Genomic DNA, 1,153,433 nt, shown 5'->3' with positions numbered 1-1,153,433 from the left:
TGTCACTTATGGCTAGTTACTGCTCATTTAACATTTTGTTGACTGAAAAACAATGTAACTAGAATTGTGTGCAAATGTTCTGTATGGAAACACCATTTTAGTACTTGAGGATCTCTGAGGTCTTTTTCAGGTTTAATTTATTTTTATGGTTCTAGATATCCCTCCAAATGAATATGATCTATTGTGCATGCACAGAGAGTGGAACTTTTTGGGGGACACTTCATGGACCATTTTTAACTTATCTAACTCCCAGCTTGGCTCTTCATAGCTGATATATATGATCTCTAGAAATGTGAGATAGCAATATTGAAGGCAGGATTCTAAGATGGCCTGTGTAATCTCCTCCTCTTGAGTCTGGGAGGGACCTGTGAGTATGGTGGGGTGCCCCTCTAATTATTAGCTTACTTTATAAGAAAGAGATGAAAATTTTTGCAGATATAATTAAAGTCCTTAATCTGTTGACTTTAAATTTGATCTTTTTAAAAATTTTTTTATTTTATTATTATTTTTTTGAGATGGAGTCTTGCTCCCGTTGGGCAGGCTGGAGTGCAGTAGAGCGATCTTGGCTCACTGCAACTTCTGCCTCCCGGGTTCAAGCAATTCTCTTGCCTCAGCCTCCCAAGTAGCTGGGATTACAGGCACGGGCCACCACACCCAGCTAATTTTTATATTTTTAGTAGAGATGGGGTTTTACCATGTTGGCCAGGCTGATCTCTAACTCCTGACCTCAGGTGATCCACCAGCCTCTGCCTCCCAAAGTGCTAGTATTACAGGTGTGAGCCACCATGCCCGGCCTTTAAGTTCAATCATAAGGGAGATTGACTAAAGTGGGCCTGACTTAATCAGGTAAGCCCTTTAACAGAGGGTCGAGAGTTTAAAGATTTCTCCCTGGTGGCCTTAAAGACGCAAGCTGCCATGAGTTCTATAGCAGCAAGAAAATTAATACAGCTGCCAACCACTTGAGCTTGGAAGAGGATCCTGAACCTCAGAGGAGACTGTAGCCCTAGCTAAAATCTTGATTCCAGTATAGTAAGATCCTGAGCAAAGAACCCAGTTAAGATATGTCTGGCCAGCCATAGGGCTCACACCTGTAATCCCAGCACTGTGGGAGGCCGAGGCAGGAAGATTGTTTGAGGCCAGGAGTTCTAGACCAGCCTGGGCAACATAGCAAGACCTCGTCTCTACAAAAAATAAATAAAATAAAATAAAATAAAATAAAAGATATGCCTGTACTCTCGACCCATGGAAAGTGTGAAATAATAAATGGGTACTGTTTCAAACCATGAAGTTTGTGATAATTTATTATGCAGCAGTAGAAAATTAATACACATCCCACTTGGGTTTTGTGTTTAAAAGGATGAAAGAACATACTATACTCATAATGCACAGATTCACACAATTCAGTCACATTATAATAATTACCCTATCCTACTATGGATAATATCAATTCTGAGTTTTATTTGGCCCAGAAAATAAAACTCAGAACCTATTAAGATTATACTTGGCTGAGTATGGTGGCTGCTGCCTGTAATCCCAGCATTTGGGGAGGCTGAGGTGGGAGGATTGCTTAAATGCGGGAGTTTGTGACCTGCCTGGGCAACAAAGCAAGACCCCATCTATAGAAAAAGGAATAATAAAAAGAAAAAATAGTTCAGCATGGTGGCTTGCACCTGTAGTCCCAGCCACCTGGGAGGCTGAGGTGGGAGGATCACTTGAGCCCAGGAGTTCAGAGGCTTCAGTGAGCTATGACTGCGACACTGCACTCCAGCCTGGGCAACAGAGACTCTGTCTCCAGACAAAACAAAACAAAACAAAACAAAACAAAACAAAACAAAACACAGCACAAGATTATACATGTCTATTCCTGAGTTTCAGAAAGTAAAATATGCAATATGAACCTACTGACCTAAATAATGTCTGCAGGGCCATAGTGGTAAATCTGATGCAATATTTCTCTATCACTTTCTCCACCCAAGAAAGAGGCATGTATGTATTTTAAAAGATCTCATGTTTAAAAAAAAAAAAAAAAAAACTAAAAACCTAAGCTTATCAGTAGGTATGTGATGGGGTCAACTTTTTCTTTTCACAGTGACATTTTAGTTGCTCACTTATTTTACAAATAAGCACAACACAATAATGATGGTATAATATATTTTTGAGTGTTAGAAATTTATTATATATGACCTTCACAATATATGTCAGATCAAACATGAGTTAATCATTAAATACAGTCTGGCAGACAAGTAGCTTGTTTATGGATTTAATTATTTAAATGTTAGTTTTGAGTAGCTATTATTGTATATAGTAAAAATGAAATCTCTTACTTGTCCTTCATTCAGTTTTCTTCTCCAAAGTCAACCCTAATTGGTTTCTTATGCATTCTTCTAGAGGTACACTATGCACTTACAAATAAATATTCAAAAAATATGAATAAGTAAATGGTAACTAATGCTCACTAAATTGGATTAATTAAATTAACTGATTTCCTAGCAATAAGATATATCTGTATTCCTAGAATACCATATTCCTGATTATAGTGGAATATTGTTTGAATACATTGGTAAAATTGAGTTGCTAGTATTCTATTTTGGATTTTCCTATGTTTATTCATACAAGACATTGACTTGTATCCTATTTTTGTGGTCTGTCATATTTTGGTATCAAGTTTATGCTAGTTTTGCAAAATAACTGAGAAAGGGAAAGACAATGTTTTATCTTGTTCTGTTCAGCAATAGCTTAAATAGAATGGTAATTATATTTTCTTTGAAAGTTTAAAAGAAGTTGCCTAGAAAAAATCCTTTGGGTTGAAACTTTTTTGAGCTAGATCTTTGACAATCTTCGTGTTTTATCCTGAAGTATTAGATTTTATCAGGTATTCTATTTCCTTTTGAGTTAATTTGAGTAGTTTATATTTTACTACAAATAGATATGTTTATTGTAATTAAAAATTTACCATACTAGAGTTTTAAAGGACATTCTTTCCCAAAGTTGAACCCAAAGTCCCTTGCTTATTTGTAAATGTGTATATTTATATTTTATCTATTCTTCTAAAACTAAAAAGAAGTTTTTTTATTTGATGTTATTCCTTTCTTTTTTAGCAACAGCAACAAACAACAGTTGAGTTTGTCATTTGAGCTGTTACTGTCTTTATTGAAAATAATAATGTCTATGCTTAAGTATTTACCATAAAGTGCTGAGCCCAGTACTGTGCTCATCTGTTGACCCACATTATCTCATCTGTTTGCAACAACCCTAAGAGGTGCATTCTCTTAATCCCCATTTTACATAAGAGAAGACTGATTCTTAAGGACGCCAACTAACGACCCCTCTTCTAGAGAGTGGGGAAACTGAGATTCATCTCCCAGCTCTTTGTCTCCTACACTTGAGCTCTTCATCTTACTATGCTGCTTTTTCCCTCAATTTCTTTTTCATGCTTTCCTTTGATTACTTCGTGCTGTTTTTAATTTTTGAGTTTAATGTTAACTTCCATTTTTCTTATTTATTAATAAAGCCATTTATGGCTACATATTTGCCTCCAACTCCTGCTTTTTTATCATATGTTTTGCTATGTGGAATTCTCCATGTCATTTTTACCAAAGAGTCTAAAACTGCATTTTCTACTTCTTTTTGACCTGAGTTATTTAGGAGAATTTTCTTTTTCCAGTAAGTAAGGTTTTTTTATATTGTTGTTTATATATTTGTAATGTCAGTTTTATTGTGTTGTGATAAAAGTGTTATATTTACTATTTCTACATTTTGGAATTTACCGAGTTTTTATTTGGTATTAACATAGAATTTGTTTTCATAAATATTCAATAGATTTTTAAAAGTTGATGTATTTTCTATGGGTGAGCACTATTGTACCTATTCAATTTTTTTTTAATGTTGTTTGAATTCTTCCTATACTTGGTTTGTCAAAGATTGTCATAAGGGTGAACTGCTTCCTAAGAAAATTGACTTTCTGGCCGGGTGCAGTGGCTCACGCCTGTAATCCCAGCACTTTGGGAGGCCGAGGAGGGTGAATCATCTGAGGTTAGGAGTTCAAGAACAGCCTGGACAACATGGTGAAACTCTGTCTCTACTAAAAACACAAAAGTTAGCCGAGCTGTCGGCACATGCTTATAATTCCAGCTATTCAGGAGACTGAGGCAGGAGACTCACTTGATCCCGGGAGGCAGAGCTTGCAGTAGGCAGAAATTGTGCCACTGCACTCCAGCCTGGGCAACAAGAGTGAAACTCCATCTTAAAAAAAAAAAAAAATCAAAAATTGGCTTTCTGGGACTGTCCTTTTGTTTCCAACAATTTTTGTATTATTTATGTCAATACTATGCTATTTGTTTACAGAATGCTGCATTATTGTTATAGCTACATTGTGGCTATATCTATTTTATAAATATAAAATGATACTCTCCTGTCATTCCTAATTCTTTTAGTCTTAAACTTTGAAGTTAATATTGTCAACTCTATTCCTTTTGCTTAAATGTTTGTATATATTTTTGTTTATTCTTTTGCTTTTAGCCTTTTTTTTCCACTTCCACTTGTGGACTTTTAGCCTTTTTATATTTAATTCTGAATATAATGCTTGCAGATAGAATAGAGTTTGATTTTTTCATTAAATTTGAGAGTCATTTTGTTAATAAGAAAGATGAACACATTTGTGTTTTCTATTTGTTTCTTGCATGTTTGATTTTTCTTCTATTGTAGGATTCCATTATTGTATAATTTCTCTCTTTTTTAAGTAATATTTTTTTACTTTTCTCTTTTGGATTATTTTTAATGTTTTTATGCTCTTTATGTATTGGGATTTACACACAATGTTGTTGTTTTCTTTTCTCATGCCTCTGCCAAAGGCATCCATGAGATGCTGCATAGCAATGCCCACCGAGCATAACATGCAACCTCTCAGGGAAGCTGTTCTGAATACTTGCAGTATCCAACACAATGGGTCCTAAGGAAGGTGCTCCACCCTGTCCTACTGCCTATTCTCACTTCCAGCTTCAAATTGCGGGGAGGGATTATTGGAATTCTCCCAGGGTCTCCTGCAATTATTCCCTAAGATTTTTTTTTCCCCAGGAGCATTGATTGTAAGCTGATCTTTGATTGCTTCCATCAGTCTCCATCCATGTAAACTACAGCATGATTTTATTTCTAAAAAAATTACCATGTGAATGGCATCCTTTCTTAGTTTTCTGCTGTGATGCAGATTTTATTCTGTTTTTTAAAAATTTTATTTTATTTTTTTTGAGACGAAGTTTCACTCTGTTGCCCAGGCTGGAGTGCAGTGGCGTGATCTCGGCTGTTTCAGGGGAGACCTGATACGCATTGAGAAAGATAGTTAGATAGGCCGGGCGCAGTGGCTCACACTTGTAATCCCAGCACTTTGGGAGGCCAAGGCGAGCAGATCACCTGAGGTCAGGAGTTTGAGACCAGCCTGGCCAACATGGCAAACCCCCTCTCTACTAAAAATACAAAAATTAGCCAGGTGCCTCTAATGACAGCTACTCAGGAGGCTGAGGCATGAGAATTGCTTGAACCTGGGAGGTGGAGGTTTCAGGGACCCGAGATTGTGCCATGGCACTCCAGCCTGGGTGACAAAGTGAGACTCCATGTCCAAAAAAAAAAAAAGAGAGAGAAAGAGAATTAGATGCCATTCCTCCAGTGTATGTGTGTGTTTTTTACAGAAGTCTGGTCAATCTGCATTTAGGGTATCTGCAGGACACCTAGAGAGAAACATCAAGACAATTAGTGTTTAAATATATGGATCTGAGAGTTAGAAGAGATCTGAGTTAAAAATGTAAATTCAGGAGACATCAACATGTAGTGGAAATCAAATCATGGAAATGGGAGGGACTGCCCTCAAAGTAGTAGTTCCAAAATCTTGCAGATCATCAGAACATACAGGTCCCTCAGTCCCACTCCCAGAGATTCTAATTTACCAGGGTTATGGTGGTCCCCAAGAATTTATACTCTCTTTTTAAAGTCTCCATCGATGGCCTGTTATGGTGACTCATGCTTGCAATCCCAGCACTTTGGAAGGCCAAGGCAGGAGGATTGCTTGAGGCCAGGAGTTCAAGAGCAGCTTGGGCAATATAGTGAGCTCCTGTCTCTACAAAAAAATTTTAAAAGGTTAGCCAGGTGTGGTGGTGTATGAATGTAGTCCTAGCTATTCAGGAAATAGAGATGAGAGAATTGTTTGAGCCCAGGAGTTTGAGATTATGGCGAGCTATAATTGCACCACTACACTCCATCCTGGGTGAGAGAGCCAGACTTTGTCTCTAAATAATAATAATAATTATAATAAATAAAACTTCCATTGAAATATTTTTAAAATTGAGTGTTAAGTGAAAAACTCATAGGACAATGCTCCCAGTATGGCACTATCTATGAAAGAAATTTTATGTCTATGAATATGTCTATGTTTGTGGGGATGGGAGCAGAGACAGCAACTGAAAAAGTGATGCTGAAGTCATGGTGAGGAAAGGGTGGGGACGCTCTTGAGAAACATGCACAAAGTGAGGAGACAGAGACAGTTGGACACCAATGCACATGACTGTGGAATGTTCTCCTTCTTGCTCAGAAACCTGAGTGTAGACATGGAGATGATGGGTGGCTGGATCAAGAGTTGGGTGAAGAAAAGGACAACAGCAGGGCACCAAGGGCCGGACAAATCTGCTGCTATGTGACTGTAGCCCCTATCCTTTTAACTTTCTGCCCTCCGAATTTATTCCCAATACAGTTGCTCTTAACCTCAAGATCTCTAGTACCTTAGAGCCACCCAACCCTTAACCTGGAATCCAAGGGCTATACTCAGCCATCTTCTTGCTACTAACCCTCAGGAAATTCAGTAACTCGGTTTCTACTACTGTATATGGTCCCTTCGGTACTACCCAGACCTTGTTTAATGAAGAGCTTGTTGCCCTAACAGCTAGGAGTGCTGTCAGCACATAGACTTTCCCTGCCAGGCCCTTGGGGGATTGCCTCTGCTGCACAGAGCTGCCCCATGCACCCCCCTGCCCCAGAGGTCACTCCCCTTCCCAGGCAGCCTCCATGCAATAACTGAAAAAAGCAGAGTACAAAAGCCTGGCCCTTTCTGCCCTGCTTGGGATGACTCTCTGTAGGGTCAGCAGAGGCTGTCGTTGGGCCTGCATCCCAGCTCACTGCTTACCTCTATGTTTGCTGTTTCTTCCCCTCCTTCCCTCAGGTGTTGATCCCCAGGGGATCATGCTAAACTTTGTCTCAGAGTCTGTTTCCCAAGGAACCCAACTTGCAGCAGCCGGGAAAGAAACAAGAGCCAGAATGTCCTGTTAAAGAAGTCATATTACTTCTCACCTTTCCCAGAGACCCTCAAGTATTTCAGAGAAGTGTCAGGCCCACATGAAGCTGAGTTTAGGCATTTGGATTTCAGGTCCATGGTGCTCAAGAGAAAGGGTTTTATCAAGGGCAGAGTTAAGCACAGTGGCCCTGGATTTGGAATAGGAATATCCAGCTGCCTAAGCTTTGCTGATGGTCTCCCTTATTCTCTGGTCATCCTTCTGAGCAGAGAGGCTGGGTTAGGAAGTCCTGATCTTGAATCCTAGCTTTAAGCAGCTGCAGATGAGGTCACTGACTGAAATATTCAGGCTCACATCTGATACACCATTGCACCACAATTTTAGTGACTGAAAGTAAAAACATGACCTAGGCCAAAGCAATTGAATTTGAGTGCTTTTATTTCAGGTTCATATTTTCCCATATATGTTTTCAGTTAGAATGAACAGTCAAAACATGTCAAGGAGAAAAATCAAGCCATTCATCAGAAAAACAATATTTTCATTGGTTTGTCAATGTGATTATGTATTATAGGTATACTAACAAAAATGAAAAAAATCAGTATCTGTATATTCCAAATTTTACAAGTTTTTCAACTTCACATTTTAATTATTCTTTTAAATCCATACAATCACTATAGAAAGTAACTAAATATATGATTCAGGATATATTTCTTAATAATGGTTTGAAAATTTGTAGCACTTAGTTTTCAAGTAGTCATCTATAAAGATTTCATCTGTACTAACCATTTAATTAGAAAAAAATATGCAAAGTAATGCCGTGATGGAAATTTCAAAATATTTGATAGGGAGTACAATTAAAGTTTATATATTGAGAATAGAATATATTTCATTTTATTGGAGTATATGGTGTCTTCTAATCTAGTTAATATACTTTTCAGGCAGCAGCAAATTTAAGCCATATGTTATCAATGATTGCTCAGATCACTTTAAGTATATAATCTGTTACATTAAATAACCTTATTTAGGTAACTGCTTTGAATATTTTGTAGACTCAACTACTTCTTAAAGTTTTGAGTTACTGATTTTTAAATCTGCTTTGTAGGTATAAGCCTCTGAGGGGGCCAAGCATAATTATGTTCCCCAGCCTATTGGTCTTTTCCTTTGATAACCACCCGTGGTTACTATGCCAGCCTGTCAATAAGCATTTATTGAGATCCTGCTGTGGGGCTGAGACCTATACCAGGGCTGAGAAGCAAACACTCAAAACAAAAAATTAAGAAACAAAAGGTTAAGTTTGTCTGGAGAAGTTTACAATCACATTCGTGGTTTTTATGAGCATAAGCCAACATGAGTTTCCTTGATTTTCTTGTTTATCAACAGCAGTGACAAAAATGTTTTTCTAGGGATAACATTGGCTTTGACAACCCCTTAAGCTGAGAAGAGAAAAAAAAGCTCGCATTAACTGATAAAAATTATGCAATGTATGTAGAATCTGGTAGGATCATCTCCAGAGGTTTGCATATCCATAGATCAGATTTACAACATAAAGTACTGGAACATGTTTCTTAATTATGCATTACATTAAGTTAAAATGTATTCCAATCTTTCATGTTTTAAGAGTAAAATGTCAAGACATTTTTGTGATTTCCTCTAACTAGTAAGACAGGTGGGAGGTTCTTTGTGAGGATTTCCAACCAAGCCATATACAACAAATCCGATATGGATCCCTTTCTTGCCACGGGAAGGCTCCTAATGACATGAAGGAAAAATTTAAAAATGAAAGTGAAAATTACTATAGGTAGTAACGGCACTAGTATTTCTGAGCTATTTAATAACTGGCAGCCTTAATTTTTACGCCACCCCAAGATGAAAGCACCAAAATTATTTTTACTGTAGATAGCAAACTGATGTATTTTTCAGGTAATACTATCTATAAACCAGAAAAACAGGCTTAGGTATTGTAAAGACAAAACAAAAATGTATATTTTCACTTTCCTTTAAATAGGGAATTTGATCAGCTAATACCTACCCCCCTTTTTGGTGTAAATGATTTTTCAAATAATTTAAATATCTTATATTTGGGAAAAACCTCAGAAACCACCTATTGGAACCCTACCAACCAATCCAGCAGACCATTCTACAATGTCTTTGATGGATAGTTTTCCAGTCTACACTACGTGAAGATATATTTATCTTTATACATAGGAGTCAATTCATGAGGTATAAATGTGAAGTCATTAGAGATTTTCTTGTTTAAATACCAACCTTTAAGTAAACAAACATACATTTTCAGTAGACGCAACCCTAACATTTGTAAGGCTAGAGCATAAAGAGTGAAAATGGAAATGGCTCTGCCTTTTTCTCCTACCCTGGCCTCTTCCTACAGTACAGGGAGCCTCATGAACCTGCCATGGGCACAGTGGCTCAGGGACATCCACTCAGGGAAGGGGCCCATGAGCTGTGGTCGCTGACTTGTGGCTGTTAGGCAGAGAAATCCAGGGTCTCAGATTCCTGGAGCGTGGTCTTACTAGATGGGCACACGCCTCTTCATAAGGCATGGTGGACAGCAAGTCCAAGTGAGGCTCTGTGATGCTCATGGGCCGGAGGGGTCAAGGTCTCAGAGTGGCACTTACCTTCCTTCACTGTCTAAGGATCCCACGTGTTCCACCCCCCCCTCAAAAAAAACACAAAAACAAAACAAAATTCCCACCTGAAGAGTCCCAAGCTTTTAAATGGATTAACCCATTAACCCTAAGATTTATTTCTAATGTTCTTCAATGCTTGCAATGATACTTACAGGACAATGAGATTAGCAGCTCTGGAGTGCTCCTGTAAGAGTTCATTCAGTCGAACTTGGCGGTAACTCTGTGGGCAACATTCAGATTTGTTGAGTACAGTTCTACCAGAATTATGAATGAGAATTTATTTTCTTAAATCATGAACAAGCAGAAAATCTCATCTTAAAAAATGTATAAAAATTACAATTACTTTTTCAGGCTTAGAAACTTATGGTGTTTTAAAACCTCATGAGAAATTTTAGAAATATAAAGAATAAGACACAGTACAAAGATTTTCATTGTGCTATAGTGGCTTATTAAATTCTAGGGAGAGGGGAAGCAAACAACATAGATAACACTAAAAAGAAGGTGTTTTCTCCTACCCTGGCCTCTTCCTACACTACAAGGAGCCTCATGAACCTGCCATGGGCACAGTGGCATATGCCCATGCCCATGCACAGTAGAATGGCCAGTTTGAGGCAATAGGTTTTCTGTTAAAAAAGAAACCGATTGAATCTTGATACCAATTTGATACTCTAAGAACATAAATTATATTCTAGTCTGCCTTTCTTTAAGCTCTCTGAATATTCTGTAAGCAGAGGGGGCTTTCAATTAAAAAGCCACCAAAAGACTCACTTGGAAAAATAACCACTTTGCAGTGATGAGAGTAATATTTTTTATTGTATTTCACTGGTTCAGAAACCAAGGCTCAGATGCATGATTTGCTCAATTATATGAAAAATCTTGGTCAGAACCGGGCAGTTTGTTACACACAGACTTTATAATTCTAGTTCAGTCTCTTTTTTTTCACTAAATCTAAAAGGCTTTTAGCGTTTCTTGCTCGAATTTTTTCAAGTTCAGCTCCTAATGTGGCTTATGTAGGGCATGGTGGGCAGTCAGTCCAAGCGAGGCTCTCTGAAGCTCGTGGGCCCCAGGGGTCAGGGTCTCAGGGTGGCCCTTATCTTCCTTCACTGTCCAAAATCCCACATGTTCCAGTAAAACAAAATCCTACCTGAAGAGCCTTTAAATTGATTAACCCATTTATCCTAAGATTTCTCTCTCTCTCTCTCTCCTTTTTTTTAAACAGGGTTTCACTCCTATCATCCAGACTAGAGTACAGTGGCACGAGCTCAGCTCACCTCTGCCCCCTGGGCTCAAGTGATCCTCCTGCCTTCGCCTCCCAAGTAGCTGGGACCACACACACGCTACCTCACTAGGCTAATTTTTGTATTTTTTTGTAGAGGTGGGGTTTTGCTCTGTTAACCAAGCTGGCCCTGAACTCCTGGGCTCAAGCAGTCCTCCCGCCTTAGCCTCCCAAAGTTCTGGGATTACAGGTGTGAGCCACTGCACCCGGCCCTAAGATTTCTTTCTAACATTTGTAAATGCCTGCAATTATACTTAAAGTACAATGAGATTAGCAGCGCTTGAGTGCTCCTGTGAAAACACTCAAGATTTTGTAGTTTAGAAGTTCTTGTGGTCCCTTTTCATTTCCGTCCAATCCAGATGTCAATTCTTCTACCTAGTTGTTGACCCCCTGCCCTTCGCATTATTCTCATTATCACCAACTTCATTTGGCTCAGGACAGAAGGCACAGATGGGAGCATCTTACTGGGCTTTCTAGAAAGGCTCACCATTTTACATCCATCTTACAATGTGTGCTGGATCCAGCTTCCGTATTCATTGTTCCAGTCACATCATATGTTTCTTCAGATGCCTTTATAAGTTTTTCATAGCCATCTCTTCATCAGGTTAAAAGTATTTCTTATTGTGTTAAATTGTGAGTCAATCTAACTTTATCAACTTTGCACACATATTGACTCAAATTATTTTAGGCTGATGAGTCTGTCTCCTGCTCTTTAAAATTAAATTTGAAAGGAGACTTCACAATATGTACCAATAACCTATTTTTTAACTTTTAAAATATAATTGACCTTATGGGAAAAAATGAAATAGTTTTCTAAATAATTGTATCCAGTAAATGATTGAAAAGCACTTGAAAAATGCAGAAAGCTTGGATCTTGAATAATGACATTTGATAATAAATATATTGCTTCATTGTCTTTAAATCAACTACTGTTTCCTTTTTCAGCTAGTTAGACAGCAAAAAAATTAAGAAAGACAAATCCTTACCTTTTCCTTGACTGCTTCCAGTTCTGCATCTGTAATTTTCCACGGAGTTTCTCTTTTTAATTTCTCAGCAGTTGTTAAATCTTTGCAGCTTTCATGGAGACGATATGGTTCAATCATCTCTTCAAAGACTTTCCAGCTAAAATTTGAATTATAAAGGAGGCCTCACAGTGGGAAACTAACTCATTATTTCACAGATACTCCAGGTATGACTGGCTCTGCTGGCTGAGGAATCAGAGCTGAATATCATGCAAATCTTTTAAGAATTATCTTTGCAGGGAATTTACTGTGAGTAAAACCATGGCTACAGTACTCCCTCCCTACCCCAGAAAAGGCCTTAGAGTGTTCGAGGCCTTGTTAGCCTATTAGGTATTAGATCTTCAATATTAACACACATACGCATACATACTTACAATATTAACACATATACACATAGGTAGTAATTGTTCTGCAAAGACATTTTCTGCATAGTGTAGTCGAAGACATAGTTGTAATGTAGATACTTTACCACACAAATGAGTTTCCACTTGCTTATTGTACAGACTCTATGGGAGACATTTATCAATTAATGTAGGAAATGGATATGGCTACCCTCACCCTTAGTCCACATGGCAACTCCCACTCATGGCAGGAGGCCACGGGCAGGTAGGAGGAGAACAGCAAGGGCTCCCACAAGTTTAATGATTGTAGAACAATTTGGACGTTTTCTGCAAATAATGCTCCCCTTGTCCTTTTGTTGTTTGATGTTGCTGTCTGAGATTTTCAAATGAGTATAATTCAGGTTCATGTTAGGAGAAAGAACAAAAATCAATAATGTTTTAATGCCTAAAAATCTGAGGCTATGTTAGAACATTTAAAAAGAAATTGCTGAGGAGAAAACTAGCAGCTAAGAGGTATAGAACATTTTAAAAATTACTTATAAGAACCTCATAAGATTTATTTTTAAAAACAATGACACAAAGTAAAACTTATAATTTATGGCAGTAGTTGTCTCTAGTATGCTACTTTAAGATGATCTCAAGTATGAACAATTTCTTTGGTTTTATATAATGTAGCTTAGTTATAATTTAGTAATTTTAGAATGAATAATAATTAGAATTGATATGCTGTTAAGTCAAGAAATGAAAATATGAAGTAATGAGTTCAATTATCTCACCAACTGGCCTGATTTAGGATTTGCAGATAAAAGTGCAGAGATTACAAAGGAGCAGGATTGTCCCTACTAGTGAGCCTTTGTTAAGAGACTGAAAAGATACTTAATGCATTAGGCTTCTATTGCATTAACTTATTTAGAAAGGTAGGCAAAGACAGGGAAAGAATAAGACTGATAGGCCCTATTATTCTTTCAACTTTTATTTCCTATTTCAACAGTGTCGTGCCTTTAGAGACCTCTAGGAGTGGTCATTACTATGGAAAGGTGCTGGCTTTGGAGAGTAGGGTCTGGGTTCTCACTCCAGCTCTCGCATTGTCCTCCTTGACCTGGATATTCTAGGCTATAAAAGGGGAGTAACAATGGCTGCTAGAAGGGGAGTAACAATGGCTGCTAGAAACTGGCTTGAGAGTCACTGTGAGTATTTGGGTGACAGTGCTCTGAAAAGCATGCAGTGCCTTGGAAAGGCAAGATATTTACTTTACTCAGCAGCCACAGGGTTGAGATTAGCAATGGAGAGGCTTTCTGTTTAAGCTCTTCGTATACTTATTTTGATCAGGATGAGAGTTTCTTTGCAGCTCAGCCCAAATCCTTGTTAGAAAGCACAGTACAAAAATAGTTTCCTAAGAAATAGAAGGTGGAGTAGAGGTTGCTGGTTGTCTCCCCAGTATCTGTACTGTGTTTTCCTCATTGTACTTTCAGTGGGAATGACTCCATGCCAGTGTCAGCCAATCAGCACAACTCTATGTCTTCTTCCAGAGTAATTGGCCAGGTGGGCACATAACACAGGTAAACTTGAACCAATAAGCACCCACAACTATGCTGACCACAGTAATGTCTCAGTGGCTTAGGTTAGTGAAACCTGAAAGGAGCCCTGGACCCTGAGCTCAGTAATTTGGGAAGAGACAAACTTTCTCTCCTACGGAACATACATGAGCGAGTAGATAGTCCTGGTTGCAATTGACAGTCATCTTGTTTTTATAAGTGAAATCAACTTTGATAGATGATTTTATTAAAAAAAAGTAAAGTAGGGAGACTGAAAGAGAATCAGTCCTTGATTACAAAATTAACCTAGATCAAGCTTACCCTGAAATCCAAAATATGATTTTATTTTTAAGTTATATGTGAAAGTAATTCCTATTGTCTAAATCACTGTGAGTTAAGTTTTCTTTTACTTGCAATTGAAACATGCTAAGTGACACAGGGGGTGATAACGGGGCTGTATTTGCCCATTTTTGTCTTTGCACTCTTACTGCTCCTTCTCTGTGTTCATCTTTGATTGGTCTATCCTTTGGATCATCTCTGAGCTGGCCATTTTTCATTCTCTTTGCTAGAGGATCCTGACGTAGCTCAAGATTTCTATTTTGAATCTCATTAAATCTGATTTTTTTCTTTATAAGTACTTTTAATTGACTATAGAATAAGCCAAGTGTTACATGCTATTAAATATAAATAAGAATTCAATTTTTAAAATTAACTGCTGCCTTCCTCATCCTTGTTCCTCATAATAAAGTTTAAAAATTTTTAAATTGCATAATATTTTCCCCCTAAGTCCACATAAAATTTCTTCTCTCAAAGTAATGTACCAACTGTTTCTGGGACTACTCTAGCATCTTTAAACTAAATTACCTACTTAATTGCTTCTAGTTTCTCTTCGATTTCCACATAAAGATTGTTGTCTTTTTGTCCTATGACTTTTAATTCAGTCTATACAATAAAAAATAGAATTTGAGCACAAGAGCTTTTCAGTTTCTCCTGGGTCAATTATTTTCTCATTAACTTTGCTTTTGTACTCCCTTTAACCCTTGCCCTACCATGTTTATAGATAATGTTTCTATGATAAAATTCCTCCATCAAGACTTACTGATGTTTTATGGGTAGTCAAAAGATTTATTAAAGGCAATTTGAGGGCATTTAAAATTAGCCTCCAACATGGAAATCATTGACAAACTATTTTTGACATTGTGTATCACCCGGCAACCAAGAAAGAATAGGGAGTGATCAGGGGATAGTTGTTAACAGTAGGTAAGGGCTGCCCGGCCAAGGTCCAAGTGGGAGCTGAAATTGAGCCAGTGTTCTATTCTCTAAGCCTTAGCCCCTGGGTCTGGGGCTGCATCAGCCCAGAGGAAGAGTTCTCTTTCTCTGATTAGACCATCCAGAGGAGTTGCCTTAATTAAGGTATTACAAATGTGCCAGACGCGCTACTAGTGGCCATCGGTGAGATTTATTGAATGACCATACTGTCTTCTACATTAGGGTTACTCTCAGGTATTGGAACAGCCATTGCCAACATCAGATATGGACTGTTTTATAAGGTAATATGGCATCACTATGGTAGGAGGCTGAAAAGAGGAGGATGGCTCTTCCAGCACACTCCTGGTGGCGTCCTGTTTCGTCAGCAGGGTATATTGGCCACAAGGATTCTTTTATTTCAGTAAGAATGGATTTTTTTTCCCTGCATTTTCCTTAATACCTTGAAACAACATAGAGAAAATCTCCAAAATTTTGAAAACTAATTTATTTCCTGACAAAAAAATTAATTCTCTTTATTCCAGGATAATGAGGACATGTGACAAATACCAAATTAACATGGTGGACATCAGAAGAGGACATCTTGGGACAAAGGTCAGAGTAGTAAGAAGAAAAGTGTCCAGACTATGAAAAGTATTCAAAGAATAAAGAGGCTTGGTTAATGGAAGAGGTACATCAGCCTCCTCAGCAACAGGACAGAAAGGATGGCTATGCAGGGTGGTGACCATGGCAGCTGGATAGAGACTATTATGAAAGAAGGGGAAGGAAACAAGGACTTGGATTGAGAAAATCAGATTGACAAGTAAAGAGACAAAGAAATATAGGGACAAATTAATCAGCAAACATTGATAATGCTTAGCTAAGGATAAGACCAACAACAGCAAGGAGAATTTGGCTACAAGAAGTGGGTGAGGCCAGGTGTGGTGGCTCATGCCTGTAATTCCAGCACTTTGGGAAGCCAAGGTGGCAGGATCAATTAAGCCCAGGGGTTTGAGACCAGTCAGGGCAACATAGCGAGACTTTTCTTTACAAAAAAAAAAAAAAAAGCTGGGTATAGGGGCTCATGCCTGTAGACTCAGCTACTCAAGAGGCTGAGGCAGGAGGATCTCTTGAGCCCAGGAGTTAGAGGCTGCAATGAGCTATGATTGTACCACCTGCAACCTAGCCTAGACGACAGAGTGGGACCCTGTCTTAAAAATAAATAAATAAATTAATTAATTAATTAATTAAAAAGAAGTGGGTGGATAATTCATGCCCAGCATTAAGCTAGGGCTTATAGGAAATCCTAAGTCAGTAGAAGACACAGTGACTACCCACTAGACAACAGAAAATGGCCCTATCTTGCAGAGCACTGGCCAGCTATGCCCTATTGCTAAGTGGCATGTACTAAGGAATTGTTGGACTTGCTGTTGTGAAAGATGATGTATTTCTACCAATTAGAGCCATATGATGAGCTTATTTGATTATATCACTGCAAATGCCAAAATGCAATGACATAGAGAATGGAAGTTCTTTGAATAAAAAGTGGAAGGCTACCAGAGATTATTGTATGACAACCCAGTTCATATCAGAATGTTAATTCCATTTATCAATGAAAATTATGTTCTTAATTTTTCTTATGTATTTACAACTGTAGAAATATAAAAATGTAAGGCAGTAGAGTATGATGTAAAGAAATATCACAAAGTAATTATCAGTTTAACACTGTCGATTATAGCTTTCTGATCACAGTTAATGTATTTTTCTTTTCTTCTTCTTTTTTTTTTTTTTTTTTTTTTGAGATGTAGTCTTGCTCTGTCTCCCAGGCTGAGGTGCAGTGGTGCGATCTCGGCTCACTGCAACCTCTGTCTCCCAGGTCCAAGCGATTCTCCTGCCTCAGCTTCCAGAGTAGTTGGGACTACAGGCACCCACCACTATACCCGGCTAATTTTTGAATTTTTAGTTAGAGACGGGGTTTCACCGTGTTGGTCAAGCTGATCTCAAACTCCTCACTTCAGCTGATCTGCTGCCTCAGCCTCCCAAAGTGCTGGGATTACAGGCGTGAGTCACAGTGCTTGGCTCCTTTTTCTTTTTTTCTTTTTCTTTTTTTTTTTTTTTTTTTTTTTTGAGATAGGGTCTCACTCTGTCACCCAGGCTGCAGTGCAGTGGGGTGATCATGGCTCACTGCAGCCTTGACTTTCCAGGTTCACATGATCTCCTGCCTCAGCCTCCTGAGTATCTAGGACTACAGGCATACACCACGAAGCCTGGCAAATTTTTGCTATTTTTTGGGGTCTTGCTATGTTGCCTAGGCTGCTCTGGAACTCCTGGGCTCAAGCGATCCTCCCGTCTTGACCTCTCAAAGTGCTGAGGTTACAGGCGTGAGCCACAGTGCCTTGCAGTTAAGGTGTTTTGTAAAGCCATTTTAACTGACCCATCTCCTTGGAAGGATCATGAATAACCTCAAAGAATATGAAATTCAAGTTTGTTTGATCAGTAGGAATGCATCTTAAATTGGAATAATTTTCAGTTAGTTATTAAGCTCATATAGAATAGCAATAAATCAAAGGAAGGAAAGAGGTAAGAAGCCTTGAAAACTGTGGAATTACAATCCATCAAGAAGTACAAAAGGAAGAAGAAATGATGGTCAACAGAAAAGGGAAGAGATCTGACAGAACCGTGATAATCTAAGCCATTCCAGAACCTTCACATCCCTCTGTATGATTCCTCTTGGAGGCCCCACTCCACATGAAATCAAATGTATTATATTACATCTGAATGCAACAGAAAATATGATTTTAGACTATAAATAATTGAAGACATTTTATAATTGTTAAATGATAACTCTAAATATTTAATTTAATTTATAATTGACCATGGTTTTTAAACAATCTTCTTGCACCCTTGCAAACTACTGTGAAGATCTAACCTACAACTGTTTTCAAGTATCAGTGTTGCCAGGTGCGATGGCTCATGCCTGTAATCCCAGCACTTTGGGAGGCTAAGGCGGGCAGATGGCTTAAGCTCAGGGGCTTGAGACCAGCCTGGGCAACATGGCAGCCTGTCTCTACCAAAAAATTAGCCAGGTGTGGTGGCATGTGCTTGTGGTCTCAGCTATCTAGGAGGCTGAGATGGGAGAATGACCTGAGCCCAGGAGGCAGAGGTTGTTGTGAGCTGAGATTGCACTGCTACACTCCAGCCTGGGTGACAGAGTGAGACCCTGTCTCAAAAGAAACCCCACAAAACCCCCAAAAATATCATTGTTATAAGCTGAATGCTTGTGTCCCGCCACCCAAATTCATGTGTCGAAGCCCTAACTTCCAGGTGATAGTATTTGGAGGTGAAGCCTTTGGGTGGTAATTAGGTTTAGATGATTTCATGAGGGTAGGTTCCCTATTTTAGGATTAGTGCCCTTATAGGAAGAGAAAGAGACAGCAGAATTCTTTCCACCATGTGAGGACATAGCAAGGAGGCGGCCATCTACATACCAGGAAGAGGGCCCTCAAAGGGAACTGAGTGATTTAGCACCTTGAACTGGGACTTCCCAGAACTTCGCCAGAACTGTGAGAAATAAATGTCTGTTGTTTAATCCACCCAGTCCATCGCATTTTGGTATAGCAGCCTGAGCTAACTAAGACACTAATGGAGTTGATAAATATAACAATTAATGAGGATTAAAATAATGTCACATTTTGAAGATATTTAAATGATTACTTTTATTTTGTCATTTTCTTTTTTTTTTTATTTTGGAGCCAATACATTTCTTTTCCAGGCTTCAAATAGTTTTAGACGTCCCCCCAAAATTCATAGGCCTTCCCTGTTGGGCCTTTAGTGCCTAAAAGCTAAAGTGGCCCTTTAGAGTTGGTATTTCAGTGTGCCAAGAAGATACAAGCTATTTCCATATATTCTCCATCAGAGCTCCCCATCCAGGCTGCCCCACGAGTAACTCTGAGTAACAAAACTTGCCCTGATGGCTCCATTCAGAATAGTATGACCTTGCACTTCGTGCTGCTCTTGCCACCATAGAAACCAAGAACAGGAATGGCAATTCTAAAATACTAACTAATCTGTTTCAACAATTCTCCCTCTCAGGCTTGTCTTCACTGTAAAAGCTTTCCTTCCCTTTAGAATGTACTTGTTAGTTCCATGTCATGCTTATTTGAAGGCTCTTATTAGATCCTATCAAGAAGTCACTGCAGTAAATACATAACATTTTTACTGTTTGATAATCAACACAAAGAGAATGAGGGAGTACCATGGGTAATCAATGGCTCTTGTTAAATACTTCATACCTCTCTTTGTTTGGCCTAATGTTGATGTCACCGATGATATGGATGTCTGCAAATTTTATCCTAAATTTGCTCAGAAGGGAAGCCATTCTGAAAATATAAAAGGAAAATACTTCATCATTGCATATTTAACTATTTTCAATCAAAGAGTTTTTTGTTTGAGTTAAGATATCAAAAGCAATCACGTCTTATTTCAGCTTAGCTTTCAGACAGAGGCTTTTTGGTTGGTGTTTGATTTTCATTACAGTACTTGATGAATGCATTAAGTGTGGACCAAGCTATTTCACTGAAGGCATAAAGAAACCCCTGTAGGTGCAGACACTGGCAACAGCCAATCCAACTCTGCATTTATGTCACAGGGAACAGAATGCAAATCTGTCCACATTTCTTATTATTTGAAAGACAGCAAGTCTTAATACTTATGGACTATTATATTGGTGATAATTTTTATAGAGTTACTGACAAGCTACTGACAAACAGTTATCATACAATATATCATAAGATGATAAATTATATGATTAATTATATATACAAACATATATCTAAATTATATCATATATAAACATATTATAACATTATAAACCATCATATATATTATAAAACCTCACATATATATATATGTGTATATATATATATATATATGGTTTTTTCCTGGCAACTGATAATTCTGATATAATTTCAAAGTTACAGAAAAGTTTTTAAGATAATACAAAGAACTCCCAAATTCACCAATTGTTTATATTTTGTCCCGTTTGATTTACCATTTTGTTTGTTTCTCTCTTTATATTTATCTATCTATTTACTTCTATCTCTATCTACCTATCTACTCTAATCTTTTGAAGTCAGTTGCAGATATTAGGCACCTTTACCCCTAAATTTTTCAGTGAGCAGTTCATAAGAACAAGGACAATCTCTTATATAAAGAGAGCACAATTTTTGAAATTGGAAAATTTAACATTGGTGCCATACTACCATCTAAGCCACAAAACATTTTCAAATTATACTAACTGTCCCAATAAAATATTGGCAGCTTTAAGAAATATAAAATATTATAGACATTATATTAGTTTCCATGTTAATATGATCCTCTTTAAGTATAATTAAATCTATATAATATTAGCATATAAATATATTGCTTTGATTGAAAAGACATGTATGCATATATGCATATATGCATAATATATATGCAGTCATACACCACATAAAAACATTCTGATCAATGACAGACTGCATATACGATGGTGGTCCCATAAGATTATAATGGAACTGAAAAATTCCTATCACCTAGTGATGTCGTAGCTGTTGTAATGGCATAGCACAATACATTATTCACACATTTGTGATGATGCTGGTGTAAACAAACCAACTGCACTGCCAGTCATATAAAAATATAGCACATACAATTGCATACAGTACATAATACTTGATAACATAATAAATGACTGTTACTGGTTATGTGTTTACATACTATACCTTTTATTATTATTTTAGAGTGTACTCCTTCTACTTATTAAAAAAAGTGAACTGTGAAACAGCTTCAGGCAGGTCCTTTAGGAGGTATTCCAGAGGAAACTTTGTTTTCACAGGAGATGACAGCTCCATGCCTGTTATTGCCCTGGAAGACCTTCCAGTGGGATACAGGATGTGGAGGTGGCAGACAGTGATATTGATGATCCTGACCCTGGATAGACCTACACTAATGTGTGTGTTTATGTTTCAGTTTTTAACAAAAATATTTAAAAAGAAAAAAAGAAAACAGTTTAAAAAATAGAAAAAAGCTTATAGAATAAGGATATAAAGAAAACACTTTTGCACAGCTGTACAATAAGTTTTAAGCTCAGTGTTATTACAAAAGGGTCAAAAGCTTAGAAATTATGAAGTAAAAATGTTTACGGTAAGCTAAGGTTAATTTATTATTGAAGAAAAAAATATTTTTTATTCCCAGGTCCAGCTTTGAAGAAAAGTATTTTTGTATACATTTTGTGTAGCCCAAGTATACAGTGTTGATAAAATCTACAGTAATGTAGTCGTGTCCTGGGGCCTCACATTCACTCACCACTCACTGACTCACCCAGAGCAACTGCCAGTCCTGCAAGTTCCACTCATGGTAAGTGCCCAATACAAGTGGACCATTTTTTACCTTTTATGCTGTATTTTTACTGTACCATTTCTGTGTTTTGATATATAAATATTTACCATTGTGTCACATTTGCCTATAGTATTCAGTTCAGATTTGTAGCCTAGGAGCAACAGCATATACCATATAACCTAGGTGTGTAGTAGGCTATACCATCTAGGTTTGTGTAAGTACACTCTATGATGTTTGCACAATATGAAATTGCCTGATACAGTTCTCAGAATGTAACAGTGTAGCAGTGTATAACTATGTGTGTGTGTATATACATTGTTACACATTGTTATACATTATACAGTTATACATAGTTATACTATATATATATATATATATATATATATATATATATATATCACATTCACAGCATAATACATCCTAAGAGGGAAGAGAAAATGTTAAAAATTACTGAATAAAGCCTGTCATTATTTTGTGACTTCTGGAAGTGCTGGTTCCAGGAAGGGCTCATAGCTTAGTCCCTCAGTGCCCTGAGGGACTAAGAGCTGCTGAAGGTGGTTTTCTGGATTTCCATCAGAGACCTCTAGATGTGTCATGTTCTCAGCATGCTTATTATTCTCACAACTGGCATCAACTCTCAATGGCTAAATTAATGAGAAAGATACAGACTTACACTGTGGGATTTTTTTTTTTTTAATTAAAAGAGTTCTCTACAGTCATCCCTTTAAACTCTTTCAAACTACAAAGGAGAAACTGGGGACCCAGATGCGTTTGGAGACTGTTGCAAAGTCCTGCAGCTCCTTGATGGCAGAGCTGGGGCTAGAACCCAGGTGCAGTCTCTCCATTTAGTTCTCTTTTACATATGCTGTTCTAAGAGTGACTGCCATGAATTAGGAGGTTTGAATTCCCACAGAAAAAGCAACTGGACCCAGATTTCCTTCAGGCTCTTCTTTTCTTGGATGCCTTTACTGGTCAGAACAAAATAAGCATTATATGAGATAACGAAGCTCCCACTTAAGACTTGAGATGAGGCTTCTGTGGCACCTTCCTTTTGGAAAGCATTTGTGACAGAGGATAACAGGACTTGCTTGAAGACAGCGATCAGGAAAAATATGTGAATAATTTACTGACCAGATAACCAAGTAAACACGAGGCCTATCCTGGTGGCTTTGTCTTTAAGTCTATTGTGTCTCAGAGACACTTAAAGTTATTAAAATTAAAGCATTAAAGCAACAAACCTCTGAAATGACCTAACATGTGAGTGGCAAACTACTTACGCAATTTTTTCTTCTTCAATGCGGTTGATCTTCCCTCCCACATAGATTCTTAATTTACAGTCTTTCCATTTTTTTCTGAGAGTCAAGATATAGGGGATAAGAAGTGTTAACCCTGGAATAAAGAATAAATTATGACACAATGAGTATATCTAAATGGAAGGAAATGAATAGCTTTATATCTTTATTCATTCCCACATTGATAGCTCTTAATTAAGTTATAATCTTTGGAGAACACACAAATGTTATTCTTTAACCAGTATTGTTCCCATATACCTTCTCATGCAGTTTAAGTTTATCAAAATAGAAATTCTTGTCCCTAGTGTATTTTCTGAAAGTTTTTACCTCCATCATCAAACAACCACCAAACATCAATTGTGCCTTTTTCTTGTTTCTTTTTAAATTGAGTGCTGGCTTCCACCAGTTTCTGGTTGAACTCTCCCACATGCATCGACTGGCTTGTGTTAATGCTGCCATCTGAAACGAAAGAGGAATTGATGCATCTGTTTGCTTTTGAGGGCAGAAACAAAATAACTTTCCAATCAATCTAGTGATGAAAATAGAGAAAAGGTCACAGATTCATGTTTATTATACCTAAAATAAATAGCGACTCTATTCTTCAAAAGGCAGAGATAAAAGTCCAATCCCAGAATAATTGAGAACACCTTCAATAGTTAAATAAAATATTGACAGTCAATAAGTAAAACAGCTTTATAATAATAGTTTTTATTAAAAGACAATGGATTTTTTCAGACCTTTAGTAATCTGTCTCAGAGTGGAGTTATTATTTAGGCATGCAACAATGCTACTAGCCAGAATATCCCCATTTCCCGAAATCTCAGATATAAATCACCTTAATGATATTAATATTTTTGTATTTACTTAATATGTGGTAAGTGGTTTTCTAGAAATAAGCTATAGAATCAGAAATATCCGTTCATTAGGGAATTGATTCATGAAGCACTATTTTGGTTTAAGTTCCATTCAGGTCTGGTTTATAAAATTTGCCAGGGACCGTGTGCATCTTGAACTCTATGACTATTTAGTCTCTTAGTTGGCCTGGCTTACTCTCTGCTTTCTTTTCAAGGAATCTTGCGAAGCTAAAGGAAAGCCATTTGAGCTATTTGAATCTTTGTGAATTAGATGAAAAAAAAAAAAACCTTAGAAAATATGGAAATACAAAACATCTTTACTTGAGTTATAATTAAGGGTGTATATAAAATAGTTAAAAAATTTTTAAATGCGATTTCTACCCTAACATGGATACAGTGAAAGTGTACCAGGGAACTCGGCCAGTGTTGGAACTGGACCTGTTCCTGTTTGCCAAGAGGGGTTTATTTGCCACAGCGTACGTAGCACTTCTCATATCTGTGTCTTTGAAAGTCATGACTTTATTGCTGTGTTTCAAAGTGGTGGTGTCAGCCTGGTGCTTAGAGGAGGGCTGACAGCCTCTTCAGAGCTTCCTCTCTGATCTAAGAGGTTCTGAAGATGCTTTGTTTTATCTTTTGCTGTTTCCATGTTTAGGGTCTGTCAGTTCTGAAGCAATGATCTGATATTGTTTTTACATCCCTGGGACCGCTGAGGGAGAAAAATTTATTTACAAAATGGACCAAGCTCTGCCCTCACTGACAGACAAGTCAAAGCAGCCAGAGGCCTCCTGTTCACACTCAGGTACCTGGGGGCAGGATTGGTTCTCGTCTAGAACTCAAAAGAGTTGACAAGCAATGGAAGCCCAGAGTAGTGAATGGGCCCACTTTAGAGCTGTGTTTAAACTTCTAGGTATTAAAACAGTATATAACATTATTACTTTTCTTTTCTGAACAATTTGACATGTTGACTTTTGGAAGAGTATATTTTTGCCAAAACAAGTATTGTGATGCAGAAATAAGCTTCCAGAATAAATAACAAGTCCCGCTGTCATAATAAGGACATTAATGCTTCCCTCTCTCTAGTTGGAGCACATTATTGGGCTATGACTTTGGAATTTTCCATTATTTTCCAGACTGTACCACTTAATAGAGCAGATTTAATGGATTGTTAACTTTTTTCACAGTTAAACCAAATAATTAGAAAGAAAAGAAGATAATAGTTAGCATCCAGAACAGTCTTATTTAAATATTTTCACCCTAAAAGTCTTGATGTAGCTTCAAGTTGAATTCAAACACATCATTTATGTCATTTTAAGGTGGACTGTAAGGAGTAGGCCACGGCCCATGGGGTATCCCAGGAGCTCGACAGTAGCCAGAGTATTTGAAGTGGGGCAATATCTGGATTTCCCATCATTCTCTGTGGATATATAAAACTATTATATTACAGGTGAAATTTCGTCCTTGGGCTATAGTAGGAAAGCAAACAGACAAACGATTTACAGGGTAGGAGATGGCCTTGTTGAAGGGCCTCTTTAAAGGGTTGGCGCCAGTCAACCTAGACCAGAAGCTTGCTAAGTCTCCACTTGGATCCTGCTGTTTGACTTGGAGACCCTCCCAGAGAAACCATCTTTTCCTGGCCTCACACCAGTGTATGACTTCAGTAACTACAGGACATTCGTGCATAAACAAATGCCTGGTAACATTCTGATTTTTGACCAGCAGAGGTCACTGTGGACCTCATTAAACTCAAACCCATAGCGTTTCGGGAAGTAATTTTCAAAAAACCAAACGTTTGAATCATCTGTTTATAAAATGTGTAACAAGCTCTCCCAACCTCTGATCCTTTGTCCCAGGACTGCATACCATAAGTCCACATATAAGTGTAGCATTTAGATGAAATCTACAGGTAGTGAGTACCAATAAAGTTCTAAGTCGTGCATTCTGGTTTGTGATAAAGATGCTTTTGTTGAAATCAGCGTTCCAGCTGGATACCGTATTTGCATGTACTAGTCGTATTTCAGTTCCCTGAAATGTCTGAAAGGTAAGGGTGTCTGTGGATAAGACAGTTTGGGTATTGGCTCTTAAATTTCTATCCCCTTTCCATCTTAACTGAGAAACTTCTGTTTTATGGCATGCAATCTGCTTAAGCACTATTTGACTTCCAAACCAAATATTACATTTAAAAAATAATTTTTGACAGTAAGATGGTACAAAGTACTTAATGAGGTTGATAAATGACAATAGCTGCTACCGTTTATCCATACTACCTTCTGGAGAGAAACCTTTCAGTTCCTACCCACACTCAATGCTCCCAACATCTTAGATGCTGACTTCGGACTCTTCATAGATGCTCAAATAGTGACTCATCTTGTAAACTTTTTTGCAAATTTTAAAAAGTTCTTACCTTTTTTAGGCGTTGTCTTAGTAATGTTCAACTTGCCAGCTTTTTTAAACAAGCCTCGGATGCCTCCACTTTCCTCTTCACACTCAGTATCTTTGATAGTTGCTTCCAATGCTAGTCTCTCCTGTTCTAATCTCTCTAATTCCTCTGATGAAAGAAGACAAAATCACCTACTTAACTCAGAACTACAAAGTTTCTAGAAACAATCTTATAAACTTTTAATATTTAAAATGGTATGTATGTGATAAAATAATTGTTTATACATAGTAATTTTTTCTAAATGATTTTTATATATTATCTTTTAATACAAGTAATATATTTTGGTTGGGTGAGGTAGCTCATGCCTGTAATCTCAGCACTTTGGGAAGCCAAGATGGGTGTATCGTTTGAGCCCAGGAGTTTGAAACCAGACTTGGCAACATGGTGAAACTCCATCTCTATGAACGATACAAAAATCAGCTGGGTGTGGTGTGTAGTGCCAGCTACTTGGGAGGCCGAGGTGAGAGGATCACCTGAGCCTGGGAGGTAGAGGCTGCAGTGAGCCATGATCATGCCACTGCACTGCAGCCTGGGCAATAGAGTAAGATCGTGTCTCCAAAAGAAAAGAGAAAAAGTAATGTATCTTAGTAAATTGTATTCATAAAGTTGTCACAACTAGCTTAGAAAAACAGCTCTATGTGTTAAGTTATGATACATGAAGTTACTGCATTTTTATTTGTGAGGGCAAGAGAGGCTATTTAATGCCATCCTTATTCACTACCATGCGAAAACAAACAAACAGAAAATCTTTCACACTGTAAGCCACTGATTTACTGACCTAAGCTAGTGGGTCAGATGTTTTACAACTGGAAGTGACAAAATTACAGAAGTACACTGAGTATATATCAGCCACACAACAATGCTTCATGAATTGAAACATAAAACTAGACAGCAAGAATTAAGAAAAGATAACAAAATCTTACAATAAACTCTATAGGCTCTGGATACAAATTACAATGGAAAATATCCACCACCAATTCCTTTCAATAAGCAAAATAACTTTGTGGAGTGGGTGACCAAAGTCAAAGAAATAAAAGCTGAGGTTTCTGGGTGCCTGTCAGAGTTCAAATTGCTAAAAGGGGTCTTGTGACATGTTTTAGTCTGGAACAGGAGTCAAGCAGTGCAAAATTTCCTGCCCAAGGTTGAGACACACTATCCAAGCTTTGATGTTGTATCTGGCTGCCTTTTATCTTTTTTGGATTCCGATTGTGACGAAAATTTCCTAGCTGCTATGTAATGTGCTGGATCTCTCTTTGACCTCACCCTGCACTGAATCAGGGTAAATAAGACTTTCAAAGCAGTCATATGACAGTGCTACACTTAGGAGGCTTCTTGCTTCTTGCTTATACTGGGTGAGGTGGCACTCTTGTCAGATGCCCTCATCTTATTGCCTGCTGAGAACAGAGCCTTAGAAAATGAGCAATGCTCAGAGGAAAAGGATAGAAAACCTAGATTCAGTGTTACAAAACACTGGGAGAGCTTCTGTAAATGTCAACCCTTGGAGCCCATTGCGTTATCTATCTGTGAAGCAAAGCTATACAAACTCTAGATTTATCAATTATGTACTAACTAAATCTGTCAGGACAGTCACATCCCTAGACGATGCTGCTATTCAGCTACACAGAATTGTCTGGCCCCTTTCCAGGTCTTAGCAATTAATCTTTTGCGAGTGGCATGAGATTTAAGGTCAAATCACCCATGTGATTTCCCCAAAGCTTCAAAGGTTCTCAAGATCAGCAGCTATAGAAAATCTGAGAAATTAGACTGATGGTATTAAAGCTGAGACAGAAGTTGCTTACCCCTGACTTTTGAAAGGAGAAGACAAGCTGCATTGCACTGGGGGGTCACAACCAATTACAGCTCTGCTGCTGGCTTTATGTGACATTAGGCAAGTAATTTACTTTTTCTATGCCTCGGATTTCCCGTCTGTGAAATGGAAAACTGTAACCCTTTCCTTTTCCCACCCCCCAAGCTTTGCAAAAAGAATAAACAAAGTTTCTGCATAGTGTTTTGGAGGTCCTTAAAAAACAGAGCAAGAATGGCATTCTATAGGCAGTATATTTATGCAACTTTTGGAAATGGGCCTAGTCATGCAAAACAAATTGAGTATTTTGAGATGCCTGGGAGTTATTTTAGCAATTGCTATTTATTGCACACTCTTTGGGTGCCAGGGACTGTGTTGCATTTTATTCCTTTCTAAACAACTCTGAGATAATTACTACTATTATCATCTTCATTTTGTAGATGAAGAAACTAATAGGTTAAGTGAGTTGCCTGATATCACCCAGCAAGTTACAGGGTTCATATGCAAAGAGATCTGCATATGCTTCCCACCATGAAGACCTTCCTCCTGTGGCTTATTATTATTATTTCAGAGTTGTTTTATTACCTTCCTATGCTTTATCATCAGATAAACCTAAACACTCTCAGGCATATGGTGTAATGGGCTAAGTTAATCCCCCAAAATGATGGCCCATCTAACATGTCATTTTAAAAGGAGGACCCTAAAGATATGGTTCTATATGGAAGGCTGCACTAGAGCAGCAGCACGGGTACCCAGACTTTGTTGTCACTGTCCTGGATGACGGCACCCTAGCTGTTATTTTGTCTTCTGGGGTATTGCAGGGGCCACTTATGGGGTAACCTGCTCTTTGCAGTCCTCTGATGTGGCAACTGTAAGGGCTGCCCTGGGAGGGGATTCTTCTCTTTTCTTTTTTTGGGCAGGCTCCAGTGCGCCCTATGATTAGCCACTGGTTGCCATGCTCTTTGTCCTCTAGTTTGGACAAAGAGGGAAAGAAAGATAAATCCTCTTTTGTAATGGAGTCAGCGGGCTGAGTGAACTGGGAGTGATTCCAACAATTGCTTGAAGGTATGTGCACAGCCCATCCAGAACAGAGCAAGCTGCAAAATTGCAGGCCTGAGAGACAAAACCAAATTTTGCTCGAATGCTTTAGATGTAGCAGTTTCCTCAAAGATGATAGAGACAGAAGATTACAGACAGTATTTATTCTAAAGGCTAAAATCAGCTTGCTTTGCCATCTTGGATTTTCAGATCCATACCATGGTGTGATTCCCATTTGCATAGTGATTTTCGCAAGTTCTTATTCAAGTTAATTCTTAATTATTCACTTGGTAGGTGATCTAAGGCCTCCTTCTGTGCACTCCTTCCTTTTCGCATTTCAACACTAAACAGAAGTGATGTTTTGATTATCTGTTCTTCTGAATGATCTATCTGGTGTACTGCTTGCCTCTGTTTGCATGCAGGGAAATTAAGAGTAGACTTTGTCTAAACATTTTTGTCGACAGAAATACTGGCCAGATGACTTGCAAAGGCATACCATTAGCCACAAGGGGAGCCAGCCAAGAGAGTATGAATGAATGGATATAAGTTGATTTCCACTAGCCTGACAATAAAAATTACTTATTCTATCATCACCACCATCACGACTACATTTTTAATTTTCAGAAATTACAAAGCCCTTTCTACATAGTATCTCATTTGATACCAATACTGGGATGCATGCAGAGCTGGTATTATTTTCCCCATTTTACCAAAAAGGAAACTTGGGCTCAGAAAGTTCAAGTGATTTGTCCAAGGTAGCACAGCTAGTGACCCAAGTCTTCTGCTCCCAATTCTAGTGTTTATCCCTCTTCTCTCTTCTCCTTCAGTGATATGCCTTGATCGCAATAGCTGCCTGTTGAAGGAACACCCAGTTTGCATGTTTTCAAAAACCATACCCAAATTTCTCAATCAGAATCAATCTCCTCTATATTTCCGTAATACCTTGCTTAAACCTTTATTCCACTAACTACTATAACTGTGTGACTTGGATGTCTATCTTATTCACAATGGACTCCAGACTCCTGGAGGGCAGAACTTATGCCATTTTTCATCACCAACATTTATTGAGAGTTTACTGTATGCCAAGTACAATGCCAAACACTTTGCAGCCATCAAATTCTTTAATCCAAAACCACAAATCTGTGACGTAGGTACTATAATTATTCCCATTGGAAAATGCAAAAAGTGAAACACAGAGAGGATGGGTAACTTGACCAACATCACACAGACAAAAGATGTCAAATTTGGGATCCAAACCCAGGTCTGTCTATTCCAAACGCTATGCTTGGACCTCATGTTATCCCTCCCATGTTCTTCATGCTGCCACCCCTCCCGTTTATTACCTGGACCCATGTTTGCACCAACAGGCACTCAAGAATTGTATGTTGAAATAAATTAAAGAACAGATCAATGCTGTTCAATTCAGTTCAATAGTTTTGAAAGTACTGTCTTTATAAAAGAAGAAAAACAAGTGCAGAGTTGTGAAGAATGGGGGTGTGAGAAGTGTGTGTGTGTGTATGTGTGTGTGTGGTAAGTACAAAAGACAATGTTTGAAAGAAGTGCAGTTAATACCGTATACAAAGTTATATAAAAAAGGGGCAGATAGAGGACAGAAGGTGGGACCAGTGAGATAAGAGCCTGGGAAATGGAAGCATGAGAGGCAAGTGGGGAAGGAGAGGGGACTTTTCCCTGGAAAAAACCACCACCTGGAAATCCTTTAATGGTAACTACTGGGAATTTGAATACATTAGATAATTCTGTAGTATGTCATAGTTTATAAGGCCACATTGCTACTGAGAGATAGAGATAGAGATAGATAGACAGAGATCGAGATATAGAAATAGAGATATAGAGAGCATGCCTGCCCTTCTCTCTTTTCAAGATGTTTATAACTTCAACCTGAAGTTATGATGGTGGAAGAAAAAGCTTAGACCTGTAGGTTCTCTCAGTTGAGGGCAGGTTTCTAATCAATTTTGTCATCCACATCCCAAACAGTTTTCACAGTAATAACTAAGAGTGACTCTTGAGCCATACTGTCATGTAAATGCCAAAAGTACTTTGAATAGTAGTTACTGTATTTTCAAGTGCTTTATAAATCGATTATATGGTACCCAGTTGGAGTGACTATTTTTTGAAACTCAATTTACTTGTCAAGATTGCTTCAAATGTTATGTCCCCAGTCTTTTTTTTTTTTTTTTAAGATATCTTTTAGAAATAGGCAGAGGCCCTACAAATTACAATCTGCTTTGAATCTTAAGGATAGAGAGTCGTTAATTATCTGACACCAGAAGGGAGAGCAGGGAAACCCACTGGGGAATGGAATCCCTTCCCATTTTACAGCATCATTTTTCTTTATTAATTATTAAGTTGTAATTCTTTCCTTGGTCAATCAACTCAAAGCTGTAAATGCTCATATGAATCAATGTGCTGTACCCCAGGTGAAGTCTAGTTGAATTGAAGGCAGGAAGCAATCCTGCAGTGGTTGCCTTCTAATCAAGTAATTATTTTCTACACTGCCATCTGTCTTTATTTTGCTAAGCCACTTGATCAGACACAGCAGTATCCCCGTGCTCTGAGATGGTCACAAATCATGCTGTACTTACATGGAATACTTGACCACAATATATTGCAAATCATGTTCCATCACTTTATTTCTTACCAGTACAATTTTGACTCCTTGTTGTAGTTGGAAAACTTGCTAAATTCCTCTGGGAAGTGAGCAGTATGAAATATCATGGCTTTTTTGTGTGTGTTGTCAGGCAATAATTTATTAAGAGAAACTATCAGTCATCAGTATTGGATGAGTTGCTACAGTATACAAGTTACAATGTTATGAGCATCGATCTTATTTATATTAAAAGTTATTCTCACATAAGCCTGTGATACAATATAAAAATAATTGTCATTAGCTGGTAAATTATCTATAAAGCTGATTTCTATTCACTGCTTTATTAACTACAGTATATGGGCACTCTGAATTGCTAATATTTCCTTTAAATTATAATCTGTGATGACACTGTGGTGCCTGTGTTGGAAAAGCTATGATGACAATCATTAACATAGTATAATGCAATACTTAAGATTTATTAGGCCCTTATTAGGCCCTGAATTACAGCATAATATAATGAAATGCAAGTTTATTTCTTCCAATTCAAAATCTAATAAGAGGTTTGTGTCGTAAATTACATAAACCTCAAAACAATGCATGGAAATGTGGTGGAAAGTTAATTTCTATCATTATGTTGTTTTTCTGCATGTTCTTCATGTATTTGTGTAACATTGTTTTTCTTTGTTTACCCTAGATAGTTGGTACTTGTAATTATTTTATTAGCATCCAATTGCATTTTCCCTTTCTTGACTAAGAAGCAGAAATATTTCAAACATCAAAGTTTTTTTAAATAGGATACAACCCTTGGGAAATTAAAAGGGGATGCAGTTCACTGCCAGGATTATTTGAGAAATACTGCAAAACTTGGTTGCTGTATTGCTTTATAGAAGTAAATTGATGGTGCATCTTGGCAGATGGAACAATGAGGGGTGGGAGCAATGCTTTTCAGCTACATCACATCTTTCAGCTTGAAGAGATCAACATAACACACAAAGCAAATGTGTAATCTAAATACAAGTTATATTTTGCATTCTCATTTTTAGATGGAAACATTACAGCACAAAAGCCAGGAGAAAAAAATTAAAGTAAAACCTAGGAAATTCGCAACAGAACAGTTCTCTTAATACTAAGTTCTTGTAATTGCCCTCAAAGTCAGGTCTATGTTACCATAGACAGGCAGCCCCCTTGTTGGGTGTCTTTTTTTTTTTTTTTTTTTTTTTTATTATTATACTTTAAGTTTTAGGGTACATGTGCACATTGTGCAGGTTAGTTACATATGTATACATGTGCCATGCTGGTGCGCTGCACCCACTAACTCGTCATCTAGCATTAGGTATATCTCCCAATGCTATCCCTCCCCCCTCCCCCCTCCCCACCACAGTCCCCAGAGTATGATATTCCCCTTCCTGTGTCCATGTGATCTCATTGTTCAATTCCCACCTATGAGTGAGAATATGCGGTGTTTGGTTTTTTGTTCTTGCGATAGTTTACTGAGAATGATGGTTTCCAATTTCATCCATGTCCCTACAAAGGGTGTCTTAAGGAACACATAGAAACAGCTTTGCCTCATTCCCAGAGCTCAGATTTCACCATTGCCTCTCTTTATATGTCACCATCCTCTCTAGCTCCTCTTTTTCAAAGATAAAATAGGGGCTTCAAACAGATACAGGTTTGAATCCCAGCTGTACCAATGACTAGCCTTGTGAATCTTGGGTAAGCCCCCATTTTACCAGTTGTAAAATGGGGACAATGATAATACTCTCCTCATAGGGTAGCTGGGATGATAAATGCTATGTGTGAACAAGAAGCATAATAGATGGCACATAATAAGTGCTCAAATATTTTTTGTTGTTGTTGAGACGGAGTCTCGCTCTTTCGCCCAGGCTGGAGTGCAGTGGCGCGATCTCGGCTCACTGCAACCTCCGCCTCCCGGGTTCACGTAAGTGCTCAAATATTTTAACTATGTTGCTACTAAAGTATTAAGTTCTACTAGGAGGGAATATACATTAATAGTGAATACTCACTGAGTGGGAGTTAGTATTTCTGATCTGGAGATTTAAAATGTCCATAAAGAAGAAAAGGGGCATAAAAAGGAAGGCTAAAGGCACCAAGAGATAACCTTTTGTGCTACAGTTTTGCATAGGATGCACTCTCCTCGCAGTTTTATTTTTTAATGCTTCATTATCATAGAGTATACATAATCAGATAGTAGCTCTCTGTCTTATACAAACACTTGATCTCTAGTTTTTTCTTCGTCCTCCTCTTCTCCTACAACATACCAGAATGGTTGCATCAGAAAATTCACCTAATCTACTCATATTCTTTCCTGTTTTGATGTAGACAATAATGAACCAGCAAATAGAGTATGAATCGATCAGGCAATAGCCCTTAAGAATTCTTTTTTCTGTCTGCTGAACCTACTCTCAGAAATACCCTGATGCCGCTCCTGTACCTTGGAGACTTCATGCTGCCAGAGAAAACTGGACAACCACAACTGGGTTTTCACTGTTGTACACTGATCAGTTGTTGCTGATCTTTTTCATTCTCCATCATGACTTTTTAAAATGCTTACTAGTTTCTTCTCATTCTCAGTTAAACCATTCCTCTCTTGCTTTTAGAAGTAAACCATTGCTCCAGCTTAATAGAAAGAATTGAGACTATTGTGCATCATCTTCTTCAATTTACCACTCTACTCTCACAAATCCACATATCCCATCATCAATCCTTACCTCCTTTGCTCCAATTTTAGATGAAGTGGTTTTTTTAAATTTTTAAAAAAATTTTAATTTTTTTATGTTTCAGGCCAACTCTTCCATTCATGTCTTTCCCTCAATTTTCTGTTCCTCCTGGATCTTACTCCGTGGGTCGCCCCTTTCTTTGCCTACATCTTCAATTTTTTCACTCTCTTGTGCCATTTCCTCAGTCTGGAAACATGATTTGATCTCCCAGAGATCTATAGGTTCCCCACAGTAAGCCTGCTCAATCTCATTCCTCTTGTTACCATCCAAGCTTCTCAGAAGGGTTGGCTACATCCATATTCTCTGCTTGGTCATCTGATAGTCTCTCCTCAACCCACTGCAATCTCGATTCTGATAACCCTGCTTTACAGAAATTGCTCTCACTAGGATTACCTATGTCATGCCAATTCCATTTGATTCATGATCTTACTGTACATTTCTGCTGCATTTGGCAATGTTGATTATTCTCCCCATTTTGAGCACTGTACTCCCATGGTTTACCTGACCCCAGACTTCTGGTTTCTTCACCTTTCTGACTTCTCCTTCTCTTCTTTGGGGCCTTTTTCCTACACTTTCGAGTCCTTGGCTACATGCAGTCTTTGAGTTCTATTTTCTAGGGTGGTGGTTTCAATCCACATTAGCCATGATGTCTCCTGTATTAGTCCGCCCAGGCTGCCATAACAAGTGTCACAGACAGGGTGTCATAAACAATAAAAATTTATTTCCTCACAATTCTGGAGGCCGGAAGTCCAAGCTCAAGGCATCGGTAGGATTGATTTTATTCTGAGGCCTCATTCCTTGGCTTGAAGATAGCTGCCTTCTCACCATGTCTTCACATGATCACCCCTCAGTCTGTATCCTAATCTCTTCTTATAAGGACACCAGTAATATTGGATTAGGGCCCACCCAAATAACCTAATTTTACCTTAATTACCTCTTTAAAGACCCTGTCTCCAAATACAGTCACATTCCGAGGTCCTGGGGGTTAGCACTTCAACATATGAATTTGGTGGGGGAGACACAGTTCAGCCCATAACATCTCCTAAATCTGTATTTCCAGCTCAGATTTCTCTTTTATAATGAGGACTGTCTAACTGCCTATTAGACATTTCCCGTAGGATTTCCCAGAGGAGATTGTTTGAAATTGAGCCAGGTATCTCCTCATTAAACCTATACTTCCTCTTGCATTTCCCATTTCCATTGGCTCATCCAGTCAGCCAGGGAGTTTTTCTTTACTCCTCCCTTTCCCATATCCCACACATTCAATCAACTCCCAAACGCTGCTCTTCATACCTGCAAAATACTTTTCAATTCTGTTCTTTTCTCTCCATCCCTGCTGAGGCTGCCCTAGTTCAAGCTGTCAACTTGTCTTGTTTGATTATTGTAGAACTCTTTGATTTGTCTATTTCCATTCTAGTCCTGAGTCCATGCCCCATATAACCGAAAGAGCATGAGATCTAAAACCCAAGTTTGACCACCTTATTCCCTCATTTGAATCTCTCTGATGGTTCCTCATTACCTACAGAATGTGATCCATCTTTTTAATATGGCAAATGAGGCTTTTACAGTCTAGATCCTCCTTATAGTGGCAGCCCCATATTTTACTATTGTCGGCTTCCTACTTTTCAATTCAGTAACATGAATCTGCTTTTGGTTGTCTACATATTCCATTCCTCTCTATTCTCATGTCCTCCCCTTTACAAATGCTTTCCTCTTTGTCAGGAATGCATTCTCTAAACTGTCTCCTACTTTTCTCTCCCTCAACTTTGTCTGGTTAACTCCTACTCATCCAGTGCATCGCAAATCAAAGGTAATTTTTGCCAGAATGCCTTTTTGGAGTGAGTTAGGTGCCCCTTCTTTCTTTCCCATAATTCCTTATTTATACCTATTATAATGCTAATAATTGATCTACTTCCCTTACTAGGTTGTGTGTCTCTTGAGGGCACGACAGAATTTATTAATCTTGGTCTACCCAGCACCACTTGCACCTACACTATGCCTGGTACATAACAGGCACCAGAAAAGCATTGTTTTTTCTTAATGTTGTGTTGTAAGTGGACTCTGTCGTGAAGCTCAGCGGAAGAGGGAAATCATGAATTCATGTCTTGTGCTAATTTTTCAGTAAGTATATCAATATATTCTTTATTTCATACACAAAAGAGTATGTTTAAATTCTAAGACTAAGCAAGTATACCAAATTCTCTACAGGGAAAAAACAAAAAGTCACTCATCTGAATTAGTGTTTCTGCCTCTGACTTAGATTAGTGATTCACAGCATGATACATTCAGGCTCATTTCCATGTTAGCTACAAACCAGTTCATAGACTCTCAAAAGCAAAATACGTGTTTTTCCGAGGAAAGAATTAATCTTCATTTTCTGAAACATCTTGCAGAAATTAATTTGGCAGGTTATTTTACCGAAGGTGTTTATTTTCCTTGATGCTGGCTTTGTGGTTTTGTGATAAGAAAAATAATTGATGACTACCTTGAATTCCTCTATATTTCTGGTTAGCAGGGCAAAGGCTACTTGTCTTAGCATTGGAGAAAATACTGGGGGAACTATATGCACTACGAGTAGCACTAGAATGTAAGCTCCACTGTCAAGGAGTTTTGTCTATATTGTGCACTGCTGTATCCCATAACAATGTCAGGCACAAAGTAGGTGCTCAATAAATACTTGTTGGTTGAATAAAGAAAGTACATACCTTGCACCTGAAGAACCTGAGAGATGTCAAATCCTTGGCTGATTCTGACTATAACCACGCCAATCTCAAAATCAAATGCATCACTGAAAGAGGAAGCAAAGCAGTCAGCGTTTTAAATGGCTCTTTTAATCCTCAAGCTTTGGACTAGTATTACACTTGCTTCTAGGATTTTGATATAATGAAACTATTAAAATCCACCTAGAATATAGCCGAGAGCTGATGCATTTGTTTGTTTGTTCTTCCCCTATGCCTTTTTAAAGTATATTTTGGGTAGAGGTAACTAAATTATTCACTTTAGCCAATTTGTTCAAATAATACTATAAATCAGAATTTTGATTAAGAGCTTGTTGCATCTTTTAAAAATAATCGAATCTTTTATACAGTGAGCAAAACAATCACTGGTATATTTAGAACAGAGTTTACAGACTGCAAAGACTCTTTGAAATGATTAGCCACCACCCCCAACCTGGCCGCCTCCCAGAAGGACTCCTGTAACATTTCTGACATCAAGTTCATGGTTACAAATGTCTCCAGTTCCTCTATAGAATTTTCATAATTGACTCTAAACCGGTCATTTGGAGCAATGCTTTTTCATGGCAACTCTACATACTGGCTCTTGTGTTTTCTCTGTATTCAACCCAAAGGAATTAGATTACCTAGAAGAGAAATAAAGTCTGTCTTTCTTTTATCTCTGTTTGAAGAGATTAAAGTTTAAGAGATAAATGTTTTCTCTGGTGCTAAATATGGAAGCAAGTCAATTAATACTTTGAGTCATTTAAATTTTTTTCATTGGGAGGTCCTTTGTTTATACTTCTATGGATCTAAAACTTAATGACTTCTTGCCATTAGGTCATCCTACCCCAGAAACAATTGTCCCACCATATGCAAACGGTTTCCAATGGCCTAGGTAAGTCTGAATTTTCATTTGGTATACATAAGTTTGGTGCAATATGAATATCCACTCAAAATCCAAACCATAAGTAATCTTTACTTAACAGAATAGGTCTATTCTGGCACAAGCTGTCACAAAGTAAATTCCTCATAAACAAATCTTGTTTCTGATTGTCCTCAATTATAAAAAGTAGACAATGTGCTCCACAAAAAAATTTGGATTCTATGTTAGGTAGAATAATGCACCCTCAAAGTATCCTAATTCCTGGAACCTGTGAATGTACTTCCTTACATGGCAAAAGGGACTTGGCAGATGTGATTAGGTTAAGGACTTTGAGATGGGGAGATTATCCTAGATTACCTGGATGGGACAAGAGTAATCACAGGAGTACTTAAAAGTGAAATTAGGAGGCATAAAAGGAGGTCACAGTAATGTGGTGTGAGAGGAACTTGACCAGCCATCGCTGGCTTTGAAGATTGAGAAAGGCATTCCTGAGCCACACCCACATGAGGGGAGCTTCTGGAAGCTGGAAAAGGCAAGGTCAGAAATTTATCCTAGAGCCTCCGGAAGGGAACGCAGCCTGGCCCACACGTGCCAGACTAATCGACAGAACTGTAAGATAATCAAGTGTAGGTTTTTTTTTTTTTTTTGACAGTCTGGCTCTGCCACCCAGGCTGGAGCACAGTGGTGTGATATTGGCTCATTGCAACCTCCGTCTCCCAGGTTCAAGCAATTCTGCCTCAACCTGCTGAGTAGCTGGAATTACAGGTGTGCACCACCACGCCAGGCTAATTTTTGTATTTTTAGTAGAGGTTGGGTTTCATCATCTTGACCAGGTTTGTCTCAAACTCGAGACCTCAAGTGATCTGCCCACCTTGGCCTCCCAAAGTGCTGGGATTATAGGCATGAGCCACTGCGCCCAGCCTAAAGTATTGTTTTAAGCCACTAAATTTTGAGGTAATTTGTTATTGGCAGCCATTGAAAACTAATATATACAAATTCTAATTAAAATTAAACCATACTTGGCTGGGCAAGATGGCTCATGTCTGTAATCCAAACACTCTGGGAGGCCAAGGCGGTGGATCACCTGAGGTCAGGAGTTCAAGACTAACCTGGCCAACATGGTGAAACCCCATCTCTACTAAAAAATATAAAAATTAGCTGGGCATGGTGGTGTGCACCTGTAGTCCTGGTTACTTGGTAGGCTGAGACAGGAGAGTCGCTTGAACCTGGGAGCTGGAGGTTGCAGTGAGCCAAGATTGTGCCACTGCACTTCAGCCTGGGCAACAGAGCGAGACTCTGTCTTAAAAAACAAACAAACAAACAAACAAACAAACAAAAAACTAAACCATACTTAAGAATATTACAGACATTTAAAATCTTTTATTCAAAGAAAAATGGTAAAATACTATAGTCTTATAATAATAGCCCTGTGTTAACAATAATACTGTGATTTAAGTCATAAAGCCACAAAAATTGGAAAGGGAAATGTAATATGGATACATGATTGTCATTATTAGCCCCATTGCTGTGCTAGAAAAGTCATTTAACTTTACCAGTCCAGCTAGATTTTATACTAGTACAAATCTGGGTCACCCTAATATTGAACTTTATTACCAAGGAGATCTATTATTAATTTGTCATAAAAGCCAGAGGCCTCCTTGGTTCAATATTACTGGGTTTGATTATTTTGCTCCCTTTGGATTTCTAGAATGTTTGGGATGGTAGAGAGGTTGGAAGACAGTCCAAGGTAATTCTATATCAAATAATGGACTATTTCATTGAAGATTTACACGTTACTTCCTATTTGCTCTTTCCCCCCCCCTCCATCCCTTTTGTTCCCCAAGGTGAAGATGAAATTTTACTGAAGAATCTGGGTAACAGAGGACAGATCTGGCCAATTTCCAAGAATGTCTGATCAGCAACTGACTATGATTCTAAATATATCAAAATACTATTTGCTGAGGCTGGTAAAATTCTGATCCCAATCACCTGGTTTAGCCTTAACTTACTGAACTTATAACACCAGCAGGAGCCAGATGACAGTACGTGGCCCCAGGCTTTATATGTTTGGGAAACACAATGCACTTAATATATAGGTTCCTCACATTAGAAGGACTGTTGAGTGAATTTCTGTTTGTTCAGTAATGCCTGTACGTTCAGAAGATAAAAGTTATTTTCGTATGCTTCCTTTCGGTAGAACTAAGAGTGCTTTTGTTAATACGTTGCATAAATCTGCTGAATATAATGATAAATGTTATGATTATAATAACAAGGGGTAGAAGAAATAGCCTGCTTTAAGAAGTGTTAAGCGTATACTTGTTTTCCTTGGGTAGGATGAACTTTGAAGTGCAGCTGTATCTCTCAGGGTATGTCATGTACCCTGTAGTCTGAAATCAAAGTGCAGCCAGATCCCAGACACAGGAAACCTTCCATTTCCAGAGATGTTGACACAAAAGATGGCTTTTGGGCATAGCTAACATTGCTGCTCTGGAGTCTGATTAAGTATTTTCAAGCCTAGAAGAAATGCTCAATTTTCTTTTCTTTTTTTTCTTGAGGCAGAGTTTTAATCTTGTTGCCCAGGCTGGAGTGCAGTGGCGCAATCTCAGCTCACTGCAACCTTCACCTCCCAGGTTCAAGTAATTCTCCTGCCTCAGCCTCCCAAGTAGGCGCCCACCACCATGCCCAGCTAATTTTTGTATTTTTAGTAGAGACGGGGTTTCACCATGTTGGCCAGGCTGGTCTGGAACTCCTGACCTCAGGTAATCCACCCGCCTCGGCCTCCCAAAATGCTGGGATTACAGGGGTGAGCCACCATGCCTGGTTGAAAGGCTCAACTTTCTACAGTGTTTCTCTCTGTATATGTAGAATTTGTTTTCTCTTATTCAAAGGAAGAAACCAAGCCAGGTAATACTTGAAGTATATATGTATACTCCAAATATTACATATTATATACTCCAAGTATTATGTGTGTGTGTGTATATATAATATATACTCTAAGTATTATATATTATATACTCCAAAACTCTGTGTGTGTGTGTGTATATATATATGTGTATGTATATATATATGTGTGTATATATATACACACACACACACACACAGTTTTGGAGTATATAATATATAATACTTAGAGTGTATATATATATATACACACACACATACACACATAAGTATTATATATTATATACTCCAAAATTGTGTGTATGTGTATATATATAAATAATATATATATACTTGGAATATATAATATATATATAAAATACTTTGGAGTATGTAATATATAATATATATAGTATAAAATATATAATACTTGTTTTGGAGTATATAATATATAGAGAAAGCATAGCGTTATAGTCTTGAGTTTCAACTTCGAATTTGGATAGTCCTGGGTTGGAATTCCAGCTCTGTCACTAAATGCTGAGATTTTTCAGCATGCTACTTAATTTTTAATGTCTTTGTCTCCACTTGTAGAATGGGAAAAAATATTAGTACTTCCTTCGAAATCATATGAGAATTAAATGAGATAATACATGTTAAAGACATTAGCCTGTGGCCTGCTAGTCCTTTAAGTTCTATCATTATTACTTATATCCTAAGTCTCCTCAAATATTTAGCTATTAGAGGTTATGTACCACCGGAAACTCACATTCTGTGCACAAGCCAATGATGCTCCACCTGGTAGCAGAAGCACCTGGAATATGGGAGCCTCTTAGCAGAGGGAGATATAGGGCTCTGGGACAGTGAACGAATTATCAGAGGCTCAGAAGAAGACAATGACTGAATTGGAGACACCAGCCAACCCAAGATTCCAGGTGTTTTGAAAGAAAAATTTCTCCTTGCTTAGCTGTGCTTTACTTTTAATCTTGTAAATAGATTTTAAGGTTGTAACTCTAAACATTTACTTTTTTCTCTGACACTGGTGTTTCTCTCACCCTGCCTCCTCTGACACTCTGATTCCCTCAAACTCTATTATTGGTGGTGTTTTTTTCACCTTGGAAAATAAGTCAGAGTACCAGGGGAATGTACTCTTCTCAGGCAATTTAATCTGACACAACAGTGTTATGTGCAGTACAAGTTATGTACTGCCCTGCTTAGTGCTTTATAAACAAGAACACGTCTTGAAAGCCATCACTTACTGTATGATTCCCACGTAGTTCTCAATCTCTGTCAAGGGAGCTTTCCTCCAGTTTTTCTTATATCCAATCACCAGAGTGTTTGGTTTCATTCTTCCTAAGCCTGAGGCCTAAACAGAGGACATAAAAACGTGGGCAATCCTTACCGTACTGGGAAACTACCATCACAAATGAAAAATAATGTCTAAAGGAGCACTGAAGTAATGTTCTGAAGATTCTGAAGATTAGATTACATTTTAGTGCATGTCCTTCATGCCCGTACCCAAGCATAAAATGGAAAGATTAATTCTAAATCATCCCAGCTATAAATGGATTTTAGATGACAGAAATGTAGCTTTTCTAAATTAGCAGTCATTTGCATTTCTTCTGACACAGTCATTAAAATGGTTCAATAATTTAAAATCAAGTGAGGGTCAGCTTAACTGTTGGTATGCATGTTGTAACTTAGTGGTTCAAAGCTCATTTCCACCTGTTATATCCATAATGTCATTAGCAATAAAATCCATGTTTGGAAAATTCTTATGTACAAGGATCACTGAAATCTCTACTTACGTTATTTATTGAAGAGTGACTGAATTATGTTTCCAAAACCTAATTCTTTTATGTGACAGTATCATTAATAGCCATCTTCCATATCAGAAGTGTTGTTTCCCTTCATTAGATGACAGCATACAGCTTCCAGTTAATCAAATTTAATTCAACAATATTACTAAGCACCTATGAATTGCATAGTGCTATGTCTTGTCCTTTTGCCATGGTTCCCCTGTACTTCACTTTTTATGTGAAGAAATTCATATGAATGTATGCATGTTCAAATTTTCTACCATTTCTTCTGGATTCTAATAATTCTTTTTCATACTTGTGTCTTTTCTTTCCCTGCTCTTATTTTATGTCCATATTCCCATTCCTAGTTGAAAATATTATTTTACAAATCTTCTATGATAATTTTATAATAAATGACTAATAGTGACAACATATTTAACCAAAGAGCTATTGAAAACTAACTTGGTACTGAAAGAAAAATCAGCATCTTGCAATAACACCTATTTCCATGGTTTAGCAAATTAATAGCAGATGAAAAGAGGCTCATTGTGGGTAATAGGTTTTGCAGAAATTGTTTCTCTGTATGTGCATCTACTTCGCAAGTGTTCTTAAGGGAAATTAGGCACAGGATTGCATCAAATACTCTTAAGCTCCAAAATATTACCAATTAAGCTTAACCAATATTTTTTCTTTCCTACCTGCATGAGCATCTGAGTTACCTGGATGCAGTTCTGACTTCTGACACTCTGAAATACGGTAACTCTGAAAGCCAAATGCACCATTTCATATATATATAATTAGGGTTTTCAACCATATTAAACCCAAAATGCTCGGAAAGCCAAGCTCTACAATTTCTGAGGGTCTCTTGGATTGTTTTAAGGATTCTTTGTCACTCTAAATTATGAAGATCAGAACTAGGGAAAGATTTTATGTACTTACTATAGCAGAGATGAAGGAAAAAGGAAACAATAAGGGAGAAAAGATGTGAGAACTATGGGATTTAAGGTTGAGCTGTAGAGATTATTACATTTTATTCAACATTCTGTAAATAATTCAGGAGGATAGGGAGATTTTATGCCCAGATCACCATGCATTAATTTAGTTGGTCTAGCAGCTGCCCTAACACCATTTGCAAAAGAAAAAAGGAAAAGAATGCCTGACTTGAGCATTGCTATATGCAGTATGAGATATAAAAATAGTTTGAAGTTTCAATAGGATCCTGAATGTCGTCAACCACCAGAACAAATTTGCATTTCAATAAGTACGGGGGCAGAATGTATGCTGGTGGCCAAAGGCAACCTCATTTTCCATTTCCAGTGTATCATTCATAGTTCATTGTAATAGAACTTCTCTGCTTTTGTTCTAGCTTTGCCTATACCCAGGAATTCAAAATAATCCCTTAACCATCTGCACTGATCTCTGATGCTTGGCTGCCTAACTACAGCCGTTCACTTTGGGAGCCTTATTAACATGGAGCACTAATTGTCTTTTGCCTCTGTGCTCATTCCCTCAATGCAGCCTTACCTGAAGAAGACTTCGGACACCATCCCTGAAACAGTCTGCCGCCACTGCAGCATAAAAAGCCTTGATTTTGTTCTTCATAAGCCAGGCCTGTTTTTTCACCATGCCACTGTTCATCTCCTTAACACACAGTTTGCGCGGTCCCTGTGTGACACAATGAAATATTGGTTAGAATCCTGCTATTATATATCACATTGCTGTTGTTTTCTAAAGGACAAAAATAGCCAGCAATGCCCCATTGAGTTAAGGAATGGGAAAGAGGGAAAAACACCTCACTGAACAGGGTTCCACAGATTCAGCCTTTTGGAGATGACCTGCGGTATTCACACCATTCATTTTCTACCCAAAACATCTAGACTGATTAACATCTGCTTAATTTACTGCCTGACACTGAATGAAAGGAAGAGCTGAGGGCAACATGACACAAGGAAAATACTGAAAATGTGACTGAAGAGGCTTAGGATAAATACACAATCAACCTTTGACTCATTAGCGAGAGCCACTTTCAGGAACACCAAAGAAATCTCAGCTGGAGCCTAATTTCAAGAAATGGACAGAGCTCCATGGGAGGTAGAACATGGTGACCTGCAAATCCTGCCATGAACTGCACATCTTGTCAATTCTATTTGGCTGATGCATTGCTTTTTCGTGTGGCAAAAATACCCTTATACCACTTTTCCCTGTGTAATGTTGCCACACTTCCATTCAAATACATTAACATTTCCTTGTCATTCAATGAATTTGGTGGGAACAAAGGTTTACGTACCTATGACCTAAGAAGAGTGGAAGAGATTAAGAGGGAAGAAGACAGGTGTTGTGATGGTTGATAAGGCATTTTATAATTTCAAGATTTAGTTCTGGAAACACATTTTTAATGAAAAATTCTATTTTTATTTCTCCTTCCTTAAATGTCCAAGCTAGTTCTTTTCTTCTCATGATGTAATTCAATCCAAAAGTTATTTCTGATTATCTGCCATATGTCTGACAGGGTACAAATCCATTTTCCCAGGAAATTCTTTTAATTTATAGAGAGATTTGTATTTCGTTGAGATGGCTTAGATTTTACATGAATCACTTGGGATCTTGATAAAATGCAGCCTTGTAGGTATTGAAGCAGGGCTCAAGATTTGGCATTTCTAACAAACTCCTGGAGGCAACAGATGCTGCTGCTCCTTAGACAGACCACACTTGGAGTCACGGTCTTAAAGGGTCTTAGATTGGAGAGAAAGGACATTGGGATGCATTAAAAAAAAAAAAAAAAAAAAAAGCCCAGGCTTTGTGGTCAGACAAAACAAGTCTCAGATCTAAGCCTGAGGAGGTAATTCCTTATCTCTGAGCTTTTATATCTTATCCTTAAAATGAGGATAAACTCTTGCTCCTGCAAGGTTGCTTTAAGTAGTAATAATAAAGTACCTAGTGCAATGTCATCAAAGCCCCGGATGTGATTTTACCACTGTGCTTGCAGGAACACTGAACTGTGAGTCAGAATGTTGGGTTGAGATCTGGCACTGACTGGCTGACACCCTGGGTCTGCCATTTGTCCTCTCTTGAGGTATGTTCTACATTGATAAAACTCAGGCAATTGCCTAGGTCATCACTGCCCAATATGATAGCCTGTATGTCCATGCTGCTATTGAACATTTGAAATGTGGCTGGTTCACATTGAGATATGCTGGATGCATAAACTACACACTGGATTTCAAAGTCCTACTACAAAAAAGAATGTAAAATATCTCATTAATGTTTCTATATTGATTCTATATTGAAATTACAATATTTTGGACACACTGGGTTAATACAATATTATTAAAAATAACTTTACCTATTTCTTTTTCCTTTTTAATTGGCTACTAGAAAATTTTAAATTACATATATGGCACATAATATATTTCTATTACACAACATTCAATCTCTGGGGTCCCTTCCATTTTAATATTCTATTTAAATTGGATCAGCCTCTTTATATTCTTATTTTTTCCAGCATATTTCCTAGAACCTGCCAACTTTTCAAAACAGTTTGGTTGACTTCCCATTAAAGGAAAATTTAAAAACAAGAAACTTCCATGAAGATAGAAAAGATAGAGAGATTGGCAGGGTAGTTACTAAACTAGATGACCTAGTCTAAGGAAAGATATGCCATTATGGATCAATTTAGCTCAGGTTTCCAGATTGTCAATGCATTTTGAATCACTAGTCCTTCTTTGAGCATTCTAAACTTCATCAACTGCAAAAAAAAGAAAGAATATTTTATTCAAGGAAGTTCAGTGGTTACAGCAGCCATTAGATAGAAGAATAACAAACAGGAAATACTTTGAACCATCAGTGTAGTGAGTTGTACCACAGTGACTGTGAACCCCTGGGAAGAATGGCATTTATTTAAATAAATACAGTCTAATGTATGTCTGTTAGTATTATAAAAATCCAGATTAAACATTAATTGTGACAGAGAGATTTACTTTAATGCCTAAACTTGCCATATTGAGAAGTCATAAAAATGTTTCATGCAGAATCTCTCTTTGCTAAAAACGATTATAACATCATTGTAGCACACTTATTAATGCGAAGCAAGGAAGGCTGCAATACAAATGTAGTAAGAATAAAGCAAACTAACAAAGAGAAAAGACATACTGGAATACAATTATTCAACATTCAAATATGGCATAGTTACAAAAATGAATTTTACTACCCCATTATAATATTATAGAGATTAGCTTCAGTTGGGATCCAAAATATGAGTATATAAATTAATTCAGGATTCAAACAAAGAAGCTTTAAAAATCTTGTATATATTATAACTTTGATATTAATTGAGAAAGGGGTAGAGCATTTCTAATTATGTAGTGTGGAGAAGTTGATGTGATGTTACTTTAAATACGTGACTATCATGAAAAAGAGTTTGTAAAGGGGTTCCAACCCCATTCGGATCAAACAGAGGAATTCACCAAGTGCAGTATTCCTTCCAACTTTTTTCTTTTTTTTTTAACATTGAAAGTCTTATTAGTCTGTCTTTGTTTTCATGGCTGCTTTGGTTGGAATTGTGGGAAAGAAAATTTTTCCCTTTCTGATTTGGTCCATATTATCTTACCATACATGCTAGTGCCCATTCATAGGTCATTTCGTTCTTTCAATATTTGGTCATGTCACTATTTTATTAACATCATAACAGAGGCTCACTGATAAAAAAAATAAGATGCATCTAGAAAGAATACATTTTTTCCTTGGTGGATGTGAAATTTGAGATTAAGAGGAGGCTGAAAGATAGAAGAAGAAATGAGAATTTAGTTTTCCCTGGGTTATAAGGGCTTGAACTGCCTTCCTTATGCAGTTCAAGAGTTAAGAGGTAGGTGTCTTCTGTGAGATTTATTGAGAACTCCTCAAACAGAGAATTCAAAGAGAGCTTTATGTTTTCTTAAGATATTTTATAATTTTTTAGAAAAAAAAAGAGAAAAAGAAACAGGGTAAAAGTCTAAGAGAGAGCCGGTCAAAGTCCATCCCTTTCCTCCTTTACAGGAGAGGACAATCAGGTTTAAAGTAACATTAATGAGTAAGAAAAACATGAATGAAAATAGATTTACATTTTGGTATCCGTGTGTGAAATGATGAGAAGAATACCCATAAAATTCAGATAACATTGCCTCTGGGGACAGAGAGAACCAGGGGTCTGGAGTGGTATTAAAAGGGGCTTTAACTTGATCTGTAATGGCTTATTTCATTTAAAAAGTGAGTGGAAGGCCGAGTGCAATGGCTCATACCTATAATGGACTTTGGGAGGTCGAGGAGGGCAAATTGCTTGAGCCCAGGAGTTGGAGACCAGCCTGGGCAACATGGCAAAACCCTGTCTCTACAAAAAATACAAAAATTAGCTGGATGTGGTGGCACATGCCTGTAGTCCCGGACACTGGGAAGGCTGAGGTGGGAGGATTGCTTGAGCCTGGGAGCTCAAGGCTGCAGTGAGCTATGATTGCGCCATTGTACTCCAGCTTAAGTGACAGAGGGAGACTCTGTCTCAAATAAATAAATAAATAAGTAAATAAATAAATAAAAATAAAGTGAGTAGAAGCTTCTATAACCAATTTTTTTTTCTTTTTTCTTTTTTAGTCAGGGACTCACTGCATCTGGCCCAAAATGTTAACAGTCATTAATTAGGAAAAGTAGAATATAAATTAAAGGTCTCATTTAATTTTATATAGTGAGCCATATGAAACTGCCAGTATCAAACGATTTTGATCTAAAAAATGCAAATTTTATATGATTCAACCTAATTAATTTTTTTAGTGTTTCAAAATTTAAAAACAGAATCAATCTTTTTAAAAAATTCTTATTTCTTCAGCCACCAGCACAACACAATGTACTTGATAAAAGATGCCACTGTAAACCTGAAAGCCTTTTGCAAGGTAAGACAAGCAAAATTGAGAAAAGAGGTAAGTGGCGTGTTTTTGGACAATAATGACTTTATCTGATTTGTGTTCCAAATCCCAGATCAATGGAATTGACTTTCAATTCAATTAACTTTTGATCCTTAAACGTATACCTGTTTATTCATTTTATTAAAAAAAATCCTATTTTTAAATTTAAAATTGAGAAGTATATGAATAAGGAACTGCTGCAGTATGATGCCTTTGCACCTGGGAAAGGTAAGTGTCAACTGATCTCATAAGACTTCTAGAACTGAACATAGTGTGCCCAGAGAATTACAGGTACATAAATTCAAATTAAGTTATCTGGGATGATTGGTTTGGATATCTCTGCGTCTACTATGAATGACATAAGTGAGGAAACTCATTGACAAAGGCAGTGCTTATATGTGTCAGGATACATAGGGTAAAACTGGTGGAGGATGCAACTTGCAACTTTTAACTAATAACTTACCTTTTGCTGAACCTGTTGAACTTGGCTATGCTTAGAAATATGAGGGGGATACTACAAGGTGGAGTTTTCCTCCCTCTGTCTTCCTATGGTGATAAGAATGATAGGTACAAAAGAACAAATGACGCACATATTTAATATAAAGCCTATTGGGATAGAAATATGTCATTTATTTATTTTGTTAGTTCAAAAGAGAAGAATAGACAGTATTTTTTAAATTACCAAGCTGGATTGTTTAGAATGGGTCCCCAAATTTACCTTGATGAAGAGTTGCTCACTTGAAATCTTTAAGCTGAATAGTAAAAAAGCAAGAGAGAGGAAGAGGCCTGCGGAGAGTGTTAAGAGTTAGCTGGATAGTTGGAAGGCCACAGCGGGTGCTTGGGGCCCAGCAAAGAGTACAGCTCTCTTAATTTCAAATAATGATTATTTGAAATTAATTTCAAATCAAATAATGATTTACCATGCTGCAGTTGCAGGAAATGACAGCTGTGGCCACACGTTTTCCCTCTACCCACCCACATCAAAATGCCAATGAGTTCTACGTCTTGCTCCTTTCTGGTAATGTAACAGCACTTAAAGCAAGTACTTCAATAGCTGCAGGCCACCAGAAGGATGGAGCCCAGAGCCTGCTGTCTTGTGATTAGTGGGTGGAAGCACATATCTCACTGTTACATCATGATCAAACTGCTGCACACTTAAAAAGTTCAAAATCCAGTGTCTGGAACCTGGTTTTTCTAAGAAGGCATGCTTTAGGTTTTTATTGAAGGTAATATATTTCTGGAATAAAAATGGCAACTATAGCATACCAAAAATAATGATATTGACAATAACAATGAAAGCTAATTGAGCATTTACTCTTTGAGGGACACCAGACTCAGCATTAGAAAGCTTATCTTCTATAATTCAAATAGCAACTCTATAACATAGGTGCTATTTTCATTATTTTCATTTTACAACTGAGAAAATTAAGGCACAGAGAGATGAAATTATGTGCCTAAGGGACTCACGGCTAACAGGTGGCAAAATAATGATTTGAAACTTGACTGTTATTCTCAAAAGCCCACGAGCACCATCTTTCTAGACTTAAAAACTAAATTGTCTTTCTCTTATTATCATCACTATTTAACATTTTCCACAAGGTTGGCCTAACCATCAACCATTGTGCTTTTGGAAAAAAATTTCTAATGGCATACTTACTCCCCCTATATCCCCTTCCATCTGTTTCTTTGCAAAGATGATTGACGACTGAGCCTAGAGTCTAAAAATGCTGTCAACATCTGCAGCCCCAGGAGCTCATACAAAGTAACTAACTGGAAAGTCATTAACTGATGCAGTAACTATTTTCTGTCCCCAAGAGAACCTTGGCACCTTGGAGCAGGACTCTTGGGCCCTACATGGAGATACCAGTATAGTAATGTATAATGCAGCCCAACATATGTGTCAAACAAACAGGGCCATTGGTGGCACAGACTGAGGTGCCTACTTCAAATGAAATGATATTCCAGCACTATCCTCCTGTATTATAGTTAAAGCAGCAAATGGTTAATTAAAAGCAATCTCTTTTGTTTCTGAGGAGACCCTTTCTCCTTTGCCAATAGATGACTGTTTATACTCCCAGTTTATTTCTTCAGTCCTAAAGATATTTTATTGCCTGATAAACTTAGTTTTCTCTAAATTGCTGGAGAAGAAAAACACCCCAAACTGCTTATTTCATCAAAACTGGCTCCTATATTATATTGGCCAAAATGAAATCCACCAATCCAGGGCACCAGAGTTGATAATATGAGAGAGGGGTGCTCGATAAGATTTTAAACAATTCTCTGGAGTCACAGTTGGTCATTACTTAACCTGTCAATCTCACAAGTACTCAGTAGGAGTCTCTCCATCTCCTACCAGATAATTGCATTAAGTTATATTGTTTGAATTACTGTCATATAAGCACTGAGAGGAAAGAGAATATGAACAACTGCTTCATAAAGCATTTAGAATATTGCCAAGTGTAAAGAAATGCTTAAGTGCTGATCATGATGACATGTGGTAAATTAGCCCCCAGCATCATGGCAGAGTTGACTGGCTCTAAAGTCACCTGACTTCCTGACAGCCCTATTCCTTGGCAAGTATTGGAGATTTAAGTAGTGGTGCTGGATTTCAATAGTACTCCCAAGGATGCAAGTGTGCTAAGGCTTTCTCCTCAAGGCGTGACACTTAGCACACTTGTGTGGCCTGCACTGATATCTTGGCTCTGCCACTTTCTTGTCATGTGATCCAGTGCAATAATTTAATTTTCCTGAATCTCACTTTCCCAATCGCTAAAATGGGAACAGGGCTACTTTTCTTTCCTGCTTCACTAGGCTATTGTGTGGCTCCAATAAGAAAAACTGTAGAAAAATGCTTTGAAGAAAAATGGTTTGAAGAATACATAAGTACTTAAGTACTATAAAAATGCATTGATAGCTGAGAATTTTGAGTGGTGTGTGTGTGTGTGTGTGTGTGATAGAGAGAGAGAGAGAGGGAAAACAAGTAGAGGTGGGCTAGTGCGGAGGACTTAGACTTTATTATTATTATTATTATGGAGTCTTGCTCTGTAGCCCAGGCTGGAATGCAGTGGTGTGATCTTGACTCACCATAACCTCCACCTCCCAGGTTCAAGCGATTCTCCTGCCTCAGCCTCCTGAGTAGCTGGGATTACAGGCATGCATCACCATGCCCGGCTAATTTTTGTATTTTTAGTAGAGAGAGGGTTTCGCCATGATCGTCATGGTCTTGAACTCCTGACCTCAGGTGATCCGCCCACCTTGGCCTCCCAAAGCGCTGGGATTACAGGCATGAGCCACTGCACCCTTTGGCTTATTATTTTATTATTATTTTAATGCTTTCTCCACACTTGAGAAATTGGTCAACAGTTATGATTAAATTACTAGCACCAGTTTTGAATACCTCTTAGGAAACTCACCAATAAGTTATTATTAGTCTACCATGTATTTCCTGGGCAAAAATAATTCATTTAGCTCTGAATGTTTATCTAAGGCATGAAAAACTTGGTTTAGTTTTTTGAGTATCTGCGATGTCATCAAACTTATCCAAATATTTAATCTAAATTCTATGTGCTGTCATTTAAGGCCATTATGTCTGGTTCTTTCCTCATCAGTTAATCTCTATAATAGTGCTCTATCTGGCTCATTCCATCTTTTTATATTTCTGTAGACAGTTATCACCCCAAATGCCTTCATTTTATTTCTGAGCCAGCTATCTTTTTCTTGACTCAAAGGCCATCATTTGGAAATATTTGTCACTTATAGTTGGTCTCTTATGAAATCTGAAACACATTACATCTACCTGTTTAAATTCAGGATCACGGGCTCTTGCTTGTCCTTGCTCTATGAATCAAGGTAGAGGGCTCTCCTATAAACTGTTTTTTTGCTATTTTCCTGTCACTGCATGTATCTTTTCTCCTCACCCAAAATAATCCAAGATAAGCAGGGAGGAAAAAGGACTTCCCTGGGGTGAAGTGGCTCTTACCACAAAGACTTCACAGCAGATGCAAAGGCCACTGTTCTTGGTAAAGGCGTGAGTTATGTCCAGGAGAGCAGGTCTTGTCATGGGTCCCCCTGTTAAGACAATGCACTGGGGCCTGGAAGTAAAAAAAAGATGTGAAAATGGGCCCCTGCAAGAAGCCTGTAACCTTAGAACCATTCCAGTGGGATGACAGGTACAGAGGCTTGGAAAAATGGGGCAACCTCTCCCCTATCTATTTTTTGGGTTTCACACCAGTATTCTTGAATCATCCTGCCTGTCTGTCTTGACATGTTTGTGTTCTCAGTTCAGTTAGTCCTCGCAAAAGTGTGAAGTAAGGAAAAAGTGGTCTTATGGTCCCTGATATGGTTTGGCTGTGTTCCCACCCAAATCTCATCTTGAATTGTAGCTTCCATAATCCCCACGTATTGTGAGAGGGACCCAGTGGGAGGTAATTGAATCATGGGGACAGATGTTCCCATGCTGTTCTCATGGTAGTGAATAAGTCTGAAGAGACCTGATGGTTTTATAAAGAGCAGTTCCCCTGCATACACTCTCTTGCCTGTCACCATGTAAGACATGACTTTGTTCCTCCTTCACCCTCCGCCATGATTGTGAGGCCTCCTCAGCCATGTGGAACTGTGAGTCTATTAAATCTCTTTTTCTTGAAAAATTACCCAGTCTTGGGTATTTCTTCATAGCATCATGAAAATGGACTAAAATTCGTACTGGTAGAGTGGGGTGCTGCTGTAAAGATACCCAAAAATGTGGAAGTGACTTTGGAACTGGATATAACAGGCAGAGGCTGGAACAGTTTGGAGGGCTCAGAAGACAGAAAAATGTGGGAAAGTTTGGAACTTCCTAGAGACTTGGAGGGCTCAGAAGAAAGGAAGATGTGTAAAAGTTTGGAATTTCATAGAGACTTATTGAATGGCTTTGACCAAAATGCCGATAGTGATATGGACAATAAAGTTCAGGCTGAGGTGGTCTCAGATGGAGATGAAGAACTCCTTGGGAACTGGAGTAAAGGTCACTCTTGCTGTGCAAAGAGACTGGCAGCATTTTGCCTCTGCCCTAGAAATCTGTGAAACTTTGAACTTGAGAGAGATGATTTAGGTATCTGGCAGAAGAAATTTCTAAGCAGCAAAGTGTTCAAGAAGAAACAGAGCAAAAAAGTTGGAAAAATTTGCAGTAGAAAGGAAAAAACCATGTTCTGGGGAGAAATTTAAGCTGGCTGCAGAAATTTGCATAGGTAACAAGGAGGCAAATGCTAATCACCAAGACAATGGGGAAAATATTTCCGGGGCATGTCAGAGAACTTCACAGCAGCCTCTCTTATCACAGGCCTGGAGGCCCAGGAGGGAAATATCGTTTCCTGGGCATGGTCCAGGGCCCCCCTGCTGTGTGCAGCCTAGGGACTTGGTGCCCTTTGTCCTAGCTGCTCCAGCCATGGCTAAAAGGGGCCAAGGTATAGCTTGGATGGTGGCTTCAGAAGGTGAAAGTCCCAAACCTTGGCAGCTTTCATGTGGTGTTGGTCCTGTGGGTGCATAGAAGACTAGAATTGAGGTTTGAGAACCTCCTCCTAGATGTCAGAGGATGTATGGAAATGCCTGGATATCCAGGCAGAGGTGTGCTGCAGGGGCAGAGCACTCATGGAGAACCTCTGCTAGGGTAGTGCAGAAGGGAAATGTGGGGTCGGAGGCCCCAGACAGACTCCCCACTGGGGCACTGCCTAGTAGATCTGTAAGAAGAGGACCAGAGTGCTCTAGACCCCAGAATGGTAGATTCACCGACAGTTTGCACTGTGCACCTGGAAAAGCTGCAGACACTCAACACCAGCCAGTGAAAGCAGCCAGGAGGGAGGCTGTACCCTGCAAAGCCACAGGGGCAGAGCTGTTCAACACCATGGGAACCCACCTTGCATCAACATGACCTGGATATGAGACATGGAGTCAAAGGAGATCATTTTGGAGCTTTAAGATTTTACCGCCCCACTGGATTTCGGACTTGCATGGGGCATGTAGCCCCTTTGTTTTGGCCAATTTCTCCCATTTGGAACAGGTGTATTTACCAAATGCCTGTATCCCCATTGTATCTAGGAAGTAACTAACTTGCTTTTGATTTTACAGACTCATAGGCAGAAGGGACATGCCTTGTCTCAGATGAGACTTTGGACTGTGGACTTTTGAGTTAATGCTGAAATGAGTTAAGACTTTGGGGGACTGTTGGGAAGGCATGATTAGTTTTGAAATGTGAGGACAAGAAATCTGGGGGGGGGGGCCAGGGATGGAATGATATGGTTTGGGCTGTGTCCCCACCTAAATCTCATCTTGAATTATAGTTCCCATAATCCCCATGTGTTGTGGGAGGGACCCAGTGGGAGGTAATTGAATCATGGGGGTGGGTTTTTCCTGTGCTGTTCTCATTACAGTGAATAAGTCTCCCAAGAACTGATGGTTTTATAAAGGGCAGTTCCCCTGCACACACTCCCTTACCTGCCGCCATGTAAGACATGCCTTTGCTCCTCCTTTGCCTTCTGCCATGATTGTGAGGCCTCCCCAGCCATGTGGAATGGTGAGTCCATTAAGCCTCTTTTTTTAAAATTATAAATTACCCAGTCTTGGGTATTTCTTCATAGCAGTATGAAAATGGACTAATACAGTCCCCCTGTCCTTTTTCCTCTAGCCACTTACCACAAATCCCAAGGCAATCTGTTCCTCTCCAAGCAAGATTTTTATGTTACTTTCTTTCATTTTTCATACAAGCTTGCACTTGAGGTTTTATTCAAAATAAGATACAACTAATGAAAAGCTAAAAGCGTTACTTTTAAGAGAATTCAGTAAGCCCTAAAGCCTTAAGCAGAATGGAAACAATAGCAGAGTAATGTGTGTGGGGATTTAGGATCATCTCTCTGAAGTCACGTTACTTAGTCCACCTTGCTATCTCCACGCATGGAAGGTGACACCTGGCACTATGAGGGGCTGTAGTTTGGGATGGGCATAGCTGAGTGTGGAAGGAAAGAAGCATCACTTACAGGAGGTGCTGTCATGAAAATGTGGCAGTTTTGTATGACTGCTTATTTTTAGAATGTACCCCTAAAGCTTATAACTACTTGAATGCCCTTGTCTCTTATAAAGGAGAGCCACTTCTAGGGTGGAACAACACCAGGATGCCTGAGACACCAGCTTTACCTGAAGTTTTTTACGTGGTCTTCCACTGTGGTTAATTCCAGAGCATTGTCTAAAGCACTCACATAGGAAAGAGCCTGTGTGGAGGAGCCCCAGTTCACATCTGTGGATAAAGGAGGAAATTGGCATAAAAAGCACTGACCTTTCCTCTGTGCACCATGAATAATTTTTACAAGTCATTCCCTTCTATGATTTTCCTTGGCTATGCCAGCAAAGATGAGTGCCCAAATTAGAGAAAATATAGTGTGGGATTTCCTAAAAAGCACTTTGTATCCTTCTATGAATACTACGTGAATCTTCAGAAGCGAAGGCTTCATTCCAGCAAAGGATCAGACTGTGCAACTGCAGTCCTAGAAATCTTGCTTGGTGGGAGAGACTGTGCGATAACCACATTGCAGGCAGATAGACTTGGGAAACTGGTCAGTCCCTGAATAAATTCAAAGCGTCTTCACAAATTCTTTTTTTTTATTTTTTTTGAGATGGAGTTTCACTCTGTCACCAGGCTGGAGTGCAGTGGCACGATCTTGGCTGACTGCAACCTCCACCTCCCGGGTTCAAGAGATTTTCCTGCCTCAGCCTCCTGAGTAGCTGTGAGTACAGGCACCCACCACCATGTCTGGATAATTTTTGTATTTTTAGTAGAGACGGGGTTTCACCATATTGGCCAGACTGGTCTCAAACTCTTGACTTTGTGATCCACCCATCTCGGTCTCTCAAAGTGCTGGGATTACAGGCGTGAGCCACCGCGCCTGGCCCAAATTCTTAAACTGGAAGGAGAAGCAGCATTTCTGTATACACAGATAGTGTGCAGTAATCTTTATACTTTGAATAGTAAAACTGAATAGCACGGGAATTCTATGAAGAGGGTCAAGGTTCTTTAGCAAACATTTTAGATGGATCTTTGAGAACCTAATCCCTAATCTTCATCATAAGGGAGGTCAGCTCTACCATCCCTCCCCTTCCCCCCACTCCGCTTTTTATTTTTGTTTGAGACAGAGTCTGGCTCTGTCGCCCAGGCTGGAGTGCAGTGGCGCGATCTGGGCTCACTGCAAGCTCCGCCTCCCGGGCTCACGCCATTCTTCTGCCTCAGCCTCCCAAGTAGCTGGGACTACAGGCGCCCGCCACCACGCCCGGCTAATTTTTTGTATTTTTTTAAGTAGAGACGGAGTTTCACCGTGTTAGCCAGGATGGTCTCCATCTCCTGACATCGTGATCCACCCGCCTCGCCCTCCCAAAATGCTGGGATTACAGGCATGAGCCACTGTGCCCGGTCTTTTTTTTTTTTTTTTTTTTACGAATTTAAGTATTAAATGGATCTTCCAAGGTTTAAGAGAGGAAGTCCCTGGCAAGAATGTACAGATACACCCCAGATGACAAACAGAACCTATTCTCCTTAGCCTTGTTCTAGAAAGCCAGGGAAATGGGTGAACAATGATTATCTGGAGATAAAGAAGATCAATATTGATTAAGTGTTGATTGTGCATCAGGCATTAAGCATACCTTAGGCTGTTTATTTTTATAGGGATAAAAACTATACTTGTCAATTGGACGTTTGTATGTAAAAAGTGAACCTTGAACAATACCTCACATCATATACAAAAATTAACTCAAAATGGATAATAGACCTAAATTTACTTTCCAAAGCATTAAAACTTCTAGAAGTTTGTGACTCTGGATGAGGAAAAGATACCTTAGATCAGATGCAACATGGTAAGCCATTAAAGAAAAAAGATAAATTAGACTTTACAAAAACTTAGAATTTTTACTCTTCAAAACAAACTGTAAGGAAAATAGAGAAACCACAGATCCAGAGAAAATATTTGCAAAACACATACTACTAAAGGATTTGCATCCAGAATAGATAAAGAACTCTCATTACTGAATAATAATAAAACAACTAAAAAATGAGCGAAAGATTTAAACAGACACTTGACTAAAAAAGATATATGGATGGCAAATAAGATGTTCAACATCGTTAATCATTGGGAAAATGCAAATTAAACCACAATGAGGTGGCACTACACATCTATTAGAATGGCTTTTAAAAAATCATCTGGCAATAATACATGCTGACAAACACGTGGAGCATCTAGGACTCTCATTCATGGCTTGTAGGAATGGAAAATAATACTGCTACCACAGAAAACAGTTTGGCAGTTTTGTATAAAGTTATATATACACTTACTATTAATCATAAATCCCACTACTAGATATTTACCCAAGGGAAAATGAAAACATAAGTCCACATAAAGTGCTGTGGACCTAAACTGAAAACAACTCAGATGACCATCAACTGGTGAATAGAATTTAAAAATATATGTGATGTATTCATACAATAGAATACTACTCAGTGATACCAAAGAATAAACCACTTACGTATGCAACAGCATGGATAAATCTAAAAGCATTCTGCTAAGTGAAAGGAAGTCTTCTCAAAGGCTATATCATGTATGTTTCTATTTATGTGGTATTTTGGAAAAGGCAAAGCTACAGGATCAGACATCAGAAAAGCAGCTGCCTGAGGCTAAGTTGTAGGGTGGAGATTGACTACACAGGGGTATAATGGAACTTGTGAGGATGATGGAAATATCCTGTATCTTGATGATGGTTATAGCACTGTATGAGTTTGTCAAAACATATAGACAGCACATTTAAAAGGGCTGAATTTTGCCATATGTAAGTTATACGTGATGTTAACAATATGTAAAGTAATAAAAGCTAAACAGACCCCTCCAAGGTAGTTACTACAAGCTCTGCTTTACTGGCAGAGTAAGGGAAAGGAGAATGTGAGGGTGGCTCTGGGTTACCCTGCACTGCACTGACTGCAGCCCCTCTTAAATTTAATATACATGGTACTAAAGTCAACACCCAAAGTTCAGATCCAATTGTTTATCCAATTGATTAGCCTGTGGCATCTTCCTATTGCTCACAACATCAGATTCTTTGGCATGACCTTTACGTTTCTTATTTATCTGGCCCCCACCAACTCTTCCAGGCTCTCCCTGTGATCCTTCTCCCCATCACTCAGGAACTTTCTGTGTGTTGAAGGCCTTGAGCCTTCCCAAATATGCTGCCCCGCACTTGCATGTGTCCTTAATGTCATTCATGCTTCACCTTCTGCCCAAAATACCATTCCCTGACTCTGATTAACCAAACCCCAGTTGCTTGCTTTTTTTTAATTAAAAAAACCCCGCATTTATTTATTCATTTAAAAAATATTTGTTAAATGTCCACTGAGTGTTTGACTCTGTGAACGTAAGTTAGGAACCAAAAAGTTTTCCTGGATAATTCCAAAGTTAATCCTTCCCTCCCCTTTTCTCAGCAATTTGCTCATATTACTCTCATAGTGGTTACTATATTGTATCATAATTAATTCCTTAAGTGTGACTCTGTGAACTCCTTGAGGACAGGGACTATATCTAATTTATCAGGACATCAGAAACAGAAAGTGATGTAATGGAAACCTTGTCAGGTTGGTTTGGTATCATACACATTCTGGTTATATGGTCAGCTCCATCACATCTTGATTATTACTTTGGCAAGTAGTCAACTCTTTGAACCCCAGTTTCATCATCTGTAAAATGGGACTAATAGTATTGTGATGATTGAATGAGTGCATGGTATATAATAGGTGCTCAACAAGGTTAACTATTGTTATTCTTATTCTTATTCTTATTTTTTGAGACAGAGTTTCGCTCTTGTTGCCCAGATTGGAGTGCAGTGGTGTGATCTCGGCTCACTGCAACCTCCGCCTTCCGGTTTCAAGTGATTCTCCTGCCTCAGCCTCCTGAGTAGCTGAGGTTACAGGGGCCCGCCACCACACCCGGCTAATTTTTGTATTTTTAGTAGACATGGGGTTTCACCATGTTGGCCAGGCTGGTTTTGAACTCCTGACCTTGTGATCCGCCTACCTCAGCCTCCTAAAGTGCTGGGATTACAGGCGTGAGCCACCGCACCCGGCCCCAACTATTGTTACTATTATATTGCACGATATTATTAATATCCACCTTACATATGCCTCACCTAAGCACATAAAAACTGCTCAATAAATGCTTAATAAATGAGTAGTTAGAGAGAGATTTGGAAACCCTATTCCAGACAGTCATTATCTTACCTGGCTTCTTATAAGTCACATAGACGTAAAGGAAGAATTCAATGACATAGGTGATGACAGCTGCCCACCAGTTGATGACAAACATGACTGCACAGCACAAAACAGCTCCAAAAAGAGATACCCACATGTTGTAAATTCCATATGCAGGTCTCCATCCTGAAAACAAAATATGCAGAAGGAAAACTTCCACTCTACTATGATCATGGCACTGAATATTAGAAGAATGCAGGTAACATGCCTTTTTCCTGACATAAAGAATCAGAACTTTTAGGCCAAGTTCCAGAATCTGTGATTATTTTCCTATGGTCTTGGGTCCCTGGTCTATGAAGATGGTACTTACACCAAATAGAATGCTGTAAAGTTTAGGAAATGTTAAGCATCTGAAAAATATGCCATTCAGGACCCTCCATACTCCGTGCTCCCGACTGTCTTCCCAAACTTCCAAACCTTAAGCATCTAGTATCTATGCCATCAGGAGCTGAAAAGAGGCAGGAGGAATGGAAAGAGTGGGATCTACCAGGTGGGGAGGAGAAACTTCTTGGTTGTCAGAGAAAGAAAAAGAGAAAACAATGGGCTTTTTGCTCCCTTGGAGAAGGTGGAGTAGTCATCAAGGGTCAATCTGCTTGACTTCCTGGTAGCTTCCATCACCCTAAGAGGACAGTGCTTGCCCTTTCAGAAATAATAATTGATGAAAAAAGATGGAGAAATGGCTTTTTAAACTTAATGGCGAGCAAAGGCTTCTTAAACCCAATGTGTTAATGTGTCATGCATTTTGCAATGAAAATATTTCTCACAGTGCGCACATGCGTGGGAGTTTTCTGTGTTCTCTTAGTTCCCTGAAATGGAAGCAACTGGAAGACAGTATGGACAGGAGGGAAAAGCTCTGATATGAAGGGCACCTTTTGTTAATGAATGGGGTATGTTTTAAATTAGGAGTTGCCAAAACACAGCAGAACTTTTAAGTGTTTGGGAGCAATTTCCTAAATGGCCACAAGATGGACATAGCACTTCAAGAACATCATTGAAAATAGTCTTATTTTTCTCTGAGTCTGGCTTCCCGTCTGTGTGTGTGTGTGTGTGTGTGTGTGTGTGTGTGTGAGGCAGACATTTTCTGGGTTTGTGTATCCATGTGTCTTCCTCTATATGCTGTTCTATATTTTCCTGTCTCTCCCCTTCTTTCCCGTTCTCTTTTTTACTGTTTTCCCTGGCTGCCTCTATTATTTCACCTTATTTTTCAAAAGTGGCCATAACATCGCATGGAGTCACACATTTCTGTGTTAACAAAACACACAAAGCAACAAAAATACTCTGCTACTTTCTGTAGCCTAGTATTCGTTAGATTAAGATTGGTCTGCCATCTATATTTTGTCTTATTGGCAGCAAGTTTTTCCAAAGGAGGCTTAATATCTTGTCAGGCCCTCAATGAGTGGAAATGTGTTTATATATCCGGTAAAAGTTCTCAAGGTGGAGAACTTTCTGAAGGTAGATAATGACAACTCTCTATTCTGGTAGAAAGGCAGAAGAAACTGTAGTGGACAATGAAAGCAAAGAAGAGGTGAGGAGTGACTAGAAAGGGGAAGGTTCTTTGGTGTGAAATTTTGAACAGCTTTAAACCACAGCCCAAAGGGTGCACTGATGCCACCAGCATCAATGCAGCCTGTCTACATTGCCTCCACTCAGCAGGTAATTATGGGAACTACTCATCCTTCTCTTCTGCACCATGGGCAGGAAACAAATTTGATAGTAAGGAAGTTTCAAATATATACATTAATTCCACTTCTGTGGTCACTTTCACCCTGGAAATAAATAGTGGTGTTTTTCTACTGCTGAAATAAGTGTGGTTTCTCTTGCAATGAATAATTTATTGCCACAGGAGAAAATTGACTTTCCGGTTGGTCAAAAAGGCCATTGCTCAAATGATTCTTTTTCTATTTCAAAACTCATCCCCAAACTCACCAAAATAAAGTGGATTACGCTTCCCACTAGGATATAAGGAAACATATAAACACAGATTGAACACTTTTCACTGATTTATTTCATTTTATTGAGACAAACTAACTGTTTGCTTAGGCATATTTTAGTTTGGAAGTCAGCTTACCTGGAGACTTGGCATAAGAGGCATGGAAGCAGGAGAAATTAATAAGTGCATATGAGGCCAGGAAAAAGTTGGAGATGATGGGAGCAATGGTGTTCAGTTCCGCTGTAAAAGTAACAGAATTGAACATGTACGTATGAGTGATGAGACCAGGGGCTGAACAGCTGTTATAGCCTCGAAGCTTGACTTTATTTGGAAATTGAAGACATAGCGAGCATCTGTCAAAGTTTAAGAAGTTAGTCATTTTTCTTTGGGGATACATATTTACTCTTAGCTAGGGTTTCCATAAAGTAAGTAATAAAAAAGCCTACCAATCAGAAAATAGACAATCGAGACCTCTACCTACAAAAAGTTCAAGTGGCAATGGGTAGGTATGCGACTGGGCATACAATTAACTCCCCTGTAGCTTTTCTGGAGGCATCTAATCCTGTGTTCTATAACTGTTCTGTATGCAATAAGTAGGCTCTGCAGGATATTAGTTAAATAGCAGTGCACCGAAAACTCCCCAGTTGAAATCTCCCTGCATAGGCCCAATATGTGTTCTCTGATTTTCAGGACTCTTTGTCATTCACACCTTTTTCACATCTCTAGAGAGTTCTACCTCTCAAGGCTAGCCAAAATATTATTATTATTATTATTTTGAGATAGAGTCTAGCTCTTGTCACCCTGGAGTGCAATGGCACAATCTCGGCTCACTGCAACCTCTGCCTCCCGGGTTCAAGCGATTCTCCTGCCTCAGCCTCCCTAGTAGCTGGGACTATAGGCATGCACCACCATGCCCAGGTAATTTCTGTAGTTTTAGTAGAGACAAGGTTTCACTATGTAGACTGCACTGGTCTTGAACTCCTGACCTCCAGTGATCTGCCCACCTCAGCCTCCCAAAGTGCCAGGATGAACAGGGGTAAGCCACCATGCCTGGCCCCAAAATACTTTTGCCTCAGGAGTAAATATCTGGTATGATTTAATTCCAGCTGGATTTTTTACTGGGCAATGTAAGAAAAAATATAGAGACGTCATCCTTTATCTGAAGGTCAGACATCTATCACCCTCAATGATGCAAACGATGCAATGATGCAAATGATGCAGTGATGCAAATGCAGGCAGCTGGGTGTGATTCTGGAACATGGATACCAACAAGAAAGTAGGCAAAACAGCTGCCATGAAGCTTATGGGTGGAGCCAATGCACTTGTTCTGAAAGAATGATTTTAAAGGATATTATCTAATGTATACAAGACTTTAAAAACTTTGGTTGCTTATTCGCTTAAATGCAGCACAGGGCAATGATTTGAGATCTTAGAGGCTAAATTACATAATTGAAACATCTCTATATGAAATCAGTTTTAATTTAATTTTTAAAAATCTAACAAACACAGAGAGTTACAAATTCCCCTCTTCAGCCTCATACAAATGCTATGAGGATTCATGAATTATAGTCCCTTCCTGAGTTCAATATGTAATGATGAGGAGCCCTCATTGCTTGGCACTGCTGTGCTGAGGAAGTCTCTGCCTGCCTATGTGTGGCTCCCAAAGTCCTCTGCCTTCTGCTTCTTTTCCTCTGATATGCTCATCAGCAAAAGTGGGGCTTTAGGGAGGAGAGAGAAATGTGCAAGTTTAAGTTGATGAATGTGCCTCTCCAAGATTATGTAGCTGTTTCCATATTACCTGGGGAGAGGAAGCCGAGATTATAGTCTAGGTAAGTGATTCTCAAATACCAGTGGTCTACGAATCTCTTGAGGAGCTTGTGAAATGTAGACTCCTTACCCTCAGTGAGTCTGACTCAGTTACTCTGGAATTGGGCCTGAAGTCTCCACACTTTCCCAAACACCCCAGGTGATTGCGATACAGATGGTCAGTGGACTACATTTCCAGAAACACTAACAGGCAATTCAATTCTGCTAGGCATCAGGTCAGTAGATATGGCAGCTGGGGGAGACTCTAGATTTAGACAGTTTCAGGCAGGTGGGAGGAAGGATTCAGCTGCATTTGGTTGGATGGATTTTGAAAACTCAGATTCAAAGAATAGATTAAAATTCAAAGTCTACCTCGAGTTCCTCAAAGGCCCTCTACACACAAGGATTTCTCATTTCCTTCTTAGATGCCAATATTCCCAAATGGGATCCTAAACATAAAACGAGTAATTTTTCAAACTAAAAGGAAAGCCCTATGAATAATCAGAAGAATTCTTTGGTTTTCAATAAAAACAAGAAAACTTTACAAACCAATAAGAATAAATGCCATGGCTATAAGAAAAGTGAGAATATATCCTCTCAGGGGTTCATTGTTTTTCCCGTATCCCTTTGCAAAAAACTGCAGGGCTTTGTAGATGTTGTCCTTGCACAGAGCCTAATGGAAAAGAAGAGGAGAAATTTGTCATTTATAGCTATGCACAGTCATTTTCTCTAGGTGATTCAAACAAGAAGATTTGGGGAAAGATTAAGTGGTACACAAGATGAGGCACAAGTTAACACTGCAGTTTATCATTCTTTATATTATTTGAATCGATCTTGACTATGTGGCAGACATAGAACTTGAGCCAGATGCAAACATTAACTGTTTCAGAAAATGATGGAAAATGATTGCCAGTGAGAACGAATATTTCAGCTTGATTCACATTCTGTGGAAATAGCAATAGGGAGAAGCACAAGCTGTTGTGCTTGTATTACCTGGAACACTTTGGGTGCGCTGACAAGGGAGGCCAGGGCGGAGGAGAGTGTTGCAGAAAAGATTCCCGCAGTGATGAGGGGGCCAAACCCTGATACCATGCTCATGACCTTGAGAAGAGAGGTACAAGTAAGAAGACTTTCTGTGATTTGGAATCTGTATCATAAGCAAATGGCTTTCAACTAGATTTTTCCCCCCTGCTTCATTCTCACATTCCTTTTGTTGTTGTTGTTGTTTGTTTGAGACAGTCTCGCTCTATCGCCCAGGCTGGAGTGCAGTGGCACGATCTTGGCTCACTGCAACCGCTGCCTCCCGGTTCAAGCGATTCTTGTACCTCAGCCTACCGAGTAGCTGGGATTACAGGCACCTGCCACCACACCTGGCTAATTTTTGTATTTCTAGTAGAGACGGGGTTTCACCATGTTGGCCAGGCTTGTCTTGAACTCCTGACCTCAAGTGATCCGCCCGCCTCAGCCTCCCAAAGTGCTGGGATTATAGTCGTGAGCCACCGCACTTGGCCATTCTCACATTCTTAATTTTATTTTTTAAAAATAGAAATGGCCTTTTTGGTTATTTATAAGATAATAAATGCTCACCGCAATATATCCAGAAGATATTGGAAAGAATAAAGAAGGAAATGGTTTCAAGGATTTTGACATTTTCCCCTCTGTTCTTTGTGGCCATATGTTTCTTTGATGATGGGGAATTCTATCCAGCAGAAAGTAGTATTTTAATAAGGTTTGGGGAGGGGCTCAGCTGTTTACTAGTCTTTTTACAGCCATTAACCTTTCTTCTTCCTGCACACAGAGGCTTTTCAGACCTTTGCTATTTCTGTGCTCATTAAACATAATTTTAGATCTGAGACATGATGTGATTCTATCAATTTAAGTCATATTTTGGAATAATGACTTCAGCTGAGTTAATTTCTCTTTGTGGGTTGTTAAAACAGAAGAATGAAGCTTTCGTGACAAATTTACTTCTCCCTCTGCTCACCAATCATGCAGACAAATTAATATGTTTAAAGTCCTACAGTTTTCCTAACTTCCATTGTTCCTTCCCCCTTATTTACCTTCCCTCTGGCACTCACCATTTCTCTCTTAGCCTTGTCTTCTAGGCTTTCCAGGGCCACCTCAAAGGCTTTGTCTAAGCTGAAGGCCATGTATGAAATGCATTCCAAGATTTCTCAACGAACTTAAAACAGGACTATCATTTGACCCAGCAATCTCTTTACTGGGTATATATCCAAAAGAAAATATATTATTCAACCAAAAAGATACAGGCATCTGTATGTCTATTGCAGCACTATTCACAATAGCAAAGACATGGAATCAACCTAGATGCCCATCAATGGTGGACTGGATAAAGAAAATGTGGTACATATACACCATGCAATACTACACAGCCACAAAAATAATAAAATCGTGTCCTTTGCAGCAACGTGGATGCAGCTAGAGGCCATTATCCTAAGCAAATTAACACAGGAACAGAAAACCAAATACCACATATTCTCACTTACAAGTGGGAGCTAAACATTCAGTACTCATGAACATAAAGTGGCAACAAGGGACACTGGGGACTACTAGAGAGGGGATAGAGGAAGGCAAGGGTTGAAAACTAGCTGTTGAGTACTATGCTTAGTACCTGAGTGAACTACTCACAGTGAACAGAGGCTACTTGTTGTAATACCCCCAAATCTCAGAATCACACAATACACTCATGTAACAAACCTGCACATAGAGGATACTCCCTGAATCTGGAATAAAAACTAAAATTGTAAAAGAAAGAAATACATAACAAGTGCTAACTAATCGAAGTTCCTTTCCACCATGAAATCTTGCACAACTGATTGGAACACACATAGTGCCAGGAGATGATCTCTCCCTGATAATGCAATTCATACCACTGCCTATTGTCTCTGACTACAGGAAATGTAACCATAGGATTTACTGCCATGTAATGACTGTATGACTCCTTTCCCTTCCACATGAATCATTCCATGCTGGATTCTTATCAGCCAATAATCAATCAGTTGCAGATTCAGAAATCTTACTCTATGTGACATTCAAAAAATGAAAATAATAGCAGTGAACATTTTTGAATTTTGCTTCAAACCTGGAAATTGTTCATCAGCCCGTACTGACATGGTTCATGTCGACATCTTGAGAAGTCATAGCCCAACCCACATGCTGCTGAACCATTGCAGTTCATCCCAGAAATGATGGTGTCATTCATGTTCCCGGTGGCATCTCGGACCACACAGGCCCCTGTGGAAACAACCGTGGCTTATTTCTTTATAAAGTTCTGGTCCCTTACGGTTTTCTACTGAAAGCGTAGTTTACTTTGAGACTGAAAAGGTCCATTTCTTAGCCTCTGTTCACTGTGAGTAGTTCTTGATAACTGGAGGCTCCCATCTGCTGAGTCCTGGGGTTTCCCCTTTTCTGTAACAGGCTGCCGTTTCAACTCCCTGTGTGACTTAGATTTGAGTGGTAAGAGACTTGGGAGTTGACACTCAGTCTTAATTTCTTATCTCTTAAAACTTGCATAGCAGTGCTTGGTACATAACACATACTCAATATGTATGTCTGGCTTAGTACTACCAACTGGATGTTTTTCAAGTAGAAGGATTTATTTCCTCATCTGCAAGAGAGCCAAGGGGTGGCATTATGGAATTCTATTATAGCGATTAAGAGAATGCAGCCCCTCTTTTCAACTAATGATATTCCTTGCATAATTTATCAAACAGAGTTACAGTTCTACATTATATGCAGTTTTAATGGTTTAAACAATGAAGGAAATGTTTTAGGATAAAATACTCAGATTTCCTAGGCAATGGTCAAATAATATTGATCAGGTATCTATCTCAGCTGATCTATTCCATTATTTTCATACATTTGAGTGTATCTGTCATTTTCTACTATAGCATTCTATGATGAACGTCTTTGTGCATAAACTTTTTCTTCTAGGATAGATTCTTAACAATAGAATTATGGTCATTTAGAAGACTCTTGATATATATTTTAATCACTGGCATTCCCTTAGGATTTTTTCTAACTAATCTTTGCCATGTATTTGATAGGATTTTTGAAATATATGAATATACGTGTGAAGTATATATAAACTTTTCTGAAGTACATGAAGGATAAATACTTTACAAACTAAATACCAACCAATAAAACTGCTTTGGATTTCAAACTCTACCCAGGGTGGATTCTCATGCCTTGCTAATAATACCTTTAAGACAGGTCCCAGTGACAGGAATAAATGTGTTTCCTTAATCTTAGCCATGGAATCCACATTCCTTGAATTTGGGAGACTTAAAAATTATAGACTCTTTTTGTTTGTTTGTTTGTTTTTGTTTTTGAGACAGAGTCTCGCTCTGTCACCCAGGCTGGAGTGCAGTGCATGATCTTGGCTCACTGAAACCTCTGCCTCCTGGGTTCAAGCAATTCTCTGCCTCAGCCACCCGAGTATCTGGGATTACAGGCACCTGCCACCATGCCTGGATAATTTTTGTATTTTTAGTAGAGATGGGGTTTCACCCTCTTGGCCAGGCTGATCTTGAACTCCTGACCTCGTGATCCACCCGTCTCCGCCTCCCAAAGTGCTGGGATTACAGGCGTGAGCCACTGCACCCGGCCAATCATAGACTCTTTTATCTGAAAGAGCCATTTTAAATAATCAGTGCAGGGATCCTTTTTATCATAGTACTGAGAGGTAGCCTGCCAGCCTCTGCTTGAATGCTTGAAACTATGGATGTCAATTACCAAGTCAAATTATTCTTTCATATTTTACCTGTTTGCATTGTTCATTTATGTTGAACTGAACTCTTTGAATCATGTATTTTAACCTCTGCATAACAAATCTCTCAAATTCCCATGAAGCCAGGCCAAGAGCCATTATTTGTACTAATGACAGGACATTGACTCCATGGCTGTCCTTCTCCTATACTAGGAAAGTGTAGAAATGTATATTTTTCCACCCATTAGGGGCAAAACTAGAAGAAGCTCTGGAATCAGGTCTATACCTTTACTCATTCTCTCACTTTAACTGTAGAAAAAAGAAAACCACTCAGGAAATTTAACTTTAGTGGTTTCAAAGTCATTTAAAAATGTGTTGATTTTCTAAAGCACTGAAACAAAAAAAAATCTCTTTACATGTAACTAAACTTGGACATGCCCCAACAATACATTTATCTACCCATTTATTTATTTTTGACACATGGTCTCACTCTGTTGCCCAGGCTGGAGTGCAGTTCTGTGATCACAGCTCACTGCACCCTTGATCTTCCAGGCTTAAGCAATCCTCCCACCTCACCCTTCCAAGTCGCTGGGATCATAGGTGTGTGCCGCCACGCCCGGCTAATTTTTTATTTTTTGTAGGAATGGGGTCTCTCTATGTTTTCCCAGCTAGTCTTGAACTCCTGGGCTTAAGCAATCCTCTGGCCTCAGCCCCCCAAATTAGTGGGATTACAGGCATGAGCTACTGTGCGCAGCCCCAACAATACTCTTAACAAAGTTATCAAATTTCCTCAAATTAGAAACAATGAGACAGGGAAGGATTTAAGTTCATTTTTTCTTTTATCTCCAGAAACCAACTGTAGGTACATGTACCTTCTCAATTTCTCTTATAAGCAGAAGAGGACTGGGATGTACCCTTTGGCTTCCATGGTGGTCCAGCCTGGAGCTGTTTTCCCTGTTGTACACAGAAGATGGTTTTCTTCTCTAAATGTTGGGAAACCTCTTCCTTTCCTACTATGGAAAAAGTATGAGGCAACCCCCAACCAGGAGGAGGTGTGGCTGCAGGCAGCAGGTAGAACCTAAGTCAGTCTCAGGAACAGCAGGTGAGTACACATATTTTCTGTTCACTGAACAATGTAGGGGCTGGCCACCCACACTGCCAGCAGCTGGGTCTTGTTCTGATATCCTGCCAATTGGTGACAGTGACATTTCCATATTAAGGATAGCAGTACAAGGATGAGACACAGTCACAAATTCCACATCTTTCATACTTTCCTAAGGCTGTTTTTAGGTTTGAAGGGTTTTGTTTTTCACTTCTTTTCTCTACTCTGTTTCTCTCCTGCCTCCTAGAACAAGGGAAGTGTATGCCAGAAGTGGTGGCCTCCTTAGCAGTGGGATTATCATCAAGGGTGGTAAAATGGGACCCTCTTTGTGCTCAGGTAGAATGACAACCTGATTAGCTTTACTCTAGCCCTGACCCAGAGATGTCTGTAGTACAGCTTAATTGCCTTCAAATCCCTAAAGTATCCACATCATTAACATTAAGATACCAAGAACGGAATTAAAATTGTTGCCTTTTAAAAAACTCTGTATTTATGCTGCATTGAAAGCCCACTAGACGTGAACAACTGGACCCCTCGTAATTCTGACATTCTGACACTGGAGACGTACCACTTACCTACACAAATTGCAACCCCTAAGTAGGCAACAGTGGTGATGAAAATGGCCAGCATGGTTCCTCTGGGGATGGCATCTTGGGGATCCTTTAAAAAAATAATGTGGAGGTAGAAGAATACAGAGCCAAATAAGAACCATAGATCACTTGGAGTTATTTTCATATTTTCAGATTTTTAGGTTACCCTTCCTGAGGTAAGTTCTAAGAAAAGATCAAGCAAACAGCAAGTTGATGAGCTTGAGCTTTATTTTGGACAAAGACAAGTTGTGCAGAGTGAATAAAGAAATCTGTAAAACTTTCAGCTGAACAGAAGAGATCTCTAACTGTCCAGAAGGAAGTTTCTATAGAAAAGTATAGTAGGTAGTTCACTCACCAAGGCCTCATCCTTCTCTTTATCTCCTATGAATTTCATTTAGATGTATCACATCTTGAATTTGTAAGGGAAAATATACAAACATATCTGGCATGTGGATAATATCTCTGGGTGTATTTTTTTTATACTAAGCTTAAGCTTGCCTTTAAAAAAATCACTTTTGACTGAGTAAAAAGGATGATCTACTTACTAAATTTTTCAATCCCTTAAATCCCCTATTTGAAATCTAGTTCAGAAATATCTGCAATGGGAGATATTTAATTTCCATAAGCAGACATAAAGAAAGAGGCAAATTCAAGCTTAAACCAGAAAATGGGCTTTTCTCTTGCTTATAAGTGTATATACATTCACTAAATTGAGTTCACATCATACTTAATTTACCATTTTATATCCTATTGGGGGGGATAAATCATATAAAATCAATTTTTAAGTAGCATATTGAATTGTATTCAATTCAACTTAATAGGGATTATTAAATAGAAATTTTAATGTCTTCACTTATACAGGACAGGGCCTGGCATAGAGTAGGAGTCAATAAATATTGAATTGAAGAAGGTACAATCTCAGCAGGTATGAGTCCCCCACCAGAGCACATTAGACTCATCAACACAAATAAGCAATCACTGCAGTCAAACAAAGTTTGTGCTTTAAAAAGAAAACATAAATATGCTGAAAAAGTCCATCAAAAAGGTCATGCATAGTGAAAATGTAGACTCAACTTGGTGACTGGAAGTCACAACTGAATCAAGCAAACCTGCCCCACATGGCAGTAGGCCAGCCCTATGGGACCACTCTGTGATCATTAATTTCTCCCCACTCTTCTAGGAGTATCTGTACACAGGGTTTGTTCTGACATGTACATACTGAGTCTCTTCCTTCCAAACTATTGTCGTCGTCAGTGTGGCAGGTGTATGCAATGGGCCAGCACACAGAAGGAAAAAGAAGGCAGTCATGACTGTGATGGGGCCTACTGAATCCCCTAATTCATGTTATGTTCCAAAATTTATTTGATTGATGAAGAATTTCTTGAGATCTGAGTAAAATGTAAAGAACTGACAGTGGGAAGAACAGAAATATATATGTATATATAAAATTTATGCATATTTTATATATATATATATGGATAACAGATGTGAAGATGGAAGGCAGTCTTATACCTAAAACACAAAAACTTAGTTTTTGGCCATGTGCAGTGGCTCACGCCTGTAAACCCAGCACTTTGGGAGGCCAAGGCGGGCAGATCACCTGAGGTCAGGAGTTAGAGAGCAGCCTAGCCAACATGGCGAAACCCCATCTCTACTAAAAATACAAAAATCAGCTGTGCATGGTGGTATGCGCCTGTAATCCCAGCTGCTCGGGAGACTGAGGCACGAGAATCACTTGACCTGGGAGGCGAAAGTTGCAGTGAGCCGAGATTGCGCCACCGCACTCCAGCCAGGGTGACAGAGTGAGACACTGTCTCAAAACAAACCAACAAACAAACACCCCAAAAACTTAGTTTTTATTTGCAACTGTCTGCTACAAGCTCTAAAATGGCTTAACAGGAGTCACATGAGATTCCATCATGACTCTAAGACATTATTATTTATTTGTTTGTTTATTTATTTATGTATTTATTTATTTATTTATTTATTTTGAGATGGGTTCTTGCTCTGTTGCCCAGGCTGGAGTGCAGTGGCTCAATTGTGGTTCACTGCAGCCTCAACCTTCCCATGCTCAAGTGATCCTCCCACCTCAGCCTCCCAAGTAGGCAGGATGATAGGTGTGTGCCACCATGCCCAGCTATTTTTTTGTGTGTGTTTTGTAGAGACACGGTTTTGCCATGTTGCTCAGGCTGGTCTCAAACTCCTGGCTGGGCTCAAGCAATCACCCACCTGGGCCTCCCAAAGTGCTGCGATTATAAGCATGAGCCACCATGCCCAGCCATGATCCTAAGACATTAACATATAAATCTGGATGCCAATATATTAATGTATGATTAGATATTCACATTGTCTGGTCTGGCTAGCTTTCTCTTAAATAGGGCTCAGGAGGACTTTGACAAATTATTGGTTTTCACTTGAAATGTAGTTTCCATCCGCAAGCAGTAACCCAAAACCTAACCTTCTTTACCTTTTTTCATTAGACATTATATTTTTCCTTAGGACAGAATGCAAGCAATCTATTAGATTCCTGCTTTCTGGGTATGTCAACCACATCCCAATTTTGCTTCTCTGAAATCACTTCTTAGCTTTCTTGATTAGACTTGGGTATTTTCTAAATCTTCTACCAGGTACATATTTACAGATCATCTGTTAGTGCATTATTAGCAAATGTAAGGTTCTGGATGGGAACTTTGTAGCATGCCTTTGTGTCCATGAGCTTCCTTCCAGAGGAGGATTCTGAGGCTGTGAGCAGAGATCAGGATCTTTCCTACCCTATAGTGTGTAAACAGTAAATGTTTCCTAAACTGACTGCATCCATTATGTTATATTTCTAGGTTCACTTTCAAAGAGAAATAATATCTACGAGTACTGAAGTTTCCTCCCCATTTCCCAACATATTGTCACCTCCCAGAACTTAACATGGTTGGCCCCTCCGGCTTGTGACCACGTTACTACTTCTCAAAGCATTCTCCTCTCTTGATTTTCATGACCCCACTGTCTTGATTTCTCCTGCTTCTTAGCTCTGTCTCTTTTTTCTTCATGGACTTGCTTTTTACCGTTAATACTTTGAAGGTCTGTGTCTGCCTGAACGCTGCCTCAAACCTCTTCTCTCTTCCCTTTTGCACATACCTGCATTAACTCATCCATGTCATGGCTGCCAGTCCTGCCCTAGCTCCTTTCAGAGCTCCAGACTCATACATCTAGCCACCCACTCACTAGACATCGCCACCCCATGTCCTTCTGCCATTTCAACCTCAATAGACAAATGTGAGCTTCCTTTCCTCATCTACTATACTGTGGAATCAATTTGACGGGTTACAACCAGCGTTAAAAGAATCCAATAGAATAGAACTGATGTGAGAATATCAGAAGGCATTGCTTGTAATAAAGTAGAGAATCATTTGGGGACAATTTTCTAAGTGTGCACTTGGTTGTGATGTATAATGTTTTCTTACTGTGGATCATAGTAAAAAACATTTTTTTTTCTATTTCTTCTCCTAATTCTAACAAAAGCTGATATCTTTGGTTCTTTTCCTCTGCATGGCCTTAAATCAGGCCCATGTCATCTCTTGTCCAGATTATTACGGTATTTTCTAATTGATCTTTCTGCCTCCAGTCTTCCTACCTATTACACCGTTTCCCCACCTTCCAAACCACCCTCCACAAGCTGTTAGCAGGCTCTCTCTAACACACTTATTTAATCATGTTATTCCTTTGTCTAACCTCCTTAGAGTCTCTAGCTAGTTTGGGGATAATATCCAAACTCTATTGTCTGTAGTTAAAAGGACCCCTGAGTTCTGTATATAGTAAAAGTATATAGTATATAGTAGTGTATGTGTTAAAAGTTAAGCCTAATTATAAAATCATAAAAGTATTTTTAAATAAAAAGAATGCAACATTCTACAATAATATTATGACCATGTATGCCCCCAAAATCTTAACAGGCCATTGTTTGTAGTTTCTTTACATGTGAACTCAGAATCAGAGATTTCTCAGTAGAGGCTGCTAAATAAATGAAAACTTCTTCACTAACATAACAACCCTAAATCAAGTTAACACTTATTTTGAAGGGGGAGGAATTTTAAGTCTCGTCTTTTCAGATAGAAATAATATCTTCTCTTTCTTTGCTTACTCCCAGAGTACTTAGGACACATAGAAAATTATTTATTAATATGTTTATTAATATATTAATGAAGGATTACATACACTACTCTGCACATAAAATAATTCTCATTAGCAGCATCTTTCTTGGTGCCTTCTTACATCCCATTTCTTCTGTTTCAAATGTCCATCTCTTCTTTGTCCTGTTGGCAAACTCCTGCTCATCCCTCAAAACCTTGATTGAGTGTCCCCTCTTCTGAAAGTCTTCCTTTACTTTTTGAGGGGACAGGCAATTTCTGCTTCCTCTTTCCTTTGCACTTGATTCTACTCTTGCTTGTTCTAATTCATATAAGGGAAGTCTGTCTCCTCCTTCGACTCTGAGCTCCTTGAGGGAGAGGTGAAGCTCCTTGTTTCCTCAGTGCCTGGTGTGAACAGGCACTCAGTGAGGGCCAGCTAAGCGGAACTGACTACTATACATCTGATACAAACTTGTTTTTAAAGAGTCTAAAGAAAGAGCAATATTCTTTAATTTAAAGGTGTGCTTATAATTTGCAGAAATTTAAATCAGTGACCTCTGATACTCTTCCAGAACTGACAAACCAGAAGTTCAACATCCACAGCTAAATTTCATTCAGCAGTGATACTATTTGAATCATTTTGAACAAGTTATTAACTTTTCTGCACTTCAGCATAATATTTTTATGCCATATTTCTGCTGGAGAATTTACCATAGCACTGTGGCCCCTAATATAAAAATCTAAATGCCTTTATTTATTTACTCAATTAGTATTTATTGAGGCCTTACTAGCTTTGAGGATACAGCAATGAACAAAATCAAAGGCAAACTCTCTACTTTCATGGAGTTATATTCTAGGGCAAGCACCTCTGGCTCAAGTCCCTCTAACAGCTGTTTCCCTTTGCCTTCAAGGTGATTGAGCCCCATCAGGGTTTCTCCAGTTGAACTGTAAGAGACTTCTCACTGTCCCCAGTTTCCTTACGCCTGACTATCCTCTCTGCCTGGAATACTCTATATTTCTTCATTAATAGCCAGCATCCAGACTTTGCTTTATGCTCAGGTTCAAAAATTATTTCCTTGAGAAAATCATCCCTGATTAACTTAACAATTATTTGTTCAGTATTTTCATTTCACTTCCCGCTTGAACAATGCATATGTTTTTCATGTATGTATATTTCTTAATGAGTCTTGAAAATATTTCTTGTCTTCCAAAGTTGATAATAATTTGTTGTGGTAAAGCCTGTGTCTTCTACTTTGCGTGTGTGTGTGTGTGTGTGTGTGTGTGTTAGAAATGGCTTATTGTCCCCTGATATACGTCCTCACTTTCCTCCTTTTAATACTAGGACTCCCTAAGATTTTATCTGGGCATGTGGCTGCCCAGATAGAGACTACATTTCCCGCCCTCCTTTGCAACCAGGTAAGGCCACAAGGCTAAATTCTGGCCTATGGAATGTCAGCAGGAGCAATACATGCAAGTTCTAGGAATTGCTTGCCCTCTACATGCTTATCCCCCTTCCCATGGACTGGAATGTGACCTTGCAGATGGAGGGCAAGCCCCAAAGTAACGGTGAAACAAAGAGGTTATCTGGGTTTCTGGGCTACCTTTTGGAGCAGACTTTTCTTATTCCACTGGATGGCCTACGGGATGATTTAACATAAAATTTTTATTTATTTATTTATGAGTATATCAAGACTCATCAAGAAATATACATACGTTTTATTTATTTATTTTTTTAAAGAGATCAGGGTCTTGCTGTGTTGCCCAGGCTGGCCTCAAACTCCTGGGTTCAAGCAATCCTCCCACCTCAGCCTCCCAAGTGTCTGGGACTATAGGCATGTGGCACTGTGCCCAACTGAGCTAGATTTTGTGCATTAAAACCTGCATCTTGTTTAGGCCACTATTGCTGGTCTCTTATAGCATTCCCATATCTTAACTCATACCATCCTCTTTGCAGTACTTCACACAGAATAATTAAGTGGGAAGCTAAGTGAAAATGTGATTATTTTCCTTTGTTTTGTTTTGTTTTTTTTACTTTTACAGGAAAATATTCCTATTCATTTGGGTTTAAAAGAGAAAGGGTGGTTCTGGTATTTTTTTCACTGAACTACATTTATTTTGGGGAAATATGACACACTATCACACTACCCTGTTCTTCTGATATCACTGAATAAGACTTTTGGAAGAATTATCTGGAATATAAATCCAAATTTGGCATTAAAAGAGAGAACTTTTAAATCATCAGGAAATCTTGCAGAAATCTACAGTTTGAATCTGTAGGGTAATATGGTCACATCTAACCTCTCTATCTCCTTGTGCTACCCACCAAGTGTACCACCACTCCCAGGACTGCAAAGCAGAGCAAACAACATACCTCCAAATCTCCTGAGATATTGGCACCAGCAAGAATCCCAGTAGCTGCTGGGAAAAAAATGGCAAAGACAGAGAAGAAGCCTTCACCCTTTGTGAAGCGTGGCCCAAAGTTTTCTGCAAATATTGATGCTGCAACATAAATTATAATAAAATTATGATGTAGACATTTTTCACAGTACAGGAGATTAAGTTACCATTGGCTTCCCTAGTCCTAAATGCAAATACATTCCTATATTCTAATTTTTTTTTTTTTTTTGAGACAGAGTCTCACTCTGTTGCCCAGGCTGGAGTGCAATGGCACGATCTCAGCTCACTGCAACCTCTGCCTCCCAGGTTCAAGCAACCAAGCAATTCTCCTGCCTCAGCACCCCCCAAGTAGCTGGGATTACAGGCGCCCGCCACCACACCTGGCTAATTTTTTGTACTTTTAGTAGAGATGGGGTTTCACCATGTGGGCCAGGCTGGTCTCAAACTCCTAACCTCAGGCGATCCACCTGCCTCGACCTCCCAAAGGGCTGGGATTACATGCGTGAGCTACCGCGCCCGGCCACATTCCTATATTCTAAATGGAATGAACTTGAAGATGTGGTGTACTCCTGAGGAGCTTTATGTTAATATTTGCCAAAAGTCAAAATATATATCATAAGGTTTTAGATCTGTATGACATAGCTCTGAAAAATCAATTTTTGTGCCAAAAGAGATCCAGGTTGCCTGACTTTTTTGCATCTAGAAAAGGTTGAAAGAGGAGGAGATGAATTCTCTCATGATCACACTGGCATACCCACAAATGCACCACCACACACATTCACACACACACAACTACATTCTCACATGCATAAATACCATAAACAATCAACACACTGGTTTTCTATGCCTTTTTTGGTAGTTGAAGAACCTTGTGTGTGAGTCTACTTTACAATTTTGCTACTAATGTATGAATCTTTTTACTTTTTACTCCTAGATATTAGATCTTAGCTGCTTATACCAAATCCTCAGTATGGGAGAATATTATGATGAGAAGCTTTGTTAATAAAATAATACCATCCCACACATTGCCACCAAATTATTAAATAAAAAGGAAACAACCTAGAAGAAAAACAGAAGGAAAAAAGATAAAAGGAGAGGAAAAAAATGTGAACAAAAGAATCTGGGATGCAAAAATAGGAAAAAAGGCTTAAAGAAAAAATATGGTAGGAATGGGAAGGAGGGAAAATGATAGAAGGGAAAAGGATATTAACATGCAAAGCAAACCAGAAAGTCTTTATGAAGAAAAGGAATCAGGAAGAAAGAGGTATGTGATATCAAAAAGAAATAAATACTGACAACTGAGTAAATAATAAAGGGAAACATTTAAAAACTCAGCAGTGGATTCTTGAGTAAGCTAGAGGGAAAAGAAAAGCAAGAACAGATAGAAGGAGTAAAATAAGGAGAGAAAGAAGTCAAATTTCATGCTCTGTGATGTTATCACAGGATGCTACACTGAGTAACTCCTACAGTCTTTTCTGCCTGAAAGCCTGACAGTGATGCTTAACTAGGTAATGCTATGGGAAAGCAAGGTGCAAACAAGTCTAGCAGGAAGAGAGAAATGACTATGTTTGACTTTAGCGCTCTGCAGTGGTTGAACAAACTGAGCTGTGTCTCTGTTTCTACTATTTGACAGCAACAACAAAAGGTTTACAAAGCACTTTCACATCCACTGTCTTATTTGTTTCTCAAAATTCCCTCAGGAAGTTCTTATTATCACCCACATTTTGGCAGGAAAATCTGAGACCCAGTCACATTAGGTGTTCTTTCCAGCTGTTAAGTGGCAGAGTTGAGATCCAACCTTGGGTCTCCTGAATCCAGCTCCAGGCTCTTTCCTGGAGAAATTTACTATCCATTTTATCACTAGTTAGTTATCACTAGTTAAACTCATATATTTTCTGATTCTAAAACCTATGGTGTGCCCAAATTTGCTGGTGAAGTACTGGGTTTCAGAAGAGAATGATAGTTTTTGTCTCTATTATGTTTCCCCAACGTACTTCCCATTTCTTTTGGGCTTCCGCATCCACAAGTAACTTGAAAGGGGAGCCAGGCATTCCGAAGGCTGGGGTTGGGGTGATGGGGATGGTGATGAGGAGGGCAATGGAGAAGTATTTAATGAAAAGCAACCAATTTATTCCATGTACCTTGGTAATTAAAGAAACCTCTGGACTTTTTCTCATTGTTGGATGGAATGACAGTTCCAATGAAGAAGTTTGCAATAGCAATTAGAAGAATGACCAGAAGAATGACTTGGGCCTGGAATGGAAAGGTAAAAGGAAACCAAATCAGATTTATTTAACAACTTTTTACATAATTATAAAAGTTAGACATGTCCACTGCAGAAAGATTCTATCTGATATTTCAGTTAAGTCTCTGCTACCCAGAGTAGGTAATACATGCATCCTTATTAGAATGGCATGTAAATAGGTCTTATTCTACTTGGATGTATATGCCACATTTTTAATGGCACATGTGTTTGGGCAGTTGAACGTGACATTTCTGTAACATTCTAAGTAGCAGGTGGGTAACTTCCACCATTGTCCCAGGAATGTAAATGAAGCCAAAAGTTTTAACACTGATAAACTTGAGGGGGGTTTTGTTTGTTTGTTTTCGGCAGAGCACTTATGGGTTGTTTCTGTTCCCAGTGCTAACTGCAGGAGTTCGAGAATGCAGAATGATGAATACAATTCCTGTGATTCCCAGTGCACTTGACGTCAGGCTGCTGCTGTGTGCTCAGCACAATCGGTCTGCATGTGCTGATGATGGTCAGATGGAAGGAAGACTGGTCAGATGGTCTTCCTTCAGCCCCTCCAATGCTGCAAGGTGTTTATGGCTTGGTGTTGCCATATGCTGTTTCCTTTACCTGGAAAGCAGTTCACTCTACTTCTTGCATAGCTATTTCCTTCTTTTCATCCTTTAAGTCTTAGTTACCTCCTCAGAGAGGCCTTTCTTGACAATTTAATCTTTTATGTTTTATTATTTTATTTTGTTTTCCCAAGATGGAGTCTCACTCTGTCGCAAAGGCTGGAATGCAATGGCGCGATCTCGGCTCACTGCAACCTCCAACTCCTGGGTTCAAGCAATTCTCCTGCCTCAGCCTCCTGAGTAGCTGGGATTACAGGCATACGCCACCCTGGCTAATTTTGTATTTTTAATAGAGACAGGGTTTCACCATGTTGGCCAGGCTGGCCTCGAACTCCTGACCTCGTGATCTGCCCGCCTCAGCCTCCCAAAGTGCTAGGATTACAGGTACGTGCCACCGTGCCTGGCCCATTTAAATAATAACAGCTATCTGTTCACTGAGGGCTTACAATAGAACAGTTGCAGATTTACTTTACCTGCATTCTTTTAGGTAAATAATACCACCAACAAACTGACAACCTTATGGAGTAGGCAATATTATTATCCTCATTTTAAAGGTAAAGACACTGAAGCACCGGGAGGTTAAATAATTTACTGAAGGCTGCAGAGATATAAACTGGATTCAAATTCAGGCCCTCTAACTACAGAGCTGGAGCTTTAAATGCTACCCTCTACTGCTACTAAACTTCATTGCCTCACTCAGGGAATAAAGTTTTCTAAAGTAGGGTTCTGTGTTTTTTCATCACAGTGTCCTGTTGATACTAATTTTCACAAATTCCCTTTTTATATTTATTTCTTTATTTGCTTGCTTATTATTTATCTCTTCATAGACCATATGTAGGGATTAGGCCTGTTTTGGTCACAGGTGAATATCAGTGCCTAGAAGAATGCTCAACACGTGGTAGGCACTAACTTAATTTTTGTTGAATGTGTGAATGCATAATCTACAAATAAATGCCATGTAGGAATGTTTTTTATTGACTTATAGGTGGGAGGCTTTGGCTGTCTTTCCACATCTCATGACTGCTTGAGCTCTAGTTACTTCATCCACAAGCACGTAGGAATATTTTCAATTGCACCAGTCACTTGAGGGAATTACAAAGGAGGCAAAAGACATGTTTCCCATCATTCAGAAATTTACTATCCATTTTATCACTAGTTAAACTCAGAGATTTTCTGGTTCTAAAGCCTATGATGTGCCTAAATTTGCTGGTGAAGTACTGGCTTTCAGACAGTTTTTGATAGTTTTTGCCTCTCTTATGTTCTCAACACACTTGCCATTTCTCTTGGGCTTTTGCACCCACAGGCAGCTTGAAAGAGGAATAAGGGTTTGTGATTGAGAGACCCAGGCTTCCAGCGTGCACCACTGCTATGATCATAAGGGGTCTGCGCATAAGGCAGCCGCCTTGGTGACAGCACAGAGAGACAAAATACGGCAGTCATGTGACTCATGAGCCCTGAGTCATGACTGCGTGGGCTTCGTGCTTTGCAGGCTTGGTGTTCCACCTAGCACTTGCCTGCTCATTTCACCATAGCAGGTAATAACAGCAATTCCTTTCGAATATGGAGTTCCTTCTACTCCTGCAATTTGTTCAGGACCTGACCAGCCACTGTTGATAATATCATTTTTGAGAAATTTACCTTTGCCTCCCATTCCATTCCAGCTACTGAAATTCCTAGAAGAATCACCACTGTGATGGAGCCTATAATCCGGATGTCATTGGTTGGATCCACCATCATCGAATCACTCTCCTGGGGAAACAAATTATTAAGTGCTTAGAGATACAGCTTTTTGCATGTGAGTCTTATTGCAGCATTTAACAGTAAAAAGAGATACTATACAATTACACCTGGGGCCATATAGGATAATAGAAAAATGGAGTATTCATAAATTTATGAAGATAAAAAACCTAGCATTTTTTTCTGTGATAATAGGCCTTTGATAGTCAAGGTTAGGAGTTAGACATTTTAGAGATTCATTCTAGCTTTTGAAGTTGTTGTAGTATTAAGTGAAAATATGTATACATATACATATTGTGTTTTATTTCAGAAGAATGAATAGTTATTTCTGTGTGTCAAGGGGAATCCTAGCAGAATAAAAACGGATGGTTTACAGTGTAAATCCTGAAAGTTAAGTGGTGTCCTATGTAAGAACATGACACAAACCTGATAATGCATCTCTTGAAGGTAATATACCTTGTGAACTGTAAGCTCATTTATTTATCTAATTTTTAAATAGAAGTACTTTTACCAATTGAATTCAGTGAATGCTATCATTACTATGAGAAAAGGACTAGAAATTAGTTGATATATCAGCTAATGAATGTGCTTGCACATGCGACATCCTAGACTAGGCACCTAAACTAGGAAATGGCTAGTTTTCTGGAGTGAATTATTTTAATTTTTAAACTTTCTTTCCTTTTGGAAATCTATAACCATAATCATAGTACTACTATTGACAGTAATATCCATTATTTATCTGATGTTGCATATTTTACACAATATTTTGTGTACATTATTTCATTTGGTCTGTGCCACACTTCTGTGAAATACATATAACAGTATTATTAGCCCATATTATAGATTTGGAAAACAAAGTTCGGAAGAATAGAGGAACTAATCCAAACTTTCTTGGCTGGTAAGTGCGAGAACCTGGACTCAAAGCCAGATCTTCTGATGCCAAGCCCAGGCTCCTTCCACTATATTTAACTTTTTTCCTCTCATTTAGCTGTAATGATATCCCTTAGTGCCCTGAGAAGGCAAACTAAACTAAATTATGCTGCTTGGCAGAAAAAAAGAAAAGCTTTTAATTACCTTAAGAAGATCTACTACAGTCTCAGCAAATCCCACCACATACATAGCAACAGCCACTGCATTAGCAAAAGCAAAGATCAGGCCTATTGACCCACCGAACTCGGGCCCTAAACTTCTGGAAATAAGATAGTAGGCACCACCTGAAACAAGAAATGAACATACTTTACATTGAGGAACTGCTAGTTTATATGACCAAATGATTGTGACTATCTGAGAACATTTACAGTGTGAATTATTTCAATAACAGTATTACAACTTCCCAGTAATTTTAGGAATCCTGTGTTACCCAGTGAATAACTTTAGCCCTTCTTGGTACTCTGTACTTAATCTACAATAGAAGTATCCTGACTTAATAAAGCCCACTCTATTAAAACATAAATGTAAAAAAGCTACAAAAAAGAACACAGCAAACTTTACAAAAAATGCGTTGTCTTTATAAAAATATCATTGGAGTATTCAAATTAATAATGCAACTGAAGTAAAATTTTATATAAAAAATTTCCAGGAGTAGGAAAGTCTAGGTAGAAAATGAAGTAGTTGAAGTTTATCTTTGTTTTTCTAACTTCCTTTCTGTTGTGTATATATGTAAAATATATATTTACACATATATAGATATATGTACATATATACAATTTCCTAATATATATGTGCTGCATAAAATAAGATATCTGTATTATCCATTCTTTAAATCAAACTTGGTTTTCTATGTTTTTAGTGAAAGAAGGCATGATATATATATATAAACATATATATACAAAACATATATAGGTACATACGTAAAATTTTCTGATATATATGTGCTGCATAAAACAAGATATCTATAGAGTGTGATGTATTATTCATTCTATAAATCAAACTTGGTTTTCTATGTTTTTAGCTCAAGAAGGCACGATTATTCCTAAATACCCATATATGTATGGGTGTGACAAGTAGGTCCCTTGCCTGTTGGCCACTGAGAGCACAGTGTTTGGGAGTTGCAAGTGGGAAGAAAAGTGGGGAGGGTCTGGAACAATTACTTCTCCCTTGGACATTGAAAAAATAGTTCTATTAAATATATATAGTTGCATACTTCTGTGCATATGAAGGATTGAACTAGATTGGTCAAATGCCAAAAGGGTACCTAGGGCAGCTTATTGAAGGTGAAAAGCACTAGATGTTAGGAGGTCTGATTATCACAGACCATAGTAAGATTATGACTTCCTATACAGAGCTGGCTTTGGAGGTAGGCAGAGTTGGCACAGCAATGACAAACCAACATACCTAAAGACAAAACAAAATTACTTTTTGCTGAGAGAAATTTCTTTCACTATAGTAACTCTTTTGGGCTCAGGGGTCAAAGTCCTCTCTAAAAATGTAGCATATTGTCTGGGTGGAGCAAATCCCCATTATTTCCTTTATACAGATCACCTTAAACAAATGAGCTAGTCAGTTACCTAGGTGGGCTGGATCAACATGAGAGACAGGCAGAAGTTGAGAGTGGAAGTGTGTTGTGGGCAGGATGTTTTAGAAGGCCCTAAGTAGGAAGACCTGGATAAGGTGCCCAAGTAGAGAACCAGAGAAACCAAAGGGGAAGGGGAGGGGGAACAAAGGAAGATAGAACAACAATACATTTCATCCATTTCACTTTCTGTCTAGGCTTGCCTACTCCTAGATTATTTGAAAGTAACTCTTTGCTTATTTATTTGTTTATTCCCTTCTAATGATCTTCCCTTGCCTGTTGGTCATTGGGAGCACAGCGTTTGGGGTGAGCCCCGAGGCCTGGGTGCAGGAGTGGTTTACTGAGTGGCAATCATCAGCAATGCCATCTGGGGCATTGGAGAAGACCCATGCTGAGAGGACCTGCGAGAGAGCGTCCAAGGTACAAAGAAACCATATATTTTGCTATAATATTCCATACCTTCTTACTAGACACATAGTCACTCTCCACTTTATAAACATGTTTTGTTACAAGAAATGGGTCATGTCAATGAAGATATTCCAATTTTAGTTGAGAAAAATTTTGCTTTGCTGTTTAAATTTTGGGTTATTTTGTTTAGGACACTGGGGACTAATTAGCAATATGTTACTTTCACTTCCAATAGTAAACTAACTCCAGACATTACTAGTAACCAAGCCTCTAGTCATAAGTAAATTAATTGGCTTACCTCCTCTTACTACTCCATTCGTGCAAATAGCAGACATAGAAATACCTGTGAGTGTCGTTACTACCACACTTAGGCCAATGATGATGACTCCAAGACCTGCAAAATCCCCCAAGAAAGGTGTTTGGTTCCAGTACTGAGAGAAGTCACCAGTACTTCAGGAGGCAGCAGTCTGAATCTTGTCACAGAAAGATCCACCTCCCTGTGAAAACCTGAAATGTTCTAAAAGATCCCATTTCATGAAGGTCTAGGAAGCACCTGAAATGTACTAAACGTTTAAACAGAAGCCAAATCTGGAATCAGTTTCCAAGGAACATCAGCTAGAGGTGTGCAGACTAGCCTGAAAAAGAAAAAGTTTACCTAAGGAAGGTGCACATCTATAAGGCATAACCTACAATGTGCCAGAGAGATCCATTAGAAAAGAGACCAGAGTAGACCTGGACTATTCTCATCATACCTTAGGTTTTCTTTGGCATCCAGCTCCTCCAAATAGCCAGGCTTCAAGAACATTGGGCTACTTCCTTGTTCCCATCAAAAAGAAGTATAAAAAATTGTTCGCCTACCCGTAGCAAGTGATGAGGGCATTAGATATCTTAGAGATTTTACCTCCACGAACAAACCCGTTAGTTGCTATCGCAGAAGTTGACAACCCAGTAATAGAAGTTACCATGGTGGAAAGAAGAATTATGAGAACTCCAAGACCTGTTAGCAATGAAAGATAGAAGATATTGCATTTTACTTTTCTTCCTTGGATTCCCTATTGCTGCAAACTACACTGCCTTTAACTTAAGTTTTCAGGTCCATGCCTCGGGCTCCAACGGGGTTTCTTTGTGCTAAGGAGAAACTGGTTTGCCTGGCGTAAAGACCAAGTCAGAGAACTGCTCATTATGATGAACGATGGTTTCCAAAAGTAAACACAATCGAAAGTGCAGACTTGGAAAGGAAAAGTTGACTTATGCTGGTGTCCTGGGAGAGAAACTATCCTGGCTGTGAAAAGAGAAAACATGACATTTGACCTTCTTTCTTGCTTGAAGGAACTGGAATGAGAAACTTGGGGGTTTGACAAAGGTTAAATCCTTCCCCATTTTTCTTGCATCTCTTTGCCTGATGGGGGAAAAGAAACCAACTTGCATTACCTTTGAAAACACTCCAGAAAGGTCAGTGGTGAACTGTTAGAGCCTGTGTTGCCTTTACCTTACAAATGATGGTGCGGGTCACAAGTTTAATTACCTCCTCTGACACATCCATTTGTGGCAATAGCAGAGGTGGATAAACCAGTGATACCAGTCACTGTCACGGCTAAGCCGATGATAATCACACCAAGACCTCAGTTGAAAGAGGAAAAATAAAGGTATTAAATGGTGGAAGAATTCATTGGATCATTTACATAAAAACCAGCAAGTCTAGGGTAAACATCAAAGGACCACATTTGAGTTTAACAAGTTGGCTAGGAAATCACCATGGAGTAAATGCTTAGCTTTGAAGTTTTCTGCTTGTAGTAGCTCTGGTTCCAAGAAACTTAAGAGCTAAAATGTGCAGAACTAAGTTGTACAAAACAAAGCCACTAGGGCTGGTCAAAATTTAATGTGCACCCCATCTTATTATTATTATTATTTTTAGAGACAGTCTTGCTATTTTTTCCAGGCTGGTCTCAAACTCCTGGCCTCAAGTCATCCTCCTACCTCAGCCTCCCAAGTAGCTGGGACTACAGGCTTGCACTATTGCACCTGACAGAATTCCATCTTTGGAGAAGTTATAGACACCTATAAACATGATAATTGGCCTACAATTCCAAGCTGTCAAGATAACTAGAGATTAAATGTTCATCCTTCCAGGTTACTATCTTTTTATGTACATTTGGTCACATAGAGGTGGAGAACTACATACAGTATAGCAAATTATTCATCTGGCAGATGGGTAAAGTGGAAAGAATGAAATTAAATTACATTAACTTGTTGACCGTGTGAATTCTGGAAAGTTGCTTATTATGATATGTCACTTCAAATAAATAAATAACTGAGCCAAAAATAGCAATGAAATTAGAAAGAATGCATGTGTAAAATGGCTAGCATAGCACATGGAACACAGTACACACTCAATGATATTGCTTTTTGATCATATTCACAGTAGTCATAATACTTACTGCTTTTTAAAAACCTACTATATATCCAGCTATGTGGCAGGTAATGTAAGAAACACAAGACACAAATAAAATGAAATTTAAAAAGCTGCCCCAAGGATTTTATGGTTCAGAAGGTTGATGATTATAAGGAGAGGGAGAAAGTGGTAGAGGCCAGAATTCAACGAAGCCGTGACTGCTTTCAGCTTCAAGAAACACATAGCCAGGAGGCTACAAAAGGGTATCAGAATATATCACTCTGGCATAAGGATTATTTGGAGCTGAGACAACCGAAAAAAAGTAGATACAAGAAAAGCTCTCGATCCCTTCCTATTTACCTAAAAACGGGACATAAATTTGTCCTCCCTCCCCTCTCTACCAGAAAGTGATGTCTCTGATTACCAGAGACAATTTTGGATGCTTATCAGCCTGACAAAGGCACCACAGGCATCTACACAACAAGCTTTGCTGACAAGCTCTTATCTTCCATTCCTTTCCTTATATATTTACCTTGGCAGCATTTGCCACCCTATGAATGAAAAGTCCTTTTCCTTTGTCTTATCACCTCTCTACAATTTAATTGTTCTGTTGTTAAGATGATATATAAGCCCATGTTCTAAGCACCCCTTTAAGTCACTCATCACTGAGTGGTCCCATGTGTATGTACCATGTACATGTTAATAAATTCTGTTTTTCTCTTATTGATCTGACTTTTGTCAATCTAATTTATAGGCCCCCAGCCAATGAACCTAAGAAGGGTAGAAGATAACTGTTTTTCCTCTCCTACAATACCCTCTCTAATGGAGGCCGACCCAGAATTCAGGGAGAGGGCTGTGGAGTCACAGCCACTGAACTCACCCTGGCTCCATCCAGAATGCTCTGGTCTGGGCTGTTTGGTAAGCTTCCCTATGTAAAGTGAATGCTCCATAGTTGTTGGCAGGCTCTCTCGTTCCAAGTATGGTTAGAAGGGTAGTCAGCCACGAGAGGCTGTGATCTCTCTGGCCATGCCCAAGGAGAAGGGAAAGTGGAAGGAGGTTAAGGGCAGCAGTGGGAATGAGTCAAGGTATTAAAGGCTGGTTCTTTTGAAGCTCTTGGCCATACCCTGTCTCTAACAGCAGCCTCTAGGCTTTTTTGCAGGTTAAGGTGGAGTGGGAAGAGGCTAACTAAGCACAGGCTGCAAACTTGGACCATATTGCTTTAGACCCTGTAGACTCTTAAAAGCTTGGGGTTGTAAAAAATAGTTGGACCAAATTCTTCATATCTATTGCAGGGATACTGTGGTGAGCAGTGCCTCTGTATCACTATGTGGCTTCAGGTCCTTGTGCCACTAAAGGTGATTTATTCTGCACTTGTTTTGCTCCTGACTTTGTTTTGAAGAAGCTTGATAGAAAATGTTTAGCATACCCCAGAAACTCTACAGGACCATATAATTTGCATTTCATAACACTAACCCTACTCCAACCTTATTATTTCCTCACTGTTATTTTCCTTTTGACTCTAGTTTTTTCAACAATTCTTAATTCATCCTTTTGCATTGTATACATTTCTCCAAACCATTTGAAATCTTGGAACAAAGTTTTATACTTTTGAACAGCAAGGGATTTGCTTCTCTCTCATAATCAAACATAAAATCCCAGGGTAGAAGGCAGCTTGGAGAACATTCAGTTCATTGTTTTCTGAAATTGTGGTTCTTGAACCACCTGCTTCAGGAAATGCCTGGGGTGCTTATTAAAAATGCTCAGACCTACTGAATTTGGATCTTTAAAAGTAAATCCCAGGATTCTGCAGTTTCCTAACCTAACTTCCCAGATAATTCTTATGCATCCCCCAGTAAGACAACTAAGCTACCCTCAGGCTATTTCAACTTGTGTCTGCCTGTTCAGAAAGGTACTTTAGCTTTATCTTCAAAGAATTCATTGGGTAGGAATTAACCTGCTCCTTAATATTTAGAAAAGAAAGGGAAACACCGAATGTAAGTGACTTGCTTCAGGTCATACCGGCTTTCACACCCAACTTCCTTGCTTGATGGTTAAATTTATTGGAAACCATCTTGCCCCAGCAAGGTCTCCAAGATAGAGAAGAACAACTAGACAGCATTAGCAGCTCATTCAACCCTTTGCTTTTGGAAACAAGACAGCCAAAACTCGTAGCCCAGAATGGTTACCCAAGGGCTGTAGCTACTGTTACTCCTGGCTCCAGATTCCTTCTGGCTCTATTCCCAGGGTCTGGGCTTGAAAATATATTCAGATTTCTTCCTCAATCTACCCCCAAAGCAAGAACAAATAGATGTGTTTGTTTCTTTTCTTCCCCAGTAAGGAAAACCCAAATGGGACCCAGATGGTGACTTAACTCATTAAGTTTTAGGTTCATAGCAAAGGCCAGTAAAACTGAATAAGGTTGACAATAAGTTTCTAGTACTCACTAAAGTCTATCTTCTGAGAATTAAAAAAAGAAAAGAAACGAAAAGAAAAACACAAACCTTCATTCAAAGGAAAACCCATTGAACACTTACTAGGTAGAATTTTACTCTCTTCTAATATATAATTTAACTACTTCAATATAAAGATCTTTATTAAAATAATATTAATTTTATTTTAATATTTTAATATGATAGCATAATAAACTGTTTAGCAGAAGATAGGATTCTTCATTCTCTACAGTTTTGCGAGAAACTCAATACTGGGTTGACTGTGAAGAGTAATGTAAGATCTGATTAAAGTTCAGATTATTGCCCAAACGTATGGATGTTAAATAAGTTGCATTAAAAAGAATTACTCTTGCCCTTGGCTACTCTCACACCTCCAAACAAAGTAATGTTTCTTGATGATCTCAATAAGTTACTAAAACTACCCTTAAAAACCTAATTTTGCATGAAACCCTGGAGCAAAACCTTGGCAATATTAAGATGCAGATTTTCCATGGAACGGCATATACTTATTTTGGACCCTGCGGCTGTGAGCATTCATTTGTTATGCATCATAAAACCGGCAAGCAGCCCTCTGTCAGGAACCCAGCAGTTGCCAAACATGAAACATGGAAAAACTATGGGAACTGGCTCCATTTTTTCAATTTACAGCTTAGCCCTTCCTTTTTTGAGTTAGTCTTCCGGTGATGCTGAATGTGTTTTGAAGAGCAAAGCCAATAAATAATGACCAACTACCTTTTAAAATGTGAATTGAGATACCTTCTGGAGTGCTATCTGAAAGCACAATAGAACTTCCATATTCCTGAGACTAAGTCTTCTCCGGAAAGTGAATTCATAATGTATTTCCCATATATGGAATAGAACATTATTAATTTTTATCTCATTAAATGGGGAACTTTAATACAATTCAATTAGATTTTTCATAGAAACTTTACTAATACACTTTCAACAAAAAAGATTTGCCAGAAGAAATAATATTTAAAATGGAATGTAATATTTAAAACATTAAACAACCACTCAAAATAATGTCATTATTATCCATTTCTTCATTTAGAAAAAAATAACAGTAATGCACATATTATCTTAGTCATTTCATCTTTCACTTAAAGCTTGTATCTGGCAATATTTGATTAACCTTTGTTTTCTTACTGCTGGTACCTGAAAGTAACACAATTATTTTCTTTGGAAAAAGTTCAACAATTCAGCATTTTTATTAGTCAGGTCACATTTTCACCAGTTTTCTCACAAGTTATTTTTGTTCAGTGAAGTTTTACCAATCATGCCAAGAAGGATACTCTGTAACAAATGAGAGGCAAATGTCAATATGTCCCCCAATACAAATATTATTATCTAAAATTAACATGCTATTATATGTCTGTGTACCTAAAACTCTATCAAAAGATAGAGATATCTCCTTGAGCATTCACCTGTTTGGCAAGCTGGAAAATTCCAGTTTCATAGGAGTTAACTCTTCACCTTTGCTTTCTGACAAACATCGTCAAAGAAGCAAAGTAAAAGGAGCCCAACTGTAAATTCTTTCTGTGACCTTCATCTCACATTCAGTATTAATGGTGAAAAAAGATTGCTTATTGAATTTATAATTTACATGCAAAATTATTTAGGAGGGGAAAAATGCTTACCAATTCCAGCTTCTCCAACAATCCAGGAGAGGCGAATGAAGAGCATGACTCCCCAGATGTTCAGCATGCATCTTACCTGTGGATAGAAGCGGTATTGAAAGGAGACAGGACAAACGATAGTGGGACAAAACCCGGAGCTCTTCATAAAGCTGTGCCCAGGCCTTGTTGACTCTTAATCCACTAGAACATTGAATGGATAGTTTTCATTTGTAAACAGAAGAGCTTTCTCACCAGCACACCTTTCACCCATCCAAACTTCACAACACCAGCTTGATCATCTTCCTTATTTTCAGCTTGTTCATCTCCAGGTATCCCATCACCATTAGCAACTCTGTCAGCTGAACTTGGGGTGACTGCCACATTCTGCATTTTATAGATAGCAAAAACACAGTAGTTGGTCAATGAACAAAAGGTTCCATGAAACTTTTCAAAGCAAATCAAAACAATTGAAATAAAACTTAAAATACCAAAAAACCCCCAAACTAAATACATTCTGAGAATTTTAATGAAACTTATATTTTTTGCCCTGGAAGCTGAAAGGTTCATTTTGTGAGTCATTTTAAAGTGTTTTTTAGGGCTGGGTGAAGGGAACCTGAGATGTTCTTCCACTAGTGAGAATATTTCTTCTGGTGAAAAGTCAGATTTGGATAAGTTTAGCACATAAGAGGAACAAAAGAGAGAAGGGCTACAAGGAAGGGACAGCCAGAGTAAATAAGGGTCTTTGGAAGTCATGTTACGACCAAAAAGAGAACCTTCCTGAGCTAAGTAGAGGATCTGTGCTTCTTTTGGTGAAACTCCCTGTACTTCATTCTTTCTATCTATCTATCTATCTATCATCTATCTATCTATCTATCTATCTACCTTTTTTTTTTTTTTTTTTTTGAGGCAGAGTCTTGCTGTGTCACTCAGGCTGGAGTGCAGTGGCACAATCTTGGCTCACTGCAACCTGTGCCTCCCGGGTTAAGGCAATTCTTGTGCCTTAGCCTCCCGAGTAGCTGGGATTACAGGCACACACCACCACACTCAGCTAATTTTTTGTATTTTTAGTAGCTGGGATTACAGGCGCGCACCGCCACACCCAGCTAATTTTTTGTATTTTTTGTAGAGACAGACTTTTGCCATGTTGCCCAGGCTGGTCTCGAACTCCTGAGCTCAGGCAATCCGCCTGCCTCGGCCTCCCAAAGTGCTAGGATTAGAGGTGTGAGCCACCGCGCCCGTCCTATTTTATTCATTTAAAATCATGATGATAAAACTTCTCTACACACCTCAGAGGATCTTTAAGAGAATTCAATGAAAGACACATAGACATGTTTTCTGTCTTTCTTTCTTTCCTTCTTTCCTTCTTTCTTTCTCTCTGTCTTTCTCTCTTTCTCTCTTTCTTTCTTTCTTTTTCTTTCCTTCTCTCTCTCTTTCTTTCATCTTTCTTTCTTTCCTTCTCTTTGACAGAGTCTTGCTCTGTCACCCAGGCTGGAATGCAGTGGTATGAACTCGGCTCACTGCAACCTCCACCTCCTGGATTCAAGTCATTCTCCTACCTCAACCTCTAGAGTAGCTGGGACTACAGGGGTGCACCATCACGCCCAGGTAATTTTTGTATTTTTAGTAGAGACGGGGCTTCACCTTGTTGGCCAGGATGGTCCTGATCTCTTGACCTCATGACCCTCTTGACCTCAAGGCCCGCCTTGGCCTCCCAAAGTGCTGAGATTACAGGCACGAGCCACCATACCCGGCCAACAAGTTTTCTAAGAAAACAAAACAATAAAGTTTAAAGTATTCCACAAAAGTTTAAATGCACTGGATGATGACAAGAATGTTATTCCTGTAGAAGTTTCTTTGAGATTCTGTTATGCCTTTGCCTGAGAATTGTTGAATATGCTAGTATCTTATAGAAGATAAGAAGTTTCATAACTGATTACTAGTTGAGTAGAAATAAGAAGTTGGTAGTATAAATAAGGGTTTAAATTTTTATATGGTTTTTTCCTGTGGCCTGATTTTGAAAAAGACTTCCATTCTCATTACGATAGTATCTGAGCTCAAGAGGGCAGGAAACTGCTCTTTTTCTGTCAAATTGAGAATAGTTCTCTATCTATAATTTCTCTTTAAGATATGGGTTTGAATAATTTCAGATGCACTTACTTAATTTAGCTTATCTGGCTTTTACCCGGCCCTTTGTGTAGACTGTACTTCTTTGAGCTCTGAAAACAGTTTTCTTTTCTAGGAAAGATTTTGAAACCACTGGGGAAGGCTCTGAGATTGAGCCCTCAATTACCGCGATTATAGAATGACTATATCTTATTTAAGTGTTCTAAAGTGGTTTAAGGCTAGGATGATATGTTCTGATATCACTAGTTAAGAAGTCTTAGATAAAACCATTTTTTCTTCCTCTAAAATGGAGCTGGTGTGAAATAAACATCCATATTTATTATCAAATGTTCATTTTAGGATGATTGAAGCTCTTGCCCTTGCCATACTCAAAGGCTCTTGCTTCTTTGGGCTAAAGTATAGCTTACCCACAGTAAACTGCCCTCATTTGGCCTCTATATTCCAAGTGACTTTGACTTCTTGTCTTCTTCTTCTAGCCTGTTCTTCTCCTTGTCTTTTTATTTATTTGTTTTTCCTTCCTGAGGTGGGTGCATTTTCTTTGTCTTTGTAAGGATTTCTCCTCAAACTTTCTTCTTCCTTGAGACCTTGTTCATGATACTATTGTGACACTTGGATAACCAGCATAATACAGAGTCATAAGAGTCATTGTGTGACAAGCGAATAAGAGAAAGATTCAGCACTTAATTACCATTATTATAGGATGATTCTAAATTGTGGGTTACTTTTTCTCAGTACCAGCCAAAGGCTTGGCATATAGCAGGCCATCAATAAACAATGCTGAATCAGCCAGGCACAGTGGCTCATGCCTGTAATCCCAGTACTTTGGAAGGCTGAGGCAGGAGGATTGCTTGAGCACAGAAGTTTGAGACGAGCCTAGGCAACATGGCTAAACCCTATCTCTACAGAAAATAGAAAAAAATTACCTGCGTGTGGTGGCTTGCACCTCTAGTCCCATCTACTTGGGAGGCTGAAGTGGGAGGATTGCTTGAGCTAGGGAGGTCAAGGCTGCAGTGAACCACAATTGTGCCACTGCATTCCAGCCTGGCAGAGTGAGACCCTATCTCAAACAAACAAACAAACAAAAACAACAATAACAAAACAATGTTGAATTCAGAAGGTGGACTTGAAAGATTGTGATCTCTACCCCTTAAGAGCAGATATCCTAGTTTCTTATCCATTCTTGCCTCCTACTTCTTTTATCTTCCATCTCTATGGGACAGCTCATTTCTTATTGTTTCTTCTGGGTAGGTCACATTTAAAAGGGAAGAAGAAGGGACTGAATCCTAAGACAGATTATTTTATTATTTTCTGACAGTATTGGGAAAAAATGGAATAACAGAGGAGATTGAAGTTAATAATTAAAATTTAGCTTTTAATTACCTGAGGAATATGTTAATCTTAGATATCCTCAGTCCTTATTTGCACAAATAATTGAAAGCTAACATAATATATTCACACCAATGTAAGAATAAACACAGTCCAAAAAATTGAGGCTAACATAGTGGGGCAGAAACTGGTCATCTATACCAACTATAAATGCAAACCAAGTATGTAATTCAAAATTTTCTACTTTTTAAAAAGTAAAAAGAAATTGGTGCAGTAAATTAGGTTTAGAGATGGACCCTTACATTTTAAAGATATACTTAATCTTTGGAGAATATCATATTTCTAATATTTGCAATATAAGTATTTATTAGCAATAGTTGCACCCCAACTTGTAGGGAACTGAATCACAGGAGTGTTTTAGTAATGTATTTTACTTAATAGAATATCTATAAAATATTATTTCAATATATAATCAGTATAAAAATATTAGGAAATATTTTACATTCTGTTTTTAATACTAAGTCTTTGATATTCAGTGTGTATTTTCCACTGGCAGTACATCTCAATTTGGACTAGCCATGTTCCAAGTGCTCAATAGCCCCATGTGGTTAGTGGCTACCATATTGGACAGCATAGGTCTACACAATGCAGTCAATTTCAGATGCATGAAACATTTGAGGCTGTTTTCCAGTCCATTAAAAATTCTGTTTTTCTCTGAAAGAATTCTATACACATATGGCAGCTGAATAGGTCAAATGTAACTTTCATTTTTTTCATAACTGAAATGTATAATCAATGATAGCAGGGAATTGAGGAATGTGTTAAAATGTCCATGAATATTGAAGGGATTATTTTGTTAGGAGATCTATTTATTTAGTTTGATTTGAGAAAAACTTTAAAAAAATTGTCAATATTCTAGTTAATCAAAATCCCATAGCCAGACCATCAGTAGTTACTCACTTTGGGAGAGGGCAATTTTCTTTGTGTAGATTAATTGGGGATCCCAAGAGACACAGCCTTAGTTGCTTGCCTTTTTTAAAGATGGTCTTGGGAATAAAACCTATGTTTTCTGATTAAACTTGAAGATTTGGTCTGGGAAATTGCTCTGCTAGCTGATAAACTCCAATGGTGATTGTGACCCTTAGATATGAATTGATGAGAATATCCAAGACTGTAAACAAATCTTACAAAGTAGGCTAAAGGATGAATAGGGTATTTAAAATTTCCTCTAAAATGAACTTTCCTTCCTGATGGATGCCCTTCCTGGTCACAGTTTAATGGTTCTTCAATTTATCACTAGGATTTCACAATATGATGCAAAAAGAATATTCTATGAGAGGATGACAGGGAAACCACTATATGTGCAAGTTAGTAAAGCAATCATTTTCTAAATTATTCAAAGGTGTAGTCAATGTAGGGTGTTCAACTCTCCCTTAGGTATTAATAATATGTTCAACCTGCTAGAGTTTCAAAGTTTTAAATATATTTATACCATAGAGGGGGAAAAAACCCCAAATGTATACTTCTTTTGTTGACTATTAAGGTCTGATAGTAAATTTACAAGCACAGAAGCCATTTCCATTGCTTACTCTCATGTAGGAGCCAAAAAATCCTGCACCGTATAAACTAGGATACTTGGAATCTAGTTTTGGTTGTGCAATTAATTCAGGGTACGTCCTCCATCAAGGTGTTTAACCGTGCTTGAATACTGCCAATAAGAATAAATCCAGTGGATTTTGTGAAAATCTTATCTTGAAGTAATTTACTCTAAGGCAAAATTGTTTTTCTCTGTTTGCCATCTTACGGTTCTGACATGGCAAAGCAAACCTTCGTTTCACTCTTTAATAAATGCCTCCTTAGTAAATCAGAACAGCAATTGTAAACTCATCATCAAAGTACTGAACATGACTTTGGGTGGAGGGTTTGTGGGGACTTGATGGCTATGAGCTGTGTAGCAAGTGGCCTGCAGTCTCCCAGCTGGTTCATGTTCTTGAGGCCAAAGTCTCAAAGACTAAAAGTTTTATGATTACTGCCTGAAACCAGTTTTTCCCTTCATACATTGAATTAATTTGTTTGTTCACACTCCCATTACCATAAATGATGACCCATAACCTTTTATAAATGTATTCTAAATTATGTAGCTTTAGGGAATGATTATTTATTTACTAAGAATTTTACCTATGTGTTAAGGATTCAGGAAAAGTAAAATAAAGTATGTTTAAAAAATGAAAAGAAAGAAAGACCACTTGATAAAAGATTATCCCCACTCCAATTTTGACAACTAATGAATCTTCAATCACATGCAGTTTAAAGGGCAATGAGTTCTTGATAATGAAAGATTAAATTATTTTATTTAATATGTAATGTGATTTTTCAGACCCCAGAAACATATCAGATACCTTTATAGCTATTATCAAAGCAGAGGAAAATAAATATATTGTTCTTTAAGTTCCAGCTAGATACTATTTGTTACTTATATCTTTATGTCTATCATCAAAGCAGGGAAAATAAATATATTTATTCTTTAAGTTCCAACTAGATAATATTTGCTACTTATACATTCTTTTGAATTTTGAGCCTTTAATCTCAGGTTGATAGAATTCTTAGACCACCACCGAGAGACAGTTCCATAAATATTCACACCTAGATGATCCCCCTGTTGTTTTAAACTTTCTTTTATTATTGTCATATTCAAACATATGTAAAAGTAATGAGAATAACAAAATAAATCTCAGGTACTCATTATTGAGTTTCAACAATGATCAACATATGGCCAAACTTATTCCACCTAACCTAAGCCCCTCCCACTCCTGCCACTCAATTATCTAAAAACCAATCCCAGTAAGAACCAGATGATTCCTAAGCTTCATTTCAGAATGAAAAACATATGATTCTAACCATATTTCCATACCTTACTGATCAATATTATTATGTTTATACATTTCTATCCCTTTGTGATAAAAGGCAATATTTTAAATTATGAAAATGAAAGTCTTTTTTTCTTGTTTTGAAAGTTATTACACATTATGCCTATAAATCACTACCAATGGTCACAATTTGTAATCATAGTGCATTTACTATAGCTGAAAACACATATCTCACACACAAATTGACTTGTGTTTTTGATAATTTAGGACAAAAGTTAGCTATGTGCAATAAACTGGCATATGAAAAAGAAAGTGGAAAGGTTCTTAATATTTTCCAAGTATAAGTTTAAGGGAACTACTGCTCTTCTTGCCATGTATTACTAAACTATTTATAATAAAAAATTAATTGTTTTTGTTTTTGTTTTTTTTCCCAGAGATTGTTTTAATAGTGTGAGCTCCCCGGGGAACTGGCCCTGAGTACTAAGAAACTCTAACTAAAGTATCAGAATGAACTCTTAGTTGCAGAGGTTCACTCCAACAAATATTTTAAGGGTGGCTTCTGGTCACTGGACTTTAAGGCATTTATTACTTCAATTTTAATGTCTATTTTATTTGGCTGTTGTTAGCTTAGTAATTATTTCTAATTTCAGATATCCCCAATTTGAATGCTAAAGTTGCAAATTTGAACTTTGAAACACTGTAGAAAAGGTTATTTTCTAGAGAAAACATTTGTACATTTTTGTCCTTTTATAGAAGATAAGCATTTAATGTATATTTTAATACATTGATTTATGTGGTTTAATGTTTGTTAACTTGACTACATTTCCTTTATTCGTATCCATAACGATGTCGTTTGACTTATAAAATTCTAGAGGAGGCTGGGTGTGGTGGCTCACACCTGTAGTCCCAGCACTTTGGGAGGTTGAGGTGGGTGGATCACGAGGTCAGGAGATCGAGACCATCCTGGCTAACACGGTGAAACCCTGTCTCTACTAAAAATACAAAACAAAAAACAAAAAACAAAACAAAACAAAATTAGCCGGGCATGCTGGCGGGCGCCTGTAGTCCCAGCTACTCAGGAGGCTGAGGCAGGAGAATGGCGTGAACCCGGGAGGCAGAGCTTGCAGTGAGCCAAGATTGCGCCGCTGCACTCTAGCCCTGGTGACAGAGCGAGACCCCGTCTCAAAAAAAAAAAAAAAAAAAAAAAAAAAAAAAAAAATTCTAGAGGAAAGAGGTCAAGTCACTTTAACTCACTTTACACAGAAACTCTTGTAAATACATGCTTAATAAATGCTTTTGATGGTGACAATGAAAATGATTGAGACATAATTAATTCTGTAGGACAAGCAATACAATCTTTTGTCACAGTCTCAGAAAAAAGGACTGAAACAAGGAAGTACCTCCTGCTCAGCCCATCATGACAGAGTGTGATTTTCTTCTTCGTGCCTGAGTCCCACCATTCTCTACAGCTGTTGAATGAGTTAATGAAAAGTGCCAAGGGAAAGCAGACTGAGGATGGAAAGTAGAACTGAAGATCAAGGACTCTGGAGTCCTGCAGACATGGGTTCAACTTATGAGCATGTGACTTTGGTTTCTTGACCTTGGAAGTTCATTGACTTTTGCAAGCCTTTGTTTTCTCTTCTAAAAGATCCACAGCATTTTATAAAACTTTCACCATCCATAAAAAAGCAATAATAATAGTACCTCCCTTGAGGGGTTGTTGTTAAGGATTGAGTGAGAATTTTTTAAGTGTGAGCACAGTGTCTGAAACATAACAAGTTCTCAACAAAAAGTTGGTTATTACTACACTGCATTTAAAGTTAATGCTTTTATTTACAAATTATTTGTAGTTGTTAACAGCATAATGATCCAAATATAGTCATTTCATTGATTTTTTTTGGATTAGTTTCTGTAGAGTTAGCTTCTTTAAGAATAATATTTGTCTTAATTTTATAGTATTTTATACTTTTCATAGATAGCTTATTTCAATGACACATGGCTTCGATAGAAAGTCTATATATTTCCTTGAATCCTTTTAAATTATATTTTTCTGAAATGCTAACAACAATGGTGGTTAGTAAGGCTGAAAAGGAGTTCCATTTTGGTTAGTCCTGTAGTAAGGAATTGGATATGAAAAGTTGGTCACAGGAATTAGGCTGGATACTGAAAGCAAAATTCTCTTTACAAAGTAAAGGCACTAGATTAATCTTTGCCAGATGTCAAATAATTATTACATATGCTTTAATACGGAAAGATCTCGAGGGTATGTTTGGTAAAAACTGCAGAGTGCAGAACAATGTGGAAAATACGTCTGGTACATGTTTGAAAATAAATATAAACAGAAAGTTAGATTGATAGGAATCCAGATATTTATAGATATATGTGTATGTTTATATAAGCCTAGAACATTTCTGGAAGGATTTACAAGAAACTGTTAGTAATGATTGTCCTGGAGAGAATAACTGAATATTGATGTTAGAAGAGAAACATTTTATTACATATTTTTTAGTATTTGTTAAATATTTTATTTGTATTTATTTTTCTGTTAAAATAAAAAGCTAGTATAAAAAATTACCACTATCATCATCAACGATCATTTATTGAATTCTTACCCATTGTAAGGGTAGACTTTATACTTATAGAAACTAATGTTCACAAGCATCTTGCAAGATAGTTAGAAGTTATGTATTTCGTACAATAGCTTGTAGAGAACAAGTAAAGGACAGTTGTTTCTCCTGCTTTTAAGTAGAGTTTTCAGAAATTTATAATTAACGGTCACCAGTATAGGTATTTAGCTCTTTACTAACATAGATAATAAAAAGAATTTATTCAATTACGATCTCAAGTCAGTGGGATTATAAATTCTGTCAATATCTATCACAACTAGAGTTTCATTTAAGGTAGAGCCTTAAAATAATGTCTTTCAAACCTGTTTTTTATTTTACCTATTAGGATAATTTTGTCATGTAACTTTTTTCTCACTTGGAAATTATAACCAAAATTTACACAAAATCCAATTGGTTTTCTGACTAACCATGTTCTGCCATTCAGTATGAATGTGCTATTGCTATTATAACTTTTAAAAGCATTCTAATCGTAGTTACAAAAAGTATTGTCTAGCTCGTACTGTGTCAATTACCTTCTACTTTTAAATGATTTAAGTAAACACTATTATTTATATTTTTTGCATACAAAATCTGTGAAGGGTCTGAGTATAATCACATAATGTTTCTTCTGTTGATTTCTAGTTGTGATTTGAGGAACTACCATAAAAATATCAAGGGTCACAAGGAGGTGGCAGCACAGCTATAGCACATTGCAGGTTTTCACTTCTTATATTTGAGGGGGGAAAAGTAAGGGGAGTAGCTGAGTCAAATTCATTAGCAAGCAATAAAAAGATAAATTAAAGAAGGCCCAGACTGCTACACATGGAGAGCCAGGCTAGGCCATACAATTTCAGCAACACTAGAATGGGTCTGGCTGCAGAAATGTGCCCATTGTAGATTCTGTGGTTGAATCTGAATTCTACTCCCAATTTGGCTATGTGGATACCTCTTCATGATTTAATCAAGATGAAGGGTCCTAGATAAGTGAGCATCAAGTCTGTAAAAGAGTAGCTTATTACTATACACTTTCAAAATGATTATTCAGAGCTTAGGCCTAATTTTTAATATTTTAATTTGCCATTCCTTTGTGTCTAAGAAAAAAAATGCTTTAAGTCGAAGTTCAGTCTTTAGTTTCATTTTATGTCTTCAAAAGTGATACAATATTCCAAACAGCTATTACATTTATCTAATGCAGCTATAACATTCCTACTGTGTGGTCATTTAGATGGCTTTCTTTTTCTTTTTTTTTTTTGAGATGGAGTTTCGCTCCTGTTGCCCAGGCTGGACTGCAGTGGCACTGTCTCAGCTCACCGCAACCTCTGCCTCTCAGGTTCAAGCAATTCTCCTGCCTCAGTCTCCCAGGGCCAGGATTACAAGCATGTGCCACCATGCCTGATTAATTTTTTTTTTTTTTTTAAGTAGAGAAGAGATTTCACCAGTTGGTCATGGCTGGTCTTGAATTTTTGACCTCAGGTGATCCACCAGCCTCAGCCTCCAAAAGTGCTGGGATTACAGGCATGAGCCACCACACCCAGGCTTTAGATGGCTTTCTAAACACCTGTTCCTTCAGAGCTTTTCTCCCTTTATTGAAAGATTTACATAAGCCATGGCTTTTGCAATTATAAATAAGCTACTTTTCTCTGTCTGGAATGTCAGTCCTAAGAACAATGTGAATTTATCCCATTTCTTTTTTAATGAAGTTAGAATTCTATTTTCTTTTGTTGTAAATTGGGGAAGTAGGTGAATGATAATATTTAAATTGTGATACTAACTTTTAAAAAGGAGGCAGATTTAAAAATTATCATGTGTGACGTGGTAGAGTATTGTGGGATAGAATTTCAGGTCTTTTAAAAAAAGAACTTTGATTCATTTTAATTCTTCAGAAACAATTGAAATATCTTTTTATAATGCCCTAAATTTCTTTCTGCCCTTTCTATGTCTTGGAAACTCCTGGGGGCTGCTTCTGTCAACCTTCTTTTCCTTTCTCTTCTCCTTTTTCTCTCTGCCATTTTCCTTTCCTTTCCTGAGGTATCACAGAAAAGGACAGTGATACCTCAGCTGGATTTCAACAGTTCAAATTGCCTTCCTTCTCAAAATTCTTCATGGGGTCTACCATGTTGTCTGAAATTGTCGCATTGCTAACTTCTTTTGATTAAAGCATCAAATATGCCAGATAAAATCTAAATCTTAGGTCTATAAGGAAACCAGCCATTTGGCAGACTGTTGCCGATTTAGTACACAGGACTAGCAAGGTTTGGTGGGGAAAAGGGACAAGGAAACAAAATTAAAAACATGGGCTCCTCCTCAGGAAGTCATTTGGTCTCTGGTGGTAGGACCCAGAGTCAGGGACCCTAGCAGCCAAGGCAAATACGATTTGGAGATGGATTTTCTTGTGGAAGGAAAGGTGAGCAGAAACTAAAGAAAGATTTTCCACTTTATTAGCATCTTTCCTGAGAGTAGTATTCCTAGACTCTCTGGAGTGGATGATCATTTAAAAAAATATTGAAGGAATGAATGGATGAATGCATACAAAAGGAACTGTATGAATCATTTTCTTCTCAAAACTTGGGCAAGAGTAAACTCATTTGAATATGTGACATCTAAGCATTCTTTTTAGCAGGTAATTGTGTTTTATAAAGAATGATATTTATTCCAAACTGGTCTGGAAGAGCAGGAAGATAAAGTTGATCAGTATATTTTGGAGAAAGTTATGGAAGAATAAATCTACTAAGTTCTAAGATTGGAGGCCAGGCATGGTGGCTCACACCTGTAATCCCAGCACTTTGGGAGGCTGAGGTGGGCAGATCACCTGAGGTTGGGAGTTCAAGACCAGCCTGACCAACATGGAGAAACCCCGTCTTTACTAAAAATACAAAAAAATTAGCTGGGTGTGGTGGTGGCACATGCCTGTAATCCCAGCTACTCATGGGGCTGAGGCAGAAGAATCGCTTGAACCCAGGAGGTGGAGGTTGCAGTGAGCCAAGATCACACCATTGCACTCCAGCCCGGGCAACAAGAGCGAAACTTCGTCTCAAAAAAGATTGGAAAAAGTGCTGCCTCATACTTCTAACAGACTTGGGAACCCTGGCTGTATTTCTTAAATGATGAAAAGTTTAGTCACTTCTGCTGCTTCTGTACTTTAATTTAGTTATTTTTATATGCTTAAGCACATTCAGGAGCCTCAGGCAAAGTTTTAAAGAGGAAGGGATAAAATGCTGAATCTTATAAATCTCTGCCCTTTCTTTAAAGAATATAAAAAATACCCCTATGCACTAAAGGCTGTCACCCACAGTATTAACTACAGCAAGCACAAGTGTTTTGCTTTTTATACGATTGACATAGAGACATTAATACTGACGTGAAACCAGCTTGGTATTCAGTTTGACGTGTTTAACCAAGTGTGAATTGAGTGGACTATAATCATATACAAGGTACAACATATTGCCTAATGTTTAGAGTTAATTCTTTAGTTCTCTATCCTAAGTCAGAAAATATTTGTGGAGCTGGGCACAGTGGCTCATGCCTGCAATCCCATCTCTTTGGGAGGCCAAGGTGGGAGGATCCCTTTAAGTCAGGAGTTCGAGACCAGCTTGAGCAACATAGCAAGAACCTGTCTCTACAAAATATAAAAAAGTTAGTCAGGTGTGGGGGTGCATGCCTGCAGTCCCAGCTACTCAGGAGGTTGAGGTGGGAGGATTGTTTGAGCCCAGGAGTTCAAAGCTGCAGTGTCCACCACACTTCAGGCTGGGTGACAGAGCGAGACTTTGTCTCTAGAAAAAAAAAATCCAAAGAAAAAGCATCTGTGAAACACTTTTCTGGGAACTAGGGACAGTTTTGTAAGTAAGATGGATAGTGTTTGGAATAGACCTCTCCATTTGACTGTTTCACATTCATTCACAGTGTAATGAAAGAGAAGGAAATTATCTGAAGTTATGAATAAGGGAGGAGACTTGCTTGTGTCCTTCAAGCTTACCTTTGCGAGTTGCTCGTGAATCTCAAGCAGGCTGGGTCGGTTGACCTTGGGCCCACTGATGCTGCCGGTGTTACGATAGTACTCTATCTTGGGAACGGCATCCATGGTGTTGTGGCCAAAAGTTTGTAGATAGTATGTGTTTGTGTGAGAATCATAAGCGTGAAAACTGGCATCTGTTTTAGCAGTTTCTCCACTTTGGAGGAAATTGTCATAGCACTCCTGATTCCCAGGCCTAAAGCTGATTCTGAGTCTTTTCTGAGCTTCATCCCCAAAAGAGGTTTCTTCATAATGTGGTGGGTCAGTATTGTCATCTGCAGCTGCACTGCTCTCATGGTTCTCATTTATGACATTAACTTGAAAGCGATTGGTATTACTGGGCACTGAATCCAGAAATACATTGGAAGAGTTGTTCAGTGACATCTTCCAAAATTGATTTTTTACTGAGCTATCTACTTTGTGGTTGTTTTAAAAAATCTATATATTTCTTCATCAAAATAAACACTAATGTGCTTCCATTAGGGAGCTCCTGGCTTTTGTTCTAGATGATTCAATAAATAGATTCTTGATATATTGTCTCCTATATAATCTTCAGGATGTTCTTCAAAGCTGTCATTGAAAAAGAAAATTAAACTTGTTCCAAGTAATACAAATATATTTAGGTAAGGGTGGGATATAAGGGAACAGTTTTATTTTACAAGACATACAATTTTAAACTCATTTCACTAAAATTTATCTGTCCGGGAACCTTAGTCATGTGAGTAATTAAATCTGATAATAAATAACTGGAAAACTGTTCCAGCAAACAGAATTTCCAATGCAGTCATTAAAATGTTACCTGTGTTTGTAGTATTTGCTTGAATTCAGTGCACTGGAGTTCACTGTGACTTTAGAAAAGATGTAACTTTACCTATTGAATACAGTAAGAGCTGATAAGAATATTCTCAGCCTAAGACACAGTTCACTGACAGTACTAAATGCTGAAACTGCAAAGTATTTTGATTGTTAGGAATATATAGTATATAAAATGAAAAACAAAACTTCTAAAAAATATATTCTTGCTAGTTTATAAAAATCTGTACATGTTCAACTAATAAATTCCAAATTTTGTTACCCATGCAACAAGTAAAAAATTATGTTTTAGAATATGCATTTAAAAAATACATCCCATCAAGATGATGTCTCTGTGAATTCTTAGATCTTTTACAAGATCCAAATGTTTCATTTGCTCATACATTTGTTTGTTTTGCAAATACTAACATGAAACCTTAAAAAAATATGAATATAGAAATAAGTCATATATCTATAAGAAATAAGTCATATACCTTAAAAAAGTCCTCTGCTATGTTTAGGTAAAATAATCATGCTCTACTGACTCATTTTAATGAAATGTCTTCAATAATTGAGAGGTTTATATTTGACTGTGAGGTGAATAGACTTCACAATAATTTTCGCAATTTCATAGTACTGGCCTGTCTTAAAACACTTTCTTTAGAATTATATTTCCTTATTGATACCTTAAAATTTGGCTTTTCAAGGGAAGTTCTAGAAAAATGAGATAAATATAAATAAAAACTTGTCTCTCTCATGCAGTTATTAAAGCTGTGTATTTGAATTAAAAAAAACCCTCAACTTCATTTCTCAAGTAACCTTTCCTGGGGAAATTATAAATGAAGCTATTATCGTTTTAGTTTTTACAAAACACTTCTCTTCATAGTCCTTGACACCCTCACCTACTCCTCAGAATCTACTTTATGACATAATATTAAGTATGATTTTTACCCTGCCCAGAAATGTTCAACTTACCACCAAGGAGCCTTCTTCTGAGGAAATGTAACCTGCTTCAGTGTCACCCAGGAATATATGGGGCACTTAGCTTTCAGCCAGAAAGTTAGGCTTCTGCTTATTGGTTAGAAACTTTCTTGAAAGAGATGGCTGTGCAATGATTGGCCTCGAATAGTACTGTAAGCCCCACCAGGTCATTAGCCCTGAGGAACCTTAAGTACCACATCAACTGGTAACTAGTAGTAAACCATTAATCCTTTTAGACAGGAAGTAACATAGAGTTTCTTTAATTCATAAGGAGAATTGGATCCCTTAACAGCAATTGTCCAAAAAATATGAGCATTGCCATTAGTCATTTGGGAATAGATAAATTGAGTTCCACCGTCTTACAGATGAGTCCTAGTGACCTCCTACTGTTTAGCATGTGTATCAAAATATAGTTCTCCAGAGACAATTTCTATACTCTGTAACTAGAAAGTAGTGTCTGAAATGATTTTATCTTGCTTGTAGTAGACATTACCTTGATTCTTTTGCATGGGAAGTAAGCAGATTAAGAGTGGAATCAATGATTTATTGAAAATATTTCTATTTTGGGAAATATGGGAAAACTTTTTTTTTTTTTTTGAGATGGAGTCTCGCTCTGTTGCCCAGGTTGCAGTGCACTGGTGCAATCTCAGCTCACTGCAACTTCTGTCTCCCAGGTTCAAGTGATTCTCCTGCCTCGGCTGCCTGAGTAGCTGGGATTACAGGCGCCCACCACCACACCTGGCTAAATTTTTTTGTAATTTTAGTAGAGATGGGGTTTCACCAGGTTGACCACGCTGATCTCGAACTCCAGACCTCAGGTAATCTGCCCGGCACAGCCTCCCAAAGTGTCGAGATTATAGGTGTGAGCCACCGCGCCCAGCAGGGAAAACTGTTTTAAGCAGGAACCAAACGGTGGGTAAGCATCTCAGTGGCACTACTAAATGACCTTTCTGTCTCCAACTAGAAAAACATTTTTTTGTCCAACTCAGTTTTTGAGTTTTGTTAGGAAAAGGTTTTTCTTTTTCAGATCTGCAAGTAGGTGATTATTAACACTGCAAACAATTCCTCCCTCAGGTCTGTCACTGATTATCAATCAGGATGATTGAATGAGTCCTCTTCGTTTCTTATAAGAAACGATTTAAGTGATTTCCAGTTGTCTGAGTAGCTTGGTTGTGGTGTAATATAGTGGCTAGGAGCAAGACTCAAGTCAGAAGGCCCAACTTATGTCGTGGCCCTGCCACTTGCTGTCTGTGTGAACTCAGTCAAGTTACTCAATCTTTCTGTGCCTTAATTTTCTCATCTGCAAATGCAGTTGTGGATTATAATTGTACCTACCTTGTTGTAGAGTTATTTTGAGGAATAAATGAGTTAGTTTGTGTATGGGGTTTAGAACAGCAACAATTTGTACCTAGTGCTTGCTTTCACTATTTTAGCTCTATTTACAATTAGCTGGGGATTTTTACTTAGCACATACAAGATTGTGAGGTGAATCATTAGAGATTGGGATAGATATTTTGTCTATAAAAAATAAGCGTAAAGGTAAGTTAGTGAACTGATACAGGATTATAGAAGTGTCTAGAGACACCTAAGTAAAACCCTTTAGATCCTCTTCGTTAAGTAAATGTCATGCTAATCAGTCAGGCTAATGTCGTGAGGCTATATCAGAAATAGAGACAGAATTACAAGTATATACCTATAACTCATTCCACTCTTAAAGGTCACCAGTACAAGGCATTTATCTGTTCAACAAAGGGTTGTGATTCCTCATATAGAAATGTTTTGGCATAGGAATGTCCCATTTCAAATTCAGCTGGGTGGGGCTGGTTGTTTAGATCAAGACAAAGAACAGCTAGGATGGGGCTGGCACCCAAAACAAGTTCTATTCACCAGACCAGGACAGGAGCCATAAGCTGACATCCTCCAACCCTTTTTGGAGCCACTTATTTACTCTACAACCTTTTTCCTCTACCAATGACTGTGAATATCTCTGATACCAGTCAATTTCCTTTTTCTTGCTGACTGACTGCCTGACTTCAGAGTGGTATGAATTTGTTTTAGTCTTGGTCTTATATCAACCAGACATTTTCATTCTAAGCCTTTTATCTCTCACTGTGAAATGAAAGTCTTTGTTCTCTTTTAAGGGGATTCAGGCATCCTGGAACAAATGGGAGATGGTTTTGGGGGATATGGATGAAATAACACCATCCATAAAGCCAACCTTGAAAGGTGAATCCGATTTAGGCCTTTCAGACAGGAGGGAAAGGTAACAGGAGCAAGCTATCTTGAGGTATGCTCCTCTATCTTTCCTCTGTCCTCTCTGACAAGGCTTTTGGGAAGGGGAAGCTAGAGGCTGATCCAACTGTGACACTGAACATCTATTCCTAGAAGAATTAACATTTCATGAAATTTCCATGTTGTTTTCATGTTGTAACCAGCCTTTTATATTTTTAATATTATGTTTCTGAAAATACAGATACTGACTTTTCTATCCCCCAAACCACCCCACCCCCCAAAAAAACTAAGGCACCCAATAGACCACAAATAAAAACCACAGATGAAGACACTTTTGGTTAATAGAATTTTTCTTTAGTGGATTTGGAAATAATATTATGGTAGCGTTGATATATTTGAAAAGCTTATGGGAGTTGAACTTCCAGAAACAATGCTCATATTTCATGAAGTTTTCTTGGTTGTAGAGGTCTTTCTTCTTTTGAAATAAAGATCTGGCCTTGGTTTTTTCTAGTCATCAAAATGGAGGGTCTTGGTGGGTGTCTTCTCTGGGAGACAAATGAAACATCTGGTACTTTAAAAGCCTTGGTCAACAAAGAGACCTAGTTTCCTGGCACACGTAATTTTCAGTATGTTCAGTTGAACTTGGCCCAATGGCCTGTTCTTGGGCCAAGTTACTAACTGGCTATGAGGTGTACCAGGCCTACACTCTTGAACCAACTGGGGTACAGAGAGCCTCCTTGAGGTGAGGATTTGGTCCAGAAGATCCACAGCTAATAACAGATATGTTCTAAATCTATTATGAGATGGAAAGCATCAAGGAATCTCACAGAGACAGCTGGTTTTGGAATTCCATAGACCTGAGCAGTAACCATGCCTATAAGCTATGTAGAAGTGTTGAGGACAGTGTCTAGGGATACAGCAGAAATCAAACTGCCCAAGTTCAATCGCTAACATAACCATTCCTTAGCTATGGTGACCTTCGGAAGCTAGTTAATTTCTCTTAGCTTCAGTTTCTCTTCTGCAAAATTAAGATTAAAAATAAAATGGAAATAGTAGTCTCCAACTCAAATAATTGATAAGAGTATCAAATAAATTGAAAGTAACTAATTTAGTGCTACCTGTTGGTAATATTAGTCTTGTTCCTTCATGGTATGTTTTGCAGTTCTGTGTTTTCAAAGGACGTAAATATTTTTGTATTTATCTCCTGCTATGTTCATCCATTCTGACTCATAGAGAGTCAGAAGTTTGTAGTTGGAAAGAATTTAGAACTATATAATTTTATCTTTTTATTTCTCAATTGAAGAGAATGAAATACTAGAGAGATTGAATAATTTACACTAAGCCATTGCTTCTTAGGGTTTGAGAATCTCTATTACTGCTACTGATGAGGACAATAAATATTGATAGCAAGGTATGTTTAGATACTGTTTTATGGTTTACAAAATGCTTTCACAGTCATTATATCTAATTGGCCCTCTCAATATTGCTGAAGACATGCAGGATGGGTTTCTTAATTCTTGTTGTGCAATATAGGTTCCCTTTAGGTAACTTTCTAGGTCATAAAGCTAGTTCTTGGCTAAGCTAACATTAGAATTCAAATCTCTGAGTTTAGGCTCCTAATCTGAAAAACTTTTCATGATATCTTAAATCCTCATTCATTTCAGATCTCTGGGTTTTCAGATACATTTGTAGCATTCATAGGGCACTAGAATTGAAAAGGATGTTAACACTACTCTTCACTGAAGCTCACAGAGATTAGATGACTTACCCATTAGAGCATAGCTCTACTGGTGGCACAGCTGAGACTGTCTTTGTTTCTGCTTAGAGTACTCTTTCCGCTAGGTCATGCTGGAAACTCCCTTTTAAATTCTATTTATGCAAGGGGTAGGGGAGGGAGCATCAGTATGAGGCAGATCTGGTTTGGATTCCAAGCTATGGGATTTTACTGCAAGAGATTCGACAAACAGAAGAGATAGGAGGGTCAGGGCTCTGTGAAATTTGGGGACCTTTAGGGCCTGTGACTACTTGTAGGCTTTGGGTGTTAGATTTTTGAGATATTTTTTCACCTGTGAAACTTTTGGGCCTATGGTTATTATTAGACAAATAATATTTTGATTATTCTTTGGACTAAATTCTCTGTTTAAGACCTGACTCACTAAAGCTAAAGGGGTCTGAGTCAGGAATGTGGAGGGGATGCCTGGGCTTTGCAGAGGGGAGAGAGCAAGATGCCTTTAGCACAGTTTATTAGCTCAAGAAAGGAAGCAGAAATTCAAGGCAGTTGTTCAAGATAAGAATAAAGATGGTAAACATGGCTGCAGCCATCCTTATGCTCTATTCATTGGAAACCTCTAAGTGGGAACAGAGGAAAGTGAGGAATCCCAACAATAGTTTATCATTTACACAGCATGGTGAAGAAATTAGTCACAGATGTTTATTGAATTCACTGAACAAAATGAGCCTCTCTCCCACACCCTCAAGGTAGTTACAATTGTATCCAGAATGTGTCCCGATGGCACAACCATAAAAACCATATAGCTGGAACTCTCACGCGAGTGCATATTCAAATGTCCCTTTATCAAACTCTTCAACTTCATCTTCCCATGTAGAGGAAGGCATGCTACTATATGGGTCTAGCAGGATTTTGAAGCATCGGATAATAAGAAGTCCCAAGAAGATACACAAAATCCCAACAAAAGCAAAGCCAGTTTTTTGCTCCAGAGTCAATGAGAAAGCTGATACTTCGTTGACACTCATCTTAGCTGAAGAGTTGCCACAGTAGGTACTACTCATTATTCACTGGCACATTGTTGTGGCTCTTCACAGTTCCTTCTGGAATCAACTCTTCGCCTAGGTACAAAATTGGACTCAGTTTAGTTTTACCCTTGTATGGTATTGGGTAGGTTGTTGCTTAATAAAATCTGATGTTTTTCAAACCTTCTTGACTTAACTCACAAAAGATGTTTGAAAGCATCATCAGATACAGATTGGAATCAAATTAGCATTGGAGATGCTACTTCTAAATGTTGTAATTGAAGAATTTCCTTTGTGGACACATAAGACTGTGCCTACATACTCTAAATAAATCAAGTATGAAGGTGAATATTCAAATTATCAGCCCTAAAATCTTTTGATTCATTGCTAGACAGTTAGATAGCTGCTTCTTTGATCTGAATTGTCATCTAATTTTCACCTCATATTTGCACGTGTAGGTAGATAATATAAAAAATCATAGCATGTAAGCTGCTCAAGCTGTTTAAAGTCCATACTTCAAGGTCTATTTCCAGTGCCATTTTGACTGATATAGATTCTGATCCTTTTAAACAGATATAATGACTTCTTTCTTTTCATCCCCTTAGGTTTTATATGTATGTATTTACATTTTTTTTCTTCACTACCACTGGATACACTAAGTGTCAATTTCTTAAAGAGAGGAATTATGTTTTTAAAATTACATTAATGCAGGCAGTGCCCAACAGAGCAGCTTGCAAGTAATAAGCAGCAGTGGCTATGGCCATTAGCCACCTCCCCACCATCTCCATTAGCCTTCAGAACACTCTAAGTAAACATAAAATCCAAGTTAAACAGCATGCTTTCTCTGCAAATTCAACTTCAAGACAAGCTCCCCAGTCTCCCTCCCAACAAGATTTCCACTCCTAAGTCCCTATTGTGCTGAGATTCTAAAACTACCACTAAAGCATTCAGAAAGTATATGTTCAACTGAAACAAAATAGGTTTTTTTCCCATTTGATGTCTTAAGTTAGTTAAATGAATTAATTACAAATAAAGATAAGTTTAATTAATCAAATAATTACTAATGTACAGCCACCTTTTTTAAGAGGACTGTCACCAAATAGCTTTTCATCCAATAACTGTGAATAATAGACTGTTGGTATTTTCTTTTTTATTGTTGCTTTTTCTGATAATTTTTAAGAATTATATGTATTAAAATTACTGACCCTTGAGATTTGTTTGGACCTAACTTTCAGGAAACAACTGAGACAGAATAAAGGATGGGAGGTAAGGAATGAAGAAAGAGAGTAAGAAAAGCAGGACTTGTAGCTTTCAAAGTTATTCTGCAAATAATACACCAACTAATATCAATCAATATTTTGTTTTATAATGATTTAGATTACAAAAAAGCTCTATCCTCAAACCTTAAGTGGTAGAAATATTCAATAATTATGGCTTATGTTCATTGTTTGATTTTTTTGTTTAGTAAAGGGAAAAAATATTGTTCAAACCCCTGTTGAGTTTCTTTCCACTAAGTCATTTTTTGTCCTAATCAATATAGTACAGTGAAAAGACTTTAGTTTTTTAAATATAGGGCCACTTATTGGCTGAGAATGATCTTCCTGAAGATTGAGTTCTTGTTGTAGTATTTATCCTGTAAAAGGCACAGAGGACTGGATTGAATCTCCAATGACTCTGAGACTTAACTGGAACTTCTTTTGCTGACTAAATGTCTAATTTTCTTGCTTTTGTCAATTAAAAATCATTTGTTAAGATCCATATACTCACTGGATCATTTATTTAATGGAAGGAGAAACCGAATAGCAGGATGTTTCTCTATAGAGATGTTGGACCAAGGAGATGATTCAGCCAACTAACTTGTTCATTTAGTTTTTTACTAGAGCATAACCTTGCTGGGCTACAACATGTGGATATTTCAGGGGCTATGTGGGTAAGAGGAGGCAATAAACATGGTTTATGGATGGACGCTGTGGTTTCCCAATAGATTTCCTTCAGTGAAGGACTTGTTGCCCAGCAACAAAGAATGTTGGCAGCAAAGTCTTCAGCTGTCAGCCCCTTTCACCGATTGCCTCGATTGCAGAGAGCTGCTTCACCCAAAGTCATGGCCCTTCCCAGGGAAGACCATACTCAATCATTGATTATATAATAGTATAAAGGCATGGCCATCTTGTATCAAAGGGGGACAACTCTAAAAAACTATTTTAGCTTCAGAGTTCTAGATGGGGTCAGCGGAGACTGTCATTGGGTCTAGAGCACAGTTCAATTTCTGGCCACTCCTGTTTAATTCCCCACTCTTCCATGGGTGCTGAGCCCAAGGACAGTCCTCAATAAAAATTCAGCAAACTAACCTCTGTCTCAGAGACTGGCTTTTGGAGAACCCAACCTTTAACAATTGACATCACAAAAGTTAAAGCACCTGGGCAGTTTTAATGATCTGTTCATTTTTCAACTAGTTCTTTTTGTTATCATCTAGCAGTAGTCTAAACTGATTATAGTTATGATGTTAGCTAAATTTATTTACCTTTTGAAAATGCATAATGTAGACACAGACACAGTATCATAGCTGATTGTTGGAGGAGTGAAGTCTGTTGGCTCTTAACCAGTGATTAATCCACTACTCTCTTATTTTTCTTAAAACCTACTAACCAACAAAACAAACCAGCAAAAAGAGGCATTTTTTAGAGGCAGCAATAAAACATTCTTGTCATTTGTTACTATTAGTTTAAAACAAGGCATCTTCCTAGTTAGACAAACAAAATCCTTTTATACTTTAGAATATAATATGTCCATCATACAGCAAATAATACTTTGTTCCTAGAGCCTTAGATGATATGTAAATTAATGAGTTATTTATCATTTTTAAATGGAAAATAATTACTTCTCACATAGTGATCACAGTTCCCAGCACACTGTAGGTATTCAATACATATTTTAATTGAATTAAACTAAATATTTTGAAGAATATATTTTTTGAGGAATAAAGTCCTTCAAATAAAGTTTTGTACAAAACTCTAGTTTTTAGATATCCAAAAAGCATGCAAATACATTTAGTTAAAATGAAAAAGAAAATTTTTATTTGATTTCAAAAATTGGATTTGAAAATAAGTATAAAAACTCAGTAGCTCTTTCAGAGTTCAGTGTTTTTGTTCTTTTCTATCAAATTTACTTAGCATTCTCAGACTTACATCATTTTTAGTATTCAAATGTGGAGAAAACAGATCTTTCCTAACAACCTTGGGAGTTTCCTTTTGTTTTCTAAGGAAAGGTATATAGCCATCTTATATTTTGGCATTAGTTTGTGCCAGGAAGTACAGGGTTAAATTTTGTATTCAACTGTAGTGACATTGGTTAGCTTAAGATTTCTGGTATAATTACTCCTTCTTCCTCTGTCCTTGCCCTTTACATTACTTGACTGTTACCCTTAACTAAGAAGGTATTGTAAGATACTTCAAAGGCTTTTGGAATCAGGTAAGGGCATAAAGAATGAGTAGATATGCAGAGTCACTGTTAATGAATAAACAAAGTCACCATTTTTATACTACCTTGGAGGAATAGATGAATGGCTATTTCATGGCTTTAAACATAATTTATAAGCACTCTGTGTCTCTATTATTGGTACAAATATAGCAGCAATGCAGTATAACTAGGGAAAATGCTGAGAAGTGACCAAAAACTGTCAGAATGCTGTTAAGAAATCTAAAGAGCTAAATGAACTTAAGGTAACATATAATAATATTTTAATTTATTCATTAACCACATGTATACTGAGTATCTGTTAGATGTCAGTACTTTTCTTGGTACTAGAGTACAGTGGTGAACTAGATAACAATGTGCCCCTGCCAAACTGAGGGTTACATCCAGTGGTGAAGACAGACACAATTATTTAAAAATATCTATCTCTATATATCCGTATCTATATATTATACCAGGTACTCATAGTCATAAAGGCTATGAAAGAAAGCAAAGCACGTTAAGCAGAAAGAGAATGATGGTGGATAAGCAGCACTCCTTTAGTTAAAGAGGTCAGCAAAGGCTTCCCTAAGGAGACAATATTTGCCCTGAATGATGTCTAGAAGGGAACCATGAAAATATTTGGAAGAATAGATTTGAAATTTGTGGAAACAGCCTTTACAAAGGCTTTGAGGTGGAAGGGTTTCACATACCGTATGTTCAGATCAAGAGATAGGCCAATATAAGATTAAGCCCTTTATTTGTACAAGATGGTTTAATGCTATCAAACAACAAAAAAAGGCAGAACTACTTAATCTACTTCTGTCTTTTTAACCAATATAGAATGGGCTTTAGAAATGACAAAAAAAAAAAAATCAAACAATGTAAGCGGATAATACTTCAGTAGAATAATGTTTAGCTACATTAAATGAGTTAAAAATCTCATGATCAGACAATTTATAACTTGGAGATATACTTTCAAGACTTTTGAGAAATTACAGACCATGAAAAAGCTGCCAGAGGTAAGGACATGGACAAATGTCTCAATTTTCAAGAGGAGTAAGGGGGAATTGTAAAAATTATATATTGGCAACTCGGAATTGATCTTTGTTGCAAACCCATAATTAATTATTTAACAAGTAATTTGTCAATATTTAAGAAGTCATTAAAAGTTAACATGAGTTTAATAGGTAATGCCAATTCACTTCCTTTTCAAAAGTTTGCTACTAATATGATGAATCAGAGAAATAGCATGGACATGGTTTAGTTATTTTGGCAATGCATTTAACAGTCTCCCATGATATCTTTGTGGGGAAGATATGAGATATGCCTGGATAATAGTGTTTTTATGTAGATTCATAGATCTGAACTACCCTAATAAATATCGGGTTCTGTAATCATGGACGTGGGTCTCCAGTGTGGTATTACAAAGGTTTCACTTTAATCTACGCATGCTTTTCAGTGTTTTTGAACAGTGACTAAGTTGAAGATATTGAAGTGAAGCTTATTAAATTTGACAAAGCGTGGCTGAAATATGATAGCACATGGAAAAAACACTCAAAACAATTCTGATGCCTAGAATTCTGGGTTGAAGCTAGAACATAAAATTTAATAGAAACACTTCTAAAGCCCTTTGTTTAAGTGGGAGGGAAGGAGATGCACCAAATCCAAACGGGAGATAATGACTTGGCAATTCATGTAAAATAAATGTGTAAGCTGCAATTAGTCAAGTTAGCCTGAGCCAAAGATATGAGGTGGTGGCTTATAAAAGCAAATGTCTTAAATTGAATAGGGGTGCAAATGATAGAAAGTAATAACATTATTATAATGTGTCAGGCCACATATAAAGTAACACTGCATATATTCACTATACTTTCATTGAAACATATTTATTGGGTTGCTAGTATGCTCTAGTAGACATGCACTCCTCTACTTAAAGAGATTCCAACTAGTAAGGGAGAAGAGCCATGTACACACAAGGAAAGAAACAACAACATAGGCTTCTACAAAAGCAATAAAAAAGGAAGAGGAAGCCAACTTGTATTTAAAATCTACTGTGTATCAAATACTGCTTTACATATTTTATTTTATTCCCACAACACCCACATAGTGTTGATATTATCTTCAACATCTTGGTGAAAAAAAAGAAGATCCAAAAAGGATAAACAAGTTTAGATGAAATCAAGATATCACCCACTGAGGGATCAGGAAAGTTTTTCTTGCAAGAGATTGTATTTGAACTGAGTCTTGAGAGACAGAATGATTCAGATCTGTGAAGAAGAAAAAAGCATGGCAATAAATATGAAGGCAGAAAAGTACTGGATTTTTTCAGAGCACAGTGAGCAATTTGGTACAGGCAAGGGGGAGTATGGGAAACAAAGCGTTGGAAAGGTAGGTTGGAGCCAAATTGTGAAATATGTTGACTGTCAGGCTAAGAGTTTGAAATCTATTTGCTTAAAGGCTGAGTGGCTTGATGATGAGACTGAAATAGACATAATTTTGAGGGAGAGAGCATCATGGGAAAGAAATGGTTCAGGTGAGAAGCAATGAGGGTCTCCACTAGGGAGTAGATGTATGAAAGAGGGTAGAGGTTGGAAAGATATTTAGAAAAGTAGGAGGGATAGGATTTGGAAAGTAGTGGGCCCAAGGAGAGAGAGGCATCAAAGATGACTCTACACTATTAAGCTCGGACAAGTGTAAATATAGTGTTTTTGTTAATCAAAACAAAGAAAATAAGAGCAAAGCATAGACTTAAAAAGTAAATGACAAGTTTATTTCTGGACTTGGTGAATTTGTGGTACTCATGTGTGGTGCATAGTAGGCACTCAATTGTCAGCTTTCAATAAATTTATCCAGATCATTTTGTCTAGCATAAAATTTTTGATGGGGAGAATATTTTAAGGTATTGTTGTCAAATAACGTTTGTGTAGAAGACTTTATCCAGGATGGAGAGAGCCCAGTACATAGAAATATTTGCAGATCAAAACTAAAAGAGAAGAAAAGAATTGTTGAGTTTTGCCTAGGAAAGGGAAGACCAAGAAGGACAATAGGTAGACTCAAATATTTGAAATATTATCTTGTAGGAAGCCAGATGGACTTGTTCTAGATTGATCCAGAGAGCAATTTTACTGTAATTCCATTAAAGTCTATTTTCTATTACCAGAAAAGATTAAAGATAGAAGAAGCCTAGCAAGGAACTTCAAGGAATGCCTCTCCTACAAGGAGGATCTCCTAGTGGAGTTATATAAGATGAATCATGAGTAAATCTGTAGCAGAAAGTTCACCTATAATAAAGGAGGCTAGAGTTTCTAGAATGAGGCATTAGCAAACAGTGTCAAATTCTGCAGCGGTGATGGAAACTAAGCACTGAAAAACAGGGTCTTATGGTTGGCATTCAGAATTATTTCATCATTATAAAAATTTAGTTGAGAGTCTAGGAGGGACACTAAATTGAATTGGATTTAGGAGTGAGGGGTAATGAGAAAATGGAGTCAGGTGGTAAATAAACTTGACAGAAAATAAGTTTTACTTAGTCGGTACAGAAGGTTAAATCATATGATGAATCACTTTCAATAATGAAGACATGACTGCATATTTAGTTTTTAAAGGAAGAGCTCCGTAAATTTACCTGGATTCAAAGAACTGTAAAATTTCCATTTTTAACAACAAAAAAAATGGTTTGAGAAAGAACAAATGTTTTATTAATATCTTAAAAGGGAAAACAGGCTTTTATATTTATCATAAAATATACTTTATACTAAAGATGAAAACAAAATACAGGTCAAGGAGAGCAACTGAAAAAGTGATATTCAAAGACTGATTAAAAATTTGTCCATTGCTGCAGGCTGTGCCTACACAAGCAAATAGAAGTAAAAAGTTAAGCAATTGCCTAACAATGTGTTCAGCAAATAGATGGTTTTAGTAATCTAAACCATATATATAGCAGTTGAAATATCAGTATTTCAGGCCTAAATTTTTCAAACAATTGGCCAAACTTTCCATTTTACTTGCTCTGTGAAATGAAGAACTTGTCTCATTTCAACAACAAATCCAAAGTTTTTGAGAATATACTGTTAAGTGTGGCAAGTCTTCTGCTTTTCTATTGATATAGAGCATAATATGATATGAAAATATTGTTAATAACAAAATATTATTAAAAACAAAAGTCCCCAGTTATAAAACTGATTCATTCACAATTACTAAGGTGTTCAAAATACTCAACAGTTATAGATAAAATATGCATTTTCACTTTCTCTAATTGCTGGAAGAGCTCTTCACAACAGACACTGTAATGCCTAGCTCTGGAGAAGCATCATCTTAACATCCTGTTTACTGGGAAATAGAAAAAGAAAGAAATCTGAGAAAATTTAGATTAAGTTACAAAACCGTATATTAAAAAATCCATATAAAAATAGTTAAGAAAAAATGAACTTTCAAAAATAAGTAGAATGTAAAATTGGGTAGTGGTAAAAATTATTTGAAATATATTATACCACAAAATTGGGTAAAATAAACAATGCACAGTTTAAATATCAGGATCTATATATAAGGATTAAAATATTTAAGCATCTTTTAATACTACTGATGCAAATGATAAAATACTGTCTTGAGCCATATTCACTGGAATAAATGGTTAGGTACTTTGGCAATGAGTAACTTGGTTGAAAGTACATTTCCTTCATGGCAATTGTCAGGCACTAAGATTTCTAAGTACTGATGAGTCATAAGATTGGGCCAGGGGTGTTCCTGTAGATATCAAATAGCCCAAATCTCATGAAGTTGCTTTGTAATTAGCAACTAGTAAGTAAAAAACAAAGTCTTCCTATGATCAGTACTTACAAATCATATCTCCGTAAGCAGTTAAGCAAAGATGATAGTATTTTTATACCTGATATGCAGCCTTTCATATTCATGAATATTGTTAGTGATGTTTATGTCTTCTGTGAAATAACCTTACTAGAGATATAAAAATATACCTTTCAGATAAAATCATTTAATCATGCAACAATGCACAATTACAGAAACTAATGTTTAAAAGTGTGTACCCATTAAAGAAAGAACCTCCTGTGTTTTATTTTAATCAACAGGTTTTTCCTCTTGTTTATTTCTCTAGTAATGGTATTCCAAACAATAAACCTGAAATAATAACTATTAGAGTGGAATATGATGTTCTAGGTAGAAGGTATTTTAGCACTGGTCATTAGATATAATAATCTCTACTGCTAATGATGACATTCATAATTTCATGAAATAAGACATATAAGAAAACCCAAGCTTAAAAAATAATGAACCATTCCATACATATACACACTCCACACAAAATATAAAGATTATATCCCAGTAAAAGAGAGAAAAGAAGCATTATTGAAACCACATCTGCACAGAGGTAGTTAATCATTAAGAATCGAATGTGTTGGAATAAAAGGAAAACCTTAAATTACAAACCTAGATGTCTTCATCATGGTGAAATGCATAAATTTCAGGGCTTTCCAGAGATCCCAGACCTTAGGATCTGCCAGAATCCACCCCTAAACCCTCAGATTTCAACCTTAAGAGAATTTCTCTTTAAGAGAATCTTTGGATGGCTCAAGGACTCTGACACTCAATCCTTCCAACGCACTGGGAAACCTGGTCTGAAAATTCTCCAAATATCTCATTAAAGAAGCCTAGACCATCATCATCATTCTGCGTTGTTTGTTTCCAGGTCTCTTTCTACGCACTAAACCGAAGAAGCATGGAAACTTCCTACAAAACATTATGGGAGAAGCATCAGCAATCTGCACGTACACAACACTTTTCCCCCGCCTGGCAGCCGCATCAGCGGTGGCGCTAGCATTAGGGGTGCTGTTTCCCCTTTAGAATTTGAACTTATCAGACCTACTGCCTCCTCCACCCACCGCCCCACCCCCCGCTCTTTTGCTTCAGAAATACAAGAGAATGAGGACATGCTTCTCATCTGGACCTGCATTTGGAACGCTGTCAGTTAATGCGGAGGGAAGGGGGAGAAAGTTACTTCGCAGACAGCGATGTCTCACCTTCCATGCTTGTTGCCATGGAGATGAAGTCCAGCCAGTAGACTTAAGTGTTGGCACGTTTGTCTGTGTTCGCTGATCGGTTCAGTAACAAATGTAGAAGGCGTGTTCTGGAACCTGCGTAGAGTCACAGGGCCCTGGTTAGCGCTTTCCTGGCCTAGAAGTGTATATGTCTGTGTCTGTTGGTGAGACAGAGGACGTGGGCGCCCGCCGAAGTACGTGTGCGCGCGCGCGTGTTTGCAGGAAAACGTGCATGGATTTCTTCGGTGTGGCAGTGTGTAAATATTTGCGCTCGCGTGTGTCTGTGGCAGCATCTGTGTGTGTATGTGAGACTGAAAGGAGGTGGGAGATGAGGAGGGGAAGGGAATCAGCTCCAGCAGCAACAGGCTCTATCTATTCTTCAGTTCTGGTAAAAGAAAGAGAAAGAGAGGAAGAAAAAAATAGACACTCCTTTTTTTTCTCACAACACACCCTGAAGGTTAGCAATTAGATTTCATCATTATCTTTGTTTACTAAGGCAGTGAGGGTTTAATTGATTTACTGCTGAAATCCTTGTTTTGCTCTCTTTGCTGCATTCCTGGCTGTGCTGCGGGCATTTTGCTGTGCTTTGGTGACAGCCATTTTCAGTAGAACAGTAGGCACTAAATTCTTACATGTTTCTTCGTATCCGGTAAGGAAAATTCAGGAGTGAAAGGTGTATTGATTTAACTGGAGACTGAATGTGTCGTTTGGAGTTCTTTTCCTCTACTCTTTCCCTTCTATCTTCCACACAAACACAACTGAATCCCCTTCCGTTTCTAGGAGAAGGCGCCTAGGCGCTGTCCGTAGTGCTGAAATGGTGCGTGGTGAGACCTGTCTCCCCAACACAAGCTAGAAGGCAACAAAATAGCAGCCAGGAAACGCTCTGATAAAGCTCTAGATAGCTGCCAGGTACGTTTTCTAAACAGTGTTGAATATGTAGATTCTAAACCTAACCGACACTGAAAGCAAGGTAAAGCAAAGGAAAACAAAAAACAACAACAGAAACCTTGCTCTTTATCCTTATTTTAGGGGTCTGGCCATTTCAACAAACTCAGTTATAGGGTTCCCAATTCTATTTATGTTTTGCTACTCTATCCAGAACCTACAAGTTGCAAGCACTTTTAGATTCCCTACAATCTTAATTATTCACCTTATAACTACTGGACTGTGAGTGGTTGGGGGAAATGTAGATACAGAATTGGGACACTCATCTAAAGAAAATACTTTGAAAACGTAATGTAAGTGCAACTAGATTCAATAACAAAGTGAAGACAAACTTCATGATTATTTAGAGTATTTACTGATTTAGGAAATGTAATGGTCTTACAAAAAATGGGCAATGTATAACTGGGAGTTCATATAAGACCACATTTTTTAAAAGTTGTTTTTTGATTTTAAACTATTAAGATGTCCTAAAATGTAGGTGAACTAACTGCCCTCTATGAAAGACTGAAAGACATATCTTATTCTAGGGACATTTCCATGGCCATGGTTTTATTGACCCTTTTTAAACTTGCCAAGGGCCACATTCTTTATTAGCACTCTGGGCTGGAACAGTGCTTCTTGAAGTATAACATGCATATGAATCTCCAACGATCTTGCTAAAATGCACACTCTGATTCAGTAGGTGTGGGGTTGGGTCTCAGATTGTGCTTTTCTGACAATTTCCTAGGTGATGCCAGAGATTACTAGTTTTGGGACCAATTAAAGTAGCAAGATGCAGCCAGGAGTGGTGGCTCATGCCTGTAATCCCAGCACTTTGGGAGGCCGAGGTAGGAGGATCACCTGAGGTGAGGAGTTTGAGACCAGCCTGACCAACATGGCGAAACCCTGTCTTTACTAAAAATACAAAAATTAGCTGGGTGTGGTGGTGGGTGCCTGTAATCCCAGCTACTCAGGAGACTGAGGCAGGAGAATCACTTGAACTCAGGAGGCGGACATTGCAGTGAGCTGAGATTGTGCCACTGCACTCCAGCCTGGGTGACAGAGCGAGACATTGTCTCAAAATAAATAAATAAATAAAAATAAAGTAGCCAGATGCTAGAGATATTGAATTCTGGCAATGCAGTCAGTCATAGATTGTGGGAAAGGAGATCATTTTATTCCATCTATTATTCTATGTATGTTCCCAAACTGTTACAAAAATAATTTATTCAAAATTAGTTCAGAGACTAATCATATAAACATTTTGTCTGTAAAGTATGAACAATTTTTTATGAATTTGATTCCTTTGATTTTGATTTTGACATTGTCTGGACCAGTGGTATAGTTGAGTCTGTATTTCCCTACTATGATCTACGACCATTCATTCTCTTTGCAGGCCCAGCTCAAGGGAGCAGAACTAAGTTACATGATTCTGCTGCAGATGTATGAGCTCCACTCCAATAATTTATTATCATAGTTGGAGACTTTGACTTGTCACTTTATGACTTGAAATATGGCTCCATGGTAAATGCCCATAAAGCTGATTTTTAAAATCTGGATATTACAGTTCTAATTCTCACTTAGTTTAAAAGGTAGAATAGGCTTCTTGTTTCATAGATCATTTGTGTGAATGTTGATTTGTCATGTCATTGACATCATACACACATGCTTACATTTTGAAGGTTGCTAGCGTTTCCCATTAATGCTTCTGAATTGATGCCAAAGGAAAGCATTGATTATAAATTACGTTCCTTGGTATTAGTTGGTGCATGACCCTGACCCTTTTCAAGCTATATGAAAGGTAATGATGCTCTCAAAAGTCTGCAAAATGGCTTATTCAGGAAAGCATAATGGATTAAAAATCCATTAGGTTCCACTTTCTTTGCTAGATGCTGAGATACAAAGATAAATGAGATTTGGTCTCTGCCCTTGAGGAGATACGTGGCAAAATAATATGGTAAGTTCTACAAAGTTCTATACAAACACAGATTAATATGCTATTCATATTTTATTACCCATTGTCAAAGAAGGGATGAAGAACTGCAAAAAGATAAAACACAGAATACTTGTACTTCAGGTCCTTGCCAATATCTACTGCCCAACTTTTACCAAAAAAATTGCTGAAAGGCATGAAATATATGAATGCCTTTCCAAAGCACATGTGGATAATCTATACTTCTGGAGCATCTATGATTTATTTTCAGAACAATCCAAGTTATTAGAAAGGTAAATATGTGGGTCACATTGTTTAGAAGTTCCTCAAACAGAATTGCCTTTACTATGCTTTGACATTATGCTCTCAGCTTATATACAGGAATTCTATGTGAAACAGTAGCCAGCTTACACAACCTGCTCTATATCTACTACAGAGCTGTTACTAAAGTGTTGGTCAACATATAACTTACTATTTCTTATATAAAGATGCCCAAGAAATTTAGATTTCATAGATATATCCCCAAAAGCATTTCTTTCAATACCAGTTTAATGAATTGAACTTTCATACCTCACTTAAATCAACCCAGGGTAAAGTGGTATGTTCTGTTCTTACATACAATGAAAATCATGTAACTAATTAAAGTTAGCATTTATTTTAGCTACTAGCGATGTCAGAGTCAAATTAACAGCTGAAAATGAATAACTACATAAGACCTTAAGCCTTTTATATCTTTTCTTTTTTTAAAATCACCTTAACTACTGCAATTTTGGTTTCTCAGGTAATGATAATATTATTTTCTTTTAATTATTTGTTTTAATATGTGACCTCATGTAAATGTCCTCATAAAATCAGAAGTGGAGTAAATAAATAAATAAAGTAAATTTCTCTACTTTTTGATTATTGGGTGAGTGTGTATGGTTGTTTTATAAATTTATTCTAAATAGGATACTAAAATACAGAAAATGTATCATCTAATTAGCTATGAAGATAAAAATCTAAACTATAATGAGGAAATATTAAAATGTCAAGATGACAGAAGACATTTTTCAGTTTATATAATTATAGATCAGCTTAATTTCAAACGACTTTGTTACCCTATTGCTATTTTTATACTCTAAATAGTGTCCCTTATATGACTAAGACTTTTTGTTATCTCAGAGATTGGAAGTGTTAATTGTCCACGTTGTTAGAAGACATGGTAACTATAGGAATTTAGAAAGCATGATAGCCCAACTGTAATGAATATATTCTAGAATGAGGTTGTCACAAAGAAACTGAAAACAAGAATTTCCTCTAACAACTGAGCTCAGGATTCTTTTCAGAGGAAAATTTAGCTTGCATAAATTCTTGCCATCTTGGCTCTAGTTGACTTCTTGCTCTCAACTTTTGCAAAGTGAGATCACCTTTACCTCTTCAACCTATGAGGCCAACATGTTACTTTCAATTTTTCAGGAAAATCTACATCTTGTTTGGCTGAGGTTTGATTACTATTCCTTAACTAAAATATTTTAATGTAGCTGTGCTTTTTAATTTGAATATTGCTATTGATTCAAACATTGGGTAGCATATCTTTCAAATGTGAAATTTTAAAACATGTATTAAAGACAAACATAAATTAGTTTTGGTATAACTATTTTTTAAGATTAATCCAATGCTTTTTTGGCTTTAGATGATGTTTGGTAATTAGCTATATTCAAAAGTCAACCTTTTTTTTTTTTTTTCAAAAAATGAACTCCTATGTATATGAGTGTTATTTTTATCTACCCATGTCTTTTTTGTCTACATACACAGTTTTAATCATTGTTTTGGGGGGAGGAATAAGAATGATTTTGAAATTTCACTAAGAAATATATGCCCTCTTCCTAAAAATACATATATACAGATGTTTTGCTCACAGCTCAGGTATTCATGGATCTCTGGAAGTTCATTTTTATAATCCCAATGTAATCCAAAGAGCCTGCTAAAAAATTCTGCTGTAAATGAATGGTACATGATCTCATTCCCTGTTTTAAAACGAAGTATTGAATGGCTTAAACTCCTACTTTTTTTTTTTTTTTTTTTTGAGATGGAGTCTCCCTCTGTTACCCAGGCTAGAGTGCAGTGGCTCGATCTCTGCTCACTGCAACCTCTGCCTCCTGGGTTCAAGCGATTCTCCTGCCTCAGCCTTCTGAGTAACTAGGATTACAAGCACATGCCATCAGGCCTGGCTAATTTTTTTTTTTTGTATTTTTAGTACAATCAGGGTTTCAGCATGTTGGTCAGGCTGGTCTCGAACTCCTGACCTCATGATCCGCCTGCCTTGGCTTCCCAAAATGCTGGGATTACAGGCGTGAGCCACCGCGCCTGGCCAACTCCTACATATTTTAAAGCCACCCCATTAGTTTTCTATTTTTTTCCCCTTGGAGATCTTCCTTTAGGTCATTTTTACCATCTGATATCTCAAAACTAAGCCAAGGCTGAATGTGCTGAAATAGGATTAGAGAGTACAGTAATAGGATAATTAGATTTGATTAGAAAATGACTATGTGGGATTTTGTCAACAGTGAAGAAATGATCTAAGTATGTGGACTCCTAAGTGAATTGAGCATGATGACACTTTAGTGTAGTTAATGATCTAATGCTGGTCTGGTTGATGAGTCCCATTGAAAATGAGATGCTCTGTTTTCTGGTAAACTTTTCTGCAAAGAAAAATGTACTAAATGTTTCAGTTCAGAGTGTTCTATTTAAATGAAATTTCATTTAATTGCTTTTAGTTTTACTGCCCATAAGCCTTCAATTGTTTCATTTAAAGTGTACTTTAAGCCCTCTACTATATTCACTGTTGAATCTAATGAGTATGAGAGGGTACCTTGGGCACAATCTCCACGAATGTGTGAGCCATAACTACAGTATAATATATAGAGATTAGCTTAAGTTATTTTGCTCTGCTAAAGATAGAGAAACAAGAGCAGTTTTCTAACATAATGTATGCTTCTGTAATAGGACTCAGTTAAAAAATAATTGGCAAATAGGAATGTCAATGAAATGTGGAAATCAATTGTTTTATACATGATTTTCCCCAATACATTAATGTTTTGACTACCAAGTAAAAGCAGTTGCACTCTAAGTCCACTAACACAGCTGAAGGTAGTAAGCTGTGGAGGAAAGTAGTCCTATATACAACACCCATTCACTCCTCCTTTTTCCTCTTGGCTTAATTTCACCATATGATCTGTCTTGAAAATGCTTATTGCACAATTCTTCCTGATCTTTGTGCATTTGTCCTTGTTTTTGTAACTCAACCTCTGGTTTATTTATTCCATCATTCTTTCCTAACTCAAACAAATTTGTGAAGTTCTAAATGTATTGAAATATATATCGTAACTTTTATTTTTAATTGTGCTAGCATTTTCTTAGCTTTGTAAATGTTTTTTGCAGTGCTATGGTTGTGATGTTATGTAAGTTTTACACTTTTTTCTCCAACATAATTTTTTCCCTAAATATTGCCAGTTATTTTTGTTATTGAATAGACTTAATTTTCTTAGAGCAGTTTCAGGATTACAGAAAAGTCAGAGAGTACAGAATGTTCCCATATATCTCCCATCCCTTTTCTCACAGTTTCACTTGTTATTAACATCTTACATTAGTGTGGTACATTTGTTAACAATTGATAAAACAATTTTGTTACATTATTATTAATTAAGTACACAGTTTACACTAGAGTTTATTCTTTTTGTTGGTCAGTTCTATGAGTTTTGAAGAGTGTATAATGTCATATATTCACCATTATATTGTCATGCAGAATAGTTTCACATTTCTAAATATCCCCTATTTATCCCTTCCTCTTCCCCTCACAAACCCCTGGAATCCATTGATCTGAAACTGTCTTGCAGTTTTCTCTTTTCCAGAATGTATGTATAGAGTCATATAGACTCTGTTGCCCTTTCAAACTGGATTCTTTCATTTAACAACACACATGTAAGCGTCCTTCATGACTTTTCATGGATTGATAGCTCATTTATTTTTTATTGTTCAATAATATTTCATTGTATGGATATGCCACAGTTTATTTATCTATACATCTGTTGAAAGATATCTCGGTTACTTCCAATTTTTGGCAATTATGAATAAAGATACTATAAATATTTGTGTGCAGGCTTTTGTGTGGACATAAGTTTTCAATTTGTTTCAGCAAATAACTAAGAGCGTGATTGTTGGATTCTATGGTAAGACTATATTTAGCTGTGTAAGAAATTGCCATACTGTCTTCCAAAGTGGCTGCATCATTTTGTATTTCCACCAGTAATGAATGAGAGTTCCTGTTGCTCCACATCATCTTCAACATTTAGTGTTGTCAGTGTTTTGGATTTTAGCCATTCCAATAATATATAGTGGTTTCTCATTATTGTTCCAATTTTCAACCCCCAGTACATCTGATGTTAATGATAATTTCATATGCTTATTTTTCGTTTGCATATCTTCTTTGTTATGTGTCTGTTCAGATTTTTCCACTCTTTAATTGGGTTGCTTGTGCTCTTATTGTTGAGTTTTAAGAGTTCTTTACATATTTTGGATATAAGTTCTTTATTAGATATGCGTTTTGAGAAGATTTTATTCCAGTCTGTGGCTTATCTTTCCATTTTCTTAAGTTGCCAGTTATTTTTAATGTATGATTTTGTAGAATGTGAGTTATTTTTCTTTTTCAGGATTCTGTGCATTGTTAAAGAATGAACACTTGTATATTTGGTATCAGAGTTCTAAAACTAGGCTAGCCAAATAAAAGCCACACCTCTCATATATTAAGCAAAGCTAAACTGAATGAACGTTTATCTGGTGAGATGCGAAGACACTTTAGGCAACTATAGGAGATAATCAGAAAGAACTAAGGAGGGGCCTTCTTTTTCTATACTACCTAAAAGTCAGTATAAAATAAATTGAAGTTAGTGACTATGATCTAAAACAGTACTTAAGAATATGAAGATTTTTGAGGAGAAAATGTAAGCCTAATGTTTTGAGGACTGATTAATTGTAATAATTTTTTAGTCTACAGTAGTTCTACAGTAGTTCCTATGTGACTGTCCCGAGGACTTTAGATAGTGCTCAAAGCAAAGGCACTTGGGAAGAATAAGATTTGATTTTTCAGAAATGTTGTTGATACTAGTTTCCAGAAATATTCAGAGTGCTGATGCAGAAATCTGGCTTGAAGTACATGGACACTTATGCAAGCCTACATTTGCTCTGTAACGTTGGAACTGTCAGAACATCTAGACTGACAGTATTACCATGCAGTCTCTTTAGTAGCCTGAACGATATTGCAAGGAACTCACAATTGAGTTTTGTTAATGGAGTCAAGAGAATAAGATAAGTCACAAGTATTTTTACATACTTTATCTTATTTAGAAGTTCAGGCATTTTTAAATCTAACACACACAATGAATGAATGGATTGTTAAAACAAAATAAAATGGAGACCAGGCTTGAGAACCCTCGGAGCAGACAAAACCAGTTAGCCATGTAAGAGTAACTTAGGTTATTTCTTGTAAATACCTCTGACAATTGTAAGTAAAACTTAAGTTGTCTTCCAAAAATGGTATAAGATGATGAATTTTAAACCAATCTGTTGTCTGAAAACCTCCATGGTAATAACAAATCATCGTAAAAGTTAAAGTTTCATTTTTGCTTTATAAGCCAGCCTATAATGCCATGCCTCTGAGCTTCCACTTAGCATTTTCGGTTTGAGATCTCTCAGTTTGTAAGTTGTTGTTTTCTATGTATAATTTACACATTTTAAAACATTTGACCTGATTTTATTTTTCAAAGCACGATTGCACACATAGGGTAACTGTCTCCTTCATATATGGGTACCTCAGAAAGCATGCCAAATGGTTTAGAAACTGTGCAAAATATTACCTATTGACACTTAGCATCATTTTTGCCCTTCTAAGTTCTGTCTCCTATGAGACATTTCTCAAACTCTGTTGCTAATAGTATTTCAACCTAAATTCTACCAAGGAGAGGCACTGTTACAAAATTTGCAAGGAGGAAGGGAAAGAGAAGCCATCAATTTCAGTAGTGGCTGCAGGTAACTTTGTGGGTATCAGCAAACGGCAGATGGAATGTTAAGTCAGCAGATTCTGGGCACAAGGAAGTCTTGAGATTTATCTTGTTGTTACAGGTCAGAGGGATCCTTGGCCATGGTTCCTTGTGACTCCTGCTCTTCCTAATATTTCAAACTCTAGCAATAGCTCCTGGACCTTTGCCCTCTCAGCCTTACTAATTGTTGTATAAGCCTCTAAGACTTTATGCATTAAATCCTTTCCTAGAGGAAACATCTATAGTGTTTGACTGAGTCAAAAGCTTTCTTTTCCTGACTGATAAAAATAGCTAGAAATGAAAATCATGGAAGTATATTTTGTTTATATACATACTGCATATTGCATATACACACATATATATATTCTGCATGTTTAAACACTTTGTGAATTGAAACATAGTAACATGAAATCACTTCAATCTACCATTTTGCAATACACCATGAAAAAATATCACATCAGTATACTACTGAAAAATCATAGCTTTCACCAAACTAGGCTCATAAGCAGCCATCAGGAATGGTGTGACCCTTGAGGAAAAGGGCTGTAATAAGGTACAATTTTTGGACTCTGTTTAGTTTCATGAAATGGAGGATCACAGACAGAAATCCAATGGCAATGCCTAAAGGCAATGGAGGTTATTTTCTGAATTATTTGAATAATTGAGGTAAAAGTGGAGTTTCTGCCTGGATTATTCAGATAATTGTCTTAATTCTAAACTTCACTTAGCTAGCTGGTAGAGACCTTTGTATAGGATGTATTTTTGGAATGCTAAATGCTAAAAAAAAAAGAACTCCTAAAGTAAGCAGAGCTGTGGTGTAATGAGGGTGTATGGGGGGTGATACAGAGATACGGAGGGAGAGAGAGAGAGAAAGGAGGAAAAGAGAAGAAGAGAGAGAATGGTAAACAGCTAATCGTCAGAATAAGACTAAACTTTACTTTCTGCTTGATAGTAACCAATGTCCACATTTTCATCACAGAATGAACTTTTTATAAAAAGGGAAATACATATGTAGATTTCAAATATAAACCATAGTATTTTAAAAAGTTATGAATTCCTTTTTAAGCTTTAAAGAGGTAAAATTTTACTTTGTAAGGTTTAGAAACTTCATGCCTTCAAATCCAGCAATTTATATAGTGAAGCAAATTGACTTAAAAATTATACCATACTTTTTGTTTTACTTCATATTGTTGGTCTTTGCCTTTTAATTCTTTTTTCTTTTTTGAGTTTCTGAATCCTCCAGAGAAGGTAATCTATTTATTATGAATTCTAGGGCTAGAATATCAGCACTAATATGGAAGTATTTTTAGAAGCTTTGTCACCATAGAAATGTTAGCCACCATTTTTGTCTAGTTTCTTTTTTTTTTAAATTTTATTATTATCCCTAAAACTTAATTCTTAAAGACAAAATAAATTAAAAAAAAGAAGAATGATGACATCCATTCTCTTCTTCATTGGTAACAGAACCCTGGGCAGTAAGCCCAGCCCCCAAATTATTTGCCAACCTCCCCCACAGATGAGTGTGTCATGTGATTAAGTTCTTGCCCATAAGCGGAAGTGTTGTGTGAGACTTCTGGATAGGTCCCTTTTTTTCTGGACTCCTTCTGACCTACAATGCAGACAAGGTGCCTCGATCTCCAGCAGCCATCTTGGGTCATAGGGCAACCTTAAGAATGGAAGCCTCACGCTAGGATGGCGAAAGATTAAGGTAGCAGGAACCTGACTTCATGATGACTGTGAAGCTACTGTATATCCTCTGGGATGCTCCTTCTGCATTTATTTTACTTAAGAGAGTAAAAATGTATATCTTGCTTAAGACACTATTATTTCTAGTTATTGTTATTAGCAGATGAACACAATTCCTAAGTGATACATATATTAAGGTATTAATTGAAAATATTTTGTGATTTCTAGGATTAGATTTCTAGATATGTGTAATAGCTTTTCCCCTATCACGCCACGTACACACACATAAAAATGCATTCTAATTTGTAAGAAAGAAAACTAAGTGATTATGTGAAGTTGTACCAGTAATATATTTTGTGCAATTGCAAAGGATAATGCTTTTGCAATGTGAATCATGGGAAAATAAGAATTTGAGCATCACTTAAGAATTTTTCAATGTACCTACATGCACTAAAAAACAAACAAACAAAAAACAAAAAACCAAGGCCGGGCGCTCTGGCTCACGCCTGTAATCCCAACAATTTGGGAGGCCAAGGCAGGCAGATCACAGGGTCAGGAGATGGAGACCATCCTGGCTAACACGGTGAAACCTGTTTCTACTAAAAATACAAAAAATTAGCCGGGCCTGCTGGCGGGCGCCTGTAGTCCCAGCTACTCAGGAGGCTGAGGCAGGAGAATGGTATGAACGCGGGAGGTGGAGCTTGCAGTGAGCAGAGATGGCGCCACTGCACTCCAGCCTGGGTGACACAGCGAGACTCCGGCTCAAAAAAGACAAAACAAAACAAAACAAACCAAAACAGTAGAGAGGAAGACAAGCAAATACAGAAATGGAATTCAGCAACAGAATATTAATAGTTTTTTCTTTATGTTTTGCAATTAATAGCAACAAAGGAAGGAAAGATCAATCTATTGAGCAGTCAGATGGAATGGTAAAGATTAATCATTCTCTTCCCTTCAGAAGTTGCCTTAATTCTTTGTCTTTTAAGATCCAGCTCTTTTATAAGGCCCTCACCAATCTCTCAGTAGGAATTAACCTCTGCTCTTTATCAGGACTAGAACCAAGTTACAGCGGGTGAGGCATTTGTCTTGGGTACAAAAGTTAAAACTCAGTAATCAAGATAAATATTTTAATGGAATATTTTAATTGGCAAACTAAGGCATGTGGGCCAGTCTCCTGTTTTTGTAAATATTTTTTTAATTATACTTTGCTTTTATTTGTATTATAGCACTTAAATAGTACTTTTTACATTAGCCCTCTCCCAACAGGGCTGTACTCATTTTTGTATTCCTCATGTACCTACTACTCTGTTTGAAGCATAAAGGCCTCTTTAAAAAATCTTGCATTGAGTTGATTAAAGGATTTTTGCAAGAATATATTGTACTGGTGATGGTGGGGTTCAATTTTCATACTGAATTCAACAATAGCAAAAGAATAACAGAATGATGACCATTTTGAAAGTACTTATAATTTAGTGCTGTGGGAAAAATCACTTGGCTTGTCTTTGACTAAAACCCTGCTGAGCTTAGGGAGATAGAGAATTGTAATATTACATTATGTTCATATAGCACTTTTTCCTACATAAAGTGCTTTCTTTTAATCCTCACCTCAATCCTGTAAGGTTGGTATTGCTATCCTTATTTATTGTAGAGAGATTGAGAAATGAGGTGACTTGCCCAGGGAGTTATGGGCAAAAAGAGGCAGAGCTGGGGTTCTAACCCAGATTTTGTCTGTCACAATTTAATGCCCTTTCTGCGATTATAAATCTTATGTCTCAGAGTTGAATGAGAAACAATTTATACAGCAACTACAATAGCATTCTCATCATTAAAATGTTCTGATTATGTGTGTGTGTGTTTGTGTATGTGTGTGTGTGATGAAGTAGCTGAACTTGGTATTTTTCGGTAGAGGGTAGGAAACTACACATTGAAAAGCCGAAGATGAAATTATGTTATTTGAGTATTACTTTCTAACTATAACTTTACCACTGATGTGTGTATGATATTCTGCAAAGTAACTAAACTGTACATGTTTGCTTCTTCATGGAAAAAAAAATTTGGGAAGGCATTTAAACTTTTCAGCTGAAAAAGGTTATGTCAGTGTGAAAGATTATAGTACTCGAGAATTAGGAGTTGATTAAATTTAACGGTTTCCTTTTCATACTTAGGGGGAAAAATCTACGACTGTATTTTAAAACTCCATATGGCAATTAAATTTGAGAGCGTATAACTAACTACTTCACATAGAATTTCCATCAGTATACAATAAACACACAGTCAAAACCTCAAATGTCCATTATTAGCCCATCTAGTAGACGATATTTTATAATTATGGATTCCCCATATTGATTGATGTCCAGAGAAAAACTGCAGTCTTCTCTTACTAAGCTGATAGTTGAGTTCCTGGGAAATCCTCACCCCCTAAGAACAAATAATTCTCAAAGAAATTCAAAGTCATTCCTTTTGGTGAATTGCAATCAGTCATCAATAACTATTTATGGAATGTCCGAAGGGTGCCTAGGCATTGAAATGGCAAGAGACTTATATTTGCTTAATTCAAAGGATTACTAAAGGGAGTCTGAGGACTTGCAAGAAGTCTTTAAAGATGCAAAGTGGTGTGTTCTTTAACTGTCCCTACCTGGAATGAATTGAACAGTCTGGGTGTTAGGGCTTTGGTGTCTAATCCCGCTTTGCAAGCGAAGACTCCACTGGTGCCAAGCGACAGGCGGGCTGGTGGGCAGACATGGCACCACCACCGGGGGCTTTCAGGACTGGTCCAGCCCTCCCAGGCAGGTGTAGGGCCGACTGCAGCAACGGCGGCCCTGACCCCCACTCCCATGGCTCCCCTCCCCCCGCACTCCCACCCCCCGCACCCGGCACACACCATCTCCCAGTCACCCAGTCTCGACCGGTTCTCGCGAGATCCGGGTTACTGAGCGCTCGGGGCCTTTTCAAATCGGGATCCGTTACCGCTTTCCCGGCAGCCGCCATTGTCGCGCTCGGAGCCCCTCAGCTCAGGCGGCCGAGGCGGAGGCAGCGGCGGCGGGATGGCGGACGCCAACAAGGCCGAGGTGCCCGGGGCCACTGGTGGCGACAGCCCGCACCTGCAGCCCGCGGAGCCGCCGGGCGAGCCGCGGCGAGAGCCGCACCCCCCGGAGGCGGAGAAGCAGCAGCCGCAGCACAGCAGCAGCTCCAATGGCGTTAAAATGTATTGTCTTTTCCTCCGGGAACCGGGGCGAGGTGGGGGGCGGGGAGTCTACCGGGCGGCCACAGGCCGGGCTGGGCCCCGATGGGGGACAACCACCCCCAGACCCCGGCCCGCCCCCGGGCCATCGGCTTCCTGAGGAGCAGGTGCAGCTGGGCCGCTCCCAGGCCCTTCCCCGCCCGCCCCAGGCCTGGCCGCCTGTGGTCCTGGGAGCCGGGGCTGGGGGCCCGGGGACCAGCGCTCTTCCCTGATTTCTAGCCCGAGACAGCGGACACCCCTCTTCCCTGACTTTGGTTAAAGAATCTTTGAGCAAAGCTCAGCGACCGCCACGGTTTGCAGGAAAATGGTCCCCCTTTAAGGACCAGTAGTTAGTGTTCATCACTAGGGAGTATCTAGGGATGACATCATCGGACATTTCCTCTTAACCACCGAGAACATATTTAAAAGGAATATTCCTGGCTTCTTTCTGAGCTTCACAAGTTTAGTGTTTTGTTGTTTTCTAAAGTGTATGTTCATTTTTAAACTGATTTATACCGAGAGGAAGTTTAATAATGTGCTGTTAGACTCTATGTATTGTGTTACTCTTGAATTGGCTAGACGTACTTTAAAAAGGGAAATGTGCGATGTGCGTGGCTTCCCTTCCCACTGGGTAATGTGCGTCAGCTGTGGAGAGTATTTTTTTTTTTAACTCAGTGTATGATTATCTTAAGTTTGGTATAATAGATGGTTAAGATTTTTTTTTTTTTCCCAAATGAAGGAAGACTTTTAAGGTCGCAGCTGTCACCAGTGCCTATAAAGAATTTAGTTGACCCCAATCCATAATAATTTCTGATTCTAGGGAAATGTTATGCTCTCCTTTGTTCTTGTCCTGTGGGAGGATATGAAGTTAAGCGCTTACTTTCATATGCCTACCTCCTTAAACCTGAAGTTGAAAGTATGTTAATAATTAAGAGAAAACATCCTTTTCCTTCTCTGTTATGCCTCAGAGCAGAAAGCAATAGATATATGCTCACAGTAAAATAGACAAGGGAAAGGTCTTTCTGACCTTTGTATAAGCATGTTTGAAATTGTATGGTAAGAACTGGACCAGTCTGTGTAAAAGTTGGTGGCAAAAAAGATGGGGTAGCTCTCCCCAGCTCTTTGACACTCTTGCTCTCAAATGAGTTTGAACAGGATCGGCAGCATCTTCTAGGAGAATAGAGGTGCAGGTATAAGAGATTGGAACTTAGTGGAGTTTGTTCCTGGATGAAGAGTGGTGCACCTCAGTAATTGAGGAACCAGAAAGGGAATGAAGCGCTTTCTACCATGCTTGCCAAAATGTGGGCTTTCTGGAATTTGGCATTAAAAATAGAAATGAAAACCGGTGGAATGATAAACTTAAAAATATGTGCTATTCATATCTAAACACGAGTATACATGCCACCTTTTCTCCTGAACAAAAAGTGCAGCCTTGAATTACAGAGAGAAGCCCTCCTATACTTGGGTATGATTAGTTTTGATATAGGGGAAGTTTGGTATCTAAACCTCCATCAGATTTTCTATTCCCTTCTAAAGTCTCTTCATGATTTAGCAAGACAGGAAAAGAGAAAGGAGAAAGGTGGAGAAAGAATCCTTTTCTAATTTAGGAAGAGAAAAATATAAGGTGAAGAAATGAAGAAATATTACTAGTAAATACAGATTATTTCCATATTGCTTATAATTCGCCTCTCCCTTTCTCTTTTTCCCAGAAGTTGAATCGAGTCCAATTTACTCTCAGGGATTTCTCTTACTGTCTATTCCATAAGAACATTTGTGATGGTCCAGCATGAGTCATTCAAACTGAATAACTAGCGACCTAGTCCTTTTTTTTTTTTTTTTTTTACTTCGTGAACTAGTAGGAGTGGATAACAACCCCAATACATAAACCTTGAGTTGATTACCATATACTTTTAATAATAAAAATAATTCATTGTTGATTATAAAAATTACCGTAATATTGCCCCAAATTATGTATTGGTTGGAATTGAACAGAGTACTGCTTGTCATCAGGATTGAAATAATATTTGCTGAGGTTAATCCATAGTTATTGAGAGTGGGAGACCACTATGTCTTATTCTTCTTTGTATTCTTAAGGCCTAGTAAATATTTGTGGAAGAAATGCAGAAGTGAACTTTCATGGCTTATGAAACTCATATACAGGGAATTTAGTTTGCATGTTCACACCTTTAGAAAAGATCCGTTTTCCAACTGTAGTCTTCTTCTTTAACGCCAAATGGTATACTAGCTCTCCTTTTCTTAAAAATGAATAGGAGGGAAAAGAGCAGTATTATTATAACTTTATTATTCATGTGTAATTAAGTATAACTTTGGAGTAGGTAGAGATTGAGAGTTATATTAGGGTACTATAAAATATTAAGCATTGGAGCAAGGTAATGTGTTCCTTAGCTGAGTGATTTTTATTAGGAATAAAGACTAGAACTGTTTCCCCCAGCTTTATTGAGGTAAATTGACAAAAATTGTATATTTTGAAGTGTACAGTGTGATGTTTTGGTATACAAATAAATTGTGAAATGATTACCACAATCACGCTAATTAACGTATCTGTTACCTCACATAACTACCATATTTTTTGGTGTTGAAAATACTTAAGATCTATTCTTTAAGCAAATTTCAAGTATACAGTAAATATGTTAAGTATAGTCACTATACTGTACCTTAGATCTACAGAACTTACTCATCTTATAACTGAAAGTTTGTGCCCTTAGAACATTTCCCCATCCTCTGCTGCCCTCCACCTCTGGTAAACACCCTTCTACTCTCTGCTTCTGAGTTTGACTTTTTTAAAAGTCTGTGTGTAAGTGAGATCATGTAGCATTTGTCTTTCTGAGTCTGGCTTTTTTCACATAGCCCAATGTCCTCTAGGTTTATCTCTGTTGTTGCAAATGGCAAGATTTTGTTCTTTTTGTAAGGCTGAATAATAATATTCCAGTGTGGATGTGTTATGTAAACATAAAATATAATATGTATCATGTTTCCTTTAATCATTTATCTGTCAATGGACACTTAAGTCGTTGTTTCCATATCTTGGGTATTGTGGATGATGCAGCGAACATGGGAGTGCAGATATCTCCTTGAGATAGTGATTTCATTTTCATTGGATATATACCCAGAAGTGGCATTGATGAATCATGTGGTAGTTCTGTTTTTAATTTTTTGGGGACCCTTGATGCTGTTTTCCATAATGGCTGTACCAATGTATATTCCCACCAGCAGTATCTAAGGGTTCTTTCTCCACATCCTCAGCAACAGTTGCTATCTTTTGACTTTTTGATAAGTCATCCTAACAGGTATGAAGTGATATTGCAGTGTGGTTTTGAGTTGTATTTCCCTGATGAACAGTGATATTGAGCACCTTTTCATATATCTTTTGGCCGTTGGTGTGTCTTCTTTGGAAAAATTATCTGTTTGGATCCTTTTCTCATTTTTTTAATTGGGTTGCTATTGAGTTGTATGGGTTCCTTATACATTTTTGGTGTTAATCCCTTATTGGATATATGGTTTGCAAATTTTATCTCTCATTTCTTAGGTTGCCTTTTTATTTTGTTGAGTTTCCTTTGCTGTGCATTAACTTTTTACTTTGATGTAGTCCCAGTTGTTTACTTTTGTTTGTGTTGTCTGTGCTTTTGGTGTCATATCAAAAAAAAAAATCATTGCCAAGGCCAAGGTCATGGAGCTTTTCTCTTGTGTTTTCTTCTAGGAGTTCCACGGTTTTAGGTGTTATGTTTTAAGTTTTTAATCCATTTTCATTTTGTTTTGTATGTGGATATCTAGTTTTCCCAATACCATTTTTTGAAGAGACTGTCCTTTCACCATTGTATATTTTTGGTGCCTTTGTCAAGGATTAGTTTACCATATATTGGGGATGTGTTTTTGAGTGTTTGTTATGCTCCATTGGTCTGTGTGTCTGTTTTTGTACCAGTACCATATTGTTTTGATTACTATAGATTTGTAATATAACTTGAATCAGGTAGTGTGGTACTTTTAGTTTTTTCTTCTTGTTTAAGCTTGCTTTAGCCATTTGAGATCTTTTATGGTTCATACGGATTTCAGGAATTTTTCCGTTTCTGTGAAAAACGCTGTTAGAATTTTGATAGAGATCACATTGAATTTATAGGTCATTTTGGGTAGGAAGGACATTTTGACAATATTAATTCCTCTCATCTGTGAACATGGAATATCTTTCATTTGTATTATTTTCAATTTCTTTTATCATTGTTTGATCATTTTTCAGTGTATAGCTCTTTAGCTTTCTTGGTTAAATTTATTTCTAGGTATTTTATTCTTTCTGATGCTATTTTAAATGAGATTATGTTCTTAATTTTTTGGATAGTTCATTATTATTAGTGTGTAGATATGCAGTGGATTTTTGAATGTTGACTTTGTATTCTATAACTTTACTGAATTTGTTCTAATAGTTTTTTTGGTGTTGTCTTTAAAATTTTCTCTGAATAATTTTCTATATAAGATCACATCTTCTGCAAACAGAGATAATTTTACTTCTTTCTCTCCAATTTGGTTGCCTTTTATGTCTTTTATTTGCCTAATTGCTCTGGCTGTGACCTTCAGTACAATGTTGAATAGAAGTGGTGAGCATGGGCATCTTCTCTTTTTCCTGCTCTTAGAGGTAAAACCTTCAAATTTTCACTGTTGAGTATGACATTAGCTATGGGGTTGTCATATATGACCTTTATTGTGTTGAGGAACATTCCTTCTATACTGAATTTGTTGAGAGTGTTTATCTTGAAAGGATGTTGAGTTTTGTCAAATGCTTTTTCTGGATCTATTGAGATGATCTTTGATTTTTAAAAAATCCTTCATTCTGTTAATGTGGTGTATAACATTTATTGATTTATGTATGTCATCCTTGCGTCCCTGATATAGATACCATTTGATTATGGTGTATGATCCTTTTAATGTGCTGTTGAATTTAGTTTGCTAGTATTTTGTTGAGAATTTTCACATCTGTGATCATCAGGGATATTGCTGTAATTTTCTTTTCTTGTAGGATCCTTGTCTTGCGTTGTTATCAGGGTAATCTTGGCCTTATAAAATGATTTGAAAGACTTTCCTCATGTTCAGTTTTCTGGAACAGTTTGACAAGGATTGGTATTAGTTCTTAAATGTTTGGTAGAATTTACCAGGTCCTGGGCTTCTCTTTCTTGGGAGATTTTTGATTACTGACTCCATCTCCCTTGTTAGTGGACAGTTCAGATTTTCTAATTTTTCATGATTCAGCCTTGGTGAGTTGTATATTTCCAGGAATTTATTAATTTCTTCTAAGTTATCCAATTTGTTGGTGTATAATTGTTAATAGTAGTTTCTTATGATTCTCTGTATTTCTGTGGTATCTGTTATAATGTCTCGTCTTTGATTTCTTTATATATTTTTCTATTTTTTCCTCTTTGATTTCTGATTGTTTTTTCCCCCTTAATCTAGTTTGATCTTTGTCAGTTTTGCTTATCTTTCAAAAACCAACTTTCAATTTTATTGATCTTTTCTATTGTTTTTCTAGTATATTTCATTTATTTTTGCCCTGATTTTCGTTATTTTCTTCTTTCTACTAAGTTTGGACTGAGCTCTTTTTTCTAGTTCCTTGAGGTGTAAAGTTAGGTTGTTGGAGATCTTTATTCTTTTTTTCTTTTTTGAGACAGAGTCTTGCTCTGTCTCAAAAAAAAAAATGTGCAATGGTGTGATCTTGGCTCACTGCAACCTCTGCCTCCTGGGTTCAGGTGAATCTCCTGCCTCAGCCTCCCAAGCAGCTGGGATTACAGGCATGCATCACTACGCCTGGCTAATTTTTGTATTTTTAGTAGAGACGGGGTTTCACCATGTTGGCCAGGTTCATCTCGAACTCCTGACCTCAAGTCACCCGCCTGCCTTGGCCTCCCAAAGTGCCGGGATTACAGGTGTGAGCCACTGCACCTGGCCTGGAGGTTGTTTTTCTTAATGTAGGCATTTATTGCTCTGAACTGCCCTCTGGTAGTTTTCCTCTGGAACTGGGATTAATATTGGATCTCATACTACACCATTATACTTTTAAAATCACACATTAAAACTATGTTTCTTCTTTTGATGTTGGAGTTTGATTTTTTTCAGAAATGTATGTTGTAATTTAGATACGCGTAGTTCAATTTTAAGAATAGATAACATTTTTATGACTATTTTAGGGTTTTTATTTTAAGTACATTGTGGGAGTGGTTGTCTAAATGAACAGTTTGGGAATTTAGTACTTGGAATTCTGGCTGTAGTACCAATATTTTGGAATCATGTAGCATCATTTCCTTAAGAGTTTTCACATATATTTTTACTTTCTCTTCCAAAGTATTTATGACTTGGAAATAGTTCAGAAATTACATAATTATGGCTCAGTTTCTTAATAATTAGATCATCCCTGTAGCCTCTCAACTGTTATGCCTTTTATAGTTTTTTTTCTTTTTTTGTTATACACTGGGAAGAAACTTAAGATAAATTTTAATTCTACATCATAGATCAGCAGTTTAGCAGTATTTTTAAGATGCTTCTTATGGGGGAGAATGAAGAAATTTACTTTCTCTGATCATCTTTGAGTAAATATTTTAAAGAAAATATTATATATGATGTTACTGTTTTTAATGGAATTTTCAGATTGTTGTAAGCAAATATTTAATCTATGTAACCCCACCTAAGTCAAGAATAGAACATTGTAAGTACTTCAGAACTTTGTGTAATTTTCACAATTGATTTAATCCAGGAAGAAAATAGGCAGGGGAAGGGGTATTAATCTAGAGACTATATAGATATCTGCTTACTGAATAGAGTCTTAGTTACTTTACAAACATTCATTGAATTCATCTAAGCCTATTATGTAAACAGGCCCTTTGGGAATTGAAAAGAAAGGTTTGTTCTTCTATCTGCGGTACCCAGAAACCAGAGAAAAGGCCTTTGTGCCTTTTGGCTGCTTGCTGCCATTTTCAAAAGTGTCACTCTGTTTAGACAGGTAGGTACTTTCTAGATTTAGACAGTTGAGAAGACTCCCCCCTAGGCCATGCCATTTCTGATGAAGGAATATGTTTGATAGTGAAGATGTCCTTTTTAAGGTCTAAAAAAAATGGCAAAGCAAGTTTGGTCCAAATGTCTCTTTCTTTATTCTAGCAGTTTTTCTGGCAACATCTGTGCTCAGATGAGTATGGATTCTTAATTGACTGTTAATTCATTAAAAAATTATAGCACAATGTTATATGCAGTCACCGTGCGAAGTGCTGCTGATACCAAAGCAGATAGTTTTTGTTCTCATAGAGTTTACATACTATATTTATGGCTGTGTTACCTACAAAGAAGAGTAGTGTTCAAGAAGCTCTGTATATTATGTAACAAATGACTGCAGTTAGAGGTGTGTGGAGCATTGCAATATATGGATCACCAGAATTGCTGGGCTTAGAAGATAATTTAGAGCCTGGCTCATGAAACTTGGTTTGTTGTCAGAATAATCCAGAAAGCTTTAAAAAAATATTTAGATTCCTGGGTGTCATCCACAGTGATATTATTAGTAATGTTTGTGAAAAATTGCTTTAAAATTGAAGTTTTGTTATTAAAATAGTTTTAAATTGACTAGAGCACTTATTTAAATAAGAAATCTATTGGCCGGGCACGGTGGCTCACACCTATAATCCCAGCACTTTGGGAGGCCGAGGCGGGTGGATCACCGGAGGTCAGGAGTTTGAGACCAGCCTGGCCAACATGGTGAAACCCTGTCTCTACTAAAAATACAAAAATTAGCTGGGTGTAGTGGCAGACACCTGTAATTCCAGCTACTTGGGAGGCTGAGGAAGGAGAATTCCTTGAACCCAGGAGGCGGAGATTGCAGTGAGCCGAGATCTTGCCACTGTACTCCAGCCTGGGTGACAGAATGAGACTGTATCTCAAACAACAACAACAACAACAGCAACAAAAACCCCCACATAAAAACCCTATTGTTTGTTCTGTAAAAAAGACTTGTTTTGAAAAGTAAATTGCATTTTAAAATAGAAATCCAAATTTTTATCTGTAGGGTTTAAGTGTATGCCTACATCTTTTGGATGGTTGGCATATGACATCATAGAGTTGCATTGTGATTACGGTATTATAAATTACTTTTTTTTCTAGTTAAGGCCTCATTAAAAATCAGGTTTGGCCAGGCGTGGTGGCTCACGCCTGTAATCCCAGCACTTTGGGAAGCGAGGTGAGTGGATCACGAGGTCAGGAGTTCAAGATCAGCCTGGCCAAGATGATGAAACCCCGTCTCTACTAAAAATACAAAAAATTAGCTGGGCGTGGTGGTGGGCACCTGTAATCCCAGCTGCTCGGGAGGCTAAGGCAGAGAATTGCTTGGACCTGGGAGGCGGAGGTTGCAGTGAGTCGAGATTGCACCGCTGCACTCCAGCCTGGGTGACAGAGCAAAACTCCGTCTCAAAAAAAAAAAAAAAAATCAGGTTTACAAAATTTTGGCTTACGTTGCTTTTATGTACTGCTTCTGTCCTACATTACCCATTGTAGGTAATATTAATGAAACTGCATAATTTGATGAAGTACCCTATTCTAGTTTATAGGTTAAAATGTAACATAAAATATTAGGATACTTTATAAGTTTTCTGTGTTGATCAAAATTGGGAATAGAAGAAAGTTTGAGAGTCTTAATGTGAGTATATTCATATATAGATGTGGATTTATAGACATAACTTTGTATTTTAATTATGCTTCTAATTAAGGGAGGAGAAAGTTCTGAGAAGAAACTATTAACCTTTAAGAGATGAACTTTTTCAGAGTATCACTGTGTAAGTTAGTTTTTAAAAAAGTTTTTAATGATGCCCAGAAAGTTAATTCTCCATCAAAGGTGGCAGTTTTAGATACCTTAGAAGTAAAATTATCTGCTCTCCCCTCTGTTCCAGTCTAATAGCATTTATTAATTAAGTAGTGTGATGGGAAAAACTGGGTGATTGTTTGGATGCTTACAACTATTTAATGTGGGGAAAAAAATGAGGACTGTTAAATGAGAAACCAAATCCTTGCTTTGAAATAGCATTGGGTAATTTCAAAGCTCTCAGGCTGATTCTCCAGCTACTTTGCTGAGGTCTAGCTTAGTGGAGAGTTTTGTGAGGTGATAAATATGGAATACTTATTTAATATAGACTTCCATTCTTATAAGCACAACTGAGGGTTTTTGTTTGTTTGACTTTTTTTAATTCACAGGGAGAATGATGAATCATCAAAAGAAGAGAAATCTGACTTAAAGGAAAAATCTACAGGAAGTAAGAAGGCCAATAGATTTCATCCTTATTCAAAAGACAAGAATTCGGGCACTGGAGAAAAGAAGGGTCCAAATCGTAACAGAGTTTTCATTAGCAACATCCCATATGACATGAAATGGCAAGCTATTAAAGATCTAATGAGAGAGAAAGGTAACTATCTCTGAAATAACCCACTGTTGGATAATCTTCATATAGGCAGGGGAGGGAACTACACAAACATTTTTATTCCTCTGAGCCACACAGACTCAAAAAATTGATTTTTATTTCTTGACCTGTGAATTAATCTTTTCCTCTTCTTTCTCTTGACACAATTTCATTACAAGGTAGTATGGATATTTTTCTTTTTGCCATTTTAGTGGAATAGTAGCGAGCCAGCATATGCATGCCACCAAGAATTTTGTTAAAGTGATTGCTTTGTCTAGTTGAAGTTTTTATAGATTTTAAAAGGGCTATTGCATTAGTTAAGCAATACATTTAGCGTGTTAAGAATGAATAATAAGGTCTGATTATTTATTTTTTTTTCCAAAAGCTGTTTTGTTATTATCTTGGTGGAGTCTGGAATCTGGCTGTGGAATTTATTTTGTTTGCATTGTCATGACTGCCATGATGCTGTCTTTGCAGTTCTAAATTAAAATTGCATTACTGCTGTTGCAGTTTTGTTTTCAGAATAATCTGAAAAACTTCATCTTATATACATGGTTGGTTTTGGGGAAAAATAATTTTAATACTTGATCTTGTAAAAGTTAGTTTTGTTATCTCTTGAAAAATTGAGTTTCAACAGTCCTGCAAACTATGTACTTGGCTTTGAGGCTGATCTCTTCTAATAAATTTTTTTTTTTAAATTGCATTGGTGTATCTGTTGTAAGGTGACAACTATTTGATTGGTTTTATTCATTGACTTTATTTAGAAAGTGTGTGGCTTGCTGTGAAGCATGATTTGTAAATTTAGTTTACTGATGGCAAACATGATTGAAGACATTCAGGTAGAAAGTCACCTTAAAACAGCTGTTGTGTGTAGGCTGACCAAAGTTATTTGAAAAGTGCTAATGTTGACGTTTTTTAATATGATAGGTTAAGGGACCATTTGTATGTATATGTGCATTTGTTCACCAACTATATCATGCTGGCCAAAATATGATCTGTAGTATGAATTAGGTTAATATGGTTGTTAGTTTTTTTTAGAGAATGTGGATGATGTACATTTCTGAAAATTAGTTAAATTTACATAGCCATTGATAGGAGGTATGTTGGTCTGGTTTTGATTGTTGGTGAATAATAGGTGCTTCTCTGTAGAGTTGTGCACAGGTGTGCAGTAAAGCAAGATACTGGTGTTTAAATGTATTGTTTCTTGGTATCTTCCTTTTGTATGTCTTATGTAGTTGGTGAGGTTACATACGTGGAGCTCTTTAAGGATGCGGAAGGAAAATCAAGGGTAAGTGCTGTGGGCAATAATCTGCTTGAGGTTTAAAAGTTCCTCAGCAGTTTACTTTTTGTATAATACTTGTACCAGTTTTTGGAAACTTAAGTTTCATTTTGTTTTACTTTATTATGCAAGATTTGAGGCTCTATACCAGCAAGTCTGACACTTATACAAACCTAGTTGCCTGGAAGGGATGGGTTTTGTAAACACTCCAAAGGGGCATTCACTTTTCCAATGCTCTAAGGTAATACTTCTTCTTAGCCAATAAGATTTTAGCATAGGATTTTTTTTTTGTTGTATTTTGATGTCTTCAAGGATACTTTAAAAGTCACTGAATTGATAATATTCCTGAGTTTTTTGAGGGGACTATAGCTTAAAGGTGTTAGTTCAGAATGTATTTTTGAAATTTTACTGAAAAGCTAAATTTGGTAGCCTGCAGGACTACATGAGAGGCAGTGCTCTGACCAATTGGTATGAATGACATTTACGATTATATTGACATAGAAGGAATTGGTTGATAGTATATTTTGATTTTTAGCAATAAGAATGCAGTATACTGAAGAATACAATGGAAAACTCTTAGCAATGTTTCATTATGTTAGTAAAACTAGTTGGGTGCATGATGAATAGAAATTTTGTCATTACATTCATATGGGACTTTGGCAATCACAGGGAATTATTTTTTAAATAACTCTCCAAATTAATTTATTATTAGTTTATAGATGATTTTTACATACTTCCAACTGGGTGCTGTTAAATGTGCAGCCAGTTTTAATCTAATAGAGAACTTGTTAAAAATAAAATTAATATTTATTCACTATTTTGATTTTAATAGAGTTGAAAAATATGTCGTAGACAGTACATTTTTTGAAAATATTTGTAACTATAGAAGGATAGATCTATTGGAGCCTTTAGTTATTTCCTTCAATTCCTGTTGATTTAATTTGTGCAGTGACATTAATTTTAACTTAATGAAAAGTCACCTAAAAGTGAAAAATGTGCTCCAAGCTTGTTACATGTTAGAGTCTACTATCTTTAATAGATATATTTAAAAATTTAGAGAAAATTTGTGGTTACTTGCCTGTTATGTTCTGGAGGTATAAAAGATGAAGTGATTCTACCATATTATTAATTGCCTTAATGATTGAAATGTTAGAACTGATTATTAACTTCATGTACTGATCTAAAACTTTTTTTCTTTTGCATATTTTGACAAATCTACCTGGATATAGGGTTGTGGGTAAGAAATTTTTTCTTTAAGTATCTTAAGTCAAATTAAACTTTGGAAAAAAATTAGCACATAAACATTTCCTATAAATTTTTTCCCTATTAAGTGTGGTTGAATTCAAAGATGAAGAATTTGTAAAGAAAGCCCTAGAAACTATGAACAAATATGATCTTAGTGGAAGACCCCTTAATATTAAAGAGGTAAGATTTCTCATATTTAGAATTTAAACATTTGACTATAAAGACATGTTTTCCTTGGATTTTCAATTTGGTAATACATTTGCCTGACTACAACTTTTTTTTAAAACATAGGTGTTTATTAAAGCATTATATATTGACGATAGTTTTACTTGTACATGATTTTATATTTGCTGTTAAGCAGTTATCCTATATACTTGATTGGTTCCAAGTTGTTAAAAATAAAAGCACATAATTTAAAAAAATTTGAGGACCTAGAAATTCAAAGGGGATAAACTTTAGGTGCTAAGTTTATTTGGTACAGACATTTTCAATATTTAGATTTTGTTATTTGAGAAATATAATATCCTTGTAATTGATAATTAAAGGTCACTTAATGCAAATATGTTATGGATTTGAATAAAATTGATATTCACTTTTTATCAGAGTTACTTGGAAACTGTACTAGATTAAAATTTAAGAAAAATTATAACTCTGTTAGTGAAATTTATAACTAGAAGTTGGAATCCCCTAAAATGGAAATGTCTTCTTTGTACAAAATTGTAGCAGTGTAAACAGGTTGACAAAAAATGACTAGAAGATACAAACAAAAAATTTACAGTTTAACCTTGAGAATGATTGGCTTGAATAGCACTCATCTTCATAGGTTCCTTTATTTTGTACTGTTAATCTTAATAGTTTGATTACAGACCTGCTATGTACATATACTTGCTAAAGTCTGTGTTAAAAGAGATAAATAGTGTAACTTTGGGACCCTGAAGATTTTGTACTAATACTGATGCTAATCATTGGTTGTAGAGCAGTACTGTCACCCATGGCATTTAATAGTATACTAATGATTTGATTCCTGGCTTTATCACTTTCTAGTGGGTGTCTAGACATGCTACTTAATTTCTCTAAACTGAAGTAATGGTAGTAGTACTACTGATAATAGAGGCATACCTTGGAGCTATTGTAGGTTTGGTTCCAGACTACTGCAATAAAGCAAATATAACAATAAAGTGTGTCATATGTATGTTTTGGTTTTGCAGTACACATAAAAGTTACGTTTATACTATATTCTGTTTAAAGTATGCAATAGCATTATGTCTAAAAGCACAATATACATGCCTTAATTTAAAAATACTTTATTGCTGAAAATGCTAGTGATCATTTGAACTTTCACTGTAACCTTTTTGCTGGTGGAGAGTCTTGCCTCAGTGCTGATGGCTGCTGACTGATCAGGGTGATGGTTACTAAAGTTTGGGGTGGCTGTTGCAATTTCTTAAATTAAGAACAATGAAGTTTGCTGTATCAGTTGAGTCTTCCTTTCATAATAGATTTCTCTGAAGCATGTGATGTTGTTTGATAGCATTTTACCTACGGTAGAACTTCCTTCAAAATTGAAGTCAGTCCTCTCAAACCTGCTGCTGCTTTATCAATTAAATTTATGTAATATTCTAAATCCTTTGTTGTCATTTCAACAGTGTACATAGCATATTCACCAGGCGTAGATTCCATCTCAAGAAATGACTTTCTTTGCTCATACAAGAAGTAACTCCTAATTTGTGTTTAGGTTTTATCATGAGTTTACAGCAATTTATTCACATCTTCAGGATCCACTTCTAATTCTAGTTTTCTTGCTCTTTCCATCACATCTTCAGTTACATCCACCATTGAAGTCTTGAAGCCCTCAAAGTCATCCATTAGGATTAGAATCCACTTATTCCAAACTCCTGTTAGTATTGATATTTTGACCTTATGAATCACAGATGTTCTTAATGACATCTAGAATGGTACATTCTTTCCAGAAGGTTTTTAATTTACTTTTCCCAGATCTATCAGAGGAATCACTGTCTATGACAGCAATAGCCTTACAAATTGTATTTCTTAAATAATCAGGCTTGAAAGTTAAAATTATTTCTTGATTGATGGGTTACAGAGTGGATATTGTGTTAATAGACCTGCAAACAACATTAGTCTTCTTGTATATCTTCTTTAGCACTCTTGGGTGACAAGTGCATTGTCAATGAGCAGTAATATTTCAAAAGGATTTTTTTTTTTGAGCAAGAGGTCTCAACAGTGGGCTTAAAATATTCAGCAAACTATCCTTAAACAGGTGTGCTGTCATCCAGGCTTTGTTATTTCATTTACAGAGCACAGACAGAGTAGATTTAGCCTAATTATTAAGGGCCCTAGGATTTTCAGAATGGTAAATGAGCATTGGCTTCAAGTCAATTAAGGTTACCAGTTGCATTAGCCCCTAATAAAAGAGTCAATGTGGCCTTTGAAGCTTTGAAGCCAAACACTGACTTCTCCCTTCTAACTCTGAAAGTCCTAGATGGCATCTTCTTTCTATAGAAGACTGTTTCATTACACTGAAAATCTATTGTTTAGTGTAGCCATCTCATCAATGATCTTAGCTAGGTGTTCTGGATAACTTTCTGTAGCTTCTACATCAGCACTTGCTGCTTCACTTGCACTTTTATGTTATAGAGATGGCTTCTTTCTTTAAATCTCATGAACCAGCTTCAAACTTTTCTTCTGCAGCTTTCTCACCTCTCTCAGCCTTCATAGAATTGAAGAGAGTTAAGGCCTTACTCTGGATTAGGCTTTGGCTTAAGGGAATGATGAGGCTGCTTTGATCTTCTGTTCAAACCACTGAAACTTTCAGACCACTGAAATGTTATAAGCACAAACAAGTGAAATATCTTAATAGTTCAAGAAGCATCTTCTGTGTTGTGTTATCCTTCTTCCCCAAAGGTAACCGGTATCTTAAATTTTGTGTTTTTACCTGTTTTTGAAACAGCATTAAGGCTGTCTCACTTTCTCATCATTCGTGCGTTCACTGGAGCAGCACTTTAAGTTTCCTTCAGGAACTTCGATGCAAGAGGCCCGGCTTTTCACCTGTCTGAACTTTTGACATGCCTTCCTCACTAAGCTTAATCATGTTTAGCTTTTGATTTAAAGTGAGAGACTTGCAACTCTTTCTTTTACTTGAACACTTAGAAGCCATTTTAGGGTTATTAACTGACCTAATTTCAATATTATTGTGTCTTGGAATAGGGAGGCCTGAGGCGACGGAGAGAGATGGGGAGCGGCTGGTCGGTGGAGCAGTCAGAACATTTATTGATTAAGTTCGCTGTTTTATTTGGGCACGGTTGATGGTGCCCCAAAACAATTAAAACATCAAAGATCACTGATCACAGATCACCATAACAGATAATAATGAAGAAGGTTGAGATATTGCATGAATTACCAAAATGTGATATGGAGACACAAAGTGAGCACATGTTGGGAAAATGGTGCTAATAGACTTGCTGGACACGGGGTTGTCACAGACCTTCAATTTGCAAAAAGTGCAATATCTGCAAAGCACAGTAAAGTGAAGCACAATAAAATGAAATGTGCTTTTATTTACCTAATAGGATTTTTATGAGGATTAAATGAGATACATGGTAAAGAACTTATGTGCTGGCATCAGAGAACCTCTCTAATTCAGGGCAAATTACTTAAACTTTCTCCTTTGTTTTCATAATTACTAAGATGGGAGTAATGATAGCACCTACCTCATAGTGCTATCAGGACTCGAAGAGTTAATATATGTAAACCATTTAGTGTTGGCTATTTATTATGCTTGTGATATTACTAGTGTACAAAGCACTAAGCACAGTGCTCAAAATATTTTAGCTACATAATAAATGTTAGCTTTAGTAATGATAATTGTTACTCCTGTCCAAGAGTCTTTTGTTCCTGAGTGTGAGATAATAGCTTGAAATCAAAGGCCATGCTACCAACATATAACATGTATCCCAGATACCTTTATTTGAATTTGCTTCCAAATTATTCTAGTCCTGTTTGAGTCTGGGGTTTATTATTTAAAAAGTTACTAACAGGAATGTATAGAATTAGCAGAGAAAATTTTGACTGTTGTGGTTTGTGTCAGCCAATTATTTGGTGGTTTTTATGCATAAGCCAGGGCCAGTGCTTCAGAAATATATTGGTATCTTAATTTTCTTTAAATTATAATAATCAGAATGATTATTTTGAGGATTAAATTAGGTTGGTGCAAAAGTAAATGCAGTTTTTGCCATTAAAAAAAGCTTTGAATTAAAATAATGGCAAAAACTGCATTTACGTTTGCACCAACCTGACAATTTTCTGTTTTATGTTTTCTGTTTCTCTTCAAAGGACATGTACTACAGATTCTTAGTGTCTTTTTCTTTTATTGGAAAAAAAAAGTTTATTGGATGCTAAATATCATCCAATAAACTTCCATATAATATTGGATGCGAAATATCATGTTATTGTGTTCTTTTAAGTTTCAGCACATTGTAGATCCTCAGTAATATTTCAGAGACCCTGGAGTTATATAATCCAAGTTGAAAGAGGATGCCGCCATTTTTAACTTTTTTAAGAGAAAAAAAAAAGGCTAAATTTGGCCTAGCTAAATGATGAGGGATTTATTCAGTTGACTTTTTTGAATTAATGTCACTTTGGCAGTCCCTTTCCTGGGATATCTAATTTATAGAGGGGTGGATGGAATGAATGCTTAGAACTGCTACTGAGGAAAGTCTAAGGAAGGTGTATTTCCAATGTTCCTTAACAGACTTTAGAGTTACATTTTTTTTCATTTAATTAAATGCAGAATAGTAGCAGTTATAAACTGCTATTGTAGGCCCTCCAAAAGCAATAGCAGTCAGTAACCAGCAGGCTGACAGCAAGGGGAAAAGAAGAGTAAAAGTCATGTTATATAGTAGGTGGTTTGTTTTATATAAATTTTATTTTATATATGTTTTATGTATGTATGCATGTATTGTATGTGTATATATTTCTGTCATATATATGTATATAAAAGACAGATCAACACAGCAATACATCTTGTTAATGTTATAAGCACAAACAACCGAAATAGCTTACTATACTAGTTCAAGAAACATCTTCTCTTCTGAGTTATCTTTCTTCCCCATAGGTAGCCACTGTCCTAAATTTTGTATTTTTACCTCTTTTTGAATCCTCAGGCCTGAAGAATTTATTTATTAACTTATATGTTTTGAAGCATTCTTTGATACATTTTTTTTCTTTTGTAATCCTTTTTATTCCTTCATAGTGAAGAAATATGTTGCAAGCCAGAATGGTTTTATTATTTTACGTTTCCACCTTTTATTCTCCAGCCATCCTAGAGAATTTATTAAAATCACTTGACTTTCTTTTTATTAGTACTGTATTCCCAGACTGAGGCCAGCAAAGTAGATTTGATGGTTACCTTTACACTTCATCTTAGCCTAAAAATGGAGAAGTGATGATGGGGTGATTACCTTTAACATAATCATTTGGCATTGCAGATGATAGTCTATCAATGTGTTTATGTGGTTTTTGTTTATTTATTTTTGTTTTTTAGTATTCCACCTAGTGGGATGAGTGAGAAGTACATTTATGTTTGTGTGTGTGTGTGTGTGTGTGTGTATGTTTGGTTTTGTTTAAAGGTAGGGTGTTTCTCTTAAAAAATTAATGAACCTAACAAAAAAACAATGTTTAATATCATTTCTCACTTGGACACTTAGCCCTCCTTTATCTCTCCTCTCCTCCATCTCAGATTATAATCATTGTTGAAGAAGGTAAGAGTTTAGAAGGTGGGTAATTGTATTTTGTTCAGGAATAAAATTTACAGATTACAATCGGCCATCCTATCCTCTACCCCAGTATTTGGGTTTTATAACAGTCTGTTCCAGTATTGAAAAGCTTTGAATTAGTCTGAATTTGGCATTCCATTGGGCATCCAATAGTGAGAATTGACCATTCCTACATTTTGGAAAGAAAAGTTGCAGTGAGTACTTCACTCTTCTTTGAGTTACATGTATGTATACATGTACCCTAGTGTGAGAGCAAAATTAAACTAATTTCAAGTTCTTAAGTGGCTTTAGTGATTGGAAAAAAAAAATTAACTGACATCTCTGGAGGCTGAAATATTTTGTTTATCCACAGGTTTTTATGGGACTCAATTCTCTGGATGAGAAAAAAGCTCACTCTTCAAGAGGGTCAATAATTTGAGCCAGACAGGATAGCTACTGTAGAATTTAAATTGTTATTTTAATTTTGTAGAATTAGTGATGTATTTAGTGGAATTTAACATTCAATGTGTGTTATAGGATCCTGATGGAGAAAATGCTCGTAGGGCATTGCAGCGAACAGGAGGATCATTTCCAGGAGGACACGTCCCTGATATGGGATCAGGGTTGATGAATTTACCACCTTCCATTCTCAATAATCCAAACATTCCTCCTGAAGTCATCAGTAATTTGCAGGCCGGTAGACTTGGTTCCACAATTTTTGTTGCCAATGTAAGTTCAAGCTTTAGTCTAAAATTTGTCATTCAGATAGATAGCTAATTTGATTAAATGAATGAGTTACAGGTTTATAGAACATTTTGCTTATTTTTAACTAAAGTAAGTGAAATAGTAATTATTGTAAACTCAAAATCAATTGACGTATATACATACATATATATATATACCACACACAGACACGCACAAGGTTAGAGTTTAAATACAACTATTTGGATTTTTTAAACATGGAACTGTGCAGTTTATACACATTCAAGCAGTTCTTGAAATTGTATGTGTTTTGGTTTATATTGGTAAATGGATTTCTTTTTTTAGTCTTGATATTTGTGAATATGCATGCCATAGTTGGTTTGTTATTTGTTCTAAGCATCTGAAAGTCAGTGAAAACAATACTTTTCAAAATCTGGATTTCTCTTGGTAAAAATAGATATGCAAGTTTCAAATGTACAAAATAGGTTTGAGCAGTTGAGAGATGATTTTGAAAATTAAAAAAAATAAGGATAAGGAACAATGTAGACGTAGCTTAAATGATTTTAAGCAACTGAAGATGTTTTAAAATTTGAACATTATCAATATATTGTTGAACTAGAATTATGGTTCTTTATGGTTTTAAGAGTTTAGAAAAGATTTTTTGTATTTACAGATGGGGAGACGGATTTATTAGGTATGTAACTTTATACAATTTTATATTAAGCTTGACTTCAAAGTTGGTTGGAAGAAGCTAAAGGAAGTGTTCAGCATAGCTGGAACTGTGAAGCGGGCAGATATTAAAGAAGACAAAGATGGCAAGAGCAGAGGAATGGGCACTGTCACTTTTGAGCAAGCAATTGAAGCAGTTCAAGCAATTTGTATCCTGATTTACATTTCAGCATTGTTTATGAGGTTGAAGAAGCATAATACCACCTTTGTTTTGGCGGGGGGTAATTGAATTTAAGGTTGCCTGGCTTAGAGATGTGTGTTAGACTTTAGTCTCCAGCAAATAAAACCCTTAGTAGGTCCAAGTATTAAAGTCACTCTTAAAACTTGAATTGGCCATATTGTACAGGGCTGGTATGAAGTTTTTTCTTTTCTTTCTTCCTACCACAATTAATTGTATACATGCATTTAACAATTGTGTAATCTATTGTATATTAATGCAGTTACTTTAAGCGAAGCCTTACAAGTTTACCTTTTTCAATGGTTGAATTAAAAATACATCTTATTGATGAAATAAAACCGTAAAGCAAAGAATTGAATATTTTTTTGAGTATATGAAAGTGGCTAATATCAATAAGTATTAAAGATGTTAATTAAAATATCAGAGATAGTTGGACTCTAAGATTATTAAAAATTAGTTTGTGTTCTGTTATAATTTTATAGTTATCTTAACTGACTTTCCTTGACTGAACCAACAGCTATGTTCAATGGGCAGTTTTTATTTGATAGACCTATGCATGTGAAAATGGTGAGTTCCTGTATATCACCTCAACCTCCAACCTCTTCAGATCTTTTATTGGCTCTCTTCTACATTACAGTTCTTTGTGGTAATATGTTAACCATATTATAAACTTTCTTGCAATTAGGATGACAAGTCTGTTCCTCATGAAGAGTACCGTTCACATGATGGTAAAACACCACAATTACCACGTAAGTAAAAGCTATTATGAGAAACAACATAGGCTTTTTTTGGTTTGTTTTATTATGTGCTAAGCAACACTTTGTTTTTGTGCCTACATCCTAGTTTCTCACAATTTGGGATTAGTTTGGAGTTATGAAGATAGTTTGGCGCTATTGATTAGGAAGACTGAGAAGATAAGTGTTACGTGCCATTTTTTTTTTCTCTTTGGTAACTTTTCCTGACTAATCAGCAATACATTCTAAAATGTTTGGTAAATTTATACACTTGAAGGAAAAAAAGTCCTCTGTAATTTCACCATCTGTGGGTAACCTCATTATAACATTTTTGTGTATTTTCTTCTAGCCCGCTATGTATATTTTTTACATAGTTGGGAACAAAAATAATTTTGAATTATTTTTTGTTTAACATTAGAGTATAAGCATTTTTTCATGTTGAAGATTCTTTTCAAATATTTTTATTGGTAGTATAATAGTCTATCATATAGATGTTCCATAACTATTTCACTGTTCTGTATTTTAGGTGTTTTAACTTTTCTTTTGAGTAACCACAGAGTAACACATGCCTTTTTGTTCACAAATCTTTGTAATGTTTTTGAGTACTTCCTTCAGACAGATATTCTGAAGTAGATTTACAGTTCTCATGGGTTAGTATTATCAAATTGTTTTCCAAAATGACTATAACAGTGTAATATACTTATTGTATTATGTGTCTCAGTGCCTCTGTGTCTCAGTGCCTCCTTTGAAAAGTGGGGAGAATAATAGTGTCTACGTCATGGGGTTGACATGAGTATTACATGAATTAATATATGTAAAGCACTTAGAATCATTTTGGCATAATGTAAACACTCAATAAATATTAGCTATTGTTTTTACTATTTCACTGCATCTTCTCTGGTTTTTAAAGTATTCTTATAAGAAATCTTAAATATACAGACAAAAGTAAAATTACTCATGTAGTTATCATATGCCGTATTTGTTGTAGATTTTTTTCTTTAAAATAAATAAAATTTTACGGTAAAATGGAGCTTCCTCATCTCCCTTGCCCATCTTTCAACTTATGCCTTATCCAGAGGAAACAACTTATGGATAGAGTATTTATCATTTAGGTTTTAATAATTTGACTACACATTTGTACATCCATAAACATAGGGAATTGTTTTGTTGGATTTAAAATTTTGTTTGAGTGATATCATAATGTATTATGTGACTTGCTTTTTTTTTTAAATTGTTTTTGAGATTCATTTATGTTGATAGATGTAGCTCTAGTTTCTTCATTTTAGCTGCTGATACCACATTTTATACATTTTTCTGTTTTTTAGGTTATTTTAATTTTTAGTTATTGTGTATTAAGTTGTAAAGTATTTGCTATTTTTTATCAGAATTATATGTTCTCTTTATATTTGCTAGAAATTATGTGTAAAACTGGCCTTCCTCTGTTGTTTCTGGGAAGTTTTTAACTACTGATGGTTTATATTTTCTGTCTTTTTTTTTGAGTCAATTTTTGTAATGTCTATTTTTCTAAGGATTTTTTCTGTTTTTGTTCATTTTCAAATATTTTGGCTTAAATTATCTCTTAAGATTTTGCTACATCTATGTTTCTGTTTTAAAAATTCTGAATGCAATTTTTATTTTTTTGTTGGTTAATTTTGTTAGAAATTTGTCAGTTTTAATAGAGTATTCAAATAACTGAATTTGGATGTTTTGTATTTCTAATTTCTGCACTTAGCCTTATTATTTTTTCCTTCTATTTATTGGGGTTTAGTTTGTTTTTGTCCTAACTCCTTAAGTTGAATGCTTACTTCAAATTGGTAGCTTTTCCTTTCTAATATAAGCAGTTATGACTATAAAGTTAGTACATGGGTTTTGCTATGGAGCATTTTTATGATGGGTCAGTTTTTAGAGTATTTAAAAATTACCATTATGGGCCGGGCATGGTGGCTAACACCTGTAATCCCAGCACTTTGGGAGGCCCAGGCAGGTGGATCACTTGAGGTCAGGAGTTCGAGATCAGCCTGGCCAACATGGTGAAACCCCGTCTCTACTAAAAATACAAAAAAAAGTAGCCAGGCATGGTGGCGCATGCCTGTAGTCCCAGTTACTCAGGAGACTAAGGCAGGAGAATTGCTTGAACCTGGGAGGCAGAGGTTGCAGTGAGCTGAGATCGTGCCCCTGCACTCCAGCCTGGGTGACAGAGGGAGACTCTGTCTCAAAAAAAAAAAAAAAAAAAATTACCATTATGATTTCTTATTGAGCCATGTATTATTTGAAAATGGAAGTTTTCAATTTCCAAATGTATGAGTTTTTTTTTTTTTCCTTTGTATTTTTTCATTTCAATGTGGTCAGAGAACATGGTTTATATGTGAGTGTGATTCTTTGGAATTCATTTGGACTTATGGATGGCCTACCATATGGCACATTTTTCTTAAGTATTCTGGGTACAGTTGGTGAGTGCAGTGATCTATATATGTTCATTAAATCAAGTTTGCTAATCATTTAAATTGTCTTAGATCCAATACTTTTTCTGCTGTAACACTGTTTATCTTATTATCTTATGTGTCTGGTAAAATTGCCCAATAGAATAGTGGATTTGTCTACTTTTTCTTGTTTTTACTTAAATATTTTTAAGCTAGCTTAGTAGGTGCATCTAGATTAGAATTGATATATTTTCCTAGTGAATTAAAAATTTTATAGGGTGACTTTTTTCTCTAGTAATTACTTTGAGTCTTTGGTCTCATTTTAATGTACGTACAGCAGCTTTATTTTGTTTAGTACTTGCCTGGTACATTTTTCCTATTTTTTTACTGTTTCAGGCATGCCCCTTATAAAGGGTGTTATTGCTGGGCTTAGACTTTTTAAAAAAATCACTTTGATAGTTTTTTTCACCATGAAATTGAAGAGTTCAATTTCTTCACATGTATTGGTTCATTTGGATTAATTTCCATTATATTGTGTCTTTTTTTTTGTCTTACAAATACTTATTTTTCTCCTATCTTGGATTGTTCTGGATATTTTAATATTTCTGTGAAGCCTGAAGTTAATATAATTATTCTTTTATGTAATAGTAGAGTGACCTTTGGATACAGTCACTTTCCTACTGAATTATACTATCATTGCTCAGCATTTTAGTTCTGTATTATTAGTTCTGTACTATTTTTTTTTTTCTGTCCTGCAGATTAGACAATGTTATTTACCATTTTCTTGTGTCATCACTCCTCTGCTTTTATAGACTCTGGCACTAATTTTTTTCCCCTGAAGCATATATGTTAGAAGCTCTTTTAAGTGAGGATCTTTTATTAGTAAATTCTCTCAATTTTGGGTTTTAAATATTTTCAAAGATAGTTTAACTTGTATAAAGATTGATAATTATTTTCTCTAAGCACTTTGAAAGTATTCTACAGTCTTCATGTTTACACTGTTGCTATTAACTCAGCTATTTGTTGAATCGTCCTTTCTTTATAAGTAATCTGTCCTTCCTGTGCAGTTTGTGCAGTTTGACAGCAAAGACCAAAGTCTTAAAATCAGCTACATGTCATTATGCAAGCAACCTAAGGTCTCAAAAATTTCCTCTTCTATGGACAATAGATGTGGAAACACTTAAGTTGCCATATAAATATAAATAAATATTTATATCAATGAGAAAACTAGGTAATATAATATTTGCCTTATTCAGTGTTATACTTTCATGGTTATTGACTTTTTAGTTTGATTTGAACCATTTAAAAAGTAATTATCAAATTTTAAGTGGGTCTACAAATTTGGGCAAGATGCTCATTTTCAGATATTTGTGCCATATATAAGGTGATATGATATTATTCAAAATCCTCTAGGTATTTTATTATTCCTTTCAGTGTACCTTTAAGTGGGATATAAGGTGTACTTTGTATTATATCATGTTTTATTTCATAAAACACTTCTCATTAATAAATGATTTTATAGTCGGGCTTCAGTGTGCTGCTTTCTAGATAAAAACAAGAACCAGTGCTTTTATTTGAAAATTTGCAGAAATTTTAAAGATACTACTACAGGTATATAGCTTTTTAAAAAATTTTATTGCCAATTAGTTAATCATATATGGGTCTTTGTAATGATTGTTCTCATTTTTGTTTTAGGTGGTCTTGGAGGCATTGGGATGGGACTTGGTCCGGGTGGACAGCCTATTAGTGCCAGCCAGTTGAACATAGGTGGAGTAATGGGAAATTTAGGTCCAGGTGGTGAGTATTCTAACTTCCTCTTTTCTTTTTAAATGATACATATGCTAGCTAATAAAGCCTCCATTGATGTGGTCTGTAATAATGTTTAAAGGACTCTAATTAATAGTTAGATATTTACGGTGTCACTTCATTCTGAAAAAGGAATGAAACCTTGAGCACAGCTAACATGAAAGAGATAGGCAGAAGTCAGGAGGGTTTCTTTGGGGCCAGCTATGTTGTAGCTAGCCTTTTAGCATTTTGGATTTTGAAATGTCTTGAAGGCAGAAGGAAAATATATCATCTATGAACAGTATTTATGGAGTAGCTGAAATGCTACCATATCATAGGCAACTAAAATCTGTTTATCCATTTGGGAAGGTGGCTTTTCAGGTAGTTATTTGGCTGCTCACCTGGAAGAACTCACAGTTCATTTTTAGAGATTGGTTTTTAAACTTTGGTGTTAGGACCCTTTTATATTTTAAAATTTGTTGAGAACCCAAAAATGCTTTGTTTATGTAGTTATAATTACCAGTATTTACTGTATTATAAATGAAAAATTAGAAATTAAAAAAATTACATATTAAAAAATGATAAACTCATTACACATTAACATACATAAAAGCTTTAAGAAAATAAACTATTTTTCAATGCAAAAAAGAAATTGGTGAGGAGAGTGGCATTGTTTTACCTTTCCACACATCTTTTTAATGTTTGGCTTAATATTGCTGTTATATCTGTTTCTGCACTTTAGTTTTTTGTGATATTGTACATCATATAGTGTTTGGAAAATTACACCTTAAACTCAAGAGAATGAGGGTAAAACATCAAATAATGTCTTAGTAGTATTTGGTGACTTAAATAGTTTTGACCTATTGAACCCTCAAGAGTCCCTGGACCATACTTTGTGAATTACTGTTTTAATTGATGGACTAATAAATGCTATCAGATTCCTATTTTGTCAAGATGCTGTAGTCACACTTTAAATTATGAGGCTCATTATCATAATCATTCTGATCCAAACAAGTTTTCTCCCTTACCCTTAGACTCTCACACCTACCTACCCTCTCCTAAATACATACTATTTATATTTTGAAAATTTTTACTGCTCTTTTAACTGCGATGTTTAGAGAGTCCTTACATTCTGGCCTGATCTCTAAATCTGCTGTAATGCTATTTCTGTGTCTATGCTGGAAAAAAAAAATCATTGATAGTAGTATTTCTGTGTTTATTGTGGAAAAAAAAGTGAATGATTACCTAGTTCTAGATATTCTCTAACTGAATGTTGTGGGTGTTACTAGTGAATTTTGCTTTCTTGTCTGATAAATGTTCAAAGAAACCCTTTTGAAGATTCATGATTAGACAGCTGCTATGGCATAGCACTTTAAACCATGCCTCCTGTACCCTACCGCTTCTCTAGTGTTTCATTGTGGTTATACCAGTGGTATCTATTTTGCTATAATGCATTATATCATCTTTTAGTCATAAAAATAAAATATACTTAAAGTACATACTGTGTATTTTATTTGAGGTATGGGAATGGATGGTCCAGGTTTTGGAGGAATGAATAGAATTGGAGGAGGTATGTATAAAGATTTGTTTTTTTGTATGTACCCATCACCATTTTCAATAAACTAGAAACTGTGTTGAGAATTCCATGAAAAAAAAGTCATGGTTTATTGTTGGCTCATGTTCTAAAGGCTGCTAGCAGAAATTGAGCCTGGTACATACTTAAAGGAAGGTGATGTGTTAAGAAGTAGCTGCACAAGGTAGGGTGGATGAAGAGCTTACTGGTGAGATTTAACATTTACGAAACGTATCTTTCAGCTACATGACTGACAGTCGGATCTCAAAATTAATCTTTATTCCATAGGAATAGGGTTTGGTGGTCTGGAAGCAATGAATAGCATGGGAGGATTTGGAGGAGTTGGCCGAATGGGAGGTAGGTAAATGTATGCAGTGGAAAGTGTGTGCATATTTAGTTTTCCCTATTATTAATATTTCCCCCCTATAACTTAGGAATGTGTGCTAAAAATGTCTTCAGAAGGCATATAGGCACTAGGGGATAAGGACAGGCCTGGGGAATGGGGATGATATGTGTGGCATGTGAGGTAAATTGGGTAAATGACAGACTATTTTATATTTGTGACTTACGCTGTCTTTTCATAATTTAGATACATTCCTGAATGTTTTCAACATGTATTGATATATTTGAAAAGGTTAATTTGTTGCACAATTTTTTCAGAGCTGTACCGTGGTGCGATGACTAGTAGCATGGAGCGAGATTTTGGACGTGGTGATATTGGAATAAATCGAGGCTTTGGAGATTCCTTTGGTAGACTTGGTAGGGCTGGCTGCATACTTCTCCTTTTCTTTTTGTAGGCTATAATTTTCGAAATTTGGTTTCTCTTTTTTTATGAAAAATCAGAAAATCATAATGTTTTATACAACTTATTACCTGAAGAAAACACTTTAAGGATTTTAATATGCTAGCTCTCTTTTTCAACATCTTACATATTTGAACTCTATTTTCAGAAGACTTTATGCTTTTCATTTATTGTAAATCAGAGCACATAGTACCTTGGGAATTTTAAAGTATGATTATTTAAAATTAATTAGTATATTATCTTTCCATCCTTGTTTAGGCAGTGCAATGATTGGAGGGTTTGCAGGAAGAATAGGAGCTTCTAACATGGGTCCAGTAGGATCTGGAATAAGTAGGTTTAAATTTTACTAGAATTTATTCGGTAATATTTGAGTGCTTGCAAAGACTTTGCAAGAGTAGTTATTGTAGTATAGTAATACTTTGTTCTTATACGTTAATGTGTCTTGCTATAATTTGAGAAACCTTGATAATTGAGCAAAGCCTTTCTGTTTGATTATTGTTTGAAATTTCTAAATTAACTGTTTGAATTTTACTTTTTTGATATTTCTGAACTATGTGTTAACAGCCAATCCAAGAACCTTCTTTCCAACTAAGGAATCTGGGGATTTCTCTGATCATGTTTCAGGAGCAAGTTTTGCTTTAGCACCAACTTTGTTTCCTTGCTTATTTTCTATAATAGCTATTAGTGACTAGCTTATTTTATTTGTAAACATCTATGTCTTTTGGTAAATGCAGATATAGCACTCTTAGGCATCTCCTGAGCTTGAGTCAGGCTAAGGTTGAAAGAGGTACTTAATTCTTTTCCTCTTGAACCTTTCCTGTAATAGCATCAAGAGTAGTTGCAACACTGGGGAATGCTGAATCTCCCATCCGTCTATTTCCACTCCTACCTTTTAGGCCTTATATTAAGCCTGAATACATGGATTATTTATTTATTTTTTTAACCTCTTTTGCTTACTGGGACATGTCTCTGAGCTCTCCATACTTTATTGACTTCCTTTAATTGATCAAATTTCACAAATAGAAAATACAACTTATTTAAACTATTCTAAGAGTAAATTCTAAAATCCTGTCAGCTGAAGACGTCTACTTCCATTGTATCTTGCTCCTTTTATTCCTCCTTCCATCATCTTTTAGCCTCAGCCATTTCCTATTAGTCCTAACTTCCTTACCTTCCTCTTTTATCTCAGTGTTTGTACTTCTGTTTCCCTGATTTTATATTGGTTATTCACAAAAAGCCAATTTGAGGGTGATGTTAATTTTTAGAATTTCCATGTTTGGGGATATTACATACAAGACAAAAGGTTTGATAATGAGTAAGATGGGAGCAATTGAAAAGGACAGGAAATCGAGTCAGTGCATAAGAATGAAGTAGGTATGAGTTCGGAGCTAAATTCTTAAGCTCTGGCTAACGGGAAGTGATAGCATTTTTTGTTCCCTTGACAAGTTCCGTATAATATTGAGATTAAAAGTTACGTTTTGCTATGAGTATTGAATTACCATGAGAATAAAAACTGGGAAACAGAGGTGAAGATGCTGAGGTGAAAGATAAGCTAGGAAAGGAGTATTTACTTGTAGGAGAGTATGATGAGAGCGGCTTGAGTGCTAGAGTTGTAATAATTTGCATTTATCTCTGTGTATCTTTATTTTAGCAATTATTATGCTTGATATGATTGGAAAATAAAAATAAGGATCAGAACAACTGTCCTGTTATTGGAAGCAGTGATTGGTAGAGGATTTATATATTTATATGATATATTTAGTGATCAGAATACAATTTTATACAGTTATATATGTATAATGTATTTATACAGTGGCTAGAATTTCTCAGCTAACTAAATGTATATGTAAGCAAATTCTGTTCTTTGGAAAGTTGTTATCTGTATGAAAATAATTTTATGTTTGTATATTATTTAATTATATAAACAAATTAATTTCCCCCTTCTTTCTCAAAAATGTTTATTTCCTCTTCTTTTCCTCCTTTCTCTTCTCCTTTTCCTTATGTTTTTGAAACAAAAACACAAAATTCCCAAATCCCCCCGTCCTTTCTTGAAAATCCAGGTGGTGGAATGGGTGGCATGAACAGTGTGACTGGAGGAATGGGGATGGGACTGGACCGGATGAGTTCCAGCTTTGATAGAATGGGACCAGGTATAGGAGCTATACTGGAAAGGAGCATCGATATGGATCGAGGATTTTTATCGGGTCCAATGGGAAGCGGAATGAGAGAGAGAATAGGCTCCAAAGGCAACCAGATATTTGTCAGAAATGTAAGCAAATAAATATTAAGGATAATTGAAATTCTTTTTTTTCTTGTATATATGTTACTAATACCTCTTTTCATTCTAGCTACCTTTTGACTTGACTTGGCAGAAACTAAAAGAGAAATTCAGTCAGTGTGGTAAGTATGCAAATGACTGCAGATATGTTGATATTGATTATGGAGGAAAATTGGTTTTAAACTTTTATACACTGTGTTTAGACCTTTGCCTATCCAGATGCCTATTCCTGGATAGTCTTGATAGTGTGCCAGGTCTAATTCCACTTCAAATAAATGAATTATTTCACTATGTTTTGACTTAGAGCAGTGCTATTACTACTAGGTAATAACAAGGTTTAGGTAACAAGGTTTAGGATATACCCTATCATTGTTTTCTGTTAATAAAGATAGGGCTTATTTTATTACCTCATTTTAAAAAGATAAATATATTATCATTCTTTGCATTAAACTTTTTTTCTCATGAGAAATATTAATAAATAGTATATTTATTTCCTTGTTTATAGTATAGTGCAGGGGATTATCAGCATAACCAACTGAGATTCTGATGTCCAATTGATAAAGGAGTTAATAGGTGAGACCCATTCTACATACACTGTATTCCTACCCAACACAGGAAACCTAGCTGGTAGCATACAACCCACTGTCAGGAATGCCTTGGACATGGGTACATTTTGGTTGCCCTTCTTATTCTTTTATAAACTGTTCTTAACTATAATGATACTACTTATACAACCTTAATGTGTTCCATAGGTCTGTGGAAGATTAGGTGGTTTATCACTTTTAAAAAAGAGCTTTTTATATACCATACTTAACTTTTGTTACAAATATCTTAATTGACTAAATTCTCACTTTTTCTTTCTTTTGCAATAATGGGAGAATTCATGTGAGTGTTATAAAGTAAAATATTTTTTGCTAGTATTAATATTTTTCTGCTATTGCATGGAATCTCAGCGACTGTAGTCACAATAGGAAATTACATAAGATAGCATATATATAATTTCTGAGGTCATGAAGGAATAGGTTTAGTGTTCTGTCACAAAATAGCCTTTGTGGCCACTACAGAGATAATATTATCTCATATTTCTTTATATCTGACTCTTTTGTAGCTTTTATTATATTAATAGTTATTTGTTCAAGTTTTCGTCCATCCTACGTGGAAGCTCTTGAAGGCAAGAATTGTCTTTTTATCTTAGCTCCTTTTATTGCCTCTGTACGTATGGTAAGAGTTTATGAAAAGTTTATAAGTTAAGCATTCTGGGTAGATGTTCATTTATTCAGTAATTTATTCATTAAATCCACAAACATATTTTTGGCAGTCTGTTAGGCCCTAGAATTTTGAAGGTGAACAAAGTGAGATGCTCCTGCCCTCAAAGAACATACAACATGAATTTGTCTAGGATGTTCTGTTGACTCTCTTTCTTGATCATCCTTTTATTTTGAACTAATCAAAAATTCAAGAAAAAGTTGTTGAAAACAAGTTAACTGGTTAATAGTCACCACTAAGAGAAAGCAAAATAGTAAAGTGGCCTTGAGGTATTGGTCTTCTTTGCAGGAGTAAGAAGATCTACCAGAATGAGTAAGCAGTGTCTGGCCATGAATCCTGTAGACTACAGAGGAAAGAATGTATACAGGGTCTTAGTGAAATACATCAAATGAGGAGCAGTGGCAGCAAGTATAATCTGTGTTGATTTAGTTTGAGTGAAAAAAAAATCTCCAAATGAGATATGACATTATGTTAAAAGTAGAAATGAAACTTAGCAAGATAAAGAGCAAAGCAGGACAAAGAAATGACAATGAAAAGGTGACCATTGTTGAGTTGACTGTTCTTTATTCTTTGTAGGCTGCTTTCCGTTTGAGGTTAGATATGAGCAAGGCTTGCAGCAAACTTCAAGTGTTTGGTGGGCTTCTGGTTGGAGTGGCATTGTTTTGACATGAGGACATCAGCAATTGCAAGACATTTTTTGAAAGGAAAAAGCATTCAAATCTACATAGAAAATTTTTATAGTATGTTAGCCATATAAAATAATGGTTAAATTATTATTCTTTACTTTGCTATTTTAGCTCTATTCTTATAATCCTTTTTCGATTATAATTATATTTTAAGATTAATGATTTTTGTTTTATCAATTCTTTTGTAAAAGTTTCTGACTCTTAGGTTTTATATTAAGATAATACCATATTTACACAATTCCCTATATCTCCCTTATTTTTAACCTTGAACTACATTGATGGAAAAGTTATAATAATATAGAATTAAGTGTCCAGCTATTGACAACTATACAAATTATCTAGCTAGTATGAACTGAACCATCCATTTTTCTGCCATGTCACTTATTTATAAATCTTTTTCTTAGTATGAGACATTTCTTTTTAACATGCTGCAAGCCAGTAATGGCCTCTTGGGCAGTAAAAGGCAGTCTTCTGTTGTTGTTTTTCTTGTAAGCCCAAAGAGAGTAAGTATATTCTCTTGCTTGCTTCTTAGTAAGAATCTAGTAGTACTCCATGCATCTCCCATAAACAATATCTGTCAGTAAAGGGTGCCACTGGCAACCCCCTCTGCTTATAAATTATCTCTAGTGATTAACTGTTCTTGATGGAGTAATTACAAAGGCTGAGTAAATGTTATATTATGGGTTATATTACCCTCAATAGAACATTTTCTCAGCCTTTGTAATTCAGAAAAGATTGTTTTCAGATCTTTCCAAATATAACAAGATGAGAAATAAGTGAATATAACTGCTATTTTCTGGCTCCATCAAGCCCCTAAAGGTAACATTTTTGACCCCAGGCTGGTAAGATACACATCTTTCCTGTAGCAAAAGAGATCTATCTTTTTATCTTGCCTTGTGTAATTCCTCAGAGAGATGCATTTTCAAAAAGGCTGAGTATAAATAAATTAACCTATTTAGTATTGGACCCCACATCATTTCAGCTTGTGCTAATAGGGTCAAATGGGCATAGTCTTTTAAATGTGCTCCCATGTCATGTCATCTGTATACTTTAGCTGCATTCTGGCCTTCTGGCTCAGTATGATGCAAGACTATAACATTTTAGAACTTCAGCACAAGGAAAACCCATTCTCAATTATTCTTGCTATAAGCCATATAAACAGATATAACTTTGTTCCACAGATTTCCATTATGTAGTATTTCTATATCAGTGTGCTTGTCAACTGCATGGAAAATGGAGGCTTATGGTAGATTTTATTGATTAAAGTACTTGCTGCTTCAAGCATTTTGAGTGGACTTTAGAATAACTTAACAGTAAAATTGCAGTAATAGTACAAATGATATATGATGAGCATTCATTGATAGGCTCTGTCTTTTGTTTGTAAAGAAACAACAGAATACTTTGCTTTTCTATCCCTTATATCCTTATTATGTTTTCTTATCGTAGAATTTCTGATTTTCCTGTTTTCATCCGTGGTTGTGTTAACTTCATGTAGGCAGTAGATTTTATTGAACATCCTTTAATTTGGTCTATTTTTACATGTGTTTTTATACTGGCATATCCCAAAATATACCCCACAAGATGTTTATAGACTGGGTTAAATAAAACAGAAAGGTTTCTTTTACTGTGGGACAAATCCTTTTTATTACTAGTATATGTAACAGCAATATGTTTGATTATTCTGTGATACTGATTTCTCATGGCATACTATTTTGTCCTGTGCTGTTGCCAAAATATCAGTCCTGTTTTTGTTTTCTTGGAATCGTACAAGATTATTAGATATTTAACTTAGTTGAGGAAGTTCTCAGAGCATGTAAAAAGTCAGGCAGGTCTGATTTTAATCAGCTATTTGAAACTAATTTTTTTCTCCTCAATTATTTATCTTTAGAAAAGAAAATATTTCAGTTGGTGTTTTTATAGGATCAGGAAGAAACTTAGAACATTTATAACTCTTTCTGGTTCTGTACTGCTGGGATTCTTTTTAGGGGAGCAGTCTAACCATAAAACAAATATTTATGGGCTACTGTCCATATAGCTTGAACATCAGAACTGTAAGAAAGTTCAAGTATCTTAGCTGAGGGACCTTGTCAACTAGAAAATTTTTGAGGTCATTGTGAGGTCAGGAATTTGGAGGTCTGAGTGCTGATTTCTAAACTGAAAGAGGCAATTTAAGAGAAAAACAAAAAAGAGAAACTGTCCTGAAAGATCGAGAGACAGATTATGCAAGAAATAGTGACATATTTTCTTTTGAGGTTTTGAAGATTTCTTGCTTAGGTGAACTTTACTATTGCTGATAAATCTGTGATGGGATACTTAAGAAAAACTCTACGTTTTTAGGTAAAATTAAGATAAGGAAGAACCTTTAACCTTAAAAGCCCTTGAAAATCCTCCACAGTTCTTTTGAAAATAACTGTGTAAGGTGCTGTCATTTACCAACAGCTTCTTTAATTAAACTTGCTTTTTTTCAGGTACCAGCATTCAAGATATTAAGAGGACTCTGGAAATTGTGCTGCATTTATCTTTAAATTGTTTTAAAATGTGTTTTCCAGTTTCATTTTATGATGTTTATTAGAAAGTGTGATTGCTGTGTTTTTGCTTTTTTTCCCCATTTCATTCCAGTTGTGGGCTAAATATTATTTGGATCTACTTTAACCATTATCATGTAATTTCTCTGGAGATTAGCCTATTTTACAACTTTTCAGAACACATTTAAAGACTATCTGGCCTGTGTAACAAGATACTGGTTTTGTCTCAGTATGACATTTATTATCCTAGACCATTTAATTAGTGTTTAGTAGGTGAGCAGTTGACTACCAGTTGGTTTTCAAAAAGAAATGCAGTAATAGGGAGTGGATGAAAAAGTGAAAGTATAAAGTAGTCCATCATGTTATAGGTAAGAGATTATTCAGATCAAGATTTCAACAGAAAAAAAACTTCCTTATGGATTGATATTAAAGTTTGATCTTATCATCTGGAAAGGGCTTATGCAGTTTTTCGACAGGTCCTCTTGCTTTTACCTTTCTCCTTTTTTTTCTCCTCCCTTCCTAGAACTAAATATGTCTGGCTGTCTGATTTGGTTGCCAGACTAAAATTAGCCCATAGTGATCTGGCAACTATAATATTTAAAGTCTTCTAACTTGATTTGTTTTGACATGTTCATCTAGTGGGGAGGGAAATATTTTGGTAAGTAGTCACACCCTAAATTTATGACCTGTTTGGATTGAGTGACCATGTATTCCAGTTTGCCTGGGGATAGTCTCCCTTTACATCTGTTACTTATGTGTAATTATTGATAACTCCCCCTTTTACTCTCAAAAGTGTTCTATTGTAGTGATGAATTCTTATGGCCACTTTGTATTTTGATAAATGGTATTGATTTACTTCAAATACCAGTCTCTAGAGTTAGCAATGATATTATAACTGCATAAGGACAGGTTTCTGGTTTTCTTCCTCTTTCCTGAAGCTTCTCTGATATTCTCCTTGACATCACTGTTTTTACCTTTATTGATTTAAATCTGTGCTATCTCTTCCCATGACTATTTCCGTAGCATATTTGATGCCATTCTTAAGACTTTGAGCTCAAACTGTGATATTGAATAAACGGCTTTGGCACTGTGGTTGCAAAGCAGAATTAGTGGGGCCCTTTGTAGCCTGATAGAAATTAGATTTCTGGTCAGTTGCACTTGTTTGCAGGGGATAAAGGAGTGAAATGAGGATAAAAGGGAAGGAAGAGAGATTAGGGAGACTGAGCAGTAAGCAACCGTTTATTCTAAAAATAATTTTGTTTAAATGTGTAAGTTTGTTATAGGGCATGGTGAGTTGGTGGCATTTTGTGCTAGCTTGACTTATTGCTTATAAAATTAACCTCAGGAATTAGGGATTTAACATAAATAAAATACATTAAATCCTAAGAAAATCTTTCCTGATTCCAATTTTGTATATTCTAATATGTATATATTTATTACTTTATATGAATTGTATTTTAGTCCAAATATAATGCTTATATTATTTATTTTAAATAATTAATGTTTTTAATCAAATTAATTATCACAATTGGCTATGAGGAATTTCAGACCTATAAAGTGAAATAGAACTTATTTAAACTGACTAGTAATTCTGTAACTTTTATTTTACAGGTCATGTAATGTTTGCAGAAATAAAAATGGAGAATGGAAAGTCAAAAGGCTGTGGAACAGTCAGATTTGACTCCCCAGAATCAGCTGAAAAAGCCTGCAGAATAATGAATGGCATAAAAATCAGTGGCAGAGAAATTGATGTTCGCTTGGATCGTAATGCATAATTTCAAGCCATGGTTGGAACATTCCTACATCTGTTTTGCTGAATCTCCTAGTAAAAGTCATTTTTTTAAAGTAATATTGTATGCTTACAAAAGCTGTAAAAATGAACTTTTAAAACTCCCACCAGCTTTTAACAGTATAATGTTAAAAATATACTGTAATTTTTGTTAATCTCAAGTTTGGGTTTTTAAAGACAGCAAGTCTGGTCATTCAGTTTAAATGAATGGTTATACTGTTTTTAATGAAATAAGCCATTTTCTTGTTGTTTTCAGTACTACATAGTTGGATATGTTTGTTCTAGTTTCTCCAGTTTTTGTCAACTTATTGTATGGTAAAACATAGATTTTTTCCCCCCAAACTTCTGTTTTATAATATGTAATTTTTCATGAAAAGAAAGGGCTCAGAAAAATTAGGATGTGATTTTGGTTGGTTTTAAATTACTGTAAGTAAGTTTTAGATTCTAAGGTTCAAGATTTTTAAAATTTGATTTAAATGAAGAAATGGATTTTTCTCTCTGCCCCTCCCTGCCATTCATATTTTCTGCATAACACTATTAATAATATCAACCTCCACAGCCCCTTATTTTATTATTTCCAATAATTCCAAGTTCATATAGAACTGATAATGTAGCAAGCCCCAAGTATGATAATAGGCAGACTATTCCCAACTTTCTGTCTAGTTTCCAGCCATTGAAGTGAACTGCTAAAAAAAGAAAAATAATTGAAATGTTGAGAGAGATGGTTATGTAAGTTAGTCCTCTGCTGTTTACTTCTGCAGGAGCTGATCCATTTATAAATGCAGTTTTAATAAACCATGGAATACCAAGGCACAACATATCAAACACATTGGATCCCACGATGTTAGACATAGCCATATCTCCTTTCCCTACAGAAGAAAAGCATACTGTTAAAATGTGCTTACCAATACTGTGTTTTATTAATAATCTTCATAAGAAAAGAAACACTGGATACTTTTTTGTTGTTGATTCATTTTGAAAAATTGTTGTTAGAGCAAAAGTCTTACTGAATTTGTATTTTTAAATTTTTCTTGGGTTAGTATTTAAAGTCTTAACATTTATTTAATAATTATATTTATTAAACCATTTTTCAATAAGGTATATAGCTTACTTGTTGCTTTTCATTGTAATTTAACATGGTTAATGGTTAATTACTATTTAACATACATTTCAAATGAATATTATTTGGGGGATTAGATTGAGTGAAATTAACCTGCTATTAAATAGTAAACTTTTCCTCTGGAGTCACTTTTTTCCCCCTTCAAAGTATGTTACTGAGGAAGTAAACTTTTTTTTTTTTTTTTGGTTTTTGTTTTTTGAGACACAGTCTCGCTCTGTTGCCCAGGCTGCTGGAGTGCCGTGGCGCAATCTCGGCTCACTGCAACCTCCGCCTCCTGGATTCAAACAATTCTCCTGCCTCAGCCTCCTGAGTAGCTGGGATTACAGGCGCATGCCACCACGCCCGGCTAATTTTTGTATTTTTAGTAGAGACTGGGTTTCACCATGTTGGTCAGGCTGGTCTCAAACTCCTGACCTCGTGATCCACCCGCCTCGGCCTCCCAAAATCCTGGGATTACAGGCGCGAGCCACCACACCCGGCCGGAAGTAAACATTTTTAAAGCTACTTTTACTCATTCTAGCCTTGTAGAATGACCATTGCAGCTTGAGGGACCTAGTTCTTACCTTTTCTTGCAACCAACACACTTGCAATTGTGTCTGGTATGCTTGTTCCTGCTGCTAATAAAGTAAGGCCCATTACTGTATCGGGAATTTCTAGTGTTTCCCCTGTAATAAACAGATATTTCAAGTTACAAATCTTAAAGATTCACTAACCATCCTTTGCAGTTATTTTGGATATTTCCTTCGTGAACAAAAATAAAATAGGCACATTTAGAATTCAGAGCCAATATGTGCTTGCTTATTAGTTTTTTAGCTAGCAACATATTTGAATCAGGCTGGTAATTCGGGTAACCCAGGTAGCACAGATTTTCAATGACATATCTAAAGATACGTAACAGCCAAAATTCTGCCAATGAGAAATTTTCCTGTTTGATATTCTTACAAAAGATGTTTATGTCCACCATTATCTCATCAGGGCTGTGCTGAATATTTGATAATGAGACTGATCATTCCGCTTTTTCTTTCTTAAAAATATTAGTCAGAGTTAAGCAAATTAATTATAGCTATCTTTAAGCTATAAATATGTTAACATGTATATATACCATTTATTATGTTCTACTTTAGTGATATACCTTAATTTAGTGGGCTTTGGCAGGGCGGGGGAGGGGGAACGTTCATTAATCTCTGAGGAAAACAAAACCTGTTTTCTACTTGAGTCTAACATATGGTCCCAATTTATTAATACTTCTGTTAAATTTGATGTCAGGTCAACATTTTTCAGAAATGTATTTATTCTCAGAAACAGAACCAGAGAGAAGTTAAACAAAAGGTTATGTAACTGCTCCTTTAATGTTGTAATTGAAAACTTGGTTTAGCGTCTTTTTTTTCTTTTTTTTTTTTCTTAAAATGCCAACTAAAATAACTTAATTAGAAAGTAGCTTATTTATTGCATGCTTATACATTGATATTGGAATTGGAATTGGTTGTTAATTTCTGTTACTGGCTTTGCTAGAATTCATATGTGCATAAATAACACTAATATTTATCATCTTGGGGGCTGTTCTGTGATCTATTACATGATTTTTGCTCTCTTTTTATTTTTCTAGTATCAAATGTGTTCTGGCTGAGTGAATTTGGATAGATATAATATGCAAGCTAATTGGACTTTTTCATTTTTCTCATTAAAAAAAGGAAGAAATAGTCCACTTTTTGCTAGCATACTATTCTAAGACTTACATTAATTTGGGAAAAGTCAAGGGTCAACAAATTTTTGTGTCTGTGAGGGGCCAGATAGTAATTATTTAGGCTTTGCAGGCTGTGTGATTTCTGTTGCAGTTATTCAGCTTTGCCAATGTAGTGTGAAAACCATCATAGATAATATGTAAAACCTTACTAATAAAAACAAGCTGGGTTATGTTGGCACACAGGCAGTAGTTTGTTCACCTCTGCTGTAAGTTAATTTGGGTTAACATTTGTAGGAGAAATTACAGATTATTTTTGTCTTTGTTCATAGTTTTTTTGTTTAGGGACTGTAGTGGATTATGGCCAAGCAGCAGTAGTTAGTTAAGTCTTAATCATGAAGGTAGTAGAAACCTAGAATAAAACTTTTATGCCCTTTTCACTCATTTCATAGTATGTTTGTATTGCCGTGTTGAAAAGCCAAATAAAATACAATCCAGTTAAGCAGTGAGCACCCATTGTTTTCCCAAAAATAGAGCTCCTTGCTTTGTTTTTGTTTTTTTGTTTTTTTTTTTTTTCATTATGGAATGGAATTCAATATAAAGAGTTTATTGTGGACCCCATGGAATGTGATTAAATTATTAGCATAATAAAAAGACATCCTATGAATTTGATTTCATTTATAAGATCTCTTGAATTGTACCCCAGGCTAAATAACAGTGGAAAATACAGTTTATATATAATATGCAACTCACAAACTCCAGTGATCTTGTTATAGTAATACTTAATCATTTTGTAAATGGTACTAATCTTCAATCTTGCTGAAAAGAAATTTGCTGTGTAGCTAGATTACTTTGAGTGAACATATGCAATTTGTTCTTATATGAATATTTTCAAGTTGTGCTATTGTACTTAAAATACATACCAGTTATTGTGACCATCCAAACCAGGATATATGTAAATGCGGATATCCATATTGCAGACATGAAAAAGGTTATCACAAAGTAGTTTTTCCAAAACTTTTTTCTACAATCTGGTGTGGTTAGAAAAAGTAATGTAATAATAGGAAGGGATAATACCCAAAAAATTCTTTTTAAGTCTGCTTCAGGGATGTTGAAAACACTTGGTGGATCTGTTGTGGAAAAAGTAGACACTTTTGAGTTTTCTCAAATGGCTAATTAAGTTAGAAATGCCTATTTAGAAAGCTATATTGAAATAAATTAGCTGTATCAGTTTTTAAAAGGCTGTTTAAAACATTTGAGTACCTCATTACTGATATTGCTGGTGAAAAGAAACTAATTGAAACTTTAGGGCAGACAATGTAAGATGTGATACTCCGCATTTCTTTATTTGGGGCCTTAAATCTATAAAAATGTCTTGGGCCATTCGTTAAATATATTGTAGATAGTGTTTATGAAGTGTCAATTGGACATCTCCTGTGGATTGTCTTCAGTAACTTTTTGCTTAAGGGATTAACCTGGTTTCTAACCTAGCTACTCCAGTTGTCTCCACTTCATAATATTGATGATGCCTCTGCCTGCCCTATGTACCAGATAATGTATACTTAAAGAATATAAAATAATCATAGCATAATTTTTTAATTAAGTCGCATATCCTAATTCTTAGTGGAAGTGGTTTTTTTGTCCTATTTCATTACTATTTTATTTATTAAATTCAGACTTTACCACAGTTCATAGAAATAACCTTAAAGTAGGAGGTAGTATATCATCTAAAGTACAATTTATGAAAATTGAGTATATTTCTTTATTCAATTTAATTTAGTAGAAGGATAATGATAATATATTGGATAAAAATTCGAATTCAAAAATGTTCAAAATTTGTATGGCATTTACAAAATAATGTAACAATTGGATCAAATCATGTTAAAACTAATGTTAGTACAACAACTCATAAAAAGTTTGCCAAGCTTCAACCAATGTGCCATTAAGTAATATTAGATATAATTTTAACATAATCAAAGAATTTGGATTGGTTCTTTTGCGTTTCTTATTATAAACTTAATTTGGAGAGGCATACCTCTTATACCTGAAAGAGTAGAAGCTAAAATTTTTGTAAAAAGGGGGAAAAGTCATGTTTTAAAATTTTAAGTAGTAAATTAGAATAAAACCCTCCTAAAGGCTTAATTAAATTTAGAATCTGTTTTGGACAACCACTTTATAAAAAGGTAACCCATGAACTTATAATTTTGACCATAGCTGAATTTTCTGACTTCCTACTGAACCTATTTACCTAAAAGTTTTGCTATTGCTTTAAACAATGGTAAACCTCAGCTGTTTTTCTTCTTTCTTCCAAACCAGCCCCTTTTTCTGAGTTCCCAGTTTTAATAAGTGCTGTTCCCATTTTCTCAGTCAAGATTAAAACATAGGAGGTGTCTTTGTTCCTTTTTCTGGCCCCATATAGTCTTGGTGATGCTTCCTTCATATAGTCTCACATCTGTTCTCATTTATTCCCACCACTTTCACTTGGTCTAGGCACCTAGTAAACACATCAGCTGTTGTAATAGCCTCTCTTACAGACCTCTTTGTCTCTTCATATGTTAGTTCGGTGAACATCATTTTGGGTAACATTACTAAGATAATAGTTCTAATAATTTCTCTCCTCAGAAACCTTCCAAGATTCTTAAAATAGCATTTAAGATTCTTCTTATCCTATTCCTTTCTACCTTTCCTCTCCTTCCTTACTATGCACATACTGTGCTCTATGTGTTTTATCTCTGCATCATTTATGGAATGAAGACCTCAGTAGCTGCTACTTATTGGTCATAACGTATGTCATTAGTTAAAATCTTTCCTGTCCAGCAGGGCCCAATTTAAATGCTCCCTTCTCTGTGAAAATCTCCTATCTGTCCTCACCACATTTTGGCAATCTGTCCCATTTGTGAACCACAGTCACACTTTATTTTTCTCTTTTTATGGTACTTAACGTTCATACTTTAGCTATTTTGTATTTCCTGTGATATTGGAAGTTCCTTAAAGGTAGGGACTTAGTCTTTATCATTTCTGAGTCTTCACAGTCTTTTTTACATAAAAAGCACACAATACTTGCTGAATTGAAATGAAATTTTAAAGTTTTTCCTTTGCGAATAGACTTAATAATGGGCAAGATTTAGTGATTACCTTCAGAAACCTGACTAAGACCATGTAAACTTATAGAGAGCTGAGAGTAGCCAGAATCTTCATAAAATATTCCACTATCAGTTCTTGATTGCCGACGAATGAATGGTTGACCTTCATCTTCCCAGCCCATCAGTGGCTGTTGTTCACTTCTCTCCATAGCTTTGGCAAGACAGGCGCAGCAAGGACTGCATTTCTTTATAATATATTGGTTAATTTTAATGTCAAAACACAGCACCAAAACATACAATCCATATATCAAAAGCAGTAAAGCCCCTTCATACCTATAAAAGAGAAATTTGTGTTTTTAAATTAAAAGTGAAAGTCATTTTAGAGTTGATAGCTTTTGGGCAGTATCTATTGAATGATTTTCTAACAAAAGTAGCCATAGAACCATCAAACATTTCTAGATATTTTTTGTTTTGTAGATTTGTCCAGGCTTGATTACAGCATTATTATGTTTATTGATAAAAGCTGAACACTTCTGTGTTTTTTTTTTTAAAAAAACAAGATCAACAAACTCGTTTTTACTTGTAGATTCCTTCCAAATGATAGGTATAAAAATGCAATGAAAATGATAATTGGAGATTTTCAAAATAAATGTAAAATTAATAAATAGTGGTGAACATTTTCTGCCTCAGCTCATTGGCATAATACATTCCCCAACATACATAATAATTATAAAATAATATAGTAACTGTTAAGTTATTTCAACTGTCCAAGTTTTCTGGTATAGGAACTTTGTGTAAAATATTACTCAGAATATGGGAGGCTTAGGCTGGGATTTTTCAGTTTGTCATACAGAGCATTTTTAATGATTTGAATGTAGCTGAATTTGGCTTACAGTCACAAGAAAACAAGATGTTCTAAAATATAAAATTATACCCTTGGAACCAAGAACTGTTTCCCTGTACTCTGGCAGTTAGCTAATGCCATCACATTTGAACCTTGCATTTACCTTTTATAGCCAGTGAATCTCTGTCTGCTGTATCTTAAAGAACAGTTCTGATTTCCCTAATGGAGGAAGAATTAGCTTGGATACTCTCACAGTCACTGTCCCTTACAGACAACTGCTGAGTTCTAGAAGGATTTCTATTCTACCAACACAGTGTCTTAGGGAGACGGACTAGAGGACAGGATGATTAGTTTAGAAATTATGCTTCTGGCTAGGTTTTAAGTTTCTTGATAGCAGGTATTACGCCGTGCTGCAAGGTTATGGTTCTCCAGATGGACACCATTACTTTTTTTTTTCATATTTTTCTGGTGTCCTCTGGAGTTATGCAATGTATATAACCTGTGTAGCTGTGTTTTACATTTCATTATCCCTTATGATATCTAGCATAGTGAGAAGGACCTAGTAGGTGCCTGCTGCTTACTAGTTGAAAAAGTTAGTATCTGTCCACTCAGTCACCACCTTTTTCATTTTCTTGGACCAGCTAGGCACAGAGAGATTGTAAGGAAAGCAAACAATTTTTAATATTAAAAGCTAAGCATTGTTATTTCTTAGAGGAAGGCTATAGTTTCTCCTGAATGAGCATCAGAAGTTTGGAGGAATTTAAAAAGACTTCTTTTACTTCCTCTACCATCCTTCTCCAGTCTTTTGTGGCCATGAACACTTCTAACTAAGGCAAGGTGAGCAGTAACCCAGTAGAAGAAAAAGTCAACTGTTGTGGCTTTAATGGACAACAGGAGTTGGGAAACTTTCTGAATAGGCAGCCAGTGGGGAGAAGGAAAAGTGGTGGTCTCCAGTGACTAGTGAGAGAAAAAAGGAGACTGTGAAGTGACTAAAAAGAAATTGCAAACTAGTGAGAAGAACTCAATCAACAATTGTGATGAGGTTAACTCACAGACCTGTTGGAATATGGTATAGAAGTGGCAGATTAAGTGACTAAAATAACATTTCTGAAAAAAAAAATTACTGAACCATCAGAAATTCATTAAATCTCTAATTTTTACATAAGAATTATTTTCAAGCTTACCAGTAAACTTGGTTGTCATATATTATACCAAGAACTGCTGCTACACTAATTGTGTACGCTGCACAGTCTCTGAAGAGGGGCCAACATGATAGTGTTGAGACCTGTAATATGGTAAGTTATTATTTCCATTACATTGTAACTTCTTCAAGTACAATCCTTAGTATAATACTAAAATTGTTTTTATATTTGTAGTTAAATATTGTTATCTTTTGCATATTGCTTAGAGAAAAAAATGTAAAATTGTGTTCTAACTTACACAGACTTTCATAAATCTGACCAAGAGCTATTTGTGGATTAACATTAAATTGAATACATGTTGTTTTTCTACTGATTAATAAATTTGATTGCACATATTATTAGTGCCCTGTTGTCCATCCCAGACGACGAACAGTTATCTTTAGAATTTTTTAAGACAATACATTTTGTTGAATGGTTTTGTTACATACCGTATTAGATAGCAAACCACAGGCAGCACAGATGCCAAGGAGATTATAAATTGCAGATCCAAGGATGGTGCTAATGCCAATATCTCCCTTTGTGATAAATACACCTATGTGCAAGATAGTACCAGCTAAGTTAGTGTTAACTTGAAGAAAATAAAAATCACACTGAGTAAGCAAGAAGTATAAGGAGCAATATTTACCTAGGAAAGCAGTAACTAATTCAGGAGCTGAACTACCCGCTGCCATGAAAGTTGCGCCTGCAACATCCTGAGACAATCCAAGGGCTGAACATAAATGAAATGATTGTTATGCCTAATAAAGTGAAAGAGTATGTCTTTACAACTAAACACAATAGATACTCAAAGCTACAGCTTCACATAAAACCACTATTAAACTAGAAAAATAAAATACACAGATTAAAAGAGTCCAATGTTTTGCTTCTTTATGACTTCATTACTTAATGCTTCTATAGAAAGGGTGAGGGAAGGCCAGGAGACTAAAGGGAATATCCTGAGTGCCAAACATAGGGTTATTTGGAACCCAGAAAAGCGTTCAGAGGCAGAGGGCTTGTAGGTGAGTAGCAACAGCATGGCTTTGAAAATTAAGATAATTTGGAAATCCTAACCCAACTTCAAAGAAGAAAGAAAAGATGTTAGTTTTTTAGATGTATAATGCAGCTGAACAGAGCTTGTTCACAAATTTGCACACATCTGTTAAGTCATCTCAACTGTCCGTTCAAATTTTCTGGTATGGGACCTTTGTGTAAAATATTATTCGGAATATGGGAGGCTTTGGCTGGGGTTTTTCAGTTTGCCATGCAGAGAATTTTTGATGATTTGAATGTAGCTGAATTTGGCTGATAGTCACAAGAAAACATGGATATTCTAAAAAAATTTGCAGTTTCAACGTTGTCTAATTACAAATGAGAGAAAATAACTAGATTTAATGTTGTGTAGTCTATTGATTTAAAACATGGATCTATTAAAATTTTGCTCTAGAATAGGAATATAAGAAAGTATGTAATACTACAGTTTGTTTCTATCCACCAGGCTTACAAGCATGCAAGTTCATAAACTTTAGTGACTGACAAGATGAGAGTCACTAAATTAAGAAGTTTTTTGTCCTTTCAATTTTAGGGCCAAGGGACCTACCATGGGAAGGAACAGAGAAAGCCGTAGGCCGAGATAGGTTTGCATAAGAAATCCGCAACCAGGCTTTACTGATAAACTAAAAACTAACTAATAGAGGTAGCATGCCATACATTAAATTATCTACCCTAGGTCACAAAGTTAGTATCGAAGTCAGAACTAGAATTTGGGTTTTCAAGACTTGATGGCAACTCTTTGTTGATGTTTATTGTCGTTTACTATACCTATTGGTTTTTGACGCTTCAGTCTTCCCAGACCCTCAAACTCTGGTGTGCTTGGTTGACTCCTTGTCACAGGTGGTTGGTATTTCCTTATTCTTGTCTCTGGGACCACCTGTTGCCTGCACTCAGGTGAACCTTGTTCTGTAGTCTGCTGGGATGGCATTTGAGCTTACTGATTCCTTTTGTGTTTCTTGGTGTGGCAGATTGTATATTACAATAATAGTTATGGCATTTTTCTGCTCCACGTAGTTTTCCAGAACCCTTTAATCCCCTACATAAAAGGTGATACGACTTCCTTACTGTCATCACAGGACCTTTCCCTTAAACTACGACATGGTAAGTCCTGCTACTTTGTTGAAACCCCCATACTGGAGAAACCTCATGAAAAGCCCATATAGAAATAGAGATGTCTAAGGAATTGCTGCTGTTTCAGTCCCCAGATTTTGAAAATTCCCAGCCTAGGCACCAGACATGTGAGAGAGTGAGCTCTCAGATGATTCTAGCTCCATCCTCTGACCATAGCTGCACAAGAGACCCTGAGTGAGAACTACCTAGCTTAGCTCAGTAAACACCCAAAACCGTGAAAGTAATTGTTGTTTTTAGCCACTAGTTTTGGGGTGATAGTTAAGTCATCTGGTGGTTCATTTATTTGTTATATTTATTGAGTACTTACTATATGCCAGATGCTTTTTTAATGTGCTAGTAATATGGCAGTGAACAAAACAGACAAATATTCCTGCTCTCACAGAGCTTTACTTTTAGTAAGGGGAAGCAGATAAGATAAGCAAAATAGGTATGATGTTAGAGATAAGTTGCAAGGAGTAAAGGCAGGGAGGGGAGAGAGAGAAAAATGTCAGAGAGGAAGGATTGAAATTTTAGATTGGATAACCAGAAAGGACTTAATTGAGAAGGTAACTAAAGACCTTGAAATGAGTCATTTGTATGCCTGGGCTAAAAGTATTCTATGCAGAATAAATGACTGCAAAGGTATTGAGGTAGAGGCTAGTCTGTGTGGTGAAGAAACAGAAGACCTGCATGTCTAGAATGAAGAGTGTCAAGGGAAAGCAGTAGGTGATGAGATTAAAGGTAATAGGCCCATCATGTAAGGTCTTGTGGATCCTAATAAGGACTTTGGCTTTCATTTTGAAAGATGTGGGAAGTACTTAGAAATCTGTCACCCACATACTGTCTGCTGATGATACCAGCTCCAGTCATTAATTTTATCCCTTGGGGTAATTTGGTCTGAGAGATCCAACCAGCCCTAATCCAAGCTATTTTGACACCTGAAAAACCATTGTGAAAAGTTCTCTTGGGGTGGTTAGAATTATTTAGGCCAGGCCCTCTATTCTGTTTGCCTTTGGTCATGTTGCTTGTTGAACATCTACCTGCAGTGACTAGTGAAGGGTGAGAAATAAATGATTTTTGTAGTTTACATTGTATCCTAGTGCATTTTGTGTTGTATAAAGGAATGCCTGAGACTGGGTAGTTTATAAAGAAAAAAAGGTTTATTTGGCTCATGATTCCTCTGTCTGGAAAAGTTCAAGATTGGGCATCTGGTGAGAGCCTCAGGCTGCTTCCACTCATGGTGGAAGATAGAGGGGGAACTGGTGTGTGCAGAGATCACATGGTGAGAGAGGAAGTAAGAGAGAGAGCTGGGTGGTGCCAGGCTCTTTTAAACAACCAGCTCTGTAAAGGAACTAAAGAGAGAGAACTCACCCCCTAGGAAAGGATTAACCCCCAGGATCTAAACACCTCCCATTACTCCCCACCTCCAACATTTAGGATCAAATTTCAACTTGAGATTTGGAGTGGACAAATACCCAAACCATAGCATATTTCCTAGTATTTCTTTTCCTGATTAGAGTGATTACATACATATACACATATACATGCATACGTATAATCACTCTAACCAGTGTGTGTATATATGTATAGACACACATATATACTATATTCTTATTACAATTCTGATGTGTACAACTGACCATACTATTTAAAACATAGAACAAAAAGATAAAGGAGATGGCTCTGTAATTAACTGTTTTTCATTTTAGAAATGAAGTAAATAATATATTCATGGTGTACAATGCACTCCCATATACATAATTTAATATCAACTATCATGAGATATGAGTGGTGGTATTCCATTTTACAGATAAACAGGCCCAGGAGGTAAAATAATGTCACATGGATTGCAAGGATCTTAAATGTTGAGAGTTAGGGCATAAACCCTGAGCCTGTTGATTCTAAGCCCAATGCTGTTTTTATTTTACCACAGAAACCCAATATAAGAATGGCACTTAGGCCCATTAGAACATGGTGGGTGATTGAATCTTTTTTGTTTATACTTTGTGGCACTGGCACCATAATCACCCTCATTCTATTCTTTCCTGGTGGAAAAAATAGTTACCAAGAGCCAAGAATACTTTGGAAGTTTTCCGGCACATTCTAGAGAATTTATAGATTTAGTGCTGCTGGATATTACCATGAATTGTCTTCCCAAATCAAATCAGGGCTAGATAATATGTGGAAGAAATTGAAAAAGAACAGAATGCCTTATCTTAAAATAACTGCCCAAACAGTGCAGCTGAATACTGAACAATCTTCATTTAGCACTAGCTGAAGAATGCTTCATTAGAAAACTCAGTCTCAGGGAAGGACAATAGGTGGTCCTTTAGAAAAGTTTCAGTCTCAAAAGGCAGTAAGAATAAAGCTTGTTCCTATTCACTGCACTCAAATTATGAAAGGAAAGATTTTGTATAGATGGATGGATAAAACTTAAAGATATTTTAACAAATTATATCTTAATGTTCTAAGAATATTTTATAAAATGTTTTATGCCTCTGAACTTTAGAATAGATTGGCTTTGTCTTCTTCGACCTTTTGGGTAAAATTTCTTTCTGCTATAGTTTATTATTAAGGATAAATTTTTCTAGTTTTTTCCTCCCATAGCTATTATTCTTTTGTTCCTCTATTACTCTAAAGGAATAATCACATATCCTGGAAGATATAGTAGAAATGTTCAACTTGAGTTTTCTTTATAGGTTTAGATATCAACACATTGTTTATATAAAGTACAACTTCGTGGTAATGAGCTGATTATGAAAATTCATCAGACTTTTTCTTAAATGTTTTTTTTCTGTGATGTCATGTTAGAAAGTTTATAATGGTTTTTGAAAATCTCCTTCTGGAAATATGATATAGTAGGAAGAATATTAAACTAAAACTGAGACCTGGATTCAGCCCTGCCGGTAACTTGATAGGAGACTTAAGTTATTTAGACAAGCCTCATTTTGCCATCTGTGAAATGGAGGATCAGACCACACAATCTTTAAGGTATTATCTTTTTTTTTCAATCTTTACTCAAAGTTATAGAATGTGAATTCTATGCTTTAAGACTCTACATCACTTTTTATTTTTAATTAAATTTCTTTTATAATACCTACCCCCCACCCCCAAGTCTACATTACCAAAATTTAGACGATGAAGGGGAAAAATAGAGGAATACTTTTATCGTAGTATTTTAACCACTCCTGTCATTTCAATGTGTCTAGTCCTTTTCATAATGCACATTTTAATATAGTTACAGCCATAGGCTATATGCAATTTGGCGTCCTGTGGCATCATTTTTAAAAGTCTGCAAACTTTTGTGCTTTGTGAATGGATTAGAGTTTTAGAAACAATCAAAAGTCTATCAGACCCAACTCTAGTGACCATGGTGAGTAGTCATGCTGAGTCATACAATTTAGGGTCCAAAATGAAGTGCAACAGCAAACTGATGTCTTTTTTGTGATTTGCAAAACTGGTTCTGAAATTAATTTCAAATGTATTCCTAGAAATATTTTGAAGGGAATAAATGCCTAGAGGGGAAAAATAGTTACTGAGAGTCAGGAATACATGACTGCATGTATATGCTCTGGGATGTTTTTAACAATAAGTAAGATAACTTGATTACCTTACATTTACCAACTCATATTTTGTCTGAGCAATGAAAGAATGAATTCTGAAACCTGTAATGCTTTTAAAGGCTGATTCCACCAAAAAAGACTCTCCCTATCCCCAATCTAACAGCTGTAATATTACAGTGGATTTCTACCTGCCCTTAGCCTATCATATGAAGTGTACTTCTTTTATACAAGACACTTTACCTCCCAACCTAACAATTACTTCATTTTTTGTTCCATAACTTTCCCAAGGTCACATAGGTAATAAATGCAGAGGTAGGAAGGGAACCTAGATCTTTTTGACACCAAGAAGCTGCCCTTTCAGCTATCCACGTGGGCAAAGTAAAGAGATAATACATAACTTTATTATTATTTCTTGTTCCTGCAATAGCATCGTGGTAAAATACTGAGTACTTAGCACTTATTTAGATCTATATGCCTGGTGTAGATTTAGATGCAATCCAAAGGGACCACAATTTAGATCAGAGAAAAAAGAACAACAAAGAGGATGAAATGCTCTTAGGAGAATGAGTGTGTAGCATGGAGGAAGCACTATTCTTAGATTCTTTGTTCTTTAGTAAAGCTTTTGCTTCTGTAAATTTCATGAGGATTAAAAATCAAACAATCCCCTGAAACTGTAGGCTATCCAAATGCCATACTCACAGAATTATTTGAATCCCAATTTTTTCAATTTAGAAACAATTCTGCCTGGAATTAAAACTTGCCTTTCTTTCTTATTGCCTATTTCTGAAACGTAAAGTAGAACATAAGCAAATATTAGTGCAAAGCAGAGTAAGAGAAAATTTTTAAAAATAAAAAGTAAATATTTAAGTATATTTCCCCCAAACCTTATTAAGATCATTTTCATGTAAGACGTGTTATAATTCAAAGGTATCAGTGTGGTAGAGAGGTTATATCTAATTGAATGGTATATTAGTGTAAATTTTTTTTTAAAGTTTCATAGCTGGCTCACTGTGGAATTTGGACTCTATCAAGTGACCAATCTTAAGGGGTTCTCAGAGTTTTCTATGTATATAGTTTGGAAAAATATAAAGAAAGCTGCCCAGAACAGTGGTTCAATACCTCTGAGATCCCCATTACATATCAAAAGGATATTTTGTTTTCATTTTATATCATCTTTTGTGTTTCTAAAATTAAACTGCTTAGAGAGATTAGACATACTGGTCCTATTTGGTCTTTAAATGAATATAGTTTATATTATATTTTTAATTTGTATTATATATTGGCTTATATTTAAATTATTTAAATTTAAATTATATTTAAAAGTGACTTTTTAAACAATAAAAGATGAAGTAAAATGGTATAGATGCTAATGTAAATGAAATGAAAGGAACTTTAAACAGAATATTTTTTAATTTTAATTTTTATTTATTTATTTATTTTGAGGTGGAGTCTTGCTCTGTTGCCCAGGCTGGAGGGCAGTGGCATGATCTCAGCTGACTGCAAACTCTGCCTCCCGGGTTTAAGCAATTCTCCTGCCTCAGCCTCCCGAGGAGCTGGGATTACAGGCCAGGTGCCTGCCACCACGACTGGCTAATATTTGTATTTTTGTAGAAATGGGGTTTTACCATGTTGGCCAGGCTGGTCTCGAACTCCTGGGCTCAAGTAATCCACCCACCTTGGACTCCCAAAGCACTGGGATTACAGGTGTAAGCCACTGCTCCCGGCCTAAACAGAATATTCCAGAGATATTTAAGGTATACTTTAAAGTTGTCACATGGCTTATTAGATAAAATAACTAGTTTAATAAGCTTACTTCCTACCTTGTCAAATAGACCTTACTTTTATTTACCTTAAATTTGGTGTTCAAGTTCTAGCAGATGCACCGTAGATTTGGTTATTTGCTCCAAAAATACTTAAATAGGCTTTGGTATTCCCCATCTCCACTTTCATCTTTCCTGAGTAAAGGATTCTAACCTCTGTAGTCTGTTCTTATGTAACAATGAACATTCAGTGAATGTTTTCTATGTGCTAGGTACTTGTGTAAGCAGTTCACTTGTGTTTCTTCGTGCACTTGTCACACAGCACTATGAACTGAAAGTTGTAATCACCCTGTTTCACGCTGAGATAACAGAGGCAGAGGGAAGTTAGGAACTTTGCCCAAGGTCACAGTGCTAGCAAATGGCAGAGCCGGGATTTGAACCTGGGCTATCTGGCTCCAGGGTGGGCACTTTCAATTGTCTCTCTATAAGAGTGTGGCACTAGAGCATATGACGGCTGTGTCCTTCCCCTCCAGCTGTCCGGGGATTCTCAGCATTTGTCATAGACCATTCAGCAACTATATCAATATATATAGAGAAAAAAAGTGGAAAAAGCCCCAAGCAAACAATACCAGATAGGACTACAAAGTGATGTAACTAAATTCACAAACTAAGCAAGGGAATCTTAGACACAGGTTTCTAAGTCAGGCTTACATGAATGATCAGAGACGACAAAGGCTCCCTCCTTTTCCTTAGTCATTTGGATTCCTCTCTCACTGTGTCTCTGTCTCTCTTCCTGTCTCTCATACACACCCCTCAGGGTATCCATCCGGGTAATATTCTAGAGTAGCACAACTGGTTAGGATGAGGAAGCTCTCCTTAGTTTATTCCTCACCCCATTACCTCTAGCTCCTTTAGCTCTAACTTGGGCTTGGATAATGCTCCTCTTCTGATCACATCTTTAACTCTTTTCCCAGAATCTCCATTCTGTTTCCCAGCCCAGAAGCCAAGGCTTTTCTCCAAACGTGAAATGCCCTGGACAACTAGAGGGTGATACATTTGTGTCCCCTCTACAACACCGATTAATTTCATTTCAGCCCTCTGTGTTCAGAGAATTATTAGCTTCTTTTCCTGTAGAACCAAATGGACAGAAAAAGAAGATAGGATTACAGGAAGGGGGCATAGCAACAGCATTTTCTTTTATTGGCTCCATACAGTTAAGATGGTGGTAAAGTGTCTGAGGTTGCCTCGTAGAGATAGGTGCTTTTCCAGCTTTTCCAGTGTTCGAGGGTAGAGGAGAGGGTGTGTGACTTTTATAATCATGAGCAGAGCAAGGAGAAGGAAAAAAAATCCTTGCTGGAAGCCTCTGGTGGAGGCAGCTCTAGGAGACCAAGACCAACATACATAGGTCCAAAAGAGAAAGAGCACTGGTTTGACCGAGCGGGGGCCCTGCCAGAGCACCAGCAAGAGGCTCTGCCCTCTTCCACTTCCAGCTCATCGCTGCACGGAGATGACAATCCTGAGCCTCTTCTAGTCTTCACCTGGCTAAAGATCCTGCTGTTGGCCAAATGAGCCACTGTGGTGATTTGAGGAGTGAGTGGGGCTGGGGTGGGACAGGGGCCTGCCAATCCTTCCATTGTATTCTAGGTTGGAACTCAGTATACATACCCCACAAGACATTATAGCCTCATCTATGATGATGAAGTTCCACTGTACTACATTATGATCTCATGATCTTGGACAAAATGTTTAGGCCTGGGAGCTTATGGATAAGTGTCTATAGCATTGATTTACAATCACCTATAGGTTGCCAAAGGTCCAAAATGATTTTTGCAAATAATTCAATGTATTCTCTTTATTTTGTAATATACTTCCTCCACAGTAACTGTGGGTATTTGATATTTTTTTGTCAAAATTTTTAGTGCTCTCGAGAGGAAAATTTCTTGTAAGATGGTTCAAATAGAACAGTTCTGAAACAACTATTTTCTAGCAACGAATCTCAAACAAGGATGTGTAAAGTTTTATCATGTAGCAGTTGAGATCATGCTTGAATTTTGGCATTAGAGATATCAGGACTTTCTCTGTGTGGCTATGTGGTCATGAGAAATTACCTACCCTCCCAGCCTTGGCTTCCTCATCAGTAAAACCAAAACATTAGTCCCTATTTTGTAAGGTTTTTGGGAAGACTAAGTGAAACCATATATATATATATATATATATATAATCTTATATATATTATATAAACCATATATTATTATAAGATATATATCTTTCATCTGTAATTTTATCATAAGTAACTGATAAAAAATAACACTGTAGTACATTGTGGAATACTTTAGTAAACTGTTTTGAGGGTTATGTTAATAACTATTAGTTGACAAAATGGGTGGAACTATTATGACTCAATGCTCATCAAGAAACTGGGGAAAGGCAAAGCACTTGCAGACTTTTGAAGCCCGTTTCTGCAGATGTAAACAAATTTCAGGAAAATTGTTTTTTATTGCTGATGTCATAATTTGGATAAGACCATGCTAGAACTTGAAAAGAGAAGTGACAGAATTAATTTATAAGCATTTAAAAATGAATTGAGCTAGCACTATTTCTATCTCATTTTGTTGCCAGTATTTTCAATACTCAAGATGAGGGTCAATTTTTAACAGCTGAAGATTTGGCAGTCGCATGGATATTCATCAATCACACATCTGTAAGAACTACTGTATTTCAGGGCAGAGAGACTCACTTGAGAAATGCATGTTTGCTGATGATGTTTCAAAGTAATTTCACAAGGTGCACGTTGGAAGTCACTTAGACATATTAAGTCACTTAATGAACAATATTTTGAAGTCATAATCTAAATTTTAATGCAGTAGTGTCTTCTACAGGGCTAGAAAGGTTTTTTATTTATTTTTTACTTCTCCTAAGATAATTTTTATAATAAAATTCTTGATTTATTTTTTCAGTCATGTCATTGTTCAGTTAAGTCATTAGAAATGGAAATAATTCCTTACAATTTAAATTTCTATGTTTTATATGATTAACATTTTTAATTTTTCAATTTTTAGTTTTTTACATTTTTCTAATTAAAAGTGCAGTATTGGCATAAGAATGTACAAAAAGGTTATTAGAACAGAGTTGGGAGCATAGAGACAGATCTACATCTATATAAGAACTTAGTATATGAAAATTGATCAACTGTTGGAAAAAAGAACATTACATCCTATAGCAAGACAGATTCTTAGTGGAAAAAATAAATAAATTTTAAAAAATCCTGCATGTAGAATAAAATATGATGATTTTTGTGACCTATGGATAAAAATGTCTTTCTAGTTATAAAACCAAAAGGAGAATCATAAAGAAAAAGATTTACAAATTTACTTAAAATATTTAAACTTCAAACTTCAATGTGATAAACACAAAATGCAAAATCAAACAAACCATGAAAAAGCATATGATATGAAGTAATACTAGAAAAAGGGTTAATATCCTTATATATTTTTAAAGTCTTGAAAATCAATAAGAAAGAGACAGAATACCCCTGATATAATATGGGCAAAAAAACACAAAAGGAAAACCATAAAATTCAATAAACATATAAAATATTCACCCTCACGGATAATAAGAAAAATACAAATTTTATAAAATAATGGTTAAAGCAACCAAGGATATTTCACATATTTTTCATGGTTTTCTGGAATGGATGTTTAAGGAGGTATAAGTAGGCACACCTTTTGTGGGATGCCTTTTGCAAATATATATCATAAGACTTAAAATATCCACATCTCTGCCTCTTAATCAGGAAATGATCAGAGAGGTGTGCAAAGATTTTATACAATTATGGGCATGACATTAACACAAAAAACTTAAAACAGGCCAAATGTCCAATGAGAGTAATAGTTTTAAATTTTATGATAAATTTCTACTGGGTGCCTACTATGTGTAAAAACCAGTGTCAGATGCTCAAATCATTTATAGAATCATGGACTATCATGATATCATTAAAAATAATGTTTTGAAGAATGTTTAATAATATTGGAAAATGTGCACTATAAAATATTGTGTGAAAAAAAGGAAAGATCCCAAACTGTATATAAAGCAAGATTCAAAAGATTTAAAGGAAATATACCAAATGGTAACTGTGTAGATGGAAATACAGGTGATTTTATCTTTCTCTTCTATTTTTCTTGTATTTCATTAATCTAAGTAAAACTGTTAAATAATTTAATCTTTATTAAAGAAAATATCAATTATATATAAGATGTAACGTCAAGATAAAAGCATATGTTTGTATCTACTTAAGAAAAATTGTAATAAATTAGGCTAATCTATCATATATATATATATATATAATATATTTTCATTAAACAGATAGGTGTTGAGTGCCTCTGCTATCACCAGTTACTGTTTTAGAGCCTACAGATTCTGGGATACTGCAGTGAACAAGGGAGAAAATAATTCGCTTTGCATTTCAGCGGGGGTTGGGGGTGGGGTGATGGGAAAAGGGAGAGTTTACATTCATGCTCTTTCCCTTTATAAAGAAATGGCAGCAATGTGTGTGTGTCGGGGGCGGTGGGTGGAGGTTGAGGACGCTGCTGTTACTGTGCAGTCTTGTGAATATGCAATAGGAAACCCAATCCTTAACTTTGACATTGCTTTTTGCTGTAATGTGAGCATGCTCAGCCAAATAAATAACCAAACATGAGACCAAGTCTAGAAACACACTTTTGCTCATATGGCACAAAACATAACTGCTATCCTGGTGTTTAGGGACCAGTGCTCCAGTGAAGGTCTATGCTCAGAATTCTGGGCAACATATACTGCTGAAGGAACAGAGCTCAGAGGCTTGGACCGGCTGATCTTATTTTCAGAAACCAATAAATGGAGCTCTTAATTTTTAATAACTGAATTTACAGTCATCTGATGTCTAAGGTCACTTAGGATACAGGACTTATTCATCTATCTGTTTATTGGTTCTTACATATCAATTAATTTCCTTAATGGTAGGATGCTGGGAAAGGAAGATGGGGAGGGTGGTCCTTAATTGCATTTGTTTATCACTTTTTATAATCAAAGTTATAGCGAGCTTAGAGTAAAAATAAAAAAAAGTTTTTTGAAGCATAAAATGGCAAATATTAGGAGTTTCATTGTATTAGGAGCGCACACAAAGTACATACAAGTGAAATCTTGGAACAGTTCTTATAACAAACATCCAGGCAGTCGACAAACTAGAGATTTCTGGAAATAGGCAGGAAAATAATAACTGCCGGGTTCTAACTTAAAGAAACTCTGATTCACATTAACTACCAAGAGAAACCACACTCGACCAGTTCCTTAAGACACGGGACCCCACAACAAGAAGCTGGTGCTCTGCAATCAGTTGAGAAGTACAGGACAGCTGCTGAGCTATTTCAAAGACAGTCATATCTGTGTGGCACACTCTCCCAGAAGGTTACAGGAAAACTTTCCAGCCACTTACATTCACTGATGATTTCCAGGGAGGGTAGGAAGTATTCATCACAGACAATAGATATGGCCATGAACATGTAAACGATAATTAGGAAATAGATTATGATGCCTCCATCTCTGCGCTCCTGTCTCGTGAAAAACCCTTCGGGAAACTCCGATGATGGAGAAATAACACATTGGGTGCTATTTCCTGTTAAGGAAAAGGAGGTGAAAGTTTGAAGAGTTTGGAGTCACACATTCCAAGCCCACAGAGAGCTTCCTTAAGAAATCTGTAAGTGTGGGGTAACCGGGTGGAATTTTAAGGACCCACTGAAAATGTATAAAGCGCTTCTGAATATAACACAGTTGTAGATTCAAAAATTTTTTTGGGGGGACTGAAAAGAGATATCTTAATGAAATATGTTGATGATGGTGAAGAATTAAAAAGAGGAAATCATGAAATCACTCCTCCTTGTTTTTATTTCTGAATCTCTCTTCCCCAAGTAGAAACTGTATCTCTGATACATGAAAATTTCTATTATTTATACAATATCGTTTTCTCATTGCAGAGCCTAAATTGTTCACAGGCCTGCAAAGAATCATCCACTGTTGCAGAGAGAATTTCTAAGATGAAAGATTTTTTGTTTTCACCAAAAAGTCTCCAAGAACAAAAACTGGAGACTTGGCCTACTATGATCTCTGTGAATTACTTTGGAGTATATTTAACAACTTATTTGAAGGATCAAAAGTGTTTGACATCTTTTTAAATGCTAAAATTCAGAAGCGTAAGTAAAAGTGAGCCCATTGAGAATTTTCCTCTTTTTGTCCCTTCATCTGTATGTGGTAGCAGCAGCAGCTGCTGCTGCTGCAGAGCTAACTGACCCCAATGTCCACCTACCTGTGGCCCTTGGGAGACGTTGGGGCAGGGAGGTCCCTGAGAGAGGCAGATGTGCAGTGGCCCACAGGATGCCGAGCAACAGAGCCCTTCTCGCCCATGTTTGGCCCCCTTTTGTCTGCATTTCTGCTGTGCTCTTACTGCAGCGTGCAGCTTCAGGAAGGGAGAAGAGGAGGATTAAACTGGATCATGTGAGGAGTCTCCTTCCTGTCCAATACCCTGCCCAGGGCACATCTAGCAAGGCCAGCACAGGAGAAAGGGCGAGTGTAGCCAGTCAAGCTTCTCTGATCAGGAGACCCAATCTCCAGGGAGGCCGGAGGAGACGGAGGAGAGCTGACAACCATTGTCTATAGCTATTTCCATGGCCTACAGTCTCTAAGGGCAGATTAAGGCAGCTTGTACTTTATGAAAATGTGTGGTTTTATTTAATGTCTTCATACTGGCTCTGCTTTTGACTTTCTCTAGATTTGTAAAAAGTTGGGTTTGCAACTGCTTCCCATCTCTCTCCAGCCCTTTCTCCTAGAAGTTGTTTGGGTTGATATTAATATATGTACATGTTTTGGCTAGCTCGGCATCCTTTCAGATTTCTGTTTTAGCCTCTCATCTTCATCTTCAGTTAGGGCCAAAGGGAGAAAGGCCAGTTAGGGCATCATTGCAATCATCTAGCTGAGAAATGATAGTGGCTTGAACCAAGGCTGTGGCAATGGGGATGGAGAGTAGCTGACAGTTTCAAGAATTATTGAGATGGAGTGGATGCTATTTGATCATTGATAGGCTGTGCTTTCTGCCAGAGGGAGCTATCTAAAATGCAAATTTGACGTACAAGGTAGTGTTTAAATATAGACTACTATATCTTCCCTATGCTAACATTTATGAGGCTTGCCAAGATATTTAGAACTTTTGGCAGTGTAGTAACCTATAGCTAATAGCACAGGCTATGGAACCAGACCACATGATTTGAGCCCTAGCACTGCTACTTACTAGTTATGTGACTTTTGGCATGTTATTTAACCTTTCTGCTACACAGTTCTGCTATCTGTAAAACAGGGATCACCTGTATTTGGGTTGTGGTAAGAATTACAAAAATGAACGCAAATAATTTGCTCAGAACGACCTGTGGCTGACGTCTTCATTCCTTCCTTTCTTTTTCTTTGTTTTGTTTGTTTTCCTTCCTCCCTTCCTTCCTTTCTTCCTTCCTTCCTTTCTTCTCCTCCTCCTCTTTCTCTCCTTCCTTCCTTCCCTCCTTCCTTCCTTTCCTTCCTTATTTCTTTCTTCCTTTCTTTTCTTTCTTTCTTTCTTTCTTTCTTTCTTTCTTTCTTTCTTTCTTTTTCTTTTTCTTTCTTTCAATTGAAATAGAAGCGTTTTTGTTCATAAAAATTTTTGTAGTTTTGCAACTTTCATGGTTCCTTTGCTTTGCAGAAAAAACACAAAAATTGATATGCTTAGTAAGTTTTCTATTTAGAAACTAGCTTTATCTGATGGAACGGAGTAAGTTGCTTCCTGATGTTTGTGATCTTGGGTTGGAAAAAAGTCTCAAAAACTCCTTTTTTTTTTTTGTGGGAATTGGTATCCATTATAAACCTCTCCAAAACTGTCATTTCTAGGAACTAGATATTCAGATGTATGGTGTGATTGTGAGGCTGTGATGATGAGTCACCAAAGCATAGCCCAGTATAGAGCAGATTCTCAACAAGCAGAGTTCCAGCTGTCTACACTCGCAGGAAGCAGCACCCTGATCACTGGGGAGTGGCCTACGTGTCAGCTAGCTAAGACTAAGGGAAGAGGTCGTTTAGTTTTATGCTGAGGGGAAGTGTCTTGTGAGCCTCTCCTCTTCAACACACAGTACTTCAATCAATTCATAAAACATCATAAACAAATAAAATACCAATAATATAAAAAGCTCAAACCCAAAGTGAAAGCTTCCAATGCACATTGTCAGCTAATTCAAGAGAGAGAGCAAGTGTCTGAAGGTACGAGCCAATTGCTATGGAACAGCAGAAGTGCCTTGCACATAGTTAGTACTCCATCAACATTTGCAGATCGATTACTTTGCAATGAATGGTCTTGAAAACACATTGCCAGAACATGCATATGCTTGGTCTAAACAAATTACCATCTAAATATGGATTTACCATGAAAAGAGATTTTAGGAGATGAATTAGATTTGCTTCACACACATTCTTCATTTTGCAAAAGCATCTTAAAGATCTTTTTCTTGTAAAATAACACACAGATAAAACTACATACATGAAGAGTTTATTATATTATTATTATTTTCATAAGATGAACACCCTTGTAAACATCCAAGGTCAAGAAATAGAAATTTGCCAGCCACCCACATATACACCATGGAATACTATGCAGCCATAAAAAAGGATGAGTTCATGTCCTTTGTAGAGACATGGATGAAGCTGGAAACCATCATTCTCAGCAAACTATCGCAAGGACAAAAAACCAAACACCGCATGTTCTCCCTCGTAGGTGGGAACTGAACAATGAGAACACATGGACACAGGAAGGGGAACATCACACACTGGGGCCTGTTGTGGGGTGGGGGGAGGGGGGAGGGATAGCATTAGGAGATATACCTAATGTAAATGATGAGTTAATGGGTGCAGCACACCAACATGGCACATGTATACATATGTAACAAACCTGCGTGTTGTGCACATGTACCCTAGAACTTAAAGTATAATAAAAATAAGTAAATAAATAAGTTTGCCAGCCCCCCTAGAAGCCCCTTTGTGAGCCTCAGTCTCCTCTCCTCCCTTTCTCTGAAAGTAACCACTCTCCTGACTTGTAATCATTTCCTCATGTGTGTAGTTTTAATAGTCCGTGATGTAATCCAGTGCATCTTTATGATGCTATAACTTAATTTTGCCTTAAAAATGTATCTTTTAACTTTCTTTTAGTCTATAGTCCTACCTTTTTTTTTCTCTTCTGTTTCTTATAACTTGTCTCTGGGAAAAGCCCAGGGCATTTGATCTGTAGAGTTTCCTACAGTTTTGATTTTGATGACGTGTCCTTGTGATATAGTTCAATATGTTCCTGTTTTCTGCATTTTTGTAAACTGGCAGCTGGATGCAGAGGCTTGATCAGACTCAGTCCTATCCCTCTGGCAAGGCTATAGGTGGTGGCGTGTTTGTTTACAGGAAGCACACTGTGTCTGCTCATCTCTCTTTTGTAATGTGAGCAGCAGCCACTCATGCTCATTACTCCCATTAATTAACTCCCATTAATTCTTTGGGAGTTGGGAAAGGGTGGTGTATTACTCAGGGTTCTCTAGAGGGACAGAACTAGTAGGATATATATCTATATATCTATATCTATAACATATATATATATGTAGTTTATTAAGTAGTATTAACTCACATGATCGCAAGGTCCCACAACAGGCCATCTGCAAGCTGAGGAGCAAGGAAGCCAGTCCAAGTCCCAAAGCTGAAGAACTTGGAGTCCAATGTTTGAGGGCAGAAAGCAGCGAGCACCTGAGAAAGATGTAGTCTGGGAGGCTAAGCCAGTCTAGGCTTTTCATGCTTTTCTGCCTGCTTTATATTCACTGGCAGCTGATTAGATGGTGCCCACCCAGATTAAGGGTAGGTCTTCCTTTCCCAGCCCACTGACTCAAATAAATATTATTCTCCTTTGGCAACACCCTCACAGACACGCCCAGGATCAATACTTTGTATCCTTCAATTCAATCAAATTGACACTCAGTATTAACCATCACAGGTGGCATTCTAATTCTAATTTATTCTTCATTCATCAGTCGGAATATCTTACAAAGAGATGATTTTGATCATCTACTCTTTGAATACCCAGGGGTACGCAGTTTCTGATTCTTTCTCTTTATTTATAGGTTTTCAAAACAATAAATTGGTTCCCTATTTTCCTCCATAAATAACCAATTAGATTAAGTTATTATGAATTAATCTATTTAAATATATTTGATGGGTTCCAATCAATTGCAATTATTACCCATGTTGAAGCTCAAATTGTCTCATCGTTAGCCAGTGGGAGCCCCTTCAGCATGATTTCTGAGCATCTTTGACATGATCTTAATCATCTTTGATATGATCTTAATCATCTTTGATAGCTTCCTCACTACCTAGTATAAAAAGATGTTCCAGGCTCATCTTATATATGAAATCACCCATTTCTCCAAAATCCTTACTTTTTTAAAGTGGAGTTTATTTCAAGACTGTGGTCTAAGAATCTGGGTTGTTAGAGGGGCTCACTGCAACTGGGTTGGTCGTCGTTTCTAAATCTCAGTCTCTCTCTCTCTGACACACACACGGACACACAGACACACACACACACAGACACACACACACACATTCCTACCTCTTGATAAAATACATCATGAGTTAATACTGATACTTAGCATTCAAATTCATCATGACAACTTTTTATTTTAATCTGAACTTTTTCTATACTAACTCTGTGTCCCCTTTCTTTCATACCACAGGTTATGGTTCCCAAGAACACAGGAGATGACAAAATAGGAATATCCAAAATTTTATAATTTATGATTTTATAATTATAAAATCATATACCTATAATTATAGGTAATGGTACCACATTACCTATATACCAGTGCAAAATAACAATATTGTTACTACTACCCCCAATATAAATACTGAGAAGAGTTAAACATTTGTGCATATGCTCTTCCATTCTCCCTCTATTCTTTTAAGAACTATAGTCTCTCTACATTGCCACAGCTTATAGTCATTAAATCTACTGTTTCTCCCATTTAACCCACATTTTGCCTGGTTCTACAAGTAACTATGTGTTTAATGCTTGCCATCAGTCCTTAGGCTGTTGTTTCTCTAGATATTTTGATACCTGCAACTTATTTTCTAGTAGATTGCTGGGAAGGACCTTTGGGAACAATATTGCTTGAATTCTATCATGTTGGTAACAATTTGTCAATGATCTCTATACTTGAAAGTCGGCTCTGCTGGATGTAAAATCATTGGCTTGCATTTTTTCCTTTGAATATCTTAAATATGTTACTCTGTTTTCTTCTACCATAAAACATTGTTATTGACAAGTCAATAATTATCTAATTTGTATTCTTTTACAAGCCACTTGCTCTTTTTTTTCTAGATACCCAAAGGACCTTTTTTTCTCTTAAACTTCAATAATTTTACTAGAATATATCATAGTGTGGGTCATTGTAGGTCAACATTCTTAGGTCTGTAGTGTGCTTTTTCACAATGTAATTTCAAATCCTTTTATTTCAGGAGTGTTTTCTTGAATTACATTTCTTAGTGTTTGTTCTGCCCTCTTTCTCTGGATTTCTTGTTCCAGAGACTTCCACTATTTCTATGTTGGATGTTCTTTGAGTATCTTCGATATTTTAACTTGGTTACAAATCCTCTTTATCTCTCTTTTCAATTTCTTTTTTGACTTAAAATTTTTTCATGCTTTTTCCTTTCTGTCTCTGAAGACATTATCTGTCGTGTTTATTGCTCTTGCGTTCCTTCTAGCTTGATATTAATTTTTGGGATGGCTTTTGTCCTTTATATCTAATTCTTTCCAGAGTCCTACCACCTAATTTCTGAGGTTTTTTTTTCTACTTCTGATTTAGGTTGTTCTTTATGTTCTGTATGATTTCCTTCACTTTTTTTTTTATTTTTTAGATTTTAGAAGGTTGCAGTTTTGATCTGTTCTGTGGACATGTCTTCCTGGCACACTTCTATTATCCGAAGGGATGTAATTCTACTTCTTATTATCTTTTATTCTTTTATTTATTTATTTATTTTTATTGAGACAGAGTCTCACTCTGTCACCCAGGCTGGAGTGCAGTGGCACCATCTTGGCTCACTGTAACCTCCACCTTCCAGGTTCAAGCGATTCTCATGCCTCAGCCTCTCGAGTGGCTGGGACTACAGGTGTGTGTGCCACCATGCCTGGCTAATTCTTGTATTTTTAGTAGAGACGGGGTTTCACCATGTTGGCCAGGCTGATCTCAAACTCTTGACCTCAGGTGATCTGCCTGCCTCAGCCTCCCAAAGTGCTGGGATTACAGGTGTGAGCCACCGTGCCTGGCTCTTTTATTCTTACAATAACTTTGTGTGGGCTTTAACCTCTATGCCTTTCTTTCCTCATTTTTATAGAAAATTATTTTTTCTTGAACTTTTAGAAGAAAGCGTTATTCACTGTGGCTTTTCTCAATTCGCAGAGCTCCCTCTTTCATTGTTTCTTACAGTGTTCCAAAATAACATGACTTTGTTATTTTGTTCCAAAATAACATGAGATTTTCTGACACAGTCCTCCACGCCTGTGTTTATCTGGATCTTCTCTTTCCCTTTATTCTCAAATGTCTCTATCCTGCTTAGCTTTTCCGCCATGGGTAGCAGTTTCAATGTGTAGTTTAAGACCTCCATGCATTGGGCCCTCTGCTGAAAGGAGCTCTGGCTGATCAGTTTTGAGGGTTCATATGGGTCAGACCTTACTATGACCTCTATATTCACCCGCTATTGGAATGAGCCAAACCTTTTATAGTTGTAGCTATTGTTCTCGAATTGTCTTATGGTAGTTTTACAAATACCTGTTGTGTATTTTGGGGTCTCCAGTTCTCAGGTCAGTCAGATTTCCTGTGCCCATCCTGTACTTCTCTCTCATAGAAGCCGATACCATGCATATTTGGTGTCATAACGATAGTTTGTCCCCACTCATTTGTATTTGAGTTTCATAGGGGTAGCTTGACATAATTATAACTCTTGTCCATGAGTCTTTGGATTTGCTACCTAGTTGCTTTGTCTATTTCTATGTAGGAATTTGGAGAGATTGGAAAACCGTATAACCACTGACTCCATCTTCAAAAAGCTTTTTGTTTTTAACCAAAAGCATTCATAGATGTATTCTTTAATCAGAAAATTATTTTAGTACATTGCACATGTGATTTGCTTTACGAAGATTCTATTTAATACAACCAGTAGGGAACCCTACTGCATTTTGACTTATATTTTCTTTTTTATAATTACGACTTTTCATTTACTTAAAAATTTTGATAAATTTATGTGTTTCTTTAAAATAACTACACAAAAAGGATAGTTTTTTTTTTGTTTTGTTTTTTAAGATGGATATATCGGGACATAACCCCACCATAAGTTAAAGAACATCTGTATTATGTAAAGTTGCATACAGCTAAATTGTTATACAAGTTTGTGCTGAGAACAAACGAAACAAAACTTTGCACCTGTTGGATGTTTGACCTTGGGAAAATCACTTCACTTCTTAGGGCTTCCTTGTTCTCATTTGTAAAATGAAAGGTCTGGGTCAGATATGATTCTAAGATGTGTTCTTAATTCTACTCCTAATTAGCATTTGCTAGTATGAAACAATATTAAGCACTGAATGGCTTGTACTAAAAATGGAAATTTAAATAAATCAATAAATAAGCCATCTCTTGAAATAGCCAAGTAAGCTTACCCATTAAAATCAACACAGCGGTGGTTATTGAGCTGTGATCAAGTTATAGACTGGCAGTCATTTTTTCCCCTTAAGGAAAAACCATTAGAATGATCTTCAGCTCTTACTTGCTCATGGCCCAGCTTCAGGTTAACAGTCTTCTCCCATATACCTGGGCCTCTGATTCCTCTGATTAGTGAGACAGCAGCTGTGATGTTTGGGAATCAAAGCTAACATGTTTACTAAGCACAAGGTATTCACGTACACTATTCAGTACAGTTCCCCCACAGACCCTAATGAATAGAGGAGTAGTTCTCACTGACTGCTCAATAGATGTGTCTGGTGGCTTTTAAAATTACTGATGATTTGGTACTTACCCAGACCAATTGAATCACAATCTATAAGGATGGCTTAGGGATAGGTATTAAAAAAAATTCCTATATCATTTTAGGAGGGTGGGGAACTACTGGGGTGAATATTGCTAAGCCCTGCTTTATAGATGATTGATTGAGTCAGTTACCCAAGATCTGAGGATCCATAGCTCATAAGTGAAAGAGCCAGGATGTAGACAAAGGTCTGTCTGATGCCAAAGTGCATGAATATCCTAACTATTAAGCTGAGCCACCTCCTCAGAATCTGTTTCATGAGGGCATGAAACCATGTCTACCTCATTTCCTACAGCACTTCCAGTGTACAACACAGTGCCAGGCACATGCTGGGTATCTAATAAACATTATTGAATGAATGTATAAAGTAGATAAGCCAGTCCACCTTGAATTTTATTTGATAACATCCACAGGACCCTGTAATAACACACTGAGTTTGTTGAGGGTGTGACTGGCTGGGGCCGGTGTTATGGGTGGTAAAAGAATTTACCAGGACAGTTATAGGTAAAAAAAGGCAGATTTGATAAAGTTCGAAGATACATTGCAAGGGTGCAACAGGCAGCACAGCAGAGAAGGGGCTGTCTGCAAAGAGGCAGGTGCTGGAGGGAAGTTTTATGGGGTCATATTGGAGGGGGTACATGCAGATAAGGTATGCAGATCAGGTCCTGCTGCTGGGGTCTACATGTGAATGAGGTATTTGGAAACAGGATGTCTGCAGGTTGTCTGTGATTAGCAGTTTCTCAGAACAATTATTCTCTCCGACCTGGGGCCCCTTCCTTATTGTTGCTTGCTTATCTTATTAGGACTCCGCAGGGTTTTTTGTACATTTGCCTTTCTATCTCATCCAAAATGCCATCTGCCCAGTTCTCGAAGCACTTGTCTGAGATGTCCCCTTACTCAGCGGCTCCATTAGCTCTTCAGCTCCACCTGCTGATGCTTCCACACAGGTTGGGCTTTCCCAGCTTCCCTTGAAGGGAACACAGGCCAATGTAGTGTTAGGAGGCCTGTGAAATCTGTCGTTTGAAAAGGCATTCTGACTCTGCCACTGAATGAAGAATTCGCAATGTTGATCACCCTTGCACTTTATTATCTGCATCCCTATCCCTAAATATGAAGGCTTCCATAGGCGTCCCTGATCACTATGAAGACTAAGGCAGGGAAAGGAAGCAGATGGCTTGGGCTCTCCCATACTCTGACTCCAGCTTGTCAATATTACTTGTTTATTTTTAATTTTTTACTGGAATATATAATATACACGCAGAAAACAATGTACATATTTCACAGTAACCTTTCGCAATGTAAACATGCAGAGTCAGATCGAGTGGGTAACATTTAGCAAGATGAGTGAGTGATTGCTAAGAACAATGTGGAGCAGAGTGGATTTTGAATGTAAATGCATTTTTATGTGGAGCCTTCATTGCCTCAGGTGCTGCTGTCGCACCGGCGGCTTTCCCTCAGGATCCTGGAACAGGAGGTCAGTATGGGCATCAGCTCGACTAGGAGCTTTCAGCTTATCTACTGTGTGTCATTTTTTTTTTTTGTCTCTAACCATCACATGAGTTTCTAACTGGAGCCACAGCCATGATTGAGTGTTGAATGGCATTTCACTCAATGGTTCACATATTCACAAGGCACCTGCCAACTTCCCCAGACCCTTGTCCTTTCCCAGACTCAAGTTGGGCACTAAAACCAGGGTTCAGCACTGGTTTAGAGCATGAGTGAACATTCCTAATTTTTGGCCCAATTCAGATTGGTCTAATTTTACTGCTGTATGGCTCCAATGCTGTGAAAATTGTCTAAAACATTTTCAATTCCTAGGAGGTCTTCACTGTCTTCTCAAAGTTATACTTTTTATTTCCTTCACTGGAAGGCATCTTCTAGTCCTCTAAATACTAAGGGGGAGTTTAAATTATTTTGGCAGTAGTCAAGTTTTGCAGATCAAATATTATTTAAAATAAACAATATTTTAGAGTGGAAATAATTTTAGAGCTTGCCAAATCTGGGTTAAAATCTTCCTCCCCATTCTTTCTGAAACAGTCATTGTGGATAATACCATATGCTTTTTAGGCTGTGTGATAAAAAACAAAAATATCAACCCCTTTTCCCTCTGTACTATAACTGTATGAGAGCACATTTTATGTTAGTAGAACTTGGCAGAGTCCTTAACTCTCAATGAAACTGAATGCATTGGGCAGGCCATCAGCTGGGGAAAAAATTAACAGATAAGACATTTTCATTAGCTGTATTTACACAGAATGGAATTGGATATTTAGCCTCTGCTCTTTGATACTTGTTGCTCTTACTTCATTTGTGCTAGCCTTACTCTGCCTTTGTTCTCAGAGTTTGAATAAAAGCCTTCCCTGAGTGTTTCAGTATGTGGTGGTTTAAGGAGTGATCTGGAAAAAGGCCTGCCTCTTGCTTGGCTTTGCCATTTTCTCCTCTAGCTCTGTTTCATTAGGGGGTTCTGAGGGGGTGGCCAGTGAGAACAAGAAGTGGAGGGGCCCTGACTCAAACACAATAGAGTGTGGAGATTTATTTCCTTCACTTTAATATAATAAACCCCTCAGGGTGTGAGTTAGCACCATCATTTTTCCTTAGTCTGCTATGTGAAGGCTGCCATCCCTGTGTGGGGAGATTAATGCCTCCTTTATTATAAATAATCGGGATGAAGGAATTCATCAGGGATGCTTCAAAATTTGCTGGGCTTAGAAGTTCTCCTACAGGTTTGGAACTCAAAAGCCAAAGAACTGAACATACAAAACTCTGGTCCTGAAGAGAAAAAGCCAACGAATGCTTTATTATAATTCTCTCTGTCCTGGGATAAGAAATGCAAATTACTCAGTGTGATTTGAAGTCCTTCCTTAGCAATGAGAGAGGGAGGCTGTCATATCTCTGTTGTTGTTGCAGTTGTTGTTGCAGAGGAGGCTGGTGTGGGGCTAGAGAACAAGGAGCAGAATTGACCATAAAGACTGACCATTGTAATCTGAGTAGCTTAGTACATCATGCCCATGCAGTCCAAGACTGTTCCTGGGACTGGAACTATGGCCATTCCTAGTAAGTCTGTCTGCTGAGTGCATGACCTGCAGAAGTCTTTGTGAAAAGGGTCCTTGCGTTTTGGCCTGCTGGGCTGCTGTTTTAGATATGTCCAGGGAATTAGAACTATATTACTTTTTTCTAGAACTTGAGGACACACAAATCTCACCTTTTGCCTTTCTCTCCCTCGTTTTCCAGTTCTTTCTGAAACTATTAGATCACTGTGGTCTACATGGACATGGGCCTCCCAGATCCCCCTTGAGGAAGGAATGTCACCCCAGCTGCTATGAGTGCCAGCTCACAGCCCCTTCATGCACTCCTCAGCAGCAGGGAGCCACCTCACCTGAGGGCAAGAGGTTCACAGGGCAGCCCATGTCCAGGTAAGGCAGGGACATAAAAGCCCAGCCATTTCAGCCCAACACACAGCTCTAGTGGCTAATATTCATTTCGGAGCTGCCCTCTGGTTTAGCTGAGGCTTTGTTGGACTTAACTTTGAAGTTTGACTTCTCCCACTTCCCGATCCTGCTCCCTCTCACAGTTCCTGAGCCCAATAAATATCTTCTACTCCCAACTTCATCTCAGTGACAGCCTCTGAAGAACTCTACCTTCAGTGACTTCATCTCCCTGATAGACTCAGCCTGTCCGGTAGCCTGGTAGAGTTCTATGCTCAGACTTCCAAACTTTACTCTTGATATGTAAACAGTGAGTTTTAGATTTTAGAAAATGCTTTTTTTTTTTCCTTCAACAAATCTTGGCTTTCAAAACTGTTGCCCTCTGTGGATAGAAGGAAAAAAATTGCATTTGACACTTGAAGTTGGGGAATGACTCCTTTGTTCTAGGCTGTGTTTGGCCTTTACTTGAAGCAATGAATGCCATTGATTCAATGCGTGGGTAGCCATAAGGCAAAAGGAAATGAAAAAAAAAAAAAGTTGGAAGGCATTTTGAAAACATTATCTCCATTATATCTATATGAAAGAGTTTTGTAAACCCCAGAGCACCAGGCAAATGCTGGTTGCTACTGATGGCAGAGCACTGCGGCAGTGCACTGAGCCCTGGGCTGGCCGCCTCTTAGTCTCCCACAGCAGACCCTGTTATTCCGCCAAGTTTGGGGGTCTGGAAAGTGTGGAAGGGATGAGGCAGCAGCTATGATGGTGGGATTGGCTGTTTTCTAGCTATAATCTTTTTATCTCAGCGCCCCCCCGCCTCGTGTCCTGGGCTTTCTGCCCTCCTTTTGATGCATGTGCTTATTTTTGTGGCTCTGGAGGATCTTTCTAATGAGATTTTCCTCCTGGATACAAAGGGAACAAGAGGTTTCATTTCAAGGGCAGGCTGTCCTTCTGCGCCTTCTGTGCTTACCTTTTGAGCATGACTGCACAGCCGTTAAATCGTCCTGCATGTGGACTCACACTCATATCATTGGTGTGGCCACTGGAGAACCTCAAATGAGCAGCCACCTTAGGTTTCCTTCTTAAGGGATGTGGTTTAACTGCAACATTGAGTGTCCGCACGGCACCACCCCGTTAGCAGACTTGGCTTCCCCTGCAGAGGACAGGTCAGCAAGAGAAACATGAACGGGGGCTGCCATGATGGTAGCGTCTCACAGACACTGAGCTTCATAGAGACCAGGTCTTTGCGCCTAGGAGACTGAAGCAGAGCTCAGAAGTTTCAGCAAAGTCCAGGTCTTACTCTCCTGAAGATCCACAGTTTTCTGTTAAAAAAAAAAAATCATGAAAGACATTTGGCCCTTCTACATGGCAGAGTAGAAGTTTCCTAAAATATATTATTATTAATTATGTATATTATTAATCAAAATAGCTCTTTTGAGCATGCACTGCTCTAAGCATTTACATTTATTATGATATTTAATTCCCACAATAACTTTAGGAGAAATTTGTCACTAATATTCTCATCTTATATATGAGGAAGGAGAGGCACAGAGAAGTTAAGAAGCACCCATTCTTCTGTAGTCCCTAACTGTTCATAAGGGTTTGCTAACTAGGTTTTCAGTTACTGAGTAACTATTCATAGAGCACCTGCTGTATACCAGATGCAGTGCTAGCACTGGAGACAGAGTGCTGAGCAAATAAACATGGTCCATGTAACGTTGGAAGACAAGGATGGTCAGAGTGTGTGGATCTTGATGGACAGTATCTACATATCAGTTTTTTTGTTTTGTTTTGTTTGCAGGGGAATATAACCTCTTAAAAGCTCAGTTGGGAGAAACCAGGTTTCTGGAACATTTCTAAAGGATGTATTATATGTGGCCCATCTTTCTTCCCCACTTCCAATCTCAGTGAATGATGCCGCCCAGGTTGCCATCCGTGACTCCTACTTCTCCCTTCCCTCATAGCATCCATCAATCACTGAGTCCTGATAACTCTGCTTCCTAAACTTCTCTTGAGTTAACTCACTCCTCTCCATATCCATCACCACCACCATCTGTTGCCCAGAGTTCTGCAATAGCCTCCTGACTTGTCCCTTGTCACCTCTCTTGCCACCCTACAGCCCACTGTCCTTCCAACACCTGTGTGTCAAGTGGGCAGTTGAATATAGGGGTCTAGAGATCAGAGGTGCAGCCAGGCAGGCAAGGAGAAGCTGGCAAATGAATTTCAGAAACAGGGTCACTGAGGTAGTAGGAAAACCAGAGGAATGTGGTATTTCCAGAGTAGAAGGCGGGCGGCTTTAAAGGAGGGAGCAGTTAGGGGTTAAGATGAAATATGAAACATCCCCTAACATTTGCCAGCACGGAGAACATGGGTGTCTTTCAGAGACGGTTCAATGGCGTCCTTTGGGTAGATGTAAAATTGGAGTAAACTCTTAGAAGTGGAAATTAATTTTTTTTTAACTGTATGTGAAAGAAAAAATTGAATAGCAGCTGGAGGGGGGATATTGAGTGAGGGAGTTGGTTTTTTGTTTGTTTGTGTTTGTTTTTACCATGCTAAACCTTACAGCATGTTTATGCATTGATGTGAATGACCCATAACTAGAAAGATATTGAAAATGCAGCAAAGAGAGAGGAAATCTTTGAGGTGCTGGGGCTCAGGGTTCCAGAGCCTCAAGGGGAAATGGCATTTGTTGGATGAACTCTGCTTTTCCCACTGAAACCGGGAGGAAGAGAGATATAGATAAAGGAGACTTAAGGATTTGGTGGGGAGGAAGATGCATACATTCTTATCTGATGGTTTCTATTTTTCTAATCATAAAATCATTTAAAAATGTTTAATTTACATTTGAAGGAGGTTTGAGGAGAGAGACTACAGAAGGTATAAGGCAATCATTTTGAAGCTGGAGAGGCTAATTAACTAGGGAAACGTAAAGGGAGTGTTGAGTGTTTTGTTCAGGTTTTCACTGTGGGTTTAAAGTGCATCTGGTCAGCAGGATTATGTTTGTGTTTTCCCCCAGTAATATTCAGTTTTTCAAATGCAGGTTTGGATAAACTGGACTCAGCCAGGCTTGGTTTTATTCCAGGAAAGTGTGACAGAAGAGAGAGGAGTCAAGGAGGAGAGGACATTTTCAAGGAGGTGATTGGGATGATAAGCCCTGTGATCTTAATGAGTAAGAAGGAAAATAAAAACAGGAGGTGTCGGCTAGATAATGAGCAAGTGGTTGATGGTTTGGGGATACTGATGAGGCTGACGACTATGTCAGGGAGCTGGAGCTAGGAGAGGAGGTATGGGCCAGAGATGGGGTTTTCTGAAACGGATTCCAGAGGTGGTGCTGATTGCAGTAGCAACAAAGTAGTTTGTGATAACAAGAACAGATTGGCTACAATGAAGTGAAGGGAAAAGCAACTGGGCATGAGACATTCAAGGAGCTGCAAGCCTGGGGTTTAGAGGTCCTCTCATTGTGCACACATCTCAATATTTTGTGGTTGTTGGCTCATCTTTCCAACAAGTCTGTAATTCTCTGCAGGAAGAAACTACATTTATCTTGTCACTGCTCCCTCCCTAATGCCCAGCACAGTACCTGACCCACACAAATACTCAATAAATATTTACTGAATGAACAAGGAACTCCATTCTTTTTAAAATGTTACAAGTTACTCCTGAATTGAGAGCTGCACTCTGGGACTCCATTGTCTTGACTCCGTATGGACCACTTTTTGTGAGCTGCCTTGTGGGTAATGACATTTACTGCTGCTGTGGATGCTGTAAGAAGCATCCTGTTTAAGTCTCCTTGGTATTTAATATAGGACGTTGCTGAGGAAGTAGTTCACTCCCTTACACAATATTCCCTTTATTAGGACCCACAAAGGAAATTTTTCTAGGGTTTCATTGCTAGGGAGACCTGTGACTTTCCTAAGTGAACTGATACTTTTTTGTAACTCTCATAAGTAAATATGTTTTCCTCTTTGCTTTGCCCGGAAGAGCCAGATTTATGGCCCCAGCTCAACCTCAGCAAATATGTAGAAAAATAGGATATCTGTTTCTTAGGAATAATTCTACCCTTTGCTTTATCTGATTGTCCTGGCTTCCTCGTCTTGGTAATTTCTTCTCATGTTTCCTTTTTCATTCTAGGATCTTTCCCCAGAATTTAATGCTAAAGTATGTTTCTCTGAAGTTCAGCTGGGTGAGATTTTCTCTTGATCACATCAGCTGGTGCAAGCCTCTAGTGCAAGCTTCTGGTGATCATGTGAAATGCAAGCTTATTGTTTTATAAATCATAACAGTAAAATTCAGATTAAGATCATTTATAAGTAATACATGTTTCTGAGGATTTATTAAGCTAATCTTTTTCAGCTAAGTTTAGAATTTCTATAACATATAATATTAAACATGTCATATATTTTAGACTAAATATGAGACACAAAATTGCTTACAAGAAGTAAGCTATTTCTGAGCATTTATCAATTAAAGGCAACCTATCTGAGCCTTTATTAATTTAATCGAGAGACTTCATGAATTTTTTTGAACATGTATTTGCTTAGCCAAATAGTTTAAGAAATGTGAAAATAACTAAATTATGAGTTAAAGACTTAGGAAACTTTCTAAAAATGCAAATCCAGTAACAAAGCAGGGATCAAGATGCAAATATGGACAGAAGCCACTGCAGACAGAGAATAATTAATGGAAATGGGAAGACAAGTGAAATTCCACAGGACTAACCACACAGGAATACTGGACACAAAATCTACATGGTGGAAAGGAAATAAAAGGAAAAAACAGAAGAAACATATTACAGCTGTGAGCTCTACCATACATGATATTTAAGAGTCATTAAATACATTGAATAAGCCCATTAAATACTGCATGATAGGGACAGTTATTCCAGAACCCTGGTTGAGAGCACCTACTATATTTTACAAGAGTTGTTTTCAGCAAATACAAATGCAAAGCCTGCAAGGACAGAGAAAGATACATGGGTACAGCTCAGCAATGGCCCTCCCACCAGTAGAGTGGAGACCACATAGTTGCTAGTAATTTGGTCAGGGACAACGGCACACTTCTTTCTCCAAGCTTTGATCACTAAACTCATTTAGTATTGTATATGAGGAGAAAAAGATTGTTAATTGTGTTTGCCATGAGATTTATAAATAAGTAAACAAAATGCATTAAAATTTTATCAACGATCATGAAAATCTTCTAGAATGGTTTAAGTTATGTTGGTACAGGTCACTTTATGTATTTTCAGAAGCTGCCTCAAATTCCTTCTTGTGAGAAGCCGGGTTATTTATTAAAGACTATACAAAATAAGACCACATCAAGTCATATTTTCACTATTAGAATTTTACAAAATAACTCTGGTAATGGATGAAGTCATATTTTCACAATTAGATTTTTTAAAAATAATTCTGGTAATGGAATATTTATAAGTATTATTAGAACTACTAGCTATCTGATATTGCGGGCTTCTAATATGCTAAGAAAAGTGCTAAACATTTTTCATGCATTATTTATTCAATCCTCATAGTAATCAAATAATAGATGCAATAACTATTCCCATTCACTCATTCAAGAAATATTGAATTTCTATTATGTGTTGGCCACTCTTCTAGAATGGGTGAGACAAATTGCTTGCTTTCTTGATGCTTTCCTACCAATGGAGGACAATAAACAAACAAACAATCTTACAGAATATTGGTAGTAATAAATATCCAGAGGAATGTTAAGCAAGACAGGAGATGATGGATAGTGACGGGAAGCACCGTTTTAGACAGGGTGGTCTGGAAGTGCCTCTATGAGGAGGTGACATTTGAGAAGAGACTTGTACACAGTAAGACAGAGTGAGACATCTTATAAAAGAGGTAACATGAACTCAAAAAAGGCTAAGTAACTTGCCAAGAGTTACACAAACAGAAAATGGTGAAGCTATAATTCAAGCCTACGGATGACAAACTTTAGAACTTTCACTTTCAGCTACTGTACATCACAGCCTCAGTGTTCTGGGCTAATTCCACCAGAAGCCTAGAGGGCAGATCTGAATGCATTACCCCAACTCCTGGAATTTCAACTACCAAGGTCAGGGCTTGCTGCCCACGAATGTTCAGTGGTGTTCTTGCTATGGCCGCTGCAGTGTGGCTGGGTTGCGATTTCACAGCAAATAGATAAACACGTCTTTGCTTAGATCAAATGTGAAAAACAGCTGAGGCTCTGTTTTGCTGGGTAAAAATAGTGGGAGGGGAGTGTCTTTTGGAACTGTGTGGTGCAATGTTAAGAACTTCTAAATACTCACATTGTTTAAGGGTAATTCACATTGTGCCCTCAGCCTGGGTCCTACATGATAAGGTTAACAGAAGTGGAAACACACTTCTCCCTTTAATCTCCTCTCTTTCCATGTGTAGTTGCTCCTAGAAAGGAGTGCAAAGACTCTGTCTCCTTTACATTTTCCAGCCCACCTTTGTTTGACTAGAATTTCTGTAACCTTCCCCTCTCTTCATGGATATCCAAAATATGGATGGTAGATAGTACCAGGTTCCATGGCACTGTGTGTATGAACTAGGTTTAATCACCTTCTTCCCCAGTCCAGGGATGAGAACTGGTAGTAGGTGTTTGTTCATAAAAAGGAAAGAAGAGCATTCTATTGAGAGGAGCCTGGATCTGGGATAAGACCCAGAAGAAACCCTGGCCCTTAAATGTACAAAATGACAGTCTTCAAGGTGATGTAGGTTTGAGTAAATCTCTTAACTTTTGGAGACATCACAGATGGAGTCACCTGTTCATTCACTTGCTCATTTGCACATTTATCGAGTACTTATGAAGCATCTTTAATATGCATCACGTAATTCTTAACCCAGGAGATACAGAGAACACATGGTCTCATGGGAGACACGGAAATGAACAAGATGATTGCATTCAGTGTTATAAGCATTTCAAAAGAAACATAAATGGGGTGAGGTGGAAGAAACAGAGTGAATGCTGGGGAATCTACAAAGGTGTCCCACAGAAGGTGCTATTGGGGTGGACCTTCAAAGATAAGCAGAAGTTGATAGGGGAGGAAGGAAATAAAGTTAATGGTTTAAGATTGTGAGGATAGTGTGTCCAAAGACTCAGAATTCAGGAATGGCCTAACTAATTCAGAAAACAGCACAGCAGCATGAAGATGTCCTAAAGGGAAATGGAGGAGGGATGACTGGAGAGGAGGCTGGCCCAGATGAGGTCTGTGAAATGAAAACATAGATTTTTCTAAAAGAAGGGACCTTAGAGAACATCTAGCCAACAAAAAACCTAAGACTCAGACGCTGACTTGGTTAAACTAGATTTTAAAAAACAATGTGGTTTGGTGATTGTTGCCAAATGAGAATCTCCTGAGGATTTTTGTTTTGGTTGAACAAGTATATATTGCTTATCAACGTAAACATTTTGTTTCAAAGATGTGCTTGTGTGCAGAATGATAGAAATGCAGGGGCCTCAGATTCTTACAGTCATAAACAGTTGGGTCTGCCAGTGAGAGTTCGTGGCACAGTATAAAGAGGAATGCCATGGACGCTCACACCGCACAGGTGGGAGTCCAAGTTGGAACAGCTCTTCTGAAGGGCGATTTGGAAATTCACATCAAAACAACCTATGAAATCTGAACAGCTTTGACCTCAAATTCCTTTTGAAAGAATTTGTCCTGAGAGAATGGCCAGAAACACTTCTAGAGTATATTTATTCATTGTAGCATTGTTAATAACATAAAAACTAGAGATGGCCTACATTTTCTAATAAAATAATTGTGGTACAGTGGAGTGCTCTGTAGATATAAAAATGATTAAATAGAAGTTTATTTGTTTATATAGAAATATATTTCTAAGTTAAAAAGTAGGCTAGAAAATACTATGTACAATGACCCTGTTCTTATAAAAATTAGGTATATATATGTTATTTAGGTATCTGCATGAAAAAAGTCTGGACAAATATATACCAATATATTAATAGTGGTTATTAACAGGTGATAGTGGGCAATTCTTAATTTCTACTATTGGCTTATCTAGATAATTTTTAGCGTTTTTTTGGTTTAATAATAAACATGTTTTACTAGATTACTTGTGCAAAATAAAGCTAGGTACCATTTCTCCATGTGTGTACAGACTAGCTGGCTGCCTCTCTCCACACCTATTTACAATTCTTCTATTGTTCCATTCAAGGCCAACAACTAGTGGGGAAGAAGATATAAAGTTTTGGGCCCATATTTTATGGTTGGGAAACTTCTTCCTTGTGTAGGACATTTCTGTGATGGGAAAGATAAGCTCGGCTTATCTCTATTACTTTTTGGAAACCACACATCTTTAGATTAAACATGACTGGCCAAATTCCAGAATTTCCATTTCCTTAGTAACTGAGTGGTATAATAAATTGGATAAAAGCCTCTGCTACTTTTTAAATCATCTATGCTGTGCAAAAGTTTCACCCGGACACCTGGATTCCCTTTCAAAAGCTGTGCGATTTTCACATTCTGCACACACAGATGGAAATAATCTGAGGGTAAGCCAGTCCTCTCCGCAGGAGTTGCTTTTCTGGTCGTGCCTGCTATTTTGACTCTAATGTTCAAGTGGATGTCACCCAAACCTTGTGTCTGTTTCTAACACATTTAGGAAGGGTTCTGTAACTTGGTTTTTTGAAGATGGTAACTGTTTCATGGAGAAGAAATGGAAACTTAATTCACTGTTCTGATGTATAAACTTCAAGTTGGAAAGGAAAGATACGTGGCAGATCCAGCCTTTTTCTCTTTTTGCCTCCTCACTAAGAACTTCGAGATCACCTTTTATCGAACCAGCTCTGGTCCATACTGGTTTCTTGACTCCGTGTCTCACATTGCTTTTTATCTGAAGAGGTCTGATCTGCCCTGGGATATCTATATCCTGCTGTATTTTTATTACAGAGTCTTTGTTTATGGAAGAAAAAAGGATTGAGATATTTATTGGTGTATGTATGTCTCTGTTTTCCCTCTTTCTTCCTTGTTGCAGATGGGAAACAAATTTGTTTATATTTCTTTTTTCTGGAAATTTTTGTAGGGCAGAGAGGAGAGGTTGCCTGAGGGCCAAAGTCCACCAGTGCTTTATAAAGTATTGAGCTAACAGAGAGGTGGTGTTGGGCGGAAAGAGTGGTAAAGGGTACACCCTGGAGAACAGGGGACGCTCAGTAGGGTCTGAAGGCCAGCCCATGCCCTGCTCCCCAGCAGTGCCCTGGGAAGGCACCTCTGGGGGCAAAGACTGATGGGCAACTGGGCAAGTGGGGTTAGGCTTTCTGCTTTGGGGTAGTCTGACTTCAAGGAATCACATTAAACCTTGAGATGCTAAGCCTTAAAGATGCCAGAAAAAGCCATTATAGAAATGAGGATCTGTTCCTATTCTCCATGTTCTTTGTAAATCTTCTGGCTATTGGAGGAGAAAGAGGGTGGAATAAAGTCTGAGAGACCATGTGTCCCCAGGCCCGAATAACATGAGAGGTTAGACAGATTTAAGTTGTTAAAAAGAAAACAATGTTTCTGGCTCTGATGTCAATGGCCCTGAGTCCATCAGTTACATTCTTTAGAAGACCTGGTTTCCCTTCAGTATCCCTCCATCATGCTGCCTATGGTCATGTAGATCGCTGAGTTTTGTGGCTCTAAGAAGAGAGTGATTGGAGAGCTGCCTTTCCTCTGTGAGGATTAGTAATTTGAGGGCCAGAAGCTGATATTTTAAGGGCTCTGATTATTGATGGAGTTTATTACCCCTTTATGTGGGAAAAGTCAGATGCAGGTTGAAGCTAAGAATAGATAATCAATTTCTGTAGCATCGTGAGATTTCCTATATCACATTATTAAACATCATCCCTCCCCTCTGCAGCAGCTCCAGCTATAACTGTTTCCCTATACTTAGCAGCAGACAATCCATTTCTAGTTGCACTATTAAAAACTATGGCATTGATTATTCCTTGGTTTATGTCGTGGTTTCTGAGGTTGTGATATAATGTCACTGTGTCTCAGTCACTACAAGTATGGGTCTCTAACGGTTGTTGCTCATGCAGCAAAGGGGGCTATTAATGCAGGCTGGAGCCACAAGGATGACACAACGTGAAAATGAACATGGATTCCAAACTGAGCATGAGAAATAAAGGCAGGAGACCTGACCTCAGGTTTCTGCTGGCCCAGTGCAAACGTTGCAACATAGTCAACAACAACTATAACATGTGAATAAACTTAAAATAAGGCAGGAATTAACAGGGGCTAGACTCAAGTTACAAGGCATTATGGGCACTTAAAGAAGGAGGAGTTTATTCCCAGGTAGAATATTTGTAGAATAGTTTTAAATAATGGGTAGGCAGAAGGAGAAGGGGTTATCCAGATGTCTATTTTTGATGAAGTATTGAAATGAAAGCCTCTGAAGTTGATTCTTAAGATATCCCACAGGCAACACAATCTGCCATATTTTTCCATCACATCTTAAGCCCGAGTTTGAGGTAGTTCAGAACAAGGTAAAATTGTGTTCCATTTCTTTTCTGGAGAGTTTTAATTTCATTTCCTTTCTCCTTTTCATTCCTTTAAACTGAAGATTTAACTGAGCCAACGGTGTAAGTCTAGGCATTTCCCAGGTATCAGGAATGATTGGGGACAAGGGGAGGTTTGAGACCTCCTTTATCCCTTGAAATCAAACTGCACTGGTCTACACTAGTCTGCCTGTGCTTCAAAGCAGTATCAGTGAGCAGGGCAGAAAAGGGTGTACAAAAAGAGGTACTGTCTCCAGGCTATTCTGCTATTGCTAGATACCTGCTATGGTTTGAATGTTTGTGTCCCTCTAAAATCCATACGTTGGAACCTAAAACCCAATGTGATAATAAGAGGAGGGGTCTTCAGGAGGGGTTAAGTCTTAAAGGCCCCACAACCTCCATGAGATTAATGCCTTGTAAAAGGGCTTCCGGGAACTAGCTAGGGCCACCTTCGGCCATGTGAGGAAGCGCAAGAAGATACCACCTTGGGAACAAAGGTTGGTCAAATCTGTTGGTGCCTTGATTTTGGACTTCCCAGCTTCCAGACCATAAGAAATAAATTTCTGTTTTAAAAACTATTGAGTCTCAGGTATTTTGTTTTAGCAGCACAGACAGACAAAGACAACACTAGCATGGGGAAACTACAAGGCAGAATGAGGCAGTGAAATGTGGGGGACATGATGATCAATAGAAACTTGCCTTCCATGAACTGATCATCCGTGAGGCAATGGTGAAATAGAGAAGGTCCCAGATAGACTAGCAATGAGTCAGGCTACTGTATTACTATCTAAACACAATAGCTGATATTTATTGAGTGCTCATTTGCTGCCAAGATCTTTACAATGCATTATCTTGTTTATTCCACATAACTACCCTATGGGAGAGATACAACCGTTAGCCCTATTTTACAGATGTGGAAACAGGCAGAAAAGTTAAGAAAATTGACCAAGGTTATTATCTAGTAGTTAGTGTAGCATTGAAGTCAGATTCCAGAGCCCCCAAAGCTAAATTCTTATGCCAGACTGACTGATTTCAGGAGAAAAGAGTAGAAATACATGTATAGGGGATTTGTGTATAGGGAATTTCTGTTAGCTTCTTGGTGTTCTGGTGGGTAATGGAGATTTTGCTTAGTTTACTTGCATCAGAAGATAATTTAATAAATCAGATTAAAACGAAAGCAGTGGCTGTGCTTACAGAATTCATGTCTTGCATTTCCCCAGATATTTTCTCTTTTATTCTCTGCCATCAATAGGGTGTTGGCTAGATAGTGGCATTAAAAAAATCAATAATAAATTAAAATTGCTTTCTTATGGAAAAACTATTGATAACCTAAAAAACAGTAATATTCTTATAACTTGCCTGGAGTTGACTGAAGAGAATAAATGAAACAAATTTGCAGCATGTTGTATTTTGCTGGTTTATTTTCTGAAAAATAAATAAGCCAAGAAACTCCACTATTACAAGATTGTTGGCTATGTGTTGAGTTATAGGACTGCAACATTTATTCACCAATCAGAAAACATAAGCTTGCATTCCTAAATATGCCTTTGCTTCTCAGACATGTATTTTGATAACTTCAGGAGTGATATTGAACCTATATCCTGTGTTACGGTTATTTACAAGTTTACAGCCAATTCTAGACTCCACCTCCAGTACTTAGAAGGAGAGAACACTTTTAAGGTAGCCTTCAAATTTAAATCTCTAAAAAACTGTGGTCCAAATACACTGGAATTAATGAGGATTTTAATCTTGCACCCTCTTGGGGTAGGTGTGCACTATTCTCTGGGGCCCCAGTGCAATGGGTCTGCTAAGGGCATACACGACCTTAAAGAAAACTCATTTATGTTTTGGTTAAAAGATAATTATGACACAATACACAATGCAAAAGGTATTAATCAGATATACAAAAACTAATAGTCTCTCTGACCTCTATCCCCTAGCCACAGCAATTACTTTCCTTTTCTTGTGTCACGTGATGTCTTGATTCTAGTGAAACCAAAAAACAAACTGTTAAACTTTCACCTTAAAAAAGTTACCATATAATTCCCATGAACAGTGCAACACTGTACTCCTCCTCCTCCCAAGTACCAGTTCTTTCTTTACCAACACTTTGATCCTCACCGCATTAAGGATAAGAGAAAGAGGAAGGTGGGAATAGGGATGCTGAGAGGCTCAGGGAGGGGCAAGGATGTTGGGGAGTTGAAGACGGATGAGGATGAGAGAAGAGATAAGAATCAGGGTTGTGTGTTGTGCTGAGCTGATTAATTTTTAAAATCCAATTTTTAAAACTCAAATTGGTTGCTTCATAAAGTCCTGTTTTATGTTAGCAAAGTTTTGGTGACAGGCCTCAGATGAGCTTGGAATCTGATTGGGACATTTGGTTGCCTATAGTAATATATCAGGAGTTCGTGACTAAGCCCTGATGATGAGTAATCACTGAAGGCATCATGTGTGGTTCAGCCTCCGTCACCAGTGGGATTGAGCTGCAACCTTGCTTTTAGCAGCATGAAGAAGGGGAAGAGAGGAGGCTGTTGTAGGATGAGCTCCCAGACTTCATTGAAGCTTTTCCATGCCCACAGGCTATGAATATTTTTGAAACATTTTTCTCATGGCTTGTTTCTATCTGCCTCCCTCAAAGTCTACAATAGCTTTTAGTTCTGATTCATTGCAATGTGATGTATTCATTGCAATGTGAATATATATATATATATATATGTACTCACTACATTTTCAGTGGAACAAGAGAAGATGGCAGTATAGGAAGAGGAATAGCATGAGTGAAGGACTGGAAGAGGGACAGATCCCTGCATGTTTGCACAATGGACAGTGTAAGGGTATGGTGAAAGTGCAGGTGAGCAGCATGGAGTGACTCATTTCTCTAGAAGAAACCTGGGCCTTGCATGAAAGGGTCCTTGTATGAAACGTGGCAGGGTTGTGAAGAGGAGAGAAATGTGTGGTATGCAAACCAGGAGGCCAAAGAAGTGGGGCAAGGAGGGCCATTGGTGTGGACCGCATCTCACCTCATTTGAATCAGTAAAGGGATGTGGTCAGAGTTGAGAATGACATCCATGCTCACCATGTGGAGCATGGTTTGAAGACAGAAGTCAGGGTTGTCTCTTTCTACTATGCTTACTGGTTAGGAGCCCTAAATATTGCTGCACCAAGAATCCAGGAATATAATTAAGATAAAAATTCTTTATCATCTGTCATCAAAGACATAAAGAATTTTAATGTCAGTTGTCTTCCTATATGTTGGACTTAAGAAATATATGTAGCCATTCTGCTAATGCTACCTGGGAGCATGACCATCTGTTTGGGGATTGGAATTCAGGCACTTTGGGATTCTCTGCTATGTCTTAGCTGTTTCTGTGTTTTTAGATCCTTGAGTTAAGAATTTAGTTGATCTCTGTGATTAGGCAGGTGAAGATTGTCATTTACAGGTAGATTTTCCTAAGTAGGCTGGAAACGTGTTTGTACAATAATGTAGGCACAAGGTCAATGTCATGGGCCAAGATGAGATGTTCCATGTTGGAGCTCTGCAGGGTAGCTGACTTGCCCCTTCTGACCTGTGCTGGTGTGACTCAGCCCCACCCAGCAGGGCATGTGACGAAGGTGGCAATGGCAAGGTGTTTGGCTCCTTCCTGGTGAGTGCAGGTGGCGATACAGCTGTATGAGAAGAAATGTTCAGAGAAGGTGCTCCAGAAAATTTTAGGAAGTGCATGCAACATAAATTTTACAAAGATGAGTGAGAAGCTCAGAGCAGACATCAAGCTGGCATGCAGCAACCAGAGCTTGTGTGGCCCTTTCAATTGACCACAAACCTTTACTGATCACCTACTGCATGCCTAGCACACGACAGAGAGGTGGGGGCAGATCAAACATGAATTCTGCCCTCAAGCAACTTCCTGTCTTAGGGGAAACAGACACAAAACCGAGCAATTGTAAGATGATATAAAATAAAGTAAGTGCTAAATAAGTATTAAAAAAAGACATTGACTTGAGGATAAAAAGAAATTAAAATTGTTGGAAGAAATAGGAATACATTAAAACGGTGGTAAAATTGAGCTAAGCATGGAAATGAATAAATGAACAACTGTAGGAGGAAGAAGAAACTTCTACGCAAAGTGAAGAGAATGAACAAAAGCCTAGTGTCCTAACATGCACTCTGTGATTTAGAATGGTGAGTATTACAGCTTGCAGGGTGTGTAAAGGGCAAATGTGTAAAGGTTCTTCCTATGGCAGAAGAGTTTGGAAAGGTAGTCTGTGGAGACTAGATAGGCCAGAAACTTCATTGCCAAACTGAGCAGGCTAGATCTTATTCTGGAGGCGATGAGTGGCCGTGGCAGGGTTGTGAAGAGGAGAGGAATATGTGGTATGCAAACCAGGAGGCCAAAGAAGTGGGTCAAGGAGGGCCATTGGTGTGGACCACATCTCACCTATTTTCTGGATAATAGCTACCTTTAGCTAGAGTTTATTGCCAGGCGCCATTCTGGGACTTTTTGTTGCTTAATATTTATAACCATCTTTCATGGTAGGGAGAGTTCAAATAACAAGTCCAAGGTCACACAACTAGACTAGAACCAGAACTCACACCTAGACCACCTGGGCCCAGAAACCACACTCATGTCCTCAGGAATTCAGTGCTCAATCCATTAAATGTTTGATGAATTATTAAACGCTTGAATAAATGGAACCATCCTGGGTTTAGGCAGCATAGTTAGGGAGGGTCTAACTCAAAGGTAACAATTATTCCTGAGACTCACATGTTCAACCTGAAATGGTTGAAAAAGGAGGACCAGGCTGGTGCTGGAAGTCTGAGAAGTGAGCAGCCTCTACTGCTTGAGGCCATGACAGCTCCAGGATCAGTAAGAAGAGGGAAATAGGGCTAGGATGCACTAAGATTCTGGGACTGTGTCTACAGTTCAGTAACTCCAAGCAATGTAGATTGTACGGGTTGAATAGAGCCCCATCACCTCATTCATGTCTGTCCAGAAGCTCAGAATGTGACCTTATTCAGAAATGGGTCTTTGCAGATGTAATTAGTTAAGATAAGATCATACTAGATTGGTATCGACCCCAAATCTGATGACTGGTGTCTTTATAAGAAGAAGTGTGGGTACACAGAGATTATACCAGTCGGGGTTCTCCAGAGAAACAGAGCTAACAGGAAGTATGTATAAATAAAGATATATTTTAAGAAATTGGCTTGTGCAATTATGGAGGCTGGCAAGTCTGCAATATGCAGGATGGGCCAGCCGGCAGGACACCTACAGAAGAGAAGAGCAAATGTTGCCGTTTAAGTGGAAAGACCACTTGCTGGAAGAATTTCTTCTTTTGTTCCATTAAGGCCTCCATCTGATTGGATGAGACCCACTCTCCCTCATGGAGGGCAATCTGCTTTACTCAAGGTCTACCACTAAAAATGCTACTCTTATCCGAAAACACCCTCACAGGAACATCCAGATCATGTCTGACCAAATATCTGAGCAATGCGGACTAACCAAGTTGACAAACAAAATTAATCATCACACAGACGAAGGTACGCAGAGATGAAAGTGTTGTGAAGACGGAGGCAGAGATTGGAGAGATGCGTCTATAGCCTAGGAAGGGCAGTAATTGCTGGGAACCACCAGAAGCTAGGAGAGAGGCATGGGACAGTTTCTTTCTTAGAGCCTCCAGAAGAAGAAAACTGGGCTGTCTCTCAACGTCTCAGTTTTGAACTTCTGGCCTTCTGAACTTGAATAATTACATTTCTGTTGTTTTAAGCCATGCAGTTTATGGCAATTTGTTAAAGTGGCCCCAGGAAAGAAGATAGAGATAAACCCAGCAGTGGCACAGTCACATTTACCAGCAGACATCAGGGTCTGATGCGCTGCTGAGATTTGAGATGTTCATGATGCCAGGTACAAAACAGACCTTTGTATGGGCACTGAGGAAGATGAGGGAAGGGGGAGGAAGGCCTGGATGTAGGGTTTCCTGAAAATAATTACAACATATAGGACAGGAAAAAGAGAAGTTAACTTTCTTATATATGAAAAGCTACAATTTTAAAGTCAGTAAGAAAAGGATAAAAAGCCTATTGGAAAAGTGAGCAAAGAAACAATCAATATACAAAGGAAGAATGACAAATGGCCACTAAATAGCCACCTTGTTGATCTGGGCTCATTGTGCATGCTGTGTGCATTCCATTTGTACTCAGGGTTTGCTCTTTCAAGTGCATCACGAGGATGCCTGTTTTGGAGAAGAGCTCTGTGGGGCCAGATGCAGTAAAAGTGGGTGCTGGACAGCCTACTCCAGCAGTGGGAGAGATGCTGCTGCCCAGGAACAGGCTCCCCAGACCCAGAACAAAGGCTGATGTGAAATATGAAAGCATGATCAATGCATTCATCAAGAAACAGGTGTTGGTTGAAGACCTCCTTTATTTTCAGCACTGTACCACACACTGGGGAGCACAAGAACCCCAGGAAAGACAAAGGCTGAGGGATATGAAATTACAGGACAGCAATCCAAGGTGGAATGAACTATTTCACCTACATTAATATTAGTGACTTCCAGTTCTGGCTGTACATTAGCATCCCTGGAGAGCTTTTTAAAAATACGGATGCCTACTAGAGTGTTCATACTAGTGGCACTATTTGTAAGAGCCCCAAACTGGAAACTCTCCAAATGCACATCAACAGTAGAAAGGATAAATAATTATGGATTATTCACATAATAGAGCACCATTCAGCAATGACGATGAAGGATTGACAACTACACACAATAATGTAGATAAATTAGATAAATAAGTGTAGATAAATCTCTTAAGTATAATGTTGAGTGAAAGAAACTAGATAGAAACAGGTCAGTCTTTAAAGTACCATAGTAATGTAAGATGTTAACAATAGGGGAATGTGGGACAGGGTATGCTGTACTCTCTGTACTGTCTGCACTTCTGTAATTCTAAAACTATTCTAAAATTTTAAAACTTGCTTAAGTATAAAAAAGTCATGCTGTATGATTCCATTCATATCAAATACAAAGACAGACAAAATTCATGTATGCTATTAGAAGTCAGGATAGTTCCCCTGGGAGGAACGTTGCCTGGAAGGGTACATGAGGGAGACTTTGGGGTGGTGGTGGCCTTCTGTGTGTCAATCTATGTGCCAGTTACATGGACGTGTATCATTTTGAAGGTGTATTGAACACTTATGTGCCCTTTTTTTGTACATATATTTTATTTCATTAAAAAATTAAAGGCAGCCGGGTGCGGTGGCTCACACCTGTAATCTCAGCACTTTGGGAGGCCGAGGAGGGTGGATTACCTGAGGTCAGGAGTTTGAGAACAGCCTGGCCAACATGATGAAACCCCGTCTCTACTAAGAATACAAAAATTACCAGGTATGGTGGTGTGTGCCTGTAATCCCAGCTACTTGGAAGGCTGAGGCAGGAGAATTACTTGAACCTGGGAAACAGAGGTTGCAGTGAGCTGAGATTGTGCCATTGCACTCCAGCCAGGGCAACAGAATGAGACTCAGTCTCAAAAAAAAAAAAAAAAATACATTGAAAGCTATTCTGACATCCAGTTCTACCCAGACTAAGCAAGTAAGAATTTTGGGTGGAGTCCCTGGGTTTTTTGTTAAAGCACCCTAGATTATTCCAGTATGCATCAGTGACTGAGAGCCACCGCTATTTGTTCTGCAGGCAATGAGAAGAGCCAGAAATCAGTACAGGCTGGAGCTGTGAGTTCACGCTTCCTTCTTACAGGAGGAAAGGCGTGTACAGATCCTCAAAGGCTGGGAGGGATTAATGAGACCAGCAGGGCTCCACAATAAATGAGCATTTTCAGCCCAGGAAGCACTGAATTTCCAATTCTCATTTTTCTGTTTTTCTGGCGCTGGCTACATTTTGCCTGGAAACTTGATTCCCCATCTTAAATGCTCTTGTCATATGTTGGCCCCTTAGGGTCAAGAGCTGTGAAGAGAGTCTCACCAGGCTTCATGCAAATAGAGAAAATTAAAAAGCAATTAGTCTTATGTACCCTGAGCACTGTATTTTATCTAATTTGTACACTTTCTTGTGTTTCTACTCGAGCCTCAGTAAGCCTTTACGAAAGCATGGGTGAAATAAATGACTGGAAAAACAAGCTGCAGCGTCCAGATTTTGACCACAGAAGCACCCTCTGTAGCATTAGTGATCAACTCCTAACACACAATATATTTAGGGTGTGAAGCTGGGGACGGGAGACCCTTAGGGGCAAGGATTGGTGGATTCCAGGTGTATAGAGGGGACATATTCTGTGCTGAGTGTGTGTTGCTGTTTACAATTCATTACTAGTCCAGACAGTTTGGTTGACTCACTGGTACGTTTCTTATTATAAGGGAGAGGGGACCTATAGACTATGCACTAAGAGCATTTACAAATTTATAGTTGGCATTTGCATTCTGAGAGCCATTACTTTCGTGGGCTCATTATAGTTTACAATAATACAACAACAACAATAACAACAGCTGACTTTTATGAGTGGTCAGATCATTCCAGGCACTTTGCCAAGCCCTTTCCATGAATTACCTCATTTAATCCTCACTTCAATCTTATGAATCCCCACTTGACAGGTGAGAAGACTGGTGCCCGAGATTAATAAGTTATCTAAGGTCTCACCACCTGTTAGAAGCAGAGCTAGTTTTAACAAAGCACTTGATTCCCCAGACGGGGATTTTAACTGTGATGTGATACTGGTTAAAGATGGGATGACATGGCCTTGTAACAAATTGTCCTTAAAGTCCTCCCTCCTTCCCATCCTAGATTCATCCACCCTACCCTAAGTCACCCTGCCCCTTCTTCTCTCCCTCTGCCTTTCTTTTGCTATCTTTTGATATTTGTGTTTACTCTGAAGAGCTGTTTCTCCTTCTTTCTCCACTTCTCATCTCTAGAAGAGCAAATGATGAATTAAATCATACTAAGATGTTTGGGATTTACTGTGTAATTTCTCTCAAGAGTGACTGCACTTGAAGAGAAACTGCACAAGGACAATGCTTACCACCCATGAGTGCTTATGAAGGCAATGTAAGCTAACCCAGTGGTCAGCAGACTATGGCTTGCTGGCCAAATCCTGTTTTGGTAAATAAAGTTTTATGAGGACACAGCCACGCCCACTGGTGTATTTATTATCTAGGGCTTCTTTGGCGCTAGCAGGGCAGAGTGGAGCAATTAGGACAGAGTTGTTAGAGACCACAAAGCATAAAACATTTGCTGCCTGGGTCTTGCAGAAAAACTGCCGATTTCTCAGTTAATCCAGAGAGAGCTTCTAGTTCAGAACTTGGTGCATAGGAGCTCAATTAATGCCAATTTCTTTTTCTGCAGGTTTCAGGTGCCTTCCTGTGGGTGGACTCTGGGCAGGAGGCACATTCTGAAATCACATCACATGGGTCATTACTGGCCCTGTCCGTTCACAGTGGCCAGCGGGGGTGACAATCCTCACTGAATATTCATTTACACTTTGCCAAGTGAAAGAGTGACAAGTGTCCTCACAGAAACAAAGTGATGTATTATTCATTTTGCAGAAAGTGCTTCCTGATGTGAAAGCAGTGGGGCAGCCCCAGCTGGGGTGGAGGTGTCATTTCTCTGCCGGCAGAAGTGAGCAGTCAGGCAGGGACCATGCCTCCATGCCACAGGCACAGGACAGTTAATGTTTCTTGAGAATTGTTTCTTTCACCAGATATGGATTTTGTGTCAAAGAAGGCACTTAAGGTCCCCTTCAAAATATGTTCAAAATAATAAAAACTGAAATTAGTCTTGCAACACTTGAAGTTAACTGCAATATTGGCTTATTATATTTTTGCGAAAGACCACTGACCATCATGCAATCTTTGTTCTTCCCTGGTTAGGGCAGGGGTGATGTGGGATTATTATGGACAAGATCAAATGTCTAGGCTGAGAGATGCTGCCTTCAGCACCATTCCAGGAAGCCACTCAATACAAACCCTGGGCTCCTCCTTGAGTTTTACTTTCTCTGATTTGGGGGAAGCAGGGGTCTTGCATTTGTGGACCCTTCTCTCTAGGAGCTGTATTTCCCTTAAGGGTACCCAAGTTCTGGGATCTCTTATTATCTCCTGGATGACTTAGGATATCTTATTATTATTATTGTTATTTTTTGAGACGGAGTCTCACTCTGTCGCCCAGGCTGGAGCGCCGTGGTGCGATCTCAGCTTACTGCAAGCTCGCCTTCTGGGTTCATGCCATTCTCCTGCCTCAGCCTCCCGAGTAGCTGGGACTACAGGCATCCGCCACTACACCCGGCTAATTTTTTGTATTTTTAATAGAGACGGGGTTTCACCGTGTTAGCCAGGATGGTCTCGATCTCCTGACCTTGTGATCCACCTGCCTTGGCCTCCCAAAGTGCTGGGATTACAGGTGTGAGCCACTGCGCCTGGCCGAGATCTTATCTTCTTAAAGGTGCCTATATGACTTGATAGTTCACATTGTGCCTCTCACCACCCTAAGAAGATCCAGTTTCTATGAAGTTGGTACAGTGATGGAAATTTGGGATTACAGTAGTTCCCCCTTAGCTGCAGGGGATATGTTCCAAGACCCCCAGTGGATGCGTGAAACTGAGGAGAGTACCGAACCATATATATATACAATGTTTTTTCACCTGAAAACTGAGATGGCTACTAAGTGACTAACGGATGGAAGCCTATGCCACATGGATACCTGGACAAAGGGATGATTCATATCCCAGGTGGGACAGAGCAGGATGGTGGGAGATTTCATCATAATACGAGAATGATGCACAATTCAAAACTTACGAATTGTTTAGTTCTGGAAATTTTCATTTAATATTTTTGGTCCACGGTTGCTGGTAGGTAACCGAAACCATGGGAAGTGAAACCATGGGTAAGAGGGGAGTACTGTAATAAGAAATTAACTATAAGAAATTAACTATGTTGTCTTAGCCAGCAAAGCTGGAGGCCATGGCTTACTGGTACAACTTAATTCCAGGGAGCAAGCATGAGGACTGAGGGGAATGAGGAATGGAGGAAGAGAGGAGAGATTAAGATGGGTTGGAGAGCTAGCCTTCTCTAAGTAAGATGGATTGTGTCATCTCATGAGATCATTCTCCATGAAGATGTTTAAAATGGGCCCCAGGACAGTCCACCCTAAGGACAGAAAGGGAGAAGAATTTATCCACCAGCTCCTGTTTTTTTCCCACCAGCCTCTGAAAGGTCTGAGCCACAAGTTCTTACTTCCCTTGGGTTTCCTAGCTGCATACACAGACCCTGAGTGGGCTTCTTCAAAGTCCCAGGACTCATTGGCACAGGTGCAGCCACTTTGTGCTCCTTTCGGGTCCTCAGCACTCCCTATTTCCGCACATGCCTTGGCTCTCTAGGGCAGCACCTGTAGCTCTCTGCTTGAGGCTTTCCCTGGTTGCAGGTTCATGACAGGCCCACATGCCATGGAGTTAACTGTCCTGGGAGTTGAGAGTGGGTGCGTAAATATGCCAATGCCTTTGTCCCTTGGGTGAGCCAACCTTGAAGCATGTGCTGTGTAGTCTCACAGAGATGTCAAAAAGGATCGAGTCCCAGTTATTCACTGCAACAACTGGCTCGTAAACACACCCTTTGTTGTCTTTCTTCTCACCCTTGTCTCCCTTCCCTAGACCCTTATCAATGTTCCTAGGATTACCTCCAAATTCTTATCTTGCCATCTGCTCCTGGGAGAACTCAACCAAAGGCAATAGAGAGGCTTTGCAGAGGTGAGAGGCACACAGCACAGGCATGCAGTGAGTGCTGCCATATTGCACCTGAGTAAAGCTGCTCAGAGACCATGAAGAGCTGGTCACTGCAGTGACCACTGGGGCAGAAGTCAGGCGAGGCTGAGAGGATCTGAAGTGGCACATACAGGTGTCATATGGGTGTTTGATTCACCTGAGAAAAACGGTAAAGTTCATAGATTTTGTGGAGGCCCTGAGGAAGTACTCACACCATGCAGTGACTGTGCTCAGTACTGCCTGTAAGTCGATGCATCTAAGCCTTGACATTTGTGAAATGGGTACTATGATCATTATCCACATTTTACAAATGAGAAAACTGAAGCCCAGATGGATTAAGTAACTTGCCTAAGGTAATACAGTAAGAAAAAGGCAGGGGCAGGACTTGAACCCAAGGCAATTTACTTCCAGAAGCTGCGCCTTTAAGTTCATGGTTAAGGATGATGTGCCTTGACCATTACTATGATAATAGCAGGGTTACCCTGGCCAACAGAGACATTTAGGCATCCTGTCCCACTGACCTCCGACATGACTCAGTTCCTTAGCTGAGTGGGTGTGTGTGAGTGTGAGTGTGAGTTTGTGTGCTTATGTATTGAGTGATGGGAGCAAGGGGAAAAGGTTAAAATGTAGAGACCACATTCCCTGAAGTGTTATCCAAGGAAATAACCTCCCACTCTTTGCAATCAAAGCAGAAGCTGGGTCTGAGTCTCGGGTCGTGGTTTGGGTCTTTTTCTAGGACCTGAGGCTGTTTCTAAATTAGACTTTAACTTACTGACCATCAAATAAGCACAAAGCAAAACAACTTTTTGATGAGTTAAGTGTAAATGAGTCAGAGGCAGACAGATTAAATTTTCCCTCAAATGCACATGGGTTAAAAAAAATTATAGTCTCCAGAGAGGTTGGCTCCTTGAGGACTGAGTTTTTGCCAAGTCAGCACATCGGAGGAAGAGTCTGTGACTCTCTGCCAAACCCCAAGCGCCACTGGCCTCCTCGCCTTGGCTTCTTGCTGAACCCAGGAGGAATCCATCTTCCTAAATCCTTGCTGTCTGTCAGAACTGAGGGCCCATTTCTGCGCAAATGATTCATTGTTATAATTTGTGCCACTCCTCACAGACTTACGGACTTTTTATTTTTTACACCAACTCCTATGTAGTATTTCAAAAGTCTCCTTTCTGTCCCTGTATCCCTGCTGCCCTTCTGCGATCTCTTTGCCAACAAATTCAAAACAGGAGTCAGCGACAGGCGTTCTTTGAGTCTAGCCCAGAATCTCACTCTGCCTCTGGCAGTATATTTCTGACAGGTGCAGAACAGGCAGGAGAAATGACAGCATCATGCAGAATGCAAGCAAATATGGCACTGTGAATCATCATTTCTCCTGCTCGGATCTGTCTGGGTTATAGTGAAATCATCTTTTGGGACAGTTTTTGTTCTTTTACCCGAACAAAGAAATCACTTGTGGATATTATTCATCCTCCAGTTCCTTTTTAAGAACACAACAATTAGAAAAGGATTAGAATAATTTTGAGTAGCTGGATACTTCTCATTCCAAGTTTTTGTGGTAAAAATGTGTTCTCCATTGCATTGTGGCTATAAAAACAAAACTGCAGCAAGACCATTGATGTGTCTCTGAATATTGGCTGCAGAGGGCAGCGGGATGACATTTACAGGGAGCATACAGGCTGACTGACGGTTGAAAACTGAGTGCAAACTGGACTACCTAGCTTTGATTTGTTAAATTGCAGGCAATTCTAGTTCCAAGGTGGGTGAAATGAACAATCTAGAGCCAGGAAAATAAACCTCTTCCCTTTGCAAAATGGCTACAGTTTCTAAAACGGAGCGTCTTGTACCTGCCAATTCCTTTGCATTTGGCTTGGGTTTTAATGAGTGCCCGGGGTGTAGTTGTCTCTCACAAGCTTTTTGCTGAGCATCCAGCTAATGCCTCAGAACTCCACTTGTAGGACTTCTGGCATCCCCACCTGCAATATTCCAGAGGCCTTGTCCGTTCAGGCACTTTTTGTTCTATGGATCCTGGAAGGCGCTTCGATCTGAGAGTGAAACAGATTTCAGAGAACATGCGCATCAACCCGTCGAACATTCTGCACGGTTGGTGACATACAATGGCTTAGAATAGTGCCCATTTAATGGCTTGGCTACAGCTCACGAGAGGATTCTGAAGTGCAGCCTCCTTTGATACTGAGCTGTACGTGTGGAAGCCACAGTGAAGTTGAACAGCAGATGGAAAACTCCACCAAACCTTTTATTGGCCATATGTCACTTTTGAGTGTTGGCCAACAAACTAAATTTGCAGCTAATATATAATGATTTAAACGGCAAAAAAGAGCAGCTGCACTTCGATTTCTGATGTCTTTTCTCCAGGCTCCCCTAGCTTGCTGGAGTTTCTTGAGCTTTTTTACTTTAACCCTGTGCTGTCTCCCTGGATCTTCACCAGGTGGCACCATCTTCAGCACTACGGTGTAAGCTGCCTCCAACTTTGCTGGCTTAGCTCCCTGTTGCTCCTTTCTCATGGGCCAAGACTTCTAACTTTTTGCTATTATTATCATTATTATTCAATTTGATAAGAAATACCACAAAGCACAAGACTCTGGTATTTTTGTACTTTCACCCACTTGGCTATCTTCTTTTTCTCAAATCCTTCATAGGCACAGGGCCCCCTGTAGTCTCTTTTGGGGTGTCTGGACTGGCCTTCTGTTCAGCCTATAGGGTTTGTCCTTGGGGTGGACTGTGGAAGGGGAGCTCATTCTGCTTTATGAGGATATGACCTGGGATGGAGCTCCCCTGGGAAACTCAACTCTCTTACTGTCAGAATCATCTAGAAGGAAATGATTGATGTCAGAAATAAGGAGAACAGGCCACCTCCTGACTCTTAATTTTTTCTATCTCTTCCACACAATGCAATTGAAGTGGCAAGTCTTCACTCCTAGTGGCCGTGAACATACTGGCTGGCCTAGTGCTTTCAGTCTCCTGGAAGAAGAGGTTCCTTGTTACAAAGTGAGGGTTATGCAGTTGCTTTTGGGGTCAGAGTGCTGGAAACAGCCAGGAAAGGAGTGGGGAACCATATGAATTTAAGCTTGCATGTCTGCCAACCACTAACTCAATAATTCAATTTTGAAATATATGATTGCTGAGGTCGTGTGATCATAAAATGGCCCTAAATTTGTCATTGTAACCATCTCCAACTCAGGTTTCTGTGTATTAATTTTCCTGAAAAACTCAGCCACCTCCCTGAGGTTGTTCAAAAGACTTTGAATAGCATTGTGAATAAAAATTGTAACAGAGTACATCAAACTCAATGATTTCTATAACATCTGGAGCAAAGCACATTAAATGAAGAGTAAAATCCACATTCATCATGGGTGTTTGGGTTTGTTTTCTGTTTTTATAAAGAGATGAAGTAAGAAATATCTTTCCTGTAGAGATTTTTAGTTATCTGTTCCTATGCTACACTGTACACCTCACAGAAGAATTATAGCCTTGGTTTTTGTATTTGTAGGAGTTGGTTCTCTTTTTAGGTTGGATAGGTTGGATTAAGATTTTGTCCTGCAGCAACTTCACCTTGGGGAATTTATCCTACAGATAGAACTGCTGCATGAAATAACATGTGTACGTAGTTAATCATTTCATCCTTATTTATAAAAGCAGGAGATTGGAAACAACCCAAATGTTTATCAATAGAGGACAAACTTACAATGCAACCATACATTGGAAAGAGCTCCAAGACATTTGCTAGTGCAAGTCAGGTGCAGAACAGATCGGATAGTGTACTATCTTTTAAATCTGTGTAATATTTGTTTGTATACACAAAGAAACTTTGGAAGGATACATACAGAAGTAAGCTGAGGGGACAGCAAGGACAGAGTCTATAGGAAAGAATAAGCCACTTGCTTCTCAGCCTCTCGGAATCTGGCTTTTGTGTCCGTTGTTCCAAAGAAAAAATTCCCTACTGGCTCACCTATCATGTCCTAACTGCCAATCGTGAGCTTCCTTGATACTCCTGACCATTGCTGACCACTCGCTCCTTCACAGTGAGGCAACTCCAGTGTAGAATAATCAGAAATGTTGCCATTTGAAATTCTGCAGCTCTGCTGGTGAGCGAGCTGGTATTTCTGAGCACGCGCTGTCTTTGCAGAGGTTATCTCTTTTAATCATTACAATGGCCCTTTGAGAGAGGTACTATGGTTATCTCCATTTTCCAGATGAAGAAACTAAGGCTCAGAGAGCTTAATTAACATGTCCTGAGTTGTATAATGCCTGGATGATGGGGTCAAGATTGAGCCCCAGATGGCTAGTCTCCAATGCAAGTGTCTGAGCATTTTGTGAATGGGCAATGCAGCAACGCTCCATTTACTGCTTCTGTCTTCTCTTCTGACTCTGCTCTGGCCTATTTCTTCTTTTTCTCTTCTCTTCTTTTTTTTTTTTTTTTTGAGACAGAATTTCACTGTTGTTGCCCAGGCTGGAGTGCAATGGCACAATCTCAGATCGCTGAAACCTCCGCCTCCCAGGTTCAAGCAATTCTCCTGGCTCAGCCTCCCGAGTAGCTGGCACAGGCATGTGCCACGACACCTGGCTAATTTTGTACTTTTAGTAGATATGGGGTTTCTCCATGTTGGTCAGGCTGGTCTCGAACTCCCAGCCTCAGGTGATCCACCTGCCTTGGCCTCCCAAAGTGCTGGGATTACAGGCGTGAGCCACCATGCTGGTCCTGCTATGGCCTATTTCTTCCACTACTCTTGTTGTTCATGTACTAACTCCTTTACCAGCTCTTCTTTTTTCTTCTTCTCAAACAAAGGTGTCTCCAAGGTCCGATGTTTGTTCTCCTCTCTGTAGTTACCCTCTCACTACCTTTGAAAATCTTTGACTCTCACCCAATAGGTTTGCCTTCTGAGTCCATGTCTGTATTTTCAGACACTCATTTCCACCTGCTTGATGGACATTGCCACCTGGACCTGCTGTAACTGGAGGGTCAATATTTCCCAAACCCAATACCTCATTTTCCTGCTCACAATTTGGTTCTTCTCCTTGTTTCCCTTTCCTGATAATACTACCCCTGAAACTTCCCATCCCTTAAGCTCAAAACCTTAGAGAAGGTTTTGATTCCTTTTTTCTCCCTTGCTTCCAATTTCCAATAATTGAAATATTATGCTGTTTTGGGTTCTGCTACCTTCACGTGGCTCTGTTGCTCATGACATCTTGCCTCTCCTAACTAACCATCCCCCCTCTATGGGATGTTCTTCTCCTGTTATCTAACCAATAATCCTGATATAGTATGCCACCCGTGAGATCAATGTGAGGGGAACCTTCAGATGTGGAACACACAAAAAGACTTTCTGAATGGAAAGGCCAGGAGCATGAGTTATTATAAAGCTGCCAATCCTCCTTAAATTATAATTTTAGTGAGTCCCCAATAAAAATAGCAGCAGGTTTTAAAAACTATTTTTCTGTAACCAGACAAGCTGATTTGAGAGTTCTGATGGAAAAATAAGTATACTAGAATATCCAGGAAATTCCTGAAAAAGAGGACTAAAAAGAGAGAACTAGCCCAAATAGATATTAAAATTATTATAAAATGTCCATTAATGTAGCTTAATAGCTGTACATGAATAAACAAGTAGAATAGACATAATAGAATCAAACTGACCCCAATGCTTACAAGAATTTAGTATTTCTTAGATTTTCTGAATCTTTATCAGTGGGGACAATTTTTGCAATTCAATAAATAGTGCTGGGACAATTGGGGAGCCATCTGGAAAACAATAAAGTTGTATCTCTCCTAACCCTCTATACCAAAGTGAGTGCCAGATGGACTATCAACATGAAAATTAAACTATCAAAGTTCTAGGAAAATAATTGAAAATTTAAAAATGATCATGGCGTAGAGAAGGCCTTTCTAAGCATGATTAAAACCAAACATATCTGCATAATAGAAAACACTATAAATAAAGTCAAATTCTGAACAGGGAAGAATATTTGTAACAAACATGTCAGACAGAGGGCTTAATTTGTTAAAATATAAAGAACTTCTACAAATCAATAGAAAAAAGATCAAAACTCTAATAGAAAAATTGGCAAAGTACATGAGCCAATAGCTCACAAAAGGAAATACAAGTGGTATTTAGATATTTGAAAGCATGCCTAGGCTCCACACAATAAGCAATTGTAAATTAAAACTGTATTTTTCACCTTGTAGCCAAAGATGATTAAAATGTATTTTCAGTCACCTATTTTCGACAAGATTATGAGGAAATAGGCATACATACTTTTTTTTTTTTGAGACAGGATCTCACTCTGTCATGCAGGCTGGAGTGCAGTGGCACGATTTCAGCTCACTTCAACCTCCACCTTCCGGGTTCAAGTGATTCTCCCACCTCAGCTTCCTGAGTAGCTGGGATTATACTCATGCACCACAATGCCCAGGTAATTTTTGTATTTTTTGGTAGAGACTGGGTTTCACCACGTTGGCCAGGCTGGTCTTGAGCTTCTGACCTCAGGTGATCCACCCACCTCGGCCTTCCAAAGTGCTGGGATTACAGGTGTGAGTCACTGCGCCTGGCCCATACTTATATTTTAGTTATGTAAACAGAACAACCTCTAAAGAGGGAAATTTTTGAATATCATCAAAATTTGAAATGTGCATACCCTTTGATGTATCAATTGCATGTTTGAGAATTTCTCCTACATTTTTATTTATACTTATGTCTGAAGAAATCTAAAGATATTTGTTACAGCACTAAGTGTAATAGTATGTTTTATCAACTCAAAAAAGAAATGAAAACAATCACAAGCGTGGAGCCTGCCATGCTTACCCTCTGCTTAAAGCCTCCCCGTTGATTTCTGCCAGCGATGAAAGTTTTTGTAATCCGGCCCCAGCCCTCCCTTTTTCTCTCGTGTCTTGCTTCCCTCTGTACTCCCTACACTCAGGCCAAATGACCACGCTGTTTGCCCTGCACCTTCCCACCTCCATATCTCTCCTTGTGCTGATTCTGCTGCCTGGCTGGTCCTCTCTCCAGCCTTTCCCTTCTTATTCATCTGTGTGAATACTAACCTGCCTTACAGGCCACCTCTTTCTGAAGACATCTTTGAACTCCACGCCAATTCCCCATCCCCAGCTGGAAATAGCCACCTCCTCTAACTTGACATGATCCTTTTTGCCAAACAATTAACTTATATTTTCTACCAAGAATGAAAATATATTCATGTATTTTCTGATATTAAAGTATGTAATATGCACATACTTAAAAAAGTGGAAAATCTCAGGGCTCATCCCCATACGTGTACATGTGTGTGATGTGCAGGTGTGGGTGCATAGAAGAATAAAGAAAAAATAAATTTCCTGAAGTAGATTTCTGGGTCAAAGAATATGCATATTTAAAATGTTGGTATATGTTGCCAAAATGATCTCTGGGAAGATTCAGAATTCACTAAACAATATTTATTGAGAACATAACGTGTGCCAGGAACTATATGCTAGATATTTAGGCTGCAATGGAGAGCAACACCAGATGTGCTCTCTGCCCCTGTGCCGAATCAAATAAAAGGGATTTGATCTAGTTGTGAATTCATGGATGACTTCCTGGAGGAAGTGACATTTCAGGTAAAGCCCAAAGGTTAAATAGGAGATAACTAGACTAATGGGAGTTAAAAGGTCTTCATTCAATGCCTGTATAAATGTGGCTGGACAGGGAGTTGAAGAAGGTTGGGATGGCTGGAGTAGAAATGAGGCGGAGTGTGGTGCAAGATGAGGCTAGAGGCATGTGTAGGGAGCATACCATAGACAGATTTGTAGGTCTTATTAAAGAGGTTACTGTTTTTCTAACAGTAAGGAGAGGTATAAGCAAGGTTGAGGGATCATATTTGTATTTTGAAAGGATAAATTCGGCTGAGTAGAGAGAACCGATGAACAGAGGCAAGAATGAAGACAGGTTGACAAGGTAGGAGGGTATTGCAAAGTCCAAGTGACAGATGATAATAGCTTAAACTAGTCTGAATTGCAGACCGTGATACATAGCTTGGACCAGGATAGTCAAAGCAGACATACAGAAGAGCAGATAATTTTATGATTTTACCAGTTTATATCACTATCAGAAATGGATATCATTGGTTAATTTTGCCATTGCCAATCCAAGGTGATTGTATATGTGTGTGTTTAATACATATTATGTTGTACATAGTATATATAATTTAAAGTATGTATTATATATATAAAATTTTTCCTTTCTTTGATAATTGCTAAGATTGAATATCTTTTCATATTTCATTGACCACTTTCATTTGTATTTATCTCTTCTTTTGAATTATCTCTACATATCCTTTGTCTATTTTCTTATTGGGACTTATGTTCTTTTCCTGTTTGGGATGCAGTCCAGGATCTCACATTGCATTTAATGATCATGTCTTTGCTGTTGCCACTGATTGATGATAGTTTCTCAGGTGTGTATCTTTTTATTAATGATTTGAATAAAGTATGTTATATTGATGCAGGGTAGCGCTTGGTAAGAATCCAAGTAAAAAATCAAGGCAATCTTAAAGCAATTTTTAAAAATGATGATCTGTGACATATGTTGCAAATTTTTTTTCCAGTTTGTCTTTCTGTTTGTTTGTGTAAGTGGTTTTAAGTGTGGATTTGTGTGTGTATGTGTGATATCATTGTCAAATGAATTGATCTTTTCCTTTATTATTTCTAGCTTTGGTATAATGCTTAAAATTCCTCCCCATCCCAAGGTTATGGTGAGTTATCCTCTACTGCTTTTACAACCATACATTTTCCAGGTCATATCCAATATGATGCAAAACAGACATCTTTACCCTATTCCTCTATTCTTCCCCCCTCCCACCCCACGCCTCCAACTTTACCAGATGGGGCAATAAAATGTGGTGCTGAGGTGGCACTTATGGTATAAATTCAGCAATGTCAGATTCTTGCTCTACAGCTCTCCTCTGAACTGCTTTGACTGCAAAAGACCTACCTTGGGTCCTGACAAAGGTCTTTCTTGCACCAGTGCTACTTTTCAATTGCTTAACCAATTCTACCTAATCGTAAGTTCCCTGAAGTCAGGAACCAGATCTATTTTATTTTGGGCAATACTCATGTGGCTGGGCCTTAATTTAATTTTAATTTAATTTAATTTAATTTAATTTTGATGGAGTTTTGCTCTTGTTGCGCAGGCTGGAGTGCAGTGGCACAATCTTGGCTCACTGCAACCTCCTCCTCCTGAGTTCAAGTGATTCTCCTGACCCAGCCTCCCGAGTAGCTGGGATTACAGGCGTGCATCACCATGCCTGGCTAATTTTTTATTTTTATTAGAGACAGGGTTTCTCCGTGTTGGCCAGGCTTGTCTCGAACTCCCAACCTCAGATGATCTGCTCACCTTAGCCTCCCAAAGTGCTGGGATTACAGGCATGAGCCACCGTGCCTGGCCGGCTGGGCCCTTTGTAACAGCCTCTGCCAACGTAACATTTCAATGCATTATTCCCATGAGAAAAACACAAACCCTTACCACATTGATAAAAACATAGATATTGTCAAAGTTTTGTGAGGTAGTCATTGGAAGTGAAGGTCTATCATAAATTATATAGCAAGACAGTCAAATTTCTACATGGGGAAGTATTTTTGCCCACTTTCTCATCTCCTCTCCTCTCCAATCTCTCTCCAGCAAGAGTAAAAAGCCTACTCAGCAAAATTAACACCCCCCCAGAAAAGCCTAGTAAGGATGAGATATTTTTCTTCAAACTTCCCTTAAGGGTTTCAGTTCATCATGACTGTAATCTCCTGATGTTTTTATTAGAAAACTTTGTGCATGCCAGAGAGTCAATAAGTACTCCTGGGATCAGTGAATTGGTTGGTAATCCTGTCCTGATACTTGACTTATGTAGTGTCTTTGTTGGAATCTAGGAGATAAACAAGAGTATTTCCTTTTCTATCTGCTTCTTGTTTTCCTTTTACAGAAAGAATTAGGGCTCTGTCGAAATCTTTCCACCATTTTATGGGCTATCAGGTCAAGTTAATTATAATAAATATCCATCTTAAATTCTCATCAAAGGGCTTCGTTACTGAAGCAGCATTTTCTTAAGTGATCCCTTAGCACAGACCCAGAGGACAATATTACTGCAAAGTGAGTGGATGGTCTGGGTGAGCTAAAAATAAGGAGTTCACCTTTCTGTCCTGGGTGGCCAGACAGATCTAAATCTATTTGGAATAAAGCCTCAGGCTAAAAGCTAAAAGCCAACAGTTCCCAAATGAGAAATTATCTCTTCCCTGAAGAGCGGGAAGGAGAAACGAGCTGAAATGCTAGTGCAACACTGGACACAGTAGATGTGAACAATTTTGGTTCTAAGGAGCAAGCCTTGTGCACAGCGGCAGCTGTTTCACTTCAGTTGACCTGATGCCACACCAGAGTTTGATTTCAAAAAGAGCCACAGGACATTTGAATCTCAACTGGGCACCGGGGAACAAAATGGAAGTCAAGTTCAAGTTATAAAAAGACTGATGTCTCAGCACCTAATTCTAACCTAATGGTGAGTGGGATCATTTTCCCTATTTTCCTCTTTTCTTTCATTTCCTAATGACCCACCCTATTTTCTAGGTCCTTTTAAGCCTTAATTCACCTTTAACAAGTTCACCTTAGGTGAAGCTGTCTCTTGTTGGTGATGTGACTGGAGGCAAATCACTTTTTCTCTCTTAGCCTCATCTTAAGACAATAAGGAAAATAATGAGCAATAATGTGGGTAGAGCAGCCAGCATGGAACTGGGTACCCAGCAGGTGCTCCTGTGATTTGTTTTAAGAGAATCCAGTTTTCCAGCTGTCAAGATACCTCAGCCTTCCTCTTTTTCTTGGACCATTGGAAGGGAGATTGCTCAAGCAACACGGACAAGAGGCATACTCCTTTCTGATTCCTGGCCACAGCAAAATTCTCGGCATTTAGATTTCTTGCCCATTCTGAAAGCCTGGATGATGGCTCCCTAGTATCTCTTCAGATGCCACAGCCCATGAGTTATGGCTTCCGCTGACCTCTCTGCAGGGTAGGACGATGAGCTGGCAACAGCTGTGGGAGCTGCAGTAAAGAGCCCGCAGAATCAAAGCTGCAGCTGGGTTAATGACACTGTGGCATTGGGGTAGCTGTCTTGAGGACTACAAAAAAAGAAAGGAAAAAGAAAAACAAGAAAAAAAATCCCAAATCTCAAAACAAAGACAGATGTTTTGACTTAGGAAAAGAACATAAAGAGATATCAGTTTAGATATTTGTTTTCCTAACAGCAAATTGAGACCTAATTGGGTTAAAATAAATGGGAGGTTGTTTTGTATTTATAACAAAATTAACTCAAAAAGAAAATGAAAATTCATTCCTCTCTATTCTTCCATTTCCCCCTTTCTTTCTTCATTTTCCTCTGTCTTCCTCCAATACAAAAACAAAACAAAATGAAAACTCCCCTCCTCAGAATTATTCCATGGGGATTAGGTGGGCTGGCCCAGAGATGTGGTGGGTATAATCTATATATGGGCATCTTGGAAATTCCACCTCTCAACTTTTTCTGCTAAGTATACTTGAATATGACAGTGGCAGAGACCTCAGTTAATTAATTTATTTTATTTTTTGAGACAAGGTCTGGCTCTGTTGCCCAGGCTGGAGTGCAATGGCATGATCTCGGCTCACTACAAGCTCCGCCTCCCAGTCTCAAGCAATTCTCATGCTTCAGCTTCCTGAGTAGCTGGGATTACATGCACGCACCACCATGCCCAGCTAATTTTTGTATTTTTAGTAGAGATGGGGTTTCACTGCGTTGCCCAGGCTGATCTTGAACTCCTGAGCTCAAGTGATCCACCCACCTCAGCCTCCCAAATTGCTAGGATTACAGGTGTGAGCCACCGCACCCAGCCAAACTCAGTTAATTTAAATGCTAGTTTAGCATGCTAAATGATGGCCAGCAATGTAGGGAGAGAAGGATTATCACCTGTGGTTGCAGACACTCAAGCCCTAGAGCAGGATTCATGAGACATAGGTTTTAGTTCTGTGTCGACCCCTTAACTGACATATTACTTTGGGAAAATAACTCAACTTCTTGAGGACTCCACTTTCTACTGTCTCTTCCTCGTCTAAAATTCAAAGTCTATGTCTTAGGCAGGGCTTCTGTGTGTAGTTACGTAGGTTAGATGCCTATACTTGGGGAAGGTATGGCTTGAAATCCAGCCTTTGTTCCTCTTGCCAAGACTCTGCCTTCCCAGAGGGGCCACTTTTTGAAATAGGCTCAAAGTGCCTATGTGCCAGCTCTGACCTCGATTCTGGGCCTGAGAAAAAGTCCTCCCTAAAGTGCGGCAGAGATGAAGAATAGGAGAGGCATTTTTGAGAGGCTGGGAGCTGAAAGCCAGTTGATGTAACTATGCCTGCGGGATGATCAAGAGTGATCACAAGACAAGGGATGTCTGCAGGAGACAAGATGAAGTTTGGAGGGTGGAGAGGAGGCTGAACATCTAGAGTCTGGAGAAACCCAGAAAGGAATCTGAAGAGAACAAGGTAAGTATCTCTCCTCCCAATAGCAGGGTGACTTAGAGTGCAGGATAGCCTCAATTCAATAAGACACAGAGAAACCAGACGGGGAGGACTGCACACCCCACTGACATACAGAGTTATGACTGATGCTATGCTGTGGCTGAGGATAGAGAGGTGGTTATAGGGGAATGGAGTGGGGGACAGGCTGGGAGAAGGTGGAAATAAGAGTAGAACATGAAGATGAAACAGACTCAAAGCCCATGCTTTCAGGTAATGAAGAGCTGTGATTTATGTACTGTCTCGTACATAGAGTTTGTCCCCTCTAGAATCTGCTCCCTGAAGTAAAGTGGTTTGCATTGTGCTTGACTACATCTGATTGACAGGCCTCCCATTGTGTCTCAAGGCATCCTAAGATGAAAAGATGCTGAAGATAAGTGATGGGGAAGTGAAAGGTCCAAGGTGGTGTTATAAATAAAAAAGGCTTTAAAATCAGGTGTTGAAAATATGAGATTCTACCCGGAATTCCCTTGATCTGGTTTGTTTGAGATGGTGAGATAATTATAATCTGGAAGACAAGAGCAGGAAATGTGAATAAGTTAAAAAAAAAAAAAAGACTGTAGAGAATGGGGCTGGGAAGAGGTGAGTAAATCCTCAACCTACTCAGATTTCTTCAGGAGGAGAAAAAAAAAAAAAGGTTCCTGATGTCCAAAGAGAAGGTTGGGGGCAAAATGAAATAAAAAGAAATAAAATAAAGAAACCTCTTTCCAAAATATATTCAGACTTGTCACAACTGGGAAAAATGGAAGAGATTCTATTTGAAGAATTCCCAGGGGTGAATTGGTGGCTGGGGGTGAAGGCACTGTGGAAAGGGTACTTTGGCTTGGGGCTGGGATGGGGAGGAGCATCCCAGAACCAGCAGCAGGGCCCTGGCATAGTTAGGTGGGGGCTAAGAAGCAGCCAGCAGCAGTAGGTTGAACTCAAACTGACTTTCATGCCAAGCAGGGCCAAGTGCAATGTGAGGGCTGGTGAAAATCTCTGTTACAGCTGTCAGTATAGACCGTGCTCCCTGGATTTTCCCAAAATGTGCTGAGAAGTTTCCGTGGGAGTTGTGTAAGCTGACAGCCCACATGAGGCGCTTAAAACATCAGAGGCAAATGTAGACCTGGGAGGCAGTTCTGCCTTCTCACCTGGTTCGGAGGCTGAGGAAGAGAAGGGAGCAGGCACACAGAGTGGAAACAGCTCTGGGTCACATGGGCACAATGTCAGGTTCCAGCCCTTCTGCAGACAGTTGACCTTACTTACCTAGTGGGCTTTGATGTAGTTTGAATGTTTCTTCCCTCCAAATGTCATGTGGAAATATGATCCCCAGTGTTGGAGGCGGGGTGTGGTGGAAGTTGTTTGGGCCATGGGGGCAGATCCCTTGTGAATGGCTTGGTGCTCTCCCTGCAGTAATAAGTTCACATGAGGTCTGATGGTCTCATAAAAAAGACTCTGAGACCTCCTCAACCTTCTTTCTCCCTCTCTTGCCATGTGCTACACCTGCTCCCCCTTCACCTTCTGCTTTGATTGTAAGTTTCCTGAGGCCTCACCAGAAGCTGATCAGATACTGGTGCCATGCTTGTACAGCCTGCAGAACTGTGAACCAAATAAACCTGTTTTCTTTAGAAATTATCTGGTTTCAGGTATTCCTTTATAGCAACACAAAACAGACTAATACAAGCCTCTTGGTCTTTAAGATTCTTATGAGTTCTCTGAAACTGAGATAAACCTCATAGTCCTCTACATAACATCCTTGCCTCAGTCTTCATGAAATGCCGGAGGCCTGTTCACATTAGGATGACCACAGTTGGGGGTACCAATAACCCCACGAAGAAAGCCTTTCCATGGACATCAGGGCCTGGTACAACATCCATGCAGCTTGTTCCTACATGCCACACAGTTCCCTGCTGTGAGAGCCACTGCTAGCAAGACATCCAGTGCTTGCATACAATACTGAGAATCCTATCCTGGAACATCCCTGTTAGGCTGTGATATGGATTGGCTATGTCCCCATCCAAACCTCATCTTGAATTTCAGCGTGTTTTGACAGGGACCCAGTGGGAGGTAATTGAATCACGGGGGCAAATCTTTCCCGAGCTGTTCTGATGATAGTGAATTAAGTCTCACGAGATTGATGGTTTTAAAAAGAGGAGTTCCCCTACACAAGCTCTCTCTCTTTGCCTGCTGCCATCCATGTAAGACGTGACTTGCTCTTCCTTGCCTTCTGCCATGATTGTGAGGCTTCCACAGCCACATGGAACTGTAAGTCAAATTAAACCTCTTTATTTTGTAAATAGCCCAGTCTCAGGTATGTCTTTATTATCAGTGTGAAAATGGACTAATACAGGCTGGCATTATTTTCTTACTAAGCAAATGAGAAATACATTCAGCAGAGGTATATGACCTACCCAAGGTCACAGAGCTGGGAGTCAAACCAAACTGTGTTTTTCCTACTATGCCTTAATCCTCCTCATGTCATCCATGTCCATACTCACTCCTGGAACTGCCCTCATTTTCTCAAACTCCCAACTTATTATTTCAGAACAGAATTCTGTTCTTTGTAGCTATCTCTCATAACTTCAAGGAAATATAAGTTATTGGAACAGATATACTCAAAGAAGCTCACCTTTGGCAAACACTGTCAAGTTAAGATTTGTAAGCCACAAAAGAAAATCAAGTAAAATGATATTATTTTGTTTCTTTAAATCCATAAAACCAAAAATCTCCAGTGAACTAGAAAATCTGTCTACAAAAATCATTAAGTTAAAAATAAACTTTAAAAATTGACTGGCAATCAACAAGAAAAATAGAAATTTTAAGACCTTCAGACTAGAGCAGTAATTATATTATTGATCCAAAGGATTAAGGCAAAGAGGAGGAACTTGGGAATAGAGTATGACTAATGATTGCTGCCGTTTCCCTGGGAACTTTGAGGTATGATGGGTGATTAAGTTTTGGAACCCCAGGAGGAAGCCACTCTCTCCCTACCTCCAATCCCATCTTAAAGAACTTTGTTCAACAGACTATACCCCAAAACAGTTTTGCTAGCAACTTTGAATGTGGCCATATGATAGAATAAAGTACTTTGTAAGCTGTGATGGGCTTTACAAAAACAAGGGCTGTCTTCGTCCTGGAGGCTAGAACTTAGGTTTTTATCATGTTTGTATCCTTAGAATACTTGGACTCAGTAAGTATTCACTGAATGAATAAATCAAATATCCTACCAACAACCTCCTTCTGATATTACTCCTAAATGAAAGGATTTGGTGGGGCAGGGAGGGAGTAGGGGAGGCAGTCATTTACTATGTATTTGCAGACTTAACACTGCCTGGAGGACTTTGTTGCATCCTATTCTGCTGTGAGGAATCGTATAGAAACAGAGTCCTGCTATTGAGAGACAGTGTGGAGGAGATGACCTTGACATTCCCTTCTAGATCCTAGATTCTGGGATTGTGGATGCATAAGGGTTCCCCTGGTGACCCCATGTGGCTTTCCCTTTACTTGCTCACTGCCACCTTTGGCTGGTGGCCCAGCTGGGCTGTCTCAGGTTGTTCATTTCAGCTCCTAGAAACTCAGGCCTCACTTGACTTCTATCATCTGGCCCTTGGAATTTCCCTTCCAAAATCATAAATGAATCCACAGAAGGTACACTGGAGTATTTATTTTTTTAGGTTACTCTTGATAGTAGATTCTAGTCACTCATTTACTCAGCAGATTTAGTGCTCACTTATTAGGTGCCAGAAACCCTACTATTATTCAAGGTCTAGTTCTGAACAACACAGACAAGTCCCTCTTGTCATGGAAGCCGTATGCTAGTGGCTGGGAGAAGGACCTCCGGAGAGTGAGCTCCTCTGTGACTGGCCTCCACCTCCCTATCCCACCACTAGACAGATTTTGCAATAGAAAATAACACAATAGTATGTCTGAAAGGTCCAGGGAGGCAACAGAGGTGGCATCAAGAACCTCACTCTCAACAATTTTAAGTTATTAACTTTGGTTTATATGGTTTTTACATTCTGACTAGCCAGGGGACTGGGCTACTTGTGAAGTTGGTCACGCTGAGTAGCAGAAACTGCTCCCAGCCATGTCTGTCTCCCAGCCTATTACTGAATTATCTTTGAACCTTCTCTCTGCTTCTCAGTAGAAAGTGTGCAGCATAAACAAATTGACTCTGATACTCACTGAAACTATTAGGATTGGAACTTAGGGAAAAAATTCTGCTACTTTGGCTTCAAAGTGTGCCCTGGTGTGAACCTGTCTGCCAGGGCATTTTCTTCTCTCTGTAGAACTGTATAGTATGGCTAGCTAGAAGCATCAGATCTCGGTTGTGTACTTGGGGCTCCTATGGACTCCTTTGAGGGCTGGGGATGGAGCAAGGCTTTTCTCTGCTCCAGGAGCACAGTGAGGATGTTCTGCCTCCTGAAGCAGAGAGCTCTTGCCCCCTCTGCCCTGGCTTTTCGCAAATAGCTTTCAGGGAGGGCACAGCTTCCACTAAAACTCTTGCCTTTGTGGGCTTGCAGGAATGTGCTTAGTGAGAGACTACCCAACCCTCCAAAGAGTTCTGGTGAAAAGAACTGACAAATACATTTGTATTAGTCTGTTCTCATGCTGCTAATAAAGATATACCCGAAACTGGGTAATTTATAAAGGAAAGAGATTCCATTGACTCACTGTTCCACATGGCTGGGGAGGCCTCACAATCATGGTGGAAGGTGAATGAGGAGCAAAGTCACATCTTACATGGTGGCAGGCAAGAGAGCGTGTGCAGGGGAACTGCCCTTTATAAAACCATCAGATCTTGCAAGACTCATTCACTATCACAAGAACGGCACAGGAAGACCTGCCCCCATGATTCAGTTACCTCCCACTGGGTCCCTCCCACCACAAGTGGGAATTATGGGAGCTACAGTTCAAGATGAGATTTGGGTGGGGACACAGCCAAACCATATCAACATGATTAGGTTACCCTTAAAGATTCTGGGTGATGGAGTATTGTATCTGAACGCTGGGACAACTCCAGCCAAATTGCAAGTTTTGTTTTTAGGAGCTCTTGAACAAGTCTGACCTGGGTTACCAAAACTGGTTTGAGAAGAGACTTCACAGCCTACCCAGCTCCCAAGGAGCTTGAGGCATTTGGCCAAAGATTTGGGAACTTCGAAAGATCATTTCATCAACTACCAAAATAAACTAATCAAAATAACTCTTTAAAGCTACCTAAAGTTCATTCTGGAACAAGACAAGTTTATAAATACGGAAAATAATTAAGAAAAGGAATTGTTTTTTAGTAATGGGGGGGCCATGGGGAGAATAAAAATTTTCTACAAGATTCACCTTTGCCATAACAAGAATTTATCTTGTAGGGCTTTGTCCATTTCATTCTGTCCTGTTGGCTGATTATGTGTACATTGTCTTCTCAGTAGGGAGAATTCTGATTGCCTTTTTCCCTTTTCCTTTTCCTCCTTTGAAGCGGGGAGGCAAACAACCAAGACACGAAGGAACAAAGCCAAACACTACAAAACATTAATAGAATATTCACTCCAAATGAGATTTTTAAAGAGGCACTTTAAATGCAGCAAAGACCTAAGCACCAATATCAATGTTCCTGTAAGCAGAAAATAAAATCTACAAATAAAGTTTTAGTGGAAGGTGTATCATTTTATTTCATTAATATTCACATTCTGAACTCATATGTGCAATTGCAGAGAACTTCATGAGACAATTTTGCTCTTAGGAACCAAAAAACAGCCCTAGACCAGCCTAATAAACATTCAAAAACATCACCCATACTGGGCACAGGTGTTTTCCAATTGCCACCTGTGCTAATGTTTAGTGGGCTGGAGCTCCAAGCACTGTCATAATTTGTGCTCTGGCTTTGCATCCCACATGCCATAGGAATGAAATGGGACAATTTGTCCTATCTCTGTGTTGGAGGGGATAGGGTTGAGATTCTCCTAGCAATATATGTCTTCTAGTTTATCATATTTGTGGTCAGAATGATACTCCTCCCAGCCTCCCCTAACTATTCAAGGACAGGTTAACTATGAGAAAGGTGCTTGAAAGTCTCCTCCTGGTCTACTCCACTGTTTGAGCTGGTTTCTGACCCTCAGCCTGAGCACCTAGTGAGACCCTTTAACTTAGACTCCAGTGACCTTCTCTTGGCGGGTGGTCAGACAACATATATATCCCACCCAGAAGCAGGAGCGTTTTATTTTTTGATAAACTAGCCTGGCCCTGTAGAGGATCACTGGACTATAGGAAATGATAGCTTGTGTTTGCATGGTGCTTTACTACTTATAGAGAATGTATATAACTTATCATTTTATTCAACCCTTATGTTGGCATTTCCATTTTGCCTGAGGCATTGAGATAAGACTTTTTCACTTTACAGGCTCCCAACACTGGGCTTTTGGTCCCAAGTCCTGGGTTGCTCCCTTCATCCCACAGCTGCTCTGAAGATAACCTGAGGATCATTTTGAATTTCCGAGGGAATTACCTCCCCGTTTAAAATTCCTTATGGTTATGTGGGGGTAAGGCCAGCAGATGAGAACATCCAGCTTAGAGAGAAGGTTTTCCAAGGGAAAACCAAGGATTTCAAAAGAACATATTTGAATGGGAAGAAATCCTCAAGAAGCCCTAGAGGGGGAAACCATACAAATGATAGCTGAGAAACTGGAGAAGTGTCTGACCTAGATAAGTAAAGTTTGGTTTAATCTCTTAATTCTGATTCTTAATTCTGGGACTGTTCGCTGTCAGGCCTGCACAATCAATTGGTCTAAGGAAATAAGGGACCTGTTTAGATTAACATCAGAAAGAAAAAATAGTACATTCTTCGGCAGAAGCGTTAGTTTTCCTCAGCGAATAGACAGGGAAGGTAGAGCAGAGGGGATGATGCTGTCCGGCTCTGCCACCTCCCACCTATGTGACTGGACCAACCACTGACTTCCCTGAGCCTGGATCTCCTCATCTCCCCTGCCATGCTGCGTGGGAGAGGATGAAGTGAGCTGATGTGGAGAGCACTGCAAGGGGAGGACATAAGCCTGGCTTCATCATGCCAGAGGCCTCCAACCCCAAGGAGCAGAATAACTCCCAGAACAGAAAGGAGTTCAAAGCATGGGCTTTGGTGACAGATTTGCTAGGTCACATCTGATGCTGCTAGTCTTCCTTGGGCAAGGGCCTTACCCGCTCTGTGCCTCCGTTTTCTCCTCTGTAAAATGGGAATGATAGGGCTAATGCGTGGATCAAATGCGTAAATCAAATGCGTAAAACTAACCTGTTTACAACAGTGCTTGCCGCATAGTCTGCATTCAGTAGACGGTGTTAGTAGTTATTATTGTTAGGAATGCCACTACTAGTGCTGTATTTTCTGTGATGGCTTTCTGACCTGGCCTCATATATCCAGACTCTTTCCTATCAAAACTTCTAGGTGTTTATAGGTCCTAGACCCAACCCCAGATCTATTGAATCAAGATCTCTGTGGTAGGAGCCTGGGAGTCTGTATTTTACTAAATGCCCTGAGCAGGTCTGAAACCTGGTCTATGCAGCACGTTCCTCAGGCACCCAATTTAGGATGAATCTTCCATCACTTAGGCCCACTGTGCCTCTTCTCAGCTACTCTACCCACTGCCCACATCTTACTCTGCCACCAGAAAGCCCTCTATTTTCTCAACTTTGTGTGAGGAATTCCTGTTTCCTCCAAGTACACATGGACTTCCCTGTGTCCTGGCTGTGCCCAACTATCCCCACTGCCCGAAAACTGTCTTCCCCTCCCATGGGTGAGCCCTCCCTAGACTGGTCATATACTAATGTTACACATTTTATCTTCTGCCAAGCCTTCTCCACCTGTGCCCCCTCACCCAGCAGCTTTTCTCATGTGGCAGAGCTAGTGATGGGGACTTCTCCATAGGCCTGTCTCCTAGCCAACCTGAAATCCCTTTTCAGCTGGAAATTGGATTCCAATTGTGAGAAACTAGGGAGTTTCGATTCATGTGACCGGCTGGTGTTTCCTCATCTAGGGATGACTGGGCTGTGAGTGAGGAGATGATCTTATTCCCTTGGTTGTAAGATACTGTGCTTACCCTCACAACCTCTGATACCTACTGGGCCTGCATCACATGGCAGACCCTCCTCCCCCCACGTCTTGTTCAAGCTCTTTCCCTGTGTTTGGCCCAGCTCCCCCGAATGGCTCTGTTGCCACTTTGCTCTCTCCACCATCACTGCCCACACAGGATGTGGGTCCCCTCCCCACTGCCTTTGTTCAGGGATTGAAACAGTCCCACATAACCACCCTCTTTAGTCTGGCTGTCCCAACCAGGCCTCCTGGGCACAGGCCTCCACTTGAGGCACCGCTGCCCTCACCACTGGTGGGAGAGAGTTCTGTGAGTCTGGACTCACAGATGCCCTGTGGTGACACAGAGATCAGAGACAAAGCTTGGGGCCAGAGCCTAGCCCCAAATGGCAGACCTCCCTGGAGACACAGGAACTGGCCAAGTGGCAGACATTCCTGGTGTTTCTCATTGCTGTGTTTGCCACCCCCTGGGGATCACCACATGCACTGTTAGCAGATTCTGTCTTCCTCCCTGACGCCCTTACCTTGCTCTGTCCTCTGTTACAACAAAGGGTGAGGGTGCAAGGCTGGCAGTGGTTGCAGGGGAGGATGCATTGTGACTTTTGGAGTGTGATATTCAGCACCCTGTCGTGGTGCAGGGAAGCCCCCAAGGCCTGGAGTCATGACTGGGGAAGGTCCACTGGACTCCTGCATGGTCCTTTCTGCCAGGGCAGGAAGAGGGCAGGGGGAAGGCACAGGTGATGGTGCTATCCTTTAGGACTAGTCATTAACTTTTTGATATAGAGTCTATTCCTTCTCTGATCATCAAAGCTGTTTTGTGCAGGAACAGATGTATGACTTACACTTTAATCTATTCTTTCATTCAGTAAGTATTCACTGAGAACATACCTTGCCTGAGGCCTTAGAGTGGAAGTGTTGGAAACAAGGTCAAGTGAAGTGGAGGAGACAGGCCATGGCTTATGCAGTGCCTGGGCTTGGGCGGGCCTCAGAGAATGGCTCTTAAATAGGATCAGGCAACCCTCATATAAGAAAATTAAAGGCTGTGTAGATGTTATCCATAAAGTATGAAAGGATCAGAAAATCTTCCTTGGCTGAAGCATCTGGGGAGGTCTCAAGGTAGAGACAGTGCTGTGGTTGACCTTGAAGGACACGTGGGCCCTGTGACCAGACAGGGGAGGTAAGGACTGAGCAGTGAGACAGTCAGAGCAGAGGTAGGGAGATGGGAAGCTTCTGGCATGTTCAGGAAGTGAACAATGTTCTGTTTGGCTAAAACCTGGGGTTTCTGAAAGGGAACAGTGAGTAAAAAGTCTGGAAAAATTGGCCAAGGCAAGTCTATGGAAGGCCTTAGCCACCAGGCAAGGGGCTTTGAGTTGACTTGGTCAGGTAGGAACCACTGGAGTCTAGCTTTAGTAGACAGATGAGTAAATGTGACAACAAATTATGCTTTAGGAAGCTGAATCACACCTTCTAGACCAGGAAAACCATCAACATAACAGCTTGGGAGGAAAAGGATGGTGGCAGCGTGAATAGAAATGAAAAGATGAGAGATCAAGCATGTCCTGAGGGAGATCGCAGGATTTGACAACTTGGTGGGGACTTTTTTTGGGGGAGTGGATATCAAAGACAGCTGAGAGGTATCAAAAAGTCATTTTGTGCTTCTATATAGGGATTCCTGTGGCCTGGGAAGGTTAGTTCAGTATTCCCACACGTTTATTAGTGCTTACTGTGTATCTCATGTAAGAATAAGAAATAGAGGAACAAAGGTGAACAAAACACAATGCTTGCTCCAAATGGAAAAGGGCTTTAGAGGAGACCCCAGGCTGGCCCACACTATTCTCTTTGCAAAGAAAATCAGAGATGGTCAAATATTTTATTCAATATCCTCCCCGAAGTGTGGATGAGGGAAAAGGGGTCCAGGTTCACGTGCTCCCTGTGTGGATAGCTTGGTGGCTTTGTTTGTCTTTGATTTACTCCACAGCTATTTCCCTTGCCCCTAACATGGGGTGTGAGTAAGAGACTGCCCCTGCTCCATTCTCCAGCCTTAAGCCCTTAAGGAATCCCAGTGTTTGAGGATGATCAGAGGAGCCAAAAAGAACCACAGGGGCCAAATAAGGAAGGGGACATTAAACAAGAGCTAAGGGATGGAAAGGAGGTCTCAGCGGGGAAAGGAGCTGAGGGGCAGATGTAGGGGAAGTAGGGGGAGCGTTCCTGATGACAGAAACTGGGAGAGTAAAGGTGAGGAGGCCAAGAACATGGGGCATGCTTGGGGAATGTTACATAGTCTTGTCCAAAGAGTGTAGGCTGAGCAGAGCCTTGTTTATAGCTAATATTTTGTTTTGTTTTGTTAATGAAGTCAAGAATAACAGTTGGAAATCTAATTAAGTGGTTTAGAAGTTGTGGTTTAGTTGTTTTCAGTTATACAGTGCTCTGGGTTTCTTTCTGGGCCTAGAAGCCACCCCAGCTTATTAGTCAATTGTCAAGAGGTCATTGATGAGGCAATTTCTCCATTCCAGCCCAGAAACATGACTGCTGGGCTTTGATTTTTGGCAATAACATATCCTTGAGAAGAGGACTTTATTTACTCCATGTCCAAGAGGTGGAAATCTCACTTCTTTCCTTACGAAGTCTGTTTAGAAACAATGAAATGTGTGGGTGACAAGACATATGTGGAAATATACAGAAATCACCAAGTTTCAAAAATATATTCATGGAAACTCAAATAGTTAAGGCCAGGACCAGGCCAAAGTTAGTCTTTTGTTCTCTTTCATTTCATCATTCTGGATCTTCCTTCTCTTTCAAGGAGCAACTGGAAATATTATGACAACTGGATCTTTTTCATTCTAAATAAGAAGACAAGAAGGACCACCCAAGAGTAACAGGAACAATTAATCAATTTAATTATCAGCAGTAAATTACCAGTAATTCTCTTGGTAACATTATGTGTTAGTATGATTAAAGTAAATATAAGAATAGATTTTTTTTTCCTTTTTGGCAGGGCATGGTAGGGTGATGATGGTTGGAGTCGGAGAGTTGATTTTCAAAACAAAAAAGATTCCAATAAACCCAGGAGAGTCAAATCTCAGACATGTCTCCAAGCATGAGGTGTTGAACTTGGTACCTGATGGCTTTCGTTCCCTAGAGCTGATGTAACAAATCTGTGGCTTAAAAACAACAGAAATTTCTTTTCTCACAGTTTTGGAGACCAAAGTGTGAACTCAAGGTGTTTCTGCACCACATTCTTCTCCCTGAAGTACTTCAAGGGAGAATCCTTCCTTGTCTCTTTCAGTTCCCAGTAATTCCAGACATTCCTTGGCTGAAGGCTGTATAATCCTAATCTCTGCCTCCATGTCTACATGGCTGTCTGACCTGTGTGTCTCAGTGTCTGAACTCTCCCTCTGCCTTTTTCTTATAAGGACATCTGCCACTGGATTTAGAGCTCACGTTAAGTCCAGGATGATTTCTGAGCTCCTTAGCTTAATTCAATCTCCTTAGCTTAATTCAATTTGGACCTTATTTGTCCAAATAAGGTCACAGTCACAGGTTCAAGGGATTAAGACACAGGAGTATCATTTGAGGGGCCACAATTTCAACCCACAACACTGAAGATGCATTCTTCGCTGGCATGAGAATGTGGCCCTGGATGTTCAATAAATCTTTGTTGATGGACTAGCAGCCTTTTAAACAGTAGAGGAGGGTTTGACTGGATTCAGTGAGAGGAGACTGGAGGGTGTAGCAAGTCTCTGTAAGTAAACTGCACTTGGAACAAAAGAGGTTATGTAATTTACTGGATGGATAGATTAAATTCATTTTACTAAGCACAGTATATTCTGAAACCCTGTCAAAAGCTTTCCTGATAGACTCTGAGGCTGGGAATCCAAGATCCCTGTGAAAGTCATGCATGTGATATTTTGTTGTTCATAACAAGCTTTGTTGTTTCTTCTTGTCGTCGTTGTTGTTTTTTCCCTTAAAAATATAAAACTTCGAATTGATCCCATTGGACATTTGAGATGCTGAGAGCTCCAAAACACTGAAGTGCTGTGGAATAAAAAAGTACATTTTAAAGCAAGTGTCCCTAAAATAAATGGAAGACAGCCTAGTAAATAATACACATCTAAGAATTTTTAAAGAATACTTAAAGGCACCCACAGGGTCAGAGTTCTTTTTTTTTTTTTTAAAGGGAGATATTAAGACATAGGGTAGCCAGGGCCATAAATGTGAAGTCAGTTCCCTAAACAATAACTGCAGAGAGTCCCTTTTCTCTTTCTGTCACTGAGAAACACAGCCGCCCATGTATTCCTGCCACTCTCCCCCCATGCTTGCGACGGTGGTAGGCTGCCTGGAGAGCAGTGACTCACCGGAAATGTTCTCCTTTCTAGAGTAAACACCTAGAATGAAATCATGTCAGCACCATTTACCAATTTTATTTTTAATTGCCTAATATGCCTTTGATCACTGAAGGGGAAATAAGTGAATGAGGCCCGGCTCAGGCTTAAGGACCTGCATTATTATCTTGTACATTCGTTTAGATCATTTTCCACCATCCACCCAAAATGCAGTTATTTATTAGCATAATACAGTTACAAATCTATCTCCAGGGCTTAAAGATGGAAATTGAAACTCTGCGATGATTTAGCTGAAAGTTACTGGAGCATTCATAGAGCTGTCAGAATTACAAGAGAAAACACATTAAGAAAACGCCAGCACTAGTTGCTATTAAATGGATATTCAAACATCGTCAGCACTGTTATCCACAGCAGGCTGGTCTAATTTATAAGCTCCTGTACGAGAGGATAATGGTAGCTGCAGGTTCAAAGGAAAGTGGATCATAGGCATGACATTAGGAAGAGTGATCACATGTTTTCAAAAGTAAATCAGGAAATAGGAAAAAAATATTTCTCCCCTGATTTGTTAATTTACTTACATCTTTAAAAAGTATTCTCAATAAATCACATTTATAGAAAACAATAAAATAAACTGGAAAAGCACAAACTTGACTTTAATTCATTCACCAAATGCTTATTGAGTACCATTGTTATGCCAGGCATGGTTTTAGTGGTGGATACAATATAAATTAAACAGACAAAATACCAGCCCATAGATGGAATTCAGTGACTCTGCCAACAAATGTTGATGGAGTAGCTACTGTATTACCAGGCGTGTGCTATGGTTGATATTCTGATAGCTCACAATCATATACATTGGTGATCATATATACTTGGGAAATGAAGTGTTACTGAGACTCTGACCCTGAGTATTCCTGGGAATGTTTACGTGTCTCCCATGAGTTTGCTGATGAACTTTGGTCATTGCCTGTTGCTCTGCCCGCCAGGCTAGAGCTCTGTAGACTTGGGCCTCAATGTGGAGAGTAGCTGTTATGAGCTGAAATTTTGCTCCCATTTCCCTGTCTGTCTGCATGTCAAAAGCATCAATGCTGGTGAGGCTGAAAATCTGTCAGGATGTGATCTTGGTGCCCCTGGAATGGTACCATGTTCCCTGGGGCTACTGATCTGTATCATTCCTGTGAATGTGCTCCTTTTCCAGCACAGAGGGTACAGGCTGCTTGAGCACCAAGTATCACAATGTATAGATAGTCAGTTCTTACAATTCTCCTTCTCAAGCTCCATTGCCTCTCCCTGCAATCACGTCTTTACCTGACCTGTCTGTATCTGGTCTTCTCACCCCATATAAGTTTAAGGACATCAGTTCATGTAAGGAGAGTGGCGGCACCTCCCTCCGCTCATGGTGGACCCCTAAGACCTGGAACTCCCAGGCTAAAATATCCGATTACACACACACATGCATCTTTGAAAACAAGATTATCTGAGAACATCTGCACAAGTGGCCTTAAGAATACAACCACTAGGTCAAACCTGAATGACACTAAGTTAAAGTAGAGCAGCAAGTATTCCCTGCAAATAAACAGGAAGACGAACCAGGAGCCAATTACGAACGCAAGAAACAAATGTTGGTATAAGCCATATACCAAAAATGAGGTGGAAGTTAGGGTGCAATAATTAGAAACATGGGAATTTAAAAAAAAAAACTAAATTGGCAAAGAACTAAGTGATCTACACCTAGGTCTTCCCAAAGGAGAATTATAACTTACTTTATTCTGCTATTTAAGACATGAATGTTGAGCTCCTGCTCTGACACAGACACTACATTTGGCACTGAAGATGCCAGGATGAATAAGACCCTTTTCCAGCCTGTCAACAGCTTAGAGTCTAAGGCAAGGGTCAGCAGGCAGCAGGGTATGACCCATGGGACGAGTCCCATACCCCTTCTGTTTTTGTACAGCTATGAGTTAAGAAGGGCTTTTACATTTTTAAATGGTTGAGCAAAAACACAAAAGAATAATATTTCCTAACATGTGAAAATTACATGAAATTCAAATTTCAATGTTTATAAATAAAGTATTACAGGAACGCAGTCAAGCTCATTCTTTTATGTATTGTCTGTGGCTGCTTTTGAGTCACAACAGCTGAGTTGAATACTTGGGGCAGAGATGACATGAACCACAAAGCCCAAAATATTTACCCACCCCTGACCTAACAGGGGGATTGACACAAGAGACAAGCAGGTGACATATGAAATTACAGAGGTAAAGATGCACTCCAGCATATTCTTGGAGCATTGAGGAGAGGATGATAAAAGAAGCACAATTTCCACCTTCCTTAAGGTCATAGAACAAATGTATAACCAACATAAAAGAATTTAAAAACATTTCTTTCTGCCATCACCTAAACAAGAAGCCAAAAGATGATTAAAAAAAATGAAATATGTTATTACATTTCCAGGTTAACTAGTCTGTGTTTTACTTATTTTATTATTAGTAGTAATAATATTTCAGCTTTTCTTAGTATCAGTTTATACATGCAGGTATAAAGTTTGCTTTATGATCAATTCTGTTATATGTATTATTATAGCATTATTTATTCAAGATATCCTGCATGGGATGGAGTTTAAAAAGTAAAGATTCTTTAATTCTTAAGTATTGCAATCTGAAAGCCATTGGTCTGAACAGCTTGGCAAGCCTGGGTCTCTGGACAGAGTTCAAATGGCAGGTCTCCCAGCGAGGCCTGAGAAAAGGGTGCACTCTAAGAGATTTCTTTTCACTGGAGTCTCAGGACGGGGAGGGGCGGACTTTAGATGCCAGTGGGACAGGGGTGTCCTGTGGCAGCCGGCCATGCATGGCTGACCTCAGAGGCATTTTTAAAATGGGACTTCACACGTATCTCACTCAGAATTGCTGAGCAGAAAAAACAGATCCACGGCTTTTGCCTCCCGTTTTACCCTTTCACTTTTGGCTTTCTCTGGTGAAAATGTAAGCTCACACTCTGATGGGCAGGAGATCAGGGATGACACAGGCCAGTGGTCCACATTGACGCGCTGAGAGGCAACATAGCATCAGTTGTGGGGTTAGAAAGCATGTATTTGAATCCTAGTGCTGCCATTTAGCAGCTCCGTGATTTCGAGAAATTTTCTTAGCCTTTATGCTTCAGTGATTTTTAAATGAGGAAAATAATTGCAGCTATCTCATAGGGTTATTGTGAGGATTAAATAAATTAATTCGTGAAACCCATTTAGAACAATGCCTAGAACATACATGAATATTTAACATTTGCAGTGGTGATGATCACGGTGGTGGCGGTGATGATGATGATGGTGATGATAAAACTATTACTTTTTTCTCAACCCTAAACACTATTTTAAGGATCTTGATGTTTTTCCTTGCACTGCATCTTCATAGGAAAAATCTGTCTCTACTTTTTTCTGAGGTCTTCTGAATTCTGGCTTCCCCCATTGTCTATCCTCTTTTTGTCCTACTTCTATCTTTTTAATCTTGACTGTAATAATCAAGTATATGTGCCCAGGTGATCACTTTTATTATCAATGTGAGGGGCAGTTCAGTGGAGTGATTAAATGCTCTTTAGCAATACCACTCATGATCCAATTTCTGTCTTAGAGCATCAGGCACTTCCTCTGCAGCAGAAACGGTGACCACTAAATATCTGTTGGATTGAATTGAATTCCATTTTCACCCTGACAGTGATGAAGATCCCATTCTCAAAAATTTATTGCTGTTTCCAATTAGCCTAGAGCTTGAGAACTGGAGAGGTATCTGTTTATTTACATTTAACTTACCTGCTACCTTCTACCTGACTCTTTAGCTCTGGAAAACAGTTTGGAATCTCTGGCTCCTAATTTATAACAAGGTTTGTGTTATGATTCTTCAGACAGATTGATCCTTATCCACGATTTCCTGAAAGTCTTGCTTTAAGTGTATCCTTGCTAACCTCCTTACCCGTTTCCAGCTAATTTGTTATTGACTCAGCTTCCTCTTTTTCCTTGCACTTAGTTGCTCTCCTTAGTCTCAGAGTTGCTTGCAAAGGGCTGAATTTAGATTGCAATAGAGAGTGAGTGTTTTAATTATATATTTGTGTAACAAATGACCCCAAATGTAGCAGCCTGAAACAGCAAACATTTATTACTTGCAGTTTCAATGAGCCAGGAAACAGGAAGTGGGTTGTTTGGGTTGTCATGACTTAGGAACTCATATTGCTGCAATTAAGATGACATCCAGGGATGCAGTCACTTGAGACTCAATTGGGTTGGAGGGTCTACTTCCAAAATCATGAACATGGCTGTTGGTGGAGGCTTTAGCTCCTTGTCATGCTAGCCTCTCCAGTGGCTGCTCACATGGAACAGCACTGGCTTCCTCCAGAGTGAGCAAAAGAGTGCCCAAGATAGAAGTTATATCTTCTATCTTGGAGGTAGCATACTGTATATATCAACACTGGTACTATATGAAGAGGACTACACAAGAGTATGAATAACAAAATGTGGGTTCCTTGGGGTCATGATGGAGGTGGACTATATAGTCTTGTCTCTGGCCTCTAATGATTCACATCATTCCCACAAGCAAAATATATTCATTCCTGATCACGACTCCTCCAAAGTTTCAGCCCATTAAAGTGTGACCTTAAAATTCAGAACCTTGTTATCTAATCAGATATAGGAGAAAATGAGGCTTCTCAGCTGTCATTCCTTAAATACAGCCCCTCAACGACAGTCTTCTTCACCTATGAAACTACGGAAACAAATTACTGCTTGCTCTCCACACCCAACATACAATGGCAGGACAAACATAGGATAACTGCTATAGTCATTCTTATTCAAAAGGAGGGAAAATGGGAGACATAAAGAAGTTACTGGTATTTCAGAAATAGCAATTCTGAAATCCAGCTGGGCAAATGTCAACTATTCCTTGAGTAAGGATTGAGATCTGGGAATAATTCCATGGCTCTCAGCTGTAGGCTGTTGGTTCGTTTCTCTGACTCACACTTTTATTTTTAAATAAACTTTTTATTTTAGAACAGTTTCAGATGTACAGAATCTTGAGCAAGCTGCTCAGCTTCTCCAAGCCTCAGTTTCCTTATCTTTCATTTTTATTTGGAACACCTTCTAATACGTTTCACTTGCTTGCTTCTACAAACTAGAAAACTACTACTCAATTTTCCAGTCACTTTCTCTAGGGTGCACTCTCTGCCCAAACCATGCTCAAGGTAGAGTTAGGTTCTCCTGCCACGTATTTTTACAGCTTCTTGCCATGCAGACAAACACAGTGTATTGGGATTATTTATTTTCTTGTCTCTTGTCTGTTGTTTTTCAGCACTTCAAGGGCTGGAATCCAAATTAATGTCTCAAAGAGAGAAGGTACTTAAGTGTTTCTTGAATAAATTGAATACATTAAAAATTAATTTTTTTTTTTTAACTAAACACACAGTAAATATATAGATCATGTAATGACCATCACAATCAGGACACAGAGCAGTTTCATCACCCCATAAAGCTTCCACTTTCAATCACTTCCTCCATCTCTAGACATTGGCAACCACCACAGTATTCTCCATCGCTACAGTTTTGCCTTTTCCTGAATGTCACAGAAATGGAACAATAGAGTATATAACCTTTTGAGACTGGTTTCTTTTACTCAGCATACTGCCTTTGAGAGTCATGTAAGTTAGGCATTTCAATAGTTCATGTCTTTTTACTGCTGAGTAGATATACCACAGTTTGTTTATCCATTCACCCATTGAAAGGCAGTTGGGTTGATTCCACAAATGGAGCTGCTATAAACATTCGTGTGAACAGGTTTTTGTGTGAACATAACTTTCCATTTCTCTAGGCTAAATACTTTGGAGCGTTATTTCCAAGTCATGTGAGAAATACGTTCAACTTTGTAAGAAACAGCAAACTGTTTTCCAGAGTAGGTATATCATTTTGCATTTCCACTATTAATGTACCAGAGTTCCATTCCAGTTGCTGTGAATCTTTTCCAGCACTTGGCATTGTTAGGAATTTTGGAATCATTTTAATAGATGTATTATAGTAGTATAATAGTATTTCATATGGTTTAAATATACAATTCCTTAATGATGTTGAACATATTTTCATGTGCTTATTTGTCATCCATGTATTTCTTTTGTTGAAGTGTCTATTTAGTTCTGTTGCCTATATTTAAATTTTGTTGTTTATATTCTTTTTATTTTTGTTGTTGAGACAGGTCTTGCATTATTGCCCAGGCTGGAGTGCAGTGGTGCCATTATGGCTCACTGCAGCCTCAACCTCCCCTTCCTGGGGTCAAGTGATCTTCCCACCTCAGCCTCCCGTGTAGGTGGAAGTACAGGTGTGTGTCACCATGCCTGGCTAATTTTTTAAATTATACTTTAAGTTCTGGGGTACATGTGCAAAATGTGCAGTTTTCTTACATAGGTATACACGTGCCATGGTGGTTTGCTGCACCCATCAACCTGTCATCTACATTAGGTATTTCTCCTAATGCTATCCCTCCCCTAGCTCCCTACCCCCTGACAGGCTCCAGGGTGTGATGTTCCCCTCCCTGTGTCCATGTGTCCGCATTGTTCACCTCCCACTTATGACTGAGAATGTGTGGTGTTTGGTTTTCTGTTCTTGTGTTAGTTTTCTGAGAATGATGATTTCCAGCTTCATCCATGTCCCTGCAAAGGACATGAACTCATCCTTTTTAATGGCTGCATAGTATTCCATGGTGTATATGTGCCACATTTTCTTTATCCAGTCTATCATTGATGGGCATTTGGGTTGGTTCCAAGTCTTTGCTATTGTGAACAGTGCCATAATAAACATACATGTGCATGTGTCTTTATAGTAGAATGATTTATAATCCTGTAGGTATATACCCAGTAATCAGATTGCTGGGTCAAATGGTATTTCCAGTTCTAGATCCTTGAGAAATCACCACATTGTCTTTGACAATGGTTGAACTAATTTACCCTCCAACCAACGTGTAAAAGCATTCCTATTTCTCCTCATTGTCTCCAGCATCTGTTGTTTCCTGACTTTTTAATGATCACCATTCTAACTGGCATGAGATGGTATCTCTCTGTGGTTTTGATTTGCATTTCTCTAATGACCAGTGATGATGAGTTTTTTTTCATATGTTTGTTGGCTGCATAAATGTCTTCTTTTGAGAAGTGTCTGTTCATATCCTTCTTCCACTTTGTGATGGGGTTGTTTGTTTTTTTCTTGTAAATTTGTTTAAGTTCTTTGTAGATTCTGGGTATTAGCCCTTTGTGAGATGGATAGATTGCAAACATTTTCTCCCATTCTGTAGGTTGCCTGTTCACTCTGATGGTAGTTTCTTTTGCTGTGCAGAAGCTCTTTGGTTTAATTAGATCCCATTGGTCAATTTTGGCTTTTGTTGCCATTGCTTTTGGTGTTTTAGTCATGAAGCCTTTGCCCATGCCTATGTCCTGAATGGTATTGCTTAGGTTTTCTTCTAAGGTTCTTATGATTTTGGGTCTTAAGTTTAAGTCTTTAATCCATCTTGAGTTAATTTTTGTATAAGTTATGAGGAAGGGATCCAGTTTCAGCTTTCTGCATATGGCTAACCAGTTTTCCCAACACCATTTATTAAATAGGGAATCCTTTCCCCATTGCTTGTTTTTCTCAGGTTTGTCAAAGATCAGATGGTTTTAGATGTGTGGTGTTATTTCTGAGGTCTCTGTTCTCTTCCATTGGTCTATATATCTGTTTTGGTACCAGTATCATGCTGTTTTAGTTACTGTAGCCTTGTAGTATAGTTTGAAGTCAGATAGCATGATGCCTCCAGCTTTGTTCTTTTTGCTTAGGATTGTCTCAGCTATGCGAACTCTTTTTCGGTTCCATATGAAATTTAAAGTAGTTTTCTCCAATTCTGTGAAGAAAGTCAATGATATCTTGATGGGGATAGCAATGAATCTATAAATTACTTTGGGCAGTATGGCCATTTTCACGATATTGATTCTTTGTAATCATGAGCATGGAATGTTTTTCCATTTGTTTGTGTCCTCTCTTATTTCCTTGAGCAGTGGTTTGTAGTTCTCCTTGAAGATGTCTTTCACATCCCTTGTAAGTTGTATTCCTATGTATTTTATTCTCTTTGTAGCAATTGTGAATGAGTTCACTCATGATTTGGCTCTCTGTCTGTTATTGGTGTATAGGAATGCTTGTGATTTTTGCACATTGATTTTGTATCCTGAGACTACAGACGGAGTCTCACTATGTTGCCCAAGCTGGTCTCAAACTCCTAGACTCAAGAGATCCTCCTGCCTTTGCCTCCCAAAGTGCTTGAGTTACAGGCGTGAGCTGCTGAGCCCATTCTGTTGTTTGTACTCTTAACTGTTGAGTTTTAAGGGTCCTGTATACATTCTGGATACAAGTCTTTTGTAGCTTATGTATTTAAAAACACTTTCTCCTGTCTGTAGCTTGTCTTCTTCATTATCTTAGTGTCTTTTGCAGAACAAATTTCTAAAAATTTGATGAAGTCTAATTTATCTATTTTTGTAATGAATCATGCCTCATGCCTTTTGGAGTCATTTCCATGAATTTTTGCCTACAGATTTTCTCCTATGTCTTTTTTTCTATATGCCTCATGGTTTTACATTTATATCTGTATAAATTTTGAGTAATTTTTGTATATGGTGTGAGGGATAGGTCAAAGGTTTTTTTGCATATGAATGTCCAATTGTTTCAGTACCAATTGTTGGAAAGACCAACCTTTAACCATTCAATTACCTTTGCACCTGTCTCAAAAATCAGTTAGCCACATTTCTGAATTCTCTACCTGTTCAGTTTATTTGTATGTTTATTTCTCCATCATTGCAAATTGTCCTGATGACTGTAGATTTAAGTAAATCTTATAATTGGGTAGGATGATTTATCCAGATCTTCCCTTTTCTTCAAAATTATTTTGAAGAAATAGCTCCTTTGTCTTTCCATATTCCAGTTCCTTTGCCTTTCCATATAAATTTTAGAATCAGTTTGTCTGTAACAAAAATCTTACTGGGATTTTATTGCAATTGCATTAAATCAGTAGGACAACTTGAATCTTCTAATTTATATACATGAAATAGCTCCCCATTCTTTTTAAATTTATTTCATTAGCATTTTATAGATTTTAAGTTACATAGCCTGCATGTTTTATGATATTTATACCTAAGCATTTTGTTTTAAAAGAAATTATTGCAAATGGTATTGTTAAATTTCAGTTTTCAATGATTCTTCATTGCCTATATAGAGAAATAAAACAAATTTTGCATGTGACCTTGTATACTGAGACTTGACTTTATTCATTTATTAGTTACAGGAGGTTTTTGTTTATAAAAAATCACTACTATGGGACTTTCTGTATAGCAATCATGTTATCTGTGAATAGAAACAGTTTGTTTCTTTTTTTTCCATCTGCATTCCTTTTGTTTTTTTCTTGTCTTATTGTACTGGCTAGAACTTCCAGCACAATGTTGGATGGGGTGGTGAGAATGGCCATCCTTGGCTTGTTCCCAGTCTCCTGGGGTGTGATGATTAATTTTATGTGTCCACTTGATTGAGTCATGGGATGCCCGGAGAGCTGATTAAACATAATTTCTGGGTGTGTCTGTGTGGGTGTTTCTGTAAGAGATTAGCATTTGAATTGGTGGACTGAGTATAACAGGTGGCTTTCCAGAGTATGTGTGGGCTTCATCCGATCTATTGAGGACCTAAAGAACAAAAAAGCAGAGGAAAATTGGATTTTCTTACCCTCTGCCTGACTTGAGCAGCTTGAGCTGGGACATTGATCTTCTGCCCTCTGTGCTCCTGGTTCTCAGGCCTTCATAAGTCTACTGGAATCTGCACAGTTAATCCTTTACCCCTCAGGTTTCTGACTACACCACTGGCTTTCCTGGATCTCCAGCATGGATTTATAAACATTCCATTGTTTTTTTGGTCCTCCAGAGAATCCTAACACAGGGAAAAGCATCAAATCTTTCTCAGTTCATTATTTCTCCAAAATTCAATATATGTTGATGATAAAATCTCTCAGCAAACTAGAAATAAAATTGAACTCCCTTAACCTAACATACCTTTCATTAGGTTAAAGAAGTTCAATTTTATTCCTAGTTTGCTGAGAGATTTTATCATCAATGTATATTGAATTTTTTCCAAAGTTTTTCTGCATCAAATTAATGTGATTATGAGGTTTTACTTCTTTGTCTGTTAATATGGTGAATTACATTGACTAACTTTCAAATACTGAACCAGCCTTATATTCCTAGAATAAATTCAATGTGGTCATTATTATTACATCTTCATGTATGGCTGGGTTTATATTTAATTAGTTTTGTTGAGAATTTTTACATCTATATTTTTGAGGGAGATTGGTCTATAATTTTCTTTTACTATCTTCAGTATTTGGTATCTTTGGCTTTGGTTTTGGCTGGAGCCATAAAATGAATTGGAAATAGTTTTCTCCTTTTCTATTAGAGATTGTGAAGAATTTGCATTATTTCTTCTCTAAATGTTTGGTAGAGTTCCTCAATAAAATTATCTGGACCTGGAGATTTCCTTTTCTGAGGATTTTAAACATTAATTTCATTTTAAAAATAGTTATGGAGTGTTTGGGGTTATCTTCTTCATCTTTGGTACATTTTGGTAGTTGGTGTCTTTTTAGGAATTGGTCCATTTAACGTAAGTTGTCAAATTTGTGTGCTTAGAGTTGTTTGTAGTACTTTCTTATTATTCTTTTGATAGCTTTGTGAATATGATGAATATAATCATTCATTCTTGTATTGGTAATTAGTACCCTCTTGCTTTTTTCTTTGTCTGTCTGGAGATTTATCAGTTTTATTTGTTTAGCTTCTTTGATTTTCCTTTCTATTTTCTCTTTTCAATTATATTTTTTTCTCATATATTCATTATTTTCTTCTTTCTGCCTGCTTTGCATTTATTTTGCTTTTCTATTTTTACTTTTTGAAAGCAGAAGTTTAGATCTTCCATTTGAAATTGTTTTTTCTTTTCTAACATAAGCATTTAATGCTATGATTGTCTCTCTAAGCACTGCATTAACTATCTCCCACACATTTTTATATGTTGTATTTTAATTTTTGTTCAGTTCAAAATATTTTCTAATTTTTCATTAGACTTCTTATTTGACCCATGGATTAATTAGGAATATGCTTTTTAATATCCAAGTATTTGGAGTTCATGGGTCTGTGGAGACACAGGGTAGCCATATTTGTCAGTGAACTGCACTGACCGCTGTACCTGGGGGTGGCCTTATGTGCCTGCCACTGTGCTTCCCACATTGCCTAGATGCCCACATGACTAGGAGGCACTATGTTCCCAGTTTTTGTGAGTGTGGCGGGCCCCTTGGTAGCTCCACCCCTTAGCTTTGACTATCCCTTGAGTAGGTGTCATTACTGTAGAAATGCACAGGGCACACAGCTTAGGCCCTGAATTACACCCAAGTCACCCTCCTCCTGTTAACCAATTAGGCTGATCAAACTAGAAAGGTGGTGCTGCAAAACTGGATGGACTTAGATATAGTAACGGCTGCCCAAGGTGGCACCTGAGCCCTTATAGGGACACAGAGTTGTACATTTATTCCTGACAATCAACAAAACATAACAGCAGCCTTGCAAGGGATGTCACAGGAGATTAAAGCAGTTGAGAACCTTACTGATGGACCCACTACAGAGATGGTGGGCATCCCTGGGCTCTGGTCTACATTGGGCCCTGATAATCACGGGCAGCATAGCAGGAATATTAGTAGTAGGTTGCTGTTCCCTGTATTGTTGCTGTGGGCATGTTTCCCCACTAAGAAGACCCCCTCGGCCTAGGGGGTGGAATGTAAGGAAGATGGCTGCATGGCAGTCAAGAGCAGGCCGAGGTAGACATCCAGTGCAACATGACACAGCAGGATTGGAGTGCAGGTGCACAGTCCTGTGCATTATATAATCAGTTATGTAATCATGTCATGGGTGGGCTCATCACCTGGTTCTGAGCCACTATTGTCTGTGAGGTGCATAAATGTATCACTGACACTGTGAGAGGAGGTGCATAAAAAAGCCATGTCCCACTTGCCTATGGCCTCCCGAGTGTTCTTTCAACTACCCGCCACCAATCCACATTCTCCCCTCAGACCCTAGCTTGGGTTGGAACCTCACACAAACGCTGTCATATTTAAGCAGTCAAAAACACTATGGTTATCACTGGTTCCACCAAGTTAATAGAGGAGATAATTGGGGCTTGAAAATGACATGTTTATTGCTTAAGGTCATACAATGACAAAATAATAGAATCAAAATTCGAAGCTTAGTCTGACTCTAAAGTTCATGTCTTAACCACTGGATTATTTAGGTTACTTTGCTTCCAAGCAATGAGTTGGCAACATTTTGCAGGACATATGGCATCTCTCACAACTATTCCACTCTGCCTGTAACACAAAAGCAGCTGTAGATAACATGCAAATGAATGAGTGTAACTGTGTTCCAATAAAACTTTATTTAAAAAACAGGTGGTGAAATGGATTGGGTCTTTGGGCTGCCATCTGCCAATTCCTGCTTTAAATTATGAGTATATTCTTCAGTTCCTGTTTTCTGTAGACTATATTTCTCTGGTTTTTGTTTTATGAGTTCACCCCAGGTCCTCATAGCTAGTGATGAAGCTTAATTCACATTTCAAGTAGTCACAGATTTCTTGAATCAATCCTACTTCTCTACTTAGATATGTTTCTGTGATAAGATAACTCTTAAACATATTCTTCTTGCTTTAGCAAGACCTCAGATAAAGACATGATTCAGAGCCAGAAGAACAGGAAGGGTGGTTTGTAAGGCTCTGTCCAGTAGAACAGAGAGGGAGAAATGTGGATGATGTAAAGTCAGCCTTCCTCAAGCAGCCTGGTTGCTGAATCTTGGATTCAGATTATCTAGTCCAAGTATACACATGAGTCTAGTCTATCACATCTCTGATATAATTATTTGGTTTCTTCTTATGTGCTTCCATGGTCATGGGACTCTCAATCCCTGAAGGTAGTCTTTTTCATGTCTTCCTCGGAGATGGAGTAAGTGGACCACCCTAGTTCTTGGAAATGTTGTGCATATAGTGAACTAAAAGGTGTCTTTGTGTAATTTGTTCCCATCATCTCACTTCTGGACTTTGAAGCCACATAAAATTATGTAATTTCTTCTACAAGATAGTCTGGGATTGTAAATTTATTTTGCACCATAGGGAGGAAAAAGTACTAGATCTCACTAATAATATCAATGGCAAATGAAAAATACTTGGGAATAGACTTAAAAAGAAACTCCAGATCCTATGTGAAGAATACTTCAAACTGTTTTTGAGATTATAAGAAAAAATGAAACAGATAGAAAAATATACAGTGGGAAGACAATATATTATAGTAAAAATATTGATTCCTGCCAAATTAATAATCAGATGTAATGGATCTCATCCAAAACCCAACAATTTTACTTTTTTATAAGTAAATGTTGCAGGTTGGGCTTTCCAGAAAGCTAACTGGACTGAGGTTAGTCGGCAGATCATTTATTTGGGAGAGCTCCTGGACCATGGAGGGGTTGGGGGAGAAGCAGAGCTGGGCAGATGGGGAATGTGATCTGCAAACCAGTCCCAAAGAAGCCTTCCCCTGTCCCCATGGGGAGCACTGCACTGGCTTTAATCTTGAGAGTCATATCAAATAGGGACTGAGAACTGGCCTTTATAGCGTTCCCCTCAGCCCAATCAGTTTGTCATCAAAGGCAGGCTACTTCTGGAAGGAGGCCTGATCAAGGTGAGACAACTGTCTTCAGCTGAGGGCTCACAGCTGAGAGCCATCCTCCAGTAGCACTCTTAGCAGCTGGAGGAATAAGTCTTCCTTCCTGAAGGAGGATCTTGGTGGCTCATCACAGCATCTGCCACATGGAAGAAATTGGACTGAATTTCCAACTGTAGAGTTTATCTGAAATAATAAATTGATAGAATGATTATACAATTTTAACCAAGAAGAGTAATATAAGAAGTCTTGCCTCATTAGATATTGTAATATACTGTGAAGCTATCTACAATCATTAAAAGAGTAAATTATTGGCCTAGGAATAGACAGGTTGATCAGTGATCAGAAATGCAAACCCAGAACTGAACCCTTGCATGTGTAAGAGCTTGATTCATAATGCATGTTGTCTCTCGATCTAGTAGGGAATGAATGGTTATTCAGTATATGATATTGTGACAACAATGAAGTTATTATAGGTTCCCTAACTCAAAACTTACACCACAGGTGATTTCAGATGGATTAAAAATGTGAATGTAAAGAAGAAAATTTAATAATAGAAAAAAGTGTAATAATGGGGGTGGAAAAGGACTTTCTAAGCATGACCTCAAAGGTCAGAATTCATAAAAGAAAAAAAAAACTTTAAATGAAGTTAACATGTCAGAGTGGCAACAAACCTACTAAAATTCATAAACCTAGTATTGATTGAAGCTTATTATGTACCAGAGACTGTTATCAGGACATGATATGACTTGATATCTAACCCGATGATCAAGGTACTATTACGATTTCTATTTTATAGATGAGGAAACTGAGGACTAGAAAGATCATATAATCTACCTAAGGTTACAAAACAAGGACATAGAAAAGATTCAAGTCCATCTGTTCAAAACTGCTATGCTATAAACAAATGTAAAAACAGTGACGACCCAGGAAAAGTACCTGTATTATCAATGGCAAAGGGTTACTAGCCCTAGTCTTAAAAGGTTTGTTACAAATCAATATTGAATATGTGAATACCCCAGTAGAAAATTCAGGAACCCAAGGCAAAGAAGAATAGTAATGACCAAGAAATACGTAAGAAGAGTTTCAACTTTACAATCCTACCGGTGAGGGGAAAAAAAGAAAGAGAATTTGAATAATGAGAAACATTTTTCTTCTGGCCCTTAAGCAGAGTAAGAAAGGATTCTATCCTAGAATGGCAGAAGTGAGGAAATGGCTACTTCCACAAAGCTAGCAAGAGTGCTGAGTAGTACATATTTTCCAAAGAGTTATTTGACTATATTTGTCAAAAGATTGGACCCTGTAATGCTACTGATAGAAATCTATCCTAAGAAAATGTGTGTGTGTGTGTGTGTGTGTGGTGTGTGTGTTTCCTCTGGTATTGTAAAAAAAAAATTTTTTTTTTTTTAACTAACCCTTCTCTTCTTATTTTTCTACCATAAACATGCATGACTCATATAATAAAATGCAAATTGTGATACTTGATATCAAAGTTTTGAGTAGATTTTTTAATCCTGAAGGCTTTTTAGAAGCCATTCTGGGCTTGGCATTTTAAATGTCTGTAAAATATGTTTGAGTTTGGTTCATTTTTTGGTTTCAACCTGGTTTATTTTTGTGCATGGCTCCTCTGTGTATGTTTGTTCCCTTTACCTAGAGAACTCGCTGTGTCATTTAGTAAGTAAAGCAGCCAGAGAACAAAGCCACCAATGTAATTTGAGTAGGTGTGGATCAGAATGAATTAGGCTGCAGGAAATGGTTTGGGACTGTTTTTCAAGATCTTTACTTTTTTTCAGTCTTTTGTATTCAGGAAAGATTGAGAGCCCAAGTGGGAGAGGAAGCCTTTCAGGTTTTTAGGTTTTTAAAATGCAGGTCTCGAAGGCCTTAGACTGAGATTCCTCGGCATGACAGGAACAGAATTTGGTGCAAAAAGGAAGCAAATCGCCTTGGCTGAGATATTATCCCTATGGTCCCGTCCATCTCCCCAGGTGTCCGGCTGTCCTTCCTCCTCTGTCAAATATCCCTTGCCTTTTCTCTATTCCTTCCTTCCTCCACGCTCCCTGAAGTGACAGTGTCCTTGAATTTGAGTATCTTTCCCCCCAAAGTAGAATCATCTAGGTAAGTAAGGAGAGAAAATGAGAGTTTATTTTCTAGTTTCCAGGGGCTGATTTTAGTGAGGCAAATAGTTCAAAGACTTTGCCAAGTTTTCGTTTGTGTGGTGTTGCTTTCGTTTATTTTTGCGTACCTGCATTGTCCTAATGCTGTATCTCTTTACAGCTCTCACCTATCGCCTTCCTAACACTGTGTCCATATTCTTCTCACCTCCACAGAAATCCTTATTGGGTAGCAACAAGAGGAAGAAAGAATGAGGCACATGTGATAGCGCTGTCATGGACACCATGGGTGCAAAAGTGGGTGAGAGATTATCTGAAACAGAACAGGCTATGGGACAAATATGCCTGTTCTTTCCCAATTTATTCATTTACTTATTTATCCATTCCTTAAGCATGAATTTTGTTCTCGTATATGCCAGACACTGTAACAGGCCAAGAAATAGATGGATAAACCTACTTCTAGCCCTCAAATAATTCATAGTTAAGAGCCCAAGTTATCAAATATGCATGCTCGTTTGAATTGCTTGCAGACTTTTGTAAGAGTACAGATTTCTGGGCCCCATTTGGGACCTACTGTGTCCAGATTACCAAAGGGAGGGTTCAGAAATCTGTATTTTAGTTAAATTTCTCAGATAATTCTTGGCAGTCAGCATTGGTCTGAGGATCGATGTTAGAAAACTACTAGTAATGGCTTCATGGTGCATTAAAAAAAAAAATACAACTAAGAACCCATTTGCAGTGTGGTTCAAGGCCAGCCAGCCTTTTCTCCTTCCTTTCTTCCCCAACATTCCTCCTGTGAGTATTCAAGTCAAGAATGTATTTCAGTTTTCTATTGCTGAGTAGCTAGCTTTCCGAAAACTTTGTGCTTTACAACAGTGATTTGTTATTTTTCATAATTCTGTGGATTGACTAGGATTAGCTGTATGGTTCTTCTGTTCCACATAGTGTAGCTGAGGTCACCCAGGTGCTGCATTCAGCTGGGAGGTCAGCTGAGGCTGGAACATCCAAGATGATCTCTCATACTCTCTGTATGGTGTCTCATGATTTGGGAATTTAGCCTGAGCCTTTTTTTTTTTTGAGACAGAGTCTTGCTTTGTCACCCAGGCTGGAGTACAGTGGTGTGATCCTGGCTCACTGCAACCTCTGGCTCCTGGGTTCAAGTGATTCTTGTGCTTCAGCCTCCCGAATAGATGGGATTACAGGTGTGCACAATCACACCAGACTAATTTTTGTAGTTTTAGCAAAGACAGGGTTTTGCCATGTTGGCCATGCTGGTCTTGAACTCCTGGCCTCAAATGATCCACTTGCCTTGGTCTCCCAAAGTGCTGGAATTACAGGCATGAGCCACCACGCCCAACATAGCCTGAGCCTCTTTACCACTTGGCAGTTGACTTTCAAGGAAGAAAAAGCTGATGCTAACACTTCCTTTGAGACCTGAACTCAGAAGTCCCAGATCATCAGTTCTAAGCATTCTATTGGTCAAAGCAAGGCACAGGGACAACCCAGATTCAAGAGAAGGAGAAACAGATCCACCTTGTGTTGAGAGGAGCAGGAAAAAAAATGGTTACTATCTTTTAGTCCACTATAGATTAAAAAAAAAAAAAAAACCCACAGGAACTTTGTGCTGATTTATAAGGTCTCTACACTCATTAACTTCACAGATGACTTCAGGCTAGGGGTCTCAGAGAGGGTTCTAGAAGTCGGTCAGTTTAGACCAAGACCTTGGCTGTTTTTATAAGTGTCCATAAATGAACAATAAAATTTAATAGGAACAAGCTGTAAATACAAAATGGGTCACTCTATCAAGACTGCATAAAAAAGGGCTGAAAATAAATAATGGACAAACAGTCATGAGAATGTAATCTAGCCTGTGTGCCAAAGAAGCAAGCATGATATTGGATATATCTAGAAATTCTGTAGCACAGTAAAACCATGACTAGAATATTATATTCAGTTTTGGCCTTTGTAATTTAGAGTCAGGATTGTTCAAGATAAAAATGGAAATGCAATTGCATTGGATCTTCTTTGCATATATTTGTCTCTCTTCCCCCACTAGCATCTTAGCTCCATGAGAGTATTAGGTTGGTGTAAAAGTAATTGTGGTTTTTGCCATTGAAAGTAATGGCAAAAACACAATTACTTTTGCACCAACCTGATAGCAGAACTTTTTTGTTTTCTGTTGTATTTTTAATGCCCCTGGCAGTGCCAGGTACCTTGTAGGTACTCAGTAAAAGTTTCTTAAATAAATGCATGAGTCTCCTTATAAGCTTTAGAGAACTGAACACAAGACTTGGATCACAGTAGCCTTTCCACAAGTGCTTACTTAATTGACTTGTTGGCCAGTGTGTTGTATAGTACATGGGTGAAGAGACCTGGGTTTAAGATCCTGCTCTGCCTCTAACTTCTTTTATTTATTTATTTATTTATATTTTACTTTAAGTTCTGGGATACATGTGCAGAACATGCAGGTTTGTTACATAGGTATACATATGCTATGGTGGTTTGCTGCACTTATCAACCCATTATCTAGGTTTTAAGCCCTGCATGAATTAGGTATTTGTCCTAATGCTCTCCCTCCTCTTCCCCCTGACCCCTACACAGGCCCGGGTGTGTGTTGTTCCCCTTGCTGTGTCCATGTATTCTCATTGTTCAACTCCCACTTATGAGTGAGAACATGCAGTGTTTGGTTTTCTGTTCCTGTGTTAATTTGCTGAGAATGGTGGCTTCCAGCTGCATCCTTGTCCCTGCAAAGGACATGATCTCATTCTTTTTTATGGCTGCATAGTATTCCATGGTGCATATGTATCACATTTTCTTTATCCAGTCTATCATTGATGGGCATTTGAGTTGGTTCCATGCCTTTGCTATAGTAAATAGTGCTGCAATAAACATACGTGTGCACATGTCTTTATAGGAGAATGATTTATATTCCTTTGGGTATATAGCCAGTAATGGGATGGCTGGGTTAAATGGTATTTCTGGTTCTGGATCCTTGAGGAATCGCCACACTGTCTTCCACAATGGTTGAACTAATTTACATTCCCACCAACAGTGTAAAAGCATTTGTATTTCTCCACAGCCTTGCCAGCATCTATTGTTTCTTGACTTTTTAATAACTGACATTCTGACTGGTGTGGGATGGTATCTCATTTTGGTTTTGATTTGCATTTCTCTAATGATCAGTGATGATGAGCTTTTTTTCACATGTTTGTTTCTGCCTCTAACTTCTTTGTGATGTTAGACAAGTATTTAGTTTTTTCACGTCTCATCAGGCACCTCCTCTATAAAACTCAAAATTTAAAGGAATCATAGATAAGAAAGTGGTTTGGAAAGAAAATTACCAATGGCCTCTGTATTATTCTTTGAGGGTCCTCCCTTCCGCTCAAGGCAAGGGTGTTGTAGACCATAGTCCCAGTTCATTTCTTGGTGTCCTGTGGGTGGGGAGGGGCATGGATCAACCCATACCATAATTAATGCATAAGGAAGTAAGGATAATGCTGGAATTCTCAGAGGTGAAGGGGAACAAGGAGGGTAGAGACAGCAATGTCTCCCACATTGGGAGATGTGGGTTTTATTACTGTCCAAGTGGATTAGAATATCAGCTATACTTAATATGGACTTATTAGGGTTTTGAATCCCTCTTTTGGTAGAAATTGTGGTTGTTTTCTAAAATGTTAGTGAATATAGAAGGAGCAGGGGCTTAGGTGTCAAATTACCTAAGTTTGAATTCAGTTTCACCACATTAGCTGGGAGACCACAGGCAAATTACTTAACTTTTCTAAATTCCACTTTCATCTTCTGTAAAATGGGGATTTTTAGAAACTACCTACCTTGCTGAGCTATTATGAAAATTGGATGAAATATTCCATACGAAATGGCTGGAACACATACATGTTTTTTATCATTATCATCATGATTACTATTTTTAGGAGGAGGAGTGGTGGAGTAATAGTGGTCCCAGGCCTACCTGGGTTTAGTAACTTAAATCCTCTGAATCTCATTTTCCATGTGATTAAATGGGACAATGATCTACATTACAAAGCTGTTATCCCAACCTTGCTTTGGAAGCTGCATGTGGTATATGTCAAAAAACTTTGCAAATTAAGAATTATCCAGATGTTCGTTGTTATCAAATGTTAAAATTCAGCTACTGTCGCCTGCTCTAGGGAGCCCGGTCTATCTCACCCCACCAAAATACAATGTCCCCTTAGCCCTGGTTTGGTCCCCACAATCTTTACTCCCTCTGGATGCGGAGTCAGACCATCTTCCAGACCCAAGAGAACCAAAACCTCAGTCCCAGATGCAGGATAAACACAGAGTATGCCCTTGTCAAGCTTCCACAAGAGACCATAAGGGCCATGGCATAGGGACATACTTTAAGAGCTACTGCTGCAGACCGTTCTGAGGGTTGTCAAAACTGTCAACAAAGAAGGTTGTCAAGTTTCTCTCCCCAAGGTCTTTAAAAATGAGAGTCTTGCCTGAAGATGGATTCTGAATTACATGACATCTCAAGATCCATCTCATTAAGATTCCATGTCACTTCCTGAGTTTGTCTAGTCTCTCTCTTGGAAAGTAAGGCCCTTCAGTAATTAAACATCTGAAGGAACTGGGCATTCATTATCCTGAGCATTAATTCTGAAGGCAGATCAGGAGATTCTGCAATTTCAAATCATTTTGGTAAATGGCCATTTGATTATTAGCCAGCTGATGGAATTAGAAAGATGTCTTTGAACTCCATCTTTGTTCACATCCCAGTTCTTAGGGTTTCTAAGCATATAAGTCTTTGATTACCTTGCTGTATGAATGCTCTGCTGAATTTTCTTTGTAGACATATCTGTCCTCTTTGCGATAGGGGCAGTTCCTTGGGGACTGGGCAACTAACTTGTCTTGTGTGCCACTCACTTTCTGTCATTACATGGGGTTTAAAGAGTACACAGTAAGTGCTGTTGGTTTTCTTTAAACAAATGAATAAATTTTCTGAGGAATTAGTCAGTTGATTGTGGCCAAATATGGGATTGCTACTAAAAGATGTCAGCATACATTTTGGATTTGATTTGTGGTTGTCTGCCATCTGGAAGTAAAATAATTGACAAACATTTTCAAGTAGACTTTTCTGGTAATTTAGGACTAATTTTAATGTAATTAAGAAGATTTCTGGAGTTTGCAGAAGTCATTTCATCAAGTGAGGTTTATTCACAGAGGACAGAATAAGATTCTTTTCCAAGACCGGTCAGTAAATGGAACAGTAAAAGACCTCTAATCCCGTTAACAATGAAAGCAGGGCCAAAATTTATGTTCCAGTCCTGTGTCCTGTGCTTTGTCATTCAGTGAAGACATAAACATCCAGTAAAAATGGACTGGATTAATATAGATCCATTTTTCCGGGCCAAGAATTTCTTGAAAGAGGGTGGTAGACTGTAGTCATGCGATTTTTGAATACTGATTCTGACTTTAGTTAGCACTGTGTACCTCAGTTTCATTGTCGATACAATGGGGGTGACACAGAGATGGGGAGCTCTAATATCCTATGATTTAATGCCAGGTGTCTGGCAACCCATCCACCAGAGAGTGGAAGTAGCAAGCAACTTTATGGCTCTCATGAAATTCCTTGGGACCAGAATTTCTCATATCGCTAAATACACCAGATGCCAATGAATTGTTTATTGCCTTATATGGATGTCATGGTGGTTCTGGGCACCAGCTCTGAGGACAAGCTAAGCAGGATCTTTCTTGAAATTTCCGTTCAGTTTTACCATTTTATGTAGGTTAGCCTTCCTAAGTCTCATTGTAAAATGATCATATTAACATTTCATTGAAAGTGGAAATGAAAATAGTGCCCACAGCATTTTAGTCCTTGTTGAAAGGACTAAAATGATGAGGGATGTATGATGATGTAAGGAGCACCTGATATAGTAAGAGTTAAAAAAATAATAATTGCTAATGCAGTGGTGAAGGACGGAGATAAGGATAGCCGTGACGAGTCACTGAAAGAAACAAGGTCGTCAGTTTTCTTGTCCATCTCTCAGGTTGCCATGAAGATTAAATGATTTCATTTTTGTAGAGTTTAGCAGAGTACCTGGCACATAGTAAGCACTATTAAAAAGTGTTAATTTTCAAACTAATAATATTTGAATAAGTTTCCCACACTCTACAATATAGATCAGGCTTCTGTTGCATGAGGGCAACAGAAAAGGAAGGTGTTTGCTCCCACGGACACACTTTCTAGGCAGTCATTTAGTTTTATGATCAAGAAAGAACAATGCATTTCCTCCTGGATATGCTGTTGTCTCTAAAGACAACAGGTGCTCTACCACAGTGCTGACTACCAAATAATTTGTCCTTTTCACCTTTCCTCATGCTCACGCTTTTGTACTCTTTTCTGTATATGTTCTTTTTTTGGTATTCAAACTACTTTCCCTCTGCTGTGATCTTCCCCTCACATCTGCTCTTATCCCTTGCTTTGCCGCTAAGCCGCATGAGTCATGAGGGCTGTTCTGACAGAGGTGCAACTGTTCTTTGGCAATCAAAGAGCTGCTCATGCCCTGCTCGAAGTCATACGGTAATGCTGCAAATGCCAGCTCAAATGCCAGCAAAAACCAGACCCCCTTTCATCTCTCTCTTTTGAAGAAATTCTTTGTAGAGGGCTCCTTATGAATACTATCTTGAGACAGAGTGCATTTTTATCCATTTGTCTTGCTTTTCTCTCCCATTTTCCACTTACAGAGGGAATAGAAAGTTGGGATTCATGAGAAAACTCAGCAGAGGGAGCCTCCCAAGAATCCCTACCACTGACTTAGGTACAGAAATGCGATTTCCATCACATTTAGTGGATTTTTCAGGAGGCCTCATCTGCTCAGATTTCATTTGTACCTTTCTGTCATGGAGTTACCCCAAAAAATCATGGACTTGTCTTTACAATCTTTTTTTTTTTTTTTGAGATTTGTGACACTAAGTTAGGTTTATCACACCAGATTTTTGTGTTTTAAATGTTTTAATCTGGTATGCTGTGAGCCATCATGCTATCCCAGGCTCAAAACTTACTTGGAGAGCATACTAGCTTTAGGGAATAACCCAACCAGCCTGTTTTGCTGTCAGGGCTTTTTATAAAGCACTTTTCTACACACTTAAGTAAACACCCAAAAATGAGATCAAAATTCCTTCTAAATCCTAGTGTTTAACTCATTATTTTTAGTTACTTATTGTTTACATCCAACCTAAATGGCCTAAAAAAGATGCAATAATGTAGGAGAAACTAACTGAACTGATGCCTCCCTAAGACAGGGTCCTGGTGAGAACTCCCAAAGGGAGTTAGGAAGGGCCTGCAGGATGAGTGCTTTGGCCTTTAACTTTATTCTTGTTCAAACAATTGTGTTTCTTGTCCAGGTACAGGTGTGTCACTGAGAAATTCAGCAACCATTGCAAGAGCAATAGGTGATTTCTGCTTACCCAGGCCTGACCCCCAATCTGGGCTGAGACTTTCTATTGAGCACCTACTCTGTGCAAGCACATGACATACATTATCTCTAACCTTTGTACAAACGCCATAAAGTTTTATTATCCTAGTTCTTCAGGCAAAGAAACTGAGGCTTAGAAGCCTCAGTAATTTAACCAAGTATGGCAGATGGTAGCTTCAAAATATGACCACAGCAATGTTCCCAGCAGCATAGGCACATCCTGAACTTGGATACTCTCCCGCCCAGAGGTGAAGTACATTTTTTTCTCTCCTTGAAAGTTGGTTGGTCTTTATGATTGTCTCAATAAGTAGAATGTTGTGGAAGTGATGGTGCCTGACTTCTCAGGTTATATCAATAAAAGGTAACAGTTTGTCTAGCCCTTTCTCTCTCTTTAGAAATATTCACCATTAAGACCCAGCTGCCATGTTGTGAGGAAGCTCATGCCACATGGAGAGGCCACGTGTGGATCTGGGCAACAGCTCTGGCTGAGGTCCCAGCTAACTAACACCCAGTACTGATGGCCAAACCTTCCAAAGATGCCAGCTTCCAGTCTCATGCCTAGGGAGGCACAGATAAGTTGACCCTGCCAAGTCTGGCCCCAGTTGCAGAGCCATGAGCAAAATCAATGTTGTTGTACTAAGATACTAAGTTTTAGGGTGGTGTGTTATGTAGCAATATAAGCAAAATACCAAGTTTATACAGTTGGTTAGTAAATGATTCAGGATTTGAACTTAAGATCTGTATAACTGTCCACTTCTCTTGGCTGGTTCCAAGAGAACCTTATTCCAAGAGAATCCTTATTCTCCCAAGCCTCACTCCTTTCCTTCAGCCTGGAATTCAGAGACATTCTGCCTCTCCTTGCTGTAGGTGTGCTTATTGCTATTCAGCCCCTAATTCACATATGTAGTCATTAATATACAGAAACCTTGACATGAGCATACACACTCCTAATAGAGATCTGCCTTATGCACTTACGGGAAGCTTTCCAGCTTTCCACATTAGGTTTGTAGCTCTTGTCAGTGTTTCCTAAGGGTGTAATAAGTCTCCACAATAGCCAGTATACTGTCATGAGTGTACACGTTCTAAAACCTGCATGTCTAGGTTCCAGTCCCACCTCCTCCACTTACTACCTGTCTACTAGTGTGTTTAACTTCTCTGTGTTCTAATTTTTCCATCTATAAAGTAGAATAGCAACAGTCCCTTCCTCATTCATTATTCCTTGCTATAATGAATTGAGGAAGCAGGTCCTTAGAACAGTGCTTGGCATATTAGCTGTCAGTAAATATGACTTATTTATGGGTCACCTATAAATTAGAACCATATTTCACCACACATCTTTTTCTACTCAGGTCATTGGACAAGAAAAATGTTTACTTATTCTACTGGCTGTTTTTTCTGCAGTTTTGTGTAGCCCACTTATTCTTTATGTGGAAGGTGAGGCAAATTCTGTTGGGCATGCATCTTCCAGTAGGGAGGATGCCCTTCTGGGCTGGCCAGAGACTTTGGCATTTTCACGGTTCGGCTCGACCCTTATCTTAGCCACATCAGCTGTTCTACTAAACAAGAGCTTTTGGTTTCACTGTTAATTGTTTGTAGTGTGTGTAACTAGAAATATGAACTGAAATGTATTTTGGAAGACACTTGAAAACATTGGGTATCTCACCATAGGGTCTCAGGGGATCCAATGGAGAAGCAGCATAAGAGATCAGAGAGCTCCTTCTGCTTTAATACAGACAATAGAGAAACACAAACAATTGGATGGGACAAGATGCTGGCTCACAGGGTATTAATTAACACACGGGACACAACCACAGAGAATCTTTAGTTCAACCTCCTCATTTACAGGGTGAGAGCCCAGAGGTGAAGCAACTCCCCTGAGATGGTACAACTCGTCTGGACTTTACAAACCTGTGGCTTGATCAGCTTGCCTTCCCGATCACTTAGGTTATTGGACTTTTGGAGGCAGGGGGCAGGGGGAATCAATTAATTTAGATTGTTCTGATACAATGACTTGGATTTTTCATCTTTGCAATTAACCTTTTGTTCAATTTCTTTTGCTTGATGAAAAACTGATGTAGAGAGGTAGCTGCAACAAAGAGATGTATATTTAGAAGTGCCATTTGCTGAAACTAGTCAAGTGTCAGAAATTATAGGAAACATGTAATTATCCAGTCTGTCTCATGGCTGGGGAGTCCTATTGGTGTGATGGCTAAATTAGTTTTATGATATTATTTCTGGCTTCAGTTCAGGTGAATCTAGAGATGCCAGGAAGCATACAAACTCTCTGACATCTCTGTATTTCAGGACCTATCTTTGCTATGCAGGAAGAAATGTGATATCAACACAAAAAATATAAATTGAAAAGCTTCCTTTGGCCCTTTGTGTAATGCCTGGCTTTTTCATATCAGTTACTTGATTTTTATCCCTTGTCTGCCATGCTCTTGGAGTCTTTGCTGTCTCAGTGTGTGGTTTAGATGCTTGATGCCTCCTCCCTTGAAGCCCATTCCCTCTGAACATATGTTAATAATGTCCCAAGAAGTGGTGCTACATTTTGCAGCACAATTTCAGTTGCCCAGAGAGATTGATGGCTTGAAACAGGCAAAGGGACCCCCTCAAGTAGGCTTGGAGAACAGGACCACCAGGAGCTCTGAATGGAATTCAATCAGATGGTTCTACCGGAAAGGGGGATAGGAGGAGTGATCCCTTTGACAGGAAAACAAATTGAAAGGGAAAGAAAATCGGAAAGCAAATGCCAGTTTTCAAGATGGGGACTGGGAGCAGAGGGGCGCTGCATTTGATCAAATCAAGGCTTCACACTGCAATAGTTTTCTAATATTCTGATATTTCTATCTGACATCAGACAGGGTCTTGATTAAAGTGTCTCCTGAGGAAAGAAACTTTCCTTTGTAGGTTCTGGGTACCAGGATTAATCTCAGCTTAGATGATGGCCCCATTTGGCTGGTAAAAAAAAAAAGCATAGATAGCAGGTGATTATGCCTTCTTCCCTCTCCTGTCAGCTGGCATTTAATGGAAGCTCCTTGCAGATAAAAAGTTGGGAGTAGTATTTCACTGTGTATGCATACACATACATACACCCATTGAAATCTGACCACTGAAGGAAGTTATAGATGAAAGTGGCCTTGTTATTTTCTTAAAAGTAAAAATTGCATTGTCTAAAAGTACATAGCACATCTGAGGTCTCTTTGAAACAGTCTCTGCCTCAATGTTCTATGCATTTCTAAGCAGGGAGAGTTTAGGCAACCTCAGGGAAAAGAAAAACCTACCAGATGCTTTTAGGTTTTAACCAGTGAAATGAAGTTCTTCTCATTCATGGACAGTTTTAAAGTGAGTGACTTCCCATTTGATTGACGTATAGCATCGTGACTAGGAGAGTTAGTCAACCTGGGTATAAATCCTGGATGCTCCATTTACTTAGTGTGAGACCTTAGGAATTTTCATTCACATTTTGGAGATGTAGTTTCCTTAACTGTAAAATAGGGATACTTAACATTGTTGTGATGATGGGATAATGTTGTGAGATAGCACTTAACAACTGTGTAGCATAGTGCATAGTACTTGTCAAGTAACAAATGCTATGTAATTATTTATAGTTTATACAACAACAACAACAACAATAACAGCCTGAGGGATTAGCTATGGTGGCATGTATGAGAAAGACATTTTGGAGATAAAAGCTGCAATTATGCACTATTAGCAGGAAATAAGTTATGAAAGAATGAGTGTCACCAAAGGCAACCCGATTTGAAATGGAGGGCTTCGTTCTTCATCTCCTAGGTGGGTTTACATTAACATGTTTACTTTTGCAATACAAGATATGGTCAGTGTATAAGATAATTTACCTTTTCAAAATGGCTATCAAGGAAGAAGGGCAGCAGGTGGGCGGAGTGATGGGCATTACTATTTCCATATCAGAAATGAGAAAGCGAGAAAGCCGGCACATCCTGCACATCCTCTGACCTGAAGAGGAAGCATGTATGCTGTGGGGCTTATGGCCGCCACCCACAGTAGAAGATGAGGCTGGAGCTTTTGTCAGTAGGGAGCAGGGAGATATTGAGCTCTAAGATAATGATGTACAGCCCTTGGAGTCTATTGATTCTGCAAATTGGGTTGTTCTTGCTATAAGGACATGACACACTATAGATGAAAAGTGTATTTCACCAAGATATTGCTCTTTGATACTTCATCAATTCATCCATTGAGCAACTACATATGTAAAGACTGGCATCTTTCATCTTCTTGCAAAGTCCACACCCTTCTGCCCCCATGCTCAATATTTTAGTTAACAATACAGCCATGTGGTTAGCCACCTGAGCCAGACATTTCGGTGCATTCTCGACTCCTTGTTTTCCCTTACTTTCCATTCCCCAAGAAAACATCCTATTGATTCTCACTTTCTCCATATTTCTCAACTCACTCCTCTCCTCTCAACCAGCAGTGCTGCCCCATCCTTGTCTGGTCTTCTGAGATGGTCTCCTTACAGGCCTTCCTCTAGTGGCTTTCCTATTCAGGATTTCTTTCCTCCAACCACCAGCACAACCATCCAGAAAGCACCATTTTCATTTTCTGCTAAAATCCTCCAAAGGCTTCTTGCAGAGTGATGGCCAAATCCCTTAGTGTGGCCTAAAAGATCTTTCCAAATCTAGCCTCTTGCTCCCCAGACTTATCCCTGCCATGCCTCCTTTGCACCTGCCTCAGGAGCACCGCATGTCTTGTCTTGCAACACTGCAGTACCTTCCTGCTTTTGAATCTTTGCTGTCTCCTCAGCTGGATTGTCATTTCTTTCTAGATTTCTCTGAAATGCCCCATCCTCTGGAAAGTCTTTCTTTTCTTTCTCATTGCTTTGCAATTCAGATTATGTTCTTTATAATCATCCTTCTCTGAATAGTCCTCCAATGTTGAACTAAGCACATTGGACTTTAATTATTTGAGGACAAGTTTATCTTCCATGTCAGAAAGACAACTCTCCTGTCCCCAAGGTCAGCAACCATGTCCTCAGTACCTCAATAAGAGTTTATGGAATTAATTGGGGGAAAGATTTGAAGACAAGCACACTGTAGGTATTCTTTTTGAAAATTGCTATTTTTTAAAGAATACAGTCTGATGATTTGTGAGTATGTAAAAAGTGTTTATTGGATATAAGTAGTGAGGATGATAGCTTCACTATTATTCCACCCTTTCAGGAGGTGCTTGCTTTAGAGTCAGAAAAAAGATCAAGGCTCTTACTTATAGTGTGGTCAAAAGGTTCAAGAAACCAGGTCCTGAAGGGCAGCCAACTAGAAAGGTTGTGGGGATTTGGAACCCAGATGTGTCCCTGCAGCATGAGACAAGTACAAATAGGAAGATGAAGTAAAGGGAGGACAAGAAAGAACAGAAAGTGAGAGCAAAAGAAAAGGAGAGATGGTGACATGGAAACTAGAGCCAACCAAAGAAGAGACAAGGGGTTAGTGCCATGAGGACTTCATTGCAGCATCGCGAGAGCAGCAAGTTGAGCTTTTAAATCTGATTGGTACATTTTCTACTTCCTTTCCCATCTTCCTTTCTCCCTCCCATAGGAAAGAACTTCATCATATTGCCACTCCATCTTATCTTTGTTTTTCTTTTATATGCCCTTTATTTTTTAGAGCCATTTTAGGTTCACAGCAAAATTGAGTGAAAGATATAGAGATTGTCCATGTACTCCCCACCCCTACACATGCACAGCCTCCCCCATTGTCAACATCTCCCACCAAAGTGGTCCATTTGTTACAACTGATGAACCTACACTGACTCAATATTATCACCCAGAGTCTGTAGTTTCCATTAGGGTTCACTCTTGGTGTTGTACATTCTATGGGTTTGGACAAATGTATAATGACATGTGTCTACCATTATAGTATCATAGAGAGTAGTTTCATTGCCCTACAACTCCCCTGTGCTCTATTTTTCCTTCCTTACCCCAGCCCCTAGCAACTACTGATTATTTTACTGTCTCCATAGTTTTGCCCTTTCCAGAAGGTCATAAAGTTGGAATCATAGAGTATGTAGCCATTTCAGACTGACTTCTTTCGCTTAGTAATATGCATTTAAGTTTCCTCATAGCTTAATAGCTCATTTCTCTTTTAGAGATGAACAATATTCCATTGTATGCATGTACCACAGTTTATTTATCCGCTCATCTACTGATGGACATTTTGGTTGCTTCCGAGTTTGGGCAATTGTGAATAAAGCTGCTATATACATCCCTGTGCGGGTTTTGTTTAGACATGTTTCAATTTATTTGGGTAAATGCCAAGGAAGGCCATTGCTAGATCATACAGTAAGGGTAGGTTTAGTTTTGCAAGAAATTGCCAAACTGTCTTCCAAAGTGGCTGTACCATTTTGTAGTCTCATCAGCAATTAATGAGAGTTTTTGTTATTCCACATCCTTGCCAGCATGGTGTTGTCAGTGTTCTAGACTTTGGCCATTCTAGTAGTTATGTAGTGGTATCTCGTTTAATCTGCATTTTCCTAATAACATTATGTGGAACATCTTTTCATGTGCTTATTTGCTATCTTATACCTTCGTTGGTGAAATATCTATTTTTAATAGAGTTGTTTGTTTTCTTTTTGTTGAGTTTTAAGAGTTCTTTGTATATTTTGATTGACAATCCTTTATCACACGTGTCTTTTGCAAACATGTTCTCCCAGGTTATGGCTTGTCTTCTCATTCTCTTGACAGTATCTTTTGTAGAGAAGAACTTTTTAGTTTTAATGAAGTTCAGCCTTTCAGTTATTTCTTCCATGGATTGTGTCTTTGGTGTTGTATCTAAAGAGTTATCACTGAACAGAGGTCATCTATTATATTCTCTCCTACATTATTTTCTAGGAGTTTATCATTTTGTGTTTTACACTTAGGTCTACGGTCCATTCATAGATAATTTTTATGAAAGGTGTAAGGTCTGTTACTAGATCATTTTGGTTTTTGCCTGTGAATCCCCACATCTGTCTTTTGGTATGAATATTTTATCATTGAAAATAATAAATTTAGAGGTCTATAAAGGCTCTTTATTGTTTTATTTTACAATGCGGACCATTACTGCTTATCAGGTCCAACTGATAACCACAGTACTTTCAAACAAGGTTGACTATAAAAATCTGAGTGGGGATAGAGTTTCTCTGCTTTTTCTCCCCACCTACCACTTTTGACATACTAGATTAAATTTCAGCCCTGGGCCAATCTGTCAAAGAAACAGGAAATGTCTCTTGCTATGACATATTTGCCAGCGGCTGAGGTTTGAAACCAGGTGGGTATTAGTTCTTACACAGAAGCAATTTCTCCCGATCAGAGAAGCTGATCAGCTCAGCCAAAACCTTTACTGTATGGATGTGTCTTGATATGAAAAACATATTCTGATAAATGTTTAACAATTTGCACAATTTTCGAGAAACTTAAAGAAATAAGAAAGATGAGAGTTTGGGGAGGGTGAGGACTAGGGAAGAAAAATCAAATCTAAATATAGTTGTGCTTTCATCAATATTCAAACTGTATGTGGATGATTTTAATATGGTTATCAACACCCTAAATAGGCTGTATGTGACTGGAGACAGAGTGATAAGGAAGGGGGTTAGTGTATTTCTCACAGTCATAGCACACTGTGCTTCTAACAGCTGTCTGACTACTGGAGAGTCCTGGCTCAATTTCTCATCTCCTGTAAAAGATAAGGAGTTGCTTACAGGTGCTCTGAGACATCACCCTGAGCCAGCGATGGGGGAAGGGAACCCACCTCTCTCTCCCTCCTTCATGCTCTCTTGCCTTTGCTATTCCACTGAAAGAAAAATCAATATCTAACCCAGAGAACAAATCAAACAGCTCCAGATAGGCAGCATTTCCCTGGTGCCCATCTAAAGAAGATATCTTCTGCAGGCCCTGGCAAAGAACTGTAATGACTGCAGCCAGCCTGTGGATTTCTATGCAGAAGGGGATATTTTTGCAATAGAGTCTACACTATGTACCTCCCCCTCCCACTTCCCCTCACTCCTTCTTTCTTGAACCAGAATCCCTTCCCTGTGCATCCCCTTAGAACTCATTGCAAATGAGCCTGGAGATCTGGCCCAGAGCAGAGGAGGTGTCCATGTTTTTAAAGCGAACTTTCCTTCCTTCCTGTTTACCATGTTCCTTCGTGGATGAATGGTGAATCTGGCCACCGGTACCTGGGATGGGCTGCTCAGGTTCATCGGGAGGTGATGTATTTTGCTTTGAGGCTTAAAGCACTCACTTATTTCTAACAGAAGCTAAAAAGCTGTCTGAGCGAGAAAGTAGTGTGGAATTTAGCAGGAACTACCGCTTGCAATACCACCAAGAAGGCTGCCAGCTGCCCAGGACAAGTGTTGTTCTCTTTTCTGCATTAATCAATGATTCCCTTTCCATTTTCCAAGTATTTGAAGAAATTACTTTGTGTTCTATATATTGATTTATATCTGTTCCCACATGTATACATACAATTCAAACTTAACTGGGAAAAGAAGCTTCATGGCTTTTCCCAGCAGTCAACGAAATGATCACCTTACAAGATTTGGAATGAACGTTTAAGCACTTTTCCCCTTAGGACTAATACTCGTAATCATAATCATAGTAGTTATAGTAATAATCACCACCACTACATGTTAAATGTGTTCTATATCTAGGCACAGTGTTCAGTGTTCTATATCCTTTTTCTTCTTTCATTCTTACATAAATTCTTATTAGGAGATCATATTCCTGCTGGTATCAGAAACTACAAACAAAACACAAAGTCTTTAAATTCACTATTTGCCTTTTTTTGAGCTTTGTCTTATTTTTTAGGCTTTTGCTTTTATAGAACATGTTATTTGAGACTTTTGGAACATGATGTAAGGTCTATAATCATGAAATCCAACTGAAGATTAGTTGCCTATTTTAAAAGGGCACATGTAGGTTATATTGTAAAGGTTAATATTAACAAGAAGAAGAAAAAGAAAAGGCACTTAACATTCACATGGCACTGGACACTGTTTCAACCATATGGCATTTGTTACCTCAACTCAACCCTTTTGATGGGTATTACTATGTCCCTTTGTAGATGAGGAAACTGAGGTTCAGAGAGAGTAGATAACTTGCCTAAGACCCTCAGCTGGTAAGTGGTGGAACTGAAGTCAGAACAGACTGGCCTAACCCTAAAGCGTGGAGCAGGTGTAAACCCATTATGGAATAGCTGCGCTCAGGCATAGGGAAGGGCTATTAGAATTAGGGAGGGAGGGAGGGTGAGGATGCATCAGGAGCAACATTGACTGGACTTTTTGGGGCTGAGGCCTCTTCTGTCCTTAGGTAGTAATTACCTCCATGACATTGCATTTATAATGCAGGGGACGCTCTCTGCTGCAGGCAGGAAGAGTTGAAACACTAAGCCTGGTTGGAGGCCAACATTTGAGGATCTGTTGTACACATTTATAGAGTTGCTTGCTTAGTTTCTGCTTTTTCTGGAAATTGTCTCTCCACTGTGGTGACTCCCATGGCAACTGTATTATATGATGTGGCCTTGATCCACTGACCACAGCTGATTATTCCAGGGCTAGCCCCCAAGCCAAGCTGGGCCAGTCTGGTTTTCTTTCCAGAAAATTTGGAATTGAAATTCAGCAGGAACTCTGGGTGGCCTGAGAAGCTGAGAAAGCTGACCTGCAGCAGGAGACAGCAGTGCTGAAAGCATAGAGATGAAAGACTCAGAGGAACAAGTTCTGGTCTATCCCAGAGGCCCCACTGCATCCCTGCCCTGGGGTGCTGTGATACCATATATTAAAAATTACATGTAAGCCAGGCGTGGTGACTCACGCCTGTAATCCCAGCACTTTGGGAGGTCAAGGCGGGTGGATCATCTGAGGTCGGGAGTTCGAGACCAGCCTGACCGATATGGAGAAACCCCTTCTCTACTAAAAATACAAAGTTAGCTGGGCGTGGTGGCACATGCCTGTAATCCCAGCTACTAGGGAGACTGAGGCAGGAGAATCGGTTGAACTCGGGAGGTGGAGGTTGTGGTTGGCTGAGATCATGCCATTGCACTCCAGTCTGGGCAACAAAAGCGAAATTCTGTCTCAAAAAAAAAAAATTACCTGTAATATGGTAAACTTCAATTTTTGTTTAAATTGATTCAGTGGGTTTTTTGTTATTGGCAGACAAAGGGGCCCCTAATTCTAGAGTATGTACAGCCCAGTCCTAGGTTAGAGGACAGCCCTGAAGAGGTTAGCGATGAGAGCATGGTGTCATATTGATGGCTGTGGTAAAGAGGAGACCAAAGAGAACTGCTGGATTCCCAGAGTCTCCTAAAATCCTGAAAATCTGAGGATGCAGTGCAGAGTTATTTACAGTCTAGTGATGGGATCCCCAGTGGATGAGGGAAGAAAGCTCACCCATTGCTCCTTCCCCAGTGACAGCCGGAGCAGAATGGAAAGGGGTGCCAATGGGCAGGAGGCCAAGAAGAGCAGGGCGGCAGCTGATCCTCCCAGGAGCCCACAGTGGAAGCAGCCGGGGAGATTTTGGGCACCAGGAGCGGGAAAGCATGGCTACTGTGGCCTTGTGCAAATCTATGGGAAACCTGCAGGAGGGCATTTGGTGGGATTTGAGGTTCTGTGATTCATGGGAGAGTATGTGGGGGGTGTACTGTGTTGTCACTATTGTTAGGATGCTACAGACACCCCAGGGCTGATGTGGCATGAAGCAATGCACCTTACACAAGCTGAGAAGGGCAGAAAATGAATCCGGATTCAAATGGAGGATAATTAGCAAAGCCCATTTATGAAACTCAAATTGAAAAAGACTGTGTTTGAATGTAAAACATCTTCTTTCTGCTCATAGCTTTTCTCTACCTAGGACCGAGACAGGAGACCACAGAAAGAGACACACCCCTGTCTTCTCCAAATGTCCCTTCACACTTTTGCCAGGCCTGCTCACCCTAGACAGTCTGTGACTCAGGCCGTGGCTACCTGCTTCCTCATAGGAGCTGACACAAAGCCTGCTGGTTTGCCTTATTGAAAATTCTCTCTGCTCTTTCACTTTTTCTGGAGAATAATAGGAGGTCACCTGGTTCGTGACCATCATCTCTTCCTGGCTTCATGAATGCTTCTTGATACTTTGAAACCAACAAAGATTCAGAGTGACTGTGTCTCTATGGATGATAAGGCACCATAGTTAAAGTATGAATTCTAACTCTATAATGCAAATAAAGGAAAAATCCAGGAACTGAATCAGATGGAACTCTTCTTATCAGATCTCACTGCATTTTACTATGTTAGATTTTCTTTCCTTTTAAAAAGTATTGTCTTTGCAAGAAGTGACTGAGGAATGTTATGCTACACTGAAAGGGAAAAATCTAGTGTCTTAGATATTTTTCTAAATAAATATTTATGTCCCTTCTTATTCTTTTTCCTTGGAAGCTCCTTGGTCTTTCTCATGAAAAGTACCATGATGCATGGGCAGAGTATCTTCTACTTCTGTGGTTTGAGTTCATCTTGGTGATGATGTGCTTTTGGTTGTGTTCATGAGAAATTTGTTTATAAGTCATTGCACATGTTTTATACCTGAATAAAAAAGAAATATGCATAGATGTCATTGTGCTTGATTGAATCCTTATGCATGACGATCTGAGAGCGCTTATGCAGGGCGTTATGAACAATTAATGATTTACTCATCTCTGAGTTCGAGCAATGTGGCATATATTAGCTGAGGCTGATGAAAGGCATCACATAAGTGCAAAACGTTATTAGTTTTTAGGAAGGGATGATAAGATTTGAAGCATAACCCAGCCCTGGTGAAATACTCATTCTCTAGTAAGCTGCTTGCAGTTCGAATTGAGGTAGCAGAGAGGTTTTGGTCTCCACTCACGTTAATCTTTTAAGCAGAAATGAAGCCTAAGAACTCATAGATCTCTGATTGGAGGGGTGCCTGAGACATATACCTTAGACATCGTAAGAATCACACTGGGGACCAAATCTGAGATGTGTCTGCCAGCCTCTCGGGTGACCTTCCACCCAGGGGCTGAGGCAAGGCGGTGGAAGCTGGGCTGTGTTTGGCTCCCGGAAGCACCTCATCAGGAAAAGACGAGACAGGCATCTCTGAATGATGGGCTGTTAGAGGTTTAAAATATTTGCCTTGGGTGACCTTCGGGAAAAACACCATCCTCTCTGGCTTAATGTGAATTAAAATTTTCAATTACTCCAGAGGAAGGCAGGCAGTGGCTCCAAGCATGCTTATTTGTGGAAAGTAAAATGAAATTAAACACTTCAGCAGAAGAAATCTTAGCAGCTCACTGATTCCAGGGCATCGCCCCTTGCTGCTCAACGGCAGTGAAAATTTGATTTGAGGGTAACGGATATTTTAAATGGAGTGTCCTGAATCCATCTAAACATGTTTTTATTCTGAGAGAATAACTATACTAATTTGTATATCCTGTGAAAGAAATGAAGCATTTTAATATTTTCTTCCCCTTAAAGAAGAGTGCTGCAGATCTCTTGAGTAATGGAAGGAGAATTCATTGCAGGAATGTGAGGTGCTCCTGTTGGGTGTCACATACTCGTATGTACAGGATCCCGTCTGTTCATGGGATGCTCAGATTAAAAATGGGGATCCTGGGAATGGAAGAAACTCTCATTAGTTTCATAACCTGCGTGGTCCTGTTCTTCTTTTTGCAAGAAGACAAGAGAAAAAGTGTATGTGTATGTTTCATCGGGTTGTAGATATTGATCATGTATCAGAAAGACCATGATACTATGGTGTATTTAAAGTCTGCAACCAAGGGTTGTAGAATGATCATATCATCTTCCTTGGGGATATCTAGGAATATGCCAAATCTCTATGAGCTTGGGGTGGTTTGGACTTCGTTGTTCCTGGTTGGAATGGAGGAATGTTCAGTGTGTGTGGAGAAGGCATGGCTTTGGTACTTCCGAGTATTCCTCTTCATAGCCTTTGTTTAGAGGTTTAATGAAGAAGCAAAATAAAAAAGGATGCGAGAAGGCAGGCAAAAAGAAAAGATACTCTATGATACTTTGATTTTTAAAGTGTTCTGTGATTGAGACTATAAACAACAGTTTCCATTTCTGATATATTCAGGTGTGTAAGCTTGATCCGTTACCACATAAGATCGCAAATGGGAACAGTCTCACCGGCTGCTTGAGGACATGCAAGAGTGGAAGTGGGAAGAGAAAGGAAAGTCCTCCATGTCAGGAAGTCTTGGAAACAGTCCTTTATGCCACTTAGGTTGTTGAATAACTTTGTGAAATTCCTTATCTTAAAATGGTTTTTGAACTAGAAATCAGAATGAAGGAAGTTTTCTTTGTATTATAATAGTAAATGCATGTTTTAGGCTGGAGCAGTAATGCTAATGAAATTTACCATTTCTTGATTCCCTGCTATGGCCCAGACACTCACCTGAGAACTTTGATTCTCACAATAATCCTCTGAGATAGGTTTCTAAGTATTTCTATCTTACAATTAAAAAATTTAAGCTCAGAGAAGTAAAGTGCTTAATTTTTTAGAGTTATGCACACATCTTGGTCAGCTGTCAGCCTAGCTCTTTATTAGCCCACTAATAAAGGATATAGTTGTTCCAAACTAATAAGACTTAGAATGTAATCATGTTACTTCTGATGTGTTTTAAGATTAGAACTAGGTTACAAGGAAGCAGAAAGGATGAAGGAAAGAAAAGGAGGAGGAGGAGAAGGAAAGGAAGCAGAGAAAAGGACAAAAAATGAGGGGAAGAAATAAAAATGGCAATAATGTCATATTTGCGGCATATTTAACAAATTGTTTATTGTTCATTTGAAGTTCAAATTTAACTGGGTGTCCTATATTTTATCTGGCAATCCCAAGTATGTTCCAGGCAAAAGGCTAAACATTTTCCATATATAATCTTATGTAAGATTTACAAAACAGCAAGCAGCAACTATTGTCCCCTGTTTTTTAGATGAGGATACTGAGACTCAAAGTGGTGAAGAGACTTATCCAAGGTCATAAGCTGGGAGCTAGGGTATGACCCAAGCAGAACCTGTACACTGGAGCCCAGGATTACTGACAAAGGACACACCTTCTCTAGCCCCTCCTGGTGGAGTAAGTTAAAAATCTTGCACATATAAATATTCTGAATATAGAAATGAAACCTTTGTGGTAAATCTCATAAAAATGGGTCCTGAAGATAGAAAATTGCATTCAAACCTCAGTCATCTCCATTAATTACAAGAAAAAGTGTGAAAAGGGAAAAGCATGAATCGAATTGTGACATATTGCTAGGGGTTGCATCTTAAGGGAGACACTAAATAAAACAGAATGTATCTGGAGTTGTCTGATCAGGCTACTGGTAGTGGTGGGAAGAGGGTGAACTGGAAGTGTTTAACTTGGAAATAGACAACTGAGAAGAAGAAACACAATAGCTACCTGAATTACGGGAAGAGCTGTCAGTTCTAATTTCTAGTGGCTAGCCGTCTATTACTCAAAAAAATAAAACTAGACCAAGAAGTGAAAGTTTGGTAGAGGTACATTTCTACTTAACAACACAAAGGACCATTTTCTAGAAACCAAAATCGTCTAATGGTAGAACCCTGGAAATAATTGGACCTTATACTACAGGCCTTCAAGTTGAACCTGGATGACAGACCATCTGAGATGTTGTAGGGAAGATTTCTGAATTGAGTGAACAGCTCAGCCAGACAGCCGTATGGGTGTGCACACACACATACACAACTGTATATATATTTAACCCTTTCCCATTTAGAAAAAAAGAGTGCAGCTTGCTGCCAGTGCTCATGTAATTTTACACAAACTTGCTCTTTGAGGCTGAAGCAAATCTGATTTTCAATGTGAAAATAACATATAAAAACTGTTCTTGGAGTTATTTCTAAACAAAACTAGCACCAGAATTGTCTGAATCATCAGAATCATCTATTTTGGAAAAAATCAGTCTCATCAAATGAATCTTTGGCCAATAACTGTTCGAGAACGATATTAACATGCTTAGGAATCGTACGTTTTCTAGGATTTGACATTTTTGGCACTCGAGAATTACTATATTTTGTAAATGGAAGTACCACTACTAAAACCAGAATGCTATAAATGGAATGATGTCATTTGTTTCCAAAGTCAATGAACGATGTGAAAATAACATTAAAAGTGAGATATTTCATGGCAAAATTATCTCAGGGTAAACGCTGCAGCCGCAAGCGCCAGCGAGTATTCTTGGGGCAAACGGCAGAAGGGTTAAGACATTATATTTGACAACAAATGAAACTTGGAAAGCTAAAGTGTCTCTCAACTTTAGTCATTTGGAGTCCATCCTTGGTGCCATTTTATGTCTTGGCATCCTGTCCTCTCTTTCCTGGATTATTATCTAAACCTTCTAATGAATCTTCCTGTTTCCAAACTCCCTTCTCCGTAATCATTTGTTCAGAGAACCTCCAGCATATTATTTTCTAAATTCAAGCATATTAATTGTATTCTCTTGCTAAAAAGCCCTCAGAGCTTCAATTATCTATGAGAAATGCATTTCAAGTGCCTGAGCATGGCCGACCAGGCCTGCCTCCAGCTATGGCTCCTGCTATCGCCCTCTCGACTCCCCGTGTGTCTGTGGCTTCAGTTCCCCGAGGAGTCTTGCTGCTCTCTCTCTCTTCCCTCACCCACATTATCTCTCCTTGTGAACTCCTTTCTATCCCTCAAAACCTAGTTCACATTTCGTCTTCTTTGAAACACCTTTTCTGATGTTCCTGGATAGAATTCACCACTCCTTTTTGTAGGTGTCTACATTGCATACACTCTTCTTGCCGTATAGTTACTTCTGTTAACTTTGCTGTGTAGTTACTTCTATGTCACCTGAGAGGCTCTAGGCCTCAAAAAGGCAGGAACTGGGTTTTAGGCATCTGTTCATCCACATCAAGAGCACAGTGCCTTACACAAAGGATGCACTCATAAATACAGAAGCTATTACCAAAGAGAAACCTCTGGGGGACTACAAAAATCCATGTCCATCCTAACATTTATGAGGCCTGGGACTAGAGTACAAATGGAGGCTCATATAACATATGCCTACATATTTAAAAATTATAAATCAAGCTAACAAATTCCTTTATAGAATAGGTTCTATCTTCCTACCAGGCCAAACATATCCTCATTGTGGCAATACCAAATATATGTAAAGCTTTGTGGGTTTTAAAACTTCTTTTTAAGGTCTGAAAGTCTGCGAAATACCAAAGATGACTGAATTTAATTATTAATGTCCATGTCTGAGGATTATTTTGGTAAATTGGTGACATTTGCATGAGAATAAAATGAAGACATACATAATACATAAATTACCATATATTTATTCCATAAAATTTATTCTCTTAACTTTAGCAAAAATCATCAATTATGTGATTTTCACATAATTTGGGTCCTATTTATAGTGATCATCTAAAGGATTAATAATCTAATTGCATTCCAAATAGACAAAATCTGAATGTAAGAGTCAAAAAGTTGTAAAAAAATTAAAAGTTGACAAAATCATAATAGCAAAGACTTGGAACCAACCCAAATGCCCATCAGTGTTAGACTGGATGAAGAAAATGTGGCACATATACACTATGGAATACTATGCAGCCATAAAAAAGAATGAGTTCATGTCTTTTGCAGAGACATGGGTGAAGCTGGAAACCATCATTCTCAGCAAACTAGCACAGGAACAGAAAACCAAACACTGCACGTTCTCACTCCTAAATGGGAGTTGAACAATGAGAACATATGGGCACAGGGAGGGGAACATCACACACCAGGGCCTGTCAGGGGGTGGGAGACTAGGGGAGGGAGAGCATTAGGAGAAATACCTAATGTAGATAATGGGTTGATGGGTGCAGCAAACCACCATGGCATATGTATACCTATGTAACAAACCTGCACGTTCTGCACATGTATCAGAGAACTTAAGGTATAATAATAAAAAAAAGAATAGATGAAGAATAAAGAGATAGTAACTCATTTGCAGGAAAAAAAGTTACAGTAAATTAAGGTTAACTTATTACTGAAGAAAGAAAAGGTTTTTAAAAAACAACTTTAGTGTAGCCTATGTGTACAGTATTTGTAGAGTCTACAGTGGTGCACGGTAATGTCCTAGGCCTTCACATTCACTCACCTCTAGAGCAACTGCTAGTTCTGCAAACTGTGTTCATCATAAGTGCCTATTCAGGCATACCACTTTTATATTTTATACCATATTGTTACTGTACCTTTTCCATGTTTAGCTATGTTTAGATACACAAATACCATTGTGTTAAAATTGCCTACAGTATTCAATACAGTAACATGCAGTTCAGGTTTGTAGCCTAGGAGCAATAGGCTTTACCATATATCCTAGGTGTATAGTAGGCTATACCATCTAGGTTTGTGTAAGTACACTCTACGATGTTTGTACAATGACCGAATTGCCTAAGGATGCTTTTCTCAGAACATATTCCTGTCATTAAGTGATGCATGACTGCATGTGCTTAGTATTTTCTTTATCGACCTCATTCTTTTGCTTATGAGGATATCATTTGAATCACTATCACGGTTATTTTTAACAGTGACTAAATTTTATTCATGAGTTTGATGAACCAATCAATTTAATAAGACATCTCAAAGTAAAATTTAATAAGAATATATCTTTTGCCAAAAAATTTTATCACCTACATTTTACGGTTTGCTCCATTAAAGGCTCCTGAAGCGCTGCAGAGATGAGGCCTGGGTTTGCACCTGGCCAGTGTGAATACACAGCATTTACTCTGAGCAGGCACTTTGGTATGCTGGAACAATCACATGCCTTGTGATGGATGATACATGCTCACTCCACTCTGCTGCCTTGCTGTGAAAGCTCTGTTTCTGCAGCCCTAGGAAATGTCATTATTCCACAGATCCAGGTTCTCAAATTATGGGGCAGTACTTAGTTATAGTCATCTGCCAGATATACTGTGGCCTTTAAATTGGGTTTAATATTTGATCAAATGAAGACACCAACTTAAAATAAATTATTATAGAACTCTTGAGTCTTCTGATGATATCATCCACAGATCCCAAACTGAGAATTGAGAGTTCTAGAGGCAGCTTTAAAAGGATTTGTTGTAAAACACCATTTATCCCTAAAACTCAATATATGCTAAGAATTTTATTGAGATATAATTTATATACCATACAATTCACCTACTTAAAGTAAAGTATGCAATTCAATGGTGGTTGTTATATTAACAGAATTGTGCAACTATCTCTATAATCTAATTTTGGAAAATTTTTATCACCCCAAGAAGAAACCCTGTACCCATTAGCTGTCATTCCCTATTTCCCTGCCCCTGCAGCCCTTTTAGTCCAAAAAACCCATCTACTTTCTATCTTTATAGATTTGCCTATTTTGGATATTTCATATAATAGAATCATATAATATATGAACTTTTGTGTCTGACTTCTTTCACTTACATAATATTTTCAAGATTCATCCACATAGTAGCATGTGTCTACTTCTCTTTGTGACTGAATAATATCCAATTGTATGGATATCCCACATTTTATTTATCCATTTACTTGTTGATGAATGTTTAAGTTGTTTCCATTTTGGGCTATTATGAATAATACTGCTATGAACATTCATGTACATTTTTTTTTGTAGATGTATGTTTTCATTTCTCCTGGGTACTGTATTAGTCCGTTTTCAAACTGCTATAAAGATACTACCCGAGACTGGGCAATTTATAAACAAAAGAGGTTTAATTGACTCACAGTTCCGCATGGCTGGGGAGGCCTCAGGAAACTTACTATCATGGCAGAAGGCAAAGAGGAAGCAAGCACCTTCTTCACAAGGCAGCGGGAGTGAGAGAAAGAGCGCAGGGGAAATCGCCACTTATCAAACAACCAGATCTCATGAGAACTCCCTCACCATCACGAGAAGAGCATGGGGGAAACGGCCTCCATGATCTAATCACCTCTCACCAGGTCCCTCCCTTGACATATGGGGATTACAATTTGAGACGAGATTAGTGTGGGAACAGAAAGCCAAACCATATCATGTACATACGTTGGTGTGGAACTGCTTGGTCATATGGAAACCTTGTTTAACATTTTGAGGGATTGACAAGCTGTTTTCTACAGCAGCTGCATCATTTTATTTTCCCAGCAGAAATGTATGAGGGTTTCCATTTTTCCACATCCTAATCAACACTTCTTATGGTGTGCTTTTTTTCCCCCCTAGAGACAGGGCCTTACTATGTTGCCCAGGCTAGGCTGGAGTGCAGTGGTGCAATTGTAGCTCACTGCAGCCTCAAATTCCTGGGCTCAACCAATCTTCCTTTCTCAGCGTCCTGAGTAGCTGGAACTACAGGTGCATGCCACAGCACCTGGCTAATTTTTAACTTTTATGTAGACATGAGGTCTCCCTTTGTTGCCCAGGCTTGTCTTGAAACCCTGGCTTCAAGTAATCCTCCTGCCTCAACCTCCCAAAGTGTTGGGATTATAGGCATGAGCTACTACGCCCAGCCAGGTATGTTTTTCTTGACTACAGCCATCCTAGTGGGTATAAAGTAATATCTCATTGTGGTTTTGATTTGCATTTCCCTAATGACTAATGATATTAAGCATCTTTTTATCTGCTTATTGGCGATTTATATATATATTGTCTTTGGAGAAGTGTTTATTCAGATCCTTTGTCCATTTTAAAATTTGGTTATTAATCCTCAATGTATTTTTAAATGGGCGTTCTATGAACATGAGAAAATGAGATAGCAATGTGCTGTGGTTTCTAAGAGCTCATGCTCTGTGATCTACTAGCTATGCGTAGATAACGTATTAACATGTCTGAATTTTAGCTTCCTCAGCTACGAAGTGCTATTATCATCTCCTAGAGCTGTGGTGAGAATTAACTAAAATAACATGGATGAAGCTCTTGCGTGGCACCTGGCATATGGTAAGCACTCCACACACAGTAATTGTCATGACCTCTACAGCTCTTCCTGGCAGTGAATCCCAAATGACTTTGTCCTTTTTATTAGTTTATTGTCTCCACAAATAGACTGTACGTATTCTAAGGGTAGGGATGGTACTCTTATACTCTTCTTAACATTCCCATATTACTTTTGACAGTCTGAGCAGGGAGTGAATTGGGGAAAGTTTCATGGAGCCAGTTGCAGGAGAACAGGGTTGTAAAGATCAGGAAGATGAGAAGACCATTTGGGGTAGAGAGTAAAGACACAGAAATAGAAAGCAGTGAGTTCAACTCCAGAGAAACATGAAAGGAAATGGAGTAGATAAGGCTAGAAAAGGTGGAACTGGGGGTGGTCAGCCTTTGCTAGAATCACACTCCTGCACTGGAGCCATAACCTCAGTCCAGCGCACAAGGTCAAAGATATGGTGGTGCTCTCGACTCAGGTATATGGGCTGGGATGCCAGGCAGTAAGGAAGGAAGGTGGGCATGTTGCAGTCTGTAGCCCTACAGAGCCTATTCTGCTTCTTGATGAGCCTGCTGCCTAATTGAATGCCAGAACCAAGCATTTGGAGGAGATTGGTGAAAGGTCTTCACGGACTGTCCTGTATGAGTTACAAGCAGGAAAAGTACAAGTTGAAATAAGATGTTTGGGACTGATCTCCCACAGTCCTCAAAGAAGTCCAGGGATGCAGCTTCTTCTTCGTGGTCTCCAGACACAGTCGTCACTCATTCAGGTTTCGTAGACCCATGAAAAAGAACAAAGACAAATTTCCGTTGTTGTTGTCTTTGTTGTTTTAAGTATCAGAATATTGTTGCTTTTCTGCCTGTTTAGTTAGGCCACAGCTTCCATGCCCCATGACTAGGTGAGTTTACTTGCATGGCTTCATTTTCTCTTTGTCAGAGGATGCTGTGACCTTTGTCCTTCCAAGCCAAAATTCGGAGCACTTGCCTTGCCCATCGAGGTTATTCAGAAAGTCAGCGGGGACACTGGGAACAGATTCATATGTTCTGTAAGCCTGTGCTTTTTTCAAAAGACAAACTGACCTCTCTTATATTATCAAGAATTAGTAGGCACTAATTTATAGTCATTTTACTTCCTATCAAATGACTATTGGAAGTAATAAAAGGCCTGGACAAAGGCCATCCAGAAACTCCTAAATTGGAAATATCTGTGGCCTATTGTCTTCGGACTTTTAAATCCCACTTAGCAGCTGATGACTGCTCCCTTGCCTGGTGTCGGATGCAACCAAATCTTTCTATGCTTCCTGAGCATTGAGGGAAAATGTGGTTTTTTAAAAGGTAACTGAGACTGTTGCTGTGTTCAGTAAGCTGCCAGGGCTTGTATGAACATGCCAGGCCAAGCTGGGAGAGATTTTCTGAGCCTTCCAACCTCTAATCTTTCCCCTTCCCATGGAGGTTCATTTCTCAGCGCACAGTGTGTCCTCTGAAAAGTTTACATAGCTGATGGCAGCAAGCGGTGTTCTCCCAGCAGTGAGGGCTCCTCCCTCACTCCTACAGGCTGGCTCACCTTGCTCAGAGAGTCCTTGGGCCTTGGGGACAAGGGCAAGAAAGCATGTATGAGGAAGAACGTGCTGGAGGAAAATTATAATCAGCCTAGAGGCAATGACTTTAGCTGATGCCATCGCTAGCAACACCTTAGGTACAACTCTCAAAACACACAAAGGGCTTGAGAAAGATTGATAACGTTTGCACCTTTTACTCACTATTTCTGTTTTCACATGTTTCCCGTGCTTTCAGGTGCTCATGTTCAGGCAAACATCTTGCTTCTTTTGAATCAGAGAGGCCGATCAGGAGAAGGAGTTAGGGTTTGGAAAATTTTCTTAAGGAGGTGAGGAAGGATGTATGAAGCGCATACAAGGTGCAAGTAGCTTAGATTGAGGACCAGTGGAATTGAAAGAAAATTAAAGAAAAGGAGTGTGCACAGTGAAAAAAGGAAATGAAAGAGAGTGGTTCAAGAGATGTAAGATCAATCTAATCAGTGACAGCTGGAAAGTGAGGGGTGTTCAACTCATGGACAACTTCAGTGCTTACTTCTCAGGGTCTGATAACTGCTTTGAAAAATTTCCTTGTGTAAACATGGGCATATCACCTAGTGTCCTCAAACCTCAATCACCGCAAGTATACACATTCGCCAACAGTAACATCCAACCATAATATTGTTGCGGGATCAGATGAGATCGTGTATATGAAAGCATTTTGTGAACTGCAAGCATTGTCTAATGTGAGATATTATTGCATGCCAGGAGACTCATTATTTACATTAACCAGGACAGAAGCCAGTCAGAAGTCACACAGTGTCTCTCAAAGGAGTGCACTTTTATTACTTCCTAGCTCATAATAACTTGGACTGTCAACAAGTTAGTTAGTTTAGGAGAAGACCTTGGAGTCTTCTGTTGTGGTGTGGTACCAAATGAGGAGGGCTTAGTTAAAAAAGTGCAAATCTTCATGCTTTACAATTTCTTATGATGCCTTCTATGCTATCCTGTGGTGTGCACTTGGTAGAGACATGAATATTCCAGCAACAGTTCAGAAAGAAGTTCCATTCTACTTCTCCACCACTTTACTCTATCTGGAAAATAGTTTCACTTGTAGTCATCCTACTTAGAGGTTGGAGTCATCTGGGCAGAAATGCACTTCTGTATTCTGTGTTTTTTGAGAGCATAAATGAGATAGTGCAACATGAAGGGTTTGTGAATTATAATTTGCTAAGGCAAGTGGTACAGGTACTTGCTGTTGTGGGTCACAGAGGCAACTTGTACTGGAAACGTAATCTCAAGTAAGAAGAGTTGAGTTCAAGTCCTGATTCCATCACCTGACCTCAGGTGTGCTAAGCCAGTACTCTTGTTAGAATGTAAAGCATGTGAGACATGTATTTTCTCTTTCTATTATCTATACTCTGTCCCTTGGTGGAAGTATGAATGGTCTTTCTGCACAAGGTCTGCACTTGCATGTGTCTGAACCCCACCCAGTTCTGGTTTGCTGATTCCATAGTCATAACTTTTAAAATTCACAATGGCTGTTTAGACCAAGTGGCTGTGAAGAGACAAAATGTGTAACATCCAGGATGGAGTCCAGGGTCTGTGCTGTACTTTCAATGAAAGTGATCTCTGGTAATCTTTGGTTTTGAATACCTCCATTGTACACTTTCCATCATTTTTATGATAAGAAATATGCCATCTATGTAGCATCTGCAGAGTCCTGGTTGAGAAGTGAGTTGGTTTAAAGCATTTCATTTCAAATTACTCATAAAGATTTCGGTGGCATTGTTCCTTCATTCTACCTGGTAGTCAATTCTCTTTAAGACCACAGTTGCATGACTGCCATCTTTTGAACCTAACTACTGCAGTTTAAAAGTCCCTCAAACCCAAACAAAAACATTTGTTTTCTTTAATGTGTGAGCTTCTCTATGGCCTGGTCTAAAATTCCTTTTATGTCTGTTTTGAAATGGAGTGTATGTGAGCCATAAGCTTCCCTCCCTCTGCTTCTTCCTTAGGACCCTGAAGTGGTCCATCAGTTCAAGTACAGAGGCAGTTGCAGGCTTAATTTGACTGACAGCTTGTAGGAACTTCTGGCCCAGCATTTTAAGTGAGATGAAGTTGGCATTTAGTATGATGTCTCACTATCTGGAGAAAATTCATCCTTGTATGGCCAGAATTTTTCACTCACCTGAGGAAAGCTGACAGCTTTCAATACTTATGATGCATTACCAACACGTTTTTTCCTCTTTTTGGCTAGTGCCAACTGGCAAGCATTTTTCAACTGATAGGACATGACTTTTTTTTTTTTCTTTGCAGGAGAGCAGCTACTACCTTTGAGATACCCGGATATTTCCTTAGTACTAAAATTTTAGGGTGTTTATTTCAAAGCTGTATGTATGAGGACTTAATCTAATAATATTAATGAGATGAGTATGATTCTCTCCTGCTGGGAAGCAGAGCATCGTGGAAAGAGTCCTAGTTCTGAAATCAGAAGATCTGGGCTTGAATTCTGGCTATTCTACTAATTAGGTAGGCTTAAAGTTCTGGCTTGAATTCTGATCTTGAATTCTGGCTATTCTACTAATCTTGAGCAATACATTTAATCTTTGTAAGTCTTAATTTCTTGCTTTGTGAAGTGAGAGATAATAATGATTCTGCTGGGATTTCAAATGAGCTCATGAATATGATTGTGGAGTGATATGTAAGTGAAAATTGTTATCATGGAATCATTATCCTTATAGCTACTGGAGTTGGAAGGTACATTTTTAATTTCTTTGGTTTGGTCAACAGGTTTCACGATTCTTGCTCTTGTAATTTCAGAGGATAGTGCAAATTCTCAGTGCTTCACACCAACCTGTCTAAGGGTGTCATTGTTGGAGGAGGATGAGAAAGAGGATTCCTTGAGGAAAAAAAATGTACACTGAGTTGAATGATGCCTTTCTAAAATCCCTCCAATTCCAAAATCCTGTTGTGATTATTGCTATAGTCTTAATGTTTGTGTCCCCTCAAAATTCATATATTGACATTGTAACCGCTAAGGTGATGATATTAGGAGGTAGGGTTCTTGGAGAGGTGATTAGGTCATGAGGTAGAGGCCCAGGGCCCAAGTGGGATTATTACCCTTGTACAATAGGCCCAAGAAACTCTTCCTCCATTATACCATGTGAGGACACAGCTAAAGGGCACCATCTATGAACTGGAAAGCGGGCCCTCACCAGATACCAAATCTGCTGGTGACTTAATCTTGGACTTTGCAGCCTCCAGAATGGTCAGTAATAAATTTTTGTCATTTATAAGCCACCCAGTTTATGGTATTTTGTTACAGCAGGATGAACAGACTAAGACAATAATATTCTAGCACTAACAATTGCAATAAAGAACTCATGGGGCTTAGATATTGTCTCATTCATTCACATCAGAGAGAGAGAAAGATTGAGAGAGAACAGTAGTTAGGGAACAGGTGACACCATGTGCCCAGGGCTTGACAAATAACAGTTATTTGGTTGCTTTGGTTGATGGGATATCATTCTAGCATCTCCATAGGTCTTTTGTGTCAGTTTAGTTTAACTGATACTAAGATAAGTAGGTAGGATCCTAAGTGCCATGCAGTGTATAGAATTCATCCATTTCTGTCCTCAGGAGTTTACAAGCTAGTAAATCCCCTCTTCTTTGGTGCCTCATCTTTGTTATCTATATCCATATCTATATATGCATCTTTATCTCTCTCTCTCTCTCTCTCTCTCTCTCTCTCTCTCTATATATATATATATATATCTTGTTTAAACTTACACTGGAAGGGGATTTTGTTTGTGAGCTCCATAAAGAAAATGTCTCACTGCTTCTAGCATCTGCACTCACCAGGAAGCAGGACTGGCTGCCCAAAGGCTGGACCTGGAGTGGTTCAAGATCTGCAGTTAGTATATCCAGGACAAACAATCAAGTTTGAGAGGTACATTTGGCCAAGGTATGGATTGGTGGAAAGCAGGACAGTGTTTGGGATCAGGAGCCACTCTTGTGTGATTACATGAGTGCACTGACAAGCAAGATGATGCAGTCTGCAGAGTCATCCAGCTCCAGCCTCAGCAGATGCTGACAGGGGCCACCTCTCCTTGTTCATCACGTGGCCCCTGGCACTACCTTATAAGGAGAGGTCAGATTCAGCTCTGGTGAGACTGTGGAAACAGCTGCTACTGCCATGGCTCCATGGATGCTTCCAGGTTACTCATTTAATCATCCACGCTTTCATTTGTTCATTCAACAAATGTTTATTGAATGTCTATTGTGGGCCACAGATTGTTCAAAATATTGATGACAAAATGGTGAGCAGGAACACATAATTGTTGCTTTCATGGAATTTACAATTCACTGTGAAAGAAATACATGAATGGAAATTATCCCAGCAATGGACATATACACCAGCAACGAGCGCTATGAAGGAGAGAACCAGGTCAGGGAAGATCTGAAGCAGGAGTGGAGGATATAACATGCAAAAGGGGGCAGGGAGAGCTTTCCAGGCAGAGGAAATACTGCATGCCAAGGCCCCCCTACTCTGGTGATCTGAAAGAAGACAGTATCTAGAATACCGAGAGTCAGGAGAAACAAGATCAGATGAGATTGGAGATGAAGGCAAGAACCTTTGTAGATTAGAGTAAGGGTTTTAGACTTTATGCCTATTCAAAAATGACAGGATGAAGGGGTTTTAAGCAAAGGCCTGAAGTTTGTCTCTTGAAACTTACTCTGGTTACGGATTGGGGAAGAATCAGAGGGGGAACCTGATCTCTTTCAGGGTCTCCAGAAAGGCTATTGTCTGCAGCTCAGAGAGAGAAGATGGCAGTCTTGGACTAGAATGACAGCCGTGGAGGGAGGGAGGTTGGAGATACCGAGCGACACTGAAGAGCAAGCCTTGGAGGTTTGCTTATGAGGGTAGAGAGATAGAAGGGAAGTAGTGAGGGACCCTCAGGAGGCCAGGAAGGACAGAAATGAAAGCAGAAGCTGGGATTGGGGGAGGCAGAGTTGGCAGGTAACAGGGAGAGAATGGCAGGAAGGCTGCAGTTCATTTTTTACTCCATCTACCTATGAATACTGTGCTAAGCCTGATTTGGCCAATTTGTTTTCAACTTTTAGCAATTTTGTTTTGGAGGTTAACTGTGTGAAGCATTTTAACTCCTGGGTTCAGTTTTCTGTTTGATTTGGGGGTCTGCATGTATATGAGCATGAGTGAGGGTGGCTGAGGGGGCATGGATATTTGACCCTTCAGCTCTGGGTTTCCACCCCCTCTTCTGGCATGTGGATTGCTGGCCATAGGCAGCATTTCCCCATCCCCCTTTATCTCTTTCTCCTCACTAACTTTCACCAATGACCGAGCAAGTGTAGTTAGCCCGAGGTTACATAGAACCTTTCGGTTTGTTGTTTTCCATTCACTGACCATTCTGCCTTCAGGCAGTTGGTTAGGCTTATTCCTGACAGAATAGTCTCACCTGCCCACAGAAGTGCCTTCAGGAATTTTGAGGGTGGGGAGGGTCTGCAGGCAGTTTTCACTTTTTTTTTTTTTTAAATGACACTAGACAATTAATTAAACTTTTACTGAAGCTTCAACAGAAATACATTTCAAGACCAGTGAGGGGAGATATTATGGCACCAGAACTTCCCCTCCTCTATCATACTAGGATACATTTCAATTACTATTCAACCTACAGTTTTCCTTCTTTTAGATTTTGTTTCACACAAATCTGTGCAGGTTTTCAACTAGGGCTAAACAGTGACTTAGCCCAGCCCAGCCCATTAAAGTTTCAAGATGTTGGTGCCAATTGCCCTGCGATGACAGTACATGTAACTTTCATTATATTAAATGGAGGTTGGAATTTGAGGGATGAAGAGATCTTGACACTTTGGTGAAATTTGACATAAAGGAATGATTTTTTTTCCCCAAATGAACAGTGATGCTCCTAAGTTGTTCATCTATTTGTCTCACCCAATTAATCAATAAGTACAAATTTATTGAGCATTTACGATGTGCCAGGCATAGTGCTGATGATGAGGAATGGGGAACATCAGTGATGAATAAGTCTTGGCTCAGCAATGCTGCTCCCATGTTTCTGTGAAGTGCCCTGCCCATCAAAGAGATTGAAGGAGAATGGGAAACAGAGGTTTTGCTTGGGATGCTGCTGGTGGTGGTGACGGCGGCCATATAATTTGAATTGTCTTGCCATAACCTCCCTTGATATTTGTTCAAGGGCTTTTGTTTTAGTTAAAATTTCATGTGCATTTTGCACTTGGCTTTATAATATATTCGTGTTTGTTTAAATATTTAAAATATCCACCAATCTTAGGAGAAAACTATTGCTGCAGTTAAATATGTCATGCATATCCTGTGACTTTGTGAGCCCCCAGCCTACATTTGAGAAACCCATGCCACCCTCATGCTCCTATGTACATACTATCAGAAAGAGGAGGAAGAGAGTACAAAGTCTGGTGTGAGAGACAGTCATACAAACAAATGACAACAATACAATAGAGAAGAGATTTGGTTTACTTTGAGGCAATCATGGAAGCAGATGTTAAAACCAAGTCTCGAAGGAAAGACTAAGAATTTTGAGGGAATGGGAGGAGCATTCGAGGAAATGCATACATAAATGTATGAAAGTGTGAAATACAGTGACTTGCTTAGGGAATGGTAAGTAATCCCAAGTTACAGAAGCATAGAGTTTGTTGGAAAGAAAGGAGCTAGGAGAGTAGGTTGCAGCCAAATTTGAAGAAGGCGTTGGATGTCATCCTGAGTCTGAACCAAATCCAGAGCCATTGATTCCACAGGCGAGGAGAAATATTTTAAGTTTTTCTTAGTGAAGAACCGTGAGTAGGTGTATGTCCTAGAAATATCACTGGGTAGGACTCAGTCATACACGATTAGTGTGGGGAAGCAGTGCAGAGGATGTGGATTCCAGGATTCCCTTTGCTCTTGGACCATCAGCAACATAGTGGTGAAGGCAGGGAAACCCACCCACTTCTGATTCCCATGAAGTTGGGGAGGGGGCCTGGCAATCTGCATGCTCAAATATTTCATTTAAAATCTGAATGCAATTTGCCAGGTTTGGAATTTGCTGATCTTTGGCAATCCTCTCATAGGGCACATGAGGAGAGTTGAAGCCATTTCCCAATGTCACCAGCTAATTATTGGCAGAAGCAGAACTCACATACAGTTCTTTTGCTTCCAGTCACGAGTTTCCCCCACCAATGTAGGCCAAGAGTGTTAACCCAAGTCAGAATGTCCGGGTTCACATTCTCCGTTGCATATTTGTCTATACCTGAAGGCGTGTGGGAGGACAGAGTTGTTTTGCAGGGCACTGGAAGTTTTGTGTCCCAGCGAAGGTCAGTTCAGCATTCTTATTAACATACTGTAGATAATGGATGTCTAAAAGCCTGAAGGCATAAATATTTTAATGTAGCCATACTGTGTCACTGTTTCTTTCAGACCTGCCCTTCAATTTTTATTTACTTTTATATGTTGCTGGCATAGGGCCACAAGGTTTTCCATCAACAGAAATGGCTGCTGATTGAAGCAATTTGCTTTTTGCCTTCCTCTGCCAGCGCTGAAGAGAACCTCACTGTCCAAAACAGGCGTTTTTAGATCAAGATGGGCCGTTGGATGACACAGTGGGGAATACACTTAGTAGAGCAATGTCATAAATTGGACTGGTGTCGGCTTCCTGATTTAATGCTTTTCTCTATTTGGTCATGAATTATATATTCTCTTTCAGATTGATCATTTCTACCACTGATAAAGCGACAGTGTTCTACCAAGTGGATTTGGCCACTGACCTAAGAAATATACTGATCAACAAAATTTCCTGAGCTAACAATTTGGATGAACTCTGGAGACTGTAAATCCACAAAGCCAGAGAGGAGCCAGGCAGGCCTTGCATAATAGAACTCTCCCCTCACTTAGTATGCATCGGCTACCATGATGGCTGAGCAATTCTTTGGCTGCTTTTTACCCAACGTAATTTGCAAATTGATTGTTCTTCCTTGGAAGTCTTTCTTAATTAAATAGTAACTGCAGTTATTACCCACAGACAAAGGAGATATTTTAGTGCACTGGCAGAGGATAGCCTTAGCTCAGTGGATTTTCATTTGCTAGAGTCCCACCACAGACTCTTGTGTGCAGAACTCGATCAGATGTCTCCTTCTAAAGGGATGCACTAGCACTCCTTGCCCATAAGGGGTTAGAATCAGGTGAGTCAATGATAACGTCTTGTAACAAAATATGCATAGAATGCTTCTGCATTTCAGTACACTTATTTCAAATATTATCCCATTCCATTTTCACACTAGGTGCGACAAACAACTGCATCTCTGTCCTTTACCCACTTTACCCGCTAGAAGCCTCATCTATTAGATGAGGAAACTGAGGCACAGAGAGTTTAGAGGTTTATTCAAGCTCATACAGAAAAGTGAGGATCAGAACTAGAGTACAGGTGACCTGCCTCCTTGTTTGTTCCTCATGTTGAGTTAGGCCCAAAGGTGCTCTTTTGACACCATTTGCTAAATACCAACTATGACTGGGCCCTGAGGGGACAGACTGAACAGGTGTCTTCTATGGCCTTCCAACCAGGGCAGTTGTTCTGAATCATTGACAGGTATCAGAAACACTTGGAGAGTTCATTCAAAAGTGCAGTTACCCGGGCCACAGCCTGGGATTTTAGTAAGTCTCAGATGTGCCTCAGCATATCCTTTCTTTAAAATTCTTTAGGTAAATGGGATGGGCAGTCAAAGTAAAGAGTGCAGAACTAGGCTTTCATCTTACCCGGAATTGCACAAGGAAAGCTGAAGCGGAACCAGGGCACCTGACATGTGAACCCAGTCAGCCTGGATATTTGTGGGGAAATAAATGTCTGTACCAGGAGCACCTCAGAACCCATAGAGAGGTAGAGCACAGTTTCTGCCCCAAGAAGACGTGCCAGTGCCTCTGGAGCCATGTGGCTCTTGCCTTGACAAAATTCTCCTGGCTTAAGCCCTGTCAACCTAATGGCTGGAACAAGAAAACTTGCCTCCTTCATCCACACTGGATCTTTCTCTTCTACTTTCCTTCCTTTCCTTGCTTCCTCCCTTCCTCATACATGCTTAAAATTCCCTTCCTCTATCAAAGTCCGTACTCATCCTCCAAGGCCCCGCTCACACGCTACCTTTTTCATGGCATCTTTCTTGATTTTCTTTCTCAGAATTCCTCTCCTTCCTCTGCGTTCTCAGGCACTTCGTACCTCTATGTATTTTTACTTAACCATCATACATGAGAATAGATGTCAGCTATTGGGATAAATTTCTTTTTCATCTTTTTGTCCCTCCCAGTAGCTAATACAGAGTCTTACGCAGGGGAAGTGACTGGTACTTGTGGGTTGAGTTAAATTTATATTGACTTACTGAGCTATTTCTGAGTGACCTCCTCAAAAGACTCTCTTCTGACTAAAACCAGTAATTATTGAATGTATCAGTTCAAACTACAATACATATCTCCACCAATAACTTCTATCCTTTGACACTAAAAAATAAACACATTTAACTCATAATAGAAGAGGGAATAATGGCTTGTCTCGAGGCTAAGTCCACATTGGCCATTGGTAAATTGGCTGTTTGTAGTAGATCAGAGATGTAATTAAATTTTAGACCTATCTGCATGAACAAAGATTGTCTCGCCCAGCCATCCTATGACTGCTAGGTCCTGAGAACCTTTCCCAGCCATCCCTACATATTACTCTACCTGTACCCTGGGGTTGACGCTGGCCCAGCCTTCCCCACATAAGGAAAAGAAACTCATTCCTGATCCATCTACTCCTCTACTCTGCTCCCTTTCCCTCTCTGCAGCCCAACCTGACTGCTGTGTTCTGCCCTGAGTCTGCAGAGGCTGATCCTGGCCAGGAAAGGCCAGGATTTTTGCAGAGGGGCAGCCTGAAGGTGGTGGCTCTATGTAAGTGTGCGCCCTTGGTTGGAAAGGCTGAAGGTCAGGAATGGTATTAGGAGAAAGTTCCCCCTTTCTCTTTTGTCCCTCCTTCCTGCCCCTGGACACAGGCTTGAGGATCTGCATCTGGCTGGCTCACCCTTCCTGCAAAACTTTTCTATTCAAGTTTTTCAGGGCAGGGCTTTAAGAAACACTTCAGGTTAATTATAGCCAGGGGTCATTTTCCATACAAGCGGGACAAACTTGATATGACTACAGGGCTGTCTCCAGGGCTGATTCATTCAACCTAGAAAACTGCCCCTAGGGAAACAGCCTCAGAATCTTGCCTGCAGCTCTGGAAGTGGTAATGGGCCCACCTGTCTCCCTGCCCATCATCTCACATCTGGGGGAATGTCTTGACTAGCAGCATGGCTCTGAGTGAGGGGTTTAGGTAAACAAAGTGTGACTGGGATTGGAAGAGTCACAAACCTGTTTGTTAGAGCAATGCTGAAGAGTTTCAGGAAAAGAATTTCATCAAGGCTGGCACATCTGTCCTCAGACACTTGAAGGATTCCCTGGAGGAAGGAGGACTGAACTTGCCCTACAAGATCCTGGTTGGTAGAACTGGGCCAAATCATACATCCAATTCCAAAATTGCCTTTCTTCTCTGGAGGCCTGCTGAATGGCCTCTGGTTCTAGATGCATGTAGTTCCATTTGCTAAGACCCTTTTTCCTTCCCTTCCTGCTACCTGGATAATCTTGACTCATCCTTTGGGCAAGAGTTGAAACTTCAGGCCGTCCTTGAAACTTGTAAAGTAGGGTTTTTCTACAGTGGTACTACTGACCTTTGGGGCCAGATAATTCTTTCTGGTAGAGGGGGCTGTCCTGTGTATTGTAGGATGTTTAGCAGCATCTCTGTCCTTTACCCACTAGATGCCACGAGCATCTCTTCAGTTGTGACAATAAAAAATGTCTCCAGATACTGCTAAGTGCCCTTTGGTGGCTAAATTTGTCTCCCTCCTCACCCCCTTTCCCACCAGTTGAGAACCATTACTTTAGACTAATGTTCCCCTAACACTCTGCATTTTCCTTTCTGTAACACTATCATATTCTTCATACTTCTAGACTTCTTAATGTGTTTAATGTCCATTTCCTTCCCTTACTGTCAGGTCCCTGATGGCTGAGATGGATTCTAATGTTCTTTGCTGCTCCTAACTTTTCATTTAAAAGTCAGTGAAAGAATGAACTGATTTAAATAAGAACTTTGTGGCTTTTAGAGCTGTCCATAGACAACATAGACTTTTCCAAAATTTCTTCTCATTGGGGGGCTCAAATAAGGCAAACATCTACTTGTTGAGAATGTTGTAGAGGAGAGTTAAGCACTGAATGGGTGATCTTGAATGTTCCTTCCAGTTATGAGATTGTATGGAATTTGGGCTCTCAGCCAACCACCCCATGGGGAACTAATTAAATCAGAAAGAAGAGGCCAGCCGCTCCCTCTATAGTCAGGTGCTAAGTGTTCCCAAGAAGCGGCTGATGTAACTCAGGGAGTGACCTTTAAGTAGGTCAAGAGTCACATGAATATGGAATGCCTTTCTCTTCCCTTTCTCCCATCCCAAGAGGTCATTTGACCCATATCCTAAGGGGTAGGATCATGCTTGAAAGCTTAGAAAACATCGTTTCTCAGTTCCCACCCTTCACTCTCGCACAGCCTTCTGTGGGCAATGGGGGTGAACAGGGAGGCCTAGCACACTTTCCTGGGTGGTGCGGGAGTTGCCTGGGGCAGCATTCTTCAGACTCTGAAGGTTACAGCCTGTGTGATTTATTGTTTTATTTTTCTTTCTTTCTAACTCCTTTTCCAACGGGGCAAAGAACTGTAAGCAGAGACAAATGAAAGCCCTCTAGGCCCACAATTGATTCTAAGGGCTGTGAGGGAATGAGCTTCAACTACTGTTGATGGGAGGGACTGTGTGCCAGGCACTGTGCTAGGGACTCTCATGCATGATCTCATTCATCTTCTGCATAACCCAATGAGGTAGGTGCAATTACATCTATTTTCCAAAGACACAACTGGAGAGGCCAGCAACTTGCCCATCATCACACAGCCAGGAAGGAGCCTGGGCCTGGGGAACAATGCATCCATAGCCTCTGTGCCCCTTTCATGCCCTGCCACAAGCAGAATGGGAAATGCTTCCAAACAAACTTCTGTTTCAGAGTCCCTGTGAACGGGCATAGTCATGATGAAAACTGCCATTCGCACTCAAATTACTGCTGCTTTTGTGACTGCTTCTTATGACCTTGCCATGACTTGACTTAATTATGCTTTTGCAAATCTCTCTTTACATATCTGCAGCTGAGCCTTCTTAAATCATTATACTTCTGAATTAAGATGGCGAATTGAACTCCATGTTCTCTAGAAACAAAATAAAGCAGAAGAGTAGAGAATTATAAATCTACAAGGACAAAAAAAAGAGGAGTGAGGATCTCAACTAAAATATGGATGATGGAAACTGGATGGACCATGAGTAAATGAGCAGGCATACCAGAGAAACATGAAGCCCAGTGTCTGGGGGTGGGGAGGTGTGGGTGTAGATGGTGGTGAAGCAATGGCAGTGGGAGGTCAACAAAATACAAGACAGTTTTCATTGCAAAACCTCAGAAAGAAGAATGTCTTCAGCCTTTTCCATTTTCCAGTTCAGCTACAGGACCCCTTTGTGGACCTCAGCAGGCCACCTGAGTTAAGTGTACTGTGCAGAATGTGGACCAGAAAGTTTCTGGATTGAGATATGCTAGATACAGCCAAAGCCTGGGGAGACACAATGATAGAAATAAGGGCTTGAATTAAAGTTTGCACGCTGAACAGTAGGATCCCATCATTTTTTTTTTCTAATTGGTTCCTAGATTTCTGGAACCCAGGTTTCTACCCAGTACCCCAGGTAGAAGATTGGATGATTCCTCTCAAGGGAAACTTACCTAAAAGAAAAGACCTAAAGATCTGGACATCTGAGGTAACCTCAAACGGAAGATGAAATCTTCATTATCCTATAGCATCACCCAAGTGTCTTCCAATGAAAGATTAGATCTTCACCATCTTAGGCCCTGCTTATCTTCATAGGCCCTGCTCATCTTCGTAGGCCCTGCTCATGCACACAGGACATTCATTCTGTGGTTAAGTGCTTCACTCTAGAAAGCCTTAAACTATATTACTGCTGAAACTGGATCTTTCTTTGTCACCAAACAAGCAACTTGATTGCTATTGGGACATCTTTGCAAGCTTAACATTTGAATTTGATGACATTCTAATTGCAAAAGCCTTAGTCCTTATTCCTTTAGGCCAAAACTTGGCCTCCTCCCTTATAAAGCTGGCCCTCTTCTGCATTTATTCTCCAGCACATCCAGCACCTACTCTCCCAACAAGGTTTATGTGTTTCTTTTTATTCTGACATAAATGAAAACTTGGATTCACTTTATTGTGGCTGACAGACCTAATTCTCACTGTATGTTGCTTGACTCTAGCTATTTCATTAGTATTTTTATTGTGTTGGTGTTTTTTATGTTTGGGTTTTATGCCATTTTCCCCCACCTTACTCTTTGAATGCTCTGAGCATGATCCTGGTTTCCTAGGAATACATAACAAGTGTTTTAAAGCTTTTTGTACTCTCGCCAGATACCATTATCTAGAAATATGTTGGCATTTTATATAAACATGTGTTTAGATTTCTATAACTAAATGCATCTTTATGTGTGACTTATTATTACAACTGAATACATCTATAAATATATAACTTTATTTATGGGTATGATCTACTATCAAGTGTCTACATTTGTATTGGATTGGTATGTGTGCCCAACAAAGAAAGTGTCATTTTTCCTTGGGAATGAAATCACATCATTTGTGAAGACTTAGTAGAGGCTAAATGAGTACAAGCCGCATTTACCTTATTAAACAGATATTTTCAACATTTAAAACAGTCTGACCATCAATGATGATGTTCAAAAACATCTCAAGATGTTTTAGAGCTAAAGCAAATGAGAAAATATAGTAAAGGGCTGATTCCTGTGGATATTCTGCAAAGGAAAGTAACATGGTGGAGTGGAAGTGGGATAAGGTTTGAAGCCAAAAGACCTGGTGGGCTTAAGGTCTCCATTTATTGGTTGTGTGACCTTGGATAAGCCACTTCACCTCCTGGTGAGACTTGGGTAAAATGGAGATCATATTAATCACCTCACAGTTTGTTACGCATTGAGTAAATGCACATGTAAGCATTATTGACTGTAAATGATTATGCATATTTTAATTATGGTATATCCAAGCCTGATTTTTCATCCAGTGCTTACAGTGCCCTGGGCATAATACTCATTCAATAAACATTTGTTTGATGATAGAGTAATAAATGAATACGTGATGCAGAAGTTTTAAAAATATTTTTGCCGCTGTCTGACTCATTTATAGACATTTATAAAATTGAGGATTTGTAAGTTGTCCCTGGACAATCAGATCTCTTGATTCAAAGGTGAAAGATAATCATTCAGGTTTTCAAGTTTTTCCTGATATGAGACATTAACTGGCAGGGCTGATTATGAGAAATTGTCATTATCCTGCTCAAATATAAGATCATAGATTTGGGAAACCTTAGAAATAATTACCTTCTTTTCAAATATGAGGAAACTGAAGCCCAGAGGCTCTAAGAAATCAGGGACTTTATATAATTTTTTTCATTTCTATAGCTCTAGGGTAATTGTAGATAGATATACAACAAATATGTTTTTAAAAATATATTTTTCAAGAATTATGCTAAGCACTGGGGAAATAAACATTAACAAGACAAAACCCTCCCCTTTGAGGAACTGATAATCTAGACAGACATGAAAACCAGGAAGTGTGCTATCAGTTATATTAATGTTGTACAGAGTTCTAGTGGCAAGAGGGAACTGCCAAGGGAAATCTGAGAGGAGGTGTTTACCCTGCGTAAACACCTTGCTGTTTAGCTTGGCCTCCCTAGAAGCAGACCCTGAGGACAGTGGGCAAATGGATTATTAAGGAAGTGCTCCTGAGAGAAACCAGAAAGGGGGTGTAGGGAGCAAGGGAGGATAAGGAGAAGACTCCAGTAAGGATGAGATTACTCAAGTCCCATGGAAGACAGGTTAGCCTGATCCTGCAGGGGAGCCCTGGAGGGTAAGTTATACCGCACAGTCTGCCCCTGGCTTCCAAGCAAAGCAACTGGCTTCTTATTGTCTTACACTCGTCGGCCTTTGACTGAGGGTCTTAGTGGGCAGGGTTGGGAAGCTATGTTGACCCAGACACTTCTGATCTTGAAATGATATACAAACTGGTTCCGGTTGCCAGAAGGTGGGCTTCTGAAGAGAGTTGCCATGTGGTCCATTGGAAGCAAAAGCACCCAGAAGCCAGACACCAGGTGTACAGAAATAATTATAGAGCTCTGAGAGAATCTGGAAGAAGCACCAGCAGTGCCCACTCCATCTATGATCTGTAAGGGGAATTTGAGATGGGTGGGAAGGGAATTGCAGGCATCAGTTATATAATAGCGTGAGAACACATCCTGAAGCATGACTACTGAGGGTATGTTTAGGGATGGGAGACTGGCTGGTGTGGCTACACTGCCTTATGTCTGGTAGGAAGTACAAACCTGAGAGAGGAGCTTGCAAAGGCAGGCTGAAGCATCAGATTGTGTGCTTTTATTTTGTTGTTTGTTTGTTTTGTAATTTGGTTCTTTTGATTGCAAGGAAACGAGATCCACTAGAAGGATCTCAAATAACAGATGGCTTATTTTAAAAATATATGTGCTTGAGAACCTAAGAAAGGCCTGGTCCCAGGAAGAGCAGGAAAAATAAGAAATAACAGATCTTGAGGAACTGGAACTTCAGAACAAGCAGGACTCATAGATCTTCACCCTAGTGAAGCCACTGCTACGGCTTCCTGTGTCTGCTCTAATCTGCTCTAACTCCACCTGGAGGGGTTTACTCTTTCCCCTTCTCCTCTGTGTGCTTTTGTCTATCTTGCTTTCTGCTGACTCATGCTTCTGCCTCCTTGTAACTCTTATTGCTGAAGCCCTCTTGGCCTCTTCTATAACCCAAGCCTTTTACTATCTTTAGTTTCACCTTCAGTTCCCCTTTCTACCCACCTCCTTCTTTCTGCATGTCTGACTTCAGATTTCCAGGATGAGGTGATTGGACCAGAAAGCGTTTTCTGATGGGCCACACACTCTGAGGTATAACTTACCCTCCAGGGTTACCCTGCAGGATGAAGCTAATCTGTACCCCATGGAACTTGAGTAGCGTAAGTTGCTGTCCAATGTATGAATCAAATTGTGTTCAGATACACAGTGGTGGCCCAATTGGCTGTGCCTGGCAGAAGAAGCAGAGTCCTATAATATAACAGTCAACAGTCGCTAAGATTTGTTTAGCATTGTTCTAGGCATTTCACATATATTATTTCATGTAATCATTATCTCCATTTAGTCAACATTCATTTCTTCACCTCCATATTTATTTAATCATCCCATAAGGTTGTTCTATGATTACCTTCACTTAACAGATGAGGAAACTAAGTCTTAGCGGTTCACAAAACTAGTATGTGGTGAATTTCCTTCTACCAAGGGGTGTGAGTTGGTCAGCTTGGAAGGAGCTGTGGATGTGGCTGTACCCAGTATTGGCATGTCCAGTCAACAGCCTTGCTTCCACATGAAGAAGTTTGGAATATATCGTCATTAAGCCATATGTCTATAAAGGTGGAATGAAATTTAAGGTTTGATCTGGTATCAGGCTTTGGGTAAAGAGTTGATTAAAAACTGTAGTGCTAAAAAAATACCCAACAATATATTTCTCCCCTTTTCTGCATAGTTTCTTCTACCAGCATCAGTTTTGACGTTGTTTTGGGTGAGAATCAAGGGTCTTCAACAGCTGATGAAAAAACTCAGGAAGTCCACAAGCAGTGGCAATGGTCTTCATGAACAAAGGCTCTGTTTTTAGAGAAGTCTCTCTGTGTTTCCAGGCTGATGTGCAGGTCTGCCCTGGCCATGAGGGGCAGGTCAGGCTGGATGGATGAAGCTGAAGGAACTGTCGGCTACTCTTTAGGTGAAACAAAAGGTTTAAGGGACTCTGCAGGAACAGTGAGCCTGATTTATCTTGACAACCTGGAAACAAGGAACTGGATGGTTATATTTATTTAGGCTTTTTTTTTTTTTTTGGAATAAGATTCAGTACTATTACTTCTTGCTAAGAGGAAGAACCATAGGGAGAGGAGACTGTTTTGGCTTAATCTTCCTCATATACAAAGGCTTAAGTTGGCCAATGTAGCCTGAAGAAGTGCGCAGGAAGACTGCTGGGGAGGAGGAGAGAAGGTAAACATGGACCCTACACCTGGCCTATTGTGCTTCCCTGTCAGTGACTCAATGCACTATTTTCTTGCCAGAAACAAAAGAGATTCTGTGAGCACCTAGAGTCTAGGACCTGAGCGTGAGATGTGACAAATGTAGTTACCTACCATTAGCCTTATTTATTGCTGCATCACAGAGAAAAGGATAAGATACTCTCACTAAAGCAAAGAAGACTTAGACAAACCCATCCTGAGAATAAGAGGAAGAGATTTCCACAATTCCACTCTGGGCTGCAATCCTCCTGAGATTGTGTGGCAGTGGGCTGTTAGAAAAGTGTCCTGGGCTGAAAGATCCAGTTTCTTTCCATCTAGTCTCAGCCTCTCACCACATCTCTGTGCCTGTTTCCTGTATGTAAAATGAGGCTTCTAGACTCAGTCCCTAAGCTCTCTTTCAGTACTCTGTGGAAATACAGAGAGACTTATCTGAAATGGAGGGTCTGGGTAACCCAAACCCCCAGAAGAAAAATTAGAGATGTATCAGGGGAGGAGGAGAGCACTATTAAGTCCTAGCTTCAGTTTTATTTCAATTTAGACTTTGGATGGCTATTGCAGAAAGCTTTTAAAATGTGTGTGTGTTTGTGATTGTATGCATATTGTGTGTGTGTGTGTAAATATATATATAAAAAATATTCAGCTTATAATTTCCTACTGGAGCTGCCAATGAGCCTGTCTCAGTGTTACACCGAGGCTCCCTTTACGGACCACACTGGTTCCTGGCATTCTTATAGTGCATTCTAGTACATACATACATAGTACATCTAAGTCTGGCTGAAGCACGTGAGGCCACCTCCAAGCTGAGGAGAAGAAAAATGACGAACTTATAGAACTTGCAAAGGTCCTTTCAAGGTTCTCATCATCCCTGTTCTAGAGTCTCTGGCTTCCTCTGGAGATGTAATTGGAAACACAGTAGGCCTCCGTCTTGTGTTCACTGACCTTCTCCATCCAGCCTCCACTGAACCAATGGGCATGTGGTCCCTTCCTCCAGGAGAGAGAAGACAATTCAGACATAAACATAACTTCTTATGTGACCTCCACTTTACTGGGCCCTTTCCTAAGGAACGAATTTTCTTTCCCTTCCTCTCCTCATTATTATGTTGAACAGAAACATAGCCAGCAAACAAAAGAGCTTACGTGCTGTCTTCAGGCAGGTGAGAGAAAAGAAACTGCATAGATTTGCCTGTTCCATGGTAAAACAAGGAGTAAGAAAACTCAGGGGAAATAAGGAGAAAGAGCAAAGGAAATAAATAGGTAGTTGAAAACCTGAGACCTACTGGAGAAATATACTTAAGTCCTCTGCAGGGACTGGAAGTGGTTCCAGTTAAGTGTGCAGCATCATGAGGCTTCCTTTGGATTTTCATAGAAATATTAGCATCCTTATTGTCAACATTACATGAAATTTCTACATCTAGTTAGTTTTATTGGTATAGAAACACAAAGAAAGGAAAATAGTGAGGAATATGACTACTGCCTTTTGCTCTGCTCTCCTCTCTGGAGGTCTGCAGTGCTCTTGGAAGATGCAAATATTGATTTACACACCCTTCTCCTCTGCTGCTCTAAGATTTCACTCAACTAGAGAGCAAACTTAAGGTTTCTTGGAAGGGTGAAGTATGCTCATGGAGACTCAAACGCAGCTTACCTAACATACACTTTACTGGTGATCACTAGTATTTCTCAATTTCTTTTTTCTTAAGACTAGGAACATAGAATATGTTGCACAGCACCCTCTGCAGACAAGTACCCTTCTTCTGACACAGTGAACATTCAAGCCTCAGGTTGGAATGAAGGGCACAGGATCAGGACAGCCTGGATCGCTGAGTCACCACATGGAGGACACCTCCCTGGGAGTTACTGATACCCACAGAAGACTTGGTGTGAGTGAGATATTGATGTTTCACGCATGAAGTCACTGAGGAGATGTTGGTATTGCTTGTTACTGCAGCATACCTAGCCCATCCTGACTGATTTGAGGACTCAGTCTAAGACAGTTTCTCAAATTTATATGTACATCAAGATCACCTTAGGTGTATTTTAAAACCTCATTTACAAAGCTCCTGGTCAGGTAGATCTGGGGTGAGGCTCAGGAATCTGCATTTTGATTGTACATTAAATGACTCACAGAAACTCTGGTCTACCATATCTGTGAATCTACTATTTTCTGAGGACCGCACATGGGGGAAACACTCTTCAAGTGTTGAAAGTTGAAGAGGTTAACCTAGATGGCTTGCTGTTGAAGTTAAGTTGCATTCTTCCTTCACTTGAAAGGCCTCAGTTACTTTCTTAATCACCTGAAGTGTAACAATATAGGACGTGGGTTTACCAATGAAAGAATGCTCATGTTAACCAAGATCACAAGGACAATGAGTGAGACCTACCTCATAAGTCTGTTCTGAGGATTCAGGGAAACAATTCCACAGAATATATATATCATTTATCCCCCTGTCTGGAACAAGACAGGTAGTTTCCTTAAAAAGAAAAAAGAAAAACTAAGTTTCATGTTTCATTTTAGTAAAAACAAACAGTTATGGATTACCTTCTCAGTGCCAGGCACAGTTACAGACAGGAGAGCCTACACCTGTCTCAGCTGTCACAGAGTGGAGTCCAGCAGGGAGCTGAGCTGTGCATGTGCAGAAATAACCACAGTACAAAGCTCTGCATGATAAGGACTGTGAGAATTGTAAACCCAAAGTACTATGGGAGTTCAGAGAAGGGAGAGATTTCAATTTTCTTTGAATATTGACTTGCTACTGCATAGTAACTATAATATCTTCTAAGAATGACAGTCAGGCGTTTCTCACAGGGCTAATGAATCACTCCATTTAGCTGTGACAACAGCAAGGCAAAGAAATATCTTCAAGGGCCCAGACGTTATTTTTCCAGCCTTGTCCTGGGGATATAATGTGCTTAGAAGTTATGACAAGTTAGCTGCTTGTGGCAAATCTACATGAGCCCTTTTATAAAAATGGAAGTTTGGGCCTGAGTTAATGGGTTTTTATTGACAAGGGAAATAAAGCTGGACAGGGAGGGTCGAGCCTGGCTAGGAGGACTTTGAAAACCAGCAGAAGAGTTTAGATTTGACTACGGAAGCCCAGGGATCAGCAACTGTTCAAAAGGCATGGGCCAAACCTTGTTTAGTCACACGCCATCGCTAAACTTCAGTGTCTAACCATGATTTTACGTACAAAGACAGAGGGCAAAGTCACTAAAGTATTGCACAGAACAAAGAGAAGGAAGTAAAACGGAAATAATTTTAAAACACAGTGAAACAATAGATGTGAGACGCAATGCTATGCTATTTTTTAACAGTGCTAATTGTTATCTCCCCAGTATTGTTTTCTTAGAAGGGAGCATCCCTTAATCCGCCATGTTTATGCTTCTCCATATGCGAGTCACATTTGGAATGGCTGGCCTATGGGTTCTTTCTGTGCCTTTGGGAGGAAGAAGCCATCCCTAAATTCTGGGTGCTTGGGAAGCAGAGCCCTATTTTGGCAGATGCATGTGTCCATATTTCCAGATATTCTCTTCTGGTCAAAAAAACATAGCTGCCCTCAAATGACCTCAAATCCTGGGCGTTCTGTGGTCAGGATGCCTGTGCCCAGAGACCTAAGGAAACCAAGTGACTGGAAGAGAAGTGGCAGGACTTTGGGTCTTCCAGACCCAGAGTGACTATTGTCCTTGTTGCAGTTCCTGGGTCTTTACACTTATCTCCCCCATTAATGAGACTCAGCCGCCTTCCCAGCACCAGCTTTCTTCTCGCTTTACAAGGAGTCTCCCTCACATTTCATCTGTCTTTCCTCTACTCATTCAGGTTTACTGCCTCTTCATAACTTGGCTTTTCATGGTCCACAAAGGACCCTCACGTGTTGTCTTTTTTTTTTTTTTTTTTTTTTGAGGTGGAGTCTCACTCTGTTGCCCAGGCTGGAGTGCAGTAGTGCGATCTCGGCTCACTGCAACCTCCACCTCTCAGGTTCAAGCGATTCTCCTGCCTCAGCCTCCTGAGTAGCTGGGACAACAGGCACAGGCCACCACACTTGGCTAATTTTTTATATTTTTTAGTAGAGACAGGGTTTCACCATATTGGACAGGCTGGTCTTGAACTCCTGACCTCATGATCTGCCCACCTCGGCCTCCCAAAGTGCTGGGATTACAAGGGTGAGCCGCTGCGCCCAGCCACGTCTTGTCTTATAGCATGGCTTTTCCTGCCAGCTTATATCTGTTTTATTTATTTGTATTTATTTTCAATTTCAGTACCCCAAAGAGAAAATCCGATTGAACCAGCCTGTTGCATTTTGTACCAAGTCATTTTTTCTCGGTAGCTGTGGGTCACTGGGGAGTTCATGGATTGACCCCCATGGCTCATGTGCCACAGATGCCAGCTGTGGGCCCTGTGAGAGGGGAGACGAGGCTCAGTCCCATGTGGTTACCACAAGGTGTGCTCCAGAAGGGCTGAGGGCAGGGCAGACACCTGCCCCCAAAATGTGAGTGCACTGAAGATGAGAGGCACATTTTGAGGGGTTCTCTCACTAATATGTTGCCCCAGCCTCTCTTCCAGGCATAGGGTTGGGGATCAAGGCTCCAAGTCCTAGGGGTGGTGGCTCCAGGAGGCTCTGGAATGTTTTCTGCCCATCCTGCAGGTCAGTAGTCATAGCAGATGCTTGTGCCAGATTTGCAACGATCCCTCCTTACTGGAGCAGGGCACGGCGGGTCAATTTAAATAAATTGTCATGAAAATGACATAACAAAAGAGAAGAGAGGTCAAGGGTTTTCTCTCACAGGGCTCCCTCTGTTGCTCCACCTCTAAGGTGCGAGTGCTGTAGGTGACGGTTGGGCCAAAGTGGCTGCTCCTCATGCTTGACGAGGCAAGAACTTTGTAGCAGGCAGCGTACTTGGCAGCAAGGCCCTAACCCCAATTCTGAGCGATTTAATTCTGGCTGTTTGAAAAGATATGATCAAACACTAGCAGGAAGCACTGAGACTTTCTGGGAAGCTTCAGAAGCTGTGTCTCCAGTTGTAATCGAATTGGTCAGAGAAGACTCTTCTCTCACTGCAAGCGGGCATCAGGGCATGGCTTGCTCCAGGGCACCACAGTCCTCAACTCTGATGCTAAAACTGCAGCGTAGACATAGCTGTTGCCACTCTTCGTTAAAACGGCCTTGCCAAGGCCCAGGCTTTTTCCAATTTAAAATTTAGGGTGGTATTGTCAGATGGTGGGTCCTAGATTACATGCCCAGGCTGTAGTTGCAAGCAAGACTAGCAATTCAACCCTCTGGCACTTTCAGCAATGGAGTCTGCTTCTTAAGATGGAGGATTCCTCAACTTTGGAAATGGGGTTCAGATACTGGACAGTAAAGTATATGAGAAGGGTTATCTCCTGAACCCTGTTTGTTCTTGAAGCTGGGGAGCAATATGAGGAAAGCAATGTTTCAGGGAAGGTGATTTGGCCAGAGTTTGCAGGATAAATTTTTTAAGAGAGACTCAAACGAGAGGGGCTGCCTAAGGATGGTAGGAATGTTTTTCTGAGCTTACCAACTTACAGTAGGAGATCTGATTACCTTATCGTTATGTCTCACTAAAAGAAGAAAACTGTAGGTCTGACACAGATAAAATTTCTAAGTAGTTTCCTTTTTTTTTTCTTTTTTGGAGTAAGCAGAGATAGACCAACAAGCACATGGACAGATTCACACCCAGACAGATGCATCTAAAGTGCAGGAGGTGGTTTTGTTCAGTAGTGAAAGAGAACTTTGGCTCTGGAGCTTGAGTTTGAAACCTATTGTACTATATTACATGCTAATTACGAAAACTTAGGTAGGTGAATTAACCTCTAAGCCTCAAATTTGTTACCTATAAAATGGGAGTCATAACACCTATTGCATAGCATTACAGTGGGCATTAAATGCATAAAAAACTCTTAGTAGAGTGGCTGGTCCAAAGCAGATTGCCAGTATATGCCAGGTATTAATAGCAATGTTCTATATGAGATCGTAAGGCTGGACTATTTGGTGGCCAACGAAGTGAGGGAGGGAGAGTGAACGTGAGAGCAGTGGGAAAGACAGAACAGCAAGGACTCTGTGACAGATGGGGCAAAGGAGACAGGGGAGAATGAAGGGTCAAAGAAAGCTCCATGATTTATTGATAAACCACCTTTTTCATTTGGTTCTTGGCATTAGGTTACTTTTATTTGAGCTGGGCATTTTTTAGATAAAAGGAAGAGAATAACTGAGATTTTTGATCTGATGCAATGAAATTTCTGAGAAGTAAAAGAATGACTGGGTGTATCCACATAGGGAAGCTGGAGAAAAGAGCAGCTCGTCCTCCTCCTCCTCTTCCCCATCTTCCTCCTTCTCCTTCTTTTTCTTCCTGCCATCTTCCTCCCTGTTCTCTTCTTTATAAAAAGACATAGTTGAAAACACAAAGGAAAATTTTACACTGGACTTTACTAGTTAGATAGCCTGATCCTAAATCAGATCTCACTGCTTTAAACCCATTTTAGAAGGAGATAGGATATAAATTGCCAATAAATAAATAATTGAGTCAATTCATCCTGCCTTAGGGATTGCTTCCTTCACCAGCAAAAGGAGATCAATAAGAACTGGCCCTAACTTTAAAATTTTACCTGAGTGGCCAGTCCCTGGATTGAAAGTCTCTACTGTGTCATTCTCAAGGAGCTTCAGAATCCTACACATTTTAGCATAGTATTGCCAGGAGAGGCAATAGTTGCTAAACTCACATACTAACAGCAGTAGATATGATTTTCCATTAGCATTTGGTCACACCTAGCAGAAGAGTAGCCAGAGAATAAAAGATAGAATTTATAGATAATCTTAAGAAGCCTCAAATTATTTAATGCCTTGCTACTCACAGTGTAGTACAGGAACCAGAAGTATTGGCAAGCCCTGGGAACTTGATAGAAATGCAGAGGCTCAGGCCCCACTACATCAGACCTATTAAATCAGAATCTGCATTTCAGCAAGATCCCCCAGCAATCTGGGGTATCATTATATTTGAGAAGCATTGGCTAAAGGCAGGTGACGAAGAGCGAGATGAGTTTTATGGAAGCAGGGAGATAAGACCCTGAGAAGGTAGAAGAATAACAAATAATAATTTTCCCTAGAGCTGGTTTGGGAATGGTGTTTAGAATACTCATGACAAACTCCCTTGCAGAGTAAAGGCAGTAATAATCTTCACAAAGTTCTCTGAAGCCCGTAAGCATCATGCCAGCTCAGCTCCAGGTGCAGAGCCGCCTGTGGATGACAGGCTTACTAGGCGGAGCGTTGCGGAGCATTCGCCCTCTTCTTTAGATTGGAAACAGATTGCACTGCTGTAGGCACTGTCATTCAGAAGGTGGTAACTGCCTGTTTCATCCCCAAAGTCATCCAGGGTCAAATTGGACTCTAACAACCTCAGTCACTCTGGCTGGGATTTCAGGTCCTGATGTGGAGTAACCATCTAACCAAGACCCTTTCTCCATTAAAAAAAAAAAAAAAATCTCCATGTCAGTGATTCTCAAAGCATGATCCCCAGACCAGTGGCCTAGAGATCACCTGGGAACTTGTCAGAATTATAAAAATCTCAGGTCCTACCCCAGACCTATTGAATCAGAAATTCTGAGGCCAAGCCCAGCAATCTGTATTTAAGCAAGCCTTCCAGGAGGTTCTGGTACCAGCTAAAATTTCAGAATCAGCATGTCTTATATTCATTTAAAAAAACGTAAATGGAAATGAAACAAATAGTTTTTGGCTTACCTTTCTAGGTGACAGTAATGTAGAGTTTTCTTCTTTGACAGCCATTGTATTTCTGTCCTCTCACTAATAAGGAAAAAACAGTCAATTCTCTATATTTTACATTTATTTATTTATTTATTTACCAGAGATGGGGTCATCCAGGCTGGGGTGCAATGGCACCTCAGCTCACTGCGACCTCTGCCTCCTGGGCTTAAGCGATTCTCTCACCTCAACCTTCCAAGTAGCTGGGACTACAGGTGCACACCACCATGCCCGTCTGATTTTTGTATTTATTTGTAAAGATGGGGTTTCGCCATGTTGCCCAGGCTGGTCTTGAACTCCTGGACTCAAATGATCCACCCGCCTTGACCTCTCAAAGTGCTGGGATTACAGGCATGAGTCACTGCACCTGGCCATTTCTCTATATTTTAGAGCAATTTTGCAAGTAGCGTTCTCTTTTCCTATGGCACATACAACTGCCTTTGTGAAGAACACAGAGCAGGCGCTCAATCCCTAGTCTCCATCATGGTGGTCAAGGAAACTGTCCCCATCCACTCAGCTGTTGGATCCAAAAGAGTCAGGGCGGTGGGGGTTTTGCATTTTTCAGGTTATATCCAATGCAGAAATTCTGTAAGATCACACCAAAAAGGCCCATTTCCCCATCAAGGGAACTATTTTCTGTCATGCCCTCTAAAGTACTGGAGTACTATTGGAGGCCTGTTGGAGTGACTGGAGATGTGGGAGATCTTGGCCTACTTTGTGCTTATTTGTGAAGTTCCTTTTTATTATGGCTCAGTGGAGCTAGAGTGTCTCCAGCCCCTTCCAAAGAAGAGACTGAGTACCTGAGCCTGCCTTCTGGTTTGCCTTTGCTTCACATTTGAGAGGCTCCACAAGGCCCTTGGGGTTGGGGTTGGAGCCTGGGCTCTACTTTAAGAGGCAGTACTGTCGATCCTTTGAAGACATTAGTGTTCCTTTGCTGCTGCCATTATAGTCACCTTAATGTCCTGCCTTATCACCAGTCCCCTCCAAACCTTGCTGTCAAGAGTCTACTGTCATAAGTGCATATTTGACCTGGTGTGGAAAGCAGGAAGGAGTCAAGTGGGTAGGAAGCAGGGCAGGTTGGTAAGCAGCCCTCCCCATGCTGTGGGGCCGTGTGGCTTTTCGTTCTAGCACGTGCCTGAAAGGCAGTCTCGGAGCAGCTGCCTCGTGTTGGAGGAAAAACACTGAAGTGGGATGAGAAGATGTGAGTTCCGGTCCCAGATCTGATTTGTTTGGCACATAAGTTTGGGTGAGTCACTGAAGCTCTTGAATCTCATTTTCCTCCTCGACTAAATGGAAATACTAATCCCTGCCCTCCCTGTTTCACAGAGGTGTTGCAGGCCTTCCGTGAGGTCTGCTGCTGAAAGTAACCAGCGTCTGGGAAGGGCTGGAAGTGGTGAGGGGCATCATGCTTCCTCCATTTGTGTGGTCCCCACCCTCTACCCCTAGGAGATAACTCTGCACCCCCTCTTGGGTGGGAACACAGAAAATGTTTCTTGTTTCAGGGGGACCTCACAAGATTCTTGCAACAGGGCAGTGATTCTTTAGCAATGTCTTTGTATGCCTGGACTCAGAGCCACCCAGAGGAGCCACAGGAGGGTCCCTCACCCTCTGCGCCCACGAGACTCTGCTACCAGTGCCCCCTTCCACCCAAAGCACTAAGTCAATGAAGACAGTCTCTGTTCTCAGGCACATATCTGCCCTCCATGAGGCTGAATAGAGCCCATTCTCCCTCTTCCATACCTTTCATCTCAAAGGATTCCTGAGCACACAATCCACTTTATAGCCTGGTCCTCTGCCATTAGATAATAAAGGGTCTTTCACTGATCTGCGCTGTTGAAATGCCACCACCTCCACTTTGCAGCTGCCAGACAGCTGCTCTGGGCTGTACAGAAAGCATCTCTCAATCCTAGGTCATTTAGAATGTCATAGCCTGAGGAGAATTCAGAAGGACATCGAGGTCTACAAGTTATAGAAAAAGTGTGGACTTTTGCAAAATGCACACACAAACCAAAACCAACTTTCCAACCAATCCTCAGAAAACCAGACTGAATCCATTAAAATGATGTTGGTTTGTTTCGCAATGAAGAACCAGCTTTGACCCCGTCCATTTTTTGTCCTACTCAAAGTGGTCTCTTTACCATAAACAAATAGGCCTCTTAAAGTGACAGTTGTATAAATAAAACTTGAGAGTGGTAGGATAAACTTTACGTGGTCCTGTTGCCAAATAACTATGGATATTAGTATGTTTTGCCTAATTCAGATCAACGAAGGCCTCGCTATGTGCGAGCTGGCTAGCAGCTGGGAGGCAAACATGAGTTGTAGTTTCTGACCTCAGTGTCTGGTGGAACTACTGGGTGTGGAGACGCTGTACAAACACATTCGTATGTTCACATTTGCTATGTAAAAGAAAAGGGCTTGGGGTAGTGTCAGACCCCTGACTCTTCTTCTTCATAACAGACAGGGCTCTCTACAGAGCACCCTTCTAGAGCAGCTTTAGCAACCAAGGGACAGACACCTCAGTCTGTTTTAAGTTTTCTCCTTCCTATTGAAAGGAAGTCCAGAACAAATTCAGGGAGGTTTTCAATAATTACTCATCAACAATCTTATAGTCACAATACTAAAAATGACTGCTGACATTTTGGTTTATTTTCTAGTACTAGCTACATCTGCACATAACTTTTATTAAGTTTTATTTGAAAGGATGATTCAAATTTTTGTCGGTGTGGTTTAGATTTTATTTTTTTAACTGCTCAAATACATGACCCATAACAGAGGAAATTTGAAGAGTGACTGTTTCACTGATCTACCTAGGTGGGTCTAATATAATTCTTAGAATTCCTCACCACTTCACCTTTTTCACGTTTGCTGTTTTTTTGTGGGTTTTAGCCCTTTTTAAGTCAATATGACTGTTTTACAGAATCCCTTAGGATCATAATGGGGAAAAGAGGAGAAAAATTGTGGTGGCTTAAAATGTATTCACATTTGTAGTTTCAGATAACTATATAAAAGTCAATCATCAATAATCTGTTAAACACCAATTTGTGCCGGAGTCGCTCTGGAAACTTGCCAGAAACATGGAGGTGAGTATATGAGCCACAAAAGCAAAAATCCTCAGTGAGCTCTGGTGAGTGAGATGAGATAATCGTGGGAACAATTTGAAAATACTCCAATATGATATGTCATTAAGTACTCAATTTTCTGCTATGGACGTTGGGGAGAAGGGGATTCAGATAGAAAGAGAAAAATATGGGCCAGGCATAGTGGCTCATGCCTGTAATCCCAGCACTTTGGGAGGCTGAGGTGGGAGGATTGCTTGAGCTCAGGAGTTTGAGACAAGCCTGGGCAACATGGTGAAACCTCGTATCTGCAAAACAAAACAAAACAAAACAAAAAAACAATAAATTAGCCAGGCATGGTGGTGTATCCCTGTAGTCCTAACTACTTAGGTGGCTGAGGTGGGAAGATTGCTTGAGCCTGGGAGGTGGCGACTGCAGTGAGCCGAGATTGTGTCACTGCACACCAGCCTGGGCAACAGAGCTAGACCCTGTCTCAGGAAAAAAGAAAAGAAAGAAAGAAAGGAAGGAAGGAAGAAAGAGAGAGAGAAAGAAAAAAAGAAAGAGAGAAAGAAAAAAAGAAAGAAAGAGAAAGAAAGGAAGGAAGGAAGAGAGAGAGAGAGAAAAAAAAGAAAGAAAGAGAAAGGAAGGAAGGAAGGAAGGAAGGAAGGAAGGAAGGAAGGAAGGAAAAATATGGACTAATTGCCATTCACAAAAGTCTTTGTGGAAGAAGAGGGGAAACCTAAGCCTTGTTATTTGGTGGTTGGGGTGCAGCCAGGGGAAATGCATTCGTTCAGACAGTGGATGGCAAAGCAGAGTGAGAGTCCATTGCTCTTATATGTTGATGAAATAGGGTGAGAAATCTCTTGGACCAATGGTCTTTAGACATTCAGTTGACCATCAGGACGGTCCATCAGAGGCTGAATTTTCATTCAGTAGACTGGTGAACCTCGGCTTCTTCAGCTCTAACTTTTCCTCAGTTGCTGTCCCCTGCACCACCACCCCCAGGTCAATCTTCCTGGGCAGACAGCTCCTCCACAGACAGATGGTTAAACTGCAGGTAACACCTGCAGTGGTGTGGAATTGCACATGGGATATTTCTAAATCATCTAACACAGGTATTCTCACACTTTTATGTATAGCACAGTCACCTGGAGAACTTGTGACATCACATTGCCGGGGCCCACCTACAGAGTTTCCAATTCAATAGGTCTGGGGCCCAGGGCAAGGCCAGGTAAATCATCAGCAGGACCAGTCCTGGATGCTGCTGCTGATGTTGGTCTAGGGACCACACTTTGAGAACCACAGATCTAGGCCATTACGTCAGTTTACAAAAGAGTAACTGAGGCCCAGAGAGATCTCAGAGTTTAAAGACTGCATTAGAAGGCAATTGCCCACCACCCCTTCACCGCTTACCTTGTGCAAAGCCTAGCTTAATCCTCAATTCCTGCAGGGCAAGTCTGACTTTGGTTAGATTTTAATTGTCTGAGAGCTGAACTTCTCTCATCTCAACGAAAGTTCTTGCATATTTAGAAACAGGTCTGCCCAAAGGTAGGAGGATAGACCAACTATCTTTGAGGCTTTTAAGGCTATGACAACATTACATTAGTAAAATAATTTCTTTTACAAATTAAATGTGAATGTGTTAGGTCCATAATCTTACAACCTGTAGGTGGCAGTGCCTTCCTTCTCTATACACAGCCATATGCCTGGTTTCATTTCCTGAGTAGCTGAGAAGGCTGCAATGCATACAGTGTTAGATGCTGGGCCATCTACTCCTTGCCCAAGAAAGCCCCTCCAGGGATAGCTGAATCAGATAACTGGAGTTTGCATTCTGAGAACTATTGTTCCGAATTAACATGTGAGGTTTTAAATTTTTTTCTTATTTTCTTGTTTAACTAATTACATTTTTATCCTCTGCATGGGGTTTTAGACTTAACATCTCTGGAAAGCCAGAGAAGTATTGAAATGCTGAAATGCTATGAATTTACTATAAGAGAACATTCTTCACTGAAGAGATCTCTAGCTGCCAAAACACCCTTTCATGGGTGAAATACCGGGGCAAGGAGGAAGGAAAAGAGAACTCTAGGAACCACATTGCAAAAATGCCAAAGGGTGGGACAAACAAGTAAGTGATTGTTCATCAGCTACTGTCAATTATTAAACATGAATTCCTCATTTCCATATGACCCACGACTTGCAGATGACCTGCTGGTACATGAGTTCCATTTCGTCAGTAGTAATTGACATAAAGATACAAAATTAACTCCACTTTTAATCCTAAAATGGAATCATATTGTACGAGTATGAGACATGCACTTGCAAACATCCAGCACTGTCTCCCCTATTCCAAAAGACCCCAGGGCCAGTTCCTTTCCCTAACTTCACTTTTCCTTTAATGCCACCGCCCCGCCCCGCCCCGCCCCTTTTCAGCTGCTGCCTTGGCAGAGAACACTCTGATCTAATGACTTTTGACCTCCTTTCTGTCTCCACAGAGGCAACCATGATTTCCTGATGTTGTATTCTCTCTTTTAAGCCATGCAAAGATCAATTAATTGCATCTCAGTTAATCTTCCTTCATTGTTCTAACATTCAAATTTAATTGGTTGTCTCTGAGTTTCCAATAGAATTGAGTTTAAACTCTCCTTGGGCATTAAAGTCTGCAGGATGCGTTTTCCTCTTATTTATTCAGCCTCATCTGCCATGTCTTACCCTCCTTCCCTGCATTTACTCTGAACCTCACATCATTTCCAAAATGATTGTATGCTTATGCCTTTGTACATTTTGTTCCTTCTGAAAACTTTCTATTCATTTTTGAGAATTAAATGTCATTTTAGGGGAGCATTTCCAGATTTCCACAAACAGCACCTTCCTCATCCTTTAAGACAGCTTTCAGCACATTATAGTGTAATTTTCAGGTGTGCTTGTCTGTTCTGACTCCCAGCCCCCGCCTCACTTTGTTTCACCACCTACTGCAATAGGTCGGTGTTATGATGGTAGCAACTGTTCGATTCTTCTTTATATCCGTAAGACCCAGCATAGAACTGGACAGATGGTGCATGCTAAACATGGATTTTAAATCAATTAATGCTATGCAAGGTACTTTCTTTTGCTTACTTAGGAAAGCCCCTCTTTTCTCAATTTCACCCTTCCCCTTCCCTCTATTATTTCATTTTGTGAGCCCAACACATGGCTTGAGTTCTACAAGTGATGGGTTTGTACCAAGGAAAAGAAAGACAGAAACGTTGAAGCAAAACTGTGAATAGTGATGATGATTCTTCTTCTACTACTGCTTCTAAAATGTCATTCTCATCAGCTTCTAGAAATCCTTGAAATTTACCTCAACTTCCCTTTAAGGTATTCACAAATTTTCATCTACATTTTTGTCTCTCCTAGACGAATTTACCTTTCCTCAAGCATCAGAATACAAGAAAATTAAAAATAATTTATTATCTTACTTTTCTTATTTCTTTCTTACTGTTGTGTGCCATATTTTATTACCAGTATTGCAACAAAGCAGAGTAAAAAATGTTGTGTTCCATGTATTTTCACTGCAATCATATGCTATTTCTGATACTTTGTGGGTTAGATGGGGTATTGGGGTCAAGCCTGTGGTCAGCATCAGCATTACAAACACTGTTTTTAGAGGAAAATGAGTTTCAAATATCATCAATTGACCTAAAAATGAACTTTTTGAACATGTCTGATTTTTTAATGTGAGAAATTTGTTTCTGCATATATTTGGTGTCAATTAGTAAGAGTGGTCAACTCTTTCATTATGTCATATGTACAGGGCAGACAATGGGACTGAAGACATGTATATGTTGGAATGTGCTGGAAAATCTCTTATGATCCCCGGGAACATATATCCTTGATAATCCCCAGTAACATGTCTTTGTGTTTCCTGTGATACGAGGGGTGAAGCGAGGGAAAACCGGGGTTGACAGGATGTGGTCTTTTAGAGAAGGGCTGTCCAGCTCCATGCCAAATGTGTTGGAAAGGTTTCATAATGTGGGTAAGGCTTGATCATCCAACTTAGGGAATTACTAACAATGACTGACAGAGCCTGATAAGCCCTCTCACTGTGGTCAGTGCATTTGCAGGTGTGAAAAGAACTGATGTAATAGCATTGAAAAAAATCTTTAAAGGAAAAGCCCATTGCTGCCTTATTTTGCATGCAAGCAGAGATGTTGATGATATGCCTGATTGCTTGGGAACTAAGGAGATTAATTTTCCCTAAAAATTCCAGGTACAGACTATAAGGAAGCAGTGAACAGCATGAGGCAGCCCACAGAACTTGGTAGATAGGCATTCAGACTAGACAGAGACGGAGAGCAGATCCCAACAGTAACTCAGGGAGAGACCCAAGACCCGTGGACATGACTCCACCTAGTTAGATCCATTTGAGGTGGGAATTAAATTAAACAGCACAAACCCCTTGAGAATGCAGGTGGACAGGTTTTATCCACAGCTGCTGCAGCCAGGTGCTATGCTTGATAGTATGACCCAAGAAATCAGCATAAAGAACTTCAGAATGTGCAGGAAGAGTTTTCCAGATAGCACTCATATTAGAAATTTTTTTTTATCTAAAAGCTAAGATAATTTATATCAGCTTCCCAACATAGCAATGCAGAAGAGAAGGCATTTTATGGCAATTATTTTACAGAGATATTTTTATGTTGGAATAAAACAAACTTGGAGAATTTCAGCTTTCCATGATTTGTAAAGTAACAAATAGTTACCAAAATACCTAGAGCAAGAGAAACACTTAAAAAAATGGAATTGGGTCAAATGACCATCAATCAGTGAGAGGATAAAGAAAATGTAGTATATACATATATGCCATAGAATACTACTCAGCCATAAAAAGGAACAGAATAATGGCATTCACAGCAACCTGGATGGAACTGGAGACTATTATTCTAAGTGAAGTAACTAAGGAATGAAAAAATCAAGCATCGTATGTTCTCATTCATATGTGGGAGAACATGTATGAGAACTCATATAAAGACGCAAAGGCATAAGAATGATACATTGGACTTTGGGGACTCAGGGGAAAAGATGGGGGATGGCGAGGGATAAAAGATACACATTAGATACAATGTATAGTGCTCGGGTGATGGGTGTACCAAAATCTCAGAAATCACCACTGAAGAACTTTTTCATATAACCAAACACTACCTGTTCCCCAAAAACCTATTGAAATAAAAAAAAAAAAACAAATAAAACACACACACACACACACACACAAACCCCACATTCTTTGTAGGCTGATATCTAAGCATTGGTAACTATATTGGTAACAAATATTTGTGATTTGTATATATAATCAGTATATATATAATTATATGTATGATATATATACACATCATTATATATAAATATGTAATATTAATAAAAGCATATCCATATTTATATATTTTAATATAACGCATATAAATAGAATATATATATAATTTATATGAACAGTTTAAAGAACAATACTGAAATAAACAGCAGTGTAGCCACCAACAAGCTTAAGAAATACGCCTGATGCCCCTGTGTGCTTGTACTGCTCTAATCTCTCTCCCTGTTCCGTAGAGCTAACCACTGTCTTGAATTTTGTGTTTATTATTATTCTCTGGCTTTTCTTTACATTTATATCCCAAATAGTTTAGCTTTGTGCTTTTAACAAATGGAATTTGTTATGAATTATGTTATGTATATTATGTTATGTATATGTATATGTATATTGTTAAAGCAAACTAAAGGACTCCATTCTTCTATATTTGAGTCCTTGTGGATGAACCTAGCTTAACAGTCAGGCAAAATTGAAAACCTAATTTAGGAGCATTTGCCGGTAACAATAACTGAGTCTTGGCTAATCCCAGCGGCCACACTTCAACCACTCTTAGACTGCTAACTGTTCGAACTGTGTTCAAAGAAGGCAAACGCCAACCTGTAACCAATCCAGCTGTTTCTGTACCTCACTGCCGATTTCTGTACATTGTTTTCCTTTTTTTGTATATAAGTCTTCCACCACGTGACTGCGCTGGAGCCTCTGTGAATCTGCTGTGATTCTGGGGGCTGCCCAACTGGAAAATTCTTAATTGCTCAATTAAACTCCTTTAAATATAATTTGGTTGAAGTTTTTCTTTTATCAATATACATATATACCTATAACAATATACATATCCATATATATGTTGTTTATCTGTGTATATATAATTACATATGATATATATACTATATATTTATGCTATATATATACATAGTCATATATATATGTGTGTTCCTGGAACTTTCCCTTTTCATCTTTGTGCTTTGAGAACTCTTTTTTACAGCTACATGGTATTTCATTATAACAATATACCACAACTTATTTATACAGACTCTTGTCGATGGACATTTAGCCTCTTCCCCCATACAACCATTCCAGAAATGCTGGTATGAACATTCAGGTCCATGTTTCTTAGAGCATACGAGCAAGTGTCTCCCAAGATCAGAATGGTCATGTAGTAGGAAATGGACATCTTCAGTTTGACTACATAATGACAAAGTGTTTCCCAGAGTGGTTGTACCAATTTACACTTCCACCAGAGTGTGTAGGATTTCTGATTGCTTCACACCATCTTCAACACTGGCTGTTGTCAGACTTCTACATTTTTGCCAATCGAGTGGAAGCAAGATAGTTGTGGTTTTAATTTGTACTCTCCCTTTTGATGAGGTTAAACATATTTTCATACATTTCTTGGCCCTAAGTATTTCTTCTTCCATAAAATGCCTGTTCATATGTCCAAGTTTTATGGGATAGCTTATTAATTTTAGAGATTATTTAAATATCTTCTATATTAATGCTTTGTCAATTATAATATGTAGCAAATGTCTTCTACTAGTTGTGAGTTAAATTTTAATTTTTAATAGAATTTAAAATCACGTGCATATACAGAGATAGCTTTGCCTGCATAGAAAAAGTAAATTCCCATGGCCGCACGACAAAGCTATTTTATATGCTAGTGTCTGGCTTGTAGTAACAGTGTTTATTTCAGTTGGTCACAACAGAATCTGAACTAAGACTTTTTCCTCATCATGTTCATCCCACATAAAGGAAATACTTGATTGGTACTGTCTGGTTATTCAGGAAGAGGAGAAAATTGAGGCAAGCCATGACCATTCTTATTTTGCTAAATAATAGTTATATCTCAACTCTCAAATCGTTTTTTGTTTGTTTCCACTTCAAACATCCTTACAACAAACAAACAAACAAACGAAGTAAAAGATAAAGACCTAATAGTTACAAGGTTGAAACTAACTAGAATGATTAGTATGTTCATATTTACTCACGCTACACTTGCTTAACAGCTGTGTAACTCTTCCTGGTATCACTTACCACACTAGGTACATCACTTACCATTGCACCAATGTATAAATTGTCTGTTTAATGTCGTTTCCCCAATTCCACTCCTGACTATAAATCTCCACAAGAGCAGGGGCTTGCCTTCCGTTTGTCTCAGTGTCATCAGCATCTAGCACAATACCTGGCACCAGTGGTTCTCAAAAAACACTAGTTGCATAAATGAAATAGCATTTCCGTTTTACTTGTCCTGTTTCTTTCTGTTCTCTGGTTATCTCATTCTGCCATTTGAAAGATATTTCTCTACCATTATTATCTCAGATGGTCATCTCTACTTTTTCAATTTAAAGAAAGACATATTGTCTTTATGGTTGAGATACATTGGTTGAGATACATATGGTTGAGATACTTTGATTTTTCTGTCCTGTTCAACTTTTTTTTAAATTAATGGTTTGGACAATGACATTGATAATGTCCTATTCCAATACTTGTATGCATGAAGCCGGGAGGTATAAGAATATGATAGGCTGAATCTGTCAATATCAGATCTAATACACACAAATGTAACACTCTTTGGTTGGGTACAATAAAAACCCCATTGTTCAAATTGTAGAGAAAAATTTGTGCTTTGGTGGTAACCTGCATTGTTTAGAGCACCCACTTCTGGATTAACTGATTCTGATTCTATGGGCATTCTGCACCTTTCATTACCTTTAAGCTATTTTTCAATTATGTAAATTATAGAAAACCCACAGCAGTCCAAAATAATTCTCATATATAGACTTGCAAATAAATTCTGTCCTAAGTTCAAGTGACACTGTGGATCAGCCAGTTTTGTATCCATTTGCAATTTTATTTTAACACTCCTTCTAATCTAAAATGTATCTGTTCTTTGGATTCACCTTAGAACAGGTAGCAGCATCTGCTTGGTTCTGTTATAAAATAATGAGTTAAATACAATCTTTAATGCATGTTCATTTTTTATTTATATGAGAGTCATGATTTTACCTCATTTTGAAAGCTATTCTTTAACAAAATAGAGAATAGGAAAGACTTGGGTAAATAATAATATGAAAATGATTTGAGTTCTCAGTTGACAGTAAATTTAATGTAAATCACCAGTGTAATGTGACTGTTGCTTTAGTTATTTAGATATTAAGTATTTAATTTAGAAACACTATTTTAAAATACTGGTCAACTTCTCTTATTTTTAATCCAATAACTGATTGTTTTGATAATTGTTGCTATAAATCATGTTTTAAAATCACATATGCCAAGCCATTATAATTATCTTTTTAAAAGGAATGCTTCAATATTCCTGATAGGTTATTCTCCTAGATGAATTACTCTCTGAGTTTGTCTGAGTCTATAATGTATTCATTTGGGATCTTGGTTTTGCATAAAATCTATAAATATTTGCTTAGGAATTATTGTCATTACTAGGGTATTTGGTCTTTCCAATAAGAAGCAATGTATATCTTTCCAATTATTCCTCTCATCTTTTATTTCCCCATTAGGAGTTTTAAATTTTATTTGAATAATTAAATCATTTATGTTGTGAATTAAATAGATATGCATTTAATGGTTTCAATTGTAATAGAATCTTTTTAATTTTGGCTCTAGCTATTTGTCATGGGTGTAAAAGAAAGAAATTGATCATTATATTTATTTTTTCCTAAAAATTCTTATCAACCTTTTGGGAAAATTTATTGTATTTTTCTCAAATAAATACCATCAGTATTTCTATCTAGTGCTATGCTCTTTTCAAAAGTAGGTAAAAATGTACTAGCCATCCTCGTTTTGAAAATAGTCTCCATTCATCCTGGAGAAAACCAAGATGAGAAAAATTATAGATCCTCCTTTCCTTCCTAAAAGATAGCTTAAGTAAAGGATGTTTTGCTTTTTAGGCAAGGTTGTTGTGGGACAAGGCAGTTAGAAACACAACACAGATGATAAATCTTTCTATTCCATATTTGACCAAAGATAATTTAGGATATTCTGTGGGTTCAATCAGGCTTTGTATATGTGGTCCAGGGCCCAGGAGTATATCTACTCAAACGAAATTCCACACAGTCTCTTCATCATTCTTTTGGGTATGTGCAGCATGCAAAGGAGATCAAAAGTTTGAAATTAAGGCTGGGCGCAGTCGCCCATGCCTGTAATCCCAATAAATTGGAAGGCTGAGGTGGGCGGATTACTTGTGGTCAGGAATTGGAGACCAACCTGGCCAACATGGCAAAGCCCCATCTCTACAAAAGCTACAAAAATTAGCTGGGCATGGCGGCGCATGCCTGTAATCCCAACTACTTGGGAGGCTGAGGCAGGAGAATCTCTTGAACCTGGGAGATGGAGGTTGCAGTGAGCTGAGATCGAGCCATTGCACTCTAAGCTGGGCGACAGAATGAAACTGTCTCAAAAAAAACAAAAAAACAAAAAGTTTGAAATAAAGATTATAAGATAAACCAGAGTAAATTTTTTCTTAAATGTAAATATGCTTTCTAATCATTTATAGATTTTCCTTTCTTTCCCTTTGGTATCATCTGTCTGTAATAATCATTTAAAAAATATTTTGATACATAATAGTTGTACATATTTTGGGGGCATGTGTGACATTTTGATACATGCATACAATGTATAATGATCAAATCATGGTAACTATGACATCCGTCATCTCAAACATTTATCTTTGTTTTGGGAACATTACAATTCTTCTAGTTATATTGAAATATACAATAAGTTATTGTAAACTATAATTTTCTTACTGTACTATCAAGTACTAGCACTTATTCCTTCTATCTGACTGTATTTTTGTACCCCTAAACCAACTCCTCTTCAACCCCCCTTCCTATTTTTCTTTCCAGACTCTGGTAACCACCATTCTACTCTCCACCTCCATGAGATCCACTTTTCTAGCTCCCACTTATGAATGAGAATGTGTGATATTTGTCTTTCTGTGCCTTGGCTTATTCCACTTAACACAATGACCTCCAGTTCCATCCACGTTGTTGCAAAAAACAAGATTTCATTCTTTTTCACGGCTGAATAATATTCCATTGTATTATACACCACATTTTCCTTATCCATCAATATCCCTTGATAGACACAGGTTAATTCCACATCTTGGCTATTATGAATAGTGAGCCAATAAACATGGAAGTGTAGATATGTCTTTGATATACTGATTTTCTTCCTTTTGGGTGTATACCAGCAGTGGCATTGCTGGATCATATAGTAGTTCTATTTTTAGTTGGCTGAAGAACCTCCATACTGTTTTCCATAATGGCTACATTACATTCTGACCAACAGTGTATGAGCATTCCCATTTCTCCTCATCCTTGTTAATACTGGTTATTTTTTGTGTGTTTTTTGACAATAGCCATTCTAACTGGGGTGATATGATATTTCATTGTGGTTTTGATGTGCATTTCTCTGATGATTGGTGATGTTGAGCATTTTTACATATACCTATTGGCCATTTGTACGTCTTCTTTTGAAAAATGTCTATTTAGGTGTTTTGCTTATTTTAAATTGGATTATTTGTTTTTTCGTTATTGAGTTGTTTGAGTTTCTTATAATTTCTGGCAATTAATCTCTTGTTGGATGGATAGTTTGCAAATACTTTCTCCTATTCTGTAGGTTGTTTCTTCACTTTGTTGATTGTTTCCTTTGCTGTGCAGAAGCTTTTTAGCTTGATGTAATTCCATTTGTCTATTTTTGCTCTTCTTGACTATGCTTTTAATGTCTTACCCCCTCAAAATCTGCCCAGACCAACGTCCTGTAGTGATTCCCCAATGTTTTCTTCTAGTAGTTTCATTGTAGCTCTTACATTTAAGTCTTTAGTCCATTTTGAATTAATTTTTGTATGTGGTGAGAGGTGGGGTCTAGTTTCATTCTTCTCTATATGGATATCCAGTTTTCACAGAAGCATTTATTAAAGAGACGGTTCTTTACCCAATGTATGTTCTTGACAACTTTGCCAAAAAGGGGTTGGCTGTGTTCAATTGGTCTATGTATCTGTTTTTATGCCAGTACCATGCTGTTTGGGTTACTATAGCTTAGTTATATCATTTGAAATCAGGTAGTCTGATGCCCTCAGTTTCAGGGTCTTTTGTGCTTCCATATGAATTCTAGGATTTTTTTTTCTATTTCAGGGAAGAATGTCATTGGTATTTGATGTGGATAAAATTCAACATCCCTTCATAATCAAAAGTCCTCAACACAATAAAGAACATATATGACAAGCCCACAGCTAATATACTGAACAGGGAAAAGTTGAAAGTGTTTACACTAAGATCTGGAACAAGACAAGGATGCCCACTTTCATGACTTTTATTCATCCTAGTGCTGGAGGTCCTAAGCATAGCAATTAAGCAAGAGGAAGAAATAAAGGGCATCCAAATTGATAGGAAGAAGTCAAATTGTCCTTGTTTGCAGACAGCATCATCTTATATTTAGAAAAACCCAAAGACTGCCAAAAAACTTTTAGAACTGACAAATTTAGTAAAGTTGTGAGATACAAAATCAACATACAAAAATCAGTAGCATTTCTATACACTAATATGATCAGTCTGCAAGAGAAATCAAGAAAGTAATCCCATTTGTAATAGTTACAAAAATAAAATATCTAGGAATAAATTTAACCAAAAAGTGGAAGATCTCTGCAAGGAAAACTGTAAAACACTGATGAAAGAAATTAAAGAGGACAACAACAACAAAAAAAGAAAAAGAAAAAAAGAAAAGATATTTCATGCTCATGGGTTGAAAAAATTAATATTGTTAAGTTTCAGTTGTTCGACCTTAGGAAACTATGAAACCCTTCTGAGTTTCCATTTTTTTACTTGTAAAATGGGGATAAAACAGTGTGTTTTGCCTGTCTCCCTGGGTGGTTTGAATCAGATAAAATGATGACAACACTATCTTTTTGTTAGAGTGGTTGGCCATTGGGATTGTTTTAATTGATTTCACTAAGAATGGGTTCGATTTACTTCATGGCTGCCATGGTTCCATGAGATTACAAAGGGATGTGAATATGGGTAAAATGCAAAATATGCTCTCTGTCTCCTAGAGAAATGTCTCTCAAACACTAAATATGCACACAGATCTCTCAGGGTCTTGTTAAATTGCAGATGCTATTCAGTTAGTCTAGGGTAGAGCCTGAAATTCTGCATTTCTAACTTCTCAAGTGATACCCATACTGTGGGTGACAAGATCCCATACTCTTGATAGGGCAACAAGTCATATATATTAAATCAGAAAAACTAAGTACCATTATGTATCTAATCTATGGAAAATTGGAAAGATTGGTGTTGGCAGGAGCATGAAAAAAGGTTTCATGACCATGAAAGATGGGACAGAATTTCATTTGAAATACTGGGCTCTCAAGATTCAACTTGAGATTCCCTCCACCGTTGGTAAGGAGACAAAAGCAGGCTTGGGCATACCACAGAATCTTGCTGGAGAAAAAGTGATTTGTCTTTTGTAAGATTCTGGGGTCAAGATGTTGAAATTGCTTCTGAAACAATATATGAGGATATTTAACCAAGAAACAATAATAAGTTGATGTTTGGAGCTCAATATCATGTTTGCACATACATATTGAAGTTCTGATAGCTCCTGCATTCTTGTGAACACATATGTGCACATACCTTTTTACACATGATTTCTCCAAACAGGATACTTTCTACAGTTTTCTGTAGACAAATCACATGCTTTGTATTTATAAAATTATTAAAGGCAGCATTTAGCCTTCATTATGCATGAGTTAGGTTCCCAAGACAGTCAGAAGCAATTCCTTTCTATATGCTGATGAGCTTGCTCTGGAATGAATGTGTTACTGGCTTCTCATCCCCAGGAATGGTCTACAGCAAAGCTACAAAATTGAGTAAATTTATCTTCATGGCTTACCGATTTCTTTGGTGCTCTCATCCCTTGGGGACCTGGAGCTCCTCCCTGATGGTCTTGATCATCCTCATTCTAAATCCCAGGCTAACACTCCATCCTGCTATCAAATTTGCCCAGTTTCATGTTCATTCCCACAAACTGGAGCTACTGTAATAAACTCATCTCCCTCATAGGTCCCACCTGAAGCCCCTACTTCAGTCAGAGTGTTTACCCTCTCTTCTTGGGCACACATTCTGCTCTCTGCCCTATGCTTTCACTTCTTCCTAGACTGCCCCTCCTCTTCCACTCTTCTGAGCCAGGGAGACAGATCCTACCCATCCTGCACCCAGCTCAAATGCTGCCCACTTTGTAAAGCCTTCCAAGACTCCCCAGTATGAATCGTTCAATAAAATATTGTTTATATTATTCATTGACAATTAACCATTTGCTGCATTGTTACTATTTTTCTATTGCTATCTTCCATTGTCATTCAGAGCTTATATTCAGCTCTTTAAGACTTTAATACCTTGGTTTCCTTGCTATAAAAGCCTCCTGAAGTTACAGTTTGGATCTTATATATTTTTGTGTGTTATACAGAGAGTGTCACACATGTAAATGCTTGTAAAAAGCTATTTTGATTTGATGAACTAATTCTTAAAGGTTTTCAGATAATCTTGATGAATATGAAAGGCCATTAGGTAAAATGCTAGCTGGGGCTTCCACTGACTATAACTGGAGAGAAACGTAACTTTACAAATCTGTATAAGATCAGTGCAAGTGTTTCTGATTCACCTCTAAACATATCCCAAAGCTGACTCCTCCCTGGAGCCTACCCTTTCTATGGGGCCAGCCCTGTCACCATGGTTACTGTGCCCTCAGCTGCAGTGCAGCCTTCAAGCTGCCAAATACAAAAGAATGGAGGGGAGATCACTGCTTAGGACTCCTTGCCTGGCCTTGTTCTACTCCTATTATTCTCTCAAGTAGGAGTGGGGTACTTCATAGAGATATCAAGCTCAAGCTGAAAAATAAAGGGCACAGGCACAAGCCCAAACCCTGAGTGGATGCTGGAAAAGGCGCCCCTCCTTTGGGAATTTGATGCCTGATGAATTCACTATGCACACCTGCCCCCATCCACAGAGCCCTTTGGCCTGCTGAGGAACATGGTGTCTGGCCCTGACTCTCAAACTTCTTTAGGGACCCAGGAGTGCAGGTCTCAAGGGCAAATCTGGGCAGCCCTACCTGGTTTCCTGTTCTGTCTGAAAAAGTAAGTCCCTATCACTCTGTGTGGGTGAAGTAGGGCAGGGCACGCCCCCAGCCAAGGGAAGTAGCCGAGCCTCCACACATAAGAACTCCTTCCTAAGCAGCAATTAAGATTCTCGCTTCACAGGTCCAGCACTGGCTTCAGACCACTCCTTTTCCCTTGCATCCACCCCCAAACCCTCCTATCATGCCCCAAACCTAGTTACATCAATAAGAAAAGCAGGACTTTAAATAGCTACCTCTGATCATTGATGTCTAGCATACTTCAGCTCTGAGCAATCCTCACTGTCACCCAGGAAAGTGACTGGGGAGAAGCCAGCTCTCTCTGCTTTGCTGGCAGCCACAGACTGGCAACAGCCATCTTGCCCTGATGAGCTCAGAGCTGGGCTCACGTCCTAGTAGTCCTACCTGGCTACTTGACCATAGGCTTGGCCATTCTTTCCTCTGCCTGTTCCCTTTTCTGAGCTTCAGAGGCTATTCCTGGAAAGATAAATGCTCACAAATGCACCTCCTTCTTCCAGATGGAGGGAGAGCATGGAGGAGGAGAATTAAGGGAACAAAAAATAAAGCATATGAGGTTGAGACAGGGTGGGTCTGGAGCCAAGGAGCAGTTTTCAGGATTGGTCACCAGTACACTGAACTCTCAATAAGTCAGGAGAGCAAGTTTGGAGGTTACAGAGGACTATGTAAGAGGAGCTGGAGGGTGGAAATACAAGAGGAGTATCGGTCTTTGGGGAGCTTACTCTCCTGCAGACACAGCCCATCCTATTTTGAGGATGCATGTATGCTTTCCTGAACCAAATGGACATCATGTTAGACTTGAGTCCCTGTTGAGGCTCTACTTTCAGATATTGCAACTCACATGTCTCACTCTCCTTTATATTTGATCTTAAATGCAAGAACAGTGGTGAAGCGAGTGTCAACCCTCAGGAAACTGATGTAAAGCTTGCTTGGGATCATCTGAGAGATGTTGAAAAATCCCTTCCCACCTCCTCCTACACCCTTTCAAAAGATGAAATCTAACTCACCACTAATCACAGAACCTGAAATTGCATGTTAGTTTCTTTTGAGGGGGAGATATCTTGTCTCCTGACGTCTTTAGTTAAGAAGCAGTGCCTTTCATAGACAAGGCAAAAAAAAATATTCAAAATTACGTGAATATTTGGAAAATAATAAAAACACAATCCTCCCTTTGTAGCTTCATAAACCAAAATAACTTCCAGGCTTGTGCAATACTTAAAATGTAAAAAGAAAAATGTTAAACCCTTAACATACAAGAAGAAATATAGGTAAATGTTTACTTGATTTCAAGACAGAAAAATCTCTGTAAATCAATAGAAGAAAATATGGAAGAAAAAGGTAGATTTAACCACATATTAGGTTAAGAATTCGGTGTGTCAAGATAGATTATAAACACTGTTAAAAGGTAAATGTCAAATTGGGGGAACTTGCATTAAATATGCCAAGGGACTGATATCATAAAGGAATAAAAAGCTTTTCCAAATCAATATGAAAACTCTAAGACTTTCATTGGAAAATCAGTAAAAAAAATAGGTAGTTCACATATGAATAAATGTTCAATGTCACAAGCAATCAAAGAAATGCAAAATAAAATGACTTTTTATGTAAGAAATTGGCATTTAAAAACCAGTCAAATGGAACTCAGGTGATCGTAAGATATAATAGACACTCCCAAACTCTGGATGGGTGTACAACTTCATACTTTTTAGAAACTCATTTTAGAATTGAGAATAAAAAATTAAAAATGTCCCCATGAGCTGTTCTGGTAATTTCACATCTGGAAATCAGTTCTAAGAAAATAAGAAGCATTGTGGACTGAAACAGCACATATGAGGATGCTCATTATAAAAGCAAAAAATTAGAAGCAGCCTAAACAAACAATGATGGGAATGGTGAAATAAATCACAATAAACCTGTGTGATAGACTGCTATAAAGCAATGTAAAAACACAAAACACACGAAATGAGAAAACAGTTCTCATATAATTTGATGTTAAAAATAGCAAGAAAAAAATTTATAAAGTATACTTCAAAACAAATATATTAGTTTTCTGCTGCTGCTGTGACAAATTACCACAAATGTAATGGCTTAAAACAACACAATTTACTATTTTACAGTTCGGACATAGGTCCCACCAGGCTAAAGTCAAAGTATCAGCAGAGCTGTGTTTCATTCTGGAGGCTCTAGGGGTGAATCCATTTCCTTGCTCGTTTAGGTTGTTGGCAGAATTCAGTTCCCTGTGGATGCAGGATTGAGATCCTAGTTTTCTTGCTGTCAACTGACAGCAGTTTCCAGCTCTAGAGGCCACCCACATTCTTTGGTTCATGGTCTCTTCCTACATCTCCAAAGTCAGCCAAGTCTGGTCAAGTTCCTTAAATACCGTGAATTTTTTCTTCTTTTTTATCCTATCTCTCTAACTCAGCAGGGAAATGTACCCCTTTTGTAAGGACACATAGGATTAAATTGGCCCCACCTGGATAATCCAGCATGAAATCTTCCCATATCAATGCCCATAACCTTAGTCATATCTACAAAAGTCCCTTTTGCCATGTAAGGGTAACATTTTCACAAGTGCTGGGGATTGAAATGTGGACATTTTAAGGAAACTATTATTCTGCTTACCATACTATGTAAAAATATGTTGCAAATATGTATGTTTGGATCTAGCAGGAGGACTGAAATAAGTACGTCACCAAAATGTTGCTGTAGTTATTTCAGAATTATAAAAATAAGAGTGATTTTTATTTTTATTTAAGCATTTTTCCTCAATATATTTTGCATTTTCCTAAAATGAGGAAAAAGGTTAATCCAGCGAGTCAGGTGGGTTAATAACCTAATATATGCTGAACCATTAACACATTGGTATGAATTAGTCCATGAACTTCCTTTTCAAATGGGACTCCTAATGGAGAAGAAAACCCTGGGAAAATGATAATAATCCCTTGAATCTGAATGGGTTTTTGTACTTTTCAACGGATTCTCACATGCATTATTCCTTTATCTTTCTGGTTGCCTTAGATCTTTTCTGGGAGGTACTGGTTCAGGGCATGGGTGTTGTCCGGAGGACACAATAGTCAGTCAACAAATATTTAGTGGGGATTTATTGAGTTTTGGAGATGTGTGATGAGTGAGGTCAGAGGCTAGGGATCTTTGTATGCCCAGACAAGAGACAGAGAAGGAAGAAGGCTAAATTTTGCAGAGGCTAATGCATTAAACAATCTTAGGGAAATTAAGATTCCCTGCTCGACTTTGTGAAATACTGTTTAGTAGTGAACATGTTGTCTATTTTCTGCTCCTTTGTCCCCAGTCCACATCTGTCTCACTGAGTGAGTCACCTTGTTCTTTCCTCCTCTACTTCACTGTCTGTTAATATAATCTGCCCCAGATCACAAGAGATGTCTTTTTTCTCCACTTAGATCCCAATGACACTGGTGCCTACTCTGCCTAGCCCCTCCTCCCATCCTTCATGCTAGCCATCATATTGCTGGCTTGTCTACCAATACTGACTCACTGTTCCCTGCCCTGCCCTACTTCGGTGACCTGCCAAGATCTTGCACTTCATGTCCCCTCTCTCCCAACAGAGCCTTCCTGACTAGGTTTTTCTCTACTGTATCAGGGATGGAACTTGTCCCTCAGCATCAGCAGTTCTTCCATTCCTCTGAATAATGGTCTTGTCTTGCTTTGAGGCTTTGTCTGTGTATCCAGAGTGAGGATGAGACAAAGCATGGATGGGAAGGAAGTCTAGAATAATTATACCATCTATCTCCAGAGCCACCCCTTTGCTCAGAAGAATATCTCACACCTATTCCTCGCCAAATAACTTTTTGGTTCTCACTGCCAACTTTAATAGACACTTCCAGTAGAGACTGCCTATACTACAGCATAAAATCCATTAACTTTATCCTTAATAAATGGATAAGAATCACTCCATGGGCCCATAATCAGTCCATTAGTCCACACTTAGCTTCATTTGACTCCTTGCCTGGCTGGAACTTCACATTTGCTGTTTAATGTCCTCATCACTACTCTAGAATCCTGTCTTCTAATTTTGCATTCTGTCTACACTGCTTTGTCCCAATCCCCCCAGGAAGAAATTCCTACTTTTTCTGCTCTCTGCCTCTGTTCCCTGCTTGCTGAAGATAAACACAGGATCACACTGGCCATGTCCACTGTATATTCATGTGTTTTCCAGTAATGATTTCCTATTGATTTCCCAGGGCACTTTTCATAATGGCTAGTCCAATCATTTCCTAATATCTGTAAGGCTCCTTTGATAATAACAACAAAGTACTTAATGTATTCCAGGCTATTCCATGTGTGCTCAACAATTATTAAGTCATTAAATCATCCCAGTGACCCTAAAAGGTAAATAGTATTATGATCTTTCCCATTTACAGATGAGGAAATGAAGTCACAAGGTGTTAAAGGAACTTTCCCGGGGCCACCCAGCGGGTCAGTGATGGTGCTGGAATTCGACACTGGGGGGTAGGGTATGTGTTCTTGACCAGTCTACTGGATCACTTCTTTATATTCCCATCCCCACTAGCTCAGAAGACAATTTTGCTTCCTATGTCACTAAGAAGATCAAGTCCATCTAACACATGGGCTTTCTTACCCACCTTCTCCTTCTATGTTATGTATTTTTGGCCTCCAAAGCCATTCTTTCTTCCACACTTTAGTCTTAGAAAGTGGTGCTTTCCTGTCCCACTGGGCAGGCTTCCCACTGTGTCCTCAACCCTGACTGTCTCTGAGGACTCAGGCTGCACTCTCATCCTTTCACGGCTCATCACCAGGATCTTCAGATCCCCCTCCCCAGTGGATCTTTTCTTCCAAAGCCTTCAACTATGCATCGGCCTCCCTCATCCTGAAACAGCTCTGGGCCTTCATGTATAATGAGCTTAGAATGCTTTACCTGATTCTTTCTACTAAATTATGTCCTCAATTCTGTCCTTTCTTCAGGTGCTCATTTGGACCTCCCCCAGGTGCCTTCTTTGAGCTCCATGGCCTGTCTTGCATTTCATGGCTCTGAACTCTTGTTGACCTTCAGAGCCCATTGTCCCAGTGTGTTTATTACCTTATTCTTGCCTTGTTTCCTAGATATTATGCTCCCTTAAAAACATAACCCATTCATCTCTCCGTCAATTAATTAGCTAACTAATGGTTATATTGAAGCTGTTTATTGAGTGCCTACTGTGTGTCAGACACTATGCTAAGAATTAAGAATATAAACAAATATGGCAGCACTTCAAATTGAGGCTTGCACAAAGAGTGGAAAACCACTAATTACGATGTAATAACCAAAGATTTGGTTGAATGTTCATATGTAATAGACACAGTGCAAAACCTATTCTTACATCACTTAAACTTCACGTGAAGGGGGAATTATTCACAATTTAAAGACGAGGCAGTTAATGTATAGAAAAAGGTTAGGCAACTCACCTGATATTATACAGCCAAGTGTGAGAGCAGGAGCCCAACCTCATTTACTTTTAAAATTCTACTATGCTTTCTACCATATATATATTTATAAGATAAATGAGAACCAAGAAGACAAACAAACCAAATCTCTGGGGAACAGAAGCCACTCTACAAAGTCTTCACAATGGAGCTAATATTTGATTTGCATTTTGGAGGAGAAATAGAAATTTGCTCAATGGACTGAAGTGTGGGCAGGAGAAAAAGGGAATCCTTGGCAGAAACACCATAACATGGAATGGTGAAAAACAAAACAAAATACAATGAGATTAAGGAACTGCAGAAATACTTCTAAACCTGGAACATAGGGTATAAAAAAGGAAGACTCAAGTATGGTTCCAAGTTCCTTAGACCGTGACTATATCATGAAGAGCCTTAGATGGCAAAGTAAAAAGTTTGAATTTTGTATTTTATCATCCTTAAAGTGCTTAGGAAAATATTAACACATATGAGTTATCCATATAATCGTTCTTGAACTGAAATTACAAGTATATGGAGTATGTGTCAGGAGGCTCTGAACTGGCGCCTGTAACTTTATGATGAGCTTACTGTTTTAGCTGCCGGAACATTTTAGCACCTTTCTTGACCTATTATTACATAGTTTTTGTTGCCTTTCAACTTTTCGGAGAACAATTCTGCCATTTCTTTTTGAGTTTGAGCATTTTCCTACCTGCGCAAAGGGAAGATGAGGTAATCCACATAACTGTTTTTTCTGTTTGAACATAATGCCAGAGACACCAACATCTGACATAACTCTTTTTCCTGATTTCTTATGCATCCAAACAGGTATGGGCTGTAATGACTTTGGAAGATCCAAATAGCTATCATCTTGGCTGGAGAGAGGGTGGCTTCCAAGCAAGGGCCTGTGCTCTGGCCTCACTCTCTGCAGCTCTGCAACATGAGCCTCAGCATCCCCTGTTCTACTCACTAGAAAGTGGACCTGACAGCTTTGGCAGGTAGAGCCTTGGGCTACAAAACCCTTCAGGCTGAGGTTGAAAATAAGGGCTCCCTGTTCCAGGGGTTATTGCTTGTTGCCCCCTCGGAAGTGGTGACTCACACAATCTGCATCTCTGTTTTCAATACACACCACAGAAAACTTCTTTCCTTTCTTCACCTTGAGTTGGTCATCAGCATGAAAATCAGACATATCTTTCTAATGTGTGTTCCTTATAACATCAGTTCCAAGGGATGTTAATCCAATCAAGTTCCTGCAGTCAAATAGGGCAGGACCAAGTTTAGACTTCTCAGAGTCCTTAACATTATAAGATACTTTCTAAATCTCCAAGAAGAATGGTGTTTTAAAAATTGCTTTGATTACAGAAGACTTTTCTTCCTGAGTCAAAATTGAGAGTACTGAGTGTTCCATGCAACACATTTGGAACTTGATGCTCAGTGCTCTTATAGGCATAGAGTAACATGCATATTACAGTATATAAATAAGTACTTATTTACTTAGGATGCATGAGAATAAACTATTGCACAGATATGCATTTTCTGGATAACTGAACACAAACTCTGTTGAATACTAGACTGTTCATTAGTGTTACGTATGTGGTGGGATAACATTTTGATAACATTTGAAATAATTCCTTTTTTGATTTTTTGTGCATCCATTTTTCCTTTCCCAAAGTTTTTTCTTCCCTGCATTTCTCTTTCTTCCTTTCCCCATTCCAAGCAGGGTCAGCCTTCTTTGGTTCATTGTGTCAGAGTAAGAAGGTGTCAGGGTGGAAGGCCGAAGTAGCCTATACGTCTGTCTGGCTTTTGTGTTCCTCAAACCGAGGCCTTTAGAACAACACAGAGAACTCACAGAGTAGACAAACGAAAGAGGATTTGGGGATACAGAGCCATGAAAAAAGAAGGGTAATCCCCCAGATTACAAATAGTGGCACTGCTGGGCAGAGAGAGGAGATAGGTGGGAGTGAAGAGGAGGTAGGGAGCGAAAGCAGGGGAGCCGAGGACAGAGGTAGAGGACGAGGACAAAAAGACATCATGAGGCTGGAAAGGAAACAGGCATTGAGTGTGCACCCAGTCTGACTGTAAAGAAAGATCTTTACCCTCTAAGACCAGGTCTGAGCAGCAGCGAGCCACAGCTGGTGTTGGGGAGCTGGCCAGCCACAGAGAGCTCACTACTAACCTGGGTGTGCACATGTCCCAGGACCTGGTGACCTGCTCTCCACTTACCCCAATGTTTTGACATTATTGACCCTTTCTTGGAATCTCTGATGGAACCTTAGAATGGGTGGGAGGATACTATAAAAGCTTGAGATTTGAATTCCTAATCAACTCGATGAGATAGGAGCCCCCAATAGAAATGATTGGGAATGAAAGAAAGTTAAATTTCTTGAAAATCTTGCTTTTATAAAGCGTCATGCAATCTTTTCCATGGTTGGGGCTGTCTCGCAGCCAGGTGCTGAGGGTCTGTTGAGGAGCGAGCACCTTTGCAGCCGTGCCAATGTTGCAGGCCCCGGTGATTTTGCAGTTTTTATGTCTGCTTTTTATGTAGCTTTCCTGTTGTAAGCCCGAATTTCATTTCTTGATACTTATCATAGGTATACATAGGTCTAATTTTCTCCCTTTCCTCTCCAAATTTGCTCCTTTCAATGTGCTTTGGCCAGGAAACCAGATAACAAAGCTTCTGAGAATGATGTATAAAGGGAGAGGAAATCAGTTCTGAGGGCTGGCTCATTTTCCTCATCTACAAAATGACGGAGCTGTAATAGATCATCACCAAGGTCCAGTCCAGCTTGCACATTTTATGATTCCTCTGAATAAAGTATGTGAGCTTTTATGTGCCATTTTCGGAACATCTATTTGTCCCATTTCCTTATTCCCAGCCATGTTCTCAAGAAATGAGTTTGCTCCATTTGTGACCTCTTAAAAAGTGACATTATTTAACTTGGCATTTGTTACTCAATTCACAATTCATTCATTCATTCTCAAAAAATTTTGAGCACCTTCTGCATACTGTGTGGTTGAATTACGAAGATTCGTGCATGATCTCTCCATCAAGGAGTTCACAGACTAGGGCACTGACTTTCAATCTTTCCTGCAGTTGTGAATGAAGCCTGTTGGGACTCTATGACAGCCTGTTATATTAGAGGCCAGTATTTACTAAGCACATACTAGATGCCAGGTTCTGTTCCAAGTGCTTCAAAAGTAGCTTATTTTATCCTCAAATATCTACGAAGTAGTTGTCATTATTATCTGCATATACATGAAGAAAGTGAGACTCAGGCATGGGAACACACGGTTAATAAACATTTGGAACCAGAATTCACTCTTCAAGCAATACAAATCTAGAGCCCACATTCTGCTTCCTGGGGCTATGGTGCTTCTGAAATCAATAGTGACAAGAACAAGCACAGTAACCACACAGTAACAACAGCAGCAGTTTTGGCTATTCTATGTCACTTACCATGCACTGTGCTAAGCTTTCAGTATTAATTATCTAATTTAAGACTAATAACAACTTGATGAGTGGGCACCTTCATTAGCTACATATTGCAGAGGAGAAACTCTTGACTTAAAAAGGTTAAACAACTTGCTCAGGATACACATCTAATAATGAGGGAAAATGGGGTATAAAGTGCTTTTTTTTTGAGACGGAGTCTCACTCTGTTGCCCAGGCTGGAGTGTACAGTGACTTGATCTTGGCTCACTGCAACCTCTGCCTCCTTGGTTCAAGTGATTCTCCTGTCTCACCCTCCTGAGTAGCTGGGACTACAGGCGTGCACCACCATGCCTGGCTAATTTTTGCATTTTTAGTAGAGATGGGGTTTCACCATGTTGGCCAGACTGGTCTCAAACTCCTGACTTCAAATGATCCGCCTGCCTTGGCCTCCCAAAGTGCTGGAATTACAGGCCTGAGCAACCACGCCCAGCCCAAAGTGCATTTGTGGGGACAGTTTTTGGTGGCTCATGATCTTCTTGTCCTCTAACCAAGTGGGAAGAGACAGATAAGGTATCCACTGATTTGCAGTAAGTATAGCGTGAAGTTCTTTGGGAGCAGAATAAATCAGTCTGCAGGTGGAGGGAAAGCTTCCCAGAAGAAGTCACCCTTGAGCTGAGTTTTGAAGGATAAGGAGGAATATAGGTTGAAAGCAATGAGGAGAAGGGAACCCAGGGTGGAGAGAACAGCACCTGCAAAGGCTGAAACAGGAGACAACAATGTGAGGCTAGGGAGGCAGGCAGGAGTTCCGTTACACGGGGCCCTGAGTGCAGAAGCAAAGGCATCTGCATGGCATCTGCTCTGTGGGGAGCCGCCAGAGGCTTTAAATGTGAGAGTGGCTTGTCAGGTGTGACTGTAGAAAGTACTTCTGGTGTCTGCTTAGGGCACGCTGAGTTTAAGGTGACTCATGGAAGTCTATTTGGGATATGAATCTTCAAAGGGAGAAAAGCTGGGAGTTGCTGCTGAGGTCCTAGGGTGTAGGGAGACTAGAGATGATGGAAGTGGGGGCGGGGGTGACTAGAAGGAAGGAGAAAAATTAGACTATTGTTCTCATCAAAGTCAGATGTGATGAGAGCCTGAGTTAAGGCACTGGTAGCACAGACTAATTTGAGGACTATTTAGGAAAGAAAATCAAAGAATGGTAGGAGTGAGTGGGAGAAAGTCTAGGAGACTCCCAGGTGAAGCGTGATAAAGTAGATTTGCCATTTGTCTGGGAACCAATCTGGAAAGGTCAGTGAAACATCATGGAAAATAAAATGAGATGGTGAGAGTTGTATGAGCAGAGCTTCATTGATGGACATTCTTGACTACAGTCAGAGTTGTGTGATCCACATGTGCTACATGAGCTGGCTGATGCGGGGTTGGGGGTTGGAGATTCCCAAGTAACCAAGACCAAGTGTTATGGGTTAAATTGCCCCCCTCCCCCACCCAAATCTATATGTTAAAGTCTTAACCCCTAGTACCTCAGAGTGTACCCTTATTTGGAAATAGTGTGTGATTAGCTGTTAGGATGAAATCATACTGAATTAGGGTAGGCCCCTTACCTGATAGGACTGATGTTCTCATAAAAGGGGAAAGTTTGACACAGACACACACACCAGAGTTTAAGGTAACATGTGGAAGTATATGGGATATGAATCTTCAAAGGGAGAGGAGCTGGGAGATGCTGCTGAGGTTCTAGGAGAAGAGTGCACAGGATATATGGCCCAGAATCACTCCAAGACATGGATGATAAAGAAACTGTGGTGAGAAGGAAAGTCGGGGCAGGGAGTGGAGGAATGTCTGGGCAGGCAGGAGGCAAGCAAGTGGGAGCCTGCCTTATTCAATAAGGTGAAAGTGCTGTGCATACGGAGTGCCTGTGTCTATTCAGACAAACACATGGATGCTATTATGTTGTCCTGCTGTGAATGACATTCATTCTCACTGTCTCCTTCAGCCCATGAAATAGCTCCCTTGATCATATTAAATTGTACCTGGCTCCCCCTGAGCTTCAGGAAATGGGAGTTGCCATGTGATACTAGCATTAGGTTTGCAGATCCATCCCAATATTTTTCTCTTACCTCAATTTCCTGGCTCAGGAGTGAACCTTGGTTTACTGACTTATAATTCAAGGATGAATGAATGAAAAAGAATCCCTTTTCATACGGAGTGGGTTTGAGGTGTAGACAAAGGCTGTCTATCATTTTTTGGTGATCTTGTGTTTGTTCACTTCTGCTAGAAACATACGCCCTAAGTAATAATAACAACAGGATAATACCTTACATTTACAGAGGGCTTTGTACTTTACCAAGTGCTTTCACATGCATTATCTCATATAATCCTTGTATACCATTGATGTGAATTCTGGCGTGAATTTATACAATCCCATCACTACCATTGGTAAGAAGTTAATTATCGACTCATAATAATTGTAGAGTCCTTCCTGTGTGATCTTCACAGACACTCTTCGGAAGCCCAATGGAAGTTGCATTCTTACACAACAGGAAAATAAAACTTTCCGGGAATGAAGACATGTTTCTTTAGCCTATAATTTGAACACAACACTGACTGGGTTGGGCTTTGTGGGAAGATGCAATGAGAGATTAGACAGAGTCTCTGCTCTCAAGGAACTTAAGATTTGGCTAGAGAGACAAAAAGTGCAAACAAAAAAGATGACTTGGTTAGAGGAACTTACAGGGCAAATGTTTGTGGGAGGTACAAGTTGGAAGGGAGGTGGATGCGGAGTGGAAGGGAGTGTTCGCTGAACACTTCATTAAGAAGGTGGGGCGGAAAGGCCCTCATTTTGTGGGAGGGGAAGTGGGAAGCTGCCCGCAGGGGGCACACTGCTCACCTTTCCACAGTGGAATTTGTTAAGCTTTGGTTTGCTTGTTGGAAAAAGTCAATGGCTTGCTGCCAGCAGGCACAGGTGTGCCTGAGCATTCACAAATGGCATTTCTTTGTGGAGCTTTGGAAGATCATCTTTTTGCAGAGCCTAGATATGTCCTAGAGAAGGTGGAATATTAGTTGTAGGCAGTGACTTGTTGCACTGGAAACAGCAACAATTTTCAGACAGATAAGTAGAACTTGCTTAGGGGTCAGCAATGTTAAAAAAAGAAATAGGGTACTCCAGCCTAATTAGCAACTTTTGATTTAGAGTGAGTCTCTATTTGTGAATTGGATGTGGCCCAAATTGTGGTCCATGGACTGGCAGCATCAACATTAGCTGGGAGCTTACAGAATTGAAGAATCTCTGACCTCACTGTAGATCTACTGAATTTAAATCTACATTTTAATGATATCACCAGTAGGCACATTAAAGATAATCAGTTATTGGGAACTCAGAGCATGTCTTTGAGTTCCTACAGGGTCAAAAAATGTTATTTAACCCATGATGGTTCTAGTCATTGCATGGTAAACATAAACATCAATTTATAAAATTATTCCTATGCACAAATATATTCTTAGATACAACTTGCAGCCCTAAGAATAGCCACTCTCCCTCTCACCACCCTCAACATGGCCACAGGGCATGGCAACCCAGTCTTTTGCCCTTTGGGTTAGTTTATGGGGAAGGTCTCATGAATCCTGCTGAGCTGGGAATGAACATCAGGTACGGTGAGGAAAAAGCATGGGCTTTGTAGACAGATGTGGCTCCAGATTGAACTCACTTCTCAGACAATATATCCTTCTTTATGAAACAAAGCTATAAAAATAGAGATGCTACCTACCCTATAGGTTTTTGAAGTTTTAAAAATATATATTATGAATTACATCTAGAAAAGTGACTGACATATTGAGAGTATTCTCCAAAAGCAAAAGCAATATTAATTTCTACCCCTATTCCCCACAAGTAGCTTGTTGTCTAGCTTAAGTCAACCGTTCACCTCTTTGAGACTCAGTTTTCACTTCTGTCTAATGAGAATCAGGGACTGGATGATCCCTAAGATCCTTCCTGGGGTGTACAAGGAGAGCACACATGGGGATGGCTGCTGCCTCACTCTGCTCATCCTTGTCTCACCCTTGTGCTTCTTGGGCCACCCTTCACAGCCTCTGCCACCTGTCTCTGAAACGGAGGCTGGCAGCCTAGAGGAGTTCTAGTATTTTCCTTGAAGGACCTATTTCTGCCAGGCAAGTTGATAGCCTGGGTGAATTGCATAGTGGTTAGAAGTACTAACACAGCCAGGATGCCTGATCTGAGAAGATGGCTCCACTGGGCATCCTTGGCTGCCAATGTGGAAACCCAGATGAGCTCCACCCCTCTCCTGAGACGTTTGAATCCTACTGAGAGACGCTGTAGGGATCCCAGGGCTTATGCTGCACAAATGGTGCCCAGCAACAAGTTTCTCTTCATACCGCAACTGAAACGAAACCTCTTAGTCATGGGGGCCCAGTTTTACGGAGGAAGTCGTGGTAACTTGCAAATTATTGAATTATGAGGTTTTTGAAAAACTGTTAACCCCAGTTCCCCTTGGCAAAGTTGGTTAGGCAATTTTGTTTTTGGCTGGGGCTTCTGTAAACAAGACAGGATGCTCGCCTTGTGGTTGGGAGCTGCTGGAGGGCGCACTGCCAAGGTGGTTTCTCTGAGTCTTGTTTTTCCTGCTGACATAAAGGTTTCACCTGAGCCCCTGTATTTTTCTGGTCCTTTCTGAGACACAAAAGTAAAACAAAAACAAAGCCCAAAGAAATCAAAAACCAACTGTTAGTTTCTAGGAGGTTTGGGTTCGGAGGGAAAACAAGACTTGCCTGGTTCTTTGCTTGAACATGTTTGCTTCTCTGAGACTGGTCTCTTTCAGCTCTGCTCTGCTCTGTTCTTGCTCTTTTCTGTCATAGGTGCCTTGCCATTCGGCCAGTTCTATCCTTCTACAATTTCTTCTTTTCTTCTCTTGAACCATGTTCTCGTTCTTATCACCATTTCATTGAGGGAGCCATTACTGTCTTCCTACTTACAGTGACAAAGTAGAATATATCTCTAGTAGGATGGTAGGATGTTTCTCCAGTGCCAGAAAGGCCACTATTGATTGACCTTTCCGCCTACACCTAAAAGAAGATTTGATTTCAACTTCCTCTTGCTGCTCTGAATTTTGAAGGAACAATGAATCAATATGTCAATAAATATTTGTCAAGCGCTTACTCTCCTGTGCCTTACTGTAGGAGTGGAAAAGCAGTGCTTCTTAAGTGTGAACACAGGGTAACTAAGAGCAGGAAAGCCTGGACCTGCGCTCCAGGAAGAGCTTGGCATGGGCTTGGGGAGGAGGGGGTTGTGGAAGGGTGGGGGTTGTTGGTGCAGCCTGAAAGTCCCACTCCAAGATTCAAGAAACTTCAAGAAATTTCATTCAAGTTTTATCTTAGAAAATAACATGAGGCTTCCATTTTGCTCTTGAAAATATGTTTTCATGTGTAAATAATGTGTAGATTATTTATCATGGAATAAAACCAATGCTCCTGGAAGATATTTGCTAGATGCTTTTCATCTTCCCAACAGGCAGTGGAGACTCCAGCAGTGTGCTGGCTCCAGTGTGGGAGTATGACCCCAGGAAACAGAGTGTGGTGATCACGTGGATGTTCAGAGGCAGATCCAATGTAGAATATTCTGCCCCACTATTCTCTCGCGTGGACCTGTGCTTGCAGACCCACATGAGCCAAATTTTAATTCAGAAAATAAGATTCTTGTTGGTTTAAAACAATTATATTTGTTCTGCCTTTACAGAGTTACTAATGTGGAGAAAGAAGATTATCATGTGTGGAACGAAGGACAATATGAACATTAAATAATGCCCTGACTTATTCCAAAAAGAATCTGAGATGACCAATAAAGCCATTTTTAATTGTTTATTAGTGAACAATAGATTATGAGTGCTAAAGGGATTCAGGAAGAAGAAAGATCAGTGCAGAGTAGAGAAGTCTGATGGATGCGTTGAAAAGGCTATGCTTGAGCTGAACTGACAAGAGAGCTGATTTTTGCTTTCAGAATTATTATGTGGCAATGGTAATTGACAACGGAGAAGCTGAAGGTATGAGGACAAGGGTGTCTTATCTTTTCCCAGATGTCTTGCTTGGCCCATGGGAGAATACAGGCCTGCACCTTGGACTTGGAGTCAGTAGATTCCTTCCTGTGATTTTTTACAGGCTCGAACATCCCCTGACTGAGTCATTCACCAGAGAAAGAGGCTTTTCAAATGATTTGTGCAGTAGCTATAGTCTGCCTTATTCAACCCCATTTTAGTGTCACAAAAGCTTCTTCTTCCTACATTGTTAGAGCCTTTTTGACTTTTCTGAAATGACATCTACTCACCTCTTGGGTAACACCCTGCAGGGCTCAGTCGAGCTCAGTCACCCTTCACTTTCTTTTTTTTGAGCCAGTTTTGTAAGGTACTGAGGGAGGTTTGTATTAGTCCTTGTTGCCCCTAGAAGAAATAACAGCTATAATTTTGGCCCCGAAGAAAAGGAACAGGTGTGACTATTCTCTCTCTCTCTCTCAAACCACAATCTACTCTAGGGAGGAAGTCACTTTATGGGAGTAGAGTCACTCTCAAGTAATAGCTGGCCATACAGATTGCTCTGGACCAAGGGTGAATGTGAAGAAGAAAAGACCGGCCAGCAACATGATGGAATATCTAAAGTCATATTGAGGGAAATACTTAGATTGCTGATTTCTTAATGGATTTCACAAGCAGAGCTGCTTGTGAGCAGAATGGTGAAGTAGGGGCATGTGTTTCTGGGGTCTTATTCCATGGCTTCCTTCTACCTACAAGAGTCATCCTCACGGAGTACTTGCATTTCAGTAGAAGAAAAAAAATCTTATAGACGGAAGGGAAGGATGGGGTTCCTGCTTTAGGAAGATTGGCGTGGTCATAAGTCTGAGCAAGGAAGGGCCCAGGGCAGCTCAGAGCTCTGAGCAGGAAGCCCTAATTAGTTACTGAATATGGTGCAAGCACAAAGAAAGCGTAGTGTTTCCCCTTTCCATCTGTGGAGGTCTTGGCCATGCTTACTTGGGCATTCCTTCCAGGAAACATTTACTTTTCCTCTTTAATCCCCTCCTCATATCTATGCTCTCAGTAGAGGATGCCACTGCTTCTGGCACCTGGATAATAGAATGAAGCTGATTGGGATGGAAACAGAAAAGTCATCTCTCAGAACAATGAGCAGAGACTGAAACTCCCTTGTACCCAGTCCCTGTGCACTGCTGTTCATAGCCAAATGGGCAAGGGCTTGCCAAATGTCATGTTGAAGTGAGGCCCTAAGTGATAGAAAAATAAAAAATGACTATGGTTACTTGCATGTTCAGAGAATTCAGTTTAGAAAATGCTTTGCTGGGAGGATCTCTCTTAATATCTTGTTTGCATCAGAATATTCAAGTTGCAATATATGTTTTTGTTTTGTGTATTTATTTATTTTCCTCTACTCTATTCTGTTAAGTCTTTTAGGGCAAGGGTAGGGTAGTCTATACTCCCTGCATTATCTATAATGCCTAGCACTGTGTCTTGTACATAAAAGGTCATAATAAATACCTGTTGGCTAGATAGATGAATGGATAGAGTGTCTCATTTAGAAGCATTATACTTCTATGGAAAAAAATTTAAAAATGTATTTTTTTCTATGAGATAACACAGTTCCTGAATAGGTTATGGACAGGTACTATTCAAGTTTGCGAAGGAAAGGTTTTCCTAGAGTTAGGGTAATTTTTTCCTCAAATAAGAAAAACCTACAGTAAATAATTACTCTCCATATTATCTTTAGGTTTCTTGCCAGTATTAAAATCTTTTTCATTGTAAGTGATGATATTGTCTGTGAGAACATTACAGTCAGTTAGTATCCTGGGTTAAGCTAAGTGTTGTTGAAAATAATCCTGGACATCCAAACAGGAAGAGAGGAAGTCAAACTATTCCTGTTTGCAAATAACATGATTCTATATCTAGAAAACCCTGTAATGTCAGCCCCAAGGCTCTGTGATCTGATAAATAACCTCAGCAAAGTCAACATACAAACATCAGTAGCATTCCTTATACAAACAACATCCAAGCTGATGGCCAAATCAGGATGCAATCCCATTCACAATTGCCCCCCCCAAAATATAAAATACTTAGGAATACAGCTAACCAGGGATGTGAAAGATCTCTATAATAAGAATTACAAAACACTGCTCAAAAAATCATAGATGACACCAAAAATTGGAAAAATAATCCATGCTCATGGTTTGGATGAATCAATATCATTAAAATGGCCATACTGCCCAAAGCAATGTACAGATTTCACAGATTCCACAGATTCAGTGCTATTCCTATCAAAATATCAATGACATTTTTCGTGGAATTAGAAAAAACTATTTTAAAATTGATATGGAACCCAAAAGGGACCCCGAATAGTCAAGGCAATCCTAAACAAAAAGAACAAAGCTGGAGGCATTATATTACCCAATGTCAACATATACTACAGGGCTATAGTAACCAAAAGAGCATGGTACTGGTACAAAAACAGACACATAGAACAATAGAATGTAATAAAGAGCCCAGAAATAATGTCACACCACTTACAACCATCTGATCTTCAATAAAGCTGACAAAAGCAAACAACAGGGAAAAGATTCCTCATTCAATAAATGGTGCTGGGATAACTGGCTAGTCATATGCAGAAGATTGAAACTGGACCCCCCACCTTACACTACATACAAAAATCAATGTAAGATGAATTAAAGGCTTAAATGTAAAACCTAAAACTATAAAAACCCTGAAAGATAACCTAGGAAATACCATTCTGGACATAGAACTTGGCAAAGATTTCATGATGAAGACAACAAAAGCAATTGCAACAAAAACAAAAATTGACAAATGGGATCTAATTAAACTGAAGAGCTTCTGAACAAAAAAAGAAACTATCAACAGAGTAAACAGACAACCTACAGAATGGGAGAAGATATCTGCGAACTATGCATCCAACAAAGGTCTAATATCCAGATGCTGTAAGGAACTTAAATTTTTAAGCATAAACAAACAACCCCATTAAAAAGTGGGCAAAGGACATGAAGAGATACTTTTCAAAAGAAGACATATATGTGGCCAACAAGCATATAAAAAATGCTCAACATCACTAATTATTAGAGAAATGCAAATTAAAACCACAGTGAAATACCATCCCACACCAGTCAGAATGGCTATTATTAAAAGTTGAAAAATAATAGGTACTAGTAAGGTTGTGGAGAAAAGGGAACACTTATACACCACTGATGGGAATGTAAATTAGTTCAGCCACTGTAGAAAGCAGTTGGGTGATTCCTCAAAGAACTTAAAAAAAAACAGAGTTACCATCCAACCTAGCAACCCCATTATTGGGTATAATCCAAAGGAATATAAATTGTTCTATCATAAAGACACATGCACATGTATATTCATTGCAGCACTATTCACAATAAGAAAGATATGGCATCAACCTAAATGCCCATCAGTGGTAGACTGGATAAAGAAAATGTGGTGCATATACACCATGGAATACTATGCAGCCATAAAAAACAATGAGATCATGTCCTGTGCAGCAACATGGATGGATCTGGAAGCCATTATCCTAAGCAAACTAACACAAGAACAGAAAACCAAATATGGCATGTTCTTACAAGTGGAAGCTAAACAACAGGAACACATGGATATTAGAAGGGTAACAGAAGATATTGGGGCCTACTTGAGGATGGAAAGTGGGAGGAAGGAGAGGATCAGAAAAATACCTATTGGGTAGTATGTTTATTACCTGGATGATAAAATTATCTGTTCACCAAACCCCTGTGACATGCAGTTTACCTATATAACAAACCTGCACATGTACCCCTGAGCCTAAAATAAAAGTTTTAAAAAAAAAAGAAAATACACCTGGACCCTATTTTGAAAGACATACTGTAGACTTGAGGGAGGAAGAGCAGAGGGATGGAAAGGGCCCCGAATGACCCACAAGCCATGTGAATGCTTAAGCAGTCATGGACCACAATTCTCACCACACACACACACACACACACACACACACACACACACACACACACAGAGTCTGAACCCTTACCCCTGTCTACTAATTATTGGAGCTTGGTAGAAAAAAAGTTGTGCAGTGACAGAAAAGTGAGAAAAAGAGAAGAAGAAGAAAAATTGGAAAGTGTGGAAGAAAATGTGGCAAATGCAAGCAGCCCTTAATGGAACTGTGCTGAATTGAGAGACAGCAGAAGGTAACAGCTGGCTGGGACTTGGCCATGAAAGGTGGAATGTGAGGAGACAAATGAAATGGAAATGCAGGAAAGAATGGAGTGGCAAAGGAAGCTGGAGATGGGGCAGAGGATAGCAAGGGGAGAGAAGGAAGCACAGAAAGGGTGTGGGGGACAGGCCAGAGAGTAGAAGGCTAGATGGAACTGACTGATGCCACCAGTCAGAGATGGAGACCATTAACAATGTGTAGGGAAACCCCTGCCTTCCCAACAATGAAAATGCAGGTTTAATCAGTACCAAGGAACACTGTGAAGTAAGGGCATTGACTTGGGAAGTGAAAGCCAAAGATGGAGCAAACCCCATACGGCATATCCTAACTAGCCATTTTAACAACAGAAAGACTCGAAAATACAAAGCAAGGGATTATCCAAAGGGCTTTTTAAAATAATGCTTAAAATTTTAATCTTGTAAATATATTTCCCTTCCCAGTATGAAAATAATTCCGAGTATAATCTTTATTTACTTTCCCCTTTTTATTTTAGAAGAGTAAACATAGCTTTAAGAATTAAAAAAATCAGTTAATAATCTGACTTTTAAGTCAGCTGTAAAAATGTAAGTTTCTAGCTCTGCCACTTTTTAGTGGTGTGACTTTGGGCAAATTGCTCAAAAGCTCCAAATTCTTGTTTCTTTACCTATAAAAAAGGGACAATAATACATACCTCCTATGATAGTAGAAAATTACGTGAAAATATACTCCAAGTATCTCAGAGGGCTTGATTTCCAGAAAGCGCCCAAGCTCAATCAATAGTGACGTTTACTATCCACGCAGCCAGTTCTACTGCTGGGAGTTGGTTGGTGCTGATAAAGCTTTTTGTCAGACTTCTCACAATTTCCATTGTGAGAAGATGTAGCTTCCAATTAACTCTGTCACTGATTGTTGGGTAACTTTGGGCCAAATGCTGTTCCTTAATGAATGTGGGTGTGAAACTTATTAAGATTAATGACTGTCACAGCTGGTAGCCAGATGTTTACATAATTCCCTCTGTTTTACAGCAATCATATCAGAGGAAAGGGGTTGAATGATAGAATTAGAAAAATAAGTACAATATTGTGGGAATGAATAAATGTTGTTTTGGAGGGTAGGAGATTAAAATCCTAAATGTATTTTGATTAAGCTAATATTAAAAATTAGCATCTGTAAATCAGTAATCTAAGTGAAGGAGTTTTTTAACACAAGTGACTGGTGGAGGGGACACAGCATGGGAGGGCATGCTTACAGCAAGAGCTCCATTGATTAAATAGTCCCCTGCAGAACACAGAGAGTTAAATATGTCTTTAATAGCCTGAAGCATGAAAGGGCAAATCATTTGTTTTAATTGAGGAAGGATAAAATATTTTTGCTCTACACATATATGTTCTATTTTAGCATCATAGTTATTTTTATAGCTGTTATAACTTCACAAAACCTAATAGGAAAATAAATCTGAATCCAGAAGAGTTCAATACTTTCCAGAGGAGTCCAGTAAATAAAAACTCTACACTGACTGACTGATCTTATTCATGCACTGCTCCTAAACCCAAACTCTCAAGTGAAGGGAAAAGAGGTTAATTCGTTGGAATAAATTCATGGGATTTTTTTTAAAAGACACATCCCGAATCAAAGTGATTAAAACAACAAATGGATAAAGGGTAGAGCTGTGAGAGGACAAGGTTTGCATTACTGAGCATCTTGATTATGTGGGGAAGATGGGAAACAGATCTTGCCCATTCTGGTCTCAAACTACTAAATCCTGAGAAGGCCAAGAGGCGAGTCACTGAAGTCAGAAGTTGGAAACATGGCTAAGCTGTCCAGAGTGTGGAACACATGGTCTCTGAAGGTTTTTATTAGTGTGTGGGTGAGAGTTCAGAAGCTCTACTAATTACTTTTGTTTTCAGGATTTATAAAGTTAAGACAGAAAGCTGAATATTAACACTTCACTTCCTCGTGCAGTCATTAATTTACTCACTTAGCATACATTTATTCATAGAAGCTTATTGGTACAAAGTATACCCTCAATGAGCAACCAACCCAAAATTGCAAAAGGGAGATCAAACAGGGAAGCTGTGGTAGGAAGTATCATGGCCTCTTCAAAGATGTCTGTATACTAATCACAGAATTTATGTATATGTGATGCTGTATGTCAAGGGAAGATTAAGGTGTGCAGATGGAATTAAGGTTGCTAATCAGCTGACCTTAAAATAGGAGTACTATCTTGGAATATCTGGGTGGGCTCAATGTAATCACAAATGTTCTTAACCGATAGAAGAAGGAGGCAGAGGAGTCAGTGTTGGAGTGATGCCATGTGAGAAAGTCTCGACTGGCCATTGCTGGCTTTGAAAATGGAAGGAGGCATAAGCCAAGGAATGAATGCAGGTACCTCTAGAACCTGGAAAAAGCAAGGAAACAAATTCTCCTCCAGAACCTCCAGAAGGAATGCATTCCTGCCAACACCTTGATTTTTAGCTCAGTGAGACCCATGCTGGACTTCTGACCTCCAGGATTGCAAGATAACATATTTGACTTATTTTAAGACGCTAAGTTTGCAGTAATTTGTTATGGTAGCCATCGGAAACTAACACCGATGCCAAAGCAGTAAAGCAGGAAAGCGCTCCAAAATCACAGGAGTGAGAGGAGCAGAAATGTCCTAGGAGAAGACAATGTTTCCTTTTGAAAAGGAAAGTTTACTGGCAACTTCCATTTGAATTTCTTACAAACATTTTCCTCAGTGGCAGTCACTACTTCCAAGGTGGCAGGTTCCAGAGCTGATTCATTATATAATCTTTTCTCAGGAGTATTCTAGCCACTTTTAAAGAAGCTAGGGCCATTTTCCTGACACTGCATCAAGGGGTAATGTTAGTGGTAAAGAAACCATGCAGTAGGAAAGGCCAACTTTCTCCCTACATAATCCAATCGCATTATCTCCAGACTTGCTCATCCTCTGCTCTTTGCAAACTGCAGCTCCAGAGCTTTCATACCTACAGACTTCCTGGAGTTAAGACTAAAACAAGAGTTGTGCTACAGACTACCATTCCTATTATCATTTTTTGTGTCCTGCTGAGTCCTCCCCTCTTGGCAACTTCAGGACCACCCACTGGGAAGATAATATACAACTCATCAGGAAACTCCCAGTGCCCATCGTGGAGGCCAAGTGCTGCCAACTCTGATTGCTTCTGGAATGCCATTTCTTCCCTGCCCTTTCAATATTCTTGTTATGCGACTCCTATGATCACTGCCAATCTGTAGAAAATTACAGGATGAATTTTTGCGAAGGACTGAATTTGCATACTCGTCTTTTGTTGTTTATTGTTGGGGGGATTTTGCTTTTTGCACACAATTTCTGCACATTTTATTGGAAGTTATTGGGTTAGATTCATCCCATTCATTCACTAGTTTGGCATTGCTATGCATGTGCTGTAGGGGCTTAGCATTAAACGATTTTCTTTGTTTAGATTTGGATTGCTGTCTCTGCTTGCAAATTATTTTTCACAATGACTCCTTCTTTTCCTTCTCTCTCTCTCTCTTTCTCTCTCTCTCTCTCTCTCACACACACACACACACACACACACAGACACACACACACACAGATGAGGTTAGATATTTTTCCATTGCCAAGTTCAGGACCCATGAATACCTTTTCCAAGTTCAGGACTGTGGTAAGTCTTTACATTGATTCCTGATTATCACACAGCCATTGTGTTCTGCTAAACAAAATAAATTATTAGGGGAAGACCCAGAACCCATATCTGCGTTTTAATAGAGCATAGTTTCTCAACCTTGGTTCCATTGACATTTTGGGCCAAGTAATTATTTGTTGTAGGAGGCTGTCATGAGCATCCTGGGATGTTGAGCAGCATCCCCGGCGTCTACCCTCTGGATGCCAGTGTCAATATCTCCCCTAGCTGTGAAAATAAAAACTGTCTTCAGGCATTGCCAAATGTTTTTTGAGGGGCAAAATCACCCCTGGTTGAGAACCACTGGAGTGGAGAGATCATAAACACCCAATTTCAAGCAACTTGTTAAGACAGCCTCAAAAATAGTGAACAGGCTCAGCTGTTTGCTCAGCTTTGTGGACCACCTGTGGCCAATTAGCTTGACAAAGTTATTGAGTTACAAGACTTGGACATATGGCCTCAACTAAGGCAACTGTATGCGCTCTGTGGGTCAGCTTCACTGGAGGGATTGGGTTACATACATTCCACTTTTCTCTGCCCTTCAACTCCTTAAAGGCAGCTCAGTTACTCACTAACTGATAGTGATGACAGTTTGAGCCAACAATATGGATCCTTTCAATGTATTAGGTTAGTGTAAAAGTAATTGTGGTTTTTGCCATTGAAAGTAATGGCAAAAACCCCAATTATTTTTGCACCAACCTATAGTTGCATGTGCTAAGTAAAAATAGCCACAGATTATTGCTGAAATTATTATTGCTATTGTTGTTATTATTTAACAGGGAAAAAGTTTCCAAAGTTAAGGAATGACATAATAGTATTTTATTGACTTGTCCTTTAACAACTATAGATTATTAGCCTTTTCACTGGCCACTATATGTCCTGATGGCATCTTAAATAGATCCCATTGAAGTTCCAACTCTTCATCATTCACCCCCAAAACAGCATTTAAAAAATGTTTCCAATTTCTATTTGTTCTTTCTGTTACCTAGGCTCAAAACAGCACATACAGGAAATGCCTAATTTAGCTACCTTCCTTCAAATGTTCTAACATACAATTACCAGGTTATCTTTCCTAAATCAAAGGTTAGGTTAAAACTTATTTGAAAAATGTTAAATGACTCCCCTGGCTATTTTCTAGCCTAACTTTTAGGACTTTACAGTATCAATCTTCAGGCTGTATTTTTTCCTCTTCTTTCATTCCTTCTCTCCCTCCTTCCTTCCTTCTATTTATTTTCGCAATATTACCTCCTAATCAAGTATTTCTCAAAATGTGTTCTGTTGTTCACCTGAGGAAGAATCAACAAAGCTGATTGTTAAAATGCAGGTTCCTTATCCTACCCCAGAATTTCTGAAGATAAGGCCTGATTATCTCAACAAATGGAAATACATCTATTCTTAAGACTCAGCTTGAACTAACTTCTTTCTTTAAAATGCTTAGTGCTTTTCTTGTGGTACTTCTCATATTCTAACTTGGAGGAGAAGGAGGAAGAGGAAAAGAATGGAGAAGATGGGAAGTGGGGATGGGGCTATAATTTATGTGCCAGGAACTGTGCTAGGCACTTTACATTGATTGATTTAATTTTTGCAACATCATTATTCACTTCATAGATGTGGAAACTGAGGCTAAGAAAATTTTGTTTACTTGCTCATACTTTATACTTATTAAGTACGAGAGCTTCTCACTTCAAAGTCCACAAAGTCAATACTGAGCAATGATCTAGTATTTCACTCTGATGTCTCTTTGTACACTTGTCTTATGTCATTTATTGAGTAAACTATTTGTGTAGAAAGTCTTGATAAAACAGCACAGTGGAAGGAGCATTGGACAGAGAGTCAAACAATTCTCTACTTGAATTCTGGCTTTGGCATTTCTTGGTTCCTTCCAGCTGGCTCTAGGGTGTGGCCATCTGCCTGTGGTTCAGAATATGGCCAGGCGATGGAAAGGAGGAGGGATGAGCATGAGAGATGCAAAGGGCAAGGACCTGCAGTGTTTTAAGGACGGTACCTGGAGGGAAAGTAGAGCTTCCAGGGAAGGTGTGTAATATATAATCTGTAATTCTATGTGGCCTTGAGTCCAACTAAAAATCAGAGGAGATTGAATTTAGGGATCTGCTTTCTCTGCTATGTAACCATAATGGACATCTATTGTTTTATCGTGCATTTCCCCTTTTCCAGTTACAGTAATTTGCTTTTCCTCTGGGCACCATCCTTCCCCATCTTGCAATCCATGAGCTTCAGGTGAATCTTATTCCAGACTCCAGGGGAGGACAGATGTTCCAGGTCCAGCCAGTCAGAGAGGGATATATCATTCTAGCCAGGCCAAATGTACCAAAGTGGAGCAAGTCCTGAGACTTCACTGGAGAAACTGGCCAAGAGAAGTGCCCTCCCTGACACAGACTGGAAGCTCTGAATAGATAAACAGGTCTGCAGAGACTAAAGCGATCCCGGGGGAAGCACAGCTGTGAGGCACAGAGGTGGGTCCTGATGACACCACTTGAGGCCCCAGATCAAGCCCTGCTGGAGGCTAGGATCTACCCCCTGCATGTTTTATTTATGAGCTTTAGTAAATTTCTTATTTTGCTTAAGATACTTCGAATAGGGTTTCCTGTTCCTCATGGGGTGCTAAATAAACAGATTAAAGAAATGATCACTATTAAGATACTCATCTATGAATTTTCCACACCAGCATAACTCTTTGTACATAATAGATTTTCCAGGATTAATGACTGGGAGAAGGAAAGAAAAAGATGTTTAAGTAACTGAATGAGACTCAGAACAACTCCGTTAAATTACAAGACTTTCATTAGCTTTTTTTTTTGTTCCCGATATTCTCTCGGACCGTGTTTACATTTAGGAGTCACAATTATGAAAAAGTAGGCCAGATGGCCTGAGATATTTGTTAGAGCTCATCTCAAGACCTTGAAAAGACACCAGAAAGGGAAGATCTCCCCAGTTCCAGCCAGGCTGTGTCCATATGTGAACATAAAGCCATTCCCAAATAGTTTCCAACTAAACATTTTATTTTCACTCATTATCTATTGCTTGTCTTCCTGGTGATGGCATACAGTGAGGGCAACATTTCAGTGTTGCCAGATGGTGTCCTCATGTAGATAGACAGCTCCGGCTCAGGTCCAGGGGCAAGGGGAAGGAGAAGCACTTCTGCACCAGGCCCTTCAATGGAGGAAAATCAGAAATTCATTCAAGCATTTGTTACTTATACCCATTTTACTTCCAAAACAGATCTGAGTGGTCTTTCAATAAAAGGCATGTGTACCATAGATTTGTTAAACAAGGATAAGGAAACAAGTGCCATACAAGAAAAGGCAGTTATATCTATCAATTACAAACACTGGAAATGACAGCTACATGTATGGAGGTTTATCATGAGCACAGTTAAGTGCACTGTTCTGAGCACTTAACTTGTACATCCCATTTAATTCTCACAATAACTCTATGATGGCAGTTCCTATCATTATTTGCATTTTATGATAAGGGAACTGAGTACAGAGAGGTTTAGTGATCAGCTCACAGTCATACATCACATATATATATATATATGTATATATATATATATATATATATATATGTGTATAACATAGCTGAGCCAGAATTTGAATCCATATAGTCTAATTCAGGACATGGGCTAGGCAGAGATAAGGGTCATCGTTTGAGAGGCCATCAGCGGGGTTTGAATCCCTGCTATTCTGCTTACTAGCCGATGACTCTAGCAAGTCACTTCCCTTCTTTAAGCTTCAGGTTGTACATCTATAAAATGAAGGTAATGATACTTGTCTCCTGGTTTTGCATTGAAGACTAACAGAGATAAACAATGACTGGTACAAAGTAAGTATGAGATACATAGAATTATGTATTGCAACCCTTTGTTATCTTGTTTAAATAATAATCTAATACTATTCCAATAATCTAACCATAAATAATCTAATGTTAAATAAATGCTAGATTATTAGCATTAGCCATAGAACCAGGAATGCCTTTTCTTCTTTCCAATGTCATTTGTAAAGAATATCATTTATCTTTGACCACTTCATTTTGGTGGCATTGCCAATCTTGTACCTCCATGACAAATGACAAAACTTTAAAAAATAAGAGAATATTCCAGGGCTTCAAACTGGACAAAAGAGAAGCAGTGATGGGATGTGAAATAATAACACAGTGCAGAGCACATGTCTGTCAGTTTTCCTTACTGAGTATGCAAATCCCCAATAAAGCTCATCAAATACAAAAGTAGGATTTAGCTGGTATGGCCCAGCTCCCCTTTGCTGTGTGCTTGGGAAATTAGCTTTTCTTTTTGTTCAGTGAATAAATAACAGACTCCCTAACTGAGTGTCCTCAGAACCATAAGAAAGAGTGACATTGTCATTCAGGGCTACTGACACGAGAAAAAGATGGGGCTCTGAAGTCAACTAGCAAGTGATGATGCAGCGGGATGGTCCTGTGATAGAGATCATGAAGGGGATGTCACCAGTGGCCTATACACTCTTATGTTAATTGTGTGTGGAAAGACACAATGATGTACAAGCAGCCTGTGCTTAATTACTTGAAAAGCCTTAAGTTCAAGTACTCGTGTGTGTGTGTGTGTGTGTGTGTGTGTGTGCGTGTATGTGCGCGCCTGTATGCAGGTATGCATTCCTTTAAGTCAAATAACCAAAAGTCGGTGAGGGGGAATCATATACTTTTGATATTAATTCTGTTTCTGCAAACTTCGGGCGTGAGCAGTCCACTTTGTGTCATTCTGAACATTGCTGACCAGGTCAAAGGGTCAAGCAGGAGCATGTGGGTTCAGGATAGAATGTCCTGCGCCTTGCTTTTTGGGATCTTGATCTTAATCAGGCTAGGACAGTCAGGCCCCTGCTCGAATTACTCATTAATCTAATAGAGCTCTTTCTTCTAGGGGGAAAAAAGCAAAAATAACTTCCATTGAAACCCTTGACTTGAGGCTTCTACTTAAGGGAGGAGGCAGTGTCCCTGGGAGCCCCCTTGAGGCTTGCAGAAACTTGCTCAATTCAGGGACTAAGCTGATTTTATTTTTATTTGAGACAGAGTCTGTCGCCCAGGCTGGAGTGCAGTGGCGCGATATCAGCTCACTGTAAGCTCCGCCTCCCGGGTTCACTCCATTCTCCTGCCTCAGCCTCCCGCGTCGCTGGGAGGGACTACAGGCGCCCGCCAGCACGCCCGGCTAATTTTTTGTATTTTTAGTAGAGACGGGGTTTCACCATATTAGCCAGGATGGTCTCGATATCCTGACCTCGTGATCCACCCAACTCGGCCTCCCAAAGTGCTGGGATTACAGGCGTGAGCCACCACACCCAGCCTAAGCTGATGTTTTATCTCTGTTCCCTCCTCCCCTACTAGTCTCACATCTATATTTTCCCCTTTTTCTTACTTTCTTCATTTCATCTTTGTCTTCTATCTCTTTCTTCATTCTCTTGTTCATTTTTCCTTTCTCCTTTTCCTTAGTTTTAAAACATTCCCTAATATGTTTGTGCTATACAACCAGCGGAAGCAATAAAGAGGTTGGGGAAGTAACTCATGCCAACTTGAGATCCGGGCCATGCTAACCATTTCTCAGGTTTGCATTAAATCCAGACTCAACTCAAGCTAATTCCATTACTCAGGCATGTCATGGCACACTCCTCAAGGTTAGCATTCACTGTAGCAAAATAAAACACTATGTGGTATGATTTTATTATATCCGGTGATACACACGAATGATTAAGAGAAAACCCAAAGAGCTCTTCTTTCTTTAAACGCTTTCCAGTTTCTAGAATTAATATAAATGTATTGCAGCTGATGGGCAGGACTCCTGGGTTTTCCAGTTTCTTCAATTCAAGACATCTAAAGTTAAATGTTCTTGTTAACGGAGGTAAACTTAACTCTGAGCCAAAGGCAGACAAATCACCTCAAAAATTGCCTTTTAGTAAAAGGCCTAAATGTAACTTGTTCTATTGCCATGTGGTCTCAATTCACAAGAAAAAAAAATTGTAGAAAGAACACGGCGACTTCACCAGCTGTAATCACTCTGAAAAGACATTCAGTTCTGGATTTCACCAGACTCTGCTTGGGGAATGACATGGTCCTGTTAGTAACAGGTAATCCCCAGGGGCTCTGCCTACAGCTGAGTGAGTGATGTGTTTTTACCTCCAGTAGCATGGCAAGCTACTGGAAAGCCCTTCATAGCCTCTGCAAGGGCTTGGAGAGGTGTCTGGGGAGAAAGCAAAGTTTTTAAAGGGTTGGCTGGTCTTCTGGGGTTTCACTGGCTTGCCAGAATGCTATTCCACTTCATCTTAAAAATAATATTTCGATCCCAGACCATACCATGTTTCTGGCTAAATGTTACACTTGACAAGCTTTACGCAAATTACCATACACAGTCACATACTGTTTGCAGCTGATTCCATTTTTAGCAATGTCAAAGGGAAGAAGGAATCTCAGAAGGGTGAGTGCATTTGATAGGCCTGATACTGCTCTCTGAAGGTCAACTCCACACATGCCTTCCCCGCAGGCCAGCATTCCCAGCCTCTTCAGACAGCTCCCTCCTGCATGACAACCTTCTGGGCTCTGCAAAGTCTCCCCTCCCAGACCTGATCCATTTCCTTCTCCTTCAGGCCAAGGAGGAAATCTAGATGGTTCATTTCAAGGCTAATCTTTGATACCCATGGTCCTCCACTTCCATTCATGAGAGTGGCCTGCTAAATTGCTAGTCTAATTTGTGTCTCTGGAAAAGAGGAAGGAAAGGTGACAGTTATGAATGCAATCTGTGTGTGTGCTTGCATGCATGGGTGTCTTTGTGGATCTGCATCAACATTCGTGTCCCCAGCCACAGCCTTTTTGGAATTATCTTTGTGTAAAAGCACAAGTTAGGGTGAATTCAGGCTTGGAGAAGAAATCAGCACCACCTCCCATAGCTTACACTGGAGACCATTTATATGCTGACTAGAAGCTTACCTCTCTGTTTTTCTTCCTTTGTTTTCAGTTTTACTATGAAATACTACAAACATACAAAAGAAGGAATATAATGTGTATAATATGAATGAACATATACATATTTATATACACATTCTCATTTGTGTGTATATGTATCTGTGTATAATATTTAACATAAAGTGAACACTTCATATGGAGCATACTGCTTCAGACAAAAAGGACCACAATAGGTTACCTACATCTTTGAGGCAACCCCAGTTGAATTCTGTTCCTCTCCTCCTAATGTTTATAATTCCCTCCTGTTTTATTGCATTTTGTTACATGTGTAAGTTTCCCTAAAATAGCTTTGTTACATCTATGTGTTTTTAAAATTACATAAATAGAATACTTTATGTGATTGCTATTTGCTTTTTCCATTCGATATGACTTTGGGATTTATCTGTGGTAATAGTCATGACTGTAGTACTCATTTCTACCACCGTATAGCATTTTATGCTATAGCTGCACCCCAGCTTATTACCCATTCTACTGTGTATGGGCATTGTGCTCCTCCTGGTTTCATACCAATATGACCAGTGCTTCTGTGATCATTCTCCTGTCTGACTCCTTGTGCACATGTGCAGAATTTTCTCTAGGGCACAAAATATGTGTGAAAGAGCAGGGCCGTGGGGTAGGTCCACCATCAGTTTTATTGCCTCGTGCCAAATTGTTTTCCAAAGTAGTTGTAGAAATGTACATCCCCACCGGCAATATATGAAAGATCAGCCTGTCCTACAGCCTTGCCAACATTTGGGGTTGCCAGACTTTAGAATGCTTGCCAATCTGATGTGTATGAAAGAGTACGTCATTGGGATTTTAATTTGTACTTCTCTGAATACTAACGAGGCTGAGCACCTTTTCATATGTTTATTGGTTGTTTATATTTCCTCTTTTGCATTCATGTCTTTTGGCTATTTTTCCTTGGGGTATTTTTTTTTTTTTTGTCTTTTATTTGATATACAAGTCTTAAAAAAACAATATTCTGTTTGGTTTTTTTTTCCGTGTGATAAATGTCTTTTTACTTTCTGTATTATGCCCTTTGATAAACAGAAGTTTTAAATTTTTATTTAGTCAAAATATATTTTCTGCCGTGGTTACCTTTTTCATCATGTTTAAGGAATCATACCTGACATCAAGATCATAACAGTATTTTTCTGCTTCACCTACTAAAAGTTTTCAAGTTTTGTTTTCATACTGAAGTATTTAATACATCTGTAATTGGTTTCTATGCGTGGCATGGGAAGAAAAATTTTTTGTTTCAAATGGATGACCACGTATATATAAGTCTGCTTTGGCTGCCATAACAAAATATTACAACATGGTATTTTGGGTGGAGTAATCAACAAAAATTTATTTTCTCACCATTCTGGAGGCTAGAAGTCTAAGAGCAAGGTGCCATCAAGTTGGTTTCTGGTGAGAACTCTCTTCCTGGCTTGTAGACTGTTGCTTTCTCCCTGTGTCTCCACATGGCCTCTTCTCTTTGTGCTCACAGAGAGAGAGAGATCTCTGTTGTCTCTTCTTACAAGGGCACCAGTCTTGTCAGATCAAAGTTCCATCCTTATAACTTCATTTAACTTGTATTACCTTCTTATAGCTCCTATCTCTATTTAAATACAGTCACATGAGGAGTTAGAGCTTCAACATAGTTCTGGAGGGACACAATTCTATCCATAACAAATGCCTCACCACATTACTATTTACTGCACAGTGTACGTTCCCCCCTCTCCCACCTCTGTCACATATCAGGTTTCCATATATGTGGGGTTCTGTATTATACAGAGTTCCATTCTGAGTTCTACATTATGTTCCATGGATCTATTTGCTACACTTGTGCCAAGATCATGCTCTTAACTATTAAAGCTGTGCAATAAGTTATGATTTTTGTTAGTCTTTTTGTCTTATTATTCTTCCTTAGGATTATAACAACTACTCTTAACCTTTTGTTCTTCTACATGAATTTTAGAATCAACTTTTCAACTTCCACTAAGAACCCAATACGAATTTATATTAGAATTTTCTCAGATCTACAAATCAATTTGGAGAGAATGAATGTATTTACAAGAGTGATTGTTTGGATCTTTGAACATGCTGCCTGCTTTCTTCTGTCCCTTTCTCTCTCCTTTTTCTCTTCCTCCCTCCCTTGCTTTCTATCTTCCTTTTTTCCTTCCTCGTTTCCTTTTTCCTCTCTTCTTCTTTCCCTCCCTTTCCCCATTCCCCATTCTCTCTTCACAGGCAAATATTCTAATTTGTTTGATGTGAATCTTTTGGTTTGTGTTATTGTAGCATATGTTTCAGCATGGATTTTAATTTTTTAAATGATATTGCATAATACATTTCTGTTTCTTATTCTTTTCTTCTCAGCCTTGTTTTTCACATATATTTAGGTGTTTTTATGCATATCTAGACATTCTAACTGCTGCAAAGAACTCCAAAATGTGAAGCTACTTTATCTTACATATTCGCTCCTCTAGTTATGGGTACCTAATTATGGTTATAGGAATATTCCAACTTTGTTTCTTATAAACCTGGAAATTTATAATTTTTTTCTAGAAACGTATTAATATCTATTCTTATAAACTTGGTAACATAATTTTTTACTACCATTAAGTACTAACTATACTCCCTTATTAAATTTTAATCTATGCTATATCTGCAGTTAGAGCGCTTTTTCATTTCTAGCATTTTCTGTGTGTTCTTCCTTGATTTTTCTCTTGACTGATTTCCCCATAGGTTTAGTTATTTTATTAACCTCTTTTAAGCTGTCTTTCAAATTTTTTGCTTCTTTGTGTGATAACTTTGTTTTCCATTTCATCTACCATCTTCGCTGTTATTAGAGACTTTGTGATAAAGAATCTCTAACATTTATTGAGGGACTGGCATGAGACAGGTATCATTACATTATCTTATTTTGTCCTCATGATACCTTTAAAGGGAAGATGATAATATTGTACCTATTGTACAAATTAGGAAGCTTTGTGAAAGTCATAGGCCCAGCTAATCACAAAGCTGGGATTTGTACCATTCCTCTATTTTGTTTGAACTAGAACTCAAAGAATAAAGACAATGTTTAGTTCCAAGGAATAAATTAAAAATGCTGGGATTTTGGTTATGATATGAAGCCATAGAAAATTTTTGTTGAATTTGGAGTTGAGGCTAGTCAGTTCATAGCTGCTGCCTTCAGTCGTACTTCTGTTCTATGGATGGCAGAATGAGAGACTAATTATCATATGAGTCCTATCTAGACATTTTCTTTCCAGATATGTCTAAGCCAAAAATAATTGTTGTATATGTAATGGAGGGCTTCCTCCAAGTTATCAAATTGTCTTGTAATAGATGATAATTTTTTTTTGTATTTGAGTGTTGAGTTAGCTTATTTGCAATCAGTGTTCAAAGCATTTGCAAATGTTGCCTCTAGCTCTCACACTTCTCACAACTTCAGCAGCCTGTGAGATAAACAGGATAGTTATTATTCCCACCCTACAGATGTAAATAAGAGAAGCTGAATATCTTGCTCAAGGTCACATACATAGTGGAGAAGCAGAATAATTTGAGAATACAGTCTGACTTCCATCTTGTTCATTGCTTTTAAAATTCATTCATTCCACATATACTTATTAAAGACCCTCTACGTGTAAGGTACAGTGTTGGGCATTGTAGTGTAATAGAAAGTTGTGTAAGTCATAGATATATGATACTCATAAAAATAATTACAATAAAAATGTTATATGAGAGATTTAGGTAAAGGCTTATGGGAAATTCAGAAGAGGGGGAGAATTTACCTTTGAGTGGAATTAAGAGGAAGATTCCAATATTTTTCTACTATGCTCCAAATCAATCATAAGAATTAGTCAAGATCAACAACGTGTTTTGGGAAACCTTGCAACGTAGTATTACATTGTATCCAATAGACTAAACAGACCAGAATGTCAAAGAAAATTCTGGAAAGAGATGAGTAAACTGGGTAGCTCAATGTACTGTAATACTACCCACAGCTGAATTTGAGGAACTTCCCAGATTTCTATAAGACTGTGGTAAGATCACCATTCACCATTAGACGGTGCCCACTTCTCCTCTATTGTAACCAAAAATGGTTGTAAATGAAAGAGATGTCTCTCTTTTCTCTAAGAAATCATCAGGAATAAATGCCGTCATGCCTCATATACCTCAGTACCAAAGGTATATCTCTTTCACAAATTTGAGAACCCACATCATCAAAGAACATGCGGAAATATCTCCATATATAAAGATCTATATTCTCTAATCATCTAAATCCTTCCACCTTTCTCTCTCTCTCTCTCTTTCTTTCTCCCTTCCTTCCTTCCTTTCCTTCTTCCATTCTTCCCTTCTTTCCTTTCTTTCCTTTCTCTCTTTCTCTCTCTCTCTTTCTCTTTCTTTCTTTCTTTTTTGTTTTTGAGATGGAGTTTTGCTCTTGTCCCCCAGGCTAGAGTGCAATGGTGCGATCTTGGCTCACTGCAACCTCTGCCTCCCAGGTTCAAGTTATTCTCCTGCCTCAGCCTCCTGAGTAGCTGGGATTACAGGCACCAGCCACCATACCTGGCTAATTTTTGTATTTTTAGTAGAGACAGGGTTTCATCACGTTGGCCAGGCTGGTCTCGAACTCCTGACCTCAGGTGATCCACCCGCCTTGGTCTCCCAAAGTGCTGGTATTACAGGCATGAGCCACCATGCCTAGCCTGTCCTTTCTTTGGAATAATCTCTCACATCCTCAGTCTCTCCTTTGAACACTCATTCCTTTATTTTATGATTTATCTAAAACCTAATTGTCTCCTAAAAGGAGGACACTACTTTCCTTGAAGCCCTCTTAGGAGTATCTGCTTTTCCCCACACAATGCCCACATCATAAACTAAAGAGATGGTGATTGGAGCCCTTCTTATTCATCATTGTTTTTCTAGGTCTTTTCTTTTCTTTTTTATTTCAAAAATCTTTTGAGGCATATGTCATTAGACTAAACTACCTTCTACTATTCCATCTTGCAATCATTTTCTGGCCTTTCAGTCATACAACTTATTGAAGATTTTAGCACTCAGTTAATGGTATATCTCTGTCAGTATTCCTTAATCTCTCTCTCTCTTTCCTTTCTTTCCTCTCTTTCCTCTCCTTCCTTCCTTTCTTTCTTTCTTTCATTCTTTCTTTCTTTTCTCTTTCTTCTCCTTCCTTCCTTCCTTCCTTCCCTCTCTCTCTCTCTTTTCTCTTTTCTTTTCTTTTGACATAGGGTCTCTCTCTGTCATGGTACAATCATAGCTCACTACAACTTCCAACTTTTGGCTTCAAGCTATCCTCCCACCTCAGCCTGCAGACTATCCAGTAATCATTCTTGATTACTTCAACAATTATCTAGATCTTCCATTCAACAACTTTCCTCTCAGATCTTTTTACTTTGATGTTTTCAACCAATCGACCTCAGCCATTCACTCCACTCACTCTCATAATTAAACTCTGGACCTCATTATTACCTTTAACTTTTCCAAATATCAATTTCAGGCATTCCAATCTTTGACAATCACTCTTAATTTTCTAACACATTTATTCCAGTACTCAAACCTCAAAAGTCCTTTGACCCACAGAGACCATCAGTTTGTTGCCCATTCATCTTTTTCCTTTACATCAAACCTCTCTTCTCATTTCCGTCTTTTCAAACTAGACTAAATTCTATGGTCCATCACTCCCTTGCATACAACCTAAACAACCTTTCCCCTTTTCTTTCCATAGGACTCATTTTGCAAGAGCACAAACTTGGTTAATTAAAACTCTCCACATCCCCTCTCCTTGCATCTGAGCAGAGCATGGCCAGAAAAAAAAAAATCTACTATTATGCTGCATGGACTCACTTGAAATTTTAAACCACAAAACTCAAACAAACCCTCAGCACTGCCCAACCAATTTTCTTTGTCTCTCTAGGCAATTTGCTTTTCCACTCTTTGGGAAGATTATTTCACACCTTCTGTCTCTTCAAACCTATTCTCCCCTTCTCACTCAGAGCAGATGATCTCACTTCCTATTTCACTGAAAAATAAGAACAATCAGAAGAGAAAATGTATCTTTCAACACAAAATTTGTCAGTCTAAATATATCTGTACCCCTATCTTCTGCCTTCATTCCTGGTAAGTGGGATAATCTTTCCTAGTTCCTATCAAATGCTTGGGTACTGGATCTCATCTCCTGTAAACTACTCAAGGACTCTGGTCTTGAAATTCTCCCCTTCACTCCTGCATCATCAGTTTCTCCCTTTCTATTTGGTCATTTCCATCAATGAGAAGACATGGTAGAATATCCGTTGTTAGGGAAGAATTCCTCATTCATTCTCCCAGGACAGGAAAAGTAAATGTTGTGATTGGTAAATGGAGGAGTTGAGCTCAGATCTTTCTTCCTTTCACTTTCCTCCTTGGGCTCCCCCTGCCTGGAGAAAGCCCACATTCTATCTCTTTCCTTAAAATTATGTTTTAAAAGGGTAGACCCCCATGAGGAAGCCTAACGTAAACCTGAAAGGCCCTCGTAGCTGATCTTTTCTATTCCCTTCATGTATCTCTCAGCAATGTACTCATAAGTCTCCAACTGGTATCTACACTCTTAGCCCTCTCTTCCAGTTTGAACCCCAATTCATCTGCCCATCTCCTAGACACCTGCAATCAACTGGTCTCCATTGAACTCATCAGTTCCCGTGTGCGTTTTCACCAAACCCGTCTCAGTCCATGGACATGTCACTCTAATCACTGCCCAAGCCAGAAACCTCACAGGTATCTTACATTCCAACTTCTCTCAACACTCATATTTTATGATCAACCAGTCCTGAGAATTCTGTCTGAACTATCTTTCCGAATAGTCCCTCTCTCTTGTATCTTTACTGCCACTTTCCTATTTCAAATTCCCATCTATTCTATGTCCAGTCTATAGAATATAACCTTCAAGACTCAAACCTCCCAGTTAGACTCCCCTCTTGGCGACTCTCTGCCCCTCGTCCCAACCCCATATTCCTCAAGCTTTAGCCTCCCTGGCTGGCCCTGTCTTCCCAGAGTGCCTTGCAGACTGTCCTAAGCCTGGTCCCTAGATTCACTCCTTTCTTGACTGAAATGTCTTCTTTTCAAATGACACACTTAGACTCTTCACTCCCCAACTCTAGACTCTAGCTTTCTGACAGGCAGACTCTGTGGTCCCATAACATGTCTGTACCGTTATTCTAAGACTTATAGCCTAGCACCCTTCCAAATTGAGAGCTTCCAAAGAGCATGCGTTGTTTCACATTCAGTTTCATATCTCTAGTGACTGGCCAAAATGCATGGATTATATTAGGTGCTTGCTATGATCTGAAAGTGTCCTCCAAAATTCATATGTTGGAACTTAATCACCAATATAATAGTATCAAGAAGTGGGGTCTTTAGGAGGTGATCAAGTTGTGGGGGCAGAGCCCTTATAAGTAGCACTAATGACCTTATAAAATGGCTGGAGGGAGCTGGCATTGATCCCTTCTGCCCTTCTGCCTCCCGCCATGTGAGGACACAGTATTAGTCCCCTCCCAAAGATGCACCAAGAAGGCACCATCTTGGAAGCAGAAGACAGGGCCTTCACCAGACACTGAACCTGCCAGCACCTTATCTTAAAATTCCCAACCTCCAGAACTGTGAGGAAATAAGTTCTAGTTCTTTATAAATGACCCAGTCTCAGGTATTTTGTTATATCAGCACAAATTTAGACAGTGCTCAATACACGCTCAAATGAGGGACCAACACATAAGGAGTTTCAGGACAGACAAGCCAGTATGAGAGTCCTGGGTGACGTGGGTGACATGGGATAGATAGGAAAATGGGAGAAAGAGGAAGATACCTATGGCAATCTTGGTTTGCTTCACCCATCTTGCCTTAACATTTGTGGAAGAAGCCAAGCCCAGATTCGGAGAAATGTCAGCACAACCCTCTCCCTTTCCTGACTTCCCATGCGAAGTTAATCCCAGAGCGTGCCGTCTTTGCAAGACATCCGCTTCCCCTTTGCCTCCTTGATAGATAATGATCCCGGGGAGCCACAGACGGAACTTCTTGGAGAACTCCTAGGCATTTCCCTACTGGATAACAGATAACATGTCCCAAGGCAAACAACCTGACTGCCAGGTAAAAACAGAAGAATCTCAACATCTGTGTTTTCTCACTCTATTCACATGTCTCTTAGGGCCTGTATCTTTTTACCCCCTCCATTTGTCACACCATGGCTATGCATTAGCATATAACTCGATGGGAGTCACACCTTAGCTGCAAAGGCTTGAATGAATCCCTGCCAACATCCTGGCCCTTGGGCAAATGTGCTTAATTCCTCTTTGACTTATGTAGATTGCTGGGATTATTGAGGAACCTGATCAAGGAGATACAGGACCAGCTGTATGTTCTCATCTAAATAACGCTGACAGCAAACCAGGTTAGAGCTGAAAGCGGGTTTATCTCTGCTCAGGGCTCTAAATCATTTCCTTCCTTCTGGAGTGTAGAACTCTGTGGGAAGAGAGTGAGTAAGGCACTCTCAAACAGGAATTACTCAAGGGCTTAGGTAGTTTTCTTCTTTTCTCATTATGAGCTGGAGAACAAAGTCTTGGCTTCATGTTCCCTTCAGGAATAAATCGTTTCCAGCTTATAGACAAGTCCCCTTGAGTGGCCTGGGAAAGGCAGCCGATTAAACATGATCACAAACTCAGTTTGCTCAAGGCCCCTTCCTGCCTGCTAACACACCACAGGCTGAAAGCGATAATTTATACAAGTTCTGGGCACCTTACCAGGGTGCTGCTTGAGAAAGCGCTTCACTCTCTGTGTGATGTTGGGCTTCAGAGTTCCAGAAAACTTAACAACCACTTCTACTTTTCATTGTGCATCACCTATTATTCAGAGATGCCTCAAACCAAAGGGGGTCAAAGAAATATTGGCCACCAAAGGCAAACCACATGGACCCAGACTGCTGGCTGACTGATTTACATTAGAACCATATAATGTAGAGCTGACCACATAAAGAATTCCTCTTTCTCTCTCTCTGTCTCTCCCACCCCCATCCCCCACCCCCATAGGGTTAGACATTAGTATTGTCCTTTATTGGGATTATTTGTTCTTTTCTATGGGGTTCCAAGCCCAACTCTCAGTTCCAGGCCAAATCCTTGCTCTTAGCAGCCACTGGGGCCTTGTTAACCTAATGTCTAGTCCCTTGGATTTCTTCCCAGGATCTTTTGAACACACTTCTCTTCCTAGGCCCCCTCAATCTCTCAAGTCCCTCTTCAGTACTTTGTATCCTCTTCTCTCTTGGCTGTGCTTAAACGCCAGCTGCTGACTTCCCGGCCACCCACTACAGCTCCTTCTCCTGGGCTCGCCTCTTCCTTTGCCCTGATCCTGCCTTTCCAGCATCCTCCTCCCACAGGGACCCACTGCCCAGGTGCAGCTCACAGCCATTTCCTCGCTTATTGTCCTCTTGCCTCCCAGTCCTTGATGACACATTACATCTAGTTTCATGTGTCCAAAGCTTTTAAAGTGAATGGTTTTCATCCACCAAGAGAATCAGTGCCTATTTCCAATGAATATTGAATTGGAAGGAATGGCAATTTTCATTGAGATCTTTTTAAAAAAGGAATTTATTTTACTATTTTATTCTTTTCTCAGGTGCTTAGAAGGGAATGGAGCCAGGAGACTTACTTGGATTAGAAGTCTGGGAATTATACCACTGAAAAGCCTGTTTTGCATTATACACAGAGACAATTTAATTAATGATTAATAATTGTTAAACAGGAACAAACCACACAATTTCTTACAATGTTTATACTCCATAAGAAAATTTGATAAACCTCATAATGGAAATAGGACTTCAATTTTCATTTTACATAGATTATTTTTTCCATAATTATTGTTTTAATACTTTTTTTCCTCAAACTTTGCATTTTCTGGTTGTCTTGACCTCTGTTGTCTCTTTCTTGGCAGATAAGAAGATTGTGAAGCCCTTATCACTGTATTGCATGACTTACATAATAACTCCTATAGTTTTTGTGACAGGACAGGCACTAGGAATGGAGGCATACTTTTTAAAATTCCACAAACTTTCTTTGTATATAAATGTATAATTAAGGAAGAGCAAAAGTAAGACTCACATACAAAAAGAGCTTCGTACCCAGAGTTGCATCACAATATTTCTTTAGAGTGGAATATAGAGTATCACCTGCCTTTCAATTAATTCTTTACAAGAAAGTTTCTTCTTGAAGTAGATGCTAAAAGTGGTATTATGGGATTAAATAGGAAACCAAGCGAAGTTCAATAACGTGTATACTGGAGACACTCAGAAGGTGAAAGCTTGTGATGATTTAAAGCATGTTTTTGTCATGTATACATATGTATTTCAATATTTACCAAAAGGTATGCTCTTAAAAAAATCGATACATAATAGTTATACATATTTTGGGGGGTACATGTGGTGTTTTAATACATGCATGCAATGTGTAATGATCAAATCAGGGCAACTGGGATGTCCATCACTTCAAACATTTATATTTATGTTGGGAACATTCGGATTCTTCTCTAGCTATTTTGAAATAGACCACAAACTATTGTTAACTATAGTCACTCTACTGAACTATTGAACACTAGATCTTGTTTCTTCTGTATTTTTGAGTTCATTAATCAATCTCTTCATTCCCCTCACCCTCCTACTCTTTCCAGGCTCTGGTAACCACCTATCTACTCTCTAACTCCATGAGATCCATGTTTTTAGCTTCCACATATGAGAACAAAAAATATGTTTTTTAAATTAGAAAACTAATACATACCTATTGTGAAAGTGTTGACACTATAGAAAGGAAAAAAAGGGAAGGAAAGAAGGAAGTTATCCAAAATCTGCATTCTCGCAAAAGCAGACAGATATAAATACTAGTGTGTCGACTAGTTTTGATGGTTGTATTCTGTTATAAAGAAAAAGGTCCTTGTACAACGGATACAGGAAAGTCTTCAGGAGTGATAGGGTGTCATGTTAACAGGTTACTCTTCAATTGTTTATGCAAAACATCCTTGCACTGTTCTTGCAATTTTTCTGTGCATTTGAGATGGTTTCATTTGGGATTTCGCTAAATTTCCTTCCTATCATTTTATCTAAGGCTAAATTTTTGTGTAGTGGAATTACTGTTTCTAGGTGGTATGTGCAACTTATTAAACTGCTTTGTTTTCTAAAAAATACTTTATGATATCATTAAACACCACTCATATCTTTTAACAGCCACATAAAATTCTTTCATCATGTAACTATTCCTTTATCTATTCAATTATTGCACTCTGAGTATTTGCTTACTTCCAATGCTGAATGATAAACACCTTTATGCATAACTCTTTATCCAAAATTCAAATTATTTTCCTTAGGATAGATTCCTGAAAGTGTATGAACTGAGCTAGAGGGCTGGAACACTTGTAAGACTCTTGACATATTTTGACAAATTGCCTTTCCAGAGGGTGGTACCAATTTACACTCCCAACACCAGTGAATGAGTGTATCTCACCTCACCCTTGCCAGGACTGAATGAGATAATTTTCAAAATCTTTGCTAATTGGAAGCAAAAAATAGTATTAAATTTTGGCTTTGTATTATTTTATTTCTAGAGAATGTGAAGACTTTTTCATTTTATCAGTTAGTTAGAAAACAGATTTTTTAAAGAAAATCATGTGCAAATTTAGAAACTTATTAGACCCTCATATTGTTTTACAAATGTTGACACTCATTTCAATTATGATAAAGGGGTCTTCCAACCAGAAATGATAACTATTAAATAGTTACTATTACAGATAAGCCTGTACTGATAGAAGTAGAAGCATTAACACATGGATTTGTGCTACAAAATGTCCTGTTTTGAAGGGAACTAAGAGAATAGACTCAATCTCTCCACGAGTCTTAGGCTGGGTTTCCCAGAATCAGCCCCAGAGGATACATTCGAAAGTGAAAAGTTAGGAGGAGAGTGGAAAAGTGGGAGTGGGAGAGGAAAGAAACGAAGCAAGTGTGTGGTATCAAGTGAAGCAGAATGGTTGGGAACCGGGGCTTAGCCTGGCAGGATTGCTCTGGAGACAGGCAGTGTAAGCCACATCTCAGAGTTTAACAGGGGCCTACGGAGCTAGAGAATTTATACATCCTCCTTAGTCACTATTTAAGGCCTTGAAGGAGAGAATGTGGACATTCCCAGGCACTGGTGTCTCTCACTCTTGGCTGGCAAAGTGGGTTCCAGCAGCCGGAGGGCAGCTGTCTGACAAAGAGATGCAGGTGCTGCCTACCCGGAGTGCAAACACAGCGGAAGACAGGTGTGCACACAATGGTCAAAGGATGTGAAGGCATCAGGGTGGAGCACTGAGTGCATCTCCCACCCCAGGCATCCTGTGACTACCAGGCCACCCTGCACAGCTGTGAGTGACAACTCCATCGACAACCGCCTTAGGCAAAGTCAATCCCATGAGTGTTAAATGTAAATGGGGCTATGTTTTCAAGCCAAAAGTGAATCATAAAGGGTAAAACTTCTTGTCCATATCTGTATAGGGGTGGGGATAACTTGAAAATGCAAAAGAAAGCCAAAGGGGAAGAGTCAAAGTGGGTGGAGGGAAAACTGAAACAAAAAGGAAACTGATGGTACAAACATCCATTTTTCCTTCCAGAGGCACTGGTTGGGAGATACATTAGGAGACTGGGTGGCTAAGAGAATTTCAGGTCTGGGAGCAGAAAAGGGAATCACACAGGCCCACATTAGCTGTGGCCAGGATTTGGAGTTTCTTGTAGGTCTTATTTCTGTTTCACTTTATAAGACAATATAAGCATTGGCTGAAGAAATTAAATAATGTATATGTTTGGAAAATCCATGAAAAGATCTGAATATTTTGTGTATTTGATGCAAATATTTCTTTGAGTGCCCTGTAAAATACAGATTTTCTAACAGGGTAAATCACTGGATATCATAATGGTGAGGGATGGCATGAGAGAGAGGAGGTCCTGGGATCAACCCCTTCACCTCCATTTTACTCTTTCTCCTTGAGTAAATTGGGAATCAACAAATAAACAAACTCTAAGGAACAAACCAAACAAATATCTACAAGCACCTCAGAACACCTACCAGCACCCTTTGAAGCTAGAGTCCTGCATGAATTAGTTTCCTCTAATGAGATGCACTTGTGGGTGGGGTTTTTAGAATACGAAAGTGAGAAAAATGGAATCTGTCTGCAGCTTCAGGTTTTTACCACTGGTTGGAAAGGTGGTAGTTTTTTGGCAGCAATTTCCGGAATTGCTTCTTGGATGTCAAGAAACAACGGTGGTAGCAATAGGTCTCTTGCTTTGACTTCCCAATACATGAGTAACATTTTAGGGGCCCTTTTTTTGGTTTTCAGGTGTCCAAAGGCCACTGTGGAAGGGGCAGGGGCTGCTAGGGAGCGGGCTGCTGCTCTGACTCCTGCTGACCAAGCCTCAAGTGGTCCTCCTGCCTCAGCCTCCCAAAGTGCTAGGATCACAGGTGTGAGCCACTGCACCCACCTCATAAGTTGAGAGTTTGATGAGGAATAGACTATCTATCAAGTCTCAAAGTACCTCCCTATAAAATACTTTTAAATGCAAAGGAAAAAAAAAGATTAACTTCACAGTGGAGAAACTGGCAGACTCCGCCTTAATCAACTGATCAAAGTTAACATCACCAGTGATGGAAGAAATTGAAATCATGTGCCACCTTGCAGGATGCAGTGAAAAGAACAGTGTCACTTCAGTGGCATTTGTGCCAAAGATGCGTAATCGGACTCTAATCATAACCAGTTATCAGACAACCCTAAATTGAGGGACAGTCTACAAAATAACTGATCTGTAATTTTAAAATGTCTAGATTATGAAAGACTGAAAAACTCTTTAAAATGAAAGGACACTAAATATACATAGTAACTACACGCAACTTGTTTTTTCAGACTGGATTATTTTGCCCTAAACAGCATTATCGTGACAATAGGTGAGACTTGAATGGGCCTGAGAATTAGATAGTCGTAGTCTATCAATGTTACTTTCCAAGTTTTGATGGTTGTATTGGCTTATATAGGAGAAGGTCCTTGTAAGAATGATACAGGAGGTCTTCAGGAGTAATAGGGCATCATGTTAAGAAGTTACTCTTCAATGGTTTACACAAAACATCTTTGTACTGTTCTTGCAATTCTTCTGTGCATTTGAGATTGTTTCTCTCCTCTCTCTCTCACACACACACACATACACACACACACACACACACACACACACACACAAACACACCAGTTGTTTAGAGTACTATGCTTGAGGACCATAAAGAAGGAAAGGTGTTGCTGTGGAAGGCTCAGGGGCAGGGAACTTAAGAAGAAAATTTCTTCATCTCTAAGGTTGTGGCAGAGAGAATGGCTGCAAGCCAACATGGAGTCTCCCATTCAGGGCAGCTCCTTTAGGGGGTCTTTGAAAAAAATAAGACAGCACAGAACCAGACAATGGGGGAGCAGTGTTTACAGCTGGTGAGGCCCACTGAGACTGACTTGGGTGGGGCTGCCAGGGTGGGTTTTGATCACACCAATGTCCGATCATCAACACTCATCACGTCTTTATGCACCCGAAAACAGCCTCCCCCATCCTGTCACCTTGGGCTGTTCCAGGAGCAGCGCAGACCCAGGGAGCCTACTTACGGTCTTGGCACATGTCAGGCCATGCTGTGTCTAACACTTGATAAGAACGAGCACCTGTTATTCTTACTGTAACCCATTCTTTCTATGCTGGTGACCTACCCTGTGGGTTTTCGACCTTGTTCTAGCTCAGTCTTCCCGTCCCCATGGCTCTCCACCTCTTGCCTCCTTTCCTGTCTATAGCTCTGGTCTCTGCCCTTGGTGTGCTTCTATTCCTCCTTCCTCCAGTGGCAATCCTGGTTATCAGTCAGGTCCTGAGTGAAAAGATTGGCCTTTGGCTGGGAACACCTCTTCCTGCTGAGAGAAGCTGGAGCAAGTGGCCTGCTGGAAGGGGTCCATGGGATCACACAGCTTAATTCCATCATTTCACAGTGAGGAGGCTGAGGCCTGGAGAGACTGTGTGACATGCCAGCGTAATATGACAGAGCCAGGAGCAAAGCCCAGGTGTTCTGTGTCTTGGCTCCATGTATCTACTACAGAATATGTTGGAGTCAAAATGGTGGTAGCAAAAAAAAAAAAAAAAGAAGTGGAAAAATAGAAAAGAACATCTTACAGAAGCCATAGAATTCAAGTTAAAAGATTATCAATTTTATCTGGAAAGGAAGAAGTTATTAAAGCGGGGTGATGTATTTAAGATGGATTATTTGGGTACTAGCTTAAGATGGGATTTCTCAACAGCAGTACTGTTGCTACTTAGGGCCAGATAATTCTTTGTTGCAGGGGCTCCCCTGTGCATTGTTGGATGTTTCACAGCATCCCTGGCCTCTACTCACTAGATGCAGGGGCACCTCCCTAATTGTGACTATCAAAAACGTCTTCAACATCGCCAGATGTTCCTTGGGGTCCAAAATTGCTCGTGGTTGAGAACCACTGGTTTAATGGTTGGACTGGAACCAAGATGCACTGGGACAAGAGACATGGGTAGGAGTTTATAAGGGTTTACAGTCACCGAGGTAGTGCAGCCCTTGGCTAAGATCTCAGGCTCTGGAGACGATTGCCTGTCTTGAATCATGACCAAACCATTTACCAGCTGGTGGCTTCCTGTGAGTTCTTTAAAATAAGAGTGGTATTAACCTCTATCTTTTAGGATTGTTGTAAAATAATATCTACAAAACACTGCTAGCAGGGCATAGCAAATAGGAAGAGGTTTCATATGTGAAGAGAAATGGAGGGAAAATGAGCAAGCCTTGATGACTGAGAGTGTGGCATATGACACAAGCTCCAGGTGAAGTCAAGGTGACATGCTTCCCAGGTACATGACACCAGGTGTGGTGGGCAAAACAGCCCACCTAGACCATTCTAGGCAGCCTATTGACTAGTATATTTTGTCAATAACAATTTGATGACTGATGGATAAATTAGATGAGTGGGCACTTAAAGAGTTTTCACTGAAAAACAGACAGGTCAGCTTTTACTAAACATCGTACAGAAGTGTGAATCCAAGAAAAGTAATCAAGTTAGTTGCCTCATCTTTGATTCAAATACAAAGATAGGTATGGATGTGCATATTTATTTAGAGTGAGAAAATAAACCATGACAAATGCCTGAAGCTCAGCACCTTTCCTTTCCTGATGTCTTTAGGCAACTTACCAGAAATGCTTACACCGAAATGGTTCCTGAGTGCAACCTGCCTTCTCCTTGGCACCCAGAACACTCTACAACTGCCAGCAGGCACAGGGGCCCATGCAAGTGCAGGGGCTTGAAGTTTTAGCTTTATTAACCCCATGCTAAAGCCACCACTAACCAAAGTATGCAAATCCCAAGGGACTGTGCAATAGTGTTACTATAGCACTATGTGCATTGTTCATGGACATTCAGGAAATATTTCATGGAAATGAAAAGTTTCCTCACGATAACCCCAGCATATCTGAGCTCCTGTTTTCTGTAACATCCAAATGGTGTGCAGGAAGACACTCCAGCCATGGGTATGTGAATGGGTTCACTTGGCTTCTGTTTGGTTTTTACATTTGTATTGTTTGCTCTGCCAGAGGTATGCATTTATTTTATTTTCCCCGCTGAAAATTTATGATTCTCCCACTATGAGACCTCACTCCCTTTCACAAAATTCTTTTTTTTTTTTCTGAGATGGAGTCTCACTCTGTCGCCCAGGCTGGAGTACAGCAGCACGATCTCGACTCACTGAAAGCTCTCCCTCCCGGGTTCACGCCATTCTCCTGCCTCAGCTATTTGTATAACTTTTTATGCTTTTCATGCAGTTTCATACACATTAACCCACGTGTACTACTATTTTTGCATCAGAAATGGCTGTTGGCCCAAGATAGAATTTCCAATTTTATTCTTAAACTTTTGTGGTCCTTCCATAGTTTGCTTTTTAAAGAATATTATATGTTGTTCAGTCCACAAGGTTCATTCCTAATTAAAGCAAGTTCGGGATATAAACGGAAACGACCAGCAGTGGGGGCAGATTACTAACACTCTATGGCGCATTTATTCTAAACTTAGACAATACCCTCAGAGTCTTCCAAATTGAATCACAACCTCATAATTACTACTTCCTGTCCTTTCCCTCTGTGTGAAATTGTCTGTCCCAGGGGCACTGCACAGTATTGTCAGATATTTGTTCTTTATAGATTGTGTGCCACCATACATGAACTGAGACTAGCAAGATGGCACTTACCATTTTTCATGAAGAGACAATTAAAAAATAAAATCTAGATAACTGCATACTTTCGGTAAACATATTGATCTCTCCCCTAAAAGTCACTGTTTTTAAAAATCTTACTTTTAAAGCTAAAATTTTTGAAGTTTGTGAATCCAATCAAATTCCATAGAAGAATTTGGAGAATTTCATTCTATACACGTGTGTGCTCACATGCTCATATATTGCTGTATTGTGCTGTTTTATAGATGATTAATATATATTAAAATAATACATACTATTAATATATATTTACATATAATATATAAACTGCATCATGCAGTTTTATAGGTGATTAATATGAGAGGCAATTTTCATTTACTTGGCAGCAATATATATATGCATAAGGAAATAACACTAGTTTAAAATTTATTAACAATTGGAAGCTTTTCCAAATTTTCTCCAACCAGATTTAAAGACAGAGAAGAAAAAAACTCAGTTTCAAAATAATTGAGGTTCAATGTCATGTACCAGGAATTCCATATTCTGTTGGGTGACAAATATCTAATGGATATGGGGGCAGAGTGAGGTGAGGGGAGGTGAAGGAGAGGAGAGGAAAAACACTAACTTGTCTAAAAATAGGAAGTGTTACTTAAGGCTGGTGTACCCTTCCTCATGTGTGATCATAAAAAAGTGCAATTCATAGCTGACTTTACTAGGAGAATTAAGTACTCAGATGCACCCATCCAAAATTGCAAATTGAAGGTAAGTTTGATAATTAGCTTTAATAATAATGTTGCATAATAGTAACCAAGGGAAGAATTTGGATAGCTGTGAATTTTTTCCTGTGAAAACCACATTTCAGATGAATGAACAACAGCTAAAACTGTGATGAATCTAGGGCTCTAGCAGAAGCCAAAAGCTGACTCAATTCATTTGTAGTTAACTGATCTAATTCCTGGTCAATAGCAGGTGACATGAAGCTGTAGTTAAACGAACCACATATCTGCATCTCATACCTGGAGAGGTTTATGGTCACTTGGGATGAGTTAGCCATCTCTTTGCCTGGTATGTCTCCAACTATCTATGCATCAAAGACTATGCTTATCTCTCCTGGCATTTGGTTTCAGAGAGTGTGACTATGCCTACAGAATTATGAACATCTCTATCCTTCTCCCTATTAGGTTGGTACATATCACCTGCTGATTAATGGCTTGATTCTTAGGTCTTGACATCCCTGTAGACTGCCAGCATTTATCATCATTGGGAAACTTGTTGGCAATGCAGCCTTGAGTCCAACCCCAGACATCCTGAATCAGAATGGGTATTTTAACAATTCCCAGGTGATTCAAAGTTACCTTAGTATTGGAGAACCACTGCTTTGCACGACATATCACAATTTTTTAAAAAATCAGTATTGTCACAAAAGCCTCCAAACCCATCCTCCAATCACCATTCTCACCCTATTTCATTAACATCTTCATGCAACCCCCAAGTGCATTTCTAAGGCACAGTTTGGATGGTAAAGGAAGTGCACTTATAGTCTCCCAAAGGCTTCCGGCAGCCTTCAGGATTAAGTTCCAACCTAGCCCTTTCTGATCTCCTCCTGCCTACCATGCCAGATGTACTTCTTAACAGGGGCAGGGATGCCAACTCTAAATTAGATGGTCTGAGAAGTCTTCTGGAGGAGGTGATAGTTGAACAGAGCCCAAGTGACAGGAGCCTGCTATGCCAGGGACGTGCCTCCTTGCCTTTACACAATCTGTTTCCTTTCCCTGGGGGAATGTGGTCACTTTGCTCTGCTCCCTGCATCAATTTTGTATTCATTTTCCCAGATTCAACTGAAATGTCATCCCTTCTTAAAGAGTCTTTTCATAGCAACCCTGGTTCCGCTCTGAATTAGTTCCCTTGCTCTGGACTCACATGGCCCTATGTGTCAGCTACAAGTGATCCAGATGTGTACGACCTCCAGCCCTGTGTGTCAGGCTAAAATGGCAATGTGTGGGTTTGATTCTCCAGAAGCAGACACAGATATAGAGTTGAGGGTAAAAGATTTTCATTCAGGATCAACAATTATGGATAGAAGACAGACAAATCAGTACTGGTTGAAGACATCAAGCCATGATACAGATCTGATAAAACCTTGGCCAACCCAGTGGGGAGCTCTAGAGAGAATATTTTCCATTACAGTGTCCAGGATGGGGCCAAAATGGTGGGACTTTGTAATCCCACCTGACTTAAGAGCAGAATGCAGATGACCCAGGAAGGGTGTCCTCTTCCTGGGCCACCTGCAGGAAGAGGCAATGCAGTCCTCTGCAGCTGAGACAGACCATGAAGGGACTGACAGCTAGAAGCTGTCTGGGGCCCCATTACCTGCCACTGGCCACCAAGTCTTTTCTTGAAGAGAAATCTATGTTGTACATCTCTATGTCTACCTCAGTACTCATAAAAAATGCATATATTATTCACTGGAGATATACATACGGGTAAATATTATAGAGAATCACTGTTACACTTGTAACTTTTAGTTGTTCCATAATCACAGCTAAAGAAAAGTTATGGTTTTGGTATTGATTATCCACAGTGCATACCTGTTTTAAATTTAAATACCATGTGTATAAATATTTAAAGTTTTTAATGTATAAAATGAGTTTGCTTCTTGTTTGTTAACTAATATAGTCTAGGTTGGATGATACTACTACTCACAGGGGATAACATGTATCTAAACTACTTCTGTGTTTTATCTTCATAGCAGTCATAGAGAGACCAATATTATGGAAATAGGCTGATGGAAATGGAAGATGTTTTTAAAGCAATTTACATCAGCCTAGGATATTAACTTTTATCCAAAGTGAAGTGATAATGTATTTTCAAAATTCATCTTCCATACGATTCAGTAGCCACTTCTAAAAATTTAACCTGTAAATTTACAATTAAAATTAAATTTTTTGTGGTGAGTGAAATAAATTCTGAATTTTATCTTTTTAAAGGTCGCAGTGAAAAATTAATCCTAAACTATCACATGTTGTAACATAGCCTTGCTGCACGTGTTGTGCGGGGCGCACAACTCCCCAGCTGAGATTAGCAATGCCCACACTGGTCCTTATCCTGTTCAACAAGGCAGGTCCACTCATCATGGACTTGGATGGTGGGGCAAGATCAAATTGCTATTTGACTGAACGTTTATTCTCAATTTCTGTACTTTTCTTATCACAGAGTGGCAAAAATTTTTTCACAGACTGGTCTGAGGACACAATTTGAGGAGCCCCGAATTATATAATGAAATAAATATGAAGTGAAAGTGATATAGATTTGGGGCCAAGAAAAATCTTATGCAAACTGAAAGTTTGGGGAAACAGAAGAGTCTCAGTCCGCAAAGAGACGAGTAGAGAAAAAGTCAAAGCCTATGGAGTTCATTCAGATACAGGGAAGCAGCCTCATTTCTTGACCTTTGCCAGTTGGACCCTAGGAGATGTTGCCATCAATGAAATTGTCTTCTTGGCCTGACCGGTTTTGAGTGTAGTTCTGTTTTGTGCAACAAAAGGATACCTGGCTAGGATGTTATATGTCATTAATACACCACCACCGAAAAAGCGATTTTAGAGTGAATATGTAAGCCTTTTCAATCCAAAGCTGGCTGCCCAGGTTCAGCTACAAGTGATCCAGATGTGTATGACCTCCAGAAAACAAGGTTGAAAACACTATTAGCTTGGAAAGGTATTCTGGTCTGTTTCTTTTCTTTTCTTTTTTTTTTGAGATGGAGTCTGGCTCTGTCGCCCAGGCTGGAGTGCAGTGGCGCAATCTCTGCTCACTGCAAGCTCCGCCTCCCGAGTTCACGCCATTCTCCTGCCTCAGCCTCCCAAGTAGCTGGGACTACAGGCGCCCGCCACTATGCCCGGCTAAATTTTTGTATTTTTAGTAGAGACGGGGTTTCACCGTGTTAGCCAGGATGGTCTCGATCTCCTGACCTCATGATCCACCCGCGTCGGCCTCCCAAAGTGCTGGGATTACAGGCTTGAGCCACCGCGCCCGGCCTCTGGTCTGTTTCTTTTTGCTAACACTACCAGGGTATTGTGATATTCTAAGCCTTAGTGCTTATGGGAACATCTTTATTTATTCTGAAAGTTTTGGAGAAAGGAGCAAGAAGTTGTAAGGTGGACAAGAGAGTGGAAGGTCAATGGCCATCTTCAAATCATGTTCCAAGTTTGTGACTGCTGGCTGTGAATTGTATAGGAAGGGGATTTCCATGCCAGTAGCTCTGGTCAAGGCTGATGTCATTGACTAACAAGCATGACCAATGGCTGCTGCTGCAAAAAAGATGACGAAAATGTGACTACTGCTACTAGCTGGACTTTTCTCAGGGAAAGATGAGATGGATCCACCTGGAATTGCCTGGATCAGGAAGTTGGGCTATTATATCTATCTATCTATCTATCTATCTATCTATCTATCTATCTATCTATCTATCTATCATCTATCTATCTATCCTGCTATATATATCCTGCTATATATATATATATATATATATATATATCTCCTACAAACAATTTAATAGACTTTTTGTTGTCGTCATTTTGTTCACTGACATAATTCTACCTTGCCTTCACATATGTGGGTGTTTGTTATTTGCTGATGAGCATTCAAGATGATGTTTATATATTCTGGTTTTGCACAGATGTGCCTAGGAATTCAAAACATTGAGACTTCATTATGCCTCTCTTAATGACTAGATATTTATTGACTAAATTAATTAACACATTTATATATTCTTAGTCACAAATATCTCCATTGTCAATGATTTAGTTCTTCCATGGGAGACATTGGAGTCATTCATTAGACTCCTGGAAAACAAAAATAATTCTAAACTATTATTATCCCTGGAAAACCACATTAAATGAGAGCACATACATTAAAAGAGTTACTGGGGAATCATGAGCAGCTCATTTCTGTTGTAGCTCCTAAAATCTGAGCAGCATGCATGGAGGATGATGATATTGGCTAACTCAAAGCTTTCACCTCTGACAGTAAGGAAACATGCTAATCAATTCATACTTTTAGGAGGTGATAAGAAAACAGAAACCATTAGGACCAAAATTATGGGCATCAGCAAAAGAGAATCATTCTGGACTTAACAGACGCCAACTCATACTCTGGTTTTATTCCCACATGAATTCATTATATATCAAATAGAAACTCTATATCTCCTAAAACTCTCAACTCTTTCACTTGGGGAGTAGGAGCCAGTAACATTTCTGACCTATTGACTGACAAATATCCACCCTAAACTGGCCATAGTTCATTAAAAATAATATGTGTGTGTGTGTTTTATGTCATCATTTTATTGAACCCCAAACGTTCATTGCTCATTCTGAGGCTAGGAGGTTAAATTGATGATATTGCAGAATTTATCTAACTTTTCTGAAAGTTATTCTCCATAACCTCAGGTTTGACTATTTGAGAGAAACCTCAGGCACAGGGATTTTTTAGCACATTCTGCGTTTGAGAAACAGGCTGCTAAAACTGTAGATGCAATAAACATCACACACTCAGTTTGCTTACCACCATCCCTCACCCCTCCACAACTTCGGTTGTTGCCAATAGGCAGGTTTTAATATGTCAGTTCACAAAGCTCTCAGGCCAACGTCACGTTTTTGTCACTGTGAAGTCAGTGGATGCGCTCAGCATTGTCTGCCCTTTGTGGTGTGGGGCATGAGCTTTACATAAGCTGGCATAACACATGTGGACAAACTGTCTAAGCAACTTGGGGAATTTAAAATACACGGTTATACGCCTCAGATGTACCTTAGCCAAAGGCTTCCATTTCCTAACTCTGTCCTAGATCGAAGCCTTGACTCTTTCTCCCTCTGCCTCTCTCTTTAGGCTTAAGTTGGAGCATGGGGACGATAACACAGCATTCAAGAAAAAGGTGATTTCTGCTCAAAGATGTACTAAGCATTTTTTAAGCCTCATTATGTAAATTATTACCCTAATACACAGATTCTTCTCTTGTTCAACAGAGCCCTTAGACATTAGACAGCCCACTAGAAACTCAGAATATTAAAAAGGATTTTTATCCAGTTACTCATTAACAAGCATTTTGGAGTTCCTACTATGCTCTTGATGTACAAAGGTCTAGCTAAGGCCATTTCAGAGATTCAGGTCCAAGGCTAATTATATTGTGTTTTCTTCCAATTGTATCCTCCTCTCTCTATTTTTATATAGGCAAGAGTAGGCTAAAATTAACTTCTAGCTTGAAATGTAGAAAGAGTAGCATAAAGACAACCTACAGACTGCAGAGCCAATGTGAAGATGGGGGAGGACTGACCTGTATTTCTCAACATGTGGCTTTGGGGTTTAGGGGTAAAAAAGGAAGGGAGGTTCTAGAATAACCCATGAAACTCAAGAGTGTTTAGCATCAGCTCTTGAGTCACCGTCTTTGCCCTCACATGTGTCCTTTCTTAGTCACTGCCAGGTCCTTGTCAGGGCTCTTCCCAAGAAGAAGAGGAGCAGGGCAAGGTCAGCACAGAATATACCATCTCAGGTTAGTCTTGAAGGTAAGCACAGTACTTCTTAGTGAAGACCACAGGAGTCATTCTTCCAAATAAGCCCACAACACACTGGTCTCACAAGGCTCACTAGGGTCAGACCGGAGACCAGGGGTCGGGGTGGCATGGGTGACAAGCGCAGCTGGGCTGGTAGTGCTGGCAGTCTTGTTTCCTCTGCCTCTGGCTTCCCATTTTCTCACAGCTGGACCACTGATTCCCCTCCACACGTATTCTCCATCTTGGTCCTGCTCTTTACCAATCTTGATGCTAACTGAAGAGTATGTCCATAGTCTTTTCTCCACCAGGATTACACACCCAGATTTACATCACCATTAGGCACCTGGGGTCAAATGGCCCATACACACCTGCAGGACTCCCAGCATTGCTCTCTATTCACTGATCGTACCCAGACCAATGAGTCCCCCTGGAGTGATGCCTAGATTGAGATTTATGCAAGTTACAATTGCCTTCTGCCCAGCTCCTGCCCTTCTAGGACTAGAATTTTTCTATTGCCTGGTCCCTGGACTCAGGGATTTATGATTCTGCCTTAACTTTGATGATATTTCCTCCTCTCTGGGGTGGGAATTTTCATCCTTGACTCCAGCCTAGTTGCTGGGATCCTACTCCCCACAGAGAGAGTTTGCAGGATGATTATCTGTCTTCCAGCACTCTGATCTCTGGATTTGGGTCCATGTCCCTTGCTGGCCCAATTGGAAGCCCCACTTGGAAGCCAAATGTTATTTGAATCATGACTGACATTGGTATTGGCTTAAATACTATTTAAAAGAGTTTGGCACTATTCTTTTCTGTTCTTCTTGGTCCAGGAGTCAGCATCTACCTCCCACTTTCCCACCACAAATTCTGCCCCTATACGTGGCTGGAGAACCAACATGCATTGTACTCAAATACAATTTAATCAAATATAAAGACATGCTATGTACATGAGAACCATGGACCAGGCTGATGGACAATCTCAACTGATTACTGTGATGTTAAAATTCTGGTTTTCTATGTAATAACAAAAATAATAATAAACAGAAGCAGCAGCACTAACACTGGTGTAATGCAATACTTTGTATGTATACTTATTTGGTCCATACAACAAGCCTATGTGAGTGCTGTTGTAACCTCCATTTTACAAAGAGGAAAATCAGGTCACAGAGAGGGAAATTGACTTGCTCATGGCAACATGGCTGGTGAGCAAGATGGCTGGGATTCAAACCCAGGCATGCTGCCTTCCAAGCCCACATTCTCACCATCATGCTCCACCACCTCTCTGAAACAGGGGGCCACTTTAGGCTCACAATGTAATTCGTGGTAAACTCGAGAGTACTTTTGGAACTATTTACATAAAATATTTCTGTTTCAATAGAATAACTACTAACTAAAGCTAATTTTAGGTTTGTACCCTGCCAACAACACTCACACACACACGCACAAACACACAGACTGACAGAGACACATATTTACCTCTCATTGTATACATGATCAATTTGGGTAAGAGTTTTGGAATGAAAATCAAATACCATAAAATATATAAAGGGATTAACAGTGTGCCTTGTGTGTCATAAACATTTGATAATATGTTTTTTACTTACGTTTATTATCATCCTTAATACCTGACATGTCAGTATTATGAATTAATATGCAGTCTTCCCATACTACTATCCTAGATACAGTCACTCACTATAAAAATATATGAGAGAAACATAACATGTTGCCTTTTTCACTGTGGTCCTCTGCCTTTGGACATCTCCCTAGAATGCCTTGCATGACTATTTCCCCATATGTAAAATGGATGCTAAAATTTTGTCTTTTGACATCACAATAATGTTGGGAGGTAAAATAAAATAATTTGCAAATTAAAACCCTGTGAAATGGACAGTTTTAATGAAATACTAGGAAAGCTCCTTAAAATTAGAAATATACCATTTTGAAGCAGTTTTTATTAACAAGAAATAGCATGTCCAATAAAGATCATAAAATTCTTTTCAAGTACATAAAATGGGGACTTCTCTCTCTCTCCTCTCTCTCTCTCTACACACACACACACACACACACACACACACACACCCCTATGTATCTCTCCAGGGCCAGCTTCATGGGTGTGAGCTGTGCAGTCCCACAGGGTCTCACGCTTACAGGGTCCCTGTGCTTGCTCTGCTGCACTGCTTTGAATGTTTAAATAATTTATGAACTGGGGCCCCACATTTTCATTTTGTACTGAAACCCACCAAGAATGTAGCTGGTCCTATATCTACCATCTATCCTACCTATCTCAGATCTGTAATGGGACCTATCTTGCATTGTAGAATTGATTCACTTGGAGAGCGTTTTCTCCACAGGGTATGGTAACTCCTAACAAGGGGCTTAAGCTAAATGTGTAACAGAGGAGAATTAACACATTTCCAATAGTAATTATTCTTTTTACTATGACTAAATTTAGACACTTATGTCCTGGCAAAGTGACTTAATCAAAAACTAAGTAAGGTTCATTTGGGAGGAGAAAAAAAAAGTGTCAGCAATACCTGTGTAAGCAGGGAGGAAGGTGTTACTTTGAGAATGCTCCCACTTTTGGACCTGGTTGTTAAGCAGCTCCCATGTTCAGCTGTCCATGCTGGGGCCTGGATGATGAAAACAGATGGCCATGAGGGCTGCACTTCTCCTTGTCCCTTGTCCTGGGCAAGGGCTACACACCACCCTCCAGCAGGCCTCCATCTCATACTTAGAGCGGCTCTTGTTTCCTCGCCAGTCATTTTTGAAAACAGTTTCGTTGCTATATAATTCACATATCATAAAATCCACCCTTTAAAAATGTAAAATTCAGTGTGTGTGTGTGTGTTTTACCATATTCACAGAGTTGTGCAACTATCACCACAGTCAATTTTAGAACATTTTTCAATATCCCCCAAATAAATCTCCTTCTGGTTAGCAGTTCCTTTCCTGTCCTCTTTCTCTGCCCTTCCCTTAGCCCCTGGAAACCAGAAATCTACTTCTGTCTCTATGGATTTGCCTATTGTAGACATTTCATGTAAATTGAATCACACAATATTTGTCCTACAGTGTCTGCTTATTTTGCTTAGCATAATGTTTTCAAGGTTCATCCTTATTGAAGCATGTATCAGTACTTCATTCCATGATATGGCCAAGTAACATTTCATTATACAGATATACTATGCTATGGTTTGAATGTGTCCCCAGAAAGCATGTGTTGGCAACTTAATCTTGGATGTAACACTATTGGGAACTGGGGCCTACTGAGAGGTGATTAGGCCATGGGGGCTCTGACCTCACAAATGGATTAATGCCATTATGCAGGAGTGGGTTACAGAACAAGCTTGGCCCCCTTTTCTCGGACACATGCACCCTCTACCTTCCACCATGGATGACATAGTAAGAAGGTCCTCACCAGATGCCAGCCCTTGATCTCAGACTTCCCAGCTTTCAGAACCATGAGAAAATACATTTCTATTCATGATAAATTACCCAGTCTTAGGTATTCTGTCACAGCCCGGCAAAATGGACTAAGACATACCACATTTAATTATTCATTCATCAGTGGGTGGACATTTGGGTTGTTTCCACTTTGGGACTATTATGAATAATGCTGCCAATAATATTCACATACAAGATTTTTGTGCAGATATATGCTTTCATTTTTGGGGGTACATACATATGAGTGGAATTACTGAGTCAGGCAGTAAGCCAGTCATTTTTCTACATAGCTATGCAAAGAAGGTTCTTCTATCAGTATCACTAAAACCAAATTAGACATTGAATATGAAAATCCCTAAGGCTCCAAATTAGATAGTAGTGAAATCTTTCATATTTAGATTCAAAACTTGGATCCAGATTTGCTAGAACAGCCATGGCATAACTGGTTTTATAATTAAGTAAACAAAACCCAGAAAAGGTAATATTTTTGCCCTCTAGCCCAGTTAGAGTAGATAATCCAAGATTTTTTTCTTGACTTCTGCCAAAAATTGCATTTGGCATCTGTTCAGGATCATACTATCTCCTGAGGCACTTTGGGAGGTCTGGCCTGGGAGATATTTGTAGAGAAATATACCAAAAATTAACCAAGTCCCTCTATGTGTGCCTAGGACACAGGCTTAGGAGGGAGCAGCTTCAGGAAGGGAAATTAATTTGAGGTAAGAGGTTTTCAAAAAATACTGTGGCTATTGCTAAGGCAATGTTTTCAGACTTTAAAGTACACGCAAGTAGCCCAGGCATGTTGGTAAGTGCATAAAGTGATTTAGCAGGTTTGAAGAGGAGGATTAGAGCCTGCATTTCTTTTCTTTTCTTTTTTTCTTTCTTTCTTTCTTTCTTTCTTTCTTTCTTTCTTTTCTTTCTTTCTTTCCTTCTTTCTTTCTTCTTTCTTTTCTTTTTTTTTTTTTGAGAGAGAGAGAGTCTTGCTCCATCACCCAGGCTGGAGTGCAGTGGTGTGATCTCAGCTCACTGCAACCTCCACCTCCCGGTTTCAAGCAATTCTCTTGCTTCAGCCTCCTGAGTATCTGGGACTACAGGTGCCGGCCACTATGGCCAGCTAGTTTTTGTATTTTTAGTGAGATGGGGTTTCACCTTGTTGGTCAGGCTGGTCTCGAACTCCTGAACTCAAGTGATCCACCTGCCTCGGCCTCCCAAAGTGCTAGGATTACAAGCGTGAGCCACCGTGCCCGGCCCAGAGCCTGCATTTCTAACAAGTTCCCAGGTAATGTCAATGCTGCTTGTCCCTTCATTCACAGGTTGAGTAGCAAGGCTCAATGGCACCTCATAGTGGCCATAGGTTGGGCTAAGTGGTACATCTTCCTGAGCTCTGAGCAGTTCATAGACCCCAACTTGCTGCCCAGAATTTGACTTCTGTGTGGTCTAGGCCAGGGATGTCCAATCTTTTTGATTCCCTGGGCCACATTGGAAGAAGAAAAATTGTCTTGGGCCACACATAAAATACACTAACACTAGTGATAGCTGATGAGCTAAAAAAAAATGCAAAAAACCTCATAATGTTTTAAGAAAGTTTATAAACATGTTGTTGGGCTGCATTCAAAACCGTCTTGGGCCACATGCCGTTTGGACAACGTAGGTCTAAGCAAAATAAAGATTGTTAGCACCCAATATTCCACTCCCCACTAGTACACCAGGGGAAGAGAGAAGACATGAGCTCCACAAGCCCATGCTTCTTTTGCAGAATCAACGACTCTCATCTGGTCTTTCAATCCAATTAAGCTCAGAAGCTTAATTAGGTGGCGCCTATTTGAAAGTCGGGCGGCATCATGGCACAGTGAAAGGCCAGTGTCAGACCAGAAATCAAGAATAATTGAAAACAAAATTTAAAAGGGTACTGGACTCTCCTAAAAGACATTAAAAGGGATCTAATTTAAAAGCCACAGGAGAACGTTATCACAATGCTACTTTCCCAACCTCCCTCTCAGTCTCCCAACTCAACGCAATGGCCTGCAAGCTCTCCTTTGTTCTTCTGTGTCTCTCAACTCCATCTCTCTGTCTTGCCCATACAGACTGTCTTCTTCCTGTCCCTTTCCTTTCCTCTGGGAGAAGTTTTAATTGTATAGACACTGCTTCTCAGACTTTAAAGTGCACACGAATCACCTGGTATTTTGTTTAATTTTGTTGGAACACAGATTCGAGCATGGTAGTTCCAGAAGCACCCGAGAATCAGCATTTCCAGCAAGTGTCTAGGTGATGCCGTGTGTGCCATACTCTGAGGAGCAATGGAGGAGATGATCTCAGCCTCACTGCTTCTCTAATTTCTCCTCTTCCTCCTTCACATAAGTAATAACTGCAGAGTAAATACAATAAAGCATGCTTTCTCATTCTCAGGTTTAGCATCTGTAATAGTGATAACAATGAAGGCCACTTTTCTGAAGTTGGATTGAAATTAAATTTAGTAAGAATATATGGAAGGCCTGGCACAGTAGATGCTAAATAAATATTATCTTATTCCACCTTCCTGAGTTCCTTCTGGAGCTCTAGGCAGGTGTTTTATGAGTGCAATGGGTACACAAGCATTAATAATTGATCTTAGCAGATATCCACAAGCTAGATTTTTCCCTATTAAAAAATCACTACTTATTAACACGGAAGTATGAACTATATAACAAATCACTGAAAAGTGTAATCATACTGACTTAGAAACTGCATGAATTGGGGGTGACTTTCCTTTTGTGCCTAGGTTATCTAAAATGAGGTAGAAATTTCAGAGAAATTAATTAACTAAACTATCAAAGATTAAGTTTAAAATGTCAGATATTACCCACATGGCTTCTAGCCCTCCCTCTGAAGGTGGGCTCTTAAATTATCTGAATGATTCTGAGCCCCGGCTGACTTTGCTGTCTCAGTAGAGGGCAGATGACAAATGGGGTGTCCTGCCCTGTAGCGGGGTATCTTTAGTCCTGAAGAAATTCCTTTCCAAGGGAGGAGATGTTCATTCTGACTTCTGTAATATGCTTCCTCAAGGCAGGAAACTGAGACCTTGAGGACACCCCATCATGATTCTCTAATTTCATCAGGGACATTGAGGGGCAAGATTTTTATATTATCTAATAGAACACAGAAAATCAAGCTAGTGTGACTTCTGAACAAAGAGGGACTTTTAATAGGAAAACCTCAGACATTACACATTCTCATTTCTCGTTGCATTTTGTCGTCCATCTTCTGGGAAAGAGGCAAACAGATCATAGTATAACTCGTTTAGAACAATAGACAATTGTCACAGTCTATTAATTCCATCTGCTTCTGACGGGAAGGAAAAATGGTTACACAGTGAAGTCAGAGGGTCTTAGGCACAGAAGGGGATTTTCCTGAGGGTCTCCCACAACAAGTACTGATATATAATTAGAAGTATGATGTAAATAAGAGAACCAGTGCCAGTCTTGGTCCTCTGTGTTATCAAGGTTTCAGTTTTCCCCTCACTGTTTCTGTGATCTGAGCCCACTCTTTTAGGTCAAAAAAATTATTTCATTGGAGAGCTGGGCTTGGAGCTGCAGTATGAATATGGATAATGAGAGAGTAGAGGGGAGGAGGGAGATTTGCTTCAAATCAAAGTGAGATGATATTATTTGCTATACAGTGTAGTTTTCTACCCAATTTCTCCTACCCATTATCAAGCTATTTCTAAACCAGAAGGAAGACAATGCCTAAATATTCTTAGGTTTCTTGGTTTCTTGGATTTCTTGATGATTCCTAAATCACTGGATTTTGTTGTTGTTGTTTTACTATTTTAAAAAAAGTTCATACAAATTGGGGGCATTATTTGGGCAATCTCTTCCTTTATTAGATCATCCTAGGAAGGATCCCTGAATTGGGAGCCAGTCTCCTCACTCTTCAACTTAGTACTCATGTGATCTTGGGTAAGTACTTTAAACTCTTTAGGCCTTTTCCATAAGGGGATAGATCAGTCCCTATTGGTGTTTTCCAATATGCAATGTTTGGAATAAGTGTTAGGCAAAAATAAGATTCACAAATTAAATAAATACAGACAAAGCTGAGTTACGGTTTTCTTTGCTGCAGGACTTCTCAGAGTCCTTAATGTGCTAATATATATTAGAAATTTCCAAAACGAGGCCAGAGTGTGCTCCTTCCTGAAAAAAAAATTCCAGCTTCACTTGCGTGATCTTGAACACATTTTGGAAAAAGATGATCTAAATAATATTTGAATTTTAACTAACTAGTTTAGTAATAGTTATCTTAAAGGGATATCAGATCCTACTTTTCAAGTTGTTAATCTAGAGAACATTTTCAGAAACTTCTCACGTACATGAGAAAATGTCATTCCTTTCAGCATTTTCATTGACATAACATGAATTTGGTGTCAATTATAAAAGCACAAATGAATTCAATACTTTTATATATTGCAAGTAAAAGTTGTTTGCATCTGAAACTAATTATTCAGGCTCTTGGGACTGCTGCACTAATTAGTTGATCTGGGGAATGTTTATGTGATTCAAACATTAGCTCCAAATATACGTGATCAAATGTTTTAGGCTGTTTTAGAAACCCATCCGATTAATTTTACGACCAAGCTGATGATTTGAAAACTTCTTTTGAAAGTAGTCCAGGAAAAAGGAGTAGACTTCATTCTGGTTGATTCAAGGGATATATACAGGGAACACTAAAGCTCCTTATAAACCATTATCTTGGTGGATTACAGAGGCAGAGAAGGGTCCACCAATTGTAATTTCCAGTGAAAGAAATTATGAGTTATTAATTATCTGTAGAACTTGGGATTCATCCTCAGAGGGGATATCATTGTCTTTGCAGGAAGAAGACCTAGTCACAAACAGGCTATTACGGTAATCCCAGCAGTGATGACTAACCATCTATTCATTTTAATTTCTTGGGTAATTGGTTCCATCTATTAGCAGTCAGCCACATATTTAAAAGACTTTTCTCCATAAAAATCTTTCCTCCTGGGTGTGATGGTCAGCTAAGCCAGTAAGCATAGTGGATTTTGCCAGTATCTTATATCAGTGATTTCAGACACTCCAGGGATTGGCCATAAATACTTCCTCAAACAAGATCTACCCAGCCATTCCTATTATTTTCTGACAAAAGTAATCCCAGGATGGTACATATTTTGCAATTAGTTTTCTTTTATTATACAACATAGATTTATATCATTTACTTAGCTGAATTCACGATATCCTCAGATTATTGCAGATACCAGTTTAATATGCCATTTCAGAAGGACTAGAGTAGCTCAATCTATTTTACAGTTGGCAACAAAAGCGGTCCTTCCTGAGATAAGAGCACAATAATGATTTTTATGTGGCTTTCACATTTCAAACTTGGATTTAGTTGAACTACAAAATATTTACGTTTTTCACAACCAACAAGTTGTCGTCTTTACGGATTGAATGTAAAGAGACTCCCAACTCCATTTCAGTTTTCAAAAACATCCGAAATGCATGTTTTCCTCTTACCACCACCATTGCCATCCAATAACCTACATTTTGGAAAAGCAAACCAATGTGACCCATTTACAAGCTGAAACTAAAATGTGCTACCATGTTATTATGGGGAAGAAAGAATTATTTAATTTATATCATTCTTAAAGGGATAAAAATATCTGTTCTAAACAGACAGAAAGCATCATTTTGTGGTTCCCTGCTGCTGGAATTATACTGCTTTCCTTTGAAAGGCGTGTGATTCATGCAAAACTCACTTTGTGAACTCAAACACATATCTCCTGAGATCACCCTCTACAATTGTAAAACATAGCCCAAGAAAGAAAAAGAGGATGGATTTATTGTCTATAAGATCAGAGCAAGGAAATGAAATATTTTATTTCATCTTTGAAGGTTAAAGTTGCATTTTAATTAATTTAAAAGGCTTACAAGAATATTTTGGTTTTAAATTTAAAAAGTTATGAAGAATTTCCAACCCAGAAAATTATACAATAGTATCTATGTATGAATTATTAAGAGTAAACTTATGTTAACATTGTGCTATATTTCTTGTAATATGCATTTTAAAAGAAGCACTGTGCCCTCCCATTTATTCCCCAACTTCCCTCTGCAAAGGCAGCTTCCACTCTGAATCTCATGGGTATCACTGCAATGCATATTTTGAAGTTTTACTATGTGTATGTGTATCCCCAAACAATATCTACTTTTCTTTACTTACTTACCTAAATATTTTACTAGTCTACACCTTTTTTGTAACAACTTTTATGGTATGTAATTCACATAACACACAATTCATCCATTTAAAATACAAAACAATTTTGCTGGGTTTTATTATATTCACAGATAACTGAAATCATCACCACAGTCAATTTTGTAATATTTCAACCACCTTAAAAAGAAACTCGATACCCTTTAGCTATCACTTCTCATTACCTGCCCCTCTGCAATGAAAAGCAACCGTTAATCTACTTTCTGTTTTTATAGATTTGCCTATTCTGGAAATTTTACATAAGTGGAATCTAATAATATGTATTTTTATGTGACTGGCTTCTTTCATTAATCATATGCTTTTAAGGTCTGTCTATGCTGTCATATTCCATCAAATAGATATACCACAATTTGTTTATCCATTGATCAGTTGATGACCATATGGGTTATTCCATTTTTTGGTTATTAGGAAAAATGCTGCTGTAAACATTTATGTACATGTTATTGTGTGGACAGATGTTTTCGTTTCTTTTTGTTATATACGTAGGACTTGCATTAGTTTTTGAAGCATTTAGCTCTAACTCACTCTAATTCACTCTAACTGCTATATGGTGCTCCATTTTATGAATAGGCCTACTTTTATTTATCTCTTCTCTTGGACAAGCTGGTGGCTTATTCTTTTAGTCTTTGGTTTGTAGGGCTGTAGTAGTGCCTTTATATGTGCTCCTTGTGCATACACAGGGAGTTTCCAAAGGAAGACTTCTACAGGTGGAGGGTAAGCACATCTTGAACCCTTCTAATAACTGCCAAACTGTTTGCCAACCTTGCTGTAAACATATTTCATATCTAGCAGCACAATATACACATTCTCATTTCCTCACGTTTTTCTAAAACTCAGTGTTATCTGACGATTTTGCCAATGTGATGCGTGTGAAGTGGTGTTTCATTTGTTTAATATGCATTTCTCTGGATATTAGTTTAGTTGAGCACATTCTTATGTGTTTTTTGGTCATTCACATTTCCTCTGCAGCAAATCGCAGAATTTCAAAGTTAACGTCTGTTTTCTACTGGGTTAGTTTTTCTCATTAAAAGTAACGGCAAAAATTGCAATTACTTTTGCACCAACCTTTAATAATTTGTAACATCCCTTATAGATATTACTTTCACGTTTATTAAAAATAGATTGCAAATACCTTCTCCTGGACTAAAACATTTTTTCCCAACTTTTAATAAGGCTTTTTAAAAATCATACATTGGTTTTAATTTTTAATGTAAAATTTATCAGTGTTTCTTTTGCAACTTACATATTTTGTATCTTATTTAAAAATTCTTTCTTATGACAGTCTTATAGTGTGAGTCTTCTGTATTTTTTTTCTAAAATGGTAAGTTTTGCTTTTTTCACATTTGAGTTTTAATTCTTTTAAAATTGTGTATGTTTGTGTTTTTATAGAATTAAATACAAATCTAATTTCACCTTTTTCTCTAAAGTTATCTATTTAGGTACCTAATTGTCCTAGCATCATATATTAAATAGACTATTATTTCGTCATTGTCTTGAAATGCCACTTTGGTCATACACTAATTGTGTGTGTGTGTGTGTGTGTGTGTGTGTGTGTGTAAGCAAGAAAGTAAGAAGGAAGGAAGGAAGGAAAAATGAAGGAAGGAAGGAAAAAAGAAAAGAGAGAGAAAGAAAGAAAGAAAGAAAAGGAAAGAAAGAAAGAAAAGAAAGAAGGAAGCAAGAAAGAAAAAGAAGGAGGAGAGATCATTTCTGGGCTCTCTATTCTGCTGTTTGTTGCTTCGCCAATACCACATTATTTACTTGAGCTTTATAGCAAATCTTGTTTCTGAGAGGATAAATCACTTCTTTCCTTTATCTTTCCTCTTCATCTTCAAAAATTTTTAGGCAATTTTTTTTTTTTTTTTTTTTTTTTAGACGGAGTCTCACTGCGACTTCCAGGCTGGAGTGCAGTGGCGCAATCTCGGCTTACTGCAACCTCTGCCTCCCAAGATCAAGCGATTCTCCTGCCCCAGCTTCCTGAGTAGCTGGGACTACAAGTGCGCACTACCACACCCAACTGAGTTTTGTATTTTTAGTAGAGACGGGGTTTCACCATATTGACCAGGCTGGTCTTAAACTCCTGACCTCAAGTGATCTGCCCACCTTGGCCTCCCAAAGTGCTGGGATTACAGACGTGAGCCAGCATGCCCAGCGTAGACTATTTATTTTTTTTGCCATTCCATATATACAGTATTTTAGAATCACATCACAAGTGTTAAAGTACATTTGTTAAGTTCTGTGAAAAAATCTGCCAGTTTTATGTATTGTATTTAAGGTAATTGTATTACATTTCTAGATTAATTTGGAAAAAAATGATCAATTTTGAACTTTGCTGAGATAAGTAGACATTCTAAAATTCAAAGGGTAACTATTTTAAACAATAGAAATGGAATATATAACTTCAAAATGAGTACAAAGTAAAAAGGAGATAACAAAAATATAGTTTATTAAGTTGGCATCTTTGTAATCATATATTGTCTTTTTTTTTTTTTTTTTGAGATGGAGTCCACTCTGTTGCCCAGGTTGGAGTGCAGTGGCATGATCTTGGCTCACTGCAACCTCCACCTCCCAGGTTCAAGAGATTCTTGTGTCTCAGCCTTCCAAGTAGCTGGGATTACAGGAGTGTGCCACCATACCTGGCTAATTTTTGTGTTTTTTAGTATAGACGGGGTTTCGCCATGTTGGCCAGGCTGGTCTCGACCTCCTGACCTCAGGTGATCCACTCGCCTCTGCCTCCCAAATTGCTGGGATTACTGGCGTGAGCCACCACACTCGGCCTATAATCATATAATGTCTTTTTACATGTTAATATGTTTACTATTTTACTACCAAATCCATTTTACAAACTCTACAAATAATCATTAGGATGTAGTTAAGGAGAAAAAGAGGCAAAGAAAAGTATATGGTAAATGAGAAGAACAAATATTATAAAAGAAACAGTCAAATATATCAGTAATCATAATTATTGTAAATGAACTAAATTCACCAGTTATAAGTTAGAGATCCTCAGACTGGAAATTTAAAACTTCAGCTATAAATTATTTACAAATGATGCCCTCCACAGGTAATAAAAAATTAAAAGTAAAAGAAAATTTTAAAAAATACTAGTCCATTGCCAATTGTGACCATCATGAGTACATGTCTCTTGGATCTTCAAGTGGAGGTAGCGTAGTAAACCAAGGGCCCCAGCTGCCGTGCTCTGAATTCATACTTCCCATAGGCTGCTTTCAACCAATAATTCCACATGGCAGGGCTCCTTCAGCAGGCCAGTTCCTGGGAGACATGAGACTCCTCTGACAGATTCCTCTGGCTCCAGTACTCTCTAATGGCCTGGTCAAGCATCTTTTAGGCTGTACCTCAGTCTAAGATGCTTCTACCCAAACTTCTTCCTCCCTCCCTTCTTCTCTCCTTCCCTCAGGGTCAGATTTGCATAGAGATCTGATGACTCTTCCAGTTTCTCCCAGTTTTCTCAAACTTTTCTCTCAAAAACCACAATTATTTTTGATTTTCAAAGTCATCTTGAAGGGCTAGAGGGCCCAGACTTACACACTGACTGATATGGTTTGGCTGTGTCCCCACCCATATCTTATCTTGAATTGTAGCTCCTGTAATTCCCATGTGTTGTGGGAGGGACCCAGTGAGAGATAATTGAATCATGGGGGTAGTTTCTCCCATACTCTTCTAATGGTAGTGAATAAGTCTCATGAGATCTGATGGTTTTATAAGGGGAAACCCCTTTTGCTTGTTTTTCATTCTCTCTTGCTTGTTACCATGTAAGATGTGCCTTTTGCCTTCTGCCATGATTGTGAGGCCTCCCCAGCCAAATGGAACTGTAAGTCTGTTAAACCTCTTTTTTTTTTTTTTTAAATAAATTACCCAGTCTCGAGTATGTCTTTATCACCAGTGTGAGAATGGACTAATACAGTAAATTGGTACTGGGAGTGGGGCACTTCTGTAAAGATACCTGAAAATGTGGAAGTGACTTTGGAACTGGGTAACAGACAGAGGTTGCAACAGTTTGGAGGGCTCAGAAGAAGACAGGAAAATGTGGGGAAAGTTTGGAACTTCCTAGAGAATTGCTGAATGGCTTTGACCACAATGCTGATAATGATATGGACAATGAAATCCAGGCTGAGGTGGTCTCATATGGAGATGAGGAACTTGTTGGGAACTGGAGTAAAGGTGACTCTTGCTAAGTTTTAGCAGAGACTGGTGGCATTTTGCCCCTACCCTAGATATTTGTGGAACTTTGAATGTGAGGGAGATGATTTAGGGTATCTGGTGGAAGAATTGCTAAGCAGCAAAGCATTCAAAAGGTGACTTGGATGCTGTTAAAAAACATTCAGTTTTCAAAGGGAAACAGCATAAAAGTTCAGAAAATTTGCAGCCTGACAATGTGATAGAAAAGAAAATCCCCATTTTCTAAGGAGAAATTCAAGCTGGCTACAGAAATTTTCATAAATAACAAAGAACCAAATGTTCATCACCAAGACAATGGGGAAAATGTCTCCAGAGCATGTTAGAGACTTTTTTCCTCCTATCACAGGCCTAGAGGCCTAGGAGGAATAAATGGTATATTGGGCCTGGCCCAGGGGCCCCTTGCTGTGTGCAACCTAGGGACTTGCCCTGTGTCTCAACTGCTCTAGTCAAGGCTAAAAGGGGCCAAGGTATAGTTCAAGCCATGACTTCAGAAAGTGCAAGCCCCAAGCCTTGGCAGCTTCCACAGGTGTTGAGTCCATGGGTGCACAGAAGTCAAGAATTAAGGTTTGGGAACCTCCTTCTAGGTTTCAGACGATTATAGAAATGCCTGGATGCCCAGGCGGAAGTTTACTGCAGGAGTGGAGTCCTTATGGAGAACCTCTGCTAGGGCAGTACAGAGGGAAATGTGGGGTTGAAGCCACCACACTGAGGCCCCACTGGGACACTGCCTAGTGGAGCTATGAGAAAATGGTCACCAACCTGCAGACCCCAGAATGGTAGATCCACTGGCAGCTTGCACTGTGAGCCTGGAAAAGCCACACTCAATGCTAGCCTATGAAAGCAGCCAGGAGTGGGGCTTTACCCTGCAAAGCCACAGGGGTGGAGCTGCCCAAGACCGTGGGAGTCCACCTCTTGCATCAGTGTGACCTGGATGTGAGACATGGAGCCAAAGGAGATCATTTTGGAGCTTTAAGATTTGACTGCCCCCCACCCTGGATTTAGGACTTGCATGGGGTCTGTAGCCCCTTTGTTTTGGCCAATTTCTCCCATATCAATGGCTGTATTTACCCAATGTCTGTATCCCATTATATCTAGGAAGTAACTAACTTGCTTTTGATTTTACAGGCTCATAGGTGGAAGAGACTTGCCTTGTCTCAGATGAGACTTTGGACTGTGGACTTTTGAGTTAATGCTGAAATGAGTTAAGACTCTGGGGGACTGTTGGGAAGTCATGATTGGTTTTGAAATGTGAGGACATGAGATTTGGGAGAGGCAATATGATATGGTTTTGCTGTGTCCCCACCCAAATCTCATCTTAAATTGTAGCTCCTATAATTCCCATGTATTATGACATGGAACCAGTGGGAGATAATTGAATCATTGAGATGGTTTCCCCCATACTTTTCTCATGGTAGTGAATAATTCTCATGAGATCTGATGGTTTTATAAGGGGAAACCCCTTTTGCTTTGTTGTCATTCTCTCTTGCCTGCCACCATGTGAGATGTGCCTTTCACCTTCTGCCATGATTGTGAGGCCTCCCCAGTCATGTGGACCTGCGAGTCCATTAAACCTCTTTTTTAAAAATAAATTACCCAGTCTTGGGTATATCTTTATCAGCAATGTGAGAATGGAAAAATACACTGACCTCCCAAAAGGAAATAAAACTAACAAAAAGATCTGTTATAGCTATATTAATACTAGCAAAATACTATGAGGCATAATGCATTATTAGTAATAAAGAAGATCATAATTTAATGTTAAAAGGGAATATTACCAGTGATAAATATAACAATTACTAATTTGTAATTTCAACTTAGCATCAAAATACACAAAAAATTGACAGACTTAGAAGGAAAAAATAACAAATATATAACCTTATTGATTTCTTTTCAAACCTGCCTGTGCTTTCACTTTGTGCCTAGTGCTTTTCTCAGCGTGCACACATGCACACACACTTACATCTTTAGTAATTTTTAATATTTTCACTGTATACTCTCTTCTACATTCTTGCCCTGTCATTCCAGGTTGTTGTGATGTGGTGGATTATTGCCTTGTGTACTTATTATTTTCATTCTTGGCTCATCTTTAATAGACACTCTATTCCCATGCTCCACCTCATGCCAGGAATCCCTATGGCTTGGCCTGTGAGACCTGAGAGGATCTGCATTTTCTTCTACCAAGTACCCCAGAGGTATCACCAGCTTCTTGGTGTGGGGAGTTCCTGGAAATGGTAGTGTGCATTTGGACTCCAGATAATACAAGCAACAGGAAGAGTGACCAACTCTACTGCTTTGCCTAGAACTGAGGGAGTTTCCAGGATCCAAGACTTCCAGACTTAAAACTTGGACAGTCCTGGGCAAACCAAGATGATCGACCACCTTAGCACTATCCTGTTTTTTATTTTTTTTCCCTCTGGGAAAAATTGCATTCCTACCCAAATCTCAGGCAGAGACAGACAAGTTTCTATATCACACCACTTACCACAGTAGCATCTGCAAGTCTAATGTACAGCATAACTTTAGAAATAATTTATAGAAATGGTGACTCACAGTGTCTGTTATTTGGCAAATCCATGTGTTCATCTCAAGTCATTTAGGACTTCTCAAGTCTTCCTTTCCACTGAGGCTACGACCCTTGGAGACACCCAGCTTTAATCCAGAGGCTTGGTTCCCACTGTCCTTACCCTTGGTTTAAAGACTCTATCTCCTATCCTGGCACATAGTATTAAAATGGTCCCCACCTCACCACACTCTGGCCTTCCTGACCCATTCGCTTATGTGTTTCTGATTCTTGTTTTAGTTCTTCCTTTATTTCAGACAGCTTGGGTGTTCCTCTTCTTGCTTGTGAGTTCATTCTGCATTTAAACATTTCATTTTATTACATTTTGAAGCATTTTCTAAGTCTTTGTAGATAGAGAAGTGTCACATTATCTTCATCTACCATCTTTCCCAAACCTGAACTCCTCCCACAACAAGTTTTGACCAGCCTGCCTGGCCCTGCAGCAACACAGCCTATAAAGTCTGTAAAATACAGCAAGTTCTGAATGATTTGAGATGATGGAACACATGGGTTTGCCAAATAACAGACACTGTGATTTACGATTTCTATAAATTATTTCTGTAGTTATCCTTTACATTAGAAAATATAATTATTGTTTAATGAAACAGATACAAGAAATTCTTCCTTATGGCCTCAGTAGTTGAGAAAAATCATTGAATTTGGCATAGGATATATAAGGTATGGGATTTGTTTATTACAAACAGTGATATTGATCAGCCCTCCAGCTCCAGGTTTATTTTTTCTTCTATCTCTATAATGGGCTGTGGCTCATTCTGGCTGGGTCAACACATGTGCCCCATCCAGAAATGTTATAGGTTCAGGAAAAGGTGATCACCTAGAGAAGAAGGTGAATTCCAGTCTTTGGTCCTTAATACTGAAAAAAAGTCTCTGTGCTGGGCAAGGTCCACATGTGCTGGTTTAGAATAACTTGGAGGCTCCCATCCATACAGGGTAATTGGAGTTTATTTAGTAGGGAAAAAAGGAACATATTGCTTTTCTAAGAATTTCGAAGAAAATAATTATTGAAAGAAAGACAATCTCACCAGAATAATGTCTTTGAAACCCCAAAGATTTCAGAGTGAAAAAATAAACCTAGAGAAATAAATATATATGTATTTTTAGTTCTACTCTTGATTATTCTATGTATTCTTATGTACATCTTTAACTTGTGAGCACTGGAACCAGAAAATATTTATAAGTAAGCATTTCTTATTTTTATTTCTACATTTTGCAGAGAGAATTTAATGAAATACTAAGTAAAAAGTATTCAGGAGCCAATTCGGCTATTGAAGCTGGGACCGGAATGTTGGTTACATGCCCAATAGCCATTCACTCTGATTTAATTCAGGTTTCTACCTTTTCCCAACATAGTCTGGTGAAAATCCTGATTCATCTCAGTCAGTCACTGTTGTTCCATTGCCCTAGCAAGTAACTGGGCTTGGGAGCAGGCATGTGACACAGCCAATGAGAAGTAAGGGGGGATCTGGTGGGAGTTTTTTTAGCAAAGAAATCTTCTTTCTTAAAAAGAGACAAGGCCAGGCTCGGTGACTTACATCTGTAATCCCAGCACTTTGGGAGGCCGAGGCAGGTGGATCATGAGGTCAGGAGATCGAGACCATCCTGGCCAACATTGTGAAACCTCGTCTCTACTAAAAATATAAAAATTAGCTGGGCATGGTGGCTTGTGCCTGTAATCCCAGTCTACTCAGGAGGCTAAGGCAGGAGAACTGCTTGAACCAGGGAGTTGGAGACTGCAGTGAGCCGAGATCGTGACACTGCACTCCAGCCTGGAGACAGAGTGAAACTCTGTCTCAAAAAAAAAAAAAAAAAAAAGAGAGAGAGAGACATGATAATAAACATCCCTTTCATTTGACTGGATGCTGTTGCTTGCCAAAGATGCTTCTAGTTGTAGATATCATCTTGCAAGTTTGAGGAGCTTGTCAAGGACAAGGCCAATATATTGAGGTTGGTATAGTGGCAAAAAGAATGAATAAAGATCCTGACATCCTTGAGTTGTTTTATTGAGCCATCCTAGTGCCACCTGATGCTAGGACTCTTGTTATGTAAGATCACAAATGCCCTTACTGTTTAAGCCAGGTAAGGTAAGATTTTTTTTTTTCCCTTTACAGCCCAAGTCATCCTAATTGATACAATAGCAATCATTGAGGGTCTTGGCTTAATCACTGCTCAACTGCACCTTGTAAGATTTGAAGGCCAACGGCAGAAAGGGTTTAAGATATCTTCACTCTTACCAGACAGGCTAGGTAGGAGAAGAAGTGATAAAGAGGAGATGAGAAGGCTGCTGCTATTTCTAGGATTTTATTTGAGGTGCAAAATTATATTACCCATTTTAACGGAACCTTCTAACTCTGTTGGAGGTACCAAGTTCCCACTAGTTGGTGATCCCATGCTCAAAAAAAGAAGCTACTGTGGTTTAATTAGTAATAGGGCTCCTGCCTGCATCAAAAGTACAAAATTCCCTGATTTTTTTTCCTTTTCTCTCCAGGTACAAACACAGTCCAAGACACTTGGTGCTGCAGGGAGGAGGGTGGGATGTGGAAAATGTGTTTATTTGGCACCTTTACCCCATGGCAGTATTGGAGTCTAAGAGGTTGAGCTGTTTGCTTTATAATTTTAAAAGGGAGGGAGATTTTTCTACAACTTTTCCTGAGTGAATACAACAAGTCTAAGCAGCTGATAACTGCCAAATAAGGAACCTGATCTTTCTTTCTGTTGTGTTTGCTTGTTTGTTATTTTCTCTTTAAAGCTGGAAACAGTTGGTGGCCGTAGATCTCAGGCTTCCAACTGCGAAGCTGTCATGGACACACTGAGGCTGGTTTTTGGGGGCTGGTCTGAATTCCAATGAATTCCAATGCAGCAGGGGAGATGCCTGTTTGAGATTGAAGGGCTTCCTCCAGAATATCTTTTCTGGGAGTACCTTGCTCTGAAAGTGGTTGCCAACATGGAAAAAATACCCCAAGGTCAATAGATACCTACCCTTCCTTCCTACTACTTTCTCCAAGCAATCCAATAACAGCCAGAGAAGGCTGTTTGCTAGTTGGATCCTTTATCTCAAGTTTACTTCATTTAGTTTTACAAAGAGACAAAGACATGTCTTGATATGGGGCATGAGGGATAGAGAAGGAATATTCTAGAGCCTAAAAATGTGTTTCAGACTGTGCCCAGGAATTATTTCCAGCGATTCAGGAAACACAATGCTACCTAACCGCCGCTGTTGTTACCTAACTTCCGCTGGTCACATCTACAGCTGGGCTTCTGAGTATGAAAGACTCCCTGGATCCCTGGAAAGAGCAAGGGGGACGGGGGGAAGGCTAGTTTCTCACCGGTTATAATTTTCCTCTATCAATAACTGGATGTACTCTGATGGCAAAGAAAGTATAAAACGGGCTTCAGACTCTCTGTTTTCAGTGTTCTTTTGTGTTGGCATTAATCATCTGCCCTGTGCTTTAGTCACGACTAGATGGAGTCCAAAAAAATACTTGGGATTTAGAAATCAAACAAAGAGATAATCACTCCGAAATCAGATTTAAATCTGCAGTGACTGAAGTTGCTTTGTTAGAGAAATAAAGGTGTTAAGAAGCTTTCTTTTCTTCTAAGGCTACTAAACAGTTGTAGCTGGCACAAACAAGTTTGGGACTGTTTGCATTGAGTCATGTCAAACCCATTTAGCATGTGGAAACAGGCTATATTTACTATTATTTCAAAGCTCTTGCAATTGCTCAGGAAAGGCGGACAAGTCTTTGCTCCAATTTGGAAGAATCAATGCTTTCCTTTTTAATGTGAAAGCTCAAAATAATACAGACCTGCTTTTGGTTGGATCCCAAATGCCATCCCCACATCAGGAAAATGAGAGACAAATATTAATACAACATGGAAGGCCAGTGCAAGCAAAAATTACAAAGCATGTCACATGGTCATTTTACAAAGTGACTTTTTAAAATAAAAAATAAATAAATAAAACCAGAAAAACCCCACAGAGACGTATTAATGCCTCAACCAGAACAATAAAGCTCTGTTAAAAACACTTGCCATTAGCCACCATCTGCTCTTAGCAATTGGAGGTAATCTTTACGTCCTCTTGACAGCTTTGCCTCATTCCTTGGCCCCGTAATGAAACAAAGACTCCACCATGGACAAAACATTTGGAGGCAAGGATCCCTCAGGTAGTTTTATATCTTTTCAGAGCTTTAAGTTTGATGACCAACATTCAATACTCCGTTCAGGGTTGTCAAGACTGCATATTGAATCGAAGAAAATTTGCCAACTATATTTCCTTCCTCTCTCATAATGCTCTATCACTGTCAGCATTTTCTGCACAAATCAGAGGTAAGGTGGACTCACCATATACATAACAAAACTACTTTCTTACTCCACTCTTTCTTTCTTGTTGTATATCTCAAGAAAGTCTCTTGATTAGAATTCCAGCAGTGTAACTGCATTTTTCTCCCATTCAAACTCGTACTGTTAGACTATTTAGTTAATATAATTTAGAAAATTATAAATATAATTCTCATTCACACCAAAAGTGAACTTGTTTTCTCTTTGTAGTGCTGTGGGTCAAGAAATCTTAAAACACATAAGCAAGACAAATGGCAAAGGCATGTCATCCCCAATTTGGCAAATAACTCAACAGATAGAGGTGCAGAGCAAAGAAAATATGTTATTAATATTCTGAGTGCATTGAGCCCACTGTTTTCCATCCTTCAGATGTAATCTTACTGCCACTGAGGAATATGACTAGAGAAGGGAAATGCCACGTAGGTAGAATGTCTCAATGACATACATTTTTATTTCCTATGGCCTTTATTCCCTACTGGTATTTTCCCTACCTGGCTGTCTGTGATGGCTCAGAACCATAAAACACACTTTGATTTTTCTACGATAGCGTTCTCCAGTTTGGGGGCTACATGGACTTATTTGTGATGAAGTTCCTGCTTCATCTGTTGTGAAGATGCTTGTCACAGCAGATGAAGTGGGCCAAGTCCATAGAGGCATTGTCGTGGGAGCAGGTGTTTGCTTCAATTGTCTCCAATCCCAAGGGTAATGCCCTCTGACCCACTCCAATCACGGTTAGTCATTTCCTGCTACTTCACTTTAGGCTTCTGTCTCCTGGTGGTGCACTGGGAGGAAAATAAAATGGGAGGGATGGGGAGAGGAGGAAATAGAGAAAAGATGAAAATTCAGAGTGGGCCTAGGTTAGCCCAGCAGATGTACTTTTATTCATCCATACTTTTGTATTCCCTGTTCTCCTAACCTGTGGACAATATTTTTTACTTTAATCTGAAAGGATCTTACAGTCCTTTGTAAGGCATACTTTCCATTTAAAACAGTAAAAATAGTTAAGACTTCACTTTGAATCCATCCAGAGAACTCACTCTTTGCTGGGAAGAATTACTCTAGACATACAAGATACAAAACTTCTTTCTTCCCCCATCCCCAACTTCTTACTTCTTCTTTTTTAAATCTTAGACTGGCCATGGACTTCATATAGGCCAAAAATGCCACACTTGGCTGGTCAGCAGGTAGTCTGGGGGACCCTGAGACCAGTAGACCTCATTTGAAAGGGCAACAACCACTGCCCTAGGGATTTATGTTCTCTTGAAAGATTCCTATAATAAGCACTTTGCATATAGATATGTGAGTTGGTGATCAGAACTGTCCTTCTAGTTGTATTATTTATGCTCTTTCAGGCAGCACAAAGGAGAAAAACCCAGACTGCTTTTGATGATGGGAGTTTATTATTATACCCTGTGGTATATGCACCATGCCTCATGGATAATAGGAATGGTAGCTCACCAGTGTTTGAATTATTGCTCAGACTGAAATAATGAGTCATCTCAGTGCAAATCAATAATCATAATCCCCAAAAGAGATGATATGACCAGGTTAGTTTTCACCTTTCAGTATCAAACACTCCACATCATCAGAGATTTGCCTCATGGACACGTGACCATGCTCATGTCTAGATCAGTCATCATTTTCATCATCATCCTCCTCCTCATCATCATCCCCAACACTTATCTAGGCCCTGTTCTAAGAATTTTATATACATATACTCAATTTAATTGTATCAACAACCCCTTGGAGTAGATACTATTATACTTATAGATATTACACATAAGGAAACACTATCGACTGTATGGAGTTATTGATATTTTACAGATAAGGAAACAGAGGCACAGAAAGATTAAGTTACTTGCCCAAGGTTGTCTAGCTAATAATTGGAGGAACAACAATGTTGGTTCCAGGCTATTAATTGATAGCACATCCATACATCCACGCTGGCCATGGCTTATTGGAGATCCCTGATTTAATCAGGTAGCCTGATTAAGGCGATAGTGCACCAGCTGTGTACTGGAGGCTGCTTGCTGCGCCAGTTAAATCCCTTTAATTTCTGGATGTGGGGAAGTTCTGGGATCCTCAGGGAAGAGCTGAGGTAGCCACTTTCGGGCTGAGGGGAGAGGCTTTTTTTCAGTGTTAAGAAGGAAGTACAGATGGCCCCTGAGTTATGATGATTGACAGGATTTTTTTTTTCAGTTTTTAAAATAAACTTTACTTTGGAACAATTTTAGATTTACAGAAAAATCACAAAGATACCCCAGAAAATTTCTGCATACCCTTTACCCAGTTTCCCCAAATGCTATCATCTCATATACCACAGTACATTTGTCAAAACCAAGAAATTAACATCAATACATTTCTATTATCTAAACTACAGATTTTACCACTCTTTCTCTACTAGTATCCTTTATCTGTTCTAAGATCTGATCCAAGACACTTCATTGCATTTAGCATGACCATTTTATTTTTATTATTATACTTTAAGTTCTGGGATACATGTGCAGAACGTGTAGGTTTGTTACGTAGGTATACATGTGCCATGGTGGTTTGCTGCACCCATCAACCCATCATCTACATTAGGTATTTCTTCTAATGCTATCCCTCCCTAGCCCCCCACTCCCCAACAGGCCCTGGTGTGTGATGTTCCCCTCCCTGTGCCCATGCATTCTCATTGTTCAACTCCCACTTATGAGTGAGAACATGCGGTGTTTGGTTTTCTGTTCCTGTGTTAGTTTTCTGAAAATGATGGTTTCTAGCTTCATCCATGTCCCTGCAAAGGACTCATCCTTTTTTATGGCTGCGTAGTATTCCGTGTTGTATATGTGCCACATTTTCTTTATCCAGTCTATCATTTACTTAGGATTGTCTTGGCTATGCAGACTCTTTTTTGGTTCCATATGAAATTTAAAGTAGTTTTTTCCAATTATCTGAAGAAAGTCAATGGTATCTCGATGGGGATAGCATTGAATCTATAAATTACTTTGGGCAGTATGGCCATTTTCATGATATTGATTCTTCCTATTCATGAGCATGGAATGTTTTTCCATTTGTTTGTGTCCTCTCTTATTTCGTTGAGCAGTGGTTTGTAGTTCTCCTTGAAGGGGTCCTTCACATCCCTTGTAAGTTGCATTCCTAGGTATTTTATTCTCTTTGTAGCAATTGTGAATGGGAGTTCACTCATCATTTGGCTCTCTGTTTGTCTATTATTGGTGTATCCGAATGTTTGTAATTTTTGCACATTGATTTTGTATCCTGAGACTTTGCTAAAGTTGCTTATCAGTTTAAGGAGATTTTGGGATGAGATGATGGAGTTTTCTAAATATACAATCATGTCATCTGCAAACAGAGACAATTTGACTTCCTTTCTTCCTATTTGAATACCCTTTATTGCTTTCTCTTGCCTGATTGCCCCGGCCAGAATTTCCAATACTACGTTGAATAGGAGTGATGAGAGAGGGCATCCTTGTCTTGTGCCGGTTTTCAAACGGAATGCTTCCAGCTTTTGCCCATTCAGTATGATATTGGCTGTGGGTTTGTCAAAAATAGCTCTTATTATTTTGAGATACTTTCCATTAATACTTAGTTTATTGAGAGTTTTTAGCATGAAGGGTGTTGAATTTTATCAAAGGCCTTTTCTGCAGCTATTGAGATAATCATGTGGTTTTTGTCATTGGTTCTGTTTATGTGATGGATTACATTTATTGATTTGCATATGTTGAATCAGCCTTGCATCCCAGGGATGAAGCCGACTTGATCGTGGTGGATAAGCTTTTTTATGTGCTGCTGGATTTGGTTTGCCAGTATTTCGTTGAGGATTTTGCATCAATGTTCATCAGGGATATTGGCCTGAGAGCAAACACACAATATACCAGAATCTCTGGGACACAGCTAAAGCAAAAGCAGTGTTTAGAGGGAAATGTATAGCACTAAATGGAGAAAGCAGGAAAGATCTAAATCTATACCCTAACATCACAATTAAAGGAACTAAAGAAGCAAGAGCAGACAAATTCGAAAGCTAGCAGAAGACAAGAAATAACTGGCCTGGTGCGGTGGCTCATGCCTGTAATCCCAGCACTTTGGGAGACCGAGGCGGGTGGATCACGAGGTCAGGAGATCAAGACCATCCTGGCTAACATGATAAAACCCCATCTCTACTAAAAATACAAAAAAATTTAGCCGGGCTTGGTGATGGGTGCCTGTAGTCCCAGCTACTCGGGAGGCTGAGGCAGGAGAATGGCGTGAACCCAGGAGGTAGAGGTTGCAGTGAGCTGAGATTGTGCCACTGTGCTCCAGCCTGGGCAGCAGAGTGAGACTCCATCTCAAAAAAAAAAAAAAAAAGAAAAAGAAATAACTATGATCAGAGCAGAACTGAAGGAGATAGAGACATGAAATACCCTTCAAAAAATCAGTGAATCCAGGAGCTGGTTTTTTGAGAAGATTAATAAAATAGGTAGACCGCTAGCCATACTAATAAAGAAGAAAAGAGAGAAGAATCAAATAGACACAATAAAAAATGATAAAGGGGATATCACCACTAATCCCACCGAAATACAAACTACCATCAGAGAATATTATAAACACCTCTACACAAATAAACTAGAAAATCTAGAAGAAATAGAAAAATTCCTGGACACATACACCCTCCCAAGACTAAACCAGGAAGAAGTCGAATTCCTGAATAGACCAATAACAAGTTCTGAAATTGAGGCAGTAATTAATATCCCACCAACCAAAAAAAGTCCAGAACCAGATGGATTCACAGCCGAATTCTACCGGAGGTACAAAGAGGAGCTGGTACCATTCCTTCTGAAACTATTCCAAACAATAGAAAAAGAGGGACTCCTACCTAACTCATTTTATGAGGCCAGCATCATCCTGATACCAAAACCTGGAAGAGATTGACATGATGTTTTAACTTTAAGATTGTGTGAAAGGGAAACCCATTCAATAAAAACCATACTTTGAATACCCATACAACCATTCTGTTTTTCACTTTCAGTGCAGTGTCCAACAAATTCCATGAGGTATTCAACACTTTGTTATAAAACAGGCTTTGTGTTAGATGATCTTGCCCAACTGTAGGCTTATGTAAGTTCTCTAAGCATGTTTAAGTTAGGCTAGGCTAAGCTATGCTGTTCCATAGGTTAGATGCATTAAATACATTTTCAGCTTATAATATTTTCAACTTCTGATGGGTTTTTTGGGAAGTTACCCTATCAAAAGTCAAGGTTCATCTGCATGTCAATATTTTAGTAATAGATAATCCCCAATGGTACTTAGCACTGCCCTTTGAATATTTATGCATACTTACATGACTCAAATTCTATTCAGTTTTCCTTAGTCTTTTTTCCTCTAATCAGGAATAAAGGCATCAGTTATACCATCTCTTCTCCAACACAGACACAATCTACCCTTTTAATAATGTACCATTTGTACTATCAACTTTAGAATTGAACAGTAACAATATGGGATATCTTCGGACCCTGTATCTGAAATTAGTTTGAGTGAGATTAGCTCAGATAGCAATGTTCAAATGTATAATTCATTTCTGAATGAATTATACATTTATTATAGAACTAGTAAGAGAAGGATATGTTTTGAGGGCCAGACAGCATCTCTTTTTGCATTTACAAGTTCCCAGCTACCCAGGCTGTGGGTAGATCTCTAAACCTATTCTGCAGTGGAGTTCTCTAAACCTATTTCCGATTGAGTGATGCTCCATTCATGAATTATTGTTTGGTCAAATAAACCCTGTTAAGTTTATTTTGTCTAAAGTTTTTCTTTTGACAGGAATAATTGACTTAATTGACCTAGGTATAAGCCAGTAAAAGTCTTTCTGCCCCTGTCCAAAAAACCCTCTGAATGAGCTGTTGTAACTTGGATAAGGTAAATCATCTTCTCCTATTAGGCTTTGTAAGTTTCACTAGTGGGCCATGCAAGGTTCTAATCTGACAATTTTTTTTTTAAAGCAGCTATAACAACCCAGGGCAGTCCAAGCCATCTATTCAGTTGCTTTCCCTTCAGCTATCAGAAAAGATGCCTTAAGGAGATTCTGTGAGGTCATGTGCCAGAAGAGGATTCTGGGTCGATTCCAATGATTTCACAGGCAATTCTTCTGGAGAGTATTTCTAACTCAGAAAAGACAGCTTTAAGGAAGTCAAGAGACAAATCTCATAGACATGCTATCAAAGAGCTGGTTACCCTCAGCTTTTTTTTTTTTTTTTTTTTTTTTTTTTTTTTTTACTGTAATAAACAGCCTAAATGGGATACCTTAAAATTGCCTTCAGAGGGCCGAACTCCAAACAGGGTGATTAAAATAGCCTTTTCCTTTTAAAATGACCTGAAGCTTGAGGCATTTAGTTCAGAAAGACTGTTTTTTGTTTCTTTGCTTGTTTGTTTTTCAGTTCTCCATGAATCTATGACAAACAGCAGCCAATTGTCAACAGTTGCCAGGTAGAAAAGAATTGAACTAATCTGACTTGGCAGCTCTTCTCCCATCCCAAACTTGACATTTTTCATGTTATGCTGGAATTATGTGCCCAGAAGGACTTAAATCCTCTCTTCCGATAACCTTATACCTTAACACCAGCTCTAAGTTGTAGAAGAAATAAGGAAATTTTACAGTGCTGAAAACGGCCCCTTTGTGACATAGTATTGCTCAGTTTGGTATCTACTCTGGTTGAGAGCATTCTCTGAACCCCAAACATGCCAGAACTTCATAACCACTCCTCCTCTGGGGGATGGGAATATGGCTTCTCCTGATACTAGAATCCCAGTTACAAGCTGATGGGAAAGATCCACTATAATTACACAGTTCCTGAGCTTCGGTTAAGATTTACTTCCTTGGCTTTGAATGACAAATGTCACTCTGGTTTGACATATTCCATTCTGGGGGGTTATTTTCTTTTCTGTTTATTAGAACTCCATGTTTTAAGTAAGGACAACAAAAAGTAATACCCAAGGATAAAGGTAGAATTGATGTCTGAGAAAAGCCTAGTCATAACTTCTGAACTTTCCACTACCATTCCAATGCTATTTGAAATAATTTTTATTCTGGGATAAGTGAGGAAACTCTTTGCCATAACCCAGTAAAACTTTAGGGCCTTTCTGCCCCTCTACCCATACCCCCTATCCCCCTTAAAATCACCCAGTAGAAACCCTTCTGGTGGGATTTTTAAAATTATTTTTATTTTTTATGGGTAAGTAGTAGGTATATATATATATATATTTATGGGGTATATAAGATCTTTTGATACAGGCATGCAGTGTATAATAATCACATCAGGATAAATGGGGTATTCATCACCTCAAGCATTTATCCTTTGTGTTACAAACAACTCAATTATACTCCTTTAGTTATTTTTAAATATACCATTAAATTATTATTGACTATAATCACCCTGTTGTGCTATTAAGTACTGGACTTTATTCATAATTTCTAATTATTTTTTGTACCCAATAACCATCCCCACTTCCCCCCCCCCAACCTCCCACTACCCTTCCCAGACTCTGGAAACCATCCTTCTACTCTCTATCTCCACAGGTTCAGTTGTTTTAATTTTTAGCTCTGGGGGGTATTTTTACAATAGTGTATAAAGCTTTGTCAAACCTTTGTCTATTTATTTGTGTTAATCCATGAATCTTTAAGAGATTATTCAGATCAAATGGCTCATTCTACCAATGAAGAAACTGAGGACTCCAAGAGAGAAATGATTTGCCTAAGATCCCAGTAAGAGAGTGGAAGAGCTGGGATTCGACATCAACACTGCCAACATGCGTCTAAGTTCATTACCACCGCGTGCTTTGTGATACAACTCACTACTTAATAAAAGTCAAGTTATAGCAGCAACTTACAATCTACGGAGTGGGAAAAAGATCTGGTAGATCAATATGTATGCAAGAGAAAGTAAAAGAATCTAGGGAAAAAGAGGGTTCAATTTAGCTTTGTCCCCAAAGTTCACGTACATACTTTAAAAACATAATTTATTTTTTTACACCAGGCAGGATTTTACATTCAACATGAGACAGCAGTAGAATGCATTTCCAGTTTAAGGTTAACCCAAAATAGGTCATGGTTAGAATTTGATTGGGGAGGGAATTGAAAACATATGTTTGAAGTTAACCCATAAGACACTCATTGCTTAATTCAGATGCCTCATGTCTCAAGTCTGTTCATAATCCAAGACTCTCTAAACCACGGACAAAGCCATCACACATAAAGAACAAGACCTAAAGTCTAATTTATCCTTTTACTGCAGTTCAGCAGATGAGTATCCCAAATTTCAAAAAAAAAAATAAAACATGATTTTATTTATCAGAAATCTGGTGTGATAAGAATATTTAATACTTTGACTTTAAATGAAGGTACATCAAGGAAAGTGCATACAAGTGGTTTGATGAATCATCACAAACTGGATGCACTCATGTAAGCAACCCTACATCAAGAAACCATACATTATTAGCACCTTCTCTGGCCCCTCAGTCACTGGACTATCCTCTCCAATCCCCAGAGTAATAACTATTTCCTGCCTTCCAACCACATACACTAGCATCTCCTCTTGTGTACTTCTTATAAATGGAATGATGTAGTATGCCCTTTTTGGGGTCTGACTTCTTTTGCTCATTCTTGTGCTTGTGAGAATCATCCATATTTCTGCATATATTTATAATTGTTCATTCATTGTGTGATTCTATTACTATTTAGCCATTTTATTGTTGTTGGGTGATATGGTTTGGCTGTGCCCCACTCAGATCTCATCTCAAATTGTAATCCAAATTGTAACCTCCACATGTCAAAGGATGGACCTGGTGGGAGGTGATTGGATCATGGGGGTAGTTTCCCCTATGCTTTTCTCCTGATAGTGGGGGAGTTCTCATGAGATCTGATTTTTTGATAAGTGTCTGGCACTTCCCCCTTCTCTTTCTCTCTTCTGCTGCCTTGTGGAGAAGGTACTTTCTTCTCCTTTGCCATCTGCCATGATTGTTAAGTTTCCTGAGGCCTCTGCAGCCATGCACAACTGTGAGTCAATTACATTTCTTTCCTTTATAAATTACCCAGTCTCAGGTAGTATCTTTATAGCAGTGTGAAAATGGACTAATACATTGGGTGTTTGAGTAGTTATTCTAAAGATATTTTATAGTGTCAAATTGTTTGCAGAAAACATTAACTCAAAGGGAATAAACTCATATTTTAGAGATCTGGTATAGTCCACTAAGGGAAAATACTAGCTCACATGATGGAATTATTTTCCAAAATTTCCGATCCTGAGGACAGTATTGTATGTTTCGGTGTGGGGCTGTGTGTGTGTGTGTGTGCGCGCATGTGTCTATCTCAGTGTCCTCCCAGCCAACAATTTCCATTGAGCCTTTAGTGACTAGAACATGAGGCTTGTAGTGAGGAGAGTTAATGCTGCATGCTCCACTCAAGATGAATGGCTGAATTATTGTGACATTAGCAAAAAGTAATTCGTTTCCCATGTCATTGTTCCTCATCTCAAGCTGGTTAGCCAAGCCTTTTCAAAATCCTGACTTGTTCAACCTGATACCAGTTACAGTCCATTTCAAGCTCTTCTGTATAAAATGCAATCTTGTCAAAGGGAAGACACCTGCTCCCAGCAGGAGGGTTGCTCACCAACTGCCAAAGCCTTTGTTACAGTGTCTAGAAACAAAATGATCTTTCCATCTGGAATGTGTCTGCCACCATAACTGCCTGCCTTGAGTTGACTGCCAACCTGTGGTACCAGAACGAGAGAGAGAAACATGGGCAGAGAGTGTTGGGAAATGGATTTCTATGAACTCTTGACATTGTGATTTTAAAGCTAATTTTCTCTGAATGAAGAGCATGGGTGACCTCAGCAAAATACACTTACGTCTAGATCTGATTTCTCCTTTCGTGATCCCAGTTCTATCTTATTTACTTCTTATCGCTTATTTTGAATTTTTACGAAACCTCATATACTTAGCAGTGGCAGAGATTCGAGTTACCCCGATTTACCCGCAGAGTATATATATGGGTCCATAGCAACTTCAGTCCTTGCCTCCTCAGAAGAAAGAATTCGACTGATGGGCATAAGACAGAAAAAGAGAAAGAGGCAAGTTTCAGAGCAGGAGTGGAAGTTTATTAAAAGGCTTTATAACAGGAAAGAAAGGAAAGAACCCTTGGAAGAGAGCCTAGTGGGCACCTGAAGGTCAAAGAGAGAAAAGAAGTGGCTTTAGCCTTGATTCTGGGATTGTATAGGCTCACTTTTTCCCCATGATTCTCTCCTTAGGGCTTTCCACATGCGCGGTGCCCTCTTTACCCTTGGGAATTGAGCACACACAGTGTGTTTAGGGAATTTTACGCATGCCCATCTGAGGCTTCCTTCCTTTTTCTGGTGGATTGTACCCGGAAGATCATACTTCACCATTTTTATCTCTTAATGTGCACCCCCAGGAAGTTGCTTCTCCCTGGGATCTGCCTTTAATTAACATGTTAACAGGTGTAGACCTTCAGGAAATGGCCTCTCCCTGGCATTGGCTTCCAATTTATCACTTTTAGAGCGGCAATGCAATAATTGCCGAACCATCACCCAACATTTCTAGTGGGTCGGGGAGAGCTCTCTCCTGCCCCACTCATGGCTAACTACCTATAACAATATTAATTTTCATTTTTCTTCACAGAAAACACACTCCTATTTGGGGTCCCAAAAACCAGTGGGCTGCTGCTTTTCTTCACCTCTCCACCCCACTCCCCACCCCCTGCAACTCTGGGCTACCAGGCTCCTCTGACCCCCTCAGTCCTGGAAAGCAACTGCATCACACAGAATGTACACAAAGGGATCCATCCCTTTGCATTGAGGCTCTGTCACAGGAGGCTCCTTTTTCTAGCATCCAATTGCCCAGCATCCCATTAACTATGCAGCTCTGCTAAGAACTTACCATGGGTGTCCCTCTGTGGAATTTGCTGTTACTTAACACTGTGAGTCACGTCCGTTTCATGGTTAATAGATGCATGTTCCAATGCCAATTCCCTTCCCCAGATTGGAAATTACCAGTGTGCTCATAATTTCCACTACCTGTCCCTCAGAGTTACAAGGAAGCAGAGGGCTTCTGAAAAGTTTGGCTTTATTTCTGTCTTCACTGGTTTGGGCTCAAAATGTAGCCAGATATAATTTTCGAGTGGCAGATTTTTAAAATTTGCACAATGGAAAATGTACACCAATATAAAGAAAGTATTTTAATTAAAATTAACAAATATTTTTAAGATACTGTTTTCTATAGAAACTCATTTAAAAGAACTGTAAGATTTCATCTAGGGACATCTGTCTTACGTAATTGCCGTTAATGGGATAAAGGCCACCCACTTTGATGCTTGAAGGTAGGATACTGAGAAAGAAAAACTTGAAACTTAACTACCTTAAGACATTCTGTAAATTGTAAAGCATAACACAAATGCAAAGGATTGTTATTTTAGTTGACCCCAGGAATTAAATTTTTAAAAATTGTCTAAATACGCTTGGTCTCCAAAATTGGGTATAATCCTAAAAAACAGCTCTTACCGAAACACAATACAAAAATCTCTCCCCTTTGTACTAATCTCTTCCTCTAAATTTATTTCCTTTGCAGGTAAATAACCTCCCATGGGTTTCATCTTTGCATCCTATTTGATTAAAACAACACTAATCACCAGCTAATCTAGCTCACTCTTAACAAACTATTGTGTTGTAACAAGTGTGGTTTCGTTTATTTGCTTTTCCCCCTCTAGGGAGAAAAAAAAGGATGAGAAAAGGTAGATATCAGTTTGAGGTCAGCAAGGAGATTTATACCTAAACTACCAGGGGAATCGACACCATTTAGCCATAAAGCATTTTCCCCTGCAAGCTCAGGAAGTATTTCCAATTATTTACAAACAGATAACATTGTGTAGCTCCCTCAGTATTACAGATAAGTCAACCAAAAACAACTAGTTTGACAAAAATTGCCCAGCATCCCATTACCTATGCAGCTCTGCTAAATACCCATCATGGGTGTCCCCCTGTGGAATTTGCTAAGAAAACATAGTGGAATGAGTTGCCCTCTAGAATTCTGAAAGTCATGGGATCAGTAGCAGGAAATGGCTCATATCATTGATGCACCAACTATATCAGTTGAAAGAGTTGTTGTGTCTGTGTGTGTGTGTGTTTATGTGTGTGTTTCTGTGTGTGTTTCTGTGTGTGTGTGTGAGAGAGACAGAGAGAGAGAGAGACAGAGAGAGAAGGGAAGAGAAAAGAGAGAGGGAGAGAGCATAAATAGATGGTAAACATGCAGCAAGTGTAAGCAAATGTTCTAGAGCTTCCAGCTGAATGAATGTTTTATTACAATCTGTCCAGAGACAGCTCAGCTTAGTGATCACTAGAGAAAGGCCTTTCTTCTGGCTCAGCTTTTGAGAGTGAAAAGTTATTTTCCTCATCTTAAGGTAGATAAATTCCTATTGTACTATGGTACAATAGGGAAGCAATTCAGCCATGCTAAGCCTGAGACTCTAAGACAAAATAAATGACTCTAGTTTAGTGGTGCATATTTAAAATTCTACAAAGCAACAGTTTTGAAAGTTTACCTTTTATTTTCCACTTTTCTAAAATGCTTCCTCTACAGATGCTGAGAGAGGTCCAGGTCACTTCTGTGTTTGGGGGCTCTTGGTATATTATAAAATACAATTCACATTGAATGGGAGCCCCTGGGCACAAGAGACTCTACACCTGTCACTCTTCTGATAGGTTTACTTCATTTCTACCGGTTCATGGTGCTGAATAAATCTTAGCAGTGGGAAGTGATAGGAAAAATAGGTGGTTCTCACCAGTGGTTCTCAAAGTCAAGTGTCACCTGATTCAGAATAATCTGAAATTCCCATTAGAAATTCAGATTTTAGAGGCTCATGTTAGACCATGTGAGTCAGTCTCTTTGGACTGGGTCTCAGGAGTTTGCATTTATTACAATGCTTAGGTGGCTGTTTTGGGCACAGAAATGTTTGAATATTTGAGAACCATTGAGGTAAGGGGTGGGGACTGAGGGCAAGGAGGCTTGATTTCAGATGTTATTAAAGTTGCTGCTAAGAATCACCATTCTGCTTACATTCTGTGTGAAAAGACCACCTTTCAATGTCCATATTTTTATTGTTTGTTTTTAGAAAGAGGGTTTTACTTCTTCACCCAGGCTGGAGTCCAGTATCAGGATCATAGTTCATTGCAGCCTTGAACTCCTAGGCTCACTTGATCCTCCCCACTTAGTCTCCTCAGTAGCTGAGACTACAGATGTGCACCACTGTGCACAGCTAATTTTTTTTATTTTTGTAGGGATAAGGTCTTGCTATGTTGCCCAGGCTGGTATCAGACTTTTGACCTCAAGCAGGTCTCCTGCCTTGACCTCCCAAACTGCTGTGATTATAGTCATGAGCCACTGGTACTGGTCCCAATTTTGTTTTTTTAAACCAACCTGTTTCTGCTGTCATGATGAAACACAAGAAGCAGGTACTTTGAACCCAAGGTGCTCCTGGTGTTTCCTTCCTGGTAGGTTCTTGTAGCCACTAGAATGAAGAAATAAGCATTTTTCCCCCAGAAAAGGCTTCTTGCAATATTCTTCAGAAAACCCTGAGAAGGGCCTGCACATAGCTATGCCTGTCAGGAATTGACCCTGTGGGACAGAAGCTACCACAGAGGTGAAGAAGGCAGGATAGCAGGAAAAGAACTAGTAATTACTAGCATTGAAAATGACACCAGATCGCCATCCAGGCTTGGGAGCATCTTCGCTAAATTGCACCCTTGAATGAGATGGGGTAAAAGCTGTAGGTAAACTATAAAGCAATGCATGTGTTGGTTGCTACTCTTACCATTAAGAGCAACAAGCAAATTACCAGATGATGTCATTTGCTAAGTAATCACCTCTTTAATAGAGTGATTCTAACTGCACTGGGGCTGTTAGCATGTCAAAACAAAGCTTTTTGAACCTAGAAAAGTTGTGCCTTGTGCTGGCATTTGTTTTGATTCTGAAGGTTACACTACATACTGTAAAAGAAGATTTGGTGTACTGCTGAGAAATTATTTATTCCTCTGATTCCCTTCCTCTCCATTGAAATTCTTCAAAGCCCAGTACAAGTGTCACCTTCATAAAGTCTTGTGATGGCCCTCTCTCCAGCCAAAATTAACTGCTCATTCCATTTTAAAGGTTTTACAAGCACTTGCTATCTGCAAATGGCTATACAGGCTCATGGAGAAGTAGAGATGCCTCTCTGCTTGGTAATGACCTCCGGAGATCTGGGCCATGACATCTCTACTTCTCCATGAGCCTGTATAGGCATTTGCAGTTAGCAAGTGCTTGTAAAACATCCACTAAATTTAAGTTAGTAGTTCTACAACAGAAGTCACAAATTGGCAGGCCATAGGCTAGAAATACCTTTCAAATGTTGACATGATATTATGTCTATTAGCAGATTTCACATAGAACTCTGGATATCTGGCATCTCCCATGAATATAATCAGCTCAAACAGAGTAGCAGCTGCCCCAACTGGAGGGGCCACACTACCTCTAATTTTCCACAGTTGCTTGCTTTTTAATCATTTGTTTTACTTGCCAGCCACTGTGGGCACCCTTCTCACAAAGACACCTCTTTTTTTTTACCTTCTTATATGTTAGCCAGGATTAAATGCCTCCATGTGTGGATGGATATCTGTGCTTATGAGGGAGGCAACTCAGAGCCAAAACTATATGTTTGCCTGGATCAATTATTTATAGGCCAAGTGCCAAGTAATCAATTAGTTTGCTGTGCTCTATGACTTAATTTTGTTTTTAAGATGACAAAATGTGATCTGATTGTATTTTGGTTAATTGTTTAAGACAGCAGTCCCCAGCCTTTTGGGGACCAGGGACTGGTTTTGTGGAAGATAATTTTTCCCTGGAAGTGGGGGTGGGGGGTGGCTTCAGGATGAAATTGTTCCACCTCAGATCATCAGGCATTAGGTTCTCATAAGGAGCATTCAACCTAGGTCCTATGAGAATCTAATGCCACCGCTGATCGGATAGGAGGTGGAGCTCAGGCAGTAAGGCTTGCTTGCCTGCTGCTCACCTCCTGGTGTGCGGCCTCGTTCCTAACAGGCCACAGACTAATACCCGTCCTTGGCCCAGGGGTTAGGGGCCCCTCGTTTAAGGCTTATTGGCTTTTGTGGAATACTAATCGAGCTTCAACAAGAAGTCAGTACAGATACAATTAATATCATCATTCACACCTAGTTCTCACCAGTCTAAGTTTTCACTAGCTTTTGACACTTTTACAGAGTCTCCTTCCTTAATTATTCCTAGGAATCCCCACAAGGGTTTACAGGTTGACAAGGTTTTCTCTACCTGAGGTTTCTGTTTCCCTACTTCCTGTCCCTTTCCTCCACCTGTCCCAGGCTGGTTTCTGACCCCTTTGGCTTAGAGAGCAGTTCTGATAATGGCCTCCAGGTCACCAAGTACAATGGATATTTTTTCAATGCCCTTTGTATTTCATCTATTGGCAATCCTTCCACTGTCGTCCATACTCCTTTTTCTTGAAGCTCTCTTATTCTTTGGTCCTTGTGATAGCACACCCTTCTTATATTCCTTCTAGCTAATCAGTTTCTTTGTCTAAAGCCTTTTCTTGAATATTTCACTCTGCTGACCATTAATATTTGAGTTCTTCAAGATTGAACCTTAGCCCTCTTTTCTTTTAATTCTCTATATTCTTCCTAAGAAACTTATTCATGTCCTCTACTTTAATTACTAGTCATGTGCCAGTCATATCAAAATATGTATCTATAGTCCGTATCTTGTCTTTGGGTTCTAAACCATTAATTACTAGTCATGTGCCAGTCATATCAAAATACATATCTATAGCCCATATCTTGTCTTTCGGTTCTAAACCATACAGGCCATTACCTACATGGCATCTTCTCTTGGATGCCTCATGAACATCTCAAGTTTAACTTATCCCAGAACAAATTCATACTCCCTCCAAAATTAGTCCTCTTTCAAGGTTCTGTAGCCCATTAAATATCACAGCCATCTAGTTATGCAAGTGAGAAAGCTGGGAATGATCTGCCTCACCTACCTTCCTACCATATGATGTCCCTCACCAAGCCTGTATATTCTGTCTCCCAGATATCTTGAGCCTGCCCATGAGTCTCCATCTTTGTCATCCTCTCCTAGTCCTGGAGAACACAGTAGACTTCTCCACATTTTTAAATGCTATATACTCCCTTCCTACTATAAGGCCTTTGCTCACATAATTTCTTTCTTCTGCTCACATACCTCTATCCTCAAACTGTACCTCTTCAACCAATTATTCCTATATCTTCTTTAGCTGTTAATTAAACATCATTTATCCAGAAAGTCTTTCTTGACCCTCTGTAATTCACTCGGTAATGGCGCTAATTATAGTTTTTAATTATAAACTCATTTTTGTGACTGATTAATATCTCTTTCCCACAGTGTGTTTTTGCTCATAATGCCCCTAGGAGTCTCTTGAGCTCTTATGTAATCAGGGGGTACATATATATAGGATAAAAGGTATTCCTTACTAATTCTATTGATCAGAAATATCTGAGTCCTAGGTCTAGCCTAGCCAAACACACTGTGATCCCTCACAGAGCTACTTTCCATTTCAAAGTAATATCACATCTACAGAAACAAATCTAATAGAATTTAGATCTATTAGATCAAATCTACAGAAATCATCTACAGAACAAAGCTAATAGAAATGCCTTATTGAAAACAAGAATGGATTCTTATATGTGTGACTCCATACACCTCTACCCAAACCCTAAATTTAAAATTCTTTTATAAATGGTGCTGGGAAAACTGGCTAGCCATATGTAGGAAGCCGAAACTGGATCCCTTCCTTACACCTTATACAAAAATCAATTCAAGATGGATTAAAGATTTAAACGTTAGACCTAAAACCATAAAAACCCTAGAAGAAAATCTAGGCATTACCATTCAGGACATAGGCATGGGCAAGGACTTCATGTCCAAAACACCAAAAGCAATGGCAACAAAAGACAAAATTGACAAATGGGATCTAATTAAACTAAAGAGCTTCTGCACAGCAAAAGAAACTACCATCAGAGTGAACAGGCAACCTACAAAATGGGAGAAAATTTTCGCAACCTACTCATCTGACGAAGGGCTAATATCCAGAATCTACAATGAACTCAAACAAATTTACAAGAAAAAAACAAACAACCCCATCAAAAAGTGGGCGAAGGATATGAACAGACACTTCTCAAAAGAAGACATTTATGCAGCCAAAAAACACATGAAAAAATGCTCATCATCACTGGCCATCAGAGAAATGCAAATCAAAATCACTATGAGATACCATCTCACACCAGTTAGAATGGCAATTATTAAAAAGTCAGGAAACAACAGGTGCTGGAGAGGATGTGGAGAAATAGGAACACTTTTACACTGTTGGTGGGACTGTAAACTGGTTCAACCATTGTGGAAGATGGTGTGGCGATTCCTCAGGGATCTAGAACTAGAAATACCATTTGACCCAGCCATCCCATTACTGGGTATATACCCAAATGACTATAAATCATGCTGCTATAAAGACACATGCACACGTATGTTTATTGCGGCATTATTCACAATAGCAAAGACTTGGAACCAACCCAAATGTCCAACAATGATAGACTGGATTAAGAAAATGTGGCACATATACACCATGGAATACTATGCAGCCATAAAAAATGATGAGTTCATGTCCTTTGTAGGGACATGGATGAAATTGGAAATCATCATTCTCAGTAAACTATCGCAAGAACAAAAAACCAAACACCGCATATTCTCACTCATAGGTGGGAATTGAACATTGAGATCACATGGACACAGGAAGGGGAATATCATACTCTGGGGACTGTGGTGGGGTGGGGGGAGGGGGGAGGGATAGCATTGGGAGATATACCTAATGCTAGATGACGAGTTAGTGGGTGCAGCGCACCAGCATGGCACATGTATACATATGTAACTAACCTGCACAAGGTGCAAATGTACCCTAAAACTTAAAGTATTAAAAAAAAAAAATTCTTTTGTAGCTTCAAAAGGGAAAGTGTCGGTTGGATGGCTAATGGCAGAGTATGTAAAGTTGTTTCAGTAAAACCGTTAAAGGAAACCTGGGAACAATGTTTTGATTGATTTAGCACAATGAACAAATTGCACTGATATGCTTCTGAATTGCTACTATCATGATCTTTAGCAGTTGCATAGTGTAAATCATTAGTCAATCAAGCACTCAATCTACCGTGTGAACACTAACAAAAATAGGCTAGATATAACTAGGTGAAAGTCTGATCATTCATGAAAATGAAAACAGGACTTCTCTCAACTGTGTGGTTGTATATGGCCATCTTGGTCCTCATATACTGCACCAGCTGTTATTCCATTACTGTAAATTTCCCCTAAAGCATTGATACATTCTTCAACTCATAATAAGTTTCTACATCTAAGACATGAAAAGTATTATGACTGGGTTTAGATATTTTCAAAAGAATTCCATAGACTTGCAGACTTCAATCTCCAATCACTGTTTTCCTAATTGAAAATTTCCCAGTGTGATTGCTTGGGGGAATGGAGAAACTATCTTTACAGGATACTTCTTAGGGTATTGGTAGGGAGACTTCAGGAAAAGACATGCATAACTAAGAAGCAGGAGATCATAGCAAATATTAAAAGTCAAAGGGTCATATTCTAGAGTTGTATCCTATAGGTGGTAAAAATTTTTAAGGCAAACAAATGAACAATAAAAGACAAGTATCTTTCAAGCAGTCTAGTTGCAAGTTTCTCCAGGTTTTTATGTGTGTTTGTGGTCTCTGAAATATTGATTTTCAGTGACACCAATTCATCCCTAGGTAAAGTTTAAAATTGTCATATGTTTTGCACACTGGCACACCTCATCTGGATATTTCCTAAATCAGAATAGACCTTCAGTGAACAAAAAGTAAGAGATAGTTTTTGAGTCAAGAAGGATGAGCTTCGAGTCACCTTTTTCACAGATATTCTTATCAGAGTTTGTTATTGTTTGAAAGCTGATCATTTGCTGATCTGCCATGAGATGTTGAATGGAGTTAGTGCTGTGCTACACTTCTGAGCATTGGGAATCATTTGGAAATCGAATCTTCTAGCACAATCAGTGACTGTCATTTATCTTCCAAAGGTACCTTTGACGAATCAGATTTTCTCATTTTCCTCTATTGTGACTTTCAAGCATGCTTCCTGTTAGAGAAGAAACACAGAACTCTCCTTTCAGCTGCTTTTCATACAATTAACATCAAAGAGAAACAAATGACTCGCAGTCACACATAAAAAATTAGCCAATTACATACTGAAACTGGGACAAACAATAATGTCAATAAAATCGACTGGCACAAGCAGCCAGACCCATGAAGCCAGGACGCTTGGCAGAACGTAAGACTTTTAGTCTCTCAGAATCTCACTCCCCTTCCATTCTGTCACCCACTAGCAAAACTGGACAAATAGACAATAGATAATGGAGACTGGAATAAAAAGCCATGGCTCTGGCAAAGGTCATTTAGGGCCGATTTATCCAGGACAGCTGTGTAAGTCTGTGGAATGGACAAAAGCACTTCCCTCTTCCCCTTACGCAAACCTTCACGTAAAGGCGTTAACTTCATAGCACTTGGGAGAGATGAACATTATTTCTAAGACATAATTCTTTTTTCTCTGGCATATAATTTGGAGGGGAAGAGAGCCATCCGTTAAAAATTCAAATGCTTAAAAATTTGAACACTGTTTGCCAGACATTAAGAATAAATGGCTTGATTCAAGGTCAGGCATCTTTGCAATGAAACGACCAGCCTGAGACATCACTGAGCTGGCCACCACACCATCTTCACAGCGCATCACTCTCCGAGTGGTCAGGGACTTGAAGCACATCCATCTGGATTGAGTAGACAGGTCATGGTGATCCAAAGTGACAGATTCTATTGCTCAATGGTCTTGTCGTTCCAGTTGATTAGACACAGCTTCAATTTTGACTAGGAGTTTAGAGATGGTGATGCTCAATGCATTCCAATTTGCAGTGATAATATAAAGGGGTTAGGTATTGAGCTCCCATTGGTTATCTGGAGTCTGTGTGGTACAGATAATAAGCTATAGGTCCCATTATCCCCCGTGTCTGAATCCCTCCCCAGGAGAAAGTTAGGTGCTTAGAGAGGTTTATTAACTATTTAACGCCACTTAGAATACCATTTCATGCATTATTGCTACAGTAATGCACTCTTACACTTGCAAGGGAGCAGAATAACCATTTCCATGAGAGGTAGACAAATGCCACTTTGACTTGGCCTCTGACATCCTCCTAACCATCTCCGATCATGCCATTTTCAGGGGGGAGTGGCCTTCATATATTATGGTCTATTGTGGGACAGGGAAGGGGGTTTGGCCTTACTTAAAATATAAGTTTGGACTCTTATGATTACAATATTTTTTAAAGGCCAAAATACCTAGAGTAACTTTATAATAACCAAAAGCCAGTTTGGACATAGTATCTTTTTGCTTGTCAGTGGGTTTATTTCTCTCCCCTCAAGGCTAGAATGGCATTGGTTATCGAATGCTTTTTTCCTGTCTAAGAAAGAGAGAAGTGGAAGAGGGACAGTGCTCCTTGTCCTGTATCCTTTCTGACTGCACTAAATGTTTCCTCACACAGTATCCCGAGGGCTGGCTGTGGGGCCTGGGGAATGGGGTGATGAGCCGAGGTCAGCCCAGCACCCACAGCTGCCATCCGGACTTGGAGAAATGAGCCATGCCTTATGATACCCACGTGAAGGTCTGATGACCACGTGGAGTGGCAGGCATTGGAATCCAATAGAAAAGTCTTTGAAAGTTTAATCGTCATATTAGGTAACAGATTCCTGGTCCCATTCATAAAGCATCAAAGTTGAGACTCAGATTTTTCTGTTCTAAAGGAAAATGGACCTCTATTACACAACTTAAAGAAGAAAATCCCAAGATTGGCTAACTTGAAACCCTCAGCAATTTTCTCTTCAGTTTTCTTTTTTTCCTGCTACTTCTGACCTGCAAGCAAAACTCCACTGTGACTTGACAGAACTCTCCTGTCTCTAAGTGATTTACAGAACAAAGACAGCTTTAAGGAGGTGGGGGTCATCTTTTTCACAAGGTGTTTTCTGGGCTGACTTACCACACCAGGAGCTATCCTGGAGTCATTTTATCAGTCCAGTTCTGAACTGTGATAGCAATAAATGTTGCTAAGGGGCTGCATTTCCCTTCAGAATAATGTCTGAGAAGTGTTACCACAGCAAGCATGCCAAGTCAAAGTCCAGCCAGGGTGAATGGGAAAGGAGTATTCCCAAGGAACAGCCTGAGACAGGGTTCCAGGTATTGAAATATTCAGATTTGAAGCTTCTGGAAGCCCTTTCAGTGACCGCAGATGAGTCTGTATGTGTAGATGGAGGAGAGGAAGGGCGGAGAGAACAATGTTTTCTACCCTTCAATTTTTTGCCTTTAAAAAATAAATTAATAGACTTTATCTTTTAGAGCAGTTTTTAAGTTTACAGAAAAATGAGCAGAAACTAGAGAGTTCCCTTACACCCACTCACCACCTCCTCCCATTTTCCCTATTATTAACATTTTGCATCAGTGTGGAGTATTTGTTGTAATCGATAAACTGATAATGATACGTTGTTATGAATTAAAGTCTATGGTATACATTAGGGCTCACTCTTTGTTTTGTACCTTCTATTGGTTTTGACAAATGTACATTAAGAAGTATCCACCACTAGGGTTCACACAGAATAGTTTCACTGCCCTAAAAGTTCCCTGTGCCCCACCCATTTCTCTCTCTCTCTGCCAACCCCTGGAAACCACTGATTCTTTTACTATTTCCGTAGTTTTTGCCTTTTCCAGAAAATCATATACTGTATGATTCCAACTTTTCAGGTTTTTTTTTTTTCATTTAGGAATGTGCATTTACATTTACTTCAGGTCTTTTTGTAATTTGATAGCTCATTCCTTTTCATCACTGAATAATATTCCGTTGTGTAGAAGTAACGGTTTGTTTATCCACTCACCTGCTGAAGGACATCATGGCCGCTTCCAAGTTTCGGCAGTTTATGAATAAAGGTGGTGCAAACATTCATGTGCAGGTTTTAGTGTAGAAATAAGTTTTCTGCCTTTCAGTTTTTTAGTACACAACTTTGATAATTTATATTAGAAATCTCAGCCCAGATTCATATAACCCATGGTCAGGGAAGAATGACAAGTATAACAAACACACATCCAAGACATAGCACAGGGCCTTGCAATTATAGTTGCTTGATAAATCCTAAATGAACAATTGAATGAGCAAATAAATAGGCTCACTTAGAGTGTTATGAACTGAATATTGCCCTCCCCACTGCCAATTCATATGTTGAAGTCCTAACTCCCACAATGACTTGGAGATAGGACCTTTAAGGATGTAATTAAGAATAAATAAAGTTATAAGGGTGGGGTCCTAATCCAATAGAACTGATGTCCTTATAACAAGAGGAAGAGACATAAGAGATGTGTGTGTGTGTGTGTGTGTGTGTGTAAAGAGTAGGAAGACAACTGTCTACAATTTAGGAAGAGAGGCCTCACCAGAAACCAGAAATCTTGGACTTTGACCCTCCAGAACTGTGGGAAACTTCATGTCTTTTGTTTAAGCCACTCAGTCTGTGGCATTTTGTTATGGCAGACTGAATAAACCAATATGCAGGGTCACTCATGGTGTTATTGGTAAGCTTAGGGTAAAAAGTAGAGATGTAGCCTTGTCTATTTTGGGCAGCCCTGTGTATTTGCATAGACAAGAGCCCATTTACCCTAGGCTCAGGGGGAAAATCACTCTACAGAAGCTGCTGAAAGGGGATCTAATAAGGCATCCCTGACTATTTTCTTGGATTGTTTCCTATATATGGAATTCCTAGAGGTGGGATTTCTAGGTTAGAGGGTGTTCTCAGTTTTAAAGAGCGTTACATGTGTTGCCATGTTACCAACAATACCCATTTACACTTCTACCAGGAGATTTTTTACCACATTTACCAAAGTGAGCTGTTGTCACTATAAAAAATGAAAGTAATATAAACTTGTCAACTTCATAAGCGAAACATATCTGACAATTTTTTTAAGTTGGTATTTATTTGTATTTATTGAGGTGGAGTATTTTTATTTCTTCAGTGACTTGCCAATTTATATCTTTTGTTCTTTTTACCATGTGTTCATATTTTTCATATTAAGTTGTAAGAAAACTTCATATATTAAGAAGACTAACTATCTGTTCCATGAAATGCACATTTTTTTCATGCCTTTCTTTTGACATATAATGTTGTGTAGGTATTTTGAGTGTACAATTCTTCTTAATTTTTATGTGACTGTAATATATTGGTCTATTCATTTTTTCTACCTTAAGCATCATATTTTCACCCATAACAAGATTCTATATGTGTGTATGTGTGTGTGTGTGTGTGTGTACTTGCATCTAGTACTAAGTTGTTTTGATTTTTGCAATTAAATCTCTAATCGTCCTGGAAATTCTTTGTGTATAAAGTCCACAATTGGAATCTCCTTCTGACTCTTTTCAAAGAAGTATGAATTAGCTTCCTTCTCTTCCTAATCCTTTCCTCTATTTCTCACTGCCTTGAAAGAAAAAATTCGAACCAAATTTGAAGATCTTCCATCAATAGTCTAAAAGAAGGGTCAAGAAAAGAGAGCTAGGAAAAGAGGATAGAAAGAAAAAAGATCAAGAGAAAGTTTTTCGTTTAAAAAACCAAGTAGAAAAGTCACTTTAGTTTTTCCATCTTCAAAATAAGCAGGTTGGACAGGATGATCTGTGGAGCTCCATTCCAGCTCAACTTTATAGGATTTGAGGATTCTGAGGGCAAACCACATCTCTTATCCCCTGTCTTTCTGAAATGAGACTAGTGTACCCTAAACAGCTATAAGCCAAAATGACTTCTAAGCTCAGGAAATACTGGAACGAGAAAGGATCTTAGAGGACTTTTAACCTCAATCAAATCATTTTGCTCATAAGGGCACTGGGTCCCAGAGAGGTAAATGGACCTACCCAAGGTCCCAGAACTGGTCAGCAGCAAAGTTCCAAAGTTGGCCTAGGGCTCAGGCCCCCAGACCTACACGCAGGTTCCCTTCCTCCCAGATCTTTAGACACTCCTTTATTTATGCTTGCCTTTCTTTTCTTGAACTTCTTTTTGTTCAAAATTCATTTCACTCCAGTTATGACTTTGCCCGTCCACTAGATGTGACAGTGTTTGACAGTGAAAGCTGAGAAAGAAGGTGACTTGCAACAGGAAATATGTAATGGATAGCTTCTTTCTCTTAGGATATTTGCTGTGTGAGGCCACCATGTGCTTTAGCCCCTCAGGCACTTTAAAATGTCTTCCCCTGGGAGCCCAGAGATCTTTTCACTTCTTCTGAGAATCTGATGGCAGCCAGAGCAACAAATCTTCCATTTTTGCCTAAAAGCAATGAAATGATTACCTATATCCTTAATTTAAATTCCCACTGACAGCTCAGACACTGTTGCAGCTGGAGGGGGCGAGCTGACCTTCACATCTATTGTCAGTGCAGAGACAGAGGGGAATTTTATTGACCAGAGAAGATAATGTGCATTAGGGAAGCCAAGCAAGGATGCTCTGACCTATTGGAATATAGTACAGGGTCAAAGGGCAGAGGATTAGAGCTCCGTTGCATCGTTAGTGTAAATGCCAATTGTGTCCCTTTGTGTGCTTTGCTAGGACTCTCAGCTGACAGCCTGTACCTCGGGGACTGGCAAGAGAGCCTCTTTCAGCTGCTCTTTGCTTATCTATGGTACTGAGAAAAGCTTGCTGCCAGTCCCCTTGGGACTACCGCTTGACGAAAGGGAAAACAACCCATTGCAAGATCATGAATCCCAGAAATTCCATCTGCATATTTCCAGAGCCTCTGGTACACTGGGTCACTCCTTAGTGGGGCAGTTTACTGTATTTGCCTTTAGAAATGAACCCTCAGAAATCACTCCGGGGAATGCCCAGTGAACAACTCTGCTTTTCCCCGCTCTCTCTTCTGCTAAGTGTCTCTGAAAAGTGCCTCTCTAGAGACACTTGTTCCTGGTAATATCCAGCCCCGGTAATGCATGAGTCCTGAATATTTTTGTTGTTTACGTCATTTCTCACATTCAATATACAGTAGAAACAGAGCAGGCTTTGGGGCCTAGTGTGAGTTCATCAGATGTCCTGGGAACTGACTCTCTTAGGGGCTGCCTTTCTCTGCTGCAGGGACACAGCACTCTTCTTTCTACATGGCAAGCACTCTCCTATGTGCTTTACACACATTTTCTCATTAGGTAGGTATTACTTGTATCCCCCCTTGACAAATAAAGAAACTGTGGTGCAAAAACTAAGTAACTTCCCCAGAATGATACAGGGAGCAAGTGTAGGAAATGTGATGTGAACACAAAGCTTTTGAGCTTTTGACTCCAAAGCTCAGGTCCTTAGTCCCTGAATTTTTCACCAGGACTTTCTCTTTCCCTGTAGTAGACACTCTTGGCATTCCACCAGATCCACATGAGCCAGCAGTGCATACTCCCTCAGTACTGTCAGTGTTGACCCTTGACAGCTCATGGCCTCCTCTTCTACCTTGGAAGTTATTTCTTACCCCACTGCCCCATTACCTCTTTATTTCTGGAGTAGCTCACAGTCACTAATTGATCAACTTGAGGTACAAAAGGCTGGTTCCCTTACCACAAGCATGACCAACTCTGAGGAGCAATGCTTGCTCCAGAGTTCTCTGTGAGATCAGGCGAAAGCTGGACCCCAATGGAGACCACATCCTTACTTAGCTTAATTTCTTGTCCTAGCCTACTTTCCTCACCTGCCCCCACAATGCACACTCACACTTTTTTTTTTGAAACTAATTTCTTAATAAATAGCTTGAATGAAAATCCCCATCTCAGGCTCTTCTTCTATGGAAGCAAAACTCAAATACTTCCCATCACTCTTCCCACCCCTCTGTATTGGCTTCATCCGCAGACCAATTCTTCTCATATGCCATCAACATGGCACTAGTAGTTCCAGACCTAGATGGTGTCCTTGCACACAGAGCTCCTTTCTCACTTAACATTTTGGCAATCTTTTAAGATAAGGTCTCAGTGGTCAGTCTGGGCCCCATGCCAGTGTGCTGGGGTGAAATGAACCTATGTGATTGACAGTTGCACATGGAGACAGACAATGTCAACAGAGATGAAGGGTGCTGAGATGCCGGTGGGAAGTAGTTCATGGGGCCAAGAAGATTGACAGAACGATCTGAGGTTTCTTTTAAGCTTTGCTGGCATGTCACTGTCATCACAGGATAGAGAAAACTTGCATTCACACGTCCTATCAGACTGGAGCTAGGAAAACTGTCACCATGGTTAGATGGTGTGGCTCCTGGTAAACAGGGGGCCAGGGTTCTCTGGGTGAGGGGCAGAGGGAAATAAAAGGGAAAAGAGTGGAGATCCAGGAGATAACAGACACCCATCCAGGTCCAGGTCTGTATGGGCAAATGGGCAACTGGATGGGAGATAATAAAACCTGTTTTGCATAATTCTCTGGATTCCATGTATGTTTGTAATTGGCTGTTGAAAATAAGCTTTTCTTCTGATAATCAATGGTAGCTGTAACTTTCCAGATATTGTAGAGATTAACAGCACATTAAGTCTCCCAACAACCCTGGAAGGTAGATGGTATTAGCCTCAGTACAGACAAGAGAAGAGTGGCTTCTCAAAATTACACAGCAAATCTGAACCCAAGCCAAGATGCCAGCTTCCTGTCTTTGGTACTTCATGAGCTAGCAGATGGTGGCTTTGTATTTGCTAGGCAGAGGCTGGGGAGCTTTATAAGCTAGAGGAGAGTCTGAGTCATAAACAAAGGAATGAAGGTCAAAGTTTTCCCTTCCCCATTTCTGATGAGCCAGTCTGGGATACATCTACAACTACTGGCCGCTAATGACTACTGAAGTAAAACATAGGTTATGGGCACTATAGTTACAATTTTATCTATTAGGGGCTCAGCATGGAGCCAGAACCAGGGCTTGGCTGGTTTCAGACAGGCCAGATTGTGAGGCCAAGACCCTGAGTATACACCCACTGGGGAGGCTCAGACAACTTGGGCAGATTTTCAGGGTAGTATGGAGGAAGGTCTAGACTGACAGGTTGTGCCCAGCAGGAGGAGGGTACAGTCACACAGGTGTTATGTGGAATTTGACTGAGATAGGTGGTGATTGTTATCACAGAGGTCCAGCAAGGATCTTCAGTGATGATAGGAGTATTAGGGAAAACCATGAACAGGTAGCAATCAGAGCAAATAAGGGTCTGGGGCCAGAATTTTAATTCACTGAAGGCCTAAAGAAGGGGAAGCAGAACCTTACTTGCTGGAATGAAGCTCCAGTTCTTAAGTTTATTGCGGCTGGCCATTGGCCACTGTGAATGCCCAGGGGACAAGATTGGTCATCAACAGAGGTTTGAAAGGAAGCCAGAGAAAATGTCCTGGGATTCCCTTGGAGAACCCAAGATTTTGCAGGGATTGGATGGTGTCTTCATTTATTCAGGTTGTTATAACAAAATAATATCAACAAGACTTATAAACAATAGAATGGGTAACTTACAAACAACAGAAATTTATTGTTCACAGTCCTGGAGGCTGGAAAGTTTGAGATCAAGGTGTCAACAGGTTCAGTTTCTAGTGAGGACTTGCTCTTTGCTTTGCAGATGGCACTATCACACTGAAATCCTTATATGGTGAAAGGAGGAAACAAGCTCCTTGGGGCCTCTTGTATAAGGGCACTAATCCTATTCACGAGGGCTCTGCCCTCATCACCTAATCACCTCCCAAAAGTCCCACCTGTTAATACTGTTGGGGATTAGATTTCGGCATGTGAGTTTTTGGAGGAGACAAACATGTAGACTGTAGCAGAAGGCCTGTGTGAATAAGTGGGTGTAAAAGCAGGATGTTTAGTGTATTAAAGTTATTAACACTTCGTTGTAATCTATAGCTGAAGAGGTCTAGGGAAACAACAGTTACTATGGCTGAGTAACACATCATCCTAAGACTTAGTAGCAGAAAACAAACACTTTATTTTGCTTACACTTCCCATGGGTCAGGAATTCAAAGAGGATACAGAAAAGACAGCTTTCTTCTGCACTATGATGTCTGGGGCCTCAGCTAGCAAGACTCAAAGGCTAATGGTGACCTGGTGGCTGGGACTGAAATCATCTGGAGGTGTCTTCACTCACATGTTTGGTTGTCCATGTTGGCTGTCATAAAGGACAAGAAAGACCCAGGAAAATCTGCCATCTGCAGAACACATAGAGGGTTGCAGAGTGTGCCAATACGGAGCTACAGTCCTCACTTGTAGAGGACACGAAGTTGGGGGTAGATTAGTAGTATGCATTTTTCAGACTCAAAATCACCTTTTGAGTCTGCTGCAGCCACATGCCAAAACCTGACAGATAAACTTATTTATTATCCTTCTGGGGCTCCCACCTTTTCTCAAGTCCACTTGGTGGCAGTCTCCAATTCAAGCAGAACATGGTCTGAATAGTTTGGGAAATAGTTATGAAAACGGGTGTGAAAATTGTAATGACTAGGTCAAAGAATGTTGTTGCTGGAAGGGATTTTGGCAGCTATCTAAATCAGTAATGTTTAACAATTAATAAATGATCTTAACCTCTTTTATTCAAACAAAACATAAGGTCAATGACAGATATTTAGACAGAGAAAAACACAGCTGATCTGATGAGAGCAGAGATGGAGGTCCACAGCATTCACCTACTCAGCTGCTCCTTGGACACCTGTGTGGAACCCTAATGGCTCTATCCCATAATGAGGACATTAAATCTCAGAGAGACGAAATGCATCACCCAAGGTCACCCAGCAGATTTTTGATGAAGATAAGACATTCTATGCTCATGGATAGGAAAAATCAATATCATGAAAGTGGCCATACTTCCTAAAGTAATTTATAGATTCAATGCTATCCCCATCAAGCTACCACTGACTTTCTTCAAAGAATTAGAAAAAAAACACTTTAAATTTCATATGGAACCAAAAAAGAGCCCATATAGAAAAGACAATTCTAAGCAAAAAGAACAAAGCTGGAGGCATCATGCTACCTGACTTCAAACTATACTACAAGGCTACAGTAACCAAAACAGCATGGTACCGGTACCAAAACAGATATATAGGCCAATGGAACAGAACAGAGGCCTCAGAAATAACACCACACATCTACAACCATCTGATCTTTGACAAACCTGACAAAAACAAGCAATGGGGAAAAGATTCCCTATTTAATAAATGGTGTTGGGAAAACTGGCTAACCATATGCAGAAAACTGAAACTGGACCCTTTCCTTACACCTTATACAAAAGTTAACTCAAGATGGATTAAGACCTAAAACCATAAAAACCCTAGAAGAAAACCTAGGCAATATCATTCAGGACATAGGCATGGGCAAAGACTTCATGTCTAAAACACCAAAAGCAATGGCAACAAAAGCCAAAATTGGCAAATGTGATCTAAGTAAACTAAAGAGCTTTTGCACAGCAAAAGAAACTATCATCAGAGTGAACAGGGAACCTACAGAATGGGAGAAAATTTTTGCAATCTATCCATCTGACAAAGGGCTAATATTCAGAATCTACAAATAACTTTAACATATTTACAAGCAAAAAACAATTACCCCATCAAAAAGTGGGGAAATGATATGAACAAACACTTCTCAAAAGAAGACATTTATGCCACCAACAAACATATGAAAAAAAAAACTCATCATCACTGGTCATTAGAGAAATGCAAATCAAAACAACAATGAGGTATCATTTCATACCAGTTAGAATGGCGATCATTAAAAAGTCAGGAAACAACAGATGCTGGAGAGGATGTGGAGAAATAGGAACACTTTGCCACTGTTGGTGGGAGTGTAAATTAGTTCAACCATTGTGGAAGACAGTGTGGCAATTCCTCAAGAATCTAGCACCAGAAATACCATTTGACCCAGCAATCCCATTACTAGGTATATACTTAAAGGATTATAAATCAATCTACTATAAAGACACATGCACACGTGTGTTTATTGCAGGACTGTTCACAATAGCAAAGACTTGGAACCAACCCAAATGCCCATCAGTGATAGACTGGTTAAAGAAAATGTGGCACATATATACCATGGAATACTATGTGGCCATAAAAAAGAATAAGTTCATGTCTTTTGCAGGGACATGGATGAACCTGGAAACCATCATTCTCAGAAAACTAACACAAGAACAGAAAACCAAACACCACATGTTCTCACTCATAAATGGGAGTTGAAAAATGAGAACACATGGACACAGGGAGGGGAACATCACACGCCAGGGCCTGTTTGGAGGTGGGGGGTTAGGGGAGGGATAGCATTAGGAGAAACACCTAATGTAGATGACGGCTTGATGGGTGCAGCAAACCATCATGGCACATGTATACCAAGGATACAAACCTGCATATTCTGCACAAGTATTCCAGAACTTAAAGTATTAAAAAAAAAGTTTAGGGTGAGAAGAGCCTGCTATAGAAGAGTCAGGTATTAGATAAGAAATTATATGTATCTTAGGCTTTATATTGTTTCCTTAACATTGATGATGTGCTATTAATTATTAAGAGATACAAGTTAAACAAAAAGAATGAAACTCAGGATTCTAACTCTCAGACTAGGGCTATTTCTAATTTTTAAATGAATACTTTTAATATATATTACATAAGTAGCATTTTTATTTTAGAAGATTTTCAAGATACAGACATGTACAAGAAAATAGAAATCATTCTTAATCCCATCATGAAGGAATAGCCATTTTTAACATTTTAGCATATGCCTTTCCAGCCTTTTTATCTTTGTATATACACATAGGAACCAAACACAAACATTGTTCTACAACCTGATTTTTTCTCTTCATAATTTCATATGAGTATTTCCCATGTCATTAATTTTTTATAACATCATTTTAATGGTTTCATAGCAGTCAATCCTAAGGCAGTACCATGATTTATTTATCAGTTCTCCTGTTATAAGATATTCTATCTATTTCTTCTATTTCTTGCTTTTTGCAACTATAAAGTAAATTGTGACCAACACCTTTGCAGATACATCATGCACATCTGGGTTAATTTGATTATGACACATCCCTGGGAGTGGATTTCTGGCTGAAAATGTATAAACATTTTTTAAAGTTTTTTGAAACCTTCTGCCAAATTGGCTGGGCTTCCTTCTCTATAGCACCAGGGTGCTTCTTCCTAAAAGGCCACTCTGCGTTGCATGGTACAGATGTTCACCCTTGGGAAGAATGATATTCATTGTTTTTAGTTCTCTTTACAAGATAGAACCATAGCAACATAGAATTGGAAGGAACTTCAGAAGCTAGAAGCTAGATGGACCATCTCTCTCTCTATTCTAACTAGCAGAATTTAACTTGAGAGTGGGGAAAATGGGGAGAAAATTAGCAACAGGAAAATTTTTAAATGATACCATTCCGGGGTCATTTACAAAGGTAACATGATTTACCATTGCTCTAGTTTGAATATCTGACCCTCCAAACCTCACACTGAAATTTGATCTTCAATACTGGAGGTGGGGCCTAATGGTAGGGGTTTAGGTCATGAAGGAGAATCCCTCATTAATGGCTTGATTCTGTCCTCACAGTAATGAGTGAGTTCTCGCTCTATTAGCTCCTAAGAGAGTTCCCTTGAGAACTGATTGTCAAAAAGAACCTGGCACCCTTCCCCTCTCTCTTGCTTCCTCTCTTGCCATGTAATTTGCACACATTTGTTCCCCCTTGCCTTCTGCCATGAGTGGAAGTTTCTCGAGGCCCTCACCAGAAGCAGAAGATGGTGCCATGCCTCTTGCACAATCTGCAGAATTTGGAACCAAATCAACTTCTTTTCCTTATAAATTATACAGCCTCAGGCATTTCCTTAAAGCAATACAAATGGAATAACATATTTATAATGAGATAAGAATCAGGATTTCTTGCTTTAGCCTTAGTTGGTATTTAGGTGTATCTGGCTGTTTTCAAAGGACTGGTGGGATGTGCCTGGCAGGAGTGTCTTCAATAGAGCATCTTAAGGAAACATAGTTGATTAAGGGAACTTGGAAGGAACGGAGGATTCTGAACACAAGGATTATCTCCAGGCCTGTATGAGTTTCTTATTCAAATCATCACAAATATTTTATTTGTTATTTTAGGGGCTTAAAATAACAGAAATGTATTCTTACATTTCCGGAGGCCATAGGTCCAAAGTGAGTTTTATGGAGGTAAAATGAAGATGTAGACAGGGTTGGTTCATTGTGGAAGCTTCAGGGGATAATGAATGCTTTGGCTCTTCCAGGTTTTGGTGGCTGCCAGCATTCTTTGGCTTATGGTCACATCATTCCAATTTTTGCTTCTATTGTCACAACACTTTTTCCTGTTCTGTATTCAAACCTCTCTGCCTCCCACTCATAAGGACACTTCTGATTACATTTGGGGCCCATTCAAATAATTCATGGTAATCTACCTGTGTCAAAAATACTCATTTTAATTATATCTAATCCCTAGTCACTTTTGTCATATAAGGTAACATTCAAAAAGTTTGGCGATTAGTGGCCAGGCCTGGTGGCCCACGCTTATAATCCCAGCACATTGGGAGGTCAAGGGGGGCAGATCACCTGAGGTTGGGAGTTTGTGACCAGCCTGACCAACACAGAGAAACCCCGTCTCTACTAAAAATACAAAAAAATTAGCCTGGCACAGTGGCACATGTCTGTAATTCCAGCTACTCAGGAGGCTGAGGCAGGAGAATTGCTTGAACCCAGGAGGCAGAGGTTGTGGTGAGCCGAGTCCATGCCATCACACTCCAGCCTGGGCAACAAGAGCAAAATTCTGTCTAAAAAAAAAAAAAAAAAAAAAGTTTGGCAATTAGGGCCTGGATATCATTTTTTTGGGTACCGCAAGGACCAAATGCAAAACTTTGCTAAATTTGGGGTCAAGGAAGTTGTGATAAGAATGTCAAGGGAAAAAAGCCATGTCTTTAAAGTCTAGATACCGGTAGACTGGGCTAAGCAACCAGGAGCAAAAACAGGGCAGCAGCAGTATGGGGAAACTTAATATCAGTCAATAAGTCATTATTCACAATGTAAGCACTTTTGTCTCAAATATCAGTGCTCTTGGCCTTGGACTCAGCACTTAGCTTGGAAGACAGTAGTATAATCATGTGCTTAGCTTCCACCATTGTTACTACTGTAGCACTCTGGAATAGAAAAGAAAGAAATTTTTTAAAATTTAGCCAAAAAGACTGAGAGCCTGCAGAGATTATAGCTATGCAAGCCATTTGAGGATTTGAAGACAGACTATATTGGTTCCTTTTCACTGCTATAAAGAACTACCTGAGACTGGATAATTTACAAAGAAAAGAGGTTTAATTGATTCACAGTTTCACATGAGGCTGGGGAGGCCTCAGGAAACTTAAAATCATGGGCAAAGGGAAGGAGAAGCAAGGCACATCTTACATAGTGGTAGGCGAGAGAGGGGGAAGGGAACTGCCCGGCATTTTAAAACCATCAGTTCTCATAAGAACTCACTCACTATCACAAGATCAGGATGGGGGAAACTGCTCCCATGATCCAACCACCTCCCACCAGCTCCCTCCCTTGACACATGGGGAGTACAATTCGAGATGAGATTTGGGTAGGGACACAGAGACAAACCATATCAGGGACAAATTTCCCACAGAATAAATGTGGTGAGGTGGTCAAGCCAGAGAAATCCTGTGTTGAGTTTCTAGCTGTTAGCCATTTGTATCTGCAGGCTGGTGGACCTGGAAAATATGGGTTCTACAAACATGCCAAAGCTCATGTGGCTACAGAGAAGCCTCAAGGTAGCTATCTGAAGGACTGCACTTATGCAGAGGCAGTCACTGCTTACAAGTATAGTCACTCCTTTGCTGGAGCTCCTTCAAGATCTTTGGCTCATTTTTTGTAGTGTCCCTATCAAACATAAATGTTCACCATTCCTTGAGTTTTTGGAAACAAGTTTACTGAATAAGGCATTTGATTAGATTATTATTTTCTTTTTTTCCTTCTTCTACTTTTTGGTAAATAAAGTTTTACTGATACACTGCCATGCACATTCATTTACATATCTCCTATGGCTGCTTTCAATTACACCAGCAGGTTGAGTAGTTGGGGTGGTTATCATATGACCTACAAAGCCTAAGATATTAACTGTCTGGTTCTTTGCAGAAAAAGCTAGCTGATCCCTGCTTTAGGGCCATATGCTGTCTATGTTGCCCCTTCTCCCCCTTCTCCTTCTCCTCTTCTTCCTCTCCTTCCTCCCCCTTTTCCTCCCCTCCTCTTCCTTCTCCTCTTTCTTCTTCTTTTCCTTCTATTTCTCCTCCTGCTTCTTCTTCTTCTTCCCAGCTTCTTTTTCCTCTTCTTCTCCCAATCCCTCCTTCTCCTCTTCTTTTTCATCTTCATCTCCATCTTTCTCTCCCTCTCCTTCTTCTTCACCTTTCTTTCTCCGTTCCTTCCTTGCTGACATCCTTTCTCTCTCTCTTTATCTTTCTCTTTTTTACAATCCTTTAAAAAGGTAAGAAGAAGTCTTAGCTCTAGGGCCATACAGAGGCTTCTGACTATAGTCTGCAGCCCCTGCTGTAATCTACAGCATTGATTCTAATTGTGTTATTTAAGACTGTTTTCATGCAATTAATATAAAACCCAGCCCAAAATTGCTTAAGCAAAGGGGAAAGGGGAGCTTATTGGCTCATGTCAATAAAGAATCTGGAAGAATCTTTAATTTCAGGTGGAGCTCACCCCAGAGGTTTACAACTTTATCCCCAGGGGCTTCACATCTCTATGCTTCTCTCAGCTCTGCCCTCTTCAGTGAGTGGGCTTTGTCCTCACCTGGCTCCCTTCATTGCTGCAGAAATGGCTAGCATAGTTCCAACCACCACGTCCTTTTACATATCATCCAAAGAAAATTCTCCCAACAGCTCTCTTGGAAAGTGAAAAGCCTTCTTTCTTAATGGCTTCCAGCAAACATCTCCTATTTTATTGGCTCATATTGAGTGAACTGCCCATCTCTGAACCAATAACTGTAGCCCAGAAATGGACTTCTCCTACTATCTTAAGATAATTTCACCTAAATATTTTGGGCTATGGAAAAAGACTGGTTGGACTGGTTGTCCCAATGGAAATATAGACTCCTATTATACAAAGAGTGCTCCAGGGAGCAGTAACATCAGCATCACCAGAGAGAAATGCAGAGTCTCAGTTCCCACTCCATGCCTACTGAACCAGAACATGTGTTTTCACAAGACCCCCAGATGACTCATCTGCACATTCACGTTTGAGAAACACCGGTTACTCTTACTAAGAAAGGGAAACGGATGCTGAGCAGAAGCAACAGGTAACTACTACAGAATTTTCCCTGTGATGGTGTTAAATTGATTTTGACAGCATTTTCCATAGAGAAGATTACAAAATGATTTGAGCAGTTATCATTTATCAGTTTGAATGTTTTCAGTGACAAATAGGAAACCTCCAACTCAACAGTCTTAAAGAATAAGGGAAAAAAATCTTACAAACAAAATGTTACACAGTAGAGTAGCTCTCAGGCTTGCTAATTCTTTTTAAAACCTTTCCTTGCAGACGCCCAATGGGCCTCTTCTCACATTTCATTGGCCAGGACTGGCATCCCTGCCCACTTCTAAGCCTGTTTCTACCAAAGGAAGTCTGCATCACTTGCTTGGGCAATTCAGAATGTACCTGTGACTTGTGAGAAGAAGGAGAGGACACCCAACCAAATCTGGTCCCCATCAGAGAGGAAGAAGGGCCATTGATACCCAGGGACCAGCCAAAGTGTCTTTGGTATATTCGTGAAATTTCCTAAGATTGCTACTATTTATGCTAATAATTATTCTAGGATGCTTAATTTCTTTTTCATTGCCTGTTATTTTATAGCCCTATCTTAAAATAAATAACTTCATTTGTTTGTGTATTTTTTAACATGAAGCAAGAAAAATTTTTAGTGAGAAAAGGAAAATAGGCAAACAGCAGGAAAGAGTTTTCATATTCTGACTTCTGATTGAGTGTGACAAAAGGCAACATAAATAAAAAAGACACTTGACAGAATCCTTTACAAAATAGATCTTATTTGTTTTGTGTTTGGGCAGCACAGCCTCCTTTTCTCAGGTCTGCAGCTGGGGGTCAGACTGTCTGTATCTACCACGATCACTAAAAGTTTTGGCATTGTGCTACTTAAGCCCCGGGGTACGCATTTAAATTGTCATATTTGGTCTGCCTCAAGATGACATTCTTCCGCAAGCAAAGAAAAATAGAGTATGTGGTTGTTGTGAACGAATAAAACGAGATACACTTGCCCGCCACACAAGGAAGTTGGGGGCTTCTTAACACTTAGACTTGTTTTCCTTCATTAAGGCTAAATACCAAATTCATTCTCAGTTTCCTGAGAACAAGGCCCAGTGCTGGGGTGAATTAGAAGGCAGTTAATTATGCCCAGTGCTGTGTCAATCCCCTATTGAAGATGTAAGTGCTTGCAAGGAAAGGGTGGACAATCCGGAGCCCCCCAGGGGCTGCAGCCTGTGAATGGATGGCCTCTCTTCAGGGCTCTGTTTAATAAGGGGGCTCTGCAGCAACCCTGGGCCCCCTGCCTTGTGACCCGTCAGTCTGTTGTGGTAGGGGGCAGTGGGTGGTTTTGCGCTGGCTTTATTTGGTTGTTGAATGGATGGTTTCCTCATGATTTCCTTTGTTCCCATTTTATTAGCAATCTTCCTGTGCAGACGAGTTTTGGACAAGTGTGGATGCTGGAAGGATTTCTATTACGGATTTCACAGGCTTCAAAATGGTCATGCTGGCACTTCACCAGTCTCCAGTAGGTTTTACCCTTAAGGCCTGGTTGTTTTTGCACATTCTTCTTGGATTTTACAACAGTAAGAGCATTTACCATAAATGAGGTTCACATAGCTGCCAAGCCCTGTGTCAGACCCTTTAAGCGCAGCTCATTCAGTGCTTTCAACCACCCTTTGCCATGGGTAATATTATTTCCATTTACTGATGAACCACTGAAGTTCAGAGAGGCTGTGACTTGCTCATGGTCACATAGCAAGTAGATGATAGATCTACAGGTAAAACACAACTTTAATTTATACTGAAGACTGTGCTCTTTAAGGCCCAAGGGTGAGAGGACCCTTGGCTTCACCCTTTTATTTGGTTTTATTTATAACACATTTGCAGCCTTCTAAGAAAGAAAGGCATTGGAGGCAGAGCAGAGCCCAGGATCAGAGGCTAAATATTTGGAAACCACAGGCTCACAGACTGTCATTTGTGTGGTTGTACTAGTGAAAAACTAGGAAACATGAAATTCACTTTGGTGCTCCAGGCCCTCAAATTATCATTTGGGGTGGGTCCCTGCTTCTCCAGGATGGATACTTTTGTTTATTGCCGTATTCCCAGAACCTAAAAGTGCCTAGCAAATATACAAAAAGCACTGTATTAGTAAGGGTTCTCCAGAATTAACAGGATCTCTCTCTCTCTCTGTGTGTGTGTGTGTGATTGTCTGTCTACATGCACACACACACACACCACATATATATGAAGATATTTATTATAAGATATTGGCTCTTGAGACTATGGAGACTGAGAAGTCTCATGATCTACAATCTACCTTCGGCAAGTTGGAGACTCATGAGAACCAGCAGTATAGTTCAGAGGCCTGAGGTTCAGAGAGCTGATGGGATAGATTCCAGTCTAGATCTGAAGGCCTGAGAAGCAGAAACACCGAGGGCAGGAGACGATGTCCCAACTCAAGCAGCTAGGCAGGGTTAATTTAATCTCCCCCCACCCTCCGCTCCTTTTGTTATTCTATTCAGGCCCTCAGCTGACTGGATGAAGCCCACTCACATTAGGGACGGCCATCTGTTGTACTCAGTCCACCATGTCAAATGCTCATCTCTTTCAAAAACACGCTCACACTGAAGGTGAGACACACCCAGAAACAGTATTTAACCAGTTATCTGGGCATCCCATGAGCCAGTCAAGTTGACACATAAAATTAAACATCCCAAGCACCAAATGCATCTGAATGGATGGAGAGGAGTGGTGGGGGGTACCGTAAAGGAGCAGGTTCCACTTATTTCTTTATTTTAAAAAAAAAATAACCAGAGCATATTATTTTTAATTTGAAGTTCAAATTTTAAATTATTGCTGTATGACATTGGACTAGTTACTAATCATCTCGGAGTTTTAAAGATAATAATATCTGTCGTGGTTTTATTGGGAGGATTGAATAAAATGAGACAAGGAATATAGAGTTTAGCACAATTTCTGAATGAGGCAGGATTTTGATAAATGATGCCTGTTGTCATCATCACCACAGTATTTTTGCTAATATTGGGAATAGTAATGTCAGGTCTCTTTCTAACAGAATGAGGGGCTTGGCTGCTAGATACTTGTGTTTTATAACTCTCAGAAAAGGAGTTTCTTGTCACTTGCTCACATTGCTCTGCAGGAAATGGGCCTGGAATCCTGGCCATGGTGGGCAGGGTATCTGTGGATTTCTATTTTCCATACCAATTGCATATTTCACAGGTCTGTTTCCTGGTGGTTGACTGCCCTCCCATTCCTGACCTACCAGAATCATCATCATTTCAAGAAACAAACATAGGAATATTCCCCTACCAGGTAAGATACAGCCTAACCAGCATTTTCCCCAAATGAGTATTTTAAAACTAGAGATTTGTATGGCTCATTTAGAACCATTTTACCAGAAAAGGCAGCCACAGGGAAAATGACTTAAAAGGACATGTGAAAGATGGACTCAGCTTGTCTTCGTGGTAACAGAAATATTGCTATTATTAATATCATGCACTTAAAGAGTGCTGCTTTCCCAAGGAGCTCAAAGCATTGCACATATATTATCTTATTTCTCCTTGCCATATGCAAGGGAGGTAAAAGACAGAAATAGGCAATCTTCAGAAAAAAAAAAAAAAAACACTGTTTACTGAAGTAGCTTTGGGTTGGACTGGAACCAGATCAAATCATCCCTGTCTGGTAGGGAGAGAGATAATGAATCATATTCCTGGGAGCGCCTGACCTCCTGTTGCACTTTGCTGAACGCTGGGGGAGGTACCCCAGCGGGAGATGAGAATGTCCCGAGTGAGAAACCTGCACCCACACCTTGGGGAGAGACAGTATGCTGTGAATCTCCCGGCTTTTCAGCTGCCTTCAGAATTCACAGCTGGTTTGGGGGTCCCACTTCCACTTGGAATTGCACACCCTTCTGAATGAGAGATTGAGGTGAGTGCCTGCCCCGTGGCATTTTGTTGATCTGACATCTTGGCTTCTGATCTTGGGTGTTCATGCAATTCTCCAGGTAGAGTCAGGAGTGTTCTGCATTACACAGAACCTTGCCCTCTAAAGGATATTGAACACATTTAGCATTAGGTAGTAGAAGAGGCACTGGATTGGGCTCTCCTGTTGCACCAGCAAGGAAAGATTCAATGCAGTGTCACACACCTAAGAAGCAGTCTGTGAGTTCAGGCATTTATTTCACAGTCTACACCCTTGGCCAGAATCTACTGCACACATGTCACACTCATGTTCACTTTGACTGAAATTTGACTCAACAGAGAGCTAGCAGTGAAGGGCTTCAAGCCCACATTAGATAAATGCTATACTATGTCTGAATTGGAGCCTGATGGGGTCACCTTTCTCATTTACAGGTGATGGGAACTTTGGAGAAAGTGAGAGTCTTTGAGGACAAGAAGAACCACTCCAAAGGCTCCCTTGGGACTGTGTGGGGGAGAAAGCTTTACATGTCAGAATCTGACAGACTTGGACTTCCCATCCCGGATCCACGTGTACTTATCTGTAGGTTCTTGGAAAGCTCTTTAAACAGTCTGAGTCTCCGCTTCCTCATCGGTAAAATTAGCATCATAACCTATATGAGATTGTGGTTTTGAGGCTTTAAGGCACATGACAGGTTATTCCTCATCAAGGGGAGCTCAGATAAGACTGTGGGAAACATATACTGGCTCAAGAAAATTTACCTTTCTGTTTTGCTTCCAGGTTTAGGTAGCTTAGAGCCCTCAATGTTGCCAGGAATGGTAAAATTGAATACATCCCTCTGGGAAAACTCCAGGAAAATGCTGGCATTTCATTACTATTTACTGTGAGAACATTTGTTCATTTGTTTAGTTGGTCAGTGAGAGAACAAATATTTAGTAAACTTGTTAGGCACTGGGCTAAATATTACAGGTAACATGATGGAAAAAGACCCAATCCCTGCCCTCAAGGAGTGGCAGCTGTTGTATTTGGTTGATTTCCCCCAAGTTGATGATATTAAAACCCCACGTGGCCTGAGTAGAGTTGCTGAAAGAGCGGTGAGAGAAAACAGCAAATGCTTGTCTGAGTTCACGTAGCCCTGGGAGTTGGCAATTCCAATCACAATTACAGTCTTTTCTGTCAGGGTTGACCTTTAAGGAGATTGCCTCAATTATAAAAGGTCAACATCTCCTGGTTCTGGCACAAGCAAGTCCTGAGCTCGGTAATAAAATATAGCCAAATAACCCCATGGAGTCTCTTACCTCTGCCACCCAGCAATGGCCTGTGGCTGTTAGACTTCTTTGGAACATAGTGGTCATGTAGCTGTCAGATGCAAGGTGTGTACTGGGAAATTTGTATTTACATCTTAATGTCAGTCAGCCTGTGGACTTTTAAATTAGCAATTAAAACTTTGCTTTTATAGCTAGTTAGTCATTATGCCCAAATGAGTCAATTTCAAGGATTATGCACTTCTCCATACAAAAGTTAAGGTATGTGAGTTAAGGCTATAGTATGTAACTTTTAGAGGACTCATTCCTCCAGGTATGAGGGCAAGTGGGCAAGAACATGCTGTATAAATTCCTGCTTTTCATCTTGCTGCCTTGACACTTCTGGATTCAAACTCCAAAAAGATAAATTACATCTTTTGATGTAATCTGTAAGGATAATAGTGACTCTTGACCTCATTGTATTGCCCTGCTGTGAAACTCTCCATTTGTGTGGTCTACAAGACCCCATCTCTCCAGACCCAAAGAGTAGAAGACAGACCAGGTTGAATATTTTCTTCACAGGGACAAGACAAAGAAGAGTTCATAGAGAACAGTGAGCTGGGTCAGACTCATGGCGAGTCTGCGGAACTGACTTCCCACCTGCACAGTTTCTTCTGTGAACCAAACCCAGCTCTATCTTCACATCAATTCCAGAGAGTTGTCCTGTGTGTCACCAGACAGGAAAACTGGTTTATTCTTGGGCCAGTGGCACAAAATCAAGCTGGGGACTAATTTTTCTTGATTTTTAAAATTTTATTTTAATTATTGATTTATTGATTGATATAGGGTCTGGCTCTGTAGCCCAGGCTGGAAGTGCAGTGGCATGATCTCAGCTCACTGCAACCTCTGTCTTCTGGGCTCAAGCGATCCTCTCACCTCAGCCTCCCAAGCAGCTGGGACTACAGGCAAGTGCCACCACACCCAGCTAATTTTTTAAATTTTTTGCGGAGACAGGGTTTTGCCATGTTGCTCAGGCTGGTCTCAAACTCCTGATCTCAAGCAATCTGCCAGCCTTGGCCTCCCAAATTCCTGGGATTACAGGCGTGAACAAGCGTGCCCAGCCCAATCTGGGAACTAATTTTAAAGCATCTTTTCACGTAGCATAGATTTCCTCATCAGGGGACTGGAATTTCCAGCTCTTGTGCCCTTGATATTTGAGTTGCTTTTTAAGCTCTAGTTTTCAGTCACTGGAAGATCTTTTGATAAAATACTATTATCGCACTTCTTTGCTTACTCCTAGAATAATGCTGATAGCAGGACACTTTCTGATATGGTGGTTAGACATTTGCATTGGCTTTTGGATAGTATGTCAGTTGTTAAAATTTGGACTTTTCATAACACAGAAAAGAGCTTCTCACCTCTGGGCCACAAGGTTTATAGATGAATTGAAATTTTTATAATTATATCCAAACAATTTTAAGTATATACATTTTTCTGGGGGAAAAGAGCTGATGTTCTTGTCAGACACTCAAAGCAGTCAGTGACCTAGAAGAAATGAAAAACCACCAATCTAAACAAGGTTTCCTTAACTTCAGTAGCTGGTAGGTCACTCAGAGAGATTAAAGGTCAATTATAGCTGGAGACAGGAGTAGTAGGGAAGGTCCATCTGCAGTAAAGGAAGGTGATTCTCAGACCCCTAGAAAGTGTGAGTATTGTCATCATGGGCCTGGAGCCTGGTTCAAATGGAATGTATTTTGGTTTTGGTGCCTGTATTCTGGCTTCACAATATACATCATCCCGTTGCTCTGTGATGAGTTTTTTATGGAAACACCTTGTCCAGAGAAGCACCTTACTTACTTCAATTACACATTAATTATAATTTCATGGGCTTCTTATTGCCAAAAAATAGGAAAGCCTTGCCAATATGAATTGTATTTTATTCTGGCCAGGGGTAGTTTTATTTTTATGGTATCAGAGGAACACCATTTTTGTACCCAGTTTTCTGTGTAAATAGTAATGGAAAGTAAAAAGCACAAAGCCAATGAGGAGAACTATTAGAACCCAAATCATACAACAAAAGGCTATGAGGAAAAGAAATGATTCATAAAATGAAAGAGAAGCATTTAAACCCTTCCTCAGTAATAAGCTCAGAGAGATTAGAAAATATATTCACGAAACAAGATTTGAATGCCATAAAAAGACACTGAGAGAACAAGAAAAAAGAAAAAGCCTCTGCTGATTAACATACAATTGCCAAAAGCAACCAAAAAATCAATAAAAGAATTAAAGTCTATGGTATTTCTCAGAAAATAGAAGAAAAAGACAGAAATGGGAAAAAAATGCAAGAAAAGATAAGAGACATAGGGAAAGGAAACATCCAGGGAGTGCATATTGGATTAATAAGCTTCTTAGAAAGAAAGAATTAAGAAAACAAAAGGAAGTAAATAATCAATAAAAAAAGGAATTTTCTCAGAGCTGCAATACTGGCACCATCCAATGGAAAGGACTGACAAAGTGCTGATTCCAAATAATAGAAATAAACCTTTTCTAGACACAGCCTTGTGAATTCAGAACACCAGGGATAAAGAGAAGACCTGCAAATCTTTCAGAAATTATTTTCCCAAATCCCTACAAAGAAAAAAGAATGCAACTGGCATCAGTCTTTTCAAAAAGCAAGGTTGGAAGGTAGAAGACAATGAAGCAAGAAACTTCAAATTTGATGGAAAATTATACTCAAGCTCAAAGTTTATGTCCACTGAAGTGGGAGTTCGGAATAGAAAGCCTTTTAGACAGTAAGTATTTAGAAAATGTACACCTCATTACTGATAAGTTTGAAATATCAGGTTGAGAAAAGTGGAGGAAAAGGGGCAGCTGAGCAGCTGCCAGAGAGAGTTGCCAAAATTAGGCCATGGCTTTAGACCCGTGGGACACCACTCCCACCTCCATTGAAGGCTGAACATGCAGTTTGTCTCATGGTTGCTCCTGGGCCTGGGCACTAGGCACCCTAATACCACTGTCTTGGGGTCTACAGAAATTCATCACTCCAGCCACTGCCGCCAACCCTACCATCCAGACTTAACACTTCATGGTGCCCACTTCTTTGAGTCATTAGTTCTTAATTTAAAGTCTTCAGTAGTAAAATTTTATAGGCAAATTCTAGGTAACTTGTTCATGGCCTAGATGCAAAGATATCAGGGAAGTAGACTGGGGCATTTTCAGCTTTCAATAGAGGAACTTGGGCTTTGACTCCAAAAGACGCACCCTGTGGAAAATTCCCCAGCACAGAAACAGAGTTTAGGTTCTGAGTATAAAAATATTTACAAATGTCTTTGCAAGATAGCTTGGACATGTCTGGTGATATGTTCAAGGCAAAAGCACAAACTGAAATGAAAAAAAAAAAAATTAGAAACTCCAAGGAAAACAAAAGAAGGAGAGTAGTGGTCCAACCGTGAAGCAAAGTCAAATGTAAATTGATTTTATAGAATTAATTGAGTATAATGGGAAAACACGCTTTTAGCTTTGATGCTAGAAACTTTTCCTACCAATGACTCAAGGATCCCAAGGTGAGACCTACAAAGAAGAGGTAATCCTGGCATGCTGTTCAGTACAGGAATGAACAGCATTTGCATGATCATGATAATGTAAACAGGTTGTTGTTTTTGTTTCCAATGTTTTCTATCAGTTTACACAAAGTACATTTGCTTGTGATTGCAGGACAGAATGTAAACAACTTTGACAATGCTAATGGATGGGTGACAGGGAGGCATGTAGAGGGTGGAAGGAGAAAAGGTAGAGGAAAAGGTAGGATACAAATATATTCATCCTACATTTAAGCCTACATTTGCATGGAGTTGATTTTTTGTTTCGATTTGTTTTCTATTTTGGTGTTGGTACTGCCTGAATTTCAGTTTTAGAAGATATCAGCAAAGATCTGCAACAGAAAACTATATTTTCAAACTAAGCTCCTTACTTTGACAGAAGTTGTTGAGTTCGAAATTAATTCTTGTCTGTAGATCAATGGATTGCATAAATGGCAGATCAACCTTGACAAGATGGAACAAATACAATCATTAGTGAAGTCCTAACAATGCAGAACAATTGACTGTGAATTTAGGTCAGTTTGTCTGCCTTGAAACACTTTTACTCTATACTATTTCATACTTGACTAGTCCTTACTGTGTGCTTGACGTATTTTGTAATTGTTTTGTAGGCAATTTGGAATCGCCAATATAAAAAAAAATGTATTTATTTAAGACGTGAATGTGTAGAATATGGACAGCATAGTTAACTAGAAGTTTTAACATAGCACAGGAAAGAAGAGCATAAGTATAGTAAGATTTTGGAATGGTACCAATGGTTAGAATGTGGGGGTTGAATGTGCAGGGAGGAGAAGAATTCTGCTAAAGTATGGGAGTGGAGCAGCGCTGTATTTCCAGAAGACAAGAAAATCTGGATCTGGAGTCAGTGTTTCACAGTTCCTTCATAGCAGGGACTTCAGATTTGGCAGGCAATGTAACGGGCCCAAGAAGGGGACCTCCTTATGCATACAGGGTGGTACCTGCCTTTTCTTTTTTTTTTTTTTTTTTTTTTTTTTTTTGAGATGAAGTCTCGCTCTGTCGTCCAGGCTGGAGTGCAGTGGCACAATCTCGGCTCACTGCAAGCTCCGCCTCCTGGGTTCAAGCCATTCTCCTGCCTCAGCCTCCCAAATAGCTGGGACTACAGGTGCCCGCCACCACACCCGGCCAATTTTTTATATTTTTAGTAGAGACGGGTTTTCACCGTGTTAGCCAGGATGGTCTCAATCTCCTGACCTCATGATCCACCCGCCTCGGCCTCCCAAAGTGCTGGGATTACAGACGTGAGCCACTGTGCCCAGCTGTACCTGCCTTTTTAATCATCAAAAACTCGACTTCCAACAGACTGGGTTTTGGGGTTGCTTCCTTATTTCCATGGATCATTCCTTGTGACTGTAAGAAAGATACAGCAGCATAGGCATATTTTATTTCCTTGGAAGTTAGTAGACTTGTCCTCTTCTGTGGGGTTTCCTGTATATTCAACAGGGTGAGAGACTTAGGGAGAACTCTAAGTTTGCCTGGTAAGGAATTTACTCTTCTTGCCAACTAGAAAGCACAGAAGAATCCAGTTTCTATAAGCTTCCCGGGAGACACATGCTATGAGTAAGATGCTTTCTAGTACTCCCACTTTTTCCTAGTGCTTCCTCTTTACTTCAATGTTAGATTCATAATTCTTTTTTAAAATTATTATTATTATTATTTGAGACAGAGTCTTGCTGTGTTGTCCAGGCTGGAGTGCAGTGACACAATCCCAGTTCACTGCAACCTCTGCCTCCTGGGTTCAAGTGATTGTCGTGCCTCAGCCTCCAAGTAGTTGGGATTACAGGCATGTGCCACCACGCCTGGCTAATTTTTGTATTTTTAGTAGAGACGGGGTTTCTTCATGTGGTCCAGGCTGGTCTTGAACTCCTGGCCTCAAGTGATCTGCCTGCCTTGGCCTCCCAAAGTGCTGGGATTACAGGAGTGAGCCACTGTGCACAGCCTTAGGTTCAGGATTCTTAACCATTTTTGTAAATATTTGAGAAGAAGCTCTGAAGGCAAATACTAAGCTTGATGGATAGTTCCAGTGCCTCCAGCTTGAATCCTGTTGCGTTCAGGTGAACACACATTCCCTTGGTCATGAGTTAGGCAGCCATACCCAAAAACAGTCAGGCTAATTTCACACACTCACTCCTGGTCATAATTTTAGTCATCAAAAGACTGTCCTTTATGTTTTTCAAGATTCTTTCTGAAACCTTTGACTAATCATGCCTCTTAGTTTATGTTGTTAATGTGGGATAGGTCAAAACATTTGCCCATTCTTATTTGTGAGAAAGGTCATGACTATTACTACTTCTCACCGTACCCTTGACCTCTACCCTATCTGGCTCTTTTTAATCATAATGTTCATGACTTGCCAAGAACAGAGTTCTTGGGCTGTCTAAACTGAACTCTTGATCTTTCTTTTCGCTGTTCCTTCATCTTTCTTCTTCTGCTCGTGAAGACATCTTCATCTTTCCAAATGCTGATGCTGGGAACTTGGAGCAATCCTTGATCTCTATTTTTTCATCACTCACTCTATACAATCTCTTCCAAGTTCTATAGATGTTATTTTGAGTCCATCCACTATCTAAGTTTATATTCCCTCAAGACTAAGCCACCTACATCTCTTTCCTAAACACCAAAAATAGCCTCACTAGTTTCTTGCTTTCTTTCTTGGACCCTTGTAGTCTATTCTGCACATGATTGTTAGAGTAATCTTTTTTAGAAACAAACAAACAAAAAAAACCCCACACATTTGTCATCCTGTCACTGTTGAGCTTAAAATCTTTCAGTTGGCAGTCAGTATACTTAAAGTACAAATTTCCTGACATGGTTTGCAGCAGTTTTTGATATGGGCCTTGCCTCCATCTCCAACCTCATCTTGGCCCATTCTCCTCCTGACCCCAAGCCCTTTGTTTATATCAGCCTCCTTCCATTTAGTTGAATGTGGCCAAGCTCTTTCTCACTTTGAGGCCATCACACACCTAAAAAGTTCTTTCTCTTGGTCTTCACCCGGATTACTCCTTCCTGCCTTTCAAATCTTCCTTTCATTACTGCTTCCTTAAAAATTCTCCCTGTGATTTCCAAGGTATACACGATCCTCTGGTCATACTACTTGCACCATAGAATTTATCACAATTTGAACTGACAAGTTATTGTATGTGCATGTATGTATATTTGTCTAACATCTATCTTCCCAGTCAAGCATGTGTTCCATACAAGAGGGCACTATCTCATTCATTTTTCTATTCCCAACAGAATACCTAGCATGAGGTAACTGCAAAAAAAATTGTTGAGTGTTTGAGTGAATGGAGCTTAGCCTATTGAGGGCCAATTACTGTATCATTAGAGTCCTCAAACATGTGGTCCTGAGTTTTGAGTACTCAATTGAGGAGCCACATACAAATTTGAGGTTTGACTTGACATTAGTGAGGATGAGGGTGAACCCTGCTACAAACATGCAGAAAAGAAGGGACATGGGCCAATGGGATTGGGGAAAGGCAGAAGTAAGAAAGGATAAAGCAGAGGCCAGGCTAGACTTGGATTTGTCACATCTGTGAACAGCTGCTTGCCTTTAGAGCTGTGTTCTTCTATAAAAGTATAGCATGAGTCATGTATATGACTCTATATTTTCTAAGTCACATTATACAACAAAAAAAACTAATGAAATTGATTTTAGTAAATTATTTTAATTTATTCAATATTACAAACGATTACTATTTCAACATGTAATCAATGTAGAAAATTAAACAGATATTTTACATTCTTTTTTCATATAAGTCTTTGAGATCTGCTCTGTACTTTACACCCACAGCCCATCTCAGTTTAGATCAGCCATATGTCAAGCACTCAATAATCAAAATTGGCAGGCTGATGACTACCATATTGGACAGAGCAGGCTTATAGGTTCTTTCTTATATTAGTCTACTTGGTTGCTATGACAAAATACCATAGACTGGGTGGCTTAAGCAACAGACAATTGTTCTCACAGTTATGGAGGCTGGGTAGCACATGATGAGGGTATCAGTATGGCTGAATTCTTGGTAGGGGCCCACCTCCTGGCGTGCAGACTGCCACATCTAGTTGTGACCTGGCATGGCAGAAAGAGAGAGAGAACTCTGGTGCCTTCCTCTTCTTCAAAGGACATTAATCCCATCATGGGGGCCCCATCCTTGTGACCTCATCTAAACCTAATTACTTCCAACTACCTTCACATTCAGGATTAGGGCTTCAACATAGGAATTTGGACATTTGGTCCATAACTTCTGAAAGGTTTATTGGCACTGACCATGAGCTTGCCCTGATTTTCTCCTAGTGGGATATTATCATTCAGGTAGGATACGATTCCTTGAGTGGCAAATTCCAAGCAACTTTAATTATCCTCCAGGCTGAGGGTGGTGTGTAAAGCTGACATGTAAAAGAGGAGGCTTTTGTGCGGCTCCAGATCAAAGAACTACAATGGAATGTTCAGGAGGCAGATTGTACTTAGAAGTTTAAACAATCAGAACTTTCAGGAAACAAATGAGATACTCTCTCTTGCACTTCTTGTCATTAGAAGATCCAAGTAGCAGCTGATGTCCACTTGGGCCAGGATTTGATAATTCAATGAAGACTTCTATCAGACAATCCCTGAAGTTCCTTTGAATCATGATGTTCTATAATTTAATTAAACTTGAAACTTTCCTCCAACAAAACATACTATTTTTCTTTCTTTTCTTGACCTTCATTTAGAAAGCATTAGCAAATGCTTTAGAAAGCATTTTATTTCCAGAGCAAACAAGTTTTCATCTATAGCTACACATACATAGAGAACTGGAGAACTTAGGCAACTACTCTCATAATTTTAGAGAAAAAATAGTGAAAACATTTGAGGCAAGGGATATCCCTTTAACCACTTGTTTTCAGACTGCAGTTTTGTTAGTATGAACTAGGCCTACATGAGTTTTTTCCCTCCATAGCATGTTAGACTCATTTATAATCTGTATAATGTATGTTAGAGATGGCAGCTTATTTTAATTTTTATTACTTTTTTTTTTTTTTTTTTTTTTTTTTTAGAGACATGGTCTCACTCTGTTGCCCAGGCTGCAGTGCAGTGGCACAAACATAGCTCACTGCAGCCTCAAACTCCTGGGCTCAAGCAATCTTGCCACCTCAGCCTCCTGAGTAGTTAGGACTACAGGCCCTCACCACCACACCCAGCTAAGCAGCTTGTTTCTAAAATGAAATTATAATTAAACAATTGTATACAAAATTACACAATATTCACAAATAGACCAATTTTCTATACTGCATAACACAGTCAACCTGGTAAATACTGACTTACTCTACCAACGTCTCATATTGTTAAATCTGTGCATTTTACTTCCTGTTTGTTGCTAGGAATGGCTTTGTGAGGTCTAAGCCTGTTTGATGCTAAGCTCTTGCCTTCCTAATTCTGAGAAGACAGAACTTAGTCCAGCTAGACAAATAGGAATTCTCCTGCTTTTAACCTGGGAGACAAAATATTAACTTTTTTTTGAAAATAGAAGAATACAAAGAAGTTGATAATATGAAGAAGAGTGAATTTTGCAGTCATAAGCAGTCCATATTTTTATTTGCTTTTTTAAAAGACTAAAGGTCAAAGTTGTTTCTAGAAATCTGCAAATTTTCTTTTGTCTTTTTTTTTTTTTTGAGACAGAGTCTTGCTCTGTCGCCCAGGCTGGAGTGCAGTGGCGCAATCTCAGCTCACTGCAAGCTTCACCTCCTGTGTTCACGCCATTCTCCTGCCTCAGACTCCCGAGTGGCTGGGACTATAGGCACCTGCCACCACGCCCGGCTAATTTTTTGTATTTTTTAGTAGAGACGGGGTTTCGCTATGTTAGCCAGGATGGTCTCTATCTCCTGACCTCGTGATCCACCTGCCTTGGCCTCCCAAAGTGCTGGGATTACAGGCGTGAGCCACCGCGCCCGGCCAAATTTTCTATATTTTTTGTGATTATTTTCAGTGTGCAAGTGTTTCCTGTAATTGTGTAGAGTCTGTTATTAACTCTATCAACTCAGATACATTCTCCATGTGTTCCTCAATCCTTATGCCCTGACTCCTCACCCCCCACTCACACAGGTGTGTCCTCCCGTGTGCACACACACTCACATATACAAAAATATGCAGCAATAGGAGTCTACTCTGTTAAGTCAGAAAATTTGCTCTCTCTGTTCTCAGATGAGGTAACGGAATGCCTTTGGTTCTTTTTATATCTTCCTAGGTTCTTTGTATCATATCAGTTACCAGAGTCCTCTAAGAGTAAGTTCAAAACCTTTAGCTCTATGCCCACAGAGTAGTTTACAGCCATGGAAGAATCTATCCTTGTCTTATTTAGAAAGGATTTCTCTCAGATGAAAATGGAGGGCTCTTTCTTTAACTTTATTGTTTAATACACTCACTCATGCAAGCAAGCATTGATTCATCCAGTAAATGTTATTTCTGCATACCTACTTTATGCCAGCCTATGAGAGTAAACTTCATTCTATGTCCTTACTTAGCTCACAAAGAAGCAAGGGACACATTCATCAAACACTAACTTCATGACAACATGACAAATTAGGTAGTGGACAAGAGTGCTCAGTGTCAGGGGTGGGCGTGCTGAGGAGGGAGTGATGAGCTCTGCCTGCCTCCCAGAGGAGATGGTATTTGAGCCAGGCCTTCAGGAATGCTGTGCACTTCTAGAACTTGGCAGAGGGTGAGGGGCTGCAGCCTAGGAGAGGGAACAAAGCAGGAAAGCACAGAGCATGTGTGGGGAGCGACAGGTGGTATGAAGTGACGGTAGTTGAACTCAAGGTTGCAAAAGCCAAGAGTAGGCAGGTTGTGAGGAGCATAAGGGCTGGGTCTGTCCTGGGGATTTGCCTACTTCTTTCTTGACCTTCAGAATATTTTTAAATTCTAAGTATAAATACGGAGATTAGAAAGTCTTCTGCAATGTTGGACTGGAAAATATGAGAAATAATCAGGATACATTTTGGTGGTGGTGGCCAGAATAATGATGACCTCCTCCTCCTCCTCCTGCTCCTTCTCCTCTTCCTCCTCCTCTTCCTCCTCCTCCTCTTCCTCCTCCTCTTCCTCCTCCTCCTCCTTCTTTCCTCCTCTTCTTCTTCCCCTACTCCTTCTTCTTCTCCTCAATTATCTTCCTCCTCCTTGTCCTCCTTCTTCTGTTATAAAATAGTAGGAATGCATGATTTTGCTATAATTTTGCAAACAATAGTGCATAGAATGCCTGGACATGGGGAAATTTGGGTGCCACTCTGTACTAGTTTTCTATTCAGAAACAAGATGCAGTTATCTCATACACATAAAATGTTAATGAGCTGAGGCTCTGTGCCCACTGTGAACTACCCATGGCCTGGATCTGCTGTGTAGAACTCTGGAGATTGCTGGGTAGAATGTCAGAATTCAAGTGACCTCAAAGCCCTATTGTGACCAAATGGCTCTTGGTATGAATAGGGATGTTCACACTCAGGCCTGTGACCACAGACAAAGTAGCCAGCCCACCATCCCTAGATGATTTTGCAGTCTTTGCACACCAGTGTGGCCATAGGCTTGTTTTCTCCTGGACGGAGCCTGCAGATCCTATGAGCAAGTAGGAAAATCTAATGTGAAAATATATGCCTTGCATAGGTTGTAATATCCAAAAAGTTACCACAATGGAAAATGACTAATTAACCTTGTTGATTCTGGAGAGCCAGTACTTCGATCCTATGAGCCAAGACCATGTTAGTTTGCCAGGCAGGTTAGGCTAATCAGAGTTGGCCAGGATATTTTGTGCATACAGACACAGCCTGGATCCCCACAATAAATAGTTTCTTGGCCTGATTTTCGATAAGCACTCCTTGTACATAGGGTTACTTCTGAACTTCCATTGTTGACCTAAGCAGCCTACTACTCTAACCTCTAAAGGATCAGTGCAGCAGGCATCCAGCCTTGCAAGCTCGCAGTCATAAACATTTTTCTGAGCTCACATAAGCCCATCCCAGAAACACCTACATGCATTTCATAAAAGGACATAAAGGATCAATGAGTTGAATTTTGGCAAACCTAAGCTTTTATACTTTAACTATTTTCTCTAAACTCTGTCTCAGCTTTCTTCGTTCATCTATGACAATTCTTCATCTATCATCAGATTTCTCATTATTGATCCCCACTCCACTCCTGCCATTCAAACAAGTTGGTTACTTTCTCTGTATTTGCTCAGTCAACTTCTTTTTTCTTATCTAAATTTGTCTCCCTCTAGCTCTTGTGGCTCTGGCTTATTTTTTATATTCTCCATAACTCTTTCCCCAGTAACCTCTAGAAAACACAAATATCTTCCCTTTTTTAATTTGCATCTTAGTAAATATTTATTGAATGTATATTTTATGTCATTATTATGTGCTGTGAAGAATATAAGGGCAAGTTAGGATATTTATCCTCAAAGAGCTTACGGTTTAAAGAAAAACTAGTTAGATAGACAAGTATACCCTGAGGAAAAGGTGACTAACAGTGACTAGAGGGATGAGACCACAAAAGAAATTGCATTTGAACAGAGCTTTAGTGAATGTGAATTATCTTTGATTTCTGATTGTGTTTAGCACTTGCTATATCTTGTACTATGGCATGTAATTATACCTAATGTGACTGTCCTTTAAAACATATAATTTATTTCATGCCCAATTTTGTCAACTGTGGGTGGGATTGGTCTCCCTGGAAGAGACTAAACTCCTTTAGTGCAAGCCATGTCATCTTTTTTTCTTGTATTCCTCAGGCATATGTCCTGTGCTCCACTAGTCCTAGCTGGATCGTGGACATATTACCATCATTACAAATATCAATAGTTTGTGATTACTTCAAACAATCTGAAGTTGAAGGACCCCAGATATCCTTCAAAACAGGGTATGTTGTTCAGAATTATAATAGTCAATGTGATGCATTTCAAAATACTGCTGTCCTTCTTAAAGCTACTGTACCACTAGAGTCTGCCTAATGCCTCCAAAGGATCCTTTATAGAGGCCTCATTAGAAACATTGAGATCTTGGAACCTAAATTTAGAACTAAAGTAATCTGATGTTGGTGGCCACATATCAACCTCTTCTAGAGCACAGTTAACTCTGCCATATGGTCTAGCGTAATCAAAGGGGAGGAGCCTTCACACCAAGCCGATAGAGCCCACATGGGAAATGTTGGCCTTTCATTTCTCTTTTTCCCCCATGAACTTGGTATTTCAATAATACTTGTACTGTTACCCGGTGGAGGTTCATGGCCTCAGGAAACTTTGGCTCTTGACTGATGATTTTCCCCAGGAGTTTTTACAGCCAATCTTCTTCCTTGTTGGAATTGCTGGGAAGTAGGGATTACCATTTGTGAGCAACCCAAAACATGAGGCAGTGACTTCACATTTGGGGTGTCAGGGTTACCCATTAGTTTCCTGCTGGAAGCAGTATTCTTCTCAGGTGATTCCGTTCCTCTGTCACCTCCCTCAAACTTTAGAAGTCAGCAAAGCCAGAATATTGGTTTATCAGACATCAACATGTGCTTATTCCTCCTGCCTCTCCTGCTTACCCAAGAAGACAGAATCGAGGGCTAGCCACTTGAATGTCTCTATGTGTCATTGCTTTCAAGATTTCAGCTATCACTGTCATGCAGCAATACCTTTTGGATCAGAAAAGCCTCACTGTCTAAGGACCTGATTTTCTGGACTGCTAGCTTGTGTTCAAGGATGTTAGTTTCCCAAGCATGGCACTTAGCAGTTTTAGGAAACGCTGATACCACTGTAGCAATTTTCCCCAATTTGTTCCTGACAAAGAAGTCTCTTCAAAATTGAGTTGGCTTCTTTTCTTTTATTCGAAAATGCTGGTAAACACAATTAGCCTCATTAACCTCAGTTTCTGTTTCATAACCGAAAATTAGCCTACAATCACTGGTTTGCTGGAAAGCACAGTTGTAATTAGTCTTTAACTGACTGATATGAAAAATCTGTCTCTTCTTTAATTTCTCTGACATCTCAGTGAATATGAAAACATGTCTGAACTCTCCCACATTGGCACTGGGGACACGAGTAAAAATAAATCAGGGATTTAAATCAAGGATCTCAAGCTGAGACATGAAAACCGATATTCTTGTATGTAGAAATTGGAGACAAGGGGGCATTTGTTGGGGAGGTGATAAGCAGAAGGTAGAAACTATGAAGTCTGTTCTCAACACCATTTCTAACATGTCCAAAGGAGGTTACTGGGACACTGACATCTACAGGCAAAGTTAAATGATTGTAAAAAAAACACTGGGAAAAAAGTACTTGCTCTCTTGGCACAGGTGAAAAATCACTATCTCAGCCCTTGAAATCAATTTTGTTGACCCGCTTTAACAACAATGACTTTTTTTGTGAGCAAGATAAGAAAGTCACATTTCCTGAGCAATCTTGACACTTGCGTTGTTCTCAGGCTAGCACTTAAAGTTGGGACTTTTAGTTCTTGTGACCAGAAAAGCTGAGATCATGAGTTCAATCAAGAAATTCTATGGTCATCATTCTTCCAGTGGCTGGTACCCTGAGAGAAAATGTCCAGTGCAGGAAAGATGAGGATGTTCATTTCCTTTAGCTCAACTGATAATCTGCTAAGACAAAGGGAAAGCAATGTGAAGTAATTCAACTAGGTGTTTGGGTCTGAGTTTAACAGAGTGTGGCCTGGGGAGCCAGGCTGTGACTGGCATCCATATGGTGAAGTTCATAAATCTGGGTTAGTCACTGAGTAGTCTTAGTCCATTCAGGCTGCCATAATAGAATATCATAGACTGGGGAGCTTATAAACAACGTACATTCATTTCTCACAGTAATGGAGGCTGGGAAGTCTAAGATCAAGGCAGATTTGGTGTCTAGGGAGGGCCTGCTTCTTGGTTCCTAGATGGCAGTCTTCTTGCTCAGTCCTTGCTCAAACGTGGTGGAAGGGGTGAGGGAGCTCTCTGGGATCCCTTTTATAAGAGCACTACCCCCAATTATGAGGGCCCTGCCTTCTTGCTCCAACCACCTTTACAAAGGCCCCACCTCCTACTACTGTCACCTTGGGCTTAGGATTTCAACCCGTGAATTTTGGGGAGATGCAAGCATTCAACCTATAGCACTGAGGTGGCTAATTAAGCATATACACTGAAGTGTGCCCTTTCATACCGTTTGCTCTTAGAATGGCATAATAGATGAATATCTCAAGTATTAGAGTCCTTAACACAGACATAATTCCTTTCTTTGCCACTTCACCCCCTCCCACACTGCTTTGTTCTAACTCTCACTAAAAGATTTTAATTTCCAAGTTGTTTCTCTATAGACTTGGATGGTGCCCCCTGGCATGCACCCCCTCAAGGCCTCTGAACTGCCTCCCTGTCAGTGTGGACTCCGGTTCAAGGGCTGTGAAATTGAGTCAAGTTGTTCTGTCTCGGTGCCCAAACTGCAAATGAGAAATCTTATAATTCAAATTGAAGTTCTCCTGTGTCACTCCCTGCTCCTTTTATCGAGCCTCATTTAGTGAAATAAAATAGTCACTAAATTAGAAAATAATCCATGGCAGTAAAGTAGCTTTTATTAGGCACCGAAGGCATTGGGTACAAATGAAATAATGAGAGAAGAAATTAATATTACTTCCTCTGTGCTTGTTGGAGAGAGTGGTGTGTGACACTTGACTGAGTGTCACATCTTTCTTATTCTCTTCAGCATTGTTTATATCAGAGGCTCTGTCTATGCAATAGCTAGGTTGGGAATAGCCATGCAGTTGGGCAAGATAACTGGATCTAATTATTCAGAGTCCCCTGATAGAAGTGTCTGATATCTATTTTAAGAGAATTCTGTTTTAGGAATTCCCAGGAATATGCCATTTAGGAACCACTGTATTCCAAAAAATGACACTGAGCCTCTTACTTGGAGAAACATGTTTGTGCTTAGTTGTCCCCACTGTACTCCGCTTTCTCTGTCCTTACAGCCATATGCTTTCTCCATTTTATTTTCTGTTCATTTCAAACAAGCATTGCCTATCCTACACAGAGAAGAAAGAGCTTGGGGGTGGTTATTCTGACAAGACATTCAGGGATAGAGAAGCTCTTTTCCCCTGGCATTCATTTCTTGTGTGTTTCTTTTGAGTAATTAAACACAGAAAGGTCACCTAGTATCCTGGCAATAACAGGAAATGGGAGGGGGGAACATAAAGTAAAAGCAAACAATCAATATGAGGAAGTCAACACTATGTTTTTGTTTTTCTTCCAGTTTCTTTAAAAATGGATTAGCTATGTATTGATTATTCATATGCCACCTACTTCCCCAAAGATTTTTGAGGCAGTCCAACTTGATAGCACCTCAGTAACACCTGCAAGTTCCTAGATTTAATTTCTTGGTAGAACAACAACAAGCTGATACAAAAATCTGATTTGAGTGCTTCTAAATTTCAGTGAAATAAAACATTTGTCTCAGCTAAAACACCTGTATTCACTCGTCCCAGTTCTCTGTTCCACCATCCAATCATGTTATTTTCATTTCAAGAAAGTATTTCCTTTCTTGCCCTGCTCAGATGCATGTGTTAAAACAGCAGCAATTACAAGATTTGACTCTTTCCATTTCTTGCACCTTATTGGCCCAGCCCAGTGAGGAGTGCAATCTGTATCTCCATAGCTCCGGCATTTAGGGGGCCCAATGTCAGAACGAACCCTCTTTCAATAGAGCAGCTTATCTAGAGAATGACCACTCTCTGGATCAGTTCTTCTACTTGATATCATGATAGGAGTCATTTTGAAATTCTGAACTCTTTTCATTAAACTGGGTTGTTGCCATTCTGTGAAAATACTTTCAGCTTTCTCACTCCATGGTATTATTGATGCTATTCCTTTGGCCTGGACATCTATTTAAACTCCCTGATACAATCCTCCTCATTCTTCATGGCTTTGCTGAAAGACACTTGTCTCATCAAGCCTTGGGTATCGGTTATCAATTGTCACAATAAAGCTGCATAACAAATAACCGAGTTTTAGTAACATACAGCAATGAACATTTTTTTTTTTTTTTTTTTTTTGCCTACAAGGTAACTGCATGGTTCTTATGGTCTCAGTTGGGTTCACCCATGGATCTGAAGACAGCTGTGTGATGGTAGGAAGGTCTCCTGATCTTGGCTTGGCTGTCTCACATGCAAGGGGTTGGTTGGCTGTGAGGTGGCCTAGGATGGCCTTAGCTGGGACAACTATGCTTTCTTTTACATGACCTCTCATCCTCTGGCAGGTTAATTTAGGATTGGTCTCATGGTGGAGACAGGTTTGTGAAAGAAAGAGGAAATGGCAAGGCCATTTCCTTGAGGCTTAGGCTGACAGCTGGCACACCATCACTTCTGCTGCATTCTGTGGCCCAAAGCAAGTCACAAAGCCAACTCAAGGCTTAGGGAACTTGACTCTATCCCTCTGTGAGAGAAACTGCAAAGTTACATCACAAAGGGTGTGGAGAAAAGAATAAAAACTTGGAAAAATTCTTGCAATCATTCTACCACAACTTGTATGATTACCTGTCTGGAGTAGTTTTCCACTGTGTTTTATTTTTACTTTTTTTGAAAGAAATTTAAAAATAGGATATCATTTGGGCACTTCTTTTATCTCCATCTATGACTCTTAAAATCAGAGGCTGTGATTCATTTATTGTTTGGTCCTCAAGTTGCTTAATGCAGTAAAACAGGCATATGTCAGATTAGAAACATTCTAAAAATAAGGCAAAATAGAAAACATAAGCACATAGAATTTTAAATCTGGAGTAACTTCAAAAGTTTATGTAGCACATTACCCTGTGTTGCAGTAAGTAAGCCACCCAAAATGAAAGGCCAACAAAAAAAAATTACCTCAAAATGCAAAGAAGGTCCTTCTCTAATCAATGCTGATTGCAAAGCAAACACTATTCATGCACCCTAACACTCGAACTTTTAATTTTTAAATTTCTTAGCAGACAGAGAAAAGCCAGTTTCCTCCCTTCATCTTAGCCTTCACTGTCTGCCTTCCTCTTCTCACTGTGATTCAGCTACACATTTCTTCGGTGACAATGACATCTGCTCAGCGTTCAAAGATTGGAACAGTGCCTGAGCACCAAGAATAGTGCTTTGCTCAGTAACTGCTTGTTAAGAACAGAGATACAGGAGGGAATTCCTTCTACCTTAGTGTCTCGTGATCCTGTCTAATAAATGATTTTCCTGGAGGGCCACCATGGGATCCTGCAGAGGATTTTGGCTTCTCTGACATCTTTTCTCATCTCCTTTCCATCCATGGCTCCCCAAGGAGTCAGTCCACCTCAGAACTTCAGAACAGGCTGAGGCCCCATCTGCTCAGCAGCTTCCATCCAGCCTTTTGGCCGGAGCTATATTTTAGGACAACAAAGCCAGTCCAGTCTAAGGAGCGAATTCCGCTCTGAAAGAGGAAGGGAAGATTGGGTTTTGTATTGATTCATTCATGTTGAGGGCTCTCCACTTTAGTGAATGAAATTCAATTAATATTTTCGGTTTTTAAATGAAACTTGTTCTCACAGTGGTTTTTCTTGTCACCATTTATTTGAGTCCTGTGTTTCTAGGACTTTTGCAATCAGTATATGCCCACATGGTTCTCCAGATTTGGTTTAATTCCCCTGTCAAATCACCGAGAAAGAAGAGGCTGATTTTTTTTTTCACTCGGAAAACAGTTTTTAAGGAAAGACATATTTAGCCTGTAATCCTGTGCCTTTTATTGTTAGTTACAGTCTAGTATGTTCTTAACCTCAGATTATAATACAACGTATCTTTCAGATTCATCCTGATTCATTTTCTTTGAACCATTCGTTTATCATGCTACGACGATGGCTTTGTGACTTTAGGACAATCTGATCTCTAGTTCCTTGTAGTCATTTAACCTCAATTTCCAGTGTTTCCCCATCAACAGAGGTAGTCTAACTGATAGCCCTGTCAGCCTTCTTGCTTCTCAGGATGGTCAACTCTCCTCTATGACTGTCAACATTCTGTCTTTCCTGAATTTGAGCCTTCCTTGAAAGTCTTTTTTTATCAGAAGGGCATAGCTTTCTATTTTGCCTTTACAAAAAGGAAAAAAAATCTTTCTCTACAAAATCATTTATTTTCTTCTCTGTAGTCAGAGTCTATTTGAAAATTCATAAGGTACTCTCTTAAGAGTGGCTAGAAATGGGTATGAGACCTACAGATTTATAGCCTGCTTCAGCAAGACAGATTGGGTTTCACATAATCCTTTTGAATAAAAGAGATCAAACCCCAACTCTACTTCAGGCAAAACGGAGAGGGACAGTTGGATGCAGGGACCTGATCATCATCAGGTATCTCCCCCTCCCAGATAAATGTAAATACATAGAATAGGCTGAACTCAGTACAGATGAAGCAGGAAGAAGCTTTATTCTTCTTCATCACTCTCTTGCAAACCCACTCTGTTGACAGTTATCCCCTCTGGTCAAATCTTCTGCAGGATCCAGAGCTTTTGCAATTCCTTTCAGGTAATAAAATGTCCAGCTCAGCCTAATAATAAAACTCTAAACTTTCATCCAAATTAAAATGTTTCCCCATCTCCAGCTGAAATGTGTAGAAGGGCAGGGAGGGCATGCAGTTCTTTTTGTCTTCCTCTTCCCCCTCCTCCCCCTTGATAGGACTGAGCCCAAGGAGTAAAGAGTGTAACAGGGAAAAGTGCACCATGCCCTTGGTACCTGGGGTTTGTATTTTCTGAGTGTGGTCAATGCGAATGTACTGGTTCTTTGCTTGTAGGACATGTCTGCGGTTTCCTCAGGTACTTTGCCCATCAGGCCTCTGACTGCAACTCCCTGAAGTGCTGTCTCCCACTGGACAGCACCCCATTAACACAAGGCTTTCAGGAGTCCAGGCCGCACAGTCCACTCCTGAGCAGAGACAGGAAGTGGGGCAAGGAGTTGGTGGAGCCAGGGGCACATGGCACGTGGTCTAACCCTTTCCTCACTTTCAGACCATGCTCCTGGAACCCAACCTCCTGCCCAGTGTCCCTGAACCTGCTTCTAAGGCTTGAGCAAGCCTCTCCCTGTGTCCCTCCTCCCGAAGGCAGATTGCTTCTGGTGTCCATTCTCCTGATCCAGCCGGTGGCTGTTTGTGGGCATGGAATGGAGCTTGGACATGCAGTGGGGGTAGCTACAAGTGTGCCTACAAGGCTGTCATAATGAGGGAGGGAATCGGGTCGGGGAGGAGAGGAGAAGAACTACATGATCCTTCATCATGGCCAAGAGACCAAAAATGAAGAGCTTGGGCTCTCTGCACATCCCTTTCTAGTAATAGGATTCAGTGATGACTGAAGATTCTAAATGCAAACCTAGACTTCAAGATACTGATGAAGGCATGTTTGCCAAGATAAGGGGATGGAACCCATTTTACTTGTGTTCATTAGCTTGATGTATAAATGTTATTTTTTTATTTTTTATTTTTATAGAGATGAGATCTCACCATATTGCCCAGGCTGGTCTTGAACTCCTGGGCTCAGGCAATCTTCCTGCCTTGGCCTCCCAAAGTGCTGGGATTACAGGCATGAGCCACTGTGTCAGGCCCGATTTTTAATGTTTAGAGTTATATACTGTGGGCCTCACAGCCTCAAAATTGTTAGGGGCAGGTAGCATACAGAGCCTGTCTGTTGGGTTATGTCGCCCTACAGTATTTATCTGTATAGTTCCTGCAAGATGACCTAGTCTGGCTCCTTTCTCTAGAGTCCTTATCTGGCCCACAAGAAACACTCATTTGCCCACCTTTGGTGGAGACACATCCATCTTCTATGCAGGCCTCTTCTCTCTTTCTTCTGCCCCCTTAGGCTGATGGAGCCACAGTTTCTTGCATTCAGATTTTTTTAGGTGTAGATTAGGTGCCATCCTCTTCATCTCTCAGATTCCAGAGGACATATATCAAACTTTCTGAGTGGGTCCTTTCAAGTCCTTCTCACTTCGCTGAAAAAGAGGGGGATGCACCTCTGTCCTCAGAGGGGAGGTTATGAGGGAATATATGGCATATAAACTGTCTCTCAAAATATATGCACTAGCACTTTTATAGCTTCATTGAAGCATAATTGATGTATGAAACAACTGCACATACTTAAGATGTATAATTTGATGGATTTATCATACACAAACACGCATGACTAAAACTACAATCATGATAATGACATATCCATTACCCCAAAGGTCTTCTCATGCCACTCTGTGCTCCATGCCTCCCTGACCCCTGTCCTCAGGCAACCACTGATCTGCTTCCTCACTTTATGTTTCCTAGATTTTGGTGTAAATGGAATCAGTCTGGTTTGGTTTTCTGTTTTGGGGGGGTGGGAGGGTTGGCTTCTCTTCTTTCATTTAGAATAATTATTTTGAGATTCATCCAGGTTATTGTGTGTTTGAAAAGTTTGTCCCTTTCTACTGCTGAGTAGTATTCCATTGTATGAGTGTACCATACTTACATTTAGGTTGCTTCCAGGTTGGGGTTATTACATAAAAAGCTGCTATCAGAATTCACATACAAGTCTTTGTGTGAACATATGCTTTCATTTCTTCTGGATCAATACCTACAGATGGAATGGTTGGGTTGTATGATGCCTATATAGTTAACATCTTAAGAAATTGCTGAACTGTTTTCCAAAGTGGTCGTGCTGTTTCACATCCCTTCCAGCAGTGTTTAGGAGTCCGAGATGCTGCACATCCTCACCAGCACTTTAACTTGAGTTGCTCTAGTGAGTGTGTAGTGGTGGCACATTGAGGCACTACAACTTTTGGAACCCTCAATGCATTATTTGCCTTCTTCCCTATACAACTTATATTTGGCAAAGCATTTTTTAAATCTCCTGAGCTGAGGAGCTCAATAAAATGGGGTTGGAGGAGGGTCTCTGACATCTGTTTTATTAAAATTGAGCCTTGGGGTCTCTAGTGAAACTTAGAGAAATAGGGGAAGTAACCCCTCACATCCTACTGACCTTGCTGAGAATGTACAATGTAATACACCTGCATGGGCATATGGATTCATTCACCCATACCAGCTGATAAGGTTTGGCTCTGTGTCCCCACCCAAACCTCATCTCGAATTGTAATCCCCATAATTCCCATGTGTTGAGGGAGGGACCTGATGGGAGGTAATTGGATTATGGGGGTGGTTTCCCTCATGCTGTTCTTGTGATAGTGAGTTCTCATGAGATCTGATGGTTTTATGTGTTTGACAGTTCCTCCTTTACATGTTCTCTTTCTCTTGCTTGCTGCCATGTAAGACATGCCTGCTTCCCCTTCTGCCATGATTGTAAGCTTCCTGGGGCCTCCCTAGCCATATGGAACTCTGAGTCAATTAAACCTCTTTCCTTTGTAAATTACCCAGTCTCAGGTAGTTCCTTATAGCAGTGTGAAAATGAACTAATACACCAGCTTTCTCTGCCAAACTGGAACCCTGATTATCACCAGCAACTATTCTCATTTTCCCAGATTCTCCAACAAGAAGAGGCTTTATTCCCTTAGCTCTAATCTGAAAACATTCAAGGCAGGACTGTGATTGCCCTTGTTTAGGTCACATTCCCATCCTTGATGTCTTAGTTTGGTTCTCCCCCAAAGCAGATTATGATATAAGGGTTTGAATGCAGGTCGTTAATTTGGGATCCTGGTCCCAGGGAGCACTGTGAAGCAGTGGAGCAGTGAGGCAGGAAGAAGATCAGTACATAATTTGGTAACGACAGTGGCATCCACAGCTCAACCATGCTGAGGACCCTCTGAGTTTGTGAGAAGTACATCTCAGAATTGCCCCCAGCAGAGGGTGTGGACACTAGGCTATTAAGCCATCATCTTCCGTTCTTGCTGGTTGGAAGTTCCTTCCAGGGACACTACCTCTCAAGCATTCTGCTGCCTGAGCACTCTGGCTGGACTTGTTCTCCAGCCAGACTCTTGCTTAGGCAGGGGCTACAGTGGGCAGTCAGCGTGAAGGGCAACTGTCTGCAGGAGTCTTTGGGGTAGACTGAGCAGTTGCGGGTGGGCGACCACTAGTGCTGCTACATCTGGATATCCTGGTAATATGACTTCCAACCTAAGCTAGGACCAGGAGGGGGAAAGAGACCAGGGAAATGCATTTCACAGAAGAATGTGTAGGAGTTGTTCTAGGTACATTCATTGGCATCTGCTAGGAGTTTTACAGAAACAATTTATGGTGGTAAATTGCTGACTAAAATCTTTGCAAGTTTGTTTCAAAATGTTTTAAAATGAAATCCTAAAAGGTAGCCTTAATGTAACTTTTTACTCCATAATTATTTATTCCTGGTACTCTCCCAGAGATCTCACCTAATAATAGAGACTCTTCCCTTTTTTCATTGTTTGCCTTTATCTTTTGGGGAAAACTTTCACCCTTCAGATAGTGAAAAAACTTATTGAGCAACTGCTGTGTGACTGGCTCTTGTATCAGGTACTAAGGATGCTAAGATGAATGCCCTCAGGCTGTGGAGGTAAATTCTGTGTGTCTTCCCACCAGTCGGATCAGAAGACCGAGGTTCCCGACTAAGAATGTCACATGAGGCTTTCCCTCTTTCTTCTTACTTCCTCTGATTCCAGAATGATGTTTTGAGCACAGCATGTTCACCTCTTTACAGAGTAAGAACAGCTTCTTGTCTTTAGGGTGCAATTTTAAAGAGAAATGTCGCTACTTTTTCTCTGCCAATTTTGAACACTAGACTATGGTTTCTCCAAATTTGATGCTTTATCACATTCCAGGTAGTATAATCTTTTTATTATCAACGTGTGCACTCCCTTGCTTTTCCTAGCTGTGCCTTTTTTTTCTTCCTGGAATTTATATTTCTGTCTCCCATCTGCCAGCCTTTCCCATAAACTCTCAGGCACAGAATTTATTTCAATTTTCTGTAATCTCACTTTCTAACACCAATAAATAATCCACCTATCTCTGTGAGGCCCTGCTGACCTTTTGCTTCTTATCAACTTGATATATTTTTACTTTCTGTCTTTCGTTTTTACATATTTTCACTTTGGTTCTCTGATCTGGCCTCCTTTCCCCCAGTTTTGCACCCTGGCTATCTGGTGGTGGCTTCTCAGCCCCTACCTTGTACTTCTTTTCCTTTGCAGGGATCCCCAGCTGCAAGCTCTTTCACTACCGTCTGACGTGTCCTCTGTGCTGCTGCTTTTCTCATCAGGGCTGCTGTCTGCTTAGCGGCTTGGGTTGAAGCTTCTCTTGGACCCTGGTTCGTTCGCCTGCTGTGCCCTTCTCCTCTTGCTTCCCTGGCCTGTACTCACTGAATTCCCTTCTTTTATCTGACTCTTCCAAATGGGGAATTTGCAGAAATTGGAAAGCATCTTTACCCAGCCAGCACCACCATTAGTGCCCATCACCCACTTATTGCAATGGAACACTGGAAGTTCACAAGAGGGTTGATTTTGTTGGGTGACACTGTGAGAAATGCTGATGATGCCTTAAGGCCTCTCTTCTGGCACAGGGTCCTCCTCAGCTCCACTGGACCCTCCCTCCTCTAGTGCCTGCTGTGAACCTATTGTGCTGTGCTAATAGATTTGTTTAATATTTTATTTTGACAGTTCCAAATTACAGAGAAGTTGCAAGAAGAGTACAAAAACCTCCCATATGCTCTTCCTCCTTAGTTTTCCCTGACCTCCATGACCCTGACATTTTTGAAGATTGTAGACTAGTCATTTTGTTGAATGTTCTTCAATTTAAGTTTTCCAAAGTTTCCTCATGATTAGACATCAATGATATATTTTATGGAGGGAATACCACGAATGCTGTGTTCTTTGCAATGCATTCTCTCAAGTGGCACACAATGTCTGTCATGTTACTGACGGTGTTAACATTGATCACTTGGTTGAAATGGTGCCTGCCAGATTTCTTCACTGTAAAATTATTCTTTCTTTGTTATTAATAAATATAATATGGGTTGTACTTTGACACAATGTAAAATCCCATTCCTGATTTAGCTTTTACCCACGATTCTTTGTTTTTTTTTTTCTATTTCCCAGCCAAGGTTTTTTATTTTTTTTTAAGTTCTGGGGTATGTGTGCAGGATGTGCAGGTTTGTTACATGGGTAAACATTTGCCATGGTGGTTTCTTGCACCTGTCAACCCATCAGCTAAGTATTAAGCCCAGCACGCATTAGCTATTTTTCCTGATGTTCTCCCTTTCCCCGCCCCTTCCCAACAGGCCCCAGTATGTGTTGTTCCTCTCCTTATGTCCATGTGTTCTCATTGTTCAGGCCCCACTTATGAGTGAGAACATGAAGTATTTGGTTTCCTTTCCTGTATTAGTTTCCTGAGGATAATAGCTTCCAGCTCCATCCATGTCCCTGAAAAGGACATGATAATTGTTTCTTTTTATGGCTGCATAATATCCCATGGTGTGTATGCACCACATTTTCTTTATCCAGTCTACCATTGATGGGCATTTGGGTGGATTCCATGTCTTTGCTATTGTGAAGAGTGCTGCAATGAACATACATGCTCATGAATCTTTATAACAGAATGATTTATATTCCTTTGGGCATATGCCTAGTAATGTGATTGCTGGGTCAAATGGTATTTCTGCTCCTAGGTCTTTGAGGAATCACCAGACTGTCTTCCACAATGGTTGAACAAATTTACATTCCCACCAATAGTGTAAAGGCATTTCTATCTCTCCACAGCCTCGCCAGCATTTGTGATTTCTTGACTTTTTAATAATCACCATTCTGACCGGTGTGACATGGTATCTCATTGTGGTTTCGATTTGTGTTTCTCTAATGATCAGTGATGTTGAGCTTCTTTCATATGTTTGTTGGCTGTACAAGTGTCTTCCTTGGAGAAGTGTCTGCTGATGTCCTTTGCCCCTTTTTAATGGGGTTGTTTTTTTTCTTGTAAATTTGTTTAAGTTCTTTGTAAACTCTAAATATTAGACCTTTGTCAGATGGATAAGTTGCAAAAATTTTCTCCCATTCTGTAGGTTGTCTGTTTGTTCTGATGATAGTTTCTTTTGCTCTGCAGAAGCTGTTTAGTTTAATTAGACCCCATTTGTCAATTTTTGCTTTTGTTGCCATTGTTTTTGATGTTGTTTTCATGGAATCTTTGCCTGTGCCTATGTCCTGAATGGTACTGCCTATTTTCTTCTAAGGTTTTTATAGTTCTGAGTTTTACATTTAAGTCTTTAATCCATCTTGAGTTAATGTTTGTATAAGGTATAAGGAATTGGTCCAGTTTCAATTTTCTGCACATTGTTAGACAGTTCTCTCAGCACCATTTACTAAATAGGGAATGTTTTCCCCATTGCTTGTTTTTGTCAGGTTTGTCAAAGATCAGATGGTTATAGATGTGAGGGCTTATTTCTGAGTTGTCTGTTCTGTTCCATTTGTCTGTTTCTGTAACCAATACCATGCTGTTTTGGTGACTGTAGCCTTGTAGTGTAGTTTGAAGTCATTAACCACATGTTTTTGCACCCATCAATATGTTTCTTGTCCAAATCAATGATTATTGTGATGGTTGCTAAATGGTTGTTTTCCAATACTGTCATTCCTTCTACATTTATTAGTTGGCTTCCCATCATAAGGAAGAATTTTCCCTTTTCACTGAAGAATTTATTCTTTCCTTTATTTATATCAGTCTAGACTCTTGGCTTTCTAGTTAATTCAATGGGTTATAAACAATTCTTATTACTTATTTTGATGCTCAAGTTGCCCAAGTTTGGCCAATAAAAGACCCTATGTATGTGAACTCTGGGCATTTCCTCATCATTCTTTGACCATTTCCTTACTTTCTGTCCCAAAAAGGTGTTCCAGACTCACTTTCAGACACATCCTGTTCTTCCCCTGACACCGGAGGATCAATCATATGTGTGTGTGTGTGTGTGTGTGTATCTATGTAGATAATATTCATTCTATATTTTTCAACTACATTGAAAATCATGAATTCTCACTGCTACTTCCAATTACAATCCAATACCACAGGGTCTATTTTAACTTTTCTCCTTTTCATATTTGTGCTTCTCTTCCTTGACAGTGAGAAAGCTGTAACCCAGTGTTCCCAATACCTCAGTCTCCTGGTATGTAATCAATCTCTTGACCCCACCCGGCTGCCCCCCTTGCTTGCAAGCTCAACCCCTACTTGAGCCTGCTTACTTCAGATCACCTACATATTTGGGTCTGCCTTAATGGCTTTTTGGTACAGGAAGGAAGGAAACCAATTTACATTTTTTAAAGAAGAGAAGAGGAAGAGAAAGCAAAAAAGTAGTGCTTAGGAGATTTTTTCCAAACCACATTTGCTATTTCCATCTCTTTTTGAGTTTACACAATTACTTCTGTATCACTTATAAAGTTATTCTAGACAATTAAAACATATATTTTTGACTATTCTGCTCTGATATTTTTATTTTTTGTACAGTATATGGACTGTTTATGCAAGTAGTCACTACTCAATTATCTTTGGATGTGAATAGATATATCAGATACACATTTTAGTGCTTTGAAGAAAATAAATTCTGTTTTGATCAAAATGGGTTAGGTTAGACTTTACAAACATCCCTGAAATCTCAGTGTCTTAACCCAATGGAGCTTATTTTCTGTTCATTCTATATTATTGCCCAAAGCAGGTGAATAGATGGGGTTCTCAGAGGCCTGGGCTTATGGAGGCTTCATTCTAGATGTGCTCCCATGATGACCATAGTTGTAGAAAGAGACTGTCACTAATTGTATGCCAGCTTTTAAAGTTTCTACTGGGAAGTAAAAGACATTATTTGTGCTGATATTTCATTGGCCAAGGCAAGTCACATGACCACACTTCCCAGGAAGTGGAAAAGTGTATTCCTACTATGTGTCTTGAAGAGGAAGCTCTGAAGCAGTTGGAGAAGAGTACTGACTCCCAGAGTGCTTTGGCAAGGGACACCAAGGCTCGAATTTGGCTCTCACTTATAGTACTAGTCTTATCTTGTAACATTTCTATTTCTTTCTCTGCAAGACAGGAAAAGCTAGCTCATGAGATTATAAAGAAAAAACAGTACAAGTGTTTCATAAAATGCAAAATACTATAGGAAGATGAGAGCATCATGACTATCATTTCTAATAGTCATGTCACCAAATGGCAGATAAACTTCCTGGGAGCTGTGTTCATTTCCCCAGTGGATTCCATATTCCAAGTGGTGATAAAGATAATTTTTTCCAGTTATAATAGTAATGGATGCTCAATGTTGATAATTTTCCCAATACAAAAAATATATATATAAATAAGAAAATACAAAGATCCATTATCCTAAAATAGAACAATATTTACCTTTTGATATACATACTTGGCAGTTGTTTTCTATGTATAATTTAAGTAGCTGAAATTATATGTAATATTTTTCTAAATTTTTACTTAACCTTCAACTTTTAATGTCTTCTTATATAATTGCAAATTCTTTTTAATATTATTTTTAAAGGCCACATAATATTTTATAACCAATTAACCATTTACCTATCATTGGCCACTTATGTTGTTTCCATATACGTGATATTCATGATTGTTTTACTCTGCTTACAAAGAGAGAAGAATGCCTTGCGTCTACACTGTACCAGTCCTGGACCTCAGATTCATTTCTTTCCTTCCTCTGCTCTTCTCCACATTATAGTAATCAGGGTCAGTTGGCTTCTGGCTGAATTCACCTAGTGGAAGACACTAACAGGAAAATTGCAGAATGGGGAAATGAGGAAGTCCAGAAGTCCATTTCTCCCCTCCCACTCTGCCGTGGATGGTTTCTTTGGCAGTAGCTATGCCTCCCTCTTGGTTACATCCCTCACCAGACAGGCCCTTCATGGTTCCAGAACCCCACCTCCCAGTAAAACCCAAACCTTTGGTTCCAGTAACACCCCCTGCTCTTTTTGTCCCTCTAGCTTAGGCATGATAGTGGCTTCCTGCTGTTGCTAATCTCTGGGTTTCTAATCATCTTCTGGTTGGTGCTCAGCTCCTTTATCACTTGGGTTACCACCTCCCTGCATTAAATTCTGTCTGTTGGAAATGCTTGAAGAAGTTGATGTTTTCCTGGCTAGACTTTCATTTATTCTCACATTGGGCCACTGCAGCTTCTATCAGCATTTTCTTTCTCCTCAAGTCAACATGAGCTTGCATTTATCAGAGAAACTTAGTTCATGAAACAGAACCCCATTAAAACTTTTGAAACAAAAATGTAAAAAAGATACAGTCATTAAAAAGATAAAAGAGCAGCATGTATTACCAATAGGCAAGAAGTACGACTAGGAATCATGAGAGAGTTAGACTAGAAAGTTCCTCCCCTTCATCTTTTCTTTCTGCAGAAGAGAGTAAATACGACAGAAAGCAGTACCCTCAGCCCCAGTCCTACATAACTTCCCAAACCCAGTGGCCAAGATGAGCTACCTAGATCTCCATTTTCCTGTTATCAAGCTCTGCTTGTTTCAGGTGTCTAAGCTTCATGTAATCAGCTGTAAACAGGAGTGGGGTGTGGATGAGGTCCAGACCCTGCAGCTGGCTGAGCTGGAGAAGGTGGGGCAGCTTCTCTGAGAAAGAGCACATGGGTGGGGGCACCTTGATGAGCAGGTCCCCTACAAGCCTATTATTTAGGGATCCTAAAAATATATGGACTCCCTGTTTCTAAAAATTTGACACACTAGTGTGAAAGAAATGTCTTAATATAGGACACATAAAACTGTGGGATAAATTATAAAACAACAACAACATCCTTTTAGTTCATGGCTGAGCAGATAGCAGAGTTAGGAAAACCATTGGGGCCTGAAATGAAGAAAAGTTTCCTCTATGAACGGAGGGAAGTGGGGAAACAGGATCAAGGGATGAATATCAAGTATTGGCACTGGGGAAGTTTTATTATACAGTTGTTCCTTGGTATTCCATGAAGGATTCATTCCTTGTGGATACCAAAATGCCCCATACTCAAGTCCCTTATATAAAATGGCACAGTATTTGCATAACCTATGCACATCCTCCCATATACTTTAAATCATCTCTAGATTACCTATAATACCTAATACAATGTAAATGCTATGAAAATAGTTCTTGTAATATTTCTAAATTTGCATTATTTTAAATTTTGTATCGTTATTTTTAATTGTTTTTTAAAATATTTGTAATCTGTGGATTGCAGAATCTGCAGGCAGATGCTGAACCCATGAATACAGAGGGACAACTATGTAAGCTCGTTAGTGAGTATAAGTGGATTCATTTTATTATGATGATTTAAACTAAGTTAAATATAAATATATGTATATATACGCACATATAGTATATTTCATGAAATAACTTTAATATATTTAAACTGGAAATGCTTCTAACTCTGTCTATAATTGGTCAAAGCTTAGTTTTGAAAGAATACACGTTTTTCAAAATGTGTTCCGTGCTCCCTATTTCTGTTATTGCTGCTACAGAGAACCATATGCAGCTGTAAATCTCCAGGCTTTCCCCACTCTAACATGAAAATTTGTTGCAGAATGATTGCTATGAAATGCCTCTTTTTCTTTACTACCATGGTAGAAGATTCCTATAAATTTTCTTATCTTTTTGATGAAAAGAAAGTAATGTATGAGACTCTTCCTTATTACTCAAAGGTGTTTTGAGCCCATGGTCCTTTCTTGTGGCTTAACATCAGCATGTACCTCGCCACAGCAGGGGTGGATGATACATATCCACTTACCTTCTCACTGGCGTTTGTGGTTTAATGTTGATTTCCTACTCCAGGTGAACTTACTAGTAGAAGATACATCCATGGGTCCCAAGGCTTCCCGTGTCGTTCCCTTTCGGTCCCTACTCCGCTCTGTTTGTCTATAGTGTCAGTGTCTATCCTCTTGTCCCAGCCTATGAGGTCCTCCAGTTTCCCATACAGTTTCCTTTTAGCATTTTCAGGTGATAGTTGCCTCTTCATCTTATCAATAATTGGAATATCAGCAGACCCTCTACTCTTAAACTAATTTACCAGGATAGTGGGTTCATCATTTTCAGCGTTGAATTTTTTGGCTTTCACATCACTCTGATCTGCACTTCTCTGTATATGAACCATAGTTGGAAGTCAGATCTGGCTCTGAGGTCAGTCATGGTCACTGTTGCTCCAATTTGGGCAGCCAAGTGTCTCTCAAAACATGGCATCTTTCTAGTGTTCCTGGGAACAACCTTTCCCTAACGGTTTATCTTTGGCCACATGTGTTCATGTAGCATTTGCAGTGGTGTTCTGGAGGGGCTCATAATAGCTAATGAGAGCCCATTGTCAAATATTCAGGAATTTTGTGACCCAGTTTTTAAATCACAGTTTAAAATCAGTCATGGTGGGAGCATGCACACCATGGAAATTGACAAATACTATAAATCAGGGCTTCCCCTGCCCAATCTGAAATCAGTTTACCAGCACAACACTGCATTCGGGTAACTAAAATAAAAATAATACAAATAAAGGGATATTTTTAAAAACATAGGTAATCTGGCAATGTTTATTATTGAGAACACTTTAAATTTTTTTTTTTTAAGATTCAGCTGAAAAACCACTCAAACAGGTAAGTGAAGATTGCCTAGAGGAAATGAAAAAATGCTACATATAAAATAAAAAGTTTGATAAAATAGCCTTTGTCAAAACTAAAAACTTCTCATTAAAAAGTACTGTTAAGAAAATAAATAGGTAAGCTACAGACTGGAGAACATAGTAGTACTTTATCTAGAATGTGTAAAAATATCTATAAATAACCAAAGCATAAAAAGATAACAGCTCAATAATGAAATGGAAAAAATATTTGCATAGAGATTTCTCGAAACAAAATATGCAAATGGCCAATAATCACATGGAAATAGGATCAACATCATCATAAGGGAAATAAAATTAAGCCTGTAATTGTGTTAGTCCATTTTGTGTTGCTGTAAAAGAATATCTGAGGCTAGCCAGGTAATTTATAAAGAAAAGGGGTTTATTTTGGCTCACAGTTCTGCAGACTGTACAAGAAGCATGGTGCCGGCCTCTGCTTCTAGTGAGGTCTCAGGAAGCTTACAATCATAGTGGTTGGTGAAGGCAGGGCAGGCGTGTCACATGGTGAGAGAGAGAGCAAGAGATAGAGGGAGGAGGAGATGCCAAACTCTTTTAACCAGCCAGCTCTCATGTTAGCTAATAGAGTTAGAACTCATTCTTTACTGCAAGTAGGGCACCGAGCCATTCATGAGGGATCTGCCCCCGTGACCAAGACACCTCCACTAAGCCTCACTTGCAACACCAGGGATCATATTTCAACATGAAATTTGGAGGGGACAAACATACAAACTACATCAACAACAAAATGTCACTTCACATCTGTTAGAATGGCTAACAAAGAAGGCATCAAGGATGTGGAACAACCAGAGCTCTCATATTGTGCTGGTAGAAATGAAAAACGTTGTGAGTACTTTGGAAAAACTGTTTGGCAGTTCCTTTTAATGTTAAACATACGTCTACTCTTTGATCTTGCAATTCTACTCCTACCCAAGGCAAATGAAAACATACCTACAAAAAGACTTGCATAAGAACTTTTATAGCAGCTTTTAATCACAATAGTTCCAAACTGGAGACTCCCCAAATGTCCATCAACAGTAGGATGAATATACACATTGTGTTACATGTATATAATGGAATAGGACTCAGCAATAAAAATGAATAAATCATTGAGCATACACCAACATGAATGAATATTAAAAACCTGTTAGGCAAAGGAATCAGACACCAAAGACCACATGCAGCCTGCTCCTGTTTATATGAAGTTCAGCAACAGACAGAACTAATTTTTGAAATGAGAACAGTGGTGACCTTGCAGGGGATGGATTTGGTTAGGAGTAACTGGAAAGGAACATAAGGCCACTTTCTGGGATGATGGAGATATTCTGTGTCTTGATTACGGTAGTGGTTTCACAGGTGAATACATTTTTCTAAGCTCATTATCTATATGTAAATTTAATTCAGTAATAATAAATTTTAAAAATAGAAATAAGCGCCGCCCCCCACTCCCCGCAAAAAAATAGCAACTTAAAGAACCAAAATGAAGTATTTAATCAAGTCTCAGGACAATGAGGAAGTAACATCTTATGTGGTTTAATGATAATATCATACAGAGTGTTAGACTGTAAGACAAAAAGAACAGATAGCAGAAAGCAATTTAACCTTGTACTATTATACATTTAGCATGATATTATGTTCAAGCTCTCCACCAATCATTTTGTTTTATATTAATGATTCCCCAGGAGAAGTAGTTTCACTTCTGGCTTTTTAAAAGTAGTTTGGCCTGTTTACTCATATTAGTAGAAACAATATATTCAATAAATTATCACAGCCTCCCACGCTCCTTGGCTGGCATAAAGCTGCTGACTGACGGTGTAGCCGCCAGGCTCTGTAGGACCTGCACCACCAGGCTTGCTAATTGCTACACAGCCAGGCAGATTTGAAGAGAAGATTATAGGAAAGGAGGCAGGGAGATGAGGAAGTGTGCCAGGAATTATGGAAGATGGTAGGGGCAGCTGAATCAGCATTTCTGAAACTAGGTGTGGTTTGTCTACCTTGGTGTGCACATGGGCACCACTGTACTCACAGAACAACATGGTTTCTGTGTTTTTCATCAATATGAGCAGTGTCCGTGGCCATTTGACACAGTTTTCCCAAGTCCCAGACTTCTGGGTTAGCTTTGGCTTAACTATTAAGATAGCTTCAGCTCATTCCTCATTTTGATGAGCACACTTTAACTGTTTTGGGGACATTTCTGAGAATTCCTAGATGGTCCCCATGTGTCCTGGTGTCACCTGACAGCATTCTCCCAACCTGGCTCACTTTCTCAGTCCTCTCTGGCCTCTGGGTCCCTGTGACCTGCAGTGTGAGCACAGTGTACCCAAAGCAGCCTTGTCACCAGGTGGATCCTAAACTTAATGGCTCTTCAAGCTCTTTTAAAGGCGTGAGAAAACCTGGAGAGTGATTGTAGCATTTGTTGTCTTAGTCTGTTCTGGCTGCTGTAACAAAAATACCATAAACTGAGGGGCTTATAAGCAACAGATGTTTACCTTTCACAATCCTGGAGGCTGGAACATTCAAGATCAAGACAGATTTGGTGTCTGGGGAAGACCCACTTCCTAGTTCATAGAGGGCCATCTTTTTGCTGAGACCTCACATGGTGGAAGGGGTAAGGGAGCTTTCTGGGGTCTGTTTTATAAGGGCACTAACTCTATTCATCAGGGCTCTGCCCCATGATTTAATCACCTCACCAAAGGTACCACCTCCCAATACCATCCCAGCAGGGTTGGGATGTCAACACATGAGTTTGGGGGAACACACATTGAAACCACAGCAGCTGTGCAACGTCACAGTTGCTGAGCTCTCAGTATTGGCAGATCCCCATCATCCTGTCCTGAGAGCTCCTTCCTTGGGCCCTGGCTTCCTCATCTTATTGCTGGCACCTGTGCTTTCCTTATTGAATCTCCTTTCCACTCTTCTCTTCCCCACCCTGTTACTGAGACCGGAATAGAGGAAAGGAAAAACTCATTTCACGTGACAGCAAGCTCTTGTCATTATTATTGCCTTACCGTGCACAGTAATTTAGGTTCTCTTGTCTTGAGAACCCCATTCCTGGCCATGCCCTTGCCTCTCTAACCAGGAATCCTTTAAATAAAAGTGTCCTGCCCTCTCTCTTAATCTTTGCACACCTAGACACCCTACTCATTATACTCAAAAAGCTGCCTTCAGTTTCATAAAATAGTATTTTTGGCTTCCTTTTAATTCATTTTTTATGAACTTTGACTTTGTTTTCCTGATACAGGGTATAGTTAGGTTAGATGTTTGTGGAAGTTCAGCATTCTATAGAACATAGTTTAACTTATAATAAGAAAAAAAGGAGAGTACACAGCTCAGAGCCATCCTGTCTTCATTTCCTTCTTGCCTGGCTGTGTAGCCACTTTTATTTTTATTTTTTTATTTTTCAGGTGTTACTTTAATTTTTCTCTATTATGGGCACTGAGGTTGGATAAGCATGGGTCTGCCTCTGTCACTGCTTCCTCCAGGCCAGCAAGGCCCATGCAATGGAACTGAGCTAACAGACAGCAGTTCTGGCCACAAAGATGACCCCACTCAGCAGCCAGCCCGTGATGAGCCTGCGCATTCGTGTTCAACACTTTACCGCTGGCTGCTTGCTTTTACACCAGCTCTCCTATCTGATCCCACATGAGAAGGCTGCTGGAGGAATCAAAGTTCTCTGTACCACTAAGTTTAGCCTTATCCAGTGTTTCCTGACCACTGTTTTTTGAACCCTGATCTCCCCCAAAAATAGGCTTTGCCAATTTTTTCGTATCAAATAAGAAAACTCCAAGGCCACTTGCTCTTAGCTCTGGCCTCCACTGCCTTGGTTTTATAATGTAGCAAACCCTTCTTCCACAAGACGCCTGACCCCTGGGTGAAGCTGTTTTCAAGGAACAGGGTCACACATGGCTGCCCGGCCTGGCAGGCCTGCAGGCTTGCTGGCTAAGGCCAACTATAAACAAACCTGGATTAGCATTTTAAAACAGGTTTCACCAAAAGGATAACTATTTGTCATAGAAGAAAATACTACTGATTGGAGCACACTCAGACTGCCTTTAGACATTCTCCCATGCCTGTGTCCTACTTTCCTGGGGCAGTATTACAATATTTACCATAAAGCTGAGCATGAGCGTGGGGCCTGTGAAGTTCTGAGTTTACTGGCATACTGTCTTTCTTCCACTGCAAGGGATTAAGAAACTAGAGCTGAAAATGAAAATGTTCACTCACATTTTCTACACCAGCACACCAGAGGAGACAGCAATAGCTTCTTCCTTTTTCTTTTTTTTAAATAAATAGCACAAAGAATTGCAGCCAGCTCAGCTCAGCTTGGGCCAGCTTTAAAAGCCCACCACCAGATCCCCACCAAGATAAGCAGCCCCCACACGGAGGTGATCCACCATCATCTCTGAGAGATAACTAGGAAAAAAAGGAGAGATGCTTTTACAAAAATATCATAATTTGGCTCCTGGAGAAAAGGAAGGGCAAAATGCAAGTGGTGTTCCTTCTTCTCACCTTGGTGGCTTCCCCAGGTAGAAGAATTAATAGGCTTAGGGCTTATTAAGGTGAAATCAAAAGGAGAGAAAGACAGAGAAACTGTATTAACAATGGTGCTAGAGACTCTGAGGGTTTCCAGCAGGCTCATTTGTTTCAAGGAAGAACATTTAGGGAGAGGTGGATCCCCCTCTGTCTTCATTCAGCTTCAAATGGAAGAAGAAAAGCAGGAAGTATATAGCTAATATAGAAGGTATGATCCAAAATGTTGAAAACAATTCCACCTTTTCTTGCATAAACATTTATTGAATGTGTATTACGTGGCCAGCACTGTGATTGATATGGGTGATATTAATGAGATTCAATCATTGAGCTTATCTTTGTGAAAGAAGCCCTTCCACTTGCTGAACTGCTGAGACAGCCTCTGACGATTCGAATGAATCAGATGCTAGCCACAGTTCAAATGTCCTGTTGTGGACCATTTCTGAGCCTCTGTAATGGAGTTGCGGCAGTGATTTCAGAATCAAGCTAACCTACTCTAATTTTGGAAGCATTTATCTTAGCCTTTCCACCCCCCTCCCCACTTTCTACATCTGAATTGTTTGCACCACACTGATATCACTTATGTGAAACGCTAACCAAATTTCTTTCCCACATTCGACCTCAGTTTCTCCATATGTGTTGTTACAAAATCATCTGGTTCTGAGTCATTCAGTCTCTTGGCAGATGCTCAGTGCACTTGAAGCTAGTACGTGCTTGTTTGAAGTCCTTATGGTTCAGTCCTCCCTGTCTGTCAGTCAAGTGTATCTGCTTAGTATCTCTATATGTTATGTCTATAAACACGCCTGTTGAAAAAATAATCTCCTGAAATACCAAGCTGATAGTATCTTTTCCAGCTAATGGGCATTGTTTTCTGTTTAATGAATAAAATGTTTTCAGAAATGCGCATTTTAATTTACGTCCAGGACAGACTGCTGTCAGAAAGATCTGCTGGAATGCTTTCCTTTGAAAAAGAAGCTGGCAATGTAATACAACAAGCAGCTGTAGGCGGCCACATTATCTGCCTTGTCTTTTTCAAGCCTAGCCATGGGGTGTGTGTGTGTGTGTGTGTGTGTGTGTTTTGGTTGAAAAGTTGGAATGGAAATGAAACGAGGTATTTTTGCAGAAATTAAGCAATTACTATTTGCTGATGTAATGTCAATTCATCAGTGACCTCTGAACAACAACAAAGCACATCACTCGAAAATTTAAAAATAATCACTTCACTGAGCAAGCAGATGTATTTGTTTAGGTGAAGCATCCAAGAGTTACCTGACCCCTCCAGCTCACCCGTACTGCAAAAGATGGGGCCCCGTGTACCCATCAGCCCGAAGAAGGACTCTGAAACCTCTATCGCCTACAGCCCGTGGGTTCTGACAGAAAAGTGAATCACTTCTGGGGAAGACAATGACTTGTTTACTTTTCACTGAATTGAAAATTGAAGATATTTCATAATAGGATCTGGGAAAATTTACCAGATGTTTCATTGCACTATGTTCTCCTGTCAGGTCCACAAGATATAATGCTGAGAAAGGCTAATAAATCAAGGTGGGTATGAAAAGCTTAGGGATAAAATTCATAAAAACTTGAACTGCGGGAGGACACCTTTTCTCTAGCTGCTAAAATATGAAATTTCTTGACTTTTTTGGTGCTTCACTGACAAACTAATATAAACTATAGTTCTCATTTTTACTCATTTCTCCCTGCTTTCCTTCTCTTCCTTTCTGCTCCAATGTAGCCAATCTAACGTCTAAATACAGAATAGAAAAATGTGTCTTCTAATTTACTTTAAAATGATGACTGGATGAATACGTAACCACTGCTTTGAATGGAAGACTTCGACTGGAAGACTTTTTCACATGACCCAGGGAAAGGCACAAAGAAACAAAGCTTGTGATGCTCTAAAATAATCAATTCATTTGGCCAACACCATGCACAGAATGGAAAGCTTTTGCCTCATTTTTCTTCCCCCCGCCTTCAGATTTTCAAAGTGTTTTATAAAAGCAAGTGCTAATAAACTGTGGCATTAACTAGAGAACACTGGTGCAGACTTTATTCTGGTCATCTGTTACTTACTTCGGGCCACTGTCTGTGCCATAGGAACTACAATCCCAGTTGTCTTAGTTATCTATTGTTGCATAACAAATCATCCCAAAACAAGAAATACATGTTATCTCACACTAACTTTCTGTGGGTCAGGAATTTGGAAGCAGCATAACTGGGAGGTCTGGCTCAGGATCTCTTGTGAGGCTGCAGTCAGATGCTGACAAGGGCCGCAGCAAATGACGCTTGACTGGGGCTGGAGGTTCTGACTCCAAGATGGTGCACTCACATGGCTGTTGGCAGGAGGCCTCAATTCCTTACAGAGTGGATCTGTCCATAGCCTGCCCAAGAGTCCTCATTCCATGGCAGCTGGCTTCTCCCAAAATGAGTGCTCCAAGCGAGAGAGTGAAAGAGAACTAGCAGGGGAAGCCACAATAAGCTTTATTACCTAGTCTTTAAAGTCACACACTGTCATGTCTGCTTTATTCTATTTGTTAGAAACAAGTCATGAAGTCAGCCCACATTCAAGCAGAGGAGAATTAGTCTCCAACTCTTAAAGGGAAGAATATCAAAGAATTTGTGGACATATCTTAAAATTATTCCACGGGTTGAATAGAATTTTTAATTGGTGCAGTTGACAGTGAGATCTCAATCAATACCATACATTGAAGAAAAAGAAGAAGAAGAAGAAAAGAAAGAAAAATAAAAATAAAAGCAGAGCTTTGTTCAGGCCACTCCTTATCCTGCCTCATGAACTTCCATCTCAAGTCCCATCCGCAGACCTTATTTCATTCTGACACTGCTCATGGCTTTCACTAACTTCTCCCTAACTCCAGCTGTTGATCTGTCATTAGTAAATCTCAACAACATTCTAACCTGTTAGAAAAAAAAACAATAAGGCAGAGGCTCCGGTACCCCTGAAGTCTGGAGTCATAAGAAAATTAAAAATCTGTGAGTTCAGAGGACAGGGGTAAAGTGTATATGGAAAGAGGAGGGAAATTCTCCACAGATGGGACTGTTTTATCTGATGCATCCTGGAGTTCTGAGAGGTGTTGCTAATGCCTCCCAGAGGTTGCTCTTGGCTCCTCCTAATGCCAGGGTAGGCAGCTTAGCTCTCCTATGTGTGTCCAGCCTAGCGGATTTCTCTCTGGTCACTCCTCCGCAGCTCCACTGGGCTTCCTGGGCACAATGCTTGCAGCCTCTATTCAGAAGTAATCATGGTACTAAATCACTCTCTGCCCATTATCATCCAGAGCCTGTCCATAGACAGCTTTATCTCCCACCAGGAAGTCTGTTCTGATCAGCCTTTCACCGACTTCCTTTCATGCTTGCAAAGGGCAAGAAAAGTGGCTTCAGAGACTACCAGCTCACAGGGTGCAGTCAGTGGTAATGGTCTTATCACTCGGCTACCTTCTCCTCCTTCCCAAAGGGAGCAGCAGTTAGTGTATCTGAGCCAGAGAGTCTGGCTGAACCATCCTATTACTGTTTTGTATAAAGCACTTACAGAATTCCTCGAGGGGAGAGGAGTCTCCAAGGGGAACTTGTCTCATTAAACTGCTGCCTGCTTTCCAAGCAGCCAGAGAGGCTCTGAGCAGGGAGATGCAACATTTGGGGGCTTGGTCATGCTAATGCAGTAACCTCTGGGCACAGGGACAGCATAATGGGGGAATCACTTCAGAGGAGAAAATGGGAAATGCGCTCTTCTCCTTTGCCCCATTTAATGGGGTTAAAGAAGAAACAATGACATTTTTATAGTTGTAAAAATGTGTCCAGTATAGATGCTTCTAGGTTCCTGTACCTAAAAACTCTTTATGATTTGTTCTATTCTTTCTTTTTTTTCTGGAAAATTCTCCACTATCTCTGCTCTATATTATTCTTTACTTAGCCCTAGATAGATTTTTTAAAAATTGCTTCTGAAGATGTGGTCTTTTAAAAGCTTAGTGAAGAAAGACCAAAAATTTCTTTAAAAGGCCTCTGGCCACAATGTCTTTCATCTTTGATTTATAGGAACCATTCAAAGGAACTCTCTGGAAAATAGCTTTTGGTGTTTGCTGAGAAAGCACCACAGAAAACAAGCCAACTCCCAGGTTGACAGGGTGCTCTCTGCAGAGGACTTGGGGATTGCATTTGCAAAGGCTTCCAGAGCAGGCTGATGAATCTGGAGATGATGTATTCTGGATGCCAAATCATTAGGGAGTTCACTCTACTGGCAGGGTTCAGTTTCAGAAACAGGAGATGTAAACCTTCAGCACAGTGGATGGTATGTCAGGGTATGACTTCTGAATACCATCCTGCCCCACAATGGGGCTGGCAAGTTTCTACTTCTCCCCTATCCAAGCTGCTTAGCCCAGAGAGGAAGAGCTCAGTTTGCCTCCTTCTTAGATGGGGATTTTAAACAAGTGTTTACACATTTACACTAGGTGGCCTGAGTCAGGGGCGGAGCGAGCTGGTAATGGTAGTGTGTCACGCACCTGTGGCACACCACCTTCCAATATTAGAGAACATCTGGATATCTACAGTTACCTCAGAGATGGCAACCTGCACTTGGCAAAACTGCTCTACTGACCGCCCTTTCCCAGGATCGATTCTTCCTTTGGTGACAGTGCATAGAGCCCTGGTCATTAGAGCTGTAAGCAAATATTCTGATCCTCCTTCTTTAGGACTTTTGGTAGAACTATTTTTTCCCCACCTTCTTTGAAATAAGGTGTGGCCATCTGACTATCTGACTTGCTTTGCTCAGTAAAATGTGGGGAGAAATGATTATGTCACTTCTGTGTTGAAGATTTAAGAGTTATTACATAATTCACACTTCTTTTACCTACCAAGGTGACTGGTGATGGTTTCAGTGATTGCTGCTGCCAAAGGGAGGATGACTTGGATTAGATGCCCTGCCAACCTTTGATGGACATGTAGGGAGAGTGAGAAATAAGCTCCTACTGTTATAAGCCACTAAAATAATTGGCTTGTTTGTTACTGCAGCACAGCTTGTTCTGTCTTTCCTGATTCCCACAATCCCCTCTGGGAAGACAGGGACTTTTAGTTGCCAGTGGAAGTGCATTTCATGGAGATAATCTACGTTTGTAGGGACATCTCTCCAGATGAGGGTTTGAAAAGGTCTCATCTCCAGTCCAGCGAACTGTGGATTATCTAGGCCACAGGAAAGAACCAAGTTTTATACAAATTTAGCTTTATATTGATTGTGCCAGGGAGGGATAGGGAATTAACCACTTTTTTCAATTGCTTTATTAAAATATATGATTAAATGAACCGGTCTTTCTTCCTAGGTTTGTATGCAATCTGTAACCTCTACAATATAGTATATATGCTATTCCCCCTCTTTATCTGAATACATTTTATCCCTTGAATAGGATTGGGGTGGAAAATCATGAGCTAGTCATACTTAAACAGTAAGAAATCTGGAAGCATTCTTGTCTAGAGCATAACTATTTTCTTAATGAACACTTAACATCTATCATCTGCAGAAAAGACTTTGAAATAGATCTACTTTAGGACCAATAAGAATAAATAATGTGTTATAGACAGTGGCTTATCACAATTTTGTTTTTGTGGGCTGTGGGAAGTATTGTGTGTGAACAGTCTGTATAGCAAGGTTTGGTATACATGAGCTATGATTATGATAACTTTACAAACAGAGAAAACTCTTGGCTATGTATGGAATTGTTAGCCTGAGTTCCCCAGAACAGAGCTTAAGGAAGAGTTTGAATGCTAATGCTTCCTTGGGAGATACAAGTCCAGGGCATAAAGAGTTAGTTAAGGGAAGTTGACACAGTAAGTCAAAGGTGGTAGTTTCTGAGCCAGCCGTAGCTACACATACACACACACACACACACACACACACACACACACACATATACACACACACAGCCACTTTTTTGGAGGGCTCTGGAGGTAGCATGAGGAACCACTGCACCTCAGAACTACCTGTCAGCAGGAGGATAGGAGCAGAGTTTTCCTGTTGGCTTCTTTCTGCCTCCTATCTCTTACTGGTCAGGAGTCTCACTGAGGTAATTCCACCCTCCTCCCCTCTATTGGCAGCCTGTGTTACTCAGCCTGTCTGGGAGAAGGCTAATCCCCAGCTCCATGGCTGGTTTCATTCACTTCCCCAAAATAAAGAGGTCCCAGGCTTTCATGGATCGAGTAAGTTCTGTATAGGATGCCTGAGCTGCTGCCAGTGGTGATAGGAAATGGGAAGACAACAGCCAGGGATCTCCACTGAGCAAAATCCAAGACCTAGGGACAAGTAGGGCAGAGTTATCTGGGGAATTATTAATACATAATCTGAATCCAACAAAGGTACTTGGTTTTGAATTGTGAGAGGTATATGTCTATGTGGAGGAGATAATTGCAGTCTTTGAAATTTTATTATATATGGGCAATTAAGTGCTTGTAATTATAGATGGATGTCAATCTGTTTTGGAGAGCTATAGAGCTTTTCAGAAAAAAAGAGCTTGAATAAATCTTAAGTTTAAGACCAAGAGATTACAAGCTGTGTCAAAACTGCTACACCTTGAATATCTAAGTTGTTGGAAGTCATGAGGCCCTGTTAGCCTGCTGAAAACTTTGAGAGGGTTTGATATTTGAATTAATTCTACAAGAGAGTGATCAGTAAGTTCTTTATGGCAACCTTTTCAAAGCCAAAGGGCTAGAGATGACACTCCTCACATTGCAACAAGTAGGGTTGTCAGCATTCACGCATACACAAACATGCAAACAAAACCAAGCTATTAGGTTACTGATCACTGAAATAGCTGCAGTAGTAGACTATGCCTACTTGGTCCCAGAAATCATCCAAATATCCAAACTGTGGGTATCATATACACCAATGAGTCTGACTTACTGGAATGCTTTCCAAGATGCGAGATGATATGGGAATAAAGGGAGGTGTGGTCCAGTATGTTTGGAAATCCTACATGCAATGCCTAATCTTGGAACACCTCAGCAACATCCAAGGCTCCAAGATGTCTCACTGTAAAGAAGCCTGCTTACTGCAGCATTTCCCAAACTTAGGTCACGGGAAACCATTCCTTTTTCTATAACAATTATCCCCCTTCCTTGAAAACTTCCTGCGCACAATTCTTAAGAAACACTGAGGCAAACTCTAGACTGTGTTGAAAGGCAGTGTGATGTGGTAGGAATTCAGGCAGCTGAGAGCCTAAACAGGGTGCTCTGGGCCTGCTTTGACGTTAGCTCTTGGTCACTTAAAAATCAAGTCATACGACCACACTGTGCCTCAGTTTCCTTCCAAATACAAATAGATAGTATGTTATGACACTGCCAGAAGGACCAGATGAAGGAGTAAATGTGAAAGCATTTCGAAAATTTAAAAGAGAAGGAAGAGCAAGTGAAGTCTCCACTCTTCAAATGAACAATGTGGTCTATGATTGATTCAGTGAGAACTTTCGTTTTTACAAATGAGTCCTGCACTGATCTGAGTAGGTTTTGTCTTTTTCAACAGACGCTGACATAGTTTTATGAATGCAAACAGCCAAGGAGAGCAGATGTTGAGTGGTTGCCAGAGTGAAATGAGGAAGCCCTGCTGCCAGCTTCCCACCAAAAAGCAGGTGCTTAGACCATTTTATTTAAAACCAGCTCTTTGAATGCACTATGTGCTGAATAAATATCACTAAAATGTGTGTGTGACATTTCTGCTTTGGAGATAGGAAATGGATAATTGAGTTTAGGGTCCACTCTGTCCACATGTATCCTTCCTGCATATGCGCATCTCTTTCTGCATGTTCCTTCTGGGTAAAAATGGAGAGAAGAATATGAATCTTACAGTCCTAGAACACCCAACAGAACATAAAGAGACTTTAGGGTTCATCTCTGCCCTCTCTCCACTTGACAGAAAAGTCAACGGTGACCCAAAAGCTACATCAACTGACCCCTGGTCAAAATGACCCTTGAGAGTAGAGCTGGACTCAGTTCCCTTCAATGCCAAGGGACACTCTTTCTACTAGTCTATGCTGCCTCAGGTTCCTCCTCCCCAGTGATCTACATATGTTACTACTAGAAACCCACTAGCCCTTAAAATATAAATTAACCACAGACAAATATTAATAGGATTACACAAAACCTCCAAAGGGCAGCTGTGGAGCAAAGCAATCTGCTTGCCAGTTAAAATAGCTTTTCTACAAGGGGGTTCTATGAAATCACAGACTGAACAGAGACGAGCTAAATTAGGTTGGGTTCCTTAGAGGCAGAGCCTGACAGAGCAGAGGGCAGTGGGAGAAGCATAGCAAGGATCTGGTCTTAGGTGAGGCCTAGTCTTAATCTGGTCCGTGGGAGGAAAGTTCTGGAGCCCACACCACACAGAACAGCTATCCCCTTATAGGAGGTTGGCCTTTATAGCCCATGTCCCTTAGGCATTGGCTGTGGGCCTTGAGGGAATGATGCTGGCAAGATGGCTCCTGTCCTCCGAGGGCAGTTATCTGGAGAAGGGGGAAGCTGTGAGCCATTAGCACATACCCCTCATAGCAGGTAAAGTCAAGTCACCAGCTAGTTAAAGGGATTTGGGTCTGGCATCTACAGACCCCAAGCACCCAAATGTCTACCCCAGGCACAGAGTATGTGTGCAAAAGAAGAAAAAGATTTAGCAGTAGAGACAGCAAATGTCAGGCCTCTTATTCTCTTAAAAATGGGTGTTTGCTCAGACCCATCAGGGCTGGACAGAATAGGCAACAACGTGAAACCATCAGAGGAACGTGTTTGCACTTACCACTTCCTGTGGTCATGGTCAGAGAGCTGTGTCCTTCTCAGCTTCACATTTCTTTTAGGGTTTCTCTTGCATTTCAACTGTAATGATAAGAAAAGACATCCAGGAGAAAGGCAGGTGTGACTTGGCAGTCATCCTTGACCCCATGCTGTTCAGAGAAGTCATCCAGAACTCTCCCATTCTGCAGAGGGGGAGGCTGACCTTGAATAAGACTCATGGAGTGAAAATAGGAGTGGTGCTCCTACCTAGATAAATTGGAGAGTTATTTCCCCCATCCCCCTTCTCAGTTCTCTTTGGTATGTGAACTTGCGTTCCAGGCCATGTGAGTCAGTAGAGATGGGAATGTTGATTGATTTGTACAAACATGTGTAAACAGTACTCTTAAAAACAAACTCACTCTTCTTATACTGTGAAGAAAATATGAATTCTTCACATTGGAGAGACTGGGACATGAAGCCCAACCTCTCGCATTGAGTTTTATCATTTGGAAAGCGCTAGGAATATCCTTGTCCAATTTCCTCATATTAAAATGGAGGACCCTGAGGCCCAGAGAAATGGGAATGATTTGACTAAATGCACAGAGCTAATTAATGGCAGAAACTATAAGTATTGATTTTTAAAAAATAAAAACAAACCAAAAACACCTATGAGGCTTCTATTAGGCGCCTAGATGGAGTGCAATTTCTGAAGCAAAGTCATAAAAGACAGTGTGGTTTCTAGCTTGTGTGCTTGGATCACTGGCACTGGGGACAGTGTTAAAGCTCATGCTGGGTGCCAAGTATACCAAGGTGAGCAGGAGCAACAGTGCATGGTGACCTCCCCCTCCTGGAAGCATGTGGTCCATTGAAGTCTTCAGAGGGTATGGTGTGGGGGCGGGGGGTATTAGGAGGAGATACTGGAAGGCAGATGTCATGAGATTGGCCTGGGAGAATTTGGGGAAGTCTTTATAGATGAGGATGTTTATGTTGGAAGTCAGAAGATGGATCAAATTTTGAAATTCAGGGAAGGGAGGAAGAAAGATGAGGAAGGCACTGCTGGAATGAAGGTAGAGAGATAGGAAAGAGAGGCATTTCTCAGGGCAAGGCACAAATGGATGTGAGTAGCTGTCCAGGAGAGCTGGAACAGACTCTGGAGGAGAAATGGTGTGTGAGCCCTGGGTCTGGAAACCAAGCTGTGAATGAGGACATAGGAGAAAAAGGGATGAAGATTAAGCTCCCAAAGCAAATTATACCAGTGGCCAGTGACTGGAAAAGCAATGATTATAGCCTTTTAACTGCAAAATCTCTCTGGTCCTATCTAGTACCCTTTTCAGTCCTGATGCTTAAAATTCGCTGTTTAGGATGTATTCCTTTGGGTATTGAAGATGACTTTGCCTTAAATATGCCCTATTAAAATGTAATGCCTCTGAGTGAGTTAAGTATGTATAACCCATTAGGTAATGCCTCCAGGAAATTTGTTGACAGCTAAATGACAGCTAGCTAAAAACAAGATCTGTGAAAAAAGAAAACAGAAAAGGCACCTGGGAGGGCAGGGAGTTGGGGGCTGAGAAGGGGAAGGTGCTGAGAGGGGAGGCTTCCACAGACTGCCTGTGGCTGGCCCTGCCTGTTGATGGTATGTGCAGGCCAGATATGGGGTCAAAAGGAACTTTATCTGGAAGCTGATGGGTGGTGTTCAAGCCCCCAGTTTCGAAGGGAAACACAACATGTGTTTAGACAGGAAATTGTCCCTTCAGCCAGCAGCCTCCAGCAGCTAGGATCACACATTTGAATTTGGTTTGAAAGGGAGAAAGAGGGAGTGCTGGCTCAAGTGAGACTCTAGCTTCTCTTCTGCTTATGGGGAAATACAATGGATGTGACTCCAAACTGGGATACTCTTAGTCTCTGCTAGGGACCTGCTTCTGCGTGTGGCACGCCTACAGACTGGCGCAGGTTTAACATGAAACTTGTTTTAGTCATCTCCAGGATATGCGCTGCATTTATCTCCAAATTTTGATATATTGTCTGCCCATTCTATAATAACAAAAAGAGCTACTAAGTGACAAAGAAAAGCCTTGAAGCTGTTTCTGTTATTAAACCATGAGGACTATCTGCCTGTGGTGGGCAGCCTCCGAGCTGACCCAGGATTCATACCCTTGTTAGCATCCTCTCCCACATGGAATAGGGCTGACATCTGTAACCAAAAGGATACTGCAGAAAGGATGGAGTGCAATTTCTGAAGCAAAGTCATAAAAGACAGTGTGGTTTCTAGCTTGTGTGCTTGCATCACTGGTGCTGGGGACAGCCAGTTGCCATGGCATGAGGACTGAGGCAGCCTATGGGTAAGCCAGTGTAGTGAAGGCCTAAGATCTGTGGCAACAGCCTTATGAGTGAATCGTATTGGAAGTGGATGCTTCAGCTCCATCAGGCCTTCAAATGACAGCCCTCCCAGCAGGTATCTTGACACAAGATAAAGACCCTTTGCCACTTCCAAACTTCTAACTCCCCTAAACCATGCACAATAAATATTTATTGTTTTTTGCCTCTAAGTTTTGGGGCAATTTCTTACATGGGACAGACACCTAGTACATTATACAATGAAGTTTGGGATAAAATGTGAGACAGCACTAAAAACCAATATATGGTACTCTAACCTATAGGAAGGATATGCATTTCTGTTTGTTTTTTTGAGACAGAGTCTCACTTGATTGTCCAGGCTGGAGGGCAGTGGTGCAATCTCATCTCACTGCAACCTCCGCCTCCTGGGCTCAAGCGATTCTCATGCCTCAGCCTCCTGAGTAGCTGGGATTACAGGTGTGCACCACCACACCCAGCTAATTTTTGTGTTGGTTTGTAGAGACAGGGTTTCATCATGTTGGCCAGGCTGGTCTTGAATTCCTGGCCTCAAGTGATCTGCCCGCCTCAGCCTCCCAAAATGCTGGGATTACAGGTGTGAGCCATCACGCCTGGCTGGACAAGCATTTCTCTAAACATGTCACGATCCTAAAAGGTTTGTTCAATAATCTAGGGGCCTGGATGGGCCATTAGAATAGTGAGGAAATGTACCAATATGGATTAATTCCTCATCAACATAATAGGTAGATACGAAGGAAAAAGCGTTCAGGCCTACGCAAGGGTCTACTATGAAAGGGAGACTACAAGAAATATGCTCAGATGTCAGAGAAAGGGAAGCAATAATCACACAGAGGGTCTTTGAGATTTGGGTGGCATTACTGTGAACTTCACTGACTTCTTGCATTCTCAGAAGGTGGGATTACTGAAAACAGGAGGATGACTTACTCCTGGGGAGGTGTAGCAAATTCAGTGAGAAAATCATCAAGATAGCACATTTCGACTAAAACCATGAACTTGACCAATTCACTCGTCCTCCCTTTCTAGGTGATATTCCAGCTGGCTTCAGTGGAGAAAGCTTCATTCAAAGATTGTCATTAAACAGAAAAGAACCCATGTAGAACGTATGCATTGATTCTTGCGGTGGAAATCCAGGGAAGAAACATATGCAAAGGCACATAGTCAACATGTTCCTTCTCCTAAATTTACTGATAGTACCCACTTTTTGAGCTGGGAACTAACCCCTCTCATTTCATGTGGCTCCAGTGTGATTACCAATCTCTTTCTCCTACTTTTCCAGCCAGAAGTATGTAACCCAAATCTGACCAATCAAAACAACCATTTGCCTAGTCAGACGATACCTTCAGGAATGGGCATGTGACAAAATCTGGGCCAAGCAGAGTCTTCCCTGGCATTTCTCTATCAGTGCTCTGAGAAAAGATGCTTTTTTCTTAACTGCATTGCTAAGCAGTAGAATACGAGTCTTGGGTTAAGAGCAGCCATCATGGCTATCACTTGTAAAGAGCTTAAGAAACGGTGGAGATCTCAGATATTTCTAAAGCTACATTGCCTTAGGACTTTTCAGTGCTATGAGCAAATGCATGCCCCTTTACACTTAGTTAGTTTGAGTAGAGTATCTAACATAAGTACAAATCAATTTATTATCATAGAAAGCATAAGAGTTCACAAAATAGTGCCCTAGAGCCTTAGAAAAATGAAAGATGGCATGGACTTTCTGAAGCTAAAAAAGCTCAAAAAGAAAAGAAATAGGAATATCAAAGAAAAGATGGGGTAAGACCACTTAAAAAGTTGAAAACTGAGCTGGAAGAGCATAGAAAAGAAATGGAAGAGAGAATAGAACTATTGCAAAGAGGAAGGCCACATAAACAAAAACTAGAAAAAAATTGGATATAAGCATTGTCAGAGACATTGCTTACATACTTGATGAAATTATCTTAAATAACAATAAAAATTTAATTTTAATTTTGAATAAAAAAATAAAGTAATAGCAACAAAATGATAAATATGGAAGGTAGACACATATATGTGACATATATGACTTATCTTATATATGCTACTCCTTATAAAAACCCTATGAAAGTAGGTCTCCATCTCATAGGTGAGGAAAACAAGGCACAAGGAAGTTCAGTAACTTATCCAAGCTCACATTGAGGTAAACGGCAGAGCTGAGATTTGAAACCAATGGTCTGGCTTCAGGGTCCATATTCTAAACTTCTATGTTATACTGCCTCTCCTATGTGACCCAAAACAAATGGAGTCTTAAAATATTCAAATATAGAGCCGGGCACGGTGGCTCACGCCTGTAATTCCAGCGCTTTAGGAGGCCGAGGTGGGCGGATCACAAGGTCAGGAGATTGAGACCATCCTGGCCAACATGGTGAAACCCTGACTCTACTAAAAATACAAAAATTAGCTGGGTGTGGTGGTGGGCACCTGTAATTCCAGCTACTCCAGAAGCTGAGGCAGGAGAATTGCTTGAACCTGGGAGGCAGAGGTTGCAGTGAGCCGAGACTGCGCCACTGCACTCCAGCCTGGGCGACAGAGAGAGACTCTGTCTCAAAAAAAAAAATAAATAAATAAATAAATAAATTCAAATATTTAATCAAAGAAATGCGTATGGAGATATTAGTAGTAATAATAAGATATTATGTGGCACTTATTGTCAGGCAATGCAAAACACTGTGTCAGCAAAAAACGGATATGACATTTTCTATATCCAAGTAACTTACACTATAAGGCAAGACTCTTATGACATTTAAGCAAATCATAACTACAAGAAAAAAAATCTAAGTGACAGCATTCAATGATAAACTACAACTGACAACTCAGGGGAAAATCCATATGAAAAATAATTTTGATTTTTAATTTCTATGTCTACTTTAATTGACACTTTGGCTTTAAACATATTCATGTATTATATGAAAATTACATTTCATTTTGAATGCTTTGGTTCATTACTGCCAGTAGAAAACAAATTATGTTAAAATCTCAATTATAAAAACATAATATGGGATTTTTCTAAAGTACAAAAAATAAATACATAATACTTGGTAAATTATGTATGTCTTCATTTTATTACTTAAACATTGAAATACATCAATAGGATTAAAAATAATTATATTCGCTTCTCTACAATATTTCCCAACTTTTAACCATATTAAAAAACACTATCATTTTACACATACACGTGTTTTTCAATTTTGTAATTATAAAGGTATATTTGTCAAGGTAGGAGGATAAAGTGTATTTCATTTAACAGTTAGCATTTATAACATTTAAATGTTTAGGCATAGGGAAAGTGAGTTTTCATTTTACCTTTGCTACAACCTCACAAATGTTAAAGCCAGACCACATAGCATAGAACCAGTAATAATCACGAGATGGAGAGAGAGCTGTGTGTTAATTTCCTTATAATTTATTGCAAGGATAAATAATCACTGTCTAAAGTCAAAATAGGGATTTATTTTATTTTATTTATTTATTTTTTTGCAAGACGTAGTCTTTCTGTGTCACCTGAGATCAAGTGATTCTCCTGCCTCAGCCCTGCAGGTAGCTGTGATTACAGGCGTGTGCCACCATGCATGGCTAATTTTTGTATTTTTAGTATAGACAGGTTTCATCATGCTGTTCAGGCTGGTCTCGAACTCCTGACCTCAAGTAATCTGCCCACCTCTGCCTCCCAAAGTGCTGGGATTACAGGCATGAGCCACAGCACCCAGCCAGAATAGAGAACTTAAAAAAAAAATTATTCTCAGTCTCTTAATGCTGTCCATAATCTTCTCTTTCAAACTGTAGGCATCTTTTAGAAACTTAAAACTCTTTTATGTGAAGACCAATGTACTTTATCTTACTTTATTTGCTTATAAATTATGAACGTTTAGATAAATGAAGCTTAATATATTTTAATAAAAATAGTTTGCACAGTAACTTCATTTTTTGTGAAATTTGCTTTCAGATCTCCTTCCTTCTGTGTATAGATAGCCAGAATCATGGTCCCTAAAGTTTCCTAAAACCTCTGTGAGAGGCTCCTCAGCTGGGGTGCCTCCCCATGATTTCCTTACTTTGCTCTTTGTACTCTGTATTGCGTGAATTTTTTTTTCCATCAGCAGCTATCATTTTTACAAATATATAAAAGTGAATGTGTCTATCTGAGAAAACAAAGAAAATCATATTAGTTTCACTTACCAGGGGCTAGTGATTATTTGGCAGTTTGTTTAATTGAGGTTTCCTGGCTTGATGGTATCAGCCAATGTCATCCCGTTTAGGTTCCACTTGAGGTGATTTGCAGCGTCCTTACTCATTTGCATAGCACCATATGCTGCCCTGACGGAATCTTTGCACAGTATGAAATAATTCCTCTTGACAGGATAACCACTATTACAGCAGGTAGGCCAAACTGGGGGAAGATAATAATCAAATTAAGGAAACAGTAAGTAGGCAATTACATGTACCCACCACCAAATGCTGGCACTAATCTGTTCAGGATGTCTGTAGAGCATTTGGCTGGGAACGGCTTGAGGGCCACTGAGAATGTTACTGCAGTGTGAATGTGGGACCTCCTGAATGAACTGATTCATAAACTGTTTAGGACTTACTGATGGCGTTAAGTCCTGGGTTTTGCCATATTTTGAAAAATGCACATTTCAGTCCATGCCTCAAAACCCAAAGGTATAGCCCCAGGATCAAGAATGCAACTAAAAATAGGCTTTCCTATTTAGCCTGATGGCCTCGTGCATTAGTTTAATAGCCATATTTTTAAATTTTAGTGTCAAAAGTTAATGTTTAATTATCTGACAGAAAATACAGCTGCAGAGTCTGGAATGTAGTGCTCAGATGATCCTCCCTACCCTCTGACCTGCCATCTCCTCTGTCTCCCTTCTTTGCTGTCAATGAGCAACCCATTTCAATAAGTTGCAAAGCAAGGATGTGATTTTACAAAGTATCTCATAGAGAGATCTGCTAAAGTGAGCTGGCCACCAGGCACCAAGAATCTCTTCACATTCTGAAACCTCACCCTTTCCTTGATCAGCATGAAGCAGTTGACTTCTAGATGCCCTAGAAAATTGCTGCTTCTTTTCTCCTCCCTAATATGTGATCTTGAACAGAGCAAAGATACCCCGCTCTTACCCTCCGCAAGTCAAGCTGAAATGTCTGAGATAAAAAAGTCACTCTGGAAATGACGGGATGTGAGAGAGCAGAGTTCTATTGGACAGCTCCTCTGGGAATGAGCACAGCTTTGTTCTTAAGGAGGTCAAAGGATTCCAAAGGATGCCACTGAGGCAGGAATGCTTTTTAACTTCTCCTGAAGTCCAAAGAAAAAACACTCAAAGTGTAATTGTGGAGTCTGATGGCTTTTTTATAACCTGGGTCTTTAGGAACAGTCAATTAAAGTTTACCTGCTGGAGCATTTTGCAAAACAAATCAATATCTCATTTATTAAAAATTAAGAACCCATAAGCTTCTAATACATGACTGAAAAAGCAGGTAAACAGTGTGGCAGGGAAGGCTCGCAAGATTGGGGGAAAAAAACACAACATACATTTCTGATTTTAAATCTACCACAAAGTTTGGGTGTTGTCACGCTGTTCTGCATGGCATTAGCATAATCAAGTTTGCTTACTTTTCGTTTATGAGCCGAAGACTGCAATTAAGCTTGATTTGCACTCTGTTTCTTCTAAACCACAGGCTCCGGCCCTGAACGCAGGAGAGTTGCTAAAGAAGTTGCTCACAGAGGCGGGAGAGAGCAGGCTACTGGTTTCCTTCAAAATGGAATAGGAAACAGAAAACGTGGTGAAGTAGAGCTTTTTCTTACTGAACTTCGCATTCATAGATTCTGAGTGGGTTTCTCCACCCAAGAAGCCTCCCCAGAAAAAACAGTCTTGCTCCTCCTCCCTATACTATAACTTTAAGAACAACAAGCTATCAATATTTCACAGATGTTCAGCTAAATCCACTGATTGGATCATCATGGCCATACATCACTCACAGGTTTTCAAACTTGTCTGTGCATTTGAATCACCTGAGGAGTTTTTTGTTTCTTTTTAGAGATAGAGTCTCACTCTGTCACCCACACTGAAGTGTAGTGGTGCAGTCACAGCTCACTGTAACCTTGAACTCATGGACTTAAGCAATTCTCCTGCCTCATCCTCCCAAGTAGCTAGGACTGCAGGCATGCACCATCATGCCTGATTAATTTTTTTTTTTTTTGTAGATAAGTGGTATCACTATGATGCCCAAACTGGTTTTCAATTCGTGGCCTCAAGTGGTCCTCCTACCTGGGCCGCCCAAAGTACTGGGACTATTTTTACAGGCATGAGCCACCACTCCTGGCTCACCTGAGGAGTTTTAGAAATCACTGATGTCTTGGTCCTACCCAAAAAAATTCTGATATAATTGATATGGGGTGCATCCTAGACATTGACATTTTTAAATTCCCAAAGTGATTCTCATGTGCAGCCAAGTTTGAAACCACTTCTATAAGCCACTGGTTCTTAAAGTGTGGTCCTCGGACTACAGCATCAGCATCAACTGGGAGCTTGTTAGAAAGGCAGACTTTCTGGCCCCACCCCAAGCAAACTGATTCAGAAACCCTGGGGATGAGCCCAGTAATCTGTGTTGTAACAAGCCCTCCAGGTGATTCTGATGCATGCTAATATCTGAGAGCAGTTGCCTTACATAAAGCTTTGAGAACCCACAGTGTATCGACACCATTTGTGTAGCTGCTGTTCATGTCTCAAATTGGTGTCTTTCTCAGGAAGCAGCAAGATATGACAGAAAGACTATGGGCTTTGGAGTCAGGCCAGACCTGAGTTTGAATCCCAGCCCCATCATTTACGAGCTGGGTTAGCTTAGACAAACATGTAATTTAACCTGTGTGAGCTTCAGTCTCCTCAATTCTGAAACCGTGGAAATTTTATCTAACCCATAATGTTGTTGTGAAAATTAAATGGGATAATAGCATCTAAAATGGACTCGTAGAGTACTGTAAATCAGATCTTACTTCCCTGTCCTTCCTCCCTTCTATTCCAAATTTTAACAAGCAATGGAAAGAAGTAATGAGATATTGACATGAGTTGGGCATATTCACTTTCTTGTCAGTTCCTAAATATTCTTTTCTATCCTCTTCTGATAGCATCATTTCTTCGCACTTGAATCAGCAACATGACACAGGACTTTGGCATCAGGTGAGTCCCATGAGCCAGGCACAGGACCAGGCTCTGACTACTGGGCCACTGAAAGAGAGTCCAGTTGTGGTCTCATCACTTGACAAGGACAAAAAGTAAGGTCAGGATACTCAAACCTGGCAAATTCTTCTCCAGAGTCCACTGAGTGAATGTGTTCTCAGAGGCATGTCAAACTTTTAGAAGTAGTTACCTACTTAATTCAGACAAATTGCTTACTTTATTCCAATAATTCCCCTACTCTGACCTGTTCATAGACTTTGTATTTTAACACCAAGGATTCAATTTCTCTCTACTGCTTAAGGAAAAGGCATCTCACAAGTCCTCTCCGGGACAAGTGTGTCAGTGTAGTATAATACCTAACAGCAGTGCCAACAATTAACATCTGACTAGATCATTACTGCTTAAACCCATAGTCTGTTTAACTCCATTTCAGTCTCACAGCAACTCAAGGAGGGAGGCATAACTATTATCCCCATTTTACAGATGAGAAGGCTGGAGCTCAGAGAGGTTAAGTGACTTGCCCAAGGTCACACAACTAGTAACTAGGGAAGCTGTCTCCCTGACCCCTCCCCAAGTCTTATATCCTAACTGCCATAATAATGATAATGAACAATAGTAACAATATAAAAACACAGAGCACCCAAGAGATGGAAAGAATTGACTACTAGGAGACATGCACAAGTCTGATTCATGCATAAACAGCTGGATTCAGAACAACTATTATTATTAACAATTCTCTCCTCTCAACCTACTGCTCCCTCTACTATTACTCCCCTGCCCTCATGGACTTCAGCCTTGTTTGTCCCTAGAATAATGAGATGGATTTCCCGGGAATACCGAACCATGTTTTCCAATTTTAAAAACATTTCCTTAAAAATGGAGAGAGTAACCTGCAGTGAAATGATCAGGTGTTCATGCTTGTTGTAGAATGAGCAGCAGCAGAGTCATCAGGGAGAGATGCAGACTCTCAGGACTTGCCCCAGACCTCCTGAATCAGAGTCCAGCATTGAACAAGTCCCCTAGGTGACTGGTCCACACAGTCTGCAGTTCCTAACCAGCTCCCAGGTGAGCCCAACACTGTTGGTCTGTGGATTCTGCTTCAGCAGCAGGGTTCTAGAATGGGTATATCTTCCACTCCTCTGCCAACACACTAGGCTTCAGGTCTCAGTGCTGTGGCAGAGCCCACTAAGTTGATCATATCCTATAGTCTATGCTGACTCCTCCTGCCAGCACCTTCCACCTGAGGGAAGGTGGGAGAGCAGGAGAGGCTCTTTGAATCCCTCTAGGCACCTGCCCTGCAGAGGTACCTGGGATTTATGGCTTCAAAAGGGGTCCACTAAGCTTCACAGTGGAAGTCTCTCAGCCTGCCTGCATGTGGCAGTGGGAAAAGATATCTATGAAGCTGGTTCTAGGTGTCTCTCTGTAAAAATGTCAAGGCAGGGAATAACTGGGATAAGCTATGTCTCCAGTAGATCTTATGTCCTTCCAGAGAGTGGCCCTAGAGCTGCATCAGGTAAATATGGCATATTTTATAGAAGGTTGTATAGGACATCCGTCTGGGCATAACTGGCCTCTCCATGTTGATTCTGACATGCCCATTTCCTCTTTGTACACATAAGCCATGCTGCAATTCCCTGTCAACCTGGCCTGTGTCCCAGGGATCTGCCCGCGCTTGTCTGTTCTGTGTCAGCTTCCCCCTGCAGCTCTGTTGTGTCTCCTGGTTCCTGGGCTCCTGGCATGCGATCCAATGCCCTGTGTCTGAGTTTTGCTCTCCTGATATTTTATCACCTAGATATCAATCTAGGTGGCAAGCATCCTTTTTCTTGTTGCTTCCTTGACCCTGGAACCAAAAAGGCAATGCAATTAGAGGCACTTGAAGGTCTTGTGTCCCGAGAAGGATTTAATTCATTCAAACCAGAACTGTTATCATTCCACCGGGACAGAATCTTTTTCTCCCTCATAGAGCTTTCCCAATTCAGGATAAAGCATCATCACCCATGTAGTTGCTCATGTTGAAATCCCAGGCAGAATTCATTCCTGAATGCCGCCTTCCATTACGCCCACATCCAGTCCATCAGCAAGGCCTGACAGCTCTTTTTCCAGAATATGTCTTACGTGTGCACACTGCACTTCCTGTTTATCAACACTGCTCTGATCCACCATCTCTAGGTTATAGCTGTCCCCAACTGGCCTCCCTACTACCAGTCTTGCCCTTCCCAAAGAAGCCAGAGTGATCTTCTCAAAATCACTTCTCAGATTATCACTGTAATCTCTCCCCTTCCCCATTTAAAAACACTCAAAATCCAAACAGAACATCATGAACTTTGACCTTTGTCTCCTTCTCTACCTCTATGTCTTCCTATTCATTCATTAAATGAATGAAAACTTCTCAACTCACTCACTCTACTCCAGCCCCATGGGCTTCTCCCATCGATGGGCCTCATTGTGGCCTCTTCTCTCCATCTGAAACTCTCTTTCCAGGATCACGTGGCTAACTTTCTCTGCTGAAGCATAATCTTTGAACAGACCTCAAAGATTTTGTCCAAAGACAGGACCTCCTCTGACCACATTATCTGAAGCAAGTTGTCATACCAACTTCATATTATAATGTTCTCTAGGCCTATTGCTACTGGAATCATCTTGTTAATGTTTCTTTTTCTTTGCTCCTGTATATATCACCACTGGAATATGAGCTTTAGAAAGCAATTACCTTATCTATTTTGTTCATACATTATAGATCCTCCACAAATTGAAGAAAATGATGGCAGAAGATATGACAAGTGCCATCTTCATTTCTGTGTTAATTCCTTTATTTTTATTTTTTATTTATTTATTTATTTTGAGATGGAGTCTTGCTCTGTCGTCCAGGCTGGAGTGCATTGGCGCGATCTCCACACACTGCAACCTCCACTTCCTGGGTTCAAGCAATTCTCCTGCCCCAGCCTCCCGAGTAGCTGGGACTACAGGCGTGTGCCACCATGCCTGGCTAATTTTTGTATTTTTAGTAGAGATGGGGTTTCACCACGTTGGTCAGGCTGGTTTCAAACTCCTGACCTCAGGTGATCCACCTACTTTAGCCTCCCAAAGTGCTGGGATTACAGGCATAAGCCACCATGCAGCCAATTCCTTTATTTTTATAATATTTATAATGCCAAAGAGAATGTTAAAAACTATGCAGCTGGGCGCAGTGGCTCACGCCCGTAATCCTAGCACTTCGGGAGGCTGAGGCGGGTGGATTACCTGAGGTCAGGAGTTTGAGACCAGCCTGGCCAACATGGCGAAACCCCGTCTCTACTTAAAAAAATACAAAAATTAGCTGGGCATGGTGGCACACGCCTGTAATACCAGCTACTTGGGAGGCTGAGGCTGGAGAATCACTTGAACTTGGGAGGCGGAGGTTGCAGTGAGCTGAGATTGTGCCACTGCACTGCAGCCTGGGTGACAGAGCGAGACTCCATCTCAAAAAAACAAAACAAAACAAAAACCTAACTATGCTGGTTGGAAAATGCCATATAAATGGACTCATGCTTAGACTGTGCTTGGGTCAACCATAACTCCAGCATGCTGGGGCAGCAGGTGATGCTGTGGGGAGGAATCAGGGCTATCTGCTTCTACTCTTGCCATCGTAGTTCAAGGTGGAGAACCCAAACTGCCCACCTTACAGGTAAATGAATGAGTCTGTGGTGTCATGTGAAAAAGAAATGAGGTTTAATCAATAAAATCACTGATTTGCCCAAGAAAAGGAAAAATTCTTCTCCTGGTTTCATTTTTTATTTAGGGATCGTTCACTCAAGATTAGAGCCAGTGTCCCATGTAGACAGAGTGACCCATCTGGGAAGTCTACGTTCCTAACTTGAGAGCAAAAGCGTTGGAGAATAGATTTCAAAACTATCCTATGGGTTGTCCAACTAAGAAAGGATGACAAAAACAAGACCACAACCTAAGAAATAAAGAGATGTTTCTTGCAGTGCCTTCCCTGCCTTCATCATGAGTCCTCTTGCTCTGCCAGTCCCCTGTCGGCGTTCCCATAGGATTCTGTTTTCCTTTCCCTCATCTACACTCATCTACATCCAAAGTTTTTAAGGACTATTCACGTATCGATTGCTGTCTTCAATTAAGATTGTTTTCCTGTGCTGCAAACTTTTATCTCCACTTGCCAGGTAGTTTTTTGTTTTGTTTTGTTTTTTTAATTAGTAGCCTTATTGAGGCAACACTGACCTACAATAAACATCATATATTTGAGGGGTACTATTGGATACATGTGATATGTGTTTACAGCTGGAAAAGAATGACCATAATTGAGATAATGAACACAATCATTACCTCCAAGTTTCCTTGTGCTTCTTTGTCATTCCTTCTACTCCTCCTTCACATCCCCAGGGAAACACTGGTCTGCTTTCACTATAGATTATTTTACATATTCTCAAATTATATAAAGGAAATGATTCAGTGTGTACTCTTTGTTGTCTGGCTTCTTCCATTCAGCTTAATTATTTTGAGATTCATTCATGATGTGGGTATCAATAACTCATTTTGTTTAATTTCTTAGTCGCATTCCACTTTGTGGATATACCACAGTTTGTTTATTCAATCACCTGATGATGGACATTTAAGTCGTTTCCAGTTTATGGCTTTTACAAGCAAAGCTGCTATGAAGATTTGTGTACACATATTTGTATGATCTTATCCCTCTTAGATAAATACCTAGGTGTGAAATATTTAACTTTTAAATAAACTCTAAAATTGCCTTTCAAAATGGTTGCACCTAAATTACATTTCCACCAGTAGCATCTAAGAGTTCCAGTTGCTTCCACATCCTTTCCAAAACTTGGTTAGGCCAGTCTTCTTATTTTTAGCAATTTTAGTAGGTGTACTTCCTTAATTCAGAGCATCATGACATCTTCCCTGAATATTACAGCCTCTTGCCCTCTGCCCTCTTCCATACCTTGTCTGTATGCTGTACTTTAAGATACTACTCAGGTCTGTGATATCTTTCCACATTTCTTGCCACCTAAAAAACTATCACCTTCCACAGAATTTGCCACTCTCTCTTCAGCACCACGTCCATATTCCATAACAGACATGCCTTGGAGGTGCTCCTATTCCTGTGCTTATCAGTTTAACTATCTCACTGCACAGTAATGGTTTTCTGCCTGTTTCCTACCGCAGATTATTAGCTTGAGGTCAAGGGCTAGGTTTTATTCATCTTTTCATGCCCAATTCGTTTTACACTCAGCACAGAGCCTGACACATAAAAAGTACTTATTGTTTCTGAAGGATGGAGTGAAAGAAACCCCTGAGTTTCCACTTAAGGTGAACTTGATATTTCTAATTATTACAAGACTCTTCAAAAAAATTTTAATGAGTTGAGGATATGCTCTATGTCCAATTTTATCTATACAATGAATAACGATATTTTCCCGTTTTCATTTTCTTTTCAAAAGATGAATTAACTATTCATCATGTTATCTGAGAAATTTACTTTCATAAAAGGGGTGGCTAAATTGGTTATTAATATTTTCTTATATATATATGTATATATGTGTGTATACATGCATACACACAAATACACACACACATACCCCACACACATTTACAATTTTTCAATGTGTCCTCCTGTACATTGGAACATTTAGTCAATAAGACAGTCAATAAGATCTTTTATTTCTTTTACTAAAGAGACAGGGTCTCACTCTGTCACTGAGACTCGAGTGCAGTGGCACGATCAGAGCTCACTGCAGTCTTGACCACCTGGGCTCAAGCAATCCTCCCACCTCAATCCTCCCATCTCAACCTCTTCCCACCCACCTCAAGTAGCTAGGACTACAGACACACACCACCACACCTGTCTAATTTAATAAGATCATTTTGACTTCATTTATTCTTTTCTCAGTGCTACAGTTGCTGTCTTTAAATAACACCTCTAACTATTATAGATTTTTTTGTCTGAAAAATTCATCTTAAAAATGAGAAAGAAAAGAAAAAATTAAACACAGCATTGCCATAAGTGCATTTTAATTCACAACAACTGTTATTAAAAGTTTTCACTTTATTAAGCGACAGTGAGTTATACCACAATTCAAAGTGAAGTTTAAAATAAGATGATCAAATAGCTTCTCTTTCTTTAATAATTTCTCCCCTTCATGAAAGTACCATTTATAGTGAAATACGGTATTCATATTTCTGAGAAATAAACCAGAAAAGGCCACTAGCAAAAGATGATTACACATGATGTTTCCATTAAGAATTTCCATTCCTTTCAAGTTTCAGATCTACAATTTAAGCACTTACAACCCAAGGGAAAAAAGAATTCTAGGGTTGCTCAGCCCCAGTTTACAGCATGAAGCAGAACTCTCGTGTGGATGCCCCAGGGACCTCTACAAAAACCTCGTAACTGGAGCTCACGAATACTTACTACCACTCCCTACTGGGACTGAAACACAAACTGTTTAAGTGAAGTAAGGTAGATGGAACAGAATAAAAGGGATTATTTTGCATCACTCTCTCATAATGTTCATCTTTCCTTTTGCTAAGTCAAGTATCGATAGCTAGCTGATGTTTTACTTTAATGATTTTTTCACTATGTGTGTGTGTGTGTGTGTAGATATATACATATATATATATAACATATATATATGTATATATATATAATGCCCATCTCAGGCTTTACCAGCCAGTAAGCACAAATTTTTAACACCTAAATCCATAAGCTTATATTTAACTGCATGTCCCATCCCACTCCAGGGTAATTGGACTTGTTATGCCTTATCTTTTTTTTTTTTTTTTTTTTTTTAAATAGACAGGCTCTTGCTTTGTTGCCCAGACATGAGTGCAGTGGTACAATAATAGCTCACTGCAGCCTCAGCTCCTGGGCTCAAGTGATCTTCCCACTTCGGCCTTCCAAAGCTCTGGGATAACAGACAAGAGCCACTGTGACTGGCCTGCTTTTCAATTTTGTACTCAGTATTTCCTGGAGACTCTGAAGCCTTGCCCTGATGTTTCTAGAGAGAGACTGTTAGGATTCTAGAATATGGCTCCAGTCTCTACTACTGTTCCCCGAATCCTGCAGTAATTGAACATTAGCTGTTCTCCATGTCAATGAAACTGGAAGCCTACCTCAAGCCCTGATGCCAGAGATCCTAATCACCACTCTTGCAAAGTCAGAAGAAGAGGGAGGAAGGCAGGATTTCCTGCAGAAACTCAGCTTGAGCCTTAAAATATCACAGCAATTAGTGATCCAGCTCTTCTTTCTCTCTAGGTGGTAGATCTAAGCCTGTATTAGTAGCCCATAGACAAGCAGTTTCTCAGAGTTCTGAGGGCGGAAATCTGCTTGCATCACTATAACAGTGACTATCTCTTCACTACCTGAGGTTTAAAGCGGTGTACCAGACATGCCTAGGGCAATACTTTTGAAGTAAAAGGGGGAAAATGGCTTCACTTTTAGTTTGGAAAGGAAGGTAGGCTCCCAGAGCAAGGTTGCATGAATAGCTCTCAAGTATTTAGAGATATGTAATCCTTTCAAGGTACATAAACATGTATGCACACATGCATACACACTGCCACTGTAGCTGGATGCAGCAGATTAGAGATGGTGGCAAGTTCTTTCACAGGCTTCTTATGGAGAGGTGGTGGCTATTTGCCCTCCCCGTGAATCTGGGCTGGCCTGTGAGTGTTTCACCAATAGAGTATAGTGCAAGTGAATCTATGTTAGATGTAAGCCTAGCCTTTAAGAGGACTGGTAGCCACTGCCTTGGCTTCTTTGAGCACTGTGCCTGACTAGTACCCTGTTTGAGAAAGTTTGTGGAGAGGCTCTGAGCCTACATGGAGAGGAAGAGGACTGAGGCATGTGGAGTGAAGCCCGTAGACCCTCCGGCCCAGCCCAGTCACCACTTGAATACCAGCGACCCCAGTCAACTCCACATGATGCAAAGAAATCAGCCAATTCTTGACCCATATAAAATGATCCTTATTTTAACTTATCAAGTTTTGGAATACCCTATCATGCAACATAGATTCCTGGAGCCCTAGTTAAGGACAAATATTATAGGGTCCTCCAGGCTGTGTTCAGAGCTCACATCCCCTCTTAAGAGCAGTTCTGCTTCTCATCCTCCTCTCTAGACTCTTTCCACTGGGTGCAGATCTGTGGGGACCTTGAGACCAACCAGCCTCATTAGATGAGTTTCAAGTTTTCCCCAACTAGATTCAATTACTACATGCAAAGGGGTACACTCAAAATAATGGAGCTCCATTCTCTGCCCAGGCAGGACACCCTGTTTCATGTACTTTATTTGTTGCCATCATCGCTATTTTAAAGTTTTATAAAAGATTAGGAGATGAGGTTTGATCAGGAGAAAAAAGTACATCTTTTCAAAGCTCTTCTTAGAATTTGAGAGGAAGGAATTATTCAAGGATGGGAAATGCATGAGTAATTACATTACTTTAGTCTTCCTTACTTTTGCTTTGTAATCATTAAGTTTTCTCTTCCCCAAAGCTCACATCCTAAACCCTGTGCTGCATTTCAGAATAAATCCCAAAGTTCTCAATTATTAGTCTCTGTTAGAACTATTTTCTCCTCATTTTCTCTTTCTGTTTCCCTGCTAAAATTAGCATTTCTACCAGGGCTCTGTAGTTAACTTAGTACACAGTTCCAGCTCTGAGTCAGATGCCAAGAACACCTTTTCTGTCTGGCTCCCAGGGTGCCTGCATTGATGTACTATGCTGAGGACATCAATATGATGTTCAGTGATGCATAGTTGTTTCTATTCTAAGGGATATATTTGACTGTTTATAGAGCAGCAAGAAACAGCCTAATGTTCACCTGCTGACAAAATGAACATGGATAAGATGCTTCTAGATTTCTGGTATAGATGCTTGTGAGCAGTGATGAGCTAAGTTTAGGTGTGGCTTATAGCAGGCAGGAACTCACTGAATCTCAGATTCTCAGATGACCTTTTCATCTGGGCAGGAAGACAACTTTTCTTAGCTGGGCAAAAGTAAGAAGGGTTCAGGAATTTGATGTGTCAAATTCACCATGACTCATTTATCAGAGTGTGGGGGGGGGAGCCGTTAATTTTTTTTATCTTTTTATATCAAGTTGCAGGATATTAGCCAAAAGCCCAAAAAAGAAATCAAACTGGATGAAGGAGAATTGAATGCATTCATTAGGACTTGTTCCTAGTTACACAAAAACTAGGGTGGCTGTAGGATTTATTATACACTTTGACACTACTAACAATTACACCACGACAGCAGGTGTGTAGGCTTGGACGGCCCTAGGCAAACAGGGATGCATTTCCACCCTTGAAATAGCCCCACTCAAGTTGTCTTAAGGCAGTAAAGGAGATTCACTGGGCTGCATTAGAAGAAATGCAAAGGTTAGGTGGGCTTTGAAACAACTCCACCAGTTTCTCTTAATGTCTCTATTCTGCCTTCTGGATGGTAGCCTTTTATATATATAAATAAATATTTCCCTAGCAATCAGACTGAGAATATAGCAGTTTTATTTCAAGACTGGTTCTTCTTGTGGTCATAGATGGATGCCAGTAGCAGTTGGCATGTTTCCTTTTTCACATTCAGCAACAGAAAGAACACCTCAATCCCAGCATTCTAAGCAAGAATTGCAAGGCTCAGACACGTCAATGCCCACTGCTATAACTGACAAGGAAGTGGAATGTCGTGTTTGGCTTCAACCAACGAAGGCTGGTTGGAGCTTTGAGTAAGTTCCATTTCTTAACAAGCACTCAGGACAGTTTGGGGATGAGTGATTTTTTTTTTTTCCATGAAAATTCTGGGTAATGTTTTTTAAAAAAAGAGTGGGAATGAATACTGGATAGGTAAGCAGCAAATATCTGCTCTATTGGAAACAAACCTGAAATTTAATAAAGTAGCTTTCTTGGTGCCCTGAAAGTTAAAAGACAGGGACTCTGATGTCAGACTTTCTACGTGTATACCCAGGTTTTACCCTTAATAACCACGTAAACTTGTACCAGTTGTTTAACCTAAGTCTCATTTCCTCAAACTGGAAAATGGGGATAATGCTAATAACTAACTGCCTTACATGGTTGCTGTGAGATTAAACAAGACAATGTATGCAAAATGCTTATGACACTTATGACAGAGCCTGTCATATTGTGAGAGCTTAATACATGTTAGCCTCTATTACAATAGTCATTGAAGTGATTGTCTAGTAGGATGTTCATGAGAATGTGTAAGGAAATTCTAAGGTATCAGCAGTAAATAAATTCATGTACTTAGTTGACGGAGAAATAATGAAGGCAGGAATAAGAACTGAAGGAACTAGGGTGTGAGGGCGGCATCTGGGAGAGAAGAATGATCCCAAGTAAGTAGATGAGTAGAGTCGGGGTTCAGAAAATTTAAAATGAATCCCGTCCAAGGTGAGTCTCTCATTTTTAAACATCACAGCAGACTCTCTCAGGAGCCTTTTCTAATGTTTCATGGTCAAGAAATTATCCCTTATGTTCAAGATAAATCCCAGTTTGTCACATAAGCCCGTTTTATGTCTTCACACAGGATAAAACATAGGTAAAGATTTTAGAGACATAGAGATCTGAGATGGAGCTTTAGAGATGTTGCAGGGGAAAAGTGACAAGGCTTAGTGACATCCATTTCTTAGTGACAGGGAGAAAAGGGTAGAGTCAGATGCAGGCCCATGATAGTGGGCATGAAAGACGAGGGAGACAATGGTATCTGTGACAAAGAGGGAGAGGGGAGAGGTTGGTCTGCTAGATAAGGAGTTGGATTTATAAATATAAGGTGGTGGTATTACCAGGGCTCTGATAATAAAATCAAAATGGTGTCAGAATAGTAAAGAAGACATTTTCTCTTTTTCTCTGTCCTCTCCTAGATAAGTAGGAAGCTAAAAAAAAGTGGGAGGGACAGAAAAAGATGTTGCAATGACAACTTTTAGCAACATGTACATATTCTGGCAAGGTTCACTCATTAGAAGTACATCAAAAATGGATCTAATCCAGTCCCACTTTCTGCTGTGAGTGTAGCAGCAGGCGTGGTAGTAACGATTGGCTTTTCTTTGCCTTACAGGGGCTTTTATAACAAAAGTGGCACTGTGCCCCAGTCATCTATTGAGTGAGTCTTCTGTCTTACAAATGCAGAGTCTGAATCATTTACAACAACCACAGATGTGCAGCAATTTTTGCTTTCCTGTGTTTTCCTATAAATTTTCTGTGGGATTGGATTTGGGTAGACTCTTATATTTAAAATGAAATTACATTGTCTCATGGTTGGTTTCAATAAAAGATAAACTAGATTATCTATATTTTGGTTTATTAATATAACTGAATTAAAGATAAGTTCTCCAACAACTAAATACATTTTAATTACAAAAAGTTATATGAGGTTTTATAAGTACTTAATTTAACTTGCTATATACACTTAGCACCAGGTAATCTTTTTGCATTGAAAATAATGAGGACTAAGGATCCATTGTTGAAGTTTGTACTTTGATTTGGGAGGTGCAAATACCTAGTTGTATCACTGATGGGAAATTGAAATTCTAGAGAGAATAGTGTCCCACTTAAAAGGGATAATATGAAGATAATTTGTTTGTTTCTTGTGATTTTGCTCTCCAAGCACACTATGCTTGTGAGACCAGTTATAGATTTTTCATATAGAACAATTACCTCCATCATCAAATTGATGGCAAGTAACATGCTTTTTTTTTTTCAAATAGTGGTTTCTCAAAGGATAATTACAACTGAATGAATGAATGAGTAAATAAGTAAATGTACCTATTATACTTGAGAAAATCAATTCAGAGTCGTGGATTTTTTCATGAGAAGCATCAAAATAGTATGTGTATTGATGTAAAGTTATGGACATAATAAAGTTGCATTTTGTATTTTAAGCTATATCAGACCCTGATTTATTAATATGTTTAAGAATTTAATTCTTGCTTAACTACTTGACCTACTACTGTCCACTAGTCTCAATTATTTAACAGCTTAAACTGACACTTAATAAGTATGTAAATGGAAGGCACCCTAACATAATACAGGTATCTTCCTAAGTGCCAATTATATGCCTCAACATTCCCTTCAATTTGAATGTGTTAGTAAGAATCTAATTACACTGGTTTATAGCTGATGGAATTACAGAAGGAGAAGATTTCTCTCCTACATACTTATTAGACCTCAATAAGTGTTCCTTTGCAATCTGTTGCTATTCAATTACCAAGTAATAACTGTCTTAATGAATCTAATTGAAATGCTTATTTCAGACTACTATCACACCAAAAAAAGAGGCTTCACTTGGAGTGCTGCCACTGGATGGGGCCTGACTTGTTTATCCGGAAAGAAGTGACTTCCCTGGGAAGAAGGTTGCATTTGTGAAAGCTTGTGAGGCATTTCAAGGCTGCATTCAGGTATCAGAAAACTGAAGCCCCTACTCAAAAACCTTACTAGTCAAGCCCATGCCTATGTGTGCACTTATACAATCATTCTGCCTGAATTTTTCCCTCACCATGAGAAGCTTTTGTTCAGCTTTCCTCAATGAAGACAAAATAATAATAATTAAAATATCAGTAGCTAATATCTGTAGGGTACTTACTAGTGCCAATGCTGCCTAAACACTAGTTTAATCTTCACAAGTCCCCTAAAAGAGATACATATGGTTATTGACTCCATTTAACAGATTTGGAAACTGAGTATAGTTTAGTCTTTGGCAGAAGGCAAATTCATACCACGTATAGGTTAATAAGTGGCAGAGATCATGATACAACTGCAGGCCCACTGGCTTTGGAGCCTCCCACCCACCTGCAAAATCTATCGCAAAAGCAAAGACATGAAGTAAATTTATTTTAGTTGATGCAACCTCTTGTTTCTTGGGAAAGTGAAACTTTAAACTCACACGGCAAATATGAAACTAACTCCAAGTCTCCTGAGCCCCAGTCCTGTGCACATCAACCTACACCATGCTGCTATGCTGCATTAAGAAAAAAAAACAAAAACGAAAACAAACACTCATTGAGCACGATATTCTATGTAATACTCTCTGCATCCCCATTCTTTGGTAACTTTTTTTGGATCCACAACTGGGATATAAAATGGATTCATCTGAAGGTCATGATTAGAATTTGTTTGGAAGATATGTAACAGGACAGTTCAAAACATACTACTGTGTTTATTTCGTTTAAAGAAAAAAATTAAAGTTGTATTGGCCCAAACACAAAAGTGATCTTAATTCAAGATATGGCAAATCGCTTTGACAGGCACAATTTTTATGCAGATTCTGTGAAGCTCCCCCTTTTAAAACCACCCCTGGAGATCTGGGCATAGCCATGAACCTGCTCACACAGAAGGGCTCAGCACAGAGACTCCCTGAAAAGTCAAGTTATCCTCAGCAGTATGTGACCCTTCTTGAGTTGCATCCTCATTGTCAGGGTGAGGGATAGATGCCATGGTCCATCGTTGGGATATCTGCAGCGTGGAGTTTCTTCCTCTCCAAAAATGGTGATAATGTGGTCACTTCAGGGGTTTCAAGGATTTCTGGTGAACAATATCTCTATGGAATATATAACGATTTTAGGTGCAGTACAAATAAAGGATTTGACAAGAATAAAAACAACACTTTATATAAATTACCTAGGTTTGCTAAAGAGTCACCTTATCACTTGCACAGGTGTGGTGTTCATCTTTAACCATTGGTCCTTTTTCAGTAGCGATTGGTTTCATTGCCCTACATATGAATAGACAGAGTTGCTCAGGTCTGTTCCTGTCCCATTTTTCTCATTTGAAACTATGATGTTTCCCTCCAAACACCTGTTGTGGTCAGTGCTAATTCCAGGGGCTTAATTCCCCCTTTACATTCATCCAGAAACAGCTTGTTGTTGTTTCCCCAGACAGGGTCTCACTCTGTCACCAGGCTAGAGTGCAGTAACACGATGATAGCTCACTGATAATCTCGAACTCCTGGGTTCAAGTGATTCTCTTGCCTCAGCCTCCCAACAAAGTAGCTGAGACTACAGGTGTGAGCCACTACACCACCTAATTTAAAAACAAATTTTTTTTTTTTTTTTGAGACGGAGACTCGCTCTGTTGCCCAGGCTGGAGTGCAGTGGTGCGATCTCAGCTCACTGCAAGCTCCACCTCCCGGGTTCACACCATTCTCCTGCCTCAGCCTCCCGAGTAGCTGGGACTACAGGCGCCCACCACCACGCCCGGCTCATTTTTTTGTATTTTTAGTAGAGACGGGGTTTCACCATGTTAGCAAGGATGGTCTCGATCTCCTGACCTCGTGATCCACCCATCTCGGCCTCCCAAAGTTCTGGGATTACAGGCATGAGCCACGGCACCCGGCATTTTTTAAAATTTTTTTGTAGAAACAGGGTCTTGCCGTGCTGCCCAGGCTGGTCATGAACTCCTGGCCTCAAGTGATCCTCCTGCCTTAGCCTCCCAAAGTGTTGGGATTACAGGCATGAGTCACCGTGCCAGTCTTCTAAGAAGCAGTTTTTAAAGAGCAACAGTCCTTGTAGTTATCCAGTTAACACAGTATAAAAATTATGAGACTGCCAACAGGCCATAACTTCTTTTATATGGAAAGAAAACAATATGATAGAAGGGAGTTATTTAGCCTCTTGAGGAAGCCCTGAGTTCACCCAGCCAGACGACCTGATAGTTTTGAGTGCCATTAATTTGCTCAGTGCTGGGCAAGTTTCCTTCCTCCCCTTAGGACTTGCAGCCTGGATAACTACAGCTTATTATTGTTGGAAAACTCCCGGGAATGCCCTTACAATGATGTACATGGGAAATTTGAAGTGGGGAACAGAGAATACACAATGGTGAAATGACAGTTTAACTTAATCCTGTCTTTTCTAAACAGAGAAAGCTCAGAACAAGGGTTTATACAAACATCCAGCAGGCAGGGACCAGCTCTATGCAGAAAGAGTAGTTTATAGAACAAAAAATGGACAATAATTTTTATGTCCAAAATTGATTGTTTTGAAAATGACTAAGGATTATAAGAACTTGAAATCTTTTATATTGAAATTTTAAAATATTTTAAATGTGAAATTATGAAATGTGATATTTTAAAGGTGAAATCATATACTTTCAAGCAGTAAATTTAATAAAGAATGTGAAACTTCTTCTGAAACAGAATAGATTGTAAAGTGTTTACGGAATATACACTACATATGGTATTCCTATTTAATTTTTTTCAAAATAGTGAGTTGTTTGGTTTTAAATTTTTGCAGGGTTATTTATTAAATGTATTTATTATTTATTTATGTATTTATTATTAAATTATGACTAGTTTTACTTTGTTGTTTCTTTAAGGTACAGGTCTTTGAAGAGTTTGCATTGCTCTGTGAGTTACCAGAGGACTGCCATCTTTAATCCAATTCAGACAGCGATTCACCAGGCTTTGCATGTGCTCAGGCCTGTTGCTCCTTATCAGAGGCCCACATGGAGCTCTCAGTACAGCTGCAGCCCTGGAGAATTTCCCTGTCTCCTCCTGTTCTCTCTCTCTCCTCCTCCTCCCGCTTCTCTTCCCTGCCTCTCCCCCACCCCTATACAAACACACACATACACACAGACACACAGACACACACACACACACACACACACACACTACTCCTTAGCTCTTTAATTTTCCTTTTAAGGCATCAAAATCAATTTTGGGACTCTATTTGGTACAAAGAGTTGATATGGATTTGATACGGATAGAGTTGACTGATCTCTACTCTGGGTTTGAAGATGTTGCTGCAAATGGAAAGGAAATAATCCCGGGCTATTGTGACAGATGACATGGTGTAGAGGGAAGAGCGCAGGACCGAAGGTGGAGAATCACTTGTTTATGCAACACATATTTCCTGAACATCAAATACAAGGATAAAGCCATGAAGGAAACAGAGCCCTGTTTCTGCAGAACACACGTTCTGGTTGGAGAAGACAAGTAGCGAATACACCAACAAATAAGAGAATATTTGACGATGTTGAGTGTTTTATGAAGGGGATAAAGAGTGACTGCAGGGCTCAGAAGGAAGCGATTATTTTAAGTAGGGAAGGTCTTTTGTAAGAAGGTGCTATTTAAATTGAGACTTTAAAGGTGTGCAACTTTGGATAAATTGGAAACAAGAAGGGAAGTGCATTCTGTGGGATCTAGTAAGAGCAGAGAGTGATGACCAACTCCAGACCCCAAAGAGAAAGGAGAGTGAGGCTATTGGCACTTGGAGGCAGAGAAAGCCATGTGTAGAGGGTGGCCCGACTGAGCTAAAACCTTCACTCTGTTGGTCTTGAGCTATTTGAGGGTCTATTATGTGCAGGATTAGGCTCGGCACTATCGAGGATCACAAAAGCGTGTTAGTTATGGAGTCTTCCAGCAATAGGCTTACAGTCAAGAATGGGAAACAACACATATGCACGTAATTTGATTGAAATGTAGGAAGTCTTAAGGATGATAGGAGGAGTTCAGATAAAGACTAGAAAGTTCTCAGGTGCCAGATTGCTTCCAGCCAACAGATCAGAGGAACTGCCATAGAGGAGGTGGCTGTGTGTGCCCTGGACCTCAAAGGAGAGAGATGATATTCAGACGTGTAGCAGTGATGGGCAGAAGCACATTTTAAATGGAGGGAATGAAACAGGATAAGCAAAAGACTGGTGATTGAAAAACTCTGGTTGCCTGTGCAGAAAAGAGAAATCTTAGTTTGACTGGAGCTTCTGGCACATGAAAGGGATTTAGAGTTTGCCGTTTCTGTGAATCTGTCCATCTTCACCCTCATGCTGTTCTCCTTTCCTCTTTTAACCTGTATCTTCTCTCTCTTTGTTTTGTTGACTTTCTCTTTTTTGTTTTCCGTTGTCCTTTTTTATGAGTGGAGCATTTCAGTGCAAGAGCAAATGGGAGTGGAGTGGGGTTCTGTGGAATGTCAGAAATGCATGCTCAACCTAGATTTCCCAAGCTCTCACTCAGTCTTATCCCAGGGATCACTTGACATGATGGGAAATGATGGGAAAAAAATAAACAATGTGATCCCAGAGCAAAACTTATTTACTTTATCTGTTTAACCCAGTTCTACCGCTTCTCTCGCCATTTCCCAAGAACCAGGGGCAGAAAACATGAGAAAGCAGAAGGGAGACAGATTTTAGAGAACGTGAGTTTGTCGTTTTTCCTTCTAGGATGAGAGAACATGTCTGCCACCACCAGTTTCAGGGAACAACTGATTCATTTCACAGCCCCACCAATGTATACAACCTGGTTTGTTCTTGAGCCAGGTGCTTTCTCATTGGTGACAGAGCAGCAGTACTTTCCAGCATGCTGTACAATTATCCAGACTAGAGGCCCTTCCTCTGCATGGATTGGCCCTACTTAAGAAAAGATACATAAACTCTCCTGGCCTATTCCGTGTTTTTCATTTTTGTTTCTTTATTCATCATCAAAGCCCTGTTAAATTGGAAAACTTAAGCTCAATGCATTTCCACTGATTTCTCTAGGTGCTCTCATGAGGCTCAACAGTACATACTCAATAAATGCACATTGAATAAATGAATAGTTGCAAAAGGGTATCTGGGTTAAAGAATCATCATAATTATCCTACAAAATGTACTCGAGTTGCCATTCATATTTTATCTTTGTCTTTCCAATAAGCCTTGACCCCATTGTGGAGAGAAAAAATACTTTGATTATTTTTTAAATTTCCAGCTACTAGAAGACTATATATGGTCCATAATAGGCCCTCAATGCATACTTGTTTGAAGGAATAAATAACTAAATCACTGAATAAACAATCCTGTCTTCTAAGCTGATTTAGGGAAATGATGGGAAATAGTAAGCCCCTTCTCCACATGAAAGCCATGTTGGGAAGGGCCTTGTATATAAGACTAAGGATGTTGCGTTTTATTATTTATTCATTTTCCTATAGGGGATGACTGAAGCATTTTGAGTAACCAGTGAATGATTTAGTGGTCAAGACTGTTTTAGAAAGATTATTCTGATGGTTATGTAGAAGATGGATTGCTGTGGTGATAAATCTGATGTGTGTCTAAGCTTTTGTTGTTTTCAAAAAGTAACAATGAAAACTTCAATGACCAAGGGGCTTTAAGTTCAAACATAGGTATGATTGCCTTAATTCTATTGTTTACTGATGGGAACAAATGTACTTTACTCAGCTTACATGGTCTAAAGGTGTTGTACAGTTTTAGAAGACAACATGTCCTCATGAGACTAGTATAAGCTAAATGTGCTCAATTATTTGTCATTTCTGTAAAGCACAAAGTCTCAAAGATCTTCCATATTCTTAATTGCGAAAAACAAGACTATCTTCAAACTAGGAAAGAGAAATGTTCCCATTCTCATTTATTACACATCCCTCTGAGAAAGAAACAATGCTCTTTAAAGTGCTGGACCTAAAATTGTAAGCTTTTTGTAGCCACTCTAAGGTTTGAAAAGTTAAACTTGTAGAAGCAGATTGTTTTGTTTGTTTTTGGCCATCTGAATAGCTGACATCTAATGGTCACACCTTAACATGCTATTTTAGTTAACCACTTGGGATTTTCTTAGTCAGAGCCAACTGAAATATGTTGGGCTGTAGCAGAGAATAACTTAAATCCATCTACCCATGATTTTTTGCACCTGTAAAACCATTCAAACACTTCTTTGTTAATATATCATCATAAATATTGATTACTCACTGTGATATATACAGCTATACATTTTTTACAGCTCCTCTATCAAGCAGTGGAGTCTATTTCCCCTACTTTCTGATCTGGACTGGCTTTGTGACTTGCTTTGACCAAAAAGAGGTGGCAGATGTGATTTTGTGCGATTTCCAAGCCTCTTGTTAATGAGGCCTGGGAGCATCCTCTCTCATTCTCTTAGAACCCTGCATTTTGAAAGAAGTCTAGGCAGCCTCTTTGAGGTTAAGAGATCACAGGGAGACAGTGAACGAGACCATTTGACGATAGAGATCTGTCTGTCCCAGATGTCCTAGCCAAGAGCCAAGGTATATGAGGCTATCGGGGACAACCAACCTCACAGACAAATCTACTAACTGATTGACTGCAAATGCATAAGTAAGCCTAGTTAACACTCTGTGGAGAGGTAAGCTCTCCCAAATGAGCCCTGCCAAACTGTCAACTTACAGAACTGTAAGGAAATAAATGGTTATTGTTGTCAGCCATCAAATGTGAGGGTATTGTGGTAGACAGAATCCTAAAGATGGCCCTTCTAAGATTCCCATTGCCTGGTTACTTAATGAAATACTAATCTAGGTACTGCTGTGAAGGGATTTTTCAAATATAATTAAAGCCCCAAGTCCGTTGACCTTCCAATATGATCCTTATATGATCTTATCAGGTATTTAAATGAGCACTTAAGAGCAGCAAGTTTTCTCTGGCTGGTAGCAGAATAAAAACTCACAGGGATATGAAGAATAAGAAGGATTTGAGGCTGGGCATGGTAGTTCATGCCTGTAATCCTAGCACTTTGGGAGGCCGAGATGGGTGGACCACTTGAGGTCAGGAGTTCAAGACCAGCCTGGCCAACATGGTGAAACCCAGTCTCTACTAAAAATACAAAAAATTAGCTGGGTGAGATAGCATGTGCCTGTAATCCCAGCTACTCAGAAGGCTAGAGCATGAGAACTGCTTGAACCTGGGGGATGGAGGTTGCAGTGAGCAGAGGTTACAGAGATCGCACCTCTGCACTCCAGCCTGGGCGACAGAGCGAGACTCCTTCTCAAAAAAAAAAAAAAAAAAAAAGAAGGATTTGATATGGCCTTACTGTCTTAAAGATGTAGACGGCCACATGACAAGAAGTAAAACAACCTCTAGATGATAAGAATAGCCCTGCTGACTGCCAGCAAGAAAACTGGGACCTCAGTCGTACAGCCATAGGAAACTGAATTCTACCAACAGTCTGAGACAGTTCTGAGCAGATTCTTCTCCAGAGCCTCCAGATAAGAGCACAGTTCAGTTAATACCTTGATTATAGATTCGTGCAACCCTGAGTGGGGAACCCTGTCCAGCTGGCCCCCATTTCTGACCTACAGAACTGTGAACTAATAAATGTTATAAGTCTCCAAGTTTGTGCTAATGCATTATGTAGCAATATGAAACAAAAACAAGAGTTTATTTCATAACAATAGATAACAAATATACACACGAAGATTTTTACAATACATAGAAAAGACATAACATGGAGCAGGGGATTTCAACTCTCTAAATCAAAATCTTTTGGAGACCACTTTTAAAATACCAATGCCTGGGCCCACCCTAGAGATGCTAATTTAATTGTTTAATTATTCTGGGATGCAGTCCAGGCCTTGGTGGTTTTAAAAGCCTCCCAGATGATTCTAATGTACAACCAGGCTTGAAAAGCACCAAGATAAACAAATTATATAGGACAGATAAATAGATAAGAGAGAGGGGGAGATTTTCACCCCATCTTCCCTCCTAATCCATCCACTGTGAGATGACCATCTTGAACGTGTTGGTTACTCTATCTGTTAGGGTGCTTCTGACTAGAAGAAGGAATACCTGACCAACAATGGGACAAGAAGAACATTTGCCAGGCGCGGTGGCTCATGCCTGTAATCCCAGTACTTTGGGAGGCTGAGGAGTGTGGATCACCTGAGGCCAGGAATTTGAGACCAGCCTGGCCAACATGGTGAAATCCCATCTCTACTAAAAATACAAAAATTAGCTGGGCATGGTGGTGGGAGCCTGTAATCCCAGCTACTTGGGAGGCTGAAGCAGGAGAATCGCTTGAACCTGGGGGATGGAGGTTGCAGTGAGTCGAGACTGTGCCACTTCACTGCAGCCTGGGCAAAAGAGCGAGACTCTGTCTCAAAACAAAGTAAAACAAAACAAAATAAAAACATTCATATCTCCTGTAACAGGAAACCCAAACCTGAGAGTCTTCAAAGTTGGTGAGTTTAGCAGCTCTACATAGCCATTAAGAACTTGAGGGCTCTCAATCTCCTTACTATGCCATCTTCAGCATATGAACCTTTCCCCCAGCCTGCTTTCATGGTACCAAGATGGCAGCTGCTGATCCATGCACCATCTGTTGTTTCCACTACCGGAAAGAAGACTTTTCTTCATGTATTCCCTTTTTCTTAGAAAAGACAACCTTCCTCAAAGCCTCCCACACTTTTGCTCACATTCTACTGGCCAGAATTGAGTCACGTGTCTATGCTCTCACTGTAGGAGAGACTGGAAAAGGAAGTATTTTGCATTTTCAGGCTCTGTAGGTGGAGGTGACCACTCCCAGCAAGTTAGAAGTAGGGGTAGGTGGGTGGATGGTTAGTAGGTAGACAGCCAAATATGCTGATCCTCCACACATCCCTTTATCCTTATATAAAGACACAGTATTTATGTGTCTATATAGATATAGATATGGATATGTACTCAGGAATGGGATGATATCATACATGCTCTTTACTATGGTCATCCTCCCTGTCACATTCTGTTATTGTTGTTATTACCATTTTGACTTCCCGCACTTTACTCAGTAACATACGTTAACACTTGGTGTTTATCCTTTAATAATTTCCTCAATGCTTACATAAATCATAGAATATACATATACTTATAGAATGGAAGTGTGTCGTTATTTCTTTACCACAATAATATTATGCGGTATATTAGGGCAATCCTTTTAAGTATGTAGAAACACTTAGGTACCTAGCTTACTAGTCTTTAAATGTTATCACTGCTCCCCAGCTCCTCCCACTTTTCCTTCCTATTCGACTTTCCTTTCTATCTCCTTCAACTTTTATCAAAGAGTCCAGCTAAGCATGAGTACAGAGCTTCCTAGCCTCCCTCATACTTTGTTGTTTGGGATGTCAGGGTAATGTAGTTATGAAGCAGAATGTTCTCTACGTGCCCTTCTGTCTTTCATCTAGTTGCTTGCTCTTAGAGAAGTTTTCAGGGTATTCTGACACTCCCGTTTAGTTTCTAAGATCCTTCATTCTCTTTCTGCTTTCCCAATGAAAGCCTGTAATTAATTTGTCCCTCCTAAGCTTCTGGAAGCTACCTTCTCTCCTGAGGGAAATATAAGACCTCAGAGTGATATTTTACATTTCCAAACATGCCACATTCCCCATGCCTTTTGCCACTCACATGATGGAAGGATCCTAATTACAGGGCTGAAGGGGAATTCATTCTTTCTAGACTCCCTGCCTTCCTTTTCAGTGTTTATTCTGACACTGAAGGGAGTTTTTTCACAAAGCTCTAAAACAACCATTCTGCCAAGAATTTTTGTTGTGTTGTTTTTTACGAACTGTGACTTTTCCTGTTATGTTTTAATCAGATGTGAACAAAACCAAATAGTTGTTAGACACGTTTATACAGGGATTATCTTATAGATTTCTGTCAAGCATAGCCAACCTGAATCTTTCTTGTATGTCTTCTAAATAACTGCATAAATATACTGGTGTTCAAATAAACACGAGAGGAAAAGAAGCAAAAGATAAGATCACTGGCAAAGACATAAGAGATTCAAAGGGGAAAACTGCAAAATATTGTAGTTCTTGGCCACCATCAATTCTGGCATAGGGCAATAACTTTGTTAGGCTAGAGCCTGACATGATTCTTACCAAATGTGTATAAGGCCCAGTGCAGCAGGGGTCTCAAAATGTAATCAATGTGTTTTCAGTGTTCCCAGGGTACACATTTTAGATACTGGAGATATAGAAATTATTCAACTTGGGAGATTTCATATGTACAGTAAAAGCATTCTAACTCCAGAGCTATCTCCTAATTCCCTGGCAGTGGGTGACTAATCTAAAACCAAGAAATACACGTCTGTTACAGGAAAAGGGTCCCGATCCAGACCCCAAGACAGGGTTCTTGGATCTCTTGCAAGAAAGAATTCAGGGCGAATCCACAGTGCAAAGCAAAAGCAAGTTTATTAAGAAGGTAAAGTTGTGAAAGAACAGCTACTCCATAGACAGAGTAGGGTGCTTCCAAAAGTAGGAGAAACACATCCACCCTAGGTACAATGCTTGTGTGTGTGTGTGTGTATATACATATATATATATATGATGAAAAAAGATTATGGGGAGATGTGCTCTGCTACAAAGTTTTGTGATAAGGGATTAATTTTCTTAAAAATCGATATTATTATCTTTCAAGCAAAATTAGGGATGCTTTTGTTCTCAAGATAACAGGATTTTAGGACAATCCCAAGTCTGGGTCTGTTTAGTAAACATTATCAATCTGTTCCCTTAACTGTAAACATCTAGAGGCTAGGAATGCCTAACTTTCTGGGAATGCAGCTCAGCAAGTCCCAGCCTCATTTTCCTAGCCCTCACTCAAAATGGGGTCGCTCTGGTTCGAACGCCTCTGACATGTCCAGTTATGCAATAACTTAATTTTTTTCAAAAATAGGTGTAATTTTCTCTATGGTGGCTTTATGCCTTTTGATTCCTAGGCTCATTTTCAGGAAATATGATCTCCCTATTGAATGGTCTTGGTATTGACATTCTTGATGTAAGTTGGAACCGTGGAAACCCTAATGAGATAGTATGACATACAACTAGGCCATTAAATGCCAATTCCATTTTGGCTGGCAAGCCTGGTTGAGATTACCCCAAAACATCTCCTTAAGGTAGTCCATAGCTACAATAGGAGGAGCAGAATTACTTCTCCTAAAAGAGAACTTGTAAAACTGAGAAAATTTACTTTTTAAAAAGTAGGGGGAGAGGAGGAATGGCAGGGAACTTTGCAAAAGGGGTGTGGTTTTCCTGACATCCTTAACTGGCATGCTGTCACAGACGAGAGGATTTTGCTCTACTAATTATTTCATATTTTCCCAAGTTGTCATTACCATAATAATCTCATTGTCCTCAAAGCTACCTGCTCTCTATTCATCTGCTTCCTTGCTTTCTGCTATTCTTGAATCTAGGAATGAAAAGACAAAGGAGAAAATGGGGGTTTCCATCTTTTTGTGTGGTTGCCCTTTGAGACACAGAGAAGGCCCAGGCTGCCACGGCATCTCCATTCTGAGTTCCTGCTCTGGATGCTAGCCATGTACTCACACCGTGCTCTGCCATTGCCTGGCTATTCTGCCTGGGTCCTAGTTCTGTCCCGAGTTCTGTCTTTTGTTTTTTTTATAATTTCCACATTGCATCAGTTTATTTCCAGTATCTCCAGCAAAAAAAAAAAAAAAAAAAAAGAAACATTTTATTTAGACACTCTAGGAACCAAAGAACATCAAGGTCGGTCATAATCATAGATACCTTCCTTGTAGTGAAATCAAACCTTTTGGGAGTTTGTTTTCAGTGGTAAATAAAGATTTCATCTTTCCTTGAGACTAGATAACTAAACAAAGTCAGGGGCTGTTTCCAGGATTTTTTTTTCCTTTTTAAAACAAACAGAATAAAAATGTACAGAGAATTTTCAAAAATGTATGTTTGAATGAAGCAGGTTTCAAAACATGTCAGTTTTAATGATTCTAAGCAGTTTTTAATATTTTTGATGTTTTTTCTAGACTCATATATATGTATATATATTTAAAATAATTTGAACTCTATTGCTTTCTTCCATTTTAGTGTTTTGCTCTTTTCTCTCATTTATGATATTCATGTAAATTAAGCAGACCATATGACGTCAATCATTTCTACCTCTATGAAGTGTGGGTTCCATAGGTAGTTGGAAATAATAGTTTAGTAAGTTCTGAAAAGCTGATGGAATTTTTCAGGGTGAAGCCTTAATTGGGCAGCCAGAAGAGGCTATCATCAGATCAGATTGAATCTTAAGAATTGATCTCAATTTTATGAGTCACTCCAGTAACATACAGACCAACAAAACTCCAAATTGCCTGACTCTGTCTCTGAACCTGAGATGTCATTGAACTTTGGAGCCTAATTCATATCCCAAATGCTCTCTTAAACTCTCTAAACTTTCACATTTGCAAATGTACTCCAAGGGTCCATTTCTTTCTTATACTTTCCAAAGCTGTCTCCCAAACCCATGGAATGCTCCTTTGAGAATGGTTAAAGAATGCTATAATCCTCTTATCTGAAAACCTGATTTGCAAATGCTAAGAAGGTATATATGCTTTTACTATGCTTATTAGCATTAACAGTTGCAAATGTCTGGCAAGGCCGTGCCACCTGACTTAGGATAAGATGCTGGGGCAATCACCAAATTTGTTTCTTCAACAGATTTTTTTGTGTGCTTACTCTAATGCCTCACAGAAGGCTAGGCAGCTCAAATGATCAGAAAACTTTAAGATAGTCTATCTTTAAGATAGTCCGACTCCTAAAGATCTCCCAACCACAGGCAGGAGTGGAAAAATCGTAACTGTGTTTAACTCCCAATATACAACCACAGCTCAATATGAAGAAATTCCAAAGTAAGAAACAAATTCTCCCCAGAGACTCTCTGCCAGTCCACAGGTTTAGATCTGGCAAGATGCCCAGAAACCTAGATGGGTACAATTTGGACACATCAGGTTAGTTCCTTGTAATATCTCTGAATGCATCCTTTTGGGTGCTTTCAGCCTACACCTTGTCAATTCAGCCCATGGATTCTTTTTTCAAATAATTGATTTGGCATGTTCATTATGATGGTTCAGCATGTGACTGATGTCACTGAATGTTCCGTTTTTTCATTGGAAGTTTGGCATGTATTCCTGGGTACTGTAATTATTCTACCTTTTTTGTTTCTCTTCATTATACATGAAGTGCTGGAGAGAGGCCATCCTTACTGATTGAACACTGATATTCCCTCTTCAACCCTCTCACAGAGGGTGTTAGCTTGTGCGTCGGGCATGAGTGTGAGAACATGTGAATTAACCCTGATTTTTGAATTGACTGTCATTTATATGTCCATAGTTGTCACACTCACAGTAATCTTAATTTCTGTACCTTGAAAATGGGAATGACAATCTTATCCCTTTCAAAAAGAGAAAAAAAAAGGCATGTTGGGAATTAACTGAACAGGGCTCAAAAGCACCAGGAAAATGTAAGAGAAGTGTGTCCACATAAGCGAAGCACTGATGCTTTCTTAGCGGTCAATGGATGTGCTTATTACAGTTTCTAAATCAGAAAACAGACCTCAAACTAGATCTATGATTGATCGGGTGATCAATTGTGAGTTCAACTCTCTGTGAAGCCCCAGAGTAGATACACAAAATGTACAAGGCATGTTTTATCTTTTAATCAGAGTTAAATACCTCATGAAATTGCTGTATTCGGAGCCATAGCCTACCCTCTTACAGTAGTGCCAGAGGAGGGGTGGCCTTGTAGATGGCTTTGCCCAGTGTAGTTAAGTCCTCACAAATACTGGCCACATTTCAAGTACTCAGTAACCACATATGCTAACCTACTAGGTTGGACAGCACAGATTTAGAACCTGTATCAGCATGGAACATTCCACTGCACAGGGCTGCTTGAAACTGACAAATCTTCCTTCTTACCACTGCTCTAACTGGTCTGAAGTCAGTCTTTACAGTAGCATTAGGTAGGTCCATCTCACACTAATGAAGAACTCTCACAAGTAACAGCGCATATATAATGCTGTATTTTCATACTTTCCTTTACCTAAACCCTGCATATGAGGCTAAGTGTACTCAAGTGCATGTTAAAATGAGATTTATCAACCAGTAATCAATACCTAATTTTTAAAAAGAATTATATCATGAGACAGGGGCTAAAAATATGCTATTTTTCTTTATATATGAATTCTAGTTGATTCACCATTTGAATGACCAAGACATTACCTCCCACTCCAGCCTTGCACCCTCCATCCCCCCAAGAATTAAAGATTGATTTTATTATAGGTCCATTCCTCTTTGTTTATGATACCACATCTATTTGATTTAAAAAATGCAACACTGGCAGAGATTTAAGTGTTTCACATGTTATATATGCAAACAGTGTAAGCATCAAATATATTAATAGATCCAAGGTAAATGACTTAAAGTGCACTGTTTATCATAACTTACTTGTTAATCTCACATATACCTTATATCTAACAGGGAGCAGGCCTCATGCATCCATAAACATACTACCAACCAAGCTATTGAACTTGTAATAGTTAAGCATAGCATTCATAAAATAATAGAATTGCAGAGTTGACACAGACCGTAGAACTGTCAGAGACATGGATGTCAAATCATCTCTTTACCAAAGTCAGGAGAGGTGGAGTGCCCCTTAATCACTAGATGAGTGATGGAGTGAGGATTAGAACTCAGCTCCCTGGACCTGGACCTAGGGCTGCTTTGGACACTTTGTTCTTTGCCGTCCTCTGACAAGGAGATGAGAGAGACCAGCTGGGAGAAGATGAGAAAGTTGAAATCCTCTGATGGCAGGAAGGTGAGTCCTGGTTCCAGACCAGCACCTGGGCCATCATACCACTACCTGGCAGAAGAAGAGATGCCCTTTCTTCTTAGCCTGTATCAGCATTTCAAGTGTTCCATCTGGCTTCAAAGTTGCCCCTTCCCAGGGTAACCAAGTGCTTAGTCGATGGAATTTCTGGAACCAGAGCACAGTGCCTTGTCCTGGTTATTGTATTTGTCCCATTACTCTCTGGTTTTATGTGCTCCCTTTGAAAAAAGTCCCAAGTTCCCTTACCCTACTTCTCTCAAATGGGATCTGAGCATTTATCTTGAGGATTCATAGATGTGATTTTAGGGGACTGTAAATGTCCTGGAGAGGAAAGGGAAACGCGCCTTTCAGTCCATAGCATTCATTAAATTATCAAAAATGTCTATGATGGAATAAGGCTAAGAACTTCTATAAGGGAGAAAAGAAAGGTGCATTTTTTAGGAGAGAAAAAAATCGTTGAACTCAGAAAAACTAGTAAACAGGCAGTAGGTGTAATAAACACCAATTTAATGGAAACAGGCAATGCAAATGAATGATAATGCAATGCTAAAGAAGCCTAGGAAGAGGCTGCGTGTGGTGGCTCATGCCTGTAATCCCAGCACTTTGGAAGGCTGAGGTAGGTGGACCACCTGAGGTTAGGAGTTCGAGACCAACCTGGCCAACATGGTGAAACCCCTTCTCTACTAAAAATACAAAAATTAGCTGGGCATGGTGGCGAGTGCCTGTGCCTGTAATCCCCGCTACTCAGGAGGCTGAGGCAGGAGAATCGCTTGAACCCGGGATACAGAGGTTGCAGGGAGCCGAGATCGTGCCACTGCACTTCAGCCTGGGCGACAGAGTGAGACAAGGTTGAAGATGCATTTCCCTTGTGTCTTCTTTCATCCATTTGTTCGAAATCTGAGTTACAAATTGACTTCTGCAAGTCAGTAAGATGGGAGACACCTTCCACCCTCTTCTCCAGCACTATAATGGTGTGCACTTACAGAGACTTCCTTCCAATGATAGGGTAGTTTGGAAGGCCAAGGTCAGGTTCTGTGGCTGGTGGCACCACCTGTGGTGCCAGGAGCTGTGAAATGGGGCAAATAGGCCATCCACTGGTCTTCTTCTCTCACAAAAAGTTTCCTTCAAATTTTTCCTCATGTCTCTGGAGTATTGCATGCCATGATAGGAACAAACAAGGACTTCTGATACCACTAAATTGACACTGAAATGCAGCACCCCTAATTAGATGACACTATCAAGGAGAATAAGACTCGAGACAGGAATATGGCCATTCTGCTGTTCAGCAAAGATGCTGCTGAGGCTCCTTGAGAAAACATGACCACATGGGAGCTGCAGATGGGCTTTGGCCAGGAGTAGCAGCTAGAAACAAGAGGGCAGGGATTGCTACAACCACCCCTGTTGTCTCTCTCAGAAGTGGCTTGCCACTGCCAACATCCACGAGAAGCAATGACAGCAGCCACCAACTCATTACGTGCTAAGAGCAAGCCATGGAATCATATTGTTACCTTTCATTTCAATTTTAGGGAAGAGAGCTCCTAATTTATTCTATTTGTTTAAAACAAGGGAACTGAGAAACTCCTTATACCAAATAGCAAGAAATGTTCACGGGAACCCTGTTTGCCAGTTATAATTTTGAACTATTACGTGAAAAATTTCATGCAGGAAAACAAATCATGAATTTAAAAAATGTCTGTTGAACTAGATAGATCTATGGACAATGTGAACCACTACTGTTTGCCTAAAGCATTTGACTGTTGATGTAGTACAGTTCAACTGGTTTTCTGAACAGTTTCTCATTTTTTTCAGGGGCTCTGACCTTCAGTGTCAGCCTTCCAAGGAGAGAATGGTAGTGTAACCATGACTGGAGAGCAACTGTTCCAGATAAGAATATTTTGGCAGATTTTAAAAGCAAGTCTTACTGGTGTTGATTGACTTAAAAATATTTTAAAAATATAACATGTTATAAACCTCTTCAATATCAAGAGGCAGGATATAATGATTTGTATATTTTATTTTGACTTTACATGCGGTGTTAAAAACCCAAAGTACATATTATTTACACATCCACAATACAAGTTTACAAGGTATCTATACATGTTAAAGTACTCTATAAAACAGTATAGAGACACTTCATTTGAGGGTTACTTTTTATGCCGTACCATTAAAAAAGATACAATCTGCGTTTACCTTTGCACAAATGGATAAAGCATTTAAAAATTAAATTAACAGGATAGAGACTAGATTTAATGTTAGAAATTTCAACATAAATACTGATTGAACTCACATTACAAACTACAAGGAAGCACAATGTTACAAAATGTTATCTGGGGTCACATAGAGTTACTGTTCTGTTTTACACACACTGGGATTAATATTGGTAAGGTGAATTCAAACACTGTTGTTGGTGGACTGAGTAGTGTTTATCATTGGTTGGTTTAATTTATTATTAATCTGTAATATTTTAGTTGCAAAGCTGAAGTGTTTCAAGAACAGAAATTTTAGCTTTAGAGCTTCCAGAGATCACTGGAAATCACGTTCTTTATAAAACAATGTTCTTTAAAAAAAAGAATAACTGTATCAGTATTTCACATTCTGTATAAAAACGATCTGGTCTTCTGCAACATGTCCTCCCCCAAGTAATAGGTACCAACAGTATAGTCAAAAGAAATCCAGTTGAACTCATTTGCCTGACTACAGCAGGAGCATACCTCTGCCTTGGTACTTTCTAGATTTGGTTCACTAAACAAGTGTGTGGTGTGCAGCATATTAACTGAAACAGTCAGCAGGGTTGCGCATCATCAGCCGTAAGTGGTTTCTGCCAAACTACGTATAAATGACGCTCTATAGTTTCTGCAGGTGTCACATTACCCAGGAAACCTCATTTGAGTTCACATTATCACTGTTTCATCCTTAGGAAAGCAGGAGCGGAATGTTTATCATGGCAAAGAATGTAATGCTGCTATGAGGTCGGATTATGTAACAAATAATTATTCTAGGTTGTTTCTGTGATTTTTTGAAAAGAGTCTTTTCAGGTGCTGGTTGAAAACATTTACAACTGGCACTCAGTAAATAATGTGCTATACTGAAAACACTTGACAGATTTTAGTACTTCTATCATTCTCATGAATAAGGCACAAAATGCACAGATTCAGGTAAACTCACATGTGGTATTTACAGTATATTGTCATTACCTGCATGACTTAGGAGAAAATTCTCACATAACACAACACAGACAACATGATTGCACCACTGTTAGGTTTTTACAGACTGTTTCTGTTAAGCCAATTACAATTCCTTTCATATGTCTTTCTTTTGTCTTCTATTTTTGTTTGTTTGTTTGTTTTTTGTTTCTTACCTTGGGGGGTAGGAGGAGTTAAAGGAGGAGAAATTTTACTATGCGGGGGGAAAAAACGAACACAATCAAAATAAAACCTTATTAGTGTGTCCAAGATTAAATAGAGTGACTCAGGCTTTGATTCACAGTGGACAGGAAAATTTTACTACTGAATACTGGAAAATAAATCAAGGATACCTCTTAATATCTTGATCTCCTTAAGGTGGCAAGACTGGAATACAAGTTTTAATGAATAGCAGCACAAAATCACTTGCAACTCTTACATTCTGGCATTGGGTACCACATAAGTAAAGTTCATCATTTTGATGGTCAAAGGAGCCTCGATTCTATTCCTCTTTCAAAGCTGAACCCAATGGACTCCTGTGGGAAATAGTATTGTCTCTCGTTCAGTCATGCTTAATGTAAACAACTCCATAGCACAAAAAGATGCAATGGGCACCTAAACAAATCCTAGTGGGTACAGAACACACACACACACACACACACACACACACACACGCACGCAACAAGTTTGTTGGTGGCATGAAAAAGATGCCACACATGAAAAAAAAATGCTACAGCTTGGGTCAAAGATTGAATTTTTAGCAAACTGCTTGGTAATCTACAAGTTCATTTCTTTGAGACATTACCATCTTTTTTTTGACATTTGTGCAAGAGGCAAGGTGAATGCATACATATTAAAATGTTCACATTTAATGGGAAGACCACACATAATGGCAGTCTACATTGAACCCATTTTCAAGTATTTGTTCACAGATTCTTCTGAGTACTGTTATCAGCTCTTTATACTGGTAAGGTAGCCCCTGTGAGCTACACATCTCTTTAGCTTCAAACAAAAGAAATGGAATGACCAGCACCTTCCTTTGTTTTCAGGCAAGTACACAGAAGCCTTGCTGCAGTAGCTACATGTGGCAAGTTCTGATGTTGCCAAAGTTAGAATGAGTTTCTTTGGCCACTTGGTTCTCTTAAAATACAAGTGAGTCTCTTGTTTTAAGGTACCCTTACAACATCATCCTCTCAACAACACGGACAGGATAAAGCCACATGGGAATAGCACACTTGAGGCCTAGTATGTGTATTTGTTCAGTGGTCTGACAGATGGGGTTTGAGGAACAAAGGAAGGCTTTGGTGGCACGTCAGGTTTTAAGGACGGTGTCCTCTTTAGTCCCGTCCTAGGAAGAGTGCCATTACTGGTGTAGCTGCTCTGTCTGGAGAGGGAAGGCTGCAGATGAACACTCACTGGTGTTCCCTGAATATAGTCCACCTTCGCCCCAGTGGGGGTGGGCATATATCCTCCACGGTTCATACTAGGCTGTCTGGATAACAAAACACCATTTGGTGAGTTTAAGTTTTTAGGCATAGCAGATATAGAGTGCCTCTGGGAGGAATTTTTGTGATAACCTCTTTGTCTTTCCAGAGAAGTCATTGGGACTCCAGGAGTGGTGGGGACATCCACTCGCTTGGTTGGGCTATTTCTGGGGAGAGTTGAAGGAGGGGAGTATAGCGATGCCTCCCGGTTAGGGACTTTAGGTGGGACCTCAGACATCGATCCCATGGGATCCAGCATTAAGTTCTGGTGTGCCATCTGGATGTCTCCCATGATGGCTTTGGGGTTACTATTTGGGTCATTCAGATGCTTCAGGAGATCATTGAGGGTATTTCTGGAATCAACAGAACGCCGGTGATCTCTCTTACTGGATGACTTTGTGAGAGGGTGATCAATGTTTTGAAGCTTCTTTTCAGCTTTGTGAGCATTGGAGTTTGAGAAAGACGTGTTGTAGTCATGGGTAGCATTTGGAAGAACAATGGCACTGGGGATATGCCCATGACTTAATGGGGAATGAGGTGGCGGACTAGATGGAAAAAACTGAGGGGTTTCTTTCCTTGAAGCTCCATGGCCATGGGCCTTTTCTGAGTGGCTCTTCATGGCCTGCAGGGTCTTCTGGTGAAGCACGGGTGTAGACTCAGGAGTGGGAAGAGCAGCCAACTCTGGAGGTTGCCCTCGATGGTCCATTACCATGGATTTAGTATCTCCATTGGGTGGTAGCTCTTTCCGACTGGTTAGCAGATTACTATACAGTTTAGGAGAATCAATATTCTGTTGGTATTCCTTGACAGGGCTGTCAAAGAGACCATTCAGTTTGGCAAAACTTCCACTGGAGTCTGTGCATGACTGGGCGGACTCTGCATCTTTATGGATCTTTCTGTTTTTTCGAACAAACATGTCTCGATAGCAGTATACTGCCACACCTGCAATGAATGCCCCCAAAACAAAAGCAGCAAAGACACAGGTGATGAGGACATTCATGTGGACCATCTGGTTGGACTCTCCAGACTGGACTTCCCATCGTACACCTGAAATAGACACATGGGACAATGTGAATAAGGTGCTTTTTAAAAATAATAATAAATAGCAAATGGCTTTCAGTGAGCCAACACGACCTTCATATGGTTCATATGCTTAGCTCGGAGGGTCAAGTAGACTCCAAAATTCCTTGTATATTTTGTCTTTAATCAAACTAGGATCCCCAGAGACATATAGGATTGCTGCAAATGCCAGGATAACTCTAATCTCCCACTGATCTGTATTCTTCTGTTCTTTTCCTCCAATCCCTCATAAATAGATGTTATATGTTAGAAATGTAAGAGTTTCTATCTAAAAAATAGTTAGAAGTGTATATTTTCTAAACAGCTAACTTTAAACTCATATGTTTTGTCTCATAATTTTCTCTTAATTCAGGATTAAAAGGTAACTACTAGGATATAGGAAAATGTAATAATTAGCATAAACATATGCTAAAATAATTACTCCAATACAATTATACTAACTTTAATATGAACATATAATTTGTTCACAAACCAAAAATATCTTCTTGATCACTGTTAGCTATAAATAGAGACTTTCATGTTTGCTTGGATTTTTTTTTTCATTCCATCTTGGGGTGAAGCACTCTTGAATGACCGACTATGTAAGAAATCCAGACAGTCTAAGGAAACATACTATGTATTAGTTAAGTAAACTGTCAAATTATCTGAAGATATTTGAAAATATTTAAATTAGACCTAGAAAAAGAAGAGCAAATTAGTTTATAATTACTGAAATTAAACTTAACCTTTTAATGCAACCACAGACATCTAACAATTAATTAAAAAAAGTTAGTTTAAGAGGTATTCAAGTCTGTTACATGCTATAAACACAGCTATCCCAGAGTAAGGTAAGTCAGAGTGATTTTGAAGATTCTGTTGCTTTAAGTTAGTACTAAGGCCTTTGAACATTAGTTGTTTTTAATTAATGTTTAATTAATGTTATGGAATTCAGTGGCACTGTGAAAGACCGAGAAAGAAAAGTAGAAAAAAATGGTGTTACTAAAGAAAGCAAAGCAGAAAGAAGAATGATTATAAAATTGGTTACAACGAAAACATATAAAATGAAAATCAACCGATATAAATCATAAATGACAATGTGCTGCCATAAAAACTGATTGGAAACCTGATACCATAGTTTAGTAAGTACTAAAGAATAGATTTTTTTTCCTAGAGTAATATATTTAATAAGCTAACTCAACAGGCAGCTATTTTATAACTGCTCCTATTACGGGCTGAAAATGATAGTTATGGACGAGCACTCTGTTATGTTTTATTGCTTGTGGCATTCAAGCAACTTAGCATCTCACATATCCTTTTCAGATTGCATTTTGAATTGAAGCTAAACAAGAGTCTGGGAAAGGCTCCTAGACAAAACATCTGATATCAGGATATTTGCAATTAATGAGTTTTGTTTTTTGATGTTGCTGCGGTGACCCTCGAAATTCCCTGAAATCCAGCAGGCTCTCTGCTTCTTCAGACAGAAATCAACACAGATTAGATTGTCTGAGTGGCTGCTTCACCAGTCTTTTCTCCAACAGCTTTCCACCTCTTTTATCTTTTAAGGAATGCACTCAGATATAACCACAGAAAGCCAGAGAGACTGTGGCAAGGGGCGGTGGAGGTACAACCGCAGAAGCTCCTGTGAGGCTCACCTCTGGAGAACCACATACTCCTCAGTGACATTAAGGATCAGGTTTCCATGCAGTTAGAGATGAGGTCCCTGCTGAGGCCTTACCCTTTGGGATACCCGATAAAGGATCAGTAAAATCAGAAGTGTTTGGATCATCTTGAACTACAAATTTCCGAGAGCTTGTCAGTTTAGGTCTCCAGGTATCAATCACTTTAGGTGTGATTTCTGGGATACTTGCCATTGTGGTAACAGAAGATGAAGATACCTCCATGTCTGTGGTGGCAAACAGATTTTTATTAATATGGATAGTGTCAAGATTTTTTTTGATTGGTCTGTTGCATTTTTAAATAAAGTTTGAGTAAATTTTATGAGAAAGTTTGCTCTAGGATTTTGTAAAAACACGCCTGAGGAAGCTACATCAAATTCCTTCCTTTCAAGGGAAGAATGAAAACTAAAAATTAACAGTAAAGACATATTCAGCAGATTTCAAAATTAAAGATACTCGAAAGGCTCTTAGGAAAGCCCCTGTGGTTACTAATGACACTCATGAAAAAGGTAATATAATTCCCAGGGCAGATTAGTTGCTGTTTCTTCCTTCTCTTGTGAGACATCATTTCATTTCTTTTTATGCATTTTTAAAAGCACTTTCACAGATGGTTAGAAAATCTATAGGCTTTACTGGGGAAGAAGCTATGATGGAACTTTGTTGGAAAATATCTGGTTAAGTCTATGAAAATACTTGATTTTGGACCTGACAAACCAGCTCTGCCTAAGAGGTTGTTACCAGGGGCTCCTGTCCATTTGTAGATTATTCACTATACTAAGGCTCTGCCACCCACAGTAAAACAACGAAGGAGGGGACAGACTTTGCTTGTACTCTCTCCAAAACTGCTGGGGAGTTTCTTCCAAAGAGTTAGCAGAACCTAATGCAAAGGCAATGGCATTTACAAACTGAATGAGGATATTCTGATACATAAGATCTACCATCTTTTTCTCCCCCTGAGGAAAGGAATTGCTGGTGAGTTTTAGAAGCAGCAATAGGACCGGGAGTTAACTTAACCTTTTAGCATGTCTAGTACTGATTTCCTCCAAATAGATTTTCCCTCAAAATGTAAGCCTACGCTTTTAAGCTAAAACCTCAGAGACCACAATTCTGACTGGTGCAACAGTTAACAGAAGGAGGCTCCAAACAGGTACACAGAGGCTTGGAGAGCCCATTGAACATCTTAATACATCAAAAATCAGCTTCACTCCACTGAAGCCTTTTTCACACCACTGAGACCACAACATTCAAAGATTCCCAGGATTAGCGCAAACCATTCAAAGATCTCTAAAACTTATAAATACACATTTATGGGAAATGTGTATTTGTTTACTAGGTCATAGGAAAGGTGAGGAGAGATGGGGAAAATAATGAAATTCCGCCATCCATTAAATACAGATGACCAGAAGAAACATTCACAATGCAAAGAGGTGAGAAAGAAGAAAGCTTGGGTGGGCGTGCGTGCAGCTGGAATGCAGTCTATGTTAGCCCATTTGAATTTTCTTAAAGGATGTGGCTTGGTCAATGATGAAGTGTTAACATGCTATACAAGGGTGAAGTGCTCAGTAAGAAAAGTCTTTTGGTACCATCAGTGGGAATATGAGTCAAAGCGGAAAAATGAAGGGCTGCCAAACTGCGCAAAAGGAGGGGAGAAGGGGCTGAAAATGCTGAACTGAAGGAAAGAAAAGGTTGTTAATTCAAAAAAATTAAAAAAAACTAACCAGATGTTGGATCGCCAAATATTTTGTAATCTGGTGTAGTTGAAGTAGGCAAAATTTCTAAAAGAATTAAAGGAACAAGTAATCAGTGAAAAGTAACCAAAAGAAAGCAAAAATTTATGAATTCCAATTAACTAAAAAAGTAAAAAAAAAAAGACTATAAATTAAAAAGATTAACCTACTGGTTAGACTACCTCTCTCTAGATTTCCTACAAAATTGTAAATGGTGAAGGAAAAAAAAAGTAAGCCTCTTTTCTAATGTATCCCCATGACCGAACAGCTCAGCTTTTGCGAAGTTTAAGTTAAATGCTAGGTGGTATGTGTCCTGAGTCATTAAAAAGACTGATTGTAAAATAATGTCAACGTGCAAATGTGGTCAAAAAGAAGCTCCAGGTGGGAATGGAAGATTCTGTCTTACCATGGCAGTCCCCTAGATGAGCTGTGTTGCCGAATTCTGTGTCTTGTTCATATCCTTCAGCACTGTGGTTATGGAAAGCAAAGAAGTCTTCGGTTAACAGCCTTCATAGGAACACAAGTGACAACCAGAGCAGAACCAAGAACACAGACTGATTAGTAAGAATGGGCAGAGAGAAAAAAAAAAAAAAGCAACATTTTAACATAACTTGCTAAAATGACTATTTCTGTTAAAAACTGGTGAACTAGAATGCTTAAGAGAACAGAAGAGAATTGGTTTTTTCTCTCCATCCATTTCCCTTAAGTATTATCAGGTCTACCATTTCCCTTAAGTATTATTATTCCCTTCCTTCTCACGTCTCCTGGTTTTCGTTTTCCTGTTTCTCCCATAACAAAAAAAAAAAAAAAAAAAAAAGAAAGAAAAGAAAAGTAGTATAATTGGAAGTTTTCTGCAATTTCTAGCTTTAGAGACCCTGGAGAGGATAGTTCATCCTAGCTCATGTGACAAAGTATACTTACAGCATCCCTGGGGTCACTCTACCACAGGATCCCTGGCTTAACCAGCCACAATACGGGTCACGAGATGCAATACAAGACCTGTGTAAAACCAAACAGAATGTAACTTGGATTTTCTCATCATCAAAGGTTTCGATACTGCAAGACCCCGGGTAAGTAAAGAAACACGAGCTTACTTTTTACATGATCCATAACGCTCACAGCGACTGAGGGGGATGCGGATAATGCAGCTAGAGAACGCCACATATAAAGCGTGGTGATCTTTATCCAACTGTAATGAGATGACCTTTTTGTCTTCCTCATTCTCAGCACTGCACCTATTTTGTGGGATACATTTTGAAGCCATATGTTTAGTCAGTCAAGTGTGGTTTGCTTTAGCAATTACTGAGACCTGGGAAATCATAAGGAATATTCTTGGTAACAAACCAGGCAAGTACATAGTTTGGGAAATAATAATTATGTGATTCATCTTCTACTTCTCTGCATGGTTGGTGAAATTTCAGGCTGGACAAAGGGTTTTTAAACATTGCTTTCCTGTTATGATGATAGAAGTGAATTGCATTTGCGAAGGCCACATTTGACTATAGAAATAAAAAGGATCGTGCTTTAATGCATATAAATTTTCCTGTGTTAGATGGTTCTGGTTCTCTCCTTAGTCCCCTTGGCTCCATTTCTCTCTTCTATTTCTTATATGTTTTTTTTTAAATGGTCTAAATATTCTCTTACATATTAAAGATAGGAAGGAAATAACTAGTACTACGTTCTGTGTATGTATGTGCATGTATATTTGTGTGTGTGTGTATGCAAGCTCACAACTGTCTGCTGCATGTAGCATCTTGGAATATATCTGCAAGATAAGAGAGGTGCTGTTAAAATGTTCTCATATTCTACAGGTGAAAAACAAGGGCTGCATTATTTTTAAACTCATCAACTGTTCACCCCCCTCGCCCTAGCAGGCTCGGGAAAAAAACAAACCCAAGATTTATTTCAATGAGAAAAAAAACACAAAACACTATTATGCCAAACCACTGCTAATTTAGAGGACCAAAAGGACATGACTAGATGAAATACATGCCGAAAATTTTTGAGCAGTGCTGAAGGGCGTTCTCGTAACATATACCTACTTTGCATGGTTGTAGGCTTCAATCTCTTCCAGTAATACGCTGTCGTTCAAAGAGAAAGGACTGGTCTTTGCCAGAACTTTAAGTACCACGCCAGCTTCAGAGCCAACAAAGATGACTGTGTAGTTCTGGTAGGGTCCGGCTGAATGGTCCACTGAGATGGCCGTCAGTCTGTACCTACAAGAGGAGGCGGCACAGATCAGAAGGGGAGGCCAACGGGCAGAGAAAACGTTGAATAGGAAGGAGTGTTTCACACACAATCTCACCTGACCCGAGTCTTTGTGAACCAGGGCTCATCGGCAATGGGTGGAACGGCAGAGTCCATCAGGGGATGAGATTTGATGAATGACAGAGTTTCATCCGGGAAATCGATGGAGGTTTTATAAGCTTCGGCAAGGCCGTGTTTTGCACAACAGCCAGGCCTGAAAGGAAAACAGCGTTATTTTATGCTCTCGGCTGCCCCTGCCACACCATGTACTGTATCTAAGGAATAAGTGTATATTCTCAGAGAAGAGGTCAAGGGAGGAGGGAGAGTGAGTGAAACTAAAGGAGCAATGCTATGCCCCTGAATTCAATGGGTTCTCCATTCACACTCATGGACTTGCAGGTCACAGGGCTATGTCTGCTGGCTCTGTCTGAGACGCTGCAGAGAGAGGGACCCCTTCCTGGTGTGGGAGGTTGGCCAAGCTGCTCCCTGAGGAGGGATGCTTCCAATGACCGGAAGGTTTTGTTCAAGACAAAACCCTTTTCTACTTTTTTATTTACCTTGGCTTTGGCACTTTGTCTTCGGGAACTGCTGTCCAAACAGAATCTGGAGTTTTCTGTTCCTTAAACCGTCCTTTGAATACTTTTTCAATGTCATCCATGCTAAATGCACAGACAGCAGAACCAGGGATGCTGAAAAGGAAGAAAATCATCAGGAAGAGGCTGGCGACATGGAGCCTGTCTTGGTTCTGACAGGCATGTGGAGAATATCTTTGCAGTGCCGGGGTTCTGCTCTCACCTATTGAGCTGCGTGGTAAACACCCCTACCACAGTGGGGATGCCACTGATTTGTATTATGTCTGTAATAGACTGCAGAACATCAAAGTAGAAAAACGAATCTCCAGGGACAGAACAGTTCAGCCGAGCCTTCAGAAATGAAGTCCAGTGTTTCTCCAGGACCCGCTGGGAGCCACCCATGTCGTTTTTACATATGCGGGCCACGCGGGAATACACAGCCTGCCCAACGGACAGAAGCAAAGCAATGGCGTTATGAGCATGGAAAGGAATGGAAACAAAATGATACTGTTTAAGGGAGGGACAAAAAATACTAAAGATACATCTGGTTCAGAAGAATCTAGCAGTCTTCTCTCTAGGGGTCTGTTCAGTAAGAAGGTAAACTAGATTCACCTGTGGGGGAAAAAAGAGCCACTTTCCTGTTTTGCTAAGCATGCTTCCCAAGAAGTGAGCTGTCTATCTGCCTTGCTGAATGAAAACCATCCCTGCACTTGGTCTCCAACTTTGCTTCCTGTATTGTTAATGAAACATGTCATCTTTCAACTTGGCATAGAAGGGGTTGCAATACTTTAAAATCACATGGGCTTTCACTGAAACACTAAAAATTGAATGGGGTCGCTACTTTCTATCCTGTCTTTTGACGCTGAGAAAGAATAGACTATCAGTGGTTTTCTAAAGAGTAAAAAAAAGCATCCGTAGCTCAAGGGTACCTGTAGAACACTCTCTGTGGCTGCAGGAAAAAAAACGATACCTTCTCAAAACTCAAGGCTGCTGTTCCCACTCAGGTTATTGTTCAGATGTTTTCCAGCAATTATTCTCATGATAAGCAACCCACCTCTCTGCAGTTGGCCCTATGTATACTGAATTGAGAGCTGGAAAACATGCCAAGTGAGCATCCTTAACTCTATCACAGTGGTCTCAATTTCATGCAGTACAAGTCCACAATTCAAACCAAATGCATATACTTGCCTTGCCTAAATTATTATGTTCGACAGCGATTTCTCGAAAGAAGAAATAGACATAGTTTCCATATTCTATGGCATGAAGAAAGTGTGGCTCTGAAAGAAAAATTAAAAACAAACTGGTTCCTAAAGGATAATTCAATTAGCATAAGACCCCGACTGCAAAGCATGACTGACAGATGTTGCACAGTTACATTCAAGCCAACAAGAACTCCAATCTGCCAACGACTTTGAGGAGTCCCAATATGGGTGTGTTCAAGCTTCAGGGAACCAGTCATCTCTAAAGTCAGCTAATGGACTGTAAAAAGACCTACAGGGAACTGAACTACAGCAAAGGTCTTTGTTTCAACAGATTTATTCATTAACCTATTTAACTAGGGAAGAAAACCTCTTACACTGAAAATAAAAAATCTTGATTTCTAGACTCTGAAGAACAAAATGGCTCTCATACGGACTAATCGATTCTCACTGGTAACTTTCCAAGATGGGTAGATGGCAAGTAGTATTATGTGCATTTAGAAAGTTAGACAAATTGGCACACACAGAGATGAAATCTCCCCTTTTTTTTTTTGAGGTCACCTAGGATAAACACCTGGATGAACTTACTCTCCTGACATGGCTACCAGCCTCCTCATTCCCTGTCAATGCTCCTGTTCACAATCAAAGCAGGGTGTACTTGTTCTAAATAAACAATATAAAGTCATGCGCTGAACCTCTTGATGGCCGTGGCTGCTGTCCCCACTTGGGCCATCCACTATCCTGGTGAACCCACGACACTGCTCTTCAAAGGTACCTTTTATCCATTTGGAATCATATTTTATTGTGCGAAGGGCAGATCCATCACCCATGCTTCGATAAATAACGGCATCGCTGGCCAAGAAGTCAGCCACTGTGGCAGAATACAGCTTCCCATCTGAAACCAAAGTTATAATTTTGGTAAGATAACCATAATTATCCTGCAGTGTGTTAGCTCTGGCAGCATGTTATGCCCTTTGGAGTGCTCTCACCGGTATTACCATTATCTATACAAATAGGGCTACACCTGATTCTCACCATCAACATGTGACAGGTCAGCCATGATATTATCTAATTTTACAGGGATCTAGGCATCAAAAACTTAAGCAACTTATCTGGGGCCACTGGCCTAGTTAACAACACGGTGTCATAATGCTTATAGTGTGCACTGAAATATCCTTGCCCTTAATTTCTTCTTTTTTTGGAAATTTGTGCATAGATTTTAGCTTTTCGAACACTTAGATCAAGGTGGGTATCCAAGTTATTAACTTTTACTCTTCCATTAAATTCCTTTTTCACCTTCAATGTCATTAATCATTCATATTCATTACGCTAAAGGATCTTACCAGCAAAGAGGGCAACATTGGTTTGTCTGGCATCAAATGGGCATCTTGCCAGGCCACTAATTTCTTCCCCATCATATTCTAAGGTACTCAACTACAAAAGAAAAGTAAATAGCCAGTGTCATATCTATTCAACGTGCCCGTTTGAAGGCAATACTATTTTATTTGTATTAAAATTCCACTTGAAGAATTCTGTCTTTATTCTTTCATAGCACTAGAGATAAAACAAATTACTGGAAAGCAGAAAGATTTCAACTCTAACAGCATACCAGTGAAGGGAGAAAAGTTGATCAAAAGAAGCATATCACATAAAATATACTTACCCTGTAGTATCTACACATGGGATTGAATGCATTGGTACCACAAACAAAAACCATCTCATCGTTTCTTGGAACAAATACTTTGATAAAGTTGTGGCATTCATCCTAAAGAAAGTAGTAGTTACATTAATATTAGACATTTGAACATGCTGGCACCGTGTTATCAAGCCCACAGAAAGACTAAATCTAGCAGACATTTGTCTGTTTAACTCACTTTATGCTTGCCTTTCATAGCACAGTTTTCTCGATCCTGTTGTCTTGATCGCCATGTCAGTTTCTGTATTAATCAAGCAAAACCAAAGCAGTTTTTAACTGCGAACATTTTTGGGGGAGGCAGTGGGAAAATTAATCAGGTTCAGAGGGAATGTAAATAAATTTGCCAACTACAGTTGCTCACCTTGTTTGGTATTACTTCTGTTTTGGGCATTTCATTTAAGTTTACTGTATAAACTTGATCCCTGTTAGAAATAAGGCAATAAAACATATCACGTGAATACATAAAAATGTTAAGCTGCTTCCTTTTTTATTTTTACAGATCTGCCTTTATTGTGTTTTAGAGATCATCTGGATTTTCTCTGTCTCAAACAAAGTCAACAAAGAGTACTTTTTCATTAGTGAGATGCTTTTATATATCACTGTAGTCAGAGAGCAAAGAAAGCTCTTCTCTCCAGGCATGGGTCAAACTGCTACTTGGTATTAGCATAGACATATTTCTAATATTTGCTTGAATAATTCTAAGTTAAAAACGCATAAAGAAAGGTTTTTTTTTTTCCCCCTGCTGCTTTAGGAAAAAAGAATGGTGTATGATTTCTTGACGGCAGTAATAAAATAGCACCGCTGAAAGCTTGAGCTCTGTATTTTGTTCCTGGTACACAACACTGACTCTTCTCAGTGAATATTTCTGGCTACTTGCAATTTTTGATCACAATCACATATTAGTTTTTCATGAACTAGACACATTAATGCAAGCACCACAAGAGAAAAGAATTTTAATCTAATAAACCAATGAGAGGAAAATTACCTGCCAGCAATATAAAGTGTGTCTCGAATTTTCAACATCAGCTGAAAGTCCAGCCTGTGCTGCGATTCATTGCCTGAAGGGCGTCCTCTAAAAACCGGATATTGCCTTGAATCTGCAAGTAAAAATGGGCTAAACCATCATTCAGGATTATGGAGCTGAGGGATCAATAAACAGCATTGATTAGCTGTGTATACTTGTTGTAGAAGGGTTTTAACTAAATTCCTCTCTTAAGGTCTTGAATATAAATGAATAAAAGGCAGTGAATGTCAGCAAATGGTCTTTTTCTTTTAACTCAAAATATATAACCTATATACAGGTTGCTGTAGAAAAGCACCCAACAAAACTGCCCCGTTTTCTCCAAACACTAGGAAATGATTACTGATAAACTCAGATGCAAATTCAAGGTTAAGACATAAAAAATCTCTGCCTCTTTCTGAAAATGAACGTGCTTACAGAATGAAAAACAGAAAAGCTTCCTTCTCAGAATAGAAGACTGTTCTTGAGACGACTTACAGTGATAGTCGACAGTATTAAGGGGTTCATCATCTTCAGGAAAGCTGACTGCCCTCAACTGGGAAACCATCAGCAGCAGTATGTAGGCACAAAGCAGGAAGACCCTCATGGTGGGCCAAGGTGAAGTCAGGGTGGCCCCTGCTCAGAAATGCCACTGAGCTACCTGGAAAACAGAAGCAGTTTGGAAAGATCTCTATGCTGCAATGAAGCGGTTTTCTTGTTTGTAATCAGCTCAGTTTTCACCATCAGCTCCCTCCAAAGCCCCTCTCCCACCAGGAATGCTGGCAGTGGTAGATCAGGTATCGCCAAAAACACAGGCAAAAGATGGCAACATGCCAGGCCTGATTAAAGCATCTGGTTGAGCATTATTGAAGTTTTCAGCAAATTCACAAGAATTTTGGAGGCAATTGTGTGTCATCACAGCAGAGCCACCAGAACCATGAGCAGAAATGCTAGCTGCTGACTTGGCAAGAAGACGGGCAAAGTTGGGATAAGAATTTTAATTAAATTCCAATCCTCTTCCCTTCCCCTAGTCCTGAAATATATCTAATACAGCTTGTCTCTGCCCCGCATAAAATGCTCAAGCTGCCTCAAAAATAGCCAGAGGGCTGATGATCCTGTCATAATCTCTCCTTAGCTCTTTGCTTATGGTGTTGCCAAATTCCCAGCATTACCCAAGTATTAGCCCCAAATTCTTAAGTCGAGTATTTCCCTATGCTTACTACGACCAACGTGGAGACAATGACACGAATGACCCTGAATCAGGGTGAAAGGGAATTAAAAGAAATACAATGATTTCATGATAACCAATCAAGCAAAGCAAGGCAGGGATGAAGTGGCACAGCTGACACCAGGCCACCAGGGAAGTCTACGTTTTTACATAAAACCATTTGGACACAAACCAATACCCTAAGTACACCGGTCCTTTTAGCTTTATTGAACTTCAGAGCTGTGGGGGTCCTTAGGGACCATCTAGTCCAACCCCCTCATTTTTCAGATGAAAATCCAAGGGCCAAAAAAATTAAAGGACTCACTGAATTGTGTGGAGCTAGTTAAGGCAAGATTGGAGTCCAGACTCACATAATCTGGGTCCCTGTCCAGGCTCTTTTCACCAAATGGAAAGGAGAACATAAATGACTGGAGTTTTGTCCTTCAAATATAGAGCATTACAAAAAACTTTTTGGGGAAATGGATATATTCATCATTTTTATTGAAGTGATGTTTCATAGGTGTTAAATTTAATCAAATTGTACATTAAATACGTGCAGTTTATTACATATCAATACCTCAATAAAGCTATCAAAACACAGCATTAATTGCATTATAGTAACAGTAAAAAATTTAAAAGATCTTTAAATGTTATTAGCTTATTAAAAAGATGAATTAGGGCCCTGTTGGGTCAATGAGATGGATATTTTTCTGAAGCTGTAAGTGTTCTACTTTGCAACAATAACACCCCCCCCCAACCAAAACTGTGACTTGCAGCTACTGTTCTGAACAACAAAACATTTAGCTTTATCCTCAGTCTTACATATCTAAGAACTTTAGGAGAGATCATGAGAGTCACTGCAAATTCCAGGGGAGTCCAACCACTAAACCAGGTGTTTACTGTACCTTTTTTATGGACTTCAGGTGAAGCACACAGATATGCATGCTATCCAATGCTCTAAATATGTGTCTAACTAAAGTACAAGTCAAGTATATGTGAGTTTTAGAGTCCCAGTTTTTCAAAAAGAGAATAATATATTGCAGCAGTTTTTTTCGTGGATGATCAATCCAGCAGTAAGTTCACATATTTAAACTGCCTTACAAAAAGCAGGTGGAATGGAAACTGTGCTGGCATCATTTTGTACTAAAGTTAAATGAGTATGGACTTTGGAGTCAGTATGACTTGGGCATGGATGAAATTATACCACATATTAGCAAATTGGCCTGGGAACGTTCCTTCAATCTCTTTGAGCATTAGTTTCTTTATCTGTAAAATATGGATAATAGCACCTTCTCAGAGTGAAAAGGAATCAAATGCCTGGCACATAGGAAATTCTGAGAAAAGTTAGACCTCTCTACCCATTTCCTACTGGAGAATCCTGGGTATGACCAGATTGACTTTAAGAGTCTCATAAGGGCCTGGGGAAAAGATATCCTAAAATATTAAGGTTATTTGGCCAGTTATTTTTCACAACTAGTTACTTTAGAGCACTAAAGGACTACTTATAGAATAAATTTTACAACTTGTGCCTATGTATTGGACCTGGAAAATAAAGTAACATAACAAAACAAAACAAAAAAGCAATCACCAACAATCCTACTATCCTACCTCAACAACCACAATGATTTGGTTCTAGTTTTTTACTACATCTACATGGTTTCCATTGTGCTGACAAGATGGTTTCGTGTTTACCTCTTCTTCTGAAGCAGTGTCTTCTTGTCTTGCTTTTCCATACTATTCTGATCACTTACAAAGACCTTCTAAAGTTGAAGTAGTATAAAAGTATAAAATGTTGCCTTAAGAACTAGATCCTGCTTTGACACCAGTCCCAAATATCATCCTCTAGATAGAAAATCACCGAATCTTTCTGCTGGATATCAGGAAAAATAATTAGAAATACCAATTAATCCCAAAGAAGTGTAGAAACATCTGCATTAAAACAAAAAGATCGTTCTGTGTCTCTTTCTCCTCCATGACAGGTAACTGAATGGTTCACATCAGGTAAGCAGAACATCCATGTCCCAGACAGCAGGGCGGGGAGGAGCCCTCACCAGGAAGAGTGTCTCTCAGCTGTGATCCCAGCACTGGGGCTGAGGATGGAATCACTGCTGACTCACTAGCAAGCACCAAGCTGCTGGCTGAGCTATCATTTCCTATAACTCATTCATCTGACACTGCAGAAAGCAATTTCTCCCCATGCCCCACCCCCTACCACTCTAATCCTCCCAAAATAAAGCCCTACCACTAACTGCTTCCTGTCTCTGCATAAAGCTGTATTTTTGAAAAAAAAAATTACATTCAGACTTGCCATAGTAGTTATAAATGGAGGCATTTAATGTGATACATATTGCAAAGGCTGGGTGGGGGAGGGAAGAATCTGGAAATACCTGAAAGCAATGTACCAGGAAGGGGATGTCTTTGCATGTAAACCCCTCAGACTACTTAGCTCTGACTTTACATAAGAAGATATATCAGGAGTCCAGGGGTCAGTGAAATCATGATACTAGTTATGCTGAAAAAGGGCAGGCCAAGTAGCAGGATGAAATGTTGGAAAAAAACATGGATCTTGAGATTAGAAAAATCTGAGTTCAAACTTGCTTGTGCCATTTACTTCCTGGCTCTTGGGCCCTGTTTAAATTGACTTTATCTCTTTAAGCCTTAGTTTCATCAAATGTAAAATGGGAATAATTATCTTTATCACTTCATAGGCTCTGTTTAGGATTAAATGAGATAATCAGTATGAGGCATCTAACACAGAGCCTGCTCCACAGTAAATCTTTAGTAAATTTTAACGAATATCATCATGTCTATTCTGGTTATGTCTTGACTGGCAAAAAGGTGGGAAAAAAAAGCAATGTTCATTCCTTCATCTTGTACAACTATTTGCTAAACTGTTTATGTATACCGTCCAAACAATGACAGGGGCATTGTTAGAGGATAAGGCACACCTTCACAGATGTACAGGCCTCCAAAAAAGAGGAAACCATCTTCCTCACATGCAAGCTTAGGGTAAAGAACATTCCTACATGAAGTCATTCCTGTTTGTGACACAGTCAGAGAGCCAGGATGCCTGACTAGCTATGTTTATTCAGTTTTTGGTATTTTATATGAACTTCTCCCATACATTCCTAATGTTAAATACTAAATATGATGAGGAAAGCTCTTAATGGGAGTTCAGAGCTGCCAGAACAACCAGGGCGTGAGTGACAGGATACTTGGGAGAAGGGAGGTACATGGAGCTTAGCCCCATACTCAGCATTTGATTTTACCTTATGGAGACTTGATGATTTTATATAATATTTATACTTATATTATTATACATAATATATTGTTATATTTATATTATATATTGTTATATTTTTATAATTTTATATTTGCTAATTTCATACAGCTTAAGGCTCTATAAAAATGAGAGTATAGCTATAAAGAAAAGTCAAATTTCTGGCAGTCACAAGTTTAGGTCCCACCAAGAAGGAAGAGTTCCAGTAAATAACCAAAGGCTATCATTTGGGCCTCTGACAAGCTACACTCTAGAAGAGGAGAAAAATGTGAGGTAAACCATGTTTTACAAAAGTTCCAATCCAATCCAATAAGCTAAGTCCCAGACTGAATGGATATAATCTCCCACTCTAGCTGCTTGCCAGAAGAGATAAGATTATACTTCTTTAGAAAAAGATAACATCATCCAGAGACTACAATTATTTACATACATTGCCCAACATTCAAGTAGAAATTATCAGAAATTCCAAAAACTGCAGCTAAGAGAGAGAGAAAAAAACACAATAGAAATAGGCTCACAAGTAACCCAGATATTAGAGTTACCAAACATATGTTTTGAAAATAACTGTGCTTTTTTTGTGCAAGAAAAAAAGATGACAAAATGGAGAATTTCACCAGAAAACTGGAAATCAATAAAAAAGAATTTAATAAAAATTCAACAACAAGGCTGGGCATGGTGGCTCACACCTGTAATACTTCGGGAGGCCGAGGCGGGGGGATCATGAGGTCAGGAGATCGAGACCAGCCTGACCAACATGGTGAAACCCTGTCTCTACTAAAAATACAACAATTAGCCAGGCATGGTGGTGCACACCTGTAATCCCAGCTACTCAGGAGGCTGAGGCAGGAGAATTACTTGAACCTGGGAGGCAGAGGTTGCAGTGAGCCAAGACTGCACCACTGAACTCCAGCCTAGGCGACAAAGCGAGACTCCATCTCAAAAAAAAAAAAAAAAATCAACAACAAAAAAGCACAATAAATAACTCATCTTCTTAATAGATGAGTAAGCAACATATTTGTCAGAGGTAAAGAGAAGATTAGTGAGTAAGAAGACAAACAAATAGAAATTATCAGACAGAAATATGGAGAGTAAAAAGTTTGAAAGAAACAGACAAGAGAGTAAGAGACACAGAATTTTTGTGAAAGAATTAACATACTGGAGTCCCTGAGACTGCAGAGAGAGAAATGGACTAAAGCAATATTTGACAAGATAATGGCTGCACACATTTTCAAAACTGATATGATTATAAGCCACACATTCAAGAAATTCTAAGAAGTTCTAAATACAAGGAAATAAAGTTAGACACATCATAGTAAAAATGCTGAAACAAGGAAAATTTTAAAAAATATTACACACTAAGATATATTACCTTCCAAAAAGCAATAAAAATATGGACAGCTGACTTATCAGTAGAAACAATGGAAGCCAGCAGACCATAGAATGACATTTTTAAGTTGCTGAAAGAAAATAAATTTCCAGCCTAGAATTCTACAACCTGTAAAAATATTCTTCAAAAATGAAGGCAAAATAAGGATGTTTTAGACAAATAAAAACTCAGATTTGTTGTTCCAGATGCAAACTAAAAGAAATATTGAAGGAGAGTTCTTTAGGCAGGGGAATTTATAGGGAAGGTTAATGCAAATTTTTAAACTTTAAAAGAAAATTTATTTTGTATTTTTAGTAGAGATGAGGTCTCACTATGTCGCCTAGGCTGGTCTCAAATTTCTGGCTTCAAGTGATTCTCTCACCTGGGCCTCCCAACGTATTGGGATTACAGGCATGAGCCATCATATCTGGCCACAAGTTCTTGTTATGCTTATAGCATAGTAGCCAAATTTGAAATTAATGAATCCCAGATAGAGAAAGTGGTATATAGTCTTTGTCTCCCTGTAAACTAGATAGTTCAAAGGAAATTAGAATGTAGAAATGGGGTAGACCTACTTTATCGCTAGCCCAAAGAACCCAGAGAGATACCATGTTGATTTGAAAGCTGTCCTCTAGCTCTCATCCCAAGATGCCACTATACAAAGAGTATCTGCTTAGACTCTCCTACTCCACCTGCCTCAGGATCTGAATGTGGAGCTGGTTCCTTTTAGTTTCCCGATGACTCTTCCAGACCTTGGGCCTCCGTGATCTTACAAAAAGTCTTTCGTCGAAGTCCTGCCCTTCCTCCTCTCTTTTACCTGATAGTTTCCCAGTCATTTCCTCTAGCTTTACGAAGACTTTACTAGCCTCAGCCCATGGTTCCATATGGAGACTTCAGCCTCAAAATCATAAAGCAATGCATTGTGTGCTCTGATGCTAATCGCTTGTTCTTCCAGCTTGCTCATACGGCTCTACTTTCTCATCAGGACCTTCAGCCCACTAACTGTTCTTTTCTGCTAGTCAGTCTTCTCTGATCTTGACATACCTCTTTATCCATCTTAGGTTGTCAATGGTCAATCATGTCCATTATTCTGCCTGTGCTCCTGACTGCCCCATCCTCTGTGTCCTTGTCAGCTTTTCTTGCAAAGTCTTAACCTTGGATGAACTCTGCCACTCACCTTCTGCACCTTCTCCAGAGCAGCTGAGCACTGGTTGAGACAAGCACACTCTAGGACAACTCGCTAGCAATGTAACAGAACTCTTTGTCATCAACTACAAACAGCATCAAAAACTCCATGGAGATCCCATGTTTCTCAATTAAATTAGACCACTCCCCAAATCCATAAATGTAAATTTCCCACTTTCCTCAAGGCCCTGATCTGCTACGTCTCCACACTCTGCTACTTACATTCCTCCCTCCAGCCCCATAGCTACTTCACATAGAATATGAAAGCTGTAAAAAAAAAAAAGCTTCCTCATTTTTCTCCTTTCCCATTGCCAAATACATCAACTCTTTCCCATGTGCTTTTTTTTTTTTTTTGACAGTGTCTTGCTCTGTTGCCCAGGGTGGAGTGCAGTGGTGCAACCTTGGCTCACTGCAACCTCCACCTCCCAGGTTCAAGCAATTCTCCTGCCTCAGCCTCCAAAGTAGCTGGTATTACAGGCGTGCACCACCACGTCCAGCTAATTTTTATACTTTTAGTAGAGGTGGGGTTTCATCATGTTGGCCAGGCTGGTCTCAAACTCCTGACCTCAAGTGATCTGTCCACCTTGGCCTCCCTAAATGCTGGGATTACAGGCGCGAGCCACTGTGCCCAGCCCCAATTTAAAGCAATTGGATTGCTTTAAATCCAATCCCTTCACTCTTTTCTGGAATAAAAAGACGTTGATTATATTTCTCTCTTTCTGGTATTTTCTGTAACTCTTAACCATTTAAGTACTGTCCATCAGCGCTGAAATTTGTCCATGTCTCCCTCATCACACACACAAAAGGAAAATACCTCCTGTAGCCCTGATCCCACTCAAGCTATCATCTGGGTCTTCACTGCTCTTCACTGGCATTGAAACAAACTTTGCTCTACTGCTATAATTTCCTCACCTCCTGCTCATTCTTCTACTTTCTGTGTTCTAGTTCCTCTGTCAGTAGAGACTGACGACCTACAAGTACCTAAAGGCAATGGACATTTTCCAGTCCTATTTCATTTGACTGCTCAATAGCTTTAGAAGCAGTTGACAGTTCACAGCTTCTCCAAACACTGCCTTTCCTTGCTTTTCCTCATACCACATTCTTCTGACGGTTTACCCACCTCTCTGTCTGCCTGTTTGTTTCCCATTAGTTTTCTAGACACAACAAGAATGATCTTTTCAGAATATAAACCTAATCATGGCATCTCATAATCCTCCAGTAACCTTCTATTACTCCTGGGATGGAGCCCAAATCTTTTAAATGTGGCCTTCAAGGTTTTTCAGGTTCTGAGTCCTGCCCCCTCTCACAAGGAGTCCTGTCTCACCTTGGGCCTCTATCCCTCTTGTGCTTCTACCACTCTGCCTCTGTTTTCAGCCCTGGAATATGTCATGTCATGCCACCTACCAAGCCTCGCTCCTCCTTTCCCTCTATGATGGCCCTTTCTGCCTCCCATCCTTGGGCTAGTTAAGTCCCCCTAATTTTTTAGAAAATAGGGAAGATTTTTTTTCAGTCCCTTGGGTCAAGTATATCTCACAGTTGCCAATTCCTAAGACAGCTGTAAATCAACTGTGAATAAAGGAATAAGCAGAAGAATGAACCATGTGTCTTGAATCACCACATCCCCGCTGAATCTCTTAGCGCAAGGTTAGCATTTTGGACTCCAGTTTAATTTAGATTGATTTAGTACCACTAAACAAACAAGAGAGGGCAGCAGACCCAGGGGGGATGGGCCCCTGGGCCTTCCACTTCCCAAGAGCATGGACTTTTTCTGCTGAGAATGCTGTAACTAAAGGAAGAAGAGGGGGTGGAACTAGACCTGTGGCACAAAGAGCACCATTCACTCTGTAGTCTATGACATTTCAGGGGCACTGCTATTACTGTAGTCAATGAGAATGATGGCACCTGGTGTCACAGGAATTATCCATTTACCAACTATGGGTCATGAGAGCCCCAAGAGACTAAACAAAAAAGGAGCAGTGGGTTTAGGTAAGTTGAGAGAGAGCAAAGAGAAGCAACTTGATTGCTATACCTTGGAGCCTATCAAGACAAGGAGGGTTGTAATTGAAGATCAATTATAAAAGGGAGGTTTAGGTTTATATAGCATTCATGTGCCTAGATTCTAAGCAGTGTGTTCTGGGCAGGGCTTTAGATCTTAATGATCACCGTCAGTATTTAATCAGAATGGTATGACAGCTTGGCTGACACCACAAGCTTTGGAATATAAGAAGGTCATCTCCACTGAATTGCAGGCCTTCTTTCACCTTCCATGTGTGGTAAGAAGACTAGATTATTAATCATCACTATATATACAGATTCCAGGAGACCCCGAAGTAGAGCTGAGGCAGGCTACTCTGGGCCCTTCTGAAAAGCATGGGTGCTCCTTGCCTCCAGGCTCACCAAATAACTCTTGGCTGATGTGGTGTTTTCAAGGAGCAGAGGCTTTTTCATTTAAGGAATCGCTACTGCTACCCCACCCTCCACCTCATGCATGCAGCTTCTGTGTGCAGGTGTCACATCTGAACAAATAAATACATCCTCTCTCGCTGTGGGCCATGAGGAGATTGCTGAAAGGCCCCAACTCTGAGACCCTTCCTCATTCTAGGAATGTGGGTTCCCAGGTTAGAGGAAGAGGCTTCTAGCACTGTTATGTTACTGACACTTTATAATTAACCGTCTAAAACTCTGCCCCATGGCATGTGGAGGAAATGAAGCAGCTCTGTGACTCACCTTCCACACAGCTGAAGCCCTGCTGACACATCAGAATCTGTGAAATGTGCATTCTGAAGGAGCAAGGAAGGGCCTGACAGGAGCAGTGGAGACTCACACCATGAGGAACAAATCAGGGATGATTCTTCTCCCACCGACACTGGCAGCAAGAGAGGAAAGAGGCCAGGAACCAGGAGATCTGGGGTCACAGACTGGCTAGCTAGGTGGCCAGAGACAAGTCACTTCACCAGTCTGGACTGATTTTATGCAATACAAGGGGGCTGCTAAATTAAAACTGTAGAAACCTGTTTTCTCTCTAAGAATCCATGTTCTCCTCCTGATGGCTAGAGGGATTCCTACTTCCCTATCTAGTGGGATAAACATCCTGGTGTAATTCCCACTGCTCCAGGCTCTTTCTCCTCAACATCCAAGCATTTCAAGTCACTACCATTATAAACAAACAGCCATTCCCCTGACCTTGAGGCTGCCTCTGCTTTCTCTCTCTCCCACTTCCTTTCTCAGCCAGGCTTCTTTGAAAAGAAGCCTGAGTCCATATTCTCCATTTTCTCACTTTTCATTACATTTGTAGCCCACTCTAGCCTAACTTTAATGACTATGCATCAACCACCTAATTGCCAAATCCAAGGCAATCCTCATTTTAAATCTTCCTTCATCTCCTTGAGGCATTTAATCTCAGTGGTCATTCCATCAGATCTTCAAACTGCACCTGTGACTCCCCTAGTTCTCCCCACCTCCCTAGCTGCTCCTTTTCATTGTCTTCCCAAATTTGTCTTAACATGCTTGCCCGTTGGATGTGGTTCTTCCCAGTTCCATTCCGGGTCTCTAGGGATGTGCTCACATGACACTTACCTTCTTCACTACCACCAATTCACTAATCCCAGATCACACGTCCACCACACACCAGTTCCAATCCAGCTGTCCAACTCCCTGCTAGATATTTTGACCTTCGTAAAATATAGGCATTTTAAATTCAGTAGTCTAAAATTGAACTTAAGATACTTTGCCTTGACTTCTCCTGCTGAATTTCCTGCAGAGCATAGGTTTAGAGCTCGGAGTACCTGGCTTCCAATGTAAGCACTACCATTTACAAGCCATGTGACTTTGGGCATGTTACTTAACTTTCAAATTTTCTTGTTTTCCTGCCTGCAGTGAGGATAATCATATTACTAATATTATTACGATTACTGAATGAGATAACCTATATAAAGCATGTAGCCAAACCCCTTGCGCCTGACAGGAGTCCAGTAATTAGGCCGGGCGCAGTGGCTCACGTCTGTAATCCCAGCTATCTGGGAGGCCAAGGTGGTCAGATCACTTGAGGTCAGGAGTTCAAGACGAGCCCGGCCAACAGGTGAAACCATTTCTCTAGTAAAAATACAAAAATTATCTGGGCATGGTGCTGTGTGCCTGTAATCCCAGCTACTCGGAAGGCTGAGGCAGGAGAATTGCTTGAACCTAGGAGGCGGAGGTTGCAGTGAGCTGAGATCACACCACTGCACTCCAGCCTGGGTGACAAGAATGAAACTCTATCTCCAAAAAAAAAAAAAAGAAAAAAAAAAGATTTACAACTATTATTATTGTTATTGCTATTTTTCATGTTCTTCTCAGGCACTTGTGTTTTAAGCCTGGGAGTCTTCCTAGACGGCCCCGTCTCCATCATCCTCTCCTTTGAACCTGTCAGTACATCCCATTGCTTCTATCTTTTCATTTGTCTAGAATTGACTCTTCATTGGTTTCTGTTCTCCTAGACTTCTAGTGCATTCTCCACAATGCCACCAGAATGATCTTTCTAAAACACAAATGCTATCACGTTACATCCCTGTCCAAAAGCACTTTAATGGTTCCCGAAGGCCTATGTGTAAAGTCTAAATTCATTTCCAAGATTTACAAGATCCTTCACAATTCTATTCTTGCTAGCTTCTCCATCTCACCTAATGATACTTCCCCACCTGGATCCCAAAGCAGTGTCTTCTGCCCATGCTATTCTTTCTAAAACGTCCTTCCTGAAAACTGTCTATTCACCAGCTCAAAACTTACCTGGCCCTCTCCCCTTTCTCATTCTTCCCTCTTCAGCCACACTGCTCTGCTCAGGACAGCTAGTCATACTATGATATTGTATAAATACTTCTATTGCAGAACTTATCACTCCACAGCAATGTTACTGATTTTCACATTTTCTCTATTGGGCTGTGCTACTCAAAGGATCATTTTCCTCTTTACTGCCAGGATCAGGCACAGGGCCTGGCACCTGGCAGGTCCTCAGTAAATACTTGATGAATGGAGGAAGAAATAAAGAAAGAAGGTAGAACACTGACAGGACTTCGCTGTGGCACACAGGCCACATCAAAATGAACAGCTCTCCACCATCAACCCAACAGCGAATCTTGAGTCTACCATCATTCTCCTGCAGCGCTGGCACAACATCCTCATTAGCCTCCAGTTCATGAGCTTCAGGTGCTGCAAAACCAAGAGGTTCTCTATAAAGGGCAACAGATGCCTCTTTTCACACCTACCCATCATTAACAAACTGCCCACCAGAAATGGGCAACACAGGCCAAATAACTAAATGATTTCTGTCAACCTCCCCATCTCCACCACTGAAATTCCTGCTTACTTTGCAGCTTTCCCAGAACAAAGGGAAGGAAAGCAGGGCTATTCCTGAGATTAGAGAGTGGATTTATGGGACTGGCAGAGAAGAATCCTATGTGACTCTTCACTACCTAACAAATATAAAATGAAAATCAGCTTGCCTAATGGCTGGGTTATGCCTAAAATTCTGCAATGGGAAATTCTTTTCTTTGGCCAATGGCCTTTTTTCCAGTTATAAATTAAGTAATGATAGAACATACCATAAGCCAGAAACCAGTATGAAGACATTTGTAAGATCTGATCTTACCCAGCATATCAGAACATGCTGGATTCTGACAGAAGAGAAAAAAGCGCAGGTGGTAGTAGATACTATGGGAGAGAAGAAAGGGGAGGCTGGGGCTATGGAAGTCTGGGTGATCCTTATTAATGCCTTGCTCTTAAAATCAGTGTTTTCCTCAAAGTTGAGTCAATTTTATTTGAGTTATATTTTATGTACATGATAAAGCTGTCGACTTAAGTTTTCTGAAAATTAAAAACCTCTTATGCAAGGTTTTCACTTTAAGTCTGGATTTTCTTAAAGCAAAGCACACCAATATCTGAATCAGTAATACTTTGGTTACATATTAATAATTCAGAAAGGAACTGAAATTAAAAAGAGTTGGGCAGGAAGGGACAGAAAACAGGATCTAACCTGTCTTTGCCAATTCTAAGCAAACCTGGACAAGAATCCCAGCATCTGACCTGTGATCAGAACCGCTGCTCTGGGGACCATAATCCTAGCAACAATTTGCCTACAAGTTTTTGCCTTTCTGCCCTAACTCAAATTGAATAACATTCATTTTAAAGCAAAATTGTCCTAGAAACAATCCTCATTAACAGTGAAAATAATACAAGAAACTAATGAGAATATGAACCTGATATGTAAGCAGAAAATCTGCTATCCGGGAAGATGACAAAATATATCAGCCTCTTAAGACATCAATATAATAACTTGCTTTGTGAAAGTATAATGCACAAGGAAACTTCTACAATCGAAATATATATATATATATATATATACACAGCAGGAGACTGTTGTGGCAGAAATGAACAATGGTGTCTCCTTTTTTCAGGGGAACCGAAGGGTTTTCAAGGCTAACTAATGACGAGAGAAATTGAAAGCCTTCTTTTTTGGTTATCTCCTCCACAGGCATATCCCAGCCAGACTGGGCTCCTCCCCTTCAGCCTCCAGGAAAAGGAGCCATTCTAGACAAAGGAAGGGCTCAAGGTTCCAAGGGATGACCCAGATGCCAAAGGACTCAGCCTGTCTGTGGAACACTGGCTTATTCTACCAGATGACCTGCTGAGGCTGCCATATGGCCTGCATGTGACATTCTGTTCAGGATATTAGGGCCTGGGTCTATGCCTGGTTCTGCCCTTTGGGCTCGGATGACAGAAGTAGAGTATGTTTGTTCTGATGCTACTGACTTGTCTGATGCAACCACCGTGTAGCCATAGCTTTCAATGTACTCCATGGAGCCTTTTCAGGCTTTCAAAGAAATGAACAATACCCTGGCAAAGAAGGACTGAGGATGGGCTGCTGCTCCTATTCCTGTCTGACAAAGGTCAAGCAGATAAATTAAGGGACTTACGATCCAGGAGTAGTGAAGCCAGTGCAGAACCCAGATGTCACAACAGAGTTCAATGATCTATGTTAGCATCACTGCCAACAACAATGGGATTTCACTCTATTTTAAAAGGCTCACATCTTCAGGTTTGATATTCTGCAAAGTGCCTCATCAGAGGTTCTCAGGTGATGTCATGCTTTAAAACAGTTGGTGATGAGTTTACAGAAGGGTTAAAACTCTAATGACCCAGAGGAAGAGAAGTGAAATTTTAAAAGCCAAGAATTTTTAGTCCCAAGTCCTTTGGTTTTCGGTCACCAAAAATAAGGCCTTTGTATTAATATTTGCCTTCTGTATTTGAAAATACAGTAACAGTTGCCTGTCTCTAACAAATGTAGAGAAAGATTACTGATTGCTCAGAAGGATTTAGAGCATTAACCTTATCAGGATTCTGTAAGTCAATCCTAACTTGTTTTTTAAAATGTACTTCCCGGGTGAAGGGGACATGGAACTCTCTGTACTATTATTACAACTTCCTGTGAGTTCATAATTATTTCAAAATAATTATTTTTTAAATGTATTTTTTCCTACTGATGGAAATGTGGCCCATGGTAAGTTAGGTTCCATTTGATAGATCTGGACTAAAAATAGAGCTGTAAGTAAGAATGAGAATAATAAACAGCCCAGGTGAATTTTAAGTCCTGCAAAGCTCAGGGAGGGCCCAGGCTAAGCCTGAGTCAGTGCACCTGTGCATTACCTGCAGCCTTTTGTCTAGGCTCTGTATCTGATGGACTGTGAACTTCTGAAACCTCTGGGTCCACAGAGGCAAAACGGGAGTTTAGGTCAATCCATGCAAGTTCTTAAAATTTCAGTTCCTAATTTTCACTAAATTGATGCAAGACCAAGAGGGTATTAAGCAAACTCAGCCCTTGCTGCCGTCAGGGATGGAGGCTGACAAGCGTTCAGCAGTGGAGTACGGGGTAGAGAACATGGCTCTGGAGCCAGGCTGCCCAGGCAGCTGCCCCAGCTTTGCTGCGCAACCAGTGATCTGACCTTGGGTGAGCTAGTTCACCACTTGGTCCCTCCATTACCCTGTATGTTGGGGATAGGATCACACTAGCAGCTACCTCATAGAGTTGCTGAGGATGGAAGGAGTTCTTGAACCAGAGATCCTGGCACATGGTAAGCACCATAAAAATCACTATTAGACCAGGTGAGTACCAGGAAGCCTGTTCAAGGCTAAAGGTACAACTGTGAGGAAGGGTGTGTGGTTCTGATGCCAGAGATAATTACGCTTCAAACCCTTATCTACATTTGTTCTCACTTTCCTTATGAATCACCTTGGGGGATGTTAATCTTATCCCAAACATTAAACACACCTGGAGATAATAGGGAGGTAAAAAATCTGGATTCTACTCTTAACTCAGCCTCTAAGGATCTGACAGACCATGAGAAAGCCAACTTGCCTCTTCCAGCCTTGGTTTCCCAATCTATACAATGAGAACGCAGGTGATCTCCAATGCCCCTTCCAAGTTGTGACATTTTATGATTTTGAGTTTGGTGCCTGCATTGAAAAAGGTTCTTCACTCAAAGTAAAATTCTTCCCAATTCACACTTCTAAGTTTTTTGTTGTAGCATTGCCGTTGCCTAGGATACAAAGTGCATGTGCTCCCTCTGTACCCTGAGACAGGAGAGCACTGCGATCGCTGCCTCTGATCTGTGACGCTGAACCACAAATGGGCTTTGTACTACAAACTGACTGATGCCTTGAACAGGGACCGAGCCTCCACTGGCACTTACGAATGTGGACTTGGCATTCTGATGGCGTCCCAGATGAAATGGCAGAGGGTGCATTTTCCCCCCCACAACCAAGTGTCCTTGGGAAATACGGCCTTTAAGTGTCTCTTCGAGCTTTCTTGGACCCAGGGGTGAGGTGGTCCCACAGGCTAGCAGATCATGTCCAATACCTTTTTCAAATTGTAGGATGTGCTGTGGGAAGCTCAGTTCACATACACTCAGGACCTCTGTCTAGGTTTCTTAGCCTCTCTCTGCATTCCCAATGTACTTTGCAGCTGATATTTAATAAACTTCTGTGTGTGGGTGGGGATTGGGGTGCCTAGCTCTCATCGATATTCAGCCTAGACCAGGGTTTGGGGAAAGAGCTTTTCACTTATAGTGTTTTATGCTCTTCAAAGCAAATATGTCTATCTACTCTAGTCCTTAAAGCTGCCCTTAGAGGCTTAGGGCAGAAGTTATTTTCTCCACTGAACTTCGTGTCAGCTTCAGGAGAACAGAAGTCATGTCTGTCTGTTCTCTACTTTATCTTTATTACCCACCATAGCATCTGGAACTCACTATCTACTTGGTAAATATTTGCTGAATTAGTAAATAGATGCTTTTCAGACAAGGAGTTAAAGAACTGCTGGAGGTCATACTGCTGATAAGAGGCTTCTGGGTCACCTGTCTCCAGGTCCATTGCTCTATGACCTCCAAGGCTAATCTCAGAGAGGCTCAAAATGGATTTGCATTGACAAAAATCAAAACTAGGTTCCACAGTGACATTCAGCATTGGTCTTACAGCTATGGGGCCAAGAGGGACCAGAGGACAGCATTTGGATGCCACTTCTCTGAACCCCCTATATTTCAGGCATGGTAAAGCACCCCCTCATTCCAGTGCAAACTCAGCTTTCTCCACCTTTCTGCCTTTGGATGTGCTGTCCCCATCACTACCTGGAATGCTCTTCTTGTCCCTTCCTCTTCATGACTGATTCCTCACGAGAAATCACTTCCCACCAGGATTTTCCTTCTTTTCCTTCTCCGGCCATGAAAATCTGGGCTCACTTTCATCAGAGCACATATCACGTGATAGTCTGTTTCCTTCTTTTCATAACTTACTCCCCCGCACTGTAGGTTTCTTTGAGTTCAGGAACTGCCTTTTATATCCGCAAAGAAACTCCCCAAAAAGTGGTTAGTCCACAGGGTTTTAATAGTTCTTGTTGAACGAATTTCTGTGTGCGACCCTGTGCCTTCTCAAGAAAAAAAAAAGTTGAAAAATCTCCACAGAGCCCTTTACCCACTGATGGTGAACTGCTAATGACAGGTCATCCACGATCACCAGTAATGAACACATACACGCACCAACATATTAAATTATGCATTAAATTATTAAATTAAGCATTAAATTATGCAGCAGTATTTCCGGTAGGCAATTGCCCTTACAGCTGCAGATGTGACCATGGTGAGATCTGGACTTCCCTTGATTTTGAAATTGTTGGGAAGGACATATAGGACTTAGCAGTGTGCCAGTGATATTGTCTGGCCCATTTCCTAAGTTGACCAATGCCTTGGACCTAGGGCCTCAAATTCTATTCTAATCACAGGAGGCATCCTGGGGAGGTATAGAGAAAAAAGAATGTTGCTTTCTTTAGACATGCAAACAGGATAAACATTGGTGAAAAGATTGAGAGAAATTAGCCTAATTATCTTTGGAGGAAAAAGTGTGACTGGTTTTCCTTTTCCCCACCTACTCTCACTATAGAGACCTGCAGCTCTTTGACAAAAAAGAAAGGATTGCAAAACCAGGAAACACAGAGGGTGTGGGGTCCTTTGTATGAAGGATACAGGGACAAGGCAGGATTACAACCAGAGTAAGAAAGGCGTTCTAGCAGGACTGGGGGAAAGAACTGGAGGGACCTGTGGGTTTCTTCCTGAGGGGCTGCATCTATTCCAAGCTGGGTAGAGAGGCAGAGCCACCTCTTTCATGTCATATGCGCTGAAAGTCCCAGACACCCTTCAGATCAGTGGACATTCAACAAGTAGAAGCAGCCATTAGTACAAACACAACCCCAGCGCAACAGGCCTGGCCTGGTTTATGAGGTGCTGTAATCACCAGTCCCCAGGCCCTAGGCTCTATCTCAAGTGGGTCGGTTATACCTTCTGCTTACTGTCTTTCAGCAGCATCCAAGCTGCCCAAGGGAGAAGAGGGAATGGAGGCCAGTGTGAAGGACAGGAGGGATCCCTCCCATGCAGCAAGGCACTGCTGGCTGCTCCCACCTCCCTCCTTACCTCACCTCTTCTGAGATGAGCGAAGGATGCATCTCTGCTGACTCCCTCTTTCACCATGGTTTTTTTTAAAGGGACAAGTGAGAAACTGTGAGTAAAAATACTTTAAAAATTGTAAAGGTGCTATACAAGTGTGAAGAAGTAGTATTATTATCACTGCTTTATTTAGTTGCAGTTTGCATCACCCTGGTGTACTGACATCGCTTACACTTTTGCTCAAATCAGTATTCACATGTTTATTTCCACGGCTGCAGTTCCTCTGCGAGTGGCCAGCTCAGCTGAGGCCTCCTGCCCTTGGCTCCTGTTGTTCTCTGAACCTGGAACACCTTCTGCAGCTCCTCTGACTGGCAAATTCCTAGTCATCCTTAGGACCCAGCGCCAGTCTCAGACCCTCTCCATCCCTCTCTCTGCTCTCCTCGCAGGACACTCTATTCATTTCTACTGTGGATTTGCCACAGTGGGTAGAATTGCTCATCTACCTCCTGTCTTCCTCTTTAGACTGTGAGCTCCTCGAAGGCAGGATCTATGGCTTATTAGTAGAAATAACTTCCCAGGCCCAAATAGAAAATATTTCACATGTCTGCTCTACTAACAGAAGAGACTTTGCTTGCTAACCTTCTTATTTTGTTTTCTTTTTTCTTTTTTTTTTTAGACGGAGTTTTGCTCTTGTTGCCCAGGCTGGAGCGCAATGGCACGATCTCGGCTCACTGCAACCTTCACTTCCTGGGTTCAAGCAATTCTCCTGCCTCAGCCTTAAGTAGCTGGGATTACAGGCATGTGCCATCACACCTGGCTAATTTTGTATTTTTAGTAGAGACGAGGGTTCTCCATGTTGGTCAGGCTGGTCTTGAACTGCCGACCTCAGGTGATCTGCCCACCTCGGCCTCCCAAAGTGTTGGGATTACAGGCGTGAGCAACCGTGCCTGGCCTTCTTATTTTGTTTTCATGGGACACACCTGGAATTACGTTTAATACGTAGATGTCACAGACTGGAAAATTAGAGCTGATTATAACAAGCCAGGGTTGCATGCTAACAAAGCACCAGGCATTATGCTAAGCACCCCCTAGGAGGTTGGTGCTATTTTGCAGATGAGGAAATAAAGAAGTAATCTGCCTTTGGTCACAAAACTAAATAATGGGGCTTAAGTCAGTTTGACTCCAATGTCTGTAGTCTTAAGCCCTGCAGCAGAGAAAGATAACACAGAAGAAAAGGAACAGAGAGGAGAAAGAGAAACTTAGGAATTTATTAAGATAAGAATACTGTCAAGAGTTTTTTAGCTTGATTTTATGATTGTTATTTTAAGACATGAGCATCATTATTTCCCCTTTCTAGTCTAATAGTCTAGCAGGTAACTGTGTCAGAAAAATAAATAAGTAAAAATTTCTATGAAAAAATCAAGTAATTGAGAAGATTCATGCAGGGAGCTAGCAAGGATCCTGCCTCCCTAAATCTTAAGTATTGGTTTCCACCTCTTCCTCCTACCTATCTTTGAAGTTAAGGGTCACCAGTGGTCAGAGGCCTCTTCCCTGTCATCCTAGACCTAACATCAAGCCTTTGTTTCCAGGCACGACAGGGCAGTGGTGCAGCAGGGACCTACCCCAAGGTCAGGGAAAAGAGTATATTGGGTACCTCCCTGCTCAGGTGCTCTTGCTTGGAAATAAACTGAAGGCTCACGGCTCGCTCCTTTGGCTCCTGGGCCCTTCAAAGTTAAAGAGAGGCTCCCTTTGAAACCCTTCTTTTAAGTATCTTGCTGACCAGGCAGAGCGGATATGAGAGAAAAGTACATCAGAAGGCACGTCTCTATCTCTGGAAGGCTTGTCTATGTTTTTTTGTTTGTTTGTTTTGTTTTTTGAGACGGAGTCTTGCTGTGTCACCAGGCTGGAGTGCAGTGGCGCAATCTTGGCTCACTGCAGCCTCCACCTCCTGGGTTCAAGTGATCCTCCCGCCTCAGCCTCCTGAGTAGCTGGGACTACAGGCGCGCGCCACCATGCCCAGTTAATTTTTTGTATTTTTAGTAGAGATGGAGTTTCACCATGTTGGTCAGGATGGTCTCGATCTCTTGACCCGCTGATCTGCCCACCTCAGCCTCCCAAAGTGCTGGGATTACAGGCATGAGCCACCACGCCCGGCCATGTTTTTTACTTTCTATTTTCAACTATCAACAAAAATACTATAACCCAACCTGACAAAATGGTTGAAAAATGAGTCGCAATGCATGAAACCCTCAGGAGTTCCTGGATGATGGCCATCCTCTCACCACACCGGAGGATAAGTACCCTCATATAAACCAATGGGAAAGCAGGCTCTACTTTATGAATATTTTGGCTTCACCACCCACTAGCTGTGTGATCTTGGAAAAGCTACTTCACATCTATTAAAAGTAGAAAATAATTGGACCTATCTAAAATGGTTGTTTCCAGGGTCGTAGACTTAATATACGGAAAACTTAAACTTATGCAAGTAAGTACAATTAGTATTAGCTATTATTATGGTTATTGTGTTGATATTATTATTAGCATCATTATGCTTCCTCACTGCTGTGTCCCCTGCCCTGTCATATTCTAACCTTTTCTGAAGACCACTCTGATGATTTCAATATCTTCTTCTATGTTCCAAATTCTCTCTTGGAATATTCTTTGGAAGACTGGACCAAGAAACTGCAGTTCAAATAATTTCCCTTTTCCTAGTAGTAGAGACACCTAAATCAACCACTCAGCAATCAGGCGGGATTCTCATACATATGGCTGTCAACACATTAGAAGTTAAGCATCTTGCCAGTGTACATGGACCAAATATGCCTAATGTCATCATTCTTCTTGAGATGTATCACATGCTCAGACCCACCACTAAAACCTATCTTAACAGGAAAGAGCAACTACACAGATGATTAAAAGCCCTGAGACCTGACTGCTTGTGTGGGCGGGGGGTGGTGGAATACTGCAGATTCCCCACAGTGCAAAAGTCAGTCCAAGAGGCACCTGGCCGAATTCTTTGTTGTGGAAAAGGTAGACTAGGTTAACAGAGAACCCATCCCTGGACTATTCTGGAAAGCAAAGGTGGAGGTTGGTGCTATAATATCTACTAGTCCACTGTGCTCCAACTATCTAGTTTTTCAGCTTCCCAAAGGGCTGAAAATTCTGTATGGCAGTTTATAAACACAATCTCTCAGTGTTTTTTATATTGTTTCCATTCAGAAGTGGGTGTATATATCCTCCCTGTGAATCTGGGCTATGAGTGTTTGAATAATAGAATGTGGTGATGTGATGCTGTGCCAGTTTGGGGCCCAGGACTTAATACATAGGCAGCTTCCACTTCCTATTTCTTGGACACTTGTTGGAACCCAGCTACTGAAGTATGAAACAGCCTAAGCTGCTTGTGAAGACATCCTCATGAAGTGGCCCATAGGGAGAGGAACTAAGGCTATGGCTGTCAGCCCTAGCTGAGCCCTGAGCTGACAGGCAGCACCCACTGGCCTTCCATGAGAATGAGCACCTTAGACCTGGAGCCCCCCTCACCTACTAGAGCCACCCCAGTTGATACTACATAGAGTAGTGATGAGTCTTTGCTGAGCTCTGCCCACATTGTAGATTCAAGGGCTAAACAAATGATCGTGGTAGTTTTAAGCACTAAGTTGTGGGATGGTGGCTGGGTAAATGAACCCTTCCCTGGATCCCCTCAGCACTTGCTTTATCCTGAAATCCTGCTTCCTCTGCTCTTTCCTGTCAGTCCAGCTGAAGATTGAAATTAGCTGTCAGAGCTGGAAATATTCCAGAGAAACAGAGAGTCTTTGGTCAGAATACAGATGTTATGACAATTCCCTAGTAATAGTCTTCAGATTGCTTTTCTATGTGTCAAACAGTAGAAACTTGTCCCTAAAATGTCTTGTCCCAGTCTCTTTAAAAAGTCAGGCTTCTTAGTACTATTTGCAATAGCAAAGACATGGAACGAACCCAAATGCCCATCAATGGTACACTGGATAAAGAAAATGTGGTACATATACACCATGGAATACTATGCAGCCATACAAAGGAATGAGATCATGTCCTTTGCAGGGACATGGATGAAGCTGGAAACCATCATCCTCAGCAAACTAACACAGGAACAGAAAACCAAACACCGCATGTTCTCGCTCATTAGTGGGAGTTGAACATTGAGAACACGTGGACACAGAGAGGGGAACAACACACACCAGGGCCTATTTGGGGTAGGGGTTGAGGGGAGGGAACTTAGAGGATGGGCCAAGAGGTGAAGCAAACCACCATGGCACATGTATACCTATTGGAACAAACCTGCACGTTCTGCATATGTAACCCTTTTTTTTTTTTTTTTAAGTTTATCAGGCTTCTTGATAGCAATACTAGAAATGCAAATTGTTACAAAGGAGACACAACTTTACACTGGTGAAATTAGCTTCTGTTTTTTTAAAGATAATACTAGTAAAGTTGGGATGAGATCAATATATTGCACATGGCAGGGTAAATTAGTACAACCATTTTAGAAAATAATTTGGCAATGTGTAACACACATGCTCCTATATACATAACACACACTTAGAAAACTAACCTTTGACTTAGTAATTTTACTTCTGTTGATTTACCCTTAGCAAATAGTCTAAAGTAGGAAGGAAAAAAATGAAACTTATTTTATAATGGTGAACAAACTGGAAACAGCTTAAAATTGTAAACACAGAGAAGCAGTTAAAAGTATATTACACTAGCCTCATGAAATATGATGCAATCATTCAGATAATAATAATGAAAACCAGTAATCCTCAGCTTATGATGCAATACTAGGAAGGAAAAAAAATCAGAATATAAGGTTGTATGTTCACTGATCACAACTTTATAAAACCGGAGATGCATATAGAGAAATACTAGAAGGAAATAGATTTTTAAAAATTTAAGTTATTTTAGATTTTTCCCCTTTAAAATTAATACTTTATAATTGTTTTAACATTTAAAAAAGGGAGGATGGGAAGATGCTTCACTAAAAAACATTAAGTTACCTTCCATCCAAATAAACAGCTCATTTTCTTGGTGAAGACAGTTATTGTCTGTCTGTTCAATAAAACCAAGAACTAGTACTGGGGTCCTATGGGATATGATTTTTGAAATATGTAATTTATTCTAGAGGATAACTTCCTAGAGAACAAGTCCTTGCTTATGTTTTGTTTTATTTGTACTGTGGGTGTACCCTAAGAAATCACGAAGGTAATTAAGAGATTTCAGCTAAATTAGCATATTATAATTTTTGCTCCCTTTTTCCTTCTTACCTCCTACTTTTTCCTTTCTACCTCCTACTTTTTCCTTCCTAAGCTTCTGAAATATAAAGTGCTAAAATAAAATTAGCAACAGCAATTCCTATTTTGAGAGTGAACTTTAATCTGATTTTCACAAAGATCCATGCCAATTCAAAATCACCGCTGTTCTCTTGGTGCTGGTATTACAGGGATTGTCTTTTGTATTAAAAGTTAAGAATTACAATCACACAGGAGAAAGAAAACCTGGCTTAAACTTCTCAGTGGTCAAATCTACACCAGTAAAAGCAGACGAAAAACTGATTGCAATTGTGTACTTGAATATTTAAAGCCAAAAACATTTGTACCTCAGTTGTTCAAATACTGGCATTTAAGATCTTCCTCAACTCTAAAACATGCACAGGGAAATGGAGAAGGAAGTTCTGGCTTATTTAAATTCCAAAATCCCGCTTAAAGTCCTGTGTGTATGACAGCAGGAAGTAAGGACATTTTCTGTACCAGCCTTCTTGCTTTTTGCTGGAGTAATCACCCTACATCACCACGATCCAAATAAGCGACAAACTAAGCCTTAAGTAAATTCCTATCTGGATATGTAGCAAAACAGTAAATCTGTGTTTTCATAAACAAATTTCTACAGATGACTTGTTTATATTTTACTTTGAAGATACATAGCTGCTTGGAACGCTGAATCTATTTCAAAATTTGGTCACATTGAGCATTTTTCTCAGTCGTAAGATAATCATAGCAGATAAGGGTGATTCTGCAATTCTGCCTCTGTCAGGGTGACAAGGAGTCAGACTTCTCTTATCTCTGTGGCTCTTTTCAAATCAGCCCACTCAATGCTAATACAAATGTAAACACAGTTAGCCAACCATTAGGGGCTTGGGAGCTAAAATGTAAACTCCCTCATTTCTTAGTAGGCTTCTAAGCTAAACAGCCTACTGCTACACAATAAAACAGACCAACAGACTCAAGTCAGAATGTTCTCCAACAAAATAAAATAAAAATAAATTGAATACAATTAAATTAAGCTAAGTCAATAAATAAACAAACCCCACAAACTGGATAACTCATTTTAAGAGGCCCAAAGATAGCTCTGGAAAGTAGAAAAGACAATCATTCCCTTTCTCTCCTTCTGTCTCTTACACACACCCTAAATCACTTGAGTTGTTTAAAAGAATCTGCATTAACACCTCTTGATTAGTGTCAAAGTAAAAATTGTTTAATAGTTAAGTGATGAAATGTGTAGAACTAAGCATCATAGGTTTGATCTTAATTGGCTTGATACTGTGACTTACACTGGAGTTGTTTGTGGGCTTTCACCATTACAGAAAAGCTCCCCATCTCTTCAGGCCGACGGCAGGCTTGTGAAGTGGAGAGACCAACTTCATGATTCAAATGTTTAGGCGGGTGATTAGAGACACTCTGAGCATCACATTCTCTTGTGATCTTAAATTTGCTCAAGTAAATGACGGCTTCAAGCAGAACTGAAGATGTATCTAAAAATGATGATTGTGGAATCTCAGTTAATTTGGAGTTGTTTGTTTTCTCTGAAATGTCTTTTATCATTTCCATTTGTCAGTGACCTTAAGTGGATGAAAAACAAGTGTATCTGAAGTCTGTGTCTGCCATTAAACAGCTATAACTTTTAATACAGACTTTGTAGCAATGCTTGCAGAGGTGCAAGCTGACTGAACTAGGAGAGATCTTGGTTCCCACACTGAATAAATACAGACTCACTGTGTTTAGTGGTACCTCTTTCTTGCATCTTGGAGAGTCTGGGTCACTGGAGAACAGATATTTGGGCCATGATGACTATACCGTAGTGCCTTCTCTAAAAGTTATTGTTGTCATGTAAGACTGTAGGGCTGCCAATTACTTGGTACCACATTGTGGGGTCTGTTTTGATTGGTTAGTGCCCATGCCAGAGGGCTGGCAACATATTTTTATTATAATCTCCCAACACACAAAACTTCTTGGGCTGAAAATCAGAAAATCCTCAGGGATGTCAATATTTGTATATTAGAGTTTTAAGGTCTTGGCTATAGATTTTTTTTTAAGTGTGGCAAAAGTACAGGAGTGAGTTAAGTCTCTTCTGGGAAATTAGCATAAAATCTACAGAAACAAAAGGACAGATCCAAATGAAATGAGCAGAATAATACCAGTGCTCAATCAATTTGATTGTATATTTTAAAAACCACCAAACTGCATGTAGGCCTTGGCTAGAAGTCAAAGATTTCAACTACACAGCTCAACTTTCTCAAGAAGAGTGCTAATTTCAATTTTTATTTTGGTCCCATAATTCCCATAATCCCCATAATTTCTAGTTTTGAAAGTAGAGTCACCACACTTAAAACTCAAACCTAGGCTTGGCATTATTTTACCTATGTCTTATTCCCTGAGGTATCAAGATTACCAGCCATGTTCTTGGAGACCATGTGTAGTCTGCCTTAGTTTACAGCTGAGAAAACCAAGGACCAGAAATTAGGTAGCTTCCTGAGTATGTGACACAGTGGAAACTCAAGACCCAAAGTCTGTGGCTCTTTTCAACTCATGTCTGCTTACTCATATCAATACAGAGTAAATTTCATTGGTGAAAAGGAAAAGTCAGGATCAGCTACGTGATTTGCAGGGCCCTGTGTAAATAACAGCGTGGCTCTCCTTGTTCGAAAAAAATTAAGGATTTGAAGATGGCAACAGCAGAACATTCCAAGCATGGGACCAAGTGCAGCTCCAGGTCACATACCCAGGAAACTGATGCTACCTGCAGTTGTTCCATGATTTACTGGACTTTGATGCTTTGAAGGCAAAGGGGAAGAAAAGCTCTGTGAACACTGAAGATGCTCTAAAATTATCTGTTGCATGAATAAATGAATGAATGAATAACTGAGTGAGTAAGATGCTTCTATACCTAGAGGCATCTTAAAAATTACTACTACGACTGAGGGTCAGGTTGAGCTAATCCAGAAAGTTACTATGAGTACTTTGTCCATCATTTACGTTCCAAAATTCATCATCTGAAAATACTTCACAACATGATAAACCTTCCCACCCCATCACAAACAAGTCTCCAGAATCAGGTTCAACAGTGAGTGGCCGTGTGTACATGTGGTGCTGCTTCTGTGCTCTGATGGGCTCAAGAAACGCCACATGCAGACTTGTTCTTATATTTTCTCTGTCTCTTTATGCTTTTAGAAGTAGCCATCCAAATACTTTTTTTGGGGGAGGAACCAATCCATGTATAAAATCCATAAGCCTTTCCTATATGAATATTTCATATATTGCCAAACATCCTTGATTTGAAAATAGTAAATATAAAAACCAAAACTACTATAACTTAGTGAGTTTATGTCAGATACCATGCTAAGTGCCTTGCATGCATGTCCTCCTGAAGACCTAGTAACATCCTTATTTGGTAGAAATATTATTCTAACTTTCCAGTGAGGAAAACCAGCTCTGAGGGGTTAAGTGGAGACTCAGAATTTGAACCCTGGACTCTCTGGACTCACAAGGATGCACAGTTGGGAAGGAAAATTGCAGGCTGAATATAGAGAGAGTAGCGAAGCAAGGGTTATTGCTTTCCCTTAAGGAACAAGACTCGTATTCAATAAAGCCTGAGTGAAGTTTTACCTTGGTGAACAAAAATGCAACTAGAAAACACTGACAGTAGAAATTTCAAATATTGAAAATCTAGGTGGTTAATTTTTACAGCTTCTTGCAAAGAAACATCAGCTGTACAAAGAGAGGTAAAGAAGGAGCCTCCTTACCTGTATTTTATGATGTCTTAGGACTGATTTATTGTATTATTGTACCAGGAAAAGAGGTTAAACAGGACAGGGTGAAGGAGGACTCGGAGCCAGGCCAAGAGTTCCACTTAGGTAGTCTGCAGTGTATTTCATTAAGTGATAAGAAAGATTAAAAAAAAATGAGTGGGTACCTGTCCTCAGTAGATACAGAATTTATCACATGTAACAGAAACACTACGAAACTTTAGCTTTAGAGCTTTAAGGGTTAATGAGCTTTTTGAAGTAGGAACCATGAGAAAATGTGAATTTATAATCATGAAATGTCTTACAGAGTTGAAGAGAATCGAGTTAGCATCTGTGTCTCCACCTCTCAAGAGATAAAAGTGCCTTCATAATTACGGCTCGTGTTTACTATGATGTTTCAAAGTGTTAATCTGGCAGGGGTATCTTATTTCTCATTTAAAAGAGGCTACAGGAAAAAAATATGGAAGTATAGTGAAAGAGAAGTCGTTTTATGAATCCTGCCTACATTTTTGTAGCATTTTCTTGCAGTGTCATATCTTTTATTTTTTTTAATTGCCTAATCAAATGCAAATTCTGTTCCAAGTATGCAAAATTTTCAAATCATGCAGAAAAATATTGCTGGCCAAACACCAAACTTTGAATAGTTTGAGCACATTCACAAATGTGTTTAATGTACACTATGTGTAGGTAATATGTATAAATAACAATGGTATAAATAACAATGTATAATTCTCTATAACAAAATGGTGATTTTGTTTGTGTATCCACTGGTAAGCCAATCTCTCCCATTTGGGTCAATTTGGTCCCATTCCCCTGCCCAAGACTGCTTTAGGCTTCATACATGAGCAGGTGACATGATGTTATCCAATGAGAGCCCGGGAAAATCTGTTACTAGGAAAGGTTTCCTGGGAGAGTTTGTCTCTTGATCTGTTGGATTCTCACCTCGAATGTACCAGTCCTACTAGGAACATGGAAGGAGCTAGCAAAGCAGAAGGTTAACAGGTTGAGAATGGCAGAGAAGAAACATGGAAAACACCTGAGTCTTTGATGACTTTGTTTAGCCAAAGAATTAACCAACCTTGGAGCAACCACATTTCAGGACTTTTTACTATGTGACTTAATAAGATCCTAATTGTTTAAGCAATTTTAAATTAGGTTTCCTCTTACCTGTAGTCCAAAGCATACTAACAATGGAAAACCCAACATTACTGAGCACCTTATTGTGTTCTAGGAACTGTGACGGTCAATTTCCATGCATTATATTTAACAGATTTCACATCTCTTTAAGAATATTTTCTCCATTTTACAGAAAAGGAAACTAGACTCAGAGGCCTAGTGATATACCCAATTTCTCAAATCTGTTAAGGAAACAGGATGGGTTTCCAACCTACGTCTGTCTGACGTTGAAGGCTATCATTTAAAATCTCTATAGGGGCACATGTCTATGTGTGGTGTGTTATATTTTTATATATGTCTATATTTACATACACCTATGTATAGCGTGGACATATGTACATACATATACATATATGTGTAGTGAAGGCGATATCTATGGTAGCATAATCATTTATCATATATTTTGAATCTCTGATGGAGTGTTAAAGACAGCAGGAATAATTGTGGAAAAAGGCAACAAAATAAATCAAATGGCAAGAACTGGGTAAAGTAATAATTACCAAGTTTTTTTATGCGTTGGAAGTTACTTATCTGCCTTCCCATGGATCAGATAATTCAAGCTCTGTTCTTGCAGCTAGCTGGGACATCACTTCAGATGACATCTGCATTAGACACTTATCAACCTGTACAAAGACCATACTCAATGAGGGCTACCATACACTCTCCCTTTTTCATAGAACACTTTGCCAATCTATGAAGGCATTCTCTTTCTCTTTGTCCTTGGATGCAGGCCTACAAATTTCTGAAGCACAAGCTGCAACAGCCACTACCAGTAAGTCAAGTTTGGCTCTCTACTTTGAAATTCATTTGCCCTCTCAGTTCTATGTGTTCAACTGGGGGCGGGGGGGCAGTGGCTCTTTGGGGATATAACTGAAAATTACTGGGAAATTGTGCAAAGGTAAGGCATCGACCCCTGAGAGCTGAATGAGGTGCAATTACTGCTAACTGAAAATATTATCTATGTATTTCTGAAAATTGAGTCTCAAAACTATATTAGCAGCAATGAAGTTTAAGTGATCCCAAAAGAAAAGGGAAAAGTGTTGTAAAATGTAAATGGCAATAATAAATTTGAGAAGTTGGACTATCTGTGTGTCTGTCTCTTTTCACAGGTAGCTACATGCACGTTCATGAAGTAGATTCATATTTTCTAAAATCAGCATGGTATTTGATTGTACTGCTTAGGTAATTAAAATCGGAAGATTGCTCTCTCCTCCCGCCGCCCAAGATGCCGAAAGGAAAGAAGGCCAAGGGAAAGAAGGTGGCTCCGGCCCCTGCAGTCGTGAAGAAGCAGGAGGCTAAGAAAGTGGTGAATCCCGTTTGAGAAAAGGCCTAAGAATTTTGGCATTGGACAGGACATCCAGCCCAAAAGAGACCTCACCCACTTTGTGAAATGGCCCCACTATATCAGGTTGCCGTGGCAGAGAGCTATCCTCTATAAGCGGCTGAAAGTGCCTCCTGCGATTAACCAGTTCACCCAGGCCCTGGACCGCCAAACAGCGACTCAGCTGCTTAAGCTGGCCCACAAGTACAGACCAGAGACAAAGTAAGAGAAGAAGCAGAGACTGTTGGCCCGAGCCGAGTAGAAAGCTGCTGGCAAAGGGGATGTCCCCACGAAGAGACCACCTGTCCTTCGAGCAGGAGTTAACACCGTCACCACCTTGGTGGAGAATAAGAAAGCTCAGCTGGTGCTGATTGCACACGATGTGGATCCCATCGAGCTGGTTGTCTTCTTGCCTGCCCTGTGTCGTAAAATGGGGGTCCCTTACTGCATTATCAAGGGGAAGGCAAGACTGGGACGTCTAGTCCACAGGAAGACCTGCACCACTGTCGCCTTCACACAGGTGAACTCGGAAGACAAAGGCGCTTTGGCTAAGCTGGTGGAAGCTATCAGGACCAATTACAACGACAGATATGATGAGATCCGCCGTCACTGGGGCGGCAACGTCCTGGGTCCTAAGTCTGTGGCTCGTATCGCCAAGCTCGAAAAGGCAAAGGCTAAAGAACTTGCCACTAAATTGGGTTAAATGTACACTGTTGAGTTTTCTCTACATAAAATAATTAAAATAATATAAATTTTCCTTCAAAACTAAACTAAACTAAAATAAAATGGGAAGATAAACATAGCATTAAGGGATCTCACTACTAGAAAGAACTCTGGAGGTCATATAGACTCTCTCCCGCCCATCACCACCTCTCTTTGTTCTAAGGAGAAAACTAAGGCTAGCAAGGGCAGTCCTTGTCCACAGATAATCTGGTTGTCTAACAGTTCAGCTAGGCTGTGTTCTTCCAGACTCTCAGCTCCTTTTTCAAATTGCTCTGACAGCCTTTTCAGTAATGAGCACACATTTTGAACTTTAAAGTTACATTAAACCAGAGATTAGCTAAGTGTGTGGTGAAGAGAAGAGCGGGAGAGATGGGTAAGAGAGTGAGGGAGGGATCTCTGATAGCTTTCTACAGTTCTTTGGAAACCTAGCAGAATATAGGCTCTGGATTTTCTGATTGGCCTCTGTGGGTATCAATCCTCACAGGCTGGAAATGGACTTGGCTATCAGCAGATGGAGTGGGGTGATCTTACCTGACAAACCCCATCCAATCTGCCAAGGGGCAGTGCCAGAGCCAGAAAATGATGGCCCAACTGCCCCTGCCATCCTTCTTCAACTACCCTTTGCTGAACTAGTAGTTCCATTAACACACATTCCTATAGACCTCCAAAGTGGTCCCTTGGCCCCCAAAATGCTCCTTGTTCCTTCAGTTATCCAGTGAAAGACAAATGGATTCAGGGATCCCTGTAAATCTGGTTAATTGGATAAATAATATATACCCTGAGAAGAAATAAATGAACGACTCCATGTACAAAGCAGGACTTGAAGATCAGGAGGTCAATGTTTGTGTTGTTACTACTATGATGATTATATTTAAAAGTCCCCAATGGATTATTCTAAAAGCAACAGGGCTTTTCTCACCACTCACATTCTATGATTTTATTGTTTCCTTCACTGATTAAATAGAAGGGTTTATAGTGAGTAATTGAGATGCTGGACTTTGAAGTGACAGCCTTGGGTGTGAATTTTGACTCTGGCCGCACACTCCTAGCAAGGTACTTCACTGTGGGAGGAAGAACAATGCCCACACCCCTCAAAGATGTCCATGCCGTAATCCCTGGAATGGGTAAATACGCTGCCTTACATGGCGAGAGGGACTCTGCATTATAATTAAGTAATGGATATTAAGATAGGGAGATTATTCTGGATTATCTGAGTGGTCCCAAGCTAACACAAGGGTCCTTTGAAGATGGAAGGGAGAGGCAGAAGAGTCGGAGAGGGAGAAGTGACTATGGAAGAAGTCTCAGTCATAGGATTGCTGGCTTTGAAGATGGGAGGAAAAGGGTCACGTGTGAGAAGAAATGAAGACAGCTTGAGAAGCTGGAAAAGGCAAGGACACATTCTCTCCTGGAGCTGCTATCTGGATTTTAGCTCAGGGAAACCCGTTTCAGACTTCTGACCTCCAGAACTAAAATAGTACATCTGTGTGGCTTTAGGCCAATGCGTTTGTGGAAATTCGTTACAACAGCAATCGGAAACTAAGTGATGCTCCTTGAGCATCTGTGTCCTCATCTATAAAATGAGAGGTAAAACTAAGTGCCCCCAAAGGCTGATATGAGCATTAGATGAGAGAATGTAAACAAAACTTCAGTGCTTGGCACAGATTAAGAACTCAATAAATGTTTGCTGTCATTATGTTTATGATGTCACAGAGTATGAATTTATATATGGCTGATTATAATAAAGTGATTCTCCAAAGTATATTTCATTGTATCATAATAATACTTTTCACTAGAGCAGCACCTATCTGGTTTTTATGAAGCACTTTTGTCCATACTGTCTTATTTAATGCTCATTCTAATTGTGCAGGGTGAGTAAGGGATCCACAGGTGAGGAAACTGAGTCTCCAAGTGGGGAGTGCTTTCCTTAGGTAACTCAGAAGCTCATTCTGTTGGCCAGGGCTGGAGTACAGGGCATCTGCTTCCAAATGCAGTATGCTCCCAGCTTCATTGTGTGGCTTATAGAAATACACACATACGGTACACAGAATCTTAATATGAAACAAAAATGATAAAGCCAAGTGATGATGGGGGTTGTTCATTGCAACCCAAACCATTTCCCATATGATCTCAGCCAGTGGAGCTTTCTGCTGGGCCTCCAGCTCTTCCAAGCATGGCTTGAGCACTCTCTCTAATGCATCTAGTCAATTGTGCAAAGCACAAGGGAAAAAATTCCATCCTGACCGCAGCAGGCAATCACCTTATGCCCTGAAGCATGAAGTTTGATTACCCTTATCTCAGTTTATCATTAAATCAAAAACTGTTGCTATGAATACTGGCCCAGGACTTCATTTATGAAATGATACAGGCCAGTCAACAGAAATAAGTGAGTACCCTTTTTTTTTTTCATAATTTCTGCTCACTATAAAGATCCTTTGCAAACTGTGGGGGTTGGTGGGAGAAGCCACTTTAGCTCTGAGCAGATTTTATTACTTTCTTTAGTCTTTCATGAGCTAACTGGGATGTCTTCGGCTCATAATCATTCTCTTCGTGCCGTAGGCAAGAGGTCTTAGATCTACTACTGAGTGGCCTGCCAACAGTAGCCCTGAGGTCTAGCACCTTGCTTGGATAGAAATCTGCATTTTAGCAAGATGCCAGGCAATCTGTAGGCACACTGATGTTTGAGGAGCTCTGGCTACACTAGAGCACCATTTCTCAAAATGTGGTGAAGGGACAATGGGCACAAGTTACCTGAAGTGTTCCTTAAAAACATAGACTACTGGGCTTCATTCCAGACGCAGCGAAACAGACCCACTGATGTTGGAGCTCTGGGAATCTGCATTTTAACCCTATATGATTGTGATGAAATTTAAAGTTTGAAGACCACTGGTGGAGATCAAAGATGTGCGTGATGACAGAGATGGCCTGGAGTGTGCTTAAATTTTTATGACATTATTCAGATTTTTAATAGCCCCAGGGCCACCAGCACAGAACATGTGCTAATTATCCATGTTTAGTCCTTCAACAGTACCGACAGTGGAAGCCAGATTTTTGACACCACAATTCTGAAACAGCTGACATCGGGGTTGGGAATCTTCAAAAGGGTGCCAAGGTCTAGGGTAACTCTCCAGCCCACTGAACCTCTCCTTCTAAATTCCCCTTTCCAGTTTGGCTGAATGTGTGGCAAGTATACTGAGTGGGAGTGCAGGGTAGCTGTTGTGGAACTGGCCTCAAGGTACATATATCAGTTAAAGAAATAGGATAAAATCGCATGTGAAAAGACAGCACAGTACCAGGGCTAAAAGCATAGGCTCTGGAGCCAGCCTGCATTTATTTTTATTTAACAGACACTGATATATTTATAGCACTCACTACATGCCAAGCACTATTATAAGTGCTGTTCAAATATTAATTCATCTGTGTCTCACAACACCCCTAGGAGGTGGGTATTACCATCATCATCCACCTTTTATGAGGTGAAAATGAGTCTCAGAGAGGTGAAGTAATTTGTTAAAGATTACACAGCTTATCAGTCACACTCCAAGACTCACAGCCCCCACGAAGTTGACTCCAAGAGTTCATGTTCTTACTCACACTGCCTATCATGGGTCCAAGTACCCTGGTTCCACTAGTCACTAGCTGTTTGACCCTAGGAAAATGACTTCATCACCCATGACTCAGTTTCCTCCTGTACAAAATGAGAATATTCTTAATAATGTTACTCATGTCAAAGAATGCTGATCAAATGATTTAATACATGTTCTTAAAAGTGTATCAGGCACATAGTAAGCACTCAATATATGTTGGCTCTTAGTTAGCTATTAGTCCTATACTCCCAGAGGTAGAGTGAGGATTAAATTAGATAACATATTTGAAGTGCTAGGCACTGTGCCATGGCACATGGTAAGCACACAGTAAGTGCTAGCTGTTATTATTAGTCTAGTTGAACCAGGCCAGTTTATTTTAGATCCCGTCTGTAGGCAAGTGTGCTCTGCGCAGGGGGAGGCAGCTTGCCCTTCGCTTCGACAAGCAACTGGGTGGGAGCCAGACCGATTACTAAACTAAACAGGTTCTCTGCTTTATGTCACTCGAATATTCCTGAAGAGTTCCCAACATTGAATTTGTATATGCTTAATCCTTTTTCCCTATTGACCTATTTTATAATTTCTGATTGATCTTTAATTGGCAGTGATTCTTCAGACTTAAGATTCGTCTCTAAGACTATCTGTCACATAACTATTAACTTGTAACAGACTTAAATATACCATGGAAAATTGAACCCCTGGAGCAATTCTTGGCAAAGCAATTGACTTGATCATTCCCTAATGTAACTGTTTTCATTTTATTTTTCCTTTATTATGTGTTTTAATAAGCATACTTATACTACACAGAACTTCTGGTCTTTCCTGTCATGAAGCTTATTACCTCCACTATTAAACTTAACCATGGATTGATTATACTTTATGTTAATCAAAGGGTTAATGATGGCTTGGAAACTCTAATGTCTAAACATGTTATCTTGGGTGAGGGGGTTGAGTATGGCAGGACCAAGGGGGAAGGTGAGGGAGGTGGGAAAGTGGGGGATTGAGGACCGTTAGTGGCAGATGAGTTTATCTGGAAGACTCAGGCCCTAAAAGGGGTGCTGATTCCCCCTGGGAACCTTAAAATGAGATTTTCCAAAAGGAAGTATTAAAAACGTTCCAAGTCATTCCCCTTTTCTCTGTTAGGAAAAGGTTGTCACAGCTCCAACCTCATTCCTTTCAGTTTACCAGCCATGATAAGCTATATCTGCAATGTAATAACAGTTAAACTCAATTAGCGCATTTATTAAAACACTTGCTGCATATCTACTATGTGTCACTCCCTCTGCTAACTTACAGTGATGAGCATGCAATATAGCCTCAAAAAACCTGCAGTCTAAGCAGCACCTAGAACCCAACTCATATGAGCATGGTTTCAATATGTGTCTATCCTCTCTTCCACTTCCTATCTTCACATTCCCTTCTCTCCCCTCCAAAAATCCTCATATACATATGCGACGTATTCTTTATTTTAGAATCTATGTCTAAAGCCTTTTCAAGTTTAAGAAAAAAGATGAAGCCAGTGAAGCCACAGACTTCCAGTTTGGTTCTGCTAAAGAACTCTATGAGAGGAACTTGGTGCTGGGTAATTTGAGGCAAATCATCTTACTCCTTGCAACGTTCATGTGTATCACTGAACCAGTTGGCAGCTGATGTGCGGGTTTTAGTCCTGATCACGGAGCAATCTAGTGAATTGCCACAAGATTGATCCTATTCATTTTGATGGCTTAAGCTGTAGGCCATCTGCTGAATGGCTAAGTATAGTAGACCAGAGACGCTCAATAAATATTTGTGGATTGCATGGCAAACTGCCTCTTCACACCTGAATTACAAGTCTGTTGTAGGTAAGGGCATAAATATGGACAACTGATCTAGACCCTCACCCCCACCCCACCCCTGGGCTTTTGCCTAAGCTGTTCTCTATGCCTGGAATTCCCTCCCTCTCAACACCTCCCCCACCACCCCTCACTGTCCACCTGTCCAAATCCTACCTAGTTCAAGAACCAGCTCAAATATCAGTGACTCCACAGAGCCTTCCCTGACCACCCTAGCCAGAAATAACCTCTCACTCTTCTCAATTTCCCTAAGTCTGTGTATATCTTTTCTGGCACTTAAAACACACAGCGTTTCAGCTATTTGTACACCTTGTTTTTCCTACAGCACTCAGTAAGATCCCTGACCTCTGGAATTGTGTGATGCTCCTCTTTGGGACCTCTCCTGCCCTGTACCCACTTGTACAGAGTAGACCCAGGGTAAAAGTTAGCTGAATGAACAAATGTTAGTGCCAGCAATGGCAAGAACAACTGCAACATTCTTTATTCCTTCTTCTGCCTCCTCTTCTCCCTCTGTAGCTTTTAAAAATATCTTTATTTGATCCACCAATTACCCAGAGGAGGCCCGAAGACTTACTGATAAATAAAGACAACTCTGTAGACCAAAAAAAGCTTGCAAAGACCCTTATACTAACAAGTGAGGCGTAGGCCAATGGAGAGGGGAATCTCAGTCCCTGCTTTGCTGACAGCCTGCTCCTGGGGAGTAGAAGTGTTATTTTCTCAAAGAGCTTCGTCTGCTCTGGTTCTTATGTGCCAGTTCCTCAGCTGAGTAGAAACTCCTGACGTTATTTTTAAGTACAGACTCCAATAATAGGCTAAGTAATTGCAGATCTTCCTGAGGCCTTATTATATATGTACCAACATATTGGGCTTTAAAAACCCATATTCCTTCCTGTAAATATATGTTGAGAACCTTACATTTCAGTATTATGTGTAGTGGTCATGCGTATTTCCCTTTTTGTTTCTTCTCATAGAGATCCTGAATAAAAAAAGAACAAAAAAAAATGCTGATGCATGAGAGAGAATTTCTCAACAATGTATCTGATTGAAAGATTTTCCCTCCATCATAACTAAGAAAAATGTACAGTACAATCTAATAGAGACTTTAACTTCAGTAATACACTTTCCATACTGGTGCCACTAATGCTTGAACAGCTGTAGCTCTCACTGTCTTTGCTGATGGGGCCCATAAACTCCCCCCGGGAAATGGGACAAAGATACGTAATGGATCTTCACCTGCCAAGATCAGGGAAATGAATGTCAATCACACCCGGACGCAGAAGCACTTTTTGGTGGAGAGTGATGAATATTGCCATTTGTCCTATGCCACTGTAATCTTGGACAGGAAAGCCTAACATGGAGAAAAATGGTGGGAGAAGATACCGTTCTAGGATTCTTGAAAAGAAGGGCGTGTAATAATTATACGGCCAATGGAAATAAAAAATGAAAGTAAAGTATAACAATGTGATTTAGATTAGAAAAAAGATGGTAATTTAAGAGCATATCCACCCTGTACATATAATTTCACTCAGTACGCAATTTTCCCCCAAAACATGACGTTTTCATTGAAAAGCAAATGTCAGAAATATTAGGAAGTCAGAAAACTGCAGGGTGGTCTGTGTTCTTGGAAGCAATCTGGTCCAGTGGTGAAAAAGTGTGCTGAGATGTCGGGAAGCCTAAGTTCAAATCCTGCCCCTACCACCTTTCCATTATGTAACCTCAGGAAAATGACAGCTTCTCAGCACCTCACTTTGTTTACCAATAAAGCAGTGATAATAACAGAATTCACCTTACAGAGCTGTCTGAGGGTTATATGATATAACCAATATAAAGATCTTAGGATGGTGCCTAGAATTTAGTAAGCTAACATTAAGTGTTAAGTATTGTGGTTGCTGCTGTTTTTTCCTCTTCTTCCTCCGCCTCCATCATCATCACCATCATCCTTCAGATGTTTTGTGGCTGATTTCACTAGTAAATGTTATGGAGAGAAGAAAGACTACATGCTAACTCACACCCAAACATGAGGCAGTCTCCCCTTGACACATCAATTTCCAAAAACTGGATTCCTAATTATGAAAGTTTAAACATCCAAACAAAAAAGCCTGGCAACATAACCTACAGATGTAGCCAGCTAATTGATGTTATTCTTGCTTTAACAAGCAATGGCTACTATAACAGATATCTTATTGAGTAAAAAGAAGAAAACAAAACAAAACAAAAGCGACAGAAAGTTTCGGCACTAATAGACACGGGCCCCATATTTAGGTGCATCGCGTGTTCTTTGCGAAAAGGGATGTAGCAATAACTTGCTCAGTTCACCAAAAAAGGTCTTTTTCTATCTTCAGTCATTTGGGATCACAGGCTGAAGGCTACTTCATTCCTTTCTTCCCAAGTAGACTTAAGTTCTGAAGGTGTAAGATGAGTGGTGGCTGAATGGCTCCCTCTAATTCTGTGATTCTGGTGGTTTGATCTTACAGGCCTCAAGAATCTTTCCCGTCGTGGTATAAGGTTGGGGCAAGCCTCCTTTTAAATGGAACACACCATTGCAACGTGGCAAGGACTTTCAGTAGGTGTGACCCCAGAACTGGATGAGGGGCCTGGGACAGGTTGCCAAACAATGGAAACTTCCCGTTCTGGGTGTTAACTTTAGTTACCACAGGCAGACAATACTGCCAGTGGTGTGGAAGAAAAAATTGCTGTAGCCAGCTGTGCTGTTCACAGCCGGATGGATTCCATGTAGCTCCAAATGGTGATAGAGCCAGCAGCCTGTTGTAGCCAAGGACAGGATGATGGATGATCTACATACTGTGTCCAAGCAGAGAGAATGGCAGAAGTTCACTTCAGGGTTGTTAAAATGCTAATCTGGGTGAGTTAACAAAAGCTTAATAGAAAAGGAAAGTTTGAGAAATAAGTACACCTCATGTGGTATCTGTGTGGACCACTGATTTGATCGCCCTTGGTTACATAAATGGTTGTTTTTCAAAGTAAGAACGTCTAGTAGTTTTCCTGTTGGGAGAAATGCAAGCAGCTTCAATTATCAGTGGCACTGCCAGTGTTGTCAGGGTGTGAGGAGGAAAACTCCACCTGACAACAGCCACCTCAACTAGAAAGTGTTATGGTATGTTTAAAATAGTTACGTGATTTTTATTCTCTCCGTGTGTCATGGGAATAAATCAGAACACTTTTTTTTTTTTCCCAATTGGAAGTTGGCAGCTGTTCACAAAATCAGCGGCAACCCAAGACACTAGCTTTGGTAGATATTAACACTAAGTCTCCATTCACATGAGCCACAGAAAGTGAGATCTCTCACTCTAAGGACAGATTCAATGCGTGAATTACGCTTAACAGTACATTGAATCATTCACTAGTGTTAAAGGCAGGTAGGCTGCACCACTGCAAATATCTGGTATGGATAATCTTGCTTTAAAATCTCTAGAATAAAATAATACACTTCTAAAGAAAGAAGCATATCTACATTTCTTGTCAAAAGGTCTGTTTTCCCATCCTTTATTTCCTTTTATTTTTGCTCTATTGAAAATACAGAGAAACATATCTGGCTCACCTGGTGTTGGAACACTGGCTAGCACAGCTCCTTGCAAATGATAAATATTCAGTAAATACTGCCTAGTTGGCATACCCCAACTGCTTCTTGCTTCCTCTAGAAAGGCATCTAGAATATGCAGGCTTAAAGTCTATTAATTAAAATAAAAGACAATATTTTATCACGCAATATGCCAAGGAAAGAGTTCACCTCCTATGGTTACACTACTAATGGTTAGGCATCCAGCCAGGCTCTTAACTCTGCATAAAATGCATCAAAAGGGTGAGAAATGACCCTATTTCAGATGCATTTTTCACTCTTTGTATCTTAGTGAAACTCACATGCAAGAACAATGACTAAGCTAATTACCAAGGTTTATTATGATGGAGCAGCAAGAAGTGAAGAACTTCTCCAGTTTCAATAAGTCTTTAGCAATTATGGCCATCTTTGTGAATCAAGGCTCTGATTCCTGTTTACTTGCTTGTGGCCTTTCAAGCGATAGAAACCACGACATTGATGTAGGGGCCTGCTTACCCCAATCACAGTTACTGGACAGAGCCTTTCTGTGCATGCAGCAAGGAACTGAAATCTTCTGGATTTCTAAGTTGCCCCCACTCTAAGGACTAACGGATTTACATCACAGCCATCTTTCAAATCCATCAACCCATCAAACCAGGGGAGACATGACCAGATGGTGCTATTAGAGGGCACCAAAAGAAAAAAAGAGAGAAAGAAGAGGAAGATGGCAAAATGCCCACAAATCTAAATCAAACTCAAGTTAACCAGCTGTTGGTGATGAAGAAGTCACAACATTTCTGGCATACTCTCCTGAGTCACAGAAATGTTCCAAAAAAAAAAAAAAAAAAAAGAAAGGTTATCGATACAGCATCCCTACTAGGAATAAGGCCAGGTAGGAATATTCTGTAGGATGCAGTAAGAAATAGTTGCTAGTTGTTAATCTAACAAAATGTGCCAATGAAAGAAAAGAGTCTGCTCAACAACACATTTTGGAAGCCTTAGGGTTATCTATTTAACTGTCTTTCTGGAAGTACATTCTAAGAGACCTAAACCAAACAAAGCACAGACAGTAACTATAAAAAACAAAACTCAGCTATGGCTGAGCTATGGTTTATTTATCTCTAGATGTTTAGGTTCATGGTAATATAGACCCAAATCTCAGAGCTTATCTGGCATTTTCTATTTATCTAAGCCAGAGTAAATGTTTGTGTAATATCTGCCAGCTTGAAAGAATATGCCTGTCACTCACTACATTAAACATGACTACACACAACTTAATTTCCTGAGTTAGACACCTAAGAGAGTAAGGGGATTTATTTTTTAACAGCAAGAGTAAACCAGTATCAAAACCTATTGTTTTTAAGCCACCAAAGGAGAGTAAAATCCTTCCCTTGAGCGGTCTGAGATGAGATTTCTTTATACTACAAGGAAGAAACCTTGAAAATTTTCTTCAAACAAATATTTTTCCTATTCTAAGGGACAGAGATCAAACCAGTTTAGAAAAATGTTAGACCTTTCCCAGGGACTTCAGCTTTCGAATAAACAAAAGAATCCACTTAATGGCCCCAAATATCAAGTAGGGGGAAGGGCAACCTTAAAAAGCACCCATAATTTTTACTACAGACTTAAAATTCTTACCGGCCAGAAGTTTTGGGGAAAAATCGTCCTACTCATTGCCCTTTCACCCCAAGTAACAGGAAACACTACAGTTATTTTTAAAGGAAAGCCCCCGCTGTAGTGGCAGACATAAGGTCCAATGACTGTTGACGAAGTCTATATATCTATACTAACGATGTGCTGCGCCTTCCCTGTGAGATCATCCAGCTGACAGCGCTGAGGGCTGGGGATGCTGGAACATCAGTTACCGAATGGTCACCCCAGAACAGGGAGTACTGCCCTAAGTTCCTCAAACGCTGCGATTCATACCGGGACTTCAATCCCCCTCCACACCCCTACCCCTGCCAGCTCCCTGACATTTCGCCTTTTAACAAGTTCAGGATTTAAACAATCACCTGACAGCAATGGTCCCAAGAGTGGATGAAGCACAAATTTTTCAAACCCAATTCTCGTGCACACTTCCAAGTCCTTTATGACCTTTCGTTTCAATCCAAGAATTACACATGACAGAAGAAGCTTCAAGCCCTCCTAAATTACCCAAGGAAGGCGGCTACTGTATCAGTTTCTGCAGACCAGGGACAAACACCGCCGCTGTCAAGACGGGAAATAAAAGTTTCCCTACCTTCCTCCTCACCATGCCCCTGCCAGCGGCTGCCGGCGCGAGCGGCGGCTCCCTCCCGGCTGCAGGACGCCTCTCGTTGCCGGAGAAGGGGCTCATGCAAAATTGACTCTTCCTTATTTGTTTCCATCCATAATTGATGGGGAGATGAGAACGTAACACATCTCAGCACCGAGCTCTTGCCGCCTGGCGGAGACCCTGTCCAAGACGCTTCCGTAAAGCATTTCCAGTCGGGGAACAAAGCACGGAAAGTTGCTGGGTAGAGCGGCCGGGAGGAGACACCGGGCGCCGGGTGGGCGGTGGGGTGGCCGGTGGGCTGCTCCGGGCCCGGGAGTCCGCCCGCAGCGCGCTCTGCCAGTAAGGGGAGAGGGACGGTGGGAAGTGGCCGCCCTCCGGGCCTGAGCCGGTGCCCGGGCCCGGGGGGCCGGGGATGGGGATGGCCAAGTCACCCGAGCTCCCGCCCCTCGCCGGCAGGCACTCACTACCCGGGGGCCGTGCAATCCGGGGGCTCACTGACAGGTATCCTACGCCCGCGAGGGGCTGCTCCGGCCTCAACTGCGGCGCTGCGCCCCTTCTCCAGGACGCAGGCGAATGCTCGCCCGCCCGCTCCTAGCCGGGCGCAGAGCTGCCAGACCCCGGGCGTCCCAGCGTCCGCTCTGGGGCCAACGGGCGGGAGGGGACAGCTAAGCCCGCAGGCGGCTCCTTCGGCCTTGGCTCAGCTCTCCCCGGTTGGCTCCTGGAGACGCTGTGCCTGGCACAGAAGCAACCCCTGCTAACCCCGGCTATGTGCGGGGGACGCCGAGCTGGCTCTGCCTGGCAAGAAACTTTTACTTGATGCCCCCTCCGCTTTTTTTCCAAGGGGGTGCACAGTGGAGGAGGGCCTCCAAGTCCACTTGCCCCTCCCCCTAAGCCGCCAGCTTTGCCAGTTTTGACGCGTCCGCCAAACCTCTCTAGCCCTTTGCGCGTCCCTTGCACGGCAGGCAGAGAGAGCAGCTTGGAAAATAAATCAACTGTCCAGTGGCAACACACACACACACACACACACACACACACACACACACACACACACACACACAGCGATACGGGATCTCAGGTTCCGACCCCCACCGGGCGCCACAAGAGCATTAGCAAATTGTTGAAAACGGTCTTACCTCATTGGGGGGAGGCTGGTAAGAAAAAAGAAAAAGAAAAAAAAAAAAGCTTGCCACGCGCAAGGAAGAAAGAAAATAAAGAAAAATATTGTAAAAATAGATATCCCTCTGTCTCCTTAGGTCTTGGCTTCCTTGATAGAATCCTGAAACTCGCCACCACCCCTTGCAGCAGCAGCAGCAGCAGCAGCAGCAGCAGAAGCGGGACAGAGCAGGAGCAAAACAAACCGATGCACGGCAAATGGTGTAATTCGATCCATCTCCAAGTCAATCCATCAGGCGAGCCGGAGCCTGGCTCCCTCCACGCACTCGGCAGCTCCCGGCGCGGGTCCCACCCCCGGGCACGGACGGCAGGAGGCGCGGCCGGCCGGGCGCGCTCGCCCTCGCGGGTGAACCGTGGCCAGCGCCGCCTGGAGGCCCCCACCCTGGCGCCGCGGCCCTGCTGACCCCTCGGTGGCCTCCGCGTCCCTCCTCTCCGGCGCTCTGCTGCGCACCCTCCCTCTCCCCACCTCTGAGTAGCTGCTCCTTCTAGCAACTCCCAGTGCCTCAGTCATCCAGCTCGCGGTGGGTGCTGCAGCCTGCGAAGCAACCTTTTCGATTCCCTCCCTCTTTCCCTCTCGCTCACTTCTTTCAGAGCTTTCCTCCAGACACCCAGAGGACAAATCACTGCAGCCCAGGAGAGCTGCGGGCGCAGTTGTTCCGTGAAGTTCTGCCTTAGTTTTCCAGTGTAAGATTTATTTTTTAAGCATATCTTTACAAACCCGCCCCCACATTACCCCCCCCTCCCCCCATTTCTCTTTATAACCACTAAGCAAAACAGCTGGGAAGAAAGCAATCAAACATTGCTTTATCTTTATAAAATACAGAAATTGCCTACTAAAAATCCCATTTCTACTTTGAATGAAAGCCATTCTGTACAGTATAATTTTGCAGGCTAATGAGCCGGTTTTACAGGCAAGTGTTTCGTGTAATATGTTGTGGGAGAAATGAAAATGTCCTTGAAGTGACATCATTTAAAATTGACTGTCACAAATGAAAGGAAAAAAAAGTCACATATTCCAAAACAAGAGGATTTTAATTCAAACTTCATTTCCAAGAACGGGCTGTGTTTTATTAATTTCCAGTTGAATTATGGATCACTGAGGGCTCTAAATGGCTAGAATGAACCATGATGCCCCTGTTTAAAGAAAAAGAAAGAAGAGAGCTTTTTCCGCCAAACTTTTAATTTTCATTTGAGTATGGTTAATTACCGTGAAAGAGAGAAGAGAGGGGCGCAGAAAGGACTTCCTTTCCTCAGTGGTTCCTGCTTTCTCCCAAACACAGTTACATGTTTACATTTAGGAAAAATACCCTGGTCCTCGTTGTTTGTGAAACTTCCAAGGACAGCCTTGAAAAGGAACTCAAAAAAGACACCCCAAGCAACTGCTGCAGGACTCATCCGGAGAACTATTTCCTCCCTAGTTAACACTGTGTAACCCAAGGAAAGAAGGGGAGAGAAGGATGAGGAGTCTTTTAAAATATAGAGTCTTTCCTGCTGTTCTTCCAATTAGAAGAAAAGAGTAGGGGGCGGAAAGAACAGCTTTGGCAACACAGCTCTGTGATTTTTTTCCTGTTGTTATTAGGTCTTTTGTTGGCTGGCTAGTTGGTGTTTTCTGGTTGTGCTGGGCTCTGACATCATTGCAAGTTACTTGGCAGTCAGGGCCCTTCCCCAGCCAACTTCTGACCCAGAAAGCTGTGCCTGTTTCCTGGCGTCCAGTTATTCTGTATTTTCTCCATCAAGGGAGCAAGCCCCCGTTGCAGGCAGAGGATACTGTGCATTGCATAAAGATTGCAAGGGGGTGGCCATTGGCTTGATGAGGAGTCAAATCGCCACCCACCTGGAGACAGAAAGCTCTTGAGTTGTCCTGCATCTGCAGTAGCAGCAAAGAGGAAAAAAAAAGTCAATTCTGGAGATTCCTAAATTCCTTGCTAAAATTCCACAATCGTCAGCTTTCCAGAGTGTCACCTGAAGAGTGCAATTTGCCCTAGACTGAGTTCCTAAATCCAGGAAAAAAGAAACTTTTAGATTGCAGAAGGAAATGCTGGTAGGTCATTTCAAGCCATGGATTAGACATGTTTTCAGTCTACATTATCAGTGAAGACTTCGGAGTCGATCCCTATATTTGGCTTGCTGGGGATGAGAGGTAGGAAGTAGGCTCTTCACTGTGGCATGGTACGAATGGTATCCTTTACCTTTTGGTCAAGACCAAAATATTACTTTTAAGCATTTATCATTTCCCTGGTTCCAAGAATCTTGATAGGAAAACAACGCTCCTTTTATTTGGATTTTAGTGGAAAGAAGTCTAAGGAAAACTGCTAACTCTTTATGCAGCTACCATTGTTGTGGTTTATTAGCATTTGGTCTCATCAGTTGATTTTACACACTTTTAACCTTTTAACTTTGCTACTTCTCCAGCCTTACTCCCCCCTCTCCCTACCTTATGCTTTAGATGCTAGCATTACCCAGAAACTTGCGGTTCACCACTGTGCCACACTGTTTCATGGTGTCTCTGCTTTCTGGGTACTCCATCCCCATATTGGTATGTAGTTTAATTTCTGCTTTTCCTGACTTCTAGCCAACAATTTGTTTAAATGTCAAAACTTGCCTCATCCCACTAGCCCCTACAATGGGCATAAGTGCTTCTCTTCTGTGCTCCCCTAACCAGTTCACTTACGTAATTAAGTAAATTGAAGGCAAATTACTGATTTAGCATGTCTTCCCCACTCGACACTCCTTAACAGCAGAAATCTCTATTTACCTAGACAGTCCCAGTGCCCACCACAGTGCCTGGCATTTAATGGATGCCCAATAAATACTTGTTAAACAGATCTAACAATGGAACCTACGACTTTCTCACACTCCCTTATGTGCTAAACCAGAGAATACAGTCAGCTCTAGATTGGATGCTTCTCCATTTATTCATCCTGCATCCCCAGGACTCAGCAAAGTACTGGCATGAGAATGTTTGTTAAATGAGTACAAGAAGGAAGGTATGGATGAATGGAGATAATTGAGTGTTTTCACCAGAAGAAATTGTAAAGGGCTCAATGCTTTACATGGTTAGTGATTATGCTTAAACATTATCTACATACATTTCCCATCAGTGGAAAGTAGTCATTTTGTTTACAGTCCAGTTTGAAGCATAATGGTCATCTGAAAATTACAGAAAATCTGTGTGTGTAATTGCTAATAAAAGTTCATCAGTCATCAGAAAGTACAACTTCTTAACTGTTATTAAACTAAACATCAGTACTTAATATGCACCCAAACTCTAAGCATTTTACAAATATTAACTTGCAACAATGCTACAAGGTAAGTACTATTATTATTATTATCATTTTTATAGATGAGAAAACTGAAGCTTAGAGAGTTTAAGTGAATTGCCTAATGTCACAGAGTAGTAAGCAAGTAGGAGTTGAATTCTACCCCTTACTTAGTTGTAATAGTAGTTAATAATAGTGAGGTCATAGTTAATAGCAACAGATGATAATGAAGTCTTTGGAATATTAGTCTGGATTGAAACCCAGGCTCCTCCTCTCACTAGACTTGTGACTTGGGATAATTTATTTAGCCACACATGCTTCAGTCTTCTCATCTGGAAAACAGGGATGATGATAATAATATTCAAATTGATTTTATAAAAACGGAATGTGGTAATGCATGTAAAGTGTTTAGCATCTGACCTGGAACAAAGCAAGCACTGAATAAATATTAAACAATGCTTTTATAGATTCTCTGAAGGCAGCAGAATCTTGGAATCCTGCAGAATTGAATTTGAAACTTAATCCAACCTCACATGAAATGTGAGATTAAGGGCAAAAGTCCGTGCTACACAATAGGTTTGCAATAAATGTTTGTTCCATTCCATCTCCTTCATTTTCTTATCTATGTGTATATGTCTATTAATTCTGATACACACACCACTCACTATCCAGTTGATATGAAATAACATTTTGTATGAATTTTAATGAATAATAAAATTTAGGATGTAGAATTTCATGTTTCAAAATAAAAAGAGGTATTGAAATTTCAAAGGTTGCTACAGCTTCTGTGATTACTTTAATTTGGAATGCACATATAGTATTCCTTGCGTTCGCACATTATAGAAAGTGCTTTTGTGGCAAGGGATTGCTTTCAAAACTAATCTAAGCTCTCCATGACATGATAAATCATTAATAATATAGACCCAAATCTCGGCATCTGCATAGGCACAGCTGGCCTCCTTGTGTCAACAGTCTGCATATGAAAGTGACTCTGCCAAGATATTTCACTTTAATGAAAAATATTTATCACAGTAAATCTTAAGCCTCAAGATTTTACTGACATAATTCATTTCTATTATTATGTACTATGATAGTATACCACCACAACAGTGCTTATGTTTAGAATGATAAAAATGTGCTTTTTAAAGTCATTTTGATTATTCTACCTCAGCATGAATAATTTTTGCTCTACACTCTGAGGAAAGGGAATACACCGTGCACTTATGGAACTAATAAATCAGTTACTTATCTAATTTTGCTAATGACTCTGTAGGTGTCACTGTGTGGAAGGACACTGAGTGCCCAAGCCAAATAAGAATCAGGCTTTAAAAAAATATTGTTTTTCCATAAGAAAGATGAACAGCAAACAGCCTTTAATAACACTAGCTCTTTTGCAAACAGACAAGAGATATGAAGACTATCATTTTATCAAAGATATTTGAACAAACAGAAGCAAAACGAACTTTTTGAAGGGTGGGTCATACAAAAAGCTGGCAACTCAGTCACTAAATTGTGCTTATCTGTACTTTGAAAAGGAATACTTAGGATACTGGAATGCCAGCTTATATCCCAACAAAAAGGAAGCTGAGACTCCAAATTCCTGACAGACTTCTCTCTACAAATTTACAGTAACCAAGCCTCTGACCTTGAAGAATTGGAGCTGAATAATACCTATTAAATGTTAGACTGTCTTAACCAAGGAGAAAGATAATGAAACTAATTAAAAGTGGTAGAAATTAAAAGTTTATTTACTTCTAAAAATATATACTTAAAACTTGGTTTTTAAAAACAAACCTCCCCACCTAATATTATTATTATTTGCTTCTGCCAACCTCAAAATTCAAACTGACAAAGGGAGAAGGAACTGACTGGATACCTGTTTCATCCCAGATCCTGGCCAGATACAATAGTATTAATTCTCACCACAGCTCTTTGAGACAGACATCATTTTATGAACAAAGAAACCTAGGCTTGGTTAAAATAACTATCTTATTAGGGTTTTCTGCCCTAGTAGGTGGTAGCCTAGATTCTAATCCCGGTTTGTTTGCCCCTCAATCCTTATTTTTTTTCTAGTATACCATTCTATGAAAAATGATATAAGCACAAGTTTTAAAAACTATGTCTTGGATAACACAGGAAATAAATGTAAAAACCCACAATTAGATATTCAAAGCTAAACTACAAGTAAATGTGTGCTTCAATGTCAAAATTTTTAATAATTTTTGCTTGTCACATAAAATCCAGTGTAAGGACATCTGCAATAGGATTCATAGCATAGTTTAAACCTCTGTATATTATATACATTCTATTATTCATATAACTGCTCTGAATCACTTGTAAAGAATAATAAGACCTATTTCACACCATGCAGATTTATATTAAAATAAACCTCTTTGGTTAAGCTATAAATGTTTCAATTACTGTTTAGGCCCATATGTTCACATGCTCCTCATCTTCCCCCAAATCTTAATCATTGATTGTTTTACACCCAAAAACCCCTACATTATAGGTACAGGGAGCTGATTCATTGCCAGAAACCACTAGTGCCACCTACTGGTTAAGGAAAAGAGAATAGAATTCTGGGTAATTTCCATCTTTCCAAATAAGAGGCACTAAAAATGAAAACAATCTTTTCTTTCCTGTTTGCCTTCTCAGATGGGATGTTTACTATTATGGACATTTTATTAACGTTGAATATATTGAAGTTATTAAAATTACACTGCTAATATGCAAGGGAGTGAAGGGTGGTGTATGTTTGGGGGACAGGAAGCAGCTGATGTTCTGGGATAAAAATCAAAAGCAAACACTGTTAGAGTTTGGCTTTAATAATAGGGGCTGTCTAAAGTCCAAAATGCCCTCTTAAGCTGTGGTGAAGTGGCAAGAAGTGCTCCCTCCACCAGTCCCAGTTACGGGGGGTTCATTTATGTCCTAGAAGGAGGCTCAAGAGAAACTTAGTTTGTTTAACTTTTGTTTGGTTCCACAAAGTGTACTGCTCAAGTTCTGGTTCCCAAACCCCTCTGGCCTTCGAACCTAATCAATTGCCAGTCAGCGAGTAAAAATAATTCACGCCTATACGTTTTTACAGCAAACTTTCTTATCAGTAGGTTGGCCCCAGCAACCAAGTTAGATTTAAACATTATCTGATTCATTTGACAATTGCTAGGGTATGTTCCTTGGTGGCTGTCTTCTAGAAGCTTGAATTGTGATATATGCTGAAAAAATCACTTCAAATTGATATTTTTAAGGAAAGCTTAAAACAGGAGCCTCACAGAATTTGCCGTCGTCTGCCTTTGAGATTCACTTACACAGCTAAAATGAAAACCTCTTTGGCTGAGAGCTTTTCTGGAAAATCCAAAAAGGTCCAGAAGGACTGGTTAGAGGTTTTTAACAATATCACGCACCCATTAAATTTGAATATTTTGGTTATAGTTGTATTCGATGGCCGGCTTTTCAAATCCTATTGCCACTATATCATTGCACACATTGTGAGTGTGTTTGTGTGTGTGCGTGTGTGTGTATTTTTCCTCCAAGAGTTTCTGTTTAAGGCTTTATGAATTCTTTTGCTATAATAAAATCTTTGGAATTATGTTCATAAACTACCACAATATGTTCTGAATTTCTGGGTCATAATTATAAAATAAACAGATTCATTTCTCGTCACAAATTTTAATTAAGAATTCCAGTTATGCAATTATTTGCTAATGAATAATACCCACTCAGTTTCAAGGCATACTATTAAATATGTTTACTCAAAAATTTGTTTTCTGAAGACAATTTCCAGGGGTCGGTTTCTCATTTGTAAGCCATCAACCTCAGTAACTGTCATATTAAAATAAGAAGAAATGCTTGTCTCTTATATCATTGAGATAGGTGAGCATTCAGGAGACAAGGATAATTTATAATTGATGGAAATAAATTAATTTAATATAAAAGGCTAATCCATCAGCCTCTATTTCAGTTCCTCATAAATATCAAGCTACTGGATTCTGTGATTTATTTTCTTTAGATCTTTTGGTTAGGCTATCCAATTGCCCAGTCATTGGCTAGGCTTTTGCTTGTAAAAGGGGGCAGTAGAGGAACTTATTTGCCTCATGTTTATTTATTGTGCTTTGAGAAAACTACCCCAATCTGGGCTGCTGACTCCTTAAATATGATCTTGGTTCCCATGTAATAAAGGAACAATCAATTTGCTTGCTTTTGACTTTTTCTTTTGCCAGTTTTTATGTTGAAGAAGAAAAAATATGAATAAACAAATAAGTAACCTATTTTTGATATCAAGTAAATGTGCAGCCTAGAGAAGGGGGATAATTCTAGAAATTGGAAACAAAGTTGGCCCTTTCAAGTTAAACCACTAGAAATATACAAGGGCTGACATTTCTGCAGATACTCTAAGAGACAGTGAGTTCCAAGGGAAAAGGGGACCTCCCAAATCAAATCAGGGCATTACAAAATCTAATCAAGGTGACAAGGATATATCCCCAGCATAAGACTGTAACTAAAGTGGAAGGGGGCAGGATCATTCACTCATTCATTCTTGCATATATTCATTTCACCATTTATTATTAATAGCAGCAATCTGCTTTGTGTAAAGTGCTACACAGAGATAAACGAGAAATACCTTGCATTTAGACAGCAACTTAAAATTTCAAAAGCAGTTTTATCATTTAGAGTCGTGGCAGGGAACAGATGGCACACCTGACTTTGGTAATTTAAGGAGCCTTTAATAAAGGGACTGTTTATTAAGGTGTGGGTAGAGTACAGGGAGACCACAGGGGCCAGTTACTCTGGGGCCTTTACTACCTCTAGATCCTAAGGAGCCAGATGAGGGAGGTAATTGCTCCAGCAGAACCTGGAGATATGAAGACTGTAAAGAGGACCCACTTGCAGCAGCTGTGTCCTTCAGTCAAGGGACTCTCTCATCCTGGGGTGACATGTAGGAAGGGGATGGGGAAATACATATCACCACCCACTCTCTTCCCTCTTTCTGATCCCCTGCAGGTGCTCTTCATTGGTTCAACCTCACTTGAAGACAAAGGGCAAGAAGGCCCACTGATGCAGCCCTTAATGGTCAACCTCTAGGGAGTAGGGAAAAAAGGATTAAGAGTAGATCTGGTGGCACAAATGGAAATTTACTATTTAATTTTATTTTGGTCCTTATAGAGCACTATGTGGTAGGGGTGCTCCTTTTGCAAATGAGAAAGCTGCAACTGGGAAATTTGCTTACTATAAAGATAACCCAGTTACATAGCAGAGCCAGACCTTGAACTTGGGTCTTCTGAATCTAAGTCTGGTGCTTATCACACTGTCTCCCTATTCCCTGCCCTTTGGACTTCCTTATTACAGTTATCTCACCATGTAACTTTATTAACATGTTTTATTACTTACTAGACAGAGCTCCCTGAGAGAGGGAACTAGGTCTTGGTATCCTTACTGTCTAGAATTAGAGGCTGAGATATGAACCTAGGAGACTTTTGATGGATGGAATAATAAGTGAGAGAGCACGCAACCTGACTGAAGAGACAGATGTGCAAAGAGTTAACATCACATGTAGCAGAATACTATAAATACTAAACCCAGAGGTAGAGAAAATGTACTTTGGATGTATAGGACAAGGGGAAATGCATAATACTGCAGGTTGTAAAAGATTCATGATGTGGGGCCTATAAGCTGAGTCACAATGGAAGATAAATGTCTACAGGTAGAAACTCTAACAGAGGTACTTTGGGCAGAGAGGGCAGCAGAATCAGGGGAGGGTGATAGGGCATGGTATACTGGGGCCACGATTAGTGTTCTTGGAGGCAAGTAACAGGAAATGTGACGGAAGAGACAGGATGAGATCATTGTACCGAGTTCCTTAATTGGCATGTGCTAGAGTTTGAATGTTTTCCTCATGTGTTTAGAAGACAGAATTTTAGGAAAAGATGATTGTAATACTTTTGAGTGAGAGACAGCTCTCAAGCTGTCTCAAGCCGGAGGATATACAGCTTGGAGAAGCAAGAGGTTTCAGACATAAGAATGCTAGTGTAGGGGTCAGGACAGAAGATGACTTTAATGGAGGTAGAATCAATAGAAAAGTGGAAACATACACCAGAAGACACAGCAGAGTTAGTAGATGTTTCAGTGTCAGGGAAGGGGATGTGGGAGATTTTTCCAAGTTTCTTAGTCTGGCCAAATTTAAGAAAAGTTGAATTTTGATAAAAGAAACATGAGGTAGAAAAGGTTAATGGGGGGATAATTGAGTATGGTTTTGGGTAAATGGAGTTTAAAGGGTTGGCATGGTGTCCATGAGGTGATGCCCAGCAGAAAATTGGAAATTATTACACAGTTACTTCAGTAGACAGCGGGAACATATTTTCCAGAAAAATACCAAAATCTATATGAGCCACATACATATGAAAAAGTAAGAGGAAATCCAGTTTTTATCCAGTGATGCAGGTTAGCCTATCTACCTTCTGAAGGCGTACGTGCTCAAGAGAACGTGCACAAGAAACCCTTCATCCTTCACATTCCTAGACTCTGTCCTCCAACTTGGAAATCATGCAGTCTTACTGATGGCTTGCAAACATAGGAAATGCAGACATGGCAATTCATCATATTTTATCTACTATCTTTTTTGAGCTGACTGTTTAGTGGTATCTTTTCAGCCTGACACTTTTACAGAAAATGCTGATAGATACTTTTAAAACTTTTAATGAAACTATATAAAAATCATTATTTCAGAAATTTTTAGAGAACTTTGGTCTTAGTGTGGTGTAGATGAGGTTGAAAAATTACCCAAATCAATTTACTTAACGATTACCACTCCATGTAAACTTAGGCATCCTTAGGCTCTGATCATCAAGATTTGCTGCTAAAGTGTAAATGAACTTAGGGAAACACAATTCAGTAGCTCCTTTCAATTTTCTTGGACATCATGAACATGTCATTTTACTTGATTTGAAATGCTAACATGAAACATAAAAAAGAGTGGATCATTTCAGAGGAAAAAGAATCACCTCTTGACAGCCAGATGATAAAATGCTATAACAATAAAAGATTAGATCACTTCCAATTCTCTTTACAAAAAAACCCCTGAAATATATAGGATATAATTTTAATTCTTTAAGCAGAGTTTTCCATTTTATTTCGAAAAGGAAAGCTTATGAAAAGTGAGTATGGATATCGTGAGCATCACGGTATTATTTAATGGTCAGGGTGCTTTGAGGTAGCAGTACGTTCAGGACAATTTATCATGTAATAGTTATAGGATTACAAAATGGGCACTTTTTTTTCTTATGGTGATTTGTTTCTTCATTCATCATTTTAAAACAACTTATATAGTGTTCTCCTAATATCTAGAGGAGAGAGAGAGAGAGAAAAATAGAGAGACAGAGAGAGAGAGAGGTCCAGAGACAGAGTGAAAAGGAAAGCAAATGAGAAATCTAATTAAATTTAATGGAACATTTCCAAGAAAAAGATACAGTCTTTAGCAGCATCTGCAGTTTCCATTTGCGAACTGTAGGTACTTACATTGCCAGGAACTTACTTTTCTTTTCTTTTTGTTTTATGATTTGTCATTAATGCAGAGAGAAATAAAACAGATATAAGTATTTGTCAGTTTCATGCAAACCATTTCAACTTACATAGAATGTCACAGAATGTATGCCTAATTACATAAGCAACCTTTTTATTAAAAATATCACTTTATTACCCTCCATGAACATTTATGAATCTCTTTAGTTTATGATTAAATTAAGAGAAAATGAAAGGCAGGAATAAACTACAAAGGATTTTTTCCTCATCTTTTAAACTGACTTCATTAAAACTGTAATTTAGTGCTATGTATAACTGAGCAATCCAAGAGTAGAGATGGGACAAATTTATACTTTTATTCAGTCAAATGTTGAAAAAATAGTGTTTGGCTTTTGATGAATATTTAATATGCCAGAGAGCTCTCAAGATCCCACTTTAGCAGTGAGATCTGGGGCAGTTTTCAGCAGAGACTGAATTTCTGATCTGGCCTCCTGAGTTCCCTCTACCACTTTTCTTCCTCCCATATTCCTTAAGTTGCAAAGAGGCAGAAAAATACAACATCCTTTGCCCAAACAGTCTCTCACGTGTGCCCTGTAACTGAGGTAGATTAGGACAAGGGCTCTGGGACTGAAGCAGTCTTCATTCTGGAGAAGAAGCAGGCTGCCCTTGATTGGAAGCCATAGGAGTGTGGCTATCCACTGAAGGTGTTGGTTCCCTGGTAATGGCCTTAAGCCTTGAGGGCTTGATAGAAAGCCAAAATGCTTCATAGTGCAGCACAGACTTTGGCCCTGCACTTCCTCTCTTACCTCTTGATAGCGTAAGTCAATGTGCGTCAAGAACCCAGGAATTTCCTGGGGAACTGGTCTTAGGTATTCCTGTACTTCAGAAGAATTGTGAAAAACACTGGTTGGAAAGGCCTGTTGTGATTAAGAGGTGATTCTCTGCTTGAAGGAGGAAATGAGAGAGATTGGGTAAAAAATCAGGGAAGAATGAATTCTAGATCCCACTGCCAAAAATTATGAAAATTATTAAGTCATGTATTACATTTATTCAATTATTTTACAAGGGTAAGTACAAAGAGCACAAGTTTTGATTTTCGGCTCAGCTTTGACCTCTAAACAATTCCAACTTTCAGTTTCCTCTTCAGTAATGTTGAGATAATGTTTAACGTGAAGTTTATTGTTAGGGGTAAAGTAAATGATGTTGGTAAAAACATCGTGTAAGTTTTATAAAGTAAAACCGTAAAACCCTAAATTAAAGTTAGATATTACCAAAGTCCAGTGCCCAATTGGGTGGCCATATCAGAATCACTTGGGGGTGCTTTGATCTGCCTCCCTTCCTTCTCCATTACAATAAGCCCCTCTAGTTAGTGTCCCCCTCTCTCCGTTTAGTACCATTGCTCTCCTGCCCCACTGTTGGGCTGTGTCCCATAGGTGCTTCAGAGTAAAAGTAATTGCCTTCAACTGTGCTAGAAAGCGTGGGCCTTATATTTATCCCGAGTGCTTAGGACAATGTTTAGCTAAATATATATTTATTGAATGGATGGCTTGAGTGGTAACGCAAAGATGCTTACCAGAAAAGTGAACATATTTTTACTATTATAGTACCTTTTTAAAAAAAACTTTAAGTACATCTTGATTATAGCTCTTATACAAAACTAGAATAGGATAATTTTTTGCCATGTTCAAAATGTAAACCTCTCATTTCAAAATCCAACAGTTCTTACTGGTAAAATACAAGAATCCTTTTTTTTAAAGAAAATAAGAGCCATGGATATCAATCATCAATTGCTACTGTTATTTACCGTTATTTTGAAGGTGTTAACCAATGCAGTAAGACAAGATTTTTTTTTTTTTTTGAGACAGGGTCTGGCTCTGTTGCCCAGGCTGGAGTGCAGTGGCATGATCATGGCTCCATGGCTCACTGCAGTGTTGAGCTCCTGGGCTCAATCAGTCCTCCCACATGAGCCTCCTGGGTAGCTGGGACTACAGGCACATGCCACCACATCCAGCTAATTTTTTGTAGAGATGGGGTTTGGCCATGTTGCCCAGGCTGGTCTTGAACTCCTGGGCTCAAGTGATCTGCCCATTTTGGCCTCCCAAAGTGCTGGGATTACAGGCGTGAGCTGCTGTTCCTGGCCTCAAAATATGAATTATCATGTATATTCTGAGATTGGCAGCAAAAACTCACTATTTAAAGTGATGGTATACATTAAAACTATACAAAATATTTTAAAAATATAAAGTGATGGTATATATTAACACTTAATGCATAGAAAGACATCCACTGTAGGCTGGGCATGGTGGCTTATGACTGTAATCCTAGAATTTTGGGAGGCTGAGGAGGGAGCATTGCTTGAGTTCAAGAGTTTGAGGCCAGCCTGGGCAACTTACTAAGACCTTGTCTCTACAAAAAATTTAAAAAAGAAAGAAAGAAAGATATCCACTATATACTGACAGATAAAAATATGCCATAGAAGAGCTTATTTCACGTGCTTCCATTTTTGAAAAACAAAAGCAAAATGAGGACTGCATATATGAGCGCATATGTATGTGTGTCTGTGTAAAGCTATATATCAAAATATTAAAAATCCCTGGGTTTTTGCAACAGATAATTTTCTTTCTTTTACACACCCCCATGTACTGTGAAAAGGTTTTGCCTTCATTAAGAGTAATTAATTTTATTAGCAGACAGCTTAATCTTTATTAAGAAAATCTGAAGCCTTGTAAAACTTTTCAAAATATTCCGACATCAGATGGTAAATACACACAGAGCTAAACCTCCCTATCTCCCCTTGCCCTGAAAAAGAGAGAGAACTAGGTCATTGTTTAGTATTGGACCTAACCATACTTTTTATCTCCATTATTGATTTGGATACTGCAGGGTTTTTTTGTGGTTTCTTTTGCCAGAATTATCTATATAATAATATTAATTTTCTACTTTCCTTTATGTAAATGCAAATTCAAAGAACAGGAACTCTTTTTCACAGTCATCATTTTTCTCTGCAGGAGTTTCTGGAAATTGTCACAAATTGGGTTGCTACGTAGTGGGTTCCTTTCATTTTTTTTTCCACAGGAATAGTGATGCACGTGAAAGTTTGCATATTGCACAAAAATATGTTATTATTGATACTGTGGCATAAATCACAGTTAGAGCCTATGTCATAAATTTAACTATGCAAATGTGCACCTTTATATTTAAATAGCAAACTTGTATTTCATGTCTTAGAAAAAAGCATGAAAATGTTTTTATTGATTTTACAAAAGGCCCCAAAGTACAATAAAATGAATGTATAGCCTATAAAAATATAATTTCACCCATGCCATATATTGCAGTGATCTAAAATTAATGGGCTAGCTCGAGTAACATTAAGCACTTGATTAACAACATGTACACCTGCTATAGATTATAGAAATTCTTTTGGAGGGTTATTTCAATGGATCGTGTCTTTTTGAAAAAGCCGTATGTGGAAATTTGAAATAAGCATATTTTTGCTCTTAATAAATAAATACATTTTCACATAGAGCTATGTACAAAATCTTTCCATCTATTTTTTTGTATAAACACTTACACACTGCATTTACATTACAGTTCACTATTTGTGCTGTACATTCTAGGAGTTTGGATGAATGCATAATGACATGTATCCACTATTACGGTATTATACAGAGCAGTTCCACTGCCCTAAAAAAATCTTCTATGTTCTGATTACTCATCCCTCCTTTTTCCCCCTCTCAACCCCTGATCTTTTCACTGTGTCCCTGGTTTTGCCTTTTCCAGAATGTCATATTTGGAATCATACAGTACATAGCCTGTTTATATTGGCTTCTTTCACTTAATAATATATATTTAATTTCCTCACATGTCTTTTCATAGATTGATAGCTCATTTCATTCTAATATTGAATAATATTCCATGGTCCGAATGTATTATAGTTTATCCATTCACCTACTGAAGGACATTCTGGTTGCTTCCAGGTTTTGGCCATTATAAGCAAAGCTGTATAAATATCCATATACAAGTTTTTGCGTGGACATAAGTTTTCAGCTCCTCTGGGTAAATACTAAAATGTGCGATTGTTGGATTGTATGGTAAGCATATGTTTAGTTTTGTAAGAAAACAACAAACTGTTTTCCAAAGTGGCTGTACCATTTTGCATTCCCATCAGCAATGCATGAAAGTTCCTGCTGCTTCACGTCCTTTCCAGCATTTCTTGTTGTCAGTGTTCTGAATTTTGGTCATTCTAATAGGTGTGTGGCAGTATCCTGCCGCTTAATTTGCATTTCTTTGATGACATATGATGTAGAGCATCTTTTCATATGTTTATTTGCTATCTATATATCTTCTTTGGTGAGGCGTTTCTGAAGGTTTTGGCCCGTTTTTTTGAGGGGCAAGGAATGGGGAAGAGACATTAATGCTGTGTCACAGGCATCCATCAGCCAAGTATGACCATCAGTGTCTGGCTGTAGGTAAAAATCATGGGGAAAATGTGTTTCTATAAGCAAGAAAAATTAAAGCTAACAAGTTTCTGAATAAAAATTTGGCCAAAAAGAAGAAGAAAAATGTCGAGTATAGGAAACACTTTTGACTAGTTTTGACCGCAGTGGGCCACTTTTTCTGTCTACTATAGAACCAGCAAACTAGCAGTTCAGAGGATGTGCTCACAATAAGGATGGGTGAGAGGGTACAGCTTCTCTAGGTTTCCCTCGTTCTTCAGAGAGTTGTGTCTGAACTTCATTGTTAAAAGCAGTACTGTGCCTGAAGAACCAGGTGGGGGATGCCAGAGCAAGGCTTCCTGCATTTCATACCATTAGCCATGGAAGGGGATATATCATCACTAAAGCAGCTTCTCTAATACCATATGAGGAAATTTTTGCTATGCTACGTTATATATTTCTACTTTCACCTTCTTTCTGGAACAAAAGTCTTTTTAATTTTAACTTTATTTATAAGTGGATGAATACAAATTGTGAATATTTATTCTGTACAACATGTTTTAAAGTCTGTATACATTGCAGATGGTTAAATTGAGCTTACTAATATATGGGTTATCTCATGTAATTACCATTTTTTGGTGGTGAGAAAACTTAAAATCCACTTTTTTAGCAATTTGCAAGAATAGAATTCATTGTTATTAACTATAGTCACCATGTTGTACAATAAATATCATGAACGTATTCCTCCTATCTAACTGAAATTTTGTATCCTTTGGCCAACATCTCCCCAATCCCCCTCCCCTCAGCTCCTGGTAACCACCATTCTACTCTCTACTTCTATGAGTTCAACATTTTTAGATTTCACATACAGATGAAATATTTGGCCTATTTTTTAATTGGGTTGTTTGTTTTCTTATTATTGAGTTTTAAGTGTTCTTTATATATTTTGGACAACAGTCCTTTATCAGATATGTCATTTGGGAATATATTTTCCCAATCCTTGGTTTATCTTTTCATTCCCTTGACTGTGCTGTTCACAGAGCAAACATTTTTGATTTTAATGAATTCCAGCTTACCACTTCCTTCTTTCATAGACTGTGCCTTTGGTGCTGTATCTAAAATGTCACTGCCAAACCCAAGGTCATCTAGAATTTTTCCTATATTATCTAATAGAAATTTTATAGTTTTATATTTAGGTCTGTGACTTTCTGTGAAAGGTATAAGGTCTCTGTCTAGATTAATGTTTTTTCCATGTGGGTATCCAGTTGTTACAGTAAAATTTATTGAAATAGCTGTCTCTTCTCCATTGTATCACATTTGCTTCTTTGTCAAATATCTGGGCTCTCCATTTCATTACGTTGACCTATTTGTCTGTTCTTTTGCCAATACTGTACTTTAAAAAATGATATATGAGCTTGCTATGTTGCCCAGGCTGGCCTCGAACCCCTGGGCTCAAGCGATTCTCCTGTCTCAGCCTCCCAAATACCAAGGACTACAGGTGCATGCCACTGCACCTAGTCTATACTTTCTCCTTCAATAGGCTATTCTGAGTCTTTTGCCTTTCAATATAAACTTTGAAATCAATTTTTAAAAATTATTTATTTACTTATTATTTATTTATTCACTAGAGAAAGGATCTTGCTTTGTCACCCAGGCTGGAGTGCAGTGGTTTCATCATAGGTCACTGTAACCTTGAACTTCTAGGCTCAAGCAGTCCTCCCACCTCAACCTTCTGAGTAACTAGGACTACAGGTGTGTGCCATCATGTGTGGCAAATTTTTGTTTTTTAAAAAATATTTTGTAGAGACAAGGTCTCCCTACATTGCCTAGGCTGGTCTCAAACTCCTGGCCTCAAGTGATCCTCCCACCTTGGCCTCCCAAGAATCAGTTTGTTGATGTTTACAAAATAGCTTGGTAGGATTTTGATTGGAATTGCATTGAAACTATAGATCAATTTGGCAAGAATTGACATCTTAACAATATTGTCTTCCTATCCATGAACATTGAATATCCTTTCATTTATTTAGTTCCTTTTTGATTTATTTCAATAAAGTTGTGTAGTTTTCCTCAAATAAATCTTGTACCTATGTTGTACATATTTATATCTAAGTATTTCATTTTGTGGGATGCTAATGTAAATTGTACTGTGTTTTAAATTTCAAATTCCACTTTCTTATTGCTGATATATAGGAAGGCAATTGACTTTTGCATATTAACCTTGCATCCTGCAACCTTGTTATAATTGCTTATTAGTTCTAGGAGGTGTTTTTTCATCAATTCTTTCGGATTTTCTGCATAAATGACCATGTCATCTGCAAAGGCAGTTTTATTTCATATTATTGTTTTTATTGCATTAGCTAATATTTCCAGTATGTGTCAAAAAGCAGTAGCGAGAAGTGACATCCTTGTCTTGTCTTGGTCTTCATGGGGAAAGTGAAATGTCTTGAATTTGCTTGCTTTTCTTTTGTTTTCTTTTCTCCCACAAATATTCCCCTTCCTTTGCAATGGAATTGATGTGAAATGCAGGAGGGCAGTTTAGGTATATGCCTAGGCACAACATGGAGGGACAGCCACTATCCTCTGTCTGTTGCTGGTAGCTTATGTTTTCAGTATTTGCTTTGCCGATCTGTTAATTAAACAGAACAACAAATGTCTAAGGTCTTTTTCAGAGGTGATTTGATGTGGTGAAAATGCACTGCATAGAGACAAGTAAAGCCAAACTTCACTCCTTAACAGCTGTTTGACCTCAGAAAAGTCACTTTAATTTGATGAGTTTTAATTTCCTCGTGTATAAAACAGGGATAATATCAATCTTCATAGGATTGTAAAAGACAAACAAAATAGCAAGGGCAAAGTACTTTGCACAGTGCTTGGCACACAGTAGGCTTGTAATAAATTAGTTGTCTTGCTCTTTGACCTAAATCGTATGATTGTGTGAAGAAGGTTAATTTGAGGTAAAATATAGGTTCCCACTGAATAGTATTGAATAAAAGGAGAAGTAAAATAAAGGCCTTTAAAAAGCTGGCATAGGCTCACCCTTCTTGTCCTTACTAGACTGGGTATAGAGTAGGTGCTCAATAAAGAGTATAGATAATTAATATAAAAAGCAACTTAGGGATTATTCTTCTTTCATATTCTCCTTCTTTTAAAATCAGTCACTTCTCTTTGCCTGCCTCTGCTCTCACAGCCATTTTAAATTTAAGTTTATTGAATCATACAATGGAGAATGTTATAGCTACGCCTTGGAGTGGTGGTGGTAGGTTATGACAGCAGCTGGAAAGTCATACTGTCTAGGGATCTAGTTTGTCTCTAGTTCATGGGAGGCAAGTTAAGTAGTAAGTATAGTATATTGTGGCAACTCTGATAGTGACTGCATGGAATGTTGCATTGACAAAGATGCTGTGGCTGCAGCAGAACTCATAGGAAAAGAGGATTATCATTAATTAGTTATGCCTGCCCTGGGCTTAGCAAGACAGACTAGATACCTGTGTGCCATGTATTTCTACTTTATATATGTGAATTAGCTACATCAGAGGAAAAGATGGAAGAAGGGAAAAAGTAACAGGTGATTTCTAGGCAGGAAGGGAATAATCAAGTTTATAAATGTTTCTCATTTATTAGATTCACATTTTTCGGTCCCACCTATATCAACACATTTTTCATTTCCCTCTTGAGAAGATTTCCCTGGTAGGAAGATTTTAGTAGCCTGGAAGCCATGCCTTGAAGAAGTCTTAAGAGAGTTTTATTTTTATTGCCAGAGGTTTTGCAGTAGCAGCAAAAAGCATTTATAAAATTTTGCTCTTGCCATTGGAAAATTTGATCATTTTGTCTGTTAAATAATACCTAAGCTGATACTGGCCCTTTTTTTCTCATCTCTTTTATTGGTTACTTACTTCCATAGAGTGGCAGAACATCTATAACAGCTTGCATTTCATTGTTTATTGACCATTCCTCACTTCACCATGAGAAATATTTAAGTGTTATTTTTGGATAATGAAAAAATATGTAATCTCAAAGGGATCTCCCTAAACTCGTATTTTAATAATGGGAAATAACCATTTTGAGGAGAAATAAAAAAGTGAATTATCCTACAAGCATATGTTAAACATTAGGTGACTTCTGATAGAATAAAAAAATTGAATGGATTCTAAAAGATCACCTATGGCCAAGTCTTCTATTTTACTAATGGGAAAACCGCGACCCAGAGCAGTTGGCAATCTTTTGGCCTTAGCAAGTTAGGGAAGCATTGGGTTGGAATGGAATCTAAGTTTCATGGCTCTCAGTATTTTCCAACAAATGTTACTGATCTTCAAAAGAACTGTGTCAGACATGAGATGGTGGTGTACGTGCTGAGGATGCTATAAGCCCTTCACCTAAGGCGGGGGGAGGTGGGGGCGCAGGTTGAGATGGAAACATCAGAAAGCTTTAATCAGTGATGGAATTAGATTAATTAGAATTAATTTCAAATTCATCAGACCTTCCCTATACAGAGAGATTTTGAAAGAGATTAAAGGACAATTAAAAATATCAAACAATGGGCTAAAAGGGTTTTGGAGTTTGATTTCTAACAAATCCAGTTTATTAAATTATTACCTAAAAATAATTAGAATTTAGAAGTAAAAATAGGATGAATCTTGGAATTCAATAAGTATTAGTCAATATTCAACCAATAGGCAAAATTGCTACAGCCTTTCTTAGTGGGAGAGGAGATGAGGCAAGAGGTAAATTAGGGCAACAAACCATTATTGTGGATACTTCCAGTGTCCTGAGAAGTTCTTGTGGGAGTTCAGAGAGGAAATCAAGGCAGGGCTTGCTGTTTGGGAGAGCAGGATAACTATTAAACGCCAGAATTCCTATCAAGATATGAACACCTGTGAACAGACATGTCCTTCCTGCAGTTCTCTGCTCTGGCAGGGAGGAGAGACATTCAGGGCCCTCCATCCTGCTCCCTTGTTTCCTGCAAGTTGACAGATGTGCATTGCCCTTGCCCTTCCTACTGAAGGGAAATGCAGCTGACTTGTTCTACTAAGTTCTTTAAAATCTGGTGCCAAGAAGGAAGTTGAGAAGAGCAGTAAATACATTTTTTCCCTTATTCAACAATTTCGTAAAAATTTATTGGACCCCTATGAAGTGCCAACCATCTGATCCCATTGCAGTAGAGGCCTAGGTAGGACTTAAAAGATGATGATGATTATAATGAAGATGACAACAACCGCAAGAATGATGACAATAATAGCAGTTCCCATGTATTAAGTCCTTATTGTGTCAAATATTCAGTTAGATATTTATAAATGTTAATCTTCATAACTATGAGACATAACTTCAAATCTATGAGACAGATGTTACTATCACCAGTATTATACCTATATCTATGAACTGTGCAGCCAGTCCCTAATGCAGAATTCCAAATGCTCAGCTGTGTCACTGCCTGTGTGATTTAGGGGAAAGGACTGAATTCTTGGAACCTCAGTTTCTCACCTACAAAATTGAAGTAACAATCCCCACGCCCCTGTCCCCATGGCAGGATTTGGGTGAAGGGCCTGTCACAGTACTTGGCTGCCAAGAAGCTGCACAGCAGATGTCAGGTCCTTAGCACTCCCTGCATCCTTTCTTTTCATCTTTGGCAGCAAGACAAGTCACTAGGGGCTTTTGCCAAGTGGAGATACCACCATGGAGAGGCCCTCTCTCTCCTTCCCCACAGCCCCTATTTCTAAAAATAACTGCTGAGACTTGCAGTCCCTGAAGACAATGTCCAAAGTGTGTTGTTCAGACTGAAAGACACTCCTGGATGTCCCTTGTTCTGCGTGAACTTAGCAAGAAACCCCATTGCTCAGGAGACTTACAGAATTGCAATGTGAGACAACTTTGGCTTGTGGGGAGAGGTAGAGAATGCTGAATGTCCAACTACACTTGGAGTAGATACTATAAATGGGTGGATTTGAAGACTGAGTCATCTAATGAAATTTTGAATTGAAAACGAGTTTTTCAGTCCCTAACAAAATCTTGGAAAAGTGGAGTTCAGATCACCCTGGTAATCCATCATCAACTTAGGTCAAGGAAGCACGTTAAGGGTGAGTGAAGAGAAGACCTTTGTCTGTGCTAAGGAAACAATAGATTTCCTAGTAGATAAAGGAGAGAATTAAACGGCATAAACATACATGCATATCTGTAAATATGTTTATGTTCCTTCTTGCAAAAACTGTTTTAAATGTGTACTAAAACTACCAATGACCAGGTTATAATACATTAGTGAAACCCATGCTTAGTGGATATACTGATGCTTTACTGGTTACAAAAATGTCAGCTTGGTTTATCACAAATCAATAACTCATTACATGCTCCAGAATATATAAAATCCAATATAAATCAACTTGCTGTCACATCCAGGCATTCAAATGTCACACCAATTGTACTTTCAGTCATGTGACTCTTCATTTTCCCTTCCTATACTAGTTTTGGGGACTAAAATACATTTTGTATTTTGTTAGATAACAAATAACAAATATTATGCTTATATTTCTTTGGAAATTTTGATAGTCAAAGGGCAGACATCAGATGATAATATGAATTAAGAACTTCATTTAACAAGACCTAACCCATAAATTTGTGTGTGTGTGTGTGCATGTGTTCGTGCGTGTGTCTGTGCATGTGTGTGTGTAACATCTCCCTCTTTCCTATGTAGAAGTTATCAGGGCTTCCATAATTCAGATTAACAAAGCTAAGCCAGGAGCACCAAATCTCTTCCAGCTGGTGTTGGCTGAGATGATTACTGGCACCTTGCAAAGGAAGGAAGATGCTCAAACTGTCCCTATAACCTATTAGGAAACAATACAGAGCTTCATTGAAAAGAATATTAATTTGCACGGCTATTCTAGCAAGATTCTTAAAGGTGAACAGGGGCACATTATCTTTTTTCTTTTCTGCCTTTGAAAAATGAGAATTCAGTTTTGGCATTAATATTATAAATCAGCTTGAGTCCACAGAAGCTTGATTTACATTTGGGCACAGATGAGGAACTTCATTAAGTGTGCCCACCAACAAGCATGGACCACCTAGTGGCTAGGCAATCTGCCTGTCTATGTAACTTAGGTCTTATGCCCTGGGGGCATATGCCAGGCACAGTGTTGCTGTTCAATAAATAAATAATCTCCATCCATATTGACTTTAATTTTTGCCTAACGCAATGCCCTGCTCACAAGCCTATGGTGTTCAGGGCTTCGGATCCTCTCCCTGGTACCAGCATATATCACTACCATCTCAATAATTGTAACACATACTCTAATTGGACACAGATGTATTTTAATTACCAACCTTCCCTGCCATGACTTTTCATCTTTGTCACTATCATAGAAAAATGATCTGATTTGAGAAAAGCTGCCATATTCTTTCCGTGCCCTGCTGCAAAAAATAACTTGCAGTTGACTGGTCACAACAGACACATGCCTTGATCTTTTCACAGCTGGGTTGTTTGTATTCATGTGAGCCTAGGAAAAATATTGCTATTTGTATCAGGTGAATGAATACACAGCTAAGCCACAGGCCTGTAAACCTCAGCATGCAGACTGATGGCCACAAGCAGGAGGCATATGTTTCACCCAAGCAGGCCCTGAATTAGTTGAAGAGGGGCACAGGAAGAAAGACTTTTCCTTTGGAGGTTTATTTTGTAATAAGAAAGAAGCTTTTTTTCTAAATGTATGGTTTGGTGGGTTGGAGGTGAAGGCGAGGAGTCTTAAGTTCTCAAATTGGGGTGCTTAAAGACATTGAGGTGTCATGGACCTGAGTGAGGTAGACCAATGAATTTCTGTATTAAATATAGACTTTTTGCACATATACTTTGTGTATGTGTGTGGGAAGGTCCCATAATTTTTCAGATTCTCTTGACCTTCTAACATGTAACGTATTGCTGCATTAAATTAATGTTTTTCAAATGTGAGCATTTCTCAGCATTGTTTTGAGGGCTTGTTAAAACATTGATTCTTAGACTCTGCCCCAAGAGTTTCTGTTTCAGTAGCTCTGTTTGTGGGGCTGAAGATTTTGCATTTCTAACAAGTTCCCAGTTGACTCTAATGCAACTAGTTTGGGAGCCACTCTTTGAGGATCACTCCTTTAAACTAATGCAAGGGTTTCCAAATCTATCTGTACATTAGAATCTCTTGAAGAGCTCTGAAAAAATCAAGTGCTTGTCTCTGCTCTCAGATTTTTTTGTTTTTTCTAGAGTAAGGATCTTGCTCTGTTGCCAGGCTGGAGTGTCGTGGTGCGATCACGGCTCACTGAATATCTAACTCTTGGGCTCAAGTGATCAATCCTCCTAACTCAGCCTCCCAAGTAGCTGGGACAACAGGTATGAATGAGCCACCATACCCAGCTAAATTTTTAATGTTTTTGTAGAGATGCGGTCTCACTATGTTGCCCAGGTTGGTCTCCAATTCCTGACCTCAAGCAATTCTCCCTCCTTGCCCTCCCAAAGTGTTGGGATTACAAATGTGAACCATGGCATCTGGCCCACAGAAATTTGAGTTTCATTGATCTGGGGTCCCCAAGCATTTGAAGTTTTTCAAAACTTTCCAGGTGATTCTAATAATATGCAGGCAGGACTGAGAATCACTGTCTTAGGGCTTGGGGACTGTCACAGTGATAGTATGATAGGGGAATGGAGGGGGATAGGTGATCCCTTTCACTTTCATATATTTAGCCACCTAATTGTTCCTTCCACCTAAGGTTATAAACAATTATATTAGTTTGCTAGGGCTGGTGTAACAAAGTGCCACCGACTGGGTGGTTTAAACTACAGAAGTTTACTGTCTCACAGTTCTAGGGGCCAGAAGACCAAAATCATGGTGTTGGCAAGCTTGGTTCCCTCTGAGAGCTTTGAGGGAAGAGTCTGTTCCAGGGCTCTCCCTTGGACTTGTAGATGGTGGTCTCCTCCCTATGTCTCTTCACATTGCCTTTCCCTGTGTGTGTCTCTGTGTATACATTTCCTTCTTTTATATGGACAACAGTCATACTGGATTAGGGACCATTGTAACAACCTCATTTTAACTTGATTACCTCTGTAGGGACCTTATCTCCAAATAAGGTCACACTCTGAAGTACCGAGAGTTAGAACTACAGCCTATAAGTTTTGGAGGAACAGGGGTACAATTCAATTCATAACACCAATTCTGCTCTAAAGCTGAAAATATTTGAGGGTGGGAGAGGGATACTCTCTACTCCTTTTTGTAAGATTTCCCATTAAAACCAGAGCCTTTCCTAATCATATTAATAGAAAGTCAGTCTTTTGTAAACATTGTCTTTTCAGCCTATCATTACAGATTCTGAACTTTTCATATGATGCTTTTGAAGCAGAGCTGCTAGATACTAGAATGAGACCCCAGGGTCATTGCTACACAACTAGAAAAGAGAAGGTCACTGGCACCTGTTGTGATAAGCCCATCCAGGAGACACCACCAGCCATGTCTGCAAACAGACCCCAAGAAAACGTCAGCCAGTTTAGCCAGCCAAGAATTCTCCAGCAGGTTTACATGAGTCTGCTTTGCTTTGAGCATTGGAGAATCAGGTATAATATGTTTTTAATGTAACGTGACAATATTTAAGGTACCAGACAACCTTGTTTTTACAGCTTCACTCTGGGCTGAAGGGATTCTATGTTTGCAGCATGCTTAGGGATTTTTTAAGCAGAGCAAATTGTGCAATCAGCAAGTGGACCTTAGCAAGATTGTTACCAGGTCGGCAGAACAGAGCTGGTATGGGAGATGCAGGAAAGCAAAGAAAGTAAGTGGGTGCACATTTAATATTCTGATATGTTCACAGTAGAGGAAGGAAACCTCTGTGGAATAAATAACACTTTCAACTACAAGCGGAATTAAGGTATGGGCTGGAGTCGGGAGGAAAGTACATTTCTACCACCAATGACTTACAGAAATGTCTAAAACTGGGCAGAAGTCTAGATGTCATTAGCTAAGGAACAAATATGCATATAAGCCTCCTAAACAGTTTTGGCTATTAAACACCCGTAGCTCTTAAATTATTCATTGTGCTCTGGCCACTCTGGCTCTCTTCCATTTTCTCAAACATCCTGGGCTCTTTTCCCATGTCAGGGTCTTTGTCTTCACTATTCTTCTTGCTAGAAATGCTTTTCCTCTTGCTTTTTGCATAGAGCAGTTTTTGCCATCCTTTGTGTTTCATTGTAAATGTTGCCTCTTGAATGAAGTTTTCTTCTACGGCTCCATCTAAATAAGTTCCCTCTCCCATTTTTCTTTTATAAAGCATTTCACATTTTATGTATTTTCCTTTTTTTTTTTTTTTACTGTCTTTTCTTCCACGAAGGTATACTTTCCATGAGGGCTGGGACTATAAAACCAGCACCTGGCATATGGTGGGCACTCAATATAGGGTTTTTTTGAATAAATGAATGAACTAGGCTAGCAAAGAGTTCATGAATATGACCTGTGTTACACCAGGACAGAGACATCTATCCCATCTCCCAAAAGACATGGCTAATACTTTTAATTAAGTACCTACTATTGGTCTGGCCTTACATGGAAACCTTATATTTATAATCTCTAATATTCAAATCAATCATGCAAGATAGAAACTGTTATCATTATTTTGTTAAAGAGAAGGTTAAAGACTTGTCCAACACTGCAGATCTATGATTCAAACCTTGGACAATCTAACCCATATTATTCTCATTTCATCATGAGACTAACAATTGTCCCTTGAGTCTCTGTACTCCTCTTTGACTACAGTGACAAAGATGGAGAAAGTATTTATACTGCCTACCACCTCTAGTAAATGTAGATCCAAAGGAGAAACAACATGATTTGACTTCCTGCCCTCCCTTCAAGCCCAGAGGGACAAAGTGATTACTATCATGGGTTACACAGGTCTTCAGGTATCATCCTGAAACTCTAGCTTTGAAAAATCATGGTTTCAAAGGGAAAAATAGTAACTTTACAGAGGAGCAACGTGGAAGACTCTGCTTTAACCAAGTGATCAAAGTTAACATCATCAATATTAAAACATTGATATCAAGTACTTCTTGATGGGATGCTTTGAGATGGGCTGAATATTGCTTCTTTGGTATCCTTTGCAAAAATGCATAAACACATTTTAATCACGAGACAACACAGACAACCCCAAACAGGCATATTCTAAAAAATAACTAGCCAGTACTCAAAAGTATGATGGTCATGAGGAACAGTTCCAGATGAGAGGAGACTAAGGCGACATGAAACTAAATTATCCTATGGTTATATACAATCTTAACATGAGGGTGAGTTAGGCAAAGGGTATCATGGGACTCTCTCTATATTTTTATACCTTTTTAAGGTTTAAAATTGCTACAAAGTGAAGTGTTAAAAAATAGCACGGTTTCTACAAAAAGACTATTCCAATTTCTAAAAACTAAAAACGAAAACAATAGCTTACCAAAGGGAGTTTAGCACAAGCTTGCATATAAGTTGGGGACTCTGCATAAATTTTTGACACTGGGAACTACCTTGTAGTGCCAGAAGTTGTTTAGCAGATTCTGAAGACACAAGGTGGTAATGCTTTGTTATTATTTGGTCTCTTAGAGTAGGAATCAAGAAAAAAATGATTTTGAAATCATTTTTCAAATGAGAACATCTGTGCACATTTGAAGGGAAACAGACAATTTTTGGACCCCTCATTTGTAAATGCATTATTGGGAAAATGAGTTCTTTGTGGAGAATAGTGGACAAAGTCTGAAATCAAGAAAGGAAGTGGATGCTAATTGTCTATTTTACAACTATAATATCTCTTAATATTTGTGTTTTTTTTCCATCTATCATTAAAGACTAAGTCAAATGCTATTCCTTTCCTGCCTTTATTCCTTTACCTGAAATAGACCAGGAAAAATCTCAGAATAATTTAATTAGGAGCTAGCCTCTGAGTACAATGACCTAAGGCCCTAAGAGGGAATCATTTATGTTTTGAGGCTTTTGACTTTTTCAGTAGATACAACTTGTTTCCTACTGCCTATAACTTCATCAATGGGCTAAACACCATGTCTGCAGATGGGCAGTGCAAAGTGTAATTGCTGGAGCAGCCAGAGCCTCTGTCCCTGTGACAGGAACACTCCCCTGCATAGAGAAAGGGAGGCGGATGGCCATGGAGGGGGTTTTTAACAGCAGAACTGGCCTGCCCAGGAAATATTTTGCTCTAAATCCCTGCTTTCCCCACCCGTAGCAAATCTCTTGCTGTCCAGGAAACCCCTGAGGAGCTGTGAATAGGAAAGAGATGATGATGAGCACATTTATGCATACCAAAAAGCTGTGTGCCCCGGCAAGCTCATTTCATCAGACTGCCATGGAAGTCAGTCCTCTGCGGAGAGACATGCCCAGAAGAAGGGGAGGGAATGGAGTAAGAACTTTGCTCTGAAACAGGAAGTTCTCATCTCTCAGTGTGTTGGCAGGGCATCTGAAGGTGGTGGCAGGGCTGAAGAAAATTAGGATTCCTAAAGACCAGTCTCTCTCCTTGTTAGAGCCTTTAGGTTGTCTGGGGCTCTTTGTTAAAGGCTCTGAAGGAAGTAGAGGCCCTTCCTCATTTTACCCAGTGTCCAAGGCAAGACCTGAAGAAAGCAATGCAGAGGTCTGCTTATTTTCTTTTTTCCTATCATCTCACTGAGCTAGAAGCTGATTTATAAGCCCAGGATTCCTATTCTAAGATATAGCCAATTGGCTAAGCATGACAAAGTTATCTGGATATTGCCATCTCATTGGTATAATTTCATATGTGTTTATTTATGAAAGAGCCAATCAGCTTTTACTACTGAATTCAGTTACATGCTGTCCAAGACTGCCTTCTTATAGCATCTTCTAGGATTTCAGCATTTTCTGAACAGGTTATCAAACCTAGAGATATTCCAGTTATCCATATAAAAATGAAATTCAAAGGGGTGACTGAAACAAGAAGGATATATTTTAAGAATCTGAATATGAGTGTATTGTTGAGCATTGTGAATGTGAACAGATATTACTGATAAATTATGCCATGTAAAGTCTAAGCTCATATCTGTTTCCAGGTATGGGAAGGGCATTACTGTATGATCCATATTTCTGCCACTGCCTCCCAGACCCTCCTTTTCCTGGGTGGATCTTTGAGGAATATTAAATCCATTATATTTGTAATGATTCAAAATTGTTTATCCATGATTCAAAATTGGTTTACACTGTCTTTGCCAACTTGCACGATGGCCCATGAGTCACTTCCTTTGCCTCCCTGGAAGCCCTCATTTTTTAAACAGTCCTTTCATCCAACCAAAATATGCTTGTGAAAAATTTACATAACTGAGATATATTGGTAATGTGTGTAGAAACTCTCATTAGGGACCTTACCAAAGATTTCGTCAATCCCTCATCTTTCAGTGAAGAAACTGAAGTACAGTTTGGTGAAGTTGCCAGGTTACATTATGAAACGGTAGACTCAAAACTTGAAAATAGGTCCTCTTCCAAGTAGTCTGCTGAAATTATGTTGCCTCATCAATGTCCCTCCCATCTCTAGTCAATGCGAATCAGAGTCTCAAGGTTGGAAAGTACCTTAAAGGTTTGTTAACCTACTCATTTATCTGATCTTTTCATACTCTATAAAACCCTTAACAGCTCTTCCCCAGCCTATGCTTAAATACTCCCATGACAATGCCTTCAATAATAATTGTTGAATGAATGAAGACATAATAATTTTATTCCAGCTTCTATTATGATTGTCCTTTTAATATTTGAAGAATTTTCTTGTATTTAGACTGAACATTCATGCTTGATTCAATAGTTTTTAGGTTTTATCTCGGTTTTCAGCCTTCTCATCACCAGGACTCTCTTCTGAAGCTGCTTCTAGTATGGTACCCAATAGTCAGTATGATGCTCAGCATGACCTGATCAGCTTCAAGGAGAATACAACTATCCCTACCTTATTTTAGAGCCAAATACATTCTGGGCTAACACATACTATCATCACACTGTCACACTGTGGACTCTATGAACTTAGCATAAATTCAAACTCATTTCTAATATTCTATATCTAATTCTCTTGTCTCATTTATTCCCATGGTTTTAGTTACTACATATATGTTGATTCTCAAATATGTACTTCATTAAGTTAGTTTGGACCTCATTTGTGAGCTCCAGGTTCTTATGTTCAACTGTATCTTGGTCATCTGTAGTTGGATAGCACACAGGTACATGAGCTATCAAAATTCTACATGTCCTAAATTCTAGCCCTTATTTTCTCTTTTTAAACTGTTGTTCCTCCAATATTTTCATCTCCCTAAACAGTACCATCCTATAATGAGATACTCAAGTCAGAAATCTCAATATAAGTATCATTGATGTCTTCCCCATCCTTCACATCTCAAATCCAAAAACTTACCACATCTGGTTGCTTCTACTCCACAAATCTCTCTTTCCTACGTTTCTCTCTGTTACTGGCTGTCAGCCTCTGTTGCCGGGATCCCTCCTGAACATGCTTATTCTCCACATGCTTCCAGATTGATACTTCTAGAGCTCATATTTGATCATGTTACTTTCCCGCTTGAACTGCTCAGTGGGCTTCCGTTGCTTTTATAATAAGATCTAATTGTTTAATCTGGCTTAAGGGGGCCTTTCATGATCTTGATTTTGCTACGTTTTCCACCTCCTTGAATATCTATCTCTCTGCTTCACTTAGCTAATTCCAAATCTTCTCTCTTTCTTTTTTTTAGATTCCAGCCTAAACATTGCTTCTTGGGGCATGGAAGACATCACCCAGATAAGTTAGGGACCCCAACACTATTTCTACTATCATAACACTTGGCCACACGTTTTAATTTTGCTGGCTTAAAGATCTGCCTTCCCTGTTGCATTCTAAGTGCTTCAAGGGCACGGAAGCATCTGTCTTGCCCACCACTGTATCCATATGCCTGGTACAGTGGCAGGCATATCACAGAGGCTCAAAATTATTCATGGCAAGAAGAAAGTCCAGGAGCTTTCATTTTATCTCTACAAAACCTTCATATTTCTAGATCTAGTCGAAGTTTTCCATGTTCTTTTTGGGAATTCTGTATGTCATAATTAATAGTACTTTTTTTTTTTTTTTGGATACAGGGTCTTGTTCTGTCAGCCAGGCTGAAATTAATTGGTACAATCATAGCTCCCTACAGCCTCAAAATCCTGGGCTCAAGCGATCTTCCTGCCTCAGCCTCCTGAGTAGCTAGGACTACAGGTACAAGCCACCCCTCTTAGCTGATTTTTTCATTTTTTATAGAGATGGGGTCTTGCTATGTTGCCCAGACTGGTCTTGAACTCCCATCCTCAAGTGATCCTTCCTCCTCAGTCCCCCAAAGTACTGGGACTACAGGTGTGAGCCACCATGCCTGGCTTAAGTTATCTACAATTTTAACTCATCTACAATTTTGATAATTCTATTTTTTGCGTGTTCATTCAAGGAATTTGACACACATGTTGAAGTGCTGATGAGATCATGTGCTAAGAAATATGCATGATTGGAGTGTTGGAGGGCCTGAGACGGTGGGTAACCAGGAAGAAGGAGAAAATGATACTGGAACTATCCTGAGGGTCTCACCAAGTTTGGTAAGAGTAAATTTGTGTGCTATCTTTTGTTTATCCATAATGTTAGCAACTTAGGTACTGTGCATTTGCACGATGATGGAGAATTTTCTAAATCTCTTTGAGATGGCTTTTCTTGCAGAAGGTCATACCATGTAATCATATGTATTTTTCCTTTGAACATTTTTTGAAGTTCGTCAAAATTGAAGTTGGTTAGATAGGTAAGTCTTCACGTGTAGGACTGAAACTGTCACGGTAGCACTTAAAGAAAGTTTCAGAGGGTTAGAACTTAGTTAAGTAATTGTTCTGAGACATCTAAATATTTAAAGTTTTTTTTTCTTTTTGCCTTAATTCATGACTTAGTTCTTATTTTACTTGTGAACCATTGCAAATGATTCTATAATATGACATCTTACTGGGAACAGGTAGAGTGTAAGTAAATAAATGACTTGAAGTCCTCTTAATATATGTTGCCACTGCACAGGAATGCATCATCCATTTTTTTCCACCTGGATAGTAGCTGAGAGTACTACTCATTTTTTCCCCCACCTGATAGTAGCTGAATGTCTGCAATGTTTTAATTTCTATTCCTCTCTGCAAATCCAACACCCACCTGCTCTCCAGTGGGCTCTCTGTGTCAGAAATCACATCCATCCCCTATTTTAAATCTCAGATATGCATCTTTTAATCAGGCAATGTTTCCCTCTGGTTTTGAGTTCTCCCAGGGGTATTGAGTCTAGAGGCGATACAAAGCCATAACAAGAACATGGCACAAGTTTCTGGGGTCAATCTTGCTCACAGGTTGTATTAGATTCCTCATATGGTTAGCTCTAGATACCCGGGATTCAACCTGTCTCCAGGATCCTTGTTCACATGTTCTACCATAGCTGTGTTGGTTTGAGACTCCCACTAGGGGTCTCAGGATGCTCCTACCATTCTAGACTGAAAGAAGTCCCTGCCCTATGGGTGATGTGGCTTGCTCTGTGGTGTCTTGAAGGGGGTCATGTGGCCCTAACCCAGAATGCAGAAGTGTTAACTCCTCACCGGCTAAAGTTTGATAAATATGAAATGGACCCAGTGCACAAATTCCCTCCCATCTCCTTCCTCACCCCTTCAATGACAGAGTCTCCACATGGCCTTTGAAAAGACATCCAGCAGACCAGGCCATCAACTCTGTTTGCTACAAAGGGAAGGCTAACTTGGTGATGTCCCTTATATCTGCATTCCACCTAATCTGCCTCATCCCCCTTCTCTCTCCCTCCTGCCTCTCTGGGATTGTGCTACTCAGCAAAGTGTCAGTGTGAAAGCATTTGCCTCAGGCACTGTTTTCTAGGGATTCCAGGAAAACCTATTGGATGGTATTGCACAAAAGTTTAATGAATTTTAGGATAAAATATGACTCTTCAAAGATACTTAATGCTCACAATGGGCTCTTCAAGAGAAACAGACTGCTTGGAAAGACAGGTTTGATCTCATCTGCTCTTAGGGATTCTTCGGTGGAAACATTTGAAGAGGACTAGAATATGTTCTGAGTTTTTCAATACCATATTTAAGGTTGAAATTTAGTCCACTCTTTCCTCCTCTTCCTTCTCTTCCTTCCTCTTTTGTGATATAATCATTACTTCACTTTATCATTTATGTTCCCTGCCTTGGTTTCCATGGTAAGTTTCTCCAGGTCTCTGGCATTTGGCATTGAGCCTGGCGTATAGAATACAGCCAGTGAATATTTCCAAATAAATTCATGAATGAATGAATGGAGTACCTTTCATTTTTTTCTATCAAAATTAATAAAGATTGAATAATTGAAACTCATGCTAATTGTGGTAAATCTTCCAATTCACACACATTTTTAAAAAAGGGAATTACCATTTAAAAATTCTTACAATTTTCTAGGTATTTAACTTGAAATTATTATAGGGCAACTGCTAGCATAGTAACCTTAGAGTAACCTATGTTCATTCATTCATTTATTCAGCAAATGTCATTGAGCTCCTGGTATGTACTGGGCATTATTATAAACTCCAGGAAACACAACAGTGAACTAAATACTCATACCTTCCTGCTATTATGGAGCTTACATTCTATATCATGTCTCTGTGCTTTAATATGAATTGTAAAATGAGTATAGTTCCTATCTCAACCTTTTTAAAAGATAAAATGAGGATATCTGATACAGCGATAACTAAATATAATCTTGAAGAATATATATATCTTGATTATACATAATTAATATATAGATATAATTTTCCAGTTTTAAAGACAGTATCAAGCATGTAGTAAGTACTTAATGAATGTTAGTAGGTGTTATTATTGTTGTTAATTTTTTTATAATTGTCGTTAATTTTTTTTATTATTGTCATCATTAAGCAGACTGGAGCATATTCCATAAAACTGCATAATCCACATGAAGATAATGCAAACATGAACACCCATTTTAGTGTAGGCAGTGTTTGATGTAGCCTTAGGAAGGCATCAGCATCTTTCAGGGAGAGGCAAATGGGGCTTATAATGCTTTTCTTTCTGCCAAATCTGCTTAGTCATGAAGACCTTTGAGTCTGCCATCTTGAAGATGACTCCATATCAATTGATACAAAACATAATCCATCCCTTTAAAGAATCCTGCCTCTTTATTATCTATCTTCAGCAGCTGTTGGATTTTGCTATCACTAGGTATTAAACTTGAGGAGGGTCACTAAACGCATGTTGATAGAAAAAAGGTAACACTAGTTATACATTATAAGGCCTGAACTCAGTGAAGACACAATGTCTTCCCATTGTGCAGTCAATATTTCACTCAGCCATGGCCTCAATGCCTGGACTCCCAGGGAATAGGAATAATTCATGTGCTGGTAAAGCCATACCAATACTAGTAATACTTAAATAACTCTTTTGTGTGTGTTATATATGATGTCTGCTTGTGAAAACAGGGTAAATATCAATACAAATTAAGTAAAATGTGCAAGGCTGATTTTTTTTCTAAAAAAATGCAGACAAGATATATAACCAAATATATCACATTCAGTTAAAACAGTAGATACAAAACATAAAAGCACTGAGTTTTCCATGTACAGAGTTTATAATATGATGCAAATTTTAAGTATGTTGAGATTTTTCATAAACTACTAGCTTTTCTATCTCCAGAACTTGGACATTAGCGCTTTTCGGTGGAAATCTTGACATAAAAACATGTGCAGACATAAAAAAGAATGAAATCCTGTCCTTTGCAGCAACACTGATGGAGCTGGAGGCCATTATTCTAAGTGAAATAACTCAGAAACAGAAAATCAAATACTGCATGCTCTCAAATGGAAGTGGGAGCTAAGCAATGGGTACACATGGACATACTGAGGGAAATAATGGACACTGGTGGCTCCAAGAGGGGAAGGGTAGGTGAGAGGTGAGGACTGAAAAATTACCATTTGGGTATAATGTTCGCTCTTCAAGTGATGGGTACACTCAAAGCCCAAACCTCACAATTATGCAATTTATCTATGTATCAAACCTTCATATGTACCCCCAAATCTATAAAAAATATAAAAAATATGTGCACAGACTAATCATTTCTACTCATGGTCTGCTCTTTAGAGTCTCAATGCAGCCATGAGAATTAAACCTGAACGTGCTCACTGTATTCAGGCAACCAATCAACAGCACTTATGTGCTTAGCATCAGTGATGAGCATGCACTTTTGCTGGGGAAATCTGTCCCTCTTCTCTCAAATGGTGTTTGTGTGGTATCCAGGGTTTCCATCTTCATCTCTACCAGTGGACATTTGTGAGGAGGGTTTTACGTACTGCAGGCAAATGAACTCATTTCAAAAAAATGAGTAGTCAGTTTAACTAGAATATTATTACTTGGCAGAGCTGTGCTATTCTTAGAGCAATGGTACCGAATGATTTGCAGTAGTTTAATTGGTCTTTTACTCATTTGGGATAAGATGGCAAAGCCATCCTGGAAAAGAAGCATCCAAGATTTGGTGTGCAGGGTGAGTAAACCAAGCCCTGTAAATGGGCTAATAAAGAGGGAAGCTGGTCACTGAGGTTACCAATTCTTTACATATTTTCAGTTGTGATTTGAAGATATACATCAGAATGATATGAGCATTGTAAAGATAACTGACACAAAAGTGGCACTGTTGGCTGGGTGCGGTGGCTCACGCCTGTAATCCCAGCATTTTGGGAGGCCGAGGGGGGCGGATCATGAGGTCAGGAGATCGACACCACCCTGGCTAACACGGTGAAACCCCGTCTCTACTACAAATACAAAAAATTAGCCAGGCGCGGTGGCGGGCACCTGTAGTCCCAGCTACTCGGGAGGCTGAGTCAGCAGAATGGCATGAACCCAGGAGGCGGAGCTTGCAGTGAGCCGAGATAGCGCCACTGCAGTCCGGCATGGGCGAAAGAGTGACACTCCGTCTCAAAAAAAAAAAAAAAAGTGGCACTGTTTGGATCAGGCTGTGCACCATTGTCTCCTCACATAGTAACTGGTTGAGAAAAGATCTCGGGCTAAATATACCCTTTAGGGGTTTACATACATCCCCTAAATCATGCCTTACTCAGTGACATTTTGGAAGATTAATGTTATGGAGCTAAAACTTGGCTTTTATAAAAACTGAATATTATTTGAAACAACTAGACCATTGAACCTAAAAGCTTTTTCTTAAAGAGTAATTTTTATGATCAAATATTTTTATTACTGATTACACTTGAGAAATTTTGCCAACATCAGCTATATCCCCATGATGATCTCTTCTTCAGATGGAGAAGCAGTTATACAATTTATGATAACAACAATACACCTACTTTTTATTTCACAATGTTTTACAATTAATCATCATTTCAATTCAACCTCATATCACCACTGTAAAGAAGATATTGCTATTTGAGGACTGGAGACGTTAATTATTATGTCCAATGTCATATAGTGATTGACTAATAAAGGTTGGTCTGAAGCAGATATTCATTTATCCATTTATTCATTCATTCTATTTTTTTATTTTGCTAAATAGCACATGAGATCTATCCTCTTAACATGTTAAAGTGTATAGTACAGTATTGCTATCTCTAAATACAATGTTGTACAGTACAGCTCTAGAAATTTTTCATCTTGCATCACTGAGACTCTTTACTCATTAAACAGCAACTCTCCATTTTCTCCTCCTCCCAGTCCCTGGAAACCACCATTCTACTTTCTGCTTCTATGTGTTTGGCTACTTTAGATACCTCAGATAAATGGAATCATACAGTATTTGTCCTTCTGTGACTGGCTTATTTCACGTAGCTTGATCTTCTCAAGCTTCATCCATATGGCAGGATATTACAGTATCTCCTTTCTTGTAGGCTGAATAATATCTCAATGTATGTACATACTATTTTCTCTGCCCATTCATAAATCCATCTATTCATATTTTCATATGCATTTACAGTGTTTCTATGTCTTGGCTATTGTGACTAATGCTGCAGTGGACATTGGAGTGCAAATATCTCTTTGACATACCGATTTCAATTCCTTTGCATAAATACCCAGAAGTGGGATTGTTGGATCATATAGTAGTTCTAGTTTTAGTTTGTTGAGGAATCTCTATACTGTTTTCCATAGCGGCAACAACATTTTACATTCCCAACAGTTCAGACGAGTTTCAATTTCCCTAAATCCTCTAAATACTTGTTATTTTCTGTTGTTTTGATAATGGCTGTCCTAACATGTGAGGTGATACCTCATTGTGATTTTGGTTAGCATTTCCCCAATTATTAGTGATGTTGAGAATCTTTCTATAGACCTGTTGGTCATTTGTATGTCTTCTTTGGTGAAATGTCTATTCAAGTCCTTTGCCCATTTTAAAAACAGGTTATTTATTTTTTGCTATTGAGTTGTATAAGTTCCTTATATATTTTGGATACTAACCCCTTTTCAGATATATGGTTTACACATATATTTTTTGTATTACACCATCTAGTAATTGTTTAGATTGAGTCATTTGAGCAATAGGCAAAGCTCTATGTTGTCAATAATGACCTGATTTTCTGATGTGTCCATGTCTCCACATTTGTGTCATCAACCTCATTTTTTGAGGGGTAAGGGTAAAAAGTCTTTTCAATGCACGTGTATCACCAGGAAAGGGCAATATGCGAACCAGTTAGTACCTATGTTCTTGTATAATAATACATTCATTAATCAAGTTTCCATCCTGTTATTTGGCTCAGAGCAGGATTCATAAACGAAGTGACCCCAAAGATGAGAAATCTGGTGAGGAAAGTGTATCAAGCCAGTTAAGCATAAAGTATATCTAGGAAGACAGGCTGTGGGATATGGGGATGGATTTCGGTGAGGGCCTCTGAATTATAAAAAACAGTAGGAAGAATAATATGAAGATTATGAACATGTGATATGCTAGGAGCTGCTACGGGCAGGTGATGAAAAGGGCAACAAAGGAAAATTTTTGTCATTTTGTCCTGATAAGAGTAAACTGGTTTCCCTAATCTTACCCTGGACAGCACAGGGGCCTATTTACACTCTAATCAGATTTATGTGGGAGCCACTTTGTAATGGGGCTTCTTGGGGTCCTCATGCAGGTAAGTGGGGCAATTCTATGAAAGGGAATATCTGGTGATTCTCAGACCCTTAACCCTTAGCATGGAAATCCAAATTCTGTGGTGCTTTGAAGCCCACTTTTGTCATTTAATAGCTTGGAGACATGAGACAATCTGGGTGGCCACTCAGGTAAATCACCTAAAGCAACTGGATCTCCAGTTTTCCCTTCTATGAAAACCAGGATTGGCATGGGGACCAAACAGCCAAAGATTGCAAAAATGCTTTCATATCTGCAGAACGTTACAGCCACATTACTGATGGGCATTGTGCTTATTTTTCCTTCAGATGTCTCAACACTGCAAAATTTCCCATGGAGAAATTTATTTCAATTTTTATCACGTTAAAAAATAAAATACACACTGTGAAGCACTTTGGGGAACAGTGAAATTGTAAAGCAAAAAACAAAACAAAACAAAAACAAACAAAAAAAGGGTATTGCCTCTCTGCAAGGCTAAAAATCAGCAGGACAAGGGATCCAGGGCTGCCGAGGGGCCAGAGTGAAGCTCCTGGGAAACCAGGCATTTTCTTTTCTCCTGGTGAAAATGGAAGAGACCCACTTGGAAGAATAAAAGAACCAAGGCCAAAGAAGTACTTTTTTTTTATTTCTCAGCCAGAAAATATGTATGGAAAACTATATCATGTTGTTGGATTTCAGAGTAATTATCACTACTTAGTCCAATCCTTTTATTTTATACATAAGGCAATTGCCTAATTGACCAAAGAGGGCAATTAACTCCCTCACAGTCAAACAGCCCTAAGTGGCAGAGCTCAGTCCCAGGTCTGGGTCTTCTGATTCTCAATCCAATGTTTTAATCTCATGTCAACTGAATTTATAGTAAAACAAAATACATATCTGTAGTATAAAAGTTAGTCTAGGCACTTATTTGCAGCAGCAGCAAATATTAATCAATTCTATGTGCATGAATACACAGTGTATAACATCGGACATATTTTAATATCAAATTTTGAAGAGTCTAAATGTAAGTATGAAATGTCACCTTCTCAGAGGACCAGCATTCGTAAGGAGAGAAAATATCTTATGAATAGCTGACATTTGGAGTCAGACATCCTGGCTTTCATTCCCATTTTAACATCTTAATTTAGCCTCTCTCTACCTCAGTTTATCCATCTGGAAATGGGGCCAAAATAGCAACACTGCACAATAACACTATGTGAAGATCAAATAAAATATGATACAAATACAATATATAAATATTAAATAACACAAATACATACATATAAAATATTATAAATAAAGTACCTCACACAGAGCCCAACACATAGAAAGGACTAAATAAATCTTAGCCATTAGAACAAATATTATGGCTAAAGGGAAATAGAAAATGTGCTTAAAAAAAAAAAGGTTAGGATAAGAAATCAGTACTTTGCCACTCCCATCCATGGCACTTTGCTGCTTACTATCTATGTGCCCTTTGGGAAGTCTCTCAACTCGAATGGGCTCCATTTTCCTCAGCTGTGAAATGCAAAGAATAGTATTTAGAAGTATCATAGTGTTGATGTAAGGATCAAACAAAATAACCTGGACAGCATTTTCTGATATATAATATATCCATAACAAAATATTGTGAAAGAAAGGAAGGATGGGAGGGAGGGAAGCTATGAAAACACTTGGAAACCATAAAGCATTTTTTGACTGTCGGTGACTGGGGACTTCTGCTTGTCTGTGGCTGAAAAGTCGAGAACTTTACCTTTTTGCCACAGCTCAGCTGCTGACTCATTGTTTGATGCTGGGGAAATAATTTAATCTCTAGATGACTATCTCAGTGGGTGTATATAATTTGTACTCTTCTGCCCTCACTGCATTGGATGAGATGACCTTGAGGTCCCCTTCAACTCTAATTTTCTATGATAAAATTATGTTCTCTCTGCCAGTGGTGCCTCTCCAATAAAAAGAAAATAGTAAAACCTTAGGCTAGTGAATGTGTCAAATGCTCTGAGATTTGCAGGAGAAAATTAATGTTCACAGGGTGGTTCTTGTTGAGAAAGGATACTTCCCATTTTCACACTCCCCTTTTTTCTATTGAGGTTTTTAATTTAGTTGAATTATAATGCTTTTTTTGCTGCTCTACAACTTTCAAACATGGGTGTGCTTTTGTGAAAAGTCTTTAATCATCTAATTTCTTACATTCTCTGTCTAAAAGCGACATCATGAGAATTGCTAGCAATTTAAGCTTTTCCTTTCATATGACTTTTTGGTTTTCAAGACCTATGGCTAGGTAGATACAGATACTGGTGTTCACAATGAGCCAAACACTGAATTTTTAAATGTGAATGACTGTAAAAAGTATCTCATTCAATTCCATCATTTAACAATAGGAGATCCTGGGGCTCAGAGAGGGAAAGCATCTAAACCAAGGTCAAACAGGAATGGACTTCAGATCTCTTGATAAGCAGTAACTATGCCAAACTGCCTTTTTCAAAGATATTTGTAACACTGTCTCCCATTCCACATGCTTCTCTGTAATGTGCTTTTTGCCACTCTTCCATTAAGAGATGGAGGCTAATTCTTCTCTCCTTGAATCTGCTTGACTAATAGAATGCAGCAAAAGTGACACTGGAAAATTGAAAGGCTAGGTCATGAGGGATCTTAGCAGCTTCTCCCTGGGTCTCTTGGGATGCCTCTTGGAACCCAGCCCCAGTGCTATGGGAAACTCTAGCCACATGGAGAGGCCATATACAGGCAATACAATCAACAGCCCCAGCTGAGCTCCCAGCCTATAACCAGCACCTACTCTTAGTCAAGAAGTGAAGCTTTCTTGGACATCCATCTCAGCTCAACCTTTACAACAGGGGTCCCCAACCCCCAGGTCGCAGACTGGTACCAGTCTGTGGCCTGTTAGGAACCTGGCCACACAGGAGGAGGTGAGTGGTGGTTGAGCAAGCATTATCACCTGAGCTCTATTATCACACTAATGCTCCTGTCAGATCAGCAGCATTAGATGCTCAGAGGAGTGCAAACCCTATTGTGAACTGTGCCTCCAAGGGATCTAGGTTATGCTCTCCTTATGAGAATCTAATGCCTGATGATCTGAGGTGGAACAGTTTCATCCCGGAACCACCCACCCACCCCACATGAAAAAACTGTCTTCCTCAAAACTGTTTCCTGGTGCCAAAAAGGTTGGGGACTGCTGCTTTTGTAGACTGAAGCCCCAACCACCATCTGTGACCCCATGAAACATTCAGGAGAGAACTCTCTGAGTCCAGCCCACCCACAGAACCATGAGAGATAATGAATATCTGTTTCAAGATCTATGTGTTGGGGTGGTCTGTTTTGCAGCAATAGGTAACTTGAATAGTACCCTAGCCTGCATTGGCTCTCGGGTTCACACTATTTCTTGCTGAGTAAACTATTTGGAATTAGCACGGTATCTCAATTGCTGCAAGTGAGAGCTATTAATCTGAGTTTGACTGGAGGAACAATTTAATGTCAGAATTCGTAAAATTGCAGAAATTGTAACTTCCCATCTTTTGCTTATATGGAAAACTTGCCTCCTTTGCTTCTAGGGGTAGTCATGGCACTAATTGTTGACCAATGAGGTATAAGCAGAAATGTGTGCGATTTTTCCAAAAGATTGCTTAAAGGAGCTGAGTTAGCCAAGAAGCAAGACCTTTTCATTCTACTTTACTTTCTCTCTCCTTCTGTCCTATGTCCTAGAACTAGACATGATGGGTGCAGTTTTAGCAGCTAGCTTAGATAATGAGGTGATCTCCAGTATAGAAGTTCCATCAGGCAGGGTCTAACCAGGAAAGCAAAATCATACTTCACATTTAATGTTGATTGAATTTAAAGGGGGGAAGTGGTTACACAGATCCTGGAAGAGCTGAGAAGCCAAACAAAATGGTGAGAAAACCTAGAGATTAGCAAGAGATTAGCCACTACCAATGCCGGGGGTAGGCAAAGGAGAGAGAGAGTCTTGCTGGAGCCGACTGCAGAGTCACCCAACAGAAGCTGAAATACAGTGGGCCTAGCCTGTAGGAGCCAGAGCCCCAAATAGACACAGCCACTGCCAGGGGCAGCCCAAGGCAGAAAGGCTTCTCCCTTCCCCCTGTCCACCAAACTCTGGCCAATGCCTCCCACTGGCAAAACTCAGCAGGAAGCCAATAATCTCAAGAACCAGGGCAATACAAGCTACAGGGGCCAGCTTCCCTGCAGTACAGGGCACATCAGGGAAAGGGGTAGGGATGCCTCTGAGGGCAAATAAGCCCAGAACCACCACAGAAGCCAGTGCCAGGATGGTGAAACAGAAAGACAGAAGGAAGCTGAGCTCTGATGATCATGGAATTGCCATACAAAATAAATGCTGGTTTTCTGCAAGCTGTCATTTATTCTAATTTTTTTCTTATATAAAGAAAAACACAATACTAATTGATATCAATGCCTCTTAGGGAGGGGAGTACATTAGTGTGCCAAGTCTACCATAGCAAAATACCACAGATTGGGCAGTTTAAACAACAGAAATGTATTTTCTCACAGTTCTGGAGGCTGGAAGTCCCACATCAAGGTGTCAGCAGGCTAGTTTTCCCTGAGGTCCCTCTCCTTGTCTTGCAGATGACTACTTTCCTGCTGTGCCCCTCACAGGGCCTTTCCTCGGTGTGTGCCCTTCTGGTCTCTCTGTGTGTCCAAGTTTCCTCTTCTTGCGAGGACTCCAGTCTGACTGAATGAGGGCCCACCCTAATTGCCTCATTTTAACTTAATTATCTCTTTAAAGGCTCTCTCTCCAAATATGGTCACATTCTGAGGTCCTAGGGATTAGGGCTTCAACATACAAATTCAAGGGAGACACAATTTCACCCATCACAAGGGCCAAGGAAGAGAATCAGAAAGTTGGAGAGTTAAATCATCCTAAATTATGTATGCCAACTAGAAAATAATAGTGTTGATAATGCCAAACAGCCAATAACATCAGAAACATTTTTGTGTGGCTTTATGACACCAAGGTCACTCCTGGATCGAACACCTCTGTGTCTTACATTGCTGATATGCTGTTATGTAACTTAGCCTGTTTTATTTGCTCATGCGGAGGCTCACCATTCGTTTTCACTTAGATCACTGAGCCAGGAGGTCTTCTAAGAGACCTAGAATTTGGCAGGTGCTAATTATTGGCTAACCCCCTCAACTAACAGGAATTCCCACTTCTGCTGGGGAAGGGATTCGGATGCGCAGTGAATCCTCAATAAAGGGGCAGCTGCAAAATGGTGTCAGTTCCATAGTCTGCTCCTATAATTAGCTGCACCTTAATCCTCATGTACACAATTCTTTCTGAGACTACAAAAGCGCCATCCTCCTCCAGCTGCCAGCCCTTTCCCCTAAGCTTGCTTTTGGCTACACAGCACTGCTTCTGAAGATGTAATTTAGCCTTTCGGTTTAAAAGGCAAGGTCTAATGAGTGATCCTGAGTGGTGATACACGGAACCCTCACCCTTCCAAGCACAATGGCTGCACATAGAATAAGAGAAAGCAGAGGCAGTCAGAATGTCACTAAAGGAGGCAAATGTGACCCTGTGGGTGGAAATTTCAAGTTATCCTCTTAATCAAAGAATAGTTTATTGACAATGTTTTCGACATGGATCAAGCTTTCTCAAAGACCATGCTTTAGTCAGGTTGAATTACAAGGGTTTAAAATGGCCCCAGTGACTTCTGATGACAATAATGGTGTCTGAGGAATCAGTCGCTTTTCCCACAAGCTACGTCTTTCCTTCCAACCTTCCTTGACACTCACCTTTCTGTGAAAGAAAGCCAGACTTGACATTTCAGATGTGAAAATTACCCTAAAACTGATTTCTGAAGTAGACACTCAGTTCTTATTTGGAAATATTCTGTTGCCAACAGCATATTCTCCGTATTTCATTTTAATTGGGCTCAGACCCAAGGGGGTCTGGGGCACTTGATCTGAGATGGGCTCCCAGGAGCCAGTGCTGGTTTTGTGTTGAGACACGGCTGTCCCATGGGCTGCAGTGTGAAGAGAGATAGAAAGAGAGTGTCCGGGGACAACATGAGACAAACCCGCCAAAAGGAAAGGATGCAAAGATTGAATCAGATAGGAGACAATGACATAAGAAGCAGAGGTGTCAAGATATAGAAATACTAGCTTGAGAAAGCACTGCACAGAGGGCACAGCCTGAGGACATAGCCTAAGGAATGGAAGCGTAGCATTACTCCTCCTGCAGAGGCCTTTCTACAGTGATATGCCTGTAAGCTATCCTGGGGGTAGGAGGGTACTTCTGCAGGCATCAGGCTAGTTTGCAAACTTAATTCCCTGGTCTCTCTCCGTAATCGTTCTTCCAGTTATTCTGGGGCTAATTCTCCCCCCACGTGATAGCTCCCTCCTTTTCCTTCCTGCTGCAAGTTCCTGAGCAGGGCTGGTCTTGCCCCATAGACTGGGCTGTTTTTCAGCTGATTATGAAGCTTACAGTGTTCCCACTGCATCAAAACAAGGTTCCCCTGCAAACCTTATCCCTGGATGGAACGTGACATCTTCCACTGAATGTTTTCTGGACCTGCCCGGTCATTCTGTGATAGGCAGCATGTAGGCAGCATTCCCAGACGTGGATTCTGGGAGACAGCCATTTGAAGGCAGGGGTTAAGTTGGAGAGGGGAAGGAGGAGGGGGAGGAGTGTTTCAGCTCATGTTGATTCTGTCAGATTTCAGCTGAGGTTTGTGAAGAGATAATTGTGTTATATTTTCTCATCCTTCACAGCCTGGTGGTTCCTGTATAATTATATATGCCTGAGCTTAATATTATTTCAGAAAGAAGAAAAGTATACAACAGATTTTTAGCCTCAGGCTTCTTATGATTGGGTACAGATTTTACTCTTGCAAATAATTTAGTTCTTTTTTCCCTTTGCAAGGAGTAATTGTAGGGACGTGGCTCAAGTGGATAGCTGGCCTTTGGGGGATTTTCTCGGGGTGAGAAAAGAGTCACCAAGCTAGGGGCATATGTCATTCATGACCTGATGAAACCCACGAAAGTGGTCCTCCTGTGTTTTAGACAGCAACTAAGGAAATGAAGGATCTTTCTGCCGTAGGCACCAGAAGCTACAGGGGTTGGCTCGCAATAAAAATCCCATTTGAAAAAATTCCTTGCCTTTTGGGTAACCCAACCAATTTGTAAAAATTTTAGGAACATTTCCAAATATCATTTAAGTTTTGCCACTTACATTATTAATATGATTAAATATTATTAGGTTATATTATGTTACACTGAATTATTATGCTAATTATTAATACATTGCCTGGACTAGAAAAATAAAAAACAACACCTCAAGTTGAGTGAAATTTTCATATTGATGCTATATAATTACCATTATTGAACCAGAAAGAGAAGCCGAATGCAATTAGGAAAAGAAAGCCTAGTCCAAATGTTTTTATTGATATCATCAATACGCATACTCAAGATTGCTGATAAAAATTTTAATACAACCTGGTGACAGAATAAATTACACCAGTAATATAATTATTTCAAGTTAATTAAAATACTATTGGCATATATAATATTTTTCTTAAAATTGAGGATATAACTCTACCTTCCTATTTACACTATTTAGAGTTTAAGTTACCACGTGATTGACTTTTATGTATAACTTCGGCTTTTTCTTCTCATAAGCTTTTGTGGTCTGTAGTCAACAGAATATTGGATATTCCGGCAAATACCTCACTTTCTATGAATCTGTTTCCGATATGGAAAATGGGGATGATCAGGAAAGCCATTTCTCACTGTGGTTGGGTTTTGCAGTGGTATGACAACGTCAGACACAAAATGCTTAGCAGGAAAGCACAGTGGTATGAGTTCAGGCTCTGATGCCAGGCTTTCTGGTTTTGAATACTGGCTCTGCGTGAGACCTCTGGCAAGTCGCTTACATCTCTGTGTCTTGGATCCCCCATGCGTAAAATGGAGATAAATATATCACAAAGGGATATTATAAGAATTATATGTGATAATAATATCATAGAGGGATGTTAGCAGTCTTCCATGAATTCATAGAGGTAATGGTTTTAGAACAATGTTTGGTACACAATGCTCACAATATAAAATGTTTGTAATATTATTAGCAGACTATTTGGCATGCTGTAAATGCTCAATAAATAGTAGTATTTGTTATTTTTACAAACATCCTCACCCACACACATCCACAAAGCAGAATGTCCTTACTTCCTATTCTACTCCCTGCCATTCACATTATTTCTCTCTTGCTGGCCCTTATATTGATCTTGTTTCCAAGCCTTATCGCTGCTTCTTTCACATCTCTCCGATTCCGTTTTATTGCTACCACCACCAGGTTTTCAAACTTAAAATATCATGATAGCCTTCAAACTGCTATTCCTGCCTTCAAACTTTTCCCATTTCAATCCATCCTTTGTGGTATTAAAAAACATGATTTTTTTTTTCCTGCTCACTGACTACTTGAATCCATTGTCCAGATTCCTTATCAACTGAAGCTTTCCATTTGTAGTCCCCGAATATGTTCCATTATCCAGTGCTCCAGCCAGGCTGATTTATTCCCAGTGGTCATCATCACTTTTCCTTTGTCTGATGTTTGTCTAACAATTTGAATCCTACCTGTTTTCCTACTTAAGTTTCTCCTCCTAGCCCTTAGGCTTTCTCATTATGTTGATTCTTGTAGGTCTTTCCTACGCCTTTTATATACTTGCCAACAGGAACAAATACTAGACTGCATCACTTTATATTTTACAATATGTCCACATTTTGTATATACCTTTAAGGATCTGGATCACTTTTGACAGCTCTCTTGGAAACCCTATGTTGCCCAGCATAGTGACAAACAAAATGGTAGGTATTTTAAAAAATCTTAGAACAACTATCATATCTAGCTGAAACTACTGTTTCCTTTTCTAACTCAATTCACCATCATTTTCTGGTTCTTATGTGCTATGTGTAATGAGATTTGCTTTGAGTTATCAACACTGCAGGGAAATGTTTAAATTAGAAGGAAAAAACCCACCACTGATTTCTTTGAAAATGGAATAAAAACACAATTTTTTTCTGTATTCTATTACCAAAATATCTAAATCCAAAGCTATCATCTCAACAATATCACTTTTTTTTCCTTAAGAATATAAACTTGGTTTAGGAAATATACTTATAGAAAGTAATTAAATGGAAACCAAAATCCCTACAAAACATTACTGCATAATATTTCTTGCAACCAAAAGATTGCCTAATGCTTAGAAATTGACAGAGTAGTAGAAAAGACCAGATATCCACTAGTAAAATTCCCACTGGACTTGGGAACTTAATAGCAGCCCTTTAAAAATGAGAAGTCAGGAAAGAGGGAGGTGAGAGGATTTATAAGTGTGGAAGTGTTTGTATGGGGAAAAGGCACTGGAAATTCCTTTTGTTCCTCAAACTCAATCCCTTAACTACTTTAATCCCTTGAAGATTTTTCTTGTGCTCATCACAGGAACAGAAAACCTACTAAGCTTCATTGAGAGTCTACACTGCTGGGAATAAATCATTAAGGCAATGCCTTCCCCATGTGCATTCTCCCCCATGTCTTGCTTGCTTCCCGCTATGCATTAGCCAAGACTCCTGACCTTGGTTCTGTGATCAGGCACAGCACTAAGCAGGCAAGGACAGACACAATGAAATCATGAAATCATGCCCTCTTCCTTAAGAAATTTCTTAAGGGCTAATTACTTCTCAGATAAGGTACCATGTTCTCTGCGGTGAAGTTAGCATCTGTGTGTGTAAGACAGTCATGAAGAACACATTACTATTCATAATGTGGTGTGTGGGACAGACCCTCAACTGGCGTTCACAATGGAACACAAAGAATATTTCCTAACAGTATTTATGGGAAGTTAAGGGAGCATAGAGAAGGGACTGACTAATTCTATTTTGCGCCAGGGTGGCCAAGAGGAGGGAGTGATGCTCCAGAAATGCTTCACAGCCAGTATGCCATTTGAACAAGGTCTTGAAGGATGCACAGAATTTCTCCAGTTGGAGAAGAACAAAGGCAGAGGACAGTGTGTCCACAGGTGAGGAATGACAGAAAGAACTTGATGTGCTCTGGGGAACTGAACAAGGACAGGGACTGGATGTCAGGAGTTGTTTGACAAAAGTTATCAAAACCTCACAATTTCCTAGAACAATACAATTCCCTTTGTCTGGAAGAAGATGGGTTGGTAACAGCTGCTAAGCGTTAGACTTCAGCTTCAAGTCCAGGTCAGACTTCAAGGCGGTTTGTTGTAGACCACATGAGAAGGGATGTGATCGAGCACAGATGGAAGTATGGCTCAGCTGAGGAAGAAGAACATTTCTTTCCCTGAAAGTGTTGAGAAGGAAAGGGCAGATACAGGTATGGAGGAGAAGGAGATTGACAGAGGAATTTATATTTATGCATAAGGAGATCGGTGGGGTCATCTTTTGAAAGTGAAATGGAAAAGGCTAGGGTAAGAGAAGGATAAGAGTTTTGAATAGTAGCCATGGAGAATAATAAAGGAAGTCTCTATGGATTGTCAAGGCAGCCATAGCAGATGGCCAAGGGGAGCAGGGGCTTTGGAGTTTTGGGATGGGAAAGCAAGGGAGGGCTATCATCATTCAGCCATTCATTTAGCTAACAGTTAAACACACACCATATGCCAGGCATTATGCCAAACACTAATGATCCAGAGAAAAATAAAAGAAGCCCTGCCCATAGGAGTTTACAGCTGATGAAGAAGTTACAGACTTATAAACAACTCCATGCAAGGGTTACAAGTGCTGAGATAAAGATGTATATGCGAAAAATGTGGAGAGGAAATTTTAAAATAAGCGGTAAGGAATTCATTTATGTGGAGGAAAAGGATGCCAGGAAGGCCTTCAAGAAGTCGTACTATAAAAATGTCCTTGTTCTGAGGACCTACTTGCCCATATAGGGATGAAATGGCCTGATGGCTCTGCCCAACTTCCCTTCAAATCATTAGCCAAAGGGGGAAAAAAAAGAGAGATAGAAAAATAGAGATAAAGCCAAACGTAGCAAGATAACCATTAGTGAATCTATATGGGTGTTCATTATAATATTTTTCAACTTTTCTAGAAGTTTGAATTTTTTTAAAACTAAAAAAGGAGAGGCAACAAAAAGATGTACCTTAACGTGAGAATTGCACTGCGGTAATTTATTTCCTGCCAGTACACAAGGGCTGAGGGTGGAGGTGGGGCTGGAAGATGGGTACTGCCGCAAGAGCAGTGATGATGGCCCAGAGGCAACACTCAACCTGGGTGGGAACTGCAGGCACCCACATTCAGAATGGTTAGAACCCCAGGTACAAGGGGGAGGATGGGGAGAGATAAGGCTGAAGAGGCAGAGAGGGTCCAGACACGGGTAGGAAGAGGACCATTCGCTAGGTCAGGGAACTATGATATCAAGGTGTTGGAAGAGACTCTTCCTTTCCAATCTTCAAAGGGTCTCACTCTGTAGGTTCAGGCATGCCTTTGGCTTCTTGAAGTGAAACATGCAGCAGAGAAGGGGGAATGGAAGCTAGGGTGGACTTTATCTCATTGATTTTGTAATTTCTGAGATGTATGAAACCAGGGTAAGCAGCTAGGAGCAGAATAGAGCTCATATATTACGCAGCTCTTTATACCCAAGATGTTGGAATAGTGTATACATTATAAACAGTGGAGTGGAAATTAGATGGCCATGACCAGGCTGGAATAGGTCAGACTGTTTTTTGTCTTAATGTTTTCCAGTGTTAGATCTACTGGCTGTTTATAGTAAAAGAAAGAACAAGCTGACCCAAGTTACTTGAAAGCCATTGACAGTGTGCATTATTTTAGATTATTATTTTAACAGAGTTAATTCCAGGCCACCAGGTACATGAAAGAGGAAATAAAGTCAGTGAAGTTCAGTCTAAGTGATACTTTTAAGTAATCTTAGAGATAAAGAGATACACCACAGTTGTACTCTAAGGCATTCATTTTTCCAAAGCAATTTTCAAGAAAATTTTAACTAATTGTATTTGTTTCAGAAAACGTTAAAGAATTCAAATATTTTCATGTAATAATAGTATATATTCATTCAGAGAATGAACAGAGAATAAATATATAGGAATAAATAGAGAAGGAAAAACTTTCCTGTTCTTGGCACCTGCCCAAGTGCAGCTCTAGGACTCTGGGAACCTGCATCAGTGCTCCAGTTTACGAAGCTATCTGGGTTCTCACAGGTTCACCCTAAATGTTATAGACTGAATGTTTACATCCCCCCAAATTCATATGTCGAAACCTGATCCTTAATGGGCTGGTATTTGGAGGTGGGGCCTTTGGGAGTGAGTGCTGTTATAAAAGAGACACTGGTGAGCTCCCTAAGCCCTCCTGCCATGTGAGGACAGCAAGAAGATGGTCGTCTATCAGCCAGGAAGTGCACTCTCACCGGACATCAAGTCTTCCTTGGTCCTGGACTTCCCAGCCTCTGCAACTGTGAGAAATAAATTTCTATTGTTTATAAGCTACTCAGTTCATGGTATTTTGTTAGAACAGCCCGATCAGACTAAAACACTGTCTGAAGGATTATTTGATGGGAATACCGCAGAGGGGATAGTGTGTTCTCAGTACCTCTTATCAGAATGTATTTTCTCCAGCCCAAGTCGGCTGCCCTCTTCAGGCAGCCCTCTAGGAAGACCTGACGTGCTTGAGAATATGTGTAGCTCTATACAAATCTACGTGATTTTGTGTTTGAATGGTGTTTGTACTTACTCCTAGTGTTATGTACAATTACTTAGTGTTTCAGAAAATCAAAACTTGTTGATGATGGTGATGGTTCCAGTTATTCTTGCTTTATAACAAACCATTCCAGAATTTAATGGTGTAAAATAACTGTTTTCTTATGCCCACAGATTCTGTAGGTCAGGAATTTGGAAAGGCCATGGCAGAAAGGGCTTGGTTGTGCTCTGTGGTTTCTGGTGCTTCAGTAGGGAGGACATGGAGGCTGACGGAATGGGATGGCTCACTGCTGGAATCTTCTGGAGGCTTCTGGACTCATATGCTGGATGGGTGGGCTTGTGTGACTCCAATGCTGAGTCCAGTCAGGACTACTGATTGGATTACCCACGAGTGGCCTCTCCATGTGGCTTGGGCACTCTCCCAGCATGGTGGCCTCAGGGTAGTTGGACATCCTACATGGTAACTTATTTAGGGTCGTGTAAGAGCCATGTGAAGGCCATGGGATGATAATTTGGAAAGCACTTTTCTTTCAAACACTTAAAATACATTTACATTGAGTAGCTTCATTTGCTGTTCATGTGAGGAACATACATTCCCTAGATGTAAAAAATAGGGAGAAAGAACAAAACAAGGAGGGAATTCTCAGGCGTGGATCACAGTGAGAGCAATTTAGCTGTATTTTGATAACTCTAAGAAAAAAATTCTGTAAGAACACAGAAATTCAGCACTGTAGTGTACCCACTTAGTGGTATATATACTCATGGTTATTGTCTGTCTTGCTCCCCCTACACAGCTCTGGTTTCAGAAAGATGCCATCAAACCAGTAAGGCTTGCTTTGTTTGAAAGCATTCTCTTAGTTGCAGTCTCCCCAATTCTCCTCCTAAATAAAAATCAAGTAGTTGGTGACTAAGCAGGAGATTATCCCTTCAATGTCACAATTTTGCCCTCAGCCAGGCTGGTCCTAAATATAATTCCTAGCACAATTACTCAACAGGGGCAAAATAGGGGTTTTCTTAGGGCAAGGCTCTTGCCATTACATATAGAGACGTGTCTGGGCCCAGCTTCCTGAAACAGGAAGGCAGTTTAATTTCTTGTTTCTTTTCACCGCCTCTTACGGCACAGTGAAGATGTAAACACTAGCTGAGCAGGAAATCTGAATAGAAGTTTCTACGCAAAACATTTTTGTAGGTTGAGATGTCATACAAAATTTCCTTTAACAGCTGGCTAAAAATTTCACCAGAAATGTTCGGGATGTCTGAACTCTCATGCTGCTGGGGATATCCATTATTATTGGCAAGCATCTAACTTTAGGATAGCAATGTTTTGCAGTCGAAGAATTGGGACACATGTCTAACAACAGAAAAAACCTGGAACTCCGAGTTTATTCTCAATACTCTTGTCTGTATTATTGCCAAATGCAGCCTCCTGCGGTTGTTTCTTCATCTGCAAAAATGGGAGTGTTATTGGTGATCTAATGCTGACTAGTTATTTTAGGCCAGTCACTATGAGTAAACTATTATTTATTTATTTTTTTGGAAACAGAGTCTTGCTCTGTCGCCCAGGCTGGAATGCAGTGGCACGATCTTGGCTCACTGCAACCTCCACCTCCTGGGTTCAAGTGATTCTCCTACCTCAGCCTCCTGAGTAGCTAGGATTACAGGCACCATGCCCAGCTAATTTTTGTATTTTTAGTAGAGACGGGATTTCACCATGTTGGCCAGGATGGTCTCACACTCTTGACCTCAGGTGATCTGCCCACTTCAGCCTCCCAAAGTGCTGGGATTACAGGTGTGAGCCACCATGCCTGGATAAATATTTCTTAAATAGGGACTGAATGTATTTTGTCCAGCCCAAGTCTGCCTATGCCCTTTCTCTAACCATGACCTTATTATTTGATTAGTTGCTATTCTGGCTTCCTGAAAAGCTTACAGGATAAACAAAGACTGGAAGGGAAATGCAGAAAACAAAAGACAAAAGCATAAATAAAGATAGGAAAGGGAAGAAAAGGCAAGAAGAATGAAAAGGAAGATAGAAAGCAATAGTTCAGAACAATTAAACGTAGAGGAAATGATCTAAAGCTGCAAAGAAAAAAGAAAGAGAATAGATTTTCTTTGTCCCTGCTTTCTTCCTACTCAAGGGCTGATAATATCAAGCAAGAATCATTCCTACTATGACTTGAAGAAAGAAGTCAAATAAGAAACCCCACCAACTCAACAGGTACATGCTACCACTATAGGTATGTTTGACAGAGGAAGACATTAAAATAGGAAGAATAACGAGCCTCTGAAATATAAAAGAGGATCTTCTAGGTAATACTCAGCCTTGGAATTGTTAACCACGCCCCCCACCTCCATTAAAGCAGGGCAGGTACATACAGTCCTCCCACAAAAATTGCAGTGGGAGGTTTGTAGCAGCCATGCTTGCTGAGGTTATTCACCGGGGCTGCCCAGCATTTGCCTACCTGCCTCATTAATGCAGAGACTATGAACTGCATGCAGAGTTGATTGGGGGAACTCAATTCTCAAGATGAGCTTTGAACAACTGCAAAGAGAAAGCTTGAAAACTTTGCAATCAGATGCTCAGTCCTAATCTTGGGAAGTGGCTAATCACCACAGATTGGCATGTTTCAAGTGAAGAGGACAGGAGAGGTACACACGGGGCAGGAAGGAAAAGGGAGGCAGAAAGTAGGACCAAGGGAGGGACTCATTCCTTCTGGAGAGGTTCCCCTCACAGGGATGCTCAATGATCCACCTATGTCACACCCCAGTGAGGAGGGATGGTCATTTCTGTGATACACATTATAGTGACATTTGCATGCTTTTTGAATACTGTATAGCTGTGATACATGACAAGTGGTTCAGTTCACAGTGCAGTGTGGTTTCCGGTCTAAATAATTATTTTATTGTCTTTTTAAGTTAAGAAGATTTCTTAAGTGGAATCATCATTACCTAGAATGTTTCCTGGCACATGTGGTAAGAGCTCATTAAATATTCTATAAACAGAGCTCAGTTATTATATAGGTGAGGAATCTTCCAAAATAATCCAATCAGAGCAAATTCCTCTGTTGTGCCTGTATTTGTAAAGCATAAGATAGGCACCTTAAAAAAGTAAGACAAGTGTCATCATTTAATGTGTATGTGTATATATAAATGTATGATAGTTGAGCAGAAACAGCTATAAATAAATAATGGTATCTGCAGTAGATATAATACCATGGGATGAAAACTGTTTTGCTTTGAGGCTCTGTTAATATATTCAATGCCGTTTATCTTCAGATTTGTTCTAACACTGATTTCTGGATTTTTTATTCATAAGAAGAATATCTACTTCATCAAAATGAAAAAGTTTGATGAAGTCTGGTAGTAAAACAAGAATAGATCCAAAAGTCAGAAGACTCAGGTTCTGATCCCACAAGCGCTCCTAGTAGTCTGAGTGTCCACGGGCAACCACTTTACATTTCTAGGGCTGAACTTCTGCATCTCCAAACAAAAGCGCTGGGTTAGATGAATTTAATTACCACATCCATGTGCCTGGATTTTCTGAAAGAGAGTGACATTTTCTAGCTTTCTCTCTCTTCTCCTATCCAAACTCTTAGAATATCTTGGAATTTCTAGCAACTCTGTTTTCGAATTACATTCACAGGCGCCTCGAATTCACAAAACATCGGGATCTTTTGAGGGGTGTCGTTTCCAGAATTCTGGTGAAGAACTATGATCACTGTATTCCCTATACTCCCCTCTAGTTCTAATATTCTATGATGCTAAGTTGTATATTTTTTTCATTTCTGGGCACCATTAGGACTAGCAATAGTTTACAAGTAAATGCCTCTTTTCAAAGCTCCCAACCCTATTACTATTGCAGAAACAAAACAAAGCAAAATCCTAATTTTGTTACTTCAGAGATCAATCCAAGATTAATTCAGGATCAGGAAATAAGGTAATTTGGTTCTAGTGACACTGAATTGAGTCAGGATAAACAGTTTACTGGCCAAAAGGAATTACACATTTCAAGCATCTTACTAGCTGGAACAAAGTAATTTTCCATTACTGAACACACTTAGCCTTTTTCACAGTGAGCAATGTTCTTGGAACATTCCTCCTGGAATTTGTTAGCATCTGTGTAATCTTTAAGGACTCCCACTGCCCACTGAATTAAGGGAGTTGATGTTTATTGGGTACCTGCACTGTAACATACACTGTTAGATGCCTTATAAACGTTTTTAAATATATTATCTCACGTTGATCATTAAAATTGCTTTGAAATTTAATTACGAGTACTTTACTCTGATCTTCAATGCCTTCTGGCATATGGTTTCAACTTACCTTTTCAGCCTACTTCTTGCCAACATGTAGTATAGCCTATTTCCTCCTGGCTAAACTATTTGTTATGCCCAAAATACACATCCTTGATTTGCCATTTCTATAACTTTTATTATTCCATATGATTCATGGTGTGTGTGTGTGTGTGTGTGTGTGTGTGCTCATACACGCATGAATAATGACTGCTTACTTCTATCTCCTTTTTCTCTCCCACGACCTACCCCCTCAATCTAGGTGAAATGCCATCTGCTTAAAACAGTCTTTTGTGCTCTACTCAACTCAAAGTTTGCAAAGAGTGGTATCCAAAATATATGCATTGAGTTGAACTGAAGTCGTGTATTCTTTAAAGTATAAGTTTAGAAGAAATAAACTCCTAACAAATGATGTAAATATGTATACGTGGAGAATGCCTAATGGGGCAGGTTATTGCTGGAATGTATTTGGACACATTTAGGTCTCCCTTCAGAGACAGAGGAATATAAATTCTAAGAAAGATGCACAAAAATTTGTGAACTAATAACAGAATTTTCTGGCCTTTCTAATTGTAAAACACTGTCACTAGAAGATAAAACTGAGATGAATGCTTATGGAATAGCATACAGACTTGGTTATTTTGAAGATTCAGTGGTGCACTCAAAGAAGATGGCAAAAATCACAGAAATGGATTTGCCATTGTTTTCTGCCACTTCTAGTCCTGCTCTTGGAGATGTCACTCAAAGACTATGAGGAAACAACACAGCCACACGCAGAGTATTCTGACTGCCAATGTGTGTGTTTGTTGGGGTGGGGGGTGAGGGGATGGGGAAGTGATGGTGGCAGTAACCCCGCTCCAACATTGCATCTCTGTATGCAGAGCCTATTGGAACTACTGCAACCTACTGCCCTCCATGTTTGCTTTCCCAGACACCGCAGACACCCACTGATACACTCTAACATACAGCTCCACTCACTCCATTTTTGCTTCCAGTGAGGCAAGTCAGATGCATAGCTGGGATTTGCAGACCACATCTGAAGACTGTAACAACTGGCTGGGAAGGAGCCTCCATTAATTGCTGCTGTTAGGAATGCCAGAAATGAAATGAAGAAGCAACTGAGCAGTTTCAACAGTGATCTGTGCAAGATATCTAGGCTGATTCTCCAACTGGAACAATAAGAGTGTTTGAATAACTGAAATACCCGTGTTAGCATTGCTTTTTAAAACATTTGCTTCCTTTTAGAGACATGGGTTCTAATTCTACTCCTGCCCGCACTTTTGACATTTAGAGCAAAAATCTCTCTGTAACTAGGCAACACGGTTTTGCTTTGCACAAAAGGACTCTAGCATCACCTTCTCAGGACACAAGCTGGTCATTATTCTTCTTGTACGCACAAACAGTCTTACCTTCAAAGTCTCCATTTTCCCACAGAGCCAAAGCTTCAGTTCCTCTGTTCGCTTCCTGGAATGAGCTTTTCACTAATACTGTTTTTCTCTCTGAGTTCCTCCCTTCAGGAGAGAATGGGAGAAGCCAGCTCTTCATGCAGTTTCCATAGCTTCACCCCTCACCCAGAAAATCTTAAGGATTGTAGATTTAGCAGGGCAGTGCCAAGGTATCAAAGCCAAAATGTATTTTAGAAATCTTAATTCTAAAATATATTTCAGAAATCTTAACTCTGACATAGGCAGAGATTACATCATCAGTTATTTGCATCATCACCAACTTTTATTTTGTTTTTGTTCAAGTAGTAAAAAAGAAGGATGTGAAAGTATGTAAAAGGAGGCATTTACAACAGGCTACCTCAAAACCAAAAAGAGTCAAGCCAATCTTTGTATACATTTCTTAGGAAACAGTTTCCCCAGGGAATTGCATATTGGAGATGTTACTGAGCAGGAAGGGAAGAAGACGCCTGTCAGGTAAATCTTCCTTAAACAAATGTGCAAGAAACAAGGTGGTATCTAAAGTTGACCAGGAAAGAAGGTCCACTTTTCCTTTAGTTGCTTTTCTTAGAAAATTAAGTGAATATGGAAACGAACTGATAACTGTGGCTGAGGGTTCAAAACCGACCTGCTCCATTTTGCTCAAAGAAGACATTAGGCAAATGCTACTGTGTTTCTTTATCCAAAACCTAACTTTATTAAGAAATGAAAGCAGCAGACTTTGCTTGCTTTTCAAATTATTTTCATTTCATTTCAAATTTTCATTTGAAAACGTGCTCCCTTATGCTGTCCAAACAAGTGTAAAGAAATAAAATGAAAAATCAACTTTTCAAGATCTTCAGCAAATTTATGAATCACTCTAGATTCAGAAAAAATCACTTCTAATATCAAAAATAGTTTTAAAATAAACTAGATGTTTTAATTGATAAAGTAATGCATGCATATAGTAAAAAATCAAATATTATAAAATACTGTCCATCAGAAAGTAAGATTTCCCAAGACCCCAGTCACTTCCTGGAGCAAATTCTGTTAATAGTTACTTGTTTATCTATCCAGAAATAGGCAAATAGATCCCATACAAGCCTTTGCATCCGCCTGGGTCTACGTGTTTGTCCACATCCCATATATGCTTTCCTGTACCTTGCTACTCTTATTTTTTAACCTTAGATACATACCATAGGTTTTTGTATATAGTTATATATAGATCTGCCATGTTTAAAAAAGTAACTGCAAGTTATCACATTGTGTCGAGGTCTGTAATTTATTCAATTAGGCCTCCTCTATTCATACACATTTAGATTATTCCCAGGCATTTACTATAACTTTTCAAGAAATATCTTACGGTCCCTTCCAAGAAGTATGACCACATACAAAGTGACTTTACCTATTTCTCAGGTTTTTTTTTTTTAATATGTTGATTGGGGATAACAGTAGTACATATCTAAGGCAGACACTTTTGATTGCCTATTCAGCAACTATTTCCTCCTTTTTAAGTGTTAATATTCTTACTTTGTCTTGGTGGCCACACAACATGCTCAGGTAAGTGGAGTCTATAATACAAAAAAAAAAAAAAAATGGAGTCCTATGAGATTAAACAATGATTGGTTATAGCAAGATTGACAATGACAATCCCTTTTGGTAATGATCAAACTTAATATGTATCACTTAAGTTACTCTTCAAGAAGGGGCATCAAATTAAAATGAGGTTATCTGTTTTCAAATACTCTTACCAATATGTATAATCAAACTTTTCTAATTTGTGGGTATAAAAATTTATTTTAACTTGCACATTTTAAATTGTGAGGTTAAACATCTTTCATTTATTTAGAAGCCATTCATATTTTTTCAGTAACCTGTGTATTCATGACCTTAGTCCTTTCCTTTCATGAATTTTTAGAACTTTGTATATGTAAAGGAAAATCAGACCTTTGTCATGGGCTGCAAATATAAATCTGTCATTTGTTCTTTTAGAAATATTTTTGACACATGAAAACTTTTGATTTTTATAAACAAATTTATTAGTCGTCATTTTCTTGTTTACAAAGAACTTCTCCACTCCAAGTTTGTAAATGACAAAAATAAAAACATTGTAAAAATTATGATCCTATTTATTCTTATAATACTTTAATTTTTTTAACATTTGATTCATATATCTATCTGTATTTAGTCACAGACATTGGTATTTTATTTTTATTTTTTACTTTTTTTGCAGATGACTGGCTAGTTTTCCTAATACAATTGCATTGATCAATTCCTGTATCTTCATTGATTTTAATATAATATTTATCATATACTAAATATTCTCAATAGACTTGGATCTATTACCAGACTCTATCCTATTTTATTGACCCATTTGTATATAATGTGCTAAAATCAAATTGTTTAATGTAGAAATACATTTTTATACTAACTGAGTGATATATCACATTATTTGTATATTTTGGAAATGCTCTGACTATTCATATGTGTTAATTTTTTCATGACAACTTTATATTTTGTTTCTCTAATTTAAAATATTACATTGGTATTTTAATTTGGATTCCATAAGTTCATTAATTTGAAAACTGACCTATCTACAATACTGATAAAGTATGCCCTTTATACTTTATACTCAATAGAATATTAAAGTTTTCTTCGTAAAAATCATGAAGCTTTCTTGTTAAGCATATTCTTTACCATTTTTGTTGTTATTTAAAAGGATATCTTTTCTTCTTTTATATTTTCTAAACTGTTGTGTGTGTGGGTATGTGTGTTTGTGTGCACATATGTGTGTGTGTTTGTGGATCTAGGGAAGTTAAATGACAGTCTCCTATGCCTTGTTAAATACAATTTGCTTAATATAATTTAAGTTCTTCTTTTAATACAAATTGCTACTCTTATGTGGATTATTGTGACTAACTAATGTGATGAACAATTGCTATGTAAGATATCATAACAGACACTAGAAAATGACAGACTGAATGTTTAGATGTTAGTTGAGGGGGGAAGGATTGCACAGTCCAACACCAAAATTGGACACAAGTACCTTTGTCCAGTATCGTTTATGAATATTGTTTTTAAAATTCAAAATAAATGCTTGAAACTTAAATTCAGGGGTCTTATATCACTTCTTTAAGTCTAAGCTACATATTTTTTTCACATTTTAATATTTTTGAAATTGAGAAGCATCTTATAGTCCATCTATATATCTTTTGTAGTAATGTTTCTTTTTCCTGCTGAAAAATCCCTTACCATAATACTTGATGGCGTGTAAGAGTTGAGAAAAATATTATATTATAGCCACATAGGTTTCTACCTCTAATCCCAGGAAAGCAAGAATAGTTTAGCCTATTTATTAATATGATCAGTTACTTCTGTTGTTCAAAGGATAAAATGTAAGAAATTATTAAGAGGTATTGAAAAGTTTGGATAAAATTTAACATCTTACTATTTTTATAAGTCAATAACATGATATATAAAGAATAAAACTTCATTTGCATCATAAAAATATCTCAAACCAACTGCCACTATCATTCTTATAATAAGACATTACAAATATCACATTAAAGTAAGGGTAAAGAAATGAAGCCCTGCTGGGCGCGGTGGCTCACACTTGTAATCCCAGCACTTTGGGAGGCCGAGGTGGGCGGATCATGAGGTCAGGAGATTGAGACCATCCTGGCTAACAAGGTGAAACCCCGTCTCTACTACAAATACAAAAAATTAGCCGGGCGTGGTGGCGGGTGCCTGTAGTCCCAGCTACTCGGGAGGCTGAGGCAGGAGAATGGCATGAACCCGGGACGCGGAGCTTGCAGTGAGCCGAGATCTGTCACTGCACTCCAGCCTGGGTGACAGAGCAAGACTGTCTCAAAAAAAAAAAAAAAAAAAAAAAAAAAAAATGAAACGAAGCCCTCTGTCACTAAATGGATTAAATTTTTGTATGAATCCTAGCCTACATTTAGATAAAAAAGTTTTGATCCTATGATTAAAAAAGGTATACATGTTGAGAAAAAGGAGAACATGCATTATAATTTTTAGATATATTCTCTTTCTTTCTGAATTAAATTGTAAAATACATGTAATAAGAATATTAGGAAATGCAAAAGTTAGTAACTTCCTTATATACCTGTAATCCCTAGTTCAAAGTTAAAATGGAACAAAATTCTGTTCATGACAAAATTAATAATATTAAAAACATAGGAAAAAGCTAAAAATGAGTAGAAACGAGTTGAAGAAAATCATGAAATTCTGCTTAAATACATAAAGCATATACACGTGGAGAATCATATTGTTTCTTTAACAGAACTCTTAAGTATTAAGGCACTCAGAACCTACAAATATTTAACAGCTTTCTCTTCTTAATTTTAACAGTAAGACTTAAAAACTTACTACTCAGTTCAGTCATTATCACCTGTCTGTGCTCAATCACTTTTTTCTATAAATGTTAGCATAACTTTTTAATTTCTGCTTTTTGCTTTTCACTAAAGGAAAATGAATCAAACTGTACAATTTCTTCAATGCTCTGATCCACTACAGAGATTGCATACATCCCATTATACAGAGTAGCATATTTCAGGTGAATCTGGCATTCGATACAATTTCAACACAGCCTGATGCTTTCTGGGGTTATAGACATTACACAGGGTATTCTCTGCCTCTTCATAGTATGTAGCTGTTCTCTTTCTGTCACTTTTGTCACTCATTATTTTCCACTATCTGAGTGTATACTGGTTTCCACTCCTGTCTCTGCTTCTAACGGATGCCACCATGCTGATCACCATCCTCTCCTGTGCATGTTTTGTAGCTGTTTGCAAAAGGCAAGCTTAGTATTGCTCATCAAGGGGCTCTTCCCTTCCACAGGGCAAAGGGGTCTCATGTGCATGCAGCTTATATCAACTGCATTTGATGCTGAGATAATGCTTTACCACTAAAAAGTTGCTAGCTTTAAAAACAAGCAAACAAGTTTGAAGGCTTCCTAGAAGCCTGGCCATTCCAGAGGCTCAATTCTGGACGGCAAAAGCTCAATCATGGAGTTATCCTTACAGACAAAGAAACAATACATTGTTAAATACAAATAGAGTAAGTGTGTTCATTGCTATTTGAACTTATTTTTAAAATAATTTTAAGGTGAAAATCCTAATATTATATTAGAAGGGCACAGAAACCAAGTTTTCTAGCTAAGAATTATATGCCAGGTACCATGCTGGACACTTTACACAGTAAATATTCATTATTCATGGTAGCTATGTTCTATAAAGTCACCACAAACACAGCATTAGCAAATACTGAAACATTGTTCTTAGGGGAGCTACAGGGTTAGATTCCTGTGAGCCTCTGGTCACATTTTTGTCAACAGATCAATACATAACGTTGTTTGATATGTGTTTCTATTTAAAGGCACCTTATTTCGTATATACTGTTGGTTCATTAGTGTTAAACACACAGCCAACAGCACTATAACTCAAATGTGAACAAAGCTTATCTAACACACATATTTTCTCCATAATGCACATCACAGCCTTCTTGTGTTTAGGAACATTAGACAGTATGTCAGCACTATGGTTGGGAGCCATTTAAAACAGCAAAATGTGAAAAGGTGGCATTAAATAAACTGTGAAAAGGACATGTGTTTACAGTATTAGAGCTGAAATAAAAAGGCAGAGCATCACCTTGCTCAACCTCAGCTGGTAATGAATACGTGAGGCAACTCACATTTTTCACCACTTTGTGCATATCCAGAAATGACTGCAGAAGTGCTACAAACATTGATTTTGAAATTATAAATACATTTTGGCAAGTAGGTGAATTCCCAACTACTGAATCCGTGAATAATGAGGATTAACTGTATTTGAGTTTTCATTTTAGCATCCCCAGCTTACAGATGAAAAAGCTAAGGTGTAGAGATGCTTTTTAATAGAGAGCTTCAAGAACACATTAATAATTTGTAAGGTTTTGTTTGTGTAATTCTAAGACCTTTGCTCTTCCCACATGTTTTCTAAATATTAATAATGAACTTATAATTCATCTTCTTTGAAGGAAGCGAATGTAATTGCAATATTTAAAATAAGGTGCAATGCTCACTTAAAACAAGATATTGATTTTCTTGGACTTCTTGTGGTCTTATTTAACACATTTGTAAGTGTTTATAGCAAGAATGCACATATACATATTATTTTCTTGTTGTTATTGACTTTCTATTCAGAGAGATTTAAGAATATAATTATGGAGAGAGAAATTATGACAACAGTCCTCAACCCTGGTTTCACATCAAAATCCCTGGGAAGTTAAAAATATACACATAAATGTCCAAAGCTGGCCCAGGCCACTTAATCAGAATCCCTATGGGGAAGGCCAAGACATCTGTAATGTATTTAAAAGCTTCCCAGTTTATTTGGATGTGCAGCTAGGTTTGGATCCATTGAATTGCAGGATGTAGAAACCATTCAAGAAAATTCACTACATCTTCTTCAGTAAGAGATCAAGAAAGGTATGGAGGGAAAGAGTAAAGATGTATCATATACGGTTGGCCTTTGAACAACATGGGTTTGAACTGAATGGGTCCACTTATTGTTCTGCTCCTGCCACCATGAGACAGTTAGACAAACCTCTCATCTTCTTCCTCCTCCTCCTCAGCCTACCCAGTGAGAGGATCATGAGGATGAAGATTTTTATGATTGTATTAGGCCATTCTTGCATTGCTATAAAGGAATATGTGAGACTGAGTAACTGATAAAGAAAACAGGTATAATTGGCATATGGTTCTGCAGGTTTTATGGGAAGCATGGTGCCAACACCTGCTCAGCTTCTGGAGAAACCTCAATAAGCTTAACCATTATGACAGAAGATGAAGCAGAAGCAGGCATGTTAATGTGACAAAAGCAGGAGCAAGAGAGAAAGGCAGTGGGGGGAGGAGCCGCACAGTTTTAAATGACTAGGTCTCCTGGGAATTCAGAGTGAGAGCTCACTTATCACCAATGAGATGGCCCAAGCCATTCCTGAGAAATCCAGCCTCATGATCCAATCACCTCCCACCAGGCCCAATCGCCAACATTGGGAATTACAATTCAACATGAGATGTGGGTGGGGACAAATATCCAAACTATATCAATGATGATCCACTTCCACTTACTGAATGGTATATATATAGTCTCTCCCCTATAATTTTTTAAATAACATTTTCTTTTCTCCAGCTTCCTTTATTATAAGAATACACTATAGAATACAGATAACATACAAAATATGTGCTAATCAACTATTTATGTTATCACTAAGGCTTCTGGTCACAATAGGATATTGGTAATTAAGTTTTGGGAAAGTCAAGTTATACATGCATTTTTGACTGCACCAGGGAGTTGGCGGACCTAAGGTCCGCATTGATTGTTCAAGGGTCAACTGTAATTACAAAACTGGTTAAAAAGTGGTATAAATGGTGATCTAGCACCACTGAATTAAACTAAAAGAGGAAGAGCCCTGCAGTTCGGGGTGGAAAAATGATCATCATCCCTTCTTTCTTCTTCGTTTTAGGTGAAGACAACACTAATTTTGTGGGACCCCTGTAGAAGATTCATAATCACACCAACATGGAAGATAAGATTTTATATCACTATAAATCCCCAAGGCTAGGGATTATCGCCATTTTGCTCACCACTGAATTCCCAGAGCCCAGCACAGTGCCAGGAACAATGTAAGTCTCATTAGATTTGTGCTGAATATACTAATGAGGCATTGCATTGATTCTGAAATGAATGACGGCAAGGGTCTTTAATCCTTGATTAATTTTCCATTCGTTTATTCGTGGATATGACAAGCATGCCTTCTGTGTACATACATGCCCTCTGGGTGGCTGTTTACTATGCGGCATACAAGAGAAATACAAGATATGTTTTTACTACTAAGAAGTACATTATTGTTGCATGGGCAGGGCATATGAAATATTAGTAATCCATGTTAAATAATTATTTTAAAAGCACCTCACTGAATCACAAAGATAGTAAGTATTGGGCAATTGTTTAGGCAAAGCTTTGCAACGGCTCTGGGTCTCTAAGTGGCTCCTAGAGAACCACTAAGCTCTGCTTAGGCAGAAAGGAGCAAGTCAATCAAAAGAACATTCAACAAATGAAGGAAACACTAGAGGCATCAGCTCTGTTCTCTACAGGTCTTGCTATGAAAGAGTTGGCATTTTCTCTGGGTTTGAGAAGAATGCGTGAGTATTAGGGAATGAGCACCAGCAGTCGATTTTCTCTGCTTTTTGTGATTTTTATTTTCATTGCATATTTGAAGAGTCTCTATTATTTCCTGCAGAGTCAAGTTTCTTTTTATGTGCAGATTCCATCACACATTAAGCATGCTTACATGCGAATAGCTTCAGGTTAAAGTTCTATTTGAAGTTTTTCTATGTAAAGAGTGATTCAGCCTTGATTTAAGAAAATTTCTCATTATCTTGCATTTTCCTTGCAAACTGATCTTCTCTCAATTATACCTTGCCAGGTGTATGGGCATGTTTATCTGCTAAGAAGACAGAACTATTTTTATCATACCCTTTCCTAGCCAAGGAGAACTGGGAGTGATAAGTACGCATGGAGAGTAAGTCCATCAACATTCTTAAGTTCTTGGCACCATAAGCTCAGGTACGAGGAGTGCTAGGCTCTTGTATGTTTCAAAATTTACATCATCTTGGTTTCTGTCACTGAAAAATGATTTGATTTAACCCTAGCTTTATTGTAGCTGGATTGAGAGCTCCTCAAAAATACTTCCACTCACTGATGGGGAACAGCTTTATGAGTGTCTATCTAACTCTGAAGCAAAGCAGAGACAAAAAGGATCATTTCCTTAAATAAGAGAAACACCAATGAGCCAATTATAGCACGAAGCCAGTCCTTGAATCTTCCTTTGGACCTTGCTTACTTTAGAGACAGGCTGGGCACAAGCCACATGTAAAATCTGTCCGTCTCGCTGGGCAATGGCGAGCGCCAAGGGAAAGCAGTCTACACGTGAAGTGGACTAAATAATGCCCCCAAGGCTTTTCTGGTTATATATGATGCAAAAACACTCAACATTATCTAGCTACACCATTCCACAGTTACATTTTTAACACTCTCAGGAAATTGGAGACGGGTGGGTTTTTGAAGAAGGGGAGCAGAGCGGGCAGGCGGGGTGAGGAGGGGGTCTGGGGAATTCCAGAGACTAGCACAGACTTCAAAGTCCTATTCCTGCTAATCTCATAATGTCCTTGAGCTCCTCCAGGAACAGCTGCTGTTGTTGGTAAAACTGATCTTAACCCTTAAGGTACTAGCTCCCTATAAACAGAAAACCACACAAAGACCAGGTGGGAATATCCTTTGAAAATAATAGATTTTGGGTTTTTTCTCCTCTTTGTCTCTCATATTTCTATATATCAGAAGCACTCATTCACTCCACATTACTTGAATGAAGCTTCTACATGCAAAGTACTTTTTAAAGACAGCAGGGAATTCCAAGTGTAAGAAATATTTCCTGACCACCAGGAGTTATAATTTCCCAGTAAAGGTAGAACAGTATATTATGTATGGCAAAAAATGATTCAGAAAATAAGCTTATGAATACTAAGAGTAGGATGAGATCACCACTGACTTGGGAAATTAGAGAAACATTCCTTTTTTAAGCAGGCCATTTTTGAAGGACACATAGACTTCTGATCATCCAAGATATATCCAGGCAGGGGAAAGATGTGGTTGTTGTAAAGCATAAGGGAGTGACTGGTATATCTGGGCTGAAGGAAGGATCACACAGGTGTCCTGGAGACCAGATACCAAAGCAAAGAGTCTTAAATGGAAACAATTGGAAATGTTACTCTCAACAGTATATCAGAAAATGTGCAGGGCACAAAAGGTGCAAAATTGCTGAGATGAACATCACAAAGGTTGTCAAATCTAGAGTGGGACATGAATCGAGTATCAGATGTAGCTGAATCAGGTCTGACCTAGAACATCCCCTGATAATAAGCCAGGATTGAAAACAGGGGCAGGGTATGTGAAGAACCTGGTGGTTGCCTCATTCTAGAACACTCTTTATGCATTAAGATTCACAAGCAAGGATGGGTTAACTCTGGTTTTAAGGTCCCAATAAGATCAGCTATGAATGGATTAGGAATCAGGCTATTTTCCACTGATAGGAGCTCTTTGAGGACAGGATTTATGTTGCCTGTACTAACAGAAGTTTACTAGTTTTTTTTTAGAGGCAGGGTGTTGCTATGTTGCCCAGGCTGGGGGTGCAGCAGTATGATCATAGCTCACTGCAGCCTCCAATTCCTGGGCTCAAGTGATCCTCCCACTTCAGCCTCCTAAGTAGCAGGGATGACAGACACATGTCACTATGCCTGACTAATTTATTTTTTAAACATGGGATCTTGCTCTGTTGCTCAGGCTGGTCTCATATTCCTGGCCTCAAGCGACCCCCATGCCTCAGCCTCCCAAAGTGCTGGGATTACAGGTATGAGCCATCATGCCCAGGACAAATTTCGGAATTTTTTGGTAGCTCATAGGATTCAGTAAGAGAAAAGGAAAATAGAACTTTGCCACTCATGTCATTAAGGTAAAGCTCTGTCTGAAAATTATGAATGTGCCCAGAAACAAAGAAATAGCACATAGACAATCACGAGCACCCTCACTGGCAATCAGTAAAGGGAGAACAGGTGCAAACACTGACTGGTCTAATGAATCAATGATGCAGTGTGGTCAGCACTGACTTCCAGATAATTTTTAAGTTTCTTCTTATACCATGTCAGGAAATTTGAGCGTAATTTCCTGTTTCTCAGTGGGGTAGTATGAATTGAGCAGACTTGAGATGCAGCAGAGAAAGCAATACCACCCTGGACTTTTGCCCCAGGTCAGTGTGGTACTTAGCATTGTTGTTTTCGTGAATTGCTTCATCTCTTTAATCTGCATTTTCCTATTCTCTATAGGGGAACTAGAATAACTGTTTCTCCTATGTCACAATGTTCTTGTGAAGAAAAAAGTGAGTTAATAAAGGTGAGATTTGAAATGAAAGCTTCCTGTGCTGCCAATCACTATATAAATTCATTGTACCTCAATCTATTGACAGGGAAATCAGCAACTCATTACTGAGCTTGGTGTCAGCTATGCCTAGAATTTTTTTGCTATATACATATGTAATGTTAGTATTTATATAGAGCATCTTTAATGTGCCAGGTGGCATATCTTTAAATGTGAATTCAGCAAAAGTCATTTGGCTGTGAGTTCCCACATAGTTATAGCGGTTTCTTGGACAGAGAGGTTGCCATGCTTTTTGCATAACAGGCCCCTCCCCAGGTGATGTTGACATCTTCATCTACAGCCTGGTGTATGGACTGTTAGATGAGGTAGTGTCCAGTCCAGCTTTTATGGACTAGGTTTTTAGAGAACTACAAACATGGGTCTACTGAATCCTGCACTGAACTAGCAATGTAACTTTGCACAAGTCAGTTAACCCAATACTAGAACCTTCTTCTCAGGATTGCTGGGAGGATAAGATCTGATGATGCCTGTGAGCACTCAGCACATCACTGGCACATCCAGGCGCTCAGTATATGTTGTCTATGCTGAGGTGGTGGTAGCTGAGAAGAGGGCATGTGGGGTCAATAATCCAGCTTCCAAATTCTGTTTTATTCCCTCGAGATAGTAAGCAGCTATGTTCACAAGAAATACTTTCAGTGTAACCCATACTTCTTCATACAACATTTCTTCAGTGAAGACTCTAAGCTAGTTGAGAAGTTTTAAGAGTACACTATTAGCCCTCACTTTTCATTTTGGAAACTGCCTCCAGGAGCTATTGTATAGCAATATCTTTGAAAAGTTGTAGGCATTTGGCTTCTATTATGAAAGTGAACCGCCATCTGTTGGTCCTGCAACCATTTGCACAAAACTTGTATTCTTTTCTTTCTTTCTCTTTCTCTCTCCCTCTCCGTCTCTCTCTCCTCCCCTCTCTTTCTAGACAGGGTCTTGCTCTGTAGTCCAGGCTGGAGTACAGTGACTAGTCACAGGTGTGATCGTAGTGCACTTCAGCCTTGAACTCCTGGGCTCAAGCGATCCTCTGGCTTCAGCCTGCTAAGTAGCTGTGACTACAGGCACATGCCACAACACCTGGCTATGTAGCACTGTCTTTTGATGACTTGTGGCTTGTACTGTTTTTTTCTTCTTTTATTTTTGTGAAGGTCTCTGAGGGAAGCCCCTTCCTGTGCAGGCCACTTTGATTGGTGTTAGATGTCTGTTATGTTAGCTGATAATGTCCCAGTGGCTTGTGTAGTTCAGTTTTGAATGACTCGGTGACATTTGTGTCAGACATTTATTTTTAGTACATTTTTCCCACAGATATGTATCTGAGATGCGTCTCTTCCATCTATCTATCTGGCTCAATGCTTCTATTTAAGTGACACGTAAAGCCCTGTACACAATGCTTTATACCTAAACTCTCCCATAGCTGTTCTCTTCCTTATGCCATTATAAACAGACACAGAGCTGCAGGAAGGACCTTAAATGGGTTCTTTATGGTCATGACTTCAATATTACATATTAAAATAGGCCCATTGAAAGTGGCCTAATATGTAAATCCAGTCCTATGCACATAGACATACATATGTATTCACATATAAATACAAATATAGATGTACTACATATTCAGTTGGTCCTCACTTGCTGTTGTCAATATTTTCTTGGACACTGCAACTTTAAGTAAAACCACATATTTAAAAAGTAGTTTTACCATAAGCTAATTGATATAAACAAGAGTTAAGTTCCTGTGGGATATTTCTGATCACAAAAACATCACCGAACTTCTAATTAAAGACTCAAAACCTTCTAATATTAAATACTGAAATAAATGTGAGCTATACACACATTTAAGAATGATTAATAAAACAAGTCATAAAAACATTGGGTTAAAAATTATTTACTCAATTTTTGGTAAATCAGTGAGTGCCGGCTGCTGTAGAGGTGCTGGGTTGCATCAAGGAATAACTGTTTGTGAAGCGAAAGTTGTCAGGAGCACCTCCTACGATCATACATTCAAAAACAAGCAATTACAAATAGGGCGGGCTCCCTAAGTGCATTTGTATGATTACCGTCTACTTTACAAATTTTCATTCATTCATTCATTCATTCATTCATTCTCCAACCCAGTTATTCCAGTTCAGGGTTGCAGGTGGCCAGAGTCTACCCTGGCAGGTCAGGGTGCAAGATGGGAACCAGCCCTGGAGAGGATGCCATCCCATCTCAGGGCACACTCACACACACCCATGCTCACTCAGACTGGGACACTTCAAACATGCCATTTCACCTAACATGCACATCTTTAGGATGTGAGAGGAAATTGGAGCACCAGGAGGAAGCCCATGCAGACATGGAGAGAATGTGCCAACTCTACACAGACAGTGGCCCTGGCTGGCATAGATGTTTTTTTCTCAACATCATAGCAAAATGATGTTATCTGAGGACCTGCTGTATATATTTTGTATCAGCAATATTATACTGACATATGAAAACAGGCCCATAAAAAGACATACAGTATCTACTTACACATAAATACACAGGTGGGTGTATATTACATATAAATATTGTGTTTTGTATCCTCAAGTAAGTTTACATTTTTCTTTTTCATTTCTGTTGGGTTTCATATGCTCCAAATCATCCAGAATATGTGAGTGTGCGGAAAGGATGATTCAGCACCCCACTATCACTCTGTCCCTGCTTGGGGATGGAAAGTTAAGTCTCTCCTTCAAAGTTAGGGAGTGTTCCACAGCTTTGTTTCTGAGCAAATATGTATAGGAAGCTAGCCCTATCTTACAATCTGTAGAATATTTCAGGCTATTTGGATTCATTGAATAATTTGCCTCCAAGAAGGCTGCCAGTGCTGATTTTTTTTTTTTTTTTTTTTTGCCCACAATTGAATTGGGCATGCCTGTTGTAAATTCTGATTTAGCAAAACTCCATTCAATAGAACGTTAAAGAGTCAAAATATGCGAATTTAGTTTCATCTGCAATTAACCAGGCTGATTTAAGAGGAACATGTTTCTATTTTCTCCTCTTTTTAAAATGTATGTGCTTTGCCACTAAAATATCAATACGTCTGTTAGGTATGGAAATGTATGTGAACCTACACATTTTGCACATGCACAAAAATACTCAATACTTCTTTAGTGTAACCCCCATAACTTATCATGTGTTTCATCTGTCAGCACTAAGAATAAAGACCTTCCATGAGTACAATTCCAATCATGTAATCCTGTTAGTTCAAAGTGAGCTTCAATAGCACTTGACAGACCCCGGCTAAACTAGCTCACTGCATGAAAACAAACTGCACAATTCTGTTTGTACTTGTTGACACGCTATTAAATTGTTTTAATAGGACTTACTTAGAAAGGTGTATATCTTGGTAGTTAAAGCCTATTACATTGTAAAGTACACTTTATATCCAAAATGTTGCTCTCATAGGAAAATTGTGATTACAACGTTTAGACGACATAGCCAAACTATGTTGCTTTGTCTTGTCTTTGGAAAACTCGTACTAAGCTAAAATTGTACCTGTCTTTGAATCAGCAGTGATGAGAAAGAAAAAAAGAAAACCTCAAAACGATCACCTAGGGATTTAGCAGAGTATGGAGGGTGTAGGTTGCTGCACAATTAACCACAGTTATGCTTGATTATTTTTGGTCACAGCTGCAGTTTGGATGAAACTTAAATGCCAACCTTTTTTAGTCTCTGAAAATCTTGTTCTTTCATGAAATTTGTTTACCACAGCTTTCTCTCAGAGAAGATGGTGGCTAGTGATACATTTTTCAGCTCGTGGCATATTTTGCCAAAGGGGACACATTTACCTAGTGAATACATAAATCCAGTCCTATGCACACAAGCAGTCATTTCCTTCCACTTTTTTCCTAAAGTTGAACTCCCTGGCTGCTTTTGACATCATATTCCGAGAAAGTGAAGGCCTGGTCTCAAGTATGAATATGGCTCCGTTTATAATCAGCCCTTGGGGCTTAGGGAGAAGTACAGTGATTCAGAATCACACTGTCCCCAGAACATTTCCAGCTTAGCTGCAGCAATTTGATTTTCTTCTTTCCACTCTAAAAATCCTGAAAATGCCATCAGGAGATTTTCTCTGTCACCCAAATGATTCCACTAATGTTTCCCTCTTCTTAAGTGTCTTTTTCTTATTTAAAAATGGAGATATTTCTAAATGCGTTCAGTCCGTTCTCATGTCTAGGTAGGCACTATGATCTCAAACATCCTTCAGGCTGCCTAGCACACACTTGTGATATAGTGAAATCTATATATTTATTTGGTAAGTTTCCTGGCATACGGCTTCTAAAACCGTTGAAATCAGCAGAGTAATAAGAATATCTTTTGTATGCTAATGAAAGACTGGTGGCTGGGATTCCCTAGATAGCTTCAGGATGGGGGCTGGTCACCAGAAAGACTGAGGCAAGGTTAGAGGGTTGGGACTATTGGCCCCACCCTCTAACCTCTGGGGAGGATAGAAGAGTGAAGTTTGCCTTGATCCTCAATGGCCAATGATGTAATCAATCCTGCTTACATAATGAAGCCACCATAAAAACCCAGAAAGATGGGGTAGGAGAGCTTCTGGATAGCTGAGCATGCGGAAGTTCCTGGAGTGGGGCTCCCTGAGAGGACATGGAAGCTCGGTGCCTCACCCCACATACCTCAGCCTATGCATCTCTTCATCTGGCTGTTCACCTGTGTCCTCTCTAGTCTCCTTTATAATACATGGGTAAACAGCAGAATGTTTCCCCAGGTTTCTGTGAACTGCTGTAGCAAATTAATGGAACCTGAGGAGGGAGTTGTGGGAATCCCAATGTATAGCTGGTTGGTCAGAAGCACAGGCCAACCACCCGGGGCTTATGATTGGCATGTGAAGTGGGACAGTCTTGTGGGACTGAGCCCTCAACCTGTGTGACCTGATGCTATCTCCAGGTAGACAGTGCCAGGGCTGGAATGAATTATAGTACATCCAGCTGGTGTCCGCTGAGGTACCGCTTGGTGTGTGGGGAAAAACCCCCACACATTTGGTGTCAGAAGTGTTGTGTTGAGTTGTGTAAGTGAGAAGAAGAAGAAGAAAAAAAAACCTCCAACTTTGTTTTTGGGCTTATTTTTTCCTATCTAAAAGAACATCCCACACCCATTCTGCCAGCACCTTGGTGCCAATCTCCAAGTAAGTTAGTCTATATAAAGAGAAGGCTAGGAGAGAAGGCCAGGGAGTGGGCTGGACAAGGAGAAATTGTGGAAGGTTTTATTGTTTCCTAAACGTTTTATAAAATACCTATGGTGGCCTGTGCTCACCCTGGTGCCTTCAGAGAGGGAGAAGAAGTGACGCTCATTTTCCACAACTTGACTGTTTCCTTAAAGATGTTTCCAATAAGGGACTAAAGCATCACATAATTAGGCCAAACTTCCTTTATCCCTCTGTGGATCATCAAGGTTGCCAGCAACGAAACAGATTTGGAGCCCAACCAACTCTCAGATGACGCCCCGGCACCCACATGCTCTCTTTCCTGGACAGGCTGATGTCAATATCTTCACCAGAGTGGATGTTCTTTTGTTGTCTTGGAAACAGATGTGTGTGCCCTTTTAGAGACACACAGATCAGCACGCTGTGTCCCTGAAAAATCTCCAATATGCTAATTTTAGGCCTTGTCCTAATGTTATGAAGCTTCACTTAGTCCTCAGAGACTAAATCAGGCCCCCAAAAGAAACACTGATAGTTGGTGGGAACAGGAACAAACCACTTCAGTTATCTCTAAGACCCACCAGTATAAACTATTTGATGTGGGAAAGCCCCTGTCTTAGTTTGTTTGGTGCTGCTGTAATGGAATATCTGAGACTGGGTAATTTATAAAGAATAGACATGTATGTTTCATAGTTCTGGAGGGGAAGTCTGAGATCAAGGTGCTGGCATTTGGTGTCTGGCGAGGGCCTTCTTGCTACACTCTCAAAGGGCAGAAGGCAGAAGGGCAAGAGAGCAAGCTACTCCCTCCATCAAGCCCCTTTGTAAGGGCACCTGCCCCCAATCACCAGGGAGGAGCCCTCATGGCCTAATCACCTCTTTGAAGGCCCTGCATCTTAATACTATCACATTGGCAGCACCTACATTTTGAGGGGACACATTCAAAGCACAGTAACCACCTTATTGTAAGTGAGCAGAAAGCTAGAATTAATTGCTTCAAAATGCATAGTTGAGGCAATTCGATTTTATCATAAGTAAACAATTTTACTTAAATGAATATGGCATTATACATGACACAATGATTTTGAATGCCAACTGTGCAATTGTGTATGCACTTAACATCTGTATACCATTTTCACTCATTTTTCAACTGTGCATTGCAAGTCCACAATATGCAGGACACTGATGATTTTTTTTAAATTACATGATATTTGAAGGAGTAAATATTAAGTGGGAGAATAAAGAATGGTGCACACACTTTGATCTTTGATTTTTTTTTAACCATTTCACAGCAAATAAGACAGAAAGACTAAGATGAGACCTGGCATAGATGTTTATTTAAAAGCTTCCCAGGTATATAGCCAGGGATGCAGCTTACTAGTCTAGACAATGGGGAATTAATTGGCTGTTCTCACTCATATGTGGGAGCTAAAAACATTGAACCCATAGAAGTAGAGAGTAGAATTGTGGTTGCTAGGGCCTGAGAAGGGTGGGAGAAGAGAATAAGAAGAGGTTGGTTAATGGATACAAAATTACAGTTAGATAGAAGGAATACATTCTAGTGTTCTATAGCACTGTATAGTGACTATAACTAACAAAATTTATTGTATATCTGTAAATAGCTAGAGAAGAGGATTTTGAATGTTCCCAACACACAGAAATGATAAATGTTTGAGGTGACAGATATACTAATTATGCTGATTTGATCATTACAAATTGTATACTTGTATCAAAATATTACTTTGTACTCCATGATATGTACGACTACTGCCTGTCAATAAAAAGACATGCTTTAGGATCTTGCTTTTATGTCTAGGGTCAACATTCCTTGGAAGTTTGTAATGAATGCAGAACCTCAGGCCCCATGCTAGACCAAATGAATCAGAATCTGCATTTTACTAAAATCCCCAAGTGATTAGCAAGTACATAAAAGTTTGAGAAGACCTGCTCTCATGTTGCATGCTACAGCTAGGTTACATATTTGAAGCTTGTAGCTAAGCCTCACCCTTTCCTCTTTCAAACCTGCCATGAGAAGCTATGCTGCAGACACTGAGAGTCTACACTGTGCAACAAGATATATTTTCTTCTGTTCATCAGATCTTCCAAAGCAGTGGAAATGCAGGCCCTGGACACTTTACGTAGTGGAGAAAGGCAAGTTCATTCACAGTAATTAGTCTTAAAGAGTCCTCTGCACTTACTGCATGTGGTACATTCTACAGGAGGTCTTCTTGTCAGTACAAGTGCAGCTACTGCTGAAAAAGACATCTCACATATAAGACATAGTAGAAACTTACACCTCCTTTCCTCATGTGCTTGAAGAATCCTTGCTGTAGCTGAATTGTGAAATAATCCCCAACCTTGTTCCTATTTCTCTCTCTCTTATTCCTATTTCTGTCTCTCTCTCTCTCCCTATTTCCATCTCTGTCTGTATATCTATCTCCATCTCCATCTTCATCTCTATCTTACTCTCCATAGCAATCCCTATCCCTTCCCGCATTTCCTTCTCCATTTTCATCTTTACCTCTATCTCTCTCAATATATCTAGCTGCTCCACCACTTTCCAAAACACTATTTGAAGTGGTTCACAGTAAAATCACAGGATAAAACCATACATCATCCCAACTCCTGCTGCCTTCCTGCCCTTTCTGAGATGGCCTTCTTTTCTCAGCCATCATATACTCAGTCCTGTCCCCCCAGAAGTGATGGTTCCCTCTCTTGCTGCTCCACAACATCATTCCCTTTGTGCTCTCTCTCACAGACTCCCGGCTGAGCCACTCCAGGTCTTCTGACCCCTGTGTCTCCTCTCAGATTCCTACATTGCTCCTATCTAGATGTGTGCAAGCCTGGCCTCTCCAACTAGACAGTGAAGCCTTTGAGGGCAAGGAATGTGACTCTGGGTGTCCGAAAAGGCATACCCTCTGCTGTACTCACAGTGTATGCTCAGCAGCTAGTGTGTGTGTGCATCTGTTTCTGTCACGTGGTACAGAAGAGTGGAAAAAGCACTGGGTTTTGAGTAAAAAAAAATCACAGTAGAGTCTGAATGATCTTCACCAAGATGTTTAATCTCTGCACCCCAGTTTACTCATCTGTAAAAGCAAAGGGCTGAACTAACGATCTTTATGTTTCTTTCCAGCCCAGACTTGCTCTATTTCTGTTATTGTCCATAGTTAATGCCTCTACCAGCACTGGCTGATTCAGAATCCACTTTAATAGGCATATGACATATCTGTACCAAAAAGTAATGGCCATCAATTTGTCTCTAAACTACAGAAAGATTTGATGCTGTCATTATCATTAAGTTAGGTGGGCTTCCTCCATTAAGAAGGCTGGGGAAACAGATCATAATTCATTTAGCAAACATTTACCGAGTGGCTACCTTGTGGCAGATACTGTGCTGAGCCCTGGAGATACAAGCCTCAAGGCTAGCAGGGGAGGCCGACAAGGCAACCAAGTGAAGCACAGTACACACACTGTGCTACAACAGGGCACATCCAGAGAGCTCTCCACATAGGAGTGCCCAATGCCAGACTGGGGATTATCAAAAAGTGACATTTTGGGTGAGTGTTCTAGAGTGAGGAATACCAGTGGGCAGTGTGGGGAGCATGACGTTTTATGGCAGAGGGAGTGGTGGATTCAAGACCTATGATTTGGAGGAACTAAAAACAGTTCAGTGAGGTGGAAGGGCAAGAGGTGTAAAGGCAAATATGGCTGTAGAGGAGGAAGAAGCAATGTGGAAGGGCCTGTGATGTCCTGCAACACACAATAGGAATTAAGCTGGTAAAGCCAGGGCAATTTCCTCTTCATAAAAGGAGCCACATTTCCCCAAACTTCTGGATCCTTTGGAAGAGCCCAGTTAGCCTGGATCCAAGCCTCACCAAAATGCAGATTCCTCTAACCTTCACTCCAGGTACTTCCCTAAGCACAAAGCAGGAATTAGAAATCAGGGATTTTAGAAACTGTAGGAAGAGAGAGAGAGAGTGAGAGTGAGAGAGAGAAAGGGAGACTGAAATTCCTAAGGCCATGCAGACAAGAACAGCAAATAACAGGCTCCGAGTCACAGTCAGATCCTTTGCCAACACACTCGGTTCTCGCACTTTCTCAGCCCTGCATCTTGAACAGTAGCTGGTTTTTAAAAATCTGCTTAAAGCCATGATATTTCTAGACGTGGTTCTTGTTTCCTGCTGTCCTGCTGCTGGCCATGGCCATTCATTAGTTCACCCTGATCCCCAAGCTGCACATGCAGGTGGGAAGGGGATGCGAGAGGAATGGATACTGCGGCAGCCCTCGGGCGGAAGCAGCAGTGGGGAAATGGAGCAACTCCTCCCCCTCCCACTCTGCTCCATTTAACTTGGCTTTGAAAAGGACGACCACTGGGGACCAGGTTTTTATCACTAGTGACTTCCTTTCCCAAGAAATGTGAGCCCTGTGGATATAAAGAATAATTGGTGAAGGACTTTGAGGTTTCTTGAATATAATAGGCTGTGTAGGTGTGTAATATTATTATTACCACTTTCTGTTCAAGAAGCGATTTAAAAAAAAAAAAAAATGTAATTTTCAGCTTTCCTTCCAGACTGGCCTGTGGTCATATTTAACGTTAATATCATATTCCTTTGGGTGCACATGATTAGGATGTTTTTTGTGACTAGTTAACGCTGACTTAAGAAACGCGTTATATAACAACAATTTTGCTTCAACACTAGGGAGGAGTCAGCCACCCTGACGACCCTCAGTTCGTAAGAGAGAAAGCAATACCTCCAATACATCACCTAAGGCTCATAGACGTACAAAACTCATTCTTATCAATTAATAAGCACTTTTCTTTTTGATGATCCCTTAAGTGCACTGGAAGCTCTTTCAGGAGTACTGACCTCCTACTTGCAAGAGAATCACCAATTTCCCTAGCACATGGGGCATTTCTCTGAGCTCCGTTCAGGCTCAGATAATTTCACAAGTTCACTCTAAGGTGAAGATAAGCAGGATCTCAAGAGCTGCTCTAGAAAACACAGCAAGCAAGATTTTGAAGATTACAGACCGATATATTTGTGTCTTAAGACAAGCCAATTCTTTATATATTCTCTTCCTGAGACACCTTGGTTAGTCCCATCTGCAGGGCTTTCCCTGCAGATGGTGCGAGGACTCGTGCATGGGAATCTTTCCTCTGCTCAAGCCTGTTGGTTCCCCACACTGTGAATTATCCCTGGTGTCCAATATTTCTTCAAAAAATTATATGTGCTTTTTAAAAATATAGACTTTATTTTACAGAGCAGTTTTAGATATGCAAAAAAGCTTAGAAGATCATTACAGAGACTTCCCAAATACCCCTGCATTCAGTGTCTCCTATTATTAACATCCTACATTACTATGATACATTTGTTACTATTAATGAACTGATATTGATACCTTATTGTTAACTAACATCATAGTTTATTTCGATATCCAGAGTTTTTACCCAATGTCTTTTTGCAGTTCCAGGATCCCATCCAGAAAATCATATTAAATGTATAAATCATGCCTCTTTTGGCTCCTGTTGGCTGTGACAGTTTCTCAGACTTTCTTTGTTTTTGGTGACCTTGACAGTTTTTGAGGAGTGCTCATTAGGTATTTTTAAGAGTGTTCCACCAGTGGAATTTGTATGATGTTTTTCTCATGATAAGACTAGGGTTATTGGTTATTGAGAGGAAGACTGGAGAAGTACAGTGCCATTTTCATCACATCATATCAAAGTTACATGCCATCAACATGACTTCTGACTGTTGATATTGGCCTAGATCACGTGCTTGAGGTAATGTTTGTCAGGTTTTTCCACTGTAACATTTCTCTTTTTTCTCCTTTCCATACTGCAGTCCTTGGAAGGAAGTCACTATGTATGTGCAGCCCACACTTGAGGACTGAGGAGTTATTCTTTCCCTCCTTGAGGGTGGAGAACCTCCATTAATTATTTGGAATTCATCTGCATGGGAGACTTGAGTCTTATTTCCAGTTTATTAATGTATTCAATCATTTTATGTATAAGTGCATGGATTCATGGATATTTATTTTATATTTTGGGTTTTAACTCAATACTACTTTATTTTGTTCCTTAAATTGTTCCAGCTTGGTCCACTGAGAGCTTTTTCAGTTACATGCTGTGCTCCTTTGGCATATCCCACCATTGTATTTCTTTAGAGCATTTCCTTACTTTCTGACACTACAAGATGCACCAGGCTCATGCTGTACATGTGCTTTTCATTTGTAGAAAACATCCAGTCACTGGTGGTCATCCCTTTAAAGAGATCTGCCCTCAACCTTTGAGCCTTAGAGGGCATGTAGTTTAAAACCCCAGGCAGAAGGGTACCTCACGTGAGCAGAGTCTGTGTCCTCCCTGCTAGTGGCCTAGGCTCCAGGAGACAGACATAGTGCACGGATGTGAGAGGAAGCCACAGACAAGCAGGCAACTGGACAGAAGAATATCAGAAGTGGTTGCAGCTGGGGACCAGCCTTTTTCCTGAGACCAAGTGCCACATTTTAAGAATCAATGAACTGATCATTCACAGCCGAAAGCAAACAGCCAGCCAACCTGATCCATCTGCTGGCAGAACATTTGAGTTGAGGCAGCCGGTTTTTAAAAGACATTTGGGGTAATCTTTGGTTTAGACAAAAGCGAGAAATGTGGAGGGAGAGCAGAGAGGAAGCGTCTCCTTGGTGTCATGTGCCAATCCAAATTAACAACTAATGAAAGCAGATTGTATTTAGCAGATTTTAATATAAATTAGGTTAATGCTGACACATTTGAAATAGTACATTGAAAAATCAGTCTGTAATAACAAGCTAACAGATGTTGGCATTTTTGTTATTAATTATACATTTCATTATCATCTGATTATTGTCAAACATTGTTCAAGAGAAAAAAATCATATAAATGATTCATACACATTTGTTACGTTGTTAAGGGGTGCTAGTATCTGTTTTATTAATGCAGTGACTTGAGTAGTCTGATATCATTCTAAAAATCTCAAGTTTAATGAAGATTATTGAGTCATACACAAAATGCTACAATATTCCTGAGTTTTACTGTGCTTGTCATGGAAGGTCTCAATGAGTTTCACATCCTGCCTCATCTTACTCACCCCTCCCATCTTCTTTACCAAGGCCCACAGAGAGGTTGATCAGTTTCTCAGGGAATATTGTAGAACAAATTGGACAGCATCATCACACATCATACGGCCATTTTTCAAGAAGATCCCAGAGAGAAACTGTTATGAAATTGCTATTGTAGAATCCAGGGAATTAACAAATTGGGGTTTTTTGTCTAAGATACACAAAATAAAATTATAAAACAAGCAGCAAAGATAGCTAGTTACTGCACCAAATTTTAAATAAGTTTTTTCCCTTCATGTTTTTGGTCAAATCTGCTTATACAATATATATGCTCCAGGTAATCTGTGCCAGCAACATAACCTTTCTACTCAGGTATTATTCTAGTTATGGTTTGCTATTTCAGACGGTAAAAAAGTCTTGTGATTTATGTGTTGTCTGGGGATTTCATTAGTCAAGTGGCTCCTTAACTTTGTTGGAACGTGTGGCACCAATGAGGACTGCCAAGGGTGGCATGGAAGCACTGGATATTCCCCATGAAGACTTGGTAATGGAGTGGGAGACCCTTAGCAGAGAGGCCACTTTTATTAGGCCACTACTTGTACTTGTATTGGGCCACTACTTTATTTACATGATTTGAAAGAGTCTAAAAGCCTTCCTGAAAATAACTACTTCCAAAAGCTTATTATAGCATCACACCTACTTACTACCTGGTCTGTGATTCCCAGCATGAAAATCATTCTCATTGAAAAACTGACAAGATGCTGAGCACAGAAGGTTAGTGTGAAATGTTCCCCAATTTCCTGAGCATTGAGGAAAGCCCATGGGCTCTCTGCTATTGATTGATACGCTAGAAAAAAAGTGTACCCTCTATCAGCCAAGTGACTTACCTTGGAGCCCTAATCTTGCTCTAAGGACATAGTCAGAGTAGTGGATGGACCAGCCAAGCAGTTGCCCTGACTTCTAACCCAGAAGGGGTGATGAACGAAACATGGGTAGAAAAGTAATACAATTCAAAACCCACATTTACCAGAAGCTGTCTCAGGGAAAGCACTGTTTGGGGTGGAAAGAAATATTTTATTAGCTTCTTGGAGTATAAGTTGAGGTCTCCTGGAGCGTGTTCCAGTAACAATAAGTGATAGCTACACTGGCTTTGAAGAAAATGTGTTCAGATCAAAGCAGACATTTTATTTTGCTGAGAAGATGTACAAAAATTCTGTCCAGAGCTGAGTTGCTCAGAGCCAAATATGTGGTCTAAGTCTGGCACTCCTGGGCCCCTTCTCTGCCTTTTTTTCACCAGCATCACACTTATGTCCACATAAGTGCTTCAGCACTATTTCAAAAACACCAATTTCATCAGGTATCAAATTACTAACCTACTAAGTGTGTTCACATAGCCCAGCCTAGGGCAGCCATGAGCACACTTTAGCCTGGTGAAAAAATCTTTAGTGATCCTCTAACAAGGAGAGAACAGCAACAAACACTGATATGAGATTAATATTTACATGCATCGGGTAGGGTTCTAGGGCCCTTCTGTATTGCAGGCCCTGGTTCTACAGTAGTGTTGCCACAGGACAGAAGCCAATATACTGCCTTCTTCCCTTGGACGCTAGGACAGTGCTGACTGAGAGGACAGTATAGCTGCCCTGGGGTAAAGGAGAATATCTTGCCTTCGCTGTGATGTTAGGAGATGTGGAATCTTAAGAGGAAATGATAGAAGAGGATTGGCTAGAAGATAATGTCTAGGGTGTGGGTAATCGCAGGGGTGGGGCATCTTGAGAGTGGATTGTAGCCAAAGAGAACAGGTCCACCCTGATGAGAAGCTTGGGGTAGGAAATTCAGGAGATAGCCATCATCCATGTTGGAAAGTGGAGCACTGCAAACAGCCTGAACCTCTACCATAATTCAGCTCATGTCTGGTTTTAACAAGAGTTTCACTAGGGACAAAGGGTTGCATTATTGTCCTCTTTGCATTGTACACTGGTTCAGCCATGATCAATATTGTTTTTCAAGACCATAATTCAAGTTTGAAAACCTGCTCTCAATTCAGAAATGAGCAGATTCTATTTGTGGTACTTTTAAATTTCATTTTATTACTCTTATTTTGTATTTTCTTAGTTCAATTATTTTTAGTAAATGTATAAAGTCGTGTAACCATCACCACAATTCAGTGTGAGAACATTTCTATCATCCCTAAAATATTTTTTTGTTACTGGTTTAGTCAATCCAGCTCCCCATCTCTGTCAATTTTGAGAGCAAAAGCAATCTATGTATGTTGAACATTCAAGATGGCTTCTGTGAAAAAAGTTGTGTGCTTGAGGCCCTTAAATGGAAAGATTCTCTTTGGTAAATTTTTTTTTTTTTTTTTTTTTTTAGCATTTAAGTTTCGTGAATTTTTATTTTTTGGTCAGGTGCAGTCTTCATTGATACTAAACACCAGAAGAGAATTTCTGACTCTCACCTTGTATTTAGTTAAAACATGCATGACATTTGTCATGTGCACCTGGTGACATGACTGCCTGCCTGCCAAAGCTCAGGTACCCAACTGTGATCACACATTTGGGTGCCTTGGTATGGGCTGGGGAAGGGTTCCTAATACTGGCAGTCAACTGATTCTCCAGATACCAACTGTGTGTTCAACAATTCTATTCAATTCTGATACTTACTAAACACCTGGACTTATTGCAGACAACACAGGTTAAAGTCTCAATCCCATAAGACTGCTCTCATTTTTCGATGCCAGTCGCAAGTCCAGGGCCTCCCATACTTCTGACTGACCATGTATTGTAAATATTTTTAAATTTCCTATGTATTACAATGTTTTGGCATCTTAAGACATCTGTCTGGCTGGGGAAAAACATCTCTTCTTGGCCTAGCCCATTCTTAGAGATAACAAAGGACCCTATTGGGAGCTGTTTTAATATGAAACTAACCAATCTAGGGTCATGCCTCCCTTATCTGCCAGTACATCCTAAGAGACAACATTCTTCTGTGTTGATCACCCCAAGGCCAGGTACTAGGCAACAGGAGACCACCCCTACAGCCAATCCCAAACTGTCTATCTTGTCCTGTCTTGCCTTTTTCACAGAAACCCCAATAAAGTCAGTGGCGTAAACATTCCCCTAGTTCCTGTCTTCTGCCTTCTGATCATCACAGTGTCTTTCCCATGTATCCCTGACATGTGGAAGGAGAAGGCAGACTTTACAGGGAGGTCAGGACTTGAGGAGTGACAAGGTGGGGAGTTCTCTGGTTTCCTGATTATTTCCTGCATATTCTTCACAGGGAGCTGAAGAAGGCTCCATCTTGGATGTACTATCTGTTATTGACTGAAAAGCTCCAAAAAAGGTCTGTTCTCCTAGCCAAAACACCAGGAAAGTGCTGGCGTAAAAGCAGAAAACCTTTTTTGGCAGTACCTTCCACATTCCAGTCAGACATGCAGGAAAAACCTGCACCATCATCCCCTAGGAGGTTTCAGTGGGGCAAGCGGGAAGTTGAACTTCCACCCCGCCCCCACCCCCGAAGAAGCAGGCAGTGCTCTTCCTCACTAAGGTGCTGTCCATGGACAAGGAAACTGATCTTCTATTCCCTGCCTGACAGACAGAGGCAGTGCTACAACTGCCCCCACCAGGGTAGCGTCAGCAAGGTCTAGTGGTGGGTTGAGCCTCCTTAATGACCCTGAAACAATGACACTGAATAAGCCTAGTTGATATTTCTGTTCCCCTGTCTACGTACCTCTGCTGCATCAACAGGGTGCAGTGGGAAGCTAAGCCTCCACTCCCACTTAATATCAATGAGGTGGAATGAGGTGCTCTGAAGACATGCTGGTGACACTCAGCTTCTTCTTTTCCACTGTCATGGTGTCACTGAGGCCCAGAAGGGAGCTGAACTTCTATCACCATCGTGCAGTAACAAAGTTGTGTGACTCAGCCCTCCTCCTCCTTCTCCCAGGTGGCAGTGAAGACCATCGGGAAGGTGACCTTCTACCTCAACTCAAGACAATCAAGACAATGAAAGCAAGTTGGTGCCCTGCTTTTGCTAGGAAGGGTCAGCAGCACCAAGGGGGGAGCTGAATGTTCACCCCACTTATTTGCGATGAGGCACTATGAGTAAGTGACCCATTTTTATTGGTGTTTTATTGGTGGTGCCCAGCAGAAAGTTAAACATACACACCGATCTGGCCTTCATAAAAACTGACACTCAAAATATACCACACTCAAGAGAAATCATATGTTGGGATTATTTGACATTGATGTTAAAGCAGTCATGAAAATGCTTCAACAAGTAATTACAAATTCTCTTGATATAGATAAAAAAAGGAAAAAATCTCAGCAAAGGAATAGAAATTATTTTAAAAAGACCGAATGGAAATGACATAACTGAAAAATGTAATAAGCAAAAGAAAAACTTCCTGGATTGGCTCAGTAGTAGAGTGGAGATGACAGAGGACAGAACAAATGAACTTGAGGACAACTCAATAGAGTTTACCTAATTTGAACAATAGAGAGAAAATGCACTGAAAAAATTAATGGGGACCTTTGGAACCTGAGGTAAAATACCAAAAGAGTTATCGTTTGTATCTTCAGATGTCAGAAGAAAAAGAAATAGAGCATTGTACTGAAAGCTGCTCACTTAAATGAAGTAGAACATTTCCCAAAGTTTACAGATAACATGAACTTACAGATTTAAGAAGGTGAGTGTACCCCAGACAGAATAAACCTAATGAAATTCATGACAAGATACATTACAATTCAACTTCTGAAAACTGAAGACAAAGAAACAAAAACTGTGAAAGCAACCACAGATAAATGATACATAACTCATGGGGAATACTAATTTGTATGACAGAGGATTTCTTATCTGAAACCATGGAAGCCAGGAGAAATTGCACATTATTTAAAAATATTAAAAGAATTGTCAACTCTGATTTCTATATCCAGTGAAACAATCCTTTATCAATGAAGAGAAAATAAAGATATTCTCAGACAAAGGAAAACTAAGATAATTTGCTGCTAGAAAATCTACCCTTAAAAATGGCAATGACTAACTAGGAAATAATGACTAAAGAAAGGAAATAATAACAGAAGAAAGTTTGGAAACTCAAAAATGATAGAATACTGGAATGGGAGTAAATATAACATAAGAATAAATATAATCAAATATCTACTTCTCATGAACTTCTTAAAACTTACAGGCTGGCTGAAGCACAACTTATAACATCATCTGATGTGGTGCTCCATATATGTAGAGAATATACTTAAGGTAATTATGTTTTAAAAGTGGAGAGGGTAAAGGAACCTAAGTGAAAATAAGATTTCTACCTATCACTTGAAGTGGTAAAACATTGATACCAGTAGACTATGATAAGTTATATATGTGTAGTATAATACTTAAGGCAACCTTTAAGAAAACTATACACAGTGATATACTCACACACCATAAATAAATCAAGGTGGAATTCTAAAAAGATTCAAGTAACAAATAACAGCAAAATAAGATTAAAAAAATAAAGGACTAAGAAACAAACGAAGCAGAAAACAAATAATAAAATGAAACACTTAAGCATTAACATATGAATAATTACCTTAAACGTAAATGGCCTAACTATGCCAATCAGAAGATAAAGACTGGCAGTGGATAAAGGAAAAAAATGACTTAACTAAATTCTGCTTATAAGAAACTCACTTCAAACTCAATAATATAGGAAGGTTGAAAATAAAAATGTACACAAGATATTCTATGAAAATTAGTAACCAAAAAATAAAAAATCAGGTGTAGCTATATTAATATTAGGTAAAGTAGAATTCACAACAAAAGTTACTAGAGACAAAGAGAGATTAATTCTTCAGGAAGACATAATGATTATAAATGTGTACATATAAAACACCACATGAGCCAACCACTGAAAGCTGAAAGGAGAAATAAACAAATGCACAATTATAGCTGGAGACTTCAACACTCCCTTCTCAGCAACTGACAGGACTAATAGAAAATCAACAAGGCTATAGAAGATCTGAACAATACAATTAACCAAGTAGAACCTAATCAACACAGAGAGAACACTCTATCCCAAAACAGCAGAATAGACTTTATAAAAAAAAGTAACCATGAAACATTCTTCAACATAGACCATAACTTGCGCCATAAAATAAACCTCAACAATTTTAAAATAAATTAAATCATACAGAGTGTGTTCTCTGACCAAAATGGAATCAAACTAGGAAGAAAACAAAAAGCTAAAAAACAAAAAACAGAAAGACAAGAGGGAAATCTCCAAATACTTGAAAATTAAACAACACACTTCTAAATAACCCATGGTCAAAGTGAAAGTCTCAAAGGAAATTTAAAAAAAAATAGAGAGCTCAATAAAAATGAAAATACAACATATCAAATTATGTGGGATGCAGCTAAAGCCAGTGGTGAGAGGAAATTATATAGCACTAAATGCTTACATTAGAAATGCTTACCATTAAAAGAAATCCATGCCAAGACACATTATAATAAAGAAGAATATATTGGTTTCCCACGGGTGCTGTAACAAATTACCACAAACTTGGTGGTTTCAAACAACACACATTCATTCTCTTATAGTTCTGGAGATCTGAAGTCTGAAATGAGTTTCACTGGGCCTCTCTCTGGTTCTACAGAATAGGTTCTAGGGAAAGACCTATTTCCTTGATATTCCAGCTTCTAGAACATCAGCAGTTTAGTGTCTTGCTTCGGTTTCACATTGCCTTTTTTTCCTTATTTGGCCAAATCTTCCCCCTCCTTCCTATTATGAAGACACTTGTGTTTGCATTTATGGTCCACCTCTATAGTCCAGGATAATCTCCCTATTTCAAGATATTTAACTTATTTGCACAGGCAGAGCCTTTTTTTCCTTTTTTCTTTCATTTTTTTTTGTGTGTATAAGGTAACATTTATAGATTTCCAGGGATATCTTTGGGGGCCATTATTCAGCTTACCACAGAGTACAGCAGATAACTTTATACTCATAAATTCTACAATTTAGAATAAATGGATTTCAAAAACCACAAACTGCTAAAACTCAAACCAAAATAACACAGACAACCTAAATAGTCTTATAACCATTACAGAAATGGAATAATTTAAAAGCTCCCTAAAGAAATTTTCAGGCCCCAGAGTTATCACTGTAGAATTATACCAAAGATTTACAGAAGAATTAACACTAATTTTATACAACCTCTTTTATACACAGATGAAGAAGGAACACATCACCACTTGTTTATGAGACTAATAATGCCCTGCTACCAAAACCAGATAAAGACACCACAAACAACGCAAACTACAGACAAGTATCTCTCATGGACTCTGATGTAAAATCTATAAAAAATTTTAACAAATCAAATCCAGCAATTTATAAAAAGAATTATGCACCATGAGCAAGTGGTATTTATTCCAGGTATGCAAGACTGGTTAAACATTCATAAATACATCAATGTAATACTCTAAACCAACAGACTAAAAAAGAAAAAAATCACACGATCATATCAATTGATAGAGAAGAAACATTTAATAAGTCTAATACCAATGTATGATTTTTAAAATCTCAGCAAAATAGGAATAGAGGAAAATTTCCTTAGCTCAGTAATATGCATCCACAAAAACCCAACAGCTAATATCATATGTAATAATGAAAGACTGAATGCTATTCTTCTAGGGGTCAGAACAAAGCAAGAACATCTGCCCTTACTACTCTTATTCAACACAGTATTGGGAGTCTTAGTCACTTCAATAAGGCAAGAAGAAGAAAAAAAAGCATACCAACTGGAAAGGAAGAAATAACACTGTCCCTATTTACAGATGATGTAATTGTCTTCATAGAAAATCTCAAAAAAATCTATAAAAAGTCCTAGAACTAATAAGTGTGTTCAGCAAGGTCACAGGACACAAAAATCATCTCATTTCTACATAACAATGAACAATGTGGATACTAAAAATAAAAACACAGTATTATAATCACTCCTAAGAAAATAAAATACTTAGGTGCATTCAACAAAATATGTATAGAATATGTATGCCAAAAATTAGAAAGAAAAAATTAAAGGAAACAAATCACAACAATGAGATATCATTTCACCACAGTTAGAGCAACTATTGCTAAAAAGGCAAAAAGATAACAGATGCTGGCAAGGATGCAGAGAAAAAGGAACTCTTATATGCCACTGTTGGTGGGAATGTAAGTTAGTACAACCACTAGGGAAAACAGTATGGAGTTTTCTCAGAAACCTAAAAATAGAATTGCCATATGGTCCCACAATCCCACTGCTGAATATCTATCTAAAGGAAAAGAAATCAGTATATCAAAATGATAGGTGTACTCACATGCTTATCACAGCACTATTTCCAATAACAAAGATACGGAATTAACCTAAATGTCCATCAATTAATGAATGGATAAAGAAAATGTGGTATACATACACAAAGGAATACTATTCATCCATAAAAAAGAATAAAATCATGTCATTTGCAGAAACATGAAGAGCATTGGTGGTCACTATATTAAGTAAAATAAGCCAGGCACAGAAAGACAAATATTACATGTTCTCACTCATAAATGGGAGCCAAAAACGTGATCTCATGGACATAAAGAACAGAATAATAGATACCAGAGATTGGAAAGGGTGGGTTATAGGTACAAACACACAGTTAGATAAAAGAAGTGAGTTGTAATGTTTGACAGCAGACTACAGTGACTATACTTAGCAACAATATTATATATATTTCAAAGTAACCTGAGGAGAGGACTTGAAATTATATTGACATGTAAAAATGATAAACACTCAGGATGCTGGATACTCCAAATGCCTTGAGTTGATCATTACTCATTCTATGCATGTAACAAACACTCACATGTACTGATAAATATGTAAATTATTATATATCAATAAAAGGAGAAAAAAACCTTAAATCTAGAGACATACCATGTTCATGAATTGGAAGACTCAGCATAGTAAGAATATCAATTCTTTCTAAATTGACCTATTGGTTTCATGCAATTCCCATTTAGCTTCTAGCAATAGTTTTCTAGAGTCATAGATAAGCTTACTCTAAAATTTGCATGAAAATGCACAAGCCTTAGCCTAGCTAAAATAATACTGAAAAAGCATAATAAGGTGGAAAGAGTCACTATCTCCAACATTAGGATCTACCATATATTGGGAGGAATCGATTTATTCAATTTTATGACTTATGATATAGCTGCAGTAATCGAGAGTGTGTGGTATTAGAGGAGGGACAGACATATAGATCAATGACACTGAATAGAGAACTTAAAAATAGACCCACATGAATATGCTCAATGGATTCTTGGCAAAGGTGCTTCCTCAATGGAGGAAGGACAGGCTTTTCATCAAATGTGCTGGAGCAAGTAGGCATCCATAGGCTAAGTAAGTAAATAGAATCTTGATCTAAAACTCACGGCTTCTATAAAAATTATCTCAAAATGAATTTCAGACTTACGTGTGAAACTATAACCCTTATAAAAAATAAGACAAAGTTTTCCAAACCTTGAATTAATTCTGCAAAGAATTCATGGCCTTGACACTAAATGTTCAAGCCATGAAAGAAGAAAAGACCTCTTCAAAATTAAAAGGCTTTGCTCTGCAAAAGACCTTGTACAGAGGACGAAAAGACAAGTTATAGACTGGGAGAAAATATTTGCAATACACATAGCTGACAAAGGACTAGCATCTAGAACATATTAAAAATGTCAAAACAATTAAAAACTGTCAAAAGCAAACAATCCCACTAGAGAATGGGAAAATTTACTGAAGAGGATATATAATTAGAAAAAAAGCCCATGAAAAGATGTTTAACATCATTAACCATTAGGGAAATACAAATAAAAATTACGCTGAGCTATCATTTCACATCCATCAGAATAACAAAAATAAAAAATAGTGACAGCACCAAATGCTAGTGAGGATGCAGTGAAACTGGATCACATACCTTGCTGGTCAGAATAGAAAATGGTATAGCTATTCTTTTGTAAAACAACTTGGCAGTTTCTATAAAGAAAACTAAACATACAACTCACATATAACCCTGCAAGTGCCTTAATCTCAGAGAAATGAAAAAAATGTTCACATAAAATCCATGTATGAGTGCCCATAATAGTTTTATCTTATAATAATAGTATTATAATAGTTTTATTTATAATAGCCCCAAATTGGAAACAACCCAGATGTCTTTCAGTGGGTGAATGGTTAAACAATCCATGGTATATCATATCCATAGTATGTAATCTAGTGTGTGGGATTAGCAGAGGGGTAGGCTAATAGCATGTAATAGTACCTAGCAGTGAAACAGAAACAAATTATTGATACATGCAATGATAAAGAGGAATCTTCAGGCAATATTCATGGGTGAAAAATGCTAGTTTCAAAAAGTTACTTACTATATGATTTTATTTATACAACATTCTTGAAATGACAAAAATAACAGGTGAGTGTGTTTGCTCAGAGTCAGGGGTCAGTGGTCAGGGAGGGAGGGTTGGATATGTCTATAGAAGGGTAATAGGAGGAGTCCCTGCAGTGATGGAGCTATACTCTTATCTTGACAGCACCAATGTTGACATTGATTTAGATATTGCATTATACTTTTGTAAGATATTATTAAAGGAAACTGGGTAAAGTGTACAGGAGATATCTCTACACTATTTCTTACAAGAGTGTGTGAATCTACAATTGTCTTGAAATGAAAAGTTTAATTAAAAATAATCAAATGCAAGTGAGAGCATTTATTGAGTACTTATACATTTAGCACTTAGCTAAATGCTTTTCATGTACTATAGCATAAATTCTCACCATATCTCTGTGATTATTATCCCATTTTACAGATAAGAAACAGTGATGGCTCAGAGATGAGAACTAAATTGATTTAGGAAACTTGATTGATAGAGGCAGAGTTAGAATTTTAACCTTGGCCAAACTAAAAAAATCAATCAATTGATTTGTTTACTTACTTCCACATCACCATAATTCTTGCTTATTGGGCACATTTAAATACTCCCTCTGGTGTTCCTTTAAGAGCTAGACTGATTTCAAAGCAGCATTTGAGATGGAGATCTGGGAATGGATCTGGGAATAATCATGTTAAAGGCAAAGATGAACTGGCTTTTGTTTCCTTATCCTTCCTCCCACTCCTCCTACTTCAATCATATTACCAGGTTGGGAGAAGATGGGTAGTAAATGCTTAGCAAGTCAGGGCCGCCATCTGAGAAGGCTGTCCCACTAATTACCATTCTTGTACCAAACAAGGAAGGCTTGGCTCTGGTGATGGGTCACATTCTCTCTTGCTCACCAACTTGCTTTTGTAAATTAAACTTCTTTGGTACGATACTCTCTTTCTTGTTTCATATGACATGCCTATTGTTAGTGTTCCTTTGTGCCTCCTGTTCTCGGTCAAATGATTGTAACTATTAGCAAATTAAATTAAATTCAGAACATTCCTTACACACAAAACTGCATGCATTTTGGAACATCCCCATTAGCCAAAGCACTGAATTTTTTTTTCTTTTTTGGTAGATAATTCAAGGCTGACTTCATTTTACTTGCTTAACACTCTATCAAACAAGGGGACTTGTTATTCAATTTCAAAATTAAAAGAGTACAGAATGGACAAGGAAAAGCTCAGAAACAAAGGTGTTGTGTAGAAGGGCAACAGAAAAACATAAAAATAAGAACAGCAGCAGCAACAATAACGACCCCACTGTTTTTCAGAGCCCTTCTTTAATCTACTTTTCTTGTTTTCTTGGTCAAATAAAGACATTGAAAACTCTTTTTGTTTTTATAGGATGACAAACGTAGGGCTTCATGGAATGTCCTCAGTTTCTCCAAGTCTTTGGGAAGCCAATGACAACAGGGATTCAGAAAGTCCACACTCAGAGAAGCATGTAGGTTACTGGCCACTTTGATTAAGAAGAGCACTTCTGAGTGGAAGTAGCAGTGACATGGCCATGGAAGGGCAGCCACACACTCAGGGAACTCACATTCTCATAAAAGAATAAACCACGAACCATAGTGTCTTAGTAAGCACATCCAGGGAACTCTGTGTCTGCTCTTCTGTCCTTGGACATTTGGGGAAGTTTCCTTAGACAGACCCCTGATTTCATGTAGAGCCCACACGGTTGTGATGCACATCTCACAACTCTTAGGTGAGCAATGCTTATGCCTTCCTAGGACCTTAAGTCTTATCAGTCACTCCTGACCAAAGAAGTCTTCCAACTCTACCTGCCTAGAAAGCCTATAAATTGGGCACAAGTTATATATTTTAAAAGTCTACTAAGGCTCAATCTCATTCACCTGCCCCAGGCCCCCTTCCTGGCTTTTCATAATCCCTGGTCTCTTCAAGCCCTGAGAAATCTTCAGCTAGAAAATGTTTTAAGTAATGGCCTTCAAAATAAGATATGGTTACTTTAGGACTATGAAAGTGATCGTATTGGAATACAGGAAGAAAATAGTGAAGTCATATTTATCTATATTTTATCACACCCTTTTAAATTAAGTTTTTGTAAATGTTGCATAAACTTTAACAGTACGTAATCATGCATGTAATTCATAAATAAATAAACATTCCTATTTGTTGTACATATTTTCTTTTTTCAAAATTTATTATTATTATTATTATTATTATTATTAATATTTTTGAGACAGGGTCAGGCTCTGTCACCCAGGCTAGGGTATAGCGATCATCTCACCTCAGCCTCCCAAGTAGCTGGGACTACAGGTACACGCCACCATGCCTGGCTAATTTTTTTTTGTAATTTTTATTTTTGTAGAGACGGGGTTTCACCATGTTGCCCAGCTCCTGAGCTCAAGCAATTTGCCTGCCTCAGCCTTACAAAGTGCTGGGATTACAGGCATGCGCCATCGCACCCAGTCCTGTTGTGCATATTTTCAATAGGCATTTTACTGATAAAGATGGAACATAAAAAATGTGAAGCCCACCCGTCTAAACCACATGTGGCAGATGATTGCCTATTTTCTTCCTAAGTTATTTTTCAACATTCAGTAGTAACTCATCTAAATATTTTATCACTCCTGTATTTATGCATTCATTCACTTCAACCACTTAACAATTATCATAGCATATAACAATTAGGCCATAAACTAGGTACTGGGTTTTGGCTCAGAATTTTTATTCCTCTCCATGAGCAAGGTTTTCTCCCCCCAAAAAATCTTTGGGAGAAAAGTGATTTGTCAACCAGAATCTTAACTTCATTTGGTCTTTTCTGAACATAAAAAAAAAATCAGCTTTCTTATTAAAAAATCTCTAAAATGGTGATAATCATCTTTAACCTGTAACATATTGTAAAAATTGAAGGAGAGGATGTTCATTAATGCAGCATGTTGTTAATTGGAAAACAGTTTAAAAGCGTGATGTAGCCGCATTGAGTCTCAGAAACAATAATTCCCTTCTCCAGTCTATGTGAAATTATCTCATTTTCTTCACTATTTTGCCAAAATATATTTCATTAGTTTATCACTTGGTGACTGAAAGTAGATGCCTTACTCTGCTAAAGCCATGGTGGAGGTAAAATTCCCTTCCCAGCCAAATATATCAAGCCTCATTTAATACATCTGGGAAATATGAATTTGTCCTGCATTTTCTTCCTGTAATGGCACTTCATTGCTGACTCACATTTATCTCATGGTTAGTTATGTGTCCTAAGTGTTTTTCCACTATATTTCTGCTTAGCCATCCTATATTTGTGTTACAAGATTTGTGTTCTTTGGAGGATGACCTGGCATTTGCCATATTACATTTCAGCTTTGTTGATGAAATCATTTTCTAATCTTTCAAGAACACTTTCTATTTTTCCCCATATCTAGAATTCCGGTAACCCCATCTAATTTCACATTATGTACAAATTGGATGACTATATTTGTAAGTTTTTCACAGAGGTAATAAAAAATGACACAGTCCTACCAGAAAGTGTTTGATAGAGCTTCTCAGGTCAACACCATTAATAACTCTTTTTATCTTATTCCCCTAGGCTAAAAGAAATGTGCAAGGCAGTAGAATAAGTGTGAGCATATGGGCAAATACCTGAAGCTAGGGAAGCATGCAAGTACGGCTCCTAACACAGCCTTGGGGGATAAGGAAGTCTTCCAAGAACACGCAGTGTCTATGCTGAGTGAGATATGAAGGACAAATACAAGTGAACCAGGTCAAAAAGGGCATGAAGAACATTCTAGACAATAGGTGCAAAGGTCTGAAGGTGAGGACAGATCATATTTCTCCTGGGTACTGACAGCAGTTCTGAATGACAGAGGGGGATCAGGAGAACTGGTGGGACAGGAGATTGGAGAGACTGGCAGGGCCAGCTCACGAGGAGTTTTGTCAGCCAGGGTCAGGAGCCTAGACTTTGATTCCAGTGGGGACACATCAAAGGATTTTTAAAGCAGGATTATGACATTCTCAGTTTGTTTCATGGGAAAATTAAAAACTATTTTCCCTTCAGTGTGAAGAATGGATTATAGAGAGGGCAAGATTTGAAGCACAGGTATATCACAATGATCTATATGGATGTCTTATTTTTCCTTCTGGGCTACAAAATACTCTGAAACAGGACATAGGTCTGTTTCTTGTTTCCTTCCATTACCTCACAGAAGCCCTTGAAAATATTTTATTGAGTACATGAAAGAAGATACATCACATCCGTACCTTTTCCCATGTCTGTCATGGCTACCATTCTATTATGGGAGAAAATGAAACTGATCTGACTTACCTGCTCTTCACAAACTACTGCTGGTAGTATCAACACCACTCTCATTTTCCAAGCAGTTGCTAATTATCTGCTTGATGATGCATCCTAGTATTTTTCTAAAACTAATTATTCCATTGGCTTACAAATCAAGATAAATTTTACTACTGACAACAAACATTATTTTGTATCAGTTGCCTTACCTGTAAAATAAGGATGATAATTTTACCTATATAAAAGAGGTTATTGGGAGGAATAAATGAGTTAATTTAGGTAAAGTCCATAAACTAGCACGGAAATAAGCACTCAATGAATGTTCACTATTGTGTGGTGATCAGTATCATTATTTTAGCTACAAATAACAGAAGACCCAGCTAACACATGAGGCTGAGACTGGGCAGGGAAATAGTTGGGCCTTGGAAGGCAGGACCAGCATGGTGAGGGGCTCATGGACCATGATATGAAGCTTGGACAAAACTCTACAAATAAAGCTACTTATGCCTTTCACACAGATAGAAACTTGACATCACTATTTTGACTTGAAGACAGGGCTGTAGGAGAGGGAGGGGGGAAGAGAAGGGCAGTTTTGGAGAAAGAGGGTTGTCACTACAGTGGGTAGTGGACTGGTTGAGCTCTCTCTAGATCCCCTGGGATCCTTCCTACTGATTCCATGCACTCTTTCCCCAGCTTGTGTTTTTTTAACTTCTAAGGGCCATGCCTGCAACTCTCTTGAGAGGACTTTCCAAGGACTTCTGGAACTGCTCTTGCAGAATGCCAGAAGTTTCTGAGAGTTTACAAACCCCTCAGGTGGCCTTATCAATACCAACCCCTGCACGCCTTTGAAAGCTGAGCTCCCAAGCCTTCAGTGGAACAAATGCTAAAATGTAATTTATGCTCCAGAGCTCCCCTTGGGGATCATGCTTGAGCGAGGACTTTGGCCAAAATCACACACTTGATTGACTTCTCCTTTCCTGTCCTGCAACCCCCTCTCCCTTACTGGTGTGCCCTAGGAGTATTTTCTTAGTAACTTGCTCATACCCAAATGGTGGTTTCGGGGTCTGCTTCTGCAGAATTCCTAAGAGGATATCAGGAGCAAGGAGAAGCAAAGTTGAAGAGTTGCATTAAAAGGTCAAGGATGCTAAAGACAAACTGAACTCCTGCAGATTTGGCTGATTCTACAGTGGCTTCTGTGCTGCTTCCTTTGGATAGGCTGAATTTCCTGGCTTTAGCATACTCCGGTTCCATGCTGAGGAGAGAGGTAACATTAGAGGAAACCTCATGGAAATCAGACAGAATTTCAGCTTTATTTGCAATTGAGGAAGCTAAACTTTGGTTACTCTTATTCCCACGTTTTGAGACTCTCTGTGAATGAAGGCAGCTGAGTCAGCAATCCCCCCCATATTTTCATTTCTTTTTTTTTTTTTTTTTTTTTTGGCTGGGTTTGACCTGCATATGCATAGATTCGAAAGACTCACTGATTTAAAGCTACCTCAAAAAGTTTTGGTCAGGAAGTTATTTATAACCTCAACCACCAGCAATCTACCCTGATGAGTCCTAGGTGAGTTTTTGGTCCTGTTCAATCACCCCTCTCAGTAGTGCCACCAGGGACTTCCTCCTCATGAACGGAACCCTCCAGGTTACTATCCCACACTTTTAGGAGACAGCAACCACTAGCTTTCATAGCCTCTGAAAATTAGGGATGGGGTTAAAGTGTTGTGCTTGAAGGCTAATAATATCTTAGCTTTCATAAGACACTTCATGCTTACAAAGTGCTTCTATATGTCTTCTATATGTACTACCTTGGTAGCTCTTTATAACAACATTGTGAAGAAGGTGGAGTTGATTGAATTATGTCTATTTGACAGGTGAGAAAGCTGAGGCAAAAAGATTAACTGAAGTCCTTAGAGCCACATAAAAGGGAAGATGTAGAGCTGACAGCCAAATCAGGATCTCCTGTGCAGAGAGGGTGGGGCTGTGGGTGTGGAGGAAGACCTTTACCACTTTTCATGGTCTAGGGCACAGAGGGATTCAGGAGCTTGCAAGAGCTGCAGGTGAAAGTGACGTAAAGTGTGGCTATGAACTCAGGCACTCTGGGGACCCCGGAAATTGCCCATAGCCCCAAACTGGCTCTACCAGACACAGCTGCTCTCTTTGCACAGGTTTAGACTTCCTTGCCAAGGAAGATCTAAAGTGAGTCATCAGTGTTGATTCACCGGCCTTATGTATTTAGCTAATTCAACTAAAATTAAAAAAAAAAAATCTGTCCTGGGGGAAGAGTTTGGACATACAGTGCTTATAACTCCTACATTTCTATTTCTGATCGTGACTGCAGTTTATGACATTTGGCGATCCTTTTGTTCTACTTAGCAAAAAGTCAGAGACAAGCATCTATGATGCAAGTGAGCACTGCATGTTTCAGTTGGTGGGGTTCTCACCTGCTGTTGTAGTGGGTGCTTGAGCATGCATGCACATGTGTTCACCTATGGGAAGTTTGAGAAAATGCTACCATCTAGAACTTTAACAGGGTAGGTTAGTTCTAGGCTATTTTCTCATCACTGACTGTGAACTAACAAGGATGTAAGAGCCCATCTCTATGAGTCTATATGCCCATTGTGTATGCAACACAGGGTTTTTTTTTTTTTCATATCACCCTGTGTGTTCTTCTTCTTCTATTAGGGATCTCCTATTTTACAAAGGCAGGATTCCGTGCTGTCAAGAGCTGGGTCACAGGTGGAATGCACCAGGGCATTTAACCTGGGTCACTAGACCCCAGCCTGGGGACAGATTGGAGTCTTACCTGCCTCAGCTTCCCTCTGCCACATTGGAGAGATGAGTAGCTAAGACATATTCCTCTGAACCCCACTAATCCAAAGGTTAAAAAAACCCCACACTCACAATAAAATATTTGCACGAAGAATATATATATATATGTGTGTGTGTGTGTGTGTGTGTGTGTATATATATATATATATATATATATATATATATATATATATATTTTTTAAAGGCAAGTGAAACCCCTCAGCCACAACCACCACTTCCTAATTTACTGCCTTTAGTACCCACTAGATCATGACACACTGACAGGATGATGAAGTAAGGAAGATGAATATACGGAGTGTCAGCACAGCTGGCTGATTTGCTTTTTAAAAAATATCCCAGGACCAGATCAATAAGTCACCAGAGGCTGCATGTTCATCTTAATTTTTAAACTTTAAATATTAGTTATTATTTCCCCTGTGCCCTGAAATTACAAGTCCCCATTGTCTTGATATTGAGAATAAAGTGAACCAAGTGCTGACATACTGAAGCAGATACTCTCATTCTCCTGCCTCCAGAGGGTGTGAGGAGCCTGGGCACATGCCCTCCACTCAGGGACTCTCCCTGTTTGGCACTCCCAGGTGTGAGATCGTTTGCAAATGGACATATCCATTTAAAAAATTCAAAAACATTCACTGTATGTGCACAGGGTGGGCATGCAGAAGGCGCTGATCTTGTGAGACTGCCCTTTAGGAAGGGAGTGCAGTCTTAGATGACATTAACAGAAGCTTGCTGTCTGGGCAAAAGATGAGAGGATCACTGTGCTATGACCTGCTAGAACCATGTCTCAAGTGGTGAGTTCAGGCTGGGGTGACATATTGTAACCCCTGGTTCCACTGTCACCGCCACCCCTTTTCTAAGACACATCCTTTCAGTCACATCCTGTATTGAATAGCAGATGTAATGTGAATAGGGAGACAAAAATCAATTAAAATAATAAAATCTAAGCTTTGGAAGGTCTTTGAAGGAAATTTTTCTTTTGACCTTTGGATTTCCGAGGGCAATAAACATGACATAGGGTTGCTAGTCTTATAGTTTTCCAAGTAAGGATGTTATAACATGGACAAAAATTCCATTCATTTTCATCATCATTTCATTTTTAAAAGTAATTTCATTTCATTTTGGTGCCTCAAATTCACACTAAAGAGCACTCCATTAAGTCAGTGATTCTCAGACTTTAGTGAGCAAACCAAATCACCAGGATGGCTTGTTAAAAACAGACTTCTGGGCCTCTCCCCAAGATGCTGATTCATATGGTCTAGTGGGCCTGAATTTCATCTTTCTAACAAGTTCCTTAGTGATACTGATGCTGCTGGTCTGTAGGCCACACTTTAAGGAACACTGCTAAAAAGAAAAGAAAATTAGCTTGGCTAAAGCTCACTACTTTGTACTTATTCCACTTATTTTATCTAGGACCAAGGAACACGTCCTCATACCTGGGCTCTGGCCTGCAGGCCCACTGGCCAAGTGTGACTTGTCATCTAATGCCACCATCCATTCCACTGCTTGTCAAAGCAGATGTCAGCTATGGGTGTGGAGAACCCCACCCTCTTGCGTTGCTTTAACTAAAGGTTTGAAGATGAATATAATGCTCTCCTCCACCACTCAACCAACACACACACAAGTGAGGAGCCTAATTCCCTCCAAAGGAGAGGAAAGGAAACAAGAAGGCAAGCAAGTCGTTTTTGTCTAGCCTAAATGATGACTCGCACAGGTCTTCCCTTAGTGGTTTGGCTCTTTCTGCCAGGGTGCTACTGCCTTGGAAACTACCTGGCCTGCACAACTGCCTGTGCTTGAGTCCTGCAACGTCGGCTGAGTTCCCCCTCAATTATCCTTTACCCAAAAGTGCACCAGTTCACAGCCCTTCTGGCCCATAGGTTCAACTCCAGAAATGCCAGCTTTACCTCCCTCTGGAAAGTGACCCAGATGGATAGAGAGCGGCTCCTTTTATAATATCTGACTACTACATATTTTACAAAGCCTAATCACACATATCATCTCTCTGAATCTTCAAAATCTCCCTAAGAAGTTACTATTATAGCCCTACTGTATAGATGAAGAATCTGATATTTACACTCAGTTAACATGTTCAATGTTACCTATGAAGTTATTCTGTATTAGAGCAGTCATTCAACTCTGGCTGCACCATACACTTATTTCTGAGATTATTCTTATTCCATTATGTTCCTCTTTTTGCCCTTTCCAACACAGAGAGGTGGCAAAGGTCAAACGTGAAGCTAAATACAGACTGGAGATTAACTCTACTATTTCTATAATGGGAAAAACACACAAAAATCCCTAAAGCTACATCACAGAAAAGTGACCCAATTAATTCAGTGACGAGATCAGCCACATTGATCGGCTGAAGTGTCCAGTGGACAATGCAACTCATTGATTGAATGCTTTACTTTTCAGAGGCTTGTGCAGGCAGAGCCACAGGCAAGTCTCTTCTGAAAGTGTTGCCATGGCACCAGCCAATTGCTTTGCTGGTCCAGCCTCCTTTGCTTTCCAGGGCAGTCCTTTTAGAGCCTGGGTCAGAGGGTGGCTTGCCTAGGTCAGGCAAAAACCTCCTTGGATTGTATGGTTTTTCAAATAAATGAGCTGCTCTTTTAGGACAGTCTGATTTCAGTTATGAAGTACCTATTAACTCTTTATATTTACAAATTACTCGGCTTTTTATTGTTGTTGTTAGCCATCTAAGCACTGAAAGAGTGCCAATAAGTATTATCCCCATCTTACAGACAGGGGATTAAAGCCCAGCAAGGGTTAGGTCACCCAGCAGGCTACACTGGGGCCAAAATTGTTTCTCCTAGTTTGAATATTCTCTGAACTGTCTTCTGTGTTCCCAAGAATAAATTGATAAAAACCTTGAGAATCAACTCAATTAAGGGAGAAGAGACAAGGAATTAGACGAGACATCTAATCAGGACCATACCAAATGGATGCCCAGTGAAATATCAGTTGGAGGAAATGAACTCAAATGAGAGGGAGATGTTAAGAGTAACTAATAGTTACACAGCATCTAGCTCTTGCTTTGTGCCAGGCAATGTTCTAAGTGTTTATATAGATTAACTCAATTAATCTCTAGCTCAGCCCTAAGAGGTAGGTACCATCCCATTTTACAGGTGAAAAAACTGAATCTGTCGAAGTCTTGCCTTAGGTCAACAGATCTCAGTCTAAACCAAACACAGGAATTTAACTCTGCAGGGTATATTTAGGAACCGTGCTAAATGTTTCTCAAAGAAAGAGAGAATGTTCTACAATATTCCTGTAGGTTCTAAAGTGGGAAAAAAATACAAAGAAACAGAACCAAACAAAAAATACAAAACTGGCCATTTTCCTCTTTCCTGAAAGCCTACTTCTGTTATGGTGTCACATTCAAAGCAAATCAAAGTTTGTTTGTGGCAACTTTTAAAAATAGTAGAAGTTTTTACTGACCCCTTCCTAAAGAGGCCATGAAGAGGTTGAATTTCATCACGGAATACATAGTAAAACTTTGTCCCATTAGCAACTACTTTTCGTAGTCCCCTTAGTCTCGCTAATTTTCATTGGCCCATTATCAACTACTAACTATGATTTTCTCAGCCAGTTTCCTCCAAGCCTCCAAGAAACAGACTGCAGTCTGAAAGATGATGAATTCCTTATCCTCTGCCAGAGAAGGTAGGTAACCTTGGAAGAGACTGGAGAAACAGTAATGAGCTCCAGCTTCTGAGTGAAATCTTGACTGAACTCGACTAACCAGGAGATCAAGGTGGAGTGATGACTTTGGCAAGCAATTCACTGTTGAGCTCATAGAAGGCAACAGCTCACTCCTGCTAACGATCATGCCTGGGAGCTAAGTTTGCTGCTGCAAGTCTTGGCCCTGGGCTAATATGTGACTAGAAATTCAGGTGTAAAAAAGCATGTATGCCCAAACTAGCTGTTTCTTAGCAGTTCAGTTAAAGCTGCTAAGGAGATCTAAAATACTTCTCAACATACGTGCAATGCTGTCTAAAAGTCATAGAGCTGTTGGGAGAAGGTAAGAGGGCTGGGGTTTGAATTCCATAAAGGAGAAAGGGAGTGAGGTGTTAAGAAAGAAATGTGTACAGCCTATACAACACTGGGTGTACAGTCTTTTATTTCCAACATCTACTTTTCCATCATAGACAACTCGGAGTCCCAGTAGGCAGAAAGTACACACAAATTCTGTCGTAGCCAAACCTTTCACAGATGCATCATTTACCCACATAAATACCTACACACTTAAACAATACCTTGTCTAGGATCATCTTTTTTTTTTTTTTCCTCTTTGGAGAGCAATCACATACAGTCAATAATTCTTATACTCGCTCTCTCTTTTTAAACACCTACCATTGTGTCATAGCCAAGTAGAGCACTGAAAATAGAGATTTTTAGGCTGGGTATGATGGCTCACACATGTAATTCCAGCACTTTGGGAGGCTGAAGCAACGAGACCATCCTGGCTAACATGGTGAAACCCTGTCTCTACTAAAACTACAAAAAAATTAGCCGGGCGTGGTGGCACGCACCTGTAGTCCCAGCTACTCGGGAGGCTGAGGCAGGAGAATCACTTGAACCTGGGAGGTGGAGGCTGCAGTTAGCTGAGATTGCACCACTGCACTCCAGCCTGGCGACAGAGCAAGAGAGACTCTATCTCAAAAAAAGAAAAAAAAAAAAGATTTTAAGTCAAGGTCTAGACACTTGAGTATATAACAAATGAAAGAGGGTGAGAGATCTGTAAATATTAATTCAAATAAGACGTAATCATACTTGAATATGCACAAAGGATTAAAGGTGACCCAAAGTGGATGCAGCTAATTTACAGGAAGACTTCAGGGAGGAGGTATTATTTAAGTATTTGAATTGGGCCTCAACATGTGTTAGGAGTTTCCCAGACATTTAGAGGAAAAATGTGCTCTTCAGTAACTGGATAATTCATGGCACTGTATACTTTTGATTTAAAATGCAAAGCTCATGTCCCTTTCAGATTTTTAACAATCCATCTGAAATGGTTTTCATATTTTTGCTTTATTAATGCAAATGCTTTCACAAAGAGACAATTTCTGTACAGGGCTTGCATGAGTGTCAAATAAAATAGAATTTCCTTCTTATGTGTGGCACACTTTTCTCTCCTTTTATTATACTCATTTGGACTGATGTGGTAATAAAAGGTCCCTAAGCCAACTATTCAAATACATTAGAATTCGTGACCCTTGGGTATTCCTTATTTGTTTTCTTTGATAAGGATTTTTTTTTGCAATAGGTGAAAAACAAAACCCTAAAACTTCCTCATCTTTGCAAAATAAACACAAGAAGACAGTTTCTTAAAAAAATACTTGTTTTTGTGTGTATAAATGAAGCCTTAATTTTTACAGTTACAAAAAGAGAAAATAACTGTGAGAAAACTAGAGTCATGGAAGTTGTCATGTATAGTCATCCTTGGTATCTGTGCCATTGGTTAAAGGACCCCTGTGGATAGCAAAATCCACAGATGCGCAAGTTGCTTATATAATATGGCAGAGTATTTGCATACAACTTATATACATCCTGCCATATACTTTAAATCACTGTCGATTACTTCTAATGCCTAATACAATGTAAATGCTATGTAAATAGTGATACTGCATTGTTTTTATTTGCATTTTTTATTATTGTATTATTTTTTATTGCTATTTTCCAAATATTTTTGACCTGTGGTTGGTCGAATCATACATAATTTGTGTATATGGAAGGTCAACTTTATTAGGTTGAAGAAAACATTTTTAGAATGCCCCTGGGATTCACCCTGAGTTCCAATCATTTCAGGCTTATTCCGTAACAGGTTGTGGTTGGCACATACTAGGGCCTTGAGAAATGTATCTGTTGAATGTATGGAGGAAACAATAATAAAAATAATTGACGAAAATTGGCCAGACATTAAGAGAAATGTTATCTCATTTAATCACTAGATGAAACCTGTAGGATGGATATTGTTATTAACCCCATTTTCCAGATGAGGGCACTGAGGCTCCAAGGAATAAGTAAATTGTCACTGTCACACATGCTAAGTGGCAGAGTCTAAATTCAAGCCCAGAAGGGTCTGACTCCTAAGCCTTGTATTTCAATGATTGTAGATCCTAAACCATGCTAGGTCCTGGATCTACAGAGACTGGAGGGTGGGAACTCTTAGGGAACACAAATTATACTGGGGAGTTGATACGTGCACCAAAGTACTTAGTGAGATCAGAAGGACTATGAAGATAGATGTGTAAAAGACACTGGAGCTGGGAGGAGGGACTGACTGGCTGACAGCATAAGGTCTCACGTCTCCAGCTGGGATCCAAATGACTTTAGACGGGAAGCTCAGCTCTTTCAGAGGGGAACAAGAAGCTGGAGAGAAAGAGGGATTTGAACTGCAAAGAATTAAATGAGGGTTGTCAACTTAAAGAAGGAGTTTGGCACTTGACACAACAAACAGCAGCAATGTTGACCCATTTGAACCATCTGAATGGTTATGTATTGCCTGCCATGACTGGAGGGAGCTGACAAAACTCCTACGTGTGCTGCATGAGGTGTTTGCAATGGACACTGCGAATCTTGATCATCCAGAGAGATGCCAGGGAAGTGGTTTGGGCACGCACTTTGTAACTATGTTTTGAGGCAGGTTGTTTGTGTGTGTGTTTCTTTTTTTCACCTGATTCATTCGTCATTTGTTTTTTGCTTTGTTTTATTTTATTTAGATTTCTGTAATGGGATCTTTGGGGCCTCTCTACTTACAGGGTAGCTGACATTTTGTAATGAATTAGAACTGGATATAAAAAGGCTTAACTGTCACTTAGTATTAATGGCATTAAGTTGTACAAATGGTACTAAATTTAAATATTCCTTGAAAGAATAAGATTCATTTAAAAATAAAGTGGCTGGGCGCGGTGGCTCACGCTTGTAATCCCAGCACTTTGGGAGGCCGAGGCGGGCGGATCACAAGGTCAGGAGATCGATACCACGGTGAAACCCCATCTCTACTAAAAATATATATTAAAAAATTAGCCGGGCGTGGTGGCGGGCGCCTGTAATCCCAGCTACTTGGAGAGGCTGAGGCAGGAGAATGGCGTGAACCTGGGAGGCGGAACTTGCAGTGAGCTGAGATCGCGCCACTGCACTCCAGCACTCCAGCCTGGTTGACAGAGTGAGACTCCGTCTCAAAAAAATAAAAATAAAAAAATAAAAAAATAAAGTTTTGGGGGTCTCTTAATGGTCCAGATATACTGTACTTCTAAATATTTTCTTTACTTACAATTTGTCCTGTAAGCACCATGATGACAAAGGAAAAATGTTAAATGTTACTCATCTTAGTATCTCACCCTAAAACTGAGCACTACCTGGTATTTTTTTTGTATTATGAGTGCATTTGTTTGCTATCTTCCTCCGAGAGAATTTTAGGCTTTCTGACTGAGGAGGCTTTGTCTGTCTTATTCACTACTGTATCCTCAAAACCTGGAAGGAAATTGGTGCATACAGGGGCTCAATAAATATTTGATGAGGAATGCACGAAATATTCATTAAAACAGTGCTGAAAATGCAGTGGAAACTTAAAATGTAACCTAATGAATGAATAAATGAGGCTGAAACCCACCCTTCCACCAATTGAAGGTGTAGGATAGAGTGAGTTGAGGTGAAATATGATTATTGTGTGACGGTGTATGTGTGGGGGTAGAGGCTTTCTCAATGCTGTGATTGCAAACAGTTATTTAGCTCCAAATTATGTAGAGGTACGTATTTGAAGTTCCTTAGATTTTAGAATAATCAGATGTATTCTTTATCTCAAAAATAATGGAAAAATAAAGTCTAATGGTAGGCTCCACAGAGTTTAAAATTCACTAACATTATGTTTTTCATAAAAACATTTACAACATTCTGAAATGTGTTCTATGCTTTAAATTCTACATTAGCATTGTTAAGGCATTTGTAACTACAAGATCTAGAAAATAAGTTGTAAAAGTTGCAGATTTATAGCAAGTTGCCAAGAGAACAATGGTTTGATATCATTTCATTTATAATAACTCACCTATTTGTCAATCTCAACATTCCAGACACCAAAAAAATATAAAAATTAAAAAATAAACAAGGCCTTTGAGTTGTCAAAACCATCTTCATAAAAGTCTGAGTGCTAAAGCCCATGCCCTTCATTCACAAGAAAGTTCATTGAGCCCTTTCTCTCTGACACAAACATTTTCTAAGCCCAGATACAATGCAAGGGACAAATGAGAAGGGTTTGGGGACCACTAGAGACAGTGAGAAACCACAGTAGAAATCCAGGAAATTAGAGAAAAGAAGTAATAACTATGAAAAGGAGCATGAGGTATCTACAACCTTAGCCCTCATGGCATCATTTTGGATAAGAGCTTCTTACACCTCACCGATTTTTAACGGCATTACTCTCTAATGTAATAATTTACTGTGTTAACTTTGCCCCAAAGGAAGAAATACATTGAATTTCTTCTGTTTAGGTAGGCAAGGGACTGATGATTGCATTGTATTTGTATTTTGTTCTCAAAATTGCTTATTTTCTCAGTAGAAAGTTCTGTCTTAGTCACCATGAGCCCTTAGGTTGGTCACCAAACTGCAGGCTCAATTCTTTTAAGGGGCCAATTACAAATCCAAACATGCAAAGGGACAATGGTATGGCCTCAGGGGCAGCATAAAGGGCATTGCTTTTGCTATGAAATTTATACTCTGGAGAGTATATCATTCTCTCCAGAACAACCATTCCAATGCCTACCAATCAGCTTCAACTCCTAACCAACTAATTCCACTTTATAGACATGATTATCTAAACTCAGGATAAAGCCAAGGAGCAGAAACTCACATCTCTCCTTTCTGTTCTCATTCATTTCCCCTTCATTCCCTCACACTCTATTTTCACCTGGCATCTTTATTTCTGCACCTTTTTCTCAATGCCACTGTTAAGCAGTTCTTACATGTATTTTCCATCGGGCACTGGCTCCACTTCAATGTGACCACTTTGTTTCAGCTTAATCAAAACCACAGTCTCTCCAAAAACATAACTTTTGACATTGATTTATCAACTTTCACTTTAGTGGCTCTTATGGGATAAGCTTTCCTTCCTTGCAAACTATTTAATACTTTTTCTAGTGCTCCAGGACTGTGACATTTGCACTAATCCTTTATGTCTTAACTATCTGTAAACATTGTTCTAAGATTTACGTTTCTATACAAGGCCCCATTTTTTCTTTATCAAATTAATATATGTTCATTACAGAAAATATGGACCCTATAGAAAAATCTATCAAAAACATTCCCTGTAATTATGTCAGCCTAATGATAAGTATATTTTGTGTACTTTGTACATATAAACACACACACACGTTCATTATATTGTATACAAAGTGCTATAATCTGGTTTTTCACTTAATGTTTTGGCTTGAGTATTTTCCCAAATCTTAAAAATTGTGACTATTTTCCCATTTTTAAAAAATGTAATGCAAAATCTTTTAATACATATGATAGTATGTTGTCATCACTAAATCATTTATTGTTAGACATGTAGGGTATAAAAAAGGCAAGGTATCTTGCAGCTGAAATGTAGACAAATGTAAAGACTGGTATCTGTAGCACAGATTCTGCAACTAAGTCCTAGACTCCTACATGTTTGTGTGTGCTTGTGTGCATGCGTGTGTGTGTGTGTGTGTAGGACGGTGGCGATGGGTAGGCTAATCAATTATGTGCAACCTTGACTCAGGTGCCTTTGCTGTTGCCTCCTTAGACTGGGATTTCATATGTTCTCACCACTAGGTGCTGCCTACATTAGGAATGACGATAAAGCCTCAGTCATTTGTGTGCCATTTGCCACATAAAGACATATGCTCTGAGCATATCTAGCTGTTTTAAAATCTTTTAAACTGCCATATAACATATAGTCATTCCTTAAATAACTTAATCCACTTCAAAATGAGCTACAGGAGTATCTGTTTCCTTTCCTGTCCTGCTTTCTTTCATTCTGCTCTCTACTTTGGAAACAATCATGTTGGGCATTTCTGCAGCTTATTAACTATATTTTCAGCCGTGGAAAAACACGTAAGTGCTGGGAAAATTTCTTTTTTCAATATTTTAGCATAGAGTATTGCTACTTATATTAAGAATTTGGAAAAGAAAAATGGTACAAAGACTAAATTATTATACTCCGAATGAGTGAGATATATCTAGGAAGGAAGCAGATGATGAAAGTGATTTCTTCAAAAGAGTGAAAAATGATAAATGTACACATGGTGGCGGGGGCGTTTGCCTGAGCTTCAGCCTGTTACTCTTCATCATTAAGGTTTAGACATGTCTGCAACTTTTCATCACACAGGTATTAAGGGCATAAAAAAACATGTATTCAAATAGAGCCCAGAGTTTTTCTTGAGGATGAGGAGATGTGGTTAAAGGTGAATCCACTGTTGGAATTCAAATAAAGCTGGGCATGTGTGTCGAACTTATGTGGTGGTCCAGTAGAAGTCTAGAAGGGTTAGGCTGTGGCACTAATTATCTTCCTGGGAAGAACCCACCCTAATGGAAGAGAGAGCCAGCGGGGATAATCTTGCTTATATACGTTTCCTAGGCATTGGTGAAGAGTAGGAAGTCAGCCTACGGCCTGTATCCTGAAACGTGGCTAGATCCTGGAGGAAGAAAGGGCTAGAAGCAAAAATAGAACCTTTGTGTTAAACTGTCTAACTCACTGAGAGTCAAGAAATACTTCCTTAGTAAGACCCCTCTTTAACCACAGAAGAAATCAATTCTCCTCACTCTATTGCAGGCTGCTGGACAGTCTGGATATCCTCAAAGCAGCCACCAGGAGATAATGACCAGGCTGGATCGAGCAGGAAGAAAGACAGGGTCATTAGGCAGAACAGAGCACACATGCAGCACCTAATGGATGCTGCAAAAGGCAGCAGGGCTGCTGAAGCCACAGGGGCAGTGGCAGGCAGTGGGAGAGGGTGTCCTTCCTGGTGGAGCCTCAAGTAAAGTAAATGCAGGTGCTGAGAAAATTGCTTCTGAGTACACATGCGGTATCACCTGGGAGTGCCTGGGAGGACTTGGAGAGGGGCACATTTACAGTTATGGACTTCCTGCATGAGCAAGTAGGGGATAAATCCAGGTTAATTGGGTTACGGGGATAAAGATTTAGTAAGCCTTTTGATTTACACATCACATATATATGCTATTTTAGTGCAGAAAGACTTAAATTTTAAATACGTTTTAGAAGCAGTGAAGTTCAAAGGCCTCCTTTGGGGTCAATTAAGACCTGCGTATATGTACCTTCAAATGTTTAAGGGAGTTGCTCCTCAATTTAGGGGCAGCTTAAGCGAATACGTACCTAAATAGGCAGAAAAAACTGGCCTCTGAAAAGTCTTCTGTTTTCTGTTTTTAAACTTGTAGATTCATATTTGTACATTACATCAAGCTCCAAACATGTAGGAACATGCTGGTCACAATAAACTAGTGAATTCTGCCCCAAATATATATCTCAACATGGTTTTTCCACTGCAGCATGGTATACATTCATATCCTTCCCTCTGTATCTTCTTATTTCATTTACAAGTGTTTTATTTATTAAGATCTATGTAATGGGCTGTAAAGGTAACATAGATGCAAAAGTTACAGACAGAAACCCTATGGTTACTCCATTCTTCTATTTGTTACACAATCCGTGTTATGGCACAACTAATATGGTCACTTAAATGTCCCAAGTCTGACAGTCAGTGAAAATTCATGATACAACTTTAAGCTATTGTATCGAGTGTTTATGTAAGTTCAATGAATCTATATTCATAGAACTTACATCGAATTCTCACCTATAATGTTTTCTATAAATGTGTGAACCAGAATCAAATATATGAACATAGGCTAGAAAAAAGCAGAGTGTTCCGTAATAATTCCAGGAGTAAAATGTGTTAATGCTTATTTTTGTATAATTTATAACTTGGTCCTGTAGGAAATTACTGGAGATTACAATGACATTCAAAGGTAAAAGGATTCAACATTACAAATGTTCCATTTAATTGTACCAGAAACAAGGTGCTGAAAGTATGATTTAAATACATATACTTCAGATTTTGGGCAGAAGGAGATTGAATTATTGTTGAATTTGGATCCAGAGAAAATATTATATAAGGATTATATATACATATATGATTTACACATAATATACATTAATAGGTAATGGCATATATATGTTCATACCCAAATATAGGAGGTGATTTGATGCTTATGAGTTCTTGAAACACTGCTATTTAACTGGGAAGAGAAATTATGGAGGGAATAATGAGGAAAAGCAAAAAAAGTAGCTTTCCTCCACCAGATAACAGTTGGTAACTTTGCAATTTTAATGAAAATCTAGCAAATCAGGTATTGTACAACTGTTTTCTCCTCACCAAAACAGGTAAGGAGGAAGCTCATTTTCCACTGTTGAAGTCTACAGATGAAAATTCCTCTAAAAGTAAAACCATCCCCAGTAGATGTAATTAGTCCAGTTTTTGGTCATTAATAGTTCATTTAGGTTAATCTAGAAAATATAATTGCCAGTGACAGAGGAGGAGGTAAAGAAGTTTATGAATCAGTAATCTATGGATTAAATATTTTTATGTCTTTTAAATCATCTAAGTAAGTAAATTACCATCATGTTCCTTTAAGGAAACGGCAGAAAATTCAAGTCTACTCCCACTCGGCACACAAATGAACCATTCCATAATAATATTATCTTGACTGCAAAAAGAACAGTCTTTGTTTACATGTAAGCTGGAAAACTTTTAAATAATAATCTTGAGGGTGGAGAATATACAGCACTCTCTTAGGTCAAATTATGACCACAGTTATAACAGACAGTGCAAAAAGCTTTGAAAGGGATAAGATAAGACAAAGAGAAATGACAGGAAAACAAAGTGGCCAGAGAAATGTTTGGCAGAAGCCCAGCATACTCCTGGCATCCTCTCCCTAGGCCTTTTGCCTGTCTGCAGAATTATCACTTATCTTCCACCAGCTTCTCTCTCTTTAAAGAAAGGCCAGTGTACCCCTTCCAATGCTTCATCAATACCTCACATGTCACAGAGTACAATGTAAATGGGCTACAAGCCCATATTTCATGGTTCTCCAAAACAGCTTCTTCTCATAAGAACAAGGTTACGCATTTGCAAGATTTATAAAACAGAGGACTGCATCTTAATTAGGCCTTCACTGTTAAATGAAAATATTTTCTTAGACACATTGGCACTTTTCCCTTCAAGCCAATAATGCTCTCCTTCTCAAACTGTCTGCTTGCTTGTTTTAAATAAAAGATAAGTAGATATTTACTTAGAGTGATAGAGGAAATACACACCAACTACTTGGTATAGTAGGTAGGTGGAAAGGGACAAGGATCCAGACGTTCTGAGTTACATGCTGCTGCTGCCACTAGCTTGCTTTGTCACCTGGAGACAGTCATTAATCTTGATGAACCTCCATTTGTCTGTCTATAAATTGAGAAAGCAGGAAATTTCTAAGGCTGCTTGTTAGTTATATGATCTGTGATCTAACCATATTGGTCAATTATAAAGTGTCATGCCAGAGATAACATTTTATGGGTCAATTAGAGTATGTGGTGACTGACTGGGGAAGTCATATATGATTTTAATAAACTCCTTTTTAAAAAGAAATGTAAGTTCTACAAATCTACTAAACATATTCCTAGATCCTTGATCTCACCTTCACCAAAAGGTATCTGATCAAGTCCTTATCATAATTTTCAAACAATTTTATTTAAGCCTTCTTAGGCTAGTTTCTAATTTGGCACAAGAAGGTTCAATGTAGATCATCTCCCTTGATTCTTGGATCTTAAGGATGGGAAATTGGAGGTCATGGCACAATTCAGCAGCAAGAGTATTAGTGCAGCCCAGGTCCTGTGGTTTGGGCCAGGCATCTCTCCATTGCCAGAGGTTGCCTTCAGAAGTCTGAATGGGACACATAGCCCATTTTCAGGCCTTGAGAATTCCTGTGAGAATTTCAAGCAAGTTTTTGTTTCAACAGCTCACATGTGCAAGGGCCACCAAGAGTTTAGTAATGTAAATAGATAACATGTCATCATTTAGCCAAGGAATCACATTATGAGCATATTCAAACCACATTCAAGAGGACACCAGATTTCCTTGAAACATCTGTGGATAAAGGAAGAAAAATCATGGTGGATGTGTAGCCAGCCTCCAACATGGGCTCCAATGATTCCTGCCTCTTGGTATTCAAGTCCTTGTGCAGTTTCCTCCTACAATGTATCATAATTGGTCTTTGTGACCAAGAGAATACAGCAGAAGTGATGGCATGTCACTTCTGAAGCTAGGTCATAAAAGGTACTGTGGCTTTGTGGTATAATAAGAAAGACATTCTGTCTTTGTCCATAGTGCCTGGCACAGAACTCCTGTTGAGGAACTCCTGTTCCCTCAAACCCCTGGAACACCACACAGAGAACTATCTCCAGGCCTGGACTTCCCCTGACTTGGAGACAGCCTTATTCTCAGATCTCTCTCTCTTTTAAAATGGACTATCCTCTTTACAACCCAGAGAGCCCCATCCAAATGTAAGGACTGGTCTCCAAGGGGGAAGGGGAGGAGGGATGCCATTTAGGGTTATAGATTCCCCAACTCTGCCAGCTCTAACTGGCCCCTGAGTTGCTACTATGTAAATTAAATCTACCCTGCACCACCCTTCTCTCTCTCTCTCTATAAAAAAAAGTAGTAGGGTGATAGGAGCATATGTGTTCTAATGAGGCAACTCTTAGCAAGCCTCTAGATAGCTTCAGGATGGAGGCAGGTCATCAGAAAGACCAAGCCTTGATTAGAAGCTTGGAGCTTTCAGCCCCAACCCTCAACCTCCAGGTCCAGGGAAAAGGGGTTAGAGATTGAGTTAATCTTGAATGGTCAGTGATGTAATTAATTGTGCTTACTTAATAAAACCTCCATAAAAGCCCCTAAACAATGGAGGTTTAGAAGAGCTTCTGGGTTGGTGAACACATGGAGAAGCTGGGTGAGTGGTGCACATGGAGAGTGCATGGAAGCCTCCAACCCCCATACCTTCTATGAATCTCTTCCATTTGGCTGTTCCTGAATTGTATCCTTTATAGTAAACCTGTAATAGCAAGTAAAGTGCTTTCCTGAGTTCTGTGAGTAATTCTAGCAAATTATTGATCCTGGGCTGCCTGGTGGGGATTGGGGATGTGGTTGGGGAAATGTCCGAGTTGGGGAGGTGCTGTTCTCTGAAAGGTAGCCTAGACACCCCATCTGCAGTTGGCATCTGAAGTAGGGGCAGTCTTGTGGGATTAAGCCCTTGACCCAGGGGTGTCTGCACTAACTCTGGGAATTGGTATCAGAATTGAATAGAATTGTTGGACACCCAGTTGGTGTCCGAGTTGGTTGGTGTGAGTAAAAGCCTCTTAGATTTATTGCTTGTTCTCTTTTCCTATCTGATCCTTTCTCTCTGTCTCAGGTCACTCATGGTGGAAGAAATCTGATGCCATGTCTTGAGGACACTCAAGTGGCCTATGGAGAGGCAAACATGTAAGGAATTGAGCCTCCTAGTAATAGATAATGAGAAGCAGAGGGCTCTGCTAACAGCCATGTTAATGAGCCCTTGGGGAAGTGGACCCTCCACTCCCAGCCCAGCATTCAGATGTTGATCTTAGATTTGCCTCCTGATAGACCTTGCACAAAACCACTCTCAGATTCCTGACTCTCAGAAACTATGTGAGACAGCATGTGTTTGTTTTAAGCTGTGAAATTTCAGGGATATTGGTTACACAGCAGTAGATAACTATTACAGTGAGGCCGGGTGCAGTGGCTCACGCCTGTAATCCCAGCACTTTGGGAGGCTGAGGCAGGCAGATTGCGAGGTCAGGAGATGGAGACCATCCTGGCTAACACGGTGAAACCTTGTTTCTACTAAAAATACAAAAAAAAAAAAAAATTAGCCAGGCATGGTGGTGGTGGGCGCCTACAGTCCCAGCTACTCGGGAGACTGAGGCAGGAGAATGGCATGAACCCAGGAGGCAGAGCCTGCAGTGAGCCAAGATCATGCCACTGCACTCCAGCAAACTATTACAGTGAATAATTCCTTATAGCTACTCCATTTTACAGGCATTGTCATAAAATCCACCAAGGATGGATCCTAGAGTTTTAAAAGAGAAAGAATCTAACAAATTACTCTCTGAATTTCAAACACAACAAATATTGTAAGTGTAACCTATATTGTATGTTAATGAAAATTCTGAGTATTTAAAATAGTTAATCCAATTTGACAAAGTTTCAAGTTTCAAGACATCTCCTGGACTACTTCTTCCATAATTTTAATTGAAGCTATTAGCATATCCCTGTTTAGTTGTCTTTAAATAAGTAGTGGAAGGATACCCACTTCTACCCCTAAGAAATGAAATCGCTTAAGACTTTCTAGGCTTTATTTTTCTCTTAAGTTTATCTGACCGGATGGATTGTAGAATCTTTTTAGGTATTGCATACTGTAATAACAATTATGTGTTAAGCACTTTCTTTATGTAAAGCTTTAGTCCACAAACTTGGATGTGAAAGAAATGTCTCTCTTCTTTATTTTTTAAAGTCAAATTAATTTGGTTTTTGATCTTTATCCTTTCAGAAAGATAAGAAACCCAATCTCAAGCACTATGAGACTCCCTCCTCTCCATCTCCAAGGGTCAGGCCATGGTCTTAGTCATTGCCAAGAGCATCACAGAAGGCCTCTGCCTCCGGTTCCTACCTGGGCCCTTTCTATGCTCGTTAACTGATGCTGCAGCCTGACTTCTTCAAGACTAAGTTGGGCTGTATGCTTGCAGTCATGGGAGGAAAACAAAAGAGGGTATAAACACAATGCAATGCCTCGACAAATCACTCCATCTCAGGGGGTCAGAAACTAAATTAAATGTTAGGAAAAACAGAAAAGAAATAAGCAACATAGTGCCAGCCTTTGGGTTCTTAGACACTCAAAAGGAAACAGAAAGTACAGAAACAATACACCAGGAAATAAAAGAGGGCATTTTTAGAAGTACCATTTAAATTGCAAGGGCTGCAGGAATCAACAGAAGGAAATAATCGGGGCGAGGGGGAGGGGACTTAATAAGAATAATAATTATATATTCCCTCAAATTTGTATGGAATTTATAAATTATGAGGGACTTTTCGCACATTTATAACTTCATTTTAGACACGCACAATGAAATTAAGTAAAATGGGGTTGGCGGGACAGATGGTAACAACTTTATTTTACAGATGAGGAACTTGGACTCAGCTAGCTTTGGCGACTTGTTGAGAAAGTCAGAACCAGTTAGTTGTGGAATATAAAATTGAGCTCGGCTCTCTTCCTACCTAGTCTTTTCTCTGCTCCGCTCCCACACTTCAGTGAGAGTTGCTTTCCTGAAGGAGTAAGTTCTAAAGCAGGATTGGAAGTTCCTATAGGGACAAAGAGAGGAGGCATCCACGAGTGGCAAGGAGTGTGAAAGGGATGAAAAACACATAAGAAGAAATGGAGACAGGCAGAAGGTCCCAGCTACAGGACAGAAAAGCCAGGGTGTGGGCTTCTGAGAGATGATGCTGAGTGGTGAGTCACGGGTGACTAAGGGAGCCATTGACATCAGATTGCAAATTCTCCCCTCCTACCCCGTGACGAAGAAGTTTATCTCCTATGTCTCTTTATATATGAAAAACCATAAAGAAAACACCAGTATCTTCACATAATGTACCATCCAATGAAAGCATACGCCATCTCACTTGGGCCCTTTATCAATCTTAGTCACAGTGCCCAATATCGTTTCCATTTCTCATTCTCTGAGTTCTGTTATCCAAAGCTTATCCTCTTGCCTGGACTATAGAGACAGAGGTGAAATCTTTGAGAAGTGGATCCTATCCACTTGTCATTACACCTCTGTAATTCTTAGTGATGTTCCACGTTGCCTCCCACACTGACCCTGTACAAACCAGTGCAAGAGTTTCGGGGGTGGGGGACTGTTACTTGAGCCAACTTCTTCCATCCTGCAAAGGCAGGGATGGAGCTCAGGAGATGGTGTTTTGCATCACTACAACTGGAACAAGATGAAAGGTCTCTGAAGCAATAATGAGATCCAGGCTTGATTCAGGACAAGAGGCCAGATGGGAACAGTAGAGCATTAGGATGTTGTGACGCTGGGGTAACCTTTCCATAATGATGTTGTGTGGCCTGAAGTTTGATGCTGAGAATCTACAGTGATTTCTGGCTTAGAAATAAGAAATTGATCAGTAAATGAAAAAAAAAAAAAGTCTACCTGTATCCAATCTCTCCCCACAAGCCCCCCTCCCAGCATTGTTATCTATTTGTATACGCAACAGTATTTTAGCAAATGAAAATTCTCAGAATTCTAATCACATCCTTATCCCAAAGCCTGGATTTCATCAGAAAGCTTTATGGTGCTTCTGACTCAGTAGAGTTAGTTATCCTGTTTAATTGGATTGACAGTGACAATTGTAATTACCTTAGATGAGATTGCCTGTAATGTAATTATACTTCCTTCATCTGCATGAGCTGGACTTGTGGAATACATACAGAAGATGCCTCCAATTACTGAGAGGTTAAGAAGAACATTATATTGCCTCACAAATCCTGTTTGTTACTGTATAGAATTGTAAGAATTATGGAAGAAACTGAAGGAATTACTCCTCTAAAGCAGGTTTGTGATCCAAATATGTTTCTGTTTCATAGAGTAAGATGACTACATTCCAGAGCTATATTTTTGTTTAAATAAAAAATATATTTTAAGAACTCAATATGGGGGTGGCAATAGTACATCTGGTATTTTATTATTATTTTGTTTCTGCTCATTATGTACAAACAGTGACTGCATCTAAAAGACATTTTTAAAAAGCATACAATACACAATGAAGTTTAACTTGACTTTTTCTATGATCTGAAACTTACAGTCTCTAGAATTAACATAGTAAGTAACAGGAGATAACTTTAAAATACTAGTCTTTATGAGTAGATGGACCCATAGTTAATACCTAGAAAGCCAGATGCTCTACTACAATGATAGCTTTCTCTATTTTCCAATTAACACATGGAGAACTTTAAAATTTTCAATTGGAAGCCTAGCCTCTCAACAGGACATTTCTGCCAAACGTATTGCAAACACATGTAGTTTAGGAGAAATGGCACATACTAGAAATCCACCCCAATCTTATTAGCTTTAGCATTGCTCTCATTAAAAATAGAGCTGCTTACAGGTTTTTCCTTCTGAAGCATATGAAACATAGAACTTGGAAATGTGCCCTTTTGAAAACTTATTCCTGTATTCACAAACCAGATGGTGCACATCAAATGCATTCTGATTTTCTAATGAAATAAAAAAGGATCCCTATTATGTTATTTAATATGATTAACACATCCTCAATTGCTAATTTTTACAGATACTCCTGGAAAGTTAAACAACTTGGCTAATACTCTCCTGCTGGATTTGGACAGGAAGACCTCACCAAAGCTGAAAGGTTAGGGCTGTGCTGGGGGCACTTTGCTTTCTAATTCTTCCAAAATAGGCTTTGGAGAGGTGCAAGGCCCTGCCACAGCTGCTCACAAAGAAACCTTCTTCTGTTTTTGAACATCAGAGACAAAGAGTCTGCTGTATCATAAAAGGGCTGATTGGGCAAGAAAAAGACACACACACACTGTCTCTCTCTCTTTCTCTCTCTCTCTCATTCTCTCTATTTCTCTTAAGACCAGTACTTAGTCAAGCAATATTCATAGCATGCTCGAATCACTAACTTCACCAGTAAACTCTAATTCTGAGCACCATTTGAATGTCCCACTCATGACATACAGCAAAAACTTATCTAAAACCAGTAACAATTTGCTGGATTTTGCCAACAAATTGGAGAACAGTATGTTGTTTACCTTGAAAAAGGTTGGCTTGTCTGGTCAAAAACCTGAAAAAAGAAAAGAAAAGAGAAATGGATTGATTTTCCGTTACTTCTGACCTTTAAAACCACAATACTGAGTTAAACATAGTTGTGGTGTGCTTATTAATTTAGTAAATCAGATTGTCATTCTCTAATTTTATGTATCTCTTGCTTAAAGTAATAACGGCTTAAGCTAAGTTGGATTCTAACCTGAATCCAATTTCTCTATTGAATTCCATTATTAGTTAGGAATATGTTCAGCTGAGGAAAAGCATCCACCAGTAGACCAGAGTAAAACACCATGATAGGCTAGACACTGTGCATGTGAAACATCTGTTTTGTTGTTGTTGTTGTTGTTGTTAAACTTCTAAAACTTGAAGATCTTTGGTCAGCTATGTCTTATTTTATCATCTTCTACAGATAAGATAAACATTTGTTTGGGCTGAGGCAGCTGTTTCATGAAATGCAACATCATATCTCATTTTTCTTCGTGAACTTCTCTCATTTAACAATTAGGCTGGAAGAACACACATTACCAATAGGTTCAGTCGTATAACACTCAGAACCTGGAAATAATGAGTTGGAAGTTTCAGATCCTACAAAATAAATCAGTTACTCCATCAATTCTACAATATAAGGCAAAGAATCTGAAAATTGAAGGAAGATATTTTGAACAACACTGTGCAAAAGCTATTGCTGAGTTAGGTATTCAGTTAAGCCAAACACCACGCCTGGTTCTCAGTTTGTTTTGCAAAAGCATTTATTCTACATTTTAAATATGCACGTTTCAACTTGGGCTAGAAAGACTTAACTAAAAATAACACCACTATCACCAACTGATGCTATGGTTGACCAATACTCCAGGATTTGAAAAAAAAATTCCCCAAATAGTACAAATTCCCCAAATGCTACAAATTCCCTAGGAACTGGAAGCTTTTCCTCTCCTTAAGGTGAAAGACTGCTTCTCCTCTTGGTGTTTTGCCATTAAAAAAAGAAAGTATTTAGCAAACAACTAGCAGATCCATCAAAAGGTTAGGATTCTTTTTATTTTAGTGCTCTTTCTTAATGGGCAAAAATTGATTGATTAGTTCACCTGGAATGTTCTTAGCCTTAGGGCAGAAACAGAGCTTTGTATGCATTAGTGGACTGGGTTTATAAAAGAAAAAAGTCCACATTCAAGAATACAGAGAATTTCAAAAATACAAGAAAATAGAAAAAAGAAAAACAAGGTCTGGAAGCATATTAAAATTCTTGTATTCATTAAAAATCAAATGGCTGTGTTTTCAGTTGTATTGAGTTATCATATGTGTACTGGTTCTTTGCCTTAGTTCCAAATGTACTCATATTATCATCTCTAAATCCATCTGGATAGTTTATACAGTGAACCCTGGAATCACCTTAGTTTCTCCAAACTCCATCTACTTTTTGAGAAAAAAAAAAGCGTAAGGCAGATCTTTCCCCATTAGATCTCCAACCTCTGTTGCTCCCTTACCCCACTGGTTGGTAAAACTACTTTCTGGAAAGTTTGTTTACCTTTCAGACAAGACAAGGGGTGAAACAGAGGAGCAACAACCTCCTTGCCATTGGCTAGAATGAAGTGAGGGGAGTTACCAGGATGCAGTGGTATTAATCCCCTGTTACTCTGATGTTACCTCAGACCCTCTTCTATTTATTTGGCCATACTCCCAGCACAGTGATTTACATCTTGGTGGAAGTAGTATTTAAATGTGTGTGCATAAGATTCTGTTGGGGAGTTTATTAACAATGCAGATTCCTGAGCTCTAGCCTGCTCTATGAAATCTGCATCCCTAGCAGATTAGCACCCAGGAATGCTCATCGATAAGCTTTTCCAGCGAGTATGATTAGGTAGGTGGTCTCATGACCATATTTTGGGAAACACAGACTTAGGATGATATGAAAAGTGACGTCAGGCTGTGCTAAGTGCCAAGCCTTGAGTGGAAAGGTGTTTTAAGTCGCTATCTCATCTCAGAGTACATAATAAATATTTAAATTTGAGAAAACTAGTATTTAATATATAAGTAAAACCTGTTATTATTTGCTATTGTTTTTCTTTATGGTTTCCAAACAGATATCTGATCTGCCTTAAGCATTATTTGCCTTGGTGATCTGTAAATTCCTGAAAAAGGGCGAAAGCTTAGGTGATATACACTCTAATTAATGTGGCCCTCATATACTGTTTAAGTAACAACCCTTACCACTTACAGCTGGAAAGACTTTTAAAAAATGTAGCTCAAGCTTTTTAATTTTTTCAGGTGAAGATGCTTTTATGCAGAGAGATGAACTAATGTAGGAATTATTTTGTACAGGGGAGTGGTCTGAAATATTAATGGGCTATTTTAACCATCAGCTTGAATAATTCAAAGGTGTCTGCTTAATTCTTGTGCTTTCCCAGTTCAGATGAAAATATCCACAAAGAGAACTATGTAAGTAAATACAATTAATCATAACCAATCATGTACTGTCTTGGATTTCACTAAAACCAAAACACTGAAATGGACACATGACATCCTTCTGGTCCTAATTTTCCACCAATTCATGAAACATTTCATGCTTTGCTTGGGACAGCACAAACCTTTCAACCTCCAATTATATTAATATTATGAGGGCACTGAAGTGCCCAAATGTGACATGAAGTCCTTGAGTGTGGAATGGCCTTTTCCAATAGACATACAGTTTGCATAAATGGAAATGAACACAATATTATCACCCCTTGAGATTTCCTGGTTTTGGAACAAGGAGGTGGTGGTCCTGGATGCTTTACAGTATAATCTCCTTTTAGAGATTCTTAGTGCACAATATTATAAATTCAGAGTTCTTCTGAAATAAAGAAAAACGTTACCTTTATTTCATCCATCATTTAAAAAAGTTATTTACCCTAGGAAACACTGAACAGAGTGATCTTTTTAAATTTAGTTTTTTAAATTTAATTTTATTTTTGACACATTATAATTACATACAATTATGGAGGTACACAGTGATGTTATTTTATATGTTATATATATATAATGTGTATATATGTATGAATGATGTGGAATGATTGAAACAAGCTAATTTCATATCCATCAACTTAAATAGTTATCATTTGTTCCTGCTGTCTAACTGCAGCTTTCTGCCCTTTGACCAACATCTCCCTCATTCCCCATACTCCCCACCCCCAGCCTCTGGTAATCACTAATCTACTCTCTTCTTCTATGAGTTTTATTATTTTAGACTCCATCTATAAGTGAGAACATGTAATTGTTCTCCTTATGTGCTTGGTCTATTTCACTTAACATAATGTCCTCTAGGTTCACTCATGTTGCCTCACAAAACAGATTTTCTTCATTATTAAGGCTGTATAATATTCCATTGTGTATATATATCACATTTTCTTTATCCATTCATCCCTGGGTTGATACTTAAGTTATTTCCACATCTTGGACACTGTAAATAATGCTGTAATGAAGACGAGAGTTTAGCTATCTCTTCATAATACTAATTTTAAGTCCTAGACTACCTACCCAGTAGTGGAATTGCCGGACCATATTGTCGTTCTGTTTTTAGTTTTTTGAGGAATGTCCCCAGTTTTCAATAATGGCTGTACTCATTTACATTCCCACCAGCAATGTACAAAGATTTTCTTTTCCCCCATCCTCGTCAATATTTGTTATCTTCAATCGTTTTTTTAGTAATAGCCATTCTGACAGGTGGGAAGTAATATCTCATCATTTCCCTAATGATTACAGATGTTGAGCATTTTTTCATATATCTGTTGCCCTTTTTTAAATTGAGTTATTTATTTTTCTGCTATTGAGTTTTTGAGTTATTACATATTTTGGATATTAACCCCTTATCAGAGGTATTGCTTGCAAATATTTTCTCTCAATCTGTAGGTTTTCTCTTCACTCTGTTGTTTGCTTGCTATGGAGAAGATTTTTAGTCTGACGTAATGCCTTTTGTTTATTTTTGGTTTTGTTTCTTGAGTTTTTTGGGTCAAATTAAAAAAATAATTGCTCAAACCAATGTTGCATAGTTTTTTTCTCCTATGTTTTCTTCTAGTTAGTTTTACAGTTCCAGAACTTACATTTGAGCCCTTAACCCATTTTGATTTTATTTTTGTATGTGGAGAGAGATATGGGTCTAATTTCATTCTTCTGCATATGGATATCCAGTTTTCCCAACACTCTTTGTTAAAGCCACTGTCCTTTACTGATTGTGTTCTTGGCACTTTTGTTAAAAATTAATAGACCATTGATGTGTGAGTTCATTTCTGGTTTCCCAATTCTGTTCTATTGGTTGATGTATCTATTTTTATGCCAATATGATGTTGTTCTATGTACTATAGCTTTGTAATATAGTTTAAAGTCAAATAGTGTGATGCCTCCAGCTTTGTTTTTCCTGCTCAAGATTGCTTTGGCTATTTGGTGTCTTTTGCAATACTATATAAATTTTAAGATTTTATTCTATTTCTGTGAAAAAATGGCATTGAAATTTTTATAGGAATTTCTTCAAATCTATATATTGCTTTGAGTAGTATGCACATTTTGGCAATATTAATTTTTCCAAGGCATGAAGACAGAATATATTTCCATGTATTTGTGTCTTCAGTTTCTTTTATCGATGTTCTACGTTTTCATTGTAGAGATCTTTCACCTCTTTGGTTAAATGTATTCCTAGGTATTTTAGTTTTTGTAGCTATTGTGAATAAAATTTTTAAATTTCTTTTTTGGATAATTTGTTGTTAGTGTATAGAAATACTACTGCTTTTTGTTTGTTGATTTTGTATCCTGCAACTTTACTGTATTTGTTTTTCAGTTCTAATGGTTTTTTTGATAGGGTGTTTAGGGTTTTCTATACATAGGATCATGTTGTCAGCAAACAGCAACAATTTCACTACTTTCTTACTTAGATGCCTTTTATTTCTTTCTCTTGCTTAATTACTCTGGCAAGGACCTCTAATATTATATTACATTGAATAGAAGTGGTTAAAGTGGGCATCTTCATGTTGTTCCTGATCCTAAGAATAACATGCCAATAAATTGGATAACTAGAAGAAATGGGCAAACCATAGACACATATAACTTACCAACACTGAATCAAGAAAAAAAATTAAAATCTAAAAAGATGAATAATAAGTAAGGAGACTGAATCAACAATAAAATTTTCTCCCATCAAAGAAAAGCCCAGGACTTGATGACTTCATGGGTCATTTAAAGAAGAACTAATACCAATTTTTCTCAAGTGCTCCCTAAAAAATAAAGAAAAAGGAGTACTTTGGAACTCTTTTCATGAGGCCAGCATTACTCTGATACCAAAGCCAGACAAAGACATTACAATAAAAGAAAATTATTACAGACCAATATCCCTGATGAACATCAATGCAAAAATCCTCAACAACAACAAGAGTACTAGTAAACTGAATTCAACAGCATATTAAAAGTATGATTCACCATGATCAAGTAGAATTTATCCCAGGGATGCAAGGATGGTTCAACATATGTGAATCTATAGATGTGAAATATCATATTAGCAAAATGAAGGACAAAAACCATATGCTAATCTCATTAGATGCAGAAAAAGCATTTGATGAAAAATTCAGCTTGTTTTCATAATAAAAATTCTCAACAAACTAGGTATGGAAGGAATGTACCTTAATACAATAAAGGCCATATATAACAACTCTACAGCTGACATTAACCTCAATGGTGAAAAGTTGATTTTTAAAATAAATGTGATTTTTGTCTCTTTTTTACTAGACCAACATTTGATTCCTATTGGCAAACCCCAAAACTCTGCAATGAAGGTCACAGAGACTTTCAACCTCTGGCACCTATCTTTCTTCTCAATTAGCCCCTCACCTGGATATCTCCCAGATTCCAGCAAAAGTGAACACTGTTTCCAGGATTCACTACACCACTTCAGCCTCCATGCCTTAACATGTGCCATTACCCTTGCTTGGAATGCCTGTGTTCACACTCCTCTACACACAGATACACACATGCCCTCAGACACCATTCTTCCAACCTTTTCACCTGACAAACATCTGCTCCTCCTTCAAAATCTACCCCAAACACTATTTCTATGGGGCCTTTCTCAATCTTCCTAAACTTGGTTACTTCCTTCCCTGTGCTCCCATTTTGGCTATTTCTAACTATTCTAGAATACTCATCAAACTACAAATTATACTTTTCTGTGTAAAGGTCCACCTCCCTCATTAGACTGGGAGCTTCTTGGAAGCAGGTACTGCCACTTACTTAATAAACATTCAATGCCTACTCTGTTCTGAGAAGTTCATATCCCAAAGTATAGGTCCTGGAACGGTGAGTGTCAGTATGTGATGGGTACCCAATAATGGCTGTTTTAAAGCATAAATAATTGAACGTCTCCTGCAAATTCTCTCAATGATATAATGATTGTCATGAACTACCTACTTACAATTTATCTGCAGGTGTCCCTGAGAAACACACATGGAGGTGTCTTAGTTGTTAGTAAGGTGATGGGTATGCTAACTTCAGAAATAGGAAATCATTTTCAGAATAAGTACTGGCCTTTAAAGAGCAAAAAGAAAGGGAAACAGAGGAACAGGAGGTGGAAAAGAAAACCAACCAAACCTGGGACCAGGGCAAAAGAAATGAACTTTCTCTTCTTAAAGGAGGAAGTTTGTTTGTACCTAGGGAAAATAAGAATAATGAGTTCTATAATAGCAATTTCAGTTCTGTAGAGAAACAAATATTATCTTTCATAGTGTTTAAGCCTTGATAGCATCTGTCCCTCTTGCTGCACAGGAGATGTGAATTATGTTGTCTATGCACTGATGAATTAAAATTGCCTCAGGCATTGTCAACTGTGATGACATTTGATACGGTTTGGATCTGTGTCCCCACCCAAATTTCATGTGGAATTGTAATCCCCAATGTTGGAGATGGGGGTCTGGCGGGAGCTGACTAGCTCATGAGGGTGGATCCTTCATGAATGGTTTAGCACCATCCCCTTGGTGGTGTTCTTGTGATAGAGTTCTCATGCGATCTGGTTGTTTAAGTGTGTAGCACTGCACCGCCCTCTTTCTTGCTTCCACTCCAGCCACGTGATGCACCTACTCCCCCTTCCGCCATGATTATAAGTTTCCTGAGACCTCCTCTGAAGTGGAACAGATGTCAGCATGATGCTTCCTGTACACCCTGTGGAATAATGAGCCAATTAAATCTCTTTTCTTTATAAATTACCCAGTCTCAGGTATTTCTTTATAGCAATGAAAAAACAGACTAACATGCCACTTCACCCTGGAATCTTTTCCTTCAAATTTTTAAAGAAGGGAGAATGTCTTGGTGTTTGAAGCTTTTTTTTTTCTGATTATTTAAGTCTTTCCAGGCAATTGTCCAAACCCAGGGACTTTAAAGTCTTCATTTTTAGAAATTTTCATGTAATTCTCTGGATTGATGGTATAGAATTTTTTTTTTTTTTTTTTTTTTTTTTTTTTGAGACGGAGTTTCGCTCTGTCGCCCAGGCCGGAGTGCAGTGGTGCGATCTCAGCTCCACTGCAAGCTCTGCCTCCCGGCTCCATGCCATTCTCCTGCCTCAGCCTCCTAAACAGCTGGGACTACAGGCGCCAGCCACCACAGCTGGCTGATTTTTCTGTATTTTTAGTAGAGACAGGGTTTCACCGTGTTAGCCAGGGTGGTCTCGATCTCCTCACCTTGTGATCCGCCCGCCTCGGCTTCCCAAAGTGCTGGGATTATAGGTGTGAGCCACTGCGCCCAGCCAGATCTTTTTTTGACTAATCATGAGACAAAAAGTAATGAATGCTTCTGAAATTCCAGACCAAGTTAGAGTCAAGGACACTTCACAGAGAGGTACTGCTGTGGCTCTCAGGAAGAGATGAAAAGGCAAATCTATCTTTGTATGATCTGTACTGTGCCAAGACCTAGCTTTGTTTATTCCATTAGTGAATACGTTCTCAAAGGTTATGTTCATTATGGCACTTTATCACTAATCTGATAAGAAAAACAAGGTGATTGCCAACATTGTTACTTTTCATAATGAGCAAAGCAATATATATGCAGTTATGACGAATAATCATTGGATGCAATGTATTATGGACTACAGTTAGAATTCATTTGTCAATTACAGAGCTACTATACAATGCAAATAAAAATTCTACAATCTTTTCATAATTTTCATGAAGGGCCCTTCTAGATGCAAATTTTTATTTATGCAATTTTCATAGGATGCAATTTGACATGGTCTCTGTCTTTAAACCAAGGGGTTTGTTGTAAACACTCTATTTAGCTTGCAATTACCATACAGTTAAATGACTAATCACAGAAACTCATGCCATGATCATTGACAAAAATGGCCACACTCAACACAACTGAAATTAACATTGAGGAAAATGGGTCTGCCTCTCACCCACACCCAGCCAATCAATCACAGCAAAATGAACTAAATATGGCTGCTTTCTAGGATAAGATACAATTAATCTGTGCAGTCTGAGTCTGAAAAATTCATATGTTAGGTACTGTTTTCCCACTTTAAATACAGTAGTATGCCACGAAGGGAAACATAGAAGGACTGGTTCACAAAGTCAGAGTAAGGCATTCTCTAAGTATGTTTAGATGAGATGTTTGAACTATTTTTCACATTTTTCTTCCCTTCTCTTGTGGCCTACGAAGTATGAAGATATTGATTTTTAATGAAATGTACTTATGAAACAGTGATCATATTTTCCCAGCTTCCATTACCTTGATTTTAGAAATAACATCTAGTTCGCTGACTGCTGGAGACCTAGATTAGGGCTGGAAAACTCAGGAAATGTCAATAAGAATGCCACTGACAGCAGGAAACAACTGCTCCCCCAGGATTTCACTCTCATTCCCCTTTCCAAAATTTATCATTTAACAATGACAGATGCTGGGGTCTTGTGGTGTATGTGACCGTAGTTAGCTCTCTTTCCCATTCTTCACTGTGGCTCTTTCCAAATGTCATTCTCCCCAAGCTCTCTCTCCTACCACACTTCTTTCTTACCAGTGTCAGCACATAACTTTGCTTCTTCAGACACAGAGACACTAGATGCCAGTATATGAGAATTCTCTCAACATCCTGAAGCTGCTGTACTCACTCCCATATGTCATTCTCCATCCACACATTTGCTGTGTCTCTATCCATCCTCATCTGCTTCTCTCCTGATACAATGAAACAGGTGTTTTTCCTACAGTCTCAGGCTTAACCTGCTAATTAAATTCTGGAGCCTATCCTCTCATAGCCCCTCTCTCACTGTGTAACTTTTGAGCTTAGGTCAATAGAAGTCTTGTTCCTTCCACCTGGGTCTCCTGGAACATTTGCTCTGGGGGAAGCTAGCTGCCATGTAAACAAGTCCAACACACCTGGCTATGTGGAAAGGCTGCAAGGAGCAAGAGAACAATGTACAGCCAGGCCCCAGCAGTTCTTATCATCCTAGATGAAGCACCTGTCATGTGGAGAAGCCTCTGGACATACAGCCCCATAGAGCCTTCAGTTGTGCTACTGGGTTGCATGTTTGTGTTCCTCCAAATTTAATGTTGGAACTGAATCCCCAATCCAACAATATTAAGAGGCGGGGCCTTCAGGAGGTGTGTTGGTTATGAGAGCTCCATGTCATGAATGGGGTTAGTGCCCTGATATAATAAAAGAACAAGAGGGAGTCTGTTAGTTGCTTTTGCCCTTGCTTTCCTCCCACCTCATGAGGATGCAGCAACAAAGTGCCATTTATGAAGCAGGGAGAAAGTCCTCACCTGCACCTGTTGGTACCTTGACCTTGAACTTCCCTACATCTACAACTGTGAGAAATAAATTTCTATTGCTTATGGATTACCTGGCCTAAGGGATTTTGTTATAGCACCAGGAATGGACTAAGATAAGTTAATTCCAGCCCAAGTCAAGATCTGATTGCAATTGTATGAGAGATTCTGTACTAGTCCCCTAGGGCTTCCATATCAAGTACCACAAACTGGGTGGCTCACGAAGAAAAAATTTATTTCCTCACAGTTTTTGATGTGAGGAGTCTGAAATCAAGGTGTTGGCAGGGCCATGCTCCCTCTGAACTCTGGGTAGAATCCTTCCTTTGCCTTTTCCTAGTTTCTGGTGATGGCCATCGATCCTTGGTATTCGTTGGATTGCAGCTGCATTGGTCCAAGCTCTGCCTCTGTCATCACATGGCGTTCTCTCTGTGTGTCTCCTTCCTCTTCTTACAAGGATGCCAGTCATATGGTATTTACAGCCCATCATACTCCATTATGACTTCATATTAGATAATTATGTCTACAGAGACCCTGTTTCTTTTTTTGTGTATTAATTTGCTTATATTTATTTATTTATTTATTTATTTATTTATTTATTATACTTTAAGTTCTAGGGTACATGTGCACAAAGTGCAGGTTTGACACATAGGTATACATGTGCCATGTTGGTTTGCTGCACTCATCAACTCATCATTTACGTTAGGTATTTCTCCTAATGCTATCCTTCCCCCAGCCCCCCACCCCCTGACAGGCCCCGGTGTGTGATGTTCCCCGCCCTGTGTCCAAGTGTTCTCATTGCTCAATTCCCACCTATGAGTGAAAACATGCGGTGTTTGGTTTTCTGTCCTTGTGATAGTTTTCTGAGAATGACGATTTCCAGCTTCATCCATGTCCCTGCAAAGGACATGAACTCATTCTTTTTTATGGCTGCATAGTATTCCATGGTGTATCTGTGCCACATTTTCTTAATCCAGTCTATCATTGATGGACATTTGAGTTGGTTCCAAGTCTTTGCTATTGTGAATAGTGCCTCAATAAACATACGTGTGCATGTGTACAGAAACCCTATTTCTAAATAAGGCCAAATTCTGAGGCAATGGGGGTTAGGACTTCAACATATCTTTTGGAGGAAAACAATTCAGCCCAATACAGACCCCAATCTAGAACCATCTAACTGAACCCAATCAACCCAAAAACTCTGAAAGATAATAATAAATGGAGGTTTTAAGCCACTAAGTTTTATGTTGGATTGTCCCATAGCTATAGATAACCAAAATGCCTTTCTTTACTCAAATCTACTCAACCTACTACAATTTGGCTTCTGCCAACACACTCTACTGATGCTGCTCTTGTAAGGCCACCAGTGACTGTCCTGGTGTTCAATCCAGTGGATGAGTTGCTGTCCTTGAGGGATCCCTTAGCCAATACCTCTACTTCTGTGCCTTCCTGAAGTCCATTGAAATGACCAAGGAAATATGTATGCAAGAATAAATTCACTAAATCCCTATAAAGCAAAGAAGGTGGACATGAGCAGACTAGAAACTTGGAGTGTTTTTTAAAGATGGAAAGTGGGTAGGATTGGATTGAAAGAGGAAGAGAAACATGGCCAAGGAGCCCATGGCTCAGCAGGCCAAGGAGAGGACCACTGGGAGGGCAAACACTTGCTTTGTCAGCAGGATCCAGGGGAGAACTCACACCCAGAGTCAGCAGGGGCTGGAGCAGGAACAGGAAGGCCTGCCAGAGTTGGAGCCAGACTGTGTTTCTGCCCCATCTCCCTTACCATGCAAAGCATGGTGGAGACATGCCCCCTTACCTACATTTGTTAGAAAAAATAGCACCTCATAGGGGAAGAAACATGAAAGTATTTCCCATCCATGTACTCTTTCTTGCCACCAGAATGGAGGTGGTGTGGTGGGAGTGGTGCCCTCTGCTGTCTAGCCATGCACACACCCTGAAGGAAGCCTGCCGGGAGGGGACCCTCATGTGACTCAGCCGGCATATCCACTCATGGTTTAACTACCCACAGTGGAGGGCTGCTCAGAACATGAAACACCTTTCATTCAGTGTTTCTCAATCTCAGTACTATTGACATTTGGTGCCGGATAATCCTTTGTTGGGGGTCTGTTCTGTGCACCGTACGATGTTTAGCAACATCCTTAGCTTCTACCCATTAGATGCCATTCGTATGCGCCCTCCCCATTGTGACAGTTGTGGCAACCAAAAACGTCTCCAGATTGCCAAGTGTCCCCTTGGCAGACAAACTGCCCCGATCGAGAACCACTGCTTTTCATTTGTGACTGACAAACCCTCTCTTCGGCTCTTTGCTTATTACTAAGGGACTATAAAACTCAGTCCTCTAGGAAATACTAGTCATGTCTAAGTGTAACTGCCTTCTAAACCCCTACTCCCACTCTCTAAATTCTTCCAGGGACTTTACTTTTTCCTTCACAGACGGAGCCACAATGGAGACTCACACTTTAAGACAACATCCAGATGGCTGGTCTTCAAACTGCAATTGCAAATGCCTGCAAGGGAGGCTCTCTGTAGTCTCAAATTCGTGATTTGTGGTTTCAGATGTGTGCAGTTCTTATGCTAACTCAAAACTTTTCTCCAAGTAATGACTCTTTTTTTACGGAGTCTGAGGAGCATGGCTTACAAAAGAGGAAAGGCAGGAGCGGGCAGCTCCTGTGGCTCTGTCTGTGAAGGAGGGGGCAGCTGAAAGGCTAATACCAGGGATTTGACTCTGCTGAAGTCAGTTTAATCTACTCTCTAAAAGATAGGGGCAGAACAGGCTACAATTCTGTCCCCTAGACAAATGGCCTTGCTGGAGTTTCACTGAAGTTAATTACCCCTCTGAAAAGGCAATGTCTCTGCAGAGGAAGGATAGTGGGGCAGGAAATCTTGGAGAGTGAGAGGACAGACATGACTGGGGTCATGGCTGGAGTCCTTTGTGGGATCCTCTGGGCTGGCCAACTCTCATTAGAGGGACTAGGAGTGTGTATGGGATAGGGCGTGGGAGGGAGCCAGTGAGAAGAGGCCCTTTCTGCTCATTCTTTCTATGAGTGTCAGGGGAATTTCTTCATTAGTTAGGCATCCAGTTATCTTTCCTCTGTGTTTTCCTGTAGAAGTAGCTGCACTCATGCAACTTCCCAGCCACTCTTTTCAGAGAGATGGCAACTGTCTGAGTAAATCAATGTTGCCATCTCAACTCTCATTTAGCTACAACAGTGAGCTCACCTGACAATGCAAATGGAGAAAGGGGAGGAGATTCAGGCTTTCTAATATTTACTGAAAGCCGAAATGTCAAAGTGACATCTCAATTAAAAAAAAAAAAGAAAAAGTAAAAAATGTTTTTATTGCTCCAGCAATCAGCAATCTCTGGCCCCACCACCTGTTTTTATAAATAAAGTTTTACTGGAACACCGCTATATTCATATGGTCTATGGCTGCTTACAAAGACAGGGTAGATTAGCTGTGATAAAGAATGTATGGCCCTCAAAGCCTAAGATACTGACTAGCTTGTCCTTTAGAGAAAACATGTGCCAGCCCTGGCTTCGGATCACTGAAGGCAGAATTTATTTTGCACCATATATAGTGGACTTGTTTTTCTTATTTGTGCTATAGCTAACCCTAAACAACTGTAAGGGTTTCAACATAAGACTCACAGTTGTAGAAGATATGTATAGATTTAGGGCTTCTTTATTTTCCAATGAATCATGCTCTTCAGAGAGGTCTGAAATGCTGTGGGACCAGAGACTAGTTTGGACCCTCCAGTCAGCAGAAATGTAAGATGGAGCCAGGGCACACAAGACAAGGGACTGTCTGAATGGAAGAAGTGTAGAGGAGGTGATGGGACCACTTTGAAACCCAGGACAGAGCCGTGACGGGTGGGGTGAGGTAGGGCAGAGGGGGCCTTGAAGGGCCCTCCTGCACTCTCAGCCAGCCTGCCTCCTTCAGCTTTGCTCCTCCCATGTGCTGGGAAAGCTCCTCCAGCCCCAGAAAGAGGCTTCCTCCAGCGGGTTGGGGCCATCAACGAATGCTGAAGCTCCTTCTTCCCGTCTGCTGCTCCTATACTACAATAACTCTTCTCTCTCTTTCCTCAAACCCAGACTCCCTGGAGACTTCAGCCTCTAGCCTACCCTTTGGCAGCCTTCCCAGCCCACTGGAAACACCCTGGGGAGAAGAGAGCTGAAGACAAACACAGACAGGTCTTTTCAAAAAAAAAAAAACAACAACAACTAAAAAACAAACCTGTCAAATTTCGTTTTGAAAATCTTACCCTACATTTAAATACGGTTCTAGCAAAAAATAAGTAGGGAAACAGAATTTTCTTTACAGACTGATGGCTGCAGGGTGGGGTGGGGGGTGGAACTTGTGAATACATTCTACAGGATTTTTCTTCGAAGACAATTCATTTAATTCCACAAATCACTGTTACTATAAGCCAGCTGTTGGGGTATGGGGGGCGCTTTACTCATAGAACTCCATTGTAAAATGCTGTTGGTTTCCGAAAGTAAAATCTTCTGTATACAATGATAGGATATGAGACCATTTGGATAATATAACCACCTTTTATTTATTTGTATTTGTGTAACAAAGCACTATGAAAGAGAGGACCATATTTGGTCTTCCTAGACAATCTGAGAAGTAGATAAAAAGTTATAGCTTTGTAAAAATAAGTTAATTAAGGCTCACTGAAGTTAGCTGCCTTGCCCAACCAAGACTGCCCTACAGTACAAAAAAGACATGAAGCAAGACCATGATTTCTGAGTTCTTGGCATTTTCCCTGGCATCCTTGATGTATCTTCTAAATTAAAGTGCTGGCTTTCATCTTCTAATAGGCCCCTATCACTTCTTGTAAGAAGTCCCTGAATTCCGTTGCCTGCTAAGCACTGTTTGTACACTAAATAAGGGATACATCATGAAAATACATCTAAGAGGCCATAATAAACAGCATATAATGGAACTCATTTAAAAGGCACCTTTTTGTCATTTTTATGTGTAATAAATATTAAAAGTAAGTGTCTATTATTATTTAATTGTAGAAAGACTTGCTCATTTTAAAAGGCTGAGAAACAGCAAATTAACAGGTTTATTGAAGTGAGTATTACAGAATTTGAAGGAACCACAGTGGTCTCGGGTAGGAATGTAATCTTGAACAAATGGTCCCCCATAGTCTCATCCCTCCTTTAAAAAGCCAGTTAATCATAACAACTCTTTGGAGACAGGCTGTGTGTCTGTGCCTGGTGGTTAGGGCTGCAGGCTGGTGCCAGACAAATCTGAGCAAGTTTCTAAACTTTTCTCAACTCGAGCTTTGGCATATATAAAATAGTACTTGCTTATGGGGGTTGCTGTAGGAATTGAATAGGATAATACATTTTAAAAAATTACTTAGCCCAGTGCATAGCACATAGTAAATGATGGATCAATTTTTGTTATTGTTATCAATAGTATTATTGACATAAATAATATGTGTTTGGCCTCGCACCTAGATCAGTTAGTACTCTCCTAATTTCTGTGAAAAGACGCTGCTTGGTTGAGCTATTGGAGGCTTGCAGAAACTTGTTATAGAAAAGGTGGCCTGTCTTTCTCTTATTTCTTGCTACACAGTGTCCTTGCCTCTATTAAGGTAGCAACAAGCCCCAGGCAATATTACCTTTTCAAGAAGAGGATAGGCTCCCACATTGGGGCTGTCAGAAAGAATTTGGGACATGAGAGCCGTTTAAATAAATCAGACCTGACAAATCCGATTTACAGATTAAAATAATGTTGTGGTATTTACCAACAGTATATATAGCAAGTTAAGACACCACCGACAGGCAGACATTGATTGCCTATTTTAATCAACTGGTATAATTTAGGTACCACTAGAAGCAAAATGCTTAGGAAAGGTAAATCTGATCATATATAATTTCCATTTTGATGCACTTAAACGTCAAGTAAGACCTTTGTGCAGGGTTTGTTACAAGGTGACACATCCGCTGTATTATGTGAGGTCACATCAGGTTTCATTTGGATGTTGGGAGAAGATCTGACTTGACATAAACAGATGCCAAACAAAGCATTAAAGCAATTTCACCAGTGCTTTTGTATTAAGATAGGCCGAAAGATGATGGACACCTGCTGCCTCCATACATTCCCTAAATCTCCGATGCCTGTGGGGCCTTATCAATATCACTTCCTCAATATCCCCACCATTTCTGAGTAGAATCAAGAATCACAGCCTTGAAAGAAACTTCAAGAAGTCACTTGGTCTAGAAACCCTGGAGCAAGGTGATTGCTTAAGAGAAGCATGGTCTGGTTTTCAAAACTTATTTGTTGAATGAATACATGCATGACTGAAAAAATTCTCTTCACCTTCCATCCCCAGAAGGCTGCTTTGCCCTGGGGGTATGAGAGGAAATGGAAAGTCTAGAGAGGCCCCAGAGGTTTAAAGCCTCATCCAATCATTCATTTATTATTTGTACCCTGCCTACTTCTAAAACAGATTTAAGGCAGTTTCCAACAAAAGATACCAAAAATAAAGAGCCTTATCCTCAATCATCCCTTGCAGGGTTTTATTATCACTTTCATGATCATCAAACACAAGTATTAAATGGCTATTTGCATGAGATGCTATGCCAGGGGCTGAATAAATCAGGCAGAGCCAGGCTCTGACCTCTGCAAATTTCCATCCATTCAATTTGCATTCATTCACTCTCCTTTTTTTTTTTTTTTTTTTCCCTGAGACAGAGTTTTGCTCTTGTTGCTCAGGCTGGAGTACAATGGCACGATCTTGGCTCACTGCAACCTCTGCCTCCTGGGTTCAGGCGATTATCCTGCCTCAGCCTCCCAAGTAGCTGGGATTACAGGCGTGTGCCACCATACCTGGCTAATTTTTGCATTTTTAGTAGAGACAGGGTTTCACCATGTTGGTCAGGCTGGTCTCGAACTCCTTAACTCAGGTGATCCATCTGCCCTGGCCTCCCAAAGTGCTGGGGTTACTTTGGCAAATATTTATTCAGCACATTACACATGAAAGTTCTGTTAGGGAGTGTGGGGGGCAAACATGCATCACATGTGGATCTTGCCCTGCCCTCAAGAAGTTTACAGACTAGTGCAGAGGGCTGGGGCAAGGGCAGGTGATAATGAAGTGTGTGTGGATAAGCCATAGATGGGATCCGTGCTGTGAGCTGGTTGCAGTGGGAGAAGGACAGGGAGACTGCACTTGCTTATTGTGTCCTAAAGACATCCAGTCTAAAGTAGATCAGGATGCACACAAAGCTGTGAAGAAGAACCCGACTCTCCCAGTAACCTCTTTGACCTCTGGCTACTCTCTGCCTTCTTTCTCCCCTGCTCTCCTCCCAAGCCCTAATGTTGTCACAGCTGTCATGCTTCCCCTTTCCCAGAAGACTTGTAGGCCATCTTGGCCACATGTCCTGGAATACACATTCCCATTCCTATCCATGTCTGCTCTCTGCGGGCCATCACTGACAGCTGGGGTATAGAGCCCTGGTTTACACTCAGGTAGAAATAACTGGTCATTGTTTATTGCCAAGCCATGCCTAGGAGTGACTACTTTTAAAAGAGGGCCATGTCTAGGCACAAAGGAAGCAATCCTGATAAAATACGTGACTCCTGGAGACCGCCTGTTGGGGTGAGGGCTTTGTGGTTGCCTTCAAATCCAAGACCGAAACAACTTCCAGCCCTGACTATCTATGAGGCACAGAATCCCCAGAGAACATCCTTGAATGGTCTCACGAGCAGAAGATGCCCCTTGCTCTGAGGCCAGACTCTAAGGAGCAGAAAGAACCTCTCCAGCTACAGTCCTTCATTCATTCCTTGGAGCAGCAGTTCTTGAACTTTAATTTTTATAAAAATCACTGGGGAAGCTTTGAGAAAGTGCAGATTCCAAGGCAGCATCCTAGAAATTCAGTTTCTACAAAAGGTCTAGAGTGGGCCATGGAACTCACGTGTTTAGCAAGTGTCACAGCTACCTCTGCTGAAGCGGACTTAGGGCCATCCTTGAGATATATGGCCAAAGGGATGAACATCCTAGGAGGAGGTCCAGAGGGCAGACCTTGGGTCTTTCTTATTCATAGATTAATTCCTAGCACTGAGAATAGTGCATAGCTCTCATTAGCTATTCAGTAAATATGTGCTGATTTGATGAATGAGTGAATGTGGGCTTGCCCTGCTTCCTGCAATCCTGTGGGAGTGGAGGGCTTGGCAATATTTTGTGGCAAATGATATAGCTTTGTAAAAGGCATAAAGGTATAGCAGTGTCTACGTGAAAGATTCTGGATTATGCAGATGTGGAATGAGGCAGTGGAGAACAAGTATGTAGCTAAGGGTAGGAATCACTTATGGATCTTGCGCTGCCCTTGAGAGGCTGGCAGGCTGAGGGTGGGGGTGGGATTGGGAAGACACGCTTTGAAGCTCAGCCTGAGAATCACAGACCTGTTTAGTACCTCACCACCCACCGTCTCCTCCCCAGTCTTCTAGAGACAAGAGACATGGAGGGCTACAGGCAGGACTGCAGGACTGAGGAGCAAGGTATGTGTGAGCTCAGGGCTGTGGGCAGTGCACACAGGGCCACCTGCTCCAGACCCTCACAAGACACCCAGCAGCCTCTTCACACCACACCCTATAGGCAGCTGCCTCTTTTGCTTAGTGTAGAGCAGAACCCCAAATAGCCTGCTTTTTGCTGAGGCATTTACCCTGTGGCATTTAGCCTATTGTCAAGTTAAATTTATTCTTTTGTCTTCCGACTGGCTTTGATAAAGAACAAGTGTCAATCCATCTAAGAAAAGAAATTCTACAACTTCTTTCAGTTGTGGGACTCATGGTGTGGCCTCGTAATCCACTGTCAAGAGATTCTCATGCCTTGTGTCTCATGTCAGTTAGTGAGAAAGCAAGGAGCACTCTGGACATCCGCTGACTGCATCATTGCACTCCTCAAAAGCACCCCTCGGGGTGGTCTGGGCACCGGCAGTTGCTTAAGCAAGACTGGCTGTCTTAAAAATCTTGTTAGCACCTATGATGGCTTAGTGGCATTTATCTGGCCTATTTTTCTCTCACCAGTGGAATGAAACAGGACATTGGACATAGCCTGATTAAACTGGACTTCCGTCCAATATCATCATGCTTTTAATGGATCCAGAATCTGTTTTGGGACAATCTGGGAAAATTTCCCAATCGATATCCTCTTTCCCAGAGTTCAAATGAAGGATTCATCTAGGAATGGCTGCATGTGTATATCTATTCCCATGAGAAAAGATATGCGACCTAGATTCTGGCTGGAGACTTGACCTTGGGCATGAAGTATAAACTCTCTAGACCTCAGATACTCATCTGTAAATAGAGCAGGTGCTTCAATCAGTAGTGGAAAAAGTCCTCCAGTGGCTTCTCATCACACTTAATCTAAAATTCCTATGACCTACAATGTTCTTCTATGTCTACATGAGTTGAAACCAGCTACTGTTCCCAACCCCCTGTTCTTTGCTCTGGTCCTCTTTGTTCCTCTAACATTTGAAGCTTATTCCTGTTTTAAGACCTTTGCATCCCTTACCCCCACAAATCCCACCACTACTCCTCCTAGAATGCTCTTAGCTAGATTTTTGCATGGCTAGCTCCTTCTTGTTATTCAGGTGTCAGTTCAAATGTGACCTGAGAGAGGCCTCCTTGGCTACGCCATCTAAAGGAGTGCCTTCCCACTCCATCCAGGTACTTTCAACTATGCTCCCTGATTTACTTTTCTCAAACTACTTCCCATTACATGGAATTATCTTGTTTATTTGGCAGTTTGCTTGTTTATATGTAGTTCTGCCATAAGGTGACATATGTGTTCCTAAAAATCACTATGTCACATGAAATTGCACAATGTAAACCACAGGACTTATGGAGAAAATAGGGTTGGGGGCCCAACACGCAAAAACTTCATCAGGGACACGCTACGGGAAAAGATGGCAACAATAAAAATAATAGCACAGTTTTATATATGTTAAGTGGTCAATATATACATAAATACTACTGTACCCTGAAAAAGATCTGAAGTTTGCTTGTGGAGGCAGGGGTGGGTTGCAGCCTGTGAGTGATTGCAATGTGATAGAACAAGGATTATGTGAAAATGGATCAACAGTTGTAATACCAGATGCAGATGGATGTGTTTCATAACAACATGGAGAACTGAGGAAGCTGGTAGATCCCTAAGTATGTCCACTCTGTATATTCCTATGTGACTCAGTTCAGCTGGGTGCAGTTTTCCACCTTGCAGTGTTTCTCATGGACAACTCATGCATAAGCAAACACAAAATTCTCATTACACCCAAATTGTTCCCTAATAAATTGCATTGAAACAAATTCGTGTTTTCAAAGTGAGCATTGTAGGGGATCTGATAGCATTTGTTTGCTCCACTCACTTGAATTTAATCTCCATAAGATCAGGGAAATTCTGTTTTACTCATTGCCATATTCCCAGCACCTAAGCAGCCTGGTGCATAGTGGGCTTTTAATCAATAATTGTTGAATAAATGAATGAATGGGTTTTTTTTTCGACATACTTCTCTTTGCACATGGTAGTGATACACTTTCAATGGCTATAGTAATCTTTATCGATGTGGTAGTTGCTGTTGGTGAGTGAGAGGTAATAGAATAAGAAGGATTTCAACATTACTGTGCTTGTGAAGACAACCACAAACATGAAAAAACAAATCTATTGCAGGTGATTCAGATATCTACCTAGGTCCTTCCACCTTGCTAGTCATGGGAGAAGGTCTCTAACTGTATTCATTACAAAAACATGATTTTAACTATCGATTGCTTTGCAGAGTTCGTGGAAAACCATGGATGCCAGTAGAACCTGGAAACCCTACATGGAGCATAGTGTTATGTGGAAAGGCTTTTGGAGCTCATCCCATTAGGAAGAAAGGAACCTCAAGTCTAAATGTAAGCAGGCAAGATTGTCTGGGGAATGCTAGCTCCTGTCCATCCGCTCCATATAAGTGTGTCTCAGACCTAAAATTTAATCATTCTCTACTAACTCAGAGAACAGAATTAGAAGTAGCTTTGAAAGGTCATCCCAGACAGGTGGGTTATGTCATATTTTTAAAGAGTTTGAAAATTGTTTAAATTTCAGAGAAATTTTCTAGCACTACTACGTAAAAGGTCAAATCAGAAAGTCCCCAAAGAGCTCAGGAACGCTCTTTCCTTTAAATTTTCTGATTTAAATTCTGAACCTATGAAAATGTGTCTGAAAATGCAAATGTTGTGGTTGAGTCGCTTTAGTTTATCAGGCAAAATAGGGAATATTTTGTGATGATTCTTTACTTCCTCAGTAACAGCTCAATCTTATGGAGAGTTGAGTGGAGTGGCAAAGTAATTACATGGTGAGTACCACATATTTACGATTATTTATGTTTTCTAGATTGGAGTACAGGATAATTATTTTTGGTCTTATTAAGTGCAAATTACCAAGTAGTCTTCAGGAACATGTAATTACTATGTACTGTAGTCACATGCCACTTACCAAGCAAAATGAATGCAGTGAAAATTTTATTTAATACAAGCAAAATGATGCATATGGTTTTATGAAGCAAAGCACAGAGGCCTACTTTCCTGCCTTGGGAGAGGAAACAGAAGCAGTCCTTCTTAACATAGGGCATTTCCTCAATTAACTACATCAACTCTTTGCAAAGCTTGGTTCTCATTAAGAATACAGATTTCTGGCTGGGCGTGGTGGCTCACACCTGTAATCCCAGCACTTTGGGAGGCCTAGGTGGGTGGATCACCTGAGGTCAGGAGTTCGAGACCAGCCTGACTAACATGGAGAAACCCCGTCTCTACTAAAAATACAAAAATTAGCTGGGCGTGGTGGTAGGTGCCTGTAATCCCAGCTCCTTGGGAGGCTGAGGCAGGAGAATCGTTTGAACCCAGGAGGTGGAGGCTGCAGTGAGCTGAAATGGCACCACTGCACTCCAGCCTGGGTAACAGGGTGAGATTCTGTCTCAAAAAAAAAAAAAAAAATACAGATTTCTGGACACTCAACTCACGCCTACAGAGTGTAACTTTCAGAGGTGAGGCCCAAGTACCCAGGGGCTTCATATGTACACCACAGTGAGAACACCTGCCCTACATTCAGAAAATGCTCTGACCAGTAGTTTCCTCAAAACACAACAGGGAGAATATTTTGGAATTTTAAAAATGGGGTCCACATATGCAAGATAGGTGGTGTGTATTTTTCTGTTTTTGATTATTTCACAAGTTTGTGTTACTCCTTTTAGATTGTACTTTGACAAGTATCCTTAATCCCAACTGTTGTAAAGACATAAAAGTGTTATTATATGTTGTTTTCTATTACACATAGATCATTTAGTTATATCAAACGGCTGAAAATGTATGCCACATAGGTACACATCCATAAAATGCTCTAACAGGTAGAATTTCCTCAAAACACAGCAGGTAGAATATATTGGAATTTTAAAAATGGAGTCCACATGTGCCAAATAGGTGGCATATATTTTTCTGTTTTTGATTATTTCACAAATTTGTGTTACTCCTTTTAGATTGTACTTTGAGAAGCATCCTTAATCCCAACTTTTATAAAGACATGGAAGTGTTATTATACGTTTTCTATTATACATAGATCATTTGGTTAGATCAATTAGTTCAATTTAGCTGAGATCTTTCAGAGTTCCATTTAGTTGAGATTTTAGAGTTTAGTCAATGTGTGCTCTTGTACGTCCATGTGAACGCACATAAACAAACACAAAATCTGAAGGAACAGTAGTCCTCAAAAGACCAGACACTAAATAGGGATTTGACTCATGATCAGAACAAGGGTAAACTTTCTTCCACAGATATTTACTAAGTACCTACTTTATGCAGTGTAATTTTATTTTCCTATATTCACTCATTCAATAAGTCTCATTGATGTAAGACTCATTAGCTGAATTGAGATAGTTCAATGAGATGGTTAAGATCACAAGATTTGGAATCAGAGAATCCCTGTTCCACTATATACTAATGAGGAAACCATGGGCAAGTGACCTCTGTAGCTCACTTTCTCCATCTGTAAATTTGGGATAACAACAATGCATATCTCAGAAGGTTACCTGGAGGAAAAAATAACGTCATGCATCCAAAGTGCTTAAAACACTGTTACTATCTATAAAGGTCTCCACAAATTAAGCTATTATTGATGTAATAAACATGAGAATACTATATTTTAATGTTTGGCACTTACATTTTCTTCCACATGCATATTTTGAAAAGAAAAATCAGTAAGACATTTTTTTACACATATCTTCCCTTTCACTTTTGAAAACTCCAACCACACTGACAGGCAAGAATAGAACACGCTTTGTCCTTGCTGAGGCAGAGAACAGGTTAACTTTCTGACTTCAAGAGAAGCCAGCTGGAGCGGCAGACTGTCTGCTAATGGTAAGGGAGGGAAAGCAAAAACTAATTTTAGCCATCATTCCTCAATCACTGTCCAGTTCCCCCTCATACTTCTCCTTGCCTAATCCCACCATCCTCCCTGGACTGTGAGGCATAAGGCCCTTTCCCAGGGCACCTTCAATCCCTCGAGGGAGGGAATAATTTTGCAGCAAGCCACTGGCCTCTTCTCTTGAATTAGAGATGCTCATGTCCCAGCTTAAAACACATCTTGAACACCATAAATTCCAGCCTCCCATCACTTGCAAATTATCTCTTTTTATCAGAGACCCTCATGCAGCCATGTGCCTTTTCTGCCATCTTTTGCTTAAAGTGACTTTTTCAGAAATGTGAAACACTGCTGTGGAAAAATTTGAGAAAGTCCAGATACAATTTAGCTTGGTCTTATAGTAAACAAGGATGAGGGAAGCAAAGATTAATGATGATTGCTAGGGTGACCCCATATGCTTGCATAACTTTCTTCACCCTTGCTGTTGAAGTCAAAATATCAGGGGAAAAGGAGAGAAAATTATGCAAGTAAATATTATATTTCATGAGCCTGACTTTCTGCTATGAAGATTGTGAAACAGAAAATATATTTGTGAAATGCAAACATTTTTCACTTACTCATGTTTATAATTAAGGCACAAATTCCTACTCAAACAAAAATCCTAGCTTGGGGAATAGAAACATAAACAGAAACACAACTAATGCTTTTGCTGACAGCAGGTTTCTTCTGTAGGTAATAGCAAGCATTCCATGTGTGCATAAGTACCAAAATGTATTTCTGTAGGTACACAAACATATATGCATATATAATATGGGCAGAACAACAAAAGCTCAAAGAACAAAAGGAAACATCTAACTGCTCAGATCCGAGAGCCGCATAAGGCTCATTTTGTTCTGGATAGATAAGCAATGAAGAAAAGGCTTGGAAGACATAGTCTGGACAGAGAATTAAAGAGGATTAGTTTACCAAGCCAGAGAAAACCCAGCCTGGAAGGATTCTGCTAGTGCCTAGCCCGGGTCCAAGGAGTAAATATTGAATAAAAGAAATCTTAGAATTACAAGACTGTAAGAGGCCTTAATAGTTCTCTAATTCAATCCTAGATTTGCCAGCAGAATGAATGCCTCAGTGACCGCTGGTCTGGGAATAGAGTGATTTAGTGCAGTTGAGCTGCCTCTGATGGGTTAGGCTCAGACAAGGGCATTCCTTACCTGGGGCCATGCAGGATGACAGCAAAGCCAAGTTCTGAGATAAATTCATCACAGGTAGGGTGCTGATCAGACCACCCCACCTGTCTTTCCACCACACTCAATCATCAACAACTTCACTTGGGGTATGGGCTTGCCTTAGCACCAGATCCTGCTCTAGCCCCCACTCCCAAGTACTGGGAGGTTCCTTGGCCTCCTTTTCCTGTGATGGGAAGATGTGCTGGGGTCAGCTGCATTTGGACTGTGGTCTTTCTTAACAAATCATTTTGGTTTCTCTTTATTTCAGTTCTGTAGCTCCATCACTCTGCATTTTAAAGATAAATTCCAATATAGTTTCTGAACATTATACAAGGTAGCTTTCAGTTAAAATTAAGTGCAGGCAATACATTGATTCCTGAAACTTAAAAGAAAAATCATGGTCAATTAATAATGCTGTCAGGAACTTTCAATTTAAAGGAATATCATTGTGAGTCGTTTTGTCATATAAAAATATTTTGTAATGCAAATGTCTCATTTGGGTAAATCTAGAATTTTCTCTATCGTGGCTCCTTTTCCAGCCAAACCAGTAAAACTGGGGAGCAGAAAGGATGGTCTGTATTTTTAAATAATATGTACAGAGCACCTGCTACATGTGCATTTGTGTTAATTTTTAAAGTTGCATGCCCTCATCCAACTTCCATACCTAAAAAGGAGAGATAGCACAATGTTTTGTTGATTTTTTAAAGAGATCACCTGGATGCCACTCAAAGCCCTTACTGTGAAAGCACCAACTTCTTCTCTCTTTTTTTTTTTGTTTTGAGATGGAGTCTTGCTCTGTTACCCAGGCTGGAGTGCAGTGGCGCAATCTCAGCTCACTGCAACCTCCGCCTTTTGGGTTGAAGCGATTCTCCTGCCTCAGCCTCACGGGTAGATGGGACTGCAGGCGTATGCCACCATGCCCAGCTAATTTTTTGTAGTTTCAATAGAGACGGGGTTTCACTGTGTTAGCCAGGATGGTCTCGATCTCCTGACCTCGTGATCTGCCCACCTCGCCCTCCCAAAGTGCTGGGATTACAGGCATGACAGACTTCTTATACTAGCCAGCCCCCATTCAAGCTGCTCCTTCCTGCACCTTCCAACCATTGTGCCCTCACCCTACCCCATATCTGGGCTCTACTGTGGCTTCAGCTATGACTCACCCTTGAGTCTCTTATTGACTTTGTTTCTACCCCCTCCCTGCCTAACCACTTTAGAATATTTTCCTCTGTTTCAGAAAGGTTATGTGTTGGGAGAAAGCCATGTATCCTCTGATCCTGTTTCAGCAACCTCAAAAGAATTAAGAGACAGAGTGGAATAGATTGCTACATAATTGATACGATTAATTTGTTTCAATGAGTGAAATGACAATTGTGTCCCTGATGCCCTTGTTTCCATCAGCTCAGTGATCTGATCCCAGATCTGGTTTCACTTTATAGGTCTAACTTAACAAACACCATTTGAAAGTCCTCTCATTTTGTAAACACTGTGGCATTGCATTTTTGTGTCAAAAAGCTGACAATCCTTTGATTTTTACAATTTGAGCCAGGATTTGGCCCAAACTAAAATTGATCAGTCATTTCCTAGGTAGATTAGTGTATTTAGACCCAAATAAGACCAAACAAAAACTACTTTAGGAGTATTGATTATTCTTAATAGTGTGGGGAAATGAGGAGATAGCAGAGACCTGAGAATGAAATCAGGCTCTATCCAAAAGAACTGAGATCTTAGTCAATAATTGTTTTATTTAAATGTGCCACATGTAAGAACATCATATAGCAATACTGGAAAGTATTATATATTATGGCACAAATAAGTAGAGGTTAAATTGGTAATATTATTTTATGTCTCTGCATAGGAATGTTTTGGTCTCAAAAGATAACTGTTCTTTAGAAATGCCTTGTTTTGTCATGAATGGGATTTCTCAGCATTTTACTTGTGCATACAAGATTCCGCTAAATTCTTGCTGAGGGTTCTCTAGCCTTGAAAGGGAAAATTTGCTTCCCTTTTGGGGTGAAAAAGTAATAGAGTTGTTTCAATTGATGTGTATATAGAATTTTATATCAATGCTCCACATTGGTTTCAACCAAATGGGAGAAACAATTCAGGACCTGGGGTATTGATGGGGTAGATGCATCAGACCAGCCAGCTGAGGTCTCCCTTTCAATTCCAGAAGAGCCAAGTCATAACTGGATGAGGACAATCAACCTGAAGTCTCAGACCAGCCTGCAAAATCCAACAAGTTCTCGCTAATAACAAAGATAATTAACAACTACAGAGCTTACTGATGCACAGCAGACCAACTTTACAGGTCCTAATATTCTTTTCATCTTTACACATGACAAAAGTCAAGTGAATTTTCTGGAGGTACACAATAAGCATTGGCAAAACCAGAATTGAAACCCAGTTGGCTTCACACCAGAGAAGAAGTTCTTGCCTGGATCCTATGAAATAACAACAATCTTATGAAAATGGCATACTCTGTGGGAAATCAAAGTCTTGTGGAAAGAACAGCCCAGGGTAGACTGGCTTTGTCATAGAAGATTTGATGGGCTTGCACTGAAGAGACATATTGACTTACAGATGGCATCAGAAATGAGGGATATGTTGAAATCAGATGTATGGAGTAGGATAAAGTGACTTCCATGTCATTTAGATGTCAACATCATAAGATTGAGTGTTGATAGCTGGGACAGATGAAAAATAAAGTTGAAGAGGCAGGGCTGATTCCTGTGGAAATTTCAAGCCAGGCTAAGTTTAGACTTGGATTATTAGGTATAAGGAGTCCAGCTGATTGATGTTCAGCATGGGACATGTTTTAATAGTGGCAATTTAGGAAGATTAATGCCATGTTAACTATGAGAGATGAAAGAAAGAAAGACCAGCAATGATGCACCACAGTTGTCTCCATGAGACTCAAGATGAGCCTCTGGACTAGCAGGGTGGCAGAGGGAATGAACAAAATGGGATGATTTCTTAAGATATTCCCAAGGGAGAAATGATAGAGCTTAACTGATTGACGTAAAGGCCACTTTAGAGTGAATATAAGATCAGTATTTAATTCAACGGAAGTTTGTCATGTAAAAATAATTCTATGTTCTGGAACTTTTGAATAACTTCTTTAGCATGCATTTTGTGACTAAATCTTGCCAGTTTTATAAGGTTTAATTTTGTTTTAGCTTATTTTCTGATTTTTTTTTTGGAGAATAAACACTTTGTGAGTTGTTTAAAACAAATCTTGAGTATTATTTTGTTTTTAATTAAGTATTTTGTTCAGTTCAGCTGTTGATTTTTTTGTTAAATCAAAACTTTGAATTTTTTTTTTCTAATTTAACTTACAAATTCACTTTTGCCTTCACTATTTTGTGCTGGTTGTTTCTTCCTGAGTTTAAGATACCTTAGTCTTACACTTTTATTTCTTTGTAACACACACAATGCTTACCAAACTGCCGGCCACAGAGAACATTTATTGTTATAGTGATTAATTTGCTTTTAAAAATAAAACTTTTTTTCCAAGTGTCAAGCATTGAAAAATATTAATATTTAATATTTTTTTCAAATGCTCTGGTTTGATTTACCTTTAGGATGTAATTCCATGAGGACAGAGCCTGCATATGTGATGTTGTTTTATCTTTAAAACCTAACATAGTATCTGGCAAAAGTTCAAAATACATTCATTGAACAAATTAATGATTTATTTGCTTGAATAAATATTTTATTTTAAAAAATAATAATTCCAGAGCTCTGAATAGGTTAAGATTTCCTGGAAAAGCCGTAGTACACATTCTGTGTTTGTATTTTTCTTGTATTGGAAGAAAGTGTTGTATATATGTGTTTGTGTGTTTGCGTGTATATGTGTGAGAATGCATGTGATTTGATTCTTAATATGTCAGTAGAGAAATGCCTGTTTCTGAAGGGTGACCCCAGCTATCAAGGAAAGCAGAAGAGAGGGTGGCAGGTAATTTCTGAACAGATGGTGGCAGAGGCAGACCCATAAAGGAAGGGCCAGGGTCTATCACAGTTTCTGTGCTGAATACAGAAGCTGCCATCTAAAATAAAGCACTTTGTTTCAAAACACCAACGATAGGAGGAAAATGATTATAAAAGAATTTAAGGCACTGTTCTGTATGTGTGTTATATTACAATAGCCAATTCAAAAAAATCGCAAGACTAATACACAAATAATTTATTATATAAAAATAGCTGATATAAAAAGTCTTTCAAAAATTGAAAATAACCTATAAACCTCATTTGATATGCATTTGATCAGAGGAAACTAGCCACTATTACAGACACATTTTAAGAAAGATTTTAGAACTAGTTATTCCCTAGGGATGACATCTAATGCAGAGATGATTGTACTGACCCAATGGCTTTTACTTTCAGAAACCTGTACTGCCTCGTGATCAAGGAGGTGTTTCCTAGGCTGAAATTTTCAACCTCATCTAGAGTCAGAAGTGATGTTGATCTGAACCTATGACAATGTGTGATTTGGCTTCTGTTTCTATAATACTTTAAACTAAGTACTGGATAGGAAACTCAATTCCAACCAGAAAATAATAGGTTTTGTTTTTCAAGGACTTTTTGCCAGAAGAAAAAATCATCTCTTTGTTTGTTTCAGGTAATGATGAACTAAAGGATGTACATGTACACACACACATCACACACACACAGACACACACATGGATAGCCAAATTTTGAGACCCGCATTTTCATAATTTAACCAAAATTTGGGCAATTTCCTATTTTGTACCAAAAATGATCTTGCAAAACCTTAATATTTGTGGTTCCCATAATCATTATCCAATGAGGCCTACATAACTCTAAATATGCCTAAACCACAGCTGTTAAATAAAAGTTTTAGCAGAATATTTTCTACAGTGCTTTTTCAGGAAACCATCCCAGCCACAAGATAGTTCTCGGCATCAGATATTTTGCTTTCTTAAACCTGGACTGAAGATTGATGATGATTCTGGGATGTTTTAAAATCACTCTATAATTGTAAATGGTTAATCAAATTCATTGCAGAATTCAAAGACTTATCCTTTGGCTTAATGTACTGCTCTGGACTCAAGAATGCTCTAATCAGACAGCAGAGCATCTGTAATTGGCATTCTTGAGGCCAATGGCCATGGCAGCCACTTGAATAAATTCCAGGAGCATTAGCCTCTGAAAATATTCCTTGTTTTATTTTCAAATGCTTTCTTCCAAATTGGGCTCCAGAATTTTTTTTTTCTTTTCCAGTTACAGAGTGAGTACAGCTATGCTCTTAATATTGGCCTCAAATATATTTTAAGCAAGCGGGCCAAAGAGTAATTCTCCATCAGAAGTGAACTTATGACCCTGTCAATTAAAAAAAAAGTCACAGTGAACGTGTAAGATAAAGACTGAGCCACAGCTTGCAGGCAGGCAGGAGAAGAGTGGGGAGGGGAGGGAATTCAGATCAAGTTTGCTGTTTCGTAGCATTTTGTATTACACGGTCTGAAATGTATGTCAGCTTTTGGATCTATTCATAGAGTCTAAAACTCCCCAGCCCTAGATGCATATTTTGGAGAGCCCAAAAATGTCTGCACCTCTTTTCAGATTATCTGAAACATATGGAGCATTTCTCACAGCATCAGGCCACTCCATCACTGAGACACCCCTGGCCTCTTCCAACCCACTAATGCATTAGGTTGGACCTTGCTGTGTCTTTGGCCACAAGTTAATCATTTGGGATGGCACAGTCTGGGAAGAGCTGTAAAGTACCCTGATTTGTCTTGCATTGAGGAACAGCCTCCTGGACTCAGGACTGAACTGTGTGTGCCTTGGGTAGTGGAGGGAAGATCTCACTGACCAGACGAGGCTGCGCCGGGCCTGCTGGGGTGCAGCACTGGGGCTGACCAGCCCAGGCTGAGAACAAAAGCAATAATCCAATTAGAGTTCCAATCCCTTTTGATGAAGACATACTTAGGGAAATCTCAGGTGTCAAGTGGTAAACACTTTACTTCTTTTTCAGTCAAAGATATATTAAAAAATAAAACGTCAAAAAGAAGTTTCACCAATTGTGACATATTTAAATATCAACCTTTAAACTAAACTAAAACATTGAACACACACAAAAACCCCATACAATTGTACCACTCACAAGATGATTATAAGATTTACAACAAAAAGCTTGTTCCAGGTGAGTAATGGCCATGGGCCACCTACATGCAGTGCAGGGCATCCAGCCTGGAACCAGCCTTTATGAGTCCACAGGTCTCCGCATTTCCTCAATCACAGGGCACAAAAGATTGCTGGGGCAGTCAGAGCAGGGATTGAGGATATCAGAATGGGGTGGGGCAGAGTCAGATTTTGAAATTTTTTGATTTTAATAAAAAGACTTCACAGTGAAAAGAAAACCAAATGATACTCAGGGAGATATAGCTCTAGGTCAGAAATTTCAAATCTTTTTTTTTTTTTTGAGATGGAGTCTCCCTCTGTTGCCCAGGCTATGAGTGCAGTGGTGCGATCTCGGGTCACTGCAATCTCTGCCTCCCAGGTTCAAGCAATTCTCCCGCCTCAGCCTCCTGAGTAGCTGGGATTACAGGCACCCACCACCACGCCCGTCTAATTTTTGTATTTTTAGTAGAGATGGGTTGTCACCATGTTGGCCAGGCTGGTCTTGAACTCCTGACCTCAGGTGATCCACCCGCCTTGGTCTCCCAAAGTACTGGGATTACAGGTGTGAGCCACTGCGCCTGGCCTCAAATGCTTATAAAATGATCCATAGCAAGATAATTTACTAAATTATTAATTTATGTATATTTCCCTCACTGCATTTCCCTCCTCCATTCCAATAAAGTGTCCAGCTGTTGTATTCCTTTAAAGGTGGAAGTAGTCAGTCCTGGGTAAGTGAAGTTCCAACACCAGAATGGGAATGTGTTGGGGACCTACAGGGTGCCCTAGAATGCTTTTGGGTCCTCTGAGGGGAATTGCTGTGTGGTCTCCTTGGTTGGCTGGACCCAAGTAGCTGTTCTCTCACTGCTGAAAGTGTCCTGTGCCCCACGTAGTTCAGGATCCAAGGAATGACCTAAGGGCTCACATCACCTTGTATGAAAAGCATATCAATAATGACCATGGGCACTGTAGGCCACAGTCTTCTCTTGAAAGGTTTTGCTTTATAAGACCCCTAGAAACTTGCATGATTCTAGAGGACAGAGGGCAGGGCAGAAAGGGAGAGCCAGTAGTAACAGATACTGAATTACCCAGCAGCCAGGTGGAATGCAGATGTAGAATCAGAATCACATTTAATTTAATTTTGAAAAAAAATGAAGTCATGTGACATTTCTTACAGCTTCATGTAACAGGTGAAAAGGTATAGTTACCATAAAGCTATATATATTTTCTTTACTGGAAACCTTATTTCCAGGTCCAACATGAAAACAGATCAAAATTAAAGCTTTTCAAACTGAAATGGGTTCTAAAGCCTGAAGCCCTGTCTCCTCGTTTTCCCAAACAGCACCCACGAAGCTTCACAGAGGCCTTGGAGGTCCATAAAGGTCTGTGGAATTCCACAGAGCACAGTTTGAAAACTGCTGTTCTACTTAGCATCCATTAGTGGAGAATTAATGATGGCCATAATATTAATAATATTATTCGTAATAATAACATACTGCTCTATAGTTTAAAAAGCACTGTTATGTGTGTTAGCTCACTTAGTATCTGCAGTAACCTAAAATAGAGGAAATAGATATCCTAATTCTTAAGATGAAGCAACTTGCCCTAGGCACAGTACGAGTAAGTTTGGTGCCTATTTTTGTTGATTTTTAATATGGGAAAATAAAATAAAATACGAAACTCACTGAGGACACATAATAAATACTTATATGCTCATCACCAGAAATGAATGATTATTAACATTTTATCATATTATCTGAGATGTAATTATTAAAGAAGTAAAAAATTACAGATAAATAATGTTATGCTTTCCTCTCTCCTTTCCTTTTCTGCAGAGGAACCTATAAAATTAATGTAATGTAATGTAATGGGCCCAGGTACTTGTTTTATTTAAAAATGATATATAGAATTGCTTGTAAACTCACCTTGTCACTCAACATTAAATCATTTTTACTAATATTTAACAGTACTGCATCACTTGATCACATTATAATTAATTTATCCTTTCTCTTGCCAATGGACACTCGGGTGGTTTATGACTGTATACTATTATAGACATTGCTACAAAGATGATCATAGCCATAACTGAAATAGTTTCTATAGAAGAAACAATGTTATTAGATTGGTGCAAAAGTAATTGTGGTTTTTGTCTTTTTTTTTTTTAATGGCAAAATCAGGTTTTTTTTTTGATGAGCATAATCAGTTTTATTAGATATTGCCACTTTGCTCTCCAAGTTACATCTCTACCAGCAGTGTATACAAGCTTTGATACAACTATATTATCTCTGAAATTTGAACTGGCTAGTTTTAAATTGTTTTAAAAATTTCACTGGGGTTAAATAATAGCACATTGTGGTAAATAGGAATTCTCTATTACTAATGACATAAAGCCTTATTTCATGTTTATTGGCCATGTGGGTTTCTTGTTCTCGGCATCACCTATTTAAATTTTTTGTAGATTTCTCAGTTGGTTGTCTTTTCCCTAGTGATTTCATTCATTCATTCTTTCACTAATTCATTTGTTCATTTATCTGTTCAATAATCTCTTGTTGAGGGCCTACCATATCCCAGGCCTACTTTTAGGAGCCTGTTGAGTCCCATACCTGGTAAACTTCAGTGCGGGAAGACAAACACAAGAAAGTAAGCAATAAGCATATACTGTAATATTAGACAGTTATAAGAACTAGAAGGAAATACAAATTGAAGGAAAACAGAGAATAGTGAGAATGTGTGTGTTCACATATGAAAGAAGTGTCCAGGAATGGGTTTTCAAAGAGGTCACATTCTGATGGAAACCTAAATGAAGAGAGGGAAAGAACTTTGGGAAGATTTAGAGGAAAAGTATTTCATGGTTAGGAAATGAGAGCAAAGATCATGAGGAAGAAAAACAATTTTGAGATGTGAGGAACATTAACTAGTATAATCATTTTTTCATCAATGTACTATGTCCTTTAACATTATTTGCTAATTTGTTTGAAGTTTATTTATTTGAATATGCATACATATTTTTCCTCACTATTAAATTTTTCTTAAATTTTCTAATTCGTTACTCCTAACATAAAAGCCAGGGTTTGAAGTGAGGGTTTCCAATGTAAAATTTCACATCCTTTTTGTTTTATCATGTTACTTCTCTCAAATAACAATGGAGAATGCAGACCAAATATGCAGAAAATTATAATTAAAAGCAGAAGTTTACACAAAAACTCTTCAATGGGAAATTCTCAGATGAATTTTTGAGCCTACTTTAAGACCTGTCTATTCTTTCATGCCATTCCACAGCCACTATAAATACTGGTGGCAGAATAATTCCAAACAACAAATTTCAGCTTCCAACAATGACCTCTTTTTGAAGAGTAAAGAGAGGCTGATATTTTCATGCCTTGTCCAAAGGAGCAAAAGGCTAGGCTCATTCATTTTCTTTTCTCTATAACACCCTCTTGTTTTATTCTTAAATAAACAAAGCAAAAACATCTTCCGTCTTCCTTCAGAACTCCTCATATTTTTGTCAGGACTACACAGCTAGCCTGTGTTAAACACTATCACGTGACAGGCACTGGAAGCAATACTTTCCATCCGTTAGCTCATTGAATTCTCATAACAATTTCAGGAGCGAGGTATTCATTGCCCTTTCCATATGTGGAACTCCGGTTGGGGAAGGTTAAATGACTTGCTCACAGTCATGCAATCTGTAAGTGGTACAGTCCAGATTTTCTAATCTCTAAGGTGTTTCTAATTTCAAAGGAGTTCCCACTTAGCATAAAGCAAAATAATCTAAGAAGCTCTTGAAAATGACTCTATGTTCTTTGTCACTGTGGGAAGCCCCAGGGACACACTTCTTGTCCCTACAGATGTGGGAACTCTCCTTGGGCTCTGAATACCTGAGGCATGCACATTTTGCAGTTTGATAACATACAGTTGGTCCAAAGCTCACTCAGTTCAAGTGAACACACTCCAGCCTTACTTTGTCATTGTCTCTTCCTCTTCCCCATTGTCTGCCTCCTACTCTCTCCACTCATTACTACTGGAAGAAGGAATCTCCCTCTTACTCAACAAGGCCAAAGTGGGCCTAGCATGAATCTGTCAAAGCAGGTGGTGACCCAAACACTGGGATCCAAAGGCTTTGGGAATATCCTCTGACTCTTGTGAATCCCAAAATCACACATTTCAGAGCTGACAGTGACCTCAAGGAATGACCTCATCCAGACATCTGCCGCTGTCAGTTGTCAGACATTATCTCAATTTTGCTGATGAGGTAACTGGTACTCTGTGAGATCATGTGACCAACTCAAGGTTACATGCTAGGAAAGTAACTGTGAAGGCCTATATCCCTGTATAATAAGTGCTTCTTTTATTACATGATTAGAGTCTTTCCTTGGGGTTTTGCAATGTTTAAAAAATATTTAAACTTCTATATCTCAGTTGTAAACTAAGGAAAAAAATTAAGTAGTGACAGGATGAAGACAGAAACACCAAAAGTGAAGGGAGAGAGGGTCTCAAACTCAGGTGCAGTGATGAAGAAGAAAAATTTTGCTGACTTCCTGCTTTGCACTGAATAAAACATATTTTGCATTTCCAATTCTACTTTTCTGGAATTTTACAATGATAGAGTTGGAGAAAAGGGAAGGGGAGAGGACAATACGTTATGTACTACACATTTGTATCTCATTTAATTCCTCCCCACCCCAGAAACCTAAGAAGTAAAAATTGGCTCCCAATCCCTTATCTACAACCCTTGTGGTTCGATGCCTCCCAGATTCAGAATTGTACAGATTTTAGAAAGTCAACAGAGTGCATGTATCATACATTTCAAAACATTCTCAATAGTACTGAAGAAGGATATTTCCCTGACCCCTTTGCAGGACTCATGACATGGGTGCCCCATTTACTTGGCCTGTTGCTCTCAACTCCTCACGGGAGGGAGTGTGCGAGCAAATGAGGCGGGAACTGGAGTACATGAGTGCTGGAACCAGCTGGCCCCTTCAGCACTGGCAGGGATGATCTCCACTCACTCAGACCCGCTGTGCTCCACCCCTCATGGGAGGGAGTGTGCAGGTGAGTGGGTGCAGGAGCTGGGGTGAGCGCTTTGGGGCGCCAGCAGGAGCAAACTCTGTGCTGGCCCTGCAGCAGTCTCTAATGGGGTGCCTGTGACTCCTGCAGCCCCAGTGGGCATGTTACGGTGCTCTTTTAGCTCTGCCATCTTCAGAAAGATTAACTGTTAGCAGCTCAGTGGGCCCTTCTGTATCTGTACTTGATCCTAAACTTTTGTCCGGCATCCAGGAAAATTGAGGTCACATGAAAGAATTAAAGGATAGTAAATGTGGGGAATTTTATTGCCAGTGAAAGTTGCTCTCAGTGGGAAGGGGAACTGAAAAGGGAATGGGGGATATAGGTAATCTTCTCCTGAAGTCCGGCATTCTTTTCTGAAGTTACACTGTCAAGCTGTCCCTCTGAAGTCAAGCTGCTTCTCTCCAACATCCAGCCATAGTTGTCCCGATGTCTAGATTCTTCTTCCTCTCTGCTGGCTGAGTCTGGGGTCTTTAAAGGCACAGGATGGGGTAGGGCAGGGTCATGGGTGGTTTAGGAAAAGGCAACATTCTAGTGAGAAAACAGGGATATAAGTTATCACTTTGGGCCATGGTCTCAGGCTTTTCAGCTTGAGGGTTTCACCAGGGATCCCGCCCTTTTCTCCCTAGAATTCCTCTGCCTCCTGTCCCTATCAGTATCTAGGCTAGCATCCTGTAATCAAACATATTTGTGTTTCTTCAGCCAAAAGTATGCATATTCTCATTAAGTGGGATTAGATGAAGACTATAAATAGTCTCATATCAGTTCAAGTAAGTTCAGATCAGGTCAGGTTTTAACATGAAACAAGTTATAAAAAAATTGTTTTGAGAGATTTCTGGAATTTGCAATTGCAGATAAGGGACTGGGGATCTACATTAATATCCTGTATTCTTATCACATCACAAATGAAGAAATAGAGGCTTAGAGTTTAAGTAATTGCCTAAGTTCCCACAGTATCATGCCAGAAATGGGGCTGGAAACTACAACCTTCAATACCACCACTTTCCTCATTACTGCCTCCGGGGGGGGGATTTCTTCTCTCAAGAAGATGGCGGGTAAGCTTGTATAGGCAGGCTGACTCTTGTCTTTTGTATTTTTAATATATTTCAGAGGAGCTTGCATGGGCATTACATACATTGTACACAGTCTCAAGACCTATGAGTAAACACACTCCATGATTTATAAATGAGCATGAAGATTGTTTGGAAATGTCATCGACGTAGGGTCAGGTTTCTTTGAACTCATAATTAAATGGTGGTCAGAAATCTTTCCAAGGAAGTATGACAAAGGAGATGCTGATCACAGATTTACACTTGCAGAAAGTAAATCCTTCCATCTGCCAGCACTTGCCTTTGTCTGGGAGTAGGAAGGAAGATGTGAGGGCAGTTACTTATTTTTTGCCACAGGACATTGGCCGAAGAGTTATCTTTGGGAAAGGTACCAGCTGTGTGGCTCTTTATGATGATACATAACCTATGTAAATGTGATGCTTTTATTAATTTTGTAAGTATTGGTTAAACATTTTCTACATGTCAGTTATGGTCCTAGAACACACTGGGTATTTAAAAATAAGTAAGACTTATTTCCTGTCCTCATAATGCTCTCAAAAAGAAAGAGACAACAGAAGGGATAAGGCACACAAAGACTTAATTATAATACAGAGAAGAGAATGAGTAATGTAAGAAGAAAACTACAAATAAAGTGCTATTGGGAACTAATGGTATGATCATCTAATCAGAGAGTTCAGGAAGGGCTGTGGAGATGATTACTGAAGAAAGCATAGGATTGGAGATGGGGGGAGATAGGAAGAAAGGTGTTCCTTGTAGAGGAGACATAATATATCAAGAACAGTTGGCATTCAGCCTTTTAAAAAATTATTATTCCTGATTAGAAGAGTGGCCTATATAGTGGCATATATTTATACCCCTAACTCTTCAAATTGTTTTCTTGAATTTTAATGAAATTTTAGACTTTTAAAAGTTTACACTTCAGTGATTTTTAAATCATTAAAAAGTTGTACAACAGTCATTACAATCCAGATTTTGGACATTCCCATCACACAATAAAATTTCCTTGAGCCCATTTGTAATCAATCCCAGCTTCGATTTCTTAGCCCCAGGCAATCACTAATCTATTGACTGTATATTTGCCTTTTCAGAAAAGATGAAATAAATGAAATACATGAAATTACACATTATGTAGTCTTTTACACCTAGCGTCTTTCACTTAGAATATATTTTTCAGGTTCACTTGGTTTGTAGCATGTATCAGCAGTTCATTGTTTTTGCTGTTGAATGTAATCCATTGACTGGATATACCATCTTGTGTTTATGCATTTGTCAATTGATGGACATTTGGGTAGTTTCCAATCTTTGGCTATTGTGAATATAACTATGGATATTCTCAAATAAGTTGTTGTTTGGATATATGTTTTAATATTTCTCTTAGGTAGATTACTGAATTTACAAAAATTTCTGGGTTTTATGGAAACTTTATATTTAAGTTTTTAAGAAACTAAAAAATTGTTTCTAAAGTAGCTATACCACTTTACATTTCCACCAGCAAGGTATGAAGTTTCTAGTTTCCAACTCTTGGTATCATCCATCTTTTTTACTATAGTCATTCTAGCGTGTATCTCTTTGTGATTTTAATTCGCATCTCCCTAATGACTAATGATATTGAGCATATTGTCATGTGCTTATGGCCATATAGATGTCTTTTTAGGTATGATGTCTATTCAACTCTTACCAGATATATGACTTGCAAATATATTTTTCTCAGTTTCTGTCCTGTCTTTCTTAAAGCTATTGTTTGAAATGCAAAAGTTATTAATTTTAATAAATCCTATTTGTCAAGCTTTTTATGGCTTTTAATGTTGAATATAAAACTCATTGATTAACCAAGCTTATGCAGATTTTCTCATAAGTTTTCTCCTAGAAGTTTTATAGTCTAAGTTCCTACATTTTAGGTCTATAACGCATTTGAAATAATTTTTTAGCATAGTTAATGTAAGGATCTACAATTTATTTTATTTTTTTTTTGCAAGTGGATATCTAATTGATCAAGCACTACTTGTTGAAAAGACTATGCCTTCTCTGTTAAATTACTTTTGTGCTGCTGTTGAAAATCAGTTGCCCATGTATTTGTGGGTATATTCCTTGACTATCTACTTTGGTTCACTGATTGAATTATCTGTTTTTATGACTATATCAACTCTCTTGATTACTGTAGCTTTATATTAATAATATACCTTCAAATCAGGTATTTTGTTCTTTTGTTTAATGTTGTATTGGCTATTGTAGGTCCTTTGAATTATATAATAAGTTATTCAATTTCTATTTATAAAGTCTGTTGGGATAATGACAGAAATATGCACCTTAACTTAGCACCATATAGTTTAGAAAAATACTAACTTAGAGTTGGTAAAACATGGCAACTTTGCTCCGATATATCTTCCTCTCTCATGCAATTTTGCCATTATATATTGAATCTTAAAACCCAACACAGTGTTTTAATTATTGTTTAATAAAATCTTACATAATTTTTAAAAATTAATAAGAAATTGAAAAACACATTTATAGAATTGTTTATATTTATCTATATTTAAAATATCCTATATTTAAAATACCCTTAAAAAATTGAAAAACACATTTATAGAATTGTTTATATTTACCTATATTTAAAATATCCTATATATTTTAAATATATTTACCTATATTTAAAATATCCTGTATTCTTAAGGTTTTTCTTAGGATTTGGTGTTACTCTTTGGTGTCATTTCCTTTCAGCTTGAATGAATTCCTTTAATATTTGTTGGAAGGCATATCTGATAGCAACAAATTCTTTCAGTCTTTGTTTATCTAGAAATGTCTTTATTTCACCTTCATTTTTGAAGGATGGTTTTGCTGGATATAGAAGATTTGGTTGACAAGATTTTTTTTCCTCTCAATTGAAGTTGTCATTCCACTGATTTCTAAACTCCATTGTTTATGACAATAAATCAGCTGTTAATCATTCCCCTGTATGTGATGGATCATTTTTCTTTTGCTGCTTTCAAGATTTTCTCCTTTTCTTTGGCCATAAACAGCCTGTAATGTGTCCAGACATGAATCTCCTTGAGTATTTCTGTATGAGATTCATTGATCTTGGATCTGTAGGTTAATAATTTTTAAATTAAATTTGGGAAGTTTTAAACCATTATTTCCTCAAAACTTGTTTTTTTCTTTCTGTTTTGTATTAGTTTCCTGAGCCCCCTTAATAACATACTAGGAACTGAGTGATTTAAACAGAAATTTATTGTCTTACAGTTCTGGAAGATAGAAATCTGAAAGCAGGTGTTGGCAAGCTTGGTTCATTATGAGGGATGTGGGAAGAATCTGCTCCATGCCCCTTCCTTGGCTTCTGTTAGACCGAGGCAATCTTTGCCTTCTCTGCATCATCACATAATCTTTCTTCTACACAGGTTCTTCTGTGTCCAAAGTTCCCCCTTTTATAAGGACACAATAATACTGGACTAGGGCCCACAGAGATAATGACTTCATCTTGATCATTTGCAAAGACTCAATGTTCATATTAGGTCACATTTACAGGTTCTGGGGGTTAGGACTTTAATGTCATTTTGGAGAACAGAATTCACCTCATAATATTCCCCCTTTACTTTTTTTTCCCCTCTAAAAATTCCAGTTGCATGTGATGGTATGCTTAATGTTGTTCCACAGGTTTTTGAAGTTCTGTTAATTTTTCTTTAAACATTTCTTTCTCTGTTCTTCAGACTGGATAATCTCTATTCTCAACTTCACACTTTATTTTTCTTTTCCATCTCAAATCTGCTCTTGAGCCCTTTATTTTTTTTTTACTTCAGATATTGTACTTTTCAACTCTAGAATTCTCTTTTGTTTTTTAAAAATAATTTCTCTCCCTTCATTGAAATTCTCTATTTGTTGAGTCATTGTTATTATGCTTTCTTTTTGTTCTTTAAACAGATTTCTTTAGTTTATGGAACTTATTAATAAAAGCTGCTTTGAAGTCTTTTCTGCCAAATCCAGTTTTTATTTACTGCATTTTTTTTTGTCTCTGAATACTGGTCTTTCTTGTTTCTTTGCATGCTTTGGAACTTTTGGTTGAATACACTTTAGATAATATATTTTAGCAACTCTGGGTTCTGATTTCTCCTCCTCTGAAGATTATTATTTTTGTTTTTATTTTGTTTGTTTAGTAATTTACATAGACTATATCTGTGAAGTCTGCCTCCACGGTAAACTATAGCTGCTGATGTTCCTACTCAGTATTATCATTTATTTTGTTTTATTTTTAGTCTAACTTCCTAGGGATCATCTCTGTGTCTGCATAACTTTGACTTCAGCCCAAGATTGGTCAAAAGTTGTGTTCAAACACCTTCAGCCAGTAAGGCTTCCATTTTCTGGGTGTTAGCTGGGAATGACATTCAAATTTTAGGCCATTCTCATTTGTCCTATCTTTTGCTTCCTTCCAGGCTGTCTTCTATTGCCTCTTGAGAATGTGTGCATGCTCCATTGACCTGGTATTTTTGGGTGGCTTGAGTCTTCCCAGTCTTTCCTGCACATCCACACAGCCTCCAGTCAATTCAGAATATGTGGACTGCTTATCAGTCCCCTAATCCTATCTCATCTCCCAGAACTCTCTGTTAAATCTCTGGCTCCACTCCATTGACTGCCCCAAACAGAACTGCAACATCAGTGGAGACCCTAGACCTCCCTATTAGCTTCTACTAAGCTTTAACTGTCAATGCTCCAATATGTATAATTCTCCAGCATGGGTAGCAGGGCTGTTTGTTTTCATGAGCTAAGAAAGCTGAGAGGGAGATGGGAGCAGCCACTGGCATGAAAACCACAAACTTATATTCTTCTGACCTGAAGCTCAGTATTTTTCATGAATAAATGCTTCTTAATTTGTTGTCTGTCTTTGGTTAATTTTGAGAGTATTAAATGATTGTTTCTCATGATTTTGTCCAGTTTTATAGTTGCTTTTTTGGGAGAGAATTTGTTTGCCTCCCCATTCCGTCATGCTTGAAGAGAAACACTTTAAGACTTTTTTTCAATAGTCGTGTCCTTGATTTCCTCAGCATTGGGCATTGACTCTTTGCTGTGTCTTTACAATGGTATCTTTCCAGATGCCTTTAGTTCTAGCAGCTTGGGAGATACACTAGACAAACAAAATGGATCGAATCTTCATTTCTAATCTCTTAATCTATCCATTCAAAATCATAAGCTTACTCACGCTTCCATGAGTTTTCTCATCTATTAGCACTTTCTAGAATGTTGTATCTTTTCCCTTTCAAACCCATTGCTGCTCCAAGACTCTGCTAAAAATCAGCCTCCTTTATAAAGTTGTTCCTAATTACTTCAACTCACTCCACTTCCCTTCTCTGTGACATTTTGGCTTTAATTTTTGCCATTATTTTTGGAAATTACACTGATTCTATCTTATACTCTTCTCCTAACTATTCTGTTTATGCACTATTATTTTTAATATCCCCAGGGAAACCCATTTATTGAAGGCAGAAGCAAAGCTGTTATTATTTTCCATATCTCATAGATTTTACTGAAATCCTAGATATATCTAGTGCACAATTTAGAGTTAATACATTGAATTGAATATGATAGAGTAAATGATTCCCTGACTGATAATCATGCCCTATACTTTTAGGACAGTTAGCATCATAAAAAGATGTTTTACATTCCTCTTCACCCTGTGCAAGTCTCTGCTTGCCTAATTCACCCTATTTTTCAAATTCTGGATAAAATACCTCCTTCATGAAGCCCTTCATGATTCTCTCCTTCCTGAACTTGCAGTGTATTCTACACTTTGCCTGTGGTTATTTGGCACTTTCTGTCCTGAATCATTGCTCTTTATGTACATGACTTTTGCTGTTAAATATGAGCATCAGCTTCAGACAAGCATTTATCTCTGTAATTTATCTCATTGGCAGAATATCTTGGTATACAATTGACATAGTTATTATATAGTAAATAAATGAATTAATGAATAAAGCTCAACCTTGGTTCTACCAATTTCACTCAGTTTGTAGAATATAATGATAGCATATAGACAGTATGTCCTATGAAGTCAGAGGAGGTTAATGCTGTAAAAGAAATTACAGATGATCTAGCATGGTTGTACCTTTTCATATGGGATCAATGAGGTCCAGTGAAGTGAAATGATGTGTCCAGTAATGAGTATCAGAGGTCTACGGCCGGCCGGTGAGATTGCTTTACACGGTTTTGATCATTCTTCCAAACTCAAGGATGCAAAGTAAAGCTGGCATTGCACATTCCAAGAGACTATAGGCTTCATCAGAATTGTAGGTTTCATTTAGTGCTTCTCTTTATGGCAAGGAATTTATATTCAAATCCTTTTGCCACCAACAGTACAGCTGACCTTGCATTCACTGTAAGGTAACAAATTAACAGGCCCATTCTAACAGCAGAGTTACCAGACCCAACAACCAACGCTTTCCCTTTGATGAAGAGATGTTAATATACTTCAATGTACCGATTGGCCTTTAACAAGGAAGTGGATTCAAAACTAACATGAAAATGTAAACCTGATGTGATTTCCCTAACCAAAACCCAGCAAATACACTCTCTGTGAAGTGTACAGCTACTAAACTTTAATGACAATATCAGTTCTGCTTGATGAGGGGAGTAGTAAGTCCTTGGTTCATCTATTATAAAGATTGGAATTCAGGCTGATTTCCCTGCACTTGGCAGGTGGCCAAGCACTAGGGAGCTAATGCAGGCCATTCTAGCTGTATTTAATGAAGGTGGCACCCAAGACATCAACTTCAAGAAAAAAAGCTTATCTATGCATTTGGTTCATACTGAGCATTATGTTTGTGAAAGTGTTGATGTTTAAGAGCATGTTAACCTCAAATTAAATAAATAGTAAAATCACAACCGTAGGTTCTCCAAGTGTAGGTAGCTAACTGTCAAGTCTATGTTTTCATTTTAACCAGGTGAGAGAACTTTGCAAAAGTGCAGTGATAGAGTGCCTGCTATGTGACGGGCACCCCCACAGACATGTACTTTACTCCTGTCATTTTACATGAAGTGACTGTTGAGTTTCCCCTAGGCCTTCTTTCCTTTTTCCCCATTCTGCTCCTCTGCACCACACTGGCCCCTCCTGTAGTCTCCGAGGGTACTATAAGTAATGATAACTGCTTTTACTTCTTGACACTGTATGACAAGTCAGATTCTCTATCAGATGCTCTACATTGTCTCTTTTAATCATGACAAGTTGTTTAAGGTAGGCATTGTTATGTACATTTTAGTGATGAGGTACTCAAGACTGAGAAAGATGAACTGGCATGCTCAGAGTCACACAGCAATAAGAGAGAAAGACAAGTTTTGGACACATGATACCTTTGCACTGACATCTTGCTTTAATACTTTCAAACTTGATTTTGACTTTAGTCACACAAAAACACCATCCCCAGTTACTGTTCTCCATCATCTTTGTCCAATTCTGTGAGAAAAGGAGCACACAGCCCCAGCCATGTTATGGTTCCCTAGGGCTCATTCTGTTGGGAAGGGAGGCTCCACAGCAGGAAAAAGCAGTGAGGGAAAAGGTACTTTGCATAATTTTTCTCATTTAGTTCTGTGTGTCCAAAATATCTTTAGGGATGGCGCACACTTCTGTAGCATGACCCATAGACAATAACAAAAATAACAGGACAATAAAAAAATAGAAAAAAATACTAGGAAGGCCAAGAAAGATTTTTTCTTACAGTCTTACATGCACAATGCCCAGCATAGTACCTCATACATAACAGGTAATCAACTTAAACAAATTCGACATTTTGATAAGCAAGTGTTCTCAGAAAAATTTATTTCTTGGTCTATTTCATATGATAATCCTTATGTATTCATCAAACACAGTTATAATGTTAAGTGGAAAAATCAGAGAACAAAATTTTATCCATGCTATGATTACAACTAGAAAAATTATGGGTGCATACGGGGAATCGGAAAGGAGTACAAAAATGGAAGCAATAATTTGTTGGTGTGGTGGGATTGCAGGATAATTTTCTTCTTCCATTTTGATTCCTGTTAAAGCTATTATGGTGTTGTTTGTGCGATAAATAATCTTTTTAAGTATAAGAGTATATATCAATTAAAAAGAAAACATGTAAAGGTATGTGCCAAAACCATCAGGAAACATAAATGTAGCATTTCTATTTCTGCTGGAATTCTGGCTTCTAATGAGGCCTTTATTCTCACTGTCACAAAGTGCAATCAATCTCCAAGCAACTGTGTTAAAGGAGAGAAACACTGATGAGGGTCATCTTAACATAGGGATGATGAGTACCCCCAGCTATTCCATGGGATGATTTTCTGTTTTATGCGTGCCTGATAGGTATGGTTCTGTGGGTCATTTCTAAACAATTTATTCTGACTATCAGGAAAGTATCTATATTTTGGCTTTCCTAAGAGAATTTGACCCAATTTATGCTCATCACCTATTACATCATGCCACTTGAAAGCCATTAGTTTAGAGTAGACCTTGCAGTGCTATTAATCATTATCAAAATATGGCCTACTAAGTAGAAACTTTGGGGGGCTTATTAGAAATGCAAATACTCTGGCTCCTTAGACTTTCTGAATCAGAAACTATGTGGCTGGCCTCAGCGATCTATGTTGTAGGAGACTCCCCACCACCACATGATTTTGATGTTCAGTAAATTTAGTAACTTGGACTACACATACCCACATAATGTTCCCACCCTACATTTCAGGAATGATCACTTAGTTCATATTACTTGCTTACTATTTCAGGTTAAAACAAGAAGTTATTAAAATGAAACGTGTTGTATGCAAGGGGTAGTGTTTTAAGATATTATGTGCCATTAATATATTAGACTGAATTAATTTGTCAGTTTTCATGGCATGAATGAGTTCTCTTTAGGGCCTGGGAACTGAGAATTTAACAACAGATAACCGTTATGAGAAGAAGAACCATGACTGTGGGGAGGCAGAGGCCATCACAGAGGTTTCTGGGGTTGGGAGAGAGCAGCATTAGGACATTCTTGAAAGGGGTACATCTGAGCTCTGCAAAATATCTTACCTCCCTTAGACTACCTGAGCCAGCACTCTGTTCATTAGAACCGGTTCAACATCCTCCTGGGGAAGTGGCTCAAGTCTACCTTTACTTGTTGTACGCACACGATTGGTATATCCATTCTCTGAACATATTAGGGATTTATACTTAAAGCGGGCCTGCTTGGAAGGCTCAATTGTTGTCCAGAAAAAGCACTGCCTACTTACGGCATGCAAAGATATTTTCAATCAAAGCGAAAATCATGTGCAGCTCAAGTCTTATCTTCCTGTATAATTATAAATCATTTATCCTGGATTGAGCCCTGCTGAGCATAGTTTCATCCTGAGATCACCATAATCCCCCTGAGAACACAGACCGCCTTGCTTTAGCACTTCCTCACAGAGGGCTTATTAGAGAAAATACACAGAAGCTACACGACCAAAACAGAACCTTACCTGAGATGTATCACAGATGTTACCTACAGCAGTGACACATGACAGAGAACTAAAGGGTCTGTGTGCCCTCCATGTAACATCATTGTCCATTATCTGTGTGTCACTGTAGACTTGGCTTCACAGCTCCATGTCTTGCTTAAAAATGAGCAGCAGGATGACAAAATGGAGAAAAACATAAAGGTGCTCTCTTGAGAAAGGAAAACTGAATGCTGAAGTGACTTACTACCACATTTTCCCATCTATGGAAGGCCAGGATCATCTGTGCTGTGACAAAGTTTGTTTTCTTCCATGGCTACATCATTGATCCCTGCAAAGAGAGTCTCCTCTTTCAAAGTGCCCACCGTTGGGTCTGTAGCACTGTACTTGTGAACTGCACTCATTCACTTAGAACTTGAGTTCATGCCTTGTTCCCTGTCTTCTCCAGGCTAAGCAGCTACAGTCTTCTGACTCTTGTCTTGTGACTGTGAAGGGCAGCTGGAGAACATAATGGCTATGTACTGGACTCCAGAATGTACAGAGGCTACGAATAGAGGACTCTACACTAGAGTGTCTGAGTTCAGATCCTGCCCATACTACACAAAAGCTGTGTGACCTTGAGCAAGTAATCCAATCTTCCTGTTGCTCAACTTTCTTATCAGAGAGTGTGGTGACATTTATAGCTTTTTCACCATGGAGTGCTCAGAGAGGGTGAAATGAGATAATGCCTAGATCCCCTGGTGCAAAGTAAGTGCTTCAACAAAGTTGGTTTCCTTTCCCATGCCTTTCTATACCTTGTCTCATCCTCACCTTTTTTCTGTAGTCACACTCTGGCTGTCATCCTTCTAAAATGAGTTGCTAAGAGCAGAGTGCACCTGCAATGCATTGCTCTTGGGATAGTTTTTCCCCTTATTCTTGAAATCCTATATTTCTCTAAAAACATACAAATCTTTAAATGGGACCCACTTTTTATAGCAGAGCTTGGGAAAGTCCCTCATATGTAATGCATTAATTCACAGACATTTAATTTTTTTTTTTTTTTTGCCTTCTTATCAAACAACACTGAAATGCCCTGCTTAAGACAGGACAAGTGCAGGAGAAAAAACGCTTTGTACTGACACACAGCTGAATACAGCCTGGTTTGCAACTTCAAACAAAACCTCAACTTCATTTCCAATCATGATTTTAAAGTCTTTTTAGCCCCTTGGTGTGCTCTCTTTCAAGTCTAATATTCACTGGTACAATACATCAGTAGCCTTTAAACATACTCTTTCAGGCAGGAAATGTGAACTATTAGCAGGACTAAAATATGCCAGCCAAAAGGAAAAGGGTGATAGGCTGATAGGTGTGGGTGTCGGCAAAAGGTGTTTTATGCAATCCTGCTGGGACACCGTCACTTTAGAAAACAATTTTACAGCCATATAGTTAAATTAACTGGTAGTTAGAGGCAATTATGTGATAAAGTAAAAACATTTATATTCTTTAGAGCTCCAAAACTGTCATTTAAAGTGTGACAATTTTTTAAGGAATTTCACCTGTAACTTTTGAAAGATTTTATGACTAAGGGCATAAAATTGAAACAGGTTGGCTGGGAGCGGTGGCTCATGCCTGTAATCCCAGCACTTTTGGAGGTCAAGATGGGCGGATTGCCTGAAGTTGGGAGTTTGAGACCAGCCTGGCCAACATAGTGAAACCCTGTCTCTACTAAAAATACAAAAATTAGCCGAGTGTGGAGGTGGGCTGGGTAATCCCATCTTCTCGGGAGGCTGAGGCAGGAGAATTGCTTGAACCCATGAGGCGGAGGTTGCAGTTAGCCAAGATCAAGGTTACTACACTCCAGCCTGGGTGACAGAGCGAGACTCCATCTCAAATATATATATATAAACAGGTTGTCACTGTGAAACAATATCAAACCTATCTTCTACTTGTAATTTTGTGCTGATGAAATGTCTCAGTCATAATTCTCATGTTCAAAATCTTTACTTTCTAAACAACTGCATTTTGAAATTTAAGATTTAAAAATGTCACTGCTCCCTGAGAAACCTAAAATATGTACATGTGCACAGGCAGACACACATACATACACTTCTTGGTGCCTTGCCATATGTGTGTGTGTGTCTGTGTGTATATATATATATACAGACACACATATACATATACACAGACACACACACACACATACATTGACATTTTCTTGGTAAGAATAAGCTCATACTTTCTTTCCTTTTTATTGCTAAAAAGTACATTGAGAGCCATAAACCATAGAAAAGGAAATATATCACCTACTACCATATCTTCTACATCGCTATTTTATTGTTACTCATTGTCATTTTTTGTCTCTGCCCATGTACATATACATTTCACACAATTGCAACCATGGTGCATATATAATTTTGTGGTTTTCCTCAGTATTTTATATTGCACATTTTTAGTATTGCTACATAGACTTCAGAACCACCAGTTTAACAAGCTGCAAAATATTCTTCCGAATGTCTGTGCCATAGTTCATCGCACTATTCTTCTACTATTGGGCACTTAGATGGTTTCTAGTATTTCACTATTGTACATAGCGCTGTGATGAACATATGCGTATGACTGTCTTTTTTTTTTATTTTTTTATTTTTTAGTCTGTTTCCTTGGGCTGGAGTCCCACAAGCCCACAAGTGGGATTACCAGGTCAAAATGCATGCACTTTTAATTTGGTAGCTCTTGATACCTAAGGTCAAATTCCTTTTCAAAGTGTTTTATCAATTTGTATGACCTCTAGCAATATATAAGTTCATCCATACCTCTGTGTATTTCAATTTCATAGCAACATGTTTATTTGTATGGTTTCAGTGAAATTATACATAATTCTAAAGCATTTACTATGGCTCTGAATCTCTGGCCCTGGTTGAAGTCCTTTTGGTCACATGGCTTTAATGGATGTTAGTACCACAGCATTCAAATGCAGGTGCATAAGGGGACACACACACACATATTCCCAGATGTTAGACTTCGATGGAGGTGAGGGCTAGGCATATCAGTCAAGTATTTGCCCTTGTGTATTGGAAGCACAGAGATATGAAGGAAAATGAAATGTAGTATGTGAGGTTCAGCCTCCTCTTCCTCACTTCATTCTCCCCTCTTCTTTTAACTAGCTCACTGCCTCCATCCTAGACCCCAGGTCCTGCAGAGGTTGTATTCTCTTTTATTCATGGCATAACACCAGTCTGTGTGTATTACCATTTGTCCGCCTGGCCTTTTGTCATAGTCTAATTGCCTCTAAGGTCACAGTGAAAAGGTGTACATTCAATCCATCCCTTCCCCCAACTCTGCAACCTGCCCCCAACCAAATGGAGTAGGCCTTTGAACTGAGGAATAACTCAGGAGATAAGTGTGCTCCCAGCTGGCCAAGCAATGCACAAACTCTCTGAGTACCCACCAATACAGATCATGAGTTGTGGTCATCTAATCATGAGAGAATGGATCAGAGCCAGCAACTCATCTCATATAGGTCACTCAGGAGCCCAAGACAGAAATAAGTTTGAATCAATGCAATCAAAAGGCGAAAACCTTCATATAACTGGAGGTGTCAGGTGCAAAGCTTACCAATATCCTGAGTTGTCCTAGCTCTCATTAAAAATCATAGCTTTAACCTTTCATATATGATAGTTCTAGTCTAATTTTTATTATGCTGTTATGGGGAATTTATGGCTATTTTATGGCAAATGTGCACTTTTGAAAATGATAATGCCATATTTACTTTTACATTTTCTCCCACATCGAATTTTGCCCCAAGTTGGGGATGTTTCTGCTTGGGACAGTAATCGCAAGTTGTGAGCTCCTTGAGGTTTACAGGACATTGGTTTCTCAGCCACGGGAGAATGAATGAGACAATAATACAGGCAGCATGTACCTCTTGAAAAATTCTTGCAAATGAGCTCTGAGGATTACTTGAGCTTGGAAAAAGGAACTGCTATGACAGTTGGTGAGTATGATGCTCACTTGTCCATCACTGCATAGAACTGAGTCCACATGGATGGATGGGTAGGTGGGGAAAAGAAGCTTAGACAACATGGCGGGATCAGCCATGGAGATGAATAAAATCATGGAGGTTTCCTTGACAACACACTCAGATTCCTTGGCTGTAGTCTAGTTCTCACATTAGGGAATACATATTGTATCCTACAAAAAGGTGTTGTTCTATCCATATCTATACATAAAATTAACTGAGAGCAGAAGCAAATAACATAGTGCCATTTGTCATTTAATAGAAAGAAGTAAATGAGGGCAAGATAAAGCACCTCTTTCTCCCCTCTTCCTTGTTATTTCTATCTCTACACCTCTCCTGTGGTATTACAGAAATATGTGAGTTTTGTTTTATTTTATACCATTAACATTAAAAAATGGACCCAGAGAAGATGCTTGGTTATTCTTGCCCTGCATCAAACCAAATAAACTTCAAAACTTGGAAGTAAAGGAGACCCTAACTCTAAAATTCATTTTTTCAATCACTTTTGCTCACTCTTTCAATTTTAGCTTTCCATGATATAATAAAAGTAAAACCGCTTGAAAGGTTATAAAGCACCATACCATAGCAACATGTTCTCTAGTGTCTCAAAAGGCCAATACTTGGGCAAAGATACCTTTCTACTCTCTCTTTAATGAGAATTTAGATCTTCCATGGAGCACTTTTAGGGTGAAGAAAGGGAAAACTGGGTGGGGTATCCAACTTCCAATGACCTTTGTCACTATTGCCTGTGCAACTTTAGGCAAGTATTGGGACTTTAATCCAATGAATGAAGGATACTTGCTTAGGGCTGTAGTGAAAAAAGATCCATTTTTCACACTTCCAAAATCCCTTTAATTTTCTTAAAGGAACTCAGAAAGAGGAAGGTTTGTACAAATCAATACCTTAAGTGTTTATAATCATCTTCATTTCAACTTTAAAGCCAGTTTTCTAGTTATTAGTGGTTAGTAGACCTAGATGTTTATGATATTTGGTAGCACACAAATGAATTTATTTCCTAGTCCAAAAAAAAAAAACCCATGGTGAAAATGTGTTTGTATTCTAGATCTTTAAAAATCCTATTTAAAACATTTCTTCCATTTAATATAAGATGATATTAAGAGATTTCTCCCAATAATACCGCCAAGATATGGAATAGCACTGTAGTCACCACAGGCTCACTATACAGTGGCTTCGTGCCCTGAGAGCAGTTTCACAGGAAATAAGCAGACTGTGCTGGGGAAAGAAAAGGTCCCTCAAGGCTACCGTGAGGAACTTCAGCCCTCCCACAGCCACTCTGTACAGCAGATGGGCTTCTGGGACCCTCAGGGTCACATCTTCACTTCTGACTTTGTTGCAAGAAGGTGAAGAAGCTTCCCTTCATGCACCCAGCTGGTACAGAGTTTCCTGTTTCCTCTAAGCAGGCTTCCCTGGGGTCGGGGCCTCCATCCCCATTCCCAGAGTTGACTGCAGGCTTTCTCGCTATCTGTTTTCTCTGTCAGGTGCTATAGGAGAAAAGCACTTGGTTGGCTCCATCGGGACTGGAGAATCCCCTGTAATACACATAGCAAAGTGATAAAGGTCATTTTCAGCTCCTAGGTCTGCATGAACTGATTCAGATAAAAGTGTAATGGTCTTCAGAAATGTGTCCTTGTAACTCATGAGGTGGCTTAAGAAGCCTGGATGCCTTGCTTCATGATCTACACTTGTTGCTATTAATAATATTGATGATAATACTGATATTATATTTAGTAATAATACTAATAGGAAGATCTTCCAGGAAAGTCCATTAGAATTATATGGTATCATAACTTCCTGCATTTTTCTAAATGTTTACAACAAACACATTATTATAGATTCAGAACATTATACACATATGTGCACAAATACATACTTTGTGCATTTGTATATATACATACATGTGTATGTGTGTTTATATGTGTATGTGCACATGTGTGTGTATTTTTCTAAAGTTGACATCCTATAAACCAAATCCCTAGTTTCTCAGGGCATACTGGAGGGGATTCTCTCATTCTGCAACCTTTTTTTATGGAGCACAATGTTCTGTCCTAAGAGTGTTCATGCTTGCTTTGAAGAAGGTCCAAATGGCAACCAGGACGACTCAGTCTCCTGAGTTCTGTGAAAGCTACATTAGAAGAGCAATGGCTTGTTCCGTATTTTTGAACATGTGCAAATTCCCTTGCCTACATTTTGTATACTTCCCCATTTCTGTGTTTGCTTCCAGAAGGGAGAGGGCCAAGAAAGAGCTGAACTTGTTCCAGGGGGAGGTGTTTCTGGCAGGTGCAAGGATTTTAAGATAATAAAAACATGTAACAACCAGCAGTCCCCTCAGCTGAGCCACAGCTGCCTCTCCATGCTGCCTACTAAAGCCTACTTTGGAAGTGTTCTTGGCATCAAAAACTAAGCAGACCCACTTCTGTGTTTCCAACCATTTGATCTTCTTACCACTTAGCCCATCGCTGGGGATTCCCAACCACCAAATTAGGAAAGTTTGAAAAGCCCTTCATTTCCACATCAGTTGCCATCAACTGTGGTAGGCAGAGCACAACATCTTATCTTAAGCACCTCATTTTTCTCAAAGAGCTTGTGGCAAATGAAAAGACACTGGGATACCACTGGATCAAGGGGGATAATGTGTCAGCAGTTTTGCATTTGAGAGAAAAAAACATGTTTTCATTTTAGAGGTGGGAAATTCTAGAATATTCTCTTCCTGGACTAAACTTAGGATGAATGTTGGTGAGAAAATGGAGTTGTCTTTTCTTCTGTATCTGCTTAGCGTGGGTGAAAGCCACAGTGAGCTGAAACTTGACTTCATTTTGATTACTTTCATGTAGGTAGGAGATGAATGTTAATAATGCTTTAGACATACATTTTTATAAGGTTTTAAGAGGCTTTAGGCCAACGTGGCTGGTTTTCTAAGATTTCCTTTATGCTGTATGCACATTTTTGAGCTTCAAACTAAGATTCTATGAGCCTGCTATTTTCAAGTGCAGATAACAACATGATTGAAACAAATCTCTATTAAAGAAGAACAAAGATGGATGAACACATTTTCTTTCATTTTATTGGGACTTACCAAATGCTGAAAGGTAAAAAAAAGTTAAAAACCAATATAGCATAGAAACAGGAGCTCTGTGAGAATATTTGATGTTTAAAACAAAAACGAAAGCAAAACCAAAGTTGAGATATTTCACAAAAATTACTAGTAAAGTTGAAAAGCAAGACATTTTATTCTGTAGTAGGGTCTTTCCCAAGCTTTAGGCTATATAAAGCTAATCAGTGAGTATTAATTAAGCCTCACAACAATTTTCCTGTGATTAGTGGTGATGGCGGTGTTGCTACCGTTTCCAGGAAAATATCAGGTGCTTATGTGGTATGAAGATTTATAAACTGGTGGGTTTTAATTTGGGGAAATTTAAATTTAATTTTCAACATTTTTTCCCTACATGTTAAGACTGGCTTGATTCTCCAGCCACATAGCTCAAGATGAATAAGAAATAATAATCTTCCCAAGAAGTATTTATGTATGTATACGTTGATTTAATGTAAAAAAAAATTGGGTCATTTCACAGGTTCACATAAACATCAGAAGTATCTGTGTGTTTGTGTGTATTTTTGTAAGCTGTGATCCACCACTGACTCTTCCTCATGCAGGCCAAGCTGGAAACAGACTATTTCTGTCAGCTAGGATGTCTAGCTCTTGATGCACAAGCACTAGACAGAATTGGGTTGGAATATGGTGTGACAGGGCCAAGGTTGCAAGCTGGATTCCAATTAGCTTTGCAATGGGGATACAACTGTGTCTTAGGGGCACAGATGCCCCTGGTCATCTGACTGGAAGGTAGCTATGGTTGATCTCCAGGGAAACCTGAATGTGAATGGTCCAGTAGGATCAGTCGTGTCCACTGAGATACACATCAAATGTACACACCCCACCATGGTGGGTTTCTCCTTCATGGCCACAAGGTGCTGGTCATGGGCCCTAAATGCAATAGGTTAGGGGGCTGGGAGAGGAAACTTCTCTGTGTTCCATGGCATTATTTTCTAGGTCATCTACATTGAGACTTTTAAGTTAAGATTTGATTTTTAGTCTGCAATCATTTTTTTTGCACTGAGAGAGAATTCTATTTCAAAATACGTGGAGATATAATGCACTTACAGATACATATATACCTACATATATCCAGTGCGGGTTAATTGGCTAGATTTTATTAATTAGACAGACAAGATAAAGCAGTGAAAAGAAACTCAATTTTCGAATCACGCAAATTTAAATTAGAGTCCCAGTGCTATATTACTTTCTACTTGTATAATCTTGGGAAACATTGATAATTTATTGACTCTTGGATTCCCAAAGGATAAAATGGGGTATGTCTGATATACGTGTTTTTCTCATTTGGTTTTGGTGACACTCTGAACTCTTCCTTGTCTTGCCTCACACTACTTTGCACCTCTTTTTACTTCCATGGTTTTGGAGTTTTAAGTTTCCTTAAAAGAAAACTTTCTATGCCAGCAAATAACAACGCTGAAAGTTTCCCTACCCCTTCCAGTAGGGCTAGCTCCATCCTTCCCTATTGCTCGCTTATGCATAAATGCACTCTAGCGAATGTGTGTCCATGTGAGTAGCTATTGGGGTGAGAGCTTCAGGCAGTACTTAATCTCATGTCCCTATGCTTTTCCACCTTGAGTTTTGTGCATCCTTCTGCTTCCTATCTAGAGAGGGCCTTTCATGTAGCCTAGACTGTTGCCACACTGGGGGAGGAAAAAATGATAAGGAGGGCAGATGGATTAGGAAGAGATGATGTCACATGCTAAAGACAGAAGACAAAATCTAAACTGGAACAAAATAGAATGTCCTCAGATGTTCATTCCAGGGCTTCTTTCCTTCATTCTGTCCTCTGAGTAACAGAAGACATTATTTTCCACCTAGCTCTTTCATGAAATACATGAGGGAAACGCATATATTTGAGTTTAATTTGAGTCTATATTAAAAACCAATTATATTTACTTAAATCTTAGAAGTTAGATTTAGATTAATCCAATAATGGACATGCAAAGTAAAAGAAGACTACAGAATTCAATTCAGAAACTGACAGTCTGGGAATACATGTTGCTATTCTGAGCTATTAGTTACTAATGTCAAGAAAATGTGATGTCTTACTCTGGCCCTGTGGTAAGGTTGTTGTATCATGACACAAATTATAATGTGGTTTGGTACTACAGCCTAAAGGATGTATCTTTCGGGACAGACAACCAACAACCTTAGTAATTGGTCATCTGATCCAGAATAGGTTTTGGTAGTTACAGTGGAAATTGATGAGTGCCCACTGTATTCACCCAGTGATGGACAATTTAGCAGCCTACTTTAATTTACCTTAATTTGCAATTCAATTGGTTATACTTTTTTCCCCCAAAGTGTTAATTTTCAATCAAAGCAGATTGATGTGTCACCCTGGGTCCCTTCAGAATCCTAAAGTATTATTTATCTTGAAAATAAAAACTCATCTCTTTGGTATATGTCTACATTTTCTAGGCAAGTTCTAAGGTGTAGATTTGTTGGTTGACTACCTCTTCTTCCCTCATCCCACGCCATCTTGCAAAGAAACCATTTCATACACAGCAATTCCCATTATAGTAGTTTTAGATAAGTCTGTAATTTTAATGACAACTTGCCCTTCTCCAGCTTTAGAAATTTTCATATAGTTATCTCTAAAAGTTATTTCCACTTATTGATCAACAAACACAGACATTCATATCGTTTAACAGATTGCTGATCTAAGCTCTCAAGATTAAAAAATACTTGCTTTAGGCTATAATTGTATTGAAGGCTACCCCCAAAAAATATGAGTCCTCCCACCCCTACGTTTCCCTCTCTGTTTAATCTTTCTGATTCCCCTAAAGTTGTTATCTGTGTTCCCAGAGCCACACATGGGAGCATCCCATTCTTCTCTTTCTCTCTATTTCCAAAGTCTTTCATATTCCAGAAGGTTTCCTGATTCCTTTCTCCATCATAGTTTATCTATCCCGAGTTCCATTTTCCCAGGACTTCTTGGATGACATGTACTAATCTGAATTGTTTGACCTTAGAGGTTAATGGGTTACAGTGGCCTGATGCACTAATACTTCCATATTTTAAAATACAATTCCATATTTTAAAATATAATTGACCACAGTATTTTTAACTTACTTTTGAGTCCTAAATTTCCAGCACAGTGCTTGACAAATAGTAGATACTCAATTTCGAGCCAATAAACATGTATTCAATAGCTATTTGTTGAATAGATGATAATGACAGTTATTCACATTCTAACAAGAGTATTAGTGTTAACCCAAAGGTTTCCATGCTGATGTTGTCATCAAAATTCAGAGCACACTTTATTTTGGATATTTTGGGATTGGGAAACTCCAGAAAGTATGCTGAATGTTGCAAGTTATTGACTGTTTGATCCACCATAGGAAAGTCTAATAAGATTAATTTTACAAAAACAGAGTTTTATATAATACCTGGTTGCATCCACTTAGTAAGAATCAAAACATTCTAATAAAATTTAAAATATTTAGCCTTAAGCCTACTTTTTTAGTTTATTTTCGTGGTCAAAATTAACCAAACTTCTTTAATTATTTTATTGGAGATGAATAGGAAAGCTTCTGATGAATGGCAGAGACTTTCAAATACTCCAAGGCAAGTCTACCAACATGGTTTCACTCTGGAAGTTCACTCTGGTCTAGCAAATTATTCATTTTCTGATCTCTTCTATCCATCTTTATAAACTTTACTCTTACTTGTTTAGAATAAAGGGTTTTTTTTCTCCACTTGGGCACAGTGAAAGTACCCAGAATCAATTTAGCAGGTTACCATCTTCTTGTCATAAAATCATGGGAATGAAATAACACTCCAACAGTTATAGTATTCCAGAGCTTGAAGGAAACACTGCAGATCACCTAGTTCAAACCCTTCAGTGAAAAAAAATAATTTAAAAAGGTGGAAAAACACTTGTCTTAAAATAACTAGCCCATGGGTGACATAGTAGGTGTAGACTAAAATTTAGGCCCTTTAACTCCTTGTATTAGTTTGTTGTCATGCTGCTAATAAAGACATACCTGAGACTGGGAATTTATAAAGGAAAGAGGTTTCATAGACTCACAGTTCCACATGGCTGGGGAGGCCTCACAATCATGGCTGAAGGCGAATGAGGAGCAAAGTCACATCTTACATGGTGGCAGGCAAGAGAGTGTGTACAGGGGAACTGCCCTTTATAAAACCATCAGATCTTTTGATACTTATTCCCTATCATGAGAACAGTATGGGGGGAAACCACCCCCATGATTCAATTATCTTCACCTGGCCCCACCCTTGACACATGGGGATTATTACAATTCAAGGTGAGCTTTGGGTGAGCACACAGCCAAACCATATCACTCCTATTCCAGGATTCCTCTGTAGCACTATGCTTCATCATGAGCCATGAAGTCTTTACTTTATTCGAAAACCATTTTTGTTGAACATCTATACTGTGTCAACATTGTTAAAGCATTGCTGATATAGTGATATAAAACTGATGACATCCCAGTGTCCTACCCCTGCCCTCAGGATACTTACAGTCTAATGAGCATGATAAAGGTCTAAACAGATACCTATCAACAGTAAATGTGCAGGACATTGTGGGAACATTCAGCAGGGCACCTAACGTGACCTGAGGTCAAGGAGGACACTTGAGCTGGCTTCTGTCCCGAGCCTCATATCTAATTTGAACAGATGCACAGTCATTGCTAGGAAGAGCATCTGGACACCTGAGCTGGCTTCTGTCCTAAGCCTCATAGCTAACTTGAACAGACACACAGTAATTGCTAGGAAGAGCATCTGACTTACTTGGCATGTTTCCCCCAAAGCCACACGAGTGCTTTTATGACATTCCACTGGCATATTCTATATAGTATTGGCTATAACTAGCAGAAACAAGTTATTGACTAAAAAGAAAATGCACATCTCAGAAAAAAAAAAAAGAGTACTGCTTGAAGCAAAATAGTACTGTAAACATTAGGAATGGATAGGGAAGCAAAGTAGGAATACTGAAACCTCTAGCTTGGTAAGTTGTTAAGCCAAAACAGGTCTCTTGCTCAATAGTGTATTACTTGTGAGTTGTACATAAGCTTGGCCAACCATTGTAAATCACCAGGCCAAACAAGTAGCTTCATAGGGCCAGAGTCCAGAACTGCATGTGTAGAATTGAGAATAAAACACATTTCTATGGTCTGCTCAAAGGAGTAGCACCTATAGCATAATGGAGATCCTAAGGATGGTGACTTGTTGCCAATTTAGAAAGGCATATAAGTTCTCCAAGGTTTATATATTCCAGAATACCTCAGGCTTAGCTTTTAATCTAATTAGTTTCTCATCAAAAAATATTCTTGTCAGACTGTTGGGTTATTTTGCTTTGGAGAAAAATATTTCTTGAACATTATAGTGGAAGTCAGAGGAAAATAGGATCTAATATTAGAGAAATTTGTTATTGGCTGATTATTATAACATATCCAGAATCTTAGGTGCACCTGCAGTTCAGTTCTGTGATTGGTCTTCAGGATTTCACTGACTGTCAATGTCTTCATGTTTCTTGTTATAACAGCAATCTTGCTCTGTATATATGCATATATAACAGTTTTTTTAAGGAAATGTGAAAATGTTTCAAAGGGTCTTTAAAAAAATCAAATAAGCAGCTGCAAATGGGGAAATAACCATTCCGACTCTGTTTGGGAAACAGCTCTGATCACTCAGAGCATTCAGCAACAGCACAGAGAACTGATTTAGAACAGCTCTGAATCTACCAAGAACACAGCCCTAAGTTAATTCATCTGATTGTAATCTTGGCAGCTCTTTTTGGATTGCTAACACTTTGCAGCTGTAAAAATAAAACAGCAACACCCTTGAAATAAGTTAGGTGCATATATGAAAAGCACAGCTGGGCTATTCCCCTGATCATCTGTAGATACAGGATTCTGTTTTTGAATGGTATTTTGCAAAGGGGAAAGACCATGGACATCTCTGAAGAAATGCCAGAATTTCAGAGAGGATTCATTCACAGTTCTTTTTTTCCCCTCTACCATTTCTCTCCTGTGTCTCTGGCACCATCTTACTACATAGAAAATGCTGTTAGAAACATCAGTTTTGGCTGAGTCCACACAAAACCAAGTAGAGATCAAGCAATTTTTCGGAGGCTCACAATAACAGTGAATCTGGATGATTCTGGGCATGAAAGTTTTTTATTTACTATAGGGATTCTTTCATCTTGAATTTTTTGGGGGGATTATTGTTTATGCTGATATCATCTTTGTAGAAACACTTAGATACTGTAAGAGTCAAATTACAATGTTGATTTTTTAGTGTAGTGGAGCTAAAATATCTTTCTGGAAAACTTTCAACCCAACTCTAGCCTTCCTAATAGCATTTTCAACCAAACACTTGAGTATTTCTTATTTGCAATGTTCTTTACTATGTTGCACATGAATGTTTTGTCACATCCAAGAATGTCAGAAAACTCCCTGAAGGCAGGGTCTACATCTTTTCTCAAACACAGCCTCTCTGTATTGTGCCCATCATAAATTTGATCATGTCATTAAAATTCTTCCATGGTTCCCCTTTATCTTGTAATTTACACCTAATTCTTACGTCTGGTTCAGTCTTCTGTCCTATACTCTATTCCATCAGCTTTCTTTTCCATTACTAATGAGTTTCTTGCTCTTGGGACACTCCAAATTTGCTTACAGTTCTCAGCTTTTAGAAAAATTGTACTCTCTGTCTGAAATGTGCTCCCCACTCTGACTCTTGGCCGCCTGGGACACTCTATTTTTCCTTTCAGTTCACTCTGACCTTCCTTTTGAAGAATTCCTCAACTTCCCTAGGGCAGCTCTACCTGTCCCTTCCCCAGTTTTCCCCAAGGATGGTATGAATTACTTCATTTTTAAGATTCATCATATTGCTTTTCAATGAGATGGTGCACTCCCTGAGGCCAGTCTTCTCTCTTCATTCTTGTATTCGGTATGTAGCTGCTGACCAATTAGGACACCAGCCACACACACATCCAGTTCCTCCGTCTGGTGCATACTGGCTAAGCGCAGCCTGCCTGCGTTACCAGGAACTACAATATATTCATTCACTGTTTACTGAACAAATGGAGAGACTCAATTTATGACTGAATAAATGAGTAAATGCATGCTTTTTTTTTTCAGTACAAGTTCACGAAGTAACTTTATTTGTTTCTTAGTGGCAAAGGATGCCTTGCTAATTTTGAAATGCTATCTCACATTCAGAGGTCGCCCACCATAGAAACCTGGAAATAAAGTTTCTTGACATTTTATTCAGATCCTGTTTAAAGTAGGTCTTTCTAAGCTACAGGCAAATCTCGTTTATATGTGGGTGGATTCCCTGAATTATGGCTTACTCACAATAAACCACATTTTAAAGTTCTTATTAAGAATTAGCACCTACTCTAAATTAATTAAGTGTTCACAGTGTGGCTTCATTACATAGTTTGAAGTGTTTTGAAATCCCAGAGCACTAGACACATCCATATTCAAATGTAAGTGCAACACACACACAAACACACACACACACAGAGCTAAATATAAAAGTCTTTCAAATCATGCTCCTGATCATCTCTTGCATGAGTAGTTTTCCAGACTCTTCAAAGTGCATTCTAATGCATTTTGTGAGACCAGAGAGGCTTGTATCATCCCCTTACACAGATGAGAAAACAGATACCAACAGGATCAATGATTTCCCCAGTGAAATGCAACTCCATCATGATAGAGAAGGGCCCAGATCCACCAACTTCTGGATCGAACTTGCATTTTTGGCTATATTTCTTTGCAGTTGTATCTGTGCTTCCCACAGTGCTAAGCACAAATAATCAAGAGCTGTAGTTCCTTTCTTTGCTCCTGTTTGTATGTTTATTTCCTTGGTATAAGACTGAGCCAGTTGGGAGGCCGAGGTGGGTGGATCACGAGGTCAAGAGATCGAGACCATCCTGGCCAACATGGTGAAACCTCGTCTCTCCTAAAAATACAAAAATTAGCCGGGTGTGGTGGTGCTTGCCTGTAGTCCCAGCTACTCAGGAGACTGAGGCAGGAGAATCGCTTTAACCCAGGAGGCAGAGGTTGCAGTGAGCTGAGATCACGCCACTGCACTCCAGCCTGGAGACAGAGCAAGACTGTCTCAAAAAAAACAAAACAAACAAACAAACAAAAAAAAACTGAGCCAGGGACTATACGGCAAATGACCTTTGTCTCAGAGGCATTTAAAATTGCATTATTATAACATTATAAATCTTTTGATTATGTGAGCCTATTTCTTTTGGGAATAAATTTACAGTGTTTTAATTGTCACCAGTATATGTTAGCTAGCAACACAGTTGTAAACACGTTAGTAGAAATTTCAGTGGCAGTACCAGGTGATGACAAGCACATCACAATATAGGAAAGACTTTGAAATAAAATTGTTATGTTTTACATTATTTGGCTAGATAATAAAATTCAGCAAAGCAGAATGTTTCTTGCAATATGCTTTCTAACACCTTGTCCGGGAAAGGCGTGGTTATCAATTTCCCTGAAGCTTAAGTCACAGTGTGAACATTCTCAATAAGAAGAGGGTTTTTCAGGATTCTTAGCTTAATGTGCCTTTTCCTAATCTTATCCCATGAGCTCTAAGTAGATCTTCTTCATACCAGGCAAATTATTTCCTTTTTTCCTTTGGGTTTACATCCTCTGCATGGTTGTTAAAGGTGTGTCTGTTCTTTGTATCCTCTTTAAATAACCAAATTTTCTAAAGTTAATTTTTCCCCTATACATACATCAAAGTTCTGACATGAAATTATAATTTTATGTAGATTTTTTGACAGTTGGAAAATTCTGGAAAGGTTATTTGTTACTAAACTCAATAAGAAAGACTTATTTTTTTTAGAACATTAAAGTTTGCCTGAAATAAACCTATTTATTGCTGTTTCAAACAACCACACTCTGTCATGTACTATAATATGTATCAATAGCCACTGTGGTTATCCCACACACCAATCAACAGACCAGTGGATTCTGGTACAGATAATTCATTTGATTCTATAAGATATCTTTGCTAAGATGCTGGCTTCTCTGAAGCTGATATATTCTAATATTAGTACTGGGACTTGGTTTGAATTTTTAACTCAAAGAGATACAAGACATATGGGGCTCTTCCAGACCTCAACTTGTCTGACATGCTGCTGGGTCCTGTGGGAACTGAAGTGGAGGGCAGGACATACTGCAAAAGCCTTTAACCCCATTGTATCAACACCCAACTTCTTCAAACTTTCTTGAGTAAATATCTATTGATACCTATCCTGGACCAGACACTACTAGATGTGAAGAATATAATATGAGGAAGTGGAAATTTGAACAACTGACTGTAATTAGGAATGTCCTGGATCCTGAGCAATCAGAAAATGTGTAGCTTCTATCAAATTACTATAGTTTTTGAGAAAATATCTCATCGCACTGTCCTTTTCTTCTCTGATCACATCTTAGTCTCTCTACCCCATCCCTAATTCTGTGTAATGCTCTCAAGCTTTGATCTTCTGCCTTGCTTCTTTCTGAATCATCTCCTTGAAGAGCACATCCAGTCTCATGTTCTGTGCCCACAGCCATGTTACTTACTTCCACGTCTACTCCTCCAATGCTAACTGTTCTCCTGCATCGCTGCCTATGATTGATATTTGGATAATCTCTTGTCAACTCTCCACACATTCGAAACCAAACTACACATTCTCCCTTCTCTCCAGAATCTCTAGCCCAGCATTCCCATTCCCACTGACAGCCATGTATTATCCCAGACACAAAGGTAGCAACTCTTGAGACACACGTCATTTATCCTTGATTACTTCCTTCCTTGTGCCTCCATAGCCAGTCTCTCATCAAGCTTCATGATTGGTCCTTTGAGGCAACTCTTAAATTTGTTCCATCTCCTAATTCCAACTGCCAACATCCTTGCCCAGACCCAGGTAGCTCAAGCCTAACTCACGGCAGAGCATTTGAGCCAGTATTATTTCTTCTAATTCATTCTGTATACATAAAGAAAATTTTAAAGTCTTTCTCCTTTTTAAGACTTACAGTGCCTTCCCAATGCCTTATATTACCTAATCTAAACTCTGCCTAACTTTCCAATGTCTCATAATGCTTCAACCTAAGTGCCACCTCAGCTAAGCAGAGGGAGGCATTGCTTCCCACTTAGCCTGGGCTAACCTGTACCTTCTACCTTGAACACTTATTTACCACGTTTCCTGACCAAACAGCATCTTGCCTTATCCTCTTAATCCATACAAGTTGTATTTGTTCTTTAAGGAGGGTCTGCTTTGTTGTTTTATAATCTGTTCAAACCCATCCCTCCTAGCCATGATACATTTATCAAGCTTTACTCTCTATTATTTGTAGTGTGAAAAGAGGAATGTTTGTTTTTCTCACTTTCTGACTATAAAATTAATTCTTATTTATTGTGATTTTTCCAAATTATGCTGGAAGAGATTGTCATAACCAGTATTTCCTGGTTTTACTCTTCTAAGAGAATCACTGGCTCTACTCTTCTAAGATGCTTCTTATACCACCTTGGTGTTATCTGACTTCTATATCTAACTGCTTATAGATGCATCACACTGATGTTTTCTTAATTAAATGTTTTCATGCATTGTTATCTAAGTGTATAATAAAGACTGATTAAGGCAAAGAGCATGAAGTATTTTTACATGGAGAAATTACTCCCTAAATATTCAGTGATGGCTTGGGTGAGTTGGGTAACTTTTAAAGTTATTTTTTTCCATCTTCTTAGGTTTCTCTATGACTTCTGCCTTGTACAATAATACCATCTTTGGGAATTATGGATTTTAGTGACCTAAATACATTATGATTGGCTTAGTTGTAATGGATATGGAATAGCTGATTGTATGTTTTGTTCTTAACTACATTTTATTTTCTCAATATTCATAATCAATATTTACCCTGGAAAAGACAACATGAGACCAATAATAAGATATATTTTTCAGGTGAAGACATGGATATCATTACTGATTTGTACACACCTAGACCCTCAGTGATGAACACCTAGACCCTTCTAAGACTCACTCGGTCTGAGTCTAGAAGCCAATGGTACAATCTGACGACTGAGACTGAACTTGCATTAGCTAAGAGAGCCAAGGGGCTCCTCCCAAGCCTTCATTGTGTCCCCGATAAGAATGGATACCCTTTCCTCTTGGCCTTCAAAGAACTTTGCACCTCTTAATAGCATTTGGAATCCCTATGTGAAGCCCTTTGAATTTGAAGACAATACCTTATTTATTTCTATACTCCTCAAACCCACGACAAAATCAAAGTAACCACCATTTATGGTGGAACTCCTCCTTTGTAGAGGTAATGTAATGGTACATTGCTGTAGAGAGTTTATGGTTATGTAGAAGAGTTCTACATAAATGATTGTTACATTAAATTGAACAAAAATGAAAGCTTTATCTACCTGGAACATTAGCATTTCAAGGAATCACACCATTCTAAATCACAGATCAATCTTTCCAAAGCAGTTCAAAAACTGTTCATAGTTCCCAACCAAATAAAATCCAAATCCTACAGCACAGCATTTGAGGCTCTTGATGGCCTGAATTTAACTCACGTTTCCTGCCTTCTTGCCCACTCCTCCCCATGAAGCCAAGACGAACTAACAAGCTACTTTCTGTATCTGCCCCAATTATCTTAACATCTTCCAGTGTGCTGCTTTCACTTACCTGAAGATTCATTCAATCTTCACATTTACAAATTCAGCATGCCTTTGAAATATGCATGACATGAGGCTTTCCCTCGTATCCTCTCTCTTTCCCTGCCCGCATCTCTCATCCTGTGCTACCTGGAAATGAAATACTAACTTTTGAAAACTCCCATACCATTCATCTATGTCTTAATTTATTTTTTTTGTATATTTGTCACTTTCTATCTAGTATTATAGTGGTTTTGTATCTGTCTTAACTCCCTCTAGGGTATCAACTTACCTGATTTGTTGTTTACTCCCCTAAGGTAACTAGCTCTTATGTACAGTAGGTGCTTAAAAAGTACTTGTTGAATTGCTAATAGAATGGTTTTTCAGAATCAAGAAATATCTAGATCCACTGCCCCATTTTAGGGTCAAGGCCTAGGGGCTGTTTTGTGTGGTGGTTAACATCAGGTACTTTGAAGCAAACTGAGTGCATACCCCATATCCCATATCTCTTTGCCTCTTCCTACTCAGTGACCTTGGGCAAGTTACTTGACTTCTGTCTACCTTTATGTTCTTATCTGTGGGATAGGTGAACACCTGTATCTACCTCATAGGGTTTGGAATTTAACAAGTAACACATGTAAACACTTAGAGCAGCACCGGGTACACATAAGTAAGCATCACATAAGCATTAGCTCAATCCCTCAGAGCAGCTTTCTCAGACTCTTGCTAATTTTCTGAAAGGTCTTTTCCTGTCATCTCATTGTTGTTTTTTGTTTTTTTGTGTGTGTGTTTTTGTGTTGTTTTTTTTTTTTTTTTTGTCACATTCTTGATCCTCTCATCCCTCCTGCTTGACTGATCCTGAAATTCTCTGGTATTGAATAATTTTGCCCCCAAAGCTGTTCTACATTATGTCTATTTCTAGTTTTCCTGAGCTTAATATTACAAATACCTACGTTTACATTTGGTATGCATAGACTAGTGTTTATATATAGAACAAAGTGGCAGATATGTAATATGTAAATGATGAATGAGTTTTTCATCAGTGTAGCAGGGAGAGGCAGTGCTGTGTTAGAAACAGTATTATACAAGGAATTTGGGTGTGTGCATGCAGGTAAGGGAGCATGAGATAGAGCAAAAATTTATGTGGGGTGAAAAAGTAATTCTTCCATGAAGGAAACTTCTTCAAGAATCTCAAATCCCCGAAAGCATTACGTAGTCTCTCCAACAGTGGGATACTGCCAGACCAAGCTACTTATTTACATGAGCATTTGTTTATAAAAGTCAAGAATGGCATATACTTAATATAAATGTATTAATGTTAGTAACTATTCTATTTATTTTAAATGAAAATTATTTTATTAGGCTGCATTAGCGTTTACCTTTAGGGAATAAATAGTAATTGTTGGCCAGGTGTGGTGGCTCATGCCTGTCATCCCAGCACTCTGGGAGGCTGCGGTGGGTGGATCACTTGAGGCCAGGAGTTGGAGACCAGCCTGGCCAATATGGTGAAACCTCATCTCTACTAAACATATAAAAAATTAGCTGGGCACGCCTGTAATCCCAGCTACTAGGGAGGCTGAGGCACGAGAATCACTTGAACCCGGGAGGCAGAGGTTGCAGTGAGCTGAGATCGAGCCACTGTACTCCAGTCTGGGTGACAAGGTGATAACTTGTCTCCATTTAAAAAAAAAAAGGAGGCATTTTTGGCTTAGATACCTTCTTGCTAGTAGTGTTCCACAGACAGACACACATAGTACACTTGCACATTCTCAGTGTCCTTCTTTCCTTCCAGGTGATAGGCACCCTGGCAATCTGTGCCACAAAGCATTATATAACTCTGGGTTGATTTCATATGTGATGGCTTCATATTAGATACATGTCTCTGTCTTTGCATCTCGGTTAATGTATCAGTAACATTTTACAATGAAACTTTTAAAAAGCACTTACATTACTCATAAATCTGACACAATTCTGCCATTTTGAATTTTGATTCTTTCATCCAATCAGAGGAACCATAGCACATTCAGTGTGAGTCGCACAAGCCTATGTGGTATCCCAGTTTTGACTTCTATGTTAAACTCAGTAAACAAGTTCCATCCATCCTCCATCCATCTAAGAAGCCAAAAACCTTGTCTCTGCACATTCTTCTTCCAATGGCCCCCTGTCCTCTCACAAGTAGAATATAATGGTCTGGTGGGGGAACAGTCAAGGGGTGCAGCTTTGGCAACACTAATAGCCATCATTCACCCCCTCAGTCACACATCCACCCTGACAGCTCATCTCGGCTCAGTGAACTGTCACTCCACTGTCTTCACTTCCCGCACTTCCCACACACCCTAGAGAAAGTGAATCTACAGACTTCATTTTGAACTTTAAAGAAAATGACCCAATGAAAACACTTTCTGCTGACTATTGTACTCTCTACAATATTCCAAAAGATAAAATAGCCATAAACAGCTATTGAATAATCTCCATGATATGTTTTACAGATAAATGCTGTGCTAAATTCATTATCACCATGTCTATGCTCAAAGTTTTCGTCTCTTTATTAATGATTTCCAGAAGAGAGTAGAGGCTGCAATGTTATTTTTTGTTGGGTTTATTGGTTTACACCTATACTGCCTGAACTAGATTCATGCTTTCTTTTTGAAAATTTTCACCCAAGTAATCATTATAATTTCTTACCATCTACAGATGCATTAGGCAGGTAGGAAAAATAAACACATTATCTCAGGGATAAAAACTTTAGGCACCAAAGACTTCTCTATTTTATTACAGCCAGCCTACGGGTTATCAGTGGTGGCACTTAAAGTATTAATAACATCTGAGGACTTTTTTTTTCTGTTTTACTTGTGAATGTGCCATGGAAGATGGGCTGTTTCTTCCTCAGACTTGGTAGCCTCATCATGATCATCATCATCAATATCATCAAACAATTTTTATTTAAAGCTTACATTGAAACTTCACTGTGCTGGGTGGTATACACTTCTCTTTATACACATGCCAACAAAAGTGGGCAATGAGGTCACCCTGAAATTTATATATAGTGAATTTCCTGGTATCCAGCTGTACTGAGATATGGAATATTCAGCTAAATGAAAGATTTCAATGAAACTGAGATACTTAGTCAATATCTGCCATCAATAGCAGCCTTGAAGGATGTATCTCCACAGGATCTTTACCAGCCACTGTGGATTGGCCAAGGAGTGCACAAGAGGCCCCATGAGAATCAATCCTCTCACCAACCAGCAACCAACTGAATACTTCATCCTAAGAACTTGTACTGAGAGACCCAGAATGAAAAGGTTGGGATTGACTTTGACATCTAATAAAGGTTTGGAGCCAGAATCAGTGCCATAGCAACTCAAAGCTTAATGTAAGCCAAAGCGATAGGGAGCTGGAACCAAGAACCCTGAGGAAAAGTCAATGCGCAGTGAGAAGAATATGTCAAATGCACAGCAGAGATGAATAATGGTGCAAACCCAGAGGAGGAGGGAGAGAGACTGTTAGAGGTTCCAGGAAAGTCAGATGCACTTCATGCAATTAGATTTTAGGAGATTTTACTGTATTCTTTCAATAAATGTCTTTATTCATTGACAGTTTTTTGGTTTTGTTTTTGTTTTGATGGTGATGGAAGGAAGTTCTTTACAAATAAATTATCCCAGAAAAAGACATCAGTCAACCAAGACAGGCTAATTTTCAGAGAATTCAAATATATTTATGACCATTACAGGAAAACTTCCTGGACTGTAATTTGATTTTACATTGAGGCTTGAGAATGTTCTCCAGGATCTTGCCATGGTCAAGGTCTTTGGATACCAAAAAGAGAGGCAGAGGAATTAACTGCCGGGAGTGGGGTTGGAGTGTATAGTGTGAAGAGAAGAGTAGAGGTGCCATTGTATTAGACTGGTGCAAAAGTAATTGTGGTTTTGCCATTACTTTTGCACCAACCTAATACCACAAGGAACATTCTGTTGGTCCACTGGGTGCTTTAGAACAAGAATCCCCTCCCCTCCAACACATGCAAAGAACAGTCCATAACAACATGACCTCTAATTGGTAGTTCATTAGGAAAGTGAATAAATAATTATAGGCATGGGGGAGACTGCAGGAAGAGAAGGCAGGCTGGAATCAGCCAGAGCTTTCTCTCTCACTGATTCCCAATAAAGCATTGTGTCCTGACATTGACCCCTTGGAGGGGATGAGTCTGGGGGGAGACTAGTAATGTCCCCACAACTCTCAACCAATCCCTGTTCTAATGAACAACCACAGAGTAAGTGCCAACTAAATAATTGAATTCATTTGTCAAAAAGGAGATCATCACAAATGCATATCCACATATATATAGTGCCTTTACCTGAAAATATGTTCAATGATATAAAGTGCTTTTTTAAAATAGCATCTGCCAATGGGCAGCTACTTTCTAATATCTGATAATTTTGGTACAAACTATGTTACAGAATCCAGTATGTGTGGCCACGTAATGAAAGACCAAATATAATTTGTTTATGCATATGGAGGCAAAAGGGCAGAGTGAGGTTATGATGAGGACTTCCTGTTTGAATCCTAGTTTCTTTGCACTTTAAACCACAATCTTAATGCCAAGCTGATATTCTGCACATATAATTTTAAAGTGTCTATTTGCTATATGTGTATTTATAGCAAATTGACAATACATGGTTTCTTCCCTGGAGTCTAACTTGGTAGGAAACTTTTCATATACATATAAAGAGTATATGTCTTTGACCTATTTTCATTTTCACTTAGATTTTGTTTTGGTTACATTAAAGGCAAATTGGATAGACTGTCATGATTCATTGTTCCTTATTTTTAATTTCTTGTATAAATATGTCATTATTCATAAATACATATATAGTGAAGTAATTATGCCAATAATAATGAACAATTATTGAATACTTATTCTGGCCAGATAGTGTGCTGAGTTACTAACTTGAATTATTTCATTTAATTATATCCATGACCCTATGGGACAGGCACCATTCTTAGCCCCATTTTATAGACAAGGAAACTGAGGCTATGAGAGGTTTTAATAACTCCTCCAAGATCATCTAGTTAATGAGTAGCAGCAGCAGGACTCAACCCACATTTGTCTGTCTCCACCCTTCATCATGGCTTCGGACCCACACTCTTTCTCTATACATCTCCTACAAACTCAAGTGATTTAAGCTAGGATTTGTATTTGGGAAAGCTTTGATCTTAAAATCATCTCTTCAGACTTCTGACTTCTGGCAATGCCCTTTATTCCTCACAGTATATTCAAAATCTGTCTGAGGTCTCTTTAAAAATCTTGTGATCTTAATTAGGTAAACTAGCAAAAAAACTATGTCAAAGAAATAATCATAGAGGATTTGTTAAAAGAGAAGGAAGGTTTGAGTTTATGTATATATTTTATATGACAATGGTCTTTTATATAAATGCCCCAATTTAGGGAACTATTGTCTAATTATGAAGTTCTTAATTTTGTTGTTTTAAATTCCAGTATGTGGTATTCAGAATGAAATCTATTAATGCATTTGCTTAAATTATTTTGGATTACTCACAAGTTAGATGTTCTGTCTGAATGTGTTTGTCATGACAAAGAGAAATACAGGGAAGATTTTAAAAACATGAAGTCCACCATTTCTAAACGAGATTCAACTAAATTGGGTCCTCTACACCTGTGGTATGTATCTGTCAAAGCAAATAGCTTCTCCTGTTCTGCCATGTGAGTCGGGGCCTGAGAGGATCATCAAAAGAGCATCTTCTCAGCCCAAAAGCATGACAGGAAACAAGACATGTGATACCTTTGCTTCCGTCCTGACTGCTGAGTGGAGCTATGGTCACTGCTTCCTCCTCCCTATGGCAGTGAGAACTTGGTAAGCTCAGGCTGAATCATGACTTTTGGTAGGAGCTGCATTTCAGACTGCGACTATTACCCAAAGAATGAACATGAACATGAACATGAAACATGGAAGGCTTTAAATATCTTCCTGGAACATGCTCTTTCAAACTGGCAGCAAATGGCTGGAACGATCACCCCTTCATATAAAATTACTTACAAAATAAGAAAAATGTAGGTTTTGAAAAATAAATATGATAGCCTTCCCCGAATCCCTAACATCTCCACAAGGTTTACATCAACGACCCTCATTTGTGGAACAAAGCTCTTTCCAAATAGGGCTAGTGGAGCTATCACTAATTAAACATTGAGAAAATAAATTAAGAAAAGTAAAAAAGTGTGCCTCAAAGTGAAGATGACTTGTTTTTTTTTTTTTTTTTTAGTGCTACAGATACTTAGAGCTAAAATGGAGAAACATCCAGAAGAATTTGAATCTCTTTCATGAGTGTGACTAGGTTAGGCTTAGGAAAGTAGATGACAGCCTGTGTGGAAGCCTCCCTTTTCTTATCATCCCTACTTTGAGCCTCCCCTTCCAGCTAAAGCCTTGTTGCCCAATACAGTTAACCCTTGAACAACACGGGTTTGAACTGTGCCAGTCTACTTATATGCTTATATGCAGATTTTTGTCAATAAAAGTTATACCAGTGTACCTGCCTCACCTGCCTCTCCTCCCACTTTCTCAACTTTCTTACACCTTTGCCACCCATGAGACAGCAAGACCAACCTCTCCTCTTACTTCTCCTCCTCAGCCTACTCAACATGAAGACGAGGAAGATGAAGACCTTTATGATGATACACCTCCACTTAATGAATAGCAAACATATTTTATTTTTAATGCTTTTCTTAATAACATTTTCTTCACTCTAGCTTACTTGATTGTAAGAATAAGGTATATAATATATATAACATAAACATGTGTGTTAATCAACTATTTATGTTATTGATAAGACTATATTTTCTCATCCTTATTATTTTTTAATAACATTTTCCCCCAGCTTACTTGATTGTAAGCATATGGTATATAGTATATATAACATGAACATATGTGTTAAGCAACTATTTATGTTATCGATAAGACTTCAGACAATAGTAGGCTATTATTCACTGTTTTTGGAGAGTCAGTTATATGTGAACTTTCAACTGTGTTAGGGGTTGGTGCCCCTTACCCCTGAATTGATCAAGGGTCAACGGTCAACTGTATGTATTTTCAAAGGGCCAGCCAGAATAAAGACTACATTTTCCAGCCTCCCTGGCAGCTGGATGTGGCCTAGTTCTGGCTAATGCAATATGAGAGGAAATAATATGTCAAACTTCCCTGTAGCAACCTTAAAGGAGGGCCTTTCCTTTTATCTATCCTGCTACATGGTGGTGGGCCTTATTGAACCATGCATATCAGGGCTACATTGTAAAGAGAAAAATATCCCTTCATTCCACAATTACGTATGAGGCTGAAAATCCAGTCTTCTAAATGTTGGCCAACTGAGAAGGATGGAGAGGAATGAAATGATAAAAGTAAGATACAAGTTAAATGGCCCCGCAGACCAACTTGCCTGTTTTCCAACTCTACTTCAAATTGCATGCCTTTGACTAAAGTTTGAGGACTGCACTCTTGGTTACCTTAAAAAAAATTGGACAATCAGCCCTTAGGAGCCATGAAGTGATGAGCAAGATCTAGATGTGGGGCTTTCTTCTTGGGAATTCTCATCTTAGTTACAGCTTAAGTAAAGACAAAACTAAAAATGCATAAGAATTTGGTTATTCCTCTGAACACTGATATGGTGAATAAGTGTGGAGGAGCTGAAGCATTGTCCTTATTCAGCTAAAAATGAATGCAGTGTCCACATTAAAGTTTAAAACAGAGACTCAGGATTACATCAACCAGGTGCCTCACACTTTCCTTGGTTTTGTTCTGGGTGTAGTCAAGCATGAAGAGCTAAAGTGGCCATCCTCCCACCCCATGTCTGGATGGAAATAAAATGATACTACCTTTTGCCAGCTAGAAAACATTTACTTACATAGCACAGGAGCTTTTTATGTTGAAGTAATACGGGAAACCTGGCCTTAAAATAATAGTAACAAAGAACTGTGCTTTACTCTACTGACATGCAATATCTTGAAATCTGCAGGGGATTTTCAGACCTGCTGGGGGTTATAGAATGTGAAAAAACAGCTGTTAGCAGTTTCAACAGTGGATTATTTTACAGAAATTTTCATGAAAAAAAATTCACAAGCATTTTCCAGTATTTATTTATTTTTCCTTTTCTTCAGGAAGCGTCTAAGGAGGAATATAAATTTAGTTTCCTTTTTCCCCACTGCTCAAAATGCCCTAAAGAAAACAGACATGGTGAGGAAATAAAGTAAGAGGCTATGAGTTTTATAAGATTGGCATACAAAATTATCTTCCTTATTTTATGCTGTGAACTCAGTAAAACACTTTATTTTCTGTAAGAATCTCAAACACAGAAACACACATATATACATGAACACCTTTCATCAATTAATTTCACAGAAAATCTTTGAGAGGCTGGTTTTCTTTTGGAACTAGATCTCCAGCAAGTTCCAGAACAATCTATATGTGCTATCATAGAAATTTTTTTGGCATTTCCATATAACTTTTGGTCAAAACACTCTTTTGTAAAAATATGCACCCAAGATACTCATACATTTTTAAAACACTTGTATAAGTTAAACATTGATTTTTTTTTCAAAATTTCTTCTTAATAAATGTATATATTTAGTGTGTCACTGCCACTTTCAAAATTAGAGCTGCTTCTTTCTCTTTTGAGTGGATCATTTTGTCTGTTTTTGTCTTTTTATTAGAAAAGTGCAGTTAACCCACAGGACTTTAAAGTGTTTGGCAAACACTCCTCATGGAGATAATTCCTGTTGTTGAGCAAAGTCCCAAGACAATGAGTAAACAAAGGACCACCCAATTAAGAATTACTGGTTCAGGCCGGGTGCAGTGGCTCACGCCTGTAACCCCAGCACTTTGGGAGGCTTAGGCGGGCAGATCACAAGCTCAGGAGTTCGAGATCAGCCTGACCAACATAGTGAAACCCCATCTCTACTAAAAATACAAAAAAATTAGCCAGGCATGGTGGCAGGTGCCTGTAATCTCAGCTACTCGGGAGGCTGAGGCAGGAGAATCGCTTGAACCCGGGAGGCGGAGGTTGCAGTTAGCGGAGATCACGCCACTACACTCCAGCCTAGGTGACAGTGCGAGACTCCGTCTCAGAAAAAAAAATAATAATAATAATTATTGGTTCCATATTGGTGCCAACCACCATCACCACCACCAACAAAAGCTAAAACCAAAGCAAGCAAACATAAACCATTTCTGGCAGGGGAGAAAAGCTGGCTGCCCACCCCCATAATGATGGTACTTATCTACTGATTACAGATTCCAAATTAAATATGCACGTTCTAGCAGGCATTGCTGAATATTGGCCATGGCCAATACTGGCTAGCTGCTTTGGTCTGAATAAGTCTGGTCTTTTGGGAGGATTATTAATAATATTCAGGTTCCCAGTAGTGCCCCTCAAGTCATGGCCTACCTTAAAACTAGCCTTTTACCAATACATATTTGCTCATGGGAAATATTTTTAGAGATGCTGTTCGGTATTCAGCCCCCAAAAAGGACCCCCCTTTCCAGCTTTCCTTCTCTCAATTATAGTACATGAGAGCTTTGAAAGATTCACATTCCTTAATAAAAGGCAAACAGCCCTAAGAAAAATGGTCAATAGGCCTTAGCCATTCAGAATGAAGAAAAGATACGGGACAGCTGGTTGAGAGCAAAGTCCTGCAGGAATGGGGTACCAGCTGGTAGCAGGGAAGGAAGCAACAAGAATGAAAATGAAGAATTAAAATACACATATTGAAGTTAGACACAAAGGCTTACCTTGGTGAAGAAACTAGTTTAAAAGCCAGGATTTCTCTTTTTTACACTTCCTAAAATCCCACCACTTACCAAAGAGGAGGTGGTAGAGGCTCCCCCTGTTCTCCAACAGGTGCTGAGAGCTTCTATAGTGGGTGGCCTTCCCCCTTCCTTCTGCTGCCCTACTGGACTTGTTTCGTCTTTGTTTTTTTATTTTTTTGTTTTGTTTTGTTTTTGTTTTTTGTCACTCTTTTAAACTGCCATCTAAGTAAATGACATAAAAAACTGCCTATCTGATTTCAGAGACCCCTGCAAGGCTCCCTTGCCTCTTCTACCCTCACTGGAGGCTGAAATTGCACAATTAGAACTACAGGACTTTACAGTGGGGTCAGACCTCTGAGAGCATTTTGAATCAGAGTCCAGCCAATTCAGGGGCCTTTTTTAACCCTCTCTAGCAGATGAGTAGTCGATAGCAATTATATTAGAAGTGAGGGTCCCTAGGAAAATGATTATACTTATTTTCAACTTCCCATTCCTATTTGTGGATGAGTTTTTAAAACCTACCCTGAAAAGCAGGATTTAGTAAAAGAGAAATAGAAAGCATAAAGACAATGAGAAAGAGAAGGAAAAGGAGGACTTCTTACCCAGGTGGTAGAAGAATTTGAAGAGTCCAAGAGGAAGCCCCGAAGATGTCCTCCATGTGACCAACTATGCAGCAGAGATTTCACTGTGGCTTGACCTGAAAGCTTTGGGGCACCTTCTAAGGTGTCTCATGATGAAGCAGTTGTTTGCAAAAAGGTGAGAAGCATAGCTATGTTTCCATAAAAGGCCCATGGTGATTTTAGGCCATCTTCAGACAATTATAAATCTCTTATTCTTGCTACCCTTGAGGTGATCATTTTTCATCTTCTCTATCTCTTTGAATATCTAGTCTCATTGATCCAGATCACCTGTGATACAAGAGGAGAAGGACAGAGAGAGAGACTACTGGTAGGCAGGGGGCAAAGTCACATGGAAGTATGACAGATGAAGACCCTGAAGTGGGCAGAGAAACAGACACTCTGTGAATACGAAAAGAGAGGAACAAAGGCAGAAACAAGGCCCATTTCCTACCCAGCCAGTCCCTCTTTAGGAAGGGAGCAGTCTGTAGAGATGCTCAGGTGTCTGTAAGCACTTTTATGAAGGAACCCTTTTTTTGTCTCATTAATATGCTCATGCCCTACCTGGTTCACTGAGTAGCAAGACATAAATACCTCCTACGATTGCTGATCTCAGGAAGGGCCCTAACATTCAGTGTCCTGGCCTAAAAGCAATTATTAAGCAATGTACTTCAGTAGCCTGAACCCAACTCATCTATGTGGGAAGGTAAATTTCCTTATTTGCCCCAAGGATAATGCTAAACATGAGCAGTGAAGAAGAGACTTCCTTGCATTAATGAAAATCTTGATACTGTAGTTCTGTCTCCCTCTAACGAGATCACACCCCCGAATCTTATGGGTCTGAATTGGTATTAAGTCATTTATAATTAGGCATAAACTACAGCAAGCTTTCTATTTGTCTATGATTTATCCATGGTATCAAGCATCTTTAGGAAAGTAAGCCCTTTATATTTCTTTATTGGCAGAAATCTCATTAATTTGTTGTGTTTTTTCTTTTCCCTGATAAGGCTCAAATTATTAGCAAGGTAATCTTAGAGTAAGTTTCAATCAGCAGCCTCACAAGGGGGAACGGTATGCAGGCAAGTGGAAACACAGGCCCCAGCCACCTGCATGGAAAGGCTTCTGCTCATTCTCCCGCACAATTCCCAGTCTCCCGGGGAGATGAGGATTAGGTTGAGCATGTTAATTCAGGATGGAATAAAATGGCTTAAATCTTTAGGCAGTTCCTTCCATACCTAGATATGGCAACATTCGCCATGCAGCAATCTTGTCAGCGAGGAGACATAATGCACAAAACTGTCACTAAATTATACACTGAAGCCAGTTTGTATCGGTGGCAATAGATTTTATGATAGATATCTCACTGAAGCAGGACACATAATTTATATCTATCCCACGTCCCTCGCCTCTCCTTGATAAAAGTCAGGAGGCAGGCATATTTGTATTCTGCTGTCCTCTGCCGAGGGTGTTTAACATGCTTATAGGCCAAATGAAACCGCTTTGTTTGTTATCTCCTGGCTTCCAGAAATAGTCAGCTCTGATAATGTGCCACTGGAGTTCTGAGTTACCACATAATGATGTAATGGCCCGGGAGTACAGTGAAACCACAAATGTCCAAATGAATTGACACAATTTCCTGTAGAGGAAGCAATCTGAAAATAATAGGCAGAAATTCTGGCTCCTTTTACACTTAGAGGAGATGACAGTCATCACAGAAGGGGTGTCTAGGAAAGTTCTGCTTGATCCACAGAAGGGAATGCTCACAAATACCAGGCTTTCAAAAATAGATGGTGGACCCATCAAGTCTTCTTTATCTACCTTCTAGGAGAAAATTGGGAGCAGGCTTTGTTGAGTCAATAACCAACCCTGAGAATCACCAAACCTTCCTGTTTAAGTCTGGGCATCATTTCAAGAGTTCCATGAGAGGACAATGAGCTCTTTCACTTCCTGTCCTTGCACCTGCCCCTTTCCTCTGCTTGGAACATTGGTGTTTCTTCCCAACTGTTCTTCCTGCCTTCCCCTGCCCCACCCTGTCTCCTTCCCAGCCTTTGATTCACAGCTGAAACTTGGCTTCCATTGGGAAGCCCCCTGGTGAAGAAGCCAAAATTTGGGGAAATCCTCTCCTTGTGCTTTCTCAGCAGGTTCCTCACCTGTTTCCTCTTAGAGCACAGCCCTCTCCACTTGACTGGGAGCTCTCTGAAAGTAAGCACTGTGCTTTATTCATTCACTCTTCCATCTCTAGGAGCCTTCCCAATGCCTGGCAGAGAGGAGAGGCTCAATCAATATTTACTGAATGCATATTGAAAGGAGAAATCCAAATTATGGTGATTTACTTTGTTGTTGAAATGTGTTATTTGGGGATTTCTTTTTTAAGACCACAGAGATGTCTACAAGCACTCTCCAGCAGACGTAAGCTTTTGGGTATGGCTATCTTTGCTGGATGTTCTATTTGCCTTTTGGGATATCCTCTTGTACTCGTTGGTACCCTGTTCTGTGCCCTAGGAGGCTGACCTCCCAAGTGGGATCCCAAGCACTTTGTTCTCTGGCTTTCAGTTGGATTCAGTCAATGAAGGGCACTGTTAGCAGATGGAAGATGGGAGGAGAATAGGATGCAGATATTTACCACCAGCCCCATCCATCCCCACTGCCTCCCTGGTGGGTTGGCTCTGTATTCCTATTGAAAAGCTGTGGTCCTTTTGACAATATTCTACAGCTTTGTGCTAACATAGAGGCTCTGCTTCCACGGAAGCCTAAAGGTAGTAATGACTCCCTTCCATGATTGGGTACAGGCAGCTTCATCATCCCTTATAGATTTCCCTTAACCTGTAAATATCTTGGTAAAGCTCCACTCATTAAATTATCCCTAATTACTCAGTTTGAGAGTTATCATCTGTTTTCTGCTGGGACACCAACTGACGTGCTTTCCTTCCCTGATTCTACCATCTGCCATCATGAAGAAGGGACCATGGTAAACAAAAGAGACCACACAAAGGCCACAAAGGCAGTGTCGCTAACACCATATCCTCTCAGTATAGTGGGCGGACTCCATCAACACTTGTTGGCACCACCACTCATGCCTTCTAAAGACCCCCTTTGGCTTCCTCTTTTAGAGGAAATAAAACATTAAAAACTCTTGAAAGGATGCTTACTTACCTGCCTTTTAATTTATTTCTCATTCAGTGAATGTGTATTGAGACCCTGTGTTTGCCCTTCCAGATAGAGTGTAAATGAGACAGGCCAGGTACATTACCTCATGGAGTTTATAGACTGATAGGGAAATCAGACCACAAATAAGACATATGATTTATAATTGTGGGAAATAGCACAAGGGAGAAATGCATGGTGCCAGGATATTTCCGAGAATATCCTGTAGTTCATACATAAAAATATTTCTTGTATAGATTTATGTTCTTAAAGCATTGAATAGACATGAGTTTGAAATGTGATTACAAATGCTTTGCATTGTTATTGAAAAACATAGGACATTCTGAGACTCCGTCTAAACTCCAAGTGCATGGAATGTCCTGGTTTTGTGTCAGCTCTGCAGGACATGTGTATAGTTGATCTGATGCTCACAGAGCTGGGCTATTTACCTGTGGTTTGGAGCTGGGTTGGTCAAGTACAATCAGATTGCTGGTAGATAAAGTGATATAGTTCCCTTAAAGGGCATTACTGCTAATGAATCTTTTTTTTTTTTTGAGACGGAGTCTCGCTCTGTCCCCCAGGCTGGAGTGCAGTGGCGCCATCTCGGCTCACTGCAAGCTCCGCCTCCCAGGTTCACGCCATTCTCCCGCCTCAGCCTCCCGAGTTGCTGGGACTACAGGCGCCCACCACCATGCCCGCCCGTCTAAGTTTTTGTATTTTTAGTAGAGACGGAGTTTCACCGTGTTAGCCAGGATGGTCTCAATCTCCTGACCTTGTGATCCACCCGCCTCGGCCTCCCAAAGTGCTGGGATTACAGGCGTGAGCCACCGCGCCCAGCCGTGAATCTTTATGACATGTTTGTTTCCTAGTTTAAAGGAAGGATTTTAGAAATCCACAACAATGTATTATTGCCCACTGTTCTAAGGAGATTGTAATCGCAAATGGTGGTGTAGTCAAAAAGAAGGAAATTCCTTCTAAAACGGCATGATGCAATGACCATGGTAGGAGTCATCCATTTACTCAAGGAACATTTGTTCAATACCTGCCATGTGCCAGCTCTGGCATAGGCACACAGCAAGTGGACACCAGGTAGGCAGGTCCGAGAGGAGTTTACATTTTAGTTGAAGAGATTTTCCAGAATTTGGGGAAGGGGAAGAAGCAACCCTCAGAAATGCAAGTGTCCTGAACCTTGAGCAATATTAGGTGGGAAAAATGCCTTCTCTACAAGGTTCCGTGGAGCCTGATGCTTCCATAGAATGCAGGTCCCTGCTTCCACCGCTGCCCCTCCAGCAACTCACTTATGACACCTCTTCCCTTCCAGGTGCCATCAGAGAGCACTGCAACCTGTGTTCAGCCAGGTCATGTGAATGAATGCATAACTGAATGAGTCCATGTTGACCCACGTCTCCTCAAGATGGAGCTGTGAAGGGCACAACCGCCATCTTGTCAGCGAGGCCCTCCAAGCCAACACCTATGAGAGGAGGCAGTTCTACTTTGGTTCCAACAACACAAAAAAGGCAACTTTCTACTCACCCAACCCATCTTCAGACACATCTAGCCTGTCTGAAGCTGGGTAACTAAAGCTCAAGAAATACAAAATCCAAGATTTCTCTTCAATTCTTGGAGACTCTCTTCTGCCTCAAAAACATGGCCAGCACCAGGACACCACAAACAGGTACATCCGCTTTTGCCAGACTCTAGCCTCCTTCTGGCACCCTCCCTTCCCCTTTGCTGGGGTTCCCCAACATACGTGCCTGGTACTTGATGTTAGATTCTCCATTGTAATCCCCCATTATTTGATCTTTGAACCTCTCAACCTCCACTCTTCTGTCTCACACCATTCGCTCATGGCTCTGACATTTGTGGCTGAGAATACAGGTGTTCACAGAATACTTCTCAGAAACAACCAGCTTCCAGAAGTTTCTGAAGACCAATGCACAGTGCAATATCTCTAATCCTATTCTTTTGCAATGTATTCTGACAGGTGGCATTGGAGGTTAAAATTCAAGTTCAAACTTTTGGTAGCTCAATGACATTACTGTAGGTCTTGTCCAAGATGTGAGTAAAAAGGCGTTAAAGCATCTCTATCCATCTTATGTTCTCTCATGTTGAGAAATTGCGATGTGGTGAAGAAAAAAAAAAGACCACTACTTTGTGTCACAGGGGACCTGATTCCTATTCCTCACTCTGCCCCTGGTCCAGGGCCTAAGGACTCAGCAGTTTTGGATCTCAATTTCCCCATAGCACTCCTTTACAATTACGATTTGATACATGTGAAATAAATTCCCAGGACATAATTCTTTAGAGTAAGTCTTAAAGTATTTTAAAACCAAAGGAAAATTGATTTTGTATCAGCCAGTGGTTTCTTCCTTATCTGGACTTGTGAGAATATCCCAGGTATCAAGGAGACATAGAACTGCACATGCGCAGACACACAGAGACCTGAGGATTCTGTCGATCATTTTTCTCAAGGTCTTGCTTCATGAGGACTCTTTCATCTCTCTTTCCTAATCCCCTTTAGGAAAGAACTTGGATGATCAGCTGCATGAGGAAAGATTAGCATAGGCTGAGAATCCAATGCTGAAAAGAGGGTCTATCCTAGCACCAAGCAAGGCATGAAAACATTTTCAAGCATTTTGTGGTGATGACGATAATGACAACACCATGTATTTCTCCCAAGAAGCTCAAAGAACTTCATAGGCCTCACATCAATCATCCTTGCCACTTCCCCAAGAGGAAGGAAAGGGCAGGTACTAATATGATATAAATGGCAGCAGCAGAGTGAACCATCACATGGAATAGAGCCTTATACAATGTTCATTGTCACTTGTAACCAAACAGCAACTACAGTGAAAGTTAGGGAGGGGATGTGACCCGGTCTCAGGCCAGAAGCTACATCCCTGGGCAAGTAGGTGCGCCTGAGTTTTGTAAATGGCACTTTGAACAATGATTTATTGCTGATTATGGCCTGTCTAGTCTCATATTTTCAAGTCATATTTTGCTGTCCTGATGTTGTTTACAGAATAAAACCTGGTTTCCACAAACTAGTGATTACTAGATTTCCCCTTAAGCTTCTGATTGTCATCTGTATAAACAATTACAGTAATGCTCTTCATAATATTTTGGTCAATGATGGACTGCTTATATGTCAGTGGTTGCATGAGATTATAATGGAGCTGAAGAATTTCTGTTACCTAGTGATGCCCTGGCTATCAAAGTGTCGTATCGCAACGCATTACTCACATGTTTGTGGTGATGCCAGTGTAAACAAGCCTACTGTGCTGCCTTTGTACAAAGTCCAATGCATACAATTACGTGTAGAACATAATACTTGATAATGGTAATAAATAACTACATTCTGGTTTATGTATTTATTACACTATACATTTTATTTTTATTTAATTTTTAACGTTTATTTATTTATTTATTGTTTTGTTTTTGACCACCATGCCTGGCTAATTTTTTTGTATTTTTAGTAGAGACAGGGTTTCACCATGTTGGCCAGGCTGGTTTCAAATTCCTGTCCTCAAGTGATCCACCTGCCTCGGCCTCCCAAAGTGCTAGGATTACAGCCATGAGCCACTGTGTACTTTATTATTTATTTATTATTATATTATAGAGTGTACTCCTTCTACCTATAAAAAAAATTAACTGCAAAACAGCCTCAGGCAGGTCCTTCAGGTGGTATTCCAGAAGAAAGCATTGTTATCCTAGGAGAAGGCAGCTTCATGTCTGTTATTGCCCCTGAAGGCTTTCCAGTGGGACAAGATACGGAGGTGGAAGACAATGATATTGATAGTCATTCACCACTCACTCACTGACTCACCCAGAGCAATGTTCAGTCCAGCTACCTTCATTCATGGTAAATGTCCTATATAGGTATATCATTTTTTATCCATTAGATCGTATTTTTGCTATACCTTTTCCATGTTTAGGTATATTTAGATATATAAATACTTACCATTGTTCTAAAACTGCCTGCAATATTCGGTACAGTAACTTGCTATACAGGTTTGTAGCTGAGGAGCAATGGGCTATACCATTTAGATTGGTATAAGTACATTCTATGATGTTTGCACAAAGACAAAATCACCTAATACCACATTTCTTACAATGTATCCCTGTTCTTAAATGATGCATCACTGTTCAATTTTTTGTCTAAAAGAAAGTGAACCAAAGAGCTTCCCACCCTCATGATCCTTTAGCAAATAGATAAGACAAAGGCTTATCCTGTATTTCACCACTTAGATTTCTTCCAGTGTTTCTCTAGCTTAAATATCTCCTTCTCTGCTCTGTCTCTCACTCCCTTCTGTTCTTGTATTTCCTGTTTTTTCCTCATTATTAAAAATTAAATTCCTATTCTGTGCTCTAAATCATAGCCCCACAAATGCACATGTAATTCCAGTTTAAAATGTAAATAAATAGCCTTATCCCTAGAAGCTGCAGTTGTCCTAATCTCTCTATCATTATCAACATTTAATGAGTTCTAAGAAGTTCAGGACACAGTACTTGTCAAAGAAAGCTGAAGCAAGCCATGCACTCAGGTCAATCTGCCTTTTGAAATAAGTTGGTGTGGCCCAGCTTGGAAAAAAGGAACAAAACAGTGGGTCAGGGTGGGCCAAATGACTCACTGTGGGGAGAAAAGCATGAAGCCAACAGAGGAGACATTTCCAGAAGATTGAGAAAAGACAGCTCCCTAATTTGTTAATGCTGGTTAAAGCAGTTTCATTACTTGTTAAGGGTAGAAGTCAGTCTATCGAGGGTTATAAAAAGTTCAGAGTGAGGACCCAGAAACATTGGGTGGAGGCCACTTTGCTTAAACAAACAAGCACACAAAAAGTGGCATGAAGGAAATACAGCAGCTAAGAATATTCCAAGGTCAGAAGAAAAGTTCCCTCCCAGGTAAAGATTTCCCGAGTGGGAAGGAAGAAAGACGAAACAAATAAGCAACAACACGACCAACAAAAACAGAAATGACATCTTTGTTTTTTCAGGTTATATTTTGTTCCCTGTCTGTTTCCTGAGATACATCTAAAAATGAAGAAGGAAGCTTGAAATAGAATTCACTACACTTTTTAGACTACAATATAGATGTGTAATGAACGCATAGAGAGGAGCAAATAGGTTTTCCCCATATAAACACACACACGCACACACTCACACACACTCAGCTCTCATGCCAGAGTCCTTCAAGTAGGAGGATTTCAGAGAGACCTCAAAGACATCTGCCTTCTAGTCTGAGAATATATGATCTAATTTCTGACATACCCATCTTGAAAACTCCTGGTTTTCAAAGCAGTAACTGATCACAATGGAAAAATCAGGCAGCCAGGGATTCAGGGGCAGCCATACAACTGCCTCCCAGGGAAGTATTTCCCCTGAAGTCCTAAGAGTAATAGATGACAGTTCATTTCCCATTCATTGTACAGCTAAAGAACTAAAAACCCTACTGTCCGAGGTATTACTTTTCCTAGAAGTGCAGCTAGAAGCTACAAAACAAGAGAGTAGCACTGACTCCTGAAAATCATGTTTCTCTAGAAAGCAGCTCTCTGCACTCAAGGAAATTGTTTCAGTTCAGCACATCTGTCAATACGTGTTAACTCTTATTGGGCATTTAAAGTTTACATTTTTTAATTAATTCTTCTTTTTACAAAAAAATGAATTATTCAAAACAGCTACTTTTGAGTGTGGACTCCTCGACACCCTGGGGACACCAGGCTCTGGATTAGCTCTAGGAGAATATTTTGGCACTTGGTAATTATGAGCAAATCTTATGACTCATCAATACGCATCACTTTGATGATGTCCTCTTCCAAGTAATTTCTTCTAAGAAGTGCGGCACCTCACTCAGCTGCAGCTGAGGGCACACTACTATGATACATATTAATTCAGTGTCCCCATCAAGGACACTGAAGGGGCTTTTCTGTCCCTTAGTTGCCTGTCCATAGGGCAACAATGGGGAGAAGCTCTGGAGCTCTGAGCAATTAGTATTCAAGGCTTCATCCTATATCCTGGAAAGGTAGAACAAATTGATCAGATAATAAATTAGGCTTTTGTTAAATCCACTCAGTTTGACAGTAATGGTTAAATTCAAAACTAGATCATCAATAGCATTGAAAAGTAAGTTGACTAGTCACTTTGATGTGCCATGGGCTGCCATGATCTTTTGGGAGCAAATAGACAGAATTCACCATTTCATTCCAAAAGATTCTTTTGTAATTGCATTTAAGTTACTTGAAGGCCTGGCTACTTATTTGGTGAAACTGTACAAAAGTATCTGGCGGTTCAGCATACTAATGAGATAAGTTTACACTGAGGTAACTAGGTGCCAAAATAAGTCACCATGGCTATAAAATTCATCTGGCACTCCAGAAACCAGGATGTGCAGAGTCATTATAAACAACAATGTTGCTCCCATAACAAAAGCCATCCATTCCACATGGCTCAATGGGGACGACTGTGCAAGTAGAATCCTATAAGAGATTATAAGTCTAAGGCTTAGTTCTGCAGCCAACCGTAATTTGAAGTGTGGCTCTCTGGTTTCCAAAAGTAACTACCTCTGTCATCCTTTTCAGACCCACCCAAATTATAGCTTTGGCTGTGAAAAAGCATTGGGAGAATGACTGCATAGTGAGAAAACGGTATTTTTTGAAAGGTAATTGCCCTATTTGTTGGTTCTGCTCCACATCTGGCCCACAGAGTCAAAATATATTAAAATGTCGTAAGGCAGCCTCATTGAAAAGTTGAACCATGCAGAGCTCATGCCTTTTACTAGCTGGAGACATATGCTCCAAATGCCAGATCATATTTTAAGAAGATGCTAACATTGTTCCTCAAATATTCTCCAAGGGGAAAGGAAATGCTCTCCACAAACTCTGCCTTTGCTGAAGGCTGCCTCCAGGAGAGGGTCTTTCCTACTTCTTTCAGAACTTTGTACTTCCTCTGGGAGGGAAAAAAAATCCTACTGTTTCGGAAGGCTTGCTACAAAAGTTTATATCCACTCTTCTCAAAGCATCAGGTGACAGAATATCTCTATTGCATTCATCAATTTATTCAAGTATTTGTTGAGAGCCTACTATGTGTCAAAGGTGATTTTAGGCACTTCACATATAACACTGAATGTTCTGGTGGAGTTGACTTTCATGGAAGGGGGAAGTGGGAAACAGATGATAAAAACAGGCATAATAACTAAAATATATAATATATCAGTAGGTGGTAAAAGCTAAGGAAAAAAGTAACAGAAGACAGATATGGAGATTAGGTACATGGAGCAAGAGGTAGTTAACAAGCGGAATTGGGTACTCTGGCTTATTAATAGGCCTCTTTGAGAAGGTGATATTTGAACAAAGGCTTGAAGGAGGTGAGGGAGTTAGTGATATTGATGGTTGGAGGATGGTCATTTAGGCAGAAGGAACAGCCAATGAAAAAGCTGTAAGTCAAGAGCATGCCAATCATATTTGAGAAAGTTTGGGAGGCCAATGTGGACGCTGCCAGGCGAATGCAAGGGAAAGAATGGGGGTAGGAAATTAGATCAAATAATAATAGGTACACAGATCATGTGGGGCTTACAGAACAATGACCTTCAACTTTCAAGTATATATAAATTAACTGAGATCATGTGAAAAGGAAGAGTCATATCCACTTGGTCTGAGGCTGAGCTTCTGTATCTCTAATCTAGTGCCTCTGGTGCTGCTGCTCCATGGAACATATTTTGAGCAGGAGGATTTGTGACCATTGTGAAGGACTTTTACTCTGAACGCAGTGAGGATCCACTGAAAGCTTTTTCAAGTGCTGAGAATAGACTGTGGCCAGGGAAGAGAAATTGGTAGACCAGTGAGGAGACTACGGTAATAAAGGCAAGAAAGCAGGAGGACTTGGGTCAAGAAAGTATTAGTAGAAGCAGTTAGACTATGGACATGTTTTCAAGATATAGCTTTCATAGTTTTCTGATGAGTCAGAAGTTGTGTGTCATAGAAGGAGAAGAATCAAAATTATGCTAAAGTATTTGACTAAAGCCGCTGAAAAAAGGAGTGGTAATCAACTGAAATGGGGAATGCTGCAAGTGAGACATGGTTTGGGAGGTAGGTTAGGAGTTTTCATTTGTCCATAATACCTCTGGTGATGTTAAGGAGGCAAAATTTGGAACTTGGAAGAGAGAGCTGAACTGGAGATATGAATGTGGGAGTGGTTGACATAAGATATTTGAAACCATGAAACTGGATGAGATCACCCAGGGAGTGAATGCACATAGAAAAGAATAGACCAATCGTGGCCCTGTGGCACTCCAACTGGTTCATTTCCTGGTGTTCTAAGAGAGTCTCTTGCCCCCAGGAAAAAACATAGAGGAAGACTTGAAAGGGAATTCTTTCTCAAATTTTGCTGGAAGCAGTTCCTCTGGACTGAGTGTTTGGATTCTCCTCCAAGTCTCCCATACCACATCTCACTCATGCAAGTAATGAGACCACACTGTCCATTTAGCAATGACTTGTGAACCAATGCAGAGTGGGTGTAAAGATACAGTTTTCCACCCTCTAGAATCTCAGTTTCTATGGCGGAGCTGCATCCCTCTTCAAGGATTATCCTGCAAATGGTCAACGACTTGGAGTCCCTATATGATTTGTTGAAACAGGTCCAGCGCAAACATCCATTTGAGGTGGCAGAACAAACATTTATTAATGCATTCAACAATCTGCATTACAATGTGTAAGTACTTGCCTAAACAATTTAGAAGTTATAGAGAAGAATCACCTATGAATCTTACCCATATGACTGGTTCGGTATCCTGAACTGCTGAGCTTCGCTTGATATGCTTCAAGAAAAACAAACCACAGACACACGCACATTATCGTCATCATCTATTGCCCTTGGGAATCTATCTTGGATCAACTTCTCAAACCTGCTCATTCCATCTGGCCAAGCTTCTGTTGCAGATTTATCCCTTTGGTACCCTTCTTTTCTGTAACTGCTACCCTGTTAATAGGAGTTTAGATTGCTTTTGACTGGTCTGTTTTCCTGGAATACATGGCTCCATTCTACCCATGCCTAAGGCCCGCTGCAGTTCCCAAGACCAAGGAAGGGCAAAGCTGTTGGCTCCCTGCTTATTTAGGACTAGAGATGGTTAGGTACTCTCCTCAAGGAAAATGTAGTGGAATAGAGATTAGTACTGTAAGATTGCATGACAAATCAGCCAGAGTATATATATGTGAATATACATTTTGATGTATACATAGAAGTGGGCTACTAGTAGCATAAATATTAATATTATAATGTAATTTATAGATACATGATACATATGTATCACAGATACAAATCTATCTGCCTGTGTTCCCTCTCAGATGATGGGGGCCACTTTTTTTTCAAGGGAGAAGACTGTTATTCCCCAATATCCACCCAAAGGTTAAATGTGTGTCCCATAATTTCCCCATTTCCATTAATAGTTCACTCTGGGTCTTTCAACCATGAATTTACCTATACCCTTTCAGAAGCTATTGAAATTTGAGAACGTGCCACCTCCTGGGGGTAATGACAGTGTTTTATGCATCACTGGGAAGTGACAGTGCAAAAGGTATCTGTTGAGGCCTGCCTTGGTTTGTGCTCTCATGGCCACCTCTCCCCACTGCATGGAACACATTTCTCCCATCTATAGACTAATCCCTGCCCCAGGATCTAGGACCAATCCTGTCTTTAATCACAAGGATTTAAAGAGATGTGCTTCAACACTTAGTTGACTCAGAGGCAAATCACCATAGTCACCAATTCTATCAGACTGTATGATCCAGTTCTACAAGTGAGCTTCTGTCTTGTTTCTGAGATCAGCTTCCCACTTTGTGCCCCAGTGGTGGCTTCACAGTCTTTGTCTTGGTCCTTTGTATCCAGGTCCCCAATTTGGTAACCTGTCCAGGATTCTAGGCCTTTTAAGAATAGTCTCAGCCATTCTTCCTCATACCTAAAGCATCTGCCTGCAAAATGAGAATCCTTTCCCCAAACCCTGAATTGCCATTGTCTCCTGATGCTGCCTGTCTACATGTCTGTCTGCATGATGATGCTACATTTCTGTGCTCTGCCCACCTGTCAGGACTACACAGATACTGGGCATCTGACCCTTTACACTCATTGCCTCCTGGATCCTCCTGTTGTTGATGGTTTAACTGTGTGGATATTGCGCATGATGCATGGTCATTTTCTCTATCATGAGCACGCATGCAGGAGAAATAAAGAATATTAATCTGAGCCACTGCTTACTGCTCTGCAGATCACAACTGCTCAGTTGAAGAGGGTGCCATATGCAATGTGGGAAAGGTGCAGCAAATCACAACATAAATAGCACCCTCTAGAGTTGTGCTGTGCAAAACCTGATGCTAACCACTGCTTGATAACCTAACAGCACATCTAAAGCACTGCGCTTGTAGCTAGTGAAGTGGTTGTCAGCTTATGTATTGGTATCAGCATTTACGTGTGCGGATGTTGACTAAAAGTTCAATAAACTTTAATTACAACCTAAAATCCGGGTCAGATTCAAAGGAAAAAAGTGAGGCAATATGCCTAACCTCAAACACTTGGTATTTAAATAATGTAACAGTCATTAAGACTAAAACTTTTTCTCACCGAGGTCAGGCAAGCTGCTTTCCCAGGAGAGGTGGCAAAATCCTAAACGATGCAGTGCACATTTCAGACTGCAATGGCTCACACAGCACATGTGTGGCCTGAGGGGTGCCAAAAGCCCTTCTTGCTTTCAATGATCTCCTCCTCCCATCTGCCAGAGATCCTAGACTCCTCACCATTAAAGTCAAATTTTAGGATTAATTGGAATCCTACTCAGCTCCCTTGATTTCCTCTCTACCCCTCCAAAAAAACTGTTATCTTGGAAACCTATTAGATATTCATTTTAACACAAATCACCATTATTGTCTTAATGAGTCACATGTAAGTTTCTGAAGGGATATATTACAGGCCAACTCTATGGAGGAGGGAAGAGAGAGACAATAGTGTCAAGATATAGGAGCAACCTAACACATGTTGCAGGAGGGCGGGTAGTGAAAACTGATCTGAGAAGCAGGAGATGTGGGATCCAATAGAGGTTATACTGCTGGCCAACTGTCCAATCCTGGTCAAGTCATGCTACATCTCTAGGTGTCTGCCCTTTCAACTGTAAAGATGAAGGAATTAGGTTAGATGATTTGTGAGCACTTGCCACTGTTAAAATTACAAACTATAAATCTGGGAAGTTGAAGCTTTTTCTGCATGAAGTGCCAAGGTGGTGATCTTCAAACAGAACAAGGACACAGATTAAACTGATGCTGAAGGAATTCCCAACAAGTATGAGGAATTGCCCCAAACCAACTCCACCTCCTTCACAATTCCCCCCAAGGCTGCTCTGAAAGAAGATGAACACTTAATTGCAAAGCAGGAGCTCCAACAACAGCATGTGTAATTGAAAAGGTGGTTTCATGGGCACCACTGTAAACTGAAGGAAATCTGAAGCTTTACATGTTGGCATTCATTCAGAAGGTGGCACTTGTGAATACCTATTATACACCCAGATTTTCATCTCATAAATTAGGTTATAATGTACTTGGCTAATTCTAGCAAGGTATTAATATCACATTAATCTAAGTCATAAAAATAAAGTATTTATGGAACTTATTCATCCCTTTAAGAACCAAGTGCCATATGGAAGGTGGTGTTGAAGGAGATGTGAGGTCCACAGATGAGTCTCCCTGCTCCCGTTCAAGGAAAAGCATCATCATTCTTCCAGGCCCACTGACACTCCCTGCCCTCCATGCCTTAGCTCAAGCCCCACTTCTCCACAAGGAGCCCCAGGAAGCTCACCCACAGTCTCTGCTCTTCCTGATTTCCTGTGGCACTTACTGCTGCACCTCACACTGCACCTGTGCATTCTGGCCATCTTATGTTGTTTGGTAATTATCTTATATATGCAAGTCTTGACATTCCAACTGAATTGAAAACTCCTTCAGACCAAGATCCCATGATACATTTCTCCTTTATCTCTGCAAGGACTGGGGGCTGGCACATATTTGGGGATCCACAAATATATATTGAACAAGATTAATTTCACAGACTTTTGAGAGTCTACTATGGGCCAGGTTGGGAGAGACAACAGTAGATTACAGCAGTGGTCCCCAGTGTTTTTGGCACCATGTACTAGTTCCATAGAAGACAATTTTTCCATAAACTGGGGGGCAGGGGCAGATGGTTTCAGGATGAAACTATTCCACCTCAGATCAACAGGCATTAGATTCTCATAAGGAGGGTGCAACCTATCTCCCTTGCATGCAGAGTTCACAATAGGATTCTTGCTCCTATGAGAATCTAATGACACAGCTGATTGACAGAAGCCAGAGCTCAGGTGGTAATGCCTGCTTGCCTGCCACTCACCTCCTGCTGTGTGGCCTGGTTCCTAGTAGGCCACGGACTGGTATGGGTCTATGGCCCAGGGGTTGGAGACTCTTGGACTACAGAATCTCAGTCTTAAAAGCATTTATGAAGGAGAAGGAAAGAGAGAGATGTTTATAATAATCGTTAAGGTGGAAGGGCCATGACAAATAAAAGAATGAAATATTTTGTATCCAAAGAGGAGAGCAATACATTTTAAATGATGGGCTAAGGCAGTGGTTGTCAAATGTTGGCACGCATTGGAATCACCTGGAGAGTACATATGGCAGAGCTCCACCTCCAAAGTGTTACTCAGTTTGGATATGGCCTGAACATTTGCATTCCTCACTAGTTCCTAGGTGATGTTGATGTTCCTAGTTCAGAGGCAATACTTTGAGAACCACTGGACTAGCGACAGATAGGCCTGAAATAACAAACAGCATTTCAGCAGCTATTTTCATCTTTTTATTTTAAATGACTGGAAGAGGACACTGCCAAGTAAACAGGATGAGTGAAGGTGTAGAGATATGAAAGCAGCCACAATGTTTTGGGATAGAAAGTAGCTGTATGGAGATACAAGGATACCATAATTCGGGGGCAATATTTTGGAAGCCTTCAATGTCATGGCAGGGAGCCTGGATTATTTATTAGGTTATAGAGAATATGGGGAGTGGTGATCATAGATTCCAAGAAGGGGCTGACAACAGGAGGCAATGGCAGAATGGACTAGAGGGTTTGATAATTAAGCCACTAGACCAAGCTGTCTTTATTAAGGGGAAAGCAAAATAGAATTGAGACATGTGTTCTTCCAAAAGCCACTCCATATGCTTCTGGAGTTTATCTGAGTAAGCAGGACAAAGGTCCCAGTTTGGGCACAGTGTAGGGTTTTGAAATTCTGCTTTTATTATCACACACACACACAAACACACAGGTACACCAGAATTTAGCAAATGCTTCCTCACTCATCTGTTTGAAGGAGACTGTAGCCCTGAAGTTAAGATTTAGCCTGGTGCTAGCTGTATGGGTGTGGAAGCATTACCAGATTCCCACGATGAGGTGATTCTCTCAGCTCAAGAGGTGTCCAGAATAAAACTGGACATACCAAATGGAGCTGAAGAGGAGGAAAATGGTATCAAACCTGCTAATGGGGCTCTGTTTGAAAAAAAAATACTGAGTTTCAGTTCTGTCTCCCCCCCCCCAAAAAAAAACAGCAGAAATATAGTGCCAGGAACTGTTCTATGCATTATAAATATATTATTTAATTCTCACAACAGGAATGTTTATTATCTCTGTTTTATAGATGAGAAATCCAAGACATAGATAAGTCAAGAAACATGACAAGATCACAAAGCTCGTAAGAAATGGAGCCAGTATTTGAACTCAGAAAGGCCAAGAATCAGCATTTATGCAGTTAGCCACTACACTAGGTGTGTACTCCCTGCGGGATAACAATCCTGAGGTTACACTTGCATTTGAAAAATAAAGTCCTGATTTGTCTTATGCCTTCTTCTCGTCTGTCCTTTCTTCCTTCCTTACTTCTTTCCTTTCAAATTACTGAGTATCTATGATGTGTCAAGCACTGTGCACACATTGAAATTGCTTTTAAAAAGTTGAGCCAATAAACTATTCTAAGCAGGGAAATAATTCTAGTAGTGAATTACATATGTGGGCAGGACACAGGGTTTTCAGAAAAATCCGCCACTCCATGGGGCCATCCTCTTGGAGTGCGGCTCTGGCTACACTTGACCTTATCCCCAGCCTCATTTAGTTTCTTATCACAAACCATACTGAACATTTTGCAATGCCAAACAGGATCCGAAACCCCCTGGAAGAAGATAGTGTACAGAGGGCTTTTATATCATTTTTTGGGGAAAAATATCTTAAAAACACATTCATCTGAATTCTTCTTTCAATTCTCCCATGGAATGCTAACCTTTATTTGCAGTTTGTGAGATTCCTGTCAAAAGCTTGCCGTAGCCCGAGGTTTAAACCAGAGAGAATCTGACTTGGTCCTGAGGCGGGTACCTTTGTAGCTTTCTAATCTCTCTCTCTGAAGTTCACGGGCTTTTAAGAGAGGTTGGTGATGTTCCCTGCAGAGGATTTTCTGTCATTTCATAGGCAGTATTGCATGGTTATGATATTAAGAACTGAAGTTTAAATCTCTTTACATTTTCCTTAATTGCCATTATTGGCCTAATTGCAGGTACAGGGCTCAAAGAGAAAGCATGTCACTTGCCATCTGTAGCCCGAAGGTACTTGAACCAAACCAAATCTGTTCAGGATGCAAAAGACACTTTAGCATATGCAGGGGCCCGAAATGGCTTTATAGACCCAAATCCTTTTAATAAGCTTAAGATAGGCCTGAATTTATTTAAATGTCTAATTCTAAATGTACGTATGCCTGGTAGTAATGTTTACCATCTGTCTGACACTGCCTGTTGAGGTAATTGTCAAGCTACAGTATGACATATGGTGCACATATTTGGACCTTAAATATAACAGCCTTGGCATGAAACAATTGGAAACCAAGATTTAATCTTTGGTATCATTCAAGTTGGAGTTGAACAAACAGACAGTTCTGGGCTATTACTGTTTTCTTCCTTTATGATAAATACTCCTCCGTAGGCATGCCTGAGAACAACACTGGAGTGGCAGGCCTGGTTTCAATGCACTGCCTTTTTCTTGCTCTGGCTCTGGCACTTAGAAACCCAGTTGGAATGGCAATTCTGCAGTAGGGGCCAGAAGCCAGTCTCCGACTCAGGCAGCATCTGGTCTCAGCCAAGGAATATAAGGCCCGGGGGGGTTGGGGGGTGTCCCACTTGAGAGCCCAGAAGAGCTGTTGCCTTGGAAGGAAAAGGCATATCAAGGCAATAACAACAACTGGAACTCTCCTTTCTCCTCTGTATTCTATTTTTCTATCTTCTCATTTAGTCTCCATTCTGTTTTATTTCCCTATTTAGTTTTCTCATCATTGGGCCAAATATGGTGGACTCAGTGGAAAGGAGGAAGACAGGGTAGAGGCTGACAGCTCCATAATCCCTGTAATGCCCTGGGGAAACGCACATGGCTCCAAGAGATGAAAACAACACCCTTTTCAAGTTATTTTGGTTAAATGATAGAGACCCTAGAGTGACAAATAGCTCAGGCAGCGCTTCCTTTTTTCTTTAAATACTAGCAGCACTGTAGCATTAGATACAGCTGTGTAGATGCCTAAAGCCTGACTTGAAAGACTTACTTTATGCTTGGATTAGAGGATGAGTGTAGCTATTGTTGTTGCAGTCGCTGTCTGGATCTAAAGTGATGTAAATATGGCAACAGGAATAATGTAACTCTTGCAGTAATGTTACTAAGAATGTGGTCAATATCTCTTCTCAATGGGTATGGCACTCCATACAGTAATAGCTTCCAATGTAAAGTCAACATAGACACTCTCTTAAACCCTGCTTCTATCCCTCCACTGCACTGCCTTTTATTTATAAAATGAGGCACTGGGGGATGAGCAAGGCAGTCGATAACGCTGTGTGTGTGTGTGTGTGTGTGTGTGTATGTGTGTGTGTGTTTGTGTGTGTGTAAATGCCCATGTAGTTAGGAGGCCTTGAAGACTAAAATAACAATATACTGGGTGAGTCGCCAAGGTAATTCAGGCTTGGATTTTCCCCCAGCCTGAAATGACGACTTGATTCCATATTTTGGTATTCTGCCAAGTTCTGTATTTAAGCCTCAAGCTTAACATGTCCTCTGTTCCTAATTAGCAACAAGGCTAAATTTAGCAAAGGTTTCTCCGATGCCACCACAGACACAAAACGATACTAAAGTCTAACATGAAGACACGTTACTTGATGGATTTAGGAAAAGGCAAAACAAACCTAAAGGTGCCCTCTAAGATCAGATGGCCTGGGATGCTAAGCATTTTTGAAGCACAGGGATAAAATTGGCCTTGTGTGATGTTTAAATTTTGACACAGGAAATTTTCTCCCTGGAGGCCAGAGTACACATTGTAGCAGTGAAGGGTTATACTCTCTGAGAGGCCTGGCCCTGGGGAAACAATGAGAAGAGGGGTGAGATACATTTCTCATGCTCTCCCACTCCCCTTTAGATTCCCACTGCTCTCCTGCCCTGACTTTGTTCCTCGGGTAGAGTTTCTAGCAGATCAAAATCCTCCAATGCATTACCACCTCCACCCCCTGACTTCTCCACACCTTCAGACTGGAGTTTCTCTGCAATCACGTCCCACACATCAGCCTTTCCTCCTGATTGGCCCCTCAACCTCTCTAGTGCTTCTCCCTGGCTCTCCACAGCGTGTTATTTTTAAGAATTTCAAATCTACAGAAGAGCTCCAAGAATAATATGATAAAGGATGATCCAGTTATAACCTTTGCCTTGAGTCACCAGTTATTAGCATCTTGCCATATTAACTTTATTTTTCCTTTTCTCTTTTTGTATATGTGTGTATAAATGTACACATGTGGTATATGTAATATTTTCATTATTCTTGCTGAACCGTTTTAGAGTCAATTAGACATTCTGACTCTCTCCTCCTAAGTATCTTTGCATGCATGTCCTAAGAACAAGGAAGTCAGCTAGATAACCTCAATGACAATCATAACACTTAGGAAATGTTACATTAATACTGTACTCATAGCCACTCTGTAGCCCATGTTCATATTGTCCCCAAATGTCCTTTATCAGTCTTTTATGTAGGACATTGGTGTTTACGGAAGGTCTAAGCCAGTTGTTTCGCAGAATGTGCCTATTGCTTTAAACTTTAAGTGTTGTCACTTTCGATCCTTCATTAATGGTCCCAAACATCCCTGTATGTGGTTAAGGCTTAAGTTCTCAGTCCTGCTTAACAATGAAGAACAAAAGTGCTGGGAGACCTGATGAAGGCCATACAGCTTACTGCTGGCAGAGCTGCAAGGAGAGAGCCCATTTCTCCTGACATCCTGCCTGGGACCAACTAGAAGAGGTGGGACAGAAGAGCATATTTATGGTCCTTTCTCTTCCCTTCATCTTAGGGGCCCCACAACCACAGATCTAACTTCTGGAAGGCCTGATCTCCTCTCTTACTCCTGGCCTTGCTCCCCTCCACTTCCGCAAACAGCCACACTGAGCCACTGTAATTCTGTTTTCTGTGAGTTCGTTGGGTGGCCCGAGTCTCTCCAGGCTCAGATGACAGGAATGAGACAAATTTTCCTGATAGGGACAAGCCTTTACTCTCCATGCCTCTTTTTTTCCCACAGAAGGAAGGAAGGGAATTTCCACTCTCCTCCACAAAGAGAAACACTATGGAGATGATTCCCGCAGACACTCCCCGGGGAAGTGACTGGTAAAACCAGACGAGGAATCTGAGTGTCCAAATTAGCCTCTTCCTCTTTTGTTCCAGGCTGCCTGTCTGAGAAGACACACTTGCATGCTCACATGATTGCCTGTGTGTGTTTGTGTGTGTGGTGGGTGCAGTTAGAAGGGATGAGTTCCACTTAGAGGGCATATTAAGGCACCCGTTTTGTGGCACATCAAAGACATATGACATTCTCTAGCTTTATCAAAAGTAAAGCTGCTATTTTGATGTTTATCTGTCTGACGACTATAATTCCCTGTTGTTTCCTAGCTCAGGAGGGCAAAGGGGTCTTATTTATTGGCTCCCTGGATCTCCTGCTTTTCTATCAGAGCATTAACCATAATAAAGCAATGCAGGCTTCCTACGTCCCTTGCTGTCCCTCGCCATGGGGTTGGATGAGCACTATGATTGCACTGAACTCCTCTCTCCTGAAGAAGAGAGAGGGTTGCCTAGGCTGTGGGACAACAGGGACAACTCAGGGCTGCTCAGTCAGGGTAGGGATGGTGAGGACAGAGGCAGCCAGCCAGCCTCAGATGAGTCCTGGCCGGCTGGTCTGCCCAGAGAAGAATTCAGAAGTTGGGAGTAGAGGCCTGGTTCTGCTAAGCAGTTGCAGAGAGGATAAAAATGGAGGGGGAAGCCCCTATTTCAAACCCTTCGGCGAAAAGGCAAACCCGGGTGATGCTGCCTGGCAATGTACCATCTCTGGACTTCCAAGAAGAGGCCACCAGCCTGCAGAGGGAGCAGCAGAGGGCTTCATGTCCAGCTGCCAATGCTAATGTGTTTGCTATGGAAACTGAGCCTCGGGGTTCCTACCAGGTTCTCTGGCTCCTTTACCAGGAGGTGACTGGAGCTGTCCTTTCTAGAAAAATGGCCTGTTCTTAGTCAGGAGAGGGGGATGTGACAAAGGTTAAGTGGCAGTAAACACAAGGATTAGAGTCTCTCTCTCGGCCTTTTGGTTACATCACTAAGACTTTAAATTATCCCAAATGATGTTTGGTTCACTTCCGAGTGTGGGAAGAAATGGAAGGAAAAGAAGACTTATCCAAAAGCAGAGGTGGCGCAGCCTAGGCCTTGAGCTGTCACATACAGGGATTTGTGTGAATATGTGTGTGTGTGTGTGTGTGACAGAGAGAGAGAGAGAGCACCCCTGCATGTGCACAGACACAAGCAAAGATACTGATGTTTCCCCCAAAAGTGACATTAATATTTATGCCATATCTACATGGTGGAACCATGAAAGCTACATTACTAATGTAAATGGAAATGAAAGAACTCACAAAATTTCTTCACACTCTGTATTACTTACCAGTCCTATTTTACAGCTATGGGAACTGCGACCTGCCCATAGTCATCTAGCTGGTTAAGGACAAATCAGTCGGAATACACCAGCCTTTCTTTTGACTTCACCACACAGATAACCTCACAATTTCTATGAACAAGAGGTTTACCAGGATTTGGTATGTTCTCACTTTGTTTTTCTTTCTGACAAAAGAAGAGTTTACACTTGGAATGAAGATTCAATATGATGAATGGTGACTCAGGTGTATATTACTTCAAAGAGAATACAGAAAGCTATTTTTTTTTCTTAAATAGATATATCAGCAGAAAAATATTGGATATTGGAATTTTATCTCAGAATTCATCACAATATATCACTAAAGGTCAAGTTTCCCTAGGACATCTAACATACAACTTGAGTTTCAAATATTTGGTTGACAGATTTTTGTATTGTATTACTTGAGAAAAGCAAGTATAAGATAGTGTATAGTCAATAAAGTGGACACCACTCAAGGCAAAAAATATTGTCACTTATATTTACTGATATTTCATATCAAGTGTCAAAATGAAAACACAAAATGAGACCAGGCTTTAAACAAAAATGAGATTGGTTGTAGGAGAGGGAAGATCACAGTTTACCCTGTTTTTCATTCTTATTTGGCTTGTCTTTTATGGAGACATCACAGTGAGAACATGTTTGATGAGAATATCAAATGCTTTTTCTTCAACCTAATAGTTTGGGTCACAGGACTCAGGAATGTTTGAAGGCAGGAAGAGTATTTATACATGGTGGTAGAGTCAAGAGACATTTCATGTCCCAGTGGACATTTTTATGATCTAAATGAGTTTGAAAATTTGCTACAAAAGACATTCCATTCATTGGAATAGAAGGGAGCCATCTTTCAAAGATGATATGACATGCCCTTGTCATTTTCACATGGCTTGGGTCGCAGATTTTACCAATTACTGTATAGCCTTTAGTGTTTTCAAGCCATATCAATGTTTTTTCCATTTGCACTTCAGGCCGGAGGTGGGAGCATAACATCTTTCTTTCTTTCCATGTGGTGGCCTGATCCCAGGAAGCCCTTTCATTTAGGGGGCAGGACCAAAACAAAACAACAGAGACCATGCAGCTGAATGTGCCAGATTCCCAGAGGAGCCCACTTTCTGTAGTGTACTTTTAAGTCAAAGAATTTATTTATGTTCTCTCTCTCCTTTCTTGGTCAATGACACGGGTCAAAGGCATTTAATCAAACCCTTGTAGAGAGATGGGTCCCATCACCATGCAGTGCGACGATCTAATTTGTCTTCTGTCAAAAAACGTATTTTGGGAACAGAGCCAAATATGATTAAGTGTGATTTTTTTTTATGGTCACTGCTGAAATATGTGTACGGCACAGATTTGCTAGGCTCATAATTTCATCTGTCTCTGGATAAATACTGAAATTGTTGTTAGCGTGGATGCTAAATACTGAGGAAACATTGGGAGATATTTTCCTTATACTACTCTTGAGTTCAGCTAGTTGAAGCCAAAATTACCTTCTGGTCTCTGAACCTGAATAATTGATAACCAAGGAGGCAATGCAATGATGGAAAGATCTACAGGCCAGAGTTTTGATTGTTGCTGGAGAAATAATGATGTAAATGAAGCTTATAGTAAAAGAAAACAAAACCAAACCAAAAATCTCCTCCAGCCAGTAGGTGGTACCAAAATTTATAATGTTTGGCTATTTTGGGCTTTATGGACAGCTTGCTAATTGCTTTGTCAATTAATTTAACTGATGTAATTTAATTTCTTTTGCTGCATCAAATAATGGTTTATTAAAGAACTCATATTCAGCTCCTTGGCCATGGATGACCAGCTCACTTGTTACTGTTGCTAACAGTTTCCAGAAACCCTCTGCTGACATCCTCATCTTCCTAAATGAGAGGAAGTGGGGAACTTGATCCCACATATTAAGCAAGGGCAGATATAGACCTAGTTTCTGAACTAGACCTTATGTCTAAAATTTAAATCTTACCTTGTAAAGTAAGAAGACAGAACGATGTCCAATTTACAAGGTACTGGAGAAAATCTATTTTGGTCCCATGGAGGATCTTTCCCCCAAGTCCATTGCAGGTTTTTGCTATACGGCAAACCCCTGATGTGTCCTTATGTATTTTCCTATGTATAATTTGTTTCATTTTCTTTGCTAAAGAAGCAGAGAAAGAAATAACTCATTAGACGAGGAAGGGAAGTGAGAAGCTAGCAATAAACTTGATGGGAAGGGAAAATTCCACCTCTGAAAATAACTCCAGACAGTGATATGTCTCTCTAGCACTTAGAAAGGTCCCTGTTTAATCTCAGGAGTGGAACCATGAAAGCTACATTTCTAATGCAAATGAAAGGACTCAAAAAATTGTTTGAACCGATGAGAAGAAAATATTTTTTTCTGGGATTTCCCATTTGCCCAGGGGTCAGAATTACCTTCACTTCTTTCTGTTGCCTTTTCTAGAAATACCCAGAACAATACTTCCCTCTACTGCTTGGAAGCAATTATACAACTGAGATAACCAGAATTATTTATACAAAATAGCATACCTGTTTCACAGGTGAAGAAACCGAGGCATATGTGTTGGCTTTTGCAAAGTAAAGTCAAAAGGAAAGTTTAACAACACTCTAAGACACTCTCTCCTCTATAGAATATCTATATGTAAGCATAGGCAAATGTACCTTTCTGAATGTAAATCTGAACCAATTGACTCTGTTAAACAAAGAGATCAGGCAAACTATTTTTTTATCTATTAGTTGTTAAAGGGAAGCCTTTGAAATAGATTTAGAAGAGCAGAAGTGACAAATTATCAAAGTATGGATCTATAACTACCTGGGTCCCACATCACACTGCTGATGTCAGAACCTCTGTAAGAGGGACCTTGGCTGGCCTCTAACAAAATTTTTCAAGCAATTCTAATAACTGCTAAATGAGTAAAATATAATCCTGGCTAGTAGGGTATTTTAAAGACAGTGGAGAAGAAAATTTGTATGATGTCTGTTTTTATTAAGTTTATATAAAATATTTCAATCTTATCATTTGATAAAAGTATGGAATAAATTCATATGCATTGATTATACTATGGTCTTAATTATTTTAAATTATATAAATATATGTAATAAAGTTACAATTATTGGCCACAGAAATATACAATTTAGAAATTGTCAGCAGATGTTGGTATCTTTATATTTTTTTCCCATTTATAATTTAGCTCCATTTACATTTGGTGGCATTTGTTGAATAGCTACAGAAAGAATGAAAGTGCACCATCAGAGTGTAATTAGGTCTGTGTGACCCAGGAAGTGTCTGTTAAACACAGATTTCTCAAGGGCAAAGTGGCTTCTAACCAGTAAAATTCTTATATTTCATCAGGAGGGTCATTCTACTAGCATCCCAGCTGACTGGCTATGAAACTGGCTATGAAAATGACTTCTCAAGAAACTAGAAAGTCTAGTAGTATTGCAGTGTCAAAAAGAGATTTTTGCTGCAGAGGTGGGAGTGTTTGAGCTTATCATTGAGGGATTAAGAGCCAGAGTGTTAGCAACTATCCTTCAAGTAGCCATGATAATGTCAAGAACCTCCATGGGTAGGAGTACTGGTATTGCCTTTAAGCACTGAAGATTAAAACAAAAAAAAAGCTTGACCCACTGAGACAATCAGTCACACGACCATCTGTGAGCCTGGTGTTCTATGGGGGAGAAATAACAGGCTATCAACCCAAGATTTACCTGCAAAAGCTTTAGAACTGCAATTTCAAGCCCTGCAGATATAGCTTTATCTTTCATTTAAAGAACCTTTTGTTTCCATCTAAGAAACTATAAGCAATAGGTAAAGTTGAACCCCAAGTTTCATAAGGAATATAACTCTGAGAAATAACATGTGACTTAAAATCACACAACTGAAAGTATTAGAATTACCTTAAGTCGGTTCTGAAAGCATGACCTAGTCATCATACTTTATAAAGCAAGATATTTAAATACAAAATATCATGACATTAGTAATCCTATTCAAACGTTTGCCATGAGTTATAATTTTATGAAGTTATGAATTAATAGATCCATAATTAATTTTTGATACAAATAACATAAATGTTTAACATAAATCTTGGGGCTGGTCTCATCTGGCTTTGCAGGTAAGCCATGGAAGTTATGCAGAGAATGAGGGAGAGGGCAAAGGGGAGGTTGGTTAAATGAGCCTGGGAAGGGCGTAGAAGCCAGGATAGAAAGACTATTTCTGAGGATGGATTAGAGGACTAGAGAGGAGAAAAGATCTTTGGTCTTAGACCTCAGTCTTGTTCTCCATCCCACCATTCACTAGATGTGCAACCTTTAACAAGTTTCGTAGAATTCATGACCTTCAGTCTCCTCGTCTGAAAGTACCAATACATAAAATCTCATGGAATCATTTAAGGGCTAAATTAAAATGATGCATAGAGAGTGATCAGCAAGGTGCACAGCAAGTGCACAAAAAGTGGCAACAACAATACTTTATACAGTTATTAATTGCTGGTCTCCACTGAGTTACTTAAGAGAATAACCATCATTCAATAAATAAAGTTTGCTGTTACATACTACAGAACATGGTATAAATAGTTGACAATGTCAGGAGCAGGGCTACTAGAAATCTACCTGGAATATCTACCCTGAGACTGTTAATTTGTAGCTCATATTTGAGGCCACTGTCATTTCTGTCTTTCTCACGATTCTCCTGATCTGCAGTCATGCGGGCCTCTTGTGCCTCAGTTAGCTTTTTAGGAGAAAAACATCAATCCCTTTGAGATGTTCTCCAGCGCCCCTCCAAGGTAAATCTTTCACAAAATTTATAACATATATTTTGAATCGGTCCTTGATAAACATATCCTTCAAATTTGGTGAAAATATATGCATTTGCATAATTTATGAAAACAGAGGCAGGCACTTTTCTTGGCATTAATTCACAATATTATCTCCTAAATAATACACATATCTATAAACCAGAAGGATGTGGACTCCTGAAATTCCTCATTCTAAACAAGATTTGAGAAAGTACCTCTCTTTCCCATTCAAATATATCTCCCCTAGTAGCCTTGAGACAAGAATTTGATAATTTGATGTATTTATCAAGATTGGTGAGAGATGCAAGATAGGGGATAAGAGGTACCAAAACCAAATTTCCCTATTTTGTGGTTTTGCTTCAGGCTGGTTCATAACTCTCAATCCTTAAAATAGGAGGAGGAATAAGGTATAAGTTCTACTGTCCCCATTGCTAAGTGAAAACTTAAAATGATAACCACATTGTGGAAATCCAGGTTATAATCAGGTCACTCATTTTATTGTTATAGAAATGCATGATCTTAAAGTGGTGTTGTAGGCAGTAGCTTTGTTAAAACAGAATGGATCAAAGTCTGAAAACAATGATTGTCACATTTTAGAGTGTGAACTTAGTTTTAAAAGCAGCAGGGAATCAATGTGTTTTTGTGGTATTGGAACCATGCTTTAAGAGAATAGTCTGACCACAGTATACAAAGAGATAGAAAATAAGGGAAGAAGTTTATTGTGTAATGGTTCCAACGGGAAATGCTGAGGTCCTGATGTAGTGTTTGCATTAGACAGATGAAGGTAACTCTGCAGAAGTAGAACCTACTGGAAACTGACTAGAAGCCAAAGAAGGCCAAAGAGGGAAGCAAGAGAAAGGGAGATGAAACAGTAGAAAGATTCCAAGCCTTCAGTGATGGCTGAATGATAGTATGGTACTGCAGTTTACAGAATTAGAAGATACTAGTTATAGCAGAAGGTGGATTTGGGGATTTTACACATGTTGGTCAAGATGCCAGGAAGGCTGTTACAGAATTGGCCAAGGTTCATCGGGAAGGAAATCTGGAGCTGTGTAAGGAGACTGAGGCATACAAATATTTTTAAGAATCTACTAGGGAGATATTTGCCATCAACAGAATTGATTAATCTACTGAGGGAGAGAGTACATATCTATTGGAGGAGAGGCAGTCAAAGAAGAGAACTAGGAAAGTAGGAATTTCAAAAGAAACTAAATAGCAGTGTTAATGTGATGAAGTCAAAGCAAATGATTACTTAATAGAAAAGATGACTGAAGGGGAGCCAAGGGTATAGATTTTGTTTCTCACTGAAGGGAAGGAACGAAGAAATAAGGCATCAGCTTGGGGAAGAGAAAAGCTTGAGGAAAAAAAAAAAAACTTGTTGTTTTTCCTTTTTGTTTGGTGTTGAGGACAACAGTCTAAAAATTATATGGAAAATGCCAAAGTAAAAGTGGTTTATGGAGGAAGAGGCTGGCAGAAGCAGCAAGAAATAGAATCAAACACAGAGAAAAAAGAATAAACTCTGGTAACAAAGAGGAATGTTTCTTTCTCACAGGCAGAAAGGAAGAGATGACAAAAGAATGATACCTCACAAGACAGAACACAGAAAATTATAGGATTGTGGCAGACATGAGCACAACTATTGAGAGAGTGAAGAAAGGTCTCAGACTGGTATTGTGAGACAATGGAGTATTTAAAATCATTGTTGAGATTTTGGCTGGCACAAACTAGTGGTGCATTGAAGGACTGCAGTGCAACTGCGCTGGTCAAGAGAGGAGAGGCAGCAAAAAGTAGTGTTCATTTTTGAAGGCTTTCTCAAGTGGTTTTTGGTGGCTCAGACGTCAATGCATCCAAAAATTGTTGGAACTGGAGATCAGCTAGATGACAGGAATGAAGGTCAAGTAGGTGAGACATCCTTGAATCATCATCACTAGAATGTTGCAAATTCTTAAAAGAGAATCCAGGCAAACAAGAAATCAGAAAAAAACATGGGAAAAGATAACAAAACGGGAAAATGAGCAGTCAAGTACTGGAGAAAATGTTGAGATTTTCTCAACATTTCTCAACATCAGATTTAGGTGACGTTGTTATCAGAGGTGAATTAGGGCCATTTTAATGATGATGAGATCAAAGGTGACTGAGTCATTGGTGTCGGAGGTAGAATGAAAACATAAGCTTGTGCAGCTGAAAACAGGAGTATGTACTCAGGAGTATGTATTAAATGTAGGGAGGAGGGTGAGCTTACAGTAGAGTGGGTAACTAAGCATTAGGTTCTGAAGTCACTGAGGACACGGGAAAGTGTTGGTGGATCTTGAATGAAGTAATGCAGAAGATGTTATGAACACACCAAGGGTAAATACTTTCAGAAAATACGTCCTCCATTCTGTGAGTCAGTGGTTGAATGGCCCCTGCTTAAATAGCACCAGCACTTTCAGAGACAACAAAATATGGTTCAGATCTAATAATGGAAGTCATGGAAAATCACTGCACTACTTAGTCTTTGACCAGCTAGAGAAAATATTGGATCTGAAAGTATATAAATTAGCTCCAGTGTTCCATTACTATATATTAGCATCAGTAATCAGAAACCTAAAAAAGAAGTTTAATGGAAAAAATGAAGGTGAGTCCCTAGTGTTTTGTTATACTCTATTTCTAGTGAATATTGTTTCTGTCTCCCTTAGAGAATTTCCTTTCAGAGACCAGGTGAAAAGTGTGTCTACAAAAGAAATATTGATTAGTTTAACAACCTCATTAAATGTGATTAACCTTTTAAGAGTATTAGGAAGATCTTTAAACTCTACAAAGCTGAAAAATACTTGTATGTTCAATGAAGGGCACCTTTTAAATACTCTGGAAAATTATGAGAATTGGGTACTTATAAGACTAAATTTAGAATTCAAATTTTAAAATGTGTCATTATTTCTGTACTTCTGTACTTTTGTTTCAGTTACTCAGAATTAAAAATAACTTAATATTTGTTTTATTTGTGAAAATATTTATAAAGAGAATGATATGCCAAACCAGGCTAGAAGACAGTTCCACAGAATAAAGGAAAGTTGAAAGTACCACCCCACACATAAACACACATTCGGACTAGAAGTTTTAGAATGTTCCTTCTCTTTTTTTAATGTTTCCCAAATTCTACAACATTTACGATTCATGGATTCATAAACAAGACCTAATAACAAGAGTTTTAACATAAATAGTAATGGAACTATTAGGGGAAAGGAAGGAAATTTACCTCTGAACTACATGCAATAGCTAACCCCTGCTACTCCACAACCTCAGTTTAAAAAGTAAGTTCTTTGGCATCAGTACAAAGTTGAATCAGCTCCATGAGTCTCGATTTACAATAAGGCATAACATAAGCTTTAAGGGAGAATAGAACTTATTAACAAATGGAAAATCAGAAAAGTTTTCTTTCTTTTCTAAAAAAAAAATATAGTAAAGGAAAGCTACATTCCTTCTCTGAATATACAGTTGCACAAATTATTATTTATAGAGTTTCTTTAATCATGCACAACCATAAGAATGACTTCCAGTTTTTTCTTTTCCTATTCAAAGCAGATTTTTAACAAGAAAATGGTGAGGCATCAGAAACAGTCCCTCATGGAGTTGACCTTTTAAATATTCAGTATTTTTATTGACTGTCCATTGTATTTTCTTCCCTTGAGATACTGGTATGGTAATCAAAGCGTGGGAATAGTTAAACATTATTACAAAACCCCAAAGCCAAATGCATCCTCCACAAAAAACTGCATTTCTCTTCCAACAACTAACTGTGTTTGTGATTAAATGCAAATATAAATGCTAGCAATCAAAACAATGGCTTGCAATCATGTGCAGAATGATTCATGAATTAGCGTGTGTGTGTGTGTGTGTATCTGGAGATATATATATATATATATATATATATATATATATATATATATCCCACTCTCCAGATTTTTAAATGTACTTTAGAGGTTAGAAGAAAAATAAGAGAAAAGAATTCAAGTATTTTGAATTATAATAAAATATGCTGCCAAATCCTTCAGCAACTGTTCATCATGCTAAATACATTATAATAACTATTCACTGGTCATATATATTCAAAATTCCCAAAATTATATATTAACAAATTATGTTCAAGATGCATAAAACTTAATGGGAAAACTTTTAAAGCCTGAATTTCAATACAGAAAAACCTTTGGAATGTTCTCTACTTGAGATTTTAATGCTGCTTAGAAATTTCTTTAGGATATCTAGAACTCCTTTTGTGATTCTTCATCAGCTGTTTTACAGACAGCAGTGATCTGTATAACACACATTTTCACTTTCTGCATGATTGAAAGAGTTCATATGCTATATCCAATTTTAGGGTAGTGCATAAGATTACATTTCTAGAATATAGAAAGCGATAGCCATCAAAACTGCACCGTTGCTGTTTATAGTAATTCCCAGTATTTACTGTTTGATGGACATTTGTGAATAATAGAGAGGGTGACACCAAGATGATGTTTAGGCCACAGTAATAACTGGTAGTACACACTGTTGACTGTAGACAGGCATGAACCAGCAAGCACTTGGATACTCAATACACTTCCAAGTGGGAAGCTTCTTTGCTTTTTGGAATGGAACCGACTTTGAAGAAAATGTGACACATATGCATAATATCATTCTGGCTGACTTTCTTTGCCTTGTTGAAGTTTTCATGTTGCATAAATTTAGGACTTGAATTGTCCACTGCAGATTTTATTCAAGTTGTTTTGCAAATTACCTTCCATTCCCAACAGTTTGGCCATGAATTTTACAAAGAACTCCAATGCACTTTCCAACAGAAAGCCTAGGATAGGCAGAATAGCAAAATGATCAAGAGTATGAATTATGGAGTGAGGCTGACCTGGAATCAGTCTTGGATAAATTACTTTGTTTCTCTTAGCTTCAGTTTCCTCACCTCTATACGAGAGATTGTAGTAATTTTACCTCCCAAAAATATAACGAATAAGTGAAATAATACACATGAAACAGGTAACAGAGTTCTTGACAAATAGAAAACACTCAAAACTGTTAGGTGGTGTAATTGTGAGCTCACATACATATGTATGACTTTTATGTAAATTACTGTTCAGTGTACTGACTGATTCTCCGTCAAGGGTGTCTGTGAATGCTGGGTTGTGGCTAATCTTCTTCCAATGCCCAGCATTGGTAACTGCTTCAGATATATTGTAAAGTGCCTTTCTAGCTAAGATATTGTGATAGAGCAAGTTTTCAATTCTAAAGAGAAGCCTCCACATTGACCCTGATGATGCTTTTACTTGCCAACAAAAAGACCACAAAATGAAAAGACTGAGAGGTGAGAGTTGCTAACAAAATTTCACATAGTGTGTTTCTCCACAGAGGTGTGTTTCCAAGGGCCACAGTTTTCCCTATGTGAATATCAAACTCCAAGAATGGGCTGTTGTTCACCTGTGCCTTATGCTGATGTGCCCACCATTCCTGTTACAGTATCTCAAGCATGAGGGATGAGAACCTCCTATGGGGACCTTTAGCGGACATATGGAGAATCTAATTGTTGTGGTCAATTCTTACTCTAATGGCTCAATTCCTGTTCTGCTGACAAGCTTTTTGATTTGAAATCTGTGTCTTTCATTCCAGCTTAGCATGTTGGGTTGGATGCAGGAGTAAGCTCTTAGTTTTTTTTCTTGTTTCTCCTGCTGTCCTGCTCAGAGGACCTTGGTAACGGATATGGAAGAATTTAATACCCCAAAGACTCTTCAAAAGAGTCTTACTTGACAATATTTAAGTCAAAGTTGGGACTGAGACAACTATGAAAAATATATGCAAAATGTTGACTCTTTCTCCTAACATTCATTGTAAGGTTATTGTAATACTGTGCTGCTTCCATTTAAGGGGCAGCAGTTATAGTTATGCCAATGCTTCCACCATAAAACCCCTAGTACCCAGACATTGTTAGCTACCTATAAAAACATATGTAGATACAGAATATGGCATTCCAAATATCATCCTAAGTACAATTTTAAGAATTCACTTAAGGTATTTCCAGAGCGTTCTAAATGCTTAAAAGAAACAAAGCCATATTCAGGTTCTCAAGCAGTTTTTCAAAACACCTTTATATATTGCTTGGAAAGGGATAAAAATATAGGCAGTGCTGTGTAATAAATATACACATTTTAAGGTCCTGGCTAAAGATCAAATGTTCAAAGAGCTGGGACAAGCAATTTGTACATTTGCCTCAGAAATGTGTACTTCCTTCCCTTGTGGATAGGGAGTGAGAGAGAACTTTTAAAGTATTAATAGCATTTTCAGTTTTGCTCCCTTTGCCAGGAATTGTAGTGACAATTCTATATTTCCATAATATGACTCTGCAGTATGGAAAACATCTCTGTTCTTTTTCTCTATCTTAATTTCAGTCTAATTTAGATTTATCTGCTTTTCAGTCTAATTTGGACTTTTATCTTTCACTTTGTTTAACTTCATGTCACAGCATTTGAATTGAACATTTGTAATTAGGGAACTCTTACACTTTATGGCCAAGATTTCTCCTGTGTTTTCTTACATTAAGATAATCTGCCTTTATTTCTATCATAACCACTAATTGGGAAGTTACCATCTTCTTGAATTTCTACATCTTGAATTTCACAGCAGGATCTAAAACTCTGAAGCCTCATACCCAGCATTCATGATTAAGACCCACCATTTTACAAAGCTAATAACTAGCTATAATAGAAAGGAGTAGAAGCCAAATTTGTGAGTTTATTAATTAATTCAACCACTGGGGTTTACTTTTTTTATCTGCCTTCTGCTCTAGGCAGGCACAAACCATGAGGAACAATTAGAGCACTGACCAAAGAGAAGATGAATTACATAGAATGAGATTTCTTTGGCAAAACTACTAACCAAGCTCATTTTGAAATATTTATATTCTCAAGTTAATTGACTTAATTAGATCAGTCTTAGTCTTCATTTGTATGATATTATTGGTATATGCATAGCTCTCTTTTACCTTATTTCCATTTAAAAATATAATACAAACCCACCACCAATCCAAGAACTAAAACACTACCATTCACTTACATTAATGAGCACCTTGCCATTCCTTACCATCCCCTAAGAAGTAAGCAATATCTCTACTTTTGCATTTATAGTTCCCTTATTTTTTAAAGAATATTGTTTTGAAGCCACATATATTTGCATAAAAAATGTATTGCTTATTTTTGCCTATTTTTGAACTTTGTGATGACAGTATCAAACTATGTAGTCCTCTGACACTTGTTTTTCTCATTGCACATTATGTTACTAAGAGTCATCTGCATTGTCTGTAATACTAGTTTATGTGTTATCATTGCTGTATAATATTCCACTGTGATAATATATCACAAGTTATTTATACAGTCTCTTGTCAAAGTGTCTTATCATCTTGGTTGTTTCTAGTTGTAGGGTTATTTGAGGTGGGTGGGCAAAGAGCAGGAAAATCAGAAAACTTTTTTTATTTTACTGCTGAAGAATTAAAGTATAGATGTCTGCATGGTATATCAGTGCAAGTGTTTCTACTTATATGTACGTACGTGTATATGTGTAATTTTTAGATCATAGGGTATGTGAATGTTCAACTTTATGAGATAATCCCAAATTCTTTCCAAAGTGATTGTTTCAGTTTACATTCCCACTAGCAATGTGAATGAAAACTCACTGAAACACATCTTCTCCAGCACTTACCCTGTTGAGTTTCTCACATTTTTCTCCCAGTTGAAAGGAAGTAAAATTGCATTGCAGATTTGCATTTCTCTGACTATTAATTAGATGGAGCATATTTTCATATATGTATCAATCAAACATATGTACTGTTTTCTAAAATGCCTATGGAGTTTTTTCATTCATTTTTTATTTGTAGCATTTGTGTGTTCCTTATTTGCTTGGTGGAATATATTATAAATTCTGAATACTAATCTTTTGTCAGCTGTATGTTTACAAATATTGCTGCACTAGTTTGTAGCTTTTATTTGTATTATTATTATTATTTGAGACAGAGCCTTACTCTGTTGCCCAGGCTGGAGTGCAGTGGCGCAATCTAGGCTCACTGCAACCTCCACCTCCTGGGTTCCAGTGATTCTCCTGCTTCAGTCTCCTGAGTAGCTGGAACTACAGGCTCATGCCACCATGCTGGGCTAATTTTTATATTTTTTAGTAGAGACAGGGTCTCACCATATTGGCCAGGCTGGTCTTGAACTCCTGACCTTGTGATCTGCCTGCCTCGGCCTCCCAAAGTGCTGGGATTACAGGTGTGAGCCACCATGCCTGGATATAATTTCTTCAAAGTGTCTTTTAGGGAATAAAAGTTTTTAACGTAATAAAGTCCAGCTTATCAAAAATGTCTTTTATGTTATAATTTTATAAATCAAATAAGTTAAATACATACTGAGCACTCACTATGTGTATGGGTTACTCCAGGTCCTGGAGATGCAAAAATGAAAACAAAATAGTCCTTTCTCCCAAGGAACTGAAAGTCTAAGGAGAATAACAAACAGGTAAGTGATTACAAAATAGTATGATATCTACTGTGATACAGACAGCAAAAAATGTACTGAGCACAACTGGAAAACCTTCACAGAAGCAGATGCAATATCTAAGCTACTACTTAACAACTGCAAGAAAGAAATGTTATTAACATATGCCAAGGCTAAGTGATAAGAGAAACCATAATGAAAAACTGTGTGGCCGAGAGTGGTGGCTCACATCCGTAATCCCAGCACTTTGGGAGGCCGAGGCAGGAAGATCACTTGAGGTCAGGAGTTTGAGACCAGCCTGGCCAACATGATGAAACCCTATCTCTACTAAAAATACAAAAATCAGCTGGGAGTGGTGGCAGGCACCTGTAATCCCAGCTACTCGGGAGGCTGAGGCAGGAGAATCGCTTGAACCTGGGAGGCGGAGGTTGCAGCGAGCCAAGATTGTGCCACTGCACTCCAGCCTGGGCAAGAGAGCAAGACTCCGTCTCAAAAAAAAAAATGTGCAAGTAAAATCAAACTTGACATGCAATTGGTATGAGTAAAGGAAAGTGAAGTACTGTGGGAATGCAACCCCCAAGGTGTCACCTGAGAGGAGATGCATTGTGGAGGGACACAGCTGACAAACACATAGGGATTTTTCATGTGTGCCTGAGTCACTGCTGTATCCACCCCAAGATTTTGAATAGTTTTGACACATAGTGAGTACTTCCATAGACATTCATCAAATATCTGAGTGAGTGAATAAGAAAGAAAAGGAAAAAATGTCTATTAGTTTATTTGGGCTGCTGTAACTGAACACCACAAACTTGGTGGCCTAAAACAACAGAAATTTATTCTCTCAGAGTTGTGGAAACCAGAAATCTGACATCAAGGTGTTGGCAGGGCGGTGCCCCCTCCAAAGACTCCAGAGAGGATTTGTCCTTGTCCCTTCCAGCTTCTGGCGGCTCCAAGTGTTCCTTGGCTGTGGCAGCGTCACTCCATTCTCTGCCTGTGTCTCTGAACGGCCTTCTTCTCTGGGTGTCTCCTCTATTTATAAGGACACTTCTCATTGGATTTAGGGCCCACCTGGGTAATCCTGGATTATCTCATCTTGGGATTCTTCACTTGATTTTTCCTGTGAAGACCTTGTTTTTCCCCCCAAATAAGCTCATATTCCCTTGCAGAAGGGATTAGGATTTGGACATATCTTCTTGGGACCCACAGTTCAACCCACTACAGAATATCACTTTCATGCTTAAGTCTTCAATTACTCTCTACTCTTTACCGTTTTAGGGTAAAATATGAATTCCTTTAAACAATCTACAGGACCCTAAGAATGTGACCCTTGTCTCTTTCTCAGTCCTTATCTCACTGTCTCCCTCTCTTCCTTTACTACACTCTAGTCACAAAGGCATCTTTAAGAATTTCTTCCAGGCCCTGCTCATTCACACTCAGTGTCTTTGCACATTGGTTCCTCTGCCACAGATGCTCTTCCTCCCACTCCTCCTCTAGCTAACTCCCTCCCTTCCTCAAGTCTCAGGCTTTCTCTTCTGATTCTCAAATCAAAAGTCATCCTACTATTGCCCTGCATGTTTGAAGATTATAAAGCTCCATGAATTAAAACAGTATTTTTCAGAAAAAGAGGATTAAATATCTCATAGTACATACTATGTACTATGGAATCTCACGCAGTTTTTTTTTTCCAAAAATGAGATCTAACTGTATGCTTTGATATGAAAAGATCTCCAAGAGTGTTAAGTGACAAAAAGCAAGTTGAAAATCACATGTATAGCATAACTCTACATATATTAATAAAAAGACTAAAACCAGACATGTCTATAAAGCTTCATGTACATATGGAAACAGATAAAAAGGACACCAGAATAATATCTCCCAACTGTTGACAGCTGGGAGAAGGGCAGGCAAGTAATGAGAGAAAGAAAGGGTTTTTCATGTTTCCTCTGGTATTTCTGCACCCTTTCAACCATGTGCAAAGAAGATACTACCAGTATAATCAGAACAAAAATACCGATGACAGAAACAAAAACGTAAAAAACAGTATGACTGATTCAGGAATGTACAAACAGGTGAACAGAACAGAATAGAAAGGCTAGAAACAGGTGCATGTATATCAGAGATTTAGTGTGTGAGGGAGGTGGGCCTCAATTCAGCCAGGAAAAGACAGTTCTTCAATAAATGGTGTTGACTGGCAATTTGGTGGTACAGATAATAGATTCTTGCCTCTAACCACTCACCAAAACCCAGATGAAGGAAAGAGCTGCATATATAAAAGAAAAATAAATAAGGTAATATATTTTATAATATTGAAGTTGAAAGAACCTTCATAAGCAACACAGACTAGATAACGTGTAGATAACAACACCAGGGAAATACTTGCATATGTGCATACAGAAGCATCTGTAAGGATGGTCAGTGAAGCACTGTAACCTAAAATTAGAGACAAGCTAAATATCTATAAATAGGGAGAGAATTAGGTAGAGTGTCATACATCTTTACTATGACAAATGATTCAGCCATCAAAAGAATGAAATAGATCCATATCTACTGACATAGAAAAGTGACATATAGTGTTGTTAAGTAAAGGAAACTAGCAATACATATAGTGTAATCCAACTTATGATTTTTTAAAAGGAAGCCATACACATATGTGTATAGATATGCATATGCATACACAGTCTCATACATGTAGACACACATATCTGAATACATATGTACAGATGTAACTATACATGTATACATGTACATGTATTATAAATGTGTGGACAAAGGCTTGGAAAGACACGAATTTTTATGCTGGTGAGTTTCTTAGAAGAAGTGGGGTTGGAGGGAGGGGCATCGATAGAACTACTTGATTAGCAATTAGCATTTCCTGCAGTTTCCTTGAGGGGATCATTCTTCCCTCATTCTCTAAGGTTCTTATGGGGATGCCGATTACAGTACACATCTCTTGCACAATGTCACTTGCAACTGAAAGTCTTGGTCAATCTAGGCTGTTTCCCTTTCACTCTATGTATCTGTATATTGTTTGATTGTCTTTACAAAGAGAATGTATTAATGCGTTCCTTGTGTAAAAAGTCACACTTTGATTTAAATATTCATTTGCATATTTATTTAATATTGCCTTGCCTCACTAGACTTGAGGGCAAAGACGACAGTATAAACAGAGACTATGCCTGTTACATAGTAGTTGCCCAAGAAATAATTATTTAAAAATAACAGTGTGTTCTGGGAAAGTTAAACAGTACATATGCCTTGACTGTAGGATGCTCAGGGAATGGCAGGGCTAATAAAGGTGGTAAGCATGTATGGGGGAAAGTTATGAAGAAATTTTTAAACCATGCATTACATCTGTAGTCAATGGCAGTACAGATTTAGCACCTGTGTCATCAATTAAATCCTTAGTTTAAATTCTTCTCTCCTATAAAAATGTACATACTCAGTTACAAAGACTTTCCTAAGGTCAACAATTCATTAACATATGAGTATGCTCTCCCATGTCTTTGGCCAGGTGGAAAAGCTGGTTTCAGCAGGGTGCATATGAGGCCAAGATAACAGATGTAGTTCTTTGGTAGGTCTGTTTTCTTCATTGTAGTGCACGTCCAGCTGTCTGGCAACCTTGCACTTGAGCTCATAATGAAAATGGGTGAGAGGGTGTTTCAGAGTTGGCACAGACCTACTAGAAAGAGCTCAAAGCATTCTGTTGGGGAGTATTGACATCTTCATCTTCCTCAATAGGAGATAACTTTATAAATACAAGACCTTTGCCTACAGTGCTCTCTTACCAGTGGAACCAACATCAAAAGTTCAATCTTAATAAAAATCTATGTAAGTTCTTTCATTGTTGTTCCGCTTGTGGTGCACATCTGTTTATTTTCTTGACATGAGTTGCACATTACAAATTCACTCAGTACACGGATGGAAAATATTAGTGGGAACATTGACTGCAGCTGTCCTTTTCATAGGCTGAGATTGTTTGCAACTCTGCCTTGTATACTTTTTCAAAATGCTTTAACTAAAAATGAGTTCTTATGTCTGGTCACAAAATATCCACAATCCCACTTTCCCAGTAGCCATGACTATGGACTTTAGCAGACTTTGGCTTTATTAGACACTTGAGATACTTCTCCTAACCACACTCTCATACCTGGCCCTATTGCCCTAGCTTAGTTTACTACGGAGTGGTTTTTTGGACATCTTGTCCTTTCATTGTCTACACAAACACAGTCTAATATTGTGGACTTAAAATAAGCAATGTTATTAGCTCTGTGGACTGAATCTTTCTGGCTCCTTTTGAAAAATAATATTATTTTCCTCATATTAACAGTGGCTAATGAAAGTGCTCACAAAGTTGGGTGCACTGTAGAGAGTGGTGCCACATCTCTTGGCTACATGAAATATGGCACAGACAGCCATAGCACTGTGGCTCAGTGCTATGCCTATCTGCCACTCTTGTGAGAGTTACAGGCTAGCTTTCTTGGGCTTTCTGCTATTTTTCTTGCAATGTGTCATCAGTTCTGGACAGTGGTCAAGCTAACTCAATTTAATGACATCATTCTAGAAAGCTGGATATATAATATAATGGAGCCTGCCATAACTGTCTTTGGCTTAAGTATTGTATGACTCTCTTTGGTATATATTTATTTGCGATTAAACCAGACTATTTCACTCTCTCTGCAAAATATTTTATTATGTGCCTGTTCCTGGTGATCTTCATTTTTTTTTGAATGGGGGTGGGTGTCAGTTATGTTTCTATCTAATTGTGGTCATTTTGTGTTTATTCTGTCTTCTGAAATATTAACTACTTCTCAAAAAATAAACCATGTTTAGATATCCTGAGAAACATAGATGTGACCAAAACTGTATTAGTTGGTTTCATTCAATGTGACCATTACTTTAATATTGACCTATAAATATTTATCTCTTTTGTGCCTGCCTTGCAGGTCATAATGACTCAGATTTTGACCACATGTATAATAATTCGTTTAGTCATAGTGACACAAATATGGCATTTATATCATTAAGAAATTGGTGAATCTCCTGTAGCATAAAAGCCACATACACATAAATGCCAATTTGAAGTGTTCTCTAAAGATTCGTAAGTATTCATAAATCATTACGTTATTTTAAGATATATTTGTCCAGTGTGCTGTGCTATAGACATCCTTATGTAACCCTTGACAAATAAATGGAAAAGGCTTAAAAAACAACCTTTCAAATCAATCAACTAGAATTGGGATTTATCCCACAGGACATCACATGGCATTCATTTTCTTCTCCAATCCCCACAACTGTACAATTTGAAACTTCTCTTTAAAATGACTATTCTCATGAGAGTGATAAAATTTAGGCTGTATTTTTATTTATTGTTAGGGAATGAGAAACAGAATTGAAAACAGGATATACATAGTGTAGGCCTTGCCTCCTTCTTGAATGTTATTATAAATTCAGAGGTTACTTGGAGCCTTAAATCTGATGGGATTCCATTTACCTGCCTGGATCTTCATGGCTTGAGTGACTCTGATTAGGGGATAAAATATTAAATTCATGAACTAACTGGTAATAATATCTTATATACTTGTGAAGAACTCCAACAATATTGGAAATAAAATAAACAATAGGATTCTAAGTTGCTGTGTGGCCTCTGAAACAAAATGTTTAATCAAAACCATAACCTGCGCTAATCCTCTTTGTGATGTTACATAGGAGGTGTTTCGAAAGTACCACAGAAATAGCCTTGCCTTGCTACTGCTGGCACAGGAATTTTAATAATGCTACACAGGAAGTGTCCCTAAATGGCTGTTGGTGAGGCAGGGATATTTAATGGTGCAACACAGGAAGTACCTCCTCACTGTTCCTGCTGAGATAATGTCAAAGTACTGCACGATGGAGAATGTTTTCAGCTTGGTGCCAGGCAGAAGATAACTCCTACTGCCAAAAAGAGACTGAAAATACCCTTCCTGCTGCCACAGTATGCTTAGAATGCTACAAAATGCAGAGAAAATGTTGATTGTGCCAAAAGGAACAGAGAGAAGGGAGCCCTCCTGTGTGGGAAGAGTTGCAGGGCCAAGACACTTCTGAGGCTAACAAGTAAAGCAGGCAACCTGCAGTTTGGTGAGATAAGCAAATATCTCTGCAAAGGTTCAACATGAAGTGCTCTTTAAGATTTTTGCACACAGGAAGACCAAGAATGTATCAACAAGGGCCCTGAAATCAGAAACCCACAACTGGTATGAAAGAAACGAAGCAGGGCATTTTCAGCAAACCAAAGAAGCTCCAAGAAACAGAAACAATAAGAGAGGGGAAGAGTTGAGACTGAGATAGCATAGCCAATATTCCTTGGCCATGAAAATGAAGAGATTTTTAACAGATCCTTACTTAGATAGGCATGAAGATGGAAAATTGAACTCTGCTGACTGATATTTATGGTTGTTCTATAGTAAATATAGTCCCCATGGTAACTGAATACTAAAATTCGTATAGTTCTCTCATTCCAGAGAGTAGGTTTAAACATTCAACAAATCCTTCTATGATTTTTAAAACATCCTGAGTTAAAAATCACATCCTGGTACTGTAATTGATAGAAATTTGAATGGACTATAAACTTGACTATTACAGTTAAGACTCTGGTGTCCTGAGTAGGCAAAACCAGGCAAGATGCTCTCTTCATCTTTTGGATGAATAAAGAAAATGAGCAGCCACAAATTTCATAAATTTATCCATGAAAGAAACATGGAGACTCCAATGAGCCAAATGTTCTGTCCTCATCAACTACTACCTAAATTTTCCTTTCCTGGAAGGTGACAAGGTCAGTATGTGAGTCAAGTTGATCAGTCTCTGGTCTCCTAAAAAACCGTAGCACATACCTTTGCAGTCTGAAGGGTCTATGGCTAGTGAGTCTTTATGATTAGAGAGGAGAAAATTATTTATAAATATTTTCAAGTTGTATGAGGTTTTCCAGCAAATATTCTGACAGTAGGTCAAATGGTGAAGATTTATAAATGAATGACTCCAAATTCCCTCCATGCCCCCAAATTCCTAATAATCCTTATTCTATTATACATTTTCTAACTTTTACTGTACTTATCAACTTCTAATAAACTATTGATTATTTGTTATATCATCTGTTCATTGTTTGTCTTTCCCATTGTTAGAATTCACACACCAACAAGGGCAAGTATCTATATCTACTTTTTTCACTGATATATTCCAAGCTGCCAAACATATGCCGAATATAGAGTAATTTTTCAATATACACTTATTGAAAGTGTTGAAATAATAGTTATCAACCTTAATATTTTATCCTCTCTCTAAGCCATTTCTATCTAGTTAATATGTTCCCATTAACATAGATCTAATGGATTAATAAATAACTTCTCACTTGTTTTTTATCAAAACAAGAAATCCTCCCACATTTTTCTATTACATTCTTGGAACAACTCTTTGTAGTTGCTTAGCTTTCTATGTTTCACTCATTTCCTATTCATCATTTTTCCTCATACCCTATGTCCATGTCATCCTATTCATGCTAATTAATATTAACACTAATATTAATGGTATCCTATGAATGCCATTTTATTAATGTTAATACATATCCTGCACGTGACTGGTACATAATGGCCCTTGTTGTATCATTTCTCTAAACCACGGACAGCATTTAGGTATCATGAGGCTTGCCTACTGAAATTGATCAGTAAAGGGTACCCAGAGGACTGTGTTGAGAAGGATTCCGGTGCCACTCCGAAAGCATTCTGCATTTGAATAGGGATGTATGTCATGGGACAGGTAATGATGGCATGTCATCCTCAGATTAATGCCTCATCAGCTCATACATTTAATGTAGCAAACCCCTTCATGATGTCCAAGTTTTAGTTCATTCCTCTTTACTATCTTTAATATAAAAGATTTTTAAAAATCTTCCTCAAAAATATTTTAATCATGCTTCTCTCCCACACATAATTTATAATGTTTCCCTGTTGTCATTATGTCTAAATATATCTTTAATCTAAATTCTAGAGAGATCAATTACTGAACCTTCCTTCCCCATCCTTAGAGACTTAATCATTTGTTTTCCCCACTCAGACTCCTTGCTCTAGCCAAAGAATCTGACTGTTTTCCTTGCATGCCTTGCTCAACTCTGTCCAACTCTCGTTACATGAGGTTGCATGCTGTACCTGAAACGGCTATCCTTTTCCTGGCCAAATACTTCTCTCATCTCTCGGAAAATAACTTCCAGGAGGCTTTCTGTAATTAACCAGACCTGGTGAGACACAGTTCCACTCTATCCAGCCTCAGGAATCCTATGTTCAGTCTTAACATAATTTTGTATACAAATATAGAGCTGTATCTTAAACAGGTAAGGCTGAATTATACATGACATGCATTTATGCTCCTCCCCAGCAGTAGGGTCAGGATTTAGCACATAAAAGGAAATAGTCGATGCTGATTACAATCTAAGGCAGAACAATCTTCCCCTCCTGTTCAGAGCACTGCAGTTATACTCAGAAATACAGCTCAATGGACTTGTGAGTTGGAGGTGATGGGACTGTCAGTGGCCTCACTTCAAGGCCAGATGTCTGGAAATTGCAATGGTTGTGACCTAAAACAGACTTGTATCCATCAATCTTGAATTCTTAGGAACACTCAGTCAAGGTCGGTTTGAGGAGAACCATGAGAAATATCCCACTGCACATAACTGGGGTTCAGGTGTCTAAAAAAGCATAAGAGTTTTAAAAGTTTGCTACTTTCTCAAATCCATCCTAACTCTTTTTAAATCTACCAAAAATACTTTTCTCTTCATGCACTTAAGTACAGAGCTACTCTGCAGCTATAAATGGGGGCAGCTGTGGAGTTCAAGATGACACAGCCAAAGCTGAGTATAGTTTTAGAACCCTGCAACTGGAAGAGTTTGTGGCTGCTCACCTCAAAAAGGTCTCTCTAAATCTTATCTAAGCTGCCCTCATCTACTGGAGACACTCTCTCCAACACTACCAAGAAATCTGTCATGGATCTGAGCCCTTACAGAGCCATTCAGAATGTACTGAGCACCTACAAAATTACAGCCATCATTCAAGACTCGGGGAATTTAATGCTAGATAATTCCTTGGGGGATGCTTTTAATCTTATAGTGGAGGCAGCCCTATAATTATATAATTTGACTATAATGGTATAGATCTAAGATGAAAGTATGATCAAAGGGCAATGAAAACACAAAGGTGCACATAACCCAGCCTGAGGTCTTAAGAAGGGCTTTCTGGAAGAGGCGATATCCACAACAGGTTTTCAGATTTAAATATGAGTTCACCAGGTGAAGAAAGACAACAGGGTTAGAGGAACTATGTTTATGTTATTATGGTTTTGTTACAAGGATACAAAGAGAATTAAGATGACTCTGTCTTCTCAAAAATGTTGTAGTATTACTGATGAGATGGGTCTCAGAATAAATAAACACAAGCTAAAATGGTTCAGATAAGAACCTTAGCAGTTCAGTGGCAGAAGCAGGGTGTGGAGGGGAGTGGATGAGGTAAGGGTGTGTCATTAATGTGACATGTGAGGTAGATCTTGAAATAAAGGCAGAATTTTGGTGTGAAAACAAATATTTGGGATAACATAAGCCAAGGAATAAAGGTGGGGAAGCTAATGAATGCAGAGGCCTCATGAAGAGCATTATTGAAATTGAAATGTAGAGGGTCTGAAGGAGAATAATGGGGAATCAGTTTCAACAGACAAGTTGCGCCTTGCTTGTGGGTAATCTTGACTGTCAGGGTGAGGTTATTCGACTTTGTCATGTCGACCATGGAGAACCACTGAAGGTTTCTGGGTGGGACAGTATTATGATTAGAGTTACCCATTAGATAGGAGATACCCATTAGCTAAAGTACCTAAAATAATCTGGAGATAGAAGAGATAAAATTGGGGAAGTTGTTCTGGAAGTTATTACTTTCATGCAGGTGAGAAATAAAAAGAACACAGGAAGTGCAATAAGAATGATAAGAAAATAGGGCCAGGTGCGGTGGCTAGTGCCTGTAATCCTAGCACTTTGGGAAGCTAGGGTGGGTGGATCACTTGAGCACAGGGGTTCAAGACTAGCCTAGGCAACAAAATGGGACCCCATATCTACCAAAAAAAAAAAAAAAATTAATCAGGTGCTGTGCTGTGGTTCCAGCTACTCAGAAGGCTGAGGTGGGAGGATTGCTCGAGTCCAGGCCAAGGCTGCGGTGAGCTATGATTACGTCACTGCACTCCAGCCTGGGTGACAGAGTGAGACTCTGTCTCAGAAAAAAAAAAAAAAAAAAAAGATAAGAAAATAGTGAATTTAAGAAATGGTGCAGTATGTAATTAATGAAATTGCAAACCACTTACATTTGTCTGTAGATGTGTGCTTTCATTTGGGCAGAGGTTAGGGAAGTGGCATTTCTTTTTATAACCTCATTCCTTTGATAGCAAATGGCCCCTAGTCCTAGAATATTATAATCACTCCATTATCAAGAAAAGATATTCCAATTAAGTCTTCCCAAAGGGTTGGTTTCCAAGTCACTACTCTAAAACTCCAACTTACTTTACATAGACATAATACAAATGAGATTGCCTCCACCCTCTTGAAGACAACCTCATAGAGTTGTCTTGATGAGATAATAAAGTAGGTAGTATATAAAAGATAATTGGTGCTTATACATTTATTAGTATTACTGGCAGTGTTCTTATGTATCAGTGACTAGGCCTAGCCTTCAGAAAAAGTCAACCTCAAAACTGAAATAAGGTTCTTAGTATTTAGCATCAAGCCTGCCTCTTACTGAACTTAGCATAGAGAAACAGGTTGAGGATGGAGATCCTGGATGGGCAATTAGGGAGGCTCCTACCCAACAACTGATGCTGTGCTCCAAACCGAGCAAGGCAGAAGACATGGAAGATTTCAAAAATGGACATTTTTGTCCCCCAGGAGCATATAACCAACTTGGTAATAAAAAAATTATATATGTATGAAGTAACTGTTGACCAAGACCAAGCAAGGATGAAGAATGTGGTTTACACTTTGAATACATAGAATGATGACTGATATGGTTTGGCTGTGTCCCCACCCAAATCTCACCTTGAATTGTAGCTCCCATAATCCCTATGTGTCATTGGAGGGACCAGGTTGGAGGCAATTGAATCATGGGGTGGTGGGGGATTTCACATGCTGTTCTCGGGAGAGTGAATAAATAAGTCTCATGAGATCCAATGGTTTTATAAAGGGTAGTTCCTCTGCACACTCTCCCTTGCCTGCCTCTATGTAAGATGTGCCTTTGCCCCTCCTTCGTCTTCTGTCATGACTATAAGGACTCCCCAGCCATGTGGAACTGTGAGTCCATTAAACCTTTTTTTCATTATAAAATTTCCCAGTGTTGGGTATGTCTTTATTAGTAGCTTGAGAACAGACTAATACAATGGCAAAGAAGGCTTCTGTGTTCATTATTCTCTTGCCATCTGCTGCAGTCAATCCTTGCTAAAGCTCTGACTAAGCCACCATTATTTCTGAAGGCTGTTTTTGGTTCCAGCTCCCTTCCTTCTACCCCATGCTATACCACAACACCCTGCCCTTGGCTCTTTGCTTTTACTGTACAGACTTCAGGGTTGCTTCATAAAGGTCTAATATTAGCCTGACCGTTCTGGTTAGCATTATTCTTTCTCTATAATATTTGTGGGACTTAAAGATGAACCACGCAGACAAGAACTTTAAACTCTGTTATTGCCCTTTGTTGACACTTTCAACAAGTTAATTGTCTGCTTGCCTTCCTGTAATTACTTTAATTACATGCCATTAGTGACCACTAATAAATGCAAGTGTGTTTGATTTTCATAAACCTTACATTCTTTGCCCATCTACAGAACTCTTCCAAGGCCTTCACATGCAGTCAAAATAGAAAGAGGCAAACCAAGCACATTCACATTTAACCTTTGGGGCTAAAGTGAAAAATAAAGGATAATTCATGAATAGGCTAACTGTTTTCTACTGCTTCTGACACTGACTAGCATTCCCTCTATAGTGGTTACATATATACACTGTGTGCTCGTTTATAAGACAGCAAAAGTTAAAAGGGGTTGAGAAATAAAAGCTGCCTAATTGCTGCTATTATCTCAACTCAAGGAGAGAATTGCTGGGTGATATTATGAGGATCGAAAAAACATTGAAGAGTTTATTGATGGAACACTTTTGCTGTAACTTCAAGCTACAGAAAATGAAGGTCATAATTTTAGTTTTTATGAACAACTGATTGGGCATTTACATAGAAAGAGCTGAACTATGAGGAGACTAAGCCAATATTCTCTTTAGCACAGTTTTCTAGATTACATCACAATATCTGGTACAAAAAACAATTTATCCAGTTATTGTCTTTATCCAGCTTTACCAATGAAGTACACTGCAAGCCTCAGAAAATGAATTGTATAGAGAATGGTTAGTTAAATACTTCTCACTGTGTCACCCAACCAAAAAGAAAAGGAAAAAAAAATTGGCAAAAAATCAAATTCTGTGGCTGTTGGCTGGTTTAGATAGTTGCATCACAATTCTCTTGCTTATTAAAACATTAAATACACCAAATTTATTTATGATGATAGCAATATGCCTTCCTCCAAATATAAAATGATGATTTCAATCCTTAATTACTGGAATTTGTGATTCACATTTTTTTCTTGTTGTAAAAGTGGGTTATTCCAGGTCATTCTTGATCTTTCCCTGCTACAGATTAATGGCAACACTTGAGTGGCAGCTGGCCAGGGTTGGGCATGTAAGCTCTTTATAGTTATGGAAAGGCATTTTTAATGTGTCTAAAATGAATGGCCCCAACCCGATAACCCCAAGAAGGTAATGTGCATGAGCACCAGGTGTTCCTCATTGCATACTCTATCCAGGTTATTAGGACGGGACTGATAACATAATTTACATGCAGCCTCCAGCAAGAGTTCATGTGGTATTTAAAAACACTCATCTTGTCAGAGGAAACAAAAACAAAAACAAGTGCTACGCAATTAATTTCAGGGAAAGGGTATATTTTCCTGATATTTAAAAAAAATATCTAGTTTGTGAATCTAGTCAATACATTTTGGTTAAATGAATTAACATGCTGGGAAACATAAAATATATTCCACATTATGAAATGTCAGTTTTCTGATTCATCAACATTGATCCCACACCATGGACTTTTCATAAGTATACAATATGATCCTTTTACATGACTACTAAGTATTACGGTCTCCTGTTTCTTCAAGTACTGACACATTTTTGGATGAAAGATAGATTTGTATTTAAAGATACGACCTGACCAAGGGCTCTCAGAAAAGGAGGGAAGTACAGGGGTGCTAAGAAAATGAACTGACCAGAGTCAGGCAAAAAGTCTAGGAATTGGAGAAAAAGGAGTCTTAGGCCAGAGTAAATGGCATGAGTTCATGGGAGAAACAAACAACGGACTGAATTAAATCAGACAGTATGCCTGGGGTGTGTCAGCACTGCTTTATATTCATGCTCCCCCCACCCCCATTCCCAGTGTTTGTCTCTAAACAATTTTAAGCTTTTATTGAAGGAGATAGAGCATGAGGAAGGCTTTAAGGTGGATCATGGATAAGTGAAAGAAATACTACATAATTTTAAGCCATTTCTAAGCTCCACCATTAGTGGAAGAAATAGTACATAATTCTAAGCTGTTTCTAAGCTCCACCATTGGTTTCTGTTTAATTAAAACCTGGAGATAACATATATGAAATTTTCAGATGCTTCACACACATAAAATGAGTACAATAATTAGGTCCATCTCCTTTTATTAAATAAAAGTTTATATTTTAAGATTATAAAGTTCACTTAGGATTCTTAAATGAACTCTTTAAATTAGCAAGATAAACATATCCCTTCCCAACCTGATCCTCAATAACTTTTGCAGTTCATTTCTCTACTCATCTTTCCATGAAATCTATGCTTCAACTAATTCCCAGCATTCTCAGTAAAGTTAAATGAATAAATGAAGTGCCAGCACCTCAAATACAGAGTTCTTTCCTGTCTACCTGCCTGTGCTGAGAATGCCCAACCTACTTCCTCTGCCTGGAATATGTTCCTGTCTCCCTCAGGATCCATGATAAATGTCCCTCCCCTGTGGCACAGGTTTCACCAACAATTCTCTTTGTTTTCACCACACTTTGCCCAAACTTCCCACTATAGGCCCTCCATTCAGCAGCACTGTCATAGATGAGACAACTCAAGGAAATTGCTCATGTATTCTTTCTGATCTTTAGCCAGGGCTGTTTAATAAATAAGCAATAAATAAAATAATACAGAGGCATTATTAGACTGTTAGAAAGGGGGGAAATTGAAGCAAGGGTAATCCAGTCCAATATATCATCCAAACTTTGGAAAAAGTAATTATTTTTTTAATTTATAGATAAAACTGATTTAATATCATGTTTTCAGACCTAATTTCAAACAAAATAATTAAGTTATCTAATAAGATCTGACTTACTATGAACTGGGATGCTGGCAACTTTCCTCTCTTTCAGCTTCTATTCCTCTACTGAACTCTGCGGCATGCAACTCTGTCCTTATCCGGAACTGCAAGCTCTCTTACAATGATTTAAAACATGAAGACTTGTTGAATTTAGGAATAAGGATTGAGTGTATGGGGGCTTTCCAGCTAGCATGCAGGTTGCCTACACAAACATTTAATCTGCCAACAAAGGAAGCGATATATGATACAGAAAAATGAAAATCAGATACGCTGCAAAGGATTCTACAGTTAGAATTCTTGAGTTTGAATAGAACCTTCAAGACACTCTGTGACAAGATTTAGCTATTCTAGGCCTTATTTTCCTCATTGAAAAATGGGGATGATACTTTATAGAGTTGTTATGCAACATAAATAAAATTATAAATGTAAATGACTTAGCACAACGCCTGGCACACAAACAGGGCTCGAATATATTGCTATTGGTATGATTATGATTTAGGCTTTTATTTAGGTAAATGAGAGCGCTTTCTTTTTTCAGCAAAAATTAATTGAATGTACACTAATTGCTTGGCACTTGTCAGGTCAGGCTCTATTATGCAAGCCACAAATTGGCACCTAAATATCAGTGACTTAATGTCACAAAGGCTTATTTCTTGCTCATATTTTATAGCCAGTGAGGTGTCAGCAGGGACTCTGCTCCACAGAGTCACTTAAGGATCCAAGTTGAAGGAGACTCTATCACCCTGTAGCTATATCATCCAGAACACATGCCTGCTAGATGGCCATGAAATCATGCCGCAACATCGTACCATAGAATCATGAAGCACTGCATGAGAGCTTTCATTCTCTCAGTCTGCAAGTGACATTCGTATTACCTCCAATCGCACGTCATTGTCTAGAGTTGGTCACAGTGTCCTGTCTGATTGCAAAAGGGCCAAGGAATACAGGGAAAATGACAAAGGGACCATTTGCTGAGCATCACTGTTTTTGCCTCAATATTAAGCACTGAAGAAACAAATATAATGAAGACTTAGTGCCTCTTTGCATGTAGCAACTTGCATAGGTGTTAAATGGCTTTAATAAGTCAGTACCCACTAGAGGGATGCTGCACATATGAGTATTTCATTGAAGTCACACAAGACGCTTTGAGAAGAATCATATTTTAAGATGATTTTTAAAGTCATGTGACATTTGCTGTAAAAGATATACTTGTAAGTTTAAGACTTAACGCCACATACCCTTTGTGCAATAAGGTTTTCATTGCCTAGAAATAAAAGTGTAGTTTTTGTTTATGGTAATTTCATGGTATAATAGAAAAAAAAACAAATATTGAGCAAACATTCTACAATTAATTAGGCCATTTACTCTTCAATCTACTTCTCTAAATTGAAAGGAGAGAGGCCTCTGGCTAAGATATTCTGACTCCAATTGTGACAGGGAGGGTCTGTCTTCCTCATGGCTCAGTGGTAAGCCTGCCTCAGGCAGCCCTCAGCTTCTTCTCAACTCAGTTCACTCCATGAGTCCAAAAGCAAGGCGACAAGCTGACAGGAACTCAGCTAGAATTCTTGGCCTTCTATTCAGCTTCATGAGCCAAAGGGAAAAGAGGCCACCTTCCAAGGTCCAGCCAGCTAGGAATTAAGCCTCCTTCTCCTTTTTTCTTCCTATACCATTGCCAGAAAGCCTGTGGACAGCCTTCCCAGGCTTCCGGCTTCCCTGGCCAGCTGGGAAAGGCACAGCCTTTCCAGAACCCGATGAGCTTGCCAACAATTTTTTTTTCTTGCCCCATGTTAAGAGCCAGAATTGCGAGATTACAAAGCCACCATCACAATATAGTCACTAATAGATGTTTTAAGAGACCAAGGGGAAAGAAGGAGTTTCTGGGTCAAAGAAAAAGAAAGAAAATGATGAGTTTCAAGCAGTGTAGTCACGGTTTTTCAGAGTTTGCTGATAATCAGAGCAAACCTTTTCCTTCCAGGGGACCCCAGGCAGTCTGGAAGACGTGTCTCTGAAATCCGTTCAGAGCCATGTTTCATTAGTTTTATTTTATGAGAAGCTTTCTTTTTAAGCATTAACCCCAATTCTCTAACGCATGAAAAATTTAAGTTCATACTTTATGAAGAGGCATAATGCTGGTACCAAATCTCTATTTTACATATAGACTTCCTGAGGACTTGATGGAGAGCCAGCTAGTGACTCTCTTTCTTTCAGAGTGTGTAATGTGAGTCAGGGGACTTGAGCATAATTACTGGCTTTGACAGGTGATGTAGATGACTTCCAAAGTTGGCCTTGGTGTCTCTTGGCTCAGGAACTCCCCTGGCCCAGCCACAGACCCTCTCTCAAGAGGTACCGACTCTCTGATTTGGCCTGGTATTATCAAGGGTCCACTGGCTCCACAAATCCTAAATCTTCTCTAGCCCCGGTTTTGGACTGGAACCAAAGCTGCCTCTGCAGTGGCTGAGGGGAAGGGCCCAGAGTGCAGTGGGTACTGCCAGCTGTGAAGTGAGGTTGAGGCTGCCACTCCTTTCCAGGGAGACCTGTCTGCCTCCTCCTCTCATCTATGTCCCCAGTCTCACGGCTGTCCAAAGGATTAGCAAAGCATTTTCTTTTCCTCAGACTGACCCTAGAGAAGAGGTAGAGTCTGAATGTCTCTTTTCCAGGAAGTTCCCATGACTCTTTGGAGAGCAGAGTGCTGTCTAACTTATCACAGTTACAGTTTCAAATGGCAGGTACTACACAAAACATTGGAGCTGTCTTTCTCCAGAAAAATGGGTGTCATTTGCTCTATTATCTGCATAACTATAAGCAACCAGGCAAGTAGTCCTTGACAGAACAAAAGCATCTTAAACCTAAAAAAAGTGATTCTACCTCCTACCTTAGACTTCAGAATCCAGTTCCAAAAATCAAATCAATATTTTCCACATTGAACAATTTCAGGATTCAGTCTTCACCTATCTCTCCCTTATATATGTGTATCTCATTTAATCCTCAAATCTACTTTTTATATCAATGTTATTGGTATTTTTATTGATATTTTTGATATTTTTAATATGTTATTGATTTCTTCTAAAGCTCAGAAGAAATGAAGATACACAAACCACAAGATTAATGCCACATAGATTATAAGAGATGGAGGCAAGATTTGACACCAGTTCTCTTTGGCCACAAAGCCCCGTGTTCCTTCTATTACATGGAGGCATCCACATTCCTCCAATAGAGTTCCAGGGTCATTTTGAATTCCCTTTTAATATCTTTTCTGTTTGAGAGAAAAATAAATTGCTCCTGCTCTTGTGATTTGGAAAGCATGGCCTACCGATAATTAGGGCATGTGGACTTAGTTCTAATTCTAATACTGCCAGTAGTGCAATAAGTGACTTAAGCAAGACATGGCACATTCTGGGCAGCCGTTTTAAAAATGCCATCCATCTTTAACTTGTTTTGATTTCTCTATACAACAGGGGCTATTAAAATACACAGGATTTAGAGCCCACGCTAGTGTCTAATCCGGCAGCACTTTGGCCCCTTTGAGAATCGAAATGGCAAAGCCAAGGTAATATGGTTTCAAACTTCAGCTGTCCTGCGTGGCTCCTATCAGTCACAATTGCCTTCTTGCTTTTTGCTGATCTCACTTAACCTTGCTTTCCAAGGATAAAGTATTTGTGTCCTCTATCTATTCTCTTTTCTCTCCCTCCATCCCCTTCCCCCTTCCCTCTCTCTCTTTCTCTTTTTCATGTGTGTGTGTATGTGTGTGTGAGAGAGAGAGAGAGAGAGAGAGAGAGAGAGAGAGAGAGAGAGAGAGAGAGAGAGAGAAAGAGCACAGCCAGGTAGAACTCTGATCACCGGAGGTTGGTATATTTCAGGAATTGTCTTCCATTCTCCTGACACACATTTGTTACACTCAGATGTTACTACCGGCATTTTCTTTCATAGACATGCCTCCTCGCTCTCTTTCCAGGAAGATACTTAAAAATCAAAAGCAGCCTACCTTGTAATCTAGCTCCTCCCACTAGGCCCAGCCCCTAGTCTGGCTCAAATACCAAGGAATATGGGCCTATCTGCCAGGCTGCTCTCTACTGCCATCTCATGGTAATTCAGCCTCTCTCAGAGAATCAACCTTTCAGTAGGTGCAGACCCTCACAGGAGACAGAAATCATAAAGGCTCATGTCTGCCAGAGCAGCAGTCTTTACGACAGATTGTATAGGACATAAAGGCTGAAAATATCAAGAAAATTACTGAAGGCGTTGAATGTTTAAGCAAGGTGTATATCATAACTTGATTTCAAAAAGTAACAATTAAGAAAGTATGACTTATGACAGAAGGTGAATCCTGAATCAGAAAGACCCATTTCTCGGGGGGAAAGTGGGAGTTTGAAACATACCAGAATCTTGAAGATACATTTATGGAGATGAACAAACTGAAAACATCACTAAGAGTCAGCAATGATTTCAACACAATGACTAGGACAGTGCGTCAGTGTCTCAGAGTCTGTAAAAGCAAAGTCACAATGAAGTCCACTCAGTCACCCAATGCCGTGTCACTGTGTGCGTAGAACTGTCAACTGCCCTGGCCCTGCTCCCACCAACATTCATGAGGAACAGCAGTCACATGTCCAGTCACAGACTCTCTCTGGCACTTGGCTGCTGCTTCTCCCATCATTTGATCATAATTTGGAGTATTTCCATCTATAGGCATCATGCAACTTGCCTTCCTGTGTGGCTGCTTAACAGACAAGGCCATTACAGTATACACATTTGGTTATGAAAAGAACACACTTTACATTGAATAAAATTTGGAAACACCCCACAAAGGACTGTCAGTGTATGGCATGCAACTCACTGACCTAGGTTATGATTCAAACGGTGTGCTTGGGCAGTGCTTTTATTATTTATCTTTATTCTCCTCCTATTATATATTTTTTTAAATTGGCAAAGAGGGTTTAGATAATAATAATAATACTTGTAGTTTGAGCTGTATTAAATCAAGAATCCAATCTGTAAAGCTAACCCAACCTGACCACTTAGTCAAGCTCGTCTAATGCCAATTTGAGGCAAAAATCAAGATTAGGTTAAATATTTCCCTAAAGGAATGAATCTTCCAAGTTCAAACTTAAATCAAACAGCAGTATCATTCCATGCAGAAGAGACATAATTGCAAAAAAGTTCATGCCTTACCTCCAGGAGTCTTGGGCTTCCAGAGGGCTTCAGGCTGTTGATTTGCGAACAAGAGATCCAGGATTACGCATTCTACAGTAAATAGAAAAAAAAGAACAAAAATATATTGGGATAGCTACAAATGCTGTGAAAATGTGTCACCTACAGACTACTAAAAAAAGAGAAAATAAATGGGAATTAGGTTCATAATTCCAGTTGATATAAGCAATTCTAGGCCTTCAATCAAAAAGATTTCTCCATGCAAAACTTAATAAGTAATCCAACAGTGTTGACCAGGGCCTGACAAAACATATGACATGGTTATTGTAGGTAAGCAAGACTATTAGGTGGAACAAGGACATGGAATAAAGTAACACCAAGGCACACCGTAGCAAAGTTATTTCCTTTCCAATAATTACAATTAGTTCATAGGAAAAGTCTTATTTTGGTTAAGGTATGTCTCTAAACTGTACTAATCTCTCTTTTAACTAATTTGGGTATTGGCAGACAAGATTCAACTAGAATTTATTAATAGGGTTTTTTTTTCATTGCATTTGTATTTATATGTCTTCTATTTACCATCTGCAGGACACTGTGAGGAGGAAGTTGTGAGAAGTATACAAAGTCTCGTGGAGTTTATAATCATGTACACACTTTTCTGAGAGGAGAAATAAAGTATTTCCTTATAAAATGGTTTTTAACTTAAGTGTGAGTAAAGTAAATCTTAAGTAAATATTAACACTTTTAATATATCAACATACAAAAGATCTTAAAAGTAGTAATAAGTGACTGAGTTTGGGAAATAGAATTTTCATGAAGAAGGGAGGTAAGCATACCTGGGAGATTGGAAGCTAAATGAAGACAGAGTCAAGGATGTCTTTGTTAATTTTATCTCCAATATCTAGCAAAGTACATGGCATATGATAGGTATTTGATAAATACTTTTTCAATAGATGAGAAAATAAACACTTTCTGGAGAATCTGGAGGATGTTTAAATGTCTGATCTACTGATGGGCATGAAACAGGGCTTGCCTATTATTGTAATTCTAATATCTGGAATTGTTAATCTAACAGTACTCTGGGAATACTTACTGCATATATAACTGAACAGGTTGAAGTGTCCTGATTTCTTAACATTTCTCAAAAAGAAAAGGAAAATGAAAAAAACTGAAGACAATTTTGAAGTCCTCCCCCCACTAAACACACACACACATGCACATGCGTGCACATACACACACACAAACACACACACACACACACACACCTTAAAGCAATTGTCCTCAGGCATTCCAAGGCAGGAAATCTGCCCCTGGTTGAGGCAATAAGGGGGTGCACTGCCTGTTAAGAGTTTCAAAATCATAATAAAGTTCAATTAAAAGTTGATTTGCTTTTTATCATCACCTTGCACTGATAATTCTCAATCATGTCAGTGATAAAATACTCCTTCCTCTGGGCAGATAGCTCCCACTACTCACTATGCCATTGAGTTCAGAAAAGATGGGTTATTTACTTAAAACAGGTAAGAAATTATGCTGACAGGAAATTTGGCAGTGACAGACTTTCCGTACCCAGAGACCTCAAGAGTTCAGGGGCCAATGAAAAGGAAAATCCAGAACTTTCTACATAAAACATTCCAAGAAAGTCTAGACAGGGTGGAATAGGAGGAATTGGTCTTGGAAATCATTCTGAATGGCTTCCTAGTGTGTTGATGAGGGTGAGCGAATGCAGCCCAGGGGAAGGGCTACTCCCTTTAGCCTGAGTGTCTAATAGTTGTGGGCAATTTTATCTGTACTATTCAAACCTGGATATTGGATATTAACAATTCAATCTGTGCTTTATTGATCTTTTCTGTAGACGATAAGTAAGGAAAAGTGCCGCTTTAATAATGGCACAGCCTGTCAACAGCAAAATATGTAAAATAAAGGGTTTTGATAAGCAGGTGATCTTTCGGAAGGTATTGGGTTAGCTGCTCTTGATAACTCCCCCTTTGCTGTGAACTCGCTCCACATAACACAGCTCACTTCATATCTACAGCTGCCTCTTCTGAGGTTAGCCACCATGGCTGACCATGGCCCTTGGTGACTTGTGTCCTTTCTCAGAGCTGAGCTTTCACCCACTTACACTGAGTACCATGAGTAGGACAATTCTTGCTCCTCGTTGCCTGTTTCCCTGCAGAGCTAGTGCTCAGACACTTGTTTCCACACCATTTTACCACTTCTTTGATTGCAGTGGTTGAAACAGTCTCCATTTCTACTAATGCTGTTAATTCAGGATAAATTCTGCTATCACGAGAAAACACCAATAATGGAAATCACTTTCAGCTGTAACTGCATTTTCAATGATGAAGAAACATAGGTATGAACACACACACACACCCACACACACACACACACAGTAACATATATTTAAATTAGAAACAAGGTTGAAGTTGCTAATTTTCTTGATTGTACTGTATTTCCAACAAGAAGGCAGTCAAATCTAGTGCAATAAGTGACAATCAGTGGCATAAGACCATTATTTACATAACATATGTATTGGCCTATGCTTCACCAAGCACTGTGACATTAACTGTCTCAAAACAATCCTGTCGGTATTACAATATTATTATAATATAATTTTTATACTACAGATGAGGGGAAACACTAAGGCCATAAAATTAAAGACAATTTTTCCAGATCACATCACTAGTAGGGGAAGGAGTTCAAACTGGTCTTCTTTCTGCTTCCTAATGGAGCAGGCACATTTACTAAATGGCACCGATGCTGCCGGTGTAGGTCTTACAGAAATAATTACGACAGTGATAAAGAACTATATCAATGATCTCTTAGCATCCTGGCAGGCAAAGAAAAGAGACAATGAGTTAATCCCTAGCAAAATGCCATGATGTGTAAAAAAGAGAGAAACAGCTCCACTTCCATTTCACAAGCACCTAAGTCAGCGCTTGCAAAGTTATCCCTAATTCAACAGCTTTTTTTTCCATCCCTTCCTCTACTTCTCAATCTACCATTTAGCTAACATTTTCCAGTAGTTAGTTTCCAGAAATTTGCCAACATTCTTGCATATTCAGCCTTTAAACATTAAATGAGAATACACAGGATATATGGCCTTATGTCAATCTACCTGCTCTACATTGCCTCTTCTAGCAAGCATTAGCATTAATACCGACATGTTTACATCATAATTACTTTAATTTCCTTGGCCCCAACCAGACCCGGAGTGTGTCAATCCACAGTGATTTCCAGGGTGGGGAATGATAACTGGTCTATGAAACATAAATTACAATAAATGCTTGGAAACTTGGCATATCACTTCTAAAATGATCTCAGCCTTGTAGCAGGGAGGGCACAAGCCTTTTACATTGATATGGGTAACTCACAGTTTTCCAGGTCTTCATGTTCTCATTTCTAAACAAGAACAAAAATTATTATCCTTGTGAAGAAAAGGGAACCCTTATATACTGTTAGTGGAATTTTAAATTGGTACAACCATTATGAAAAAGGTGTCAAGGTACCTCAAAAAAACTAAAAATAGGCTGGGTGCAGTAGCTCATGCCTGTAATCCCAGCACTTTGGCAGGCCAAGGTTGGTAGATCATTTGAGGTCAGGAGTTTGAGATCAGCCTGGCCAACATGGTGAAACCCCACTTCTACTACAAAAAAAAAAAAAAAAAAAAAAAGCCAGGCGTGGTGCCACACTCCTATAATCCCAGCTACTAGGGAGGCTGAGGCAGGAGAATCACTTGAACCTGGGAGGTGGAGGTTGCAGTGAGCCGAGATCACTCCTCTAAGCTGGAGAGCCTAGAAGACAGAGCAAGACTCCATTTCCAAAAAAAAAAAAAACACACGCACACCTAAAAATAGAACTGCCATACAGTCTAGCAATTCCACTTCGCGGTATATATTCAAAGGAAATGAAATTATTAATGATACATTAAAGAGATATGTGCACTCCCACATTCTTGTAGCATTATTCACAATAGCCAAGATATGAAAACAACATAAGTGTTCACCAGGAGATGACTGGATAAAGAAAATTTGATAAATATTTACAATGGAATATATTACTCAGCCCTTAACAAAAGGAAAATCAGCCATTTGTGTCAACATGAATGAACTTTGAGGACACTATGCTAAGTGAAACAAGCCAAACACAGAAAGACAAATACTGCATGATCTCACTTATGGGTAGAAACTAAAGAAGTCTAACCTATGGAAACAGAGTAGAAAAGTGGGTGCTACAGGCTAGAGGGTGGGAGTAATGGAGGGATTTTTGTCAAAGGGTACAAAATTTCAGTTATAAAATGAACTAAGTTCCGAACATCCAATATACAACGTGGAAACTACAGTTAATAATAATGTATTGCATCCTTGTCATTTGCATATAGAGTACATCTGAAGTGTGCTTACCACACACAGAAAAAAATGGTAACTATGTGAGGTGATGAACATCTTAATTAGCTTGATTGTAATTATTTCACAATATATATGTACATCAAATCATTTTGCATATCTTGAATACATACAATTTTTGTTTGTCAATTATACCACCTATAAAGCTGGGAGAAAATAAAAATACATTCTTTTCTTTATCTTTTCTATGAAAAGTTACAAATATGAACATTTTGATATCAGAAAAGCATGTCAAGTTCCCTGGAGAAAACCAATAGGTAATATTATTGCAGAATTGGCAAGACCCTTTACTGGTGAATTAGTCCATTCTCGCATTGCTATAAAGAACTACATGAGACTGGGTAATTTAGAATGAAAAGAGGTTTAATTGACTCAGGTCTGCAGTCTATACAGGAAGCATGGCTGGGGAGGCCTTAGGAAGCTTACAATCATGGTAGAAGGCAAAGAGAAAGGAGGCACATCTTACATGGCAGGAGAAGGAGGAAGAGAGAGAAGGAGGAGGTGCTATGCACTTGTAAACAACCAGATCTCATGAAAACTCACTATCATGAGACCAGCAAGGAAAAAGTCCGCCCCCACAATCAAATCCCTTCCCACCAGGCCCCTCCTCCAATACTGGGGATTACAATTGGACTTGAGATTTGGGTGAGGACACAAATCCAAACCATATCAACTGGGTTTAGAACATAAAGTCAGAAACCTTTCCCCTTTATAAGTTATACAATAATTTAGCCACCTAGCAATGTTGCAAAGCTAAGTCTAGGCAGTAAGAATTTTAACTGGGATGTGGACAACTATTTGCCCACTTCTTCTTGTACAAACATCTATATTTAGGGGCTTATTATTAAGAACCAATTAATAGTAAAAGAGGTTAGAGTTAGAGGCCAAATAGAAATGATTGAAATTTTATGAGGAATGTTTCAATATTTCTTACACATTACAAATCCAGATACACATTGGTCAAAATGCATCTACTGACTACCTGCTGTGTTCAAAGCACTGTGAGTACAAGACAGAAGACGATCTTGTGTTTATCGAGTACCTACTATGTTCTAGGTGCTGTGCAAGGCACATTTAGTTGTTGTGTATCTGTGAGTGGTGAGGGGAGTCAGGGAGTACCGGGAGGTGTAATAGGAGAGAAACAGAGTATTCTAGCTTGAGGCTCACTTTAATTTATCACTGGGATTCATACATATCTGGCAAACTTGTGAAATTACCTGATTATTTGCAGAAGAAACTTAAGAGTCTCTTAATAGAGTAAATTCAGGCAAACCCCCACTTGGTCCATGACAGTGCCTTTTATCAGTGGGGTGGAGCAATCCATGGGACTGTCACTTTTATTTGTGTTCTGACCTAACTTTGTATGGACTCATATATTAACATATGGTACTCATCCATTAAGAGGTATTTAAATTAAAAGGTTAGAGAGAAAGAGTCTTTCCATTTTGACAAGGGTGCATTTTGACAACCTCCATGTGGTTTGTGCACATGGAGGACTATAAATAATTCGATAAAATTTTAGCTCCTTGAGGGCTTGACTAAATCAGTCACACTAGAGTGGTGGCAGGGAATTAGCTACCATGCCTGCATACTGGCACCTCCTCAAACCAACCATCTTATAAGAGCAAAAAGCCAGGCCCAGATGTGGAATACACTGTTGGCTGATCTGGGAGCATCAGGAGTCCTTGGCATGTACTGGACACTGGTGGCAGTGGTTCGGCATGAGGCAGAGACAATGGGTATCACCAAAGGCACCTGAAGCAGGATGGGTGCCTTTTCTTAATGAGCACATATGAGACACCTCTATGGAGGGGGTGCTGCAGGGGCTGAATTTATTACAATAGCATCCAGAGAAAGACTTTTTACCCTACATGATCCTGCAACACATACTTAACATGGAAAATACATTTTACTTTATTCCTCCTAACTGCCTGACAATAAAAGTTTATTAACCTTATCTTACTGATGAGGGATTGTAGCTAAAAAAAGGTTAAAATCTCTTCTTAAGGTCACTACATGGGTTGAATGGCAGCCCCCCAAAAGATATGTCCAGATCATAACCCCTAAACCTGTGAATATTACCTTATATAGCAAAATATGTGAATGAGTAAATTTAAAAAGGGGATGAGCCCATTCTGCATTATCCAGGTGGGCCCTAAAGGCAATCATGTGTATGTATCCTTATGAGAGAGAGGCAGAGGGAGTCTGGGGGACAGATAAACAGAAGAGAAGACATACAGGAGAGGAGGTGGCAAGGTGACCACAGAGGTGAAGATTGGAGTAATGCAGCCACAAGCCAAAGTATGACTGGAGACACCAGAAGCTGGAAGAGGCAAGGAATGGGTTCTCCCTAAAGCCTTTAGAAGGAGTGCAGCTCTGTGGACACCTTGATTTCAGACTTCTGGCCTCCAGAACTGGGAGAGAATAAAGTTATGTTTTAAACCACCAACTATCTGACAATTGGTCACAGCAGCCACAGGAAACTAATACAGTCACACAGTAAACTACAAAAGACATGTTTCAGATCTAAGTTTGTCCAACGTTAAGGTGTGTTCCCTTTGGGCCCCACGGGGATTCCCCCGACATACTATCAACACACTCTACAACTCTTAGGCCTACCATGACGCACACATGTGCTTCAGCTGCCACCACCTTTTCTTTGGAAATACATTGCGAAGGGTTGAGAAACTTTGGCGTTTGAGCCTATTTTCCTTTGTAAATGCAAATGTACTGCATGTGTTAAGATTTAAAGGAGACATATATACAGTCAGGGCTATACGAATTGAGTCAAGAGAACTTGTCATGGGCAGAGATGATCAGCAAAGGATTTATGGAGAAGAAAGTTTTGAATTGTGAAGAAAAGGGTGCATGTATGTGGATAATTGTGAAGGACCAGCTTGAACATTCTAGGGCCACTGAAGGCTTGAAAAATATTTCTAGGGGAAAATTACAAGCTTCATGCAGAGTTCACTGTGGAACCCAGCTTGCAATTGAAAATATTGCACCAAAATGAAAAACTAGGTGGATTTAGATCCTGGTTGTTTTTGTTACTGTTATCATGGATTGCTGCTATTCCTTCAGGAAACTGAGGTAGTCTTATTTACTTACTGAAGATCATTTTCTTCATTTTTTTTAAAAAGTCCTTTCCATATCCAAGTTCATCATTGAATTGGTCTTGTAGCTACGTCTCTTTACGGTCAGGCATTTTCTCTCTGTCCATGTGCCTCTTTCAATGACATCTGTTTTGCTAAGAGATCTAATGAATTATAAGCCAGACTAGGACAAACAGAGCCATAAAGGCTGGGTTCTTGCAGAACAGGTTTTAGCTTTATTTCAGCCGTTCTCCCCTCACCCAAGGTGAATTAAGTAATCTTTATGAGATAAAATTACCTGCACTCTTGCCTAACCTTAATAATGAAAAAGAGAAGGCCTTTTATCTATTCATTGTGAACAGAGTAATCACAATTCGCTATGGCTCACAGAAACAGGAAAAAAAACAATAACAACAAACCACCACAACTAACGTGTTTTTCTTTCTATCTGAAAATCCGAAGAACCTGGTAGTTTTAACTCTAGTTCATTACAGTCAACGATTTAGTCTCTGATGGCAGGGAAACAAGAAATACGTTTATGTCCAGGGTAGCAACAGCATCACTCCAGATCAATATTCAAAAGGGCTGTAGGAAGGAGGTTCAGTTTCCTAAAAAAAAACCTATATATTTCCCATCTGAGAAGAGAGAGGCCGAGATGGGTCATTTGGGGTACATGAAGCATTTGCCTTCCAGAATTGCTGGTGAGGCAACATATGTAGTGCTTGCCTGCTATGTAAGGCACTGTGCTGGGACCTGTGGAAAGCACAAAAGGTTAAAAGCATCATCCCTGCATTAAAAATCTTGTTGGTGAAACGAGTCATAATGACTTAAATTTTAAATAATAGCCCCAAACAATCAAAACAAAAAGAACCCCAAGTAAGAGTTCAAGACAACAAAAATAGCAAAAGGCAGGCCACATTTAATTACCAATAATTGCTACAGGATGTCAGAAAAATGGGAAGAGTATATCACACTGGCGTGGTCTGGAAAAACTCCATGGTAGTACCAAGATTTGAAATGAATCACGCTAACAGGATGTAAAAGGAGAAAAACATCAGTATCTAGAATCACCAAATAGTAACTTTATGAAATATTCAGTATTTTCTGGTAATACACCAGGCCCGTCTTACTTATGTGGCAGGATCAAACCTTGGTATGCATTGACTTGGACCTGGGCACATTGGGAGGTAACATTGTTCTTTCATCCCAGTAGAAATATGAATATACAAGCAGAAACATATACATTCTTCACATATTTTACAAATTTGCCCTTCAAGTTCTAATCTTATGAATTTATCCCTTTGGGACTATCTGTCGGTTTGTATTGCTCTTAGCTCATCCCTCTTAAATAAATTAACATATGAGGACTAGATTTTCCATTCCAAATAGAATGACTCACTGAAGAGCAGAAAGCAATTAAATTTCCAAGATGAAGCTTTTTCCGAACATCCTATACACCTCACTTTACCAATTTAAAAAATTGCTATTGGCATTATTATTATTAATATTATTTTTAATGACAGAAATACTCTTCTATGCTATGTGTAATAACCATGAAATTTAACTCTGATGGACAAACCTCAGATTCTTGGTCTACTAGATTCAACTTAATCATTTGTCCAACAAATATTACAGATGACTCCTTTATGCTAGGTGATGTTTCCAGTGCTTCAGATATAATAGTGGGGGAGAAAGCACAAGGTCTGTGTATTTATGCAGCATACATTCAAGAGTGTGTGTGTGGCAGTGGCTGTGGGGAGACAATGAAGAAGTAGTCTAATGAACAAAGGCAATTTCAGAGTGCAAGGTTTCTGCATGTGGAATAATGACAGTGTGATGAGATGATGAGGTGCAGGTGGGGATGCCATTATTTTAGGCAATGTGGTCACCAAAGGCTTCTCTGAGAAAGTCATGTTTGAAGTAAGAATCAAATAAAGGCAGTGATGCGAAGACCAAGCAGAGAGTGGTCTGGGCTGAGACAAGAGCAAGTACAAACGCATTGGCATAGAAATGAGCTTGCTCAAGGAGCAAAAAGAAGGTCAGGAGGGCTGGGCAGAGTGAGAGAGAGGAAGTGGCTGGAGCAAGCAGGAAGAGGAAGTAGGCAGGAGTCACACCATCTGGGGACTTGTGGGCCACAGACAGGACCCAGCATGCCTGTTTAGGGCAAATACTAACAGTAATTTCACAAGATCAAGGCATAGTTAGTTGAGTTAATTTCCGGGTCATTAAATCTGCTGTTTTATGTTAAAGTGCTTATTGGTAAGAAACATCTCAGTTACTTATAAGCAACGTTTACCAAATCTATAACATTTACCAAAACTGGGATTTGTTTGTTCACCCAGTTTGATGATTCTATTATAGTTTAAATAAAAATTAGGAAATTTTTGCAATATGTTTAAATACTCCTCATTCCCCTTTCACAATATTATCTGCACAAAAGGTTGGAAAACAAAGAAAAACATTCACAATTACATTAACACCTAACACTAATGAATCACTGATTTCCAGCTGTCTTTCTTCCTTCTTATACACTGTCCTCAAGCACACAGCATCATGATGTAGTTTTTAATCATAGCAGATATATGATTTCCCTTCAGTGCTTTCAAAGCACACTGAGAGTCGGGTACTCATCATTTTGTAAGATTTGGTCATCAGCAAGATGATTTCTCGGACTACTCTAAATAAGCCTGGCTAACTCAACTTCATTGATCACTGCTTGCAATGATTTGCCCCTTCTTGTTGGCTTAAATCTTCACTTATCAAAATTGGCTTTTCAGGGTAAAGAAGACTTGAGACAAAAAGTAATTTCTGATAAGCAGTAATGAGACTGACTCCTTCTTACTGAGCTCCCTGGGCATAAAAATTAGATTCTAAGTAATTTCTAAATAATTTCTGAGAATTCACAGGAGGAGAATTCCTCGCATAGCTGAGTGCCATTCAGTTGCAAATGAAGAGACACAGTGGTGGGATGGCTAATTAGATGACTTTAACCTCACCTAGGTATGCCTTAATAAAACCTAGAAAATAGGCATTTTTTTTTTAAGTTTGTATGTAAGATTTTGAAACTCCCTGACTTGAGGATTTGAATACGGGGATCTAAAGAGCTTAAAAGGTCAATGGAGGAGTTAGTGGAATTGATTTTCAAGAATGGATTTTATTTAATAAATTCATGTGTTATTTAGGAAATTAAAGTAGAAGAACCAAATACAGTATATTTTAAACACTCTGCACTACTCCACATTTTTCCCCAGATAGTTATCTTTGTTATCACCCAGAGATGAAATCTTTTTAAGTAGAATTTAATAGACTCTCCACCAGAAATTCTTAAGAATTTAATATTGGTTTAAGTGCAAAGCTGCAGGGGAAAGAGGGGAGAAAACCTACTGTTTGTTTTGAGGTTATTACAAAGTTTTTAATTTTAAATATTTCCACTTATGGATATTGTAAACACCTCAAATTTAGTGTAGTCAATACAGAATTTTTGATTTCCACTGTTACTTCCCTCCATCTGTTTCTCCGTGGTCTGTCTTGTTTAGTAAGTCACCACCACCCAGTGCAAAACCAAGCTAGGTTTTTCTTGATTCTCCTCTTTCTCTTAGATGATCCTGCATTCAATAATCAAGCCATCTGCAAGTCAGTCTACAAAATATGTCACATGGCTGTAATCAACGTATTGGTGGGCTGTGTTTTCATCTGCAGGTTCAACTGGGAAGAATCTGATGCCCAGATCATTCAGGCAGTTGACAGGATTCATTTCCTGACAGCAATTTGAATGAGGGGCCTGGCTTTTTACAGGCTGTTGTCTGAAGGCTGCTCTGAGGTCTTAGAGGCCACCAGAAGTGGCTAGAAGCTGTCTACACACCTTGCCACATGGATTTCTCCAACATGGTCACTCAATTCATCAAGCCTACAAGAAGAATCTCTGGCTTCAGTCTGCTGAGATGGAGTTTCACATAATGCAACATAATGATGGGGGCTGTATCCTATCACCTTTGCTATATAACAAAACCTAATCACAGGAATGACATCTCATTACCTTTACCATACGTAATGGGTTAGAAGCAAGTCACAGGTCCCATTCACGCTCAAGGGTAGAAGATTACACAAAGCCATGAATACTACGAGGTGGGAATCTTTGGGGCTTATCTTAGTGTCTGTCTGCAACATTTATACTGATATTCTTTATTAATAGTTTATTTATTTATTTTTGGTTTTGAGCTCATAGCTTTATTTCTTTTGCTTACTTTGATTTCAGATGTTTTTGTCCCTTTAGGTTTTTTAGATGGAAGCATATGCCATTGATTTGAGACCATTCTTCTTTCCTAAAAAAAGGTGTTTAGTACTATCAGTCACTTTCCAATCACTGTGATAACAGCATCCTACACATTTTTATTTTTCATGCTTTTACTTTAATTCATTTCAAAATACATTCTGATTTCCCTTTTGATTTCTTCTTTGACATACAGGTTAATTAGAAGTGTGTTATTTCATTTCCTAATACATGGGTATTTTGCAGATATATTTCTACTATTAATTCCTAATTTAATTCCATTGTGGCTAGGGAATATATTTTGCATGTCTTGAATTCTTTTTAAATTAATAAGACTTCTTTTATGGTCAGAATATTGCCTATCTTGGTAAATGTTCCATGGGCCTTTGAAAATAATGTGTATTTTTGTTATTGGAGAAAGTCTTCCATAATGTCAATTAGGTTAAATTAGTTGATAACATTGATTAAGTCTTTTATATTCTTATTTAGTGTAAATTTCCTGTTATTTATTGAAATAAATTGTTAAAATATTCAACTATGATTCTCATACTACTGCATATATGGTGAAAACCTCCAATACATCAGTATAATTTCTACTTTAAATAACCAATTGTATTTTAAAGAGATTTTTAAGAGTATTTTTATATATGCTCACATTTTTAACATTCTCAGTGTTATTTATTACTTTGTATAGATCTAGATTTCAGCTCTTGCTTGTCTGAAACATTTTGTATTTTTATTTTGGTTTTGAGAGATATTTTGCTGAGTATAAATTCTTGGTTGAAAATTTTATTCTTTCAGTACTTTAAGAGGTTTCTTCTCTATCTTCTGGCTTGCATTGTTTTCAATGTCTGCAGCCATTTTTATGTTCTCTTTTTGTCTGTATTCTTTGCGACTATTTTTTTTCTTTTGGCTACTTTTAAGGTTTTCTGTTTATCACTGGTTTTCAGCAATTTGATGACAATATACTTTGGTGCAATTTTCTTCCTGTGCTTGTGCTTGGCATTTATTGAGTTTCTTGGATCTTTGGGTCTATATTTTTCATCAGATTTGTAAATTTTCACCCATTATTTCCTCAAATATTTTTTCCATGTCTCTTACCTTTTGAGTACTCTAATTACAAATATATCAGCCTGCTTGAAAGTATCCTGTGTGAGAAATTTGGTTAGTTTCTAAAGGAATATCTTCAAATTGACTAACCTTTTCTTATGTAGTGTCTAATCTTCGGATAGTCTCTTCCTACATATTTTTAAATCTTGGGCAGTTATATTTTATCTCTACAAGTTTGAACTAGGTCTTTTTAATTATCCTCCATATCTGTGCTTAGCATGCTCATGCTTTCTTTTACTTTCTTGAACATATAGAATATACTTATAATACTGCTTAATATCCTTGTGTGCTGATACTTTCATCTGTGTTTTTTTTCTGAATCTTCTTGTATTGATTGATGTTATTTCTCCTAATAAAACGTGTATTTTTTCTTCTTCTTTGTGTGTATAAGTAAGTCTGTATTGGGTGCTTGACATTTGAATTTTATATTTTTGAATGCTGGATATTTTTGTATTCTTTAAAGTATGTTTGAGATTTGTTCTGAAACCCAAATAAATTATTTGGTAAGCTTTTCAAGCCTTGCTTATAATCTTTGTTATAGAAGACCAGAGCAGTCTTTAGGAATAATTTTTTATTGCTACTAAGGCAATACAGTTCCAAGTACATTGCCAGTGCCCTGTATAATACAAAGTTTTTCCACTCTGGCTGGAAGGATGAAAACTATTACCAGCCTTATGTGATCTCTTGAGACTGTTTCACCTGCTTCTTTATTGGTTCTTTCTCAAGATGTGAGTGGTTTCCTCACACCCTCATACTGATGAGAATGCAGTAGAAGACTTGGGAACACTCATTATGGAGACCTCAAAAGCATTCTCTCTGTGCAGCTCTTTCTTTTCAGTACTCTGTCTTACAAAGTCTAGAGGCTGTGGCCTCCCTGAATTCTCAAATCCATCTGCTAAGTACAGGGGGACTACTGCCATCTGTTTCAGATCCTCCTTCCTGGAAACTCTTGAGCAGTAAACTGAGACAATCTCAGTGATTACCTCATTTGTTTCCCTTCTATCAGATATTACTATTTGCACTGCCTATTGCGTATCCTAAAACTGTTGTTTTGGAAATATTATTTTTTTTTCTTTACTTGTTTAAGGTGAGTGCACAAATGTAGTCTCTGGTCCTTCACTGCTAAAAGTAGAAGTGAATCTTTTCATTTTGTACCCTATTATATGTACTTCTTTATTATAATGTTGAAAGAAATTCTAGCGGCAGCTCTAATAATTTGAAGCAGTGTTGAGCATAAATAATATTTCCAGATATCTCTAAGGACTGTATGTGATATTAAAATATTTTTTTGGTGATAAAATCACAGCAACTGCTAATACTACTTAGATTTGAATCTTGCATTAATAATTGGAGGACTGTTACATTTCAATTAGAGGTAAGTGAAAATAAAGATTCATTTTTCTTATACAAGTTCATGGACTCCTGAATTTTCCATGAATACCATGGAGGTGTATGGACTCCATGATAAGAAGTATTGTGTAGAGAAAGCCACCTGGTTCTTCAATTTTGGGGGTAAGTCATAGATCACAGAATCTGTTGCCTCCAACACCTTGTTTGGTCAAGCTTCCTGCTGGTTCTATATCCTAATTGTCAGTGAGCTCCTAAAGAACAATAAGATTAAGTAGGATAATAGGTAAAGCAGTTACCATTGTGCTTGGCATCCAATAAGCCCACAATAATCACAATAACATTAGCTATTAATCATCATTGCCATTATCATCACGGCAGAGTGGAACCATCTTGGAGGGGGGCTGAAGCTATAGAATTTGAGGGTCCCCTCTTTAAAAAAAATCAATAAAGTATTTTCCTTTTGCAAATCCTATGAAAACTCAAGACTACATGAACTTATTACTATATCAGGATCTCTCCCAGGGTCTTGAAGCCACATGGGCAAGTAAGCATTCCTGAAACTTAATCTTCATTAAATTCACGATAAATCTGCTTCTGATTGCCATTCTCTTCTTTCTCATCTTCATAATTCATCAGTTATTCATGATGCCAGAGCTGTTAAAGTGGAATTAATGGTGGTGAGAAATGTGGAAGGGCAATGAAGATAGGTGAGGACCACTACCAGGCCTGACCTCAACCTTTGGAGGCTTAGGATGAGTATTTAAGTCCTGGAGAGATTCTTTTTCCCTATATTCCCAACAGCAAGTGTATCAGAGTTGACTAGTGACAGAGAACGTATCAATGGAAGGCAGGGGTCCCACTTATGTTACTCCTTACTCTATTCCTATCACCTAGTGTGGATGCTCCACACAGTGTGTCAAAACAATGCATGAATGTAGTTTCATTTTCCAAGAATTTTGTGAAAATAAAAATTAAAAAAGAAGAATGAAAGAAAATAATGAACCTGGATATTGCTACAAGTTGTTTGAATTTTAACTGTTGAATCTTGTGTTTTCTAATGCTGGGATTGTGGAAAGAGGGACGTATAGGGGTGAACAGGGAAGGAAATCTGCTAAATTTTTCTTCAGTGCCTTTCCAATTGTCCTGCCAACTCCTGTTATTCTTCCTCCAATTATGGTCTCCTAATCCTCCTTCCTTCTAATGCCTGACTCCTATTCCTCTGGTTCCAACTAGAGTGTCTGTGGATAACTAATAATGATAATAATAATAATAATAATAATAATAGCTAACATTTATTGAGTGCTTACCGTGTGCTAGGTTCTGGGCTGTTTTTTAAGGAGATCATCTCAAATTCCTACCACTCCCTTGATGTAGGTATTATTAACCCTTCTATCATAGAGTGGAAAATCAACGCCTACAGGATCCAGTTAGCATGCCCAGTTCACACAGTTAATAAATCATAAAGCCAAGATTCAAATTTAGACACTGACTGCAGAGCTTGGGCTCAAAACCACTGAGTCCCCATACTACCTGGCTGCAGTGGGAATACAATTCAGGCATGATTCATTCACAAAGCATCTGCGTTTTAAAAGGGATAACTCTGTAATGAAAAGTCTTCAGGACTCAAAAAAATGTATGTGAAAAGTTGGCATATTAGGTTGCTGAGGTGAATAAGAATCCTATCATATAATGTCAGTATGTCCTGTGAGATAAATAATGGAGTAAAAAGCTCTGTGTGTGTGTGTGTGTGTGTGTGTACATGTGCAAGGATGGTAAACCCTCTCTGTGAAGGCATCCTTAGCTGTCTCACAGTGAATTAGGTTATTTCACCTCCAGTGCCCATCTCAAGATAGCTCATTGCATTCTTGCTGGGTAGTCTTCACAAGATGCCATGCAGTCCTCATGGGCAGCAATCTATCTATTGCCCCAGAAATTTGCTTAACAAAGGTGTTCAATACACATTTGTGGCATGAAATTGTATTCTGGTACCAAAAGAATAAAACTGGGGAACATCAAAATGACAAGTTGTAAAATTGCCTTGGAAATTAAGTGACATTCAGAGAAAAAGCTGCTTCACTCTAAGGAGCACTAATGGGTAGAAATTCAGTTATTAAAACTAAACCATAAATTTTTAGGTGTATTATAAACTTGAAGAAGGCAAGAATACACAGCCTTTGATCCTTATCTGTATCTTATGAGCACAGAGCCTTGTATATATCCACCAGGCTCTCCAGAAATGCCCACTGAGTGCATGGAAAAACCGTACTGTTTTAAATATGTTCTCCACCAACCACACCACAGGTCTTGCATTACTCACAACACTAGCTGGATAGCAGTATGCTTTTGCTTGATCATTCTTTAGTCTCATGAAGCAGTGGCAGCCACAATCATTGGGGCGTCAGATTCACATGGCCAAAAAGAGCATCAGTAGAAAATAAGCTTTTATAAAGAGCATGGGCTGTCTGGGCCTCAGATGAGGAGGGCTCCTTTTTCGAGGTGTTTGGGACCACTCTATCTTGTAGCTTCATTTGCAATACTTTTCAAGCCTGTGTAAGGCATGCCAGAAATTCTGGCCAAAGATGGTATCCACATGGGCTCTTGATCTCTCTTCTACGCTATCTTTTTGAAAAGAGCTATTAGAAGTGGCTCCTGTTTTGAAGTAGATCAAACCAGTGACATTTGATTCTGCTTCTTTGTGGAGTGGGGCTATTGGTTTTAGTTCATGGAAGCAAACTGAAAACTTGCAGACGTGCTGTTACTACATAAATTTGGACTCTTCCCTGACCTCGAAATACAGATAGACCCTAAGTAACATTCCCAGCTCTTTCTTCTCAGTGGGATGTAAAGCTTTTGTGCACATAATGAACTCAGATATTTTAATAGCTGATTTGTAAAATGTAATAGCTATCATTTTAATAGCTGTTGTCATAACCTCTACAGATTCACTGTGGATGGATTTCTATGTGAGGTTTAGCATTGTTGATTTACTTTTTTCATATCTGTTCTTTAAGCGATAGAAATTGTCACTTTTGTTTAAAACACATTTGTTGAAAGGGTGTTTTTTTTTTCTAAAGGGCACTTAAGTCATTTTTATTTAAAATAAATTAATTAAATTTATCTTTCTCATTTGCCTCTCCATGACCTTTTGGGAACTTGGAAATTAAATTTTATCCTAATATTTTACTTTCTAGCTTGGCAAACATTGACACTATTTTAGATTCTGAACAAAGTTGAGAAAGCACAGATTTGTTTTTCAAAATCATTTCAATTTTGAAACAGGAAGTGATAGTGATTCTGGAGATTTATCTGCTGTGGTATGAGCTTTACTTTTTCTTTTTAAATGAACTACAAATGAGAAGGTAATGCAATCATAAAACAATCAACTAAAACAAACAAGCAAATAAAAAACTCATGGGGATAATTTCAACTGTAAATACATTCATTTAAAAATAAAAAATGTTCATGCTGTTATTCAATAAATACTATTATTTGACATACCATAATAAATTACTGAACAGAAATAGAAATATCTGTTATTAAGAAGACCAAATTGAAATTCCTATTAATGAGAATGAAACAAAGTAAAGATCTCCAAAACGTGCCAAAGAGAAGAAGTAGGTCAAACAATTTGCTATGGTAATTTAAAATGGTTTTTCATACTCAATCACATAATCATGTAATAAAAATATTCCAGAAGTTTCAGAAAATATTATTTAAAAAATAAAACCCAAAAACATCCCGTTAAAATTCAAGATTTTTTTCCTTAAAAATGTCAGTATTTTTTATGATAAAAGAAAGGTTTTATTATGCTATGTACACACTACAAAAACCACTAATTGCATGTGGTCTTATAATTTTTGAAGACATCACCATAGGTAGACAAAATAAATATTTCTTATTCTTCTATGTAAAGATATAAACTGGAGCTTAGAAACATAAAGTAACTTGCCCAGATTACACAGATGCTAAGTGTCAAAGCTGCAACTTGAACACAAGTCGTGTGACTTTGAGTCCAGTTTTTTTTTTGCTTGATAAACACACCCTTAACTCAATTCCTGCAAAAGTAGTGATGATAGGTTTCTATAAGACTGAATGGACACTGAAGAGCTCCTTGAACAAAATTATTGATTTGCCTCATCGTTATTATCATTAGTGAGTTTTGTTTTGTTTTAATCTAGTGCTTGCTGCTATGAAGAACTCAAAGAAGAGTGATGAAAATTAAGTTCTGGTCCAGGCTTTAAGGGACTAAGAGGTCAGTAGGGGAGTTATCCAGGAAAAGAAGTAGTAACTGAGGTCTACGTATGAACAACACAAGATACCAACACTAAGTACCAATGGCCTTCACAAAAAGACGTGATCAGGTGGGAACTGGAGTGAACAGCAATTCAATGTTTGGTTTTTGTCTTAAATCAACTATATTGAGGTATAATTTACATACAATAGAATGTATCCATTTTTAATGTACCATTCATTGTCCACTAAAATCAAGACCAACAGCATGTCCGTTGCCTGCAAATATTCCCCCCAGCTTTTCCTCAGTCAATCTCTTCTCCCACTCTTGGCCTCACACGACCACTGATCCAGCAGGGTTTATTTAATAATTGAGAAAGTGCAAAGAGGGTAAAGGAAACAGTGAGAACAAAGGGAGGACTTAAATCATATGAATTCCCCAGTTGTTAGAATTCCAGGTTATAAACCTAAATAAAATTTTCAGACCAGTAGGGAAAAATGATTTGGGTTTGTGGGGAAAGGGACAGCCACCTGCTCTCCTATGTAACCTTTCTATTCCTTCCCCAAAGTCATTTTCTGGTTTCTCACTCCTCATCCAGTCACCAACCTTAGGCCCATCCAGCACTTATATTTATCTCTAGGATAAAAATGGTACCAGTAGGGCTCTGTAGTATTGGGAAGCTGTGATCGATCTGGATCACACTGGTAGCTCCAACCACCATCCTCCATGTCCATGCATCCTCACCAAGATTCTACTCAAGTAGTTCTTAGACTTCTGGGGGTCACAGGCCTCTTTGAGGAAGCTTTTGATCACCCAGTAGTATGCACATCAACCATTTTGCATTCGATTTCGGGTTCACAAGGCTCCTGAAACCCACTCCCAGAATCCCAAGGGTGTACTTGGTGTTCAGGTAAAATCCTTGCCATAACCTGTGTGTTTTCTGCACCTTCTTTCACTGGACAAACCAGGTAGATATATCTCATACCCTGCAAAAGGAATCAGGAAAGCCTCCGCATCACTGCTTTTAAGCCTCACATTCGCTGCAAAGCAGGGTTGTTGATTTTTTGTTTTTTGAGTTTTTTGTTTGTTTGTTTTTTGCCTTTTATAACACTTTGTTCTTCCCTGGATTGGAAGTGGAGACTTCTACTACTTTACACAGGGAAATACTGTTCTGAGGCAAAGCTTGTGGGGAAGGCAGTGATGTGTGGCCTGTTGAGAATCAACGCTTCAAAAGATGGAGAGAACACAGGATATTGTAGGGTTCCCCTTGGTCCTGTTTTTCCCCAGTAACAATGGCTGAATGCCAAGAAAGTCACAGACCTCTCTAGGTATCCCCAATATGCTCATATTTCAAATGAGAAGGGACCGGATTGTACCTTTGTGCTCAATATTCTAGGATCCCTTGTCCTATTCCCACCTTCCCTTAAGTCAAACTACCCTTCCACTTTTATAATTGAAACAAAATATGCGGGACACTTGAGGTCACCTTATGAGATATCCAGCACACACATTAGAAAAATCCAGACATTTGAAAAGCCCATAAAACTGAGAAATGCCCTGACATGTAAACAGTTTGAAGAAGCCAGTTTCTGAGAAGAAAGCCCACCTCCTTTAAGTCAGGCCTTCACAGACACCCCTGCCATAGGGACACACAACTCTGCTTTAGTGACCAGTTGACTGGAAACACACTAACAAGGTGAGGTGAGTTTGTTAAGGCCCCAGGGACAGTAAGAGGCATGGTGATGTCCTGATCAGTATACTGGAGGTGGGAGCATTGCATTCCAGTATCATCTAGCACATCATAGGTAATGAATAAATGAGTATGTCTGGAATGAATGCACGAAAAGAAGGAAATTCTCTGACATCATCTGGTCAGAAAAGGGAGAACGGGAATGAAAAAGTTAGATATTTTAGTTTATTTTAATAGAGATTATCTTATCTATTTAACATGCATTTAATGTGAGCCCACCTTGGGAGGGTCTTTGCCTGTGCAATGGGCTCTGAACTCATTCTGTTTACTTCACTTCCAATCCTATTTTTTAAAAGGCAATTAGAATGGTGCCCAACTATCCTCTATGTACAAAAGGTCAGCCGCTTCTTAAAATAACTCTCACTAGGATCACAGTTGTGGAAGTCGAGATGTGTCTCTGAGAGTTTCCCTAATTCTCTGTAACATTTTAAAATAAGTACTCAGGGATGGTTAAACACATAACTTGTCATCTAAATATGCATTTTGAGACTTCTAATACTTATTATAAATATGTATTTAGGGATTTTCTTGCAAGAAATAAAGAGCTTTATAATAACTCTTTTGGAAGGATTGTGCTCTATTGCATTATACATCTCTTAAAAAATTAATGATACTTTACTGATAGACCAGGATTTCTGATAAGAGATGGTAATGAGACACTGTCAGTAAGGCATGGAGAATCTCAAATTCCATGTACGATGTGAAGCCCCATTCTTCATAAAGACAAGGTCTGTGGTGAGAAGCTCAGGATACTTTTTTTTTTCATAAATAATTCAATACAATTGCTCATATGTCAGCCCCATAAATGGAGAAACACAATTGATATGAACTGGGTCATCCAGGTTCAAGGCAGTCTGTGAGAAGAAGCCTTTCCACAACTCTACAATGGAGAAAGAACCTGCCTTCAGATGCAGATAGCCAAATGCAGCAAGTTCCTACCTAGGTTCCTGTAACCCCTTCTCCAGTCAGACCCTCTTGTTTCAGAGCACACACACCCTAACATTGTCTAGACCAATGGACACCAGCATTATTTTTATTATGGACTCCACCAGTGAAATGTTTTCATAAACATATCTTCAGTACTGTATATTTATTTTCAACTCTTAAGCTACATATATTGAATATTGGTAAAGCTTAATCCATGTCTTATATTTCAATAAAACATGAGAATATGTGCTAATATTTTCCTTTATGCCTCAATAAATCACCAGGTTCCTGGGTTTTGGGAAGTCACCAAGACAGGAAGCAAGCTCACTTACTATGTCCTGTATAGGACATTTCTTGCTTCATCAAAGTCTCTTCAGAACATGCGTAGGAGGGTGTCAAAGTCTGTAAGCCATGGTGACACACTGTTAGCAATTCTCTTTGATCACAAGAGTAGCTATGAATGGGGGAGATGATGATTTTTCACATTTGTTTGATAGAACAAGATTCTGGATGAACATAGCACCATGACTCCCAGAAAGTTCTGAACAGGGTGGAAGGATGAAGAGGATTTTCCACAGCCCCCTGCTTGAGGCACAGGCAGGGGCTGTTCCAGAACAAAGATGAAGACCGAGTCCTCTCATTGGAAGAAGATGTTCACCTCAGTGGCTTCTACAAGCAGAACAGGTCCCTTTCTCAATGAGGATGCTCTTGTAGGCAACACTTTAAAGTAGGACCCTTAGTTCAACCTCATTTGATTCTCTTTCTGCAGCCTTTTCCCCTCTCTAAGTAGACTGAGTTGCCATGGACCTCATTTCTTTCTTCTCACAACAAGGAGGCCCTGCTTAGGAAAATATTGCGATAAATAGATTCATCCATCCATTTATTGGACAAATATTACTGAGCTCCAACAAGGTGCCAGGTTGAGAAATAAGTGATGGATCAGGCATTATTCCTCCAAGGTCTAACTGGTTAAAGTGTGTGCCCCATCACTAATGGATCAGGTGTCAATAACCAGGCCTCCCAAGCATGACTGAGGCCGTGCCACAAATCACTGAAGCCTCACAAGACAATTTCTATTCATGTCTTGGGCCAGATCAGCTGTGCCCAGGTCATACTGAGATTATTTTTCTGGAAAATAGTCAGCTCTTCTCCATTTCATTGTCACACAGGCATGAACAAAGATCCCGGCCCAGGCGTCGTGGTACAATTGCATTAATATTTGGGTTGGGGGTAAGTACAAAGGAGTGGAGAACCACAGAAGGTGACAACTGAGTGCAGAAACAACACAATGAACAGCAGCAAGCCAGCCTGTGCAAAGCCAATGGCAGGACACCCATCAGCAAATGTGGCTGTGACCTTCCAAAGTATGTTGTAATTGGGTGGATTTCTGGGTGAGTATATTGGAAAAACCAAACTGCTTTTCCTCTGATGTTGTACCATAACCATCAATAAAGAAAACTTCTGTGACCAAATGTGTAAGGGTTTTCCCACAGACACCAAGTGAGCAATCATTTCTTTAGCAGATACCAGCTGGGCATCCTCCAATACAATTCAGTTCTGGCAATGTCCACCTGGAGGTAGCCTCCAATCACACAGGTTGAGGACTTAGTCTTACAAGACTGAGCACCACGTCTATGCAGATCACAAGCCCTAGGCTATTTTGTCTGTGCTCCTAACCAATCAGCAATAAATTGGGGTTCCCACTGCCCCCTCCTTGGGTTTGATTAATTTGCTAAAATGGCTCACAGAACTCAGGGAAACTCTTACATTTACCAGTTTATTGCATAGGATATTTTAGAGGATACAAATAAACAGCCAGATGAAGAAATATAGAGGGCCATGTCTGAAAGGGTCCTGAGCACAAGAGCTTCTGCCCCTGTGGAGTTGGGGTGTGCCACCCCCCAGGAGCATGGATGTGTTCTTGTTCATCTTCCTGGAAGACCCCTTTAGCTATAGGCAAGCTCCCCAATCCCAGTCCTTTTGGGTTTTTATGGAGGGCTTCATTGCATAGGCATGATTGATTAAATCATTGGCCATTGGTGACAGACTCAACCTTCAGCCCCTCTTCCTTCCCCAGAGGTTGGGGGTGGGATGAAAGTTACGACCCTCTAATCCTGGCCAGTCCTCACCTTGAAGCTGCCTAGGGACTACCAGACACCAGTCAACTCATTAGACTACAAAACAACACCTACCACTTTGAAGATTCCAAACAATATCATACTCAGTTTCTCTGAGAAAGGAGATGCTGACAAAACTGAGAGGATCTTGAAGGCTGGGCACAGTGCCAGGATGTCAAAGCAGGAAGATATCCCACTGGAGGAGAGCACGTGCCCAAGAATGAGGCAAATGCCCTTCAGCATGGATATGGCAGGGGTGTGCCCAGGGATGAGGCTCCAGAAAGAGGCCAGGCATGAGGCAAGGAAAAGACCTAGGAAGCCCCTATGTGTCATGTCGTGATTTCTGGATGTTGTCCTGCGTGCAAACAGAAATCACTGAAGGTTTTTAAGAGGAGAAATACATTTCATAATGCATTGGACCTGCTGAACACCTTATCTCTTTGCTGGCCATTTTAAAAGTGTTCTCAAATTTGCTACAACAGACATGACATACGATATTCCCATTTACAGCTTTCATGAAACATTGTTAAAATTAAGGTAGGTGATGCTCTGTTTAATTTCCAGCACACCAGCTGTACCTCCATTGTTTCTTTCCCTTTCGGAAGGATGCAGGACAGATTTCAAGCAAACGTGGTAGATTTATTATTAAAATAACATTGAAAAGAAAAATAAACAATTTGTGAAGTTTACTACTGAATTACTATTAGTAACTAAACACCCGCTTTACACCAGATTGAGGCCTGCCACTGGATTATGATAGTGAGTGATCACCAGTGTTTAAACATATATTTGCTTTAGTAGATCCTATTTTAAGAAGTCTAAACTTCTATCTTGTTAGTTGAAGAACTGGATTGTATGCATAATTTCTCTATATAGTGTATGCATACAATTTAGCAATGCAATTACAGAACGTAATAATATGTGCACTAACACAAATATAATCATATTCATCCTTGGGGCCCGCAAAGAACAGAGTACCCCATCCAGCCCCCCACTGGTACGGGCTGGCTTCCCCCAAGGCTTGTGGCCCTTTCTCCCAGGTCACCCTCACAGTGGCTAAGAAGATGTCACCTCTTCGTTTAGAAGTGATCATTGCCTCCCTGTTCTACCTAGCAGGGCGGGAGTGGGGGTGGGGGTCAGGCTGTCTGGAGGAAGTAGATGAGCAAGCCTGCCCTTCCAGGGCAGATAGGCAGCATGAACAGAGGTGGGTGAAGAATGAAGGAAATGTGCATGCGGGGATGAAAACTGTCATGCGTAACTATTTATTTTATTTTGCATAAGGATTACACATTTTCCTTGAGGGGGGAGGGAAGAGAAAGGTGATCACTGTGCATTTATCATGAGTCCAAAGTGCTTTTAGGTTTAAGCCCCATCCCCCAATCTGTGTTGTGTTGCCAGCACGTGGCTGATGTAACTGCGTCCGAGGTGAGCTGTCGCACATTTTGAACACAACCTTTTGAAAGTGGCCATATTTGTCACAGATATGGAGCGTGAATGGGGTACATGAACATATGCTGAGGGGGAGGACATGCCTTGACTTCTAAAATACCATGTTTTTTAAGTTGAAAATTTAAACTAGAATAGTAAAAAATAAAAAGTGAAAAAAAGCCTCTTACTAAACTGAAAACAATGTAAACATTTGATAAAAGGGGAACGGTTCAGCAATAGGTAACACATAGAAAGAAGGAATATTATGCAGGGGCTAAAATTAGTGCTAAGAAAAATTCTATGTTAAATCAAAAGTATAGAGTTCAAACTGGTATACACCATAATTATCAGTGTGAAACAGATGTGGGTATGGTTAAGCCCCAAGCAGGGATAGGTTAAAATGAAGAGTTGCTGTATTACTGTGGTGGGATGATGGGTATGTATTGTTTATTTTCTCTCTTCCCTATTTTCCACAAGTTTTCTTTAAGGACAGTATCATAATATAATGATAACATTATGACCAAATTGATACACACAGGAGACAGGGAAATACTGGGTAGAAGAGGGTGGTTCCCTGGCAGAGGCCCCCCTGCAATCCTGGAAACTCATGGTCCTCAGTGAGAACATGCATTCCTCTTTTCTCACCCAAAAGTTGTCTTTTTACCCACCACACCCCCCTCTTCTGTACCTATATAAGCCACAAACCATACGCTCCATGGAGAGAGACAAACAGGAGAGCAGAAGAATGGCAGAATGGCATAGCAGAGAGAAGAGAAGGAGTGTCTGAATCCCAAGAGGAGTTTGGCTGGGGATGATTGGAGAGAAGATTGTTTGCTGGATGGCCAAACCCCAGGGGAAAATCATCTTCCCACTCCATCCCCCTTCCAGCTCCCCATCCATCCAGCTGAGAGCTGCCTCCACCACTCAGTAAAACCCCCACATTCATCCTTCAAGTCCGTGTGTGACCTGATTTTTCCTGGACGCTGGACAAGGACCTGGGTACCAAGAGGACACTGAGCTGGTTAACTTTAAGCTGTCTGCGGATGGCAAAGCTAAAAGAGTGCACTGTAACACATGCCACATGGGCTTCAGGAGTTACAGACACCCACTCCTAGACACTACCATGGGGCAGGAGCCCATAGTGCTTGCTCTAGCTCTTTCACTTGCCTGTCTGCGTGTTCCCATTCCTGTAAGGGGTTTGAGCACATGGTGGCCAAAAAGATGAAAATCTTTATACTTTTTAATATTATTTGAACAGGAATTTTGTCTGACTTAGAGTAATTTTATTCCTTTCGCAATAAACTAGTCTAGCTCATTCTGGATGCAACTGAGTATTTTCCCCATTATCTGTGTAATGACATATCCTTCTGATACTTACTCAAAGGACTGAGGGAGCAAAACAGCCTTCATCCTTGAAATCTTATCCGGGCATCATGGGCCTGATCTTAACTTAGTTAAAGAAAACCTGCTGATCCCAAACTCTCAGCTATTCTTTACTCCCTAGCACTTTATTTCAGGCTTAAAATATCCCATCTCCACTGAAAGTCATCCTTGCCCATTTTAGCTATTATGAACTTTCTCCTTTGTGAATATCCACAGCCTGTCAGTCCTACTTATTTGGGGGACACAATCTCCTCTGTATTGTTAGTAACTGCGTGTGTGGGTGTGTATGTGCATGTGCACATGATTATAAACTCCATGAGACTTTGTATACTTCTCATGACTTGCTCCTCACAGTGTCCTGCAGATGGTAAACAGACACAGGAAAAAAGTCCAAGATATAGTTGTTGAAAGAGACAATGGCCTACTCAGTCACATTTTAGCCAGGTGGCTTACTCTAAAGGTAGGTGATTCGCTGGTTAGGATTCTGACCACATCCCCAAGATACCATAACTGTCTTCTAAATCATCAATTTGTTTAACATTATTATTAGCAAACTTTGCACTTATTTTGGTCTAGCAATGATGGTGAGCTATTAGAAAAATATACTGTTCTTAGATATGCCAAGAAGACAGTTTTCCACGGTAGGTGGCCATAATTCATTAATTTCCCAAAACAGCCTGATGTCTTTTTCCCAAAAAAGCCAAGGGGCTTCTGAAGTTGCTGAAGTTTGGTAACTGTATATTGATGAAAATTTCTCTTTAAAAGTTATTTTTGCACTTACTTTGATATTTTCTAGTGCATTCCAGTTGTTGATTACTGCACTAAAATCACCCCCTAAATTAAGAGGCTTTAAACAATAATCATTTTGTTATCTCCCATGGTTTGTAAGAATTAGAGATTTAAGAAGCTCTTAGCTGGGTGGTTCTGGCTGGAGTCTCTCATGAGGCTGCAGTCAGATGGTGAGTGGAGCTGGGACATCAGGTGTGAGAACATCTGGGAGATGCCTGGGCATGGCTCTGTGTTGTTGTAGTCTTGGGACCTCTATATGGTCATGCCATGTGGGTTAATTTGGACTTCCTTGCAGCATGATGGGATCAGAGCAGTCAGACTATTTAAATAGTAGCCCAAAGTTTTGCTACTCCCAGGTAGCAAAGTGGAAACTGCATTGCATCTTACAACCTAGCCTCAAAAGTCATTTCAACTATTTGCTATTGGCCAACACAGTTGTAACAGCTTGCCAAGTTTCAAAGAGAGGGTACACAGACTCTACCTCTCAATGAGAGGTGTGTAGGGATAGGAGATATTGTTGTAGCTATAAAGTTTTTTTGGAAACTACCATCTGCCACAAGGTGACATATTTATCATTACATTCCATGTGATAGAAATCATTTTAATTTGCTAAATTGGAATGCATTTTCCTGCCCTCACTGGCAGAAGGCTAATTTTCTAGTTGGTGCTCTCTCTTGTAATAATCTGAAACTACTCCTGGTTAGAGAAGTATTTGCCTGTCTGTTTGGGTTCTGGAGAATACTATTTGGTATACACACTTAAGGCTTAGAGGGAAGGGGACAATAAGTAATACTTCTAGTTGATTTGAAATTCATAGACATCTATAGATTTTAGGATACTATGAGTAGCAGCAAGCTTTTCTCTATTTTACAACAAAGCTTTTTTTCTGTACAAAGAATCAACACCCACAAAAGGTGACTCTGTCATGGTGCACTGAAAAGGAGGCCATGCCAGAAAGACCATGGCAAATGCACTTCCAACCCAGGCATTCCAGATCTGAGCAAATAACAGTAATATGGACTTGTATAGCACTTTCCAGTCTGGAAGATGGCTAGTAACCCAAACAATGTCAACATAATATTTACAACTTTAAACTGTGAGAAGCACATCCACAGATGTTGCTGTTTATACTACAGCTATCTAAGGCAGACATTACCCTCAGTCATTATGAGGAAAGAGAGAGACCCATGGAATCAAATGGTATAGGTCATATGACTAGCTGGTGGCAGTGAGCATGAATAAGGACTCAGGATCCCCAAAGGCAGGCTAAAGTTCCTTCCTACTTAGCATTATAGAACAGATATAAAATTGTCCATGCCAAAAAAGAAAGAAGAGGCAGCCAAGTCTCCCCTTTCTGTACATCATGGAAGGTATCTTTCTCAAGGGTGGTTATAGCCCACTGCCCCACATAGGAAAAGGAGGGTGAAGGATCTAAGTGTCTCAAGGATTGGCAAGTAGGTCACACATCTTGGAAATAGTGGGGACTCACAAAATTTGATGTGCACCATATAAGGAATATTATTAATGGATTTTAAACACTTGAGTGGAAATATTGTCAATGTATTGTGAACACAAACAAGGTTTGATAGGCATTCAAAATCTTTCCCCAAGCTATTTACTCTAATTATAATATACTGAATGAAATTAGAATGAATTTAGCTGCCTTTATAACATTAGAAATTGTATATGATGAAGGAGGTGTGGTAAACTTGCTAGAAAGTGCTCATGATTCATGGATTAAAAACCTGCTTAATTATCTCATTGAGTTATAATAATATCAATAATGAACTAAGGAATTTGAGGTTACAGGAGATCTCTGAGTGTAGAGATGTGGCAGTCACCCACTCACACTCCATCCATCCTGACCCAAATAACCACATGGAAATCAGCCATCTACAGGCTACAAATAGTTTCTCTGCTCCACTTCTTGGATGAATGGCTTCATATTAACAGATATTCATACAATATTATGGTTGGAAACACATTCAAATCAACCTCATTAAAAAAATAAAATGTATTGATTATGATTCCATAAAACATTTCAGTATATTGGAATCTTCTAAGGCCAGTTCTTCTCAGAAAACTGGGATCTGCTGTTGCCAAAACTTATGCAGCATCTATGGCTGACAAGACAACTGTGTATTTTGAAACTCCTGCCTGTAAACATTTAGAAGACAAATGGTACATCAAGCTATTGTATAAATGAAATTGTGTCTACATTCTTTTACAGTCATAAACATATCATTTGTCTTGCTTGTTGTTAGCAGGAACACTCCATTTTGTTATTTCTTAATACACCTTGTTCCTACCCTCCCAACTTACATTACAAATTTATTTTTACTTTTGACTTCTGTCCACTTTGGTTTCTCCCCAGCATTATTTACTTCTCTGTTTAACTCGTCTTTCACCTTCCAGATGATTATTTTTTCATTAAATGTCAATGACAAGATGAAGAATATGTTTTTGGAATTAGAAATGTTTGGTCAGGAACTGGAAAAAAAAACACTTGTCTGGAAGGACGGGTGATCTATTTAGGTGACACAGTTCAAATAAACATAAGAAAGACCAAAAGATACTCATAAAGAGATACAAAATAGTATGCAAAGTGAGTGTTTAAGGACACGATTTAAGATTAACCTCACAAGGCTGCCATGGTAAGGTTAAGTGTCAAGCGGAATGTCAGGGGAATGGTAACATTTCAAAGGCAAAAGGAAGAAGGAGCAAGTTACGCACAAGGTGAGGACAAACAGATGAGCCTGATTGTAGTGTTTGGTCTCCTAAAGGTCAAAGAAAGAATTATAAATATAAATCCTCGTAACAGATTCTCCAGCAGATTCCATAAAAATGTGTCACAATTCTCATTTTCTTGTTTCCTTTCTATGTGCTAAACTATTCGAATGCATATATTCTAAATTGCCTTCATGTCCTTACCACTAATGTTTTTCATCCAGGCAACCTGGCTGCATTTCTTATTGACCAACACAAAATCCTCTATTCTGTTCCTGAATTCAGTCGTTTCTATGTTAAGTCATCATTCAACACCCGTCTTTTTTTTTTTTTTAACTTTATCTTCAGCACCACTGAATATTTGTTTTTCTTTCTAATTTGATCCTAAAAAGTGATCCTTCCATCTCCCTCATGCATGAATGGCAGTTCTCTTCTGAAGTTTAGCTGGGGGTCTTGTGTTCTTTCCCCAGTGCTCTGTTCCTTTCCAGCTAACAACCACCACTGAAAACACGCTTGCATCTGACTCTACTAAGGCAACCCTCAGCCCAGTATTTCTTACTGACTATAGCTTTTTGTCACACAGATTTCTTGCCAATAACTAGTTAAATATAACCACAGCCAAGCTCATCCTAAAATCCCTATCCCCGATTTGCTGCAATGCCCACTGTCACGTCATTTTGTTTGGCTTTACTGATGGTGAGGATAATCTCTTGCCTCCTGTGTCCTAACTCATGGAGGCCATCTTTTAAGTTCTCTCTTTCATTTCTTCATTCTGCCAAGTCCCTGTATTTCTCTCTTGCTCGTATGTCTTAGACATGTTCCTCCCTCTATTTCTAAAACCACTGCTTTCATCCAGTCTCTAACACGTGCACAACTGTCTTAGCATATTCACAGTCTCCCTGGTTTCCATCCTTCTTTTTGCTCTCCCAAGTTCAACTCTTGCGGCATGCGAGCCACTTGCTTTTATGTAACCTTCTGAACTCAACCTAAAATATGTGCTCCATAAATGTTGGAGGCTGACATTTCCTGTCACTTGGACTATGTCTCAGATGCATTGTATTTTTTTCCTGTTTTTCCTTTAGTGCCTGAAATGCTTTTTCAAATGAAACTACCATGTATTCAAATTCCTCTTGGCAGTTGTGATCTTCTGGAAAAATTTTTTGCAGTATCCCAGTGAAGGATTTTTACAAATTTAAGTGAGTCTGGCTTTCTTGAGAGCTCAAGTTACTTTTCATCTGATTGTTATTGTCTGCTTAACTTGGCCTCTAAACCCACAGGGTAGAAATTAGGTATAAAGTGTTCAGCTGTGAGAATAGCATCAGCACTTAGTCAATAATACACTGTCTGCTTTCAGCTCTGCCTTTGCAAAGTGAATGAGAAATCCCACACAGAAAAGCCTGTAATGAAAAGATACACCATGGCCCAGAGGATATTGTGCAGATCATATCATCACTTAGGTCACATGATAAATTCTCTCTGTAAAGGAGAGTTCACACATCCAGAGAAGAAAGTACATTCAAAATTATAGTGTTGGCACAGCTCAGGCCAAATTGTATCAGTTGTTTCTAGTAACTATATAAACAGAAGTACAGAATCTTGAGTATCTTATAATTAAAGACTTCTAAGGGCCTGATCTGTATAAATACGGAGACTGTAAGTATTGAGTTTATATACGCTTTTAAAAATAGAATTGAGCTGACTCACAAACATTGTTAAATATGTACACAAACTACTCACTTATTGGCACATAGCTATTGTTTGGTTACAAAAATAAAACATTGCTAATGAAATAAATTTCTGGGTATATGCTCACATTAATTGGCAACATGCTCTAATTATAATATGTGAAGAATACAAGGGGATTCCCTTCTTACTTCATTGCACAAAAATCAGAAATTAAAAATTCACAAAAGCTACGGTTCCCAGATGACTTTTCAGGTTATCTCTTTTAGTTGGTGAACTCAAATGTCTTCATTCTTTCTCCTTCTGCTCTTCCCTCAAATGTCATCCCACCATACCAACTGTTTACCAGCTGCAAGGTATTTGCTGGGAGATTGCGCCATATAAAATTCATTTGTTCACTAAATATTGATTGTGCATCTGTTGTGCGACAGATTCTGTGCTAGACATTTGGGATACAATCGTGAGCCAAATCAAAAACCTCTCTCCTGCATGGAGTTTAAATTCTAGAAGGAAAAACAAATAATAAATAAAATGAAGGAGAAAATTACCTGAACAAGCAGAAATAAGTATACCCAGGGAAGGGGCAGGTGCAAAAGATCATGGCAGGCCCATTAGGGTGATATCTGAGCAAACCTGTAGGAGATGAGGGAGCTAGCCATCTGTGGAAAGAACATAACCAGAAGGACAGCAACTGCCAAGATCCTGGGGCAGAAGCCATGTAAGGTGGGTTTCAGGAACAAGAAGGAAACTAATGATCTGTAGCATAGTGAATAGGGGATGGGAGATTTTAGGGGAGGAGAAGAGATGGGTAACAAATAGTCAAATCTCATAGGATATAGTGGGCTGTTACACGGATGTTGGCTTTTACTGTGTGCAAGGTGAAACTCTATCATGGGGATTTTCAGTAGAGAAGTAGTAATATCTGATCTATAGTTTAAAAGATCACTGTGGCTGCTGTGTTGAGATGGGTTCTAGGAGATCATGAGACAAAGAAGAGCGATGACTTAGGAGGCTATTACAGTCAAGAGATGATGGTAGCCTGTACCAGAGTGGTGCAATGGAAGCCATGAGAAGTGGGAGGTTTCAGTATATATTCTGAATATGGAGTCAATAGGATTTTCTGATAGATTAGATGTGAGATGTGAAAGAAGAGAGGTGTCAAGGATAACTCCAAGAAGTTTGGGTGTGAGCAGTTAAGATGATGAATACTACAAGCTGAATAACCTTTGTGGGAAATATCGGAAATTCACTTTAGAACATGTGAAGTCAAACAATTCAGTCACACAACCAAATCTGGTAGCAGTTATAAATTGGAAGTCCCAAGAATGACACTACCTTTATAACTCCCTCCACCACACACATCAATTCATCCCAGATTTTGCCAGAAACTTAAGTTGCAGCAAGGTACCAAATAAGAAAGAAAATTTCTATAACAGGCTCATGAATAAAATAATTTTTAAGGGGTTATTTTTGGTGCTTTCAAGACAAACACGAGAGAGAGAGCCCAAGGTTTTTATTGAGTGTTACCTCTAGGAAAAGAAAATTTGTAATTATAGCAAATTAGCTGAATCACCTGCACCAGGCTATGACTCAGACAAATCAATGCTGCACAGGTCTCCTGAAGGAGGTTCTCCTTTAGTCAGAGAAAATGACAGTGATTAAGGGCCAGTCCAGGAGGTTGGTATCCAAGGTGAGAGACACTTCTTTTCACAGTTTAACTAACCAGATACTGCTTAATTCCTTTGCTAATTTCAGACTGTTGTGGGTGGGGAATGATTTGGGATGAAGGAAAAGGATTAATATTATGTAGGCAAGTGTTCTGAGGGAAATTTACACAATTTATTTTCAGTCCAGCAGGAACTGAGTATTCAAAAACTTTTCTGACATGCTTGTAGATGACTAATAATTTTGATACATTCATTCATTTAACAGTAAACTTTATTACTGCCTACTGCAAATCACAGGTTTTCTTAGTGATGGGAGTAAAAACCGTAAGACATGACCCTTGCCCTAAAGATCACTGTGAACTTTCCAAGCCTATAAGAAGGCTAGATGTTCCTTTTGATAATCTGAATGGGCACATAATACAATTTGGATTAGGCACAAGACAGCAATTGGCTAAGCAGATATTTGACTAAAGGAACCATTGGAAACTTCTTTTTCATGGTGAGGAATGGAAACTTCTTTTTAGTGTCAGTGAGAGACAGACAACCAAACCATCCTCTCTTCTCCTATCTCCCCTCCCCTCCCCTTCCCATCCCCTCCCCTCCCCCCTTCTCTCTTTCTTTCTTTTCTTTCCCTCCCCTCCCCTCCCTTCCCCTTCCCTTCCCTTCTCTTCCTTTCCCTGCCTCCTTCCTTTCTTCTTCTATTTTTTTTTTTTCTGAAACAGAATCTTGCTTTGTCACCCAGGCTGGAGTGCAGTGGCACAATTGCAGCTCACTGCAACCTCAACCTTCTGGGCTTAAGTGATCCCCCCACCTCAGCCTCTTGAGTAGCTAGGACTATAGGCATGCACCACCACTTCCAGCTATATATATATATATATTTAATAGAGATAGGACTGCCCAGGCTGGTTTCAAACTCCTGGCCTCAAGGGATCCTTTGGCCTTGACCTCCCAAAGTGCTTGGATTACAGGCATGAGTCACTATGCCCAGCCTAAAATATCCACCTTTTATGTTGGCACCAAGTAATCATTTTTACATAGCATTTTTTCTGCATCATAAAATTAAGAACATTAAACTTCCACTTGAGATAAATATATAAAATACATATATACATATATTAGTAATTTAGTGTCATTAGAGCATCACAAATACTATTTGTGTTAGTCAGGTCAGGCTAACAATGACATGGTAACAACCCCAAATCTCAGCACATTAATACAGCCAAAGTCTTTTTTTTTTTTTTTTTTTTTTTTGTGAGACATACTTTCACTTTTGTTGCCTAGGCTGGGGTGCAATGGCATAATCTCAGCTCATTGCAACCTCCGCTTCCTGGGTTGAAGCGATGGTCCTGCCTTAGCCTCCCAAATAGCTGGGATTACAGGCGCCTGCCACCACACCCAGCTAATTTTTGTATTTTTAGTAGAGATGGAGTTTCACCACGTTAGCCAGTCTGGTCTGGAACTCCTGACCTCAGGTGATCCACCTGCCTCGGCCTCCCAAAGTTTTGGAATTACAGGCATGAGCCACCGCAATGGGCCCAAAGTCAAATTTTTAATTTGTGCTACATATCTAATATGGTAGAGGGCTTTCCTCCATAGAGTCATTCAAAAGACCAAAGTGCTGAAACACTCAACCCCCTCAGAAGATGAGAGACTGGTTCATTAAGTGTGGATTTCTTACTGCCTTAGCCTGAAAGTGATGCTTCCCTTCACAGTCCATAGTCCAAAGCAAACCATATCGCCCCTACTAAACCACAAAGTATGGGGAAATACAAGGAATATTTGACAAGCACTTGTCCTTTCTATGCTATCTTTTTGTTTATTTTTAAGGAAACTGAAACACAATAATATGACTATAGGGTCTTAGTGGCCCAAAACATGATTTTTCTTTAAAGTATATAAAGAAATCAATGAAAAACAATTTTTTAAAAAATGTCTAAGCTCTCAATGAAAGGGAAAAGGGTAAACTTAACTCAGTCAGTAGTGCCTCTACCCAGAAAGAATACAGTATGCATCTTGCATCTCTCAAGAGCCAGAGCAGAATTGGCCACACTGAGCTGGAGCATTTCAAGGGGCCAGCACACAGCAGCCACAGACTTCCCTTAGCTCAGAAAATGGTGAACGTGGCTCAACTAGGTAGGGAGCCACATGTCATTAGACTTGCCATGTGCAAGTCAGTGTTTCTTATCAGGGCCTTTAAGAGTGTATATTACAGGGCATAAGGAGGAAAAACAGAGTTTCCACCATTCTAGGAAGCCAAATTTTGCTACGGAAGATGGTGACAGAGTAGAGCGAGAACCTACTCTGTTTTACAAACAATTTGGAAAATAACAGAATCAAAGATAGGGATTGATGATTCACAAACCAGGCTGCTTTTACAATAGCAACCTCACAGGAATTCTAGACTGTTGCTTAGAATATTTCCTTCTCCATTCAAAAAAATGGTGTTTTCAAGTAAGTTCTTTCAAGAAAAGCCCAGCTTCCCCACCACCTACTGTTAACTGCAAAATCTATGAAGAATAAGTTAAAATATAGTAGAAAAAGAAACTGAAATTTGAATCCAATGTGATGTTTCCAACACGGTTAAGTTTAAAATCTGGCCATTTTTTTAAGAATTTACAATTCAGTGATTTATTTTTAACATTTATTATCTTCCTTTGGGATCAAGAGAAAGCTGTCAAAGAACTGTGGTCTATGTGTGTGTATGTGAGTGTGTGTTGTTTCTGATGACCAGCTGTGTTTAGTCCCTCTTCAAGGTCAAAGGACGGCCCCATTTTCTTCCCATCTGGCATATTTCTTACAAAGAACGCACTGATATAAACACACATATTCCTCTTGTGCACTAAGTCTCATTCCTGGATTGATTCTGGGTTAGTCAATGGGTCCTCACATATGATTCAGAAGGAGCTATGCCATGTGGGACCACACATTATCCATTTGTAGAATGAATTCTATGTACTAGACATTATTTATGTGCTGTGTAGGATACAAAATTGGATCAAATACAGACTTGACTCACAAAGTAGCTTCCATCAAATAGTGTATCACTTGCCTATAGTCTATGTTTCTGAAGACAGAGAAGGAAAAAAAAGTTATGTTTATATATCACTGATCATGGAAGCTTCCAAAATAAGGAAAACAGCAGAAAACTGTCAGGATAGCATGTAGCAAGAAAAGAGAGAATGGAGGGTGGAAGAAGAAAAAATATATCTGCTTTGACTCAGATAGCTCACTTCTTTAGAGCCAGGATCCTCCTCCCTCCGCTTCAATTCTGTATCACCATCAACCTATTGAATATTCCAATCTGCATGACCCAGAATGCACCCATTTCAACAGGATTAAACCCCTCTTTCCAAACTGCTTCCTTCCTGCTCATTTCTGTCCATTTTTTCAGTATTTATCACCAGGCTTGAACCACACAGTTACCTTGTTCTTCCCTTTCTCCCTCAGCCTACAAATCGATTCACTCTGTCCAATGCTACTGCACACTGTTTCTCACTTTCTAATAACACTGACTCTCTTTCAGTGGAGGCCTCAACATCTCTTACTTAGATGGTTGTCATTGTGGCCTTCTCATTTTTTCTCTGCCACCTCAACACCACCACTTAGGATTTTAGCCAACTTTTGGAATTTATTGAGATGATGAAAACTTACTTCTTGCTGAAAACCTTAACATTCAGTATGTAGATGTAGTTACTGAAAGTCCATCTCATAGTTTATATTTTCAAACGCATAAGGAATCTCTGGTTAGAAGATGATGCTTCTATTACTGATTATTTCTTTATCTTAATCTCTTCCACATCTTATAATTGAACTGAATGTGACATTTAAGCCATATTTTCTGTTTACCCCATTGTGCTTTGGAAAGAGACTAAGAGTTACCCAGGAATTCCAAAGTTTTGGTGATGTTTTTCTATATCTATAAATCAGGTATCTCCCATACTCTGCAACTTCAGTGAGTTTATTTTTCAAATTAATCACTAACCTCAACTAAAACTCGGTCTCAGAATGTGTGATCTATAAAACATTGAATTGCAATGTTTGGCAGAAAAAGATTCTGATAAAATAAAGCAAAAAATAAATTAAATGTAATAGTCACATAAACATCTCTACAAGGGGTCAATTTTTATTGAAATCTAAAACCTGCTATTCTTTTGAAGCAAAATCACAGTTTAGCTGGAGAGGTTGACTGGTTAATGAAAAGTCATTGAAGTCTCTACTGTGGTTTTTATTGCTGTTATTCTGCATGACAATCTGTTGTTTAGAAGACACATTTTATAATGGCATACTTGGATATATGTCTAATATATAAATACTTGGTGATAATGCCTCTAGATCAATAAATGTACAACCTTTTATTAGTGTTCCAGTAACAAATAATTGAAGAGCCCAATTCAAGTTTATGTTTGCGTTGTCTATGGAAAAAGCTCAGCAACAGAAATTAACAACATAATTAAGAAGAAAGTGACAATGTCTAGAAAGAACCAATAGCATTTATCAAAATTGGTAAATATAGCTTATAGTCTATAGACAGCTTATAAGGAGGAATATACCACTATTTATCAGCACTTAGCACACTGTCTGCCACAAAGGCTCAGGAAATTTTTGTGGAATTAGTCAAAATTTTTGAGTAACCTATAAATATGGGAAGGATTCCTTCACAAGTAATAAAATCATTTTACCCAATCTTTAAGAAGAAAAAAGCTCATTAAGTTTTTGATGAATTACTGACAGTGTAGTTTATTTTAGTTTGAAAAATAATTTTTACATCTTAAAAATGCACACTTCTCACCAAAGCAAAAATGACTTACATTTAATCATTTGCACTTTTAGTTTTTCCACACAGTGGTTCTCCTAACTGATGCTCAGATCATAATTAGGAGTGGTTAATTATAGAGTTGCTTTTTCATCTCAAGTGTGGTCACATGGTCTTTTCAGCTCAGTTGCCTGTTCTGTTTCCTCTCAGACCAAGTCAAGTCACTTTGCCATTTTTTTTCTTTTTTGGGCTGAGTACTTACTAATTGTGTGTGTATATGTATATACATATGCATATAGGTGTATATGTATATACATATGCATATAGGTGTATATGTATATACACATAACACATATGTGTATGTATATATGCATATGTATGTTTGTGTGTGTGTATATATATATATACAAATAAATGTGTGTGTTTATGGAAAGAAAAAGAGAAACAGGGTGAAGAGAAGGAGAGAAAGAATCAGAGAACAATTAGGTTTTAATAAGAAAATTGTTTCCCCTTCTAAAATTTCACCAGTCTCAACAAAATTTACTTTTCATGTGTTTCTATCGACCCATATTTATAAATCATGTTTATTCAGGAAAGCACTTTTTGCTCCTACTCTCTCTTCTTATCTCTATGCTATAAAGACAGAAGACGTAAGAATCATATCTACATAGTTTTATGGCATGGACATTGTCTGACCTGCCATTTATTTTCAGTGTGAGTATTAACAGGTCTGAAGTTGCTCTTGGCTCTTTTAGGGTTCACTAATGATTTTGTGAACACATAGCTCTCCTCTTAAAAAAGAAAATATCTTTTTAGGTCTCAGTGCCTCACACATTGCTTGATGCCCTGGAACATCACCCCAGCCCAGCCATGTAACATTGCAGGTGGTTGGGGGTGGATATTTAGAAGAATAAAAAGAAACCATTGATACATCTATCACATTTCCAGGTTGTCTCAATGAATGCAAAGGCTTGTGCATACACAGAAGACACTTATGAAATAAATAAGAGGCTTATTTATAATTATTATCTTTGTTTCAACAGAAACACTAAGATATCTTTTAGTCACATAAGGCATGATGTCACGAGCATTTTCAACTGTACTGTATCTGAAGTCTAAACTGTGCATTTCTTTCGTGCATGTGAATCAAGAGAAGGCATTCAAAACAGATCACACAGGAAGCATTTTTGTGGGTGGCCTTGGAATTGGGACCAGCCTGATTCACTCATATCCACATGCTAGACCTCAAGAGCCAATGACCAAACAGTGTTCCTGCTGTCCATAGTGGCAGTTCTGCCAGTCAACCCTATCTCCAGCCCACAACTCCATCTATGTCTACCAAGAAGGTGTGGTTAGTGAAAAATCTGGAATCACTGTGGGAGGATGTAGGTTTGTTGAATAGTGGGAAGAGTTACAGAGAGAAAATTATGTTCATAATGAGGATACAGAAAAAGGGGTAAAGATTTGGGTTTGAAGCTATTTACGCTCCAGGTAATGTTTGAAATGGGAAGGGAACTGTTTAAACTACAGTGTTATGCTCAAATTGTGCTTTGAGGTATTAATTTGAAGGGCATGTTTCTAAACATATTTTATTTGGTTTATTATTTAATTTAATAAACAAAATAAAAATGATATTCAATTGTATGATAAAAGTCCCTTAAATCAAATATTATAAAGAGAAATCTTAAGACTCACATTATTATATACCTTGCATACAAATAGCCATCCATCCTCAAAAATGAGACCATGAGCCCAACAGTTTTCATCTGTGTTCTTTGAAAAACAAAAGTAAAAATTTAGTTCAATCTAAATGAGAAAAAAATCTCACTTGAATCAACAAGAGAGTGTAATTTATCTAGAGTTGGTGGGTTTTATTGATAGCTATAGAAATGGCCACCATCTATGATCCAGGGGACTGGCTGCTATGACTTGCCTCACAAAAGAACTCCGTGGCTAGGGCTCATGACCATCTCAGCTTTGCTGGGCTTACCTGGGCTTCCCAGATGAGAAGCCTTGCTCCTACAATTCATCACCTCCACCCCACCCCATCTAAGAGGCTACACCGCTGAAATGGTAGAGGGATGGTGAAGAGTGAGGAGGGGTGGTAGCATTTGACTTGGTCTTGGTAGTTTCTCCATGAGATGACGCCTGGACTTTGAGACATTACCTTGGGCCTGTGGGGGAATGGAGTAGAAATGGGGGCAGGGTGGCAAGTTATAACATTGAGAGGAAACGTATGCTCTTTCATTTTGGTCATTTCTCAAGTTTTCTTCCTGTCTGTCTGCTCTGTCTTAGTATTTCCAGGTGCAGACACTGAACAATGTGACCTGCCACCCAGGAGACCCAGCCCACATTAGCCTGTCTCTGTGCCTATGTTTCTGCCCTTTCATCTACCTGAGTAAAAAAATATATTTTATTTTTGAGGAAGCACAATTATTTTTCCCAGACCTGCCCCCAGTCTGATAAGATGCCAAAGAAAGAAAAAAACTCCCTGGATGATCACAGACAAAAGGCAAACCCACATCAAGAAAGGGACAGAGTTTGCGGCAATCATGCAAATAAAAATGGTCCCCAAGGAAAAACAGGAGTGTTTCCCTCTTCCTTTGTGGTAGATTCCTATGCTAACAAAAAGGAATTCTCTTTTTTTCTCTACAGCAGGGAAAATGGTTTTCCCTACTAAGGAGGAGATTTTTGGGGGAATGATGTGAAGTGGGAAAAAAAGAAGGATGTGTAAGGAATTAATGCTAAAGTCCAAGAGTGGCTGGCATACTACATTTTTATTATTTTCCCTCACTCTGAGAAAGTTCTGGCACCTCAGAGTACTCAAGGGAATCACTGCTGAATCAGGTTGGAAAGCACATAGGAAGAGCCTCTTACTTTCAGATGTAGTTGTATTGGTGCCTTATAGTGGATGAACTCCAAACTAACATATAAGATGCTTGGTCTGTGTTACATCATTTAAAGATGCAAGAAAGTAAGAGAAACTTTTCACAGGTGGCCACTCAGTTGCTACTGAGGTCCCCAAACTGTAATTTTCTAGTCATTGAAGAAGGTCAACTAAGTTGATCACAAAAACTCTGAAAACTTCAAAGCTCCCACAGACAAGAATAGACATTTTTAAATATATATATATATATTATCTTTAAACACTCTTGAACCGTTTTAATCATCAGTGGACTTTGACAGGACAGAGCACAGTGGCCTTAACCACACTATATAATAATAGTTGATTCAGAAAAATACCATCTGCCCCACTGCATTCCTTCCCAGGCAGTTGGTGGCTGGAGAGCCAAGTGCTTATGGTCAATGCATAATTGTGTTGGTGTTCTGTTGCCTTACCACCAAATATGCAATAGGGTGATAACACAATACGCTCAAAGATATTGCAAACCTAAGTCAGATAAAATCCCTCTTAGCAATTTACTCCAGATTTTTGAAAGAATGGCTAGATTCGTTACTTCATGACCTCTTGGAGCTTCATCTCATTTCCATATGTGATAACAATGTTATCTCACAGCTGCCTAACATTTTACTAACTTCACAAACCTTTTTTAATTCTTACAAGAATGCTAAAAAGAAAGCACTCATTGTATAAGAGGACTCGGAAAATTTAAGCAACTTATCTGAGGTCACACAGGTAGTAAGCAGCAGAGCCAGGAGTTGGCCAGCCTATAACTTCTAATGATAACCCTGGTGCTCTCTGCGTGGTATCGTTATTCCCTCTAGGTACCTGCATCTGGGTGTTGGGCAGGCAACTCACACACTTCTCTTCTCAGGAAGCCTTACACTCACTAGTACTTGCTGTGGTCTTAGTGGGATGCCCTATTTTACTGGAATTTCCTTTCCTCCTGTCCTTTTCCTTCCTTCCTTCCTTCCTTCCTTCCTTCCTTCCTTCCTTCCTTCCTTCCTTCCTTCCTTCCTTCCTCCCTCCCTCCCTTTCTTCTTTCCTCCCTTCCTTCTTTCGGCCCTTCCTTGCTTCTTTCCTCCCTCCCTCCCTTCCTCCTCTTCCCTTCCCTTCCTTCTTTCCACTTCTTTTCTTTTCTATTTATCCAATTACATAACACATTTGTATTGAGTACCTGAGTATTGACAATACACAAGGTACGTAAATACCAATTGCCGGGGAGACAAAAATCATAAGAAACCCATCTTACCCACTTTTTTTTTTTTCCTTGACAGAGTCTTACCCAGGCTGGAGTGCAGTGGTGTAATCTCAGCTCACTGCAACCTCCACCTCCCAGGTTCAAGTGACTCTTGTGCCTCAGCCACCTGAGTAGCTGAGATTCCAGGCCGGCACCATCATGGCCAGGTATCTTTTTTATTTTCAGTAGAGACAGGGCTTCCTCATGTTGGCCATGTTGGTCTTGAACTCCTGACCTCAAGCAATCCACCTACCTTGGCCTCCTAAATCCTAAAGTGCTGGGATTACAGGTGTGACCCACTGCACCTTGCCCCATTTTACCCACTTTTAAGGGTAGATCTGCGCCTAAATACTTTTTTACCTCTCCATCCTTAGAACTTCTTTTGTTCTTGCAACTGCAGTACACGGTTATAATTAAAAATACTCTGGTCTTCTGCAAAGCTGGAGTTGATTGATGTATATTTACACTACGTGTTCATATTAGCCCTACAATGGGCTTGTAAAACCTTTGATCAACATAAACTCATTATTCTTTTCTCTTTATATGTCGTGGTGCTGGGCATATAATATGTGCTAAATAAATTCTCAGTGGTTGATTTATTTATCTTTGCCTCTATTGCAATATGAACAGGTAGATGGACCATTTTACACCTAAATTTATCTATATATTGTTGTTATTAATAATGTTCAGCTTCTTCTCTCTTTTTTTACATTTTTTAAGCATAGATCTCTTGCATAACATGATGAAATGCCTAAATCTTGCACATTTTCTGGTGAGCTATTTCAAAGTAATTTGTCTGAAAGAAATTTATTAGATTATCTTGTTTCGTATACCCCATTCTATTTATCTTTTCCCTAAGAAGAATATACAATTTCTCAGGCTCCTCAGAGAAAGAGAGAGTAAGAGAACTTTGGTAAGGGAGTTTAGGAAATCAAGAAGGGTTCCAATAGGATAAATAAGAATTTCTTCACTACTTCTGGTGCAGAACTCTTAAAGTTAACAACAATAACGATAAGGATAAATACCACAAATGAGAGTGCTTCATGGATTACAAAAGGCTTATAAAAGCACTATCTCTTTTAGACTTTGGATTCAATGACCCACTGTGAGTTAGAGAAGATAACATTATTCCCACTTCACAGCAAGTTTAAATGGTAACCCCAAGGTCACATATTTAGCAAATATTTGTAATGTCACACCCAGTGACCTTTCCCAAGTGTACATTTCTTTTTTGAAATAAATTCATTTAAGATATAAAAGATAGTATTTCTGAGATCAAGATTTTCCAAAGAATTTTCCACTGAATCATAATTCCATGGGCTGTTATAAAATGTGACAGAATGAAAAGGAGTGTAATAAGCTAAAACATGTTAAAATGTAATATTTCTCAGCGCATTTAACCTGCTGCTGTGCATGGTTGCATGCTGTGACTGTACATGAGTGCATAGCATCTCCCAGACCTAGTGGCTGTGGAGTATGCAGTATACAGCAGGTTTGTGTGCAGTGTTTCTCAAACTTATGTGACCAAGGGATCACTCTATTGATCAACACCTTCTGCAGTTTGTGTCCTAGAACACACATGATGGGCAATGCTGATCTCCATCAGTGCCTCCTTTCTCCCCATTAAAGTTGTTCATATTATGGATACTTGCAATGTCATGTCTTTAAATGAAATTAAATGATGCTATCACTGTAAATGAACCTTACTTCAATACAATCACAAAAGAAAATGCAAATATGTCTTATAACACCCTACTGGTATTTGAAATTGCATTTGGTACCTGACTTATTCATTCCTTTTTACAATAGTTTAACCCATATAAAGAAGCATGTGATTTCTACCATTTAAACTCTATCAGTAAAATGATCATTATGTCTTTTTAACAAAAAATATTCTCTTCAGATTTATGACTTGCATCTGGCAGACAAAAACTGTGTAATTTATACAGTTCATTACCACAATTGTAACAAGAATAAAAATTCACAGCAGCCCTTAGGATATTATAAAACATATTCAAAACTAGTCCTTTCTAGCATTGGGCTTTACTTGGGGGAAAAATATTTGGTATTATATATGTATGTGTGTGAGAGAAAGAGTTTGAGTTTCTATACCCTGTAGGGAGTACGCATCAGGGATGTGCTATTATATGATAATGAAAATGTAAATAAAAGACCAAAATCTATCTTCAAATCTTTCCTTCTGTATTCCTGTGCTTTTAAACTAGCAGCTCTTGGGACAAAAGATTTTACTAGCAATGGTTCTAAGGCCCTATCCTTCCCTATATAAAGACCGCATCCTCGCGTACCCCACAATGTCGGACTAGAAGACAGGTGATTCAATTAATCCTAATACTTGCCTGCAGGGTACTGATGATCAAAACTATTCTGTTTTGCTCTGCATCAGAAGCTCTGCAGGTTCTTGTGATAAAACGAGGACCCATTACCCATTAGACAACAATATCAAATAAAACAGAACAAAATAACAAAACTCTAGCACCAAAGCCATGCATGGTGGTACATGCCTGTAGTACCAGCCACATGAAGCTAAGGCAAGAGTATCGCTTGAACCTAGGCATTCAAAGGTAGCCTGGGCAACATAGTGAGATCTCATCTCTAAAAACATAAATTAAAAAAAACTCTTGCACTAAGATCCTAAGTAATACAAAATCCATGTGTATATTTTTGTAGAATTTGGAAACCTATCAAAAATTCACACAAAAGGCTTTCAAGACATGAGACAAATAGAAAAAGTAGCATTTATTAGTATATAGAGCATAACTAAGGAGTGTCTTACAGGCTATTTCCCCTAATTATTACAAAACACCTGCCTATAGCCAATACACACACAAAATCTCCAGCAGAAAATGATTAAAAGTAATTAGAACAGGTGTTTATTAGGCTGGAAAATTAGAAGGGAGACTTTAGATCATAAATGGAAGAGAATAAATTTGTTTCCAGTCCTAAAAGTGTCCCCAGAGTCTGTGAAAATTTGAAAATGGAGGAAAAGGTACATTTACCTCACTTGAACCTGGGAGGCGGAGGTTGCAGTGAGCTGATATCATGCCACCGCACTCCAGCCCGGGTAACAGAGTGAAACTCTGTCTCAAAAAAAAAAAAAAAAAAAAAAAGTATCTTAAATACCATTTAGGCACAGTGAAACAAATTTCAGTTGCATTTAAGAAGAAGGTGTGGCATATAAAACCACAGCAGTATTATTCCAAGGGGTAAAAAAGCTAAAGCACAGTACAAGGAATTAATGTTCCTTTTGAGGGTGTCCTTGATTAGCCCATTAGCCTTGTAGGCCAACATGGATCAAACATAGGATTCTGTTGGGGGTCAGAAAGCAATACCCCAAAGTATGGTGCTTTGGCTTGCTGAGCACTTAGAACTAAAAATAAATAAAAATAAATAATTAATTAAAAGGTCTTAGAGGCAGCCTCAGAATCAGGGACTTTCTGTCAGGTTTCTCTTCTCACTCACCAACTGCAGATAGGGGATCACTCGAAAAGCTCCCCTATCTCGCTGAGGAAACTTTTTCCTCCCCCAAAATAATGCAATTGTCTTGAAACTTCCTCATTAAGAATTTCACTAAATAACCAGGGAAGGATTACCCACCAGAGAAGAGAAAAGACTAAAAGTCATCACCACAATATGACAGACTTTTCAATGATTCCTCTGAGGGAAGCTCCAGGAGATTGCCTGGAAAAATTTATCTGCATAATAAGACAAGTTCACAGTGCAGTTTCACCCCTCACCTTTCCACAACTGGTTGCCATCACCTCCAGAGCTCAGAGGAACCTTGTCCCAGACCATTTTCTGCTTTTGGGGCTCATTTGACTCCCCTGAAAATCATTTACTACCCTTCAAAATTGCCTGCATCTCCCACCACCCTCTCCCAGATTAAGAGGCTATGTAAGCCTCAACCAACTGGCCCTTTTGAGTCTCATATTTTGTATGACTCCCATGCACACGTTCACATTAATCAATTTGTATGCTTTTGCTCCTGTTAATCTATTGTCAGTTTATCTCAGAAGACTTGAACCTTCAGAGGTGGAAGGGAAAAATTCCCTTTGCCCCTACAATTCATACATCTTATTCAAACTTATTCTACCTACATCAGTAGGACCTAGCTCTGATTTTTATTTTCAGATTTCTGACGCTCTACCACTTGCTTTGCACCAAGGATATTCATTACATTGTTGGGGGATGAATGGATGAATAAATACATTAAAAAATAACTCTAGGATAGAGACAATGTCTCAGATATTTATTCTGAACTTACTTTCCAAGTTATTACAAACCGATAGGCTCTAATTTGACTGACACTTATGGTAGAAAAAATGTTTATTTCATTAAAATCTGTTTTATTTCATCATAACTGGTATATAGAAGCAATTGAAAGCACAATTAATTTTTTCTTTTCAAAACTAATTTTCTTTTTTTTTCTTATTTCATGAAATGTATGCAATATCTTACGGCTCTGTATATATTCTCAATCCTTCTCTTTAAATTTCCATGTTAGACATCTATTTTCGATTACCAGCAGGAATTAGAGGTATTGGCAAATAGTCACTAGGTAGTCTTCTAATCAGAGGATGTTTCGAGTGCACTTTCCTAGTTAGCATAGCTACTCTCTAAACAAATACACTGAGTAGCATGACAATTTATTAATTCTATACATGCCATTTGCTGCTTCAGATATTTTTCATCTCTAGGCCTTCACTGATTTCCTATTTAAAATTTAATAAAGTTGCAAAATTCCATGACTCACAGAATCATTCTCTGAGCTTTTGTTATATTAGATATAGGCAGAAAACGTGAGTTCTTTGTCTGTCAATTATGGACAAACAAATTATGCCTGGTTGCAATGGTAACTGTCATCTTTACGTGATTTTAGTATTATTTAGTACTTTGAGCAAGAAAAGCACTTGGAAACAGTAAATGCTAAACTCTAGTGGGTTTTAGACAAACCCCACCACCAATGCACACACACACACCTGTCCCTGCAAAACAAGACTGTAAAAGAATAAAATTAGAGCTTGCTTACTGGGTCCCTTAAGTATGAGGAAAAATCCATACTCTAACTTGTTTACTGTAGTGGTGAATATTTCATGTACATCAAGACACATTATTGTATATCCAAAACATGAAGTACAATTTTTCACTTGAGGAAAAAAAAATGATTTCTTTATCCTATGTATTTGTAGTTGCTGTTTTTCTTTAGTATGTCATCTAAAGGTTGAATTGTAGTCTATGTTTCTTTGATGAGAACTAGGAGTTTCATTAGACAAGGTCCCAGGAGGGCTATCAAGTATGTTATTAAATAAGCTTTGACTTAAGAAAGCAAGAAGGCAGATTCAGAACAACTGTAAGAATTCAAATAATTCTAAGAACAAGAAAGGCTATTTACTAGCAATCTTTTATGTGGCTAAGAATGCCTGATAGGGGCTGATGGTGAAGATCATTTATCAATGGAGTAAGTCTGAATTCTAGGCTCCAAGGCAGCTATAGTTTCTCAAATACACTTGTGTGAGTCTATTTTTGGTGTGCAAAGCAGGTAGTGCTTGGGTTGTTCTGATTGATCTGAATGTTCTATCACCAAAAGCCAGAGTTAAATGTTCCCTAAGCATAAGAGGTGTGGCCCATCACTTTATAATATATGCATTACAGCACACAGAGAAGTGACTCAGAGTCAATCGGAAGAAACAGGAACTCCGCTTATAACTCTTATTTTAGCAAAAGGCCAAGCCTTGCCTTTCAGTTATATATCTTTGTTAAAGGTTGTTTTAGCCCAAAGGTCTTTTTTTCTCACTCTTACCAATTTCCTTTAGGGTTGGGTTTCTGTTGCAACTGAGTTGTTTTGATGATAATGTTTCCTTTAAGATGATTATTTGTTTAAAGTTCAGGCTAATAAAAATAACATCCCATTAAAAACATTCTGGAGAGCATAAGAACATTTTAGGATGTTAATTGCTCATGTTAACCAGTCATCTGTGAAACATATGCCAAAAATGCTCTGAAAGGTTCCAAAATGCCTCTTGCAGTGATAAATCTTTTACAGGTATGATTATGTGGAAGCAGAAATAAGAAAAAAGTACATCCAACATCTGGAGTCAAATGGTTTACTGAAGTAAGATTACAAAATTAAATTTAAATGAACTTAATTGAAAGGGGAGGGGAATCTAATTTAATATGGACATTCATCATGTCCTCATTGAAGTTTCTTCTAGCACCAGAAAAATACAATGAAGTCTGAATACAAAAGTTGGATAAAGCCTCTAATGGAGTGTGAAAAGATGACCAAAGAGACACAGTCAGGCAGAATATATTCTCTTTTTCTTTTTGCCATTTAAATGACATGGAATACCCAACTGTTTTGAAAAGGTAGTATCAATCAAGAAACTGAGCTTGGAAACTTATCTGTTTTAACTGTCTCTACTGTTTGGAGTTTCATTGTACATACTTCATCACTTAAAGATGGTGATTACTAGGTTTGGTTTTTAATTCAATGATACCTGACTGAAGACTCCAACAATATGCAGTTATAAGAAAATGGAAGGAAGGAAGGAAGGAAGGAAGGAAGGAAGGAAGGAAGGAAGGAAGGAAGGCAGGCAGGCAGGCAGGCAGGCAGGCGGGCAAAAATAAGAGTGTTAATTTTAAACTAAATCACCTGCCCTTTGGTTTTCATCCTCTAAAGAAAAAAAAAATTAACAATGGACCCCCTTAACATTGTGGTTCTTAGTTCTTGCTGAACAGTTTCGGTCTTCCTAGTTCTTAAACACTCTGTGCTCTGTGTGCTAAGGAAGATGTGTGAAGAAATCAAAATTACACACTATGAAGTTACATATCTATAATTATGTGGAGATGACAGAATTTTATTTTATTAAATTGATTATTTATAGATTCTTAAAAAGACAGTCAGATGTTATTTTACCCTTTGTAGTCCTACACACTATGGTCATTGCTAGAGGTTAACTTTATGATAACTTCTTACCATCAACTGACACTCAGGTTCCCATCATCTCATCTTTCCCTTCCACCTCATAAATATTTAGTTTTTGTCATACATGTCATTGGCACCTTTACTTCTGATCCCCCCTTATCTAAAAGAGAGGCTCCTAATACCTCCCCATCCCAACCACAAACCTAATCTAATATGGTACACACTCATCAGTCAAGTGGAAAGTAAAGGCAAAAAAATCCTTAAGCAGAAAACTGGAATGAACAGTTGCAGATGCCAGAGAAACAGGAAGCATCAAAAACAAAGCATTAAAATTAATCTATCACCTGAAGCCAAAACCAAGGAGTAGATGATAAACATAAATTATTAGTGCATATTTATTTAGGAACTACTCTTCATAAGTGCTGAGCACTTTCAAATACATGAGGGTAGTTAAACATAGCAACCCTGTGATAAGAAAATAGAGGATAATAGCACTTCACTGATGTCTTCAGCATTGTATAGCTGGTAAGTAGCAAAGCCAGACACCAGTCCCAGTCCTTTCTTGTCATATCCAATGCTCTTACTCTATATGGCACTGCCTCAGAAACTGCAGGTGGTGAGAACCTGAGATTGAGACCCTAAGGGAGAATGAGGAGTATAACAAGGGGACTGAATCTTGTCTTGGAATGTCAATAAAGAAATAACCAATGGTACAGGTGAGGATGAAAAGTGAATAATTTTAACTGTTAAGAAAAGTTCATTTACCTAAATCATGTGTTCTTCACTGACTCGTATCATTTACTTTCAATAAAAAGTCCAAACATATTAGACTTTAAAATCCTTGCAATATCTCTACATTGTAAGATAAGAAGAGAAATAGCAATTTTATGCTTCATGATAACCCCAATGGTACTGATGGTCTATGTCACTAATTGTGATCATAATTCTATTCATATCTACTTCATATGTACATTTTTTTGTTCTAGAGAACTGAATAGCTGCCCCTAAGGTCACAAACAGAAAATTACTTTTTGGAGACAGTGGGCCTGAGGCCTTAGATTTCATTACAACTTGCATTTTATTATAGTCCCATAGAATGACTGATCATAGGTAGTGCCTCCAAAAACTATATGAATATTATCATCCTTCCCAAAAAGATGTTGGTTTTAGAATTGTTTTAGATAAAAAGAGGAAAAGTTAACAGTCACTTATGACTCAACAACAGTTCTCACATCAGTTCAGCAAAGGCAGAATATCAGGACAAACAATGGAGAGGGCCACTAGGACTTGCAATGCACATACCTTCACACAGCTCAGAATGCACAAAATAGAAGATGGGCAAAACTATGGGGCAACTAGCATGCACAGAGGGGGAGAAGGCAGTATTTCCAGAGACATTGGAGGCAATGGACATACATTTATTCATTCATTCACAGCATCAAGGAGTAGAATAGGTTAGGAGAGAAAATTAGGGGAGGGGGAAGAAAGGTTTATAAATAGGTTGAGGGGAGAAACAGCAAAGATCACAAAAGAATGCTTTAAATGACGAAAATCAGTTTCACAGTTAGTCTGTATATGACAAGCCCAATAATACAATGTTCTTCTGTTGAAGGAAGGCAAAGGTATCCTCTGATTAAAATTGAGCTATTGGGCTCTGTAATGATGAACTCAGAGGGAACCAGCCCATTCAGTGTAAGACCACCAAGCTGAAGGCCACTGTTTGGCTCAACTTAAGAGGGTATCTGTGTGTTCTGAGCACATCACCCTTCTGAAGGATAACAGTCTCCTCAGCAACAGTCAATCACCACCTGACAGGTCTTCATGTTCTTGGAAAGGTCTGTCTCACCCCCAAAACTTGCATATAACTCTCTTCCCTCTCAACGCTCATAGCCTCACCACCACCACCTGCCCTGGACCAGCAGACCAGCTATTATCGCACCATGGCAGATCAGTCACCACATCAGCCCAGCACTTCCAGGTCATCTTTTATCTCCTCTTCTCTAATCCTCATGTGGCTTTGTTCACTACTTGTTCTGATCTTGGCCTCATACTTCCTGAAAGTCTTTCAATGAATCCTCTGGGACTTGAGGTCAATCATCAGTAAATCTGTTTATTCTCTACTTCCTATGGAAACTTCTCTTTCACCTTTTTGCACTAGTTGAAATCTGACTTTCCAGATAACGCCCATTCCACTAAAGCCCTTTCAAGAGATAGCTTTTACTCTCCTAGATCCCTCTTACCAAGGAGCATAAAAGTATAGTAGGTGTCCTCCATGTTCTTCATTACTGTGTCCAGGCCTTTTGTCCTTCTTCCTCAATAAAACTCCAGCTTTCTCTTTCATGGCATCAGGCTATACTCCCCTTCTCTTGTTGGTGCTTCCTCCACCATCCTCCAGTTCATTCCCCCTCCATTCATTGGAGATTTTAGCACATGGCTCATTATCACTTTCTCTAATACTATCCCTATTTAATTTTTGGCCATTTTCATATCCAATGGCATGATCCTTCCAATATCCTGTTTCTCAGTTTCTGGACTACTTTGCTTTTAGAGATTTCATCAGCCATCCTTCTTGAGCCACTCACTTCCACAGTCAAACACTTGACTTTGTGGTGATCAATAACTGCACTCCTTGCAAAAATCTCAATTTTAAATATTCTCTTCTATGATCATGATCTCTTATTTTTCCTGATCACTCCTTCTAACACCCTAACTCCTACAATTCTAAAATCCCACAAGGACCTGAAATTCACTCTCTGTGTCTCTGAGACATAGCTCTCTCATGAAATCCTCTCTTCCCTCTTCTCTCCTTTCCAGCTTAAATTCCATAGAGGATCATTATAATATTTTCCCAGCTCCTTATTATCTTGGTGAACTTTCCTGGTGGAATCATAACCCTCCTTAAATTCAATCAGATGATCACTGTATGCTTGCACTTACGCAGTCTAATGTGACTGACATTTGGTAAACAATCAAAAGAGAACTTTCATATCCTGTGACTACCATCTCTTCCCACCTATCCGCACCTTTCCTGTTCTTACAGACAAGTTCTTTGTGATCTTAGTCAAGGTCACCTTCTCCACCTAGGCACAGGACCCTATCCTCTCTTCCTGAAGTTATTGAAGCAGTCTCCTAAGTGGTCTACCTACTTATGCCTTCCCTACCCACCCTGAGTTTCTTCCTACTCTGCTATGAATGTTCATGTTCCGCCAAAATCCTTATGTTGAAATCCTAACCCTTTAGGTGATGGTATCAAGAGGTGGGGTGTTTGGGAGGTAATTAGGTTATGAGGGTATAGCCCTCAAAAATGAGATTATTGCAATTTTAAAAATCCCAGAGAGCTTTATCGCCTCTCTCACCATGTAAGGACAAACAGAAGGCTCGGCCTATGAACAAGAAAATGGGCCGTCACCAGACACTGAATTTGCTGATGCCTTGATCTTGGACTTCTTAGCCTCCAGAACTGTGAGAAATAAATTTCTGTTGTTTATAAGCCACCCAGTATAGCAGCATGAACAGACTAAGACACTCTCGGCGTGGCAGCCAGAGTGATCCTTGTAACGATTCAGACTGAATAGCCTCCCTGCTAATTTTCAAGTATACTACCCATTCTCTTGTCTCAGAGCTTTTGCACTTACTGTTCTCTCTGCCTAGAACAATCTTCCTCAGATTTCTGCCTGGCTTGCTGTCTCATTTCCTTCAAGTCTTTTTCTCAGAAGGTATCTACATAGAAAAGCTTTACCAGGCCACTCCATGTAAAGTTCAGCCCCATATACCATTTCATATCTCCTCTTTTTTCTTTTTGCACACATCTATATATAAAATATATATGGGCATATAAAATATATAAATGCTATATTTTAGATATATTTATCCATGCATCGTTTATCTCCTCCATTGAAAATTAACTTCCTTGAATGCAGACATTTTTATCTGTTGGGTTTACTTCAGTATCCCCAATACACAAAACACTGTCTAGCAATACCTACATGGTGATCGATAATTTGTTCAATGAATGAATTGCAAAAAAAAAAAAAAAAAATGGATGCATGAGTGATTAGGAAAAGAAAAAACAAAAAGTGATTAATGTCTTTCACATGGAAAATTAATATTTAGAGATGTCTATTTTTACCATGATATCCTCCATTTATGAAATCAAGATTTCAGGGGATCCAAGGATACAACAGTTGTCATGGTAGTGCCATGACAATATGGCACTATAGCTCATTGAAAAACACACCAAAACAACACTAAGAATTAATACAAATCCTGAACAATTCTAAAATTACTATTTTTAATCTTAGCAGTAATTGTCACTCCTTAAACAATACATACTTGGTAAATCTTGCCCCTTCAGGCAACCTCTGAAAGTTTTACTTTTGATAACTCTACTTTCTCAGACATTGATATTCTCTCTCTCTCTCTCTGACACACACACACACACACACACACACACATATACACACACACAGTATAAGCAGATAGAGTCTAAAAGGTAAAGTACATAACCATGGGATGGTATGTCAGAGCATATCTTCTTGCCTGATATGAGGATGAAATCATAATACGATTACACAATTTATGTTTCTCATCTCCCCTTTCCCTCTATCTCTAAAACAAATAAATATTAAATATTCAAGCTTTTAAAATGTTTCTGGAATCAGGTTTGTGCCTTTTACAACAATATCTTATAATGTATCTTTAGATATTTAATTAAAAATTTTTGCAGGTGGTTGATAAAACACATTATTAAGAACTATAACTCCCCTTTCCCCTCAATTTAGCAGAATCCTTTAGTGATAAAAAAGATTGCCTTTATCAGAGGCTCTCAATCTGTCCCAATTTTTCATAAGTCACTGAGCTCTAACGACATTTTGTCAGATGCAAAACTTGAAAATAAAAGAAGAAAATTTGCTTTTGACTTTATTACACCAAAAATGTCTGAGTGATAGATGGGACCATTGCAGTTATGGCGGTTCTTGGGTTCCTATTGTTAGTCATGGGCTATTTTGATCAGCTGCAAAGTAATAGGGGGTGACTAGAATAGAAAATACTTGCAGTTTTCTGAAGCTTCACAAAATGCTAATAAAAATAGCTGAGATTTTAGAGACCCTACTACAATCTCTGTCAATTTCCATAATTTTCTGATCCTCTTCCTGGGAAGGGTCCTAAGGAGCTCTCTTTGCTGATTATATCTTACCTCTACACTGGCTTTGGGGAGAAACAGAGGTCAGTGATTGAACAGAGAAATTACCTTTTGAGTTGGAAATGCTAGAAATAATAGATGTAGCCAGACCCGCCAGATTGTGAGTACACTGTTTGACTGAGTTATTAGTAGTATGATCTGCTATGATGATTTCAAACTAATTTTCAAGCTAATTGAGTCAGTTATAAACACATGGAAATTTGGGTGGAGTATTTTAGGACAACATTTCCCATACTTAACCTTATTCTCATCTTAATTCTCTTTGGTTACTTTCCCAGATTAGTTTCAGAATTTTGTGACCAAGGAAGGTTTAAATTAAGTTCTAACATGAGGACAAAACAGACCATACCCAGGCTTGAAGGAACTATTAGTTACTTTTGTTCTCTTGGGAGAACAAATTGGTAGAAATGAGGGTGGATTTTAATTGTCACAGAAGGTACAAATGATGCTGCCATGTGATTGGAGGTCTTGGGACTGGGGAAGAATATCGTTATCATTAGGGAGGACCATAGTGCACACAAGTAAGTATCTCCACAATGGTGACCTTGGCATGGTGTGCAAACTTTACTCCTAAATAAAAAATAAATGGATGATACTCTTGGTTGGTATTTCATATGTCAGGCAATTTCTTTGACCCACATCCATTATGTTAACGTTCTTCTCTAGCACTCTGGATGAAAATTTGGGCCACTATGTTTAACTTCATCCATTATTCATAGTCCTTGATTGCTTCTAACATTAGTACATGAACTGGGAGCTCTGAAAGATTTTTATGTCATGTGTAATTGTTGGAATTTCCTGTGTATTATTTAAGTTACATTTTCCAACAACTTGGCTTTATTCTTAAAGGACGTGTGATCAACAGTTCTTTGCAAGGGCAAAGATTATGGTATGTTCCAGCAAATTGTGTTTGTTGACCTAAGACATTTCCCCCCACCCCCAACTCATATTGATTGTCTACAACATTTGTAATGAAACAGAGTCAGAGAGTAAACTCAGGGCTATGGGGGTATATTTGTCTTACAGATCAAACACTTAAAGCAGGATTTATGGAAGCGGAGGGCTGTGGGTCAATAGCTAAAAAAAACCTGGATTGTAAACAATCAAAGGACTTTCTGAGGTGTGAAGGAGAGGAGAAAGGAGACGGGAGGGGGTAGAGAGGAGGAGAAGGGGCAGGAAGATACACAGGGTTTGCTGTGGTAGGAAGTCTGCATCTGAAAAGAATTAGAGAAAAGGAGGTCTGAGAAAGACGGCTTTACCACAAGGATCAGTCCCAGAGACCCTTTCTACTCCCCTTACTGACAGGGATTGTATTGTAAACATTTCCTCTATACCCTCCCATACTCTCATTTGGAGTAATTTGAGAGCACTGAAATTTTGGATCAGTGCATTAAGAACACTAAAAATAGATACACACACAATTCAGGGAAAGTTATAATGATTGCATTTTGTTGTTATCATAATTTAATAAGAGCAGTCAAGTGTATTAGAGCTCAGAGCAACTGTAAGCCTTCATTCAATGTAAAAACACAGACCAGATCGATGAAGATGCTTTTTTGACCTAATGTTCAAATCAGACAAGTGCTATTAATAAGGAATCAACTTTCTAGCAATACTAAATTCTGTGTAGTGATTTGAAGTCCCAAAAAGTATTTTTTACTTATTATTTTATCTCCAGCTAAGTCTACAGAGAATAGAGTAAATATTAAACCCCTTTTACAAATTAAAAACTAAGGCCTGACATTTAAGAGACTATTTAAAATCTTAGAGACAAAAGAAGAAAAATCCTATCCAGCAAAATCAGGTATGGTTTTAGGATTAAGATTGAGGTACATTGGTGTCTACATTAGTGCTTTTCTACTCTGTCACTCTACATGATTATATTATTTCTCAAACAAGTCTATCTGTTCAACAGTGTCCTCATATGCAGAAGTGGAACAGGATTCTGTATGGTCCTTAGTTCTCTACAGAGACAAGAGGCTCCAAGGCTAGTTCTAAGAAAATCTTCTCACTTTCTAAATGATGCAAGTCAATTTAGCATGGTCTACTGAATTTCTTTTGTAGACTTTTACTTTTGATAACAAAAAGCATAATTTGATATATACAGTTCAGATGAAATGATGACTTCTGTGGTCCAGATGTGAGTTGTAGGCCACTTCCTTGGAGGCTTATAATTTCATTAAGGCCAATCACATGCGTGTTTCTCTTACTTTTTTTTCCTCCTCACATTGCTCAACCTTGGGGATTTTTAAAAGCCCTGTTCAGTTTAACTCAGCCCCTTCTGACATCTAAGATTTAATGACTCCAATTAGGATGTTATCTTAAATTCCATGTATGTATGAGGAAACCACGACTTATGTATAGAAGTTAAGCTTTGGTGGTAGTTCCTAGAAAGCACTTCTAAATCATGAAATAAAACATGAAACTCAAGTGCAAAGTTATTTAATTTTCAAGGGGAATGTAATATTCAGATAAAAGAAATCATAATGATACATTCATTTACTTTTATATGCATAAAAGTGTGAAGTTATATCACCACTTCCAGGTATCAGTTTAGGTAATGCATCTTCCAAGCTATTTTACAATCATTCTTCCATTGTACCATAAATAGATTTTGAGAATACAAGCTGTTAAACTAAAAGTTACTGCAATAATATGACTGAATAAAACAGCAAGGCAATTTGAGAAGAATATACTAAAAGGACTAAATATGAATGCTGAATTTCCAAAATACATCCTTCAGAAATTCACAGATGTAAGGCCATGGTCAGTATACAAGAATGAGCAAATCAGGCTGTTCAAAGTCACATTTTGCTCAGTGCACCATGGATCTGCTATAAGACCACATGAAAATGGGGACTAAGAAATATATAGAAACTATATTAGTGGCCGAATGCAGTGGCTCACCCCTGTAATCCCAGCACTTTGGGAGACCAAGGCAAGAGGATCACTTGAGGCCAGGAGTTCAAGACCAGCATGGACAACACAGTGATACCCTATCTCTATAATTTTTTTTTAATTAGGAAGGCATAGTGGTGTTTGCCTGTAGTCCTAGCTACTCAGGAGGCTGAGGTGGGGGGATCCTTTGAGCCTAGGAGTTCAAGGCTGCAGTGAGCTGTAATTGTGCCTCTGCACTCCAGCCTGGCTGACAGAGCAAGCCTCCGTCTCAAAAAAAAGAAAGAAGGAAAGAAAGAAAATATATTAAAATGGTAGCTCTCAGAGAATTGAATGTACCAAATATAGTCTCACTCCATGATGATCTGGCTTAAAGGAAGATGGTAATGGAATGGGTATTATTTTTTTAATTTAACCTATTAAATTAAACAAAACGGGGTTCAAAGAATCCACCGAGGCCTAGATGATCTTGTTTGACTGTTTAACCCTATCATGGTGCAATTTCTACTTTATATTGAAAATGTTTCCAGAGATGGTGCTCTCTTTTATTAAGAATGTAAATTTTAATTATTACTTTTTTCAATATTATATTTCGGCCTCAGATTTAAGGGAGGGAGTATATGTGTGTTTGTCCACACATATATGTAAATACACATACACACAGAGGAGTGGGAGACTTCCCTTTTCAAAATGAACTTCCAGTAACACAATTTGCCATCCGTCTGTCAACAGTCACCATTATCACTCTCTTTTTAAGTAATGGCATACAGATGTCTCTGACAGCAGCAAGTGTCCAGTGTGCGGAGGTGCACTGTCATCGGCCTCAGAGAGTCTTCATTTTTACGTAATCTCCTAACTAACTGCAAATGTGGTTGTTTTAGAAACCAAATATCTGGACCCGTGTTAAGGGTATGACTGCCCCATGCAGAATTGAAAACAGAGTCATTTTCCCTTTCTTTCTCCCCATTGATCTTAAACTCTGTGTCTCTTTGTGCTGTATAATCATATCTCTTCTGAATACACGTAGTTTCATTGTTCAAAATGGAAACCATTTCCTCCACTTAGTCCAATGATGCAGACACTTAAAAAATCTAATTATTAGTTTCCCTATTTTCACTCGTACCAACAAACACTATGTTCAGTACTTATGGATTATGGATTTCTCTTGTGTTTGCTATGGTTTTGCAAGCAGAGATCTTTACTGATCAAAAAAGATATACCTAAACAACTTCAGTTTCACATCTAATGGAAAAAGGCAGAACCCAGTAATATTTACTGTCCTTCGTTGTTATATATTTAAATCTTACCACTGCAAGCAAATGTGAAATCCTTAAATTGCTGGCCTCAGTGTTCCCATGTCAACTGGCATATGCTCAGGTTGGAGATCCTGCCAAAAGTCAAAGGAAAACATTCATGAAACAGAGCCTGATGGATGATTATTCTAATCCTGTCTGCCCAGCACTGCCGGCAAGCTTGGTTTATAAATGCCTGCTGCTGCTTTAATGATAAGACCTCTTAAACACAGCTGAATGCAGCGCACCAGTGGATTTTCTTTTTTTTTTCCTCTCTCTGCCCTAACTACGAGACTGATTATTGATCTCTACCTGGATGTTCCTATTGCAAACAGGCTATTCATGAATACAAGCAGGACAAATAATGGTACACTGCCTAGGTAGTTTTAATAAACTGCAATCAGGACATGGTCTCTGTGGGGGAAAAAAGTAACCAACCCAATTTTAATGAAGTATGTGCTTATGTGACTGCAAAGTCTGTGCACACAGACTTTGGCTGTGGGCCACACATTGGGCCACACATTGGGTAGTGGAGGGCAACTGCTTTTTCACTGAGTCCCCTGTCACAGTGGACAAGGATAACCTATACTCTTACTCAAGAGAAGTTTCCAAATTCCCTCTATTGACCTTGAGATGAGGCTCTGAGGGCTGGAGTGAATTTATCTTGTTCTGACCACGCTACTGGAATAGAGGGATCTGAACCCGGAAGTGGCCACACAGACACAGAAGGAATGCGAGCCCATGGAAGCACTCAAGAAACCCAAACCTGAAGACAGAGGGGGTGAAAAGCAGCTGAATTAATACCCCTAGGAGTTCTATGAAGCCTCTTTGAAAACCAGAGAAACCTTAGTTTCAGAAATAGGGCAAGGTGTTTTAAAGTTAGAAAATGTCAGACTTTGTCATTCTTAGATAAGTTTTTGTTCTACCGGTATATAAGTGTGTATGTTAGCTTGTTTGATGCTAAGAGGAGATATAAGTTTTATATTTACCATCTGCTAAAGTATTTTTTTGGAATAACACACTTGATATTTCTGTATTTCAATAAAATGAAGCAGAACTACAGGGGTAGTTCTTCAATGGCAGGCATGCATGCAACTGTGAATATTAAAACAAGAACTCAATCCCAGCACTTTGGGAGGCCGAGGCAGGCGGATCACGAGGTCAGGAGATCGAGACCATCCTGGCTAACACAGCGAAACCCCGTCTCTGCTAAAAATACAAAAAATTAGCCGGGCGTGGTGGCAAGCGCCTGTAGTCCCAGATACTTCAGAGGCTGAGGCAAGAGAATCGCTTGAACCCAGGAAACCGAGGTTGCAGTGAGCCGAGACTGTGCCACTGCACTCCAGCCTGGGCAACAGAGTGAGACTCTGTCAAAACAAAACAAAACAAAACAAAACAAAACAAAACAAAAAACTCAGCTAAGGAATCATCTGGAAAATGAGGGCCACCAAGAAGAAAAGCTGATACCCTACACCGTGTCCACCATGGCATGAGTCAGGCCACAGCCACTCATCTCCTTGTATTTAAGTGGAGAGAAAAAATATTTTCTTTGAAAAAATTAAATGGTATGTTTTCCATACCTGTATTATGGTCTGAATCTTGCATTATTTCACCATTTCAAAGACCAAAGAATCATTTAGGGTAGTATTATCATTAGGTCAGTTTTGTTAAAGACAGAAAATATTTGGGCAAGTATTGAGAATGGGTGTTTTCAAATGTGAGTGTGCATAAGAGATTTTGGAGAGTTTGTAACAACACAGATTCTTTGGCCCTACTTCCTAAAGATTCTGAATCAATAGGTCTGGGCTGGGGTCCAGGACTATATGCTATATATTTTCAAGAAGAACAGGTCATTTTAATGCACCTACCCCAGAGATCCAATTCAATAACTAATTAGTAGAGGCCTCCTTCAGATTCACTTAACGAGAAAACCTTTTCTGTTTAGCCAGCCCCTTGTTGTATTATCTGACTATGGTTGACAAATGAGGAGCACCGAATTTAGCAGAAGTATTTGTAAGAGGAACAACAGCTATAACATTTAAAAGGGGAACTGTCTTCTTACAAATCAGAAACTGCCATCAATAAAACATGTGAGTAACACTTATTTGGAGGGCAGATATAAACCTAGATTTGTTCCAGTGTGTTTTGATGCTTCTTGCACAAATGAAGCTATTAAGCCAAAGAAGCCAGAGGCACACTTCCCATCCCATATAAAAACGTTCTAGCCAGGTGCAGTGGCTCCTGCCTGTAATCCTAGCAATTCGAAGGCCAAGGCAAGCGGATCCCTTGAGCCCAGGAATTCGAGACCAGCTTGGGCAACATGGAGAAACCCCTTCTTTACCAAAAAAAATACAAAAACAATTAGCTGGGCGTGGTGGCACATGCCTGTGGTCCCAGCTACTCAGGAGGCTGAGGTCAGCGGATCACCTGAGCCCAGGAGGTTGAGGCTGCAGTGAGCCAAGCACTCTAGCCTGGGCGACAGAGTCAGACCCTGTTTTAAAAAAAAATTTATTAAATATTTGGTTCTAACACCGACTTTCAGAAATAAAGTGTTGCATAGAGCTTTTAGCCTGAAATCTAAGACCTGCCTCCCCACCCCCCGACAACCCCGAAAATAGTTTGCAAATTTTATGAATTCACTTGTGATGCATTTGCTCCTACCATCCCTTCCCCACTCCCAGCATGTCCAGGGCTTGCATCAGATTTTTAAGGTAGACTATGACTCAACAGATTAAGAGCCTTTGGACTGGTGGTCTGAGGATGCTGGTCCTAACCTTAGCTTGGCTTCTACTTGGTTTGGTGGCTTTTGACAAATAACTTCACCTCTCTACAACTCAGTTTTCTCATCTATGAAATAAAAAAGCTGAATTAGAAAAATCTGAATATTTTTCCAGCTTCACAATTCTAGGAAGTGCCAATAAAATTGCAAGCAACAGGCTGGAAGGTATCTTGACATTAACATGTCTTTGGACTAATCTCCTTATTTATGGGGGAGGAACTGAAGTCCAGAGAGTTTACCATATTCTGTAGTATGTGGGAGATATCATTATGGTGGAAGATCAAAAATGGAACCCAGAATTTCCAACTCATCCACCAACTCACTCTTCATTCTAATACACAGTTAAGTTTCTAAAGCTCTGTTTCCAGCTCATACTTTCTCATTGGCTGAGGGTGCATTTCAGGCAGGATTTTCTTTTCTTGGCAGAGAGAGGGGTACAATGTGTTCCTTGGGGCTCTCTCCCACATTTTCTCCAGGAGAGAACATATGCCCAGGTCCTCAGAGAATTGTGCTCCCACACTCACAGCTGTACGATAGGCAAGAAAAAGCTGTCTACAAGCTTAAATAAACTATCAGCATTTGCAAAAGTGCTCTGAGGTGTCTTCAGGAAGTGTTCCAGGAGAATTGCTATTCTAAAAAGATCACTAGGTTCTCTTGTCCTGGATTTTACCCCACACTCAGACATTAATACTTGAAGTGCATCAGTGATACTAATTTATTTATCCAAAGTTCAACATTCAGTAAGTACAACTGGCAACAAAACAGACGGAGTCCTTGCACTCATGCAGATGAGTGTCCAGTGGGGAACTATAGCCTCCTGCAAGCTCTGCTGCACTCCTGCCTGTGTGCTGTGGAAGGAAGGGAGAAGCACCTACTCCCCAAGAGAGAGGCTCATGCTTCCTTCGAGCTGCCCTCTTCTAAATTACAAACATAGTTCTGGGAGAATCTCTATTATCTTAGCATGAATCAGTTTATCCAAATTGCTTTTGTTAAACCTAACAGCATCAGGCTCTGTGTGTCTTTCCTCATTGTGTCAATACCTATTTGCTTATTAACACTTTACTTGTCCAATAATACCTAGATCAGAGTCCCCCTTTTTAATCTCTCTGTGCAATTTTATCTTGACATACCTTAGAATATACATAGCAACCTCATTTATTTCTTGGTTATAGCACTGGAAGTGGAAGAATTTTCAGCCTTTACTAGTGTGCAGGCATTATAAGTTATTTAGTCTACCCTTTTTTATAGATAAGGATAGTGTGATATAGAAGGAAGTCAGAGTCATTGTTAATAAATTGTTATAAATCAAAAAGAAGGTAGTGGAAAATGTATTGTTGTTAGTTTTTGTTCTGTGTATGTTTTCATAAGATATTTTAAATATATTACTTAATCTAAGTCTTGAAAACACTACTCAGTAGATACATTATTATGCCCCATTTACAGATGCAGCAAGTCTCAGTGGGGATAAATAACTTAAACCAGGTCAAACAGCTACAAGTGGTAGCTGGCAGAGACGGGGCTCAATCCCAGGCCTGTCTGAGGATGCCAGAACATGCCAAGGTAGTTGTCTTACCCACCACCTCTCTCCACTTCCACACCAGGTCACAAGGATGGGAGGAGAAAATGCTGAAATTTACTGAGAAAGGGGATTTGCACAGCGCAAATGAGAAACCGCAGGTCCTTGACAACTTGGTTAAGAGTCCTATCTACTGCCCTCCTTCTGAGGCCCAACCTCAGACTGCCAGTCTTCACCACGTCCTTTCACATGGAGATTCCCAACACCCCCACCCCACCACCACCACCAAGGTGCAGAGAGGAGGGAGAAGGGGTGAGGGCGCCATCTCCCTGCGAAAGGATGATGCAAACTGACAGCAGCATCTGCAAGCATCTGAGCTTCTGGCTGGTTATCCATCCAATGTGCCTTGACAATCATGCTAAATCTTTAAGTCTCAGAAAAGATAAGAACTCACAGTTGTGGAATGCAAAAACTGCAGGTCTGCACTTTGTGTATACCACTTTTAAAGGGCACCTCCCAATCCTCCTTTCCAAACACTACCCACCTTATACATATATGAGGTATTTGGCAGCTTTTTGCACCAAGAAGGTGGATAGGAACTGGGCTTGACAGATGAATGCATCAACTTCTCTGCTCCTCAGTAACAATACTACATCTACTTCAAGTCAACATTTCCAAATATTTTTGTAACAATGACAGCCTAAGTACCTCCAAAATAATGATGAAAATCACACATTCTGGTTGTTTGGAATTGTTCACTTTATTAAGTATTTTTGTTTGTTTGTTTTTGTTTTTGTTTTGTTTTTTGGGGTTTTTTTTTGAGATAAGAGTCTTGCTCTGTCAGCCAGGCTGGAGTGCAGTGGCACGATCTCAGCTCACTGCAACCTCCTTCACCCGGGCTCAAGCGATTTTCCTGCCTCAGCCTCCCAAGTAGCTGGGATTACAGGCATCTGCCACCATGCACCATGCCCGGCTAATTTTTGTATTTTCAGTAGAGACATGGTTTCACCATTGGCCAGGCTGGTCTCAAACTCCTGACCTCAGGTAATTTGCCTGCCTCACCTCCCAAAGTCCTGGGATTACAGGCATGAGCCACCCCCCTCCGCCCGGCCTACAACATTCACTATTTTCACTTAATTTCCACCACAAAAACTACATAAAGTGAATAGGACAGTTTTTTGTTTTTAAATTTACAGTTTTCTTTTTTCTGTTTTTTTTTGTTGTTGTTGTTGTTGTTGTTTTTATTTTTGTTTTTGTTTTTTGAGGTATGACTGACAAATAAAAGTAGCACACATATCTAGGGTACACGATATGATGTTTTGGCATAGACATACATTGTGAAATTATTACCACAATCAAGCTAATTAACATATCCATTATCCATCACCTCACAAGTCACTTCATTTTTTTTTTTTTTTTTGGTGGTGCGAACACTTGAGATCTACTCCCTTAGGAAACTTCGGGTATACAATACATAATTAATAACGATAGTCACCATACTGTACATTAGGTCTCCAGAACTTACTCATCTTATAACTGATGGTTTGTACCCTTTGACCAACATCTCCCCTTTTCCCCTACTCTCCAGACCCTGGCAGCCACCCTTTTACTCTCTGACACTATGAGATTGACTTATTTTTAGAAGTCAGAGTAATTTTAATAAATTATTATAAATCAAAAGGAAGGAAATGGAAAGTATATTTTTGTTAGCTTTTGTTCTTTGGTATGTTTTTATAAGCTATTTTAAATCTGTTATTTTATCTAATTCTCAGAAAACACTACTCAGTAGAGCTATTATTATGCCCCATTTACAGGTGCAGGAAGTCTCAGTGGGGATAAGTATCTTAAGCCAGGTCAAACAGCTACCAGCAGTCGAACCTTTTCCTCCATTCCAAATTCTTCAGGCAACATTATCCATGTCAGAGTCATCTAGGTCCCTGATTTTGTTGCCCTCGCTATGTTCATATAGACTGAGCTTTGTTGCTTTTTCACTTTCTCCAGTAGCTGCTGATGGTAAAGTTCGCCAACTACATATATGCAAAGTTGTATATGACAGATAATTTGCACACTCAGTCAAACCTTTTCCTCACTCCTTTCATGGGTTCAGGAAAAGAAAGTTGAAGCCTTGTGCAGAGAATAGAGAACAGAAAGGATATGCTAAAGCAGCTTCCTTTCAAAGAGCAGTTCTCAGGTCTCCTTGCATATGGCCCTCGTGAGTGAAAGTGTGGCAAGTACTTCTGAATCGCTGTAGGGCATGTGGCTCTGCATACATATGCATAATGTCCTTTTCACACTTTGGAGCTACCAGATGCCTGGTTCTGCTGGGAAGAGGTTTGGTAACCCACTTGAAATTATGAGGATTCGTAACTCATTTATGCAAGCTGCAGACCCCTCTAGATGACATCTCCTGCTCTAAAGAATGATTGAGAGAAGCATGTAATAGAGCTGAAAATGACACTGAAATATTAGCAGTGCAGCAGAGTTTATATGAGGCCCCCAGCTAGATGAGGGAATTATACAAGTCAAAAAAAGAGGCACGCCTTCAGGCAACATGAGAAGCAGAAAACAAAGGAAGCAAGAACTGTCTAGGTGTCAAGGACTAATTTTGTTGCTATGGGAAAGGCCCTGAGGCACTGATTCATTTTATAGGCTGGTATACAGCCCTGATCCTGGACTCCTCAGGCTAGTAAGTGAGGTGAAGCTCCTCCTCCATTCCCACTTGACCCTTAAAATGACTTAGCCCTCTGAGGTAGTGGAATGAGTTTGCGGGGTAGTGGAGGAGGGTGATGTTTAGGATGGACTCAGACTAGGTCCTGAGCCTGTCTGAGATGAGACTTTGTAACAGGCTGGAATCTGCCTCTCCTGGAACCACTCTGTCTCCAACCAAATCCTTCCCCACCAGCTCTCCAAATTTTGTTCAGAAACACTAAGCTCATGCCACCCCCTCCAATCCCTTACAGTCTCCATCCCTCCTCCCTGCTACTAACACACTCCACTCAGGAGACTAGATGTCTGCTCCTCAGAAGAGAACACAGAGCCCTGAACAGCCCTGTCCTTCTTTTCAGCTCTTGCTACATGGCGCATCTCCTGAAACACTTCCAAAATGCCCTGCCTTTGCACTGCTGCTTGCTCCTCCTGGAGTGCCTTTCTCACTTCTCCCCCTAAGGACATTTCCTACTCATTCTTTAAGAAGCAGCTGCCACTTGACCGGCGGTGAGGTGAAGACTTTCTCATGACACCTTGCACACATCTCTACTTGACCACTTAGCACTCTCCACTAGAATTCTATGCTACATATTTTAGCATGTATGAAACTATAGATTTCTGGAGTGCAGGAGCAATGCTTGCAAATGTACCTTTTTATCCTTTACACTGAGCAAAATACCTGGCATATATGAGCCTGATAAATACATGTTGATCGAAAGAAAATGAATGAATTACTCACTAATTTCTCTCCCACACGCTTTTAGCAAAATAGCATGTGAGCCGTTATCATTCTCTGAGACACACTATAGTGATGACACTGGAGAAAAAGAGACAAAAGATCAGAGTACTAGCTGGGCATCTTTCTCTTAAAGCCCATCCCTGAGGGTAACTTCATTTTCCCTATTAATGGCACCCCTCTGATACAATGTTAGGGTCCAATCAGGTCACAGCATTAAAGGTCTTAGAGAGAGGTGGTGGTCTGTGCTACAAAGAGCTCAGGCTTTTCAATCAGATGGTCCTGTGATCGAATCCAGGCATTTCTACCAGCAGCAACTGGAGCTGGAAAAATGTTCAGAATCTAGCTGAATTTCAGGTCTCTCCTTGATAAAATGAGGAGAATACCTACCCTACAGTAGTAAAAACAAAATAAAATTATAACTGCCACGATGATGGCTCATTTTAGGTTCTCAATAAATGGTAACATTTATTTTTTATATCTTCAGCCTTAACCCCTTCCACTTCTTGGTTCCCACAGAGTTTTGTTCTTCCTCTAGAATAGAGGTTCTCCTTGCTAGGGTATTAGAGGGTGATCTCGACAACAGAATAATTTAAGGTGATTTTCCAAATGATATCCCCATATCCCTTTTGAGATACACTTCTGTAGCGTACCATCACTCTTACTGATAGACGCATGTTTTCTTTCTCAGGAGTTATCAGACACAAAGGGAGCTGACAATTACTTCTCTAGAACACACTTTTTAAAGTCTTGCTTTTTATTTTCACAGGCATAATTCTAGCCGGGACCATAAACTTCTCATTCTGAAACTTTTATCAGCTTCCTAGTTGACCTCCCTATTTAAAGGTTATCCTTGTCAGTCCATCCTGTATATAATAGCAAGAATCATCTTGCAAACTCCAGAAAGACAGAGTGAACTTCTGATAAAATGGGCACCTCAGTAGTCACCAAGGGAAGAGCCAGCCCCATCTCCCACACCGGCCGCTCTGCACTGCTTCACCCACTTGTGCCTTTGACTATGTTATTGCTTCTAACTGGAAGGGCCCTTCTTTCCCTAACCTCTCCCCATCCCCATGCAGTTAAAGAATTTCTACACATCATTCAAGACAAACTCGAGTGCAGTTAACTGTCTGCTCCTCTGTGCCACCAATGTACGTAACTCACCTTTGTTTGTGCATTCATCACACTCTGTTGCAAGTTATTAGCTCATGAGTCTTACTTCTGTGTTAGATTGTGAATTCTTTAAAGGAAGAGACTGTGTCTTAATCATTCATGTTTCTCCCCATAAAGTAGATGCTCACTAAATTTTTATTGACCCGCACTAAATTGAACTGAGATGATACCCTGTTCATACTCCATTAAATCATTTACCTTGCTCTACTACCTACTAGGATGTGTGCACTGTTTGCATGTGTGTCTGCATGGCAGTCATTGCTGGGGTCTTCTCCTCACTTTTGCACTTTTTCCGTGGGCCCTTTCTTTTCTAACAGAGATTATGCAAAAAAGAAGAGTTGTGCATTTACTGGTCCATTTTATTTCAAAACCTAGGGAGGCTGGGTAAGCCCTCCAGCCAACACAGGGATTCTGGAAAAAAAAGGCTTTTGTTAAAAGCATCTTGTCACTTCCTACTCATTAAATCCAAACTTCCTCAGGTGGACTGCAAGATAGTACGCCAACTTGACTGAACCTCTACCCAATCTAGCTGTCTGGACTAGCCCAGAATGCATAATTGCTTTTCTTTGTGATTCTGCTGTGAACAGGACAGGATTCTGTTCCTGCATGTTTCCCTCCCTAGTGAGAACAGTGCTGCAGGCTCAGATCCCTCTGGAATATCCATTATTCTATGATGGAGGCTTTGCCTCTTGAGGTCCCAGGAATTGTTGGCTTGTCCTTGATTCAATGTTCATCTATCTATTCATCAAACATTTATTGACGCTTTTCCTTATGTCAAATGCTATGGTAAGTCCTAGGGAAATAAAGATGCATAACCAAAAAAAAAAAAAAAAGTCTGGCTCACAAAGAAGTTACTTAGGATGGGGAGATGACAGAACATAAACAAATGACAGTATAATAATGCAAATGGAAAACAGATCTATACGTACAATGCTGGAGGGGCCCAGTGGAAACAGATAAAGAGAAGCTGATGTTGTTTTCCACTTATTAGCTGTGCAGAGAACCTGAAAGCGCCCCAACACAGATATCCTCCTCTGGCTGCAAATATCCTTTACGAATTTGAAAATGCTCTTTGAGAAGACTGCTAGCCCTATTACATAAATCACTGTTGTGGTTACGTGAGTGACACTACAAGCTTAAATTTCCCCTCTGAAGAGCCATTGTCCTAATAGAAGATCATTGCTGTCTCATTACAGCATCTTGAACTCTGCTCTCCAGCATATGCAACGCTCTGACTTCAAACAACTACAAGGTACACTATATAACAGAGAAGGAAATATGGATGAGAAATACTCAAGAAGAACCTTCAATCAAAGGCTGCTCCAGCTTTGACTCTAGAACTGTGCTGCCCAGCATATTAAACAGTAGCTATTTAAATTTAAATTTCTTAAAATTAAATAAAATTAAAATTCCAGTTCTGCAGTAGCATCAACTACATTTCAAGAGCTCATTAACATACATGGCTAGTGGCTACCATGCGGTACAGATACTGAACATTTTCATCACCCTAGAACATTCTATTGGACAGTGCTCCTTCAGGAAGTAATCTGAACTATTTATTTACCAGTTTATCTTAAGATTTTGTGAACTGTTTACTTTTAAAAAACTCAATTCTGGCTTGGGAGGCAACAATCAAAAGTAAGAGTTAACTATTTTTGAAGGGCTCACAGTCTAGTGGGGAAGACAATATTTTAGAAAGGAAAAAACATTGGACAAATGTGCTGCGGGTGGTATGAACGCACAGACACAAAACAGTCTAGCTTTGACTTAAAAAGTAAGAGAAGACCTCAAAGCAGACGGGACAGTTGATGCAATTTTTATAGGACGTGTAGCGACTTTCCTAATTTACAAAGTGGAAAGGGCACTAGAAATGGTGAGAACAGCATATGCAGAGTCACTGGGCAGGGAAGAGCTTACTGCACATGGGGAACTGCAAGTCCCTCAGCATTCTTGGGAAACAGTGTAAACTTTTGGGAAGTTGGGTGAGAGCAGGCTGACAAAGTAGCAGACATGGGTATTGGGTGAGCAGGTGGAAGGAAGAAGAGGGGTTACGCATTGTAACACAGTAGTTAGAGAACTGAAGTTTTACAAAACAGGTTTTATGCTTCAAATTATCCACTGCTAGCTTTATTATTGTAGACAATTTTAAAGAGCTCTTTAAATCCGATTTTTTCTCATCTATAAAATGGTATTAATAGTACTGCCAACATTTTATGATTGTTTTGTGGATTAAAGGAGACAACGTGCTTGTCATAGTGCATGGCACACGTCAAACATTCAAAAATAAAAGTTGGGACCATTTATTCTATAAGAAATGTGGGACTATAAAAAGGTTTGAGGAGTAAAATAAAATGACTGTATTGTACACGGAAGTAAGACACAAAGGAATTACGAATGTTAATAATAATAATTAAAATAACAGCTAACATTTACTGAGTATTTACTACCTATTGGGCATGATTTCAAGTATTTTAAACAAGCTACTTCATTTAATCTGCTCAGCAACCCTATCAGGTAGGCTACCATTACTAGCTTTCCTTTACAGATGGGAAAACGAAGGTATAAAGAAATTAAATAATTTGTTACACTACTAATAATTGACAGCAGTGGGATTCAAACCCAGACATCTGGCTCTTGAATCTATACCGTTAATTCTCAGGCTGTTCTGTCTCTGTTAGAAGTTCTTTGACAAAAGCCTGCCTGATATTGTATGAATTATTTCACCCCACAGCATGATGTCAGACTCATTTATTTAAGTACAGGTCTTCAAAACAACTTTCTAATGCCATGAAAGCCAGTAAGCCAGTATGTGTGCTTTAGAAATAGGCCACAGGCCATCTAAATAGAAACAGCTAGTTGTTTCATAAACTGAGTATCCTTCGAAGAGTAGGTTCAAAAGACTCCTTGGACAACCAAGACCTGACTACAATTCCAGAGCATTCTCAACCACAGTCAGCCTGTAATAATCTCTCACTTTGTATTAGGTCCTTATAAATGTCAGCTTCCTCTTAAGAAAATGGGGATAATGCCTGCCTCATAGCATTGCAAGGAATGTTAAATAAAAGTGTATAGGAAGGATTTTTTTTTTTTTTTTTTTTTTTGAGACAGAGTCTCTCTCCATCTCCCAGGCTGGAGAGCAGTGGCATGATCTCGGCTCACTGCAACCTCTGCCTCCTGGGTTCAATCAATTCTCCTGCCTCAGCCTCCAGAGTAGCTGGGACTACAGGTGCACACCACCACACCGGCTAATTTTTGTATTTTTAGTAGACAAGGGAGTTTGTCCTGTTGGCCAAGCTGGTCTTGAACTCCTGGCCTCAGGTCATCCACCTACCCTGGCCTCCCAAAGTGCTGGGATTACAGGCATAAGCCACCACTCTCAGCCTACAGGAAGGATTTCTACAGTGTGTTCACTGGGACGTAGCTTTTGCTGCTCTGATTTTGGTTCTTTTACTTAAAGCACCATCTTCCAATATGAAGTCTCTAGAATTCTGGAAAACATTTCATAGGGCTAACTTGAACTCTTAAATAGCTTAAGGATGGCGAGGAGGGTATCATAAAAATAAAATTATCCAAAACAAACACAACTCAGTGTATGACCTAAACTCTAACTATTCTTATTTAAAGCTTTCTCTGATTTAGGATCCAACAACACTTTGCAGTGTGTTCCTGTGTTTACTCAAATCTGGGACCAGGTGAGCCTGACACATCGATGCTTTCACTGACCTCACTAACCATTTCTTCTCTCAGGGATGTTCTTTCACATGTCTTTTCTTCCGACATTCTGTCCTTTTGTTTGATGTTCATCCTCACACAAGTCCACTTTAGTGAGTGAGATAATATAATTATCATCCAAATTTGTTTCTGTCCTTTAGTTTCCAGCTTCTCCTTGCAGAGCCATGGCTAGGACACAACCACATGTTCCCCAGCATAAGACACTGGTTGGGGTCAGCCTTGCTGAGGGTCATAAGTTCCTCTAGGCTGACAATGGCAAGTAATAATTGTGGAAGGTCATATTCTTAAGCCACCAAAAGCAAATCCTCTTTTATTGGTCCTCCACATTTGGTAGGATCAGAAATTCAGATCCAAGGCATCAGCCAGGAAGTCCAAGGAATTCAAGTCTAGGAAGTCAGAATTTTGGAAGAGATGGGTTCAGACGGTGGATGTACACTTATCAAGCCCTGAGTGGAGTAAGATTCTGGAGAGATTCAGCAGGATGGTGGCTGGTAAGAGAACTGGAAAGTTTAATGTTGCTTTGGCACTTGATTACAAGCAGATTGTTGGGAGCGGAGCTGTCATGGGAATCTCAGTGGACTAGAAAGCTCACTGTGGGTTTGAGGCCTGCAATTATCAGCTATGTGACCTTGAGCAAATCACTTAACCTCTTTTATTTTCTGTTGTTGTTTTTTATCTCCAAAATGCAGATAATAATGGGAAATAATAAAAACTGAAAGGAGATTTTCTTTTTTAACTGAGGAAATATATAGAAGTTTATATTTTTAGACTGCCTTTGAATTTGTAAACTATTCTCATGTAAAGAATTTACGTGAAAGTGCTGGGCAAGGTGGTGGCTCATAAATGTTGATTAAAACATCTTCAAATCAGTATTTCAGTAATGTATTCTGACGGCCTTTTTTAAGGGACAAAGAGGTTAAGTGTCTTGACCAAGGTTATGCTGCTGGAAGTTCACTCAGGAAGTGTGGCTCCTGAGCCGGTGTTCCTTCCCATTATGGTGCACATCCTCCATGGATGAGGGTCCTTACAGTCACAGTGGCTTATCTGAGTTTGAAAGGCAAAGGCATCAGGTTGGTTTCTGAGAGGTTGATGACAGCTACTCAGAGATCTCACCTGACACCAGGACAAAGGAGTGATTGTGGCACTTTATGATATCACTTCCTTTCTCCTACTTTTGAGCCTTCACACATGCCTTTTTTCTATGCTTAAATTTACGATATCTTCCCTCTTCCGTGCCAAACCGAATCTCTCCCTTCCTTTAAAATTCTCAGCTGAATCCTCAGGGGCACAGGGAGTGGGAACTGAATTTCATCAGCATTTCCAGGATGTTAAAAAAAATGCCCACAAAACCATCCCCCTCCCAAAACCCTGTTTATTTTATTGGCATAGACACAGACCCTACGACCTGCGGTCCTACCCTGAAGGCTCACCAAAGAAAAGCAGAAGTCCAGAGATGTATAGTATCAAGCGTGAGGCATCTGTGACTTCAGATGGTTTAAAAGGGTATCTTATTTGATAGCAGCCAATAAAGCAAGAGACAGAGCCAGATCAGATAAGAAGAAAGAACATCTCCGGCCAGAATTAAACAGGCTATTTTGGGATATGTCAAAAGAAGTAAAGCTAGATTGGAAATGACTGCGAAGGTGATTAAATAGGTGAGAACAAAGAGAACACTTCCTGAGTTCTGGCTAAGAAGGGAAAAATTCTTAATCATTTTTTAATTGTATTTCATAATTAGCCAAGTCACAAATGCTATGGCTTGGATTAAATGATCTTTCTTAAGGCAGAAACTGCTACGGATTTTTGCTAGGGAAAGTGTTGGGGGTTGGGGAATGGAGGGAGTGCTGACACCCTTTCAATTTGTATAGCGGTTTAAGAACCCAGGGTTTATAAGCATATTCGTTTATAAAGCACATCTTGAAAGATACTGTTATTCTATTTTTGCTTTTATTTCCCTTTCCAAAGGAAATGAAAAAACAGCAATGGAAATTTTTCCAGAGGAAAAAAATCTCAACAAACAGTGAAGCAAACAGCCACTGGAAATTGCTTATGAAGCTCCTGGAGATAATGGATATATGACATCATAGTTATGTTACATCATCTTCAATGGCAAGTGGTACAAAGCAAGGAAATGCTGAAGTTTCATCTGAGTGAGTTATTCCACACTAAATATTCTTAATTAGTATCACAGAAAGCATGGAAAACAGGTTAATTACTTATAGAAATAAAACAATAAAATCACCTCTAACAAGCATGCATATAGTATAGCAATGTACAATTTCTGCTGGAAAAGCAAATCCTCTCCAAATTAGAAGGAGTTCAGAAAGACTCTGAGAGAAAAATAAGACTCTTGAATAACTAGTTGCTTACACCTTTATTCCTTTCTTGAACACTTATTTAGCACCTGTTATATGTAAGATTCTTTGTTCATTGATAGGACTGCAAAAAAAAAGAGTCAAAGGACACTATCTGCCCTCATAAGGCCTGCAATCTAGGGAGAAAAACTCTCCCTTGTCTACATATCTCTGTGTGACTTCATTTGGTTTATGACTTTAAATAAGCTCTACATGCAGACTAATTTCTGATTGGTATTTCTAGCCTGACCTCTACTATGAGCACAGAACCCACATACTACCTAGGCCTAAGAAGGTCCACAGGTTGTCTACACAGATGTCTAAGAGGGCTTGGCTTTCTAAATAACTGTATCCAAATCAGAGCCGGCCATTTCCCCCATTCCTTCCTCAGTCCTTCAACCTCTACTATGGTTCAAGTCCATCAGCAGAAATACTTGATGGGGAAGAGAAGGGACTTATAAATAGGCCCAAGAGGACCTCACACTTGTTGTAATGTTCTGTGGTCTTGAAATATCCTTAATAATTTTTTTCTTTGAACTTGTGTTTTGTAAGGGAAGTTTGATGGTACAATGGAGCACGTGTTAGAAAAGGAGACACACAAATCAAAGGCCAATCTTGATATTTTAGTACCTTTAATATGCTGGCATCCCCCCCTGCTTTTTAAACAAAAGGCTTTGTATTCTAATTTTGCACTGGGCCCCTGTGAGGATTAATACTAAGTATCAACTTGATTGGACTGAAGGATGCAAAGTATTGATCCTGGGTGTGTCTGTGAGGGTGTTGCCAAAGGAGATTAACATTTGAGTCAGTGGACTGGGAGCTGCAGATCCACCCTCAATCTGGGTGAGCACCAGCTGATCAGCTGCCAGTGCAGCTAGGATAAAGGCAGACAGAGGAATGCGGAAGGACTAGACTGGCTAAGTCTTCTGGCCTCCATCTTTCTCCCATGCTGGATGCTTCCTGCCCTTGAACATCAGACTCCAAGTTCTTCAGCTTTTGGACTGTTGGACTTACACCAGTGATTTGCCAGGGGCTCTTGGGCCTTCAGCCACAGACTGAAGGCTGTACTGTCAGCTTCCCTACTTTTGAGATTTTGGGACACGTACTGGCTTCCTGGCTCCTCAGCTTGCAGATGGCCTATCATGGTACTACACCTTGTGATCGTGTGAGTCAATTCTCCTAATAAACTCCCCTTCATATATATATATATAGATATGTATGTATATGTATATATATGTATATATGTATATATATGTGTGTGTATATATATACGTATATATATACATATATATACGTATATATATACACACACATATATATATATATATATTCTGTTAAATCTGTCCCTTTAGAGAGCCCTGACTAATACAGCCCCTAACTTAGTCAGCTTGAGCAGCCGTAACAAAATACCATAGACTGGGTGGCTTAAGTAACAGACATTTATTTCCTATAGTCCTGGAGACTGGAAGTCCAAGATCAGGTGCCAGCACGGTCGGGTTTTGGTGAGGGCTCTCCTCCTGGCTTGCAGAGGGCTGCCTTCTTGCTCTGTCCTCACATGGGAGACAAAAAAAGCTCTGGTGTTTGCTGGTGTCTCTTCCTCTTCTTACAAAACCATGAATTTCATCATGAAGCTCCACCCTCAAGACCTCATCTGATTCTTATTACCTCTCAAAGGCCCCACCTCCTACTAATATCACATTGGGAGTTAATTTGACATATGAATTCTGGAGGGATGCAAACGTGCAATCTATAACAGCTCCATATATTGAGTAGCTGATCCTGTATATGAATATTGTACAAATGAGATGTAGGTGAAGTGACCCTTACACTGTGCCTGCCCTCTATGCTACGTATACGAACCTACTGCATTTCTATGCTCCTTGCTTTCTCCTGTGTGTTTTAAGTTGATTTGAGTATCAGCATTTGGTCTTTGTCTTCCAGGACCGCTGGTATAGCTTGCCTGGTGGTGGACTTGGAGGATACCATTGCATCAGGGCATTTCTCCACATGATAGCTCCTGCCTGCTGGACAGGTCCTCTCTTGACTATGTGTATTCTCCAGAGAAGCAGGTGATGACACCCAAATGTTTTCTTTTCCTTTCAAAATAATGCGTTATATTTACATCACTCAATAATTAACGAAGGGTCTTTCCAACAATCCATGAAATGATTGAAAAAGAAAAATGATGTACAGTAAATGTCTTATGCACAGCCTTCTGGTTTGAAAACCAGGGCTTGCTCTGTTCCATAGGATTCGACTATTTCATTTGATTTCTCTATTGACAAAGCCACTGAAGATTTTGCATGTTAAATTTCACAACTTTCCAATGACATTTTAAAACTCTCACTCCCCAAAAGCAGAAGTGTTTTTGAAATCCCAAGAGTACTCTTTGAAGAAAATCTCTTCCCCCTCACTGTGCTTGTTAGAACAATGTAGTATAATGTATTTTCCAAAGTACAACTAATTGAAGCACTTTGTCTTTTTTAGTTTTCTGCATTTCAAAATACCTATTGTGTACGCAATCTTATAGATCAGATATACCTTTATGTATTTGGGAATTTCCTCATTTCTCAATTTTTAAAACTGTCCAGGAAAGCTGCACATATATGGGGACATGGCATCTCAGAAAAATGTATCTCTAAGACCACAGAGATCACAATGAGGTTTGCTTTGGTATAAAATGACAACAGGGAAGTGAAGAATTACTCTATTCTTCACTTAAAAAAAAAGGCATCATAGGTTGCCACTTCACATAATGTCTTAATATTCTCCCATTTAATTATGTAAATCGTCAAAGAGGACTGCTGTTTATGGTAATTTGCACGTGTGGCGGTCTGCTTCCCAAGGTAAGCTAATTTAAATCAAATTATAACTAAAGGAGATTTACCACTTGTTGATTTAGACAGACAATCATTTATAACTCCACCAAATGGCTAGTGAAGACTGCAGAATTTCAAAAGTGAGGTGAAACAGTAGTGATCCTGCTGTGAAAGGAATCGGCTGAAATGCTCTGGAGGGATTTAGGATTCCCACTGATGTCAGCAAGAACTGAAAGCAGCCTTTTTTGTGAGGGAAGTGATTAGTGAATACCGTTGACCCTCACTACCTCCACATTCAAGTCTTCCTTTGCACATGAAGTTAAAGGCTGTTCTCCCCAACTAATTTACCACTCTCTTTTGATACGAATCCAGCACTCTTCAGAATCTGTCTGCATTCTGGTTGCAAAGTTGTACTAAGTATTAAATGTAATTGAGAAAAGACCATTGTAAACTGTTCAAGTGTTTGAATGTCCCCAGCTCTTTTCTTTTTCTTTTCTTTTTTTGTAAACCATTAAAGGTAGCCCATTTCAGTTTGAGAAACTAAGCATGTGCAAATTCATTCTTTGTTTTATGGGCACATTTATTACAGAGCAAATGCCCTCTTTAGCTAATGAAACTGGCTATGTGGACTATGATAGACCAAGAAAGCTACCCAAGTCCTGAGGGAGCCTAGTCCTCCTAAATGCAGACAATGTACCCATGACAAGGGCTACAGCTTGGCTTTAGCAACCAGGAGGATGAAGATAGCAAACTGATTAAGAGAGTAGGTATAAGAACCAGGGAGAGTGGGGTCCAAATATCTATCCTGCCTCTCACTTGCTAAAAGACTTTAAGAAATTTGCTCAACCTCTCTGAATCTCAGTGTCCTTATGAAAAGATAGCATTAATTATACCTTCTCCATAAGATTTATATAACATGCCAGTGCAGATAAAGCACAAAGCTTTACATAAATGTTCATCTTCAAAAACAGAAGCTATGAATAACAATGACAACATTGTTAATAATGCAGTGTTATGCATGGAAGTGGACAACTTCTAACATATTTATGAGTAAAGAGTTAAGATAGCCTTTTCCCTTCTGCATGAGAATTTGACCTTCATTTAAATTTCACGCTGGGTTTCCCTGTTAAGGTTGGCTATGCTGCTAACCAGTGTTGTTTATGGTAACACAAATCCCATGATTAACACTGGAAGGCCTATACATAAGCTGTATATATTTGATAGGAAGTCACACTTGGGGTCTTCCTGAGTGTGGTGAATTTGTAACTGCCATGGCCTTTGTGAAGACCCTGGAAATTATGCCTACGTTGCTGTCACCCCAAAAGATAATGGCTCTTGTGGGAATGAGGCTTTTAGGCACTTGGCTGATGTGGATCTCACCTCCTTGCACCTGGGCTGTGCTGCACAGAATTCCCACAAAGACTTTCACAGAAAAGAAATACCTCAGGTTGTACTGCTGGCATATTTGGTTTCCCATCAAGGTCCTTAAGTAAGTATGATGTCGAGTATCTCCTAGTGTAATATCGTGAGTCTGCATCTTTAGCTGAGCCCAAGAAAACTTTCTGTAGACATTGCAGAATATTTCAATTTAATTTTTTGATGATCAATGCATATGCTGGAAGGATAAGATTGCGATTATGTTAGAATAATGTAGGTTCTAGATTTCACTGTGAATGCTTATGAAATACCAGAATTTTCCAATGCCCATATATGTTTTCCTACTACCCTGAGAGAGACATTTCTGCCATTGACAATTCTTTGGGACTGGCGAAGCCATTTGTAGAGGCCAACTGAAGACTTCTTGATTAGCAGCAATTCAGAAATGCAGTGTTCTCAATATGCCACATGCAGGTGGCCGAACAGGACTAAATAACATCCTTGCAGGACAGGAGTCTCTCTCTAGAGACATAAGTCGTGGCTATCTGAACGGCCAATGGCAACTGGGGATGTCCCTTGTTTTCATTGGAAGCCTTTGTTTTCCTGGTGACAACCTTCCTTAACTGGAGTTTCTGCAGAGAATTAAGCCTGAACTCTCTAGAGCATCTGTATTACATTCCTGCTGTTGCCATAAAAAATTATCACAAAGTTAGTGGCCAAAACCAACAAGATTTATTATCTTCGACTTCTGGAAGTCAGAAGTCAGAATTTTAGCCCAGAAATTTCACAGGGCTAACTCAAGATGTCAGCAGGGCTGTGTTCCCTTTGGAGGTTCTGGGGAATAGAGGGAATTCATTTCCTCACTCTGCAGTTCCTAGAGGCTGCTTGCATTCCCCAGCTTCTGGTAATCTTTCACCTTCCTCCGTCTTCAAAGCCAGCAGCATAGCATATTCACATCTGTCCCTGCCTCTGACCCTGACCCTCCTGTCTCCTTCTTTGATTTATAAAAACACATGTGATTAGACTGAGCTCACCCAGGTAATCCAGGATCATCTCCCTACCTCAGGATCCTCAATTTAATCACATCTTCAAAGTCCCTTTTGCCATATACAGTAACAGATTCATAGTTCCAGAGATTAGGAAGTGAATATCTTTGGCGGGGGGAGGCCATTATTCTGGCATCCTTTGTTTGCAGTAAATTTTTCTTCTGTGCAACTAGAATGGTACTAGTTATGTGCCATCCTCAGAAGAACTGAGAAAACTGTCATTCAGATCATTTTCTGTGCCCTATGTTTCAGATGAGGAACTTCAGTTGTGAACGAGTGGTTGGTGGAAATGGTGACAACAGCACCTTTAATAAGCAGGCAATGAGATTCTTCAGGGACAGTAGTTTTACAGTTTTTTAAAAAACTGGATAGAGAAGGATGGCAAAGGAGGTGGGTGTTGGGAATTAAGTGTGAGCCCAGGGAAGCATATGGTGGTGTTTTTAAGATGCATTTTAGGGAGTAAATATATCTATGAAGAGAGAGATATTGAGGGAACAGAGGTGGCGGAAAGTGTAAATATGAATAGCTGGTGGTTCCAATTCCAATTTTTCTAAAAATGTACCAACTATCAAACTTGTCTTTCTTTCTTTTCAAAAAATCTAGCCTTTATTCTAATGACCCTTGCATACTTCAGTAGAGACTCCCATAAGAAACATTCAGCAAAAAATGCATTTGTGTAGAAATCATACAATAGCTAGTTTCACTCCTCTTACAAAAAAAAAAAAAATCAATAGTTGTTTCTGTCCCTAAATTTCATCTTGGGCCTCTTTGTGAAATGTGCAGTTCAATTTAGTGTTGATAGGTCATTCCAGTCAGTGTGAGTTTACTGCAATTCAGTAATAATTTCCAGCCAACTGGAAACCGAAGTACTCCAGTTAGACAGAGTCACCTCTCCTCAGTCTGCTTGACATTGTCTTTTAAGCAGTAATAGGAACCATTGTCTGATGGATTGATCCTTGGAACCATCACATAAGCTCCAGCAGGAAGGCTGGAAGACTCATTACTATCAGGACTTATTTAGAGCTGAGTGAAGCCTTGGTATAAACTGACCTAGCATTTAGGATGTTTTCCATCCCAAGAAAGAGTTCCACAGTGGTAGACAAGAGGCCTGGCTTTGGCCATAGCTCTGCCAGTATCCAGTGTGTATGGACCAAAGAGCAGCTCAGAGAGCAGAGGAAAGGAGGCTGATTGTGTGGGTTACTGGTGACTTACTAGGGAGAAGCTTTTATGAACTGCTGTCTGGTAGAGGACTTGGAATATCTCACAACTTAAGAGGAAATATCCTCAAAAGAGAAGGCAGGGCAAAGGGGTTAACTTATTAGACCCTAGTAAAATGAAGAAGCAAGGGCCAAATTCAGGAAGGAAAGCTCATACTGGAGGCAAGAATCTTCTTGGAAATAATGAGAATTGGGCAACTGTAGAATTTGAGCTGCATGTGCACCTTTGCAAACTCTTGACTCTGCTTCTGAGTTGCATCCTCCTGCTTCTCGGTTATTAATTGCAAATAGGAGCTAAAATTGCAAACTATACGAAAAATGGAAGAAAAACTCAGTCTAGTAGGGAAGACAGATTCCAAAGCTAGTAAAAAAAATAACAAACTGATATAAATGCTATGAAGAAACAAGATGCTGAGAGAATCACAGGAGGTTATCACCTACTAATGTCTTCACAAAAGACCTGAGGAATCGATATTTAAGTTAAAATTAGGAAGAACAGCTCTGCAAAGACTTAGAGCTTGATGGAATTACATTTTCAAATGTCTTGAGGTATGAAAGAGCTTGTCCTGTTTGAAGAACTGAAAAACAAACAAACAAAAAAACCGGTGAGGCTGGTTCAAGGTGAGCAATTCAAATGGGGGTGGAAAGGCATATGTGGTGGATTACTTTTAGGCAAATATTCACTCCCTCTTTCCTACCCAATTTCATGAAATGAATATACTTGGCCACTTCACTGATGTTGGACCTGGCCATGTGACTTGTTTTGGTTTCATGGTGGCTGAGTACACTTTGCTAACCCTTTAGTTTGGGCTCAGCTATGTCTTTAGTTAAGGGGACTTAAGCAAATATAATAGAAGAAGAGGTTTAAAATGTGCTCACACAGTTGGGCTCACTCTATTGCTCTTGTGTTACTGTGGTGAAAGACCATATACTAGATTGTCCACTGGCAACAGGACAATGAAGGATGTGTAGCAGACATGGATCCAACATGCAGCTTGGCGTCAAGTCCAGCTAAGCCCCACTGAGATCAGCCCCCTCCAACTGATTTCCAGATTCTTAAATAAGATTAAATCATTATCACTTTAAGCCACTGAGTTTTGGGGTAGTTTGTCGGTCAGTATTACTACGGGAATAACTAACAAAGACAGTATATAAAGATCATCTAAAAGAGCTTGTGAAAAAACAATTGAAGTATTTTATGTAGGGAGTGATAGAAAATGAATTATGTTTATTGAAGCTCACTCTGGCTGCTGGGAGAGGGCATTAGGAGAAAATAGTTGGAATAGTCCTTTTGGATAGAAAAGTGGCAAGGAGTAAAATGGAAGTGAATATATTTGAAATAAATCTTGGAGGCAGAACTAATAATACTCACTAATGAGTTACATACACAGAGAGAGGAAAGTGAAGAACTAAAGGGTGACTCCCAAATTTCCAGCCTAAACAACTGGGTGGAGAGTTAAGACACTTCGGGTTTTCTATGTTGCTATTTTTTTCTACAATAATAACTTAAATGGTTATGCAGTCAGTTGACATAGGGTAAGTTACTTAATCATTACTTTATGTTGAAGGTTTGCATTGAAAGTTGATTTGCATCCAGCTTTATCTTTTACCGTAACCTCAATAGTTAACCTCTAAGTACATGAAAGTTTTGTGTATTTTAGATTCTTTTTTAGGGGTGAGTGAGTGGATTCCTAGAAATGGAATAAGTGGGTCAAAGCATTTCAGTGATGTCTTTTTTTTTCTCCAGAGTTCATTTCTCCTCTAGGCAGAAAGTAGAATGTGAAATGTGGAAGACACACCTTCACAAAGAACAACGTATTTTGCTTTGGTGAAATGTCAAAGTCTCCTTAAGGTGGCTCCTAATAATAGCAACAGTCAAACTTTATATGATGCTTAATATGTGCCAGACACTATTCTAGGCACTTTATATATGCATTAACTAATCTAGTCTCACAACAGTTCTATAAAGTAGAGACGAATACTAATCCCATTTTACATACGAGAAAACTGAGGGAGAGAAGCTAAGTTGCTTCTAAGAACATGAACAGCTTTACAGAATTCACTGTGTCTGTGGAACAGATGATGCTAAGACATTTGTTTCATGCATTTGTTCACCATAGGTACCTTATTTGGACCCGCAGAAAAATAACATTACTTACTTTTGCACCAAATAATCCTTATGCTTACTGAAATGGCAGATTTGTATCTGATGAGTTTTGTACCAGATAATCATTGTGTTGCTCCTAAGCAAATGGCAGATTTTTATTGGTAAGATTTTATAACTGATTAAGTTCTACCTCCTAGAAAATCTGGAGCCAAATGTCTAACCCATTTGTGGCAAGTGTCTAAATCTTTATGCCATTCATGTTTATCTTCATTCCTGCATCTCCATTATGCCTCCTCCTATCTCCTTTTCTCTTTTACATTTAATTTTAATTTATACAGTGGTGGATTTTATATATCCTTGAAAGCTTCCTGACCGTAAGAGATATAAATAAGTACAGGAGTCTCCCCCTTATTCACAAGAGATATGTTCCAAAACCCCCAGTGGATGCTTGACACCAAAGCCTATATATACTAAGTATACTACATTTTTTTGATCTGATGGCCAGACAGCTACTAAGTGACTAACAGGTGGGTAGTGCCTGCAGCGTGAATACACTGAACAAAGGGAGGATTCAAGTCCTGGGCAGGACGGAGCTGGGCAGGATGGAGCTGGAAAGCACAGGATTTCATGACACTACCCAGAAGGGCACAAGATTTAAATCTTAGTAATTGTTTATTTCTGAGATTTTACATTTCATATTTTTGGACTGTGGCCGACTGTAGGTAACTGAAACTGTGGAAAGTGAAACAACAGGTAAAGGAGGGACGACTGCAAACAGACTCAGGGAAGCCAAAAAAAAAAAAAAAGAATATCAATATAAAAACAACTCAGGCTGTGTATACAACTTCCCCGGGATGAATTTTATGGGTATATATTCATTGTTTGTTTGTTTGCTCTTAACAACCTTCTCTACCACTTTCAATTTTTTAAGGTTGTGCATATTCTATGGATTTGATCAGGAAATGGTGCCTGAAAGAGCTCCCCAGCCCCACTCCTTTCCTACCTATCCCCAGGGAGCCCTAGGACAACCACTAAATAATAAAAATAATAATCCTTAAAATACTAATATAGTTTTTAGATAATAATGGCACTTATTAAGTGCTTACCACTATTCTGAGTATTAGAGCTTAGGCACTATTCTTAGCACTTTATAAAAAATTACTTTATTTAATTCTTACAAAACAACACTATGAGGGTGCTACTCTCATTATGCACAGGTTACAGATGAAGAAACAGGTTTCAGGGAGTTAAGCGACTTCTCCAATGATGCAGAGCTAGTAAGTGGCAGACCTGAATTTTGAACTAGGTTTGTTGAGCGCACAAATCTTTATTGTTAACCACACAATAGTTTCTCATATTCCTGGAATAATGAGATCCCAACTTTATCTAAAATTATTTCTGATTTTTTTTTTTACCTTTGCCTGTCCTGATGTAACTATTACCTGAACTAATCAGTCAGTCATATAATTAGAAGAAATAAATGAGCATTTACTGAATTTCTCCTTTAGACTAGGTGTGGAACTAGGCACTTTCAACATTATTCATTTAAACCTGACAACAATTTCATGAAGTTGGTATTATTGTTCATATTTTAAACTTGAACATGTTGGGACTCAAAAAGTTTATGGTACTAATACAAGGTCACAAAACTAGTAATGGGCAAATCCAGGGTTGAATCTGAGTTCCTCCAAGTTCATGTTCTGTTTTCTTTCCATTTGTTTCACTAGTAGAGTATAAGCATGACCTTGGGAAAATTACAACTTTAATGCACCTCAACCTTAATATCAGTAAAATGGAATAGCAAGGCTTCCCTTAAATTTCCTTGACTGAGTGCTAGAGATAAGCACATATAATTATCAGATAGGGATATGCTTTGGAATTTACTGCCCACTGCCCTTTCTGGGTTACTCTTCACAAAGGATTTTTGGTGTCCTAGAAGGCAACTTACCTCTGGGGATGTGGTCACATCTATAAGCTGACTTTGAGTTATTCTGATAAGGGGAAGCCACTGGGAGCATGATGGAGCCACACAGGCAGCAGGGCCCATGCAGTGAAGCACAAGGATGGGCTGCCTCAGTGTGGGCCAACACCCACAATGACAGTGTTTGCAGGGGCAGCGTCGTTGCCACTGCATCCTTCATTGCCATCCCTTACCCCTATTGCATTTGCAAATAAACAAAACACAGATAAATGTTCTTGGCTCTGTGTCTAAGCCCAACTGGCCTGTAGGATGTTTAATTCTGGCTAAAACAACCCATTCTAGCCCCTGTGCTTATTAAATGGCTATAAGAACGTGCCTGGCAGAACTTCTACTAGTGAAAGGGGAAATGACCAAGGCCTCCAGCTATTGCCCTCTGAAACCTGGCACCAGGTGTTCCCAGAGGTCACACTTCCCATAGGTAACTGCCAGCCAATGCCTGAGCAGGTAAAAATACTAAGACAGGTCCATGCCTAGGAGATATGGATTCTGCTAACAGCCAACCTTGGCTCCAGGACTCCCCGATGGCCTTGCGGAACTTTCATTAGACTGCACGCCTATCTAGGACTTTTCCCCTCTCCTTCCCTGAAGCCAGTCTTGGATTAAGGTCTGACATTTCTCCCAGCACCCGCCTCTAACTCCACATTTTTGCTCACAGGCATTCCACTAACTGAATGCTCATACATTTAATGTCATATTGGTGTCTGCTTCGTGAAGACCCTGGGCAAATGTAGCTTATGATGTCTCCTTCTGCTTAGCTTTCTTTTAATTCCACCCTTCAGACCTTCCCCATGGTGCAATAATTGATTCCCCCAAGTCCCTACCCCCAGTTGGAAGCTTTTCCTGTTACCTCTTATCTTCACCACTTTGAGGATATATAAGTCATTTTACCTTAAATTATGGTTATCTGTGTAGATATTTTATCTCTTCTACCAGATGTTGAGCCCCTTGAACCTAATGGCATCAAAACTTATTGATATATTATATCACACTATCCCAGGCATTGTCCTATGGTTTTACATATGTTACACATATATTTAATTCTTGTAAACACTCTGTGAGGTATGCATTATCAAATCTATTTTACAGAGAAGAAAATTAAAGCCCAGAGAAATTAAATGACTTGCCCAATGCTGCACAACTAGTTAGTGTTAAAACTTATTTTGAATTTAGGCTTTTAGACTAAATCCTGTGCTCAAATTATTATTCAACCCCTGTCAAAATTCCTTGCTGACATAATAAGTGCTAGGTAGCGCATCCTATTTCTTATCTTAACTCCTTGGAAGCAGAAGGCTAAATTTTATGCCTGGTTGGAGCAGATGTCCTTGACTTGGGATTCAGTTACAGTTATCATTTCCCAGTTCCAAATTTATTGTATAATTCTTGATAATTCTTGTTTTTTTTAAAAAAAAAATTCTTTATTGCTGTAGTTCTAATGTACATGAGTCTTTTTCTTGGGGGAGTAAGCAGATATAAAAAGCAAGGAAGAACCTCTGGACCTGTATGCTTTGAGTTCAGACGTGTATGAACACACAGATATATTTCTCTGTCAAAGTCAAAGCAGGCTATGAAAAATAATCTCAGGGAAAGCAGAGGCCAGGTGGTGCTTTTCTCTGTTAAAACAAAAAGAAATGAATTTTTACAAATTCACATAGCAATTTGGTTATGGAAATTAAAATGGAATTCGGTACTCCCAGTTCCCAGAGCAAAGACCATGTTGCCTTCACAGTACAATGAAAGAGCATAATGTCTACTATGACTATACCAACATGTATATTCATGTGTCTTGAGACAAGGTATTGTAAATGGAAACCAGGTCTATGAAGCCCCTTACTTGACTTAATGGCACTTATCTGCTCTTGAATTCTTTATTACAATGTTCTGTTTGTAGTGTAAATTGTGTTATTAAGTATTGATGAAAATTCCTAAAACTACCCCTCTATCCAAAAGTTGGATGCAATATTTGCATGAGTTATGAAAACTGTTGTATATAATGAGTCAGAACGCTGCCTTATGAGTTCTATGGTAAAAAAAAAAAAAAAATTACAGTCCAGCTCCATGAATGTAATTATTCAGGCACCTAGTCTGATTTATCATCTTCATGAGAAACTAAGCCATGAAATATCCTCTGCTAGAAATCAGCCTTCGTTCATTTTGCAAATACACTTGAGAGAAGCAGGAGGAGTGAGAAAAAACAACAAATGATCTGCCAGGACTAGAGGAAACATATTTCTTTTTCTTACAAAAAAAAAAAACTTTAGTAATCTAATGTTAATTCTGAAATAGATAAATGGGAAAATAACTACACACTCCTCTATATGGTTTTGGCAGTGTGAGCCTGACTCCGGGCTAGAGATGTTTGCTTTCATGCCTCTTATTCAAGAGCAAAAAATAAGGGTGGGGGACACAGAGGGAGGAGCTTCTGGGCATGAGGCGTGTAGGCGTTTGGAGCTCTCCACTCAGACATCCTCATATGCCACAGTTGGTAGCTGATTAGTCCTTTGCAGGCTGCAAGGCCTCTGTTGGCCCCTGCTCACTGCTCATTGCACAAATTAGTGAAAATGAGTCACAGCATGTGCAAGCATGCAGGGCTGATGAAATCCACAGAGGTCAGCTTGCCGAGAAATCCTTTCAAAGGCAAACAGGAACTTCTGACAGATGGAAGAGTGGGAAGCAGATAAAGATGTTACAGGGAAAAGAGAAAGGTGAAGTGGGGAAAGAACCAAGCTTCTGAGTTCAAAACAAGAGACTGCCTAGTGAATAGGCGCTAGTAAGGCAGCAAATATTTTGAGTTTGCCCTTTTTTTCCAAATCTGTTTTAAAGTAGCTCTTATGCACTACTAAACATGCATACAATGTTTGGGCTTTTCTATTCCTTTAATACAACTGTTGTCACTGGGTTGGGAGGACCTCGTGTGAAAGCTGGCAGTTGCCTATTCTGATTTGTGGGAAAACTTAAACCCTGCTACTTTGGTCTTTGTGAAGGTCCCTGGAATTCTTAACATTTAAAAAGTATTTAAAGGCCCAGCCAAAAATGAAACTGGGTATAAGCAATAATGCAGCCTATTGTAAATGAGATCATGGAAAAACACTCTATGTGTGTGAATCTGTATATATGTGCATGTGCTTTGTGGAAGCAGGAGCTTGAATTTGGGTCATGAGATATACAGAGATGCTTTTGAGAACAATGAACAATTGTTATGAGAAATTGAATGTGTGCTAAAATTTCTCAGCATGCTAGAGACCTGCCTCTGGAATCAGACATAGCAGAGTCTGAGTGCCAGTCTTATTCCTTGATATGTCAATCTGGGCCACTAGCTGACCTCTCTAGCTTCAATCTGGGCATTAGCTAACCTCAAAGCTTCAATTTTTATTATCTTACAAAATGGGGTGATTTTAATATTTAACTCAGGGTCCTTATGAGTTAAAACTGGTAAAGCTTATAGCTCATTGCCTGACCCATAGAAAGCAATCAATAAATTATTATTATTACTACTACTACTGTGTTGTACCAGGCCCCTGGCAGTGCCACATGTGGAAATACCAGAAGCCTGATCTCAAAGTGAAAGAGTATGACCCCTTGAGGAAGGCCAGCACTGGCCAGTTTCAAAATCAACTATGAGCCAGGGCATAGGAGTTAGAGACCAATCATAGTGCTGGTGCCCATCTTCCCTCGGCATGGGAGGCACTATCGTCTCACATCCTCCTGTACTTTCCATATGTGCCATCTGAGTTAATGAATTATCAAGGTGAATCAGAAGCTCTGCTAGAAACCTTTGCCCACAACTCTTCCCAGACGAGCTGAGGCATGAAGAAACCAGGATCATACCTCCTCGACCATAGGGAATCACAGTCTTCTATGTCCTTGGAAATAGAGGATCAGCTTAGAACCACTTAGTTGCATCAAAGCTGTAAGTGCCAGATGGCTGAGATACTGTCCTCATCAGGACAGGCACAAAGGGAAGTTCCCTGGATCATTTTGAGGGACAAAAATTAGGACCAGGTGGTGGCTCATGCCTGTAATCTCAGCACTTTGGGAGGCCAAGGGGGGCGGATTACCTGAGATTAGGGGTTTGAGACCAGCCTGGCCAACATGGTGAAACCTGTCTCTATTAAAAATACAAAAATTAGCCTGGTGTGGTGGCAAACACCTGTAATCTCAGCTACTCAGGAGGCTGAGACAGGAGAGTCGCTTGAGCCCGGGAGCCGGAGGTTACAGTGAGCCAAGATCATGCCACTGCACTCCAGCCTGGGCAACAGAACACGACTCCGTCACTTGTCTTCACCAAATGGTACTACAGGACTAACAAGCAAGAGTTAAGTACAAGCAGAGGGTTGTCCCTCTGATCCCATGCTTTTCTCGTTTCAACTAGTAGACTTCACATTCTGTGAGGACAGAAACCTTGTCTTAGCCATGTCTATATTCTACCTATATTGAGCAGCATTTGTGTGATCTTATACAGTTCTATGTATGTTTGCGGACTTGGTTTTTACTTTTAAAGAAATCTCTTTTTGTATAAACACGGCTTGGTGATCCCCTTCTTTTTTTTTTTCTTTTTGAGATGGAGTCTCGCTCTGTCACCCAGGCTGGAGTGCAGTGGTGCAGTCTTGGCTCACTGCAACCTCCACCTCCTGAGTTCACGCCATTCTGCTGCCTCAGCAGCAGTAGCTGGGACTACAGGCGCCCGCCACCATGCCTGGCTAATTTTTTTTGTATTTTTAGTAGAGACAGGGTTTCACCATGTTAGCCAGGGTGGTCTTGATCTCCTGACCTTGTGATCCGCCCGCCTCAGCCTCCCAAAGTGCTGGGATTACAGGTGTGAGCCACCGCGCCCAGCAGTGATCCCCTTCTTAAAAGGCTTGACTCATCATGTAATTGTTTATTTGCAAGATAGATGGTTTATATAATAATACTATTACTGTATTTCTTCTGCCATGTTAATATGGCGATACTTTACAAAAAGCAAGAAATAGTGATTCTTTACCTCTTTGTATCTTTATTTATTTCATCAAATGGTTCCTTGCCAAGAAGAAAAGCAAAATGCAAAATACCCTCAGAACATTTACAGGGTCTTATCCACCTGTGCCCTCCCTAAACCCAATACAGACTCTGACTCAGACTAAATATTCAACATATCTTCACTGAATGAAGAGCAGAGAGGGGCCAAGTAGGACAAAGACCATTTCTAACTATGCACAAGAGGAGTTAGCCCATATGTTCCCAATGACTCCTTAGTCACCCCTCAGAAGGTTTGTTCATGGTGGCTACAAGTTCAATATAAAATGTTAAAGTTTAAAACTCATATTTCCTATAACTTTATATTAATATCACGTTACCTTGAATTTACATACAGTTGTATGTTTTCTTCTTTTAGAGTTGGGTCACAACTGTTATTTTACTCATCTTTCCTCTGCTAAAAAATATTTTCATTGATAATAAACTCCAGGATGCCCCTTTGATAGACCATCTTGAAATTTTAAAGAAAGCCCTCAAGTCACTCCTGTTACAGAAGGACCCTCTTCCCATTGATCTTCATTGGAATATCCCCAGGGCCACAGGTGTAGCTAGTGTGTCCCTGGGTCTGCAGCATGAATGAGGTTGGTTTCAGGAACTATGCTGTAGGTGTCACTCCCGAGACTGATGTGGGTAAGAAAGATCCCATAGATTGAGGTCATTCGTGGTAACTGTGCAATGGTTATCTGTGATGAGCTCTTGTTCAAAAATAAAAATAGCACCTGTTGGCTGTTTCCAGTAATGAGCCAAAGCCATGAATATGATGCCTCTAATTGGATTGTTCAAATTTCTGGTTGAACCTGTGAATTTGCTTTGAAATGGTTTATTCTGGAGATTGTAAATCTACCACAATCCATTGTAATTTTTGCCATGTAGACATAGTCCAAGTTTTCTGCTGCAGTAATGTTGAACCAGATGTTCAAAGTGTAAAATCTACCAAAGAATTCTCGCCTTCAGCCCTGCAGGCTGGTAGCTTCAGCCTGGCTTAATTCACATTTTTGCATTTCTCTTATGTTTCTGGCCGCAAAGATGTTTTTCTTGATTTTTAATTGCAGCTGTTTTAATTTTCTCTTTTTAGCATTTTATTTATCATCACTAGGGACTGGAGTCATGGGTGAAGTATGATCACCTCCAACTATTTTGACTGGAAGCTCTAGAGTTGCTTTCAACTGACTTTTAAGTCTAGGGTCATCTTTGAGCCTGCCTTCATCATTTTATTACAATAGTTATTTCAATAGATATCTTTATATCAACTGATCTTCACTTAACTGACTTAATATATCACTGAAATCTGAAATACATGTAATGAGACATTCCACATGTTAAGTTCTCTCCTTCAGCAGATTCTCATTAGTAAGCCTGTATACTTCCATGCCCATAAAATGAGTTGTCTACGTTCTAGCAGTCGCTTGTGTATGTTCCTAAATCTGCTTATGTGGCTATTTTATTTATAGCATTTATAAAATTGGATTAAAATAAACTAGCGAATTAAATATGAATATGAAAATAAACAGCTGTTATCATGGAAATTGCATTGATGTGGATTCTTCTGAAGGCATGTCCCTAAAGAACCTGCCAACAAATTCTGTAAAGGTAATGTAACTGCAAACGTTTTGGGGGAAAAATAAAAGCCAGAGTAGAAGACTGTGTCCACATTGCTTAGCAAGTGCCTTAGAGTTCTGATTCTGCTTCCAAGGGACTGAACCTGGAAACTGAGGATAATACATGTGGGTGTGGTTAATGCAAAAGAGTCATTAGAAAGAAGAGAGACTCGAACTCAAAGAAAACGTTCTGGCATTATGTTGAAAATTTGTCATCGGGTGTATGTTTATAGGTTTGAAGTTAAAAGAAAATGCTTAAGGTATATGTGCTTTATATTTTGTAATTCCTTTTTTCAGCTCTAGTTTTAATTAACCAATCAAACTATGGCAGATGTAAGAGCTTCTTCTATATTTCTAAATGTGAAACTTACCCAGGCTACAGAATAAAATCTTGGCCGGGCATGGTGGCTCACGCCTGTAATCCCAGCACTTTGGGAGGCCGAGGCAGGCAATTACCTGAGGTCCGGAGTTCAAGACCAGCCTGACCAACATGGAGAAACCCCGTCTCTACTACAAGTACAAAATTAGCCAGGCGTGGTGGGGCATGCCTGTAGTCTCAGCTACTTGGGAGGCAGAGGCAGGAGAATTGTTTGAATCCAGGAAGTGGAGGTTGCTGTGAGCCGAGATTGCGCCATTGCACTCCAGCCTGGACAACAAGAGCAAAACTCCATCTCAAAACAAAATTAAATGAAATTAAAATTAAAAAAATAAAATCTTATTTTCTGCTCAGCACTTTACATTTCATGTCTCATGTGAAGACTATTTCTCTCATTAAAAATTCCTCTCCACTGTTTGTTTTTCAAAATCTTATTTAAAGTTCCCTCTTCCAGGAAGACTTCTCTGATTAATCTCATCTGTGTTTTTGTTGCCTCTGCCTTATATCCCTTTAGCATACATGGGCTCAATTTGCCTCATCTCAGTTGCTTATTCTTTTTATGTTCTTCCAAGTATTATATGCTTTTCTTATCTGTGAGGTTGGTTGGTCTCCCTAAATAGACTACACATTTTTCTAAGGCAAATACTGCTTCTTCTCTACTTTGAAATTTCCCTTAGTGTTTTGATAGTACCCTTTTTAAAGTGAGGTTACTCGATGTATCTTTACTGACCTATTATTTTAGAGATTTAATTGAATGGATTAAATAAATGACTTAATATACACAGATATCTTCCTTCCTTTCAAATCCCAGTTTTGAGGAAGGCATAAGCAGCTCCCTCAAGCACATTATTTCTATCCCAAAAGCTATAAAAATTTGGTCAGAGAAATGTAAACGATTTGAATTAATTTATTAGTGAGATAATATAAAAGAGGTCTTAACCAGTTAACCGTGTCAATAAAGGCTTTATAAGTTCAAAAGTTCACAGCTGGTTTGGAAATTATGTTCCAGGTTACGGCAGTTATAGAGGCAGAAAAAATCTTCCAACGTAATTCTACCCTTTCTGTCTCTGTTTTAAAACAAAATTTCTGGTTGGAGGAGAAGAGAATTATCTGGGAAAATGAAGTGTATGTCTTCCGAGATCCCTTGCCAACTGACGACAAACTGCTTACCTTGACTGTCAGAGTCAATGTGGTTTCCATAATGTCCAGCTTATGTCTGAAAGCAAGATATAAACTTAGGAACTGGCCCAGAGAGCAGTTTATTTATTAAATTGTGTGATATCAGAACAGAGTTTAATTCTAATAGAGTTCTCTGTCATTTCAAGTAATCCCATTTCACAGATTGCAGAACTGATTAAGTCAAATCTGGATTCATTTAGCAGAATTTTATCTTTCCAAACCATAGCACATTAGGGTTTGGAGGCAGCACTTGGTGGAAAATAACGTATTTATTCATCTTTATGCAATACTTTGTCCTAGCTGAAATAAGCAAGCTAGTAAGAAGTTTGTCTTGGAAGTGGTCATCAAGTTTGAGGCACAGAGAATACCCAGGGGAATTTTATTCTATTTTATTTTTGAGACAGGGTCTGGTTCCATCACCCAGGCTGTAGTGCAGTGGCGCAATCTCAGCTCACTGCAACCTCTGCCTTCCAGGTTCAAGCAATTCTGCTACCTCAGCCTCCTTAGTAGGTGGGATTACAGGCGCGTGCCACCACGCCTGGCTAATTTTTGTAGTTTCAGTAGAGATGGGGTTTCTCCATGTTAGCTAGGCTGGCCTTGAACTCCTGACCTCAGGTGATCGCCCGCCTCGGCCTTTCAAAGTGCCGGGATTACAAGCGTGAGCCACCGTGCCTGGCCTTTCAATCTTCAACATTGAGAATGTGGGTTTGATTTTTAAATGGAAGCAGAGGGAAAACAACATTTACTTTAAACACACTTCTTTTGGAAGCCACCCTTGCTAAGGACACTGCTTCTATAAAGGAGAGAATCGTGTTTCTATTTCCGTTACCAATCAAGCTGCTTCAAAACTACTTTCACGGTTCAAGTATGGGCTTTTAGGTTTCCTTCCCGTGAACAACATTTCCAGGTAATATATTCAATAGAAAGGGACCAGGTGGTATAAACTTTCACCTAAAAACTTTAATATAAACATGGAGGAGTCTCAGAAAACAAATAGGTATCCCAAACACCAGTCTGGACAAATACCACCTTCTGACTAAAAGGAAATGCAGAAGTAGTTTTATGACATGTTCCTACCCTTCTCACCAGCCATAAAAACCTTAATATTCCTCTTAGATTCTTAGGGAAGGGACTAGAGGCCACCTATAAGATTACACTTACTTCCTAGACTCCAGACAAATTTTCCATTTCTATGCCCAGACACTTTCCTGCTTCTGACTCAGCCACTCCTTGCCTCCCTTACTTCAAAATTGACTCCACAGGATGGTAGAACATCTACTGACAACGTCTAATCCTCCCACTTACTGAGTAATGATTTTTTGTTTTTGTTTTGTTTTTCATTTTATGAGGACTTATTTCCCACATATCCTTCACTGCTTCCCTGAAAGGACTCATGGGCTCTGATACGTGTCTCCAGGAAAAAGCTTAACCCCATCCACCCCAATCCCAAGCGTTACCCTCTGTTTCTCATCCCTGTAGCTCAGGAGGTGCTTACAAGCAGCTACAAAAGGTTACTATTTCCATCTCATTGAATTGCTAGGAATTACTGAATTTCCCCATGTGGCCACTTGTACCTATTTTCTGATGTTTCCAAAGATGACAGCCAATCCCTGAAATCATTTCATTCATTAAGACACAAATTTATTATCACCATGTAAATTATATATTTGATTCAAAATCCATGCTAAATGGAAAAATTAGATTATTACTATCATCCTGCATAGATTTTATTATTAATTTGCTCATTTAAAATTTAATAATTCAAGGTGGGTCAAATACATTATTTACAATTGTATTCTGCCCTGAGACACAAATCCAGCATATCTTCAGGTATGCAATTACTCATCGTATACAGCTTCTTTAGAAGTCAAGCGGCTGCCTGGCAAGTAATTATAGGTGAATACGGGGTCACTGATCATTAATTATCAGGCATCAGTTTGGGATTAATTTAAGTCAAATAGGTTGTTTAAACTACAGTTACAGTAGAAGAACACTAGATGCCTTAATATCCAAATTGTACTTCTGATGTGATCATGGGAAAAATAAGGGGCTGAACAATTTCTCAGTAACAAATTTACAAAGGGTCAACTGAGGGGTTTGAGGAGATTGGGGGTACTTAACATATTTTACCCCACAAGAAGGCAAATGCCTTTTAAGCACACATTTCTGGCCATCCCTACAGTAACGTGTAACCTAATAAAGAGCCAGTGCTCCCCAGCTTCCCATTGTCTGGGTAGAGTTGTTTATCTTTCTTTAGCAAGCTCTGCAGAAAGAAGAGCAGTTTTCCAAAACTTAGATGAACAGTCTGGGTTTACAAAATAGCATTTTGGTTTTCTCACAGTAGCAATTTTAGGCGACACTAGTGCTCGGCTAGAAAGCTGAACACAAGTTATAAACAACCATTCACATAACCACCGGGTGGACATTATGATGGAGCCAACTTTTATGTTCAACATCTCCATTGTGAAACCAGTTTGGTATCTGGTTTTGTAAAAGCAGAAGTCAGTTTGTGCAGGGGGTGCTGAGGTGGATTTCTTGCTGTGCTCAGCATCAAGCAGCAAGCTGAATTAGTTATATCCAAATGCAGGTTGAGATGAAGAAAGGAAGTTAAAGCAGTACTCCAAAGACAGCTTGGTCAAAGGAAGGGCAGATGGAGACTGGAATGAGAGAACTGCCACAAAGGGGTGCACATCTGCCAGGGAAGCACTGCCCAACCCTTCGGTGGGCTAACAGAAGTGCTTGTCCCTGGAAATAACTGATCAGGTGTTATAGAGCTGTTTTCTTCTAAAAGAGACTAATACGACTTCAAAGTTTATTTTAATGGTGCATCCTGTTTGAAGACAGTGCTAGCTCCATTTTAAATAATTTGCCTTCTTTACATAGGATACTCCTGTAGCTAATAATATAAACAATTTACAACCACAGGCTGGGAACAGGCAATGTGAGTGGATTCGAACCCATTCTGGGAATGCACTCAGTTTTTCTTTTTCTTTTTTCCATATATATGTATCACCAGCATTTAATCTTCTTCATCCTTTTCCAATTAATACAATAGAACATAAATGTATATGTAATGCCTATTGTCCTTTAAATTATTTTCAATGCATAAAAATTCCAACCTACACAATTTATTAGTGGAATAAAACTATATTTGCTATGCACCCATAGTAATTTAATTTTTAACAGACTTCTATAAGTAAATCCACTTCTTTTTCTTTGTCTTATAAGAATTAGAATTGTAACTGGGTCAATAGATGAATTTTTTGCTAAAATCCTGGAAAACTGAATTTGGCTTTTTAAAAAATCTCCTCCAGCTGGGTAGAAAGTGATACCCTCTGTTCAGCAGCCAGTTAACATAACAAGATACATATCAATATTATAATTCAGCAGGCATATTGAAGGAAAAAAAGTAAAACAAGTAGTTTTCTTTGATGTAAATAAGCATACCAGAGGTACATGGGAAAGGAGGAGGAGACTTTGAAAAGAAAATAGAAAAATGGAGGTGGAGTGGGAGAGTAAAAGAAGGAAGAGGAATGGGAGAGGGAAAGGGGACATTAGTATGAGGCTCCATAGTTGACAAACAGGCAGCTGAAAAACTTTCTTCCCAAGATTGTAGTTGTTCAACACCAACACCATCCCATAATTTCCTAGACCCTCAGATTTATACTCATGCTGTGCCAGTTTCAACTTGACTGATCTTTTCAGAGCCAGGTAAATTTTGTTTTCACAGCATCTATACCACCTGGAGACGTCTAATCTCTTAAACGTTAGACTCCCTAGCATGGCTAGTCAGCTTTTCAGACATGTCACAAGGAGCAATACGAACAAAATATAGTTAAGAAATAAGAATGACACAGATTGCAAACACTATATAAGATCAGAGGTGAAAAGTTATGAAGTGCCCTGTGGGAAACAAGAAAAAGAGTAGTAAGTAGCTGGGGCTAACTACTCGTGCCTGCCTCTGCAACAGGTCTACAACAGAGCTGCAGAAACTAGCCTTTCATTTGATCAGGAGGAGTAAAGACATTTTAGCCATCATTTTCTTACCTTTCCCACTCAGCCTCAGTGCCCAGATCTAATAGATGTTTCTATATCTGGTTCCTGGAGATTTAGATGGCAGGAGTAGTAAGGCATCTAGCCCTAAAATGGAGACATTTGTATTTTGTCCTTGCTGCTCCTCCTCTTCATTTCTGCACAGTAACCCTGGGTCTGAGGACAGATGCTAAAAGGTCTCAGCAATCATATAGAAAACCCTTATCTTAATGCAGTGGGCCTCATATGTAGTGGACACAGCCAAATCAAGCCTTAGCATCTATTGACAACTGGCCTTCACAGGGGCTTTCTAGACAGGAGGAAATAGAGAGCTCTGCTTCCAGGGAAGCCAAGGAGGGAGGAAGAGACCTGAGTCCAACAGAATCAAGGAGGCAATGAATTTCACCAGCTGTACGTAGCTTGCGCTTACCCACTGCCATTCCTGCTGACTAAACAGCTCCCCCTAACGAATGGAGAAGATTCAGCCCTCACCTTGACAATGAGCTTGGCCACAATTTTCTGCTTGATTCTTATCCCTTTAACAGATGCAAGGAAGGGTAACCAGAGATTTGAGGACTTCTCTTTACCACCCCCTGCAACTCCAATGGGATTTCTTCCATGAGCCAATTTGTGGATTCTCATCCCATTGTTTTCTCTTCCAAATAACTGTTTCAGTTCCTTAGCTTAATACTCTTTCCATTTATTATGGATAATACAGAGAAGTCGTTATTAACATACGTACTTAATATTGATGGTGAATAAGTTGGGAGCTCCAGCGAATGTTATCCTTTTTATTTGCTAGTATTCAGCATTCTTTGCCCTAGTGCATGTCCAAAATAAAGTTGCTTTCTGCCAGCCAATCTGGACATCTGCTGTGCTTCAGTGTTTAGCCATTATATGGACAACAAGTTATTTACTGCTGAAAAGACTTTCGCCATGACCCCTGCTCATGGTCATGCCTAAAGGCCCAGTGAAATGAGAGAAACCAATTACTTGCCTTTATCCAACGAAAAGGTTAGCTTTTCCATTTAGATTGTTTGTTCAAAAGCTAGGGAAACTTTTATACTAGAGAAAACACAGGCTTTGGTAACAATTAGAAAACAACAACAACCCTGTATGAAACAGAGCCTGGAATTTGCCAGGAAACATCACCAATAACAATAGTTCAGTAGCTATGTGATAAATTAAATAATAATATTCAGTTACAAGGTTGATAAACACCCAACTTACTCATCACATATGGACGTCTCATAATGTACTATGAAGGTAAACTCAATGTGTATGTGGATGGGTTTATTAGAAAAGTGGGATAGGGGAACACTGTTTTTTCCCTTTCTCACTTTCTCATCCTCTACAAAGGCCCTTTTTGCTCACTCCAGGTCCCCAGCATCCAATGACATTGGGTTCTCCTCCCTCTTAAACAAGAAACTCTCTGAAAAGATGCTGATCATAGTCATGCATAAGAGTTAATATATGTCATTATGTATGTCAAATATGGGGTATATTGCATTTTTAGTTATCTATGGCTTCTGTCCAAGTTTCTTTTAAAAATACAAGCATTGAGAAACACGCAAAGGCAGGGTGGAGAGGAGCTCTCCTGTCTACTAAAATCCCACTGCCCATGTGGCAACTATGACAAGCACAAGTGGGGGGCCATATCAACAGCACCTGAGATGGCACCTTAGGACCACCCTGGATATTATGGGCTCCATAGTCACACATCACTGGTTATTCACCCCTTGATTATTGTCATTGTGCCAGACAATGCAGTGCACCAAGCAGGTGCTTCACAATAAGATTAGAGGTGGCAATGAAGCTCTCTGAAAGCCAGGCAGAGGAAGTAAAAGCTGAGATAGATTTCATGCCTGTGTGTTCTTGGTAGAATTACTGTTCCGTGATCTAAGTTTGGCATTTGGTGACCTTGTCATCAAAGAGCTGGAAGTTAGGAATTAAAGTTATGTTTCTTGTGACACACAATCTGGATTCTATTTCTTTCCTTAAGCCTGAAAATGACCCTGGGCAGTCCTATGATTATCGACTAGAATTAGCAGTGGAAGATGGTCTAGTGAAAACGTAGCTTGGGTGGCAGTAGGATAACATTTATAAGTATCCTGGAGGGAGTTGCTGGAGTTTTAGGGGCGAAGTTTAATGTGGCTGTTTCTTTCCCTTTTGGAACCTGAGGTTACAAAATAAACAACATTGTGGTTTTATTAAAACACTAAATACATGGTGATTTTCCACTGACATTTACCTAATCATGGGAAAGAGTGTACCAAAGGGGCTCAGAGAGCCCCTGCAGATGTGTGCTTTGTAAGCTGTAGCATCAGCAAACATTTGCAGCAGAGGCAGGAAGGTGAGCTAAATAGGGAGCTCTCAGGTTGTGCGTATTTTGAGGCTAACTAAATATGGAGACAGCTTCTGCTTTCCAACTATTTCATCAGGTCCAGTTCTACCTTTGCAAGTAAAAAGAAGAAAGAATGTCCATGTTATTTCATCCATCAGTTTGAGTATGTGAAATTTTAAGATTTCCTGTCAGAGAGTGTCCCAGGCCAGGTATGTCTGATCTCTTCCTTGCCTGAAGATGAGGAGCGGCTTGGGAGTGGTGCCAACCAAATGACCTGGGGTTCCAGGTCTGAATTTGATTCTAGCAGTATATGGCTACTAAGAAGAACTATAAACAGATGAAGCTAGAGGCTGGGTGCCATCTGAAGCAAGAGTTCTAAGGTCAAAACCATTGCAGCCAAAGCTTTCACCAAGTCCAAGCAATCAGTGAAGAGCTGAGGACTGGGGATGAAACTCAAAAAGGTAGAATTGCTACAGTCAAATACACTACATTGTAGTGGTTGGCAGTGCCTGCATGGGGACTGGCAATGGGGGCTTCAACATTGACTTCAACTACTAACACGTTGTGTGACCTTAAACACGTTACCGGACCTGGCTAAGCTTCTATTTCCTCATCTATAAATGGGGAAAGTATAACTGCTATGTCATTGCACTGTTGTCATCAATGAGGAAATATTTGTAAAGCATTCAGCACAGGCCTGACAAGCAACTAAGCACTCAATAAATATTTTCTATGATGATGATCATCATCAAATGCAAAACAGAGCAAGAAGCAGAAAAAGTGACCTAAAGCATTATCTCTAGATGCTTAAGATGACCAGATTTTTTTAATGGCTCACAAGTTGTATGGTGATATTCTCATCTTGGAAACATGGCACACGAGAGTCAACAAGTTGCTCAGTACCACATATGCAGGGACAGAAATAGTGCATATGTGATAGCACTGAAGGGTACCTGAGGCTCCTACACATGAACAGTGTCTTCCTTCTACCCTTCCTGGAGTTTCTGGCATTTGCACCACTTTTAAAAGAGTTTTCTTAAGAAGGTGTATCATTTCATTAATTTGGAGTGGGATCTTAATTGGGAGAAGAGAGTGATTAACACATGTAATATTTCATAAGCATGATGGTTAGCAGACACATTAGTTTGATTCATTTGTTTGATTAATCTATCACATAATAGTTCATTTATTTTGTTCAACAGAATTTTCTGCCTATGTGTAAGCCATGAAGATAGGAGTTAAACGTGTGTCTTCCTTATCTGGCAGAAAGCTGGACTGTGAGGGCACGTTTGTAATGAATGAGCATTACGATGGACAGCAAAATGTCTCCAAAATGCCATCCTAAGCTAAGAACTTAGTTTAATGAAATACCTGGATACTGGCTTTTCATAAACTGTGGCCCTAAAGGAAAAGTACATGACAGTCCATATTGATTTGGGGAACTCTAAGCTAATATGATGTTTGGCATTCCTTGTTTCATTTGGCACTGGACTCATTAAAAAGGTCATGCCCAGCATCTAGGAACTGACTGGTGGGACGTCTTACCTTCTGTATCAGAGTCCTTTATAAAGCAACCCTGAACTACATCATTCCCTTTGTTCCTTCCCACATTATCCTCCAGTCTTTCCTCACCATCAAATAAACATAATACATTATTTATTTATTTATTTTGAGATGGAGTCTCGCTCTGTCACCCAGGCTGGAGTGCAGTGGCACGATCTCAGCTCACTGCAACCTCCGCCTTAGGGGGTCAAATGATTCTCCTCCTCCTGCCTCAGCTTCATGAGTAGCTGGGACTACTGGCGCATGCTGCCACACCCATCAAATTTTTTTTTTTTTTTTTGTAAGTAGAGACGGGCTTTACCATGTTGGACAGATTGGTCTCAAACTCCTGACCTCAAGTGATCCACCCACCTTGGCCTCCCAAAATGCTAGGATTACAGGCGTGAGCCACCGACCCAGCCCATAATATCTTCTTTATATCATTATCACTACCTTTCTTTTTTGTTTTTGAGACAGAGTCTGTCTCTGTCACCCAGGCTGCAGTGCAGTGGCTCGACGTCGGCTCACTGCAACCTCTGCCTCCCACGCTCAAGCCATCCTTTCACCTCAGCCTTCTGAGTAGCTGGGACTATATGCATGAACCATCAAGCCTGGCTAATTTTCATATTTTCAGTAGAGACAAGTTCTTACTTTGTTGCCCAGGCTGGTCTTGAACTCCTGAGCTCAACTGCTCCACTAACCTCGGCCTCTGAAAGTGCTGAAATTACAGGTATGAACCACAGATCACTACCCTTTAATTTATGAAATTTTCTCCCTACTTTTCTCATCATAAACCTGCCAAGCCCTCACTGTTTTTCAAGTTATTCTTGAAATCCCAAAAGACTTTAAGTATTGAAGAGTGAAGGATTGAAACCTTGAGAATGACCAGGTTGCCCTTTGCCAGAAGAAACAAGCCAAACTCAGTTGGTTTATGTGTGAGTTCTACCTCTTACTGGCTGTATAATCAGGCTGATTACATAACATATGTGGACCTCTGTTTTTTCATCTGCAAAATGGAGATAATAAGAGCATCTCTCTCACAGAGCTGAGTCAATCCAATGCAATGTGCTTAAAACAGTTGCTGGTATTCAAGCATTTCTGGTTTTCAAGCATTCAATTAGTACAAGCTATTTTCATATTTATTTTGCAGTAGATGCCTCATGAAAAAATGTGACTGCTTACTGCTCATTGTATGTAGATTATCTAGTCAGGATCATGGTATCTCACTATCTGAAGATTTTCTCTATGGCTAGGAACTTCCTTTATTCTTATGGCAATAACGTATACTTTAGCAGGTGCTGGTAATCCAACACAATTCTAATATACTAACCTTTTATGTATATTGTAAAATACATCAGTGATTACTACAATGATCAGTAAAGTTCAAAAATGAATCACATTTCATCCTAATCGGTATCTTATAGTAAAAGGAAAAAAGAAGAATCATTACTTTTGAATTTTAATGGGAGAATTTAAAGTCTTGATAACAGATTGGGATTCAAATTTTCACTCTAAGCCCAACATAGTAGCTGAAACATCAGCAATAATGGAAAGATGTGGGACGACAATTTTCTAAGATTTTTAAAAATATATAAACTATTGTCTTTTTCCCCTTGAAAATTTCAGTAGATTGTGAAAGTGTCAAACAATTCAAAGAAGTTGCTTCAAAACCCTCTGAGCTCTAAGCCAGATGCAACTTTCGACAATGTTTTTACTGAATTATAACACACATACAGAAAAGTGCAGAAATCATAGGCACATCTTTCAATTTATATTCACAAACAGAACAGTCCCATGTCACCAGTTCTAGATTATGACCAGCACTCCAGAAGCCACTTAAATGCCCTTTCATTTCCTACCCTCTGACAGTAACCACTATCTTGATATCTAACACCAGCAACTGTTTTGCCTGTTTTAACTTTTATACGTGGAACCACAGGTAGTTATCTGGCTTATTTTGCTCCACATTATGACACTGGCCCACAATGTGTTTCCTTCAAGTTACTTGTAGATTAAAGTAACAGTGTAGCTCTCCAGCCAAGAACCCACAGATTATTTGGGATGTTCGGTGTGATCCTTGAGGTTCTAAAGGGATCAAGAAGCATCTCTAAGGACGACTGCATCTCTCTCCAGGGGAAATTTGAGGAAATGTTCAACGCTGGGAAGTAGAAGAAAGTCAGACACTTTTGATCAGATGACTCTCCAATTCTTGCTGTTACTCTGGTACAGACTTTGAGCTTTCAGTTATGTATTTATAAAAATGGAAATTGTAGGGTCTGGGAATATAAAACAAGGATTAGTATTATTGAACTCCTACTATGTGCCCAAAATGTAGTTCAATAAAGGCTAATTTTCTTGCCCTCTGTTAAAAGGCAAAAGATGTCCAAAAGAGTGGCCTGGATTGTGTGGAGTGGGTATGTGAGGGAAGTGAAAAAAGGAGCCAGGAAAACCTACTTTGTTGCCTAATGATGGTGTTGGAGAATGAGATTTATGGGATGCTTTTATGGCTATGAGACTCAAGGCTTTCTGACCACCGGCTGATGGAGCTGCCTTCATCTCATCCAGCTGCCTCCCTGAATCACTGCATGGGCAGAGGCTTGGGGCTTGCCAAAGCTGGGGAGCCTGGCACAGCGCTGCTGGTATTTCATGTCTTAGAGATGACTATTGCAATGGCTTCAGTGTTGCATACTGGTAGCTAAATACAAAGATGAAATGCTGAGTGCACCTTTGGAAAGAGATCAGAAAGGCTAATAAAAGGCTTGTTCTTCTACTATTTTATGTTGGACTCAAACATTATGTTCAAGTCACACACCAAATGTTCTTCTGAAAAAAAAAAAAGGAGCATTAAGCCACAGGGGGCCCTTGGTCTCCCAGAAGTGTCCTCATCTTGTCAAAGCTAAACTGGAATTTTTGACTATGAGCCAAGACTTGTCATCAAAAAAGCAGAAAGCATCGCTCCAACATTCTTTAATTAAGATGTTAAAGAGATGCCTATGTTGTCAACTTAAATACAGATTGCAGTATTATTTAATAATGAAGCCAATTGTATTAAACTCTCTCTTTCTCTCTCTCTCTTTCTCTCTGTGTGTGTGTGTGTGTGTGTGTGTGTGTGTGTGTGTGTGTGTGTGCGTGCGCGCGTGCGTGTTTAGGGGAAGGGGAGAATACTCATAATGGCAAAATCACAGACTAACAGTTTTCCTTTCCACCATTTCCCTTCAAAATAGCTTAAGGCGACTTTAAGCTATGGTTTAGGAAAAAATAAAATTATAATAAAGCAATGAACAGAAACCAGAAATTAAATGCCCCATAGCTGAGTATACAAGAAGGCAGTAGAACTTTAAAAAATGTGGTTAATTGATGTGAGAAGACAAAATACTTAGGATTTGCTGATTATCTTCTGATTTCAGTGTTGCCAGTACCAAGTACGTCTCTAAATGACCTGAGGGTTGCTGTCTAGCAAACGCAGACTAGTTATTAATAATCTATTCAGAGTAGGATTATAGAGAAATCTGGACTGTAGACTTTGTGAAATTTGCAATAATAATAGTAATTTGAAGAAGAGGGGGAAGGAGGACAGTCAGGGAAAGGGAAGAAGCAGAAGCGTAGGAAGATCCACCAACAGTTATTGTGCAATTACTAAGTAGCAGACACTCTGGCAGGTGAATTATAGCAAACACTGTCTCATGTCAAACTCACCCCAACTCTATGAGGCAGATGCTATTATTAATTCCGTTAAAGAGCTGATGAAACAGATGTAAACATAGGCTAAATAACCTTAAGAGATGAGTCATGCATGCCTATTCTAGAGTCCATGCTCTGAAACACTATTTTGCTGCCACCACAAGCAAGACAGAGCCTTATTGGCTGTCATTTTTCTGACTAGAGTCCACCTGGCTAAGCAGTCAGTACTGAATCCATTTCTTGATAAATTTTCCCTTAGCTTCCAAAGAGTTTAACAAGGATTCTATGTGATCTGGCCCTACCCTACCTTTCTAACTCTATCTTTCCTTACACCCTTTCTTGCCTATACTCACTGTCCCCATTGCTTTTAGCGCTGAGGAATCTCTGCCCTCCATAAGCTGTGCTCTTTATAAACTTACGTCTTTTTACACAAACATTCCTCTTCCTGAAATTCTTCATTCACTCCATGTAATATCAATTCATCCCTCAAGACCAAGGTCTAATGTCATCTCCTCTATGAAGTCTCCCTTGATTCTTTCAAGCAAGTTAATAGTTCTCTTCTCTGTTTCCCAACTTTACTCTGTGCATACCTCAAATATAGTCTTAGGGCCTGCAGTGTAATTTTCCTGTCTTTATTTATTTCCCTTTGACACAGAGTACTTTTTAACAGGCAGGGACTATATCTTCATCTCGGAACTCTTACTATGTGTTACTGAACAGATTACCACCTTTGTCCCTGAAGAATAGACATACCCAGAGCTGCCACATGTGGCTTTGCAGGTTCACACTGTACAACTCCAGAACGTGCCACCCTTAATAATACAATATGAATGGCTCCCCTGGAGTCACAGTGCACTCTCTGTACATCCAAACACAACAGCCTGGTATCAACAATAAGATATTTACAAATAGGGATGCATATGATACAAATAGACTAAGAGCTGTGGCACAGGGCATGTACTATGTATAAATAACAGATCAGAGTGACACAATTTTGAATTTGAGTCCGAATCTTTATCATTTGTGATCAGTTTTGTCCCAGTTTGAATAAAACATTGACCCTGTAAAAAAGGAGGTCAGTTCATAACTGACCCAGGTCATCGTCAAACATCTCCTAAATGTAATATGCTCTGGAAAAAAACGTGGTAGGTTCTGTTTCTTCTTTCTTTCTTTTCTTTCTTTCTTTCTTTCTTTTCTTTCTTTCTTTCTCTTTCTTTCTTTTCTCTCTTTCTCTCTCTCCTCTCTCTCTCTTTCTTTCTTTGAGATGGAGTCTTGCTCTGTTGCCTAGGCTGGAGTGCAGTGGCACGATCTCGGCTCACTGCAATCTCTGCCTCCCGGGTTCACACAATTCTCCTACCTCAGCCTCCCGAGTAGCTGGGATTACAGGCACCTGCCACCATGCCCGGCTAATTTTTCTATTTTTAGTAGAGACAGGGTTTCACCATGTTGGCCAGGCTGGTCTTGAACTCCTGACCTCAGGTGATCCACCCACCTCATCCTCTCAAAGTGCTGGGATTACAGACGTAAGCCACCATGCCCGGCCCGGATTCTGTTTTTAATACTGTGTCTAACATGGCTCAGGCATCAGCAGACTAGTTTCATCATAAATATATGGAAAATTGACCCAGTCAAGAGATTAGACGCTGATTTAGAAACAAATTGCCATCTGGGAAAGAGATATTCACAGCCCTTCTAATCACCACAGAGGAGTTCTTTGGGCTGCAGTGGGGGTGATCCACCTGCGGGAGTCCCTGGTCACTGTTGTAGGGCAGGGACATGAAGATTATTCACACTTCATCAAGCAAAACTTCAAACCCCAGGAAGAGGCAAAAGTGCATATGCTAAGCAAGGGAGAAAACAATCCAAACTGTGTGCAAAGCATAAATAAAATTGGCTTTCCGGTTTTAACCTTGCCTCGCCAGGCTGTCATCTTAAGGCCTGATGATCAGCAGGTCGTCTCTTTTGCTCAGGTCCATTCCTAATGAAGGTTCTGTCTGTGGGATATCCTCTCGGAGCCTTTTAGGCCCTTCCAGGCCAGCTGAAGGGCTAATGATTGGAAGCTGCTTTTAATTTCCTCCCAACTTCCCTTTTGTTATCTTGCTGCCTGCCATCTCTCAGATGCTTGTACTTGATGGATACTGTGGAGATAAAGATAAGGGTAATTTCTTGCCTACCATGCTTTTCTTTTGATCTTTTGTGGTTTTATTTTTGCACTTTGGAGTGCAATACTCCTACTGTGCAGCCAGATGTGCCCAGATCCTATTGAGATACAGCTCAGAGCACACAGACCACAGCAAGAGTGTTCTGAGATGGCCGGAATCATTTGTGTCCTGAATCTGGGTTGGGGGATGGGGAGGAGGGTGGCAGTAGGGGGACGAGGGGAGGGGATAGGAAGTACGTGTGAGGCTTAAGATGAGAAAGCATTGGGGGAGGGGCACTGGAAAGAGGCCGTGGAGTGATGGGATGGTTGGCTGCCTCCTCTACTCCCACTGTTAAGCGATGTATTTTAGGGAACTGGATTCTATGTTGCATTCTATGTTGGTTACATAGAAAACAAATCACAGCTACTGTACGAAATTCCACATTTGCAGCGCACAGCTATAAATAATGGTAATTATGCTGCTGCTTCTCCAGCATCTTGCATGTTGACCCTGAGCAGGTCCCTGGAGCTGGCCTATTTGAACTAAAAATTCCCTTTAGACCTTTTCTTCTATGGTCTCTGGCATCTTTCGAGTGACTGATTATGAGACAGTCATGTAGGCCTTGGTCATTTTGAAGCTGCGATAATATAATCCAGCTGAGCTCCTGCTGCTCATGCATTCAGTCACAGGTGGTTCTGACCTGCAGCTTCAAAGGCATGAAAATAGTTCCACAACCTCCTACCAGGACTTCTTAAAGAAGTTTTGTTTCGGAGCAAGTCTAACTGAGTGATGCTAGGATTAACACGATGAACATGCACTGTCTTGCCTGGCTCAGCTGAACCTGACTCCTAACCCAAAAGTCAATGTCTCAATTTAGTCAGCTTCTGATATGGTTTGGCTCTGTGTCCCCACCCAAATCTCATCTCAAATTGTAATCTTCATGTGTCGAGGGAGGGAGGAGACTGGATTATGGGAGTGGTTTCCCCCACACTGTTCTCCTGATAGTGAGGGAGTTCTCAGGAGAGCTGATGGTTTTATAAGCGCCTGGCATTTCCCCTGCTTGCATTTCTCTCTCTCTTGCCACCTTACTAAAGAAGGTGCCTGCTTCCCCTTCACCTTCCGCCATGATTATAAGTAAGTTTCCTGAGGCCTCCCAAGCCATGCAGAACTGGAAGTCAATTAAACCTCTTTCCTGTATAAATTACCCAGTCTTGGGTATTTCTTTATAGCAGTAAGAAACTAAACGAATACAACTTCCTTCCTGTGGTGGCCATGACCTTCACTTTCCTGACTGTATGCTGTCTGTATCACAGATTTTACCTTGCCCTTGTCACTGGCACAGTGATGAAATCACCCCCTGGTCAGCACTTTCATTCCACTTTCTTTTTACAAATATTCTACTTGCTTTGTATTCTAGGTCATGTTTTGTTTTGTTTTTCTGGGAGTTGAGAACAGGGACAGCTTCACTGGCCTGTCACCTGTGTGGAGAAGGGTCCCATGCCCGGTTTAACTCTCTAAAGATTAATATTACCATCTTGAAATTCTTCAAAAGTTCGGAAAAAGCCACCCCACATGTACTTTACCTTAGGAGCTGAACTCAAATTCATAGACCCCGCCACACCTAAGGTCTGCTTTGTGTTAGGCTCATAATAAGTGTTTCATGGTTATTCAATTTTAGGATTGTGTTCTTAACATAGGGGCTTGGAGTCCAGTCTCTGAAGCCAAATAACTTGGTTTTGAATTTCAGAATCCACCACTGACTAACTGTGACCCTGGATAGGTTACCTCTTTATGCCTCAGATCTTCATTTGTAAAAGAGAATAATATTATCTATCTCCTAAAGTGTTCATAAGGATAAGCTGAGTTACAGTACAACTTCATAGAACAGTTTCTGGAATATAGTAAGTGAATACTATTAAAATTATTATTATATTATTATTATTATTTGGAGACTTTTTCTTTCTAATTAAACTTGACCAGCTATAAAGGGCAGCAGTGTTGGGAAGGTTTGCTAAAATAGTCAGACTACTTTGGAGGCTTCACAGTATAGTCATTAGCATGGAAGGGCTTATACTTTTCCCCAAAAGCAAATGAGCAGCATGACACTGTTGCCTTTGGAAGCTCACACTCTCTATAATTCGACAAACTCAGCCTCTCAATCTGCCAGTCCTTCAGTAACAAGAAAATGATGGAGTACTGGCAGTGAAGCTCAGAGGCTTGCAGCTGCCTCCTCCCCCTCTTCCTCAGGCCAGCCACTGTAGGGGCTTCATTATGGCTGGCCACAGCCACTGCTCTCCTCTCCAAACCAGTGGTTAGGAGGCTCCAGAGAGGGCACTCTGCTCTCTTCCTACTGATTACTATCATCTCCAAGAAGCTCAGAGACTAGAGTAGATTTCTTTGGGGCTGGCAAGCTCACATAAGAGGCCTGGGGGGGTGTAGTCAGCAGGCATCAGTGCCCGTGTGAGATGGGGACACGGAGAGGCCAGAGTTTAAAGTCATCCTGGTCAGGAGCAGAATGGAGAACCCGGGGCAGCTCTGCTGGTTAATCTGTGTTAGGCCAGGTTCCAGTATCATGAAAAAAGATTTTCCTGCCTAGGAAACAAGCATCTCCATTCTTGCTATGGAATCAAGAGGCTCTATATTTATACTGCACGCCATTAGCATACTATTTATCCACTCCTTTCCCAGACTAGTATTGCTATTCTCACAGAGCTTCACCAAGGCAGGCGTGAGTTGTTTCCCCATAATGATTTCCACTTGACTATGTAGCCAGCTGGGCCCTGTCCTTCCTTCCCCTTTCTTTGTGTCTCCATCCCATGCATGCCCCTAATCCCCAACTTCTATGAGAGTTGGCTGGTGACATTTCTCCTTGCCAATTAAGGCAGTCTACTCAACTTTCAATAATTTAGAGAAGGTGACCACAGAAATAAATGTTTTGTAATAAACGGAGAACACATTTATGAAGTCTAATTTACTCTAACAAGCTCATTTTTGTTTTAATGTTTTTAAATCTTGGTAATTCTATTAAATTGGAATTCTTCGAAGAGAGTGTTGCAAGGATAATTACACAGTACAGTTTGTTTCTCAGCCCCAGCTTTACAGAGAAATCAGAAATGGTAGAGTAACACAGTGGAGCTGCTGCAACTTTTTACAAATAAAGAGAACAGCAGCCATAATGCTGGAGAGAGTGGAGGGGCGGGGAGAGGCTGAGTGGAGTGAAGGTAGTCTGCAATAGAGGCACAGGGCCCCCACCAGAGCATGTACGAGGGAGGCAGATTGGGCTCCTCTCATCATCTGTTCCTCAAATGCGCACTGAGCATTGAATAAATGACGGACACTGAGCTAGCACATTGGGACTGCAACAGGGACAGACAGCCCAAGTCCCTGCCCTCACAGAGCTGCTAGTCTAGCTGGGAGGCAGTGAGTAGTTCTTACTTAGATTTGAGCTGAAATAGGCAGTAAGAGACTTTCTACTCCAACCTTTCCATTTTATAGATGAGGAATAGAAGCCCATGAAGTATAGGACTTGTAGAAATCATTGTCAGCACTGAAACATATCCAGAACTCCTAATTTCTAGTTTGATGCTATTTTCCCCCTTTTGATGTGACTCAGGGAATAATAAAACTTGTCCAAAATATCTCCATCAGTGGCCTGATGGGTAGTATCCCTTATCAAGGGGATATGTCCATTTTGACTGAATGAAACCATGGCATTATCAGAGATGTCTGTTCAGGGGGCTGTCACAGAAAAAGAGAAGGATTTCTCTCTCCACATAGCTGGACCCCTAAAATGCAGAGTGGTGAGTGTGGAACTGACAGGCTCTGGGCTCCTAGGATGCAAGAAAGGAAGAAGGAAGAGAAGACCCAAAGGAGAAGGTGAGGAAGAAAACAGGAAGAAGGGAAGTCCTAGTAGTTACAAACTACCTACTATGTGCTGCTATGCACATATGCTTCCACAACAAATCCTCATGACAAACCTGCAGAGTTCTGTCTGCTTCTGTTCATGGGGCCATTAGCCAAGAGGCAAAGATGGACCCAAATCCAGGTTGGCTGGTTTCAAAGACAGATGTAAACATATGTTTCAAATATCCACTATACCCCTCTGACAAAATTTCCCAGTATATGGTTTCCTGTGATTTAGTGTTTGATAATAGCCTTACATTTTAGTTTACTTTCTTTCATATTCATTTTATTGTTCTGACTGCTCTCTAAATATCATTAGGGATATTTAATTAATCAGTGGAGGTAGTTGGATAAAAAGGTTTTTTGAATTGCCATATGAGGAGAATGGACACCTCCTAAATTTTCCTTTGTGTAAATCTGCATGTTCACAGGTTGAGTTTTCCTGAAACAGGACACCCTTGCTCTCTATTAGCCCCTGATCTATTTTCTCACCTTATGCCTGTAGTCTCATGAAGCACTGTCCTTCTATAATAGTGGTATGTTCCACATCTGTGCTATTCAGTATGATAGCAATTAATCACATGTGGTGACTGAGCATTTGAAATGTGGCCAGTGTGACTCAGAAGCTGAATTTTCAATTTTACCTCCTTGTATTAATTTAAGTGTAAAAAGTCACACTGTGGCTAACAGTTAATGCATTGGAGAGCATGGGTCTAAGGGGTTCTGTCAGCATGTTGCTCCCATAGACTTACGCTTATCTGCTATGCAGGCTCAACATTCACTGGGGGGAAACTGAAGAATGATACAAACTTACTCTGATATGAACACACAAATGTCAGAAGCAATCTGGAATAATAGCCTCAGGAACATCCAACATCATTAGTGGACTTAAGGATTCATTAGGTTTTAGAATCCCTTCACTGATGGGCAGGATGCACTTGTCTGCTATGGCTAACTGTGTCACATTATTTTACAGGCAGAATGAACATTCTGGAAAATTTATGTCCTTGTATAGAAGGCTAGAAAAAAAAAAGAAGAAAAAAGAAACTCTCAGCCTGAAGGCCTACGTAAAACACAAAGCACTTCTGAAATCTTTTTTGGGGGCCAAAATCACACCAAGCAATGCCTGTGGAAGTGAATGTAATCGAGTATTGCCCTACCATCTTTCAGCACAACCACATTAGAATCTCCTTCAAAGCTTTTCCTACCTTCCCCAGCTCTAATTGATCCCCTCAAAACTATGCTAAATTTTTAGTATTCCTAGTCACCTTGCTGTAAGATTGGAGCTAATTCTGGAAAAGAATCTCTGAATGAAAAGCCATTCTACCAGAAATACCACATTTCTGGTAGAAATGTTGGGAGCATTTTTTTTCTTTTGCTATCTCTTTTTTCTACTTTCATTCTTTCAGTGAACTTAGTAGATATTAATCTCTGGAGAGATTATTTTAGTTGGTATCTGAATTTTAAGGTAACTTTCAGTGCTTGAAATCTATCATAACTACATCTTCTAATTTCGTGGAATCTTGGTCTCAGAACCTTAAGTCTTTACACGCATTCTGCTTCATTGCTAGAGAGCAGAAGAAAGAGGAATCCCTACTCTGTCGCCCCACACTTTCTATGTCCCAGGCAAATAGCAACAGCTCAGTATATCCTAAGCACTTTTCTAAGAGTTTTACACTTATTAAGTCATTAATCCTCACAACATCCTCTATGAAATTATTATCATGGTTAAGGAAACAAGCACAGAAAGAGTAAAAATTAATTATTTAAGACCAATTATTTAATTAAGACTAACCAATTCAATAAGTACTAATTGGGTGTCATATGTACACATACACATATGTATAGATATGTACACATGTACATATACAGTCAAATATGTGATATGTATCACTATACATAGAAATATACACACACACAGTGACATATATAAATCACTGTGCTGGGTACTATAAGGCATAGTTCTCACCCTTAAAACATGTCCAGTCCAGTGCAGGAATACCTGCATCTAGATACCTAAGGGCATGACATGATCAACTTCATAAAAGATACTACAGCAGATCAAGTATGGTCAGGAAGAACTAAAGCTATTCTCAGCATGAGTGTGAAAAGCCTTCTCTTCTGTTCTGTGACTCCCTGGAAGGCCCACAGTTCACAGCAAAGTGGGGACCAAAGGATTGAGGCTCCATTCCCTAGATATGGACACCCAGAATTCATGTGTAAAAATTGAAAATAATCTCATAAAATAGTTGAATCTTCCTGTGCATGAAACAGCTGTAGCCATGATGCCCAACTCAGGGCCCTGCCTCACTGAGTCCCCCCAGAGCTTTCCGCTGCCACTGATAATGTCCAGATCTCCATGCACACTGGTGCTGACACAGCCCCATTAGCACATTACTACTTCTGTCCCATGAAATAAATCACAGCAACGTGGTCGCCTATGCATTTCAGAAACCAGGAAAGTGGAACGCATCAAGATGATCCTTTCACCAGATGACTAAGGATGATTTTGGAGGGTAAAGGAGTAGGAATCATATTTCCTACTGTCACAGTTCATTCCTTTACCTCTTCCCCAAAAGACCATGATAAGCTCCCATGCTTAAGAGGATCTTCATTAGGAAGCAATTACAGTCTAAGGCTAAAACTATAGGCAGTCATTTTATTACTTTAGAAAAATGTTTTGTAAATAAACTTGGGAAGGAGGCACCAAAGTTGCTGTGAAAAGAAGAACAAATTATGAACAAAAAAGGCCAATAAATAAATGGTAGTTATCATGACATCCATAGCGGGTCTTCCATAAGTCATAGTAATCATTCCCTGCAGGAAAGCAGCCACTATCCATCCAGGGACACTAACATCATTTTATTCAAAGACTTGAGGGGGCCACCATTCACATATGGTAGCCACACAATCTTTGGACAAGAAAATGAAGAGTCTGGGGAACAGCATCATCTGCCTTAAGGAAAAACTCAGAGCCCTGGTCTAGAATAAACTCTAGGGCTCTGAGAAAATGATTCTCTAAAACTATCAGAAGTCTATGGAAATATGGAGATTTTTTTCAAAGCTATGTTTAAATACATTCAGTAAATCTGAAATATATTAATAAACATTGTTATGTCTTTCTATTAAGAATAATTGTGATAAGAATTCCCCACCAAAATCACCTCCGTGTTGGCTGGACAACCTGATGTCATTGCTAAAAGAGTGAAAATGTTTCAGTCTCTGATATTACCAAGTAAACATAATAAATGGCTGTGATGGTTAACACTCAGTGTCAACTTGGTTGGATTGAAGGATGCACGTATTGATCCTTTGTGTGTCTGTGAGGGTGTTGCCAAAGGAGATTAACATTTGAGTCAGTGGGCTGGGAAAGGCAGACCCACCCTTAATGTGGGTGGGCACAATCTAATCAGCTGCCAGCGCAGCTAGAATGTAAGCAGGCAGAAGAACGTGAAAAGAGAGACTGGCCTAGCCCCCCAGCCTACACCTTTCTCCCGTGCTGGATGTTTCCTGCCCTCGAACATCAGACTCCAAATTCTTCAGTTTTGGAACTCAGACTGGCTCTCCTTGATCCTCAGCCTGCAGACAACCTATTGTGGGACCATATACATTTAAGCATATTTTAGGCTCCTCCAGACACTGCTTTTACTGGGTGGCTCTCTTTTGTTTTGTTTTGTTTTGGAGTATTTTGCCAATATATAATGCACAGCACCATTTTATTTATTTATCTTATTTATTTATTTTTTGAGATGGAGTCTTGCTGTCGCCCAGGATAGAATGCAGTGGCCCAATCTTGGCTCACTGCAGGCTCCGCCCCCCGGGTTCACGCCATTCTCCTGCCTCAGCCTCCCAAGTAGCTGGGACTACAGGTGCCCGCCACCTCGCCCGGCTAATTTTTTGTATTTTTAGTAGAGACAGGGTTTCACCATGTTAGCCAGGATGGTCTCGATCTCCTGACCTCGTGATCCGCCCGCCTTGGCCTCCCAAAGTGCTGGGATTACAGACGAGAGCCACCACGCCCAGCCGCACAGCCCCATTTTATGTAAGCATTAATGCATGTTCACAATTCAAATAGAGAGGAATTGAAGATTATCTGCTCATTTGGGGTAGTCAATATCTCTATTCCCCTATATGATCACAAACAATTGAGATTTGGTTCTATTCTCATTTATGCATAAAATAAAATTAAATGGTTTGGGTCTGTTTTATACATGTGTATTGGGCAGAGAGTTCAAGGAGTTGGCTCCTCTAACACACCCTGAGGCCTTTAGGAGAGATGGATGAAATGGTAGATGGACAGGCAGATGGAAGGATAAATGCAGGTGTGGACAGCCTTGACAGAAGAATTTCCTGAAAAACTGATGTCTTACTTATACAGCTGCATTTGAATTGCAATAGGAAACTTTGTTCAGTTGTTCTTTATCCTTCTGTGAAATGAGAGGGATGAAGGCATGGTCCAGCCCTCACATCCTATGACACACACCTTTGTAAGGATTTTTTTTTTTTTTTTGCTCTCTCTTCTCTATTTATATAGGTCTGTTTTAAATTCCTCCTCCTCCTCTTCCTCCTCATCTTCCCACAGCACAATCCCTGGTGAACAGATCCTTCAACTCTAGACTCAAAATCTTCTGATTTTTCCCAGCTTTAACTGTGCTCTCATTTGTGCCTCCAGGTGTACTGTGGGGCACTTCTCATGTTTTAAAGTGTTCGTGGAATATTTCACATAGTCTCTAGATTGTTGAATTCTGTTCTTTTCTGGAGACAGGAGAGCTCTTGTCTTACTCATTCAGAACTGGGGTAGAAACCTAGTAGTTATTACCATTTGTTGTTCCTTCTGTTTTAAGGATTATCCTCCCTGAGGGATTTAGGCTTATTTTGTCTCTTGCCATCTCTTTTCTTTTCTCTGACTCTCTCAAATGAATATTTTAAAAAGGGTAAGAAGAGGAGAAAAGGAAAATAATATTAAGACAGAAAAAACAAAAGAGGGAAGACTGAGTAAAATGGGAATAACCAAATACCCAAGGGGGCTGCCAATTCCCGTGATTCCTCTGAATTTCCCTCTGGGTTAGACTGTCCCTCTTTGGAGCTCTGAAATTCTCAGAGCTCACTATGCCTACCATGGTATGCAGTATAGAATGTCATGTTTAGAAATACTGTAAACAGAGACTTGGAAGAGCAATTTAAAACAACAAAATGTTGCCCTGAAATTGTTTTTGTAATTATAATCTTCACACTGGGAAAACATGGTCTTCTAATTTACATGCCCTTCTAGCACAAAGGTCTGACACACTCTGAGTTATAATATAAATCATTAGAAAGGGCTGCTAGATTTAAGAGAGCAGTTCTCTAACTCTGCAGTCAAGTGTATTGGATTCTTTATTTTTTCCTTCCCAAAGTGGCTTAAAAGCTATTTAAGAAGGTTAAGTGTGGTCCTAAGAGAAAAAGCACATGGATAGGAAGGTTACAGGACACAGAAAAAGGAGTTAGAGCAAACCAGATGTTTGTCTCTAGAAAGACTACAATGGTAAAACACATCTGACATGTGTGAAAGTCTCTCTCTTTCTCTTTCTCACACATACACACACACAGTCTTTACTCTGCCAATCCTCAAATCTAAATTATTTTTCCCACTTCTGATCTTTGATTTCTGAATGTCTTTCTTAGGCAACATCATTATAAACAAAACACGAAGCTTTTCATTTGTATCTAGAAACAAAAGAAAAATAATAGCTACAATAAGAAATTTTAGAGGAGGTAAAGTTATCATCTGCATGTACTATTTTCTTTTTAATTTAATTTTTGTTTCAACATTTTAGTTTCTTAGTCCTCTTATCTGTATTTAACTGATAGAGAATTCCGTTTTTGGAATCATTCATTCATTACCCCTTTCCTTCTGCCCCAACTTCTGTCTCCAGCTCCCTTAGCCTCTCCCTCTTTTCTCTACCACTTGAACATCAAGTTAGACCTCTGACGCAAATAATTTCAGAACACAGAACTAGGGTACACAATTTAGAGTTTGGTGCCCCAGATGGAAAAACTAAAGCATTGCCATCTTTAATTCCGTGTTTAAGTACTCCTTTCTGGCCTCTTAGATCTTGCCCTAAGTTGATTTCAAATACTACATAACACATCTGATGAATTCATGGGAAGAATTTCACAAATTTTTGAGTGATTTTGTCCCGTAGGGCTGAAGACACACATTTAAGGCAGCTTAAGGCTGTTAAGCAAACTCGTTTTGTCACCTTTTTTTCCTGCCGGTGAGCTGCCAGCAATGGAGAGACAGTGTGGATTGCAAGGCCTGTTGTAGACCATGCAAGTCGGCTTGGTGCAGACTGGCAGGAAGCCACATTTGCCAGAACTACCATGAGCCTGTATCACTGTGGGCACCATTCAGCTGATGCACACTAACCCCTCCTCATTGAAGGGATATACTTTTGGAAAACTTTCAGAAATATGTGTGTATATATGTACATGTGTATATATACATATATATGTGTATATATACATATATGTACACACACACACTCCTTACATATATATGTGTGTATATATATAAATAATATCCATATATATATAAATAATATCCATATATATATATATATTACTTAGTTCTTTTTCTGTGGAATTCTTAAGTCACCTCTACTTAAAAACTCTCTCTTGTTCCATATATATAGGTATATGTATAGGCTCTCTCATTCCATATATACATATTCCATATATATATAAGATTTCACATTCCATATATAAGCTCTTTCATTCCATATATATGCATGTGTGTATATATATATATATATAAGCTCTCTCTCATTCCATATATATATATAATTCTTGTCATCTCCACTTATAAGCTCTAATTCCATATATATGTATGTATATATATATATAGAGAGAGAGAGGCTTTCTCATTCCATATATATAAGCTCTTTCATTCCATATATATATACACACTCTCTCATTCCATATATATATGTATACATATACACTCTCTCATTCTATACATATATATATGTAGAGAGAGAGAGAATGAGAGAGCTTATAAGTGGGGATGACTTAAGAATTCCACAGAAAAGAACTAAATAATATTTTGAGTTCTGTTTTTTTTAGGAAACATATCTTTCAAAATCTTGAAACTCATCTTAAGATATATTCTTCATAATTGCCTGCACGTCACGTCTCTAAGTCAATGCTTTCAATAAAAAAGGAAAAGATTCTGCATATAACAGTCTTTAAAACCTTACCCAGTGTTTTATACAAATGATACAAATTCAGCTTCACTGTTGCCTTTAGGAAAAGGACAGTGCATTCATTCTTTCTGGATAAATGTTTACTCACTACCATTTTTAGGCATTGCCCCAGGAGCTGTGGTGGACTCAAAGATGAGATTAATATATTCCCCAGGCTCCAGCAGTTTATCTTCAAGCTGGGAAGATCAGATATTAAAATTTAAAATATTATGATAAGGGTTACAAGGAGATGTAACATGGTATTAAAGTTTAGAGGATGAGGAGGTCAATTCGTCTGGATGAAATCATAGAATTCTTCAGGAAGAAGGTAACGTATGACCTTAGTTGACACATTCCCAATGGAACGGCATGTGGAAAGGTATCCAGGTAGAAAGCAAGGAATGTGCAACTCTTTGTTAGAAGCATACGGTATAGGGAAAAGTGTAAGAAAAATCATGTTCTACCATGAATGCCAGGAAAAATAATTTGATTTTTATTTCATTGGCTCTAGGCAGCCCTTGAATTTGCTGTCATTATGAATTGGGGAGGGCACGAGCGGGTGGTCTTCTAAATAGAATGCAGCTCTTCTAAAGAAATCTAAGGCCTCCATTACAAAGACAGAACACGTAACTCTTCAGGAAATGTCAGTGTAATTCCCCATCATAAAACTCAGGATCTTTTGTGAGGCCCGTGGGGTAGCCTAAAAAGGTTAATCCTTAAGATTTCTTTATGAATAGAATTTGAATGAGATTCAAATTCACATACATACATACATACACACACACACACACACACACACAAAATAAACTGCCATTTGAAAATGAAAACAAATCAAGACCCTAATAGTACCTCTTACGACATCTGTGTACAGTTAAATAAGCATTTGTATAGAGGATCACATGTTAGATATTAAGGTCCCAGTATCCAAACTGTGCACATTCAACAACCATTTCATGAAATTCTATCAGCCTTGTTGTATCTACATGATGTTAACTGCATAGGCAGGAAGCAAGCAGATAAACCCTCTTGGGTGACTGGGTCTATTAGCATAATATATCCAATACTGGGAGTATACTTAATGTTCAAAAAGTCTTGCAGTATATACTATTCAATTTGACCCTCAAAACTACCATTAAAAACTGTCAATCAACTAAAGCCTTCACCCCTATCTCTTTTTATCTCATGAACTGGAGGTGGCTAAAAGAATTCTAACTAGCTCTCTTTAGCATCCAATGTACAATTGAGGATGGAGTTAGAATAATTACGATAATTGATCCAGAATAGAAAGTTCTTCATCCATTCACGGTCAGCTCCTCATGGGTCTATCTGCTGCCTCATTAGCCTGAACTACATCCATCCTTCTGATGGGGCATTTCCTCTCTGAATCAGTCTCAGGCCATGAAGGAGGAAATAACAGTGTGTATTCAAGGCTGCTCCTCTCTTGAGTTTCCAAGGCAGGGTAGTAAAGATAAGACAGCTTGTTAAAGATAAAAAAGGTTATTTGTCTCTAGATAAGACATCTTATCTTCAACACCTTCTCCTACTTTAATATTGAGTCTTTGTCAATTCAATGACAAACATCTTGATGGAAATCAGTCCATTATTCAACTGTTTGGTACACTATAAATGTAAAGAAATATAATAAAAATAAAAAGATAAAAAGATAATGTTATTCACTTTGTGTTCATTACTAAAATATCATTTTTAGTAGTCATTGTTTCACTAATATTAATTTTTCTTTTATTCAAACACAATTTCTTTACTTTCAGTGGGAAACAGATTTCCAGTTTCCACATTTATGTGCAATATACGATGACTGTGAAAGTTTAAAGGCATTTACTCCTTCAGTAAGAGGACAGTTCTTATTTATTTTCAGATCTACTGGATAACAGATTTTAAAATCCTGTTTTAATTTTATTCTCTTAGAACACATCATTTCTTTTGGTCAAAGCTATATTTTCCATTTTATTTGGATGACAGTTAAACATAGTACTTTCCTCTCAAGAAATCTTCCATATCAGAACTATAAAAGAATATATGAAAGGTTCTAAATTTTCAGTTGTTCACCAGATAGTTCTGAAACACCCTTACTTTTGTGTGAGGCACTGATTTGAGTCATGGTTAGAACACCAGGAAGACTCAAACATAAATTTAGCCCTCAAGGAACAAGTACAGTAATTCAGGTCATAGGTAATTACACAACCAAGTGGGAAGTGGCAAGTGATATGGTAAAGGAGGTGCAGGTTTGAGGGACAGTCTAGCCTATTGGTTAGGAATAAGGTCTAAAACTAGCCACCTGACCTTGGATAATTGTTATGCCCTCTCTAAGGATTACCTCTTAGCTGAATCAGGAATAACAATAGCACCTACCTTATGGGGTTGTTCTGCAGATTAAATGAGATAATATACATGAGGGAATTTTCATATTAAAGAACACAGATTTAATATTTATCATCACTATTGTTAAAATAGAAACAAAAGCATCACAAAATGAGACGATGCACTAAACTTCTTATTATAGTGCTAGATTAACCTTTAGAACTCAATTAATAGTTTACAATAAGTAGTGGTAAAAACAGTAATACACACCTTTATCTATCCAGAGATAGGGAAGATGATCATGTCATACTTACAGAATTCTTCAAAGAATTTTGACATTTGAATTGACCCTTTAAGGATAGATATGATATAAACACATAGAAATGAGGAGAAAGAACATTTTCTTTAGGAAGAAGGCGATATGCAGAGAAACAGAGACAAGAAAACATTGGGTATTCATGAGAGATAAAAGGCTGCTTAGCTTGACAGCTGGGCAGGGTATTTAATGAAGAGTCAGGCTGAACTGCTAATATCAATCCAACAAAAATGTCTGACCTTGATTCTGACCCTGACTGTAGCCAATATAGAACACTTCAGGAGTTTGGCAATGAAAGTTATCATACAAGCAAACCAGCATGTCATACATATGATATAGTTCCACCTCTGAACAGGCACAGAAAACCTTACAGACTGGCCTCATGAGTTAAGATAAAGAAGCCACTCATAATACTGTTTTCCTTAACATTCGTATTTTCACTAACGTTCAAACAATTTGAACCCACAACATCTGTCTTAAGCTCAATAGCTAAAGCCAAAACAGCTACAGTTCTTTTAAAAATACTAGTTATCCAATCGTTTTAATAAAATACAAATGAAGCTTTACCATTTTTAATAATAAAGATGAGAACAAGCTTTTGCATTGGAAATATCTGGATTTTTGTCTCCTCCGCATGAAAACAAACATCAAAATCGTGTTTAAGTGGAAAGCCCAGGTATATGGAGACGGCTGGTGGAAAGGGACAGAGAAATGACTGAAGGGTCTGTGGTTTGCTGCTGTCATTTGAAACAATGCATGTTTCAATGCATGTGAAACACTGCATGTGAAAATAAGCCCCTGCTAACAGAATACCTTGAGTATCCAATTTCAAAGATATTCAAATATTTGACCCCATGTTCAAGTTACTGTTTGAAATTAAACTTTCTAACATTTATTTTTATATGCTGTATGCAGGGTATGAGGCTGATGTATGCAAGCCCCTGTTATTTGCTTAGTTTCTGGCCTAGTGACTGCCCTGGTTAAGGAGTTCAGAGCAGATTTGACAACAATAAAGGACTATTTTGATAGTGTACTAATCTAAGAGCAGTTAAATTATTAGAAACCTGATTTGCTTTAGAAATTATTAGAAACTTGATTTGAAATTAGTAGAAACTTGATTTGTGATTAAGGGACATGACCCGGTTATAATGAAAACACTTATGGGACCACATACATATATGTGCACACACAAAAATTTTTCCAGTGATGTTTAACAAATGAAATACTCTTGTATTATGCTGATTTCTGAAATGAGTCAACTGTTCTGAAGCTGACAAAAGGTCATTCTCCAACAAGAGACCCCATTTAGTTAATTTCCTGTTGTTGTGTTGTTGCTGTTGTTGTTGTACACTACACAGTAATGGCATGAGAACTTCCAAGGTTATTTCATCTTCCATGGATGAGGAGTTTATCTCCATGTGGTAATAACCAAGATTAAGTCAGTATTTTATTCTTGAATATATGCTACCACATTAGCATTGAGACCAAATTTCAATTTACTCCAGGCAGTTACCAAAATCTGTTTTTCTATTAGGCTTTATCTCTAGATCCATATTTTTTTATAATGATCTCAATTCCACTTTCTTTTCCGCATCTTTTGGTAATAGCAATCTCTGCTTAAATGCAGTTAAAATTCATTGTAGCACCTTATTTATACTACAGCCCCACACAATACTGGCTATCAAAATAGCATTCACATTTTAAAACAATCAGACAAAGGCCCTTCAAGCAGCAGAACTACTGGGAACCACTGGGTAATATTTCTCTGTCTTTATATCTAATACATCTTGGCATACTGAATTGGTGGTGGGGCCCACGTCTGCGAATGTCTCTTCTCTGGGCTTAACCAGATGCACCAACATGCCCTGTAGAGTCATGAAGGATGAACAAATAAACAAAAGTGCCTCTGCCTCACAGAGATGTTATCCTGCACCTGCAAAATCTCAAGGAGCATTCTCTGATGATGAAATAAAATCAAATCCACAAAAAGTGCCTTCAGCTTTACAGAACAAAGCTGTTATCAATATTCCTGGCTGTATTGCTCCTAATGAACATGATTCCCTTCTGCATGGGAGAAGCAGGCTTAGATAAATGACTATGGCTGAACCACTCTGTGTTTATACTGTGTAGAAAAAAAAAAAGGTAAGCTTCATCTAGGTCTGCTCTGGAAGAGGTGGGGAGAATGAAGCTTGGTAGATGATGCCCATGGATGCCCTGGTCCCTTGCTCCAGCCCTCCTATCCCGTATCCTTGAAGAGCAGATCAACAGGGTAGCTGCAGCAACTGCTTGGCTAAGAACAAGGGCAGCCACAGAAGGGATCTAATTTCTGTAATCATGTTGTTTCCTCTACCACAAATGCCTCTTCCATCCTCTACAGGACAACTCTCATCAGGATGCTACCTAAATATTCACTCCTCTTAAAAGCTCTCCGTGAGTCCTCCCATAGAATTCATCACTGTTGATCTGGTCTGGTATAGCAGGAAAAAATCTCTCTCTCTCTCTCTCTCTCTCTCTCTCTCTGTGTGTGTGTGTGTGTGTGTGTGTGTGTGTGTGTGATGTACTCTTGAGTCAAGGTGGCCTGGTTTCATGAAATCACATATGTACTGGCTTCACAGTTGAAGTTCTCTTGTACACCTTCGAATTCCTGTTGCCTGGCTCACAGTAATACAGATTAAGTAGAATTTTCCACTTGTGGTATCATGTGGGTGCTCAAGAAATTTTGGACTTTGGAGTATTCTGGATTTAAAATTTTTGGATTAGGCATGCTCAACCTATAGTAGCAACAGTAATAAAAATAGCCGACATATGCAGTACTTATGTGTGTATGGTTCTGTTCTGAGAGTTTTATATATTAAGTCATTAAATCCTTATACCATCCCTATGATGAAGTACTAATGTCTCCATTTTACAGATGAGGAAGGAGAGGAAGAGAGATGTTAGGTAACTTTTCCAGGGTCATACTGCTAGTAACTGACATTAGCTCTATTTAAACCCAAGCATTCTAGTTGGCTCTAGAGCTCATGAAGCACAATCAGTATTTGTTAAATGAAGTAAAGGAAAAGCAAAATAACAAATTCTCTGTAAGGAATGAGGCAAATATTTCAGCCTTATACCTAAATATATGTGTTAGGTGTATCACTTAGGATGCAGTTTGAAATTATTCTGACTGGAAAAATTATTATTGAGCTACATCAAATGAACAAGATTTTAATGGAAGAAAAACAGGGGAAAGAGTGGAGACTTCCAGGAAACAGTATGGAAGCATTTATGCAACAAGATGGAAGGGACTCAGAAACTCTCCTGTCCCAAACAATGACCCCATAGAACCACAGATTTTACTGTGTATTATAGAAATGCCACTGAATTTCTTAATACCACACCAAGTTAATTCACACTAAATTATTATTAATCATAATTTTCTGGGTGTAGTAGCTCCCATTTCTTTCAGAGAGATCCACTGAATCTGGGACCACTTGTTTTCCAATGACAGATTTGGTGAAAGGGAAAAGGCATTATGAAGGAAATGACAGGACATAGAAAAGATTCCATATCTCATATCTAGCTTCTAAGATATACCATGCATTCATCCTTTCAAGAGAGGAGCAGATTTTTACTAGGAAAAACAAAAAACAAAAAACAGAGAATAAAGCACTATTACTTTGAACACTTTTATTACCCGTGGGTTTTTATATATCTCTAGTTAGTTCCAGCTTTCTAGTGCCTGCACTGTGATTATGGATGCCCAGCAGGTCATTAAAACAAGTGCTGTAGTCTGAAATGACTAGAAATTTTGATCAATCGTCTCAATTGTTATTTGGAGGGACATGGCTATGTTCTTTCAGAAGAGCCTACTCTAATTTTCAACACTGGCTGCAAATAGGTGTCCATTTGTTGGAAGTATCAAGTATGTGAGGTTTGGATTTTAATTTAGATTTTAATTTTTACCATCACTCTAAAGCTGTCCCTGATATTCTAAGGTAATTTGGTTTACCTTAGACTATGTTAAGAAAAACTTTTTTGGTGTGGTAGCTCATGCCTGTAATCCCAGCACTTTGGGAGGCTGAGGCGGGCGGATCTCCTGAGGTCAGGAATTCAAGACCAGCCTGGCCAACATGGTGAAACCCCATTTCTACAAAAATACAAAAATTATCTAGACACGATGGCGGGTGCCTGTAATCGCAGCTACTTGGGAGGTTGAGGTGCGAGAATCGCTTGAACCTGGGAGGGGGAAGTTGCAGTGAGCTGAGATGGCATCATTGCACTCCAGCCTGGGTGACAGAGAGACTCCATCTCAAAAAAAAAGAAGAAAAAGAAAAAATAAAAAGAAAGATACTTCAGTGGAATCACAAAACCCATAGTAGGATTGCAAGTTGTCATCAATTATACAGTCATCAGTTCTCTGCCAGAGTTAGGGAGAGCTCTGACAGTATTAACTTCTTTTTTTAATGCTGTAAGAAAAAAATATATAAAAATTTACTTAAGATAGAAACCTGGGACCATTCTTAGATGAAAAGATGTGCTTTTAAAACTCTTTTTATAAAAATAGAGAAAGAGATAAGCAATTCTTTTCTTTGGCTCTTACTATGTCACCATAGAATTTCACTATAATCATTCTGTTTCTAAATTTGAATTGGCTTTATGTGAATTTTATTTAAAGTCATGTAACTCTTCTCCCATTACCTTGTGCTATCATCTGGTAATTGAACTTCCAGTCATCTCAGCCCTCTACAACACAGCTACAGCCCGGAGACAAAAGGACAGTCATGGAAAAAGTTTTAGGGATTAAATTTAAGCTTCTTGTTTTCCACATGTGGCCCAGAGATGATATTAAGTGACCTTCTTAGACACATGGAACAAATGGAGACAAAACTCCGGTACTGCCAAGCCAAAAACCCTTGGTCTCCTGACACTATTCCATGGCCTTCCAAGCCTCCATTTTCCCTTTGAAAGGAAAAACCTTGAGCTACATGAAAAACTGGTCTCATGGAGTCCTAACACTTACTAGGAGACATAAACGTAACCCATGAGTTTGTCAACCCAAACTCACCTATGTAATAAGGTTAGCAAAACCAGAATTTTTAAACTAAGTCTTTGTGTTACTCTTCCTTTGGGAAACTCTAAATCTGACATAGGTAGCAACAGGGTTCCTGATGGTAATGCACAAGATGACTTTTAGTGATATGGGTACAAACATTTCATAAAAGTTATATATTTAATATTTTAATAGCTGTTTTAGGTATAATTGACATAATAAAATGGCCATATTTAAAAGGTATAGCCTAATAAATTTAGGCATATGTGTATACACCTATGAAACCATCACCATAATCGAGATGAGAACATACATATTGATCACTCCCAAATGTTTCCTTGTGCCACCCCCACACTTGTCCATCCTCAGCTAACCACTGATTTGTTTTCTATCGCAACAGATAAATTTCCTTAGACATGTTTGTGAAATATAATCATGCAATACAGATTCTTTTTGCTGTGGCTTCTTTAACTCAGCTTTATTATTTTATCAATTAGTTCCTTTATGGGTCATGCTTTTGGTATCATATCTGAGAAATCTTTGCCTAACTCAAGGAGACAAACGTTTTCTCTTACATTTTCTTCTTGAAGTTTTATAGTTTTAGGTTTTATATTTAGGTCTCTGATCCAATATTGAGTTAATTTCTTGTGTATGCTATGAGGTATAAATCAAAATATTTTTTTGCATGTGGCTAGGCATTTATTCCAGCACCATTTGTTGAAAAAAACTGTACTGTCTTTGTTAAATTGTATTTACTCTTGTGTTGGAAATCAAGTGTCCATACATGAGCAGATCTACTTCTGCACGTTCTATTCTGTTCCATTGATCTTTTTACTCCAATACCACAGTTTTGATTACTGCAGCTTTATAATAAGCCTTACAATCTGTTAGTGTTGGTCCCTTATGTTTATCGTTTTCAAAACCATTTTATCATTTTAGATCATTTTTTTATTTCCATATGGATTTTAGAATCAGTTTGTCAATTTCTACAAAAAAGTCTACTGAAATTTGACTTGGAATTGTGTTGACTGTACAGATTAATATGGATAAAATTGATATCTCAATAAATAGTCTTCCAACCCATAAATACAGTATATTTGCCTATTTATTTAGGTCTTCTTTAATTTCCTTTAGCAATATTTTGTAGTTTTTATCAGCCAACTGAAACCTAGTTTTCAGGGTTTAAATTATGCATACTTGTTTCAGCTTTATTCCGAAGTCCACATTTTTGATGTTATTTTAAATGGCTTTAACTTTTTATATCAATTTCCAAATAGTCATTGCTAGTATACAAAAATGTAATTGGATTTTTGTATATTGATATTTTATTATATAACTTTGCTAAACTCACTTCTTCATTCAAGGAGCTTTTTCCACTAGATTTTCTACATAGATATTTATATTGTCTGCAAACAAAAGAGTTTTACTTCTTCTTTTCCTTCCAAGATGACCTTTTCTTCTTGCCATATTTTGCTAGTTAGAACATCCAGTACAACATTGCACTGACCAATACTTAACTGAATTCTCAAAAGAGATCCTCTGCAGATCTCTAGTGTTCTCTTCCATGTGGCTTTCTCTTTTCAAGACTTCTGTCCTGAGAACTTCAGCCACCTTGGTCTTCTCAGACTCTCAGTTTCATATCCTCAACACAGGGAGCATACCATGATCTTCCTTGGTCTCCCTCCCTGCATAGTGGCCTGGAAACTCTCCAAAGAGTAAGCCGGAGCACCCATAGGCCCTACCTTGTTTTTCCCCACCCCTCAGGAATCACTGTCCTTCACTACTTGACATACAGTATCTTGAGAACCATTATTACATATATTTTATCCATTGTTATTTGATTGTTTCACACAGGAGTATAAATCTATTCCTTTTTACTTTATCTTGGCCAGAAGCAGAAGTCCTCAGATATTTATTTAAATGTGCACTAAAATATAAATGGCAGCTATACTGATAATACAGTAGTGATAAGATTTCCTTTTAAAATAATTTTAAGTAAAAAAAATCCAAGTGAGGAATCGCCACACTGACTTCCACAATGGTTGAACTAGTTTACAGTCCCACCAACAGTGTAAAAGTGTTCCTATTTCTCCACATCCTCTCCAGCACCTGTTGTTTCCTGACTTTTTAATGATCACCATTCTAACTGGTGTGAGATGGTATCTCATTGTGGTTTTGATTTGCATTTCTCTGATGGCCAGTGATGATGAGCATTTTTTCATGTGTTTTTCGGCTGCATAAATTTCTTTTGAGAAGTGTCTGTTCATATCCTTTGCCCACTTTTTGATGGAGTTGTTTGTTTTTTTCTTGTAAATTTGTTTGAGTTCATTGTAGATTCTGGATATTAACCCTTTGTCAGATGAGTAGGTTGCAAAAATTTTCTCCCATATAACTAGAAATACCATTTGACCCAGCCATCCCATTACTGGGTATATACCCAAAGGATTATAAATCATGCTGCTATAAAGACACACACACACGTATGTTTATTGCGGCACTATTCACAATAGCAAAGACTTGGAACCAACCCAAATATCCCACAATGATAGACTGGATTAAGAAAATGTGGCACATACACACCATGGAATACTAGGCAGCCATAAAAAATGATGAGTTCATGTCCTTTGTAGGGACATGGATGAAGCTGGAAACCATCATTCTCAGCAAACTATCGCAAGGACAAAAAACCAAACACTGCATGTTCTCACTCATAGGTGGGAATTGAACAATGAGAACACATGGACACAGGAAGGGGAACATCACACACTGGGGACTGTTGTGGGGTGGGGGGGAGTGGGGAGGGATAGCATTAGGAGATATACCTAACACTAAATGACGAGTTAATGGGTGCAGCACACCAACATGGCACATGTATACATATGTAACAAACCTGCACATGGTGCATATGTACCCTAAAACTTAAAGTATAATAATAATAATAAAAATCCAACTAATCCATCGTTTTTTAAAAAAAGAATTGTGTATAATAACGGAGATTAAATGGATGTGGCAAAAAAACTGAAGACTTTTCAGTGAAATCTCTAAATTTGGGGAGCCCTGTAATAGGGATTAAAGTATAGATAGATGAGGGCTTACATTAAAAGGAAATCAACAGGGAAGATACAGGTAACTCTAAGCAAAGAAGCAAACATATTAGATGTCTTAGAAGTAATTTGAGGGCTGGGCGCAGTGGCTCATGCCTGTAATCCCAGCACTTTGGGAAGTCGAGGCGGGCAAATCACGTGAGGTGAGGAGTCGGAGATCAGCTTGGCCAACATGGTGAAACCCTGCCTTTACTAAAAATACAAAAAAAATAGCCGGGTGTGGTGGCATGTGCCTGCAATCCCAGCTACCCAGGAGGCTGAGGCAGGAGAATCACTTGAACCTGGGAGGCAGATGTTGCAATGAGCTGAGATTGTGCCACTGCACTCCAGCCTGGGTGACAGAGGGAGACACTGTCTTAAAAAAATAAAAAAATAGTAATTTGAGCGATTTAGTGTAGGGTCAATGACGCAAGCACCCAGCAAAAGTTATTTTAGTAATCACTGCACTAAGATAACTGTTGCTCATAATAATTTTAGATTTTAAAAAAGGTTAAACTATGTTCAGAATACTATGCTAAAGTGAGTAATGGTAGTACATTTTTAAAACAATAACCATTTGAAACACTTTAACAATAAACACTTGTTAAAATTTCCTGCTTAAGGAGGTAAGACAGATTTGCAGAACTTATTCACTCAGAGCATCTTAATAGTGTTTCTTGAAAACTACAGAACAAGATGTTATTGCCCATTACTTCTTAGTTGATTAGCAGTTGTTACAAAGAATAACTTCAGACAAAATAAATTTAATAGAGCTTATTTGAGCAAAGAACAACTCATGAATCTAGTAGCACTCACAATCAGAGGAATTCAGACTGCCCTGCTGCAGTGCAGGCAACGAACTTTTAGGCGGAAAGAAGACAAAGGAGATGGATGTGATTGGTTTAGAGTGAAAAGACTAGTTAGAGATTAGTTGTTGGTTTCCACTAGTTGGGTCTCTAGTTTCCTTGTACTGTTTATATTAGTCTCCAGTCTGCTAACACAGGAACCTAAAGCACTGGGCTGTATCAGGCTAATGGCCTTCCTTTTGGATTTTATTGAAAACAAACAAACAAACAAACAAAAAAGAAAAAAAGGAAAAAAAAAACACAGGGTAAAGGATGTGCTAGGGAAGACATGGAATGATTTCACTGAATTTAAAGGCCCAGAGTTGGAGTAGCTCAAAAGTGTCTGGCACTGTGGTGATCTCTCAGATCTGCAGGTGAAAGGAGGGAAAGGGGTGGGAGGCAAACTAAAAATGAGCTCACTATTGGGGAAACTGACCTTCCCAGAAGGCACAAGGAATATCACGAGTCTGAAAGCAGTGCCCTCTGAAGCCCTATAGCTATAGAGTTTGCTGTGAGTAATGTTTTCTGGAATAACAAGTGCCTCATTGAAACTGTGTATGAGAATCACGACAGACAGATTCTTTCAATCCTACAGAGCTATATTTATTTATAATTTTATAGTTAAAAAAAGTACTCAGTCACATCTCAACTTTAATACTCAGAAAAATTTAGAGACAGAGAATTATAATTATCCCTATATTATAGATGGGAAGGTTCTGGGAGAATACAATCTGTCCACAATCATACAGTTGCTCAGTGGCAAGACGGAAGTGAAAACAGACCTTTGTCTTCTAAGCAAGTGTTACTTCCAACATACAGAAATTAGATGGGGTCTCATTTTTAACTCTATTTTTGTTTTGTTTTGTCTGTTTGTTTTTTGAGACAGAGTCTTGCTCTGTCACCCAGGCTGGAGTGCAGTGGCGCAATCTCAGCTCACTGCAACCTCTACCTCCCGGGTTCAAGCAATTCTCCTGCCTCACCCTCCTGAGTAGCTGGGATTACAGGCGCCCACCACCACACCTGCTTAATTTTTGTATTTTTAGTAGAGATGGGGTTTCACCATGTTGGCCAGGCTGGTCTCAAACTCCTGACCTTAAGTGATCTGTCCACCTTGGCCTCCCAAAGTGCTGGGATTACAGGCCACCATGCCCAGTCCCTAACTCTATTTTTGATCCTTTGGTATTGTTAAAAAACATAACCTGAATCCACTGACTGACATGAGAGGTCTCTAAATCTAAAATAATTTCATATATATGAACCTTCTTTTCTGTGTGAAGGGTTCAAGGCATTAAGATTCAGAGTGGGTTAAAAATTCTACTTATTCTAGATAGTTTTGGAATGATCATTTAAGCTGCAGTTATAAATATCTCAGCACTTAACACTCCCAACAGTTCCTCCCATTCTAATGGCACCAGGAGATATTGAGAATTTCATCAGGAAACACCAGGACCTCAGAAAGGACAGAGTGAGGGTGGTGTTTATCTATTCGAATCAGTACTTTCCTACTCCTTACTTTTCTTTTGCTTAGGACAGTTTATTTTAAGCCTGGGGCTGTGATGCCACATCATCATTTCACTCCCCAATCTCAAGTAGGCATGATGTGTTCATCAGCCAGCTGAAATCCACTCCTGGGATTCAGCTGATGGCTTCTAGATCAGACCCTTGGAAAAAGTTAATATTTTCTAGAAGGAATGATTTTTTTTAACTATGAATGTAAAATCATAGATATATATTCTTTTCTCCTGACAGCAGGAGCTGACTACTTTGATGAAAAGGGAAACAGACTGTAGATAACGATCCATGATTAACTGGAAAGGCTGGAGGGTTCCCTGTTCTCCTCAGAGATGGTTGCAGCAGTTAGCATTCCAACTGCACATTCTTCCAAGCACATTTCTCTTTGACACTTTTTTTTTTTTAAGTTAGCACTTGAGTAAATTATTTTGCCTGGTTCACAGGCAATGCTTGTTCTGAAGAATGGTTTACATGGCTCACTCTCCGTTCTCCTTAATTTCCAGACAACATCTCCAATAAAGGCCTATCACTTATCAGCTGGCTCCCACTCAGCTCTGAGACTGCATTATCTTCTCTGCCTACTCTGCTCCATCCACGTAGCCCTGCTCTTCTTCGAAACTGCCAAGCATGCCTCTACCTCACGGCCGTTGCTCCTAATGTCCCCTCTGCTTAGAATGTTTTCCCTGCAGATAACCACTTGGTTAGCTTCTTCATTTATTTAGGTTTTTTCTCAAAGGTGACGTGATTAAACACTACTCTCTAAAAATCAGTGACCTTCCAATTCCCCACACTCTCTGTCTCCCTTATCCCATTGAATTTTTCTTTTTTTATTGTTTTCTTCCTCTCTCTTTCTCTTTTTCTTTCTCTCTCTCTTTCCTTCTTTCTTTCTTTTTTTGGAGACAGGGTCTCACTCTGTCGCCCAAGTTGGAGTTCATTGGCATGATAGCTCACTACAACCTCCACCTCCTAGGTTCAAATGATTCTCCCACCTCAGCCTCTCCAGCAGCTGGGACTACAGGCATGTGACACCACACCCGGCTAATTTTTGTATTTTTAATGAAGACGGGGTTTCACCATGTTGCCCATTCTGGTCTCTAATTCCTGGGCTGGCCTGCCTTGCCTCCCAAAGTGCTGGGATTACAGGCTTGAGCCATTGCACCCGGCCCAATTTTTCTTTATAGCATTTTCAACATCTGGCATAGTATATGTGTCAAGAAAAACTCTTTCAAACCATGTTTCTTCTCTGCTCTCACACCACAACAACGATCATCAACACAGAAGAATACTGCTGTGACCAGATGTGCAGAGGCTTCCCCTCTACACCAAGTGGGGTATCTTCGAATTCAATTCCAACACTACCTGGAGATGGTGTCACATCCCATGGGTTGAAGGCCAAGAGGTCCCAAAGACCCCTCCCCACCAGATACCAGTCACAAGTCTGGGCCCCTGGAACTTTTGAGTAACTGGCTTCAAGCTGGGCTTCCCATGACCCCATTAGCTGGAGCAGCTCAAAGAACTTAAGGAAACACTTACATTTAGTGGATTATTATAAAGGATACAGATGAAGAGATGTGTAGGGTGAGGTATGGGGGAAGCAGCTTGGAGCTACCATGCTCTCTCTGGGTGTGCCGCCTTCCAGGAACCTCCACGTGTTCAGCTATCCAGCAGCTCTCCAAACCCAGTCCTCTTGAGTTTTTATGAAGGCTGCAGTACATAGGCATGATTGAAAACCATGTAGCAATGTGATTGGACAAAAAGTACATGATCTAAACCCAGCAAGGTCTGTCTGTTCAGATTTTTCTTGTCCTTTCTATGTAGCATTCCTTCCTCTATGGTATGGTGCAGGAATGTCTCTGAGATAAGGGTATTTTAGCCCACAATCAGATTAGAATCCTGCCTTGGACAGATGAAAGGATGACAGCAGAAGGTCACAGAGAGAGATTCTATTCCTAAGGCCTAAAGTGCCCCAGAAATAGTGGATTAAAAACCAATATATCTATCATAACATCACAGGCTGCCCCTTGGTTTTTGAACATGGATCCCCTACATCAAAAGAATATACAACTCAAAAGATGCTGGAACATTACTAGAACCTCATTCAGTCATTAATAACTAGTCCAGTCCATTATATTGTATTAATGTCTCCCAGGGTGAGGCTACTCAGGTTTACAGGCCTACCTTCAATCTTTCTTTTTTAACTTTCCCATAATTTTTTTCTAATTTAATTTTTAAAATTTTTCTGGGTACATAGTAGGTGTATACATTTATGAGGTACATGAGATGTTTTGATACAGGCATGTAATGTGAAATAAGCACATCCTGGAGAATGGAGTATCCATCCCCTCAAGCATTTATCCCCTTCAATCTTGGCAGCATCCAAAAACAGAAGTGGTCTCAGCAAACATATAACTTCACTCTTTCAGGTATTTGGAATACTTGAGTTAAGAGACAAGTATACCAAACAGTGGTCTGAACCTCTTTCAAGGTGTTAATATTGGGTTTCCTAAATTAATAACCCATTTATTCATCTCTTTACTCTCAGCTACTAGTTCTCCTTCTCTCCGTTAACAACCAAACTTTTTCCCCTTTGGAAGGGACATTTGAATTGCTACTGTGTCAGTCTAGATTGTAGGCAGCACCGCTACTCTAGCAAGTGCCTTCTCCTCAGTCCATTTCCATTCAGATAGCGTAAGGTTACAAAAGTGCAGAACTAGTGAGCTATTTTTGCCTGCAGGCAATATAGCTGCATTCACTCTTAGTGTCAGTTTTTCTAGATGGGGTAAAGGCAAAACCGACCTCCATCAGGTCCTTAGGAGTTCTGGGGGAAGGAAAAAATTGTTGAGGTGATTTGGGGAATAAAGAAAAATATATATAGTCATTATATCATTATACTCCTCCCTTGGCAAGCACTGCATAGTCTTAGCAGCATCCTCCCCACTCTCTTTCCCCAGATCAACCATAAAGACAGAGAAAAATCTAGTGGGGCACTCCTTGAGTCCTCCCCACGCTGAGTGTGAGCACACTCATGAAGGCATGTAAGCCAGCCTTCATGCTTTCATCTCTCCCTGTTTCAGACAACTGACGCTTCCATTGCTTGTTTACTTCTCTATCAAACTATTACTCTAAGGAGCATATCTCTCTGCCCATTGTTGGAAATTATGGGTGGTATGGTGTTTTCTTTGGTCTGAAGAAATGATGGTCGGCCATCCAAATCCATGCAATATATTCTGTTTTTTTTAAATAGCCCTCTGAGCATTTTCATCTTCCATTAGGTAAGCAAAGCCCACTTCAGAGAAAGTGTCTATTCCTGTCAAGACCCATTTGTAGCCCTCAGGGTTATCAGCATCAGTTTTCCCTTGCCAGCTATAATCAGGGCCTTTCCACCAGGGAATCTGCCCCATGGCCATCAACGTTCTCTGTCTTTTTTGCTGATAAACAAAACCGTTTTTATTGGCATTTTGTGCCTGAGGGTGCAAGAGTAACATGTCTAGATTCAACCCATCTCTGCACTGCTGCTATACTCCCATATCCCATATCCACTGATTTCATGGACCCAGGTGATTGCCTTAAGAGAGCACATGGGGATATCTGCTTGCTGATTCCAGTCACTTTCCAAAACTGGACTAGGGTTCTTCTTATGGGCATTTACTTGCTCTACCTTGATGTACCCCTCAAACTTCCTTTAAATAGGCCAGATTTCCATCACCCTGTTGCCTGAGTGTATGGCCAGGCCATTGGTCACTGCCCTTGAGTCAGTAAAAACCCAAACACAGGGACTTCCACCACTGTTAAACTCTTCCATTACTGTTAGGAAAACAGGATGCAGTCCAACCCACTGAGCTGATCTGTTTTTACCTACTTTGGACAAAGTAGCAGCCTTCCAAGCAGGATGTTGTCCATTCACTTTGAAACTGCTGTCAGTAAACCAAGCAGCTCCAGTGGAGAGATGGTCATGGTGCACTGTCCAAATGTCTATAGAATTCAACAGCACCCCACACTGTTTCAGAGTCAGTTCTAGGGGTAAAGAGGCTCCTTGCCTGTAAATATCTCCTCCTTCCATCCTCCAGGTAGCACACTCCTGTATAAACCATTTCCATTGTATTACAAAACACTTCTGGACACTGCCGTCCCTATTAGAGCATTTCTCTGCTATCACCCAAAGCATCGTGGGTATTTCAAGTTTCAGTGTCCTTCAATCATAGGGGTAGCTTCAGTTAATGTCCAATAACAAGGTAGTAAATGCACCTCTAGTGAAAATTCTCCAGTCCAAAGTCCCAGTAGTTGTTGCTGGGAGGTGCTCACAGGCTTTTGCCATGAGCCCCAGTAACAGCTCCACAGATAATTATCAAGTGGAGAATTTGTCCCTACCAGCACTCCAGCTTCTACTCTGCACTATGTGGACTTGGGAAATCTTCCCGAGATTCCCAGTTAGCATATCCAATTGCCTGAAGGACAGGTTTACAGGCCTTCTGTTTTACAGTGTTAGGTAGGGGAAACATTCCCCAATCAGTTACCACGTCCATTCCCACGACACAATCAGGTAAAAGAGACACAACCACTTCACACAAACCATGCTGAAATATACCAACTTCATAATCACATAAACCTTTACATTTTTCTGTTCCAGTTCCAGGAACTTCTGTTTCTTGTGCAAAAAGCTTTAGGTGCCCAGCCAGGGGTTGAGCCGAAGGACACTAGCCCTTTTGCCAATCTGTATTTTGATTAATATGCCTCAGGCAATGTCAGATCAGATTTCTCTTTGTAATCTCTGCCTTCTGACTTTTTAAGTTTCTCCATACTGGAGGGAATATGGCAAACTGGTTTAAGGCCCTTTTATGCTGGGGGAACATCACAGGCTCCATCCGGTCCACTTGACCTTCCACAATGTTGTAGTAAGAGCTCCGTCTTAACCCCATCAATTTCCATTTTATTCATGCCATTTCTTAATAACCAGTTAAATATTTCTACCCTGCTTGGATGAGTCCTATGACTCTCCCCTTTTTCTCTTCCCATTTTATTTTTAATCCCTTTAATGTCCTTAGTATCAGTGAGACCCATATGTGGAAGCTGAGACCACAAATCAGGTAAGGCTTCTTGAACTGTTTTTCATTTCTGCAGGAATAACATCGTGTGGGGCACCCATGTAGAAGGCACTTCCTTAATCACAGAATTTACCATAATCTGGGTAACAGACATATTCAGGGGGCAAATATCCCAGTCATCATAAGGCCAGTCCAACATGGCTTGCATAGGAAGCATATCAGCTGCTTCATCTGAGGTGCTCCACTTGGCATTTACAGGGAGAGTTGGGCAGTCCCTCCTCTCACTGTAAACTGACTTTACAGTGGCTTTTATTCAGTTCACTACACTGGCTGCTTCCTTGGGAACAAACTCTTGTGTATCTGGATCATATATATCCATCTGTGATTGTTCACAGATGTGGATTCTGCATCAACCCAAACATGTTCTTCTCTGCAGCATTTAAAACCAAAGACATTGCTCTTAAATTAGTTACTCTCACAGTCTATTTTAAAACAGGTTCCTCAGGGAGTTTATGATACCCATCCACAAAATGAGATAATTCCTTTACACTATACCCTCTAGTTTCAATAGTTTCTTGGTTTTGCCCTTCCCCCATACTGACTAACTTCTTGGTGACCAAAAAAAAGGTCTTTGAGGTACTTTCTGTTGCCTTGACATAATTTTCGCCTTTGTGGGTAGATTTCAGGCTAGAGGCCTGAGCTCAGAGAGACACACATCTGACCTTAGTACAGCCTCAAGGCCTGACTCGGAAGTCTCTTTTACTTTCATTTTACCTATTACACATAGCAATAACCAAGAGATAGTGTGTTTAGCATGGTTCTTATTATTTTGAATTCTCTTGCATATCCAATAAGGCAATTCCTCAAGAATTGAGACTACCATCATCCCTTAATTGCACTGGTAACTTTTGCCTTTAGTAATGGAATGGAGTGTAACTACAGTTTTGTACCATGGGTGACTAGGTAGCCACCCAGCAATTAAATTCCTCATCCTCCATTCTTTCATCCTTTTTCTTTCCAAAACACATGTTTCTGTGGGCCAGGGCCCTTCTAGCAAATCCCACTTTTGACACCAATTGTGTAGGAAAAACTCAAACCATGTTTCTCCTGTGTTCTCACAACAAAATAACAGTAATCAACACAGAAGACTTCTGTGACCAAATGTGTGGAGGATTTTCCCAAATACTAAGCAGTAGACAACAGCCAGGTGTCCTTGAATTCAATCTGACACTATCTACCTGGAGACAGTGTCAGATCCCATGGGTTGAGGGCTCAGTCCTTAAGACTGTTCTCCCTGCTCCCAGACACTAGTCATAAGTCTGGGCCCCAGAAATTCTGACTGACAGGCTTTAAGTGGGGGTTCCCATAAACCCCACTTTGGGTTTGATTAATTCGCTAGAGTGGCTCACAGAACTCAGGGAAACACATTTAGTGGTTTAATATAAAGGATTTTACAAAGGATACAGATGAAGAGATGTGTAGGGCAATCTATGTGGGAAGGGGCGTGGAGCTTCCATGCCCTCCCTGGGTGCACCACCCTCCAGGAACCTCCACATGTTCAGCTATCTGGAAGCTCTGCAAATCCAGTACTCTCGTCATTTTATGGAGAGTTTATTACATAGGCAAATTGACAACCACGTAGAAATGTGATAAAATAAAAAGTGCATGATTTAACCCAACAAGACCTAACTGTTCAGATCTTTCTTGGCCTCTCTGGTTAGCATTCCTTCCTCTAGAGTATGCAGCAGAAATATCTCTGGAATGAGGGTTTTTTGACCCACGATCAGATTAGATTGCCTTCGGCAGGTGACAGGAGGACAGGAAAAGGTCAGAGAGAGATTATGTTTCCCACGTACCCCAACATTATAACAAGGACTACGGGAGTTGTAAGCCAGGAACTGTGGATGAAAATCAATATACCTATCATAACACCTCAGCACACATGGATATGTTTACTTATTTATTGTTTGCCTTCCCCCAGTTAAAATGTAATGTCCATGATATTAAGGGTTTTGTCTGTTTTGTTTCCTGATGGTCTCCAGCAACTAGAATAGTGCCTGACAAGAGGAGGTACTAAATCAATCTTTGCTGACTGACTGAGTGAATGATGTATGCCATCAAATTCACTTCCCAACATCCCATTACATGTTGATACCTGCCATCAAATTCTAGGTGGTACTTCTGGGTCTGGGACTAATGACATTATTGTCATCTAGATACTCAAATAAGCCCTTACAAAATGGACAGTGGGGTGTTTTGTATGGCCTTTTGATCTGAACTACAAAGCTATGTTCACTAAAGGGGAACTATGTTAGCATGCCTCAGCTTACATCATTTATGGTCCATAAATTTTTTCTTCAAGTTTTTAACCCATTTTTCTTTAGGTTTTGATCAATTATTCTATTTTACATTATGATATACACTTCACAACAATGTGGACTATTACAAACAACAAATATTCACTCATTAAATTGTAATCTGTTAATCATGGCTTATCTAGCCAGAATAAGCACTGTAGATTTGAACAGAGGTCATTTTAAATCATGAAATTTAAGAGTCATAAAGAATAATCAAAGGTGGCCAAACTCACTCTTTCACCTCGCTCACAAATTCCTCCCAGTAAAAACAATACACAACGATGAAAGTGACAGCTTCCATGTAACAAGTTCTTATCTTACTATTATCTAATTATCTTAGGTTACAATAAGTTCTTGTTTGACACTGTTGAGCTGTGACTTTCACTGTTTTTTGTCTTTCCAGCTCCATAGATGGGCACTAGTTGTTGGGGGTGGTAACACTAGATAAATGACTGTCTACTTGTGCCTGTGGCTGAATGGTGCCTATGTTTAGGGCACTATATTGTGCACATATGCAGATCTGTTCTGTGATTCAGGACCCTCCCACTTAGGGTCTTAATCTGCCATCACAATCCTTTATTCAAAAAGTATGATTATCTTGTGAACAGCCCTAAAGCCTAATCTGGCAGATAAGGCTCTTAAGATCACGGCCAGGCATGCCTCTCTCACCCATATCACTCCTTAAGAAAAAATGATCCCACAACCACAGCTAGATTCCAGAGTGAAGTGTTGTTTTTGATTTAAAGCTTAAGTGGACTTAGAAAATCATCTTGAGTTACATCCCAAAGTGGGGAAACACAGCTTGCATGGTAAAAGAAAAACTGTCATCTCCCCTGTTTTGTGCCACCTAGGGACATGTTCCCAAGTTCGTTCTGGTTACGTATAACCAGAGCAACAACACCAACAGACAATTAGGTGAAAACCTTGAACTTAAAGATAAGCTGTCAGGGACAGGAACCCTTTCTTTCACGGACTCACTGTTCAGACTCAACATTTCAGCAGCCTGCCTTGGCCGACATGTGCAAGGCTAGAGTGGAAACCTGAGTATTTCTTCAATTGTGCAAGCATTTTCTGATCTCCACTCAAGGTCACATAAATATGCACAAACCAATTCAAGCTCAGTTATTATGTAAACAAGCGGGCAGTGTTTGTTGGCACTGCCGCATGCTGTAGTGCTATTAGTTAAGGAAAAGTAGAATTACCAAAGATGTCTTGTTAGGTGCATTAATGCCATTTACGCTCATTCTTCAGATAAGTAAACTAATTAGAAACAGACTCAGCACTTCTCATTCCAAACCCTAACACATTGGAAGAATAATAATAAAGAGACAAAGAGAGGTGAGTTTTGTGCCAAACTTGTACACGGTTTTAGGAAACAGGCAGGACTGTTTTACTGAGCTCTTTATTCCAAGACCATGTAAATGACTCAGCCATCACTCCATTAGGTTTCTGCTGATGCAATACGAGAACTGTAAACACACTAAGTAACTACAAACATAGGTTATTGGCTGTTTGCATGTTTTTCTATGCTGTCTCTTCTCATAATGGCAAGGGACAGAAATGTTTACCACAGATCTATTTTTGGCTTCTGTTTATATTTACCCCTCAGTCTTTTTATTTGCAAACTGTATTTGCATTAAAGAAATTTTTGACAATGTAGAAAAGTATAAAGAGGATAATAAAAACCACTTGTAATTACACCATCCAAAGATACTGTTATTTTGTTTTGTTGCATTTCTTTAAATAATTCTGTCTCCACACCCACATGTTTATGCATATGTCTATGCTTTATTTTGTTTGAAAAAATGATATAACACTGTATATATTTTATAGGCACATAACACTATACATGTTTTTCCCAAGATATACTGTTAACATTTCCCTATATAATTAAGACTAAAAATATATTTATTGCATCCTATTCTATCATATGAATATACAATATTTACTTAAGTAAGCTGTTCATAATTTATTAGTTTCTGATTTTTCACTATTCTAAATAATGCTGAATATACTTCCATATATATCTTTGCATATATATCTATTATTTCCTTAAAGCCTGCCCTTTTGAGGCACACACACACAAATATATGATCGTTGATCAGGGCAATGTTCATAGGTGTTAACTCAAGAAAATTTAACCAAATAATATGGGCTGCCCAAGGTTTGGACTATTGAGGTGACATTTATCCAGATTTTCCTATGGTGACCCTTTTTCACTGTGGCCTCAGATGTGGTAGAGTATACTGTGAAATTAAATGCAAGTAGAATTTGCCAGTGAGATCCGTGACAGAATCAGAAATTAAACTCATGTCCTGTACTACTGTGACCTTGATGCTTTTGTCACAGCTAAAGACTGAAATAGGGCAACACAAACAAGACTGTGTCAAATGGAGGAGGAGACTCACTTCCAGCATAGTGTCTCATCCTTTCATATCCATAAGCAGGTATGCATTCCTGATGAACATTACCTCTGTAGGTGTCCATACCTCATGTCCTATAAGCAGCGACTCTCACACTCTTGTCTACCTGGAACTTTACAACATACTCATCAAAGCCCACTTGAAAGCCATTTCCTCTGAGAAGCCGTCCCTGATCTTTCCAAAAAATCATGGCTACCTCTGAGATCCCACAACATTCTTTCTTGAGAATTCATTGCTTGCATGTGGAGTTCACTCTCAAACAATACTTCTGGAAAACAGGGACTATGTCTTACTTACCTTTGTGAGTCCATGGATTCTGATATATAGTAGGGACTCAATAAATGTTGGCTGAATTAATGAGTGGTGATTGGGATATTAATACCATGAACTATGGCTCCCTCACCTCTGCACGCCCTGACAAGCTCCTCAGCCAAGTTTAGAACATGGAAAATATGGAAGCAGAGATGCCATTTTAGTGCCTGCCTCCTCAGCCATGATAGCCTCACCCATCCATCAGTGACTCATCACTATCACCACTGTTCACCAACTCCATAGAAGGTCTGACCTATTTAATGATCCCTTCTAGGAGATAGTGAATGTCTGTGAATGCCTTACCCAAGGCAGAAAGAAAACAGAGGGCTTGGTTACCTATGGGTCACCTCCATCCTGTCTACACACTTAGAAATACATACATACAGAGATGACACCCATTTCTGTATTCACATGCAAACATATACATGCTCAGTCCTAGGCAAGACCAAGAGAGCAAAATAGAAGAGCAAAATGGGAAAAGCAGAATATAAAATGAAAAGCCTAGCAAGAGACTGTGCATGTTTTATGTGAGAGATGGATCCCCAGGTGGGAGAGAGGGGAGGTAAATATACGATCAGTAAAGGTGCCATTATAAATATAGATGCTCATTATAAATAGAGGCAGTACAGCATGAGCAGTTTAGCACGGTTTTAATCTGTCACCTTACCGAGTGTGCAGCCTGGAGGCAGGAAGCTGATCACAAAGGCGGTGTGCAGTTCTTAGACAGCATCTTTATCAGCCAGTTGAGGAGATGATGACTATGTTAATGAGGCAACAGTAGAAAGATATGACTATCAAGTTCTGTTTCTCAAACTTTAGTGTGCAGGAAAGATCTTGTTAAAAAACACAGATAGTTCCAAACCTAAATATATTTGGTAAGTCTGTGGTAGAGGCTAAGAAACAACATTTTTAGCATCCACCCAACTGGAATCTGAGGCAGGTCTGAAGACCATTCCTAAAAGAAACACTGCTGCAAAGGGAGGGAAAAGAGATACAGAGGCAGGGAAGGAAAACGCAAGAACTAAATTATCTAAAGGCACCCAACAATGCATACTTTGTTATATTGCAATTATTAAAGTAAATCCCAATGATTTACTCTACTTAAGCTAAAATATTCTGACATTAGTATTACTTTGTTGGCTTGAGGTAATGAGGCCAGAACCTTATATGCCTGTTTAGTTTCTCATCTATTTCTATCTCTAAATATCTGTCTATTATAGTCAGTACATACAGGATCACCACAAGAACCATGCTGCCTTTGTTACAGGGTCATGCTATGAGCTGTGCAGCTTATTAGTGAACAGGTTAAGAAAATGAGAAGAAGGTGGTTTCTCCATTTGTTTAAACACTCCTTCCACAGAGCTTTCCCTGACCCCTCAGCTCTTTCTGCTGCACAAGCATCCTGCAGTTCCTTTCCTTGGTGTTTGTAGTACTTGAAATAAATTACTCTCACTCTGCCTTGCTCGCCACTGGGCAAGCTCCACAAGTACAGAATATCATCTGTCTTTTTCAGCTGTGTATGGCCAGCACCAAGAACCATGTCAGGCACATTTTAAGTTCTCAAACATTTTTGCCCAAAGAATGAATAAGCTTTATCTTCATTGATTAAAATCTACACCAAGGTAATCTGGCTAAAACAAGACTCATAAAATAAGAAGCTTAAAGTTTATTATAGTGATGAATGAACTACGTCTTGATTGATGAAAGTCTACTCCAATGATATGACTCAATGGAGAATAATTAACTGAGAAGATACTGAAGATTAAAATGAAAAGAAAGATATAAGACTGTTTTCCCCAACAGTGGACTCCATCACCATCTCTCTTTGGTGGGCCATTTCTTTCCTTCCTCCTTTTCGTGAGTCACAGAAGCAAGCTGGTGAGAGGATGAAGAGGCTACTGGGCTCAGGGGTGCACTAGAGCTTATTGTGGTAGGAGACAGAAGTTGGCCAGCTGCATCAGGTGGACCACCTCTATGGGCAGGACCTGAGCTGGAAGCCTGGTCAGAGGAGCTGCAGGCTGAGCTTTGGTCACCTACCTGAAAGAATACCAGGAAATGCTGTGATGAGGATCTAGAGCAAATGCTGCCCCTTCATCTACAGCAGTTGAGGTATTTGGAATTGCACCTTTATGCCTTCAAGCTCCATCAGGACCTTGATCTGTACTAAAGAAAGCTTTGCCTTTTCCGTAATGTCTAGTTAACTGCCCAACAGCATAATTATTTCTCCTGGGTGGGAAAATCAGGATTTTCAGGAACAGGGTCCAAGCTTAAGTGTTTTGAAAAAGCTTCCCTAAATATCCTGATAGATTCCCTTGGTAAAGAGTTTAGAATTCACGTCAACTTGGCATCAAAGAAGAGCCCACATACCCTTGCTAGCTACATGATTATCCTAAGAAATATTATGTTTCCTGCCTTCTTTACTTCATCTAAGGTATTTTGAATAGAAATTTAAAATTGTTTATTGTCTTTGTGCCTGAATTACCAGATTTTAACAATTTGTTCTGCAGCTTTCTTTCCATCTGTGAGCCAAGATCAACACTCTGGAGGAGAATATATTTCAAAGCTAGCACATCTGGATTCAAATTTGTATTCTCTTATTCACTCGCAGTAGATCCATGAACAAAAATGTTAGCCTCATTTTCCGTATTTATAAAATGGAGATAATGATAACAAACATAATAGGTATAACGCTGAGATAGTTAAATGAAAAAAACTATTAATAGTACCTTGATCCTGGCATTTAGTAGGCATTCAATAAATATTACTTCCCCTGACCACCACCACCCTTTCTCTTGGAAAAGGTCTTAGCTTGCCTGCAAAGCACTCCTGAGTGTCGAAACATGGACAATTTTACAGTCCTTCCCCCATAGGGAGAAGCACCACTACCAACGGTATTTCCCAGTCCAACACAGCATGCCATGTTTTCCTTAATGAGGAAAAGAGTTCTCAGCTAAGTGAAATGTTCTTTGTTGTGGCTTGCATACCATCTAATATTTACCTTGTTTTTATATTTTCTACTTATAAGTCCCAAGTTGAAAGACAAAAAGCACTATCTGAAGAAGACTTGTATGGTAAATACAAAGATAAGCTTCCTACTAACATACCTTTAAAATATTTGAACATAGAAATATAAAGTAATTTTACCACAACCTTCAATTCAAACATATAGGTGCCTGCTCACATTGAAATGTGACTAAGGGAACAGGTTGTCCCACAACTGTGGATTTTAATAAAAAAGTTAGAAAATATGAGGGTATGGCAATTAATGAAATGAAAAGAACTACTATTTATATTATGCTTATCAATTGCTTGGCACTAAGCCACTGACTGGTTTACATTTATTATCTGATTTAATTCTTATAATAAATCTATGAGTTAGAAGTGGTTATCAGTATTTTACAAGTGAAGAAACTTCAGAAAAAAACAGGCTAAATAACTTAAACCAAGGTCACCTAGCTAGTAAGCGAGAAGCCAGGATGCTGGCCCAGTTCCAGGGGATGCCAAGGCCTGAGCAGGGTATCCACACAGTAGTATCTGCCTTCCAAAGGCATCATTAATATAATCAATACCTGATCATCCAAGATGCACAGTCTCACCTGTCTCTGGGCTGACTTCTACTGTCCGGGAATGAATTGGCATAAAACTCTGGCTAATGAGGACAGTCTTCTAGAAATGGCACTTCCAGATGTCCAGAGTATAGGTCCAGAATCTGAGCTATGTATTTAGAATTTTCCAGGGAGGCATCAGTGACCTACTAACTGTAGTCATGTGAGTAACCAGGCTTGTGTGGCTTTGGTGGGGAGGGGAGCAAACAGAATCTGGCATGGGAGAAGAATTTCTTTCTCTGCTGACAAGTGACAAATCCCACTTACTTCAACATACACATACTTCTAAGGAAGTCACTGACTTGCCTTCAACAAGCAGTGCTTAACAACCAAGATGTTACAAACTTGATTTCCACATTCTGAGCTTCAGCTTGGCACTTTCAAAATTCCCCATCAGATCTATTTTCAAGGTTCGCACGGCAACATTGCTTGTAAACAACTCAGCGCTTACTAACAAAAATGTAAATGTAAACCAGGCTACAACCTAATAAAGACAATAAGCAAATTTTGAGAATGGAGGAAGAGAAAGATGTGCTTCACATTTGACCTGTTTGCAATTCTGATCTTCACACACCAAGTGAATGCCTTAGAAAAGCAACACCTTTTGAACAAGAATGTGCATATCAAATGCTTTCAACAGGGCAAGCCAAATGGAATAAAATGATCTCTTTTTCTTTCTGGTTGAGGGTAGTATGACTGCTGCACTTGTTAAAAGCACAGTCATTACTGCCATAAGTAAAATAAAATAGCATTTATTATAACATTTCTGTAACTCCTTACATTTGTTCTGATTTGAGATTTTAAGCATGATTGTGAAAGAATTGAGTTCCAGTTATTTTCATGGCCAGCAGCAAAGAAATTAGTGAAAATTGCATTAGAGAATCCGTCTCGGTAATGGTTTAACATGCGGTTTTTCCCCTCCAATGCAGTACAGCTTAGGGAGGTTTTCACTGGGAAGAGTGGACAGCAGCTTTGATTCGGACCCCTAATGTTCAAAGTAATTTAGTAGCAGGCACTTTTCTGAAATTTCCTACAAATCCAAATCCAATTAACTATGCAGGCTCTAATAACTAGTTATATGAGTTTTCTTTTGTTTGTTTTTGTTTTTTTCCTGGTACCTGGGCAACTGCTTGAGGTAACAAATTTATATCTCTTATGAGCATTAAAATTTTATTTTTTAACTCCAGAAGTTGCCCTGAAAATAACAATCAGAAAGGCAAATGAAATATCAAGATGTAAATTGGTCTCTTCACTAATGACTTAGCAACTGGAGGTAAAGAGGATATGGAAGGAGGAAAACAGTATGGTAAATGGAGAGACTGAGCATTTAGACCCAACCACCACGGAAGAGAGCAGGGACAATAAGGAATGTATTGGTGGCCAAGGGAAAAACATAAAGGAGATTTAAATGGGAAAGAGGGTTTAAGGTTGTTTTTACTTTTAGAGATGAGGCCTTGGAAGGTAATGCACTTTAAAGGGCATTTCTGTCACAGTTCATTACAATATGTGAAAGGAAATAATACTGACAGAGCTTGGATCTAAAACGCTTCACCCTGCCGGGCGCGGTGGCTCACGCCTGTAATCCCAGCACTTTGGGAGGCCAAGGTGGGCGATCACCTGAGGTCAGCAGTTTGAGACCAGCCTGGCCAATATGACCAAACCTCGTCTCTACTAAAAATACAAAATTAGCCGGGCCTGGTGGTGGGCGCCTGTAGTCCAGTTTACTCGGAAGGCTGAGGCAGGAGAATCACTTGAACCCGGGAGGTGGAGGTTGCAGTGAGCCGAGATGGCGCCACTGCACTCCAGCCTGGGCAACAAGAGCGAGACTCTGTCTTAACAAAAAAAAAAAAAAAAAAAAAAAAAACGCTTCACCCTGTACTCTTATTTTGAAAGGATCACGCAATAGTTAAGGTCAATGGATAATTAAATATTGCCTACTCTATACAAAAACAACTGATTGAATAAGTTGGGGGAAGTGCCACAAGATACTTTCATCAAAGGATTGTCTGCAATAGCAAATACAAGAGCCAAAATCAAATACCAATATATACATGGTTTTAAATAAATTAATGAACCTCATTACAATGAGATAACAGCCTTTAAAAAATGAGGTTAAACTATATTTACTGGCATGGAAGGATGTTCACAATATAGTCCTAAGTGAAATAAGCAGAATACAGAACAGTGTATCTTACACTCATTATATCTATATATACCTAGATATATATAAACACACACACATGTATAATAGCGTACATTACTATATATATACACACATATGTGCACACATTCATATGCATATATATAAAGTATATATGTAGATAGTATAAATAGCATATATTTAAATATAATAGTTTATATATATATACATATATATGTACAGACACATATATATGTGTATATCTTTTTCTCATATACCAGTTGGCTTCCCTGTATTTGCGTAAGAGAATAAATAATCATTGTTAAATAAATTGTTGCTCCTACCGATCTTAGAACTTACCAATAACATTTTCCCTATGGAGTGCAGTTAATTATGAAGTGTTGAAGTCCGCAGTTTTTAAGATCTGATTCTAAGTCTTTTTTATTTAGTGTTTATATTTGAAACCGATATGCTTTTCTGACATGGCATCTTAAAAGGTATATACCTCAAAATTAGGTAAATATAGGTCAAGCCATTTTTGCTGGAAGAATGGAAAATGAAGACACTGAACTACAATTTTTATATATTTGTAGGTCCATAATTGTAAAAAAGAAATATATAGGTAAATAGGTATAACAAAATATTAATATGGTTATATCTGGATTGTGAAAATTTGTGTGAACTTGTGTTATATATTGATGTATTGATTGCATTTGTTTGGTCTTTAGATTTGTTTCTTTTGGTCCTCTAGTCTATGTACTCAACAAAAAGAAGAAAACCAAACTACAGTAAACCAAGCAAAACACCTGTAACATTAGATGTGAGCTTTCTTCTTAGGTGCCATGGTATCAAAAATATCTGGAAAACTCCAGTTTTATCATTGGATTTTTTTTTTTTGCCACTTGTATATGCCAATTGTGTCCCAAACAAATTTATTGTCTTTCTTTTCTTTCCTCATGCCTATTCCTTTTGACAATGACATTAGTTAACTCAGAAAGCAGTTTGACTCTTCAGATAATAAAATGGAGAGGTGATAATTTTAGTAGATATAAAATAGAAACAGGTTAATTATTTTCATTTCTTCTTTTTCTTTTTGTATTAACTTCTAAGACTCCAGTCAGTCTTTAAAGCATAAATATGTGCCACGTCTCCTTATCACAGTGACAGAAGACAGACAAATTCCTAGGTAGACAAGGACAGATCCCTGGTGAAACCCCGCCTTCAAGCCAAGGATAGTTTAAAGCCTGAAAATCAAGCTGCCAGTTTCAGATAGAATCCATGACCAGAGTGAGAACTTCCATCCCCATCTTATCCACTCTCTCTCTTGATTGGTTCCTTCTGAATGATGCCTTTTAACCAGTCAAATGGTGCTTTTTTCCAAGACCACCCATGGACCAAACAGCATGCACTCCCCCATTCTAAGCCCATAAAAAACCCCGGACTCAGCCTTACAGATGGCTTCCTATTTTTGAGTCTTTTCTTGATGCTGAGAGGTTTCTTTCTGTCACTCAATAAAATTCTACTCTGCCTTACTCATTCTCCGGTGTTCACGTACCCTAGTCCTCTTGATAGCAGGATAAGAACCTGGAACATGCTAAAATGCAGGAGCGAAAGAGCTGTAGCTCTCCTGCTGGCCGAGCTGTGGGTGGTGGGAGTCAAAGGGCTGTAACACTCCTTCCTACTACCTGGACAACAGGAGAGAAGAAGCCGCTGGGCACCACTCCCTCCTACTCCCCAAACTACGGGAGCTAAAAAGCCACAACACTTGCATAGACAATATGAAAAGATGAGAGATATATATTTATCAGCTATAATAGTCTAGTAAATGATATGAGTTGATAAATATGAATTTATAAACAAGACAGGTAGATGGATAGGTAGGTGGGTAGGTAGATACATAGATGGACAAAGACTAAGAGACTAAAATGAGCAGGTTTAAAAAATTTATGCGGTAACAAATTTTACAAATACATCAACTTTTAATTAGACTTTTCCCTTGGAATCTAGGTATACGTAGAAATATGTTCTCTTAGGGAAGGAAAACACAAAAATAATTGCCATCCGAGGGAAATACAAAATCACCATTTGGGAAATATCACAGTTGCTGGCAACATCCACCAATTAACACTAAAATCACTTCAAATTTTTGAGGAGAAATAGGATGTTAACATTAACTTAAAGTATCTCCCCCAAGATATTTATCAATTAGAAATAGAAAAATAGGCCCTTCACAGTGGAGAAACCCAGAAGACATTATCTTAACCAAGTGATCAAGGTTAATGTCACCAGTAAAAATACATATGTATAGCCATCATGTACCCCCGATATGATTCGCTGAGAAGGCTGCAACATTACTTCTGTGGTATCCCTCACCAAAAGTGTATAACATCAATCTAATGATGAGAAAGTACCTGAAAAACCTAAATTGATAGATATTGTACAAAATATCTGGCAAGAACTCATTAAAGGTATCAAGATCATAAAAGACATGGAAGAAATAGGAACTGTCACAAATTATTGGGACAGACTAAAGAAACAACAGTATAAGATCCTGGATCAGATTCTAGAATTGAAAAATGACATTAGGCAAAGAAAAAAAAATAACTAGTGAACGCTAATAAGATATGAAGTTTCGTTAATAGTATTTTTCCAAAGTTAATTTCCTAGTATTAGGGGAAAATGAGTGAAGAGTATATTTAGTGAAATCTCTGTACTATTTTTGCAACTTTCCAATAAGCATAACATTATTTTAAAATAAAGCTTTTTAAAATGGGGGAAAATTGCCATCCGCCTGCCTTCTGGGTTGGAGTCTTATTCAATAGATGTCAAAGGAGCTTTCAAGTCTTCAAATACAGTTTTCTATTTTACCTAAGCATAGACTTACCCTAAATATCAACAAAATGGCTAAAAGAGACTTTTCACAATCAAAAGTGCTAAATTGATAAACTGATAGTGCCCCCCACTGTTTTTAATGATGTCCTCCAATCAGGAAGGGGCTTTCCAGCTCTCTGGGGAGTAGCAGAGTAGGAGAAAGATTGTTTTATTAAGCATTTAAAAAATAGCCCGATAGAACAGGACTGAAATGGTAGGTAGCCACTCTCTGTAACTATCATCATAATAAAAATAACCAGTAGCTAAAGAAGTTTTAGACATGTAAATATGTGGTGATTAATATAAGTAACATGAAACAACTATACATGCTTATATCTCCTTATACTGAAAGGTAAAAATAAGTTTTTCCTCATAAAGAACTAACACTTCTTCAAATGTATATTATCTGTACTATGGGATCATTTCTTATGTGGAATATAAAAAATGTACATATTCTTCAGATTAAAATGATGACAAAAAACGTAACTTACATATCATTTCTTCATGGAAATTTAAAAAATTATAACAGACATTGACCTCTTATTTTTGACTCTGAGATTGTGGTTAATGTCCACATTTTTTCACTCTGTAGACAAACAATAAATATTGATAAAGGATGGCCAATGAAATACGTGTATTCATTATCTATATCTAAAGTGTCCAAATAAAATATTTCATATTAGTCACTGTGTTCCTTTCTGGGGAAGATCCAAAGTCTGCAACTTGGATAATACTCAGTTCTGTCGCACATGATTTAGTGAAAGGCAGAGACCACACAGACGGGAATCCCTTGACTGTACCAGATACTCTTTACCAGGAAGATGGGCTTCCCTTGGTTGAACCAAGTGGATGAAACCAGGGATGTACATATATATATTTCAAATTAATTTTTATCTGGTTAATACTGTATGAGTAATAAAGAGATAGAGCCCTGTTATGAAGTAGCTTACATAGAGGGAAAAAATATTTCTAAAGTAATCACAGTGTATATAAGTATCAAGCTACATAGTGAGGTCAATAAGCCAATCAGCAGCACAGTGAACACCCAGGTATTGAATCACTGCTATCCAGGTAACAGGCAGTGCTTGATGATAGAAATACAAAGGTGAACACTTACTCTCTCTACTCTCAAGGAATACATAAATCTAAGGTGGGGGGCGGGCTGGAGAGTTAGGAAAGGAATACAAGCAATACAGGTGGTAAAGTGCTATAACAAAATAGGAGACACTTGATTTCTTCCTGCATGGAAGAGGGAGACTCTGGAGAGGAGGTAATGTTTTAAGCCTAATGGATAAAGTGAAATTATTTTCAGAAGGACAGGAGAAAGGGCATTGCAGGCCTAAAGAATGGCATGCATTAAGTTAGTAAAGCATGAAAGAGGTAAGGTATGAGGAGTTACAAAACATGTGGACATCTGTAGTATGTGGTGCATAGGGAGAAGGGGGCAGAAGTTACAGCTGGAAAACCTAACAGGACCAGGGCAAGATGATCTTTATAACATGTTGGGGAGCTAAAGCTTTAAAAACAGGTAATGTGGAATCACTGCATATAAAGTGAAATTGGGTGACACAAATTTTGTTGCTGCACTGATAAAATAAGGAACAGGGACAATAGGCAAAACAAAATCAGAACACTATTATATCTTAATGACAGACTCTTTACAATAAAGAGAGAGAATCTGAACACTGATTCTAAGGTCTCTAGCCAGGGGTACCAAGAGGATGGTGCTGTAGTGAGGAATGCAGAGAAGAAGCTCATGAGGTCTCCTTGGATATGATAAGCTGAAGAAGACTGTTGAGCATCCCTACAGAGATATCCACTGAGCAGTCAGAGACAGGCAACAGAAAGGCAGAGGGAATAAAAAGTTTGAGGGCTTTGGTTTCTGGTGTAAGGAGCTTGAAAGATACCACTCTGTCCTAACAACAAATAAAGAGGTGAACATATCTTTTTAAAGATCCTCAAGAGAGAGGAGGGCACAGGACAAAGCACTGACTTCAAGACAGGAGACACAAATAGGTGAATACAAGGAGTTGTGACTTAGAGACCCACAGGTGGAAAGTGCCCTGGGAACCAGTGACAAGTAGGAAACCCAAACTGTAATTGATGAATTGCCAAAAGCTCAGTGTGGACAATTTTGAAAGTTAAAAACTCCAGGGAACTTGTCATAGGCACAGGTGGGGAACAATATTGTGAGATTTACCTGCATGAGCTCAACCAGGTTTCTATAGTAAATATTAAAAAATAATCCCCTCATGCTTCAAGCAGGAAAACGAGAAAGGGAAACATTTTGAAATACACCAGAGCACTCTGTTCTTCTTAATAAGGTGTGCCCACAGGAGAAACGAATTAACCCGAAGCTAACCTGCTGGGGTTTTATCAGAGCCTACCTGAAATGGGGGGAGGGAAATATCCAACACCGGCACACTCTGGCTATTCCACCCCGTCCTGTTTTTTTCTCCCCGGGGTGGGGGGAGAAAAACAAAACCTGAGAAATACTTGTGCAGTTCACAGTCTAGAGACCAATGTATTCATTAAGGATTGAGACCTAGTTATAGGACTATAGAGTCCTCCACCCACATCTTACCACCAATAAAAGCCTACTTACAGCTGTCCATTTACCAAGTCCAAAATGTCCAGCTATCAAGAAAATATTACAAGGAATACAAAATGGCAAAAAACACAACATGAAGAGGCAGAGCAAACACAAGAATGGGATAAAGCAGAAATGTTTGAATTATAAGACTGGGAATTTAAAACAACTATGATTAATATGCTAAGGGCTTCAATGAATAAAGTAGACAACATTCAAGAACTTACAATCAATGTAAGCAGAGAGATGGAAATCTTAAGAAAGAACCAAAATGAAACTCCTTCTAGGGGCTTACTAGTAGGCCGGACATGGCTGACGAAACAATCTTTGAGCTTGAGGATATGTTGACAGAAACTTCAAAAACTGAAAAGCAAAGAGAAATAAAACTGAAAAAAAAGAAAAGAAAAGAAAACTATATCAAAGAACTGTGGGACACAATGAGATACCATCTCACACCAGTTAGAATGGCAATCATTAAAATGTCAGGAAACAACAGGTGCTGGACAGGATGTGGAGAAATAGGAACACTTTTACACTGTTGGTGGGACTGTAAACTAGTTCAACCATTGTGGAAGTCAGTGTGGCGATTCCTCAGGGATCTAGAACTAGAAATACCATTTGACCCAGTAATATATATATATTACTGGGTATATACCCAAAGGCATATAAATCATGCTGCTATAAAGACACATGCACAGGTATGTTTATTGTGGCATTATTCACAATAGCAAAGACTTGGAACCAACCCAAATGTCCAACAATGATAGACTGGATTAAGAAAATGTGGCACATATACACCATGGAATACTATGCAGCCATAAAAAATGATGAGTTCATGTCCTTTGTAGGGACATGGATGAAATTGGAAATCATCATTCTCAGTAAACTATCGCAAGAACAAAAAACCAAACACCGCATATTCTCACTCATAGGTGGGAATTGAACAATGAGAACACATGGACACAGGAAGGGGAACATCACACTCTGGGGACTGTTGTGGGGTGGGGGGAGGGGGGAGGGATAGCATTGGGAGATATACCTAATGCTAGATGACGAGTTAGTGGGTGCAGCGCACCAGCATGGCACATGTATACATACGTAACTAACCTGCACATTGTGCACATGTACCCTAAAACTTAAAGTATAATAATAATAAATTTTAAAAAAAGAAAAGAAAAATTAAAAAAAAAAGTTTAAAGTGGGAAAAAATATTCGCAACTTCTATAAAAAGTAAAAATTCGGTATCCAAAATTTATGCCTACCGCATTTAAATTAATTCAAAAAATAAAATATAAGCCTAGTATGTGGGTCAGGGGAAGGGGCCAACTGTCAAGATGTTTTGAAGGCCAATCTGGAAGTATATATTAAAATAAAGATGTGCATAATTTCTTAAAAAAAAAAAGAACTGTGGGACAAATGTAATAAGAGTAACATAAGCATAAAGTGGGAATGCCAAAGGGGAAGAAAAAAACAAAAGAACAGAAGAAATATGTGACAAAAATAAGGATGAGAATTTCTCCAATTAATGACAAACTCAAAATTATAGATCCCAAAAGCTCGGAGAAAAGCAAACAACATAAGTGCCTAAAACACTATACCTGGGCAGATACATTTCAAACTACAGAAAAACAAAGATAAAGAAAAAATTTTGAAAGTAGCCAGAGAGAAAAAACACCTTACCCTTAAAGTAACAAAGATAAGAATCACATCTGACTTCTCAGAAACCATGTGAGCAATATGAGAATGGAAGGAAATATTTACAGTATTGAGTTGGGAGTGGGGGACCAACCACCTTAGAATTCTGTACCCTGCAAAATTATTCTTCAGAAGTGTAAGAGAAATAAAAACTTACTCAAACAAAAATGGATGGAACTTTTTCCCGGTAGACCTGCCTTGTAAGAAATGCTAAAAGTTCTTCAGAGTAAAACAAAATGATATAGATCGAAAACGTGAATCTACATAAAGAAAGGAAGACCACTAGAGAAGGATAAGTGAAAGTAGAATTAAAAACATTATTTTTCTTATTCTTAATTGATCTAACAGGCAACAGAGAACAAAACAAAATGCTAGTTCTTTGAAAAGATCAGTAAAAAAGACAAGCTTCCAGCCAGACAAACTGGAAAAGAAAATAGAGGGAGAGAGACATCATAAATTACTATATCAAAAATGAAAGAGGGGCCATAACTCCAGTCCCAAAGACATTAAAAGAATAATAAAGGAATACTATGAACAACTTCATGCCCACAAATTTGGTAACTTAGATAAAATGGGCCAGTTCTTTGAAAGACACAATTTGCCAAAACTTGCACAAGAAAAAATAGACAATCATACAGGCCTATATCTATAAAGAAATTGATTAAATAATAACCTTGCAAAACAGAAAGCACCAAGCCCAGACAGATTCACTGGTGAATTCTACCAAGTGTTTAAGAAAGAATTCACACCAATTCTCTGCAATCTCTTTCAAAACTTAGAGCAGAGGGTCTACTTCCTAAACATGTTATATGAGGCCAGCATTATCCTTTGTCCCCAAACCGAAGATGTTACAAGAAAAGAAAAATACAGACTAATATCTCTTATAAACATGAATGCAAAAACTTCAACAAAATATTAACAAATAGAATCCAACAATGTATAAAAACCAACCACAACCAAGTGAGATTTATCCTAACTATGCAAGGTTGGTCCAATTTCAACATCTGAAAATCAATCAATGTGGTCTACACATCACCAAGCTAAGAAAGAAATCAATGACCATATCAGCAGATACAGAAAAAAAAATTGGCAACATACAATAACCATTTATGATAAAAAAAAAACCTCTCAATAAACCAGGAATAGAGAACTTCCTCAACTTGATAATGAAAATCTACAAAACCCCCCCGCCAAAAAATCCTACAGCTAACATCATACTTAATTGTGAGAAACTTAAAGCCTTCCCACTAAGATGAGGAACAAGGCAAGATGTCCCCTCTCACTACTGCTCTTAAACACTATACTGGAAGTAGTAGCTCATGCAATAAGATAAGAAAAGGAGGCCAGCTGCGGTGGCTCAAGCATGTAATCCCAGCAATTTGGGAGGCCGAGGCAGGTGGATCACCTGAGGTCAGGAGTTCGAGACCAGCCTGGCCAACATGGTGAAACCCTGTCTCCACTAAAAAAATACAACAATTAGCTAGGTGTGGTGGCAGGTGCCTATAATCCCAGCTACTCAGGAGGCTGAGGCAGGAGAATTGCTTGAACCCAGGAGGTGGAGGTTGCAGTGAGCAGAGATCACACTACTGCACTCCAGCCTGGGTGACAGAATAAGACACTGTCTCAAAAAAAAAAAAAAAAAAAAAAAAAAGGGAAATAAATGGCATACTGATTGGGAAGGAAGAAATAAAACTGTCCTTGTTTACAGATGCCATGATCATATATGTAGAAAATCCAAAAGAGTAGACACACACACACACAAAAAACCCTCCCAAAACTAATAAGCTATCATACTAAGGATACAGGAAGGTTTCAGGACACAGGTTAATATACAAAAGTCGATTATTCTCCTATATACCAGCAATGAACAAGTGAAATTTAAAATTAAAAATGCAATACTATTTAAATGAGCACCCTCCAAAACGAAATACCTAGGTAAAAATCTAACAAAATATATACAAGATCTATAAGAATAAAACTAAAAACTTTCATACTAAGTCAAAAAAGAACTAAATGAATAGAGAAATATTTCATGTTCAAGGACAGAAAGACTCAGTATCATCAAGATGTCAGTTATTCCCAACTTGATCTACAGATTCAACACAAACCCAATAAAAATCCCTTCAAGTTATTTTGTAGATGTTGACAAACTAATTATAAAGTTTATATGGAGAGGCAAAAGACCCAGAATAAGCAACATAATATTGAAGGAAAAGAACAAAATTGGAGGACTTACACCGACCAACTTCTAGACTTACTGTAAAAAGATACAATCATGAAGACAGTGTGGTATTGGTGAAAGAACAGACAAATAGATTAATGGAAGAGGATAGAGAGCCCAGAAATAGACCCCCGTAAATGTAGTCAGCTGGTCTTTGACAAAAGAGCAAAGGCAATACAGTGGAGCAAAGATAGTCTGTTCAACAAATGGTGCTGAAACAACTGGACATCCACATGCAAAATAAATGAATCTAGACACAAATCTTACACCTTTTACAAGAATTAACTCAAAATGCAAAATGTAAAAAATCCAAACATAATCTGCAAATAAAATGTAAAATTATAAAACTCCTAGAAAATAACACTTAAGAAAGCCTAGATGATTTGGGTTTGATGATGACTGTTTAGATACAACACCAAAGGCAGGATCCATGAGATAACAATTGATAATTGGCACTTCATTAAAATTAAAAATGTCTGCTCTATGAAAGTCCATGTCAAGAGACTGCAAAGACAAGCCACAGGCTGTAAGAAAATATTTGCAAAAGATGTATCTGATTAAAAACTGTTACCCAAAATATACAAAGAATTCTTAACACTAATAGGAAAACATGCAACTCAATTAAAAAATGGCCCAAAGATCTTAGCAGACAACTCACCAAAGAAGACATATAGCTAGCAAATAATCATATGAAAAGAAGTTCCACACCATATGTCATCAGATAAAGGAAAATTAAGATGATATACCACTACACACCTATTAGAATGACCAAAATCTGGAACGCTGAAAAGCATATTGAGCAGCAGAAACTGTCATTCATTGCTAGTGGAAATAAAAAATGTACAGCCACTTTGAAAGACAGTTTGACAGTTTCTTATCAAACCAAATATATTCTTACTATACAAACCAGCAATCACATTTCTTGGTATTCACCCAAAAGAGCTGAAAACTTAAGTCTACACATAAACCTGAACAAGGATGTTTATAGTATCTTTATTCATAAACGCCAGAATTTGGGCCTGGCGTGGTGGCTTGCACCTATAATCCCAGCATTTTGAGAGGCCAAGGCAGGAAGATTGCTTGAAGCCAAGAGTTTGAGAGCAGCCTGCACAACACAGCAGCACTCTCTCACTATACTCAGCTAGTTTTTAGCTGAGTATGGTGGTGTTTGCCTTTAGTATCAGCTACACGGAAGGCTGAGGTGGGAGGACTGCTTGAGCCCAGGAATTTGATGTTACAGTGAACTATGATGGTGTCACTGCACTCCAGCCTAGGCAATAGAGAGAGACACTGGCTTTAAATAAACAAATAAATAAACAAACATAATTGCTAAAACTTGGAAGCAACCAAGATATCCTTCAATAGGTAAATGGATACATAAACTATAGTATATCCAAATAATAGAATAATATTCAGCACTAAAAAATAGCTATCAAGCTATGAAAATACATGGAGGAAGCTTAAATGCATATTACTAAATGAAAGAAGCCAATGTGAAAAGGTTACATACCATATGATTCTTACTATATGACATTTGGAAAAGGCAAAACTATGGAGACAGTAAAAAGATCAGTGGTCACCATCAGGTAAAGGTGAAGAGAAGGATAAAAAGGCAAAGCACAGAAGATTTTTAGGGCAATGAAAATACCCTGTATGACACTATAAATAAATGCCCGTATACATTTCTCCAAACCCACAGAATGTACGGTAGCACAGAGAAACCTAACATAAACTATGGACTTTGGGCAATTACGATGTGTCAATGCAGATTCATCAGCTGAAACAAAGATACCATTCTTGTGGAGATGTTGACAATGGGGGAGGCTATGCATGTGTGGGGCTGGGGGTACATGGGAAATCTCTGTATTTTCCTACCAATTTTGCCGTGAACCTAAAACTGCTCTAAAAAATAAAGTCTATAAAAAGGGGAAAATATTTGGCCTAAAATGGTCTAAAGTTCTGCTGTCCAATCCCATGTGGCAACTGAGTACTTGAAATGTGACTAATCTGAATTGACATGTGCTATAAGTATATAAATATACCTTATAAAAAAAGTCTTTGGATTTATAAATAAAAGTAAAATATCACACTAATAATTTTTATACTGAGTATACATTTAAATAATACACTAGATATACTGGGTTATATAAAATATTGTTTAAATTATTTTCTTCTGTTTGAATTTATCTTTTTAATATAGATATTAGAGAAGTTAAAATTGCACATGTAATGACCTATGCAGCTTGTGTTGTGTTTCTGTTGGATAGCGCTGGTCTAAAGACTCCACCCTTAACATTGTGGCAAGGTTAAGAATGTAAAGAGGGGAAGCAAGCACAGTCCAGGCACATGTCTGGAGGTTCTTCAGGGATTAACACAAGAAACTGAGAGGCAGAATCCATAAAGACATGACTAATTATCATTTTGACAGATCATGGCGAGGAAAACAGCCCGACTGGAGCAGATGTGCATAAAGATAAACATGTAAAAAGAAAGGAATTCAATTATAGAGAATAAGGAAAGATTATGCTCAATCATATATGCAGTGGAATACACAGAGCAACTAGGAAGGGCAATATCAGAGTGAGAACACTGTTTTAGGAAGAACTGTAAGTTCACATGATGGAGACAGGAAGAGACTAAACACAAGAAGACAGAAGGAGCTATGGCTGTCATCCAGCAGCAAAATGAAGTCTTTTAGGTGAGGACAATGGTAATGGGGGGGGAAAAAAAAAAACCTAGAAAGACGCCTAAGCAAAAATGAATACTGTCAATTGCGACTGCAATTTAAACCTTAGCCCATCACTGGGGTGGTCAGGCCAACATCACAGTCAGAGCTGAGGCACCAGAGAAGTGAAGCCATACCTTGCCTCTGCCCTAGCTAATACCAGTAAGATGCTATACTGGATAAAAACTGCTGAAGATGGCAAACTGGAAAGTCTCCTTACACAGAGCTTCAGGAAATGGCAAGGTCACTGAAGATAGCTCCATAATTAAGACCAATTGCCAGGAACTGCCTCCCATGGCTTTTAGCTGCTACAGACATTTGGTTTGCCTCATGTAGACACAGGATAAAATTCACCGAAAGAGATTTCCCATAGGCAAGGACGAAATATGAACAGCCTAGGGTACTCCTTGACTTTTGTTGTTAACTGCTGTGTGGAAGAAAAAGCTATATATAGATTTTTTTTTCATTCCTGTTTCTGTAATTTTAATGAGACCCAAAGTTAAAGTAAAAAGATTTTCAAATCTAAAATTTTCAAATGCAAAAGATAACTTTTAATTTGTGAAAGAAATGGAAATACACCCTTTACTTCAGGGTAAATATCACTCTGCTAATCTACAAAATGACCTGATTCTGGAACTGAATATATCAAAATATATGTAAAAAAAAATCCACATAACCCCTCTGGCGGGCATTACATTCAATGTCCTCCCATGATCCCCTGTTGGCTCCAAAGTAGATTATATTCAAGAATCAAGAGGTGAAAACACTTGACAAATAAGGGTATTAAAATGACTGCTGTGTCTCTGAGATAGCAATTACATTAATAACTCCTGAATCCTTAAAAGAAAACCTGATGTGAGCTCTCACAAAGGGTCTCAGTTTGAGTGTATGGGCAACCGAATCCTACTCTACCTATGTAAACTTTTATGGAAGAGAGCATATAATGCATCCTTCTTGCTGCCTAAATAAACAGATCAAGTAACTGCATGTGTAGAAAGATGCAACAAAAGTCAGTCTCCTTGGGTTGATCTGTCTCACGTTCTGTTGATAAAATATCTTGAACAGGCAGTAGGAGGACAATGAGGCTTTAATGATCGAGCTTTGATGGAAATTCCAAATTGAAGTAATATCAGGCTTAGTTTGGAATTTTACCTACCAAGTATGAATTGTGTTGTACTTTTGTTCAGTTTTGGCCAAGAAATTAGGCAGTATATAATTGATCCTAATCAAACAAGAAATCCTGTGTTAAACTATGACCATAAATCTTGCATGAATTTGTTAAGAAATGGCACAACGAAGGAACTAGAACTTACATGTCTACTTTTTGCAGATAATACTCAGATATTTCTTTCCTTCTGTTTTACCTGAGTACTCCCATAGACTATGATATAGTGTAACATTTGGAAAGAGCTGTGTATGGCTCTAGTTTTCTCATAGATAATATATAGAAAATACTCCTTCCTTCCTATGACTGTTGTGAGAATTAAGCGAGACAAAAATTTCTAGTACCCAGATATCCATAACAATAACACTATCACTATATAAAAGGTACTTAAGTTTAAGTTAAAAAAAAATCATGAACTATATTTGAATATATTGACAGCATTTATTTTGTCCCCATGAAATTTCTTCAGGACTTTATAAACTCCTCCAAAGTAGCCTACAAGTTGAATAAACCATGGGAACAAATGTGAAAAGAGCAACTGGCTCATTGCAAATAAGTAATGACTATTTAAAATAAGTCATATCTACTCTACTAACACAAACAATAGCTTAAAACAACCTGGACTAGAAATCTAACATCTTTCCCATTATTAGCACCACAGCTCCTGCCCCATCCCACAGCCTCTGAAATTGGCTGCTTTTATCTTTCAGTTCATTACATGATGGGGCATATGGTTTCTAAACCCAAGCTGAGCTTACAGCCCTTTCATCGCTAAGTGTTGGGCATGTAGTTTTGTTGGTGCTGAGTAAACACTTACCACATGAAAAAGATGCACTTCATCTATCTTTTCCACCTGCCACAAACCTGAAAAGACTTGTTCACAAGAATCTTTCTCACACCACACAGAACCAGAAATTTAGAATTTATAGTGAGAAAGCTGAAAATGAGTGAGAAGATGAACCATGTTCCCTTTTCTTGTACAGCCAGTCAAGGCTATCTTCTGAGAAGTATGGCCCTACTTTCTCCTCAAGAATGATATCCAGACAGTCCCCAACTTAACAATGGTTCAACTTAGGGTTTCTTTACTTTACCATGGTGTGAAAGCAGTACACATTCTGTAGAAAGCATACTTTGAGTACTCATCCAACCATTGTTTTCCCATTCAGTACAGTAGTCAATAAATTACATGAGATATTCGACGCTTTATTATAAAACAGACTTTGTGTTAGATGAGTTTGCCCGCTGTAGGCTAATATAAGCGTTCTGAGCATGCTTAAGGTAGGCTAGGTTAAGCTAAGATGTACAGTATGTCAGGTGTACAGTAGTTCCCCTTACACAAGGGCAATATGTTCATATGTTCCAAGACCCCTAGTAGATAGACAAAACCATGGATAGTAAAACATCCTAAATACACTGTGTCTTTTCCATGTTAAATTGAGAGCTTTCACCTTTTCCCATAAAGGAAGCACTTTATGGCTTCTCTTTGGCATTTCCAAATTTCCAGTATCACTACTCTTGTGCATTGGGACCATTATTAAGTAAAATGAGGGTTACTTGAACACAATCACTGTGATACCCCAACAGTTGATCAGATATTCCAGATGACAGCTAAGTGACTAAGGCAATGTCCACAGCAGGGATACAATGGACAAAAGGAAGATTCACATCCCAGGTGGGACAGAACAGGATGGAGGACAGCATGAGATTTCATCACGCTACTCAGAATGGTGTGAAATTTTAAACATTAATTGTTTATTTCTGGAATTTCCATTTAATATTTCCAAATGGTGATTGACATGGGGAAACTGAAACTGTGAAAAGCAAAACCACTGATGGGGGGGACTACTGTATTAAATGTATTTTCAACTTATTTTAAATGTACAGTGGGTTCATTGGGATATACTCCTATTATAAGCCAATGAATATCTGCACTTTATAATTATAAGCACATCGCTAAAAATAAATGTCAATCCTACAGTAATGGAGGCGCAACTTAAGTGTTCACCTTGGAAGATGTTAAGAGACTTGGCAGCTGTGTGTTTTAACTTTGTTTACTCCATATGATGCCAAATCAATAACTGACAGAAAAGAAAATAAAAATGTTCAAATGGGTTAGTTGTAGAACTTTTAAGTAACTAGAGTAGCTTCACTTATTTGATTTTAGCTACTGTCCAAAATAGTTCCAACCTAAGAGAGATGAGTTAGCACTCATGTAATTTCTCCCATGAACCCTCCTTCTAAGGTTACAGGTGAAATGGGCAACATTTTTATTTCAACTTTCTGTCAGTGATCATTATAGTTCTTTTACAGAGATGCATGAAGAGCTCAACACAACTCTTCACGGCATTGTCAACCTTGTTCTGTAAGAGCATTGGGCCATTTTTCCAAAGGTTTCTCTGAGAAACTCTTCTGCCACAGAGCCTTTGGACCTATCTGTGTCTTACGGGATTCGTTCTGAAGATTTCAAGGGGATTTTCTTGGCTTACTTAAGAAGGTTTTACTCAAATCTTCACTTATTTTAGAGATTATAGGTAAAGTATAATACTTTAATACTCCAAAGATAAGGAAGGGTAATGCCTTAATGTTTATTGAATGTTTAGTATATACCTGAAGTTATGCCAGATGCAGTATATATTATTCTCATTTAACTTCTAGATGGCCCATTCCCATTTGGCATATAAGGAAACTGAGGCCTGGAAAGAAGGGTAATTTATCCAACAACATACAATGGCCATGTGGCAACTATGTGGCAGAGCTGGAATTTGAACAGAGGGTCTTTTCACCTATGTAGAATATGTACACCAGAGAAAAAAGGCTACAGTTGGGCCAGTACTTAAATATTGGAAGATTGTTCTTTTAAATACTGGAAGATGCTTCCTTTTTTATAAAATATACCCTGAAATGTACAGACTTAGTGTCAAGTGACTTACCTCTCAACTATCTGTAAAAAAAAAAAAAAAAAAATAGCCAGGCCAAATTCTGAAATTTTTGCAGGCAACAAACATGTAAAAAATCACCAGAATTTCTCTGTGCATCATAAGATTCTTGATTAAATTGGTAAACAAAATACACTCTGATCAAACAAGTATGTCATGGCATACAGATCTCTTTTATGTAATTCTCGTAAATATCTTTGAGAATACGGTTTTAAGTAATGAAGCATAATTACTATAATTGCTATTCTGCAAGTAACAGTCAGTCATTGTATTTCACTTGCAAGGAAACTAAAAGACATTTAGAAAATGAAGGGAAGATATAGACGAAAACCATTAAAATTGCTTTCTTTTCCTCATTGTATCCCCCTTTAACCAACTTCAGCTGATATCAGACAGTAGCCTAGAATGAACACTGCTCCTAGTGATGGTCACTGAATTCCCCACTTTATGTTCTGAAGTCTGGCCATTACCAAAGGTAATGAGATGTACTAAGCTCAAAGATTAGTACATCTGTGAGCTTCTTGCAGAAATTAGGTAAAAATCATCTGTTAATTGGGCTGAGAAAATTCATATTTTTCCTTAGGCCTGAAAAAAGAAGGACCTGTCAAGACAAAGAAAAATCTGAGAATTACCACCAATTTCATCACCACTCATCCTTCAAGTGTGTTTCCATTTTTAATCTTTTTCCAGGTTCCCTGTCATTTGATGGTTTTTCAGCTCCTAGCAAAAAAGTGATGAGACTAATTCTAAGAGGTTTGGTTTGCCCAAATGATATCATAAATTTGCAGTTAATAAACTCTTTAATATGAATGTGCAGTAACAAGGAATTTGTTAATAGTAACAGATAACATTTTATTGACTGTTCTCTATGTGTAAAGCATTATTCTAAGTGATTAACAGAAAATTGATTATCTCATTAATCCTCACAACAGCCCAATAAGATAAATGCTATTATTATCCCCATTAAACAGATGAGGAAATGAAGCACAGAGAATTTAAATTACTACCTTAGGTGAAACCAGGATTCAAACACAGGCATTTGGGTTGTGTATGTAAAAACTATAATGTTATGCTTGTGTACTTAAATACTAAAATACACTGCCACTAGCAAAGTGGCATATGCACATATATAAGCTGCTTTGTCAAAAAACATCATTTTTCAAAATGAAGATACACATACCTATATTGAAGAGTTGCATATCTTCTAAAAATTATACTAAGAAGGATATGTATATAATTTGTTAGAAATGAAAATGTTAGTGATACCTCTACTTGGTGAGATTATGATTGACCTCATTGTTTATTTGTATCAATATATGGTTTTATTTTACTTTATTTTGAGACAGAGTCTCACTATGTGGCCCAAGATGGAGTGCAGTGGCACGATCTTGGCTCACTGCAAACTCCACCGCCCAGGTTCAAGTGATTCTCCTGCCTCAGCCTCCTGAGTAGCTGGGATTACAGGCATGTGCCACCACACCTGTTTGTACTTTTAGTAGAGACAGGGTTTTGCCATGTTGGCCAGGCTGGTCTTGAACTGCTGACCTCAGGTGATCTGCCCGCCTCAGCCTCTCAAAGTGCTGGGATTACAGGCATAAGCCACCATGCCTGGCCATCAACTTATGTTTACTTGCTTTTAACTGTATTTTCTATTTATTTTCACAATGAATACATATTAATTCTGTAATTAAAACATTATAAAAGAGGAAAGAAAAAAAATTCCTTGCAAAGCCCCTTAATACCAGAGCCAGCTAGAAAATGAGTTACCATTGGGCCAGGCGCGGTGGCTCATGCCTGTAATCCCAGCAATTTGGGAGGCCGAGGTGGGCAGATCACAAGGTCAAGACATCGAGACCATCCTGGCCAACATGGTGAAACTCCATCTCTACTAAAAAATACAAAAAAATTAGTTGGGCATGGTGGCGTGTGCCTGTAGTCCCAGCTACTGGGGAGGCTGAGACAGGAGAATCACTTGAACCCAGGAGGCAGAGATTGCAGTGAGCCAAAATCGTGCCACTGCACTCTAGCCTGGCAACGGAGCAAGACTCCATGTCAAAAAAAAAAAAAAGAAAAAAAAAAGATGAGTTACCAATAAACCTCTTATTATTTATTGTGATACAAAGTAGGAAAGAAGGCCAATAGCAGGTACTAGCACTGAGAATGTAAAATCTGTGAAGGCCTGGATCAAAGGAGGCTCTGGCCAATATGAGAAGATCTACTTCGTGGGTGAAGAACTTATCTTGGCTGCCTTGCTGGCATCTCAACCTTCACAGAAGTATCCTGGCCTGTGGTCCAAAAGCCAGAACTGCCATGTGGTCAGAAAAGGTCAGAATATGCAATGTTTTTTCACTGTATGACAGCACAATTGGCAAGATAGGGACATTCTTCATTAACATGTGCTTCAGAAGAAAAAAATACTACCTTAAACTAATTCTACTTAATTGACTGTAGTATAAAAATGCAAAAATTTAGATGAGACAAAACAAGCAGCTCTGAGTTATAGCATTCTACAATAGAAAACAGCCTTATTTTCAGTGAACACAGTCTGGTAACCAAGGAAAGGAATGCTCTTCTTGCTCTCTTTTTCCAGATGGTGCTAATTCTAGGGCAATGGCCATAAGGGATCATGGCTTTTTTCACAAAGGAGCTTTGGTTCAGCTCAGGAGATGGAGCTAAATAGTCAATGCCACATTGCTCTATAGATATTCCTAATCATTTCGTGATCACCAGGTCATCCCATGGGCCACACTCAGTAACATGACAATGCCACACCACTCCATCTACTCACCAGTCACCAACCCAAGGAGAGTAATTATAGTGGAAGAGAGTCACACTATATTCTAAGTCAGTTGGCCAAATTTTAAAAGACATAATAACCACCTGGAAACCTTGTTTAAAAGTGCAGATTCTCTGGGCCCTACTCTTAGATAATTTGATTTAGTTGATCTGGAGAGAGGCCCGTGAACTTACGTTTTTAATAAGAAACCCAGATGATTATTTCTAATCTTTACAGAAGACATAAATGAAAAACAGGTGCTAATATAACAACACTCAGCATATATTTTTGTTTCCCTAATAAATTCTCATCTAAGTATGAATAGAGATGGTCAGGGTGAGTCTTTCAGCTTTGCTTCATTAATAATTCAGGAGGACTGAATATTGTTGTTGAATATATTTGAGTGATTGCAAACTTGGCAGGTCTTGTAGGCAAATTTCCTCCCATTTCACATAATCAGTCCACTGTTAGTCACCACAGCAGCCTATGTGAGGTGGTAGCTCAGGTAACAATCCTGTTCATAATTTCAACTCAATGCAATTTAGGAAAAAAATATACATCAATCCTCAGAACAAGAGACTTTCTAGCAATTTGAGTTTTACAAGTAATGGGTATATAAGAAATATTAACTTGTGTAGCAACAGTTTAAATGAAATTTGGAATATTTTGGATCATCTTGGGACATTCCTAATATGGACAAGACCTGGAGTAGTTTTACCAATATTAAAGTGCTTGTGGTCATTTTTATTTCTTTGTGTCTGTTTTCTGACTCCTTTTTATGAAAGAATAGGTGCCTTTACACTAAGAGAATTTTTTTTTTTTTTTTTAGTTAGAAGGCTCAGGCTGGAGTGCAGTGGCATGATCTCAGCTCACTGCATCCTCCACCTCCCAGGTTTAAGCAATTCTTCTGCCTCAGACTCCTGAGTAGCTTGGGTTACAGGCACCCGCCACCATGCCAGGCTAATTTTTTTGTATTTTCAGTAGAGATGGGGTTTCACTATGTTGGCCAGGCTGGTCTTGAACTCCCACCTTGGCCTCCCAAAGTGCTGGGATTACAGGTGTGAGCCACTGTGCCCGGCTGAGAAACTTTTATACACAGAATTACCAGAGGTGCTACTTATAGTATAACTAAGATAACATGACAACCCCTTTCTGGAGAAAAAAATGTATGCATAATAGTATAAAACTCATGCTAAAACACTCTAACTAATCTGAATCCCTAATATGGTGTATTTAAATGTAACACCCTCCACATTTGATCAGCCTTGTAACCTATGTAGTTATCCATGTGTTCTGACTAGACAGTGATGAAGGGGTGAGAGGCAGATCTGGGAGAGGGTGGGAAACTTATTTTGTCATCAGGAGAGGCAGCAAAATCTAATCTGAGCTCTCAGGCATAAGCACAGTTCAGAGCCTCATTATTTGGCCTTTCCTAGAACTGACTGGCCTTTCCTGGAACTGAAAAAATAGTGCCATCATCAACACTGAGTATAAACTAATATACTGGTGCCATCATTCGCGGAAGGTTTACACTTCACCAACACTCCCTCCAAGTCTAACAATTCTTTATTCACTCAATAAATATAGAATGAATTTCCACTAAATGCCAGACACTGCTGGAAATACCTCAGCAAACCAAACAGATGAAAATCCTGCCCATATAAAACATATATTTTAATGGGAGGACAGAAGTATCCCAGAAAATTAATGTCAGACATTTACTACATCCAATGGTGATCCACAGAGGAAGGCAAAACAAGAAAGGGTGCATGATTTTAAATAGGTTGATGAGGAGGAGCCCCACTACGAAGGTGATGTTTAGGCAAAGACTTGAAGAAGTGAGGAAGTAAACCATGTAAAAGTCATGGGAAAGAACATTCCAGAAACTGGAACAGTAAATGCAGAGATCATGAGAAACCTTTAGAAATTTAGCAACCAAGTCGTTGCCATACAGGCACCAACACCTACCTCGAAAGTGAAACCTATGCATAATATCAGATTGTTTTGTCAAGAAATGTGCTTTCAATATTTCCACAAGTTCACCAGTTGTCTTAGACTTTTGGGGAACAAGGCGGTGATGAAGGTCTGTTTCTACGTATCTTTAGACATCTTGTTAGGCATACTTTTGTTCCTGTTCTCTCTTATTCTAAAAGAAAAGGCTATTTCTCACATGTATCTGGAGAAGTAAGACAAATTAAATCAGAATCTTCAGTCTGCCCTGAAACAACCAGCATAGGCCCAAGTCCAGCTCAGTTAGCAGAGTGGTGTGTCCTCGCCATGAATTCTTCTGGTAAATTACACTGCCTATTCTTGGTTAGCGTACTACCTACCTTTCTGTGGCTGCTATAATAAATTACCATGTATCAGTGGCTTAAAACACCAATGTAGTCTCTTACAGCTCTGTAGTTCGGAAGTATAACATGGGTCTCTCCAAGCTAAAATCAAGCTCCATTGACAGGGCCATATTACTTTCTGTAGGATCCATTTTCTTGCTTTTTCCTGCTTCCAGAGGCTACCCCCATCCCTTTGTTCATTGCCTTCTTCCTTCATCTTCAAATCTGTCGAAGACAAGTTGAATCCTTCTCCTACTGTATCTCTCTAGCGTTGCTTCTGTAATCACATCCCCTTCTCTCACTGGTGACTCTCTTCCCTTTCCCTTCTCTGCTGGTAAAAATCCTTAAAATTACATGGACCCACCCACTCATCCAGAATATCCTCCAAATCCCTACTTAATCACATCTGCAAAGTCCCTCATTCCATGTAGGGCAACATATTTATAGGTTCTGTGGATTAAGATGTGGACATATTTTGGGAACATTATTCTGCTTCCCACAGTTAGTATGCTTTTCTCTTGTTTTTTGCTTTTCTTTTTTCATTTTTCAGGATCTGATCTAAATTGTATAAGAAAAGTTTGCATTAGTCACTGCAAAACTTGCAAGAGACAGAAAAGGGCTTACATATGGACAATTATTAGAATAAAAACTATTTTCTAGGATAATATAACCCTAAAAGGGCAGCAAACGACTACAGGATCTTAAAAAGAACGAAATAGTGGAAGAATTAAGTCAATCACAGCACCTAGGACACATTCTCATAATGTGTAAATTGGAGCAAATTAACTAACCACTCTGAGCCTCAGTTTCTTTAACCTTTCAGGGATTTTACAAGAATTAAGGGGATAAACTGTATGCAGTAGGGGCTAACATGGGGCTGGTGCATATTCAGCATTTACTTGGTTGTTACTGTTGTTGCTGTTTTTGTGATTGTCAACTTTTTTCTTTCACTTGCTTTCTACTTCCTCTAGTCTCTGAATAAAAGCCTAGATTTTAAAATATTTTCTATACAGGTTAGTCTTATATATTGCATTTGACCCAAATAAATATTGCTGCTTTTCTCTCCTTCAGAGTTTGGGGGACTCTTGAACTCGCCATGCAAATTAAATCCACCCAAAGGCCAAATCAGTATGCTGTGGCACAAACCCTGGAGCTATTTTTAAGAGAATTGCCCTATGGTCACTGCCTGTCTCGTTTCCTCCCTCTCACAGCTGTTGCTAAGAGGGAAAATCACCTGGCAGAGAGTGGCAGCAGCAGCTGTCAGTGCAGAGAAAGGCTGTGGCCCAGCAGCCAGAGCTCCTGCTTCCTGCTAAAGGCAGCAATGAGCTTAGATCAGGTGAGCAGCAACACTCAAAATCAGGCTTCCCTCAGGGCAGCTGGACATCTGCCTAGTGACCTTCAGAGCCACCTGCCTCTTCACAAACAGCCAAGGTGGAGGGAAGAGCAGTAGCTACCTGTTGTCGCTTCTGCTCCATTTCTGATGAGCCTCAAGTCCATCTCTTATCCTGGTGTTAAGCCCCAGATGCCCCAACACTAGAGATTCTGTATGTCTAGTTTCTGACAGTAGATAGTCTGGATGGCATAGACTGAGGAGCCTCTGCTCCCTCTAGCATTTCCTGATGCATGTTCACTCTTGAGGGGAATGGAGATCTAGCTGTCACTATTTACACTATTTGCCTTTCTGACCTTTGCTGACTTGAATCATGGAGCCACTGAATGTTCAATTTGTGTCTTAGAAATCGCTGACTCCAACCACCTAAAAAAGGGAAATGAAGGCCTAGAAAGAGACAGCAATTTTGCCAAAGACAAGAACTAGAACTCCATTTTGTCTAGCTCCCAATAACTTTTCTTTTCATGCAGCCCCAGCCACATTCTATACCCACAGTCTATGCTGCCTGTCCTTGTATCTCAAGATATAATTTTTCCATGGAGGAAGCAAGTGAGTAGCATGTCATTTCCAGAATTTAGTATTAAAATTATTTTCTTGCAGGCAATAAGATGCAGTAGTCCTCTGCAGGTGGTTTAGGGCAATGGCAAGGATGGTCAGAGACAATACCATATTTAAGATGCAGCATCATGGACTGAGCTTGGTGGCTACATGACATACAACAGCTGTGTTGGCCTAAGCCTAGCCTTTGGGGACTGCACAGAAGGCAGATGGGTGGCAGAAGGAGAAGTTGCTGAGTGACCAGGGGAAATGCAAGTCCACATGTTCCCTGAACCTCTTTAAAAATGGATCCACAATTTCCATGTTCCCAGACAATCACCTATTACTGATTAATAAATTAAAACCTATGAGTACCAGAATGGGAGCCTCAAAGGAAATCCTTTAAAATGTCAAATCTGTCTGTTCTGTTAAAAAAGCACCTAGTTATATAAGTAGAAAAAGGATTGTAGGACATAAGCTTGTGTATAGCTTAATGGCAGGGACACGTTTTATTCACGTTTTTATTTTTTCTACTATTTATGATCGTGCCTCCCCCAACACGGCCCACCCCCCCAGGACTCAACACTATGCAGTACACATAACAGGCACTCAATACGTGTTTTAACTTGACTGCATTCTTTTATACTGACCTAAAATGGGTAAAACTCTCCATTTCCCTTTTTCATAAGTTTTAAAGTGGCCCAGGTTCACTTGGCACTACAGACAATACAAGAGCAATCAGCCAAGAATGAAATGCCCTGAAGACTGGAAAAGCAGACATTAAAACCACTTGCTGCAGAAAGCCCTCAGCGTGAGGAGGAGGAAAGCACAGCAGCTGAGCTGCGGAGGGCACCCACCAGGCAGGACAAAGCTGCTCCCAGTGATCTGACGATCCTATTATTCTCCAAGTTTGCTCAGATTAATCAGACTCTCCAAATATTCTGAGGCTCCCTAACACCCAACTAATAGCTACATCAAGGATAAATTTATGCTAATCTGTTAATGTATACGCCCCACAGTCATTAGCTGAGGAGACTGGCTCCTCTGTACAATTGCTAGGGTTTCTTAAGAAGAAAACTAATGGACATGTTTTTAATAATTCTCCACACTAATTCTGTATTGTTTTTAGTGCTCACACATATGTGCCTGCAATTTTTCATCAAGTACCTACAGGATCTATAGTTGCAAGATGGCTTCTGGTAGACAGTAGCTTCTAAGGGAAAAACAGCTTTTTGATGGATGTAGGTTACTCAAGTGTATTTAACAGATTCCACCCAGGGTAGTTTGTCATCAAGAATAACAATACACATATTCTGATTTATGTCAGCTTCATTAATTATTTCCTTACCAGTCCATATTTTGAAGTAGCTCCATGTATACTGAATTTACTTTTAAAATGTTCATCTTCATTTAACTGAAAGCCCTCCTGCAGTCCCTGCTGAAACAACTGTTGTTTATTGGCCGAGCAGATCAGCTTTACTTTCCCTGCCAAAGGTAAATACCCAAAAGGAATCCAAAATTACACTGAATGAAAATTTGGATGAGCACCATTTTTGTTTTAATTTAGATAAAAACAGTCTTCGGAGGTTATGTGCTGTGAGGCAAATTTGGCTTATAAAGTAGGTCGGAGGTTCCTAAATGACTGAAATTATTCCAAGCAAACTGAGTTTTGTCCCAAACTAGTTAGTTTGTGTGGACCAACACAGGAAATTGAAAGGATTAGTTGGAAAGCAATGGTGTGTCTGGTCGGTTTGGTCTCTAAGGACCAGCTGATTCATTTATGATTCATTTGCATGTCACTGTGGCTAGACTAACCCATATGTTCACCTGATGCCCACCCACCCAGCAGTCACCTTGACATCTGCCATCCCAGCCTTCCCGCTGCACCTTCTGCTTACATCCTTGTCTCCTCTCCGGACTTCTTTGCTTCCTTACCTATTCCATGGCCTTGGACAAGCCACAGTCTTACTGATACTCAGTTTTACTATTAAAATGGGGATAATGGAGAATACCTTTAGGGATGCCCTAAAGAATAAATGAGACAATTTAGGTAAAGCAGCACAATGTCTAAAGCAAGGTAAAGACTCAATTAATATAAGTTAATATTATTATCTTCATTATCCTCTTCACAAATTGGCAAAAAGTAAGGAGAAAAGTAGTAGCAACATGCTGGAGAAGCTGGGCCCAGAGCTGGGTCAGAAGAGTTGGTTATTGCAGAAGGAGCTAAGGAAGCCCTTGCAATAGGAGGAGAGACAAGAGACCGAGGCTTAATACACAACCGTAAACTGGCACTCTCACCACCCCTGCAGCCTGCTGGAGGGCAGATGTGAAAACAGAGTTGATGGAGCATTGCACAGACGTAATGGGTCATTTTACCACTGGGCGAATAAGAACACAATGACTTCTATGAAAGGCTTGGGGTGAATGTTCCACCCAGTGGACACAATTCAGTCATTAAGTCACACTGCTGGGAACTCTATATGCCATTTTATTCCATATCAAACAGTTGTTTCCTGTAGGTAGACTCATGCTGCAAGCTGTCCTAAATGTTTTTGGTATTTTTGACTTCCCCCTTATTGATGTTTAGAATATAGGTGTGTATGCTCAATGAGAAAAGAAAAAAAAAAAAAGACAACAAACCTGTTTTGTCTATATTGAGCTGAGCTTAGGAAGTTACAAGTCGGTCACTGACAACCACACCTGGGGGCTCCACAGGGCTAGGAGATGGCAGGGCAGGTACAGTCCTATTCCCAGTGCGAGCTCCGCCCTAACCCTGGAGGGCTTCTGGTCACATCTCCATGAGTTTCTTCTCACCACATCATTCCCATTACTTACCAATACTGCCTTAGTCATTAACTGTTCCCTTTTAAAGTGATCCTGTTAGAGTATAAATCAGATCATGTCATTTTACTTACACAGAACCGTTACACTTTAGAGTAAAATCCAAAACTCTTACTGCAGGCTATAAGGATCAGAATGTTCTGGTCCTTCCTCACATCTCCAAACTCATCCACAACTCCTCTATCCCTCATTTCAGCCCCACAATGATTTACCTTCTGTCCTTGAAACATGCCAACCTCCTTCCTTTCTCATTTGTGTTGGCTTTCCTCTCTGCATGAAACTATCACCCCATTGCCCCATCCCCAGCTCCTTGTATTCACCTTAAATGACCCCTTCATAGAGCAGCTCCCTTGATCACACAAAGGAACCCTTAGCTAACACTCTTAGTAACTCTACCTCATCAGTATTTTAGTCAGCCTTAGAGTGTTTATCACAATGGACACTCATTTTGTGTATTTATTTCCTTATTTTGTAATAACCGTAGTTATTTGCGGAGAGAAACCTATAAGTCCCCGCTGTGGCCACAGCACCTGGGCCAGTGTCTGGAATTGAGTAAACATGAATTAAGTATTCAACGAATGAGTAAATAAATGCTTCCTTCAAGGTTTTCCATTTTAGGCAAAACAGCAAGTCGTTTGATAATTATGCTCATGATCTCTTTATGAACATTTTTGTGGGGGGAGAAATAGTATCACACAGATCACAGTGAGAGGAAAAAAGTAATGGGTTATATGAAAAGGCTAGACAAACTGACGAGTGCTAAATCACCTGATAACAGTGGCTTAAATGAGAGTTTCTGAAATCCTGTGCAAGAAACTAAACCTAGGACTAACAGACATTTGTAGTCGAAACATCTGTTTTATAAAGCAATTGAGAAATCATAAAAATGTTTTATGCCTTTAGGGCCTAAATATTCCAAGACAAATATATATTTTAAAACATATTATTTATTCCTTTTCAAAGAATCTGACTCGGCATTCCACTATACATCCACTGATGGTAATCTATTCACCAAACTGGCTTGCAATGGGGAATTCTGGCTGAGGTTTGTGTGCCCTTGAATAAGACAAAATATCCTCTCTCTGATGATTCATTTTGCAAGTGGAAAGAAATTCTCAAAATGGGCTTGAGAACTGTTTTGCGGGGGGAAGAAAGGGCTGTGTTATAATTACAGCCATTTTATTTTCCTTTTTACAGACTGAAATGTAAAGATGATGTTTAGAATTCCATTTGCTTCTCTCCTTTTCCACCCAGCCACGTGCCTACCAACTCCCCTTACTGAACAGTGAGCTTTAAAGAGATGCAGGTGTTGAGACATATTCATATGGAAAATGTTCCTCAAACATGGCCCTAAATTATATTTGGTAACCAATTGTGTGAATATTTATGGCAGAGTTTGCTCATCCACTAAAGGAAAGAGTATTTTTCTATTACAAGCCTCATATCTTGATAAAACACTCACCAGATTATATCCCATCTTTCTGAAGGAATCCCCAGTTAAAACAGTGTATCTGGTTCCTCACTTTTATGTTGTTATAAAATATGTTCAGGCATATAAACTGTTTTTCAGTTAACATTCCCCCTTGCTTTATTTTCTGTTTCACCTACACAGGCTTCAATGAATAAGAAAATGTATAAATGTCAGCTGGTTATCTGGACAGGCTCAGTTGCACACACAGCCATGGGTTTTTGTGACTGTTTAATTTTCAGCATGCCACACTTATATTGTATTGATTTTTCATAATGTCATAAAGCAAATATCTATTGCAAAGGGGGCAAGATGGTGGCAACTGCTATTTCTAAAAGCAGGCATGCTGTGATGAAGTTAGGCCAATTACTATATCCACACATTCACCATTCTCCATTTATCTCTCCAAAACCCATCATCAGATTATTCCTGTCTGTAGCTGTTGTGACCTCCTACATTGGATAGCAAGTATTCCTACACATAAACAACCAGGTAAAGAAAATGGGATTGGGTTGGAAGGTAGAGGAAAGGAGCTCAATTTGAAATGCAAGTCTTTAACTAAACTAGAAACTTGATACATGACTTATATTCTGATTACATCAGAAAACTGACACTTGGGCCCTTTGAGGCCAAGGGAGATTCTGTGAATGTACCCAAGAGAAAGCACCACCAAATTTCTGGCTCTGGGAGCTGGCAGAAGAGCAACAGGCTAGTCATGGAGGCAGCACTGGGCACCTGAATCACAGAATGTTTCAGAGATGGAGCTAAAAATGGAACCTACTTGTGACAGGTGAGTTTGAAAGGCTAAGAAAAATCTCTTAGCTAAATTCAGGAGAAACAAGCTCTTCTGGCATTTGGTTTGGCTCCCAACTAAATGGCTTTTAACTGTGGGGCCAACTATATGTCAAAGCAAATTTTAAATGTAACTCTGATTATGTTTGTATCTCATTTTAACTCTGTGCTTAATTCTAACATTGAAGTTTTCACACTACCATAAGAGAACATTCTGTATCTTTCTTTTAAAATACAATTCCCAAATCATTGCTTTAAAGATCTCCACTTCTCTGCCATAGGGGCTTTCTTTCCTCCTTCACACACAGTGGTTATTTCTCTGGATAGGTCTTGCTATCTCTTTAGGAGAGTAATCTCCTAAAGATCTACTCACAGTTCTTTCAGAAGTTTGGTCCTATAAACTCACAGTAAAATTAGGCCTTGAAAAGGACCAAACTTCTCATGCTAACCCACTGTTAATTTAGAGAGAGGAAAAGAAGAGTTGAAGGAGAGTGTCTCCATTTTTCAAACTGTGGAATCCTGGCTCCCGCTGAAGTTGGAAAAATAAGATTAATAACTTATGTTTATCTAATCTGTAATTTTCAAAAATAACTTCTCATACATGAGCTCACTTGATGCTCTTAAACCTGCAAAGATACAACAAAGACTAAAAAATATAAACAAATATCTTCCATATAAGATACATAAGTATGTGTATTTACCTTTGTTTTACAGCTGACATATGTGCTGCAGATAATAAACACAGGCCTTTCAGCTAGTGAGAAGTGAGCAACGGGGACTTCAAACCTGATGCCCCCTCTTGCCGGCCTATTGTCTTTCTGCTTCTCTTGGCTCTCCCTACTCTGTTAAAGCCTAGGGCTAAGCTAAGGCTAAAAGGGTATTAATAATTCCTTTCAGAGGCAGCTAGGACAAAGGAAATATTGCACAAGAGAACTAAATGCTTCAGATTTTGTTCCAGACTGGGCAGAGAAAAAGAGAATGAACACTTTCAAATATTAAGATTGTTGCTTCTCATCTCCATCTTTGTCAATTGTTGGCCAATAGCTGAAAAGAATAAACATTTAAACAACGTATACATTTCACCTTATAGGTAGCCTTTCAATTATAGGTAGGGGAAAAATGAAGGTCTCTGCAAAGTACAGAAGGAGAATCCTGCAGGAAGGGACCCAGAGGCATGCTATCAAGAGTGCACTGGAATGTTTTGTTTTGTGTTCTGTGCAAGACAGAATCATTTCATTATTTACAAGAGTTATTCTTTTCCTACCTCAGGAGGAAGTCAGAAAATGAGAACACAGAAACACTTTTTGTAACATTTTAAATTTTATTTCTTAGGTTTGAGAAAGAGATTAAAGGCTGGGCACCGTGGCTCACACCTGTAATCCCAACACTTTGGGAGGCCAAGGTGGGCAAAGCACAAGGTCAGGAATTTGAGATCAGCCTGGCCAACATGTTGAAATCCTGTCTCTGCTAAAAATACAAAAATTAGCCGGGCATGGTGGCACGCACCTGTAATCCCAGCTACCTGGGCAACTGAGGCAGGAGAATCGCTTGAACCTGGGAGGTAGAGGTTGCAGTGAGCTGAGATCGCACCACTGCACTGGGCGATAGAGAAAGACTCCAAGAAAAAAAAAAAGAGAGAGAGAGATTTAAATAAACTAGCATTGTCACAAAGTAGGAATAAAAGAGATTCCCACAGTCTTTTTTTTTTTTTTCCTTCGGAACTGTAAGGTTCTTAACTTCTCCAATAGTGCACGGCTCTGAAAAGTACTTTTAGAAAGCAGTTCCAACATTTCTTTTCAGGCAGTTCTTAAGAATGTTGGAATGTGAACAACAACAAAAAAAAGTTGCTTCAACCACAGCCTGCACTCTGCGTTTGGCCCGCAAGCACTGCTGACGTTGCAGAATAAATATCAATGACACCACAAGCAACTTGAAAAAATTTTTTGGACTGACAAAGCTCACATTATGCAAGACTTAATTGAGTATATTTCTTCACATAGAGAGAAACAGCACAGTGGTCACAGGGTAAAATCCAGTGAATTGAATATAGTGGGCATTTTAATTGCAGAAAATTGTGCATTCCTGCCATCATTGTTTATAATAACTACATACACGTGCTGCATTAAACCAGTTCTGAGTTTAAGACCTAAATGAACCAGACTCAGACACACAGACTGCTTTCCTACTCCCTACTGCCATCATAGACTAAACAAGTATCAGTCATGAATAAAACATCAAGGTGAAATATAAATATACACATCGCCCTTCTCAAAAGTATCATGGCAAAGGCCCTTACACATAATAAAACTGCTTGGTGCATCTCTTATGGGAAGACACAGAGTGCAGACAGCTGTGCTAGTCCTGGACTCAAGAGTCCAGCCTTTATTAACCCAAAGCTTAGGCCACTAAGCCACCTCTCGACACCCAGGAAGAGTGGTGAATTTAGGCTAATCTCACCAAAAACGCAACAACGCACAATTGTAAAGGCAGACAGCCCAGTAAGGAACTGCCAGGATGCTTAAGGAATTAAAGAATAAGACCAAGAAACCTCAGTCAAGATTTAGAACTAGGGAAACAGTGAAAAGCTACACTGGAGCAGGATGCTCTCTCCAGTGGAAGCAAGATACACCCAGAGCCCAGTGTGATGAGGCACACTGCTGGAGGAGGATGAGAGCTTCATGCAAGGAAGAACCAGGTGGGCCGCAAGGCATCTCCTCTGCCTCTCCCACCAACATGCTCAAATTCGGCTTTGACCCTCTGGAAAATAAAATCAACCACCAGAGTCCCAAATTAGACATTTTTCCAAGAATTGAGTCATTCTACTCCAATACTGGATTCAGTAATCTCAGAAAAAGATGCAAGAAATCAATTTCCTGATAAAGACAAAATATCTCATCAAGAGCACTCTTGGGAAACAGACTGCACAGCCAGGCGAACAAGTCAGACAGCAAAGGATGCAAAGACTGCCAAGCAGCATGAAATGAAGAGCAAATATTTGAACTGGTATACCCATTTCCTTAGGAAATGTGGTTGCAATGAAAAAGTGATCAAAACAAATGATAAATATTTTCTCCATCTAAGTCATTGCTCACCCTGTACACAGTACCCAGGCCCTGGGATGGATGACACCAGTCTTCATGGACTACACAATATACGCTGTGATTTGCTACTCAAAGGGTGCAAGGCTAACGTTTGCCCTTATCATGTTTATTTGTCTGTGTATCCCTTACATGGAAATCCAAGACCTCCTTGGCCCTGCCATGTGTGCACCAAGCTAGCTCCCAGTTCAGATCTCAGGACCTGGCTCATCAAATCCATGGTTAACAAGCTTTCTTGAAGGTTCTAAATGCAATCATTGTTTTAAAAACTCATCTGTTTGAAATAAAAAAAAAGAAAGCATTGCCAGGAACTGCTTAAAGGAAAACAAAAAACTCATTTGATTTTTTTTAAAACTTTGCCCATCAGCTGCCAAGTAAACTTATTAAGTCTTCGTTTTATAAGGAATCATGAAACACATCCAAAAGCAATTTTATATAGCCAGTAGGTACTAACCAAATACACTGCCATTCACATTTACAGGTTTCTTTTTTTTCTGCATCCCACTGTAAACCTCTCAAAAATGAAAGTATCACATCTTTTTATACTCTTTTAGTTTCTATCACAGTTCTCTGAACACAGTGGTCTTTCAAAGTTCATGGTGGCCTTTCAATCAATATTCAATGTTCAATGTTTCAAGCACAGAAACAGTGCATATTCTATTCACACATTTATTTGCTTTTCTGTTTTCTAAAAATAACATGACTTATTCATTTTAATGTGTTCTTCCTACATTGGAGAAAAGAGATTTCCTGAGAAGCGAAGAGCAGAAATTCTGCATATGTGCATATACATGAGATTTCTCTTACAAACATATCAACAGGTGGAGCATGTTAACTTGATTTCACGAGAGAACAGAGGCCAAACTTTGCTTACTGTTGTACACTCTGACTTGAGAGAGAGAGACAGAGACAGAGAAATAAAGAACAGCTAAAGACAGATATAGATTAGATAGACATAACCAAACACAACAAAAGGTCTATCACAGTGTTATGGTATTATCAAAACATTATAATGATAAAAATAACTTTCTGTAATAATGTTGAAGATATGAGTGCTAGAAGGAGGTTCAGAGAGAAAAATCAAAGCATTATAGATAATAGTGGGACAACACAGTGGCATATGTAGGGCAGAGTAGAGAAATATCTGGGAGTGAAGTTGGTACCAGTTTAAAAGGACATGGTCCCATTCCCTAGAATTCCCATAGAAAACTGAGACAAATGCTTCAAATCAAGGCAGCTGGTTAGGAAGGGAAGAGAGGAAAAGACAGACAACAACATGGGCTTAATAAAGGCTCCAGTCATCATTTTCAGTCAGATCCTAGATGCCATCTGCAGGTGAGAGTCCAGTGCTGGAGTTCTAGGGCTGCATCCTCAGGTCCCCATTTTCCTGAGACAGTTTTCTGAACGTGAGGGAGGGAGGTAGAGAAATTCAGATAACAGACTTACAACCTCAGGCATCAGCCAAGTTTCTTCTCCAGTTACAACATGTGAACACAAAGGCAATTCATGTTTAGTAATCTTATATTGAAAAGGAGACCCTTTTGCCCTTATAGCACTGAGGAACTCCAAATAGGATCATTCAAATTTTCATAGCCCTTCCAACAGTTTCCATCTTAGACTTCGGGCTTTTTTTCTCCATTAATTTGCCTGCCATTAAGTATCCAAGTTGGATATGAGGAATATTATGCTGTGTATATTTCTTCTATTACTCTGAATGAAGACCTGAAACGTAATGGAATAGCCTAGCTATACATCACTGAAAGACTGTATTTGCCAAAACAGAAATTCATTACAAGAGACGGTATCACATAAATGGTTCTGTATAAGAGGGCTATTTCCATGTCTTTGTAGAGGAAACTGAATTATACAACTCTGTTATCTGGCTACAAATTTCTTAAATAACCTCATGCAATAAATGTTTTACTTACTCTATGCACCCATGCGAATGGTTAAGTTTTTGTTTTTCCGGTCCCACATATTGGCTGTATGTATTGGAGAGAAGACTAACAAAGTGTTCATTCACGAGACTGCTGTCATTTTTATTGCCTCATCTTGATGTCTCAGTTACTGTTCAAATAAGTGATATGACACTAGTGTAGCAGAAAGGATGTCACTCTAAATTTGAATATATGTGTGTGTGTATATATATATAATTAAATTGATGTTATGTTATATATTTGTAGTAATTAATATAAATCATTTCCAGTGATATACATATATATAAATGATTTATATGTATTTAAATTTAAAGTTTGGATTTTAAAATGATTCAATGATTATTATTTTATTAAAAAACATGTCTGTTTCTTTCAGCTCTGTCATTCTTCTACTTACACAGAACTGAACAATTCTTCATCTCCCAGTTTCTCAATCTCTCTCTTCCTCTCTCATTTCAGTTTAATTCCCATGGAAGTGTTGGAAGTAATTGCCCTCTGAGAATGTGAGACTGGATGCTAAATGAAACATTCTTACTTTAGTTTAAGGGAAAAAAAATGTTGCATTATTTTCAAATCTGGGTTTAGTAACTGATTTGCCAAAGGTGGCATAATGACTCCAGTGGGATTTGGAATTTTAGCTTTCGTTGAAACCTTCACAGCGATCCCTTCAATTTCTGTTATGTATAGGCCTTAAACCAGAGATGTGAATGTATCCTTGTATTTCTTAGATGAAAAATAATTCTGTCCCATAGGCAGTATGCTGCGGAAGTATTGCAGAGGCTTTAAAGAGAAAGACATTTTTTTCCTCAAGATCACCTGGAAGTTTTTCTTTACTTTTAGATTACTGAACCACTCTTCTTTTTTACATTCACCCAGTGCATCTGAAAGGAGCCCAGCAATTATTTCAGTCCTCCCAGGATGAAGTTACAGTGGCGCACTCCCCACCCCTCAAGCATCAGCCTGCCGCCAGCAACACTCCCAGGACTGTCATGGTTGCAGATGGTGATCTAGAATGCATAAGGCTGGGGCTGAGTGCTCACATTCCATTTCCTCTCTGATCTTTAGTGTCTGCTCATAATGCCCTAAGATTTTCCCACTTCTGTGATTTTTTTCTTTCTGCCTCTCTACAATATTAGTATTTTCTGTAATATCTGGCCCCCTGCTTTGTGCTAGGGAAGTTTCTGCAGGATTGAACACACTCCATTGTTTCATCCACTTCTATCGAAACAACACAGCCATCCCAGAGGAAAGCTGCCATTTCACAACCACTCTTGCTTTCCCTGAAGCCTCACTTTTTGCCTTTCACTCAAAATCAAATCCCCTGGGCTCTTTGTTGCTACGCTGTTTCAGAAGAAAAATTAGATTACCTCAAGATTATAAATACTGAAAAACAAATGTGCTGAACTGAATTTAGCTCACCTTTTTTTTTTTTTTTTTTTTTTGAGATGGAGTTTTGCTCTGTCACCCAGGCTGGAGTGCAGTGGCACGATCTTGGCCCACTGCAACCTCCGCCTCCTAGGTTCGAGCGATTCTCCTGCCTTGGCCTCCTGAGTAGCTGGGATTACAGGTGCAGGCCACCACACCCGGCTAATTTTTGTATATTTAGTAGAGACAGGGTTTCACCATGTTGGTTAGGCTGGTCTCGAATTCCTGACCTTGTGATTCACCTGCCTCGGCCTTCCAAAGTGCTGGGATTACAGGCGTGTTAGCTCACCTTTTCAATGTTCATTTTGCAATAATCGGTTGGTGCCTTAAAATAAATCCTCTCTGACATTTGAGTCTCATTTAATCTTCACCTTGGTTGAAGCTTCTGGGCCTCAATCTCTCTCCACCCTCCCGCCCTTCAACTCTGGGTTGCCCAGCAACCTCAAACAGCCGGTTGCCCAAACAGGAAAAGTAAATGGGATTAACTCTGGAGGAAACTAATTGAAGGAAGCATTAGTATGCTCCCAATCAGAATTATTTCAATACTAGTTGATTAAGTTGTGCTCGGCTGTCCTAAGTAAGAGTGTGGGCTGTGGAGTGTACAGGTGGAAGGACGGTCACAGACATGAAGATGGAATATTCACAGCAGTGGTGACAGCAGCTACTACAGCCATAAAAGTAACTGACCCCTGCTTGCAAAAGTGCACAAAATCATATTACAAGTCTTTTGCCCACTCCTCCTCTCATTCATGTATTCATGCATGAATTCATGCATTCATTCACTAACTCACTCACTTAACCATTCAGTATTTATTGAATGGCAAAAGGCCATTATAGAAATTCTGTGGAGGGATAACCAGACTTTGGTTTCAATTCTAGCTCCACTATTTACTAGCACTGTGATACTGAGATACGTTTCTTAAACTTTCCAAGTCTTAATTTCAACATTGGTAAAATCAAATTACCAATATCTACCTTAAAGAGATATTGTGAGGATTAAGTAAAACGGAGCAAGCAAAACAACTACTATAGTCACTGCCCAGGTTAGATCTTCAGTTAGTCCCCTTTCCCCTCCACCACAGGGCACTGGAATGTGAGAGAAATGCTGATGGTGCATTAACTAGTTTGGGACATGGGGCCATATTTCAAGCAGCAAGCCAAGATAGAAATGGAATCTCAGCAGTAGAAATTGAGAGGAATGGACAGACATGAGACTTGTTAATATAGTCTGAATTGATGTCCCCACCCAAATCTCCTGTTGAAATGTAAAAGTGTTTGGATCACGGGGGCAGATCCCTCATAAATGGCTTGGGCCATACCCTTGGTGATAACTGAACTCTCCCTCCGACTTCACAAAAGATCTGATCATTTTAAAGTGTGTGCCCCCACCCCGCTGCACTCTCTCTCTCTCTCTGTCTCTCTCTTTTGCTCCTGCTTTTGTCATGTGAAAAACCATCTCCCGCTTTGTCTTCCACCATTATGATAAGCTTCCTGAGGCCTCCTTGGAAGCCAAGGAGATGCCGGTACCATGCTTCCTGTAAAGCATGCAGAGCCATGAGCCAATTAAACCTCTTTTCTTTATATTACCCAGTCTCAGGCACTTCTTCATAGCAATGCAAGAATGGCCTAACCAATGGTTTTCCAGAAAAAATCAACAGAATGAAGTGAATGTGAATAAGTGGAAATTGTCAAAGTGCCTCTGATTTTTTAAGCTTAGATGATCTCAGATAATGCTGGTGTCATTGAAAAATTAGCAACCAAGGAAGGGAAGTTACTTTGTGGATGTGGAACAATTTAGGTGTAAGTATAGGGACCAGAGCTGATTCTGAGGTATAACAATGAAGACCATCACTTTGACTTCCATTTGCCTTTTTCTACTCTGCTATGGAACCCAGCTACCTAGAACAATGGGGACAGCAGGGGCAGGTGAAGAAACAGGTGGAGTCAGCTGGAGTTATTAGAATCTAGGCCGCTCAAATGAGCTAGGACTCTGACATTCAAAGATTTAGCATTGGTTTTATAAATGCTTTTTAAGGATTCTTTTCCTTCAAAGACTATATGTATTTTTAAGTATGAGCTAGGTTATGCTGCAGTAACTAATCAGCCACTACATACCATTGCCTTAGCCTAACTAACAAAGGCTTATTTCTTGCTCTTACTACATGTCCAGTGCAGGTTGGGGAGCTCTTCTGTACACAGGAACTCAATGATGCAACTGATAGGGACTCTACCATCTCTTAAATGCACCATCTGGGACACAGATCTTTTATTCTTTCCACATCAGGGGAGACAGACACATGAGCTTTCATTGCCTAAGTCCTAAAATTACACGTTTCCCTAGAGCTTGTTTATCAGACCTAACTCACATGGCCCTGCTCATTACACAGAGTCTGAGAGCTACATTCTTCCATGTGCTTGGAAGAGGGGGAGAAATGTATGTCAGAGAACACTAGAAATGTCTTCCACTAGACACGTTGATGGGTTGAATAGCTCCATTTTTGAAACAGGTGGCTTAAATCTCTTTAATGTCGCATTGGTTCATGCAGAAGATAGGGTATCAGCCACTTTAATGGTCAGGACAGTGAATATAAGGGAGGGGGTTTAGATGACGAAAAAGATAGCTGGCCCATTGAGAGCTAGAGGATATTCCCTAAGAGACCAGAAGTTTTCAAAGTGAGAGATTAGAACCTCTAGAGACCTCCAAGACCATTTCAGGTCACTCATGAAGTCTTCCCTTTTCCAAATGCCTATCTGTGGGAGGCCAAATTTTATGTACTTCACATAACACAACATATTGCAGTAGATTAAAATGAAGAGGAAGATATTAGAATCTAGCTGTCTTCTATTAAATCAAATATTAATATGAAAGAAATTTGCAAAAAAAATTGTAAAACAATGCCACTCTTCACATGGAATATTTTTGTTTCGGAAAATAGCTATTTTTCACAATAATACATTACATATGTTTATATTAATGTGTTTATTATTGTTTTAAATGAATCAATACATATTTTATAATCTGAAATTTGACATCTAATATAGTATTGATAGAACTCATGTAAACATAATTTTTAAGAGTGTAAAGGTGTACTGAGACCAAAAGTTTGAGAACTTTCCAGACCAATTCAAGTCAGCCATATAGCCCTAAGACCCTCTGCACACTGGGCAAGTTCATTCTGGGAAATGGGGCTTCAGAATCTCTGTAGACTGGAAGAATCTACTCAGAGTTTAGGTTCCCATTTCTCTGTAGGTCAGACAAGTGGTTTCAGAGACCAAGGAGATAAGGGACCATGAAGGCTAGACAGGTCCAACCCAGAGTCCTAAAGTTCAGACACGTCCTCTTAAGAACCTGCATTCTGAATAAGGCATAGAGTCAACACATGGGATGGAATGATTAAGCTGGTGAATAAGCCTAGCTTGGTTGTTCTTAGTTAATTATCACTCATAAAAGTTATCAGAGAACCTTTGCTTTTAAAAAAAATCATCCAATATCCAATAAAATGTTAGTAATAAGTTAGTAAGTTAGTAAAAGTAATGTTTGTTAAAGTAAAAGTTAACAAGAAGAGTATAACCTGAAGTATGAAGTTAGGATAGAAATGAGACTAGAGAAAAGGGTGGGAACCTGTGCAATGATTTTCTCATTTGCAAACTTAGGGATGCTTGAAGGACTTCTACAAGTGAGTCAAGGCATTTCTGGAGTGGCCACCTGGCAATTTCATTCCTCACAGTAAGTGATATTTTTTGGAGTTCTTCTCGTTGTCTACCCTTCAGGGATGTCCTCGTTCAGTTCATCCACTTTTCATCTGAATTATTCAAAAAAATGCAATAGCAGACTGGATGTAGATGATAAACAACAGGGGTTTCAGGAGATCTGCAGTTTCAGGGTCTGTCCCTGTAGTAGGATCACTTATTACTTTCTCCTTCCCTTTTTTTTTTTCAAACATCTATATTCTTCAAATTGTTTTCTTGTAGAAAGAAAAAAACAAACAAACAAACTGTGAACTCCTCTCCAATAAAGTAAGAAACAAGGTTTGTTACCCATTTTCTTTTTCTTTTCAACCAAAGACAGAGGCCATCTTTGTGATCTGTCCTTGCTGGAGATTATATATTTCCTCTACTCTGAATCAGCCACTAGAAAGGTTAAAAAAAAAGAGAAAGACAGAGAGACAGAGAGAGAGAGAGACAGAGTGGGGGAAAGGCAGAAAATAGGAATGTTTAAACTACACAGAATAAATAAATAATTCAGCAATATTAACCTCTCAACTACCTGCAAAGCATTCTCTGTAGCTCAAATGGTGAGCCAGCCTTGTGAGAGAAATGGTGTTTATCATTTATTTAATGCACATGGCTGCAGCCTTGGGAAGAAAAGTTTAAAAGTAATGTCAACAGGCAAAGGATCACACTAGGAGTCATGGAGCTCACCTTGCGTTTCTCCCTGAGGCAGAGCTGACGCGAATTCATTCAGGGCCATTCTATTATTCATGCAAGGAACTGTCTATCACAAATGCAATATGAAAAGGAGATGCGCCCCATGTGAGGCATGAAATATCATCTCTAATAACTGGCAGTTTAATTTCAAGATTTCGGGTCTGCTCATTTAAAAGTACCTGAAGCAAAGTTCTAAAGCACAGAATGATAAAGGAAATCACGGTTGTTATACTTTAAGAAACCTTGTCCCATTTCTGCTAGAAAATATAAGAAATTGAGTTAAAAAGAAGATATGGAAAACAATGCAAAACCGACAATAGAATGTCATGGCAGACAGTGCCTCAGAACTTTTCATAACTCTGTAGCACATTCACTAGGACATAGTTTTTGTAATTATCTTAGAAAACTGGTCTTATTCTTTTCCAATTCTAGGGCAACTGAGAAGAGAATTCAGAAAATTTATAGTGGAATCTCAAATTTACAGTACAACCTAGATCATGCAGCACAATCATTTACTAATAGACTCATAGTACAACGGACTTAAAAACCTAGAAAGGACCTTGGGAATCAACCATCATAATAAACTTATGTTAGTGGTTAAGAAACGGGGGCGCAGTGACATATGACCACAACTGCAGACTCAGTGTAACCCAGTGTTCTTTCTATTACACTTTGTGACTTTTTAAATTTCTCTTTTAAAAATTATATGATGTGAGTGATAACAAGTGTTTAACTGTCACCATATAAACAATAGGTTCAAGCACATCTTCTGGCAGATGTTCAAACATCTTCACATCTATGACACTATGTGATCTATTTGAGATATGCCTCTTGCTTATGGAGTTTTTTTAAAAAAGGATTCCTGTCTGAACCTTCCTGAATTGGATGTGTTGTGCGTAAGGGAGACACTTTTGGTGGCAAAGGCTAGTTTTGTGGGATTCCTAGGATCTCGGCTCTTCAAGTGAACCAAAAGCAGTGGGTAGAGGTGATGATAGAAAAAGGAAGCCAAAGCCCACTAAACCAAGAAAGGGAGTTAAAGTAGAAGGTCAAATAGAAATGGAGGCTATACACCCAGGACTTCCTATCCGAGTAAGGTATGGGCAACAGCGGCAGCAGATGTGATCAGGACCCTGTCTGTGCAACAGCCTGCAGCTCCTGCTGTCTGTGAATGGTTTGCCTGTGCCAGCTGTGGCAAGGGTGAGTAGGTGGGCTATGATTAAACACAGGGTTGAGACAGGCTCACACATATAAGAAGTGTTAAGCTGGTGTGCTTGCTGTGTTTCTGGTGTAGCCTCAAATTGTCTCCAGCTGGACATTTCTCTTAGCATGGTGGGAAAGTAGAGGCAACAACCCGAGCCTCAGCCCACCCACTACTGATGAGGCCTGGCTGTCTTTCTGAAGTCGAAAAGGCTCAAGTGTTCCTCAGGCCACTTTGGGTAGAATGTGAAAGCTGCCAGCGTAAGAGATTTGTAGGAAAAGAAAATGAGAGTTTGGAAAGAAAAGTGGCAGGAATTGAGTGAGAGGAGACAGATGTAAGCTGTAAGTAAACACCAAAACCTCCAACGGAAAGTCAAAGTACAATTCAACCAATTAATCAGTATGTGCCTAGAGTTCGCAATGCCAAACAGCTTGTGGTGTCACAGCCTCCATGAGTGTTTAAATTTAATGATTCAGGATAGGGCATGTGCTCGAGTGAAAAAACATATACACACACATGTACGCATATACTTTTCCTTCTGCTGATTGTGCCTGGTGTGTCTGCCAAACAACCACATTCTAGGTCCTGCCACTTTGGGGTTTAGAGGGCTTAGGAATTTAAAAAAGAGGAAGATGAGGGTGGGGTGGAATATGGGACACCACTGTGTCTCAAATGACAGAAAGGAAACCACTGTGAAGGGCTTTCCAACAGTCTGGCCTTTGAGAAACCAGGACTAAAAGTTTCTCTGGACTCTAGAAATGCTAGCCCCTGTTAAGCTCAACATCAGGAAATCATAGTGAAAAAACAGGGAAGATAGGAGAGTGAGGACATGAAGGAGCTTGGCTGGCAGGGGAGAGGGGGCACAGCAGTCAGAGAAGTGGCATGAGAATGTTGGGAAATAGGTCACATAAAAAGCATACTTTGCTGCCCAACAGTGCTGGTAAGCGTCTACCTAGAAAAGGGAAAAGATGGTTTGAACCTTGGGGCTGATGTCAGGAACAATGACAAAGGAAAGACACAGACAAGGCATCATAGCATCATCTACATTAAAAGTAGCCAGAAAAGCCTCCAGTATAGTGCCCCACACTAACTGACCCTCAAATGTGCTATCACCTTCTGTTTTGTACAATTTCCTTGAGTGACTTTGAAATATAATAGTCTACACTGTTCACAGACATTTTAAAAATACTAAAAAACTGAATATATGCATACTCTCGCAGGCATATATCCAACAGAAATGTGTCCACTCATTTACCAAAATACACTTATAAGAGTGTTTGTAGCAACAGTACTCACGATAGTAGGCACCTGAAAATTACCAAAATGTTCATCAACAGTAGAATAAATAACTTGTGTTTAAATATAATAGGATACTGTGAGTATTTATTCTCCCTGCTGTATAGTATTCTATTGTGAAAATGAGGATTAATATCACAAGCCTAATGTTCAGCAAAAGAAGCCAGACACAAAGAGCACATACTGCATAAATCCGTTTACACAAAATTCAAAAACAGATGAAAAGCATCTATGCTACTAGAAGTCATTAAAGTGGTTATTGTTGGTGGGGATAGGGTAGGGATCATGACAAAGTGGAGTTGATAATGATCCTAACAATAATTTTTATGTCAAAATTAGCAAATGTCCTGTTTTCAGTGAGTACCTATACATGTATATGCACACATGAATTCTTTGTGTTTAGAGAGTAGGATACTAAGCACATTATTATCACATAATTTACAGTAATAAGGACAATTATTACTCTTCCATGCCAGGCAGTATAGTATTGTAATGGAGGAAGGCTAGGGTATAGTGTAAAACTAAGCTGAATTAATTGATTCAGCTACTTGCTAGTTCTACAATTAGGGTAAACCTATATATGCTTTAATATCCTTATTTGTAAAATTGGGATAAAAATATCTATATTTAGATGTATCGTGGAAATATAAAGAAATGAAAAATAATAAGAATGGGCATATCTCAAAAATGCTGTGGGTTTGGTTCCAGAATGTTACAACAAAGCAAAGATTGCAGTAAATTCACATGAATATTTTGGTTTTCCATCGAAAATAAAATTTATGTTAACATTATACTGTGCTCTATTAGATGCACAGACATTATATCAAAAAAATAGTACCAGCTGCTGCAAAATCATGCCAAAATGTAAAGACCATCGAGACTAGGAAGAAACTGCATCAACTAACGAGCAAAATCACCAGCTAACATCATAACGACAGGATCAAATTCACACATAACAATATTAACTTTAAATGTAAATGGACTAAATGCTCCAATTAAAAGACACAGACTGGCAAACTGGATAAAGAGTCAGACCCATCAGTGTGTTGTATTCAGGAAACCCATCTCACGTACAGAGACACACATAGGCTCAAAATAAAAGGATGGAGGAAGATCTACCAAGCCAATGGAAAACAAAAAAAGGCAGGGGTTGCAATCCTAGTCTCTGATAAAACAGACTTTAAACCAACAAAGATCAAAAGAGACAAAGAAGGCCATTACATAATGGTAAAGGGATCAATTCAACAAGAAGAGCTAACTATCCTAAATATATATGCACCCAATACAGGAGCACCCAGATTCATAAAGCAAGTCCTGAGGGACCTACAAAGAGACTTAGACTCTCACACATTAGTAATGGGAGACTTTAACACCCCACTGTCAACATCAGACAGATCAATGAGACAGAAAGTCAACAACGATACCCAGGAATTGACCTCAGCTCTGCACCAAGCGGACCTAATAGACATCTACAGAACTCTCCACCCCAAATCAACAGAATATATATTTTTTTCAGCACCACACCACACCTATTCCAAAATTGACCACATACTTGGAAGTAAAGCTCTCCTCAGCAAATGTAAAAGAACAGAAATTATAACAAACTATCTCTCAGACCACAGTGCAATCAAACTAGAACTCAGGATTAAGAATCTCATTCAAAACCACTCAACTACATGGAAACTGAACAACCTGCTCCTGAATGAAAACTGGGTACATAATGAAATGAAGGCAGAAATAAAGATGTTCTTTGAAACCAACGAGAACAAAGACACAACATAACAGAATCTCTGGGACGCATTCAAAGCAGTGTGTAGAGGGAAATTTATAGCACTGAATGCCCACAAGAGAAAGCAGGAAAGATCCAAAATTGACACCCTAACATCACAATTAAAAGAACTAAAAAAGCAAGAGCAAACACATTCAAAAGCTAGCAGAAGTCAAGAAATAACTAAAATCAGAGCAGAACTGAAGGAAATAGAGACACAAAAAAACCCTTCAAAAAATTAATGAATCCAGGAGCTGGTTTTTTGAAAGGATCAACAAAATTGATAAACCACTAGCAAGACTAATAAAGAAAAAAAGAGAGAAGAATCAAATAGACACAACAAAAAATGATAAAGGGGATATCACCACCGATCCCACAGAAATACAAACTACCATCAGAGAATACTACAAACACCTCTACGCAAATAAACTAGAAAATCTAGAAGAAATGAATAAATTCCACAACACATACACTCTCCCAAGACTAAGCCAGGAAGAAGTTGAATCTCTGAATAGACCAATAACAGGATCTGAAATTGTGGCAATAATCAATAGCTTACCAACCAAGAAGAGTCCAGGACCAGATGGATTTACAGCCGAATTCTACCAGAGGTACAAGGAGGAACTGGTACCATTCCTTCTGAAACTATTCCAATCAGTAGAAAAAGAGGGAATCCTCCCTAACTCATTTTATGAGGCCAGCATCATCCTGATACCAAAGCTGGGCAGAGACACAACCAAAAAAGAGAATTTTAGACCAATATCCTTGATGAATATTGATGCAAAAATCCTCAATAAAATACTGGCAAACTGAATCCAGCAGCACATCAAAAAGCTTATCCACCATGATCAAGTGGGCTTCACCCCTGGGATGCAAGGCTGGTTCAATATATGCAAATCAATAAATGTAATCAAGCATATAAACAGAACCAAAGACAAAAAACACATGATTATCTCAATAGATGCAGAAAAGGCCTTTGACAAAATTCAACAACCCTTCATGCTAAAAACTCTCAATAAATTAGGTATTGATGGGACGTCTCTCAAAATAATAAGAGCTATCTATGACAAACCCACAGCCAATATCATACTGAATGGACAAAACCTGGAAGCATTCCCTTTGAAAACTGGCACAAGACAGGGATGCCCTCTCTCACCACTCCTATTCAACATAGTGTTGGAAGTTCTGGCGAGGGCAATTAGGCAGGAGAAGGAAATAAAGGGTATTCAATCAGGAAAAGAGGATGTCAAATTGTCCCTGTTTGCAGACGACACGATTGTATATCTAGAAAACCCCATTGTCTCAGCCCAAAATCTCCTTAAGCTGATAAGCAACTTCAGCAAAGTCTCAGGATACAAAATCAATGTACAAAAATCACAAGCATTCTTATACACCAATAACAGACAAACAGACAGCCAAATCATGAGTGAACTCCCATTCACAATTGCTTCAAAGAGAATACAATACCTAGGAATCCAACTTACAAGGGATGTGAAGGACCTCTTCAAGGAGGACTACAAACCACTGCTCAAGGAAATAAAAGAGGATACAAACAAATGGAAGAACATTCCATGCTCATGGGTAGGAAGAATCAATATCGTGAAAATGGCCATACTGCCCAAGGTAATTTACAGATTCAATGCCATCCCCATCAAGCTACCAATGACTTTCTTCACAGAATTGGAAAAAACTACTTTAAAGTTCATATGGAACCAAAAAAGAGCGTGCATCGCCAAGTCAATCCTGAGCCAAAAGAACAAAGCTGGAGGCATCACACTACCTGACCTCAAACTATACTACAAGGCTACAGTAACCAAAACAGCATGGTACTGGTGCCAAAACAGAGATATAGATCAATGGAACAGTACAGAGCCCTCAGAAATAACGCCGCATATCTACAACTATCTGATCTCTGACAAACCTGAGAAAAACAAGAAATGGGGAAAGGATTCCCTATTTAATAAATGGTGTTGGGAAAACTGGCTAGCCATATGTAGAAAGCTGAAACTGGATCCCTTCCTTACGCCTTATATAAAAATCAATTCAAGATGGATTAAAGACTTAAACGTTAGACCTAAAACCATAAAAACCCTAGAAGAAAACCTAGGCATTACCATTCAGGACATAGGCATGGGCAAGGACTTCACGTCTAAAACACCAAAAGCAATGGCAACAAAAGACAAAATTGACAAATGGGATCTAATTAAACTCAAGAGCTTCTGCACAGCAAAAGAAACTATCATCAGATTGAACAGGCAACCTACGAAATGGGAGAAAATTTTCGCAACCTACTCATCTGACAAAGGGCTAATATCCAGAATCTATAATGAACTCAAACAAATTTACAAGAAAAAAACAAACAGCCCCAACAAAAAGTGGGCGAAGGACATGAACAGACACTTCTCAAAAGAAGACATTTATGCAGCCAAAAAACACATGAAAAAATGCTCACCATCACTGGCCATCAGAGAAATGCAAATCAAAACCACAATGAGATACCATCTCACACCAGTTAGAATGGCAATCATTAAAAAGTCAGGAAACAACAGGTGCTGGAGAGGATGTGGAGAAATAGGAACACTTTTACACTGTTGGTGGGACTGTAAACTAGTTCAACCACTGTGGAAGTCAGTGTGGCAATTCCTCAGGGATCTAGAACTAGAAATACCATTTGACTCAGCCATCCCATTACTGGGTATATACCCAAAGGACTATAAATCATGCTGCTATAAAGACACATGCACATGTATGTTTACTGTGGCATTATTCACAATAGCAAAGACTTGGAACCAACCCAAATGTCCAACAATGATAGACTGGATTAAGAAAATGTGGTACATATACACCATGGAATACTAGGCAGCCATAAAAAATGATGAGTTCATGTCCTTTGTAGGGACATGGATGAAATTGGAAATCATCATTCTCAGTAATCTATTGCAAGGACAAAAAACCAAACACCGCATGTTCTCACTCATAGGTGGGAACTGAACAATGAGAACACATGGACACAGGAAGGGGAACATCACACTCTGGGGACTGTTGTGGGGTGTGGGGAGGGGGGAGGAATAGCATTGGGAGATATACCTAATGCTAGATGACGAGTTAGTAGGTGCAGCGCACCAGCATTGCACATGTATACATATGTAACTAACCTGTACATTGTGCACATGTACCCTAAAACTTAAAGTATAATAATAATAAATAAATAAATAATAATATATATACCTTAATTTAAAAATGCTTTATTTCTAAAAATGCTAATGGCCATCTGAGTCTGCACTGAGTCACAATCTTTCTGCTGGCAGATGGTCTTCCCTCTCTGTTGATGGCTTGCCTCTCTGTTGATGATCAGGGTGATGATTTGCTAAAGGCCAGGGTGGCTGTGCCAATTTCTTGAAATAAGACAACAATGAAGTTTGCTGCATGGATTGACTCTCACTTTCATGAAAGATTTCTATGTAGCATGTGATGTAATTTGATAGCATTCTACCCACAGTATGACTTCTTTCAAAATTGGAGTCAATCTTCTCAAATCTGCCACTGCTTTGTTAACTGTATTTGCATAATAGTCTAGATCTTTTGTTGTCATTTCAACAATGTTCACAACATCTTCACCAGGAGTAGAGTCCATCTCAAGAAATCACTTTCTTTGCTCACCCATAAGAAGCAACTCCTCATCCATTAACATTATATCATGAAATTGCAGCAATTCAGTCTCAGCTTCAGGCTTCATGTCTATTAATAATTCTAGTTCTATTGCTATATCCACCACATCTACAGTTATTTCCTCCACTGAAGTATTAACCCCTCAAGGTCATCCATGAGAGTTGGAATCAATTTCATTGAAACATCTGTTGATGTCGGTAACTTGACCTCCTCCCAGGAATCATGAATGCTCTTTATGCCATTTATAATGGTGAATCCTTACCCAAAGGTTTTCATTTTACTTTGCCCAGATCCTTCATAGGAATAACTGTCTAAGGCAGCTATATCCTTACAAAATTATTTACTGAAGAATAACGCTTATAAGTTGAAATTACTCCTTGATCCATGGGCCACAGAATGAATGTTTTGTTAGCAGGCATGAAAACATTAACCTCCTTGTACATTTCCATCTGAGCTCTTGGGTGACTAGGAGCATTGTCAATGAACGTAATATTTTGAAGTGAATCTTTTTTTCTGAGCAGTAGGTCTTCACAATAGTCTTAAAATATTCGCTAAAACCATGCAGTAAACAGATGTAGTGTCATCCACGCTTTATTTTTCCATTTATAGAGCACAAACAGAGTAGAGTTAGCATAATTCTTAAAGACTCCTAGGATTTTTTGGAATGGCAAATGAGCATTGGCTTCAACTTAAAGTCAGCAGCTGCATCAGTCCCTAACAAGAGAGTTGGGCTGTCCTTCGAAGCTTTGAATCCAGACTTGAACTTCTCCTCTCTAGCTATGAAAATCCAACATGACATCTTCTTCCAATACAAAGCCATTTCAGCTCCATTGAAAATCTGTTGTTTAGAGTAGCCACCCTCTTCCATGATCTTAGCCAGATCTTCTGGATAACCTGCTGATGTTTCTCCATGGGCATTTGCTGCTTCACTTTGACATTTTATGTTATGGAGACCTTTTATGTTATGTTATAGAGGTTCTTTAGTGCTCATGAGCCAACCTGTGCTAGCTTCAAACTTTTCTTCTTAGCTTCTTCACCTCTCTCAGCCTTCATAGAATCAAAGAGATTCATGGTCTTGCTCTGGATTTGATTCTGGTTCAAGGGAATGCTGTGGCTGGTTTGAACTTCTATCTAGACCACTGAAACTTTCTGAATATCAGCAGTAAAAATGTTTCACTTTCATATCATTCATGTGTTCAATGGAGTAGAACTTTTAATTTTCTTCAAGAACTTTTCCTTTGCTTTCGACACTTGATTAACTGGTACAAAAGGCCTTGCTTTCGGCCTGTCTTGGCTTCTGATAGGACTTACTTACTCAGCTTAATCACTTCTAACTTTCGATGTAAAGTGAGAGATACATGACTTTTCCTATCACTTGAATACTTAGAGGCCAATGTAGGGTTACTAATTGGCCTAAATTCAGAATTGTTTTGTCTCAGGGAATAGGGAGGCCCAAGGAGAGAGAGAAGGGAGAATAGCAGGTTGGTGGAGCAGTCAGACCACATACAAATTTTATCAATTAGTTTGCCACCTAATATGGGCACAGGTTATGATGCCCCAAAGCAATTACAATAGTAACATCAAAGATCACTGATCACAGATCACCAAAACAAATATAATAATAATGAAAAAGACTAAAACATTGTGAGAATTACCAAAAATGTGACACACAGATATGAAGTGAGCACATGTTGGAAAAATTGCACTGATAAACTTGTTCAACACAGGGTTGCCCTCAATTTGTAAAAAATGCAACATCTGCAAAGTGCAATAAAGTGAGTGCAGTAAGATAAGGTATCCTTATACTAACAGTGACTTCTAGTAATGTTAATTTTATTCTTTTTCCTTTCTCAGCACATATGTATTCTATATTTGTGTTGTGATTATAACTGTATTTTGTATTTTTCAAGGTGATTGCATCTCTTGCTCAGAGAAAATGCAGGCAATCATGAAGCTAAATATGACACCCTATTTCCAAATACAAAATCTGTTAGTGTTGTTTCTTCCCACTGGACCACCACTGCCATCATTTCCAGGGTTGGATATCAATGATTCTGTTAACAGTTCCTTTGTCTATTTTCCTACTCTCAGTCAACTGCATCCAGCATATGTAATCTTCTTCATTTTCATCCATTCTCACCTTCCACAGTAAATCTAAACTGCAGCTTCAGTGCAGGTGGGTAGAACACATCCATAGGTTCGTTTGCAGAACCTGCCCTCTAGCAGAAATTAGGTGGAGCTCAGGTAATGATTCCTTATCTTCATAGACAAATTCACCTGCTGAAAGAGTGGACCATCAAACTTCCTGATTGATATGAATGGTCCAGGAGGCTGAGATGAACAGTCCCTGGAGAGGGAGGTGTGATAGAACATCAGGGAACTCAGTTACACAAAGCTGGAGAGGCAGAGGCAGAAGAGGTGAGGCAGAGAGTGAAGGCAACATCTAAGATACTTTCCCGTACTGCAACACTTTACATACAACTTCTGAAAACCTCATAGAAGTTTCATTCCCTAATTTCTCCTCTGTTTTCTTTTCACACAGTCTACCTCCTTTCCCTAATTCTCTGATTCCTTTTCAACTTTTCTTAGCTTTTATTTCGATTTCTCTATCATTCCAGATTTTTACTATGTATTTATTGAGCTCACAAACAGAGCTTGTGCCCTGGAGGAACAGCATGAGAAATTAAATACATTGTATTCAATTTATTTTTAAGTTAATATTACAGCAAGTGAACCAAAATTTCATTTCTTTATATACTGGTTAATGAACCTACATTTTGGCAGACATGAAAGCTTCTTTCAGGGCTTTTCCCTCCTCTTCTTTTCAAGGCTTTTTAAAAAGTAGCTTTACAGGCAAGTTTCAGTAGGGGGGTGAGGATGGAAGTTTGATACTACAAACCTTCCCTTTTCTCTCAAATCTCAAGCTTCCCTTCTTTTGCTGAGCATCATAAACAAGCAGGCGGATGTTTTTCCTCTTTTATTTTTTAATTGCGTATGTTGATGTGCAAGACAACATTTTCAATGAGATGCAAACGGAGTTGCCCACACAGCAATAATGGGGGCTTTGTGGGCTGCTCAGCATGTGCTGTGTTTCTCTGAAGACTTTAGGTCCATACCCCCAAGCTCTACAAAGAGGTCGGTACATTTCAGTTTCTGTCTCTCCCATACCAAAGAGATGTTCTGACTGTGAGAAAAAAACAGCAGGTAGAATAGTCACTGGCAGAAGTTTCTCTTACTCCCCACTATGCCTATCACTTATTTTCCACTGACAGTCAATTATTACATTTTAAATAAAGTTGTACTTTATGAAGATTTAATGAAATACTGCCATGATATGGTAAGCCAGTGCCAACTGAAAGAGCTGCTTCACTCAAAGAATTCTGCTATTCAATTAGCTTTCCCTGTTATTACATCATGATAGCAACTCTGATTAGGAAACATAACATTCACTAATTTACACCTGAATGACACAGAAAAGGTTGCTAAGTGGTTTGGAATTATAGCAGGCTTATTATTTGATGTGGGGACTAACATATTTTCCGGCTAAGGATAGAATTCTGGCTAAGGACTGCAAAAAAATGAACAAATAGAAATTACCTATGTTGATTTGGTGTTATTTTCAAGGCCAACTGATCATTTAAGTGAGGATTTTTGCCTTTCATATAGCTATTAGCACTATCAAAAGCTTTTATTCAACAGGGACAGCAGAGACTATTGATTTCTATCCTTTCTCAGGTTCTCTTAACACAAGTTTTAAGTACCCAAACCCAGGTAGTCTCTATTAAAATTAATGTTGTTGGGGAAGAGTACAGATGTTGTTGTCTGGGCAACTGGCTTGGGCACTGTAAGTACAAAAGACTTCTGTGGTCCTTTTTTTTTTTTAAGGCAAGACAAAAGAAGGCTCCCACTTCAGAAGGGATATCTCACTCTTGGGGCATCAACATTAGAAATAAAAGGCAAAACTAAGAGCACATCTTGCCTTAGAATTCCCTAAAAGATCCACAACAAATGGTGTAGCCTCAAAGTAGTGAAACAAACAATAGCACAAATAGAATAAACTTACAGGGTTCCCAACCTTACAGGCGAGTAAAGGTCATGTCCTAGGAGGCTCTGGAAACTTAGGAAATTGAGGGGATCTTGGGAAGAAATTCCTGCAAACTTACAGGTATTACAGGTGAAATTAGATGGCAAATCTTTGGCTTGTCCTCCTATCCTTAAGAGGCTTTTAAAAGTCCAATCTGAAATTCCTCATAAAAATTTCCAGCAAAGCAAATTTAAGGTCTACCTGGTAAATCACCATTCTTGAGAGCTTGTTTGGAGGTTCTAGCAGGGGAGCACAGCTACTTGTATACTCTCTATTGGTCTTCCTCTATTGGGGATGTTCGTCCTCCTCCACCCAATGCACAGCTTCGGGAGGGATGCACATGGAGCAATGAGGGAAGAAGGGGACAGCCACTTAGCCAGCCAGATCAGCCGAATCAACTCTGGCAATCAATGAGGTGACAGATGTCGCAGCCAGATCACCCTCACATCTGTAAATTACCATTCTTGTTGCATCTATGTAAATAATCAAGCCAAATGTAATGTGATAAGCCTTATTCTGTGATCAAGAATGATTTTTCTTTGAGATTACTTTTGATCAAAAGCAGGGTGACTGTAGAGAAGTGCTGTACTACAATGCAAAACTATGAACCATCTATATATAGCACACTCTTCTGAGTGATCAGAATCTGCCTTGTTCAATGTCTTTGTGCTATTTTGCAACCCTTTAAATTGCAGGTAAGAGATACATAGGCAAACTCCATCTTTTTGAGTAGAGATTTAATTGACTTCTCCCCTACTATGGGAAAAATATAGTTTTAGTACTTAGTAGTAAGTTGCCTTGGATTCTGTTACTTGTAAAACTTAAAAGTCCTTACCAAATTTTCATTTATTCCAGTTTTCTACAGTATCTGGCAACATGTCTCCAAACTAACTTTTCCACTTTTCTCTCTCCTTTCTAGCTCATCATCAGACACCTGAAATCCAACTGCCCAGATCTCTAACTTGGCTCTAAGCAGCTTTGTGTTTGGCCCTTTTACTTGGGATCTGAAGAAGGCTTGTGAGCTGAATTCTGGAAACTTGATGTAAGCCTTGAAAAGACTCACCACAACAGAAGATGATGGATGATCCAAAATACATCCTGGAAAGAAAGTCTAGTGAAATGCTTGGGTCATACAAACCCCTACATAAGAATGTGAACTTTACCAAATGCATCAATATTCCAGCTTGAAAGCAAGAGCAGTGCTGTGTAATGAAAATATTTTCCTCCACTGACCTCTTGGAATCCACTGGACTGATAACCACCAGTCTCACTCCTGGTTCTTTAATACAACCTTTTATATTAATATTTTCTCTTTTTCAGTTCTGCCATACCTTTTTAAAACATGCCTGATTTGGGGGGCTCTAAAACAACTGACCTTTGCCACCAATTCTCAAAAGATGACTTTAACTGATTATACAGGAACAGCACCAACAAGAGTTGTTTCTGAGACTATTTCTCAGACCCTTCTTTGCCACACTCAGGATGTTTATTATCTTCTCTGAGCTGTACAGCAACAAATAACATTCTTCTTAAACAAAAGTGTGGACTGATAATGTTGAACTTTACCTGAGCCCTATGTTCCCAAAACACAGAGATGGTTAAGAATCCCCCAACACACACACACACTTTTATTTACCTAGACACAGCTAACTGCCAGTGACCACCCTTCCCTTGCATATTCCCAGGTAAGATCCAGCCCTGTCCTTCCGCATGGCTCTCATAAGACTTGTGGATGACCTCCTTGTTTACCTACCTCTGTAAAACCCTAGACCCACTTCCTTTTCTTTGAAATGTTTCTCATTAATTAATGTTTTCCCTATTGTAACAGCCTAAATAAAATCATCTCCTTAATCTTCCACTGCATTTTTGTCTTTCACAATAGAGTTTGGATTACATGGAGGTGTATGGAGTTGTCAAAAAATCATGAAATAATACAATTCCGGTTTGTGTATTTCATTAAATATAGATTTTACCACAAAAGACAAAATGAGGACTGTAAATAAGCAATGAACCATACATAGTTAATGCTTTGTACACTTAGCTGTTTGGAGTGAGGTATTAGATGTCTGTAACTTACTTTGTTATATCTATATATTTTTTTTTGAGATGAAGTCTTGCTCTGTTGCCCGGGTTCAAGCAATTCTCCTGCCTCAGCCTCCTGAGTAGCTGGGATTACAGGCACCCGCCACCACATCCAGCTTTTTTTTTGTATTTTTAGTAGAGGTGGGGTTTCACCATGTTGGCCAGGCTGGTCTTGAACTCCTGACCTCAGGCAATCTGCCTGCCTTGGCCTCCCAAAGTGCTAGGATTATGGGTGTGAACCACTGCACTCGGCCTGTAATATATATTTTTTAAAACGATGGGTTGATCCATTCATAGATGAATTGCTAAATAGTTTGTGATAAAGCAAATATAGTAAAAGACTAATTACAGAGTCTACATGGTTAGTTTCTTAGTGTTCACATCAAAGTTAATGGCAAAATATTAAATTTTTTTCCGCTAAGATTGAGAAGAAGGCAAGGATATCTTCTGTCACGTCATCATTCTATTCACATTTTTACTAGAGGCCACTGCCATAGGAAAAAAAAAGAAGGAAAAGGCATAAAGATTGAGATTTAAAGAAAACTATTTTAATTGTCAGATGGTATGATTATCTATGTAGAAAATCCTGAAGAATTTATAAAGCAATTACTAGCAGTAGTGTACTTGGCCAGGTTATAGGATAGAAGGTCAATATATGAATATTAAATATAATTTTATATACTATCATAAATAATTAGAAAATGAAATTCTTAAAATAGCATTTACATGGCATTGAAAAAATCAAATACATATATACATATACATACAAATATAAATATAACATATATAATAAAATATAACTATAATAAATATATTTATAACATATTTTATTATATACAAATATATATTATTTAATAAACATGTTAAAATGTAACAAATATAAAACTACAATAAATACAATGAAAGATGTTTGAACTCTGTAATCTAGAAACTATGAAACGTATCTGACAGAACTAAAGATCTAAATAAATTTATCTGACTCAGTATTATTATGATGTTAATTCTCCTCAAACTGACTTGTAGTTGCAACTAAATTTCAAGTGACCTCAGACTTATGATGGCAAAAATAAAATAAAGATACATTAAAATGTATATGTGAGCTAATTCATATTGTCAAAAACTTTGGAGATGTTTAAAGACAACAAAGATAGCTTTTACTTGGAAGGATTTATCTAATCTGCTGCTATTATAAAATGCAATTAAAGCAATGAATTACCTTATTAGAAAGAACATGGAATGAATGAAGTATCTCGTGTCATCTATTTCCATATGTCTTGTCAGTGACCTCAGATACATTACTAAACATTTACTCATTAGAAATGCAGCTGATAAACCCTGCTAACCCCAGAAAAACTTTACCAAAGCTAAAAACAATTTAATTTATAAAATATCAAACAGATACAATTAAAAATAGAAGTGGGATTAAAGATAAAAGTAAAAATAGCCTCTTAATGTACAGTAAAACAGTGTAACTTATTGTATATTGATATATTAATTTTATGTGTAATAAAATTTGCTTTGCTTTTAAAAAATCGGTATGTTTAGCTTCTTTACCTTACATTGAGCTGTATTTTTTAACTATAATTCTTTTTTTTTTAATGAGCTACATTGTTATTTAAATTCTAAATAAGACTTGTCATGGTGCTTGGATAGAGCTCATCTGGTGCACTGAAAATAGGATTAATATAAACACTCCTAAATATATAAGTAGCCCTTTCTGAACGACAGATTATTTTTACATATTTGCTACAGAGCATACACAGGCATACATTATTTATAAATTGGAAAACAGGCCTACATTTCTTGAGTAAACTAACATTTAAAAAAATAAAGCATACATAAAAACATAATATAGAAAACTTCTCAGAATCATATATAAAATGGCTGGGATTTAAAGCAATTCTGACTAGAGTCTAGAGCTTACTACTCAATGTATGCCCCAAATGTCAACTGTTTTTGCTGAAAATACTAACACAAATTTAGTTTGTGTGAATAGCCATGTAACATCTAGATTAATAGCAAAATTAAGCAAGGCCTCTCTAACCAAGCCCCTATTAAAGTAAAGGGAAAAAAAAGCAAAAATTCATCAGCAATAAAAGGGTAGGGTGGTAGGCAATCTTGAGACATAATTACTCAAAGCAGAAAATTCAGTTATGAAATGGCTTAAAATTATTCCTGGCCCCAACATCAACCCACAAAATTAGTATTAAGAAAAGAAAGTCCACAAATCCTAAGAATTGTTCACTAAAGGAGAAGCAGGTCCAAGTTGCATGGGCAGTCATGGGATAAGGAAAGGAACAATATGTAAGAGAGAAAGCTAGTAGCATTCCAAGGAGATGGGCATAAGTGCTGGCCATTTCCAAGGACAACATACACAGAGGTGGGATGCATCCTTGGCTGGTGAGGTCAGACATTTAATGGAATCTCAAAAGAAAGATCTGAACCCACTACTACCATTTACAGCTAACTTTCCCTCCTTGCTTACCACCTCTGCCCTCCTAAAACTCACTTGCAGATTACAGAATAAATAGAAGGCAATATCCCTTGTTGGGTGTGCATAAAGGAGGGTAGAATGGAAGGGACAGATGACAAAACTGAAGAAATTAAGAAAATGAATGAAATAATAAAAAGGACAAAAAGAAGTGATTTACATAATATTAGCAGTAAATGGAAGGTCTAGGTCAGTAGTTCTCACACTTTGCTGCATTTTAGAATAATTCTCATGCCTAGGCCATATCTCAGTGCAATTAAGTGAGAATCTCAGGCATTAGTATTCTTTAAACTCCCCTATGTTATTTCAATGTGCAATAAAGTTTCAGCAGTGCCTTTCAAACATTAATGTGCATAAAGATCACCTGGGGACCTCGTTAAACTGCCGTTTCTGTTTCAGTAGGTCTTGGGTGGGGTCTTTGATTCTGTATTCCTAAAAAGCTTCCAGATAACACCAGTATATCTGGTTTGAAGACTGCACTATGGGTAGCAAGGGCCTAGACAGAACTGATGATGAAAACTTGAGAAAAATACAAAGAGAAAAGCATAGAAATTATGCAGTTATGTTTCTTTAATAGAAAAAAAGCAAACAAAAAAAGATAAGTAACGTAAAATCAAAAGCAGTCAAATAATCCACCTGTAAAGAAAATCCAATCTAAGAACAGCAGAATCTGGAAAAGTGCTATGTGCTCTAGAACTTAATAAGAATTTGAATGGAGTAAAACATCAGTTCAAAAAGAAGATGATAAAACAACAGATAAAAAGATGAAAAGGGAGAATGCCAAGCTAAGGAGAAAAGATGGAGAACCAAAATACAGTCAGATATCTAAAATTCTTTTAACAACAAAAACCAGATTAGAATTGTGAAATATCAGTGCAAAGAAAAAAAAGTTAAGTCAAAAAATAGATACAAAGAATACAGATAATTCAATCTGGATAACTGGTATCTAAAAATTAAAGAATCCCATAAGTAGACCAGAAAATACATTCAGAGACATATGGGAAATATACTCTTAAGTGAAGAAAAAATAAATACATATGTAGCTTGAAAAGACATAACATAGACCAGGATGCAAAACAGTCAAAGTTAATATATATCCTTAATAAGTTACTTAATTTTGAGGATAAAGAGAAAAAGGTACAGGAAAAAAAACATAAAGTTACTTCCAAGTAGAAAGAGAAAAAAAAAGAGACTTCCCCAAAACAGCCTTTAATGACAAGGACAACGGAAACAGATCTACAAAGTTTTAAATAAAACAAAAGTATATATCAAGAATATTTTAAGTGTCTGATCTCATTCAAGCGCAAAAGTACTATGTAGATATTCTTGATCATTAAGAAACTCAGAGAATATTCAAGAATTCTTCTTGAAAGAAACAAATGATTCAGTGACGATATGCCAGCAACCAAGGCGTAAAGCAAAATGAGGAACTCAGAAATAAAGAAAGCCCTGGTAGAATTACTGGAGATGTTTCTGCTTTTGGCATGACACAGAGAGGAGCTCCATAAACCAGCTTCCCAGTGAAACAGATGAAAATTGTTTTAAAACAACATTTAAAGTCTCTAGAAATAGTCCTAAGTGCATAGAGAAAATGAGAAAACATTTATTCAAAAATCTACTAAAATTGACAGGACAACAAAAATCTACGGTATTTGAACAAGAATCTGCTCCTTCCATTTCCCTTTCCAGCTCAGCATGGTAGAAATTCCAATCCAGACAGTGCATGTCTAAGAACATAGGCTCCCACATCCCTCAGCTCCTAGATGGTTATCTTCCTGGGAGGGGCAGAATATCAGTATTTCTTATCCTGGACCATCTACTTGTTGCTCAGGCTAAGCCCTGGGCAAATGTGGATGAGAAATAGGGGTTCCCTTCTTCTGCCCAGCCTCTATTTGTGGGATGGAAGGTCTGTCTTAAGCATGGTGTTGCTGAGAATACTGGGGCCCCAACTGCCCTCATTACAGCTTATAAGGCAGTGGTTCCATGTTGGAAAAGGCAAACCAAAAAAGACTTAAGGCTTTTGCCCACTCCATCCCACCAAGTATTCAGTTCCAAAAACAAAGTTGTCACTTAGAGAAAAGAACTTCAGGAAAGCACTGTCTCCACCAACAGTTCTAGAGCCTTGGCAAAATCTAGAGATTTTGCCCGAGAGGAAGAGCAGTCCTAAAACAGACAGTTACTAATTTCTTTTCAAAGGAGCAGACTTCGTTTGCAATAGGGTGTGCAGAAGTTCAAGTCTAAGGGGCTCTGGAAAAAAAAAAGTGTAGTCAAAAAGACAACTGGCAAAAAAAGACAATTGGCAGTAAATTAGGAGATTCATTGGAGAGACAGGCAAAACTGTGGAGCAGATTGTCAGAATGGGGAAAAGTGACAACAGGGAAGAGCCCTGCTGGGATCAGATCCAGTCTCAAAAACTGACCTCAAGAATTATTCCCCCAAAAGAGACTACATTTGATTACATCAGTTTGCTGAGAACCTTATGCCTTAGGACATTTCCAGACAATAGAAGAATCAGCCAGCAAGTAGTGGAGCTTCAAGACTAAGTGTGTTTAAGGAAAGAAACAGCGACAGAGAGACCTGATAAAACCACTGTCATCCCAACGTGACTATGGTTACAACAAAGGTTGCACCCTCTGAGGAGCAAGAGCAGAGGATTAACACTGTGGGATATTGATGTCACTAAAATAATCCAGCCAGTCTCTAAATAAGTAAACAAGCACCTAAAAAATAGCAATCCCCACAGTGGGGGGAATCGGTACCCCAAATGGCTATAATTTATTATCTAAAATGTCTAGTTTCCAACAAAAAAAATTGAGAGGCATGCAAAGAAACTGGAAACTATAATTTATACATTGAAAAGAAAAAAAAATACAAAGAAAATTAAGTTAACAAAAACTTCCCATGAGAGTAAACAGATGTTAGATTTAACAGAGAAGATTTTAAAGTAGCCATTGTAAGTATGTCCAAAGAACTAAAGGAAACCATAATTAAAGTAAAACAAAAAAGGTATGAGGACAATTTCACACCAAATGGAGAATATTAATAAAGAAATATAAATTATTTTTAAAAATCACATTGGCCTTCTATAATTGCAAAGTATAATAACTGAAATATAAATTAGATAACTTAAATAAAATGGATACAATCATAGACACAAACTCCCAAAACTGACTCAAGAGAAATAATATGAATAAAATATAATGAATGAAGAGATTTATTATCAATAAAAAAACCACCCAGAAATAAAAGTCGAGGCCTAGATGGCTTCCCCATTTTATTATAGTAATACACAATATTTAAAGAAGAATTAATACCAGTTATTTACAAAATCTTCCAAAAAATAGGAGAGAAGAGAACACATCCCAGCTAACTCCTTTAGGCCTGTGTCACTCTGATACCAAATTCAGACAAAGACATCACAAGAAAAGGAAACTACAGATCAGTATCTCTTATGCACGTGGATATAAAATCCTCAAGAAGATTCTAGCAAACTGAATCCAGGAACATATTAAAGAATTGTGTATCATGATCAAATGAGATTTATCCCATGAATTCAAAGCTGTGTTAACTCCCAAAAATCAGTTAAAGCAATACATCATGCTAAATCCATAGAGAAAAATTTTTTAAAGATTATCTCAAAAATCACAGAAAAAGTATTTAACAAAATCCAATACTTTTTCATGACATACTTTTTCAAAAATACATAACAAACTAGGAATAGAAGAGAACTTCTTCAACTTGATAAAGAACATTAATGAAAAACCCACAGGTAGCATCATATTTAATGGTGAAAGACTAGATACTTTCACTCTAAAAAAAGAAAGAAACCAAAGGTATCCACTCTTGCTATTTCTATTTAATAGTGTACTGGAAGTTCTAGCCAGGGAAACACAACAAGAATGGTTATGATAAAACATGCACACATACACATATATACAATGACAATTGTTGAAGAGGATATAAAGAGAGAGAATTCTCGTACCTTGCTGATGGGAATGTAAGATGGTACAACTATTTTGAAAATTATTCTGTCACTTCTGCAATGATTAGACATGAAGTTAGCATATAACCCAGCAATTCAATTACTAAGGTATATGCTCAAGAGAAATTAAAATACAAGTCCCCCAAAAACCTTGCACAAGATTTAAAAAAAAAAAAAACCTTTTAAATTCAGGGGTAAATGAGCAGGTTTATTACATAAGTAAACTTGTGTCATGAGGTTTGTTGTACAGAGTATTTCATCACCCAGATATTAAGCCTAGGATCCATTATTTTCCCTGATCTTCTCCCTCCTGCCACCCTTTCAATAGGACCCAGTGTGTGTTGTTGCCCTCTATGTGTCCATGTGTCCTCATCATTTAGCTCCCACTTTAAGTGAGAACATGCAGTATTTGCTTTTTTGTTTCTGTGTTAGGTTGTTAAGGATAATGGTCTCCAGCTTCATCCATGTTGCTGCAAAGGACATGACCTTGTTCTTTTTTATGGCCACATAGTATTCTATATTGTGGTTGTATGACATATTCTTTATCCAATTTGTCATTGATGGGCATTAAGGTTGATTCCATGTCTTTGCTATTGTGAATAGTGTTGCAATGAATAGACGCATTCATGCATCTTTGTAACAGAATGATTTATATTCCTTTGGGTATATACCTAGTAATGGATCCCATCATCCTTAATGCCCATCAATGACAAACTGGATAAAGAATATGTCATGCATCTGTAATATAGAATACTATGTGGCCATAAAAATGAACAAGGTCATGTCCTTTGCAGCAACATGGACGGAGGTGGAGACCATTGTGGAAGATAGTCAACCATTAGGTCTTCGGGGAATCGCCACACTATCTTCCTCAATGGTTGACTGTCTTCCGCAATGGTTGAACTAATTTACACTCTCACCAGCAGTGTATACGTGCTCCTTTTTCTCCACAACCTTGCCAGAATCTATTATTTTTTTACTTTTTAATAATAGTCATTCTGACTGGTATAAGATGGTGCCTCATTGTGGTTTTGATTTGCATTTCTCTGATGAATCAGTAATGAGCCTTTTTTCCAGATGATTGTTGGCCTCATGTATACCTTCCTTCGAAAAGTGTCTTTTCATGTCCGTTGCCCACTTTTTTATGGGATTGTGTTTTTTATTCTTGTAAATTTGTTTAAATTCCTTATAGATGCAGGATATTAGACCTTTGTCAGATGCACAGTTTGCAAACATTTCCTCCCATTCTGTAGGTTGTCCGCTTACACTGTTGATAGTTTCTTTTGCTGTGCAGAGGCTGTTTAGTTTAATTAGAATCCATTTGTTAATTTTTGTTTTTGTTGCAACTGCTTTTGGCATCTTCGTCATAAAATCTTTGCCAATCCCTATGTCCTGAATGGTATTGCCTAGGTTATCTTCCAGGGTTTTTATAGTTTTGGGTTTTACATTTATCTTTAATCCACCTGGAGTTGATTTTTGTATATGATGTAAAAAAGGGGTCCAGTTTTAATCTTCTGCATACAGCTAGCTATATATCCCAGCACCATTTATTGAATAGGGAATCCTTTCCCTATTGCTTGTTTTTCTCAGGTTATTCAAAGATCAGATAGTTGTAGGTGTATGACCTTATTTCTGAGTTCTCTATTTTCTTCCATTTGTCTATGTGTCTGTTTTTGTACCCATACCATGCTGTTTTGATTACTGTAGCTCTGTAGCATAGTTTGAAGTCAGGTAGCGTGGTGCCTCCAGCTTTGTTCTTTTTGCTTAGGATTGTCTTGGCTATTAGGGCTCTTCTGTGGTTCCATATGAATTTTTAAAATAGTTTTCTCCAGTTCTGTGAAGAATGCCAATGGTAGTTTGATATGGTTTGGCCCTGTGTCTGCATACAAATCTCATCATGTGTCAAGAGTGGGACTAGGTGGAGATAACTGAATCATGAGGGCCATTTCCCCCATGCTATTCTTGTGATTATGAGTGAGTTCTCATGTGATCTGATGGTTTTATAAGAGGCTTCCCCCTTTGCTCAGCCCTCATTCTTTCTCCTGCCTCCCTGTGAAGATATGCCTTCAACCATGATTGCAAATTTCCTGAGGCCTCCCCAGCCGTATGGAACTGTGAGCCAATTAAACCTCTTTTCTTTATAAATTGCTCAATCTGGAGTATTTCTTCATAGCAGTGTGAGAACAGACTAATAGATAGTTTAATAGGCATAACATTGAACCTATAAATTGCTCTGGGCAGTACGGCCATTTTAACAATATTGATTCTTCCTATGCATGAGCATGAAATATTTTTCCATTTGTTTGTGTCATCTCTGATTTCTTTGAGCAGTGGTTTGTCGTTCTCCTTGCAGAGATTTTTTTTTTACCTCCCTAGTTAGCTGTATTCCTAGATATTTCATTCTTTTTGTGGCAATTGTGAATGGGAGTTCATATCTGATTTGGTTCTCAGCTTGTCTGTTTTTTGTGTATAGGAATGTTAGTGATTTTTGTACACTGATGCTGTATAAGATTGTTTATAGTATCATTATTCATAGTCACAAGAGGGTGAAAACAACTCAAATGTACACCACCTGATAAACAGAAAAACAATAGGCAAAATATGGTATATTCATATAATGAAAAATTATTCAGCCATAAAAAGGAATGAAGTACTGATGCATACAACAACATGAATTAACCTCAAAAACTTTATGCTAAGTGAAAGAAGATAGTCAGAAAACACACTATTATATTATTCTATTTACATGAAATGTAAAAAATAGGCACATCCATAGAAACAGAAAGGAATTCATTAGTTTCTTAGAACTGGGGAGGAGGAAATAAGGAGGTCAATAGGTGATAGCTAAAGGGTATAGGTTTCCTTTAGGAGGTGATGAAAATGTTTTAAAATCGACTGTGGTTATGGTTGGACATATTTGTCAATACACTTAAAATTATTAAATTATACACTTTAAATGGGTGATGTATATATCAACGAAGCCATTAAAAAGCAAAATCAAATAAAACAGAGCTGAGACCAAATGCATTTAAATACTAAAAATTCTACATACCTCAGAAAATTATAGTTTCTAAAGAAAAGGAAAATAATGCACTTTTTAAAAGAAAGCCTGGCTTTTAAAAAGGAAATCAGAAGCACAAACCAAGAGGAAAGCAAATGAAATAATTTTTAGTAATATTCACCTAACCTGGCAGGTAGGGTTACAGGTGCTACCAATACAATAGAGAGCAAAACAGATGTGGTTCCTTCTATCTCAGGATTTTAATAAAATGGGGAGCACTAGACAATAAATAATCAAACACATGAGTGAACAAAGAAGGCAAAACTCGGTTAGTAAAATAAGCCACACAGCCAATTAAAAATAGCACTAGCTGGACATCTGGCATAGACTTATTTCTCCCTGTTCCTCATTGCTGTGTACAATTATAAACCCTGGAAATAATATCCAGAGGCCACCAAAGGATAACTCTAAAAAATGATAAGAAGGTAAATTGTTTGGGACAGCAGAAATAAAGGAACGGCAAAGCAATACGGTACCTTAGGTCCCTCCTCCCAACAGAAAAAGCCTACCCACCCTCAGTATTTTCTGATGCGAAACTGCAACAAAAGGTAGCCAGTTAGGCTTATTGTCCCTCTGATAACACCAGATGAGACTGGCACCACTAGCAAGAGGGATCAATCAGGAGTCTTGCTACTGATAAGTGTCCAAGGAAAGCACTATTTTTCCCTCCCAGGTTTTAAATTCCCCCATTCCGTCCCTCCCCTCCAAGAAATACCAGGACAATCACCAACACAAGCAAGACAGACGTTTCCACAAGTGGCTCAGCATGGTAGCCTCTTTTGCCCCATGGGCCTGAGATCCCTCCAACCTGTACGGAGATATCACAATGACTGAATGAATGACACAGGCAGAAAAATCCTATCACATCACAGAAATCTCTTTGAGACTTCTTTTCCCCTCCAGAAGACACTGAGATTGCTGGTGGGGAAAGAACTTCTACCACCTCAGGCAGTACTAGCATGGATCAGTGGGGTCCACAGTACACCAACTAAACCAAGAGGGCCTAAATAATATCACAAAGACCATGAAAATTAAGGTATGACTGGAACCAAAACCCACAAAATAGGCCAGAACCTGCATGTTAAACCTATACAAGATGACTTGCTAAAATAAATATTTAAATAAGATGCAGAGCTTTCTAACGTAATAGACAAAATGTCCATGATGCAACAGAAAATTACCCCATACCAAGAATCAGAAAATTCCAACTTGAATGAGAAAAGACAAGCACTGACACAGCACCAAGATGAGATGAATCAGAAGTTGAAATTATCTGAGATGGATTTTGAAGGTATAATATTTTTTAAAAATCAATTATAAACTCTCTTGAAACAAATATAAAATAGAAAATATCAGCAAAGAAATATAAATTTTATAAAAAGAACCAAATAGAAATTATAGAACTGGAAATACAATAACCAAAATGGAAAAAAAAAAAACCATGCTAAATGGGCTCAATACAATAGAGATGACAGGAGAGAATCAATGAACTTGAGGACAGATCAATATAATTTACTCAGTTTACCCCATCTGAACAACAAAGAGAAAATAATCTATTTAAAAACAAAAAAGAAAAAAAATCACAGCCTTTGGGACCTATGGGACAATGACAAAAAATCCAACATTCATATCATCAATGTCTACGAAAAGGAGAATCAGAATGGAGTTGAAAGAATATTTGCACATATTGCAGCTGAAAACTTCCCAAATTTGGGTAAAAAACCCAATGTACAGATTCAAGACTCTGGTAATGCCAAATAAGATAAATCCAGAGAAATGCATACCAAGAAATGTCATCATTAAACTTCTGAAAACTCTAAGACAAAGAACAAATTTTGAAAGCAGCCACAGAGAAATGACACACTACCTATTGGGGGAAAACCATTTGAATGACAGTTGGATTTCTCATCAGAAACCAGAGAGGCCAGAAGAAAGTGGCACCACATTTTTCAAGTGCTGGAAAAAAAAAAAGAACTCTCAACTATAAATTTTATATCTGGTAAAATTATCCTTCAGAAATGTAAAGGAAACAATGACCTCCTCAGACATTAAAGAAGTGTAAAAAATCTGTCAATTTGTCATGAGCAGACATATCCTTAAAGACTCGCTAAAATAACTTCTTTAAACAAAAAGGTAATCATAAATAAAGGTATCTTGTAGCATTGGGAAGGAAGAATGAACAATGGGAAGAGCAGAAGTATGGGTACATCCAATAGACTATCCTTCTTTCATTATTTTTTGTAAATCAGATTTGATGACTGAAATAAAGGTTATAACTTCATCTGACACGCAACAAAATGATATTTAAAACTGAGAAAGATATAAGGACGTAAACCAAAGAAAGCTTCCCACATTTCACTTTAAGTGGTAAAATGTTCATATGCATAGAGTAAATCACATATGTATACTGTAATACCCAGGGGGCTACCCCTACAAAAACTCTACAAAAATATACACTCAAAAACATTAAATAAATAAAGATGAAATTCTTAAAAATTGTTAAGTAATACACAGAAGGCAAGAAAGAAAAACAGAGGAAGAATGAAAGGAAACAAGCAGAAAACAAATAATAAAATGATGTCAAAAATATAAAAATATATATTAGTCAGGAGTCCCCAGAGAAACAGAGCCAAGTGTTATGTATATGATAATAAATATGTATGATATTTATTATGGAAATTGGATCACACAATTACGGAGCAGAGAAGCCCCACCATCTGCTGTCTGCAAGCTGGAAGGCAAGGAAAACTTGGTGGCACAGTTCATTCAGAGTCCAAAGGCCTGAGAACTGGAGAGGGGGTCAGACAGGGTAGGGCATGTGATAATACTACTCTAAGTCTTAGAGACCAAAGTACTGAGATCCAGGAGATCTGATAACTGAGGGCATGAAAAGATGGCTGTCCCAGCTCAAGGAAGTAGACATAATTCACTCTTCCTCCACCTTTTTGTTCTATTTGGGTCCTGAGCAGATTGGATGATGCCTGTACACATGACAAGTATTATCTTTATCTTCTTTACTCAGTCTGCTGATTCAAATGCTAGCCTTTTCTGGAAACATCCTCACAAACACACCCAGAAATAATGTTTTAACCACCTGTCTGGGCATCTCTTTATTCAGTCAAATTGACACATAAAAACTAATCATCAAAATACATTCGGTTCTAACATATTAATAATTACCTTAAATGTGTGGTCTAAGCACACCCATCAAAAAAAGATTGGCACTGCAGATTTAAATAAATTGCATAACTATATGCTGCTAACAAGGAAAGCTCTGATATTTAAAATTCCCCACCCTAAGTGAAGCATGGAAAGCTTACTTCAAATCAAAAATAAAAAGATGGCAAAAGATATATAAACATTAATCAAAAATGCTCAAGTGGCTGTATTAATATCCAATAAAGTAGGCTACAGAGGAAAGAAATTTATTAGAGATAAATATAATAAAATGATTAATCAATAAAAATATAATGATTCTAAATGTGTATACACTAAAAAACATAACCTCAAAATACATTAAGCATAAACTGATCAGCTGAAAGGAGAAACAGACAAATCTACAATTATAGTTGGGAACATTAACACTCTTCTTCAGCAGAAAAATCAGATGATCTGAAGAACACAATCAACCAACAGAATCTAGTTGACATATATAGAACAATCCACTTCCAAACTGCACAGTACCCAGGATTTTTTTTCAAGTTCTCATGTAACATTTACCAAGATAGACCCATCTCCTATCCTAAAAAAACACATTTCACAAATTTAACAGAATCGAAATCATACAAATTGTGTTCCCCAGCCTTAATGGAATCAAACTAGAAACCAATGACAGAAAGACAACAGGAAAACCTCTAAACAACACACTTCTAAATAATCTATAGTTCAAAGAAAAAGTCTATTGAATACGCATATAACTGAGTTCAAATGAAAATAGAACATATCAAAATATGTGATATGTATCTTAAGCAGTGCTGAGAGGGAAACTGGTAACACAAAAGGCTTATATTAGAAATGAGGAAAGTTTCAAATCAATAATTGAAGTTCCTACCTAAAGAAAAAGAAAAGAATTGGCTGGGCACAGTGGCTCATGCCTGTAATCCCAGAACTTTGGGGGGCCAAGGCGGGTGGATCACGAAGTCAGGAGATGGAGACCATCCTGGCTAACATGGTGAAACCCTGTCTCTACTAAAAATACAAAAAATTAGCTGGGCGTGGTGGCAGGCACCTGTAGTCCCAGCTACTTGGGAGGCTGAGGCAGGAGAATGGCATGACATGAACCTGGGAGGCAGAGCTTGCAGTGAGCTGAGATTGCGCCACTGCACTCCAGCCTGGGCAACAGAGCGAGACTCTGTCTCAAAAAAAAAAAAAAAAAGAATTCTGTTCTCCTCACTGTTATTCTACCTAATACTGAAAGGTCAAGACAGTATAACAACGTAAGAAATATGAATAAAATCATATTGATTGGAAAGACAATTATGTTGTTCTGATTTGCAAACGACATGATGGAATACACAGAAACTTCAAATAAATATATACACAATATTTTAGAATTTTTTATTTTATTTTTATTTTTTGGGACAGAATCTCACTTTGTCACCCAGGCTGGAGTGCAATGGCACAATCTCAGCTCACTGCAACCTCCGCCTCCCGGGTTCAAGCGATTCTCCTGCCTCAGCCTCCTGAGTAGCTGGGATTATAGGCGTGCACCACCAAGCCCGGCTAATTTTTGTATTTTTAGTACAGACAGGGTTTCACCATGTTGGTCAGGCTGGTCTCGAACTCCTGACTTCGTGATCTGCCCGCCTCGGCCTCCCAAAGTGCTGAGATTACAGGTGTGAGCCACCACACCTGGCCTAGAATTATTAAGTGCTTTCAGTAAGGTCACAAAATACAAGATCAGCACATCAATCAACAGAATTTCTATATACTAAAAATGTGCACATGGAAACTGTAATTTTTGAAAAATTGTAACTGCTCCAAAGAATATGTAGTACATAAGTATACACTTAACAAAACTGTTATGAGACCTGTATGCAGAAAATTACAAAATGATAATGAAAGAAAGAGAACATGAATAAACTGAAAGGCATACCATATTCATGGATTGGAAAACTCAACATAGTATGTCCATACTCCCTAAGTTGATCTACAGGTTTAACGCAACTTCTATCAAAATCTCAGTACATTTTTGAAATTTTTTTTCTTTTATTAAGAGACAAGGTTATTTTAAAATTTATATGGTAAGACCCCAGCCCTAAAATAGCTAAAACAATTTTGACAGAGAGGAATAATGTGAAAAGAATAACTCTACCCAATATTAAGGCTTGTTATATAGCTACAGTAATCAAGATATTATGGTGTTAGTAGAGAAACAGACACATAGATTAATGGAACAGACTAAGAAACTCAGAAATAGACCTACACAAAAAGTGCTCCACTCATATTTTAGAGTGGTGAAAAAGCAATTCAAGAGAGCAAAGATAGCCTTTTCAATAAATGGCTGCTGGAGCAACTGGATATCCATTGGTAACAGGTTCATTCTGAACCTCAATCAAAACCTCAAACTTTACAGAAAAATTAACTTGAAATAGATTACAGACATGTATGTAAAACAAAATTATAACACTTTTAGAGATAAGCACAATATAAACTTTGAGATTTAGGGCTGTTCAAAGAATTTTTATACTTTACACTTAATGAATAATCCATAAAGAGAAAAAGTGATACAATTAAAAACTATTTTGATAAATTTTTAATAATCTTTTTCTCTGTGAAAAATCACATTGAGAGGATAAAAAGACAAACTACAGACTGGAAGAAAATAATTACAACACACATATATGATGACTAATATCAAAATATATAAAGAAATCTCCTATATCAAAAAAGTAGAAAGGTCTCTAATAACCTAATGTTACGTCTCAAGGAACTGGAAAAACAAGAACAAGCTAAATCCAAAATTAGTACACGGAGAAAAATAGCAAAGATCAAAGCAAAAATAAACAAAATAGAGATTAAAAAAATAAAGATCAATGAAACAAAGAGTTTTTCTTTTAAAAAAATAAGTAAAATTGACACATCTTTTAGCTACACTAAGAAAAAAAGAGAGAAGACTCAAATTTACAAAATTAAAGGTAACAAAGGAAACACTAAAACTGACACCACAGTAAAACAACGATCACAAGAGACTATTATGAACAACTGTATACCAACAAATTGGAAAATCTAGAAAAAACTGGTAAGTTCCTTGGCACATACAACCTACCAAGATTGAATCATAAAGAAATTAAAAACTTGAATAGAGCAATAACAAGTGACAAGATTGAAGCAGTTATCAAGATTCTCCCATCAAATAGAAGCCAAGAACCTGATGGTACATATCTACTGAGTTCTACCAAACATTTAAAGAACAACTAATACAAATTCTTCTTAAGCTTTTCCAAAGAGATCAAGAAGAGGGAATACTTCAAAACTCATTCTACAAGGCTAGCATTACACTGGTACCAAAACTAGACAAGGACACACACACACACACACACACACACACACACAAAACCACAGGTCAATATCCCTGATGAACACAGACATAAAAACCCTCAACAAAATACTAGCAAATCAAATCCAACAGCACATTAAAAAGATTATTCACCATAGCCAAGTGGGATTCATCCCAGAGATGCAAAGATGATTCAAAATGGGCAAATCAGTAAACATGATACATCACATTCACAGAATCAAAGCAAAAACCATACGGTCAATTCAATAGATGCAGAAAAAGCATTCAATGAAATTCAACATCTTTCACTATAAAAACACTCAACAAATTAGGTACAGAAGGAACATACACCTCAACATAATAAAGTTCACATATGACAAACACACAACTAATATCAAAAGCTTTTAGATTTTCCCTTTAGATCTAGAACAAGATGAGGATGTCCATTCTTACCACTTTCATTCAACATAGTACTGGAAGTACCAGCCGGAGCAACTAGGCAAGAGGAAGAAATAAAGGGCATCCAAATGGGAAAGGGGAAAGTAAAACTGTTCCTGTTTTAAGACAACACAATCATATATATATATATATATATATATATATATATACACACACACACTCATATATATGTATATATACATATATATGTGTGTATATATATACACACACACAAATATACACATCTATATATACACACTCATATATATGTGTGTATATATATATAATCTCAAAGACTTCACCAAAAACTATTATAACTAATAAATGAATTCAAGAAAGTGGCAGAATACAAAATCAACACACACAAATCAGTAGCATTTCTAAACACCAATAATGAAATAGCCTAAAAAGAAATAAAAGTAATTCCAATAGCTACAAAAAAAAAAAACCTAGCAATAAATTTAACCATGGAGGTGAAAGATCTCTACAATGAAGACTATTAAACACTGAAGGAAGAAATTGAAGACGACATAAGGAAATAGAAAGATTCTCAATGCTCAATGATTGAAAGAATTAATATCATTAAAATGTCCATACTACCCAAAGTGATGTACAGATCCAGTGCAATTGCTGTCAAAGTATCAACAACGTTCTTTACAGATATGGGAAAAACACTCCTAAAATTTGTATGGAAGCACAAAAGACCTCGGATAGCCAAAGCAATCTTGAACAAAAGAAAAAAGCTGTAGGAATCACATTACTTGACTTCAGAATATACTAGAAAGCAACAGTAACCCAAACAGCATAGTACTGGCACAAAAAATCAGACACATAGACCAACGGGATAGAATAGAGAACTCACAAACAAATCCACAGCCAAATTATTCTTCACAATGGTGCCAAGAACATATGTTGGGGAAAAGACAGTCTTTTCAATAAATGGTGCTGGGAAAACTGGATATCCACATGCAGAAGAAGGAAACTAGACCCTTATTTCTCACCTTATACAAAAATCAACTCAAAATCAATTACATATTTAAATGTAAGACTTGAAACTATAAAACTACTGAAAGAAAACACTTGGGAAACGCTTCATGGCATTTCCTTGGGTGAGTATTGTTTTGAATAGAACCACAAAAGCACAGGCAACAAAAGCAAAAATAGACAAATGGGATTACATCAAAGCAAAAGCTTCTGCATAGCAAAGGAAACAATAAACAAAGCAAAGAGACAACCTACAAAATGGGAGAAAATATTTGCAAACTATGCATCTGACAGAGTTTAACATGCAGCATGTATAAGGACCTCAAAAAGCTCAATAGCAAAATCACTGATCGCTAGGTAAATAATCATTAGGTAAATCACTAATTATTAGGTAAATACAAATACAAATCACTAATCATTAGGTAAATACAAATCAAAACAGTGAAATATCACCTCACCCCAGTTAGAATGGGTATTATCATAAAGTCAGGGAATAATGGATGCTGGTGAGGATGTGGAGAAAGAGGAATCCTTCACTGTTGGTGTGGGAATGTAGATTAATACAGCCATTATGGAAAACAGTATGGAGATTCCTAAAAAAAAAATTAAAAATAGAACTACTATATGACCCAGTAATTCTGCTACTGCATATATATTCAAAGGATCTGAAATCAGTGTGTCAGAAAGATACCTGCATTCCCATATTTATTGCAGCACTTTTCACAACAGCCAAGAGATGAAATCAACAAGTGTCCATGAATGAATGAATGGATAAAGAAAATGTGGCATATATACACAATGGAATACTATTCAGCTATAAAAGGGTGTGAAATCCTGTCATTTGTGATAACATGGATAAACCCAGAGGACATAATGTTAAGTGAAATAACTCAGACACAGAAAGACCAAAATTGTATGATCTCACATACATATGGAATCTAGGAAAGTCGATCTTATGTAACTACAGAGTAGAGTGGTGTTTACTAAAGGCTGTGGAGGGGTGGAGAGAGGGGAGTAAAGGAGGTAAGTCAATGGGTACAAAGTAACAGTTAGATAGGGAGAGTAAGTTCTAATGTTTTATTACATAGTAGGGGGAGTACAGCTCATAACAGTGTGTTGTGTATTTTAGGATAGTTAGAAAAGTAAATCATGAAAGTTATCACCACAAAGAGATGATAAAGGTCTGAGGTGATGGACACGCTAACTGCCCTGATTTGCTTACTTTACAATGTCCACATGTATTGAAACATCATACTATATAGCATAAACATATACAATTATTATGTGAATTATAAACAAAATTAAAATTAAAATGAAGAAATCCCAACACTCAATAATAATTTTTTAACCCAATTAGAAAGTGAATAAAATACATGAACAGATACTTACTGAAGAGGACATACAAATGGCAAATATTAATAAACACATGAACAGAGGTTCAATATCTTTAATAATCAGGGAAATGCAAATTTAAACCAAAATAAAATATAACTACCTACCTATCAGAATAGCTATAATAACAAATATAGAAGAAAATAAGTAGACATTGCTGAGATATATTTTATAGGTACAGTTGTTGCTATTTTCTTTGTATTTATTTGGATGACTTGAACTTTTATAATGTGTTATTCAAAAGATCATAGTCATTAATTTGAAAATAAAAATAAATAACAAAATAAACAATAATTCTACTATACTAACCAAGTCAGAGATCTTGAGTCCCTTATACATGATTTAGGATGGCAATTGGAAATGGTAGCACATCCAGAAAAGAACAGCCAATATGACATGTTTGAGGAAACCCAAATTAAAGTATTTGGGAACAAGGATCACAGTCATCTTTAAATTATTTAAGGGCTTTCATATAGAAGTTAGAGTAGATATTATACGCCATGCTCTAGAAACAAGACTCATGAGTAGAACTTACATGGCGACAGATACAGATTTCCTGATGACGAATCTGCCTCACAAAGGATGAGTTCAAGCAGAGGCAAGAAAACCTTTATGTTAGGAATATCGTAGAAAGGATGCCTACAATTCAGAAGAAGGCTAGAATTGTGAATTGCTACAGCCTATCTTACAGAAATCTGTTTTTCATAAAGGAAAGGCTTCTGACTACTTTTATTTGCAATTTTTCTTGTATTGGGGGTTTCTGGCACCTTTTGACCTATCCTTTTCTATCTGCTACCTCTGGGAGCTGCTCTCTCAAAGACAGATCTTAGGTAGCTTTGATCTGATACTTCAAGATGGAAAATAAAAAGCAAATGTGAAGCAAGGTGCCAAAACCTTTTAATGCATTAATTATTTAAAATCGTATCTTTCTGCATTATAAACCAGATAAAGGATTCGCTGCATGTCATCCTTCCACCTTTTTGAAAATGTAACTGGAAAATTTCTAAGGTGAAAACATGGCAACTATTCATGCTAGAGTTTCCACAACTGTGTCAAATAGCACTTGGCATGTGACAGAAGAGAGCCATACGCAGTCACCTTTGTCCCCTCTGGTCCTCAGCTCTCAATCTGGGGTGGCTCATTTCACTTTCTACGGCACATCTTTCAGTCACAGCAGAAACTGTTTACTCCTTTCACTTCTTAAAGATAACATTCAGTTAAACTGAGGGCTAGTGATAGCAATTGCTATTTAAAAGAGCTGTCACTCATTTTATACAATTTCCAAATGTTTGAAAAATTACGTAAAGAAAGTTTTTACACAAATATACATAATAGAGCCATTCCTCCACAATAGCAATCAAAGGTGTTTTCTTTCAGGATTTGCTAAAGGTTCTTTCTTTCTTTCTTTCTTTCTTTCTTTCTTTCTTTCTTTCTTCAGGATTTGCTAAAGGTTCTTTCCTTCTTTCTCTCTTTCTTTCTCTTTCTCTTTTTCTCTTTCTCTCTCTCTCCCTCTCCCTCTCTTTCTCTCTCTCTCTCTCTTTTAATGCTCTAAGTTTAGACATCCCAGAGAGTTAGGTTGCTCCATGGCACAGTATGTCGTGTCTTGTTCTGTGCTACTTCTGTGACTTGTATCCATTTCCGTTAATAGATATATCATAGTGGATGTTCCTTTAGTTACAAAATACAGACAATCATTCCTGTGTTTCAGGATTTTTGCGAAGGTTAGAAAACCTGCCAGTAAAAATCTGACAGAGTGATTAGTTTTATTTTGTAGAAATGATCCTTGTAGACCACAAGCTCCTCTAGAACAGGATCCATGACCTGGTCACTTGTAATGAATATAAATCTGTTTCATAACTCTGAGGTAGATGAAATACCACCTTATTTTGTGTTTTAAATTCAAATTAAATCTTCTTCCAAATCCTTACTAGGTGCCTGCCGAGACTGTCACCGACCCAGAATTGTTTGATAGTCCCAAGATGTTAGACTGTCTGGAAATGCGGGAAGTGGTCTCTGTTTTCACTCCTTTGAGCTTGTAGCTGAGAGGCTTATTAACCAAATTCAAACAGTCCTGGAAAAGGCAAGAACCCTTCTGCTCACAGAATATTTTTCCCCATGCTTCCTTTTGCTAAGGACCTTTATTTACCATGTTTCTCAAGATTAGCCACCACCTATTCTATGCTGCCTCTTCCCACATCCTTTCTCTGGTTCCTTCACCTTCTGGGAAATAGATTCAGCACACTTAGGCTCCTAGTCCACAGCCTACCCCTGTGCTTCCTTGAATCACAAGTATTTGAACCTTTTCTTAGAACATAAGAAACCCTAGAACCCAGGACATTCCCATCTCCCTTAACTTCTTGGAGCATGGGGGGTGGGTAGAGAGTAGGGGGGTGGTTGATGAGGAACCCACGGAAAAAAAAAAACATGATTTTGTTTTCAGGTTATCCCACCATTCATTTTTGCATCCCCAGGGCCTAACACGGAGCCCTGCAGAGACTAGGCACTCATGAATATTTAATAAGAGTGCAAATGAACTATAAGTAATACAGGTGAACTGTCATGATGCATGCCAACTATAAGGTCCTAGAGCACAGATAGTCCACTGGTTTTGTTTGTTTGTTTGTTTGTTTGTTTTTGAGATGGAGTCTCACTCCCTCGCCCAGGCTGGAGTGCAGTTGCATGATCTTGGCTCACTGCAATCTCTGCCTCCTGGGGCGATTCTCCTGCCTCAGCCACCCAAGTAGCTGGGATTACAGGCATGCACCATCATGCCCGGCTAATGTTTGTATTTTTAGTAGAGATGGGGTTTCATCATGTTGGCCAAGTTGGTCTTGAACCCCTGACCTCAGGTGATCCACCTGCCTCAGCCTCCCAAAGTGCTAGGATTACAGGCGCAAGCCATCGTGCCTGGCCTAGTCCACTGTTAACTGAAGCTTCAGAACTTGGTAATTGTTATTAAGCGTCCATGTGATAAAGCTGCTCAACTTTGGTAATGCCACTGAGGTTCCCCAGTTCTAAAGCCAAAGCCAGCCAAAATGCTCCAAGAGAAGTGATAGGATGCCCAGAATTTAGAGGCCACTGTTATCTCTTACTCAACTCTAATTATTAGGGAGTCAGGTACATGAATGGTTGTCATGTCTGACATTCTACATTGTAAATCAGTGGAATAATATAATAAAACTCTAAGTATCTGAGAGCTAAGTTTCCCAAAAAACTGCAGAAGACTCCCAATGTCATTAAAATTTTAATCATTTAGAATTAATATCTCTCTAGAATATATTAGGTATATCTCTGTTGTCTTAGGCAAATCATAGCAAACATAATTTAATCATTCTGTGTAATTTAATGTAATCATTACAAATATTCATTATTCCAGTCCATATAAACAGTGGTGCCTTCTGGGCACTTTGGGGTAAATTGGGCTTTCTGTAGGACAGGGAATGACCATGAATGCTGGGTTTTCCCTAGTCCCACAGGCATCTGTCTTTCATTACTTTTGAGTGTTTTCTTCACGTTAAATGTTTTTCTCATTTGTTTCCTGATAATGAGATACAATGCTTTGTTGGATAATAGCTGTTGTCTTTCCTGAATAGTTTTTAATTTTTTTGCTTCTAAGTTGATAAAGCTTAGAATATGGGGAACCTAGCTTCTTTTTTGATTTAAGAATAAATAAGAATGAATTGTCTCTGATTTTCATTGGGCTGATATTTTGACAACTATTTTGGGTTCCACTGGGTTCATGGCTATGTTTAGGTAATGATGCTTCAGTTGGCTGACTACCATGTATTTATAAGGTACTTTGAATTTTTTGGAGTAATGTCATTACTGTGAATCACTTCCTTCTCATATTAATTCTGTCATTATTTTATATGTTTTATAGATTTGAACCTGAGGTTAGGAGGTCCACATCCCCACAGTCAATGGAGGGGATTAAAAATCCTTCCCTTGCCTTTTGACCCTCAAGTCTGACACAGTTCCCAGCTCACTACCCTTTGCAAACATTCTGGGTTATTAAAAACTAGTTGACCCCACACGGTCTGATAATCTCACAAATGGTAAAGTGACTGATGGAATTTTTAGAGTTAGACTATTTCTTCTCACATATTTAGAATCAAATATGACACACACACATGCACAAAGACTAGAAGTTTGGGAACTAGAAGAAATTAAGCACTGTCAAATGAGACAAAGAAAAAAAGCCAGTATTTATGGATTTATAGAAGATAGATAGATAGATAAGAAAACAAATAGGAGTATGTTTATCAGTGATGACTATTATAGTTCCACTGTCAGCTGAAGTGAATATTCAATACAATTCCTAAGTAATTCATGTAAAATCATATTTTCTTAAACTTAATGACACTCTGTAGGCTCCTATACATTTTTATGAGCATGACTGCCATTTAATGGATGACAGTTTTTTTTTTCACTTTTGCTATATAGGAGGAACAATATATGCAAATTTCATATGTTCATTCCAGCATTTTTTGCTTTCTTTTTCTAGATTGTCAGAATGTTTTCTCCCTTCTGACAACCCAAACCCTAATCGTGCTTCAGGATTCAGATGAATTTAAATAACCTGCATGAAATACCTTCCATGATTCCCACAGAACTTTCTCGTCTCCCTTTTCTCCTCATTCCTCCAATACCTCAGGCCTCAATCTCTTATTAGTCGTTTCAGGTCTAACAGCCCTTGACCTAGTTAGATGATACACACTTCTCAGACTAAAGACTGGATCTTATATTTCTAGTGTAGTTTTTCTACTTGTAGTTAGCAAAGGTCTAGTTATATAATAGGTGGTCAAGTAACAACTGAATAAATATGAAAGTCAATAGATTGATAACATTAAAATTAACCAAGTTCAACCTATTTGTACATTTTAGAGATGAGAAATAGATGTCAAATTGCCTTTGTGCTGGCTATTCGTCATTTGGCCGCCACACACCCAGACCCGTTTTCTCCCTCTCTGTCCTGCTATGTGCCTCGTGAGGAAATCCCCTCATGAGGAGACTGCAATAGTAGGCAGAATAATGGCCCACAAAAGATGTCCATGCCCTGATTCTCAGAATGGCAAAAGCAACTTTGCAGATGTGATTAGAGTTAAGGACATTGAGTTAGGGAGATTATTCTAGATTATCTGGGTGGACCCAAGGTACTTACATGCAATCTTAAAAGTAGAGAACGTCTCCCAGCTGTGGTCGGAGAAAGAGACGCAATGATGGGAGAAGGGTCAGAGGACTCAACTCTATTGCACTGCTGGGTACGAAGATGGAGGAAAGGGCCATGTGTCAAGGAATGTAAGTAGTTTCCGGAAGCTGGAAAAGCAAGGAAATGGATTCTCCCCTGGAATCATCTGAAAGGAATGCAACCCTGTTGGGCACCTTGGCTATGACTATGTTGAACTTCTAGTCTACAAAGATATAAGATAATGGGTGGATTTCTTCCCTGATCCCTCCCTCCTTCAGCCCTGTACCGTAGGCTGTACTTGTGTCCCTCATGCCTTAGCTCCCACTGGCTGAATCTTCCTCCTTCATGCACCCAGCTCCAACTAGGCTCTAATAATCCTATGTTTTCTCTCTTTACCCCTTCACTCTCAGGGACACCCATGGCTCCCCACTAATTGCTTGTTTCTGGAAGCATCTCTATCCCTTGATTATCCACTTAATGCAGCCAACACCTCTGCTAGTAGTCACTCACTATACATTTTTTATTTTAACAGTCTGGGGTAAATTTGTTCCCTGCTAGGACCCAGACTAGGGCAGCCTTGTTTCTTTAAAGCATTATGAAAGGTTGCTAAAAGTTCATGTATACTTGAGAGAGGAGCATATATCCGAAAGACAGGGGAAAGGTCATGAGAAACCATCTGACCCCTGAAAGAAGCTTCAGAGTCTTATGACTTTTCCATTCCCACGAAGCATGTTTATGATTTTTTTAATTCTGTGATGTCCCTGTGTCCTTATCCTCTCCACTCACACCATTCCACTACTGCTATCTATACACAAATTTTTTTTCTTGATGGATATTTACTCTCTGTGTTTGCAATTTCTTATGCTTAGAATCCTCTCTCACCTTTTTGTATTTAATGTTCAGGATACAAACAGATCTCTGAAAACAAGAGGATCAAAATTTCAGAATAATCATCACAAAGATCACCAATTTGTCCACACCAAACTATACTCCATGTTTAGCATGCAGAAAATTGGCAGGTTCATGAAAGAGATTGTGAATAATAAAATGGATACATAACAGTAGAACATCTTCCTTACTAGTACAGATATCCAAATGCTCTAGATCATTCTGTGCTGTAGCCAGAAGCTGACATTCACAAACAGCTATATTCTGGCCCCATCTGAGAGTTCTGACTTGCTTCTCAGACAACACCTACTTCTTCCTCACTGTGCCCATAGATCAGAGAACACAAGAATGGATGGTGTTGAGGGACCATCTCTTCCAGTGCCTTCACTTCATAACTGAGGACAGTAAAGTCCATCAGGATGGCTACTATTAAAAAGGCTATGGAGAAAAGGGAACACTTATACACTGCTGGAGGGATTGTAAATTAGCTCAGCCACTGTAGAAAGCAGTTTGAAGATTTCTCAAAGAACTTAAGACATAACTACCATTTGACCCAGAAACCCAGTTATTGAGTATATACCAAAAGAAAAATAAATTACTCCACAAAAAAGACACATGCACTTGTATATTCATTGCAGTACTATACACATTCACAAAAACATGGAATCAACCTAGGTGCCCATCAATGTTGGATTGGATAAAGAAAATGTGGTAAGTATATACCATGGAATACCACACAGCCATGAAAAAAAAAACAAAATCATGTCCTTTGCAGCAGCATGGATAGAGCTGGAGGCTATTATCCTAAGCGAATTATTGCAGAAACAGAAAACCAAATATTGCATGTTCTTTTTTATAAGTGGGAGCTAAACATTGGGTACTCATGGACATAAAGATGGCAACAACAGATACTGGAACTACTGCGAGGGGGATGACGGGAGCGGGCAGAGGGTTGAAAAATTAACTGTTGAGTACTATTCTCACTATCTGGTGATAGAATCATTTGTATCCTCAATCTCAGCATCATGCAATATACCCATGTATCAAACATGTACATACACCCCCTGAATCTAAAATAAAAGTTGAAGTTATTAAAAATAAAATGCTGTGGCAGGTAGGCAGGCAGGTTCAGTGCCTAAAGGCTTGGATGACAGGGTCAGGTTCCTTGGGCATTTAAACATGACGCCATCACTTAACTGTACAAACCTGGACAAGTAACTTTACTTCTCTGTGCCTAAGTTTTCACACATCTGTATAATGAGAGTAATAATACTATTTATCACAACATTGTTCTGAGGATTAAATGAGATCATATCTGTAAGGTGCTTTATAACACATGCTTATAATCAAGAAATGGGCGGAGGATATTAGAATGAAAACTAAGCTTATCCATTTTGATGCATGACTAATCCTTAGTAACCCTGAAGAAAAGATATTCTTCTTCGCAGATGATGAAACAGAGACTCACAGAGTTTAACCAATTTGGCCTAAGTCACAAAGTTCTTGCTCAATGGAAAAGATTCAAATCCAGATCTACCTGATTCTAAAGTCCATGCCACTCATACTCCCCCATGCTGTGACCTTTTTATTCTGAGCACAAAGTTCCTCAGCTCTTCTTATGGCCCTTCCCAATGTTCGGTAAGTGCCTCCAAGGTTCATTTTCCTTTGGTTACTGTTGACTCTCCTCTCTCCTTCATTCAAATATGCTATCTAAACTAGCATAACCACATACTCTCCAACCTTTTCTCTGCCTTATTTTTATTTATACCACTTATCACTACCTGATATCATATTATATATTTAGTTTATTTTCCACCTTCTCCACTGAGATTGTAAATTCCATGCAAGGACTGTTGTCAAATTTTGTCCATTGCTATATCCATAGCATGTAGAATGCAGCCTAGAACATGGTAGGTGCTCAACAATCATTTTCATGAAAAATAAATGAATGAGCGGATTAATGAAATTCTGTCCTTCTACAAGTACTGGACAAGTGCACTCAACAAGAACACTCAACATATCTATTGCTTTCTTTTCCCAAGAAAGCACCAGTTGCTAGAGCTTAAAACTCACACACCAAAGATCTCCACTTCATTATGCTCTGCCATTTAAAATCATTTTCCATATCAAGGCATTGTACACAGAGCAGTAAAAACACTTTCTGCCACTTTTTCTTTTTTCCTGGTGTGTCTTAAATCCTAATTATTATTGTCTGTTTTACATTGAACAAAACAATACTGACTTGAATTTGCCTAATGAAAACTTCCATTATCTTCCTACCATGTAACTATTCAAGTTAAAATCAATACTCCCCAAAGGGCTGGGTTCCGATTAAATCATTACAAGCCTTTTTTTTTTTTTTCCATTTCTGCATGGTATTATGAAAAACATAGTCAAATTGCCCCAATTCTTGCCTCCTGGGCTCTTAAAATCTGACACAGATAATGATGATGTAAGAAGTTATATTGGGACACAAATAACCAGTTCATGGGTTGATGCTATGAGATGCAAGGAGATTTTGAGAGTGAAGTCTGGGTATGCGCAACAGTGAACTTTCCTAGTCTAGGTTTTACTGTTTGCTATTTCTTCTACTTCGAATCCTCTTCCACCTTTTGTACTAAAATTGTGTTTCTCACTGGTTGGCTTCTCAAATTCCAAACCCACTCAGGTTTGGAGATTCCAATTTCTCAGGCAGCCCACAAAGCAAAAGTGCTCAGTATAGCTTTGTGAATATATATAAGTGATTTGTGTGTGTTTCCAGGATGCTGAACATATACACGGTGAAGTTTCAAGAATGTAATATAGAGCTAGTACATCCTCAAACAACCTATGATCAACAGCTTTAGTAATAGACCACAGCTGTTTAATAATAGGGGTTAACCTCAGTTCTCTAAGAAATGTTTACATAGTAGGTATACATCTATACTATGCATAGTACATTCACCTAGTTATGTACTAAAATGTAATGTATTCTCTTGTTAATGAGAGTCACCTCTACTTGTTTAAAATTTCCAGATTTCGTATAATGATCAGGGGTTGCTTTTATAATCGGAAATAATATTATTTAAAAAGAGATATATTTCCAATCCTGCATATAGTTGACCGTAAGGATACCAATAACATTTTCTCCTTCAACCCCCTGAGCAAACTGTCATTAGTTTGTAGTTTAATGCAATATCTGTTTTTTGCAGATTTAACAAAACTTCAAGCCTGACCCCCAAGTTTTCATACATATGCATATGCCCTATGGCTCCTTCTTCATCACATACCAACCCTAAGTCATTAGCATGAAGTTTTACTTGACTGAGTCTGACCCAGGTCTACAAAGTATTATGCAGAACACAAAGGAACAACTGGGAGGAAAATTCAGAATAAGCAGCTCAGCTTTGAGGATCCTGTGGCTGTTCTGCATTTAAAACCTTGGTAAAGCAACTACTCACAGTAATTTCAGATAATCAGGCCAAAATGGGTTGATACCTCGAAATAGCCAAGTGCATGTTTTTTTAAAAATATTACAAGTAATAGTGATTTTTGCCATTACTTTTAACGGCAAAAACCGCAATTACTTTTGTACCAACTAATAGTAATCCCTTGTAAATATGAAGTACCTAATCTGGGATAGCCCCTGATTCAGGGCATTATATAGATTATCTGTTATAGTCAGAACACTGTAAAAAGGAAATTATCTTTATTCCATGTTAAAGGTGGGTTTCAAATTCCAGAGTGATCGAGTGACTTGTCCAAGGCCACACAAGTCCTAAATAGCAAAACTGGAATTCATACCCGTGACTGCCTCACTCCAGACTCAAGTTCCTTCCTTTACACAAAGCTTGTACAGATTGGGTAATCCTGACTCTGCCAGGAAACTCAAAGGACAAGGGCCAGAAATACAGGGAGGGAAATTCATGTGTTACACAGAATTTTCTATGCAACCTGCCCCTACATTCAGCTAGGTAAGTTCTAGATTCAGGAACCTACTGGGGAAATGTGTAATCAGGCAGAACTAGAAAGTCCACAGGAGCCAGACACATATTTGGCAAGCAGTGTTTTGTTTCACAGGTTGATTTTTAAGGGTTTTTTTTTCCATCGTTTTCTTCTTCCCTCCTTCCCTGACTTCCTATCTCTCTTTCTCCTCTCCCTGTTGGTTTGACAATCTAAGTTAAGCTCCACTCTGGGTCATGTATGCATTATTTCTCTTCAATGTACTTGGCCTTAGAATGTATTTGGAACCAGAATGCATGGAAATCAGCTAGGGGAGAGAAAGGGGAGGAGGAGATGTAGAGAACAAACCCTACTGTGGCTCCAGGCAAACAAAATCAAGCTTCCAGAATTAAAAAACAAAACCAAAAATGAAACAACAACAACAACAAAAACATGTCGCATTCTGTACCACATAGGTGGTGACCACTTACATACAGGTCTGCAAATGCGAACAGCTGTATCTTGCCTTCTTTTGATTTCGGTCGTTTGTTTTGTGAAATTCAAGGATGGACTCTGATTCCCAAGCCCCAAGTTTAACACTCCGTGGTTCTTACAGTGTCTCCTAGAGTTAAATGCGAATGGAATATTGAATAGTAAGTGGGAAAATACACTCCAATAGAGTCATTTAACTCTAGAAATATTTTATAAATGCACATTTTGGGTTACACATTGTTTTATTTAAGTCTAGATAATAGTGCCATTTGCATTCTAATCTCAGCTCGGTCCCTTCCTTGCTAGGAGATAGATGAAGCTCTCATTCTTTTTGGTGTTTTAATTTCCTCAGTGGTTAAGCAAGGATGACACATCTAACCTGCGTTTCAGAATGTATGGATAGACACTATAGCAAAACCTTTTAGAATGTTTTGGCTTAAAAGACTTCTCTCTGAACCATATTTATGTTTTAATATACTATTTTCCCCAAACAGTCATCAGTAGGATTTACAAAGAAAACATATTCATATAATGGGATTAATTTCTCTAGATCCTTGGATGATCTCAAAATGTTTGGCCTTGACTAATCAATGAATTTGAATTTTTGGCAAATACCAATCATTATGTACATGATTCAAATATTTGCCCTTTTCTGTATAGTCAAGGCAATCTAATTTTAACTAATTGTAAGAAAATAAATGTTAATATTCAACAGCATTAGAGTACTGTTTTGTTGCACTAAAATTCCTCTAATGACATAAGATATCAAGATGCAAAAATTCCATGGAGATCCCAACGCACGACGTATAAAATCATATTGAGACTAAATGCTGAAGTTGGAAATGATCTTAAAAAGGAAATCTAGTGAAAAGGCTTGACTTTATAGATGAAGAAAGGAGGAGAATAAAATTTCCTAAGCAACCAGAGGTATTGTATTAAGTGCTTTACTGCACCAGTGTATTCAATCTTCATCATAGCTCCATTATAGTTCCTTCATTTTACCTAAAAATAATCTGAAAGCCAGGGAAGTAAAATAATTTACCCTTTCTCAGTGATATGATTATGATCAAACTCCAGATTCTGTATCAGAGATCCTCATTCAGAGATCAAGCCAAAAACCTATAAGTCTACTTGAGCCTAAATTCTATATTCAGTAGTAAAATGCCAACAAGCTGACCAACAAATTTTTCTTTCTGAGAGAAACAATTCATGGTAGAAAGCTGGTACACAGACAACTGGGGAATGGTAAGACCATTGTGTGCCTCTCTTTTAGGATGACCAATTACCATATGTATAGAACAGGCTTTTATCAACTACTGAGATCCAAATAGATAATAATCATGTTATACAAATAAAAGCTCAAATTTATTGAATATTTATGATATATCAAGGACTTCTAAAATGTCATTTTATACCTTCACATAACTTTTAAAGATAAATATTACCACCCCATTTACAGATGATGTAACTGAAGCTTAGTTGGGAAGATAACAACAACAATAATACAAATTACTTGTATAGAATTTACAATGAGACAGGAACTAAGTCCTTGATCACATACTACTCGTGTGTTACACATACAACTTCTGTAATCATCACAGCAACGCTGTAAGGCAAGTATTAGTATTATACCCATCTACCATACGGGAAACTGATATACAGAGAGCTCTACAATCACACAATGCAATGGTAACAGAGCCAGCCAGGCTCTTACACACTGCTCTACACTCAGTATGATGGAGACAGCCAGTGGACACAGAAGGATTTGAACCTAAGACGTGGACTCCGAAGCCCATATTCTTTCCAGATCTTCACGTTTCTCAATCCTGTCTGCCCTTTAGAATAATATGGGAAGCATTTGGGAAGTAGGATTTCTATTAAAGCAGTTGTCCCCAACATTTTTGGCACCAGGGACTGGTTTCGTAGAAGACAATTTTTCCACAGACCATGAAAAAATTGTGGGATTGGGGGATGGTTTTGGAATTATTCAAGTGCATTACATTTACTGTGCACTTTATTTCTTCTGTTTTTATAACATTCTAATATATAATGAAATAATTATAAACTTACCATAACGTAGAATAAGTGGGAGCTCTGAGCTTGTTTTCCTGCAACTACACGGTCCCATCTGGGGGTGACAGAAGACATTGACAGATCATCAGGCATTAGATTCTCATAAGGAGCCCACAACCTTGATTCCTTGCATGCGCAGTTCACAATAGGGTTCATGCTCCTATGAGACTTCAATGCCACATCTGATCTAACAGGAGGCAGAGCTCAGGCAGTAATGTGAGCAATGGGGAGTGGCTATAAATACAGATGAACCTTCACTAGCTCCTTGACCTCTGCTCACCTCCTGCTATGTGGCCAGGTACCTGGTCTGTGGCCCAGTAACAGCCCATGGCCTGTGGCTTGCAGATCGCTGTATTGAAGAATGTGATCATTTTCTCAAGTATGCAAACTGAAGGAGGTTTCAGTTGAGTGGCATATTTATTCCTAAGTGTCAATGAATCCTAAAAGAGGAGAGGAGCACCTTCCCTGTTGCTTGAAATGGAAGTTCTCATCTTGATTCTTCAGATGACTTGTCGGCACTCTGAGGCAGGCTCTAGACCCATTTCCACTGGTCCCAGCCTAAGCATAGCTGCCAGCAAACTCAGGCCAGAAAATCTACATGGGTTCTGCCAAAATGCCTTTGTGACCTAGATTTTTTTTTTGTCTAAATGTCCTTTAACTTTTCACTTTGACAATCACGTATTGAATTTCAACTATGGGCAAAATACTGTGCTAGGCACTCTTGGGAACACAGATTCCTTGGCCCCAAGGAAAGCACAATCTATTGGAGAAAATACAAATATTGGCAGCTAAATATAATTCGTATTATAGTACCAAGGAGCCCTTTTGGCTCTGTATCTAAGTTTAAGTTTCTGCTATATGTGAGAAAATTAGAATGGGTTCAGGTATACTCTGGGGGGTGGGGGGTCAAATCAAAGGACATAAAGGTGAAATATGGGGCCTTACAATGTGTTTCACTTTCATAAATGAGTTTAGGCAACTCTGTGTGCTTTTAGTGTGCCCTGGAGAATTAGGTAGATCATTATTGTTGTTGTTGCTATTTTATTCTCCAATGACGAGTTTACAGCATATTCTCTTCAGTGGTTTGTGTCCCTGAAAGCAAAATAAACTCAACATTTTCTTCCTGCAACCTCTCATGAATATTAATGATGTCTTTATTTACTGTTTGGCAAAATATGACAAAAATAAAAATGCACTACAGCAAAAAAGAACATGTATATACCAAAAATATCTAGCTACTGTCAGAATACTTGTGTCATCATCATTATCAATAAATGCGCACTTGACAAGGATGCTCCATACACTGTACCATCCCACAATTCCCTGTAACCGCTGACCTTTCTTAAAGAGTGCTGCTAGTTCTTTGGTTGCTACTTGTTGAACTCCCATTAATTTACAAGTTGTACAGTTTTGTTGTGCTTAAGTCAGAAACATGGAGTTCAGTGACAATGGGCCAAAGAGATTTGTAAGAGCAGTCTTCCAGAAACAGACCTCCAGGGCCTCAGAATCTTCCCTCAAAGATTTTTGTGCTCAGAGGCTCAAATATATAAAACAAACAATTAAAATGGTCATAGTTAAAAGGGGGTGTAGAGTCCTACCTATACAGACCTACTCTCAAACCCTAGAGCAGCCCAAAGCAACTTCACAGAGCCCTTTGAATTCTACACATCACACTTGCAAAGCCACTGATCCAATCCATTTAACAGAGGAGGACCCAGACTACCAAGCCAATTCAAGTAGCTAAGGCCACCGAGTTAGAGGCAGAGTTGAAAATAACACTCATATCCCTTCAGTCATAGTGCACTGCTCATTGTACACTACTTCTTGCCTCTCTACATAGTGCAATTTGAGAGAAGAATAAGTGAAAAAAATTACTAGAAACGTTTATCATGACAGTCTCATTTCCAATGTGGCAAAATAGAACTCCTCTAGGGTTTGCCAGACAATCCTAAAATCACAGTGTGATCATTTAAGTGGAATAATTATTGCATATTGAACCAATAAAGTAAAATGGTGAGCCTCAAGATGTCTTACCCATGTTCTTAGACCTGTAATAGAACTTATAAAATTCCTTGTATGGAATTCCATTAGCTCTGGCAGTCCAAAATAAGTATGACCACAGTGAAAACTTGACCAGGATTTTGTATAGCACAGCTACACTTATTTCTAGTTCAACCTTACTCCTATTGGTGGTGCTAATTCTACCCAATGCCATTGAATAACTCTGATAAAACTTGTTCAAGAACACAAAAATTCTAAAAGTCGGTGATAATCTTGTTGTGTATGTGTCCATTTGATTCAATAGAACACAAGCATTATCCAGCAGGAGGATGTAATGTCATTGTCTCTTGCTTGCAACCTAGGCCTAAACAAATCCCCTCAGAAATTATACAAAAATTAAGCTTCAGAGAGCCTTAGAGGCTATACATAGAATTAGTGATTTGAACTATATCTTGAATCCCAGTCCAGTGCTATTTGCCCAAGTTGCTTCATAATCTATGTCCTTCCCCTTCCTAAAGGAAATGTTAGCTGATATCCAAGATAGGCAAATAATTCCTCAGCTTTTTCTTATTCCCTTTTATAGAAAGTGATTGACCCTTAGCCTAACTACATCTATAGTGGATGCACTCAATCAATTATTCTTTCTGATAACCTCTAGCAACAGCAGGATTCATCTGAAGACAGGCAGAATTATTTACTCATAATTTTGTTCATCCTTTATGTTAGAAGGTTAATAAAAACCCCTCTTCCATAGTATGGTAGGGAGAAAAATAAACTGATAATATACATCCCCATTGTTACCATTTTAAAACTGCTGTATAAATTTAGCATTTGTTTTTTAATTGCATTATTACTGATATTGGTTACATAAAATGCTACGAGTCATAATATTAAATACTTAGAATTCTATTATATTGACTCTGGAAAAATATGGCAACAATGGGGGTAGAGAGAACCCCACATGAATCCTCTTTCTTCTGGCCAGACTAAACATGCCCAGTGGGTGTGATCCATTTATCAAGCTATCCAGGAAAGGGGAGATCTTGTTCTTCGATAATCAATTCCCAGATGTTACAGAAAATGGCAGATTAAAAGACTCTAAGAACATGATTCTCCCTGAAAATAATTTAAAAATCTGGCCAAAACTATTGGAATCAACCTTTTCAGAACTCTGGAATCTAACCAAAAGATTGATGCAATCCAGATAACATTTTTAACACAAGCATGCAAACTAAAAACTGGCTAACTCTCTGTAAGAAGCATGAATTTGTGGTTTGATTTACCCTAGTCCTATCCCTTGCTACCCAGCTCAACAGCAGTCTTGAAAATAACAGTCATCATTCCAAGTACCAATATCTGAGGGAGCAGAATGTAACAAAGTAACAAAGAATTCTTATGTAGTAATGATTCCCTGGAAGATCCACTCAAAAGGCCAGTATTTATCCAACCTGACTGGGAAATTGCCTAGTGCTAAAGATCTTACCCCATGGAACATTGTCAAAAGCAATTTACAAGCATAAATCCTAAGCAAAAAGAACAAATCTGGAGGTATCACATTACCTGACTTCAAATTATACTACAAAGTTATAGTAACCAAAACAGCATGGTACTGACATAAAGGTGGATACATAGATCAATGGAACAGAATAGAGAGCTCAGAAATAAAAACAAATACTTACAACCAACTGATCTTCAACAAAGCATAGGAAAACATAAATCGAAGAAAGAACACCCAATTCAATAAACAATGCTGGGAAAATTGAATAGCCACATGTAGAAGAATGAAACTGATCTCTCGCTACCTATAAAAATCAACTGAAAATGGATCAAAGACTTTAAGACCCAAAAGCATAAACATTTTAGAATAAAACCTAGGGAAAACACTTCTGGACACTGGCCTAGGCAAAGAGTTTATTACTAAGACCCCAAAAGCAAATGCAACATAATAAAAAAATAAATGGGACCTAATTAAACTAAAAAGCTACATAATAAAAAAAACATCAGAGTAAACAGACAACTCACAAAATGGAAGAAAATATTTGCAAATTATGTATCTGACAAAGGACTGATACCCAGAATCCACAAGAAACTCAAACAAGTCAGCAAGAAAAAAACAAATAATCCCATAAAAAGTGGGCAAATTACATGAATAGACATTTCTCAAAAGATATATAAATGGCTAAAAAACACGAGAAAAATGTATAACATCACTAATCAGGGAAATGCAATTTAAACCACAATGAGATACCATCTTATCCCAATCAGAATGGCCATTATTAAAAAGTCCAAAAACAGTAGATGTTGGGTGGATGTGGTGAAAAGGGAACACTTATACACTGCTGGTGGGAATGTAAATTAATCTGATCTCTATGGGAAACAGTTTGGAGTTTTCTCAAAGAACTAAAAGTAGATCTGTCATTCAATTCAGCAATCCCACTACTGGGTATCTACCCAAAGGAAAATAAATCATTACATCAAAAATGCACCTGCACATGAATGTGTATGGCAGCACAATTCACAATTGCAAAGATATGGAGCCAACCTAAGTGCCCATCAACTGATGAGTGGATAAAGAAAATGTGATAATATATACACCATGGAATACTAATCAGCCACAAAAAGAAGGAACCAATGTCTTTTGCAACAACTTGGATGGAGCTGGAGGCCATTATTCCAAGTGAAGTAATTCAGGAATGAACAATCAAATATCATATGTTCTCACTTATAAGTGGGAGCTAAGCTATGGGTATGCAAAGTCATACAGAGTGGTATAATAAGACATTGGAGACTCAGGAAGGGGAAGGGTGAAAGTGGACTGAGGAATAAAAAGATTACACATTGAGTACAATGTACACTGCTCAAGCAGCAAGTATACTAAAATCTCAAGCTTCAACACTATACAGTTCATCCATGTAACCAAAAACCATTTGTATCCCAAAAGCTACTGAAATAATACATGTTAAAATAATATATATTTTTTTATATATGTATGTATAACATTTACAAGCATAAATGCATTAGTCTCTGCCTTAGACTTTACATCCTGGTTTCACAGAGCCTAGAGGTCTGCCAGATGTGATTGCTTTGGGTCTTCTTAGGTCTTTCCTGAGCTTGTGAACAGCCCTGGGACTGCATTTGACTGCTGAGATCCCAGAAATATGTCAGACATTTTCAAAACCCTTATTCCCAAAACATCTCATTCCCAGCCCTTCCTCCCAGGAGTTTTGGTTGGTATATTGTTTGTCCCAACTGTTATCCATTTTCTCAGGCAGCAGACACTAGAATAGGCCTGGAAACTTTCCCTGCAAGATCAGGGACACAGCAAGAATGTCCTCTCTCACCATGTGTATTCAACATTGTACTGGAGTTCCTAGCTAATGCAATAAGACAAGAAAAGGAAATAAAAGACATGCAGATTGAAAAAGAAGAGGTAAAACTATCTGTCTGTGAATGATTTGATCTTATATATATAGACAATCCCAAAAATGCCATAAAGTTGTTAGAGCTAATAAATAAATAAATTCAATAAAGTTGTAGGATACAAAATCGACATACAAAATCAGCTACTTTTCTACAAGCTAACAACAAACTATGTGAAAAGAAAATTAAGAAAACGATCCCATTTACAATAGTATCAAAAAGAATAAAATACTCAGGAACAAACTTAAGTAATGAAGTAAAAGATTTAAATACTGAAAATTACAAAAAAAAAGTTGTAGAAATAAATTAATGGAAAGACATCCCATATTCATATATTGGAAGACTCAGTATCATTAAGATGGCCTCACTCTCCAAATTGACAGATACAATGCAATCGTTACTGAAATGCTAATTGCTGTTTTGCGTAAATTGGCAAGCTAATTCTAAAATTCATATGAAAATTCAAAAATCCCAAATAGCCAAAATGATCTTGAAAAGAAAGAATAAGTTTAAAGGACTTACATTTCTTGATTTCAAAACTTATTGCGAAAGTACAGTGATCAAAATACTGATATAGGCATAAAAGCAGACATAGAGATCAGTGGAATAGAGCCCAGAAGTAAACCCATGCCTATGATCAACTGATTCTCAATGAAATATGTCAAGACCACTTAATTGAGAAAGAATAGTCTTTTCAACAAATGGTGCTGGAACAACTGGATATTCACATGCAAAACTTTGAATTTGGACCCCAGACTCAAGCATATACAAAAATTAACTCAAAATTGATTAATTACGTAAATGCAAAAGCTGAGAGCATAATAAAATTCTTAGAAGGAAATTCAGGTATAAATATTTATGACATTAGATCAAGCAATGGTTTCTTAAATATGACACCAAACATACAATCAGCAAACAAAAACATTACCAAGTTTAACTTCATAGTAATTAATTTGTGTGTATGTGTGTGTGTGTATCCAAGAACACTATGAAAGTAAATAGACAACCCACATAAGGGAAGAAAATATCTGCACTTCATATATCTGATGATGGTCTAGGACCCAAAATATATAAATAGCCCTTACAGCTCAACAATAATCACACTAAAAACCTTATTTAAAAACGTGCAAAGAGTTTGAACAGTCATTTTTTCAAACAAAGTATATGAATGGAAAATAAGCACATGAAAAGATGTTCAATCTTCAAGCCAGCAATAGTGTGAAAAAAATAAATTTTAAAAAATGCTCAACATTACTATTCATTAGAGAAATGCCAATTAAAGCCATAATGAAATCCATTTTATACCCACTAGCTTGGCTGTAATAAAATACACACACACACACACACACACACACACACACACACCCCCTCCCCCCATAGAATAACAAGAGCTAGAAAGGATATGGAGAAATTCCAGGCCTCACACCTTGCTGATGGTAATGTTAACTGCTACGGCTACAGTAGAAAACACTTTTGACAGTTCCTCAAAAATTTCAACATGGAGTTACCATATGACCTAGCAATTCCACTCCCAGGTATATAAAAACCAAGATAACCATTCACACAAAAAATTCACCACAAATGTTTATTACAGCACTATTCATTGTTGCCAAAAGGTGGAAACAACCTAAATGTTTATTGACTGATGAATGAACAATATGTAGTATATCCTTACAGTGGAATATGATGCAGTCATATGAGAGACTGCAGTATTGATCATACTGCAACATGGAAAAACCTTCAAAACACTATGTTAATTGAAAGTAGCCAGACACAAAAGGCCGCATATTCTATGATTCAATTTAAATAAAATCTCCAAAAAAGGAAACTCTGGAGAGACACTAAGTAGATCAGTGGTTTACAGGGGCTGAAAGTAGAATGAAATTGGGATTGATTACTCACCGGTATGGGAGTTATTTGGGGGTGATGGAAATGTTCTGGAATTAGTGGTGATGTTTGCACAATATTTTAAATGTACTAAAAGCCACTGAATTATTCATACTTTAAAATTTTTAAAATGATAAATTTTATGTTATGTGAATTTTATGTTAAAAAAAGAATCAATTTTCAAAGGGAGTTTATAATTTCTGTTTAGCCTATGGATTACCCTCAGACAGATTTTTTAGAAACAATGAAAGCAGGGTAAGAATTAGAAAATATTTCTTCTCCTAATTGCCATCTCCTGAAGGGATAAACTGCTGGGGCACAGTTTTATGTAATAAGAAATAGAAGAACTGTCCTATGCAAGAAACAAAAGTAATTATGAATTAGATATACAGAATCTTAGTAAATGGCCAATTCTGGAAAGTATAAGCAACAAATTTCATTTCCTCAAATATGTGTGTGTATTTAAAAGCATCCCTGCCTGGAAAGAGTGGGAGTAATGGCGATGAAAAGTGGATTTTAGTGAAGGTAATGCATACATCAAATGGGGCGTGCTCTTTGGATAACGACCTGCAAGAATAGCAAGTAATAGCAGAGATCTGAAAGATTAAGAAAGAGGAATGGATGGAGACAACTGTTTAGAAGCTAAAGAATCAAGAAGGCGGATATGAAAAGCTGGTCATGAAAAGCTGGTTTTGGTGTGTTGAAAATAAAATTTTAGGATCAGTCAAGACAATGCTAGTCCAGGCTCATTTATGTGAGTGACAGACAGGATGAGAGAACTGCCTGTTGAAGGATTTCAACCGCTAAGCTCGACATTCAAGCCAAATAAAAGAGAGAGAAAAAGAGAAGGGAGAAAAGAGGAAAGCAGAGGAGGAAGGGAACAAGGAAGGCAAAGAGGAGGAGGAAGAGGGGAGGAGGAGACGAATGGCCAGGCCTTTTCTTTTCAACATACTACTTGGTAAAAGTGAAGAAACAAGGCCTTAGATTGTGAGGACAAAGACAAGGGGGAGGAAAGGGGGTAAAAAGTAAAACAGAGGAAAGGCCTGTTAAAGTCTCACTAGTGACTAAGATTTATTTGTATCAAGTTCATTTCAGCAGTGTGATCATTACCTACACATCCGTTATCTGTATTTTATATATAAAAACACAGGGAACCATTGGTTCTCCCAGTGGTTCTTTAAGAGTGCATCAGAACCACCTGCAGTGCTTGTTAAAACCTAGATTGTTGACCTCACCCCTAGTGTTTCTCAGGCAGTTTCTCATCCCTTTCTCAGGAATGGGGCCTAAGAATGTGCATTTATTACAAGTTCTCAGGTGTGGCCGACAGTTGCTGGCCAAGGGACTGATGACACTTTGAGAACCACTGACTTAGAAAGCAGAGTATAAAGGAAGAAATCCTGGTGACCTGTGACTCCAATGTCTATAGAAGGATGGATGAGATAGAGAAGGCAGAGTAAGAGCCAGCTACTTATAGGGCACCTACCACTTGTGTTAGGTACTGGAGATGGGAGACAGAAGGAAACACAGGCAAATCGTTACTCTCACACAACTGACACTATAGTGATGTTTATGCATTTATATGTCAGTTATTGGTGGTGCTTTCTTGTTTGAATTCTACATGCTAATTATTCTTATATGTAACCATGGAAATCTAGCATTCATGAAAAGTATTTGTATATTCAAGATATACAACTTTACATAGATTATATTCTGTATAAGAAAAATAAAACTTTTGTTACAATAAATTTTATTAAATGAGAGTGTGAGGATTACACAGGCAAAAACTGGAGCAGATTAATCAAAAAATCCTGGCAGACCTATGCTTTATAGGTTAAGATAAAAGTTTTGTAGACTGCTTAATCCTCAAATATTCTTTGCCACAAAGAAGAATTTTTCTAAGAGAGGCCTGAAGTAAAAACACTTCCAAGAGAGTTGCCAAAATTAGCAAATAAAAATAAAACTTCAGTTAAATTTGAATTTCAGATAATAAACAATGAATTTTAATACAATAAAGTTTCATGCACTATTTGGAACAGGTTTATACTAAAAAGCTTTTCATTCTTTATCTGAAATTCAAATTTAACTAAGTGTTCTATATTTTATCTGGCAACGCTAACCAAAGCAGACTTTGACCAAACATTCATTCAATGAAAATATAATATGTTATCAGTCTTCTAGAGAAGATACAAGCATAGAACATATTCAGTCCCACACATAATAAAGAATAAAGGATGGTCAAACTTCAAAGGTTTTAAGAATGCAGTGGAGAAGGAGACCAATATGACTGTAATTGTCAAGGAACGGGAGCTTCATCATCCAGCAAATAAGACTTCAGCTAGTCCTGCAGACATCTTAGAATTTGATTAGCCAAATGCTAGTACCAAAGGTATGCAGAAGTGAACAGTATGCATATAAAGTATAGAGTCTGGACAAATGACAGCAGACAAATGGGAAATAAAGGAGATCAGCTGTGACAGACTGAGCCAATATCTGCACACCAGCACACCCTCACAACCTGTATAGCACAAGGCATCTTGGGGCACAATTACTGACCCTTGTCAAATTTCAGTATGTATTATCCATGACCATAAACTGCATCCCCCATTTTTTTAAGACCACATGGAGAGACCTAAAAGCATAGCACACCACAGGGCACCTAGATATTCTGAGCCACTAAGACAAAGAAATAGCATCTGATGCTTGGGGTGTTTTTAATTAGAAAATAAATAGATCTTTAGTCCTAGAGCCATGAGAAAGATACCTGGGAATTTTTATCTGTGGAGAAAGAAAAAGGCAGCAGCTGGAAGAAGTCAACTCTTTATCTGATTCTAGTTTGAAATGAAGGTTCTGTATATCCTGTATCCCCAAAGCAGTAGCATAGAGCCTCATGTTGGAGTCAGTAGACCAAAGTCTAGTCTCTTTAGTATACGCTCGGTAAGACAATAAGTAAGCTTCAGTTTCCTAGGTGTAAAGTAACAGTTTGGGATTATACGATCTCTCAGGGCCCCTCCATTTAAAATTCAGTGATTAATTGAATAAATCATTCACTCATTAAACACTGAGAGCTGCCATATGCAAGGCAATTTTCTAGGAGCTGTGATGGATACAGAGAGAATAATTTATTCATGGTCATTTATTTGTCACTAGGTGAAACCTCATCCTTACATACAGGGACCCACTTTGGCACTCCATAGAGGGCTAGTCTCTGGCCAAGTGAACTCAGACTGCCAAGATTTGTTATAGCCAGTCTCCTGCCTCTCTTCTATATTTATTTTACTCTCTTTTCTAAGTCCCCTTAAAAAAACTCCACTTGTCTGCAATTCAGTAGGGCATCCTGGTCTCAGCCTTCCAGGGTGACAATTAATTCATCTGATAAACTCAAATATGTCAAAGCCATAAACTTAAAAGGAGGAAGCTACATCTGAGTTACCTGCAATGTAACAGTGAACATCAGCTATTTTTTCTCTACATATGAGTGACTTCAACTAGGAACTGACTGAGATTTAACAAATAAAAGAGATAAACAAACAAACATTTACCAAGGCTTATTGGTTCTGGGACAGAGCTATCATTTAACATCTTATTTGATCTGTGCAACCATTTTCCGACAATAGTTTATTAAGTCCTCATAGATTAACCCAAGGAAAGAAATAAGCAGTAAACTTGCCCCAGGTCAAAAGTACCAGTGCCAGGAGTAATCTAGATTTGTCTTCATACAAAACCAATGTTCTTCCTGGTAAAGCGGCTGATCTACAGGCATGGTTCCAGGCTGCTGGTACGACTCAATCACTTGTATGACATATCCATCAATAAGTTAAAGTAACAAAAGGTTATATATATATGTGTGTGTGAGTGTGTGTGTACACACACACATATATATGAATTCTTATATATATAAAATATATGTATGGATTCAATTTCTTGAATTCTTATATATAAAATATATAGGATTCTTATATATATAAAATATATATAGGATTCTTATATATATAAAAAATATATAGGATTCTTATATATATAAAATATATATAGGAATCTTATATATATAAAATATATATAAGATTCTTATATATATAAAATATATATAGGATTCTTATATATATAAAATATATATAGGATTCTTATATATATAAAATATATATAAGATTCTTATATATATAAAATATATATAAGATTCTTATATATATAAAATATATATAAGATTCTTATATATATTTTATATATATAAGATTCTTATATATATAAAATATATATAAGATTCTTATATATATAAAATATATATAAGAGTCTTATATATATAAAATATATATAAGAGTCTTATATATAAAATATATATGAGTCTTATATATATAAAATATATATGAGTCTTATATATATAAAATATATATAAGAATCTTATATATATAAAATATATATAAGAATCTTATATATATAAAATATATATAAGAATCTTATATATATAAAATATATATATAAAATATAAAATATATATATAATATAAAAAATATATATAAAATATATATAAGATTCTTATATATATAATATATATAAGATTCTTATATATATAAAATATATATAAGATTCTTATATATATAAAATATATATAAGATTCTTATATATATAATATATAAGAATCTCATATATATAAAATATACATGAGATTCTTATATATAATATATATAAGAATCTTATATATATAATATATATGAGATTCTTATATATATAATATATATATAAGAATCTTATATATAAAATATATATAAGATTCTTATATATATAAAATATATATAAGATTCTTATATATAAAATATATATAAGATTCTTATATATATAAAATATATATGATTCTTATATATATAAAATATATAATGTATGGACTCAATTCAATGTCAGTTTCAGTGACTTCATTCCAAAATGCTTTCTTATTCACACAACGTCATATATCATTAGAATTATAGTAGAAAAGAAGGTTGCAAAGTACTGAAGGGCTACAAGGTGGATGTGGGGATTCTTTTGTCAGGTGGGCCTATTTCAGTCCTGAAATTGCATCTTGAGTGCAGATATCTACCTTTTACACACGCACTGCTGGCCTCATATTTTTAGAAGAAGATGTATGCATGCGTGTGTTTGTGTGTGTGTGTGTGAGAGAGAGAGAGAGAGAGACAGTGAGAGAGAAAGGGGAGAGAGAGGAAGAAAGAAAAAGAAGAGAAACAAAGAAAAAAGAAAGAAAAAGAAAGAAAGAAAGAAAGAGAAAGAAAGAAAGACGTAAGGTAGAACAGAAAGAGGAAAGGAAGGAAAAAGGAAGAGACACATCACAAATCAGAGCAAACCAGAAACAGCTCTCCAATAATCATAAAGAGTTAATCTGGACAATCATGACTTTAAAGCAACTAAGCTTTTAACAACTTGTACAACAGAAGTAGGAGCTTTTCTAAGCTGTATTATTTTATATGTAGCTGTTTCCTTGATATTTTTATGGCTCAGAGTCAATGAAATAATCATATTGTACTTTCATAATACAATGATGCCCTGATGATAATCATGTGTTCAAGCATGTATGCCTCTACCCTAATGAGCTCCTGATCACTTTGCTTTTTGTGGTCTTTGGCATTTTAACAAATTCGTCCTATTACACCTTTGGCTGGCAGGAGGAGCTTGGAGGAAAAGCTTGTTTGGGAATAGGACACATATTGAACCAATAGGTTTACCAAGTTAAATATTCAGAATGAATAACATGATCGAGCCATGAAAGACAATTAGAAAAATAAAGTGATGAAAGAAGCTGGCGTAATATCTAATGTGAACCAAAGCAGAGATGTGGAATGAGATGAAGGATTGGGTTCTGGGGATGCAGAGACAGGGAGACTACAGGGCAAAGTCTACAGCTGAAGAGCCAGACCATGCTTGTCTTGTTCTTTTTGTGGCTTCTTCACAAGCAGGCATATGTCTTGATTGTTTCTGACACTATTTACTATTCACAAGTTCTTTGATCCTCTCCTGCTATCTTATCAGTGATTGGTACCTTCCAATCAGTGTCTATACAGAAACTCTTCTTGGTCCTTGACTCATCCACTGCAGCTATGGATTTGAAAAGCAGAAAGATATTTGATAGAATTAGAAATTTAAAAGGAATGAAAAGGCTCTGCATGCATGCCTATTGATAACAAAGTACTGGACTTTGCGTCTGTGACCTCTCTGGCATCTATTGTCACTACTCAAATACCTTCTTGGTTGATGCCTGTGTTTATGTTTTAGACGGGGAGATGGCTAAATCTGCATAGATAATTGCATTAGTTTTCTAGGTCTTCCATAACAAAGTACCACAAACTGGATGGCTTACACAACAGAAATTTATTGTCTCACAGTTATAGAGGCTAGAAATCTGAGATCAAGATGTTGGCAAGGCAGTTCCTTCTCAGGTCTGTGAAGGGAAAATCTGTTCCATGGTGTTTTCCTAGTTTCTGGTGGTTTGCTGGAAATTTTTGACATTCCTCAAATTGAAGATGCATTACCTTAATAGCTACCTTTATTTTCATACGTGTGTTTCTGTATCCAAATTGTCTTCTTTTATAAAGATGTGGTTCTACCGGATTAGGCTCCATCCCAATGACCTCATCTTAACTTGGTCATCTGTAAAGTCCCTGTTTCTAAACAAGATTACAGTCACAAGTACTGGGGATTAGGACTTCAATATCTTTTAGAGAGACACATTTCAATTCATATAGCAACATTACTGTGTTACTATATGTGTGTATGTCTGTGTGTATATTCTGAAAAGTACGTATCCAATAAAGTACTGTTATACCAAACAGTCAAAGAATTCTTAAAACTCAACAAGAAGGCTGGGCGCGGTGGCTCACGCCTGTAATCCCAGCACTTTGGGAGGCCATGGTGGGCGGATTACCTGAGGTCGGGAGTTCGAGACCAGCCTGACCCACACGGAGAAACCCCATCTCTACTAAAAAAATACAAAATTAGCCGGGCTTGGTGGCGGAGGCCTATAATCCCAGACACTTGGGAAGGCTGATGCAGGAGAATCACTTGAACCTGGGAGGTGGAGGTTGCAGTGAGCCAAGATTGCGCCACTGCACTCTAGCCTGGGCAACCAGAGCAAAACCCCGTCTTAAAAAAAAAAAAAAAAAAACCCTCAACAAGAAAAAAACACCCGATTAAAAAACGGGCCAAAGACCTCAATAGACACCTCACCAAGAATGATATATGGATGGCAAATAAGCATATGAATAGATGTTCCACATCATGTATCATCAGGGAACATAAATTAAAACAGCAATGGGATCCCACAACACTCTTACTAGAATGACTAAAATCTGGAACACTGACAACACCAAATGCTGGTGAGAATGTAGAGCAACAGGAATTCTCATTCATTGGTGCAAACACAAAATGATACAGCCACCTTGAAGACAGTTTGACAGTTTCTGACAAAACTAAACATACTCTTACCATCTGCTAAGAAGCACATGGAGGGGGCAGGGTGTATATGAAATAGCTTTGTACCTTCTTCCTCAAGTCTCCAGAGTTGGTGACATTCCCAGTGATAAAGGGCAGATCTACCAAATCTGAGAAGACTGTAAGACTAAGGGTTGATGTTCTACTCTGCTCAAGATTGGGAAATGCCAGGGGCTCTCCAGGGTGCAACAGGGAGGAAAAAAGTGGGTATTCATGACCTCAGATATCAGAACAAGGATCTGCTGCTATTACACAAACCAAGCAGGGTTCCCTCTGCCATTCTCATGTCTTCACCGAGCAGCAAGAAAGGAGAGGGAACAACCAAGTAGAAGTTAGAGAAGGTAAAATGATTGGTTTAGAGTGACAGGAAGTAGGAGATCAAGATGGGAGTAACAGAGAATAAAAGAGCAAATTTTTGATGAGTTGTGGATGTTAACAGGTTCCAGACTTCTACTTACAGTTCAACTGAATAACTGTCATTGATGTGAAGAATTTTCTTTCATAGTCATTTATTCAACAAATATTTATTGAGCATCTACCGTGTGACAAGAAGTTTGGTGACTTGGAATGAAATGAGGTATAAGGTATAGTTTTCTTTTAAGGCAACAGTGCTGAGTGGTTGCTAGGGTTTGGAAGTTAAAGAGATCTGAGATAAAACGTCATTTTCACAGTCTGCACTTCAGTTTCCCTATATGTAAAATGGAGACAAGAATAGTATAATACTTATCTCACAGGGTTATTGTTAAAATTAAGTTAGCTATTATGTGAAAAGTACTTAGCATAGTGCCTGGCAAACATTAAGTGCCCAATGGGTGCAATTATCATTATTATGATTACGTCCATAGCACAGAGGATAGAAAAAGAATCAATTCCAATGGTAAAAAGTATAAGAATGGATTCACCAAAGACATAACATTCAACTTGGTCTTTGAAGTCAGAGTCAGGGAAAGAGTGAAAACAATGTAAATTTAGTAGCAAATAGTATTTCTTTTTTTTTTAATTTTATTTTATTTTATTGTTTTTTTTCTTTTATTATTATACTTTAAGTTTTAGGGTACATGTGCACATTGTGCAGGTTAGTTACATATGTATACATGTGCCATGCTGGTGCGCTGCACCCACTAACTCGTCATCTAGCATTCGGTATATCTCCCAATGCTATCCCTCCCAAATAGTATTTCATCTTTTCTTCTGTTAACACTGAAGTTGTCCTGAATTAAAATGCTTTGGCATTTTAATAACAACCATATAGCAAACATTAAAAAACAATCTGTAGTTATTGCTAAGATTCACAAATTATAATAGACATTATTTCAAAAGATAAAGCAGAAGCAAAGAGTAAGAGAATGTAACCAAAGAAATAAAAAGACGAATTCAAATAAATATATGTACCATAAATTCAAGAATTAACATTTTGCAGGACAATATCTCTTCCCAAGTTCTCTACAGTTTTACTTACCAGACCGAATTTGAGCTTTACGATAAAGTTAGTGATGACCAAAGCTGGCAAGACAGGGGTACATGATCGACTTATCAACCACTAAAGTTCATGCACAGGAAGCTGATTTTAAGCCTCTTCTTCAAAGCTGAAGGCTAACTTGGAGCCAGCTGACATAAGATGACAACACGCAAGCTTGATGTCAGAAAACTGGCCATATGAAGCACAGTTCAAAATGCTGACTTCAATAAAAAAAAGAAAAAATCCTTAAAAAGTACTGCCACAGGCGACAAAAAATAAAAATCAAAGGGAGAAAACGTGAAGAGAACTCAAACTTCAGGAAGACCTTTAAAAACCTTTCAGAAAAACAAGACACTACAAATCTCTTCGACAGAAAAGTTACAGGTTTAAAACAGAGAAAACCGACGAAAAGTAGAAAATACTCCTCAAAGAGTAGTTGTTTTAGTAAGACTTTTGAAAACATATACCTAAAATTGCATATATTATTAACATAGATTGATAAGTTTTGGCACTGATGGGACCAGAAAAATCAAAGAAGATTGTCACAATCCTTGTGAAGATTTTGTAAATATCTGCAGAAAACCAAAATCTTCAGGGAGAGTGGTCAGCACTATGGTGTGTCTTTCTAAAGGCTAAATGTGTTAACTCTGGCTCTGCCTCTCAGGAGTATAAGATGGAACCTGGGATCACGGCCCAGTCAGTAAGCAGCCAACACTATGCCCATGGTCCTTAGTGGGTCTAATGATGAATAAAATATGAATGCTGTCCTTAAGTTTCCTTCAGTGTGGTTTTTTAGTCACTAAATCTGTTGACAAAGCAAACCCTTCTTGCCCCAGCTTACATTTGCACCTCATTTATTCATCCAATAAGCATAATTGAGCTCCTGGTATTAGGACCTGAGAATACTAAAATAAATACAAGGAAAATGTCACTCTCGAAGAGCACAGTTAATGGAAGAGACTGGGCATCTGTTAATAGCACAATTGCGGTCATCTCCAGTTCTGCATGGTTAATTAGTAGGGAACCAGAGATAAATAATAAAAAGATGTGTTTGACTACCCTGACAGGACTAAATCATATTTCCAGTGACAAATGCAGAGAAGCTGAGAGATTTTTCCCGGGTGGAAAATGGATACTGTACCTTCTTGATGGTACAGAATAACTGTTTTGTTTTGGTGCGATTGCCTGTAGTCAAATATTATACCCCATAAGTCTTTTCTCACCATGGGAATAAACATAGACGATTTATGAAATAGGATTCAGGACACTGGGAGACAATTTCATCCAGGGGCTATGAAGGGAAAAGTAGTGGATGGCAAGAGTAGTGAACCTAAGAAAAAGATTTGTGGTATCTGGAAAGAAAACAGGTTGGGAGAAAAAATAAGGGGCAAAGAAGGTCTGAGAAGCACAAGTCCTGTACCCAGTGGGACTCAGGAAGCAACAGTCCCTTTCTGACCAGATAGCTCCATGACTGCTTGCTCCATTTCTGGACATCTCATATGATGGGTCATTTCTGTAGGATGTCTATTCCTAAGTGTATTTTGTGAAAGACTAGTCCCATAATATCCTAATCCACAAACATAAAAAATGGATTCCCTGGTCAAACAGACTGGGAACTTGTGTTTTATCAGTCATGGCCTTGCAGAATTATAATCCACTCAGTTGGTTCAGGAGTTCTTAAACACTTGCGTGTGTGTGAGTGTGCGTGTGCATGCGTGTGTCTGTGCGCGCATGTGTGTGTGCGCTTGCTTGTGCATCTGTGATGAAGCTTTTGGGAGTTTGGTGAAGCCTATGGACCCCACTTCAGAAAATATATAAAATAAAATGCATAAAGATTGCAAAAGGATACAAATTAAATTGAAACTCAGTTAACAAAATATTTTAAAGACAAATTTCTAGTATAGGAATAAATGTGCTTTCTTTATCAATCCATTTAAATAATGTGATCTAACATTGGGCCTCATTACTAACACAGTTTCAAAATAGTGATAACGATTAAACAGTATTTCAAGATGTCTACAAATCTGTAATATGACATGAAAACATCTGTGATACCTGTTGATGACAAAATCAGAGATACTGCCACTGTCTTTTGTTTACATTCATAACTGAAGGAAGTGCTAAATTTCTTTTAGAAGTTAGCGAAAATAAAGGAGTAAATTTTTTTTAACTACACAAGTTCACAATTTATTTTTTTTCCTATCCAAGTTCACTAGCCCTTTTCCATTTACAGATGTCATTGGGGTCCTTGGACCCCAGGATAAAACTCCTGGGAACAGACTTTGATGAAGGAACTGTTTAAAGAAGTGCCCGCAGGGTTAATGAAATAATCAACGGTTGGAGAAACACCGAGGGAGTTGCAATAACAGGGAAGCCTTTAACATCCCTGATGCTGAAGTGGGCGAAGAAGAAATATTGTTTCTTACAGCCCAGGGGGAGCTGGAGCCATGGGGAGGGCCTGCCCTGCAAGAGCTATATTCATAGAGGAGCCCAGCTACTGTAGGTGAATTGGCACCAAAGCAGCAAAAATGCAGGGAAGGAAAATCTATTTTCCTCCTGTTCTTTTATCTTCTACAGGTTATCTTCTATTGGCCAAACCCAATAAAAAGTCAGGGGGCACAGAGCTTGGAGGTGTTCCACAGGGGTTAGATTCCAGGGGACCTACAGAAGTGCACAGACGGTGGAAAGCAGATCTCAGGATTAGTGTGGGAAGGAACAGCAGAAAAATTAGCCCATTAAGTAGCTATGGCTTTTTAGGGCAGGTTTTCCCAGACATTTTAATATATTAACATTGTGGTTATTGAATGCAAGTATTAATGATTAATTTAACAAGGAGGGTTTATCAAATCTATCATCTCAAAATCAATTTTTCAAGGAACAAAGAGGATTAATCTTCTGTAAAACAAAAGTTGCAAATGCTTCTTTCGAATTTTCTAGAGATGTGTATTTTACCTGCATCAAGTGATTTAGCTGTCTAGCCAGGATAGCACGCTAGTTTGCAAATACCTGTGAGAGACCAGAAAGACCTAATTTCTGGAGCAGCTATAATTATTAGGCAGCAGTGAGAGTTGAGAATAAACACGTAGAAGGAAAATGTCTATACGACCTTGGTAATTTACTGTTTTTTAATAAGACAATTTGAGAAAGAGTCCATTTCATTATAGCAGTTTGGTGAGCCCATTCCCCCTCATGCTTAGCTCAGGAAATCCAAACTCCTCAGACCAGCAGTTCAGAAACAACAAATGATTAGCTGGGTTCCTGTGCAGATAAGCATGTTCTACAGCCTTTCCACTGTAGAAAGGCTTGTGGTAGCCACTCTAACCACAAATTCTTTCAAAATATATCTTTTAAATATTACAAATAAACCATTGTATATCTGTTACTACAATCACCTAGCTCACCACAACAGCACCTTGGCACAGATTAATGAAGAACTAAAAGTCACTTTGGCAAGAGATAGAGAACAGCAATAAAGAGGAAGTTTTGGTTTATCGCTTGCAGAAAGGGCTCCAATTCTCCACTTCTTCCTGTGTCCATACCATTTGCAATGTGGCTTTGCAGCTCCTCTCTGTAAGGTGCAGAGTGTATTTCTCCACTTCCTCTGGCTAGAATGGCCCTGCAACTTGTTTTGGCCAACAGAATATAGTGGAGGTGACAGTGTGCTCATCCTGAGCCTAGGTATCAAGAGGCCTTGCCTGCAACTGTTCACTCTTAGAACACTGCCCAGCTGCCATGAACAAACCTGTGTGAACCTGCTGCAGGATGAGACACTACGTGGATTAGAGCCAAACCACACCATTTATCCCACCCAGGGCCCTAGACATGTGAGAGCTCAACTAAGATCGCTAAAGCTGGTCTACAACTGACCAACTGACCTATAGCTGACCATGAATTCATAAAGAACTCTAGCCAAGACCAGAAAAAGTAGTCAGCTGACCGGAGCTTATATTGCTGATTCACATAATTATGAGCTAAATACATGGATGATATTTTCAAACACCGCTTTTGAGGGTGGTTTGTTATGTAGCAATAGCTAATTGATAAAGTACAGAATATAATTCTATCTAGCCCCAGTTTAGCAAATAATACAGTAAGGAAGGTGGGTAGCATAAAAACACCATGTTTCTTATGTTTGAAAAATGAAGGGATTTTGACAGGAAGTAGAGAATGAACATGGCATAAAAAACTCCACTCTGAACACTTCACATTTGTGTTTGGGAGTGCTAATGAAGTAAACAGAGACCCAGGTAGAACATACCAGGAGGACAGTAATCACAGTCTTTAAGAGAAAAAGGCAATAAGAAACCCATTCTTAAGGATCCTGTATTTCCTAAAATCTTGTATTTAGCCATGTTAGAGAAATAGTACTTATGACCTGGTAGCTGTAACCGCCTAAAAGAATTTTATTGAATGTGCTTCTGTGAATGGCATCTCAGGATCCATGGTCCATCTCTCGCAGTTATGGAGAGGAGTGGTGAGCATGTTGAGACAGTGAAAGTCCACTCCCAACTCCATCCAGCTTCTTTACAAGTGCATGGCAGCCATCCAAACAATAATGAATCTTGACAACAAAAAAGGTATTCTTCTATAAGATGGTCATTGAAAAATTACTCTACCAGGGTCAAAAAGATTTACTTCTTCAAGTAGCAAGTTTAAAGCTATATAGGAGGACCATAAGTGGATTAAATGTTGCAATGCCAATGCCAACAGTCAGAAAAATATAAAGAACAGCTTTGGAAATAAGATATAGAAGTCATTGGAGTAGAAAACCTCAATTAGTTAGCAATCGACAGAAGAAACATGGGTTTGGCATCATATGGATGACTTGGATTTAACTTTGATTCTGCCACTTAACAAGCTACATGACCTTGTCTATGTTACTTAACCTCCCTGAGCCTATTACCTGTTTTCCAAGATGCAGAGAAGAATATTTGCCTCCTAGAGTTACTGTGACCGTTAGATGAGATAACATGTATCAGACAATTGACACAGTGTCTGGCACAGAGCAAGGATTAATAAATTTACATTTCCAGTTCCCTATGTTGAAGGCAAAGCATAATCTCCATGAATACTTTGCTTTGGCTATCATAGCATTTGAATTGAAAGGGTTTTATCAAGAGCTCAATCACACCCTTTGAAGGCAGTGAAAAGCATGACTGAGTTGTAGATAATAGGCAAAATGGAGAAATAATGCATCTTTGTTTGATGCTGTTAGTCACAGTCCAGGTACCTTCCAATTTCCAACAGATTGTGTTCCAAAACTTAATGTGTGAGTCACTTTCTGGAAACAATTTTATAGATGGTGGTTAGATTCTCAAGCCACCTCGGAAGAGTATATTCAACCCATAATAGGGTTGACTGAAGCATTTTAACTCTGGGTTCCAGAAGCAGAGCCTCATGTGGTAGAAGAGACAGACAAATGAAGACCAGGAGAAGAGGTGTTGTGGAAAAAAGACAAAAACAGAACTGGATGAGTGCAACAATCCAACAGCTATGGTGCATTCTTTAGGGTCCAGGCATTGAACTATGTGCATAATTGTTTTATCATACAATTCTTACAGCATCTCTGAAACAGGCATTTCCTTCATTTTCCCAATGAAAACAAACAATAACAATAACAACCTAGAAGCTCTAAAAGGTTAATTAATTGGTCCAAAGTCACATAACAAGCAATACAAAAAGTAGAAGAGGATTTTGAATTAAATAAGTCAGTGACCCAATCAAGAAGTGCTCAGAAAACAAAATTTCCGCTAATATAGACTTCAAAGTGATACCTTCCTTATAGTGGAGAGGAGCCCTTCAGGTTATTTAGCTAAGGGATACTTCATAAAAGTGTGTGTGTGTGTGTGTGTACATGTGTGTACATGCAAGCAGGAAGCAGGGGTGTGTGTGTATATGTATGTATTTGTGTGTATGTGCATATACAAACATATACACATATGCACGACATATTTAAATATACATTTTTTAATATATTTAACTTTAATTAAGTGAAATCCAGGAAAATGGCATAACATTTTTCAAATAGTATAGGAAGGTGTAAAATGAAAGCTAAACATCTCACACTGCCTATAATTTTGTCTGCATTTTCTAGTAAAATACATATGACTATTACATATACTCCCAGAGGATTACACACACACACACACACACACACACACCCGTGCACGCGTGGTTTGTATTTCACTTAATACATCTTAGAACTCTTTCTACATCAGCACCAACAGCTAACCCATTCTTTTCACAGATGCAGAGTATTTTGTTCAATACATTAAAACTTAATTTCCCTACAGTTTCCTGTTGAAAGGAACTGTTTTGTTTTCCAGTTGTTTGCTATTACAAGGTATACCTGGTTCAAATATCTTAGAAAACTTTTGCAAGTGTGTTACTGGGGTAAATCCTGAGCTGTGAGGTTGTTGGGTTAATGGTACTACAAATTTAGAATATTGATTAATCATGCCAATTTCCTTCAGAAACATTGTGCCAATTTATAGCTCCATTCATAATGTCTGACATGGCTTCTGTCTTAGTCTATTTGGGCTGCTATAACAAAATACCATACACGGGATGACTTATAAACAACAGGAATGATTTCTCACATCTTCAGAGGCTGAGAAGTCCAAATCAAGGTCCAGGCAGATTCAGGTCTGGTGAGGGCCTGCTGCCTCTTAGACTGTAGAGGGTGCCTTATTGCTGTGTTTTTATATGGAAGAGGTATCTTCTGGGTCTCATGACCTAATCACTTCCCAAAGTTCCCACTTTCTAATACCATTATCTGCGGGTCAGGATTTCAAGAAATGAATTTAGGGGGACACAAATATTCAGATCATTGCAGCTTCTTTCTTCACATCCTAACCAATGAGAAGTATTAGCAAATTTCTATTTTTTTTTGCCAAACTCATAGATTAAAAATTGCATCTTATTCTGATTTTCATCTCTTTAATTATATTTGATGTTTAATATTTTTTATATATCTACTGGTCATTTGAACTTATGTGAATTGTTTGTATTTTTCAAGTATTTATCTTTTTTGCCCATTTTTCCATTGATGTATTAGGTTTTTTCTTATTGATTTCTACAAGCTCTTTGAAAATTAAGGAACTGACTCTTTGTTTTTCTTGTGTATTGCATATTATTTTCTTAAGAAACATTTTTCAGAAAGCAGCAATTTCTTTGACCTCAATTTCACCTTTTAAAGCAAATTTCTGATTACAATTTGGCTTCCTCTTAAATTGGCTTGGAAAAGAATACGTTCTGGTCATGCTATTATGCATATTCTGGGATGTGTAACATGTATAATGTTATATTTTCTTTTGTGAAGGGATACATTGGCAAACGGCTTTAAATATACTACCAAGTATTATCTATGCTTGTGCGTATGTTTGTTTTTGAATCTTTAATTTGAGTTAACATAGATTACACATTTTGCTGCTTCAAAACCACAGTCTGTCAAACAAATAATTAGTAAATAAATACTTTAATGATGTGAAGAACTTGAAGTGTTACTTAAAGCTACATGCTCATGAAAAATGTTTTTATAATTTTATGCAGATTTAACATGAAAATCTTCTCAAATAACAAGGTATATCATCCTAGTAGTATTTTTTTTTTAAAAAAAGAACCATTCAATAGTATCAGTTGCCTCTTCAAAGTTGTAAGTTACATATCAGGACTAATTTAGACCGAGTATCATCCCATAAGAACTGCCTGTCATTTTACAAATTTAGCCTAAATACTTGTGAGGAAAATGCCAGTTGTCTGATTCTATAATTTTAAAAATTAACACTTATAAATATTATATGTCTTTGACCACAGCTTTGTAATGATCCTTGGGCACTGCTCCTCGACCTCTCTGTCACAGTACTTCACATGCTTCTCAGGTGAAAACCACAAACATTCTTCAAGCATTTGGCAACACGTGAGTACTTAGTCCCCATGTAATCTATAATATTATCAAGTGTTCTATAGGTGAGCAACATTTGTTTAGAATAAAGAATAACATCCAAAAGTAGAAGCCGTAGCTAATTATTTCCCATCAGTTTTGAAATTTTGTGAAACTGATTTATTATATACATATATATGCATCTCCATCTCTCCATAAATAGTACCATGTATGAATATGTGTCTCATATATATCAGATGTAGCTATGAATGAATTCCTGTATTAACAGAATTAATACATCTATGAATTTAAATGTTCTTGTAAATATATATGAGCTAAATTCATATATAAAACAGTATCTGAACAAAAATATATTAATAGCATATTTGTGTTACTCATTTAAAACACATAGATTATTTGAAAAATGCCCAACAGTTTTAACAGATCCCTGTGTAGCAAAATGTGTTTGTGGTAACTCTGCACAACCCCCTTTAATATATCTGTGGACAAAGAAAAGCATCCTTGATGTTCAAGGGCAACTATAACCTGGTTCCAATAATGAGAGTTTAGAGAATGCTCTTTTTTCCGTTAAAGTCTTCAGAGAACAAAGATTCTCTAGCCACAGATCTTTAATAGCTTCTGTTTAGATTCAGGTAGATTGCACAATATAAAGTATAAACAGCAGATGTTTGTTTGAATTTAAATGCAATTGAATTGTCCATCAAAAAGAATACCATTCCAATTTATAATTAGCCTCAAAATAAGTGAAAATCTATTTCTGTCTAGAATGAAGCTTAGGTCTGTTTATAAAACAGTCATCAGATCATGTGCTTCCACTGCTTATAGACAGATCATGCTCATTCTTAATAGGCTTTTAAATCCATGTAACTGTCAGCAAAGAAAGAACAAACTAAATGTGCAGATGATACTATATTAGCCAAACTCACTCTTCTCCAACAGTTAGAAGTTCTGATGTGGTCTTTGTGCCCATCTGCCATTTTCTAGAATAAACTCAGACTCTATCCTAAGAAAACTGGTAAGTACAGGTATACATCTTCTGATTTATCCCTTAACAACAATTTTTAAGTTTACTTAATAACAAGGTGAATTAGAAGTGATCACAATTTCCCTCAGGATAAAACATTTTATTGTAGATGGTTATTTATTTGTATCAGGGCAGAAAGATTAGAGAGTCCAAAGAGAATTTCTAACGTGGCATAACAATTTTCTTCTGCCCATAAGTAAAGTAAAGGAAGCAGACAAGAACAGATGCCAAATTCCCTCATTATGTGTATTCTAAACACAAGTGTCTTCAGAATCTACAAACAAAAACCTGAACACATTCACAGAACTCAGTTAAATAATCATTCTGCATGCTGTTAGCATTATTATATTACTTCCTGACCTTCAGACATGTCTTTGTGTGACCTTTTCCTCCTTTTCCATTAAATGTTTAAATCTCTCTTTGCTTGTGAAGCCTTCCAGACTGTGCTTTTCCACTTTATCCTAATCCCCGCTAATACCCCTTCCACTGCATCACCTTTCCCTTCTCTCTGTCAACAAGACGAATCCTTGACCCTGTATCACCTTGAAAACACGTTTAAGTCGTACTTTTTACACTTAAACAGTCTAATTACTAAATCACTGCCATCTAATTTTTTAAACAAGATTCAGGCAGTGAGAGAGATATGGTTAGTCTCCATGACCAGGCATCAGTATAATGTATTGCTTGACATCTTATTGCTCATGGTGCTTTTAACAGTTTTCTCCATGCTGACACACATGGATGACATTCTGATCAATGACCCAATCTCATAAATGAGCCCAGGTCTGCGAGCCACCACCAGCATGCCAGACGCAACTCCACATCACCTTTCTCATTCAAGTGAGCATACCAAAACGTAAATGAAGAATGGACCATTATTATCTCAGTGGTCAACACTTTTAATTTCTTAAAATAAAAAGAGGGAATAATTTGCAAATGTTGACACTTTATCAATAGCAACGAATTACTTGCCACACACCTCAGAAATGATCACAGCACCTCAATGTGTTGAGTCTCTGTGGTTAAGACCTTCTGCTACAGGCTGTCATTTTCCCATTTACTTCCTCCAAACCTTGTCATTCACCAAACAATGTCAGGCACACCACAAAACGTCTTTTATTGATTTTGTAGTAAAATAAAATAAGTAAGGCTAGTAAAATCCAATGGGATATATAAGAGTTTTCAAATCAAAAACCTGGGGATAGCTAAGCATGTAAGACCATCAGATTTGGGTTGATTTAGCTTAGTCATAGTGGAGGAGAGGGAACCAAAACGCATTACAAATACTTGGAGTTGCGGAATCATCCACCCACTCCTCAGAATCACTGGCTTCAGATAAAACTGTAAAATGCCAATTAAAACCTCCAAGGCAGTTGTGGCACACTCTAGAACTGTGCTGTCCAATGTGGTAGCGCTGGTCATCTGTGGTTATTTCAATTTAGGTTATGATTAATTAAAATGAATAAAATGTAAAAATTCACCTCTGTAGCCACACTAAACCTCATTTGTAACCTATTGTTTAAGAGCAATGCTGTCCAACAGAACTTTATGCAGTGATGGAAGTATTCTGCATTTGTGCAGTCCAAAATACACAGCCACTAGCCACATGGCTATTGAGCACTAGAAATGTAACTGAGGAACTGAAATTTAAATGTAATGTAATTCTGATTAAGTTGAATTTAAATTTAAATAGCCATACATGGCTAATGGCTACATAGGTAAGAACATTGCCAACACTTCAGAAAGTTCTCTTGGATAGTGCTTCTCCAGAACTAACGGATCCCTTATGCAGGGTCCAAAAAGGAGGGAAAGGAAGAATATATGAGACAGGGATAGTGCTAGAGTAGAAAAATACGATTTCGTGACTATGTGTTATCTGCCAGGCACTCTGTTACCTGCTTTACATGTGTAACGTCACTTAACCTTCACAGCCTCAGGAACTGCTATTCATCTAACAGCAGAGGCAGGAAAAGATTTGAATCCACATCTTCCTGACACCTCATGCCACACTCTTTCCACGCCTCTATATCATGATAGTCATACAGTCACCTTCCTCTCATCGGAAAAGAGATAACAAGGAGGTGTCATGTCATTAAGACATGCAAAAAGAAAGGAAATGCTACTTTATGTTTTGGACAGCAAACAGAAAATGTGTTGCTTTGAGAAACAGTATAGACTTAAAAGGAAATAGAATTACAGAAAGTGGATAATTGATAGTTTCATTATTAAGAGAAGCTGGAAATGCTTGAATTGCCGTAACTAAAATTGTAGTAATAGTGATCATCCTAACAATAGCAATCATTTATTGAATTCTTCCTGTGCTCAATACGTCATGCTCGTAATCACCCACTCGCCAAATTTCAGGTGAGAACGTCACCGTCAGAGATAAAATAGCAGTTGGGAAAAGCAGAAAGGTCTGACTCATTAACCTCTTTCTTACTGTCTGAAGTGAAATTTCTCAAAGGTTTCTCACAGGTATACACAACAAAGTGATGAGGGAATAGATACCACCCAATAGCAGTCAGTGAAGAGATGCACTGCCATTGTCATAAGTCATCATTTCAATTTTAATTTGCCTATTTCTTAATTATCCTTGCATATGTCCTAAATTTTTCCTAAGCTTTGTAGCTGGTGACCACAATTATTCTCAAGGCTATCACTGAAATTTGCTGGGGATTGGGTGAATTACTTAATTTTAATGTACCTTTTACATTTTTGTGGGTGACCTGTCAGTTTATTGTTAATATCAGAAAGAATCTCAGTCCATCCTGGCCTCCTTAACATTATCTCCTTCTTAGCAGTTTTCATTATCATTCATAAGGGCAGAATTGTTACAATAGGAGGACATTTAAGGGAGTAATAAAGACTTGACTGCAGTATTTATCTCACGGTGGCTGGAAATAACTTCAGGGGAGCTAATTATTAAATAATCAATAATGATAATCCTTTAATTAAAGGTAATGTATGTTACCATCTAACCCAATCCTTGGCACATAAAACCCACTTAATAATTATCTGTTTCTTTTCTTTCCTTTCCTAGTCTAACCTTCTTGACAGTAAGATTACAATATTAAGTTGTGATTATAAGTAAATTTGGCCAAATGTTTTCCTCTTTGATAAAAGGTCATGACAGAATTTTAAATTTTTGATTCCAAATCTTATATAAATATGGCCTTGGAGAATAACTGACACTTCTGACTTTCAGATAGTGTCTAATTATTATTTATGCCACAGGATACTCAGGCTACAGACATTTCAAAAAACTGTCAGTTTAGGATCATGCATCTAAAGGATATATTTGTACTTTAATAAAAGGAAATACATTATTGGAAATATACTGCTTTGTATTAGCAATGGACTAAAACAAGACCAGGAAAATATATCCTCATTTTGTGTATAAAGTAGCTTTATAAACTGTCCCCATTGATTAATTTATGATAGATCTTATAGCAGAACATCATGTAGCCATTAAAGAGAATGAAGTAAATCCATAATTATTAGTATGGAAAGAGATGCAAGCTATATAGTTATGTGAAAATGGCCAGGTATACAAGTGTACGCATGCTATATAATTTTTTTCAGAAAACTGTAAATTTGAACGACTTTCAAACTGAAAGATAAAAAATATAGAGAGAGTATAGATAGATGGTGGCAATCATTATTATATTATTACTGGCATCATTAAGCATCACACACACAAAACTGTTAGTAGCAGTTACCTCTACAGAGGGTACAGTAGCAAGATATTTATAATTTATTTTGTACTTATGTACAATTTAAAATTTCTAATTATATACATGTGTTACTTTAAAAAAATTATCAGCCAATATATGAGCATTGACATTATATCCACTACTGTTTTCCTACATCTCTGGAAACAAAAAAAAAAACACTGTATTAAAAGCAAAAACCATAGTATGTGTTATGTTTAAACGACTTTTAGTATTACCGATGAAAGGTTTAACTGGACAATCATTTTCGCAGCCAAATTCACATTGCCAATGGCTGGATTTTTTTTTTTTTTTTTTTTTTTTTTTGAGACGGAGTCTCCCTCTGTCGCCCAGGCTGGACTGCAGTGGCGCTATCTCGGCTCACTGCAACATCCACCTCCCAGGTTCAAGAGATTCTGCTGTCTCAGCCTTCCCAGTAGCTGGGACTATAGGCATGTGCCACCACGCGCCACAGATTTTTGTATTTTTAGTAGAGACGGGGTTTCACTATGTTGGCCAGGATGGTCTTGATCTCGTGATCCGCCCGCCTCAGCCTCCCAAAGTGCTGGGATTACAGGCGTGAGCCACTGCGCCCGGCCCGGCCTGGATTTCTAAATAGATGTCTTAAAAAAAAATAGAGCAATTCTGGTTTGGGCACATAACTTGATCAAAGAAATATCACATGGCCAAGTATACCTATCCTAAAAAATATCACAGCTTGTATCTTCTAAGAAAGGGAGGTCATATAACAACCTCTATTTATTTATAATGACTTCCAGAAACCCCACCTTCTTTTGTGTGTTCCCCTGGCCTCAAAATAGAAATAGAAATGTGCAGAAAAAGAAATCTTGGCTTGGATGAATTATTATTTGAACCCATTCAGGGTTCCACTAAAGTCCACATACAGTAAAAGCTAGTGAAAAGTCCCTTTATTTTAAGAAAATGGTATGGGATTTAATCAGTTAAACATATTTTTAAAAACTGAAGTTTGAAACTTAAAGGGTAGGTCATTGGGTAAAAGGCCTAACATCTTTCCAGAAATAGGACATCTATTGGAAGACTTCTTATATCATTTTCTTTATCCCACTCCCTTTTTAAGAAGAGAATGTAGTAGTTTTCTTTTATTTAGGACAAAAACCTAACATTCACACTGGTACAAGAACTGCTGGTCATTCCACTTTAAGGGCTTGATAGGCCCTTGGCAATTGCTCCTTTGGCCCAATGAATCAAAAGCATTCGTAAGAATTTCAATATTTTCCTTTTTATACATAAAGACTAAGTTAGGATTGGCAACATTTGAGAAACTTCCTTAGAAACAAGGAAGTTAAGCCTTGTTTGGCATACGAGAATTGCTGAGGATCAACACAGCAGACCTGGAGAGGCGACGGGGACCAGGGAATGATTTCAGCTTAAGATTTCTTCCTCACATCTGACATTTGTATACATTCTTAAATGAAATATTCAGAAAATCTACACTACTCTTGAGATCTCTGAACTGAAACAGTGGAATATGTTACAGCATAGCAGTGAATAAATTAATATAAAGTTTTTCAATCTGCCATTTTTGATAAATGATTCTTTGGGCATTACTTTTCACTGAACTTCAGGTAGAAAACTGGATTATTGGATAGTTGATACTTGTTTAGAAAGTCAAAAATGGTCAAAACTCCTCTAGCATTTGCAAAACTGTACTCTTTGAAATGTTGATCCCATGGAATATTTCTTGAAAGTTAGGGTTCCATGACCAAAATATTTTGGAAGCATTTTATACTATATTCTCTTATTGGTAATTCAGTGTACATTCACGTGTTGCAGATTCTAAGTAGATAAAAAAAGAACCAGTTTAAATTTAACATGGCATGTCTCAATCTTTTATTATCATGGAAATATTTCCCCATGTACTAATATTTTATTGAATATTTTATTCCCCATGTATTATTTTATTGAACTATACTATATATAGATGATACTTTTGAAACATGAGATTATCCTACCTATTAGAAATAATGGAATGGCCTTGGGTCTAGCTATTGCAGAAAACAAAGAATATCTCAAAGAGTAAAAAGGAGAGATCTACAAGCTATGCATGTGGTCCAACTGACATCCTGAAACTGGACTCCTTATTTGTGAAGATTCTTCCTTTATTGTTACTCGAATTTGGACAAACAGCAGAGTGAAAGAAACCACAGGCAGTATGAGGGACTCTAGTTATCCCAAGAGGTCAACCCAATCTTATTTATCAGTGAAAATACTAAGCCCAAAGATGTTACAGGACATGCCCAAGACCAATCTGGTAGTCAGAAAAGTCCTGGAATGAGAATACCAACTTCTGCCCAATGATAAGCAGAAATATTAATATTTTTGATTGACTCAAATATAATTGAACATTATTACTTTCGGGCTCACTTAAGACCATGATGAGAAATGGACAATTAATGGGATTTAAAAACTGTTTAATGTTCTTCTATGCTTTATAATTTTCATTGTTCCTGAGATCTTTATATTGAAGAAATGGAAAGCAATAGAATGTATAGCAGTATAGTGTAATGATGAGGGTAGTGGCTAGTTACCACCATCTGCTGAACACAGAAAACACAAAACAGCCTACAAGCCTCTTCTGAAACACGATTCAAAAATCACCTAGTATTTAGAAGGTCTCTTGTATCAGCAGGTTTTTAATGCTTTATTTAATACAGAGGACTAAATAGAGAAGATATATCTCACCTGTATTTTCCTAAGACTCTAAGCATAAACTTCCTTATTATAGTGATAATAAAGATAGGTAATACTTATTCGGTATTTTCTATATCTCTAGCACCATTCTAAATGGTTTTAATACGTTAACTAATTTAATCAGTATAATAATCCCATGAGGTGGGTCATATTATTTTTCTCATTTAAAAAAAATGTGGAAACTAAAGACCAGTTGGTTTTAAAACAAGCCCCAAATCTCACAGCTCTAAGTGGCAGAGACAGGATTTAAACCTGGGTAATCTGACTCCACAGCTGAAAGTCTTTAACCGTTACAGTAGTGTGTGTGTGTGTGTGTGTGTGTGTGTGTGTGTGTGTGTGTGTGTGTGTGTGTGTGTGTGTGTCTGCCGGTGGCTACTGTACCTGTTTCCACAGTCACTCCCTCCTGTCCATTATTGGTACCTCTGATGTTGATTTCCCAACCTGGTGAAGTACCAGAATTCCCTAGAAGGCATCTGTAAAATGGACATCTTAGTCCTCTCCCCAGGGTACTCCGATCTCGTACTAGATTAAGTAGTTTCAGAAAGCACAGTGGTTATTCTGGAGGTACTGCTCCAAGGACCCATGTTTGGGAGCCACAATTTAGAGCCCTTTTCTCTTAGAGGACTGCCTTTTTCATGAAAAATATGGCCTAGGTGCAAGGAGCCAGAAGAGGAGGAAAGACAAATAGGGTAGCCAGGCAGATTTGCTAAATTGGAACTTTACCAGCAAATCTTCACATCCTCTTCTCAAACCATGAAATTCTTGAGCACAAGGACAAAGCACTACTTAGACTTGGACCTCCCATGATGGCTAGACTTGTGCCTGATTCATAAATAGGTTCTCAGTTAATATTTACTGTCTAGGTTTCTAGGTCAGTATTATTGGAAAAGGGTAATAAAATAATGGTTTTCCAAAGAGACTCAGAAGAGTTTTCTGACTGACAATTGCCTACTGCCCTCATGATTTTTTAAAACCCAGAAATTCTCTCACCGCATTGTAAATGGGAGATATAGCAGGAGGGCTTCTTTACCATAGTGGCACAGAGGAGGAAATAAGAAGGTCAAGCACAAATGGAGCAAAGGAGGAAGCCATGTATAAATGATGGGAAAACTGCAAGTCAATGGAGAGATTAAATATAATCAATGTTCATTTCATCATATTAATTAAATCAAGTGACTGTATTCTTTTTAAAATTCTTTCAAGGCTGGCTCCCTAGGACCCTCAAGTGAATTGAGCCACTCCTTCTCTCTTCCACTGCTGCCTAATTGCCCAACACAGGCTAATGGGCAAACAGTCCTCAGCAACCATTTATCTTTTTTGAAGTTTTCTCCTGGAGCCTCCTTCATGAGTAGTGGTAGGTTTTCCCTTGAAGTTATTTTTTCTCTCTCTTATTTGTTTTTTAAGGCATTTTTGGAGAGGCTTCTTTGCTGTTTGTTTCTGAAGCAAACCAGGAACACTAATTTGCTTTTGTTGGTTTTTGGAAGCTACCCCAGTGGGAGCAGCTTGCTGTGACCAGGATTTCTGCCTATGGATGGTGGGGAGAGGGCTGCAGGAATGCTGTTGTGACAGATAGGAATGCCGTTGGCTAAGTGAACACATTCATACTGTAGAGCTGAGGAGCAGAATTCCTGATTTTGAGAAGATGCAGCCAATCAGAACATGCACACATGACCACCCGAGAACCATGCATTTATTATTTCTGCGTAATTGTGCACAACATAGTAACTGCTGGCTAGGATGGAAGCTCCTGTTTTCCTTAGACATGGAAATGTAGTGCAAATGCGACGCTGCAGGTAGAGAAAAATCTTCACGGGCTCTGAGGCTGGAAGGAAGCTGACAGTTCATTTCAGGGTGATGGGAAAAGCATTCTGCCTAAGGGGTGAATAAAAAAGTTATGAACTTACTCAGAACCTGTAAATGCTAATCCTGGCTCTGCCTTCAACTGGTATTGTAACCCTGTCCAAACCACTTCACTTCTCTGTCTCCCAGGGTTCTCTCATCTGTAAAATCAACACGACCAACCTGTTGGCCATGAGTTCTTTTTCATTATATTGTGCTGCCAACAGATTCCATATGCGTGCCAAAAAAGACACATATACATGTTGGCCTTTGACTTTTTACCTTATATTGATTTTCAGTAAGTAAAAGGAACTATATATGAACATTAATACATATTGGATATTTATTTGTTAAAACAACCTTCAAGGCATGTGGCTTGAGGTTAATAATATCATACCCACTTAACCCAGTCATCCATGTATTCCAAAATTTTAGTGTAAGGATGTTGAAATGAAGGAAACTAATGAAGAGCCTTTAAAGATACTGAATTATCAGAAGAAAAGGTACAGTTGTGTCTACATTATCTATTGATGACATTAAAATGGGATAATTTTAGAAGTGTACTGAAAGGCAAAATAAGATAAATAAATGTTGTTCAAATGCAAAAGTCACTTATCCAACTACTATTTTTATTTATGCATATGAGCTATGCATGCATGCTATATTTATATTGTTGCAGTATATTTGCTGATAAACTATAACATAAAATAATTACTTTGCTGGACTTGTATCTCTAACTTTTTGCTATTAATATTGATTTAAATAAAATATTTTTAATTTTTAGCTTATTATGGTCTATTCGAATGTTTTCATAAAAGAATATATAATGCCATGCGTATAAATATATCTGTGGCTTTCTAAAGGGCTTCTCTATAATGCCATCAGCAAATAATGTACACAGCATTTTTTACCAGAACCTCCCTATATTTGATAGTAATCATTTTTATAATATAATATTTTATGCATTTCAGAACTTGGCAGAGTGACATTGATGTGTCTGGCAAATATGCTTTTGACCCTGCTCACTAAACCACTGATCTTAACCTGAAGGTTTACTTATTTAACTGACTCTCACTCACTCATTGATTAATTCCAAATTTGTCACCATGCACAACTATGTAATGACAATATGTTAGACCCTCGCTATACGAAGTACACCTTCCTTTGAGGGTTCACTTTCTCAAAGAAAGAAATATATAGAAGGACACATGTGGAAACTGTTAATCATATCAAATTCCAAAATTCATAAGAGCAAAAAGGAGAAGACAATAAATAGTTCATTATTTTTCCTTAGTAGCATACTTTCAACAAAATATACTAGGTATCTACAATGATTGGAACTGGTTTTGTAATCCAGGCCACAAATTAGCAAACAACTTTTAAATTGCAACTCAGATTCTTTTCAGAGGCAGAAAGTTTTGCAAAGGAATTGGGAAGAACTATAATCGGGTAAATATTAATTTTGATGTTCTTATGTCCTCTTATATAGCTTTCTCTTCAACCACATGCCTACTACAGTGTCCAAAGCATAGTAGGTGCTAAATAAATCTGACATTTTTACAGCTTCTTTCTCTTTTCCCCCCAAGGTTTTCTACTAACTTTTTTGGGTTCAAATCCCTTTACCTGAAAAATTCTACATAGGCCCATACTTTAACAAGTTTAACCTTTCTCCAATTATAATCCTCCCTAAAAACAACCATAAACATCACTGATTGAGCACTTAAAATATGCTGTACATGATAGATGATTTACATATATTATTTCATTTAATTCATATATGATCTGCTTGATCTCCGTCTATTATAGAAGTTCTATAATTTATCAGAGATGTTATATAACCAAGGTCACAGAGCTGACAGGTGAGAGTTGAGATTTCTATCTAGCTAATCTCTAAACTCCCCTTTGATTCTATATTGCATTATCCTAGTGTCCCAACTCCAGAGAAAGGTCCAAAACCTACAAATAAGTAGTCAAATCTGTCAATTCAATCCAGACCTCAACTGACCAGGTGATTAAACATGGTCGTTATTAAACAGTCACCCTTTCCACAGTGATTAACTTAATGAAATATTATGAAGATATAACCTCAATTTTATTGTAAACAGTAACCTCTGGCCACAGATTTTACAGTGTCTCATTAATGATCTTCCACACAAACTGAATAGTCCATAGTGAGAGAATTTACCTTTTTATTTATTTTTTGAGACAGAAGACATTTATATACCTCACAGTGGAAAAGTACCAAGTCTCCGTTGATACTGTATTTGGAAGACAAGAGCACCACAGGAGGTTAAATTTTTCATTGAATTTGGCTTCAATGCTTTTGAATAGCTTAGGATGGTCATTGAACTGTAGCCAGAGTTCCTCACAAATCACCTTGAATGGCCACCTATAAGAATAGAAACTGAATTGTTGTAATAATTCGACTCTTCCTTCTCTACAGTTGCTCTGAGTTCCAGCAGTCCAGTGTCCACCACTGTCTTCTCAAGTCAAAGGAGGTTTGTAATTAATAGCTTATGGTTACTGCTAGATATTTTATTGTCAAATTATTTTGTATTATCTATGCCATGGATATTTTCTGTTTAAAATAATTAACTTCTATGTAAACATACTGGTACACAGCACTGATTTATAATATTTTCAATCTCTTAAATTAAATAAACAAATAGGAATGTGTGGATTTTCATGTCCACAAAACAATTAGATTCATTCAATAATTCTTAACATGCCCAAAGTATTTTCCTTTTGCAGGGGCAGAAAGAAGGTGATGATCCTTTTCCTCCCTATCATAAAGGGTCAAGGTTGACACCCTTATTACAAAAACAGGTTACCTAGAGAAAAGCATAACAAATGTTTTACATACACACATGAGCATGGGAGTCCTATAAAGTATGAGCTCAAAGATGGGCCAGATGGTTGAAGCTTAAATGACCTCTTCATAGGGAAGAGGAAAATGGGGGAATGGATTGGCCTGTAAGGGTGGAAAGGCACAGGAACAAAGGTTAAAGGTTGTCTTGTTCTTAGACATATAAAGTCTTCTAGACAATCTCTCAGAGCTGCCCTCAGAAGAACAGATGAAAAATCTGCCTGGGTGTGGTGATGGACTTCCAGTCTCTTCTCTTTTCCAGTGATTGATCTTTCCTAGCTATTTGATGAGATTCCTAGGGAGAGGATCTTAAGACAATTGCCTTTCTTTTGGAAAGAAGCTTTCTTAGTCAGATAAGAAATTCCAGAAAGAGTCCCTCCATGCAATTGGGGGTGGGGGAATAGAACAAGGTTAGAGGGAACTTGATTCTGAGGCAGCTTCTAAGACCTCTCAACATGTCAAAGTGCCAATTTGGGGGTATTGCCTTCTGAGCCCCAAAACTTAATAGTGAAAGGTGGTATCAACTGAGTCAGTTCAAACAGGCAGGTCCAGAAAAGGAAGCTGAACAAACAACAGTTCAGACTCCTTTTGAAAATAACTTTTTAAAAAACAATTAAGGATCTAATTATATAAATATTTTGCCTTCTTTGTTTTCACTAAAAGGAAAGAAAGAGATGTTGTTGGAGAGAGATATCTCTCAGACATATTTTATACACCATGGTGGATAGAGTCTACATCTCAGAAATTCCTTCATTACAGAATTTCCTACACTTTGTCCACATTTTTTCGCTCTTAGAAGTGTAATTGTTACCAGCTAAAAATCTGTAAGGGTCTGAAGCAACCTCAATTCTTGCCTTCTTGGAAGAAACAAATTCAACTGAGGGGCGTAAGGCAGAAAGAGAAACTGCGGCAAGTTTTAGAGCAGGAGTGAGTTTACTAAAAAGCTTTAGAACAGGAATGAAAGGAAGTAAAGTATACTTGGAAGAGGGCCACGAAGGTGACTTGAGAGATTAAGTGCACGGTTTGACCGTTTGACTTGGGGTTTTATATGTTGACATACTTCCAGGGTCTTGCATCTCTTCTCCCCTGATTCTTTCCTTGGGAGGAGGCGTGCTGTCCATATGTGCAGTGGCCTGCTAGTGCTTGGGAGGTGAGCATGTACAGTGTGTCTACTGGAGTTGTACACATGCTCACTTGAGGCATTCTTCCCTTACCAATCGAATGTCCCTGGAAGGCCATACACCAGTTAAACTCTGCCATTTTGCCTCTTAATGTGTCTGCTTGAGGCCACCCACCCAACTCCTGAGATCTTATCAGGAAGCTGTTGATCACCCGTTTCAGTTGTATCTATTTATTGGGAGACTGCCTTTCTCAGGGACTGGCTGTGACCAATTATTATTTTAGAGACGCAGTGTAACAACTTCCCGACAATCACCTGATGGTCGCCTAACATTCCTGGTGGGGTCAGGGAGGCCCTCTCCTGACCTGCTCATTCCTGACTAGCTACCTACTGTAACATAATGATATCGGAAGTTCTCCCATCCTCTGAATCTGTTACAGACCACAGGCTTGTGGCTCCCCATGTAATGAACATTAACATGAGGCCAAGCAATTTCCCAAACAAAGCTTTTATTTTGGGGCTTGTGCTCAAGCATAAGGAAGGCAGCATAAGCTCAAGGATCCTCCAGCTGACCCCCTAAAAAAGCCAGCAGAGGTTTTTTATTAGGCAAAGTGTGGGAACTGACATCAGGAATAAGGCATGCCGTCTGGGCTGGGCAAAGTATGTGAGGAGTAGGGTATAGAAATTATCTTGAATAAGAGACCAACTGGTGGTCTGACCAACGGCAACAGGCTGTAAATCAATTGTTCAGCATTCCTTCCTGAGGTGGGACACTCCACAATCTTGGTTTAATATTTGGATCTCTTAAGGCCAGTTTCTGGAATTAAGTAAAAGGTATGGTTAAACATTACGGCTTCAGTGAGGTAGTGGTATAGGTTTCGTGATCAGTGGGACTGCATAAAAGAATCCTCTAGTGGGGGTGAAGCCAAGCCCTCTCACTACTCTGTCTCAAAACCACCTACTCTAGGAAGTAATGTTGCCCAACTTCTACTGATATTGAATAATGTCTGTATTATTAAAACTATCCTTCTGATATGACTCTGAATAATTTAAAAGACAGAAATCAGGGTCATAGGAAAAATTATTAATGTGTCTTTTATATTTACCACATTTCTATGTCTTTCCATGTCTTGAAAGCATTATCGCTCTATTTCTTAGATAAATTAGTGCCTATGAATTTTGTAAATGAGCTCAGTACAACAGACCCATTAAGACATATGGTAGAGATGACTGTAATGTATGCCATTCATCCGTAATGGTTTTTATTTTGAAATTCCCTTTGTAGAGTGTAGTGTTGGTTCATTTTACTTCATAAAACACTTGTGTAAGTATTGTTCTCTACAAACAAAGCAGCATAATGTAGAAACAAATTATTTGGAAGTAAATCTAAAAGACTGAATATTCCAAGATACAAAACACACACAAGCTTTCTACTAAATCGATGAATAAGACAAGGGAAAAGACAGTTTCCCTTAGCTCTAAAAAGACAGAGACCACCTTGAATACAGCTTACATACTGGCTCTTCATGCCCACCCTGGCTTCTCCCTCTCTCTTAAAGCACACTCAAAGAAACCACGCAGCTCTGGTGAGACAAGAAATCATTCAGTCATCATATTGTTTTGGTAACTTTTTCTAAATCAATGAAGAATGATTTTGTCAAGCATAGAAACCAGCAAATGCTGGGGCAGCATTCTAGGTTAACTTTTGGAAATATCTTTCTTTTTCTACCTATAAATGTGTAAAATGTATTCATATGATGTTTGTAGGGCAATTTTTTGAAAACTGCCCCGCAGTTGTAACTCAACCTCAAAATGTCAGCCTTAGTAAAATAGTGAAATTGTATGTGTACTTTTATGCTAGTACCAGATAGAAACTTTTAATGACTTTACTACATAAATTTAAAGCTGGTTAGAATAGCGCATAATTAATATTTATTTTAGTAATTCACTAGAATAAAAGAGTAATAATTAACATTGACTAAAATCCTAAGAATTATAATTAAAAGTGGCACTGTGAATTTATTCCAGGCTTATTTTATGCTTTTGAGTACATATTTTGTTCCCAACAGATAAGTGAATTTTATAAAATATAATTTTCTGACCCCAGAGAAGGGTTGCCAACTCTCCCTCAAACAGGTACCACTTAAATTTGTTTATCTGATTAGTTGTACCTTGTTTCCTAGTCCTTTATAGTCTTGTAACACTTTTCACATATGTAGTTGGTCTTCTTCCCAACAAGCTAATAAGATCAGCACATCAGATACTCACAGAGTGAGGAAGCAGGGGGAGCTAAATCAAAACTGGAGTCTTGTGATTTCCACAGCCCTTTCGCCCTTTCCCTTATTTCAGGGCAACTTAAGTACACAGATAATCTTCAGTGTTCCTTTGTTGAGTAATCTTGCTTTTGGTTTGAGCAGAACGTAGTGATACGGAGTATATAGACAAAGACACATAGATATACATCATAAAAGTGTGTTCTCTGAGGATGACCTCAGTTATACCGCAACTGGCTGAAATCTAGGCATGCTACTTGGCCTCTCAAAGATTCTGTTTTTTTAAATCTGTCAAACAGTATTAATAATAGTAACTTTCATAATGAGAACTAAATGAAATAACGTATGTAACTAGCTAACCTAGCTCACTGCAAAATGCACAGTATGAATTTGGTAAATGCCATTTATTTGTATTATTAGACATCTCAGTTCACACACACACACATATACACAAAATACTCTAGAATAAATCCTACACTTTGGTGCTGAGAAGGCAGGAGAGAGGAGAGATATATTTTAGTTTAGTAAGTTGTTCTTGCAAAGGAAGGTTTGAGGAGTGTTTTATCATGGAAAATTTGAGCACAGGTCAAGATGGAATAAATAAATTTCTAGCTCTTCTGTAGTTAGGTTTTCACTAAAGGGACTACATCATTTTTTTGGAAGGAATTGCAGAAATATCACACACATACACAAGGACCCATGTACATATCCACTTAGATATTTAAATATTTGTTCTAAAACATATTCCAAGTAAAACAGGAATGTTTTTATTTTCTGCTTTTGTAGGGGAGACACACACTCTTCCTAGGAGTACAGAGCTCTAAGTGGCTTGCTTATACCTTTGCCTTACTCAACTACAAAACCTACTCCACCCAGCAAGACTACTTAGCAAAACACTTTGCTGGAAATGTATTGTGAATTCACAGGAATTGCAGAGTTCTCCAGGTGGTGTAATTCATGGCTGGTAATGAGAGCAGCTGAAACCATCTGTTTTCATAACTTTCTTCTCCACCTTAATATAAACCTCTTCATTAGCCAATAGGTCTATTTAACTATCCTAACACATTTGCTTCCTGAAATATTTTGTGGAAAGACCAGAAATAATGAGATAAAAACAGATAAACAAACAAACAAGTGGACTTACATACAGAAACTTTTAATGATCTTAAAGCCCAATTACTTACTGCTGATGCTGAGGCACAAAGGCAAAACCAATAGGGGAAAAGTGTAAAGTAGTTGACAAAGTTTTTCTCTTCCACATCTTTTTCCTGTTTAGTCCTCAGACTGATGCTTTTTAAGGGAAGTTCCTTCCCAGGAAAGGACTCCAAACTGTACCCATTGAAATCTCTTCCCTTAGGTGTTTCAGAGAAGCACAAAAACATATTGACGTATACGTGTCCTCCCTCCTGTCACTGTATAATTTTGTGATCCTTTGCTACAAACAGTTTGTCAAAAATATTGGTGTCAAGGAAGCAGAATGAAAATTTTGGGCTTTGGGTTTAGAAAAAGTTAAATTTGAATCCTGGTTCTCTTGCTTACTAATTAACCGTTATCCTCCCCAAAGAAAAGAGAAAAAAAAATCTCACCCAATTGCAAGTGTGAATCCAGGTCCCTGCTTGGACCACCCTTGGTGTGAAAGATTCACTTGGGAGTTACACAACACAGGAGCCCTTCTAAGCAGAGGAGGAGGCCAAGCTGTTATTGTTTTCACCTAATCCACTTCCTTAGAGCTCTGTCTTTAGGAAACAACATGATCCTAGACACAATGGGATCCATATCTTATTTTTTTAATTGACAGATAAAATTGTATATATTTATATTGCACAATATCAAATCCTGAAAAATACATACTTTGAATGGTATAATCAAGCCAATCAACATATGCATTACCTCACAGAGTTGTCATATTTTGTAGTGAGAACACAAAATCCGCCCACAGCAATTTTCAAGAATTCAGTATATTAACTATCGTCACCATTTGTACAATGGATTTCTTGAACCTATTCCTCCTGTCTAACCGAAATTTTATATCCTTTGACCAAGATCTTCCCACCCTCTGCACCAACCCCTGGTAACCACCATCCTACTCTCCACATCTATGAGATCAATTTTTTACATTCCACGTGTGAGTGAGATCATGAGGTATATACACAATTGAGTACCATTCAGCCACAAAAAAATAAGGAAAATCTGTAATTTGCAACAACTCAGATGAAGTTGGAGGGCATTATGTTACATGTGTCAGGTAATACCAACTCTGTCCTTTTCTAGGACAGTAAGCCTTTTGACTCCCCAAGGAAATGATTTAAATATATCCAAAAATTATTATTAGTTTACAAATATGACACAGAAATTTGTAATGTATTTTGAAAAATTAGTGAAAAAATAAGAAATATAAACAATAATACTTAGAGTACTCCATAGTGTGTATATATTAAACAGTGCAATAATTAATGATGGCATGGGAATACAGATCTCCATATCAAGAGGTCATTTCAAGACATTTCTGATAAATTATCCAAAACAGCCAAAGAAACTGGTAGGCTGAGAAAAGCCCTTCAGTGAGTCATGAATCATCAAATAAGACTTAATGCTAGGATTTTTTTTCCCACTAATTTTGTTGTGGTAGTTAAATTAGAGGCTATGAATGAACTATTGTGGATTTATTTCAATTAATTCCCCCTCTCCACTCCTTTCTTTCAATCTTTAGCCTAGGTCTTCATTACAAAAAAAAAAAAAAAAAAAAAAAAGACACTTGCAAGTTCAATCTTTGAGATAAATTTAACAAAGCAAGGCAAGATAGAAGAGCAGTCTATGCACATCTGTAACCTAATTTAAAAACAGAATTTGAGAGGCCATCCTAATTGTTCTTCTGATTTTCTACTCTATTCCAATGATTTAAAGACCTTAAACTCACTGCCTGTGAAAACTTAAAAGTGTTGGCACACAGAGAACCAGTTAAGTTTGGCTCTCTAAACATCTGGAAGATAACCTCATATACAGGGTACAGCATCAAATCATCACAGGCTAGGAGGAGAGACTCTTCTATAATGGAGAGTAAAATCTCACAGGTTAGGGAAGAACAACTGTTCTTGAAAGTACCAAAGTGATATTAATGAATCCACAGAAGAAGCTAAAAAACCACCACCACAGGTACTTAAATCCAAACTACAGAAAGGGGGAGGGTTAGATTCCCCATTTGGCCACATAGATGAGCAAAGGTTTTCTGAATTCGTATGTGATTTTTTTTTCTTAACAGTGCTAAGATCTCCTAGTATATCCTGTTCAAGAAAACATTAAGAATCTGGCATTTTTCCCAGTTACTCAAAATTCTAATGAACAGAAGCAGCCACACAAACCCAACCCGACAAGCTTAAGATCTTTTGTTGGTTGTCTTCTATAATTGATATTATGTGTATATTGAGAATAAATGGATGCTGTAGCCTCGTGCCAGTAGCTCTTTCTAACATGTTTCGCATTCTCTTGAATCGTGTGCAACTTTAGAAATTTCCAATCATCTTACTTTTAAATACCTCAGCTTACAATATGAAAGGGCTTAGCGCTGATTTAAATTAAGACATTTTACATAGCTCTGCCTGCATGCTTTCAAAATACTCAGTCAATTAACATAAGCTACCTTCCAAAGGATTTGCTTTAAGTCAGGTGGAAAGGAATATTATTTCAGAACCAAAGAAGGAAAAAAGAATATGGAACATATAGCAAACCAAATTTCTGAAAAAACATTAAAACTGCTCAATTTCCCCATATTTTAGGGGGGCTGTCTTTTTTCCTCTTTAAAGAGTTCTACCAAAGATCTCTTTTGGCACACAAATGTCCTCCAGGAGGTCTCCCAAGGGATATAATGTCCAAAATGTTGCAGCCCCTTCTATCAGACAGTGGCTCAGAAAGCCTCTCTGCAGCCTCCAAAATATTGCAGGCTCAATTACCCTCCGGGTGCAGTGAACGGGCAGAGCCATTAATCATTCCCAGGGCACTAAACGCCTCGAGAACAGTTCTGAGTCTGGCAGCATTAGGGATGTCCAAGAACTGAGCTTGTCTCCAACAGCTGGGCCATGCTGCCACCTGGAGGACAGCAGAACACATAGCTCCTCAGATGCCAGTTACTTCCCTCCAGTCCTAGTGGACCTACAACGTGTGGGCTATGCTGGATGAATATCACCTGCTTCTTGGGTGGTTAACCCTGTTCTCACGTCTCCAAAAAAAAAAAAATCTGAAACTTTCCCCTTCATTGATAACTTGCTGTGGAGCACCTGAGGCCAGTGGTGGTGGGTGAAGGCAGGTGGCCTGGGGGATCCTTGCTTTCTCTGCTGTCCTTCATCCACACCCTCACCCACGTTGAATCCCCATCTGTAGGTGAGCCTTTCCTCTTACTCACCCATCCAGTTAATGGGAGTCTCACATTCTGTTCTTTCAACAAGACATCGTGTCCACCCTCAAAGTGCTCAGACTCTGGATGAAGAGGTAGACAAGAAAATAGAAGGCTGTGCTCATTCATGATGAGTGTTCACACACGGCGAGCACCAGATGCAGTGGAACCCCGAGAAGAGATACCTAAATTGGTCAGGGTCAGGGGTTAAAGGACATTAGGAAAGTCTCCCGTGAGAGTGATCCTTTAGAGGCATCATGAAAAGAACAAGAGTGTGGTTTTGACATCTGGTAAGACCATGGTAAAATACACAATTATAACCACAAATCATGCAAACTTTCTGATTTTCATTTTCTTCCCCTGGAAAATTTTTGTATTAATACCTATCTTATAATGTTATCAGGGGAGATAGAAAATTATATATGTCAAAGAGCTGTGATAGTATATTAGCTCAACACCAGATAATCATTTTTGTTCTAATTATCCCAGCTCTGGCAGAGAAAGTTAGACTTATCTGGGCAGAGATGAAGGGCAGGGAACGGATGATGCAGCCCAAGTAAGACAGGTGAGAAAGCAATGTGCTCTGGGGTCTTCACGCAGCACATTGTCACTGGAAACACTTCTGTTTCACCCTTCTTTTCATGTTTCTCTGTGTCCATCTTTCCTCTTTTTATTCTGCTCTTTTTTTCTCCACTGTCCCCACTCAACACTCAAAGGAAAGTAAAAATGCCATTTGTTTCTAGAATATTAAACAAGTTTTTAAGTTTCAGGTAATTAATGATAAGAATATTTGTATGGAGGAGAAATAGGCATCTGGAAATGATTCTTTTTTTCATCAAATTTCCTTTACGTAACTTGGTGGAAAACTTGGTAGGCAGGTAATGCTATTCTGGTAAGTGCTGACACCGGTTGGTCCCTATAGAATGCACTAGTTAAGTTTGAGTGAGCTGTAGTGACACCTCCTGGTAAGACAAAGAGAACATCATACAACGCAAAACTTTCCAGGCCTTTATACTTTTATGATAAAAAGCAGTACATGAAAACATCTTCCATATGAAGTATCTTCCTAGGTGGAACAAAAAGTTTGTCTGTAAAGATAGATACACTCACATATATACATACTCCAGTTGACTGACTACCATTTTAAAAACTGGCTGAGTCAAAGAAAGAAAACAGTTTTGTTTTTATGTCATGACATCAGGTAACTGTAATTTCCTAGACAAATCTTTCATTCACATATTTTGGTACTATGTGTGCAAGGCCCTACTGAACATTCTCTAAAGCTAAGAAGAAGTTACTTTATGTAGTATTTTTGACCTGGTTCTTTGTGAAATGCTGATCTGATACTTCCTCTTGAATGCCTGGACTATCAACACCTTAATCCTTCCACCTCAACCCTGCCCACTCCCTAGCCCCCACACGCAGTTTCCCATAGGTCTGTCCTGGCCTGAAGTATCTTCAAGTCTAGAGTCCCCCAGTCCACTTACCTCCCCACTCTCCCTCTCAAACTCTCTAACTCTTTCAAAATGCACCGGTGTTTTGACAAGCATTTTTAAGACATTAGGTACCAGAAGTAAATGATAAGGAGTGTTAATAACTTAACTTTCTGTATCTCCTTAGTGACACATATATGACATATATATTTGACCTTGTAAATATTAAGTTAGCTTCTCTCAGAAATACAATTCCATGATCTTAATAGTAAGAATCTCAGCCAGCCAACCAAACCTGTCATGCATCCACCCATCCACCCATCCACCCATCCATCCATCCACCTACCCACTCACCCAATATTTATTTAGTTGTCTACCATATGCTGTACTCTCTGTTAAGTATTAAGGGAACAAATGTAATCACAACAGACATTATCCTTGTTTCACAGAATTTAAAATCTAGTCATGAAATAGAGGGGAAAAGAGTTAACCAAACAAAAGAAAAGCTCAAATTGAGATAAGGTCTATTAAAGAGACAATAAGGAATAAAGAGTGAATAAAAAGAGTAAGAGATATTCTGCAGATTAATAGAAGTCACAGACAGGCTTTTCAAGGAGAAGGCAGAGCTAGAGACATGAAGGGCAGGAAGAAGCTATGAAGAGTCAATAAAAGTGTCCCAGATGAAGGGAACAGCATGCACAAAGGCCCTGTGACAGAACAAGAGTTTGTTTTGTTTTTGTTTTTGTTTTTCATAGAAATACCAAGGAAGCAGAGAGTGGTGAGAATTGAAGTTGATGTATGTGACTACAAGGATTCCATTCAAAGTGTAATGAGAAGCCTTTGGATGGTTTTAAGCAGAGAAGAGTATAATCCAATTTCGGCCTTGACAAACAGCTAAAACATAAGGTTCAGTATTCCTTATTCTTGAGATTACAAGTGTTTCAGATTTTAGATCTTTTTGTGGTGATTTGGGAATATTTGCAGTAGACTTACAAGTTCAGCATCCCTAATCTGAAAATCTGAAATCCAAAATGCTCCAATGAGCATTTCCTGTGAGTGTCATGTCTGTGCTCAAAAAGTTGCAGATTTTGGAGCATTTCGTATTTTGTATTTTCATATTAGGGATACTCATTTGATCCTCATAACAACCTTATAAGATATGTATTAATATTGTCAATTTTATTGATGAGAAACTGGAAGAGAAGTAACCTGCCCCAAGTCTCACAGCTATTAAGGGAAAGCTCTGGGACTTGTACTCAGGCAGCCCATCCATGGGGTCCATGCTTCAAACACCATGCAATATGGCCTCTCAGATCTTTGTTTCTGCAAGGGCAAGCGTGAGAGGAAACTGCTGGGAGATAAGGCAATGATCCAGGCCCAAAATGATGGTTTCTTAGACCAGAAGGATAGCAGTGGAGATAGCAAGAATTAAGTTAATTTGTCATGTCTTTTAGCAGTTAATTCTATGAAATTTGGTGGATTGGATATACTAGGTAAGAGAAATGCCTGCTGGAAACAGGACAACGTTTTTCTCTATTGTGATTTTTCTATTGTCTCTATTCAGTAGACATTTTCTGTGTGGCCAGAATCTTCCCATCAAGTTGTCTCTTCCAAGATGAGTATATCTTCAATAGATTTGCTACACAGAACAATTTCCATTTCAATATCTGATAGGGCAGCCTTTTAACATGTTCATTTTTCTGGTCATTTCTATGTACAATCATAACATTGTAAGATATACTCTGTACAGTATTGTTTTATTTTTCTTTTTACACTATATCATTCATTTTTACCTTATCAATAGTTATTCTTCGAAAAAAATGCTTTTTAATGATGATAAACATGCTTTTTTCCCATCTTTGGGCAGATGTATTGTTTCTAATTTTACATTATTCAAAGAAACTTCCTTTATATAAATTTTTGACTGAAACCCAGATTATTTCCTAAGGTTAAATAAATAAAAATAGAAGCTCTAGGTCTAAGGGAATAGTCTTTTTCATTGGCAAATTGCATTTACCCATTTCTACATTGCATTCTACTAAGATACAACTGTTGAAATTCCACCAGGGCTCTGTGAGAAAACTTGAAAGGAGGTAGATTATGTGGGAGCAGGTGCTGGTAGATGGATAGATGTGGCAGTGAGTGTCAATGGAAGTTCCTTTCTGATGTTCTCCATTTTATCAGTGAATAGGAAGCATGGCCTTCATCTGAGAGTGAGGGTGTAGACAGAGGCACTGAGTGTTTAAGGAGAGAGGAGAAAGTATCATATAGACTCAGGAAGCACAGTAAGATCACCTGATAACCTTAAGAACATACTTAAGATTAATGAGTATGAAATGACACCATGGTTGTGTATTTCCCTTAGATATGTTCAGCTTCATGGATGTAGGCAAAGTATAAGAACGTTGGATTCAGGATTACACTTCTAAATCTTCATCTCTGGTCCAGAGTGCTATGATAACCTTGGTCTAATGTATACTTCCTGCTGGACTTTCTTGATTCTCCATCTGTGCCTCACTTTTCTGCCTTCTCTCCAGCAACTCTATAACAGAGACTACTATCTACTGCTTCGTCACCTGAAAAATTTATACCTGACTTTTAGCTTCAATTCTCCCATTAAGCTTTTCTATACCATCTCCTAAATTGAGACATACACCCTTCATTATAGCTCCCCCCAACATCCTGTAATATGTATGATTTCATCTACACATTTATTTGATACATTTAATTTTTCATTGTATTCTAAATACCTTCAGAGCAGGGACCTTTTCATTTCTTTTTAATAGTCATTTCTTATTTCAATACCTGGGACACGGTAAGTCCTCATTCAATGTTTATTAATGAAATTAAGTGAGGTTTCCTAATCAAAAGATAAATTTCCTTATAAACCTTTATCAGCAAGAAGTCAAGTTGCCTTGATCATACCCACGCCATGGCCTCATTACTAGTGAAGGCACCTTTCCATAAAAGGTAACAGGCCTAAGAACAAATTATTCAAAAGTGTTAAAAATAACGCAAGTATTCACTTCCATGTGTTGTTTGTATCCAATATTTAGTTTATCTCCTCAGCTTTAGGATGATAGTAATACTTATAATAAATACTGTATTTGTATATATTTTTTAGATTGTCTAAATATTTTCATGATTTCAATATAAACTATAAAACACACCACAAACACAAGCTCTTACAAAAAGAATATCAAGTATATATATATATATATATATATATATATATATATGTTTTGAGACAGGGTATCACTCTGTTGCCCAGGCTAGAGTGCAGTGGCACAATCACGGCTCTCTGCAGCCTCAAGCTCCCAGGCCTAGAGAGTTCCTCCCACTTCAGCCTCTCCACTTGTGGGGAGTACAGGCGTGTATGACTGCACCCGGCTATTATTACTATTATCATTTATAGAGACAGGGTCTCTGTATGTTGCCACAGCTGGTTTGGAACTCCTGGGCCCAAACAGTCCTCTCATCTCAGCCTCCCAAAGTTCTGCGATTACAGGTGTGAGCCACCTCACCCAATCAAGGATGTCAAGTTTAAACCCAGCTATGGAGATTCCTTCAAAAAGAGAGTTTCTTTTTAACAAATCTTTAAGAAAAGATAGACATTTAACCAACTTGGCAGGCTAAGTTGTACATTCCAGGATGGATATAGTATGAAGAAAATATTGAAAAGGTTAATACATTATAAAGTTATTTAATAACTTAGATCTTTGTAAGCAGGAATTTACACTAATGTATCTTTGCCTCATGAGGTCATGTATAAAACACATAATAAATGAAAATGTTCAGAATAAATGGACTTACTTCTTCATTTTTTATTTGGTCATTCTACCTTTAGGGAGACATGGACATGGAATAAAGAAAGGCCAAACTTGGAGCTAATAACATAGTATGGGAATTGTAGATACATTGTAATTCTCTCACTGCATTCTTCATACACAAATTGTAATGGAAAGTAAAGATAAAAGAAGCCTCAATTGCCATTAGAGAATAAAATAGGATTTCCACTTAGATCCTTAGAAGCAGCTGTTCTTAAAAATTAATTCACTTGGTAAATTTTCAAGTTTCCTCCTCACTTTTCCTGTGTGAACATTTCTCTTACGTGCTTTGGATGGAAATGGATGTTACCAAATCTTGGAGTTCAAACTCAACAGCCTCAAGAGTTATTCATACCTGAACAAGCTAGTGAGGGATATTAACTGGTCTCCAAATCTCTTAGGGGTCATTTGAAGACAAATTCTCTGCCCAAATGTTATTAATTAGATATTTAGCACCTTAGCTAGCTTATTTCTGAGAGCCTTTGGAGATCAAAAGGGGTGTGAAAAAGTGAAGAGAATCAAAGCTCAAACACCAATTTGAATTGAGCTGCACAATGCGAATTTACTCCAGCACTTTGTTGCAGTGTAATCTATAAATAATCCTCTGAGGTTCACTTGCCAATTAGAAATCATCACATGGCATACACCATAGATGTCAGTAGTTAATTTGCATGTCAGTGATACATTAATTTGATGAAAATTTTAAAGCTTTATGCACTATTTATATCATAATTGGAAGCACATTTAGTGTACTAATACACTGATTTTTATTGTATCCAATGTGCTTTTTAAAAGGCCAAGTTTAAATGATCATTATTTATCATTGTCTGTTTGATAGTTCGTTTCAGTTCAAGACAACACATCTGCATTTTAGACTTGAAGCTATTTTAACATTAACTGTAATCAAGATGTCTGAAAAAAAAGTCATGTCTACGTGGGTGATAGAAAAGATGAAAATCAGGTTTACATCTAGAGGTAGCTGGTTAGATTTGGAAGTTTAATTCAGAGTTTTTGGCCTTAGCCTAACCATGCCTCCTTGGGTCGATAATTTAGCGATAATTTAGTTTTGTGGTTTTTGGGGTTTTTTTTCTCTCAACTTTTTGCTTCATTTTATTTTATTTTTTTTTCTCCCTGAGTTTTTCTACAGTCAAAAAGTACAGTTTTGTGGGTGGTCCCTTCTAAGAGCTGAAAATGGTTGTTGATTCAAGTACAAAGAGAAACAACCTGTGGGTGCTTAAACGTTAACTACTGTATTTAAGTGTGGTACTTAGAACAAATACTGTATTTACATAGACAGAAATTTCAAAAGCTGCCAGCCTGGTGGGATTAGCTTGCCATGGGAATTGTCACACCTGTCAATCAGGTCTGCCAGGGTAGCAAGGGGAAAGCCAATGATAGAGAGACAGAGGAATCAAGAAAGAGAAGAGAGGAAAAGAGAAAGAGAAAGGGAAAGAGAAGTGTATGGGAGTTTCCACTACCATGGAATCACAATAACTTTTTCTACATTTATTTCCACCCTGATATCCTCAGACTACTTAAGTCTTAGTGTGCCCAGAAAATTAAAAGATTTAGTTACTTGGCTTTTCTGATTGGTGCTATAATAGTGTTTTTCTAGAAACTGAATGTCATTAAAGTCAGGGTCGGGCTTTCATTTTGGTGCAACAGATGTATGCACATGTTGACTTACTTTGAGCTAATTCCTTAGGAGTTTATGGCTTCTCCACCCAGCCAGAATACAAGTATCTTTAGATCAGAAATCTTGCCTCCTTTGTCTCATGTCACCTCAGCATTTGCAATATTAGACCTTAATAACTACTTGCAGGCTTGATTGTACTTCTAAACACTTATTCATAACAACTTTGATGATCTGCCTTCTTCCACAATTGAAAAAGAAAAACAAAATAAGACATTATGACAGAGAAATTGTATACATAAGTAGAATAAAGTAAGGTCATTTGGAAAGATAACACATATATTCATTCCAAGGCGTCTTATATGACTAATAAATTAAATCTCCCATGGGCTCTGAGCTTTCTTGTGCCTAAAGCAAAAAGAAAATGTAATCAGTTAAGAAATCTACATTACCCCTGAGATTAAAAATACTAATTTATCAGAAAAAAAGCTAGGTATCAAGAGTACACACAATCATTAATTTGCATTGTCTTATATCTCCTCATTTGACAAATGTTTCATTTTTATTACCCATTAATGTTAGTCTTCACGTTACAGGAAATATAAATGAATATTGGTTATTAAAATAAAAATCTAATTCAAAGCATTTTCTTCACAATAGCTTGTGAAAGAGAAGACTAAATTTAGTATTTAAATGGGCTTATTTGAATCACTTAATCAATGTGTTTCTAGTTGCATTTAGTTATGAAAACTGAATCAAACATCATCTTTCTTAGTAAACATTTAATAAGAGCTAAACTCATAGAAGAAACTAAGCTTTTAAAATAAAATGTTCCCAAAATAAACATTGACGATATCCATTTTTACATAAATAGAACAGCATCCCCCAAAAATAAAAAAGTGAGTGGAATTAAAGCCACCATTCAAATGTAGCAAAGCAAAGACACCATGAAACTCTCTTATTTTGCCTTATGCTTTATGAAGTTAGTGCCTGATTTACCCAAATGTATATTATGTACTACACAGCTCGGACTTTTAAAGGTCAAAGACAAATTCCTCAGTGAATTTTATTAAATGAAACTTGCCCTTCTTTTCCTGTCTTAAGTCCTGACTCCAGGTTTAATAAAAGTTGTTCTTCTCTCTTCACCCCTCCCCCCACTAATTCCCACGTTTTCAACAGTAAGTTCTCTAACCAGACAATGCTGAAGATATTTGCACATAAATTTATGACATAGGAGAAAAATAACAAAAGAGTCAGACCTAACATAGTATTAATTTAAAAGGCAATTAATTTTGAAGAAGAAAAGGGTATCAACATAAACTCAGCAAGGGCATGAATGATAGTATATAGTACAAATAAATCTCTATTTGGGGGTCCTGAGAAATTTCAGCAAGTGGTTGTTGAGTAATGAATGTTTGTAATTCATTAGCTACTATTTTAAAATGCAAAGCACACCATGACATCAATGATGTTCTTTTTAATCTCAACAAACAGGCTATTACAATTAAAGCACTTGCAAAAAGACAGTACGTTTAAATATAAGTTTTGATGAGATTTCAATGTTTTAATAATAATAATTGAATAACACTTCATAATTCCATAGAAAGACATAAAAATCTTGAGATTGGTTCAAAAATATATGTGTTTGTAAACACCAACCTTTTATGAATATTTAGAAGCAGCTAGCATTTCTATTTTGAAAATTCTTTTTTTCTCAGATCTCTTAATAAGGTTTTAGTGTATCTTTAAGAAGATAATCGTTATTTACTTAAAAATATTTATTTTCCAAATACAGAAAATAATAACATTTACAAGTGCTTCATTTTCTATGCCCCCTTTCCATCTTCCTTCAGTTCCTAGACAACAAAACAATGGTTCATTCTTCATGTGGAAGAGTAAACTCAATAAACGCGAATGGCCAGGAGGCCTACAGCAGTGAAATTATGGCTTCACAAGGACTTTTTTTTTTCTTTATGAACAAGTTTAGAAAGACCTTTTTCAACATATTTTAAAGTCATGCATACTTCAATGATATAATTATCTTGGCAACACTAAATACTGCTGACTGATAAATGAGGCCAAAATAATTAAGTTCTGTTCTTTGCACAATCAAGATTTAGTGCAGTAATCAATCTGGGTAAGAATTTGGAGTCTGGAGACTTCAGAAGATGAACAAGCTACTAGCTAAAATTGGTCATGTGGGAAGATGGTTAAATGAGTATACAGTTTATACATAGCTGTGAATACTCTTCATGTCTTAATCTTCATTAGAACCTGGTTGATTCATTGTTCATGTGGTCCTGTACTAAGTTGGACATGGTATACAAGTAGACAAAAGAACAATTGAAAAGATAATCCAATGCATTCAGTGGGCACGAACGGCATTGAAAATGTAAAATAATAGAGTTGAAAATATAACAGTTTTTAAGCAAAAAAAAAAGAGGTACAAATGCTGCTATGAAAGCATTAAGGTTATAAACATTATGATAAAAGAGAGAGAGAGAACACAATAAATACACTTTTCCACATACATATTTGTAGAACCGTGGGTATGGTCTGGATGCCTCTCCAGTTTCCATTTTTATTTTCTTCTACCTAACTCTCTCTTCTCTCCTTGGAATAAATCATACAGCTTTCCATACCCTCAACAACACTCCCACTGCATGGTTTTTCCCTGTGGAATCAGACTGCCGTCATAGAGAGGTGTTCATGTTAAGTACTTCTCCTGAGGGCTGGAACTCCAGGCTTCATCAGATTGATACACTTAGCAGGTCCATCAGGGATGTCAAAGTGAAATATAACCAGGTCAGTTGGGTGCATTAGTAACTACTGGGATTTACAACCAGCTACAAATACTATATATGTGTATATATATATGCACACATATATATATACATGCACACATACATACATATATACACATATATATATACAAATATTGTATATTTGTAGACAATATTGTAAACTTGTACATATATATTTATATATACACACATATATAAGAAATCATAATAATTTAATAATTTCTCTTGTCAAGAGCTTATTCTGAATACTACCCACGGACCTCAGAAAAAGAAAGAGCATTTTTTTCCCAGCAAAATGCATCCTCCTTTGTAGTGGGCTAAGGAATAGGCACCATGAACAGGTGATACCATTGTAATTTAAAGAATGGAAGAAAGTCAAATAAGAGTATCTACCATCCAACGAAAGGAACTGTATGCAGAAGTCTTTTGGGATCTCCAACTGAGGATAACCGGCTCCCTCTGATTCTGGGTACACATGTCTGCCTCCATGAATGTTAGCATGCGGCCAGGGTAGGGGAGCAATGGACGTCTACACCAGTGCTTGGCCATTTGTAGAGTGGAAATTGCACTTTGCTTTCAAAAATGGATTCTCCTCCCAGCACCATGCAACTCGACTAGCTGAAGGCACAAACGGAATAAATGCACATTCTAAAAAAAGGAGGGAGGGGGCGAAAAAATAAACCCCACCCAGCAATCTTTAAGGGAAACAGGTGCTAGCAAGAGAAAGCGGCCAGCTGTCAATAACACTTAAAACTCCATCTTCGTTACTCTGAAAACAATTTCAATGGGGGAAATACCGTGCCCTGTTCCTGAGGGTTTAATTTACTAGGCTGTCTCTGTGAATTAGAGTCAGATCTAAGTTTCGCACTCAGGAGCGGTTTTCTCTGTCGACTACGTTTGCTCTTCCGAGCTCCAAGTCGGTTTCTAAAATGGGCAAGCCTTTTCCCTCCCGGCAGCCTTGACCCCCACTCCTCCAAGTCGTCACTTTTATTTACAGCCCGGTGAGCGGTGTCTGTGTCGCTCAGTCTGGCCCCAAGAACAGTCACCGCGAACAATGAGCCAGACAAGGGACCCACCCAGAGAACGCCTGCTCGCCGGCCGCGCGCAAGCCCGCTAGCGCGGGACGCTCCGGGCTTCGGGGCTCTGGGTGCCCCCACCCCTTCCCCTCTAAACCCCAAGGAAAGCAAGAAGGTAGGTCGTTCCCTACACCCAGGTACTCGTGCTCACCCAGCCAGCCCTGCCTCCCAGCACCCACCAATTAGATGCCGTATCTAAAAAGAAAATTAAAAAAGCGGGGCAGCGTGGCGGTTCAGCCGGCTGCCGACCCGGATCCAACTCGCCCAGCTTGCGGGTTTGGCGCTCACTTGCGCCCGAGTCCGCGGCATTTTGAAATCCCGGAGGATTTGGGGTGGGGGCAAGAGGTGGGGCCAGGAGCCATAAAGTGGCTTCCGCTCCCTCCCCCCGGCCTGGCACAGCTCTGGGATCGGGCAAGACACAAAAGACGGGTCTTATCAGTGCCAACAACTCTGCCGCCGCCTCGCGCCATGCTGCGCACGGGAACCGGGCGGCGGGCCTCGCGGTCGGGTCTCTGCGCCGGCCGCGGCGCGCCCGGAGGCTGGAGCATCCTGGACGCCGCCAGAGCTCCCCGGTGCGCTTTTCGCGCAGAACCTCCGTCAGCAGCTCCTCGCTTCGCAGATAAAGAAGTAAAGGCGACGGAGGAGAAATGGAGAGAAAAGGGAAGACTTACTTGGGGGCCGAAGGCTCAGCCTGACTCCCGCTTCGGACTCGGCAGGTGTCTGGCACCGCGGGCCCAGGCGGAAGGCGCTGGCGCAGCGCAGAGCAGGGACTCCACTTATCGAGGACTGGAAACTCCCCTTGCCGCCCGGCCTCCGCGCTGCGCTCCTTGCTGTCACCGCTCCGAGCGACGCAGGCACGCTCCCCGCTGCCTCCTAGTCCTGGTGGGTCTCTCTGCTCTCTTCTCCGGGTTCGTCCGCTCCCTCACAGACCACACCCTGTCACCTCAGCAGCCCTCCACTCCTTCCTCTTTGACACTTCCACCGGTTACTCCGCCGTCTGCGTCCTCCCACCCCCACTCAGCCCACGTGCTCCTGCCGCTCCCTCGGCTCTAACTTCCCCTGCCGGGAGCCCCCACCTCCGCTCTGAAAACCCTTTGGTCTCTGAGCAGGGGAAAGGTCCTGGGGTCTTCGCCCACATCTCCCCAGGCCCTTCGGTGCAAAGGACCTTGCTTTGATTTTGTCGTTGCGATGGTTTAGATATATTGTGTACTACATATTAAGATGTATTTCTTTAAATGAGCTACATATCACTTTTAATATTGTAGAAATGTATTCCCAGGTGTTAATCATCTAACCGCTGTTCATTGGCCTTTGGAGTTAGACTGTCAGCCCAGCTTTTCTCCATATGCAAAAAGGCCCACAAAGTTCCAGAACACCCTCTTTACCCCAATCCAAGCCACACGTGCCATTTTCTAATGAGCCCGCTTCCTCGCTGTTATTGTTGTGGAAATATTTTTATATTTACTTTTCCCTGTTTCTGCAGACAATGAGAAGTTCCTTTCTAAGGGCTTCCCTCAGCATTCTGTTCTTAGTTTCATGATAATACCTATCACTCATGTGACATTTTCCTGTTTGGATTACTTCCTCTACTACTGGTCTTTAAGTTTCTCTAGGCAGAACTTTTGGTCTGTAAGTTTGTTCAGGCAGAAATAATTCATACTCATACTCATAACTTTGTCAACAGCTCCTAGTGTGGTCCTCGGCATACAGTACGTATTCAAACAATGTTCAAGGAGTGAATGTCCCTTAAATATGAGGCAAGCTTTGGTGGTTTTATGTGGTATTTAAAGGAAGGAAGACTTCAATTTGTATGCTTGGCTTGTATCCCATATAATTAGTCCTGTGGAAAACAAAGCATTTTGGAGTTAGCTGGATGATTGCTCATACGTTCCTTTGATTCTTGAAACAAGTCTTCCTTGTAAATATTACCCACTTTTTCTAAGATGATACTCAGGTTGGTAACTTGGTGATCATTAAATGTGAAGACCCCTAAGCCTTAGAGATCCCATGGTTCTTCACACCAGCCCAAGCTGCATCAGGCTGGCGTTAATGCAATACTTGACTGCCCAGCTACCCAGCCACATGCAAAACCTGCCTACCAGTACCACAGAGAGCTTACCCAACCATCTTTCCTCCAAAAATAGCATTTATTTTTCCCTCCCTCTTTCTCTTCTCTTGCTTGACTCACTTAAGTCAGAGTTCTAAAAAACAATAAACAAACACCTCTCAATGCTCAGACCTCTTGTTAAACTTACTGTCTTAACTCCTAAACTTAAAATTACTTTCATGAACATATCTTGCCTTAGCTATCCCTGTGTCTCACACAGGCCTCCATATCTCTTTGGTTTCTCCATTCAAATAAATAGTAATTAACATTTGTTAAGTTAGAGAGACCAAAGATCAGGTAGCAGCCAGCCATTGGTCCAAGCATTAACACATAATAGCTCATTTAATCCTCAACATCCTTGTGAGATAGAGCCTATTTTATAGTCGGGGAACATAGGCATAGAGGTATATCACATAGCCAGTAATTAGTGGAGCAGAAATTAGATCCCTGGCAATCTGCTTCAGAGGCTGCTTTCTCGACCACCATGCTTTAAATGGCCTGCCATAATCCCTGGCACCTAATACATGTTAATGAGCATTTTAAAAATAATGAATGTTTACCCATCCACATTTAGCATCATAGCAGGAAGAAGAGACAGTAATGAAATGGGTAGAACTTCAGGTTTTTGAGGACATATAATTGACCTCAATACCACAAGAACTGCTTTCTGTGGTGGGACTATGGACCCTGCCTGTGGCCTGTATTTGAAACATGAGAGGGACATGGTCCATGCTCATGACATCAGGTGTGCGTGACAGATCACTGAGCCTTCACGTTTGGGTTCTAGGACCTCCTTCACAATCAGTGAAAGGCATCTCCAGCTAAACCGATTCCTGGCCAAGCCCACCAACAAGCCAATTTGTGTTCTTCAGGGACCCAGCAGTGAGCAATGTCAGTTCCTGTGGCAGGTTAAATAATGGCCCCCACAGATACCCATGTTATAATCCCCTAGAAACTCTGTTACTTTATATGGAAGAAAATGGATTTTGCAGATGTGATGAAATTAAGAATCCTGAGAAGGGGAGATTATCCTGGATTATCAGCGTGGGCCTTAAGTGCAATCATAGGTCCTTTTAAGTAGGAGACAGAAGGAAATTTGAGACATAGAAGAGGAAAAGGGAATGTGACCACAGAGACAAAGATTGGAATGATGCAGTCACAAGCCAATGAATGGCAGCAGCCACCAGAAGCTGGAAGAGGCAAGGAAGGAATTCTCTCCAAGAGCTTCTCAAGGAAGCACAATCCTGCTTTCATATCGATTTCTGTCCAGTGAAAGTTATTTTGGACTTCTGGCCTCCAGAACTGTACAGAAATAAGTGTTATTGTTTTAAATCACCAAGTTTGTGGTAATTTGTTACAACAGCCAAAGGAAATGAAAATACAGTTCCCAAATCTGGAAGATGACTTTCAATACCTGGGGATGAAATAAAAAGATATTTCAAGCAATTGATCAATTTTCTCTTCTGTGGCCAATGAAGCCAATCATTTGTGGGGAGTGAAGGAGGAGGAGAGAGGAACATTTAGCTCTCAGCATATTATATAAAAGCCTTCCGATCTAGACTTTGCCATTATCTCCAAATAATAAATACATACAATAACTGGGATATACTTATATGATTTAAAGTAGACTTGAAAATTTAAATTTGTTGCTCACTACCCAACCATATTGCCTAAAGTACATGATAGTTTACAATTTTTTTAATTTACTAATATTTTATTTAGGATTTTAGCATCCTTGTATAATAGTGCCAGAACTACCCTACTGCTAGTAAGTAAGAAGGAGGCATTACTAATCAACAGACATGAAGTTTCAGTCAAGTGAGATGGGCAAGCACAAGAGATCTGCTGTACAGCATTGTACCTATAGGCAACAATAATGTATTATACACTTAAAAATTTAAGAGGGTAAGATCTCCTTTAAGTGTTCTTGCCACAATAAAATAAAATATAAAAAATCAATATCTGGTTTAATTTTAAATATGTATGCTATAATTATCTAGTGAACATATGCATTATTCATTATAGTTAAAAGTGTTAATTTGTAAAATGAAAAAATACGTAAATTCTTCTAGAATGTAATTCAGGCTCTCTTGACCTCTGAGATGCTCTAGTACGTTAAATTAAGAACCTTGATGAAGGTATTATATTTCTTTTTAACTGGGACCACCAGATAAAATATCCAGTTAATACAAATTACATCCAGTTAAATACAAATTACAGATAAACAGTTTCAGAATGAGTCCATGTGCCATGCAATATTCAGACAATAAATTGCCTCTATTTTGCAACCTGTTGTTAACCATGCAATCGATGGGATTTGGGAACATAGCTATACTAAGGAGTTATTCATTATTTATCTGAAATTCAAGTTTAAGTAGGTACTTTGTATTTTTATTTGATATACTGACAACCCTATTTTTGATTTTTCAAATGCTCATGCATTTCCCATTTTATCCCTTCTCCCCAAGCCTTCAGTGGGACTAATGTATGTTCACTTAAAGCAGGGCTGAAACGAGATTTAACCCCTCACTACTGGCCTAGGGCTGGTGGTGCCTTGCTTACATAGCAGAAAAGAGGGTATGATGTGACTTCTCTAAGATTTATTCACAGAGTCTAAGTCTTTTCTGCCCGTGAGGGATTTCCCATTAGGTTATACCAAATGTTCAGCATGCCACTATTTAACATACAAACAGTAGATCAGATTAGGATGGAAACGTATTTTTCCTTTTGAACTACTTTAACCCTATTCACGGTTTTTTGGATTTAGTACAATAGTTCTGGCCAGCATTAAGTAAATAGTTCTGCCCCTTTGTACCCTTTCCCCCATAACTGCTGGCAGCAAGATGTATAGTAAGTGTACAAAAGGGCAAAGGCAGAGATGATAATAATTTATGTGGCCTGTATTGGAAATACGAGAGGGACAAAGTCAAGGAAATCACGAAGTTATTTGAGACTTAGTTTCCTCCTCTGTAGAAATAGACCATAAACCTTGTAAAATGTTCAGCATAGGGTACTCAATCACTATATGGCAACAATTTTGGGGGCCTTACCTGCTATGATTCCATGCAGTGCTTTATCCCCCAGGCATGCCTACTATGAGGCTTTACACATAAGTGCTCAAAACATCTTAGTTAAATGAATGAATGAATGGATGGATATGAGGTAATTTATATGAAAGTGCTGTAAAATTGACAAAGTATAGTAGAATTTTAAGAGGTTAGTACTAATAGTAATAATCAATAAGTAATAATGGGCGACACCACTGAGTCTTTGATTCTGGCTCAGCTTTGGAGAGCTGCTCTGCAAGAAATGTTTGAGTCTTTGTCTTTTTTATCCAAAAATTCAATTGAGAGAGACACTGTCTACAGAACAACAACATCTATTGCTCAGTGGAAAATGTTTCATTCATCCAGTTTTGCTCAGGAAAAATTCCCATTCATCCTTCAAATACTTTTTACTATATCGCTTTCATGATACCTATGTCAATTAAATTAGTCTTGGCCACATTTAATAGAGACCCCCACTCTTCTCAGCACAAGTGGCTCTTCTTTGTCTCCTGTATCAGCAGTGCAGAGTTCAGCTGGCCACAGCTAATGTGGTGTCACCACAGTCATTAATGCAAGGTGATACAAGCTTCAACACCCTGCACTGGTTTTAGCCCCTGATGGCTGTTAAGACTCCAGGAATCATGACTTTAGGAATTGGAAATAGAAAGTAGCGGATAAAAAGTGAGCTTCTCCAACTGAATCAGTCTCCTTTAAAGAGCCTTGTCCTATTCAATGAATTTCACCTACTCTATGTGCAAGGAGAGGCTAGGAATTGTCTTTTAGCAGGATACATTGCTGAATAAATACAACTGGGGTCTATTACTAAGGCGAACAATTAGAAAGGATATTAGCCAAATAGCCAGTGGTGTTTGCCATTGACCTCTTCACTTTTCCTTTCATCTTCATCTTGTAAGTCATGGTTTGTTATCCATTGGCAACTCCTTGAAGGTTCTGTAACCTGCATAATTTTCTCCTCTTTTCCTTTGCGTATGTTTAGCTTTTTCACAAATCCACTACCTACTCTCTGTTGTCATTCCATCTTTCTCATGTTTGGCTTACTTAATCATCTTGTAGCTCTTTACATATTTTATTTTTATTCAATTCTAAACTGCTTATACTATCTACCGTTTTCTCTAAATCTATCCAAATCTTGCTCTTTGACCCTACAGTGATTGACTTTATACATTTTCCCACATTTAATCCAGAGGCTTTCAGGGTCTTTGATCCTTTGTGATCTAAGAAAGATTAGCTTGTGATCTGTCTGCTATTTGCTTCAAAATAATCCGGTGTTGGAGACAGAGAAAAGTCAGTGGTGTACAAATGAAACAATATTAACTCTGTGTTGAAATTTTTGAAACTGAGTGATGGCTAGGTGGGGCTTCATTATATCATTAATTCTGATCTTGTGTGTGCTTTACATTTTAAATAATAAAAAGTAAAGAAAGACATGATTGGCTTGAATCTTTGTTTTGCAATCTGCTGAAGTATAAAGTCCTCCCTAAAATTTCTTCAAAAAACTCCAAGAGGATTACCTTGTCTTTGTCACTTCTACTTCGGGGATCTTTCACATTAATGCCACTCTTCCAGACATTTTTCCATACATGACTCTCAGCTATTCAGCAAATTACTTACATACACACACACACATACACAATACTTTCACACAAAGTAATTTAAATAAAGTAGTCTTTATTAAGACCTATTGACCATATGTAGTGCTCACATCACATGTTACCTAGCAATATAGAAGACTTCTTCATTCTTTTAGCTATGTGTGGCCTTTTGATTTAATTCTCTCCATGAGATGTAAGCAGAAGTTTGGTACAGTGTTTTTCTCCCTCTGCACCTTCCCTTTATTCCTGCTGATTAGAATACAGACCTGAATTCCAGAGCTTGACCAGCCATCACAGACCATGGAGCAATACCATTTGATGGTAGAGCATCAACATAGAAGGGACCTGGGTCCCAGAAAATCACAGGAAGACCTTAGCAGCCCCGGACTGTCAGTCTTTGATTTTCCTTATAAACACAAGGAAAATAAACATCTATATCATTTAAGCTACCGACATTATTATGTTGTTGTTTTTTTCTATTACATGCAGCCAGACTTAATCCGACTTGATATACTTACTAAGGATTTTTCTTTTTTCTAAACAAATGCAATTCTGAAACCAGGAGAAATTCTACTGCCAGATATTAATAATTTATTTTTGTCATTAACTCATTTCACCTCATTCCTGCATCCATTCTCAGATCCAGTCATAGACCTCTCTTTTCTCCTTGATTTGCTATCATCCAAATGAGTATAATAAAAATCTGTTGCGGAAGTGAAATCTAAGTGGCTTAAATATTTCATTAAAATGATATGTTGACTGTTTCAGTTATCAATTGTAGCTAAAAATCACTCCAAAACTTAGTAGCTGCAAACAACAATGATTTATTTTTTGTCACAATTCCATGGGTTTGCTAGGAGCAGCTCAGTAGGTCTTTTGTTCCCCATAGTGTAGCTGAGATCACTCTGGTAACTACATCCAGCTGGGAGATCTATTGTGGCTGGAATGTCCAAGATGTCCAAGATGGTCTCATTGTGTAGACCTCCCTCTATCTGGCCTCTCATTATCCTGTTGTCCAGCCTGAGCTTCTGTGCAACATGGTGGCTCGCTTCCAAAAGAAACAAGCTGTAACGTGCAAACACTTATTAAGTATCTCAATGCATTATTCTGGCTAACTTTCATTTAGCGAAAGAAAGTAGCATAGCTAAGCCCAGTGTTAATATAGGATATAAATTCACAAGACTGTGACTATCAATAAGTGTGGCTCACTTGGGCACATCATTGTCTTAATCGCTGACTTGCTAAGTCAAAAATACAGTACATGATTTGTGATGGCTGAATGTTTGTTTCTCCCTGCCACCCCAAAGTCACAATGTTGAAGCTCTAACTCCCAGAGTGACGGTATTTAGAGGTGGAGCCATTGGAAGATAATTAGGTTTAGATGAGGTTATCAGAGGGTAGTGCCCTCATGATGGGTTTAGTGCTATTATAAGAGGAAAAGACAAGAGAGTTCTTTTTTCTCTCTCTCTTTCCATTAGCATCCACTGAGAAAAGGCCATGTGAGCACAGAGCAATATGGTGGCTGTCTGCAAGCCAGGAAGAGTGCCCTCTCCCAAAGCCTAATTTGCCAGTACCTTGATCTTGGACTTCCCAGCCTCCAGAACCATGAGAAATAAATATCTGTTGTTTAAGCCACCTGGTCTATGGTATTCTATTATAGCAGCCTGAGCAGATTAAGGCACTATCTGAACTGCATTTTTGCTCCATCTCCTCCTGATGTTCCCCAGCAGTCAATGCATAAAGAAGCAATTTTATTTAGCTGGGGAGTATTCTTTCAAATAAAGAATGTCATTTAAAGATGGAATCTCATTTTTTTCACATTTTTGTCATATTCACTTTTCTATTTCAGGTTTCATTTTTGTTACTAGCTAGCATATTCCCATAGTTGAGTTAAAAGCAGATAGTGGTCTAAAAAGAAGAAAAATATTCATCAGTTTTATTACAGATAAAACAAATAGAGTTTCTCTGAGGTAAACCTGCCCACTTCCTGTTACTCACAGAAATAGAAAATGGCTGATATAGAACAATAATATTCGTTGTAATATTTATTGATGTAGACACTGGGGTGCATGCTTTACTAGGATTATCTAATTTAATCCTCATACGAATGAAAAGGTGTTTTTAATATCCTAATGTTACAGATAGGGAAATTGAGGCACAAGAAGTTTTAGCAATTTATCCAGAGTCATGGATTTAGTAAGTGGTATGTTGAATCAGTATTTGAATTAGTATTTGAAACTAGTTCTAACTAGCTAGTTAGAATCAGTATTTGAAACGAGTTAGTAAGCCTTCACACTGGGAGAATGAGATTATGGCTGGGGCTGCATAGTTTGGAACCTGATTATTCTCTATTTTACATATTTAAGCTTTGCCTCTTCAATTATTTCCAATTAGAAAAAAATCAAAGCAACGTTTTCTGCAGCTTTCTTACATGTAACCATGAGTGTGATTTGAAATTTTTAAAACATTCTACATGTTCAATCTGTAAGAACTGCCTTACCTTTGTGTATCCTCCACAGCACAAGGAAGCATCCTTGTGGCATACAGTGGTTGCACATGTTGTGACTGGATGCTTTGTCCACTGAAGCTAGGCTGGAACAGGACTGTCACTGGAGGGTGGTGGGAAGGAGGTTGTGTCCACCTCATGTCAGTTAAATCTTCAGGTATGACTCTGCCTCCCTGAGAGTTGAAATCCATTCTTCTTGCAATGAATGCAGGAGATGTATAAAGATACTCTGGTTGCTAGTTGAGTTTTTGTGGAATCATCACCTCATTTCAGCACCACTAGAGAAGCCTGAAGGGTACACATGAGGCACCTTTAGCATTTATAATAACATCTATTTCAGTTTATATCACCATGCTAAGGATGCAATAGACTCAAATCAATTGTTTTATGTAGTTAATGGAGTCCAAAATGCATTGTAATGTAATTTATTTTGCAGAAATATCACAAAATAGTTCACAGGTAATTATGTTTGATGTGGAAAAACACAAACTCTGAATGTGTAAATGTGTTCTGTAGGTTGCATTTAGAAAAGTGGTGGGCAGGGCTCAGATGGTTTGTAAAGACTAGGGAAATCAAAATTTTATAAATAGGGATCTATTGTTTTATTAAATGAGCCCTGGGGAACATTTTTAAAGGGTTCAAAAGTAAGAGGGGATTCCTGTAGGTAATTAGATTCCTGCTGTCTTTGGCCTGAAACCTAACTAAATATACTTAATTAAATCACATATATGAATTACATTAACATTTAATATTTATTTAACTGTTGTATAAAATTTTGGTTGCCTGTGCAAAGCGACATGCACTAAATTATAGCCCTTCCCCTTCTCTGTCGTCTCCTGTTGGTATTCTTTCTTGTGCTCCCTGCCCAAGCCACAGTGGCATCCTTGCTGTCCCTCAAATACATGAGGACCACTCGTAATTTAAGAGTTTTTTTCTGGCCGGGCGTGGTGGCTCACGCCTGTAATCCCAGCAATTTGGGAGGCTGAGGCCGGTGGATCACAAGGTCAGGAGATTGAGACCATCCTGGCCAACATGGTGAAACCCCATCTCTACTAAAATACAAAAAAATTAGCTGGGCATGGTGGCGCACACCTGTAGTCCCAGCTACTCGGGAGGCTGAGGCAGGGGAATCGTTTGAACCCAGGAGGCGGAGGTTGCAGTGAGCCAAGATTGCGCCACTGCACTCCAGCCTGGTGACAGAGCAAGACTCTGTCTAAAAAAAGAGTTTTTTCCTTGCTGATCCCAGTTCCTGGACCATCCTTCCCCAGCTATATGCATGGCTAACTCTCTTACCTCTCTCAAATATTTGCTCTAATGTCACCTTCTCTATAAGGCACTATTTAAAATTGCACCCCATCATCATTCTCAGGGTTCCCTATATTTCGCATCTGCTTTTCCATTTGTATAACAAAATCACCTTCTAATATGCAACATAAATTACTGTCACCTTAATTGTTATCTCCATCTCTGCCCTCTTCAACTAGAAACTCTTATAAGGGCCTGAAATCTTTTTTTCTGTTTTGTTAACTGATGTATCTCAAAAGCCTATTACATTGCCTAGTACTTAGAAGACACTCAATACATATTTGTTGAATAAATTAATACAGCTGTCAATTGTGCAACATCTTAAATAATTCTTCAATGACTACATTGATGTTCAGCTTTTGCATTGTTATGTAGTTACAAGAGAGCGTCATGTTTAATGAGAAGTGAATAGTGAGTTGTATTAAAAAAAATAGAGGAAGAGTCTGCACCGAAAGAAAATATTATTCTGAGCTAACATACGTAGGAAACGTATGCTTAATGCCACAGGTCTAGTTCAAGATCTCCGAATAGTCCTAAAACTTGTCGGAGTTGGGAAAGGAATTGGGCGAGGAATGAGCAGTATGACAGAATAAATTTTTATTTTCTTCCCTTTAAATTTAACTCCTATTTCAAAATCCCAACTTATTATTATTCAGAGGAATTTTTTAAAATATGGATCTACTAAGAATTGTATGTTTTAAAGTTTTAGTTGGCAATAATTTTCCTCATTCTGAGACACAAATTTTTTCCAACAGACCTCTCATATTAAAAAACTTCAGGTGATGACTGGAAACCAAAATGCTGCCATGAGAATGAGAATGATTTCTGGAGCTATTTCCAGCTTTAAAATAAATAGCTATTGAGATTGATTGACAATGTCTGCAGTGCGCACAGGAGGTGGGAATATGACATTGATGCTTGTATTTACCACCCTGGGGCTAAATAAGCTCTAAGGTCCCTTTAAGTTGTCTCATTCTTTGTAAAATACAAAGTATTAAAGTATTAGCAGAAATTCTAGGTCAGGGAAATTTGAAGTGAATATATTAAGAATCTTAACTGGTTGGAAGTTAAGCATTGTAAATTAAGCATCACTGAAGACAAAATTTATATCAGAACTTCCATGTTAATATATGGGCTTACTTGCTGTGGCTATATCTCCTCCTGCCTCATTAAAATACATCCGAAAAGTGATCAAAAGTCAGGAGGGATGTGGGTGCATGCATGTGTGCATTCCTTATCTACTTGTTTATTATCTATTTCTCCAACTTGGCTGTATGTTCCATGATGACAGGAACAATGTCTGATTTTTTTCATGGCTGCCTAACATGTAATAAGAAATCATAAAATATATTTTGAATGTGTGAGTTGAAATAAAGCTGGTGCCTTTGCAGCATGATCCTAAAGAGAATATATAACGTTTTGTTGGGAAATTATCGCAAGAAAATTATAATTTTGATTATTTGTTCCTTCTAAGAATACTAATAAAGTGACAGTGATAACAAATATTTTATTTACAGACCAAATACTTATTTTCATAATAATTTGTTATATTTTCCAGTTTTTTTTTTACTGAAATGTGTCATCCATACATTGTACTTTGCCCTATCTCAACTATGTACAGCAGAATTTTTGTTTCAGATTAAATAACTTCATTTTAATTAAATGCACAGTTCTAAGCAATTACCTTAAAAAATAAGATATATGTTTAAATATTTGACAAATTTAAGGACAACTTACAGTAAAACAAAAAATAAAATTTCTAGTTGACAAGGATAGAATAAAAACAAAGCAAATAAAACAAAGCCTACAAGGCAAAATACAAAAATCCAAAGTAGCTGGGAAACAAAAAAATAAAATGTTAACAAAAATATAGAATTAAGGTTAAATATATTGACTGTGACATTTATGTGTGAGTTAAAATTCCTATTAGCAAAAAAGAAAGAAAGAAAGACGTGTAAACAGAGGTCACAATACTATCAAAAAGGAACTCAAGGGGGGAAAACATTAAATGGCTGAGTGGGCAATTCCATTGATAAAATCTATAATGGAAAGATAACAGTAATACATTTTCACACACACAAAACATAGCAACACAATGTTAGAAATAATTTGACATAAAAACAATTAACAAGGAAGGGGAAAGGGTGAATAGGTAGAATAAAGAGGGTTCTTAGGGCAGTTAAAATATTCTGTATAATACTATAATGATGGATACGTTTGTCTACACCTATAGAATGTACAATGTCAAGAGTGAAACCTAAGATAAACTATGGATTTTAGAGGATTACGATGTGTCAGTGTTCATCAACTATATGAATATACCCTCTGGGGAGGGATGTTAATAATGGGAAAGGCATGCATTTGTGGGGGAACGGGACATAGAGGATATCACTGGACTTTCCTCTCAATTCTGCTGTGAACTTAAAACTGTCCTTTTTAAAAGAAGTCAGAGATATTTAAAGAAGGCAACCCAAGCAGGAAAAAGGAGTGAATTGTGTGCAAACTGAAAAAAAAAAAAAAATAGAGTGAATAGATAGAGATTTGTAAGAATTTTTTTCATGGACACCTCTGGGAAACATAATTATTTTAAAAAATCAATTTATAAAAATAAAGTAAATATAAAAACCTGTATGGAAGATATATTTTTTTTATTATACTTCTAAGTTTTAGGGTACATGTGCACATTGTGCAGGTTAGTTACATATGTATACATGTGCTATGCTGGTGTGCTGCACCCATTAACTCATCATTTAGCATTAGGTATATCTCCCGATGCTATCCCTCCCCTTTCCCACCACCGCACAACAGTCCCCAGAGTGTGATATCCCCCTTCCTATGTCCATGTGATCTCATTGTTCAGTTCCCACCTATGAGTGAGAATATGCGGTGTTTGGTTTTTTGTTCTTGCGATAGTTTACTGAGAATGATGATTTCCAGTTTCATCCATGTCCCTACAAAGGACATGAACTCATCATTTTTTATGGCTGCCTAGTATTCCATGGTGTATATGTGCCACATTTTCTTAATCCAGTCTATCATTGTTGGACATTTGGGTTGGTTCCAAGTCTTTGCTATTGTGAATAATGCCACAATAAACATACGAGTGCATGTGTCTTTATAGCAGCATGATTTATAGTCCTTTGGGTATATACCCAGTAATGGGATGGCTGGGTCAAATGGTATTTCCAGTTCTAGATCCCTGAGGAGTCGCCACACTGACTTCCACAATGGTTGAACTAGTTTACAGTCCCACCAACAGTGTAAAAGTGTTCCTATTTCTCCACATCCTCTCCAGCACCTGTTGTTTCCTGACATTTTAATGATTGCCATTCTAACTGGTGTGAGATGGCATCTCATTGTGGTTTTCTTTTGCATTTCTCTGATGGCCAGTGATGATGAGCATTTTTTCATGTGTCTTTTGGCAGCATAAATGTCTTCTTTTGAGAAGTGTCTGTTCATGTCCTTCGCCCACTTTTTGATGGGGTTGTTTGTTTTTTTCTTGTAAATTTGTTTGAGTTCATTGTAGATTGTGGATATTAGCCCTTTGTCAGATGAGTAGGTTGCGAAAATTTTCTCCCATTTTGTAGGTTGCCTGTTCACTCTGATGGTAGTTTCTTTTGCAGTGCAGAAGCTCTTTAGTTTAATTAGATCCCATTTGTCAATTTTGTCTTTTGTTGCCATTGCTTTTGGTGTTTTAGACATGAAGTCCTTGCCCATGCCTATGTCCTGAATGGTAATGCCTAGGTTTTCTTCTAGGGTTTTTATGGTTTTAGGTCTAACGTTTAAGTCTTTAATCCATCTTGAAGTGATTTTTGTATAAGGTGTAAGGAAGGGATCCAGTTTCAGCTTTTTACATATGGCTAGCCAGTTTTCCCAGCACCATTTATTAAATAGGGAATCCTTTCCCCATTGCTTGTTTTTCTCAGGTTTGTGAAAGATCAAATAGTTGTAGATATGCGGCGTTATTTCTGAGGGCTCTGTTCTGTTCCATTGATCTATATCTCTGTTTCAGTACCAGTACCATGCTGTTTTGGTTACTGTAGCCTTGTAGTATAGTTTGAAGTCAGGTAGTGTGATGCCTCCAGCTTTATTCTTTTGGCTTAGGATTGACTTGGCGATGCGGGCTCTTTTTTGGTTCCATATGAACTTTAAAGTAGTTTTTTCCAATTCTGTGAAGAAAGGCATTGGTAGCTTGATGGGGATGGCATTGAATCTGTAAATTACCTTGGGCAGTATGGCCATTTTCATGATATTGATTCTTCCTACCCATGAGCATGGAATGTTCTTCCATTTGTTTGTATCCTCTTTTATTTCCTTGAGCAGTGGTTTGTAGTTCTCCTTGAAGAGGTCCTTCACATCCCTTGTAAGTTGGATTCCTAGGTATTGTATTCTCTTTGAAGCAATTGTGAATGGGAGTTCACTCATGATTTGGCTGTCTGTTTGTCTGTTGTTGGTGTATAAGAAGGCTTGTGAGTTTTGTACATTGATTTTGTATCCTGAGACTTTGCTGAAGTTGCTTATCAGCTTAAGGAGATTTTGGGCTGAGTCAATGGGGTTTTCTAGATATACAATCATGTCGTCTGCAAACAGGGACAATTTGACTTCCTCTTTTCCTAATTGAATGCCCTTTATTTCCTTCTCCTGCCTAATTGCCCTGGCCAGAACTTCCAACACTATGTTGAATAGGAGTGGTGAGAGAGGGCATCCCTGTCTTGTGCCAGTTTTCAAAGGGAATGCTTCCAGTTTTTGCCCATTCAGTATGATATTGGCTGTGGGTTTGTCATAGATAGCTCTTATTATTATTATTATTATTTTTTAATTTACTTTAAGTTTTAGGGTACATGTGCACATTGTGCAGGTTAGTTACATATGTATACATGTGCCATGCTGGTGCGCTGCACCCACTAACTCGTCATCTAGCATTAGGTATATCTCCCAATGCTATCCCTCCCCCCTCCCCCCTCCCCACCACAGTCCCCAGAGTGTGATATTCCCCTTCCTGTGTCCACGTGATCCCATTGTTCAATTCCCACCTATGAGTGAGAATATGCGATGTTTGGTTTTTTGTTCTTGCGATAGTTTACTGAGAATGATGGTTTCCAATTTCATCCATGTCCCTACAAAGGACATGAACTCATCATTTTTTATGGCTGCCTAGTATTCCATGGTGTATATGTGCCACATTTTCTTAATCCAGTCTATCATTGTTGGACATTTGGGTTAGTTCCAAGTCTTTGCTATTGTGAATAATGCCGCAATAAACATACGTGTGCATGTGTCTTTATAGCAGCATGATTTATAGTCATTTGGGTATATACCCAGTAATGGGATGGCTGGGTCAAATGGTATTTCTAGTTCTAGATCCCTGAGGAATCGCCACACTGACTTCCACAATGGTTGAACTAGTTTACAGTCCCACCAACAGTGTAAAAGTCTTCCTATTTCTCCACATCCTCTCCAGCACCTGTTGTTTCCTGACTTTTTAATGATTGCCATTCTAACTGGTGTGAGATGATATCTCATAGTGGTTTTGATTTGCATTTCTCTGATGGCCAGTGATGATGAGCATTTTTTCATGTGTTTTTTGGCTGCATAAATGTCTTCTTTTGAGAAGTGTCTGTTCATGTCCTTCGCCCACTTTTTGATGGGGTTGTTTGATTTTTTCTTGTAAATTTGTTTGAGTTCATTGTAGATTGTGGATATTAGCCCTTTGTCAGATGAGTAGGTTGCGAAAATTTTCTCCCATGTTGTAGGTTGCCTGTTCACTCTGATGGTAGTTTCTTTTGCTGTGCAGAAGCTCTTTAGTTTAATTAGATCCCATTTGTCAATTTTGTCTTTTGTTGCCATTGCATTTGGTGTTTTGGACATGGAAGAATCAATATCGTGAAAATGGCCATACTGCCCAAGGTAATTTACAGATTCAATGCCATCCCCATCAAGCTACCAATTACTTTCTTCACAGAATTGGAAAAAACTACTTTAAAGTTCATATGGAACCAAAAAAGAGCCCGCATCGCCAAGTCAATCCTAAGCCAAAAGAACAAAGCTGGAGGCATCACACTACCTGACTTCAAACTATACTACAAGGCTACAGTAACCAAAACAGCATGGTGCTGGTACCAAAACAGAGATATAGATCAATGGAACAGAACAGAGCCCTCAGAAATAACGCCGCTTACCTACAACTATCTGATCTTTGACAAACCTGAGAAAAACAAGCAATGGGGAAAGGATTCCCTATTTAATAAATGGTGCTGGGAAAACTGGCTAGCCATATGTAAAAAGCTGAAACTGGATCCCTTCCTTACACCTTATACAAAAATCAATTCAAGATGGATTAAAGACTTAAACGTTAGACCTAAAACCATAAAAACCCTAGAAGAAAACCTAGGCATTACCATTCAGGACATAGGCGTGAGCTCTTATTATTTTGAAATACGTCCCATCAATACCTAATTTATTGAGAGTTTTTAGCATGAAGCATTGTTGAATTTTGTCAAAGGCTTTTTCTGCATCTATTGAGATAATCATGTGGTTTTTGTCTTTGGCTCTGTTTATATGCTGGATTACATTTATTGATTTGCGTATATTGAACCAGCCTTGCATCCCAGGGATGAAGCCCACTTGATCATGGTGGATAAGCTTTTTGATGTGCTGCTGGATTCGATTTGCCAGTATTTTATTGAGGATTTTTGCATCAATGTTCATCAAGGATATTGGTCTAAAATTCTCTTTTTTTGTTGTGTCTCTGCCTGGCTTTGGTATCAGAATGATGCTGGCCTCATAAAATGAGTTAGGGAGGATTCCCTCTTCTTCTATTGATTGGAATAGTTTCACAAGGTATGGTACCAGTTCCTCCTTGTACCTCTGGTAGAATTCGGCTGTAAATCCATCTGGTCCTGGACTCTTTTTGATTGGTAAGCTATTGATTATTGCCACAATTTCAGATCCTGTTATTGGTCTATTCAGAGATTCAACTTCTTCCTGGTTTAGTCTTGGGAGAGTGTATGTTTCCAGGAATTTATCCATTTCTTCTAGATTTTCTAGTTTATTTGCGTAGAGGTGTTTGTAGTATTCTCTGATGGTAGTTTGTATTTCTGTGGGATCGGTGGTGATATCCCCTTTATCATTTTTTATTGTGTCTATTTGATTCTTCTCTCTTTTTTTCTTTATTAGTCTTGCTAGCGATCTATCAATTTTGTTGATCCTTTCAAAAAACCAGCTCCTGCATTCATTAATTTTTTGAAGGGTTTTTTGTGTCTCTATTTCCTTCAGTTCTGCTCTGATTTTAGTTATTTCTTGCCTTCTGCTAGCTTTTGAATGTGTTTGCTCTTGCTTTTCTAGTTCTTTCCATTGTGATGTTAGGGTGTCAATTTTGGATCTTTCCTGCTTTCTCTTGTGGACATTCAGTGCTATAAATTTCCCTCTACACACTGCTTTGAATGCGTCCCAGAGATTCTGGTATGTTGTGTCTTTGTTCTCGTTGGTTTCAAAGAACATCTTTATTTCTGCCTTCATTTCATTATGTACCCAGTTGTCATTCACAAGCAGGTTGTTCAGTTTCCATGTAGTTGAGTGGTTTTGAGTGAGATTCTTAGTCCTGAGTTCTAGTTTGATTGCACTGTGGTCTGAGAGATAGTTTGTTATAATTTCTGTTCTTTTACATTTGCTGAGGAGAGCTTTACTTCCAAGTATGTGGTCAATTTTGGAATAGGTGTGGTGTGGTGCTGAAAAAAATGTATATTCTGTTGATTTGGGGTGGAGAGTTCTGTAGATGTCTATTAGGTCTGCTTGGTGCAGAGCTGAGTTCAATTCCTGGGTATCCTTGTTGACTTTCTGTCTTGTTGATTTGTCTAATGTTGACAGTGGGGTGTTAAAGTCTCCCATTATTAATGTGTGGGAGTCTAAGTCTCTTTGTAGGTCACTCAGGATTTGCTTTATGAATCTTGGTGCTCCTGTATTGGGTGCATATATATTTAGGATAGTTAGCTCTTCTTGTTGAATTGATCCCTTTACCATTATGTAATGGCCTTCTTTGTCTCTTTTGATCTTTGTTGGTTTAAAGTCTGTTTTATCAGAGACTAGGATTGCAACCCCTGCCTTTTTTTGTTTTCCATTGGCTTGGTAGATCTTCCTCCATCCTTTTATTTTGAGCCTATGTGTGTCTCTGCACGTGAGATGGGTTTCCGAATACAGCACACTGATGGGTCTTGACTCTTTATCCAATTTGCCACTCTGTGTCTTTTAATTGGAGCATTTAGTCCATTTACATTTAAAGTTAATATTGTTATGTGTGAATTTGATCCTGTCATTATGATGTTAGCTGGTTATTTTGCTCGTTATTTGATGCAGTTTCTTCCTAGTCTCGATGGTCTTTACATTTTGGCATGATTTTGCAGGGGCTGGTACCGGTTGTTCCTTTCCATGTTTAGTGCTTCCTTCAGGAGCTCTTGTAAGGCAGGCCTGGTGGTGATAAAATCTCTCAGCATTTGCTTGTCTGTAAAGTATTTTATTTCTCCTTCACTTATGAAGCTTAATTTGGCTGGATATGAAATTCTGGGTTGAAAATTCTTTTCTTTAAGAGTGTTGAATATTGGCCCCCACTCTCTTCTGGCTTGTAGGGTTTCTGCCGAGAGATCCGCTGTTAGTCTGATGGGCTTCCCTTTGAGGGTAACCCGACCTTTCTGTCTGGCTGCCCTTAACATTTTTTCCTTCATTTCAACTTTGGTGAATCTGACAATTATGTGTCTTGGAGTTGCTCTTCTCGAGGAGTATCTTTGGGGTGTTCTCTGTATTTCCTGAATCTGAACGTTGGCCTGCCTTGCTAGATTGGGGAAGTTCTCCTGGATAATATCCTGCAGAGTGTTTTCCAACTTGGTTCCATTCTCCCCATCACTTTCAGGTACACCAATCAGACGTAGATTTGGTCTTTTCACATAGTCCCATATTTCTTGGAGGCTTTGCTCATTTCTTTTTATTCTTTTTTCTCTAGACTTCCCTTCTCGCTTCATTTCATTCATTTCATCTTCCATCACTGATACCTTTTCTTCCAGTTGATCGCATCGGCTCCTGAGGCTTCTGCATTCTTCACGTAGTTCTTGAGCCTTGGTTTTCAGCTCCATCAGCTCCTTTAAGCACTTCTCTGTATTGGTTATTCTAGTTATACATTCTTCTAAATTTTTTTCAAAGTTTTCAACTTCTTTGCCTTTGGTTTGAATGTCCTCCCGTAGCTCAGAGTAATTTGATCGTCTGAAGCCTTCTTCTCTCAGCTCATCAAAGTCATTCTCCATCCAGCTTTGTTCCGTTGCTGGTGAGGAACTGCATTCCTTTGGAGGAGGAGAGGCGCTCTGCTTTTTAGAGTTTCCAGTTTTTCTGTTCTGTTTTTTCCCCATCTTTGTGGTTTTTATCTACTTTTGGTCTTTGATGATGGTGATGTACAGATGGGTTTTTGGTGTGGATGTCCTTTCTGTTTGTTAGTTTTCCTTCTAACAGAGAGGACCCTCAGCTGCAGGTCTGTTGGAGTACCCTGCCGTGTGAGGTATCAGTGTGCCCCTGCTCGGGGTTGCCTCCCAGTTAGGCTGCTCGGGGGTCAGCGGTCAGGGACCCACTAGAGGAGGCAGTCTGCCCGTTCTCAGATCTCCAGCTGCGTGCTGGGAGAACCACTGCTCTCTTCAAAGCTGTCAGACAGGGACATTTAAGTCTGCAGAGGTTACTGCTGTCTTTTTGTTTGTCTGTGTCCTGCCCCCAGAGGTGGAGCCTACAGAGGCAGGCAGGCCTCCTTGATCTGTGGTGGGCTCCACCCAGTTGGAGCTTCCCGGCTGCTTTGTTTACCTAATCAAGCCTGGGCAATGGCGGGCGCCCCTCCCCCAGCCTCACTGCCGCCTTGCAGTTTGATCTCAGACTGCTGTGCTAGCAATCAGCGAGACTCCGTGGGCGTAGGACCCTCCGAGCCAGGTGCGGGATATAATCTCGCGGTGCGCCGTTTTTTAAGCCCGTCGGAAAAGCGCAGTATTCGGGTGGGAGTGACCCGATTTTCCAGGTGCCATCCGTCACCCCTTTCTTTGACTCGGAAAGGGAACTCCCTGACCCTTTGCGCTTCCCAGGTGAGGTAATGCCTTGCCCTGCTTTGGCTCGGCTCGTGCACGGTGCGCGCACCCACTGACCTGCGCCCACTGTCTGGCACTCCCTAGTGAGATGAACCCGGTACCTCAGATGGAAATGCAGAAATCACCCGTCTTCTTCGTCGCTCAGGCTGGGAGCTGTAGACCGGAGCTGTTCCTATTCGGCCATCTTGGCTCCTCCCCCGGAAGATATTTTACTTTACATAAAAAAAATGCGTGCATAGCTGAATAAAAATATATAAGGTAATCCTAATTTTGTGCAAAAATATAAATCAGAGTAGAACAAATTGAAATGTTTATTATATATGTAGCTATAAAATATCTGGTCAAGAAAGTTTTACAAGTAAGCTTTTTCTGAGTTTGCAAAAAACAGATAATCATAGTGTTATATATGAAATATTTCAGAGCTTAAAAAATACCTGAAAAACAAACCAAACTATTTTGTTAAGCTACCTTCCGAGTGAAACACAAAAAGTCCAAGAGAACACAAATATACAGCAATCCCAGTGATAATAAAGATTCAAAGCTTAAAAATAACATATGAAGAACACATATTTAGTAGCACACTTAACCCAAATTACACAGGACTCCTCCCCAGGAATGCAAGGATGGCTTAAAATTTGGAACGATATAATGGCTTTCAATACAATCATGTTTAGATTACATGGTTGCATGTAATGCAACCCAAACCACATTCTTCCATATTGTAAAGATGTTTCAGCCATTTCCAATTAATTTATACTTTAAAACAATTTCAATAAACCCAAATGGATTTTTTGGCAATAGAAAAAATAATAATTCTGTAAGTCTTTGACAAAAGTGAACAGATAAGTGTAGCTATGATCATTAACAATAAAGAATTTACTCTAATACATATTTTAGGGTCTTATAGAATCACAATAATTAAAGTATTTTCTGTGTATCAGAACTGGAAATTAGATAAATGGAGTAGAACAGATAGCATCAAAATAGATGCTAATACATGTAAATCTTAACATATGTTATGGAGTATCAAAATGCTATGTAAAAGAGACTTAGTGAGATTTTAAAATGTTTAATTGTATAACAAATTAGGAGGACATATAAGTGAATATCAACAAAGGGCTGGATATGTAAGGGCTTTCTAAACGTGAAAGCAACAGATGAAATTACAGAGCAGAAGACCTACTGAATTGTCTAATCATTTAAAGCATTTTAAAACCTATAAATAAAGACAGGGCATATTAAAAGGCAAAGTGGGAAAAAAAATTTACACCTAATATGACAAAGGTTAACATCCTTAATTTCTAAGTAAATGTTATAAATTATTAAGAAAAGTCATAAAACCCCATGGGAAAATACCAAAAAACATTTGAAAATATGACTAACCTCACTGAAAACACAAAAATGGAAATATCACACAGCAGCCATGTATCACCGATAAAATTGATAGGGGCTTTAAAAATTATAATGCCCAGTCCTGGTAAGGGATGTGATAAAATATGTATTTTCTTAAACTATAGTTACAAAATTAAATTAGTTCAGGGTGTAAAACTTCATACATACATGAAATAGCTATAAAAAGCACAGAAAAAAATAGATAGAAATACAACAATGTACAATAAAACTCATCTTTTGGCTGTGGGAATATATAGATTTTTATTTTTGTCTTTATAATTTTCTGTATTGTTTAAAAAGTTTCACAAAGATAATTCTAAAATTAGAATAAAATAGGTATTAAAATATATTACTTATATATTGGCAAATAGAAAAGGTAGCATAAATAAATTTATCTACCACATGATCTCAAATGTATCACCAAAAAGTTATTGAAAAAAATGGTGGAAAATAGCATTGAAAATTTAAAAAATGATTTCTTTTGAATCATTTAATTAAGTGAAAATTTTTCTCTTTTATACTTTGTATACCCTTTTTTATGAGCACATATTACTTTCATAATCAGAAAAAGTGAGTTTAAGCTTGAAACATCAACAGAAATACAGTTGATTCACTTGTAATGATGTGGTTTATAAATTTGGGGGTGGTTTTTGGCATAATTTGAAATGTGTCTATTTATAGCATTTTTTTTTCTGTTAAGACTAGCAAGAACTTAGTATTATGCAAGCATGAATGGCATTTAAGAGGCTTGATTTAATAGACATCACTTACCTGTATAATAAAATAGTAATCCAATAATTATGTTCTAATTAAATTTAATGTTCAAATAAAGTAATATAATAATTATATGCATATTTTTCTTTATCCAATGAAGAGATTGCATTTTTTTGTCAGTCTATTTGGGTAAGTCCATGTAAATTTCCCAACCCAGTTCTGTTGGGTTTGATATGGAATCAGTCTGCTCTTCAATGGATAGCACTGGGAAATTTTCAGGATTGAACAAAAACCATGAATCACTGCAGTAAGCATTTATATGATTGTGATGCCATAAAACTAAATGATAACACTGTAATGGGGTGGGTATGTACAGCAGCAGAATGAACATTAAAACTTTATTACCTTTATTTGTGGGGCTTCTCTGCCTCCACTCCACTGGATTCTGCTGATGTCTTATCACTGAATTGTTACCACCAAATATAATTATGATGAAAAACCAAGGGCTCAGATTATGATGATGTGAAAGTACTAACAACACAAAACAATCTAGCTAGATGTTTTACAAAAACACTTGCCTCTTTCAAAAACTCTCTCATGAACCCAATCCAAAACTAAAAATTCCTAACCATAACTCCAAGATTATAAATCCTGCTTCACAACTACTAACATTCATCTATCAGAACTCACCAACTTTAAGACACTGCCAGCACCAATAAGCTTTCTTTCTAAACAATTGTTCAACCTTCTTTTTCCCCAATAAACCTTAACCTTTCGTTTGTTTTTAAGTGTTCTGTTAATTGTCACAGACTTCAGTTTATACCTACCAAGTGCCAAGTCTTGTGCTTAAGATACAGAAAGGAACAAGATATAGCCCCTGACTCCAAGGAGCTCACAATGGGATGGAGGGCCATGATGAGCCATCAGAAGACTGTGTGTGGCAGGAGCTCTAGCACAGGTGTTTTCACAGAGAATAACTTACCAGCACTTGTCTTGAGTCTACCATTAAATGCTGGCACAATGTGTGGCCCATGGTAAGCTCTCTACCCTAGATCATGAGTTTGTTTTACAAAGATTAGCTCTTCCAGGAAGTCTTCCTTGCTTAATTCAGTGTCTACTCTAATTGCTTTTTTTTTTTTTTTTAAAGTACTTTTCATTGCTTTTTCCAAGTAAGTAGATTTTTTACCCCAACTTTTACTTCAGGTTCAGGGAGGACCTGTGCAGGTTTATTACATGGGCAGATTGCACGTTGCTGGGGTTTTGTATAAAAATGATTTCATCTCCCAGGTAATGAGTATAGTACCCAATAGGTAGTTTGTCCATGCTCATCCTCCTTCTAACTTCCCTTATCAAATAATCTCTGGTGTCTATTGTTCTCATCTGTATTAGTTCATTCTCATGCTCCTAATAAAGACATATCAAAGACTGGGCAATTTATAAAGGAAAGAGGTTTAATTGATTCACAGTTCAGCATGGCTGGGAAGGCCTCAGGAAACTTACAATCATGGCAGAAGGAGAAGTAAACACATCCTTCTTCATATGGTGGCAGCAAGGAGAAGTGCCAAGCAAAAGAGGGGAAAGCCCCTTATAAAACCATCAGCTCTTGTGAGAACTCACTCACTATCACAGGAACAGCATAAGGGTAACTGCCCCTATGATTAAATTACCTCCCATCGGGTCCTTCCCATGACATTTGAAGATTATAGGAACTACAATTCAAGATGGCCTGCCGCCATGTAAGACATGCCTCTTCCCCTTTCACCATGATTGTAAGTTTCCTGACGCCTCCCCAGCCATGTGGAACTGTGAGTCAATTAAACCTCTTTTCTTTATGAATTATCCAATCTCAGGTATGTCTTTATAGCACTGTGAAAATGGACTAATACAGAAGATAAGTAGGTATTAACTTTGGAGAAAATTGTTATCCCTTTTTCATCAATAGATGGTTTTTTTTTTTTTACATCTTATCTAATAAATATTTGGCTAATCTGGAGTCATGAAGTTTTTCTCTTTTCTCTTTCTGCTAAAAGTCTAGTGTTTTAGCTGTTCTATTTTGGTTTATGGTTCATTTCCAATTAAATTTTGTGTGCAAAGTGATGTTGGGTTGAGGTTCATTTATTTCAATAAAGATATCCAATTGTTTTAGCACATTTCTTGAAAAGCCTTTTTCCGTCATTGAATTGAGTTGATTCTTTTGTCAAAAATTATTTGACCATATTTATGGGTCTACTTATAGAATCCCTACACTCTTGCATTGATCTGTTGGTTTACCTTTATTTCAATATAATGCTATCATGATTATTGTAGTTTTATAGTAAGTCTTGAAATCAGGTAGTGTCCATCTTCCAGCTTTCTTCTATTTCAAAATGGTTTTGACTATTCTAGATCCTTTACAAATTGTACAAATGGAGTCAAAGGAGATCATTTTGAAACTTTAACATTTAATAACTACCCTGTTGGATTTTGAACTTGGATGGGGCCTCTGGCCCTTTTGTTTTGGCCAATTTCTCCCATTTGGAATGGGAACATTTATCCAATGCCTGTACCCCCATTGTATCTTGGAAGTAACTAACTTGCTTTTGATTTTCCTGTATACATTTTAGAATGATCTTATCAATTTTGATGAAAAATGCTTGCTGGAATTTTGATTAAAATTTCATTGAATATATTGATCGATTTGGGGAGAATGAACATTTTAACAGTTTTGAGTCTTACAATTCTTGAAAATGGCTTATCTTTCTGTATATTTATATATTCTTTTAATGTCTTCCAACAATACTCTTTAGTTTTAAATATAGAGGCCTTGTTCTTGCTATATTGTTTATTCCTAAATATTTAAATTTGTGATGCTATTACAAATGCATTTTTTATTTTTTGAGATGGAGTCTCACACTGTCGCCTGGGGTTGGAGTGCAGTGGTGAAATCTTGGCTTACTGCAACCTCTGCCTCCCGGGCTCAAGAGATTCTCCTGCCTCAACCACCTTAGTAGCTGGGATTACAGGTGCCCACCACGACACCCAGCTAAGTTTTTGTATTTTTAGTAGAGACAGAGTTTCACCATGTTGGCCAGGCTGGTCTCGAACTCCTGACCTCGTGATTCGCCTGCCTCGACCTCCCAACATGCTGGGATTACAGGTGTGAGAATGTCTTTTTAAAGTTTTAGTTTCCAATTGTTTGTTGCTAATATGTATAAATATAAGAATGCAACTGACTTTAAATATCAACTTTGTATTCTGCAGTCTTGCTGAATTTACTTACTTTGCTAGAAGGATTTTTTAAAATACCACTTAGGATTTTCTATGTAGACATTCATATAATTTATGGATAAAGAACATCTTACTTTGATCTTTTGTCCTTTTTTTCTTGCTTTACTGCACTGGCTAAGAACGGTGGTACAATATCATTAGAAGTTTTAAGAGTAGACATCTTTGTCTCCTTTCCCAGCATTAAGGGGCAAACATTCAGTCTTTTGCCATTAAGTATGTTAGCTTTAGATATTGAAAATACACACACACTCAAATATGTGCATTTTAATGTTATGGAAAACACAGAGTTTTGGCCAGTAAGGTAAATGATTTGTGTATTTGAACACTTATTAATATATTGGAATATTAATTTTAAGATAATATCTTTAAACTCAAATACTAAACTTTGACAAACTCAGTCATTAAGCCTAGTGTTGTGAGAGGTGTGGTAGTAAGAGTATCTGGAAAAGGTCATTTCCCACATTTTTTGTGTGTTATTTTTATAGAAAAAAAAAAACACTGGTTCACTAAAAGTTTAAATAGGAAAGAGTAATAATTGATAAAGACATGGACTTACAATGCTATCATCCCAGGAAATACTACCATTCTAATGTCCTTGGTAAGCTTATCTTCAAAATACTTGTGCCATTTATGAGATTTGGGGGCATCATATGCCCCTTAGGAGATTTTCACTATCCCATTTCCTCCAAACAGGAAGATCAAGATTCTGACATTCCTATCCTCATGTTGCCTGTGCCCCAATCCCCATGTGTTACCTGGAATCTTTGGTGTCAGTTGTCACACACAGTGCCAGTGACCCCATTCCTGCCCCCTATGGATTCAGGGGCACACATCTCCTTTGTGAGTTTCATGTGTCACCTCTCCACCAGTCCCAGATCTGGGCCCATGAGAGTTATATAAGTGATTCCTTTTTCTTTCTGCCTTTCAATTTGTTTATAAGGAAGGGGAGGTGTGCTGGGTGGAAGTTAACCTCACAGTATTTACCAAAACCACAGTAGAAATACAAATTCATGTCTCATAAATAATTGGTTTTAAGTTCTGAATATACAGAACTTTAAAGACAAAGCAGGAGAAAAATTAGTCCTACTGAAGAGTCAGAAGTGTGTCAGGAATAGCTCCATTATGGGAGAATCCTGACACATCCAGGGAGTTGGCAAGCTCAGGCACTAGTTTTGATTTGAGAACAAAGAACGTAAATCTTTGTATAGAGTTAAGAATCCCTTTGTTCACAAAATAATCACATTCTATTTTATCTGTTTTGTAAATTTGGATTTTTGCAGTCTGGGTCTAGTTAAAGTCAAGCATACCCGTGGTAAAAACAAAAGTATACTGCTTTGTCCCACAGCACTTTTAAGCCCGCTGTTTCGTAGGATCAAAATGCAGGGCAGCATAAAAATGTATTCAGTGTATGTAGAAACTGTTAATGTGTGCTGGAGAGATTGGCTTCTTTCCAGGTTCATCTCCTGCAAAGCTACTTTCTCACCCCCACCAGTCCCCAACACACATCCCTAGTTTGCCTTTTGTTGTAATTATACTTTAGCTACAACAAACTTTTCACCTCGCCTTGAATTGCTATCCTCTTTCATAACTGCATACTATTGCGTTAGCTGTTTCTGCCATCTGAAATGTCCTTTCTCTCCTCTTCACTGATTAAATCATAACAAGTTCTTAAGATCCAATGCAAAGGTTTTCTGTTCTCTAAAGCCTCCCCTGAATTGCTAGCCATTATTGGAAGTCCCCAAAGCACCCATTTTTTATTACAGCATTTACAAAACAAGAGCTTGCCTCTTTCTATTGTTCATGTATGTCGACTACACTAAGCAGGGCCATGTCTAATTTGTCTTTAGATTCCAAGTGTTGAAGACAGAGATGCTTAGGAATTGCTGGCTGAGTGGCTAAATGAATGAATTAATGAATGAATGGGTTTTTCACTTTTTTTTCTGCTGTCTTGAACTCCTTTTCCTCACTCTAAATATTTTTTACAGCATTTACTATCTTCTAACATATTATAAAATTTCTTGTTTACTTATATGTATTATCAGTATCCTCCTATTAAGTCAGAGTGTCTGCCCTTAGTATGCATTAATATGTATTTAAGGAATTGATAAATTAGTTCTGCTGCATATTTTTCTTTCTAATCTCATGTCCTTGATTTTCATTGTTTAGGAAGTGGGTTGAATTTCTGTATTATCCCATTTCCTGGTTGTTTCCCTGCAGATTTTGTACCTTTGTCTGCAATTCCACACGATCTAAATAGGATTCTTTGTAATAAGGCTTTGCAAGTTTCTGTTCAATGTTTAACTATTAGTTAAACATTATCACCTTTTATCAGCCTTAACAAGTTACCTCAAATATGTTTATCAGATAGGCCCCAGTAGAAAACGTGGGAAGAGACAGCATTCATTCATTCATTCAACAGAAAACTATCTAGCGCTGCCTGTGTGCCTTCGTTTAATATGTTGGACATGGTCACCACCCTAACAGAATTTACTTCTACTCCTGAGGTCCTCAATCATCTGCTACTTGCAATAAACTTGCAAATGCTAGAATTTTTGGTAGCCTAAAAAAATTTTAAATGTTCACAATGCAATCACTGCCACAATGTAAAACTGACTCTCTGTAAAAGTGCTTACGATTATCACAAAAATTCATTAGCACCATGCCTCTGTTTTCTGAAAACTGTTTAATCTCTGGACTAAGCTCTATTTTATCATCAGGAGACAACGTTTTCATGTGATCCAATGAACATTCTATCTTTCCCTGGTCTCAGCTTGACTTCATTGTGCCGTGCTTACTTCTTTTTCCTTGCTCTCTCTACCTTTCACAAACTATGCAACACAATGTTGCATCTCTCTGAAGTCAGTGTGAGAAGAGTTTGTCTATGAGAATAAATTCTACACTTTGATCAAAATTGGGGGTACACAGATGGAAAATTTCTAGTTTTGGATGATGGGCAAGTTTGCTATGAAAATTGAAAAATGAAAGCATCTGCTCAATGGAAAGAAGTGTAGTTGGTTGGCTGAGATATAAGGGTTCTGTACAGCCAGCAGAGAGCATGAAGGCCCTGAGAATGGGCAGTCACAAAGGAAGAAGAATGGTGATGCTGGCAAAGAAAGACACTTCTACTTCACAAATTTTTCTAGGCCAGTCCATGTTCACAACCTCCTAGAATCTTCGGAGGTGTTATTGACTCACGATTATGGCAATTTTCACTTAATCTTAGGATCCAATACATTATTAGGCCAGTGTACAGTTGTATGTCCATTGTCACATTCTGTTACCCTGGATGCATTCCTAGGCAGTCTTCCAGGAAAAGTGCATTCTTCCCTATCAAGCCTTCTCCAGAAAAGTATGGGCCCTATTTACGGCACCTCCTTTCCGTCTTCCTCCAGATAAGGCTCTGATTCCTCCCAGCAACCACTGCGTTTTAAATCAATGCTACCATTTCCCCACAAATTATTCCTGCTTATACACTGCTTCTTCCTAGTGACCCTTGCTTGTTTCTGAGTATAAATCTCATGTTAATGAAGTTCAATTGTTTTCCTTAAATGTTGCATCACCTTTCATTTCTTCTCACAGCATCAACTCTCCAATTCTAGTTGACAGCAGTTTTTTTCTTCCAGGAGTTAATAAACTTGTCAGTTAATAGACAATATAAAATATATATTTATGTAAGTTTGGGGATACATGGACTGAGAAGCATTGTATATGTATAGTTAATAAGATATATCCTTGAAATAGAAGGACTCTCAAATCTTTGAAAGTCAAATGATAAAAAAAGAAATAATTGGGATTCAAGCAAAAAACAGCTGATTAGGATTTTTATGTACCGTATGCATTAGAAGACATGCCCCAAAATGTTTAAAGCAGGGATATTCCTAGTAGGCCAGGAAATAGGAGAATGAATAA

The 1,153,433-nt window shown here is 38.9% G+C and overlaps 5 protein-coding genes, 5 long non-coding RNA genes and 1 pseudogene across 50 annotated transcripts; 5 read left to right on the top strand and 6 right to left on the bottom strand.

Moving 5' to 3' along the window:
- Nucleotides 1–7,691: 7,691 nt before the first annotated feature.
- Nucleotides 7,692–105,428, bottom strand: SLC12A1 (solute carrier family 12 member 1). Of its 5 annotated transcripts, XM_016927023.3 has the most exons (28): nucleotides 105,341–105,356; nucleotides 104,373–104,444; nucleotides 103,538–104,143; nucleotides 90,894–91,025; nucleotides 90,663–90,738; nucleotides 85,085–85,180; nucleotides 82,338–82,477; nucleotides 81,165–81,275; nucleotides 78,806–78,917; nucleotides 76,639–76,766; nucleotides 70,135–70,219; nucleotides 66,832–66,983; nucleotides 64,722–64,829; nucleotides 64,278–64,401; nucleotides 62,061–62,162; nucleotides 59,963–60,118; nucleotides 55,852–55,951; nucleotides 52,667–52,778; nucleotides 44,285–44,425; nucleotides 42,221–42,327; nucleotides 37,190–37,272; nucleotides 26,261–26,404; nucleotides 23,333–23,464; nucleotides 22,991–23,102; nucleotides 19,628–19,714; nucleotides 12,179–12,314; nucleotides 10,069–10,136; nucleotides 7,692–9,020 (listed from the first exon to the last, which is right to left on the bottom strand). In XM_016927023.3, the coding sequence occupies exons 3-28, from the start codon at nucleotides 103,955–103,957 to the stop codon at nucleotides 8,885–8,887; spliced, it is 3,300 nt and encodes a 1,099-aa protein (XP_016782512.2). In that variant the 5' UTR covers nucleotides 103,958–104,143; nucleotides 104,373–104,444; nucleotides 105,341–105,356; the 3' UTR covers nucleotides 7,692–8,884. The 5 variants fall into 5 exon arrangements, with proteins under 5 accessions (XP_016782512.2, XP_009427252.3, XP_009427255.3 ...); XM_009428977.4 differs by lacking the exons at nucleotides 85,085–85,180; nucleotides 104,373–104,444 and adding an exon at nucleotides 85,709–85,804 and having other exon boundaries at nucleotides 105,341–105,428; XM_009428980.4 differs by lacking the exons at nucleotides 85,085–85,180; nucleotides 104,373–104,444 and adding an exon at nucleotides 84,482–84,577 and having other exon boundaries at nucleotides 105,341–105,428.
- A 4,559-nt stretch (nucleotides 105,429–109,987) lies between these two features.
- On the bottom strand, nucleotides 109,988–133,336 carry CTXN2 (cortexin 2). 8 transcript variants are annotated; one of them, XR_674507.4, is made up of 4 exons: nucleotides 133,085–133,336; nucleotides 119,815–120,217; nucleotides 112,851–112,967; nucleotides 109,988–110,425 (listed from the first exon to the last, which is right to left on the bottom strand). XR_674507.4 is itself a non-coding variant. In XM_003314747.6 (2 exons), the coding sequence occupies exon 2, from the start codon at nucleotides 110,366–110,368 to the stop codon at nucleotides 110,123–110,125; it is 246 nt and encodes an 81-aa protein (XP_003314795.1). In that variant the 5' UTR covers nucleotides 110,369–110,425; nucleotides 119,815–120,003; the 3' UTR covers nucleotides 109,988–110,122. The 8 variants fall into 8 exon arrangements, 2 of the variants coding, with proteins under 2 accessions (XP_003314795.1, XP_063650154.1); XR_010151368.1 differs by having other exon boundaries at nucleotides 112,851–112,970; nucleotides 119,815–119,928; nucleotides 133,085–133,308; XR_008539303.2 differs by having other exon boundaries at nucleotides 119,815–119,928; nucleotides 133,085–133,279.
- Nucleotides 119,936–123,553, top strand: LOC104002300 (uncharacterized). The gene is made up of 3 exons (XR_001709930.4): nucleotides 119,936–120,026; nucleotides 120,613–120,741; nucleotides 121,505–123,553. It is a non-coding gene; the product is annotated as an uncharacterized LOC104002300 (long non-coding RNA).
- A 64-nt stretch (nucleotides 133,337–133,400) lies between the features above and the next one.
- Nucleotides 133,401–169,957, top strand: MYEF2 (myelin expression factor 2). 2 transcript variants are annotated; one of them, XM_001165031.7, is made up of 17 exons: nucleotides 133,401–133,654; nucleotides 142,895–143,103; nucleotides 144,333–144,385; nucleotides 145,606–145,613; nucleotides 145,708–145,801; nucleotides 151,927–152,118; nucleotides 152,816–152,969; nucleotides 153,516–153,565; nucleotides 153,684–153,747; nucleotides 157,848–157,949; nucleotides 159,457–159,507; nucleotides 159,799–159,867; nucleotides 160,171–160,269; nucleotides 160,571–160,642; nucleotides 162,373–162,581; nucleotides 162,661–162,712; nucleotides 168,679–169,957. In XM_001165031.7, the coding sequence occupies exons 1-17, from the start codon at nucleotides 133,494–133,496 to the stop codon at nucleotides 168,840–168,842; spliced, it is 1,803 nt and encodes a 600-aa protein (XP_001165031.2). In that variant the 5' UTR covers nucleotides 133,401–133,493; the 3' UTR covers nucleotides 168,843–169,957. The 2 variants fall into 2 exon arrangements, with proteins under 2 accessions (XP_001165031.2, XP_510381.3); XM_510381.8 differs by lacking the exon at nucleotides 160,571–160,642 and having other exon boundaries at nucleotides 133,402–133,654.
- SLC24A5 (solute carrier family 24 member 5) lies at nucleotides 169,403–190,739 on the bottom strand. Its single transcript, XM_510380.6, has 9 exons — nucleotides 190,586–190,739; nucleotides 189,719–189,898; nucleotides 177,412–177,495; nucleotides 177,215–177,318; nucleotides 176,769–176,869; nucleotides 174,793–175,073; nucleotides 172,581–172,787; nucleotides 170,540–170,641; nucleotides 169,403–169,725 (listed from the first exon to the last, which is right to left on the bottom strand). Exons 1-9 carry the CDS (start codon nucleotides 190,704–190,706, stop codon nucleotides 169,403–169,405), a joined length of 1,503 nt encoding a protein of 500 aa, XP_510380.2. The 5' UTR covers nucleotides 190,707–190,739.
- A 253,203-nt stretch (nucleotides 190,740–443,942) lies between these two features.
- LOC134808445 (uncharacterized) lies at nucleotides 443,943–460,007 on the bottom strand. Its single transcript, XR_010151366.1, has 3 exons — nucleotides 459,004–460,007; nucleotides 455,389–455,461; nucleotides 443,943–444,119 (listed from the first exon to the last, which is right to left on the bottom strand). It is a non-coding gene; the product is annotated as an uncharacterized LOC134808445 (long non-coding RNA).
- A 2,470-nt stretch (nucleotides 460,008–462,477) lies between these two features.
- LOC104002299 (uncharacterized) lies at nucleotides 462,478–522,396 on the top strand. Of its 8 annotated transcripts, XR_008539301.2 has the most exons (10): nucleotides 462,478–462,624; nucleotides 463,786–463,913; nucleotides 481,128–481,185; nucleotides 494,590–494,695; nucleotides 503,880–503,984; nucleotides 505,327–505,378; nucleotides 506,306–506,443; nucleotides 514,955–515,093; nucleotides 517,632–517,775; nucleotides 520,687–522,396. It is a non-coding gene; the product is annotated as an uncharacterized LOC104002299 (long non-coding RNA). The 8 variants fall into 8 exon arrangements; XR_008539296.2 differs by lacking the exon at nucleotides 505,327–505,378; XR_008539298.2 differs by lacking the exon at nucleotides 505,327–505,378 and having other exon boundaries at nucleotides 514,911–515,093.
- Nucleotides 522,397–534,678: 12,282 nt separating this feature from the next.
- On the bottom strand, nucleotides 534,679–1,124,229 carry SEMA6D (semaphorin 6D). 20 transcript variants are annotated; one of them, XM_009429065.4, is made up of 22 exons: nucleotides 1,124,139–1,124,224; nucleotides 896,323–896,402; nucleotides 838,168–838,239; nucleotides 707,693–707,724; nucleotides 549,023–549,185; nucleotides 548,510–548,621; nucleotides 547,886–547,946; nucleotides 547,703–547,765; nucleotides 547,492–547,593; nucleotides 547,172–547,262; nucleotides 546,604–546,723; nucleotides 545,818–545,906; nucleotides 544,853–545,070; nucleotides 544,615–544,746; nucleotides 544,116–544,271; nucleotides 543,853–544,026; nucleotides 542,905–543,045; nucleotides 542,732–542,809; nucleotides 542,217–542,317; nucleotides 541,802–541,858; nucleotides 540,143–540,310; nucleotides 534,679–538,395 (listed from the first exon to the last, which is right to left on the bottom strand). In XM_009429065.4, exons 5-22 carry the CDS (start codon nucleotides 549,129–549,131, stop codon nucleotides 537,107–537,109), a joined length of 3,261 nt encoding a protein of 1,086 aa, XP_009427340.1. In that variant the 5' UTR covers nucleotides 549,132–549,185; nucleotides 707,693–707,724; nucleotides 838,168–838,239; nucleotides 896,323–896,402; nucleotides 1,124,139–1,124,224; the 3' UTR covers nucleotides 534,679–537,106. The 20 variants fall into 20 exon arrangements, with proteins under 20 accessions (XP_009427340.1, XP_016783654.1, XP_063650149.1 ...); XM_016928165.3 differs by lacking the exon at nucleotides 896,323–896,402 and having other exon boundaries at nucleotides 1,124,139–1,124,229; XM_063794079.1 differs by lacking the exon at nucleotides 707,693–707,724.
- On the top strand, nucleotides 577,955–578,787 carry LOC744349 (large ribosomal subunit protein eL8-like; annotated as a pseudogene).
- Nucleotides 702,170–735,341, top strand: LOC107968616 (uncharacterized). 3 transcript variants are annotated; one of them, XR_001709923.4, is made up of 7 exons: nucleotides 702,170–702,353; nucleotides 703,259–703,329; nucleotides 704,417–706,475; nucleotides 707,212–707,289; nucleotides 728,279–728,396; nucleotides 728,786–728,836; nucleotides 734,287–735,341. It is a non-coding gene; the product is annotated as an uncharacterized LOC107968616 (long non-coding RNA). The 3 variants fall into 3 exon arrangements; XR_001709924.3 differs by lacking the exons at nucleotides 728,279–728,396; nucleotides 728,786–728,836; nucleotides 734,287–735,341 and adding an exon at nucleotides 714,778–714,913; XR_001709925.3 differs by lacking the exons at nucleotides 728,279–728,396; nucleotides 728,786–728,836; nucleotides 734,287–735,341 and adding an exon at nucleotides 708,118–709,003.
- A 6,807-nt stretch (nucleotides 1,124,230–1,131,036) lies between the features above and the next one.
- Nucleotides 1,131,037–1,144,363, bottom strand: LOC134808566 (uncharacterized). Its single transcript, XR_010151824.1, has 3 exons — nucleotides 1,144,209–1,144,363; nucleotides 1,132,735–1,133,028; nucleotides 1,131,037–1,131,299 (listed from the first exon to the last, which is right to left on the bottom strand). It is a non-coding gene; the product is annotated as an uncharacterized LOC134808566 (long non-coding RNA).
- Between the last annotated feature and the right edge of the window lie 9,070 nt (nucleotides 1,144,364–1,153,433).

The sequence above is a fragment of the Pan troglodytes genome, chromosome 16 (assembly GCF_028858775.2).
Source record: "Pan troglodytes isolate AG18354 chromosome 16, NHGRI_mPanTro3-v2.0_pri, whole genome shotgun sequence".
Lineage (NCBI taxonomy): Eukaryota > Metazoa > Chordata > Mammalia > Primates > Hominidae > Pan > Pan troglodytes.
This window is presented reverse-complemented; position numbering and strand designations above follow the sequence as displayed.

Bases quoted from the DNA above. Each gene is read 5' to 3' on its own strand.
- SLC12A1 (XM_009428977.4), bottom strand. From the start codon at position 103,957: ATGTCACTGAACAACTCTTCCAATGTATTTCTGGATTCAGTGCCCAGT. The intron at 81,276-82,337 runs GTAATTAAAAGC...TTGTTTCCCCAG, and splicing joins CTGTAGTAGATCTTCTTAAG to GAGAGTGATTCGATGATGGT. The intron at 60,119-62,060 runs GTAAGCTGACTT...TTTTGTTTTCAG, and splicing joins CTCTTATGCCAAGTCTCCAG to GATGGAGACCTGCATATGGA.
- CTXN2 (XM_003314747.6), bottom strand. From the start codon at position 110,368: ATGAGTAGTACCTACTGTGGCAACTCTTCAGCTAAGATGAGTGTCAAC.
- MYEF2 (XM_001165031.7), top strand. From the start codon at position 133,494: ATGGCGGACGCCAACAAGGCCGAGGTGCCCGGGGCCACTGGTGGCGAC. The intron at 133,655-142,894 runs GTATTGTCTTTT...TTTAATTCACAG, and splicing joins AGCTCCAATGGCGTTAAAAT to GGAGAATGATGAATCATCAA. The intron at 153,748-157,847 runs GTAAGTAAAAGC...TTTTTGTTTTAG, and splicing joins TAAAACACCACAATTACCAC to GTGGTCTTGGAGGCATTGGG.
- SLC24A5 (XM_510380.6), bottom strand. From the start codon at position 190,706: ATGCAGACAAAAGGGGGCCAAACATGGGCGAGAAGGGCTCTGTTGCTC. The intron at 175,074-176,768 runs GTAAGCTTGAAA...TCTCTTTTATAG, and splicing joins TATGACAACCAAGTTTACTG to GTATGAAGGGGCTTTACTGC. The intron at 172,788-174,792 runs GTAATCACTAAA...TTTCCACAACAG, and splicing joins TCTTAGTCAGGTTTCTGAAG to ATCCACCAAGTGTTTTCAAC.
- SEMA6D (XM_016928165.3), bottom strand. From the start codon at position 549,131: ATGAGGGTCTTCCTGCTTTGTGCCTACATACTGCTGCTGATGGTTTCC. The intron at 545,071-545,817 runs GCAAGTATATGC...TCCGTTGGGCAG, and splicing joins AACATAATAATTTAGGCAAG to GCTGTGTATTCCCGCGTGGC. The intron at 541,859-542,216 runs GTAAGACAGAAT...TAATTCTTTTAG, and splicing joins TCATCTAGGGGACTGCCATG to AAATTTTGCCTACTTCAACT.